We start from the raw sequence: 1,153,433 nt of genomic DNA, 5'->3' as shown, positions 1-1,153,433 counted from the left end.
GCTCTCATCATCTTGTGTCTCAGTACCTGCAGCATCCTTTTCTCTGGCCTTGGCAAATGCAGTCTTTCCTGATTCATATCTATTCAGATGCACCTGCAAAAATCATTTTCTTAGCCTGTCGCCTGAACTATGTCACCCCTCTTTTTGCATCCCTCCAGCAGCTCCCTCTTCTGTCGCAAACATAAGCAAGTTTTCTCCAACTTCAAGTCTCTTCATGGCCATTCCTGTGAGTTCCACCCCAATCAAATTATGACATGATACTTGGTAATGGTGTTTAATATGGTTTCGTTTATTGTCCGCCATTTTGGTTTGTAAAGGACAAGTAGTCTGCCATGTTAGACAGCCTTCTTGTTCCCTTAGGAGAGAAAAGATGGGAAATCTAGTGGCTATGGCAACATTGTTGGTTTTGTTAAATAAAACAATTTAAATGTCTGTCTGGTGATGTTCTCCTCCTAATACAGCCTGGAAAGAAAATCCTCCAAATATTAATGATTAACCTGTTGAATTGGAGATAGTTCACCTCCCAATGACTTCATAAAGATCTGATTCTATTATCTTTGGTAAATGAAATAACCAAACAATCATTTATTTTCTGATATAGCCGTAAAACTCATCTGAAAAGTTTTCAAAATAAATCACCATTTAAAAATATATAGCGTGTACCTTCAAAAAATAAAACCTACATCTCTGAGTTGTGAAGAATATGTACTAAGGTTATAACAACCAACAAGAATGCACTTGTATGTAGAAAACCATGATTAAATCAAGTCTTCCTGACTAGTGATTTAAAATCATGATTTAAATCAAATCCACCCTGCCTGCTGTGCTCTTGCCCCAAACCTTACATTCCCCAGGGGAGCCCACAAATATGTTTGGTGCCGGGCCCACGAAAAGTTAATCTGGCCCTGGGGTTAGGGTGGGAAGTTAGTTAGGCCTATTACCTGATTCCTCACTGTCATTCTCCAGTGTAGTAATCCTATCCTGTTCCAGCAGTGAACATGGTCCATCAAATCCTGATCTTGACAGCAGCAGCGTCTGGACACGGTATAGAGCAGCCATCATTTAGCTTTTTGTAATCCCTGTGTGGAAAAGTGCATGGTTATAAAATCTGTTCAGTATTATTAATCCTCCCTCCCCATTCCCTTCTTTCCTATCCTATTCCTAATTCCCTAGTTAATAAAGAATTGATTGTTTAAATTGAGGTCTCTGTGATTATTTCGGATAAGCTCTGATAGATGAGCTATACTGAGGGAATCTTGGGAGACTTCTCTTAGCTCCCTGCAATCTTCTGGAAGTAGGGTCCTGAAGTCCTGAAATAATAAAGACTGCAAAACTAGTATTCCCAACCCACATATCATCTTCCATTCATTATTGAGTTGGTAGCTCCCACTGGACCATAATAAGAGCTTTCAACTACCACTGGCTAAATTTTCAGACAAGCACATTGTGATGGGTTCGGTCACAGAGACCCCCTTGGGACTGTTCCCTGACGTGCTGAATTTACCTGAGCCCATTTTCCCTGCCAGCTTGAGACTCCAGATCCCTACCTTGTTGAGCCAGACATGCTAGCCTGCTGCAACACAGACCCCGGTCTGGTCCATGCCCCCAGAGCTGCAGACTTAGGTGATTGCTGAGCAGTTTTTGGTTTATCTCCAGCACCCAGACACCCAGTTCCCAGTTCCCAATGGGATCCAAACCCCAAATAAATCCATTTTACTCTGTATAAAGCTTATACAGGGTAAACTCATAATTTGTCTGCCCCCTATAACACTGATAGAGAGATATGCCCAGCTATTTGCTCCCCTGCCCCAGATATTAATCACTTACTCTGGGTTTAATAATAAACAAAAGTGATTTTATTAAGAATAAAAAGTAGGATTTAAGTGGTTTCAAGTAATAACAGACAGAACAAAGTATATTACCAAGCAAAATAAAACAAAAACACACAAGTCTAAGCCTAATATATTAAGAAACTGAATACAGGTAAATCTCACCCTCAGAGATGTTCCAATAAGCTTCTTTCACAGACTAGATTCCTTCCTAGTCTGGGCCCAATCCTTTCCCCTGGTACAGTCCTTGTTAGTTTCAGCAGGCATCTTAGGTGAAAAGCAGGGGCTCTCTCATGACTGGGACCCCCCTTTGTTCCTTCCACCCATTTTATAGCTTTGGCACAAGGCAGGAATCTTGTCTCTCTGGATCCTCAACCCTCCTTCTAAATGGAAAAGCACCAGGTTTAAGATTGATTCCACCATTCTTCCTGGGCTGGCTTACATGAACACAGGAACGCTTTCAAGTAAACAGAGCCATTTACAACCAATTGTCCTTGTCAATGGGAGCCATCAAGATTCTAAACCATCATCAATGGCCCACACTTTGCATAATTACAATGGTATCTCAGGAGTTACACTTTATATTTCTAGCTTCAGATACAAGAATGATAATACAAACAAATGGATGAACACACTCAGTAGATTATAAGCTTTGTAATGATACCTTAGAAGAGACCTTTAGCATAAAGCATATTCCAGTTACATCATATTTACACTCATTAGCATATTACCATAAAACATTATGGAGTACAACGTCACACGTGTGCTTTCTCCTGTGCTACCCCCTCATATTTGGGAGGCACTTGCCACAAGTCTCCCCAAAACTACCTCATCTCCCTTCAAAACTAACCTTCTGTAATGCTGTCAAAAACAATTTTTTTTGACAAAATGGTTAGGCTGCTAGTGTGCGGAGATTACCCCCCTATTATGCTGATCAATATGGTCTCATTTTTGCCTTGTAGTCCCCCTACTGGTTGGTCTGTATCCATCTGTTGCCTCTTGTCTTGTCCATAGGTTGTTAACTCTTTGGAACACAAACTGACTTTTTGTTCTTCACTTGTACACCAAGCCCAATGGGGTCCTTGTCCATAACTACATCGCCTAGGAACTATGGTAATACAAATATTATATTATTGACAACAGTCAATCCCCTACTACTCTATCTTCCCCGAAGTGTTTCCCATCTCTCCACCATCTTCCACCTTGATGCACAGATTCGTAGGGTATTTGTGTTAGTAAAGTGTTTGCAAATCTCATGGTCAGTCCCCTTCTCAAATGGGGAGAGCATTTCCTGAATCTGTCTCACCATGAAGTAGGAGGGTGCTTTATCATAGATTGCATGGCGAGGGGAGGGCCCCACTGGCTAGTCCCTGCCTCAAGTTGCTAGCATGTGACTCTTCCACTTCACTCCTTGCAAAGAGGAGGACTGCTGCTATGGGAGATCCAGGGGAGCTTGTTCACATAGTCACTATGATTGGAGAGCCACCTTGTTATTCCCTGCTTCCAGAAAGAGGGAGCCTCTCTTGTGGTAGCTGCATGTCAGCTCCCTCATACCAGCAGCCTTTCAGCTACTCACATTCTCCACTGGGCTATGCCAACCCTAACTTCACCTTGCAGGTACATAGTAGGTGCATCCTGTGACGGTGACCCCCATAAGGCTTTATGGAAATATGCTTATGAATGTATATATGATATAACTGGAATATGTTTTATGCTACATATGCCATGTAACATATCTCTGTTAAGGTTATGATCTATGAATCTATTAATCCCATTTGTATGCATGTATCATTTTTGTATTTGTAATTATGAATATTGGCTGTGTACTTGCTACATTTTTAAGTAGCCGTAGTAAAGTATTTGGTCAGTTTCTTGAGAAAGAAATGTGCAAATTAAGTGCCCAATCATAGCACTTAACGAACTATGGATCTTGGAATGCTCCAATCCACATAAGAAGTCTACTTGAGGACATTCAAGGTAACATGTTAACCATGGCTGCTACCTGTAAGTTCTGAGTCATGCATGGACATGTGACTGGCCCATGTGACTCCAAAACTCCATCTTGTAGAGGGGATTGTACAGAGGGGGAGGGAGGGGTGTCCACCCACAAGAGAGAGTCTACTTCAGCCCTGGGGAGACCCCTCCATTTTGTCTTCAGCTGGCTCAAGAGATAGCCTCTCCACCCCCAAGGATACCTGAAAGAAACTGGAACAAAGGACAGGGGGTGTGAGTGATTGCTGGACCCAGACTAGAAGGAGACTAGTCTGTAAAAGGAAGCTTACTGGAACACCACTGAGGGTGAAATTTTGTCTGTATTCAGTTTTCTTAGACATAGATTTGTGTTTTCTATTTTATTTTGCTTGGTAATTCACTTTGTTCTGTCTGTTACTACCTGGAAATACTTAAATCCTACTTTCTGTATTTAATAAAATCACTTTTTACTTATTAATTAACCCAGAGTATGTATTAATACCTGGGCAAGGGGGCAAACAGCTGTGCATCTCCCTCCATCAGTATTATAGAGGGCAAACAATTTATGAGTTTACCCTGTATAAGCTTTATACAGGTTAAAACGGATTTATTTGGGGTTTGGATCCCATTGGGAGTTGGGCATCTGAGCGTTAAAGACAGGAACACTTCTTAAGTTGCTTTCAGTTAAGTCTGCAGCTTTGGGGCATGTGGTTCAGACCCTGGGGTCTGTGTTGGAGCAGACTGGCATGCCTGGCTCAGCAAGTCAGGATGCTGGAGTCCCAAGCTGTCAGGGAAAGCAAGGGCAGAAATAGTCTTGGCACAGCAGTCGGCAACCCCAAGGGGGTTTCTGTGATCCAACCCATCACACCCCGAATCCCCTTTAAATCATACCCCTGTGATATCTAACCTCTGATACTGGCTACTCACAGAAATTCCAGATCCTCTGCACCCAAAGGAGCAGTGTACCCCAATTTACCATTTTTACTTTAAACCACCACTCCTGTAAGCTGCACTGCTTTTGTGATCACTTTTAAGATAAAAAGAAGGTTTATGTAAGAAATAGAGATTTAACTAGAAACAGAGTGGGGGATACAAAAGGTTACATTACAAAACAAAATCACAAAACGCAAACCTGGGTCTATACTTATCAATAAAGTAGATTTCCCACTCTTCCCACCCCCAAAGTTCAGTTTGTTGCATAGCTGACTTCTTGACTTCTCAAGAACCAGAATTCAAACCTTCATGAAAACACCCCCACTTCACAAGGAGTTTCCTCAGTGAATGGATATTGAGTATTTCACCCTCCTCTCTGTTGTCCTGAAAACAGTCTTTTGTTTCTATTCACAGACCAGGAGAACCCATCTTGATGTAACATTTTTGTTTTGTTTGGTTTTTTAAACCGTTAAGTAGTTTTGATCATTTGCTGTTGCCTCTGATGGTTTCTAATTCATTGTCTTGTACAGCATAAGGCTAAATTATTGAGCCTTGCATGTCATCCTTGTCTGGCCACTGATGCCAACTGCCCCTTGCTCAAATGGACCACCACCAAGATGCATTATCTGCTGGTGAGTAATTTCTACTCCAAGTCCATAAATCATACTTTCAAAATAAATACAGTACTCTTTAAATGTTACCTGTACATACATCTCACAATGATTATAAATCTTGTGACGCTGCAAGCTTTCTGTAGATATTTTACATGTTATTCTTTATGGATAAATATCCTGGAAGACATATGTTTGGTGTAGTAAGTTTGTCAGGTCTGAAATGAGTTGTTTGCAAAGAACAGGGGATAACAAGGGGTCTCCGTGTCAGTCACCAAAAGAGACTGAAACTTCTGTGTGCTTTTGCACAACATGAATAATCCACTTTAATAGTCTGTCTTAAACGATGGTACGGCAATAGCATTTTAAACTAGTTCCCCTCTGTAGTAGAGCAATAGAAAAGAGTTTGTTAGTGGATGTCCTTTTTGCATATGAAATTCCATTTAAATCCCAAACTTAATATTTCATATCTTAGCCTGTGACTGACTCATCAGCACAGTGCACCCCCTTGCAGTAAGAACCAGCTCAAACCCCACTCACCCCTTCTATTTTTGTTACTTTGAATTTCTCTCTAGTATGACAGCAGGGCACACAATTTCCTTTGGCTAGACAGATACCTGCCCCAGAGAATAAGCATATCGGCTTTTGACATGTACCATGCAGCCTGCACCACCATGACATGTGTCCTTGATATCAGATTTTCAGCATAATTGAACTGTAGGCGACAAGTTAGCAAGCTACATTCTGCAGCAGCTATGCTATTCAAATAACTTCAAAACATTTAAGTGAATATTTCTCTCTTGTTAAAAGAAGATGGTATCACAGACTGACTGGCTGTAACTCCACATTAACCTACTCACTCCTGAAAAGTACAAGTCTAATTTGGGTAACCATACAAATGAAAGCCTGATAAATAACACTAAGACAGATTTATCTGCTCTGATGTTTGTGGTGAAAATGTACCTTCAATCTCAGCAATGCATAAAAAATAATCCATGGGGGAAGCAATTTTTTCCTGTCTCATTTCAAAACGTCTTCAACAATAAGAACCCAATGGTTGCTATATAAAAGTGTCTGGAGCACTGGGCTGGGAGAAACATATTTGGCAGGAGGGCGGTGGGTTTGGGGAGGTGTTTTGCTCTCCCAGAATTATGCCCTTGGGAAGCTTTTATTTGCAAAGGTAAGTGCTGGTGTTCCTGTAGCAGCACTTACTGATACACAGGGGAGCAAAGGCATGACATGCTCCCAGATACACTTTATCTGGAGCAGAAAGCACTGCAGCAACACTAGCTCTGCCTCACATTTTGTGCTCCCAAGTTCAGCCAGGAAAATTATGTCTGCGTTCTGCATGGGAATGCTATAAGGGAAGGAGCAACTTGTGCCACCTTCCTCTTGTTTTAACACACTCACTCAGAGATCACATAATTTAGGGTATGTCTCCACTACAAGCTCGGGGTGTACTTTCCAGCTTGAGGAGACATACCTATGCTAGCTCTTATTGAGCTAGCATGCTAAAAATAGCATTTAACCATGGCAGCATGAGGGACTAGCCAATTGGGGTATATACCTAGCATCTCATGCCACAGGGGCTAAAATTCACACCTCTAGCTCAAAATGTAGACATACCTTGCCCACAGTCTCAAACAAAAATTTCTCAAAAGGAAACTGGAAAAAAAAAAATATCAGGCCAGGTTGTTCTGTAAAATCATTCTGAAAGTGTGTGAATGATGTGACTTGGAAATTATTGATTGCAATTGAATGCAAAGGACCGGATTCTATACTTACACTACTTTACACCTGAAGTGACACCACTGCCTTCAATGGAGCTACTGTGAATTTAAAACAAGCCTAATGAAGAGATTTCAGGTCCTTGTAGTATTCTTGAGCTTGGTGCTCGTGACTCACCGTGACCTGGCTGAAAACACAATTTATGACACTGTCACCAGCAGCGTATGGAAGCCCCCACATCACATTAAAAGTTTGAAGCATCCGTTCACTGCAAATTAGCACCCACAGCTCATTCTTGACTTAATCCAAACTATCCATGTCTCTGAATATGAAATTTCTAATTCTGTAAGTATTGACTTCTGCCAACATTTCTGTACTTGCAGTTAAGCCAGAAGTAGAATAATAAGAACCCTTCTCATAGTATTTCAGTAATTTTGCCTCCAGTCCCAACCACAAACAGAAACTGCAGAGGCACATGAATGAAATATTTTTGTGTTAAATGCATAGAGCATTTTCTGACTTCAAAAAAGGTTTGGTCCAAATTTTATTAGGTAAAAGTTTGGATCAGTTCTTATTTTATCCCAGCTGATTCTCTCATCTCTAGGCTCAGCTGTTTAGTCAGTATTAAAACAGGATAGAAATTGATTTAAAGTTGGTGACAGTGCAGGTATCAGAAATAGTTATTTTTCCACAGCTGACAGCAGTAAGCTTTGGAATGCCGAATATAAGTAAAAACTTTAGTTTAATATACCCCATGATTTTTTACACACCTTTTGAATTTTAGGATTGCTGTGCTGAGCAAAATGGGTGCTCACAGCTTCAAGACATAAACCACTAACTGCCTAGGGATTGGATTTCAGTGGAAGTTTTCCATGAGGGGGAAAAAAGTGCATGATCATGCTCTATATATGATAATACAAACAACAGCCAATGAAAATAGGTCATAAGGGGAGAGAAGGAAAGGAAACAGACATTTTAGAAGAAAAATTCAGAAACCTTAAGACCTACCCAGCATTTAAATAAAACATTTCTATGCTTTGAAGCTAAAGGTCAAATTCAGGAATGACTTTATTTAAGGAAGTCTAAGGCCTGGTCTACCCCTAAAGTAGACCTAGCTACATCACTCAAGGCTGTGAAAAGTTTCACGAGCACCATAGTTTCATCAACCTAACCCCTGGTTTAGAAGTGGCTACGAATTCTTCTCTCAACCTAGCTACCACGTCTCAGCGAGATGTATTCATTACACTGATATAAGCATCTACACTACACCCTGACAGCAGCACAGCTGCGGCACCATAGCCATGCTGCTGTCGCGTCGACATGGCCAAAGTGAGTCTAGGGGGAATCTAAGGCTGTATATACTTGGAGCTAGGGGTGTGATTCCCAGCTTGTGTAGACATACTTGCATGAGCTCTCATTCTAGTCTGCTAGCTCAAATTACTGTGTAGCCACAGTAGCAAGGGCAGCAGTGAGCAGTGACATGGGCTAGCCACCCCAAAGTCCACACCCCCAGGATCCAGGCAAGTTTGTACTCAGGGCAAACAGTATAGGCAGGGTGAATGGCGGCATGAGCTACCACAGCTGCACTACCTTTTTAGCATGCTAGCTTGATGACAGCTAGTGGAAGTGTGTCTGTACACACTGGGAATCACACCATGGGACCCGGAGACCCTCAGTATGCCTATATGCATACTGAGTCACAAGTTAAATAAAAGATAGCAAAATCTACAAGAAAGAAAGTCTACCGGATTAAACAAACAGCAGGCAATGTCCTGTTTATGCATAAAGACAAAGAAACACACTGGGTCCTTCACGGAGGAGGCAAGTTGGCAGCACGTCAGTCTCATGAAAGGAGTGTAAAAGCCAACTTGACTGTAAAAAAGTTGCAAATGTTTCAGGTTAAACAATATTCTGTGAGACATGAGTGTGTCTTGCTATTTAAATCTAAGCTCTAGAATGCATGTTATGGTTGTTTGAATATAACCATTTGTTTCAAGTAATAGCAAGTAGACATTAGAATCTCCAGACTTTGTTAAATAAACATATACCTGATTTCACTATAAACACATCTCAGCTGTTAGTAAAGCAGAGTGGTGATGTGAAGTGGAACGGGTAAGCTTGGATATAGTGTAAATACTGCAATGGTCCAGTAGACCAAGAGCTAGACATTCCAGGGAGATGTTCAGAGGGCTTGAGAGTTGGAGTGTGTCTATCACTAACCTGTACAGTAACAGTGAGGCCTGGGAGGGAGTGCTTGTGATGCCCTTGACATTGATGACTGACCCACAACTGGCATACACAAGACTTCCTCACTTGAATGTGTTAGAAATGTTAAGAAGGAATTTAATAGAAATTGTAACAAGTAGAAGAAACTAAAAGTAAGTATATTAAGCTTTGCTATAGGTATTAAGGTTTGAGAATTAGCATGAGGTCTAATTATTGGCTTAAGTTTGCATAAGTTCTTGACCTAATGTTATGAAATGTAGCAATACGTGCTTTGGAACAAATGAGTGAACCACAAAAGAACAAACGCATATACTGCAGAGTTGCATAAATATTTTAGGTATGTTTTGCAATAAGGTAAACATGGAGCTAACTGCATTGATAGATCAAAACTACTGGGAGAACGATTGAGTCAGTGACTTGTGTCAATGGTTAGAAATCTAATTATAGTCAACCAGAATACCACCTACGAGCAAAGGGCACAAACATCGGTGGATGGAATGGGAAAAGGTGGGTAAGATGTGACATTTTGGGGTTCATCCAAGCCAGTAAGGGGTTGGATCACCTTTGCCTGGTACTCCTGATGTCTTGTGGCTGTGCAGCTTTGGTCCAGAACTCTGACCCCAACACTCTGCAGGTAGCCCACAAGCCTCGCCCTGCTTACTCCTTGCAGGCTGACCTTAGTACCCTTCCAGCACCACGTTTGCCCCCAAACTGTCCTACTGCAGGGTTCAGTCTCTCACTGGACCCTCCTAAAAAAGTGTTAGGCTTGCTGCCTTTTCAGAGACAGTAAGATACTCCAACCTGTTAAAAAAAACTTCACAGAATTTACACACACTGGTGATTTATAATGAAAGCAAAGCAAGTTTATGTGATACCAAATAAAAAGGTAGAAATTGTTACAAACAAATAAAAGTGGGGAAAAAAAAAATCTATCTAAAACGTAATCTAGCATGATAGTGTCTTTGTTCAAGATGGCTTCTCTCACCCAGTCTCTTTTCCACATATTACTGGCTGGATCACTCAGAGCCATAAGGCTCTGCATCAAACAAAAACAAACAAAAACCCTCCTTTTGTGGCCTGGTCTCGGTGTTCTGTCCTGTCCTCTCCACTCCACCAACTACCTCTATATTAACCTCCAACTCCTTTCAACTCTCTCTCTCAAAAAAACCTCTGCAAGCCTTCTTCAGGGCTGTTCCATGTGTTTGAAAGACCCTTCTGAATTTTTTTTTTAAAATCAGGTCTCCACCCTCATCTCATTTGAATCACACCTAAAATTCCACTCTGAAGCACCGCGTAAAAAAAAAAATCACATTATTCATATTTACACATTTATACCTAATCTGAGTAACTGCATAATCATATCTCCATAATTTATGTCCATCCTTGCCTCTCCTCCTCTTGGTGAAGATTATATCCTCACTGGTCTTAAATCCATCATCTGGGTTGCAATCTCTTCCTGCTGTGAAAGCACCTAGTACAGCTGATGTTATGAAGAACAGATACACAATAAATCAGTCACAGCCTCTTTGGTTAGGTGTAGCAGACACACTGTGGGTCAGTCTCCCTATAGATTTGCTTAGAACTACTTGAACTTACACCCACTTACCAATGTATAACTTCACACCTGTGCCACTTACACATCACCTTTGAATTTGGTCCAGGTAGTCTATTCTACTTAAACATTGAGCTGCAAATAGATTTTTTCAATCCAGGGCCAAACTAAAAATATCCCCAAAAAGATAGAGTTCTGTTTCAACCAAAGCTGATATTTTTAGGTTTCTCACCAAAACGGGGTGTGGGGGGGCATTCTTTCACACAGAACCAAGTGTTTCATTTGGCCTGGAATGACATTTTTTACTTTGGGTATTTTTTCCCCTCCCCACTTCAATTTAGTGAAATTTCTAAACAAAACTCTATTTCATTTTGAAATGTCAAATATAAATGTTTTCCTTGGGAAGTGCTGAAATATTTCATTTCAATGTTTCTTCAACTTTTGTTGCAGATTTTTCTGGCCAAAGCTATTTACCAAATTCATGAATATTTTGGCAAATTAACTATTTGCCCCTCCCAACCCCCCCCCAAAATTGCCCAACTCTAGTTTAAAGAGCCAGATGGTAAGAGTGAAAAGTAAGAAAAACAGCTAACAGGAGGGTGCTAGAATTTGTTAAGTTACGTTGCCTTTCACTATAATTTACGTCTTTTTATAGCATATGTCATGCAGAAATATAGGAACTGTCATACCAGATCAAACCATCAGTCCAGCATTCTGTCTCTGGCAGATGAAACAACCTGTCCTACAGTTTGAAGAGTGAAGGTTTATAGCCCTTTTAACCATTATCTTTAATAATGGGAGTTCTCCATAATTCCTCTGTAAATGGGCATAAGTGAGTATAAAAGGGAGTCTTATTTGCACTTCCTTATAATTTACCTTTGATTTTGGCTCTCAGTTTCTCTTTTGATGTATGTATCTATCCCCTTTTATCATGATAGGAGTTAAACACATACACATCAAGAGGAGACTATTCTTTTGATTAGTTTCCCCTCAGTGACCTACTCCCACAGCCACTTAGATTTCTGACTCACCCAAGAATATTCTATTCTTCAGGCTCTGTTTTTATTTTATAAGCAATTCATCACTATTTTGTGTGGATTAGACTTTCCAAGACGAAAGCTTCAGCATTTCATTAATCTGCCCTAAAAGGCCCTATTTGGGATTTGCTCCCATTGTAAGACCTTGTTCTGTTTCAAGACTCCAAGATTTGCATCAAATTCAAACAAAAGCAGGCATGTAAAGTTGTATTCCACTTGAAATTCCTATGCATTTTCTACGGCATTTGGTTGTCTATTCTAACCACCACTTTTTGCCTCCTTTTCTTTGCACTGGGAAGACAGTTTGGATTATACGTCTAGGGTTTAAAAACCAACATATTTCCTTAATTGGCCTCTTGACACTTTTTCCAAATCTTTGTCTTTCAATTGCACAGCAAAACTGAGTTGCCCTGTGTCTAGAGATACTTGGCTAATGTCATTTCCACTGCTTATAGGACAAAACTCAATGTTAAAGAAAATGTAATGCTCAGTTCTGCAGCTTATACTGTATAAGGTGTACAGAGGTCACATGAATCGCTCCCTGGGCTGAGGAAACTATGCCAAGAACATCCTTTTATTCTTAAGAATGAACATTCTGCAATCACATATATTGTCTCAGGACTTACTGCCATTTCTCCAGTCTAGACAGTTGTCAGGCACCAAACAATCTCTCAGATACTACAGTGATAGGTGCAGTATAAGAACCTAACAAGATAGATTTGATATTGTCTTATCTAGTGAAGCAGCAAGTTGATCTCTACAAAATATGCTCCAGTTCTCTGGTATTATAAACGTAAGCAGGGTCTGAATGAATTCTCCCGACAGCAAGTTCAGGGGGGAGAGACTTCAGGAGCAAACTGTACTAGGTAGGTACTCTATGTAGGTATCTAGCAGACAGGAGTTGTGTAGCTCCAAGTGATCAACTTTGGCTGGTGTTGGGTTACAAATCATTTTAGTATGGAATGCAGGGAGAGCAAAATGTTATCAGTGTTATCTTCATTATATGACAAAAGGGGAGCAGAACTGTGCTGAGCTTGTCCCGATTGAGGGGTCACCCTAAGCTGAAAGGAACTTGTGTAGAGGCTCAAATGCCAGTCCCCTGTGAAAGAAAGAGAGGTGGGGACAGATATCCCAGCCAGGAGGTGTGAACTGTCCCTAAGGGTCCCCATTCTGATTTAATATGTTCCTCCCCACTATTCAAAGAGAGCTAAATAAGCTTCATTAGGAGCCTTTTGTTATGTTAATGTGCTCAAATGAGAGCTGAAATCACTTGTAGTGGGGCAGTATTTCTGCCCAGCCTGCAAAGAGCTGAAAATTACTAGGAGACTGATGTGCAGAGGTCACAGCAGAGAGGCAGGTGACAGCAGAAGGTGACTGATAGTTGACTGGTGAGCAGAACAAGCTACTGGTCTTCTTCCCCAGATGAGAGGTGAACTCACACAGCTGCACCTCTGAACCCTGGGTCCTTACTGACCAAGAACAACCAGAATAGGAACTTTTGGTTGTAGAACTTAACATGAGGCAGAAGGCACTGTCCCACATACTCGAGGGTGGGTGTCCTGCTCAGTTTTAGGATTATGAATTTTGCTTGTGGCATTTTCCCTAATTAATGTCAGGTGACTTCTCTCCTTTCATTCATTTTTTTTTCTACACTCAGACTCTGTGCTTGCACGTGGGGAAGTATTGCCTTTCAGAGGTTCCCAGTGGTGGTGTGTAGTTTTCCCAAGTTACTGGGTAGGAGCTCGAGCTAGTTCTGTGTTGTATCGATGGAAAGGAACTCCTAGATATTGAACTCAGCCCTGGCTGCTGCCAGTGCCACCTGGCAGAAGGGTTACATAAACATGGGCTTATAGCCCTCAGTTCACCCATTAGGCTTGTGTCTGGCTCAATATTGCTTCCGCATGCTGATTTGGCCTGATTGCTTCAGCCTGATGTGACAGAAAGATTGGCTGCTGACATCACCAATGCATTCTCTCCTCTGGCCTCACTTTGAAGCAGTCAGTTAAAATCAGCATGAGGGCGGCAAGCACTAACGCCCCGCGGGGGCCCCCCCACACAAATATTTCTGTAGGCCTGAATGAAAGCTGAGTCAGGGATAAAATACAAATCAGACCTGGACAGGAGTACAGGGAAATTTCTTTTAAAAATATGTAAAAGATGTGCATTAAATGTGGCTTTAAAGAGAGATCAAGTTGGGGATCTCTAGCCTGGAGGATGGGGAGCAGAGGCTGATTTTTAAAGCAATCTAGCATTAAAAAAGCTTGTAATGGGAGCCAATCATATGACTAGGATAGATGGCAGAAGTAATACTGTATTTATTAAACATACTAGTTCTTTGCAATTCTATAGCATCTTCCATTCAAGAATTTCAGAGCACTTTGCAAACGTTGATGCGGGTGTAGTAGTATTATTCTTCCGACTTTGCAAATTGTGAAGTTGAGGCAGAGAGAGATTCAGGGCTTGACTCTCAGAAATTCTGAACACCTGCAGCTCCCATTCACTTCAAGTGAAGCTGTGGGTGCTTAATACTGCTCAGAGTCAAAGAAAAGCCTGCAGATGGTCCATGTCCTGGGACCCTGCAGGATGGGAGGGTCCTAGAGCTTGGACTCTAACCTGAGCCCAGAAGTCTACACAGCAATGAAACAGCCCTGTAGCTGGAGCCAGCTAGTACAGGCCAGCTGAGGCCGTCTAGTTGTTGTGTAGACATATCCTCGGTGGCTTGCTCGAGGACTCAGTACTTGGAGTGGTCTGAAGAAAAAAAAAGTGTGGGTGGGGTCTCATAATAGCCAAAACAAACATTCAGGCTTTTGGTAATACAGTACTTACAATGTGTTCTTCAGTGACGCAGTTCAACTTTTAATTTTTTATTTTGGCAGGTCTGTGACCCCTTGTGATCCCACTCATTAAGTTCTGCAAGGATCCATAGGAAAGTCTGTGGCTGAGCTGTGAGGAGAACCCAAATCTCCTGTGTTCTTCTCTTGTATCAGCCACAAACCCAAACTCCTGCCTATTGTCATTTTGACATTTCTATGCATTCTCTCTCCAGCACCAGGCTGGAGTGAGCGCTTCTCAAGCAGTGTCAATCAATCAATCAAGTAACTCTGATTAAATGAACTGCATTTACAGAAACTTCAATTAAGTTGATTTTAACAATCTGACCTTAGAGCAGGGATTGTCTAAGCATGGTCAACAGGACCAGTGCAGCCCATAAAGTTTTACAACGCAGCCTACAACTGGCCTTAAAAAAGTAAATCTGTGAATACTTTCATCTTTAATGAAAAAGAGCAGCCTGCAGAGACGATAGGTCCCCTTATAACACTTCATGCTGATCTGAGCAGAATGAAAATGAAGATTTACATATTGGTACCTGTAACCTCTGCCAGTCTGTACCTAAGATCAAATTGGAGCATTATATTTTGGAGCCTGTGCTTGCTCTGTGGATATCATTATGAAGCATTGCGTGCTGGGACCTGTAGTTTCCAAAGCCCACACCTGAGTCAGTAAAGATTAGAGAAACTGAAGCCTGCTCCATGCTATACATTAATCACTTGTATAGAGAGGATCTTATGTTTATAAATTATTACTTTGACGGTTGTGTGTATCGTGTCAGTTTACTGGAATCATTTTGCTGTTAGGGAACTGAACCACATCTTCATAACATGTTGAAAATGCAAGTTTGAACATTAAAGGCTCCGTTATTTCACATTAATGTAAAGCTAGGCTGAATAACCACCTCTAATAGGTTTCTGATTAAGACACAGAAAGCAATGTAATGAGCACAGGGTCTCTGCCTTTATTCGTGTCTCCTCCCACACACTTGTCTCATTCCTTTGCCCCTTTCCCAACCGTCAGAGAAAGGGGTGTCCAAACCATCAGCACTCAGTCTAAGAAAGCATCACTCCTGCACCCATAGGAACAGGATTAGAAATACACTTTGCACATTTACTAACGCTCTACTCCTAACTAGAAACATCATGAAAGGAAGGATGGTCCATAGGCTAGGACATTAGCTTGGCATTTGGGAGTCCCACGTTCCATCTTTTGCTTTGTGAGAGACTTCCTGTATGACTTTGGACAAATCATTTAGCCTCTGAGCATCTGTAAGTATATTATGGTGATAATAGCACTTCCCTACCTCACCAAGCTGTTGGGAGAACAAGTACATTAAAGATTGTGGCATTTTTATAGTAATGGGGGCCACATAAGCAGGTAAAAATAGATAATCTCCATGATCCTTACAACTCTCCTATGAAGAATGTATTATCCCCATTTTACAGGTTGGGAAAGGAGGCTTCTGAAAGAACAACTTGTCTAAGGTGACAAAGGTGGGCACCAATATTTCAAGGAAATTAAGGAGAATTGTAGAAAACTACAGGACAAGGTTTATTTTTAAAGGGACAAAACCAGACCAAAGACCAAGCCATCCATGGTACAAGAGCACACTTTTGTACTTGAGTGTGTTTTCCTTTGAGTGATTACAGCTGACATACAAGATAAGGCACATTCTATACTGATTTGACAGGATGTGTGACAGGCACAAAATAAGGGGCATTCCTTAAAATAGGTGGCTATGCTAAATACCACATAGTTCAGTGATAGGATTTGGATGCAAACTCAGGGGTATCTGGCATCCAGCCCTGCGCTTAGTCCACTAGACTCTGCGCTCTCAAAAAGGTTACTGGTACCCTGAAGAGTTATTCAAATGCTTCAAGTTGCACTTAACTGCTCTGACCACTTCCTGTCATACACCGAACCAGCTCACATCAGAACCAGAACTAGAGATCTCTGCTTTGTTAAGAACTTAAGAATGGGCCTACTGGGTCAGACCAAGGGTCCAGCTAACCCAGTATCCGGTCTTTCAACAGTGGCCAGTGCCAGGTGCCCCACAGGGAATGAACAGAACAGGTAATCATCAAGTGATCCATCCCGTCGCTCATTCCCAGCTTCTAGCAAGGCTAGGGACATCATTCCACACTAATAGCCATTAATGGATCTATCCTCCATGAATTTATCTCATTCTTTTTTAGACTCTGTTATGGTCTTGGCCTTCACAACATCCTCTGGCAACGACTTCCACAGGTTGACTGTGCGTTGTGTGAAGAAATACTTTATTCTAAAACCTGCTGCCTATTTATTTCATTTGGTGATCCTTGTGTTATGAAAAGTAGTAAACAACACTTCCTTAGCTACTTTCTCTACACCAGTCATGATTTTATAGACCTCAATCATATCTCCCCTTAGCCATCTCTTTTCCAAGTTGAAAAGTCCCAGTTTTATTAATCTCTCCTCATACGGAAGCCGTTCCATACCCCTAAACATTTTTGTTGCCTCTTTTCTGAACCTTTTCCAATTCCAATATATATATTTTTGAGATCGGGCGACCACATCCGCACACAGTATTCAAGATGTGGGCGTACCATGAATTTATAGAGAGGCAACATGATATTTTCTGTCCTATAATCTGTCCCTTTCTTAATTATTCCCAGCATTCTGTTCACTTTTTTGACTGCCGCTGCAAATTGAGTGGATGTTTTCAGAGAACTATCCACAATGACTCCAAGATCTCTTTCTTGAGTGGTCACAGCTAATTTAGACCCCATCCTTTTATATGCATAGTTGGGATTATGCTTTCCAATGTGCATTACTTTGCATTTATCAACATTAAACTTCATCTGTCATTTTGTTGCCCAAGCACCCAGTTTTGAGAAATCCTTTTGTAGCTCTTTGCAGTCTGCCTGGGTTTTAACTATCTTTAGTAATTTTGTATCATCTGGAAATTTTTCACCTCACTATTTATGAGTCAGATCATTTATGAATATGTTGAATAGGACTGGTCCCAGAACAGACCCCTGGGGGACACCACTATTTACCTCTCTCCATTCTGAAAATGGACCATTTATACCTACCCTTTGTTTCCTATCTTTCAACCAGTTACCAATCCATGAGAGCATCTTCCCTCTTATCCTGTGGCAGCTTACTTTGCTTAAGAGCCTTTGGTGAGAGCCTTTGCTTAAGAGCCTTTGTCAAAGGCTTTCTGAAAAATCTAAGAACACTATATCCCCTGGATCCCCTTGGTTCACATGCTTGTTGACCCCCCCAAAGAATTCTAGTAGATTGGTGAGGCATGATTTCCCCTTACTAAAACCATGTTGACTCTTCCTTAACAAATTATATTCATCTGTCTGACAATATTGTTCTTTATTATAGTTTCAACCACTTTGCCCAGTACTGAAGTCAGGCTTACAGGCCTGTATTTCCTGGTGTAAGCGGGGGAATAGTCCCACTATTGTGGGGAACTTCCTGGCTTCTGCACTACCCCGGTGAAGTGGGCTAGCAAAAGGATCTGAGTCCTCGCTCCCACTTACTTTACCCAGTGGCCTCCCTGCCCTTGAGGGCTCCCCTTCCACTCTCCTGTTTGGCAGAGTCCTTGTACCCCAACAAGGCTGGGCCCAGGATTCCTGGGGGGCTTGACATGCAACCCTGCTGTGGTCACCTAGGACAGGGGTTAGGGTGTCCCCACTCCAGGGTACTTTCTCTGCACTGGGCACTTCTCTGACCCACTGACCATTACATACAATTTAAAGCAAATGCAAGTTATTCTTTTTAAAATTAATTGATGATTAAATAAGGAAAAATGGAAAAGGATAAAGGAAACACATCAACCCGCTCTGTGGCAGGGAACACCACAAACAGTATCTCTGGAATGTCAGGGCAGTTCACAGTCTCTTCCTTGTAAGTCCCAGGCCTTCTTCTCAGGCCCTGGCTGTGCTGTAGGGAGGCTGTGGGTTGGACACTTGCTCTGGTGATGGCCACATGCTCTCAGGCTCCAGGTGATAGAACCCTTCTTCCCAGTGTTGCCCCCACCCTGTCAGGGTTAAAATCCAAGCCTGGCCTGCAGAGCCTCTTGGCTGAGGTGTCTCCCTGTGCTGGGCCTCCTCGCTCTCCCCAGCTGCTCACCGCACTCAGCTCCACCACTCTGTCTCAGCGCTGCTGCTGCTCTGCCTCCAGCTCCCTGGGCTGCTTCTTTGGCCCCTCTGCCTCTGGTTGCTACCAGGGCCGATGCAACCACTAGGCAAAGGAGGCGGTCGCCTAGGGCACCGAGTGGTTGGGGGCGGCAGTGGAGCGGAGGTAAGCTGGGGCAGAGGGGCAGGGGGAGGGCCACCTGCAGCAAGTAACAGGGGGGAGGGGGAGGCAGTGCACAGGAGAACCGCTCCCTGCCCCAGCTCACCTCTGCTCTGCCTCCTCCCCTGAGCACCGCCCCACTCTGCTTCTCTCCCTCCCAGGCTTGCGTACCAAACAGCTGATTGGCGCCGCAAGCCTGGGAGGTGGGAGAAGCGGCGGCATGCTTGGGGAGGAGGTGGAGCAGAGGTGAGCTGGGGCAGGGAGCTGCTGCACACGGCTCCCTGGGCCGAGGGGAGGGGGGCAAGGTGGAAGTTTCGCCTAAGACCTTCCCCTTTTAGTACTGGAAGCTAGCCAACCAAAACACCCCCACTGAATGTTAGTAAGTGGACAACAGCTCCCCTTACACTGGGATCACCTCTGGAGCCCTTTTTAAAAATTGGCATTGCATTAGATATCCTCCAGTCATCTGGTACAGCAGGGATCGCCAACCTTTGGCACGCGGCCCGTCAGAAAAATCTGCTGGCAGGATGGGATGGTTTGTTTACCTGCAGCATCTGCAGGCTCGGCTGATCGCAGCTTCCACTGGCCACAGTTTGCTGTTCCAGATCAATGGGGGCTGCGGGAAGCGGCGGCCAGCAGATCCTTCAGCCCACACCACTTCCTGCAGCTCCCATTGGCCTGGGACGGCGAACCGTGGCCAGTGGCAGCTGCGATCAGCTGAATCTGCAGACGCTGCAGGTAAACAAACTGTCCCAGTCCGCCAGCAGATTTCCCTGACTGGTCGCTTGCCAAAGGTTGCCAATCCCTGGGTTACAGACTACAGTTAGTAGTTCTGCAATTTCACATTTGAGTTCCTTCAGAACTCTTGGGTGAATACTCTTGTTGGAGGTGATTAAAACCTAGAAGCAGTCACAAGAGAATGTGTATAGTCGCTGGGTTTTTTTTTTTTTTAAAGCCGATGATTGGTCTTTTTACTTTATAGGAGCCCTTTAAGTGTTAAAAAATGGGGTTTAAGGTTTAAAAGAAAAAAGTCACATTGCCTACCAACCAAAGGCCTGCTTCTGAACTAGATTGTGCCTTTTGTCTATTTGTCAAAAAGCTTAGTAAGACCTACTTGGGTCTGGGGTGGAGTGCATCACCAGTCAGCAAGGAGGCAGAGAGGGAGAGAGTGAATGAAGCCTGGCTCCACCTCCTCACACTTATTCACTGGTCAACTAATCTGTGCATGAGACTACCAAACTAACTAGAAGGACCTTGCTAGCATGCTTGTCCAAGATGAAAGAATACAAACAAATGCATACATGTAAAATAAATTTGATTATAAATACTCTAAGATATTGTTAGGTAATGTATGGTGTTAGTAGCACAGGGAAAGTATTTTAAATAGGATTTTCATCTTTAGAGTCCTTTAAAACCCACATATATATCCTCAATTGCCACTCCATCTTCCAGTTTTCCTCATCCTCATAAAGAGATATTGCAGCCATTCAACTCAAAATAATGCCAAAAGTGAGGGAAGGGGAGGGGGGGTGGAGTAGAGGCAGAACTGCAGAAAAAAAATTCCAGGAGCAAAACACACTGCAATGCTAAAACAGACACACTGAACAATGGATTATACTTCCTTGATTTGTATTATCTGCACATTCTCTATATTTTGATCAATTCATCTTCATCAGAGCACAGCAGCCGACTAGACTCTGCGTGCAGATCTCCCCGCCAGAGGCAAGAAGCCCTTGGGGCAGCTGGGCTCCCAGTGGCAAGTTGCGCAAAGTGCTCTGGTGTGTATGCACACCACCAACAGAAGGAGGGTAGTGTGGACACCAGTAATTATTGCAGTGGTTGTTAGTCACCCTAATATAGGTCAACTTAAGATTGTAGTGTAGACATGCTCTCTTAGCTGTGCTCCACAGAGGCAACCTAGTGCAGAGGCATTGCCTCTCTGCTGGCCCAGGCCTTTCTACTTCCCCGTCCTTCTCTGCAGTCTCTCCTTTATAGTAGGCCTTGTTTTCTCTGGTGGATGCAGCTGTGAGTGACTGCCTCCATGACTGGCAGCTGTGTGTGGCTCTCCTCCCCCTTCTGTCTATGCTTGGTATGGGGTTTGTAAACCCCATTACATACAGTTTCTAAAATTTGAACCTAAAAACAATAAAAGTTCCTCCCCACATGAAGAAACTGATCATGAAAATTAATTTGGCCTCATCATTTGAAGCTTTGCATTTCTGTGATGTACTAAGTGGGAATAGTTTTCTGTTTTGGTAACTCTTATAGGACAATGTTAATGTAACACACACTTGAATAGGACAGAAATTGCTTATGCATTGAGAAAAAGTAACTGGTGGCATGCATTTTAACACAGCCTTTCACACACATCTTTTTTAGCTGTGGCATGACACTTTCAACTGAATGTGCCATCTTACCAGCAAGAGGGGCTGTAGCTCTAATGCTTTTTCCAGAGGCACTACCTTCTTCAACCGCCCAGCCAGGGCCCATTTCGGTACCCTCACTGGCCTGGCCAGGTTCTTTGCTCAATCTCCCTGAGCTTCAGCCTGCCTCCACTCACCTTCCGCTGGCCCAACTACTCTTCCAGCCTGCCAGTCACCCAATCTTCACTCCTCCACAGAGCAACTAAACTACCAGTCCCTGCTCTGCTGCTTGTCTTATATAGGGCCCTTCTGGCCCTTTATTGGTCACTCCAGCAGCCCCTCTGATTGGCCACGCCACTCTAGGCTGCCTGGAGGCCTTCTCACTGCTCTATTCTGGGGCAGGGTGATGCAGGGCCATGAGGTCTCCAGCAGGGGGCCTTCATAGCGAGTCCACCCTGCCACAGGGCACTCACTTGAGTGCCTCCTAGCAGCTGGCTGTGATACTGCAGTGCTATTCTCACCCCTGGCACCCTCTGTAGGCTGCCAGCCAACCTTGGCAGGTCTTCAGTCCCATGACTCACCAGCCAAGTCACAAAGTCAAAACGAACCCCTTCCAGTGTATTAAAGAGTCCAGCAAATACAACAGTCCATTCCCTTTGAGAGGGTCTTCAATACAGCTGTGGGCCCTTTAAATTCAGCCCATTGTTCAGGCCCAAATGAGCCCTGCTTCCTTTTGTGGTTTATGCTACTTTACCTGTGGGGGAACCCAGGTTCACTCACTACTCTAGGTTATAACCCAAGGACCCTATAAACAGCAACCAGGTACTACTGACCTCAATCCTCTACTGCTAGTTCCTAGAGCTTCTTCCTGCCTGGCCCCTTTTAGCTTCACTCTTATCGCAGGGTTAAGATTCTTAGGTATTTGTTCAAGCTTTCCCCCACTCCCACCTAAGTAAAGCACAGCCAGAAGTAAACTCCAGCTATCCCTCACACTTCCATTCTTGCCTTCTGGGCCCAGGCATGAACTAACTTCCTAAGCCCCTGCAGCTCTTTTTAACTGAGTCTGCTCAGCTCTGATTGGCTGCTTCTGTTAGGCCTCTGTAGGCATGCATGGAGGACCCACATTCACTGCTCCTTTCCTGTCACTTTGTTGCTCCCTGGGGGTGGGACGTAGTAGGACAGTGGAGCCTCCTATAGGGAACTGCAAAGGCCAAGTAGTCCCTGTCACACTGATCATCTGCCAATAGACAAAATGTTCTCACGGCTAGATCTGTGCACTGAGATCCACATTTGTGGAAGCATGCAGCAGTATGCTGAAATTTACATTTCTAAACAAATCTTTTTTTTTCCAAAGGGCAAGATCTGACACTTACTATCTTCATAATCCCAAGGTTTATTCACAATGAAGCTGAGTTTAAGAAAACGTATGAGGCTATTGCAGGCATTACATATATTTGTTTTAATATATACATTTTGAATAATTCAATTTTCATTGATTTTGTCCTGCATAAGAATTGAACAGAACACAAACATGAAAGAGGAAATGTTTCCAAAACAATGTTATCTTCTGTGTAATTTTGGTGAATGCTAGGGCTGACAAAGATAAAAGTTTTCTCTCAAATATTCTTCAGTGGCAGAGGTACCAAGTTCCATTATTAAGAGAATTTGTTTGGTTTCCCAAGCTATGTTTCCCCTGCTTTCTTTATAACTGTAAAAGGGTAAATAAAATCCTGCTTACAGATGCACATGTGGAGAAACCAGTTTTCTAAGTGAAATAATTCAACATTTTTAAACATATCTAGAGGAATAAATTCAGTCCCAGCTTCTGCCAACATAACCCACAGATGCAGGCCCCATTATTACATTAAACTGGATCAGTTAATGTTGGCCTTTTTCCGTTTGTTTCAAATGACATAAAATAAATACATCAATAAGTGAAATAGTCATTTAAAAATCAGAATGCTCTGATAATTCACTAGTTTTCAAGGTGACCTTAATTTTAAGAGTTTGCCTTTCAAAGCTTGGAAATTCAGAATGAGTACTCTTAATTCAAGCTTTTGTCCAGTATTGCAAGGGAATGAAAATAGTGCATGGTTATATAATACGTTACATGTCTGCAGAGATCCTGAGGGCGGGCACAATATTGTGAGGATATTGTAAGGCTTTAAAAATATGTAAAACTATACCTTTTTTGTCACTACAGCTACTGTTCAGACTGGCTGTCAAGTTCTCAAAAAAAAATTTAAAAATCCAGAACTGTTAGGGGGTAATGTTGAAAATTATTGCAGCTTTTTAAGTGTTTCTCCTTTCACGTCATTATACAGGCATTAGACATCTATGTGACACTACTTCAAAATATTTCAACACGCTTCAAGGTATGCCAAAGTTTGCCTAGATTTGGCAATTCAGAGTAGCCTTACTGCATCAGTTCAGAGCAGCCTTACTGCAGCATGAATTGAAAGACCTGATTCAGAAGTCCCCCAGAGACCTATTATCTGTGGATCACTGACACAATAAACCAGAACAGCTTTAACGGAACCACTCAGGCCAGTCATGTCACTTCATGCACTGTACCTGGGGAATTTTTAATCCATTACTCATTGAAACAATTCGGAGCTGTTCCAGACTGTACTTATGGAACCTTAGGTCGACAAATCTGCACATGCACCATAACTCAGCCTACTAAAAATCCTGCTTACAGATGCATATATGGAGAAACCAGTTTTCTAAGTGAAATAATTCAGCATTTTTAAACATATCTAGAGGAATAAAATCAGTCCCAGCTTCTGCCAGCATAACTCACAGATGCAGGCCCCAAACTGTAGATTCCCCTCCTCCACTGCATCAGTACAAGTCCTGCTCCTCCTACTGCCTACAGCTAACCCTTGCAATCTAAAAAGAAGAAGCCGCTGGCTAGGGAGAAGGGTCCCCTAGGAGATGCATTTATTCAGTACACTACCTGGAAAGCCTCTGTTGCAAAAGAAAGGTGCTTTTCCTTGATAAACAAACAGGGAGGGCCATAGTATAAACATCTGCCCTCCTCCAGGGGTAAATCATTGAGGGGTGCAGGTGAAAACACACCCTGTACCAGCAGGGTGAATTTAGCCCACGGGCTTTAACTCACATTTGGAAATATGCACTACCAGTTATTAAAATGCTGACACAATGTAAGCTACAGCAGCACCGCATTTTACTTAAGCTAATATAGCAACAGTTATCAACATGATGATTGTTCCCCTTTCCTCCAGTTATGACATGAATCCTTTTTTCCCCAAACTATTTCTCCACTCCGCAGAAAGAGGTGTTTTTATTAGCTAGATAAATAAATAATGTTTTATAGGTGTAAGAGCTGTCTCTCCTCACTCAGTAGGAACAGCTGTCTTTTTTATTTATAAGTAAGGTTTCATCAGTCTCAGACATATAAAGCCCGGCTGGATATGGTTACATTTTGTACCATTGTGGTCTTAAAGTCATATATCAAAAGTTATAGATTGTGTATATCCTCAAAATGGTTTCCCCGGCAATTTTATTTTTGGGGTTCCTTTTGCTATGGCAACAAGAAATGACTGCTTATTTTACTGCTTGAATTAATAGTCCATGATCTGAACCATAAAAGCAATAGTTAGATAATATGACTGCAAAAGGGTAAATAAATGTATGTTACACAAGCACAAGGTTTTGCAAGAGTTCGTTCTCCGGTGCAAGGGTAATAAATAAGTGCATCACTAATGAGTATTTGTATCCCAGTGCTTATAATGGAAACATTGGCTCAGTTCTAGTCTCAGATACAGGAGAGCATAATAGTGGGTTTAGCAATCTTCTGTTATGTGACAGTTGAGTCAGCCTCAGCTTAGAAAGGCCTGAGAACCAATTTCACAATGTAGGGTGACCAGATGTTCCAATTATACAGGGACAGTCCCGATTTTGGGGTCTTTTTCTTATATAAGCTCCTATTAACCCCCACCCCCATCCCGATTTTTCACACTTGCTGTCTGATCACCCTATCACAGTGTGCCCTTCAAAACCCTTTCGCCCACTCTTGTCCTCAATTCCATGGGTACAAACCACAGTGAAGCCAAGGGGAATTGCTTCTGTGTAGCTGAAATAGAATTGGGCCTTTGACACTCATCTCTAAAGAAATCCTACCAACACTTAACTCCGCTAATCCATTGCTTTTGTTATATAATTGACAAGATACACAACAATGATATTTTAAGACTTCTTTAAACTAGGGACAGACCAAAAACAGAATCTTCAATCTAAAATCCTTCAGATTTCAGAATAATGTGGGGGTTAGATCTGGTTTCCCAGATCTGAACATACACCTCTGATTTTGCTCTACCAGTAAGTTGTCTACCAGTATTTTCTCGTTCCAGTTTAGACACAGCTAAAATGTTGTGAACACGGCTGATCTCGTGGGGTTTCGATGATTTGGGATGGTGGAAATCTCACAACGTCAGCTGATAAATATGTTTTGCCATTTGGGGCCAAAATCTCAGCAGAATGGTGCTCCAGATTTTAGCACCATGTACTCTAAACCTTAACTGGATCCAAGATTTGGCCATGAACCTTAGCTCAAATTTAGTCTGGATCTGAACATTGCCTTCTCAGGCCATTTCTAGTTTAAACCATTTGACATAGAAAAATACAAGTGTGATGGGGTGTATAAACCCCACACAAGTGATGAAGGGGCTAAAGAATTTCCATAGGCAAGGCTGGCCCTGCCCCTCCAGACCTGTCAGTCATGTCAAGGGTGGCTTAAGGGCTTAAAAACAGGGAATTCCCAGGAGTTACTGAGCAGCTCTGGGAGAAAGCAGGTGGTGTTCCCAGAATTGTTGAACAAGGCAAGGAAGCATGTGGGGATTGTTCAAAATATATAGGTCTCCTATGATTCATTTTGTTCAATGTACTTCCACTTTCCATTGTTTCTCTCTGCTGGCTTGGCTGTCTCTTTCTAGTCTCTAAGGTGCTCCTCATCTCTGGCTCTCTCAATATTAATGGATGTCACGATGGTCATAAAGGGACACAACACTTTGAATTTCTCAGACAAAATGCCAGATATTGTCCTCTTCAAGAAACGCACTCAGACCTGATAACTAGGGGAACTGGTTGAAGGAATAGGAAGGAGAAGCTTTCTTGAGCTGTGGCTCCAATGTCACTGCTGGGGTAGCTGTTCTCTTTTCCTGGGGGGTAGGGGCAGGGAGGTGACAAATCCGCTCTGTGAAGGAGATTGTGCCGGGCTGGCTCCTCCAGGTAGAGACACATATTGGCTGTATTGTTTTTAATCTTTTTACTGAGGTGAGATCATGTCTCCTTTCTGCAGACACTTGCCCGGGCCATGCTTGGCTATGACCCTGATACTGCTAATGTCCTGGGAGGGGTTTTCAATTGCACTGTAGATGATATATTAGACAGGAACCATGAGAAGCCAGGGAACTGCATTTCTCCTGCAGACCTTTGGACTAATAGATGTTTAGAGGTTCTCTCACCTTACTGTGATGCAGTACCCTTGGTTGAAGGCTACTCCCAACAAGGACTCAGGGTCTAGCCTGGATCACTTTTATACCATGAAGACTAATGTGAATATGTTTGTTTGGTCTTCCATGTCTCCCACTCACTTGTCAGATCAGCCTTATGTCTCTGTCAGTGTGTCTCTCCCTCTTCCCACCTGTATTTTCCACTGGTGCTTTAATACAAAATTATTACAGGACTTGAATTTTACCCAGATGTCGCTATGTTTTGGGAGCATTGGCAGCAGCGCTGGCCCCTGTATGAATCCCTGAGATAATGGTGGAATGTCAGAAAAGTCCAGATTCAACTGTTCTGCCAGCAGTATACACAGGCTGTCGCACAGTCCATGCATCAGGCAATGAGTACCATGGAACAAGACATCTTGGGCCTTTCTAGCAAAACTTGATGTGGAAAGCCTGGTAAGAATCACCAAACCTTAACTGAGGTGCTTCTTGGCAGAGAAGGTGCAAGGAGCCCTGGTTCAGGCCCATTTTACTCAACTTCATGAAATTTACACTCCCACAAGTTCTTTTTCACATTGGAGAAAAAGTTTATGGACCGTCTGCAGATTATTTGACTGACCCTGCTGAGATCCAGAAAGCAGCTATTTCTTTTTTATAGCACTCTGTACTTCCCTCAAGCCTGTGATGTGCTGGCAATGGAGGAGCTGCACCAGGGGCTACTCTGTCTGACTGGTGAGGAACAGCAGTGCCTGGCTACTCACTATCACCGCAGGAACTCTCTGTTGCAGTCCAGCAGGTCTCTAAGGGCCAGGCCCCAGGTATCGATGGGCTGCCATTTGAATTTTACAGACATTTCTGGAGCATATCCAGGAGAAAGAGCTGCCCCTATGAAAAAAAAAGGGGACCTCTGTGAGAACTGGAGAACTACAGAACTGGAGACCTTTTTCTCTTCTTTGTTCTGCTTACAAGAGTTTATCCAGGGCTTTAGCTAACTGACTGTAGGATTGTCTGGACTCTTTGATACACCCTAAGCAAAGATACTGTACTCCTATACTTTTGATACTTTGTTTTTACTGTTAGCAAACTTTGTAATCTGAATGTGGGACTTATCTCAATGGACCAAGAGAAAGCCCTTGATAGAGTTAACCATAGTTTTCTTTTAGAAACATCAGAAGCTTTGGGGATTGGGCCAGTGTTCTCTTCATATATTTCTTTATTGTACCATAACATTTTTAGTGTCCTAAAGATTAATGGGGGCCTTAGCTGCTGCTTCCCAGTTCGCAGAGGCATTTGTCAGGGGTGTCTTCTGTCTGGGATGCTATATGCTCTTTTTTGGAGCCATTCCTGCACCTCCTCAGAAGCCATCTGCCTGGCCTTTCTGTGCCAGGGGTGGCGGATGCTTTCCAGTTAATCTGTCAGCCTATGCTGATGATATCTCAGTCTTTAAAACATCTTACAGTGACGTACAGGCACTTTGTGCTTGTTTACAAGTGCATTAACAGGCATCTTCTGCCCGCATTAACTGGGCTAAGAGTAATTTGATCTTACTGGGCTTGGCAATGTAGCTGTCCACCTTTGTTGCCCCAGCAATTGCAATGTGGCTCCTCTGGGATTAAGGTTTGGGGCAGGGGGCGGGGCAGTGTCATTTTGGACCTGAACAACATTTGTTAAGGAACTGGGAGGGGGCCAAGGAGAAGGTGTAAGGCTGCCTTCAGAAATGGCCCTGGCTCCTTCCTAGACTCTCCTTGGGAGGACAGGTTTTGATTGTCAACAACCAATATTGTGGCCTCAATATTGTGGCACCAGTTGTGTGTCTGGGCCCTCCCTTGGGCCTTTTGGACCAGATTCAAAGGCCAGTAACAGTTTTTTGAATACTTACTACTGGTTGCACCCAGCTTTGCTGTTCCTGCTATTAGATGAAGGAGGCCACGGGCTCATTGATTTAATCAGCAGGGTGGAAGTACCTAGCTTTTGTGTCCTCCATCATGCTGAGGGAATGGACTTTGCTGTCACCTATTTTTGTTAAAAGAAAAGGAGGACTTGTGGCACCTTAGAGACTAACAAATTTATTTGAGCATAAGTTTTCGTGAGCTACAGCTCACTTCATCAGATGCATTCACGGATGCATCAGATGCATCACACAAATAGGGAGGAAACTCGCAAGGTAGCCCGGGAGGGGTGGATGGGGAGGGAAGCACCAGATGGGGTGGTGGATGAGGGGAGGAGGGAAGGACAAGGGCACACTACAGTTCAAAACTTATTGAATGCCAGCCTTCCGTTGCTTGGGCAATCCTCTGGGGTGGAGTGGCTGGGTGCCCATAGCCTCCTCTTCCCTCTCCCCCCCTCCCCGCATCTGGGTGAGGAGGATATGGAACTTGGGGAAGAGGACAGGCAGTTATAAAGGGGCTGCAGCGGTGGTCTGTGCTCCTGCTGCCTTTTCTGCAGCTCCATCAGACACCTGAGCATGTCAGTTTGCTCCCCTATTAGGCTCAGCATTGCATCCTCCCTCCTCTCATCACGTTCATTTAACGCTTTCCTGGACTCTGCCATTGTTTGCCTCCATGCATTCTTCTGAGCTCTTTCAGTGCGGGAGGACTGCATGAGCTCTGAGAACATGTCATCGCGAGCGTGGTTTTTTTTGCCTTCTAATCTGCACTAGCCTCTGGGATGGAGATGATATGGGGACCGTAGAAACATTTGCAGCTGCAGGAGGAAAAAAAGGGAGAGTAGTATTTAACAAGATACATTTTAGAGAACAAAGCGAAGACTATGTCACACACTGAATCAAGCGATTCACATTACACAGTACAGGTGCTTCACCTCCCCCCCCGCCACCACGTGGCTAGTATCAGGGAAGAGCCTTCTCAGACAAATGCGAACAGCTCAGCATGAACGGGTCTCCCCCACCGCGTGGCAAAGTCTTTTAGAGTACCTCCAGGAGAGCTTCACGGAGATGTCCCTGGAGGATTTCCGCTCCATCCCCAGACACGTTAACAGACTTTTCCAGTAGCTATACTGGCTGTGAATGCATCCCAAGTCTTCAGGGCAAATTAATCATTAAACACACTTGCTTTTAAACCCTGTATTATATTTACAAAGGTACACTCACCAGAGGTGCCTTCTTCAGCTTCATGGTCTGGGAGCCCGCCTTGGAAGGGTTGGGAGGGTATTGGCTCCAGGGTGATGAACAGTTCCTGGCTGCCAGGGAGAAGAGATTCTCTGCTTTCCTGCTGCGCGCTATCCTCTACCTCTTCCTCCTCCTCATCTTCCTCATCCACAAAATCCTCATCCCTGTTGCGTGAGACTCCTCCCTTGCAGGTGTCCATGGACAGTGGTGAGGTAGTGAGAGGGACCCCCCCTAGAATTGCATGCAGCTCATCATAGAAGCAGCATGTAGGGGGCTCTGACCCGGAGCAGCCGTTTGCATCCTTTATTTTTTGTTAGGCTTGCCTCAGCTCCTTAACTTTCATGCGGCACTGCTGTGTGTCCCTGTTGTAGCCTCTGTCCATCATGCCCTTGGAGATTTTGGCAAATATACTGGCATTTCGTCTTTTGGAATGGACTTCTGCCTGCACGGATTCTTCTCCCCATACAGCAATCAGATCCAGTACCTCCCGTTCAGTCCATGCTGGAGCTCTTTTGCGATTCTGGGACTCCATCATGGTCACCTGTGCTGAGGAGCTCTGCATGGTCACCTGTGCTGATCAGCTCACCACACTGGCCAAACAGGAAATGAAATTCAAAAGTTCCCAGGGCTTTTCCTCTCTACCCGGCCAGTGCATCTGAATTGACAGTGCTGTCCAGAGCGGTCACAATGGAGCATTCTGGGATAGCTCCTGGAGGCCAATACCGTCGAATTGCGTTCACACTATCCCAGATTTGACCCAGCGAGGTCGATTTTAGCACTAAACCCCTCATCGGGGAGGAGTACAGAAATTGATTTTAAGAGCCCTTTAAGTCGACAAAACAGGCTTGGTCATGTGGATGGGTGCAGGGTTAAATCGACCTAACGCTCCTAAATTCGACCTAAACTCATAGTATAGACCAGGGCTAAGTCTCCTGGTGGCTCCAGGCATTAGCCTCTCTATGCCTCTGTTCCGCATCTGGAAACAGGGATAGTTGCACTTCCCTACCTCACAGAGGTGTTGTGATGATAAATACATTTATGCTTGTGAGTTGCTCAAATACTAAGGTGATGGGAACCATATAAGCAATTAAGATAAATAGAATAGGAGTACTTGTGGCACCTTAGAGACCAACAAATTTATTAGAGCATAAGCTTTTGTGGGCTACAGCCCACTTCATCGGATGCATCGAATGGAGCATATAGTAAGAAGATATATGTATATACATACAGATAAGTTGGAAGTTGCCATACGAACTGTGAGAGGCTAATTAGTTAAGATGAGCTATTATCATCAGGAGAAAAAATCTTTTGTAGTGATAATCAAGATGGCCCATTTAGACAGTTGACAAGAAGGTCTGAGGATACTTAACTTAGGGAAATAGATTCAATATGTGTAATGACCCAGCCACTCCCAGTCTCTGTTCAAATCCAAGTTAATGGTATCTAGTTTGCATATTAATTCAAGCTCAGCAGTTTCTCATTGGAGTCTGTTTTTGAAGCTTTTCTGTTGCAAAACTGCCACCCTTAAATCTTTTACTGAGTGGCCAGAGAGGTTGAAGTGTTCTCCTGCCAGTTTTGGAATGTTATGATTCCTGATATCAGATTTGTGTCCATTTATTCTTTTGCATAGAGACTGTCCGGTTTGGCCAATGTGCATGGCAGAGGGACATTGCTGGCACATGATGGCATATATCACATTGGTATATTCAAGTGACACCATCATAGAACCTAATCACATTAGCCATGCCATCAGGGGCTCGTTCACCTGCACATCTACCAATATTTAAATCAGAATTACACACCCACTCCCCCTTCAGAGTAGAAATATTTTAAAACTTATTCACAGTAGAAGTTGAACCTACAGTGTGGCTCAAGCCAACCTGATGCACCAGAGAAAGTAATTTGCACACATGAGGCAGGACTAGGGCTCTATGGCAAGCCATTTTCAGGCAGCTTAGTGACAGAGTAACTGGGTAGCCCATGGTGACATGGTGTGGCCATTGAACCCAAGCTGCAGCCATGTACTAAAAGTTTCAATCCTGCCCTTAGCAGCTTTTCTGAGAGTGTGTCTTGTACACAATAGTTACTCTGTGCTCGCAATATGCAGGGGATCTTTTGGGAAGTTTTGCCCTGAGAGCAAAGCTTCTGGTTTAAGAGATGATATTTCAAAGTGCTCTAAAATCTACATGTGTACTCAGATTTTTTTGAAAATGCTTGTGTCTCATTGGAATCAGAGCTAGAGATAGTACTACAAATTTGGGGTGGTGTGTTCCAGGAATTCCTCAGAGACAGATCCCCCAATGAGGAGCTGTTTTTACTATTCAAATTGCTCTAAAACTCACATACATAGTGATATTGTCGTGAAAATTGGTAGTCCAGAACAGGGTTCGGGGCAGAGTTTGTGGTGTCAATTTGGGGTAATGTGGTCTAGAGCTTCCTGAGCTACAGTCCCCCTAAAGAGAACTGCTTATAATATTTTCAGATTCTTATAACTTTTTTGGTGCAGAGCTAGGGAAAATGTAAGGTCTCTGTACTTACCTTGACTAGCTATATATTAAGGCAAAAACTACAGTGTCTTGTCTCCACTAGGATTTTACACTGATTTAGCTATCTGGAGTAGCCAGAGTCTACTATATTCGGGTGACCCTGAGCTGCAGAACAGCTACTAGGGGGGATTGTTCCATCTAGTAGAAGCTGGGGCAGCCTCATGGCTGCTCTAAATTGTGCAGGGGGGCTGAACAAGCCCCCAGGTGCTCCCAGGATTGAGGGGTTGAAAACCCCTGGCCTCGGATGCAATAAAGAAATTACATCACAGGATCAGCCAGAGAATTTCAGTGCTCAAATATCATTCTCTCTAAAATACTATTTCTGGATTGGAATTTCTCCTGTGTACCACTAGTGCATTACATTTTGGTTGATACCTCCACAACAGCACTTTTTAATATTTAAATTGTAGTTTATTTTCGTTTCCATCCAATTTTCATCACTATAGAATGGTTAATGATTCTGTTTTGAAATGAAAACAATTAATTTGGTACTTACTGAATGTACTTTACTTTCTTAATAAAAAAAAATACTTACCAAATTGTAAATGGATGTTTTCAATATTTAAATTCCTTGACAGAATTACAACACAAATCTCCAAAGACACACACATTTGGAAGGAAAATGTTCCAACCAAAATTCACACTAGAATCAAGAAAGAAAACATCTCACTAGAAATCCAGCTGAAGAAGGACTCCTTCACATAGTATTTACTCCATTTTGAAATGTATTTTAGTTACTTTTAAGTATTTGAACAGTAAATTCTAGAAATAAAGGAATTGTATAACTTTCAAAAGGAGTTTTTATTCTAATTTCATTTTACATGCTAAATAGCATAATTCCTGCTTCAAGAAAAAATAGCACTGCAGAGTTAATTTGGTGCAGTATATAGTTTGGGACTGAGCTCTCTGCATAATATAATCATTTGTGTTGGTTTTCACACTCCAATAATTACTGAGTAAGCCACAGTTAAATATAACGCTTGCCAAAAGTACTCTTCTTGTGGTAACCAAATAATAGTTACTCCACACAAGTTAAAGTTCCAGAGAGGTATACTCAAAATATGCCATGAAGTACAGAATTTTTGGTGAGCACTTTGGGTCACAGGCTGTATCTTCCTAAATAGCTGATAGATTCCTGTATTTAGGAAAGAAAGCAGTTCAAAAATGTGATAGGGTGTAGAGAGGTGACTGAACCTTTGAACTGAATTTCCTTAGGAATAAGAAAGAGAAAACAAAGGGAAAGTAGCAAGTTCTTAGCAGCTGGAAAAGAAAGTGGGGTGGGGGGGCAGCCAGTTGCAAAACAGCCACTTTAGAGCTGCAGCTGTTTGGTTCTGCCAAAGGTAAAGGGCCAGCCTTAGAGAGGCAAGCTGGGGGAAAAGATCACATAAAACGGTAACTACAACAAGAGTTGTCAGCCCAGTAATGAATCATAAGGCAAACAATGTTACAGAGCAAAATAAAAATAGAGAGAAGGAATCCTAACTAAAAATTCCATAGTTAGAAGACTATTTATGGCCCATATAAAAGTACAGGTGGTGTGCTGTCTCCAGAATATTACAATAAATGATAAGGAGGCTGGGAATTTCTTGCTGATTATAGCTCATGAGGGAATAAACAGCAACAGCAAAAGAAATTTTGATATATCAAGAATCTGTTCAGAGAGCTAGAAAGAGAACTAAAGATAAAACTGATGTGATCTCAGAGATCCTTCTGGAATTTCGTGCAAGCAAACAAAGGCAGAGACTGATATTGGGGACCAGAAAGTGGTGCAAAGAGCAGACTTCTGGGAAATAAGCAAGCAGGTTAGTAAATCCAGATTTGAAATGGTCAAGGTATAATTGTTACAGCACTCCCTAGAATTGACAAGAGAAATACTTACTCTTAACTACTGCAGTGCTACTGGATACCAATAATTAAATCAGAATTACACATCTAGGACCAGAACCTGAGCTGGTGTAAGTCATACTGAGGATCTAGCACCTTATCCTTTTTATATTTGCTCTCGATTCAAAAGAGGCAAGGAATTAACTAAAAACAGAGGTTCCAATTCTCCTCTCTCACTGCGGAAAATGAGGAGTAACTCCACTGAAGTCAATTACTCCTGATTTTCATCAAACAGGAGAAAGCGTTCCTCTTTGCTTCACTGAAGTCAATGCAGTGATATTGGTGACAGCCAGTGTGAGATGAAAGTAAGGTCCAGAGGTTTATTTATCTATTTGTCTAAAGAATCATAAATCTTTAGTGAATGATTTTATGGCACTAAGACTCTTAAAGAAAAACCATTACTGAAGTGTAATCTTTTCAGAGAGATTACAATGCTCTCTGAAAAGTAACATGAAATTGTCATTTTGAACAAGAGTCCTCTCTTCCTAGATAAGTTTCTCATTTAGGGATAAGAATAACACTCAAAACATGATTAGAGCATTACCCCAATTGCACCACTGCAAGTGGAAATGGAACAGAAGTGCGGCAGCCGTGGCAGACACATAGCCATGACAGATCAGTTTCAAAAATTGGCTGTGCCTGTTGCTAATTCAAGCCAAGATACCATCTCCAAACTCTTTAATAAAGGGAGGTTTCAGAGTAGCAGCCATGTTAGTCTGTATTCGCAAAAAGAAAAGGAGGACTTGTGGCACCTTAGAGACTGACAAATTTATTTGAGCACAAGCTTTCGTGAGCTACAGCTCACTTCATCGGATGCATTCAGTGGAAAATCCAGTGGGAAGATTTTATATACACAGAGAACATGAAACAATGGGTGTTACCATACAGACTGTAACCAGAGTGATCAGGAAAGGTGAGCTATTACAAGCGGGGGGAGGAGGGGAAGAATTGCCACTTTGAGGTCTGTAATCGAGTGACCAAAGAGATTGAAGTGTTCTCCAACTGGTTTTCGAATGTTATAATTCTTGACATCTGATTTGTGTCCATTTATTCTTTTACATAGAGACTGTCTAGTTTGGCCAATGTACATGGCAGAGAGGCATTGCTGGCACATGATGGCATATATCACATTGGTAGATGTGCAGGTGAACGAGCCTCTGATAGTGTGGCTGGTGTGATTAGGCCCTATGATGATGTCCCCGAATAGATATGTGGACACAGTTGGCAACGGGCTTTGTTGAAAGGATAGGTTCCTGGGTTAGTGTTTTTGTTATGTGGTTGCTGGTGAGTATTTGCTTCAGGGTGAGGGGCTGTCTGTAAGCAAGGACTGGCCTGTCTCCCAAGATCTGTGAGATTGATGGATCATCCTTCAGGATAGGTTGTAGATCCTTGATGATGCGTTGGAGAGGTTTTAGTTGGGGGCTTAAGGTGATGGCTAGTGGCGTTCTGCTATTTTCTTTGTTGGGCCAGTCCTGTAGTAGGTGACTTCTGGGTACTCTTCTGGCTCTGTCAATCTGTTTCTTCACTTCAGCAGGTGGGTATTGTAGTTGTAAGAATGCTTGATAGAGATCTTGTAGGTGTTTGTCTCTGTCTGAGGGGTTGGAGCAAATGCCGTTGTATCATAGAGCTTGGCTGTAGACAATGGACCATGTGGTGTGGTCTGGATGAAAGCTGGAGGCATGTAGGTAAGTATAGCGGACAGTAGGTTTCCGGTATAGGGTGGTGTTTATGTGACCATCGCTTATTAGCACCGTAGTGTCCAGGCAGTGGATCTCTTGTGTGGACTAGTCCAGGCTGAGGTTGATGGTGGGATGGAAATTGTTAAAATCATGGTGGAATTCCTCAAGGGCTTCTTTTCCATGGGTCCACATGATGAAGATGTCATCAATGTAGCACAAGTAGAGTAGGGGCATTAGGGGCGAGAGCTGAGTCAGCCATAAATACTGTGGGGCCATGCGGGTACCCATAGCAGTGCCGCTGATTTGAAGGTATACATTGGCCCCAAATGTGAAATAGTTATGGGTGAGGACAAAGTCACAAAGTTCAGCCACCAGGTTTGCCAGGACATTATCAGGGATACTGTTCCTGACGGCTTGTAGTCCATTTTTGTGTAGAATGTCGGTGTAGAGGGCTTCTACATCTATAGTGGCTAGGATGGTGTTTTCACAAAGATCACCAATGGATTGTAGTTTCCTCAGGAAGTCAGTGGTGTCTCGAAGATAGCTGGGAGTTCTGGTAGTGCACAGCCTGAGGAGGGAGTCTACCTAGCCAGACAATCCTGCTGTCAGGGTGCCAATACCTGGGATGATGGGGCATCCAGGATTTCCAGGTTTATGGATCTTGGGTAGCAAAATACCCCTGGTTGGCGTTCTAGGGGTGTGTCTGTGTGGATTTGTTCTTGTGCTTTTTCAGGGAGTTTCTTGAGCAAATGCTGTAGTTTCTTTTGGTAACCCTTAGTAGGATCAGAGGGTAACGGCTTGTAGAAAGTGATGTTGGAGAGCTGCCTAGCAGCCTCTTGTTCATATTCCGACCTATTCGTGGTGATGATGACAGCACCTCCTTTGTCAGCCTTTTGATTATGATGTCAGAGTTGTTTCTGAGGCCGTGGATGGCACTGTGTTCTGCACAGCTGAGGTTATGGGGCAAGTGATGGTGCTTTTCCACAATTTCAGCCCATGCACGTCGGCGGAAGCACTCCATGTAGAAGTCCAGTCTGTTTCGACCTTCAGGAGGAGTCCACCCAGAATCCTTCTTTTTGTAGTGTTGGTAGGAAGGTCTCTATGGGTTAGTATGTTCAGAGGTGTGTTGGAAATATTCCTTGAGTCGGAGACGTCGAAGATAGGATTCTAGGTCACCACAGAACTGTATCATGTTTGTGGGGGTGGAGGGGCAGAAGGAGAGGCCCCAAGATAGACGGCTCAAACAGTTCAACTTGCCACTTTTCTTGCAATTATGTCCAACAGCTGAGCACTTCTCCTTTACCCATTCATGCTGTTTCCCACAGTAAATGCATCTCACCATGGGTATGGAACCCTGGCTAGCTGCTCTCCTTTGCTTTTGTCTCCCTGCATGTACTTCTGGTGGTAATGTGCCTCCTAGGGCTTTCATTCTTTCTCTTGAGGTTTCTGCTGCATGCACAATGTCTAAGTACCCATTTAATGTGAGATCACTTTCCTGGAGCAGCTCCTCCTGCAGGTGATGACCCAAAGCTCTGCAAGCTATCCTGTCTCAAATTAGAAAGTCTGTCAAAATTACATGTAGCAGCCAGAGTGTGTAAGCCTGTAACATAGGGGTCTATCCCCACCCCTTTGGATAGGTCTCTACTGAAAAACCTCTGTTGTACCAGCTTCATTCTGCTTTGGAAAGCAATAGGTCCTCAGGGCTTCTTAGACTGCTGTGAGGCTTGAGGTAGTGGTGAGCTTCAGAGTGCTGTCTGCCATGTTGCCCCAACAAGGTAACGTAACAGTTTAACTTTCTGCTGTTGTCCTCCTGCATAGCCAGGTCTGTGTACAACTCAAACTTCTCCTTCCATCAGGTCCATCACTGGACTAGGTTTGTGTCTGCAAAATCCAGGACTCCAGGGACTTCAGACCAAGTTTCATGGCTCACACTGCCAGTTGCTGCCAGAACTCACACTCAGACACATTTCATTCACAAAGCGTGAAGCTGAATGCGTGTTAAGTTGAACAAGTGGCACTGTATTAAACCCCGTGGAATAGACGGCTCTGTCCATGTGTGTGACCTGTTTCCAGCCTCACTCCCCAGGTTCCACTGCTGTCCTTTCAATAACAGTCCCTCCAGGGAACATGGGCCCTCTAACTCCTGTTCCACTGATCATCATACAAAGCAGGGCACAGAGAAGGCCTGTATACTTTGCTACACTACTATGTATAACCCAAGTTATCTAAAGAATTGTACACATCAATAGGTAATGGATTCAGCACTTGCTACTTAAAGACTCTATTACCTGTATTTTATATAACTCCATTGTAATTGCCTCTTTACATTTATATAACTGATAATCATCCTTTGCTTTTGCTCAAAATCTACTTGACAGCTTTCCTTATCTAAAACACTACATGGTTCATATTCAGTGCTGAAGATGTTTTGCCTAGAAACTGATCACCAGATAAATTCATTACCACCCAAAGATCCTGAAAATGCAGAGAGGTTTTGTGGCCATTTAGCAAAGTACCACTGTGATACTTGGCTTGTTCCCTAGTCATTCATAGGTAGGTCTTATAGATTAGAAGGGATCACTTAGATATTCTAGTCTGACCTCATGTATAAAACAGGCCATAGGACCTCCCTGAATTAACTCCTTCCTTTGTGAATGAGAATACATCTTTTAGAAACCAAATCCAGTCTTGATATTTATTCACTTTTAATTTCCAATGATGGAGAATTCACCGCAGCCCTTCGTAAATTCTACTGGTTAATTACCCTTGCTCTTAAAAATCTCTGCCTTAGTTCCTGTCTGAATTTGTCTAAAACTTCCAGCTATTGGATCTTGTTTGCTAGACTGAAAAGCCCATTATTAAATTGTTTCCTATGTAGATACTTTTAAACTGTGATCAAGTTACCCCCAAATCTTCTTATAGTCTGGTGGGTCTGTCCACCAACTTGGGGACAAAACAGTCAGCCCCACCCATCTCTGTTTTAGCCTTCTGGGTAGGCTCTTTTATTCTTCTGCTGCACATGTTCAAATGTATGAAAAAGTAACAGAAGTGGCAGCCCTGACCTGGATTGATACTGCAGAGTCCTCTACCCCTGAGTAGCTCAAGAGTCACAGCCCTCCTCTAGCCTCAGGAATAACACAGGATGGAGAGGTGTGAGCAGATGGTAGACCAACCAGCCTCTATTTGTCTCCCCTAGCCCCCTCCATTGCAGAGCTGGGTCCTCACTTATATCTTCCAGCTGGGAATCAGAGCCAATCATTAGCTGCTGCTTAGCTGGATCAGCAGGTTCCCAAAACCTGCCTGCTGAGTTTCACCTTAGGGCAGGCCTTGCTGCTCCCTGGCTCTTCAGGCCCATAAAGGGGCAGACTACCCTGCTACACTTCTCTTTGTTAAGCTAAATAGATTGATTTCCTTGAGCCTATCATTAAAAGATGTGCTTTCTAATCCTTTAATCATTCTCATGGCTCTTTTTTGAACTCTTTCCTATTTATCAACATCCTTCTTGAATTGTGGACACTAGAACTGGACAGTATTCAAGTAATGGTCACACCAGTGCCAAATACAGAGGAAATACACCCCCCCCCACCCACACACACACACACATTCAATACTCCCCTATTTATACATCCCAGTATTTTATTAGCCATTTTAGCCACAGTATTCCACTGGGAGCTCGGGTTCAGCTGGTTATCCACCATAGAATCACAGAAGTGTAGGACTGGAAGAAATCTCAATAAGCCATCTAATCCAGTCACCTGCCCTCAAGGCAGGACTATATAATAACTAGACCATCCCTGGCAGGTGTTTGTCTAACCTGTTCTTTAAAATCTCCAATGACAGAGATTCCACAACCTCCCTAAGGCAATTTGTTCCAGTGCTTAAGTACCCTGACAAGTAGGAAGTTTCTCTCAATACTTCTCTAGTGACAAGCAGCAAACCCCTCCAGGCACTGTTATCACTCAGCACAACTGCATGTGGAGCCCCACACTCAGTTAGATTGGATGAATGCTCCCAAAGCCACTCATGAATCACCCAGAGAAAGTCACTAGCCAATTCCCCCCAGCTCTCCAGCCTTATACCCCACAGCTGTACAGTCTTGCCCTGGTTGTTAATGTATTACCTGATCCACCCTTCCCTCAATGTGGAGTGGTCATGCACTAGCCTTTGTAACCTGAACTGAGATTTCCCAAGCACTTCAAGCAAAACATAGTGTTTTAGGTAAAGTATAAAACAGATTTATTAACTACAGACAGATTTTAAGTCATTATAAGTGGTAGGCATAACAGGTCAGGGATAGTTACCAAAGAAAATAAAAGATAAACACACAAACCTATTTGTGATGACGACAGCACCTCCTTTGTCAGCCTTTTTCATTATGATGTCAGAGTTGTTTCTGAGGCTGTGGATGGCATTGTGTTCTGCACAGCTGAGGTTACGGAGCAAGTGATGCTGCTTTTCCACAATTTCAGCCCATGCATGTCGGCAGAAGCACTCTATGTAGAAGTCCAGTCTGTTGTTTCGATCTTCAGGAGTCCACCCAGAATCCTTCTTTTTGCAGTGTTGGTAGGAAGGTCTCTGTGGGTTAGTATGTTGTTCAGAGGTATGTTGGAAATATTCCTTGAGTTGGAAACGTCAAAAATAGGATTCTAGGTCACCACAGAACTGTATCATGTTTGTGGGGGTGGAGGGGCAGAAGGAGAGCCCCGAGATAGGACAGATTCTTCTGCTGGGCTAAGAGTACAGTTGGATAGATTAACAATATTGCTGGGTTAAGGGAACCACTATTGTGGCCCCTTGTGGCAAGTAGTAGTTTAGATAGTTTAGTGTTCTTTTTCTTTTGTAGAGAAGCAAAGTGTGTGTTGTAAATGGCTTGTCTAGTTTTTGTAAAGTCCAGCCACGAGGAAGCTTGTGTGGAAGGTTGTTTTTTTATGAGAGTATCCAGTTTTGAGAGCTCATTCTTAATCTCTCCCTGTTTGCTGTAGAGGATGTTGATCAGGTGGTTCTGCAGTTTCTTTGAGAGTGTATGGCACAAGCTGCCAGCATAGTCGGTGTGGTATGTAGATTGTAATGGATTTTTTACCTTCAGGCCTTTTGGTTTGCATTTGCAGGGGACACCATCATAGGGCCTAATCACATCAGCCACACTATCAGAGGCTCGTTCACCTGCACATCTACCAATGTCATATATGTCATCATGTGCCAGCAATGCCCCTCTGCCATGTACATTGGCCAAACTGGACAGTCTCTACGTAAAAGAATAAATGGACACAAATCAGACGTCAAGAATTATAACATTCAAAAACCAGTCGGAGAACACTTCAATCTCTTTGGTCACTCGATTACAGACCTCAAAGTGGCAATTCTTCAACAAAAAAACTTCAAAAACAGACTCCAACGAGAGACTGCTGAATTGGAATTAATTTGCAAACTGGATACAATTAACTTAGGCTTGAATAGAGACAGGGAGTGGATGTGTCATTACACAAAGTAAAACTATTTCCCCTTGTTTATTTCCCTTCCTACTGTTCTTGTCAACTGCTGGAAATGGCCCACCTTGATTATCACTATAAAAGTTCCTCCTCCCCCCCGCTTGTAATAGTTCTCTCTTGTTACAGTCTGTATGGTAATACCCATTGTTTCATGTTCTCTGTGTATATAAAATCTCCCCACTATATTTTCCACTGTATGCATCCGATGAAGTGAGCTGTAGCTCACAAAAGCTTATGCTCTAATAAATTTGTTAGTCTCTAAGGTGCCACAAGTACTCCTTTTCTTTTTAATAAAGAGAGACACTGAAAGGAGGAATCAAAAATTTTAAGTGTGAAAATGTGTTTTACAGGAACTGAATTAAAACTATCAACTTCCATAAGATAGAATATTAGCACTTAGTGATATGTCGACTTGCAATTTGTCTTTCAAAAGGGAGGGAAATATGTCTGCATTTTAAATGTTTCAACGATTATTCAGGCTGGCATACCTTTGTGTTTTTTCTCTGAACTGAGGTAGCAAAGTCAACAGTAATGTTCCTGGGATTCACAATAAGGCTGCGATCACCAGGCTGCCCACTTTCAGAGAGACTACAATTTACCATGTTGACATTCTTACTAGTGGTGTAGCTGTTCCATCTCATGCAGAAGGAACATACTGTCATGTTAGGGTTCGACAGGTCTGAGGAAAAATTGCACTTAGATGGCATCTTGTATGCAAAACACACTAAGATATCTAACCCACTTTTGCAAAGAGCAACACAAACATTTTTATGACTATTGACAATGCAGTCCTCATAATATGGATTTTCTTTACAGCATTTTGTCTTTAGGAAACTTTTGGGAAGTTTTGAGATTAAAAATACTGTTTTTCTAGTGCCTAGTCAATACAGAGAAATTAAGGACATTGATTTCCAAGATCTGAAGGCTCATATTTTCTTGAAATCACTTACTCCTTTCAAATGTGTTTTGGGAGCAACAGATTGAACCCAAGGAAGCTTTTCTTTATCCTTCCTGAAAGGTTTTCATTATTTAAAACCTTTCATCCACAGGTTTACTGCCCCAAGTCTAAAATGCCATTTCCATTTGTCCTCTTGATTATCTGAGAAAAGTTAAGGAAACTCAAGCTTATTTATTTTGATTCTGGCATCTTATTAGAATGGCACAAGCCATTTTCAGCCTAGGCTGATGTAAAAGAATGGCCTTTTCTGCTTTACTCTGTCTTGGAAGAGACTAATCCAGCCTTTTTCAGCATAGGTTTTATAGGGTTGCTTATTTGATACATTGCGTCGCTATACCATGAGGATAAATATGTTGCCCTACTGAATGCCATTTTCTCATTCAGATGCTTTGCATGATGTCTCTTCAACTAATTGTTTGTCTTGGGTTATCACTGGTGTGATCTCTAGCATCGTTTGTTCAATGTGTCTCTGCATTGCTTGTTTTCTGCTTTTGGTTACTGAACGTATCTGCTATTTAGACTATAGCTGAAAGAACATGCTGGTAATAAAGTAATAGTACTTGGCATTTATATACAATGGGCACCCTTATAATTTGCTAACAAACCTTGCTAATGCAGTATCTAAAGCAACTATCAAGTGTTTAAGGATAACTACTTTACAAAGTGAGTAGGCATTATTATCCCTCCTGATAGTTGGGGTATCAGAGGTAAATTAGTAGTAAAGTGATCTGCTTAAAATCCCATAGCAACTTGGTGGCAGACCCAGGAATGGAAGGGACCCAGAGTCAAGAATATGCCCAGTACTGTAATCCACTAGACCAGAGATTCTCCTTTTCACTCACAACAAAAGCCTACAGTTTGTAACCTGATCCAATTTTCCTGACACTCTTTCATTGTTTACTTTCCATGGTTAATGACTAGTGACTGTAAAGACCATTTGTGTAAAGGCACTCAGGTCCTGATTGTTCGATGTGCTTCCACAGGTGGAGAAGATCCAGCGGATCCATCCATGGAATCATCTTTCTTTCCTAAGACATTGCCATAGCTCTTCCTCCATAGCTCCATGCAGATGAGGTCCTAGAGAGCCAACCCGTCTTGAGCCAGGAACCAGAAGATTAAGGCCCCAGTTGCTCTCCTACTGACATTTGTAGAAACTGAATTTTATGTTTTGTGTCTGTAAGTACTTGCACCAGAAGTGCTTGCACATTCAATCAAGAAACAATACAATATGACTTATCTGATCAACCACAATTCGCCAAAAAAGCTCAGGTAGTGAATCCTTGGTGAAGACTATTCATGATCTCAGAAAACTAAAAAAAAGTGAGCATGACCAGTATTGAATACATTCTAATAACCTTGAGAAAGTCATAGCCTGCTTTCTGTTATTCCACTCGCCAAAAAAGGGCTAATTTTGCCATAGACATTATTGGTTCTGAGTAATTCACTCAGCAAAGCTACCATATGTCATTCTCATAGGGTGCCAGTGCAGTAGTCTACAAGTGATGATGACAGTCTATCACGAAAGTACTCATCTACTTTTAAAATGTCATTATTATTTAAGTGGTGTCATGCACGATAGTCTATCACACCAACAATTTACTCTGCTTTATAGTAACCATAAACTTTCTTCTTAACATGAAACTGGATAAAACTGCATTTATTTTTGTGTTATGTGGGGGAAACAGAATTTTCAAAACCAGTTTTGAATATGCTCCCAGGATTTTCCATTAAAATATATATTTTAAAAGACTTAGGGCCACATTTTCGTCTACATTAATTTACACTATGCCACATAAATGTAATTTACTCCCACTTTAGGGCCCCTTTACACTGCCACTGTAAATGACAATCAAGTCCTTAGGGCATATACTGCCTTAGATCTGTGTGTTAAAATCCAATTGCTGTATGGATGAGATGGTATTTGAATTGATCCTACAAAGGGCAGCAGCACAGACTGCCACTAAGGTATTGGACAAGTCATCAATCTTACAGTGGTGGGTTTTCAAACAGGCCCCTTAAAACTATCTTTGAGGGAATCCTGTCAGGCTGGTAGCACCCAGTCTCCTTTTTCTCTTCTAGTACAAACCCCCATTAGCTATGCAATGATTCACTGATCTTTCCCACCACTGGCAGCTTCCTACCAGATGTTGCTCTTATGTTGCATTTGGTGGTGGTTTGAAATTCCAATGTGGATCAAAGCTAAATCTTGTGGATCCCTGGGAACACAATGGCTGAAGACCACATGGAAAGGTGTTCTTCACTCTCCATATTTTATGGGCTGAGAAAAAAACAGTTTCTGAGTGACACAAACTGTCAGAGCAGGTGGACTTTACTGCCTTTAGATCCAATTACAGCATCTGGAAAGGGCTTGTTTCCCCGCAGGAAAGGAGGCAAGAGAGACTGTGTGGAGAGATTTCTAGAGAACAGGGAACTTTGGTTTGCCAGGATTATAGCACTCAGGAACACAGACCTGACTTGAAATGGAAAAGAAATAAGTATTTTCCATACTCATGTTAATCTCCCTTTGACTCCACAACTGTAGCAAACTGTCATAGTCCCTGACAAACCCCGTAACAGGTGGCAGTCTCATGGCTTGTAAATGCTGGCCAGATTTTCCTAGGAGACTAAGAGAGTTAGTTGGCTAACAATGAGAGGTGGGTGCTTAACAACTTTGAAAATCCTAGGTGCTGTCTATGCCAACATGGCTCTGAATATTTGATTTTACAGCAATCATAGGTCAAAATTTATTTCTGATGTGCTGCGAGGAAAGAGTATAGGTATCAATTTCCTTAATACAATTACATGCAAAATAATCAGCAAACTACACTTCCACACACTGGGATTGTTGCATGTGTTATCCCAAAGAGAGTCTCTAGCAACTGAAAAAATGGTCAGGATTGGAGTTTCTCATATCTTCCCAAAATCCATTACTAGGTGGATCCTTGTGTGCATTACATGATTAGATCAAAAAGATCTCTCTTAAGTTAGTCTCATGTCAGCCATTGGTTTGTGAAATAACATTATCTTGCATCCGATGAAGTGAGCTGTAGCTCACGAAAGCTTATGCTCAAATAAATTTGTTAGTCTCTAAGGTGCCACAAGTACTCCTGTTCTTTTTGTGAACATTATCTTTGTTTTTCTGCAACTTTGGTTTGCTTGCTCAATATGCAATTGAAAGTACACGGTGGTGCTAAACTCGCCAATAACATAAAGAATGGAAAAAATAGATTACCCCCACCACCACCACCACACACACACACAAGAAAACAATGGCAATTTATTTGTCCAGGTTGGTGATAATGAAGAAATAAACTTTTGCATCGCTTCAGTTGGCATTTTGCTTGAGCAAAGACTCCAGGATCTGGCCCTACATAGCCGTGGTAGGCAAGTAACTTTTAGAAACTACACAGCCGTTTCCAGTCTGCTATGTTTGCCAATAGTGATAATTCTCATTCTCATAACAGGGCAAGTAGCCAAGGCTAACAGGGACATAAACTCTGACAGTTAGGGGTGCTGCTTTTTGAATGATACAGAAGGTAGATTCTGCTTGTCTCTGCTGGATATCAGGTGGAGGATAATGATCTGATTAATCTTCTCTAAAACAACAGAAGATAATCTCAGTGAGCATGATGAATCATTGTGTTCTGGCTCCTTTATGTCAGCTATGCCAGCACAAAGGGGTCATAAGGCCCTAGTATCTGGCCACAGGAGAATTCCCTTAGTACGCAAAGAATCCCCACATGGCACAGAGTTCCCATAACAGATCTATACTGTTCCCACTACCACTTCCAACACAGGGGTATTTAAGGAGCATGAGCAAGTGCAAGAAGCTTTGTGCTCCAGCTGTTCCTAAGTGCCTGGACAGCCTTGGTGACATAGACAGGTGCAATTTAGAGCACAACTGAGGCTGTTTTAACCCACTCTGGGGGCCAAATTGGTATAAAGCCACCCACACCCTACCTCTTCAGGTCCTGCACCAAAAGGCATCTCAGCTGCATCCAAGAATCTGTCCTAGTTTCCTGCTCAACCTTCTTCCTCTCAGTAAAATAGATTCTAGTCTCCAAAGGCATGTAAGCTATTACTGGGCACAAAATAGCTACTTCATCTAACAATGCAGTTATTCAATTAGTATTATTAGTATAATTAGTACTATTATTGCAAAGTACTTTGAAACATCCAACATAGGAAAACAGCTTTCGATAAAACCAAATTCTATTGTGTGCCATTTTTTGTTCAATTGTTTAACAGTAAGTTCTTGAGATACTTGTATCAAGATAACTATGTTAAACTCACTTGGCACAATTTGGAGTAACAAATGGATGCTGTTTCTTCTAATATATTTCTATGGGTATGTCTACACTACGAAATTAGGTCGAATTTATAGAAGTTGGTTTTTTAGAAATCGGTTTTATATATTCGAGTGTGTGTGTCCCCACAGAAAATGCTCTAAGTGCATTAAGTGCATTAACTCGGCGGAGTGCTTCCACAGTACCAAGGCTAGAGTCGACTTCCGGAGTGTTGCACTGTGGGTAGCTATCCCACAGTTCCCGCAGTCTCCCCTGCCCATTGGAATTCTGGGTTGAGATCCCAATGCCTGATGGGGCTAAAACATTGTCGCGGGTGGTTCTGGGTACATATCGTCAGGCCCCCGTTCCCTCCCTCCCTCCGTGAAAGCAAGGGCAGATAATCGTTTCGCGCCTTTTTTTCTGAGTTACCTGTGCAGACGCCATACCACGGCAAGCATGGAGCCCGCTCAGGTAACCGTCACCCTATGTCTCCTGGGTGCTGGCAGACGTGGTACTGCATTGCTACACAGCAGCATCAACCCATTGCCTTGTGGCAGCAGACGGTACAGTACGACTGGTAGCCATCATCGTCATGTCCGAGGTGCTCCTGGCCACATCGGCCAGGAGCGCCTGGGCAGACATAGGCGCAGGGACTAAATTTGGAGTGACTTGACCAGGTCATTCTCTTTAGTCCTTCAGTCAGTCCTACTGAACCATCTTATGGTGAGCAGGCCGGCGATACGGATTGCTAGCAGTCCTACTGTACCATCTTCTACCAGGCAGGCAAGAGATGAGGATGGCTAGCAGTTCTACTGCACCATCTTCTGCTGAGCAGCCATGAGATGTGGATGGCTTGCAGTCCTTCTGCACCGTCTGCTGCCAGCCAAAGATGTAAAAAATAGATGGAGTGGATCAAAACAAGAAATAGACCAGATTTGTTTTGTACTCATTTGCTTCCCCCTCTCCTCCGTCTAGGGGACTCATTCCTCTAGGTCACACTGCAGTCACTCACAGAGAAGGTGCAGTGAGGTAAATCTAGTCATGTATCAATCAGAGGCCAGACCAACCTGCTTGTTCAAATAAGAACAATTACTTAGGTGCACCATTTCTTATTGGAACCCTCCGTGAACTCCTGCCTGAAATACTCCTTGATGTAAAGCCACCCCCTTTGTTGATTCTAATTCCCTGTAAGCCAACCCTGTAAGCCGTGTCGTCAGTCGCCCCTCCCTCCGTCAGAGCAACGGCAGACAATCGTTCCGCGCCTTTTTTCTGTGCGGATGCCATACCAAGGCAAGCATGGAGGCCGCTCAGCTCACTTTGGCAATTAGGAGCACATTAAACACCACACGCATTATCCAGCCGTATATGCAGCACCAGAACCTGGCAGAGTGATACCGGGAGAGGAGGCGACGTCAGCACGGTCACGTGAGCGATCAGGACATGGCCATAGATTTCTCTGAAAGCATGGACCCTGCCAATGCATGCATCATGGTGCTAATGGGGCAGGTTCATGCTGTGGAACACCGATTCTGGGCTCGGGAAACAAGCACAGACTGGTGGGACCACACAGTGTTGCAGGTCTGGGACGATTCCCAGTGGCTGCGAAACTTTCACATGCGTAAGGGCACTTTCATGGAACTTTGTGACTTGCTTTCCCCTGCCCTGAAGCACATGAATACCAAGATGAGAGCAGCCCTCACAGTTGAGAAGCGAGTGGCGATAGCCCTGTGGAAGCTTGGAACGCCAGACAGCTACCGGTCAGTTGGGAATCAATTTGGAGTGGGCAAATCTACTGTGGGGGCTGCGGTGATGCAAGTAGCCCACGCAATCAAAGATCTGCTGATATCAAGGGTAGTGACCCTGGGAAATGTGCAGGTCATAGTGGATGGCTTTGCTGCAATAGGATTCCCTAACTGTGGTGGGGCCATAGACGGAACCCATATCCCTATCTTGGCACCGGAGCACCAAGCCAGCGAGTACATAAACCGCAAGGGGTACTTTTCGATAGTGCTGCAAGCCCTGGTGGATCACAAGGGACATTTCACCAACATCAACGTGGGATGGCTGGGAAAGGTACATGACGCTTGCATCTTCAGGAACTCTGGTCTGTTTCAAAAGCTGCAGGAAGGGACTTTATTCCCAGACAGAAAATAACTGTTGGGGATGTTGAAATGCCTATAGTTATCCTTGGGGACCCAGCCTACTCCTTAATGGCATGGCTCATGAAGCCGTACACAGGCAGCCTGGACAGTAGTCAGGAGTTGTTCAACTACAGGCTGAGCAAGTGCAGAATGGTGGCAGAATGTGCATTTGGATGTTTAAAGGCACGCTGGTGCAGTTTACTGACTCGCTTCGACCTCAGCGAAACCAATATTCCCACTGATATTACTGCTTGTTGTGCGCTCCACAATATCTGTGAGAGTAAGGGGGAGACGTTTATGGCGGGGTGGGAGGTTGAGGCAAATCGCCTGGCTGCTGGTTACGCGCAGCCAGACACCAGGGCGGTTAGAAGAGCACAGGAGGGCGCGGTACGCATCAGAGAAGCTTTGGAAACCAGTTTCATGACTGGCCAGGCTACAGTGTGAAAGTTCTGTTTGTTTCTCCTTGATGAAACCCCCCACCCATTGGTTCACTCTACTTCCCTGTAAGCTAACCATCCTCCCCTCCTCCCTTCAATCACCGCTTGCTGTGGCGGTTCAATGACAAGACAGCACAGAGCTTTAGCAAGCAAACGGCTGGTCTGCTAACAGGCTTCTGCCTGTCAGCTTTCCACCTTCCCCTTTATTCTTTCTCTCCCCCCGCACATTACATTCTCCAACAGATAAAAGGAATACACTGGCTTTGTTTAACATTCTTATTTACCAGTTTCTATCTACCGCATTCCTTGCTCTCGGGCCTTGAGCCCAGTCCTGGGAGGCTTCCCACGGTTCATGTCATCTGGGCGAGATTCCAAGGTTGATGCCCTTGAAAGGAGCTGTGTGTGCACAGGTCCAGCACAACACTCCGGGTGTGCCCTGAATGTTGCCAAGCGCATAAACCTTGTATGAATCCTACAGCTTGCAGAGGCAAACTCATTGTTGCTTCACATTCATGCATTCTTTATTCATTCATCACACAAATAGGGGGATGACTACCAAGATAGCCCAGGAGGGGCGGTGGAGGAGGGAAGGAAAATGCCACACAGCACTTTAAAAGTTTACAACTTTAAAATTTATTGAATGCCAGCCTTCTGTTTTTTGGGCAATCCTCTGTGGTGGAGTGGCTGGTTGGCCGGAGGCCCCCCCACCGTGTTCTTGGGCGTCTGGGTGTGGAGGCTATGGAACTTGGGGAGGAGGGCGGTTGGTTACAGAGGGGCTGCAGTGGCAGTCTGTGCTCCAGCTGCCTTTGCTGCAGCTCAACCATACACTGGAGCATACTGGTTTGATCCTCCAGCAGCTTCAGCATTGAATCCTGCCTCCTCTCATCATGCTGCCGCCACATTTGAACTTCAGCCGTGTCTTCAGCCCGCCACTTACTCTCTTCAGCCCACCATCTCTCCTTCCGGTCATTTTGTGCTTTCCTGCACTCTGACATTATTTGCCTCCACGCATTCATCTGTGCTCTGTCAGTGTGGGAGGACAGCATGAGCTCAGAGAACATTTCATCATGAGTGAGGTTTTTTTTTCTTTCTAATCTTCACTAGCCTCTGGGAAGGAGAAGATCCTGTGATCATTGAAACACATGCAGCTCGTGGAGAAAAAAAAGGGACAGCGGTATTCAAAAAGACACATTTTATAAAATAGTGGCTACACTCTTTCAGGGTAAACCTTGCTGTTAACATTACATACATAGCACATGTGCTTTCGTTACAAGGTCGCATTTTGCCTCCCCCCACCGCGTGGCTACCCCCTCAACCATGGCTAACAGCGGGGAACATTTCTGTTCAGCCACAGGCAAACAGCCCAGCAGGAACAGGCACCTCTGAGTGTCCCCTGAAGAAAAGCACCCTATTTCAACCAGGTGACTATGAATGATATCACTCTCCTGAGGATAACACAGAGAGATAAAGAACAGATGTTGTTTGAACGCCAGCAAACATACACTGCAATGCTTTGTTGTACAATGATTCCGGAGTACGTGTTACTGGCCTGGAGTGGTAAAGTGTCCTACCATGAAGGACGCAATAAGGCTGCCCTCCCCAGAAACCTTTTGCAAAGGCTTTGGGAGTACATCCAGGAGAGCCGCGAATGCCAGGGCAAAGTAATCCTTTCACATGCTTGCTTTTAAACCATGTATAGTATTTTAAAAGGTACACTCACCAGAGGTCCCTTCTCCGCCTGCCAGGTCCAGGAGGCAGCCTTGGGTGGGTTCGGGGGGTATTGGCTCCAGGTCCAGGGTGAGAAACAGTTCCTGGCTGTTGGGAAAACTAGTTTCTCCGCTTGCTTGCTGTGAGGTATCTACAACCTCATCATCATCATCATCTTCTTCGTCCCCAAAACCTGCTTCCATGTTGCCTCCATCTCCATTGAAGGAGTCAAACAACATGGCTGGGGTAGTGGTGGCTACCCCGTAAAATGGCATGCAGCTCATCATAGAAGCGGCATGTTTGGGGCTCTGACCCGGAGCGGCCGTTCGCCTCTCTGGTTTTCTGGTAGGCTTGCCTCAGCTCCTTAAGTTTCACGTGGCACTGCTTCGGGTCCCAGTTTTGGCCTCTGTCCTTCATGCCCTGGGAGATTTTGACAAAGGTTTTGGCATTTTGAAAACTGGAACGGAGTTCTGATAGCACGGATTCCTCTCCCCATACAGCGATCAGATCCCGTACCTCCCATTCAGTCCATGCTGGAGCTCTTTTGCGATTCTGGGACTCCATCATGGTCACCTCTGCTGATGAGCTCTGCATGGTCACCTGCAGCTTGCCACGCTGGCCAAACAGGAAATGAGATTCAAAAGTTCGCGGTTCTTTTCCTGTCTACCTGGCCAGTGCATCTGAGTTGAGAGTGCTGTCCAGAGCGGTCACAGTGGAGCACTGTGGGATAGCTCCCAGAGGCCAATACTGTCGAATTGTGTCCACAGTACCCCAAATTCGACCCGGGAAGGCCGATTTAAGCACTAATCCACTTGTCAGGGGTGGAGTAAGGAAATCGATTTTAAGAGCCCTTTAAGTCGAAATAAAGGGTTTCATCGTGTGGACGGGTGTAGATTTACATCGATTTAACGCTGCTAAATTCGACCTAAAGTCCTAGTGTAGACCAGGGCTATGACTGCAAATTTTGCACAGATATATCATTTCAAACGACATATTTCATAATCGCAAACTCCATACTACGGTTGCTGGGAAAAAATACTATTATTCCACATCCCAGCCACTGTCCTAGGATTAATCCAAAAGAGAGTTTTAAAATCAAATCACTATTATTCTCAGGGATTCAGCTAATATAATACTTTAGAAGTAAATCCAGGTATGGAAAAAGTCAAAACCTGACTGCTTTTACATTTGCTTGACTACATTTCAAGTAACTCCTATGTTGTTTCAGTGTTTAAAGTACAGTTTGGTGATAATCTTGCATTCAAATAATATGAATGATAAACTTGTATCTGTATTCTTATGTTGGAAATAGTTTTATTTCCATTACCCAAAGCCAGCTTTATTTCCATTAAAAATAAATCTGGCCCTACGATTACTTTTAAATAAAATATCCAAAGCTATGTTGATACAAGAGACATTTGCAAGAGGCCACAAGACTTCTGCCTTAGAAGAATTGTCATAGGAGTAAATTATCTTTATACTATTTCCCTGCCTTTCTGCAGTTTTTGTCAGGAGAATAAATGTGTCTTATACTGCATTTTGCCCTGGCTATAGTCTGCAACTTGAATGAATGATCACCAAATTTTTAATGCTTCAGTACTGTGCATTTTTATTCCCATTATATTCTCCCTTTTTTCTCAATTTTGTGAGAAAAATTATAACAATAATGAGAAAATAGCAGACCATTTATCCATTCCCTTGACACTCTTAAGACTGTGACCAGAAAAGAAAATGATATGAAAATAATTTGTCCTTACACTAAATATAGTGATGAGGAAAGAAATAAGTTTAAAATTAATCAGTTTCCTGAAGAATATGAACCCTTGGTCCATCTTCAGTGCTCTTGACTGCACTTCTACATGTAGCATTATCATCAATTAAAGCTATAGACAGTAATAAAATATTGACATCCGCAACCCTGATGTGAATTGTTAGGGCATGAGTCTGCTTTTGGTCACCACAAGGCTGTACAAGGAGTAGAGAGTTGGTCGTATTTTTTTTTCTTTGTTTTTTTTACAAGAGCACAGGTTTAGAAACTATACAATCTGCAAGTCCATGGCTCTGAAATCCAAGGATAGGCATTTTTCTGCTCAGTATACAGTGTGGCAAAATACCTTGTTCGCCTCAATAGGCTCAGTCCTTTTTAGCCTTGGAAACTCAGGTTTGGGGCAAGGCGAATCCTCATAGGTGGCACAGGGTCCTGCTACTCCTCTCCTCAGTCAGTCCCTTGTGCTTGTTTTCCTTCCCTTCTGGGGAGAGAGTGCAGCCTCCCTACTGGGAAGGTCTGGTGTCTTTTTGCAAACAGCCTACTGGCAACTTCCCTGCTCCTCTCACTCCCTCACTCTCCCCCCTCCTACCACCCAGGGGAGGGTTTAAAAACGTCCCAAGTAGTTGGAGTCAGCTGAACCGAATTGGTTCCCTAGCAATCCCTTTTCCAGCTGAACCTTATTGCCCCGTGGTTCTCTCTCCTCAGTGGATAGGGGAGGGGCCTTTTAATCCCCTGGGGCTAATTACTACTACCCTTTTGTAGCTGTTTGTCCTGGGTTTACCACATATTCCTCCCCCCCCCCCCAACACTACGGGGTTGGGCTACTTGGTTCGGCAAGCAGTGCACTCTCGACAGGCCATCCACATTGCCATGTTGGATTCCAGACCTATGTTGTACTCTGAAGTGGAAGGGTTGAAGCAACAAGAACCATCTCGTCACTCTGGCATTTTTGTCTTTATTTTGATGCATCCACTGCAGAGGGGCATGGTCCGTGACAAGGGTAAACCTCCGTCCCAGTAGATAGTAGCGGAGGCTTTCTATGGCCCATTTTACCGTCAGGCATTCTTTTTTGACAACGGCGTATTTCCGTTCCCTAGGCAGGAGCCTCCTACTGAGGAAGAGGACGGGATGTTCGTCATCCCTAACCATTTGTGAAAGTACCACCCCCAACCCTACATCAGAGGCATCGGTTTGTAGGATAAACTCCTTTTTCCAGTCTGGAGCCACGAGTATGGGGTCAGTGCAGAGGGCCGTCCGTAGATCTGAAAAAGTGTCTTCAGCCACGGTTGTCCATCTTACTATGTCTGGGCCCCGAGCTTTCGTTAGGTCTGTTAATGGGCATGCCCTAGTGGCAAAGTGGGGAATGAACCATCTACAGTACCACACTAGTCCCAGGAATGCCCTGACCTGTTTTTTTTGGAGTGGTCAGGGCCACTTCTGAATAGCTTCTAACTTGTTGAGTTGGGGCCTCCCCACGCCCCTCCCCACTATATCCCCGAGGTATTTGGCTTCAGCTAGCCCAAGCGAACACTTGGAGGGGTTTGCCGTCAGCCCCGCCTTCCTCAGGGTATCCAGCACTGCCTCCACCTTCTCCAAGTGTGTCTCCCAGTCGGGGCTATATATGATAACGTCGTCGAGATAGGCTGCTGCGTACTTGCCATGTGGTCGCAACAGTTTGTCCATGACCCTTTGGAAAGTAGCGGGCGCCCCATGCAACCCAAAGGGGAGGACGGTGTACTGATATAGTCCCTCTGGAGTTGCAAAGGCCGTCTTCTCTTTGTCAGCCTTGGCCATGGGGATCTGCTAATAGCCCTTGGTCAGGTCAAGGGTAGGCATAAACCGTGCTTTTCCCAATCTGTCAATTAGCTCATCTCTCCGGGGTATAGGGTACGTATCAAACTGGGACACCTCATTCAGCTTTCAGAAGTCATTGCAGAACCTCAAGCTGCCATCCGGCTTAGGCACTAAAACCAATGGACTTGACCATTGGCTATGAGATTCTTCAATGACTCCTAAGGCCAGCATTTTCCTGACCTCTGTCCTGATCTCCTCTCTTTTGGCCTCTGGGATCCGGTATGGCTTGATGTTCACCTTCACTCCAGGTTCTTTGGGGATGTGATGGTGAACCTCAGTAGTCTTGCCTGGCTTTTCTGAGAACACATCCTGGTTGCATTTAATCAGGCTGATCACTTCAGATCGTCGCTCCGGAGTCAACTCTGGGGATATTCCCACTTGGTCGGGCTGGTTGCTTTTAGGGGATGGTGCCCCTAGCGCAACCACATGCGTATTTCCGTTCCCTAGGCAGGAGCCTCCTACTGAGGAAGAGGACGGGATGTTCGTCATGGTTTCAGCAGGTTTATATGGTAGATCTGCTCCAGCTTCTGGCGACCCGGCTGTTGGACCTTATAGTCAACTTCTCCTATGGCTTCTATTATCTCATATGGCCCCTGCCACCTGGCCAGGAGCTTGCTCTCTGCCGTGGGTATGAGCACCGGTCTCCCACCTGGAACTTCCAGATCGTTGCTTGGCGATTGTAGTATGTCTGTTGGGCCCCTTGGGCCTTCTCCAGGTGTTCACGCACAAGGAGGGCGACTTGGGCTATCCTGTCTTTCATTTGCAATACATGTTCAACTATGCTTCTCCCGGAGTTCGGCTGCTCTTCCCAGCCCTCTTTGGCCATGTCCAATATGCCCCTGGGTTGGCGATCATACAACAGCTCGAATGGAGAGAATCCAGTGGAATTTTGGGGAACCTTCCGTACAGCAAACAACAAGTATGGCAGCAGGGCGTCCCAGTCTTTCCAGTCGCAACTAACCACTTTCCGCAGCATGTTCTTCTATGTTCTATTGAAGCGTTCGACAAGACCATCAGTCTGGGGATGATAGACTGACATCCTGAGCGTCCGTATATGGAGCATTGTACATAGGTCCTTCATTAACTTAGACGCAAAAGGGGTCCTTTAGTCCATCAGGATCTCTTTAGGTATCCCTACTCTGGAAAAAATCCGGACTAATTCTTTGGCTATGGTCTTGGACATGGTGTTCCATAGAGGTACGGCCTCGGGATATCGGGTGGCATAATCTAGTATGACCAGAATGTACTGATGACCCCGGGCTAACTTCTCCAGTGGCCCTACTAGATCCATAGCTATTTGCTCGAATGGGATTTCAATAATTGGTAGAGGTACCAAAGGGGCCCTTAGGTGTGGTCGGGACCCATGTAACTGACATTCTGGACAGGAGGTACAATATCGCTGGACAGCCGCATAAATGCCGGGCCAAAAAAACCTCTGCAGAATCTGATCAAGGGTCTTATCTACCCCTAGATGGCCCCCAAACAGATGGCTGTGGGCCAGATCCATCACACCCCTCTGATGCTTCTGTGGGACCAAGAGTTGTTCTACAACTTGCTCTTGGACCTGGACTACTCTGTATAGCAGATCACCCTTAATCACATAATATGCCCTGAACCCTTGACTCTCCCCTCCACGGGGACCCCATTTACCTCGACTACTTCTTTACAAATATTGCTGTATATTGGATCATTGGCCTGATCCTGACCAAAATTCCCAAGTGAGGTCCCCATTTGTCCAAACTCAGGGGGATCTACCTCTGTCTCCCCCTCGGGGAAAACCCATGGGGAACAAGGTCCGGCTATTGGGTCATTGAACTCCTGCCCCGCCCCGCTGTCTGTTGAGCCTCTTTCCCCTACAAGCGTAGATTTCTGGTACTGGGTCAAGATCCTCGTTCCCCTCCTTTTATCCGCCCTCTGTTCCCTCCAAGTCTTCTGGGGCTTTCCCAGCGGGGAGAACAAATCCTGGCCAAATTCATGGAAGGCCGCAAGGCGGGGGTTATCTATCTGGGCCACCCCCTGGGTCCCGGTTCATTATTTTCTTCCACCTTCTCCTCAGGGAGCAGGCTATCAAACCCCGGGAAGTCTCATCCGATAAGGACTGGGTAGGGGAGTTTCAGAACTACTCCCACTGTCACCTTAGTAGGGTTTCCAAGAACTTCTATTTTTACGGGGATGGTCGGGTAGTAACTGACATCCCCATGCACACAGGATATTCCTGAGCGTTTGGCCCAGGATAGTTGGTCCTGCCCAACCAGCTTTCCTGAGACCAGCGTGACTGCACTTCCCGAGTCTACTAACGCAGTGGTCTTTATACCATTCATCTTAAAGGGTCTAGTGTATCTATGAGGAACCATCACAACCCCTACTAGACTTATTAGATCACATGGTCCCCCTATATCTCCCAGTTCGCATTGCATGGGCTCTTCTAGATTTGGGCATTGGGCAGCGATATGCCCCAATTCTCCACCTGCATAACATCAGTACCCTGCTTGGGGCAGCCCCCGATTTTTCAGGCTACTGTGCTTTATCCCCTGAGCCTTTCTCCCCCTGTTCTCAAGTCGCTCCGAGAGCTGCTCTTCAGCCTCCTTCCTCCCCTCCATAGTCTGGCCTGGTGCTAGGGCAAACCGGGGCCTCGGCGCAGAGACTTTTCTCCGATTCTGGCACCTTCCTTCCCTGGTGGTCCACGAAAGTTCTTGGGCTGCTAGGTGTCTCTCTATGAGGGCAACTAGTTCATCATAAGAGGAGGGATCGTTTTGGCTGACCCACCCCCGTATGTCCAGCAGCAACCCCTTCATGTACCTGTTCAACATGAGGATTTCCACTATCTTCTCCGGCCCCTGGGTCTTGGGGCGGAGCCACTTCCAGGCGAGGTGGATTAAATCAAATAGCTGGGACCTCGGCGGTTTGCTGTCCCGGTATTTCCACTCATGAAAGCGCTGGGCCCGTATGGCTGACGTCACACCTGACCTTGCCAGGATTTCCGCCTTCAGCTGAGGGTAATCCATAGCTGTCTCTGTGGTCATGTCGAAATAGGCCTTCTGGAGCTCCCCACACAGAAATGGAGCCAGGATACGTGCCCACTGGTCTTGGGGCCAGGCCTCCCGCAGTGCCGTCCTCTCGAAGCCGAGGAGATATGCCTCTATATCATCATCCATAGTCATCTTCTGTAAATAGTTGCTTTCCCTCAGTGGCTAGATCCCCTGGGGCCCGTGCGTTAGCGTGGTCAGGGCTTTTAACTGGTTCACTACTTCATTCAGGGTGGCTCGATCTTGGGCCGCCTGGTTCATCAGTAATTGATTCATCTCTTGTTGGACGCGACTGACTATTGCTGGGCAAGCATCTGCACCCTAAGCCGCAGTGCATCTTGTTGGGCCGCAGTGGCCTGTACCAATGCCTTCACTACATCCTCCATTTTTTTTATTTTTTTTTTTGTGATCTACCCTGCCATGAGATGGCTTGCCACAGAACCTTACTCACTCACCACATCCCACTTCTGACACCATGTGTGGCAAAATACCTTGTTCACCTCAGTAGGCTCAGTCCTTTTTAGCCTTGGAGACTCAGGATTGGGGTAAGGCGAATCCTTATAGGTGGCACAGGGTCCTGCTACTCCTCTCCTCAGTCAGTCCCTTGTGCTTGTTTTCCTTCCCTTCTGGGGAGAGAGTGCAGCCTCCCTACTGGGAAGGTCTGGTGTCTTTCTGCAAACAGCCTACTGGCAACTTCCCTGCTCCTCTCACTCCCTCACTCTCCCCCCTCCTACCACCCAGGGGAGGGTTTAAAAACATCCCAAGTAGTTGGAGTCAGCTGAACCGAATTGGTTCCCTAGCAATCCCTTTTCCAGCTGAACCTTATTGCCCCGTGGTTCTCTCTCCTCAGTAGATAGGGAGGGGCCTTTTAATCCCCTGGGACTAATTACTACCCCCCTTTTGTAGCTGTTTGTCCTGGGTTTACCACAACAGTAAATGTCACATGTTACACTGCTCTGCTGTCACTGCTCTTATGACAGACTTGGGAGGGGGGGAAGATGCTTTTTCTGTGGACAAAATTCTTTTGTATTAAAAAAGAATAGTCAAATCTAATTGTTCATAAAAGTGATGTGTTAAAAACATTATTATTATTATTTTACAATAACCCCTAATGCCACCATGAAAATCAGTTGATGCTAATGAATATAAATCAAAAGTTAGGAATTGTAGAAAATTGATAAGGAAGCCAAGGTATACAATGAGAAACCTACGGCCAGCAGAGTTAAGCACAAAAAGAAGGAGTTTTTAAAATATATGAGCAACAAAAATTCCTGATAGTGGTATTGGTCCATTACTTGATGGAAATGGTAGAATTATCAATAACAGTGCAAAAAAATCAGAAGTATTTGGGGAAAAAACAGAAGATATAGTCTCATCATATGGTAATTATAATACTCTTTCTATTCCACTAATATCTCAGGAGGATGTTAAACAGAAGCTACTAAAGTCAGACATTTTTTAAATCAGCAGGTCCAGATAACTTGCATCCAAGAGTTTTCAAAGACCTGGCTGAGGAGCTTGCTGGATCATTAAGTTGTTTTTCAATAAGTCTTGGAGCACTGAGGAAGTTCCAGAAGATTGGAAGACAGCTAATGTGCCAATGTTTTAAAAGGGTAAATGGGATGACTCAGGTAATTATAGAACTGTCAGCCTGACATTGATCCCAGGCAAGAAAATGGGGCAGCTGATACGTCTCAATTAATAAAAAATTAATGGAGGGTAATGTAAATCAACATGGATTTATGCAAAATAGATCCTGTCAAACTAACCTGATTTTTTATGAGATAACAAGTTTCATTGATTAAGGTGTAATAGTGTTGACATAACGTAACAGTGTTGCATTTGACTTGGGACCACACGATACTTTGATTAAACAACTAGAATGATACACAATTAATATGGCACACAAATGCATTAAAAACTGCCTTACTGACAGGTCTCAAAATATCATTGTAAATGGGGAATCATCATCAAGCAGGTTTGATTGCAGTGGGGTCCTGCAGGGATTGGTTCTTTTGCCAGCCACTATTTAACATTTTTATCAATAACCAGAAAGAAAACAGAAAATCATCCCTGATAAAGTTTGCAGATGACACAAAGATTTGGGGAATGGTAAATAATGAAGAGGACAGGTCATTGATGCAGAGCAATCTGGATCACTTCGTAAACTGGAAGCAAGCAAACAGTCTGTATTTTAATATGGCTAAATATAAACATATCCATCTAGAAACAAAGAATGTAGGTCATACTTGCAGGGTGAGAGACTCTATCCTTTTTGTGAATAGAATGAACAACAACAAAATAAATTTAAAAAAGAATGGTGATCCTTAATAAAATATATTTAAAAAAGAATCCACCAGAAGAAAGAAACTGTTGTTTGTGTTATCAGAATAATAATGTGAAGTGTAGGTGAGCATTAATAACTTTGGCAACAAAGAGATAAAAGCAGGTAGACATATTTAATATGGAAAGTATGATAGCACTATTAAGAATATGCACATACCAGAGTCAGGGAGTTTCCCCCTTCTAATTATGCAATTGATAGTATGAATAAAGGAAGTAACTTTTATTAATTAATTTGTATTCAGTACAGAAAACTAAAAGCTATGCCCAAAGACAATGCATTTCACTTAGCAGTGAAAGAGTTTATACCTACTGCAGGAGTCCAATATGGTTAGGCGGATTATAAAAATAGTCTTTAAAGACCAGAACCTCTGAAAATCTGGGTTGCACTTTCTGAAATGAGGGAAAGACACTGCAGTTAGAATCTCACATCTGTCTTCTTGAAACCAGTCATGAGCGAATGGTTTGTTTCAGTAAGCATCTTTCTCCAAAATTCTTTGGTATAGAAACTTGGCTGGAAATACATCAAATAAATACTTTCCTATGAGGTTTCAAGACCATGTTGATTCACACATCTGGAACAATACCACGAGATTACCCAGGTCCTCAAGAAACCAGGCAATGGAGAAGTCATGAAAATGAGTAAAAGAAGAAAGAACTAAGCATTTGAACTCAAAAGAGCAACTCCAAGCACTAAAGATATAGGAGGAAAGTATATCTAGAGAGGAGAACAGGTCTCTATATCCACCAAAAAAATAAAAAATGATCCCCTTCAGATATTTCTTACTTCTTAGGAGGGAATTGTTACTTTTTTATAGTGGCAAATACAATATTCTAATAGAGGGACATTCACTCCTGTGCAGAGGGTCTGAACAAGGGTTATATACACCTAAAGCCCCACTTAAGGCCTATCTTTGCTGGCTCTGCATAAAGGTAAACTTAATCTTGAATAGAGAAAAGCAAAGCACATGCCCTAACCTCCTTTCACTGGTGGTACAACAGGGATGAATTTGACCCCAGGACAGTATCTCAGGCAGAATTGAAGGGGGAAAAACAGGATTACTGGGAAAAGGGGAAATTATTGAGGTGGTGATGGACTTTAAGAACTTCGCAAGCTATGTTTTCCTCTGGGTTGAGGAAGTATCTGTATTAATGACATTGCGCTGCAACAATTCTAGTATTGCAGGCCTGATTGTGATTTACACTAAGGCCAGTTTGTCCTGCTCTGGCAGTGTAAAGGGACCTAAAATGGGTGTAAATTGCATTTTCACATTAAGGCTCCTTTACAAGGACAAAAAGGTCTTAGGCTTTGTCGTCACTGCAGTCTAGCCTCCCCCTGGGCAAAGGTGAGTCATCTCACTTCAGTTTAACTCGACAGAGCACAACCGCACTGCAGAAGAAGCAGTTGAGTTCCAGGTACCTGCTGTCATACCCTGCATCCGCACTGGTGCTATATCCAGTTGTGAGAGATGTAGCAATATGTGGGGTGCATATCCCTGGATGATTCTTGGTGTTACAACTCATTGAGCTGCTCTATACTCACTTTCATAGGGGCCAGGGCTTTGTGGGTTGACTTGTCTATCTCCTCTGAGGATTCTGAATGAAAATAGTGTGGGCCCAGAAAATGAATTTCCTTGCAGGACCCAAGCTGATGTACGGTCACCTCTTTGTGTTCTAAGGTCTGGATCCCACTCATCCTAGGCCCCAGGACTGGAAGCTATTTTTTTATGGAGGCAATGTTACTTTCGCATACCTCTGAGGAAGCTGCCATGAAGGGATGGTGGCCAGTGTTTAAGAGATGACTTTTTGGGTGGAGATGACAGCAGTAGTGGCTTGCTGTTACAAGCACAAAGAAAAAAATGTTGGCACCATGAAGACATAGAAGTGTGGACACAGCTAATGCTGGCTTTCATGTCACACCTCCCGTATACAGACCCGCAGCGATGGATCAGGACCATGAGCATAGAGTGATCGTGATGGAAACATGGGATGACCAGAAGTGGGCCCAGAGCTTTTGTCTGAGGAAAGCCACATTCCTGGAGCTCTGTGGGGAGCTCATCCTGGCCTTGAAGTTCCAGCTGAGAGAAGAAAAAATTATCTAGAAGACTGTTGCTATTGCCTTGTAGAAGCTGTAACTACTGTTACAGATCTGTTCATAATCCATTCAGGGCTGGCAAATCCATGGCTGGTTCAGTCGTCATGGAAGTTTGCAAAGCAATTATTGTTCTACTGCCGTGGTTTCCAAACTCATTCTGCCGCTTGTGCAGGGAAAGCCCCTGGCGGGCCAGTTTGTTTACCTGCCATGTCTGCAGGTTCGACCGATTGCGGCTCCCAGTGGCCTCAGTTCGCTGCTCCAGGCTAATGGGAGCTGCTGGAAGCGGCATAGGCCGAGGAACATACTGGCCGCCACTTCCAGCTGCTCTCATTGGCCTGGAGCAGTGAACCGCAGCCACTGGGAGCCACGATCGGCCGAACCTGCAGACATGGCAGGTAAACAAACCGGCCTGGCCCGCCAGGGGCTTTCCCTGCACAAGCGGCGGAACAAGTTTGGGAACCACTGCTCTACTGCAACCCAGGGTGGTTACACTGGAAATTATCCCTTAAATAATTGTGGGATCTGTATGGTGCAGGTGCCTTTGATGACACATATAGAACCATTATATTCCTACAATTTGGAGTGACTACATTCACAGGAAAGAATACTACTCTATTATTATGCAGAGTCTTGTAGACTACAGTGGCAGATTCATGGACGCTCACATAGGCTATACCAGCAATGTGCATGATCCCATGGTGTTTTGCAGGTCTGGGATAGTTCTGATATTTCATTCCCTCCTATTGACACAGGCCTTGTCTACACTGTGCCACAGTGCGGACTACAGGAGCATGAACTGCAGAGCACATATGAACTAAAAGGTACCTAGTTCATGTTAACATAGTCCTGACTGAATGAGTTCCAAGCTTGGCTAAAACATATTCCCAGAAAAGTAATGTCTAGTTACCAGAACCTTACCACTCCCCAAAGTGTTGAGTTTATATAAAATCAACCAGACTGAACAACAGGACAAGATAGGTATGCCAGCTTCTCATCCAATATTGAGTCCAGTTTAAGGTCATGATTCTAGACTTCAGAGCTTTTAATGGGGCTGGAATTTCTACTGAGTGAAAAATGCTACTTTATTACTTCTCAAAAATGGAGCAACATCAACTGGGTATTATGTTAAGGCAACTACATGTTGCCTTAACATGCTGTCCAGCTCTGGGGTGTTCTTGGTAGTACCTTTAAGGATTGTGTTTGTGCAAGCTATATTTTGCTAAGGCCATGGGTGCAATGCTTTTAACTTTTTAAATCTTTTGCACTCATGCAATGCTTTTCTATTAATAAATTGCTACTTTTACCAGTAAATTTCTATAAACAAGTAGTCAATCTAACAAACCTATGTGACACTGAGCTGGAAAGGGTTAAACAACCAGCAGGCTAGGTAACCTAAAGATCAACCTTTAAGAAGATATTAGAGAAGTATTGAAATAATAAACAGGGCCATTTCTTGTAGATCGTTATCAAAGCCATGTAAGTAGACTAAATCCTTTGAAATGTAAACCTATATTGTCAGAGAATTAGAAGTAAATACTGATTGTATTTTTCTGTGTTTACCTATATCGCTTAGGAATTTAACAATGTGATTTAATAGCATGTAGATGCTAAACTTCGGTTCCTCTCTGTAATATTTCATTACTGTGTTCTATTGATTCAGAGATCAAAAGGGAATGTTAGCAATTAGATTAAACATGTGGTGTAATGATATCATTGTCTTTATTTCTCTTTGAAGTTTGTAGTAAACTAGCTGTGAATCTTGGAATGGTTAATTGCTTTCTGCTAGTCAATGCAACTAATTACCCGTGTATTCACAGGAAATAGGAGGTTTACTTCAAAGCAACAATGTGTGTTACCTATTTTTCATCCAAGGAATGCCTGCTATGTTATCTGCTGTCAAGAGGCTATCATAGCCAGCCAGAAATATATAAAAGAACTCTAGGGCCTGATCCTGTCATCTCAGATCGGCTTAAATTTTGTTAGGGGAAGTACAAGGCACAAGACTGAGGTCACCAGTTGTGCCCATACTACCTGCTATTTCTCATGGAAGAATTTGAACAAATTCTGCACATGGATTGACTATTGGACTTGATGGAATTGATTCTAGAAGAACCTTTTACAAAAATCAGCTGCTCACCATCTCTGCTATTAAATTGACCTACGGACTTTATTCATATCTGTATGTATAATGACCTTTTAACCATAATAACTCTTTCTTTTCTTTTTTTAATAAACCTTAGATTAGTTCATAAGAATTGGCTGTCAGCGTGTATTTGAGTAAATCTGAAATATTCATTGACTTGGTGGGTGATGTGTCCGATATCTTGGGATTGGTAGAACTTTATATATGGTAGATAAGATTTAAAATAATCCTCTCCGTATTTGACTTGGCTGCCTGAGTGCGAGCCAAAGGCTGGATTGCTTAAGGGGAATTGTATTTTTTGCTTCTGAGTAACCAGAAAGGTATTATAGAAGCTGTTTTGTTGCTGGCTTGATGAATCTAATTATTAGAACAAACTACCAGTTTTGGTGATTGTCTGCCCCATTCTTTGCTGTTTGCCCTGATTGAGGAATCTCAGCGTGGCCTCTCTAGTAACCAGGGTCACAACCTAAATTCAGTAATAAATTGATAGAGCTAGCACAGAAAAGATATATGTGTCTTAAATGAGTTTCGTCAGCAGATCACAGAGTTAAAAAGCATTAATTCATTCATTGCTTGTCTCACGATGAGGCCAACTGCTAATAAAGGCTAAGTAATGTATCTTTGTGTAGCTTTAAGAGCTTCAGTGAAACATAATTGCTAGGTCTCATCATCTTGGAAATGTCAGTTGTAGGAACTGATCCAGAGATGTATATATGTATTATTCAAGTTTTCAGCATTATCCTGACCTTAAAGCAGATTGTTTTTTAAAAATAAGAAAGAAGAGAAATAAGTACACTTCCGGGAATAAGTGATCATCCAAGAACTAATGGGGATGAAGAGACTTAGTGCAGAGTTTTTTCAGATGAACATATCCATTTATTCATCGCCACATCAGGTCATCTGTTCAGTAGTGCTAGCAGGTCATACATCTTTCTGAACCTTACAGTACCTTGAAAGAGTTATCATTTGCCTTTCATGTGGATGGTAAAAACATAGCAATTATTATACCATCTGAGACTTCATGAATATAGCTAAATGCTGTAGAGGTTACTAAACAGGCATGCTAGCTACCTTTCCTTCTTGAGCATTGTTCACACACCAAAATTCACAAACTATTTTGCTATCAAAATGACTTAAGATTTTTAGTGCAGTCATAGACGAAAAAAGGAACTTGCATGAACTGAGAGCCTATAATTTGAAGAACATTTTAAATAAAAGTTTCTGATATTTTCAGAATACAAAAGTGAGATTTAATAAATGCAGCCATCACAATGACTCAGGGGATTGCTAATGAGCTATGCAGCTTCCCACCTCTAGCCTTGCTTGTTCAAATCTAGGCAATTCAGTAGTCACGGAAAGTTTTTAAACTAATTCAAGCTATTTGATGGTCTATGTAAATAAGTTTAGATGGTCTCCATCCAGGGTTTACATCACAAAACACACCAGAAAAATTAATCCTTTGCTCCCTTTCTCCATTGCTGTTGACAAAACCAATCTAATTGTCATTTGTTACTCCACCCTTTGCTTCCCCCCAAAACATACAGTTACATTATATCTTGTCACTTCTTTTTCCCTAACATCTCAAAAATCCAACCTTTCCTCTCCACCTTGACGGTTAAACATTAGTCCATGCTCCAGTCACTTCCTGCTTTGGCCTCTGTAACCTCCTCCTCCATGGACTCCTTGATACGCATATCACTCCTTTCCAATTGATCCAAAATGCTAAAGAGGTCAATCCATAAGGGAAGCAATGTCTGAAACTATCTGTGCAGAGTTATTGTGTTCTAAGTTAGACACCTCAGAGTAGAAATATGCTTTCTAATTGCCTGCAATTTTGGATAAATATGAGACTACATTATATAGGTTCCCACTGGTAATGAGAAAGTCTGACTTATTATTTCTATTTATACTGCAAGTCATAAAAGAGCCAGAATAAATTTTGAATCCCTCAATGCTTGAGACTTTTAGAAGACATCAGATACAGGCACAGGGAGCCTCTAGCTACTATGAATGCAAGTAATTAGCACCATTTATTAGATCCTCCCAAGCCAAAGCTATACAGTACAATTTACAGTGGGTATAAACAGACAGGTTTGCAATTTTAGTGTCAAAAGCATTAGAGCATAGGGGCTCAAATGACGTCATTTCCAAACTTGGTAATGTACAGCCAGCTCTATAACTTCCCCCATTGAAAGAAATTTGACCCTTCTACATCCTCATAAACATTCTATATTAACACACATTTTCAAATGGGCTTCAATTTATCCAAATTTAGTGGCTGATTCAGGCTCAGTCAAAGTCAGTGAGCAATGGGATCCAATTACTTGAGTGAAAATGAATAAAATGGAGACATCTACCTAGCTGATTTGTGAAAGCATGTTTTTTTAAAAAAAAAATCAGAGGTGCTTTATGTGGATACAGATGCACATGTAATTCCACACTTCTGATTCAAAGCAGATCTATAGAGTATGCATTCACCTTACTGCAACTGAATGAACAAAGTCAGGTGTCTAAGGACCTATACTCATGCTTTTGCAGTAATTGCATGAACAATCACAACAGTTTGGTAGGCAAATGTAGGCATGTAATTTCACAAACACTTTATCAGCATGAAAATGGACTTACACACACTGAATATCTAGCCTTAACACTTAGGAGATTCTCATCAAAAGATGGCAGTTTCAGCCACATAGTACACATTAACAGTATGCGGGGATATCTTACAAGGCACTCGCCCTCATCCAGTAAAGTACTGAAGTGGCTAACTTTAAGCATGTGAGTTATCCCATTGGCTTCAGTAGCACTATGTACATGCTTGAAAGGAAGTACAACTTCACTGGATGAGGTTCAGGCTTCTCTGCACCTTGCAGGATCAAGCCCTCAGTGCAGACTCCCATGGAAGAGTATTTGTAGAAGAGTGCACCCGCTGCTGGCACACCCCTCTTGTGCCTGGGCATGGCAGGATCTGCCCCTCTGGTGACCCCCGTTGGCAGTCACTTCAGCCCTGAAATGGTCTGCTTCTTCCTGAGACCCCGTCCTCCAACCAGGTCATACGTAGACAAAGCTGAGCCTGACTCCCCTTAAAGGGCCAGGCAGCCTAAGACGGTACTACATATTGCAACATTAATTTTTGTAGCATGTTGGGTTTTTCTTGGAGGTATTCTATTCAAGTACTGACCAAACTTTACCCAGAAATGACTTCTGAAAACTGAGATCACTGCCTGAGATTATATGATCAGAGGCCATACTTATGGACACGTGACGAGAAATAAAACATTTTAGCCTATGAAATATATAGTTTTTCTCACTCTGTCTTTGTGGAAAAGACTTATTCTCAAGGGTAATGGCATGACAGTCACCAAATAACCATCTAAATTCAGCAGCCCTTCTCCTTTTTGTGTTCTAACATCTGCAAAATAAAATAAGTCACAGGTGATCCCTCAAGAATTTGCCACTGAACTTTAATAATAATTCTAGCAATATATATCCTTGATGTGGATATCTGTTGTTCTCAAACTGTCGTCTTGATGTCACAACTGGAACATGAGGACAGACAATACTAGATTTAGTCATTACAACATACATCTTCTAAAGAGTACTGTTGATGAGTGGTCTCGCGGGAAATTCAGTACATTCAGTGTGTTTACCTCAACAAAGAGAGTGGGATTTCACAAAAGGGCTGAACATTTGGTTTAACTCTGTTTCCATTTAAATCAATGGGCATTACCACTGTGGGCTTTTGAAAATCCCACTCAGAATGTTGATTGTCAAATCTAAGATTGACATACCATTATTTCCTTTTGAACACAGACACAAATCTACATTTAATTACTTGGGCCAACTGACTGTGGCATCCATCATGTTGAAAAACAGAATAATTTATTACAAGAACACTTTGTATACAAGTTTTCTTAAAGACAACTTATAGTAAGTTTGAGGAGTAGCATGTTCCAGGGGTAGGAATGAGAAGACATGGGTTCTCTTTGTGACTTTGCCACTGACCTGTAGGATTACCAGTTTTGACTGGATGTATTCCTGGAGATTTCATCACATGACATAATTTTTAATTAAAGAGTAATCTTTAATTCCTGGAGGGTTGGCAATCCTACTGACCTGCTGTGTGGCTTTCATCAAGTTATGCACCATTCTCTGCCTCAGTTTCACCATTAGTAAATGGAGATAATACAAATAAATAATATACATGAAAAGGTAGAGGAGAATATCTGCCAAGCTGAAGAGAAGGAACAACTGTAGGGAGAGCTGAGCTAGTTGGTCCCTTTATTTCTATCTCTGTGTGAAGAGTAGCATATACCTATGCCAACCAATGGAAATGCCCGAGGAAGGAATTTTGCCTTAAAGAGTAAGCAAAATGCCTTCCCCGATTTCCTTCCTTGCTCTCAAAAACTGGTAAACTCCTATAGGACATAATCAGTATGAGATTGGTGTTGATGGCAAAACAAGGGTGGAGGTTGACCTCACAATAAGATAATGAGACAGATCGGAAGTACCAAAATTGACCATGGAGTATTCTTAAAATCATAGTGTGGCCATTTAGTAAAGCAAAGGCTGCAGCAAGAAAATAAACAGAGTGGGAACAGGAATCACATCCTTTCCTCAGTGATCAGTGTTAATGGAGCCATAATAGTATGAAAGAATTCCTTATGGGAAAAAACAAAACAAAACAAAACAAGCACCCTGATCCATTTGTACCAGCATCAATCTTATTTACAGAAACGGTGCTCAGGCGCCAGTCTGCCAGACTCATTCAGTCAAGACTTATTGATTTCCAATGGCAATTTTGCCTGAGTAAAATTTAAGTTTTAGCCCAAAGTAAATCCAATAACACAGGTACTAAAGGTCTTTCTGAGCCCATATCATGCTACCATGATGTACCTCCATTAACTACAGTGGAGTTACCCCTGATTTAGGGCCTGATCCAAAGCCTGTTGAAGTCAGTGGAAAAAATCTCATTGTGACTTTGTCGCGGGGTAGGCCCAAGGCAGCGTGGCCTAATGGCCGGAGTCAGTGTAGCAGCCCTTTGGTGTTGGACAGCGTGGCCTGACAGCTCAAATCAATAGGACTACCCCCTGTGGAATAGAATTGCCCTTCGTGGCAGGACACTGCAGCCTAGTGGATGGAGGGGAGTGAGTCACCACCCAAGGGTGGCCAGCAGCTGAGGTAGGGGGACCCATGCCCTTCCTACTCCACTGGGTCTAAGCCCAGGACCTGCCTGCAGCAGGGGTAGCCATCACCAGGTCAACCGGGATCGTTCCAAAACACATTGAATCAAACCCCAGTTTCATACCCAGATCAATGTGTAGTTCCCCTCTGCTGCTTCCTACCTGTTTTTCCACAGCTGGTGGGCTGCTGTCCTTTCAATAACAGTCCCTCCAGGGAACATGGGCCCTCTAACTCCTGTTCCACTGATCATCCTACAAAGCAGGGCACAGAGAAGGCCTATACTCTGCTACACTACTATGTATAACCCAAGTTATCTAAAGAATTGTACACATCAATAGGTAACGGGTTCAGCACTTGCTACTTAAAGACTCTATTACCTGTATTTTATATAACTCCATTGTAATTGCCTCTTTACATTTATATAACTGACAATCATCCTTTGCTTTTGCTCAAAATCTACTTGACAGCTTTCCTTATCTAAAACACTACATGGTTCATATTCAGTGCTGAAGATGTTTTGCCTAGAAACTGATCACCAGATAAATTCATTACCACCCAAAGATTCTGAAAATGCAGAGAGGTTTTGTGGCCATTTAGCAAAGTACCACTGTGATACTTGGCTTGTTCCCTAGTCATTCATAGATAGGTCTTATAGATTAGAAGGGATCACTTAGATATTCTAGTCTGACCTCCTGTATAAAACAGGCCATAGGACTTCCCTGAATTAACTCCTTCCTTTGTGAATGAGAAATCATCTTTTAGAAACCAAATCCAGTCTTGATATTTATTTCACTTTCAATTTCCAGTGGTGGAGAATTCAGCGTAGCCCTTGGTAAATTCTACTGGTTAATTACCCTCGCTCTTAAAAATCTCTGCCTTAGTTCCTGTCTCAATTTGTCCAAAACTTCCAGCTATTGGATCTTGTTTGCTAGACTGAAAAGCCCATTATTAAATTGTTTCCTATGTAGATACTTTTAAACTGTGATCAAGTTACCCTCAAATCTTCTTATAATCTGGTGGGTCTGTCCACCGACTTGGGGACAAAACAGCCAGCCCCACCCATCTCTGTTTTAGCCTTCTGGGTAGGCTCTTTTATTCTTCTGCTGCACATGTACAAATGTATGAAAAAGTAACAGAAGTGGCAGCCCTGACCTGGATTGATACTGCAAAGTCCTCTACCCCTGAGTAGCTCAAGAGTCATAGCCCTCCTCTAGCCTCAGGAATAACACAGGATGGAGAGGTGTGAGCAGATGGTAAACCAACCAGCCTCTATTTGTCTCCCCTAACCCCGTCCATTGCAGAGCTGGGTCCTCACTTATATCTTCCAGCTGGGAATCAGAGCCAATCATTAGCTGCTGCTTAGCTGGATCAGCAGGTTCCCAAAACCTGCCTGCTGAGTTTCACCTTAGGGCAGGCCTTGCTGCTCCCTGGCTCTGCAGGCCCATAAAGGGGCAGACCACTTTGTTAAGCTAAATAGATAGGCTCAAGGAAATCAATCATTCAAAGATGTGCTTTCTAATCTTTTAATCATTCTCATGGCTCTGTTTTGAACTTTCCTATTTATCAACATCCTTCTTGAATTGTGGACATTAGAACTGGACAGTATTCAAGTAATGGTCACACCAGTGCCAAATACAGAGGAAATACACACACACACCAACTCAATACTCCCCTATTTATACATCCCAGTATTTTATTAGCCATTTTAGCCATAGTATTTCACTGGGAGCTTGGGTTCAGCTGGTTATCCACCATAGAATCACAGAAGTGTAGGACTGGAAGAAACCTCAATAAGCCATCTAATCCAGTCACCTGCACTCAAGGCAGGACTATGTAATAACTAGACCATCCCTGACAGGTGTTTGTCTAACCTGTTCTTAAAAATCTCCTATGACAGAGATTCCACAGCCCCTCTAAGGCAATTTGTTCCAGTGCTTAAGTACCCTGACAAATAGGAAGTACAGTCTTGCCCTGGTAAGAAGCCTGACCAGTGTAAATGTATTACCTGATCCACCCCTCCCTCAATGTGGAGTGGTCATGCATTAGCCTTTGTAACCTGAACTGAGATTTCCCAAGCACTTCAAGCAAAACAGTGTTTTAGGTAAAGTATAAAACAGATTTATTAACTACAGACAGATTTTTAAGTGATTATAAGTGGTAGGCATAACAGGTCAGGGATAGTTACCAAAGAAAATAAAAGAAAAACACACAATCTAAATCTTAAACCTTATTACACTAGGCAGTATTTTGATGAAGTATTGGTGACGGATGTTACAGTTCTTAATACACAGGTCTCTTAAGCCTAGACCAGTCTCCTCAGTTGAAGTTTTTGTCTTCTCTGCATTCTTGTTGCTTCCAGTGTAGGTGGGGGAGGAGCAAGGCCAAGGCATGATACCACTGTCCCCTATTTATATCCTCAGTCCTTGTGCCTGGAAAATACTAGCCTGGACATGTCCTGGTAGGCTTTGTTGAGTCACAAGGTTAAGCAATCCCCTTGGTGGTCTTGTGCAACTGAGTCCTAGAGTTGAGCAGTCCCCACTGTGTGGTGCTTGGGCAGCCATCATTGAATAGTAAATTCCCTGATTGCAACTCCCCTGCTGATTGGTGGTCATTGAGCACCCTCGCAGGAGTGGTTTGCTGCCTTTGTATGTCACTACCAAACTTACAGCATATTTCAGTGACAACCATACAGCTAAATCTCATAACTTCATACACACTAATGATCTATGTATTTTAATACAAGGGGTCTCGGCAGATCATATGATATCTTACATGGCATACTTTCTATGAAATATCACAACCACATGTGAATGATCAATATAAGGGTTAGAGTGTTTTGAAGTACAGTGTATCACAATACCACATCTGCTTCCCCCCATCCACACGGCTTCTTACCCTGACAAAGAAAGCTACTAGGTTGGTTTGACATGATTTGTTCTTGACTGTTACTTAACACCTTATCTTCTAGGTGTTTGCAATGATTGCTTGATTATTTGCTTCATTATCTTTCCGGGTACAGAAGTTAAACTGACTGGTCTTTAATTCCCCAGATTGTCCTTTCCCCCTTTTTATAGATTGGCACTACATTTGCCCTATTCCAGTCCTCTGGAATCTCTCCCATCTTCCAGGAGTTTTCCAAGACAATCACTAATGGTTCAGATATCTCCTCAGTCACCTCCTTCTAGGATGTATTTCTTCACGCCCTGCCGATTTGAAGACCTCTAACTTGGCTAAGTAATTTTTAACTTGTTCTTTCCCTATTTTCCCTCAGATCCTACCTCATTTTCATTCGCTGTTTAACATAGTGACTGTCAATCACTACTAACCATTTTGGTGTAAACCAAAACAAAAATCATTTAGCACTTCTATTTCCACATTTTCTGTTATTGTCTTCCCCCCTGTCAAGGTTCCTACCCCACTCTGAATTCTAGGGTACAGATGTGGGGACCTGCATGAAAGACCCCCTAAGCTTATTCTTATTAGCTTAGGTTAAAAACTTCCTCAAGGTACAAACTTTGCCTTGTCTTTGAACTTTATGCTGCCACCACCAAGCATGTTAAACAAAGAACAGGGAAAGAGCCAACTTGGAGACGTCTTCCCCCAAGCCCTACACCCCCTTTTCTGGGGAAGGCTTGATAAGAATCCTCACCAATTGGTACAAGTGAACACAGACCCAAACCCTTGGATCTTAAGAACAATGAAAAAACAATCAGGATCTTAAAGAATTTTAATTAAAGAAAAGGTAAAAGAATCACCTCTGTAAAATCAGGATGGTAAATACCTTACAGGGTAATCAGATTCAAAACATAGAGAATCCCTCTAGGCAAAACCTTAAGTTACAAAAAGACACAAACAGGAATCTACATTCTATTCAGCACAGCTTATTTACCAGCCATTTAAACAAAAGGAAATCTCTCGCATTTCTTGCTAGATTACTTACTAACTTAACAGAAGTTCTGAAGAGCATTCCTTACCTGGTCCCAGCAAAAGCATCACACAGACAGACCCTTTTTTTCCCTGCCCCCCCACTCCCTTCCAGCTTTGAAAGTATCTTGTCTCCTCATTGGTCATTTTGGTCAGGTGCCAGCGAGGTTATCCTAGCTTCTTAACCCTTTACAGGTGAAAGCGTTTTGCCTCTGGCCAGGAGGGATTTTATAGTTCTGTATACAGAAAGGTGGTTACCCTTCCCTTTATATTTATGACACCCCCTCAGTGAATAATGGGCCTACCCTGTCCTTGGTGTTCCTCTTGCTTCTAATGTATTTGTAGAATGTTTCTTGTTACCCTTTATGTTTCTAGCTAGTTTAATCTAATTTTGTGCCTTGACCTTTCTAATTTTGTCCCTACATACTTGTGTTTATATTCATCCTTAGTGATTTGTCCTAGTTTCCATTTTTGTAGGACTCTTTTTTTTCTGAGTTTCAGATCATTGAAGATCTCCTGGTTAAGCCAGGGTGGTCTCTTGCCATACCTTCTATCTTTTCTGTGAAGTGAAATAGTTTGCTCTTGTACCCTTAATGTCTCATTGAAAAACTGCCAGCTCTCTCAAACTGTTTTTCTCCTTAGACTTTCTTCCCATGGGATTTTACCTGCTAAATCCCTAAGTTTGCTAAAGTTTGCCATCTTGAAATCCATTATTTTTATTATTCTGTTTTCCCTCCTACCATTCCTTGGAATCACGAACTGCATTATTTCATGATCACTTTCACTCTTAGCTAGTTCCTCCCTATTTGTCAAAATCAAATCTAAAGCAGTCTCTCTTTTAGGTGCTTTCTCCACCTTATAAATAAAAAATACTCTCCAATGCATTCCAAAAATTTGTTTAATTTGTGCCCTACTGTATAACTGACTTTATCTGGTTAAAATATGACCATGTAGATCATTGTTGCAATTATATAACAGTAGTAGCAACAAATCTTGTACAAAATCTGTCATGTAAGGTGTCAATGGAAAAGTTATGATTTGCTGAATATGATTATCCTATTTCTATGCATGTATCATTTTCATATGTGAAATTATGAATATTGACTATCTTTATTTCAAATGTGTTTGCTCCTCAGTAACATGTACAAAGTAGCTTACATCCAGTCTAGCCAGCACATTGTGAATGAATCAGTCAAGCTGATAGCCCATCAGTGAATACAGTGGGCCATGGAAGAAGCTTATCCCCACCTGATGGACTTTCCTGTGGACATTCTAGCCAGAATATAGGTAATGGCTCCTGCTATGACTTATCGAAGCATGCAAGGGCATGTGACTAGATCATGTGGTACTCCATCTTTGTGACTGTACTTTTCCACAAAATGTGCTGAGGGCTTTGCTTAGAACAATTAAGTTCCCTTCACATGGCGGAAGCTCTAAAAGGCCCTGGAAAGATCTCCATTTTACCTCTTTCCTGCTCTGATATCTGGACTATGGACTTATACTAATGGGCACATTCTAACCAAGGGACTGAGGACCTTCCACTTATTTGGAAGCAACCAGAGACTTAACAAGTCAGCAGTTTATACTTCAAGCCTGGTCCAATTTGCAATTGAATATATTTGATTTCTTTAAGCAATTTAAACTCTCATCCAGTGATGAGCTGCCAAAATCTTAATAACCAGTTCCCTCCTCACCCCACAAGGGGGTCGTGGTCCACCCCCCACCCCTGTCCCCTGACTGCCTCCAGAACTGGGCAGGAGGGTCTTGTGGGCCACAGTAGTCAGTGCCCACCCCGCCCCTAAGAGCCAGAGGGACCTGCCGGGGGCAAGGTGGGGAGTCCTAACAGTGCTTCCCTGGGGCAGCTCCCAGGAAGCATCCGGCAGGTCCCTCTGGCTCCTAGGGGCAGGGGAGCATAGCTAAGGGAGGAGCAGTCGCTCCCCCCACTGATCACATCAAAAGTGGTGCCTTAGATGCCGACTTCCTGGGAGCTCCGGGGCTGGAGCACCCACAGGGAAAATTTGGTGGGTGCAGAGCACCCACCAGCAGCTTCCCGTCCCACACCCGGCCCCAGCTCACCTTACCTCCGCCTCCTCCCCTGAACGCCCTCCCTGCTCTGCTTCTCTGCCCCCTCCCCTGGCTTCCTGCAAATCAGCTGTTCGCATGGGAAGCCGGGGAGGGCTGAGAAGCAAGCAGCAGCTTCTCTGCCTCCCTGGGTCTGAGTGCGGTGAGCTGCGGCGGGGAGCGGTTCCCCTGCATTGCCCCCCCCAGGTTACCTGCTGTGCCGTGGGTGGCCTCGTGCCCCCCCGCCCCAGCTCACCCCCACTCCACCTCCGCCTCCCTGGGCCTGAGCGCAAAGCCGCTGCCTGCTTCTCAGCCCCCTGGCTTCCCATGCAAACAGCTGATTCGCGGGAGGCCAGGGGGGTGGAGAAGCAAAGCAGGGTGGCGCATTCAGGGGAGGAGGTGGAGAGGAGGTGAGCTGGGGGCAGGGCAGAGTGCTGCCGGTGGGTGCTCTGCACCCATCAAATTTTCCCTTTGGGTGCTCCAGCCCCGAAACACCCACGGAGTCTGCATCTAAAGTGCCACTTTTGGCCGCTTGTTAAATTTAGAAGCCATTTTAGAACCGAGGGACAACTGGTTCTAAAAGGGCTTCTAAATTTAACAGCCTGTTCTAGCAAACCACTGCGAACCGGCTCCAGCTCACCACTGCTCACCTTTCTTTTCTCTTATAAATAAACTTTTAGATATTAGATACTAAAGGATGGGCAACAGCATGATTATTGGGTAAGATCTGAGTTATATATTGACCTGGGTATGTGGCTGGGATCATAAGAACCCTTTGGTTGATGAAATTTGGTTTTAAATAACCACTCATCATTAAGTCTAGTGTCTGGGTGTTGAAACAAGAACTAGAATACCTAAGGAGGCTCTGTCTGACTTGTTAGCCAGTGTGGTGAGACAGAAGTTTACTTTTGTTGCCAGTTCGGTATATCTTATGGAAAAATAACCACGAGTTTTGGGGTGTGCATGCCTATTTCTCAGCAGTTTGTCCTGAATTTGGTATTCTCAGTTGTGACGCACTGAGGCACGGTGACAATTACCATGACCCCAAGTCTTTTTCGGAATCACTGCTTCCCAGGATAGAGTCCCCCATCCTGTAAGTATATAGCATGCATTCTTTGTTCCTACCTGTGTAACTTTACATTTAGCCATATCGAAATACATAGTCTTTGCTTGACCCAGTTTATCAAACGATCTAGATGGCTCCGTATCAATGACCTGTCGTCTTCATTATTTACGGCTCCCCCAATCTTTGCATCATCAGCAGACTTTATCGGTGTGGATTCTGTTTTCTTCCAGGTCATTGATAAAAATGTTAAATAGTGTAGGGCAGTGGTGGGCAACCTGTGGCCCAACAGCCGCATGCGGCCTATCAGGGTAATCTGACTGTGGGCCACAAGACATTTTGCTCCTGATGACCATCCGCAGGCATGGTCCCCCCCACAGCTCCCAGTGACCGCGGTTCGCTGTTACCGGCCAATCGGAGCTGCAAGGGGCCGTGCCTGCCGATGGTCAACATCAGCAAAATGTCTCACGACCTGCAATCAGATTACCTGGGTGGGCCACGTGTGGCCCACGGACAGCAGGTTGCCCACCACTGGTGTAGGGCCAAGAACTAATCACTGCAGAACCTCACTCAACAATGACTTCATTTACAATTATATTTTCAGACCTGTCGGCTAGCCACTGAAATTTAAAGAATGATATTCCTAAAGTTCAGGAGGAACCTGGTATGGTAAGTGTAATTTTGATTAGCCTTGTCACCTTAGCTAGTGGGCCTCAGAACTGTTCTCCTTGTTCCCTATAAGCAGATTTATTGCATCCTGCAATGTTGACAGGTACACACTGTGCTGCTCTGCAATGTAAACCATATTTCTTGTAAATTTCCACACTGTATTTGTTGACACCATCACCTATAACCTAAACTTTTCAATGTTTGTCACTTATTCCTACACAGTAGATGTGAGGTGACTGCACAATGGAGTTGTAATTCAGTCAATTACTCCCAAGAACAATAATAACCAAAACAACAGGGTGCAAACCCACTTGTACCTTTTCTAGGGGAAGGGCAGGGGAATATAAACTCAGAGTGGCAGACTGAACAGAGTCATTTGCTTCCTCTCCCAACTGCTAAGCAATTTTAATAAATTAAAGACAACTGAAAAAACTGGGCAAGTAAGTTGGGGGGGAACCTACCATCTTCCCAAAATCTGGGAAGCCTGTCAGGTTGTTGTGCAGGCAGGAACACATGTAGTTGCAACAGAGGTGTTTTTTTAGAAATCTGGAAGAGACTCAGATAGTCAGCAATACTTCCAGGTGTAGTGAGACCTCCAATGCCTTCCATCATAGCGCCGTCTTTAGCCTCCGAAACACTTTTGAACACCAAAAAGCTCAAGAAGGCCTGACTTGTCAGGAAGGATGATCCAGCAGTTCAGACCCTACTTTAGAACTTGGAAAAGGTGGGTTCAGTTACTAGCTCTGCCACTGACTTCCTATGTGACTTGGAGTAAGTTATTTTGGCATCCTGATGCCTCAGTTTCCATCTGTAAAATGGAGATAATAGCACTTCCCTACCTCACAGGGGTTTTGTGAGGATAAATACGTACAAGATTGCAAGGCATTCAGATATTACAATAGTGGGAGCCATATAAGTACCTAAAATGGATAGAATTACAAACTTGAATTGGAAGGCAAGGTAGACAATGGCAAGCTCCATTCTTGGTCATAAAATAATGGAAGAACTATTCTGGCTTTTTCATCACCATAAATTATTAAACCTGTTGTGATGCTGACTTGTCTTAATTAGAATTTTGGTTTTAACCTTTTGCATCATGGAGACTTGTTGACCACATCAGTCACCAGAACAACCTTCTTTCACTTACAACTGGCAAAGACTGTGTCCTTCCTATAAGATGATAGTTTAGCCTTGATCATCCATGTCTTAGTTCTTGGCTTAATAGCATGCCTTTTCAATTCAACTCTTGTAAAAAATTCTACCTGTGACTGTCTATGAAGACTGCTCAGAAACCCTAACTACTCTAGAATGCAGATGCCCCTCTCCTGAGTGGTGTTACTAAAGGTGAACACCTCCTTATTGATCTATTGCATGTTCTGGCTCAAAATTGAGTCTGGGAAAAATGACTTCATATATTTGTATGAGGATCCAGGCAACAGTAAGGACAGTGACTTGGCGGGGATGTCACTTCCTTTCATCTGTTCTGCAAGGCTTTTCTGGAAGCAAAGGATGACCAGATGAATGGAGTAGTGAAATGGAGTAGAGAAAGTTTCTGGCTGAGGGTATCTGGGAGGGCTTTATTTTTTTGGAAGGAAGTTAATTGTGATTTTGTAGTTTTTAATAAAGATTGTACATACATCCATAATGACACTGGGTTAGCTCATTTTAATATAGGGAAGGATTCAAAAGAGTAATCCTATGTCCCCTACATAGTACAAACAGCTACACCATAATGAAATTATTCATTTTTAGGGAGATTAAATATTAGAATATTGTGTGTGTTAGAATTGGCCTTAAATTTAGGCTTTCTTTTTAAAAAAACAAGTTTTAACCAAACATCAATAAAAATGTGTCCATCCATTCTTTAAAAATGCCAATTGAAACAATATTTTTGAACACACATCCCTCTGCAGCGTTTGCAAGGTAGACATTGCAGCATTGTCCTACACAATGCAGCAATCTTGCAATGTACAGCCTTGCTACAAGCAGCATTGTCCAATGGAGAAAATACAGAAAAAAATGAGGACAACTAGTTCCTATACGTGACTCTTTCATAGACTTGCTCGGTGACCACAAGTAAATCACTTAACGTTTTTGTGCATCAGTTTGTTTTTAAAGGAGCTATAATTTTCACCTTTTAGAAGTGCTTTGAGATCTCTTGATGAAAAGTGATATTTAATTGCTAATTAGTATCATTATTATTTATTATGGCTGGTGCATGAAACTCTGAGTGAAATTAATGACAAATTGGCTACAGCCAACAGTGAAACTAAGTGCTCTTATCTCAACTTGGAGAAAGAAAATAGGACAAAACGGGGATTGACCAGCATGCCAAGAAAACTAGATTTTTAAATTATTTCAATTTTAATAAACAAAGGCATTATTATTTAGGGTTTAAAATATGTGTCCCTTTAAATGGCTTGTACTAAAGTCAGGATTTTTTAAAATATTGATATTAAGAACTGCCCCTGGATTATGACTTCCATATGTACTTCATGTCTTTTAGCCCTCTCCTACACTAGCATTTTTGGAGAATTCCTCCAACAATACATTACAATCAGGGCAGCTGCACTGGTGGTAACAATGGTGAAAGTACTAGTGAAGACAGGGCTCTGTGGGCATGCAGAGTTATGCATTATCTTTCCGCCTCCCTTATTCTGTGCCCTGTAGTTTGGCACCCTTTTTTTTCTTTTGTAGAATTGGGTCTAAAATCCCTGATTCTTCAATCTGATCCTCAAAGGTAGACCTCTGTGTCTGTTGGGGCCTTGTGTTTGTGTTTCTAGGAGGTACCAAACATGCTTTTGGGTGCTGCAGAAAGAAATAATTATGGTAGTATTAATAGCAGCAATAATTTAATTCTAGTGATCAGGCAGTAGCAAAAAGTTTCTATGTTTTAATTATGAACGCTGCAGGGGAATAGTTAGGTATTGATTTAGGAGATTACACAAACAGACATAAAACATTTGCCTGGTATTAGTTTTTATTAAATGAAAATTAATAATAAGCCACATCACTATTAATCATAGATTCGAAGGTCCTGGTTCTTCTGTCGGTTATACAGCTGTAAACCAGGAGCAAAAGTTGGTGGAGTTACACTGATGCAAGATCCAAATCAGGTCCTAAAAGCTGTATAAAGCTACACAAAGATTAGTGGATAGCAGATGGAGTATAGATATATTGACTGCTGTAGACTCAGTCGACAATCTGAATTTCCACTGGAAGCAGAATGCCTGAAATTTTATTTATTTATTTAGAAATCTGCCCTTTATGTGTATCTAAAAGGTTAACTCTGATCTGCTCTAATGCACTGTGGGAATTGTAGGCAGCACAAATGCTGGGAAACGTAGTCAAACTGTCTTCCTCTTTCTCTTTCTTCCTCTAATGGCTGCCTCCAGGAAGGTAATGCACATACGCCTGGCTTCTAACGCAGGGTGAGACTATAAACTTTGTAGATTAAAGAGATCCGGGGCCGTTCACAGCTCACGCTCCCCCTTTGCTTTCGGACCCAGAGTTCATATTTTGTGCAAAGTTGTCTGCAGAGAAGCCGATTTTATTTGCCAGTCACATGTTGCTGCACATGACTCTTAATCTCTGAGAATTTTTTTTTACTCCCTTTACCGCCTCTTCCTCTTTTCCCTTCCACTGTCTATGGCTAGCAGAGCTTTTACATTTCCATGAACAGAACAAATAACTCTCTTGATTTTTGACAGGTGATGACTGAGTGGAGTTCATTGCTTTCTAGATTCCAATGCTAACCAAAAAGGAAATATTAGAGTAATTATAGAGGTTAAGGTAAGTTGCTGTTAATTATTTTAATAGAGGACAAAAACTTGTAGATAATTTACACTGTCCTGTTTTCTCAATCTCTATGCTCATCTGCCCTTCAAACTCCAGTGTTTGGACAGAGGGAAGGGAAATCTGGAAAGGTGTAAGCACAGGGGCAATTTCATTCAGTTTTAGGTCCACTTTTTTAGTGGATGTTAATTGTGGCAATAACATAAATGTTATATCACTGATAAAGCTAATATAATGCATGGATCACCCTAGCAATGCAATCCATTAGGGGATAATTATGAGAAAACTGAAGCACAGTGAGATTTTAGTGACTTGCCCCAGGTCATATAAGAATCTTTGGCAGAGCCAGGAAGAAAACCTAAGGGCTTGTCTGCTTGGGGGTATTGACCAGAATAGTTCTCCATGTGGACACACTTACTTCAGAATAAGAATGGGTTTTTTTTTCCTGATTTAGCTTGATCCACTTTGGAAGTAAATTAAAGCTAAACTGGAAAGGCTTCTTATTCCAGAATAGGACATCCACATGGGGACCTATTCCACAATAACTTTTCATTTTAAATTCCCACCCTCCCTTATTCCAGAATAATTTCCCTAAAGCAATGTCTTCACTGACCAAAAAGGTGTGTTTTTTCCTGCATTAGCTATCCTGCTGTAAAATCCTAGTGGAGACAAGTCACTTTAGAGTTACTGCGAGATAAACTAGGTAAGATCAACCCTGGGTGAGGAGTTCAGTGCTGACCTTGACTAGCTTCCTCATGATAAACGCTATGGTGTCTTCACTTAGGATTTTACAGAGAACTCTCTCTGGGTTTTTTATCTTACTCTAAAGAAAATCACTTTTTGTGTCAGTGAAGACCAAGCCTGAATCTCCCAAGTCTCATTCCTGCTCTGTGGATCAATCACACGACAATACATTTCCATACAGATTTGGTGATCATAGAATATCAGAGTTGGAAGAGACCTCTGGAGGTCATCTAGTCCAATCCCCTGCCCAGAGCAGGACCAATCCCAAGTAAATCATACTCCAGTCACATCCAGTGATACTCCAGTGACATCTGTTGATCTAGAGTTCTTGGAAATAAATTTAAAGGAAAAAACCCTGTCATGTTCCTTTTTGTTTTATTTTTAGATACATTTGAAGTACCAGCTTGTCGTCATTGTTTAACCTCCCTTCCAAGACCACCTGATCAGCAACATGGCTTTTCTTGGGAACGCCTCAGAACTCTTTTTGGTGCTCCTTTCACTGGTGATTATGCTGCCTGTGGTTGAAGCCCTGGACACTGGAGACGCAGTTGCTCTCTTGCTAGGCGTAGTTCTAACTATCATTGGATTCTGTGCCTGTCTAGGCTTGTATGCAAGGAAAAGAAATGGACAGCTATGACTTTTTAAAGAGATGACCTGGTCAAGCATAATCCTAAACTCTACTTGTTACAATTTAGGGTTTAAAACTGAGCCTCAGTTCCCGACAACTTTCAAAACCATGGAGCACAATCCTGCAAATCCTTCTTGCTATGCCATCCTTGGTAATAAAAACTCTTACTGGTAGAAGGGGTTTACAGGATCTGTCTTCATGACAGTAGGAAGATGATTATTTCATATTCCTTGGGATGAGGGGTTGCATTAAAGTAAAGATGGAAACAAGCTATTTGAAGAAAAAATTGCCCAGGTTCATTCACAGTGAAAGTTCATATACTGAATGTAACATTTGTACAATTCGATTTCCGGGGCTAGTCAGCAGGAAGGCAGCCATAAACCTCCTACTCAGGATAATAAAGATTTGGAAATATTGACGCAGTTTTAATATGATAACTAAAGAATAGCCTACTTAGACATCTATGTGAGTGCAGATGTTCTTTCTAATTAGAATTAATCCCCCCGCAACAGCTCACTTCTGCTGTAATCAGGCTGAGACATGGGCAAAATAGACAAATGTGCAAAACCTTTTCTGTATTTTTATCTGAGAATGTGCGTCCTCTGTAGCTTGGATTCATGTTACAAATTAGAATCAAATTTAATCAATAGCTATGCTTAAGGATTAGACCATGATTTTTCTTTAAAATGTGTATGATATATAGGAGAATATATGTAATACATCGACCAGTCAAACAAGGAAAAGATTTCTGAAGAAAAGATTGAAATGACCAAATGTTTTGTGAATATATCTGTTGGTTCATATACATTTATGTTTTAGTTTTCTTTGAGATGCTCACATTTTTGGGGTTTGTTTTGCAACAATGAAGACTTACATATATTGTTCAGTGACTGGTTCTTTTAATTCTGAGCAGTAGGGGGATTAGAACCAGCTGCTTATGTAACTTTTCCCCATGTGATCAATAAACTCAGTAGATTCTTTGACGTCAAAGTGCCAGTGAACAAGCCCCCTGGACATTCTTGAATGTGCACTGCTCAACACTTGAGTTTACACCCCCTTTCGCTACTCGCTAAGGCCTAAATTCTGAACACAGTTGTCCACCTGATCTCTGTGCAAAACCAGAGCTGAAGCTCGTGCCAAAAAACAAAACTAAAGCTGTGGTTAGAATCGTACTCCAAAGCTAGAGTGTGTTTCTCTGAGCTTCAGGCATTCACCACATGGTATGTTTTGACTCTGATATGCTTTGTACTGCTTGGTTGGAGGGCTCTGCTGAGAGAGCAACATAGTTGGTCCTGCCAGGCTGATAATGGTGAGGTAGGATCTCTTATGCGACACCCGCCCTCTGCTGCCACCAAAGGGGACATCCTTGTAGCACCCTGATTGTAGTCATGGTTTTGGCCCCAAATGTCTGTTAGCAGCTGGCATCTAGCTGCCCTAACTTGACAAAGGGGGTGTAGGCCTGCACAGAGCAGCAGAACAAAGAGTGCAAAGGTGAGCTTTACACCATCTGCAACCTCAGCGCACACACACTACATGTTTAGGAAGCTCAGAGCAACTGGGCTGGTGTTTATGGGAAGCAATAGAAAAGGCTAAAACAGAGATGCAAAGTTGTGCTTTTTACTACCTTTCTCTCCTCCCTTCTGCCACCCCTCCTTCCCCTTCTCCCAATGTCTCTATCAGAGTGGGAGCATAGACAGGGATAAAATGTTCACAAGACTTACTTGACAACCACAAATAATCAGGCAGGTCATATTTTGACATTTTGGAGTTGTAAGACTTCCAAATGCCATTTGTAAGTTCTTTGACCCTTATTTCCTTCTTCTGAGGAAAACAGACAAGAGAGGAGAAAACGTAATTGTTAACGCCATGGACTTGTCAATTTTACTATTCTTCCCTTGTAACTGGGCTTCCAGGTACCACACAGGGCTGACATCACAGGAACAAATACAGCTGCCCCATTAACATCTGACTCTAGGGAGAGATACCCTTTGATTCCATGATTCCCCAGCTCAAGTGCTGTATGGCAATGCAGCTCACAAGGTTGTTCTATTGACATGCAGGTGTTTCTCTAGCTTCCCTAACATGAACCCCCCAGCCCCATTTCTACAAGTCTATTTCTGCACACAACAGAGGCAATGTAATGAAATTTGCATTTTAAGATCAAGGGCCCAAGAGAGGGGAACAAAGTGCTTAAAGCAGCTGCCACCCTCCCAGGCTTGCAGTGTGGGGCCACTGCCTAGCAGTGATGGATGTCCTGGACATGACCAGGCAGTAGAGCTGATGCTAACGAGCAAATTTCATTGCAGCTAGCTTTTCCCAAACACCTCCATCATCGCTTTAACAGGAAATCTCTGATAGCTGGTTCTTACAAAGGAGTTTCACACAATTACGCCATAGCTTTCCCTGTAGATTAGCACAACCACCACACAATTCGTGTCATGCTATGGGATACCTGGAGTTTTATTCTTTTGCCTGTCGTGGCATGTGCCTAGCTAAAGGACATTCACTATGCATAATGGTGTATTTACTGGGTTATAATGGAAATTAATTATTGCTCGAGAATTAATTTATTAATGGTTTGACTAAGAGCACATCATGGCCAATCTTCCTGTTTTTCCTCAATTTTTAATAAACTCTTTCAAATAGATTCTACTGTTAATTTGATTATTCAATTCTTACAAGCGGGCAGGGGGGAGGATGAGAGAGAAGTGACTGAAAACTTTAAATAGATGATTCAGCTCTTACAAGAAGGGAAAAGGGAGATGAGAAAAATAATCTGATTTAAACAGTTCAAATAAAGTGGGTTTTTTCCACATTTTAGTTGATTCAGGGCATCTAGGTAAGTATATTTTAGGTTTACTTGTCATACTGTATGTTTGTCTTTGTCCTATTGCCAAGATACATCAATAATACTGCATTTCATTGTCCACTACCAACATCAAAGCAATTTAAATCCCCTTAAAGGCATGATCCTATTCCTTTGAAGTCAACAACAAAACTCCTGTTAAGTTCGGTGGGCCCTTAATTGGCCGTTGGTTCCTGGGAGACTCGAGTCATTTTTATAAACTGTCAATTTCCAGGATAGCAATGAATGGCTTTCTTAGTAAAAAAAAACAAAAAACAAAACCCAGCAAGTAATGGCAGCTTTTCTGATCAGATACCCAGGTAAAAAGACTATTATACTATTTCCAAAGAAAATTATACAGTAATGTTTTATAAATATTATGAGAGGTTTTATAAAGCAATACAAAACGGGTTCTTGCATCTCAGCATTCCACGGTGAAAACTGGTCTAGTTATTTAAATACATTTTTTGGGCCTCAGTTCAGTGTGTGGGGGCAGTTCCCTTTCTGAACAGAACAAGTTGTCATTAGTATTTGTTTCCGTAGTGGAGAGCAAAAACAAACTGCAGCCTTGCAACACCCACCTCTTAGTGCACACAATCTACCCCCTAATTAATGTAGAAAGGTTAGCAGCCAGGAGCTAGCAGCTTCCAGCAGGTATTTTCAATCTGCCTTAGCAATAGTATCGCTCAAGATCAGCAACTCCACCGACATTTAACAATCTGCATGAAGCCCACCCTGCAGCTGGACAAGACAGAAAGGCCTTCACTCCTAAGGACCGTCGCTGGGGCAATAGCTTCCAGTGCTACGTAAGACCTAAGTATTATTACTCTATGCTTTACAGGAGCCCTTGAATATTGGATGCAAATACTTCAGCTCACTTGCTTAGCACACTTGCCTCCCCTGAGGTGATAAAATGGACTACGCCACTGCTGGAGCCTTTTGCCACTCAGATAAGCATTGCTGCAACTGCTTCAACACTTACAATAATGCTTTGGACAGCACCTTCTATATGAGAATCCTGTCCTGAACATTAATGAATAAAGCCTCACAATGCCCTTTTACAGATGGGAAAACTGAGGCACAAAGCAAGACTTGGCGTAGTGGTTCATGGGAAGTATGCGGCATAGGTTGTAATGCTGGCAAAAGTCACTGGAGCAAAGAACACTTTGGCCATGCCACCTCTTGTTTATAGCCCACACCCAACATGCCGCATCCCAAGGAGCACTCACAGGGTACTATCCCTCTGGTAGCCCAGGGACTCGTGCCTTTACTATTACTTGGGGATGGTGTGGGGCTCCTAACTCCTACTGGTTCCCTGCATAGTGTTGTTTACTTGGGCTTTGTGGGAGGGAGGTGGGCTGACTTCACTCTTGATTTATAACAAGACAAAGCATGACTAAATAGAAGAACCATAATAAGTCTATTACTATGGTACAAGTGGTAATTATTACACTACAATATTGACAGTTCCATTCGCATCATAACTGACAAAGGGTTTTTGGGTGGTGGAGGGAGAGCTTGGGTCTGATTCCCCTCTCTGTTACACAAGTAAATTAAGAATAACGCCACTAAAGTCAATTGGAGCTGTGGGTTGTTCAGCACTCCTGAAGATCAGGCCACTGATTTTAGAACCCAATTTGGCAAAGCAACTAGAGACACATTTTTAATGGTATTTAGTCCCATTCAGAATAATAACTAAATCCCAATAAAGAGTTGGGTAGGTGCCTACTGGGATTTTCAACAGCACCGGGTATCTAAGGCCTATTGAAATAAATCTTCAAATCCTTTAGAAGACAATGTTTTAAGATTCAAATATTTAATGTGACAAGAACACTTAAACTGTTAGCATATATCGACAAGGGTGCATTTATGAAAAAAACTTAAGCAGCCTTTAGTTATTTAGGCCTCTTGACATGCATTGAAAAGTGATTAAAATAGACTGCTTACAGTGCAACTCTCTCAAAGTGCAAGCTAGGGAGAGTACCACAGTTCAGTGACATCTCCTGAGTCTGCACTCAGCTTCCAGGAGAGGGAGAAGTAGAAACCATTAGAATCAAGGATGAAGTTACCTGGCCCAACATCCACCATCAGAACAAACCAGGCCCCTGCAGCTTTCAGGGGGTCTGGGATGGTTGGGGTGGGCGCTTGGGTTCCCAACTAGGTTTTCTAGCCTTTCAGCTACAAGGGTGGGATTGGGAAAAATAATGGCAGCTCTCCAAAATGCCATTCATTCATGGCATCAAAATGAGCTGTAATTCCCAAGAGACTGTGCAGCCCACAGACCCAGCTTTAGTCTTAAGCCAAACTAGAGCTGAAAGAAATTTTCATAGAGAAATGTGCTTTCATCAAAATATGTCTGTTTTAGGTTCACAACATTCTGTGAAATTAGAACAACTTTAAATAATTTCTGAACTCAATGACATTTCCCCCCAAACTTTCTTTAGAATTAGGATGGTTGTGAAAATTATGCAGCAAATGCCTGTGCTCACTTTTCATACTTTTAACTGGGTTGTTCGTGATTGGTCATAAGTCACATGGTATGAGTTCTTGTTCTCGGATTGGCTGAGCCTCTGCAGGTGATCTTAAGGGTTAGTAGAGGTCATTTTGACTAATGTCCTCAGAAAGCATGTCTGAACTTAATTCACTCTCTCTGAGTGTAAGTGGCAAGGAACAATTTACTGTTCTGTAGTATAGTGTTGTGGAAAGGTCATTCACAGGCAACCTCCAAAACCATCAAGGATTTGAGGAGATCAGTGATCTTGAGAAGACTGCAGAGGGGCAAGCACATCTACCAAAGATGCAAGGGGGGGAGTAGCAGGCCATCTGTCCTTCCTCACAAGAAGAAATTGCCAGGTCAGGGTGATGGGAATTAGTAAGCTTTTCCACTGCACATGTATAGTAGTCAATTTTCAATCATTCCTAACTTAATTAACTAATCGTGTTAAGTACTGATCAGAGACCTATAGTGGTTGCTGTTAGGATACCACATAGTAACATTTGCTTCCTATTGTAATTATGGGGGAAACTGTGAATCCCAGATATCTTCGTATAATAACAATTGGCAAATAGTGACTTTTTAATTACAATTTGACTGTAGTCAATGAGGTCCTGCTCAAGAAGCCAACTGAGGTCAATGGGAGGCTTTCTGCCTATTTAAATGAGCACTAGATCAGGCTATGTTTCCCTGTCAAGTTGTAGGTGTCACAAGTTCAATGCTTTTTTGATTTATCTAAAAAAAGTGGAAATAATTGTATGAAACACAAAATGTGTGGGGTGGGAGTGGCGGCTGGGTTGGAGAGGAGTGGCAGAAAGGTGGTATCATTTCCACAGGACTCAGACTTGGCTCAAGGGATTTTCTTAAACTCTCCACCCACAAAAATTCACTGCCGGGAGATCAAACCTGGACAATGTAACGGCAAACTCAGATGCATACACAGCAAGTCAGTTTACTTGTACCTTTATGGAGAATCAGCCTGTATTAATGGTGAACAAATCTAATCACAGTGAAAGTCTGTAGGAAAGCTGGCAGCAAAAGCTGTGAATCTATTCAGTCATCATGTCAGACTATGGGGAAACCAGATGTGCTTGCATTCTCCCACTGAGTCTAGTCAGCCTCAGTCCCTGTGGCATTAAACTGTTATGGAAAAGGGAACAAATACAGCATACAGAGACTAATCCTTTTTTTTAGGCTGGGATTTTGAAGGGGCTTATGGGGGCTGAGGGCTTAACTCCCAATGAAATTCAGTGCTTCAGTTTAAACCCTGAAATGCTAATATCTCATTCCTGACAAAATCAATTTTTTTAAAATAATAAAGGTTGCCAGTCTTGTCCTGCATCCAGAACTCCTACTGATAGCAGTGGAATGATCAAGGGCAGAATACGGCCCTTCACATGTGCCATCTGAATCTTCTATTTTTAAAATCTCAGGGCCAGATCCCCAGGCAGTATAAACCACCATAGCCTCACTGAAATGGCAGTTATGCTGCTTTACATGAGCTGAAGATCTGACCCTCAGCCTTTAAATTCATTTTGGACAGCAATCGCACGAGGTCTGATTCTGATTTTATGCTGGTGTGTAACACCATTGACTTCAGTAGAATTACTCCTGATTTGCACTGCTGTGAGATTGGAGCTGGCTCATAAAAGAGCTACTACCATTTCTCTCTTATTTCTAATTTGACCTACATTTTTACACATATTAGAAAAAATATTTCCCCTCACATATGCACACATTTCAGAACCTGTATATTCAGTTTCAGTCTAAATGTTTCCCCCCTTCCCAGGATTTTTCAACCGAGAAGGTAGAAATAATCAGAGAAGCCCAGTATCAAAAACATCTCACTAATGTCTATTGTAAGTTGACCCAGAAATATACACAGGTACATGGGTACTGCATATAGATGTACCTTACATACTCAAGCTCCTTTTCTGGGTTATATTTACTATACTCTCAATAACAAGCCAATTTTATTTTAGAGCTTTTCCACATCACTTTCCTTCACTCAGTCTACCTGACGTTCTCTTCATTAAATCTGCAAAGCTTTTTTTATGAGCTTTCTTCTTTTTTCTTCCAACTCAGATGTAATTTAATGAACTCCCAGTAACAAATAATCATGTGCACTTCATTCCAGATGGATGAACAAATATGTTATTTAAGCAGTGGATTATAAACGTATTGTACACAGAATCAGTACTCACAGATTCCAAGGGCAGAAGGGACTATTATGATCACCTAATCTGAGCACTTGCATAACACAGGCCACAGAATGTCCCCCCAAAAATTCCTAGAGCGTATCTTTTAGAAAAACATTCAATCTTGATTTTAAAATTGTCAGTGAAGGAGAATCCACCACAACCCTTGGTAAGTTGTTTCAATGGTTAATTACACGCACTGTTCAAAATTTACACCTTATTGCCTGCTTGAATTGTCTAGCTTCAACTTCCAGCCATTTGTCTGCTAGATTGAAGAGCCCATTATCAAATATTTGTTCCCCATGCAAGAATTTACAGACCGTAATCAAGTGACCCCCTAAAACTTCTTTGTTAAGATAATGGATTGAGCTCTTTGAGTCCATCACTATAAGGCATGTTTTCTAATCCTTTAATCATTCTTTTGGCTCTTCTCTGAACCCTCTCCAATTTATCAACATCCTTCTTGAACTGTGGGCACCATTGCTGGACACAGTATCCCAACAGTGGTTGCACCAGAGCCAAACACAAAGGTAAAATAACCTCTCTACTTCTACTCAAGATTCCTCTGTTTATGTATCACAGGATCACATTAGCTCTTTTGGCCACAGCATCTCACTGGGAGCTCATGCGCAGCTGATTATCCACCATGATACCCAAATGTTTTTCAGAGTCACTGCCTCCCAAGATAAAGAGTTTCTTCTGTCATCAATTTCCCAGGGATTTACAAGCTTAAATCCCATTAGATTTTATGGGAATTAACCATGTAAGTCCCCTGTGCATCCAGGGGAGTACTGACCCTCCGAGTAGACTGAAAGTCTAGAATACCAGGAAAGCGTGATCACCTTATGCACATCACCTTGTTAAATTAATAGTATTTTTCAAGATGAAATCCTAGGAATTTGAAATTGTCCGGATGCAGCAGAGTTGTCAAAATGCTGCCTTAATGTATTATGGATTCAATTTTTAATAATAATAATAATAATAAATAAATAATTTAATTAATAAATTGTCAAATAACAGGCTCAATCATAATGTATTAATCAAAGATTATTAATAGAAAATCAATACATCACAATACAGAAAAGAAGATTTTATGTTACCAAACCAATCTGGTGTAGTGATCCCACCGCTCAATCCACTCCCAACTAACTCCAAGAAATTTTCTCCCTTATATACTATGTTCAAGATAAAGAAAATTCCTTTTCCATAACTGATCTACCCAGGAGTTCCTTTTATGATATCTCATATTTCATAATCAATAAGCTAAAGACAACTGCAACCAAGTCATTATTACAGAAAACATCTGTGACAACAAGCAATTCCTATTGAGCTAAAAAACCCTTTCAATAACTCATTATCTCATCAATCACAGAACACATCTGTAATAACAAGTATTCCTTATCAATCATAAATGGTCATTTCTTGGTTTCCTGGACTTTTGGTCATATTTTCTAAAAGTCAGTGGGGTCAGAGCAAGAGATTACACACCTTCCATCATTGATTTAATACATTCTATCATTTGGTCACACTCTAAGGTTCACCCTAAATACAGCACTTTTCGATTATAGGTATGGTGCTTCAGCACTTTGGTTCATTCACAAAAGGGTTCTAGGAACTTTCTGTACAAAGCATGATGGGAGTTTAATATCTACTAACAAATGTATTATTCTGCCAACCAAGCCTTAAAGGTTTAAGACAATAAGAATTGCTTGATCAGGTGTTGTGTATGATTTAGCACACAAGATAGGTTCTTGGATTTAATGGCATAGGATAGGTACAGTATGAGTGGGAATACACACGAGCTTTGTTATGGGCAGTAGTAGTGAAGCCCTTTGTACACAGAGAACTCTATATACAGTTGTAAGCAGAGTCAGGATGAGCTCTACCCTGACATCTGGTGGCGAGTCATGGTGGGTTGTGGAAAAGAACTTCAGGGGCTGATCTCATTTGCATAGGCACACCCACCCTGCCTAGATGGTTACTTTGGCTGCTGTAGGAGCCCCAGTTTCTCTGTTACTGGGGCAGGAATAAACTGTTATTATCCTGATTATGTGACTCAAGGACAGTGGAACTGTACTCGGCCTTTTGTTATGATGGAGGGACTCACCATCAACTAAGCAGCACTCGCTAGGCAAGGGTCATGGGTTCCAAAACGCAGTGAAGGGAAAAAGGTTGGGGACAGGTATTAATATGAGGTAGCATGGGCCCCCTGGTGAGGGCCTTACATGCTAATTGCACTTCCTCTTCTCTCCACTGTGGAATATCAGAGCTAATTTTGATTCTATTAGGAGTATAGTTACAGGCTGTTGAGCTGAATTCACCCACTGAGTTCCCCCACTACAAGCTGAAATCACAAAAGAGCTAAACTTACTAAGAGCTGAAATCACTGAGTGTTGTGTTAAATAGGAGGGGAGCCTGAAGATATATTGTGGAGCAGAGCAGTTTATTGGATTCATGGGGCGGCTGACAGAGCGGAGCCCCATGGAGAGGTGGGGCAATCAGCTTTGAACCACATAAGGTGCCCCTTAACCACCACCCCCCCATCTCCACCCAGGTTGGGAGGTAAAACTCTGCAGATAAACTTTTGAACTCTGGGGCTGCCCTGACCAGGGACAGACACTTTTGTGTCATTGGATTTTGGGTGATTTTGGGTTGCTGGACTCAAGAACCAAAGGGAAGGGACATGCCCCAATTTGCTTGGGGTGGGTTTTTTGCTCATGGATTGTGTTATGAATCCTGTTGGTGTTTCCCGAACATAATGCCACATTGTTTCTCTCTGTTATTAAAAGGCTTTTTGCTACATTCAGACTATGTGCTTGAGGGGAAGTATTGCCTCTTGGAGGCGCCCAGCGGGGGTGGTATATATTTGTCCCAGCTCACTGGGTGGGGGCTCGAGCTGGTTTTGCATTGTCTTATTGGAATGGAATCCCTAGATACTGAACCTGGCCCTTGTTGCTGCCAACTCTGACAGGCAGAAGGGTTACACAATTGTTGAAGGGCTGGGGTTTTGCTTTTTATTTTCTAGTGATGTAAAACCATTTTCTGTTTTTCTCTTTGTAACAAGCATACTCCGAATTCTCAAGAATTAAGCCATGAGGAAGAAAATTTAACTGAAAGATATTTTTTTCATTGTGATTGGTTGATCCGTGCCAACTGCTTTCAGTAACTGCTTATGGTCTTATTACCAGAACAGGTAAATGTACAGGTTACGTGAGAGTCAGAAATTTCTATAAGGTTTTATTAGTACATATGTTTCTGTAAATTCCCATAATATGTGTGTGTGTGTAGAATATTTTCTCTGGATCATGGTAATAAGGAAAGCTCTAAACAAGTGCTTCGTGCAAACAGTCACTGAGAAAATTCTCACACCACCTGCCAGTATAAGCATTTCACTTTCCCCACTATGATTATGGGACAGACACCAAAAAAAAAAGCTATTCCCAAGAAACTGTACAATTGAGCTGTATTCACATGAAACCATTCATTAATGTCAAATCAAAGTCTACTGTACTTTTTGTTTCCTTTTCTTCATTTCAGCTTGTTGAAAGCGATTGCTGTGATCACAAACCTTCCTTTCATGCTTTCCAGCATTATTCTAGTTCATAAGCCTTAAAGAGTGACTTGGCATGTAGGTTTTTTCATTAAAGAGAATGTTGGCATTTTTTTAATCACACACTGTCAGGTTCCTGATTTTAATGTACTTTACTGTATTCAGTTGTTAGGAGCCATGTTTGAATATACATATGGCCCTGTTTCAGCAAAGCACTTAAGCGTATCCTTAAGTACAACATTAAGGATGAACTCCTGGCCAAAGTAAAGTCAATAGCAAAATTCCCATTGACTTCAATAGGGCCAGGATTTCACTGTAATGTGAAGCAGTCATAAGTCTGAAAATGCCATCATTAAGGTAGCCTGTATAATGTTTACTCTGCCCCATTATAGCTCTTGAACGGTGTTCCAGCCACACTTGCTAAATCAGTCCACACAGGAGCCTGACTCTGGCACTGCATCCCTGCCAAATTTCTGGTACCCATCACCTCCTGCAGATGTGCAAATGTTGTCCAAAAAAAAATCAGAAAAAAAATAGCAGAAAGTTTGCATATTTTTCACTCTCTGTATTTGAAAAAGATCTGAACCATTTTATCTGATACTTCCGGGGGGGGGGGGGGGGGGAATCCCTCTTGCATTGAGAACAAATTTTCCACATTTTAGCCAAAACAGCAAAGATTTGAGAAAGTAATAAGAAAATGAAAAGGAAAATTTAGAATGAAAATGCTTGGGCAAACCTAACTGTATGCAAAGATACATACTTCACCATTATGTGAATATATATGTGTGGGCAAGGGGGTATAAAATGATTAAATATTCTCTGATACCTCAAGTTTACAAAGCATGACATAATGACACATTACATAATAGGGTATGTTTTACTGGGAGATCGCTACAAGTTGTGGATGTGCTGTGAGGAATCAGCATGTTTGATCATCTGATGAGTGTATTTATGGCCAGACGCATGTCCCAAAATGTCTGAAACTGTATTATTATGATTATCACTAATTATTAGTATGTAGATCGCCTTTTTACATTTCATTTTTTAAGTTACTGAATGTGTCCCAGAGACTAAATATATTTAAGAATAGTGAAAATGTGTAAATAGTAAATTCCTTTTTCTTGCTCCCTCCTTGTACACTAGAACCATCCCAAAGAGTCCTTCGTCCTGTCACTCAACGTGCCCGTGCCGAGTCAAATTCTACTTTCAGTTACACCACTGCTTGGCACCTTCTGCAGTTGTGTGCACTTGGGTAAAGTCAGTACTGTTAACCCCAAGAGTTTACAAGCCCCCCCCAAAAAAATATATAATATTTGTGTCCAAAACCACTGGAGACTCTTTATATTGGCCTTATGGTTTCTGAGACTTTAAGCCTCACATTGTCCAGATTTTCTTTGCAACCATGAGGGCTAGAACCTTGCCCAGTGTCCACCCAAAAAAATTAAGTTTCTTGCAATATCACAACATCCCAGGTGCCGGGACTTCAAGAAAAAGACCAAATATTGTGAGAGTTGTGATAAAAGCACAAGAGTGAGCAACAATGAAAGTCATGGTAAAATACTACCATCTCTGGTGAGTTGAGTATTCTTATTTGGTAGCATTTTACACTCACTTTCCACTGTGTGTGTGTGTGTGTGGTACTAGAGACTCAGCTGTAATTTTGTATGTCTACACTTCAATCGGGCCATGTGATTGCAGCCCATATAGACATACCCAAGCTAGCTGTGACAGAGCCAGCTCATTAAAAATCAGCGTAGCCATGATGCTGCAGGCGGTTGCATGGGATAGATGCCCCAGTATGCGCCCAGGGTCCTGGGAAGGAGTGTACTAAGGAGGCTATCCCACATTGCTGTGGCTATACTGCCATTTTTAATGAGTTAGCTTGATAAAAGCTAGCTTGGGTATGCCTACACATGCTATAGTCGCTCCTCCAGATTGCAGTGTAGACATATCCAATGCCATTGGAGTTACCCCAGGATAAGCCACTGTAACTGAGGGTACATCTACACTGAATAAGAGGCTGTAATTGCAGCACATGTCGGCATACCCAAGCTAGCTTTAATCTAGATAGCTTGTGAAGCCATGGCAGGACAGGCTTCAGCCTGGGCGGCACAAGCCTGCCCAGGACCCTGGGAATGGATTGAAGGCCGTGCTGCCTCAGCTTTACTCATATTGGTACCCGAGCTAGCCAGATCAAAGCTCACTCAGGTATGTCTCCATATGCTGCAACTGCACCTAGGACTGCAGTGTAGATAGTAGAGTATGTAGGTTTTATAATACAGAAGTATTTAGCTAGACACCACCAGAAACCTGCCATATTGCTCCTGAGTATCAAGGAAAGAATATGGCTCAATCTTTATTTACCAGTTTGTAGTTTAAAAGATCAGATCTCAGAACTGGGCATTTTGAGCCTGATCTAGTGCCCACTGCAGCCAATGGAAGGATTTCCATTGATTACATCAGGCATAGAAACAGGCCCTAACCTGGCACTTGGTTAATCACCATTAAATTATGTAGCTCTAGCTAAATTTATGCTAATACTAGTCCAATTAAGCAGCAGTTATTGCCATTCACTATCATTAGGCTAGATTAGTTTCCTGGGTGAGGGCCTAGTAAAACAGTTATCCCTTTATACCATGCCCAAATGAAATAGAAGATGCTGTACTATCATATTACATTTCTGTGGTCTTCTTGGAGCTGTGTGGATACAGTTCCTGATGTGCCATCTCAGCATTTCTCCGATGGCTCCACCAGCTTCTGCAGAATTTAATCTTTCATTGTTTAAGAGATGTCTAGCCCTCAGCCAAAGAGATTCTCTTGTTTTCTGCATTCCCAACAAGCATTGTAACATCTAAAATTGTCTCTCCTTGGTTTGTGTTCTAAATCATCACATTTCACTCTTCATTCTGTTTGCAGAATATTAAACTATAGCTCCATGTGCCAGATGCCAAGTCTGGGACAGCAGGAAAGGCAGGCCTTTAACATGCAAGTGGTTTGTGACATGTCTAGAGCAGTGCAAAGGAGTGTCCAGGAGAATTCCCCACTATGTAGATCCTAAAATGTAAAGCCGCAACATAGGGGATACACAGGGCTCCCAGCTGGTACTGGACCCCAACATCCACATGCTGCCAACAAAGCTGTGGGGCTTGATTCTTCATCACCCTGGATCTTGTGTGGTCGTTTACACCTGTGCAAACTGAGTGCCATATAGAGTGGTGTCCTCCTACTCCTGCATTGCATTCCCTCTGCAAAGGTGTCAATAACAGCAGAAGGTAATGGGCAATCGGGTCTGTAGTGTTCTTAACATCCTGAAAATATCAGACAAACTGCCAGGGAACTCAGTTTTATCTAACACCTGGATCTGAACCACTGGCACCACTGAGAGTCAGGGTTTCTAACATGAAGTTTACACCGCCAAGCCTTTGCCATGAGTGGAACCTTAAAGCCCTACCAATGCAGTGGGTGACAGTCTTCTCCTGGTCAATCGCCTTCTCTGGATACAGAAAATACTATTGCTAAATAGTCCTTTTCCCCAGCGACATACAGTCCCTTCCCTTCCTTCTCTGTGATATCCTGACCCTCTCCTATTCCCTGCCACCCCTCACCAGGGTTGTGTGGAAGGCAGTAGACCTAGGATATATTCCCCCTTGCAGTGATGATGCATGTGGGCGCAGAAGAAGCCAAGCACCACAGCAATCCTTTGGAGCAGGGAGTACTCCCTTCCTAATTCCCTCCAGTGAGTAAATTGCTCAAAAGGAGATGGGGCCAGGCCCCCACCCAACCTTTGTAGCTCCCCATCCCCCCCGGCCCCAGCCTGCCAAGCGCACTCACCAGGAGAAACACTCAGCCCCTACCCCAGTACACACTAGGAAGCTCCAGAGTAGGTTGAAGTGTAACATCTCCTCTGTGTGTGGTGTAGCTATGTGCTGCCCCAGACACAGGACTGTTTAGCCTCCAGTTTTTAAACAAAGCTCTTTCTTCACATAGTTAACTATTGTCCACTGGGCCTATAGTGGTGTCAAACTTTTGTCCACTAGAAGTCAGCCTGTTCGTGTCTCACAACTATTTATAGGTTCCTTTTTTAAAATCTGTTTTTGTTTCAGATTTGTCACCCTGCTACTCACTGTCAACGAGGTTTCACTGGCATCCGGGCTAGTAACAAATGAAGCACCACCGAATGCTAGTGACTGGCACCCTGTAAGGCCATGACACTGAAGAGTGTACCAGCTGCTCTCTGTTTCATCAGTGGCTGGCTTACTTCCAGCTTTGACTTCCCATTTAGCAAGGTAAGCCCAGTGCATTTAATAGTCTCTGAGTAAGCATTTCATTGAAAACTCAATGTTACATGTGGCCTAGACAAAAAAGCTATCAAACGTAATAGCCAAAAAGGGGTGAGGTGGGCAAACGGAACACAAAACAACCAATTGCACTGTTCAAAAATGAAAATTTTTGTTGACCATCTGTTTCTACAGTTAATAATTTATGCCTTTAAAACCACAGGGACATATCCTCAGCTGATGTAAACTAGCGCAGCGCTGTTGAAATCAACGGAGCTGTTAGATTGATTGGCACTGGCTGGCATAGTATGTAAGTGAAAGAAGATGGGGTGAAATTCTGCCCCACACTCACTCATTCCTGTGCTGTGAAAAGACCAAAGCACAGCAGACCCACTGTGGGGGTGAGAAGGAATGGGAATGTGGACAGTTCAGTGGAGATGTGTGGGCATGGCCATTGTGTCTGACAGGGTTTGTCTACACAGCATTGTAAACCCTGGGCTGTGGGACCTGGGCTTGCAGACCCTGTGTTTTCAAACCTGTGTTTGAGCACCCATACTGCATGGTAAACCTGGGTTTACAATTGCTGGACCCAGGTCTCACAAGCACATTAACGTGTCCACACTGCACAATGCAGACTGTCTGACTCAGGTCTGTGGCTTGAGCTGCATCCACACTGCAAAATGATAGGGCTTGGACTGGAGTCTCAGCGGACTTGGGCTCCGACCCTTTCCCCTAGCAGGGTTCTAGGACGTGGGTGATTACAGTCTCAAGTCAGAATGATGGAAGCAGCCAGGGCTTGGGCTCAGACCTGAATCAGAGCCAGGATAAGTGTGCAATGTAGACATAGCCTGAGCCATGCATCAGTCCTGTGGGAGTGATGTCATTGGCTGCAGTCACTACAGCCTAGTATCTGCAATGTAACTATGGGGAAGCTCCAAGCCCAGTCTATTGCCCACTTTCAGCCACCCATTTTTTCACATCACCTATGAGACAGACTTTGGCCATGTGTGATGACTATCACCTCTGGGGATCTGGTAATGAACTCAGACCTGTGTTTTGCACAAGTTCTTTTATCTGTATCTATACAGGTTATGGTGCTGCACCAGTGATGGTATACACACATTCCTGTGTGACACCGAGAACAAAGCTAACCAGCGAATCAAATATATTTATAGCACTCGAAAGCCATGTTCTAATGAAGCTTATACTAAAATATGTATCAGTAATTGGATTCATTAAACTTTAGAAGAAAACAAATGAAATAAATGAGTCACTCCTGCTATAAGTCTATTTTTAGTATTCATACGTGTGTTTCAGTGTCTCTCGGTTACTGAGTATGATACTGTGAAGAGTTTGTAGGGTTGGGGCAATTTTATTTTTCTGGGGGAGAGGAGAAAATGGTAGGGGGAGGTTTTCCTGAGCCTCCTATTCCTCCACTACATCTTTAATTACCAGTGCCTTAAATAGACTTTCAGACTGAGGGGACTAGATACAGCATGAATGCTGTTCTGAAGTTGGTCCACAGGGTTCACTTGAGGATGATGTGAGGGTCTTACTTCTTCCCAGGGGAGAGGTATGGCCTTCGTACCAATCGACATCCCTACAAGGTTAGGCACTCGAGACCTCAGTGCAGATCCTACTGCAGAGCAAGCTGGGAATTTTCCATCAGAAAGATTTCCCAACAGAAAATGCCCTTTTTTGCAAAAATCGATTTTCCTTGGGGAAATTTCAGTTTTGCTGAAAAATGTCAGTTGGACGTTGGGAAACATCAAAATGATGGCTCCCCTGTTCGGGGCTTGGAAGTCTCTTGTGAATTTCACTAGTGTGATATTTTTAACTTAATCTTCTAATAATTTAATGAGGTAGGCTCCAAAAGCCATATGCAGGCATCTGCCAGATCTTAAAAAGTACAGCGCACTCAACAACTCACACTGCAGTTGTATTTCTGACATTTTGCCCTGATTTAGGATGATTTTTTGTTTTAAATGTGACTTTTTATGGAAGTGGAATTTCCAGTTTCCAACTAGCTCTATCCTACTGTTTTGCAGCATGTTGAGCCATCACTATGCATTGACCATGTTACCTAAAGATAAAGGTTGGAATAGGATTTGCCAAAATGGGAGCCTACGGTTAGGCTCCTACATCTATGTTTAAATATATAGGCATCTCCCTCAAAAGTGCTGAGCACCCAACAGCTCCCATTGAGCTTCATATGAATTGTTGAGTGCTCAGTACTTTTGAATCAGGCAGGTGCCTGAATATGGATGTGGGAGTCTACCTCATTGAATTATTAGCAACACAAATACAAATATTATATCATTTTAAAAACCTTTACACATCTAACTGATCAGGAATCCAAAGTGGCCACTACTACAGAAATGTTTCAAAATTTGGCTTTTTTTTAAGTGTTGTTATTATTCACTTCAGGCCAGATCCTCAGCTGGTACAAATGTCCATTGCTCTGCTGACTTCAGTGGAGTTACACCAATGCGAAGATCTGGATGGCTGTATCTTTTAAAGACATGAATTTTGAATTATCACTCCAATGTGGCTTTGAAATCATTAACAATTCAGTAACTTTTCAATAAATCACAATTGAGTTACAGACATTGTGGGCTGTTGAATTTTGAAGTGTCTATGTTGTATACGGACACAAGAAAATAAATACTTTGTGGAAAATAACAAGCCTTGTCCTATGTGTGATACTCTGACCTTTCTGCATTTATGCATAACTAAGAGTACACTGTGAATTAAAATCAGGGCTTACTCTGTTTGAACAGGAAGTAAGCGACAAAGAGTTCTCCCTTAAATGTTTTATCTCAATGAAAAAAAAAGTTGCCAAGGCAGTTCTGAAACATTTTCAAGAACCTCCTTAAATATTCTTGAGGATTTGATCCTATATTTATTTTAAAAAAACCTCTTCATATTATGCAATTGCAATAAACATGTATATAAATTTCCCTAGTGGACATGCATGTAAAGAAAGTAAAGGAGTCTATAGGTAAGAATAACTTATGCTCCTGAAGTGGAGTACAGTAAGAGATTTTTAGAAAATAGCACAGGATCCAGTTGTGTGTTGCGTGTAAAATGTTTGCAAAACAGCATCCCTTCCTGAAGCTTCTACTTCAGATATGTGTGAGACATGTGCCTGGAGAGAGACACTCTCTTTGAAGTATGTCAGACTGTAGCAGAGCCTTGCCTAGGCATTTCAGCTTAGCTTACAATAATACACAAAGGCTGAAAACAGAGATTTGATGCCAGAATTTAGCCCACTGTTTAAAAAGTGTCCTCATATTTCAGCAATCTCTCCCTTGCACATTAGGGGCCACCTCACTGTCTGACCGTTTGGGCCTTGTCCACCTATCATTTGTATTTGGATAAGTTCATCACTATTAGTCCCTCATGCTCCAAAACAGGTCTTTCATTGTAAAGACAATGCACGTACACACCGACACCACAGGTGTTTTCCTTACACACCTCATGCATTCACCTTGATTTACATCTTCCCTGCCTTCTGCTGCTTGCATAGTTTTAGGACAGAACTGGTAAATTTTACTACACACAAGCAAGAAGTATGGCAAACACAGTATAGTACAAGCAGTGTGGGATGTATGGGGCAGTTGGAGTGAAATTCATCCCTGTAGCAAGGCACAGCACAAGACCATGGCACTGCTAAGAGCTTACAAATACCAATCAAATAGAAGAGGGGTGAAATTCACCCCTGTGCAGAGAGCCCATGCAGGTCTATGTATCACATTAGGCCTGATTAAATATTATTTCTACATTTTAAACTGGGGCTTCAGTGGTACACCGAGTTTATTCTGGCTTTCTGCGCAAAGATAAAATTTCTCTTGGAAGAATTCCATGAGTGGTTTGAAAAGGATATACTTTTGATAACAGCCTTTCACAGTCCACATAAGCAGTAGATACACCTTGTGCTGGCCCTCTGCACTGAGCTGGGTTTTACCCTTGTGGAGCATCTGTGCTATTCTGAAGAAACCCCACAAAATTGCTCTACAAATTGCATTATGGAGAATAAACAGATATCGCAAACATCCAGTTTTCAGGAACATTAGCCAACACCTCAGTTATCCATATAAGCATGGGAATGGTGGAATGAATATTCTGCTGTTTGTGTATTGATAATTTATAGCCATTGAACTGAAATCCTGATCCCAGTGAAGTAACTGGGAGTTTTGCTATTGATTTGAATAGGGCCAGGATTTAACTCCCATGTTTTGATCCTTTGGCTCCACCTGTCATCTTTAGCAAGTTTCAGAGTAACAGCCATGTTAGTCTGTATTCACAAAAAGAAAAGGAGTACTTGTGGCACCTTAGAGACTAACCAATTTATTTGAGCATAAGCTTTCGTGAGCTACAGCTCACTTCATCGGATGCATACGATGAAGTGAGCTGTAGCTCACGAAAGCTTATGCTCAAGTAAATTGGTTAGTCTCTAAGGTGCCACAAGTACTCCTTATCTTTAGCAGGATCTGTCTTCAGGCCCTGATACTGTCTCAGTTTCCACTTCTTCCCATTTAAGCAGACTTCACATCGCAGATGGTTTTTTCCCAATAACTCTCCTCTTTTCAGAAATCTGGTTTATTAACAATAAGCTCAAAACAATGTATCTTCCACTCACCCTTCCTAACGGGCTCATACCTTTGACATTGGGTTCTTAGTTCGGTCCCTGCTGAGGCTTTCCTCCTAGCTGGTTCCTGCTCCTTGTAGACTTGTCTCCCAGGCCTTCCATCTAAGAGCTCTGGAGAGTTACTCAGCCTAGGCCTCCTCCCTAGCCCTTTCCTGACTTTCTTCCCACTTTTTGATGGACCACTCACTCCCAGATCTGCTCTTCTTAGAGTCTTCCCGGCCAGCCAGGTTCCTAGTCACATGATCCTGGTACTTTGGTCCCTCTACTGAGGAAGCAGCCCAACCCCTTAAAAAGTCAGCTCACCCTGTGACAAAACATATTCCTCCAAGCATTGGTGTTTGGATTCTGAAATTACACATGTGCAATAAGTAGTGTTAATCTGCATTAGACCATCTTTTTTTTTATATATTTTCTTACTGTGTGAACACATTACCAAATTGTGTTCTATGAATAAATCCTACCAGTGCGCATATTATAACAATTATATTCAACAATGAGTTATACATCAGCCGACCTGCTTCCTAATCAGAATGTTGAAGATACAGCTGATATGCTATTATCAAAAGTACATCATTTTCAAGCTATTCAGGGAATTCTTCCAGTGTATTTGATCAGTCTATTCAATTTGCCAGATCATAGCAGGCATTTATTTGTCTTTAAAGTTTTTTTAACCATAAGTATAAGAAAAAAGTATGGTTTAACAATACGCTTGGGAACATGTATTTGAATACAGAAAATTAGCTAAGGTGACTATGGAGTAACAATTGTACACCTTGAAGTGATGTAACTTTAATAACGTTTTTAATCACCCACAGAGTCAATTATTGAAGGTTAAAATTAACCCCGTGTGCAGTGCACACACATGTTCTATGCATAAATTGAGCAACAAAGTCCTCAAAATGGGACCGAAGTTGTATATAAGCTTTGTGCGGGCTCTCTTCACAAAGATGAATTTCATCTGAAGTGAATAATACACATTAAGGAGTGGGTTTTTTTGTTTTGTTTTTGCTTTAAATAACCACACTTTTCAGTCGCTGCAGTCCCTTTGGGCCAGATAGTACTCCCACTGAAGTTAATGGATTTTGCCATTGAATTCAAGGTCACTTTAAAAGTGAAACAAATCCCAAACAATTCTGACAGCAGATTAACAAAAAGGACTGCAATCTACTAATGATGTCAAGATAACTGTATTCTGAAAGGCCTGAGCTACAAATAATGAGCTCAACCCTACAAATCCATCCTAGAAAGGGTTCCCTTTGACTTGAATAGAAGTTCATCATGCGGAAGACTTGCAGGATCAAAATTTCCCCACCAACAATTAGCTGTTCCATAACAGTCTTGAAATAAACTAAATTATTTTTGGTAGTTGTTTTTTTTCCCCTATGCTTCTCCCAGATAATCTTGTATGAAATTAAATATGCCAGAGGGCAAAGGGACATGCTCTATGAGGTTTAATCCAAAATCCTCATGTTTTTCTGGTTTTAAATATTGCGATTGATATCCAACAAGTAGAGTGAATTGTACACCCCACAGGGAGAATGGGAATAACGTATTGCAATAGCCTTTGGTCAGCAATGCCATCTCATAGCACTTGCATTTCATTCCAGCGGTTCCCGGCTGGGACATCATCAGACCCTCGCCATATGCGGAGCCTTATAGCTCTATCATCAGTTTAATATTTCCATAGGCACTGACACACACACTGCTGTTTGGATGCTCTGGGGATGTGTTACTGCACTTCCTAAACATTTGGGGGCGGGGGAAATGGTGGCCTGTCGCCTTACCATGAACCGTGCTGTTGTCACTGTAAGGGGCAGGGGCAGTCCTGCAAGTTTTTCATTGAAATCCTCAAAACTTGCTGCAGGACAAACAGACCTACAGTGAGGAGGGAGGGGGGGGTGTATTTCCCCATCACCCCTCTGCACCCCTTCCAGCGATTGCCCTTGGCTTGGGGCCCCTCGACCCTTGCTAAAGAGCGAACCAACTGGGTACGGTGTGAGAGCCGGAGACCTGGGCCTCATCCCCAGCAGCAGCAGCCAGCGACAGACCTCTGCCTCCTAAGGGGCTGCAATGTACCAGCCTGCAGCCGGCAGGAAAGGCAGGCGCCTTCCCGGCCCCGATCGGCGCGGGGAGGGGCCAGCGCGAAGGCATGGGCGCGGAGCTGGCCGGCCGAATCCCCCGCCGCGCTGGCTGGCCCCGGCTCCCCACTAACTCCGGCTGGGCAGCCGCACAGGGCAAGGGCAACGGGCAGCTGCCTTGGGCTCGGCCAGGCGGCGGCGGCGGCAGGCGTTCCTGGGACAGACACTGTGCCGCTGCGACAGGGGAGGACGAGGCTGGGAGCTGAAGGAGGCGCAGTGAGCATGCGCCGCCAGAGCCACTGGCTAGGTTCTCGGTCCAGGTAGCAAGGCAAAAAAAAAAAAAAAAAAAAAAAAAAAAACAAACCAACCACCAACCCCACGAAGCAATTTATAGCCCGCCGACGCTGTAGTGTGTGTGGCTCTCCAGCACCAACAGGTAGGAGGAGAGGGGCTGGAGGGGCGGCGTTGGGGGGGCACAGTGCTGGCGCGGCTGCTGGCTTTGCGGGGAGGGGGGAGTGAGCTGCCTCCCCCGGGTATTTTGTCATTCTTGTTATTTTATTATTTTCAAACTAAACTGCACCATGGACGTGCCCACAGACCATGCATCTTCAGCCGGGCTCCGTCTGAGCGGCCCAGAGCCGGGCAGGCTGGGCGGGCGCAGGGCAAACGGGGCTGCAGAGCACCCGCAGCACCCAAGGCGCCCTTGCAACCCAGAAGCAAGGCTCCCCCGGCCTCGCTGTGTAGGTGTGTGCATGTCGATCTAGCTGTGTGTCGGGCAGAGAGGGGAAGGAGGGGGAAACTGGGGGGAGAAGGATTTCATGGGTTTAAAACGTTGCCACGATCCGATCAGCCTCTGTTTACACAGCAGTAATCAGGCGCTTTGTGGATGGTAAGAATGGAAGGATACTGGTGGAATTCAGTGTGAATCTCCTTTGTACACCCGAGGTGGCATAGGAAGCACCTCATGTGAATAACGGAGGAGCCTGATCATACTTGCAGTGGCTCTTGTCCCTGGGCTTTGGAAAAGCAGCAGGCAATTTTTGATTGTATTTTCTTTTTTTTTCTTTTGCATGAAATGTATTCAGTTGCAATTCAGCCGGAGAATTGGTGTAAATCGTGGAGTCCTAATTAACTAAAGGAAGATCTGTTCATTATACCTTTATTTAAGCACAGCCAGAGACAGCCCTTTCAATGGAAGGGAATTATTTCTTGGGTGTGTTTCCTTTCTCTCCTTCCCCCCTCCCCTTCAATGTTTACATTTACCAGGGTTTAATAATAATGTTGGGGCTTTAAAGATAATGTTGGGGGTTTAAAGATTTGTAATAATAAAGGGGGGGAGGCAGAAGAAGGACGGGGGGGGAACCTTTAAAGCACAGTGCTGTTGTCTGTCTAGCATCTGTGTTTATTTCAAACCTAAATGACAAAATCATGGTTTACAGGGGAAAAAACAGTGAATACCATTTTCTTTTACAATGTGCATGAGCTAACACTGTGATTAATGTGCTTTGGTGACTTGGGTTAAAAAGCATAAATTCTGCAGGGTTTCTTTGGGTATGATCCATATCAACACAGCAGCTGCCTCTAAAACATTGACAAATATGTAGATGTAAAATAAATGTAGGTAATGTGCAAATATAAGTGGCCTTTTAGGATTTTTTTTTAAGATGCCAATGATTATTTCCTGGAGTTATGAACTGGGGATCATTTTATTCATAAAGCCTTTGAGGCATGACCTATAAAATTGTATATTCTACCAAATATAAAGTGTATACCAAATATGATATGTTTGATCAGTTCAGGGGCTATAAACAAGCCAAATCTATGATATTACAAACAAGTCAAAATGTTATACAATAAGTATGCAGGTCATATAAAAAATGCCTCATGGTATATAAAAACAAATAGTGCACAGATTTACAACTTGATTTGGGTCCCCATAAATTAACATCTTTGTTAGCACTTTCTGACATCATTACTTGTTAACTTAAGAACTGATAGCTCACTTTTTTTTTTCAGATATTTTGATGGCATGACAAGTCAGAAAGAAGAAAAGAGGATGTACTGTATGACTAGACACAAGATCTGTTCTGTTTGTGGATTACATTTGCAGTAAGATGTATGGATCTATTTTTCCCTTGTTCTTATATATAGATCATAAGACTTGACTGAGGCAATATCCATATCATCCATCCATCTATGGCGAACTACAGCCATGCAGCTGACAACATTTTACAAAATCTCTCTCCTTTAACAGCCTTTCTGAAACTGACTTCACTGGGTTTCATAATAGGAGTCAGTGTGGTGGGTAACCTTCTGATCTCCATTTTGCTAGTCAAAGATAAGACCTTGCATAGAGCTCCTTACTACTTCCTGTTGGATCTTTGCTGCTCAGACATCCTCAGATCTGCTATTTGTTTCCCGTTTGTTTTCACCTCTGTAAAAAATGGCTCTACTTGGACGTATGGGACTCTTACTTGCAAAGTGATTGCCTTTTTGGGGGTTTTGTCCTGCTTCCACACTGCTTTCATGCTGTTCTGCATAAGTGTCACCAGGTACTTAGCTATTGCCCACCACCGGTTTTATACAAAAAGGCTGACCTTCTGGACTTGTTTGGCAGTTATCTGTATGGTGTGGACCCTTTCTGTAGCTATGGCTTTCCCCCCAGTTTTAGACGTGGGCACCTACTCATTCATTAGGGAGGAAGACCAATGCACATTTCAGCATCGTTCTTTCAGGGCCAATGATTCTTTGGGATTTATGCTTCTTCTTGCCCTTATACTCCTAGCCACACAGCTTGTCTACCTCAAGCTGATATTTTTCGTTCATGATCGCAGGAAAATGAAGCCAGTCCAGTTCGTTGCTGCGGTGAGCCAGAACTGGACTTTTCATGGCCCTGGAGCCAGTGGTCAAGCAGCAGCTAATTGGCTGGCTGGATTTGGAAGGGGTCCCACACCACCAACCTTGCTGGGAATCAGGCAAAATGCAAATACCACCGGCAGGAGAAGGCTACTGGTCTTAGATGAGTTCAAAATGGAAAAGCGAATCAGCAGAATGTTTTACATTATGACATTCCTCTTTCTGACCTTGTGGGGTCCCTATTTGGTAGCCTGTTACTGGAGAGTTTTTGCAAGAGGGCCTGTCGTACCAGGGGGATTTCTAACAGCCGCTGTCTGGATGAGTTTTGCCCAGGCTGGAATCAATCCTTTTGTCTGCATTTTCTCCAACAGGGAGCTGAGGCGCTGTTTCAGTACAACCCTTCTTTACTGCAGAAAATCCAGGTTACCAAGGGAACCTTACTGTGTTATATGAGGGAGCATCTGTAAATCTTTAGCCTTGTGAAACACTACCCTTTATCTGCTAAGCAATTGTGGCCTGTAGCCATGTCTTGAGAAGAAAACCAAGAATGGGAAGTCAGCAGCTATAAGGATTTGGGCAACATTCTGCAGTCTTTGCAATAGCTCACCTATAATCCTATTTGAAACCCAAAAGTGTTCCTGCTGACCACTGGTGAAGGTTTGTAATTAAGAACAAAGGACTGAACCACTGCCCTGAATTCCTTTATGTGGTTGAAATCTAGATAAGGATTGCAGATGCTAAGTATCAGTGCTAAATGCTGTGTATATCACTACATAAAATAAGACCATCAAAACGATTAGCATTGGACATCTTAATAAGTTAAGTTGATATGAGGTTAATGTGTTGATAAAACTAATTTTAGACATCTGAAGACGTTTAAAACATTTCATTCAATTATTGTTTTGCAAAGACTGAAAATTGGGGACTCGTAAGTACCGTAACTAATTAAAGATGTGCCATGCATTATTGGATTATCACACTGACAAATCTGTTTGCCTTGTGAGTGAGTTTTGGGGAGCATTCCAAAGCAGTATTTTTGTTCAAATTAGACTTTACTCTTTTTTTCCAAATATATTACTCTTTCTAAGTACCATTTCCTTAACAATGAAATTACTAGCATTCAACTGTATTCTGTGGTTTTTGCTGATTTGGTATAAAGTTTATTGGCATCTTATTTATGTTTTTTAAAAAGCTAGGTATCAGTCTGTTAGGCAACGTTAGCCTAGGTAATACCCAGTCATAATTGAATGGTCATAATTATACAGAATAAACACATGTTGCCTTAAAGGGTTATCTAGTATCTTCCATTTTGTTTAGCAATGAAGCAAATAAGCAAGGAAAATTGAATCAGTAACTCTGGTCAGTCATTTGGGAGTGCATGAACGATCACATAATCCTCTCTTTCTTTTTTACTGCTATGGTTCCCAAAATCGGTACGCACATCACTGGGATGATATGATATTTTTTCTAGGTGTGCTGCCCATTCTAGTTTGCTCTGAGAAACACAGGCAGTTGATGTATGTTTATATTTTAAGACAGCTGTCATAGGGAGACCGCAGCCTTGGTATGATATCTTGCACAATTTTTGAAGCATTTATTCTACTGAAGGCACAGTCTTGTTTATACTTTCTGCACATTTTGGTGTATTGGTTGTTTTAAATTCTTTAAGTTTTAACTTGTGGAAGCATATAATATGATTTCTAGTATTTTAGAAATACATTAGAGTCTGTGAGTCTTTCCTTCTTTAAGGTACAGATGTGTGGATTTCAATATAAAGTTGCATTTGCCAAAATTTACCTGTGTAGCCTGTTAATTTTCTTGGAATAAAATTTTACATTTTTTCCAGTTTTATACAGTTAACCTTTTTTATTTTGTCAAGTGAGCTAGCATGAGATTTGAGAATGTAGCCATTATGGATTATTATTCTTTGCAGTCACTGTATTCGCAAACTGTAAATGCATGAATGATGGGGAACACAGGATTGATAAATGATATTATCTACAATAGCACTGTTGTGTAGTTTATCATAATTATCCCTCTTATCTATTCTAAGATGTCAGTTATATTTAAAGGTACAACACAGTATTAGACATAAACTTCACAGTTTAATTTTGGTAAGTGTATACATTTGAAGCACAACATCATGAGTCTGTCAGACATAAAGAATGTTGGTTTTCTTAAGGTTTGAAAGAAAAGACTAGTGGTTTTAATTAAATATTGGTGTACTCTGTCATTGTAGTTTTATGACCAGCCGGGTAATCCAAATATACACAAGCAGCAGTCAGTAACTGAAATGCTTAAGTTTGTATGGTAACATTATACAGTGTGTATGTAGCAATTCAGAGAGTTGTGTCTATATATGATCAGACAACTTGATCACAGATTTTTAGTGAGCAATCTGTTTATTTGACCTCACTTACACTTTATACCAAGGTTGATTGGTTGAGAGACATAGTTTAATATACAGATTTGAAACAGAAAAATCACTACACTAATGATTTGTCATTGGACCAGGAATATTGCAGATCATAATTTGAAATGGGACCAAGAAAATTCTAGCAAAAAGGCTTTTTTATTACACTGAAAAAGGCTTTGAAATTAATATGGCTAAAAATTTGTCTAAAATAGCAAAATGGAATAAAAAGTAAATTATATGTTGAGAAAAATTCTGGAAGTTGTCCCACTTAAGTTTACTAAACAGTTGATTGGCAATAACTTTAGTCTGATTTCTATAAAATAGTAACCTTTACAAGGAAAATTGATATTACATATTGTAATAAAGATGTACATACACATAAAACTGTAAATAAAGTTATAGTAGTACATATAATAGGTTCTGAAGATTAGCCAGATAGTTGTCAAGTAAGATACTTTCAAAAACTGCAGATTCAGGCCTGGGCGTGGCTCCTAAGAAAGTCAGTTAGTATTTGCGCATTAACATAATTTGGTAGCAGAAGCAGACCCGAACATTTCAAGAATGCTCTGATTCTGGAGTACTAAGAAGGCTGTATTTACTCTGCAGTGGGAAAAAAAACTATTTAAAATTATTTCCCTGGAAATTTTGCAAACAGTAAAGATGTTAATTAAAATAATAAACAACAAACAAGTCTGAAAGCAATTTTTTTGCTAAATATATTTCTTTTTGACATTAATATCCTTTGTTATACAGTTTGATACAATTCTTTGGACTTTAACAAAACATACACAGTTGTGTTATTACTTGACAAGAAGCCAGAACTATTTTCAAAATTACATTATAAGAAGTCCTATGTCAGAGCTACTTCCTTTTATTCTGTCCCATTATAAAGGAACAAGGGGACATTCAATGAAATTAAAAGACAACACATTAAGTTATGTTTTATGCAACATATAATTGCTCTGTGGAACTCACTGGCACATGATGTTATTGAGGCATATATCTTAAATAAGATTTCTATGAGGATTATATGCTTACATGAATTAAAATAGCATGTGCAGGTATTGTAATGCTTGTCATTTTGATCCTGGTTAATGTATCAACCTCATGCTTCAGGATATAAATTGATTGGGCCAAGAAGATTCTCTCCATATTACTGCACAGTTGTCAGGGTTCCTTGTGGGGGCTTTTTGCTTTCCTCTGAAATTCAGGGTTTAGGCCACTGCCAGAGCTATGATAGTAGACTAGAAGAGTTAATGGTCTCTTCTGGTATAACAATATCATCCTACTGTACAGCTGCATGTACCTTTTATTCTCACACATTTAACTTAAAGTTAGCCGTTTTCATTTTAATCTTACTGACGAAGTATCGGAGGAAATCAGCAGGAACAGGCCCCTTCAATCAAAGTGTCTCCAGCCCCACTCCCTTCCTCCCCCTTAATTGCCCCTCTGACCCCTAGGCAGCCTCCCTATCCCCCCCATTTCCAACTGCGTTGTTTCATTTCCTTAGTTTCTCTCTGCTCCAGTTCCTGTGCTCTTTTAGGACCATCCCACCCAGTCCTCCACCCTTCTGCCTACTCCCATCCAAATAGTGGATTCACTTGCTGCAGCAACAGGCCCCAGCCATCTGGATTCCCTTCCTGAAGAAGAAGATAGCAGGCAGTAGGTTCCCTGCAGGTATTGCTAGTTTCGGAGCTGTCATTTCCCATTTCCTGGCTAACAGGATCTGGTCTCTGTGCCATGGGGCTTCATCCAAGAAGTAGGTGAACCAGAAAGGAAAAAGTTAAAATAAAAGTAACTTTTTTCCCCAAAATAAAGGAGACCATAATTATTGTTCTGTTGCCCAGGAGACATCTGATTTGTGAAGTCTTAGTTTAAAAACACGTTAAATGGATAACAACATCTAGCTAGTAAATGAAAGCAACATTTTGTACAACTACAAAATATTCTTATAAAACAGCTTTCAATCAATCTTTAGACCTGGACGGCATAGGAGACCAGTGTGGTGATCCCCTTTGAAGTGTGTTGTGTTTGTTCACTTGCATTGTCTTTGCTCTGCCTTTTATGCATAAGAACATTTACTTTTATTAATACAAGTCCACTGCTGCAGCAGCATGTTATTACTGATGGGTAAAGAAGCTAGTTCGATGACTTTCACAGAGGTGAATTAGAATGTGTATTTTGACTAGAACATTTGTTTTTTTATAAATGTTGACTAAAAGTTTTGGGTTATCAAGCCATTACATAGTTATACAATCTTACATACCAGATAGTGAACTTCCTTCTAATTTATATTCATTGAGCACTATTTAAGTGCATGTTACAGCATTCCTCTAATTGACTTTTCAGAGGAAGAGGAAGGATGTTAATCCTAAAATATTGTTCTCCATTATTACAAGTCAGTATAAAATCCTTTCCTACTAATTATTGAAGTGACTTTCAGTGAGAAGAGTTCAGTGGGCTCAATTTGATGAGTAAGGGTCATAAATTTCCCTCCATTGATGGGACGATATGGCACTGTGCAATGCATATCCCAGTCCCAAATCAAATAGCTTGTATAATATACAACGATTTTCCTAGAATGACTTGGAAGTATCTCATGTGCTTTATATCCAAAGAAAGGGAGCTTCTGGGTCACAGAGAGTCTTTGGCTAGCTAACATGGAGAAAGCATGTGTTTATGTTAGAGATTGCCTCATGATACATAGCAAAGTTCTTTTTTTTCTTATTTAGCTAAATGGTATCAGTATGTAAAAAGATGTTGACCAAAGAAGTGATGCAGTAAGTAACTTGGATCTTTCTTTATTATCTAAACAGGAAACATGGTCTTATGGTAAAAACAATATTTAACCTTTTGAAATTAAATATATCTGGTTATCCATGTAATGCATACAATTGAGATACACCTATTAACAGAAATAATAATGATCAAGATTTTCAAAAGTCACTAGTGGTTTTGGGTGCCTGACATGAAACATCTTAAATGGGCCTTCTTTTTAAAGGGGGAGGAAAAAGGGGAGGGTCTGAATCTACTGAAGTCAAAACCTATACAAATAGTAGGCAACCTTCTGTCTCCAGAGGTTGTGCCTAAGTATCCCCAAATGAAGTGAGTAAACTTCTGCTCCACCTTTGTTAGGAGGCCACTTTTGTTAAGCAACCAAATCTTGTTGATCCCTTCACTGGTTGCTTAAAACAAGTTTCACTTTAATGTAATATCTAGAAATCCTGAGTGTGAAATAATATTGTTGACTTTCTATTGTTGTGTCACCATTTTGTTGCACTGTTATATTTAAAATCTAAGTCAGAGAGCAAAGATAATGACAGAAGAAAGGAGTGAACCATTGATAGAATAAAGACACATGCTTCATGCAATCTCACTCTCCTCACTCCCTCTCTCATTTTAAATGAATGTCAAAGCTACACATTCAAGATCAGCTCGTACATTCTGTATTCAAGCAAAACTCCTACTGAAGTTACAACGGTTTTACTTCAGTGAGGAATGCAGGTTTAGGCTTTGAAAATATATTAAAAATAGTCCGGAAAAGTATAATGCACAAGCTCAGGTTTTCATAGCAATGAAAAATATGTTATCTCAGTCATATTACATGTTCTGTATATTAAAGCATGCATTTAAAAGCCTAACAATCCCAACTATCAAGTACCAGCATGTATGTGCTGTATGGGACTTTAACGTTGTTATGAGAATCTTATGTTTTTTCTGACTCTTTATTTTAACCTTGCAATTTCAGGGCTTGCTAATGTGAATAGTCAAAGAGGATTGTTCACAATAAAAAGCACTACATTAGTGAGTGTTAGCGGGTCAGGCCCTTAAAATGGACACGGATTGAGGCTGCCCTGGCACAGGTGTGCAAGAGGGAGAAGAGGGCAAGGAAGATTTCACCTACACCCTCATCCCTTGTGCAATGGCCAGCCACAATCCCAATCCTGCTGTTCCCATGATGACATTAATTCGTATGCAGAAGGCCAGCACAAGGCCTGTGCCCCAAGTAAACCCTGTTTTGAGGGATTTACGAGGAGCATAAGTCTGGCATTAGCTCTCTGGCTATTGGTGAATGCTAATCTCCCCACAAAGCAACATCAGCTTTCCCAGTCAGCCAGTGGCAATATGCTCTGCTGTCTGTTGAAAAGTTGAAGAGTGGATGCTTTGTGTCCTCTTGTATCCTTGAAAGTGCTGGAGAGGACTGCCATCTTCGCCTGGTCCTGCCCTGCCCTGCCCTGCCCTGCTTAGCCCAGCACCACCTGAGCAGCAGCTATATATGTATTTGCTTTTACATCTAACTTCTTTTGCATGTGTGTGAGAGAGAGATGATTTGCCTTTTTGGTTTGGTTTGTTTTATAAAGAGTACAAATATGTATATCTATGGCACTGACTCTCGGGGTATGCGGTGGTGTGTGCATTTGCACATTTCGGTAAACTTCTGCTCTCTTACATACACACACGCCCTACTTCTGAGACAGCAGTATTGTGCCTTTCCTTCCCTCACAGGCCATTCTCTGTAAGGGCTCCTCAGCTTTGAAACTTGCTCCCACTTAGGCCAAAACATTTCTTGTTTGTTGCTCTTAAGGGCATGCTTCCTTGCCTGGGAGAACTCTGGTGGGAGATCATAAAGATCAGAAATACATACTTAGCTGCTGGGTTATGGTTTATGGTAATTACCAGGTGCAGCACCCAGAGCAGTCTGTTTGGTTCACTGTAATTTCATCGGTCAAAGGACACCTACAGCAGAGGATAGTGCTCCTTTTGATGCAATGAGTATATACATGGAAAGTAAACACCAAAAAGAAAAAAAATTCCGTAGGTTTTCAGTTTATCTACTCTGATATAACTGTAGCACTATGGACATAACATAACGACCAGCCTAACAAAACGAAGTTTTACTGAGATGTAATTGCTTGCAACTTTTGGTCCAATTCTGTACTTGCTTCTCAGTAAAGATGAGAGATGATGCAAGATCTTTGTTATTTCAAAATAAATAAATAAAAATGTTCAGGCTTTCCAATCAACTAGTCCTCAGTGAGGACCAGCCACAGAAGGACTTTAAAAGTTCAGCCATTTGTTAATTTATTTATGTGCACAGATAGTCTGTTGATTTGTATTCAGTGTGTATGTGTGTGTGTACACACAAACAACTAAATGGACTTAGCTCAAACTTTCCAAAATAATTCAGTTTAGCTGAGACCAAGCATGGAAGGTTTGAGCCCAAAAGGAGGACATATGAGCAAGTAAAAACAGTTGTAATGAAAGGTGAGGGGCAAGCTTACCTATAGCTTGCTAATGTCTAATCTGTAAGTGATATTTTCGGGCTGTATTGTGAATCCTCCTGCTCCCCTAATTGGATGCCTGAGTGGGTGTAAGGGCTACTTGCATTGCCAGAGGCTGTGAGTGAGGTGCGGGGAATGGCACCACCTAGCTGCTCTTCCCCATCCTGCACAGGTGTGTGGGGAACGGCTGAAGCACAGGGGGAAGCAGAAATTGCACTCTGCTTCCTGCTTTATTCCTTGCTAAGCCATGCCATCTGAAGCCTTTCTCCACAAGCATTCTTAGGTCACAAAGCAGCTTTTTCAAATGGAATTTTTGAAAGTTTTCATAGAAAACATTTCCGAGTCAGTAATTCTCTCTGGAATTTCAATGAATTGTTTCTACTTTTATTAAGAAAAATGAAAAGTGTGATTAAATAAAATAGGTGAAATTCGTCCCTTTTTGCACTTCAGTGTAGGGAACGTCCTGAGGGTTGAAAGATGGAATCCATCCCCACCCTCTCCAGCTGCCATATTGCAGTCACTCTTGTATTCCAGCTCATAGGCACACACCACACCTTTGCATAAGTGGGATCCAGTGACCTTTCCTAACAGCCCACTCTTATTTAGGGGTGAGGTGAAACCAAGACCTCACTGCCCAGCTGATCTGTCTTTGTTCCTCCCAAGAGGCACGTCACAGGGTGTAAACGGCAATGTGATCTTTGCTTAGTTCTTTCGTGCTGGGGTGAATTTCACCTATTTTGAATATCTCTCGTTAAAAGCTCTCACCACATAAGTCATCTCCACTCATAAAAGCAAGTGAATTTGTCAGGAAGAAGAGAGCATCACAAAAGCGTAGCTGGCCCATAATGAGTCACAGAACTGAAAGACTAACTGATAAACACAATCATGGTCAGGCACAGCAGTGTGGTCGAGAATTGATAAAATGCTTTAGGAAGCAATTAAATACATGCTGATACAATAATTATTACTAAGACATTTTATTTAAAGGTTCAAAAGCTTGAAGAAATTGGATTTCTCCTTTTGACGTTTCCTTTACACGAATACCTTCCCTCCCTGCGAGATCGGTTTGGCTAACAGGGACACTTTGCGTGACATTAACATCTCTTAAACCATGCCATCTAAGGACAAATACTAACTGCTCAATAATGTATTACTTTAAAGCTCAAAAGAGACAATTACTTCCCAGTCAAACTAACTACAATGGGAACAAACCTCCTGATCTAAAATAACGCACGTAAGGCATTAGACATTGGCACTGACACCCTGGGTGTTGTCAGAGTTAGCAAGGATGGAATTTTACAGAGTCCAGACAACTGACAGAAGAAGTGGATTAAGCTAAACCAAATTAAGGCCACTTCAGTTCTGAACGAGAGTGACCGGCCAAGAGTTTAGGGCAGTTTAATTGATCGACTTTAAATTCACACCTTTACTGAATTCTGATTAATTTTCTCAAGTGTCTCCCGGTAAGCAAGCCTAGAGTGTCTAGAAACAGGCTATTACTAGGGGATGTTACTATTTTTTAACAGACTATAATGAAGTATAATTGACATAGGTGCAGCATCACTGCTTTTTGACACAGTTGTGTTAAAAAGTCAGTTGATATGACCTCATTGAAATTATTGGCAAAACTCCCATGGATTTCAAAGGAACCAGGATTTCACCCGTAACGCCTGATGTTCAAAGATGCTGAGTGTTGCTACGGGTGTAGGTGCAGGTGCCCAGCACATCTGCAGATTGTGTCTGCAGGGCCCCATACAGCCTTCATGGAATCCTGTCAGTCTTATCTGTCTGTCTCGGATTTATACTCTGTCAGAGTTCCTATTACTATGATTTATTTGTAGTACCATCAAGTTTAGGGGATCCCTGCCTCAAAAAGTTTACACTCTAATAAGACACAGGACTATTCCTGGATACAGACAGATACACAAGGGAGTACAAGGAAACAGTGCGCTAATATGGGTCATCACACTAGGCAGTGGTCTCAGCACACCAGCAGCCTAGGCATTGTCAAATTTTTTTGTAGGCCTCCTGGCAAAGGAGAGTTTTAAATTGGGTGGATAAAAAGGCTCCTCCCAGGCACAAGGGGCAACATGGGAGAAAGCACAAAGGTTCTTGTTTGAAAATGTAACCAGTGGGCGGTGGAGACTGGCATCATGGGCCAACCGGAGACATGACTCAACATTGCAATACTGAATGAACAGTGATAGGTAAGGTAGATGCTGTGAAGATCCTTGAAAGTAAAGTCAAACAGCTGAAGTTGGATGCAATAGAGAAGGGGGAGCCAGTAGCAGAATGACTGGAGCGGAGCTGATGGGTGATGCTGAAAGGGACCAGGTGATGGTTGGGGAGATGAGAGAGAGTAGTGCTTGGCGAAGACCAAGCCAAGTGGCCTTATGGTGAGTGGGTGAGTTGCACCAGAGCTGCAGGTTTAATGAAAAGGTGAGGGCGACGAAAGATGAAGAGGAAGAAGCAGTTAACAGGTCAGATGGGCTATTAACATGGAAGTTGAAATCACCAGGGGTGAGTGGGGGAGATTGTGAGAAGAGGAAGAGATAGAGCCAGGAGTCAAATTCAGAGAGGAAGGCTGATGGGAAGGAGTTGGGCGGATGGTAGATTATAGCAGTATGGACGGGTTTGGGGAGAAGAGTGGTTTTTGAAAGAGTGGAAAGGAGGACAAAGAAGGGTTGGAACCATCAGGAATGGGAGAGAAGAAGCCCAACACCTCCACCATGGACTGGGAAGTGTGAGAGAAGGAGAGGCCTCCATAAGAGAGCACAGCTGCCGAAGCAGTGTTGGACAAAGGAATCAAAGTCTCTATGGGAGCCAAGAGATGTAGGGAGAGAGAGATGAAGAGGTTGTAGCTGACTGAAATATTTTTAGATGGGAGTGAGCATTCCAGAGACAGCAGGAGAAGTAGAGGAAGGAAGGTCAGGGATGGGCATGACATTAGAAATTGTGGACCTAGAGATACTGGTGGGGACAGGTGTAGGCGGTGGCGGGAGGGAGGGCCAGGGAGAAGGAGGAGGATTCAGATGTAGGATCAGGATTGGGGCTGGCAAGAGCAGCGAGGAAATCGGGACGGAGAGGGACAGAGGAACTGGAAGAGATGGCAGGAGCTGTAGAGAGGTAAGGATGGGGATGGGGAAATGGAGCCAATGGGAGAAGGAAGGATGGAGGAAGAGGAGGACAGATGCTATGATGCAGACAAAGAGTATGGTGAGAGCCATTGGGGAAGGGCAGGTGGCCAAAATTAATTTTAAAAAAAAATCATCCAAGTTTGAAAAATGCTGGGAGGTGGGGGGCAGGGAAAGACACTGGGACAAGAGTGGCTTCCCAGTGCTTGTAGCAGCTCCCCTTCCCAGGCAGCTAGAGTGTGTTGCCACAGGAAGGGAGAAGAAGATGGCCGAGAGGGAGAATCTGGGTGGGTGGGAGATTCCTGGACAGGACTGGCTCAACAGTGCTTGAAGCTGCTCCCCCTGCTAGTTCTATATTTGACCTCAGGAGTTTTGGGGGTTCAAGGAAGACAGGATTAGATCCATTATTTACTTTCTCTTTTTTCATTTATTACAGCAGGGAATTATATTTCTGTTCTTGTTTTTTGATGTGGTATGAACACTAGTCTACCGACAAACTACAGGTTCTCGGATAGGTGTTCCTATATATTTAGAAGGAGCTAGGCCTGTAATTTTGATACATTTCAAAGTGAATGATAGCTTTTCAGGGCAGTGAAAGTGCTATGCATTTTTGGTGCAGCTTGAAAGCACCTCGGCGTTATATTATCATTATTTTGTATAACAGCAACAGTATGGTCCAGTGAACTGATCATTGGGATGGAAGCCAGCAACTCCTGGATTCCAACTGCAGCTTTGCTACTGACCTAATTTCCAGTGTGACCTTGGACACATCACTTAGGCTATTTTTGCAGCTGTCCACTAATTTTAGGCATCTCAGCTTTTGGGTTCCCAACATGAATCATGCAGGACGCAATTCCCAGGAGAGCTGAGCACCCATAACTCCTGGTTAAGTTAATGGGATCTGCAAGTGTTCATCACTAGGGCTGGTTAAAAATCTCCTGTTGAAATTATTTTCCAAACTGTCTGCTTTCCATGCAAAAATTCAGCTTTTCAAAACCCTTTTCAGATTTGGTTTTTTGGACTAAAAGTCAAAATTTTCTATGAAGAAAACCTGATTTTCCAACCATCTCTGCTCACCACCTCTGAAACTCAGGCCCCGAGGTGCTTCAAGTTGGTCATACAAAAAATGAGTGGACCCTTCTAAAAAATTTTGGTTTTAGCCTTTTTTTGTATCTCAGTTTGCCCAATCTGTAAAATGGGGATAATAAAACTTATTTTGCATGGGTGATGTGAGAATTCATTAGCTAATATTTGTAAAACTCTGAAAATAAGAAGTATTTAATACTATCAATGTTATTATGGAATATAGATGATTTGGGATGTTCCGATAGTCCTGTCCTGTAAGGGGGTTTGTCAGTAAAATATGACAGCAACCTCATTAAGGTTGTCAAAGAATTAAAATGTATATATTGCTTACTCATCTGTCACATCATAACTGAACCACAGTTGAATTCCTGACCTCTGGGATAATATAAGCTTTTGCCGTTAGAAAAAACCTGATATATTTGCATAAGCAAAAGCTTTTGGAGTAAAAGTGCTTTTATAAAAGGAGAGGCAAAAAGCATTTCTGAGAGCTAAAGACAGCATTGATCCATGGTGAAATGCTCAAATATAAAAATATCTCTCACGGAAAAATAAAAAATAATTCTTCAGTGGCACCGCAGGTTTTCAGCACATTTAATAAAGCCTTTCTCTCGCCTGAAGAAAGATGGCAGCAGTTGAAGTAGCTGAAATAGAGATATGGCCTCGATCAAAATGAGCTGTTTCTGAGGGCTGAATAAGTAATCTGCATGATTTAAATTATTAAAAGCCTTTTTCAGGTTTCCAGATGTGCTTGCAAAAATGCAAGCTGGCAATTACACATAGTTTTGGCAGAGTCATCTGGACAACTCCATATCTGGAAAATTGTTATAAATAAAAGCAAGTATCAATACCTGATTTTTAAAAAAAATTATAAATACTCCTTTACCCAGGCAGCTATGCTCTCGGAATTTAGAAGGATTTGAGCCGCATTTTTAGTATTTTAATATTTGAAGCAAGATCATCGTGGTGTTCTATTAAGAGCCAGACCTGCAAAAAAATGTAGATTTTTATAGATAATCGGCCAAATGCAATTACTCAGTTTTCAGTCTGCCTTTACTCAGGCCTCTCTCTCTGAGATCCTCATCTCAGTAAGGTCTGAGTGAAATCTGAATGGAGGCTGAACAATCATTCTCCCTTTGTGCATGGACCTGAAACCTTCTGGGCACATAAAGCAGTGAATCATCTGACTCTGCAGCAACATCCCCTTCTGCCCGGATGGTAGAATCCTCTTCAGGTCAGGGGTGGTAAGGAGGGCCAGTAGCAGAGACCGGCAATGAGAACTCTGACTAGAAAATAATGCAGTCCTAAGCTGTATTAGCTTTCCTGCAGCCCCCTGCATGTAATGAAAGCCCTCGTTGGGGGTGGGGGGAAGTTCTGCGGGCAGCCAATGGGAAGACACTCTGGCACTGAGGCTCTTGGAGAGGTGCTGCCAGGCAGCAGAAGAGAGCTGCAAGAGACCACAGAGCTGATGTGGATGGTCCTAATCTCCTGTAGATCCTCAAGATCCATGTGCATTTTAGAGGTTCCACAAAGTTTAGGGGCTGGACCTACTACTTCTGCCAGCCTCCAATGGAAGAATTTGAATGAAATTCTGTCCGAATGAGTTTGCAGTGTTTTGCTGTCCCATGCCTCCTCTCAAAGGTCTTACCACAGCAGGACTTCAAGATTTGGCCAACAGGGACTCTTGTCTCTGAGTTTGCAGTGTCTGGTACTTACTCCAAGTGATTATGCTAGATTCATTCCATGGGTTCTGCCAGCACCTGCCACAGAACCCAGGTTTCAGTTCACTTGCACCTGAGTGTGCACCAGGAGTCAGGGGTTCAATGGCACAAGCTGACCACAATCCCCACTGCTCCAGGGGAGCTAGTGTGGCTGGCTCATCCCACAGTGTGGGCAGAGCCAGCCAGCCAGGGTGAGGGGCCATACTTGAGGGAGATGAGTGATTCAGCAGCTCTCCTGTACAGCCATTGCCAGCCTGCTCCTACAGAACCTTAGTTCGAGCTGAAAGCTACCTTCCTCTAGCAGAACTTCCAAGGGAGGAGGGCGTCAGCACTGCCTCCTGTCCTAGGGACGAGTTCCTCCTTCCCTGCCCACCATGCAGCAAAAGAGGGAGATCAATATTGCATCCCATTAATTCTGCAAGGTGAATCTGGCACATTTTTACCATAAGCAGGAAGTTTCTTGACTGGATTTAAAAAAAAAAAATTGAATTGAATGACCTCATCAGCTTTCGACAAATCTTGAAAGTCATTTTATGTGCATGAGCAAGTCAGTTTGTTTGTTGCAAGGACCCAGTCGAGAAGTGTATGTATCCAAGGCCATTGTGGAATTAAGACTGAGGACTTTAAGCAGGTCTGCATGTGAATAAATAGCATTCATCCTCCTGATGCCCGAAAGGTACAAAGGCAAATCCCACAGAACCAACGCTTTCAGCACAACACTGCCCTCTGGAGCATTGTGAGTCACTCTCATCAAATACCAAACAAAGGAAATAAGAGGGGAAAATACAAGCAAAAGGCCTTGATCTCTGCTGTCAGAATGAATAGCACAGTAAGACAGGTAGTGCAAACAAATACTGCAGAAGCTCTGGAAATATAAAGACATTCATCCAAGCCACGCATACTGACAAATGCATTTCAGCACTCTGGAAGGAGCAGCATGAACTTGGGCATTTTGGATGGTGGAGAGAGGAACCTGCAGCAACATCAATGCTTTTAATTTGGCTTAAAGGTCTTTTGGCAGAAAACTAACACAGCAAAATCAAAGCCCAAGCTGAAAAAAAAAATTGTTCTCCCAAGCCCAGTTTCGATGCAGCCCTTTTACAGCGATGCATCCCTTCAGTTTGATAGTGTCTGTGTCGACTCAAAAATGATATGTTAGCTTGTGCCAGCGAGAGCTTCCCAAAATAAACCTCATCAACAAAGCATTAAATAATAATATCACCTTTTCCCTGAAGTTTAGGTATTCTCTGTGATGTACTTATGAAAATTTTTTAAAAGGAACATAAATTTTTGATTCTCTATCAAATCTGTCTAACCAGTGAAGTGCATGTAGATTGCAGCCCAGTTCTAAGATGTATTAAGGAATAAGCCACAGCTGCAAACAGAAATCATGAAATTATTAAGATCATGTGAATTTCTTGCGCTTATTCAGGGCCTGATCCTGCAAACGCTACCATGAGCAGTAACACTGACTACAATATGATGTCCATGGCGCTGCTCCCAGTAGCCGACACCACACTCAGGCCGTGGTGCTGGAACTAGGGGTGCTCGGGGTGCTGCCACACCCCCTGGCTTAAAGTAGTAATAACAAACACCAACTACGTGGTTTCCATGGTTTCCAGCATCAGCGCCCCCACTATAAAAATTGTTCCTGCACCCTGGCACTCAGACCAGGTCATCAGTATAACTACATCACTCAGGGCTGTGAAAAATCCACACCTCTGACTGACATAGTTACACTGACCTAACCCCTCATGTAGACAGTGCTGTGTCGATGGGAGAGCTTCTCCCACTCATAGAGCTACAACCTCTTACAGAGGTGGATTCACTAGGCCAACGGGAGAAGTTCTCCCGTTGGTGTAAGTCTTCACTAAAGTGCTACAGCAACACAACTGCACCACTGCAGCTTTTTAAATGTAGACCTGTGCTCAGTAATAAGTGTGTGCAGCACGGGGTCCTAGGATATGAGAACCACATCAGAATATCTGTTTCCTCTTCAAACATTCATACGTTAATTATTAGGGGGATAAAAGATTATAAATAGATATTAGCTGCCAGCAGGAGGAAACAAAAGCCCAAATAATGGCTTGTGAAGAAATGGCAGGATGATTCTGCTCTTACCTCAGTTGAAACAGAGATCATCGGAGGACTATCAAGCTAAAGTGGATGCATAACAATAAACAGGAAAGGCTAAAGAGATGGAGCGTCAGTTTCTTACAGAAAAAAAATCATTCTGGTGAGAAGAAGAAAACTCTGTTCTGAGCAATGCACTGAAGGTCTGATCCTGTGCCCAGTGGGGTTTTCCATAGGCTTCCGGGGGCCCTGAATGAGACCCTAAGATACCTGTATGATGAAAGGAAGCAGACAAATGTTGTTACCTCATGAGATTGAGACAAAAATAACAAAACTCCCATAGGTTTCAGTTGGGCCAGGATTTTACCCACTGTGGTGATGTTTCTAAGGCTTAAAAATCAAATGAAAGTAATTAAAAAAACAAAAAGCAATTGTGACTTGAGTAGTTTTGTGGGAGAAAAGAAGAAGGATCATAATGTTCCTCTGAGATTTTGGCTTAGAAATAGAAGAGTAGAAGCAAAATACAAAGGACTCATCAGGAGCATCATGTGCTTTACCTCTCCCTGTTGAGGTATTGTCTCCTGCATGGTGGGAGAGAGGCACAATAGAGCTGACTGTGCTGACATCCCTATGCCAGCTGCATGTCTGCCTGATGGAGCTGAAGTAGTGTAAAGCAACAGTACTCCAAAATTAGAATATGGCCCTTTGCTTTGACAACAGTGTAGACAAGGCCTGTACCTTTCTGGTATTGAGATGCTCAGAACTTTCTTTTAGGAGCAGTATTGTTTTGCGGTCAGTCTCACCAGAATGAGCAATCACATCAACTGGAATGTATTCCACTGGATTTAACTACATTATCTCTTCGGCTGTGCTTTTAATTTATTTTTGTTAGCTTGATATGATTGTACTATTATTATTGTGAAGTACAGCCAGCTGGCTGAATGGAGTGCTATGTATACCACAGGAGAAAAATGTGCATGTCCCCTGAGCCTTTGGGAACATGCGAGGCCCTGCAGAATGGGTTGACCTTCCCAGGAAAAAGGATTGTCCCCTGCTCGTGGTCAAAAGAAAAAGAGTGCTCATGGTGGAGTTGCTGGAGTGTGGGGGAACAAGTTGCTCAGCTGCTGCAGGGGCGGACAGACAAGAGGACAGGATGTGGGAATGTATTGTTTACTCATCTCGTTGTAACTCATTTATTGGATCTAGGTCTGCACCCTTACTTAGGGGCTATATTGATCCATACCCTCACTTCCAAAGGAGAGGTGTGGGCTCCTGCTCCTAGCTAGCAGGGCTCACTCTTTCAGTCTCTTGCTCTCTTGTTTTTAGTTTCTTTCTTTAATGAAACCATGCAGAGAGGTAGGTGGGTGAGGGGGGAGCCCCTGTGACTAATCTCAGATCTGGGAATGGCTGGATGCTGACACATTCTTCTGTTGGCTCTGGCTTGTTGTTTGAGGGGGATATTTTCCCCATTCTAGTTCAATAAATCCATAAATACTTCCTGAACGTTAGGACTAGGTGCCGAAATCACTTTAGATAAGCTATTACCAGCAGGACAGTGGGGTGGGAATAGGTATTGTTTCATATTCTCTGTGTATATATAAAGCCTGCTGCAGTTTCCACGATATGCATCTGAGGAAGTGAGCTGTAGCTCACGAAAGCTTATGCTCTAATAAATTGGTTAGTCTCTAAGGTGCCACAAGTCCTCCTTTTCTTTTTGTAACAGCTGAATAACCTCATTTTTAGCAAATATGCAACAACCCATTCAGCCAAAGGCAATACACAATACATTGTAGAATACATACAGGAACAGGGTGACCTTGACCAGCTATGTTCAAACAGCACAACATCTGTCCTTGTCTTCACTATGAGAGCAGCGCTTTTCACAGTATTTCGGCACTGGAGCTCAAAAGTGCAGTAGCTTGCAAACAGGGGAAAAATAGGAACTCCAAACCAAACTTTTTCATATTAAATAAGCTTCAGCTGAGGTTTGGTTTGCGATTTGGGGAATGGTTCAGACTGACTCTCCTTTTGACTGAAGCAGCTTGCCTATCTCCCATCATTAGTCTGGAAGTGTCAAGTATGAAATGTAGAAATTTGCAATGCAACAATCCATGGCAACACAATCCCGCCTTTCTTCCTGGGATTTCCTTTGCAGGCCATCTTGCAATCAGTGCAAGCTGGTTGGACTTTGAGCACTATGTAGCACCAGATGCAATGATTTCTCACAATAACTGACCTATTGCAACATGCCACCGGTACAGTGTCCTTTCCCCAGCTGTGGCCTGTAATAGAAGTTTTGGAAGAAGATTAACCTGGCAATATTTTATTTTCTGGTTCATTAAATATAACAGCAATACTGGAAAAGCTTCCACCTGATGAAAGGTTTGGACTCCAGAAGAGAAAGTTGACACAACATAGGATACTGTATCCTTATCTAATTTAATTACAGCTGGTGCACTTTTTGAATGGAGATATTAGATGTCAAAAGCAAAGGCCAGTTCATAACTTTGAGGGCAGGTCTACACTTAAAATGCTGCATTGGCGTAGGTGCACCTATGCAACTGCACTGGTGTAGCACTTAAGGGAAGACGGTCCTATACCAAGAGGCTGTGTACATGGGGGATTAGGTTGGTATAATTACATCACTCAGGGGTGTGGATTTTTCACCGATATAAGTCTGAAGCGTAGAGTAGACCTGGCCTCAGCCAGCAGGGCTGTCCCAGTTCCCAACCATACTATTATAGAACCTTCTACTCCCAACATTTCAAACAGCCAGGCCCTCTTTTGGGAAAGCTTTTTAATCTCCCATTTTAAACCTTCATTATTCTAAATGTTGAGCAGTCTGAGGGAAGAGCAAATGGATCATCCTCTTCATGGCTCCATTGCAATAAATCAGGAAGACTCACTGAAGCACAGGGGCTGAAGTGTCTGCTGTTGATGGCCCATCCAGTTTTAAAATGTCTGTTGTTCCCAGTTAAGTATTCCATTCAGTCCACTTGACACTGAGCTAGATTGATCTGCAGTGGCAGTTAGCCTCGTCTGGTCACTGCTTAGATATTTTCTTCACTGTTTTAATATATTTTCCTTTTTTGACATAATTTTATTTGTCTTTATATAGGGCCTTTTATCCTAAAGGATTTTAAAGTGCCCTGCAAACTATTAATTTACACCACTATACAGCTTTGGAGCTGAAACAGAGGGTGGTGCACTGGTTTGAATAGTAGCCCAGGACGAGGGAGATCTGGGTTCCATTTCCAGCTGTGCCACAGACTTCCTGTGCAGCCTTGGGTAACTTGCATAGTCTCTCTCTGCTTCAGTTCCCCTTATAATAAAAAAAAAAAGCACATTTCTTCATTTGTGCTAAGGCTTTGCCCTCATAGAGCGAGAACGATGGTTAAAACCAGGGCTAATTCCAAGTCGAGGGTGAGCCTAAGGCCAATATTTTCAAAGTCCAACTGGGCTCCTAGAAAGGGAGGCATCCAAAATCAGAGGCCACTTTTGAAAAAATGTGACCTAAATATCAAAGTTAAGGTTTGGCCCAGAAGCAATTTGGGAAGTATAGACATTTATATTGGCTGTAAATGGCAAGTCAAATCAAACCTCTTTCGTACTACTTTGCCTCATTGTGAAGCTATGACATTTGGAGATGTCCTTCGCCCCTTGGAAAAATCACTGCACTACTGGTCTGGAGTTTAATCCACAGTATGGGAATCATTTAGCTGTCAACACTTTGAACTCCTCCATAATCAGCTTTTGATGACTGAAATACATTTTTCTGTCACTGACATAAAATTGTTTCCAGTAAAAGGCACAGGGTTTGGAGGAGACAAAACTTACACTTCTAATTTCTTATCTAAATAACTTGGGATTGTCTACTATGTAAATAAATTACTTAATATCCAACCAAGCTTGGAAAGAGCAAATTCTATTTGTTCTAAGGCACTGGGAGGTGGCGAGGGTTGGGGAAAACAGATCTGAAGAAAAATAGATACTATTAGTAATGATTCCAACATGGAGCATGTCTGCTTAAGCCATAAGGAGAATAGTTTTAAATGTATTGTTTACTCGTATCTATCTTAAAGACAGTCACTTATAAATTCATTTAATTTGAATTCCTACATGGCCTCTGCAAATAAAAAGAATGAATAACCAAATGGAAAATGTTCTTGCTAACTCCCAGCTCTAAACGTGATTCATTATTGAAAACATTACCATTAAAAATGAATTATTTCTACAGAGAAAATAGAAGAGAGAATTTTTTACATGCATCCATACTACACAGCTCTGAAAAATGTTAATTTCTACTCCAATTTGCATGCCTGTGTAACATATCCTCAACAACAAACATACAGACATCACATTACCATCTATACTTCACTGTAGCCTTTGATTTTTATTTAAAGTGATTTAGTGATTTTGTATTACACCACTGTGGGTTTGGCTCTGGTGGCTACAGTCTCAAGATCAACAGTTACCGCTGTGACTCCTTTCAGATCTAGAGCTTCTAGGAACACATGAAGACCAGGGAAAGTAATACATACAGTCATAACAACAATGTCTAATATCTTTTATCAATTTAATTAAAGTTTCTAACAAAGTTATGAATATCCAAGCACAGATAAATCCTACATATATGCAAATTAAAGCTACAGTCATACTCACATCGTCCTAGATAGTATTAGGGTCTGATGAGGCTCGCATGGATTGATTACCAGTAGAGGGATGGTTCCTGCTGGAGTTTTCCTGTAGGGAGCTCAATTTTACCAATCTGGCCATCCTTTTATAATGTGATTCTGACTTTACCTCATATTCTATGCACGTGCATGGAAGTGTCAACTCTCTTTCTCCTTATTTGTATTGTGTCCTCCAAGAATATTGGGGTACACCATTTCAATAGGTTGTATATAGTTCCTTTTATTCTCATTAGTACTGACACACATAACCTGTATCCTGTGGTTAAGGCACACGTTAGAAAAAATGTGCCTCTAGACCATTTTCTGATCAAAAATTAATCTCACACAATTTTTTCACAATACCACCCATTGGCATATCTTTTTCGGTAATCTTATGGTGTCAGGTTATTCTTCAGTCACTTACTTATGTCAAACATTTCTTAACGCTAAGACCTAACACAGCTAAGCTAAAATCATACAAGCCTCAGCCTTGTGTTTCAGCCCCACTTATTTAGATACCTAATACATACTTACCTCCTCTAACTACTAATCAATCTTATACTTCTATAATCCTATTACACAACACTCAATAAATGAATGATAAAATAATCAACTACAGCTCACATGCAAAATGGGGATAGAACCCAAGACATTTGACTTCAAAATATAAGCTTCTATTTATTGCTTAATCTAAAGAAAATTCTCCTGTTTGACTATAGTCAGCGCCAATTTGTCACTGCAACTACAGAGCCACAGAAGTTCGCAGGCCTCACAGCTGCAAAAGCTGCTCCATATTATGAAGCAGAATTACTTCCATAGAGGTAGCCACTTAATGAGAGTTTGAGCCTTACACTGCTACCTAAACCTACCCCTTGCCCAAGAATAGAGTCTCTGAGAGCTCTGCTCCATTTCCATATAGAGAAATCTGACCTTCAGAGTGTACTTCTAACTTGCTCATTGCTACCTTTGATGTCCTACCTGAAGATGAGTTCTTACTTGGCTGACTACAACTTGTCAGTCAAGACGACCTGAAGAAGAGCTCTGTGTAGCTCATAAGCTTTTCTCTTTCAGCAACAGAAGTTGGTTCAATAAAAGATATTACCTCACCCATCCTGTCTCTCTATATCTCAGTCAGTCAGGGAAGAATTCTTAAGGGAGCCACAGAGATTAACTGGAGCAGGGTCTCTCAGTCAGGGAGAGGGGAAGCCACCTCAAGCCACAGTAGTTCTTCCCTACCTGCCCACACAAGGCAGAAATTCTGATTAGAGAAGAGGAGGGACCCTGGCCACCTTCCATTAAGGGTATTGCCCCAACAGTGATAGAGAGTGGATACAAATATATTGGCATCTGTTAGAAAGACTGGTTATAAAACACATACTGGTTAAATTGTTTAACAAGTTACCTCTATTAGGGTTCTTACTGTTCTTTGGGTCTATGTTCCTTAACTAAAATACAGACTTGGAGAATTATGATGAATCAAAATAGCTTCTAAAGCAGATAAGAACATTAAAGATGGTTAGATTATAGTGTTCACAATGTCAAAACTGAGCTCAACATGGGATGTTACAATTTTAAAGAGATGATAAATCAGTTCAATTCAAGGTGTCATCACAATCTTGCAGTCTAGGCAGGTAATTTTGGTACGAACATAGAACCATGGATCCTTACATATAGACCCTTATTTACTTCCAGTTAAGCTTATGGGCCAGTGGAATTATTCAGCTTCTCTTATCAGTTCAAGCAAACAATTCAAAGTCGAATTTAAAATTTAGACAAGTTACTTAATTATCAAGCAATGTCCATTTGCTTCAAAATTACCCCTTCCCAATGTCATTCTCATAGCCACACTTTGCCACATATACACAAAAGACTAGGACATCGTAAACCCAAAATATAACACACAGGTAATTATTTTTAAGTTATTCCAATTTATCTGAATTTCACCAGTACTATAGGCTTTGATGCCACTTTGCTGAAAGGTTCAGACAGTGGCAAAATATTTAGCTTTACAAGCCGATTCAAAGCTTCTTCCTATTTTTATCTAGGAAGCTGTAGATTCTCTTGGCCACAAAATCTGTGTGAGTTCTAGACCAAAGTCTTTGAAATATTCAGGGGTTCTTTTTCATGTTGCTGTACAGAAGCACAGTTTTCTGTTAAAATAGTACTGAGTTTAGTTAGTGTGATGAATTTTCTCCAGCGTCAACAATCTTAACTGAGTCAGTGTAACCTCCAGACAACTAAGACCAAATTTGTTAGTGAAACACAAGCACACATCATACATTTTAGTCACTCAGAGTGGTTTTAATTCAAGTACAAACTCTTTGAGAAGCAATTAGCTTGATATAACCACATCGTCAGGTAGATAAACAATACATGTACAAAAGTCATTTTTCTAGATCAGTTGGAATTGGCATGAAGGTAGGTTCTCCAGCTTTAGTGACTGGTTTCTCATGATGAAGTTCATTCCAGTGATTCAATGAAGGTGTTATCACACCTGTTTTCCCCTTCTGTTTCTGGATTTCAAGGGGTCTCCCTCAATAGGACTTTAAAAGATAGAGTAAATAGTAAACAGTTAAGTTGTTACCAAGCAGGGAGCACTCTCACTGCTAGGCAATGAGAGTTCCACTCACAGTCTCTCTCATCCTAATGTCTGGCTTCTGGGAGCAACATATCAAACAACACAGGGCATTTCATACAGTTTCTGCTGGGCTGCATGGCCTGGTTCCTCTTCTTGGCAAAGCTGATGTAGACCAATCAGAAAGTGACCCATGCTTCTGGCAAAGAATTGAAAGGTCTTTGAAAGCTCAGGATATGAGTTGTGTCCCTTCTGATCACCCAATAAGAAAATGAGGTGTCTCTTTTATGGCTTCTTGAACTTTGTGTGGCCTCTATGCTTTTTGCATCAGCACTTTCAATTTCTGCAGAAATGTCCATTTTGAAGTGAGAACAGTGTCTTTGTGTAACATCTCTTCATGCTCCTTGATGGGATTGTCCTTGTTTAGTCTTTCATCATGCAGCACTATAATTTGATTCATTTGCTTGGTCAATCACCAACAGGAGATAGCAGTTAATGAAATTACACAAAACAGCCATACACACTGTCATAAATATAAAGGGAAGGGTAACCACCTTTCTGTATACAGTGCTATAAAATCCCTCCTGGCCAGAGGCAAAACCCTTTCACCTGTAAAGGGTTAAGAAGCTAAGGTAACCTCGCTGGCACCTGACCCAAAAGGACCAATGAGGGGACAAGATACTTTAAAATCTGGAGCGGGGGGGAGCAAAGGGTTCTGTCTGTCTGTGTGATGCTTTTGCTGGGACCAGAGCAGGAATTCAGCCTTACAACTCCTGTAAAGTTAGTAAGTAATCTAACTAGAACATGCGTTAGATTTTCTTTTGTTTAATGGCTGGTAAAATAAGCTATCTTTTTGTAACTTAAGGTTTTGCCTAGAGGGTTTGAATCTGATTACCCGATAAGGTATTTACCATCCTGATTTTACAGAGGTGATTCTTTTACCTTTTCTTTAATTAAAATTCTTCTTTTAAGAACCTGATTGGTTTTTCATTGTTCTTAAGATCCAAGGGTTTGGGTCTGTGTTCACCTGTACCAATTGGTGAGGAGTCTTATCAAGCCTTCCCCAGGAAAGGGGGTGTAGGGCTTGGGGGGATATTTTGGGGGAAGACGTCTACAACGGGGGGGGGGGTCTTTCCCTGTTCTTTGATTAAAACGCTTGGTGGTGGCAGCATATGGTTCAAGGACAAGGCAAAGTTTGTACCTTGAGGAATTTTTTAACCTAAGCTGGTAAGAATAAGCTTAGGGGGTCTTTCATGCAGGTCCCCACATCTGTACCCTAGAGTTCAGAGTGGGGAAGGAGCCTTGACACACACAGCTACATTTGTACCAATACTTGATTATTCCCTACACTTCAGTGATAAAGTTACTAGGATCACTTCATTTGGAAAACTCTCTCTATGCAACTGCCAATCATACAGTTAATGAGCCCTTAAGTTCCTTTAGGCCTTATAACATTTTGGTTGGTTCACTACAAAGATTGACACTTCACACTGGCTTCTCAACATTCCATTTGAATGTATCAGCTTTTAAAATACCAAACAAATACTTTGTAGACATACCTTTGTTATAGATTAGTTATATATCTTATTGATCACATTTCTGTTTAAAATAGAAAGTATGGTCCAAACTATTTGCAATATTTTGTTATCAGGTTGCCTAGGCAATGAAAGTTCTTCAAACTAAAGGGATCTGTTAGCGAATGCTTTAGATAGCTTCAATTTTCTGATATAGTTTCATAAATCTTACTGGACACATTTTATATTTATTTTATCTAATAACATTATATCTTATACTATATCAAATATTATAGCTTGATCTACTCTATCTCTCCTACAAATTTATAGGCATAAAGCATATTGTTATGATCTGGGTGATTGTTATGAGTTGAGTTAAAATCCCATTGAAACTGATAGGTGTGAATTCACCCTTCAATTCACATAACTGTAAACATAAGCCCGACCTAATGTGAAAGCTGTGTGTGAACACACCCAGGAGCGTGTCTGTGTGTGTGTACAGAGAGAGCTCACAGAAACTGAGGTCAGACAAGAATAAACAGCATCAAAGAGGTACCTTGAAGGAGCAGCTAAAAAGCATGTGGTTGACCCCTGAAGAAACCTAAGGAAAGGTTTTTGCGTCAGGGAACAGACTGAAAAGTGTGCTCTTGAAGATGTGAGGAAAGGAAGCTGTTTCCTGCTATATGATTCCTTCTGCCTTCAGAGACACAGGACTTTGTACATTCTTTTAAAAATAAACAAAATTGTATCAAATAAATACCTGACTACCAACAATTTCTACTCCCAACTGGAACACTGACAGGCCCCAAACTTTGACTAGCCTTTCAAGTTGCAAAGAGGCAACAATACTAAATAGAAGAAAAGGGTGAAAGAGGAAGGTACTCCACAATTCAGCAAGAGTTTGTGATTAAGCCTCTCTAGTTAGTTGTTTACAATTACTCAACCTACATTTCCTGTGAACCACAAAAGAAGCATCTGACGTTTGACATGATTTAAAAGCTTAGACCTAAGTTATACCAAGATTCAGACCTATGACTGGATGTCCATAGCATTACTGACTAACAGATTTATTTGGGCATAAGCTTTCATGGGTAAAACAACACTTCTTTAAATGCATCTAAAGAAGTGGGTTTTTTACCCATGAAAGCTTATGCCCAAATAAATCAGTTAGTCCCTAAGGTGCCACCAGACTACTTGTTGTTTTTGTGGATACAGATTAACATGGCTACCCCTCTGATACTGTATAGCATTACTGTTATTGAAAAGCTCCATGTTTTCTGTATCATCACTACACATCTCGTTCACATGATGAGAGTGGGAGCTCCCTCCATCCGCACCCCTCTTTCACTGCATTCATTAACAGAATGTGTTTGAGCCCATCCCATGCAGTGATCAACACAGCAGTATCCCTCTCTTTTCCTAGCAGATATATGATACTAGTTCTTTAAAGGATTGGGTAGAACCAGATCTGTCCCTCCATGTCCTTCTGGGACCATGGAGCTGGAATTAGGTGGCTCTAGGTAATTAATCATTTTAACCAGGTTGTGTGGACCCAATGGTAGATGGAGGGACAGACCCAGAACAGGGAGTAACACCTACATTAATACCCCAACCCTACCCCCCAGCAGCTCTTGGGTACATGAATGGATGCCTTGGGGGTGAAAGTACGGCGAGGATTGTTTCATTTGTGGACCTGGCCAGCCTTCCCTCTGAACAAATTGTCCTAGTGCACAGCTGGCTTATGTGCCCAGAAGGCCACGTACGTTTATTTTTTACTATGACTCTCAGATGCCAGTAATTTTTAAGCCTCATAAGGTCTCCATTGGACAGCTACTAGATAAGAACATAAGAACATAAAAATGGCCATACTGGGTCAAACCAAACCATCTAGCCCAGTATCCTGTCTTCCAACAGTGGCCAATGCCAGATGCCCCAGGGGAATGAACAGAACAGGTAATCATCAAGTGATCCATCTCCTGTCACCCATTCCGCGCTTCTGGCAAACAGAGGCTAGGGACACCATTCCTGCCTATCCTGGCTAATAGCCATTGATGGACCTATTCTCCATGAATTTATCTAGTTCTTTTTTGAACGCTATTATAGTCTTTGTCTTCACAACATCCTCTGGCAAAAAGTTCCACAGGTTAACTGTGCGTTGTTTGAAAAAATGCTTCCTTTTTTGTCTTAAACCTGCTGCCTATTCATTTCATTTGGTGACCTTTAGTTCTTGTGTTATGAGAAGGAGTAAATAACACTTCCTTATTTACTTTCTCCACACCAGTCATGATTTTATAGATCTCTATCATATCTCCCTTTAGTCGTCTCTTTTCCAAGCTGAAAGTCCCAATCTTACTAATCTCTCCTCATATGGAACCCATTCCATACCTCTAATCATTTTTGTTGCCCTTTTCTGAACCTTTTCCAATTCCAATATATCTTTTTTGAGATGGGGCGACTACATCTGCACACAGTATTTGAGATGTAGGCATGCCAGTGATTTATACAGAGGCAATATGATATTTTCTGTCTTATTATCTATCTCTTTCTTAATGATTCCCAGCATTCTGTTCACATTCTGTTGACTGCGGCTGCACATTGAGTGGATGTTTTCAGAGAACTATCCACAATGACGCCAAGATCTCTTTCTTGAGTGGTAGCAGCCAATTTAGACCCCATCGTTTCATATGTATAGTTGGGATTATGTTTTCCAATGTGCATCACTTTGCATTTATCAACATTAAATTTCATCTGTGGTGGCTAGAGAGCTGCAGGAGGGTCCCCGGCCACCCGCAGGGGCTGTGGAGCTGCAGGAGGGTCCCCGGCCACCCGCAGGGGCTGGAGAGCTGCAGGAGGGTCCCCCACTGCTGTGGTGGCTGGGCTGCTGTAGGGCGCCAATGTCCCAGAGGTCGCAGAAAGTCACAGAGTCCGTGACTTCAGCAACCTCTGTGACATACTTGTAGCTTCAGACATAAGCAGACTAAGCAGTTGCTTAGGGCCTCAAGCAACGTAAGGGAGTCCCCTATTCACTTTTTATTCTGGGCATGTCTACACTACAAAGTTAAGTCAATGTAAGACAGCTTCCGCTGGCCTAACTATGGAGGTGTGCACACTGCAATGCTCCTTCCGCTGCTTTAACTCACCTGCTACACCAACCTAATAAAACCACCTGGACGAGAGGCATGGAGCTTTTCGCAATTTAATTAGAACGACACAGTGTCAAGGTAAACACTGTTGCGTACATCAGGTTAAGTGGCCTCAGAAGGTGTCCCACAATGCCCACCGTGACCACTCTGGTCACTGTTTGAACTCTGCTGTCCTGCAGCCAGGCACACAGGTGAACACCCCTTCCCCCTTTAAAGTCCAGGGAAGTTTTGAAATTGCTCTTCCCCTTTGCTAGGCTTGGAAAGCAACTGCCAGCTGACCAGGCCGGCTCCACGCAGCAAACACGCTCCTGCCCGGAGTACACAGGCGGTGGTGGATCTCCTGGGTCTGTGGGGAGAGGAGGCTGTGTAGGCACAGCTCTGCTCCAGCCTCAGGAACTTGGATCTCTGCAGCAAGATCACTTGGGATATGGTGGAGAAGGGCTATGACAGGGACACACGGCAGTCCCACGTAAAAATCAAGGGGCTGAGACAGGCGTACCAGAAGGCAAAGGAGGCAAATAGACACTCTGATGCGAAGCCACAGGTGCCACTTCTACAAGGAGCTGCATGCCATCCTCAACGGTGACCCCACCTCCGCCGCCAAGAGCCCTGTGGATGCATGGGGGGAGCTGGAGTCACTGGCCACTGGAGTGAACCCAGAGGACGACATGCTGGACAAGGAAGTGTAGGTGGAGGAGGAGGGTGGACAAGTGACAGGGAGATCCGGTGGCATGGCAAGCCAGGACCTCTTTTTGATTCCTGAGCAGTCTAGCCAGTCCCAACAGTCCCGCTGCGCTGAGCCTGATGCAGAGGAGGGAACGGCTGGTAAGTACTCAGTCTGCTTCAATACTGCAGGAACGCATCTGGTCATGTACTGCTTTTTTAATCGGGCTACAAGAGATAGAAACTGTTCCTGTGTTGGTTATTTCACTATCTACTTCTCATTATCCTATACGGCTAGACAGAGGGGACCCTGTGGAAAAGTTTGTTTATGCACAACAGGCTGTCCCGTGAATCCTCCATAGAGATCTCGGGGACAGTTTCCTGGAGGTAATCTCCAATCCCCTGCCAAAAAAACAACAAGAAGTCCGGTGGCACCTTAAAGACTAACAGATTTATTTGGGCATAAACTTTCATTGGTATTTGAGGAATTGGTTTTTTACTCACAAAATCTTATGCCCAAATAAATCTGTTAGTCTTTAAGATGCCACCGGACTCCTTGTTGTTTTTGTGGATACAGACTAACATGGCTACCCCCTGATACTTGAATCCTCTGCCAAAGGTTTCTTGGGAGGTGTCAAGGTTCCTTCCCAACTCTGAACTCTAGGGTACAGATGTGGGGACCTGCATGAAACCCCCCTAAGCTTATTTTTACCAGCTTAGGTTAAAACTTCCCCAAGGTACAAACTTTTTTACCTTTTCTCCTTGAACCTTTATGCTGCCACCACCAAAGTGTCTAACAAAAATAACAGGGGAAGTGCCCACTTGGAAATGTCTCCGCCCCCACCCCTCACCCCCAAATATCCCCCCAAGCACTACACCCCCTTTCCTGGAGAAGGCTTGATAAAAATCCTCCCCAATTTGCATAGGTGAACACAGACCCAAACCCTTGGATCTTAAGAACGATGAAAAACAATGAAAAAACAATGAAAAACAATGAAAATCAGGTTCTTAAAAGAGAATTTTAATTAAAGAAAAGGTAAAAGGAAAACCTCTGTAAAATCAGGAAGGGAAATACCTTACAGAGTAGTCAGATTCAAAACATAGAGAATCCCTCTAGGCAAAACCTTAAGTTACAAAAAGACACAAAAACAGGAATCTACATTCCATTCAGCACAGCTTACTTTATCAGCCATTTAAACAAAACAGAATCTAACGCATATCTAACTAGATTGCTTATTAACCCTTTACAGGAGTTCTGATCTGCATTCCTGCTCTGGTCCCGGCAAAAACAACACAGACAGAGAGAGCCTTTCTTTCCCCCCCTACCCCTCCAGCTTTGAAAGTATCTTGTCTCCTCATTGGTCATTTTGGTCAGGTGCCAGCGAGGCTTCTTAACCCTTTACAGGTGAAAGGGTGTTTCCTCTGGCCAGGAGGGATTTAAAGGTGGTTAGCCTTCCCTTTATATTTATGACAGGAGGGCTGCTTTTTTTTTTCCCCCCTTGGTAGGAAATTTTGCCAGGCCACTCAGCAATTACTTCAGCAGGCACCATAGCAGTACAAAGGGCTGCAGCATACAGTCCTGATCTGCAGCTACACGCAAGCAGGAGCTGGAAGTTAACCTCAGCAGTGAGATATCAGCTGCAATCATCCCTGCCCCCCCTACCACCTGTGGAAAATCGTGCCAGTGTTCAGGACAGTTGCCTTATGCTCTGGTTCTGACCTGCATGACTACCCCTCCCCTTTGTCCCAACTACCCACTCCCCCACCAGGCCATGCCCACCATGGCTGGGGCTGCCACCGTGCTGTGTGAGTGCCAAGGGGAAGTGAGAAAGATTTACTAGTTACTTGTTTGGATCAAGGGTGTAAGTAATAACACCTCTGTCTACTCTACTGCTGTTTCTTTGGCAGCTGCAGATGTGCCCTTGAAGATCTCCCTTGAGATCGGCTTAGCGCCTCTCTCAGATAAGGAAAGAAAACTGGAAGAGTAAAGCAGACAAGTTCAAAGAGGTGCTTTGGATTGTGAACAGAGAGAATGCAGGGAGGCAATCAGTGAGAACTTGCAGAGGGACAGTCAGGACAGGAAACTGGTGCAGGAACACCAGGATAGCTCTGCTCAAGGAGCAAATAGAAGTGCTGCGGTCCCTGACTGAACTTCAGGCTGAACACATCCGTGCACACCTCCCCCTACAACCCATACAGAAGTGCCTTCCTGCATGAATTTGTGAATTTCCTGTTCCTTCCCCTTTAAAGATACTTTCCCCTGTATGTATGAAGTTTAAGTTACCAAGACATGAATATGTTTTCATGGGTGTGGAATAAAACTGAACTTTTGGGAAGTGAATGAATCTTTATTATTCTCCAACATATGGTGACTACTGCTAACTTCAGAGACAGTACCACTGCATTTGCAGTATTTTAGTAGTGCACACAGTAATCATTACAAGGGGTAATGTGTGCCATCTATCACCCCACCGCAATTAGGGAATCCCATTTGCTGCAAAACCATCCACTATTCTGCTCACATTGGCCAGAGTCACAGTCCTTTATAGCAGGAGGCGATTAATGGCCCTGCACACTTCATCACTGCAACACCCCTGGTGGATTTTCCCACTCTAAACTGATTCGCAACTGATTGGTAGGAGTCTGGCATTGCCAGTGATCACCACGCACTTCTCCACCGTTAGCGTTTCTCTCATTTTGGTGTCCCTGCTCCAGAGGGCTAGGGTGAGTTCTGTACACAGTTCCAGGAAAGTGGCTTTGCGCACCTGAAAAGTCTGCAGCCACTGCTCATCATCCCATACCTGCATAACAATGCCATCCCACCACTCAATGCTTGTTTCTTGAGCCCAGAACCGATGTGTGCAGCTGCTCTGTGAATGCCAACAGCAATCTTGAATTGTTTCTATCCATGACACACAGCAAGGCAGACACCACGGTATCATCGTCATCATCAGAGTTTTAGCTCATGATTAGGCACGTTGTGTTCATAATGCTCATCACAATATTGGAGAGCAGTGCAGTATCCAGAGATGGTAGACTGGCAGTTTACAGGGGCTGTTGAAAAGCAGTGCGAAACATACTAGAAAGCCCATGGAATCCGGGGACGGAAAAAGCTTCATCATAAGCACTGAATCTGCCCCCATGAGGCATTGCAAACCCTTCCCAGAACACCCTGAGGCAAATGGTGGCCAGTTGCACAGTGGGATAGTGACCTACAATGCACTCTGTGTGGATGCAAGAACTGCTAATGTTGACATGCTCTGCTGACACAAGAAGCATAGTGTGGACATGCACCAGCCCTTTAATTACAGCGGTGGCTGTATGTTGACATAACTTAAGTCAACTTAAGTTTGTAGTATAGACATGCCCTGTGTCTTGTGCGTGGGGAAGCCCACAAAAATATTCCTTCTTATGGCCCCCAATGCAGTAGCATCGCCTCTGCTAACATGTCACATGTAGGCCATTTTTCTGCTTTCCTCACCCCAAGTGCAAATTGTGTAAGGATTTTTTTTATTAACTATCTATGTAGATTGGCTTCATGTTGACATTAGTAAAGGCAAGGCTCTGACACACGGTTGGGCAAACTACGGCCCATCAGACTATTTAATCTGGCCCTCAGCTCCCACCGGGGAGCAGGTGGCATGACCCGCCTCCGGCTCCTATGTAGTATGTGGAGATGTGGCCAGGCACCTCCGCCCCCGCAGCTCCCATTGGCCGCAGTTCCTGGCCAACGGGAGCTGCAGGGGTAGCACCTGCGGACAAGACAGCACGCAGAGCCATCTGGCCACACCTCGGAGCCAGAGGGGGGACATGGTTCTGGGAGCTGCTTGCGGTAAGTGCCACCCAGAGCCTGAACCCCCTCACCCCCCACCCACGCTCCAATCCCCTGCCAAAGCCCTGATCCAGCTCCCGCCCTCCGAACCTCTCAATCTCAGGCCTCTTGTACTGAAAGCCCCTCATCTCCAGCCCCACGCCAGAGCCTGCACCCCCCAGTCAGAGCCCTCACCCTCCGGTCCCCCAACAGCCTGCCCCATCCCTGATCCCCCTCCCCCCCGAACCCATTGGTCCCAACCCAGAGCACCCTCCTGCACCCCAAACCCCTCATCCTCAGCCCCATCCCAGAGCCCTCCCACCTTCCCCCCCCACACCCCAACCCGGAGCCCCCTCCTGCACCTCTATCCCCAATTTCATGAGCATTCATGGTCCACCATACAATTTCCATACCCCGATGTGGCTCTCAGGCCAAGAAGTTTGCCCACCCCTGCTCTGACACCTTTTATTTTGAAAATAGTTTGCTATGAGGCGGATTGATTAAACATAAATCTCCATGATTCCTCATTGCAGTGTCATTCAATTTGACCTTGTTTAGCAAGCATTGCCTATGAAACACCAGTATTACATATAACCCTATGAACTTGTTTCGGGAACGTGTTGTTTGAAATAGCTGGGAAGTTTCTTTCATTCTCTCCTACAAATGGGTAAGAAGAAATCCTAATCAAAGTAATGCAAATTGCAAAAGTGTCACCCTGTCCTTTCTGAAAGTAATATAACCATCACATTGACTTATTATGAATCTACTAATGGAGCTCTTAACTAAGAAGTGGAATAAACTGAACAGAGAGAATGATTCCAAGTACTTCAAATGTTCGTCCAAAGTTGACTGCTTTATCCTGAATCTTTCAGTTTGAAAAGCATTACAAAGAGAAGGACAGATCTTGGGCTGCAGCTGAGGAGGCACTTAGTATACCTGAGGACAGGCTGGTTTTAAACCATATTTATGTTCCTCCAATCCTAGAGCCTAACATTGCCTAACGCAGAACAACCTACATTGCCTAACGCAGAACAACCTGATTTATGACTGTCATAAATATAAAGGGAAGGGTAAACACCTTTAAATCCCTCCTGGCCAGAGGAAAAACCCTTTCACCTGTAAAGGGTTAAGAAGCTAAGATAACCTCACTGGCACCTGACCAAAATGACCAATGAGGAGACAAGATACTTTCAAAGCTGGAGTGGGGGGGAAACAAAGGGTTCTCTCTGTCTGTGTGTTGTTTTTTCCGGGACCAGAGCAGGAATGCAGGTCAGAACTCTTGTAAAGGGTTAATAAGCAATCTAGTTAGATATGTGTTAGATTCTGTTTTGTTTAAATAAATAGCTGATAAAATAAGTTGTGCTGAATGGAACGTATATTCCTGTTTTTGTGTCTTTTTGTAACTTAAGGTTTTGCCTAGAGGGATTCTCTATGTTTTGAATCTGATTACCCTGGAAGATATTTACCATCCTGATTTTACAGAGGTGATTCTTTTACTTTTTCTTTAATTAAAATTCTTCTTTTAAGAACCTGATTGCTTTTTCATTGTTCTTAAGATCCAAGGGTTTGGGTCTGTGTTCACCTATGCAAATTGGGGAGGATTCTTATCAAGCCTTCCCCAGAAAAGGGGGTGTAGGGCTTGGGGGGATTTCTGCGGGGAAAGATGTTTCCAAGTGGGCTCTTTCCATGTTATTTTTGCTAGATGCTTGGTGGTGGCAGCAATAAGGTCCAGGGAGAAAAGGTAAAATAGTTAGTACCTTGGAGAAGTTTTAACCTAAGCTGGTAAAAATAAGCTCAGGGGGGGTTTCATGCAGGTCCCCACATCTGTACCCGAGAGTTCAGAGTGGGGAAAGAACCTTGACAATGACAAATAGCAAAACAGGGCTATTATGTGTGCCAAGGATCACTGGAGTCAAGGGACGTTTCTGCCATGCCTCCGTTCCCCTGCATCCATGTACAAGGGCTGGCATATCTAGGGTTTACCATTACCTAGGAGACTCCTATGCCACGGGTATCCTCCCGGTGGCTGGATACACCATTTTGGGGGCTGTTATGTGCCAACAGAGTAGTGTAAGGAATCCTGAATGAAAAAAAGGATCGGGCATATTATGTGTTTGCTCAGAATATTGCAGTTCAGTTATTACATGTAATGCATGGCAGTAATGGCTCCATTCTGTGTGAAAACGAGCAAAACTCCCATACTTGTTGAGTGATTGGAATGCAAAACCATAAGTCAGGCCAAATTCTTTCAAATCTTTGCCTAGTTGCTTCAGTACTGGTAAAAGGTTTACTCAGACATTAGCAAAGGTTTGCTCTAAGATCACAAACCTTTTGACAAATCTGGTCTGTATATTAAGGTAAGTTTCACACAGTTTGTAACTTCACTGGTGCAAACATTATGTATAGTTCTACTTTGTACTTTTAAGAACAAAACTCCTTTTGACAAAGTGATGATGTTGTGATTAAGGCACAGGAACAGAAGACAAGAGACCTGCATTTTAGGCCTGGCTCTGGCTCTGACTTCCATGTTAGTTTAAGCAAGTCACTAAGGGCATAATTCTCAGGTATCTACTAACTTTGAGTGCTTCAGTTTTGGGATGCCAGCTTCAGAGACACCTTGGGCCTGATTTTCAGAGGTGCTGAGTGTCACGCTGTGTAGAGAGGCTCATGACTGTGAGTGCCAACCTCGGGGCAGACTGTCAAAAACAGGGCAGACACCCCAAACTGGTGGTATGCTCTGTAATTAGATTTCACCAAGCCAGTAACAAATGTTCCTGGATCACTATAACAGTCTTACCATGGAGTCACAGTCAGTCCCCCTTAGGCTCTCCAGCCTATCTTGCCACCTGGCAAGCTGGATTTAATGAAAAATGGTCACTGACACCAAAAATCACAAAATATTCAGGTTGCTTCCAGTCCCAATCACTTACCCCAGATCAGTTGGTACCTAGATCTTACACCAAAGACCATGCTTGTAGCCAATCCTGAAATAAACTATCTAAAGGTTTATTAACTAGGAAAAAGAAATAAAAGAGTTATTTACAAGTTAAAGCAAGCAAACATATGCACACAAATGATTTACCATCTATGGTTCCTAAAGGTGACAGAGATGTAGTAATCTGTCCATTCAAAATGTCTCTCAGGGCAGACTCAGGTAGACCCTGTGGATCTCTGCTGTAGTTTAGTGTCTCTGGCCCTGTGAGAGTTCAAACAGCAAAGGGATGGAAAATTTTCCTGTGATCCTGTTTTATCTTTTACATTGGCCTGCCAGTCCATAACCTGAGCTCCTTGGCACATAGCATTTCCAAGATGTGATAGGACCGTTCACCAATCCTTTGTGATTCCCTGAATGGCCCCTTTAATCTTCATAGGCCTCCTGAATGGGCAGGGAAAACCACCCTTCCCATCGAAGTTCACAAGTTCAGAGCAGAAATTTTTACAGTTATAAAACAAACTTATATTTTGTCTTGTAGCATGAAATACAGACATTACAAGTGAGGTTAATGCAAGCAGCAATTTACAAGCATTTCATAGAGTCTAAACACTAATTACATTCTTATAAGACCAATACCTATTTTGAACAAAACTAACATGCAAGTGAGCTGGTTTGGTTTTCAGCTCTGAGTTTGTCAGTTCTTAGCTAATGCCAAGGGCCTTGGCCAGAGCTGGCACTTGGTTTACCAGTCATTAAGGGCCTAATTCTCATGTATCTACTAATTTTGAATGCTTCAGTTTTGGGGTGCCAGCTTCAGAAATCTTGGGCCTGATTTTCAAAGGTGCTGAGCACCCAAAATTGTAGTTAAAAACAAGGAAACTGCAGGTAATGAGTGTCATGCTGTCTGGAGTGGCTCATGAGTGTGGGTGCCAACCTCAAGGCAGTCTATCAAAAACAGGGCAGACAACCCACACAGGTGTTGTGTTCGATAATTAGATTTCACCAAGCCAGTAACAAATGTGAACTCCTGGATCACTATACTAGTCTTACAAATGGAGTCACCGACAGTCCCCTTAGACTCACCAGTCTACCTTGCCACCCAGTCAAACTGAACTTTTCGATGAAAGGTCACTCAATCCAAAGATCTCAGACCACATCAGGTTGCTCCCAGTCCCAAGAGACTTACCCCAATCAATTGGTTCCCTAGATCTTACACCAAAGCCAACGCTGGTAGCCAATTCTATAGTAAACTAACTAAAAGTTTATTAGCTAAGAAAAGGAAGTGAGAATTATTGAGAGGTTAAAGTAGGTTAAATATACACACAGAGGAGTCACAGTTTGTAATTCCAAATGGTGGCAGTCATGTAATGAACTGTCAGTTTCCCAGAAGTCTTTTCATGGTACCCAGATTGTCTCTGGGGTTCTCTGCTTTGCATCTAGTACACTTTCCTGTAAGTCCAAACAGTCCAGAGATGAAAATTTTTCCTTGAATCCATATTTATAGCTTCTCCTGACAGAATCACAGGCTGACAGTATCTTTACCCACGTGGGCTTTTCTTTTGATGACTCTAAGTGAGGGACGCACTTTGAGTCTCTTGACCTTCGGTCATCACACACAATGGCCATTCTGATAAAGTCCTTCATTAGCATTCCACAAGGCTTCTTTGATGTCTGATGAGTTATTTAGTACAGGGTTATTTATAATGCAAATGTTTGCTTCTGCATCATAACAGGATATACATAAAACAATGCACGTAATGTCCCATTAGTTTTATGAAGTTTAAACACCCAATACACATATACATTTAACAATCGCTTTAATCTATAGTAATACACAAGTTAATTGACTTGAATACTCTCTACCATGACCTGGTCTGCCAGTGTCACCATGAGTATCTCTGAAAACTAGGCCCAGGAATCTCAAGATGGCCACCCCAGAATTGAGGCACTCAAAATCACTGGAAACTTTCAAACATGCTTGCTTTACCCTCTGAATATCTATTTGCCCACCTGTAAAATGGGAAGAACACTTACCTACCTCACATGGGCCTTATGAAGAATTATGCAATAATATTTGTAAAGTATGTTGAGATCCTCAGATGGAAGGTACTGTAAATGGCAAAGTATTGTTATTATTGCTATAGCTTACCTGGTAGGGGTCATGGATGTATAAGAACCCAGGATGAAACTCCCCATTGACAGAGTTAAGATGCCATGCATAGGTGCCAACTTCTACTGGCGCCGGTGGGTGCTCAACCCCCCCGCCCCTGGCCCCGCCCCAACTCCACCCCTGCCCCGCCCCTTCTGCCCCCATTCCAACCCCTTCCCCAAAGTCCCTGCCCCATCTCTGCCCCCTCCCTGCCCCTATTCCGACTCCTTCCCCAAATCCCCACCCCGGCCCACCTCTTCCCCGCCCCTTCCCCTGGGCATGCCATGTTCCCACTCCTCCCACTGCCTCCTGGAGCTTGCTACTGCTGTTTGGCGGTAGCAAGCGCTGGGAGGTAGGTGGAGGAGCAGGGTCGGGGTGCACTCAGGGGAGGAGACAGAAGCAGAAGAGGAGGTGAGGTGAGGTGAGGTGAGGTGGGCGGGGAGCTTGCTTGCCGGTGGGTGCAGAGCACCCACTCATTTTTCCTCATGGAGCTCCAGCCCTGGAGCACCCACGGAGTCACTGCCTATGATGCCAGACAGTAACCACACCCAGATATTCATGAAGGGTATTGTGGGGAATAAAGTGCTCTCCTCTGTCTTACAGTTAAAGGTTTGTGTTTCTTTGTGTGAGAGAGTGGCTACCCAAAAGGAGGATAAACACACAGTCCCAGCAGGCTGGGCCATGTGATCTCAGTGATCAGCCTTGGACTAGAGGTTTTTCCAGGTAGAAGTGCAGTCTGAGAGAGGAAAAGGCACAGGGTTTGTTAACCATGAAGATTCATGAGAGCCTGGAGTGGGACGGGGGTACATCTACACTGCAAAAAACTCCAGGGCAGCAAGTCTATGAGCCTGGGTCAACTGACTCAGGCTTGTGGGACCCATGCTACGGAGGTAAAAATAGTCATGTAAATGTTCCCCCTTGGATGGGACCCAGGTTCTGAAAACCAGCCAGGGGAGGTGGCTCTCAGAGCCCAGGTTCCAATCCAATCCAAATGGGGACGCCTACACTGCTGCTTCTAGCCCCATAGCATTAGCCCTGCAAGCCAGTCAGTTGACCCAGGCTCTGAGACTCACTGCTGCGGGTTTGGTTTGTTTAGTTTTGTGCCATGAAGACATACCCGGAGGTGTAAGACAGCTGCTTCTGGGGGCAGGTTTGACGTGCCTTACCTGAGGCTGCTGCAAGTTCTCTATTTTATAAATAAACAGCATATGCCTAGAAAATATCTGATTCTGTGTCACCAATTTCAGCTCCTACAAGGCTGCAGATTCTGCTACTGGTCAGCAAAGGAGCAATATTCTAAAACACGTTAAAAGTGTTTTAAACAACTGGTCATAAGGGACATGAGTTGTTAACAGATTCTAGAATGTTACTCAGACTGATATTGAGAGGTTACTAGAAGCACATTTTGTGCAACATTGCACTTATTTTCTGCTGAAACCAAATATATAATTAACTTCTACAAAGCTTCAATACTATGCATGACATTACATGATATTACATGACAAAGACCAATACTGTGAATGACACGACATACATTTAAAAAGATTTTGGCAGTGGGAATGGCTAACCCGTGGGGATTTTAGTCTCAGTCCATTTGCTATTCTATTCCCAGCGGAGGCAAAGATTTGAATGTTGTAAAAAGCCCTCTCACCCCTGCTGTCCCTCCAGAGCAGGGTAGAGGCATGTTAGTAGGACATAGAGCTGTGTCAAATCATCCTAATGAAACCTGAAACCAAGCAGTAATTGGCTTGTTAGAGTTTTGAACAAAGCTGGGCCGAATTTCACAGGGATCTCCGCATCACAGGGTACCTAGCAGTAACACAACTGCATAAGTGACGTTCAGGAGGGACCTGGAGAGAAGGATGCATGAGTCATGGCACAGACAGTCTTTGTGGGTCCACAGACTCTGTGGCTAGGCACCCTGAGTCAGGGAGACCTAGAAATGTAAGGAGAATCTCCACACTCATGTCTTCTTTACAGTTAGTTACTAACCCTTTTCTTTATTAAAATGGCTTTGAAACCCTAACTGACATGCACTGATCACTTGGGCTGCTACTGGTCACTGATTTTTCCTAAAGATTAAATGTGGAATTTTTCATAATCCCCTCACAGCCACCAAGGGATGGTCTTTGGGGTCCAGAAAAATTAGTCATAGATCCGCTGATTTCTGGAAAAACTCCCAGAGCAGTTCACAGCTGCATTGGGCTGTGCCATCCACACTGTCTTTGGTTACTGAGCAGCTCATGAAGTAGAAGGGAAAGAAAGTCATTGCAATAAGACATTTTAAATACTCTGTTAGGTATTAATACTGAATAGGAGAGAATATTCATTGATACTTTTGTCCTTGGAAATGTTTGTTATCATACTCTTGCATCAGGGGTAAAATTTTAAAAAGCACCCAAGTGATGCAGGAGCCCATTGACTTTCAATGAGACTGAGTCTCCTAAGTGCCTAAGTCACTTTTGAAAATGGGACTTAGAGATGTTTGAAAATGTTATCCCATGTCATGAATTAGATTGTAAGCTCTTCCGGGCAAGGACTGTATCTTCCTGTACAATGCAGCTGTCATCCTGATTGCGGCCTTTGGGCACCATTGCAAAAGACATAGCATAATAAATGTATCATTATTTTAAATCTTGATTTTATCATCCTTTATTATGTACAAATAATATCACGAGACGTTACTTTTAAAGACAACAGCAAGAAATCTCTATTAGAGCTCATAATAATTGTAAAATGTTTTAAACTTCTGAAGGTAAACATATAAATAAAGTATTTTTCAAATAAAATCTTACAATGAGAATAATCTATTTCTAGGATTGTGATAAATATTTGAGCATGATAGGCACTGATTCATCACTACTCCAGTCCCCAGCATATTAATTCTTTTATTATATCCATCAGCAGAAATTTCAGTAGGCTAGTTTTCCCCCACAAAATAGGTCTTTTCTATATTGGATGAGATATAATTAGAAAAGACAGACAGTTTCAAGGACCCAATCATGCAAGCTGTCTCCTGGCATAAATAATCTCAATCATCGGAATTATCCCATTACTCCCAGGGAGAAGCATTTTCAGGATTGGGCCCTCTGTCTCCACAAAAACTGTTGCATGAACTTGATTGTATATTGGGAATAGGTAAAAAGTTTAGTTTTTCAAAGATGGTTAAAATCACACATGCATTTTGCTTCCTGAAGGGAGGGGAGTAGTTTGCCACCTTCTCTGCAGATTTCTATTTGCTCTTGTATTAATTCAACCTTTAAATGACCCATGACATTCTTCCATGTCTATGCTACACGATGGTTAAGATATGGTACCTTACATTATTTCCAGCATATTGGAGCTGAAAAAGCCTTTTCCACATTTTTTTTGTATACAGTCTTACAGAAAGCCTAACTATATAACAAACAGAACAAGTCCCATCTCCTCTGAAGAGAACAGTATTTTTCGTTCCATCTAACAATATTCTCCTGTCATTCTGTTACTTCCAATAAAAGCAACTTAACATAAGACAAATAAACAATAAAGAGACAGTCTATATAAAATTTAATAATTCATGACAAATATCTTTCCTGATGTACAATGACAGGTTTCAGAGTAACAGCCATGTTAGTCTGTATTCGCAAAAAGAAAAGGAGTACTTGTGGCTCAAATAAATTGGTTAGTCTCTAAGGTGCCACAAGTACTCCTTTTCTTTTTCCTGATGTACTAGATAGGAATTCTGATTTGCATACTATCTGCCAATTGCCATTTGCAAATCCTTGGGATGTTTTTCATCTATGATAATAACAAACCTTTCCATTTGTGAGTGTTTCTATGAGAAATTTTTATCAGAAATGGTCCCAAAAGGCACTATATATATATGCTACAAAACTTGAAATGGTTTCCCCATTCTCTTATGGAAAAATAGTATAGAATTTAATAGAAAATGATAACTTTTTTCTATAGGTTTCTTGAACCATTCTTCAAAAATTGACAGATGATGATACCCTTGCTTTAGAAGTGGATTTTAAAATGTACAGAAAAGTTATCATTTCCATTAAATTCTACTAGTTTTTAGAGTAGTTTCCCAGTACTGTGCTTTAATCACAAAACTATTGCATTTTTTTAAAGATGAAAAACGAACCGATATAGTAAATCCTGAAATAGTACAAATTGACCTTCATTGGGATGTTAAGGAGGGACACTTTGTAGGACCCAAACAAAATATTCTTCTTGTGGACATAAATAAAGACTATTATTTCTACATACCTTTAACACAGCAAAGAAAATAGTAGGGAGCAAAAGGTCCTGCAATCTCCATCAAAAATTCTCACTGAAGTGATAATTCAGCAAAGCACTTAAGTACATGTTTGAATCTCTCCCTGTTGAGCAAAATAAATGAGATGAACTTCACGGCTCACTTCAAGACTCAACTTTTCCCAAACCATTTGAAAACAGAGGGGAATAATAACTGATGGGATAGGGAATTTTTCAGGAGAGAGAGAGATTTGTGAGGGAGCCTCTCAATGGCCACTAACAGTGGGCTTACAATACCATAACTCTCATATCAAGCCTGACTACGGTGACACATGTCCCAATTTTATAGAGACAGTCCTGATTTTCGGGACTTTGTCTTATATAGGCTCCTATTACTCCCCATCTCATCCCGATTTTTCACACTTGCTATCTGGTCACCCTGGGCCTGACACACTCACTACTCACAACATCTTGTTGTCATGCTATGTACCCAAAAGGTATTATATGTAAACTGATGATGAGCTGCTCAGCAATATCACTGCATAGTTTATGTAGGAGTTGCATACAAATAATTATGCATGTGTGCTAGAAATATGTTCTTAAAATATATTTTGGAGACAGCGTATAAATCAATCTGCCCCAGACAAAGGAAAGTGGATTTACTTATTTGACTGGCTTGATTGCATGCAAAGGACAATGAAAATACATTTACATATAAGGTGAGCAAAGCAATCAAGTTAACAAACATAAAAGTGTTTAGTGTGCCCAGCGGAGGACAAAGGCTGCACCCCAGGAAGTCTTGCTGGCTCTTGAGACAAAGACCATGGACTTTGAGGAAATATACAGGAAGCAAAAAGACACTCTAGTTATCCATCACTTAGAGGACATAGGCTACAGCACCCTCTGAGTCTGTGAAAGTTGGATCCCCTCCATTGGAGAGCTAGAGATGCTGGTAACTTGATGTACGTAAGAAAAACTCTTAGGCAAAGGGTTGTAACGTGCTAAAATTAAGTTTTAGGCACTACAAAGTGTGTTTTGCTTTGTTTGTAAGCATGCCCTGTCTCTTTTTCTCTTGTTTATTAACACTTAAATCTGTGTTCTTTGTTAAGAAACTTACTTTTAGTTTTACAATCAATCATTTCAATGCTATTATACTGAAGTAGAGAGTGAGACCTCAGCTAACCGAACAGGCTGGTGCGTGCACTGTTGCTTTCTGGAGGCAGAAGAGTAATTTCTGTGAGTGGTCAGTAAGAGGACTGGACACTGCAGAGACACATCTCTGGGGAACTCAGGAATTGGGGTTCACTGAATGTTACCTGGACAAGGTTTTGACTGGCAGAGTCTTGAGGAATTTGCAGGAAAGACAGACAGACAAGATTGTCAGGGAGTTGACATACAGCTTAGCACCAGCAAAACTCTCACTTGCTGAGGCAGAGGGCAACACCATGGGTTATGGTTCTGCAGTTCTTGTGGAGACCATCACAGGAGGGTTATCCTAAATGTTCCACTGGTATTTTTAAGTAATGACAAGGCCATATACAGCATGTGGAGGGGTGGGTTTTTTTTAGCATGTCCGTAAACTGAAATAGGTAAATCATAAATAAAACACCTAATCAGATTCTTTATTTTAACCATGTGCTTAAGCGCGTTGCAGACTAGGGATGGAGTGCTGTCCAAAGGCCTGACTTGAGTTAGTTTGCCTGAGCATGGACAGCAGGATTTGACTGTAAGAGTCCAAAGGCTGGTTCTAGGCTACTAAACCATGTGGGAAGATACATTTCAATCTGAGGTTGATTTAAAAAATCTCCATGGAGTCAGGCAAGGAAACATTTTCATGTCAGGTTTCCCCATTACAATCCTGTGAGAACATGTTTTCATCTAATGTGTTGCGGAGATCATAATGACAAGAGCAATGTGAAAATGTACATGGTACCAGAGTTCTTACACCAAGTGCTATTACCATATTGATAACTGCAGAAAATCATTGTAGTAGAAGAACATTCAAATAACAAAAAAATGCTTAAGTATAGCAAAAGCTGGGAGACTGTGAGAGCTGATGGATCAGCTAGATTATCCAGAGTTAGTAAAGGGAGCAATCAAGGATAATAATAATAATAATTAATAAGAATAATTAATAAAGAGCTTTTGATCTATCGATCTCACAGTGTGTTGGACATTGCAGAGAAGCTAAACAATTTCTTTGCATCAGACCTTGTCACACAGATTGTTGGTACAAAATATCCAGTATTTTCAGGTACCAGAGATGAGGCGCTGTCAGAGAGTAAGGTGAGTGGGGGGGGGAATAGAATAGCCTCTGCAAAGGAAGATTATGCCTCTCCACTCTACTAGAATAATTTTGTGTGCGAGTGTAAAATCATGGATAACGGAAAAATGGATGATATTATTTTGTTGGACTTGAAAAAACTTTTGATTAAAGCTACTCACAAGAACCTGCTAAGGACACTAAATAGTGAGAATTGAAATTCTGTCATGGGTTACATACTGGAAAAGAGAGATACCTATGAGTATGAATGAATGGTCAATTTTCATCTTAAAAGAAAGTTAACAGTGGGACACAACAGAGGTCCATACTAGGAATGTTGTTCAACACATTAGCTAATTATCTGGACAAGAGGCTGAGCAGTGAAGTAGCAAAGCTTTTTGATAACAGAATTATCTACTTTAATCAGGGAGAGAAGAGACTATGAGGAACTCGGCTATTGGGCAACATGCTTGCACATGAAATTCATTCTAGGCAAATTCAAGGCAACGTACACTGGAAGGAACAATTTGGACTACTCCTATGCACTGATGAATTCTAAATCAACTGGAACCACTCAGGGTCAAAACTAGGTGTTCAGTTAAAAAATCTGCTCATTGTGCACTGGTAGTTAAAGAAGCAAATAAAATGTTAGGTTGTATTAAAGCAGGGGTGGCCAACCTGTGGCTTCGGAGCCACATGCGGCTCTTCAGAAGTTAATATGCTGCTCCTTGAACAGGCACCGACTCTGGGGCTGGAGCTACAGGTGCCAACTTTCCAATGTGCCGGGGGACGCTCACTGCTCAACCCCTGGCTCTGCCACAGGCCTTGCCCCCACTCCACCACTTCCCGCACCCTCCCGTGAGCCTGCCGTGCCCTCAGTCCTCCCCTCCAACCTCCTGCACACCTCAAAACAACTAATTGGGAGGTGGGGGAGGGAGGGGAGGCGCTGATCGGTGGGGCTGCCAGTAGGTGGGAGATGCTGGGAGCAGGGTGGGGAGCTGATGGGGGGCTGCTGACATATTACTGTGGCTCTTTGGCAATGTACATTGGTAAATTCTGGCTCCTTCTCAGGCTCAGGTTGGCCAGCTCTGTGTTAAAGCATAGAGAATAATACTGAAAATATTATAATGACATTACATAATACCATGGTGTGACCGGGGTCCTAGTGGGGAACCAGGCAGCTGTGGTCACTCAATTAGGGTGAACTGCAAAGAATGAGGCAGACAATCCACATAAAACTGGTGGATATTCCAATACCTAGATTTACCAAGCCAGCATAAAACAGCTTCTTTATGCCCTCATTGGTTACTTAGAAGTCCAAACAACACAGTTCCCTTCAAGTGATCCAGCCTCAGGCCTCCATCCAGATACCCACTTCAAATATGGTGAACATTTCTGTAAATCTTATTTCATCATATAAAAAAAAAGGTTTTACTAATCCCAAAGGAACAGACACATTACCTCCTAGGTTAATGACTATTTCAGATCTCACCCAAATATATGCTGCAGCCAATTCTTATTAACTAAACTAAAATGTATTAAAAAACAAAAGAGAGAGTATGGTTAAAAGATCATTGTAGATACAGACATGAGTTCAGTTTATTTAGGTGCAGATTCATAGCAGAGATGGTGAGCTTCGTAGTTGCAAAGAGTTCTTTTAGAATTCAATTCATAGGTCGTAATCCAATGTCCAAATCTCATATTCAAGGCATACTAGCATAACTGGGACCTCAGTCTTGTGACTCAAACTTCCCCTGATGAAGTCTAAGCAGATCTGAGATGACAGAATCAGGACCCAAGGATCTTTTATACAACTTCATGTCTTTTGACAAGTTGGGAGTTCCTCAGGGAACAAAAGGTAATTAGGCCATTTGCTTTTTCCTCCACCATTCACAGTACATTTCAAAGAGAGAGGAATACTGAGATACCCCATGTTTACAATTAATTTACATGATAGGATGTTCTTTTGACTTCTGAATGATCAGAATACAGCATAGACAGGGACTGTTGATTACTTTATCCACCCTACTCATATATATGTAAATACACAAAAGCACAAACATTATCTCCCCACATGTCTTCTGTGGATTACTTATTTTGCAGGATGTTTAACCCTTTCTAGCCATGCCTTACACATGGTATAGCTTCACCCTGACTACTTTTATTACAGAACCAGTAATTAAAACAACTTTAATTTTCAAATACATATCACAGCCCCTTTACAGTGAGAAATGAGTGTGTACATCAAAATTTCAGAATGCTGGACAAAACAAACTAAGGAGTTTTCTGTTAAGTCTGCTTACAGTAGAGCAATTATTGGCATTACAAATATTTATATAGACCTGAAATTTAATGGGCTCAGAATTCACTCTTGGAACTTTTCAAAGTCAATTCCAGATCTCCCAGTGATTTCAGTGGGACAGGACCATAAACACTACATGGAAGCACAAAGAACATCAAGAATTAGGGTGATCATCTATCTCCTATTTTAAGGGGTATTCTTCATTTTATGGTCCATCCTCTGGTGACTAATGTAGTGAATCAAATCAATACAGGATGCTTTCTGTTATTTCAGCAATAATCATGCAAAGGATCATGCCCTGTATTACAAATCAAACAAAGCTGTCCTCTGTGTCTTCCATAGGCCTTGGCCACACTTGCAAGTTAGAGCACATTAAATCAGCCCCGGGCACCCTAACTCCTGAGGTGTTCACACTGGCAAGGCACTTAGAGCACCTGGACTCTGCAGCTGGAGTGCTCCTGGTAATCCACCTCCACGAGAAGCATAGCGCTTGCAGCACCCTGGCTGAAATGCCCGGGTGTCACTGTGGATGACATGTTGCATTACTGCGCTGTGATTGGCCTTCGGAAACATCCCATAATCCCTTGAAGTCAAGTGGCCACTCTGGTCATTGTTTTGAACTTGGCTGTAGGCAAGCAGATATCCCCTTTCAAAGCTCCATTTCTGACAGCTGGCATGCTTAAATGCTCCGGGACACAAAGCAAACCATTACTGTGAAATGCTCCTGCTGCAGAGGCAGGCATTTGTGCGTTTGTGTGTGTGAGAGAGAGAGGCAGGGGTGGGGGCTGATGTCGGGGTTTCCCCCTTTCCCCCCGCCACTGTTTGAACTTACAAGTCAGCAGGCTGACACACTCTGTGCGCCCCAAAACACACTGTCTCTTCCCCCACATACACACACACAACACACTTCCTGTCACACTCCACCCCCTCCCCCATTTGAAAAGCACGCTGCAGCCACTTGCACACTGGGATAGATACCACAATGCACTGCTCTCTGTGGCGTTGCAAGAGCTGCTAATGTGGCCACACCACTGCGCTTGCAGCTGACAGTGTGAACACACAGCAGCGCTTTCCCTGCTGTGGTCTCTGAGGGCTGGTTTAAATCCTGGCGCTCTACATCTGCAGGTGTAGCCAGGCCCATAGAGTGAGTTCATAGGTTCATAGATTTTAAGAGCTGGAGGTCATTGTGATCATCTAGTTTGAATTCCTGTATAATACGGGTCATAGATTTCTTTGAAACATAGATTTTCTTGTCCATCATATCCTTGAAACATAGGTGGCCACTCTATGATGTTTCTTCCATCCTTACTCATGTGAGCAAGTCCTTACTCACAAAATAAAGAGATTCCAATCATAAAAAAAGTGTCTGGATTATAATGAAAGAGCAGCTAATCAATCAGGAGTCTTCCAGTTTGACAGCCTCATAAAGCAAATGAAGACTATGAAAATTCATGTCCTATTAAAAGCCATTGAGAAGCTGTCTTAAAGACAATTCTACTATTATATTTTAATTGTTTTGGTTAATTTAACAGCTTGATAAACACTTCGTTGCATTATCTAAAAGCTTTTTAATTGACAGAATTGACCTTAAAACACCTTTGATTTCTCCAAAATCCTCTAATAGGATTTGCATTTTTTCAGTCTTAATCTCTTTCATGAAGCTCGGCATTCTGCTGTAAAATACAATTCGGCATCAATGAGACAGAGGTCTCCAGTCTGTGAGAGACACTAGCCCCGTTCTCTGAATAAAAGCCCTTTCTATAAGTCTCTTTTGGAAGTTCCTTTTTAATATACAATTTCTTATTTGGCAGATATTTATTTAGTTCCCTAGGATTCTAACACATCACTGACATTTTCCTTTAAATGTTTAGTAGTGTCAGCATTCCAAGTTGCCCTGGCTAAAACGCACTCATTTTGTCAGAAATTATTATAGCAGACGTTCAAGTATGACAAAAAAATTTCGATTAACTGAGAGGCACAGGCAAAGGGATTTAGCATGAGACATTCTCAAAACTGCTACCTTTCCCAGAAATTAACAAGAAAATGTTATCTTAGAAATTAGCACTTAATCTAAAAGCCTATATCAAACTGGCAAAAAGCTAGACTGAAGTCAGGTCCCCTTGTTAAAATAAAGCAATTAAATGTATATGCACTGCACAGAATAGCAGAATGACAGAAGGGAAACATGGTTACTTTGTTAAGCAGTCTGTTTTGCTTAATTGGGGCAGATTCACCCCCTTGGGTGCAGTGTGCGTGCAAATTGCATCCCCCTGTGAGCAGCTGTACTTGGTGGGGAATGACTCATCCTGGAGAAGGGAGGCAGCAGCAGTTCCATCACTACTCAATGGGGTTCCCCGGGGGAGAATAGCTTCAGAATCTGCCTCAAGTTCTGTAGGAGTCCTGCCAATGAATCAGTACATCTCCCATCCTGGGTGAGTAGCACCCACTGGAATGAAGCTGCACTCGCCATTCTGCACTAGCTATTTCGGCTGCACTAGCCATTTCTGGACCCCAGGCAGAGCAGAGCATGGGAGCTGCCAGGAACTTGGGCTATGCACCTCCTTTGTAGAGGACTTCCCAGTGTCAAGGGCCCACAGATAGAACTGCTGGAGCCTATGAAATGAATCTGGCCTCTAATATGTAGAGCTGATTCTTAAATTTTTACCAATGGATACCTGCTTATCCAGTCTCATTCAGTTACTCAGTAGCTTTTCTCCTCTTTTGTCATCACAGAGAAAGGACACCACTGCAGTAATTGGTCAAAGGCAGTGTTTGTGCAGGTGTTGACTTAGCTTGAAAGAAGAGAGGCAAATTGTGTTAGCTATAGAAAGATTCACCTCAATCCTATACACAGCAGAAGCCTTACAATTCTTGCATTGAAACCGTGACTTTTCATAAGTGGACATTAATTAATGTTAAATTACAACAGAGCTCTGAAAGCAGTACTTACAGTTAGGCAAATACACAAGCACAATCAACATGATAAATGTGATCTCAGTGGATATAAAGCAATTAAAATAATTACTAAAAACATCACCATTGTACAAAATATTTTTGGAGTAACAAAAACAGCACAAAGAATTGGCTGCTGCTTTCCCAAATAGAACATATGGTATGAAATCTAAGCAGCCTGGAGTAAAGTTATTTTGAACTACCTGCCTCTAGGTAGGATCAGATTCAAAAATCTGTAATAAATGGAGAAAGAAACTACAATGCAGCAATGTTTTCAAAAGCAGCCTCTAATTCTGGATGTCCCACTGTGTGGGAGCCCAGTTTTAGACACCAAAATGCCCATGTGATTTTTGATCCCTCCCTCCATGCCCCACCAATTTCCAACCACCAGTCCATGTGTTCCTCTCCCATGCCAAAACTAGGTAGCATGGCTTCATGCCACCCCTCATGTGCTCCAAGATCTCTATACACAGTCCATATCCTTCTGAGCCCCCTTTCCAAACTCCTTCCGAGGCTCCTGCCTCTCCACATTTTCCCCTGATCTTCTACCTTCCCGCTAACTCCCAAGCTCTGCCTAAGCCCAGTAACTGGAGTCAGAAGGTCAGCTTTTATTTATAAATGTTTCTGCAGTTAACATTGCTCTTTATACTCTCAGAAAAAAATCTTGAGATTATTTTACTCAGCACCATCCCCATTAGCCTTCCCGAAATATTAATCGGCTCTTCTCAGAACGGCCTACAAAAATAATTGGAGGCCACAGGCCACGCCAGTTCACAGATATGGTAAAACAAAACACCATTACAATCAGCTGAAAAAGTAAACGACAACTACATTTGTAAGCACCAGGGATGAAATCCTGGCTTCACTGCAGTCAGCAGCAAAACTCCCCTTGACTTCCATGGAGCCAGGATTCATTCTGGCACTTTTTACAATGATTTTTCTCATTTTTACCAAACTTCCCAGGAAAACTGTTCTCTAGGAAGAGATGCAAAATTTTAGAAAAATCCGTTTCTTTTTTAGAGAAATGAGGCATGGGGTAAATGAAAATCAGGCTTACAGTGGAGAGCTGGCTTCAACTTTAACTATGAAGCAACTAATATTGGCATCATGGGAATAATCTAACTGCTCTCTCCACTGACCAATTTTAACAAGCTATAAAACTCAAGTTATAAAATATATTATGCCAAAATGATAAGGGCTACATTTCATTATATTTTCAAAGAGTACATTTATTTTTAATTAATTTAATTAATGAGTTAATGTGAATTAAAGTGCTTTAAGGATTAAAAGTGATACGTAAGTGCTCAGTATTATTATTTCTGTTAGCAAGATGAGTTTTTTTAATAAGAGCAAGATCATCACTGTATGTGATACTGGATATGCAGAGGGCCAGCTATCTAGTTAATTTATTTGCTTGTTTATAACTGAACATTAAAATTAAATTAAATTACATTTTTGATAGCCACATATTCCTGTGGCTGGATCTCTCAATCTCCTCTCACATAGTTCCTCCTGCAAGCTCCGATACAGGAAAGTATCCCCTTGCAGGATGGCACTTAAGCGTATGGTAAATTGAACTGAATGAGATTTCAGCACAGGCTTAAAGTTAACCAAATACTTATGTGCTGTCTTAAAGATAGGTGGATTTAAGCATGTGTTTAAGTGCTTTTATGAACCGGGTGCTTTTATGAACTTGTTGGGTTTTGTCTTAGGTCCCGATCCTGCATTTAATCTCTCTGGGAATACCTATGTGCTACCGTGGGGCTCTGCATAGATGTAAAGATTAGATTGTAAATTAAATCAGATTATAAACCTTTGTGACTGAGGTCACAGGTAAAATCCCAGTGCTATTGAAGTCAATGACAATGGGAATTTTGCCATTGACTTCAATCTGACCATTATTTCTCCCCATGAATTTCTTTATGTTTGAACATTACCAGTCTAAATGGGACCTCAATCCTGACTGAGGCATCTAGGTGATACTGCAGTGCAAATATTTAATTCAACACTATTATTACTACAGTATTATGAGGTTTGTCCCATTCGCTGTGTCTGTGATCTTTCTGACATTGAGAAGGATTGTCAGGTCCTATAGGATTTTTATAGGAATGAAACCAATAGAGGTTACATAAAAGATAAATAGGGTTCTATAGCCATTATTCTAAAATCCTTTACTATTAAATAGAGAATTATAACCCCACTCTAGAATTCCACAGGTTGGTTAAAAATGTCTGTAAAGTTGATCGTTGTCTATTTAATTCTATAGGACTTTTCCATAGGGTGCAGCACTGGTCAGAGTTGCAGAATGGTAGTACTAGTATCTATTAATGCTCCTATACAAACATGGAAAAAGGCAAGAAGGGACACTGAAAATAGTCCTATTGATTTCAGATACAGTACAGCAGGTAGATTTTAACTATATCTCTATACTGCATGATTGTAAATACCTGATAACTCCCTTCCAGCACTCATATATGTCTGTGAAACTTGCCCTTACAACATTCATCCAGAATCAAGTAGGTAGCTTTTATTCTGAGGATGATGCAAGGAAAATGAGTCATGACCAACATATCTTTGCATTTTTTCCCTCTAGAGCACCATTCATTATCCATTGGTTCCTAGAAAAGAGGCAGATTGTGGATGGTCCTAACACAGACAAGCAGGGGTACAAAGAGGAGTGAGATGCCCCCTCCAACTCCACTGTGCAGCCTTCCCACATTTGAACTACAATTGTGAGAGCTGCGTGAGCACACCTGCTGCTTCCTCCTGTGCAGATGGATGTGGGGGGTGGGCAGAGCCTTGCGGGAAGTAAACTGAACCTGGTAATGGGTGGACTAGATCACTCCCCACTGTAGCAAGGGAGGGGTCAGGAAAGTAATATAACTGAGGGAAATTTTATTTGCTGGGCTGCTCCTGGGGAGCCAGGCTTAGCTGCATGCCCCTTTTTTGCAGAGGAAGATATAAATTCTCAGTCTAGCCCAGAATACAGGAGAGTCAGGCAACCCACAGAATTAGGTTACTATGGATCATAACAAAAACGTATCTTCCATTAGAATATGATATTCTCAGAAAAATGAAAAGATCTACTTCCCAAACTGACTGTAATTTTCAGATCTTGCACATATTGAATTGGTTTATGGTATATATGTCATATTTAAGACGAAGAGACATCTGCAATATAAGTTGATTTGAACAGTTAAATATATGGCACAGAAGTTACACACTTCATTTTATCCCACACAAGTTTGATTATGCTTCTTTATCTGTGTGCTATAACTTTCATATAGAAAATATGGAATATGGTTGAATTTTTAAGGAGAATATTTAAGCAACTGTACTGCAAACAAGAAGGAATAAGCCTAACTTATTTCACTTATTTTTAAAACTAAAAAGGAGACAGAAAGATGTATCACTTGAAAACTATTAATACCCACACCCCACACGCACACACGCACACACACACACACACACACACACACAAATTCTAAGGCTGGATGTGTGAGACTACTCTAAAGCTGGGACCTGATCCTCAAAAGTGCTAAGTACTTCTTGGATGGTGCTCAATATTCTTGACTCCTTCAACTAAAATCAGCTCTAAATAAGAAAGGTCTAAGAATTGTCCAGATCATGAGACAAAATTTGTGGGAATGGAAATTGGCTTGTGCCCAGTGTAGTTGCTAACAAGGTAAACAGATAAAAAATATCAGATTTGTCTGAATTTCCAAGTCTAGTTATGTTGTAACCTAGATCTAAAATGAATGTTTATTCTTAGTTCTAAAAATAAGGAATCAAATTCCCACTAAGTGATAAGTCACAGCAGTGCTTCTATTATGTACATAATAGACTTAAAAACATGAGAGTGTGATGATTTTAGCTTGTTCTCTTTTTTCTAATGCAAAACAAAATATATATCAGCCTATTGGTCATGAATATAGTAATAATAGACTCAGTTCTGCCTCCCTTTTGCACTCATTCAGGAAACACTTGGTTTCATTGTTGAGTAATCATGCTCAAAGCACAGTTACAAGCACAGGTTTTAACCTATTTTGTAATCTCTCTGGGATACCTTTTATAACATAAGGAAAAGTAAACTGTGAACTGGATTGTAAGTTTCCACTAAAAGCCTCAGGCTGGGGGCTTTATCTCTGTTTGAGGAGTTGATGTGTTTTACACATTTCAGTAAAGGTAACTTCAGGTCTCCAGGTTCAGTTTTTGTTGGTCATAGATACAAGCTAATGAAAAAACCTTTCAGTGTTATTATCTCTGTCTGCTACACTGCCCTTGTTATCTAAGCTATAAACTAAGCGCTCAGGAAAGATTTAAAACATTCTAAGTAAAATCCTGGCCCCGTTGAAGTCATTGGAAGTTTTGCTAGTGACTTCTATGAGGCCAGGATTTCTCTCTTGTATCTATTGGCATTTTCAATGGCAGTCTTCTTAACCATACCTAGGTATGTTGTTACATTTGTACGTATTCATTTATATGTATTCAAAATCAAGGTGTTTTATTGAACAATGATTGGCTAAGCTGTTGTGACACAGTTTTATCCTTCTAGGCACTGTTATGTTGCTCTCCAAATGGATTATCATAAATAGATTTCTATTTTTGAATTTCATCTCTTTTGTCTTGCATCAGAAGCTTAGCCAATCCCCCTTTTTCCATCTATGGTACTTATAGCCCTCAGTACTGTAGTATCAAAGCACATCACAATACCCTTGTGAGGTAGGGACCAGGAAATACTCTTATCCCCATTTCACAGATTCATAGAGTTTAAAACCAGAAGACACCATTAGATCATCTAGCCTGATCTCCTGTATAGAATCATAGAAATGTAGGGTTAGAAGGATCCTCAGTGCAGGATCAAGTAAACCTAGGCCATCCCTGACAGGTGTTTGTTCAACCTGTTCTTACAAACCTCCAATGCAGGGGAATCGACAACCTCCCTTGGAAGCCTATTTCAGAGCTTAATTACCCTTACAGTTAGATATTTTTCCTCATATCTAACCTAAACCACCCTTGCTGCAGATTACGCCCATTACTTCTTGTCCTACCTTCAGTGAACATGGAGAACAATTGATCACAGTCCTTCTTATAACAGCCTTTAATATATTTGATGACTGTTATCAGATCATCCCTCAGCTTTCTTTTCTCAAGACTAAGCATACCCAGTTTTTGTAAGCTTTCCTCATAGGTCAGGTTTTCTGAACCTTTTATCATTTTTGCAGCTCTCCTCTGGACTCTCTCCAATTTGTTCACATCTGTCCTAGAGTGTGGCACCCAGAACGGGACACAGTACTCCAGCTGAGGCCTCACCAGTGCTGAGTAGAGCACGACAGTTGCCTCCTATGTTTTATGTACAGCATTCTTGTAAATACACCCTGGGATGATATTAGCCTTCTACACAACTGCATCACATTGCTGACTCATATTCAGTTTGTAATTCACTGTAATACCAGACCCTTCACAGCAGCACTACCATCTAGCCAGTTATTCCCCATTTTGTAGCTGTGCATTTGATTTTTCCTTCCTAAATGAAGGACTTTGCACTTGTCTATATTGAATGTCATCTTTTTGATTTCAGATCAATCCTCCAATTCGTCAAGGTCATTCTGACTTCTAATCCTGTCCGATAAGGGTAATTTAGCTCTGAAACAGGCTTCGCAGGGAGATTATGGATTCACCTGCACTGGAGGTTTGTAAGTGCACCCACTTTATAGTAATTTCATCTAGACCTCACTTCCTAATTTGCTTATGAGAATGTCATGTGGGACTGTGTCAAAAGCCTTATTAAAATCAAGATATTGCATGACTATTGCTTCCCCCCATCCACTAGGCCAGAAACCCTGTCAAAGAAGGAAATTAAGTTGGTTTGCCATGCTTTGTTCTTGGCAAATCCATGCTGGCTCTTCCTTATAATTCTATTATTCTGTAGGTGCTTACAAATGGATTGTTTAGTCCTTTGTTACAGTATCTTTCTAGGTAACTAGGTATCCTCTTTATTTCCTTTCAAAAAAATGACACTATGTTTGCCCTTCTCCATTCCCCTGGGGACCTCACCCGTCTCCCATGAGTTCTCAGAGATACTTGCTAATGGGTCTGAGATTGCTTCAGCTAGTTTCTTAAGTACCCTAGGATGAATTTCATCAGGCCCTCCCAACTTGAATACATCTAACTTATCTAAAGATTCTTTAACCTGTTCTGTCCCAGTTTTGGCTTGCTTTCCTTCCCCCTTTTAATTCCCCAATATTAATTGTTTGAGTATCTGTTCACCATTACCCTTTTTTCTGAAGACTGAAGCAAAATAGGCATTAAACACCTCTGCCTTCTTGATGTCATCAGTTATTAGCTCTCCTTCCCCACTAAGTAAAGGACCTGCACTTTCCTTCATCTTCCTCCTTTTCTTAATGTATTTAAAGAACCTCTTCTTATTGCCTTTTTGGTCCCTTGCTAGGTTTAATTCATTTTGTTCCTTAGCCTTTCTGATGTTCTCAACACATGCCTGTGCTATTCGTTTGTACTCCTTTGTATATGATGTATATCATAGGCCATTAAATTTCACCCAATTAAACTTGTATTTAGCCCAATAATTTGTTTGACTAAAGCATATCCTCCATAAGGGCATCCAGTTGTGATATGAAGACACCAAGAGATAGAGAACTAAGGCACAGAAAGATTAGGTGACTTGTCCAAAGTCACACAGGAAGTCTATGATGGAGCAAGGAACTGAATGTTGGTCTCCCAAATCTCAGGGTAGGTATTCTAAACACTGAACCATTCTCCCTATTCTGACAGTGTGGCAGCTTCTCACAGACTAAGAGAGAAGTTCCTTCGAGAATTTAAAAAACACTGGAGTTGATTTCATGTCCCTAATAAAACATCAAACTGGCAGGCTGGACATTTAGGCCAAAATTTTCCAAGCTGGTTGCCTCAAGTAATGCTTCTAAATACAAGTGACCTATTTTTTAGAGGTGCTAAGCACATGGAGCTCCCACGGACTGCTTTTTAAATGATAAATTGATTTTGGGGAGAGCTACGCATGCTCTGAAAATCAGGCTGCTTTTATTGAGAAGCCTAAGTTTAGACACCCAGATTTTAAAATGTTGGCCTTATGTCTTCTGATTATCCACAAAATAGGTATGTAGGGTGTCTTACCCCCAATGCTCTGCCAACACATAACATTCCAAATCTAGAAGAACCACTTCTGCAGGTCAGAAAGTAGGTCAGTTTTCATGCCTATCTGCATTGACTTCCATTTCCAATTACAGGTAAAAGATGCCAAATATAATCTTGGCGGTGGGAAGTTGTTTGTTATGTGGGCATCTGTTATTAAATATTGAAATTAGAATATAGCAAGAGCATCATGCTGTATTGCTGACTATCTGCATCTCACATCCACATCCAGAACAGCACTTCTTAGATGTATGAATCTAAGTGATTTGGAGCATGAGTGCCATTGGCAGACGTGTGGGTTTTTGTGTGCCCAAATAAATCTGTTAGTCTTTAAGGTGCCACCGGACTCCTTGTTCTTTTGTGGATACAGACTAAAATGGCTACCCCTCTGATATTCACTCTTAGTATCCATTATAGCAAATTCACTTGGCTTGCACTAAGTACATTCAGGCTAAAAGAAGTAAATATGCAAAAAGTTAGAGGAGTCATAATCTGGATTAGTATGGAAACAGTTTTACGGCCTTCAGTAGTGTTATGGTGTTACTATTATGGCTGCATAATCTTACTTCTTTCTCTCTCTTTCTAAGGCCAAAATCATCTGTCACATAGCCTGAGAAATTCAGCTGGACCATGGTGAACTGCTAGGGGATGAGAGAAGAATCCCTTAAGAGGCTGCCCTGTAGCTGCTATTCCCACTAAAAAACCCTAGCATTCTCCTTCGCTGGGGTGGGGGAAGGAGAAACGTCAATATGATTCACTTAGAAGTAGATCCTCTCACTTGTGGTTTCTCCCTTGCCCATAAGTGTGCCAGGAGCCCCTATGGAGATGGGCTCCATGGCATGTAGAATTTGTGCTCCTATTACTGGTCTCCTCAGCTCCTACCCCTTCTTGCCCTCGGTTCCTGATATGTGGGTGCAACAATTCTAGCACTCTAATCTTCCCATCGGGTGACATCTGTAGATGTTTTTTGGGTTCTGCAATTTGAGGCTGGTGGGTCACTAGCCTTAGACTGCCCTTTTCTTATTTTTTTTATACAAATTCAGGTTTACAAACTCTTACCAGCAAACCACACTGGAATTCTGGATACGTGGCATTATAGCATGCATCTGTGTGGCATTTATTTTTATCTTGCTTTATAGCTCCTGGGTCAAGACCTTCTTCGCAGGCAAAGTCAAATGTGTAAATTTCCACTGTATGGGGGCCAAGTTTCCTTTTGAGCACAAATCCAGTCTCACAGCCCAGTGCATCAGATAGTGCAATCTGTCACAGTGGAGACAGGATGAACCAAGTAGAGTCATTCTGGGCAGGTAGGGAAGAGATACAGCCATTGACAACTTGGTAGGCTCACAGCAGTAAACGGATTCATTCTCTGCATTGAGGTGCCAGTATAGAGCACTCAAAGCTGACACATTTCAAGTATCATCAGTTCACTGAGGTAAGCAGGCACAGGGACTGTATTCTTCAGTTAAATCACCACTTATAGTTTAGGTTCACAAAACGGTGCCCTTTGAAATCATTGCAAGTAAGTAGATACAGGGAGAATTAAAACAGCTGAGCCCATATCTAGATGGCAGCTTTCCTCCCGGGATCCAAATGTCAACTGAGCAAATGAGTTTATAAAGAGGGTGAGGTGATCTGCAATTATCTACTCTCAGGACAGTAACAATATGGACAATGGGCCTGATTCTCCACGCACTTACATAGGGTTCACACCAGTGTAGCTCCACTGACTTCAGTGCAATGACTCCTAATTTACATCAGCACAAGTGAGTATCAGAGCCAAGGATTTCATGTATCTGATTTCAGGAATGATAATGGTGATGCTTTCTAGGCTCTAGCCACAAGACTTGCCTTTCCACACTGATAACAAGGGGTGTTTTTCTACAGGGCATCCTGTGTAGCTGGCTATATGTGGTATAGTTCCATATGACTTAGGTTGATGTAATGGAGGATGCTGAGATGCACTGTGCTTGTTAGATATGTGAACTGCATTACGTGTATCTCCATCTTGTCTGCCAATCTCTTTTGCCATACTGCACAGTAAGGCTGCTCCTACAGTGTCTAGTACAGATTGCTGAGCCTACCTTCTAGGTCCTCTCTGCCACAGATTCCACATCCCTCTATCAAAGTAGCCCCACTCTGAAGTCTAATGCCATGCTCCAGCCTGCCTCCTGGAAACCCTGAGCAGTTGTGGCCAGGAGTCCCTGTAAACCTAAACTCCCAAGTTGCTGAAGGAGGCTAGATCCTCCGCATAAATGGCCATGAGAGCCTATAGATCTGCCAGATCTGGAGATGGGTCCAATGGCCTACTCCAGAGCTGCGTGACACCCAGCCCTCAATGGAAAAATAGGTGAGGAGCTCTTTGAGGGCATTCTTATGGCGATTTCTTCCTCCAGAGCTCCCTAATGTGGGTTTTACTGCAGGAGGGGATGATCCAGGCAGTTGTGAAACTTCTATTCTTCCACGTGGGAATGTTTTTAAATATTGTGAAGGTCTTTCTTCCATGAAATATTTAACGTATTATTGTTCACCCCACACCCGTGGGAAATACTCAGTATGCAGGAATTGTTCACTAGCCGATCTATTACTGGGTTCTTATCTCCTCCTATGAACACTTGTATATCTTTTTTCTGCTGTTAGAATCTCAGTTAAATTTCCAATGAGATTAGAAAAGAGGCCCTAGAAATGATCAATGCTATTTAAAATAATGGGAGAAGGATTGAGAAGACAGTGCTATCAAAATATATCTACCCTACCTATTCTGCTAGGATTTGGTTATACTGAAGGATACTTTTTTTGTCGATAAGAATAGCACGTCACTGGCTTTTCAAATTATCTGAAAGCTTAATAGCTGCCTTCTTCTCAGTCTCTTCTGAGTATTGGTGTTTCATTTTCATCCAAATGAGTTCCTTGTAAAAATGCCACATCCCAATGCTACTCAAAGGCTACTTAATATTTGTCTTTTCTTAACAGAACTATGGATTCCCGACATCTGAGGTTTCTTTAATCAGCTCTGGTGATAGCCTGTCTCCCATACTGTTTTCCTTACTACATTAAAAGAAAATGCACCAAAAATCTATTGTCCAGCTGTACTGAAAGGAGGACAGGAGACATTTGATATGGTTTTAATCAGGCCACAACTTTATTATTAGACGTCTGGGACTACCCAGCAGATAAAAGTGTACAGTGCAGGTAACTCCCTGTTTATTCCATAATTACCTGGGAGGCTTCCACCAGCTCCACCTCTTTTTCCATCTGGGTCCCTCCAGCAAATCCATTGCTTGGACCTTAGCATCCACACACACCCATAGGAGGGTTAAGGTGAGCCTATAATAATGGTGGGTTGGCTCCCTGGTGGACTAATGATAGGAGTCCCCGACCTCCCCCCCCCCACCCCCTTCGTTTCTTTAACCAACACCCTTTTATGTCCTTTTCCAAGCTGTTTATCCAGTCACTGTATATCTTTCCTATGGAGTACCTGCACTGGATATCCACCCTACACTTATACAATGAGTTGCGACATATGGCCTGCCACCCTTCCTGCCACACATGAACAAAGCCCTTCCTGAACCCGCTACAGGGAAGGAGAGGAAACCCCATCTGCACCGAGGCCAATCTGGTAGTAAGGGAAAAATTCCTTCCCAGCCCCGCTGAAAAAAGGGCGGCCAGTGCAATGCCCCCACCTAGTCTTGACCAAACCTGGTATTTCACCATCTGAAGGGGAGGGATGATGGGTGCTGCCTCAGTCTGCTTCATATAAAAGGGGGCTTCACGCACAGGGCTGCCCCTTTTAAACCCTTCCTCCCATCCAGATCCCAGGGGATGAGTCAGTGTCGCCCTTGTCCCCTTTTGCAGCAGTATGACCTCTCCCCCACACCACCCCCCAGCCATAAAACACTGTTCCCTTCATTCAGCTAGCCAGTCAAATTCCGTCATGGTTAAAGGTGCATTGTGGTCAATCTGTACATTTCTTATCTAAGTGAAACAACAAGGTTTAGTATGCAAAGATTTTTCTGTCATTTCTAAATACACACACACAAGATGAAATAAATGAGGCTACTTACATGTGTAAACAATATTCACAGAACTAAGGGTTTTGCAGAATCAGGCCTGATTATAATAAAAACAGAGGTAAAAGAATGAGGATTGTCCAGATATCTCACACAGTAATGCATTTTCTTACTTTGTCTCTTTTGTGACACTTCATAGTTTTGAAAGAAGAAAGTGTAAGATAATGATTGTGATGTTATTATTAATTATTATTATTTAAACTAATTCAATATTGTGAAGCTAACAGAACAATAAGCAATTGATTATGGACTGTCTGTTAGTCTTATGCATCAGCCCCCGGCTTGCAATTAAATGTTAGTGATAGTCCCCAAAAAGGAGATAGAACTGGTCAGAAAACTGGAATTTCATTTTTGAAAATTGTATTCATTCCAAACAGGAACAAAAATATCCAAATTTTTGAAACTTCCTGTGAATCAAAAATTCCAAAACATCTTGATTCAGAACTGTTGAAACATTTTGTTTTGATAATGTTGAAACAATATAAAATATAATAAATATAATGTATGTTATATAATATATATATTAAAGTTAATATTTTAATCTAATATAAACATCAAATCTAAATTAATCAAAATGCTAAATTAAATCAAAATATTTTGACATTGAAACAAGAAAGCAGAAATGGTTCATTTTGACTTTTTTCTGCCTACATTTTTGTCAAAATCAAAATGTTGAATCAAAATGTTGTGATTTCGATAAAACTGCATTTTCAGAGAGTAAACTTAAGTCAAAATATTTTTGACCAGCTGCAAAGTAAAATAATCACTCAAATATCTGTTCATCTACAAGTTTCAAAGTGTAAAACTTGAACTCATGAATAGAAATGTCCACATGCATCATCATAAATTAATCTTCAGTGGAATGGCCTTCATCCCTCTCAATGCATGTCTCAGGTTTATGAAAGGCAAAGTGTTGCAATTTACAACATAGCTGATATTCATTAGCAAAGGGACAGGCAAGGGTACAGAGTATATTTGACCCTGCTTTATGAAGCAATGTAAACATTTCTGGAGCTGTCCTGTCTTCTCAGGATTTGTAGAGACAAGTCTAACCAAAGAGTGCCAAGCAGACTTCTTCCTTTTGTTGAAGAATCAAATCACATTGGGCTGAATTCTGGTTTATAGTAAGGCTCCTTTATACCTCTCTGGCAGTATAAAGGGCCCTAGTGTTATTTAGAATATGCCAATTACCTGTTTAAATGTAGCATGGCCAAAACAGTAACTGTAAAAAATGGCAGTTACCTCATTTTCTACTCCTTACACCCTGTTTAATTATACAAACCAACTTATTCTTCTATCAGCATGGCAGAGACATTATAGCAATAAGAAATAGTCTGCTTTATGTATGATCAGAATAATTGGCAGGTAAATTCTGAATTTAAGCGTTTTTTATACAGTTTGATAGTAGTTGTTGATAGCACCTGATGCAGATAAACTCATCCTTTACTTTGTGATCTAAAGTTACGCTTGCAGTGCTAGAATTAGACAACTCTTGTTATGTTATTTTTTCCTATAAAGTGAACAAATTTGACACACAAATTCTGAAGGTTAAATATGAAACAGTAATATGTCATTTTTACCGAGCAACTTTTGTAACTATAAACATACTTTGTCTGATTTTCATCAAATGTTGCATCCATATAGAATTTTTCATGGATGGAGAGAAGGCTTTGTTTTGAGCCTTGTATCTAAAATATTTAATTATCTTTTCTGTGCCAATGCCAGACATTTGTATTGTATTCGTGTGACTCCATCTGGTGGCTAATTTAACAATTCTAAATATGATGTCAGCTTTTCTTTTTTTAATACTCTGTGTAGCTCAGTGGCTAGGCTACTAGACTATAATCTGGCATGTTAGAGGTTCAAATCTTGATAAGGTGGTTGTTTTCATTTTTTAAAAACTCATTTTCCTCTTTGATACCAAAGACTACATTTTGATAAATTACTTTGCCTGAGTCAAATGGAAAAGTAAGTACTACCTAATCTGTTTTTCATTCAAAAGAACCCAACCATGTCAGAAAATAATTCATTAAAGGTTCGTTATCTACACAAAATCAAACCCCTCTTATGTATCTATTTATGTGGCCCTTAACACAGTCCTCTATAAATGCCTCACAAACATTCCTAAATTCATCCTCCTAACACCCCTGTGAGGTAGGAAAGTGTTATTCCAATTTTAATGGTAGGGAACTGAAGCTTAGAGCTAGAATTGAGAGCTTGGTTCTAATTTACCCTAAGGCCATTTTATACCCCCTTAGGGTATGTCTACACTACGGAATTAGGTCGAATTTATAGAAGTCGTTTTTTTAGAAATCGGTTTTATATATTCGAGTGTGTGTGTCCCCACAGAAAATGCTCTAAGTGCATTAAGTGCATTAACTCGGCGGAGTGCTTCCACAGTACCGAGGCAAGCGTCGACTTCCGGAGTGTTGCACTGTGGGTAGCTATCCCACAGTTCCCGCAGTCTCCACTGCCCATTGGAATTCTGGGTTGAGATCCCAATGTCTGATGGTGCTAAAACATTGTTGCAGGTGGTTCTGGGTACATATCGTCATGCCCCCGTTCCCTCCCTCCCTCCGTGAAAGCAAGGGCAGACAATCGTTTCGCGCCTTTTTTCCTGAGATACCTGTGCAGATGACATACCACGGCAAGCATGGAGCCCGCTCAGGTAACCGTCACCGTATGTCTCCTGGGTACTGGCAGACGCGGTACTGCATTGTTACACAATAGCAGCAACTCATTGCCTTCTGGCAGCAGACGGTGCAATACGACTGGTAGCCATCATCTTCATGTCCGACGTGCTCCTGGCCACGTCGGCAAGAAGCGCCTGGGCAGACATGCGTGCAGGGACTAAATTTGGAGTGACTTGACCAGGTCATTCTCTTTAGTCCTGCAGTCAGTCCTATTGAACCGTCTTATGGTGAGCAGGCAGGCGATATGGATTGCTAGCAGTCCTATTGTACCATCTTCTGCCGGGCAAGCAAGAGATTAGGATGGATAGCAGTCATATTGCACCATCTTCTGCTGGGCAGGCAAGAGATGAGGATGGCTAGCAGTCGTATTGCACCATCTTCTGCCGAGCAGCCATGAGATGTGGATGGCATGCAGCCCTTCTGCACCGTCTGCTGCCAGCCAAAGATGTAAAAGATAGATGGAGTGGATCAAAACAAGAAATAGACCTCATTTGCTTCCCCCCCCTCCTCTGTCTAGGGGACTCATTCCTCTAGGTCACACTGCAGTCACTCACAGAGAAGATGCAGCGAGGTAAATCTAGCCATGTATCAATCAGAGGCCAGACTAACCTCCTTGTTCCAATAAGAACAATAACTTAGGTGCACCATTTCTTATTGGAACCCTCCGTGAAGTCCTGCCTGAAATACTCCTTGATGTAAAGCCACCCCCTTTGTTGATTTTAGCTCCCTGAAGCCAACCCTGTAAGCCATGTTGTCAGTCGCCCCTCCCTCCGTCAGAGCAACGGCAGACAATCGTTCTGCGCCTTTTTTCTGTGCGGACGCCATACCAAGGCAAGCATGGAGGCCGCTCAGCTCACTTTGGCAATTAGAAGCACATTAAACACCACACGCATTATCCAGCAGTATATGCAGCACCAGAACCTGGCAGAGCGATACCGGGTGAGGAGGCGACGTCAGCACGGTCACGTGAGTAATCAGGAATAGAATCATAGAATATCAGGGTTGGAAGGGACCTCAGGAGGTCATCTAGTCCAACCCCCTGCTCAAAAGCAGGACCAATCCCCAATTAAATCATCCCAGCCAGGGCTTTGTCAAGCCTGACCTTAAAAACTTCTAAGGAAGGAGATTCCACCACCTCCCTAGGCAACGCATTTCAGTGTTTCACCACCCTCCTAGGGAAAAAGTTTTTCCTAATATCCAACCTAAACATCCCCCACTGCAACTTGAGACCATTACTCCTTGTCCTGTCCTCTTCCACCACTGAGAATAGTCTAGAACCATCCTCTCTGGAACCACCTCTCAGGTAGTTGAAAGCAGCTATCAAATCCCCCCTCATTCTTCTCTTCTGCAGACTAAACAATCCCAGCTCCCTCAGCCTCTCCTCATAAGTCATGTGTTCCAGACCCCTAATCATTTTTGTTGCCCTTCACTGGACTCTTTCCAATTTATCCACATCCTTCTTGTAGTGTGGGGCCCAAAACTGGACACAGTACTCCAGATGAGGCCTCACCAATGTTGAATAGAGGGGTCCCTCGATCTGCTCGCTATGCCCCTACTTATACATCCCAAAATGCCATTGGCCTTCTTGGCAACAAGGGCACACTGCTGACTCATATCCAGCTTCTCGTCCACTGTCTCCCCTAGGTCCTTTTCCGCAGAACTGCTGCCTAGCCATTCGGTCCCTAGTCTGTAGCTGTGCATTGGGTTCTTCCGTCCTAAGTGCAGGACTCTGCACTTATCTTTATTGAACCTCATCAGATTTCTTTTGGCCCAATCCTCCAATTTGTCTAGGTCCCTCTGTATCCTATCCCTGCCCTCCAGCGTATCTACCACTCCTCCCAGTTTAGTATCATACGCAAATTTGCTGAGAGTGCAATCCACACCATCCTCCAGATCATTTATGAAGATATTGAACAAAACCGGCCCCAGGACCGACCCCTGGGGCACTCCACTTGACACCGGCTGCCAACTAGACATGGAGCCATTGATCACTACCTGTTGAGCCCGACAATCTAGCCAACATTCTACCCACCTTATAGTGCATTCATCCAGCCCATACTTCTTTAACTTGCTGACAAGAATACTGTGGGAGACCATGTCAAAAGCTTTGCTAAAGTCAAGAAACAATACATCCACTGCTTTCCCTTCATCCACAGAACCAGTAATCTCATCATAGAAGGCGATTAGATTAGTCAGGCATGACCTTCCCTTTGTGAATCCATGCTGACTGTTCCTGATCACTTTCCTCTCATGTAAGTGCTTCAGGATTGATGCTTTGAGGACCTGCTCCATGATTTTTCCGGGGACTGAAGTGAGGCTGACTGGCCTGTAGTTCCCAGGATCCTCCTTCTTCCCTCTTTTAAAGATTGGCACTACATTAGCCTTTTTCCAGTCATCCGGGACTTCCCCCGTTCGCCACGAGTTTTCAAAGATAATGGCCAATGGCTCTGCAATCACAGCCGCCAGTTCCTTTAGCACTCTCGGATGCAACTCGTCCGGCCCCATGGACTTGTGCACGTCCAGCTTTTCTAAATAGTCCCTAACCACCTCTTTCTCCACAGAGGGCTGGCCATCTATTCCCCATGTTGTGATGCCCAGCGCAGCAGTCTGAGAGCTGACCTTGTTAGTGACATGGACACAGATTTCTCTGAAAGCATGGGCCCTGCCAATGCATGCATCATGGTGCTAATGGGGCAGGTTCATGCTGTGGAACGCCGATTCTGGGCTCGGGAAACAAGCACAGACTGGTGGGACCGCATAGTGTTGCAGGTCTGGGACGATTCCCAGTGGCTGCGAAACTTTCGCATGCGTAAGGGCACTTCCATGGAACTTTGTGACTTGCTTTCCCCTGCCCTGAAGCGCATGAATACCAAGATGAGAGCAGCCCTCACAGTTGAGGAGTGGCGATAGCCCTGTGGAAGCTTGCAACACCAGACAGCTACCAGTCAGTTGGGAATCAATTTGGAGTGGGCAAATCTACTGTTGGGGCTGCTGTGATGCAAGTAGCCCATGCAATCAAAGATCTGCTGATATCAAGGGTAGTGACCCTGGGAAATGTGCAGGTCATAGTGGATGGCTTTGCTGCAATAGGATTCCCTAACTGTGGTGGGGCCTTAGACGGAACACATATCCCTATCTTAGCACTGGAGCACCAAGCCGGCGAGTACATAAACCGCAAGGGGTACTTTTCAATAGTGCTGCAAGCTCTGGTGGATCACAAGGGACGTTTCACCAACATCAACGTGGGATGGCCGGGAAAGGCACATGACGCTCACATCTTTAGGAACTCTGGTCTGTTTCAAAAGCTGCAGGAAGGGACTTTATTCCCAGACCAGAAAATAACTGTTGGGGATGTTGAAATGCCTATATGTATCCTTGGGGACCCAGCCTACCCCTTAATGCCATGGCTCATGAAGCCGTACACAGTCAGCCTGGACAGTAGTCAGGAGCTGTTCAACTACAGGCTGAGCAAGTGCAGAATGGTGGTAGAATGTGCATTTGGACGTTTAAAGGCGCGCTGGCGCAGTTTACTGACTCGCTTAGACCTCAGCGAAACCAATATTCCCACTGTTATTACTGCTTGCTGTGTGCTCCACAATATCTGTGAGAATAAGGGGGAGACATTTATGGCGGGGTGGGAGGTTGAGGCAAATCGCCTGGCTGCTGGTTACGCGCAGCCAGACACCAGGGCGGTTAGAAGAGCACAGGAGGGCGCGGCACGCATCAGAGAAGCTTTGAAAACCAGTTTCATGACTGGCCAGGCTACGGTGTGAAAGTTCTCTTTGTTTCTCCTTGATGAAACCCCCCGCCCCTTGGTTCACTCTACTTCCCTGCAAGCTAACCACCCTCCCCTCCTCCCTTTAATCATTGCTTGCAGAGGCAATAGAGTCATTGTTGCTTCACATTCATGCATTTTTTATTCATTCATCACACAAATAGGGGGACAACTACCAAGGTAGCCCAGGAGGGGTGGTGGAGGAGGGAAGGAAAATGCCACACAGCACTTTAAAAGTTTACAACTTTAAAATTTATTGAATGCCAGCCTTCTTTTTTTGGGGCAATCCTCTGTGGCGGAGTGGCTGGTTGGCTGGTGCCCCCCCCACCGCGTTCTTGGGCGTTTGGGTGTGGAGGCTATGGAACTTGGGGAGGAGGGCGGTTGGTTACACAGGGGCTGTAGTGGCAGTCTGTGCTCCAGCTGCCTTTGCTGCAGCTCAACCATACACTGGAGCATATTGGTTTGATCCTCCAGCAGCCTCAGCACTGAATGCTGCCTCCTCTCATCACGCTGCCTCCACATTTGAACTTCAGCCCTGTCTTCAGCCCGCCACCTCTCCTCCCGGTCATTTTGTGCTTTTCTCACTCTGACATTATTTGCCTCCACGCATTCGTCTGTGCTCTGTCAGTGTGGGAGGACAGCATGAGCTCAGAGAACATTTCATCACGAGTGCGTTTTTTTTTCTTTCTAATCTTCACTAGCCTCTGGGAAGGAGAAGATCCTGTAATCATTGAAACACATGCAGCTGGTGGAGGAAAAAAAAGTGACAGCGGTATTTAAAAAGACACATTTTATAAAACAGTGGCTACACTCTTTCAGGGTAAACCTTGCTGTTAACATTACATACATAGCACATGTGCTTTCATTACAAGGTCGCATTTTGCCTCCCCCCACCGCGTGGCTACCCCCTCAATCCTCCCCCATCCCCGTGGCTAACAGCGGGGAACATTTCTGTTTAGCCACAGGCAAACAGCTCAGCAGGAACGGGCTCCTCTGAATGTCCCCTGAAGAAAACCACCCTATTTCAACCAGGTGACTATGAATGATATCTCACTCTCCTGAGGATAACACAGAGAGATAAAGAACGGATGTTGTTTGAATGCCAGCAAACATACACTGCAATGCTTTGTTGTACAATGATTCCCGAGTACATGTTACTGGCCTGGAGTAGTAAAGTGTCCTACCATGAAGGACGCAATAAGGCTGCCCTCCCCAGAAACCTTTTGCAAAGGCTTTGGGAGTACATCCAGGAGAGCTGCGAATGCCAGGGCAAATTAATCATTTCACATGCTTGCTTTTAAACCATGTATAGTATTTTAAAAGGTACACTCACCGGAGCTCCCTTCTCCACCTGCCGGGTCCAGGTGGGTGGGTTCGGGGGGTACTGGCTCCAGGTCCAGGGTGAGAAACATTTCCTGGCTTTCGGGAAAACTGGTTTCTCCACTTGCTTGCTGTGAGGTATCTACAACCTCATCATCATCATCATCTTCTTCGTCCCCAAAACCTGCTTCCGTGTTGCCTCCATCTCCATTGAAGGAGTCAAACAACATGGCTGGGGTAGTGGTGGCTGAACCCCCTAAAATGGCAAGCAGCTCATCACAGAAGCGGCATGTTTGGGGCTCAGACCCGGAGCGGCCGTTCACCCCTCTGGTTTTCTTGTAGGCTTGCCTCAGCTCCTTAAGTTTCACGCGGCACTGCTTCGGATCCCTGTTATGGCCTCTGTCCTTCATGCCCTGGGAGATTTTGACAAAGGTTTTGGCATTTCAAAAACTGGAACGGAGTTCTGATAGCACGGATTCCTCTCCCCATACAGCGATCAGATCCCGTACCTCCCGTTCAGTCCATGCTGGAGCTCTGTTGCGATTCTGGGACTCCATCATGGTCACCTCTGCTGATGAGCTCTGCATGGTCACCTGCAGCTTGCCACTCTGGCCAAACAGGAAATGAGATTCAAAAGTTCGCAGTTCTTTTCCTGTCTACCTGGCCAGTGCATCTGAGTTGAGAGTGCTGTCCAGAGCGGTCACAATGGAGCACTCTGGGATAGCTCCCAGAGGCCAATACCGTCAAATTGTGTCCACAGTACCACAAATTCGACCTGGCAAGGCCGATTTAAGCGCTAATCCACTTGTCAGGGGTGGAGTACGGAAATCGATTTTAAGAGCCCTTTAAGTTGAAATAAAGGGCTTCATCGTGTGGATGGGTGCAGGTTTACATCGATTTAACACTGCTAAATTCGACCTAAAGTCCTAGTGTAGACCAGGGCTGAGTCATGTAAGGAGGTTAACTGAATGAATTGAGAAGAGTGCTTATGCTTTTGCTTTACCTTCTAAGGACAGATTAACACATTTTAACCTCTTTTTTTATAAAACAGAGTATTATTTCATAAAGGAAGAATTGTCATTTTTTCAAAATATTGTACAGCTGTGCTCATTATGCAGTTTCAAAGCCTTATTCATTTATAATAAAGCATATACAAATAGGACACCTTGGTTTTGATTTTTTTATACATGAATCATACTTATTGTGGATCCTATTAAATGCCGACACGCAAACCCTCACTGGCATGGAGTCACAACAATGACGCAAATTGAACATAAGCATATTGTGTACTTCTGTTGTTTGGTATAGACAGTTCCAACTATATGTGCCCATACCACGCTCTGCTTTGTTGTTGTCTGACCTGTATTGGACCTGCTGTGTCTTCACACTGGAGGCCAGACTGAAAATGAAAGCTGCAAGCACAAATGCCTGTGTAGCTTCGTATACAGGATCGGGGCATTGATTTATGAAACCTTTCCACCCAACGGTGTTCCACGTAAGACCTGATCTATAGCAAAGAAAGTGTACATGAAGTGTTGCCCTTAGACACAGTTGGGTCGAGTTGTGCCCATTCACATATTCAAGCCAGGACCACAGGGACCTGCACAGCTTTGGGGATGCACCCGATAGCCTGATTTTCAAAAGCTGTGTGCCAACAATTTTAGGCTTAGTAACATCCACTCAAGGCTCATTGGTAGGTGACAACAGCTTGCAGGTCTTTGGGGGAAGATGGGGATGTGGGTGGGGTGACCAGCTAATAATATTATTCGGCCAGGTTCTTAGCAGGTGTAAATCGGTGTAGCTCCTCAAAGCAGTAAAGTCACAGATATACAACAGCTGAAAATCTCCCCCATTGGCTCCCATGATTCTGTGGAAAAATCCTGTGACTATAAATCCTAATGTAATAAGTGTATGGTAACAATAGGTGCATCTACACTGGAACTGGAGATGTAATTTCCAGCTCAGGTAGACATACCTGTGCTAGTGTTGATTGAGCTAGCACGCTAAAAATAGAGTGTAGCTTTAGCAGCACATATGAGGGGATGGGCTAGCTGCCTGAGTACATACCTTGGGTCCTGTGCAGGATTGTACCTGAGTGGCTAGTCCATCTCACTGCTGGTACTGCCATAACTACACTACTTCGATCAGAGTTAGCAGGGTATTACACATTTCAGCTCCGGTGTGGACATGCCAAATAACTATGGGAGTCATAGGAACATAAGAATGGCCATGCTGGATCAGTCCAATGTGTCCTGTCTTCCAGTGTCTTGTCTTCCAACCGTGGCCAGTGCTTGATACTTCGGGGGAATGAACAGAGCAATTATTGAGTGATCCATCCCCAGTCATCCAGTCCCAGCACCTGGCAGTCAGAGGTTTAGGAACACCCAGAGCATAGGGTTGCATCCTGACCATCTTGGCTAATAGCTGTTGATGGACCTATCTTCCATTTACTTATCTAATTCTTTTTTTGAATCCCGTTATATTTTTGGCCTTCACAACATCTCCCAGCAACAAATTCCACATGTTATTGTGTGAAGAAGAACTTCTTTATGTTTGTTTTAAACCTGCTTGTTAGGATATAGATATTCAGTCCTGTCTGTAAAGGTCTATACTCTAAGAATTTAGGTGTATTCTTATCACTTAGCTAGTTATAGAGGTACAAAAGAAAAGAATCAAAATCACTGTCTGACTGTACAAGGCCTTTTCTCACTGTGACAGTCTGAGACCCTGTCTTAGGCTACAGAGTAGCAGCCGTGTTAGTCTGTATTCACAAAAAGAAAAGGAGGACTAGTGGCACCTTAGAGACTAACCAATTTTATTTGAGCATAAGCTTTTGTGAGCTACAGCCCACCTCCTGTATGAAACGGGGAGGGGGAGGGAGGAAGGGGAGGGAGGCAGCAGCCCTTCCCCCCCCCTCCCCCGCCCCTTCCTAACTGGCACCCTTGCTATTGACCAGTCCAGCATTTCTCCTTTTGGGTAAGGATACTAACTCCCGTCTGTTAAATTCTCTGTGTGTTCTATCTCAGGGCAATTTGTTTCTCACAGCCAACTGAAGGTGAACTGCACACCAATTGCAGCTAATCTGTATACTGTCCAATGATGGTTAGCAGAGGGTACTCTGTTCATTTATGGTGCATCTCTATCTGCTTAGCTGTGACCAGAATGTCACACTGAACCAGACAGCTATGGATCTGATGTGTGAACCTCGGTTTAATTTGGATGGGTGCACAGCTGGATTTTATATACACAATCTTCTGAAACTCTAGCCCTCTACATTCTTTTGGATACAGACTTATATGTTTGGTACATTGCTCCAATTGTACACCATCATGTACATAAATAATAATAAGGGCACATAGAATATCACTTGTGTGGAATGGACACACTTTCATTTACCAGCACGGAATCTATATTATTAACTATTATTTATCCATCCATGTTCTTAGAGAACCCATGCCACATTTTAGCTTAGAGTTTATACAAAAGAAGTGACCACAACAGCATGTAGAATCTAACTGACCAGAGCATCCTGAAAGAGAAGAATGCCAGATACGCTGTTGCTGGAGAGCCTACTGCTGTACCTAAATAATATTGTAGGAACATAAGCCAAAAAAACCGGCAGTGCAAAATATTCTTTGCTTTTACTGAAGTGAAACAAAATGCTGCATCAAATAAAAATAAACAGACAAATCAATAATTTAAAGACAGTAATTTAAATGAGCACAGGATAAAACAACCAGAGGGTGAAATAGAGCCTATGTTATATTGTGCAGCTGTTCTGGTTATTGTGTGCTGTAGGGACTCAACCCTGCAAAATGTGCAGTACTTTCATCTCCCTGGCAATGGAGGGTGCTTAGCAACCTACAGAATCAGGCCCTTGACTTATGCACTGTGTTTTCATAAAGCCTTCTCCTCTTGGTCATGCAGAAAGCTAGCAACATCATGAGGGTTTCATTCTCTTTGTTTTTTGTATTGGTTTTCAACCCAGCATTTCTAATCTTTTTGAGTCAGATTCGGTCCTCATACATGCAGTTGCAGTAGTGATGGATGGGTACATACATACATCCAAGAACAGAATCTGGCCTTTTCTCATTAATGCCCATCTTTTCATGCGCACTTTTGTCTATGACAATTTATTCACACAGGTTTAGCTGCCATAAGGTCTGCAACTGCAGCAAAGAATTATAGTTACAGACAACGTTTTCTTTGTTATGTGTTTGCTAATCCAGGGATTCTCAACCTGGGGAGAGTATAGGGTTGCAACCACCCTTCCTTTCTTTATGGCTACTTGGGAAAGTGAGTCCCAACACTTTTTTCTCTTGTCACCTGGAGGCATGGTGTGGGAAAGGTTAACCCATGACTGGTTTCAGAGTAGCAGCCGTGTTAGTCTGTATTCACAAAAAGAAAAGGAGTACTTGTGGCACCTCAGAGACTAGCTTTCGTGAGCTACAGCTCACTTCATCGGATGCATTCAGTGTACACTGAATGCATCCGATGAAGTGAGCTGTAGCTCACGAAAGCTTATGCTCAAATAAATTTGTTAGTCTCTGAGGTGCCACAAGTACTCCTTTCCTTTTCTTTTTGTTACCATGACTGATCACTCTCGTTACAGTGTGTATGGTAACAACCATTGTTTCATGTTCTCTGTGTATATAAATCCCCGCACTGTATTTTCCACTGAATGCAACCTGTTAACATGACTATATTCCTATATTGGTTAATTCTGTGAGTGAGCGTGGCTTGCAATCACGGTCAAGGAGGGACTTTAAAAAAAGGATGTTTTTAAAAAAAATTGCTTGATTTGATAATGAAACCCAGGTCTGGTAGTATTACACAATGCAGTTATGCCTAGTAAAATCCTTAGCAATCAAACAAATTATGCAAAGGGAAGATCAGGTGGTAACAACAACCCCCATTATATATTTTTTTATATAGCCAGCATGTCCCTGTGGCCTGTGCTGCTTCCCGCAGCTCCCATTGGCAGGGAATGGCAAACCACAGCCACTGGGAGCTGCAGGTGGCCATGCAAATGTAAACAAACTGTCTGGTGGCCCACCAGCTGATTACCCTGACGGGTGGTGTGCGGCCCACGCACCGCAGGTTGCCCACCACTGGTCTAGAAAGCCGCAGACTTGTACTGCTGTTTGCAGCTGGGGGACACTTATATGTGCTGGTGTAATGTCTTCCAGACAGAGTTGCCGACCTGCAGGTTCACTCTGGGGAAACAGTCTCCAAACTGAACAGTAGTTGTGATGCTGGTAAAGTAAAAACTATCTATGCCAGTAATAACAAGTATTGAGTGGTGGCTGAAGATGCCCACTTCTGGTATGGAACCAGGGAACTTTATTTTAATTGGCCTATGTTTCACACCTAAATTTCCCATGGTAATAAATGAAAAGATTTTTATATATTGCATCAGTTTTTTATAATGTAATAAAAGCAAAGTTAGAATTGCAGATGGATGCTTTAAAGGCAAAGCAAGCTCATAATGTGAAATTACACCCTGGTGGACTATACCATAGGAGGTCAGCTTGCACCCCCTGGTTCGTACTTTGAGTCTAGTATTAATGGTGGTTCAAATGATTGCAACTACTGTGGTCTTGCGAATGTATTGCTGCGTAGTGAACTTAAAAAAGAAAGCAGAAAAACAGGAATATAATGCAAATATAAAAAAGAAAAACAAAAGCAGTGGAATGTAGGCCAGTCTTGACATGAATAAAATTGACATGGGTGAGGCCTCATTTCCTGGGAGACAGGATTAGGGAGGTAAATGGAGCCACAGGCTGGAAACAAAATGTTTGTACTAGCTAAGATAAGAGAGAACATCCAGGGAACCATTTACAATGGACAAGATAACAATGGATAAAATAAGTCTGGAATGTAAAATGAGGTAAAGAGTAAATTGTGCACAGACAGTGCATGCTGAACAGGTATTGGTTCCTACAAAGTGACCAAGGCTATCCCAAAACATGTGACACAATGTACAGTAAATGCAATGTAATGTGTAAATGTATATCAAAGAAGAGGTTTGCTGTGTAACTCTGGTTGTGTGGTATGCCCTATTCCCACCCCATATGCTTGAGTCTGATCAACTCAGGGTAATTTTGCTGAGTGATGAGAGTGGAGTCAAACTGAGCTCCTGGAGACCCAAGTAGAAGGAGTATCGGGGGAGCACCAATAGTTATGAACTGTTGGTCAGAGTAACATATAATTATGATGCCACATATGTGGGGGAAGATCTTGTTATTTCAGGTTGGAACCAGTCATACTGATCTAATTCCTAAACAGGAGTAGTTAATTCTGTTTGAAATATGATTTCATATTTGGAGAAATCACATTTGGACATAAAAACTAACATACAAGTCATATTATGTTTATAAGATGTGCTTTTCATTATCTCTCAGTGAAGAGAAACTGACAACATTGTTTTGATGTGTTAAGCAGGGTGACATTAAAGGTGACTAATAAGAGTATGCTGCCATTACAAAGTTTCAGGTATCCTTACTGAAAGCAACAGACTATCCTTTTAAGAATACCCATCTGAAGAACACCCACCTGCAGCAAAACTTCAAAGGAAGGGTAGAAAATATATTTCAGACCAGGATTTTGGAAGTGAATCAAAGAAATATGGATAGCATTAAACCATGAAGAAGCTTAAGGAAATACAAACAAACAAACAAAATGGATTCAATATGTGCAAAAAAATATTGCAATGGATATGGATGAAAAACAAGCCATACTATCTGGGGAAACTAGTGAAACAAAGAAGGTTTTAGAAACACCCTAAGGAAAAAATTACATACAAGGACAGAAAAAAATATGTGGATGTACAACCTAGCCGTGAAACACTTTTAATGTCCTGTTTAGCATTTTATCACTCCCACTATCCTTAGCTATCTAGGCCCTTCCGAGCCCTTTTATTTAAATTACTCAATTCAGTTTTTCATTGTTTAAGACACTTCCCAAGACCTCACTAGCTACTAAATCCTGAGACTGTAACTCTTCTATTTTATCTTCCAGAGTAACACATTTCTTTTTCTCCAAAACTCTAAGCTTATCTTTTATGGTTTTTGCACTTATTTCTTAACTTGGTATACTTGGACTGCAAAGCTGTACTCGGTAAATACCGTCCTTGAAGAACAGCTGCTTTTTACTTTGAATTTATGCAAATAGGTAATAGACACTGTGTTCTCTCCTGACCTTTCAGGATTTTTTTTTACTTTGTTTTTTCTTTACAACTTTGATTTGCTCTTTATGCTGTTTGCCTTCTTCTCTCAAGGTGGCACATTTTATTTGTAAAGTTTTAGCCATGAGAAATAATTCTTGTAAAACTGCTGCTTTGATTTGGACTTTTTTTCCCTTAGAATCAACACGGTTAGTAAAATTTACCTTTACAAGCACAATTCAAGCAGGTCTTTCTACTAATCATCATGTTGGGTTTTTTTTCCCTCCGTAGTCAGGTATCACTGATTTTAAAGTATTTAAAATTGTAATTTCACCAGGATGAGTAGGTGTCTTCATAGCATATGCAGTTCTCATTAGTCCAGAATCACTGTTACATTGTGTCACAGTTTAGAGCAACTGCACCATACTTCCCCTCAGTGGTTCAGCAAGGGTACCCACTCTGAAGTTACCAGATCCCCAGTCATTGCCTTTCTTGGGTGGAGATCCACGTGTCTCTCTCCCTCCTGACTGGAATATATCCAGGCTGCATAGTTCCCTGCCTTCACTCTGTTATTCCCAGCAGAGACAGGTGACCTAAGCACACCTGCTTGCTTTCTCTTCAGAGGCTGATAACTTGTCAGCTGTCTAAATGGGCCATTTTGATTATCACTACAAAAGTTTTTTTCTCCTGCCAATAATAGCTCATCTTAATTAATTAGCCTCTTACTCCACCTTTTCATGTTTTCTGTATGTATGTGTATATATATATATATATATACACATATCTTCTTACTATATGTTCCATTCTATGCATCTGATGAAGTGGGCTGTAGCTCACGAAAGCTTATGCTCAGATAAATTTGTTAGTCTCTAAGGTGCCACTAGTACTCCTTTTCTTTTTGCCAATACAGACTAACAGGGCTGCTACTCTGAAACCACTCAGAAAATGGTTAGTCTCCCCTTTATACAGTTCAGGGGTCTTTGAACTGGAGTTTCCAGGAGCAGATAATTAGCACACAATGAGTTTTCCTCCCCAGGGCATAGCTTCAAAAGGGTCAATTCAAAGTGGGTGATTTGCATTCCTTTTACCCTGAGGAACTTCTTAGGAATTCCACTTCAAAAGGCATTGTTCCAAAAAGCCCTCTGAAGTTCCTAATATCTTCCAGACATTGCATTAGTCATGGTATGTCTACACTAGAAACATTACAGTGACATTGCTGCAGCACTTCCTACAGCAGCAGAAGGGGCTTTCCTGTCCCTGAGGGCTTGTCTACATTTAAAACGCTGCACCTGCACCACTGTAGTGCTTCAGTGATGACACAGCCTACCCCGATAGGAGGGGTTCTCCCATTGTCATGGGTATTCCCCCTCCCTGAGAAGCAGTAGCTAGGTCAGTGGAAGAATTCTCACATCGACCTAGAGTTGTCAACATCAGGGATTAGGTTGGTTTAACTGTGTTGCTCAGGAGTGTGGCTTTTTCACACCCCGGAGTGACGTAGTTATACCAATCTAATTTCCTAGTGAAAACCAGACCTGCAGTAAATTCTCCTCTCAGTTTCAGAGCTGTAGCCAGGTTGATGGAAGAATTCTTCTGTCAACCTAGCAGTGTCTACATCAGGTCTTAAATTCGCTTAACTACATCACCCAGAGTGTGACATTTTTCACAGCATGTAGTTAAGACGATCTAACTAACTTTGTAGTCTAGAGTTAGACTACCCTCAGTGGCCTAGAGAAGTTATGTAGATACAATTCCACAATAACACATACACAATGGCATTTTTAATACAATGGTCCCCAGAGGTATTACACCTAATTGAATAAGCTTTAACTGAATTCAATAACGTTCATTCAGGATATTGCAGGAAATTATCAGTCAGTCACACATTAGTCATGCTATTTCAGACCTGAAGTAGAATAATCTTTCCCACAGGCAAATATCTCCCAAGTGGAATAGTTCCACATCCAGAGCCCACAGAAAAGGGCACTGGTCAGAATGCTCCTTAAGGTTCATTTGTTTGACATTATTTTGTCTGGCTCTATGCTGCAATGCAAGAAGCCTCTTGTGAAATCAATATATACAACCATTTGCCATAGTGTATGGTACAACTCAGGCCAGTAAGAGATTTAGGAATTGATCCTGAATCATTTAGTTCACCAAAACGCTTACTGACTTAATGTAAGTATGGGGGAATGCAAGAAATGCAGGTCTTGGTCCCAGTTTGGAAGTCTGGATTTTTCTCTGTAAATGTACATTGAAATGGTAGCTCATGCGGCACATAAGTGTCTGACATTTTCTGAGAAGGCAGTGTATATTTTTTCTACATGCATTGCTTAGCATAGGTTTATAGATAGTGATCATTTTTCAAAAATAAAAGTCTACTCATCTATCAGAGCTGTTTGTAGTATTAGGTTTCACAAATGTGCACTGTTATAACTCATATGCATATTTCAAAATCCTAAAAGGGAAAGCAACAATATTTCTGTCTCTAATTTTAGCATGATCTGCTTTTCTTCTGGTTGCCTTTCCAAACACCTCAGGCCAGACACATCAGTAAATTAGATTATGCTAAAATGCATATTAATGAAGCTCAAGCAATGGTTCCCCAAAGGGACAGTAAAGCTATATATAGCTCTTTTTTTCCCTCTTGGTTAATATGCCTTTCAACACATTTAGCTCCTGCTAAAATCCTTCAGAACTGTAAAGAAAATACTGGGAAATAATCAAATAAATGAGCTTCTGATGTTTTTAAAGCATGTAAATGATCCCCTTGTATAGTATTCTCATTTAATGGTGTGCTATTTCAAAAGAAATATGCTAGAAATGACCTCTTTTTCACCTGATGTGTCCTACATGGGAAACTCAATATCAGTGCTCCAGGAGTGGGGAAAGAGGACATGTTCTCCACTAGTTCCTTACCCTCATTTCTGTATTTCCCCCAGTAAAAAATAATGGCTATTATTGTAATTAATAATAGGAGGGCAACAACCACCTAGCACATAGCACTCTGCACAACAGAGTGGAGAGACAAAGTTCTGGTGAAGGACACTGGGATAAATCCCCATTCTTAAGAAAAGAGACATGGAATCTTAAATATCCATGCAGTGCACACAGAACCTCAGTTTTTTAAGGTCTCGTGTAAAAGACTCATACGCACTAAACAGGGAACTCAATTTATCAACCACATATGAATAGGGAAGAGTCAGCCCTGCCAGTATTCAAACCAACAGTATAGGAAATCAAGTTGTTTCAAACCTAATACACGGGCCACTAATTTTGTAGTTGATTGTGCCAGTTGGTCTAAGTAGCTATAGTTAATCAGATTATAAATGGTTGTGGGGTTGATCACCTTTTATGGTCACATATATCTAACATTTGGGTTTGGGCTGAAATTTTTTCATACTTAGCATTAGGGAAGTAATGGGAAGTAATGATGGGCCACTGGACCGGGACTTTGTGATCCAGTTTCTATTTCTGAAAAGCACTATATAAGAGCTAGGTTTTATTATTAGACAAAATATAAATGTATTAGGCCATCTTTGAAGTGAATGATTAAAAAAAGTATGTATAGGTTCCAGTCTATGACTAGGGCTCCTAGGCTTATAGTCAAAAAAACCAATAATAATAATAATAGACCTCTCACTGTGAAAAAACAAAAACTGTGTACCTTTTTAGAATGAGGACTAGTGTCACTGCTAGGCCTGAAAAAGAACTGTTTGGAAATGTTGAAAGGAATGCTTATCTGAAAACAGCACCCTGCACGTATACAGTAGAAATGTTCACTGTCCGTGCGGGGGCACTTGTAAATATGCAAACAGATTTCCAACCATGGCTACTGATTTGGGTGCCCAATTTAAGGCATCTCAAGATCAGCACACAATAACAGTGACATCCAAAATCAGGAGCTGCTCTTGAAATTGTTCGCTGAAGGATATTTGTATGCAGAGCTCAGAGTGGGGTGATAAGAATTCAATAAACAGCCACAACAGTATAAATACAAAATGTAAGATCTACCTCTATTTAATTAAATTGTTCCTTTCTCTGCTCTCCATTTCTTTCCCACCAGCCCATTGACACTGAATTCCTTAGCATTCCAAATTCTTGCCCCTCCCATAATGCTTTGCAAATGACAGTGAAATGTGAATGTTTTTAAGTTTCATTCTCAGTGTTTTGTTTTGTTATTTTTAATTATTTTCCCCACAATTAAACACGCTAAATTCCTTTCCCTGTCCTCCCGTCACTGTAATTAGTAGAATTATTATAACACCTAAGAGCTGTAGTCATGGCTCAGGACCCCAATGTGCTAGCCCCCCATTGTGCTCCACCCACACTGAGCCCAGCCCCCATTCCAGAATCATTGTGCTCTCCTCCCCCACAAAACACATCCCCTTCCCAGACACAAGTTTGCAGCCTGATGTTCTAGATTAGGACCAAGAGTTCATGGGTTGAGAAAGTGTGCTGAAAAGGGCCTATTGTTTGCTTCAGAGATGTGAGAGGTTCACTCCAACCCTCTTCCTCCCCAAGTCCTTCCTTTCTCTCCTATTGCTACCGCATGTCTAGGAGCAACCAGAGTCGGTCTTTTGCAGGGGCTCAGGCTCCAATTCAGTGGGGGTGGGGGTGGGGGTGTGGAGACATAGAATTGTGTGGCTCCTGTCTAAGTAGCTCCAGGATGGGAATGGCTACTTGATTTAAGTCACTCCCAGTGCTCACTCTGGAGCCAAGGAGGTTGGGAAAACTTAGCCCAGCCCTGTAACTTCCATCTTCCAGCATTAACTCTGGCTCTATGCCGGCACACACACCCCAGAGAGTAAAGGCTTTGTACAGATATAGGCAACACTGGCAGCAGCCATACTGATAGTGGGGGGTGAGGAAGGGCAGTTGGCAGCCTGCCCATGGGGGTGGAGTTTCCACTCCATGAATCTACAGGGGTTGGAGGCTACAAAAGGAGGTTGGTTCTATGACTCAAACTCATTCCCCTGAGAGGATTATTAGTTCATGGCTCTCACTTTAGTTGCCTGGGACCTCTGACCCTCTTCTCTATGATTTAGCATGGGATGGTTCAGTATCGCCCTGAAAAGTTAAAATGCCAAAAATTAAGTTAACACATCATCAAGGTGTCATAAATATAAAGGGAAGGGTAAACACCTTTAAAATCCCTCCTGGCCAGAGGAAAAACCCTTTCACCTGTAAAGGGTTAAGAAGCTAGGATAACCTCACTGGCACCTGACCAAAATGACCAATGAGGAGACAAGATACTTTCAAAGCTGGAGGGGGGAGAAACAAAGGCTCTTTCTCTGCCTGTGTGATGCTTTTGCTGGGAACAGAACAGGAATGGAGTCTTAGAACTTAGTAAGCAATCTAGCTAGATATGCGTTAGATTCTGTTTTCTTTAAATGGCTGAGAAAGTAAGCTGTGCTGAATGGACTATAGATTCCTGTTTTTGTGTCTTTTTGTAATTTAAGGTTTTGCCTAGAGGGATTCTATATGTTTTGAATCTAATTACCCTGTAAGGTATTTACCATCCTGATTTTACAGAGGTGATTCTTTTACTTTTTCTTCTACTAAAATTCTTTTAAGAACCTGATTGCTTTTTCATTGTTCTTAAGATCCAAGGGTTTGGGTTTGTGTTCACCTATGCAAATTGGTGAGGATTTTTATCAAGCCTTCCCCAGGAAAGGGTGTGTAGGGTTTGGGGAGGATTTGGGGGGGAAAGACGTTTCCAAGCAGGCTCTTTCCCTGTTATATAAAGTTAGACGCTTGGTGCTGGTAGCAATAAAGTCCAAGGGCAAAAGGTAAAATAGTTTGTACCTTGGGGAAGTTTTAACTTAAGCTGGTAAGAATAAGCTTAGGGGGTTTTCATGCAGGTCCCCACATCTGTACCCTAGAGTTCAGAGTGGGGAAGGAACCTTGACACAAGGGTAAAAAGGTAAACTAATGAATTAAGACGTGAGAAAGTGAAAGAGTCATAGAGTCATGTTATGGTGACTGCACTGCACAAATAGTATTTTTGTTTCCAGTTTCCTTATTAAATGTAATCCTTAAATATTACTCAACATTTTAAATGTTTAGCACAAAAATACAAGATATCTAAGTGAAGGTTATTTGTAAAGCCTTTAAATTGTCATCTTTTTATAATGTAGCATTTAATTGTGCAGTGTTACCATACTGATGTAATTTTTGTGGGTTTAATTTTTTAACAGTTTCCAAAAGTCACACACATGGTTTTAAAACCACACACCTTGCACATAGCAAGTAATATTTCCAATAACACAGCAGAGGAAGTTGCCACACAAAAAAACCTTTATTAATTATATTCTAAATTACTGATCTATAAGTATAGTTATGATAACAAGTCATTGCAATGGCAAATGTAAAACTTGAGTTGTATGTTTACTTACTGATCATATACAACATGCACCTCAGCTAACACATCTACCACAATGGGGTTGCTTAGTCAGATTTTCCCATTAATCATACCATGTTCAAATTAAGAGGAAAAAATCAATTTTGAACACTTTGGGGAATAAAAAAATTACTTCTGAAATAATGAATATGTTTATTAAGGTCTTCCCTACATAGCTGCCCAATGGAAAAATAAAATAAAGTGTCAAACCTGCACTTTCATTTAAGCCATGACGCTTGCGGTATCTAGTTGTTTAAGATTTCCATTGTGGGAATAACCGAGTGCCCTTTCAGAGTATGTGTTTGACTCTGAGGTGAGCAGCACTCTTTTCCTAAAGCATCAAGGTGTAGAAAATTACCACTACTTGTGTGTTTTTGCTTCTCAGTCCATCTACTGGTGACAGCATGTTAATGGTTTTAAGAATGACATACGGCTCTGGCAGTTTGAGGCACTACACAATGGAGACCAGTCAATCAGTAGCTCAACCTGAGCATTTCTAATAGTAAGAAATATCTTACTTAATAGTATATCACTAATCATCTCAGGCTGGGTGAATTTAAAGTAGATAAACTACCATGGCAAGTGTTAATAATTGAAAAGCCTCCATTTTGCTACATACAAAGACCTGCTCTGTTTTTGAGATCAGCTTATCCTCTCTTGTTGGATCATATTAAAGAAGTTCTGTATTAAAATCACAAATGAGTTTGATTCCCCAGAGTTTAAATTCCAGGGTATTACTAATTAAGAGGTCTCTTGGTTTTTGGTACTGTTTCTCTCCCTCTATGTGTGAAACTTGCAAGCTGCTAATTGCGTTAGTACATTCTAAGACAGAGTCTGTTCTCAAAGCAGTTCACAGAGAGAGAGACTCAAAGCAATACTCTAACAACAGAAACAGCACCCAGAGACTCCCCGCCCTTTTGTTGTATTAACCATTGTGATTAAAATAGAGATAGAGGATGTATGTGGATGGATGCTTGGTGTGGATAATAACTGAATGATCAGGGAGGTGCCAGCCTAAGAATCCAGTGTCCATCGGCTGAAGAAGGCGTCAAGTGGAAATAACCAGAGGACCCCCCCGGAGGGCAGACTGGAATCCACCCAACAGCCTCAAGAATGGGAGAACCAAAGAACAAGATAACATCTTGGAGCCGTCAGGAATGTGCTATCTGCTGATTGATTCAGCAACAGCATGATGAAGCAATTCCCATAGACTGGCATAGGAAGAAATTCCTATAAAAATAGACTCTAAAAAGTGAGAACTTTGGGGTCTGATTCTGCAAACCAACTTCCAGGAGCATCAGATGAGCATCTGACAAGGCCCTGCTCCCTCCTCATGTCCAGGCCACCTGGCCAGTGACTTGGCATGAGCAACTCTAAGGCTGGTAACTATGATAACAACCTTGCAGAACCTGTGTGTGTGTGTGTGTATGTTTGTATGAATGAATGAATGTGAGAATAAATTTGAGATTGAATGGAATGTTATAACTATAACTAACTGCTTACTATGATCCTTTCTGTATTCACAATAAATGTGGTATTTTGCCTTTTTCCCTTTAATAAGATCCTGCTGGTTTTTATTTTATTGGTACAACACTCTCTCTCTCTCAAGACTCTAGTTTTAAAAGTAAGCATATTTATTTGTCTTTTGTTTTGATCACTGTGGCTTATTATGGAATAACTTAGTTGTTCAACATCCCACCTTCAGCCAAACAGCAGAAAATATGTAAAAAGGTTATGGATTCCTTGGATTTCATATCACATTGGGAATGACAGTAAAGAATTAAAAGGGATTTTTACAGTGAAAAAATCTACAGTAATGGAAGGATTCAGTTTACATATGGTAAAAGCTCACGTGTGCCATGTCACTATGAAAAGGAGTTAAAAACACGACTAGCTTAAGCAGAACCATCAAGCTGTTGCATATCTTTGGGTTAACACATGGTAACTGCATAGGTGCTGGAACTAGGGGTGCTTCTGCACCCTCTGGCTTAACATGGTTTCCATCATATACAGGATTTACAGTTTGGTTCAATGGCTCTCAGCACCCCACACTATATAAATTTTTCCAGCACTCCTGGATAACTGTCCCCATTCTACTCAGCACTGGTGAGGCCTCAAGTGTATCCAGTTCTGTGCAACACACTAGAAGGAAGATTTGGACAAATTGGAGAGAATCCAGAGGAGAACAACAAAAATGATAAAAGGTTTCCTATGAAGAAAGGTTTACAAAACTGGGCATGTTTAGTCTTGAGAAAAGAAGACTGAGGAGGGACCTGATAACAGTCTTCAAATATGTTTAGCTCTACGTAAGTGCTGATGAGCTAAGGCATAAAGTTAGTGCATATATTTTTGTGACTTTTAGCATAGACAAGTGAGGATGAGCAAGTTAGAGCTTTGTCATAGATAGATGGCTACCTAAGTTCATGCCCTCTTTAAACTTAACAGGTACACCACAAAGAACATGGAAATAACTAGTTAGGCCAGAAATAACAGATGTGAGAATGAGCTAATGGATGTTAACCATAGAATCATAGAACTAGAAGGGACCTTGAGAGGTCATCCTGCACTCAAGGCAGGACTAAGTATTATCTAGACCATCCCTGACAGGTGTTTGTCTAACCTGCTCTTAAAAATCCCCAATGATGGAGATTCCACAACCTCCCTAGGCAATTTATTCCAGTGCTTAACCCCTCTGATAGTTAGGACACTTTTACTAATGTCCAACCTAAACTGCCCTTGCTGCAATTTAAGCCCATTGCTTCTTGTGCTATTCTCAGAGGTTCAGAAGAACAATTTTTCTCCCTCCTCCTTTTAACAACCTTTTATGCACTTGAAAAACATTATCATGTCCCCTCTCAGTCTTCTCTTCTCCAGACTAGACAAACCCAGTTTTTTCAATCTTCCCTCATAGGTCATATGAATACATATGAACATGCCAGCCTATAAAGTAAGCATATCCTGATATTTTGTGAGTGAGGAAATTAAGTTTGGACAAGGAAGGTGGAAATGTAGCGCTCAGGTTCAATAAGAGGAGCAACACACGATGTTAGTTAGTTTTAGTCAGGCTTTAATTTAGCTTCTATAGCCTTTCTATAGCTTTTTAGCTCTCTAGCTTCTCCTAAATTCTGTGCCTCTCACTCACTTGAGTATTGAGGAACCTGGTTCATCAGTTTCTTTTGTCACGCCATAGGCAAGGCTGGTCCTTGGAAGGGTGTGAGTATGTTAATATACAAAGTTTTATCATATATAATACCACATGTACCTCTAGAACAATGTTATTTCCTTTGTAATTCTGATTGATTACTTTCCCATTTGATTATTATTCCATTTATCTCAATAAAAGTCTTTAAGGCTGTATTTTTGTTCTCAGTGTAAGTATCCTTGTCATATATCCCCAGTGTCCTTGCAAAACTCTGTGTAGCCTGATTCTGAGACAAGAATATTATCTTCTGATCAGATTAATCTGTGAGTCTATAACCCATATTATATAAACAATAATATTAATCCCCTAAAACCAGGCAACAGAGAGTTAAAAGGAAACTTGTGGAATTCCCGTCATTGGAGGTTTTTAAGAACCAGTTAGACAAACATCTGTCAGGGATAATCTAGGTATACTTGGTCCTGTCTCAGCACAGAGCGCTGGATTAGATGATCTCTTGAGATCCCTTCCAGTCCTACATTTCTATGATCTTACTTTAACTGTTAATCCTTCTGCCCTGACCTTCCTGCTCTCCCCCAATCCCCCTTTTCTGTTTAAAATACTCACCATGTGCCATGTCTGAATTTGGGCCATAAGGCAAATATTTTCAAGGATATCCACTGCATGGGGTGCCTCCTTTTCGGATTTCTGTGGCCTGGATTTTTAGATATTCTGAGCACCTGCAGCTCGTTGTTGATGTCAACAGGCATTTGGATGGCTCTGTACCTTGGAAAACGGGAGGGAGGGGGATAAATTGTCTCAAAGTGGACACCCAGAGGCATTCAAAACTGGCTGCCACTTTGGGAAGTTTGTCTCTAACCTGTTTGGGGGAGGGACTGTGTCAGTTTCTGTGTAACATCTAGCACACTTTTGTGTGTTCACTGTTCAAACGTGGATTCTTGGCACCACTTGCAACAGCTTTGTGCTGACAAAGCAGGGCAAAGAAGTCATAATGTTGTCCTAAGGGACAGTCAAGGATTCTCCCAGTAGAGGGGGATCTTTGGGTGGCAATCAGCCAGAACAGCCAGTTTCTATCCTATCCACTTAGCAAAACACCCTCGCTGGTGCTCAGATGTTCTGAAGATGGGCACTAGTATAAAACCTTAACATAAATAATTGCTGGCACATTCTGGTTTTGTAACAGGTTGTTTCCAAGAGGTTGCTGTAAATAAGGACTGGAAATATGGCATACTTTTTTAACAGTGAAGGTAATTAAGTACTGGAACAACTTACCAAGGGTAGTGGTAGACTCTCCATCACTGACAGTTTTAAAATCACGACTGGATGTTTTTCTAAAAGATACACTCTAGGAATTAATATGGGGAAGTGTATGACCTGTGTTATACAGGAGGTTAGACTAAATAATCACAGTGATCCTATCTGGCCCTGAAATCTATAAGTCTTATACAGGTTTGATACGTGGAAAGTGTTTTAATTTAATGAATTCCACACATACGCACACACACCTACCCCTCAGGTCAATTATTACATCTTTCCTTTTAATGCACCGGGAGTTTGTTTTTTGTTTATTAAAGCTTACTCTTTTTTATTTCCTTTAAGGAATGCCTGTATTTCTGCATATGCTTGATCTCGAAGAACTAAAAATGTGTTTTAATACATTTAATTCAGCAGCTTCTATTCTGTCCTTGTTTCGTCTAGTTCTAGGCAGGGGGAGAGAGGAAGGAAGTCAGTTAAGGAAAGACTCAACTCCAGGAGATCAAAGAAGAGGATCAGTCAAGACTTCATGCTTTCCACATCTTATATTTTATTGCAAGCCACTGGGGGCTGAAGCAAAACCTTTAGTTTCAGAGCTCAGCCTTAAAAAGTTCCAGAATACTCAAAAATGGATGGGAGCCAAGAAAGGAGTCTATAAGCTGGAGATTCACAGGAATAATAGGAGAATTAGGAAATGCAACATATTACCCACAGCTGCACTTGCTAGCATGGGAAAGGGAAGATAATAAAATGATGTGTGGGGATAATTAGCTAACACTGTGTTGTAATCTTCAATAGAAAAATAGATCCTTTACAAAGAACTCCCACCTGATATCCTGCAGTATTTATCACTACATGTTGTATTTTGATGTTCCTTTATATGTTCAGATACTTTATGTACACTTAAGATGCAACTGGTATTTAAATGTGTGAAAGAATCATCCATTTTTCTTCAGCACTGTAAGAAGCTCTGAGGACAAAAGCAATTTAATCAGAAATATGGGATGATGAGAAGAGGCAGCAAGGGAGTGCCTCTTCATGGCTGCATGAAGAAATAATTAATACCCACAGAATGTCTATTAAATGAAACAGAATTTTTGATTGCTAAACAGTGCAGTCATATATACCAATTTCTGTACCATGCTGGTATTATTACTGTACATTGTTAAGAAAGATGACACAAGCTGAAATTCACTGACAGCGAGTAGGGGAGCGAGAGCTGCAAACACCTTTTTGCTCTGTTAGATCCCACACCAAACTGCTGCAAGTCAATACTTCACTCACATCAATGCTTTCTGATTTCTTTTTTTTGTTGTTTTTAATTTCTGAACGTGTTATGTCAACAAGGCAATTTATATAGCACTGGGGAGTGGATCCTGTTTCAGACCTGAAAAATAAAGAGCAATTGTTAAGAGGTTATTATTAGTCAGGTGCAAAGTTCTTAGAAATTTAGTTTTTCTGCTGGAATGAAATACACATTTTATCACAGAAGACCAAATAGTTAAATAACCGACACATACACAAATGCACTGTAGTAAATACCATAGAGAGGGCAGTGACAGGAGGAAAGAGGGACAAGTAAAGTGACAGATTAGATATATACAGTAACAGAGGCTTTATGGAAACAAAGGTTTTCAAAAACTGGATATTCAATTACTTCAGGGTCAGCCTTAGGGAAAATGGTGCCCTGGGACAACTTGTATTTTGGTGCCCCAAGCCCCTGCCCCCCCCCCGTATCTATCTTCCCATCACCGCCTGCCTGGGCTTCCCACCCACCCTCTTGCTCCCTCTCCAGGCTTCCCACCCATTCCCTGGGCTCCCTACACATCCTCCCAACGCCCGATGCCTCCCTGGGCTCTCCACCCACCCCCCCACTGGTTCCCAGTGCCTCCCCAGGCTTCCCACCCACCTCCCCACCCCCTCTACCTCCCCAGTTTCCCCACCCATTCCCCCTGGCCCCTGCTGCCCTCTGGGCTCTCCAGCCCCCATCACCCCTGGACTCCACTACCTCCCCGGGCTCCCTGTAGGGGAAAAACTTTGGTGCTTAATATCTTAGGTGCGCCACTTTGAAATGCCCAAACAACAACTGGGAATCCATCGTGGCTGCCCTTCTTCCCCCTCCTCAGGTACAGTTTCCCACCCTTTCTGCCGAAAAGTGGGAAACCAAGCAAACCATGTGACCTATGATCTGCCCCGTAACAGCAGGGCATAAGGGCATGCACAGCTGAGGGAAGGGGCTGCCCTTCTGAGTGGCAGAGTCTGGAGGTGCTGCTGCTGCAACTGTTGGGAAGCACAGCAGACACCTCAGCCCTCTAGATTGCCTCAGAGGAGTATGCTGAGCGCCGCGTGCTTAAATTTTGTTGCAGGAGGGTAATTCTCACTTACATGCAGAGGTTATCACCAGCTGCCACTCTTCCACTGAGGATCAACACACCCCCACGACGTCACAGGGGGAGTACAAGCCGAGTCATTGCTGGGGAAGAGCTGTCATTGCCTGATCCCGAGGTCCCTCCTTACCTGTGGGTTCCTCCTACCTGGACAGAGTCCGGAGCTGTCCTGTCATCATGAGGGTCCTCAGAGCTGCAAGATATGGTAGTGGTCTGTTGATCCTCCATTCTCTTACCGGGTCCCGTCCTAGGGGAGGGAACTTACCCTCAATCACAGTCAGCACACTGCCTGTTCTTTATTTACCTTATATCAGTTGTTGTGGGGGTCCTTACCTTATCTGTGTTCTTATTCATTTGGTTTACCTTGTTTAGAATTGTTGATAGTTTAATAAATACCTTGGTTGTTTACACCCACACATCCTAGTTGATTTTTTTTTTTAAAGGGCTAATAACAAACTCCGATGATAGATGCAGGTATTGGGACATTCCCCTAGATTGGTTTCAACATCTCCACCCATCCTACATTACTCACAGGCCCCACTGCCTCCCCAATTGCATTGCCTCAAGCTCCCTTCTGCAGCCTCACACCCCAGGCCCACCCTACTCCTTGCTTCTTAATCACAGCGCTCCCTAACAACAGTGCCCTGGGCGGTTGCCCTTGTCACCCATCTGTAAGGCTGGTCCTGGAGGTCTGTGATACTTTACAAAGTTTTCTGTTTCTCTCCCTTTCCTGGGAGCTCTGTGTGAGCTATGTGCATAATGTTTTTAAATCATTCTGGTTATGATGGTGAAGCTTTATCAAAGATGTATTACTGTCCAAAACAACAGAAATCCACAACTGAAGGGGAATGGGCTGTCAGTGTTGTGGAATAATGCAACCTCCTATTCATTTATAGTAAAAGATACTGCAATGGGAATCAAGATACATGGCATGAACTATGTAATACAAAACCAAAGACAGTTCTTACACTGCAAGCGAAGGCACTAGTTTATCCTGACAGTTTAATAGCTGACATAACAATGAAAGCCACCTGTAAGCAAGACAAGGGGTACAGGGAAGCAGGTATCTGATGATTACCATGTAATGACAGCTCACACAGCAGGGACTGATTCCAAATGCAGATCCTATTGTACTGAAAGACACAACAGTATCAGCTCAGGCTGATAAGGAGACATTGCAGAAAGTGGAAACCGCATGCTGAGGTGATGATCTCCAAAGGAATAGAATTGCTTAAACACAGTTATGGGTTAAGGATAGGAAGTGTTGCAAAACATCAGCAAGATCTTGAGTTTCTGTGTATTACACATTTAAATTTCTGGGAATCTACTATCTAAAGAGGCAGCTGCATGGGGAAAAGGGTCATTACACAAAGTAAAACTATTTCCCCATGTTTATCCTCCCCACCCCCGCTGTTCCTGAGACATTCTTGTCAACTGCTGGAAATGGCCCACCTTGATTATCACTACAAAAGGTTCTCACACACACACACACACACACACCTGTCTCCTGCTGGTAATAGCTCACCTTAAGTGATCACTCTCGTTACAGTGTGTATGGTAACACCCATTGTTTCATGTTCTCTATGTATAAAAATCTCCCCACTGTATTTTCCACTGAATGTATCTGATGAAGTGAGCTGTAACTCACGAAAGCTTATGCTCAAATAAATTTGTTAGTCTCTAAGGTGCCACAAGTACTCCTTTTCTTTTAACACTAAAAATAGTTTTCTGTTTTTCAGCCCATGACCACATAAGGAACAAATATAGAGCTACCATCAATTTTGAGCTATGATTCACATTCACTCTCATTTTTGAAAGACTGCATATATCAAGAACCATCTGAGTACATTTATGTATGAAAAGTAGCTTGTTTGTACTAAAGGTAGAAAAGTTGGCACTCTTAAAGTGACTTAGAAAACCCGAGAAGCCTGCAGTTGAAATGTACTCTCTCATGGAATTAATTTTTCTCCTTTATTTTATACTGCTTTGTTATTTTAAGGTTGCTTCTGAAGCCTAGGGATTTTTTTCTTTGCTTGTTTTCAGAAATATTTGTTCTTAAACTACCACCACCAAATGACGTGAAAATGAAAACAGGTATGAGTGGTTATATTTTGGGCCAGCAGCTTCAACGAATCTCTTTAATCATATGCTAAAAAGACTAATTAGATGATACCACAATAAGTCTTATATACATAAAAGACTGGTTATCCATATTGAATCACTTTGGAAGAAGAAATTAAGGACTTGACTACACATACAGTGCTGCAACAGCGCAACTGCAATTAATGAAGATGCTACTTACACCGACGGGAGAGCTTCTCCTGCCGATGCAAGTACTCCATCTCCTCGAGAGGTGGTAGCTAAGTTGACAGGAGAAGCCCTCCAGTTGACATAGTGCTGTCTACGCCAGCAGTTAGGGCAGTAGAACTGCATCACTCAGGGGCGTGGATTTTCCACACCCCTGAGCAACATAGTTAAAACAACAAGAAAAGGAGTACTTGTGGCACCTTAGAGACTAACCAATTTATTTGAGCATGAGCTTTCGTGAGCTACAGCTCACTTCATCGGATGCATACTGTGGAAACTGCAGAAGACATTATATACACACAGAGACCATGAAACAATACCTCCTCTCACCCCACTATCCTGCTGGTAACAGCTTATCTAAAGTGATCATCAAGTTGGGCCATTTCCAGCATGGCCATGGTCTCTGTGTGTATATAATGTCTTCTGCAGTTTCCACAGTATGCATCCGATGAAGTGAGCTGTTGCTCACGAAAGCTCATGCTCAGACAAATTGGTTAGTCTCTAAGGTGCCACAAGTACTCCTTTTCTTTTTGCGAATACGGACTAACACGGCTGTTACTCTGAAACCTGTCATAGTTAAAACAACATAAGTCTGTAGTGTAGACCAAGCCTAAGTACACCCTTTGGAAGGAGATGAATTCCACACCTAAAGCAGACTGAGTGCTTTATGAAAATGAATATGTTCTCCCCAGCTGAAATTCAACATCCAATTTATGAGATGAAATACCTATTTGTATCAGTTTTCTTCTATAAGAAGATATGAAAACCATAGCAATATTATATAGTTTTATTATTACTACTGAAATATTACATTATTTACTATATAAAGAGAATTTAGGGACATATTGTTAAAGGTATTAATGTGCCTGAAGTTGCAGAGAGGCAGTTAGTGCAATTTTCAAAACATACCTGGACCCCTGACTGCCATTGAAGTCAATGGCATCCACTGCTTTTTAAAATCCCACCATACTTTCATCTGCATCTTTAGGCACCTGAGTACCTTTAAACAATCTGGCCTTAAGACAACTTGGAAAAATGTGTTATATATCCAAATGAAGCCCAATGTCATTGCATTCAGTTTTTTATCTTATAGTTTATCTACTTTTCTTTGGGTATGTCTACACTACGAAATTAGGTCGAATTTATAGAAGTCGTTTTTTTAGAAATCGGTTTTATATATTCGAGTGTGTGTGTCCCCACAGAAAATGCTCTAAGTGCATTAACTCGGTGGAGTGCTTCCACAGTACCGAGGCAAGTGTCGACTTCCGGAGTGTTGCACTGTGGGTAGCTATCTCACAGTTCCCGCAGTCTTTGCTGCCCATTGGAATTCTGGGTTGAGATCCCAATGCCTGCTGGGGCTAAAACATTGTCGCGGGTGGTTCTGGGTACATATCGTCAGGCCCCCATTTCCTCCCTCCCTCCCTCCGTGAAAGCAAGGGCAGACAATCGTTTCGCGCCTTTTTTCCTGAGTTACCTGTGCAGACGCCATACCACGGCAAGCAGGGAGTCCGCTCAGCTCACTGTCACCGTATGTCTCCTGGGTGCTGGCAGACGCGGTACTGCATTGCTACACAGCAGCAGCAACCCATTGCCTTGTGGCAGCAGACGGTGCAATAGGACTGGTAGCCATCGTCATCATGTCTGAGGTGCTCCTGGTCGCCTCTGTGAGGTCGATCAGGAGCGCCTGGGCAGACATGGGTGCAGGGACTAAATTTGGAGTGACTTGATCTTTAGTCCTGCAGTCAGTCCTATTGAACCATCTTATGGTGACCAGGCAGGTGATACGGATTGCTAGAAGTCCTATTGCATCATCTTCTGCCGGGCAGGCAAGAGATGAGGATGGCTAGCAGTCCTATTGTACCATCTTCTGCCGAGCAGCCATGAGATGTGGATGGCATGCAGTCCTTTTACATCTTTGGCTGGCAGCAGACGGTGCAGAAGATAGATGGAGTGTATCAAAACAAGAAATAGACCAGATTTGTTTTGTACTCATTTGCAAACCCCCCTCCGCCCCTCGTCTAGGGGACTTATTCCTCTAGGTCACACTGCAGTCACCTCACAGAGAAGGTGCAGCGAGGTAAATCTAGCCTTGTATCAATCAGAGGCCAGACTAACCTCCTTGTTCCAATAAGAACAATAACTTAGGTGCACCATTTCTTATTGGAACCCTCCGTGAAGTCCTGCCTGAAATACTCCATAAACCCCCTTCGTTGATTTTAACTCCCTGTAAGCCAACCCTGTAAGCCATGTCGTCAGTCGCCCCTCCCTGCGTCAGAGCAACGGCAAACAATCGTGCATCTGAGTTGAGAGTGCTGTCCAGAGCAGTCACAATGGAGCACTCTGGGATAGCTCCCGGAGGCCAATACTGTCAAATTGTGTCCACAGTACCCCAAATTCGACCCAGCAAGGCCAATTTAAGCGCTAATCCACTTGTCAGCAGTGGAGTAAGGAAACCGATTTTAAGAGCCCTTTAAGTCGAAATAAAGGGCTTCATCGTGTGGACGGGTGCAGGTTTACATCGATTTAACACTGCTAAATTCGACCTAAAGTCCTAGTGTAGACCAGGGCTTTGTATGTGCTTGCATGGTTGAAAAGAAATGCTGACCAAGTAACAGACAAAAGAATACGCTCAGTCTTTTTCCTCTGAAGTTATGAAAATAGATTCCAAGAATATAGGGCAATAAAGAAGATTATTAAGGATGATACTGAAAGTGCCCATAAAATGAATGAATTGATAGAAAGATTACAAATGAGTAAGAGGCATATGTCTTTACACATTAGTACAAATCAGACTAGGCCTACACAAAAGAACAAGATTTTTTTTTTCATCTCATTCATCTCTGTTTTAGTTCTCAATTCCTTAAAGGAAAAGGAAATTATATTATAGCACTCTACATTTTAGTAGAGGATTCTGGATTAAAATTTTTTCTTAATATCCACTTTTAATGTTAGCTAGAAGAAGCAGAAAGAACAGAGGCACTACAGTTGTCCATTTCATTTCCAATAGGGCTCATTTTCCCACCATGCAAAGAAATTACCAGAACCATTTGCTTCTTCATAAAGAATAATTTTATGCAATTAATTTAATCTGTTTCTGTTTGCAAATTGTCTGAGAACAGCTATTTTCTTTAATGTGTTACTCAAATTATTCAGGGATTAATTTCAGATAATAATTCACACCCTGAACTTCATTAGTGAGTAGTTTATTGCCAGTAGCTGATGTTAAAAAAAAAATTAGCTGTTTTGATTGAAGATATGTCACATGGTGTTTTTCCGCCTTGATTGCATTAATGTAAATCTGACAATAAATTTACCCCTGTGCAGATGAAAAAAAATCAGCATTTACTTTCAACTAATATTTTGCAATATTCAGTTAATTCTCCATTTTGGTAAACATTCCTGCAAGTAAACTCATTTGCTAGCTTTGCAGAAAGTGGACACCAAAGTGCACCTGTGTAAACTGAGTGCAGGCCGGCTGTAAGGCAGTACCAAATCAGAATTCTTGCTGCTGTTGCCGGCACCCAGTGCCAAGAGGCTGAACAACAGCTTGAGTGGTTCGTTACCCGGTGTGCTACACCCAATAATCACAACGGGGTGGAGAAGCAGAAAAGTTTATTTGAAGCTTCAAATAGGTACAGGGAGATTTGAATCTCAAATCCTGTACACAGAACAGGAAGTCACACAGGCTTTTATACATCCTTTTTCCCAGCATACTTATCCAATAGCAAGCTGCCCCAAGTATCCATATAGCTAGCCAATCCAGTTCCCAGCTAGTTCCCTGGTTCTCTATATCATTTGTTAAACTATACATAAAGCTGCTTTATTCAGCATTGTTCTTCCATATCTGCCCTGTTTGGCCTTGCTTAGTTTCAGGCAGTCTGACTCTGCAGCATATTGTTGCAGATCCTCAGCATAACTGCTGTGTGTGCCTCCAGGCAGGGGGGCCAAGGACACTTGGGCCAAGTACGCAGAGCTGCTGCGAGTGCCTCCAGGCGGGAGGGGGGGCCAAGGACACCTGGGCCTAGTGCGAGGGGGCTTCATCGACACTCGTGGTCTTCCATCCCCTCGAGTTACCTAGTGGCCATGCCCCAGTGTCCCCAACACTGCCAATGGTGATAGTGTTTTTATACCCCTCCCACACACCTTTTATGACCTCCTTCTTGCACAAGAATAAATTACCACATACAGAGCAAGCTTAACGGAGAAGCATGCTCCTAGTGTCTACTTTTGCAATCCACGAAAGAATTATCTAAAGCTGAGCACAGTTATGTTATTAGGACCTCAAGGGCAACGAAGGTAGCTCTGCAGTAATAGTAACTCCCCAATAGCAACATATTCTATGAAATCACTTTTAGTTTACAGCAACTCCTTCTGCATGTAGACAAAAGAGGCAGGAGTAAAAGTACTTCTACCCACCCCGTTGCTGATCCAAAGGGATAAAGGAAGAAGGGTCATGCTGTGTCTTGATGGCATGATCTGGCCCCTGAAGATACGTGGAATATTTAGAAGGACACGCCATTATGGACCTACAAATAGATTCTGGATCAGGGAACCAGAACCTGCAATATGTGGAATTTATTAACAGAAATACAGTGAGGTAGCTTCTATTATATTTGGACATTTTGCTCATCAGTAAGTCATGGCTGGATTAATACATATCGAAACAAACCTGACTTTTCAGATGGAACAAAGGTCTTAGTATCGATCTGTAGGCTTCACAAATTATAAAACCACAAAAAATTAGGCTAAGTGAAGATTGAGATCATACAGAGGTTGTTTATGTAGCTAATGAAAGAATCACACCACACATACACTGTGGTATGAGCATTCAGTTATTTTCCTACCTGTCAACTGGCCACATTTCACACAATTTAGAGATAAAGTCTTGCAAGCTTTAGTGATCGTACTAAACACAGTGGTTGCTTTATCTTCTCAAAAAAAGAAGTTAAAAGAAAAAAACAAAGGAAGGAGATTAATATGATCTTGCTTAAAGATTACCACCATCTAGCAGTCTGTAATAGGGCAGAGGTTTAGATTTCAAGGCTAACAACAGACAATGAGAGTGTGGCCAAATTCTTAGCAAAAGAGCAGTAAGGTTCTTTGTGTATTTCAAAATTAGGCAAGGGCTTGAACCAAAAGATCAAATTCTAGCATTCCTGAATTACTGGAAAGTAGAGAAAAGATGTCATCCTGGCTTCAGATCCTGATTTTGCAGCTCAGCCACATCTCTATTTATTAAAGAGGAGCTGCAAAAACAGTGTTTTGATCCCTTATTCCTCCTTTTTGATAGTGACCATCTTGCTGCCATCCCTATTTTGCTGGCAAGATCTCTGGAGAACCTAAATACTGATGTCATACCAAGCTGAAACCTGAGTTACAGCTTCTCCTCCCCACAAGAGAGGCTGTCCCCCTCATGGGGGAGGAAGGGAGAACCACAGTCCAGGTTACAAGACTCTCATTTGCCACCTCTCACTTTGCTAGAGGGCTGGAGTAGTGAAGCAAGTATCTGACCTTTCTAATGTAAAAAACAGAATTTCCTTTGATGAAGGAAGTGTCCGAAATTTGAGACAGGAGAGCACCTCACTTGTTTGCCTGTCAATTATGCATGCAGGTAGAGTCTTCTGGCAACTACACATTATGTATCCTTCAAAGTGATCTCTTAAATTAATAGCATCAAGGCCTTAATTAGTAACAACCCCTTTCTGCCTCCCCCAGAGGATTATAACAATTCAATTAGTCTCAGGTAGACCAGTGAGATATGTTCATCCTAACCCAGCACTTTTTATGCAGGCAAAACTTCCAGAGAGGTTAGATGAGTTTGATGAGTGCAGGATTGGGCCCACTTGATTGAAGTCATAAATCTATCATCTTCTTCCCCTGGGCAGGCTACCATCACACAATGCCTTGTCTCTTGGGTCTTGTCTATACAAGAAAAGAGCACCTATTTAACTAAATAGATTTAAAAATAAAATTAATTCATCTGGTCCAAACTCCTACTGTAGATACCCTTGAACCAGTTTAATGCTTGCCTATATTGATTTTGTTTAAGTCAGTAACTTACTGATACAAGCAAAACTGATTGGTTCTATATTAAGAGTCTGCACATATAACTAGATTGACTTTTAAATTTATTTGATTAAAACAGGTGCACATTTCTAGTACAAAAAGAAAGGCCTCTAAGGTGCCACAAGTACTCCTTTTCTTTTTGCAGATACAGACTAACACGGCTGCTACTCTGAAACCTGTCATTTCTAGTACAGACAGGGCGAAGGACTGGCTGACTCCTCCAGACGTTCAACAGGTTCCCTCTCAACAGCTGCACTATTTCACATACCATGACTAATTACTTTCAAGGACTGTCCTAGTTAAAGTGCAAGCTGCACTGCAGACACTTTTCAGGCCCTCTCAAGTGTCCCCTTCTGGGGACAATGTTTCACTATGGTCATCCCTCTCTGCTGAGAACTACACCGGTGCTTAATTTGCAATGAAAGAGGTGCCCAGGCTCAAGACAATTTTAAAAATCATAACTGATGCAGCAAGCCCAGAGGTGCTGGGGCTATGAACTACCAAGCCAATAGGTGCTGGGGCTCAGCCCTGGCAAGAATTAAGCCCTGAACTACATAGTCCTTCCATTCAGACTGGAACTCTGAGCTGCAGTCCCCCTGATTCCCGATCATGCTAAGCTGACTGACCCAACTGCGTAAGCCCTTTTTCTCCGAGAGCCTGTGACTAGCAACTGATTACGGGGATTCAAAAACATCTTCAAAACAAAGCATTATTTATTCACCCAATGGTACATACCATGCAGATACAAGGGATACAACACAAAAGGCCTATATGCATATTTCTCCTTACTTAAACCTTAATCTTTCCTTGCAAACTGTAGTAAGTTGCATTCAGTTCAGATACATCCAGCTCTGGCTTGGAGGAAGTAGACTGACAAGAAGCAGCATGCTCTCCATGTGTCTCTCTGTCAGTACCACCTAACACTCTCTGGGCTCACCCTAAAAACTCACTCAGCGTCCCTTCTTTTCAGGGGACCAGTGTCCCTTAGTGGTTTAATATCCCTTTTGTATCACCCCTATACACTCAGTTGCCTCCTGTAGCGCTAATCTGTTTACAAGTTTCAATGGGCAGGCCTGGGTTCATCTGGATCCCGCTTCCAGCTCAGCATGACATAACTGTCCTATTCTCCTCACAGATAAATTTACTTGGTGGTGCCTCCCCCCATTTGCTCCTTCCTGGCAAGGTCACCAGGGCAGCTTGGAAGGAAAATTCTAACCACAGGGTAACCCCAGATAGTTGGAGACTCTGAAGGAATCACATAACCTAAACACACACAATATAATCAACACAGGTACTGTATTAAACAGGAATTAAATACGACATCAGAGTAAATCAATACTCTGAGGGTCATTAGTGCCCGCCCCATGCTGGCAATACCCATGAATTTCCCCACATATGATCTGATAGAGCAGGAGTAAAATTTACAGTTCTGTTAGTATGCTTACTTCGCAGGGGCTCTTGATGACCTATGACAATTATATCTTCTGTAGCACCAATAGGCTGGCAGTACAGCTCAAAAGACTGACGTGGGATAAGATGGTAAGTTCCTCCAGAGGTTTAATAGACAGTAGGTAACTAAAGCCCTTACCCCATGGCTTGAGGGCAAAGTTCAGGGAATCGGAGGTCTTCAAACAATTTCCCTATCTGACCAAAATATGGTGCACTCCCAACTCCACGAATGATCCTCAGGTTCAGAGCTGAATCAGGACTCCCCAGCAACTGTGGAGGGGCTGACATTCACAGTTGGCAGGTATCCTCTTCATGCAGGAAACAGGCTGCTTCTAAATCTGAGATTTCCCCTCATCATAAAGGGATGCAAGGACCTGGCAACATTTTATTCCATTTTGCATGAGTGTAAAGATTTATGCATGGTGCACAGCAGTGAAGACTCAAGCCCAGTTATTTTAGTTGGAATTAGAACTACAAATAGGGTGATAAAATACATTTCTCACCAGGTCCCATATAGAAGCCAGGATTATCTTACATCTGTGGTTGCATAGACTGAAGAGAGCCAAGTCAGGTACTAGTGAATCAGCAGAGCATGAAAGTGTGAGGACTCAATGCTCAGCTGTGCCAAGTTCATATTCAGACCAGAGAGGAGAACAGTAAAGAAATATGGGTCTAAGACACCTGTCCACTCTCCTGGGCCATCTAGGGGCCAGAATTATCTCCAGCATAATTTAGAACAACTTTAGGGACCACTGTGCGAACCAAGGAGTAGCAGTTTGCTTCTCCTCTTATAGTGAGGCAGAGCAGAACCTGGTGATATTAAACCAGCTGTCTACCATCTCTTCTGTGCTATGGAGACATTGACCCCCACACGGGCTTTGCCACTGATTCCAGATTTAATTACCCATTTGTCACATTTTCAAACAAACACCTTCACTGTGACATTGCAGTCATTCCTATGCTGCCCTTTCTCTCTTGATACCCTTCATGCACATAAACATCTGCAAAGCCACATCATTGTCCTCCTTCAAATACCTCCCAAAACTCTTCCGCTGTGAGGCCTCCAAAAAGCTTGACAATGTTTAGACAGCTGGTATGCTGAGACCACTTCCCATCATGCTAACTAGCATTTTCTCATTGGTAACTTGAGCTCCCACAGTCTGTGTCTTATATCCACCTATTTAATCTTTTCTCATACATAGATTATAAACCCTTTGGAGCAAGAATGTATTTTTGTTATGAGTTTGTATAGCACTAAACAGAGCAGAGATCTGGTATGGCTAGTGCAATACAAATAAATAAAAATACACCAGCTCTGTACTATCCAAGGATTTCCCTATGTAAATAGGTTTCAGAGTAACAGCCGTGTTAGTCTGTCTTTGCAAAAAGAAAAGGAGTACTTGTGGCACCTCAGAGACTAACCAATTTATTTGAGCATGAGCTTTCGTGAGCTACAGCTCACTTCATCGGATGCATACCGTGGAAACTGCAGTAGACATTATATACACACAGAGACCATGAAACAATACCCCCTCCCACCCCACTGTCCTGCTGGTAATAGCTTATCTAAAGTGATCATCAAGTTGGGCCATTTCCAGCACAAATCCAGGCTCTCTCACCCTCTGCCCCCCCCCCCCCCCACACACACACACAAACTCACTCTCCTGCTGGTAATAGCCCATCCAAAGTGACCACTCTCTTCACAATGTGTATGATAATCAAGGTGGGCCATTTCCTGCACAAATCCAGGTTCTCTCACCCCTCACCCCCCTCCAAAAACCACACACACAAACTCACTCTCCTGCTGGTAATAGCTTATCCAAAGTGACCACTCTCCCTACAATGTGCATGACAATCAAGGTGGGCCATTTCCAGCATAAATCCAGGTTTTCTCACCCCCCCCCCCATACACACACAAACTCACTCTCCTGCTGGCAATAGCTCATCCAAACTGACCACTCTCCAAGTTTAAATCCAAGTTTAACCAGAACGTCGGGGGGAGGGGGGGTAGGAAAAAGCAAGGGGAAATAGGCTACCTTGCATAATGACTTAGCCACTCCCAGTCTCTATTTAAGCCTAAATTAATAGTATCCAATTTGCAAATGAATTCCAATTCAGCAGTTTCTTGCTGGAGTCTGGATTTGAAGTTTTTTTGTTGTAAGATAGTGACCTTCATGTCGGTGATTGCGTGACCAGAGAGATTGAAGTGTTCTCCGACTGGTTTATGAATGTTATAATTCTTGACATCTGATTTGTGTCCAGTTTTTCTTTTACGTAGAGACTGTCCAGTTTGACCAATGTACATGGCAGAGGGGCATTGCTGGCACATGATGGCATATATCACATTGGTGGATGTGCAGGTGAACGAGCCTCTGATAGTGTGGCTGATGTTATTAGGCCCTCTGATGGTGTCCCCTGAATAGATATGTGGGCACAGTTGGCAACGGACTTTGTTGCAAGGATAGGTTCCTGGGCTAGTGGTTCTGTTGTGTGGTATGTGGTTGTTGGTGAGTATTTGCTTCAGGTTGCGGGGCTGTCTGTAGGCAAGGACTGGCCTGTCTCCCAAGATTTGTGAGAGTGTTGGGTCATCCTTCAGGATAGGCTGTAGATCCTTAATAATGCTTTGGAGGGGTTTTAGTTGGGGGCTGAAGGTGATGGCTAGTGGCGTTCTGTTATTTTCTTTGTTAGGCCTGTCCTGTAGTAGGTGACTTCTGGGTACTCTTCTGGCTCTGTCAATCTGTTTCTTCACTTCTGCAGGTGGGTATTGTAGTTGTAAGAAAGCTTGATAGAGATCTTGTAAGTGTTTGTCTCTGTCTGAGGGGTTGGAGCAAATGTGGTTGTATCCTATGTAAATAGGAATACTCAGCTGCTCCTTTAGTACCAGAGTTAGGCCCGAGGAATGAACCTTTACAGTCTAAGAACAGCAGCAGTTGTTCACACAGCTTTTTGCAGGAGAACTGTATGCCAAGTAAGAAGTCACTAAGTAACAGTTCTTATATATCCACAGTAACATCACTCTGTGACCTTGACACACAATATATTAAACTACAGGATACTGGTAAGTTCATATTTGCCTGCATGTTTCATCAAGGTTCCTCCCCAGGAGACAGGCTCAGAGCTTCCATTTTGAATTAATTATTGTATGGTAAGGCAATTAACTATATTTGTAGTTGCATTTCTGATCACCGCCCTTCCCAAACAGCCCCCCAAATAAAGCTGAAGTTGACCACATGACATATATACTGGAAGGTCACAAAGACACTGAAACTCACTGTAAGATTTCACATAGCAAAATATATTTGGTAAATCACAAAACAGTGAACTTAATCTAAACCTTACTAGTCATAGATAGCCTGCCAAAAAGCTGTTCAGATCCCTGAATTCATCACACTGAGTACACTGATATGTTGCCATTGCCAAACTGGCCATCTCACTACAACTCAGACACTAATATTGCATATTTATCTAACCTAGCTGCTGATTTCCAGTGCTCTGATAAAGCTCAGGAAGAGTTTTCTAATATGATGCAAGAGAAACCTTTCAACAAAGAAATATACACAAGCAGCCTTGTTTCTTAAACTTTATCAATTTGCCTTGCCCTCAAATAATCCCAGTCTCTCCCTACCTCAGCCTCCTCGGAGATGGCTTCCCTCAGCACCCCTTAAAGCACTGAGCCTTATTCTCCTGCATCAGTTTTACACTCATGTCACTCTGTGGACTTCAGTGGAGTTGCTACTGATTTACACCAGCATAAATGAGATGACAAGCAGGCACAGGCCCTCTAACCAGTGACTCGGGTGTTTTTGGCTTGATGTCCCATGCTGGAAGTCTTCCCCGGGCAACATCCCATGGGCAGTTTCTTTTCAGAGCAGGCCTTTGGAATCTAACCACAATCTCCCCTGCTTTTGAGATCCTCAAAATGTTTTTAAAAGAAAGAGAGAGAGCTTTATCTTCAGTATGTTCATAGACATTATAACAGTGTTTCATTCCTTGCAGATGTAAACTGATCCCTTGGGTACAAGGTGTGCCACTTTAGTTTTTCTTCATACAGTTGCCCAGGGTTGGTAGTGAAATTTATGGCTGCAGTTCTCTCCATTTTTGGAGAGGGCTTCTAAAACAGTTAGCACCAATGAGAGATGCTGCTTCCTGGGTCCCACCATGAGCTCCTTAACCCAGCGGCCAATGAGCTGCTTGCAACTAAGCCAGCTCCTCTGCATTGGCTTCTGATCAGAAAGAGCTCTCAATAGTATAAGCGATAGCACGGCCTGGTAGTATAAGCCTGTCTTTAGGAATAAGGGATTCCTGTATTCTAATCCCAACTCTGACATTGACCATGACCAAAATACTGAAATCACCACCTCAAATTTCCTCATAAAACATGGTTAGCAGCTATCAGTTTAACAGCGGTGTTGTGATGGGTTGGGTCACAGAAACCCCCTTTGGGACTGCCACCTTATGTGCCTAGACTACCTCTGAGCCTGTTTTCCCTGCCAGCTTGGGACTTCAGTCCCTGCCTGGTTTGAGCCAGACACTCTTTCTTGCCTGCTGCAAATGCAGATCCAAGTCTGAACCATGTCCCCCACAAGCTGCAGGCTTAACTGAAAACAGTTTAAGAAGTGCTCCTGTCTCCAGCACTCAGATACCCAACTCCCAATGGGGTCCAAACCCCAAATAAATCCGTTTTACCCCGTATAAAGCTTAAACAGGGTAAACTCATAAATTGTTCGCCCTCTATAACACTGATAGAGAGATATGTACAGCTGTTTCTCCCCCCTCCCCCCCAGGTATTAATACGTACTTTGGGTTGATTAATAAGTAAAAAGTGATTTTATTAAATACAAAAAGTAGGATTTAAGTGGTTCCAAGTAATAACAGATAGAACAAAGTGAATTACTGAGCAAGGTGAAATAAAACACGCAAGTCTAAGCCTAATACAGTAAGAAAACTAAATAGAGAGAAATCTCACCCTCAGAGATGTTTCAGTAAGCTTCTATCACAGACTGGACGCCTTCCTAGTCTGGGCCCAATCCTTTCCCCAGGACAGTCCTTGTTCGAGCTCAGGTGGTAGCTAGGGGATTTTTCATGACTGCAGCTTCCTTTGTTCTGTTCCACCCCCTTATATATCTTTTGCACAAGACAGGAATCCTTTGTACCTCTCTGGGTTCCCACCCCTCCTTCTAAGTGGAAAAGCACCAGGTTAAAGATGGATTCCAGTTCAGGTGACATGATCATATGTCACTGTAAGACTTCATTACCCACATATACAGGAAGACTTACATGTAAACAGAGCCATCTACAGTCAATTGTCCTGGTTAATGGGAGCCATCAAGCACCACCATTAATGGTCCATACTTTGCATAATTACAATAGGACCTCAGAGTTATATTTCATATTTCTAGTTTCAGATACAAGAATGATACATTCATACAAATAGGATGAATACGTGCAGAAGAACATAACTTTTGCACAGATATGTTACATGGCATATCTAACATAAAACGTATTCCAGTTATGTCATTTACTTTCATAAGCATATTTCTATAAAGCATTATGGGGTGCAACATCACTGACTAAATATGGTAGATGATGGATCAAAATCTGCCCTGACATACACTCCCAGCAACTCGAAAGACTTCAACAGGTCTGCAAAAGGTGTAAATCAGGGCAGAACTTAGTTTCACATTTGTAAAGCATATATAAGGGCTAAGTATTATAATTAGAAAAGAAAATATCCAGACCTGACCTTGAAGAGAGAAGGTGAAAGATGATTAAGAAAGGGAACAGATGTAAGGGGAGGTGGTGTTTTTCAAAGAGAGAGCATAAAATAAGAACTTGGTGTTCAAATGAGAAAATGAAATTTGGGAAAGACAGACAGAAATTGTTTTATAGAGGTCTACTCTGAATCACCAAGGTCAGCTCTGTCTAAACTCCTCCTGCCCATTCCTAAAAATACTTTTAAAGTTTGCTATTTTAACTAACCTAATATAGGTCAGCCCATGCTAAATGCATCCAACGAAGACACCCCTTAAAACTCATATAGGACTGTGATCTGACCTGACCTGAAACACTAGCCTCCTAAACACTAGTTAGTTTCGACTTAGTACAAATTCAGCCCATAACAATTATTCTCTTCTTTGCTTACTACCTGACCTGCGCCATGAGAATCTCTATTTTTACTGTTTATTCTGAGCAGTCCTTTAAATACAGCTTACTTGTTAAGATACCTCTATTAGCAACTGCTTTAATAGCTTAATTGTGCTGAACTCTCAGATATACCAGGTTAATATTTGATGCTAATGCTTGATAAGGAAGAAATTTATCATTTGCAAATAGTCGCTATGAGGTTAATATAGAAATTGGAGGTGTCCTCCCAATATTAATGATGAGGTTAACATTTTCCATACCTCTTGTTACCCACTTACTGAATGTGGACTAATAATTGTGACTTGCCATAGATATCGTGTCCTACTTTCTACTCTATGTAGTAATTCGTTTCTTCCCCTAGTGACAACATTATCTTAGAAAATTACTGATCTATACAGTGCATTGCACGTAAGTCAAAAAGATTTTCAGATTAGGTTGCAGGCTCCAGAGGATCCTGCTAGCATCTGCTGATTGCACACAATATACACAAATACATGAAATATACATTGCAGCTATTGATATAGTGCACAGGGTTTTTATAGCTTATTAATTGTTTATAGAGTACTCCAAATGTGCACAGTGCTTAACATGTGAAGTGACTTGATCCCTGCCTTCTTAGAGGATATAATCTAATTTAGACAGGATAACTTCTCCAGAACAAAGAAGGTGTGGATATGCTGTTTGCAAAGAGATAAACAATGAAAAGCTTCAAAAAGACAGATTTAACATCTATGCTTAAGATGTGGACATTGATGGCCAGCAGTGAGTGTAGCTATATCAGTGCAGACACCCAAGTGTAGAAAAAGGAAAGTCACGATTTACACCATTTGAGCTTACTCACCACTGTAACTTGGTGTTTGCATGGGTGCTGCAACTCCAATTGCTGGCCACCAACAGCTGAACTGGGGCTAGACCTAAATATAAACAAGGCCTAAATTACATAGGATACAATCTTACGAGCCAGAAAACAATGACTTCAACGAGACAAAAAGGCATCTTTGTGAAGAACGAATTGGCATCAGGGAAATTTAACACAGTAAGAAAGGTGTTACATTCCAAGAAGCAAATTTGGGGGACTTCGGAAAATGTAAGAACATAAAAAAAATTAGTTAATAGCCAAATATGTTAAGCTGATTATCAAGGGCTTTATCAAGTACATTGGGGAAAAAGTAGGTTTAGGGAGGGGGAGGAAATTAATGATGATTCAAAACTGACAGATAATGAACACTGTCTGAAAATAAGTCTGAACAATTGGTAAGAAAGGATGACCCTATAAAATAAATACTGATAAAAGGTAAGTAAGAGTATACCTGGAAAATGTGAGCACCCATATATAAATTGCTCTGGTTGATATGATGGATTAAGAACATTATCCAATGCACCAATAAATATTTTTGAGGGGAAACCCTCTCAAATCCTGAGACTATAGCAAAATAATAAACAAACAGGCTTGTAAAAGTTAGTGGCTAAAGGAAAGTGACAATGGTAACTATAATCCCATAAATTCCGTTTCTATCTTTATTATATGGTTATGCTGGAAGGTATTAACAGCTGCCATCAGTCACAGGCCTGGTTAAAACTGATGGGTGAAATGAGCACTCTTCATTCATAAATGAAGGTGCAGTTAAATGTCCCTTTGCATGGTGATAGCTGAACCATCAGAAGCCACCACCCAAAGCTTGGGCAGCATGGGCTTAGCAGAAGCTAAGATCTTGTGGTCTGAGGGATTTCCTTGGAGCAGGGCTGTCCCTATCCATATGGAAAGTATGCAGCTGTGTAGGGCACCTGTGTAGCTGCATGCTGCTCCAGCCCCTGCTCTACCTCTTCCCCATGGCCCCCACCCAAGCCCCGCCTCCACTCCAGCCAGCCCTTCCCCTGATCAGGCTCTCTGCACACTCAGCAGCAGCGGTAAGTAGAGTGACCCGGACCCAGCCTGCTCCACTCCCCTGGCTCTCAGCCATGCTGCTGGCCTGGGGCTGCGTAGGGCACCAAAATGGCTAGGGATGGCCCTGCCTTGGAGACTGATTGCAAATGCAGAGCTGGGGAATTGATTGGTTGCAGCTGTGTGTCTGAAGCAGAAAGGAAACAGAAAGCCAGGGGAGAGTGAGCAGATAGAGAGAAGCAGTGTAGAATATGGCTCTGACAGGGAGCAGAGACAGAGCTCCTGGTGGCAAAGAACTCACTGGAAGGGAAGGCTTGGCTTTCTGGTTAAGGAAACTGCCTGCGGTTGTTTGTTCCTACTGAGTTCTGGGAACAGGACTTTGTGTACATTTTTTGTAAATGAACAGGATTGCACCAAAGAAATACCTGGCTCCTAATCAATTTCTCCTCCTACTGGGAATAACCTGACAAGGCCCTGAATATTAACTAACTCCTCAGGCTAAACAATATTAATATGTCGTTATTAAGCTGGTCCTCAGGAAGTATACACGTGAGGGCATTAAATCAAAGAAACAATGGTGTGGGCCCTGATACTGAACATAATAGGCCTCCCAGGCACACAAGGCCCCCTGAAAACCCTCTCTCCCAACTACAGAATCTGAAGGAAATAAACTTCCCTGGGGCTTGGGCCAACCCTTGAGGGGAATAAAGTGCTCCACCAACAGCCATAGCTATTCTGCTGTATTCAGATTCTTATACTATGCCTATCACCGCAGTATGAATGCTTTCTAGCTATGCCTCAAACAATAAGGAGTGTAGGGAGGAGTTGTGTATGTATTCCTTGTCAGAGAAGGCAAGATCAAAGTGCTTTCTGCTCTTGGAACAGAAAGTAGTGAGATTAGAGGTGGCTTGTCATTCCTTTGGGAGGCAAATAGCATGGACTGAGACCAGCCTCCAAGAAAGCTTTTTCTCCTGCACAGTCTTTACTCTTTAGAGGATAGCCAGATTTGTTGTGCCAGAGCTGACATCTTCACCTCAGATAAATGTAGGTTTCAGAGTAACAGCCGTGTTAGTCTGTATTCGCAAAAAGAAAAGGAGGACTTGTGGCACCTTAGAGACTAACCAATTTATTTGAGCATAAGCTTTCGTGAGCTACAGCTCACTTCATCGGATGCATATCGTGGAAACTGCAGCAGACTTTATATATACACAGAGAATATGAACCAATATCTCCTCCCACCCCACCCCACTGTCCTGCTGGTAATAGTACAAGTGGACAGTGGGGTGGGAGGAGGTATTGGTTCATATTCTCTGTGTATATATAAAGTCTGCTGCAGTTTCCACGATATGCATCTGATGAAGTGAGCTGTAGCTCACGAAAGCTTATGCTCTAATAAATTGGTTAGTCTCTAAGGTGCCACAAGTACTCCTTTTCTTTTTTCAGATAAATGTAGTGATTTTTGTAGTCTCCTAGGCCAAGATCTTTAAGAGCCTTGAAGATGAGAACTGAGATCTTGAATTTGACATGATATTTAGTCTGTGAGGAGCAGGTGTAATGAAGGAAGGACAGGTTCAATGTGCTCCCAGTAACTTGTATTCCTGATGATTCCAGCAGAAGCTCTCCCTTTGTCTTTGCCACCGCTGGACAAATATCACATCACTGGGACTTGACATTTTACAGTTTTGCTCCTGGATACTCTCCCTACGTATGTGTGTGGGTGTGGGGGGAGGGGAGGAGGGGGAAGAGGATGGTATAAGATAGCAGAAGGATCAAGAGGCAGCATGCATCTGACACATTTAATATTGTTTCTCTTTTTGCCAATTAAAAAAGTTTTATATTCTTCCCACTACTGATCTATGTTTTCCTCTTGCTAGCCTCTATTACGCTAGCAAAAATCCAGTAACCTGAATTGTTAGAAGTTGCCTCCTGAAATTTCATTCCAATGTGAAATTTGCTGAGGACTGCTGCTTTTCTAAGGTCTGGTCTACGCTCCAAAGTTAGGCTGGCATAAGACACCTTGCGTCAATCTAGTTGTGCATGTGTCTATATTAAAATTTGTCTCCCACTGACGTAAGCACCCTATTACAGCGACATAGCGACCACCTCCCTGAGCAGCATTGAGCCATGGTTGATGTACTGAGGTCTATGCAGTGCAGGTGTAGACACCATGTTACATATGTCAGTCCTAATGCTCCTCCAGCTGCTGTCCCACAATGCCTGAGACTGACTGCTCTCCTCACAATTGTGCATTCTACTGGCCAGGTGTCATGCAGACCAGAAGACCCTTCCACTCCCTTTTAAAGCCCTGCAAATTTTTGAAATGCCTTTTCTCGATTGTCCAGCTTGGCAAGTACACCTAGCAGTTCTCCCTTGTGTGTAACTTTTGCCCAGCTGACCACGCCAGCCACACGCTCTGCTAAGAGTAGACAAAAGATTAGATCTCCTGGGCCTATGTAGAACAAGAGGTTCTGCAAGCCTTAGAAAAGTGGACGTCTATGAGCAGTTTGCACAGAAGATGCAGGAGCAGGGGTACTACAGGGACCAGCAGCATTGCCACGTGAAAGCAAATGAACTGAAGCAGGCTACCAGAGGGCCAGGGAAGCAAACAGTTGATCCAGTACCAACCCTTAGGTTGGCTGCTTTTACAAAGCGCTGCGTGCCTAGTTGGCAGAGAACCCATCACCATACAACAGATCACTCTAGATGCCTCCAAGGAGTGCGAGTCAGTCCCCTGTGGCCGAGGAGGAGAAGAAAGAGCAGGAGGATGGGGGACATGCGACCCAGAGGGTGGGGATCCAGCTAAGCCAGGACCTGTTTGAGACTCCACCGCAGTCCAGTCAGTCCCAGCAGTCAATCACAGGCAAGTCTGATGCAGGGGAAAGAACCTCAGGTAACTGTGCAAATGTATTTCCCATTACAGTGATGTACAGTTGGCACCCTCCACTTAACAGCTATCGACTTTTCATTAATATACTCGTACCAGAAGAGTTAGCAGTACGAAGAGAGAGATAGCAGTTGTCTGCTTTTCATCCCCCTGTACTGTTAGGCAGTGGGGTGCAATTTGTTTATGTACACGGGGATCTTCCTGAGAGATCTCAATGACGCTTTGATGGAGTTACTTTGCAATCCTCTCTCAAAGGGATCGAGAGATAGCAGCCTTATTTCTTCCTCCCACACCAGTCAGCAATAACTTCAGCAGGCACCATTGCGGTATGCAGGCTAGCACAATACAGGCCTGAGCAGCTTCGGGATGGCAGCAGCGGCTGGGTTCTCTGTGCTTTGTCACCCGCAAGAGGAACAGATCAGCTAAAATCACTACAGCCTGTGGAAAATGGTGCCAGTATTTAGTGTCATTGCCCTGTATTATAGGGTCATGCACCTGAGAAATTCTCTCCTCATTTCCCTCACCCCAGCGGACTGTGCTCACTCTGGCTGGTGCTGTGCACAAGCACTCCAGAGCAGAAGTGTCAGGAATCATGTCTTGTTTAAAACTTTAGGGGAGCAAGGGAAGGGAGTACTCAATTTTCTGTTGTGGCTATACTGACAGTGGTACCTCTGTGCATTTATTCTGCAGCTGCTGCCTTTGCAGCCCCTCCACACCCACGGAAGGCCTGAGCCAGATACTGAGGAGAAAGGAGGACTGGGGATGACATGCTCAGCAAGATCATGCAAGCCAGTGCTGCATCAGACCAGGAACAGAGGGCGTCAAGGGTGAATACTGAAGACTGTATGGCAAAGAACAGAGCAGACACAAGAAAGGCATAGGAAAAGGAGAGGTAGATGCACCAGGACATAATGGGGCTTCTGCAGGAGCAAACAATGATACTGCAGACTCCTGTGGAACTACAGGTTAAAAAATCCTGGACTCGCCTCCCTTTGTAGTTGTGATGGGATCCCCAGAATACAGCCTGTAACTGAGTACTGCTTTGCCCCCTTAACCGTCTCTCACAATGCTTTGCTAGTGACAAGTAGCAAACCCCTCTAGGTGGTTATCACTTAGCTGGGTGTGGGGCTTCACATGCTGTTGTACTAAGTAGTGTGAATGCTCCCTGAGCTACTCACAAATCACAGAGAAAGGCACCAACAAATGTCCCAAGCCCCCAGTCTTGCACCCTAGAACTGTACAATTTTGCCCTGGTCAGAAGCCTGACCAGTGTAAGTTCATTACCCAGTCTACCCTCTCTCGATGTGGAGAGGACACACACTAGCCTTTGTAAGCAGAGCTGAGATTTCCGAACCACTTCAACCAAAATGCACACTTTTAGGCAAAAAATAAAACAGATTAATTACAGAAAGATAGATTTTAAGAGATAAGTGGTAGGCACAAAAGGTCAGAGAAAGTTACCAAGAAAATAAAAGGTAAGTATGTAGTCTAAATCTTAAACCTTATCAGATGTGGCAGTATTTGGATCAAGCAGTTTCTCACCCCACGGCATGTTGCAGGTAGGTTAGTTCTTAATACATAGGTTTCTCCTTTAAGCCTGGAACCAGTCTCCTCAGTTCAAGTCTTTCTTCCCAGCATTCTTGTTACTTCTAGTTTAGGTGGTGGAAAAGAAAGGTAAAAGCATGATGCCACTGTTCCTTATTTTATATCCTCAGTCCAGGTGCCAGGAAAACACTAGGCCAGACATGTCCTGGTGGGCTTTGCAGAGTCAGAGTTGAGCAATCCCCCATTATGTGATGCTTGCACAGCTCTTACAGCATTGTAAATCCCTTGTTTACAGCCGCCCTGCTGATTAATGGTCATTTAACAGCCTCCTGGAAGTGGATCCCCTCCTTTGTGGTCACTGGAGAACTGGCAGTGGATGACTCTCAGACTTATTGAAATACATTGTAACAACCAGACGGCAAACTCTCATAACCTCATACACACTAACGATAAACCTACTTGGATAGAACAATGGGTTTCAGCAGATCATGACCTTTCATATATCTTCTATTTCATACAAAGTAGGCTATGTATCATAATTATATGACAGGGTTAATGTGGGAGTTCCAGGGTGCTGCTTTGAGGTACAAAGTGCCACAGTAGTCCATGGAGAACTCTATTATAGCACCTCCCTAACATTCTATGTGGCATCAAGGGCTGCATCCCTATCCAGATCACTACACCCCAGGGGGGCATTAAGGACCACCACAGATTCACGTGTATTGACCTGTGAAAGCCCAGACAGTTGTATTTGTAGCTAAAATTGACATGAATGTTCCTTCCCCTTGTTAAGTTGCATTCCATTAATTTCTTAAGTTAAGGTTTTTTGCTTTTAAGTTGCATAAAGGTTTCTTTGCAGTGTGTTTGTTACTCAAAATTGTATTATTTGGAAAATAATTCAATCTTTATTTGTTCGCAACATATGCTGCAGAGTACACAGCAGTTTTGAAAGCAACCAATTACTTATTATACAGTGTGACAACTCAGAGGATCAGTGACAGTGTAACAAGCATAAATGTACAGCAAGCACCACAACATGAATAGGGGCATTGACAGTGTTCTCTTCATAGATGCATACCAAGCACTATACAATCCCTAACAAGCCCCAAAACAGCATGGTTAGGTATAGCACAGGTCACCACACTGCATTACTATGGCTCACTGTTAAAGTGGTCTTTCAAAGCCTCCCCGAGACCAAGAGCTCCACACTGAGCTCTTCTAATAGCCCTAGTTTCCAGCTGTTCAAACTCAGCAGACAGCTGCTCCACCTCCACAGCAACTCCTCTCCCCCCGCCCCCCATTCCTTGACAAATATTATGCAGAGCACAACAGGCAGCTATAACCATTGCGATGTTTTTTCCCCCACTGAGATCAAATTTTGTGAGTAAAGAACATCTACCAAAAGTACATTCAACTGTCATTTTGCACCTGCTGAGCCACTAGTTGAATCTTTCCTTGGTGCTATTGAGGTGGCTGGTGTACAGCTTCATGAGCTAGGAGAGCAAGGGGTAGTTGGGTCCCCCAGGATCACTACTGGCCTTTCAACATTGCCATTGGCAATCTGCCAGTCAGGAAACTGAATCCCTGCTTGTAGCTTTCTGAATAGTCCTGTTTTCTTAAAGATGAAAGAGTCATGCACCTTCCATGACCAACACTGATGTTGGTGAATCATTCCTGGCAATCCACCAATGCCTGCATAACCATAAAAAACAACAATAGCCCTTTCATTTGATGGACTCTGTGGCCAAGGTGGTCTGGTGCCAAAATAGGGACACTCGTGCCTTCTGTTGCTCCACTGCAGTTTGGGAACCCCACAGCTAAAAATCCATCCACTAGGTCCTGTACATAGCCGAGAGTCACAGTCCTGTGTAGCAGGAAACAATTAACAATCCTACATACTTGCATGACAACAGGCCCCACAGTGGATTTTCCAACTCCAAAATGATTTCTCACTGACCAGTAGCAATCCGGCATTGCAAGATTCCACAGTGTTATCACCAATTGCTTCTCCGCTGCCAGCACAGCTCTCATTCTGACATTCCTGTGCAGGAGGGCTGGGACAAGCTCAGCACACAGATCCAGGAATGTGGCCTTGTACATCCAAAAGTTCTGCAGCCACTGCTTGTTATCCCAAACCTGCATTATAATGAGATCCCACCAGTCAGTGCCCATTTTTTGGGCACAGAAGCAGTGCTCCACCATTTGAAGCTGCTTCGTAAATGCCACCAGCAATCTTGAATTGATTCTCTGTGTCCCACAGCAATCTATCCTCTAGCAAATTGTCATGTTCCCTGCAGCTCTTCTTGCAGCTTTGCAAATAATGCAGGATTGTGAGTCCTATGCTTGCAATGCTTATGTCAATAGTGCAGACCTGTGCAGGCTCCATGTGTCTGTCAGAGATGAAGGACAGTGAAGAGGAATGTATGGATTCATGGGATTTTTTTTTAAAAAGGAGCAAAAATTATGGGATATAGAGGACCTTATGAAATGGAGGCAGTTGCATGCTAGGATATTAACCCCTTCCTCCCAGTCACCCCTATGTGACTGGTTTCTGCCCCACCATCATTGCCAAAACTTCCTAAAGAGTGTACTGGACAGTGGCAGGTTGCACAGTGGGATACCTACTCATTGTGCACTTCACTGTGCATCCACACAAGCACTCCCAATCAGAGGCCAATTAAGATTTATTGTAGCCTTGGGCCCAAAGAACATTTGGCTCACCCCACATCCTGCCACAGGGACCCACCCCCTGCCAGAGAACCCCACCCCCTGCACCTCCTCTTCCCTCATGGCCTTCCTCCTGGCCTGACCAGAAGCTGAGTGGTGATAAGAGCTGCCCAGGGAGCCTAGACTACTCGGTGGGGCCCTGGATCCTCCACCTGCCCTGGGCAGCATGTCCCAGGGGGCAGGGACACAGGCAGGTGGAGGGTCTGGGGTTCCCCAGAGTTGCCTGAAGGGCTGAAAGTTGTTTGTAGTGGGGTGTGACAGAGCTCAAACCTCACCACCATAGCACCTCCTGCTGGCGGTTCTGGAATTAGCTCAAGTCCTTCTGCAAGCTGCCCTCCTCCAGTGGTGTCTCACTCGCCATTACTCCTACTTTGCTCTCTCCACAACTCTGGGACCCACATTGCACCCCCACCCCCCTTTGTCCTCTTCTGGGTTCAGCCCTCTAGCTGTGTCTTGCTCTGCTGTCTCCCCCACTTTTGGCGGGGAACCAGCAGTCTATAATCCAGCCCCTCACCTCAGTGGCCTGCTGCAGGCACTAGTCCCTTGCTCCAGGTGCAAACTGCAGTCTGCACTGGCCACTTCCCTCAGGGCAAGTGCAGACAGCCCTAGCACCTTATTTGCTTTTCCTCCAGAACCTCAGTCTGACAGTAGTCAGCCAGAAGATCCTGCTGCTCTAGCCATGATACTCCTAGGCAGCCAGTCCTTCTCCTCACAGACCACAGAGAGACTATCCTCTGCTTTGTTGAGCAGCCCTTTATATATGGCCCCTGCTGGTTTTGATTGGCTGCTGCAACAAGCCATCTCCCGATTGGCTCACTTAGTGAGCCCTCCTCTGATTGGAGGGTTCTGCACAGGCTCCCTCTGGCCTGCTTTAACCCTTCCTCTTCCTGGTGTGGGGCAATTGCCTCACTACATGGGGGCTGATAGAACCTAAAGACTACCCACTCTGAGAGCCCATTTAGCCAACTTCCATATGTATCATCCAAAACTAGGGGAGCAGCTTATTTAGCTGCTTTTGAAAGCCTTCTATTGTTGCTGCCTCAGTGTATGGCGACACAGAATTTTTAACTCAAGTTAATTGCCAGTTAACTCAAATTAGTTAATATGTTTGTATGTGCTAGTCTGGATAATACAAACCTTTGTTCCTGGATACAAATGTTTAGGTAAACCACAAATGTTTGTGTCCTGGATTCCCAAACATGTTACCTTACTTGAGTTAATTGGGAATCGATTAATGTGACTGAAAAACTTCTAGTCTAGACAATACCTCAGAGTGCATCTTCACTTGAAAAGAAAAGTGTGTTCATAATTTGTGTTAGCTGGTAACTAACATGAGGTAAAATCCTAGACAAGGCAGTTGGTAGTTTTAACATGAGTTAGCAGATGAAGGTAAAGACTATGAGGAAGCCTAGGGTGTATCTCAACCTGCTCATGCATCTGACAACCACAAATCTTTTCTCCTAGTGAAGATGAGGTCTCATTGGCCTGTCGTGGCAAGTCCGGCCTTTTCTGAAATGGAGCAAACAAACAAACAAAACATATTTAAAGTTGGGTATTAGGAAAAGTACATTGATTTCAGGGCACTTCCCCTAAGTTTATTACCAGTAACCATCTTCAATACCTGAAGTAACGTGTGAGGGAGAAAAATTACATAGACAATCACAGCCTCATCTTTGTAATCTTTTCTCTGCACTATACATTTTAAATTCCTTTATTCTCCCTTCCTTAATCATATCCTCTAATAGTTTATCATCGTCATCTTCCTTTGAATTCCATCCAGTTTATCAGTATCCTCATAATGGGAGCCCAAATCTGTATACAGTACTTCCAAGTGTAATTTAAACAAAGTTGTATTAAGCAGAATTACCTTTCTTGTCCATATATATAATAGCCTAGTTCGAGGTCCCAGTTAAACCCTTACTTTTTGCAAGCACATTGTGAGCTCCTGTCTAATTTGCTGTCCATCACCTGCAGGTCCTTGTCTGTATTACTGAATTTTTAAACTGGGCCTTAAATAAAAAGAACTGACCTGAATTAGCCCTTTCCCAGGATTTTTAAATTTAGACAATGTACCTCTTTCCCCTCCATCTTCTCCACTAACTCCAGCTAGATTCACAAAGGGATATAGGCACCTAGAAAGTCACTGGAACAACAATGGGATCCACAAAGCCTGAATTAGGCACTTAGGCTCCCTATACAATGAATGAGGAGAGGTAGGTGCCTTAGAACGTGAACCCACAAAAGCCAGCACGCTAGTGGGGAGCTGTCTAAGCTAGCCAGTGGGAGATGCCAAGGAGTGTGGTGTATGCTAAACCCAGTCCCTCTCATAGAATTCAGTGCCTAAGTTTGGGCTGCAGGGAGGTGCCTATTGCTGCTTGCGATCCACAGCCAAGAAACCCTCTCCTGGAGCTGAACATCTTAGACACCAAAGCAATTCTTGCAAAAATTGCCAGAGAAGGCACCTCCCTTTCAAACCAGTGGTTAAAGCACGCACGCATAATGGGCAAGACCAAAGTTCAATTTCCCCTCTGCCTGATGGGGAGAAAGGATTTGAATAGAAGGCTCCCGCTCAGGAGAGCACCCTAACTACGGAGCTACAGAATAGTCTGATCCCTCACTCTCTCCTGTTGAAGTGGTTCCACTTTTTATAAATACTTAAACAGTTACTGTGCCAGAGAACAATTAAGAGTGACTCTCTAGTCTGGTGGTTAGGTACCCACCTGGGAGATATTGTAGGCCCGGCTTGGCATGAGTTATTAAACATAAGAGAGGCCTCTTTTTTTTTCTCTTTTTTTTTTTTGAAGACAGGATTAGGGAGGAAAATAGATTAGCAGGCTGAAAACAGAAAGTGTGTGCTAACTAAGATAGGTCAGGGAGCTAAGAAACAGAATGTCCGAACTAGCTAAAATAAAAGGATAGAATTCCCATGGAACCATTTACAAAGAACAACATAACAATGGACAAGGTATGTGGGGAATGTAAAGATGACTTAAAGAGTAGGTCGAACACGGACGGTGCATGGACAGAGCATGCTGTAAAGGGATTAGTTCCTAGAACATAATCAAGCCAATACCAAACTGTGTAATGCAATGTATAGAAAATGCAATAAACTGGGTAAATGTATATGAAAGGAGAGAGTTTCTGTGCAACTTTGAATCTGATGTACACTGCACCCATCCTCTTCATTTAAGTCTGATCAACTCAGCCTAGCATTTCTGTATGCCAAATAAAGATACCCTAGTGACAAAGCCTGAAGTCAAACTGAGTTCTTGGGAAAACAAGTAAAAACAGATCTTAAAAGGAATCCCAAAAGATATGAGATCCAGCATCCAGTCTTCTTCATCCAATGGCTATTTATCCAAAATGGAATGGCTTCAATAGGAGAGACTTCAATAGGAGAGGCCAGTGATTAGGGCACTCTTCTGAAATGAGGGAGAACCCTTCTCAAAACCTCTTGCCTAATCAGGCAGTGCAGGGAATTGAGCCTGGGTGTCCCACATCCTGGCTAAGTGCTCTAACCACTGAGGTAAAAGTTGAAAGGGAGACACCTCCCTACCCAGCCAGATCAGGCCCGACAGGAAAGTTAGGTGGAGGAACACCTGTCTTCTCCTAGTTTGAGAATCACGCTGGGGCTTAGGCATGAGATAGGCCCTCAAATGCCTAAAGAGGGGCAGCAGCGTGCATGTTCCAAAACAGAAACTTAGGCACTTAGAGAACTTTTACAGCAAAAATTTAGGTGCCAAGTGAGTTTACGCACCTACAGAGTTTAGGTGACAGCCAAGTGGGGGGCTTTGTGGACCACAGTGGCGCTTAAAACTAGGACTTAGGCATCTAAGTCTCTTTGTGGATCTGGGACTCCTTCCCCACACTCTTGATAATCCCACTGTAACTACCTCTCAAAGATGCTGTTGTTGATTGAGCAGAGAAGGTGAGGGGGGATTTTCCAGCACTGTTTCCTCTCCTGTACCAGGGCTCCTGAAGCACTATGGAGAAGGGACAAAGTTGATTATCCCTCAAAAGTTCATGTACAAGTCCACCAGTTCTTCAAGCTGCCTGCTGGAACCATGGCTTGATTCTTCTTCCAAATTACACCCACTACGGAGTTTCTCCATCAGAGGCTGACAGTACTCATGGGGGCATTTCCTCACCCTCTCTCCTTCCCTTCAGAAACTCACATTCTCCCACATAGCTTGAAAACTCCACTCATTAGTGACTAGTGGGAAGCTTTTCTGGACTAGAATGGGTCCCTAAGCTATTAATTTATGTGGAATGTAAGACTTCATTGAAAAACAATTAAGTCTGTAGCCATTATAATATTGCCAATCCCAAGCATGCAACTATTATGTGAACCCTCCCAAATCCTAAGATTGGCTTGAACATCAAGAGATTTTAAATAAGTGCATTTAGTGTGGAGGTTAACCCTTTCCTTTTTGAATCTTCAGAATATACTCAAGTCACAGTTTAAAGCATTTCTCCACAACCATGAGAGCTAGGAACTTATTTTTTTCATCAGTGAAAGCCAAGATTCTCATATTCACATGAATCCAGGGGCTGAAGCTTTAAGAAAACCCCCAAATATACTAAGAGTTGGCAACACTGGCAGATCATTTGTTTCACATCTGGAAGGTCAACTGATGCAACTGATGCAATACTGTCTTTCTGATGGCTCCAGTCTATCCATTGCTGCTCCTACCCTTTCAAAGCAGCAGCCAGCGAAACCAAGACATGGATTGGTTTCTCTGTTGTTGTTCAGAACCACACAGGCAGCTGTGAAACTGTCAGGAAAGTCAGTTTTATCTTGTTGCTGCTTGGGGAAACAGGCACTGGAGTTATTCGCAAGGAAGGAGAACCAAAAGAAATAAAAGTCTCACAGAGCACCTCCTTCCCATTTGTCTATATCTATTTACTTCCAGTTAGTAGGTTTTGAGTACATATCCTTCCATCTCTCTTCCATCAGCTAAGTTCAACACTCCACTATTGTAAGTTGCAATAGTGATATTAGTTCACAAATCAAAAATAAACATTAAAAAAGCAGAGCTATCATAAAAAGTGTATAGAAAACAGAGCCTGAGATGGTATAACCTTTATTGCTATCTTTAGCCATGCTATGGTTTCATGTAACCTTTAAGGAACTGATGGCATACTTTATTTACCCTGTATGCCACTGTACGTACTTATGGTACTGTATATATAACTAGAAATGCTGTTCATACACTTTCAGACTGATGGGAAGGTGAAGTCTTTCATGAAGGACTGTTCTTGTGAAACTTCCAGCTGTGTCTTGTAGATCCCAGGAGTTTTGGATAATCACCCACATGTGGTATTACATTTGCTTATAATGGGTAACATGGAAGGTCCAAAAAAGTTAAAATTACACTTAATTTGACCTGCAGCCATGGGTAATAGGCAGAGGAGATGGTTCAGATACCTCCATTTTACACATTTGCTTCTCTATTTAAATTGATTTTTTTCATAGCTCTTGTACCTAAAGGCAGTGAATATTCTGGCTGTAACATCAGCTGCAGAAGCAGCTGTGACTCCAACTGATTTTCTTCCCTGGGGTAAGTATAGCAACAAGATATTTAGATTTGGTTTTTGTTTCACCATAAGCACTTACAAATTCCTGACTTTTAAATAAGTTCTATTTCTCAGGACACAAAATTTGAGTAGTATCCTTAAGATACTAGCTTGCTTAAAGAACAAGATGTCTGATTTTCCAATATCTCTTGTATCTGGTGTCATTATTTACACCTGTGCAAATCAGAATGGTAGCATTCTACACCCACTTTGCATAAATGTAAATGAGGACATACAGTTCGAAACCATGAGGAATCAGTCCTGTTGCATCTGTTCCTATACCACTGAAGTCAGAGGGAGTTTTACTATTGACTTCAACAGGAGAAAGATTGGGGCAGTTGTTCATTTAATAGTAAATTTAGGACTTGTGGATGGTGATAGGTTCATAAAACACTGGAAACAGGCATTTTCTAAGGGCAAATCTACACTACCAGGCTACACTGATGCAGCTAGAGCAATGCAACTGTGCCACTGTAGCGCATCTGGTGAAGACATGCTATGCTGATGGGAGAGAGCTCTCCCATCAGCGTAATTATTCCACTTCCACGAGAGATGGAAGCTATGTCAACGGGAGAGCATCTCCTGCCAACCTAGTGTGGTGTGGATAGTCAATGTAACTTACGTCACTTGGGGGATATCTTTTTCACACCTCTGAGTGACGTAAGTTACATCGACTTAAACAGTAGTGTAGACCAGACCTAACCAGATAATAGGGACAGTACAGGCAATGGCAGTCCAAGTTCCCCCACATTTTGCTGTCTGTGTGCCTCAAGTGTTCTAAAGAGTAAAGTGTTTCAGGAGGGAGAAAGTGGTTTATTTTCCATGCTGATAAACTCCTTGCTGAGACAACTAGAGATGGCAATTGTTCATCTTGGTTTGCAATACAGACACCTGTCTAGTAGGAATCATCATTGCTAGCAAACATCAAAGACCACTATAGAGCTATCATGAAAAAGTTAATTTAAGTTAATATTTATTAGGAATAAATTTGAATGACTGACCTCAAGGTGAAAGGTAGCAAATCCCCTAACATAGTCAGTCCCAGGAATGGCTACCTTAGGTTAACAGTTGATATTTTTTTTACATAAGATTCTTTTCTAGTTCAGAAAAGAGAGAGCAAGGGAACAGGAAAACAAAACAAAACAAAAAATAAGGAAACTGCTTAGGGGAAAAAGAGAGACAGCATGGATAAAACTACATGATCCTTAACTGGTATGAAAGGAAAAGTCTGCCCTTATCTCAGTCAATAAAGATGCAAACATTACATTACTAATTAGATGCATCTGTCTTCTATGTTCTGCTCTATTACTTTGTCACTGCTCCAGATTCTGGACTGCATCCCCTAAAGGTGAAACTATCAATACATCTCTCCTTCCTATGCCCTCTAATTGCTCATCTAATTTGCTGGCTATTCTAAAATCTATGTTCCTAATACATGCCTTTCCATGTTTTGGTCCCTCAATTTCCACTCCTTATAGTCTTAAAAGAATATAAGAGAGCAATTTAGAATTCTCCACTTTTCTGATCTCTTACAACTTCATTAGTATCGTACCGTTTTCATGTTTTCTTAACATATTGTGAATTTTTAGCACAATACTTTGTTCCGCTGTCACGATGTGTAGAATAATGACCTTTTTGATCTGATTAAATGTTGCAATCCATTCCAGTGGATTGGTAGCTGGTTCCTACAAGAAATCCAGACACCTGCTAATTGCCCTATTATCTGCAAAACTCCTCCAAGTTACTAATATTCAGCTTGAGACACTTCTAAACCAAGCAATCATTGAGTAATTTCCATCTCACTGATCCTATCTTATGCGTTAGGGCTGGTCTACACTAGAAAGTTAGGTATGAAAAATTCAACCCCCTGAGCGACATAGTTAAGATGACCTAAGCCCCAGAATAGACAGCTCTAGGTCAACAGAAGAATTCTTCTGTCACCCTAGCTACCACCTCTCAGAGAGGTGGATTTATTACAGCAATAGAACAACCCCTTCCGTTGCTATAGTAAGTGTCTACACTACAGCGTTACAGCTGTGCCGCTGTAGCACCTCTAGTGTAGGCCTACCCTTAGCATGTAGTTAAGCGTTAAAACCAATTTGCTGAAACCTGAGAAGATAACTATTTAGTACTAGTTTCAATTTTTGGTTATCTTATGTGATTAATTTCATGCACCTACCTCTTCCACCATTATACGTAGGTAAATCTGTGCAAAGAATTTTTTTTTCGGTCAACTGAGAGTGAATACTAGACTGAAATTACCATTTAAAAGTACTTATTCTTCAATTAGTAAGCATAGGAAGAATGATCTTGTGGTTAAGATATTGGAATGAGAATAAAAATGTTGGTTTCTATTTTTCACTGTGCCACAGATTTATGGCCTGATTCTCCACTGCCTTGCACCTTGTGGGGCAGATTTACCCCTGTGCTGGTAAACAGACACAGAAGAGGCAGTTTGTGTCTCTTCTATTCAAGGTCATAGAATATCAGGGTTGGAAGGGACCTCAGGAGGTCATCTAGTCCAACCCCCTGCTCAAAGCAGGACCAATCCCCAATTAAATCAATAAAATCAATTAAATAGGTCGAGGGTGTGCATGTGGGGGAGGGGGGCAATCCAGTCCTCATTGAGGCTGGCCCCCAGGGAGCTTTGCAGGAGTGAAGAATCACTGGAGCACTCCAGTCCAGAATAGCTCCTGTGCCCAGAATGGCTGTGGGGGAAGCCTAGAACGCTCCTGCACCACAGATATTCCCTGAGGGCACCTACATTCAAGCTAGCTAGATACAGGGACTGCAGGGAAACAATAAATTGGTTCTAGATTATTTATATCCACTTGTGAAAAGTAGGTATAACTCACTACCAAATCATAAATATAAATTGTTTTATACCACTTTGCACAGGTGGAAATGAATACACAAATGTACCAGACCACAGAAAATCAGGCCACCTGTCTTCCCTTGACACAATAATGTGACAGATTTTTGTTACCAATTTGCCTGAAGTGTCAGGTGATCAGACTAAGGCCACAGGATCGTTAAGGGAGGAGATGATGGAACACACCAAGTGTTTAAAAATTTTAAAGCTTTATTGATAAAATAATAAAATAACAGCAGAGAGTGCTGGAAATGCTTCACCTCACTTAAAGGAAGGAAGAAAGCATTAGTGCCCCAAGCCCTAACCCACTTTCATACTCACATACACTTGACCCAAAGCTGGCCAAGCCTGGGTGCAACGTAAGAAGAAGATGCGGGGGGAAGGGTGGACAGGAGTGCTGTCCTGGGCCCAGGTCATCCGAGGATCCACTGTGATCTTCAAGTTGCTCCAGCTTTCAGGAGGGTTTTAAGTCCCAGGCTCCTTGGGGGGGGTGCTTCGGCAGGGACCTTTGCTTCTGGTGCCCTCTGTGCCAGTTCAAACCAGCTTTCCATGATGTTTTTAGCTTTTTTAAAACATCCTGGCTCCAGGGACGCAAGGCTTGGCTCCCCCTCTTGCCATTTTGCCAGTGTTTTTAATTTTTGCAGTTTTAGACCTTGTGGTTTTTTTTTTGTTTTTTTTTTGCTGGCCTTACTTGCCTTTCTTGTTATGGGCTGGCTTTGCAGGTCTGTTTAGTTTAATTTTTCTTTTTTACGGCTGATTGGTGGATTCTAGGCCCCCCTCTTTCTTGGCAGGCAGCCGAGAGTCAGATGTGTGCCGTGGCCTTGAGCTGGCTGGAGTCAACGTCTTATTTTCGGGCCCAGCAGGAGCGTGGAGTTAACCTGTTTTTTGCTTTTTTCCGTCCCCCGTCCCGTCCCTGCCGGGCCTCTCGCGACCTGCAAAAAAATCCTCCATTTCACACTCATTCACACCTTTGACCCTTTTCAAAATACCCTACAATGCTTGCAACAGCGTTAGCAATATACAATGCTGATCTGCCTTCCCCAGGGGACCCTTTGAGGGAAGGGGCCATCAGGGTGTGACAATAAAAGGTTAAGGCTTAGACCCACAAAGAGACTTAGGCATTGCAATGTTCAGTGTTGCAGCATATAACTTTTAGGTGTCTTGAAAAACTCTGCAATCCAAAAACCCTGTGTTAGGTACCTCGGCTCCCTATACAATGCATGAGGAGAGAGAAGTGCCTGAGAATGGGATCCACAAATGCTAGTACGCTAGGCAGAGAGCCAGCTACACTAGCCAATGGGAGATGCTCATGGGGGGGGGGGGGTGTCCTAAGCACCAGCCTTCTCATAGAGTTAGGGACCTAAATCCGGGCTGCAGGGAGACACGTATCTTTGCTTGCAATCACAGACAGCAACCGCCCTTCCTGTAGTCAGATAGCTTAGGTGCCATTTCTTACAAGAATGAATTAGATGCCTGCCTTACTTGAGACCTGAAGCAAGGCAGGCATCTAATTACTTCCCAGAGCTTAAGAAGAGCTTTGTGTAAACTCAAAAGCTTGTTTCTCTCACCAACAGACATTGGTCCAATAAAAGACATTACCTCACCCACCTTGTCTCTCTTATTTCATACAAAATAGCTGCAGGAGGGAGGAGACAGTCTCCCTTATAACTAGCAAAAAGAAAAGGAGTACTTGTGGCACCTTAGAGACTAACCAATTTATTAGAGCATAAGCTTTCGTGAGCTACAGGGTGCCACAAGTACTCCTTTTCTTTTTGCGAATACAGACTAACACGGCTGCTACTCTGAAACCTTATAACTAGGGGTCTACTTCAACTGAGGAGAAATCACACATTTTTTGCAGGTTGGTCACAACATAAATAGCAAATTTCGCAGATGTGTTCATACAGCACACATACACAAGTATTGTACTTTAATACTGTTACCTTTGACCCTGAACAAGGCAGTCTGGTAAATAAATAAATAAATAATTTATTAATAAAGTATAATACTCAAAGTTGCACGTAACGCTTAGAAATAGACATTGATGCTTACCTAAATAAAAGTATGTTTTATTTGTTAAAAGTCAGCATGCAGAATCCACCAGCAGTTGCAGTTGACAGCTTCTGACTCCATGGGGTGATACCTATCCATACATTGAGATCACATGTTTTGCATACATGGAATTGGTAGGAATTGCAAGGCAGCATTGTGCTGGCTCGTAGAGATTTGGGAACCAATCAGAAACAGGCATCTAAGCATTCTTTGACAAAGGTGAGAAAAGCTTACGTTTGTTGTCATGATCTTTCTTCCATCCAGGAGATGCTTGAATTAGCTCAGGGTCAAAACACAGAAAAGGCACCTGATTTGGGTCAAAAATACAAATAGCACTCAAAAAATAGGCAGCTGGTTGTTTAAACCGAGTTTGTGACTGATCATACCTGTAGTTTTAGTTTAACTTTTCTGCTATTGATTGGAACACTTCTGATCAGCTCTATCACTTTGTTCTATGCTTTGTGAATCAAAACCTGCCAACTTTCAAACCATGTTAGAAGCTGTATGAACTGGATTGCATTCTCAGCCATGAACTTCACCTGGTCTTCAATGATGCTCTGTTTTAAACAGATCAGGGACTTTAAGCAAAGACTGTACCTGGTTTGATTTCAAGCTCCTTAAACACAAAATTGCCAGTAATATTTAATATTCTTTGCATGGTAAGCAACTGCATCAAATCATAAATTCCACCCTATAATCACTGGTTCAGGTGGAAGCAACACTGATTGGCTACCATTTGATTGTCCATGGACTCCTTGAATCATAGTTTACGGCTTGGACAATGCCTGAATATTTTTTTGAAAGAAGAAACCAGCATATCCACATCAGGGAAATGTGTGTGCCAAATATCACTGGCCATTGAAAGAATGTGTGCATTACAGGCAACATGAATTTCATTGGGTATCATTCCTTGTAGTACATCAGAGAAAGTTTTGCACCTGTATATTGTTATCAGAGAGAAATGCAGAGACCTTGTTGAAATCTAAGCCATAGTTTACAATAGCCTTTATTACAGCTTGCGATACAGTTGAAAAATTTACTGACTCAAGCTAAACAGGCTCTATTAGGAAAATGGGCGTAGTCATCTTTCCAGGTACAAATAAAATATGGAGTATGCATTTATGCTGTGCATCTGTTGCTTTGTCAGCGACAATTGAAATGGAATCATGTTCCGCCAGCGCAGATTTTGTAGACTGAACATGCTTTGCAATTACTTTTGTTAGATAATCTTGGTGAAGCCTGTTTGCACACAGGGAAATGTCAGCATTTGGTACATCACTTAATTTTGGATTATTGATTTTTTCTGAAGGTATGTTGGCAGCAGTGACCAGTAGCTCCACTGTAGCTCCTGTTTTTGGTAAACTACTTTCAGTTGTTCTTTTAAACGTTATGGACATGGTCTCTTGCTTTTTGTTCTCCTGTAGCCTTTGCACATGCTTTTCAATCAATATGTGATTCAGACTCAAAATGGAGATCGGTCGTATTTTTCAGAACAAATCCAGAGTCACATTGCAAGATGAACAAACCAATTTACCAACGTCTGCATGTAAGGTTCTTACTTGATACTCCTTCACATGATCCAAAGCTGAAATGTTTTTTTCTTTTTTTGATTTATTGTCAGCCATCTTTATATGCAACAATCCTTTCACTCAACCTGATGACTGTCATGCTCACTTATCTTCATAAATGTTGACACACTCTCAATTGACAATCTACTGTAATGACGGCCATGCCTTCTTTAGTCTACATCATGCAACTTGGCAAACACTCTCAATCAACCATCCACTATGACGATTAGAGTGATATCACATGATTATAGTAAACTGTTTTTTCATTGTGGTAATCACAGAAGTTTTGCAGCATATTTTATGAATAATACATATTTTTATTTTGAAGGTTAATTTTGCAAATGGTCCCATATTTCATGAATTCCATGAAATCCACAAAATCGCAAATTAAGTATGCCTCTACTTATAACCAGTAGACCAGTGATTAGAGTATTCACATGGGATGCATAAGACCCTGGTTCAATTCCCCTCTCTAGCTCCTGAGGAGAAGGGAGTTGAACAGAGGTTTCCCACCTCTCAGCTGCACTATAGTAATTTGCTCGCTCTCTCTAGCCCAGTGCATGTTTAATTATTTATACAAAGTGGAACGGCTTCAACAAGAGACATTGAGAGAGACCCACATCTGAATATCCTATAGCTTGGTAGCTCTGAGCATGCCTACCAAATCAGGCCCACCTATATCAGCAGGTGAAATAGGTTGGTCAACACCTATATCCACCTGGTTTGAGGACTGCACTGGTGTTTAGGCATGAGATAGGCACCCAGATGCAACTGAGCAGCATTTTCTCAATCACAGTAGTACCTAAATCTGGGTTATAGGTGTGACGGGTTACCCCCCCATTCCGGGGTGCCATATGATGTACTGGGGTACCACTGAGCCCACCGGTTTCACCAGTCTAGGTTCTCTTACACTGCCCTGCTGAGCCAGGCCCTCAAACCTTCTCCAGCACACACGCAGGTAGGGCCATACTCAGCTACAGAAAAATACAGACACTGAGATCAGCTCTGCGTGGGAAGACTCAGCTTGGGAATTGCCCAGCACTCAAGTGCACACACCCTCTGGAGTGCTAACCCAAAATTGTATTGTTTGTATTGCACAGAAAATGGTACAGAGTAAGCTCATGAAATTTGCTCCCTCCCTCAATGTGGAAGAAGATATGCACAGCTTCCCCCCCCCCCCCAGTTATGAATTGCACAAACTGGTTTAGAGAAAACAAAAACAAGTTTATCAACTACAAAGGATAGATTTTAAGTGATTTTAAGGGATAGCAAACAGATCAAAGTAGATTACTGAGCAAATAAAGCAAACCTGCAAACTAAGCTTAATGCACTAAAGAAACTGGCTATAAGTAGAAAAATGAGGAGTACTTGTGGCACCTTAGAGACTAACTAATTTATTTGGGCATGAGCTTTCATGGGCTAAAACCCACTTCATTGGATGCAGGCAGTGGAAAATGCAGTAGGAAGATATATATACACAGAGAACATGAAAAAATGGGTGTTACCATACCCACTGTAATGAGACCAAATAATTAAGGTGGGCTATTATCAGCAGGAGAAAAAAAAACCTTTTGTAGTGATAATCAGGATGGCCCATTTCAAATAGTTGACAAGAAGGTGTGAGTAACAGTAGGGGGGAAAATTAGCATGGGGAAATAGTTTTTATTTTGTGTAATGACCCACCCACTCCCAGTCTTTATTCAAGCCTAATTTAATGGTGTCCAGTTTTCAAATTAATTCCAATTCTTCAGTTTCTCGTTGGAGTCTGTTTCTGAAGTTTTTTTGCTGGAGAATTGCAACTTTTAGGTCTGAAATTGAGTGACCAGGGAGGTTGAAGTGTTCTCCGACTGGTTTTTGAATGTTATAATTCTTGATGTCTGATTTGTGTCCATTTATTCTTTTGTGTAGAGATTGTCTGGTTTGGCCAACCCTGTAGTGTCAAAGCAGCCATAAGTCCTCAGGAAGACTTCCCAGGAAGGTGGGAGATTAGCATCTTTAATGTCCTATTGTTCTCCCTAATGGCCCATCCAGACTGCATTCTGTCTGGTGAGCATTCCCCAGATGTAAACCCACTTGTAATTGTTACATAGTCAATATTCCTAACTTTAGATACATAAATGATACAGGTTTCAGAGTAGCAGCAGTGTTAGTCTGTATTCGCAAAAAGAAAAGGAGGACTTGTGGCACCGTAGAGACTAACAAATTTATTTGAGCATAAGCTTTCGTGAGCTACAGCTCACTTCATCGGAGGCATGTAGCTCACGAAAGCTTATGCTCAAATAAATTTGTTAGTCTCTAAGGTGCCACAAGTACTCCTTTTCTTTTTATAAATGATAAATGCATACAAATAGGATAATCATATTCAGTAAATCGTAATCTTTCCAATGTTAACTCACAAGACCCATAAAATACATCATAGATATACTATAATAATCTTATAACAATATTTCTCTGAAGAATATGGGGAGTAACGTCACAATAGGCCTAAGTGATTTGTTCAGTTACCCATCTGTGCAGTGGGGATAATCTTTTTACCTCATACCCATGTTGTGAGGAGAGTCAAATTAAGCCAGAGGTACTATAGGCCCCCTTTCACAGAGTCTTACCTCCTGGGGTCATGTGAATGGATCAGAATTGAAGCTTTCATTTAAAAAAAAATTCTAGCCCTTATGATTATGAAGAAAAGCCTCAAAATGTGAATGAAGCACAATCAATATATTTGTAACCCTTCTGCCCGTCAGAGTTGGCAGCAACAAGGGCCAGGTTCAATATCTAGGGGATCCATTCCAATAACACAATGCAAACCAGCTCGAGCCCCCACCCAGTGACCTGGGACAAATATATACAACCCCTGCTGGGCGCCTCCAAGAGGCAATACTTCCCCTCTTGCAAGCACATAATCTGAGTGTAGCAAAAAGCCTTTTAATAACAGAGAGAAACAATGTGGCATTATGTTGGAGAAACACCACCAACAGGATTCATAACACAACCCATGAGTAAAAATCCCACCCCAAGCAAATTGGGGCATGCCCTTTCCCTTTGGCTCTTGAGTCCAGCAACCCAAAGTCCCAAAAGTCCAATGACCCAAAAGTCTCTGTCCCTGGTCAGGGCAGCCCCAGAGTTCGAAAGTTCATCTGCAGAGCTTTACCTCCCAACCTGGGTGGAGATGGGGGCAGGGGTAAGAGGCACCTTATATGATCTGAAGCTGACTGCCCCACAGCTCCATAGGCCTTCGCTCCGCTCCGCCAGCCACCCCACGAACTGCTTTGCTCAGCTCCGCTCTGTGGCCCACAAGCAGCTCCCGCCATCCCACGAACTGCTCCACCCAGCCGGTCCACAAACTGCTCCGCGTCCCACCAGCAGCTCCCACCGTCCTATGAACTGCTCCACCAGCCTGTCCACAACGCACTCCAGCCGTCCCACAAACTGCTCCACAATATATCGTCAGGCTTCCCCACTACTTAACACAACACTCAGTGATTTCAGCTCTTTGGTGAATTCAGCTTGTAGTAGGGAAGCCTCAGTGCTGGTGCACTATTAGGCCAAAGTGAGCTCAGCAGCCTGTAACTAGACTTCTAATGAAATCAAAATTAGCTCTGATATTCCACAGTGGAGAGAGGAGGAAGTGCAATTAGCATGTAAGGCCCTCACCAAAGGGCCCATACCACCAAGTATTAATACTTGTCCCCAGCCTCTCTCAATTCACAGAGTTTTGGAACCCATGACCCTTGCCTAGCGAGTGCTACTTAATTGATGGTGAGTCCCTCCATCATAACAAAAGGCCAAGTACAGTTCCAAGCACAGTTCCCATAATCAGGGTAATAATAATTTATTCTTCCTGCCCCAACAACAGAGACACTGGGGATCCCACAGCAGCCAAAGTGACCATTTGAGCAGCTATGGCCTCGTTCTAGGCAGGGTGGGTGTGCTTATGCAAATGAGATCGGCCCCTGAAGTTCTTTTCCACAACTTGCCACACCTCACCACCAGATGTCAGGGTGGAACTCATCCTGACACTGCTTAAATATTGATGTTTGCCTGTGCTGCAAATAACCTGAAAGAGTAGCTCTGAAGGGGTGAATTGCCTCCTGGAGGAGTCTCTCAGGGCCATGGTATGCTTACAGTCCCATTTGCCTTTATCAAGCCCTAGTTATGAGGCTACATTCATCAGGGTTTGTGAAGTGTTCCCATATGAACACCACAAGACACCTAGATAAATGAATTATTAGAAAACTCATTATATTACAGTGGTGAACTCATTATATTATAGTTAAGGTTGTGGAAATGATTCTTTATGTTCAGGCTTTATTAATTTGGCTGCAATATCTGCTTTGGTTTGAGGATTCAACTATGGGGAGATGTTTAGAGAGAGAGAGAAATGTACACATACCTACTGGTGTTTTTGTAAGAAGGTCAACACACACAGTGAGAGAGAGGAATGAAAAAAGTCTAGTACAGACATTCTGACTGATATTCCTGCATCCAAAACTGTAGCCATTTTCAAAAACCAGTCAACCATTTTACTCATTCATCAGTATTTCCACACTGACATGTCAGATGCTAACATTTCAGAGTTAGCAAAGAGCTATTAGCGTATTTGTATTAAAGAGATAAAGACCTGAAATATTAGATTAGAACCAACTGCGCATTTGTAAAATTATTGCAGAAATAGTGTGTGCAAAGCAATAGTTACTGAAAATTGCTGACTGTGTATTGACCCATATCTTGCCACTGAGCATAAAAGATTCAAAATCAGACTTGATAAGCAACTACTGTCAGAAATTATAGCTGCTTATGCCATTCACTTCTGGGACATAGCAAGTACATATGCATTCAGCAATCCCCAACAGTGAAAGCCAAATTCAGATTATAGCAACTTGCTTGTCATCTTCACTTAGAGGACAGGTTTTATAGGAAGAGAAGACTAGTCTTAAAGAATTCACCCATGGCCTGTTAACTTGAAATTTCAGAACGGCAAGCAAGACAGAGTCACTGAGCAATCCTTACATGCATTCAAGTACAAAGAGGATATAGAAAATTTATTTATTTTAAATAAGGCTTCCCAAAACAGTGAAATGAACCAAGTTAGGCACCTAGGGGCCCGGATCCACAAAAAAGAATTTTAGGTGTCTAGAAATTCCCTGGAATAATAGTGCAATCCACATAGCATGAGTTAGGCACTTAGCCTCCCTATACAATGAATAGGGAGAGACAAGCTCCTTAGAATGCAATCCACAAAAGTCTGTATGCTAGACACAAAACCACCTAAGCTAGCCAGTGGGAGATGCTGAAGAGAAGGTTGTGTCCTAAACCCTTTTTCTATCATGGAGTTAAGCACCTAAATCCAGGCTGCAGGAAGGTATCTATCAAAGGTGGTGCTAGCCTACTGGGGGACATAAACAGGAATATTTATGGGTGCCTCCCCACACAACACATACTAAAAAAGCAAAGGGGCAGGCTTGAGCTGCTTGGGGCCATAAGAAATCGCTTAGTCTGCTTATGCCTAGTAACGGTTAGGATGCCTAGCTCTGCTTGTGATTCATGAACGGGAACTCCCTCTCTTGTAGTCAGGCAGATTAGGTGCCTAAACTGTTTCTTATGAGAATGAGTTAGGTGCCTGCCTTACTCCAGACAAAATAGCTTGAGGTGATAGTGCTTAATTCCCCTCTGCCTGAAGAGGAGAAAGGGTTTGAACAAGGTTTCCTGCCTCTCAGGAGAGGTACGCTAACCCCTGAGCTACGGGATAGTTTGAGAGAAAAGGGGGGCTCCATCAGTCTCTCGTTGAAGTGGTTCCACTGTGTATAAATAATTAGAGTCATTGGGCTGGACCCTGGATCATCTACCTCCCAGGGGGATGCCCTGACCCATGAACTATAGATACATTTTCTCTCTTTCTCTCTGGGCTAATGACTTTTTTTATTAGACAAAGAATGGTCTCAACCACTGATATTATGATATAATATCATGCCCACTATACATTTATTATGGTCCACTATACATTTAAGTGCTAAAGACAGTGATGCAGAGATTACCATTTTAGAACATTTAAAATTCAGCTTCTTCTAATAGGTTTCAGAGTAGCAGCCGTGTTAGTCTGTTAGGCAGTTTCCACGATATGCATCTGAGGAAGTGAGCTGTAGCTCACGAAAGCTTATGCTCTAATAAATCGGTTAGTCTCTAAGGTGCCACAAGTCCTCCTTTTCTTTTTGCGAATACAGACTAACACGGCTGCTACTCTGAAACCTGTCATTATGCAAGGCACTGCATTTAGCCGTATGGAGTGGAAATCTATTTGGCAGTTTCCACGATATGCATCTGAGGAAGTGAGCTGTAGCTCACGAAAGCTTATGCTCTAATAAATCGGTTAGTCTCTAAGGTGCCACAAGTCCTCCTTTTCTTCTTCTAATAGTTATTCTGCACATTCAGCATGCATATCAAAGTGGGATTCAAAACAACAAGAGCACAGACATCTTCTTTGCATCCCTCTTGACACCCCAAAGATTTCACACCATACCTGATCATGGAAAGTCTCCCTCCAGCATAAGATAATTGGCTGGGACTTTGTAACAGAGCGACAAATTTCTCCTTTTGTCCCACCCTATTAGAAGTGTAGGACCCTTACAGGGATTTTCAGGTTAAACTAAAGTTAATTTATTGGGTTAAGTGTGGATTGATAGACTCCACCCTGGCTCTAAGGAAAGGAGCGTAGCCCTCTAACAGAAGGAACTAGAATCTGGAATACCTTCAACTATAAATTACAAAATTCCTTTTCATGTATGTTTTTAGTACTGACAACCTCAATGATTCATATTCATGAGACAGGCTTAAAAATGAGATTCTTTAAAAAAAAATAATAAATTTGGAGTCTTCTTAGTTGCTGGCATGGGGGCTTGTAGGAATAACATTATCAAACATTTCTCCACAATTGTGAGGCCTGGAAACTTAACATTTTTTAAAAAATAAAGCTAAGATCCTCATGTAATAACATGAGAGGAGGTGAGGCTTTCAATACTATGAGACTTGTGATAAAATTGTGAATAGGCAACACGGCCTTTTCTTTTCACCTCTGCTTGGTTATAGACATTTTTTTCCTCGAATATTGCCTTGAATGCTTGTTTGACTCCCAAAAGCATTTGAAGTTGTGAAAAGGGGAGGAGGAGAATACTTCCATGACAAAGCTATTAAGCTCTACAACATGGGTTTCATTTGCCATTGCCATACTAAAGGTTCCAAGCTAAATATCAGAATTGGTTACTTCCCAACACAGCCATCCAGCACAGATCATCTAACATGTTTTGATATGCTGATATTTGAATGTAGTGAGGAAGTAGGGAGGAAAAAAAGAGGTGGATGTGATCCATGGATTCTGGGAGATATATGTCATTGACAAGTAAGCTGCAAGTTGACATAAAGAACATAAGCATACAATTGCTATGTTATGGGGGCTCGAGGGCTGCCTTTGGAAGACCAGCCTCCTTTGTTTCAGCTACCTGTTTTATCTGATTCTCCATCTTTAGGCCTGATCTATATTACCATAAGAATATGCTACGAAAACATTTTGAAGTAGGGTCAGCCAGCACAGTTTTGTCCCCTTCAGAGTATATAATAATAGTAGAGTTGTCAAGCAATTAAAAAAATTAATTGTGATTTAGCTCATGATTAATTGCATTGTTAAACAATATAATACCATTTATTTAAATATTTTTGGTGTTTTCTACATTTTCAAATATATTGATTACAACACAGAAGACAAAGTGTACAGCACTCACTTTATTTTTGATTACAAGTATTTGCACTGTAAAAAAACAATAGTATTTTTCAATTCACCTCATACAAGTACCGTAGTGCAATCTCTTTATCATGAAAGTTGAACTTACAAATGTAGAATTATGTACAAAAAAAAACTGCATTCAAAAATTTTAAAAAATGTAAAATTTTAGAGCCTGCAAGTCCACTCAGTCCTATTTCTTGTTCAGCCAATCGCTCAGACAAACAAGTTTGTTTATATTTTCAGAACATAATACTGCCCGCTTCTTGTTCACGTCACCTGAAAGTGAGAACAGGTGTTCTCATGATACTGTTGTAGTCGGCATCGCAAGATATTTATGTGCCAGATGCGCTAAATATTCATATGCCCTTCATGCTTCCACCACCATTTGAAAGGACATGTGTCCATGCTGATGATGGGTTCTGCTTGATAACAATCCAAAGCAATGCAGATCAACACATGTTCATTTTCATTATCTGAGTCAGATGCCACCAGCAGAAGGCTGATTTTCTTTTTTGGTGGTTCAGGTTCTGTATTTTCCGCATCCGAGCGTTGCTCTTTTAAGACTTCTGAAAGCATGCTCCACGCCTCATCCCTCTTGGATTTTGGAAGGCACTTCAGATTCTTAAACCTTGGGTTGAGTGCTGTAGCTATCTTTAGAAATCTCACATTGCATTTTATGAAATCTGCAGAGAAAGTATTCTTAAAATGAACAACATGTGCTCGGTCATCATCCGAGACTACTATAACATGAAATATATGTCAGAATTAGGGTAAAACAGAGCAGGGTACATACAATTCTCCCTCAAGGAGTTCAGTCACAAATTTAATTAACACATTTCTTTTTAACGATCATCATCAGCATGGAACATCTCCTCTGGAATGGTGGCTGAAGCATGAAGGGGCGCATGAATGTTTAGCACATCTGGCACGTAAATACCTTGAATGCCAGCTACAAAAGTGCCATGCAAATGCCTGTTCTCATTTTCTGGTGACACTGTAAATAAGAAAAGGATAGCATTATCCCCTGTAAATGTAAACAACCTTGTTTGTCTTAGCTATTGGCTGAACAAGAAGTAGGACTGAGTGGACTTGTATGCTCTGAAGTTTTACTTTGTTTTGTTTTTGAGTGCAGTTATGTAAGAAAAAAAATCTACATATGTAAGTTTCACTTTCATGACAAAGAGATTGCACTACAGTACTTGTATGAGGTGAATTGAAAAATATTATTTCTTTTGTTTATCATTTGTACAGTACAAATATTTGTATTAAAAATAACATACAGTTTAATTTCAGTTACAACACAGAATAGAATATATATGAAAATGTAGAAAAACATCCAAAATATTTAATAAATTTTAATTGGTATTCTGTTTTTAACAGTGCGATTAAAACTGCAATTAATCACAACTAATTTTTAATTGTGATTAATTTTTTGAGTTAATTGCATGAATTAACTGTGATTAATTGAGAGCCCTACACAATAGCTTTCAAAATTGTGCCCTGCCCACAGTGGGGGCAAAACTACCAGCTGAAACAGCTTTGTTTTTATTAAAAATGGTTTCCTTGTATATGCTTTCACATAACCGTCTGCACCCAGTCTTCCCCTTAGCTGTGGTTTTCATATTGAGTGGTTCCACTTTCTGATTTGACCTGTTCTGGCTACAGTCTTTAGTATGTGGATAACCCTTTCTGATACATTCAGCTCTTTTGCTTGTGCTTTCACAGTTTCTACTGCCCTGCATATTTGGAGAGCTTTTTCTAAAGTTAAATCTCCTTCATGGAGCAGTCTCTCTCTTAACACATTGTCTTTAATGTCAGAAATGATTCTCTCTCTCACCAGAGAATCTGTCAACTCACTAAAGTCACAGATTTTACTGAGTTTCCTTAATTCTGTGGCATATTGCTCAATCATCTCATCAGTTTGTTGCATGCATGTTAAAAATTTTTGTCTATCAAAGGTTTCGTTCCTTTTTGGCCTTCCATGTTCCTCAGATTTATTCAGTATTTTATTTAACTTCATGCTTTCACCTTCTTCGAACTTAAAGTTGTTATAAATATCCATAACAACATGCAAAAAGATTTATGATTTCACTTATCATTTTTCTCCTCTACCCCTATCGCTGCTAAATACAATTCAAATCTCTGTCTGGAATTTTTCCAGTTCTCTTCAACATTGCCTGACAATTGCAGACTAGAAGAAGGTTGCAACACATCCATTTTGGGCTTTCCCTCCCTCCCCTAGTGTGCTCACCAAATACATGCAAAAGCCTCTGTGCCTGGGGCTCCACTTGCTTCCCTGATGCCTCCCTTTGTTTTTGCTTTCAGTTGCAAACACAGGAGTTAACTTCAAAATGTCAGCAGTTTCCTTCTCACTTCTGACACCATGTAACAATTTTGGGGTTCATTAAATAACAAATAAAATGAATGAGAAAGGAATAAAAAAATTAATAAAACAAACTGGAGAGTTTCTGTAGTGAGTGGCTGCACAGAGCCATGCAGTGTTCCCAATCCTTACTTCCAGGGCACATCTCCAAAATCCCACACTCACAACACTATCCCTTATGAGGGAGTGTCTCCAAATCACAATCTTCTCTACAGTGCTCCTATCATTGTAAATTCTTTTTAGCTAAACCATTTAATCTGAAAAGGAATATGAATGTCTGTGATGCTGCTATTCTTAGAGAGACACTCTGTACTGTTTTAGGTATTCACAGATTTATTTTATTGGCAGCATGTGACTGAATCAATCACAGTATTCTTGATGGCTCCAAATATATAGTTATTTTTCCCACCATTCTATATGGTAAATGTTCCAGAATACTTGGCATGCTATTCCTCTACAGTAAACCAAGATGTTATATTCTCTCATCCACGTGTCAGGGCTGCTGCTATCAGACCAGTCTTAAAGCACACAAAGATTCTAATCCATAGCAATTGGGGATCAAAGAATTGTAGGAATGAGTCTAGTGTGGAGAATGCTAAATTCATGGCCTCCATTTGTTTATTAGCAGCAAAAAGAGATACTGTTCTTCTAACCCTAACATGAACATTCTATAATCCTGCATGTGGTGCAGTTACAGGAAAACGGCAATGACTATGTACATATAACCAATAATCCTGAAGTACCACTCCTACTTGCTGTTTCATTTGTCATACCACCATCCTTCACTGTCATAACTCCCAGTCTCTTAAATCTATTAAGAAAATAACATCCTGTCCTTGAATGCATCCGATGCATCTGAATGCATCCGATGAAGTGAGCTGTAGCTCACGAAAGCTTATGCTCAAATAAATTTGTTAGTCTCTAAGGTGCCACAAGTACTCCTTTTCTCCTTCATCCTGTCCTTGGACATTACAATTTGTTTATTCTCAATAGCTTACACCTTAAAGAGTTAATGAGGGCCAGAATTATCCAACTTTTAAAAAGTTGATCACAGGAATTGTCTCAACCTTCTAAGACACTGAGTTCCGCATGTGGGGTACAGTATGTAGGAGTTATGTAAAATAGCATTTCTGTAATTTTTTTCAAAACATATTGCCTTTTACTTTCCTCAAATGACCCCCTTTTTGATGCTGTATAAACAGAGCTGTCCTGCTTCTATTTTTCCTCTCTCCTTTTCAGCATTAATAGGGAACCACTTGCACCTCTCTAGAGTTCAGAGCACCAACACTCAATATCATATAATAATAGAGGATATGAAAAGGAATTGGAGAACCTCAGAGGAAAAATCAGACAAAGGAATCGTTAATGCATACCAGTGGTGTGCATTTCCTATGAAGCCCATCCCTAATGAAAGCCAAAATATATTCCCACATACCTCTTGAGGCTCAGGGAATATAGACAGTGGATCTGCACCTACCACACTCTTGCTGAATCTTCTCTCTAGAGCCACCAATAGTTTGAAAGCTATTTGAGGTTGAGCTGACACTCAGCTCCATTTGTCTCTCAGTGGTTACTGCACCTGCTGGAAAGACATTCCCTCTCCCAGTTCTTTCTGGCACTTGTAGTTCCCAAAAATGTGTAAGGTCAACTTATTCAATGAGTCAGCCTGTCATATCTGCAGTACAAAAAATGATGCAGTACACAATAGTAGAGAGATCCCAAATTGTACTGAAACAGTGGTTGTCATTAGTTGTAAATTGGTACCAGTCCTAACATTTCTACAAAGGTGCACCTGCTTTTCTACACTGGTGAACCGGAGTCTGTACTTAACTGACCCACACAAAGTGCCTACAATTTAAAGATGCTCCCAATTCTTGGGATACTAATGCTGTCAACTCCATTATTCTTTCTTTTAAATATTTTTATGTTCTCTCTTATTCATCTCCTTTCAAAGTAAATAATCCAAATCTTTTCAATCTTTCTTCGTATGAGAATTTTTTCATGCTTCTAATAACTTGCCGAAATCCATCTATTTCTGCACTATCCTTTTGTGAGATGGGATAACCACTATTCTATACACACTATTCTAAATGAGGCAGAACCACTGATTTATGTAATGCATTGGTTTCATGCCTTATTGACATACACTATACCTTTACAGTTTCAAAGCTTAAAGAAAAGCCAGAAACTAAAAGCATAAATAACACAATAGACTTATGTTTATATTCTTTGACCTGATGTCAATAGCAAATTGTTCTATTAATTTACGTCTTATTCTTGTTCTTGTATTTTTTTTAATTAATTGAAAATGAGAATATCTGACATCTTCTAGCTAACAGAAAATATAATGGTACATAAACAACTGGTGAGAAACTTGCACTAGTCGATTAAAAATACCTAAGTGAGACTAACAAACTTTTTAGACATCTACTGAGTAAATCTAGATCAACGCCTTGATCTATAAATCAGCACCCTATCTTCAATGGTGGTTGGGTGCAGGTACATGGGTTTGCCTGGACAGCCCTCACTGTAGGATCAGGCCCAAAAGGAAGAAACAAAGGATGTCGCTGAATTATGAGACACTTGCAATGAAGGAATTCCATTTGGGCAAATTCAATTTGGTATCCATTCTTCCAGCTTTGTTAATGCATTTATCACCAATACTACCCTGCCTTTAGGTAGAGAAAACTCCAGCTCACAAGAGACAATCCCTTTTGTCTCTGCTCTGGCTCCCAAGCAGAGAAAAAAAACCTCTAACTGCTTTCAGCTTAAAACCTGCTTTCCAGCAGCCCAAAGGGGGAAAAATATTTCCTTTTAAAATCTGTGCTTCTGGTTAAAAAAAAAATCTCAAAATTGATCTCAAAATGATTTCAAGTTAATCCCACTGCTCTGCCACCATGTCAAGGTTCCTTCCCCACTTGGAACTCTAGGGTACAGATGTGGGGACCTGCATGAAAACCCCCTAAGCTTATTTTTACCAGCTTACGTTAAAACTTCCCCAAGGTACAAACTATTTTACCTTTTGCCCTTGGACTTTATTGCTGCCACCACCAAACATCTAACAGATATATAACTGGGAAAGAGCCCACGTGGAAATGTCTTTCCACCCAAAATCCTCCCAAACCCTACACACTCCCTTTCCTGGGGAAGGTTTGATAAAAATCCTCACCAATTTGCATAGGTGAACACAGACCCAAACTGTTGGATCTTAAGAACAATGAGAAAGCAATCAGGTTCTTAAAGGAAGAATTTTAATAGAAGAAAAAGTAAAAGGATCACCTCTGTAAAATCAGGATGGCAAATACCTTACAGGGTAATCACATTAAAAACATAGAGAATCCCTCTAGGCAAAACCTTAAGTTACAAAAAGACACAAAAACAGGAATCTACATTCCATTCAGCACAGCTTACTTTCTCAGCCATTTAAAGAAAACAGAATCTAATGCATACCTAGCTTACTTATGAAGTTCTAAGACTCCATTCCTGTTCTATCCCCGGCAAAAGCATCACACAGACAGACAGAGAGAGAGAACCTTTGTTTCTCCCCCCTCCAGCTTTTGAAAGTAACTTGTCTCCTCATTGGTCATTTTGGTCAGGTGCCAGCGAGGTTATCCTAGCTTTACAGGTGAAAGGGTTTTTCCTCTGGCCAGGAGGAATTTGAAAGGTGTTTACCCTTTCCTTTATATTTATGACAAGGGGCTTCCCTTGATATAGGGCTAACAGAACTGTCATATGCTGCCACACAGCAGTCTCTGATGCAGAGAACAAGGGTGGGAGGTTACATTGTTGGAGCACACTTTACTCTAGCTACTCACTGCTGCTGAATGGCACTTAGGGAGTTATTGCAGGCAGCCATAAATCAGAGCAGCCCAGGCAGCTGCCTGCAGAAGGTAGGTGGGGAGGGATGGGTTGCCTACAGATATCTTGATTTCCACTGGCCTGAGTTGCACCGAGCCCAGAAACAGGAATGTTAGTTCTATAAAGGCAGAATGGATATTTTCAGAGTGTTTATGATGGTCAGAAGGTTCAGAGTAAGGAGACAGACCTGCTAAGGCTTACTCTTTGGTAGAGAGATTCACTTATTTTGAACTGAATTATTTTTAAAGGAGTTTTTACAATTTTCTCCACTGGGGAGGATCAATTTTACCAGGCCTATTTCAGAGAGATGTAAAATCTGACCCATTTAAATTGTCACCGCTCAAATAAGCCTGCTTGTCTGATCCTTGGCACTTGGGTACAATCTGAAAAGTCAATGGTGATGTAAAGAAAAGAGGGAAGAGAGCCTAGGGAGAAAAAGACAAGGTCAAATCTGCAGAATGCAATTTGTCAGAGTGTATTCACTATTATGGCCAACTTTTATCATCTGCTCTCTCTGGCTAGGCTGGTAAGTATCGTGAAAAGATCCTCTCCAGAAGATCTGAGTGTACTTGTCTAGAGACAAACCTAAATCAGTCAACACAGGATTATGCCTTAGAGTTGTAGGCTCTCTCAAACTAGGACCATATACAAAAAAGGTGCTGTCTTTGGGACGGAGGGTAGAAACCAATTTGGCCACAGCAAGCCACAAGAGTTAGGAAGGGGTGGCGGGAGTGCAAAACTTAGCCAAGGAGCTTAGAGCAAGCTCCACCTCTTGTGAAAACTGGTTTGGGATCTTTAAAGTCTCCGTAGAGCAGTCAGTACAGTGACTACAGAGGTCTTGTCATCAGAAAGCAGACACACAAGCTGCATGAAACCCGTTGTATTTCCCTTGGAATTTAAGGGGATTCTGAAATTTGAACTTGCGGCTCTGGGAATTTTACAGCAGATGCTGAAACAAGTAAGTTATTCCCGGGGCCCCAAGAAAAGCCTTCAGGTGATTGCCTGAAAGACCTGGGCATTCCCACTGAAGTCAGTACAGAACTCCCACAGGGTGTGATGGTGCAGGATCAGGCCCCACTAGATACAGTGAGTTAGGCTGGCTTGAGAGACAAGGTGCATGAGATAATATCTTTTATTGGACCAGCTTCAGTTGGTGTGAGAAACAAGTTTTTGGGCTACACAAAACTCTTCTTCGGGTCTGAAAGGTACTAAGGGCAAGCCTACACTTAAAATGCTGCATCAGTGCAGCTTCACCACTGTAGCGCTTTAATGAAGACTTTATAAGCCAATGGGAGAGCACTCTCCCTTTGGTTTAGTTAATCCACCTCCCTGAGAGGCGGTAGCTATGTCAGCAGGAGAAGCTCCCCCACGAACATAGCACTGTCTGCATGGATTTTTTATACCCCTGAGCAACGTAGTTATACCAATATAGGTCTACAGTATAGACCAGACCTAAGAGTGTCAGAGCTAAATACAAGATTGAACAAAAAGTGTAGTGTAAGTAGCTAGCACGTATTCTAAGGCAGCGTTTCTCAAATGTGGCCACCGTGACTGCATGCGGCCTCCAGGGGCTTTTCTTGCAGCCATACCTTCCTGGTCAGTGATTGCGGGGCGGGGCGGGGGGGGGGGGCGCAGCAGCCCCTCCCTCAGGGCCACCAACAGTGGTTAAGCCAGGGGTGGGCAAACTTTTTGGCCCAAGAGCCACATCGGGGTGTGAAACTGTATGGAGGGCTGGGTAGGGAAGACTGTGCCCCCAAAACAGCCTGGCCCCCATCCTCTATCCACCCCCACCCACTTCCCACCCCTTACTGCCCCCCTCAGAACCTCCGACCCATCCAACCCCCTCCCCCTGCTCCCTGTCCCTGGACTGCCCTGACCCCTATCCACACCCCTGTCCCAGGCCCCCCGGGACTCTTATGCCCTATCCAACCCCACCTGTTCCCCGACCCCTGATCGCCCTGCCCCAGAACCTCGGCCCTATCCAACGGCCCCCTGCTCCCTGTCCCCTACCCACCGGGACCCCCTACGCAACTCCGCCGCCCCCTTACCATGTCGTTCAGAGTGGCAGGTGCTTGCAGCCCTGCTGCCCTGACGGAGCCAGCCATGCTGTCCGCACGGCGGGGTAACTATGGAGGTGGGGGGACAGCTGGGGTGGGGCTGGGGGCTAGCCTCCCCAGGCAGGAGGTCAAGGGCCGGGTAGAACGGTCCCGCGGGCCAGATGTGGCCCGTGGGCAGTAGTTTGCCCACCTCTGGGTTAGGCCCTGCCTCCCTCTGGAGACACACAAGCTGGAGGAGCAGGCAGCCAGTGAGTTCCCTACCTTTCTGGGGTCGGTGGGGTCAGGCTCTAGCTCTGGGATGGCTGGTGGCAGCCATGGAGATTCAGGCTCTCTTTCCCAGGCTGTGCGACGGCGGGCTGTGGTTCCGAGCTCACTCCCTACCCCACATCACCCCCGGCCTCTGCTACCTCCCCCAGGGCCCGATTGCCCCTGACCCCTGGTGCCTCCATACCCACCTCCCCCATCCAGGGCTTAATTTGACCCTGGGCTTGCCAGGACTGAGTAATTCTGCTGTGAAAAGTGATATTTGTATGTTTGCTAATAACACTTTTCACAGCAGATTTAGTAGCTAGCAAGTCTTAAAAAAACAAAAAAGCAAAAGAAACAACAAGAAAAAACAAACAAGAACATGCAAAGCACCTTATTTGTGTTTCTATTCTGTTTAGGTCCAGTAAAGAATAGTGACAACTGTACATTATTTTTATTGTTGAGTCTATCCTACATAAATAAATTACAACGATTTGGACACATATATGTGCATATTTGTTTTTCCTAAAGTTAATTAAGTATTTTGAGAAAAATTATCAGAGTGGCCACCAGCAAGAGTTGGTAGCCACACTCTGAGGTCACCAAAAATTTTGTTATGAGAACCCCTGTTCTAAGGGACCATACAAGGTGAAGTGGTCTGTTAACACCTCTGTAGTCACAGGACAAAAATGGGGGTTAGTGAGTTACAGATTGTTGTAATAAGGCATATATCTAGTGTCTTTATTAAAACCAGGATTCTTAGTGTCTAGCAAAGTTATGAATTTAAGCTCCCAGGCTCGTCTTTGAAAGTGTTGTGCAGGTTTCCTTTGAGGATTAGGACTGAGAGGTCAGATATAGAGTGATTGCTTTGTGAAAAGTGCTCACCCACAAGTGATCATTTTCTTGTGCGAGATCAATCAAGAGCATAGTGATTGTCTGGTTTCACCCACATTGTTCTTATTGGGGCATTTAGAGCACTGGATGAGGTACACCACATGTCGTGATAGGCACTTATAAGACCATGGCCCATACTACATGGGGACCCTTGTGACCGGGTGCCGGGGTTGGACCACACTGAGAATGCTCTCAGAGCAGACAGCAAGAAATAGGGAAGACAATCCACAAAGCTGGTGATTTATTCTATAATTAGGTTCACCAAGCCAGTAACAAAAGAGCTTCTGCAGTACCACACTGGTTAACCAGAAGCCAAACGCAGTCCCCTTTAGGCATTCCAGCCCTTGGCTCTAATGCAGACAACCAATGAGAGATGTTAATGCAAACCTATTTCACCATATGTGAGTTTCTTACTAATCCTAAAAAGAAAAGGAATACTTGTGGCACCTTAGAGACTAACCAATTTATTTGAGCATAAGCTTTCGTGAGCTACAGCTCACTTCATCGGATGCATTCAGTGGAAAATACAGTGAGGAGATTTATATACACACAGAACATGAAAAAATGGGTGTTTATCATGCACACTGTAAGGAGAGTGATCACTTAAGATGAGCTATTACCAGCAGGAGAGTGGGGGGAGGCGAGGGAAGAAAACCTTTTGGAGTGATAATCAAGGTGGGCCATTTCCAGCAGTTAACAAGAACGTCTGAGGAACAGTGCGGGGGGGAGGTAATAAACAAGGGGAAATAGTTTTACTTTGTGTAATGACTCAACCACTCCAGTCTCTATTCAAGCCTAAGTTAATTGTATCCAATTTGCAAATTAATTTCAATTCAGCAGTCTCTCCTTGGAGTCTGTTTTTGAAGTCTTTTTGTTGAAGAATAGCCACTTTTAGATCAGAAATTGAGTGACCAGGGCGGTTGAAGTGCTCTCTGACTGGTTTTTGAATGTTATAATTCTTGACATCTGATTTGTGTCCATTTATTCTATTGCATAGACATTGTCCGGTTTGGCCACTGTACATGGCAGAGGGGCATTGTTGGTACATGATGGCATATATCACATTGGTAGATGTGCAGGTGAACGAGCCTCTTATGGTGTGGCTGATGTGATTAGGTCCTATGATGGTGTCCCTTGAAAATATATGTGGACAGAGTTGGCAACAGGCTTTGTTGCAAGGATAGGTTCCTAGGTTAGTGTTTTTGGTGTGTGGTTGCCGGTGAGTATTTGCTTCAGGTTGGGGGCTGTCTGTAAGTGAGGACTGGCCTGTCTCCCAAGATCTGTGAGAGTGAGGGATCATCCTTCAGGATAGGTTGTAGATCCTTGATGATGCGCTGGAGAGGTTTAAGCTGGGGGCTGAAGGTGACGGCTAGTGGCATTCCGTTACTTTCTTTGTTGGGCCTGTCTGGAGTAGGTGACTTCTGGATATTCTTCTGGCTCTGTCAATCCATTTCTTCACTTCAGCAAGTGGGTATTGTAGTTTTAAGAATGCTTGATAGAGATCTTGTAGGTGTTTGTCTCTGTCTGAGGGATTGGAGCAAATGCGGTTGTATCTTAGAGCTTGGCTGTAGAAATGGATCATGTGGTCTTGATGAAAGCTGGAAGCATGTAGGTAAGTATAGTGGTCAGTAGGTTTCCGGTATAGGGTGGTGTTTATGTGGCCATCACTTATTAGCACTGTAGTGTCCAGGAAGTGGATCTGTTGTGCGGACTGGTCTAGGCTGAGGTTGATGGTGGGATGGAAATAGTTGAAATCATGGTGGAATTCCTCAAGGGCTTCTTTTTCATGGGTCCAGATGAGGAATTCCACCATGATTTCAACAATTTCCATCCCTTGTGCTCCTTGTTTTTTTTGCTGATACAGACTAACACGGCTACCACTCTGAAACCTGTCACTATGATAGATAATATATGCTTATAAACAGGATAATCATATTTAGCAAATCATAACCTTTCAACTTTGTATAAAGATACGCTTTGTATAAATTTTGTTGCGATTATATAAACAGATAGCAACACTGATACAAGTGGTCATTTTCAACCATACAGCATCACAGACCCCACCGTGAAAGAAATCTTACCTGAACCATCTCTTCTGCCCTTCAACCCCCTAACCTCTCCAAGCTGATCATAAGAAGCAAGCTCCCCATGGACCAGGACACACCAACTCAAAGTGACAGCAGACCCTCCAGAACAATAGATGCAAAACCTGCAGACATATCTCCACTGCTACCATGATCAACACTCTCCCCTGCCCCGACCACAACACACCTTTCAAGATCCATGGGTCCTACACATGCCTATCAGAACATGTGGTGTACCTCATCCAGTGCACTAACTTCCCCAATAACAACTATGTGGGTGAAACCAGACAATCACTAGGCTCGCCAATGAACTCCCACAAGAAAATAATAGAAGACAAAAGCTCTACCACCTGTGTGTGAACACTTTTCACAAAGCAATCACTTGATAGCTGATCAGGCCTCATCCTCAAAGGAAACTTGCGCAACACTTTCAAATGATGAGCCTGGAAGCTTATATTCATAACTCTGCTGGCCACTAAAAAATAATGGACTGAATAGAGACATCGGATTTATGGCTTATTACAACAATCTGTAGCCCATTAACTCCCCCTTTTTGTCCTATGACTGCAAAGGTGTTAATGGGCCACTTCACCTTGAACCATCCCATACAACACGTGCTACCAATCTAGTCCACCTTGCATTTGGCTGTGACCTCGGAGTACCTGGCCCAGACCTGAAGAAGAGCTCTGTGTGGCTCAGAAACTTGCCTCTCTCACCAACAGAAGTTGGTCCAATACAAAATATTATCTCACCCACCATGTCTCTCTAATGTCCTGGGCCGCACACCACTACACTGCAGACAAGGCTGGCCTCAGGCAGCTCCGCCTCCGGCCCTGGCTTGTGAGTGCCCCCGCGCTGTCAATGACTGAGGACTACACTTCCCAGCAGGCAGGGCGGGACATCACATGACCACGCATGCCCAGTGCTTGCTCTGACCTGCCGTAGAGACAGAGCGGAGCACTCTCGCCTCCCGGCCGGGCTGCGCACGGAGGGGGAGGAGCCGCGGTAACACCATGGAGCCCGAGCCGCGGCCCGGGGTCGCCGCCGCTGCCGTGGCCGTGACCCAGCCCCCGGAACAGGAGAGGAAGCTGGAGCAGGAGAAGCTCTCCGGGGTGGTGAAGAGCGTCCACCGACGGCTGCGCAGGAAGTACCGGGAAGGTAAATGCCGGGGCACGGCTGGGCCCGCCCCCCGCCCCGAGCCCCTCGGCGGCCGCGGGTGGGCGGTTAGAGCTGCCCGTGGGGCCCAAGCAGCCGCCGCCTGCACCGGGCCCGGGGGAAGGGGAGTGGAGCCGGGCCGGGGAGCCGCCCCCTGCACGGAGCCCAGTCTTGGGGAGCTCCGTCTAGGTTTAGCAGTTGGGGCCTGGAAGGGTGTGTGTGTGTGGGGGGGGGGGGGGGGGAGCTAGATCCTTCCCCAATGCGGGGGCCCGGGTCTCGGTTTCACGCCTCTTTTCGTGGCGGGCCCCCCCCCCCCCCAATAAACACGGGGGCGGGGAGCTGCAGCCTTTGCATGCAGCTGTAGGCGCTGCTCAGAGGCTGGAGCGTTGTGTTTGTGCACCTCCGTGCCCAGGGTACTTCATCCTGCAGAGCCCCGCTCGGCTGCCCGTTGGGCTGCTCACGGCTGGCAAAGTGTCCCTTTGTCCTGCGGCCTGTCGTGTCTCCTCTCTCTCCTCCTCCTCCTCCCCCTCACAAAGCTGCTTTTCCTGGCCGAGGAGTGCTCAAATTTCTGAGCTTCTTCCTTGGGATGTGCAGACAATAGGAGTCCTATGGCAACTTCCACTTTCTCTGTGTGTGTGTATATATATATATATAATGTATATATGTGTGTGTGTATATATTCTTACTATATGTTCCATTCTGTGTATCCAATGAAGTGGGCTGTAGCCCACGAAAGCTTGTGCTCTAATAAATTTGTTAGCCTCTAAGGTGCCACAAGTACTCCTGTTCTTTTTATGGATAAATGATACCCTGTGATGTAAAAACAGACTTAATTTATATCAATAACCAAGTGCATTATAACCTGTCTAATCTGCATATCCTCAGTCCCACTCATCCTAAGACTTAATAGCTGATGTTGTAGTGAGCTCCTCCAACAAACTTTTACATTATGAAGTATATTATCTCACCTGACCGGTAGCCCTGGACATATGATCCAGGAGGTCATTGGTAAGAATGCTTGCTTTACCCTCCTCCATGAGAGTCTCAAATGTGTGCACGCTGTTGTGTGGGATTGGGATAGCAGAAGCACCCCAGAAATTAGACATACCAGTTTGAAGATTTAAAATATGGCAAACTGTAAAGTTGAGATTAATAGATCTTCATATCAAAAAGGACTATTATCCTCTAGTCTGACCTCCTGCAAAACAGAGGCCATACTATTTCATCCAATAATCCGTGCATCAGGGCCATAATTTCTGATTGAGCTACAGTATATATCTTTTACAAAAATATTCATGGAATGGAAACTGTTCTTGTAATAATTAATAATAATAATAAATACTTAGCTCTTATATAGCATTTTTAATTGTTAAGTCTCAAAATGCTTTACATTTCAAACTAGTTCCTGCCTCTTAGTCCGTGGCTGCTTGAAGGCCATCTTGCTGCAGAACTGATACTATGCTGCTCTGTGTGGAGTCTCCCCAAATTCTAAGAACACATGTTTCTTCTGCCTCCTAGCCCAAATTTGCATGTGATTTGGTCTTAGCTATCCACTGGATAGATCTGTCAGCTCTTTCATGCTGGAGACCAAGGAGCCTTGGTTACTCCAGCCCTTCTGGGCATGTCTACACCACATCTGGGAGTGAGCCTCTCTGTCTGGGTCTACAGAGTAAAAATAGCTGTGTGAATGTTGCTTTGACATTGAGGCTCAGGCTGGCACTCGGGCTCTCAAGCCCACACCTATTCCCCTCAGTCTTGAAAGCCCAAGCTCCAGTCCAAGCTACAGTGTCTACAGCTATTTTTAGTACACTAGCATGAGCCCCATTACCGTAAGTCTGTCAACTGGGGTTGGGAAGCTCATTCCCAGATACAGTGTAGGCATACGCATAGTGGCCACATAAGCTTGAAAGGATTTCTCTCATCTTCCAGGCTGAGGAACCATTATCAACACATACAGCTTAGCTGCTCAAATTGTGTTCTGTTGCCAGGACTTGTGCTTTTGGCAGTTCACACTTTTCTGTTATTTCAGCCTGTCTGCAGATTCAGAAAGACAATGCTGGGTCACACTTAGGGCTTTTCTACACAGAAATGTCATGGGGAAGTTCGTGTAAAATAGCTAGGTTGTGAATTTTAAGTGCAATAGTTATTTGGCACTGACTCCCTGTGTGGACACTCTTATTCTGCACTATAAGTGCCTTTTTGTGGATTAGGTTGATCCATTCAGCACTAGCTATTCTGCAGTAATTATTCTGGGCCTTTTCCCTTGTGTGGAAAAGCCCTTAGCTAGCATTTTTAATTGTCATAAAATGAATTTTTTTATGAAAGCTTAAATTCTGCAGAAATCGGGGTAAGCCTGCCTCTGCCCTGGAAAAGATTCTTGCTTGCCACTGGCAAGTGAATATGTAGGGAATAATTTACTGGTACTAATACTGGTGGTCTTATTCAGAATGCACAGTTATTTGATTTTTTTCCTCATGTACTGCATCTTGCACATTACTGAGAACTTCAGGGTCTTGTATTTTGGGGTGGGAGTGGGGAATAACAAAACTGTTCAACAAATCATACTTCTACAGCATGGAGTTTTCTACCCATTATAATCTAATCAGTTGTAATCCTCATGAGTTACTAGCTATCAGTAGTACTGATTCAGTACTATTAATTATTTCAACTTCAATGTGAAAAACTATCTTCTGTTCAGTTATCTTCTCCACTGCAACTAACCTTTCAAAAACATGCTTGGGAATCTCCCTCTCTAGAGTTTAACATCTTATTGAACTTACAGTACCTGAAAATGCTTGCTTTCAGAATTCTGTATTGCCTTCTTAATATGCATTTTGTGTATATGCATTTTTCTGTATATTTTTGTATGAAATCCAAAATGGCAGCTTACTAAAGAAGCAAAAGGCTGGCATACTACCAAATAAATGAAGCATTTCAGTTGTCATGTAAGTGTGGAACATTCAGAAAACAAGGCAAAAGTTAAATCCTTAAACATGTACATCCAACAGGTAGACAAGGCAGTTCACCCAGCTGGCTTTATGCAGGTAATAATGAAGGTGCTGATCTTTTTGATAAAGGCATTAAGATCTAAGAGTGACTAGGCTTTTTTTCTGTATTTTTTTTTACTTCCATTTGTCAAGCCTTGTTCTGTAAAGCTAATTTCCATCTCATCTGAATGGTATCTAGCAAGCCACACCAAAGTTGCTGTTTCATGGACTTTCCAACAGTACTTGACTTTTAATATATGAAATCACAAGTGGCGCTGTTCTATGTGTAGTTAACTACCACTGAAAAAGGGAGCATGCTCAACTTCCTCAGAGAGAACTGTATAATTACTTGACATAATACAGGTGATTCTCAGAGAATGCACTTTTATACTGTCCTTGCCATTTTAATAGTTACTTTGTTCTGAGAAAAGTATTGAATTAGTACCTTTCTCAAGGTGTTTAGATGAAATTTTTTGCAGTTATACAGACTTATTTCTAATAAGCAGATTTCAGTGCTGATGTGACTGAGACCATTACTGGAATTACTGACTATTGGGTGAATTTAAAAGGCAAGTTCATGCCTTACCTGACTTGCTTACAGCTGGCATCACTGACCTCACTTTGATTTATTGTCCACCACTTTCTTTTTTTAAAGAATGAGTCAGTGTAAAAATGACATTGGCACGCTTTAATACTACAGGCTAATGCAGGTCTCAACCAGTTGTAAAAGTTTGTGTTTAAATGTGAAAGCAATGTTTGTTTTAATGTGCAGTTCCTAGTTAAAATATAATCTTGTCTAATAGGATGAACGTAACTGAAGAAAGGCTCATTTAACAACAGGTCGTCCGGAGAGCCAGGCAGTTCTTTCAAAAGTTGATACTGTTCTATGAAGTCACTTTCCTCAAAGTTGCATCTTGGCTTATTTCCATGTTTTCTAGGCTTCTCCCATCTTCAACAGCACTGTTGCATGTTAGATCACCCACATTTTGGCTATTTTATTTGTAATGTGACTAACCTCTAGGATGATTTACCATATTAGTTCTAATTTATTTAATTCTCTTTGTGGCAACATGTCAACCTCTCATTACCTAGCTCATGTGTTAAAACCTGTCACTTTAATCTGGAAATGAGACTGGAAACCATGGTGGTTTCTCTTCTGTAGCTCTGAAACGCTCACCACAAAAAATGCATTTTAATTTTATTTCCAGATCATTACTTTGCATCTCTTCACCAGTACTTCCCTTTTCTGTTTTCAGGGCATGGTCAATCTGACCCACTTCTAGTGCAAGTGTTGGGTTTGCCTTTGGCTTTTAGTTGGTAAATGAGAGGGAAATGTTGTTTGCAGAAAAATGGATAAGCAAAAATGGTTATAGTCTGCTTTGTGATTTATACTACCCTGCATCCCTGTCCACACATCTGTGAACCATATTTTCTGATTCATTATTAAACAAAGCTTAAAATAGCTTCAGTCTAAAATGACTTTAATATTAGATAGTATCTTATTTAAAATTCTCTTTTTAACAGTTGTTACATGGTTGAATCCTATCAACAGTAGTTAAACACTTCAACCAAATTATCCTAAATTCTTAATAAACTATTTTTATGCACTTCTGCACAGTGACTTCTGCACAGTGTAGACAGTTTTTCTGAAGTTATTAAATGAAAGGGCTGATAGATGAAATCTCCTTCTTCTGAAACATCAGAGATGGCTATGGCTGGAGATGGGATGAGGAGGGCTAGGGCTTTGAGGTGGCACCAAGCATTTTCTGCCAGGTGCTTGGCTGGCTGGTTCTTGCTCATGTGCTCAAGACCTGCCCGTTAACCTTTATGGGATCAGAAAGGAATTTTCCCTATAGATCAAATTGGCAGTGACCTGGATTGGTGAGATATTCGCTGCCTTCTGCAGTGTGTGGGTTGGATCATTTGCCAGGATTATCTGAGTTTATCTCACTTAATCATTTTTCTGACATTGCAGGGGCTTCGGGCACTGGTTCATCTCAGTCCCTCCAGTTCTTGCCTGTGACACGTAATAGTCTAGTCTATGGGTTGTGATACTTTGGTCTAATTTTGGTTGTTGGATTTAGTGTACAGGTGCTGGATGATGATGGTGACCTGTGAAATACAGGAGGTGAGACTACCTGATCAGGCCGCTGTCTCTAAGAAAATCTAATAAACTTCTAACATGTTTTCTCCCACACAAAAAAGGAAAAATAAAATTAGATACAAAACACTTGCTTTCAAAAAGCAATATAAATAAAATAGAAAATGAGGAATGAACTTTATATATGCATAAACTTCAGTTATTTTATAACTTCATTTTGTATTAATGTAATCTTGTCCGTAAACTCTATTTCTGTTCCCCATCTGAACTGTTTATCTTAGATCAGTGGTTCTCAACCTTTCTAGACTACTGTATCCATTTCAGGAGTCTGATTAGTCTTGCGTACTGCAAGTTTCACCTCACTTAAAAAACTACTTGATTATAAAAGGAGTAATTGTGGCACCTTAGAGACTAAGAAATTTATTTGAGCATAAGCTTTCGTGAGCTACAGCTCACTTCATCGGATGCATTCAGTGGAAAATACAGTGGGGAGATTTATATATACACAGAACATGAAACCATGGGTGTTACCATATACACTGTAACCAGAGTGATCACTTAAGGTGAGCTATTACCAGCAGGAAAGTGGGGGAAGGGGGGAGAACCTTTTGTAGTGATAATCAAGGTGGGCCATTTCCAGCAGTTGACAAGAATGTCTCAGGAACAGCGGGGGGGGGGGGGGGGGGGAATAAACATGGGGAAATAGTTTTACTTTGTGTAATGACCCATCCACTCCCAGTCTTTAGTCAAGCCTAAGTTAATTGTATCCAGTTTGCAAATTAATTCCAATTCAGCAGTCTCTCGTTGGAGTCTGTTGTTGATGTTTTTTTGTTGAAGAATTGCAACTTTTAGGTCTGTAATTGAGTGACCAAAGAGATTGAAGTGTTCTCCGACTGGTTTTTGAATGTTATAATTCTTGACGTCTGATTTGTGTCCATTTATTCTTTTACGTAGAGACTGTCCATTTTGACCAATGTACATGGCAGAGGGGCATTGCTGGCACATGATGGCATATATCACATTGGTAGATGTGCAGGTGAACGAGCCTCCTTTTCTTTTTGTGAATACAGACTAACACGGCTGCTACTCTCATACTTGATTATACAATCAAACATAAAAATACAGAAGTGTCATAGTACGCTCTTACTGAAAAATTGCTTACTTTCTTATTTTTACCATATAATTATAAAATACATTGATTGGAATATAAATATTGTACTTACATTTCAGTGTGATACTTGAGCCTGTTTTTCACTTTGAGCCTTGTCTGAAGCCCAAACCCAGGCCGTGGGGCTGAAGCATGTAACTTAGCTTTGTGGGGCCCCTGGTCAGTTGCCCTGCTTGTCACCCCTAATGCCAGCCCTACACTTGTGACCCCCCCCAAAACCAATCTCTCGACACCCCCCACCCCCGGGTGCTGCAACCCCCAGATGAGTGGCGTATCCCCCCGGAAGACCTCTTAGTACCCCGTGGTTGAGAACCACTGTCTTAGGTCCTCAGAGTAGGAATGTATTTTGTTGTATTCAGGTTTTAATACCATGCTATTCACTGTAGTATCTGAGCACCTTGCAGTAGTGCAGTAAGCAGTGTGCTTACACATCTGTCACATGTTGGTTGTTGGCTCATCCTCTTACCAGAGGGAGAAACATGGAATGGAGTTTCTCGCTATGGTTGGGTGGTGGTTGTTCAATATACCTGTTGCTCTGTGTTTATATTTGAGAAGGCAAGGTCAAAGAAATGCACCTTTCACTTGGAGGTGAAAGTGGTGAGGTTTATGATAGTCCTTAGTTCCTGGGGGAGTTGATTCCATAGTCTTGGACTAACGTGGGGAAGATTCTGTCTTCTTCCCAGATGAGCTTTACTCTTATGATGGAACTCTCAGCAATGCCAGAGGAGCAAAGTTGTTGACCAGCATCTTTATCCTGGACCTTTAAATGGTCTTTTAGGTATCCTGGGCCCAGGCCAGAAAGTGCTTTGAAGATAACAACTAAGACCTTGAACTTGATTCATAATTCTATGGGAAGCCAGCATAGAGAGCAGGGGACAAATGTGATTTGCTTATGATAACCTGTGTTGCTGTGGAGCTGCACTGCAGTATTTTGTATCGGTTAGAGCTTCCTAAGACCTGAAGGTTTCACCCCCAGGTATATTGGATTGCTGTAGTCCAGCTGAAAGATGATGAAGGCATGATTAACTAAGGCCAGGTCTTTCTGCCAGAAAGGGATGGTGTCTCCTAGCTAACCAGAAATGGTAAAAAGTGAAATGGAAGCTGCTCCAGGTCAATTAAGACATCTGGGGCCAATTAAGAACTTTCCAGAAGGCAGGGAGAATGCTAGGTTGATTGGGACACCTGAAGCCAATCAGGGGCTGGCTGAAACTAGTTAAAAACCTCCCAGTTAGTCAGCTGGGTGTGCATGTCAGGAGCTGTGGGCAGAAGTTGCGCTTTTGGAGAGGCTGAGTAGTACACACCATATAGGCACAAGGAAGGAGGTCCTGAGGTAAGGGTGAAGTGGAGCTTGAGGAAGTGAGGGCTGCTGTGGGGGAAGTAGCCCAGGGAATTGTACATGTAATGTTTCTAAAAGGTCAGCTACCATAGGGTACTGATACTATTAGGGTCCCTGGGCTGGAGCCCGGAGTAGAGGGTGGGCCCGGTCTACCCCCCCACCTTTGCCCCCTGATTAATCACTGAGACTGGGAGACAACAGAGACGGTGCAAGGAAAGATAACTTCTCCTCACCTCCCTCTCTGGCTTATGATGAAAATGGCTCAGTAGACTGTGACCCTTGTCTCTAGAGAGAGAAGGGTTACGTGCAGGGTCACAGTGAGTCTCTGAGGCTAGCGAAATCTGCCAGGAAACGTGGGATCCACGGAGGGAAGGACAGAGCTTTGTCACTATATATATATATATATATATATATATATATATATATATATATATATATATAAATCTTACTATGTGTCCCATTCTATGCATCCGATGAAGTGGGCTTCAGTTTATCTGTTTTCAGTCACCTGACTTCACAATAAAATAAAAACAAATTTTCCCCATTTTTTTAAAAAGGATTTCTTTTAACAATGTTAAGTCTTTGACAAAGAATATAAAGTGTATATTTTACAATTTAAAAAAAATTACAAACAGGAAGGACGGGTTATGTGTACATGCTAGAATCTCTCCTCTACCCCCCACCCCCCAAAAAACCGACCCAACCAACCAACCAACCACAAAAAAAACAACAAAAACCCAACCGTAACCAAAAATCACTTTTGCAGTGCAGCTCATTCTTTCCCTATCTTCCCAAAAATAACTGTGGGGCAGATCTCTTCTTTAAGTGAATTGTTCCTTTTGTAGCAGTACAATCATGTGAAGCTTCTTGAGTAAGTGTCTTCTGTGCAACATTGTCCATGGGCAAGCAGGTTTTATACATAGTTTAGATGGGAAATTTACAAGTGCCTTACTTCCATCTAAATCCAGTGGAGTTGAGTGCATTTGAAAAACTCCCCATAGATACTCTTTGAAGAATTAAAAAGATATTTGACCATGGTAAAAAAGCAAAACAGGAAATTGCAGTAAAATACTGGGCTGTCTGACTTTCTTTAAAAAGAAAGAAAAATCTCTGTAGAGATCACCAATACCAAAGCCACTTAAATTTTCTATAGTTAACATATAACATCAGTCTAATAAGCATTACAGCTTCTACATTCTTTTAAAAAACTTAGATTTAAATATCATTATAGAGCCAGTGCTATTCATCTTTTTTTTTAAATCTCACACTAGAAAGAGGGAAATAATTGTAGATACCAGCAGTTCCATTTTCAAACAATAATAGTCATCAGATTCAGAAGTTCATTAAGGCTTTAATTTTTTAGTAATGATTTAATGTAAATAAGCCCCAAAATGTGACTGACCTTGCAACAATAAACGTTTGAGAGCTGGAAGGTGCTTTCCTAAGAAACAAGTTGTTTGTTTGTATGTGGTTTGCTTGTACTCCTTTTTTTGGATTTGCAGAAGTTAAATAACAAACTATATTATTGGGTTTCTACCAACCTGAACAGTGGCATTACAGATATAACTGCACAAAAAAGGAAGTGATCAAACAAAAAACCCTCTTTGAAAACGGAGGGAAAGTACATCTGTAACTGTCAAAGTATGTTTGGTAGAGAAATGTATTCTAAATTGAGATTAAAAAAAAGGCACATATCTGTGATTCAAACAATTCTAAAAAATCCCCCATACCTCCTGTTAAAGACTCCAAAAATAGACAACAGGTGGTCATGTGATCCTTTATGTACTTTTCAAGCATTACTTTTAAATAACAAAGTTATTCCAAGACTTGTATTTTTGGTATATTTGTATTGTTTCATATATAGAATTTCCAAAACTGATATTGCAGGTCGATGCATGATATCAGTTTAACAAGTGCCGTCATTTGCTTTTGTATTCTTGGGTCTGTACTGTACATTTATTAATGCAGTGTGTGCTGAATATGCTTTGGAGGCCCAGCATAAAGTAGTCTGACTACTCATTAAAATATCTTCCATTTGAGCTTATATAAGTAGTCTATTATGAGACATTATAAACTAGAATTTGCATCGGCCTTGGATAACATAAACTGTGCAAAGTTTTTAGAATTGCTCTAGTAGTAGCAGAGCTACTGTATGTAAGGATGTAAATAGCAATTTAAAAAGTTGACCAGTTAAACAATTAAAATTATATTTAATCGTTTAACTGTACCGCGGTAGCTCTGGTGGGCCTGGCACGGCTCAGGCTGGGGTCACTCTGGCTGGGCCTAGGTGCGCACTCCGACCGCTGGGGTTAATGGGTTACCGGTTAACCTTTTACATCTCTAATTGTATGTTTAAAGAACTGTTATACTGAAGTTTTTGCTCTTCTTTCTATGAAGATCAAATTAAAAATAAATAAAATATTACGTCAAATTTAAGTGAGGGAGTTAACTAATGTGGTCATATCAGCTATGAATTTTCTTCTGAAATTTATGGGATAACTTACTGCATAGCCTCAAAAGAGTTTTGTGTTGACAGACAGAGGAATGTATAGCTAAATGAAAGTTTGCTTATATTTCGTTGTCACTATTAGCGGTGTCATCCTTTTTTCAGATTAGATCACAAAATGCAAGTTAAAGTTTGTAAAGCAAATTCTTATTTCACTTATGAAAAATAATCAATATCTAATTACCCTTACTTTTCATGTAAATAATTCTTAAATTATATTCCGTTTTGGACAAATATAAAATTAGACAAACTAGTCTTGCAAAATAGTTTGAGCTCCATTGAAATAGGAAGTATGTTGTGTGAGAAGAAGGCAGATGATTAGTAAACTTCTAGAATTTTGAACATGCTGAATGTTTTAAGTGGAATAAGATAGTGGGTAGCATTCCTAATTTAATTAACTTTTTCTCTGCTTAGCCACAGCCACATTTTCAAGTACTGTAGCACCAAGAGGACATACTTTTTGCATAATGCAGCACTGGGTATTTTTCCATCATCGCATACCAGAGTCTTACAGCAGAGAATTGGATAAGTTGTATGTTAAATTTCTCTGATAATGGGGATAGGATGAGAGAGAGTCAATTAGTGGACTATAATGTAAGAATATATTCCATTTTAATAATTTAAATTGTATAAAATGGTGTTGGTACAGTAGGTGGATGTATCTGAAGTCTAGAGTCTGATTTGATAGTTAAGACAATAATAAAATGGGTTGTCCGCTCAGACTTTAAGAACAGAGTGGAATTTGTCATGTTGAGTTTTTCTAGGAATTTTTTAACCTAACATTGCCCTCGCTCAGTGGTTCCCCACCTTCTTTCATATGCAGACCTCAAAAAAATTTCTACTGAAGGTGTGCGGATCCCTTTGGAAATCTTAGGCATAGCCTGTGGACCTCCAAGAGTCCACGGGCCACAGGTTGAAAACCCCTGTGCTATGGTAATGACAACCTTTCGTGGACCCCTTAGATAGTAGTCTGAGGTCCCCCAGCTGAGAACCACTGCCCTAGTTGACAATGTTTGTTCCCATTTATTGCTGTTCAGCATGTTGTGTAAACTGATATACTATTTCAGTGAGGAACCAGAGGTATTTTTACGAACACTTAAACTGTTCCTTTTGTGGAACACTGAGGCATGTTAAAAATTAGTCTGCTGATTGCAACATATTCTAGTTAAAATCTAAGCAGAACTTTTACAGTATAAATGGGATGTTGCCATAGCTGGGCTTTTGAAATTTGGAATCTCCCAGCAGTGTCATTGTATCCTCGCAACTAATAGATGTTGCTTTCCTTTAAAATGGAAAATTAAAGGGGTGTATCTATAAGCATCTTTGTAGAAACATAAAAATGTTTTTAATGTAGCAGTAGGCAACATGCTATGTTTGAGTTTTCTCTCTGGGACCAGCAAAGATACACAGTTTTAGGAATTTTTTTGCGAAATAGTGAAGAGCAGCAGGGAAAAGCTCACACATTATGTTCTGAATCAGCTTAATTGTCACTTTATATTTCTCAGTGACATTTATGGATTTTTTTAAAAAAATAGATGAGATTCTTGAGGACAGTGCTGCTCCAGATTCTATCCAAATCTTTTTTTTTTTACCATTGTTTTACAATGGTTTGCATCCCTTTTACTAAAATTAAAACAAAAGTATAAGCTAGTAACATGACATATAAATTGAAATAAATGTGTACTACCCCAGTCTATAGTTCTGGATTGCCATAGCAGACTCTTAAAAATACTTCCATAAATAAATATTGGCATAGTGTTGATAGAAAGCTATCCTGGCAGCAACATTAATATAACAAAAATTTAATAAACTCCCCTAACAAAACCTTTACCAGAGTTGCCATCCTCAGTTTTGCCCAACTCGCATCTTCTTTTATGCACAAAGGAGGTTTACCGTAAGTTAAGAAAATTCTTGGTGTTTTCAAGATTTGAAGTTGACTTTATGTGGATGGTGTAATTATTCAGTGTTTTTTGTTTAAATCTAGAGATTTGCAGGGAATGTATTCTGTTCCATAAAACATGCCTAAAATGGTGAATAAGTAATATATTTCTAGTGAAATAAATCACTAAGTGTGTTTTCGTAATTAAATTGATATTTATTGGTTTTGTTTTGTACTTTTTAAAGGACTTTAAGGCACTCTAAAATTGTTACTGACAACTTCTTACTTTCAATTTCTTTTAAGTTATGTTCCGTGTATACTTCAGACTTTTTGCATTTGAATGATCTGTTTTGTGTTCAATAGATAGGGTAATGTTACAGTGCTGTCTCTAAAAGGTTATTGTCTCAGTATCAGTTTTTACTATCTTTATTTCAAGTTGATTAACTTTTTAGTTTACAGTTTACAACACTTGAACCTTCTGAGAGTAGAACGCCTGATGAAATTTCTTACAACGGGGGTGGGCAAACTTTTTGGCTGAGGGCCACATCTGGGTGGGGAAAATTGCTTGCAGGGCCATGAATGTCGGGCAGAGAGTTGGTGTGGGGGATGGGGTGCGGTGTGCAGGAAGGGGCTCAGGGCAAGGGGTTGGGGCAGAGCAGGGGTGCAGCATGTACGAGGGGGCTCGGGGAAGGGGATTGGGGTGCAGGAGGGGTGTGGGGTGCAGCAGGAGGCTTGGGGGGCTGAGGTGCAGGCAGGGGGCTCAGGGCAGGGAGTTGGGGTGTGGGATGCAGGAGGGGTTCGGGCTCTGGCCAGGCGCCGCTTACCTGGAGCAGCTTTGGGGTGGCAGTGGCACGCACTGGGGTCAGGACAGGCTCCCTGGCCCTGTTCTGGGAAGTGGCCGGCACCACGTCTCTGTCGCCCCTGGAGGAGGGGTTGGGGCAGAGAGCACCACACGCTGCACTTGCCTGTGGGTACCTCCTCTGAAGCTCCCATTGGCTGCAGTTCCCCATTCCTGGCCAATGGGAGCTTCGGGGGTGTCCAGGTTCCTTCCCCACTCTGAACTCTAGGGTACAGATGTGGGGACCCGCATGAAGACCCCCTAAGCTTATTTTTACTAGCTTAGGTTAAAACTTTCCCAAGGCACAAATTTCGTCTTGTCCTTGAACAGTATGCTGCCACCAAGTGATTTAGACAAAGAACAGGGAAATGACCACTTGGAGTTCCTAATTCCCCAAAATATCCTTTCCTGTGGAGGCTTGAGAATAAACAAGACGAGCACAAACCAGCGTTGGATTTTTAAAACCCCAAAAACCCGATCAGATTCTTAAAAAACAGAACTTTATTAGAAGAACAAAAACAGATAAGAGAACAACTCTGTAAGATCAGAATGGAAGATAATCTTACAGGAAGTCAGATTCAAAACATTGAGAATCCCTCCAGACAAAACCTTAAGTTACAAAAAGACACAAGAACAGGAATACACATTTCCTCCAGCACAGCGAATTTCACAAGCCAAAACAATTTTCTAGCTAGATTACTTACTAACTGTACGGGAGTTGGAGGGCTTGCATCCTTGATCTGTTCCCCACAAAGGTATCACACAGATAGACAAAAGCCTTCCCCCCCCCCTCCAGATTTGAAAGTATCTTGTCCCCTCATTGGTCATTTTGGGTCAGGTGCCAGCCAGGTTACCTGAGCTTCTTAACCCTTTACAGGTAAAATGACTTTGCCTCTGGCCAGGAGGGATTTTATAGCACTGTATACAGAAAGGTGGTTACCCTTCCCTTTATATTTATGACAGGGGGAGGTACCCACAGGCAGAAGCAGTGCCCCGCCCCAGGAGCCACAGGGATGTGGTGCTGGCCGCTTCTGGGAGCGGGGTGGGTGTGGCAAATCTGCGAGCTGGATCCAAAAACCTGAGGGGCCGAATCCGGCCCGCAGGCCGTAGTTTGCCCATGAACAAGGCTTATATGGACGGAGAGCATAGTCTGGGGAATGCATTTTAGCTAGATACATGGGATTGGACTTCTGCATCATATCCAAGAATATACTGCTGTAAGGAATCTCTCCTGGATCATCAGTTGTATTTGCATTCAGTGACAGAATTGCAAGGACAGGTAAACAAGTAACTGCTTAAAGAATTAATCTTCCAGGACATACAGAACTAGAAAAATGTTATTTTTAACAACCCTGGAGAGAGGGAACCAAACAGAAACACAATTTTTTCTTTTAAAGTAGAGCTGCTGCAGGGACCTGAAAGGCTTGTAAAACTCATGTTATGAGCGGTCGTTATAAATCAGAGTCTCCCGGGTCTGACACTTACATGAGTGATATCTTTTATGAGAGGAATGGGGTATAGAACAGCTTTTTTTTTTTTTTTTTTAAATGCAATCCATGCTCAAATAGGATTCAAATTGCATGGGAGGGGAGAGATGGAGACAACACTCACATCTGTACATGACACCCTATGATGAAATTAAGGAATCCCTACAGTAAAGATGAACTGGAGGCAATGATTTTCTGAAGTGCAGAGTTTAATATAAGGGACATGAGAAAATATTATTCAAGGAAGCCCCCTGGACCAGTCCACACAAGAGATCCACTTCCTGAACACTATGGTGCTAATAAGTGATGGTCACATAAACACCACCCTACACCGGAAACCTACAGACTGCTATGCCTATCTGTATGCCTCCAGCTTTCATCCAGACCACACCACACGATCCATTGTCTACAGCCAAGCTCTAAGGTACAACCGCATTTGCTCCAACCCCTCAGACAGAGACAAACACCTACAAGACCTCTATCAAGCATTCTTAAAGCTACAATACCCACCTGCTGAAGTGAAGAAACAGATTGACAGAGCCAGAAGAGTACCCAGAAGTCACCTACTACAGGACAGGCCCAACAAAGAAAATAACAGAACGCCACTAGCCATCACCTTCAGCCCCCAACTAAAACCTCTCCAACACATCATCAAGGATCTACAACTTATCCTGAAGGACAACCCATCTCTCTCACAGATCTTGGGAGACAGGCCAGTCCTTGCTTACAGACAGCCCCCCAACCTGAAGCAAATACTCACCAGCAGCCACACACCACACAACAGAACCACTAACCCAGGAACCTATCCTTGCAACAAAGCCCGTTGCCAACTGTGTCCACATATCTATTCAGGGGACACCATCATAGGGCCTAATCACATCAGCCACACTATCAGAGGCTCGTTCACCTGCACATCTACCAATGTGATATATGCCATCATGTGCCAGCAATGCCCCTCTGTCATGTACATTGGTCATACTGGACAGTCTCTACGTAAAAGAATAAATGGACACAAGTCAGACATCAAGAATTATAACATTCAAAAATCAGTTGGAGAACACTTCAGTCTCTTTGGTCACTCAATTACAGACCTAAAAGTTGCAATTCTTCAACAAAAAAACATCAACAACAGACTCCAACGAGAGACTGCTGAATTGGAATTAATTTGCAAACTGGATACAATTAACTTAGGCTTGACTAAAGACTGGGAGTGGATGGGTCATTACACAAAGTAAAACTATTTCCCCATGTTTATTCCCCCCCCCCCCGCTGTTCCTGAGACATTCTTGTCAACTGCTGGAAATGGCCCACCTTGATTATCACTACAAAAGGTTCTCCCCCCTTCCCCCACTTTCCTGCTGGTAATAGCTCACCTTAAGTGATCACTCTGGTTACAGTGTATATGGTAACACCCATGGTTTCATGTTCTGTGTATATATAAATCTCCCCACTGTATTTTCCACTGAATGCATCCGATGAAGTGAGCTGTAGCTCACGAAAGCTTATGCTCAAATAAATTTCTTAGTCTCTAAGGTGCCACAATTACTCCTTTTATAATCAAGTAGTTTTTTAAGTGAGGTGAAACTTGCAGTACGCAAGACTAATCAGACTCCTGAAATGGATACAGTAGTCTAGAAAGGTTGAGAACCACTGATCTAAGATAAACAGTTCAGATGGGGAACAGAAATAGAGTTTACGGACAAGATTACATTAATACAAAATGAAGTTATAAAATAACTGAAGTTTATGCATATATAAAGTTCATTCCTCGTTTTCTATTTTATTTATATTGCTTTTTGAAAGCAAGTGTTTTGTATCTAATTTTATTTTTCCTTTTTTGTGTGGGAGAAAACATGTTAGAAGTTTATTAGATTTTCTTAGAGACAGCGGCCTGATCAGGTAGTCTCACCTCCTGTATTTCACAGGTCACCATCATCATCCAGCACCTGTACACTAAATCCAACAACCAAAATTAGACCAAAGTATCACAACCCATAGACTAGACTATTACGTGTCACAGGCAAGAACTGGAGGGACTGAGATGAACCAGTGCCCGAAGCCCCTGCAATGTCAGGAAAATGATTAAGTGAGATGTTCCAGAATAACCTAGAATTAAATCAGGAATTCTTACATAAAATCAGAAGTTTCAGAATAGCAGCCGTGTTAGTCTGTATCTGCAAAAAGAAAAGGAGTACTTGTGGCACCTTAGAGACTAAGAAATTTATTTGAGCATAAGCTTTCGTGAGCTACAGCTCACTTGATTGAATGCATTCAGTGGAAAATACAGTGGGGAGATTTATATACACACAGAACATGAAACAATGGGTGTTACCATACACACTGTAATGAGAGTGATCAGGTAAGGTGAGCTATTACCAGCAGGAGAGCCGGGAGGGGACGGGACACCTTTTGTAGTAATAATCAAGGTGGGCCATTTCCAGCAGTTGACAAGAATGTCTCAGGAACAGTGGGGGTGGGGGGGCGGGAATTGTTGTTGAAGAATTGTCAGGGTAGAGCTCATCTTGACTCTGCTTACACAAGGAAGCCCAGTCCCTGGAGCAGCAGGAGGGCTCCCGGGGCAGGTGAAAGTGGTTAGGCTAGTCCTGCTTTGACAGCCCCAAGAAATGGTGGCAGCAACAGCAATTTCACAGACCCAGCTGCCTTGAGCCAGCCACTTAAAGGAAACCACAAACACAGCTCAGTCTTCCTCTGATGCTGCCTAATTTATTCCATTTGAATTCATTCTACATCTACTCTAGACAAGTGTTGTTTTTTCGGGTGAGGGAGAAAGTGAAAGGATCACCAATAAAAGAGTAGGTGAGGGCTCAGAGTTGGGAAAGGGTTTGAAGAGGCATCATTACAATGTTGGGGGCAGGGGTGGGGGAATGCCTAGGGTTAAAACCTTAAAATATGGGAAAAAAGAGGTATGACAAGGCTAACTAGTCAGGAAAATAATGGCAGTTAGGAATGTGATCAGAAGACAGTGATGAGTGATAATGGTAGAGAGTAAAATTGAGTGTAGTACCACAAAGCTAACTCGTCTTCTATTTGTAATCTTTTTTTCCTTGTATTCCCTTATTTTTTTTTAATTTTGACTCATCTTGTTGTCCTGTTTCTACTTAGACTGTAAGCATTTCAGGGCAGGAACTGTCTTTCTTGTGTTTGTGCATAAAGTGTCTAACATACTTCTGAATGCTCTGTAAACAAATAATAAACTAGAGCAACTAATCAAAGCACCAGGAATTTTTAGATAAGCTTCGTCCAGGAGTCTTGTATTTATCATGAGGGGCTTATTAACAGGAGCCCAACTTAGCAAGATTCAGAGTATTGTGGTGAAACAGTTGCAAGACCGCAGTTAAGGTTGTGTTAGAATTTATTAACTACCAAGTTTATTTATATCCAAGTTTGGACTCATCAGTGGTTGGTATTTCTTAAATTGGTTTTGCATAGCCACAAACATGCTTCATTAACCAGGAGAGAGAAATTACAGGAGTTGTATTAGTGTCTTACCAGACAGTGGAGGGTAAAGAAATCTAGGCTATGGCTACACTACAGCATAAGTTGACATAAATGAGGTCACTCATAGGTTTGAATTAGCCAGCCCCCTGCGCTACATAACTTATGCTGACTTAAGCGCCGGTGTGGACAGCGTTTTGTGTCAGCGGGAGAGCTTCTCCCACCGACGTAGTTTACGAGGGCTGGAGTAATTAAGCTGACGGGGAGCTCGCTCCCATCAGTTTAGAGCGGCTACACCTGGGATGGCCAACCTGAGCCTGAGAAGGAGCCAGAATTTACCAATGTACGTTGCCAAAGAGCCACAGTAATACGTCAGCAGCTCCCCCACCCCGTTCCCAGGGTCCCCCACCCACTGGCAGCTCCGCCGATCAGTGCTGCCTCCTCCCAATTAGCTGTTTCGTGGTGTGCAGGAGGCTCGGGGTGGGGAGGAGGAGCAAGGGCACTGCAGGCTCAGAGGAGGGTGCAGGGCCTGTGGTAGAACCAGGGATTGAGCAGCGAATATCCCCCAGCACACTGGAAAGTTGGCGCCTGTAGCTCCAGAGTCGGTGCCTGTACAAGGAGCCCCGTATTAACTTCTGAAGAGCCACATGTGGCTCCAGAGCCACAGGTTGGCCACCCCTGGGCTACACTAAAGAGCTTGCTGCACCACTGTAAGCTCTCTAGTGTAGCCATAGCCTTACACAGTTTCTCGTTCTATCCTCCAGTGTCTGTTCAGTCCTATGTTGGTACTGCATGAAATGCCTTTTCCAAGGAAACCCAGCAGGAGGAACAGAGGTTGTACCAAAAATCGGGAGTGCTTCTGTGTCTCATCCTACTCAGGCATGCTCTCAGGCTGATGTCTGTACCTGCTGATGTCTTTTATTGCCAACTACACAATTTAACACACACGCACCTCTTAATTCAGTGCTTTTGGGAAATAATGAGAATGAAAGGTGCCATATATATGCTTTTGAGTGTTCTGATCAGCCAGCCAATTTACTAATTGGGGCAGAGTGACTTTCCTGCCGTGTACTAGTCACGAAGCAGACAGACAAATCTGTGGTAGAGCTTTTTTTTGTTTGTCCTGTTTCCCCAGTCTCTCTGTTGGATTTAGACTGTATGTGGTCTGCTTCTTGGCCTTACGGCATGAATGCCATCTCATATGAGAGAATGCAAATGCCAGAGTGGAAATATGCCTTATTCTGTTGATATCTGCATTTTATGCCTTCTGAAATCTTTCCAAGGAAAGGAAATTGGCTTAATATCCCTGAACCACACTTGGACAGGCAGTCTGAGTAAACAAGGAGCTAAGATGCTTACCTTAGATTTCTAAGTTATGCAAGTTAGCAAATTTTTGTATAGTAACTCCTCACTTAACGTTGTAGATATGTTCCTGAAAAATGCAACTTTATGCAAAACAATGTTAAGCAAATCCAATTTCCCCCCATAAAAAATAATGTAAATGGGGGGGTTAGGTTCCAGGGAATTTTTTTTGCTCGACAAGACACCTTATACACATATACAGTACAAGTTTTAAACAATTTTAAACAAACAGTTTAATACTGTACACAGCAATGACGATTGTGAAGCTTGGTTGAGATGGTGGAGTAAGAGGGTGGAATATTTCCCAGGGAATGCCTTGCTGCTAAATGATGAACTAGCACTCAGCTGAGCCCTCAAGGGTTAATATGCTATTGTTTATGTAGCCTCACACTCTACAAGGCAGCATGGACTGAGGGAGGAAACACAATAGATTCAGGGCAGTAGCTGTAAACACTTCCCTGCAAAAACTGAACATGATGATGATCCCACGCTATCCAGCTGGAGCAATGCAGAAAGCCTCCTCCTGACAGCAATGCAGAAAGCTCCCGGGAGCAGCTCCAAGGCAGAGAGCAGGGCAGTGGGGGGAGGGCCAACCAAACTGCTGCTGGGCAGCTGCCGAGCCACATACCTTACAGGGAATTTAGGGGAGCTGATTGGGGAGAGTGGGCTGCCAGCCCCCTGGTTCTAATCCCCGTGAGGAGGGGCTGCTCTTCCAGAGAATCCTGCAATCAATGGACAAAGCAGGCAGCTGCCAAACGACAGTATAAGGGAGCATTGCACAACTTTGAACAAGCATGTTCCCTAATCGATCAGCAATGTAACAATGGAACAACTTTAACTGGGACAACGTTAAGTGAGGAGTTACTGTATACCCACACCTGCTGCAATCAGAGGCCAAATGGGGGAGGGAAAGCAATGGTAATGCTTTGCCCCCTCATGACGCCAAAATAAATTGCTATTCAAGGTAGATTATGCAGTTCTTCTAATCATCCCTCTTCCTTGTGGGCTTTGATTAGCAGTAAATAGCTAAGCATCTTGACATGTAAGTTGTCATAAGTAGATTTAATACGTTAATGCTTCTATTGATATGAATGGGAGCAATTTTGTTATATTTTTAGGGTGCCTTTTAGACTTAGGGAGATACCACTGCATCAATTTATGCTTGGCTCACGCTTTAAATGTCTTCTTCACAATCTTTAGACCTAGATGCTACTTTCTGGTGACAAACATTAAACACATATATTATTCTGCTAACACTGTTTTTGTTTTTGTTTAGTGGGAGACTTTGACAAGATCTGGCGTGAACACTGTGAGGATGAGGAAACTCTTTGTGAATATGCTGTGGCAATGAAAAACCTTGCAGATAATCACTGGACAAAATCTTGTGAAGGGGAAGGTCGAATTGAATGGTGTTGCAGGTAAATCTTTGTGTGGTTTAACAAGATAGGATTGTAAACTCTGTCTGAAACTGGCAATCTGAGTCTTCAGTGCAGAGCATATTCTTGCTTTCCGTACTTATATCCAACACTCATGTTTTAATGTGTGGTTATTTTTAAGTAAACACATTTCCCATTATTCTATCTCACTATTCTTAGAATTTTAGCATGTGATGTTCTGAATTTTGATCTTTAAATCCAGATTAAAGCATTCCCAACTAGGTTTAGCAAAACTTTAATGTGTTGAAACTGTTAGCAGCTAAACTTGTTATAAAGAACATGATTAGTACTTGGTTCTAAATCTAGATTTCTCAAAGTCAGGTAATCCTAGAACTGAAAGGGACCTTGAGAGGTCATCTAGTCCAATCCCCTGCACTCAAGGCAGGACTAAGTATTATCTAGACCATCCCTGACAGGTGTTTGTCCAACCTGCTCTTAAAAACTCCAATGATGGAGATTCCACAACCTCCCTAGGCAATTTATTCCAGTGCTCAACCACCTGACAGGAAGTTTTTCCTAATGTCCAACCTAAACCACCCTTGCTGCAATTTAAGGCCATTGCCTCTTGTCCTGACCTCCGAGGTTAAGAAGAATAACTTTTCTCCCTCCTCCTTGTAACAACCTTTTATGTACTTGAAAACTGTTGTCATGTCCCCTCTCAGTCTTCTCTTCTCCAGACTAAACAAAACCGAATTTTTTCAGTCTTCCCTCATACGTCATGTTTTCTAGACGTTTAATCATTTTTGTTGCTCTTCTTTGGACTTCCTCCAATTTGTCCACATCTTTCCTGAAATATGGTTCCCAGAACTGGACACAGTACTCCAGTTGAGGCCTAATCAGCATGGAGTAGAGCGGAAGAATTACTTCTTGTGTCTTGCTTACAGTACTCATGCTAATACATCCCAGAATGATGTTTGCTTTTTTTGCAACATCATTGCACTGTTGACTCATATTTACCTTGTGATCCACTATGACCCCAGATAGCTTTCCGCAGTACTCCTTCCTAGGCAGTCATTTTCCATTTTCTATGTCTGCAACTGATTGTTCCTTCCTAAGTGGAGTACTTTGCATTTGTCCTTATTGAATTTCATCCTATTTACTTCAGACCATTTCTCCAGTTTGTCCAGATCATTTTGAATTTTAATCCTATCCTCCAAAGCACTTACAACCCCTCCCAGCTTGGTATTGTCCACAAACTTTATAGGTGTACTGTCTATGCCATTAGCTAAATCATGTATGAAAATATTGAACAGAACCAACCCCTGCGGGACCCCACTCGTTATGCCCTTCCGGCATCACTGTGAACGACTGATGATTACTCTCTGGGAACGGTTTTCCAACCAGTTATGCACCCACCTTATAGAGGCTCCATCTAGGTTGTATTTCCCTAGTTTGTTTATGAGAAGGTCATGCGAGACAGTATCAAAAACCTTACTAAAGTCTAGATCTACCCCATCTACTGCTTTCCTCCCATCTATAAGGCTTGTTACTCTGTCAAAGAAAGCTATCAGGTTGGTTTGGCACGATTTGTTCTTGACAAATGCATGCTGACTGTTTATCACATTATTATCTTCTAGGTGTTTGCAAATTGATTTCGTAATTGTTTACTCCATTATCTTTCCAGGTACAGAAGTTAAGCCGACTGGTCTGTAATTCCCCGGGTTGTCCTTATTTCCCTTTTTATAGATAGGCACTATATTTGCCCTTTTCCAGTCTTCTGGAATGTCTCCTGTCGTCCATGATTTTTCAAAGATGATTGCTAATGGCTCAGATTTCTCCTCAGTCATCAGGCCCTGGTGAATTGAAGACATCTAACTTGTCTAAGTAATTTTTGACTTGTTCTTTCCCTATTTTAGATTCTGATCCTACCTCATTTTCACTGGCATTCACTATGTTAGATGTCCATTCGCCACCAACCTTCTTGGTGAAAACCGAAACAAGTCATTAAGCACCTCTGCCATTTCCACGTTTTCTGTTATTGTCTTTCTCCCCTCATTGAGTAACAGGCCTACTCTGTCCTTGGTCTTCCTCTTGCTTCTAATGTAGAATTGTAGATGTAATTTGTAGAATGTTTTCTTGTTTCCATTTATGTCCCTAGCTAGTTTAATCTTGTTTTGTGCCTTGGCTTTTCTAATTTTGTCCCTACATACTTGTGGTGTTTGTTTATAGTCATCTTTTTGTAATTTGACCGGATTTCCTCATTTTGTAGGACTCTTTTTTGAGGTTTAGATCATTGAAGATCTCCCGGTTAAGCCAGGGTGGTCTCTTGCCATACTTCCTATCTTCCCTACGCAGTGGGATAGTTTGCTCTTGTACCCTTAATAATGTCTCTTTGAAAAACTGCCAACTGTTTTCAATTGGTTTTTGCCTTAGACTTGCTTCCCATGGGATTTTACCTAACAACTCCGAGTTTGCTAAAGTCTGCCTTCTTGAAATCCATTGTCTTTATTGTGCTGTTCTCCCTCCTACCATTTCTTAGAATCATGAACTCTACCATTTCATGATCACTTTCACTCAAGTTGCCTTCCGGTTTCAAATTCTCAACCAGTTCCGCCCTATTTGTCAAAATCAAATCTAGAACAGCCTCCCCCAAGTAGCTTACTCCACCTTTTGAAATAAAAAAAAGTCTCCAATACATTCCAAGAACTTGTTCGATAATCTATGCTCTGCTGTGTTATTTTCCGAACAGATGTCTGGGTAGTTTGTCCCCCATCACCACCAAGTCCTGTGATCTGGATGAGTTGTTTTAAAAAGAAAAGAAAAAAAAGCCTCATCCACCTCTTCTTCCTGGTCTGTAGTAGACCCCTACCATGACATCACCCGGGTTTTTTTTACCCCTTTTATCCTTAGCCAGAGACTTTCAACAAGTCTCTCTTATTTCTATCTCAACCTCAGTCCAAGTGTATACATTTTAATATACAAGACAACACCTCCTCTCTTATAACCTCATAACAGTAATACACTGTTAAGAAATAATTCATAATGTTTTATTTGCAGAGGACTTTTAAAAGTTGGTTACTTGCTGCTTTTTATAGCTGTTCTGATTTTTTTTTTTTTTTTTTTTTTTTTTTTAAATACAGGTCTTTGCTATGTAATAGTCATACGTTTTAATGACTTCCCAGTGGCTTTGTAAGCATATCAAGTTTTGCACATGGATTTAATTAAAGATGTAGAGTATGAAAATCCATCCCTGTGTTACTTCTCATACCCAGTGTTCCGTATATAAAGTTTTTCTTCCAAAAATGTCTTTCTTTTTGTCTGAGACAAGGTGGATGAGGTAATATCTTTTACTGGGCCAACTTCTGTTGGTGAGAAGAGACAAGCTTTTGAGCTACACAGAACTCTTCCTCAGGTCTGGGAAAGGTACTCCTTTTTCTCTTTGTCCACATAATCCCAAACGTCAAATAATATATAAGTGCTGAGAAAATACTTTGCAATTCCTCACTTCATCTCTAGAGGCCAGGAGTTCTCAAACTTTTGTTCTGTGTATCACTGATCTGCCGAGAGGTGATGGGGCACATGATACTGGCCCTTCCTGTGTCCTGCTGCTTAACTGAATGAAAATAGTTTTAAAAATAAATAAATATTTTGATTACATAGAAAAAGAAATTATTGTTGGTACAGTTAGGTATCATAAGTTTCTCTTCAGAAGTGGAAAACTCTGAAAATGTTGGAGAACCCCTTCAGTAAGCCTTATTTTGAGGACAGGATGGCTTTTGGAGGCACATCTTGGGTATCTGTAATGAGGAAAAAAATTTTTACCCAGAAGCTAGAAAAAAAAACTTGTAAAGCCACTTTACCTTCATTTTCTCTTGCCTCCATGCAATCTTTTCTTACCAAATACCTGAAAAGCAACCCTCTCCAAATTATTTAGAGGGCTAGCCTACATAATACAGTACAATCATTAAAGCAGGGCTAGGCAAACTTTTTGGCCTGAGGATCACATCAGGGAATAGAAATTTTATAGCGGGCCATGAATGCCCACAAAACTGGGGTTGGGTTCTGGTTGGGGGTGCAGGCTCTGGGATGGGGCTGCAGATGAGGAGTTTGGGGTGTAGGGAGGTGCTCTGGCTGGAACCGAGGGGTTCAGAGGGCAGGAGAGGAATCAGGGCTGAGGCAGTGGGGTGGGGTGTGGGGAGAGGCTCATGGGTGCAGGCTCCGAGCGGTGCTTACCTCAAGTGACTCCCGGAAGCAGTGGCATGTCCTTTCTACTCCTATGCGGAGGCGTGTCCAGGTGTCTCTGCACGCTGCCTCATCTGCAGGCACCGCCCCTACAGCTCCCATTAGAGCACCGTAGGGGGACATTGGAATGTGTAGGAGCCGGAGTGGGGCCATCCCGCGGCTTCCGGGAGCTGCATGGTGCGGCCCTGACCCTGCGCCCTGGCTGGAGCACTAGAGTGGGTCCGGGCCGTGTGGTGCAACCCCTGGACAGAGCTCGCGGGCCAGCTTAAAACAGCTCTTGGGCCTTAGTTTGTCCATCCCCGCATTAGGGAAACCATCTATACTCTTCTTTGGTATTAAGAGTGACAGTTATGCAGATTATTTTTTAAACTTTTTCCGCTGCCTAGTTGGGGAGGTTGAAAAATATTTTGAGATTAATTCATAAACTAGATGCTATGTGTGTCTTTCATTTTTGATTATATAATGTTTTTATTCTTTAATTGAAATATTTCTTCATGGTTTGTAAAAAATATTAAATATATGGTGATCGATACTGACTATTTGCAGCTTTAAAATAAGGAGACTGCCTTACCCTGTATATGTGATTGTTTCAGGGAATACCTTGGAAACCTTTAGTTATAGGATTGATACAAGATTTGTCTACTGAATTCCAGAAGCATTTCTGGACCCCATGACCTTAGAGTGCTATTGCAATAAGCTTGAACAATACATTAATCCTATACCCTGCCTGTGCTTTCCTCAGACTCTACTTTTTTTTTGTTGTGTTCCCACTTCACTTTTGTATTTAAGACTATAGCTTTGTAATATAAAGGGAAGCAGAAAGACACATTTTGGAAAATAACTCCAAATCAAGTCTTCACTTAGAGGTTTTGTGGTTATAGCAAAATCCTCCTTGTATATAAATAGCATCTACTGGCAAAAGAATGTTTTAGCTTTTATAGCTAATCTGGTTCTGCAAGCAAAATAAGTTATGGCAAAAGCACTCTTTTACTGGTATAACTGCATCTACACTAGGGCTTTTTCTAGCATAGCTATATGGTATCTAACATAGCTATGCTAAGAAAACTTTTAAGTGTAGATGCTTTGGCTGGTTCTGAAATTTACTTATGTTCCTTCAAGAAGGAAGGGGTGAAGTGGGCCCTAAATTAGATACAGATGGAATTTCATGTTGTCTTGTTAGGGGTTTTTTTGTTTTTTTGTTTTTTTAATGCCAGTCTGGATTTTCTCTCACTTGTAAGGTGGTGATCAGCAGAACTATCTAAAAATTCTTCTGGCCTAATAAAATCATAAATTGCTTTTCTAATGCTTCAACAGAATCAGAACATTGAACTTGTGGTAATTGATAGAATAATCTCAAGATCTCTCTGTTCTAGTGCAATCTTTGGAATCCTCAATGGGAGAAACTGCATCCAAAGATGTTCTTGCAAAAAAATCTTTGACATCTGTCTCAGTTCATAATCTGTTTTAGACATTATAACTGTCTAAGAACCTGAAATTAGATCCCTATATCAAAACCAATATCTCTCTCAGTAAGAAGAGATGCAAAGCCTCTGATCTATGAAAAAACAGTTTAAAAAAGCAGTTAAACATTTACTTTTTGTTTATATCATGTGAAACTTGAAGTTGAAAAATCTTCATTGTGTTTTAGAACAAGATTCCTAGTACAAACAAGGCTTTATATTATCCGATATGCTGAGACAATTCTAGCCTTTCTGTTCTTAACCTGGGAGCCTACACCTTATGACTGGATTATATTCCTCCTTTCCAATAAGTGTCTTACAAGTACTTGCTAAGCCTCCCCATTTCTGGAGACTACAGAGCTAGTTCGTAAGTGGGGGAAAAGGTTGAATATACTTCTAATTGTAGCTCTGATAAGGATATCTTCATTAGGTCCACATTCCCTCTCCTTGAAAGTTAGGATCCATTTATGTATAGATAATACGGAATTTATCCAAAAGGGAAAAAAATCCATATACCTCACATTAACTTAATCTAGCTTTTGACTGCTGCCTCTGGATCAAAACATCTGGAAGCAATTAAGCCACTCCTCATTTCATATGTGATCTGAATGGAAGATAAATGGCCAAAGACATGAGGATAATAAGTGCCTTATGAAAACTATTGGAAACAATGCATTCTACAGGTAGCATTGTGGGTTTTCCTCTTTGAATATGTATTGTAGCTTTAATATGGGACTTTGTTATGAAACTCTAGTTATTAAGTGTTTGTATCCTTTAATGAATTCCATTTAAAATTCTTTTTTCCTTCATTCTCAGTTTGTCATGCTGCTGCTGAGTTCAAATTAATATAGGTAAACCCCAATAATAACTTTTACAAAAGTCTTGATAATCTCGAAGCTTGTATAATCAGTTTTTAATAATAATTAATGTACCTGCAAGTTTTAGATAACATGTAAACTCAAGGTACCTATAGTTATAAGTATTGCTAACCCTCATTACCACTGGTCTGCTGAAATATTACTTTGGATATTTTCTTTTTTAGTGTATGCCGAGAATATTTTCAAAATGGCGGAAAGAGAAAAGCACTTGAAAAAGATGAGAAAAGAGCAGTTGTTGCATCTAAGACCACTTCAGCCTTAAATGTTCTCCAGAATCCCAAAATTGAAGAACCCTTATCCAACTTCAGCTTTACAAATCATGAAACCATATCAGAGGAGTAAGTTGTAACTTTTTGCTATAATAAAAAAAAGTTTGCAAAAGAGAAGTTTTTCCCAGTCGTATAACATTGACTTCTGTGAAATTGCATTGCCCTAATGTATTTCCAATGCAACTTTTTATAGTTTTTAAAAAAGGAAAGAAAGTTTTTTAAAAAAAAAAGCAAGTATATATTAATATGCTTCAGAAAATATTTGTATCATCACATTTTTTGGAAGCTAATGTTACAAAAATAGTGGCCCATAATTTATTCTGAGATTGACAATAGTCTTTTTTTATTTTAAGGAAAAACTCTCATCACTTGTGGAACACTTCTATCTTGTTAATGTTCTTGGTGTGATTTATAATACAATTTGGGTTTGGACAAAGGGAACATTTAAGAGGAAAGTGCTTCAGTGGGAAACTGCTGAGTATTTAGCACTCTTGAAACTCAATCCACTTTGCCTAAATATGGACTGGGTGCCTAAGATTACGCTCCTTTTACCAAAAAAAATGGGCAAAGTTCTTTGACATTACCTGTGTACTTCCAAATGACTTCTTAAAGTCTAACTTTTTTGGAACTTCTTGGTTTCCTGCGTTATTTATTTTTAAAAGTACATAAATAAATAACAAATGCATTACTTTTCTAAGGTATTTTTCCCTCAATATTCTGACTTGTTTTCAACCTTAACTCAAATTAATTTTTTTTTAAACTTTTGGTCCTAGAATAGCACTAACTTTTGTACCTTTTATTATAGTTTAAAATTTCTGCCACCTTATTATAATGGGAAGACATTCATACTGTACAACAAGTAGAGTAGAGTAATGAGACTACATAAATATACTCATTCAATTTTAATATGCTTTTAAAAATAAAATTAGTCAATTTAATTTATGTTCTTAAATTCATGGGTCAACTCTTATGACTGCTTAGCTGCCACAGTATTTTGTTAGCAGTTTCAGGAGCGTTTCTAGATCTTGCTTCTATGCCATATCTTCTGTGAACAAGTTGTATGTATTATTAATTAGGGAAATGAAGGGCAGGTTGGTAATGTTAATGAATATCTTGTGTCCACATCAGTTAGTATCTTTGTGCCTTTAACTCTGTTAGAATAACTTGTACATGCCCTAAGTGTCTCTGTACAAAATGGCTAGAAACAAAACAGAAAACAATTTGTTCTCTAATATTATTTTGCATTATGGAGATGTGCAGTATCCACTACATAATTGAGGTTGCAACCTGAGTTCCCATCAGAACCCTGATTTCTCTCCCCTTCTTCACTCCTCCCCCAAATTCAAACTAAGAATTATTCTCTTCAAAATTTTGTTTACTCTGTCTGAGTTACACTTGCTCATCAGTAGAAAATAAGTTAGTCAAGGAGTTAATACAGTATAGCATATAAAATGAAGAGATGTTCACCTAACTTAAAAAAAAAATCAAGTAGAAATGAATCCTGGTTCATTGTATTTATCTATTAAATCCAGTGAACAGGGCCAAAGATTAGGTGGTTAGACACTTAACTTCTAAATAACAGTTTAAATCAGTGGTTTTCAAACTTTTTGTACTGGTGACCCCTTTCACATAGCAAGCCTCTGAGAGCGACCCCCCCCTTATAAATGAAAACACTTGTGTGTATGTTTAACACCATTATAAATGCTGGAGGCAAAGCGGGGTTTGAGGTGGAGGCTGACAGCTTGCAAACCCCCCTCCCCCCATGTAATAACCTTGTGACCCCCTGAGATCAAGTTTGAGAACCCCTGGTTTAAACAGTAATATTGGCAGGTGACTTTTTTTGGGGGGGTGAACAAGTTAACTGTTGACTCTTTATCAGCTCCAGAGACAGACTAGAAAGCAGGAGGAGATGGGTCCCTCTCCAATTTTCCTGCATAGGTTTTGGGATGGAAGAGGTGTGAACCCCTGCTCTAGTCCACTCTTCCCAGGGCCCCTGCTCTGTTCTGTCTCCTATTGTGCAGCAGTGTGTGCATGCATAATATTTAAGGTCAGTAAGAATAGAATCTTGCATATATTAAGAGGTTTTCCTGGTGTTGAGGTGCTAGAAAGAACAGGAGGCTTGATTTAGTATCTGAATTAAAGGCTGTTTAATAATGTGGATGTTAAATGAGACCATACCTACTTGTATCATCTCCTTGATGCTCCCTACATCTAGCTAGATGCATAGTTGTTTGTCATTACTTTTTTCTTACGGAGTGATTTTTTTTCTGTCTTCATATCGCACACAATTGCATTTCCATTTGTGAGGATACTATATGAGTTGCTTCTGTCTTTGTCCATCAGAGCTGCAGGTAGTTAATGCATAAGAATTCAGGATTCAGTGCTTGAAATCATGTGGCTCGTAAATTATAAGAAAAGCACTTTACCAGGGAAAGTCCCTCTTACCAGCATTTTGAGTGGTAATAGTAGAGGCAAACCTAAGAACAGTGGGAGTTCAGCTAGACAAAATACTTCAATTATGCGGTCACAACAAAATATCAACTTCCTGTAATTATGCACAATAGATAATCGCACACAGATCCAGCACACAGTTTTTGAACACCCAGCGGTACCAAGCCAGCCAGTACAACTTATCTGAACAGGCAGTTTGGCGGGATAATGGGAACAAGAGGCACCAGTCTGAATCAATGGTCCATGACACTATTAAGCTGAGTAGAAAGTTGCATATACTCTGTGATCGTCAGCTTTGCACTTAGGTGACCTCGGTGTGACAAATTAAGCAGGTGACTGTGCAGAGAGAATTAAGCTTGAAGGTATGTGTACAGTGGGTACATTTAAGGTTTCTAATGATTAGAGAGAGGAGCAGTTCTAAGTATAATAAATATAAGAATCTCAATTTGTGAGGTTCTTTCAAAAATGACGAAACTTGAGTACGAGCACTGTATTCTGAGGTAACGGAATGCAGCTGCAGACATCCTGTTGTGGGAAGTTTTAGAAGGCTGCCTGGATCGAAACTGCAATGACAGGTCAATTGGGTTTAAAATATGGTTCTGAGCTATCAGAGTAAAAATATCTCCCTAAACAGGCCCTGCGCGTTGAGTCAGGCCTGCTGATTCAGGGTTTTGCTACTTACTTTTTACAGCTGTTAGCTCGGCAGACCCACTAAGGCTAGGGAAGAGTGGGATGGATTCTTCTGCTTCATGAATCAACAAAGTTCCTACTGTAAAATTTTTATTATCGGTGATACGTGTGTTGGAAAGAGTTTTGCTAAGATTCCATGTTCAGAGTCTCTTCTCCCTTGCAAACAGAAGGAAGACTTAGGGCAGGGGTTCTCAAACTGGGGTTGGGACCCCTCAAAGGGTCGCGAGGTTATTACATGGGGGATCGTGAGCGGTCAGCCTCCACCCCAAACCCCACTTTGCATCCAGCATTTATAATGGTGTTAAATATATAAAAGTGTTTTTAATTTATAAGGGAGGCGATCGCACTCAGAGGCTTGTTATTTGAAAGGGTCACCAGTACAAAAGTTTGAGAACCACTGACTTAGGGGGTAGGGAGGAAGGTAACACTGAGAAGACCACATTAATTGACACAACTAGAAGTCAAGTAGCAACAAGCAATAAGGGGAGGGAAAACTACTCTTCCGCTTCCGTTTAGATTTTATATGTTTTATATGTAGCACTTAAAGGATGTTAAATGCTTTTCTGATTTTATTTGTATGTTCAATGGGAAAACACTTCAGTAACAATGACAAAGTTGTTTGGTGTATGTTCTCCTGCAGAACGGCGAATTGAGCAAAACTCAAACTTCTGAAAATTAGGAAATGCATGGTTAAGGTTGCCCTGCACATAGATGAACATGATTTGTTAGGTAACAGTCAACATGTTTTTTGTAAAGGGAAATCATGCCCCACCAATCTACTAGAATTCTTTAAGGGGTCAACAAGCATGTGGACAAGGGGGATCCAGTGGAGATAGTGCATTTAGATTTTCAGAAAGCCTTTAACAAGGTCCCTCACCAAAGGGTCTTAAGCAAAGTAAGCAGTAATGGGATAAGAGAGAAGGTCCTCTCATGGATTGGTAATTGGTTAAAAGATAGGAAAACAAGGGTAGGAATAAATGGTCAGTTTTCAGAATGGAGCAAGGTAAAAAGCAATGTGCCCCAGCAGTCTGTTCTGGATCAAGTCCCATTCAGCGTATTCATAAATGATCTGGAAAAGGGTAAACAGTGACCACAGCAAAATTTGCACGAGGTGGCAAAATTTGCACGAGGTGGCAAAATTTGCACGAGGTGGCAAAATTTGCAGATGATTCAAAACTACTCAAGATTGTTAAGTCCCAGGCAGACTGCAAAGAGGTACAAAAGGATCTCTCAAAACTGGGTGACTGGGCAACAAAATGGCAGATGAAATTCAATGGTGATAAATGCAAAGTAATGCACATTGGAAAGCATAATCCCAACTATACATATAAAATGATGGGGTCTAAATTAGCTGCTACCACTCAAGAAAGAGATCTTGGCATCATTATGGATAGTTCTCTGAAAACATCCGCTCAATGTGCAGCGGCAGTCAAAAAAGCTAAAACAGAATGCTGGGAATAATTAAGAAAGGGATAGATAATAAGAGAGAAAATATCATGTTGACTCTATATAAATCCATGGTACGCCCACCTCTTGAATACTGCGTGCAGATGTGGTCGCTCCATCTCAAAAAATATATGATGGAATTGGGAAAAGTTCAGAAAAGGACAACAAAAATTATTAGGGGTATGGAGTGTCTGTCATATGAGGAGAGATTCATAAGACTGGGACTTTTAAGCTTGGAAAAAAGACGACTAAGGGGGGCATATGACAGAGGTCTAAAAAATCATGACCGGTGTGGCGAAAGTAAATAAGGAAGTGTTATTTACTACTCATAACAAGAACTAAGGGTCACTGTCATAAATATAAAGGGAAGGGTAAACCCCTTTGAAATCCCTCCTGGCCAGGGGAAAGCTCCTCTCACCTGTAAAGGGTTAAGAAGCTAAAGGTAACCTCACTGGCACCTGACCAAAATGACCAATGAGGAGACAAGATACTTTCAAAAGCTGGGAGGAGGGAGAGAAACAAAGGGTCTGTGTGTCTGTCTACATTCTGTCTTTGTCGGGGATAGACCAGGAATGGAGTCTTAGAACTTTTAGTAAGTAATCTAGCTAGGTACGTGTTAAATTATGATTTCTTTAAATGGCTGAGAAAAGAACTGTGCTGAATAGAATAACTATTTCTGTCTGTGTATCTTTTTTGTAACTTAAGGTTTTGCCTAGAGGGGTTCTCTATGTTTTTGAATCTAATTACCCTGTAAAGTATCTACCATCCTGATTTTACAGGGGGGATTTCTTTATTTCTATTTACTTCTATTTTTATTAAAAGTCTTCTTGTAAGAAAACTGAATGCTTTTTCATTGTTCTCAGATCCAAGGGTTTGGGTCTGTGGTCACCTATGCAAATTGGTGAGGCTTTTTATCCAACATTTCCCAGAAAAGGGGGGGGTGCAAGTGTTGGGAGGATTGTTCATTGTTCTTAAGATCCAAGGGTCTGGGTCTGTAGTCACCTAGGCAAATTGGTGAGGCTTTTTACCAAACCTTGTCCAGGAAGTGGGGTGCAAGGTTTTGGGAAGTGTTTTGGGGGGAAAGACGCGTCCAAACAGCTCTTCCCCAGTAACCAGTATTAGTTTGGTGGTGGTAGCGGCCAATCCAAGGACAAAGGGTGGAATATTTTGTACCTTGGGGAAGTTTTGACCTAAGCTGGTAAAGATAAGCTAGGAGGTTTTTCATGCAGGTCCCCACATCTGTACCCTAGAGTTCAGAGTGGGGGAGGAACCTTGACAGTCACCAAATAAAATTAATAGGCAGCAGGTTTAAAACAAACAAAAGGAAGTATTTCACACAACACACAGTCAACCTGTAGAACTTTTTGCCAGAGGATGTTGTGAAGGCCAGGACTCTTAACAGGGTTAAAAAAAGTCGATAAATTCATGGAGGATAGGTTCATCAATGGCTATTAGCCAGGATGGGCAGGAATGGTGTCCCTAGCCTCTGTTTGCCAGAAGCTGGGAATGAGCTACAGGGGATGGATCACTTGATGGTTACCTGTTCTGTTCATTCCCTCTAGGGCACCAGCCACTGTCAGAAGACAGGATACTGGGATAGATAGATCTTTGGTCTGACCCCGTGTGGCCATTCTTATGGACCGGTCATGGGCCGTAAACAAAAATTAATGGGCCCGTGACCTGTCCATGACTTTTACTAAAAATACCTGCTATGACCAAAACTTGGGCAGGGGGACTCTGGGTGCTCTGGGCGGGTGCCTGGTCCAGGGGGTGGGGAGGGAGGGAGCTGTGGCGTGCAGCCTGGGACCCCTGCTCGTGCTGAGGGGGGAAGGTTGGTGGGGCTGGCAGGGGCTTCCTACCCAGCTCCATGTCCCTGCAGCTCCAAGGCTGCAGGGGCCATGGCAGGGGCTCAGCCTATGCTGCTCCTGCCACAACCACCGGCTGCCACAGCTCCTATTGGCCAGGAATCGCAGCCAATAGGAGCTGCAGGGGCAGGATCCATGGGCAGTGCATGGCATGGAGACCTCTCTTCACCCCTCCACCGCAAGGGGGATCATGCCAGTGGGAGCTGGGGAGCCCCCCACCCTGAGGTAAGCGCCTCCCTGCACTCCCCAACCCCCTCCCACACACCCAAACTGCTGCTGCTTGCCCGGGGGCTGCCCGGCTCGGGCAGCCCCTGAGCCAGCACTAGCCGCTACAGAGGTCACGGAAAGTCATAGAATCCATGACCTTCCTGGCAGACTCAAGTTGCAGTGGGGGAGGTTTAGATTGGATATTAGGAAAAACTTTTTCACTAAGAGGGTGGTGAAACACTGGAATGCGTTACCTAGGGAGGTGGTAGAATCTCCTTCCTTAGAGGTTTTTAAGGTCAGGCTTGACAAAGCCCTGGCTGGGATGATTTAACTGGGAATTGGTCCTGCTTTGAGCAGGGGGTTGGACTAGATGACCTTCTGGGGTCCCTTCCAACCCTGAGATTCTATGATTCTATGACTCACAATCTTAGTTATGTTAACTGAAGGGTGAGTTCACATCAATCTTAATGAGGTCTCTGATATACCCAGCCATTAGAACCTCTCAGTCTAACAGTACAAGGCAGCAGAAGGAAACTTTTTTGTATGGGTTTTTTTGGGAGAGGGTACTCAGTAACTTGGGAACTCCTTGGTCATATGTCCCCAAATCTGGATCACTAATGCTATCCCGTTCCCCTATGTGTCACACCAAATACTGAAGCAATCCAATTAACTGATCAGATTTTAGAGCATGTAAGAGTTGAGGTTTAAACCATATCAAATGGCAGGAATGGAAATCCTCTAGCTTTTTTTTATTGGCATATTTGCACTGTAAAAAGTGAGTATTTTTATAAATACTGTTTAGTTTGGGTCCCCCAAAGTTTTAGTGGGTGCCATACACTGCCTTGGGTAAAAGTCCACAGATTGAGACAGTTTTGACCCACATCACATCAACAGTTTGATCTCAAGCTCTGGGCAAAAAACCCCACCTGGAAACTTTTTGAAAAATGGCTATGGGGAGCATGTATCTCTGCAACCCCTAACTCAAAATACCCCAAATTTGGGTCATCTACCCTACCGTGCATCCTCTTGAGGCACATCAAATTTCAAAGGAATCCAGCCAAGCATGTCTATTTTAGAATACCTAAAGAGTTACGGGTGTGCTTTCTGGGGGAAGAGTTGAGCATATTTTCAACAACATACACCGTATCTGCACATGCTGCCGCTGATTTGAATCTCTTATCAGACATGTTAAGTGTTAATGACTTTGCACTTTATCAGTGACTGAAGTACAGCTATAATTTTTTAAAAAGTTTTTATAAACATTGGAGTATTCATTCTCCCTGCTAGCTGTTTTTGTGTATTGTGGCTATACATTGTTAATCTTCTGGCATATAAATGTGCATTGTATGAAGACAAGAAAATGGATAACTAAACCCAGCCTCACTGAAGCACTAATGGGCAGAAGAGAAGGATTTTTGGATGGTGGGTCATTAGAATGCTTGTGATGAGGAAACTTATATTTGGTAATTTAAAACAATCTTTCAAGTTTAAAAGCTTCCTCTTTCCCTACCTAGCTTGAGCACTGAAAAATATGAACATTTGTGCATGTAGAAATGCACTGATTATGGTAACCAAGCAAGAGCAGCTAAGAGTGATAACCAATGGAGATTATAAACTGAAACATGTAGGATAAATTCTTATCACTGGAATGTGAAAGCAGATTTGTTTATTTGTACAGAGATTTTTAGAGCAAGGCCTGAGTCTCTCTATTAATAAAATGGGGGAAAATACTAGATGGAGTATCATGGTCTGACCCACCCTGAAGGCCTGAACTCAAAATGCAAAAAAAAGAAAAGAAAAAGTTGACAAACATTCCAGGCCTCCTTAATACCCAGTAATGAAACAAGGACAAAAGTCTTCTTCCCTGCTATTTTGTTTCTTTGCAGGTCCCCTATAACCAAGTTCTTTGGCAATGAATTACCTTTTAGTTTTTAGAAAGCATTTCCTTCTAATACAGAATATTTTTCACTGTGACAACACGTGACCTGAAGATTATAGTTCTTGAAATATAAAACAATTAACCCGAGTCCATAATCTCCTTTGATCGCCAAGTGGTTCAGCTGGTAGTTTACAAATGTAGCTGTTTGCACTAACAAAGTTTGCAGCCTCTTCGAAAACTGTCAGCTGGTCTGCTCTTGTTCAGATGCTGAGGAGGCTTAGTGCACTGGGGCATGAAGTGGAAGAGAGCTGCTTCCTCATCCACACCTTTTAAGGAGATATACATCCAGGAGATCCTGATAGTGCTCTATCAGTTTGACTTGTATGTCTGTAGGGAAGAGTGGGAGATGAAAGGAGAACCCTGACAGTTCCTCCTTAATGTTATTGCTGATATCATATTAATGACATTGAATCTAGGAACAGAATCTTGAAGGACGGGAGCGGGGAGAGAGAAATGATCATTAGAAGCAAAAATATTAAGATTGGATTTCTGATTTCTTGTGATAGATGAGATGGAGGAGGATTATGAAAGATCACAATGACCAATAATCAGTCTACATTCTGAAGACTTATATTACAAGCAACACTTTCATTTTTTTAAAATGTTGTGTCTCCATCAGGCCTCTGGCTCATGTGAGAATCTTTAGTCCCATTATATGAAAGATTGTGCAGAACCATTGTTCTCCGTCACACAATAGAGCCTGAAAGTTTTGACTGGAAAATTCTACAGAACACTTAGAGGATGAGGTGCTGTATTCAACAAAATTATCACCTATCACCAACTTCTCCATACCCAGGAGCGGTTTCCCTCCTCACTAAGCAACATATGTTGAATATCAACTGTACATCATTCTCCGTTTCTGCCTAGAGAGAATGCTGTGTGCTCACCCCTTAATCTGCATAAAGCTTCAAAAGATGATGAATCGACACTAACTAATAGCCAGTTATTATACTGTAATAGCCAAGGGGGTTCTCCAGGTGTTCTTAAGAAAAGGAGAACAAACAAATTATTCAGTGGTATCTCTGCCCCTAAAGATGAAGCTTAAATATGTGAAAATGCAATTTAATTCATTTCACTTTTGATTCTGTCATAGAATGTTAAAGGTCAGTGAATACATGAGCTATATAGAATAAGGGTACGTCTTCACTACTCGCCGTATTGGAGGGTAGTGATCGATCTATCAGGGATCGATTTATTGCGTCTCATCTAGACGCGATAAATCAATCCCTGAATCGACGCCTGTATTCCACCTCGGTGGGAGGAGTAAGCGGAGTCGATGGGGGAGCCGCCATGGTCGACTTGCCACAGTGAGGATGGCCAGGTAAGTCAAACTAAAGTACTTTGACTTGAGTTATGCTAATAGCATAGCTGAAGTTGCGTATTTTAGTTCATAAACCGCCCCCACCAGTGTAGCCCAAACCTAAGTTATTTACATTCTTTACAATGGAGCAAATGCTGATATTTATATTTGTCCAAATATAGTTGGTTTCAGATTCTGTTGTGCAGAAAAGCTCTTTGGTTTTAGTTTAGGCAGCAGGTAGACAGGACATTTTCTTCATTTGGATTAGTTCATTCAAAGTTGAGAAACTGAATGGGAGTTGGAAAAGCTGGAAAGCTTACTTTTCCAATAAAAAAAAGAGGTGGAAGAGGATGAGAACTACTAATTCTAAAAATTTGAAGGAAACTGGGTCAGATTTTTAAAGATATTTAGGCACCTGAAAATGCAGATAGCTACCTAATCTGTTTAGGTGCTTTTTGGGGGAGGGGGAGAAGGACTCAAACTAGAAACCTATCTTCATCTTTAAGTACATAAAGACCCTTGAAAATCCTTCCCATGACTACCAGAAACAGTCAATTCATCAACTATTGTTAATATTTCTTTAATCAGTTTTAAATGCAAAATGTATTTTGATTAAATTTATTTTTTCTTATGTATTCAGCACATGTTAAAAGGTACTTGTGTTTAACAAGAAGCCATTTTAAAAAATCAAACCTAGCTGCAAACCCATCTGACTTAGGCCTGGGCTATGCTAGGGAGGGGGTTCGAACTAAGATACACAACTTCAGCTACGCTATTTGCGTAGCTGAAGTCCAAGTATCTTAGTTCGACTTACCTGGCCATCCTCATGGTGGCAAGTCGACCGCGGTGGCTCCCCCGTTGACTCCGTTTACTCCTCCTGCTGAGGTGGAGTACAGGTGTCGATTCGGGGATTGATCTATTGCGTCTAGACAAGACGTGATAAGTCGATCCCCGATCGATCACTGCCCGCTGATCCGGCGGGTAGTGAAGATGTACCCTCAGATACTTAATGAGGTACCTGACATTGTGACGTATTTATAAACTTGAGTTGACCTCAGAAAAGAATGTTTTCCCTCTGATTCTGTATATAATTTTTAAAAAGCAGCACCCTTTAACTCATTAAAATTTGAGGAAGTCTCATTGATACAGCATACTTTATTTAAACGATTTTAATAGATTCTAGTAACTTGAGGCCTTAATATAACTTCAAATTTAATTTTAAATAGTTTATTTGAGAAAATGTATTTAAATACAAAATCTGATTTTAATCTTAATTTTAATCTTTAATCTTTAATTTAATTTTAAATTTAATCAGTTTTGTTATATAGGAGAACAAAAAAAATCTTAATATCAGAGGTGTTTGTGTGTCTGCATGTCTGTCAGTATTTTGTGGGAGAGCACTTTATTTTTGTGGAAATTTCTCACCAACTGAGAATTTGTCACTTTCATTTTGGAGTGAATTTTTATCATCTAGCCATTGAAGCCAATGGAAAGTTTCATAGGGCCTTAACTGATGGGACCATGTGTAGTATTAATTCTGTTTTAAAATCTTGTTCTTGGAGTCCTGCAATACTAATCATACTGGCAACAGTTGCAGCCAAAAAAAAAAAGTCTAGAGGCTCTTGATAAATCCACAGTTCTGTAGGATTAGTAACTGACGTGCTGTTGTGACATGACTAAAGTTGCTGCTGTTACAGAATTGAACCCTTCTCGTATTGTAGATACTTGCAGGGGAAAAAGCTGACAGATGCTATAGTGATTCTTACTGACATGCTGGATAGATAGAAAATACTTTTAAATGACTGAGAATTCATCATGATTTTGGTCCGCTGGGATGCTACTAATATTAAAATTGATTTGCTGTATCTCATTTCTCAGATCTTTTACAGGCATTTTTAAGGAATGTATGCATCGTCTAAAAAATGAACGGTAGTTTACATTCCATAATTTAGTTAAACTGCACTAGTTGCAGTTTATCTGTACCTCATGTTTTACTGTATTTTCTAATAATTTTAGAAGTAAACTTTTATGAACTAGTGCCCAGGGGAACTTATTTCAATACTTGTAAAAATACTGAACTTGTTAAAATTCTGCCTTAAAAACAGCTTAAATTTCAATCTGGATCTGATGCAGATAACATCACATACAGGCATGAAGCATTATATGGTGCTGCAGTGGTTCTTTTCATGTGTGGCACTCCCAGATATTCCCAGTGCACCTGGGTGTAGTGTTAAAAATGTAATGGAAAATCATACTGTGTGCATAGTACGTACTTTTTGAAACCATAACTTTATTACCAAATCAAATTTCTTCAAACATGTTAGACTTTTCTCACTGAGAATTAAGTACTGCACCTGGAAAGCTTAGTTTTAAAATCATCCTACAGTTTTTGGTTCATGTAGTACCTGAGCAATATTCTTTACATATTGTGGCAGAACTCCAACCTTGTCCCCGTGGGTCCTGCGCTTCATGCTAGGTTCAGAGGCTCACTGCAACCCTCCACATAGTCTCTAGGGCCAGGGGTACAGTCTACTGAGCCCTTTTCATCATAAGCCAGCAATGGAGGTTAGTGAGAGAATTCCCACAGTCTTTATTGCTCCTACATGCAGTTGGCCTCATGCAAAAGCAGTTTAGCCTCCTGTTCTGACAGGGGCCTGTTTTCCCATCCCAGGAGGTGTTTCTGTAGTGGTGGGTTGAGGGGAACCCAGGCCCGCCCTCTACTCCAGGTTCCGGCCCAGGGACCCTAATGGTAGCAGCTGTTGGCAGCCAACCTTTTTGATTAAGAAGTTATGAATACAATTATTAAACTTATAGTGAACTAAGTGGACTAAATTTTTCCTAACGTGGGGTACAATAAATGTTACTGTACAAAAATAAAATGGCAGGGATATTTTGTCTGCATGTCTCCACTGGTGCTTCAGAGTTATGATCTATGATCTATAGTTTTCCTCCAAGGTGCTTTTCAGCTTAAAATCAGAATATCAAATGCACCATTCTGTCTTGGTGATGCATTTTTTTCCTTCCTTAGAAAAGGTTGTGCTTCACCTAAATCAGGGGTTGGCAACCTTTCAGAAGTGATGTGCCGAGTCTTCATTTAGTCACTTTAATTTAAGGTTTCACGTGCCGGTATTACATTTTAATGTTTTTTAGAAGGTGTCTCTCTCTATAAATCTATATATTATATAACTAAACTATTGTTGTATTGTAAAAGAAACAAGGTTTTCAAAATGTTTAAGAAGCTTCATTTAAAATTAAATTAAAATGTTGATCTTACGCCGCCAGCCCACTCAGCCCGCTGCTGAGGTGAGGCTGCTGAGCGGGGCCTGCAGCCAGGACCCCGGCTGGCAAGGGGCCGGTAGCCAGAACCCCAGACCGGCAGTGGGCTGAGTGGCTCAGCCCGCTGTCGCTCATGGGTTCCATCCACCGGCTCCTGTCAGCCGGGATCCCAGCTGCCGGACTTGCTCAGCCAGCTGCCGGTCTGGGGTCCCAGCCCTGCCCACATACAGTGAGTACCTGCCTCCTCCCTGGTTCTGGCCATTCTCTTCCTCTCTCTCTGCACTGAGCTGAAGGTGGAAGTGCTCTGAGCAGAGGGCTGGGGGTGAAGGAGCAGGCTGGGGGTTGGGGTGTAGGGTCTGGCCAGGAGCTAGAATGAGGGAGGGGGCTCAGGGTTGGGGCAGGAGGTTTGGGTGTGGAGCGCTTACCTGGGCAGCTTCCATTTGGTGGGAGGGTTGCAGGTGGGAATGTGTGTGGGGGGGAGGTGCTGGAGCTCCCATTTGGTACTCAGGGTGGGGATGTGGGGGGTGCAAGAGTCAGGGCTGAGGGCACTCTCTCTCTCTTGTCCTACCCGCCCTATGAGTCCCAATTTCATCATGGACACCAGGCATACCACTCGCCTGACCCTCACACTCCATGTTTTGGACAGCCATTGTATCAGCTGCCAGCCCCCCACCCTCAATGGCCATATTGAGATCCCAGGTGGGGCCAAGAGACAACAAGTCTCCCAGGCCCCTAGCGTAGCATACCATCCTCCTCCAGCTGCAGCGTCAAAGGGGTTGGAACCTCCTGAACAACTGGTGGAGGAAGTTGAAGCTGAGGCAGAAAAGGAAGACACCCTTCAACTTGTCTTTCATCATCCTCGCCTGATGAGGTGGTGATGCCCTCTCCGCCATCCATGGTGGATGACTTTAAATCATTCCAGGACTTTACTCAGAGGGTGGCAGAAGCCCTGCAAATACAGCTGTATGAAGTGGCAGAGCTTCACCGCAAACTGGTGCACATTCTACACTCTTCCATCTCTGCCAGAGTGGCACTTCTGGATCCTGCCAGAGTTATATGGCAGACCCCAGCATCCATCCTGCCAACATGCAAACAGGTGGACAAAAAGCATTATGTGCCGGTGAAGGGCACCGAATTTTTATTTTCCCACCTACCTCCAAATTCCCTCATTGTGGATGTAGTTAATTGGAGGGGCTGTCAATGCCAGTTTAAACCCACCCCGTATTACCAAGATGGGAAACATATGGACCTGTTTGGTAGAAAAACACATTCATCAGCCACTCTTCAGTTCCAGGAAGCAAATTACCAGGCCTTGTCAGCCACATATGACTACCAGAACTATGTGAAACTAGGTTCCTTTATTGATCAGCTCTTGGACTCCCACAAAGACCAATTTATGGCCACAATTAACAAGGGACAGCTGGTCGTGAAAACATCTCTCCAGTCTACATTAGATTCAGCAGACATGGCTGCATGTTCAATTTCCACGGCCATGGTTATGAGAAGGGCTTCATGGCTGCCTTTGTACAGCTTCCATAAAGAGATCCAAAGCATGGTGGAGGACCTTCCATTTGAGGGAAAGAAGCTGTTCGCCAAAAAGATAGATGCATCCCATCACATGTTGAAGGATTCTTGGGTGACTCTTCAATCCCTAGGGATATACATGCCGGCCTACAAGAGAAAATACAGCCCTCAGCTGCAGTTTAAACCCCAGTCATCACAGTACACATCTCAATACTCATCACAGAGCTCTTATGAACCACAGAGAGAGAAATCTAAGTTCCCCAAGCAAAAGCAATCAGGACCACAACTGACTTAGTTTTAGCCCTCAACTTTGAAGCCACAGTTTTATGTGTTGGTCGAGGCACCTGTAGAATACTCTTCTTGCTATCTTACCCTGGAAAACCCCACTCCTCTTTTCGGAGACTGTTTTACCCTGTTCTGCAGCACCTGGGAACAGATAATCTGCAACAAATGATGGTGTTGGAAATAATCTAGAATACATATGCTATCCACTTCTCCCTTCCCTGTCCCTCTTCAGGGACCCTTCTCACAAGAGTCTAACTACATCAAGAGCTAAGCCATCTCTTCAGTGTAGGAGCTATAGAGCCTATGCTGGTACATCTTGTTACCCATTCTTGGGCCAGCCAAGAAATAACCACAAACAAAGGTGAACTAGAGCAGTACTGAGGGTTGATTTATTGCTTCCCTTATTTGTGCAATTATACTCACAAACAATGCATTTATGCTGACAGGCTGCAGGTGCAGGTGTTGGTTTCGATTTTGCAGTAGAACTTTCTGGTACCAAAGAGAGGTTGGGGACCCATATTGGACCTCTGAGTGCTCAATAGATATGTCAAAGCACAAAAATTCAATCAACGATCATCCCAGCATTAGAAGGAGATTGGTTCTCGGTCCTCAACCTTCAAGATGCATAATTCCACATTTCTTTCATACCAAGTCACAGGCGTTACCTCAGACTCACACTGGGCCAGGACCACACACTTTTGGCTTCTCATTGGACCCCAAGGTCCTCTCGATAGTAGCAGCCCACTTACGCTCTCAGGGCATAATGTTTTATCCTTACCTGGATGATTGCCTTCTCAGGGCACGGTCCTACACAGAGGTCCAACGGGTCACTCAGGTCACATGCAACCTGTTTCTGAATCTGGGTCTACAGATAAACAAACAAAAATTGACCTGTAATACCAGTGCAGATCCTAGATTTCATAGGAGCCGACCAAGACTCCATTCAGGCAAAGGTGGTACTCCCACATCACAGATTTGTCAATCTCTCTTCTTTGATAGAAACAGTGCAATCCAGGCCCCAAATTTCAGCCAAGCATTGCCTCCAGCTTCTGGGACACATGGCCACAGACACATCGGTTATTGCTCATGTCAGACTATGAACGAGATGCCTTCAAGCATGATTCAGTTCAGTTTACAAGCCAAACAGAGACAACATAAATAAACTTATATCAGTGCCCACCAGGGTCAAACTATCCCATAACTGGTGGAAGAACCTGATAGACATCTTTACAAGAATCCCGTTTATTCAATCCTCCCCATCTCTACTCCTGATTAGCGATTCATCCCTTAGAGGATGGGGCGCGCATCTCAGTGGTCACAAAATACAGGACATATGGTCTCTTGTGGAGACATGTCTCCATATCAACCTGCTCAAGTTCCGAGCAGTCAGAAACACGTATGCTCGCTTTCTCCCACTGATTAAGGACAAGCATACAAAGGTCATGACAGACAACATGGCCTGCATGTACTATATAAACCGACAGGGAGGTGCAAGGTCTCGTTCCATAGGTTCTATGCACAGAGAATAAGTGCATCTCCCACAGCATCTTAATATCAGCAGCCTACCTATCAGGAATATACAAAACAGTGGCTGACTATCTCAGCCACAAATTCCCACATGAATGGGAGATAGTTGGCTATTGTACACGACATAGTCTGACAATGAGGGACACCAGTAATAAATTTATTACTGATCAGAACAAGAAATGTCCACTGTACTGCTCCAGGGCAGGAATTGGACGACGCTTCTTGGGAGACACTCTCCTTCCTTGAGTCAAGGGCCTACTTTACACCTTTTTCCCCCCATTCCCTCTATTACCGAAGGTCTTGTTCAAGATAAAAAGGGAACATTATTATTCTGATCACCCTCACCTGTGTCACGCAAACCACTGCAACTGGCATTTTGTCCACCAATGACTCTACTGGTCACTCCTTGCCTCCTGTTTCAGAATGAGGGACGAACCTTCCACCCCAATCTGTGGATCCTGTGCCTCAGCGTGGCTTCTTCATAGATTTGGCACATAGAGATATCTCGCTCTGAGGAGGCACAGGAGCTGCTATTACACGGTAGAAAGAGCACTACTCATTGTACCTACCTCCAGGAATGGAAGAGGTTCCAGATCTGGTGCCAACCCAAGGGTGTCACATCTAATATAGCCACCCTACCGGTGGTCTTAGACTACCTGTTAACCTTAAAGAAATCGGGTCTCTCTATTAACTCCCTGAAGGTTCATTTAGCAGCAATCACAACTTTTTACTGGCAGGTAGAAGGCTATTCAACCTTTTGCCACCCAACTACAAAGAGGTTTCAAAGCAAACCTCTTCCCACAACCCAGGCCCCCCACTCCCAATAGAACCTAAGTCTAGTGTTTAAAAGGGCTGACTAGACCGCCATTTGAACCCATGGCCACTTGTTTACTAACTCACCTTTCCATGAAGATGGTGTTCCTCATTTCCATCACTTCAGCCTTAAGAATAGGGGAGATGAGAGAGCCTTGATGGCATATTCCCCTTTAATGTGTTCTTCTCTGATAAGGTCACACTCAGACCACATCTGAAGTTCACCCCTAAAGTGACTTCTGCATTTCACATGTATCAACTTATTCAGCTTTTAACATGTTATCCCAAACCTCATGAGGACAACAGGAAAGCCATCCTCCATATTCTCGCCGTGAGAAGAGCTGTGGCCTTCTATTTGGACAGGACAAAGGCCTTTAGAAAATCTCTGAGACTCTTCCTCTCTGTTGTGGATAGATTGAAAGGTGCAGTCGTCTCAGCTCAGAGGTTCTTCATGTGGGTCTCTGGCTATATTAAACTCTGCTACCAACTACGTGGGGTGATACCTCCATCTTCAATACGCACGCATTCCACTAGGTCAGTCTCCTCATTGATGCCTTCTCAAAGCGTATTCCTATATCTGAGATCTGCAGAGTAGCTACCTGGGCATCTGCGCATACCTTTGCAGAATATTGTGCTATTTTAGGGGACTTGGCTACAGATGCCCAATTTAGTGCCATAGTACTGTCATCTCTATCAGCCTCTACTCCAAAGTCCCAGCCTCCAGTGGTGGGTACTGCTTGGGAGTCACCTACAGTAGAGCACCCATAGGGACACTACTCAAAGGGTATGTCTATGCTACGAAATTAGGTCGCTTTTATAGAAGTCGATCTTTAGCAATCAATTTTATACAGTCGATTGTGTATGTCCCCACTAAACGCATTAAGTTGACGGAGTGCATCTTCAATACCGTGGCTAGGATCGACTGATGGAGTGGTGCACTGTGGGTAGCTATCCCACAGTTCCTGCAGTCTCTGCTGCCCATTGGAATTCTGGGTTAAGCTCCCAATGCCTGATGGGGCAAAAACATTGTTGCAGGTGGTTTTGGGTCCTTCCCTCCCTCCCTTCGTGAAAGCAACAGTAGACAATCGTTTCATGCCTTTTTTCCTGGGTTACCCGTACAGATGCCATAGCACGGCAAGTAGGGAGCCCGCTCAGCTCACTGCTGCTGTTGTGAGCATTGTAAACGCCTTGCGCATTATCCTGCAGTATGTGCAGAACCTAGCTAAGAGATGCCAGCACAAGGATAATTGTGAGGAGGACATGGACACAGACATTTCTGAAAGCATGGGCTGTGGCAGTTGAACATGGTGGTGACAGTGGGACTGGTTGATACAGTGGAATGCCGATTCTGGGCCTGGCAAACCAGCAGAGGTTGGTGGGACTGCATGGTGTTGTAGGTATGGGATGATTCACAGTGGCTGCGAAACTTTTGCATGCATAAGGCCACGTTCCTTGAACTTTGAGTTGCTTTCCCCTGCCCTGAAGTGCAGGAATACCAGGATGAGAGCTGCCCTGACAGTTGAGAAGCGAGTGGCGATAGCCCTGTGGAAGCTTGCAACACCTGACTGCTACCGGTCAGTCAGAAATCAGTTTGGAGTGGGCAAATCTACTGTGGGGACTGCTGTGATCCAAATAGCCAGTGCAATCCCTGACATTCTGTTATCAAGGGTAGTGGCTCTGGGAAATGTGTAGGTCATAGTGGATGGCTTTACTGCAATGGAAATCCCTAACTGTGGTGGGGCAATTCACGGAACGCATATCCCTACCGTGGCACCAGACCACCTTGCCAACCAGTATGTAAACCGCAAGGGGTACTTCTCAATGGTGCTGCAAGCACTGGTGGATCACAAGGGACATTCCACTGACATCAACATGGGATGCCCGGGAAAGGTGCATGATACTCGCATCGTTAGGAGCTCTGGGCTGTTCGAGCAGCTGCAAGAAGGGACTTGCTTCCCAGACCAGAAAATTACCGTTGGGGATGTTGAAATGCCAGTAGTTATCCTTGGGGACCCAGCCTACCGCTTGCTCCCATGGCTCATGAAGCTGTACACAGGCACCCTGGACAGTAATAAGGAGCAGTTCAACTATAGGCTGAACTAGTGCAGAATGGTGGTAGAATGTGCCTTTGGACGTTTGAAAACTCGTTGGTGCTATTTGCTGACTAGGTTAGACCTCAGCACAACCAACATTCCCATTGTTATTGCTACTTGCTGTATGCTCCGTAATATCTGTGAGAGTAAGGGAGAGATGTTTATGGCGGGGTGGGAGGTTGAGGCAAATCGCCTGGCGGCCAATTTTGAGCAGCCAGACACATGGGCAATTAGAAGAGCACAGCTAGGCATACTGCGCATCAGAGGGGCTTTGAAAACCAGTTTCGTGACTGGCCAGACTACATTGTGTTTCTCCTTGCTGCAAACCCTCCCCCTTTGTTGATTTTAATTCCCTGTAAGCCAGCCACCCTCCCCCCTTTGATCACAGCTGGCAAAGGAAATAAAGTAAATTGTTTTGAAACCATGCATTCTTTCTTTCTTTCTTAATTTTTTTAAAAAATTGAGAACGGACAAGGTAGCCCGAGTGGGGTGGGTTGGGGGAGGAGGGAAGGACAAGGCCACATTGCTTATTGTAGCCACACTACAAATCCAAACTGTTTGAATGGCAGCCTTCTGTTGCATGGGCCATCCTCTGGAGTGGAGTGGCTGGGTGCCCGGAGCCAGCCAGCCTGCCCCCCCGCGTTCTTGGGCGTCTGGGTGAGGAGGATATGGAACTTGAGGAGGGCAGGCGGTTATACAATGGATGCAGCAGGGGTCTGTGCTCTTGTTGGCTTTCCTGCAGCTCCAACAGACGCTTCATCATGTCAGTTTGCTCCCCCATTAGCTTCAGCATCGCCTCCTGCTTCTGCTCATCGCAGTCACTTAATGCTTTCCTGGCCTCTGCCACTGAATGCCTCCGTGCGTTAAGCTGTGCCCTATCAGTGCGGGAGGACTGCATGAGCTTGGAAAACATGTCATTGCGAGTGCATTTTTTTTCACCTTCTAATCTGTGATAACCTAGGGACGGAGATGATTGGGGGAGCGTAGAAACATTTGCACCTGGGGGGTGATAAAAAGGGAGAGTAAAATTTTAAGATAACGTTTCTGAGAACAAAAGGGAAACTCTTTCACAATGAATCAATCAATTCACAGCAGACCGCACATGTGCTTTAGGTACAAAGTCGCATTTTGCCTTTTATATTGAGTGCCTGCCAGTATGGTGACACATCACATATGGCTGGGCAGCAGAATTCGGTTTCCAGGCAGCCATGATAAGCCAAAGGGTACACGGGCTTGTCATCTTACACCTTCATAACATGTGGGAATGGTTTCAAACTGCAAAGCCCTCCTTTCCTGTAGCAAGCAATGCTAGTTGGGTTTCACATTTAAAAGGAGGGACTGTGGTTTTCGGGTGGATGTGCAGCGTGCACCTCCCCTCACCCCACCGCATGGCTATTCTCTGGGATGATCCCTTCACCCCTCCCCGCACCACGTGGCAGTTCTCGGGAATGATCCTTTTTAGCCAAGCGCAAACAGCCCAGCATGAACGGGGTCCTTTTACTGTTCCCTTACAAAAATTCCCCTATTTCACCCAGGTGACTGTGAATGATGTCACTCTCCTGAGGCTAACACAGAAAGATATAGACCAAATGTTGCTTGAATGCGACCAAAACCCAGGACCATTTGCTGCCATGCTTTGTGCTGCAATGATTCCAGACTACTTGTTACTGGCTTGGCGTGGTAAAGTGTCCTACTGTGGAGGACGAAATAAGGCAGCCCTCCCCAGAAACCTTCTGGAAAGGCTTTCAGAGTACCTCCAGGAGAGCTTCAGGGAGATGTCCCTGGAGGATTCCTGCTCCGTCCCCAAACATGTTAACAGACTTTTCCAGTAGCTGTACTGGCCGCGAATGCATCCCAATTCTTCAGAGCAAATCAAACATTAAACACTATTGCTTTTAAACCCTGTACTCTAGTTACAAATGTGCACTCACCAGAGGTGTCTTCTCTGACTTGAGGATCAGGGATCCCGCCTTGGGAGGATATTGGCTCCAGGGTGATGAAAAGATCCTGGCTGCCAGGGAGAACGGATTTACCGCTTGCCTGCTGTGCATTCTCATTCTCCTCCTCCTCCTTCCTCATCCACAAAATCCTCCTTCCTGTTGCATGAGACTCCCCCCTTGCAGGTGTCCAAGGACAGTGGTGGGGTAGTGGTAGGGTCCCCTCCAAGAATGCCATGCAGCTGATCATAGAAGTGGCATGTATGGGGCTCTGACCTGGAGCTACCATTTGCCTCCTTTGTCTTTTGGTAGGCTTGCCTGAGCTCCTTAACTTTCACGCAGCACTGCTGTGTGTCCCTGTTGTAGCCTCTCTCCACCATGCCCTGTGCGATTTTGGCACATATATTAGCATTTCTTCTTTTTGATCAGAGTTCGGCCTGCACAGATTTCTTCTCCCCATACAGCAACCAGATCCAGTGTCTCCCTTTGGATCCGTGCTGGTGCTCGTTTGCAATTCTGGGGGGACTGCATGGTCGCTTGAGCTGCTGAGCTCACCACACTGACCAAACAGGAAATGAAATTCAAAAATTTCCCAGGGCTTTTCCTGTGTACCTGGCTAGTGCATCGAAGTTCAAAGCGTTGTCCATAGTGGTCACATTGGAGCACACTGAGTTAGCTCCTGGAGGCCAATGCTGTTGAATTGTGTCTGCACTACCCGAAATTTGACCCAGGAGTCTATTTTAGCACTACTCCCCTTGCCGGGGAGGAGTACAGAAGTCTATTTTAAGAGTCCTTTAGGTTGACTGAACAGGGTTGGTTGTGTCTGTAGACGCATTTATTTTAAAATCGACCTAACGTGGCTAAATTCGACCTACGCTTAGCCCCATAGAGTAGACCAGGGCTAATAAGAAGTTGTTGTTCAGTTTGTTCAGCAGTAATGGTTTTTAGAGATGTGTCCCTATGCGAGCTCCACGACCCACTGTCCTCGCCTCTACTTTGGAGTTCCACTAGTTGATTTTGCGGTAGAGAGGGAACTGAGGAGGGTGCCTGTGGACGCTGGCCGGCCTCGTGGCAGGCCGGACGTACTGCTGTTGAAGTTCTCCAATCAGTGGTCCAGGGCCATGTACACGCCTACAGTGGAGCACCCGTAGGGGGACACATCTTGAAGAACCATTGTGGTGAGTAACTTCTTCTTTTGTCCTCCTTAATGTATTTCAAAATGTTGTTTTCTTTTGATGTGGAAGGAAGTGAAAGCACTGCATGTCTCTTAAAATTCTGATATTTTTTCCCTGCAAGAGCTCTCTGCGAAAAGGATGATTTCTTTTCCCCCCTCTACCTCAAGCTGTGAGGCCAGTTGTCTTTTTAGCCCTTGCATAATTGTTTGATCACACTAAACTCATTTTTCTTAACTACAAATTTGTCAGAGACTGTGGAATCATTAAGAGTGAGGTGTTTCTCTAACTATCTAATTTGTAGATGCAGCTACTCTGCTTTCTTTATACCTCTAAAAGTCCTTCTTATCATACCATCCGAAAGAGTGCCAAAGCCAAAATCATTTAAAAATAATGGACACCTGCACAGTGATGAAGGTATGACACCTGGGCTGATGCTTCAGAAATTACAAGTACGTAAATTAATTCCTTTTTTATATTGCAGGTTCAGACTGGGACTGAAGTATGGAGATATGAAACGCATGGTCCAGTCCCCCAAAGGTTTACTATCTAACATTTTAAAACAATAGGTGTGACAAAAAGCCCACCCCCGTCAGTGATCAGGGTAATTAGTACTAACTGTGTTAACTTTCTCTTCAAAATATTGTGAGCAACTCTAGTCAATAGTAAAAATGTTCATCTCTAGTTTAGAATAAGATTTTGGATTACAGTCAGGTAGTAACTTTAGTAACTTTATCACCTGTTTGCTATTTTTCCTTGGATGCAGGTTACAAATTTAAGTCCTTTCTAAACATTAAATTAACTTTAAAAAAACCCTTGAATTGTGTAAGGATGATACACACATTGGCAGATTCTGTAATCTGAAGGGCTGTCATACAAAGATACATCTGAATAGTTTATTTAACTAGGTTGTAATGTACATAGCAAAAATAGTTTTAAATGTAAATCTAAAATTATTAGACTTATTGGGGGGAGGGATAGCTCAGGGGTTTGAGCATTGGACTGCTAAATCCAGGGTTGTGAGTTCAATCCTTGAGGGGGCCATTTAGGGATCTGGGGCAAAAATTGGGGATTGAAGAGGGGTGGACTAGATGATCTCCTGAGGTCCCTTCCAACCCTGATATTCTATTATTCTAATGCTATATATTTCTGATAAAACAGCAGTGTATTCCAATAATTATCCAAATTATGTGAAATAAAAACTTAAATTCTGCAATTAAGAGTACTGTTGTCATTTTGCTATATATACAGCATTGACAGTGAAGCTAACATTGGACATTTACAGTGGCCTGATTTCTGCCTGTAGACATTGAGACAACACAAATAATAAATCTCACTGTGAGGACACTTTTTTGTGAAACACTGTATACATTTTTTTCTTTAACCTCACTACTTCTAGTTTGTGTGTGTAAAATTATTAGTGTCATGTGTGCATGGTTCTTTACAAAGAGGACAAAAATGCTTCATGTGAAATAATATTTAAACCTTTATGTATTTACTAGAGATTTTATTTATAGTCTGTTTGTTTGTTTGTTTGTTGTATTTTAACCATAGTATGAAACTAGTGCAACTACTACAGAAATCAGACTAACAAAAACCAGGTTATTCAAAACATACACAGTATTCCTAAATCTCTTTTTAGTTATTGTAACATGTTGGTGTAATATCATCCTCAGCCTTTTCATTTTGGTAATTCTGGTTCAGTCAGTGCCCTCAGGAGAACGTATGTTTGAAAAATAAATTGATTCATATCACCAAGGGTAAAGCATCAGACACAAAACTCAGTATTTATCATGCTGATCAGAATTGTTGCCTTGTGCTCTCTACCTGGTCTCTCCATTGTGTTCAGCCTTATGGTTAGGTTGTACCGTCTTCAGGGCATGGACCATCTTCTTAGCACAATGGGCTGCTTCTAGGCAACTTCAGAGTACAAATAATAAATAATTTTCCCCTCTATTTAGTCGGCACTTAATGTTCTACATAACCGTCTTTTGCTCCAATTGTCTAATTCCAAATATACCTTTTAACAAATAGCATTTGATAAAACTGAATTTCTACTTTCTTAGGTTGCTGCCCCCCTCAGGAAAAATTAGATTACTTGATGTTGGCAGCTGCTTTAATCCATTTCTGAAGTTTGAAGAATTCTTGACTGTCGGTATAGACATTGTCCCAGCTGTTGAGGTATGTAATGTTTACTGAATTTATTTTTAGTTTGAGTTATGTATTTTAGGGGTACTTTCTAAAGTGTAAGACTTACGGGAATATGGGTCTGTTTTTAAAAGCAGGTATTCTGTTTGGCTTCTGGAGGACGGGGGGATTGAGGAAGGAAATATCTCAAGTTTGTTGAAACAATCTAAGTTTATCAATATTATCACATTGGTCAAGCCCCTATAACATGAATCTTTAGTTTTAAACAAGAAAAAAACCTGGCAAATCCCATAGACATGCAGTATATTTTTAAAGGTTGTTTCATTTTTCATTAGCTAAGAACAGGAAAGAGAAGACAAATTACTTTTTATCCAATTTATAATATGGTAAATATACTATAATCAGAGCTGTTGGCTGGATGCAACAAACACCACAGAATTTATGGCTGAAGTTAACATTTGTGGCCCCACACAAAATTGCACAGGCTTAATTAAATCTGTGCAACACACAATATCCTTAATTAAACCAGTGCAACCTCTGTGTTTTGGAAAAGTCCTGAAATGTTTTTAACTTGCTGTTATCATTATGTACTGCTTTTGTCTCCCCGTTTTGGCCTTACTTATGTTAGTGAGGATTAACCAGACTCTAACAGAATAACAGTGCCTTCAACAAGAGTGAGTCACAAGAGAGTGGGAGGGAGATGAGAAGATACAGAAAGGCACAGATTTTTATTTTAAATCTTTAACCACATCCACTGACTCCAAGAATCCTGAAGTGAATGAGCAATTTCATATCTTTTATTTTAGAAATGTAATTAGAAGCTAATAAATATTACAACTAATCTTTGTGAAGACAAAGTAAAAATGTAAAAGCAGCCACTGAGAGTAGTGCTAGTCAAATCAGTAGTATGACCAAATTTGATTGAAAACCGAGGGAGCTGTCATATTTAAACACAGTAATATTTCAGCCTTCATATTCTTTGATACTAATCCAGACAGTAGTTCACAGTGGGTGTTAAGTCAGGAATATATAGGATAGATGTGGATTCAGTAATATTAACAGCTTGAGGATAATGCTGTCCTTCAGCAAAGATGTACATTCCGTTGTTTGCTGCTGCTTTGTGTGAAGGCTTATTGTTTGCTGCTGTATAGCAGTGTTTAGGCCGTGCATGCACTGCATATTGATGTGATCACCAGACTCGATGCTGGATCCCTAAAAGGATTTGTGCCTAAGTCAACATTTAAACACTACTGAGATGCTCAGCTCAGCTGCTGCTCAACTGTAGGTGCTTAAGCTACGTTATTCCAGTGAGTATGTGCATAACTGCCTCAGTCTAGGTGTCTGGGTGCCTATCTCATGCCTAAGCCCCAGCAGGATCCTCTAACTAGGCATTCCCTGTCTATCTTGCCTGTAGGACCCAATCCGATTGGTGTGCTCCGAGCACTCCTAACCCTCACATAACACGGCTTGTGAGGGAGAAGTGACAGGTATGCCTCACTCATAAGGACTTGCCCACACAGAGACTTGGTGCTTGGTAAGACAGGGTTTAATTCTACAGTGCGCTAACCTGCCACACACTCAGTCACTGTGTGGACCCTGTTGCTGTATGCTAAAAGTTCTGTAGTGTGCTTTTACCTGTTGCTGGTAAACTCTGATGTCTGTTACAGCAGTAGGTCAGATTGCACTAAGGAACTTTAGTGTGCTGCAGCAGCATCCACATAACAACAATGTGCAGCAAGCTACTACGCTGTAGACTAAGCTTATGTCTACACTACAGCTTATGTTGGCATAATTTATGTCACTCAGTGCTGTGAATAAATCACCCTCCTGCATGATGTAAGTGCTGGTGTGGACAGTGCTATGTTGGCAGGAGAGCTTCTCCCTCCGATATAGCTACCTCCTCTCGCACACACTGCAGTGGCACTGCTGCATCTGTGCAGCTGCAGATATAGACAAGCCCTTACACTGTGGATTGGCATGCACTAAATCTCTTTATAGATGAGCTCTAACTTTTAGCCCAGTAGTTTGAGCACTCTCCGTGGATGTGGAAGACCTGAATTCAGTTAAGTTCCCGCCCACCCCTGCCTCATTTGGTGAAGTTGATTGAACCTGGGGCTCTCACCTCCCAGGTGAGTGTTCTAACCACTAGGCCACAGAGTCATTTCATCTCTCTGCCCCCATACAATATCTAAATCTCTTTGTGGATCTAGCCCTTGGTCCATGAACCCTTACTGTTGGTTTTTTTCCCCCATTTTTAAAACTAATTAAGGTTATCATAGAAAAATTTGTCTGTGCAAGTCCTAGATATATTTTTCTGTACAATTTAACACTAGTATCCGCTAGTATATAAAGAAATGTAAATTTCCAGACATACTTAGCAAAACTAATTACACAGTCTGAAAATAATCATGCATTTTCAATAAGCTCATAGTTCAAGTAAGGTTCTTTGTAATTGCGTAGAAGAATGTGAGATCAGATAGCAATGAATAACTATTCTTGAAAGAATGCCTAGATGACTTATAAACTTTAAGATGCTACTAATGTAACTCATGGATCTTAATCCATGTCAGGCAATAAGAAGTGGAGATGTTTAAGTACTTACATGACCTTCATTATTTGACCCATAAAAGGTGTAAAGAGGCTACTATGGAAACTAGTAATGGGGTGAAGAGTAAACTCTGTCGTGGAGTAGAAACTAGCAGAGACACAGCAAACAAAGCAGGAGTTAAAGGTCAAGTTTGTAAATTGCAAAATCTTAAATGTGGATGCTGTATTCTGAGAATTAGGGTTTTTAGGATGTTAGAGTTTTGTTGCTGTATTTATTACTTTTGTATTACTATAACATTAATAGTAATAAGAGTTCAGTTTCTCCTATCCCTGAGGACTTGACTTTTCTTTCTGTACAATACCAAATGAAAAAACAAAACGGGCAGGGAAAGGTGAAGAGTGCAGTTAAAAGTCAAAAGATCAAGTAAAGCTTCTTGTTAATCCATTTTCTTTCTTTTTTGGATCAAGTTTTTTAAAGGCAAAATCTTTTTGTGAATCTGTCAGATGGCAGAAAATGTGCTTGGTGGGGAAAAAGAGGTCAGTTGTAGGTGGTAAATTGAAGTTCTCCCGTTCTGTTAGTTTTATGTCTCAAGACAAAACAGAGCATGGCAGTGAGGAAGAAATCACAAGATAGGAAAATGCATTTTTGTTCCCTGGATTGTAGTAAAATTGCAGGAAGAACCTAGAGGTACAATACAACACCTAGTTGGATGCTCTGGGAGCTGACTCTATATCCCTTGTTTGGGGAAAAACTGTTGCCCAAGATGTTCTTGTGTTACTCTTCTTTTGTGAGGGAGATTTTTTCACTGAGATCATACTGGCAGCTCAACAATCATTTTTAGCTTGCCAAACCCGTCCCACCAAAGTACTGCAAAGTTAAATTTGCCCTGGCTGGTTATATCAGACTCCTAAGGGGTTGTCTGCATGAGGGAGTTATTCCAAAATAGTTATTTCTGATTAACTCCCATGTATGAATGCTCTCATTCTGGAGTAGGAGAATTCACATATGGCATTAAACAGGAAAGGCTAATCTGCTTTAAATTCACACTTTACTTTATACATGAAAATTAATCCAGTATAGACAAACCCTTAAGGCAGAAAGAGGAAACCTAATACACAGGTGGCCTTGCTATTCTTGCTGAGTAAAACCCACCCCTGTGAAGAAATCCAGGACAAGGCCTATGAACCATTCAGTAAATTTAAGCCTTGCGCTGGTTGTCTGCATTAGGAGGCGCGGGAGGAAGAGGTGGAAGAAGCTTTTTGCTTTCTCTCCTCATTTCTGTCCAACATATAAAAAGCACAGTATATTCAGAACTTCTCATTCAGAAGCACAACAGCAGCCAATGTGGAAAATCATATTACATGCACAAGTCTGGCAAGCAGCATAAGGAAAACTACAGTGGTTACTGGTTAACTTTTTTTTTTCTTAAATCCAGTTTGATAAAGCACTCTTAAGTAACAAGTCCTGAAATTGTTTTAAAATTTTTCTCTTTTTCCCTGTTGGTTTTTACTGAGTCAGTCTTTTCAGCATCTGAAACTAACAGGCATCAGCAAATCTGACTAAAGCGCTATTTTCAAAAATATAAATTGCTAATTTTTTGCTAGTGATCGTATGTTACTTGAAGTATGTACAATTTTCAGATGTAAATACACTGAAAATCACAAAGGGGTTATTTTAACTCTTAACAACAAATACCATGCAGTTACCACAGTTGCATCCTATTCTAAATATACTGTAGTAGAGTGATACCACAGATCCTGTAATGTGGCTACCTTGGCAGAAGCTGAGATTTTAATTCCAGTTACTATATATTCTCTGTTAACTTCATGCCACAGTGCAAGCCTGTGAAAAGCAGCTGAAAGATTCCTGGAGCATGATGACATTTTACAACTTTATATACATTCTCTGAGGAAGAAATTATTCTAGACAGACACACAGAAAATCAGAAGAGGAAAAGTCTTAATGTAAACAGTGACAAGTAGCTTTATAACAATATGGTCTCTCTATTTCACACTTTAGTAACTTTTACATAGTGTTTACCATTGAAAAGTGAGCCGTGAGTGTTGAGGTGTGTCCCACATTTTCTTAATATGCCACAATTTTTGCATTGACAGTGTGCAGCTACATTGGGAGAAAGAGAGGATTTTGGCAACTGAGTATGAGACATTTGTGGATTTGAACATTTGGAGATGCAAGAAGACAATGTGGAATGAGCACATTAGATGAATGTTTCTACCAAAATTATCAGCAGCAACACTTTAATCTGCAACTTTTAGAGATGACATCAATTGAGATTAAAATGAGATTAAAATGAGCTCACATTTCTGAGCTATTGGGTGTCAATGCATTGATTCACATTTTGAAGGCTTTCTGTGAAACTATGATAGCTGGCACGCTTACTTTTTTTTGTAGCTTTAGATTCTACAGCACAATTTAGTAGCAAGAGACATTAAAAGGCTTCTTAATACCTAGGGGCCTTTTCATAATCATCACATGCGTTTGCATAATGTTTGTTACTGAGCATAATTTTAATCTATTTTAATATTTTCTCTCACCAGAGTGTATACAAATGTGACTTTTTAAACCTTCAAATTCAGCAACCTCTCCAGCTTGCACAAGATGCTATAGATGCCTTTCTTAAACAGCTGAAAAATCCCATTGATTCTCTACCTGGAGAACTCTTCCATGTTGTGGTTTTCTCACTTCTCCTTTCTTACTTTCCATCACCTTATCAACGATGGATATGCTGCAAGAAGGCCCATGAACTTCTGGTGCTGAATGGCTTGTTGCTTATAATCACTCCTGACTCCTCCCACCAGAATCGCCATGCTATGATGATGAAAAGCTGGAAAATTGCCATAGAATCCCTGGGCTTTAAACGTTTCAAGTATTCAAAGTTTTCTCACATGCACCTGATGGCATTTAGGAAAATCTCCCTGAAAACTAAAAGTGACTTAGTTAGTAGGAACTACCCAGGGATGCTGTATATTCCACAGGATTTCAACAGTGTAGAAGATGAGGAATATTCCAGCACTTCCTGCTATGTCCGATCAGATATTGAAGATGAACAGCTAGCTTACAGCTTCATGGAGCTTCCTGATGCCCCTTATGACTCAGACTCTGGAGAAAGCCAGGCTAGCTCAGTCCCTTTCTATGAGCTAGAAGATCCTATATTACTTTCAAGTTAATGTAACAGTTAAAATGCCCTTTAAGTCCAAACTTCTTTATTGCTTAACAAATTTTGCTATACTAACATGGGCTTGTTACATAAAAAATGGTTTGCATAAAGAAAATGCAAAGGTTTACAGAGTTTGCTATTTTTTTCTACTTTTGAATTTTAAAATTTATTCTTGTACAAAAAGTGAAGAATACACATTTTATGCAGAATGACTCACCTCATAGCATAAATTGCTGTTACTTTCTTTAGGACTTTTCAGAAAGGTACCATTCTTTTCTTCAGTGCTGTGAAGTGTGAATTCTACTTAATTTTGCTAAATGTCTTGTTTCGATATTTTTAATTCTTAATACGGTTGGGTTTATGACACTGGAGTTGGTGGATTTCTGAGAAGTAATTTGCACTTTGACAGTAAATGTGCAAATAAGTTTGGAGTAAGCTGTTTGGTGGTTAAACTTGTCCATTTTTTTTTATTGAACAAAGTTTGTTCTGTGTTGCTGAAAGTGGTTTCATTCTGGCTAAGCTTGGGCTGAAGAAACTTTAATACTTGCACATTTGGTTTTACTTAAAGATCTTGTTGATCTTTCTATTTCAGTTAATTGAGGTAATGCCAAAATACTGTACTGGGGCATACTCTCCCATCTGTGTACACATGTAAAACCTCACTGGCATAACAGAAGTTAGATGTGTGTTTGAGAGACAAGCCCTGACAAATGCTATAGTACGATAGGTTTAGATACCTTTTTTTACTTCAAAGCTGGAAAGTGTTTGCGATTTTATGATTATAGTAGCACTAACATATCAGTATTGCCCACATTGGATAGTTTTCTGTATTCTCCTGAAATTATATTTTGCACAGTTTTAGAGCAAAATACTTATGGGTGGGGAAAAAATGCTAATAAGTATTCTTTTATAATTTCAGAATTTCCACACAGTAACTCCAGTAGGCCAATTTTATAAATACTAGGACCCAATTCTACACATATTTAAGGATATACATACATTTAAGTGAGTAACCTCACTGACCACTCTCTCAAATGTGAAGTTAAGCGCATCCTTAAGTGTCTGCAAGATTTGGGCCCCATTCTAGATAAGGCATTTGGCTGGACACTCTTCTCGTGACTTTCTAAGAATTGCTCTGCAATTTGACACAGACAAAATCTGCTCGGTACACATTCTCAACTTTTTTGTTTAAATGTGTATAGTAAACCTACATCCTTCTGCAGACAAATTTCTGTACTGATGTAATGGTTATTTTTTGTGGGTTTTTTAAAATACTTTTGCTCTCCATTTAAAAAGAATTGCCAAAAATATCAAACCTGGGTACCTGAAGTTAGTCTTAAATCCTTCTACCTAACTAGAAGTAGCTTGAATTAGGTTCTGAAGTGTGGGTTTTAAGACTTTAACTTTAGAGTAGGCTTGAAAATTTTTATCCAGTGTTATAAATGTAGTTTCACAAATGATAAAAAATATCTTTAGGCCATATAAAATTAATCTCTTATTCATCAGTCAGAAATTACCAATTGCCATTTTTAGTGTGAATTTTTAGGTGTTTATTATTTTTAGTTTTGTTTTTAAAACACTTCCATGGAAGTTTTGCACTGAAGTTTCACAATTTCCAGCTTCTTGATTGCTTTTTCTTTGTATTCTGTATCTTCTTGGCAATTGGTCCTACTTACACTAAAAATTTCACGAACTGTATTAAGTTGCTTTATTCTTCAACATAAGCTTTTTGTACATCTTGCACATCACAGATTAAAAGAATTCCCTATCATCCAAACTTGATTGCTGTAGTTAACTATGAATGGCACAGTTTATAAACAAAACAAGAATTATATTTAAAAATGTAAACATCTTAAAACTAGATGGAAGTGTTAAATTAGAACTCATGGTAAATTAAGAGAATATTAAAAATTTAACAGAAGGCCCCTAATCTAAATGAAATCCACCATGTATTTTGAATTAAGTTAAATACAACTTGATGTTCACATGTAATGCTTAAAAATTCACTTTTGCTAAACTAAGATGCTTGGAATCAAGACTGCATTCTTCTCAGTTGAGCACTGCTGGAGTCAGTGGTTATGTTAAAGCTAAATGTTGGTGCTATAAATTCTCAGTTGTTTACAGAAATTACTGATTCTGCTTATACTCCAAAGTGTGCATGAGCTATTTTAATTGGTACTCCTTTTAAGAAACACAAAAAAACTATACAAAATTTATTACCACCTAGCATAAATGTATTTGTACTGGTTAATGTAAATTACACTCCATTTACCATTCATTCAGATGGGGATGGCTTGGAATTCAGACCAAGGTATACTCAACAGAAATAGTTTTAAACATTGAATGTTTGAATTCAGCCTACCTGACAGCTTGGTAACGTTATGGTTGTCAATCAGGGACCCCAGATTATTATAGAAGCTGTGGTTCTTTTTGCTGCCCAAGCTCAATACCTTAAATGTTTTCCAGAAATGGAGGGTTTGGGCTGGCGTGAGGAAAAGTGGCTTTTTGCTACTAAGGCCTCCCAAGACAAGAGAGAGATGTCATGGTCTTCTAGAAATACAGTGTTGGAGGTTGAAGAAGAATGTCGCTAGGTTTTGAAACTCTGCAAAATTATGATTGTACATGATATGGTGAAAGAAGATCCCCATACTCCAGGTGTCAGGGAGAGGGGAGCAGGCATACCACAAAATATTTGTTTCCATTTATGTTGTCTTTATTTCACTACTTTTGTGAACAAAGCACATGTATTAAAAAAAATAATAAAAGCCTTTTGTAAAGTGTTTTGTTTCAGTGGAACTGTTGTCTTTTCTTGCAAGCCATTTATATTGTCATTAGTATACATTACCACATAAAATTATGATTACTTATAAAACACTTTGAAGAGGAGTATTGAGTTTACATTTTATAAAGTAAGAAATAGTAACTAAAATGCAAAATTTGGTACCTCTATTTTTTTTTATAATTTTGCTTCATAGTTAACAGAAACAAACATAACTCACTTCTTTCCTGTCTGCTACATGCCTCCCTTTGGTTTCTCCCTTCCAATCTCTTCCTCACAGTAGATCGGAACACAGTGGGCTTTCCTCCACCACTCTGCCCCTTTTACAGAGCACAACCTTGCAGCACCTAAAATAGGTGTTTCCTCTCAGCCATTATCAATCACAGAGGCACTTTCTGAGATGTTTTCTACTGCAGCTAATGGTGCAGAAGAGAGAGAATGGCAGTGAAGAAAGCAGAATGTAGACCCAGAAGATTGAAAATGCAGGATTCCAACACCATTTCAAGAAAAATGTAACGAGTCTTGTCTCAGTTAATACAATGGACTCCACTTAAGAGTGTATTTTTCTGTGGAATTTTAGCAATTCTCAAGCTAAAAGGTGCATAGAAAATGTTTTGAGTGTACATCTCCTTTCTCATACCCACTTGGAAATAGGCTCCCATAACCCACTGAAAGGGAATAAACTGTAAGCACTGGATACATTGTTGGCGTTTTTTGAAGTTTAGAAGGCAAAATTATGAGAGCTGCTCATACTGCCTTGTCCAAGCATAATACATAGCTGAAGTACAAACCAACTTCTAGTGATGTCATTTAAGAATCCATATGAAAGGAAATGCTGTTCCCACCCTGCTAACCTGTAACTGGGTTTTCCTTCACTGATAAAGAGCAGCAAATGTTCTTTGGCTGCTTTTAGTGTTGCTCCCTGCAAAAAACTTTCCATACTTTTCTCCCTACTTGAAAGAGGGGCTTAAACCTTTTAAAATAAATCTCCAGTTCCAACTTTAAACAGCCCTCCTGGGTGTTATCTGCATGAATCAGCAGAATAGCTCTTTATTATAGGGGCCTAGTAAACAACTTGTTTTAAGTTTTGGAGCTCAAATCACTCCAAAGTAAATAGTCTGGTCAATTTTACTCCTTTTCTTTTTTCTTTCTTCTGTTCTGTTTTTCTGTTTGTTTTACTTGTGAATGATACACTAGCAGACTAACATACCAGAGGGAGAGGTTGCAAGAGACGGGTTCCTTGAAGAACTATTAATTTTTAAAGAGATTTCAGTCACTTGCGCAATAACCAGTTTCTGTCTTCTCCAAAAATTTCAAGGGTATTCCTGGAGCTGAGCCAAAAATAGGGATAAGGAGTTCCTTTCTCTTGAGACTTCTCTCAATAGAGAACTATCTTTTAACTACTCTGCCAGTTTTAACTAATAGTGGGAAAGGTTACCATAGTCTAGTCTTTCTGCTACACATTCCCACTGTTGAGTCACCTTTTTCAGTACAAACTCAAACACCAGCTTTCTGTTCAAAGGCTGTAGTTATTGCCCACACTCTCCAAATATTAAAGGTCCATGCACTTTCTCTCCACTGCATAAATTCCTTATGGAATTGAGAAATCATGGTTATATAAGCTATACAGAACTTTTAAAACAATATTCCTTTGCTCAAAACTTGATATACTGTTTTGTAACTAGTGATATCCAGCCCAAATAAGCTTCAGACCAAACAACTTTTGCTACATTTTATTAATATACTTCAGATTTTATGTGCAGGAATACATTAAAAGCTTTCCTTATAGAGAATTTAAAATATTGGGTGCTTATTGCTTGAATGTTTGTGTCAGCATAGGGCATTTCTAATTTGCATCTTGTACTTAGGGTTTTTTTTCTTGATTTTAGAAAGCAAATTTATTTCTGTAATGCTCACAGACAGCAGACTGATTTAGACTAGAGCACATTTTCTCTATTTGAAGTTGTATCCAGGTTGTAGCATCACCCTGTTGTTATGAAATTTTATAAAAACTCTTAAAAATTACAGCCATATTATACGAAAAGGCCCAGTTTTCTAACAACCCTTATCACTATTAAAAGAATTCATTTCCATGTTGAATACCCCCCTCTATTAGATTGAAGACACTCAACCTCTCAATATGATCATGGATTGCGCAAACTTTGTTTTCTTGAATTCTACACTTGTACATTTATGTATGTACGCTTTGAATACACAAGTTGCATTGCATGGTGATGCTGAATGGGGCAGCTGCTTGCATAATATTAGCATGACAGTGATGTTTTAAACCTTGGGGAATAAATACATCCATGAGCTAAAACAGTCCCTGCACCCTCAGAATCCCACTGCTGAGCCAGGACGGATAGGGGTAGTTACAGTATGCAGTATTGGTCCCAGGGTATGACAGAGACAATAGGGTGAGGTAATAGGTTTTACTGGACCAACCTCTGCGGGTGCGAGAGAAGCTTTCGAGCTACACCCATCTCTTCAGGTAGTATACTGTTATGCAGCTTTCCAATAAATGTCATTCTACTCTTTGAAGGAAGGGCAGCACTTGCCTCCAGGCGTCAGTGGGCAGAGTAAAGGGGGACTGGGCCCTGTGCTTAGTCGGACTGTAGCAAGCTCCCTGAAAGAGAAAGAGGTGGCAGATTTATACTGCATAGCAGCGAGTCGGGGCTGCAGGCGCAGTTTGACCTCGCGAACCCCCCAGGCCGGGAGGGGGCGGCACTGTGGCGGGAGGGGAGCAGTGCTCGCGCCGTCAGCCCGCGTGCTGGGTCCCGGCTTGGCCCCGAGGCGCGAGGGAGATGGGATTTCTCGCTCCCCCGCACTCCTGTGCCGCCCCCCTTCCAATCTTGTCCTAATGAGCGGGGGGTGAGGCGGCGGGGAGGCTGCTGCTCCGATCGGGGTGCCCGACTGCGGGGTACCCCACCAGGCCCCAGCCTCTCTCACCGTTGTTTCGGGGACTGGGCGCCCTCCCACGGAGAAACGGCCGGGGCCATCCTCCTCGCCTCGGGCCGGCCGCCCGCGCGCGCGCCTGCCAGTTGTTGCTCGTGCGCTAGCCCGTGCCGTACTGCGCTGTTTGACCCCTCGCTCTGCCCGTAGTCTGGGAGGTGCTAACATGGCGGCGGCGCTGCGGTTCTGGTGGGGGTGGAGAACTTCCCGAGGAGTCGGCGCAGGGTGAGTCCAGGCGAGGGGGAGCTAAGCCGCTCCGCGGGGCTCCCGTTGCGGGACCGGGTGGTGCGGAGCCGGCGAGAGGGAGGCCGGGGTGCGTGTGGACAGGAGCGTGGGCGGGGCTAGGGAGAGGCCGGGGCGCGGGGTCACTGGGTCCCCTTGTGCAGAGCGGGGCTGGGTGGCACAGTAGCTACAACGCCAGCAGCCGTGGGCGCCTTGCTGGGGGGCTCTCGCCCATGGAGCTGAGCCTGGGCGAGCGACGGCGGGAAACTGGAGGGGAAGTTTGTTTCCAGGGTAGGCGAGGCCTGTGCCTGTCTGACGTGTTTTCCTTTCGGTTGTACGTTGCTTCTGTCACCGTGTTAACGCAGCGCGGGAGCGAGCCTCGGAGCACCACGTTCGCCTCAGCAGCCGCCGCCGCCACAGAGCTGCCTGCGCAGGGGTGTCCGTTCTCAGACGGCAGAAGGTGCCGGGGCACCTTAGCGCCAGACGATCCCTTTGGCTTGTCTGCCTCATGTGAAGTCCAAGCTAAAAAACCAACCCCGCTGACAACTGAGACACTTCACAATGACAAGCCGTTGTAAATCACTTAACCCTGGCTTCTAAGGTTCCTGTCTCCCTCCCTGAAGAGAGTAGGTCATTACAATGCAGATTCTCCTGGTGGCTATTCAGGGATATCAGGAAGGATATGCTCGCACCCTGTTGCTCTTCAATATACTGTATTGTTCAGACATCCTTGTAACAAGCCTTTGATTCATCTGTGTTGTCTGACTAAAATCTAGTCAACACACAACACACCAGTTTAAAGGTGTGCTTTTAAATCCGTGCAAGATCCTGAGCAGACTCTTAATTTTATTTAAACCTAGATTATGTTGGTTTAACTTTCATTTGTAAATCGATAGAAGAGTATTCGAACAGGAGTATTTACCAGATTAACTAAAGCTTTGTATAGTGTAGGTGTTATAAGTATGTTGTTAGCAGTGTTTAATTTCTGTTGAAAGGTGCCAGGGCTCAAGCAATTGTTTTACATCCATAACTGATTGTAGCAAGCCCAGAGTGCCAGAGCTATGGACTGCCAAGCCTAGAAGGGCTGGGGCTAATCTCTGGCAAAAACTGAGCATTGGTCGTTAGTATGTATTCTAACTAACACATTTTAGAAGTCTGGTGTAGACAATGCATACTTGATTTAGCGTGTGCTAAACTGGTAGTGTTAAACCTAGTAAGAAGCGTAGGTCAAACTTTCCAACAAGACACCTTAAAAGCCTCGCCTAGATAAGACCTAATTTGGTTTTGAAACCAATTTTAGTTAAACCTCTTCAACTTCTATATATAGACAAGGTCTAAGTCAGAAGTCCCCAAACTGTAAGGCGCGCTCCCCTAAGAGGGCCGGAAGAACATTTGCAGGTGGGTGCACCGGGGCCCAGGCCATCCCCCACAGGGGGTTGGGAGGGAGTGCCACTCAGGTCTACTCTGCTCCCAGCTCTGGCACCGCGCCCAGCCACAGCCCCAGACTACAGTCCAGCCATGGCTCTGCACCTGGCCCCGCCCTCAGCCTTGGCCCCTGGCCCTGGCTCCATTCCAGGTCCCACCCCCAGCTGCGACCAAGCCTCAGCCCCCTTACCCCCACTCCCCAGAGCTGCAGCCTCACTCTTGGCCCAGCTCGCAAAACCTGATGACTGTAACAGAAATGTTTTCATTAAAAAATGAATGCAAATATTCTGTTTTCTTTGGATTTAAATATGAACTGCCTGTGTTTCCAGCTCAGCCATTGCAATAGTTCACTGGTGATGAGAACTGGATACATTGAGAGCACTATGTAAATAATTAAGTTGTTTAACCTAGTTTCGCAGTCGAAACAGAGTGAAATACAAAAAATAACCAACAGTATAAATATTAATGGGTAAATGAGATTTTTAAACGCTTCCAGTTTTAATAACCTGAAGTGTTAACACAGATAAGGAATATTAAAATACATAGTATATTTAACTTGACCATGTCCTTTTAATAATGAGAATGCTGCTCTTTTCCTTTCCCTTCCAGAGAAAGGTGAAAACCTCTGCTACTTTTAACCTACCTAATTAAATAAATGGCATTAATAACATTGGATAGAAAGAAAGTAACATCCATTTGTACTGGGGATCAGTGTTATGACTGGGCAGTACATTTTATTAATAATCTGATTGGAGGGGAGGCAATAGTGAGGGGGCTAAATCTGCTAACTATCTAACACCCTGATTTAGACACATTAATAGTTCTTTTGAATTCAGTGGGACTAAAGTATACTCTTGATTATCCAAATAGCATGAGGGATATTTTTATTCAGATATTTGCTTTTATTCAGATAATTGGGAGTCTGGATAATTGAGAGGGCAGGAACAATTCGGCAGCAGAGGGCCTCCACCCACAACCAAGAGCTCATACTTCTTGCAGTTCTGACTGGGGGTCTCGGCTCTGCCCCACCAGGGCCCTTTGTACCTGCAGGGATCAGGAGTCACCACCTCTGCAGCAGTGCAGGGAGGTCTCTGCAGCCTTCTTGCCATGGCCCCACTCTCTCACTCCCTTTACAGTGGGGCTGCAGTCAGCTCCCTGTGCTGCCACAGGGCCAGTGACCTCCCACCAGGACTCTGCTCTGCCCCACCAGGACCAGAGCCTTCCCTGTACCTTTTTCTTGCAGGGAGGGGGTGACCCCAGACCTGCAGCTATGCAGAGAGATTTCTGCAGCTCTGTTCTTATGGCCCCGTTCACTCACTCCCATGACAGCAGGGATGTAGAGGACTCCCTGCACTGCTACAGGAGCCATTCAGCATTAGGGTGGCCTCCCCTAAGTCTGGGACTTCTCTTCCTCCTTCTTCTTGCAGTCCTGGCTGGAGGTCTCTGCTTTATTATCCAAAGTTGTTATCCAGAGCCCTTCCTTGTCCCCCAGTATGAGATGCATGCTGCAGAGGGCTTGTTTCTTGTGCTGCGGGACAAGGAATGGATTTGGATAATGTGGAGGTTTGGGTAATAGGTTTTCAGATAAATGGGAGTATGTTGTACTTGGCTCCATAAATGTCTTCAGGATCAGCCCCTTAATTGTGAGGCTAGTGAGGAACTCCAGAAGGACTTAACAAATAACATGGGAGATGAAATTCAGTGTAGTCAAATATAGGTAGTGCACATTGGCAGGGAACATTTAAACTGCTCCTACACATTGATGGGATTTGAACTAGTGATAACCTATCAGAGAAGAAAGATATAGGAGTTAAGGTAAAAAGCTCAGTGAGCTGCCCAACAAGTGAATAATAATAGGTTGTATTAAGAAAGAGATAGAAAATAGTCCAGACAATACTACCTCACCTGGAATATGGTATCTTACTTTGGGTCACTTCATCTTAAAATACATAGCAGAAATTTAAAAAAAGGTCAAGAGGACCACCATACCAATAAATTAAGGGTAAAAATTTACAAGGATTTTGTAATTATCCCTAAATCAAGCACTACAAATCCAGGAAATTCAGAGTTAAGGTTACATTTAATAGAAATCCAGTCGTGTTAAGCTATTGAAATAAATAGTTAAGATATCCAAACAACCTTAACTGTACCTTAGAGAGAACAGGTGGGTGAGATAATATCTTTTATTGGACCAACTTCTGTTGGTGAGAGAGACAAGTTTTTGAGCTACACAGAGCTGCTCTTCAAGTCTGGGGGTCCCTGTGTAGCTCAAAAGCTTCTCTCTCACCAACAGAAGTTGGTCCAGTAAAAGATGTTACCTTACCTACCCTGTCTTTCTAATATCCTGTGACCGACAAAGCTACAACACTGCATTAACTGTACTTTGTAAGGCATCGAGCAAAACCGTATGATAAAGCCATAGAAATGTAGGGCTAGAAGGAACCTTGAGAAGTCATCTGGCCATCCCTCCATGCTATGGTGAGACAATATTATTAAATAGGGCATTGTAGGGTTTGGTTAGCCCAGTTTAGATTAAACTGATTTAAAGACACATTCCCCCTATGTTCCATTCATGTCATTACTTTCATTATTGGGCATGCTGCTTTGATATTGCCAATGATTTAAAAATATGCAGCATTAACATTTTAAAAAATGATTGATCTTTTAAGGCCTAATTCATCATCAGTACACCAAAATAGCCAGAGTGCACTTGCTAGTTAAACTGTGTTTATAGTGGTTTTACATCGCAAAAACAGCCAAAGTATGCACGTGAATATGCCCTTCAATTTGCAGTTGACTTTAGGGTTATGTTACAGAGACTGGTGCTGCAGGAAAACCCAGTTCCTGAGTCCTGATATCTCTGCACTTTAAGGGCTCCCTCTTATGTTGCTGCCTTATTTCTTCCAGTAATGCTCCGTCATTGTTCAGGGGAGCCATTCAAGTCCTGATGCCCAAGCTACCATGCAGCTATGGAACCTTTAAAGAGTAGTGGCAATTGGGCCAGTCATATACCAGTGAGAACTCTTGGCACATGTCCAGTCTCTCCCCTATGACTAACTCATTACAAACTCTTGAATTGTTGCTAATTAGCTATAGAGGAAGGGTGCAGATTGGTTTAATTACTGCTGATGTCTCTGAAGTCCTACATGAGAGTTAACCTATCTGTTGAGCTGATCCTGCCTGTAACTTACATAGTCATAACAATTCAGTGCTTGAGTCCTGCCAGAACATTCTGGGACACTTCTCATGATGTTTTGGGTAGCAGTGCCAATACTTGTGTTCTGGAATTTCTTGAGTGCAGCACTCACCTACTATACTTAATTAGACATAAATTAATTAGCCATAATTTCTTCACATGCAGCCTATATTCAAGATTTCTGTGCGTTTTAACAGTATGGGAAGTTGGAAGAGTCTGTTCTATTAAGATCATTTGCAACAAAGGACTGACAGATGTTAGCTTTCTGAAAGGACCTAGTTTTTAATAGTAATCTCCTTTGCCATGATGCCTATAAAAACAAAACATGACCACTGTTAGGCATCTGTTACACTGAGACCACTGGCTGTCACACTGATCAGTATTGTGTTTTTGTGCTCCCTGGTCCGTCTGTATCCACCCATTGTCTCTTGTCTGATACTTATTTTACAGTGACTAACACAGTGGCACTCTGGTTCTTGACAGTACAATAAAAATAATTATAACTCACAAACTAATCAATTTACTTGTAAGTTCTCAGAAAATTCATTCTCACAGAGTAAGTGTGGTAAATTTAGAAAGAATACATATTTTCATACATAGCCTGGATTCAGCCTCAACAATTCAGCTTTAACTATGGAACCTCCATAATATCCTTTTAATACAAATAAATGCAGTAAAAATAAGACAGTTTTAAAATACAAAGAAATATATTTTTACTCAAAATATGATTAAATTAATAGATATTGAAACAAATAGCTGTATTTCAATAGTTATATTAAAATATAATTGATATTTACTGTAGGTAATAATATTACCTAAACTAGCTAGGATTCAAAATTTAAAATGTTACACCAATCCTCTTGTTTCAAGCAACAAGTAGATCGTCACTCGGGGTCAGGAAGAAATTTTCACTGTAGAATAGTAGTGGTCTCTGCTAAATATAGGATGTCCAGAGTACCTGGATCATTGATCAGTTTTGAGAATCAGTATATTCCAAAAATATTTACAAGTTTCTCCCTCACAAAATGTCTCATTAAAATATCATATTCCCATTCCCCAACAAGATTTGACCAATTAAATTGGACATGGGGTCAATAATGCAATGGTTTACAAAGTGGTGAAATAGCAGATTCTAAATATAGCAATCTTTATTCTGGGGAAATTTTTCATTTCATAGTGGCAGATAAGTAGAACTTTGATTTTTGTGAACTCAGTCAGTTTGAAAGACATTTGATGGTTATTGGTCTTTTCGCAGGGAATTTAGGGGTTAAAAGGATGGTTTTGTGATTAAGGCCCTGGGCTTGGGCTCATGCTTGTGCTCAGGAGTCTGGAGTATGTTCCTGGCTGCGACATTGAGGAAGTCAGTTAATTTCACTGTGCCTCAATTCTCCATCTGTGAAATGGGGATAATGATACTTCCCTGTCTCACAGTGTGTTGTGGGGATAAACTTACTAATGTTTGTGAAGTGTCCAGATACTTCAGTAATCAAGAAAACCTATTAAGTACCTGTATAAATAAATTATTGAAAAGGTTACTAAAAATATTTAATAAAAAAGTAGGAATTTAGTTTTGTTACCTGAAATAATGTGAAGTGATCATATTGGAAACAACAGATCTGGGTTATGGATTTAGCAAGTTTAATAAAATTTTATTTTTAATATTTTACTGGAATAAGAAGATTAAGAAGCTGTCCATTAACAGATGTTAGAATTTAACAGAAATATCACAAGAATATTCTGAAATGTATTGGTGACTCATGGAAAGATTGTATTGTCAATTAGGGTTTGATTAGCTAACATTATATTCCTCATTAATTTATTCAAATTACAGAGTAGTTTTTATGAGATGAGACTGATGAGAATTTCAGTTCATATTGGTTTTGAATAACTTTCAATGATCCACTAATTATAGAACATATACTTAAAAAAACCTTACACATTGTATATAGTTGATATTTATTGTATGTTTTTAATTTAGATTGTAAACTCTTTGGGACCAGGAGAGTATCTAATATGTTAGTAAATAAGTTTAAAGTTTGTAATTTAGCACTGACATTTCTATTCATTTTTCTTTCAGGACTTCTATAATCCAGGAATGTTACTGATGAAATGACATTGCAGGAGGTTATTGCTGCACTGCATTTCTTGGATGAAAGCCAAACAGTTACTTTCTGTAGAGTGGGTAAAATCCCCTAATTGCATATTTACATGTGTAGATCACTGCGTTACTGTGTTAGTCACTGTCTCTATGCAGCAATGACAAGGCTGGAAGAAGCAAATAGAGAAGTGAACATGCATTCATCGGTCCGATACCTTGGCTATTTAGCCAGGATCAGCATATTGGTTGCTATATGTCTGGGCCTTTATGTCAGGTGGGAGAAGACTGCAGATGCACTAATACTGGTAATATTTATCCTGGGACTTTTTGTTCTTGGAATTGCCAGCATACTTTATTATTATTTTTCAATGGAAGCAGCAAGTTTGAGTCTCTCCAATCTTTGGTTTGGATTCTTGCTTGGCCTCCTCTGTTTTCTTGATAATTCCTCTTTTAAAAATGACGTGAAAGAAGAAACAACCAAATACTTGCTCCTTGCCTCCATAGTTATAAGGATATTGTGTGCTTTGGTGGAGAGGATTTGCGGATGTGTCCATCATCGACCAACTCTGCTGACAACAGTTGAATTTCTGGAGCTGGTTGGATTTGCAATTGCCAGCACAACTATGCTGGTTGAAAAATCCATGAGTATCATCTTGTTGCTTGTGGCTTTGGCCATGCTGATTATTGATTTGCGGATGAAGTCTTTCTTGGCAATTCCAAATTTGGCAATTTTTGGAGCTCTGGCATCTTTATTGTTTTTTCCTTCCCTGAACATTCCCACAAACCCATTTGCCTTGGGCTGTTTCTTTAGTTGCCTGATTTCAGACCCTCTTCTTGATGTCTATTTCAGCGGACTTTCAGTTACTGAACGATGGAAGCCCTACTTGTACCGTGGTAGAATTTGCAGAAGGCTTTCAGTCATCTCTATTGGAGTAATTGAACTTATCTTTTTCATTCTAGCAGCATTTAAATTAGGTGACTTGGGTCTCTGGTATTTTGTTATACCTGGTTTTTCCATTTTTGGAATTTTCTGGATGATCTGCCACATTATTTTTCTTATAACTCTTTGGGGGTTTCATACAAAATTAAATGACTGCCACAAAGTCTATTATACCCACAGGACAGAGAATAATAGCCTTGACCGAGTCATGGCTTCTAAAGGAATGCGTCATTTTTGTTTAATTTCAGAGCAGCTAGTATTTTTCAGTCTCCTTGCAACTGCAGTTTTGGGTGCAGTAACTTGGCAGGTAAATTTATAATATATTTATCTCTTTACCTCCTCTGATATTTTAAAGAACTGTTTTCTAACACTTATTATATCTAATACTTAGGACCCTGCTAAATTAATGGCCGTGAAAATCCACCATGGACCGTGAAATCAGACCTCCCCTGTGAAATGTGGCTATTGGAGGGAAGGGGCAGGGCTGGGGGTACCCCAGCTATGGGCTCCTCCCATTCACTGGGCTCCAGCTGCTAATCAGCTGGGATGGGATGGGACAGAACTTCCTCTTCCCCTGAGAACGGGCATGCGCGGGAGATGAGACCCTCTTCCGGGTTCCTCCCCCAGCTGCTGGAAGCTCTGTGGCTGCTCTGCCTTCAAAGCTGGGCTCTGAAGGCAGCAGCCACGGAGCTTCCTGCAGTCGTAGGAGGTTCCGGAGATGGGTCTGATCTCTGTGCTGCTGGGAGCACCCCAGCCAGGGCCTGCTAGCTGCTAATCCAGGCTGGGCTGGAGAGGGACAGGACATCCTCTTCCCCTGCAGGGCTGCTTGAGGCGGGGACGGGGACGGGGGGGGGGGGGGGGAAATCAGCCAGCAATTAAGGCAGCACAGCTGCGGAGTTTCCTGCCTCTGAGAGAGATACCAGGAGTTGGGTCTGATCTCCCCGCAGGGGCCATGCAGGGGAAGAGGAAGTCTTGTCCCTTTCCAGCCGGGCCTAACGCACATGTTCCTAACAGCTAGGAACATGTAAACATCTGAAAACTTGAAATTGACCAATTTAAAAACCTTTTGGCTGTGAAATTGATCAAAATGGACTGTGAATTTGGTAGGGCCCTACTAATACTGTACTAGGGCCAAGACACAATTGAGCAATTCAAATTTTAAAGTGAAACTGCTGGCTTCAAATGCAAATTCTTTTACTCTGGCACTTTTTTCTGTCTGACTATGGCTTAGTGAGGCCACTGAATCTAACCTAATCTGGTATGATTACACTGACAGGAGGTACTAATTAAAGGCTGGAAGAAATATTAAAATTTAAAATCTGAATTTGTTTAATTTACAAAGCCACTATCTTTATTGCCAGAATTTTCACAGCAGACAACATGCACATTTCTATAGACATATAATACGAATTGAAATATGTTGGTGCGTTGGTCTGGGGACATCTTTTATATGGGGTAGTTTTAATGAAACCAGTAAAAGATAACATTTATGTATAAATTTTTCAAGAATTTAACCATATGACTCTTATTAATCTCAATCGAGGACAAACTTCTTAATCCTTACAAACTACTTTGCAAATGTATCCCTTGCATCTTCCCCATGTGCAGATATACTTGAAGATAACCTATATCTTCTAATTATTTCCTTAAAGTACCCACAAACTTTTCAGTTTTGTTTTTTTCTTCCCATTTGACTTTCCTGAATGGAGGAACATGCCTTTTTCCTTAGCAGGCTGAGCCAGTGTACATTTGTCTGAAATATTTAGTCAGGTCCCAAACTGAAGCATGCTGAGTGTTACTGGTACCACAGCAATTTGGGAGCTGGTTTAAGGTAGATATTTTTAAAAGTGGTCTTAAAATGGCCGCTGTTTTTTATATGTCTTCAGCCCCACCCCAAAAGAGCTTATGACTAGCAAGTCACATATGCAGAAATGCCCCTGCAATGCTTTCAAAATCACTTTGCCATCTATTCAGAAGGACCTTGTGATCCTAGATTACCTCTTGCTGCTGACTCATATGAAATGCTTGATGAAGAGGGAAGCAGAATTTTTTTTTAATCAGAGAATCAGTTTTCCTCTGCATCAAGCACATTTGTGGTTTGCAGAGGGAAGCTGGCTAGAATCCTGGTTAGTTTTCCTCTGCAGCACTTCCTTCCATAAATCATCAGTATATAACTACAGGTGCAGACTTTGAAGAGAAAAAAGGCGTAGGGGAGCGATTGGGAAGGGATTTAAAAGAGAATGGGAAAAGTGTCAATTTAAAGAGACAACTAAAGAAGAAAAGAGGAGAAAGAAATGCAGTAACAAAGATGAGATGGTGTTTAGGAAGAGATAAATAACACCGGCCGCACAGACATTGGTGACCAATGTAACTTTTTCATTGAGGATTATGCAAGGCACCAAAGTTTAGAGGTGGCCAGTCCAGAGTTTGAATTTTTATAGACTAGTATATGATAAAACAAGTTTTTCTTCACTGCTGAATAATTTTCTGTTCCCACTTAGCCATCTGTGTATTTCGTGGAGTGCTAAGACAACATTTGTCCTTTCTTAAAATCTTAGAGAGCGCTACATGGTAAATGTAATGCTACTTTAAAGTATCTTGTTTTCTTAATTTCAGTGTTATAAACAGTTTCTGTGTTCAAAATTAATCTGAGATAGCTATCTATGTTGTATTTATTCTTGAAAATAATTACAACAGTTCTGCAGTTGCACATTTTCAGATACCTGTAATTCTTAAGAGTCATGCTTTACACTTTTATCCTGATAATATTTTGTGCTTGTGAAGGTTCATGAGAACCAAACAGGCCTATTTTTCTTAAGATCGTTGTATTTATTTTTAGTGAAGTTAGTAGAAATTGAAGGGTATTTATTTCAGTATGGCTCAGTTGATCAGATGCACATCACTTGTAGCTGGTAGAAAAAATGTGTACTTGTCCATTCAGTTGGGGAGGAAGGAATAACTGCAGTATCAAAGGGAAAGATATTGAATCAAGTAGTAATGTTCTCTTTTAGAAAATCCAGTTAATTGATTCTAGCCATGAATCAGAGCAAGGAGAAATAACCAGTCATTTATTTATGATAAAGTAACCAGTAAATTAGTCTAAGATTATAAATGCATGTATCACCTACTAGAAATATTTCTACCTTTGTAGTGTGAATGTTTCTTGATAGATCAGCATGAGCTGTTCCCAAGAGGTCAAATACGTGCTTCTGTTTGCTAATTTGTGTTACAGCAAGATACGATAAAATATCACTTTATTGCAGTAGTTCCCAGTGATTTCTGTAGTTTTTGAGGTTGTACACATTTTCAAAGTAATAAAAAACTGCAAAAGTACACCTGTATAAACACTCCACTTACACCTGATCCAGCAATTCAGAACTCTTTGCTGGAATATTGTGTTGCCCCTTTTTTTTTTTTTTTTTTTAAAATAGCTTTGTGTTTAATATAGTTTAGGTAAGCTCAGTGGCAATATAGCAAGTGAGGTGCTACAGCAGATAGGTACCTTCTTTCTAACCGGTTGTGTGTTTAGCCTTTAGCCTTTCAAACAGGTTTTGGGCCTTTATGGTATTTAAAGCTGACGTTCAAGTACCATTGTACACACGTTAGTTCAGTGTAAAAGTAGTCACTGATGAATATTTAATCAGTGAAATGTGTCCTACTTATAAATTATAGTTTGATGTTAAGAAGTCAAAATATTTGAGAGGCTCTTTAAAAGGTTTAAAATAAAAGAACAAACTTCCACTTACATTTTTAAAGAAATCCTTGCATAGATAAAGGCCAGTACTGTCAATATGCATTCTCTTTTTTAGTTACATTTTAATTTTCTGCGTATGTTCTTCCTTCCTTCCTTGGAATTCTCAACTCCTCCCTGTCAATGACTCTTAAAATATATTTAAATTATTATTTTAAGACTAAAATAATTTCGATAACTTAATATGACGAATGAAATTGCATTTAATATTGTTGGCCAGTTAGAATAATTTGGCATCAATTTTATCTGTTTCAGTATAAAAAAGTGGCAACTTTGTTTGAAATTTGGTAAATATAAGCTAGAAAATGCTGCATTTCAGTATAGAACTCCCGTATAAAAATGTACGGAAAGTTTGTTTAATAATTTAGCATTTGATACAGATATGTCTCAATGTTTGCCTTTTGGGCTGCTACATAATGAATAGTACAGATTAAAAATTCAAATCTTGGAAACATACTGAGTTGTCAAAATAATCTGTTATCGATAATTAACTCTAGCATATCCGAGATCTAGCACTATTGCATGTGGTTGTTAAAATTTGAAAGGGAAGCCATTTTTCTCGGTGATTGAAGAGCTTATCCTGTAATAAGCACATTAAGTATGCATTTCTAATGTCTTCACATCAAAGAAAATCTCACAGCTGGCCTATGCCAACCAACTCTGGCTCGCAGGGCTTGGGCTACAGGGCTGTTTCATTGCTGTGTAGACTTGCGGGCTTGGGCTGGAACTCAAGCTCTCGGATCCTCCCACTTCACAGGAAACCCCAATATGCTGTTTATAGTTGGCCCCATTTTGGAGGTGAACTACTAAATGATGAACAGGCTGCAGCTTTCAGATAGGGCATGTTGCAGTAGTTTAAACTATAGCAAAGACTCCTTCTGAAAGGAATTCCCAGCTAGTTTAAGAAAAAAGACTCTTGACTACTGTTATGTCCAGGAGCAGCAAGTTTGTTGAAGATCAGCTTGCTTATAAAATCTTTAGGGTCTGTTCCTGCACAAACTTACACTTGAGTAACTTTACTCGCACTTCACACAGTTCCTGTGACTTTAATAGAACTTATTTACATGAGTAATTTCACATGTGTGAGTAAGTGTGTGCATAATTGGGTCCTTAGGTCCACGGCCAGACTAGCGCATGTAAGTGATCCAGATAATCTCGCTCACTGCAACCCACAAAACGTGACTAATTTGTAGACAAACGTGCACCTGGGTGAATCTTTTCTTAGAAACTCTTGAATATATATGCCAGATATCGCCATTTGTTCTTTCCCAAAGGCAAGAAATTCAGAATTATTTTTATGGGGTTGAGATAAATGTTATCCCTAGAAGGGATGAATTTAATATTATCAGGATTCAAAAATAAACTCCCTCAGAGAAAGGGAAGTCCTTGCATCACCCTGCAAGCTAATCTACAGACTTCATAGTCCATATGCAAAAATGTCTCTTTCTCAGAAGATTTGAGTGCACAGTGCTATAGTTAAGTTTCGTATTACTAAGACTAAATTATTTTTACAACATGTACTACAAGGCTCTGACAGGGTAGTCTAAATAAAGCTAAGTTTTGATTTCCAGATTAATGGAACGAAGTAAATGGTGATACATTATTCTTGTTTAAGTATTTATTAAGTTACTAATTTACAAAATTCAGTAACTTGCAGTATATCTTCCCCTCTCTAGTGTGAATTAGCTAGGTTGTACTGTGTGTTTGTGTGTGCACGCGCGTGTTCGTTCGTTCCTACCAGTCTTGCAAAACTGTCATGAAAGCTTGGCGTGAAAATATTTTGATTTTTTAACTTACCCTTCAAAACACATTACTCTCTTGGACTGAGTTATTGAGTTTGCAAAGCTAGTCTATACAAGTATTTACAGGTGGGTTTTTTTTGTTTTTTGCATTAAATTGTCAACTTCACTTTCTTCCTATTATGTATTTTAATATATCTTTCCCTCTGGCTTTTTCAGTCATTGGTTCCTTTCCATTCCCTCATGTTTCTTACCCTCTTTTACCCTCACATTGTGATCTCCTCCTCCCCCCCCCCTCATTTTGCCAAACTCTTACTTGATGCACTCAGTAGCGCAAAGCTCTATCTTTTTTTCTTTTTCTCCAGGAATATAGGGTCAGAATCTAGCTTCTGGGTTGCATGGGTGTAACCAAGGGCAGAATTTGGCTCATATATCTTTCTGAGTCCCCAGTGTTGTCACATGTTGTGTTGTGTGGTGTTATTTAATCTGTCCATGCATTTATTTTCCTTAAAGGTAGTTCTGTGTATAGTTCTTTGTAGGGTGACCAGATGACCTGTTTTTAAAGGGACAGTCCCATATTTAAGTCCTCCTTCAGGTGTCCCAACTTTTTTTTAAAAATAGGCAAATTGTCCCATATTTTCTGCCTTCCCTCCCCTCCCCGCCCCCCACCAGTACTGGTGGGTCCTGCTGCTGGCCGGATCCCTGCTTGCCAGCTGCCTGCCCACCAGCAGTGAGTGGGGGGGGGGTCCAGTGATGGACAATGGGTGTGCAAAGCTGGTTGCGGGGCCAAGTTGCAACACGCAGGACTGCTTCCCCTGCTGGTTCGTCAACGCAGCCCCTTATGTACTCCCCCGTCTCTCTGTCCTCTCCCTGCTTTGCTGGTTCACCCCCTCCAGATCTGCTGCTCCTCCATACCCCGCTCCCCTCGCAGGCAGGGCACGTCCTGCTCCCAGTGCTGTGCGGAGAACCAGCCCCTGGTCGGAACGTTCAGCTGACTAACAGTCTGGCTGACAGGCTCCTTCCTTCCCCCACTGCCTCTGTCTGGGTCAGCACCTCGGAAAAGTCCAAGACCTTCTGACCTGGGGCACTGGCCAGGAGGAGCCAAGCCTTGTATGTGCCAAGCTCCCCTGCACAGCGCTAGGACATGGAAGCCTCTTTGCCCTTCAGCTAAACTGTGGAGTGGTGGGGAAGCAATTTCCAGCCTGTTCATGCCCCAGCCCTGCAGGCTCCACAGCACCACCCAGACAGGGGCTTAGCGCCCTCTCTACCCCACACACCTCCACCCTGGGTCCTGCCCCCAGGAAGTGCAAGGTTGCTCTGTCCCCTAGGCACCCTCCCCTGCTGAGCCACCTCTCTGGCTGGGTTCATTGAAGCCCCTGCAGTCAGGTTCCCTGGGCCCTGGTGCACAGTGCATTCTTAGGGCTTAACCCCGTCCTGCCTGCCGTGTAGCCGGGGGACAGGAGGTGGCTGGGTTACATCCATGGCCGGTAGCAGCCTGGAGGTGTTAGCTATCTTTCGGCACTGTGTGGGCAGGAAGGGACAAGCTGCTTCCAGCCACTGGGGAGCAGGGGGCGGGGGTTAGAAGAGGTGAGTTCTGCAAAGACACTGGCCAGGTCATCACTCCCTCCCCCTCCTCTCCTGCGACTGGAAGCAGCTCTTGTCTCTTCCCTCCCACGCAGTGCCGAAAGGCTGCCGCTGGCCACGTTCTGATGAGCACTGGCAGGAATCTGGGGAGTGGGGGCATTTGACCCTGCATGCCCTGCCACATGTTGCCTCGGGAAAGTGGGGCACCAGGTACCAGGAGAGGCAGGTCTGTCCCAGGGACTCAGTCAGGCATGGAGGGCTGAGAGTGCCTGGCAGGGAGGGTCGGGTTGGTCGGTCACCCCCCTGTGTGAGAGAGTGTAAGAGAGTGTGTGTGTCACCTCTCCCAATGTGAACCCTAAAGCCTTAAAGATAAGGTAAATAAATAGAATCCAACTATGCAGTATTTCTTTTTAATAGGGGCTCAGTCAATTTGATGTTAATTTGAACATTTGTACTGCATAGCTCTGATTGATTGCTGTTGAACTCGCTTGAATATGAGTAATTTTATCAGGTGTCCTGTATTCAGCATAGGGAAATATGGTCAGCCTAGTTCTTTTTGACATACCGTATATACTCGTTCATAAGCCGAATATTTTTGGTAAAAAAGTGATGCATCAAAGAGCGGGGGTCGGCTTATAAACGGGTCTACACCAAAATTTGATGATTTTAAACTCTATGAAATCATTGAATTGAATATCTAATACATTGTTGTTTTGTTTACCTGGAGTGTCTGCAGGCATGAAGCCCCTCAGTTCCCTGTCGCCACGGTTCGCCGTTCCCAGCCAATGGGAGCTGCAGGAAGTGGCACGCCACTTCCTGCAGCTCCCATTGGCTGGGAACGGCGAACCGCGGCAGTAGGGAGCCAAGGGGCTCGGTGCCTGTGAACGTTTCAGGTAAACAAAATGTCCTGACCCACCAGCAGCTTATCCTGACGGGCCGGGAGCCAAAGTTTGCCAACCCCTGAAATATAGGATTGGTTTATGAAAGGGTCATACAGTTTTTATTATTTTTACCTATCCATCTTGGGGGGTCGGCTTATAAACGAACGGGCTAATGAACGAGTATATACGGTACTTTCTGTTTAGCTTATTTCCCTCAGTTAATGCTTTCAAACTCTTCTTTCTTCCTGTTATCTTTATCAACCTTTTCCTGCTAATACTCTGGCATAGAGTACTTTCAATAATTGCTTGCTCCCTTAGAACTAGAATGTCCCATCAATAAATGTCAACCCTGTATGTAAAATGATCTTTGCTGTTAACAAAGGTATATCCCTTACTTATCATTAACAATGTCACCTGAAAAGTTTTAGAATATTTTGAAGTAGAAAGATCATGTTGTTAGGAAACATCGCAAATGTCTTATTGTCTAACATATCAACAGTTACTCAGGAAAAAAGCAAATGGGAATTTTTACCCAGTTTGCTCATTGCTTGAAATGAGCGCACACAAATTATATGCATCCTAAATGTTCAGGAGAGACTGTCAAGGGAAAAAAGAAGGGCAGCAAGAGAAAATGCCCGTTGATGATTTCCCTCTGCACTCTGTTTGCTTCCAGAGTAGTTACTTAAAAGAAAATGGGCACTTCAAGGTCATAGATGTGCTGAGGGCTTAGGCTGCAAGACTTTGTGCCACTACGCTCCAAACAATGAAAATGGGTAGAGCAGATGAAAGAACATAAATTGTTTCTGGCTTCACTTATATGTGTGCCATCTGTTCTTTTGGGTGCCACAGTCATCAAGTCTTTTGAATTTAGTGATGCAATGACACACACCAGCTGCATGTTATTGAAGGTATTCCTGTCTTAAGATTTTTACTGTCATTATTAAGCTAATCAGATATTATTTTATGTTCTTTCAAATGATCACATATATACATATTAAAATGCCATCAGATCATAGAGAGTAGGGAGTGGCACTGTACCAGAAAGAATCCATAGATTCCAGTGAGAAAAATTTCACAGTAAAATTTTTAAGGATATGTCAAGGTTCCTCCCCCACTCTGAACTCTAGGGTACAGATGTGGGGACCTGCATGAAAAACCTCCTAAGCTTATCTTTACCAGCTTAGGTCAAAACTTCCCCAAGGTACAAAATATTCCACCCTTTGTCCTTGGATTGGCCGCTACCACCACCAAACTAATACTGGTTACTGGGGAAGAGCTGTTTGGACGCGTCTTTCCCCCCAAAATACTTCCCAAAACCTTGCACCCCACTTCCTGGACAAGGTTTGGTAAAAAGCCTCACCAATTTGCCTATGTGACTACAGACCCAGACCCTTGGATCTTAAGAACAATGAACAATCCTCCCAACACTTGCACCCCCCCCTTTCCTGGGAAATGTTGGATAAAAAGCCTCACCAATTTGCATAGGTGACCACAGACCCAAACCCTTGGATCTGAGAACAATGAAAAAGCATTCAGTTTTCTTACAAGAAGACTTTTAATAAAAATAGTAGTAAATAGAAATAAAGAAATCCCCCCTGTAAAATCAGGATGGTAGATACCTTACAGGGTAATTAGAATCAAAAACATAGAGAACCCCTCTAGGCAAAACCTTAAGTTACAAAAAAGATACACAGACAGAAATAGTTATTCTATTCAGCACAATTCTTTTCTCAGCCATTTAAAGAAATCATAATCTAACATACCTAGCTAGATTACTTACTAAAAGTTCTAAGACTCCATTCCTGGTCTATCCCCGACAAAGACAGACTGTAGACAGACACACAGACCCTTTGTTTCTCTCCCTCCTCCCAGCTTTTGAAAGTATCTTGTCTCCTGATTGGTCATTTTGGTCAGGTGCCAGCGAGGTTACCTTTAGCTTCTTAACCCTTTACAGGTGAGAGGAGCTTTCCCCTGGCCAGGAGGGATTTCAAAGGGGTTTACCCTTCCCTTTATATTTATGACAGGATACAAATTTCAAATAGCATACCAATAGGGTTATCAGGCCTTTGATCAGCTTTGAATGCACAGTGTTGAGGGAAATCAAAGGAATAACCCAAATCTAATAAGCCAGTAATAATGAGTGACTGTTGCAACTTGCATGGATACTAGTCAAATGTCATATGATGTAAGGTTTAGAGAAGCAATTTTGTGATACCTTAAGTGATTGCTTCTAGGAAGAGCTGGCAAGTTGTACAGTTCAGTGAAAAATCTCTGCTTGCTGCAGCTGGGATTGGAAAGGCAAACATTGTTAGGATGGTTAAGGAATGGAAAGGAAAATACTACTGGCATTGTTGTAATGCATAGTATAAATCAACATTCTGAATCCCAGTGGTATAGCAGAAACAAAAAGAGTTCAGAGATGAGTAATGAAAATGGTCAGGCATGGAAAGGCTTCCATTTAAAGACAGAGTGAAAAGACTGGGATTGTTACATTTCAAGAGGAGAAGAATAAGGGAGGACATGATATGGGCTTACAAAATAATGATTAATATAGAAAAGATAACTCAAGCGGTCACATTCACCCCTTCTCATAATAAAAAAGGAAGGCTGTAAAACTGAGAAAAGGAAATACTTTCTTATACCAGGTATAATTAACCTGTGGAAGGTATTGCCGTGGAACATCATTGAAATGAAGAAAGTAGTAGTAATAATACCACTTAGCACTTACGTGAAACTTTTCATCCGTAGATCTCAGTACTTTTACACAGATAGAATTCAGAAGTGGATTAGACATTTAAATGGATAATGAGAATATTCTTGATTACATTATATAGGATAAATAGATTTCTTACATATATCTTTTTAAGGGGATAATACATACCTTTGTGCGTCAGAGCATAAGCTGACCACAAACTGATGGGAGTGAGAAAGAATCTTCTCCTATAGTCAGGTTATTTCATAATAGTTCCCTAAGGGTTTCTTACCCTTTCCTCTGAAGAATCAGGTACTGGCTACTGTTAAAAACAGGATATAGGACAGAATAGATCACTTGTCTGATCCAATACAGCAAGGATCATCTTTTTGGTTTGTGTTTGTACAGCACCTAGCATGATGAGGTCCTGGTTCTTGACCAGGCTTTTAGGTCCACAGTAACATAAATAATAATAATTCCTATGTAAGCCCCTGATTGTGCAAACATTTACACATGTGTTTAACTTGATTTTGATGGGACTACTCATGATAGTAAAGGTAAGCATATGTGTAAGTGTTTGCATGATTGTGGCCTAAGAGTCTTAATTAATATTGCCAGAGATGTGCACTGGGAAGCAGGATGGTAAATTGTCAATTCTCCATTGGATCACTGCCTCCCAAAACACTACAATAGTGCATGTTTTTTGGTGTTTTGAAGAAGTGGGGAGGGATGTGTTTTAAAAAAGTGTTGTTTTTTCAATGTCAAAGCATGTACTGAATTGCTTGAATAGAAATCCACATAAAATAAAATTGCTACATTATGATCTGTTAGAAACCACCAGATGTTGCCTTTTGGAAGAAAGAGTGTTTACTGTAAGGCAAAAATAATTTTTAAAATGTTAAGTTTTAAATAATACAAAAATAACAAATTATGTAAAAAAAATAAATTCAGTAGAAGTGCAGTTCTGAAAGACAGTTCTGGCTTAGACAGATCCAAGGAGAGTGCATAAATGGTGAACAGGCCTAATCGGTGTTACGTTACAAATAACTGTCTTAAAACCTTATCTTCCAAACTACGCATAGTATTATCTGAAATCTTTGTTAAGCTGAGAGATCACGGTCCCAACTGATTACTTGAAAGATCAGTTAGTAATGGAATATCCTGGTCCGTTATTAAATAACTAGTATTGCAGTATTACGCAGTGGGGAGTGAATAATTTTATGTCTTATATGCTGTCACGCTTAGGAGGTGTTTCACACATACATTTTGGCTACCTGATAGTAGAAGGCCACAGCTTGTCACTCCACTGACATACTGAAAAATAATGATAGATTTCAAATTGCTTATAATGGCTGTGTATTGCATGCTGACTCTTACTTTGCAAAAGCACTTACTACCTCATTAAACTCAGTCTACATCATATTTAAACAATTACACAAAACATGTAGAGATTTCTTTATCTCAGAAACCTCAATTTTCAGGAACCAGTGTCGATTTATTTATGCTAACAGCTGTTGCTTAACTTTTGAAATATCAAGGTGAAGTTTCTGATGAATATGGGAACACACATATTTTAAAATAATGTATATGATTGAAGTAATATGTGCAGGGGCTGTCCTCAGCCCCTAAAAGGCATAAAACCACCTTCTGGATATAACTAGATGACCTCCTGAGATCCCTTCCAACCCTGATATTCTATGCATGAATGCTGTGAATATCTGGAGTGTGGGTGCCATAAGATTCCAGTGAGTTTTAAGAGCCAGATACTGCTTTTCTGCATCTGATAAATAATTATCATTTTCAAGTAAAGTGCTTTGAAAGTACCCATAAATCTTCTGTTTAGTACAGTCATATGGTAGAGTATGATACTGAGATATTAATACCAAAGGAGCTTTTAAAATATCAATGAAATAGGCTGATGAATAGTTGAATTTTTATGGGTTTGGCACGTTAAGCACAGTCCAGCCAGCTATGCATGTAAGAGAGTCCAACAGATCAAGACTGAAGGAAACAGATAAATAGGCTGACCCAGGAAGAAGTAGTGGGATGTCATAAAGGAAGAAATTAGCATGTGTTGTGATAGAGAAAATGGCATGGAACAGAGCACTTTGGAAGGAGTGGATTTATAGAGCAGACCCCATTTGTGGGATTAATGCAAGGAAGAAGAAAAATAATAGTTGAATTTTGTATTTCTATTACATGATACAGTGTACTGTCATCTAATATTTGGTATCTAATATTCTCCATCATGTTTACCTAGGTCCCAAATCCTGCAAACACTTATACGCATGCTTAACTTACCACACGTGATTAGCCCCATGGAAGTCAGTGGCAGTAGTCAAGAGCTTAGAGCTAAGCATGTATCTAAGTATTTGCAGGATCAGGGCTTTAGGGTCAAAATCAGTGGTCACCTAAATGGTACAAATGCATATATTTCTGTGGAGTTGCTCCTGCTTATGCTACCAATAAAATTGGCCCGAAGTCTGTTTTTAGAATGCTACACTGTGTAATTAGGTTTATCTTTGGTTATCTGTAACATATAATAATTTGCACCTCATGTTTCAGCACCAAATTAGATTTGCTCAAATAATTTTCACAAATCACTGAGTTTAAAAAAATAAATCATAACTGAAATCTGAACATAACTTTTTTCATTGAATTTGCAAATGGCTATCATCAGACATAAATATATCTATTTTCTTTTTAGCCAAAGAATGGGATCTTCATGAGTGTGTTTCTGATTGTTTTACCTCTGGAGTCCATGGCTCATGGGCTTTTCCATGAACTGGGGAACTGCTTGGGAGGAACATGTGTTGGATATGCTGTTGTGATTCCCACCAATTTCTGCAGGTATAGTTACCATGGTAAATGTACGCACATTGCAACTTCATATTGGAATTAGTGCAGCTGTTACACGAGAGGCAATTCAGTGGTGTAGTTTTTCTTTTTCAACTATTAAATACTAGTTTTGATATTTGATGGCTGTGTTTGAATGAGCATTCTCCTTACCTATCCTCACCTTTCAAAAATAATTTTAATTATTTATACAATACAATACAATAATAATATTGTATTTACAATACAACTTCAAATTCTGTATACATTTGACTTGCTTTTAACAAGCCAATAAATATGCTAAACCCCAGTCCTGCAATGTACTGCATGAAAGAAACTGCTGATTCCATGTGTTGTATGTTTCAGGATCAGGGCCTTAGATTCTGGAGTCAGTGCAGATATTTTATGTAAAGTGATTTAATAATCTAAGCAGGCAATGAACTCATGCTCAGAACAGTTTTATAAACTGTATTAGAATGATTTAACTGAGTGGCAGTACTAAAAATATGTAGATGTGAGAATGATTTTGGATTACTTATAAACTACATGTTATCTATGTATTTACAGCAATTCCTATTTTCAAAATAAAGGTTGCAGTAAAAATTATTTTCTTTGATACTAATCGTTTACCAGCTCATCCAGCTACAAAAAATAGCTTCTAAAGTTGAAACATCCTGTTTTAATTCCATTTTTATTCTTATAATTTAAATCCTTCATAAGAGCATTATCTTGTAAGTGACACGAGAACTCATGAAATTCATATCTTCCTGAGTGTCCATGGAAATGGGATTGCAAATTGGAATTTGTATGAAAATGTCCAGCTTGCTATGACTGTGGATTTAATGGGCAATGAAAAGATCTGGGTTTTTTTTGGGGGGGAGAGGACAGGGGTAAAGGGGGAGCCAGAGGAGGGAAAAAAAAGATTGTGTGCTGATGTTCAGTTGTTAGATACCATGTAAATCATTTGAAAATGCTGTAGCCTTGAACAGATTAAGATTTCCACTGTTCATCTGGTTATTTCTGTTGAGATATATATAATATGTGTGTGTGTGTGTGTGTATATATATATATATATATAGTAATAACATAAATATGTTTTTAATGGAAGTGTTTACCCATTTAAAAAAAAATTCTCGGAAGTATGCTCCCCCATTTGCTTAACTGTATAAAGGGAGTTTGCATCCATGGATTATTGCTCGGGGTGGGGAAAATGATCTACCCTTCCTCTGACTCCACAGAAGCCCCTGGGTTGAGAGTTTGGAAGGGACAAGTGGTTGCCTAGTTTCAGAAGTGGAGTGACTTATGCTGCTTCCCCCATTGTGGTTTGGAAGACTCCTTTCCAAGGTGGTGTTCTGAGGCAGCTGCAGTCTGAGAAACTCATGAGACTGTGGGGGCTGAGTGGTAGCTTGAAAGAAAGATATTTCTCCGTGGATGCCACTTATGGCCAGTAGAGATGCACAGGTCTGTGGGCTTAGTGATGAAACCACAGAGGATTAAATGACAATTGTTCTGTCTAGATGAAAGAGATGGTCCAGTGGTTTAGTCCTCTCTTCCCAAGTGAAAACTTTAACACCAAGAGAATTGCCAGGACAGTAAGCGAGTTAAAACTGCTAGAGCACCTGTGACAGAATGATCGTGATAGGAGTGAATTTGTCCTTCTTGTACATTGTTGCATCTTTTCCATTTAGAATGCAGAAGGGTTTATATCTTATCCACAATAAAATTATTGGTGTCACATCAACTTCCTGAGCTGTGTTCTTGTAATGTCCTTAGCTGCCCACATTCTGCAGCCACCAAACTGAGGGCATAATATCCCACTTGGTCCATTTTTGTGAGGGCTTAAAAAAGCAGGTTTAATAAGCTTATGTTATAGTATAAATAATATTATCTTTCTTGTCCTAGATGATAATCCAATTCCTGCATTGTGCTAAATTATTCTGTCACTGGCAGTTTGGTTTCTCCATGGAGAAATGGTAGTAAGGTCGAGAAAAACAGTGTGAGGCACTGGCAATGTTACCCTTTCATAATAATAATAATGAAGTTCAGTTAATAAGCCCATTCTCTAATTGTTCAGATAAAGTATAGGCAATATTAATATTGTATTTACTGTAATACAATTGTATCAGTGCAATGTAAACCTATTTAGGTCCTATAAGAGTGAGGAGATGTAGAACCAAAGCAGTTTGGTCATAAAAAAAGAAACTGGTATAATATTATATAAAAGACTTATTTCAAACAAAAGCAATGGGAAAAATGTGCACCAAAAACACTTTTCTTTCGCTTGTTTTGTTATGGCAAGGGTCTTCTGGAACAGAACACCTCACATTTGCACCCTGCAGAGTCTGTGCATCCCTACAGTCTTACTCAAGTGAAAAGATTTGATACAGCTCTCTCAAGCCCTCCAATTCCAGTTATGGAAGTGGTTGAAAGGCATTGCTGGAAAGTGATGACTGATGCTTTTTCCCACCTGGAGGCTGAGCACAGCCTCTGGAGTGCTCCCAACGCTTCCTGGCTTGGGAGACAGAATCTGAGTCCCTTTTGTGATGTGTTATTTACTGACATATAAGCCTAATGATTTACGAAATCACATTTATATGCAGTTTGCAATCTAGCATTTAGATTTCAAGCCTTGCAGTGAGTATTTCATCAAAGTAGTTAAACACTTAAATATCAATAGTGAACAAAAATATTCCACACAAAGAGAACTGATTTCACCAGTTGCTACAAGTATGTGATGAATACAGTAATAAAACATAACTAAATATTTTTTCTTCTGTTTAGTCCTGATGGTCAACCCACGCTTCTTCCACCTGAGCATGTGCAAGAGTTAAATTTGAGGTCTACAGGCATGCTTAATACCATCCAGAGGTTTTTTGCATATCACATGATTGAAACATATGGCTGTGACTATTCTACAAGTGGACTTTCTTTTGATACACTTCATTCTAAGCTGAAATCTTTTCTTGAACTTCGGACTGCAGATGGACCCAGACATGATACCTATGTTTTATATTATAGTGGTCACTCCCATGGCACTGGTGAATGGGCACTAGCAGGTAACCAGCATTTGGAGCTTTTGATAATACTTTTTTCATTGATAGAACCTACAAGTAGATAATTATTGCTTTATTCCTATGAAATCGTACCATACTATTATTAAAACTCAGAAGTTTCATATGTGACAGCTACACATGTACATGTGAGCATTCTAGTTCTAAGAGCAGGAGGTGTAAAACACAAATGGCTAAAGTTAACCCATCAAGCTTTCAAATAAATTGAATTCCTTGTTGCTTAGTCATCTACAGATTTGAGAGTACTTATGAATTTATAGTTTTAATAACCACAGTAAAAATGAAAAATAAAAGGCTTATGATAGCAATAACAAAGCGAAATATATGTAATTAAATGGAATGTTCAGAGTTCATCAAGAAGCTATATGAAACTTAATGAATTCAGAAGTCTTAGAATAAAGTGGTAATCTGATCTAATTCAATTCATAATGCCCTGGGAAGATGATTTTGTTCAACATTATTTATGAAGCATTTAATACAGGTTTTGTTGGCCGAGCTTGCGAAGCCCTACATATGCTCAAATTGGTGGCATTTGTGTGGATAACTTTTGAATGCCGCATCCAATCAATTACAAAATTTCAGGGAGTGTTCTAGGCATTAGTGGCCAGAACCCTCTTGATTTTGGGGAGAATTGGAAGGGGGGAAATGGGAACACGTGATACCTCTGCCATCTGTTTTAGCAGAAAGTTATCTTCCAGCACCTCTCTAATTATAGATCAAAGAACTGTTTGATGGCATCCATTAGTGTAATGGAAGTAGGCTATTGAAATTGCTGTGTTGAGGTGGGGAGCAGAATTTTTGGTGCAGAATTTGGATCCCTGTAACACTGAGGTCTAATCTACACTTAAAACTTAGGTCAACCTAGCTACATCACTCAGGGATGTAAAAAATCCACATCCCTGAGAAATGTAGTTAAGCTGATGTAAGCTCCAGTGTAGACATGCTAGGTCGATAGAAGAATTTTTCCATCAACCTAGCTACCATCTCTTGAGGGAGTGGACTTCCTACAGCAACAGAAAAACCCCTTCTGTTGCTAAAGCATGTGTACATGGTGGTGTAGCTGCAGTGCCGCAGCTGGGCTGCTGTAGCACGTGGTATAGATATACCTTAAGTATTTTTTCAGTTTTTAAAGCTCTTTTTTTCTTGGAAGTCATTGCCAATTAATTTTTTACACCTGTGTCAATTTGTGCCATAGGACCTTCTGTAGGGAAGCTCTGTCTTCATGTTACAATAAAGACCAACACAGAGAGAGTGCTGCTTTTACAAAAAATAGAGAGGAAACATGATAAAAAATAAAATATAGAAAGAATAAAGGATATAAAAGCCATGACAACATTTTTCAGTGGATTTGAATTTTCTTGAGAGGAAGTTCCTCCTAGGTTACCCATGAATGGTTTGCATGTTGGCACACCTCCAGTTTTTTCTCACAGAGATAGTATAAAGCCACACAAAGAAAAGGAGCAATCAGTATTTGTCATGAATCACTTTCATGATCAGTTTCCCATTGTGAGATCTAGGTAAACCATGGTGTGTAGCTTGATTTTCCAGCCTGATAGAACTTTTTTTGAATGCATCCAGCTGTATAAGCTGAAAAGCTGAAGGGTATTTGATAATATAATTGTGTATAGTTTATCCGACAGTGATGTTTTGTGACAGATGGAACAGACAGTCATTAGCTCCTCTAATCTGTACCATCCTCTGACCTCTGGAGCGGATTCATGACAACAATGAAATGTTAACATTCAGATATAGTAGAGAAAGTAGTATCTTCTGGGGGCTTGAACAATGATGTAGCACACCAGTAACACTGTAGCACAGTAACACTTGTGCTGTAATGACATCTTTAAGGGAGGCTTGCTGTATTTATTAGCTCACTAACAATGTTTCTTCATTGTTGGAAGCTTGGAAGTAGCACAGTGGTGTATAAAAAACTGTTAGTTGGTCATGCATAGATATGAGCAATAAAACTGCCTGGGAGGTCATGTTCACTGAGTGAATTCAAAAGGCAAGAATCGGGCTCTAAAGCCTGGTCTGTGTCACTGGAGCTGTCAGTTTAACTGCCTGTGAAACTTGCCGAAGGAGTCAGATGCTGCTACGTATCCATAGGTCTCTTCCACAGCTTGGTGTCTAGCTCTGATGTTGGCTGATCTTGACATACGTGTGAGGGGTTAGCACTTGTATGTATAGGAGGGTCAGAAAGACTTAAGTTGCTCTCTTTTGGTTAGGTCCACAGTACCGTCTCTTCTGAATTATCTATACCCCCACATGATCATGCTGAAATGTAGGAAAGTCATTCATGCGGGCTTTGAAAATGTGAAAAAGTAAGGAATACTTTTTCCTAATTTACATTTAGGGCTTATCTAAATTAGGGAAATTTTCACTAGTGCAAATCCAAAAATCAGATATGCTACACTGGAGCAAAGTGGGACTAAAAGAGGTATAATTTACTGGGTCAGTCACACCACTTTGCACCAAACTAGTGTGTATACACAGTAGGTTTCTGGTTTTTATAAGATGAACCTGACACTGAATTTTGTGGATTTATCTTCTTTGTTTTAGAGATGATTCTATCCCTGTAAATTTGTACTTACAATATATACTCTGAACCTTAACTCCATCCTTAATGTAGTTTTTCTCTGGAAGTAACAGATTACAAATGCATTTTTACCATCTATCAAAGATAGGAATCTGCAGACAGCTATGATATCCCATATACTCTTGAGTATCACTTGACATTCACTATTTTAGAAGAACACCTCTTCTGGCTACACATCTTCATGACTAATAATAAACTGCCACCTTCTGATAAGACTAATTGGAGTTTAGTTGACCAAAGAAATGGGAGATGTAAGATTTGGACTTATAGCCACATATTCTAGCTGGTGGTGGTTCTTATTGGATTTGTTTCTTTTTATTGGATGCACTTTGGACTCTGCATCAGGCACCTTACAAATGGATGAAATAAATACATGAGTGGAGGAAGAAATTGCTATTTGCAGCAAAATTTATTTTAAAATATTCTAAATCAAGCATCTGAGCAGAATTTTTTTGGTAGAAATTGATCCAGTTGCATGAAGACAGTAAGAAATTAAAATATTGAATAGAATCAAGCAAATATTATAAAGTAAAATATGCTCAGATTTGTAGCTATAGTAAGTCTTGTTTACAGCCACTTGAGCTTCACACTCGTGATTTATATGGTCACTAGAAATTCTTGATTTCAAATGCAACCCTTCTCTAAGTTAGGGTATGGTGACTCTATATGTTGATAGTAATCATTAAAGCATTAAAAGGAAATGCTACTCAGATAACAGCCTGGATTGCTGATTGTCCTATAGAAGTGAGCAAAAGACAGGATTTGTTTTGTTATAAAGTTGCCACAAATTAAACACTTTTGAGTGTCTGGTTTGAGTCAGTCTGTACATTTATTCAGAAGTTACAGTAAAGTTTCTTCGTCTTTATCACACATTTTTTCTTGGCTTGAAATTGTATCCACTCTGCACCCACAGCTAGGTTGTAAGGGAATTGGCTTTCTCCATGATAGATTACTTGCATCCTTAATGTAAATCCTGAATGTAAAACCTGTTTAAGAAGAAGATGGATGCCACTTTTTCTGACTGAAATATGCTTGTAAAAAGGGCAGATAAAATTACTTTGGTGGCTTTGATCATATCTAACAAAGCATTAAATAGAGTCTAGTTAGTCTAGTTTAAATTGCTGTAAATTCTCATACAACGAATATGCATATTTCAGAAGTCAAGTAAAACCATGCTGTCAGGGGAGAACTACTTCCAAAATAAGATCTAGACCAGGGGTGGCCAACCTGTGGCTCTTCAGAAGTTAATACGCGGATCCTTGTACAGGCACCGACTCCGGGGCTGGAGCTACAGGCGCCAACTTTCCAATGTGCTGGGGGGTGCTCACTGCTCAACCCCTGGCTCTGCCACAGGCCCTGCCCTCACTCCACCCCTTCCCCCAAATGTGCTGTGCCTTCTTTCCTCCATCCTACCCCCCAGAGCCTCCTGTACATGCAAAACGACAGATGATGGGGAGAGGGAGGTGCTGGGGGCTGGAGTGGGGGAGCTGATGCGGGACTGCTGACATATTACTGTGGCTCTTCGGCAATGTACATTGGTAAATTCTGGCACCTTCTCAGGCTCAGGTTGGCCACCCCTGATCTAGACTTTCATATTTTAGCCTTCAGCCTTTAATACATGAACTTGTTGCCTCCTGTCTGATGTACCAAATGCTTTATCTGTTCTTCCAGTTGAGAAACTTTGGTGATACATATTTTGTATATAAATTCAAAGAATTTAAACTCTATTTAAATGTACTCAGATTCCCTGGTGCAAATTGTCTCTAAAGGTGCATTGCTAGGTTAAAATTCATATCTGCTTTAAAAATCTAATTTCCTTACCTCTTCCTACTAATGTCACTTTAGATTAGATTATTAAAAAATAATCTTTTTAAACTAGACCAAAATGTTCAGTCTTGGGTCCTTAATATTGTGTATCTAAATCCTTATTATAGCTTCAGTCTGCAAACATTATAGGTGTGAGTGAAGTTCATCATGTGAACAATCCAATTGAAGTTAGTGTTATCAGGATTTTTTCCTTATGCTCCTCAATAAGTAGCCTGATTTTTCTTAGGTACTGAGTACCAACAGCACCCATTCAATTTATTGGGCCAAAAGTGATCCAAATTGTTAACAACTTTTCCTAATTATAGTCTGTTTTCTTCAAATATAGTTTGAATTTTCAGGAGATGAAACTATACTGAAAGTTTGAAGCACTAATCAGAAAGCTCATGCTCAGATAAATTGGTTAGTCTCTAAGGTGCCACAAGTACTCCTAATCAGAAGTAGTTTTTGAGATAGAAGGAGACAAAGGTTAGATACAAATAAAAGTTTCAAATCATGGTAACTTTTTGATGACTTGTAACTTAAAATCCATTTAAATTTTCTTTAAACATCACAGAAACATTCTCTTCTGCCTTTAGAGAAAATCTATCAATGTTCAGGCCAAATGACTTTTCCAAGGCAAAGGTGATGTGTAAGCAGGTGGCTTACTAATTCTGCTCTAAAATAGGCAAGACATATTATGTAGGTTTAAAACATACCCTATTCTGAGGTTTGAACTTATTAACATAAAGCAAACCATGTAAACTCCAGCTCAAACTTTCTGCCCCTGCGTAGCTGTTCTTCTCCAAGTGCTTGCACATGTCCATTCCATTGTAGGTGTGTGCATGTCCCGAGCACAGTTGACAGAATGTTTTCCCTGAACGGTAACCGTTGGGTCGGCTCCAGCTCTCTCTGGTGCCTCACACTCCTCATGGAGGCAGCCTTAAGCCTTGAAGTCATGCTCAGTCTTGGCATCCAGCACCAAATCCCCAGTGCAGAGAGCTCCTCCTAAAGGCTGCTCAGCTTAATTTATTTCACGGTAGGGTAGGGTTTTGCTCCTACTTACCTTAATACAAGGATGAGTTAATGACTGCATCTGCAGCATTGAGTTGGCTGGGTTAGTTAGCATCTCTGCAGTGGAAAAACCCTATCACCTTCATAAAAGGTGCTAAAACAGGTTTACTGTTGGAAACTGAAAATTTAACTATACTAAGGTGTATATTTTTCTGTTTTCTTGCAGGTGGCGATGCATTACGGCTTGACACGCTTTTGGAATGGTGGAGAGAGAAGAATGGTTCTTTTTGTTCGCGACTTATAATTGTATTAGACTGTGAGAACTCCCAGCCTTGGGTTAAAGAAGTAAGAAAAGTAAATGATCTATATATTGCAGTACAAGGAGCAGAATTTGCCAGAGTGGTAGACATTGAGGAAGCAGACCCTCCGCAACTTGGTGACTTTACCAGAGAATGGGTCGAATACAATTGTAACCCTGACAATAGCATCAGCTGGTCTGAAAAGGGCCGTGCGGTGAAAGCAGTGTACGGTGTGTCAAAACGCTGGAGTGACTATACTCTACATTTGCCAACAGGATGTGATGTTGCCAAACACTGGATGATGTACTTCCCTCGTGTTACCTATCCATTGGTGCATTTGGCAAACTGGTTTTGTGGTCTCAATCTGTTCTGGGTCTGTAAGGCTTGTTTTAGATGCTTGAAAAGATTTAAAATGAATTGGTTTCTTCCCACAGTGCTGGACACAGGACAAGGCTTCAAACTTGTCAAATCATAATTAAAAACCAAAGATGAGTAGAAGTGGGAGCTCTGGGAACTTTCCCACTCTCAAATTTGATTGACTTGCAATTTTTTATATGTAACAGTTTTCTCTGTTGAAGAAATCTTGCTACTTCAGTAGCTATACTCACTGTGTTCATCTTTTTGAGCAATTACAGTATATGCAAAGGGTTGGAAGCTTCATTCTAAAATGAGGAGGATAGGATTATACTATTTGAATTTTGTTACTGAGTTGTATATAAACATGTAAAAGATTTATTAAATATGACCATGCACTTTGGAGACAGAAAGCTGCCTGTGTTCAGAACCAAGAAATTACAGGCTTTAATAAGCTATGGCTCATATGATGATACATGGCAATTATATCCCTCTCAAACGTCAAATACAGGAAAGGAAACAAGCCACTGTTCAAATCATTTTATTATGCCCTCGCACTTCTATGATGGGTTTCAGAGTATTATAGAACAACACAGAGTCAAAAAATAGAAAAACTCAAGAAGCACTGTAGGTAGGTAGCTGCAAGGATATTTAAATTAATTTACATTAGCATTCTCAGTCCCTGCCTGTGGCCCACATTGACAACAATAGGAGTTGCCCACACAGAGTGAGGGAATGAAATGGATCTTTGTTAGAACATTTTGTGGTTCCAGCCATGTTCTTGTTGACAGCCAACAAAGAGAGGTTTTCAAATGTGATTTTTAAAATGTTCAATATTTTTTCAAAATAAATTCAGTCTCTCAGGTGATATTTTCTTTTAAAAAAGTTAATAGGTATAAGGCATAATAAATGTGCTAAAGGTTTTGTGTGTGTTTACGCGCGCGTGTGCAGTTGGGGGCGGGAGGGATGGGCTATTCCATCAGATCTCCTGGACTTCCATCAGTTTGGCTTTTGAATTATTCTCTCTGCAGAAAAAGTCAAAATAAAAGAAGCTACTTAGAAAGAAATTATGCAAAGTTTACATAAAGAAACTATGTATGAATAACAAAATGGGAAGTTCAGAGGTAATCTTTCCCCCAGGTTTCTTATCTGAAATCTCTGCTGTGCCTAGGACCCCAGTCCTGTGGAGTGGTGAGTATAGGATTGGATCTAGGGGGGTGATTATCTTTTTTTTTTTTTTTTTTTTTTTTTTAACTGAAACCAGACGGTTTGACAGGGAGGGTTGGGTTTTCCCTTTGTTGGGGAAATTAGTCCTCTCCGCCCTGAGTATCCCTCTTTGGAGGACCGGTCAGCACTGCTCCTTCAGTCAGAGATGTTTGTCAGTTTATATGAGGTAACACTCCCTCCAAAGGCAGAACTCTCTGGCTCCACAGTACTCTTAGCCTTTGTTCACCTGAAGTGCAGGACACCAAGAGTTGTAGGCTGCTGGGTGGATCCACTTAAAATTGTTTCAGAATAAGTGTGTGTGTGTGAATAATTTATAAGATTTTGGATTTACATCATTCGTTCACCAGCATTTTAGTAAAAATGCAAGTCATTTTATAAATAAGACATTAGCTGAGGAAGTTGCCTGAAATGTAGCTGTGGTTTAAACATCTGAAAAACAATGTTATGAGCTCTGTAACTCTTTGACTTCTGAGGGCTCGTAGCCTGCTGGGTTTTTTAACGTAATGGTCAACTCATTTAGATAATCTGCCAATCCTGGTACATATTAATTTGTAAACCCTACAAGAGAGGAAATATTCTAGTAGTAGTTGTTGGGCACGCCAGTAACCCCAATAACTCATCGCTCCTTCAAACTGTCAATTCCAATGAGTTAAATTCACTGGCAAGTTAGGGCTCCTTCCCTAAATTTTGTTTATTATCCTGTGTTGTGCAAGTTAGTTTAGCAAGAAAATCAGCATTCCTGCCCTGCCACAAAAAGGGAGGGGGAGTTAAGGTGGGTGAGAGACAAATCAAATCATATAAACTGTTAGGTTTCTTTCCATTCAACCATCTCAAAATAACAACTGAGATAATAGTAACTAAGAGAAAGCAATACAGGAACAGAGAACACTGTGTTCCAAAAAAGGGAAGCACTATCTTGATCTTACAGGGCTCGTCTACAAAAGTATTTTTCAGCTATTTCTGAGTGACAAACCTTGGGTCTGGATGGGAGGGATCTTCAAACAGACAGTTATTATTCTTGGTAAAATGATCATTATTTTGGCTTCAGTTTTGGTAACAATTAATTTAGTTGCAGTAATAGAATGCTCCATCTAGATGGCTCATAGTACCCAGACAAATCTGTGTGTAACGTAATGTAAATATGTAATGACAGATTTAACTTGTTAACTATGTCTCTTTAAAGCCCCATTATTAGGACATAGTAGTTACAACACAAACTTTTACAAGTCAGAAAATTAGAACATTGTAATTCAAGGAAACATAAACATGAATCTGCAAATACTGTTGATTTCATCACCAGCCTTAACTCCTCCCCTTGCTTATTCACTATGGACTGGTGGGCGATCCTTTACTGTCTAGTTGCAACTGGAGAAATCTTGTGTTTATATGAACTACATCAGTATATTCTGCTGTTGTACAATGATATAACTGGCTTTCATCCTTGTAGCCAGTAATGGTTGCAGAGAGAGCCCATCATTGGAGAGTTTATTAGAGGTCTATGGCCTATATGTTGTGAGAAGATATAGAAATGGTGATATTTTGTCCGCATATGAAAGTGTGAGATCTCTGACCTATGCTGGAAGTGTGAATGGCCTAGTGTGGGGAAACCTGCCCATAATATAATCATGGGCAGGGGCAGAGGGTAATATCTCAAATAATGTCTGCTGTGGCATGTATGTGGAAGGCAAGAAAGCCTCTACTTAGTGGATTTGTTTACAGTTTAACTACTGGCCTGCTGCGTTATCTCTAGGATAGTGGGGATCGTCTTTAGCCTTTAGTTGAGAGATGGATGGGGGATATTGCTATTGATTAAGAAGGCAGAGGTAAAGTTGGTATTTGGAAACTTAAATGAGTATCTCTAGATTTTCCCATGTATTTATTTAACTACAACATTCTGATTTCCTGAGTTCAAATACTTGCGTTTTAACCTGAACTCAAAAGTCGCTCACTTTCAGACTTTGAAGAATAATAATAGTATTCTAATAATACTATTTTAGATGTAAAGATCTGTTTATAGCTATACTAACTGGACTTTTTGTCTGGAATCTTCTTTTCCCATTGTCCAAAAGAACATGCTGTCCATCTGTTTTTAATCAAAAAAAGAACCACAGGGGTTGGGAGCCTACAGAACTCAAACACATTAATTCTGAGTGGCACTAACTTCCATGCTCCATTGTCTAGCAGCACGAATGACTGCAGAACTCCATATTTCTGTGGCTAGCTCTCTGTATAGATGCCACAAGATCAGCAGGGATGCAGCTTGAATTCTCTAGAGGTGTTGTGGCATCCAAGCAATTATAGGGCCATGCCCCAACTTCATGTGGCCACCCTCTGGAGTGGGTAATACATCAGAAACCTTATCCCTAAGGTTGGTCAGGACTGGACAGACAATATTTAACGGTATCTCAAGTTACTGATTTTGTTGACAGATACTGGAGCATAGATGACATGGTGACACTCCTGTGGAACTGTGACCTGCCTAGTGTTAAGCAGAAGTGATTTTAGGAACATTTGCAGTTGCAAGCTCCAGCCCTACTCCAAGGTCCATGCAGGCAGACCTCATTGAGACTCACTGACTTCAATGGAATTCTGCCTAAATTGATCCTGGTGTAGGGTTTGGGCCATATTTGAATCTCAGTGCCATAAGGTGCTATTTAAATCTGATTCCAAAGAGCATCTCATTTGAGCAAATGCTTAGGAATGAGCAGTATGGCGTCAGCAGGTGACTCAAGATTTGAATTTATTTTGAAGGTACTTGACTTCTGCACTGTACATTCAGCCACTCATTCAAAAGGTGTGTATTTTTACCACAGCTGTGAGCTCACTTTATATTGGCTTGGTTTACATTTCAGTTACCTCGTTTACAGGGCACACTTTGCTGAAACATACAGCTGCACTGATTCCTGAAAACAATTGTCTTGAAATGGACTGCATCTTGAAAATGTACAGTGATGTTTTTCTCTGACTAAATACAGGACAAATCCATTTCCTTTTTAAAAATGTTTGCACTATCACTTCTGTATCTCCACCTTTTTGTTTGTGCTTTGGGAGTTTGCGTTTTGTTGTCTTTAGCTAAAACATTTCCTAGGATTTTTTTTTAACTTATAAATTCTTCTTCCCTTCAGTTCACAAGGTGATAACCTAACAGGGTGATACACTTGAGTGGTTAGATGGCATTTTCAGTTTCTTGCCTGTGCTGGATAGTGTAATTGGATGAAATTCCTTGTTTATAAATGATGATAGAATTTTTGTGTGGGGAGATTCTTTTCATATTTGGTTTTAGATTCTGTAAATGAAATCTGTGTTGTAATATTATTGCTCAAATATATTTTGCTGTTTTGGATGCTCATCTCCATTTCATTTTCTTTTTTTTTCTTTTCTTTTGTTCACGGCTTGACACTTTAATTTTGTTGTCATGCATTAATCTTCCATTTACTGTAATTTCTCGATTTACATGGTTTTTAAACATGGCTTGTTTCAGTGCATTGTAGATAAAAATCACAGCAGAACCGACTGAAAGTATATCACTTAGTGATGCGCTGCAGTTTGATACTTGAAAAGAAATTAAAAGTAATATTTACTAGATTAAATCATGGACAAAAGAATCTTTTTATGTTGCACTATTTTTTCTCCCCCTTATCTCTCAGCCTAATATGAATGCTCAAAGGCTACATCTGCATAAGCATTTTTATTTAGCCTGATTATTCCACCTCTGCTTCACTAACAGCCTAACTCTCAATTAAAGTCAATGGAGACACTCCTGTTTGAGTTGGATCAAGCCTAGGAGACTGAGTGGAAATCATCAGACAGTGGCCCTACAGAATGCTGAAGAAATCAAAACTGTTCTGGCGCCCACTGGAGCGGCACCCGCATGGTGCGGTATAAGGGACGCTGCCGGCTCCCCCCACCCTCCGTTCCTTTGTGCCGCCAGTGATTGCACTGGAACTGCTGCTGCTTCAGCTAGCTTTCGCTTAGTTCAGTGTGTCCCACGAGCGTTTCTCGTAAAATAGTTGGATATAGTTTAGTAATACCCTTAGGGTTAGCTTTAGTTAGTTGGCCCTGGACAGACTCAGTCTAGAGACAGGGTATGCCCCAATCGCCAGGCTTGAAACCATGCGATGGTTCTAAGCGGCCCATTCCCATCAGCGACCCGCATATTAGTTGTTTAAGGTGTCTAGCAGAAGGACACAATAAGCAGCAAGTGTCACAACTGTAAGTGGTTCAAACCCAGAACAAAAAAGGAGAGAGACATCTGTCTCAGGGCACCTCTGATGGAGTTGGCGCTGACCCTGGAACTGGAGTGTTAGAGGGCCTATTCCTTCACCCACTTACTTCCCTGGTCCTTCTCACATGAACAGAGAGCAACAATACCCGAAGTCCAAAGGTGCAAACAATTCGATGTTTATTGGGGTGAACTTCCAGCAAGCATGATTCCAGTTTCCTTCCTTAGTATCCTCCTTCCCAGCTCTGACACCACAGAGCCTTACACCTGTGTCCCTGTTCCCATTCCTACCCTTAGCCAAACATGATTCCAACTTCCTTACTCCCATTCCCATCTCTCCCTTTAGCAAAACATGATTCCAATTTTCTTACCCCCATTCCCTGTTCTCATCTCACACGCCCACATGCCCACCCCCACCCACACCCAGTCACTTCCTCATTGACTACAGATTATATAGTAAAACTTGAGTTCTCCTTAGCTATACCTTAACCAATCATTTTCCTGAAATTTAACTAACCAATCCTAACATATTGTAACATGATTATGTAACCAATTATATCCCACCACCTTAATTAGTTTACACCCAGCAAAATTAATTATACAGCAGACAGGAACAATCACAGAACCAGACAGAGATTATACAGACAAACAACAGCAAAGTGGGAACTATAATGACAAAACAATACAGAAGTGAGGATTTCACATCCCAGCTATTGATAAGTGAGTTCTTGCCAGACAGGATGCTATCAAACTAAGTTTCCTTTTACATTTTCTAGGCACTTCCCTTTCTCTGGAGGTGATAGGAACTATCAGGACAGGATTGTATTCCTAACAGCCGAATAGCACCTTATTTCAGTGTAACTAGTTTGGAATGTGAGGATGTGACTGTTCGCTTCCCAGCTTATGGCTGCCTCTGCTACTTAGCCAAAGGCCTTAGCCTAAGAACAGGGCCTCAGACTGTCACAGTAAGAGAAGGCCCTTACACCAGCAGACAGTGATTTTGATTCTTTCTTTTATACCTCTATCACTAGCCAAGTGATAAGAATACACCTAAATTCTTAGAGTATAGGCCTTTACAGACAGGCCTGAATATCTATATCCTAACACGGAGCAAAGGTCTGATTCGGCCCCGAGCACTGCAGCATTGGAACGGAGCACCCCGCTGGTGCCATCTATGAGCCAGCACTGATTCCCCCCACCCCAGCCAAGAAGCCCAAGTGGTCCGCGAGGGGAAGATCTCCCACTTTCCGTAAGGGAAAGGAGAGGACCGGAGGAGAGCCAAGACCCGTGCTCTCAACACCTCCATCAGGGAGTCAGGCCCCAGCTAATGTCGCGCCCCTCCCGTGCTATGCCTGACACACCGGACAGTGATGAGGGCCTCTGTCAGCTCAAAGTTCCGTAAATGCCCAAAGCCCTGCAGGCAGCACAGGAGATCCTGACGCTACCGGTGCCACCTACACCGACTCCAGCAGTACCAGGGTAAACCCGCCTTGGGACCATTCTGAGTGTCCCCGCCTCAGCAGTGCCACTCTCCATCATGAGGAACATCCTACCAGCGCTTGCCCATATGGAGCTGTCATAACTTAGACTTTGGGAGGCAGGCTCAAAGAAGCCCCCTTCGGTCTCCAGACCCTGGGCACCGACAGCGGGATTCAAGGCGCTGCTCACCAGTAACCTGGCAGAGACCTGTGGAGGCGCACACACACCCACCACCCCACCCCCGCCGGCTTGAGAGTTGAGACTGACCCATCGTGTCTCCAATGCCTCTGCACCGGTCCTGTGGCCAATTGGCGGAACGGAATCATCGGTTACCCGCCAGCTGTCGCTGAGGTGCAAATCCCCTTGATCGGGGAGATTCTACTGATGACTGGCCCACTCTGATTCCCGGTCCTGCTCTAGATCCCAGTACAGGTCAAGTAGCATGAGGCATAGATTGCCGGTCTACTGACGCAGATCCGCTGAATGCGAAAGATCCCCGGGGTCCTGTCAGAGGAACTCATCCCGATCGGACAGGTCGATGTCGAGGCACAGCAGCTGGCACTGTAGGGAGGAGGGCTGCCAGGCCAGCTGGTCACGGTCACGTCGCAGCATCCACTCCTCTTACAACTCTGGTACTGATCAGGAGTCCCTGGTGCTGGCACCAGTGGTACCATCAACCTCATCAGCACCACAGCTGACCCTGTGGCCTCCGGGCCAATGGCCGGCAGCATGGTACCCCTGGAATCCATGGGGGTTCACCCAGCCTTCCCAGACTGCCTGATCAGTGGCGGGGGCCTCAGGCCATCAACCGCAGCATCCCACCCTCTTGCAGAGGTGTAGGCCCCACAGGGAAAGACCCCCCCCTCAGGCCCATGAGGAGCTTGGGGAGCAGCCAGTTGGACCACCAGGGGATGTGGTGGATCCCTCAGTGCTGGCTTCATCCTCCTCATCGCCGGATGAAGCGATTACGAGTCCCCCACATCCGCAAGATGATGCCAAGGCTCATCAGGAGCTTTTGAAGAGGGTTGCCTCTAACCTGGGCCTCCAGGCAGAGGAACTTGAGGAGTCATCAGACTCACTGTTCGACATACTTGGCTCCACAGCACTCGCTAAAATGGCTTTACCCCTACATGAGGGGGTATCAAAAATAATTAATACCCTATGGCAAACCCCTCCTCCCTGCCACCCATCTCAAAAAGGACTGAGCGCAAATATTTTGTGCCAGCTAAAGGCCATGAGTATCTCTATGCTCACCCGGCCCCAAACTCCCTCGTAGTTGAGGCCATTAACCAGAGGAAGAGGCAGGGTCAGCCCGGGACTACGCCCAAGAGTAAAGATACGAAGAGACTGGATCTGTTTGGGTGAAAAATTTATTCATCTTCCAGCCTTCAGTTGAGAATGGCCAACCACCAAGCCCTCCTTGGCCGCTATGACTACAATATGTGGCAGTCTATTGCCAAATTCGAGGTCTCGGTGCCCAAAGGAAGGAAGGAATTCCTAGCGATCCTCAAGGAGGGCACTGTTGCAGTGAGAGCGGCCCTCCAAGCAGCCTTGGACGCAGCAGACTCCGCGGCTCACAACATGGCTGCGGCCCAGGGTGGATTTGATTTAAATCAAATTGATTTAAATCACTAGTCAGGAAGACTCAATTTAATCATGAATTTCTACATAAAAGTGCATTCTTGTTGGTTGTTATAACCTTAATACATATTCTTCACAACTCAGAGGTAGACGTAGGTTTCATTTTTAGAAGGTACACACTATACATTTTTAAGTGATTTATTTTGAAAACTTTTCATACTAGTTTTACAGCTATGTCAGAAAATGAATGATTTTCTGATTATTTCATTCACCAAAGTTAATTGAAGCAGATAGTTCACCCCAATGACTTCATAAATATCTCCAATTCAACAGATAATTCTCCAAATATTAATGATTTTTCTTGCCATGTGGTATTAGGAGGAGAACATCACCAGACAGACATTTAAATTGTTTTATTTAACTAAACAACAGCGTTATGTATTCTGGAATTTTTCTTCAACATATAATATTTTAACAAAACAAGCATATCAATTTTTGAATTTAAACATTCCAGTTTTTTAAAATCTGGTTTGTTTTTGTTAAAATAGTTTTTAACTAAAATAGTTAAATGAAATGTTTTTTTGTTTTTTAAAAAAACCCCAAATTAAATCTACTATATCAGCCAGGTCAAGATGAGAAACTTAAAATATTGACTACTGTAGCTAACTCAGTCGTCGTCACCTTCATTTTCCTGTTTGTTCATAATCTGGAAAAGAAAAACAAGCTTTCCTGCTTTTACAGGTTCCAAACAATTTCTCAATTTGGAATGAATTATTCCAAAGGAAGAAAATATTCTTTCTACACCGGCAGAAGACGCTACTGCTATTAAAAGTGAGATTATCACTTCAACCGTCTCTGAATCAAAGTGCTTAAGTGACTTCCACCAGTTCACTGGTGTGACTTTCTTTAAAACATCATCAGTAAACATATATTTCTTGAATGGTTCACCCTTAGCTCTGAAGTTTATTATAGTTGGCATTATGGAGGATTGATTGCTGGATGTCCATGTCATAGCCAGCTCCTGTTCTTAAGCAGTTAAGGTTTGACCCTGGTACTGAGAATATTTGCAAGAAAATGAGCTGCAGATAGTGCTTGTCCCACTTGTTTTTTTTAATGCTTGTAATTTAGACTCTGTCATTGCATATTTCTCTTTTTAAGATCTCACTCAGTTCCTTCCAAATTTCAACAGCATCAACAATGAAATAGCTATTTCCCTGCATTTTGTTCAAGGCTACAGAAATAGGCTTCAGGGTACTCAGCATATGTTCAACATTTCTCTTAAGCCCAATGTTGAGAACTTTGGCTGTGACAGTGCCATCTAGTTTTTCACGATTTTGTTCACAAATTGTCATCAGATTAGGCCAGTTCTTGATATAGTGCTCAGAACAGTCCACTACTGAGTTCCATCGCACATCTTGTGGGAGAGTTAGCTTGGTTCCTCCCACTTTTTTCAGAGCAGCTGCTGCAAAGTGGTTGTTACGGAAGTATTTTGCAATTTCAACAACATTCGCCTTTATTTCTGAAGTCTTTGGCTATGAGATGCATCAAATGAGCACTGCAACTGTATGTTGTTAGCTTGGGTCGCTCTTCTAAATAATTTCTTCTCATCTTCGATACATTTGCAGCATTGTCTGTGACCAAACTGCATACTAGACATTTGAATTTTTTTTCACAGTTTGTTATAGCTTTTACTGCTACTTCTTGTAAGTATTCTGCTGTGTGTGCATTTCCTGATGTATCAGTTGTTTTTGTAAGGAAGACATTCCCTTCTTCTGTTGTCACACAAGCACGTACAACAGTATCATTGTGGACATTGCTCCACCCATCAAGACTCAGGTTAACAATTTTACCCTCTAGACCAGTGGTTCTTAACCTTTACTGCAGCCTGCACCTCTTTGGTTCTCAAAATATGTTTTCTCACACCTTATCAAAAATTGTTGAAGTAGGTCAGTTCTTTAAACCTAGATATATTTTTTGTTTGTATATTACAGTAATCGTTAAAAAATGTATAATGTTAATAAATACATAGGTTTGATGAAACAAAGTAGTTGTACTTACATGCCTGTGCTTAATTTGTGTTTTCGATGATTTCCCTTCTAAAAAAATCTGGCATGTCTTGCACCCCCAGAAAGAGCATCTTGCACCCCAGATTAAGAACCACTGCTCTAGACCTTTTGCACGCTGCTCAATTTCTCTTTCATACACTTTATCCAGCAATTTGCCTGTGACATCTGCTCTGTTGGGTGGACTGTATCCTGGTCTTAATAACTGAACCATGTTAATAAAGTGTGGGTTTTCAATCATATGGAAAGGAGAGTTTGTTGCATAAACAAACCAGGCAATTTTTTCATCAGTTACCTCGTTTTGTAATCTGCTGGTTCTTATCACAGACTTATCAATGGTTGTTTCTGGATGATGGAGATTTTTTTTCTTTTTGCTACAGGTGATATACTGTGGCTATGTGACATACATGATGTGACTGAAACACTATCATAGGCAGATAACTCTGAAACTATAGAAAATGATGGTTATCTTGAAGGTGGATAGTGTTCAGAATCCTGTATGTTGAGGATGGATTCTCCTAAACAGAATAAGTCAATGCAGTTATTTAATTATTATTACCATACCGCTCATTTAGTATTACTCATTGCATTCACTGACACTCAGTGCTACTTTAAAGGTGAAATTGTAAAAGGAAGATCTGCCTATTTCAGCTATTTATTTTTCATCACAACTGCATCTAAAATGATAGTACCATAGACTGACAATTATATTTTTTGCTCAAACATGAGACTTCAAGAATAATCCAGAAGGAAGACAGGCAGTCCTTAAGAAAGAAATATAAAATAAAAAAGTTTTCCAACCTGAAGATCTGCACGTTCAGACATGTTCCTTTCATCATCTTCAACGCAGCTTCCTCCTGAGAAGGAACACATCTCATGATCACAATCATAGAATATCAGGGTTGGAAGGGACCTCAGGAGGTCATCTAGTCCAACCCCCTGCTCAAAGCAGGACCGATCCCCAATTAAATCATCCCAGCCAGGGCTTTGTCAAGCCTGACCTTAAAAACTTCTAAGGAAGGAGATTCCACCACCTCCCTAGGTAACGCATTCCAGTGTTTCACCACCCTCATAGTGAAAAAGTTTTTCCTAATATCCAACCTAAATCTCCCCCACTGCAACTTGAGACCATTACTTCTTGTTCTGTCATCTGCTACCACTGAGAACAGTCTAGAGCCATCCTCTTTGGAATCCCCTTTCAGGTAGTTGAAAGCAGCTATCAAATCCCCCCTCATTCTTCTCTTCCGTAGATTAAACATCCCCAGTTCCCTCAGCCTCTCCTCATAAATCATGTGTTCCAGGACCTAATCATTTTTGTTGCCCTCCGCTGGACTTTCCAATTTTTCCACATCCTTCTTGTAGTGTGGGGCCCAAAACTGGACACAGTACTCCAGATGAGGCTTCACCAGCGTCGAATAGAGGGGAACGATCACATCCCTCGATCTGCTGGCGATGCCCCTACTTATACATTCCAAAATGCCATTGACCTTCTTGGCAACAAGGGCACACTGTTGACTCATATCCAGCTTCTCGTCCACTGTAACCCCTAGGTCCTTTTCTGCAAAACTGCTGCCGAGCCATTCGGTCCCTAGTCTGTAGCGGTGCATGGGATTCTTCCATCCTAAGTGCAGGACTCTGTACTTGTCCTTGTTGAACCTCATCAGATTTCTTTTGGCCCAATCCTCCAATTTGTTTAGGACTCTCTGTATCCTATCACTACCCTCCAGTGTATCTACCTCTCCTCCCAGTTTAGTTCGGGCAACTAAGCCTTGCATTTCTTGGTTGCACTGTTTGAATTTTGCACGCATGCCTCTCTTACCCACAGGTAGAGGAACTTCATTAAAATATTCCCAAACTGGGTCTCTTTTACAGCCTGCTGCCATTATAGGTTTTTCCTTCAAGTGAAAGAATGGTATGGTAGATCTCAAATCAATGAAGGCTACACTCAAAGACCTCAAGACTTCTGGAATATGCTGCTCAAACAGTTTCACTTTTGTTTCTACTGCCTGTCCCTTCTTTCTCACGTTTATCTCCAGACTACTACTTGTCCAGATCTATCCACCCCCAACAATCTTCTATTCAGTACACTTTTTGAAACTTTGCACTTTTAGAGAGAGGTAAGAAATTGACTCTGTACACAAATTTGCAGAGGGACAATTGAGGTCTATTATTTCTCACCTCTATACATTAGTTATTTATTTATTTTAAAACATTTTTTCTGTTAACAAGCATGTTATCTCTGGAGAGACAAATCCAGAGTTTGAGAACTGCAAAACTAAGCATCTTTGATGGTATCTTCTAGACTGAGCACTGAGTCCCTTTGGGTAGATAGAAAGATTAACCTAAATAATCTATACAGAAACCCCTGGAACCCCATAAGATTGGATCTCTAATCTATGAACTATTGGAACTCATTTACAAAACTGTTCTTAAACATTACAATCTACACATCCATGAATTCCTACCTGCCTCCAGGGGTTCTGCTTGGGAGTCACCTAATATGGAATGGACATGAGCAAGCACTCGAAGAAGAAAAGATTGTTACCTTTTCCATAACTGTTGTTCTTCAGAATGTGTTGCTCATGTCCATTCCATAACCCGCTCTCCTTCCCCACTGTTGGAGTTTCCAGCAAGAAGGAACTGAGGGTGGGGGGAGCCCCTTATACTGTGCCATGCAGGTGCCACTCCAGAGGTTGCCAGAGCTGGTTCCCTATGGATACTGCTAAAGGAAAAACTTCTGGCACCGGTGTATGTGGTGAGCACACACACCTAATATGGAATGGACGTGAGCAACACATCTCGAAGAACACCAGTTATGGAAAAGGTAACTCTTTTCATCCTTAGATGTTGTTAAATGTATTATGCAGTTGGAAAGCAAATGTATTCTTCACATAAAAGCATACCCAGCTAATAGCACAGTAACATAAATAGAACACTAATGTAAACAGAAATGACTTTCAGGAAGAGCATTCAATTTGAACAGCAGGTTAAAATAGCTCTGCCCTTGCATTTCAGAAAAGGCAGTGGAAGAAATAATCCAGCTGTTGATTAGGAAGTTAAGACACTAAAAAATACAGAGGAAGCATGCAAAACTCACATACGTTTTTCAGAAACAGCCATATTTGATAACCCCTAGATAAAATGCAAGATGCATAAAACCAAACTATATTACTATATAGAATAAAAGAGGGGCAGTGAAGAGTTCTGGATTTTTTTAATGAGCACCTTGGGGCTGAATATGCATGTTCAAGAAATCATGCAGGGAAGAAAGGAGAGAACGTGCTAGAACTTTGAAGTGTCATAGAATAAGGATGACAAAGACTGTATGGACACATGGAAGCCTTTGGCAGTGTTACCTGCTTTCCTTGACCCTATCACCGTTGTATCTGAGCATCTTACGATCTTTAATAATTTATGCTCACAACATGCCTGGGAGACAGGGAAGTATAAATATTGTTCCTGTGGTGCAGGTAAAGAGAGACTAAGTGACTTGCCTAAGGTCTCGCAGAATGGCTGCAGCAATGCAGGAACTGGCTGTGGGGCTATACTTGTACCGTCCAGCCCTCTCACTGGTCATATTGGCCATCTTCTTGATAACGCACACTGTGGCAGGAAAATCTACTCCCAGCATGAAGGGCTCAAAAGACATTTTAAAAAGTTAATAAGGCAAGCAAAAGTAGTGAACAATTGCAGAGACAAGGGTAAGTTAAGTGCTTAACAAGCAAACAGGTAAGAAACGACTGAGTCATTCAGTGATCCTTGTCCCATTCAGCTGGCTGGGAGGCTGTACTCCCTTAGCAAATATGGACATAGGCATGGTAATCAAGTGTTCATCAATTCTAGGCTAGACTACTATAGCATTCTCTCTCTATAGCTCTTTCCTGTCTATTCCTGTCAACATTGCTATCCCAACCAGTGAAGAATCCACTGCAAGATCCTGAAGCTAATCTTTAAAGACATCAGTGTCCTGGTTTGTTCCCGCAAAAAAACACCTCTCTGAGCTTGCCCATAGGGCTGTGATCCATGACAATGCTGAAGCTCACAGCTCAACCAAGAGAGGGACAGGCAGTGGAGATGGCAGGGAGTTCTACAGCCAGTGCTCAGCGTGAGCCTGACTTCTGTCCCCTTGAGGCTGCGAGGCTCCAGCCTTTGTACAAACTTCCTTGCAGTGGGGAACCAATGGACCATGCCTCCCCTGCAACCAAAAGAATGGCCCTGTTTAGAGTGGCAACGCCTATGGAAGCATAAGGAGAATAAACTTTTTGGATGAATGCTGCTTTATAAATTGTGTCTAGCGCCCTAGATACAAAGACCCTGGGTGCATTATAAATGCATAAGATGGATGCATTAAGAGATGAAAGTGTGTGGGGGTGGCAAACTACATTTACGTGGCTGAAAGCCCTAACACTTCCTTCTGCTTTACAAAAAGAGGCTGAAGAGCTTAGATAAAGGTTACAAAGTTCTTCAGCCTGAGGGAGGGGGGCAGGAAATGTAGGAAGAGGAAGTAGAAAAAGAAATGTAATCAAAGGGCCAGATGCTGAGCTGTGGCCAAAGAGAGATCGATACAGTGTGGGAGGGGGATGCAAATGTGGGTTTAACGTATCTTTGTGTTCTCCCAATCTTAGCTACAGCTGTATTCGGCAAGTGGGTCCTGTCCTATCTCCTCTCCACTACTAAGGTCCCCCAGGCTAGTGATCCCTTTGCTATAAGGACATCCTATCCATACCCTCTGTGTTGGCTGTTGAGAAAGGAGACGTAGGCTCTGCTTATGATGGCTCTATAACACCTGAGGTTTCCCTTACCCTGGGAAATCCTCCAGGGGCTACTTTGTACCAGCACAGGGACCCAAATCTAGCCCTCTAGCCTCTACTTTCTAACATTACGTAGGCAAATGGCTTTTAAAGTCATGTGTATAGTACTTTCCATACATAAAATCCAGCTTCAGAACATAGCTGTATGTAGGTAAATGATACCCATTTTATAGAAGGATAAATTGAGGCACAGATTGGTTAAGGACCTTCCAAAGGTCACACAATGAGTTGATGGCAGAACCAGAATGCAAGTCTTTGCTCCCACCTCTGCTCCACATGTTCTGGACCACACTACACAGTAAAGAGAAAACAAAAATGACTGCTTGCTGCTGGCAAGTATTCCAGTAACTAGGAACCATACAGAATTCATTCACCTTCAGAATGAATTGTTCTACTAATAAAATGATGTTTTACACGCTTAAACACAAAGCCCTGCACCATGCGCCAACTATCTCATTTGGTATCTCGGTACCACTGGGGTAGAATGTAAATTAGTTCCAAGCTTTGCCATGATGTTCAGATGTAATTGTTGTCTTCTAAGTGACAAATGGCTTGTCCACACAGAGACTTAGTGCACGGCAAGCCAGCGTGTGAACGTTCAGCGCACTAGCCTGGTAACGCACTAACTCACCTTATGGACCCTGCTACAATGTACTAATAGTACCATAGCGTGCTTTGACCTAAAACACTACGGAACTTTTAGGGTGCAGTAGCAGGGTTCGAAACAGCAGGACATTACAGTGCACTATTGTACTATTAGTGCACAACAGCAGGGTTCACACGGCCACTTAGCGCACAGCAGGCTAGTGCACTGTAGATTTACACCCTAGCTCACTGCTCGTAAGCTGACCACGTACACAAGCCCTAAGGCAAGAGAGATCTAATTAAGAATTTAAGTGAGGAGAGATTTAGTTATGTAGGCTGGGTTATGTCAGGCCTTTTGCCAGGGCGAAGTGAGGAATCAGCGTTGTTTAGGAAAACATCTGATGGCAATATTTCAAAGCTATAGACAAGTTCATATATGCCAGACTTTTAGAGTGATGTAGGTTAGGTCTGTGCTAAATAGTCTTGCGTTTTCTCTGTTTTACATTAGCCTGCTTGAACAATAGTAGCAAATCTCAGCCATTAATGGGGCTGTTGTACAACTGTGCTGTAGTATACTTCCCCTAACCATATGTCCTCACTACCTTAAAATGCTTTCAATGACTTAAAAGCCCTCTTTTGGTATCTCCCCCCTCCATCAGCTAATAGGCATAGGTGGTATTTTTCTCCTAGCTGCTTCATTGCTAGCTTCTGGTGTACATTCACCTACTACCCTTTCTATCTGCAGCAACACCCTCAGCTCTTTTTTGTTTTAGTCTCTCTAACTGAAGCAAATCAATGTTGCCCCAAAGCTTCTGTGTCTTGGGCTTCTGGCTTTTTTTTTTTTTTTTTGTATGCAGAGTAGGTATAAAGTCTCACTATACAGTGAATACCCTTACGAATTCAGCGTTTACCTTGAAACAATGCCAACTTTCCAGATGTAGGAGATAGTTACTGTGGAATGGCAACTGCTGAGATTTTAATGTCATTCATTATAACTTGTTATTGATCCTTTTCCTCTGTTTCCTCAGCTGCAGTTAAAGCTCGAAGAAGTTTCATATCTACTTTTTCTCTAAGTTCACCTTCAATATAAATTTACTAAGGCGACGAACCATTCGTCAATCCTCTCAAGTGCTCTGGAGGGGACTTGCAGAAATCAGTCATCAGGGAGACCTGACACACTTGCTTAAATCTCTTTGTTCTAGGGCAACTAGGGACATGTCCACACTGAAAAGTTTAGTTGACGCAAGTTATCACGTGCGTGCAGATGGGGCTGCCTGAGTTGGCGCTGCGTGCCCTCGGCAGGAGGGCTTGTGTTGATGCAAAGCGTGATGTGCCATAAGTACATATTCCAGTGTACCATGTGCTGCCATCCAGCACTGTACCTTTTGGGAAATGTTTGCAAGTTGTTGTGGGATAAAAATGACTTACCCAGGGATCTCTGGGAGCAAGGGGCCATGTTCCCAGCATGCAAGTTTCTCCATCTCATGCCCCCTATAGCCCATAATTTCTGTCCGTAAAAAAAAAATCCCACAAATCTCCACCGCATTCCTCTGCCCCTGATAGATGAAGAGAGCCTGTGGAGCTCCGTCCTATTTTACGAATGTTGCAAATAAAGGACACACAATCCTGTATTTGCAGACCCACAGGAACAGCTGCAACCAGGGACAGATTGTAAGGGATGTAGCAAAAAAACAATTCATGGGGGTTGGTGGCTTTCACTTCATTTCTAAAGTATTTGCTGGGTTATTATTGTGCCCGTAGCCAAGCAAGTAAAATAGGAAGCGGGTAGCAAGGCATGGGTGGGGCAAAAAAATAAAGGAGAAAATAGCAGTAAGAAAGTGACTGAGTTGCTGTGTGACAGCATGGCAAGCTGCCAGCACCAGAGTTCCCAGCAGTCAGCCGCACTAAGCCCTGGTCTACACTAGGACTTTAGGTCGAATTTAGCAGTGTTAAATAGATTTAAACCTGCACCCGTCCACACAATGAAGCCCTTTATTTCGACTTAAAGGGCTCTTAAAATCGATTTCCTTACTCCACCCCTGACAAGTGGATTAGCGCTTAAATCGACGTTGCCGGCTCGAATTTGGGGTACTGTGGACACAATTCGATGGTATTGGCCTCCGGGAGCTATCCCAGAGTGCTCCATTATGACCGCTCTGGACAGCACTCTCAACTCAGATGCACTGGCCAGGTAGACAGGAAAAGAACCGCGAACTTTTGAATCTCATTTCCTGTTTGGCCAGCGTGGCAAGCTGCAGGTGACCATAATGGAGTCCCAGAATCGCAAAAGAGCTCCAGCATGGACCGAACGGGAGGTACGGGATCTGATCACTGTATAGGGAGAGGAATCCGTGCTATCAGAACTCCGTTCCAGTTTTCGAAATGCCAAAACCTTTGTGAAAATCTCCCAGGGCATGAAGGACAGAGGCCATAACAGGGACCCGAAGCAGTGCCGCGTGAAACTGAAGGAGCTGAGGCAAGCTTACCAGAGAGGCGAACAGCCGCTCTGGGTCAGAGCCCCAAACATGCCGCTTCTATGATGAGCTGCATGCCATTTTAGGGGGTTCAGCCACCACTACCCCAGCCGTGTTGTTTGACTCCTTCAATGGAGATGGAGGCAATACGGAAGCAGGTTTTGGGGACGAAGAAGATGAGGAGGAGGAGGAGGTTGTAGATAGCTCACAGCAAGCAAGCGGAGAAACCGGTTTTCCTGACAGCCAGGAACTGTTTCTCACCCTAGACCTGGAGCCAGTACCCCCCGAACCCACCCAAGGCTGCCTCCTGGACCCAGCAGGCGGAGAAGGGACCTCTGGTGAGTGTACCTTTTAAAATGCTATACATGGTTTAAAAGCAAGCATGTGAAAGGATTACTTTGCCCTGGCATTTGCGGTTCTCTTAGATGTAGTCCTAAAGCCTTTGCAAAAGGTTTCTGGGGAGGGCAGCCTTATTTCGTCCTTCATGGTAGGACACTTTACCACTCCAGGCCAGTAACACGTACTCGGGAATCACTGTAGAACAAAGCATTGCAGTGTATGTTTGCTGGCATTCAACCAAAATCCGTTCTTTATCTCTCTGTGTTATCCTCAGGAGAGTGAGATATAATTCATGGTCACCTGGTTGAAATAGAGTGCTTTTCTTCAGGGGACACTCAGAGGAGCCCATTCCTGCTGGGCTGTTTGCCTGTGGCTAAACAGAAATGTTCCCCGCTGTTAGCCACAGGGAGGGGGGAAGGTTGAGGGGGTAGTCACGCTGTGGGAGGAGGCAAAATGCGACCTTGTAACGAAAGCACATGTGCTATGTATGTAATGTTAACAGCAAGGTTTACCCTGAAAGAGTGTAGCGACTGTTTTATAAAATGTGTCTTTTTAAATACCGCTGTCCCTTTTTTTTTCTCCACCAGCTGCATGTGTTTCAATGATCACAGGATCTTCTCCTTCCCAGAGGCTAGTGAAGCTTAGAAAGAAAAAAAACCGCACTCGTGATGAAATGTTCTCCGAGCTCATGCTGTCCTCCCACACTGACAGAGCACAGACGAATGCGTGGAGGCAAATAATGTCAGAGTGCAGGAAAGCACAAAATGACCGGGAGGAGAGATGGCGGGCTGAAGAGAGTAAGTGGCGGGCTGAAGACAGGGCTGAAGCTCAAATGTGGCGGCAGCGTGATGAGAGGAGGCAGGATTCAATGCTGAGGCTGCTGCAGGACCAAACCAGTATGCTCCAGTGTATGGTTGAGCTGCAGCAAAGGCAGCTGGAGCACAGACTGCCACTGCTGCCCCTCTGTAACCAACCGCCCTCCACCCCAAGTTCCATAGCCTCCACACCCAGACACCCAAGAACGCGGTGGGGGGGCCTCCGGCCAACCAGCCACTCCACCACAGAGGATTGCCCAAAAAAAAAGAAGGCTGTCATTCAATAAATTTTAAAGTTGTAAACTTTTAAAGTGCTGTGCTTAAAGTGCTGTGTGGCATTTTCCTTCCCTCCTCCACCACCCCTCCTGGGCTACCTTGGTAGTCATCTCCCTATTTGTGTGATGAATGAATAACGAATGCATGACTGTGAAGCAGCAATGACTTTATTGCCTCTGCAAGCAATGATTAAAGGGAGGAGGGGCGGGTGGTTAGCTTACAGGGAAGTAGAGTGAACCAAGGGGCGGGGGGTTTCATCAAGGAGAAACAAACAGAACTTTCACACCGTAGCCTGGCCAGTCATGAAACTGGTTTTCAAAGCTTCTCTGATGCGTACCGCACCCTCCTGTGCTCTTCTAACCGCCCTGGTGTCTGGCTGCGCGTAACCAGCAGCTAGGCGATTTCCCTCAACCTCCCACCCCGCCATAAACGTCTCCCCCTTACTCTCACAGATATTGTGGAGCACACAGCAAGCAGTAATAACAGTGGGAATATTGGTTTCGCTGAGGTCTAAGCGAGTCAGTAAACTGTGCCAGCGCGCCTTTAAACGTCCAAATGCACATTCTACCACCATTCTGCACTTGCTCAGCCTGTAGTTGAACAGCTCCTGACTACTGTCCAGGCTGCCTGTGTACGGCTTCATGAGCCATGGCATTAAGGGGTAGGCTGGGTCCCCAAGGATACATATAGGCATTTCAACATCCCCAACAGTTATTTTCTGGTCTGGGAATAAAGTCCCTTCCTGCAGCTTTTGAAACAGACCAGAGTTCCTGAAGATGCGAGCATCATGCACTTTTCCCGACCATCCCACGTTGATGTTGGTGAAACGTCCCTTGTGATCCACCAGAGTTTGCAGCACTATCGAAAAGTACCCCTTGCGGTTTATGTACTTGGCGGCTTGGTGCTCCGGTGCCAAGATAGGGATATGGGTTCCGTCTATAGCCCCACCACAGTTAGGGAATCCCATTGCAGCAAAGCCATCCACTATGACCTGCACATTTCCCAGGGTCACTACCCTTGATATCAGCAGATCTTTGATTGTGTGGGCTACTTGCATCACAGCAGCCCCCACAGTAGATTTGCCCACTCCAAATTGATTCCCAACTGACCAGTAGCTGTCTGGCATTGCAAGCTTCCACAGGGCTATCGCCACTCGCTTCTCAACTGTGAGGGCTGCTCTCATCTTGGTATTCATGCACTTCAGGGCAGGGGAAAGCAAGTCACAAAGTTCCATGAAAGTGCCCCTACGCATGCGAAAGTTTCGCAGCCACTGGGAATCGTCCCAGACCTGCAACACTATGCGGTCCCACCAGTCTGTGCTTGTTTCCCGAGCCCAGAATCGGCGTTCCACAGCATGAACCTGCCCCATTAGCACCATGATGCATGCATTGTCAGGGCCCATGCTTTCAGAGAAATCTGTGTCCATGTCCTGATCACTCACGGGACCGCGCTGACATCGCCTCCTCGCCCGGTATCGCGTTGCCATGTTCTGGTGCTGCATATACTGCTGGATAATGCGTGTGGTGGTTAATGTGCTCCTAATTGCCAAAGTGAGCTGAGCGGCCTCCATGCTTGCCTTGGTATGGCGTCCGCACAGAAAAAAGGCGCGGAACGATTGTCTGCCGTTGCTCTGACGGAGGGAGGGGCGACTGACGACACGGCTTACAGGGTTGGCTTCAGGGAGCTAAAATCAACAAAGGGTGTGCCTGTACATCAAGGAGTATTTCAGGCAGGACTGCACGGAGGGTTCCAATAAGAAATGGTGCACCTAAGTTATCGTTGTTATTGGAACAAGGAGGTTAGCCTGGCCTCTGATTGATACATGGCTAGATTTACCTCGCTGCACCTTCTCTGTAAGTGACTGCAGTGTGATCCAGAAGAATGAGTCCCCTAGACAGGGGAGGGGGGGAAGCAAATGAGTACAAAACAAATCTGGTCTATTTCTTGTTTTGATCCACTCCATCTATCTTTTACATCTTTGGCTGGCAGCAGACGGTGCAGAAGGACTGCATGCCATCCACATCTCATGGCTGCTCGGCAGAAGATGGTACAGTACGACTGCTAGCAGTCCGTATCGCCTGCCCGCTCACCATAAGACGGTTCAATAGGACTGACTGTAGGACTAAAGAGAATGACTTGCTCAAGTCACTCCAAATTTAGTCCCTGCACCCATGTCTGCCCAGGTGCTCCTGATCGACCTGACAGAGGCGACCAGGAGCACCTCAGACATGACGATGACGGCTACCAGTCGTACTGTACCGTCTGCTGCCACAAGGCAAGGGGTTGCTGCTACTGTGTAGCAATGCCGTACCGCGTCTGCCAGCACCCAGGAGACATAGGGTGACGGTTACCTGAGCGGGCTCCATGCTTGCCGTGGTATGGCATCTGCACAGGTAACTCAGGAAAAAAGGCGCGAAATGATTGTCTGCCCTTGCTTTCACGGGGGGAGGGAGGGAACGGGGCCTGACGATATGTACCCAGAACCACCCGTGACAATGTTTTAGCCCCATCAGGCATTGGGATCTCAACCCAGAATTCCAATGGGCAGCGGAGACTGCGGGAACTGTGGGATAGCTACCCACAGTGCAATGCTCCAGAAGTCGACGCTTGCCTCGGTACTGTGGAAGCGCTCCGCCGAGTTAATGCACTTAATGCACTTAGAGCATTTTCTGTGGGGACACACACACTCGAATATATAAAACCGATTTCTAAAAAACCGACTTCTATAAATTCGACCTAATTTCGTAGTGTAGACATACCCTAAGACAAGAGGAGCAAAGCTGTGGTAGTTCCATTAAAAAGATTGCAATCGGCCCGTTTGCTGGGTTCCCTTCAAACTCCCAAATTTCAGCCCTGTCCCAAACGCGAGATCCAAAGGCTGCTCAACAGCATGATTTGAGCTTGAACCCCCCCACGGAAGTTCTGTGGTTGTTATGAAGGCAAAGGGACTGAGTGAAGGGAGAGTCATTATTGATGTGTATAATGAAATCCTCTAGAGACAGGAGATATTACAGTGTGGAACAGTCAGTCTGGTCCCTGGAAATTACTGACTTCTCTGAAAGTAGGTGGAGGTCCATAGTGACGAGTGGCATTTAGCAGGATGCTGACTCAGTAGCATCTAATATTTTTGCCTTCATTTTTGAAAACATAATTGAGTATTATTTCTTATGCATTTAAGGTCAATTTCCTTTAAGATATCTGCCAACCAGTTAAAAAAGTCTCAGTATTATGGATGTCAAGTTATTATTGATGATATCCTTATTTTGCCAAATGGGAAAATGAAGGTTTCAAGCCCACATTAGACCTGAAGAGACAGTCACTCTGTTAACAGAGAAATCATCAAAATTGCACCCATAATGCTGGTTCAATCTACTACATCAGAATTATCATGGGTAACCAAGAATGAGTTTTATTCTCTGATGAGTCAGTACTTAAAAGCTCTCACTGTGTTTGTTATCACTTCTTTTGTTTGTCAGTTACAGCTGCTGTCTTAATAGTTTCCCAAGGTTTTAGGATATTTACAAGCTTATGTTAGTGATTCATGCTCTGTCTTTATATCAGACACATCCTCCTTAGATCACAAACAGAAAAGTCATTCTATCACTAGTCATTGGGCTGTCAGTGATTAGATCATTCTGGCTCATCCATCTTTCATTTATGCTTTTGTTTCTGCTGCGTACAATTCTTAGTTCTGCATGTCAGGTTTTACATAACAATACAATCCCTAGTTCTGGCCGTTAGGTTTTACCAGTGTAAAGTGTTCAGAATGATATTGATTATCAGGATGAGATTATCTAATGTATAGGACTGTTGACATTCGGTAGTAATGAACAAGTCATTAGGGTCTAGAAAATTAGCAAGGGTCTAATTCAGCAGCAAGTGTATAGCAGAATGAACTATAGTTTTCATGCCGTAGCCACAAAATTCAGGATATTTGCTTTGACAGCCTATAAAGCATTTTTGTCAACCAACCTGCTCCATGATACCAGTCACTGTTTTATTTCTCTTTCAGCTTTATGCAAACTTCACTCCAAAGGGCACCTAAGACATACATTTAAAAACACACAAAGTTAGGCAATGCAAAACAAAAACAAACCAGAACAGCAGCATTTCTTCCTGCTGCACATCATTTGATCACCAGTCACTGTAGCTTAAAACCCACCCACTAAGGGCTAGATTTACAGAGCGGGGCTAGGTGCCTAACTGCCACTAAGTCCAGCATTTACTGACATTCCCAAAACCACCTCTCAGCTGCCACCTAACCCTGCTGGTGGCTAAAGTCCCCTGGACACATCAATTTCTGCCCCTGGCCATGCACGCAGCCACCTCAGTCCTGCCACCAGGAAGCGGCCCTAACTCCTGGTGGGATTTACAAACTAGGCGTTCCCTGCCTATCTCACCTGCAGGGTCCAGTCTGGTAGGCATGATCTGAGCAAGAGCCCAGTGGTTAGGGCATTCACCTGGGACACCCAGATTCAAATCTCTTTTCTGCTGGATTCATAGTAGGAACTTGAACCTAAGTCTCCTATATTCCAGCAGAGTTTCCAATGATCAAACTATTGCTTATTCTAGGCTGGTGGGGGTCTGGGGTGGGGGCGGTGGGTGTTGAAGATGTTCTACATTGTATAAAGAAAAGGAGTACTTGTGGCACCCTAGAGACTAAACAATTTATTTGAGCATAAGCTTTCGTGAGCTACAGCTCACTTCATCGGATGCATACTGTGGAAAGTACAGAAGATCTTTTTATACACACAAACCATGAAAGTTCCCAGAAGTCACCTACTACAGGACAGGCCTAACAAAGAAAATAACAGAACGCCACTAGCCATCACCTTCAGCCCCCAACTAAAACCCCTCCAACACATTATTAAGGATCTACAACCTATCCTGAAGGATGACCCAACACTCTCACAAATCTTGGGAGACAGGCCAGTCCTTGCCTACAGACAGTCCCCCACCCTGAAGCAAATACTCACCACATACCACATACCACACAACAGAACCACTAACCCAAGAACCTATCCTTGCAACAAAGCCCGTTGCCAACTGTGCCCACATATCTATTCAGGGGACACCATCAGAGGGCCTAATAACATCAGCCACACTATCAGAGGCTCATTCACCTGCACATCCACCAATGTGATATATGCCATCATGTGCCAGCAATGCCCCTCTGCCATGTACATTGATCAAACTGGACAGTCTCTACGTAAAAGAATAAATGGACAGAAGGCAGATGTCAAGAATTATAACATTCATAAACCAGTCGGAGAACACTTCAATCTCTCTGGTCACGCGATTACAGACATGAAAGTTGCGATATTACAACAGAAAAACTTCAAAACCAGACTCCAGCGAGAGACTGTTGAATTGGAATTCATTTGCAAATTGGATACAATTAACTTAGGCTTGAATAGAGACTGGGAGTGGCTAAGTCTTTATGCAAGGTAACCTATTTCCCCTTGTTTTTTCCTCCCCCCCCCACTCCTCAGATGTTCTTGTTAAACCTGGATTTGTGCTGGAAATGGCCCACCTTGATTATCATACACATTGTAAGGCGAGTGATCACTTTAGATAAGCTATTACCAACAGGAGAGTGGGTTTGTGGGGGGAGCTTCCAGTTTACCAGCATCCCCTCTGTCCGCTCTGCACAAAGTGAGTTGGCTCAGCCATGCCCCGTCTACTTATCTAGGCATTTCCACTGCACTCCTCCCTGTGGTAGCTGAGCACCAGGAGTCCTCGTTCTCTTTTTCACAGTACGTCTCCTAAGTTCAGCCAAGGGAAGCACTAAATTCATCAGTATTCAGGGCAGGGAACAGTGCTAGAAACAGATTGTCTCTGTCCAGTCAGTTCTGTCCTGTACGTCCTGTTGTAGGTAGGAGTATGTGAATGTTTACTTACCTTCCTTTCATCTCAGGAAACCATGCATGTGTGCCAGGGCAGCAAGTAGAGGGTTAAATATCACAATTAGCTTTAACAGGCTGTTGTTGATGAGATTTTCCAGCCCAGAAAGAGCCCCCAGCATCAAGAATAATCTAATTTCAGAAGATATTAAATTACTGCTGGTATTTCTTTCTCCCTTTTCCGAACCACACACTTCAAGTCAAGCACCAAATACTAATGCCTGCCTCTCCGCTGGCATTTTACAGATACACGCTCTGAAAAGCCCATCATTTTAGCTTGAATTAGCATTTTAATTAATCAAATACATTTCCTCTGATGATTAATGATACTACACAACTGACACTCATCGTCCTCTCTAGTGTGACACAGCATGTGTGCTCCTAGCAGCTGCCAGCTGGTGTTGCTTTGGGGACTGATAGTACAGTATGCTGATCTGTGCAAACAACCCCTTCAGAGTAATCAGCGTGCAAAGGCGCTTGGCCAAATCCGTAACTGCTATCACTGCTCTGTTGACTTCACTAATGTTACACCAAAGATGATATTAGCCCAGTTCTGAAATGATGTGAATATTTGTTTATTTACACATAACTAAAGCTGTAACATAACTCCATCCATACACCCCCTCCCACACACACACACACACTATCTTAGCAAGGCCAGTTGGTTTCCTTCCCTGCACTTCTACAACTTTCCACTGTAACTAACAGCCATGGGCCAGCCACCTGGCTGAATTCATCCCACCATCACAAGTTATGGCATGTTATAAACAAGTTACCATTTTATTTCCCAATTCTATACAGGTTCAGAGTTATAGCTGGCTATTCGGGGTTATAACAGTGCTTAGCACTTACTGTATAGTGCAGCACTGAAGCACGTGAGAGCCATTAGTTAACACTCATAACTCCATCGTGAAGGCTGATGCCCAGTGTATGGATGAGGAAATAGGGCACAGAGAAGCAAACACAAGCCTGGTGTAAGTGGGTGCAATGCCATTCAGTTTCCTGAACTTAAACCTGCTTAAGCCAGGCCTGAGTTTGGCCCAGGTAGTTTAAGTGAGTTGTTCAATGCCAATTTTAGAGCCATGCTTAGAACTCGGCAATTCCTGGTTCTGTTTGTTTCTCTCGACAATGTGCCATTGCCTATCTCTATCGCGTTTAACTGAGGTGTAGTTTGTTGATGGGGGATGAGGACAAAAATCTAAGTTAATCACTGTCCTTTAACTTCTAGTATAGAGCATGACTTGCTATTATCCAACCCATCAGCTCACTAGCTAAGCTAATCCTCTCCACTAAAAGACAGTGTCCTTCTTTGCATGGACCAGCTTCTTGAGCAATAGTTCAATGCATAGCCAGAGTTTCCTGGCTAGAGGTAGACATAGGAGGCTTGATTTTTCAAAACTCTGTTATATGCAGCTACCCCAGCCCCATCAAACTAGGCGTAGCTGCCTCCTTGTCAGATGCCACAGGCTGAAGAGGCATGGAGACTCTCGCCCATGCCTAGGGGTTGCCCCTTCCAGTCTGAGTGGAGGGACCGTCTGGGTAAACTTACACTATCGTTGCTGTTCTGTGGATAAACCCATGCCTTTGGTCTCCAGGCCTCTCTTTTCAAGAGCATGACAGTCACTTTAGGAAACAAACCAAACCTAGAGTGGGTAGTTTACTTCAGCAAATGCACTACTGGCCGTGTGTTTATTTCATTGTGTGTGGAGAGAGTGTATAATGACAGCTATGCCCTGTGCATCATTAAACATTTAGAGGAGAATCTCATGTACAACCCACATGACTCCAACACTTACAACTTTGTGCCATCTAAACTACACTTTTCAAACATGTCATAACTGAGAACTAAGCCCATGGCAAGTATGAATTTTTAATATGAAGCTATTTGATTTGCCCACATGAAGAAGGGTTAAAACAAAAAACATTTAAGTCTGAAAAATATCTCCCGATACTCAAATAACTGGAAACCTGGCAATGGAAGATTTATGCACCTGAAAATGGGCTTAGAATGAAATACCTCTTTAGATGTAACCAAAACATCACTACTGCCCTTTATTTGTACACTGACGCTATTCCCTGAATGGCGCATTTCTTTAAAAAAAGCTCCACACCTTTATTCTTTATTCAAATAAGGGTTTCGGTTTCTAAACTGATTCATAGTACAGAGCCATGTAAGTACATTACAAGACAATTTAATCTGCAAATTGACCTCTTGCTAAGAGCCGTACGGTGGCTAATTCTAAATAAAATCTAATTTGCACCAAACACCCTCACTGAAACCCTCTAATCAGTGTCGTAAAAGGACTTCACAGGGACATCTTGTGAGCAGCAGTGATTCGTCAGACAGCCGCACTACCTTGGGACTACACTGCTTTTAAATAGCAGCCCATGTATTCCTACTTTTTTCCAAAAATGAGGGTTACAGTTTCTTCTCGCCTCAAACAGACACATCACCACTGTTAGAAACCCAGGGCCAGGGGTGACAGTAAGTCGAGTGATTTACCGGTACTCTGGGGCCAGCTCTGGCCCCCGGAAGGGGCAGGGCCTAGGGTGGAAGGGGCGGAGTTGAGGGGGTCAGAGCCAGCCCTAGCTCACCCTGTAAGGTAAGTGCCCCCCCACCAGGGTAGCAGCAGCAGTCCGGGGCTCCGGGGGCTATTTAAAGGTGGCTCCCCTCTTCTACCGCCCTGGTCCTTTAAGTAGCCGCTGGAGCCCTGGAGAAGCAGTGGGGCTCCAACAGCTATTTAAAGGGCCCGGGCAGTAGAAGCAGGGGGGCCCCAGACCCTTTAAATAGCTGCTGGAGCCCTGCAGCTGCTACCCCAAGGCTCCAGCAGCAGGGCTCTGGAGGCAATTTAAAGGGCCCGGGGCTCCCCTCTTCTACAGCCCTGGCCCTTTAAATATCTGCCAGAGCCCTGGGGAAGCGGCAGGGCTCCAGCGGCTATTTAAAGGACCGGGGCGGCAGAGGCAGCTGGAGCCCCGGCCCTTTAAATAGCCCCTGGAGCCCCTACTACCCCAGGGCTCCGGGGCTCCAGCCACTGCTGGGAGCCCCAGGCCCTTTAAATTGCCCCCTGGGGAAGCTGGGCTGCCCCACTACGGTGCACCGGCTCTTGCCGGTACGCTCTACCGGGGCGTACCAGCTTACTTTCACCTCTGCCAAGGGCCCTTCCCGTACATTCTTCCTCAGCTCTATTATGCCCAGAAAGATAGTGTTGTTACTATAAAATATGTATGTTACAGTAGCTATACAGCCCACCATTTTCCACTGATTGGGAAAATGGCAGGCAATGTAGACTCAGTTCTGCACCACAGAAGTCAATGACAAAACTCCCATTCATTTTACTGGTGCAGGATAAAGTCTATAAAAGGAAGAGTGAAAACATAACAGTGCCTTGAATTATGTGGGCTTGATTCCTTAAGGTGCTGAGCACCTTCCACAGCCATTAATATCAGTGACTCAGCCAAATCTTGAGGTCCTTACTCAGTTGTTAGCCAAACTCCCATTGCCCCAGGAAAAGCTGAGAACCAAGCTCTTTGGCCAGTTGAGAGTCTTCAGCCCTCTGAAGGAGACACTTGGACACCTCACCAAGCTGGGAAAGGCTCTCTCCTGTCAGGAAGCACCAAAAGAAGATGACAAACCACACCACTATGTTCCATCTGTTGTGTCCCTCACCATAGGCGCTGACTCGTGAGTGCTCCGGGGCTGGAGCACCCCTGGGAAAAAAAGAGTGTGTGCTTAGCACCCAGCGGCAGCCACACCAATCAGCTCGTCTCCCCCCCACCCAGTGCCTCTCGCCTGGGAAGAGGCAGGGATGGGGCCTTGGGGGAATGGGTGGAGCGGGGGTCGGGCTCAAGGCAGAGCGGGGGTCGAGCACCCCTGGGGAAATTTGAAAGTCGATGCCTCTTCCCCTCACTGTAAGCCAAATCCTGAGACTGTTCATCAAGCAAACTCCTACAGAGGGAGCTTTCCTGAGTAAGGACTGAGCAAACTCAGTAAGGACCTCCAAGAGTCATCCCTATAGTATCTAGGCACATGTAATGCTTCCTCTTACTGGCAAACCTGACTCTCTTACTGATTTAGTACTGTGTGATTAGTATGACATTCAGAATTAGTTACACAACATTTACCATCCTGCCTGGCACAAACTGTGTGTCATGGAAGCATTGTATATAAAGAGATTTTGAAAAAAAACCAGCAGAGAAAATAACCGAGCAGAAAGAGTTTAACCCAGGATTGTCATAGTCAAATTACTGCTGTGCTGAAGGAAATTAGCTATTGTAAAATGATAATCAAAATGGCACTTTTAAGCAGTTATATAGCGTATTGCATGCTTGACATGTTTTGCAAAGTCAAGTAATCTTCAAAACACCTTTGTGAGGTAGGAAATGTAAACAAAATGGGTGCATGTCAGCTAGGGATTTCCCTCAAGAGATAATACAGTACCGGAAATCAAAAACAGGTTAACATAAGCAAAGAATAACAGAAAACTCCTTGGCCTGGTTCTGGATCCCTGCTTTCCCACAGCCGTTCTCCCTTTTCAATCTCCCAAGCAACCTGAGCGCCTGTGAAGGGGCTCAGGAAGCGACACCTCATTGTAGTTTTATGATCACCATTTTAAAGATGGAGAAACTGACAGTCAAGTGACTCAGTAGCAGAAGGCGTAGTACCCAGGATCCCCAACTTCCAGTCCCCTGTCTAATCTACTAGAACACATTGCCTCAGTATCTGACAGTGGTTTAAATTGCCTACAAAACCTGTATCATGAAAGCTTATGCTCTAATAAATTTGTTAGTCTCTAAGGTGCCACAAATACTCCTGTTCTTTTTACGGATACAGACTAACACGGCTGCTACTCTGAAACCTGTATCTTTTTTGGCCATTAGACACAAAATATAGCACTGAGACTTAAACTACAGTCCAAACCAATATATATCTCACTGAAGGTAGGGATTTGACAATTGCTCTGTGTTGTCAAGCAAAGTAGATTAGGCTGCCAGAGAATACATACGTTTCGAAGAGAGAAAAGGAGTACTAGTGGCACCTTAGAGACTAGTCCTCCTTTTCTTTTTGCGAATACAGACTAACACGGCTGCTACTCTGAAACCTGCCCTTTCGAAGAGAGGTGTTCTAGTAAGCTGGTGCAGCGTCTGGAGAGTGACCCTGCTTGTCTTTATGGCATTTTACAGTTTTTCCTCTTTAAAGGTACAACAATTCACTGCAGTGAGGTAAATAAAGCTCAGTCACAGATACAGACCTTTCTGAAGTAAATGACACCATCTGGTAAAGCTGATACGGTAAATTGCACTGCTATTAAATCTTCAATACCTTGTCTAAAAATGAGCCTTTAGTAATTGCACTGAGTCAAAGCTGCTCCTGAATTCATTAGTCAGAAGGAGGGTCTGTTTATCTCTCCCTGCCATGTCAGACTTAAATGGGATTTTGCTGTTCTCTTCTGTATATGCTCTGACTAGATTGTGCTACTAGCAAGATCCCCCTACCCTTTTAACAGAAAGCCATCTTGGTAGGACACAGTTGTGTGTGTATGAGTGAGGGAAAGCTAGTTTTACAGCTAAGTAGGACATTTGCATCTGTCTATGTTCAGACAGATATTATGCAGTATAATGAATAGATGAAACACTAGATGCCGTTAGTATTTCTTTAACTGTCTCTCAATTTACAGATGTAACCAGTACTTTCTCAATGGGCGCTGTAGAACATCCAAAAATGAAGCCACATATTTAAGTGCTGTGTAGCACACAAATGTGAGAATTTAGGCTTAAATTAGTTGCGGAGTTTTAGCTCATCATACTAGACAGTCATAAAATGCATTGATTTTGATGTCTCTCTGCTCTTCAGATCAGCACAGAAAGTAGTTCAGGTAATACTATACTAGTCAGAGTCAGAGTTTCATCAGTACTTTTTCTACATTGCACTGCAAAATTGCTGTCTCCCTTTAGGTTTGAAAATGATAACCTTAGTTCATTGCTATCTGCTAACATAGATCTTACTTAGTCTGGGGGGAGGGGAGGGGAGGGTTAGGATACTATGAATGCAATACTGAATATCGCTAGAATCAGCATGGATGTGCCCATTTTCGTTTCCTATTTCCTCCCCGATCCCCGGAGTGTGTCCTATGGCCACAGCTGACAGGGGAACCCTGGCAACACAAAAAATCTTGCAAGACTCTCCAGCCTCCTCCTTTCTTTCCCCTAGGAAAAATATGAAGGTCACTCTCTGAAAGCAAGGTGGAGGTTACCTTGTACTGTGCAATAACCTCTCCATGACAATGACTCCCAATTCTTTTCCCTCAGAAGGCCCCATATCTTCGGAGTCCACCGGCATGTAAAGATGTGTTATTTTTCCCTGTATAGTTACTGACCCAAGTTGGATTTAATCTGCCTTTTTGGTCACCCTCCCAGCATATAGTTAATATTAATAGTAGTGTCACTCTGTGACATTGTTTAGATACGTTTCTCTCTCTCTCTCTCTAGTTGGCTACCATAGCTCTGATGAAGGGCTAAAAACAATGTCTTAAAGCTTCAGTAAAGCTCTCATTTCTCTATAGGTGATACAATTTTTAATGTAATTTCCAGACAGGCTCCACTTTTAATTTTTGAACTGCTTACGCATGACAATCAGAAGGAGGAAAAAAACTAGATTCTCAGTCATGATCAACTTGTTTTATAAAAAGACTAAAGGACTTAACATAAAATCCTGTGTTTCAGTCTAATTAATAAGAGAAGCAGACAAGTTGCTGGTCTCTACCAGGATCAAACACATCCCACAATGCAAAGTATCCTGCAGACAACAGGTGCAAGCAAATCAACACCTCAACCCCACTCAATCAAAAATCTCCCAACGAAATGCAGGTAGGCCTAATGACACTAGATCCCGATTAAAAGCACAGTGATTCTTATGGTTCATCCACTGGTAAACCTGCAAGCTGGCCACACGGCCAACCTCCCCAAATCAGCTTGTGGCAACAACAACCTGGCTTCCAAAGGATCCTAAGTAAATGAGCCTGGTGGGGCGGGGTAAGAAAAGGAAAGGTAAAGGAAATCATCTGGTTCTTACCTCTGGTTGGCTTCTTTCCCAAGCTATGCTGTCATTTGCTAGTATTAAAAAGCCAGTTTTTGAGTGATGGATTCACTCTTGTATTGCCAAGATGAGCTTATGTTACACTGGTGATAGAAAGATGTTTGGTTTTCTAGTCAATGGCCCTGCTATGCACTGTAAGTATATGATAGACATTATGTAGATAGACATGAACAAAATTGTATCTTTAATGAAAGTGAGTCACTTTCAAACTGCACACAGCAGGAGGAGCCATAGTACCACTGAGCTCCTTCCATAAGCCACTCCTGTCCCATGCAGAGACATCAGAATGGTTTGTTGGAGAAGCTGAATATGGACCAGTGTTCTGCTTTTCAATCCCACCATTTTGGAAATGGCCACTTTTTGGAACCAAGGGTTCTCCAGCCTGTGACATATAAAAAACGACCCATGTGGCTGAGCTCTTACTATCGTTATGATTTATGGCAGTGCCCACCATGCACTGGGTGATTTCCAGGCATTCAGAAGAGGACAGTCCTTACTCAAAGAAGCTCATAGTCTAAGGACAAACACACAAGTAAACAGGGGTTAAGGGAAGAGGAAAATAAGGAATTTTATACAGGTTAACGAGACCCACTGTAGGCATCATGACAGTAGTGGGTTTTTAAGAGGGACTTGAATGTTGGCAGGGTACAGGCCTAATGGATGAACTCAGCAAGGTCACATGGTTTATAGAAAGCCATAGGAAAGAAGGCATCTTAGTGTGTGTTTATCTTTATATATATTTGAGTATTTAGAAATTCCAATTAGTATTCAAATATACTTTCTTTAAAAACAAAGTTTCTACATAGCAGCAGCTGTGCCTGAAGCCATTACAAGTGCAGTGCCAGTGTACAATTCTTGTGATGTCACTAGCTGCCTGGAAACAAATGGCAACATTTCCATCAACTTCAATGAGACCAGGATTTCACCCTTTATGTGCTTTCTCTCAGTAATGCCTCATTAAATTGACAGGCCTCTACTGTCTAATTTAGGTTTAGATTATGCACTTACATTTTCATCCACCACTTTTTATTTCTGCATTTGGCCCAACCAGAGGTGGAAAGCACTGATTTTTAAACAAACTGGCAGGTGTGATATAAATTCAGTTCTGGGGGATTACAAAACAAGAGGCCGTTTTAGAAAATTTGGCTTTGTGGGTATTATAGTAAAGTGGGCATCATTGGGTTAACTGGATTACTCAGAGTATTAGGAGATGGTGCCATACTCCATCCCTTCCTATTTCCCTGTTTGTCACTGGGAGTTTCCCCTCTACACACATTTAGTTTGTCTATGATGCAGGTGAATAAAGCAGAAAGTTGCCCAACTTACAGTTCTGTGAGTAAAATATTTGTGTTGCCCTGAGCCATCCCTACTCAAAAAGGATGCCCTTCTCCAATCATAGGCTGTCATTACCACCACTGGGAGAAACAGGCTTTCAGTTTTCAAACCAAAGTACAGTAAATCCTTGTACTAGAAAACAAAATAATGTTGCAAAAATGACCAGTAAGACTAACTCTCCAGACCAGCTAAAAAAATTGGTCAACTGAGTCACCTGATATCTCATAGATGCCCAGACAAAATTAGCATGACATTCGCTGCCCCTAGCTTCACATCTACTTTCCTTTAATGTGTAATAAACATAGCTTTGCCTGAAGAGTTCTGGAAACTTCCTGGTCTGATAAGTCTGTTAAATCCAGGTTCTGAACGCTTGAGAATCAGGCCACTTACATGGGTGCCTATCTTTAGATACCCTCAGTTTGAAAAACCTGGCATTACCAGCTGAGAAGTACTATTAAAATATAAAAGGAATTCCAATGCAACTCTGTATAGGGCTCTTGAGAATGGTGTTATGATATAAACTCATGATGCTACGGCAATTTGGATTGAAGTCTGAGAGTCCTTTAAATATAGCAAAATAAAAATTCAAGGTAAAGCTTTACTGCTGCTAAAAAAAAAGCAGAAGTTGAGTATCTCAGCAGCTTGCAAGACGTACGCAGCAATTTGCAGGATTGGGTTCATATATCACATCAATCTGGTAAAATATTCAAGTAAAAAAGGAGCCCAATCCTGCAGGTTTTACAGCTGGGATAATCTTACTGATGTTAATGGGATTACTCAGGAGTAAGGGCTGTAGGACTGGATTCCCCAATGTTCTCCAGTAGAAACCAACTCACAAGAATGAAGCAGAGTGGGTGAGTATTAATCTATATGTAAGCAGAGTCAGAACGAGCTCTACCCTGACAGCTGGTGGTGAGCTGTCGAAAAGGACTTCAGGGGCTGAGCTCGTTTGCATGGGCACACCCACCCTGCCTAGCATGATGGACTGCTTGCCCAAATGGTCACTTTGGCTGCTGTGGGATTCCCCAGTCTCTTTGTTATTGGAGCAGGAGTAATAAAGGGTTGTTATCCTGGTTATGTGAATCAAGGACAGTAGAACTGTACTTGGCATTTTAAGATGGAGGGACTCGCCCTCAACTAAGTAGCACTCGCTAGGCAAGGGACACTGGTTCCAAAACTCAGTGAATTGAGAAGTAGGTATGTGTATTGAGTAGTGTGGGTCTGTCTCCTTCTGAGGGCTTTAAAAGCTATTTTGACACCTGCTGTGTAATAATAGAGCCAATTTTGGCTCTATTTAGAGTTTTGTTACATGTTGCAGAGCTGAAGTCACTGATATCTAGGTCTAAGCATTAGACCTACTTTGGGCCAGTGGTACACCACCAATGAGGCTCCCCTACTATGAACTAAAAATCCCTAAAGAGCTGAAGTTACTGAGAGCTGTGTTAAGTGGGGGGGGCTTGAAGACAAGTTGAGGAGCGGACAGCAGAATGGCTAGTGTGGAGAATGGAGCGGATGGCTGGCAGAGAGGAGTGGACAGCAGGATGGCTAGTGGAGAGAGTGGAGTGGATAGCAGGGTGGCTGATGGAGAGGAACGGCCAGCAGGACAGCTGGCAGAACGGTGCAGCTGGTGGTGAAGACTGCAGCAGAACCCCATGGAGAGGCATGGCACTCAGCTGTCGACCCAAGCAGCGGAGCATGTAAGATGTCCCCCATGTCTCCCTCCTCTTCCACCCAGGCAGGGAGGTAAACTCTTCAGATGAACATCTGGGGGGGGGCTGCACTGACCAAGGACAGAAACTGTTGGGGAGTGACTATTGGGTTGCTGGACTTAAGACCCTGAGGGGAAAAGGACACTGCCAAACTTACTTGGTGGTGGGTCTTTTGCTCATGGTTGGTGCTATGAATCCTGTTTGTGGTGTTTCCCTAACATAATGCCGCATTGTTTCCCTCCTTTATTAAAAGGCTTTTGCTACACTCAGACTCTGTGCTTGCGAGAGGAGAAGTATTGCCTCTTAGAGGCGCCCAGGGGGGTGATATGCAATTGTCCCAGGTCACTGGGTGGGGGCTCGAGCCAGTTTTGCATTGTGTTATTGAAACGGAATTGTTAGAGCTGAACCCGGCCCTTGTTGCTGCCAACTCTAATGGGCAGAAGGGTTACATATACCTTCAAACAAACCACAGTAACACACTAATACTTTTGATTGATCTAAATGTAAGTGGCCATTCTTGCTGGGCCCGATCCACCTCCCACTGAAGTCACAGAATCATAGAATATCAGGGTTGGAAGGGACCTCAGGAGGTCATCTAGTCCAACCCCCTGCTCAAAAGCAGGACCAATCTCCAATTAAATCATCCCAGCCAGGGCTTTGTCAAGCCTGACCTTAAAAACTTCTAAGGAAGGAGATTCCACCACTTCCCTAGGCAACGCATTCCAGTGTTTCACCACCCTCCTAGTGAAAAAGTTTTTCCTAATATCCAACCTAAACCTCCCCCACTGCAACTTGAGACCATTACTCCTTGTCCTGTCCTCTTCTACCACTGAGAATAGTCTAGAACCATCCTCTCTGGAACCACCTCTGAGGTAGCTGAAAGCAGCTATCAAATCCCCCCTCATTCTTCTCTTCTGCAGACTAAACAATCCCAGTTCCCTCTGCCTCTCCTCATAAGTCATGTGTTCCAGACCCCTAATCATTTTTGTTGCCCTTCGCTGGACTCTTTCCAATTTATCCACATCCTTCTTGTAGTGAGGGGCCCAAAACTGGACACAGTACTCCAGATGAGGTCTCACCAATGTTGAATAGAGGGGGACGATCACGTCCCTCGATCTGCTCGCTATGCCCCTACTTATACATCCCAAAATGTCATTGGCCTTCTTGGCAACAAGGGCACACTGCTGACTCATATCCAGCTTCTCGTCCACTGTCACCCCTAGGTCCTTTTCCGCAGAACTGCTGCCTAGCCATTCGGTCCCTAGTCTGTAGCTGTGCATTGGGTTCTTCCGTCCTAAGTGCAGGACCCTGCACTTATCCTTATTGAACCTCATCAGATTTCTTTTGGCCCAATCCTCCAATTTGTCTAGGTCCCTCTGTATCCTATCCCTGCCCTCCAGCGTATCTACCACTCCTCCCAGTTTAGTATCATCCGCAAAAATCAATCCACAAAAAGTCAATGGGAGTGCTTTCAGTGATTTCAGTGAGATCTGGATTGGAGCCTTGATTGCATACAGAACCATTTAATATAATTCATATGAACAAATCCAATCATATCACAGCTGTATACAGAACACAGATCAAATCAATGCAATCACCAGGTGCCTTTTATAAACAAAACTTCCGAGAATTGATTTTCAATCCTATTAGACATAAAAAAGGCAGGGACAGTTGGCCCTGTGAATGAGACTGTTTTCTAAACAAACAATATTGGAAAAATGTTCAATTACATGAAATCAAGGAAACAAGAAAGGTAGCACAAAATTCAACATTATTTTTAGTAAATTAACTTTTTTTATTTAATCAATTTTTATATCAGAAAAAAGAAACACAATATAGATAGTAAAATTCTATGAAGTGCAAAGATAAAATAATGCAAAACAAAAGTGAACTCATAGATCCATTCTGTTGTGTTCATAATAAAATTATATAGAATAGTACATCAGATCAGAATCATAATAGGAAAGCCATTAGAAACAGCCCAACATTAAATATTCCATAGTGACTGGAAACAAATGGCTTCAAATATTGACTTTTTAGTGAAAAAATGGTCCATTCAGAGAGCCTTAATGTGATGACAAATTGAAATAACAAATTGAAATTTTTCAGAGTAGTAGCCGTGTTAGTCTGTATTCACAAAAAGAAAACGAGTACTTGTGGCACCTTAGAGACTAACAAATTTATTTGAGCATAAGCTTTTGTGAGCTACAGCTCACTTCATCGAATGCATTCGATGAAGTGAGCTGTAGCTCATGAAAGCTTATGCTCAAATAAATTGAAATTTGTGATGACAAATTCCACTGAAGTGCCCTCTGTTGTCTCAGAAATTAGTGGGTCCTGTTACAGACACACTAATGACTGGATGAACTTTGACATCCCCCACTGCAAAACAATTTACATTAATCTCTAGTTAAGATGACCTGTCTGAACACCACTGAAACTGATAACTGCTGGTGATATAAATCTGCCAGAACTGTTGAAGATATGTGTTGCCTTTATTTAGCCTGATTCCCTCTCCAACATGTAATGTAACTCTTCCATTAGAAGTTTGATGATCATTCTGAAATGCACAATTGTCTGAAGTTTTAAATGAAAATTACTGTCAAGATGGAGAGGTTCTAAACCACCAACAGTATTAGACTAGACTAAATAAGAGACATTCTGCTACTGAACTTAATGAAAGAGAAGGTGTAATACTTCAAAAAATATAGCAATACTCACTTAGCTACATGATAATAATTTACTATGTCATATGTGGGGAAAACAATTTGACCTCTCAATATATAGATACAACCCTGGGGGTCTAGTTCTGCAAGGTATTGAGTGTCCTTAACTGTGGTTAGTTGAAGGTGATCCACATCTCACAGGTTCAGGACTCAAGATTAGCCTAAGCCACAAAGTTCAGATCCTAATTTCCACAAAGTTGATGTGTTCCAATCCATGCTTTGGGTATTATAAAGATAAGGGCCAGAAATACAATAACCACCCTCAGACTTTGGGGAAGTTAGGATCATTTGGGTCCACTGAGAATATAAACATGACAAAACATGAAACAGAGAATTGATCAACAAAGGTTAATATAGAAACAATGTTTTATTTTCTCGTTAATGACAAGTGACAGTTTTACTGTGTATGAGACTGAATGTTAAAATATAAAAAAGCATAACTTGCACAAAACCTTTTGCTCACCAAATCATCCGCACCACCCTGCTAGTGGGTTATGTTGAAAAGTTACATGACCAATTAACAAATATTACTTTGTTGGCTGTTGATTTCATATCTCACAAGTGTTCACAAGTTCTGTACTTCACCTACAAAACAAATCAGCTCTATATAAACCAAACATAAATAGATTTAATGAGTTTCCAAGAGCATTACCTAATTGTGAAAATGAGGACTTGAGGACATCAGGGTCTTATGTTGGAATAAGGGCAATGGAGCATCAGCATCTGGTTACTAAACTCCAAATTCAATTTGTTCCACCTTACAATTATATATAAATGAATTTGAATGAAGCAAAGCTTCTTTTGATAATATTGTTTACTGAGTCAATAATGATATTTTAATAGAGACACTTACAGACACTGAATTTCAAATCATTCATTGAAACTGGAAGGATGGATGTTGTATTAGCAGAATTATTTGGAATAGTAATCTACAGGATCTGATTTAGCATGTAAGCCATAAAATCTCAAAACCCATTTTTTCTGAGTAATAATAAGGACAGGTTTTTTTCTAACTTAATAATATTCACAGAGAAGGGACAAAATGTTTAACATACTGCATAATTCCAAGCATAACACTTTGTTATGGTGAAGTTATGGTTATAGGTATGTATCCGTGTTCTTAGTGTACAATATCCTTCAAGAACTGTGGAGTTATTTTAGTAGAAATGGTTTGACCCATAACAGTCAGGGGGAGCTCTTGAAGGGTCTGGTCTTGTCCGGGAGTATGAAAGAGCCCTGTCCACATCAAGAGTGTGCAGTTTGGCTTTCCCTTTTGAGTGGGGCTTGGGAAAGAACACTGGGAGGCAACTCTACTGATTTAAATGAAAATCAGAAACAACCTAGGAAGGAACTTGGGGTGAGCCCTAAGAGTCACCTTATCTTTATGGAATACTGTGTAAGGTCGACCACCCGTAAAGGCCTGAATTTCCCTCTACCCTCCAAGCTGATGGTGGAGGAAGAGGCAGAAGGCCTTTTGCACTGGAACTTTCTTCTTTGGTGGTTCCAACTATCTTCAGGAGGTTATAATAAGAAGTAGCGGCCTCTAGCTTTGCGGTTTGGCTTGCTTCCTCCTCAGGGCTGGAGTGTATACACTCAACAAGTGGAGGATATTTTTTTAATCCTGTGACAAATGAAGGGCTTCATTGGTTTGTGCATTAAAGAGTTCACAACTTACAAGTGGCAGGTTCGCAATGGTCATTTGGACCTCACTGAGTATTCTAGAAAATGGAAGCTATGAAGCCCTGCATATCACAGTGGAGAGATGTTCAGGCCACTAACTGTCCTTTAGACACTAGAGACTTCAGCTCCTCCCTATGTTCCTCTGGAAGCTCCTCTATGAATTGCAACACTTCGTTCCACTTCAGATAGGCACTATTTTGACAGAAGTGCCTGGTAATTCAGAATGCACATCTGAAGACTAATGGAGAAGTAGACCTTTCTGTTGAACAAGTCCAGTTTTTAGGGTCCTTATTCCTTGTTTGGAGGCTTTTGCTGTTTAGATCTTTCATGCACTACTACCATCACCAGTTACCTTGGGACAGGGTGGAAGTAGAAATATTGAAATACTTAAGAGAGAACTTGATAATGTCTGTCAGCTTTCTTGGACGTGGGTGCCATGGATGCTGGAGTCTGCGACAGAGCCGAGCTAGTTCCAGCAACCCCGCATTGATAGGCATGGCAAGCCCACCAGGTGACTGGGGGTTGGGGGTGGGCATGAAAAATAATTTAGTCGCAGTAATTCAAGGGATTTTTATTGCACTACCTCCACTAGAATCTCCATGCATCACAAGAGGTCTTGGAAGATCCTAAAATCATCCACCTGGCTAGTAAAAGAGATAACTGCCTCTTCAGGCAGGGAAGGAAGATATTGCTGTTGGAATCAACTGAACTTCTGCCCTGTCCTGGTGCTCTTCATTGCTCTGATGCTCCCACTGGAGCAGACCATGATATAGTACAGGAACTCCTCACTTAACGTTGTAGTTATGTTCCTGAAAAATGTGACTTTAAGCGAAATGATGTTAAGCGAATCCAATTTCCCCATAAGACTTAATGTAAATGAGGGGGTTAGGTTCCAGGGAAATTTTTTTCACCAAAGGACTATATATATATACACACACACCGTATAAGTCTTAAACAAACAATTTAATACTGGTACACAGTGATGATGATTGTGAAGCTTGGTTGAGGTGGAGGAGTCAGACGGTGGGCTATTTCCCAGGGAATGCCTTACTGCTAAATTATGAACTAGCAATTGGCTGAGCCCTCAAGGGTTAACTCTAACAGTCTACAAGGCAGCAGGAAAGAAGGGAGGGCAGACAGAGACACACACCCTGTGTGTGTTTGAGAGATAGAGATGCACATTTCCCCTTTAAGTATGAAGAGTGGGGTCAGAAGTACACTGCCTTGTTAATTAGATCAACAAGCTGAGACCGGACCGCAGCTGCAACTACTGCCTAAGGCAGCAGCTCCCTCCATCCATGTGTCCCCCTGCTCTATGGAAGATGGGGTAAGTGGGGTGCAGGAGCAGGGGGACACCCTGACATTAGCCCCCCTCTTCTTCCCTTCCCACCCACACAGCAAGTAGGAGTCTCGGGGAGCAGCTCCAAGGCAGAGGGCCGGAGCAGCAGATGGCAGTGGGGGGAGGGACAGCTGAACTGCTGGCAATTGATAGCCTGCTGAGCAGCTGCTGCACAGGGAACTTAGAGAAGTGGGGAGCTGATAGGGGGGCTGCCAGTCCACCCTGGTTCCAACCACCCACCAGCTAGCTGCAAAGGGCTGCTCTTCCTGCAAGCAGTGGACAAAGCGGGCGGCTGCAAAATGACGTTAGAAGGGAGCATTGCACAACTTTAAATGAGCATGTTCCCTAATTGATCAGCAACGTAACAATGAAACAACGTTAACCAGGATGACTTTAAGAGAGGACTTCCTGTACCAATAAACCCTCTTGAGTAGACTCATGATAACTTGTCGGGGAGGGAGCTCTAACTCTGGAGCAGAGGCAGTGAAGGAAGGATTTCTAGTGGGTTTCACACTCCAAGGAGTCCAATTTGTTCAAGACTGTATGTTGTAAGTGTAAGGGGATGGGGATCATGGCAGTGGAAACCAGAATGATTATTTCCCATTAGATCTCTGAGGTCTGGTTTGTAAGGGGGATTGCTGGATACCACAGTATGTTATACTTATAAGAAGCACACGGGATCTTTACAGGGGAGAAGGCAGCACACCGCATTTATTGAGAATACAACAGTTAGCATAAGCTTTTCGATCTCTCTCTCTCTCACACACACACACACACACACAGAGTCCTGCCAGTTGATGTTTATAGTTACCAGTCCAGAGTCTAGATCAATCTAGTGGCAAGCCAGATTGGTTACAGAGGGGAGCAGGGCTCCGTCAGTTGCGATCCGATGCTCCTGGAGTGTGGCAAGATGAACCCAAAGTCCCATGGCCAAGCACCCTGTTCTTATAGTCTTTTTTCTCTGTTGAAGTCTATGGATTTTGCTGTGTCAGTTTGTGACCGGTTACTTCTCAACTGGTGTATCTTTTGATGTAAACATTCCAATACACCTCCAAGAGGGTCAACCTGTCCTGGTTCTGATTTAATCAACGGTCCTGTCTTTAGGGGTGTCAGCTTCACCTCAGGGTCGTCAATCTGCCCTTCCTTCATTATGGATGCACATTGATGATTCTCTGGTGTCATTAAGTCTCTTCACTCCTTCTTCCTTGACCATCTGGCTATAACAATGGCCTTCACACCTTACCTTTTCCTGATGCATACATTCCTCATTCACACAAACAGTCTTTTACAGAGACCTTTGGGAATACAGCAGTTTTTATGTTGAGCAAGAAAGGCATAGTAAATTAAGCCTTCCTCTAATCTCTTTGACACAGACACAATACAAGATCCTGTCTCTTACTTACTAAACCTTAAAACAAAGAAATGTATATTTAACTAGACTGCCTAATTTGTAATACAGGTAGGAAACCATAGTAGACATTATAACTTATCCTAAAACAAAAGGGTGACCATAATCAGTCATAAGGCTTCTTCTGGTCTGTCCCTGCCTTAACATCAGTACAGACACTGGCAGTCTGTAAGGATGAAATCAAATCATACATTAATTCTCATAATACAATTATAAAATCCTGTAAGTAGACCAGTATGGCTCACATGAACAAGCACGAGGTGTATGGATGAAGGATAGCTCCCTGCTATGTTTGGAAGGGGAGGTGAAAAAATACTTATTTCATGGGGGAGATACTCTACCTGGTGTGCTAGGGAACTCTCAAATACCACTCAAAACCTAAACAGGAAAGCTCCTCAGTACCAGGGCAGTATTAGTGAGAAGTACCAAGTTAGTAGCACTTCTAGAAGAAAGGTTAGAACAGCAGATAAGGACAGCAAGGGTGACTGGTGCAGTCACTGAGCGGATCACTAGGAGTACCAAGAACATCTTTGATACTGAGAAAGCCAGCCCAAGAAACACCTACACTATGGAGGCTTATGCAGGCACTGAGGTTTTTGGTACCTAAAGCACAGGTACTGAGGAGTTAATACCAAGAGAAGTGTACAATTTCAGGCAATACCATCATGAGTACTTGGTGAGCAGCCTGTGCTGAGGCATCAGAGAGACCTGATTTGAGTCATGTACTGCCCTCCACCTGAACAGAGACATGATGGGTCTTTTGTCTTGTTTTACTAGGCACCAATGAAAGGCTGTGTTTGCTCTGGGAGCGATGTTCCTTCTTATCTCCTTCTGATGATGACTGAGCAGAGAAAGTCTTGACTATTCTGCTGGAGTAAGTAGTCTAGAGGTTCGATCTCTTTGAAGAAAAATGAACCTAGGAGATCAGCACTGAGCTGCAGCTCACAGAAGCACTCATCAAAACTGACTTTTCAGGCTTGCTGGGATCTTTTGTCTTCAGCTCTGAAGAGCCCTCATTTGAGAGCTCCAGTTGAGAAAAGTTGAGGTGGGCCTTCCTCACTTTCTGTGCCCTTTTGTAGAAGGAGCAACAGATGGAGCATCTCTCTGGAATGGGTCTCCTGCTGAGGTGAAAGAGGCATCTAGAGTGCCCATCATTAATCAGGATAGTAGCCTCACAAAAGTTTTAAATCTCAGGGATTTTATTTCAGCAAGAGTGGCTAGTGGCCTGGTACCATGGGTATCTGGTACCCCTAAACTTTTCTAATTTTCATTTATTCTATGTACATATTTATTTATTGCCAATGGGTGGAACCAAATAATTAGTAACTATACTGTGAGGATTTGGGGAATCTGTTTGATGTTATGAACTACGTGTATGTTTATGCCCTTATAGGCTGCCTGTACTGTAGTCTTGCATCACACTATTTGTGTTAAGGAGAGGAAGTGTGGCCCCTGGGGTCAGCCTCAGAATGGATGGCCATTAAGTACCATCAACAACTGAATAAGCCTTGCCCTAGCAGGGAAATGGGGTGGCTCCAGTCTGTCTAGATCAAACCAGTTATCTCCAACTTGTCTGCAGAGGAGCAGAGAAAGAAAAAACAAAAACAAAAAACAAGAGAAGGAACAATGAACCCAAGATGTTAGTGCTAGCTTTTAAGAACACAAGTCTGGGAGGGTCAGAAACACAACCAGAGTTTAGGGCAGGAGTGAGAGCAGACTCCATGATCTGGACATGAACACAGAGTTGGAGGAGTAAGGTTCAAAAGAGACATGAGATCCTGAAAGGACACTGACCAAATCTTGAAGAATGCTCAAGAGTGATGAGGAGACTGAGGTAGGCCTGTCTTTTAACAGCTTTTAACTTTTAACAGCCCAGTCGGCAAGAACCGCCAGAGTCCCTTTTCAACCGGGTGTTCCGGTCAAAAACCGAATGCTTGGCAACCCTAGACCAGACCCAAGGGAGCAGAAAAGCTCACTGATCTAGTGCTTGGATCCAAACACAGCAGCCTGGTGAGTCTTCAACACAGGGGAGCTACACCCCCCTTAGGTCTCATTCCTGACTCCAACAGACACGGATGGCCAAAATAATCCAATCTTGCATGCATGGGGCTTGTGCGCACCAGAAGTGGAATCCATGTGGATAATCTTTCAAAGAAGAACTAGCAGACATTCTGGGTGGGATTTTCAAAATAATTTTAATGGGAATTGGGCACCCAAATCTCTTAGGCAGAGTTGATAATAGCCTCAAAGAAACTGAAAGAGAACAAATTACAACTGATAAAAGGAACTATTCTTTTACCCACAGCATATTTCACCTGTGGAACTCATTGCCACATTATAACATTGAAACCAAGAGCTTAGTAGGTTTTAAAGAAGGATTATATATTTATATGATAATGAGAACACCTGCATTTACTTTAGAAAGGCTAAAAAATTGTAAGAACTGTAAGCCCTTGTCCTTCAGGACATAAATTGGCCACTAACTGATGGGGATTAGAAGGAAACTTCCCCGATGGGTAGTTATTCCATCACTGTCCACTACTGGTGGTCTATAGTTCATTTTGGGAACCTCTGCTCTAACAGGTTTGGCCTTAACCAGGTTTGACCTTTCTTCTTCTGTGATACCTTGGTCACTGATATCAGCTGAGGTGCCCAAGCCAACAGCTCCTTATTTAAATAGGAAGAGGGTGGGGACAGAGGATTTCTGATGAGTGGCCCTCTACTTTGGAACTCGTTCCTCCCACCCAGAGCTATAGTCTGTTCATTCTGCAAGGCCTGCTGGGTTTATTCTCCCACACTGCGACAGCAGAATCCAGATTTGTAGTGCTAGGGGAAATGAAGCTCATATCAGGTTGCACATGTCAGTGAGGTGAAAGAAAATGGACACATCTAATCTGCGCTTCTTCCTTTCACCATTCTAGTTATTCTCCTTACCACGCCTTGTGACGTTATTGAAATGAACTGTGACTGTATACATCATTGTTGCAACCAGGGTCCTATGGTTGCACCAGGTCTTGCACAGAGGAGGTCAACTGGGGTGTCTATGGAAAGGTTGTAGTTTGCTGATTATGATTATGCTGTCTGTATGTGTGTATCATTTTTGTATTTGAAGTTATGAATATTGGCTATGTACTTGTATCTCAATGTGTTTGATTCTAAGTAGCCTCAGTGAAGCATTTGGTCAGCTTCTTGAGAAAGGACTATTCTCAGTAAGTGCCCAGTTAAGAAACACTTAACTGACAATGGACTTTGTGAGACGCCAATCCACATCTTAGCTTTCCTGGGAACATTCAGACTAACATGTAAACAATGGCGTCAGCCGCAAAAAGCTGAATCATTCATGGACATGTGACTTGCCCAGGTGGCTACAAACTCCATCTTTTTGCTGTGATTTTGCACAGGAGACCAAAGGGGTTTTCGCCCACAAGAGAAAGAATATAAAAGGCCCTGGAAACCGCTCCATTTTGTCTTCAGCTGGCTCAAGAGATGGCCTCTCCACCCCAAAGAGATGCTTGAAAGAAACTAGAACAAAGGACAGTAACTACAGGGGTGGAAGTGATTGCTGGACCCAGGCCATAAACTACAACGTTGGTCTGAAAAGTATTGGGCCCAGACTAGGAAGGAGTTTAGTCTGTGAAAGAAGCTTACTGGAACATCTCTGAGGATGAGATTTTATCTGTAATCAGTTTCTTAATGTATTAGGCTTAGACTTGGGTGTTTTGTTTTATTTTGCTTGGTAACTTTATTCTGTCTGTTATTACTTGGAACCACTTAAATCCTACTTTTTATACTTAATAAAATCACTTTTGCTTATTAATTGACCCAGAGTAAGTAATTAATACCTGGGAGAGCAAACAGCTGGGCATATCTCTCTATCAGTGTTATAGAGGGTGGACAATTTATAAGTTTACCCTGTATAAGCTTTATACAGAGTAAAACAGATTTATTTGGGGTTTGAATCCGACTGGGAGTTGGGTGTCTGGGTACTAGAGACAGGAGCACTTCTTAAGCTGTTTTCAGTTAAGGCTGCAGCTTTGGGGCGTGTGGGTCAAACCCTGGGTCTGTGTTGGAGCAGACTGCCATGTCTGGCTCAACAAGGCAGTGTTCTGGAGGCCCAAACTGGCAGAGAAACCAGGCTCAGAGGTAGTCTCAGCACATCAGGTGACAGTCCCAAGGGGGTTTCTGTGATCGAACCCATCACATACCTATCCTGAGATGAATGAGCCCGATATAGAAACATAGACTGATGGAAAAATGCAGCCTTATTTTTTGGCCAAACCACTTCTTCTTTTAATGATCTGATGGTGTCAATATGGACTTGGTGAGCAGGCTGTTGAAATCCCTATTTGGAGTATGGAAGCAACTGGAGAAGCCATGTATACTGCAACAAATCTAAATTCTCATCATTTACGCTTATGCCTAATCTGCCCAGCAGATGTGATGGGATGATTCTGTCATAGATGTTTACTGTTTGAGCCCTGACTCATAGTAAGGTGTCAATTACATTGGAGTTAATAAGAAAATATTTAATTTACTAACTGCAAGATCCTATTAAATGGAATATCAGCAATTCAAGCAATAGGATTAGTTAAAACATCAACAACAATAATTGCCTGTAATTTTTTTTAAGGAGAAGACAAGTCTACAAATATAAAATCTGGCTCAGCCTTATTTTTCCATGCAAGTCAGATTATTTAAATTCATGAATAATGGATACATCTTTTTTATGATGTCTCATTGCTTTTCATAGTAGAAGAAGACTAGCATTATGCAAATGTAATGTCTTGAAAATGGTCTCTTGTCAAATAGGCATCATTTTCTATTTCTCTGTTGTTAATGTAATTGACAAAACACTCAATACTACTGATTATGCCTTTTCTTGTAAACTACTTATTTTATAGGCATAAACAGCTGTGTTTATGCCTCTATGAATTTCTGATTTCATTATGAAGTTGTCACCATGCTGTGAAAGAGCAATAGGCAGAGTCCTAGATACTCCACTTACCAGCTGGCAAAAGCAGTTCTTTAGTAATAAAGGTATAATTCAATCAACATTTCTAATAGCACTGGAAGGTTTCTTTTTTTTCTTTAAATAGTTGATCCCTCATGAAATGTGCTTGGATTTAACAAGTTGATCTGAATGCATGTACTCTTGATTTACATGAATAGTACCTGACCTTAAACCTTCAAGCAGATGCCATGGGTTAACCGCTTGAGACCTATCCTGTGAGGACCTGACCAAACTCAACTCCCTTTGAAGACTTCTGTGGTACCACTGCAGCTGCCATAAAGTTATACCAGGGGACATTTCATCCACCGGTGGCCTCAAGATCACGGGACTGGAAAGTTGGTTTACAGCTACTGCTGCACAAAGGGTGTGGCCCACAGGATCTGATTTTCATTCTCTTACAAGTTTTATGCCAATATAACTTGACTTACTTCAGTGGGGTTACACTGTACAAATCTGGTGTAACAGAGTGAAGAATCTAGCCACTTTTGTCCAGGAATTTGTGTTATATATTTGTTATTCATCACTAGAAATATACCAAACCTCCTATACAGGGAACAGATAAATCTCACAATATTATTGCCGTTTTTCACCCTGAGCAGCTAGTTAAATTTTGGGGCCCTGGGGTTGTTCTAGTTGGAAGCAGAAATTGACAGAGTCTGTCTTTGATGCCATCTTGTTTATTTACAAGTAATGTACAAAGTCCTGCTCCTTAAACACAGGAGGAACCATGTGAAACAATGGAACCAAAAGAAACAATTTCTTAGCTTACCAGCCCCAAGCCTCTTTAGCTAACAGAACCAAAAGCTCTCTCTCTTGCCTCTCCCAAGCAGGAACACACTATGCTCACAGGCTACTGCTTGGCTTTCTTGCTTTTTGCCTCTGTCCCTCTCTCTGTTCTTGTCTGTCCCCAATTTCTGTGTGTTCTCTTTTACCCTCACCACACAAACACCTGGCCACAATACCCAGTGGAATTCCCAACCCATATGGTGCTAGTTTTTGGACAGACTCTATTAGGCCTTGTTTTAGGTGTAGCCCCTTGTGTGTGTCTTACACTTACCTCAAGTGAAGAACAAGTTAAGGTTGCCAACCCTCCAGGACTGGCCTGGAGTCTCCAGGAATTAAAGATTAATTTTTAATTAAAGATTATGTTATGTGATAAAATCTCCAGGAAAACATCCAACCAAAATTGGCAACCATATCAGCTTGAACGAGATTTTAACTCAGCCTGTAACAAGGTTTAGCTCAGCTCCCAACAACTCCCCCCACCTCCACATTTGTTTTGCCCATCATCTCTATGAGGCCTAAAATAGTGACACTCCTATAACCCATCCCAAACAGAAAGAAAAGAAATAACTGAACAAATTACAAATGATACAAGCTTAACTATTTACATATATACAGTATCAGAGGGGTAGCCGTGTTAGTCTGGATCTGTAAAAGCGGCAAAGAGTCCTGTGGCACCTTACAGACTAACAGACGTATTGGAGATAGTCTATAAGGTGCCACAGGACTCTTTGCAGCTTTTACATACATACAGTGTCTTTCTGTCGGGATAGTTTCACACCACCAGCATAAAATAATTTTATTCCCACCCAAATCTCTTTGGGGCTTTTCTCTCTCTGACGGACTTTTTTTGAACTACCAAGGAAGGGTCCCCTTTCAATCAACTCCTAAGAATGCCTGTTGCTTCTGTGGAATTTGCTGGCTAATGCAGAAACTGCCCATTCTGTTTGAGTAGGACACTCATTACAGTCACAACTTTTCCAGCCTCAACTTCTACAGCTACATTCTTAGAGTCAGGGGACAGCCAAGATGAAATTCTGTCCTCCTGATAGCATCTCAAATGGTTCTTATGGATAACTTTGGGTTTAGTCCTCAAACCCAAGTGTATCCTGTACACCATTTCATTGATTTGGGTCAGTACTCTAGGCTCCCTCCCTTAACCAGTTTAGGGCTCCTACCTTTCTTTCCCCTAGGATTGTGGAACCAGAGCAGGCCCCCGTCTTTTAAAAATTCCCCCATATGATCTTACGTCATACAGCCTTTTCATTTTGTCAGAGACTATCCTTGAATTTTCCCTGGCAAAGGTGTGAACATTTTCAATTTTGGATTGTAGGCCTTCTACATAATCCAAATGGTCCAAGTCCCTCTGTTCCTCTTCAGGAACTCCACACCAGAGATTTGCTGGGGCCCTTAGCTCATGCCTAAACATTTGGAGTGCTGGGATATGCTTTGTACTCTATTAGCCATCAAAAGGAATGGGATATGCTAGTTCCACAAAACTAGCTAACTGAACCCCCTAAGTCCTATTGAACCTTCCCACCAGCCCATCAGGTCATGGGTGTGCGGGGGTGTGCAGTAGTTTCTCTCAAGAGAATTTAGACCTTTGCTATAATAACCAGCTACCCTCTCAAGTCCCCTGCATTACTGTGTCAATATTGCCCCCAAACCATAAGCACTAGCATCTGTGTCCAATATGAAAGGGGGTTTGAAACATGGAGAGGCCAAGACAGGTGCAGTCACAAGAGCCTTTTTCAACTCTAAAAGTGCTACATCATGCTCTGCTGTCTACTGAAATGGTTTCCCTTTTTCACCCAACCTATGCAGCTGTTTGGCAAAATTGGCAAATCCACAAATGAACCTTCTGTAATAGGAGCAGAGCCCTGTCTTTTGGAGCTACTTCCACTTGCCAATACGCACTTTTAAGATCCAGTGTGGGAAACTAGACTGATCCTACTACATCTGTCTCATCAATGCAGTACAACCTATATTTTTGTTGGATCTGAAAAACATCTCCTGATTCCTAACCAGAAAGTCTCTTATGCTGTTCTTCTGCTCCCTAAATAAGTGTACAGCACTGCATTAGAACATGTCCAATAGAAACTCTGAGAGCTCACCTTCCCTCTTGTAGTTTTCTTCTATACTATAATTTACCAGATCCACTGGCTTACATTTTGCTACTGCAGTTCCCTTTTTTATTATTTGCTCTTTGTCAGAAACATTCAGCAAATGAATCAGTTCTTGTGTCAGATCCACAAGAGCTTCAGCAGCTGAGAATTCAACAAAACCCTGGGTCTCAAAACAGATTTCCACTAATCCCCATCTTTCCTTTGCAGGAAAGCTACCACAGCATGTAGCTGGTTTCTGCTTCCAGGAACAGGATAATTAGTTCACTGCAAACCAACTACCTACAAACCATTTGTCTCACTTGTGCCCTAACTTTAAAGAAAATTTCCACAGATTGAATTTATAAGACATCTTTCCTTTTTGGCACTAATTACACAGTTATTAGCCAAAATGAATCCAAGCCAATTATTATCCCATTTAGCCTTCTTGCTCGAATTTCAGAGGTCCAATCTTCAAAACCACTTTTTCCAGTTTTTGGAGGGGTGTCCTGGCCTCAGTCACTGTCTCTATTTGAGACCAATTAGGTATTTTTTTATCCCCTATTCCCTAGCCTTTTTAGTGTGTCTGGTGTAATAACTTACATTTGAGCCTGTCAACTGTCCTTATACACATCTTATTATACACTAGTAGTCAACCCCCCAGTTACTGTTGTTACTGTTGTTGCCCAGATCTATACAAAACCTGTGGGGTTGACTTGTGCTTGCACCAAGCTTTGCCCCTTCAGCATGGTGTTCTACCATTTCCTGAACTGAGCGAAACACTTGCACTAGACACCTGCAACAGTCTTTCATGGCCTGCCTTACATTTACAACCATCTTTCTTTTTGAGGCCAGTTTTGTCACAGTACCAGAATTTAACTGAACTGTGTCCTTTAACTTTTGCATTATTGCCAATTTTCCTAGTTTTACAAACTAAAATTAATATTTTTTTCTAATAAATTTAATAAGGTCATAAACGAGATTGGAATCCCCTCTTTCATCATACATATTAGACATAGAGCTGTACTTACAGGGCTCACAGTGATCAGCTTCCATCTTCCTCAATACCTCAATTTCCTGGTGTACTGCTGCAAGGAAAGGTTCAAGTTTTGTGGCAAATTCCACAGGCTCTTCGAGTGTCTCTGGCCTCCTTTCGCTGTTCTTGATTTGCAAGTCCAAGTTCAGCTGAGCATTGATGAATTGGTCCATTGCCTCAGTGGTATCCTGATATGCCAGGAACACAAGTCTCTGCAGGTCCTCTATCAGTTCAGGTGGGGTTTCTTCTAGCCCCATAGCCTGAGCCTGAATCAGCTGACCTGGGCTAGCTGTGGCCGTGCCATGGTTATTTTATTGCAATGCAGACATAGCCTCTTCCCAGCTATTCATTTGGACTATAATGTTGAACTGAGTCAAAGAAGCCTCTCAGAAAGCTTTTCCCTCAAAGTTTTTGCATCACTGGGTCTGGAATAGCCTGGCACTTCCCCTCTGGGCCTCTGTGGATTGCAAAAGGGGTAGAAAACAGTTGTAAATGACCAGTTTTATCCATGTCTTCTGGCTGGCTCAATTCCTCATCCAGGCAGCTGCCTTCCACTGTGATTTGTGACCCTTTGATTTCCTTCAGGAGTTGAATTTTCAGCTCCTTGCATCCTTGCTGCAGCTCATCTCTGTTAGCAAGTTGCAAGTTGGCTAAAGTTTGCCTGGTCTCTTCTATTTCATGGAAAAACTTCTGGTCTATGATAGTCAGATTGCTGGTCACCTCTTAGATCTGTCTTGCCATTTCAGCCTGGCAGTTGTGCAGCTGAGCTTCCCAACTTGTCTGGACTCTTTGAAATTATTGCTCCAACTGAGATTTGATCACCACTGGAGGTCAACATTCAGCCCTTTCTGGGAATCCTCCACATACTGCCTTAGTTTCTTTTGTGAAGCCTCCAGGTCTTGGTTTAAATTCTTTTGTCCATCCTTGATTTCTGCAAGCATCCCCATTATTTTCTCCATCTTGGTTCAACAAGAAGACCAGCTCACAATTTCTATTCTTGAAAATTGGATCACACCCCTAACTTGTGTTTCCCCTTTTTGACCCCAGTGGATAGTCAAATTTTGGACCCTGGAGACATTCCAATTAGAAGTAGAAATGATGGAATCTGGTATTTTCTTTGGTGCAATCTTAGTTATTTACAAGGAATGTACAAAGTTCTGCTCCTCCGAATGCAGGAGGAACCAAAAACAAAAGGGACAGTTTCTTAGATCACAGCCAAGCCTCTTTAGCCAACAGACCCAAAAGCTCTTTCTTTAGCTTTTTCCAGGGTCACACTGTGCTAATAGGCAGTTGCTAGGTATTCTTGCTTTTTGCTTCTGTCTCTCTCTGTTCTTGTCTGTCCCCTGTTTGTGTGTTCTCTCATCCACGCACCCAAACCCCTGGTCACAACTTTTTTTACAGTGGTTTGAACTTTGGTGTAAGAACATCCTTCGAAGAGCCAGTCAGCAGGAAGACAATCATTCTCCACTGATGAAGTTGTGTGGCAATCACTGCCATGATGACTTTTGTAAACACCCTGAGGTAGAGGAAAGCCTAAAGAGGAGCACTTGATATTGAAAGTGTTCCTGGACTTATAACAAATCACAGAACCTCTTGTGAGAAGGATGTATCGTGATATGAACGTTTGCATCTTGTCGGTTGAGAGTTGTGAACCAGTCCCCCAGATCTAGAGACAGTATGATAGCTGCAAGTATCACCATCCTGAACTTTTGTACTTTGATTAAGGTATTGACCATCCTGAGATCTAGGACTGGTCTCTATCTACCTTTCTTTTTGGGGGAAATGAGGAAGTATGTGAAATAAAATTCCTTTCTTCTGTACTGTGAGGGAACCAGTTCCACAGCTCCTATTGAAGAAGGGACAGAACCTCTTGTTCCAGGAGAGGTTCATGAGATGGGTTCCTGAAAAGGGATGAGGAAAATGGTTGGGAGGAGGGTGCAGATTGGAAATGGAAGTAGTTTCCTGATATTACAGCCTCCAGAACCCATCTGTCAAAAGTAATCTACCCCTGTGATTTGTGGAAATGGCAGAGAATCTCCAAAAGGTGGGAGGGTGTGGGTAGCATGGTGCAGCAGCAGATCTGGAACATGGGAATGTTCATGATCTTTGATCAAGGTATCAGAATGAATGTCTGGCTGATGAGGACAATTGAGTTGTCACAGATGGAGCAGTCAAGGATTTTCTTTTCTGAAACCTAGGTTTATTTTTAGGGGTTCTGACAAATATGTAGGAAGAAAATTGAGATGGACTAGATCACTGAGCTGTCTTTTTCTTCCTCTTCAAATGATTCCTCTTGTGGTGGAGATTGATATGGGACGGAGGGAACAGGAGAGCACTCCATCCAAGACCTAGGTGCCTTGGAGAACCACTGGCAGTAGGCTGCCCAAGGATCCCAATGTGCCCATTGAATAGAGCCGTAAGGATGCAAAAGACACATCCAACTGCAGTCAGACCACAGAGGACGTGGAACAATTTGAGGCTGTTTCTTGAAGTGTCCCTCAAGGAGACAAGTTCAGGGGAGTCAAGCCTGGGTTGATAATCAAAGAAGCCTTGGATGGAAATTCGGGAATTAGCAGAGCTGCCATCTGCATAGACAAAAAGGGGAGGCACAGACAATGGTTGGGTTTTGGGTTATCTGTCCCTCCCATGTGTACCAGGGAACGGTTCAGTACCAATGATTGCTGAGGTATTGGAGATAACACAGGCTGCAGTACTCAATAAGGGGGAATTCAGGTTCACTGAAGACAAATACATCTCTGGAGAACCTAAACTACTGCAGTGCCAGTTGTATTTGTGCAGAAACCTGGTAAGTCTGATCCGTAGGACCCTGCAGTACTGAGGAGGGGGCAGATTGCACCAGCACCAGTTGAATGACTGGTCTGGGTACCGAAGAAGCAGTTGAGCACCATCTTCCTTGGTGCAGATTGTTAGAGTCTCCAGCACCTCAATCATGCTTTGATGGTACTGAAATGTGCTTTGGTGCTGAGTGATGGGTATCATGACGATACCCATCACTCAGCACCAAAGCACATTTCAGGTGTACTTAAGGGTTTCAGTGTATAGTGGCGATTGGTATTGAGGCCACCTAGAGTCTAGGTGGTACCCTTCATGGGGTACCAGACCTCCAGCAAGGCAGGTCTTTTTGGAACTCCTTTTGGCAGAAGACTTTGCACCATCACCTGCCCATCTCTCTCTCAAAAGTAATCAAGCTGTTGAGGTTCATGGGGCACTGTGGTCACTCGAAGACCACTATACTAGTGGAGAGGGCATTGTCTCTGGATTAGGATCTGATGTGGGATGGAGGGAGCATTCCATCATGTGGAGACAAAGCTTTATTTTCCTATATTGCACGGAATGACTCTTGAATCCAAAGCAGATTTTACACTTCAGTGACATGTGAGTATCCTCTAAACAGTGAATACAGTGCGAGTGGCTGTCACTCACTGAGAAGGACTCTGAGGAAGTGAGGCAACGTTTGAATCCTGGGGCCAGGGCTGGCCGTAGGGGTGGGCAGACTGTGCATGCCCTGCTGAGGGGCACCTCCAGATCAGTGGTGTCCTGTCCCTCCTCCCCATGCTGCTTTTCAGCTGTCTGCAGCTGTTTCTGCTCCTGTCCGGGAGCGACAGAAGCTCCCTAAAAGTGTGCATGTGGGGGGCTACCAGTGCCAAAACAGTGCCCCTGCTCCCCCATGCTACTCCTTCCCCTGAAGCACAGCCCCCGCCACCCCTTCCCCACAAGCCCCTGCCCTCACACTGCCCCTTCACCCCGAGCCCCTGCCCTCACTCACTCCTCTCTGCCCCCTCCCCACCCATTGCTCACCCTTACAGCTGGTAAAAGTGGGAGGGCATAACCCTCCCACTTTTAAAACTGATGGGGCCATGGTCCCCTGGTCCCCCTGTTCCAGCACCCCTGTTCCTACCCCCTCACCCACGCTTGGAGCTGTCCCTGGCCAAGCCGTTCCCAGGAGCCTCCTGTCTGCTGTTCCTGAGGGGGACGGTGTTGATGTCAGAGTGTCCCCATCCCCCTGCCCGTGTACCCAGTCTCCACTGAGCTGGGGTGAGGGGACAGGAGTTTGTGCTGCTTCATCTGGGTCATGAATGGACGCTGCTGGCCTCTGCTGCGGGACTGAACAAACCTTCAGAATAGTGAGTGCTTAAAGTGACAGTGTGCTGTCTCTCACACTCCCCAACACACACACTGTCTCACACACTCCGAAGACACACACTGTCTCTCTCACACACACATATAACATTCACACTCTGTCTCCCACTCTCCCAACACATACTCTGTCTGTCTCTGATACACACACACACACAAAATCTCTCAAACTCCCCCAATCCACAAATCCCGTCTCTTTCACACACCCACTCTCTCACCCTCTCAACACATTCTATTTCTCTCACACTCACTGTCTCACACACTCCTCCAACACACACTCTGTCTCTCTCTCACATCCCCACAAATACACCCACACTCTGCCTCTCTCTCTCTCTCTCTCACACACATACACGCTCTATCTCTCACACTACCCCAACACACACTCTGTCTCTCTCTGGTGTGCGCACATGCGTGTGCGCACACACACACACACACCAACACACATTTGTATTATTGTTGTTGTTGTTACTTCTTAGTATTCCCAGTTGAAATGCACATATATTCTCTGTAATTTTATTCTTTCAAAGTTTGTTAAGGATTACAATGCTGTCATTTTAGGTTTTTGACTAGGCTGTGCATTTCATAATTTTATTTCTCTCTTATGCTTAAATTTAATTCTTTGAGTAGTGAGTTCTAAAATGCCTAACCTGTCTTGGCTGGATAAATTATCATTATTACTTTTATTGTCATATTGTGCTTTGTCATTCATTATTGAAAGTGGTACAATCAAATAATAGTATCCTACTAGAATGTAAATTTAGCTTGTACTCACCTTAATAGTCCCAGTTTAAAAAAATTAGCTAAACACATAACTTCAGACATTGTGTAGATGAAGGTAGCTTATTTTCAAATTGTATTTTTAGTTATATCTGTAAAATAACTTAAAATTCATATGAAAATAAATGCAGTTCCAAGTATGATACTAATAGCAATGATGGAGTCAAATGTTAGTGAGTCACATACATGGTTGTGATTGGTAAACATAAATGCCAAAATAATTACAAAAATAAATTCCCTTTCTTAACAAAAGAGAAAAAACCCTTAATCACATACGTTAAAAATAAGTAAATATGTTTTTAGTGGAGTGAAAAACAATTAACTAAAATAGAGGAGATAATGGCAGTAACAGAGTGTGTCTCTTAGAGAAAGTAAGCAGATTTTAAGATTTTATTTATTTTTATTTATCTCTACTAAAGATAGTGTGCAATGTATCAAACTTGTATTTCTAATATCTGTGTTAAAGCTTCATTACTGACACCTCAAGGTTTGGGATTGGGAATATTTTGCTGTATTATCTCCTGATAGTTCTAAATTTATATATAAACTTAAAATGTGACTTTAATTGCAGTTTGTATATATTTTTTCTTTCTTTATATAGGAATTAGATAGTGTCCCTGCCAGCTAATTCCTAAGTTATTATCTGCAAAAAAACCCTAGAGTTTTCAGGTGCCTAAGTAGCTCCTGGAATCACACTTAAAGTTGCTCCCCATTGCTCAAAATCTGAAATGGCGCCCCTGGTGAGCCAGAAGTGGCCAGAGGACTGGGGGAGGGCCATGGGCTCTGGCAAGATGCAACCCCTGTGTGACAGCACGAAGCCCACCTTGAGCCAGACGCTGAGCACCAGGCACCACAAACCACAGCAGCAGTGCAGAAGTAAGAGTGCCCATACACCACATACCAGGCCATCCTTACTTCTGCACTGCTGCTGGCAGTGGTGTTACCTTCAGAGCTGGGCGCCTGCCCAGCAACCACTGCTCTACAGCTGCTCCGCCAGTGCTTAATTTGTGCCGAGGCTGAGCTCTGGCACTTCTTTCAACACAAATTAAGCACTGGGGGGGAGGCAGCGGGGCCTAGAGGTGGTGCGGGGTGGGGGTGGTGAAGAGCCTAGAGAGCCTATGGGGACCAGGGGTGATGGGGGGGGACCAAAATACAAGTTCACCCAGAGTGCCATTTTCCCTAAGGCCGGCCCTGCCTGGGGCTTTAGGCATACCCCAAGGAGAAAAGAAAGCCCCTTCAGAGAAAGAATGTTCTTCTCTCAGTGGAGGGAAGGCTAAAAGCCTCAGTTTATCAACCCCCCCCCCCCCACTAAACTATAAAAGCAAAACTAGTAGAGAAAGCAAACTAAACTAAACTACAAGGAACAAGTAAGGTAAGTAGCTGCGCAAACTCTACTGTCTCAGGCCAAGGCCGCTGATAAGGTCTGTCTGTCATGGCCCTTTATACCATTGGTGTGGGGTACAAGAGTAGCTAGGGTGTATGCACAGACCAAATGTGCATGGCTGCTGAAAATCTCCAATCGAAAGCGCATGGGGGCATCCACACTTTAAGTGGATTACCCATAGGGACATTACTCAAAGAAGGAAGTTTTAACTCAACCCATAACAAGGTTTAACCCAGCTCACAACAGTGTTATATCCTGGAAATGAAAGGCTCCATTCTGAAAAGCAAGTCTGAAAAATGGCATTGTGCTATTTCAGATTTATTGATTCTTGGTGACTTCCAGATAAAATCTGCTCACATTACACGTAAAATGATGGGGGGGATTTCTAACTGGCAGCCCTGTGGACTTAACCTGGGTTCTGAAAGGCAAGCTGGGTTCTTTGCTTGTCCTGTATCATCAACAGTATAGATTTTGCAAGCCCAATAATGTCCTTGACTACAATTATTCAATGCCATTGTCTTTACTGGATTTGCATGGTCCCATAATTGGAACTGAGTAAACTTTTCTGTAATTGGAATGGACTAAATCTCTCTTGATTCACAAGAAGGACTAGAATCCAGCTCATGTTCTCAGCTGTGTTTATCCCTACAGGGATAACAAGATTAATAAAATCTTATTTTTGTCATTGAAGAAAACAAATTTGGTTCTGAATACCCATAGGAAAGATTCAAAGTAAGACAGTGCCATTTTTACACAGTCACTTTTCAGAACAGAAGAGAAGGTTACTCACCTTGTGCAGTAACTGAGGTTCTTCAAGATGTGTGTCCCTGTGGGTGCTCCGCTTTAAGTGTTCGTGCACCCCTGTGCTCGTAGTCAGAGACTTTTAGCAGCAGTGCCTGGTTGGGTCGCACATGCATGGTCCCTGCCTCGCGCTGCTGCAGGCAGTTAACCGATGCTGTGCGACCAACCCCCACTCAGTTCCTCCTCTACTGCAGAGACTAATTAGGAAACTCCGAAGTAGACAGGAGGAGGGAGGGTAGTGGAGCACCCACAGAGACACACATCTCGAAGAACCACAGTTACTGCACAAGGTGAGTAACCTTCTCTTCTTCGAGTGCTGTCCCTGTGGGTGCTCCACTTTAGGTGACTTCAGAGCAGTGCCCTCCAATGGAAGGAGGTGCTTCGGAGTTGAAGTCGTGACCTCCGATAGTAGAGAGCATCCGAAGGAGGTATCAGCTGTTGCCTGTTGCTCTAAGGCATCGTGCTGTCTAAAGGTATGGGCTGAGGCCCAGGCAGCAACTCTACAAATGTCTGTGACAGGTACATTGTGCAGGGAAGCCGTGAAGGCTGATAAAGCTCTAGTGGGATGTGAGCGAATCCCCATGAGGGATTGGCAGTCGCACTGATGATAGCAGAGTTTTGTGCGATTATGGATCTATGTGGAAAGTCTTTATTTAGAGATGGTGCTCCTTTTGGAGCATTCAGTGATGGATAGAAACAGTCTGGATGATTTATGGGATGGGTTAGTCCTGTCTATATAAGAAGCAATGCTCTCCGAACATCAAGATTATGAAGTGTGTAATGTGTTCTATCTGTGTGGGGTTTAGGGGTGTGGTCTGAGGGAGGCTTTATCCTCAAAGAAGACCATGTATGGGGGTTCTGTCATGAAAGCTCACAGTGCTCCCTCTTGTCCGACAGATGTCATTGCCAGAAGAAATGCTACTTTCATAGAATGGTGTAGTAGTGATTATGTCTTCCTGGGTTCAACCGGGGAAGAGGTGATGATCCGAAGGACCACGTTCAGGTCCCATGGTGTAGAAGGCTCACATAGTTCAGGGTATGCATTATTGAGTCCTCTGAGGAAACACTGGGTTAGTAGATGGATAAAGACAGGATGGCAATCCACCTGGGGTGGAATGTTGTGATGATAGGTAGATGGACTTTTATCGAGCTCATGTATAGGTCTGACCATTTGAGTTCTAATAGGTAACGCAGTATAGAGGGTAATGTCCCTGGGATGGAAGTCATCCGTTTTAGTTGGCACCAGGTCTTAACTTGTCTCCCCTTCAGGGTGTATGGGCGACAGTTCATTTCTGTTCAACTGTGTAACTATAGTTTATATCTCATCTGAACAGGTCAGCTCAGGTTCCGTGAGCCATGGAGGAGCCATGCTCTGAGATGGAGTTTCTGTGGATCCAGGACACGGCCTGAGTCCTGGGACAGTGGGTGAGACAGAAGTGGGAGTGAGATTCATGGATTCAAATAGCCTTGTCCTTGATGAGTGGCAGGAATTGGGAGGAAGCGTTGCGGACAGCCTGAAGTTCCAATAGGTTTATACGTTGAAGGGATTCTGCAAGGGATCCCCTATATAGAATGTGGGTGCAGGTGTGCTCCGCATCCCAGGAGTGAGGCATTTGTGGTCTGAATGAAGGGTGCTCCCGTGCATACGTTGGTCAGTTTTGCCCACCAGAGAAGGGAGTCCTTTATTTTGCCCAGTATCGTGGGGTGCATGTTTATGCCATGCCTGTGTGGAACAAAGTTGATACATAGCCTTCCTTGTAGGCAATGGATGTTTAATCTGGTGTGTCTGACAGCAAATGTTGTGGCTGCCATGTAGTCAAGGAGTTGGGGGCAAGTCCTGGCAGATACCTGGGCTATTTCACGCAGTGGGTATGAGGCTGGTGAGAGTGAGAGAACGGTGTCTTGGTAGTGAGGTTATAGCCTTGATAGAGTTGAGGTGGGCCCCAATGAAGTCCAGCTCTTGCACTGTTGTTAGATGTACTGTCGGTATTTATTAGGAAGCCCAGATTCATGAAGAGGGTTACCACCTCTTCAGTGGCTTGCAATGCTGTCTACTGGGTTGACACTTTTAGCAGGCAGTCGCTTATAGTGTATAGTGGGACCATCTGGAATCATTGTGTTTCTGACAAACTTGTTGAATTATTGGAGGTCAAGCATTGGTGTCCATCCACTGGAGTTCTTGTTAGGGGAAGTTGATGGTTGGGATGTAGCAACTTGAGAAGTAGATTGTTGCCCCCTCAGGGACTGTGTCTGCGACCCTGTGAGTCAAATCACCCTATTGTTGTTTGAATACATTGGCCAGTAGTATCACTGGGGTGTAAAGTAATTCCTCTGTTTCCTCTTCAGTTTGGGGTTCTAGGTTCCCAAGGATCAGAGAGTCACTCGTGAGTCTGTGAGTGAGTGGAGTGAGTCTTCTGTCTTTTTGGTAAATAATTGGGGCTGGCAAGTCTTCCACCGTGGATTGCACCTCTGCGGGGAAGCCAAAAAGATAGAGCCATGAGCCCTTCTCATTACAACCACCATCGACAACGATGTTGCAGCCCTGTCCTCAGAATCAAGTGCTGCGAATTGTTCTCCCTTGTCCTTGGCAATAAAGTTAATCGATTTGGACATTTTTGTGTTTGTTTGTATAGTTGTATTTTGTTCGTCATGTTGCATAGTTGGCTATGCGGAGATGAGGGATAGCCAAGGAGTAAGCCTTATTGCCAAAACTGATCAAGTCTTTTCCAGTCCTTATCATGAGTTGTGTTTCAGGGCTGTTGTTGCATGCCATGTCGCTGGACTGCATCTATCACTAAGAAATTAGGCGCTGAATCCACGCCCTTTGTTGGTACACACCTCCTGTCAGACCTCCCACCAGCTGGAGGGGCAGCCATAGGGGTCCACAAGAATGACCCTTACAAGGTCCATCAGTGCCTCATTCATGTGAAGGGCAATTTTTTTTAAACAAAGCAGCTGTATGCAAAAAGTCCACTAGCCTATGCTGTATCACCGGGATCTCCTCAAGAGAGATGTCCAGAAAGGGCCACCCTCTCAAATAAGCCATGGAACAGTTTGAAATCATCCCCACTATTAGGGGGAGGAGGCATAAAGGTGTCCTCTGCGGACAATGATGGCAAGTGATGTCCCCTGCAGGAGTGGAGGTTCTTTCTCCTCTTCCCCTGGTACCACTGCTGGTACAGAAGCTGTGGGGAATTACTGTGTGCTGGGTCTGGCCGTGGTGGGCAGTCCCCCTTTGTTTGGGGCATATGACCCATGGAGTCCAGTATGCCCATTGGGATGGGAGCGGCATAGGGGGTCCCCATACCACTGTAAGTACCCAGGGACAGCATAATATGCCCCAGGCGAGACTCCTGGGTTGACTGACTCCTGATGGATAGGAGCCGATGGGGGAATAGCTCCCTGTTCTTCCTCATCTTCCTCCTTCAAATAAGGAGTGAGACAGTGAGTGATGTCGGGGACGCAAGGAGACTTGGTGCCGAGGGTATCATTCTCGTATTGGTACCGCAGATAGGAGGATCAGGGACAGAGATGAATACCAGAACCCTCTGTCTGAGGAACTGCTGCTGTGATGGTTTGATTGGTCCCTGGGGCTGCCTCCTTGTCAGTGCCAGGGCTGCAGAGAAGGCGGCGCTGCTGGCTGCGCCTCTGTGCATGTTAGGTGCACTTTTGAAGAAGCTGCCTTTTGTAGTGGCACCGTGCCACCATTTGTAGATCACAATGCGGAGGCACAGGGTTTTGGTTTCACCTTAGTGCCTGCGTCGGAGCCGGCTCTTGTAGAGTCTCTGGCTCTAGCGGTGCCAGGAATTTCCGCTATTTTGGCTCCCAATGCTGACAGCACAGCCGGTGCCGGTATTGGATGCCTGCCCGTGGAATGAATGTACATCGCAGTGCAGAGGCACAGGGTCTTGATTTCCCCTTAGTTCCTAAATTGGAGCCTGCTCCTGTAGAGTCTCTGTCTCTAGCAGTGCTGGCGGTGCCGGGATTTTCTATTACTTCAGCTCCCGGTGCTGACAGCACAAACACCTAAAGTGGAGCACCCACAGGGACAGCACTTGAAGCAGAACCATAGTTTAAAGCCTAAGAAAAGGCTGGAGGTGGCATCTTGTGTGGTGTCCATCCACTAAATGCATGGAAAGAAAAATTTATGCTTGGACATGGATGCTATATTAGAAAGAAAGAAATTATAATTCTACCTAGTTTCGGACCTCAAATTAAACTATGAGAATAAGGATATTCTAGCCCACATAATTAGCTGAACAGCCTCCCATATGTCACACTATTGAGCTATTGGTGACTCATAATAGCTATAGTGCATAACAATGACTGCCTCATTTTAGAATATTTTGATAGTTGTACTTTACAGTATGTTGAACATTATGCCTAATATTTTGAAATGAAATTTTTAAAAGAAAAGAGTCTGAGAGGCCCACCACCCCTTTTAATTCATACTGGTGCTACTACCTCACCATACAAAACTTCACTCAGGTGCTCCAGGAAACTACTGTTTGAGGTGGCAGAAGTACTGGTGTCAGAGAGGAATGTGCTACTTAACTTTTTATGGGCACTCACAGGAAAACTGGAGGGAAGGATTCTCTGTCCCAACAGGTAGAAAAGTACGACTCGGGAACTGCATCATAGTCTAGAGACTTTTTTTATTTTAATGACAATGTCCTTCCAGCCTAGGCTTTGGAGGTAAGGAGCATGGTTCCTGCAGTTTTTCTGCTGAATGGAGTGAACTATTTTGAGTAGGAGGTAGGACAGAAGAGACTGAGTTGTATTAACAAGAACTGCTTTTAGCTACTTTTTAAATTAAAAAAATGTAAACACAAATACATTTCATTGGGATAAGATGTACAGCCGAGTCACTGAGTTACTCCTACCGCTGGAGTAACACAGTAGACTGGTCTCATACAGAATATACTGTAATTAGCCAGGAAGCCTTTTCATTTGTTTCAGCAATGGTGAATTGGTTTCCTTATCCCCTTCCACAATTACATAGTATAGGATGAAGGACCTGGCTAAAACAGAAAGTGCCAGATCTCCAGGTGCTGCATTCAGTGCATCAGGGCAAGCTGGGGCATAGGTATACTAAGTTCTTGGGAGGTAGAGAGGACTGAGGATCTGGGTGACAAAATTTTCAGAAAAACCCAGTGATTTCTCTACAAATGGACTGGCCAAATAGCCAAATGTTTGACAGTTTCATTCTGGATGCTTTTCTCTGTGAAATACAGGCACAAGGGGCCTCTAATACACACAAAACATTAAAAAGTGAAATAAAAATGACAGAATTTCATCAAGTTAGCACTGGAGCTAATTTTGTGAAAGGGAAAAGCTAATTTTAAAACCTGTGTACCACAGAAAATATCACACATGATCTTATTTAATGGGAAAGGCAAAGTGTGGCCATTGTTTGAAACTACACTTACAGAGAAATCTTATTTATTGGATTTGGTCTTGCTGGCTTCAGATTTCTTTTGCTCTGGCTTCTTCTTACTAGAGAAATGGAATAGAAAGTGCCATATGTCATTTTCACCTATCAATTATTAACCCAACAGCCACAGCGTTTATCTTTATATTGTATTGCTTTACACTCTGGTATCAAAATTACAAGGAAATGTTATTCTCATACTTAGAATATCATGTGTTGAACTTTATTTCTTAGTTTCACTGTTACAGTAGAAGATAAAAGAGAAGTTTAAGTAACTGTCAGCAAGTTTAGGTACCACATGTAGTTTTCCCTGTGCCTAATGGACTCCAAAGTCTTGCCTCTCATAGAATGGGATGCTTTTGTTTTTTTGTTAAAAGAATAAAAAAATTTCTTCGTAGGAAAGTAATGTTTCTGTGTGTGTGTGTGTGTGTAAACGTAGTGACTGCACAAGTCAAGGGAGTTCTCTCTGCTCTCTCTGAGCATCTAAGAGGCACTCAACAAAAAGTGCCATCAAAGAAGACAAGCAATTACTGCCCCCAGAAACCTGAAGTCATCTCCTGAAGGGTGCACAAGCAACCTGTAATTTGGATTCAGGTGGAGATGGAAAAGTTATTACAGCCTCAACTAAGAGGTAAATCTGGAGAAAAATGAAATTGGTGAGGGTGGCTGCTGGTTGACATTTATGGGGTATATACACATTACATCCCCAAACCCCTTTTACTACCCATGGAGCCCATCCATTTCCAGAAGCAGTAGCTACTTCCCTCTCAATCCCCTACATAACATTTTAAAAACTTGGTTACAGCCTCAATTCTTTCTTGCCTCTCAAAAGACATAAATGCTGTTGAGGACCAACCCATTCTGTTATCCGGATCTGTTTTACCCCATTTCCCCTCCAGTGGTAATTCCAGCTAATTCTCAAAGCCCCCACTTTCCCAATGTCCTCCAACTTATTAGATTTGCTCCCCAACATACCACACAGACTAACAAATTCTTCCCAGTTACCTCCTACAACAAGCTACAGCTGGATAGATACTAGAGGACTGCAAAAAGGGCAAATATAGTACCCATCTATAAAAAGGAGAATTACAGACCAATTAGCTTAACTTCGGTACCCAGAAAGATAATGGAGTAAATAATCAACCAATTTTTAAGCACCTAGAAGAAAATAAAGTAATAAGCAACAGTCAACATGGATTTGTCAAGAACAAATCATATTAAACCAACCTAATATCCTTCTGTGATAGGGTAACAAGCCTTGCGGATGGGGGAGAAGCAGTAGATGTGGTATATCTTGACTTTAGTAAGGCTATTGATACTGTCTCACATGACTTGCTCATCAACAAACTAGATAAATGTAGCCTAGACAAACCTGCTATAAAGTGGGTGCATAACTGGCTGGAAAACTGTACTCAGAGAATGGCTGTCAATGGTTCACAATTGAGCTGGAAGGACATATCGAGTTGGGGCCCATGAGGATCCTGGGTCTGGTTCCATTCAACATCTTCATAAATAAGGCTAAGCTTATGTCATGGAGGTCATGGAAGACACAGATTCCATGACTTCCAGAGACATCCGTGACATTTTCCATTTCAGCCCCGGGTTGGCGGAGCTGGAGCTGTCAGCTGGTAGGGGCCCTGGAGCTCTGAACCACCGCGGGCAGCAGAGGGTCCCTACAGCTTCCAGTCGCTATGGACGGCAGGGAGAGCTGGAGCTCTGAGCCACCACGGGCAGCAGGGGCCCCCGCAGCTTTCAGTTGCCATGGTTAGCAGGGGGACCCCGGAGGGAGCTGTCATACACAGTGGCAGCAGGTGCTGGACCCCCACTTTATCTCCCACAGCAGGGCTTAGGCTCTCATTTCCCTCCCGCCCCCAGTCAGCCCCATTTTGTCACAGTTATTTTTAGTAAAAGTCAGGGATAGGTCATGGACTCCTGTGAATTTTTGTTTATTGCCTATGACCTGTCCCTGATTTTTACTAAAAATTACTGTGACAAAAATCTTAATCTTATTGATAAATGATTTAGCTAATGGCATAGAGAGTACATGTATAAAGTTTGTGAACGATACCACGCTGGGAGGGGTTGCAAGGGCTTTGGAGGACAGGATTAGAATTCAAAATGATCTTGACAAACTGGAGAAATGGTCTGAATTAAATAGCATGAAATTCAATAAGAACAAATGCAAAGTACTACACTTAGAAAGGAATAATTAATTGCACAAATACAAAATGGGAAATTACTAGGAAGGAGTACTGCAGAAAAGTATCTGGGGACTATAGTATATCACCGTGGTCTTCAACCTGTAGTCCGCAGACCCCTGGGAGACCGCAGACTACATCTAAGATTTCCAAAGTGATCTGCACCTCCATTTGAAACTTTTTAGGGGTTCTCAAATGAAAAAAAGGTTGAAAACCACTGGTGTATCACAAATTAAATGTGACTCTGTAATACTATTGCAAAAACCATGAACATCATTCTGGGATATATTAGCAGGAGTGTTGTAACACAGGAGAAGTAATTCTTCTGCTCTACTCAGCACTGATAAGGCCTCAAACCTGAGTATTGTGTCCAGTTCTGGGCACCACACTTCCGGAAAGATGTGGAAAATTGGAGAAAGTCCAGAGGAGAGCAACAAAAATTATTAAAGGTCTAGAAAACATGATCCATGAGGAATGATTGAAAAAAATGGGTTTGTTTCATCAGAAGAGACGACTGAGGGCGGACACGATAACAATTCTCAAGTACATAAAAGGTTGTTATAAAGAAGAGGATGATACATTGTTCTCCTTAACCACTAAGGACAGGACAAGAAATAATGGCCTTAAATTGCAGCAAGGGAGATTTTTGGTTAGACATTAGGAAAACATTCCTAACTGTAAGGGTAGTTAAGCACTGGAACAAATTACCAGGAAGGCTGTGGAATCTCCATCATTGGAGGTTTTTACGAACAGGTTAGACAAACACCTGTCAGGGACATTTCTATGATTCTATGTTAATCTAGGAATGCCCATATGGTTAGTATGCTGGGACAAAACATGTATAGTTGGGATTATGTTTTCCAGTATGCATTACTTTGCATTTGTCAAGTTGAATTTCGTCTACCATTTTGTTGCCCCAACGCTCAGTTTTGTGAGAAGGTTTTGTAACTCTTCAGTCAGCTTTGGACTTAACTATCTTGATTAATTTTGTATTGTCTGCAACTTTTGCCACACCTATTTACCTCTTTTTCCAGATCAGCACAGGTCCAAGTACAGATCTTTGGAGACCCTGCTATTTATCTCTGTCCACTGTGAAAACTGACCATTTATTCCTTCCCTTTATCTATTAACCAGTTAGCGATCCATGAGAGAACCTTTCCTCTTATCCCAGGGCTGCTTACTCCACTTAAGAGACTTTAGTGAGGGACCTTGTAAAAGGCTTTCTGAAAGTCCAAGTACATTATAGCCACTCTTGTCCATATTTGTTGCCATCCCCAAAGAATTCTAATAGAATGGTGAGACAGGATTTCCTTTTACAAAAGCCATGTTGACTCTTCTCCAACATACAGGGAGTTCTCGGACTTACGACACAATTTGTTCCTCAGAATTGCATTGTAAGTCAAAACATTGTAAGTCGAAACCGCTTTTCCCATAGGAATCAATGGTATGAAGGGGAGATTGGTTCCTGAACCAAGGCTTGATACACTATTTTCACCACAGTAACCCAGATTTTTGTACTAAATGAATTATAGATGACTAATGTTGCAATGTCAATGTATTTACTGTACACTGTATTTTGTAAACAGCATTCAAATAAACATATAAACTCACATATACTGCCCAGAATGCTGGCAACACAGGCTCAGAAAGCCAGGGAGAACAGCACATATGCTGAGCCTTAGCCAATCACTGTTCAAGCTTTCTAATTGGCTCCCAGCCCTGGGCTTAGCCAATCAAAAATAAGCGGCAACCCCACCCAGCAACAAGCTACCCTGCTGCCTTGAAGCCAATCATAAGTGACCCCTTCCAGCTCCATACCAGTATAATGCAACCAGGAAGTGATTTCAAGCGAACTTTATGTAAATAAAGTGTCATAAGGGCAAAACAAGCATCGTAGGTGTGAAACGGGCAGTCAATTGAAAAGCGCTGTAAGTGGCATCCGACGTAAATCGGGTGTCATAAGTCCAAGGTCTACCTGTATTGTGTTCATTTATGTGTCTGATAATTCTGTTCTTTATTATAGTTTCAATTAATTTGCCTGGTACTGAAGTTAGACTTGTGAGCCTGTAATTGCCAGGATCACCTCTGGAGCCCTTTTTTTTAAAATCAGCATTACATTAAGTATCACCCAGTCATCTGGTACAGAGGCTGATTTAAATGATAGGTTAGTAGTTCTGCAATTTCATACTTGAGTTCCTCCAGAACTCGTGGGTGAATACATCTGGTCCTGGGGACTTATTACTCTTTATCAATTTGTTCCAAAACCTCCTCTACTGACACCTCTATCTGGGCCAGTTCCTCAGATTTGTCACCCTAAAAAAAAAAAAAGGCTAATGTGTGGGAATTTCCCCCCACATCCTCTTCAGTTAAGACTGTGACAAAAATTCATTTGACATCTCTGCAACGGCCCTATCTTCTTTCAGTGTTCTTTTAGCACCTTGTTAGTTTTTGTCTTTTCCTAGTTGCTCTTCAATTCTTTTTTTGCCTGCCTAATTATACTTTTACACTTGACTTGCCAGAGTTTATGCTCCCTTCTATTTTCCTTAGTAGGATTTGACTTCTGATTTCTAAAGGATCTCTTTTTGTCTCTTAACTTCTGCTTTTATGCAGTTGTTTAGCCATGGTGGCATTTTTCTGGTCCTCTTACTGTTTTTTTAATTATTATTTCTGGTGTACATTTAGTACTATTATGGTGTTTTTAAAAAGTTTCCATGCAGCTTGTAAGCCTTTAACTTTTGTGACTGTTCCTTTTAATTTCCATTTAACTAGCTTTCTCATTTTTGTGCAGTTCCCCTTTTTGAAGTTAAAAAGATACTGTGGTGGGTTTCTTTGGTATTTTCTCCCCTATAAGAAAGTTAAATTTAATTACATTATGGTTGCTATTACTGAGTGGTTCAGCAAAATTCACCTCTTGGACCAGATCCTGTGCACCACTTAGAACTAAATCAAGAATTGCCTCTCCCCTTGTGGGCTTGAGGACTAGCTGCACCAAAAAGCAGCCATTTATGGTGTCTAAAAATTTTACCTCTGTATTCCATCCTAGGGTGATACATACCCAGTCAACATGGGGCTAGTTGAAATCCCTCATTATTATTGATTTTTTTATTTTTATAGCCTCTCTGATCTCCCTGAGCATTTCACCATCACCATCACCACCCTGGTCAGGATTTCAGTAGTATACTCTTATTATTCAAGCATGGAATTTCTGTTCATAGAGATTCTATAGTAGTTTGATTAATTTAAGACTTATACTATATTTGACTATATGCTTTCTTTCACATATAGTGCCACTCCCCCACCAGCACGATCTTCTCTGTCATTCCTATATATTTTGTACCCAGGTATTACCAAGTCCTGTTATCATTGTTCCATCAAGTTTCTGTGATATGTATTATATCAATATCCTCATTTAATATTGGGCATTCAAATTCACCCATATTAGAATTTAGACTTCTTGCATTTATATACAAGCACTTGTAAAATCTGTCAATATTTAGTTGTGGGCCTTTATTTGATGTAATTGAAATAGGACTCTTTTTCATGTGACTTTCTGTTCAGTTTCTGCATGTACTTTATCAGCTTCTATACTCTTCTCTTTGCTAAGATATAGAGAATCCCCTTTAATAAATCTTCCCCTAAGGGATGTCTCGGTCCAAACCATGTGCTCCTCCGCACCTGTTGTTTTTTCCCCAGACCTTAGTTTAAAAACTCCTCTACAACCTTTTTAATTTTACATGCACTCTGGTTCCCTTTTGGTTTAGGTGGAGCTCATCCTTCCTGTATAGGCTCCTCCTTTTCGAAAAGGTTCCCCAGTTCCTAATAAATCTAAATCCCTCCTCCAAACACCAATGTTTCACCCATGCATTGAGACCCTGCAGTTCTGCCTGTCTAACTGGCCCTGCATGTGGAACTGTAAGCATTTCAGAGAATGCTACCGTGGAGTTCCTGGACTTTAATCTCTTACCTAGCGGTCCGAATTTGGCCTCCAGGACCTCTGTCCTACCTATCCCTATGTTATTGATACCTACATGTGCCACGAACACTGGCTCCTCCCCAGCACTGCACAAAAGTCTATCTACATGTCTCATGAGGCCCTCAACCTTCGCACCCAGCAGGCAATTCACCAGGCAGTTCTCCGGGTCACCATAAATCCAACTTTCTAGTAATCAAATCCCCCATTACTATTATCTGTCTCCATAGGCGCCGACTTCCCCTCTGCCCCATGGGTGCTCGACCCCCTCATACCCTGGCCCTGCTCCTGCCCCACCATTGCCCTCCCCAATTCCACCCCCTTCCCCCAAGTCCCCGCCCCTGCCCCGCCTCTTTACCGCCTCCTCTTCTGAGCACACTGCGTCTCCACTCCTCCCCCTCCCTCCCAGAAAGTCCTAAGCACCACCAACAGCTGTTAGGCGGCGGGTGGGAAGTGCTGGGAGGGGGAGAAGTGGGGACGTGGCACGTGGTGGGGGGCAGAGAGAGCTTTGCTGCCAGTGGGTGTGGAGCATCCGCTAATTTTTCCCTGTGGGTGCAGCAGCCCCGCAGCACCCACAGAGTCGATGCCTATGTCTGTCTCTTCCTAATAACTGGAGTACACTCCCCCAGAGGGGTATCCTCAGTGTGAGAGGATACCATGACACCATCATCTGGAAGGTTGGTCCCAACTATGGGATCATTTCCCTCTGCTGCAACTTGATGTTCTCCTTCCCCGAGACTTTCATCCTCCTCCACAGCACAGAGGTTATCAGGCTAGGAGTGGGACTGCTCTATTGTGTCCTGAAAAGTCTTATCTATGCACCTCTTTGTCTCCCTTAGCTCATCCAGTTCAGCCACTCTGATCTCAAGAGCCCGAACTCAGACCAGGGCAACACTACAGACCTCTATCGATATACCATTGTTGCTCATGGCTGTGAAAAATCCATACCCCTGAGCAACATAGTTATACTGACCTAACCCCCTGTGTAAACAGTGCTTTGTTGATGGGAGAGTTTATCCCACTGATATAGCTACCGTCTCTTGGGAAGGTGGATTAACTATGACAACAGGAGAAGCTCTCCTGTCAGCATAATAGCATCTTCACTAAAGCGCTACAGTGGCACAGCTCTGGTTCAGCTGCACTGCTGTAGTGCTGTACATGAAGACAAGCCCACAGTCCCCGAGAGCTCTGAGTTGCTTGCAGCAAATGCACACATACACCACTTGCTCACAAGGCAGGTAATCTTACATGCTGCATTCCGTGCAATAAATTGGATAGCCTTCACTCTGCTGCTGGACTTCTACCAGCATTATTTTTACTCTGGAATTTTTTTGTTTGTTCTTTGGGCTTTTTGTTTGTTTTTTCTAGGGGGAGGGCTTTATTTTCCTGTGTTTAGAGAATTTTTGTTAGATGTATCTGGCTTTAAACTCCCTCACAAAACTCCCCTGTTTGCTATCTCCTCTGGTTGTTAAGGAGCTGGTTTTTTAAACCCCTGTTCTCCCTGAATTAGCCCCGCCCCCTTATCTAAGAATCCCAAAGGGATTAGGGATCAAAGGATACTAGACCCTCATTAGGAAGGTCTGCTAGGCTCTGCACAGAGCCCTCCAAACAGACTACACTATAAACTTCAATCAAGCAGTCACACGGCAAGCAAGCAAGCACACAACAAACAATGGAGTATGTCTTAAAAATGGAGTATGTCTTTCAATGGAGTATGTCTTAAAAATCCAAATGTACTTTCTAGCCTCTACTTAAAATTTGAATTTAAACCCAATCTTCTCTCCCCGTATCATATATTTAGCTAACTGGATATTTTTAGTATTCACATTCCTTGTTTATCAATTAGTTTATAAATAGTCTTGCAATTAGACTGGGTCAAAACTCAGCTTACATTTTTTTGTGAAAAGGGCTGGTGGTGTCTGTTCAGTCCCTAGTGGTCAGGTGTCCAGTAGGGCAGTGGGATGGCCATTCATTAATTTTGGCCCATCCATGATGTTTCCAGGCTCCCGCATAGCATGGCAGCCTGTCTTCCATGCTGCCACTGGCTACGCACCCAGCAGCCATGCACTCCTACCCAGCCCTTCTGTAGTATAATAAAGTTACAGAACTAGACTGTATTGTAGCTTATGCTGCTTTGAGAGGAATATGACACTTCTCTCCAATTTCACTCTCGTTCAGCTGGTCATTCTTCTCTTGATCTGCAGCTTACTACTTCTGAGGCCTGTAGCTTGCATCAGCTTGCAGACAGCCTCTGAGTCTAAAATATTTAAACAGCAGGAAAGAATATTGCTACTCTTCCCCTTAAGACAACCTTTCCTTACCAAATTTTTGTGGTTTTTCTGGAAATTCGCTCCCTGCTGCACCAGGGAGCAGAAGGGAGAACATTGTCCTCTATCGCTTCTTATGCAATGCCAATAAAATGGGCCCAGTCTCCCCTTCAACCACATATTCAACTCAATGGGAGTTCTGTCCATATACCAAAGGGGAGAATTTGTTCCAACACCCAGCTTGGTCTAGCGACTAGGCGAATGGGCTGAAGCAAAAGATCTGAATTCAATTTTTTTCTCTCCAGTGCTTGGCAGGTTGGTTCTTGCTCACATGCTCAGGGACTAACTGATTACCATATGTGGGCTTGGGAAGGAATTTTCCTCCAGGTTAGTTTGGCAGTGACCTTGGGGATTTTTTGCCTTCCTCTGCAGCATGGGCGGCCGGGCTATCCCTCGCCCCCTCCCCTTGTGGCCAAGGCCCCTCCCCTCCCTTCTACTTCTCCCTCCCCTGCAGGAGCCCAAAGCACCCCCACTGCGGCCCTAGCGCGGGACAGCTGGGGGTGATAGGGGAGGCGAGGTCCCAGCCCAACTGCACCGCAGTCTCAGTGCCCACAGCCCTTGGTCAGTGCAGTCGCCACGTCCCCAGCCCTGGTGCTCAGGCGGCCAGGTAGTGCAGTTGCAGTGCCCCCAGTCCCGGTGCTTGGGTAGCCAGCCCCAGAGTGCCGGGCAGGCAGCGCGGCCCTGCACCAGACGCCCTGGCGGCCCTGAGTCCCTGCAGGAGGCATGCTGGCCTGGAGGCGGGGCCATGGTAGGCTATTTGGGGAGGCACAGCCTCCCCATACTTACAATACCCACTGCCCATGCTCTGCAGCATGTCGAGGCAGGGTCACTTCCTAAGATTATCTGGGTATTTCTCACTTAATCATTTCCCTGCCATTGTGGGGGCCACAAGCACTGGTGCACCTCAGTTCTTCCTATTCTCTGCCTGTGGCACACAATAGTCTAGTCTCCTGTGGGCTGTAATACTTTGGTCTCATTTTGGTTGATGGGTTTAGTGTGAGGGTGCTGGGTGGTGGTGGCCTGTAATGTACAGGAGGTCAGATTAGATGATCTGGTGTGATCCCTTCTGGCTTTAAACCCTATGAATCTATTCCAGGCTCTGTCATGTAACCATGGGCAAGTCATTTTCCCCTCTAGGAACTGAAAATAATGACATTAACCTTTCTTCATAAAGCACTTAAGATCTACGTATGAAACGCTCTACATGTATAAGCCAACCCCCTCTCTGCCCAAGTCCTGTGCACACACACATGCACACAAAGCAGAAGTAACTATTTAATCAATTTGCACTTGCCCACAGAGGTATTTAACCATACTTCACATTCACAGACAAGGGATTATTTTTACCATGCAAGGGTGCCAGATGTTGATGCTTCTGTTGTCTGTGAATCTTCCTTCACAGATTTACAGGATGTCCTCTTTTCTGACCATTCTGAAGCTGCCCGTGTAATTCTTAGAATCCTCTCTGAAATCTCGCTGCCTAAGGAACATATAACCATGTGCAGGATTCAGCTCATTTTCGTACTTCAGCATTGGTTTCACATTTGTGATATGCTAGTTGCAGTGTTTTCTGAATTTTCTCATATAATTCTGTATGTGTTCCACTGTTAAGATAAACTGTAACCTTTCTCTGATTACTTTCACAGAACATAATAGTTAAAGCTCCAATTGTATTTATATGAATATGTTTTCTAATCTAATCTAAATGTAAACCCAGTGACACCTATGGCGATGATAGCACTGTTACAGCAATAGCTATGAAGGCAACTTTGCTTCCCACTCTATCGGCAAGGTCCTTCACATTTGCTTCAGAGATGAAATTATAATCTAAATAAATTGGCATGTTGATTCTCCATCTAATTCTTACATGCAGCTTGGGCTCCTGTTCAAAATCTCCTTGTGCAGCATTTTAGTCTAGATGTAATCTGTGGGTAAAATGGGGCCAGATCAAAAGTTTAGGATCTGCCTGCAGAAAGGACCATCTGCACATGGATCTCTCCCTCTCTATGCAGAAAAGGGTCAGCTGCTGCCATAGCAGTATTTGCCCCCTTCTCTTGGACTCAACATCTGTACTGTTTCAGGAATCCATGAGGGCAGGTCTGGGAAGTGAGCAGGAGTGGAACTAGGGTGGTGGATGCACATAAACACACACACCACACAGCTCAAGCCCAAACATCTATACCACAGTTAAACAGGTCCTTAGCCCAAGCCTCATGAGCCTGAGTCATCTGACATGGGTCAGCCTCAGGTGTTTAATTGTAGTGTAGACATATCCTTAAAGGGTGGGGAGCGAGGGGCCAACTAGGGAGTCCCTTGCAGTGCAACTCCACTAAGGCTGGGACAGAGATACAGGAACCCAGAGTTGATTCAGGGGCCCAGAGTTCCTCAAAGATGCCCCTATGACCTGGAGGACCAGCACTGATCTTGGAGGTTCATGGTATTTGTGTTTGTCCCACACTGGGGCAAACCCTATCTCTCAATGGAAGAATTCAGGAAAACTCTGGAAGGCAAAGTTCATGGAGTTTCCTGGACCTACATGGGCATTTCCTTGTAAGCAATGGTGGATTAACACATGGGACAATTTGCGGGCCCTAGGAGCACTGGAACCTGTGTAGAAAGGGGAGTGCCACCAGCACCGGAACTGTGGCCCAGCCCCTGATCCTCCTCTTCTCCCTGAGGCCCCGCTGTCTGGCCAGGATGGAAGCTGGAGCCTGGCCAAGGAAAGAGCTGCCCAGGGAGCTCAAGCCACTGTGCAGAGTCCTGGACCCTCCACCTGCCCTGGGAGGGGGGCCTGAGAGCAGCCTTCATCCCCTGTCTCTGCCCCCTGGCGTGTGCCACCCATGGAAGGTGGAAGGTCTGGGGCTTCCCACAGTGGCCCAGGCACTCTGGGTCGCTCTTAGGGGTCTTGGGGGGAAGAGGAGGGGCAGGGCCCACCTCAGACACTGCCCTGCACTGGGGAGAGGCTGGTGTTTCGCGGTGGGGGAGCTGATCACCCCAGCATGCAGGGTCACGTGCCCCCCCTATATTTCTCAAGATGCCCAGCAGCGAGGAGGCAGTGCTCCCCCTGGCAGCAGCATTTTCCCTGTGTCCCTGCAGCCTGGAGAGGGAGGAAGCAGCAGGGCAGCTGGCTGAGCTCTTCCCTTGTCAATGGGATTCGTTCGCCTTCCCTGATGCTCCACCCCCTGACTCACCTCAGTGAACGGCCTGCAAAGGAGGCAGCAGCAGGAGGGTGGGCATGGCATGTTTCTGGTGCCCCTGGGCCCCTGGGTGTGGAGGGCCCAAAAGTTCTTTGTGCCCAGCGCCCCAATAAATCTTAATCCACCTCTGCTTGTAAGGGCTCAGTCCAAGCCTTTCCTGGTCATCATCAGTACATCAGTATTCTCAGTTTCCGCGTGGTTTGAAGCACTAATATGGTGCAAAGATTTTCATCAGTTGCTGCTCTCACAGTTTTGCACTGATTAGTGGTAAATAGTTTTTTCTCTTAATAGAATTATACATTTTTTAAATCTCCCAAAAGAGTGTTCATGTGTTTTTTAATCATAGAAACAAACTTCTCTAATTCCTTACCTTTTGCTAACTATTAAAAATAAAATACTACTATGATACAAATAAAAAGTTTTATGGAGGAACTCCATAGTTAAGAATTAACTTAGATTTTCACTTCAGGTATGACTTAAGGAAATTCCTTCTTCTATTTCACACTTTAACAATTGAACTTAGACTTTGTGTACATTAGCACTTTTGTTGGCAAAACTTTTTTCGGTCAGGGGTGTGAAAAAAACACATCCCTGACCAACAAAAGTTTCACTGACAAAAGCACCGGTGTGGACAGCGCTGTCGGCAGGAGACGCTCTCCTGCTGATATAACTACCACTGCTCATTAGGGGTGGTTTAATTATGCCTGCGGGAGAGCTCTCTCCCACTGACACAGAGCAGCCACACAGGAGACATATAGCGGCACAGCTGCAGTGGTACAGTTGTGCCACGGTAAGGTCCATAGTGTAGACATAGCCGAGTTAAATCTATCATGGGTCATTCAAATTTTCTAGTGTTTTTCATCAAAAGAAACATTTACTAATGAGCCTTTTTTAAAATTTCCCCTGAAAAAACATCATTTGTCCTTGGGCTCTTAGAGCAAAAAAAATCATGATCATTCTTTAAGCACAAAAAGAGTTATACCTCTAATTTAGTATAACCAATTTGACGTTTGCAAGGAAATACTGGACTTTCTCACCAGTTCTGCTTAGTACACAGAGCCTCTGTCCTTTCCTGCCAGCACCCCAACTCACCCACAAAGGATTGTGAGGGTTAGGTGGGTTCCAGCAAGAAACAGACTATGGTCATGGGTGAAAAAAAGCTGAGAATCACTTTTTGTCCCACGCTTCCAGCTATGATATCTGCAAAGTATTGCAGCTGTCACCCTTTAAGCTGATCACTCCCAAATCTACCTTTCTCCCCCTGAACTCCACCCATTGTAATTTTCTCCTCTCTCACCTTCCCATTCCATCCTCTCCAATCTCCAGTCTATTAAAAAGTTCTTTGGGACAGGGACCAAGAGTTATTCTGGTTTATATTCCATAAAGCACCATGTACATCTGCAATACTATATAAATGATTCATAAAAAATAAGAACAGAGAGTGTTATAATGGAAGAAGAACTGGGCTGGGGGAGGGGGTAGCGGTTATTTTTAGCCAGTAACAATCTGTATAATCATTACCGTTCAATTTTAAACCAGAATCCTTCAATGCCTTTCCATATGATGCCCTCTTTGCAAAGGCAGTGTTGTCAAGATAACTGGTTGAAGTGCTACAGACAAACGACCCCGCTCTCTGCCCGGGAAGTAAGTCCATTCTCTTCTCTCTGTGAAATGCTGATTTGGGAAGAAGAGACTTTCTGAGAAACATGAAGTTCTATAATTCAACTGGTTTTAGAAGAAAGGTTTTGGGAACTAATATATTTCTTGAAAAAGTGCATGTGCTGCGTTATAAAATCAGTAGTGAATTCAGAACAAACATCTGAATTTAAGTAAACTTAAATGTCCAGTATATTGAAAAATATAACTTACTCTCTATCTTACTTTAAAGTGGTTTCATAATGGTGCTGATATTCAGACCAGAGTCTAAAATTATGTTGCAGAGTGGAAATAATGATAACTAGTTTACACAGTAGCAGAGTCAGCATTTAAAATAGTAAGGGGGAGTCCTCTGGAGAAAGAGAGAGAGTTTCATCTTCAGAAGGAGTGCATTATTCTTTGGAAAATTCACAGGATTGTGAGGCCTCAAAGATTTTCATTATGACAGTGTGCAGAGACCTTTATCTTTTATTGCTGGAACATATTTTCCACTGCTTAAAGTGTGGTCCTGTTCCATTGTGGGGGAAACTGACTTAGAAAGGACTGCCCAACTTGCCTTTAACCCAGAATTTGGTAATATCAGTTGCAGGATTTGTAAGGTGGACATATCAAATTCTAGCTACTGACCCTTCACCCTTCTCTGTTCCCGCACATCAACATGCCCCCTATGCTGGGGACTGCAAGAGAGAGAGGCATAGATGACAACTCTACAAGCTCTATGCCCACTGGGGAGTAATGGGAGGTTTCTGGTCCCTTTGTGCCAGCTGGGTGACACAAAGGGAACTGGAGAACCTAGCCCAGTATCTTATAATCAAAAAATGTTTGATGGTTGATTAGTTTAAACTTGATTTTAACTTGGAAGACATATTTCATTGTAATTATTCACTGTATTGAAGGAATCAGTAGATAAGTAAAAACTTTACGCTGAAGTCCACATAGGTATCTATAACTATTTGTAAATACTCTGTGGTGAAGTCAGGGCTTAGTGGTATATTACATTGTCAGGCAATAGATCACGGTGCAATGCTAGGTCTCTCACAGTCTAGCAGGTAGAGACTGAGAGCTCTGCAGTGGTAATATGCTGAGTCCTGGGTAAGAAATGCTTCATGTTTCTCTACAGAGAACTGTTTGCTTAAAGGAGATCTGAAAGGGGCTTCCTCCAGCCCTCCTCAGCTGGAATAAAAGTGGCAACAATAAAGATCCTTAGCAGTGATGAGGTAGAGCTGGGGGGGGGGGGAGATCATCAGAGACCTTTGAGGAGAAAATTACAATTTCATTGACTAATTAGCAATAAGTAAATATAATGTTACATTACAAAGAAATATTGTCCATTAAAAATAGTGATTCCTGTTGTAGGGCTTGTGTATACAGAAAAGTTGTACCACTTTAACTATACCGGTACAGTTAAAGTGGTACAACCCTCTAGTGTGGATGCAGTTATACAAATACAAATGTGCTTATACCAGTATACAGCTTATTCAGATACAGGAAGGGAAATAAGCTACTGCAGTATAAGGCACCCTTATAACAGTATAACTGCATCCACACTAGGGAACTGCACCACTATAACTATACAGGTACTGGCAAAAACCCCACATCCCTTACTAACACAGTTTTACTGGTACAAAATCTGTGTGTAGACAAGGCCAACAAAAATGGTCCATTTCTAACATGAGTGATGGCACCATAAATATTTTTTTAAATCTTGTACTACAGGAGGCAAATAAATATTACTTTTCCATCATCATCACAGCATATTAGTCTGGAGCAGTGGCCAGTCTAGTTAAACTGAGCTGTCAACACTTGATGGCTGATACAAGTTCCTCCCATTGTGAGGAAATTTCATGTTACATTGCAGATCAAATAAAAAGGATTTGGACCATCTGCTTTGGGTGGATGCCAGGCCATATCTGGAGGGAATGTTTTAATTTGAGGGGTTTTGAGGCAAAGGGATGCTGCTGGCTTTATCTTTTATGACACTGTGCTTTTAATAATGTCAAAGGGCCCCTACAACTAGAGCTGAATGACATTTTTCAAATAGTTTATTTGCTGACAAATATAGTTTCGAGTCACCTGAAACCATTCATGAATTCATATTGAGTTCACTGAATAGTTCTGACCAAACAAAAAAAAATTGAAATGTTTTGTTAATGTCAAAATGAAATGTTTAGTTTCGACCTGAAAAATTTGTATCAACTTTCAGTCATTTTGATTAAAAAAAAGGAAACTAACAACATGGCTGGAGGAGGAGAAGTAATATTAAACACAGAAGGCGCAACAGACAGATCATTGCACCAAAGTAGTTAAAAACACTTTCAATGCTCTTACAATCAGATGGTAACTGTGTAGTGAATGAACTTCCAGCCAACAAGTTGACTTGCATTATTGTGTGAGGAACATTGAGTGACCATAGGAATCTGTAAGACATCAGAAAAGAAAAAAAGCCACTTAATATTTTTCTTAGGAGTTACTGTCATTATGTGGGTTCATTTCCTTCCTGTTCTCCCCACAAGTTGTCCCCAAACCAGACAAATTAGGTTATTAATTTTGCACAAAGAAGTGCCAACTCAGATATATGGAGTCTCATTCAAAAAAGAATTAAGTGCTACTAAAAGCTGGATTAATATTTATTTTGTATTAATTTATAAATGAATATTATTTTATTATAGTCTCTTTTCAGGTTTTAGCATGTTGTAAGCTATTACACAAGTATTCTACATATTTGGCATTCTTTATCACGTTTTATTTAGTGTGTGTGTGTGCATGGCTCTTCAAGTACAGCTCTAAAACATACATTTTTAGAATAAACTTACATGTGCAATATCAGACTAACTCTCCTGGAGGTAGTCATCTTTAGGTTTTAAGTGTCATGCACATCAATGTTCTAACATTACAGTGAAACAAAGATTGCAATTAAATAAATTGTCACCTATCAGAACTTAGAAAGAGAAAAGACGTATTAGTCAACAAGTCTCTTTCCACGCTATAGCAGAACTTTCTCTATAATTCATTCAATAGATTCACGGTTCAGACAGAAAACGAGATCAAACTACAATATGTGTACCATACCTAGTTACAAACATTTTTTATGCTTTACTACAGTGGTTTGCAGCCTTTTTTCATCCCTACAAATTTTGAATGGAGGTGCAAACCCATTTGGAAATCTTAAACATAGTCTGTGGACCCCCAGTGGTCTGAGAACCTGAGGTTGAAAACCACTGTTCTATGGTAACAACATCATTTTGTGGGCCCCTTACATAGTCTGTGGACCCCCCAGGGGTCTGTGGACCACAGGTTGAAAACCACTGCTTTACTACATCAAGCAATTCTTCCTGCTTATATCAAATGTTGCACTTTCTGTCCTGACTATTCACCTTCATTAATCTCACTGTTTAATTATGGAGTCCCTGGAATGAAGATGTTAATATATGCTCTTTGGTGTGGTCATTTAACTTAACTTTTGTATTAAACTAAACAGAAGATAGTATAAATCATGCTTATTTTTATTTCCCAGATGAAAAACTTGGCTAAACTGGAGTTAAGGTTGACAGACATCAATAACATAAGGGTTAAAAAAAATTAAGAATTTTGTAGTAACAAAAAAAAGGAGAAAATCAGGAAATTCAGAGTTAAAAGTTAAAAGAAATCCAACCATTTGAAAGTATGGTCATGCACATTTGAGGTAACCCCAAACAATTTTAACTGCATTCTTTGCAGTGCTGGCCTTCCATCTTGTACTCTTCATGGCACAAACATGTACAAAGTGTAAACCAATGCAATGTCATCTTCTCGAGTTTGCGGACAGGATGAAAAATAGTGCTGAATGGTGTGAACTACATCATTATATTATTTTTTTATATTTTATTCAATAAAAATCTCCATTTTAATTTTTTTTCTGAAGATACCACAGAAATTTCTGCCAGAGCACTGCCACATCCAGTGACTTTGCACAGAACATAGGTCCTGCTTGCCAGAGAGTACTTGGACCTTGCACTAGACTCTTAATGAAGATGCTATTTGTTTAATTAGGAATTATACATTTTTGTTTGACTGCACATAGCACAACTGCTTCATCTTTAAAAATACGGCATTCTAATTTTTGAGGTTACTGATTAAAGTGACATCCTTTTTATGGTGGTAGCCGTGTTAGTCTGTATCAGCAAAGTACAAGTACTCCTCATCCTTTTTATGGGTAAGATTGTCACAGATGGTATGTCTATACGCCAATGTAAGCCCAGCGTTTGAACTCAGGCTCAAGCTTAGCCCTCTTCTTCCTTCCCCTGTCTACAAACAAATTGCACTAACTCAGGGCTGGGATTCAGGGTCCCAGGACCCCAAAGGGGTGGAGGGTCCAAGCCTGAGTCAAGCTGGGACTAGCAACTAGCCCCCAGCCATGCCCCTTCCACCCAAAGCCCCCCCTTCAGCCCTCCCCCCGAACCCCCTACCGTGGCTGCCAGCCCCTACTCCAGGCGTGCCAGGAGGACCAGGAGGGCAGGTGGTGTGGCCACAGCCTCTGAAGCACTGGGAGGGAGGGCAGGCAGTGTTGAGTAAAGAGTATCCTCTGGATTCCCCAGCTGTGCAGGTTTAGCGGACTATGTCCCAGCCACCTACATACCCCTTCATGAGGAAGAGTGAACATAAAACTTCAGTGAGTTTTCTGGATCCTTTGTTCCCCATCTCTGGGATGTCACCAAGGAAAGGTACATTATTTTTTATTATTATTATTATTTATAGGGCCCAATGGCCCCAGTCAATGATCAGGGTCACATTTTGTTAGGTACTACAGAAAGTAGTAAAAACCCAGTTCCTGCCCCAAAAAGCTCTGGTCCAGAGTTTTTATTTTCTAGCTTCAGTTCCCAGTGGAGTGTATTTCTTCCGTAACTGCAGAAAGGCCACATGACCCTTCAACACTGAAATATTTAGTAAGATTTAATGCTTCTAAATTCACGGAGAGGCTACTGGGAAATAGCTTTAAAGAACCTGGCCACTGAACCATTAGATCAAATCTGAGGTAATGAAGGAATGAATCATATTCCAATATAATGAATTATGTTGGAAAAGAGTAATGTTTCAGCTCTTTGATACTTCTATTATTAGTTTGATATAAGTATGAGCTCTCCTTTTATAATAGCTTGATTCACCAAAAAACAAATGACCCTCATGTCAGTGTATCATCTCAGGAGCCCTATTACTGTGGAATCAGTACTCGTAAGCCCTGCTTAAATACAGAGACAGAAATAAATGTTGTTTTTTAGACCAATGTTAAATTTGCAGATTATTCATTCCCTTATTTAGCTTTATTGTAACTGTTCACAAAATTACTGGTTTCTAGATAGAGCAGTAACCATAGCAACCAGACATCATAAATTATATAGCAATCAGAAGCAGGGCTATCAGCCATAAGCAACAATTTCAGGCTGGCAATGTGGAAAAAACAATGGTTATGAAGTATTTGTGCCTCAGCCTTGTCATATTCAGAAGCTGAATTCTCATATGTTGAATTTGCAGTCTGTACGTACAAAGAATTGTTGCATATGTTACTGCAATGATCCGACCTGCAAACAACTGCTAGCAGTAATAAGCAAGAACAACTGAGATCCAGAGCTTTCCTTGGAGATTAAACATTGACTGGGAGGAGTTTCTGATCTCTGGCCAAAGTATTTCTCACCCTGTTGCTGGTTAACAGCCATCTTGCTTAAAAAAAAAAGTGCTAGGATATTCCAGGGTGCAAGCCACACAAGAGAGGGGCTCTGTCACTCTTGCTTTGATGCTGTAGTTCCCAACCTGGGCCCCTCAGAAACAGCAAAACAGCATGCAGGTCACACCCTGAGTATCTGTGTACAGCTGCAGCCTGCAATCCAGTTACACTTTGATTTTCACCAACCTAGGTTGCCATTTGCAGGGTGACCCCAACATGCTCTCAGTCCCAAATCCTACCCCCCCCCCCCCCAAAAAAGTGTGTTCTGCACTGTCCAGCCCTCTCCTGGACAGTTCAGATATTTTGGGTCTTTTGCCCCTGTAGGGGATCAATATACAATAGTTTGCTACTTTACATAGAGTTACCCAATTCACAACATTGGATTAGTTTTGATCAAAGAATAAAACGAATTTAACTGGAAAAAGAGATTTTAAGGGAGTACAGTTAAAAGGCATTAAAGTCAGAAACGGTTACAAGAGAAATAAAGATAAAGCACTTTCTACTGCTAAAACTTAAACTACACTTGGTTCAAGGTGATATCCCTTATCGTATGTTCCCATTAACATTGCTAGCCAAATGTTCAGGCCAGGACCTGCTTGCAACTGAACATTAAAGATTTCTTCTGATTAGTAAATCTGTTACTTTGTAGCGCCAGTTTAGTGGCAGTCAGGGCCATTCTGTGATCAAAGGTTTGCAACATTTCTCCACTGCTTGTCTCTCCAGCATCCAGTTCCCCCAGTTTGCATCAGATAGAACAGCTGTAGCTTCTCACCCTGCCAGCTAGCCTGACTCAAAACCAGGGCTCATCTTCCCTGCACCTCTCCAACATGACCTGGCAGCACCTCTCTTTTCTCCTCCCTCATGCCCTCATCTCCCCACATGTGGCACTTATGTTCCATCAACCTCTGCCCCAGGAGTCTTTGCTTCCTCTTCAACTCTGCTCCTCTTTTCCTCAAGCCCTACATCATCTTTATTCCTAGCTCTCAAATTATCCTCTGCTGAAATCTCCCCCTGCCCACCTCCTAGTTTATGCTGTTTCTAATCCATTAAAATAACTTTTTAAAAAAAGATCAGAAATGGAAGGGCTAAGCTGTGGAAACATTACATAAATAGTTGGTTAAAACTTTCAAAAGTGCATAAAGTATAAGTCCTATTCTCTTAAGTGATTTAGGCAGTTGCCTCACTGACTTTTAATAAGATTTAGGCTCTTAAGAGTCTAAGTCACTTTTGAAAATTTTATCCAGTATCTCATACTTTCTCCCATACTGCCTGTCACATTTTTAGCAAAAGAGATCAGAAAAAGATTCCTGCGAGATCCATTTTACAGTTTATTCAGATGGTCAGATGTATTTTTATCTGGAACTTTCAGATTGCTGGACTGAGGAAAGTGGTGGGAGTTTTCCCTTAAATAATATCCGTTTTGTCTTGAAGCATAAAATGAATAGTCAGTTTTTAAAAACAGTCTCTGACATAAACAAGAAGAAAATAACAATTAAATTAATCTTTATCAAATATGCTGTTGCCACTTCAAGATTTAAACAGGAAGACTTCCCACTTTTTGAATCCTTGCAAGTGTAACAGCCTTGCTGCTTATCTTGGTAACAGTCCTGCTCCCTCACTAGGTGCACTATTCATTGCTCCATTCTGGAACCTGTTTGTTGCCTGGTAATGTAATGCACAGCTACCTTCAGCATTAACTATAGAACCATTCCATTTATATAATTCACTGACCTTTCACTTTATAGGGCTTGGTTTCAAGTCACTAGTCAAACAGCTTTTAGCTGAAGCATGTGCTTGGACTGCAGCATATGAACTCTTTTACAAGCCATCTGCACCAGACAACTAGACACACAATAGCCTTTCCTGGAACAGTACTCAGCGCTTGAATGGCTGGAAGTGATCAGGTCTGATTTGTGAGCACTGCAGAATTGAAGAGGATCACAGCCTTTTTTCACCACCCACTAGATTTGTATGTCCCTAGATGGTGCCCTTTCTAGAATTAGTTAGACTCAGGGAGCAGTGACCTTGAAAAAGAAGGTTTCAGAGTAGCAGCCGTGTTAGTCTGTATCCGCAAAAAGAAAAGGAGTACTTGTGGCACCTTAGTCTCTAAGGTGCCACAAGTACGCCTTTTCTTGAAAAAGAAGCAGACTATTGACAAAGTCATAACTTACATAGAGAGGTTTCTGTCTCCTGTTTTATTTGTGTGTGTGAATTTGCAGTCATGTTGCACGTATGTAATGGGGCATGCTGTTTAAGAAACAAAGTTTTCAAAAACAGCATGTTGCTCTTCATCTCAGTCTTAGCAGACAACTACTCACAAAGCTCATCAAACCAAATGACAGGTGATATTTTAGGCTCAAAATAAAAACCTCTAGAACTAAGCAACAATAATTCTCCTTAAAGGTGGTCTATTCAGGTTTAAGGAGAGTTTTAAATTTGGTTCCAGTTTGTGGCTTTAATTTCCACATCCCTAGAAGCAAACAGGATGATTTGAGAATGTAATATTCCCTTTCAAAAAGCTTTGAAAAGAAAACAGATTGATAGACAGCTAAAACCAGCTTCAGAGCTGAAATGAATCTTTTTTGGAGGGAGGGGAGATTTTGAGGGGGTTACTGTATATCAGGTGAGTAACAATTAACAGATTCCACTCCCACCCCAACTTGGTGGTATAACAGCAAAGATCTGTGTTTCTGTCTCTAGGAATGAGAACTTCTATGTAAATTTCCCACTGCCACACACACTCGAACCAACTTTTAAAACATCACATTTTACCAACATTTAAGTAAGCTGTCATTTTTTCCCTGACCAGCATTACTGATCGTAAAAGGGAGAGCCATGATACATCACTTCAAATTGAAGACATCAACTGGCTCACCCTCCTAATTTCTTACAGGAGAAATCTCAAAAAAAATGCCCCAGAGCGAGCTTATTCTGTTTCAGAGGTGGAGTTTGCCCCCTGGCAGAATGAGCTGGGGTTTTCGCCACCAGAATCTTCAGATTCTTTGGGATTGAACAGAGGTCTGTTGTATTAATTTAGATGGATTAAAGGGCTCAAAGGTGTTAATGTAACCCAGTCACTGTACAACATTAAACGGTTTTAAACAAAGTTCATAGTTCGGTATACAAAGACCTCAGCCTACTTTTACTAGAGCAAACACACTAAAATTCACACCAAAGGTTAGAAATTTATTGAAACATACAAAAAGAAAAGAATCAAAACAAGGCAAAGAGCACTGAAACTGATTATGCAAAATAGATGTACTCAAAACCTGTCAAAGTCTCTATTTTGAGACACTGAATATTGGCTAAAGTCTCTTATTCAATTAAACAGTCCTTCATAGCAGGGAAGAAAGGGGTTAGTTCTGTTGCTCAGTTCTAAATTGGAAATGTTAGTCACTTTGTTGCTTTAGGCAAAACAGATAGACACAGAAGGGAGATAAGATCATAAAGATGGGTGAAATATGGCTTTTGTTGATGTTCTCAGAATACAGGGCAGCTGGTCAGTCATGGACAGATGCTTTGGGCTGACAAATCAGCCACAACAACTGTTGCTCCGTATCTCAGCTCACCTCCCCGCTCAGGTAAATCATCTGGTTGTTCTGGTCAGATCCCCATCCTTCACTGGTCCTTCTCAGGCTCAGCAGAGCTGGATGGGCTGTCTCATCCCATTGTGCTGGTGTCATGCAGTACAGCTGATTTCAGGATCAGATGAAAAGCCGAGAGAGAGAATGAGAGAAAGAGGGACAGGAGGAAGATGGGGTAGGGGGCAGGACAGAAAGAAGCATACGAGGAAGGGGAAGACAAAGCAGAATCTCACATATATCAGGTTGGGATCCTCATTCATGTAATGATGATGGTCAAATATCCCCACTAGAGTACCAAAGTCTGATGTCACGGCAACAATCCCAACACAGCTGTGGTGATGGTAAAAATTTCCCCGTTTTTCCTCCAAAGTCTGTTTATAAAGGACCAAGAAAGGCAGTGGGTGGAATAATCCAGCCTCTCATTATTTTGTCCACCAATTAGGCCTAATTTCCGACACACCAATTTTGGTTCTTTGATTTCCAACTCTCAACTCCTCTTGTTTATCAGTTACAATCTTTCAGTGGTATTAGTAGACCCTTTCTGTTTAAAGAAATTCAGTCTGTCTCCTTCTCACATCTTTTCTTAATCAGTTTCATACAACAGATCATTGTGACAATTCATGAAATTTTACCCACTTTTCACCAAGTAGGCTAACAATTAAAGTAGGCCTGATAGACCACAATTATTACAACAGGTCCTGTGGGTCTGCTCCATCTACAGGACTTCTTGCCCCTCTTTCAAAAACTGGCAGCATTTCCCCTTTCTGGCAGCTGCCCTTAGAATTCCACTCCAAGAGGAGGAACCAATATGAAGGGGGCTCCATGCAAATACAGGCTGAATGCACTTTTTAATACATTTATCATTAGTTATCAGGGAACACTTATGTCACCTGAACCTCACTTTTGCGATCTCCCCACAGATGAACCCTGATCTATGGAGTGTCTGCTGCAGGACCTGTAGCGGGGAAATATGGTGCCACAAAGGTCAATACAGGTAGAAGGATATCCACATGTTGATCCTGGGGGAAAAGTTCCCCCAAAGAGATGTCATTAAGTCTTCTTATTGGCTGGGGCTTCTGATGACACAGCTACTAGGAAAGAAATTAGGAACAAGTGCAAAGAAAAAGGTACCTCATAATGGAATGATGGTTAGAGTCTCTTCTTAGCAAGAGTAAAGCAATAATAAGAAAATTAGCTTATCCTCACTTCAGCCATAACAAAAATAAGTCATTTACTTCTCCTTGCAGTAGCCATGTGCACTAGTACTTACCTATCATAGAAATCATCCATTTTAGGACTATGGAAATCTCCTACATCAAAGAAATTTTTACTAGTTTTGTCCAGTTTATAAGCCTATTGAGAAGAAAAAAATGTAACTGTTGATAGATCATCAATAAATAAAAGTCTAATACAACCATCAGTGACATTTTGGGAGACATGAGCAAGTTTGTAAGGGCTGAGAAGCTAAGGGAATTCGGATTTCAAAAGTCATTATTGGTTTGAATGTATTTATCTGGGGGAGTAGATGGCTTGAGGAATCAATCACAGGAAATTGGGCCAGTCTAGGTTGCCAGTCAGGGCTGCCCTTAGGCATAGCGGCTGTGTAGGGCACCTGAACATTTGGGGCACCACTGGGTCTTAGTGTCCACTGTCCCGGATCTTCCTATCCCTGTTCTGACCCTTCCTGCAGGCTCCCACAGACAGCTGCAGCAGCCTGGTGACTCTTATTCTGGATTCAGAGTAACAGCCGTGTTAGTCTGTAGTCGCAAAAAGGAGTAAAGCTCATGCTCAAATAAATTGGTTAGTCTCTAAGGTGCCACAAGTACTCCTTTTCTTATTCTGGAGGGGATCTAGTAACTTAAAAGTGAAAAAGCCTTCCTGCCTGCCAGACCTTTTAGCACAACATTGAAATTGTTAAAGAGCCATTCAAGTGGTAATGACAGGTTTCAGAGTAACAGCCCTGTTAGTCTGTATTCGCAAAAAGAAAAGGAGTACTTGTGGCACCTTAGAGACTAACCAATTTATTTGAGCATGAGCTTTCGTGAGCTACAGCTCACTTCATCGGATGCATAATGAAGCCATTTAACAGGCATTTGCCAACCTCCAGGTATATAATGTCAGTTTCTGAATTTACTGACAAAAACAGTAATATTTACTCAGAACATGTCTACAGGATCTTAGTTTAAAATCTGCTTTAAAAATATTTCATTAGTGAGTTGGTGAAGATTATAAAATCACATCTCTAAAAAATCCTTGCATAGCTTTTCAGATGCACAACCATCTTTAGCCTTAAATGCTTGGATCTTCAGACCTATATTTTTTAAATAAATCCTTCAAAAGACCACCCTTATCTAAAACACACATTTTAATTACTACAGAAAAAAAACTTGCTTCCAAAGATTCATAGATTCATAGATTCATAGATATTTAGGTCAGAAGGGACCATTATGATCATCTAGTCTGACCTCCTGCACAATGCAGGCCACAGAATTTCACCCACCACTCCTAAAAAAGACCTCACACCTATATCTGTGCTATTGAAGTCCTCAAATTGTAGTTTGAAGACCTCAAGGAGCAGAGAATCCTCCAGCAAGTGACCCGTGCCCCATGCTACAGAGGAAGGCGAAAAACCTCCAGGGCCTTCCAATCTGCCCTGGAGGAAAATTCCTTCCCGACCCCAAATATGGCGATCAGCTAAACCCTGAGCATATGGGCAAGATTCATCAGCCAGATACTACAGAAAATTCTTTCCCGGGTAACTTGGATCTTACCCCATCTAAAAACCCATCACAGGCCATTGGGCCTATTTACCATGAATATTTAATTACCAAAACCATGTTATCCCATCATACCATCTCCTCCATAAACTTATCGAGTTTAATCTTAAAGCAAGATAGATCTTTTGCCCCCACTACTTCCCTCGGAAGGCTATTCCAAAACTTCACTCCTCTGATGGTTAGAAACCTTCGTCTAATTTCTAATCTAAATTTCCTAGTGGCCAGTTTATATCCATTTGTTCTTGTGTCCACATTGGTATTGAGTTTAAATAATTCCTCTCCCTCTCTGGTATTTATCCCTCTGATATATTTATAGAGAGCAATCATATCTCCCCTCAACCTTCTTTTAGTTAGGCTAAACAAGCCAAGCTCCCTGAGTCTCCTTTCATAAGACAAGTTTTCCATTCCTCGGATCATCCTAGTAGCCCTTCTCTGTACCTGTTCCAGTTTGAATTCATCCTTCTTAAACATGGGAGACCAGAACTGCACACAGTATTCCAGGTGAGGTCTCACCAGTGCCTTATATAACGGTACTAAAACCTCCTTATCCCTACTGGAAATACCTCTCCTGATGCATCCCAAGACGACATTAGCTTTTTTCACAGCCATATCACATTGGCAGCTCATAGTCAACCTATGATCAACCAATACTCCAAGGTCCTTTTCCTCCTCCGTTACTTCTAGTTGATGCGTCCCTAGCTTATAACTAAAATTCTTGTTATTAATCCCTAAATGCATGACCTTACACTTCTCACTATTAAATTTCATCCTATTCCTATTACTCCAGTTTACAAGGTCATCCAGATCCTCCTGTAGGGTATCCCTGTCCTTCTCTAAATTAGCAATACCTCCCAGCTTTGTATCATCTGCAAACTTTATTAGCACACTCCCACTTTTTGTGCCCAGGTCAGTAATAAAAAGATTAAATAAGATTGGTCCCAAAACTGATCCTTGAGGAACTCCACTGGTAACCTCCCTCCAACTTGACAGTTCACCTTTCAGTAGGACCCGTTGTAGTCTCCCCTTTAACCAATTCCCTATCCACCTTTCAATTTTCCTATTGATGCCCATCTTATCCAATTTAACTAATAATTCCCCATGTGGCACAGTATCAAACGCCTTACTAAAATCTAAATAAATTAGATCCACTGCGTTTCCTTTATCTAAAAAATCTGTTACTCTCTCAAAGAAGGAAATCAGGTTGGTTTGGCACGATCTACCTTTTGTAAAACCATGTTGTATTTTGTCCCATTTACCATTGACTTCAATGTCCTTAACTACCTTCTCCTTCAAAATTTTTTCCAAGACCTTGCATACTACAGATGTCAAACTAACAGGCCTATAATTACTTGGATCACTTTTTTTCCCTTTCTTAAAAATAGGAACTATGTTAGCAATTCTCCAATCATATGGTACAACCCCTGAATTTACAGATTCATTAAAAATTCTTGCTAATGGGCTTGCAATTTCTTGTGCCAATTCTTTTAATATTCTTGGATGAAGATTATCTGGGCCCCCCGATTTAGCCCCATTAAGCTGTTTGAGTTTCGCTTCTACCTCAGATATGGTGATGTCTACCTCCATATCCTCATTCCCATTTATCATGCTACCATTATCCCTAAGATCCTCTTTAGTCTTATTAAAGACTGAGGCAAAGTATTTGTTTAGATATTGGGCCATGCCTAGATTATCCTTGACCTCCACTCCATCCTCAGTTTTTAGCGGTCCCACTTCTTCTTTCTTTGTTTTTTTCCTATTTATATGACTATAGAACCTTTTACTATTGGTTTTAATTCCCTTTGCAAGGTCCAACTCTACTTGACTTTTAGCCTGTCTCACTTTATCCCTACATATTCTGACCTCAATAAGGTAGCTTTCCTTACTGATCCCTCCCTTCTTCCACTCCCTATATGCTTTCTGCTTTTTCTTAATTACCTCTCTAAGATGCTTGCTCATCCAGCTTGGTCTACAACTCCTGCCTATGAATTTTTTCCCCTTTCTTGGGATGCAGGCTTCCGATAGCTTCTGCAGCTTTAATTTAAAATAATCCCAGGCCTCCTCTACCTTTAAACCCATAAATTCTTCAGTCCAATCCACTTCCCTAACTAATTTCCTTAATTTTTGAAAGTCAGCCCTTTTGAAATCAAAAACCCTAGTTGCAGATTTATTTTTGTTAATCCTTCCATTCAATTTGAACTGAATTAGCTCATGATCACTTGAGCCAAGATTATCCCCTACAACCATTTCCTCTATGAGATCCTCATTACTCGCCAAGACCAGATCTAAAATGGCATCCCCTCTAGTCGGTTCAGCAACTACTTGTTGAAGGAATCCATCAGCTATCGCATCTAGGAAAATCTGAGCCCTATTATTATTACTAGCACTCATCCTCCAGTCTATATCTGGGAAGTTAAAGTCTCCCATGATCACACAGTTTCCATTAGTATTTACTTTATTAAAAACATTAAAAAGGGCTCTATCCATATCCAAATTAGATCCCGGTGGTCTATAGCACACCCCAAGCACTATCCTAGGGGAGGCTCTAATAGTTTTCTTCCCCAATTTAATTATTGCCCAGACAGACTCAGTCATATCTATTTCATCGCTTCTTATTTCTTTACATTCTATCTCATCATTGATATACAGTGCTACTCCACCACCTTTACCTTTATTTCGGTCTTTCCTAAACAGCACATACCCTTCAATACCTGTAGCCCAATCATGACTACTATTCCACCAGGTCTCTGTTATACCTATAATATCTGGTTTCACTTCCTGCACCAGTAACTCTAGTTCCTCCATTTTGTTACCTAGGCTCCTTGCATTAGTGTACAAACATCTTAATTTTTGCTGTTTGGCCTCACTCACATTCTGTACCCTATTAGGCACGGTTATTTTACTACCAGTATAACCTATTAGACTTGTATCTACACTGCCCTTCCTCCTACCTACAGCTGTATCCACTCTTACTTCATTTTCTTTCCACTCTATGCTAAATTCTGGCGTGGAGATTACCTGGACATCTCCCAACCATCTCCCCCAAATTCCTAGTTTAAAGCTCTCTTAATCAGTTGTGCCAGCCTCCATCCTAGAAGTCTATTTCCTTCCCTACTCAGATGAAGTCCATCCCGAGAGAACTGTCCTCTATCCATGAATGCCTCCCAATGGCCATACATCCCAAAGCCCTCCTTATAGCACCACTGCCTAAGCCATCTATTGATAGTCATAATCTTGTCACACCTTTGTTGCCCTTCTCTAGGAACAGGCAAAATCCCACTAAAGATCACCTGAGCCTCAATTTCCTTAAGCGTCCTCCCCAGCCTAACATAGTCTCCCTTAATACTTTCCAGTGAGAATCTAGCCGTATCATTTGTTCCCACATGAAGGATAATTAGGGGATTCTTTCCCGCTCCCTTTAGAATCCTTTTTAACCTCAGGTCTACATCCCGTATCTTAGCACTACATCAGGTCTACATCCCGTATCAAAGACTTCCTGTCCTTTCTGTCCATCTCTTTCTCCCTTCACCCCTTCCCCCCACACTCAGTTGAAGAGATCCCTTAAAGGGATAACACCCCTTTCCTTCAGATAGCTGGACAAAGTTTCACTTTCTTTACTTCTGACTATCTGGTGAACTAGTTTTAAGAGAACCCTCCAGCAAAATCAGTACCTAGTAAGATATAAAATCCTTTGTTATGCCTAAAATCTTTGGAAAATATTTTTTAAAGTTGGTGAAATTTCATAAACATGTCTACTGTTATGGAGATCACACAAAGTAAATTAGTGATCCCTTTTTCTAAAAGCAATGAACATTGTTATGAACACACTAAACCTCTGTGACTGATTAATTTAAAATAATGTCTTTGTTTCAGTGTGTTAAATATGTAGTAATCTGGAATGATTACTTTATGAAGGTTTAAGAGTACATTTAAAATATAAAATCAGCTTAGAAATACTGATTAAGAAAATGTAAAACAGAGAAGAGCTACATCATGTATTCCATAATATCTAATGTTGTATTCAGCAAGACAGCTGACTCGTTCTTACTACAAAGTTTTTGCAAATAAATCTCTGACAAACTTCAGGGCATATCAAAAAACCTGTGACTAACATTTTTTATTCCCACGTTTAGTGCTTTTAATTAGGTACATTCTGCATGTCCATTCTTCACCATCTGGCATGCAGTGGAAAACATGCTCCATTTTCTTTAGAAAGAAATTGCAGAAGTGTTTTTTTCAAATGTCATTTGCCTCATTTGGGTTCAGGGATTTAACTGGAAGGGGGTGAGTAGGGTGAGGGAGGGAAGAGAGGAGGGAGACAGTGGGGGAGGGCGGGGACTGGGTGGAGCAGGAGTGGAGTATGGGTGGGGCCACAGGCAGAAGAGGTGGGCTGCGGAGCTAGCCTCCCCAAGCAGCAGCTTCACCCACTGCCCATGACATCAGGTAAGAGAGGGTCGGCTCCCACACACCCAGCGTGCACTGCAGTCTCCTTAGGCAGGGGCCGTATTCACAGAGCTGACTGTGCCGGCGCCGCACATTCTGCGTGATGGAGAAGGTACAGGGGTCTCTGCAGGGAACTGTGACACTCTTCCACCAGGAGGCTGGCCGGGTGACTCGGTATCCTTTGCTGACTCTCCCTCCCGCCCCTGGGCTGCGAGCACGGGTTGCCATCGGGGATAGGGCCCCATAAATCCTAAGGACAGCCCTGTTGCCAGTTATGATGCAGCCCATGTCAGTGGTGATCAAAAGTTGTTACCATGTGAAGGCTGTTTGGTGGCCTGTGGAGATCAAGTGTTGGCCTCTATCCAGTTCCCAGTGGAGCCACACGTCACACAAATCACCACTATAACTGGCACTTTTGGGCAGCCTCCGCAGAGGCACCAAGGATTGGAAAACACGGAGACTGAACTATCCTTTCTTTCCCGGATGTGGCCCCTCCGGGGCAGGATTGGAACACATTGACATGGCAGTTTCAGGAAACTTGCACTACTGTGGCCTATGTTGCATCTGTTCTGTGGAATAATGGGGGACTGCAGTCCCTAGGGCTGATAATCCCTAGGGCTCTATACTCATACAAAACATTTAAAATAAAGTCTTTGTTTACTGTTACTAATTGTACACTAATTACTACAGTATTTAGTGTTATGTTGGATCATATTAAAGAAGTTCTGTGTTAAAAATCACAAATGAGTTTGACTCCCCATAGTTTAAATTCCAGGGTATTACTAACAAAGAGGTCTCTTGGTTTTTGGTCTCTTGTTTTTACTGTTTTTCTCCCTCTCTGTGTGAAACTTGCAAGCTGCTAATTGTGTTAGTACATGCTAAAACAGAGTCTGTTCTCAAAGCAATACTTTGTAACAACAACAACTCACACAACAGAGAGAGAGACTCAAAGAGATACTTTGTAACAACAGAAACAGCACACAGAGACTCCCCGCCCTTTTGTTGTCTTTATCTCGCTTTGTTAACAATTGTGATTAAAATAGAGAAAAAGAATGTATGTGGATGGATGCTTGGTGCAGATAAAAAATGAATGATCAGGGGGGTGCCAGCCTAAGAATCCAGTGTCCATTGGCCAAAGAAGGCATCAAGTGGAAATAACCAGAGGACCCCCGGAGGGCAGACTGGAATCCACCCAACAGCCTCAAGGATGGGAGAACCAAAGAACAAGATAACATCTGGCAGCACGGAGCCATCAGGAATGTGCCATCTGCTGATTGATTCAGCAACAGCATGATGAATCAATTCCCAGAGACTGGCATAGGAAGAAATTCCTATAAAAATGGACTCTAGAAAGTGAGAACTTTGGGGTCTGATTCTGCAAACCAACTTCCAGGAGCATCAGATGAGCATCTGACAAGGCCCTGTTCCCTCTTCGTGTCCAGGCCACCTGGCCAGCGGCTTGGCACGAGCAACTCTAAGGCTGGTAACTATGATAACAACCTTGCAGAAACTGTGTGTGTGTGTCTATGAATGAATGTGTGAATAAATATGAAATTGAATGGAATGTTATAGCTATAACTAACTACTTACTACGATTCTTTCTGGATTCACAATAAGTGTGGCATTTTGCCTTACGCCCTTGAATAAGATCCTGCTGGTTTTTATTTTATTGGTATAACATTAGCACATGTTCTTATAGTGCAAACAGCAGCCTTACAAGATTACAAGCACTCTAGCAAATAAATTTGAAACACCTGAATTGTGAGAATTCAGTGATTAGACGTGTCATACACAGATTTTATACACTTCCTTCCTCTCACAAACAATTCGTCAAATATTTACAAACATAGAAGAATAAAAGAGAAACTGTTTCGTTCTACAGGGAGAGAGAGATGTTAAACTTCAGATGCCAGTGGTGATGGTTTAGGCTCTAATCCAACAAAGCACATAAGTACATGCTCAATTTAAAGCACATGGTTAATCACATTGAAGTCAGTGGTATCACTCGTGCTTAAAATTCAAGCACATGCTTTAATGCTTTGCTCACTCAGGGCCTTACTTTGGGGTCTAACTATCAAGCCTGTTTTAGCAAAATTCCTTGGAACTACATGTTCAAATCCCATCCAGCAGAGTGACTTCAGCCATTCAGTTTCACAAGAGAGAAACTGAATTTCATGCAGTTTGTTGTGTCTGGGTTTTACTGGTGACTTAAAAATTGAGATCTTGTCTGCTCTATATGGATGTTAAAGAACCAGTGGTACTTTTTGTAATGGCAGGGATTTATCCTGCTGTCAGGCACCATGCTTTCTCATGATTCTAAAAACTATTTAAAATCACTTATGCATATAGCAAAGGAAGTAGAACCTTTGGTAAGTCTGTGCACTAACCTCAGGTACAATTTTCAAAATTGTCTAAGTGACATAGCCCTGGTCTACACTAGAGTTAGGTCAATGCAAGGCAGCTTACATTGACCTAACTTAAAATGTCACTCCCACCTATGTAACTCGTCCGCTACACCAACTTTAACTCCACCTCAGTGAGAGATGTAGCGCTTAGGTTGTTGTAGTTAGGTCGACACGTCAGTGTAGACACTGTGTTACTTAGGTCAACTTTAGTGGCCTCCAGGAAGTGTCCCGCAATGCCCCACCTTGACTGCTCTGGTCACTGTTTAGCACTCTGCTGTCAAGAGGCCAGATACACACATACATGCCCTTCCCTTTAAAGGCCTACGAATTCTGAAATCCCATCTCCTGTTTGCCCAGTGTGGAGAGCTCACCTAGCAACTGTCAAGCATGCGTAGCAACTGCCCAGCTGACCATGCCAGCTCCATGCTGCAGACACACTCCTGAGTGGAGTACACAGGTGGTGGTGGATCTCCTGGATCTGTGGGGAGAAGAGGCTGTGCAGGCACAGCTCCGCTACAGCTGTAGAAACACTGATATCTCCCAGCAGGTCGCTCAGGGAACGGAGGAGAAAGGAAACAAGAGGAACCTGTAGCAGTGCCACGTGAAAGCCAAGTTGCTGCGGCAGGTGTACCAGAAGGCAAGGGAGGCTGACACTTGCTCTGGTGCAAAACCTCACACATGCCACTTTTACAAAGAGCTGCATGCCATCCTTGGCGGAGACCCAAAGCCCCATGAATACTTTGGGGGAGCAGGAGTCACAGCCACCCCTCCCCCATGAACAGTGATGAAGAGGAGGCGTATGGGGGACAGGTGACCGAGGGGATCCAGTGGCACAGCAAGCCAGGAACTGTTTTTGACTCTGGACAGTCCAGCCAGTCCCTCCAATCCAGCACAGATGAGCCTGAAGCAGGGGAAGGAACCTCTGGTAAGTACGCAATTTGCTTGGAAATTGCAGGGACACATCTGTTTATTTACTCTTTTTTACTTATGCTAGAAGATGTAGTGAAATAACCAAAAGACGTAGAGGTGCGATCTGCTTCCCATTCCCCTGTACAGTTAGGCAGAGAAGGCCACGCAGAACGGTTTGTTTATGTGCACTTGGATGTCCCATGAATCCTCCATACCTACCACTGCTGGGACTGCCACCATGCTCTATGAATCCCAACGAGAGGTGAGAATATACTGCTTGCAAATTGTGGGGGTCAAGGGGAGTGAGTTCAGTATACTAAGTTGCCATTTATCTTGTGAATAGTACCTCTGTGCATTGTACCTTTTCCAGCCAGAAATGTGGCCTTGAGGGTCTCACTATCCACAATGGCAGAGCAACTCAGCCAGATAAAGAGGAGGGGGATGACAAATTCAAAGATATCTTGCAAGCCTCTGCTGCTTCAAATACTAAGCACAGGGCTTGGAGGATCACTCATGCTGACAGTAGGGGCAGGGATAAAGCGGAGAGGGGAAAGGCACAGGGAAAGGAGAGAGACATGTACCAGGAGATATTACTGCTTCTCAAGCAGCAAACAAATATGTTGCAGACTCTTGATGGCTTTCAGGTTCAACAGACCCGTGCTCACCTCCCTCTGAAGCCCGTTCCACGTGGCATGGAGGGCCACTACATTACCCCTACCAGCTACCATTTCACCCTGGGGGACAGTACAGGCAATCACAGCTGCACATACAGGGACCAATGAAAGATGCAGATGGTGTATATGTATGGGAAATGGAAATGACTGTTCTTTCCCCTGTATTTATAAAGTTCCATTCAGTTATAAATGTGTCTGTTTGCATAGGTTTGGAATAATAGTCTATTTATGGAAACTTAATTCATCTTTATTAGCTCACAACATATGCTGGCTGAGGCTGACATCGTTCACAGATAATAGCAATAGGTGCATTTATAATGTTATATTGCTACACACACAGCACTCATTACAAGGTTTATACAGGGGCACAAAAAAGCAATGCCAGGCACACTATAGCAACACATATTACCATAACTCACTATTAAATTGGTCTTTCAAACCCTCCGTGAGCCGAATAGCTTCACGTTGAGCTCTTCCTATAACCCTGGTATCCAGCTGCTCAAAATCAGCAGACAGCCGTTCCACCTCCTCCCTGGCAGACATTTTTCTCCCTTTGCTTCACAGATATTATGAAGGACACAGCAGGCAGCTATAATCACTGGGATATTTTTTTCATTGAGGTTCAATTTCATGAGTAGACAGTGCCAGCGGCCACTCAAACAGCCAACAGCATATTCAATTGTCATAATGTATCTGCTGAGCCTGTAGTTGAAGTGTTCCCTGGTGCTATCAAGGTGGCTGGTGTATGCTACAGAAGTAAGGTGTAGGCTGGGTCTCCCAGAATCACTATTGGCATTTCAACATCCCCAGTGGTAATACTCTGGTCTGGAAAGGAAGTCCCTGCTTGCAGCTTTCTGAACAAAGCTGTGTTTCTAAAGATGTGCATGTCACGTACCTTCCTTTACCAGCCCACATCGATGGTGGTAAAAGATCCCCAGTGATCCACAAGTGCTTGCAATACCATAGAAAAGTAGCCTTTTCTGTTGATTTACTTTGAAGCACGGTGGTCAAGTGCCAAAATAGGGATATGCATGCCATCTATTGCCCCACTGCACTTTAGGAACCCCACTGCTGCAAAACCATCCACTATATCATGCACATTGCCCAGAGTCACAGTCCTTTGTAGCAGGAGGTGATTAATGGCCCTGCACACTTGCATCACAGCAATCTCCATGGTGGATTTCCCAACTTCAAATTGATTCCCAACTGATCAGTAGCAATGTGGCATTGCAAGCTCCCACACAGCAATCCAGGGCCAGCCCACAACATTTTGGCACCTGAGGCGGGGAGCTCAAATGATGCCCCCATGCTCCCTTGCTTGTGCCAAAACTTTGAAAGGTCTCAATTCTGCCTTCTTCCTGTTTTACTCCTCTCATGGTACTGCTCTGCTACCTACCCAAATAAAGGAGAACTAACAACTTAAAATGCCTTGTTCAAAAATTGTAAGTAACACTAACTTTCAAACACCTGAACAGCAAATGTAACTTTTCTTGTCTGCATAGTAAACACTGGCATTTTATCTGTTTGAATAATCAAAGTGGTGCTTTCCATGCCTTCTTGGTTGCAAAGATTTGAACTGTTTCCTGAAGGTCCACAGTCTGGGCCAGCTCATGCTTTATTGAGATGGTGCAAGGCTGACCAGCCTCTCCTGTGTCATTGTGGAGCGTAGGTGTGTTTTTATTAACTTCAGCTTGGAGAAGCTGCGTTCTCCACTGGCAACTGTTACAGGAAGTGTTAGAAGCATGTGCAAAGCAACAAAAGCATTTGGGAAGAGGGTGGTCATCTTATGTGTGCACATATATTCCAGAACAGCCTTTGGAGTTGATCCTGCTGAAATGTATCTTGAAAGGGCTTTCAGTTCATCACTTAAATCACTCGCATCAATATCGTGCATGTCATCATGTGTCAACGCTGTCTCTAGTGCCCTGCATTGCTGGTGTAGGTCTTCTTCAGGTATAGTGAGGAGTTTTGGAATATCATACAACATCCCAAATATACTGCTGTGTTCCTTGAGCTGCATGAAACGTTCTTCAACTGACTGTATTGCACAATCTAGCACCTGGTTAAATAATTCAACTTTGAATTGTTGTTTGGGACCTCTTATGGGATTATCCTGCGCCTCGTAATCAAAATGTCTTCTTCTTCGGTGACTCTTGTATTCTTGAATGGGTGGGAAAATAGCTTCAGTGTGAAGTTCCTCTGCCAACTTCTGTGCACTCTTCAGAACGTTTTGAAATCCGTCTTCTGACCGGTAAGACTGTAGGTATGACTTTGCTTTGTCCAGTTGTTCCATTGCTCCAGATATATCAAGGTCAACACCTTGGAGTCTCTTGCTTACAACATTTATTTCAAACAGTATGTCATGCCACAACACTAAGCCACACAGAAATTTGAAGTTATGTATGTTTCTGATGATTCCATTTCCCTCTGCCACTGTTCTCCCATGAACAGTTCCTGTCATAGCATTATCCTCCATGTTGGCAACTATGGCATCATCTATCTTCCCAATCTGGTGTTTGATAGGCTCTATCGCCTCCACTCGACTTTCCTATCGTGTGGCACTCAGTGGTTTCAGTGTCAAAGAGGATGTTCCCAGATGTTGCTTCAAAATTTGCCATCGATGAGTTGATGCAGAGAAAAATACATAAGATGATTTGAATTGCATTAAAAAATTCAGCAGCCTCACTAGAAGCTGATGCTGCATCACTGACCACCACGTTCAATGAATGAGAACTGCATGGGACAAAAAAAGCTGGAGGATTTAATTCTCAGATCTGTGTCTGCACTCCTCTGTTCTTTCCTCTCATGTTGGCACCATTATCCTAGCCCTGACCTCTCATGTCAGCTATCACAATTCCCATATCTTCCAGCTTTTTAAGAAGCACATTTGTCATACCAGTTCCTGTAGTATCATCAATGTCAGTAAATTCTAGAAAATGCTCTCTGACAGTCTCCACTGCAGGGACATTTTCACTAAGTTCTGTTGTTGTTACAAAACGTACCAGTAATCTGTTCCGTATAGCTGATTTCAGGTGTGCAGTCCAGAATAACAGAGTAATATCTTGCTGACTTCAGATCTGCCACAATCTTCCGTTTGACTTTTGTTGCCAGTAACTGTGTGATCACATTTTTAATTGTTTTTCCAAGGTAGTGGTGTGTGTACATTTCTTGGGTGGTGACTCTTCTTAGATGCTCCTGGAGTGCAGTATCAAACACAGCCATCAGCTCCACAATTTTAAGGAAGTTTCCTTTGTTTGGCACATACAGCTGATCTGAAGTGCCACACAGTGCTAGGTTTTGGGTAGCAAGCATTCTCACAATGGCAATGAGCCTTTTCAGAACAGTTTGCAGTGAAGAGACTCGATGCACAATCTTCTCTTGATGCTGATCATCTATGGTGGCCTTTAACCTTAGTCTCATCTCAAGCTCTTTCCACCTATGGAATGCTCTCTGGTGATTTGCTGCCTTCTCATGGCATGCCAGATTTCTAGCCAGATTTTTCCTGTCCTTTCTTCCTGTAGAACTCAGTGTGGACGGAACATTAGACTGGAAGAGTTTGCAACAAAAACAGTATGCAGCATTCTGGGGTTTTGAGTACATAAGCCAGGGCCTCTCCACTTCATCACCATTGGGGATTTCACGCCAGTAATGTGTTGGATGGCAACTTCTATTTTCATTGTCTTTGGAGAACATGAAGTTTTTCACTTGCTGTGGCCCATGCCATACAAGGAAGTCCCTCAGGCTACTGCTCAAGTGGGTCCACAGTCCTGGATCATCTAAACTTAAGGAACTAAATGCAGCAGCAGCTGTTTCTTGGCATAGGAGCGTCTTCACTTAAGCACTACAGTGGCACAGTTGCATCAGTGCAGCTGCGCCGAGGCACTGTTTTAAATGTAGTCCTGCTTTAGGACTGCAGCTGCACCGCTGTAGCACTTCCATGAAGATGCTACCTATGCCGCTTCTCCCATCAGCGTAGGTAATCCACCTCCCCAAGAAGCAGCCACTGGATCGATGGGAGAAACTCTTTCAACACAGTGCTGTCTTCACTGAGATTTAGGTTGGCATAACTGTGTCGCTCAGGGGTTAGGAAAACTGTTTAACGTAAGTAGCTAACACACATTTCCAGGGAACATTCAAGGTGAAGTGACCCGTTAGCACCCCTCCAGTCATAGGGAGGAAAGGAAGGGGGTGGGAAAGCAGTTGGGGCCATTGTTAGTGGGTTAGAGACCGATTTATGGCTCATTACAACAATCTAACAATCCCCCAGCTGCTTCCCCTGCCCCCTTCCTTTCCTCCCTATGACTGGAGGAGTGTAAACAGGCCACTTTGCTTCTACTTATGTTAAACAATCTGTTCCATCTTGTATTTAGGTGCAACACTTTGAGGCTTGGTCTACACTAGCAACTTATGTCAGTATAACTTCGTAACTTAGGGGTGTGGAAAATCAACACTCCTGTGTCACTCAGTTATACCAACCTAACTCCCAGTGTAGCCAGCGCTATGTCGATGGCAGGGCTTCTCCTGTTAACATAGCTACCCTCTCTTGGGGAGATGGAGTACCTACACTGAAGGGAGTGCTACTGTGGTGCAGCTGCACCAATGCAGCTGTGCTGCTGCAGGCTTTTAAGTGTAGACAAGCCCTGAGTACCTTTCCCAGACCTGAAGAAGAGCTCTGTCCAAGCTCAAAAGCTTGCCTTTCTCCCAAACAGAAGTTGGTCCAATAAAAGATATTTCCCCACCTTGTCTCTCCAGTATCCTGGGAGCAGACATACCAACTCTCAAGAACTGAACGTGAGAGTGGCAATTTCTGAGTAAAATTAAGTCTCACTCATGATCTCGTGAGAGAACTCAAGTGTCAGTGTTTTTGTGTTTGCAGTCAAACAGGAGTTACCTCACCCTAAACAAAGGAAAAAATGGTTACTCCCTTCTTGTAACTGTTGTTCTTCGAGATGTGTTGCTCATGTCCATTCCAATTAGGTGTGCGCGCACTGCGTGCACAGTCATCGGAAGGTTTTTCCCCTAACAGCACCCATCAGGTCGGCCGTGGAGCCCCCTGGAGTGGAGCCTTCATGGCGGTGAATATAGGTCCCTGCCAACCCACTGCCTCCTCAGTTCCTTCTTGCCGGTTACTCCAACAGAGGTTGAGGTGGGTGGGTTTGGAATGGACATGAGCAAAACATCTCGAAGAACAGTTACGAGAAGGTAAGTAAATGAGTGCTTGCTCATGTTGATTCCAATTAAGTGACTCACAAGCCCTACCCAGGAGGTGGGGTTGGAGTTCATGGAATTGCTGACTGGAGCACCGCTCTGCCAAATGGTGCATCGTCTCTGGCATGCTGGGTAATTGCGTAACGAGAGATAGAACTGTGACCACATCACCGCCCTGTAGATCTTCTGTGTTGGGACCTGTGCCAGGAACACCTCCAAGGAGGCCTGTGCTCTTGTGGAATGTATCGGTAGTGTGGGGCCAGTACTTTGGCTAAATCATAGCATGCCCGGATACAGGACGTGATCCACAATGAGACCCTCTGCAACAAGACCGGGAGTCCTTTCATCCAGTCTGCGACTGCCACGAACAGCTGGTTCAACTTACGCAATGGCTTTGTGCATTCAATGTAAAAGGCCAGCGCTTATTGAAAATCCAGGGAGTATACCCTTTGTTCTTGGCTATCTGTGTGAGGCTTCGGGTAAAAGACAGGCAGAAAAATGTCCTGGATGGAGTGGAATTGAGATACAATCTTTTGGAGAAAAGCCGGGTGAGGCCTAAGCTGCACCTGGTTCTTATAGAAAATGGTGTAAGGAGGCTTGGAGGGGAGGGCTTTAAGCTCCGACACCCTCCTTGCTGAAGTAATGGTGACTAGGAAGGCCACCTTCCATGATGGGTAAAGCAGCGAACAAGTCGCCAGGGGTTCAAATGAGGGCCCCATTAGTCTGGAAAGGACCAGGTTGAGGTCCCACACCGGGATTGGCTGTCTGATCTGGGGGTATAGCCTGTCTAGACCCTTCAGGAAATGGCTAACCATCGGGTTGGTGAAGACAGAACACCCACCCGCTCCCGGGTGGAAGGCAGAGGTGGCTGCCAGGTGTACTTTGATGGATGATGCCGCTAGGCCCTGCTGTTTTAAGTGCAGTAGGTAGTCCAGGATAAGCAGTATGGACGCCTGCATTGGAGGAGCGTGACCCTGAAATCACCAGATTGCAAATCTTTTCCACTTGGCCAGGTAGGTAGCCCTGGTGGAAGGTTTCCTGCTACCAAGTAAGACCTCCCTAACAGACTCCGAGCACATGAGCTCCATAGGGTTTAGCCATGAAGACTCAAGATCGGGATGGTGAAGGCGACTGTGGTCTTGGGTGATGAAGTCTGGGACCAGGGACAATGTGATTAGGGCATCCGCCGACAGCTCGAAGAGCATGGTGTACCAGTGCTGGTGAGGCCATGCCGGTGCTACCAGTATGACCGCCACCTTGTCCCTGCAGATCTTGAGCAGAACCTTGTGGATGAGTGGAAATGGTGGGAACACGTACTACAGGGGGTCCGTCCAGGGGAGGAGAAACACGTCTGCAAGGGAGCCCGGACTGTGATTCCGGAAAGAGCAGAATTGAGGGCACTTTCTGTTGCTCCTTGTGGCAAACAGGTTGATCTGGGGAACTCCCCACACCCGGGAAATGCTGTGTATTACATCCAAGCAGATGGACCACTTGTGATTGTGGAAGGATCTGCTGAGGTAGTCCGCCAACTCATTCTGAGACCATGGGAGGTAAAACGCTTCCAGGTGAATAAAGTGGGCTATGCAGAAGTCCCACAGGTTGAGGGCTTCCCGACATAGGCGAGAGGAACGAGCCCCTCCCTGCTTGTTTATGTAAAACATGGCAGTTGTGTTGTCCGTCATGACCACCATGCAACAGGGCTTGGAAGGTTTGATACGCTTGTCGGACCACCCTCACCTACTTGACGTTGATGTGGACTGAGAGCTCGTCTTGTGACCAGAGACTTGCACCTGTAGTTCTCCCTGGTGAGCACCCCATCCCAGCGCCGACACATCTGTTACCAGAGACAGAGAGGGCTGGGGCTTGTTGAAGGGGACACTCCCGCATACCTCCTGCGGAAATGTAGAGTATGTAGAGACTCAATAACCTGCACCAGAAGGGTGACCACTGTGTCCAGACTGTTGCGGCCCGGACAGTTGACTTGTGCCTCCACTTGGCCCCTAGAATGCTCCCTGCACTGCCAGTCATCAAGGTATGGGGGTATACCTGCACTTGCCTCCAGTGGAGGAAGGCAGCCACGACCAACATGCACTTGGTGAACACTTATGGGGCTGTAAACAGGGGAGGACCTTGAATTGATAATGGTTGTGGTTGACCACGAAACTGAAGAAACTTCTGTGGGCAGGACATATCAAGATGTGGAAGTACACATCCTTGAAGTCAAGGGCGGCGTATCAATCTCCCGGATCCAGAGAGGGGATAATCGTACTTAGGAAGACCATGCAGAACTTCAGCTTCTTCATGAAGTTGCTGAGGCCTCGCAGGTCAAGGATGGGTCTGAGACCCCCCTTGGCTCTGGGGATTAGGAAATAACGGGAGTAGAATCCCTTGCCCCTTAGCTCCTGAGGAACCTCCTGCACTGCCAGTGCAGTGAAGAGCGTTTGGGACCTCCTGTATAAGGAGATGCTCATGAGAACGGTCCCTGAAGAGGGACAGGGAAGGGTGGTGGGAGAGAGGGGAGGAGCAGAATTGAAGAGAATATCCCACTTCTACTGTGCAAAGGACCCAGTGATCTGATGTTATCTGGGACCAAGCACAGTAAAAGTGGGACAGACAGTTCAGGAAACAGGGATGAGGATCCAGTACGTCGACTGGTGTTCTGTCCTTGGGCGCATCTTCAAAAGGCCTGCTTACAGCCTGATGAAGACTGCGCTGGGCCTTGGCCGGGTGGAGGCTGGGAAAGCTTACACCAGCCATTCCTGCCACGCTTCCTTGAAAAGTCCCGCCTGCGCAGGGGAGGACAGAAGTGCTGTGTGGTCTGCGGCTTAAAGTATTTGTGTTGGATAGCAGGGGTATGCACGCCCAATGATTTTAGTGTAGCCTGCAAATCCTTTAGGCTGTGTAGCTTGGAGTCTGTTTGCTCCGTAAAAAGACCTGTGCCATCAAATAGCAGGTCCTGCAGTGTCTATTGCATCTCTGGGGAAAGCCCCGACGCCTGAAGCCATGAGCTTCTCCTCGTGGCAATGCCTGAGGACAGGGTGGGTGCAGCCGAGTCCGCAGCGTCCAGTGAGGCCTGTAAAGAGGTCCATGCCACTGCCTTGCCCTCATCCACTATGGCCCCAAACTCCGCCCTGGACTCCATAGGTATTAGCTCCTTGAATTTCAACATGGAGTTCCATGAATTGAAATTGTACCTACTCAGGATTGCCTGTTGGTTGGCGATCCTGAGCTGGAGCCCCCCCAATCAAGCAGACTTTCCAGCCAAAGAGGTCCAGCTTTTTAGAGTCCTTGGACTTTGGGGTTGGACCCTGGTGACCCTGCCTCTCTCGCTCATTCACTGCGGCCACCACCAACAAGCAGGGCTGCGGGTGAGTAAACAAGTACTTGTACCCCTGAAAGGGGAAGAAGTACTTTCTTTCCACTCCTTTTGCAGTCAGGGAAATGGAGGCAGGGTCTGCCACAGAGTTTTAGTGGTGGCTTGGATTGTTTTAATGAGGGGCAAAGTCACCCTTGATGGCCTCTCTGGGGCCAGGATGTCCACCATTGGATCCTCTGGCTCAACTACCTCCCCAGCCTGCAGCCCCATCTTGCAAGCCACCCTGCACAGCAGGTCCTGGTGCACTCGACTGTCAATCGGGGGCAGTCTGGAGGAGGAAGTCCCTGCCACCACTTTGTCTGGGGAGGATGCCAATGAGGCCAGAGGAGGCACAGGGTATTCCTGGACCTCCGGATCCCTGGAAGCGTCTTGCTTGGTACGTGGTCCTTGGCGCTGACTGCAGCCTCGGTGCCGGTGACAGGTCAGGATCTGGATGCATCTGTTTAGCCCACACTGATGTTGTCTCTCAACCTCAAGGAGTGGGACAACTTGCAGCTGCTGGGGGCACTCACAGTTCTGATTCCACCGAGTGCGAGCCCCTGGAGTAAGTGCCCTGGGCTTGGTGATAGGCCCAAAGTGTCCAAAAAGCCCACTGCACAAGCCCCTGCCACTGCACTTGCCATGGTACCACCCCCATCTCCTGCCTCCTGTGACGGTCCAACCTGCGTCGGCTGCGCCGTGAGTAGTAGGACTCCGCCTCCGAGTCCAACGATGTGGATCTGGAGTGCGAAGACCACACCGGTGCCAAGCAGAGCAGTGCCATGGATGGGTGCCGTGAGTGTGGTGCCGGAGAGTGGTGCCGTGATGGAGAGCCATGCCACATGGCCGGTGCCAGGGAATGGTGCTGCTGGGACGGTGCCGCAGTAGCACCAGGGCACAGTGCCACAGAGACAGAGTTGGGGACCAGCGCTACAGAGATGGAGATGGAGACTGGTGCTGTGCGAAGCGGTGCCACAGGGAGCAAAGCCTGGGGGATGGTGATCTCATCATCACTGCAGCGCCAGAGGTCTATTTCGATTGGCAGGGTACTGTGGAGCCGTCATGGCAATCAAGTCCTGAGTGGCCTCAAAAGTGTCTGGGTTGGAGGGGAGTTCTAGGTCCTCTACCTGGCACTCAGGCTCAGGAGAATTCACTGGCACCAGACTCAACGGCCCCCCTTGCAGGGCCAAAGTTGATGGTGCCGACTCCTGTGCTGTCGGTGCCGGGTGCTCCTGCGTAGCACACACTCCAGCAGCACTATCCTATGTGGCAGCTCTCAGCGTGGGCAAGCACCCCGTTTGTCTTTGTTTGATGCATATGCGGCACCAGGGAATGAGAGCAGTGCCATGCTGCCTTCAGTGCTGTGGAGCATCGGTGCTGAGTGTCTCTATGGCCAGAGTCCTTCCCTGGCACCGTCTCATGCATGGAGGCCAGGGCACTCTGCATGGAGGAGCTCAGTGCCGGGTCCTGCCGGCCTCGGGATGGTTGAGGATGAAGGGTTGTCTCCAACAGGATCTGTTTGAGCCTGAGGTCCTTCTTCATCCTTGGACAGAACCCTTTGCAGGTCTTGCACTGGTCTGTTTGGTGCACCTCCCCGAGACACTTGAGACAAGAGTCGTGAAGGTTCCGCAGGGCTCAAACTCTTGGGATCGAGGCGTGCCCCGAACTCCAAAGGGGAACAGTAATTTGGAGTGGGGGAAAGCCCCCACTCCTACAACAACTGACAATTAACACTACTAACTAAGAACTTTAGATATTTACAAAAACTAAGCTAAGACTACAAATTAGGGGAGCACTTGCGAGAGCAAGCAACTGCAGTTCCAACGACCGTCACTGGCAGTAAGTAAGAACTGAGGAGGCGGTGGGTCGGCAGGGACCTATATTCACCGCCATGAAGGCGCCACTCCAGGGGATTCCACAGCCAACCCGACAGGTGCTGCTAGGGGAAAATCCTTCTGACACTGTGCATGCAGCACACACACACCTAATTGGAATCGACATGAGCAAGCACTGGTAGAAGAATGTGGTTTCTCCTTCCAAAGTACTTTGAAAGACAATGAGAATTCATTTACATATCAGATAAACAAAGCTATCAAAAAGAAAAGGAGTACTTGTGGCACCTTAGAGACTAACCAATTTATTAGAGCATAAGCTTTCGTGAGCTACAGCTCACTTCATCAGATGCATATCGTGGGAACTGCAGCAGACTTTATATATACACAGAGAATATGAACCAATACCTCCTCCCACCCCACTGTCCTGCTGGTAATAGCTTATCTAAAGTGATCATCAGGTGGGCCATTTCCAGCATAAATCCAGGTTTTCTCACCCTCCACCCCCCCCACACAAATTCACTCTCCTGCTGGTGATAGCCCATCCAAAGTGACAACTCTTTACACAATGTGCATGACAATCAAGTTGGGCTATTTCCTGCACAAATCCAGGTTTTCTCACATCCCCCCCACCCCCATACACACACAAACTCACTCTCCTGCTGGTAATAGCTCATCCAAACTGACCACTCTTCAAGTTTAAATCCAAGTTAAACCAGAACATCTGTGGGGGGGGGTAGGAAAAAACAAGAGGAAACAGGCTACCTTGCATAATGACTTAGCCACTCCAAGTCTCTATTTAAGCCTAAATTAATAGTATCCAATTTGCAAATGAATTCCAATTCAGCAGTTTCTCGCTGGAGTCTGGATTTGAAGTTTTTTTGTTTTAAGATAGCGACCTTCATGTCTGTGATTGCGTGACCAGAGAGATTGAAGTGTTCTCCGACTGGTTTATGAATGTTATAATTCTTGACATCTGATTTGTGTCCATTTATTCTTTTACGTAGAGACTGTCCAGTTTGACCAATGTACATGGCAGAGGGGCATTGCTGGCACATGATGGCATATATCACATTGGTGGATGTGCAGGTGAACGAGCCTCTGATAGTGTGGCTGATGTTATTAGGCCCTGTGATGGTGTCCCCTGAATAGATATGTGGGCACAATTGGCAACGGGCTTTGTTGCAAGGATAAGTTCCTGGGTTAGTGGTTCTGTTGTGTGGTATGTGGTTGTTGGTGAGTATTTGCTTCAGGTTGCGGGGCTGTCTGTAGGCAAGGACTGGCCTGTCTCCCAAGATTTGTGAGAGTGTTGGGTCATCCTTTAGGATAGGTTGTATAGTTCTATCTACTACCCAAGATCCATAAACCTGGAAATCCTGGGCGCCCCATCATCTCAGGCATTGGCATCCTGACAGCAGGATTGTCTGGCTATGTAGACTCCCTCCTCAGGCCCTACGCTACCAGCACTCCCAGCTACCTTCGAGACACTACTGACTTCCTGAGGAAACTTCAATCCATCGGTGATCTTCCTGATAACACCATCCTGGCCACTATGGATGTAGAAGCCCTCTACACCAACATTCCACACAAAGATGGACTACAAGCCGTCAAGAACACTATCCCCGATAATGTCACGGCTAACCTGGTGGCTGAACTTTGTGACTTTGTCCTTACCCATAACTACTTCACATTTGGGGACAATGTATACCTTCAGATCAGCGGCACTGCTATGGGTACCCGCATGGCCCCACAGTATGCCAACATTTTTATGGCTGATTTAGAACAATGTTTCCTCAGCTCTCGTCCCCTAAAGCCCCTACTCTACTTGCGCTATATTGATGACATCTTCATCATCTGGACCCATGGAAAAGAAGCCCTTGAGGAATTCCACCATGATTTCAACAATTTCCATCCCACCACCAACCTCAGCCTGGTCCAGTCCACACAAGAGATCCACTTCCTGGACACTACAGTGCTAATAAACAATGGTCACATAAACACCATCCTATACCGGAAACCTACTGACCGCTATTCCTACCTGCATGCCTCCAGCTTTCACCCTGACCACACCACATGATCCATCGTCTACAGCCAAGCTCTGCGATACAACCGCATTTGCTCCAACCCCTCAGACAGAGACAAACACCTACAAGATCTCTGTCAAGCTTTCTTACAACTACAATACCCACCTGCAGAAGTAAAGAAACAGATTGATAGAGCCAGAAGAGTTCCCAGAAGTTACCTACTACAGGACAGGCCTAACAAAGAAAATAACAGAACGCCACTAGCCGTCACCTTCAGCCCCCAACTAAAACCCCTCCAATGCATTATTAAGGATCTACAACCTATCCTAAAGGATGACCCAACACTCTCACAAATCTTGGGAGACAGGCCAGTCCTTGCCTACAGACAGCCCCGCAACCTGAAGCAAATACTCACCAACAACCACATACCACACAACAGAACCACTAACCCAGGAACTTATCCTTGCAACAAAGCCCGTTGCCAATTGTGCCCACATATCTATTCAGGGGACACCATCACAGGGCCTAATAACATCAGCCACACTATCAGAGGCTCGTTCACCTGCACATCCACCAATGTGATATATGCCATCATGTGCCAGCAATGCCCCTCTGCCATGTACATTGGTCAAACTGGACAGTCTCTACGTAAAAGAATAAATGGACACAAATCAGATGTCAAGAATTATAACATTCATAAACCAGTCGGAGAACACTTCAATCTCTCTGGTCACGCAATCACAGACATGAAGGTCGCTATCTTAAAACAAAAAAACTTCAAATCCAGACTCCAGCGAGAAACTGCTGAATTGGAATTCATTTGCAAATTGGATACTATTAATTTAGGCTTAAATAGAGACTTGGAGTGGCTAAGTCATTATGCAAGGTAGCCTGTTTCCTCTTGTTTTTTCCTACCCCCCCCCCCCCAGATGTTCTGGTTTAACTTGGATTTAAACTTGAAGAGTGGTCAGTTTGGATGAGCTATTACCAGCAGGAGAGTGAGTTTGTGTGTGTATGGGGGTGGGGGGGATGTGAGAAAACCTGGATTTGTGCAGGAAATAGCCCAACTTGATTGTCATGCACATTGTGTAAAGAGTTGTCACTTTGGATGGGCTATCACCAGCAGGAGAGTGAATTTGTGTGGGGGGGTGGAGGGTGAGAAAACCTGGATTTATGCTGGAAATGGCCCACCTGATGATCACTTTAGATAAGCTATTACCAGCAGGACAGTGGGGTGGGAGGAGGTATTGGTTCATATTCTCTGTGTATATATAAAGTCTGCTGCAGTTCCCACGATATGCATCTGATGAAGTGAGCTGTAGCTCACGAAAGCTTATGCTCTAATAAATTGGTTAGTCTCTAAGGTGCCACAAGTACTCCTTTTCTTTTTGATAGCTTTGTTTATCTGATATGTAAATGAATTCTCATTGTCTTTCAAAGTACTTTGGAAGGAGAAACCACATTCTTCTACCAGTGCTTGCTCATGTCGATTCCAATTAGGTGTGTGTGTGCTGCATGCACAGTGTCAGAAGGATTTTCCCCTAGCAGCACCTGTCGGGTTGGCTGTGGAATCCCCTGGAGTGGCGCCTTCATGGCGGTGAATATAGGTCCCTGCCGACCCACCGCCTCCTCAGTTCTTACTTACTGCTCCACTGCAGCGCATGTGGAGTCCCCTCTCCCAGGCATGGGGAAGGTGAAGAACCCTAAAGAGGGCTGCAGAGAGGTAAAAGCTGATGGAGTGGGGAGGCTGTATTGATGTCAGGTTCCGAGCAGATGAGGTGAGTGCTGGGAGGGTGAACTGAGGGCTGTGGGGGTCGATGGGGTAGGCGGGCTGAACTGATGGGGTGGTGATGATGAGAACTGGGGGACTGAACTGGCGGGGGCTGAATTAAGGGGGGTTGGGTGGGAAGAGAATTAATGGGGGACTGGGAGACAGGACTAATTGCTGAGCAGGAGATGGGCAGATATGGGGAGGGGAAGGGAGCGCTCCTGCAACAGGAGCCAAAAATCATCTTATCCAGTACATGTGAGAGAGTGGGCAACACTAACTGTCACATGCACGTGCCCTGGGGATGGGCAGGGGGAGTTCAAAAATCAAGAGACTGACCTAAAAAACACAATATCATCCTTTTTTAAAAATGTCATGATTTTTAGGCCAATCTCATGATTTTGGGGAGTCTGACTCGTGATTTTTGATCTCTTGACGTTGGCAATACTGTAGGAACAATACAGCTATAACAACACTGCATATAAGTGTCTAAGGCACTTCTGAAAATGTTATCCTGTTATTTGTATACAGACCCAACTTTAATTTCTAAACTAAAACAAACAGATTCACACACTGCATCATTCAAAGAATTGACACCTAGTACAAATTGTATTGAAAGAAAACTATGGTTCTACTCTAAGAACACTAAAGAAATGGTGGGGGGAGAGGGGGAATCAGCAGAGGATTAATCCTCAACTATCAAATCAAATAAGAGCACTTTCTCTTAATGTGGTATGCTGTGATGGAACTGACATATTTGATACTTAACAGATCATTTCCTTTACTTTGTGGGCTTGAGCATATCTTTAACATTCCTTTAATGCTATTTTGCTAAATAAGTTACGTTGCACATATCATGCTCAGTAAATGTAAGTCTACTGTGACGGGGCAAGGCCAGATGGCTATAGAAAAGTAGTGGGAGATAGATATATTAGCTCCAGGCTAAACAAATCCCTGGTACCAGGTTAAGTGAAATGGAAGCTGCTCCAGGTCAATTAAGACACCTGGGGCCAATTAAGAACTTTCCAGAAGGCAGGGAGAATGCTAGGTTGATTGGGACACCTGAAGCCAATCAAGGGCTGGCTGAAACTAGTTAAAAGCCTCCCAGTTAGTCAGCTGGGTGTGCATGTCAGGAGCTGTGGAAGGAAGCTGTGCTGTTGGAGAGGCTGAGTAGTACACACCATATCAGGCACAAGGAAGGAGGCCCTAAGTTAAGGGCGAAGTGGAGCTTGAGGAAGTGAGGGCTGCTGTGGGGGAAGTAGCCCAGGGAATTGTACATGTAATGTTTCTAAAAGGTCAGCTACCATAGGGTACTGATACTATTAGGGTCCCTGGGCTGGAGCCTGGAGTAGAGGGTGGGCCTGGGCTCCCCCCCACCTTTGCCCCCTGATTAATCACTGAGACTGGGAGACAACAGAGACTGTGCAAGGAAGGATAATTTCTCCACCTCCCTTGCTGGCTTATGATGAAAATGGCTCAGTAGACTGTGACCTTTGTCTCTAGAGAAAGAAGGGTTACATGGAGGGTCACAGTGAGCCTCTGAGGCTAGCTAAATCCACCAGGAAACACGGGACCCACAGAGGCAAGGACAGAGCTTTGTCACACTACATATAAAAATGTTAGCTGTTTTCAATGCAATGCTTTTAAAAAATACATTACATTTTCTATGCTTTCCTCCCCGCCCATTTTTAAGTAGTCCAGTATTCATCTCCTAGTCTCCTCTTCAATATCTCCTTTCCATTGTTCAACTGTTTTCTGAATTCAAATTTGAATATCACTTCCATGCAGATAACATTCAACTGCAGATCCCTTTTACTGCTTTGGCTGTTTACTATAAGCCTGTATTAACCTCATCATTTCTTTGTTCCATTATAATTTATTTCTATTTAACATTTCAAATATTTATATCCCACAAATTCTCTATAAGAACACCCTCCATCATTTCACTCCTCCTCTTCAAAAATCAAATAGTACATTCAGTCCTATTGCCAGGAACTAAGACTCACCCCCAGTTCTTAGGAACTTAAATTCATCTTCAGTCCTCTTATCTTCCACCTTTCCTAAGTTTGTAAGTATTCCTCTTATCTCCTCTGAAACAACTTCCACATCAGAAAATATTTTGACCACTCCTTGGAAAAAACCTCATATTCAAGTTTTCATCTCCCTTTGCCTAGTATCATTTCATCTTTTACGTTCTCTCTAAATCCCAACTTTCCAGAGTTTAATCAGTTCAAAATGCAGTGGCTCATCACACCAATGCATCCTGACAAATTATCATGGATTTCTTATCAACTTCAGAATTTAAGAAAGAAAAAAATCTCCTTTGAAGAGCTACATTCATCACAGGATCAACAATGGCTTCCTTCTTCTTTTGGAGATGGTTGTGGCAGTAAAAAAATGTGTAACCTCTTGTCAGCCAAGGATACCTGTCACGGGGTCTATACACCCCATCATGGTTCACCAGCTAAAGAGTAACGAAGCACCTGCCTGCCTGCTCAGCCAGACCTGACTAAGTCCCATAGCAGCTGTAAGGACAAGAGGGCTGCAAAGTAAGAGGGTGTGGTGGCTGCTACAGAGGCAGTGGGACTGCAAAGAGAACCCCTCCAGCAGACTGTGAGAAACTGTCTGAGAAGCCAACACTCCAAAGAAGGAGATGCAGGACAAGAGGCTGAGGAAGCCTACAGAGGAGGAGAGGTAGGAAGCAGTTCAGGTAACAGCAAGGGACTGAGAAGGACTGGTTCTGGCTGTTCCAAACAAGGACCCTGAGCCTGAACCCTGAGCCTACTTATTCCAGCCAGTAACTTTTGGAGAAGGCCCTTAAGTTAAAGCCAGGAGACATAGGGCTGATTAGCCCTTGCTAGAGCCTTGACATTTCTAACTCCCTACCATTCTGAAAGTACGCAGCTCTGATAAATCTTGAGTTTGGTTTTGGTGTTGTATGTTGATAATTTCCAGACTATATTTAAGTTCCTGAAGGTGTTCCTGGCTTTATTGATTTTGTTCCGGATGTCCTGGCTTGTTCCACCATCCTGGCTGATGGTGCTGCCCAAGTATGTGAATGTTTCTACATTGGTGAGAACATAATCCTCTATCCGTACCTCTGGTGATGGTGAGGCAATATTAAAGGTCATGATATCTGTCTTATTGCAATTGATTTTCAGTCCAATTTGCTGGCTGAATGCATTGAGTCAAGTTGTTTTTTCTTGTATATGGTGTAGGGTATGTGATAGGAGAGCGACATCATCTGCGAAGGCCAGGTATTCAAGGAATGAGAAGAGTGTCCCTTTAATGCCTCTTGGCATGTCTTCTGTTGTATGCCGCATTACTCGATTAGTCAATGGCAATGTTGAAGAGGATTGCAGACATGACACACCCTGATGTACTCCTGTTTTGACTTCAAAACTGAGCTCACTGTGATCAACACCACATGTAAAGTTGGAATAGAAGCTTTTGCTGACATTGATTATATGGAAAGGAATTTCATATGCCCACAGAATGTACCATAGGCTGTCCTGTGTATGCTATCAAAAGCCTTCTCAAAGTCTATGGAATTTATGTAGAGTTACCGTTGCCATTCTAAGCACTGTTCTATTATGTTTCGTTGAGTGAAGATCTGGTCTGTGCACCCACACGCTTTCTGGAAACCAGCTTGCTCTTTTCTGAGAATGCTATCAACTGCCTCTGATATACGCTGGACTATGATCTTACACAATACTTTGCTTGGTACAGATAAAAGTGTGATACCATGCCAGTTATTACAATCGCTGAGAGTTCCTTTCTTTGGTATCTTCACTATAACCCCATTGGTCCACTCATCTGGCACTTTCTCCCTTTCCCAGACTGATGTAAATAGAGGGGGCCAGGATAGATGCTGCTAATTTAGGATTTACCTTGAACAATTCTGCATTCAAGTTATCCTTTATAGTGCAGAATGCTGGGGAATGAGAAAGTATGACATGTCCAAACTGTCTTCGTTCCATACAACCTGCCTCAGAAAAATCCTCCATACCTTTTGGCCCAGAACAATCTCAAACTAAGATCTATTGACACAGTGCAGCCAAGAAGATCTGACCACCATCACTGCCAGGAGGTGTTGGAGAGGGATTGGTCATGTGCTTCGGATAGAAACTGATTCCATCACCAGAGTAGCAATAAGATGGACACCTGAAGGCAAGTGAAAATGAGGCCGCCCGAAAACAACATGGCGAAGAGCTGTGGAAGCCGTGCTGAAAAACCTGGGGCACAGCTGGGGAACGACTGAAAGACTTGCCAGAAACAGACAGAAGCGGAGGAGCTTCATCACTAACCTAAACACCAGAAGCGTAATAGGAACATGATGATGATAATGACCATTCTGACAGAGACTACTGAGAACGCAGTCAGGAGGGGTCGAGTCATAACAAGGACTTGATAAACATGGAATTGGGTGTCGTGACATAAGGGGGATGGAGCCAGGTTGGTGTAGCTCCCCATTTTGCCATAAGGGGTCACTAACAGACAAAGACCCCATATTACAACACCATAGTAAGTAAAGTATGTTCAAAAAGTGGATGGTGCTGCCCAGAAAAGGAGCGTGGCCAGGAATGAGAATTCAATATATCCCACTCAGCAGCAACTATATATTTTCTTTTTATGTACCTGTTCTGTTCTGTGTCGGTTCTGACACCGTGGCTCATTGTTGCAGTATCTGAGCACCTTCTACTAATGCATTAAGTGACATGATTAGTATCTGTCACATGTTGTTTTCTCATCTTCTCCCTAGGGAAAGAATGTGTGTGGGTTGTGGAGCATTTCATTTTTGGTAGGGTTTGTTTTTTAGAACCAAGTATTAGTAGATACTGCAGAGAAGATGCAGAATCAGGACTGAAAGGTGGGAAGGGGAATGCTCTATCTTAAGTAGTCAACAATATAGGACCAAATTCAGCCTCAGAATTAGCACTGACAGCAATAAAAGAGCTTCCTCTGCTTTCACCACGGCTCAGTTCGGTCCCATGTCTGAGCCACAGTCCTTTTTTTTTTTTTTTAAACACAATATGAGACAGATAAGTTAAACCAGATGTCACTTACCTTTTCATGATCTTTATTCTTCCCTAAAAACTGTGGATCCCCTGTTGCCATAAGAGAATTTTTAATAATTCCCTTTATGATCAAAGTGGAAATATGACAAGGCTTTAGCTTCTGGCTGCAGTTTAAATCAAAAAGCGCTTTCTTCTTTTCTTTCATTGTGTTCCAAACAAGAGCACGAACACAATATACATCCTAGAAAATAGAAAGAGTAACAGTGACTTCAGTTTTCTATATCCTGGAAGACTACTCAGGACTAAATTATGGCTACACTAAAAAAGAGAATGGGAACAAGGGGCCTCTCCTTCCAATTTCTCTGTAGTTAAGGGGTCTGAGCTAGCACAGCTAGTTAGTTATTACCAGCAGACGGTATATGTCTGGGCAGAATAGAGAGGCATGATGCAACACTAACACCATGGGAAGCACCTTTTCTACTAGCAGAGTAAAAGTAGATGCACATTATACCTTACAAAGTTGCTCTTGCTCAGGTGATGCACCTCCTCCTCTCATTCTCTGTATGGCTATGCCTTTATGAGGCACAATTTTGCTCTCAGCCTCTAAACTCAGACTACTGCATAAAGGTTGTACCAGAGCCTTAGAGTTCTTATGAACACTTCTGTATGTCACCATTGTTTGAATTTTACTACACTGTGTGTACTACCCCTTCATTACTGATAAAACTTAGAGTTTATCAAAACTGTTGGAAACTATCTCATTAACAGCAAGGTATAGTTTTAAAAATGGGAAGTATGAACAGCTGATCTCTGGCTGAAACACAGACCAGATCTGCTCTCTAAGGCAATGAGAATGAAGCAGATCACTGATGATGATACAGCAAGCAACAGTCATTGCAGTAACATCCATCAAATACATTAATTACCTACCAAAAGAATACAGATAACAGAAATAAATTGTAACAAAACATTTTCCCAAGACCAATGTCTCTTGTTTTAAAAATAAAACTTCCAGCTCTGCTGTGACAGTTATACAGAAGCAACAGAGCATACAGAAAACTGCCATCTGATAACAGTAAAGCAAGGTGAAAAGTTATGAATACTGCTGTTGATTGGCTAAAAATTATGCACACAGCTAGACTGTGCTAAAACACTCTGTTGTTGGTTACCCATTTCTCTCTTTGATGTGTTCCCTTGACTTGTTTGTTCCATCCACATGTTATATTTGTCTTTCAGACCGCAGGCTCTTTGGGGCAGTGGCTGTCATTTGCTATTTGTTTGTACAGAGCCTAGCACAAAGGGGCCCTATTTGGTTAAGGCCTGTGTGACCCTAAGAGCCCCTCAATGCCCATTGGCAGAGGGCCAACACTCTGCTGTCATAATATGTACCTAAAAGTGTCAGGGAAGGAATCATATGTAAACTGATGATGCACTGGTCCTGAAAATTATTGTGGGATTATCTATGGGTTGTGTGTGTGTGCTGGAAATATGTTCTTAAAGTGTGTTTGGGAGGCAGTGACTGCACCAAGCCTGGACAAAGGAATGTGGACTTACCTGTCTGACCGGCTTAATTACAGGCACAGGACAATGAAAGTACATTTACATATAAAGTAAACAAAGCAATCAAGCTAACAAGCAGAGGAGACAACTTAGTGAGCACACCAGGGCACCTTCCTGGCTCTTCAGGCAAGAGACAGGCTTTGGGTAATGTAAGGGAAGCAAAAAAACATATTTTAGTTATCCATCACTTAGAGGACATAGGGTACAGCACCCTCAAGCCTGAGAAAGTTGGATCCCCTAGACTGGAGGGCTTGAGGTGCTGGTAACTTGATGGAAGTAAGAAAAACTGCTTAGGCAAAGATTGTAACATGATAAAATTAAGTTTTAGTAATTAGAAAGCGTGTTTTTATTTTGTTTTATTTGTAACCAGGCCCGTCTTTTTTCTTTTGTTTGGTATCACCTAAACTTCTATTATGTAATAATAAACTTTGTGATGTTATTGACATGAACTGTGACCGTATAGATCATTGTTGCAACCAGGGTCCTATGGTTGCACCAGGTCTTGTACAGAGGAGGTCAACTGGGGTGTCTATGGAAAGGTTGTAGTTTGCTGGTTATGACTGTGCTGTCAGGATGTGTGTATCATTTTTGTATTTGAAGTCATGAATATTGGCTACATACTTGTATCTCAATGTGTTTGATTCTAAGTAGCCTCAGTGAAGCATTTGGTCAGCTTCTTGAGAAAGGACTATTCTCAGTAAATGCTCAATTACGAAACGCTTAACTGACAATGGACTTTGGAGACACCAAACCACATCTGAGCTTTCCTGGGAACATTCAAACTAACATGTAAACAATGGCGTCAGCCTGCAAAAAGCTGAATCATTCATGGACATGTGACTTGCCCAGGTGGCTACAAACTCCATCTTTTTGCTGTGATTTTCCACAGGAGACCAAAGGGATTTTTGCCCACAAAAGAGAATATAAAAGGCCCTGGAAACTGCTCCATTTTGTCTTCAGCTGGCCCAAAAGATGGCCTCTCCACCCCAAAGAGATGCCTGAAAGAAACTGGAACAAAGGACAGTAACTACAGGGTTAGAAGTGATTGCTGGACCCACACTAGGAAGGATCCAATCTGTGAAAGAAGCTTACTGGAACATCTCTGGGGTGAGATTTCATCTGTAATCAGTTTCCTAATGTATTAGGCTTAGACTTGCGTGTTTTATTTTATTTCGTTTGGTAACTTACTTTGTTCTGTCTGTTTTTACTTGGAACCACTTAAATCCTACTTCTTGTACTTAATAAAATCACTTTTGTTTATTATTGAACCCAAAGTAAGTAGTACCTGGGGGAGCAAACAGCTGTGCATATCTCTCTATCAGCATTATAGAGGGCAGACAATTTATGAGTTTACCCTGTATAAGCTTTATACAGAGTAAAATGGATTTATTTGGGATTTGGATCCCAGTGGGAGCTGGGTATCTGGGTGCTAGAGATAGGAGCACTTCCTAAGCTGTTTTCAGTTAAGTCTGCAGCTTTGGGGCACATGGTTCAAACCCTGGGTCTGTGCTGGAGAAGACTGGTACGTCTGGCTCAACAAGGCAGGGTTCTGGAGGCCCAAACTGGAAAAGAAAACAGGCTCAGAGGTAGTCTCAGCACACCAGGTGACAATCCCAAAGGGGTCTCTGTGACCGAACCCATCACCAACTTATTCTTGTTTTGTTACAAAACCATGTCAGAGCTGTATATTAAAGTGTAGTGTGAGTCTTCAACTAACCTAACAGGTTGGTGTGTGCTCTGCCTCTTTAGAGGTAGCAAACTCAGTAATTTCTGTGAATGTCCAGTGAGAGGGACTAGGGAGACGTCTCTGGGGAATTCAGGAACTGAGGTTTCACTGTTACCTGCAAAGCAAGGTTTAGATTGGCACAGTCTCAAAGAGGCAGACAGACTGGTGTATCAGAGAGCTGACGAAGCTTAGCAGCAGCTAAACTCTCACTTGCTGAGGCAGAGGGGTAGCAGAGAGGCTTACAGTTCTGGATATCCTGAACAGAATGTCTCAGCCTGTAGGTGCTACCATAATATAAATGTTAAACAACAAATATTAATAATACTCTTTAAAAACATTCTGTACTATTCAAAGTGGCCTTGATTCTGTCAGAGCAATAAGTGGAAGAGCTGCACCATTGGCCCCATTGTTGCTTAAGTAAATGTGATGTTGTTCCAGCCCAGTTTTAAAATATTGAGCTATACAGAGACATTTTCCAAAATACCACTCAATTTGTCACTTAAAATATTCCCAACATTTTACACTAATACCTCCCAACTGTAATGTCACTAGTTAAAAAACAATGCTGCATGGAGGCACATACTAAGATGCAGGCTCTTTCATATATGTCAAATTTGACAGTTCCTACACCAAAAAGCTAGGGCCCAGCACCACAAGGGGACTTAAGCATTGTTAAGCCTAGCTTTTAGGCCCTTAGAAAAATCACAGGAGCAACATTGCAATCCACAAAGTCTGAGTTAGGTGCTTAGACTCCTTCCACAATGAATGAGGAAAGGAGAGGTGCTTAAGATTGGAATCCATACAAGCCAGTACACTAGGCATGGAGCTGCCTAAACTAGCCAATGGGAGATGCTGCGGAAAGGGGTTTGCCCTAAACCCCACCCCTCTCCTGGAGATAGGCACGTAAGCCTAGACTAAAGAAAGGCACCTATTTCTGCTTAGTGATCCGCAACTGGGGAAACCTCCCTTGGAGTTAGGTAGCTTAGGGGCCCGAGTCTTTTCTTGTGAGAATGACTTAGGTGCCTTCCTCTCCACACAAAATAACCAGAGGAATATATGATGATAGTTGTGCTGCCTTTACCCCACACCTTGTAACTTTTATGCAAGTGATTAGAACGCTCATCTAGGACGGGGGAGACCCAGGTTCAATTTTGCCCTCCACCTGAGGGCGGGGAAGTATTTAAACAGGGTTCTTCCACATCACCCCAAAACATGTTCTTAACCACTGAGCTGGGGATATTCTGATGATACAAAATTATTAAAAGATAGTTAAGACCCCGGCAGACTGCGAAGAGCTGCAAAAGGATCTCTCAGAACTGGGTGACTGGGCAACAAAATGGCAGATTAAATTCAGTGTTGATAAATGCGAAGTAATGCACATTGGGAAGCATAATCCCAACTATATACATATAAAATGATGGGGCCTAAATTAGCTGCTACCACTCAAGAAAGACATCTTGTGGATAGTTCTCTGAAAACATCCACTCAATGTGCAGCGGCAGTCAAAAAGGCAAACAGAATGCTGTGAATAACTAAGAAAGGGATAGATAATAGGACAGAAAATATCATGTTGCCTCTATATAAATCCATGGTACCCCCACCTCTTGAAAACTGCAGAGGTGCAGATGTGGTCACCCTACCTCAAAAAAAATATACTGGAATTGGAAAAGGTCCAGAAAATGGAAACAAAAATGATTAGGGGTATGGAAAGGCATCTGTATGAAGAGAGATTAATAAAACTGGGTCTTTTCAGCTTGGAAAAGAGACAGCTAAGAGGAGATATGATTGAAGTCTATAAAATCATGACTGGTGTAGAGAAAGTAGATAAGAAAGTGTTTTTACTACTTCTCATAACACAAGAACTAGGGGTCACCAAATGAAATTAATAGACAGCAGGTTTAAAACAAATAAAAGGAAGTATTTCTTCACATAACGCACAGTCAATCTGTGGAACTCCTTGCCAGAGGATGTTGTAAAGGCCAAGACCATAACAGGGTTCAAAAAAGAACTAGATAAATTCATGGAGGAAAGGTCCATCAATAGCTATTAGCCAGGATGGGCAGGAATGGTGTCCCTAGCCTCTGTTTGCCAGAAGCTGGGAATGAGCGACAGGGGATGGATCACTTGATGATTACCTGTTCTGTTCATTCCCTCTGGGGAACCAGGCACTGGTCACTGTCAGAAGACTGGATACTGGGCTAGATGGACCTTTGGTCTGACCCAGTAGGGCGCTTCTTATGTTCTTATGATGTGGGGCTCCTTCAATCTCTCCTGTTCAAACTGTTCCACTTTTGATAAATACTTAACCATTGCAGCACGGGAATGGCCAGGCTCGCTGACGGGGGGGCGGGAAATGGGGCAATTGCCCAGGGGCCCGGGCGGGCCTGAGGGCTACTATGCGTGCAACCACACTGGCCAATCGTGCCAGCCTGGAGCCCCCACAAAAGAGTGGGGCCTGGAGCGGTCACGTGCACCTGGGAGTGACGGGCAGTCCAGGAAGTGATGGATTCGCCCTGGGCTCCGCCCCCACAGGGTCGGCTCTGGCCCTGGCCCTAGGGCCTGGAATTGCTGTCGGCGGGCCTGGGAATGGTCTGTAGGTCTTCCACCTCCCAGCTGGGAGCCCTAACCACCCAGCTATAGAATCTCTCTCTTTTTCAGTGATGATTTAAGTATTTATGCAAATTGGAATAGCTTCAGCAAGAGACACTGGGTAGCCTCAAATCAGAACACCACATAGCTCAGTGATTAGGATATTTTCCTGAGAGATGTGGGAGACCCCTATTCAAATCCCTTCTCTCCATGAGGCAGAGGAGGGAACTGAACTCGGGTCTCCCACATCTCAGGACAGTTCTCTAACCACTGAGCTAAACATTGTAAGGTTGGTTAGCATGTGCATAGAATCACACACGACATTTTGAATGGGACCTGATCCAGTAAGCAGCCTCTGAGTACATCTACCAGATTGTGCTCCACAGGTGACACAGGCAGAGGGGTGCCTATCTTCCCGTGGTTTCTGGATCACTCTGTGGCTTTGCAGGAGACCGGTATCCAGATGCCTAGAGGGAGGCAGCAGTGCACATGCCCAGAGGCAGAAACATAGGCATCTAGGGAACTCTTACCCAGAAAATGTAGGCACCAACTTTATATGCCTACTGGGCTAGATGGCAGCTGAGTGGAGGTTTTGTGGATCTCAGTGAAACCTAAAACAGGCACTTGATGGCCTAAATCTTGGGTTTAGGCACCAAAATATCTTTGTTAATCAGGCTTTACAGCCTAAGAGATAAGCTATAACAAGTGGATGAGACAAGCAAGTCAGCACAAAGTCTCAAGGGGAAAAATGAGGTAACAGGAATAAGATATGATAGGATAGGAGTGGCTGGGTCATTACGCATATTGAATCTATTTCCCTAAGTTAAGTATCCTCAGACCTTCTTGGCAACTGTCTAAATGGGCCATCTTGATTATCACTACAAAAGTTTTTTTCTCCTGCTGATAATAGCTCATCTTAACTAATTAGCCTCTTACAGTTTGTATGGAAACTTCCAACTTCTCTGTATGTATATATATATCTTCTTACTATATGTTCCATTCTATGCATCAGATGAAGTGGGCTGTAGCCCATGAAAGCTTATGCTCTAACAAATTTGTTAGTCTCTAAGGTGCCACAAGTACTCCTGTTCTTTTTGCGGATACAAACTAACACGGCTGCTACTCTGAAACCAGGAATAGGATATGTTAGCACAGACTAACTTTGTGCACAATTTCCAGAACAAAGGAAAATTACATATGAATAAAACCATGTCCAGTGTGTATTAGGGGCCAGTTCATGTCACCATTACTTACAGGGTTCAAAGGGTCTAACTCAACAGCCTTGTTAGCATCATCTATTGCTTCTTTCAAACGATCTAAAAACGCAGAAAAAAGAGCACAAAATAAAAGTTTAAGAATCATTTTTCCATGACCAGCTATATTTCATAAAGAACCCAAAGCATTAAATGCAATAGCATCATTATGTAGTACTGATACTGTTGATTATGACATCTTCTAGACATGATCTGCTGGAATCCTTCTTCTTCTATGCCCTTCCAAAGACTCTGCATTGCTCTGACCTTGCCTAAGAATGAAGAAAGCTCGATGTGGTGGCTCCTTCAATCACCTGTCCAAAGCTACTCCTGTGTTTGGCCAGACATATTCAGTTGACAGTGATATGAGATACTTACCCCTCCACAAGGGCTGAGAACACTGTGTCCACATATTACATTTCTTGTCCTTGCCCACCAGAGCACTCAACAGTGAACTCAGTCAGGACACAAACTCAGACTCCCTGTGGGCAACTACAGTACAATACCATGAAGCTGTCGTGCTGGCCTTGAGGCCACAATTTGTGAGATTATATGGAGACACACTAGATTCTATTATATATGTGAAATGGTGATTATTCAGTAATTAAAACTAAAATGACTGCCAGGAAAACTTTTCTAAAGTCTCTGGCTTTTAATGGTAGTTTGGTGAGTAATATTTCTCTCCTCATTGAGCAGAGATGCAGCCTACTTATTTTTAAAAGTATAAGTCGGATATCAACTAAAATTATGATCCACATAATCAAATGGACACATGAAAGGTAGTGTTGTATAGCTGTTAGAGCACAGAACTGGGAACCAGAACTCCTGGGTTCTATTAGAAACGCTGCAAGTGTCTCACATATTTACCCAGTAAGCTGCACAAAACCCTTGTGAGATAGGTAAGAAAAACAAACCACATAAGAATAAGAGGCTTGTGTGAGCATAAATCCTGATATACAAGTACATCCTGGGTGCAAACAACAGATGCAAATGTGGACAATTTTCAAATGGGGTGGTTGGACATTCAGAACATGTGCATGTTGAAGGATGGGTGCTTACAAAGGAGCAGGCAGTGAGCACAGTCAGAGATGCCCATTTTCAGAACTGTGTGGGGTCAACAACTAAAGTTGTAATTCCACTATCTGGAGCACTGATCGGCTGTTATCTTCTAGAGGAACAGCCAGCAGAGGGGGACATAACCCACACTCTGCCAGTGTATTACATAGACATAGGTAGAGAAGGTCTCTACTCAGCCATCCACTGTCTGCTGGATTACCCACTCCTGTTCAAAATATGCAACTGCTGAGAACAGGGGGTTGTATGAGAAGGGTAACAGGGTTTGGGGTAAGAGAGAGTATTAGGCACAGTTTAGGAGGCTGTTGCAGAGAACTGCAGACGGGATTTGAGAGATGCACTGAAGAAAAAAATAAAAACATATAGAAGAGTTAAATGATGCTTAATATTGACTTGGTATAGTACAATCAAACATTTTTGCATCACTCCTGAGGAATTTAAAGCTTTTCCATTAACATTTCTCCAATGCATCCTTATGAACAAGGGCCGTCTGCTTTCAGAAACAAAGAGAATGCATTAAAAAGTAATGAATTTGTTTTGAAGGCATAAGCTTGGCTTCAGAACTCATCTTCACAGCTATGACCTTCTCTGCTAGAGAAAGAAATTAAAGAGAAGTGGTGTAACAGCTGAAGTGATAGGTCAATTCCACCTATCACAAACCAATTTACTTCTATTTAATTGAACAAACCCCTTTTTTTAAAAAAGGAGAAAAATCAGGTATGCATCAGTTTACCAATACTAAACTAAAGATGCCACAACCTCCACCCCCAACTCCCTCCGGCCAATATTCCTCTATTATTTACCCTAAATTTTCATCAGACTCCAAGTGTTAATCTGGATGTCACTCAATTTTTGCAAATCTTCAGCTGGGTGTTTTTAAGGCAAAATTAATAAAAATAACTACCATGTGTTTTGAGAGATGAAATAACACTGCTTATCAGTGTTTTAAAAGCCAAATCACAGCATATAGAGTACTAAATTCATTCAGAGATCAAGTACAACATTTCAGAGGAAGATTAGACCATTTGTGATATTTAAGAATTATACTGAATGTACCAGGACAGGGGTCAGCAAGTGGCCCATCAGGATAATCCGCTGGCAGGCAGCAAGACATTTTGTTTACATTGACCGTCCACAGGCACAGCCCCCGCAGCTCCCAGTGGCTGTGGTTCGCCGTTCCCGGGCAACGGGAAGTGTGGGAAATGGCGGCCAGCCGATTACCCTGATGGGCCACGTGTCGAAGGTTGCCAACCCCTGCATGTCAAACATGTCAAACTCTAAATTAAAGAAGTGCTTAGATAAGTTTTTAAAAGGTAAGACCTTAAGTACTAGCAAGTTACATCCTAATAACATAAGGCTTTCTACATCCTCCAGGAGCTATCTGCACCTATGATCATATTAGACACCCTAAACAATGCTAAATGGCATTTCACATTATACAATGATAGCAGAGTTTCAAAGAAACACTGCAAATGGGAAAAGATTTTGAGTTTGATAGAATTTTGTTTTCACCACTCTTCAGCAGGAGCTACCTGTCACGTGGTCTCTAACACGTATAAAGAAAATTCTCTTTACACTGAATTTCATTAGATGGAAGATAGGAAACTATCCATAGCTTCTCAAAGTAACTCCAACATGCTTTTAGTACCTACTCTGACTTCCTTTAGAGGTTGCTAATTAACTTGTTTCTCTGCTCTCTGTTTCTACTGCATGCTGTCCATTCTTGGCTTTTCTGTGCATGTTTTCCTTCAACCAATGTCAAGATGGCAGATATTGCAGCATCACACATCATCATCATCAAGGCAAATACCAAAGTGGGACAGCCTTCTTGCAGATGGAGCACACCAAGATCAATCTCTAGCTCGGTTGTTCAGACTGTCTGTCACTGGCAATCTTATCACTCTATCAAAGCTTTTGGTAACCCTGTGATCACCCACCATGTAGCAGAATTCTTTGGTAAACACTTCACAATTCGCTGGTCTTCCATCCTAATAATATGTCCCTATCAAGAAACTGCCAAAATTGAAGCAGTGCTGATGGGGGTGGTTTCTGGGTTCAGCTATGAATATCCTCGCTGCTGATCTTGTCCTGCCACTTAAGTGGAGCAGCTGAGAAAGATGACAAAAATAAAAAACCATAAATCTGTCACTCCCCAGCCTTCCTCCACGTTTACACTTCATTGCCTTACAATAAAGTTGGTAAAACCATAGTTCTATACATCTGCAGCTTTGCAGTAAGCTTCACGTCCCAGTGCCTCCACAGGAGCTATCAAAGGGTTCAGAATATGTTGGTGGCTGCTTCTATACCTGCAACAATGTCCATCGTGGGCTATCTCAGAACTAAATAAAAATGCCTTAAATTGGGCATCTAGCATGTAGGAAACTGTATATCTTTGTTCTACTTCAGTGTGGCTGATCCAGTCTGAAATGGAATCTAAAACCTAGATTTTGATTACTCTGATACCAATTTTCAGAGTAGCAGCCATGTTAGTCTGTATTTGCAAAAAGAAAAGGAGTACTTGTGGCACCTTAGAGACTAACAAATTTATTTGAGCATAAGCTTTCATGAGCTACAGCTCACTTGCATGTGTATATATAGGCAATCATTTGGGTATCACCCCTAGGTTGGCTGTCAATGCTCAAACTGCAGGTCTCACAACAGAAATACAGGCTTGACAGGATCCAAGACAAAACTTACAAAGACGAGCCTCTGTGAAGCTCTGCCAGATTTTGGGCCTGTGTGGAACACTAGGAACTTCTGAACCAAAGATAGCAAGAGCCTGTTCATAGTCCTGAAAATATCTAAGCATACTGAAAGTAGAATTCTCCTGGGTCACGCATCTTGAATCAAGTAACAGCCAGTTTTAATTCCTGTTAGATAAAAACTTGGACACATCCAGCTCTGCAGAGCAGGTAGGAGATAATAGAAAAGGCATATGAGAAATGCATAAGCAACTTCTTGTTGACCTTAAGTTACTCATGGATGGCTATTTAATAGTGCATCCTGGAGCTGGATGATAAAAAAAAATTGATGGTTGTTTTTTAAAAAATTGTTCTTTATTATTTAAATAAAGGGATTTTTTTAAAAATAAACCTATTTAAAATTAACTTTGAAATAGCTTTTCAATGTCAAGGGCTAAATTTATTGTAGTCTATTAAAAACATTTAAGAACATAAGAATGGCCAAACTGGGTCAGATCAAAGGTCCATCTAGCCCAGTATCCTGTCTTCTGACAGTGGCTAATGCCAGGTGCCCCACAGGGAAAGAACAGAACAGGTAATCATCAAGTGATCCACCATGCATTCCGAGCTTCGGGCAAATAGAGGCTAGGGACACCATCCCTGTCCATCCTGGCTAATAGCCGTCGATGGAACTATGCTCCATGAACTAATCTAGTTCTTTTTTTAACCTTGTTATAGTCTTGGCCGTCACAACATCCTCTGGCAAGGAGTTCCACAGATTGACTGTGTGTTGTGTGAAAAAATACTTTTTTGTTTGTTTTAAATCTGCTGCCTATTAATTTCATTTGGTGACCCTTAGTTCTTGTATTATACTCCCTTATTTACTTTTTCCACACCAGTCATGATTTTTAGACCTCTATCATATGTCCCCCTTAGTCGTCTCTTTTCCAAGATGAAAAGTCCCAGTCTTATTAATCTCTCCTCATATGGCAGCCATTCCATACCCCCAATCATTTTTGTTGCCCTTTTCTGAACCTTTTTCAATTCCCATGCATCTTTTCTGAGATGGGGTGACCACATCGGCACGCAGTATTCAAGAGGTGGGCGTACCATGGATTTATATAGAGGCAACATGATATTTTCTGTCCTATTATCTATCCCTTTCTTAATTATTCCCAACATTCTGTTTGCTTTTTTGACTGCCACTGCACATTGAGTGGATGTTTTCAGAGAACTATCCACAATGACTCCAAGATCTCTTTCTCGACTGGTAACAGCTAATTTAGACCCCAACACGTATAGTTGGGATTATGTTTTCCAATGTGCATTACTTTGTATTTATCACCATTGAATTTCATCTGCCATTTTGTTGTCCAGTCACCCAGTTTTGAGAGATCCTTTTGCAGCTCTTCGTAGTCTGCCTCGGACTTAAGTATTTTGAGTAGTTCTGTATCATCTGCAAATTTTGCCACCTCACTGTTTACCTCTTTTTCCAGATTATTTATGAATATGTTGAATAGCACTAGGCCCTGTACAGACTCCTGGGGGACACCACTATTTACCCCTCTCCATTCTGAAAATTCACCATTTATTCCTACCCTTTGTTTCCTATCTTTTAACCAGTTGCCAATCCATAAGAGGACCTTCCCTGTTATGCCATGACATCTTACCTTGCTTAAGAGCCTCTGGTGAGGGACCTTGTCAAAGGCTTTCTGAAAATCTAAGTACACTATATCAACTGGATTCCTCCTTGTCCACATGCTTGTTGACCACCCCCATCAAAGAATTCTAGTAGATTTGTGAGACATGATTTCCCTTTACAAAAAACATGTTGACTCTTACCCAAGAAATTATGTTCAATCATGTGTCTAACAATTTTGTTCTTTACTATAGTTTCAACCAGTTTGCTCAGTACTGAAGCCAGGCTTACTAGCCTATAGTTGTTGGGATCACCTCTGGAACTCATTTTAAAAATTGGTGTCACATTAGCTATCCTCCAGTCATTTGGTACAGAAGTTGATTTAAATGATAGGTTACAGACTATAGTTAGGTTTCAGAGTAGCAGCCGTGTTCGTCTGTATCCGCAAAAAGAAAAGGAGCATTTGCGGCACCTTAGAGACTAAGAAATTTATTTGAGCATAAGCTTTCATGAGCTACAGCTCACTTCATCGGATGCATTCAGTGGAAAATACAGTGGGGAGATTTATATACATAGAGAACATGAAACAATGGGTGTTACCATACACACTGTAACAAGAACCATCAGGTAAGGTGAGCTATTACTAGCAGGAGAGCGAGGGGGAAAAAACCTTTAGTAGTGATAATCAAGGTGGGCCATTTCCAGCAGTTGACAAGAACGTCTGAGGAACAGTGGGGGGGGGGGGATAAACATGGGGAAATAGTTTTACTTTGTGTAATGACCCATCCACTCCCAGTCTTTATTGAAGCCTAAGTTAATTGTATCCAGTTTGCAAATTAATTCCAATTCAGCAGTCTCTCATTGGAGTCTGGTTTTGAAGTTTTTTTGTTGAAGAATTGCCACTTTGAGGTCTGTAATTAAGAGACCAAAGAGACTGAAGTGTTCTCCGACTGGTTTTTGAATGTTATAATTCTTGACGTCTGATTTGTGTCCATTTATTCTTTTACGTAGAGACTGTCCAGTTTGGCCAATGTACATGGCAGAGGGCCATTGCTGGCACTTGATGGCATATATCACATTGGTAGATGTGCAGGTGAACGAGCCTCTGATAGCGTGGCTGATGTGATTAGGCCCTATGATGGTGTCTCCTGAATTGATATGTGGACACAGTTGGCAACGGGCTTTGTTGCAAGGATAGATTCATAGAAACTAAGGTCAGAAGGGACCACTATGATCATCTAGTCTGACCTCCTGCACAACGCAGGCCACAGAATCTCACCCACCCACTCCTGCAAAAAACCTCTCACCTATGTCTGAGCTACTGAAGTCCTCAAATCGTGGTTTAAAGACTTCAAGGAGAAGAGAATCCTCCAGCAAGTGACCCGTGCCCCATGCTACAGAGGAAGGCGAAAAACCTCCAGGGCCTCTTCCAATCTGCCCTGGAGGAAAATTCCTTCCCGACCCCAAATATGGCGATCAGCTAAACCCTGAGCATATGGACAAGATTCACCAGCCAGGTTCCTGGGTTAGTGTTTTTGTTGTGTGGTTTCTGGTGAGTATTTGCTTCAGGTTGGGGGGCTGTCTGTAAGCAAGGACTGGCCTGTCTCCCAAGATCTGTGAGAGTGATGGGTCATTCTTCAGGATAGGGTTTGTAGATCCTTGATGATGCATTGGCTTTTAGTTCGGGGCTGAAGGTGATGGCTAGTGGTGTTCTGTTATTTTCTTTGTTGGGCCTGTCCTGTAGTAGGTAACTTCTGGGTATTCTTCTGGCTCTGTCAATCTGTTTCTGCACTTCCGCAGGTGGGTATTGTAGTTGTAAGAATGCTTGATAGAGATCTTGTAGGTGTTTGTCTCTGTCTGAGGGGTTGGAGCAAATGCGGTTGTATCGTAGAGCTTGGCTGTAGACAATGGATCGTGTGGTGTGGTCTGGATGACAGCTGGAGGCATGTAGGTAGGCATAGCGGTTAGCAGGTTTCCGGTATAAGGTGGTGTTTATGTGACCATCGCTTATTAGCATCGTAGAGTCCAGGAAATGGATCTCTTGTGTGGACTGCTCCAGGCTGAGGTTGATGGTGGGTTGATGGTGGGATGGAAATTGTTGAAATCATGGTAGAATTCCTCAAGAGCTTCTTTTCCATGGGTCCAGATGATGAAGATGTCATCAATGTAGCGCAAGTAGAGTAGAGACATTAGGGGACGAGAGCTGAGGAAGCGTTGTTCTAAGTCAGTCATAAAAATGTTGGCATACTGTGGGACCATACGGGTACCCATAGCAGTGCCGCTGATTTGAAGGTATACATTGTCCCCAAATGTTCCAGGTTTATGGATCTTGGGTAGCAGACAGAATACCCCTGGTCAGGGTTCTAGGGGTGTGTTGTTCTTGTGCTTTTTCAGGGAGTTTCTTGAGCAGATGGTGTAGTTTCTTTTGGTAACCCTCAGTGAGATCAGAGGGCAATGGCTTGTAGGAAGTGGTGTTGGAGAGCTGCCTAGCAGCCTCTTGTTCATATTCCAACCTATCATGATGACGACAGCACCTCCTTTGTCAGCCTTTTAGATTATGATGTCAGAGTTGTTTCTGAGGCTGTGGTGGCATTGTGGTCTGCACGGCTGAGGTTATGGGGCAAGTGGTGCTACTTTTCCACAATTTCAGCCTGTGCACATCGATGGAAGCACTCTATGTTGAAGTCGATCGTCAAGTGGCCCCACTGGTTGTGTAGCAGGCTTCCTGCTTCTGATGTACTTAAAACATATTTTGCTATTACTTTTTGAGTCTTTGGCTAGCTATTCTTCAAATTCTTCTTTGGCCTTCCTAATTATATTTTTACACTTCATTTGCCAGACTTTATGCTCCTTTCTATTTTCCTCAGTAGGATTTAACTTCCACTTTTTAAAGGATACCTTTTTGCCTCTCACTGCTTCCTTTACTTTGTTGTTTAGCCATGGTGGCACTTTTTTGGCTCTCTTACTATGTTTTTTTAATTTGGCGTATACATTTAAGTTGAACCTCTATTATGGTGTCTTTAAAAAGTTTTCATGCAGCTTGCAGGGACTGTACCTTTTAATTTCTGTTTAACTAACTTCCTCATTTTTGTGTAGTTCCCCTTTCTGAAATTAAATGCTACAGTGTTGGGCTGCTGCGGTGTTTTCCCCAGCACAGGGATGTTAAATTTAGTTATATTATGGTCACTATTACCAAGCAGTCCAGCTATATTCACCTCTTGGACTACATCCTGTGCTCCACTTAGGACTAAATCAAGAATTGCCGATCCTCTTGTGGGTTCCAGGACTAGCTGCTCCAAGAAGTAGTCATTTAAGGTGTCAGGAAACTTTATCTCTGCATCCCATCCTGAGGTAACAGGCACCCAGTCAATATGAAGATAGTAATAATGGGGGATTTTAACTGAGTTTTTTATTTTAATAGCCTCTCTAATCTCCCTGAGCATTTCACAGTCACTGTCATCATCCTGGTCAGGTGGTCGGTAATATATCCCTACTGCTATATTCTTATTATTAGAGCATGGACTTACTATCCATGGAGATTCTATGGTACAATTTAAACACAAAAAATAACTATTGGCTAATTCACATCCCTGAGCAACATAACTTACGTCAACTTAAGTTGTATAGCCTAATCTTCGTATTACTTAAAAAATAACCCTACCACAATAAATCACTACAGTGCACACACAATTCTCCCGCAAGAGAGAGGATATGAGAGAGAAGGAGAGAGAACCACACATGACAGATGTTAGTCACATTGTTTAAGGCACTATTGGAAGGCATTCAGACACTACCGTGATGAGGGAAATATCAGAACCTGAATTGCAAAGAAGAAAATGTGCCCAATTTCCACGTGCACCTAGATGATGTGGAGTTGCCAGACACTTTACTGCCCAAGAGGCTGGGGCGGCAGGGGAAGGAGGGTGTTTTGTTTTTTCTTTACATATTCTGCAGTGATCTTTAACTGGATTTGAGTCACAAAGAATAATTCCCAGATAATACTTGTGTTGTTTTTGCTCACTCTGTCCCAACCAGAGCAAAATATGGATCTTTGAACCCCAACTGGCTGTTTTTGAATTCAGAGATACCAGTCACAGGACAACCTAGCAAATGAGACCTCAGTCTCAGTTTGGGACCTCTGGGCATTACTGAAATACAAATAATGAATAATGATATCATTGTGTTATGTTCTATTGTGTTAGGGCGCTCTTCAAACACACAGTAAGAGACAATCCAGAAAAGTGTACAATCTAAATAAACAAGACAGATGAATGGTAGGAATGGAAACAGAAGTACCAAAATAAAAAGTGAAGCAACATCTTCAAAGTCACAAAGCAAGTTTGTGGTAGCGGTAGATGTAGAACCCAGGTCTTGAGTCCCAGTCCAGTGACCTAACCACAAGACACCACTGCCTCTACATTTCATCAGGGCCTCACCTGACAATCATTTACCCATATAGTCTCAAAGTATTTCGGAGTGCATTCACTATCACTGGGTTCACCTCAAAAGAGAACATGGTATTTAGCCAATGAATGTAATTGTGGGTATCTGAATATGTATGTGTTACTGTGCTGCTATATAGTTTTCTTTTTGAAAGCAAGACAACCCCAAAATCCTGTTGAGACTGTTAGCTTGTTTGATGCCATTCTGGTGTTCACTGTGAGCTGAAAATACATTGAGGGTTATGCATTGTTTTCAAGTTTATGTTTTGTTCAACTAAAACAATCAACCACAAGCCTAACTGTGCTTGCAACAGGACTGTAATATTTTCAATAGGTGGTGCTGGTGAGCCAAGAAATTGCTTAGGCCCGGATACACAAAGGTACTTAGGCATCTAAACCCCAGATTTAGCACCTAAATGCCAGAATTCTCACCGAACCCTGTAGGTGCCTAAACTCACCCAGCACCTATATTTTCAGGGTAAAAATTCCCTCTGCCCGTTTTTCTGCCTCTTGGCATGTGCACCTCCTTCTAGGCGTCTGGAACCTATTTCCCACCTAAGCCCCCCAAAAATTCTCAAACCAGGGGAAGATAGGCGTTTAGCCACCTAATGCATGTGCATTGCTGTAGGCATGCTCAGAGGCACCTACCAGAGTGGTAACTTTTAGCCCACTGGTTACCACTTGCCTGGGATGTGAGAGATCCAGGTTCAATTCCCACCTCAACCTGAGAGAAAGAAAGGATTTGAACAAGGGTCTCACACCTCAAGAAGGCACTCTAACCACTGAACTATGGGATATTCTGATGTGGGGCACCCTCAGTTTCTCCCACTGAAGTAGTTCTACTGTGGACGAATAATGAAAAAGCAACTGGAGCAGGAGGACTGGATGCTGGATCTCCCATTTCCCAGATGGGGCCCTAACTACTGCACTACAGAGTGAATGTGTGCGTGTGTGTGTGTCTCTCTCCTCCCCGCCAGTGAACGTTACACTGTGGATAAATACATAAATAGTCATTGAGCCAGAGAGAGAGAGAGAGAGAGAAGCAGAACTAGAAATCCATAAGAGAGGGTGAAGGTAGGGATGAGTTGAGACCTTGTTTGCAAAATTTTTGAACTGCTTCAGTCCTTTTTAATTCCCTTATATAATCTACTATTGACACCTTAAATCAAACACAAACCAAAGGTTTGCCTGCCATCCTTTTTACAGAGAATGTTTTACCTATTTATTTTAGATTTTTTTTTTACTTGAACCTTTTTTTTAAATCAAAATTTGTTGAAATGTGGTGTCATTTTAAATAACGGCATGACCACCCATGTTACAAATGGTACGTGTTTACATCTTGTTTTAATACTAGTTCAGTAATCATTAAAAAAAGTACTAGAGACAAATTTTCTGAAGTGGTCCTAAAATCAAGTCTGCAATTTAGTATGCATATTTTCACACCTAAGTTTTTGCATAAGCAGAGTACACTTTTCAGTTATGCAATTTGTTTTAGTGTACTTTCCCACACATGCCTCTGATGGAAAAGTACAGCTTTTGTCTTCAGATTTAATAAAATACATCTCTATTTTGTAACATTATTAAACCTTTTATTTATGTATGCATCAATAAAAATGCTATTAAATCTTGCTGAATTTGGGTTTCTTTGAACAAAGATCCTAGAAAAGGATCCACACATGGACTTTATGCCTGCCTCAATTCACACTGAAATTAATAGGTCTATGGGGAAGGTCCTCCTGTCTGGATCCCTTTGTATTACACAGGTCTTGATTTGATCCTTTGAGCCCAGATAGCTAAATTCTCTCTCTCTTTTTCCCCCAAAAGCTCCTGACTTGAAACAGAGAGCTCCTTTTAGCTTTACTTTTATTTTGAGAATTTTGTAGGTGGGATAAAACTTGGATTAAATTTGCTGTTTACTTAGTCTTTTGGGATTTTTTCCCTTTGTTCCTGAAAACTGTAAAGTATTTCTCAATAGTTAATATGCTCCATTCTCTAATTACTCAATCACATTTGTATAGGTAAAATGCAGAAGTGCTTACAAACTTTTTAAGTATTTATTTTTTAAATTAATTGTTTTCATTTTACCTCTTAAACTTGCATTTTTATTCCTTTGCTGACCTGCAGGTGATGAAGGGACTGGACTGTCAACAAGAACCGGTCTTAGAAGAGAAGCCCTCATCTGTACTCAGCAATGGAGCAAGTAGGCAGCTGGCCACTAGGATCCCCATCTATCAAAGTCACACTGTGCTCAGAGGATTTGGAGACTGCAAGTTGCTCTGAGCACCCCTGCTGTTCCGTAAAGTCCACCCTGCTGTCAGCACATAAATCTTTCCTGGAAGGCTGCAAAGCTAAGTGAATGTATATTTATCTCCAGACTCACCCAATATTTCCCATATGCTGCTAGTTATAATAAAAGTGCAAGGCAGAGCAAAAGTATTCCAGAAAAATCTTTCTCGATTTGGAATTTCAATGTTTATTTACTAAGTTAAAATAGGGATCTAGGGTCTCTTACCACATTTTACATATGCATATGCTCTTCTCGCAAACAGTGGTGTATGAAGGAAAGTTCTGGAAACACAGCCAACTCGACAGGCAATCTGGAGAGAAGATAGTACATGAACTGTAATAATACGATCTAAAAAGCAGCTTTACAGTACATCCAGCATTGTTACACCAAACAAACCTGTCATTATGAACTTAATGATATTCTTGAGCCATCCACATTAGCACCATTGGTCTTTTATTTATTTCAAATTACTGTTCTTATTTACCTCAGCAGGGTTCTATAAGATTACTCCCCAGACTGCTCAGACTCCTATGGGGATGATTTATGTCATCATTCCAGTGTAACGTTTCCCATAATTGTACTGAGTTTAAAAAACATTAGAACCCAAGGGGCTAGACAAGGAGCTATAACATTAGCAGCATGCTCGTATAAATCAATTTACTCCCTTGGAGGAAAAAAAAAATGAAGGAATTTAATGAGATTGCACATGAACCACAAAGCCAATGTGCAGTTACCATTAAGAGTGTTTAATCCAAAAGTACAGATGTATCGCACAGATAAATTCAAAAAACAAAAAAATGCAGGCATTTATTTCTATACAATATTATCTGAACAAAGAGCAAGTGAATTTAGAGCCTATGGTGCCAGAGAATTTTAATGGTCTAATTTTCAGTTTGTTCATCAATTTTATGACTATTTTTACTGCTTGTTACTCACCAGTGTTTCCTATTTACAAAATCATTTATTATTATTCCTTAAAATATAATTCAATTGCTGTCAATGCCAGTGGTAAAAAAAAAAATTATGACTAGCATGGCAAGATTGTTTCCAATTACCTTAGATACAATTTATCCTGCCAATTAAAAATTTCTAGATTGGAAAGACTTTAGGGTGTGCATGAAATCTCAGACATTAATCTGAACATTGTACATATATATCACATGGAGCAGAATTTAATCAATCATTTCACAGAAAAAGTTTCTGCTTTTTCCATGCGATTTTAAACTCAGTCTATTTTAAAAATATTATGAAGTAATAAACTTTGACAAACAGTGGATTCCTGTGCAATTATAACATGCCTTAGAGTATATAAAGCACGAGGTCAAAGACCAAGGGTCAGATCCCAATAAATGCTAAGTGTCTCCTGCAAGGGGCTGAGAGGGCTGCAATTTCCATCAAAGTTATCAGCAGCTGAGGATTGAGCCCCCTTTGACTAATTATCCCAGAAACACATTAGTCACCCAGTCCAGAATGTCCTATTGTCATTAGGAAATGGAATTCAGACATCAAAATTAAGAAAGCAGTTACTTGTCTTTATAAAGCTCAATCCTGTGAGGTGGTGACCGTCCTCAATGCCTACATATTCCAGCATAACACCTCACAGGAGTGTTCAGAACCCATAGGATCAAGTCCTTAACATAAAGGGCATTAGATGTAGGTATGACATCAATGATTCATAATTATAAAGGGTCCCAACATTTGAAGCAGTCAAGGTCCATCCCTCATTTTCAAATATAGTGACCACTCAGGATTAAACTAATGAGTGGAGGTTGTGGGGGTAGGAAATGGGAAATTTCAGCTTCTTCCTCCCTCCCATTACCTAAAACACCCTCTAATTTTATTCGAAGATGTCTTACAGGTCAATTTCTAATATGCTTAATGCAATGTGCAAGCATAAGATAACCTAATATATTCAGAAAATGGATTATTTGTGGCTCTGTCTGATCTGAGTCTCCAAATGCAGTGGTGTTTATTATACTGGATTATCTCATTTTGATGTACGGTAGCTGTGACTCTAAGATGCAGCTGTCATTCACTTTAGAATAAATATAGCATAATAAAACCACAAGGTAGACACAGGACAGTATATCTTAAAGCACACTCCTTTGATTTAATCATTGGTTGAATTTTTACATAAAAACACTCATTATGTAATGTACATACTTTAAATACTACTGCAGTTTTACCTTAGGGATAGATGCAACATCTATTGCTTTATTAAGCTCTTGCACTGCTTCCTGATGGTGATTCTGTCTTTGGAAAGCTACAGCTAAATGATAATAGGTTTCAAATAGCTGAAATACACAATGAGAATCTCAAATTATTATTGAAGTTTTAGTATTGCTGAGGTTCTGAACATGTTTAGGACCGGTTTTTAATTTGTTTCAAACCAATGAAACTGCTTTTTTACCATTTCTCTTGGGCAATCGTTATTTTACATATTTGTATTCTAAAATAATTTCAAATTTATTCCCTCTGCTACTCCCTAGGTACTATTTACTTTGGGCTAGATTCTTAGCTTAACTCCATTGAAATAAATGCCAGTTTACACCAGCTGAAGGTCTCGTCCTTCAACAATTATCGGGAACGTTAAAATACATTGTCCAGAAGAGAACTATAATATCATTAATATTTCACATTACAAAACCAGTAGTCCCTCTAATAAGCTACAATAGAGATATTTGTAGATCATCTAAATTAATTTAAAATACTGCAAACAACACAAAACTAAGCAGGCCCCATATTAATAAAATGGCACAGTTGTAAATCTGCAGAGGTAAGAACAGGTGCAAATTGTCTCTGTCCTAAAATTCTGCCAGATGCAGCTGTCTCTAAAGCCTGGCTGAGCAAATAATTTAATTCTCAACTGAACAGCATAACCAACACGCATTAATTTATTTCTAAAGACAAGTATTTGTAGTTGCAATGAAGAAACATATGGCAGCTGCACACTGGAGCCAGTGTTACAGACAAATAAGGCTACATCATGGTAAAACTCTGGCCCCAGTGAAGAACGATTGCCAGGTGTCCAGTTTTCGACTGGAAAGCCCAGTCGAAAAGGGACACTGGTAGCTCTGGTCAGCACAAGCGACCGGGCCATTAAAAGTGTGGTCGGCAGTGCTGCAGATCTAAGGCAGGCTAATCCCTACCTGTTCTGGCACTGCGCAGTGCCCCAGAAGCAGCCAGAAGGTCCAGTTCCTAGGCAGAGGGCCACGGGGCTCCACATGCTGCCCCTGCCCCGAGCAGCAGCTCCGCACTCCCACTGGCCCCTCCCACACCCTGAACCCCTCATTTCTGGCCCATCCCAGAGCCTGCACCCTGAGTTAGAGCCCTCACCCCCTCCCGCACCCCAACCCCCTGCCCCAGCCCAGTGAAAGTGAGTGAGGGTAGGGGAGAGCAAGCCACCAAGGGAGGGGGAATGTAGTGAGCAGGAGACGGGGCCTAGGGAAAGGGACAGGGAAGGGGGTGGGGCCTTGGAGAAAGGGTGGGGCTAGGATGTTCGGTTTTGTGCGATTAGGAAGTTGGCAACCCTACAGTGAAGTCATTAGGAGTTTTACCATTTACTTCAATGGGGTCAGAATTTAATCCTATGCCTATGAAGACCTGCACAGGAAGACCTGCACCACTGCTCAGGTGCTGCACGGGGATACTTGAGGGAACATTACTGCACTTTTTGAAGGCTGTAACCAGCTCTCCCCCAAATACTCTATCTGGTGCACAAAGGGCCCATCCCATCAAACATGTCAGTGTGGCAGGGATGACAACACTGCCAGTAGCACTGCTCTCCACCACTACCTTGTGCTCTCCAGCACAACCATGCATCATTAAGCTAACAGCTCTGGTTCTCTCTTTCATCTGACCAGACAGTGTGCTCTCTCAGCTTCCCTGGCACCCAGTCAGATAAATGTGGATCAAACATATAATTCAGTTATATGTTCTTAAAATATAATACATTCACATGTTGGTGCTATCCAAATGAAGGCTCCAATCCTGCAACCAGATCCAGGTGAACCCTTGCACACATATAGTGCCCTAGTGATATTGAGGGTCCATCCACAAAGATCTGATTGCCGAACTGCAGCCTGACATTGTATCATTTTGTAAAACAACATTTGTCCAGTATTGTCAATCCTGAGTGTTCAAAAGTCATGAGCAATGTCTCCAAAAATCATGTGATTTAATTAAAAGTCATGAGGTTTCTTTTTAGTGGTTCTTTTTATTTCCCTTCTGCTTATTGAGCCTTTAGGGTTCCCATTTTCTCTGCAAACGCGACGGTTAGAAACTTTTTTTTAAAAATGAAAGCTGAGATTTTCACATAATCACATCACTTCAAAAGCTGGGATTTGAAGATAGACCATCTATTAGAACACTTGTAATAAAACGGCAAGAGCTGACAATCCTGCTTGTCACTTGAGAAATGGTTTTAAAATTACCAGTTGTGAATAGTAAGGACCAGGCTCAAAGTCTTTGGGAAGTTCCTCTTTGCTCAAAGTTTTCAAGAGTGCTGTGTAATGTGCAACAACCTGAAAGCAAAAAACATAAATGGCAAAATGACCAAAAGCCAGCATCAGACTCTGGGAGTTTTTGAGAGTCAGAAATGAGAAGCACTGCAGAGTGCAAAGCTCAACTCAGCTCCTCTGGACACCAGGCTCCACCTCATAGGCCTAGGAGAGCACTACCTCAGAGCACAAAGAGCCACAAATTAGTGCCACAGCAAGTTATCATAGTACTGGGGTACCTGCTGTGGCTGGGATGAAGAACACGGTGGCTAGTTAAGGGAGTCGGCATAGCTAATGTGAATAAGACACCCCTCCCCCCGGGGGTCTCCCATCCTGCCCCGACCCAGCCGGGCGCTGCTTAGCCTTGGGGTGGGGGGTTCCCCCAAACCGCCCGGCCCGTGCCCAGCGCCCTCTGGCGGAGGCGGCCGGAGTCACCTCGCTCCAGCGCATGGCCCGCTCGCTGGCTATCGCGGAGATCAGCTGCGCCTCGGCCCGCGCCCGCACCCGGGTTAGGACCGTCGCCGCCGAGGAAGAGGGGAAGGAAACGGAGGGGCTCGAGGCGGCGACTTGCGGGAGCGAGCAGGGCTTGGCCGAGGCCATGGAAGGCGGCCGGACGTGGGCCATGCAGAGTCCAGTGCGGCGCCAGGCGGCCCGCCGCGCTGGGCACAACGGGCCGCGTTTCCATGGCACCGGGAGGGCGGGACCGCAGGGCTGTGGGAGAGCTGCGCTGAGGCCTCCCTGCGGCCGCCCCTTCCTCCCCCCGGCCAGCGCGCGCCGCCTCCGCTGACCTGGGCCCCCCCGCAGCAGGGCGCGTTTCACCCCGAGTCTGCCTCGCAGCCTGCGCTCCTCGCCCTGCCTGGGCCGCCCGCGCCGCGCCGCGCCGCGCCGCTCCCCGCTGAAAGCCGCTAGGCAGGGTTACGGGCGGGGGGATGCCGCGAGTTTCCTTCCTTCGGGGCGGGGGGGGAGCCAGTCACTTGCCGGAAAAGCCTTTCCCCCAGGGCAGGGCTGCTGCGGCTGCGGTTCCTAACGCCGGGCAGCGAGGGTGGATTCACTTGATCGCCTCGGGAAGGCGGCTCCATTGGCCGACCTCCGCAATCGCGGCTGGCTTGAGCCCTGCGCTCCCCCCCCCCCCTCACTTCCCGCTGAGCGTTGTGGTCTGCCTTGTCCACAGCGTGGCGGGAATATCCAAATGTTGTTGTTAACCTCCTTCTTCTCTTCCTTCCCCCAGCCCCCCAAATATTCACTCAAACCATCCTTCCCGGAAGTGCAGGACTGGGTCCCAGGCTCTTCTAAACCATCGTAAGCAGGGTACATTCCTATGCAACAATGAATGCCCCACGTCATCCAAACTCCTTCTTTCTAAATCTTTGCAAAACAAAATTATTGGAATACATGTGATATTGACTGACTCTCCTTGCTGTTATTTATCAGGCGGGCTTTGGCAGACCATTTCCTAAATTTCCATAACTGTCTCATCCCACAAACCCAAACACCCTTGGCCGGCCCGCTACCCAGAGGCCACGCCCTGGGCCCCACCCCTGCTCCCAGACCATGCCCCCTCACTCAATCCCCCGACCACCACCCATCACTCACTCACCCTCACTCACTTTCACCAGGCTGGGGCAAGGGTCTGGGCTCTGGGAGGAAGTTTGGTTGTAGGCTTGGGCAGGGGGTTGGGGTATGGGGGGGTTCAGGGTGCAGGCTCTGGGCTGGGGCAGGGGGTTGGGGTGCAGGAGGGGGATGAAGGGTGCGGGCCCTGGGAGGGAGTTGGGGTGCGGGCTCTGGGCTGGGGCAGAGGGTTGGAGTGCGGGAAGGGGTGAGAGGTGCAGGTTCCGGCCAGGCAGCACTTACCTTGGACAGCTCCCGAAAGCGACTGGCACATGCCTCTGGCAGCAGCTCCTAAGCAGGGAGCCACTGGGGTCTCTGTGTGCTGCTTCTGCCCAGAGGCACCGCCCCCATAGCTCCCACTGGCTGCAGTTCCTAGCCAACGGGAGCTGCAGAGTCAGGACTGCCCCCCCTCCATGGGCCGCAGGGACATGCGGGCTGCTTCCGGGAGCGGTGCAAGACCAGAGCAGGCAGGGAGCCTGCCTTAGCCCTGCTGTAACACCAGACTTTTAGCATTTTGACATTTCCCAGATTGACTGTAGCAGGAGATAGAGCTCAATTCCGGGAGACTCCCGGCAAAACTGGGAGAGTTGGCAACCCTATGACTACCATGTTCCAGTGAAGAAATGGAGAATTAAGCTGTTATTCTGAAGGTTTATCTCTGTTCCATCATTACTTCTCAGTCTAATAAATAACCAGCATGAAGAAAATGAGTTAGTATGCAGAGTTTCCTTAGAAGAATTTAATCTATCATTGTTCATTATTACATAAAAATTTTGTTTTTAATTTATGCTGTTGGAATATTACAGGGATATTCTTTGTCTAGTTTGTTTTGTTATATGAGCAATAGGTGTAAGTGCCCCATTTGTTGACTGCCTCTATCTCCACATTGTTAGTAGCTTGAAGCGAAAGTGGTAATATCTGGAATAATTATTCTTTTACATATCTTTTTTCTTTTAATATCACAGTATTAATAATATGATCCAGAACACATTCAGGACATTTTATTAACAAGCATGATGATGACTCATTCACTCCATTCTGAGCATAGCTTTTCTAAACATTTACAAGTTATCCACCCCAGCTGCAAAATTGAAAAATACTTAATTGTGGGGCGAAAAGTTGGTAGGTTGTGATAAAGCATTTGAAGTACTCCACCATTTTTTTTCAGTACCTATAGCCTTGAGAGCTGCTCATGTGACACTTCAAAAGGCAAAGTTATCATTTAGGACTTAGGCCTGGTCTACAGTATGCGGTTATTTCGGAATTAGCTGAGTTAATTCAAACTAAAACTGATTCCGTCCACACGACCAAACCGTTTTTTCCAATTTAAAGGGCTCTTTAATCCGATTTCTGTACGCCACCTCAGCAAGGAGTAGCGCTAAAATCGAGATCGCAGTTCCAGGTTACAGGTACTGTGGACGCAATTCGATGTTATTGGCCTCTGGGAGCTATCCCAGCATGCTCCCTTGTGACCACTCTGAACAACACTCTCAACTCTGATGCACTAGCCAGGTAGGCAGTAAAAGCCCCGTGAACTTTTAAATTTCATTTCCTGTTTGGTCACCATCAGCACAGTCCACCATCACAGGCGACCATACAGAGTCCACCATCACAAGAGACCACGCAGTCCCGGATTCGCAGATGAGCTCCAGCATGGTCCGAACGGGAGGTACTGGATCTCATCGCATGTTGGGCAGACGAATCTGTTATGGCAGAACTACGTTCCAAAAAAAGAAATGCAAATACATATACTAAAGTCTCCAGGGCCAAGACGGAAAGAGGCTACTCCAGGGACACAGAGCAGAATCATGCAAAAATCAAGGAGCTCAGGCAAACGTACCAAAAAAACAGGGAGGCCAACAGGCGGTCTGGGTCACAGCCCCATACATGCCGCTTCTACTGTGAGCTGCATGCAATTATGGGGTGTGACCCCACCACTGTCCATGGACACCTGCAAGGGGGGAGTTGCACGGAGCAAGGAGGATGAGTTATTGGCGGAGGAGGACGACAGTGCACAGGTGGCAAATGGGGAATCCGTTTTCCCCCCTAGCCAGGAACTGTTCTTAACACTGGACCCAATAGCCTCCCCCCACTCCCAATGCAGGCTCCTGGACCACAACCCTGGAGAAGGGACTTCTGGTGAGTGAGAGCCTGATTGGAAAAGGGGGGCGGGAGGGAAACCCAGCTGTGCTGGGCTGTTCGCATTTAGTTTAAAGGGCTCATCCCTGCTCAGAGCCTCATCGGAGCCACAGGGTGTGTGTGCGGTGGGCGGGGGGCTCTCTTCATCCCAGAGAGCCTGCAGGCCCTCCTTTTATATGGCAAACTCACCAGGCATTGCTTGCTATGGGAAAGGGGGCCTAGCAGTTTGAAAGCATTGAAATGAATGCAGAAGCAGCAGAACTCCGCGTGCCCCTAGGGCTTACCATGGCTGCCTGCAAGCTGAATTCTGTTGCCCGGCTGTGTGTGATGGCTTACTTACACCAAAGTGGCAGGCACTTCAGTATAAGAGGCAAAATGTGACCTTGTACAGAAAGAACATGTGCTGTGTACTATGAATTGCCTGTTTCACTGAGAAAGTGTCCCCTTTGTTCTCTAAAATGTATCTTTTAAAATACTACCCTCCTCCTGCAGGTGCAAATGTTTCAACGCGGCCCCTATCCACTCCGTCCCAGAGGCTGGTCCAGATTAGAAGGCAGAAAAAACAAACTCAGGACGACATGTTCGCTGAGCTCATGCAGTCCTCCTACACTGATAGGGACCAGCTGAATGCATGGAGGCAAACAATTGCGGAGTCTCATAAAGCGTTAAGTGAACACGAAAGGAGGGACGCACATGATGAGAGCAGGCAGGATGCTATGGTCAAGCTCATGGGGGAGTAAACTGACATGCTCCGCTGTATGGTGGATCTAATGCGGGAAAGACAGAAAGACCGCAGACTGCTGCTGCAGCCCCTGTATAACTGCCCTCCGTCCTCCCCAAGTTCCATAGCCTCATCACCCAGATGCCAAGAACACGGGGGGAGAGGCTATGGGGACCCACACACTCAACCCCAGAGGACTGCACAAGCAGCAGAATGTTGGCATATCCAAAATTTTGATTTGGTTTCTGGACTTGTCTTTCCCTCCTCCTCCACCCCCTTTCCCCAGTACCCCCCCTCCCCTGGTCTACCTTCTGATTTCTCTCAAAGTGTTGTGTAATAATAACGTTTTTTAAACAATTGTGACTTTATTTCCTTTCATATACATAGTGGGTGGGTAACTTCAAGAGAAACAAACACAACTGTCACACCATACCCTGGCCAGTCATGAAACTGGCTTTCAAAGCTTCACTGATGTGCTGCGCGCCCTGTTGTCTGGCTGTGTGAAATTGGCCGCCAGGCGAGTTGCCTCAACCTTCCACCCCACCATAAACGTCTCCCCCTTACTCTCACAGATATTGTGGAGCACACAACAAGCAGCAGTTACAATTGGAATATTGGTTGTGCTGAGATCTAACTGAATTAGCAAACTGCGCCAGCATGCTTTCAAACATCCAAAAGCACATTCTACCACCATTTTGCACTTGCTCAGCCTATAGTTGAACTGCTCCTTACTACTGTCCAGGATGCCTGTGTACAGTTTTATGAGCTATGGCATTAAGGGGTAGGCTGGGTCCCCGAGGATAACTATAGGAATTTCAACATCCCCAACAGTAGTTTTCTGGTCTGGGAAGTAAGTCCCTTCCTGCAACTGTTCAAACAGACCAGAGTTCCTGAAGATGCGAGTGTCATGCACCTTTCCCAGCCATCCCATGTTGATGTCAGTGAAACGTCCCTTGTGATCTACCAGTGCTTGCAGCACCATGGAAAAGTACCCCTTGCAGTTTACGTACTGGCCTCCCCGGTGTTCCGGGCCAAGATAGGGATATCTGTTCCGTCTATCACCCCGTTGCAGTTAGGGAACCATAGCGCATTAAAGCCATCCACAATGGTCTGCACATTTCCCAAAGTCACTACCCTTGATAGCAGCTGGTCAATGATTGCGTTGGCTACTTTCAACACAGCAGCCCCCACAGTATATTTGCCCATTCCAAACTGATTCCTGACTGACCAGTAGCTGTTGGGCGTTGCAGGCTTCCACAGGGCTATGGCCACTCGCTTCTCAACTGTGAGGGCTGCTCTCATTTTGGTGTCTTTGCTCTTCAGGGTAGGGGACAGTAAGTCACAAAGTTCTATGAAAGTAGCCCTACGCATATGAAAGTTTCTCAGCCACTGGGGATCGTCCCATACCTGCACCACTATGCAGTCCCACCAGTCTGTGCTTGTTTCCCGGGCCCAGAATTGGTGTTCCATGGCATGAACCTGGCCCAACACCACCATGATCTCCCAATCGCCACATGCCGTGCTTCTAGGAACGTCTGTATCACTATTGTAATCTCGCTGTCGTCGCTTCCTCGCCCGGTTTTGCAGGTACTGCACATACTGCTGGATAATGCGCGAGGTATTTACAATGGTCAAAACTGCAGCAGAGATCTGAGCTGGCTCCATGCTTGCCGCGCTATGGCGCCTGCACGGGTAATCCTGGAAAAAGGGCACAAAACGTAGGAGAGCATATTGGCAGCGGAAGAGGTGCTGTTCAGTTCACGATGGCCGAAAAAAGGTGGGAAATGGTTGTCTTCTGTAGCTTTCATGGAGGTGGGAGCCCAGGACAGACACCATGGAGAAGCTCGGTAGCACGGCAAGAGCAGGAAAGCAGAGTTGGCGGCAGAAGCTGTGCTGCTCGGTTCATAATGGCAGAGCAGAGTTGGCAGTGGAAGCGGTCGATGAGGAAGAGAAAGAGTAGATACGTATAGAGATTACATAGAAAGACGAGAGGAAATGGGAGGTGGATTCATAGTACCAGGAGAGAAGCGGTACACCATACTGCACCATCAGCTGAAAGCAGTATGGTGTTTGCACGCCAAAAAGGCACGAAACGATTGTCTGCCGTAGCTTTCATGGCAGGAGGAGCGACTGACGACACACACCCAGAAACACTCGCGAGAATGTTTTTGCCCCATCATGCACTGGGAGCTTAACCCAGAATTCCAATGGGTTGCGGGGACTGTGGGAACTGTGGGATAGCTACCCACAGTGCACCGCTCTGACATTCGATGCTAGCCTCAGTACTGTGGACGCACTCCGCCGAATTCACGCACTTTAGTGGGGACACGCAAGACCGAATGTATAAAATTGCTTCCGGAAATTCGAATAGAATAATTTCAAAATAATTTCGAACTGTAGACATCCCTTAGTCCTGCCATATTAGACTAAGGTAAAAAGTAATGAGCAGCACAGAAACATAAGCCTCAGCACAGGCATGCAAAAGAATGGGAAGGCTTCAGGAACTTCCCCAGTACCACTTTGCATCCCGAAAAGGGATCATTACAATGTAGCTGTGACATGTAGTCCCTTCCCATGCTAGCACCCTCATTGGTGCTAGATGCCTGCTTAGTGAAAGGTATAGGACCTAAGAAAGAAATGTGGGTAAGTGCTGCTTTAGCAAGATGAGAATTTTTCTTCATTCCATTTCTCCTTAGACATACTCATTCTCCTCTGTCCGAGTGCTTTTTATCCTGCCCACTTGTAGTAAGGGCCAGATTTTAAAAGGTATTTAGGCACCTAAACATGCGGATAAGTGTCAACAGCCAGGTTGTGGGTGCGGTCTGAGCTAGTGGTGAGAGTCAGAGCCAAGAGTTGGAGTCTAAAGTCAACAACCAGAAGCCCGTAACAACAGCCAAGGGTCAGAGGTGGAATCAGGAGCAGAATAGGAATGAAGTAGAAGTAAGGCTGGAGCAAGACAGGCACAGGAGTAATCACAGTTGTAGGCATAAGCATTGAACAGCAGCCAGTGACCTGTTGCTGCTGGGCTTTAGAGAACACCTGCTGGTTCCTTCAGCCAATCAGGCAATTCTGTTGTAACTCGTCTTCGTTCATTAGTCTGTTGGAGACAGAGCTAGCTAGTCCCAAGATCAGCTGCAGGCCTTCATTTGACAATAGGTGTGTAGTGACTCTGAAAATCCCTCTAGGTGTCTGTCTACATCTTTAGGTGCCTAAATACCTTTACAAATTTGGCCTTCAGTGAATAGGTGTGCAGGGCGCTTGAGAATTATCTGTGCTTAGTGCTGAGAATCACACTTCATCTTACTTGTATGTGCACATGGTCCTTAGGGTCCTGACACTGAGCATGGTGATGGGTTAGAAAAGATCCCAGGAGCAATCTGATCTGCTTCAGGAAGATTTTTCTAAAAACTACAAGTCAGTGTGTCATGGGATAGTGTTTTTCCACATGTTTCAATCTCTTTTCAATGGCTTCAATTTTCCATCAAATTCATTCACTTAATAAGAATGTGATCCAACTCTTAGGTGTCTGGACCACCAACATTTCTCATCTGGAGTGTTTTGCATCTTCTCTCATTTGGCATTTAACTCCTGCCATAAGTTTATTGCTTGGTCTCATTGGGAAGTGGCAGACTGACTCCACTCAGTCACCCTGCTGCTTAGCTGTTGGGGTGTTTCCTTAGAAAGAAAGAAACCTGAAAAACCATATTTTCCAATCACTTCTCTGCATGATTAAGTTGTTCATAGTTTTATATGCCATGAGGTTACAAATGAGTTTAAAAAGTGGCCAAATAAGATTGTCTTTTAAATTGTTTGTAGGCGTTTCCTTAAACTGTGGCTGTCTCAGGACTTCTTTTCTCCTTATATCCAATCATGCTTTCTAAAGAACTGGTACAATATTAATAATCCATATGAAAAGAAGGTAATGTACATATATATTGGCTGCTTTTCAAGGGTAGATATCTTGGCCATTTTCATTTTTCAAAATATCAAAGTTCACGTGACTTAGATGCCTATCTACATGTGGCATTCCTCACAGCAGGATCTGAGCTACTTCCCAAACATTTAAAATTAAATCAATTTATATAAACATGGATGCATCATTTCAGAATGTGCCCTTGTGCTTATTGAGTTTTAGACATACAGGTCTGGGATGTCTTAGCTTTTTTATGTTTTTATTTTTACACATATATATTTGAATTTTGCCTCAGTATTGTACACATACCACTTAGTTGGTCTGGATAATTTAGATCTTAAATGTCACAAAATTAGCATTAGCTGATTTGTTTTATATTTCCACATTAGCTATTGACACTCACTTAGGCCCAAAACCACAAAGGGACTTAGGAATTGCAATGCATAACGTTTTGGCACCTAGCCACCCAGTGGAGTCCATAAACCCTGATTTAGGTGCCTAGGCTCTCTATGTAATGCCTGGGAAAAGATAGGTTTCAGAGTAGCAGCCTGGGGAAAGATAGGCAACTAAGAATGGGATCCATAAAAGCCAACACATTAGGTGGGAACTGCCTACGCTAGCCAATAGCAGATGCCAAGGAGAGGGGTGGTGTGTCCTCAGCCCTGCCTTTCCCAGAGAGGTAGGAACTTAAATCTGGATGAGAGGGACACACATATCTTTGCTTGGGATCCACAGCCAAGAACCCTCTCCTTGAATCCGTCACCTAAGCTGTTTCTTGTAGGACTGGTGGTGATGCATGCAAAGTCCTGCACAAAATGGCCAGGAGGTGGCAGCTTTCCTTATAACTTTTATCCCAGTAGCTAGGGCACTAATGTGGGATGTTGGGAGACCCTGGTTTAATTTCCTCCCTGTCTGATGACAAGGGATTTGAATGTGGGTTTCCTCCTCACAGGAGTGCCCTAACTACAGGAAGATGGGATCTTCTGATACAGGTGGCTCTCAACCTTTCCTCTTGAAGTTGTTGCACTTTGTATAAATAATTACATATGCATTTGGCCAACGAGGATGATTCTATAGTCCAGTGGTAAAGGCACTCAGCTGAGAGATGAGAAACTCATGTTCAAATCCCTTCTCATCAGGCAGAGAGAGAATTTGAACTTTGGTCTCCCAGCTGAATGCCCTAACTATAGAGCTAGAGATTATAAAGAAGGCAGCTGCTGCCGCCGCCTCCCCCCACCAGCTGTTTTGTATGGAGTTAGGCAGGTGTGCTTTGAAAATGTTTACTGGATCAGGCAAGCTAGGCAGGGGAACACCTTGGTTTGAGCATCCCACTGGGGCCTAGGTGTGAGACAGGCACCCAGGCCTCTCTACCAAGTCACTGTGTGCATGCCCAGTGGCAGAATTTAGTAGCTAGGGGAATTTTACAACAAAAATGTAGGCACTGAGGGATTTTTGGCACCTCTAGAGTTAGACAGCAGGGGTTTTGAGGAACTCAGTGGTACCTAAATTTGGGAGATTTAGGTGCCTAACGTGTGAGAAAGGCACCTAAGTCCTTTTGTGGACCTGGGTCTTAGTCACAAATGTCTCAAAATTACTTTATTTACATGGTTCTGTCTCCAGCATGAACACACACATAGATCAATATCTCTTTAAAATCAGGAAACCAAGATGTTAGAATGCTATGTGGATCTGCTTCTCCAGTGTTTTCTAGCATCAATCCTCTCCTTCCTGGCAACATAGTATAATTATGTGTGGTACTGCCATTGGTTCCCCCAAGAGCAGCTGCACACTTTTATCTACTTTGTAGGGGATAATTTCTCAGGCAAGTAAGTTTCATTTTCCGGTTTCGGATTGTTAATTGTATATCTTGGTGCAGAGTTGACCGGTTCTGCCCTGTCTTGACTGAAAGCATAAACCTGTTTTTGTTTTTAGTTTGTGATGCTCTCATGTGACCTGGTTACAAAAATCATGTGTCAAGCACGCTTGCGCATCCACACTCACTTGACTAATTGTGTTTCTATCTGTGCAATTAGGGGCAATGTAGGTGGCTGTCCCATATTGTCGGAATGGGGGAGAGAGTGCTAAGAGGACTCACCAGCACTCAGAGCAGCAGCAATAGCACATGGGACTGTGTGCTTTTGGACAGTCTGCTACACAGAGCTGCAGAACTGGCCAATTTGGTTTCACGGAGCATCCTGTACACACGGGGGACAAAAAAAGAGTGTAAAACCAGTTACATAAAGACAATGTTGTGTTAGACTACATCAGTAGCTACAGCAAAACACAGTTACCTGCCATGATTGCTGATCAAATATTAACCATGTTGTCGGCGGACAAAAAAACTAAGCTAGAGCCAGCTAGGAACTGACCACTTACAAATTTAGGCCCCAAGCCTGCAAACACTCACCTGCTTAACGTTAAGCACAAGAGTAGCTGCGCAAACTTCAGTTTGTCAGACCAGCAGTTATAATACACAACAAGCCAACACTAAACTAAATCCACTTAGGTTACAAGGCAGGAAACCAGTCCAGACAATTGGCAGAATACAGTTCATTCAAACTTACACCAGAGTATGTGGAAATTTAGTGTCATTGTGTGAAGAATAATCTTCATTTTAGCTGTAATTTTCCTGTCCACAGACGGGAACTAGAATTGCCTACAAATGAGGTAGTTCAAATGGAGTTAATCAAAAAGTGAGCACTTAAATACAGCAACTACCTTTAAGATGAAAATTGTGGTGCCTGCATCAAAGGTAGAAGATGCAGGAGTGTCACCTTTGCCCCAAATTGTAATGTAGAGCTTGAGAGCACATAGGCAGGTCTTTGTAGGACATGGAAGCAATTTGCCTTGGAGCAAAGCTGATAGGCAGTAATTACACCCTGTTTGATGCCCCAGTGACTGAAGAGGTGATTAAGTAAAAAGAAAAAAAAGTTATACTGTGGTTAACAGAGACTCAAAGGCCTGAACTATAATTTAGCATACTGAATAAAAGTTATTACCTGGTGCTTTGAATTATGCTTTAACCTAATCTGCTCACATTGCTCCTGTACAGAATGAAGGGAAGCAAGGAAAACTGGTGTATTATGCAATACTCTGTGATCAATACTTCCAGTACCTGAGCAAAAGGGATAAATTAATTGGAACAAGAGTTCTTATATCCTTATCTTACCAACTGAGGATGAAGCATACTAGGAAGCCCTTTCTGTTCCTAAGAACAGTAGCTTTTAGAAAATAATCAATTAACTAATGTAAATCATTACTGAGGAGATAAATTTGATTGTATTCTTCAATTCTATGTGCACCTACAGATCTGTTGATTGGTAGAATTCATTAATCTCAGTAAATAAATTTTATAGCTAGAGGTCTTTGATGAGACTTGGTGTTGTAAAGTGTACACTTGAAAGAGCATTTATCACAAAAGCATAGCATAGGATTATGAAAATAAGGTTAACCTGAAGATCCTGGACAAATAAAAAAAATCACATCTAGGCACTAAATCACATTTTAAGCCCTGCAACTCACCTAGTTAACATTGCCTATCTACAATCAACATTGTGCAGCCTTTCCCCCTGTGACACTGTGTACTTTGGGGGAACACCCTACATCCCCATGTTCATCCTTATAATATGATTGTGTGGTATCCAATGCAAAGTTTGTCATGTCGGGTGTCTTTGGAAGGCTCATGATGCACTGATCATTGTTGTTATAGTAATGTTGTAGTAATGTTATAGTAATGTTATTGGTTGTAATTTCATGTATATAGTTATGAGGATGAAAATGTGTCCCCATGGCTTAAAACAAGCCCAGGCAAAAACTCTCCAAGAGCAGAAGTGCAGTTCATACCTCCTCAGGGCATGTATGGGACAAACCCAGCCCAGCCTCACAGGAACAAAGGACACTGTCCTAAGCAGCAACAAAGGAGCTGTTGGATCCTCGAGTGAGTCACCCCCCTTCCTTTGGTCAGTTTGGGAATATGATGAGGTAATGTCACCTGACTCTGAAGGGGGACGGCAATGCCAGGAGGGAAGAAAGAACATGATAAAAGGGATAGAAGTTTGCCATGCTCTTCCTGTGTCTTCCACCTACATCTACGGACACCACCACCACCAACCGATTGAAGCGCTGATCGAAGCGGAGAGCCTGGCTGAAGGGCAACCAGCTAATCTGTGGTGAGAAGCATCTAAGTTTGTAAGGGCACTGAAAGTGTTAAGATCAGCTTAGAATGCGTTTTGCTTTTATTTCATTTGACCAAATCCGACTTGTTGTGCTTTGACTTATAGTCATTTAAAATCTATCTTTTATATTTAATAAATTTGTTTGTTTGTTCTACCTGAAACAGTGCATTTGGTTTGAAGGGTGTTCAAGATTCCCCTTGGGATAACAAGCCTGGTACATATCAATTCCTTTGTTAAATTGACAAACTCATATAAGCTTGCAGTGTCCAGCGGGCATAACTGAATACTGCAAGACAGAGGTTCCTAGGGTTGTGTCTGGGACCGGAGATATTGGCTAGTGTCATTCAGTTGCACAATCGAAGCAGTGTCTGGCTGGGAGCAGCTTACATGCTAGAGGCTGTGCAGGAACAACCCAGGAGTGGGGGTTCTCACAGCAAAGCAGGGTAAGGCTGGTTCCCAGAGTCGAGGATTGGAGTGACCTAGCAGATCACTGGTCTGGATAACACCAGGGGAATGTCACACCCCCCTCCTTCTCTAGAGTAAAAATAAGATATTAAGTCAGTGATCCATATTGGAGAGCCTAGGAACTATAGACTCCATCAGAAAAAGCACATTAATATTCCACCAGAATAGCAGAATCATGATGCCTCCAGTCATGCCTTTGTACAGAGCAGCAGGTTTCTCCTATTTAATATTAATTAACTGAATAAGATTCTACCATAGAAAATGTCCTAAGAAAATTAGGAATCTCCCAGAACAAAGTATAGTGTCATAAAAAATTGCAACAAAACTGTAAGCACTTACCAACATCATTTACAAATGTAAAAGTCTTTAGTGATTCATCACCAGTTTTAGGACACAATGTTTCTACTTTAAAAACCCATAAAGATACATTTTCCCACATCATCATATTTGGTCCATTTTCCTGTCAACTTCCACAATAGCTTTGTAAACTATGTACCACTGACATGTTTGGGCCTCTGGTCTGGGGTCAGGTAAACATGAAGTTTTCTGATCCCTTCTTTCATTTTCCAAACCCTGGTGTCTGGTGCATCCTCTATATCAACGAGTTATAGCTCTATGCAGGAGCAGGGATGCTGTTTGCACGCACAGGGTTTCAGTGCTGTCTTGCAATGGTGGCTGACAGAGGGTTTCCCCTCCCTCTCCCTTCTCTACAGAAGTGACAAGGTGGGTTTTAGAAAGCCAATATCCATATAGATCTTAGGAGAGCTACCAGAGGCAAGGGCCATCTGCACAGACCCTGTGTTTTCATACAGCTGCCAGGAACTCTGAACATTATTTATTCAGAATTATAATACACAAAAAGATGACTATTGTAGGTTCTAGGATCTTTTGCCATAAATTAAAAATAGTCACATAAAATAACGGATCCAGTCACTACTCCTCACCCCAAAACCAAGCCAACCAACCAACCAAAAATATCCAAAGATACCCCCCCCACACACACACACACACCTTCCCAGAAACCTGAATAAACAGGCCTTTCAGCATATCCTGAATGGCTAATAGATTTGTGCTATTTCCAGCCCTGGGGTGGGGGTAGGACTATGATCAGGAGTGCAAGTAGGGTGGTACCCTCCAGAATTCAGTATCGGCAAGAAATTTTTAGCTGGTATGGGGTACCAGAAAGACTTGGAGCTAGGCCCGCCCCCTGGAGCCGATGGGTGGGGGTGGGGGTTGCGCTCTGCTCCTTAAAGGAGCAGAACATGGCTAGGAAGGGCATTCACAATGCAAAGGCTTTGTTTAAGTTTGTTAGCATATGTATTGTGCTGTTACCTTGGTCAGGAGTCCTCAAGGAGGGAGGGGTGGGACAGAAGGTGTTTAAACAGTGTTTTTGATTCTCAAAAACAACGAGTCCAGTGGCACCTTAAAGACTAACAGATTTATTTGACCATAAGCTTTCGTGGGTAAAAACCACACTTCTTCAGGTGCATGGAGTGAAAATTATAGATGCAGACATAAATATACTGACACATGAAGAGAAGGGAGTCACCTCACAAGTGTTTTTGTTTCTGTTTCTCCACATTAGTCTGAATTATCCATGACATCCATACTGCATCACATCAAGTCCAAATCATTAGAGGAATGCCTCTGCTTGCACTGACCAGAGGATGTTTGGATTCTGATGTCAGCCCAGTTTTGCATTCTGATAGAAGTCAGGTGTTGTTCCCAGTGAACACAGAATTCTTTACAGGCAAACTAGTCTAACATGCTGTCATAAACATACAGCTAAGGGTAGCATAAAATCCCTCCTTTACCTGTAAGGGGTTAAGAAGCTCACATAACCTGGTTGGCACCTGACCAAAAGGACCAATAAGGGAAGAAGATCCTTTCAAATCTGTGGGGGGAGGTTTTGTTTGGGTGGTCTTTTGTTGTTCTCTCTGGAACAAAGAGAGACCAGGGCAGGAAAAACACATTTCCTAAAACCCTACCTGAAATAAGCATCTAAAATTACAGATTGTAAGTAATAACAAGGAAAGGTGTTAGATTATCTTTTGTTTTAGCTTGTGAATTTTCCCTATGCCAACAGGGAGGTTTATTCCTGTTTTTTGGTAACTTTAAAGGTTTGCCAAGAGGGGAATCCTCTGTGTTTTAAATCTTATTACCCTGTAAAATTACCTTCCATCCTGATTTTACAGAGGTGCTTCTTTTACTTTTTTCTTTATAATAAAGTTCTGTTTTTAAGAATCTGACTGGTTTTTAGTCTTCTAAAAACCCAAGGGTCTGGTCTGTGTTCACCTTGGTTTCCTATTTGGTTGGTATATTATTCTCAAGCCTCCCCAGGAAAAGGGGTGAAGGGGCTTGGGGGGGAGGTCATTTTGGGGAACCAGGAACTTCAAGTGATCCTTTTTCTGAATCTTTGTCTAGTTCACTTGGTGGTGGCAGCGATACCATCCAAGGACAAGGAATAATTTGTGCCTTGGGGAAGTTTTTAACCTAAACTGGTAGAATTAAGCTTAGGGGGTCTTTCATGCAGGTCCCCACATCTGTACCCCAGAGTTCAGAGTGGGAAGGGAACCCTGACACATGCATTTTGTTAACTGGAACTGGAGCAGCAAAACAAAAAAACCCGAAATGCCTCATTTTCTAGCTTTGTGGGTGAGAGAACTATAAGTGAAGATTATAATGCCAGACACTGACGGCCTTAAACCAGCTGCCTCAGGAATTTGCCAAGAACTTTGCTGAAAACATGTTCCTCATCTTAGCAACAGAGCTAAGACTTATCACACATCTGCCCACCTTTATTCGAATGAAGCTTCTTCTGGTCTGACAGCTCAGGCATTGTCAGTTTCTTCCAGAACAATTTACAAACTTGGAACCTAATCCTGTAAACCCTTAATCATTTGATCAATTCCATTGAAGACAATGGGACTATTTGGATGACTATGGACCATGTTTGTAGACTGGTAAGAGTGTCAGGAGTCTGTTCTGTACCTATAAAGGAAGTTGAATCTCCCATTGAAATGCAATGTTTGGATACAATACCATAAAGCAGTTTAGGATACACTTCTACTTAAAATTTGTCTTTTAGTAAGTCATACATATGCTGAAATGGCTCCTCACCCAACTCCAATATTCCATATAAACAGACTGAATACTACATATTTGGGGAGAAAGAGGCCACTGGGCTGGGGGCGAGGAGGAGTCACATTGGGAGTTCACGTGCCCCTGTCCTAGTGTTCCGCCCCCCCCCCCCATGAGTGCAGAACTGTCAAGAAATTGTTTCTACTTGCACCACTGACTAGGATCCAAAGTTGATGGCCTCAGGGGCATGCACAAGGGGGGGCAAGCAGGGGCACAGCCCCCTAATAATCACTGGAGGCATAGAACTCCTCTGGCCCAAGGGTTGCGGGGGCTGCAGGGGAAGGGAGAGAGAGCTCCTCCTGGCCCAGAGTCACAGGGGGTGGTGGAGGAAAGCAAGCTCCTGCTGGGCCAAGGCAGGGGAAAGGAAGATGGAGCTCCTGTTGGGGCCTGGTGTTCTACCAATAAAATAAAAACCAGCAGGATCTTATTAAAGTCAAAATATCACATTTATTGTGAATACAGAAAGAATCATAGTAAGCAGTTAGTTATAGCTATAACATTCCACTCAATTTCATATTTATTCACGCATTCATACACACACACACACACAGGTTCTGCAAGGTTGTTATCATAGTTACCAGCCTTAGAGTTGCTCATGCCAAGCCACTGGCCAGGTGGCCTGGACATGAGGAGGGAGCAGGCCTTGTCAGATGCTCATCTGATGCTCCTGGAAGTTGGTTTGCAGAATCAGACCCCAAAGTTCTCACTTACTAGAGTCCATTTTTATAGGAATTTCTTCCTATGGCAGTCTATGGGAATTGCTTCATCATGCTGTTGCTGAATCAATCAGCAGATGTCACATTCCTGATGGCTCTGTGCTGCTAGATGTTATCTTGTTCTTTGGTTCTCCCATCCTTGAGGCTGTTGGGTGGATTCCAGTCTGCCCTCCGGGGGTCCTCTGGTTATTTCCACTTGACGCCTTCTTCAGCCGACGAACACTGGATTCTTAGGCTGGCACCTCCCTGATCATTCAGTTATTATCCACACCAAGCATCTATCCACATACATCCTCTATCTTTATTTTAATCACAATTGTTAATACAACAAAAAGGCAGGGAGTCTCTGGGTGCTGTTTCTGTTGTTACAGAGTATTGCTTTGAGTCTCTCTCTGTGTGAATTGCTTTGAGAACAGACTCTGTCTTAGAATGTACTAACGCAATTAGCAGCTTGCAAGTTTCACACATAGAGGGAGAGAAACAGTACCAAAAACCAAGAGACCTCTTAATTAGTAATACCCTGGAATTTAAACTATGGGGAATCAAACTCATTTGTGATTTTAATACAGAACTTCTTTAATATGATCCAACACTGGGGGAGGCTCAGAAGGTACCTCCCACAAAGAGGTCAAAGTTAAATTTTTGCGCACGCCCTTTATGGCCCTTCACAGAAATACCCAGATAACAGTTCTTTCTGTTTTATAAGGTGGGGACTACCACCTGAGCGCCCTGCTGTTTCAGCCATTAAGTAATGCACCAGGAAAGGTAGACAGATCCCAAATCATTTAGGACTTTATAGACCAAAACCAATACTTTAAATGAATGAATAGGCAGCCGGTGTAAATTGTGAAGCACTGTTGTCATTTGCTCCTGGCAAGACATGCCATTTCATGGGTGGACTGCTGAACACCAGCTTCTGGGTCTTCTTTGATCTGAGGTGTAACCCAATAAACAGTACCTTGCATAGTCTAATCTCAAGGTGACAAAGACACAATGATGGCAGCAACATCTTCCTCTTAAAAACAAATCACACCTTTCTGTCCAGATGAGGATGAAAGAAGCCTCCATAGAAACTGCTGCTCTATGATTGTCTAGCAGGAGCTGGGAATACAATAATTCCCACACATCGTGAACTGTAACAACAACCAGCAATCACGCATTGAAGGCTTGTGCTGGCTCTCCTCCTTGTTTCCAGGTGCTAAATTGCATTATAAGACAGCTAAACCTACATCAAATACTGTTCCTGAGGGAATTCTGCACCAAAAAAAAATAATAATAAAAATTATGTGCACCAATGTTTTCAAATTCTGAAAAATTCTGCATATTTTATTTGTCAATAAATAAATGTGGCCACAGCTTGGCAGGGGGGAGCACAGGCCACTGACTGCATTGAGGTGGGAGATCACCCTAAAGCCCCCCTGGTATGGGAACTTGGCAGTGAGGCTGCACCTGACCCTGACACAGTGCAAGGGCTGGGCCCGCCCCAGAAACACCCTGGGGCCCTGCCCCTCTGTGCCAGGTGCACCAGGTATGGGTGGGCAGGCTCAGCCCAGAAGGATCCAAGTGTGGAGGGGATTAGTGTGGGGGGGATCCAGGTGTGGGGTGAGAGGTTTCTGTGTGGGGCAATCTGGGTGCAGGTGGCTCAGTGGGAGATCTGGATGCACAGGATCTCATTGTGGGGTTCCAGGTGCAGGGACAATGGTACGCTGCAGGGGACCCAGGTGAAGGTGGTTGAGGCTCAGCAGGGGGGTCTGGGTGCTGGGGCACTGAGGCTTGATGGGGTGGGGGTCCAGGTGCAGCTGGTTGGGGATCGGTGGGATGGGGGTCTGGGTGTGGTGGGCTCGTCAGAGGGGTCCAGGTGTAGGGCGATAGGGCTTGTCAGGGTGAGGGTTCGAGAGGCCTGCTTAGCAGGGAAGCCCCAGCTGCTGTCAAGGGGATGCCGCATGCCGGGCTCCCACTTCCTCCCACAATTTCCCTATCCCCTTTTCTTCTCCATCCCCCTCCCGTCACTCCCACATTCCCCTTCCCCTGCCCTATTCCACCCCCTTCCTTCCCCCACTGCCTCTTCCCCCATCCCCTCACCCCCCTTCCCTCACTTACCCCAGCCCCCCTTACCCTGCCCCATCGCAGGCACTCTCTGTTGCACAGAAAGCAGGAAGGCTCCCAGCACGCAGAAGGGGAGAACAACTGGCACTAGGACCCAGGAGGCGGCATTCAGCTGCAGAGGCAGTGGAGCAGAGAGGCAGCCTCCTTTAGCCCATGTGACCCCCCCCCATGCCTCACTTCTGTTTGGAGGGGGTAATCCCCCCCCTCAAAAAAAACGCACCTATGGTCGTCGTCCCAGCCCTCCACACACACACACACACCCCGGCGTGACTTCCCTTTGCTTCCCTGCCATTTTCCACAGGAAAGCACAGGAATGCGGGGGTGGGGGTGGGGGGGGGTTGTTATTTCTGGGGGCGCACAATCCTGCAGAATCCCCCCCCCCAGGAATCAAATACTTTCAAATTGATTTTTCCATGTCAAGGAACGTTCTCCTCTCATGAAATTGGCCTCAACTATGAAAAAGGCTTGAGAACCCCTACCTGTCTATATCTAACTGTTCTTTCTTAGGTGATACTCAGTTTTCCACCTTGTGGATTAGGATAACCGGTTTTTAACTGAGGGGAGTTATCGCTTGAAAATTCTAGCAATTTAGAAATCTCCTTGACATTTTCTGCTGTACTCTGGGGGTGAATGGGGACAAAAGATTCTTTGGGGCATTTAAAAATTTCCCTGCATTTGTTGGTTCCTGAGAATGGGAATTCCCTAACAACACACAATCCTTCACTGCTAGGATTGTACCTTTATTTATAGCCCCGCCTTATTTTCTCTGTTCCTCTGACAATAAAGTTTCAAGGTAGACAAGTTTTCCTTCCTGGCTGCCAGCCTCTCCTCTGCCCGATACGTTAAGAACAGCAATGTATGAAATAAAGCAAATAAGCAGGCTGGCCAAACTATAATTTTTAATGTAAGATTGACACATATATAAACACCAAATCATTCAAAATTCAACCTATTCCATGAGGTATTCTGTTTGTTTATAGTGTACATTGTATTTGGAAATGGTAATCTCTATGCTGTTCCAGTCCCTGTCGTGTAAGCGGTAAGAGGAGATCCATCCTTTGATGATGTGGGGTTTTTCTGTTGTTTTTAATCTGGAACCAAAAGAATAAAAAATACAGCCTGCACCCTACAGGACAACTAAGCAATAAATTTATTTCCTAAACATTTATAATCTAATACAATTACTCCATTTCAACACAATCCCAATTTTCCATTATTGTTAACCTCCGGATTGAACCACTGGAACAATGCACAGCAAATTACTTTTTCAGGTTACCTCTTCAAATTTTCTTCACATTTCCAATTCCATTAATATTGTCCTTTACCCTTTGCCAAGCAGTAGTAGATTTTTGATCTTCTAGGTAAGTTTCCCATCAGAAGAGAATCTGATGATGCAGAGTCAGGGTATTTTCTTAGTGTAACTTGTTTATTTGCATCAGAGGTGACCAATGCCCAGCCAGGTGTTAAGCTACCATCATTGGCCATTCACTGGCAGGGGTGTTATAAACAAGAAATTTACAATTCACATGAAAGAAAGTTGCTCGAGAAGGTACACAATGGGTCTGCCTAAACCCCATGAAACAGTAAGGATCTTTCCAGTACCTAGAGGAGAGTATTAAATAAGAGACAATGACATCACACTTCACCTCTCCTCCCCCACCTACACTGAATACAACAAGAAGGTCTGGAAGACAAAGAAACATTTGAATTGGGGAGCATGGTCCTAACTGGAAAAGCTTTTCAGTTAGCACAGACTGCTGTAGGTTTTGCAGTAAGAGAAACCTTCTTATTTCACATTTGACTTAGCCTGATTAAGTTTAGCAATTAGATTGATTTTTATCTTTTATTTCTTTTTGTAATCAATTCTGATCTTCTATGCCAATGCCACTTAATCTGTTAAATCTCTTTCTATAGATAATAAATCTGTTTTATGTTTAATCGAAACCAGTGTGGTTTTGGCTGAAGTGCTTGGGGAATCTAAGAACATAAAAACGGCCATACTGGGTCAGAACAAAGATCAATCTAGCCCAGTATCTTGTCTTCCGACAGTGGGCAATGCCAGGTGCCCCAGAGGGAATGAACAGAACAGATAATCATCGAGTGATCCATCCCCTGTCACCAATTCCCAGTTTCTGGCAAACAGAGGCTAGGGCATAGACAACTGATGCCTCCCCATACTGGGGTGGCAGAATCTAAAGGAGAAGACACGTGACCACCCCATATATCTCCCCTGCCCAGTGATCCCTCCACTCTGCACACAGCCCAGGGCTGCCAAGCTCTCCCTACCTCATGTTATCTACAGGACGGAGGGTGTTCTGTCCTTCTCTCCCTGTGCCTCCCCCATGGCATGTTCAGCCGCTCTCTGTGGCAGCCAGGCGGGGAGTGGGACAGAGCTGCTTCTGCCTGAGAGAGCTTGGTTGGGAGGCTGCAGCCCACTCCCTGCCTGGGCTCATCTGCCAGGGACAGGGGCCGAGCATGCCAGCAAGAGAGGGCTCTGGCTCGCTCAGCCCCTGTCCCTGGCAGCAGGGCCTGAGTGGGGGGCAGTCTGCTGCCACCTCAGCTGCCGGAGACTGGTGCCGAGTGAGCCAGATTCCCCTCTTCCTATCTCCACAACATGCTTGGCCCTGTCCCTGACAGTCAAGCCCAGGCAGAGAGCAAGCCGCTGCTGTCTCCCAGCTAGGGTCTCTCAGGCAGAAGCGGCTCTTCCCACTCCCTGCCTGGCTGCCAGGGAATGCAGCTGACCATGGCCAGGGGAACCAAGGGAGATAAGGACAGAGCCTCTCCCTGCCTGCCAGGCCATGCTGCCCCTAAGCATCACTTCTGATCTAGGGACACCATCCCTGCCCATTTGATTAATAGCCATTGATGGACCTATCCTTCATGAATTTATTGAGTTCTTTTTTGAACCCAGTTATAGTCTTGGCCTTCACAACAACCTCTGGCAAAGAGTTCCACAGGTTGATTGTGCGTTCTGTGAAGAAATACTTCCTTTTGTTTGTTTTAAACTTGCTGACTATTATTTTCATTTGGTGACCCCTAATTCTTAGTATTATGAAAAGGAGTAAATAACACTTCCTTATTTACTTTCTTCACACCAGTCATGATTGTATAGACCTCTGTCATATCCCCCCTTAGTTGTCTCTTTTCCAAGCTGAAAACTCCCAGTCTTATTAATCTCTCCTTTTAAGGAAGCTGTTCCATAACCCTGATAATTTGTGTTGCCCTTTTTGGTATCTTTTCCAATTCCAATATATCCTTTTTGAGATGGGGTTATCAGATCTGCATGCAGTTTTCAATCTACTCAGCTTAACGAGAGCTGGTGCATATCCATTTCCCTTTGATGGAATGGTGAGCTAATTAATGAGTTTGCATTGATTAAGAAGGTCTTGAGCAATATCGGATGCAGATTTCTGGGGTGCAAGGCTGGGACTGGGGGAATTTGCAGGTGTCTCCCTCTATACAGTTCATGAGTGGCTGTGAGAGCCTTCATGTACTTTGCTGAGTGTGCCTCTACACGCTGATGGCTGAATGAACAGAGCCTGGAGGGGTTTGCATTTCACTAGCACAGCAGTGTAGGAGACAGCCTGGGCGAGAGAGTTAAAGTGGTCACAGTGGTTCCACAGTCCAGATTGCACCCTGGGGATGCCACACATGGACTGGTAGATAGGGCTGTCAGGAAATAGTGTTCCTGTCCATCTCATAATTACACTGCATGAGAGAAAAGTTGCAAGGGTTTTAAATGCAGAAAAAGATTAATTAAAAAATCACTATAAATCAAAACACTGAGGAATTATTTTCCGGTATATGCCAACAGCAAACACTTCCCCATGCATTCATGTGCAATACTCACCAGTTAATGGGTGCATCACTCCAGACAGGCAAAATCCATCCTGGAATACCGGGAGAGCCCGCTTCCTACCAGTCTTTTTCAGAGGGGGCAGCAGCTTGCATTCTCTCAGGCCCTCCTCAGCTCCTCCTCAGGTAGATTTGTGCTGCTGCTGGTGGTGGTGCTCAATTTACTGAGTGAAAACCTGGTCCCATTGAAGTCAGTGGCAAAACTTCATTGACTTCAGTGGAGCCAGGATTTCACCCACAGAGCTCTGTACTCGTGACTGTAGCACCGCAATTCAAACCAACCTCCTCTGCAGGGATGCAAGGAAGGGAAGGTTGCACCATCTTGTGGACCCACACAGGAATGGATATAATCTGGCTGTTGGCATCACTAATAAGAATCTTGATTCTGACTTTACGTGAGGGTGGCTTACACGTGATCGGACAAGACATCAAATTATCACTGGTAGTATCACAGAATTAATGGAGCAAATTTGTCCCTTGTGCAAATCCGTTGACTTAAATTGAGATAAGGCAGGGATGACTTTAGCCCCTGAATATATGGCCCCTGAGTTTTTCATCCTTCACTTGCATGGTGAGATTAAAACCAGGAGTGCTATTAAATTGCAAAACGTTGATTATTCAAGTTGGCTTCATGGTAGCAAGAAAATTAATAGAAATTGAGAAAGTGCAGGAGAGTACAAGAGTAGGTGAATCTCTTTCTTATAATCATTAATTTAGAAGGCATGAGATGAGATTTATGGGATTTTGAACCTTGAAATATAGATATCAGGAAGGAAACTGTTTATATAACGTGTGCAGTCTGCAGTTTCTCATGGAATATTACATTAAATGTTAGACATTATAGATATCACTTTGAATCTGGTTCATGCTTACCAAGCCATCTCTCAGACTAATGTAAAATTATCAGTACTGGATAGAAGCAGTACTGTATTTTTAATAAAAATAAAATGCAGCCATTTCTGCTAAAAACACACTGTAAGATTAAATGTTATGTCTATGAGAAAGTACTCTGGGTTTTAATACTTCTGTATTTGCTGATGTAACTGTAACCCTTCTGCCAGGTGGAGTCAGCAGCAACTAGAGCCAGGTTCCATATCTAGATGTTCCTCTTAACAATACAAAACAAAACTGGCTCGAGCCCCCACCTAGTATTCAGGGAAAACTTACCACCAGCCCTGGGCACCTCTAAGAGGCCATACTTCCCCACTTGTAAGCACTGAGTCTGTGTATAACAAGAGAACTCTCACAGTCCAAGTGTGACTACCTAGAGAAAATGCTGACGATGACCAACATCAATGTCCTCACCCTCCAGGAGACCCACATAGCAAATGAAGAAAAAGCCCATGGCTACAAATTCAATGGCTATAAACTCATAGACAGCAATTACTCATAGCCATCCAAAATATGGGCTGGCAATTTACATAAAACAGCAGATCCATGAACATGTGGTTCTACTTCCAACAGCGCACAAAAAACACAACTACAATCTCTATGTGCATTGGCATGCTAACCATCATTAATTTATATAAATTACCTGGTGCACAGTGACCTCAACCAGCTCTGGAGAATGCACAGGACCATGGTGTATTTGTGGGCAACTTTAATAGTCACCACACACAATGGGGCTATGCAGCAAAAAACATTGCAGATGAAGAACTGACACAATGGGCATCAGCAAATGATATGCTCCTCCTTTTCGATGCAAAACAGCATATCAATTTCCTTTCTGCAAGATGGAGCAGAGGATGCTGCCCTGACCTGACATTCATCTCTAAAGATGATACTGGCACACTGACATCTGCATTGCGTCCTCGAGGACTTCCTGAACAGCCAGCACTGATCCCAAATCCCAGTGCTCTACTCAAAACCAGTGCCATGCTGGAACTTCACAAAAGAATACTGGGCTACTTTCACTATGACTGCGGACGATACAATTTCCCACATTCCCCCAACACAGAAGACTTCGACCATTTTACTGCACTCCCAATCTCCGCTGCAAAGAAAAACATCCCCCAGGGACACAGGTCATTGTACACTTCTTGCTGGACTGCAGAGAGCCAAGAGCTCCTCCACAAATACGAGACCCAGACACTGGAAAAGCCCTTCTGGTGTCACTGGATGCAGCAAGGCAGAAATGGTGGCTTGAATGTGTAGAAGGTCTCAACTTCACACACACTTGAGCAGAAGCAGCTGGAACCTGCTAAGACACCGGGGGCTGCAAATATCACACATGCCACTAGGCTGAAGGTGAAAGCCAATGTCATCGCTGCTAAAATTTGTGGACATCAAAACAGCCAGTGGACAAACAGTACTGCAGACAAGTCCGGCATGAGCTTCAGCAGGTAGTGTCCACATGCGCTCAAGCATCCCAGTGGTCTGGATTGTTCACAAGTAAGGAGATTGATGCAGCCATTGTAGCCATGAAATTGGGAAATACAATGGGAAAAGGTGGTGTTTATCCTGAGTTCCTACATAACCTGGGTCCCCCGGCACAGAAATGGATGATGCAGCTTTTCCTCAACATCCTGGAGGCTGGTGAAATGCCCTGTATGAGGAGAGAAGCCAAGGTCATTGCACTCATAAAGCCTGGAAAACTTGCAGATCACCCTTCTAGTTATAAGCCAATCTCTTTCTTGAGCTTCACCTATAAAATGATCCTGAACCAAATCAGGCCCACTGTGGAGCCTACCCAAGGAGAAAACTGGTTTTCGACCGCACAGAAGTTGCTCTGACCAGGACCTGGCCCTCAGTACAAACATCGAGACTGGATTCCAATGAAAACTAAAGACTAGTACTGCTTTCATTGATCTCTCAGAGGCATATGACACAGTCTGGAAGGATGATCTGCTACTGAAATTGGCCAAAGTGATCCCCTGCGTACGGATTATCAAGCTGCTCAACACCAGGCTTAGCAGCCAAAGAAGGCATGTATACCTCAGAGGTCAAACCAGCAAGCTGCCCACTTTTGCATAAGGAGCTACCACAAGATTCTGTACTTGCACCTACAAGTACAGAATGTGTACTTCAATGTGTACACAAGTGATATGCCTGAAACAGTAGCACAGAAGTTTACATGTGCTGATGATTTGGCACTCGCACCTCAAGCCCGGAGCTTTAAAGAACTTGAAGTGACCCTTACATCTGACCTTAAGATCATGGAGAAATACTTCCAAAAGTGGCAACCAAGACCAAATCCAAGCGAATTGGCAGTCTCTACTTTCTACATTGACAATACCATCACACAAAACATGCTAACTGTTGAGTTTTATGGTGAAACTGTGCATTATGACCCAAAGCCAACATATCTTGGTGTCATTATTAGCCTGACACTGACCTTTCATGACCACCTCAAAAAAGTAACCTCTAAAGCACACTCGCATCAACATTATTCAAAAGTTAGCAGGAACAAGTTGGGGATCACTTGCCCTGGTTCTGAGAACATTGGCCTTGGCCCTAGTGTACTCATTTCCAGTGCACTGTGCACTGCAATGGACAAGAAGCTGCCATACCCAACTTGTGGAAAGGCAGCTGAATCAGACCACTTGAATCATCCTGGGAAATTTAAAATCAACACCCTTACCATGGCTTTCTGTATTAGCAAACATCACACCTCCAGCTATCCACTGAGATATAGACACAGCACGAGAACTTAAATCCGCTGAAGACTACCCAGAAAGAACTTCCCATGTGGCATGTTATGGATAACATACCCCAACAGTGCCTGAAATTGTGAAAACCATTAAGGACCACACTGGACCACCTCATGTCTCTGTATCCGGCAAGAGAATAGCAAAGTGTCCAGACCTTATCTGCTGTTCCAAACAAGCACATTATTACTGAACCAACAAGCCACCCTCCTGGTTTTGAACTGCCATGCAGATTTTGGACCACATTAAACTGCATTCAAACAAACCATGGAAGATGCAGCTACTTATAATTCTGAAGAGGGGACTCTTATTCTGGACTAAGGCCATGTCTACACTTACCAGGGATCAACGCTGCTGCGATCGATGCACTAGGGTCGATTTAGCGGATCTAGTGAAGGCCCGCTAAATCAACCACAGAGTGCTCTCCAGTTGATTCAGATACTCCAGCTTCCCGAGAAGAGTAAGGTAAGTCGCCACTGTAGTAAGTCGACCTAAACTACATCGAGTCCTGCTACGTTATTCACATAGCTGGAGTAGCGAAGCGTAGGTCAACTTACCCTGGTAGTGTAGACAAGGCCTAAGAGTGCCCATGCAGGGAGTTAGGTATAGCTATTCTGGAATAACTCCCCACGTAGACAAGCCTTCAGAGGGAAGAATGCCACCTGCGTAACACTAATACCATTTTCTGAAGTGCCTGGGGGTTTTCCTTGGAAATCTCCCCTCCAAGGACTGACCAAATCGAAGCCTCCTTTGTGTGTGAGACATGAGGAGATCACACAGTGAAGAGGCATGTCTGCAGTTAAACCCATTAACTAAAGTTCAGCCAAAAAAAAAAAAAAGAGAGAGAGAGAGAGAGAGAGAGAGAGAGAGAGAGAGAGAGATGTTTTAGTGTTGTTATACTGCATCTTCATGACAGGAAACATTTGGAAAGAAGATATCATCTCACCAGGAGTGTTTCTGGGTAAAAAAGTTGAAGGAAAATACAGTAACTTCTGAATTTTAATGACATTGTACTAGGTGGAGCTCTGTGTAGAGAGAGGAAATGGTTTGGATTGTGAATACAATTGTGTGTAATTAGGAGCCACTAAAATAACTTTTGTATAAATGATACTGAGTTTCTGAGGATGAAGCATAACTTTGTAAAATGAGAGACCTAAAATTAGGCGTAATGCTTAATGAATAATAGATAGCTGGAAGGTTTTGAACAGTGTCTGTGGAATGTAGAATTTCTGCTTTTCTATGTAGCTAGTACAAAAAAGAAGCTGTCTTCAGTTCTTCAAACAACCTTAACGTTTTGAACGACACTTCAAAAATCAAATAGAAATGGGAATATTATCTCCCTTATTAACATTTGTGGTGTAGTGTTGTTTGCTGTAGTTTAAAACTCCAAACAGCCAAGGGAAAGCACAGAAAAGGCTAAAGCGCATATAAAGCTGTTAATTAATAGAAGAAAAATAAACTCATTATCTGTGTATCTGTCTATCTCTGTGTATTGCTAACTAGCTAGCTCAGGGCTTTCTATAGCACCTGTCACCAGAGTATCTAAAGTCTGATCTGAATTAGTTACTATAATACATATATCTGAATTTGTGATCAGCTAAATATACATACTTGGTTAAATATTAATTGAACAATGATCACTTATTCAGTTCAAGTACCCACAAAATATATACAGTGTACCTAAATCTGTGATTGTCCAAATATATACACCCGTGGAAATGCCTTGCAGGAGGAATTTCATACTAGTTTCAGAATAAACACAATACAGTATATTAGTTACCATGCTGGCAACCGGCAGGGGACAACTGAGTTCTAACCAGATGCCTTGCTTTAACTGTATTTGTAAGGGTATGTCTACACTACGGAATAAGGTCGAATTTATAGAAGTCGGTTTTTTAGAAATCGGTTTTATATATTCGAGTGTGTGTGTCCCCACAGAAAATGCTCTAAGTGCATTAAGTGCATTAACTCGGCGGAGCGCTTCCACAGTACCGAGGCTAGAGTCGACTTCCGGAGCGTTGCACTGTGGGTAGCTATCCCACAGTTCCCGCAGTCTCCGCTGCCCATTGGAATTCTGGGTTGAGATCCCAATGTCTGATGGGGCTAAAACATTGTCGCGGGTGGTTATGGGTACATATCGTCAGGCCCCCGTTCCCTCCCTCCCTCCGTGAAAGCAAGGGCAGACAATCGTTTCGCGCCTTTTTTCCTGAGTTACCTGTGCAGACGCCATACTACGGCAAGCATGGAGCCCGCTCAGGTAACCGTCACCCTATGACTCCTGGGTGCTGGCAGACGCGGTACGGCATTGCTACACAGTAGCAGCAACCCCTTGCCTTGTGGTAGCAGACGGTACAGTACAACTGGTAGCCGTCATCGTCATGTCCGAGGTGCTCCTGGCCACGTCGGCTGGGAGCACCTGGGCAGACAAGGGCGCAGGGACTAAATTTGGAGTGACTTGACCAAGTCATTCTCTTTAGTCCTGCAGTCAGTCCTATTGAACCATCTTATGGTGAGCGGGCAGGCGATACGGACTGCTAGCAGTCATACTGTACCATCTTCTGCCAGGCAGGCAGGAGATGAGGATTGCCAGCAGTCTTATTGTACCATCTTCTGCCGAGCAGCCATGAGATGTGGATGGCATGCAGTCCTTCTGCACCGTCTGCTGCCAGCCAAAGATGTAAAAGATAGATGGAGTGGGTCAAAACAAGAAATAGACCAGATTTGTTTTGTACTCATTTGCCTCCTCCCCTGTCTAGGGGACTCATTCCTCTAGGTCACACTGCAGTCACTCACAGAGAAGGTGCAGCAAGGTAAATCTAGCCATGTATCAATCAGAGGCCAGGCTAACCTCCTTGTTCCAATAAGAACAATTACTTAGGTGCACCATTTCTTATTGGAACCCTCCGTGAAGTCCTGCCTGAAATACTCCTTGATGTACAGGCACACCCTTTGTTGATTTTAGCTCCCTGAAGCCAACCCTGTAAGCCGTGTCGTCAGTCGCCCCTCCCTCCGTCAGAGCAACGGCAGACAATCGTTCCGCGCCTTTTTTCTGTGCGGACGCCATACCAAGGCAAGCATGGAGGCCGCTCAGCTCACTTTGGCAATTAGGAGCACATTAAACACCACATGCATTATCCAGCAGTATATGCAGCACCAGAACCTGGCAAAGCGATACCGGGCGAGGAGGCGACGTCAGCGCAGTCCCGTGAGTGATCAGGACATGGACACAGATTTCTCTGAAAGCATGGACCCTGCCAATGCATGCATCATGGTGCTAATGGGGCAGGTTCATGCTGTGGAACGCCGATTCTGGGCTTGGGAAACAAGCACAGACTGGTGGGACCGCATAGTGTTGCAGGTCTGGGACGATTCCCAGTGGCTGCGAAACTTTCGCATGCGTAAGGGCACTTTCATGGAACTTTGTGACTTGCTTTCCCCTGCCCTGAGGCGCATGAATACCAAGATGAGAGCAGCCCTCACAGTTGAGAAGCGAGTGGCGATAGCCCTGTGGAAGCTTGCAACGCCAAACAGCTACCGGTCAGTTGGGAATCAATTTGGAGTGGGCAAATCTACTGTGGGGGCTGCTGTGATGCAAGTAGCCCACGCAATCAAAGATCTGCTGATATCAAGGGTAGTGACCCTGGGAAATGTGCAGGTCATAGTGGATGGCTTTGCTGCAATGGGATTCCCTAACTGTGGTGGGGCTATAGATGGAACCCATATCCCTATCTTGGCACCGGAGCACCAAGCCGCCGAGTACATAAACCGCAAGGGGTACTTTTCGATAGTGCTGCAAGCTCTGGTGGATCACAAGGGACGTTTCACCAACATCAACGTGGGATGGCCAGAAAAGATGCATGATGCTCGCATCTTCAGGAACTCTGGTCTGTTTCAAAAGCTGCAGGAAGGGACTTTATTCCCAGACCAGAAAATAACTGTTGGGGATGTTGAAATGCCTATATGTATCCTTGGGGACCCAGCCTACCCCTTAATGCCATGGCTCATGAAGCCGTACACAGGCAGCCTGGACAGTAGTCAGGAGCTGTTCAACTACAGGCTGAGCAAGTGCAGAATGGTGGTAGAATGTGCATTTGGACGTTTAAAGGTGCGCTGGCGCAGTTTACTGACTCGCTTAGACCTCAGCGAAACCAATATTCCCACTGTTATTACTGCTTGTTGTGTGCTCCACAATATCTGTGAGAGTAAGGGGGAGACGTTTATGGTGGGGTGGGAGGTTGAGGCAAATCGCCTGGCTGCTGGTTACGCGCAGCCAGACACCAGGGCGGTTAGAAGAGCACAGGAGGGCGCGGTACGCATCAGAGAAGCTTTGAAAACCAGTTTCATGACTGGCCAGGCTACGGTGTGAAAGTTCTGTTTGTTTCTCCTTGATGAAACCCCCCGCCCCTTGGTTCACTCTACTTCCCTGTAAGCTAACCCCCCGCCCCTCCTCCCTTCAATCACCGCTTGCAGAGGCAATAAAGTCATTGCTGCTTCACATTCATGCATTCTTTATTCATTCATCACACAAATAGGGAGATGACTACCAAGGTAGTCCAGAAGGGGTGGTGGAGGAGGGAAGGAAAATGCTACACAGCACTTTAAGCACAGCACTTTAAAAGTTTACAACTTTAAAATTTATTGAATGACAGCCTTCTTTTTTTTTGGGCAATCCTCTGTGGTGGAGTGGCTGGTTGGCCGGAGGCCCCCCCACCGCGTTCTTGGGCGTCTGGGTGTGGAGGCTATGGAACTTGGGGAGGAGGGGGGTTGGTAACAGAGGGGCTGCAGTGGCAGTTTGTGCTCCAGCTGCCTTTGCTGCAGCTCAACCATACACTGGAGCATACTGGTTTGGTCCTGCAGCAGCCTCAGCATTGAATCCTGCCTCCTCTCATCACGCTGCCGCCACATTTGAGCTTCAGCCCTGTCTTCAGCCCGCCACTTACTCTCTTCAGCCCGCCACTTACTCTCTTCAGCCCGCCACCTCTCCTCCCGGTCATTTTGTGCTTTCCTGCACTCTGACATTATTTGCCTCCACGCATTCGTCTGTGCTCTGTCAGTGTGGGAGGACAGCATGAGCTCGGAGAACATTTCATCGCGAGTGCGTTTTTTTTTCTTTCTAAGCTTCACTAGCCTCTGGGAAGGAGAAGATCCTGTGGTCATTGAAACACATGCAGCTGGTGGAGAAAAAAAAAGGGACAGCGGTATTTAAAAAGACACATTTTATAAAACAGTGGCTACACTCTTTCAGGGTAAACCTTGCTGTTAACATTACATACATAGCACATGTGCTTTCTTTACAAGGTCGCATTTTGCCTCCTCCCACCGCGTGACTACCCCCTCAAACTTCCCCCCTCCCTGTGGCTAATAGCGGGGAACATTTCTGTTTAGCCACAGGCAAACAGCCCAGCAGGAATGGGCTCCTCTGAGTGTCCCCTGAAGAAAAGCACTCTATTTCAACCAGGTGACCATGAATTATATCTCACTCTCCTGAGGATAACACAGAGAGATAAAGAACGGATTTCGGTTGAATGCCAGCAAACATACACTGCAATGCTTTGTTCTACAATGATTCCCGAGTATGTGTTACTGGCCTGGAGTGGTAAAGTGTCCTACCATGAAGGACGCAATAAGGCTGCCCTCCCCAGAAACCTTTTGCAAAGGCTTTAGGACTACATCTAGGAGAACCGCAAATGCCAGGGCAAAGTAATCCTTTCACATGCTTGCTTTTAAACCATGTATAGTATTTTAAAAGGTACACTCACCAGAGGTCCCTTCTCCGCCTGCTGGGTCCAGGAGGCAGCCTTGGGTGGGTTCGGGGGGTACTGGCTCCAGGTCTAGGGTGAGAAACAGTTCCTGGCTGTCGGGAAAACCGGTTTCTCCACTTGCTTGCTGTGAGCTATCTACAACCTCCTCCTCATCATCATCTTCTTCGTCCCCAAAACCTGCTTCCGTATTGCCTCCATCTCCATTGAAGGAGTCAAACAACACGGCTGGGGTAGTGGTGGCTGAACCCCCTAAAATGGCATGCAGCTCATCATAGAAGCGGCATGTTTGGGGCTCTGACCTAGAGCGGCTGTTCGCCTCTCTGGTTTTCTGGTAGGCTTGCCTCAGCTCCTTCAGTTTCACGCGGCACTGCTTCGGGTCCCTGTTATGGCCTCTGTCCTTCATGCCCTGGGAGATTTTCACAAAGGTTTTGGCATTTCGAAAACTGGAACGGAGTTCTGATAGCACGGATTCCTCTCCCCATACAGCGATCAGATCCCGTACCTCCCGTTCGGTCCATGCTGGAGCTCTTTTGCGATTCTGGGACTCTATCATGGTCACCTGTGCTGATGAGCTCTGCATGGTCACCTGCAGCTTGCCACGCTGGCCAAACAGGAAATGAGATTCAAAAGTTCGCGGTTCTTTTCCTGTCTACCTGGCCAGTGCATCTGAGTTGAGAGTGCTGTCCAGAGCGGTCATAATGGAGCACTCTGGGATAGCTCCCGGAGGCCAATACCATCGAATTGTGTCCACAGTACCCCAAATTCGAGCCGGCAACGTCGATTTAAGCGCTAATCCACTTGTCAGGGGTGGAGTAAGGAAATCGATTTTAAGAGCCCTTTAAGTCGAAATAAAGGGCTTCGTGTGTGGACTGGTGCAGGTTTACATCGATTTAACGCTGCTAAATTCGACCTAAAGTCCTAGTGTAGATCAGGGCTAAGTTAGAAAGGGCTTAACAAACCCTCTGCAGGCATCAGCTTCTGAGGTTTAAGCTAATCATATTCAATGGAACTGAGCTCAAGACCACTCCCTAGCTCTAAAAGTGTTTTTTTAACCCAGGTGTAACTCAACTTTAAAAAATTCCATTGAGGATACAAACCATATTAACCACTAAATACAGTTGTCTCTCCGCCCACTGAGCAGCACCAAGGCCACAAAGGAGAATTATGAAGAAAATATGTTTTAAAGAAGTCTCATTATCATAAGTATTTGTTAAATATTTTAAAAAATCTGTAGTCAACTTGAAACTTCATAGTAGTCAGTGTGCTGCACAACAAGGACACTAGGCATTTCATGGTCACAGTGGGGATAGAATCCATATCCGCCTGTTCCAAAAGCACCATTAGAGCAAAGGCAACTCATCATAAGCTGTTAGCACTGTGGGGCCTATGACGCACAGTTGAGTAGTTCTGATTTCATCTTACAGAGGGCAAAGGCACACAGGGTAGCTTGTTCATTACAATATTCTAAATTGCTATACTTCTTGTCAATAGCAACACTGAAAGTAAGTTTAAAACAAATGTGATGTACATGTAGAGGACTGAGAGGAACTGAGACTGAGCAAAAATCCCTTGTCTAGGCAGCTATCAAAGAGGCTGATAATGCAGATAACATTGGTCCCTTTTACATGAGTCAGAAAAAAAGATTGTTTATATTCAGGGAATGTAAGTTACATTTTAGAAATGAACAGAGTTCTACTAATTCTTTATTTTTATAAATTATCTTTAAAATATTAGCAATATTGCCCACTCCAAAAAGACAATCAGACCTTTGTCTGCCTGTATATAGATTAGGACATCTAAGGTATAGCCAAGTGCAATACCTTATTGAAGTTCTAGGGAAAATTACCTTTCCTATGATATGGAATGACCTTCAGTTGCTAAGAGTGCAGGTGGAGTTAAAGGCTGAGCATTCATGCAGTCAGAATGCTCACATTCTTCAGGGCTTGATTTTCTGACGTGCTGAATGTACACAACACCAATTGTTGGTGCCGGGAGCTGTGGGCTCTCAACACCTATGAAAGGTCCATATTGTACGTAGTTGTCGCTTTCATCACATAGCATGAGCCATAGCATATGACTCACAGGTAAGGTATGCAAAAAAAAGCACTGGAGAGAGGGCATCATGGGTTTCCTGCTGGTCTTGTACAAGCAGGTGGCAGGTAATGCACGTTGGGCTCCTGCTCCTTCTCTCTTGTAATTGCCCCAACATGTGATTTGTTAGTGCTGATACCAGAAAGCTCTCTAATTTACAGACATGTGGTTTGGTATGTTAAATAATGTATAGTCTTGCTGCCACCATCTGGATGCCTCTAAAAGCAACATTTGCATCCCTGCCAGTCTTGGGCTATGGGAGATCTATTAAATGACATGTTAATTCAAACTCTACCAATTTAAAATATGTATTTTGTCAATGGAAGATAAATAAGTGCATGAGAGATTTGTTTCCTGAGCTGCTATGGTCTGAAATTACAGATGACAGTCCCTCTGCAGAGGCTGAGAGAATTCATTTAGATGAAATTATCCCTTCATTTCCTTTCCTAAAACATCTGAAAACCTCCCTAAGTGACATTTGTGCCTCTGTGTCAGGGATAGTATTAAGAATAATTTTCTGTGATTGTCTCTTCTACAGGCAGAGAACTCATTTTAATCGATACATAGTAAGCTGTTATTACAGCTATTTTCTATCTTAATTCAGCTGCCCTTCATAATTAAGTGAATTTTTCTGTTTTTTAAAAGCTACGGTTGACGGCAGATTTCTACCACCTAGTGGAAAACGTCTATATTTTCTACTGAAAAATTCCTGTGCAGTATTTCACCCTTACTGGGGTCTGCTTTAGACTTTCCCATCCCAACAGCCTTCAAGCTCCCCTTCCAGTCAGATAAGAAATGGTCTTTTTTAAAGCACCTTTCTGTTTACAATAAAAATATATACAACTGGCTTTGAAGAGGTCACTATATTACCTACCAAATAGACCATGTGTGTTGGTATCAGAGGAATTGCATGTCCATTTATCCTTGTATTCAGTGAGTTAGAAATTAAGAGCCAAATCATGAAGGCTAAAACACAGTGTGGGCTAGGAGCGAGCAAGCTTCCCCACACAGCTCTACGTATATACCTCATTGCTAAGCTGCAGCGTAGTTGCTATTCTGAGTCCTGGGTCTCTCCTAAACGCATGCTGCCAACTGGAGCTAAGGGGTAGATATGGGCTGCTAGATGGGAGCGGTTTAAAGACAGTGGGGCATCTGCTGCTGAAAGCATTCTCTCTCTCTCTTCTCACTCAGTTCACACAATCACACCATTCTCTCTCACTGCTACCACCAGGGTCTTTATCCCCCTCTAGACCTGGGGAACATCTTCACCCACCCCCTTGGCCAAGGTTGAGGAAGGAGACTCTTCACCTCCCCAGGCTCGAGTCACCTTCTAGCACTACTTCTGAGTGTGAACTTCAGTAGGGAAGAGTGACAGCCATAGGAAGCCTTCCTCCCCTCCACCCAACCCCACTGGGCTGCAAGGAGATGGAGTCTATGTGCCTTCAAATGGGAGCCAGCTGGTGTGGCTGGTGTTTACAGTGATAAGTCACTAGAAATAATGAACCTGACACAGCTCGTGATGAATAGCTAGATAGGCTAGGTGCTGGAATCTGTTACCTTGCACACCAGAAAGGCAGCATCAAGGAGACAAGCCAGAAATTGACTCAAGGGGCCACACCCGGTCAGGATCACCCAGGATACAGAAGCCAAAGCAGGTGGCAGTTGTCTTGAGAATCAGAACCAGACCAGCGTAAACCAGGCATGAGGATGGACACAAATGGAGACTGGGATCTCCTTAGAGGGAGAAGCAGAACTGACCAGATCCAACCTGAGTGGAACCAGATTAGTCTAGGATATTGGCGAGGACAAGAGGAGACTGTTTATGTTGGACACCTTTAGGGTGATAGATCTTCCAGAGGGAATCCTGTATTCGGGGACGTTATCATAGATACTATATTAGGGCAATGCTGAGTCCAGCCACAGCTCTCACGGGCCTTAGTAAGTGGGAAAAGTTGATTTGTAAAACATAATATTCCTATATATAGTTTCTTTAAGGCTGTTTATCGAATAAAATGGACAGATCTTCACTAACCCTATAGAGTTGTTAGAAGTGTCCTCAGGGTGACTTAAGAAATGCTGCCTCTGTGAAGGGGTGGATAGGGCTCTGACATGAAATTGCTCTGTATAATCAATCAGTATAATCAATTTCAAGAGGTCCTACATCCCCCCAAATCAATGACTATGCCTAACTCTTGTTAGATTAATGACTTAAGTATGTATGTCTGTGTCAGTGATTGCCTAATCAGTTCAGTTGTGCATCTTTACATCGCTGTGAGCAATTGCTCTGTGATTGGGGAGATGTCACTGTATCTCAGATCTGAAAGGTGGCAGCCTGCCAGTGCGCAAACGGTGAAACTGAAATGAAATGCTTTAAATCTAAGGGACTTTTAAAGATCATTTCTGTTTCCTTCCTTGTTAGTCTTCACTCAGCATGGACGCTGGCTGTGAACCTGGGCTCCTCGGGGTATATTCAGTGTCCCCTTCCGGTTCTTGAGCCTAGGATGACAAACACTACAGTGTTTGGGGTGCAGACACAGGACAGTCACATCTTTAAAAAAATACTGGGCTTTTACTGATTTTTTAAACCATAAACATTTCTCATAAGATGAAGTTTTCCAAGCCCTCTCTCTATAGATGTTCTATGTAAACTTGGGACCCTAGAGGACTTGACAATCTGCCAAAAGATACAAAAAACAATCTAAAACCAAAGGAAGCCACTCCATTGGTGTCTCTGGAAAACATACTTAAAAGAAAACAACTAAAACCAAACTCTGATCTGGATGGTAGAGTCACAGATTCTAACGAGTGGTGTTATTTCTTTGCTCGGCTCATAAACACACTCTATCTTTTTACAATATATATTGATCATGCTTATATACCCCCCATCCAGTATCTGGCAGTCTGTGGGGATTGGCTGAGGGGAAAATACTACCCCCTGTAGATTAGGGTGGACACAATACATTTTCAGTGTACCCTGTGACTGACTTGGTCATAGGGGCATCATCCCAACAGGCAGTGCTTTTATCCCTGAAGAGCCCATTTGTTCTCCAGGACCCCAGTGAGGTAGGAGAGTGTTATCATCTATTTTACAGATGGACACACAGAAGCTAGGTAACTAACTCAAGGACACACGGAAAATCTATAGTAGAACAGGGAATTGAACCTGGGTGTATTATTCTCTAGTCTAGGACACTGCCCTAATCACTGGGCCACCTTTCCTCCCGTCCAGTGCCTTTAGCCCTTTAAATTTCCCCTAATTTATAGCTCATTGTGTGATCTCCACAATACATTCTATGATGGTTTTCAGGTTTCTCTGTTTCCAATAGTTAGGAGTTAGAGTGCTGGCAGTTTTCATATTATTAAAATAAGACACTTTTCCCCATCGCCTTCATTTTCTTTCCATCCTTTTCATTGCTTCAGCTGCCCCTTTCTTTCTCCCACCCATTCTATTTCATCATTTCCTTACTACTATCTCATCACTTCCATAGTTTTCCCAGCCCTTCACTTCCTAACTCTAGCCAGTTCTTTTCACTTGATCCTTCCTTGCCGTCTTCCTTTTTTTCCCTAGAGCTTCTCATGCCCTCCCTTCAGTCAGTTTTTATAAAGCATGGCTGATTCCCCCACTATATACGTCAGGAGTAACACTACCAACTCAGGTTAGCAGTCAGAGGAAAATCAGAGCCCATGACTCCTTGACTACAAATCACTATGTCTACCACCAGGTGTCCCTCTTCCCTTAATAGTGAAGAGCCTTTTACAGTAATGACTGGAAGGGGTGGCCAGTTGACAGTTTTCCTCACACACATAGCTTCCCGCCCACATCACAAAGGGGCACTTTTCAACAGGGAAAGAAAGGAGAAGTCTTGAATAATGGAGCACCATAAAATGGTAGAATCACTCCTATAAATACTGCAGACCTGCCACTTTTCCTGTGGGTCTTGTGGGATATGCACTTTGACTTCCTGAACAAGAAGCTGTATGCTATTTTATTTTTCATGAATATGCTTTTTTACATTCCCTTTTAAGCAGCAGTACCCCAGGTCCATGGAGATGGGCTGATGCCTATCTCTTCAGTACAGTTTTGCAATTATTAGCCTGTTCCTCCTGCTCCTCTCCTTTTTCCTTACACATCACCACTTGCATCCATCGTTGGTATCCTATCTGTATCTTACCCTTTATGGAACTCACCCTACTACAAGGCAAAGGCTGATTCAGCTGACTGATCGGACAGTGCAGGGATTCTGTAGGAACAGTATGAGTGTTACCTCCAGCCACAGCTCATGTGTATCCTCTTATGAGTGTATGTTGTTATCCTGGAATTAACCTTATAAAGCAACAGAAAATCTGTTGTCAATTTCACACTGTGAAAGACACTCACACTCCTAGAAGGCTTTCAAATGGTGTATGTTGGTATATAACATTTCTAGAGTACAATAAAATATACATTCTAGTTTCCTTTTGTCTGAGCTCTTTTAACACCCTTTCCAGGATGACAAAACTTGTCTGCCAACAGGATATTTGCAAAACTTTGCTAAGAGGATTTTTAAAAAATGTTTATTAGTAACAAACATGTCTAGGACTCTGATCTTGCACTGTGTATATATTAGCACAATGGGGAAATATGCTGAGCAGGCTGAAGAGTTTAGGGGAGCCTGATACTCCATGAACTAATGAGAGTCTCCCCTTCCTTTTGCAGAGATGCTTAAAGTAAATACTGTAACTTGGCTGCTTGGAAGAAGGAGAGAGAATACCTATGGGAATATAGGGAGACACACATAGGAGTGCTTTGAAATCCAGGTGGTAGGGCTTTCTGATTCCTTTTTTGCCTGTCAGTTTATTCTGATTTCTTGTTATAAACATTATCCCTTGAGAAAAAGGGCTGACTGGCTGTCACAGTACATTTTTCTTGTGTGGAGTCATTTCACTAGGCTTCATTCATCCTCCAAACCTTTTTACAAACTGATTCAGTTATGGGCAGCAACCCAATTGCTGCATCAACTGCCTACTCCCATTGGCTCGGGTGCAGCATCTACTCTGCATGGGAGGAGTTTGTGTGCAGGCGGGATACACATTCGCACAGCTGACGTTGGACCGGATCTCTTTAGATTGCTTCCTTGGGGCACTTCACTTATCCTAGTGAATGTAAATCATCAAATACATGCAAATCAGAATCTAGCTAAAGTCAGGGCTTCAAGTGCGGTGATCCACTCAGAGTAAAACCCTAGATGTGTGATTTTATAATAAGCTCTTCTCCAGTAATCTTTACTTGCTCTCTCACCTCCCAACTAGTTGGGATTGTTTTTAATCCCTTCAAGTACACTGAAAGCTCTGTAAAACTAACATTGTAAGGTTCCTTATCTTATGTTTATAAGAAGAAAATGTTTTCTGTAACTTTCAGCCCTGCAAGATCAGCTTGGGATCTGAGCATCAAGCTGGTTATGTTTCTTCTCACTCATCATAATCACAAATTAAGGTTCTCCAAGCTGAACAACACCTCTTTAACTCCCATGGTTTCTGAGTTGAACTTAGTAAACAATTACATTGATGATGCACATGAAGGTACAAACTCCCCCTGACTTTCCCATAGCTAGCTGAGGTCTGTAAACGTAATAAGCAGGAAACACTTATTTTTGTCATACACATCTGCAGCTATAACTTTGTTTAAACACAGGAAGATCTTCTAGGAAAAAGATAATTTTTTTACAGTCACTGTTCAGAACAGAAACAAACTTTAGCTAGTTTTTTGGCAATTAAAAAATTAACCACAAACTTTTCTTGAGTAGCAAAGAGCTTGGAGTACTTCTCTGAGCCCACTAAAAGATCATGTGCCCCTGCAGGTGTTTTTCAAAGTCAGTTGCGTAATGAAAAAGTTATTCAGATGAAATAGCAGTATCGAATTTGAAAAACAAAACCATAATTATTTATAGGGTTTTCAATTGTCCTTCCACCCCATTTGTATGACTGTTTGCTTCTGAATTGTCAATTAGCAGCAGCACAGTGCTGAGAGTATTGCTACTGAATGATCTCATTACCATTCAGAGCTTTTTGCTGGCTCATCAGAGAGTCGTGAAGTGCATTTCAACTTCTAAAATGTTGCTCAGAAACCAGAGAAAGGATAGGAAATAAAGAGAGTCTATAAAATCTTTTCCCTGAATTTAGGACTCTGGAACTGATTCTGATATCAAACCACTGTCATCCCATTGACTTCAGTGCCATTATTCTTGACTTTAGCAAAGCTTTTGATATGGTCTCCCACAGTATTCTTGCCAGCAAGTTAAAAAAGTATGGATTGGCTGAATGGACTATAAGGTGGATAGAAAGCTGACTAGATTGTCGGGCTCAACAGGTAGTGATCAACAGTTCGATGTCTAGTTGGCAGTCAGTCTCAAGCAGAGTGCCCCGGGGTCAGTCCTGGGGATGGTTTCATTCAACATCTTTATTAATGATCTGGATGATGGGATGAATTGCACCCTCAGCAAGTTTGCAGATACTGTGGGGAGAGGTAGATATGCTGGAGGGTAGGGATAGGGTCCAGAGTGACCTTGACAAATTAGAGGACTGGGCCAAAAGAAATCTGATGAAGTTCAACAAGGACAAGTGCAGAGTTCTGCACATAGGAAGGAAGAATCCCATGCACCGCTACAGGCTGGGGACCGACTGGCTAAGCAGCAGTTCTTAGAAAAGGACCTGGGGATTACAGTGGACGAGAAGCTGGATATGAGTCAGCAGTGTGCCTTTGTTGCCAAGAAAGCCAATGGCATATTGGGCTGTATTAGTAGGAGCATTTCCAGCAGATCGAGGGACATGATTATTCCTCTCTATTCACCACTGGTGAGGCCACACCTGGAGTATTGCATCCAGTTTTGGTCCCCCCCCCCCACAGAAGGGATGTGGACAAATTGGAGAAAGTCTGGCAGAGGCAACAAAAAGTATTAGGGGGTCGGAGCACATGACTTACAAGGTGAGGCTGAGGGAACTGGGGTTATTTAGTCTGCAGAAGAGAAGAGTGAGGGGGCTTTTGATAGCAGCCTTCAATTACCTGAAGGGGGATTCTAAAGAGGATGGATCTAGACTGTTCTCAGTAGTGGCAGATGATAGAACAAGAAGCAATGGTCTCAAGTTGCAGTGTAGGAGGTCTAATTGTTGGATATTAGGAAACATTATTTCACTAGGAGGGTGGTGAAGCACTGGAATGCATTACCTAGAGAGCGGTGGAATCATAGAATCATAGAATCATAGAATATCAGGGTTGGAAGGGACCCCAGAAGGTCATCTAGTCCAACCCCCTGCTCGAAGCAGGACCAATTCCCAGTTAAATCATCCCAGCCAGGGCTTTGTCAAGCCTGACCTTAAAAACCTCTAAGGAAGGAGATTCCACCACCTCCCTAGGTAACGCATTCCAGTGTTTCACCACCCTCTTAGTGAAAAAGTTTTTCCTAATATCCAATCTAAACCTCCCCCACTGCAACTTGAGACCATTACTCCTCGTTCTGTCATCTGCTACCATTGAGAACAGTCTAGAGCCATCCTCTTTGGAACCCCCTTTCAGGTAGTTGAAAGCAGCTATCAAATCCCCCCTCATTCTTCTCTTCTGCAGGCTAAACAATCCCAGCTCCCTCAGCCTCTCCTCATAACACATGTGTTCCAGTCCCCTAATCATTTTAGTTGCCCTTCGCTGGACTCTCTCCAATTTATCCACATCCTTCTTGAAGTGTGGGGCCCAAAACTGGACACAGTACTCCAGATGAGGCCTCACCAATGTCGAATAGAGGGGAACGATCACGTCCCTCGATCTGCTCGCTATGCCCCTACTTATACATCCCAAAATGCCATTGGCCTTCTTGGCAACAAGGGCACACTGCTGACTCATATCCAGCTTCTCGTCCACTGTCACCCCTAAGTCCTTTTCCGCAGAACTGCTGCCTAGCCATTCGGTCCCTAGTCTGTAGCTGTGCATTGGGTTCTTCCGTCCTAAGTGCAGGACCCAATCTCCGTCCTTAGAGGTTTTTAAGGCCCAGCTCGACAACGTCCTGGCTGGGATGATTTAGTTGAGGTTGAGGTTGAGGTTGGTCCTGCTTTGAGCAGGGGATTGGACTAGATGACCTCCTAAGGTCTCTTCCAACCCTAATATTCTATGATTCTTGATTTACACCAGATTCAGCCTCTGTCCCTAGCTCTAAATCCCAGTATCCCTGTTAATCTATCAGAAGAATAAAGACTGTAGAATGTAATGGGTTAAACATCACATTGTTCATTTGATAAGAACAGTTCACTGCAGAGCTGGGCTGCAATCTAAGGATGTAAACATAAAGCATGCCGAGCTCTCCCAATTCCCAAGAACTGCAGAGAGAGCTGTAATCGCTCAGCACCTTCCAGGATCAAGTACATTAACAGTTACAGTGAATACCAAGTGAAAGACTTTTTTCTTGAGTCACATAAGCACCAGATGATTCTGAAATAATAGCCAGGAACTTAAATTCCATATTTGGTTGATGCTGTATGTTTTTTTGTTTTAGACATTTCTGTCCAGGCATTGCTTAGTTCTAATTAGAGCTGATCTGAACATGCTCAACTAGATCCTTTTTGTCAAGATATATTGTTTTGTCAAAATGGCAACATTTCACATATGTGTATTGATTTCAATGAAGTTTTGGATGGGAAGGTTTCTGAGATCCAAGGTGGGCTCTCCCCAATGGGAGGATGGTGGGGGCAGGAAGGAAAGAGAGAGAGAGTGCGAGAGAGAGATCAAACACCTGACATTGTCAAACCAAAACCAGACACTGACACAATTGTATTTCACAGCAAACTTTGAAAAGTTTTGTTTTTCATACCAGTATGGAACAAAAGCAAATTTCAAAACCTTGAAAACTAACAAAAACAGAACAGTGTTGTCATTCTCTGAACAGTTATACTTTTTGTTTTTTATTGGGGTGGGGAAGGAGGGACAAGTTTGGAAATAAAGGGGGTATTTGAATTGTGAGCATCACTTACAGTAGAAAGGCCTTCTCAGAGAGGAAGGCCTTGCAATATTTCCTAAAGCTGGTCAGACTGCACTCCTCTGATGTCCTCTGGAAGAGTGTTCCACAGCTGGATCCCCATGACAGACAATGCTTTGTCCCCAGCTCTCACATGCTTCACCCCGGGCTTTGAGATCTGCATGGTCCCAGAGGACTGCAGCTGTTACGGTGGTTCATAGATCACAGTTTGGTGTTTGATGTAGTTGGGGCTTGATCCATTCTTTGCTTTTAAATTTAGGATCAAGGCCTTAAACTGGCATCAGAATCTGACTGGGAGGCAGTGGAGGGACTTGAGTATGGGCCTGATGGTAGCCTAAGTCATGGAAAGGACAAGCATCCACATACTGTACCAGCTGGCACCTGTGCATCATCTTCTTAGTCAGCTTCAGCTACAATGAGTTACAGTAGTCCAGCCTGGAAGTGACAAACACTTGAATCACAGTGGTCAGGTTCTGGTCTGAGATAAAGCGAGAAAGGCTCCTAGAAAACTGGAGGTGAAAGAAGGTATTTTTTTAAACCGGTGTACCTGGTCGTCCAAGTTCAGTGAGGAGTCAAGCAGGGGTCCCAAGGCTTTGTACCACTTTGATGCATGGGGGCTGTGTGCCTTCGATGTCGTGGCCAACTCATTGAAGTGTTTCCCCTTTCCAGTGAGCATCACTTCAGTCTTGCCTGGGTTCAGCTTGAGCCAGCTGCTCTTCATCCAGGAGTTGATTACCTGTAGACAGTCTCACATTTTAGTAGTGGTGGTGGTTGCATCAGTTGAAAAGGAGATAGATATATAGTTGATAGCTGAGCCCATGGCATTTCCCTATCTGTCCCAGTACTCTGATGCTGAAGAGAAGTGGAGATAGTATGGATCCCTGGGGGACTCTGCAGGTGAGAGCTTTCAGAGAGGATGAGCAGTAATCCATCACCACATTGAGTTCTGCTGGAGAGGTGCAATTGGAGCCACTGTAGTGTTGGGCCATCCCCTGCTATGTCATGTAGTTGGATTTGTAGCACCTTTGTAGTCCACTGTGTCAAAGACTCCAGAGGGGTCCAGCAGTATGAGCAAGGAGATCTTATCTGTGTCCATGACTATAAGAAAGGCATTTTTAGTGTCTTTAGAGTCATCTCTGTGCTGGGCCCTGGTGTCAGCTGGCATAGCTGCACCTGCTCAGACAGCTGTAGCCTCAGTAGCTAGACTACCTGATGGATCACTGCACCTGATTGGTTCGAACAATTAGCAGACTGGCTCTTAAGCCCAGCAGCAGCGGTTCAGTGGCTGCTCAAAGCAATAGCTTCTGTGACTGCTTGTTCCCAGCCTTCTCTCACTTTGGGTCACTCGGTCCTGATCCTAGGCTCTGGCCTTTGAATCCAGTTTTGACCCTTGGCTCCAGTTCCTGATCTCAGACTGCAAACACTAGGCCTGACTCTGGCTCCAACCACTCCAGCCACCTACAACCTAATCTGCTGACACCTGATTTCAACCTTGATTGTGAGGCATCCAGAATGTTGGCTGAGGTGGTTGCTCAGTTATTTTGCCCAGGAAGTGTAGGTTGGAAATGGGAAGATAGTTGGAGAGATCTTCAGGGCTGAGTGTTGGCTTCCTGAGGATTGGGTGAACTACTGCATTTTGCAAGGAGTTTCACAGATGGGCTTCTCTGAAGGAGGTATTGACTATTTCTATGAGTAGTGGGCATATTCTTCACTGGCTTTTAGCAGCCTGGAAGTGCAAGTGTCATAGGTTTTCTCATATGAAGTACTTTATGAAAAGCTGGTTTGATCTAAATATGCCCACATTGACAGAGATTAATCATGAGAAAGTAAGAATAAAAAAGGTGACCTTGACAGAAGGTTGGGTGGGGGAGGAGGAACGGAAAATTACAATAGGTCATAGAAGCAACAAGTAGGGAAATAGTGGAGGAGTCTACTCAACATCTTAGATGTCTGTACACAAATGCAAGGAGTTTGGTTGTGAGGGGCTGCGACAAGTGCAGTCAGGCCTAGTGGATAGTGCAGGAGTCAGTAGCCAGGAATAGGAATCCAGAGTCAGAAGCCAGAGACAACAGTCAGGAATCGGAGCCGAGGGTCAGAGCTGGGTTACCTGGAGTGAGGTAAGCCAGGAGCAGGGCTGGAACATGGCAGGGGGCTAGGAACAAGCAGGCACACGAGCTATTGTAGCCATGGGCAAAGGCCTTGAGCAGCCAGCACCCTGCAGCCACTGCTGGAATTAAGAGATTTGCTGATCTTCTCAGCCAGTTGGTCTAATTAGGCAGCTCAGTTGCGTCCTAGCTGCACTCATTAAACTGCCTGGGGGTTAAGCTAACAGGTAAACATGCTCTCTGCAGGTTCTTACTTCTGATAATAGGAAATAAACAGAAAGAACTGAAAGTCTTAATACACACACAGCATTATGATGTAATTGACATCACAAAGAGTTGGGGGGATAAATCTCATGACTGGAATACTGGTACAGAGGTGTATAACTTGTTCAGGAAAGACAGACCAGGAAAAAAGGAAAGAGGTGTTGCATTACACATCAAGAATATATACATTTGTGCTGATATCCAGAAGGCAGTGAAAAGCAGACCAACTGAAAGTCTGAATGTGAAGGTAAAAGGGGAATAGAAGGGGTCTACAAAAGGCCACCGAATCAGGAGGAGGAGGTGGATGAGGCATTTCTAGAACAGAGAACAGAATATCCAAAATACAAGACTTGGTAGTAATGGGGGACTTTAACTGCCGAGACATCTGTTGGACAAGTAATATAGCAAAATTAGTCTGTTGATTATACTCATGTGATTAACTCAAAAAAATTAATTGCAATTAAAATAATAATCACAATTAATCACAATTTTAATTGCACTGTTAAACAGAATACCAATTGAAATTTAATAAATATTTATTGTGGTTTTTCTACATTTTCAAATATATTGATTTCAATTACAGCACAGAATACAAAGTATTACAAATATTTGCACTGTAAAAAAAACAAAAGAAATAGTATTTTTCAATTCACCTCATACAAGTACTGTAGTGCAATCTCTTTTTAGTGAAAGTGCAACTTACAAATGTAGATTTTTTTTGTTACATAACTGCATTCGAAAACAAAACAATGTAAACAATGTAAAACTTTAGAGCTTACAAGTCCACTCAGTCCTACTTCTTGTGCAATCAATAGCTAAGAGAAACAAGTTTGTGTACATTTATGGGTGATAATGCTGCCTGCTTCTTATTTACGTCACCTGAAAGTGAGAACAGATGTTCGCATGCCACTTTTGTAGCTGGCATTGCAAGGTCTTTACATGCCAGATATGCTAAACATTTGTATGCCCCTTCATGCCTTGGCCACCAGTCCATGCTGATGATGCTCATTAAAAAAATAATGTATTAATTACATTTGTGACTGAACTCCTTGGGGGAGAATTGTATGTCTCCTGCTCTGTATTTTGCCTGCATTCTGCCATATATTTCATGTTATAGCAGTCTCGGATGATGACCCAGCACATGTTGTTCATTTTAAGAACATTTTCGCTGCAGATTTGACAAAATGCAAAGAAGTTACCAATGTGAGATTTCTAAAGATACTCAACCCAAGGTTTAAAAATCTGAAGTGCATTCCAAAATCTGAGAGGGACGAGGTGTGCAGCATGCTTTCAGAAGTCTTAAAAGAGCAACACTCCGATGCAGAAACTACAGAACCCGAACCACCAAAAAAGAAAACCAATCTTTTGCTAGTGACATCTGACTTAAATGATAAAAATTAACATGTGTTGGTCTGCACTGCTTTGGATCATGATCAAGCAGAACCCATCATAAGCATGGACACATGTCCTGGGAGTGATGGTTTAACCATGAAGAGACATATGACTCTTTAGCGCATCTGGCATGTAAATATCTTGCAACGCTGGCTACAACGTGCCATGCAAACTTCTGTTCTCACTTTCAGGTGATGTTGTAAAAAAGAAGCAGGCACCATTATCTCCTGCAAATGTAAACAAACTTGCTTGTCTGAGTGAATGGCTGAACGAGAAGTAGGACTGAGTGGACTTGTAGGCGCTAAAGTTTTACATTGTTTTATTTTTGAATGCAGTTATTTTTTGTACATAACTCTACATTTGTATTAAGTGAATTGAAAAATACTATTTCTTTTATTTTTACAGTATACATATTTATAATAGAAATAAATATAAAGTGAGCACTGTACACTTTGTATTCTGTGTTGTAATTGAAATCAAAATATTTGAAAATGTGGAAAACATCCAAAAATATTTATATAAATGGTATTCTATTGTTGTTTAACAGCATGATTAATCACGATTCATTTTTTTAATTGCTTGACAACCCAAGGCAAAACACAAAATTGTTCTCCATGTCCACTGTAGGTAGGACAAGGAGTAATTGTCTCAGTATGCAGAAGAGGAGATTCAGGTTAGATATTAGGAAAAACTTTCTAATTATAAGGGTAGTGAAGAACTGAAATAGGCTTCCAAGGGAGGTTGTAGAATCCTTATCCTGGGAGGTTTTTAAGAACAATTTAGACAAACATCTGTCAGGGATGGTCTGGGTATACTTGGTCCTGTCTCAGCTCAGGGGGCTGGACTAGATGGCCTCTCGAAATCTCTTCCAGCCTTATTTTCTATGATAGGGTGATTTAGGGCTCAATCCTACATTGTATTGAGCCAGATAAGCTACTGTTAAAGTCAATGGAAGTTAAGGTTGCTCAGCATTTTGCAAGATAAAGAAAACAGCAACATATTTAATCTACCTCAGAAAGGCTGTAGTGGTTGTATTTTGGACTACCATTTAGTTACCAGATGAGCAGTAACTGAGACCTATATCACAGAGAAGATGAAGTGTTTATTTCCCTGGGGACTGGTGTTGGTACAACATATGTGATTTATGTTCTCTCCTGCCAGAAAAATCTATAGGTTAGAAGTGTCAGTTTCACATGACACCACAAGCTGTCCTAATGACTGCAGCGCTTGTGACTAGGGGTTTGACAAATCCACATGTATGGGAACGCCAAATACTAGCATTTTCCCCCACTGGTTTGCATGATGGATGTTTGTCAGCAAGAGACAGAACCAGAAAGCAGTCATGGTAACAAGAAGATGAGTGGGAGAGACTGCATGAGAACTTCATGTTCCATTAAAAAGCAACTGACAGCTGCAGGGAGGATTTGAAACAACTTTTGTGAATGTCATATTTTCAGAGTGTTGGGAAAGTTTCTCCTAAATCCTTTATCACTAAAGACATTTACAGAAACATAAGATTTTTGTTTCTAGGGTTCATCTCATCACACAGTTTATTTCTCACTTGCTGTTATAATTGTCTGTTGGGGTCATTATAGATCTTCACAGCAACTAACTGTGGTGTCCAAAAGAGACAATTATGACTCCAGCTGGGGAGTTAGCAGCAGAAGCTGATGAACTCTTTAAAAAAATCTTGTGTTCATGTGAATGTGTTAAACTAGGTAACGAAAGAAAAGAAAAAACTGAAATAGGAGATAAAGAAAAGTGTATAGCATACATAGGCGTAGTGTGTACTGTTCCCTTCCTAGGGGCTGGACCACATAGCAGATGGGGACCAGCTACCACTACTAACAGAAGAAATTACTCCTGTAGCTCATGTAGTATAGGCCTAGGTGTTTCTAGTGTTAAAGGTATGGGCTTCGGTCCCCTCTGATGACTCCAGGTGAAGGTTATTATGTAAACACACACTGATTATATAGAAGTAGAACTGTGTCAAAGGTATTTTAGTTTTCCATGATGCAATAGCAGGTCTTTGTGACCAGCATACTCTTTTTATTTTGCACTTCAACTATACTATGCATCTTTTAAAAAAAGTTAAAGTCTGTTTAGTGTATGTGAAAGGTGCCATATTGAAAAGCCTGAGGGCTGAAATCTCCTATTTATCCACAGAGCAGGTATGGCAAAGGTAGCAACAGTGCAAGCTCTCTCCTTCCATCCTTCTTGCTATTATCATTTCAATGGGCATCAACCCTAAACTGGCGAGACCACATTTGGGATAAGAGGGCACTTCAGGCTCCAGGTTCATCCTGTGAAGTGCTGCACACTTCCTGGGATCGCCTCATAAAATCAGTCACTAGTACTTGGTCTTTCTGCTGCAATTGGTAACAAATACCACTAAGAATGGCCAATTAATGCCCTTTGTGCAGTGGACATTAGTCTGCTAGGAACCAGACTAAGTCCCACCAGCTCATTGATACAAGAGGCTTTTAACTGCTCTATACCATGTAAGAAAATCAGCAGCACCAAGAATAGCACCCAACCATGTAGCTGAAAGCATGCAAAAAGGGGCAGAAAACATCGTAAAATTCACCTCCCCCAATTATCATAACAAAAGTGGTGACAGGATCATAATGCTTAAACATGCATAGAAATGTAGTTAGTGAAGGATTCAAGGCTTTTGATAAGTAATAAATAGTAATAGTTTAGAGTAGGTATCGCTAGAAATCTAAAATGGCGATAGCAATTTTATGTTAGAAAAATCAAAATGGAGGACTCAGACCGAATTGACCAATAGCAGACAGGAGCCTTGGGTGAAATAAAGTTCAGCAGGGTGAGGCTGAGTTCACTCCAAAATACTTGAAGGGAGGGGTCAGGAGCAGGATCTTAACTAGGTTCAGCTGGTTCATGACAGGTAAAGCTTATTGGATAAGCAGGGATGGCCCCACTGGGAGGATCTATGCTAATATCTGGAATTGAGAAAGCAGCCAATCAGAGAAGGCCAAAAATCGTATATAAGGCCGAGAGCTGGCTGGCTTGGGTGTGGGTGTGGGAGTAGGACAGAAGAAGCACAGAAGAACAGCAGCGAGCACCAGCGAGAGAGACACAGAGCAGAAGGACCATAGATGGTACGCAGGGATTCTAGAAGGAGAGTAAGTGTAATTCCTTCTTAATTATAAAGAATGCATGGGTATGTTGTAAATAAAGCTGGATGCCTGCGTCTGAATGGATTTTACTCCACCCATTCTACGATTGCATGATCACAACTCATAGAATGTTATTATTTAGTAATGTTCTTTAAGGTGTAATGTTGCTTTATACCTATGCATAAAGGATCTGTGTGTTACATTGTAATAGGTTTAATGTTATATCACAGCATTGTATTAAGGCTTGATACATACATATCAGGGCTCAATGTGTACCATATCATGCAACATTGTATGTGCTATATGGTTTGTGTAGTCTACTGCGTTACCTTAGTATATGATCGCATAACACAATTGCATTGCATTTAGAAATGTGTCATGTATCGCAGTGTATTCTTTCTTGATTATGTGTATTGTAACTGATTATTTCCTTTAAATAATAAATAATAAACCTTTAAATTCCTTTTAATTCCTTTAAATAATAAACCTATTTTGTTTTTAAAGAATTACTGCTTGAGTGCCAATCCTTTGAGCAGAAGGCTGTATCTGTATCCTCTCACAGGTTAACAGAACTAGTCTGTTCTGGGGAGTCCTCTGAGAGTCAAACTCCCTGGTAAAACCTCAGCAATTCCTCTAGGGCAGGCCACCTCCTGTTACCCATTGAAGTGGGCCAAATTAACAACTGGTTTACAGTTACAGGCAGGCAATTATTGGGGATATGCCTTTGGTCCAAATTTTGGGATACATCATTTCACACTTGAATCCACAAACAATTGACAATTGACAGCCACTTTCAGTCATTACCAGCCTGGTCTGGATTTGTCATGTTACAGAATCTATTTTTTTAAAGGTTTTGATATTTTAAACTAAGCAGCATGTTGATATTTTTAGTGAAGCCATAGTAAAACATCAGGCCGTGTGGCAGAATCAGGTATATTTTAGAAGTTGTCATCCTCTTAATACAAACAATATACAAGCAAATGTAGAACTTACTCCGGATAAAAAGACCCACTGAACAGGATCTGAGTTGAACCACTTCTCACTGAAAACTGAATTGTTCTCTAATAGAAAAACCGCCATTTGCTTTTGTGGGTAGTAAAACCTAGAGGCCCTGACCCTGCGACCACGTGCAGACCCATTGCCAGTTCACCCCATTCATTGTAAATTCCAGGAGCCAAGCCTCCTAGCCCAATCCTGCAAAACTTTACTCATATAAACCAGGATCAGGTACTATTTTCTGTGTTAAATTTAGAAGCTTTTAGAAATTTGGGCCCAGATCCTGCAAGATACTTTTCTCACATAGAGTTATTTGCAGGAACGGGGCCGTAGTGAAGCATTTCAGAGTCAAATGCCAGAGCTAAACATGTTGTAACATCCATATATTCAAGCTAGGTGGATGTAAATCTGTGCAGTGTTAGTGGCTCCATTCTCTTCAGGTTGCTTTTCAAGTGTTGTTATGGCACCTGCTAAATCTGAATAATTAAATAACCCACCTGGTTACATAGGAGCAGAGCTGAAAGCAAATGAATAAACTGAGAGAATAGTTTTCATTGCACAGGGGATCTACTGCACTGTTGCTTCCAGCTTTGAACGGGGAAATAAAGAGTTACGAAGATAAGGAGTGGGCGGTTTTTGATCTGTGAAGAGATTTTCTTCCTTCTCCATAATTCCTGATTGGTTTAGATGCTTTAATATCATATTGTTTATATTCTTAAGATCTTCTGCGTTCTTCCTTTCAAATGCTAGTCTGTTTGATATTTCATCCATCTTGTTGCCAGTGTGAACTTTAAAAGGAAAGGACATTATGTTAAACTGGTAACATTTAAACCAAGTGGATCATTGTCATTTGGTGCATCCCTGTGGGAAATTGAATGGGAATTTATTCAGAGACATAACAACATGATAGCAAGTTCACACACAACCTTTTCCAACTAGGTTTCTGGAGAAGTTATGGGCTGACTGAATTCTTTTACAACCGATTTTTGTTTTTATTCTGGTGTAGTATAATGCAATAAAATATACTGCTTAAGAGTCAGCATATACAGTCTTCAGGTGGGCAACCCTCTCATTACCATCCATAGAAGATTTACTTATTTAAGGGTTGTAAGATTTATCCCTATGTCTGGACAGAAAACATTCATACGTCCCTTCGGGCATAGTCCCTAAATAAATCACAGAGACTTAGGACTAGAACCAGAACCCTTCATTTCCCAGAACATAGGCCTCTGAGTTAAAAGAACTCCTACAGCTGTTAGTATTAGTAGCCTCTCATCCTCTCTGTGGAACACAAGAGGATGATATCACTCATTTATTTTTCTATATATATCAGTCCAGTACATTATGTACTTGGGCCTTCTCTACTTAGACAAAACTTTCCCCGAGGTTCTGAGTTTGATAGGAGCTTAAATCCAACAGCAGGGTGCCAATCCTTGATGACTCTGTCTGCGGATTACAGACATAACACTAGATAAACCTCATGGCTGGGAGAAAAACCTTGGAACTTCAGCTCCCAAAACACAGGCCTCTACCCCTTTGGGTCCATGACGAACTTCTGTAATTAACTGTAATAGTGGGTCCCTTACCCGCTCTGCCACCTAGTCATTACCCAGCAACATTACGCTTTGAGTTATGCATAATATAAAGCCAATACTTGCAACAGGGACACATCCTGTTTAAGCAAATTTGGGGCCATCATAAAGCAATTTAATTGGACTTCCCAGGTACAACATTCAAGATTCCCTGTGCAGCCTTTACTTCCCTGACAGTCTTCTGCTTTGCCAGCAGGCTCTGTCATGAGTCCAGAACTGCAGTTAGTGGAGGCAGTGTAGGGAACAGTGGATGAAAGTTTCCTGCTAAAAGAAGAGCGTGAGGAACCTGTGATGTGCCCCAGCTAGAGCCATGACATGGGGGGAACATCCTGCTGCCAAAGGGCCTCAAGTTCTTATCACCACAGCATCCTCAGTTAGCAGTATGCACCTCATCCGATCTAACACCTTAGCCTGAGCAGTGAAAACCAAACTGTTGGGTCCCTGTGATTCAGGGGTAGCCAGTGGCTGTTGGCTTGGCAGCATTAAAGGCCCTACAAATGGATAATTATCCCCACAGAGGTGATGCTATTAGCCAATTCTGATATCGCATCTGATTTTTCAGGCTCCTTTTGTTTGGGGAATTCTTTGTTCCAGATTATTTCCACTCAGCTGTTAGCACAGGAACCTGAAGCCCTCTCTGAATAACACAGACTGAATGTCAACTGAGCTAAATTCACCCCCTCCCATGTTACTCCATCAGCCTTAATGGAATTACACCAGGAAGAAAATTCTTCTGGAGAAGAAAAGAAAAAGGATGTTTTCAAAACATTCCCCAACAATACAACCTACTAGAAAAGGATGCACTCTGCTTTACAGTCAACATTTCCAGGAACCACAGCCTAGCACTGCTGAGCTATATTTCAACTACTGTTCTTATCACATCAAGGTTAAATGCAGGTTGTTTAAAATCCTCCTTTAAGGTATGGGTCACACTGATAACCTGTTGCTGAGCTTGGCTGATGAAGTAGCATGGAAAGATAAACTAGCTTTTTAAAAGTTGCCCTTCCAGCCTTGCTTAATTCAGATAAATTGGCACACAGCAGCAGCCCCTCCACAAGACATTTTTAGCTTAATTCATTTCTATACCTTGTACTGAGGGAATGGGTTCAAGGTTGACATTGTTGCAGTGCTAGGAAGAGAGCCAGGCACATCCTTGTTCTGGGGCCAAGTAAGCAAGTCTGAATAATTCTCTGGCCTCCCTGTCAAACCTAAGACACATTCCAGTGAACATCTGTCATTTCCCATCTCAGGAGGTATCTAACTCTCCCATCTTGGGACACCACTTATCCAGGTTTTAGTTTATAAGAAACATCACTAGCCTTCCCAGTGCAGGGCTGCATTGCACAGCCATTCAAAAATGCAACATATTTAAAGGATCCAATACAATAGTGTAGCTCCTGCTTACACAGTGTGGCTTTCTAGCCCGCTCGAGTAGTTAGATTGGAGAGGTTTGTAAGTCTGAAGCCTCAGAAGTGGCTTCTAGTCCCCTTAGCTTAGGGACTAGAACAATGGTTCTCAATCGGAGGCCCACAGGCCACTTGCCGCCAATCAGCACAAAGCTGTGGCCCATGTGACATCCTCAGAGCCATACAGGTAGTATTGGATGCAGCACACATAAAACATTATGGGCTGCATATACGTCCCACAATTGTAAATAGGTTGAGAACTACTGGACTAGAAGCTCATGCTTTTAGATCCAGAGGTTCCACAGATTCAATGCCTAATGCCAGTTACCAATCCAAGTGTTACAATAGCTTGTTACAATGTAGCTCAATATATTCCAACACTTCCTTCAGTTTACAGGCCACGTTATTTACAAGAATCGTAGCATGCTTTACTTACTTGTTAAGAATATTACAAATGAAACAAGTGCCAAACTGACAATCAAAATAATGATCAGTGTGACGAAGAACAAATGTTGGCAACTTATGCTGCTCCATGTCATCAAACTGCCAGTGTTCTCTTCCTCCTGGGCTGCTATGGAATGAAAATAATATTCTGATATGAAATTGATTGGAGGTTATTAGGAAAACAAATAACAAAATGCCTCTGGTTCTCAGCAGAGAGAAGCCAGAATACAGTAGCTCCTCACTTAAAGTCGTCCCAGTTAATGTTGTTTCGTTGTTACGTTGCTGATCAATTAGGGAACATGCTCATCTAAAGTTGCGCAATGCTCCCTTATAACTTCGTTTGGCAGCCACCTGCTTTGTCCACTGCTTGCAGGAAGAACAGCCCATTGCAGCTAGCCAATTGAGGCTTGGAACCAGGGTGGACCGGCAACCCCCCTATCAGCTCCATGCTCCCCTAAGTTCCTTGTGCAGCAGCCGCCCAGCTGGCTATCAATTGCCAGCAGTTCAGCTGTACCTCCCCCCTCTGCCATGTCCTGCTCCTGCCCTCTGCCTTGGAGCTGCTCCCTGAGCCTCCTGCTTGCTGAGGGGGTGGGTGGAGAAGACGGGGGCTAATGTCAGGGTGTCCTCCTCCCCCTTGCTCCTGGACCCAGCATACCCCATCTCCATAGAGCAGGGGGACACATGACGGGGCTCAGGATGGAGCGAGCTTCCTGGCAGCAGCTGTGGTCTCAGCTTGCTGATTAACTTAACTAGTCAGTGTACTTAAGAGTGGGTCAGCGTACTTAAAGGGGAAATGTGCATCTTTCTCTCTCACACACACAAGATGTGTGTCTCTCTCTGCCATGCTGTCTCCCCTCCCTCTATTTGTGCTGCCTGGTAGAGTGTGAGGCTACATTAACAACAAGTTAACCCTTGAGGGCTCAGCTAATTGCTAGTTCATCATTTAGCACTAAGGCATTCCCTGGGAAATATCCCACTGTCTGACTTCACCACCTCAACCAAGCTTCACAATCATCATTGCTGTGTACAGTATTAAATTGTTTGTTTAAAACTTATACTCTGTGTGTGTGTGTGTAGAGAGAGAGAGAGAGAGTGTGTGTTTTGTCTGGCAAAAAAAAAAATTTCCCTGGACCCTAACCCAGCCATTTACATTAATTCTAATGGGGAAATTGGATTCGCTTAACATCGTTTCGCTTAAAGTCGCAGTTTTCAGGAACATAACTACAACGTTAAGTGAGGAGTTACTATACACCCAAACTTTGAGAATGCTCAGAGCCAAGTCCACCCTTTCTGACTTGGATCCATCTCTGTTTCTGAGTAGGATACAGGCACCACGTTATTAATAACTTTAGCCGTTTCCTGGTAAATTGCAGTCCTATTCCAGAAAGGAGATGTGTAAAAATGGCAGTGCTTACTTAACAGATCTGCTCCCTTTATGTATTCAGAGTTATACTGGCTCATCTTAAGCAGCAAAATATTTTTTGACACTTTCACTCCTGATAACCACAGGAGCCATACAGCTAAGAAAGAGTGAGCAACATTCCTTTCCAAATTGTGAATCATCAACTGACTGGTTGGCTTACACCTGTGCAACTCTGCTGACAGCAATGGGCCTGCACAGGCTGAAAGCCTAATTTGGCCTGCAGAACCCTTATTTCTTGCAATGTAACATGAGAATGAGAAGGGAAGAATCCAGTTTTACTCTCCCAGGTTCAGGCTGAATGGGCAGGGGAAGTTAGACTATATTAGAGCTTGTTGGGACATTTTCTTTAAATATACTGTTTCACTGAAATGGAAACCTTTTTCCAGAGATGTATGGAGTTTGGTGAAGTTTTTGCCTGCCGGGTTTACTAGGTCCAGGATGGACTCTTTTGGCACTTCCAGGAAAATGGAGAGAACAGGAGATGCAAATAGAAAACTGACATTTTGGGGATCTGCAAATGGCCTTTTTTTCCAACACAATTCCATTTTGTGAAAACATTCGGAATGTTTTGGTTTGTTCCTATGCAGAATGAAAACAATTGTTGAGACCTCAAAAGTTGTCATGAAATGGAATTGTCCTTCTCCAGCCAGATCTAGTATATATAAACTGAGCACATTTGGCATTGGGGTGAGAAGTAAGCCCACTTGCCACTCCTCCTGCAGATGCAAGAAGAGGGACTAGAGGACAACCTGTTAGCCACGCCTTCCCTGAAATTTGTGGGGCAAGCCAGCTTGCTGCTCTTTAGAAACTTTGGTGGGTGAAAGGACAGGTCCCTCACGAAAAACATAACAGTTAAGTGTGGGGTGAATATGGGCCTAGGGATAGGAAGGATAGTGGGAACCAGGGTCTGAATCCTCCTGAGAGTTTTGTGTGAACCTTAGTTTCCCATTTGGGCAGCATTTGCCCTAGGAAACCTTTTGGGGAAGTTCTGTGGCCTGTGTTATACAGGAGGTCAGACTAGATCTGTGGTAGGCACGGCCCATGGCCCATCAGGGTAATCCACTGGTGGGCTGCGAGACAGTTTGTTTACATTGACTGTCCACAGGCACAGCCGCCTGCAGCTCCCAGTGGCCCATGCAGCTTCCCGCAGCTCCCATTGGCCGGGAACGGTGAACCATGGCCACTGAGAGCTGCAGGTGGCCATGCCTGTGGATGGTCAATGTAAACAAACTGTCTTGTGGCCCGCCAGCAGGTTACCCTGATGGGCCACATGCACCCTGCGGGCCACAGGTTTCCCACCACTGGACTAGTTGATCACAATGGTTCTTTCTGGCCTTGGAATCTATGACTCACAGTCTAAAATCCCTGTCTGGAAAGAGGACAGATGTGCATCTCTGCTCATAGACAGCTGAAGGCTAGAGGCTTGAGACTAGAGCAGGCAGTCCTTGAGCAGACCACCAAGGGGAGATTAAAGGTGGGTTTACACTGAAGCTTTGACAGAAATCACAGCTGCATATGATAATCTCCTATGAAAAATGTATTTCCAAATTTCCATCAGTGTTGTGCTGAATCTGGTAAGACTCTTGAAGGGCACTGCAATTAAGCTGATGGTGATAAAGAAGAAAAAGGATTGTGTATGCCATAACAGCACATTGATGATGAGTAAACCCATGGTTTGGGAGTTCACTGAACTAGTCAGAGATCCCTGGGAGTATTTTTGCTGTCCTTTATTGCATTTAATGTGTTCCTGCCTGTGGATAAAGTAAAGCCTGCAGCCTTTTAATATTTGTTTTTTATTATTATTATTATTATCATGGCCTCAGCCTTCATAACAAATACAATTTGTACTAAATGCCACCACCACAGATATTGCTTCCTAGCCAGAATAATAAGGCTGGGGGAGCTGCTTTCAGTCTCTCAAGCATTGGCAGCTATCAATAGAATTCTCACAAATGCCACTTGTCTGCTCTGCCTAATGAACGCTTCTTACTAGCCAACTGGCCAAACGTGCCAGCTTACGCTATTGCAAGTAACCAGTGAACAAGGATTCCTGCCAAGCTGCAAACAATGAGAACATTTTATGTTGTGAAGCAAAAAGTAATTGGTGTGGAGCGCCTACCAAAATTAGAAGCCCTTTCTTTTTAAAACTACTTTAAAATTATGGCTAATGTGTTGCCTTAGGTTTGGTTATGTCAGGTCACATTAAGCTACTAAACTAAAGGAATGCCATGCATACTGCAGTACAAGCACTGTTGAAACATCCTTTTGTTTAAATCCAGATCTGGCATTTTCTGTAGAAAATGGTAGCACTGTCCCATTTATTTTTCATGATTACCAGAGGGTGAAAAATGCTCACACAGTCCAAAGGGGTGGAAGCAGTAGATATAGTTTGACTTGAGTCAGGCTTTTGATACGGTCTCACAGGACCTTCTCATAGACAAATTAAGCCTAGATGAAGCTACGATAAGGTGGGCGCACAAGATGTGGCCAAATTGCGGAAAGTCCAAAGGAGAGCAATAAAAAGGATTAAAGGTCTAGAAAACATGACCTTGGAGGAAAGATTGAAAAAACTGGAGAAGAGAAGACTGAGAGCATGACAACACTCATCAAGTATGAAAAAGGTTGTTATAAAAGGGAGAGTGATAAATTGTTCTCCTTAACCACTGAGGACAGAGCAAGAAGCAATGGGCTTCAACTGCAGCAAGGGAAATTTAGGTTGACATTAGGAAAAAATTCCTGATTGTAAGGGTAGTAGAACAAATTACCTAAGGAGGCTGTGGAATCTTCATCACTGGAAATTTTTACGAACAGGTTAGACAAACACCTGCCAGGGATGATCTGGGTAATACTGAGTTCTGCCTCAGCACAGGAGACTGGTCTAGATGACCTACACAAATGGCATATACAAATAGTGCAGTCTCTCGGAAGATATTCTACTGGTGTGAGGGCAATCAGATACTTACATAAAACTCCAAGCATTAAAGAAACATCTAAAAAAATATCATAGAGAAAGAGCCAAATTGGTGTACAAACTATACATAGCACTGCTTTCATTTTCTGCTGAAATGCAGCCACCTGTAGGTAACTGTTTAACAGCACCAAAAGTACTGTATAATAATTTAGTCCAGAAATGAAGAATAACATCCATTAAAAATTACAGGGAGAATTTTGGTAGGTAAAGAGAAATAATCTGACACTAGAACTGATTTATTCTGTGCCATTTCTTGTTCTTGTTAAAATGAGGATAGCCTACATTAGACAATACTATGGCAGCTTTCTATCATTTTCAATAGGGGATCCTGGTGTCTGGCCCCTGTACAACCGTAGTAATTAACAGCAGAAAAATGTTCAGCCCCTTGGCTAAGATGTTGATGTCTTTCTAACTCCTCTTGCCTCAAAGCTCAAGTGTCACCTATGATATTTCTCCCAGCATTATCTATAAGATATAAAATCAGTCAAGGTAGTGGCTGAGTGGCTATCTGCATTTTTGTCCTATTTGAAGCCTAGTTAATTGTGACTCTTAATGTACAGCTACTCTTCAGCCAAATTTCAAAAGTACAAATTGTGCTGCTAAACTAAGGAGAACACTACAGAATACTGTACCTACTTAAATAACATAATGTGGAATGCTGCCAAGAAACTGCCGCTTGTAAAGTGCTTTCAGATCACAAAAGAGTCAAACACATCTCGACTATTGCTGTCTAAAAATATTCTTGTTGCCATGTGTGAGTCAAAGATAAAAGTGCACAAAAGCAGTAAAATCAGGAGGATAGTACAATTCTGAATCTGTTTGAAATAAGTTCCCTGAATTAAGATCTAAAGAAGGTTCATCGAATACTTCAGGAAAGTGGCTGGGATCATCAGGTGATAGTCATTCCTTAAAAGCAAAAACAGGATCACAATAATTTTAGTTGCTGCTTATTATTTCTTTAAGCTTTTATGTGTATTTTAGTAATTGTGAAAATTGCCAGGCAGAAGAGAGAGGTCATCATTTTTATTCCCAGAATAGATACATATTGGGAATGATGGCACAGGCTTCCTACAATGTCCCACCCATGTGCCTCAGACATGATGTGAAGGGCCTAACTAGAAGTGGAAGGGTACCTCAGTTTTAACAGAGAATCCTTAGCCCTGCTGTGGACGCTGCCAACAAGAATCTGGCACTGGCAACTGTCACAGACAGGTTACCAGAGTAGTTAGACCACTGGTCCTATGTGTTCTGTGCACATGATTCCAGTTGTGCTGGTCATTTTTGTCATAGCTATCTCTAATCAGAATTCAATTTCCTTTAAATGCCTGAGTTGAAGTGCACTTATTAAGTCAGATCCTTAGCTGTTGTAAATTGACATAGTGCTGTTGACATCAGTGGAAATACACCATTTGGATTTACACCAGCTGGGACTCTGGCCCATTTTGTTAAAACATGAAGTGCATGTGTTTATATGGTAAATAAATCCCAGAATGATAAGCGTTAGTTTAAATTGTCAAATACATCTGTACATTCGTTTCTTTTTTTTTTTTACCTAGTGTATACTGAGAATAGTTGCCAAGCATTATCTGGCATACATACTCAGCAGGTGTTGCGATCCATCAGAACACAGATGCAGTTTGTTTAGGTTGTTTAAGGAATCAACCACATAAAGTTTTCCTTCTTCATTGGTATCAAGTAAGTCAATTTCCAGAGAAGAACTCTCCATTGTACCTAAAAGAAAACATGAATATTGGAAATAATGACTACTATTAAGGGGCCTGATCCTGTGAGGTGCTGAGCTCCCTTAACTCTCACTGAAGTCAGTGGGAGTTGAGGATGATTAGCTCTTTGTAGGAGATATTCAGAACCTTTCAGGATAGGACCAATATGAGCTGTGAGTAACTCACTAGTTAACATTTCTAGTTTATTGTTCGAGATCTCCAAGTGTTAAAGTTCATTGCCACATCAGAATTTTGTAGTATATTGTTCCACCTTTCTAGCTCCTGCATTGATTTAGGTGTAAACTAATACTTATTTGTATAACATCCAAAGCTTGGAAGGTACTTTACAGACCAATAAAACAGGGTAAAATCCTTGCCCCATTGAAGTCAATGGCAAAAATCCCTAGTCTCTCCCCTGATTATCTCACAATGTAAGTACCAGAGATGTGAGATGATAAGTAAAAAGCCGGTAGGAGAGTGAAGGAGAAAGGTTCCCCATGTTTATTTTTTTCCCCTACTGTTCCTCAGATGTTCTTGTCAACTGCTGGAAATGGCTCACCTTGATTATCACTCCAAAAGGTTTTTTTTTCTCTCCTGCTGGTAATAGCTCACCTTACCTGATCACTCTCATTACAGTGTGTATGATAACACCCATTGTTTCATGTTCTCTGTGTATATAAAATCTCCTCACTGTATTTTCCACTGCATGCATCCGATGAAGTGAGCTATAGCTCACGAAAGCTTGTGCTCAGATAAATTTGTTAGTCTCTAAGGTGCCACAAGTACTCCTTTTCTTTTTGCAGATACAGACTAACACTGCTGCTACTCTGAAAAATGACAAGCTCGTTCATTTGCTTATAAATACTGATACATCACTGTGGCTTGTTTTTTTCTTGGTTAAACAAATGATTGGGGTCAGGGTGGTCAGGAAAAAGTTATAGCTTGCCATAATTGCTCTTCTTTCTTTATTTTAGATTTGATTGACACCAGAACCTACTTTGAAAAGGGTCTGAGCTGGTAGCATAGGCCTGTGCCACTCCAAAGAAGGCAAGACAATTCTTGAAGAAAACACAGACTATTTCCATGCCTTAAGGTAATTGTTCAGGTATTCTCTGATATATGGCTTAACTTTGGATATGTTTACACTGCATTTAAAAACCCATGGCTGGCCCATGCCAGTTGACTCAGGCTAAGGGGCTCTTTAATTGCAGTGTAGACATTTGGGCTCAGGCTGGAGCCTGGGCTCTAGGGCCCAGTGAGGTGGGAGGGTCTGAGAGCTTGTGCTGCAGTTAGGCAGCCCCTTTATCTGAACACCATATGCCTGAGTCAGCTGGCACAGGCCAGCCATGGGTTTCTAATTACAGTGTAGACTTACCCTATAACACCTCCTCTTTGCCAAGGGCTTAGCTCTCAATGCGCACAAGTCCCTTGGAAGTGTTAGAAATTTACATTCACAAATTAACAAAATGACATTTAGAAATCACATCCTATGTTTTTAGAGTGGATTACTTCTTATCAATTTTCAAACACCCAAAGGTGTGAGGCTCCAGCCTATCTCGGCTAATAAGAAATTTGAAACTGCAGCTACCAGGGCGCAAAAGAGGCTGCTAGACCAGGGATTGGCAACCTTTGGCACATGGCCCTTCAGGGAAATCCGCTTGCGGGGCGGGACAGTTTGTTTACCTGCAGCATCTGCAGGTTTGGCTGATTTCAGCTCCCACTGGATGCAGTTCGCTGTTCGAGGCCAATGGGGGCTGTGGGAAGCGGTGGCCAGCTCATTCCTGGCCCACACCGCTTCCCGCAGCCCCCATTGGCCTGGAACAGTGAATCGTGGCCAGCTGGAGCTGCAATCGGCTGAACCTGCAGATGCTGCAGGTAAACAAACTGTTCCGGCCTGCCAGCGGATTTCCCGGACATGCTGAATGCCAAAGGTTGCCGATCCCTGTGCTAGACTAACTACGGACCCCTTCTGATGTCATTGCAGAGGATAAAAACTCTTATTCCCCCTCACCTTTAAGAAAGAATTAGAAGGGATTTAGCTCCCAGATGGCTTCTCTGCTGAGTCTGGGATAGAAAGCCCCATTACTTGGAAAATGTGAATCACGTGTGTGTTTCAACAAATATACATTCAGAGTTATGGGGAAAGATGTCTATAGAGGGAGTAGAGCTGGCCAGAGTCACCCAGGCATACAATCTTTTGTCAGGCCTTTACCATACCAAAGCCCGTAAAAGTCTTCTCAACATTACCATTTATGCTGGTAACCTTTCAGGACTGGTACCCACACTACTCTGGGTAACATTCAACAGTACATTTGCTCTAGGCACATGAGACCTTTTCCAGCTCCCTCCTTCTTGACTCAGTTACCAAACCCAACTGGCAAGTTTCCTGACTCACCCTTTCCATAGTATGACATCATGAAGAGCAATTTCCCTCTGTACCAACATTTTAATAAGTGCTGTGGGGAAAACTGGGGCTGTTTCCTGTCAGGCACGCGTAGGAGCAGATACTCATAGCATCATGCCAACCCACGCTGCTCTAGTTCGCTCCCAAAGTTGGGGACACAGCCAAATAACTACTCATTGACTTTCAGTGAGACTTAGGCTCCTAACCAGCTCAGGTGCTTTTGAAAAGGGGCTAGCGCTCATAAGGGAAAATAAGACTGATGGCTCTGTAAATACATGAACAGAAAGAGTAAAGTCTTTATTCAACTGAGGGGAAATGACATGAAAATGAGTACAGCTCCTTTTTCTTTTGTCATTCTGAGCAGTTACTGAAAAAATAAAAAAATAAGGTGAAAAAGCTAGAATTGCAACCAATCAGCTCAATCCAGTAGCTTTTATATATGCAGCAGTAATTTCAGGACAGATGACTTCTATGCACTAGAATGTATAAGGTAACAAGTTCTAGTAGCTATATCATTACTATCTTTGGTATCTCCATATGACCACATCCATGCCCAGCTGTACTTCTTATGGGACACAGTTATGCAGCGTTCTACAGATTCACCACCTCTCACACACAAGGGCCTCCCGCTATTTTTAGCTTCAGAAGGGCAGTTGTTTTCCCTGAACATTTTCCATTTTGGTTAGACTTCCTTGCAACAACTTTAAGAAAGACTCTCCTGAAGACTTCAGCTCTAATAAATGTAAGTAACTGATCTGATAGTTTTAGATATGTGTTACATTCACAAGTTGTAGATTTTTGTAGTTAAGTATTTAGAACCAATTTCCCCACTGTACACTCACTTTCTGTACATACAAACAGCATGCTATGAATGCTCTGTTTTATGATTTATTTCCACGTCAGCACCTTGAAACAAACAAGATGCGAACACAGATATCAGTGTCACTGGCCTCCTAACTATTAATTAGTTTCACAACAGGGCTAAATTAACCCTCAGAGCTTTTAAATTAGTCATTGTAATTGGTATTTTAATATTGCTTAAAGGCCACCACCTCATAAGCATTAAAATATCATAACTTAATACTTTTAAATGTAAGTTATTTTTGGTAATGTAACATAAGTACCTAAAAATTCTTAACAAAGAATAAAATCAAGACTAAATGGATTAGCAAAACAATAGAATAAAGTGTAAATTACTTACAGTTTAACCATAGTCAGCTAAAAATTCAGGATGGAAGAAGTCATCAAGTATCAAGTATGAGAAGAAAACTTGCTTTGTAGTTTCCCTCCTCACTTTTAGACCCTGTAAACTCCCACAGGACCCATAAACACAGCTATGAAACTGACTATCCCTTTCAATCTATATTTAGCGTTCATTTTGGCCAAGAAGTCTGGTTTCTATTTAAAACACACACACACACACACAGAGTTCACTTATTAGACCAGAGTCACTATGAAATTTTAATATTCACTGCTATTATGGTGAGTTTTTAATATGCTTTTGACATGTATCATTTTACTAATATTTTGCACTGAGTGACTTTTTAAAACAGGCTTGATAAACTAATCTAACCAATATTCTAGTTAATGAAATAATTAGACATCTCAAGATACACAAACTACATCCGTTTAATTTATCTTCATAACAAAGTGTGACTTTTTTAAAGTACTCCATACAAAGGACTCTAACAGATTTTTCTGATGTATTGGTTAAGAATGGGCAAAATACTTGCAATGCAAATTTCCATTTTTCCAGTGAACATTACAGACGGTTGGATGTATTTAACAATTGCCACAAGTGGTGCGGTTGATGCCAATACAAAACCAAATAGGCTCAGACAGCTGATCTATGGAGCAGTCCCATATTTCTATAATACCATTTTGCTGTTAGTCTGCATTTTAACAGTGTGAAATTTAGGTCATGACAAGTGCCTAAATCATGTAATCGTTTCTGTAAATGAGGCATGACAAATACTAAAAGTCAGAAGACACATAGTTACACTATCCTCTAACAGACAAGGCACTCAGAACTAAAAGCAATAAAGAAGTGTGTAATCATAGAATCATAAGACTGGAAGGGACCTCGAGAGGTCATCTATTCCAGTCCCCTTCACTCAAGGCAGGAATAAGTATTACCTAGACCAGAGGTTCTCAAACTGTGGTCCGCGAACTGAGCTCCATTCAGGTGGTCCGCAGATAGTTCCCTCTAAGGTGCATGCCTGGGCAGCCACACAGGAGAGAATGAAGGGCCACCCACAGGGGTGAAAGTAACTCCAGACACTTACCGGCCCTGGAAGGGGCAGGGCCTCAGGCAGAAGGGGCAGGGCTAGGGGGTCAGCGTCCCCCAGGCAGCTCTTCCAGGCTGCCATGGCAGCTTTAAGGACGGTGCTTTGCCACGGCAGCGCTTTAACGTCGCTGTCCCTTCCCCCTCACCAGTCAGCAGCCCTGCTGGTACGGACCCTACCCATGGGGGAGGCAAAAGGGGCAGGGACATTAAGCGCTGCTGCACCAGTGCTTTAATGTGGGCTGCATACAGGCCGGTGCGGGTTCGTTCTGGTACACCGTACCGCTCACTTTCACCCCTGGCCACCCACCTGATTAGTGGAGCCATGCAGGTGCCTGGACCCTGGAGAAGGGGGCAGTGGGGTGAGAAGAGGGGGTGGCGGGGATTTGGGACATGCAGGGCTGCCGTGGCCAGAGAAAGGCGATGTTAGGATATAGATATTCAGGCCTGTCTGCAAAGGCCTGTACTTTAAGAATTTAGGTGTATTCTTATCACTTGGCTAGTTCTAGAGGTATAAAAGAAAGAATCAAAATCACTGTCTGCTGGTGTAAGGGCCTTCTCTTACTGTGACAGTCTGAGGCCCTGTTCTTAGGCTAAGGCCTTTGGCTAAGCAGCAGAGGCAGCCATAAGCTAGGAAGCGAACAGTCACATCCTCACATTCCAAACTAGTCACATTGAAATAAGGTGCTATTGGGCTGTCAGGCACTATCAGGACAGGATTGTATTCCTATCACCTCCAGAGAAAGGGAAGTGCCTAGATAATGTAAAAGGAAACTTAGTTTGATAGCATCCTGTCTGGCAAGAACTCACTTATCAATAGCTGGGATGTGAAATCCTCACTTCTGTATTGTTTTGTCATTATAGTTCCCACTTTGCTATTGTTTATTGGCATGGTCTCTGTCTGGTTCTGTGATTGTTTCTGTCTGCTGTATAATTAATTTTGCTGGGTGTAAACTAATTAAGGTGGTGGGATATAATTGGTTAGCTAATCATGTTACAATATGTTAGGATTGGTTAGTTAAATTTCAGTAGAATGATTGGTTAAGGTATAGCTAAGAATAATACTATATAAATTAGGGGCAAACAGGAAGTAAGTTGGGATTCGAAAATAAGGAAAAAGGAACTTGTATTTAAGCTTGCTGGAAGTTCACCCCAATAATTATTGAATTGTTTGCACCTTCGGACTTCGGGTATTGTTGCTCTCTGTTCATGCGAGAAGGACCAGGGAAGTGGGAGAGTGAAGGAATAAGCTTTCTAACAGGCGACTTTCCCCAGCTCCAGGGCTGGGGCTGCCAGGGAGAGACAGGCCTCCTTCCCAGCCTCAGCTCTGTGGCGGGGGAAAAGACCCCTCTCTTTTCCAGCCCCAGCTCGGGGGCTGCCGCGGCAGGGGAGAGAGGGCACATCCATTGCATTAGAAAGGTAAGACGACTGATATTAAAATATGAGTTGTGTGCTTTTATTTGTAGAACAAAAAATGTTAAGGTTTTTTTTATATAACGCTTTTATCCAAAGCACTTTACAATAGTTAGGTAACGGTACAAATAATATTTGGAAAGATCATTAAATAGTACGCCAAGACCCTTAGCAATTTTCAAGTGGGTTGTGGGAAAAAAAGCTTGAGAACCACTGATCTAGACCAGTGGTTCTCAACCTGTTTATCATTGTGGGCCGCATATACAGCGCACAATATATTATGTTGGCAGCAAGTTGAGAACCACAGCATCACTTCCCCAAAAGCACGCACAGTCCCCTATGCCCAGTGCCCCCACCCACAGCGGGGCCAGGGGCAGAGCTCCTGGCACGGGTCAGCAGACAGGACTGAGAAGGGGAGCCAGGAGCAGAGCCTCACTTAAAACCTGAGGGTGCGACAGCAAACCCCTAGTTCCCAGCACCCCTCACCCAAACCTATCCACAGACCCACTCTCCCACCCCCTGCAGCATCCACCAGCTCCCTGTTGGCAGGAATGCTGGTGCAGGCTACAAGACACCGTCTCCTCCTCAGCCAGCCCTGCCCCCTGCCAGCCCAGAGCAGTACATTTTAATATTTTTAGCACACCGCTGTGTGCAAATTGGGCTGCATGCAGCCTGTGGGTCACAGGCTGAGAACCACTGATCTTGTCCATCCCTGACCAGTGTTTGTCTAACCTGCTCTGAAAAATCTCCTGTGATGCAGATAGTTTAACTACCTTGATAGTTAGGAAGGTTTTTTTTCCTCCTAATGTCCAACCTAAATCACCCTTACTGCAACGTAAGCCCATTGCTTCTTGTTCTATAGTCAGAGGTTAACAAGAATATACCTCCCTCCTCCTTGTAACAACCTGTTATGTACTTGAAAACCATTATACCACTCAAGTCTTCTTCTCCATACTGAACAAACCCAATTTTTTCAATCTTCCATCATAGGTCATGTTTTCTAGACCTTTAATCATTTGTCGCTCTTCTGGGAGCTTTTTCCAATTTGTGCCCAGAATTGGACACCATACTCCAGTTCAGGACTAATCAGTGCAGAATAGGTGCTTACCAACACCCCTGCTAATACACCCAAGAATGTTTGCCTTATTTTTTGTTGCGTTACACTGTTGACTGATATTTAGCTTGTGACCCACTATGACCTCCAGATCTCTTTCTAGGCAGTTTCCCATGTTGCATGTGTGCAATTGATAGTTCCTTCCTAAGTAGAGTACTTTGCATTTGTCCTTATTGAATTTCATCTCATTAGTCCAGATAATGTTGAATTTTAAATCCTGTCCTCCAAAGCACTTGCAACCCCTCCCAGTTTGATATTGTCAACACATGTTCTCTATGCCTGTATCTAAATCATTGATGAAGATATTGAACAGAACTGGTCCCTGAGGAACCCTATTCAATATGCTCTTCCAGCATGACACTGAACTACTGATAACTACTCTGGGATGTTTTCCAATCAGTTATTCACCTACCTCATAGTAGATCCATCTAATTCCCCTAGTTTGTGACATCATTCAAGACCAGTATTAAGAGCCTTACTAAAGTCAAGATATACCACATATACTGCTCCTCACCCCGCAGCCTTGTTACCCAGTCAAAAAAAAGCCACTAATTTGTTCTGACACAATTTGTTCTTGACAAGCGTATATTGCTACTTATAACTACAGCGTAGAACAGCACTATTAAAGGCTATTGAAACAAATTGCTCAGTAAGACTAAAGAGCCAAAGAATAGTATCTGCAGTTGGCAGGAAGTAGAATAAAAGTCAAAGACCACCAACTTGCTTGCTTTGGGGCACACGCAGATCTGCAGGCGGTATCAAATTTATCACAAAAAGATTTGATAAATAAGATGGATCTAGTCTGATGCTGTCAGACAGGACACCACACAAGTCAGACATTTTTCTAACACACTATTTACTGTGATTAGTGACAAAGACTTGAGCCCTTAAAAACTGATTGAGGACCCACCACTGAATCCATCAGTCACGGACTATTAAGAAAAATCATGAAGCAACAACCAGTTAGGTCTGCACACTAAAGAGATTTATTCTCTAAAATGGCTATCATGACCACTCAATTAGAAATAAGAAAAGGAGTACTTGTGGCACCTTCGAGACTAACAAATTTATTTGAGCAAAGGTGCCACAAGTACTCCTTTTCTTTTTACGAATACAGACTAACACAGCTGCTACTCTGAAACCTGTCAATTAGAAATGTAATACAAACCTATGCTAATCATGTGAAGAATGCAGATAAAATCATTCACGTTTCACCCTAACTTCCCCTACAGTTGGGCTCATATCTTCAGTTATACTTAGAGAGCCTGCTAAATCCAAATTTTTTCCTTCTTATTCACTTATGGCTGTTTGGCAGGTTCCACTTGTCACCAGTCAATTTGAGTTTACCCTCTGTGCTCTTAAAGGATCCTTGATTTCAAACCCTCCTCACATAGATGCAACTTCTATAAAGTGTTTTCAGGTACAGCTTATATTAATTCTCTGAACCATTTTTTACCCATGTATTTAGACTAGGGGGTTTTGACAGTATAAAGGGTCATAAAAATCACTCCTATGACATCATAACAGCTTGAATTTTTAATGTAAGTCTGCCCTAAGTGTTAATGAGTTGTTGGAAAGGCAAGCTGTGTCTGAATTTAGAGTTAAATTTGCTTTTATCTAGTTGAATGATGGTTTGAACACCAGTCATTACTCTATAGCAGGTGAATGTAATAAAGGCAGTTGATGGGAGTTCTCTTTGCTATTCATCTTTCTTCCATTTCTTTAGGTAAGGTGAACTTCACCTGATAACCATATGAATGTTTCCACAGTATTGTCGTGACTAGGATTCTGTAAAGCATCTATCCTGCTACTGCAAGCACCATATTTTACAGAAAAAAGATATATAATCATACAGCTGAGATTACTGATATTGCCCTGGATCCTCCAAGTTGACAAGTTAAACAAATTTAAGGCATAAGATTGAGTGGACAGTCTCATGACTGAGCTTTCAGACTAAGTTTGAGCACTCATCCTGAAGCCAGGTCATGCCAATGCTAGTTTTGTGTGAAGCACACTTTTTCAATATATTTTATAGCTACTATATCATTTCTAGCGATAAAATGAAAAACAAACTAAGTGTGCAGTTATCTGATCTCGTTTACTATTTAGACAAGGTGTATAACAACCACATTTTAAAAGACTTCAGTGAGAAAGATTTTTATTCCGAAGATGGAACAGTCTTATACAAGTAAATATGTAAAATGTGTCACCACTTTTAAAGTTAAATGTAGTCAAGTATGTTTGTACTATTTACTACTCCATATTAAGTGCCAACAGCAGGACTTCATGGCACTGGTATAATATAGTAAGGTTATATCTTCTGCCATTTGTCAGTTCAGCAGCCAGTTTAAAATAAGTTAAAATTACAGGGTATAATTGAAGAAATAGCAGCTGTTCCAGAGGCATGTTTGTTCTTGTACTCTGCTCTTCTTATCAAGACGACTTGCTCTTCTATGTAATTTCATTGCTGTATTAACACCAATCCAAGATGAGCTGGGTCAGACAATTTTGGCAGTTTAATACATATAGCCTTCAGAGCCATTTAACAACTGAATTGTTGCTATATTTACCAAATTTATGAGTGATTTTGATCCAGCATAAGTGTTACAAGTTACATTTCCACCCAATTTTAGATCAACTGATCCTATATACATACAGTACACACACACCTAAAGCAATTATAACATGCATAACATTTACAGATACTATACATTAGATATTATCCCTGTGCAATGAAGTGTAAGCTATGTGGCTATATAAATTAAATCTCAAATTTCAAGGTTACAACAATTACATTTATAAAAAATTATGAAATTACATAAGTCTTCAACATTGGAACCCACATGGAAGATCTAGAAAAATTCACCCACATCTGTTCTTTTGTCACGACATTTGCTTCTAGCCTTTGTTCGAGCCTTGAATGCTGCAGAGTTGTACAAGTGCTACAAAGTGAAAGAGAAGCTTTAGTCAGATGTTTGAAATATCTACGCCTAAACTAGTTTAAGTTCTTTAAATAATTAGGATGTAAAGGATTTTAAATTGATTTAAATGTCATTAGATGGTGTCAGAATTGTGATACAAAATGAATACAAATTTTATGTCAAAGGTCGGTCATAGGTTCCAAGATTTTAGCACATAATGACCCTAATAAACGGATTAAATGAGAACGACCACTAGATAAGCATGTGTGTCACCATATGGAAATAAGATCTAAATTTTTTCAAAATAGAAAAGATGACAGACATTCAGGAGTCTAAATGAGAGGACCTTAAGTTCCTAAATTTTACTGGAAGTGACTTGGTGGTTTTGAAGTTTTACTCCTTGTCTGGATTCTAGCATTTAACAGATCTGACTATTTCTTCAAGGCTCCCAAACAGGTGTCACTCATTCTGTGAAAAGGACAAAATTCAATTTAACTATGGTCCACAGGTCAAGGAATGATTTAAGACTACATACTGTCCTCGGTGTACAGCAACTTCTCCCAATGTCAGTCATTTAAGCTTTAAAGTTAAAGTTAGAGTTAATTCCCCTACCTAGTTTTAGTATTCAAATTCAGGAAAACTCTGCATCAGTTTTACACTGTATATATTGGGAAAGTGATCTTCAGAACCCACAAAGCTAGGAAGTATTTTAGATGACTTCTGAATATCATGCAAACCACAAATACGTGAAGTTTGACTGATCTGACCCACAGGCTGGGTGTTTGAAAACATTGCTCCATAACACTGTGTTCTAAATAAATGTGAGTAATCTGACTATGGCTAGAAAACATCTATTCTTAATATTCTAGTATTAACTGGCAAGAAAACCCTCCTCCTGCCTCTGAAAGGTTATACTATACATCCAATTGGTGTGGATCCTAATCCGTTGTAGGAGAGTTTTGGATACCTAAAATGGTACAGTCTAAGTTTTGTACGCATAAATATAGGATGGTCACACTGTTGGAGAGTGCCAAAACAAGGATTACCCAATCACCCTAAAGCCATACAGCACGAATCCTATACTCCACACCACATCATGCATTCTGGATGTCATTTTACAGAAGTTTTGAAGATTTTGTCAGGACCATTTCTCATATATCTCCTCATGAACAGCTAAGTCTCCTAGTTGCCATGAATCCCACTATACAAGCTTTACAGGAAGAGAGTTAAATAACTAATGTCTGAGGTAAGCAGCTTTTCCACAGGCTTCAGTTGTCATGCTCCAGTGTAACATCTCAGGACCATCTAGAGACAGAAACAAGTGCTGTACCCCCACGCAAAAGGGTGTTCAAAAGTCTATACAGTTCTCATTACTAGCTCTTCAGTCACCAGGGTGAACCTAAAACTTGATCCAGGACAGAATGTGTTTGTGAAGCACCCCAGACCAGCCATTTTTCATTAAACCAAACATTTGTAGCAGGTTGACTCTAAAATGGCAGCTGTTCAACTGTTCAGGTTTCAAATGTTATTTAATTCTCAAAGGGAATAGGATAACATGGTAAGAGCAAGTGATACAGTTAAAGGTGTGATAACATACCCTTTCAAAACGTGATATCTTCATTGTTTTAAGAGTTGCAGCATCAAGCATTACTGGTGGTCCAAGTTCAAACACATTCCGAAGAAACTCATTGGACTGAGTAAACAAATTAACACATCAGTAATCAAGGTTCTATATGGAATATTGTAGCAGCTTTAATCTTGAGATTTAAATTACATGAGTCCATACAAGTAATTTACACTTGTTGAATACGGTCCCCTACCATCATTTTATTGTAAGTAATCAGGGCTCAATTCTTGCTTGCATCAGACAAATCAATGCTCAGCACAGGAGTTGTCAGAGGCAGTTACAGCATCCTGGTTCTGCAATGCCCTGACCTCAGCATCAAAGTTGCTACACTGCCATATTACCCACACTGGGGTGGGCTGGTGTAAGCCACACCAGAAGTGATTTCCCTTCTGCAAGGGGAATTTTCAGCTGGCTATTTATGATTACACTGGTCCAGTGTAAAATAACCCTTAGTTTTCTCTTTACAAAATTTGAATTAAAATAGAAAGTTACTTTAGAACCAGTTTACCACAGCTATAATTCAAGACATGTTGCTTTATTCTTAAATACTTCTATTGGGAAACAACTTTAACAAATCATTGGCTAATTCCAATAGAAAACAGGAAAATTTCAAATAGGCAATAATTATTCAAGTGGCCAGACAGGAAACAGTGTGAAATAACAGCTCACCTGCAAATGATATTGCATCCCTGATCCCAGAAGCTCCTTGAAGGTATCGTATGTTTGTTTCTTAACCCAGCAGTCAATATACATGCGCTCAGGTCCAAATTTGACAGTCTCTGTAGGGAAGTCACGCTCCTGTCCAAAAACCAAAGACAAAACATGGAGACTACATTACCAAAACCCCGATTTAGAAAAAGTCCTAAGCAGACAAAAAGGTTATATAGAAAGCTTACGCATGTTAAGAACTAGTGTAGTTTTCCTTTCACTGAGTGATCCTATGTAATAAGGACAAGAATCATGTAGTGAGCTGTAGCTCACGAAAGCTTATGCTCAAATAAATTTGTTAGTCTCTAAAGTGCCACGAGTACTCCTTTTCTTTTTGCAAATACAGACTAACACAGCTGCTACTCTGAAACCCGTTATTCTGTAAAGTAACCTACTACGCATGTATAATACAATTGCAGATTTTACTGGACACAGGTTGATTCAGGACTGAACCTTAAGAGTATTTATGCTGCTACAGGTAACATTGGGAGGTACAATGATGTAAGTATGAATACAGAAGTAGAATATCAAAAGAAATGTTCACTTGGTATGGGCTTTGTCCAGGGGAATTTGATTCACATCTGTAAATCAGTCAGGTCTCGGTGGATCTTTCAAGATCCAGACAAGGTCTTAACACTGTTGAAAAGGAAATTTTATAACCCCCTTTAAAATGCTGTGTTTTGATGCAAACCATACTTATGGGTATACATTTCAGATAATGCAACTATGGGTGCCAATATAAGACCTTAAGTAAAGAATGTTCTCTAATTCATTTTTGGGGCTGTTAGTGACTAAGTCACCTTCTTCTGTATTTATGTAACTGGTAATGTAATTACTCCTGACAGTATAAGTCTAAGCATCCCACCCTATCAGTAGTTAGTTTCTTTCTCAGACCAATGTTCACTGCTGAGAACTTTTGATTGTTTGAAAGTACAATTATTTCATTTAGCTGGTATTGGCCCGATTTTACACAGTTAAAGATTCAAGTGTCATCTAACCTACCAACACCCTTTCATTACGAAATGTAAGCTTATTTATCTGGCTTAGTGACTTGTGAACACTTTTCTGGTGAAGAGCTGAAAATTACTGTCCAGAGCTTTTAGCAATGGTACAGTAGCTCCTCACTTAACATTGTAGTTATGTTCCTGAAAAACGCTATTTTAAGCACAACTATGTTAAGTGAATCTAATTTACCCATAAGAATTACGTAAAAAGGGGGGGGGGGGTTAGGTTTCAAGGAAATGTTATTTGCCAGACACAATATATATAAAATTTAATACCGTACACAGCAATGATGATTGTGAAGCTTGGTTGAGGTGGTGGAGTCAGAGGGTGGGATATTTCCCAGGGAATGCCTTACTGCTAAATGATGAACTAGCACTCAATTGAGCCCCCAAGGGTTAACGTGTTGTTAATGTAGCCTCACACTCTACAAGGCATCATGATGGAGGGATAGGAGACAGCATGGCAGAGAGAGACAGACACACACACACACCCCGTGTGTGAGAGAGAGACACATACACATTGTCCCTTTAAGTACACTGGCTTTTTAAGGAGATCAGCAAGTTGAGACAGCAGGTGCTGCCAGCAAGCTCCCTCCGTCCAGAGCCCTGTCGTATCCCCACCCTGCTCTGTGGAGATGGGGTAAAGGAGTGGAAGCAGAGGGGGACACCCTGACATTAGCTTCCCTTTCCCTCCCCCTGCATAGCAAGCAGGGGACTCCTGGGAGCAGCTCCAAGACAGAGGACAGGAGCAGTACAGGGCAGTGGGGGGAAGGGACACCTGAACTACCCAGCAACTGGTAGCCTGCTGGGTGGCTGCCGCACAGGCAACTTAGGGGAGCTGATAGGGGGCTGCCAGTCCACCCTGGTTCCAACCCCCACCAGCTAGCTCCAACGGGCTGCTCTTTCTGCAGGCAGTGGACAAAGCAGGCAGCTGCCAAACAACATAAGGGAGCATCATGCAACTTTAGAGCATGTTCTCTAATTAATCAGCAACTTAACAATGAAAAACTGTTCAATGAGAAGTTACTGTATTCTGTACGGTTCTCTACAGCAATGTTAACCTAAGCACAGAGATATGCTTTAAGGGACGTAATTCTTTAAGCCCTTCGAGTGGAGCAATTATAAACTGAATCCACACAACAGCTGAATAATGCAAGCTGTTTCTTGCTTACACTGCAAGGCACTAATTCCGCTAATGAACTGACAGATTTTAGAATTCCATAATTCAGAGTTTGGCTGTAAAGGACAAGTCTTTCAGCAGAAAACTCAGTACATTGAATAAAGGGGCACTTAACATTTATATTGCAATATTTTATCCATTTTATAGAAAACCATATATCCAATATGGAAGTCAGGTTTGTATTTCCAATCTAAAATGAGGTTTTTCAGTTGACCGTTGAATCATTTTTAGATTACTAAGCATGAACCTTTGAAAGATGTAGTTAACATTAATCCTGCCTTAATTCTTAATGAGTTAAGAAACTCAAAATTTAAGTTATGTGGAGCTTATGTTCAAAATTCATCTAAAATTGTAAGAGTTTTTCCAATGGTCCAGTGTTCATACAACTGTTTTATAAATTGTGTGCCACTTTTTGCTTTACAGATCAGTATTTTCAAAGCAATCAAGAGTACCTCTACTGCTCGCAAGACGTCTCTAAAGACAGATCGCTGCTTTCTTTTGTCTACTTTGGCACGGTGCTTGTTTCCATCTGTAGCCAGGGCCTTTAGTTTCTGTGTCAAAAGTTCCATGTCTTCATAAAAGAAATCCTAGTCAGACAAAAGGAGATATTTCAATTTCTGGTCTTTACACCCATTTTCTCTAAGTGGTAATACATCAACTTTTCCCATGGTATTGTCTGTCACTTGGATCACATGAGGCGTTTATAATGTAAAATAAATGTATTAACTGTACTTGAATGATTAAGTAATCAGGATCCAGGTTACCCAAGCATGACCTGTGTGCACCTGCTGGTACAGTTATTAGCTGAAGCATTCAGTGTGGAGCTCCCTCAATATGAAAGAAGCTGCCAACAAGGTCTCTTGTAAGGCCCTTGGATTATGGAACAAACTCCCCACTTAGCCTGCTAGCTAGTGCCTAGATTTGTTAACCCTCTGAACATGCTGTAGCATTACGTTCTCTAACACTTGAAGTCAATGAAATGTTTATTGGCATAGGATAATTAAGTTTTGGGGTGGATTTCAGAGATATTGACAGTTGCCTTAAGATGTTTAATGCCATTTATTACTATTAATTTAAGTTTTGGAAAGGGAGCCTGGAGCTTACAAGGGGGACTTCTAATATTTTTAAAGAATAAATCTGAACAGTTTTTGGAGGTCAGATTAATTCCTAACCGATTACAAGCACATCAACTCTTTTGTCCTTTTACAGATTCCACATTATTTACATTACTCTTTCAAATGGTAGTGTTTTACTTTGATAGCATGCTATTTGTGGCATGAACCATCTGTTAATTTTTGACCTGTGCCTAAAAAAATAGAACCCTGCACCTTAACTGAGTCTCCTAGGCACTACTATATTTAATAGCTGTCTTCTGTGTGTTTATTTCCTTTGTCATTGCAATTTTTAAATCACATTTTTACCTCAGTCCTCCCAGTCTGCCCCATATACCATACCACACAAATATACTTAGTCTCATCTGATCCTGAGATTAAGTTGGTAAACTTAAAAGTGAATACTGCATGTATTCTTGCATGAATGAGATAAGATTAGCATCAGGCGTGTTACAAGGCCATTGGGATAATCCTTTTGTCATAAATTCTGCTTATTATACAAGCCACTGAACTGGGTAACTTACATATGAACTGATGTGATTTTCTTAAATGAAGTGTTTTAAGATTTTAAAGAATGCAGATTTATATTTAATCAAAACCAAGTACATTCAAATGAAAATTTCAGTCACTTGCAGCCACAGTCCAAGTGATGAAAAGAGTTCAAGCTCTGGACTCATCTTGCCAGGCCTAAACTTCACTGTCACTGTCAAGCCCTTTCAAAGTAGGCTTCCATAGCTAGAATCTTGCAGTCTCCTGTATTTAGAAGCACTACAAAAAGCAGCACAATTTAGATACTATGTGAAGTTACTGTGCTTGGTATCCTGCCTCATTCACAGTTACCCTTCCCTCTCAGACCATGTTCTAGCTTGGTCAAGGCTGATGTGCTTTGCCAGGAGCACTTCTGGCAGCCCTCCCAAGCTGTGCCCATGGATAGTTGAAGACTAATTTCTTCAGTGCTGTCAAAAAAACAGTTAAGAAGTTAATAAGGCACATTACTGAAGGGTAACAAAATAGATTAAGTCTGTGTTGTAAAGCAAAATTAAAAGTTATTTAAATTTCTAACGATCTGGTGCAAAGGTGAACCACAAGGAAAATATACCTATCACAACCTCAGTAGCACAACATAAATAAAAGTAACTCCTTAGAAGTCTTCCTCCAAAATTGCAACTGGCAAAATGCAAATCACCCAATCTACTTTCAGATGCCAAGAAATTGTTCAAAAGAATCAGGCAAGTCCCATAATGTTTTACTAACCTCTTCATCATTGGGTACCCCCCCTTTGAGGCAACATAAGGAAATAGAAAACCCCCTACTAAAGATACTGTCTAAACTCAAGAGTGCATTGCAACTGTGACAGCACACAGTGATGCTTTCTGGGAGTCCTTGGAACCGGCAGATTTGGACAAGCTGAAAAGGGTAAGGGTCTGTACCGAATGCCCCCCTTACCATGGTTTGTTGGGGTACAAGATGCCAATCTACATTTATTTTCTTTGCAGTTCTTTAAAAAAAGAAGTTATTTAGATGTTAGTATCAGATTGTGTCAACTCTAGCATTCCAGCAGCCCTGGAGTTATCACAGGGAGATAATAGGAGGGCTAGCACAAGTAAGCTTGTTTTAATTGGAGTAGTTCTAATGTATCTACCTAAATTTCATTCTACTGTTTAGATACTTTTTCTTCATTATCTTAAGTTGTGGAGTGTTTATATGCAACTTTCCCACCCAGAATGTGCACATGGATACAACTAGACTGTAAGAGGTGGTCCTTTGAAATCAGGGATCCTATGTGAAAGAGCATTACATACCACAGTGTTTAGTTTGTAATAATCTCAAAGCAAGAAACCTGTCACAGCTAAATCCATTATACTTACAGCTTCCATTTCTCGTGCCAGTTCAAACAGAAGAGCTAGTGTTTCTCCAGCAGCAATTCTCATGTTGACATCATCACAAGATAACAAGTTTGGAAGTTTGTGTAAGTGCCTAGAAAAAAAGAGCCACATTTTATTAATCTGTAAAGAGTGATTTTTACAATAAAGCAACATTAAGGCAAAGTAACAGATCATTGTAAAAGCTGCCTTCCAGGAAAGGAACATACATTTCAAGTTTTTTCTTCACTTCGCTCACTGGACAGATGGTCAGCAACAGAGTCCATGCTAAAAGTGCACTGATGTGAAGCACTGTGTTGTGGGTGCTAGAGATACCATTAGTGTCTCTCTCTCTCTGATAGGATTTTGTGAATATGTTTTCCAGACACTCCATAGTTGAATACAGTTCCTGGTTTAAAAGAAAAAGTAGTGTAAGTGGCTAAATTCAATCATTAAAATTTGTGTAAAACTTGATATAAAGGGTTAAGTGTTTATCCTTACAGTAATATCATCAGTGACTATGAAACAGCAAACTCCCAAGCAGGTTGCACACTAGAAATGGAAAAGAAATAAAGCAAGTCAGTATTTCATAGTTTATATTGATTCTACCAGACCTGACAAGATTCCCAAATTTTAAACTTTGGTCTTCATTACTCCAATATACTCCATTATTGTATAAATAAGTATTTAAGTTCTACACTGAGTGCCCATGGAACCATTCCTTAAACAGAATTAACTCAGACTGAACTGTTCCCTCCTATTTTTTGCTTTTTTACTTCATTGCTATATCTGGTCCACTTTACAACATGCTGCTCTGCATAAGTATTTTCACTTCTGATATATGTACCTCTGAACAAAGAGATATGTTGCCAGACTGAGCTGTTACAAAAACTGTATATAGCCTGCCTTTCACCTGATTAGCTAAATTAGAAGAGGTAGTAAAAGCTTACTGCTATGAACTACAAGTTTCACAATGAAATAAAAGGGATGGCTGGTGTCTACACACTGCTGTGGGAAGGATTTTCCAGAATTCTGATTAGTGGCATTTTAAGGGTCTACTCTACATGTAGTCTCACCAGCTCAATGTGGTACACTTTTCCAGTTTCTCGTGGGTACCATTTTCTAACACCCAAAAAGCAATTCAAGCTCCTCCTAAACCCCTGTATTAAACACCAGGTCTGCTTTACTTTTAAAGCAGTGTTTCAGTTGTGCTTTAATGCAACCGTAGTCAAGCTAGAAACCTCTGTTTTGACACTACTTGAGGACAACAAAACAGGCAAACCAGTTGTACAAGACTGAATGCAAGAGTTAAATGGTACTAGCTCAAAAACACCTCAAGACACTAAAGTTACAGAAAAACCCAGTATCATTAGCAGCAATGGCTACTACTTTGAAGGAGCTTTTAGTTAATAGTTTGGTAGGTGCAGGAACTGAGGCACAGGTGGATTCTCTGAACTTGGCTTTGAGGCTACCATCCCTCCAAAAAGGGACCTTGACTTGAGGAAGGCATGCAGCTTTACACACTTTCCTGCTAGGTTTAATTATGCTTATCCCACAAGTTTTACAACTTGCATAAATATTTGTGGACTCAGTATATTGTTTTGGGAAACATTTAAAATAATCCCAGAAGACAGGCAATACAATAGGAATTCTAGAAGTGAAAGGACCATGCATTGTCTCACACCTAATTAATGGTAGGAGTCATATATTGATCATGTAGTCCCAGGACAGAGCTATTAACAGTCCAAGCTGAAGGAAAAACTGACTGACCAATGCCTAGTCACATCATAAGATGTAACCAGAGTTTTGGGATGGAAAAAAGCACAAAGGAACCAAGATACTTTACATGATGCCCCAGTTTCCACAGAACATAGCTCTCTATGGCGGACAAAAAATGCTTTGGTACTGAAAAGAATGGTACACGCAGAACATGAAGTTTCAGGTTAAGTGAACATCAACATGCACCTCTTTCAAGCCAATTAGTAGAACACCAATTTTCAAATCTCATGCCATCACCGAAAGCTTCTGGCAGCCCAACACCTGTGTACATTAGGGCAGGAATTAAATTATAGGATTGAATTAACACACTAATGAAGTAATCTGTATTTTGGAAGCAAGGAAAGAGCAAAGTACCAATAGCTTTAAAAAGTTGTACTACCTCTCTTCTATAGCCCAGTACATTTTATACTTACAGCCTGTCTAGCCTGGATACTAGCTGTTCCATCACAGATTATCTTCTTGAGAACTGGTCCAAGGGTTTTAAGGATTTCTTCACTTTCAATTCCCGACCCCAACTGCACACAGAGAAGACATGCCAGCCTTGCCGCCGCGGACTGTTCATCACTCTTACCTACAGATTAAGGAAATTGAGTGATCGATCACCTGTGGATTTTATCCTGCACTGAATCACACATTCACTTAGGGGCTCATAAAGTGAGATCCAGCAATGAAGCATGCTGCATCTTAAACAAAACCCAAATGAAGAAAACAGCACTGGAAATGGTACTAGGTTGTCATTAATTCCAGCTAAAAGGAAGGAAGCAAAAGTCAAGATAATTTTGTAGCCCAATGATCAAAGAGCAATACATGCTCACATCGCAGTTAGGACAAGAGAAGCTTAGCTAACAAATGTATGTGATCTACTAAAATTTTCTGTAAAATACTAAGAAGTCTCATCACATCAGTTAACATTACAGTGGTATGACAAATCTGTCCCTATCCTATAGTTCTGTTACCTTCCAGTAGTGTACAAGCATTTATTACCTTTCTTTATGCAGCGTTCAATGCTATCAGTTAAAGTCATTCTCCTTTCCAGGATAAATTCATATAGTATTTTAGAAGTCAGAGCATTTTTAAGACCTTCAAGAGCTGCTTGTCTTGTCTTTGCACTGTTGGAGGAAAAATACAGATTAATACAAAAGTTTTCATGTAAGCTAAAGCTGAAGGCTTTGCTTTAGTACACTTTTATAGCAGTCTACATTACACATCTACAGGGTGCTGTCAAAATCTACGGAAGACCTTTGAATTAAGTAGAAACATTTAGTACAGATTTGAACAAATCTTCTGGGCAGACCAACTCCTCAATTACAACTTGGTTTATTTTCCTTCACCTCCTTCCTCACCTAGGATGCAGAGGCATAAAAACTTTGGTTGAAGGCTGTGGCATATGCTTAATCCAGCACTGCAAAACTCATGGTAGCTTACCAGCCCAGAAACAAACTCTAGTCACCCATCCTTTATCGTGTTGACATTGTGTGCAATTAATTTAAGTTGCTTTTCTGAGGCAAACAATTTTGCAAGACCAATTTACTTGAACAGAGCACCTAATCTGACAATACACAAGCATTTTAAATTTGTATTAGTAAAAAAAGCCAGGCCTACTTCTCTAGTTTACATCAACCACCACTGACTCCAGGATAGCTATTCCTGATTCATAGGCGAGGAAAATCAAGCACCCAATGTGGATTGCTAAATTGTGATTTTAGTTAGTATGCAACAGAAATAAAGATAGGTTAAGTTTCTATGGGGCAGCAACACATCACTAATTTGTATTAGAGAAGTCAAGTGAAGATTAATGATGCTTAAGAGCATTGTTTCCAAATACCCTATACCTCTTGTCCAATGTAAGATCAATGAATCCCTTTAACTTGTACTCGAAGTCTTCTTGAGTTGCTTCTTCATCGACTTCAGGTCCTAATGTATACAAGATAATTTAATCCTAATGCACATTACAACGTTCACGTTTAGATCACTAGAAACATAGTATGAGAAGTGACTACTGTATTTAAATATCATATCATCCACCTTTTTTCAGGTAACAAGACCTTAGCAACAAGCGTGGGATACTACAACAGAAGAATGACACCCAGGAGTGGGACCTGGTTATATCCGACTGACACTATCGAAAAGTATTTGGTTTTAGTAGCCAATTTATTCTGAGTTGTTTGTACATGTAGATTTCAGAATGAAGCAGTTGTCATGAATGCAGGGGGGCTGATGTCTTAGGTCCTCTTATTGTTCCTGAGACAGGTGGTGAAAGTTACATGTGAATAAAGGCTTTATCAATTTCCGATTAAATCTAAACTTTGTTTTAGAAATTAGCATAGTATGGTCACAGAATAAAGAAACCACAGGAGCTTTAAAAATCTTATGAAACATATTGTACATTTATCTGTAAATACATTAATGGGTACCTCAAAGTATCTATAAAAATGGGGGGGTCAATAATGCCCTGAGAACCCCAAATTTTTGGTTATTTGAATGATTATTGCACTATTTGTGACTGAAGATTAGATAAGACACATGTCAAAATATCAATTTTGTTTGTGAAGAAATTCTTTCAGAAGATGCATAGATCAAAATCTAAAATATACCTTCTTCAGTGAAGCTAGCAGGATCACTGAAGCCACTGCAGTGGCTCATAGTCTCAATGGATGCATCCTCATCACTGAAAGGCTGCACATTTCTATGCTGACCACCTTAAAAAAAAAAAAAAAAACACTTAGTGACTACTTCCATATTTGGAAAACACTGCAGCTCCACATATTGCTGTCCCACCCCGTTCTCCCTGACCCCATGCAAAAAGTAGGGAGAAATAAGGGACTCCCATGTCAAAGGTTGTTGTTTCTCCCTACAGACCCCAGCTTCCATCTCTTCCTGGCCCTACTTAGGGGTCCAAGATATAAAAGAGTGTTCAGAGAATACTTTCCTAGGCTTAAAAACTACTTATACATGGATTTGTACCAAGAATAATGAAAAGATATGATATAGAATATTCAGTGTACTGCTGGAATTTAGAATTATGGAGGAGCAACACCTTCTGTCAAGGCTGTGTCTAGCTATTGTATTCGATTGGGCTTTCAAACAGCACATGTCTACATTTAGAAAATGTATTCCGCTCACACAGATATAACACCCACAATCAAAGATAGTGGAATTTCATTGGTTTTAATTTTTTAATCTATTTTAATCAAAATTTAATAAGATACAATTAGTTTTTTTTAAACAGTGAATTAACCACTGAGCAAACTACTAAGGGAACTGGTGGATTCTGCATCTCTGGATATCTTGAAATCAGTGAAGGATGCCATTTTGGAAAATATGCTTTAACTAAAGTTATTGGGCTCAATACATGGGTAACTCGATTAAGTTTAGGGCTTGTGATATACAGGAGATCAAACTAGATGATCTAAGGGTCCCTTTTGCCCTTAGACTATGAAATTATGAACATTTTGGATGAAGCCCTGAAACAACCCTACAGCCTTTAAAAGTTTTGCCTGGGAATATTTTATACATGTTCAAACATACACAGTAGTCCTTTACATACAGAGACAGAGCACCACCAAATGCACTAATGCAATGGCAAAATGTACCCATTCAACAAAGAATTGGGAAAATGCTGGAGATGAATTTGACACAGAGTGGCCTGGATACCACTGGAAATACAGTGCACCAAGAACCCATTATCTGCTGCTTATGGAACATGTAAACACCACCACCAAGCCATAAGCCAACTAGAAATATGTTTTTGGTATAGGCAGAGAGTGCTGTCATGCCAACACATGCAAAGGGAGGTTGCATTCATGGTGGATAAGGCTGTTGCGATTTTCCTAAAATCAACCCCCGACTTTTTCCTTGAAAAAAAAAAAAGGCAGTAAAAATACCCAAGAGATCTTAGGACACAAAATGCAACTCATTATGTAGTTCATTGCAGTTTCTTTCTTCAGCACCTAGCATACGACAAGATTTCAGCCAAACCCAGTTAAGTCCACTAAATACAAATATGACTGATGCTGAGCTGGCTGTACAACCCATTACTTTTCTTGCAGGATTCTCTTTTTTGGTATTGCAGTAGTGCTATCTAAGTAACATTCAGTCTTAATGTTACCAGAGGACGACAGAATTCAGGATTTCATCTGAGCCCCATTTAAGCTTCCTTTTGTCTTGGTTCAACCAAAACCTTCACATTTGATGTCAATAACAGTTTCTATAGTTATGTCTCCCCCCTGCCCCATTTTGTTCTTGTTCAATTCCAATTTTATGAGCCGCTCAAGCCATATTTCCTCCAATCAAGAAGTTACTAAATAATGATTAGCCATTTCCTTAAATTACTCACTGTGTGCAATAATGAAGGTAATAGAGTAACAGCCTATTGGGCTTATTTATTTGATAAATAAATTGGTTAGTCTCTAAGGTGCCACAAGTACTCCTTTTCTTTTTAATGAAGGTAATGTTAGCATAAAAATTGCAACTTTCCTCAAATGTCCATCTTTACCCTGTCTCTTTTTATGGTATAATCAGACTGATGATCTTTGCCATTTGTAGGTGCAAAAGGTAACAGCAATTATTCCTTAATTAATCTGATGCTGAAGTACTGCTGGAAGCAGTGGAAGAGATACTCAAATTTGTTAGTCTCTAAGGTGCCACAAGTACTCCTTTTCTTTTTATTTAAATTACTGGGACTAAGTTTCTCTGACAGCTTAAGTGTTTCATTTGCAGGATGCTCTAAACTCAATGTATGTTCTTTCAATTTCACAGAGAAAGTTTACTTTAGTGATACAGTTGATTCTGACTGCAATTTGAGATAAACTTTTTTTAATCTGACTACCAAAGCCTGAGAAAATATTTTAAAAATTTACTTTAGGCAGCACTTCATTTCCACTGTTCTTACCATATACTTGAACTTTAGGCACATTGAGTGAAATTCACATACTAGTATTTGGTAGTCATTACACATAAATCAGCTGTGTCCAAGTTGTCCCAGTGATCTACATTGTGAACTTATATTGCCATAGCTACATCATGTCCCATAGACACTTAGTGATGCTGGCCTAATCCCCAATGTAGACAGGTCAACAGAAGAATTCTTCCATCAACCCAGGTGCCACTTCTTGGGAAAGTGAATTACCTATGCCAACAGGAGAACCCCTTCCTTCTACCAGCATAGGTGTATAAACTGAAGCACTAGAGTAGCTACAGCAGTTAGGTGGAGACATACACTCATAGTGAGAAACTACCATCTAGTACAGTGGTCCCCAACCTTTCTGCCAGACACCCCACCACCACCAAGCACCGCAGCCGAAATGCCACAGAGAAACAGCAATGCTTCTTGGCAGCATTTCAGTGGTGGGGTATCCTGCGGGTGCACAAAAATACCCTGCTGGGCACCAGAGTGTCCGTAGGCACAGCATTGGGGACCCCTAATCTAGTGCATGGATTCTCAAGATGGCAGGTCATGCACCCCAAGACGGTTACAAACAAGTATTCGGAGCACGGCCACCTTGTCACTCCCATATTCCTACACAGTCTCAGCATGGTGAAGACTGAGAACCACCGATCTAGTGAAAATTATGATGAGACCCCAACTTCAGAAAAAATCAAATACACTGTCCACCTTCTGGAAGTTTTTAAACAATTCATAGCTCCAAAATCACAGCTAGTTCACAATTCCCAATAATCAAGTCCCTCACCAAACACGAATGCCTCCTCTGCCCACCAGCTAACAGACAATTCTGGAGCGCTCATTGCCTAGCGGGCATAACAAGGCCCTTACCAGTCTCCTTGGGCTTTTGGGGGGCCGAACTCTGAGCTTTCATTCCCAGGGTGAAACTGAAGCCTAGCAACAAGAACTCCCAGGCACCGTCACTTAATTCAGGGTGACAGATCGGCACATAAAGGGCCCCAGGAACCCACTGAACATTTTCTCGAGCGCCCCCAGCCCGGGCGACAGGTCACGTGCAACACTCCAGCCGCAGGGCGGCGACCCCCGGTGGCAGGCGGAGGCAGCTGGCCAGCCCCGAGACTGGGCCAGGCCATTAGCGGTGACGCCAGCCCGGGGGTTGCTCGCTGGCTTCGCGCAGCTGACCTCGGGCACGCCAATCTCTGCTCAGCGGCCGCCAGCGCACTCGAGGGGGCGGCCCAGCTGCCACGGGGCCCTGCCGCCGGCGCCGCGCTGGACACGCCGTCCGCCGCCCGCGACCCCTGGGCAGAAGCGGCTGACGCACGAGTTCAGCAGCAGGCGCTGCGCATGCGTCGGCTGGCGTGTGAGGTGGCGGTTTCCAACCCCGGCTCCTGTCAACCCCGCGGAGATAAGGCCGCTAGCTCAGGCGGCGCCGGGAACGGGGACCAGCAGGTGCCCCCTGCCCGGAGAGCCCGGCCGCGCAGCCAGACAGGGCGGCTCCGCTGGCCTAGGCCCGGCTGCCCCCCACCCTGCCCTCGAGGACCAGCGCATCTTGGGAAATGTAGTTTCGCGTTCTCGGCGCCCAACAGACGAGACTAGGACAGGCGGCAGGAGAAAACTTCCTCTCCCAGGATGCCTCGCTGCTCCTACCTGCTCCGCGCTGGTGATTGCTCCCTCGCTTCTTTGACTTGGGCATGGCCACCGGCGGTGCGCAGCTCCCCTCTGTGGGTCTCGGTCTCTCAGTTCCCCCCCGCCCGGGTCTCAGCGACAATCAGCCGATGGAGGAGCAGGAGCGCTTTTTACTACAGCGTCTCTGCGGGGCTGACTTCCCGGACCGAGGCAGTGGAGGGGATTGGCGGAGGCAGGCGAAGGACAAGGCGGTGGTGGCGGTAGAAATCCCCGTGAAGGCCCGTGAGCAGAATCGATGCATCTTTCTCCTCTCAGACACCTGGAGCTAAAGGCGAAGAGAGGGCGCCAACGCTGCTTTTATAGCCAAACGGGCTAAGGGGGCGGGCAGAGTGATGTGTTGCTGACGTCAACCGGATATGACCAATGACCAGCTCTGGTTTACTGGACTCGTGACTCATACGCGAGAGATGCCGATCGTGGTGGCGCGTTGCATGTTGGGATGCGCAGTCCCCGAAGAGGTCACCACTTCCCTCAGGCTCGTAAGGACAGTCTCCCGCGGCGGCACTGGTAGTGTGGAAGGGCATCCCAGGACACCATTGCATGCTGGGAAATGTAGGCTCAGCCTCTCTGGCGATGGTAGGACGCCGTGGAGCGCACGTCGGCAGTCCCCTTACAGGCGTGTCCCCGTCTGACCCGTTGGGTGGGTGGTGCTGAGCGGAGCGCGCGCAGGCCCGGGAGGAGAGGTTAGGGTAAAATCGGGCTGAGACTCACCCAGGCGCTTGAGTCAGATCAGAGCCTTCTGGTGCTGCTAGGGCACCAAGGGGAGCGGAGTATCAGAGGGGTAGCCCTGTTAGTCTGGTTCTGTAAAAGCGGCAAAAGGGGAGGAGAATAGCACCGAGAATGAGGTGAACAGAACGCTCCTCCTTCCCCCTTTCCATGGCTTGTAGCATGGTGTTATGTGTCTTAATTTAGCCCCACAACCCAGCAGTTCCTAACCATAGTACATGTACTGGAGGGTAGTGGAGACGAGTTGGCTGGTCACACGATGCTCCTCTGGCTCTCCTCATTTCCAGCTGCGATGTCGCATTAAAGACAGCTAAAAAGACATTGAATATTACACTACTAATATTCTGCTATGGGATTGCCACAGAGCTGTTATGTGATCGTGAATGGAAGGAAAGGCAATCCACGCAATTGTGAATGAGAGAGGGTGGAGGCATCTAAAAAGATGTATGCATATGACTGTTCCACCTTGCATTTTGCTGTGACTCTGGGAGTACCTTTTCCAGATCTGAAGAAGAGCTATGTGTGCGACTCAAAAGCTTGTCTCTGTCACCAACAGAAGTTAGCCCAATAAAAGATTTTACCTCACTTTATATCATCTTGTCTCATATCCTGCAACCAACACGGCTTCAACTACACTGCACACATACAAGAATCTCATAGAGCAATTATAAATGTATCTTGATGTTCTTAATACAATGTACAATAGTTATCCAATGGAAGTGAAATATAAATAGAATATTAATCATGGATAAAGATTACAAAAGACATAGATCTGCTGGACCAGACAAGGAAAACATCCTTATTCTGTTTATTCTGCCATTAAGGTATCCACAGGCTATTCTATTCTATTCTACATATGGTCTTATACCGCACATCACTGCAGTATCTATCATTTCTATGCCATTTGGGGATGTAGTTGGTTGTGTAGAATTTAACATAATTTAAATTAATATTCTAGTTAAAAATAACTTTAGATCAGTGGCAAATTAACACACGGTCCCACAGAGCCTGTGTCCAGGAGCCCCAGCCAATTTGGGAGCCCGCAAGTCTGGCTGTGGGCCCTGGAATCCAGCCATGGTAGGGGGACTCTGGCCCCAAGTTCACCCATGTGCCATTGCCATAGCCCCCGTTGCCTCCTCCAGCCCCAGCCTTCGGCCTCACAGTGGCAGATTCTGTCCCACAGCTGCGGGCCCCAGGCTCATCACCCCTCCTGCTCCGGCCATACCCTTGCCACTCCCAGCTTCTCACCTCCCCCCACATTGCCCTGGCCCTCACTGCCTCCCTCAGCTCCCTATCCATTCTCCTCCCCCCCCCATCACCCCGACCCCCACTGCCTCCCTATCCACCTCCCCATCCAGGGCTTAATTTGTCCCTGAGCTTGCTGGGGCTGAGTAAGTCTGCTGTGAAAAGTGATATTTGTATGTTTGTTAGCTATATGGGAGGCTGTGAAAAGTGATATTAACATATAAGTATCACTTTTCACAGCAGCAGACATACTAGCTAGCAAGTCAAAAGCAACCACAAAAGCCAAAGAGATAACAACAAAAAAGACAAGAACGTGCAAAGCACCTTATTTGTGTTTCTATTCTGTTTAGGTCCTGTAAAGAATAGAGACAACTTTATATTTTTATTACTGAGTCTGAAAAACCATACATAAATTATAATGATTTGGAAATGTAAATATGCATATTTATTTGCCTTTTCTAAACTTAATTAAGTATTTTAGGGAAAAGTGTCAGAGCAACTACCAGCAAGAGTCGCAGCCTTTGTGAGGGGCTCCCAATACATAATGGTCAGGTTTAAGAAAACTGGGGGAGATGAAAGAACCACTTTTTGACCTGTGAATGATTGATTCTTATAACACTAATGTTGTCCAAATTATCAGTGAACACATTTGTGTGATGCTTATGGATAATATCTAGCCCTATTCATTTTCTATGTGGAAAAATTGAGCAGTTAATTTAGGCATAATGAACTGGGATATGATTTGCTTCATTATTAATGCAGTGTGTAAACACTGAATGGAGTCTTTGTATTAATTTTGATACCTTTATATCAATTTTGATACATTTGTGTTTTTAATGGGACATGGGGAGCCCAAGTGTTCTTTGTGCTCAGGGCCCCAATAAATCTTAACCCACCTCTGCTGTAGATATAAGGTAAAAGATGGAATCTTCTGCAATATTCATCTTGTGGAAAATTCTGGTAAAACTCAAGTGCTTTACTCAGCCTCTTAACTGTACATAAATAGACAGCAGATAACTTTTTTTTAGGCACAGCATTTCTTTCCCACACAAACCTGGGTTTATCGCACTGTTTATTTCTAAGTATTTAGATCATAAATGTGAAATCTTAAAAATGAGGATATGCAAATATGGCTGCAGGTTGAAGAAATGAACCCTTCATTTCATGCTTGCTAATCAGTGGGGGTCTTTTTCACACAGTGAAAAGGTTCATGTGGCACATTTGGATTTAGGGGCTGTGTTTCAAGTGTGCCTGATTTTTCTTCATGCAGATTTGTCTATCCACTAATCTGCCACTAATTGCCCCTAATTGTAAAATGAAAAAGTAGCCCTCTGTGGGCTCCCCAGGCAACAACAAAGGATAACGATTCTGATTTTTCTAAAACAAGTCTTCAGTTTTTCAATCCTGAATGCTTTGAATGTTTACATCCTCATTACCCATTTACTGTAGCAGTATTGCAGTGTTTGATACAAGGAAGCCAAGAGCTGCAGAACATACTGAAAAGTGAAGTAAGACAGTTAATTACAACATATCTATGAAAATCTTTTGCTAAATTCTGTCTTTTTCCATTTCTGAGAAAAAATGTAACTGCTGTTCTTTGAGAGAGTTGTCTCTGCATATTCACACATATGAGATCCACTCCCTAGCATGCTGAGCTCTGGAAGCCTTCTGGAAAGCTGTGGCTGTTGGGGCTACATGAGTGCCTCCTGGCAGATTCAGAACTAAAATTATAACATGGGCTGTGTGGCTACATCCACTTCACTTTATTTTAAAGCCCTATGAGAGTAGAACAAAGAAGAAAGGAAGGTGGGCATGTAGTGTGAATATACAGAGGCAATACTGTCCAAGAACCTCCGTTTTTATGGAGAGCAACTATTTCTTTTTTTTGAAGATGACCTCTGCATATTTTTATGTGTGGAAATCTAGGTGGCAGTACAATGCCAGGTTTGATTAAACAAGGGTTGCAAAACTACCCTCCCAAAGTGGGCATTAGATCTGTATGGTATATCAAGAGGGTTGTATTGGATAAATGTGCCACAGAACTCCACGTATCAGCCCTGTAGATTTTTATTGTGGAAACATTCCAGAGGTAAACCATCTTAATCCAGTAGGTGGACAGATCTTTAGGTACTCTCTGCCTAGCTAATGTATTACAAGTCTAAATGCCCAGTCTAATCCACTTGGACAGGCATTGAGTGAAAATGGCATTCTCTTTCCACTGATCTCCAAAGTCTACCACAAATCATGTCTATTTTCTAAATGCCTTAGTCTTATCCAAATAAAAACTTGGAAGACCTCTTGACATCTAGAGTAGAGAGTCCATTTTCTGCTAGATGAGGTTTTCTGAAAAACAACAAATTGGTAGTATGATTCAGAAGGAACTCAGACTCTGGCATAAATTTAGCAGGGCAACTCTGTACCCATAGAATATGATGAAAAGAGGATCAGCAACTAAAGCCTTCAACTCTTTTGTTCTTCTGTCACAGATGTAATTACAATTGAAAATGCTGGACTAGATCATCAGCTGCTGCAAATCGACATGGCTCCACTTGAGTCAATGGAGCTAAGGTGATTTACATCAATTTGGGCTCCAGCCCAATGTCTTTAGTCACAGAAGGAACAAAGAGCAGTCTCCCAAGCACTCAAAAGATGATATAACCTTCTCAGCACCAGATTAAGATCCCGTAAAGGAACAGGTTCTTTAAACAGTGAGAAGGCATTTACCAGACCTTTCAGGAATAATATGATGGGAAACTGAGTGAAAACAGTAGAACTGTCACTGATGGATCGTAGGCAAAGATGACAGTCAGATGAACTTTGATGGAAGACAAAGAGACTGTGAACAATAAATAGTCCACAATACACTATATAGATGCAGAATCTAGAGAAAGATTGTTGTCTCCTGCCCACAGAGGAAACACTTGTAGAAATGGAAACAAACATTTCAGTGTAGATTACTTTCAGGGCTACTGCAGAGACTCTTGCATTTCCATGGAGTATGTCAGGTCAGACATTGTCAATGTTATATGAACCAAGCCACAAGGTGCAACACTGGATTGGGATGTAGGATTAGAGTGTCACATTTAGATATCAGATCTGTAGATGGTGGTAGGCTCACATGACATACCTAGAGATCAGTATGTCAATACTGTCCAGCCCATGCTGCAGCAACCAGTATGAGCTGAGCTCTGTTTTAGTGTATCTTTTTGATCAATAGTAAGATTCACCTGAAAATAGCACCAAAACATCCATGAAATGAGACAGAATAAAGAAACTCCTTTTCCCAGACTAACAGGAATGCATCTGTGAGTGAATTTCTACCAGTACCTGTTCTGGAGAGGACCTCCACATATCTAGAGTCATCCCCAGATAATGTTCTCTCAGAGCACGATCACATGCTCTGATGACAGTGCTAAGAGCTGCAAAGCAGATAGAGGTGGAGGAGAGGAACCAGAAATTGTAGGAATTGCATGGTGCCTTGACCTCCCTTGGTGGTGAGTTTTCCTCTTCTGGTATGATATTGCTGAAAACTTGCTACTGAAAAATTCTTGGCATGTCTCTTTTTCTTTTTGTTGAACTTGAGGACAGCCAAGAATGGCACCAAAGCATCCTTGAAATAAGCACCTGCTTGAGGCTTAGAAGACATGGAAAAAAGTTCCCTACACCCTGAGTAACTGAGGCAGCTGTGGCCATGTATCCCTTTTATAACCCTCGCTCTGAATGTTTGGTGCTGTGACGAGCTGTGCATGCAGCCCCAAGAGGCACTGCTTTCCAGAAGGTTCCCCAACTCAGCAGTGCCTGGGGGCACATCCAGCAAGCAGAAAGATGCAGAAGCCACTTTAAAGGAGAACAGTGCATCTCACAGAGAAACAGTCACAATTATAACAGGTAAGAATGCGGATGCAGTCAGTCTAGTATGGATATCATGTATCTGCCTGCTTAGGGGCATGTCCACTAATCACTTCAGCAGCCAACAAGTGGTTTAAAATATCATCCTCTTACAAGGCTTATTGCTATTTACTATATACACAGCACCAGAGAAATACATGGTCCCTGCCCTGCTGCATTTACAACCTGAGTTAACAAGCATTTCTGTAGTACTTTATGCATGTGCTTTATCAAAGGTTGAATATTTTACTCGGATGAGATGCCCAAGTGTTTTTTTCTGCCTTTGATATATAAGATACACAGCTTTCCCCTGCTCCACATTTGCACTTGCTCAGCGCCAGCAGACCTACTTTCCAAGGTAGGAAGGTTCAACTAGGATCATGGCACAATCATTTTATATGTGTAGAGGATTTTACACTGGCACACTTATTTCCCCCAATCCTTCAGTACTTATTCATGACTTATACAGACAAAACTTACTTAGACATCAGTGGAAATATTTCCTGAATAAGTGATGAGTAACCATTGCAGGATTTAACTCTTTGTGTGTACACCATTGTAAATTTCATGTCAGAATTTGGCTTTAAGAAATTGTTACAGTCAATATCAGTCAACCCCAAACTTTCCACCTAACAGCTACAGATTTACTGTGCAAATATCCCTCATATCAAAAAGACTGCACTGAATCCTGAGGTCCTTACTCAGTTTTTACTCAGTACTAAACAAAATCTCATAGCAGTTAATAGGATTTTGCCTGTGTAAGGGCTGAATACATTTGTATGAAAACTGAGTAAGGACCTCAGGACTTGGCTCTGATTTGAAATTACTTGTGGTGTCTTCTTACTGGACAAAGAACACCTCTGATGTTGCAAAGTTTGTAGATATGTTGTCACTGTGTGTCTTTCTTAACTTTGCTTTTCAGCCTGTTTTGCAACTGTTGGTTTCCTAATGTCAACCACTGTTGTTAATTGTTCCTGAAGATGCTTAAAGATTCTCTGAATGGAACAAGGGACAGTTTTAAAGCTCAGAATGTTTCTGTTTTGTAAATTTGTTAGACCCGTGCAACTATTTAATGGCATTTACCAATGGCTCATGCTCCGTTCTCAGCTTTCCCCAGTAACTGTGCAGAGAGACTTCTGCATAGTGTGGAGAAATGTGCATATCTGCACCCCTACAGGATGAACCTAGACTACAGACACTGAAGTACAGATTTCCCAGTCTTGGCTGGCAACTGGCCACTCCTAATGCTCTGCTACTCTTATTCTGTAGTACTTAAGAAACTTCTTTTTTGTAGATTGTCCAAGTTAAAGTTTAAACTCAAAAGCTTTTAACTTCCTTGCCTCAAAATAAGTTGTTGCAAAGTGTATTGCGTTGTATGTAGTATGTATAATATTGAAAGTAAATAATTACAATTTGGAAAAACTGTCTAAGTAACAAACATACAATTCCCTATTGATATTTGAATATGTCTAGCAAGGGGATCCTAAGGGATAAAAAGGAAGAGCAGGCTGTGGAAAAGGAAGGAAGAGAAACAGGGAGAGAACAGAGCTGCCGTATGTCAATATCAGTCTGACTGGTCAGGCATGTTAGTCTCAGTATTGGACATAGGTTCACTTTCCTGCATAAGCCATGAGACTCAATGTGTGGAACAGCTTCTAAATGAAATCATGTCTGCCTCCTTCAAATAGAATGTGTGTCGTCAGACCGAGAAAACCCCTTTGTAATCTACACATAATTAATTTTTTATAGTTTTTAACTACAATCAGAAGAAACATTCTTGAACAGGGGAAAGATGAATCACCTACAGGGGGGAGGGAAGGGGGGTGGCGTTTGAAATCCCATGCAAATGCACTTCTAATGGATACAATCATATGTATGGTAGCAGAAAATACAAATGGAAATAGCAACAAATCTGGTGTCATATGAACTGAGTCACTAAACACAATAATAGCAACAAGTAATTCAGCCAAAATTCTTTCACCTCTGAGATCAACATATCAAACCAGTCAGACTGATATTGGCATCTAACCATACCTACTGACTGTGTTGTTAAAGGGCCATATCCTGATGCCTTAGAAGTCAATGGCAAAACCCTGTCAACCTCATTGAAATCAGTATTAGGACCAAAGAGAATAAAATGATTATGAAAAAAAATAGAGATCCTGTAAAACATACCTTCTATTAATGTAAAAATATTGGATTTGTCTAATGATGAGGAAGGAGAGAGTCTTTCTTTCTTTTTGTTTTATTTTATTTTCATTTTGAAGTGATTTCTGGAGATTTCATGACTACATATAAAGGCAGATCCCCTTTATCTCCTAGTGCTCAGGAGAACTAACCAATCTCCCAGCCTGGGCAATACAATTATATTTAGACCAAGTGTTCTCAGTCCTTTTCACAGTGTGTTTCATCTTAATAGAGTCTTAGGCTGAGCTTCTGTGCTGCACCTCTAAAAGACACAGCACAGGACTTGCAGCTCAGAGGGAGGGGGAACTAAAATGGCTTTAAGCAACCCTTTCATGCCTTCCTGATTCTGGGCTACTCTAGGGTCTGGAGATGCCTGAAGAGCAATTTAAATTATTTTAAATTATAGCAGCCGATAGCAGCCGCTTCAGGCTGCTGCCCAGTATCTACTAGGGTCACCAGGCGTCCCATTTTTAAAGGAACAGTCCCATATTTAAGCCTTCCTGCAGTGTCCCAACTTTTTCTTAAAAATGGGCTAGTTGTCCCATATTTTCTGTCTGTACTGGCAGGTCCTGCTGCTGGCCAGGTTCCTGCTCACAAGCCACCCTCCCTCCAGCAGTGAGTTGCGGGTGGGCAGGGGTGCGGGGGGGAGGGGAACGATGGGGGTGGGTATGCAAGGTTGATGGTGGGGCAAAGCTGCAGCACACGGGGCCAGCCACTCCCCTCTGTTGGTCTGTCAGCACAGCCCCCGTTGTGTGCCGGGTCTGGGCCAGCAGGGCCCTGCCCCCCGTCCCGTTTCTGCCCAGCACTGGCTGCGCTCTGTGAGCTATGGTGGCTGGTGAGTGCGGGCAGGTGCCAGGCAGGGGCTGGTTAGGTGTCGCTTCTGTTGCTCACCCATCAGCCCTTTATATGCTCTCCCTCTCACTGTCTTCTCCCTGTTTTTCCCCTTTGCCCCCCTCCAGCCTGCTGCTCCTACATATCCCTCCTGGAGTGGTGCGTCCCACTCCCAATGCTGTGCAGAGAACCAGCCTGTGGTTGGAGTGCTCGGCTCACCAACAGCCTGGCCGGCAGGCTCCTTCCTTCTCCCACTGCCTCTGGCTGGGCAGGCACCCTGGGAAAGCCCAAGACCCTCCAGCCCAGGGTGCTGCCCAGGAGAAGCTGAGCCCTGCATCATGTGCTAAAGCCCTGCACAGCACTGGCATAGGGAAAATTCTCCACCCCTCAGCTAAGCTCTGAAGTGGTGGTGGGGAAGCGATTTGCAGCCCGTTTTCACCCCAACCCTGTAGATGCCACAGCAGCCACCTGGGCAGGGTCTTAGCACCCTCTTCATCCACCACCCCAGGTCCTGCTCTAGGGAGCTTGAGGCTGCTCCATCCCCTAGGCACCCTCCCATGCTGAGCCATCTCTCTGGCTGGGTTTGCTGAAGCCCCTGCAATCAGGTTCCCTGGGCCCTGGTGCACAATGCATCCTTAGGGCTTAACCCCTTCCTGTCTGCACTGTAGCCGGGGGGACAGGAGGCAGCTGGGTTTTGTCGATGGCTAGCAGCAGCCTTGAGGTGTTAGCAAAAATCCTCCTAGCCCTAGCTAAAACAGCCATTTATAAAACCAGAGAGGGGAAGTTGGCTAATGAAGCGTCCTGCAATTGTAGGGCTGTTTTCCGATCCTCAGTACATTCACGTATCCGGGCAGAGTTCCTCTGGGCGGCGTCCACCGACTCCCTTGACACCTTCGAGGAGCGGTGGGCGCTGTCCGAGGTTCTCTGCTCGGTGACCCCCGTCCGGTTCCCTCCGTCTGACCCTTTGATTGAGGGGAAGAGCGAGAGACCTCAGCCCCAGCCGTTGCCGCTGTGGATACCATCATCATTGTCACCTAGGAGGGGTCCTATAACACGTGGGTGTAATCCCCCACCCCAAACCGCCCACCCCGCAGCCATGCCCATCTTGTCAGGCACTCTCAGGAGAGGAATAATCGGTGACACTGGGCGTGGCACTAGGTAACTCGAGGGGGTGGAAGACCACGAGTGTCGAGGAAGCCCCCCCGTTCTAGGCCACCAGGTAACTCAAGAGGGTGGAAGACCATGAGTGTCGAGGAAGCCCCCCCACTCTGGGCCCAGGCTAGCCTGAACACTTCTCCTTCCTGAAGGCTGCTGTGTCATACCTTCTGTTTGCTTTTGTTTTGTTGCATAGTTTTGCTTTATCCCCGTTGGTGATTCTTTGTAAGGGTTACACAAATAAAATTCTTTTCTGCTTCAAAAAATAACAAAAAAAACCACTGTGCGGGCAGGAAGGGACATGCTGCTTCCAGCTGCGGGGTGGGAGAGAAGAGATGAGCTCTGCAAAGACACCAGCCAGAAATGTTCCCTCTAATTTTTTACGTCCATGTACAGAATGAATTTTGTTATGTGCACCAATATGCAGGTAATGTGTGGTGGGGATGGGACTGAGGGGTTCAGGGTGTGGGAGGTGGTTCAGGGTTGGGGCAGAGGGTTGGGATGCGGGGGTAGCGGCTCTGGGGGGGGGGATGAGGGGTTTGGGGCATGGGGTATGGGAGGGGGCTCAGGCTAGGGGTGAAGGCCCTGGGATGGGACAGGGGATGAGGGGTTGGGGTGCAGGCTGCCCTGGGGAGAGAGGACACCCCCCAGCCCTCTCTCACTGCAGCAACTCAGGGCTGGGTGAGAAGCACCTTTCCCAGGCCATGGCAGTTCCGGCAGGGCTAGGCTAGGCCAGGCCCAGGGCGGGGTTCCTCTCCCTGGCAGCTCTGGCAGGCCTGGGCTGGGTCAGGCCAGGCCAGGGGAGAGGGCTCTCCTCCGCGCCTGCACAGCCCTTGATAGCCCGCTGCATGGCCACGCAGGAGCAGAGCTTACAGGGAACTCAGCTGGCCAGGTCCTCCCTTCCCCCACTCCTCCCCTGCAGCTGGAAGCAGCTCCCGTCCGATCCCTCCCACACAGTGCCAAAAGGCTGCTGCCGGTCACAATCTGGTATGAACCCTGGTAGAAATCTGCGGAGTGGGAATGTGACCCTGCGTGCCCCTCACCCACGTGTTGCCTTGGGAAGGCATGACGCCAGGTACCAGGAGAGGTACCTTTCTGGGGGCCCAATCAGGCATGGAGGGCAGAGAGCACCAAGCAGGGAGGGTCAGGTCAGTCGGTCACCACTCCCTGTGTGAGAGAGGTGTATGGGAGTGTGTGTGTGTGTGTGTGTGTGTCACCCCTCCCTGTGTGAGCCTTAAAGCCTTTAGGATAAGAAGGTAAATAAAAAGAACACAACTACTCAGTATTTCTTTTTAACAGGGGCTCAGTTAGCTCAATGTTAATTTGAGCTGCACATTTCTGATTGATTGCCATTGAATTCACATTAATACAAGTAATTTTACCAAGTATCCCATATTCAGCATAGGGAAATATGGTCACCCTATTCACATAGCACTGCATGATGTAGCCCTGCCCCTATTATACCCCCTCCCACCCCAACCACACCTCTGGCACGCTCCCTACATTAGGGCTTGTGAGGAGGTCCTCAGAGGACAATCTGCCAGTGTCTTCCTCAATTCCTGCACATGGGGAATTCTCCCCGCTCTTGATCCAATTTAGAGCCCCTTTAATCCTCTTCAGACCATTTATCTGGCATAAAGGGGCCAGAGTTGGAGTAAGAATTTCTCCAGTTGATTAACTTCATTTTAGATTTTCATCTGAATAGAAAGTTTGTCTCCTAGACTACCTCCTTTTCCACTTCTGATGACACAACATCCCTCAGGTAGTTCCATGAACATATTGAATGCTGCTTTTTAATGCAGTTTAACAGCTGGAAATAAAGAGTGGTGGGGAGCCAGATTTACTTTTCACAGACCCAGATAGGATCTTCAGTGTAGTTTAAGAAAGATTTGATACAGGTAATAATATTCTGGTCCTCTGAGAGAGGGTCTTCTGATCCACACCAATCATATGAACAATTAGAGATCCAAAACTCCATTTCCCTGGTGGCAGTATGTGCCCTCCAGAGCAGAATATACTGAATTAAATTTCTGTACAGTCCCAGAGATTGTGATCTTTGCTTTACTAGATAGCCAGCCTCAGGGATACAATTTATGTGCCTCATTTAGACTTCTTCCAAACTGTAATTCTTTTAGATCAGGTTACTTCACATCAAGATAATCAGAGACCCAATTTACATGGGGGACATCTCCAGGCAGTAATAGTGAGATTTTCGAGCAGAGGAGCCCATTACATCTAGATGCAGGGTTATATTTCTTTCACTTTTAGAAAATAAATTGCTTTAAGACATCTATGGTGCTCATACAGTAATGAGGGTTTGGTAGGTCCTATTGACTTTGATGCCATTCTGAAAATATTGACATTTATAAATCAAGGTGAATTAACAGCAGAAGTTGTTTTCAGACGTTATTAACCATTTCTCACAAAGCATAAAGGGTGCTGTCCCACTAGATTTACTTCCATGGACCTGATTAAGTGTAGCTCCAAAGATTGATACATATTTGGTAGAGGATCCTTCAGCAGTGGCTGCTAAATAATGCTGATAACATAGATCTAACAACTGTTTGTCTTGTGGGAAATACGTATTTAATATTTTTCAATGTAAACAGTCCTTCCATGTATAGGAACACCTAGCTACTGCTCCAGATGCTCAGACACACATTTAAAATACAGTTATATAAACAGGTTACTCTAGGATCCGCATCTTACCTGATCACTAACTTAAATCATATCACCATGATACGGACGCATGATATCACCTCTTGTCTAGCACCTCCTCCTAGTCACTCTGAGGATTATCTCTAGGCCGATGCTGATACCCCTTCACACACTGTCACAATGTCTCTTACACGTCTGCCACTCCTCTCTCATCCCAAGGACTGCAGCATCCTCTTTGTGACTCAGCCTTCTGGCTAGGTCATTCAAAGTTTTCCCCCCTTCTGGGGTACAGTCCTCCACATTCTCTGTGGCTCCCACAGTGAACTAGGCAGTCTTCCAGTCACTGCCCCACTGGTGCCACTTCCCCAGTGGCAGATAGAGGAACCCTGTCCTGCCCTCTACTCCGGGTTCCAGTCCAGCAACCCTCAATCCAGCAGTTCCAGGCTTTCCTCTCCCAGCCCTCACTGCTCCTTCCCTGGACTGCTTCCTAGAACTCCTGGTTCCCCTCCTTTCTCTGGGTGTATCAGGTCCAAACCGTCCTCTCTCTTCCCAGGGAGTTAATGCTCTTTCCTAGCAGCTGCACCTGTCTGTTGCCAGCTTCCTGGCTTTATAGACCCCGCTTGTTCCCACAGTGCTGAATTTACTTGCAAACAACTCTCTGCTCCCTGGCTCCTCGTCCAGATGCAGTCTGTGGAGTTAATAGACTTACCTGGCCACCTTAACCCCTTCTAGTCCTGGGTGGGGTGGACACCCCATCACAATCATCCTGCAGCTAGAAGCATAGTTCTGATCTTTATGACCTCCCAGCAGAGTCCTCCCAGTCTCAGTCAGCTCAGGAAATCAAATGTCCCTTGCTGCATATCCTGAAAATTGCTAAACTAGGAGCTTTGGACTTTTTCAGCCAGGATGGGAAGCTCATGACATCCAACATCAGTAGTTATTAGCCCCAGTGTTCCTAACCATCCGAATGTAAACATTAAAAAAAAAATCCTGAGCCTCCAGTTCTAAAAAATCAAAAATAATTATTTTACTTCCCATGTCACTGTAAATGTGGTGGGGGTTGGGCTGCTATTTTTACAAAGTAATTAAAATAATTCCTCTAGCACCACCATCACCCCTGCCATCATTTCAGTGATTGACTTGCTCAGTTCTAAATGAATGGTGGGTACATAGTAGTTTGCATTGCTGCCATCTACTGTTGTATAGGGCAAACTTCATGTATAACAATTACAATCTTTAAAAAGGGTTCAGAGAAGCAGCTGTGTTAGTCTGTATCCACAAAAAGAACAGGACAACTTGTGGCACCTTAGAGACTAACAAATTTATTGGAGCATAAGCTTTCGTGAGCTACAGCCCACTTCATCGGATGCATGGAAAAAAAACAGTCAACCGGTGAGTTTCAAAAGTGAGTTAAAAATAATTTCAGACATTACAGCTGACTCTGTAGCCCTCAGCCAATTTTGGTGGTTTTACATTTACCTAGTTTAAAAATTGTTTTTCCTCTCTTTTGCCTTTTGAAAGGTCCATACAAATGAAAGGGGACAGTGACTATAGTGAAACAGTAAAACTGACTATACAAGCAGTGCTGTCAAATGTTTTCCAAAAATACAGGTATATTTTTTCTAATCTCTTTCAATTATAGGCTTCTTATGTGTTAGTTATTACAATAGTAGGCAAAAACTTCCACGGGCAAATGTGATTTTTCACCGACCATGTCTCTTCAAGGTCTTTAGTATATGTCCCCTGCAACACTTCTCTGACATCTAACTGCTGCTTTCAGGAAGATTTATCTTCTCATTTATAGCTTGTTAATTTCTTTTAATTGTAGTTATTTCTCTTTGTTTCATATTTCTGTATGAACTAGGAAGGGTGGGGAAAAGGAGTCTGCACCATCCTATGGGTTAGTGTCAATTGAGAGGATATTGATTGGATTCAGACTGGAGCCCCAATCCTGCAAACTCTTACATGCATGCTTAACTTTGTACAAGGGAGTTCTCCCAATAATTTTGGTAATGAGAGAGAATGTTCTCTAATAGTTAGGAAAAGACCCATTAGTAAGGACTGTCAAAGCCTGGATTACTCCTTCTGTGGAAATACCTATTGGTGGGGGATGGAAAACCCCACAAAGAACCCCTCACTGAGTTTTCCCTCAATTGTTTAATCAGATTTTGCCCCTGGATTCCCCAGAATCTTCCTGGGGTCCAAAAAAGACCAGAATCCTCGAATGCAGGGCCTCCTACAGCTCTTCCTGACAGCCTAGCTCTTCTGGTAATCTGAGATGCCATCAATAGACCTAGATTAGGCTTCAATAAAATACATGTATTATATTAGTGAGACCGCAATGAATTGTAATATGTGACCTAATTAATTTCAGTTGGAGGAGCACCTGTTTACATCATAGCTGTATACAGCCCCTTACCCAACTACATCCTGCCTCAGCCATCCTGTCTAGTATCACACTGTCCAAATGCTCACTGGAACTAAAGAAACATTTGCATAGAAAAAGAAAGGTTTTTCTAACTGTCTGCTACATGCTTAGGTCCCTTGTCTAATCTCTCCAGCTACCTACTTGCATTGGTTCTTTGGCAGGTGCCTTCAAATGTATATTTGGTAAAATCTTATGACAATGGATTTGATTCCCCATTCTCAGCAGAGCTTGGATGGAGTGGAATGTGTGGAGGAACTGGTTGCTACTCCCCGTTTCAAAGCTGGCTGGTACTAGTGCAGATGTCAGACATCACAGATATCAAACCCCCACCTGCTTAGCCTCTGCACCACTAAGATACAGTAGCTGGGAAGTTTCTGCTGCTAATACCCCACACTGGAAGCTACACTCAAACTCAACAAGGCCAAATGGCTAACAGACTGCTGATTGGACACCACTGGGTATAAAGCTTCCTGTTTGTCCCATGCCTTGTCTGAGCAACTAGTTATCATTGCTTGGTATGGCAATACCCATGCTCCTGTGTTAAAGGAGCTGTTGAACCTTGTCTACTAAAGAATGTTATTGCTGTGTATATCAAAGAGCAGAAAAATGAAATGCCCTCAGATTTCCTGAGTTTCATCTATTTTGGTTGACGATTCAGAAGGATCTCATCCATCAGTCTCCTCACTTGCATCCTCCTAGTTTGAAGGTACCATCACAAAATACACAGTTCCCTTTTGAAATCAAAAGGGCATGGGCTTGTTCAAAAAAAAAAAAAAAAAGCACCCATTGTGATTCCAGTAATTGTGGGCCAGCTCTAGGCCTTCAATACCTATGCTAAGCTCTGCCTGATGTTTAATGAAGTATGTGACAGCAACAGAAATGTCAGCTCTGGGGTTTTACAGATACATAATGACTGGGTGACTTCAGTGAATTAAATGTATTAGAGCCTTTCACCTCACACTTTCTGGTTCAGGTTGTGAACCTTGCAGGTTGGTTGTGAATAAAAGCTTCTACTTCAAGTTGCTATGGTGAGGTGAATTGGTCACCTCAGTTTAGTTGTGATTCCTCAGGTGTTCATGTCACACAAAACAATACCCCAGCTGGCATCTGTGCATCATTAAAACAGGCTGCTTGTTATTGGTAGATCATATCTGATAGACCCAATCAGCCCTTGAGTTGGCAGCTGTTAATGCTTCATATTTTACTAAAGGCACCATTAGGACAGAGAACAAAAACAAACAATGGGTCTGATTTTATCACCCATACCTCCTGCTAAGTAGCTCTTAAGGCTTGTATACACATTTTTTACTACACTGGTACAGTTAGTGATAGTGGTACAACCCTCTAGGGGAGATGAAGTTATATTGGTATAAAGATGCCTTATACTGGGATATCTGTTCCTGTAGGGAAGGGGAATGAGTTATAATGGTATAAACACCTTTATAGTGATGTAGCTACTTCCACATCAGAGGCTGCAATAGTATAACTATCAATAAAAAAAAATATCACACCCTTAACTGAACTAGTTTTGCCAGGACAAAATCTGTCTGTAGACCAGGCCTCAATCCCTAAGCAGTTCAACTGAAAACATCGGGCCTATTTCTTGTATAAGGTACTACTTAGCACAGAGGTGAGTAAACTATGACCCACGGCCCACATCCAGACCGCAGGACCCTCCTGTCCTGCCTGGTTGGATAGGAGGCGGGGGCTGGGCCACGCCTGGCTGTTTGGGGAGACATAGCCTTCCCTAACCAGCCATCCATACAATTTTGGAAACCCAATGTGGCCCTCAGGCCAAAAAAAGTTTGCCCGCCCATAACTTAGCATGATGGTAGAATTGGGCCCCATAATGAATCTGATTTTCCACTGCCTGACACCTTGTGAAGTCATTTATGACTCTGCAGAGTGGGTGTGAAACATCAGTCTGAGTTGCTAGTATTTTACATATGCGTTTTACAGGTGTAAATGACTACAGTGTGCATGGCAGTGGAGAATCAGACTAAAGAGCTGCAGCTGTAGGGATGCTGCTGCATAACTAGCAATTATTGTCTCATTGTTTCCTTGTGCTCCCCCACCTGTTTGTTGCATCTACCTGTCATCTGTTTCTTTAGGTCTTATCCACAAACCATTTATACCAGTTTAACTGTGTTAAAATTGTGATTACCAAAATAGTTAAACTGACATAGCATCTAGTGCAAATGCAGCTATAATGGTGCCTTACACTAAATATGCTTATTCACACCAACACTTAGCCCTCAAAGAGCATTTGATTTCAAAGCACTTCTCAACGTTTAATGCACTTAACACCCCTGTTTGGCGTTATCACCTTACAGATGCAGCATTGAGGCACAGAGGTTAAATGACTTACCCATGGCAAGTTTGTGGTTCAATTCCCTCCTCTACACTAGCCTCTGAAGGCCTAGACTAGTGTTTTAACTATTACATCATCCTACCTCCACATTTAGTCCCCTTCCCAACAGGACTAGCTATGCTGGTACAAAACACTTATATTGCTGTAACTGCCTCTACACTAAAGGGGATTGTACAACTTGAACCCCATATTGTTAAAGCAGTCAATTTTTGTATTTACACAAGTCATTCTACTTAGACTGTAAGGTATGGGATAGGAGAGGGTGTGTTAAGGTTGAGCACCAAATTTATCCCCAAAATTACTCAAAATTTATAGTCTACAGAAACAAGAAATGATAGGTCAAATCTTAATAATCACATCTCTTAATGCCTGTTCAGGGACATCACTCCCACTGTTTTAGACACCTTGGGTTCTTGCCTTCCATAGGGGGTACCACAATAAAGACAAGCAAAATCATAATTATTAACTAGGACTATTTTATTATTAAAGAAATGAAAAGAAAAAACAAACCACAAGCAGTAAACAATTCAGTTATGATTTCTTCTGTCTCAGTGGATTTTATTCTTATTATTAGTTATTATTTGTATTAGTGTGATGCTTAGGAGCCCCAGGCATGTACCAATACCCCAATATGCTAGGCAGTGTTCAAACTGAACAAAAAGACAGTCTCTGCCCTAGAGAGCTTACAATCTACATATAAGAAAAGAGAAGCAAATGGATACAGAAAGGTGGGAGAGTACAAAGAAACAAGGAGACAATATTGTCTAATAGACAAGACAGACAGCAGGGAAGGGGTATAACACAAACCAAAGTTAACAATGTGTTGATGGCAAAAGTTATATTAGTTCCACAATTTGGGGGGGATTTTGGGGTGGATTTAGATAGGAGGGAATAAGCTAAATGGAAAGAAAAGGGAAGGATTGAGGAGGACAGGGCAGGGGAGGAGAGGTAGGTGTGAAGTGAATCTAAGGTGAAGAGATTGAAGGAGGGGAAAGATTGAAGCAAACAGCCAATCAGCACAGGGTAGAGAGAGTCAGAAAACTTGCTACAATTTTGACTGGAATGTTCAGAAGTCCATGCGTTGGCTGCTTCTGCTTCTCCTTGCTGGAGCCTGTCTGGCTGCTCTGACGTTGATCTCCAAGGTCACATGGTGAGAAGGAGACACCACCCGAGTGCTTTTAACAGACTAGCTTTCAACAGCTTACACCTTAAGATGCTGGTGGGGACATGCTTCTATATGTAAAACTAAATCAAACTATATTATCCCCCAACCAGTATAATAGATAACTGGAACAGTGTATAGATCGGCAAAGGAATTTCATTGAAGGCCAGTGAGTCCTGCTGGTTTATCAGGGGTAACCAACAGTTTTTAAAATGGACAAAGGTGAATGATTTTAACTAAGTCCTATGAAACCAAAGAAAGTATTTAAAAGAAGCCATTCAAGAAGTATTCTTTTCTTTAGTGAATTAAATTAATAAGAATCTTACATTCAAATTAAATGCCACCATAGATTTGTTCACAAGAGCTTTGTATATGTCAAGCTCATTTTTGTTCAGTGTTTGGAGAAGCAGTTCTGTCATTCTTTGACGTGATGAATCACTCATCTTTGAGAATCCAAAAAGGTGCTCCTCGATATTTGTTGAGGTGACACTTAACTCTAACTGCAAGTCACAACAATTCCTAGCAATTCATTTCATGATCATCCAGGTTGATGGAGTATTGTTTAGGTTGTGATCTTTGCCACGACCGTTCTTGTGCTCAGTGCTAGCTAGCTGTAACTATTCAGTCTGAATTCTCTTTCCTTGTCTAAGCAGCCCTGCCATAAGCCTGCATCTCATCTATGCATTCTACTCTTCCCCTGCAGATGTTACCATTTCAGTGGTTATACTCCACAGTCCCTTAGCAGAACAAAAATCGTGTGGTGCCAAGTTTCCCCAGCCAAGAAACACTTCATGATTGAGTTTTTTAGAATCTATGCCAGTGATGTACATCCCCCATCCCCATGAACAGAATCTTTGATTCATGTTGCCTGCCAGCATGCCAATCTGAGATCCCAGTCTGAGTTCCGTGTGTTTTCCACATGATCAGGTGAAGTTATCCTGGCAGTGTAGACAACTTCCCAGTGTGGATAAGTTCACAGCACTCTCTGGACTATACTTCTATACAGTCTCCCTGGTCCCTCAGAAACATACTTAAAAGTGGCAATTCAACAAAAAGCCACTTCAAAAACAGGCTCCAACATAAAACTGCAAAACTAGAATTAATTTGCAAACGGGACACCATCAAATTAGGCCTGAATAAAGACTGGGAGTGGATGGGTCATTACAAAAGCTCATTTCCCCCATACTGTTACTCACATCTTGTGAACTGTTTGAAATGGGCCACCCTCATTACCACTACAAAAGATTTTTCCTCCCTCGGTATTCTACTGTTAATTGAATTATCTTGTTAGACTGACCCCCCCCACTTGGGAAGGCTACTCTCATCTTTTCGTGTACTATGTATATATACACCTACTACTGTATTTTCCACTCTGGAAAAGTGCATCTGGAGAAGTGGGCTCTAGCCCACGAAAGCTTATGCCCAAATAAATTTGTTCATCTCTAAGGTGCCACAAGGACTCCTCGTTGTTTTTGCTGATACAGAGTAACCTATACTTCTGTATGTTATAGAAACACGTTTTACATCAAAATAAACCAAGTGCTCCTGAAAAGTAAAATATAGTATGAGCATAAGATACTTTTCCTATTAGAGTATAGGAATTAGGAGAGGCAAAGCATTCTTTATGATCATCTTACCAACCTCACATAATTAGGTGAGATTTTCTTATCACTTTCAAGTAGAGTGAGTCAGGAATTTTTCAACAAAATCATTTTCCAAAAATGTTCACTTTATCAAATCCACATTTTTTGTGGGAATGTACCAATTAGGACAAAACTTTCACTGTGAAGGTTTTTCAAGTCCAGGATGGAATTTCTGGTCCAAATGAGACAGTGATAGAGAGGCACACCCCAGGATAGCCTATAGCCTAGCCCTAGAACCTAGGTATCCCACACCTTAATTGAATGCCCTCACCCCCTGGGGTATTTATGGTCTAGGAGCTCTTTTCCCCCTCTTTCTCTGATTTTTTTTGCAAAGGTCTCAGTTTTACCCCAATGTGGAATGGGAAAATGTTTGAAATCTCAAAAAGTTTTGTAGGATGGGAAAACCATTTCCTACTGTGACAGGATTGAGACTCACCACCTCCTGCTGTTCATTCTGGGAATTAGCTCAGTTCATGCAAAGCATCCTCTGCCAGTGATGTCCCATCCATCTCTTGCCCTAGATTGGCATCTCAACCCACATTGCTCCCAGCACCCTCTTCAGGACACTGCCCATTGCTCCAGTCTCACCTCCTTCTGGGGGTTTGGTGTTATCAGCAGTCCTTCTCTTCACCCCAGCCATAATGGCCAATCACACCCCAAAGTCTAACCCCTTTTGGCAGGGGTCTGGTGCAGTCCGTGATGGCCATTCCTAACAGCCAGGTGGAAGTGCAAGGGGGGGACCCAGGGACCCTTTGGCAGCAGTTTTCCTGCCTGCCCTCTTTCTCTCCCTTTGTCCATCCCAGGCCCCTCCTCACACAGGAGACATACTTTCACCCTCTGAAAGCCTGAGAGAGACTGCCTGCTCCCTTCCTGGGCAGCCTTTTTACAGGGCCTAACCTAGCCCTGATTGGCTGGCTGTAATATTGGCCCTGATTGGCTCTCTAACAGGCCCTCCCTGATTGGCTGCCACCTTGCACAGCCACTCTGGCCCGTTGAAGCCCAGTCTGGCATGGGGGTGGGGCACCGCCGTACCACACCCATCCAGCTCTATTCTCAAGATGGAAAATGCTCAACAGGCCAAATCCATTCTCAGTTACTCGGGTAGAGCTCAACTGACTCCAACAGAATTGCATAAGGATAACTGAGAGCTGACTTTAGACCTCTTTTTTAGAAGTGGTAAGTATTGTAGTTGTATGGAATATGCTAGGTAAAGTTATATCATATTTATTATATAACTTACTTTCTTGATTCATCTATGACATGATTGAGTTGCTTTAAAATATGTGTAATAATAATAATTAATTAATTAAAACCCAGATATTATCTAGAAATAAATGAGATCAGTAGTACACAAAGAACTACATTGTAAACAAAAATAAAAATAAAATATACATGCATGATGCTACTCTGATGGTAGGTAGCTTGTCTAGTACAGTTCAAGGCAAGGCATAGTGATGGACATCAGGATCATAGTTTTCTTTTAGAGCAGAAGAGAATGAAGAGTGCACAGATATAAAATATTTATGGAATCTTTTTGTCTTTTCATGTCACTAGGTCTCTGCTGCTGACATCTCCTCTTGGTAAGAAAGCTCGCTTTATCTTGTGCAGACACAAAAAAGAGGGTTAACTATTTCTATGCCAGATAATATTTGCTGATGTGAACAGTCAGAGTGAAATGCTGCAGTTAGATGTGCATTTGTACATCTTGGAAAAGAGGAGTAAATGAAGAACATGTGTTGTTACTCAGCAAGGATTTTCTCTAGGGAGTCTCTCCTAAATGACTAAAAAGCAAGAGCACCATACAACTTCCACATAACTTCACAGAGGAGCAAAAAGGGGAATCCTGCATTGGCTCACCAACTGCTGTTCCTCTGGCCATAAAGATTTGTGATATTTAGTTGTGTGGCTATCTATACTACAAAGGACTGACCCAAATCTCCTCTGCTTTGTGTGTGTCATTGTAGATGTAACAGGGAACTGAGGAACATTTCCCCTAGTTCAGATAGTTAAATCTCTGCTTTCTGGGGTTATCCAAGGAATAAAATATCTCATCTACCCTCCATCTAAGTTGTTTACCCTGACTAGTACCATTAAGATGAGTCTCCTGAAAGGACACATAGTACCTGCCCTACCTATTTTTTCATTCACACTGGAGTTTCGTTTAATGAAGCTGTAACAGGGCAGCCCTTCAGGTACTACAGAACAGGTACATGACAGCTAAAGTTGCAGAAGTCAGTGACTCAAGTGGCTGCTATGTGTTATTTAGCTGACTTGTAAATAAAACCTCACACATTTTGGATTTAGAATAATCATCTTAAAGTTTTAAGGGGCAATGCAATGACACCATTTAGGCTACAGTTTAAAGCATGTTAAAGAGAAAGATAAGGGTAAGGTTCTAGATGGTTTAGTGATTTATTTGACTGCAATCTGAACTGCCATGATTATTGTGACATTTGAGATCTTAGGCATTTAACAATGTGACATATGGAAGAAAACTCTTAGAACACTAATATCCAATCATTTTGGTCCTTTCCCTTTTTTAACATTTGTTTTGCATACTCCTCCTCCCGTTTAATCCTTCATGCTATTCTCTTTGGAGATCCTTAGGATTTATACAGTAAGGTCTCACTGTGTTGTTCATCATTAATAAGGTAACAGTCCTTGAGGATTTACCCTCCCTCAGCTGTCCATGTTTTAAAGAAGCCTACCCATCCATATAGCAGGGTAAGAAGAGTTGCCATCTTTTTGAAATCTTATTTGACGATGGGGACCTAAATGACCCAGAAGCATGAGCATGGACTCTGTAGCCTTCCATTCTACATCACTAGTTTAAATCCAGCCTGCATTATTAGTGGCTGAAAATTGCTACCAACTGTTGGCTGTGTTGTGGTCCCAATTCAGTTCCCAATGGACCACTGTCCAGAAAATACATCCACTACTACTATTATCAGTCTTATTATTCCCCGTGGTTATGCTATAACAGCCTTATTGTTTGTCCCAGCAGAGAAATTGAGAATTGGATGGGCCTGAAGAATGAACTACACTCTTGCCCTTAGAGATGGAGAAGACATGCATTGGGGGCAGATGTTGAATTGCAGATGTTGAAATGTCCATTATGCCTTTCCTTGGATAAATCTGGGATGCCAGTTACCAGGGTTCTTAGCCTAGCAACTTTGATACACACACACACACACACACACACATTTTATCTAAAAGCTAAAGTATATTGGAAACTGGATCCTAAGGAGATGGGACCAATATTGTCTCATTGTTTCCTTGTACTCCCCTGTCTGTATCCATCTATGGTCTTTTGTCTTATACTTAGATGATAAGCTCTTTGTACAGCACCTAGCACAATGGGGTTCTGATCTAACGCTCGGTTTCCTAGGTGTTATGGAAATACAAATGATAAATAGTACTAATAATTAGAAATATAAAAGATTTGATTAGATTCATTCTACAGGACAAATACTTGTTACAAAAAGTTTTAGAGGCTGTTGTGGGATGGGGCCAATGAATTTAGACTTCCTTTATGGTTTTAGGTGCTTGAAGATGCAATCAGAACACTTCCCTTGCTGTGTTTACTCCCCTAATAAAACATTTATTGCTGCAGCATTTTGACACAAAGAATTGCAGGACTGACATTCAAAATTAGAGCTGTCCTGCAATTTTTCTCTGGACAGGTTGACTCTTAGGTTGAAGAAAGAGCATGCCCCTCACAAACTCTCAAAGTTACAGATCACAAACAAAACTGTACTATCAAGCAAATGGTATAGTCTCTGAGCAATGACAGATTCCTCATGTGACATGTTTAGTCATTCTGATGACTGCTGGAGTTTTAAAATATAAATGTGATGCAGTGAGACAAAACCTGAATTCTTAAAGCTACTTGGATCTGTCCAGAATTCCCTGCAAATATGCCCGGTAACGACAGACGGTCACATGCTGTTTGACTGCACTGAGATGGTGTTAATACTAATCATGAAATAATAAAGCAAGATAGGTTGTGTTCATCAGGTGATAATCACATCTCCAGGGTGGAATGGAGCAAGATGGAGTGATTGACATATAGCCTTAATATTCCATGCCTGTGGGAAAAGACAGACATTTTAAAATAATGCGTCACTTTAACGTAGTTACATTTCTGTCCTCTGAGTCTGAATGCCAGGGTAGATAATTGATACAGCCCATATGTCACAGGAGGAGAAAGAAGATCTAGGTTAACTCACACAGGAAGAAACACAAATATTGAATATCTAATCAAGACTAGTAAATGTGAAACGCAGAAAATAGACTATAGTAACACTATTATCAGAGGCTCAGAATACACTATGTTGAGCTAATATTGTGAATACAATCCTGCAGGAGAGACAACAGACTTGCTTGCCTATGATGGATGGTCAAGTGGAAGTCCCTGTGGTCCTTTTCAAAAAGAATAGAAGATAATGTTGCTCCTGGACCAACATTCCCACCCTCAGTGGTAGAGGTTCCTGTGCTCGAGGCTGCTTGTAACATGTTACTTGATGTATAATGACTGCTGCCTTTGCATAAAGGTCTCCTTCAGTCTGCACAGTCATAGTCCAGATCTGACCCATGAGACATTCAGCAGATAATGGAGAATATGGCTGAGGACTAAAATCAGGGCCCTGGGCAGCACGCTGGAGCTGGGGAGTTTGGATCACATGCACTCTCATGAAAGCTCTATTTTTTCGCCTTATAAGCATAACAAACCCCTTCCCTGTAAAGCTATCTTGCATTGTGCTATGATTATCTTTCATCTGAACTCAGTAAATGCCACTGTCGAGTGACATGTTGTGACAGAAAGAGATAATAGAAGAAGGTTGAACTAAGGGTTAGCTATCCAGCCATCTAACTGTTGGGCATCTGTTGCATTTCCTGTTGTAGGATTCAAAATGCATAGGCTTAGAATTCAACTACTGCATTGTGACAACTGTAAGCCCCTAGAGGAAAAGTCCCATGTCATCTTCTATCTATGAGTCCCATGCAGGGCTGAGCGATGTACTGCCTTGAGCTGGCTTGTAGTGCTTGAATAAATATAATCGTTTTTGACTCTTAATAATGAAAGGTGGAGGGAGCTGTCATAGTCAGTTCTGATCATGAGCACAAGTGATTTGTCAAGGAATCCCCCTCAGATAAACTTAGCTGTGACAGCATATGGGGCACATATGCAAAGCCTGTCCCCTCTCTGCCCCTCGAGTGTGCAAAACTGTGTACAGCAGAGAGAAATGTGCAGAAAATTGCACTGAAATGTTTACACACAAGCGTCATCCCACCATTCTTCCATGTCTCTATCTGTTGATCTAGGGTGTTTCTATAATGTCCCTCACTGTGGTATCTAGGTGCTTTCTGTTAGTGCTCATTTTCGCAGCTGCTGTTCTCTTGGTTTCTAGCACTGCAGCCTGCATTTTTGTATATGCACTTTCCTTAGGTGCTTTGGTACATACTCTTTCCAGCAGCATAGGTTAAAGCTGACAGAGGCTGTTGTAACTTGTACTGATTCTGTCTATCCCTATGCACATGCAGTAGGGGGTGAATATAAGGGCACAATTGTGCCCTTACTGACATGCTCATTTTCTTCACATGTTATATTCTTAATGCCCCCAGTGCTCACAGGTGCTCACAAAAGGATCTACACTTGGAGGGGCATCATGCCAGTGATATGGTTAGGGTGATCAGATGTCCCAATATTATCAGGACTGTCCTGACATTAGGGGCTTTATCTTATATAGGCACCTATTACACCCCCCTCCTCCTCCGCCCATCCAAAAAAAGTGTCCTGATTTTTCACACTTGCTAGCTAGTCACCCTAGCTGGGTTCCGTGTGCAGCTTTCACTTCCTTGCGTTCTATTTGGTGAAACATCAACCGTCTGCTTCTCTGTGTGGCACACAGTTGATGGGATGAGGCAGCATCCTGTGGGGAACTATGTGCAAGAGAAAATAAGAGGTGGGAAAGGCCATTGTACTCCATGGAAGGTAGTTACTGGACCGTAAATTTCTTGGAGCAGGGATTGCACCTTCCTTTATGTGCAATGCTGAGCTGTCAGCATTTACCAAATTGTAAATAATAATCATTAATATAGAATGTTAGCTAGTGTGAAAGCTGCTCCATGACAGCTGACACATCCGCTGCATCACCAGTGTAGTCATAGAAACTCTGATCTGCAGACAGTCTCCTTTCCCAACCCACTCCTCTCTCTTAGAAGTAATTTAGTTCTGAATTGCTCTCCGACATGGATTAACAGCTTTGCCAGATTATGTGCAGCAGTCAGTAGGGTGGTCTCCACCCCACTGTTAAACTCAGTGAGTTCAGACCTATATAAGCTATTTTATATTGTTCACCAGTTTTGATTTCAATCAAGATTTCAGTAGAGAGAGGATTGTTTGATAGCCACTCAGCTGAAACGTATGTTTGAAGTACAATAACATAACCATGTTTCTATGGTGAAAGTCTCATCTTCTGCTCCCCCCCCCACCCCCGACAAAGGTAAGGTACAGCATAGTTAAAATATAGCAATCAGCACCTATTAAAACGGTGTCAAAGAGACACTCTAGGAACCAAATATTTTTTTAAATTGCAAATAACAAAGCATCATCATTAAGGTACCAGTTCTTTGCTGAATCAGAACCAAAACTAGTGGTTACTGAGGGTAAGGGTCGTACGCTCAGACCAACATTGTTTAAAACAGAGGCAAAACTGAAACAAGAGTGTCTTCGGTGGATTTTTAAATATGGGAAGGGGCGAGCTGAGTCAGAGGAACAGGGGAATGAATTCCACACCTTAGTGCCAAAGACAGTAAAGCCTCAGCCATTTGTTAATCTCAGGGATGATGGTGGAATCCCTAAAGGGCAGGTGGCAGCAGAGCAGAGATACCGATCAGGACAAGATTTAGGAAGAAGCCTTAAATAAAACCTGATATATGCAGGTACAGTTAAAGGCTAATGTAACTCACGGTTAGTGAGTCATTTCTTCCAATATCAACATCTCATAATATAGCTTTATTGAATTTATTGGCAAAGGTAGGAAATATTCGCTACACAGTGCTTGGCTATACCATAAATGCCTACTAATGGATTAAGATGTAAGGGCATATCCTCTGCTAGGATAATTGGTAGAGCTCCATTGAAGTGAACAGAGCCATGCTGAAATACACTAGCTGAGGAACTGGCCCTAAATCTTCCCTCCTGGTCTAAAAAAAAATTTGCATGATGTCTGACTCTGCTACCCACCTGCTTAGCTTGAATTTTTACTTTGTTCTCAAGACCAGCATCTTGATGTGACCCTGTTGCTGCATGCTCTGACTCCTCCCCCATCTGCCTGCTCAGTAAATGTGTATGTCACCAGCTTCAGGCTATTTCCAGAATTTATCCTTACTTTAGTTTTGTCTCGTGGACTTCTTAATCCCTAGTGTCTGAATTAAAGTGAGTCCAGAAGGCTACGGTCAGGCTACCCTCACCTGAGGGAAGTGGACCATGTCAGCCTCATCCTTCACTAGTTTTCCAGCCATCTCTGACATCAGTTCCAAAACTGCCCTCTTGATTTTTCTGAACTTACCCTATCACATTTCTCTGACCCCATCTCCAGATACCCCCTTGCCTGCTAAACCTGCCCTGTTCATTTGGAGAAAGCCCCTCTCCTTTCTCTCACCCTCAACTCTCTCCCCAACCAAGCTAATGAATAACTTCTCTCCCTTGAATTAAATTGTTTCTTTTGCATCAGTGTGTGACTGGCACAAAACTCCCATTCATTTTGCCTTACTCATTATTATATTGTTCCATTGATTTCCCACCTCCCCACACACACTGTAACTAGCTAGTACGCACAGGTATTTGCATCTTTTCTGCCTTTAAGCTTCAGCTTTTTCTTTTTTATCCATCCCGTCTGTATTTGTCACATTCATTTAATAAAAACAGGAGTGGCTTCAAAGTGTCTGCTCTCTTTCCTGCCTTTCTTCGCACAGTGTCTTCTGATAGCGTGTTCAAATGACAGAATCAAGATAAAAACGAAATTGTATTGTAATGCACTTTGGGATTCTATAATGAGGCAGACTAATAGGGTTCAGTACCACACTGCACTCTGCTTCTCCCAGACATGGCCAGTACATACACAGGCACTTTCCATGGGCAAAAAGTAATTTTCCATTCCAAAAATATGAAATTCAATTGGCTGTCACTAGTTCCACATATATTTCTCAGGCATCTATGGGCCTTCTTAGCTAAATAACTCTGAATTGCACACAAATAAAACAGGGCAGCCAGAGAAATTTTTTTATCTATTCAATATACTATGTAATCCCATTTAAAACAAATACTTTAAGAGGTAGCCATTTTACAAGTTCCAATGAAACCCTCACAGCAACAGTTACTCACAATGTGTCCTTGCGGCTTCAGAGCCTCAGCAAACAGCCATCAGTCTTCAAATAACATGTATGTGTCCTGACTGCAAAGTGGATTTAAAGAGAGCTCTTATAAATAGCTAGTACAACATAAATAGCACATAAAGAAACAGACTTGCCAAGCAGGAGTTAGAAAGGTCTCTTATTTGTGAAAGAGACTTGCAGTCAGCCTGAACTCTCTTCCCCACACACACTACCCCTAATTTCACTCATGGCTTGCCACTTCAATCTTCTCCCCCTCTGCTAATGCCAGTGACTGGAACGAACAAACAAAAGCTGCAAGCACATAGCTGTCATTTGCATTTCAGTGTGCTGCAGGCCAGGATGCTGAGCTGGTGTTAACCGGCATAATTCTGTTGAAGTAAATGGAGCTGTGCCCATTTACTCCAGCTGCGGATCTAACCTACTGCTCTATGTTCAGAATTCTAGTAGTCCTGCCTGGTATAGTGTACTGAATGGCTGTAAATCAGAGAGGTATTATTCTAGATTTTCCTTCTCATGATGCAAGCAAACACAAGCAAACGGTGTTTGTCTCTGTGTGCAACTTATTGTAGTTTCTCCTCCCAAAGCCACCTTATTACCTCTAAATGTTCTTAGAATTGATACTTGATTTCATCTGCCAAACTCCCTTTGTTAAACATGTCCATAAATGTCTAGCTGGCATATGCTGAAGCAGTGGGAATGCCCTGCACTGCATATGCGCTGCACTGCATATTTTTTGCATTGAGAAATTTGGCTTTTTTCCACTGCCTGTGTACCAGCCCTGTCTGTGAGAAATAGAATTCAGTGTGGCAGACCACCTGACAGGTTACTGCAGTTTGAATACACAACTGCATTATGGGCCAAATCATGCTCTGACTAGAGCTGTGGAGGGCCCTGGCCTAGCAGATTCACTTTTGTCCTGATGTAGATACAATGCTGATGAGCTTGGGGATCTCCCTGCCCCCAGTGGCGCTGGAGGAGTCTTTACAGCGGGGGTGCTGAAAGCTATTGAACCCAACTGTAAACCCTGTATATGATGGAAACCACTTCAAGCCAGGGGGTGCTGCCACACCCCCAGCACTCGGAATTCCAGCACCTATGCCTTCCCCTTGCATTCAGAGGGATTTGTAGAGAGGGAAATTCCATGACTCTGCAAATCCAGTGGCTATCCTCCCTGTGGCTGTGGATTACACCAGGCGCAGCGGGCTACTACAGACCTGAGGCTTCAGTAACAGCCATGGAGAGGCTCAACTACTACTCCATGGCTAGAGGGAGACAGTTTCTTCCTCCACAGCCCTGCGGATACCAGCATGGTTTACTTGGGATTAGGCACTAATTCCAGGATTGGGCACCCCTGCATAGCACATTTCCTGTCTCTCCTCATATGTACAAAGTTCTGCTTTCAGCTAGACACATGCAACAAATACTGAAGTCAAAGAGAATTGCAGGAATGTATCTTTAAGCAGTATAAGAATTTCTACATCAGTCTGTTGCTTAAAGGCTGGTTTTAACACTATTTGAAATACACCCTTTGTTTTCAATTACTAGCAGGAAGATCAATTTTAGGTAATTCCATGTTTTTAGAGAAATAACAATGGCTGTTACTTAAAAATAACAATGGCTATTACAAATCATCCCAGTGCAACAAAGCCTGTTTCAGGTACCTCCCTGGTTGTTAGGTTTACATTATTCTACTAATAAGAAACTTTCAAAAACTTATTTACTAGTAAATATTTTTGGTTTTGTGGGGTTCTTTTAAGTCTGAAATATTCTTAGAGACTTGAAAATAAAATTATTTTTTCTAATAGATTTGTTCTTTTCTGTTCAATAAATACACGTTCCTCTCCCTTGGTAAAATTCACAGGCCATGAAGCGTAACTTGAAATTTCAGTGTCTTTACAGTTGTGGGGAACTTAATAATCCTTCCTTCCATTTGAAGGTGTTTGTAGCAGCAAAAAGGAGGCTGAGGAGATGGCCAGGGAAACAAGGCTCCAACTCTTCATATTCCGGGTCATCCACAAGGAGAGCCTGCCCCTACTGTTGCTGCCTGGCTTCCCCATCCTCTCTGACATCCCAGATCCATTTGCCATCTCCCCAAGAGCTGTGCATCGCCCACTTTTTGAGGTAGAAAGAAGCTATGGAGAAAAACTACATGTTGGCTCTATTCCACAGGTTCAGAGGCCTTTCCTACCTTTTGTCCTCTCCTTCATTCCCCTCCACACAATGTAATGAAGCCAATAACCAGCAAATCCTAAAAGTTAGGAAAGTAGGACTAAGTAAGTGGGGAGTATCAAACACACCAGTGGGTGCCTCAAACTGAAGCTTTGCCCATCACATTGTGCACAGAGGTGTTCAAATGAGCGCAGTGGGGAGTGGAGTAGAAAGATGGAACCAAAAACATAACATAGGAAGGGAGAGCCAGGACTCAAACCCACACAAAACAATTACCCACAGTGTGTCCATATAGCTCAATAGAAAGCTGCTGCTCGCTCCTCATCTCATTGCCCTTACTGAGAAAACCCACTGACCCCTGTACATAATGTCATTTGACAAGCTACACAGAACTTGGCAGTTAGGCATGTCTAATATGTTTCCAAGGAAGGCAAATGTAACAAGAGGTGTGTGTCATTTCCAGGGACATCTTTCTGGAAACTGATGAAGGAGTTAATTGAGGAAAATGCTGTGATGGTTCTTGGGGTACTGTGAATCATTTTGTTACCCCTGCCTCCAGCATGAGGGAGTCTTGCTTGTGGTAACTGGGTACTAGCTCCCTAACACCATTAGCCTTTCAGCACTCACACACTCTCATCTGGACTATGCCAGGCCTGTCTTCACCTTGCAGGTTAACAACAGGTGCACCCCAGATCTCAAGATATGTGTTTGGTACAGTGAGTTTGTCAGGTCTGAGATGAGAATTGTTTGCAAAGAACAGAGAACCTTTGCCAAAGGTCCATGTACAGTCAAAACACAGAAAAGTTGGATTGAAGTACATTTTAAAAGGCTTTGCACCATTCCTAAAATGACTTGTGCACTTGCATCCTCAGTATTGTGAACTCCAAGCATTCAAAAATCATGAGTCAGGTCCCAAAAGGTCATAATATTGGATTTAGAATTATGAGATTTAAAAAAGAATACATTCTGGGTTATTTATATTTGCCTTAAAAGCAAGGGCAACCATACTGACTCTGGCCATTAGGCCACACAGCCCTAGAGGCAAGGATAGTCATTCTGACTCTGGCCATTGGGCCACACCATCCTGAAAGCAAGGGTGGTTCCACAGAGACTTTGGCCACTCGGTCCCTGCTACCCAGAAGCAGAAGATAGCCTGCCATGCTTACCCGCAGGATTGCAATGCCCCTACCCTGCCCCAAAAGGGGGACACGATATACTTGCCCTGAGACATTATACCTCATTTTGGGCCTTGGCAGGTTGAGAATTATGAGGTTTTTGTTCATTTAAACCAGGTCTGAATCTTTCTGTGGAAGAATCACTCAACTGGTAAAACTTCACATCAATGATTTGATTTTTTGAAATTTGTTTTTAAGATGTCAAGTAGTGTGCCTTGTTCAATATAATATTCCAATTCCTACTGTAGGGAGGGCAGAGATTCTAATCTTTCAATGTATTCTGTTGTATTAGTATTACCCACAAGAACAATGATGACATAGATGTGACAATTATGCTTAGTTGGCAATGGGGATAAAAAATATGGCAATGGGGATAAAATTTCTAATTCATGGAAACTCTGTAAGGAAATCAGACCACGTGGAACAGATTTAAACCAGATTGTGAATAGTGTTAAAGTAGATTAGACAATTTTAATACCAGGTCCCAAAAAAGTAGTGTAAGTAATTATTATACACAAGCCCAAAGAGAGAATCATATTCTACATTGGGAGTAACTCCATTGACTTCAGAAGTGTTACTTCTAAATGACATCAGTGTAACTGAGATCAGAATCAGGACCTCTGAGTTCTGAGATGAATACAGCTGGTTTAATTGCTCCTAAACGAAGCATGTGAGCCAGTTTGTTCCTGACACACTATGATGTGCTTATTTTATGATTTGACCAATTGTGACATTTGAAGAGCCCTATTGTTATTTATATGAGCAGTTCTTTCAGTAGATCTGGCTTTGAACTTCTCTTGGAAGCCAGCTGAAAATATTTCATTCAACAGAGGGTGGCGGGGGGTGAGGGGAAGGGGAGGAGGGGAAACTAGCCTTTCATATTATTTATAAATTGCAGCTGGGTGTTTTTAGCTGCCAATATATGCAACATCTTTAATATTTTAGAAAAAAATAATTGCTATGCAGAACATAGTAGTTATATTTGGACCCAGTAGTGAAGGAGATAGACACAAGAGGAACTGATTTAAACATGGCTATCTGCTATGGTATCTTTATTGCTCTGGCAACATGCAGAAGTAATGCTTTGCACTGAATACAGAGTGTCCAACCATTTAAAGGGGCAAGGCATCACATTCCTCCACCTTACTTTAAAATACTTTCCACATATGTATGCATTATTGTTTGCATGACTAACATAAAACACTACATAACTTAACTAAAAATTGCAGGTAGACTACTGCAGACTTCCAAGTTGCAAGGGATTATTCTGAACCAGTACAGGAACTCACTAGCTAACAATGTATAAATACAGGCAAACCACTTGTTTTCATACCTTCTTGGGATCATGTGGTGATGGTGGTACAGCTTTGTGGGGTGAATCAGGAACAGTCAGTGGTAAGGAATCAACAGGATCTAGTACCAACATTTATTCCAACAGGACATTCAAATTAGGAGTTGTAACAGGAAGAGATTCCATTGGAGGAACAGAAAATCCTACTGGAACATTCCCAGATGCTGGTACTTGCTGAGGCTACAACTGGTCCATAAGTCATTTCCATAAAGTACCATTGGATAGTTTTACCAAGAACGACAGGTGCTGTGCATTTCACAAGTTCTCTAGGTACCTATTTCACTCGATAACCATAGTTGCAAATCCACACAAAGTCTCCTATTTGAAAATAACAATGATGAGTTCTACATCATCGATCAATTTGCAGAGCCCGGGATTTGGCTACAAATCAGGCAAAATCAGGATGTAGCAGGTCCAATCCATAAAGCAGTTTCTTTGTTGATGTCTGTACTAGTGGTGGGTAACACTTCATCACTTCTTGGAGTTGATGGGAGCTTGCGCAGGGCACGTGTGACAGCCCATCAACATTGCCATACTAAGTCCTTTACGGAATTAAATAGCATAAGAATGAGCTGAAAGTAGCAATGCCCATCATTGCATATGAGCAGCAGATAAAGAAAGAATTCAATGTTTTGGTCCAAAAATTTAAATTAATGGGCAGTGATCCATTAGCAGAGAAGTCCCTAGGGCAGTGTTTCCCAAACTTGGGAAGCCGCTTGTTCAGGGAAAGCCCCTGGCGGACCCAGCCGGTTTGTTTACCTGCAATGTCTGCAGGTTCAGGCAATCGCAGCTCCCAGTGGCCGTGGTTCGCTGTGCCCGGCCAATGGGAGATGCTGGAAGTGGCGCGGGCTGAGGGACATATTGGCCTCCACTTCCAGCAGCTCCCATTGGCCTGGAGCAGTGAACCGCAGCCACTGGGAGCCGCGATCGGCTGAATCTGCGTACGCGGGAGGTAAACAAACTGGCCCGGCCCGCCAGGGGCTTTCCCTGCAAAAGCAGCGGAACAGGTTTGGGAACCACTGACCTACATCAACCAAACTTGTAATCTCATCACAAAAAGAAAGTAAGTTAGTTTGACAAGATCTATTTTCCATAAACCCATGTTGATTGGCATTAATTATATTACCCTCCTTTAATTCTTTATTAATTGAGGCCTGTGTCAACTGTTCCATTATCTGTCAGTCTGACAGGCCTACAGTTACCAGGGTCATCCTATATACCCTTTTTAAATATTGGCACAATGTTAGCTTTCTTCCAGTCTTCTGGAACTTACCCAGGGTTGCAAGACTTGTTGAAAAGCAACATTAATGGTCCAATGAGTCCCTCAACTTGCTTCCAAGTGTTTTAAAAGAGCTGGCTATCTGTTCCTGCTGATTTAAAAATATTTAATGTCAGTAGCTCCTGTTTAACCTCCTCCGGAGGATTGTAGAGGTGAGGGTTAGTTAATAACTTGCTGTTGGTCTATAGCAGCAGTAAACGGATACTGCCCGTACTGGCTTGGCTGTGCTGACTAGCAGTCCATTCCGTGTCATCCAGCGGTGGGTAGTGGGGAGAAAATAGCAGATATGCAGTGCATGCTTATGCCAGTGTGCCAGGACCTCAGATCTGGGGAGCTTGCTCCGGGGACTCTTCCTTCCCTGTATGGGTATGTAGCCCAAGTCATGATCTAGTCCTAAATTTGGGATACTTAGGAAAATTTCTCTTGCCTGGAAGAAAATTAATTCTTGCCAAAGGAGGAGGATTCCCAGCTTTAACAAGCAACTGATTCTTCTTTAAAAGTGACCGGAGGCACTACTTTTTTTATCCTATGTGCGTATTTGGGCAAAGGCAGAGCATGCCAATTACACTTAATCAGATTTCCCCACTATTTAGTCTTTTTAATAAATAAATATTCGTAAGCCACGTTTCTGCAGCTGCCTGCTGAGAATTTAATTTAGTGCCATGGGTATCAATGGTCTTACCAAGCATTTCAGAGGTTTCATAAGCATTATCCAGCTGTGACTGAAAAAAAAATACTTGGAGCCTATCTATCCTCTCAAGGAAACAATTGCTGCATGCATTTCAATACTATCCCCTTCTTCTGTGATGGCAAGGTCATAAGTATCTGGGGCACTCTGAGAAAGTAAATAGCTGGTAAATCCACTGGTCCCAGTAGCAAATGCTGGTGCAGGAAGTTTGAAGCTGGCTGGGGAACCCCAAGGACATGAATCAAGAGGCCAGAATTGCGGATGCCGATGGAGCTGCTAAAGCTCCTCTGCTGTTGCTCCCACGTCTGTGCTTCCCCCATGAAACAAGAACACAATGTTCAAAGAGAAAATTTTTCAGAAGAAGCAGAGGTAGATAGTGGAGCCAAACTTGAAAGGAAAACACAGTAGAAAAGGATATGCTGGCATAAAGCCCTGTTTCAACAGAACAGCTTAACAAACGACCATCCGGCCTGCTCCCTGCCTCAGCTGTTTTCTCCTAACTTGCTTCTGGGCTTTTAAAGCCTGATTTGCAAATCATCAGTGTCCACAGTGCACCTAGCTTGCATGCATGATTACTGGAAATACCAAATCTGCGAGGAGGTCACAACGACTGAGTTTTGCCATTCTGCATGCATTTTTTGCGTGTGGCCCTGATGATGGGGTGTTTTTCATATCTATTGGAATTATTATTTCTCCAAATGCAGCAGAGAGCTTGCTAGGATTATTACACAACATGTTTTTCAAGAGTGATTTAACCAAAGTTTGATTTTACAATCTGTACCACACTTCAAATGTAATATGTCTCCTTTGCAAAACAAGAGAATATATACTAGTAATAGGATAAAAGTAATATGTGCCACATGAATTAGAGGTAAGATCTGTGAAGGTAGGAAGTCAATTGTAGAGCTGTCACATGTTTACAATGAAAGGTAAACCTGGGCTGAATGTGCATCTGTAAATTTGCTTATTAAACTGTTTCTCTTACCCTAATCTCTGCCTATCTGTTCTTGGATTGTGCAAACCTCAGAGAAGAGGGGTATTTGGAAAACATGTAGACCTAGATCCACAAAGGGACTTAGGCATTGCAGTGCTGAGCATCCCAGTGCCTAACTTTTAGGCACATAGAAAATCACGGGAACAGCCCTGTGATCCACAAAGCTGAAGTTAGGCACCTAGTCTCCCTGTACAGTGAATGCGTGGAGACAGGCACCTTACACTGCAATCCACAAAAGCCAGCATGCTAGGCAGGGAGCCACCTAAACTAGCCAGTGGGAGATGCCAATAAAAGAGTGTGTGCAAAGCCCCATCTCTCTTAGAGGTAGGTGCCTAAGTCCAGGCCGCAGGGAGGTGCCTATCTCTGCTGAGCAATCCACAAATGGGAACCTGCTGGAGTCTGGTGGCTTAGGTGCCTAATGCATTGCTTGCAGACATGATTTAGCCACCTGCCATGTGCCACCAAAAGAGCTGGAGGAGGAGCCAACCTTAGAACTTTTGGTCCAGCTGTTAGAGCATGTGGCTAACTTAGGCCTGGTCTACACTACTGCTGTAAATCGATCTAAGCTACACTACTTCAGTTATGTGAATAACATAACTGAAGTTGATGCTCTCCCGCCGGCTTACCTTATGCTTCAGGGAGGTGGATTACAGAAATCGACAGGAAAGCACTCTCCCTTTGATTTAGCACATCTTCATTCTACCGCTTAATCGATGCCGCTGTATCAGCACTGATTTAGCTCCATAGTGAAGACATGGCCTCAAGTTCAGTTTCCCCCTCTACCAGTAGGGGAAACAGGATTTGAACAGGGGTCTCCCACATCTCACAAGAGTAGTCACACCACTGAGCTGTGAGATATTTTGAGGGCAGTCTCCTCTGCTGAAGCTGTTCCACTGTGGCTAACTAATGAAAGAACGATTGGAGCCAGGGGCCCATTCTTGGGCTCAGTGACTGTTCCACTGTTGATAAATAGTTAAATAGTCATTGGGCCAACAACAGAATGACTCTATCAACAAGTGGTTAGGGTGCCTTGAGGGAGACCCAACGTCCAGTCCCCTGGCTCCAATCACTGTTTCATTATTTATCCTCAGTGGAACACCCTCAGCAGGAGAGACTGAAAAAGCTCCAATATCACAATGTCCAGGGGTTAGTTATACCATACTCCTGAGACATGTGGGAGAGGCCCATTCAAATCCTTTCTCCCCATCTGGCGGAGCGGGAGCTTGAAGCTGGATCTCTCACATCCCAGGCAAGCGTGCTAACCACTGGGCTAAAAATTATAAAGTGGGCACCACTGCCTCCTCTTCCCCTGCCCAGATTTTGAATGGGGCTGACCCAGTAGGCAGCCTCTGAGTGTGCCTACTGGATTGGTCTTTGCCCACAACGTAGGCAGACAAACACCAGTCTACCCTCTGTTTGTGAATCATTCTAGGGCTCAGGCAGGAGATAGGCATCTGGATACCTAGAAGGAGGAAGCAGTGTGCATGTCTAGAGACAGAAACCTAGGTGCTGAGGGAACTTTTACCCTGAAAATTTAGATGCTGAGTGGATTTAGGTACCTTGACAGTTTGGTGCAAGTTTTGTGGATTGGAGGGGAGACAAAACTGGGATTTAGGCACCTGAATCTGGGGTTTAGGTGCCTAAGTATCTTGGTGGATCTGGGCACTAGTACACTGTGGTGCTGCTGTAAAAGGAGTCTTTAATAAGGGTAGCTCAATTTGCATACATTTCAAGCACACCTGTCCGGAGCCGGACTTCTCACGAAACATAGGATCATCTTTAAGCGTCTGTCCATTTATAAGATGTTCATTGCTACAGAACACAGGTCTCATGCAGAGCCTGGTGAAATTCAGTGGTTTCAACTGAGCAGGGGTTGGACTAGATGACCTCCTGAGGTCCCTTCCAACCCTGATATTCTATGATTCTATGAAACCTAAACTCAAAACAAAACCCAGGGGCAAAACAAAGACAAGGCTTCTCTAAAAAAAACCTAGCAACTGTGTGACACGGAGCTGCCGGCTAACAAGTGAGCTAGCCTTCTGATCACTTAGGCACCAGTTAGTTCCCCTGGAGAAGGCTGAGTGGGGAATATGTGGCTAATTAGCTGACCAGTCTGGAGTCTGACAAACCAATTAGCCATCAGCTGAGGGCTATAAAAGATGACACAGGACAGAAGTAAAGGAAGAGAGGATTGGGTTGGCTGAACTCAGTATGCTCTGAGATTCCCAGGGGAGGGAGTCTCTGGCCCTGGGGGAAAGGGCAAGAAAACACTGTAAATACTTGGCTGCACAAGAGTGTATTGAGATTGGTGGTGGGAATATAAATAAATAAAGTGGAAGTGCCATTCATTGGAGAGGCTGAGAAGTTTCTGGGCATGAGTGGGCGTGAATGGAGTGTGCCCCTTTACAGGCAGGAACATCTATGTTTTCACAGCTCTAGTAAAGTATACATTTATAGAAAGGTATGTGGGGGGCAGATATGAGATGTATTTGTAACCCCCTGTGCATTATGCTGAAAATGGACTAAGTAATGATTTCAAGCTTATTCCTTATTTCCTTTCACTAACTGTAAGTCACATTAATCCCCTTACTCATGTTGAGCAGTATTTTTAGTCTGCAAAGGAAGGTATAACTCAGTGTTAATAAGGATGGCAGAATGTGACCCCATGTGAGTGCACAGAACAGTATGTCAGGGAGGAGAAAAGACTTATTGTATAGGATCCAAAAAGATTCCCTAAAACACAAAGCAAGCCAAAATGACAGGCAGTGATCACATGTGTGTTTCTAATAAATGATTCCATATGGTATCACTGAGAACCTGAATTTGTATCAGCAATTTTCACTGGCTGTTAGCATATTGTAAGCTGATGGTGCATAATATCCTTGACTTTTGTCCAATATTAGTTATAAATGGACAAAGTGCCTTTTTAGTTCCAATATTTAAGCATTTTAGTGCCTTTTATTTAAAGATCTCAACACACTGTGAAAACCATGAACTTATAATGACAAGCCAGGTTCATTCCCTGCAGCCAACCCAACTAGGATGTTGTTACAAGTGCACAAACACTATTGAATTAATCCTTACACCATGTCCGTGAGGAAAGTGGTATTAGTTTCCCTGTCTGATTAATGATTCAGAGTACTTAACTTATGTCCACGAGGTCAGGCTGTGGTCCAAACTGTCTGAAGGGCAACCTACCTTCTGAGAATGCAGCTCTACAACCTGAATTTTTACCAAGCATAGATCCCTGATCCCTAACTTCTAGCCCTGTGTTTTAACCATCATGTTATTCTTCTTGAAGTCCCTGAACCTGCCATCAGTGAAGTCACCACCCGAACTTCAATAATTTCAATGATGCATAATTGGGCCTATTCTAGAAAATATCAATTGTTGGATAAATGTAACACACTTGTGCAATAACTCAGCAGGGTGTTGTGTCAAAGTTAAGTACATTTTTTAATGAAGAAATTAAAAAAATATCCTTTAAATAATTCAGAAGAGCCCATTTAACTTGCAATAGACTGAATGGAGAAATGCTCTGGCATCAGTCACCAAAACATATTGCAACTCTGGGAAGCTGTAAATTATTTGAATGATCAAATTGTTTTTTTAAATTATCCATCTTGGGAAGTTTGGATTTAACATTATTCTGTGAGATACAAATAAATAATCGTGTAGTGTAAAGCCCACATTTGCACACTTTTATGATATATGTAATCTTGTTTTCTTTCCTCCAGTTTGTAGAAACCACAAACTTTGTTCTTTCTCCATCTGGCAGAAGATCGTAGAATCATAGAATATCAGGGTTGGAAGGGACCTCAGGAGGTCATCTAGTCCAACCCCCTGCTCAAAGCAGGACCAATCCCCAATTAAATCATCCCAGCCAGGGCTTTGTCAACCCTGACCTTAAAAACTTCTAAGGAAGGAGATTCTACCACCTCCCTAGGTAATGCATTCCAGTGTTATACCACCCTCCTAGTGAAAAAGTATTTCCTAATATCCAACCTAAACCTCCCCCACTGACCTTGAGACCATTACTCCTTGTTCTGTCATCTTCTACCACTGAGAATAGTCTAGAACCATCCTCTTTGGACCCACCTCTCAGGTAGTTGAAAGCAGCTATCAAATCCCCCCTCATTCTTCTCTTCTGCAGACTAAACAATCCCAGTTCCCTCAGCCTCTCCTCATAAGTCATGGGTTCCAGACCCCTAATAATTTTTGTTGCCCTTCGCTGGACTCTCTCCAATTTTTCCACATCCTTCTTGTAGTGTGGGGCCCAAAACTGGACACAGTACTCCAGATGAGGCCTCACCAATGTCGAATAGAGGGGAACGATCACGTCCCTCAAACTGCTGGCTATGCCCCTACTTATACATCCCAAAATGCCATTGGCCTTCTTGGCAACAAGGGCACACTGCTGACTCATATCCAGCTTCTCGTCCACTGTCACCCCTAGGTCCTTTTCCGCAGAACCGCTGCCTAGCCATTCGGTCCCTAGTCTGTAGCGGTGCATTGGATTCTTCCGTCCTAAGTGCAGGACCCTGCACTTATCCTTGTTGAACCTCATCAGATTTCTTTTGGCCCAATCCTCCAATTTGTCTAGCTCCCTCTGTATCCTATCCCTACCTGCCACCGTATCTACCACTCCTCCTAGTTTAGTATCATCCACAAATTTGCTGAGAGTGCAATCCATACCATCCTCCAGATCATTTATGAAGATATTGAACAAAACCGGCCCGAGGACCGACCCTTGGGGCACTCCACTTGATACCGCCTGCCATCTAGACATGGAGCCATTGATCACTACCCGTTGAGCCCGACAATCTAGCCAACTTTCTACCCACCTTATAGTGCATTCATCCAGCCCATACTTCTTTAACTTGCTGACAAGAATACTGTGGGAGACCATGTCAAAAGCTTTGCTAAAGTCAAGAAACAATACATCCACTGCTTTCCCTTCATCCACAGAACCAGTAATCTCATCATAGAAGGCGATTAGATTAGTCTGGCATGACCTTCTCTTGGTGAATCCATGCTGACTGTTCCTGATCACTTTCCTCTCGTGTAAGTGCTTCAGGATTGATTCCTTGAGGACCTGCTCCATGATTTTTCCGGGGACTGAGGTGAGGCTGACTGGCCTGTAGTTCCCAGGATCCTCCTTCTTCCCTTTTTTAAAGATGGGCACTACATTAAACTTTTTCAAGTCGTCCGGGACTTCCCCCGATTGCCATGAGTTTTCAAAGATAGTGGCCAATAGCTCTGCAATCACAGCCGCCAACTCCTTTAGCACTCTCGGATGCAACGCATCTGGCCCCATAGACTTGTGCACGTCCAGCTTTTCCAAATAGTCCCTAACCACTTCTTTCTCCACAGAGGGCTGGTCACCTCCTCCCCATGCTGTGCTGCGCAGTGCAGCAGTCTGGGAGCTGACCTTGTTCATGAAGATAGAGGCAAAAAAAGCATTGAGTACATTAGCTTTTTCCCCATCCTCTGTCACTAGGTTGCCTCCCTCATTCAGTAAGGGGCCCACACTTTCCTTGGCTTTCTTCTTGTTGCCAACATACCTGAAGAAACCCTTCTTGTTACTCTTAACATCTCTTGCTAGTTGCAGCTCCAGGTGCGATTTGGCCCTCCTGATTTCATTCCTACATGCCCGAGCAACATTTTTATACTCTTCCCTGGTCATTTGTCCAATCTTCCACTTCTTGTAAGCTTCTTTTTTATGTTTAAGATCCACAAGGATTTCACTGTTAAGCCAAGCTGGTTGCCTGCCATATTTACTATTCTTTCGACACATCAGAAATCTTTCAACACCCAAAATGTACCTGTGGGACTAATAACATACCCCATAGGCCATATATGTCAGCTGTGTTATGCGTGTAGCCTCTGCTAGCAAAGTAGCATAGTCTAATTATAAATTGATGATACCTGGACATCAATGAATCATAGGACTGGAAGGGACCTTGAGAGGTCATCTAGTCCAGTCCCCTGCACTCAGGGCAGGACTAAGTATTATCTAGATCATCCCTGACAGGTATTTGTCTAACCTGCTCTTAAAAATCTACAATTATGGAAATTCCACAACCTCCCTCTGCAATTTATTCCAGTACCTAATTACCCTGACATGAGTTTTTCCTAAAGTCCAAACTAATCCGCCTTTGCAGCAATTTAAGCCCGTTGCTTCTTGTCCTATCTTCAGAGGTTAAGGAGAACAATTTTTCTCCCTCCTCTTTGTAACAATCTTTTATGTACTTGAAAACTGTTATCATGTCCCCCCTCAGTTTTCCCTTCTTCAAACTAAGCAAACCCAATTTTTTCAGTCTTCCCTGTAGCGTGATGGTGGTCATCCCTCCCCCTCAGGCTCGGAGAGAGGCCACTCTGCCTTTCCGTGTCACAGTGGTCAAATTAATTAGCAAGGGAATTAGCAAAGCACCAGTCTGTAGCCCTGGCCCTTTGGGCAGGGCCCAGCAACAATCGGTAGTCTCGAGGTCCTGGTTCTCTGGACAGGGAAGAACAATAAGCCATTTGAAGGCTTTGACTCTTTGGGCAGGGCAGAGCAATAGGCAGTCTATCACCCAGATTTTGGGCTGGGGAAGACAGCAAACAAATACAGTCAGGTTCAGCCCTTTGGGTAGGGCCAAGCAACAGCAGTCTAAAGTCTAGCTCTCCAGCCGGGCAGACAGCAGACAAACACAGGCCGCTCGACCTAAGATGAATAGGCTGCCACCCCAGGGGTGGGATTGGCAGCAGGGGGTAGGAGGACCCAGGCCCACCCTACTCCACCAGATCCCAGGCCATGGCCCTAACAGTGTCAGGGAATCCCACCACTGGGTTGGCAGGGATCCTGCCAAAACATGCTGATTGCGCTCCGACAGCAAAACCAGACTAACGTCTTGTTTCCCTGGGCTACTTCCTACCACAGTCTGGGGATAGGACTCAGTAGTCCAAGGGTCCTCCATGTCTTCGGGGTTCTCAGCAGCAGGCAGTCTTGGCAGATGCTTGGGGTACTCATCAAATGGCAGTCCCAGCAGCTCCTTGGGGTCCTCCTCCATGGGCAGGGGGTGGTACCACTCGGTCCAGGGGTTAGCAGCAAGGCAGAGGTGTCTGACTCCTTCCCTAACTCTGGCTTAACTGAGCTGGAGGCTCTGCCTCTTATACTTCCTCTTCCACCTCTGTTTCCAGCATGAGGGGTGGGCCTGGCCTGGCTCTGCCCCCCAGGGCCCTCAGTCTTCGACGGAGGCCATTCCACCTCACTACATTCTCTCATAGGTCATGTTTTCTAGACCTTTAATCATTCCAGTTGCTCTTCTCTGGACTTTCTCCAATTTGTCCACATCTTTCCTGAAATGTGGCACCCAGAACTGGACGCAATACTCCAGTTGAGGCCTAATCAGCGCGGAGTAGAGCAGAAGAATTACTTCCCGTCTCTTGCTTATAACACTCCTGTTAATACATCCCAGAATGATGTTTCCTTATGCTACATTATCAACTGTTTGACCAGGGAGGAGTTTGGTAGCTACTATTATTTGCTCATTATTACTAGGGTAGCACCTACAGTCCATAACTATGGGGTCCTAAACCATTGTGCTGGCCACTGCACAGATATAAAAGTTTCTGCCCAGAGAGCCTAGAATCTAAAGAGAAACAAGACAACTGAAGTAGAGGACAAAGGCGGCAGTAATAAATAAAAAAAAAAGGTTGCTTATTATCAAATGTAATACGAATGCTTCCTAGGATTTTTTTAATGAGAATAGTGACTCACTAAAGAGGCCAGCTGTCTAGCTAGAGAAAATAGCTGTTCATTCCCTAAGACAAGTACACAGAAATGAAATGCAAACAAGGATTTCATCCAATTTATCTCAACTCATCTATCTAGATTCTTATAATACATCCATAACTATAGGATCTGAGGAACTGCAGTCATGATATGCAGAATCCTCTCTGGTGGTGTCCTAGCTGAGCTGAGAGAGTGCTTCTCCTTCTAAGAACATGAATTCCCACTACAGCTATTGTTCCAGTGGGACAATGAAGCTGCAGAGCAAAAGAGAATGCTTAGGAGTGTGTAAAAAAAAATGCACCCATGAGCTAGGACTAGATTATGGAACTCATGCCACAAGCGATAATAATGACCCGGGAGCTAACCTCTTAGAACTAAATGGAAAAACTCCATTGCTTCAACCAAATCTTCTCTCAATAACTTCTTCCAATACTCACTCACTTGCACATTCAAGCAAACAAAATAATCCTGTAAATTAAACAAGCTATTTCTCCCTCTGGGTGAAAAGAAAGACAGACAGTTACAATTGGTAGTTCTGTCTTTAAATACTGAAGGGGCACTTGAGGAGATGCAAACATACACACACTTCGTGCTCTCATTGCAACTTTTTGGGGGATCTTTTTTGTTTTGTTTATCCTTTAATATAAAATAAATGCTATTCAGGGTATATGGAAAAATAGGACAAGGATGGGATAAGCAGCCCTGAATTAAGAGAGGATACCAAACATTGTTCATACAAAAGAACTCTTCTAAGAAGGGTTTTGATAGAGCTTTAGTGTGAGACCTTGAAAGAAACTTGCTCTACAGTTCAAGAAAGCACCACTACAAACTTGCCACATGGAGGCAGGAAGGTCCCATCGACAGATGAAGATAATGCACCAGAAACACTGTTCAGCTTTGCCTTGCCAGTCACCCAGGAAAGGCAATGACATTGGTTTACCATATTGTATTAAAGTGTTCTTGGCTTGGTACCAGCAATCTTATCTAATACCAATTGCATTATGCCCTCTGCTCAACCCAGTCTATTCACTGTAAAGAGTTCAGAGCCAATATTAATAACAGGAGGCAGACTTTGGAGGCTGTATCTAGAATAAGCTACAAAGAGTCACAAACATTAGTAGAAACCTTCAATCTTTTGTCTTAAAAAGCCTTGTCAGTGGTAAAAAAGAAAAAGAAACTGCAGCTGATTAATGCTTGTTGCTCTCCTAGGTCACGTGCCCTGCATTAAATTGTATTGCACTGAAGTAAGTTGGAGAAAGATTGCCTGACTTGTCTCCTCACACAAATGGGATGTGTATCTTATGAAGCTACCACAGTGAGCAGAATTCTAAATAGATAAAAATAAAGCACGTGCCTGATCTACCACTACAAGAAAATACACTGGTGTGCGGTAGAGGTACTGACACTCTCCAGACCCCAAACTAGATAATTCCAAAGAAGCCAAAGGTTGGGGAGGGAAGAAGAAACTAATAATTCCCAGGAAATAAAATAAAATTATATGAATGTATTGCTCAGAAACGTGCTGGGTTGATGGCACTGGAGTTTAATGTCTAGTTAGAGAATATATACAGCTACAGGAGGAGATCCCTGATACTGCCCTAGCAGGTTCAACCCTGACCTGAAGAACCACCTGTATGATGAGAGGCTTGTTCAGAGTCCATGCCACTTACTTTGCCCATGGCCTCTCTACTGAGCACCAGCAAAGACACCAAGGAGCACAGTGGATGGAGACCACAAAACTCATTTCTTAAATGAAGTTAGTCCAGTGTAACTGAGATTGGGGTCTCGCCCTATGTTTCACAATGACTGAGTGTATTGGCTGAGCGAGGATTAGTTTTGTTTTGTACCTCAAAGATCATAAAATATTCTCACAGTAAAGAAACAGGATAATCGTTTGGGTGGGTAGAAAAACTGAGTGGCATGAAAAGAAGATGTCAAGGTCCAATTTTTCATTTAAAGGAACAGGATACTATTAAAAACAGTTAGCTGAGTTAATATTTACTCCTATATATTATTTAAAAACACAGAGGGTCTCACTGATGCCAGGGCTGAATTTAGACAACCCCACTAATTTCAATATTTACTCCTATTTACACCAAGCTCTGATGCCTTGGTTTACTAGGATTGTCCTACTTTTAGGATAGCCCAGTTGATTTTAAACCACTTTTTCTGGCCCATTTTAATATAAGCAGCTTGGTCTAGCCATCTTTCCCTCCCTCTTCCCTCTGCCACTCACCATTCCCTGAGACTCTGCCTCCTCATGTGACTTACCTGCAGCCTACTCTCCAGTTTCCTGCTGCTTCCTCTCTTACTTCTGCAGTTGGGCCCATCTGTGCCTGGGCTGTGCAGATACTCTTTCTCCAGCTCCCACCCGCAATTCCTAGCTCTTTCTCTGTCAGGCCTCAAAGGCTGCCACCTCATCACTGAGGCCTGCTGCCCTATGAAAGGAAATGGAAGTTTCACAGATTGTGCCTCAGATACTCCCTCATCAGCCTGGGTGGCAGACTTCAAGAAGAAGGTGGCTGCGTGGAAACAAAGGAGGGAAAGCAAACTGACTGAAGCAGAGAGGAGACAGTGTTGCTATCAGTCCAGGCTCTGATGAAACAATGCTGAGGAAAAATGCAGAAATTGGATTGTTTACACTGAGGAATTATTTCTCAGAAAGGGAATGTTAAGGCTGAATAGCAGGAAAATCATTGCTTCGGGGCTGTCTATATTGAGACATATTTCTAACTGATTTCTTAAACTGGTTAGAGTCATCACTAATTGGTTTAAAATCTGTCAATTTGAACTGGTTAGAAAATTTCCCAAATATAGACAGGCCCTTAGTGCATAATATAATCACACACAGAAAACCTGTCTCTTGGGAAATTTAAAAGTCACTAGCAAACATACAATCGGGAACAGTCCTGCATTGGCAGGGAGATGAGCCATTGTAATACCAGTAAAAAGAAAAGGCGTACTTGTGGCACCTTAGAGGCTCCTGCCACTTTAAGATTCTGTGGGAGAGGTTCTGCGTGCTGCCTCTGCATCGACACTGCAGCGGCTGGTGTAATTGGCAGCTTGGATAGACGTACCCGTGCTAGCTTTGATTGAGCTAGAGCACTAAAAGTAGCATAGCCACAGCAGCACGGGCAGCAGTACAGACTAGCTGCCTAAGTACAAGCCTGTCTGAGACCCTAGGAATGTACCTGAGTGGCTAGACTGTGCCACTGTGGCTATGCTGCTGTTTTTAGTGCTTTAGTTCACTCAAAGCTTGTGTGTGTATGGTTACCCGCAGCTGGAAATTACACCTCCAGCGGCAGTGTAGACATACCCTAAGGGTACATCTGCACTTGGAGCTAGGGGTGTGATTCCACGTATAACCAGACCTTAAGAGGCACAGTCCAGCACTCACAGCCTGGGTGAGGGTGCTATTAGGATGGCTTTAGCCCACCTTTTATCTTCCTGGAGATGGGAGCCGTCCAAGTTATGCCCTCCATCCAGTGCCATGCTATGGGCTGCAGCTCTGCTCAGGATTTCCACACATGTCTTGCTGCTGACATGCCCCCCCGTGCTCCCACCATGCCCCCTATGCCAGAGTTTGCAAGGAGAGTCCTCAGGAGGCAGCCTTACCGCTTCTTCCCTTGCCCAGATATTGGGCTTTTAAGGCCCTTTTGTGCATCATAAATAAGGCAGCGAGGGGGTGAGGCCATCATAGCTCTGGGTTTGTTTTTCCCCGGGTGAGAGGATTTTGTCTGGGGCTGGAATCTAGTCACACGATGACATGAGACTGGTCCAGCATGCTAGTGAATTCAAGCCATCTGATTGGCTGCCTGCCCCACCTCTGGGGAAAGAACAACCAGTCAGAGCTGCTGCAGTCAGCGCTCTCTCCCCCTCCCCTCAGCAACCCCAAGCCATTCTCACAGAGAGGTGGGAGCTAAAGAGCCCAGCAGCTCAGGATGGCTCTGTTCCCTCCTCCCCCCTCCTCTTATGTGGGCAACAGGGACAGGATGGTGCTTCTGTTCCTTCCCCTGCAGCCCCTAGGCCTTGGAGAGAGGGCGAAGAACCCCCGAAAGAGCATAGGTGAGGCTGGGGGGAGGGGTACTGATCTGAGGGGGGAGTGAACTGCTGGGTGGTGGGGGCTGGGCAGTTGGGGCAGGGGGGATGGGCAGAACATATAGGGGGTAGAACAGATGAGGCAAATGGGCGGGGGGTGCAGAACTGATGTGGGGATGGAGGGGACAGGTTTTATTTGGTGGTTGGGGGAAAGAATTAATTACTGGGCAGGGAATGGGCATATGTGGGGATGAGAGTTCCAGCAGTAAGGGGCAAAATCCCCTTTCCCAATAAATTAGGGAGAGTGAGCAACATTAATTGGCCACACACCCACACCAGTCCCTCCGCCCTCACACACACACACACACTGGAGGTGGGTAGAGGGAGTTGAAATGAAACAGGACCAAAAAGGGCAATATAACCTTTTTTTAAAAAAAATCTCATGTTTTTTGATCTCTTGGGGTTGGCAATACTGTAGAGGATTGCACCCCAAGACTTTTTCTCATGGTTTATGTTTACAGAAACAGACCAGTGGCTTATTATTTATTAATACTTTGATAGACTATTTAACTGAAAGCCAGCCTGACTGCACTTCATGCATTTCTCCCCTTTCACTTCCCCCAGCTCCATAACAAGTGGAACACTGCAACTTCCACTTAAAAAGAGCAAATCAAAGACTGTAGCACTGTGGTAAATTTGAGGAGTGACCTTCTTCCGAGCAACAAGTGTGAGAGAAAGGAAATTCGGGGGTAAGTCTCCTTTTACACAGCCTCCACTAGAAAGAGAGTCCCTTCCCACACAGCACTTAGGAGACAAGAGACAGGACACTGGATCTCCCAACTCAGTGCCCTAACCACCAGGCTACAGAGTCATTCCCTCTCGCTTTCTGGTCCAATAAGTCTTTAAGTATGTGTGAACAGTAGAACAACTTCAACAGGAGAGATGGAGGGAACCCCAGCTCAGAGTATCCTATAGCTGAGTGGTTAGGGCACTCACCTAAGAGAGAGGAGCTGCCTGTTCAAATCCTTTCTCACCATTAGGCTGAGGGGAGAATTGAACCTGTAACTCCCATGTGAATGCTCCAATGGATGGGCTAAAAGTTATAAGACAGGCTTCGACTCCTGGTGCCGTTTTGTGTGGAGTTAGGAAAGTACCTAACTCATTCTTGCAAAAAGTAGCTTAGGTGCCTAAGCCACTTGAATCAAGGAAAGGAGTTGCTGGCTGTGCATAGCAGGCCGTGATGGGTGCCTCCTGGCAACTGTGACTTAGGCAGTGAACTCTGTGAGAGTAGTGGGACTTAGGACACACACACCCTTTGTCAGCATCTCCCATTAGCTAGCACGGGGGGGGGGGGCTTCCTACCTAGGATCCCAGCTTTTGTGGATCCCATTCTTAGATTCCTCTCTCTCCCCTTTCGTTGTAACAGGGAGTCTAGGCACCTAACTCAGACTTTGTGGATCCCATTGTTGTTCCAGTGATTTTCTAGGTGTTTAAAAGTTAGACATTGCAATGTCTATGTCCCTTTCTGAATCCAAGCCTTTTAGTTACCTCTTAATCTTCTCATTGATAAATTAAAAGATGAACTAAAAGAACTTCTACAAGCTGAATGAATTTATTAAGGAAGTGCTAGAATCCTACTTTATCTATCAGGTTTTATATCTGTGAAGTAGCTACTATAATCCAATTCCCATTTTACAGATCAGGAAATTGAAACACAGAAAAGTGTTTCAATTGTAAGTCAGTGGCAGAGTCAAACTGGAGGATTCCAGACATTGTCATATGCTCTAATCACTATGTGTCACTCCCTCACCATTCCCAATCCTTGTCCTTTTAATTTAGGTATTAATGTTCTCTCATCACATCTTCTCTACAACATAAATGATGCCTTGTGCAATTTGGAAATATTTTATCACTGTTGAGTCAAATCTTTGTGTGAAGGTCAAATCTTTGTGTAAATAAATACAGATATGTTTCAGAAACAACTACAATAGGCAAACCTCAGCAACAGACTTGAGATGTGAAACCAACCAGAAGTTCAGATGTTTATCTGACCTGATCAACTCTGCAACGAGGTGGGCCTGTTGCAAAAACAGGCTCTCTCATGAGACATCCAGTAACTCCTGCAGCTGTCTGTGTTGGAAATATTACAAATCTATCCTTTCCTGCACGCTGTTCGAGCACTTCCAGGAAATATAAAAATGAAAGATAAATTAACCCAACTTTCCCAAAGAAGGTTTGCTTTGGTATAGAAAAAAGTTTGTCAGTAGTTTACCTAAACTGGTTTCACTGCATCATAGAATCATAGAATATCCGGGTTGGAAGGGACCTCAGGAGGTCATCTAGTCCAACCCCCTGCTCAAAGCGGGACCAATCCCCAACTAAATCATCCCAGCCAGGGCTTTGTCAAGCCTGACCTTAAAAACCTCTAAGAAAGCAGATTCCACCACCTTCCTAGGTAACGCATTCCAGTGCTTCACTACCCTCCAAGTGAAAAAGTATTTCCTAATATCTCACCTAAATCTCCCCCACTGCAACTTGAGACCATTACTCCTTGTTCTGTCATCTGCTACCACTGAGAACAGTCTAGATCCATCCTCTTTGGAACCCCCTTTCAGGTAGTTGAAAGCAGCTATCAAATCCCCCCTCATTCTTCTCTTCTGCAGACTAAATAATCCCAGTTCCCAGTCATAATATACAATATCAAAGAATAAGAGGAACCTGCACAAATTAGCCAGTCTCTGAAACGTTGATGTATCTGATTGTTCTTTGTAAGTGAGAAACACCTTTGGCGTGGACTTTGCAGTTTTTAATTGCTCAACCTCATCACAATCTAAGTCTTGCACTACAGATCTGCCACATTCCGAACACTCTTCTATTGTAGATGTTGAAGAGGGTTGATTAAGTGTTGCTAGAGCTTCATTTTTCTGATAAATGGCAATGCTAGGTCAATATTTTAAACCATTTAGGAATGAAACCTGCCTGGATGGTGAGAGCCTGCCAGCGTTTGGACCCTTGAGTGTAAAGTCCATGTGAAAGGTAGAGCTTTTATTTAATTTCCTTTCCATGATGGAATGATGTTCCTTGCAGTTGCCATGGACCACACTTTCTTTGTGATATAAACTGATAAATGATTTGTTAAAATAACTTGCTCAAATGTGTGTATTTTAAAATAACAATTAGAGATTACTAATATCTTGCTTTGGTTTCACACCTAACCTTTTTTTACTTCACACTTAAAGGTTTGTCTCATCATAATTTCCTGTTTTATATTCATACTTTAAGGTGGGTGTCAGGATACTGGTCAAACTTAAATGAGGGTCTTTTTCAGTCCTATTTTTGAACAGATTGCAACCTATTTGCTTTGCAAATACTTCCAGAAGGGAAATACCTGTCATTTTTAGTACTTTCTAATACCTTCTCTGCCATAAGTTATAACAATCTTTGTACTAACTTATGTCAAGAGCCATCTTAAATTAATCATGATAAATCACAATTCATTTTCTGGAATGTCATTCCAACAATTATTTATATGATAGTTTCAATGCTATCAGGGTCAGGGAAGGTGTCATAGTTCCGCATTTCCACATTTAGTAAATTAAAACCCATTCTTATTAAACACTTCTGTATTGCAGTAGTTGTCCTGAGGCTTCAGCAAGTTTGGGCTCCATTGTGCTAAGTACTGCAAATAGAAAATGAGTTTTCTTGTCCTAAAGCAATTAGAATCTGAACAGCAAGACCTGATGGGGGGATAAGACTATGGGGTGTCTGTCATGGAAGTAAGGAAAGGGAAGATGGGGCAAACCCCACAATTTAGCCTCATGACTCTCAATGAAATTAATGAGCATTGTATGGCTGACTTGCCTAGTTAGCAAGGAAAAGTTCATCCCTTTTTTCTGCCATATCCAACTTTTAGGGGCACTTCCAGGTCAAAAATGGGCACACGATAATCTAAGGGTCAGAAAAATGACCCAATCTGCTAGAGGTATTTCAACCTTTTCATGAGACACGCCCAGCTTCTAGCTTACTTCAGTTTGGACACCCTCCATCTACTCAGACAGTTGAAGAATTTGTGATTTAAGCCTGTTCTGCTATTTAACTGAATGTATTTGCAGTCAAAGGTTGTAGTTAATGCTGTAATGTGATATGCCTTCTAAGAGAGCAAATAAACAAACAAGGTATATTTTGTGATGCATTATCTTTGTTTCTTATGGTTTGTTCACTTAGGACTAGATCCACAAATGGCTCAGCATTGCAGCACCTAACTTTTAGGTGCCTAGCCACCCAGTAAAATCCACAGCTCTCAGTGCTCAGACTCCCTATACAAAGCATATGAAGAGATAGGTGCTTAAGTATGGGATCCATAGAAGCCAGGCTGTTGAGTGGGGAGCTGCCTAACCTAGCCACCTGGAAAAGCTGAGGAAGGGGTGTGGCCTAAGACCACCTCTCTCAGGGAGCTAGGCTTCTATCTGTGCTTGGGATTGAAGAGGAAGATGAGGGTAGCACCCCCCTTATAACAATTAGCTCAACTGTTAGGGCATTCACCCTGGATGTATGGGAACCAATGTAAATTCCCCCTTCTGCCTGATGTAATTTGACTTGGGGTCTCCCAGCTCTCAGCAGCGGCCTAACCCCTAGGCTATGGGGTATGCTGGTGTTGGGCTTTCTGGGCTTCCTGTTGACATTTTTCCACTGTGTATATTTAATTAAATATGCATTGGGCCAGAGAGAGAGAGAGAGAGAGAGAGAGAGAGAGAATAGCTTTACAGCCCAGAGGTTAGGGCACCAACCTGAGGTGAAGAGCTGCAGAGGGCTAGAGCTTGTGCCCCTTGAAGCATATGAGGTTAGGCACCCATGGTTAGGGGAAGAAGTAAACCCACCCACAACCTCAATTATAAATGGAAAGGCAGGGGCAGACTTACTGAGCCAGAAGGCTGTGGCAGCAGAACCATTTATGAGGAGCTCCCTCCCCATAGAAGCACCAGCCCTGCTGCCAACTTCTAATGCCTTGTCTGTAGTAGCATATTCTGCACCTGTTGTCAGCAGCTCATCTGCACCAGCATTGACAATGGTTTAAATGCTAATGTAGATAGGGCTAAAGCCTCTAACCCGGTGTTGATTGAAGCTAGTCTTCAACAAGAAGGGAATGTGCTGGTGTAGACAAGGTGTAAGTGAATCTTTGAGCACTAGAGAGGACTCATACTGAGGGTGGGTCTCTATTCCCCCAATCCAGGAGGACGACTGTCCTACTATACTGCGTAAGCAGAGATGCAGTTTGGATTCTTTCCAGTCAGAAGAGCAAAGATTCCACCAGGAGATTAGAGGCAGCTCTCCATGGTAGTAGGAGGGGGTTACTCACCAAACTCCAGTGCTACTCACTGTCCCTGCAATCCTGTGCAGTGCTCTCCCTGCCCCCATTACCTGTCCATCTAACTTTTTCCAAGTGTGAAGAAGTAGGTTCTCTTCCTGTCCAAAAGGCAAAATATGTCAAATTATAGGTTGGGTCTAAATGTTGAGTGAGGTGGGGAGGCTCAAAGGTCTTGATAATGCCTATGGCAGAAAAATGACTTTCCTTCTATCATTCTAAACCATCTGAGGAAGACCAGCATTGAGCAGCATCTTTTGATGAACACATTCTCTGCTCTTTCCCTGTTCTCATAATGGGGAGGATTACTTTATTCATGACATAAGATACCAAAGCTGATACCCAAGTAGTGAATAATATGGTCACTTCTAATTAGTTACCTAACCTGTACCCCTCATGCACAAGAGGAAAAAAGCTATAAAAGCAAATATGAGCAGCTAAAGATTCCCCAAGTGGAAAAAGTCAAATCAGGTCAGGGCTTGTGGCAGAGGAACCTGTCATGGAGAAAGGCTGCAGTAATGAGGAAAACATCAATATTCAATACTAACGGAGAAAAAGAAGGAATATGACATGAAATAGGACTCTTTGTATGGCCTGTGGCATTGCTGTAGCTGCTCATTCTAATGACAGTCAAGCTGAAGACAGTCACTATGGGTGTGAAGATGCAAAGGGTCCAATTTCACTCTAAGTTATACATCTGCAACTTATCGGACTTTGACAGGGTGGCATACATATAAAAGAAAGCAGAATTTGGTCATGTCTACTTCAGTCTCTCTCCTGTAATTTAGGCCAATAATCCTAGAAAAATCAGAACAACACTATTCAAATAGCCAGGAGAAAGGAAAATAAAGAAAGCTTCTTAAATATTTTTCATGTGACTGCTGTGAGAAACAGTATATCCTAATGGACTCTTCCCTTTTCTCTGTGTATGTATAAATAAAATATAAATAATTCAAAAACATCTGATGAAGCTATGAGTAATCAACATAGCTAAGAAATTCTCCACAGCTCCGTGAATGCTAGGTGTGGCCAAACACCATAACTTGGCTATTATTGTCTGAGATCTTGTATAACTAGCTTACAATTTACTTATGTTGGAGCATAGAGGCCTTATAACAACGAACAGCAGTTTTCTTTCTATCTACACACTAATTTCTTTTGCTAGATCTAGGCCAGTCATGCTACTGTATAAAATAGGAGGATGGGATAACTCTATGCTGTTGAGTAAGTTATTGGTTGTCAAGTGAAGAATGCAGAAGCAATGAGGGGAACTGAAAAACATCTGTTTCTTCCATCAGAGGTCTATTTCAGGATCCCAGAATATCAGTTAGCATTTAACAAGTTCACATAGTGGTTCTAAAACAGTTCCTGCTTAGAACTTCTGGGATTCTACAGTTGCAACCAAACTTTTCAAGCTGTATTCATACATAATTAAAGTAACCACTCATGCTAGGAACTGATTGATGAACAACATGCCAGATAAGTATAATATAGGAACATGACAAATATAATCATATCTTTAGATGAAATGATTAAAATAAAGAACAAATATTATCAGAAATCATATTACATTTGCACAAAGTTGTCAGAATAATTTGTTGGTGAAATACTTTTTGTTAATGGTGTCGAGACATCAGATATTTGTAAACATGGCCTACGTCCACAAGCCTAACTCTCCCCTCTCCTAGCATAGGTGCTTTGGGAAGAGTTACAGCTATAAAAAGGGCAGCTGCAGAGACAGAAGAGGAAGAATGCATGGGAAGGTAGGAAGAAAAGGAGTACTTGTGGCACCTTAGAGACTAACCAATTTATTTGAGCATGAGCTTTCGTGAGCTACAGCTCACTTCATCGGATGCATACCGTGGAAACTGCAGCAGACTTTATATACACACAGAGAATATGAAACAATACCTCCTCCCACCCCACTGTCCTGCTGGTAATAGCTTATCTAAAGTGATCATCAGGTTGGGCCATTTCCAGCACAAATCCAGGTTTTCTCACCCTCCACCCCCCCCCCCCCCCCACAAATTCACTCTCCTGCTGGTGATAGCCCATCGAAAGTGACAACTCTTTACACAATGTGCATGATAATCAAGTTGGGCCATTTCCTGCACAAATCCAGGTTCTCTCACCCCCTCACCCCCCTCCCAAAAACCACACACACAAACTCACTATCCAGCTGCTGAGTGAACCCCAGGCTATGGAATCTTTTTGTTATCTTTATAACAACTGAATTTGATTTATGCTGATAATGAAATGTGGACTAGATAAGGGAAAAAAAATCCTGCCAATTACCGATCTTACTGTCAAGTCACCCTACCAGCCTTTGGTCTTCTGACAAAGTTATCTGCACCTTTTCCTGCTTTTTTAAAATTCTTTTGTTGAGGGTATGTGGTAGAGGTTTTTAAATTATTAGAGAATTTGCCACAAATATGATTATGTGCCAATTTTAGTGTAATCTGTTCTGCAATAATCCCTTTGAGAATTTACTGAGCAATGAAAGTGTTCCAATGATACCTGTTTTGTTGTCCAGTATGCATATTTGCAGTAAGAGGTTGTGACATTAGACTTCATATAATTTCAGAGAGAAGTTACAGAAAAGAATTCTCTAGTGGTCTGAAGTCCACTTCCTCTCTATTCAAAAAAGTAGCTCTAATCCACAAAAAAGCTTCCTAAAATGTGCTTCTTAATTCTACAAATTGCCATTTCAGATTTCTCTAGAATCAGGAAGAGCAGCACTCTAGTTTTTCTATCTTAAATGTTATTGATTTCCATTTTGTACAGAGTTGTGTGACTCAGTGTCACATTCCTCCTGATTAGGTAATATTTTGCAATTTCACTTTGAAGCATTTCAGTAAAGTTCTCCTCTTTTCATTAATTAGTACTTTTGATAGCCTTTGCTGTATGTTATATTCATATGCTGTTGTTTAACCAGTCCTTGCTGTTGATTTTTCCATTACTTCAACACCCACTTATCTGTCATTAATGCAAAATCCAACAACTTTTATTCTCACTTGAGAGTGAATGTATGATTGATCCCACAACCAGTTTTCTCAATTTCTATTGGGGGGTGGGGGTGGGCAGAGAACAGCAATTTGAGAAGAGAACTCAGAACCAACTACCCCTGAATGTATGTAATGTTATCAGTGAGATTTCAAAAGCACACACAAGAAACAGAAGTTATAGCACTCATTAATGATGGCCATATGTCTGAATTTATCAGGATGGTCATCGTGTGACAGCCGGTTCTGCTGGATTTTTCTAGCAGTTTCAGTAAAACCAATGCAGAGAATATGGTTGAATCTGCTTTACCCTTTGTTCCACCCCTTTGACTCCTCCCTGTCTGAGTCCCTCCCCTTTCCTCCTATCAGGAACAGAAATTGCCTCTGTGTTTGGCCCATTATGCAACCTGATAGCTGATGCCTCTCAATAGCCTCTTCCTTTTGTTTCTACTGTGCTACTGTTTCAATTTGTAGACTGAGAGGAGAGACTCAGAAAGAGGGATTAGTGGATGACAGGTCAGGTCAAGTGAGCTGCTGCTGGGATCCAATTAAATAATAAGATGGAAGGAACTGAAGTAGACATAATGTGGCAGGGAGGAGAGCAGAGAAGACTGGAAGAAGATAAGAATGGCCATATTGGGTCAGATCAATGGTCCATCTAGCCTAGCCCAGTATCCTGTCTTCTGACAGTGCCAATGACACGTGCCCCAGAGGGAATGAACAGAACAGGTAATCATCAAATGATCCATCCCCCGTCACCCATTCCCAACTTCTGGCAAACAGAGACTAGGGACAGCATCCCTGTCCATCCTGGATAATAGCCATTGATGGACCTATCCTCCATGAACTTATCTAGTACTTTTTTGAACCCTGTTATAGTCTTGGCCTTCATAACATCTTCCAGCAAGGAGTTCTACAGGTTGACTGTGCATTGTGTAAAAAAAAACTTCCCCTTGTTTGTTTAAAACCTGCTGCCTATTAATTTCATTTGATGACCCCTAGTTTTTGTGTTATGAGGAGTAAATAAAACTTCCTTATTTACTTTCTCCACACCAGTCATGATGTTATAGACCTCAATCATATCCTCCTCCCTAGTTGTCTCTTTTCCAAGCTGAAAAGTCCCAGTCTTATTAATTTCTCCTCATACAAAAGTGGTTCCATACCCCTAATAATTTTTGTTCCCCTTTTCTAATTCCAGTATATCTGTTTTGACATGGGGCGACCACATCTTGAATACTGCATTGAGATGTAGGCGTACCATGGATTTATATAGAGGCAACATGATATTTTCTGTCTTATCAATCCCTTTCTTACTGGTTCCCAACATTCTGTTCTCTTTTTTGACTGCTGCTGCACATTGAGTGGATGTTTTCAGAGAACTATCCCCAATGACTCCAAGATCTCTTTCTTTAGTGGTAACAGCTAATTTAGACCCCATCATTTTATATGTATAGTTGGGATTATGTTTGCCAATGTGCATTACTTTGCATTTATCAGCATTGAATTTCATCTGCCATTTTCTTGCCACATCATCCAGTTTTAAGAGATCCTTTTGTAGCTCTTTGCAGTCTGCCTGGGACTTAACTATCTTGAGCAATTTTCTATCATCTTCAAATGTTGCCACCTTACTGTTTACCCCTTTTCCCAGATCATTTATGAATATGTTGAATAGGACTGGTCCTAGTACAGACCCCTAGGGGACACCACTGTTTACTTCTCTCCATTCTGAAAACATTTATTCCTACCCTTTGTTTCCTATCTTTTAACCAGTTACCAATCCATGAGAGGACCTTCCCTCTTATCCCATGACAGCTTCCTTTGCTTAAGAACCTTTGGTAAGGGGCCTTGTCAAAGACTTTCTGAAAATCTAAGTACACTATCTCCACTGGATCCCCCTTGTCCACATGCTTGTTGACACCCCTCAAAGAATTCTAGTAGATTGGTGAGGCATGATTTCCCTTTACAAAAACCATGTTGACTATTTCCCAACAAATTATGTTCATCTACGTGTCTGACAATTTTGTTCTTTACTATAATTTCAACCAATTTTCCCAGTACTGAAGTCAGGCTTACCAGCCTGTAATTGCTGGGATCACCTCTGGAGCCCTTTTTAAAAATTGGCATCACATTAGCTATCCTGCAGTCATTTGGTACAGAAGCTGATTTAAATGATAGGTTACAGACTACAGTTAGTAATTCTGCAATTTCACATTTGAATTCCTTCAGAACTCTTGGGTGAATACCATCTGGTCCTGGTGACTTATTACTGTTTAGTTTATTAATTTGTTCCAAAACCTCCTTTAATGACACTTCAATCTGGGACAGTTCCTCAGATTTGTCACCTAAAGAGAATGGCTTAGGTTTAGGAATCTCCCTCACATCCTCAACCACATTGACCGATGCAAAGAATTCATTTAGTTTATTTGCAATGGCCTTATCGTCCTTGAGTACCCCGTTAGCATCTCGATCAGCCCGTGGCACCACTGGTTGTTTAGCAGGCTTCCTGCTCCTGATGTACTTAAAAAAAAATTATTACTTTTTGAGTCTTTGGCTACCTGTTCTTCAAATTCTTCTTTGTCCTTCCTAATTATATTTTTACATTTCATTAGTCAGAGTTTATGCTCCTATTTTCGTCACTAGGATTTAACTTCCAACTTTTTAAAGGATGCCTTTTTGTCTCTCACTGCTTCTTTTATTTTGTTTAGCCATCGTGGCACTGTTTTGGTTCTTTTACTATGTTTTTTAATTTGGGGGTATATATTTAAGTTGAGCCTCTATTATGGTGTCTTTAAAAAGTTTCCATGCAGCTTGCAGGGATTTATCTTTTGGTGCTGTACCTTTTAATTTCTGTTTAACTAACTTCTCAGTGCGAGATGATACCACATCATCATCTGGAAGGAGGGTTCCAGCTATGGGATCATTTCTCACTGTTCCAGTTGGATGTTCTCCTTCCCTGAGGCCTTCATCCTCCTCAACAGCTCAGAGGCTATCAGACCAGGGGGTGGTACCGTTCTACTGTGTCCCGGAAAGTCTCATCTATGTACCTCTCTGTCTCCCTTAGCTCCTCCAGTTCAGCCACTCTGGTCTCCAAAGTCTGTACACGGTCTCTGAGGGCCAGGAGCTTCTTGCACTGAATGCACATATATGCCACCTGCCCATAGGGCAGGTAATCATACATGCTGCATTGGGTGCAATAAACTGGATAGCCCCCACTCTATTGCTGGACTTCTGCCTGCATTATCTTTTTACTCCTGGCACTTGTTCCTTTGTTGTTTTGGTTTTATAAGGGGGTGTTTGGCTTTAAATTTAAAGAATGTTAAGTGTATCTAGCCTCCCCGCCTCACATTCTCACCTGGAGAACTCCATCGCAACTCCCTTGTTAGTCACTCCTGTTTGCTAGCTCCTCTGGTCGCTTAGGAGCAGGCTTTTTAAAGCCCTGGTCTTCCTGAGTAGCCCTGCCCCCTTGTTAAGGGTTGATGGGTGCTAAAGGGGTTAGGGATCAAAGCCTTGTTAAGAAGCTCTCAGCCTTGCCTAGCAGGCCACTAGGCTCAGCACACACATAGTCAGCACATGGTATATTTCAGTCAAGCATGAAACACACCACAAACACACACACTGTAAACAACAAAGTTACCCCAAGGATCACGTAATCGCTCCTCCTTCAACTGGAGAACTCCCTCGTGAAACTCCCGTTAGCTGCTCCTGTTCACTAGCTAGAGAGGAGATATGTCCTTCACTCTCATCTTACTGAGCACTTCCACCCTCACCCCCAAAAAGATGCATTAAATCCTCCTCCTGTCACCCAGTCACATCACCTTCCCAAAATAACTGTCTTCCCCCTTGCCAAAATAACTCATCTCGCACCCAACACACTTACTCCAAAACTCTTCCACATTACACAACCAAAAGGACAGGTTTCCCTGCAGCAAGTTGCCAAACCAGTCTGCGTGCCCTCTTCCTAGTGAGCAACTTCTCTTAAGCATTTCTAAAGTGTCTGCTTCAATAATACAAGGTGCCATGGTAGCATCTAGGTACTTAAGAAAGATGTCTTGGTCAGGGGGGGGGGGCAGGAGGGTGGTTCACAAATCTGGTTATGCAACTCCCATCATAACTGTAATTTTCCTTACATACAGTGATTATCACACACAGTCACACAAAATGTTGCATATGTGCAAGGAAATAGAGCATCTATGGTACTTCCTATGGCCCCCATTACCCTAGTATTTGAACACCTCACCATCATTAATGTAATTACCCTCACAAAAACCCCTGTGAGGTAGGTAAGTGCTATTATCCCTGTCCGTAAAATGGGGCTCTGAGGCATAGAGAGGCTAAAGCTCAGAATCTCAAAGACACCTAGTTCCCATTGATTTCAAATCCCTAAACACCTGCAACAGTACACTGGGTATGTTAACCATAACTGGATTTCTTGACTTGTACATTTAAATTCTCAAACCATAATGATGCATCAGTACCCTCTTGCATTTAATAGGCTTGTCTCCATTAATCATATGCCTAGTAAGATGTGTATGTTGCTTTTGTTACATTAATTCATTTTCATATAACTGAAAGAACTGTAGAGCCATAATTACTATGAGCAAGTAGCAAGTTTGTAATTGAAGAATGGAAATAGCATTTTAAATTATTCTAACAGTGAGCCAGAGTGACTCTTGATTTTCATTTTAAAATAGCAAAAGAAATCTTATACATAAGCCTAAATATCAACAATTGGGGAAAACCTTCAACTCTGGCTTATGGAATCAAAGAGCAGTAAAAGAGGCTTTTGCAAAGCTACTGAACATACTATGTAACCAACTGTTCAGTGCACATTATACCCACCGTGCCTCAGGTATCGACTATGTATGAGTCTGTTACAGCTCTCAGCTACAGAACTTCAGGTCATGCTGAAGAGACTCATGCTTTTAATTCTTGAAATTCCTGATAACAACCAAGATGGTCGTCATTACAAATGCAAACCAAGGCCCTGATCTTGCAAGCACCTCCACATATGCAGATGCTTGTGCTCATGCAGAGCTCTACTGAAGGTGCTGGGACTCCAAGCAGACAAATGAGTTTGCAGTTTTCAGGATAGGAACCCAAGACTGTAAAGTAAAAGCCATGAGATGTACCAGCGACGCCGATTAGATCTTAGAAGTGAAAAATTATCTCTATCTATCTGAAGTTAAATATTGGTATTTGTTTTAAAGAATAGTTTTGTGATTAGGATTCAAACTGAAGTCAGTTTTTTTTCCATCTGACTTCTAGCAGCAATATATAGTATAGCAAAGCTTCATTCCTTCTTCATATGGCGATCTGGGTTCTTTCATCTCTAGCACCAGATGCTCATCAAATGCCAGCCACCACGAATTGCTACATTGTAGATGGTCAGATAAAATAAAACAAAACTGTGTACATAAACAACAATATGCTACTGAGAATTAAATGGAGAAAAAACACAGCATGAATTCAAAAACAAAGTAGCATCAATCAAGAAAAAATATTATAAGTTTACATACAGTTTTATTGCCTATTTTCTTTATTTGGTATTCCCATTCATTTACAATCAGTGTGTTTATAGCAATCATGGGCTAAATCACACAAGTATGTAAGTGAGATCAGATTTTTCCTTTTAGTCTTGCAGGTAGAATGCCTGAAGATTAGTAAACTTCTCTCTCAACGTTTAGGCTTTCCTTAATTGTTGTTCTCTTCACGCAGAAGTTGGTTTAAAACACTGCTTTGTCTCAGAGCCTCTAGGTCGGAAATATCTTCACTAATGATAGGGACATCTTCGCTTTGATCCTTGGCTGTCAGTTCATCTTCACTGTCTGACAGTGTACATAGGAGTGTATCATTTTCATAGGTAGGAAAATAATACCTGAAAGCGACAAAATGTAAGAATAAAATATTACTAGAGGGCCACACATTGCATTGAACATGTAGGCTGAGTGCTAGGAGTTAACTGTAAATATCCAACTTAAGTGCAAATGGAAGCCTGACTGGGAGGAGACTGGCTGTCCAGGTGGGGGAGGGGGAGAGGAGGAGGAGGAAATGGCTGGGGGGAAGGCTTTAGTGGGGGACCAAAGGAAGACTGGCTGGAGTGGGGGTGGGAAGGGTCAGTCTGGAGGGGGGCAGTGAGGGATGTAGCTGGGTGCACAGCAATGAAGTGTGTAACACTTTAGTAAGCTGCTGCCTGTGATGTGTAGACAGCAGCAGAGGGCTCCAGAGAGATTCCTCTGCCCATAGCACCAAATTGATACACTGTGAGCCTGACTTTAATGGAAATCAGGCTTTTCTGGATTTCAGTCAATAAGGTTCTGCCCACTGAGCACCCCCTGAAGTTTTGGAATTGATCAGATGCAGCATTCCAAAGTTATCATGCTCCATACAGACAAATGGAGAAATGCCATCAAGTGAAACGTAGTGTCACATTTCAATTGGGCAAGAAGTTTGACTCACTGGACCACAAATGGTCAGTCATAGCATATTATGCTGCATATACCAAACAGCCAGACACTTGTTCACAATTGCTGCAAGCTTTCTGCAGATCCCATGGGACAAAGCCAATGCCTCATTATAGAGATTTCTGGAAGATCTGCAATCCCTACCTGAACGATTCTGCAGGGAAAGATTACTTTTTAGTTGTTTTCACTATATATTTTCTCATGCTCTGGTTTTAAAGGGTGGTTATACCCTTATCGCAGCATAGTTGGATTCTTGAGAGTAAAACCTCAATATTTTTTCTTCCCTGGACACTTTTTATTGAAAAAACAAAACAAAAAAAACCCCACTTTTTTTTTTTCCTCATCATCCATTGCCTGGCAGAAGGGACAGGCTGGGATTACTGTTGCAGCTGTCTGAGCAGGAGGAAAGCAAGCAGGTGAGAAAACAGCATCCTAGTGGAAGCTAAACTGTTGTGTTAACTGGACCCCTCCACAACCAGAGCCAGTATGATGAAGCATAGGAGATGGGAACTAAAAAGTTAGGTTGACCCAGCTACATCACCCCAGGGTTTGAAAAATCCACACCTCTGAGTAACATAGTTAAGCCGACCTAACTCCTGGTGTAGAGGGTGCTAAATTTACAGAAGAATTCTTCCATCAACCCAGTTACTGCCTGGGAGGTGGATTAACTATAGTGAAGGGAGAACCCCTCCCACTGCTGGAGTGAATATCTGCACTGAAGCGCTGCAGCTGTACCACTGTAGCATTTTAAGTGTAGATACAGCCATATAATTCTACTCCAAGAGTCCAGAACTTTACAGCTCCCAGCAGAGCCCCTGCAGATGTTTCGGGCAATTAAGCTGTTTTTAAGCCGACTTCTAGCGGGCATGAATCTGCTGGCTTTCTGGGATGGGAGTTATAAAGCATGAAGTGGAACAGAGTATTTGAAAAGTCAGGTTGCTACTGTATCTTATAAGAGCCACATAAGGACTAGGGGAAGTAAGCGTTCAGCTGTCTGAAGCCAGTTCCTTCTTCCTGTTTTTTCACCTGTGTAGCATGTTGTCCCTGACTGTGGCAACATAGCGTTAAGGCATCTGGGACAGCAGTCTGTGCCAAAGCCCCGGGAGTTTCACACAGTGTGGGGACTTACAATTTTGGCTAGGCCTGAGGCAGCTGTGCTCATACCATCACTTGGGCCTGGAAGAGCTAGGTAGCTCTGGGTACCATAGTATTGCCAAAGAATGGACCTTTCAGACCATACTCATCTGGGGCAGAATCAAATAGGAACTTAAATGCTGGAGGAAAAACACAAGTTAGCACGTACTGTGGTTGATCCCATGTAGACCTGGTTGGCAGGAATGTAATGTGTTTGGTCACTTCCATGTGACTTATTAATTCAGTCTTAGACTGAAACATCTCCTTGCAGTTGTAACATCGACACTGATGGATTTCCCTTCTGATGAAGTTCACTAACTTCACTTGCTGATAAAACTTCAAACCTGGCAAATGGCAGAAAACAACAACCTAAGAGATACAAAATACAAAGAAGCACTTGTAATGCAAAGGAATTTGACTGAAGGCATACACAGGCAGAGTCCTATAACTCAGCAAACGTTTATCCCTGTATACTTTTTTGTAGCTGAAGCAGAATTGGTCAGTAATACAACTTAAAAATTAAGGACACTTTGTTTCCCTTCACCGCATGGCAGAGAGCCCTATGGCTTTGGGCACAGGGTGCACTGTGCTTCCTGCCACGTAAAGTGGAAGGAATCCCAATAGCATTTTTGAAATAATGATTGAAGGGGTCTTGTGGCAGAGTCTTAGACCCTTCGACTGGGGATCTGCAGAAGGTTATTCCATGAAAGAACCCAAAATGTCAAGAGGCAATATCAAATACCCGGAGATAGCTATTTCACGGGAAGTATTAGCAGCAGTTCCAAAAAACAGAATAGACTTGGCTGTCCTTTGTCAGCTGGCAAGGCAGCGATTCCATAAAGGAAAACTTAAAATCTGAAAAAAATTAAAGTGATGAAGTTGTTTTCCAGTAGTGTTATGCTGTGGTTTTCCCCACATTAATGACAGATGCTGACAATTACAGTATCTCTTACTCACCATGCTCTGCCTTTATTTTAAGAAGGTCAAATCCATGTGCTTCCTGGAAAAAAAACATAGCTTATTATTATTACCACTACTTCTAGTATTCCAAGTTGAAAGCAGCTCAATGTTTATATAGTCAGGCTAACACAGACAGATAGATTTGTGTTTGCCAGAAATTTTTGTATGTGGTTAGTTTAATTACCATTCTTTGTTTAACATCTAAGTTTCAATTTTGTAGCATGTTTAACTATAATAAATGCTAAGTCAGCAAATCATTGTAGTTAATAAAATTTTATTGCTGCCTCTATTATCTTACCATGTAAACTTGCCAGAGCTGGTGATTCACACTCTCATTGTAAAACTTGGCTCCAATGAGTTTTCCATAAAGCAGACACTGGAGATGCAATGACAGAATTCTGCACTAAAGAGGGCATTCTCCGATTGCATTTTGCATCATTCTGAATGCATGTTGTATATTTGTAGTGCAACAGAAGACCCTGATCTCAACAGCGCTGCCATAATCCTACTTTCCCCTTCAAACTGATAAAAACAAATGTGATTTAAACATATTTGTACCTTACCTTCATGTGGAAGCATAATTTTTCGGTAGCGTCTGCTTGCTTTTCACAAAACAGGCAAACTGCACAGACAGGATGCTCCTCCCAATCAGACCAGTCTCTATGATGATGAAGGAGACAAGGTGTTTGTTTAATTGAAAAGGGCCTGAAGAGACTTTTTGTGAAAGATAAGATGATGTGAAAGTGTGAGCCAAATTTTCCTCTCACTGAACTACAATAAGTGAAGAGTAAGTCATTTTCCTTCAGTCGAGTTACCATAGTTTGGATTTATTATTAATTCTATTATTATAGCGCCTAGAAACCCTAGTTATGGACCAAGATGCCAATATGCTACATTGGTAGAATTTAGTCCCTTGACTAAAAAATACAAAGCTAGAGGTTATCAAAGGTCAGATTTGGCTTTTAGTTACAGTATTGTAGATTCAGAGTAACTCTACTGACTTCAATATGGCTACTCTGAGCGCAAAATATAGCCAAACACGAATATACAATGTTGCTGGAATTTGGCTCTCAGAACCTGTTCAGGCCACTACTCTAGTGAACTTCCCTGAAGAGAAGTACTAGAGCTCCTTCTTGGGCTACTGGGGCTCTGAACTGCTCTAGAATTAACTCTATTTACAGTTAGGACCCTGTGCAGTGAATAGCAGTGCAGGCAAATTCTGTAATGCTTAATCGAATAAGTAAATCGAATCTGGTAAGCAACAGCAAATTGCTTTTTAATTGAATATTTCCATAAAGTCTTTCACACCTTACTATGCCTCTCTAATTTTTTCATATACTAACAAAAGACACAAATGACAGGCAGCTGGAGTTTTCTCAATTTTATGTACCTGTCAAACATTATTATTCCATAGAACAGATTCTTGTTTCTGCTACATTTAGTGCAAGCGCACACACGTTTTATTTAAGCAATAAGTTACATCCAGATGTGTAGTGATACTCTGAAATAATAATACTTAGCACTTATACAGAGCTTTCACCTAAGGATTTCAGAGTACTTTACCTACGCTGATTCACCAAGCTTCACAACACCTATGTGGGGTAGAAAAGTATTATTATACCCATATATTACATGTAGGTAAACTGAAGCTAAAAATCACAGGCAGAACCAGGAACAATCATCAGTAGTTTTGATGCCCAATCCTGTGCTTTAACCACTAGAAAATGCTTCCTACTTATTAATGATTTCCTTATTCACTTAAGTAGGGTTGAGCATTTGCCAAGCTCTAATAAGTGAAAAGCAATTCAGCCATTTCTGAGTATTAAGAAAGAGAGGGGAAAATATGCTTTATCCGAATTATAAATTTTTTTTTGATGACCCTCATTTGAAACAGTTTTGCAGTCAAAACAGCTTCAAGTTGAAAGACTAAATGTGGCTTGGAAGTAGCCCTCCCTGAGAAGTGTCTTTGATGAAGTGTTCCTATTTTTAAGAAAGGTAAGAAATGCGATCCGGGTAACTACAGGCCTGTTAGTTTGACATCTGTAGTATGCAAGGTCTTGGAAAAAATTTTGAAGGAGAAAGTAGTTAAGGACATTGAGGTCAATGGTAATTGGGACAAAATACAACATGGCTTTACAAAAGGTAGATCGTGCCAAACCAACCTGATCTCCTTCTATGAGAAGGTAACAGATTTTTTAGACAAAGGGAATGCAGTGGATCTAATTTACCTCAATTTCAGGAAGGCATTTGATACGGTTCCACATGGAGAATTATTAGCTAAATTGGAAAAGATGGGGATCAATATGAAAACTGAAAGGTGGATAAGGAACTGGTTAAAGGGGAGACTACAGCGGGTCACACTGAAAGGGGAACTGTCAGGCTGGAAGGAGGTTACTCGTGGAGTTCCTCCAGGATCGGTTTTGGGACCAATCTTATTTAATCTTTTTATTACTGACTTGGCACAAAAAGTGGGAATGTGCTAATAAAGTTTGCGGATGACACAAAGCTGGGAGGTATTGCCAATACAGAGAAGGACCGGGTTACCCTACAGCAGGATCTGGATGACCCTGTAAACTGGAGTAATAGTAATAGGATGAAATTTAATAGTGAAAAGTGAAAGGTCATGCATTTAGGGATTAATAGCAAGAATTTCTATTATCATCTGGGGATGCATCACTTGAAAGTAACAGAGGAGTAGAAGGACCTTGGAGTATTGGTTGATGACAGGATGACTGTGAGCCGCCAATGTGATATGGCCATGAAAAAAGCTAATGTGGTCTTGGCATGCATCAGGTGAGGTATTTACAGTAGAGATAAGGAGATGTTTGTACCATTATACAAGGCACTGGTGAGATCTCATCTGGAATATTGTTTGCAGTTCTGGTCTCCCATGTTTAAGAAGGATGAATTCAAACTGGAACAGGTACAGAGAAGGGCTACTAGGATGATCCAAGGAATGGAAAACCTGTCTTATGAAAGGAGACTCAAAGAGCTTGGCTTGTTTAGCCTAACCAAAAGAAGGCTGAGGGGAGATATGATTGTTATCTATAAATATATCAAAGGGATAAATACCATGGAGGGAGAAGAATTATTTAAGCTAAGTACCAATGTGGACACAAGAACAAATGGATATAAACTGGCCATCAGGAAGTTTAGACTTGAAATTAGATGAAGGTTTCTAACCAGAGGACTGAAGTGCTGGAACAGCCTTCCAAGGGAAGCAGTGGGGGCAAAAGACATATCTGGCTTCAAGACTAAGCTTGATAAATTTATGGAGGAGATATGATATGATGGGATAGCCTAATTTTGGCAATTAATTGATCTTCAACTATTAGCGGTAGATATGGCCAATGGCCTGTGATGGGATGTTAGATGGGGTGGGATCTGAATTACTGCAGAGAATTCTTTCCTGGGTGTCTGGCTGGTGAGTCTTGCCCACATGCTTAGGGTTCAGCTGATTGCCATATTTGGGGTCAGGAAGGAATTTTTCTCCAGGGCAGATTGGCAGAGGCCCTGGGGGCTTTTCGCCTTCCTCTGCAGTGTAGGGCATGGGTCACTGTCTGGAGGATTCTCTGCACCTTGAAGTCTTTAAACCACGATTTGAGGACTTCAATAGCTCAGACATAAGTTAGGGGTTTGTTACAGGAGTGGGTGGGTGAGATCCTGTGGCCTGCATTGTGTAGGAGGTCAGACTAGATGATCATAATGGTCCCTTCTGACCTTAAAGTCTATGAGTCTAAGCGTTCTGATGAAAACTAGCTTGATTTGACTATGTTATGAGTCTTTTCAAATTGCATACCAAGCAAAAACTCCCCATTAACTTGCATAAAATGGCTATATAAATCTTACTCTTCCAGGTTATCTAGCAATTCTCGGTCATCTTCCGATTGAACTTCCTCCCACGACTTTCCAAATTCCTAGAATTGAGAGATAAAGGAAAAAAATAACTTCCACACAGGTGCCACATGTTAAGAAACAAATGAATGAATGTAAAACTTCTTAAGTCACAGTCAACATCTTATTCTGGATTTACTCTTATATGTTTGTGGATTTAAATTAAAGTAATTCTTTTAAACATAATTTTATTCACCTTATTCATAATAAAAAACAAGTGAGAGGTCCCCATTTAAAGGAAAGCCATGTTTGCCTAGAGATTCACATTTATGCACAATAAGTCAAATCTGACTTTCAATGCATACATATGGTTTCCAATTCCACCAACTTACTGGAAGCCCTTTTGGATCTCTGAAGACAGGACTACATCACAACAGACAACCAGTATTAGAGCTGGTTGAATATTTTAATTTTTTACCAAGTTTCCCCCACCCCCAATGCTGTGAATATTATGAAAAAAAACCCCTCTATTTTCTGATCTGTTGCTTACACAGGAGCAAGTCAACATCATGACTATAAGTGAGATGTGCTCCAAAATGCACTAACACAATGGTACTCAATCTTTAACAGTTGGAGGATCATTTCATCATCTGATGGAGTCACAATGCAATCATGGAAAAAGTGTCATAAAAACATAAGAACGGCCATACTGGGTCAGACCAAAGGTCCATCTTGCCTAGTATCCTGTCTTCCGACAGTGGCCAATGCCAGGAGCCCCAAGGGGGAATGAACAGAAGGGGTAATCATCAAGTGATCCGTCCCCTGTCTAGCACAATGGGGCTCCAGTTTCAGCTGGGACCACTAGGTGTGACTGTAATATAAACAATAATTATAGCGCCAGTCCTAGGCTGAAGACTACTGTTCTATATCCCAACAGTTATGCTTTAACTTTCTCTCTCTAGTGTTTCTTTCTCTGAAAGAGTCTTGCCGCCTTCAAAAATAAACCAGAACCAACAATTTAAGTAGTTTTTTTGTACTCATACTTTCTACACTTGTGGTATACACACATCATATTTAATTATCTTGGCCCCAACTTTTTGACACATCTCAGATACATATGGGAAACTTTTAAACAAGGAGCCTAAATATTTGAACATGCCCTGTTCCCTCTATTAAAATACTCCGTCACTCTAATAAAGATATTCATTATTAAGTATACCTGGTAACAAATGCTATTATTGTCAATGTGGTTTTATTTAAAAAAAAAAAAAAAAGAAAAAGAAAGATATCCACCATTTAACAGTTTAATGAGAATTTCCAAAGCTGTTACAATCTATCAGGTAAATGGAGCACACACAAACATTTCTGATAGCCCTTAACATGATGCCATTACCATTTACAGAATGAAGATTCAGTAATTAATTCAGAGATGTTACGCTCTAGTGTGTAAACTCTCCAAGTTACAGTGGAGACTCATTAATGTCACCATTTTTCTGAGATAATGTGCAGCTATTAACACCTCTCCCCACACGTTGTCACAGCTACACACCACCATTTCCTATGGAAACTGTGGCTGCCAACACCACAGCCTGTAATGACAGGATAGCAGCTCATGACTGCAAAATTAACAGATATTTTCACAATTTTTCTTCCCTGCTACCTTGAAGTCTATGGGAACAAGAGAGCATTTTCAAAAGAAAAGGAAAAAAAAATCAAACTTTACCTTTTGGTTAAATGTGAACTGCAAAAAGGGGAAGGGGAAAATAATTGGGTACGACCTTTTGTTTCTTTGCAATGCTTACATAGAAAGCAAAGTACGTAAGAGGGGCTTTTTTGTGTGTGTGGTTGGTTGACGGCTAGCTTTTTTACATAAAAAATTCAGGTCTGATCTTCCCTGGTGATGGGTGAACTAGTGAAGCTACAATATCGTAAGAACCAAGAGACTGGGGGCGGGGGGGAAGGGACTTTTAGTTAGATTGTTAAAAATTCTTTTTTTGGCTTGTGTGCACATTTAAATTTTAGTGTCTAATGAGCATCTGGCACAAAGGGATGTCTTAAAAAAATTCAACATCCCTGCCTCTTCATCTGAGATGTGAGAACTCTATAAATATCTCCTGAGACCTCTCTAAATTTTTTTTTTTTTTTTTGCAAAACCAGGGGAAAAAACTAGACTTAACGTTTTTAATAGTTCAAAAAGTAGAAAATACATGTTTTAAAACAGCATTCAGGCCTTTTATTATACCATAAAGAACCACCACCCCCAACCCCCAAAACCAAAAAACAAACAAATAAAAACCCAAACAAAACAAAAACACAAGAACAGGTTTTGAAACTTTATTTGCAGGTCACCTTTAAGGCTCTGTGTAAAATGAGTTCTGTAAACAAGAATGGCTGCATATTTTACTATTCTCTCTCCCCAAGATACAGCATGAATCCATAAAGATGGATTTTTCTGCCATTGCCTATCACTTTCAGATTTCGACAGATGTGGGACTGTGTGCCTAGCTGAGGGAGCATGCACCATCATAGAATCACAGAATATCAGGGTTGGAAGGGACCCCAGAAGGTCATCTAGTCCAACCCCCTGCTCAAAGCAGGACCAATTCCCAGTTAAATCATCCCAGCCAGGGCTTTGTCAAGCCTGACCTTAAAAACTTCTAAGGAAGGAGATTCTACCACCTCCCTAGGTAACGGTGTTACCACCAGTGTTTCACCACCCTCTTAGTGAAAAAGTTTTTCCTAATATCCAATCTAAACCTCCCCCACTGCAACTTGAGACCATTACTCCTCGTTCTGTCATCTGCTACCATTGAGAACAGTCTAGAGCCATCCTCTTTGGAACCCCCTTTCAGGTAGTTGAAAGCAGCTATCAAATCCCCCCTCATTCTTCTCTTCTGCAGGCTAAACAATCCCAGCTCCCTCAGCCTCTCCTCATAACTCATGTGTTCCAGTCCCCTAATCATTTTTGTTGCCCTTCGCTGGACTCTCTCCAATTTATCCACATCCTTCTTGAAGTGTGGGGCCCAAAACTGGACACAGTACTCCAGGTGAGGCCTCACCAATGTCGAATAGAGGGGAACGATCACGTCCCTCGATCTGCTCGCTATGCCCCTACTTATATCATGAGGAGAAGGGGCCGAAGCACTGGCTTGGAGGGCTTACAGAAGCTGTCAACTGGCATCCAGGGGTTCTGAAGCCACACACTAGTGGAACTCTGCATGGCAGGCACCTTCCCTAGATGCGCAGCTCCTAAGACGCATGGAAATGGAGCCTTTCAGTCCCTTCTTCATCTACATGCGAAGCTGTGTGTGCTCCCCTTCTCCCATACCAGATTTCCCCATTCTTCCCCCCCACACCAGAGGTTGTGTGTGTCCCCTTCCCCCATTCGAGGGTCCCCTATCATCCCCCTCATGGCAGGGACTCTATGTGCACTCCTATTCCCCTGACCCCTATACCGGGGTCCCCCAACTTCTCCCCACCTAGCCTTTTGTATATGCTCACATTCCTTCCTCCACCCATTCCATGGTTCTCCGTTCTCCCCCCATGGCAGAGGCTCTCCGTGAGCTCTCATTACCCTCTCTCTACCCATTTATTCCCATCCCAGGGGCTGTCTGACCCCCATACTCCCCATGTTAGAGGCCCTGTGTGGCCCCTTTTCTCCCTTTCCCCGTATCAGAGTCCCGCAACCTCCTGCCTGTCAGGGGTTTGTGTGTCCTCACCACCTCCTCCCCCATGCCATGGGCTGTGTGCATACCCACATACCCACGCCAGACCCACCATAATTCTTTCCTTTTGGGAAATAAGTCATTCAAGGTGTCAACATGTTAAAATTCTATTGGGAGAAGAGACAAGCGATGAGATAGGAGTGTTAGGAAGGAAGGGGTAAACGGATGCTATCAACCAGTTGCAGCTGGCAGAGGGTTCATCCTATTTTCCCCCTTTTGGTCTTCCGATTTCCCCACAAATCAATCAGGTCTGGCCACTGATGCCTAGAACATTCCCTGAAATTTTGGAATTGACTGGATGTGATGTTTAAAAGTTACCACATTACAGACAGAGAAATGCCATCAAGTTGAGCACAAGTCCTTCCCAAGCTCAGCCAGCAAGTAGACAGAAAACAATACATACAGGGTAACTATTATTTGCAGTTTGGCCGCAAGAAAAAAAGATCAGTTTACTCTTTAAAAAAATATATCAAAAATGACTAAGAAATAAAATTTCTGTGAGAGATGTGTATGCATTTCAGCAAATTTTTACAATTTGAAAATAAACCCATTCATTAGAGTGCCATTGCTTTACTCTATGTTAGAGCCCCTGTGAGGGACTAGGGTAAAGCCCTGCAGCAGGACTGGGATCCTGTGGGTCCCACAGGACCTGCTGCCATAATAGCAGGAGCGGGTGGGAGTGGTATTAAAAAATAGTCCCACGCAGGGCTCTACTCTATGGCCTATTGTCAGCCAATTTAAAATTAAATGTGTAACTGATTAGGGAAGTGCATGCCCAATATTTCCAGTCCTCCTGGCCACACTCCAATGGATACACAAGGGGAAGGATCTGCTAGACTGGCTGTGACCCAGCCCCTAAAGACAGTGCTCTCAACCCCCTTCAGGGTGGAGGAGGAAGCAGCAAGACTGCCTACCACCATTCTGTGGCCCTGAATTATGGGTTTTGGGCCAGGCCCTGTAAGAACAGACACCATCAGAGACTGTCAGTGTTTCCCCCCCCCCCCACCACTGGATCCAGACATTATTATGGAAAGGGCAGAGTGAGCAATGGGGACAGAAGCAAGGGGAAGTGGAGTGGAAAAAACTTCTGGGGAAAATCCTGTTTTTAAAAGGACTATACATGTACCTGTGATGTGATGTTTCCAGGTTGTTTGTCTTATCATGTGTTAGTCTTGTCTGTTTATATTGTAAGCTCTTCGGAGCAGGAGCCCTATCTAATGTGCTCATATAATGCCTACAGAGAGTCCCTGATCCTAAAGGGGGCCTTTGGGATTTTGAAACATGCCTAAATGACTCCGAAGCACGAGTCCTCTTGATTTTCAATGGGATTTGTGAGCCTGAGTCTTCTACCTTTTGAAAATCCCACCCTAATGCAACAAGAATATTAAATACATCATAAATAATCTTGATTGTTGCTTAGGTCTGAAATTACAAAGCTAACGAAGTTTCAAGAAAAGCATCTATCCTTACATAGCTAAAGATCACGTGTACTACTGTATAGTACTATGAAGCAGAACTCAACAAAATATGTGATTAATTATCATGGCAGCACAACAAAAGCCACTTTTAAGTGATGTCAGACAGCTAAGGAATCTTGGTAAATCAGAAGATGACTTATTGATACATGACCCTACATTTACATAAATTCCCTGCAATGTCAAGTAGGTTACTTAAGGCAGGGAAGGACCGATACTCAGAAGAAGTAAGCCATAAAATGCCACTTCTCAGTTCAGAAAGGAAATCCTCATAATTAATTACACTATAAATGCTAATGAAGCCAAAAGCATAATTCAGAAAAACAAAGGATATGTTCCTGCTCCAACTGAAGTCAACAGGAGTTTTGCCACTGACTTCAATAGGAGCAGGAATGGGGCTGAAGTTTGTGAAACAATTCAATAAAAGCTCTCAATACATGTGAACAAAAAGACCTATTTAAAACACCCCCACAAAAACAAAAAAAATCTCCAGCCCTGGCCTGACTATAACCATAAAGACCATTTAACACAGTGCTCCGTGAAGGTTCATATGTAAAGCAAAATTATAAAAAGAGCAGGGACACAGATAAAGTCTGCTTTAAAAAGGAATACTTTTAATTACAAAAACATATAAACAGGCTTCCATGTAAATAGGTTAAGATCCAGGTACCATTTCAAGAGGTTTATTGTGTGTATTTAAAAAGGGCTGGAGATTATAATGGTGCTTACTACTAAAGACCCATTTTTACAACACTAAGCTTCACAAACTGACATTTGGAAAGATATTTGCTGTTTCATTCTGAAAACTCTCTAGTTTAAAAAAAACCCACCCCAAAAACCAAAAGTCACATTTAATCAGAAGCCACAAATCTTTATATCAAGCAATGCTCCGTAATGAATGACTGACATGTAATAGCCACATTCTGCTAGCTATATTGAAAGCTGTGAATCTCCTGGACATTTCGAGTACAGCAAAGGGAAAGAGCTTTCACAGGGGATGAGAAACCAGAAAAGCTTAATATGGCTTGCCTTAAACAGTTAAACATGCAAACAACGCAAAAAGTTGAGGAACAGCAATGTATGTCACGTCATTATGGAAAACAGGCCCTGGGCAGCTTCAGTTCTGGTGCTGAACCTGGATTCAACTCAAAAACAGCTTCATCACATTACCATTATCACCATGGTCCAAATGTGCACAGTAGGAACTAACATTATGTCTTTGTGAGTACAGGGTAATCCATTGAAACCCCATTGAACGTATTACAGTCTGCATTTCTCTTGAATTTCATTGCCTGCTCTGTGTAAAAATAGATAAAAAGGCACCAGAGAACACTAAGAGGGCAAGCACCCTTCAGAGTGTAGGAAACGTTCCAACACTTCAGACTGATGCTAAAGGAAACCTTTATCCCATCCCACACTAGTCTGTCATTTGTCATTATGTCAGTAAACGGATTTACAAATGTTTCACAGGGTTTTTTTTTTTCTTTTTTTTTTTAAACAGCATCTGTACTTTTTTGCACCCTTTCACCTAGAAAGCCGGGTGACCCGGGGTGCGTCTACACAATCCACAGCAGCGAGCCTCCCAGCCCGAGCTGACAGACTTAGGCTAGTGGGCCTTGCCCTAGCGCCCTAACAGCAGCTGCGTAGATAGCACTTTGAAGTTACAGCTCGGGCTGGCAGTGAGGCTCTGAAGCCCAGAGGGAGGGGTGGGTTTTGGAGTCCAAGGTCCAGCCTGAGTCGCAACTTCCAAGCACTGTCTACACAGCTATTTTTAGAGCACTAGCACAAGCAGTGCTATCCCAGATCTTTCAGCCTGGGGTAAGAGGCTTGCTGGGGCATCTTTGGACCCTTTGGGTTCAAGCTACAAGGGCTCAAGCGTCCAGGATTCTGAAGGCGAGAGATTTTGGAACCTTGTAATAAAACCGAAGGCAGTTTTTCTGTACACAATAATGGCGCAATGACAAGGTCAGATATTCGAGACCTTGAATCAAGTGCTGTGTAGGAGTCAAAAGATATTGACTTTGCATGTCACTGGGCCTGGGCTGATTATGACATCTTGCACTTCACACTAATGTACTTTTAAGGGGAAAGAAGGAAACCACGGTGTGGTTGATTTTTGTTTTTAAATATATATATAAATATATATATTAAATAAATATTAAATATATATAAAGAATGGTAGATATTTGGCAGCAGCTCAAAGATTTGAAAGGTTTAAGTATTGGGTAGGGGTAGGCTAGTGGGTAGAGTGTAGTCAAAGATAAATGCTAAATAAAAAAACATGATGTTAAAGTTTGGTATAGAGGTTTTCTTGGCATGGGTATGGGATGGCTGCATTTACCAATGAGAGGCAGAGTCAGGGCAGAGTTATGGTCATTCAAAACAAGTGTCAATAAAACCTTGTTAACACACCATCACAAATATTGTCATGTTACTGAAAAGCTACTTAAAATATTTGAGATTTAGCGTTTTTACAGGACTACTTTTAGTATCCCTCACTCTTAAAGGGCTTGCTTCTTAGGCAATGTCTTCAATGCAGCATTAGCCTGGGTGATCGGCATCAGGGTAAGCCTAGCTTGGGTATGAGCAGGCAAACCAAACTACTGTGTCCTCATTAGTGCTGTATTTACCCACATGTGTTGCTAAGACTTCTGGAGACACATTCATGGTTCTTTGTGCAGCAGAAAACTGTGACACTCCATGAGTCTTTCCCAGAAAATTGTGGGAGAACTCACCTATCCTTCTGGGCACATGGGGGAACTATGGGAAGGCACTGGAGGACTATTAGTACTCCAATTATTTACCTGGCATCTTCACTGCAAAGTGGCACCCATGCTCAAACCCATATCTCCAGCTGGCCCAGCTAAAAAAATCACCAAACTCAGATTAGAAGTTTTTGTGTGTGGATGGGAAGAAGGTAGGGAGAACACCCAAGTAAGAACCCCAGCTAACTGCAGTAAAGACATACTCTTCTATTTACAGGACTGTGAGTAAGCCATGAAACCTCTAAAATTACCTAACATAGTGCCTTTAAAAAACCCACAATATCATATTTAGGTCTGATACCTCAGGATCTTGCAGAGCTGGCAGCAAACACTGGGCCTGTTGGGAGCCTGGGAACCCCTTCTTTTCAACTAATATAAAGCTCTCATTTCTCTAGCCCTGCAGATCAGACTTTACTGTAGAGGTGGGGAACCTTTTTTCCGACCAGGGGCCTCTGACTCATAGAAAAAGTCAGTCGTGGGCCACACACAGCCCCACACAGCCCCCCCAGCTGTGGGGGGGGGAATGGAAGAGGACACGCTGTCTCGGGGCTTCCCCTAGGCTCCAGGGTGGGGCCAGAAACGAGGAGTTCGGGATCTGGGAGGGGGCTCCAGGCTGGGGCAGGAGGTTGGTGGGCAGGAGAGGGTGAGGGCTCCGGCTGGGGGTGCAGGATCTGGGGTAGGGCTGGGGATGAGGGGCTTCGGGCGCAGGAGGGGGCTCTGGGCTGGGGCCAACGGTTTGGAGTGCGGAAGCAGGTTCAGGGCTGGGGCAGGGGTTAGGGTGCAGGAGGAGGTTTGATGTCTGGGGTCCAGAAGGGAGTTTGGATGCAGGAGGGGCCTCAGGGTTGGGGCAGGGGGGGTTAGGATGCAGGGTCTGGGAGGTAGTTAGGGTGTGGGAGGGGGTTCCAACCTGGGGCAGCGAGTTTGGGGTGTGGGCTCCGGCCAGGTGGTGCTTACCTTGAGGTGGCTCCCGGTCGGAGGCCCAGCGGGACTAAGGCAGGCTCCCTGCCTCCATGCTGCTCCCAGAAGCAGATGCCATGTCCAGCCCCTAGGCGGACGGGCCAGGGGGCTCTGCGCGGTATGCACTGCCCACACCTGCAACTCCCATAAACTGCGGTTCCTGGCCAATGGGAGCTGCGGAGCCAGCACTGGGGGCGGGCAGGGGCAGCACGTGGAGCTTCCCTGATCGCCCCTGCTCCTAGGGGCCGCAGGGACTTGCCAGTTGCTTCTGGGACTGGCAACCCCAGCTTCCCTCCACAGCGGGGCGAGCTGGCACTCATGGCTCCAGCCCCAGGGGGCAGGGGTGGCTCGAGGCTTTCAGTTTGCGGCGTGGACAGTTGCTGTGGACCGGATTAAATGAAGCAGCGGGCCGCATCTGGCCTGCAGGCCATAGGTTCCCCACCTCTGCTTAGAGCAGTGCTATTTTTACATCTAGAAGAGGCATCACTGCACCTGGACTGAATCTTCCCTGTCCTAGTCCTCAGGCCTCTGTGGTCTTTAGCAGTGGAAGGGGACAAGGGAATGAATTTCACACTGGGGAGGAGAAGGAAATAAATCAAATTGCCAGAGAATTAGGAACAATGATGGCTGTCTGATTACTAGCATAAAGTCTGGGGAAAGAGGGGGAAAGGAGGAGGATTAAGGGGCAGAGAGTAGGTGAGGTAGTCTAAAAGATGCATGAAAAAAATAGTTTATCACATGAATATCAACACAAGTCTAATATTGATATAAAACACTTTATCCACAACTGAAATGCAGCAACTTCTGGGGTAGAACGTGGCAGATTTTGGAACAGCTACTCTACACAAAAGTTAAGGATGGAGCGAAAAACTGCTGTTTATACACAGAAGGAGATTTAGACCAAATGTAAATACCTAGGTGGAATTTGTTAATACCTGTCACAGACTACACATCACCTTGGGAAAAAAATCCAGTCTTATTTTCTATTCCACTTGAAAGCCACTGATTAGCTTCCTTGCATATACTGTGTAGTCTAAAGAATATTTTCAGCTTAAACCGACTAGAAAACAGACTCCAATCCAACAACATTCTAGTTCGCTCTCCCTTTATTTCATTACTGTATTTAATTTTCCCTCCTGCTTATTAAAGCTGAGATTGAATGCTAATGACTTTAATCATAAAGTGTCTTCAAACTGAGTATTCCTGAGTGTCTTAGAATTCTAAAACATTTATTATTCTGTCATTCAATAATTATCCAAAATATCATTTGATAATTAAGCATATTTCTTAAGTGTCCTTCACTTGAATTTTGACCTTTATGCTAACTGCTTGTTCAGAATTATTCAGTCTTAACAAGATATTTTCTGCAGCTCCACAGTCAATTTACTAATTATATAAAAAGCTCTTACCAAGTAATTAATGATATAAAATCTGTCATATTCTGTATTTTTGGCATTGATTCTGCGATGCTGCTTTTTTCTCATGTGATCTTTAAGTGTATTTTTGTCTCTGAAGGTTCTCTCACAGTATAAACACTGCAAACTAAGATAAAAAGGTAAACAGATTAAAAGACAATTTAACATAGACCGAGGTTCTCAAACTTCATTGCACTGCAACCCCCTTTTGACAACAAAAATTACTACATGATCCCACAAGGGGGGACCAAAGTCTGAGCCTGCCCAAGCTCCATCACCCCAGGTTGAGGTGGGGCAGGGGGGGGGGAAGAAGGGAGGGAGAGGATGCCAAAGCCCAAGGGCTTCAGCCCCAGGTTGGGAGCCTATAAACTGAGCCCTGCCACCGAAGACTGCAGCATTCAGGCTTTGCCCTGGGCGGTGGGGCTCAGGCTCAGGCTTCATCCCCGCAGAGGCTGGGCTCGGGCTTCAGCTTCGGCCCTGGGTCCCAGCAAGTCTAACTCCAGCCTGGCGACCCCATTAAAACGGGGTCACAACCCACAGTTTGAGAACCGCTGACATAGAATATTGCAAAAGTATGTAGTGAGAGCCTGAATGGTAGCCATACAGTGGAAAGATTTTGCGTTAAAACAAAACAATTTAATAATATTTAATTAAACTGAAGAGATATATGGTAAGATTAATCCTAAGAATGAGAGAGCAAGCTAATTGAAAGAGATATTCAAGAATTTATCTTGAGGTATCTTAAAGTGGTGCAGGACAGACTCAGACCATGGCATAGTCAACCAAACACACCCAGATGACAAGTTAAGAAACTATTAAAATACATAAATAAATAAATAACATCCTTTTATTTTTTTGTATCAAAAATTTCCTCTTTGTGAAAAAAATAAGTTAATTTTTTGGGAAAAGGCCAGGCCTGATTGAAGAACCACTTTATCATTGTGGAATATGCAGTCTGTTCCTCAATAGATAATACCCCAAGCTCTGACACCCTTCAAGTGATGGCAATGTCTATCAGGAAGGTCATCTTGATGGAGAAGAAATATCTGGATACCTTCCTGAGGTGCTCAAAGGGACATCGGGACAGGACTTTAAAAACCAAACTGAGGTCCCATGGCAGCCCTTGATGAATCGTAGGAGGATAAAGATGCAGTTGTGAGAAACTGCTTGAAACCCCAGTATAATGAGATCCTCTTCCTGCCTGTGGAGGAAAGTATGCTAGGCAACGCAGGCACTTCGCCTTTTACGGTTGAAACAATGAAGCCTTTAGTCAGGCCCATCAGTAAGAATTCCAAGATTGCAAAGGAGAGAAGCTATGTTTCCTGCACCACAGCTTGAACTTCCACCAAGTTCAGGAATGGGAAGAATTTGTGGAAGATTTTCTAGATGCCAGCACAGTGGAGGTTACACCCTCTGAGAGTCCTTCCTCTCATGTGAGATTATCACTCAAAACCAGGCAGTTTGTTTTAGGTGTTCTGGCTCTGGGTGAAAAATTGGTCCCTTAGAGAAAAGGTCCTGCCCCTTGATGACTTCTCCCATCTTCCCTTTTTGAGGTCTCTTTAGCCCTCTTCTGCCTCAGGTGCTTCTGGGAAGAGGGAAGGGAGCAGGGGATGAGCTGCCTGGCCTGTGTGGCAGCTGGGCTCGTGTACTCCACTGCCAGCTGGGAGGGCAGGACAATGGGGTCGGAGTGATCCATGTTGAGGAGATCAGAGAAATTGGCCCTCTCAGCCAGTATAGAGCCATCCATACTACCAGTGCCATCTCCCTCCTGGATAGTTCTGGTTAGCAGGGGAAAAGGAGGCCACCTCTAGGAGACAGCATCTGTGCCTACTGCCCTTGGATCCCTCTCGGGAGAAAAAAAAGAGATCTTGCAGTTCATCTGTATTGCGCATAGGTCTACTGGATCAGCACAGTAGGTCTACTGGGCCTCCCCTGGAGAAGAATTGTTATGCCAGATTTGAGTCCATTATGGTAAATCCCAGAATCCACATTTAACTGAGGCTGGTAGTGACAGAAAGTGTTCGGGAGGAATCAGGCTCTAGTGGGAAGGAATACCCTAGGACTGAGAGCTGTAGGAAAACCCTGTGATGGAGCAGTTGGAAACACACTGACTGGGTCATTGCTTACATGAGCTGATAGCAGGCTGCTATCATGGGGGGAAGGGAGGAAGAAGAGTCTGTGCTGCCTACCCCTTGAGGACTTCTCTCAAGTCCCCTTTTGAAGCCTCTCTAGCACTTTTTAGCCTCAGATAATTCTGGGAATAGAGACGGGACCAGGGGATGAGCTGCCTGGCCTGTGTTGCAGCTGGGCTTGTGTACTCCACTGCCTGAGTTGGGGGCAATTATATGTCCCAATTTTTTTAAAAAAAAGTTTTTGTTCTGAAGCAGAAGTCTGGTAAAACTTCCCACACCTATGGATGCAGAACAAGAAACTGGTGGTCTCTTCACTGTGGCTGGCTATGTAATTACATGAAGGCCGAGAGGCCACTGGTGAATGGATCTCGAGACCTTGTAGACCACAACTGTCACTGGTTTAGTAGGCAAAGTAAGGGAGCTACTGGGACCACGCTGTATTTGCTAATGGAGTAACCCTGAATGTTGAAACATGGCTCATCTCAATGAGTGTTGTCAAAAATTCCTTATTTCAAAGGGGTCTGACAGGCTTATGGCGTGGATGAACATTAGATGTATTCAAATTTATTCTAATATATTAATTTAGCTGCCACTAATGAGGTTCTCCTGTGGATCTTATCACTTGTAAAATTTATGCTACAACAAATTTTTCTAGCACTATAATATTTACATAGATTTATCTGTGCTTTCCATTGGTAGAATATTAACTAATATGGGATACTGAGTAGTCTCTCTCTCACTCTCTCTGGGTTGGTCACACACAAAAGAACACACGGACTCTGAAATGATGTCAACTCCAACTTACGTGGAGAACAAGCAGCCAAGGCTGGCTTTTGGACTCAGATCTCTCACTTTGCAACACGCAGAATTACCACTTAGTTGGCAGCACAAGGTTTTCTGATTCAGAATCTTTTAAAAAGCACATGATTAAGTCATTTGCAACCAGTGAATCATCAATTACTTCCTAAAACTGTTCCGGTTTCAAATCAAATTTCTTTAAGTAGCCATGGATACAGTAGTTTTTCCACTGAGCAACTGGCTCAGCTGTCTGCTCTCTCACCCTTGCATGCCACGGGAAACCAACAATTTCCATGTGTACACATGCCTGGAAAGATCAGAGAGATGTTGCCTGCAATGAGGCTCACTTTCGATGTGTGTAGCAACAAATCCCTTACTAGCCATGGTTGTCATCTACTTTCTCAATCTTTATTTGAAAGGAGAGCTAGGGTTTACAGACACCACAGTGATCACGCCTACATAGCTTTCTGGTTTGTATCACCACAGATACTGGGAGTATTGCAGAGAGACAAGTATCCTAGAGGAGCTAGGAGGGAGTATGAAAAATGCATAGGAGCATGCAGAAGGCTGGGGCCTGCACCATTGGTATACAAAGAGAGAGATAACAGGAGGTAGACAGAGGAGTGCTGCCTTGGGTGATGTAGGAGCTGTTTAGCCAAAAGAAGTTTAAAATAAGAAGTATGAAAACCTGCCTAGAAGTATGAAGATTTCAAAGAAGTATGAAAATCTAGCAGAGAAAGGTATAACATGATCCAATGGCTGGAAGCTGAAGCTAGACATATTCAGACTAGAAACATGGCGTAAATTTTTAACAGTGAAGGTAATTAACCATTGGAACAATTTATCAAGTGTTGTGGTGGATTCTCCATCACTGACATCTTTTAAATCAAGATTGGATGTTTTTCTAAAAGCTCTGTTCTCGGAATTATTATGGGGAAGTTCCATCACCTGTGTTATACTGGAGGTCAGACCAGATATGGGGTTCTCCAACTTCATTGCACCACGACCCCCTTCTGACAACAAAGTTACTACATGACCCCGGGGAGTTGGGGCACAGCCCGAGACCTGCTGCCCCAGATGCGGGGAAAAGGGACCAGAGCCTGAGCCCCACCACCTTGGGTAGTGGGAGAGGGGCTGGCGCCTAAGCCCCGCCGCCCTGGGTGGGAATGGAGCTTGGGCTTCAGCCCCAGGTCCCAGCAAGTCTAATGCTGGCCCTGGTGACCCCATTAAAATTGAGTCACAACCCACTTTGGGGTCCCAACCCACAGTTTGAGAACCACTGGACTAGATGATCACAATGGTCTCCTCTGGCCTTGGGATCTATGAATGCATGTAGACTCTGATACTGTAGTCCTTACTGCACACAAATCTCACCGAAGTCAATGGGAGCTCTGTGTGCATAAGGGTTGAAAGATCACACCTTTAATCCATCACTTAAATCAATGTACATAATACAAGAAATTATGAAGTAGCCAGAATGAAATGTGAAAAGAAAACAGTAAATTTTCTAAGATTACACCTGAGAGAGCAACATCCTAATTTTTAAAGTCCTCCTGAATGCTCACTTACATTTTAGCCCAAATTGCTTTCAAGACTAACAGTAAAATGACTTAAGGCTATTTTTTCCAAAAAGATTACATACTTGTCAAGTTTCTTCTGTAATGCAGCCAAAAATTCATTACAATTTACAATGTTATCGGGCAGCCCAACATTAAAAGCATGATCTCTTGCCATGTGATTGAAAAGAACAGACCTACAAAAGATATTAAAGAACATTGGATATATTTGTGTAAGCATGTGAGAATCACTGAGTTAGTGCTTTACCACACACTAATTGCATTGAAATGTAGACAAGCCAGCATCAAATAAGCAGCAATAATAACGTTTCTGTTGCTGGTAGGGATGGAATTAGTTTGACTTACTGAAGTAGAAAATTTTAATTTCAGCCCTACTGCATGTTTCAGTAACACTTCAATTACTTAGTCCACATGCATGAAATCTGAGCCACTAAATGAAAACAACAACACAATTTTATTTTTGACCTACATTATTATTACAGTTCATCTACTAATTTGTACAGGTGTTTTGAGAAACGTGATAAGAGGTCATTTCTCAGCTTGCTCTCTGCTGGTTATCTAACAAAAAAATTAAGGCTATATTTTAAAAAATACTACTGTATATACTTCTCAAGTTTCTTCTGTAATGCACCCAAAAATTCATCGTGATGTAATGGGGCTTGGTGTAAATCAGAATCAGGCACTACGTCTTTGGAATGGAAGAAATTAATCAAGATGCTCCCTATTAGAAAACTTCCTTGAAAGGTCAGCTGTATTTATTTTTTAATCACCATCTTTTCAAAATATTTAGGGAGGATTTCCATTTAATTTTTAAATTTCATGCAGAGGACTCGTTAAAGTCCTTCCACCTCTCATTATCAGTTCCACATTTTACATACATTTATTCATATGACGATTCATATTTCCTTCTTTTATATATTCCCATACAGCTAGACCAGGGGTAGGCAAACTACAGCCCATGGGCCAGATCCGGCCCGCGAGCCGATTTAAGCCAGCCCCTGAGCCACACCAAGTGGCTCGGCCCTGCTCCGGCCGGGGTACTGGATTGGGGGCCGAGCCACGTGGTACGGCCCCGCTCCAGCTGGGGCGCTAGGTCCAGGGCTGCACCACGTGGCTTAGCCCCGCTCTGGTGCTCCGGCTGGAGTGCTGGGTTGGGGGCCGCACCGCTGAGCCTCTCCCCACGCCCCAACCCCCTGCCCAGCCCTGATCCCTCTCCCGCTCTCTAAACCCCTCGATCCCAGCCCAGAGCACTTTTCTGCACCCCAAACCTCTCATCCCCAGCCCCACCCCAGAGCCCACACCCCCAGCCAGAACCCAAACCCCTTCCCGCACCCCTGCCCCAGCCCTGATCCCCCTCCTGCCCTCCGAACCCTTGGTCCCAGCCCAGAGCACCCTCCTACACCCCAAACACCTCATCCCAGCCCCACCTGAAAGCCCACACCCCAACCCCAACTTTTTGAGCATTCATGGCCCTCCATACAATTTCTATTCCTTGATGTGGCCCTGGGGCCAAAAAATTTGTCCACCCCTGAGCTAGACAAACTGACTTTCAACTTCCATCTGAGGATTATTAGATGAAGATCCCTTCAAATGCTGATCTTTAGCTTGGTCAAATCTGGTGTAAGATGGTTTCACAGGCTCCCAATCTCTGGGCTAAACAACACTTCCAGCTCTTAACAGTACAGGGTACAGAAGTCTGGTTCCAAGAATCACATCAGAATCTTTCCCCAGTTCTAGAGCCCTACTGTTATCCACAAGCCAGCTCAGTGGCATATTTTACAATCAGTGAACAAAGGACAGGGTCAATTAACAGTTAATTAAGAGGAAAACAATAGTAAATATGCTCAAACTTCAAACCTGTTTCCTGTGAATTCTTTATCGCAGAACATACATATGCTATGAAAGCTTGTATCATCTCTTTCACGCTGCTGTTGCTCCAGAATTTCTCTCTGGGTAAATAGAAAAAGTATTTGAACACTCAACCTTAAAAAAAAAAAAAGCAAGTCTAGCTAAGATCATTCCATCAAAATATTTTATATTTTGGACGACTGTATATCATATATCATATCTTAATAATTAATCGTTAATGCACAATAATGATAATATACAGCTGAATCTTGAAAGTTAGAAAGATTTCAACAGCATACATAACGGTAGTGTACAATCCAGAGAAGCTCTGAAACTCAAATAATGCAATACAGATTAGATGGAAAGAAATAACATTGACAATGAGATTTTTTTCCTCAGCTGGTTAAATGATCTATCAAGGAACATATTAACTGGATTTACCTCGAGGCCCAAATTTAGGGCATGGCTACACTTGCAGATGTAGAGCGCTTTGAGTTAAACCAGCCTTCGTAGAGCGCAGTAGGGAAAGCGATGCAGTCTGTCCACACTGACAGCTTCAAGCGCACTGCCGTGGCCACATTTGCGGCACTTGCAGTGGCATTAGGAGCGGTGCATTATGGGCAGCTATCCCAGCAAGCAAGCAACTGCAACGTGCTTTTCAAATGGGGGTGGGGTGGGGTGGAGTGTGACAGGGAGTGTGTTGTGTGTATGTGGGGGGAGAGAGAGTGGGTTTTTGGGGGGCTGAGAGCATGTCAGCATGCTGTCTTGTAAGTTCAGACAGCAGCAGACCTCCCTCGCCCCTCTCTCTCACACACACAGCATTCCAACTAATGGTTGCTTTGTCTCGGAGGAGATAAGCAGCCAGCTGTCAGAAACGGAGCTTTCACAGGGCATTTCTGCATTCCTACAGCTGATTCCAAACAATGACAAGAGTGGCCACTTGACTTAAGGGGATTATGGGATGTTTCCGGAGGCTGATCAGAGCGCAGTAAAGCAACACCTCATTCACACTGGCGCCGCGGTGCTCCAGTGAGGGCGCAGCAAACGTTATTCCACTCGTTGAGGTGGAGTCCCAGCAGCGCTGTAGCCGCGAGTCAGAGCGCTCTACGTGCCTTGCCAGTGTGGACGGGTAGTGAGCTAGTGCACCCGGGGCTCCTTTATTGTGCTGTAACTCGCAAGTGTAGCCAAGCCCTGAGACCCGGTGTAAATAAGCGCAATGGAGTTGTATATGCTTAATTTAAATTTGATCCTCAATGTCTTAACATAAGCACAGACAAGGTGAGGACATTTTTAATAGAAACAGATATCATAAAAGTAGTCTGAGTTCTTACTAGTAGTTATGGGCTTAAAGAAACACATTGGAAAAGTGAAGCTTGACTATCCTTGCCATTAGCCTCATCTGATTTAGAGTGACAGGCTAGAAATTTCAGAACACTGTGCTCACAGAACTTTGCTAGCAGAAAAACAACTACAGCCACCACCACCACCACCTCATAACAAATCATACTGCGCCCGAAGATAATTGTTATGTTGTTTCACAGTATCAATACGGTAGTTACACTTGAGGAGGCACTTTCATTCTATGCATTTCAAGACCACAAAGTTTGTCATCCTCTGGAAAACATAACCTTTGGGCTAAAATTTCTCATGCTTTTTCTCAGCCCAAATGATGTATTGGCAAGGTACTCATTCTCTGTGCAGAGTGGAGCTGCTGCATTCTTTAGAATGCTTCCTCTCTATGGACAGCCAGCTCTGCTCTCTGGAAAGTGCAGGGACTGTGAATTGCCAATGCAAAGTAACTCAGTGTATTCAAACCACTTTCTCAGACATAAGCCAGGGGAAAATATTAAGGTTTTGCCACATATCCTGGAAGCCAACTAACTCAAACATTATTGGACCAACAGGTGAAACACATTTGAAGTCTAGAGCCTCACTGAAAACACCTTGTCTCCATCTCCTCAGAGACTGGTCAGAAGTGTCTTATAGCTATTCTCAACTGTTGGAATGAGGCATGGAGGGAGGGAGGGAGAGAGAGAGAAAAAAAAGAGCATGATTGTCAGGATCCAAAACACATATGGAGCTCCAACATTTTACTGCCAATAAGAAGAAACCCACTCAAGAATTCCAAACTCTTTTTGAGTTCTTGGAATCTGGGACAATAGTGTCTTCTGACTTCCAGCCAACCAATACTCTCAGAGGTTGCAGATAGTACATATCAGCAACCTCGGCTTAAGAGTCTGTCACATCAAAAAGTTTGAAAATGAAAAGCATTCACCACATCACACCATTGGGTGATAATATCTTTCAAAATCAAAACCGTGCTCAATAATGACTCCTTCAAACAGGAAGAGGATGGAGGAGGACAGAGATGACCTGGAGGTCTAAGCATCAGATGTGAAATGCCTTCCACTAGATTCCCTAAAACCACCAATTCACATCCCATCAGTGCTGACTCCTGAGGCAAATAAATGGAGTACAGTACAATCTTAACGGTGGGAGTTTTTCAGAGGAGACTATATGAAATGAAAAGGCCTGTCTGCTTTGCATGGACACAAAATGTCCCATAGCACATGTCATAGGAGTGGACATTGATGTCCTTGGCCAACATGTCCTCCTCCACCCAATGTCATGCCCCATGATGACTGGCTACTAGCACTACAGAACTTTTAAAACACAGCGGTTGGGATCTGTTAGAATGAAAGACGCTGTGTGCATTTTAAACATTTTAAATAAATTATTAAATAAAAGATTTGAGTTTAAACAAACAAACAACAGAATGAATTTCCCAAATAGCTTCCTAACTGTACTCTACTACCAGGAAGACACGGTTATGCAATATTTGATGTTTAGCTGGATAAATCATGATTCTCACATCACATAAAACTCCTTTTTCTATCTCCTTCAAAAGATAACATACTTACTATTCTGCAGCACAAATCTCATTTCCCCCTAGACAGGCATGTTTGGAAGCTCAAAGGCATTATTTGAAGATGTGATATATAGCCATTAATACAGCATCACTTTTCTAATATTTTCACTCCATGAAGTTTTTAAAAATCTCATTCAAATCATCCAAATAAAGTATTCACTTTATCATTTTCTTTTGTTATTCATTGTTAGACAGTTACTTTTAAGGCTGAGAAGTGCATTTAGTGCTTGTGATGGTGACGGATTAATAGCATTGGCTTGAGTCACATATAGTGAGGACAAGGAGTTGTGCAAGATTTCCCTACAACTCTGCCAATGCACCCTGTTTTTACAGTCCTGGGATTCTGCTGAATAGAGAATAGTGATTGTACCAAACTGTGTAGCAGTTCTGTGATCTGCATGAAGAACGACTTTTTTGTTTTGTTTTTAAACTTGTGACAAAAGCCAAGGTTTGAACTCAGGTTATGAGGAAAAACGTTGGTGCAGTAATGCATTTCACCAGCTGCATTAAGTTTTGAGACAGTTCTAACTCTTTAAAATATATTTCTGCAATTAAATATGTGTCTTACAAACAGAAGTAAATAACATATTTTAGAAATGTATAAGAATGTTCCAAGACAATTGCAGTACACTATCATATCAGAGTGATGAAGAATGTTTGGGCAATCAAAGTTACTGGAGGAAAACAGGAGAGAACAGATTACAAAATAAATGGAAGTTACAAAACTATAACAAATAAGAATAAATAAAGCTTTCAAGCACAGACACAAATGGGTAGTCCAAGATGCCAAAACCAGAAATATTATTTTCAGGCAATTAATTTACAATATAAATGCCAAGCCCACATGCCAAATGGCAAACATATAGATTTTAATGGAGTCCCCCTTCCTCTTCATTGATACGTTTTATTAAAGAGACAGTCAATCTGCAATCTAGTCAATTTCAAAATATGCGTTAAAAATAACATCCCCAAATCCCCCAGCCATTTTTTATGATTTTTAGACTCCCTCTCTCTGCTGTTGCTGAGGGAAAGACCCCCGTAAACAACATGGGAAACTGAGTAAACAATTTACGGGACAAACAGATATACATGCAAGGTGCTATCAAATGCAATGTTAAACTGGACAAAGATTTTTTTCTAATCTCTTTGTGACAGCAATCCTATATGTAGTGTGACAGGATCGGGCTAGATGGCTATCGGAGAGTAACAGAAGGCAGATATATTAGCCCCAGGCTAAGTAGGTCCCTTTTCCCTGGGTAAGGTAACAGGGAAGGTTTTTTTTGAAACAGAAAAGAAGTTTATTGGTAACACTTACAAAATTACCAAAGAAAACAAAACAACTGTGCAACAAAACAATGCAAACAGAAGGTATAACACAGCAGCTTTAAGGAGGGAGAAGTGTTCAGGCTAGCCTGGGCCCAGAGCGGGGGGGCTTCCTCGACACTCGTGGTCTTCCACCCTCCTGAGTTACCTAGTGCCGCGCCCAGTGTCACCGATCCTCCCTCTCCTGAGAGTGCCCGGCAAGATGGGCATGGCTGCGGGGTGGGCGGTTTAGGGGTGAGGGGGTAGACACCCATGTATTATAGGACCCCTCCTAGATGACAGTAATGATGGTATCCACAGCGGCAACGGCTGGGGCTGGCATCTCTCGCTCTTCCCCTCAATCAAAGGGTCAGACGGAGGGAACCGGACGGGGTCACCGAGCAGAGAACCCTGGACAGCGCTCACCGCTCCTCGAAGGCGTCAAGGGAGTCGGTGGACGCCGCCCAAAGGAACTCCGCCCGGATATGTGAATGTACTGAGGATCGGAAAAAGGCCCCGCAATCGCAGGACGTTTCATGGGCCAACCTCCTCTCTCTGGTTTTATAAATGGCTGTTTTAGCCAAGGCTAGGAGGAGGTTGACCAGGAGATCCTGCGACTTTGTGGGGCCACGGATGGGAAGTGTATAGATAAAAAGGTGAGGGGAGAAATGAAGCCAGAAGCGGAATAGAATATTTGTGAGGAGCCGAAAAAAGGGCTGCAATCTGGCACACTCTAAATATACGTGCGCCAGGGTTTCCCTCACATTACAAAAAGGGCAAGTATCCGGGATGGGTGTGAACCGTGTCAGAAACACGCCCATGCTCACAGCTCCATGAAGGAGCCGCCAACTGATGTCCCCGACGGGCCTCGGGACCAAGGTGGAATACAGGCTGTCCCATCGAGGTTGCTCACCCTCCAAAGGTGGCAGGAGGTCCCGCCACTTTGTATCCGGGCGGGACACCAGGGTGTGGGCGTGAGTGTGTATAAATATTTCCGTGGTGCAATTTGAAAACTGACCGGCTGCAGTTCATGCAGCCGGCTTGCAGTGAAAGGGTGAGGGGTTTGTTGGGATCTACAGGGTAGGGGCCCAATGGAAAGGTCCAGCGGGCCTGGGGTAGAGGATGGGCGGGTTGCGCCCTCGCGCAAGGCTCGGTTGACATAAGCCCGAGCAGCGGGGGTCAAGGCGGCCTTCACCTCCTGAAGTATGCGCCGGGGGGTACAGGGGCTGGAGAGCCCCATGCGCCGAGCAAGCGTCAGGGGATCCAGCCAGTCTCTCCGGTCATAGTCCAGGAGGTCTCCGACCCTCGTGACTTCCGCCAGGACCAACCTCTGGCGCACCGAGCGGGACTCCGCCACCTGCACACGGAGCTGGGGGTTGTGTAGCAGGGGCTCCGTGAGGAGCTCTGCTCCCACGGTGGCCGCCACGGACCTGGTTGTTAGAAACAGTTTCCAGGTCCGGAGGAGGTCCTGGTAGAAGACCGGCAGCCCCGAGAGGTCTCGCGGAAAACCCCTCGGAGAAAGATAAAAGAGCTGCCGGTCGTATCGGAGCCCGTGGAAGCGGCGCAGGAAGGCGTGCGCCAGTATGCTCCACGCCGAACTACTTGCACTATAAAAGAGCCTCTGCAGGGCTTGGAGGCGGACAACGCGGACCTGAGTGTACAGACACTTCAGGCCCTGCCCTCCTTCCTTCAGGGGTAGATGAAGAACTCCAACAGGGGCCCAGTGCATTCCTGACCAGAAGAACTCTAGAATCAATCTCCGGAGGTGGGTCAGGAAACCCGGGGCCGGGGCCAGGGTGTTGAGCCGGTACCAGAGCGTGGACAGGACTAGTTGGTTAAGCACCAGTGCTCTCCCTCGGAGGGAGAGACATCGGAGTAGCCTCGTCCATTTCCGGATCCGCTCTATCATCCCGCCCTCTAAATTTTGCCAGTTCTCCGGCGGGGAAGGGTGCGTGGCGGAAAGGTAAACGCCGAGATAGAGCAGTGGGCCCGCACTCCACCGGATGGTCTGAAGCGCGGGTGGGAGGGAGCTTACCTGCCGCCAGTCCCCCACCGCCAAGCCAGAGCTCTGGACCCAGTTGACTCGGGCGGAGGAGGCTGCCGAATAGATGGCCTGGCATGCCTCCACTCGTGCCAAGTCGCCCGGGTCCTGGACCACGAGGAGTACGTCATTGGCGTACGCCGACAGGACCAGCCGCAGCTCCGGCTCCCGCAGCACCAACCCTGTCATCCTCCTGCGGAGGAGACAAAGGAAAGGCTCGATCGCCAGAGCATACAACTGGCCCAAGAGAGGGCACCCCTGCCGCACTCCTCGCCTGAAGCTGACCGGTTCAGTCAGGGTCCAGTTGAGCCTAACCAAACGCTCCGCGGAGGCATACAGCACCCGGAGAAAACTCACAAACTGAGGTCCGAATCCAAACGCCTGCAGAGTGCTCAGGAGGTACCCATGGTCTACTCTATGGAACGCCTTCTCCTGATCAAGAGACAGGAGGGCGAACAACAGACCATCTCTCCGCCCGAGTTCCAAAAGATCTCAGACTAGAAATAGGTTGTCAAAAATGCTGCGACCCGGGACAGTATAGGTCTGGTCTGGGTGGATCACGTCCGCCATCACGGACCCTAGCCGCAGCGAGATTGCTTTCGCTACGATTTTGTAATCCGTGCTAAGGAGTGAGACGGGACGCCAGTTACGTAGATCGCGGAGGTCCCCCTTCTTCGGCAGTAAGGCGAGCACCGCTCGCCTGCACGACAGGAGGACGATCCCGCTCTGCAAGGACTCAGCCCAGACTGTGACTAGGTCTGGGTCGAGGATGTCCCAGAACGCGCGGTAAAACTCCACGGTCAGCCCGTCCATGCCCGGAGATTTATTGGTGGGCATGTGACGGAGGGCTTCCGAGAACTCGGCCAGGGTGAGAGGCAGCTCTAGTCGGTCTCGGTCGCCCACGCTGACCGTGGGGAGTTCCTCCCAGAGCACCCGGCAAGCGCCAGGATCGGTTGGATCCGGGGAGAAAAGGCTTGTGTAGAAGTCACGGGCCCTCCCACACATCTCCTCCGGATCCGTGAGGGGGGTGCCGTCTTCCGCAAGAAGGCAGGTGATGTGTTTCTTGGTCCCCCTCATTTTCTCCAGGGCATAGAAGAAGCGGGAGCCGCGGTCCATCTCCCGAAGGAGGCGGATGCGGGACCGAACGAAGGCACCTCGGGCCTGGTGGTCCTCGAGGGCCCGGAGCTCCTCCCGCTTCTCCTGGCACGCTCCGCAGAGGGACAGGTCCTCGGGGTTGGCGGCCAGGCGCCTCTCCACCTCTAAGACCTCCCGTTCCAACTGCTCTATCGCCGCATTTCGCCGTCGGCTGGTGAAGAGCTTGGTGCGCACCTTCCCGAGATCCCACCATCGCCGCACCGAGGGAAAGGCACGCCACTGCTCTCGCCAGGCCAGCCAAAACTCCCGGAAGGACATCACGAAGCTCTCGTCCTCCAACAGGCTGTTATTAAAGTGCCCATAGGCCGGCCTCGGTCTCTCTGCACAGAGGGAGACCGTTACGGTGACTAAATGATGATCGGAGAAAGGGGCCGGCCGAATGGCGGAGGAGTGGGCCTGTGAAAGATGGAAACGGGATAAGTAAATACGGTCCAACTGAGAGTGGTGTGACCGATGGGCCTCCACCCGGACAAAGGTGAACGTGGAAGTGACATCTGGGTGATGGTCACGCCAGACGTCCACTAGGGAGTGATGTTCAACTATCCCTCGGAGAATATTCGCGGCGGCCGGGCTCGGTTCGGCCCCTGAGCGGTCCCATTCCTCGAGGGTGGTGTTAAAGTCCCCTCCCAGGACCAGGCACTCGTGCGAATCCAGGGTGCCGAGGAAGTCGGACACCCGCTGATAAAATTGTGGCCGCCTGGAGCTCATTTGTGGGGCATAGATGTTAACAAGATTAACCACGAGCCCCTCCATACGGACTCGAAGGTGCAGCAGGTGGCCCGGCACGGCCTCAGTGACCCTTAGCACCTCGGGCCGTAGGTTGGGGGAGAACAGGGTCGCCACTCCAGCTTGCCAAGTCGCGAAGTGGCTAAAGTATACCCCGTCCCCCCACTCCAGCCGCCACCTGTCCTCGGCGGCTGGGTCCATATGAGTTTCCTGCAGAAAAACTACAGAGTACCCCCCTTCCCGAAGGTAAGAGAGCACCTGGGACCTGCAGAGAGCCATCCTACAGCCCCTGGTATTCAGGGTCGCAATAATAAGAGGCGTCATGCGGAGGGCTGGGGGGTGGGGGTGTTCAGGGCCCCGGCGGGTTGCGCATCAACCCGTGACCTATCCTGTGGATGAGTAGATTGTGTCGGAAGCCGCGGGCTCGCTCGTAGGCTGCAGCACCGTGCCTTCCTTGCCCCCTGCCCTCCTTTATAAGGGCCCTTGTGGCCTGGAGGATTTGGTCAAAGTCCCCCCATAGCTGAAGAGCCAGCTGTAGGGCGCCACGGGTGTGTTCTAGGAACTTCCGTAGTGCATGCCGCAGCTCATAGCGGGGTGGGGTCACAATTTCCGAGGTGTTCCCTGGTGGGACTCTTAATACAGCCTCGTGGTCCACTAAGGCGGGTAGACAGGGTGCGGACCACCGACGGGGCGTCTGACAGGCTGGGGTTATTAAATTCATTTCAGGCCTTGGGGTGGAGGGGGATGGCAGGGAAAAAATTGCCACTCCTAATGGATCGTGACTAGAAAGTGCAAAGACTGCTCCCTGGGGGGAATCTGCGAAAGGTGGAAAGGAAATAACCCCAGGGGTGGCATTAGCATTGCAAGAGAAGGGGACTTGGGCAGGGACAGGGGTTGGGGCAGGGGCAGGGGTAAGGCTCCGGGTTCAGGAGGCAAGCAGCTAAAGGAAAGTGCCTCCTGAGCAGAGTCAAGGGTTAAGGGGTAAGGGAGGGGGCTCCCAATAATGCTAGGCACTGGCTCCATGGTGGTCTTAGCGGCCATGGCATCAGGTGGTGGACCACCTTCTGCAGGGTGCTCGCCCGGGAAGGCAATTAGGGGGAGGGAGCATGGGGAAAGGGGGGCTGGGGTAAGGTTACCCAGCTCGAGGCCAGCCGGCAGTAGATCATCCTCTCCCTGGGTGACCGGGGTCAAATCTAGGGTCTCAATCTCCGCATACACGGGGGGGGGGGGGAGGTCAACTCCTGCCACCCCGGGGGCCTCTCCTCTAGGGCCCACCTCAACGGTTGCCTCGGGGTCCGCGGGGGGTTCGGGTGGTATCCAGGCAGAAGGGGCGTCCTCAGAAGTCTCGGAGGGGAGGGTCTCCCGTGGAGGGGGGATTCTGCCCTCCAATGCCAGTCCGTCTTCCCCTCCCGACACCAGCGGATGGATCTCACTCGTGGCCGTGGCAGGAGGCTCGATATCGGTGCCTCCTTTCCTGGTCTTCCGGGGGGCTTCCACGTCGGATGGATGCAGCGGAGCTCGAGCCTTCCGCTTGCCTCGCTTCCCCTGGACTAGGGTCCAGCCCTCCATCGCGTCATCTGGGGGTTGGTTAGCAGGGGTTATGTCGGGGGGCGGAGGCGATGGTTCAGGGGTTCGGGGGGGGGTAGCAGTGAGGCAGCATGAGGGGCGGGGGTTTCTCCTTGGGGCGGGCCCTCTCCTATACCCGGTAATATCCTTGCCACACCCTCCTCCATAGGCTCTGCTAGATTGGTAATAGCAAGGGTGGAACTCCCTTGCTCGCCCGGGCATTGTAGGGAAGGCATCTCTTGGGCCCGGACGGGAGCAGCGATGGGTCGAGTAGGAGGAGGGTTGGTTTCAGGTGCCGGGCAGCTAGGGGCGTCGGCAGCGACGGGTCCGATGTCCTGCCGGGTCTCGGGGGTTTCGGGTGCCCCTCCCCCCCAGACCAGAGGGCAGTCTCTGCGGACATGCCCCGCTGAGCAGCAGAGGTAGCACCGGGCCTCTCCGGTGGAGTAAAAGACCCGATAGCGGACTCCCTGGGAGGGGACTAGGAAAGACCCCTCGAGCACCTCTCTGTCACGCGCCCCTGCCGGCGGTAGAAGCTGCACTTGCCGGCGGAACGAAAGGACGTGACGGAGGGTGGGGTCCTTGCAACCCAAAGGAAGAGGGCTGATGACAGAAACAAGTTTCCCCAGGGTGGAAAGAGCGGGTAACAGGGCAACATTGGGTAAAAAGGGAGGAACGGAGGTGAGGATGAGGCGAACGCCCAGGTCTTCTAGCGGCTCTAGGGGGACAAACACCCCCCCCCACCGCCAGGCCCCTCTCCACCGCCTCCTGGGCGGCAGCCTCCGAAGCTAAGAAAAAAACAACCTTTCCATACATCTTGGAGGCCGCCACAATAGCCGTGGGTCCCACCACCTTCGCCAACGCCTGCACGTTTGTCTCCACGTGGGGCGAGGCGGGCACCAGGAGGCAACGGACACTGTGCCTCTTGGTCAAGGCGGGGAAAGGGCCCCGGCCGCTGGTGATGGTGGCGGAGGCGGGGGGTGGGGCGAGATGACGAGGCGGCAGGCAGGGGGGAGCCCGTCACCGCCCGGGCATACGTCCTGGGGGCCGGGGGAGGGACAATCGCAGAGCTGGTGGAGGGAAACGCAGGGAGGGGCGCCACAGCTGATGACGAGGCCACAGAGGTGGGGGCAGCCCCTGCCATGGAGGGCTTAGTGGTTTTTGCGGGGCCCTTTCCTTTCATCCCGCCCTGGCCCTTCCGGCCAGCTGGGGGGGGTGGGGAGGGTTTCCTAGAATCTGCGGGGGCGGTGGGCAAAACAGCAGCAGTGATCAAATTCATTAGCCAGGCCAGGGGGCTTTAGGAAAGAACAGAAAGCAGATAGCTGAGGAAGAAGCCAAGGACGTTCCGTTTCCCAACAGGGGTGGTTCCAGAACAATCAGGAACATTCTGGAGACAATTAAGACAGGCTGATTAGAACACCTGCAGACAATCAAGAAGCTGCTAGAATCAATTAAGGCAGGCTAATTAGGGCACCTGGGTTTTAAAAAGGAGTTCACTTCAGTTTGTGGTGTGCATGTGAGGAGCTGAGAGTGAGAACGCGGACTGTTGGAGGACTGAGGTGTACAACCATTATCAGACACCAGGAGAAAGGTCCTATGGTGAGGATAAAAAAGGTGTTGGGAGGAGGCCATGTGGAAGTAGCCCAGGGAGTTGTAGCTGTCGCACAGCTGTTCCAGGAGGCACTCTAGATAGCTGCATTCCACAGGGCCCTCGGCCGGAACCCGGACTAGAGGGTGGGCCCTGGTTCCCCCCAAATCCTCCCAACTCCTGGTCAGATACAGAAGGAATCGACCTGGACTGTGAATTCAGAAAAATGGCCAAGCTGAGGGCTGCCGTGAAGCTCCAAGGCAAGCAAATCCGCCAATAAGCGCAAGACCCACCAAAGTAGAGCAAGAACTTTGTCACAGTAGCTTGTAAGAAATGTAAAAAGTTTCAGACAAAAGTAAACATTTTTAGACAGCAAACTCTTTAACTATGGGTTTATATTGAGACTAACACAATGAGGTGCTAATCCTGAGTGTGGTGTTTGAGAATTAGAGTCATACAAATAAGACAACAGTGACAGTAGAAATGTTACTCAAGTTGATAGAAGCCTTTTAAGCCTTCACCTTCTCAGTCTATGCACAGGAAAATTCCTGGATATGTTTTCCTCATCACCTACGAACAAGGAGGCTATAGGTAAAAGAAAGATGCAAGTGATATAGAACATCTAAAAATCACCTTTAACAAAGAAGCTAATGTATTCAAAAGTTGACCATAAACATTTTCAGTTCCAGTTCCCTCTTTTCTTGGTCTTTTTGAAAAACCTTCCTAAAGCTTCTACTACATATTGCTCTCAATAATGCTGATCTGCCAATATGGAAAAATTCAACCAGATTATGAGCTAATGTCCACTTTCCATTTAAACGGAAAGGATCAGGGTAATAGCATATAACTGCACAGACCAGGGCAATAGTCTTCAATTGCACCAGTATATTAAACTGGGAATACAAAAGAAATTTGATCACTGAGAAGAAATGTGAAACTTGGAGGTTAGAAAAATGTCACACTTTGCGGTTGTGAGAAGCTCAGAGTCTCTGGCATAAAAACTGCAGTCTCCCAAGGGAGTCTGAGAAATTGCAAGTGTTTCTCTTCTTGGCAGCATTGTTTTGGTAGGAATTATCAGCTTCTCCCAGAAGCACTTAAAATAGCTTTTGTATGGCTAGCAGTTTACAGCATGTTTATGAATAAATGACTTTTCCGTGTTGCTCAAATGCAATAGACCTGACCTTAACAAAAACTCTAGGAATTGTTGAATTAGAAAAGACAGAAGGTTCAGACTAATGAATAAACATGTGTCTTCTTATACTCTCCTTCTTAGTTCCTGAGGATAGATAGCACTGAAGACCTCAAAATTCTAAAGAAAGAGCTTCAGAAATTCTGAAAAACAGATCTTGACAAGCATTAGGAATAGGGGACAGAAGGTCTGTCTAAAAACGTAAATGACCTTATCACTATAGAGTCTGAGCAAATTACAGTTATTAATGGGTTTTATCTTCATAGTCTCTCTGTGAGATAGGGAAGGATTTTATCCCCATGGTTGCAGATGGAAAACTGAGGCATAGGGTACACTAAATGAGACTAGGTCACACCGGGAATTTGTGAATAGAGTAAGAATTCAGCTGTTTTCTGAGTCTCAGTCCAGCACCTATCCACTAGACTACCCAATTCCTACAGTTGTGGTTAAAGCAAAGGAATGGAGGCTGTTCCTGGTTCTTAAGACCACTCTGTTCTTCTGTTTCCCAGTTCATAAAATAATGATACTTATCCTCCTTTGTAAAGCCCACAGAGAGTAGAGGTGCTATTACTGTTATGGGGCTTGATCCTGCAAGGAGCACTCCAGCCCTGATCCAGCAAAATACTTAGGCATGAACAGTTTCATTGTTAAGCACATGCATAAAAGTTTTCTTGGACTGGGGCCAGAGTGCTCTGAAGCTTGCAGGTTCTAGCCCGTCACATGTTGCTAGACATGGCCCCTCAATCAGTTTCTCTCTAGTCTGAGGCCATGTCCACTTTGAAAGTTTGGTTGACGTAAGTTGTCAGCGAAAGCTGCCAACTTCTGTATATTTCTTGGGCGCATGAACTCTTGGCTGCTTGGTTGGTGCTGGGAGTGTTCACCATGAATGGATGTATTGAGAGAAAATGCAGCACACCATGGGTAGATAAGCCTGTAAGCCTGTCCATGCCGCCATCCAGCACAATGCCTATTGTGGAACATTTCTGCAGTGCTTTGTGGGTTACCAGCAATTCACCCAGGGATTTTACAAAAGTAGGAGTCATGTTCCCACAATACAACTTTCTCTATCCCATACTGTTTGTTCCATTCCGTAATTGTCATGCCATTTTTAAATTCTCTTCATTCCAGGAGCCACTTTTCAGTCTCCACTATGTCTCTGTCAGCAGCATGGACCCTTCAGAGCTCAGCATAATTTTACTCATTGCCAATATAGGACACACAATTCTTCTGTTTTTGTGGAACTTCAACAAGCACTACTATAATCAGGTGTGTGAGGAGGAGATGTTCAACAACAATGACTGGATGCTAATGAATAGTGAATAAAAATGCCGGGTTGCTCCTGGCATCACAGAGCACCTCCACATAGTGGATCACAGTTTCTGAGCCTGAGAATGGAGTGCTGATTAGTGGGATCACATGGTAATGCAGATTTGGGATGACACTGCAGAACTTTTGGATGCGAAAGGCCACCTTCCTGGATCTGTGTGCTGAGCTTGCCCAGCCCTCCTGTGCAGGCACACTAGAATGACAGGTGCATTGACATTGGACAAGCGAGTGGCAACTGAACTCTGGAAGCTTACAACACCAGACAGCTATCAGTCAGTGTACAGTATATAATTAGCTGTCATGGGATAAGTTCTTATTGTAAAAAGTTCTTATCTTACCCTACTGGGAAATTATTTAAGTCCATTTGTTTAAATATGCCATGTTTCTCACAGAGGAGAAAGCTACTATGTGGTTGTTATTGATAGTATGATAGCATTTAAACACCCACGTCAGCATCAGAGTCCCATTATGCTAGGCACAATACAAATTCATAAAAGTGATTGCTCTGAAGAGCTTATATTTTGTCACCCTTACTTATAATGGGAAGTAATTTACTCCTTGAGTAGGCTATTGATATCCACCTGCTTGAGGAATAAGATAGTGCTCAAGATTAGCAAGGGTGGCAGAATCTGGCCCTAAATAGTATTGGTTAAAATCTTCACAGGCAGAATACATATTTTAAATCAAGATCCCCCAGCAGATTTCTCACAAACTCACCAAGTACCTCTATATCTAGTGTCTTTCTGTTTAAATAAAAGTTACATTTCACTGCTGACTACTCAGAGAAACTAGGTGTTTATTGCTACAGGCAAATGAACTATGTAAAACAGCTTCTAGTTAAAAAATGCAGAGACCGCAACAAGAAGTCATTGGCAGGTTTTTACACTTAATGAATAGGAGTGCTATACTACTACATGGCACAGACTAGGACAGGTAAAATGGGATGCACTAATAGTCAGCCATTCTCTACCAGTCTGGTGGAGAAAATTAATTAGGAAGTATAGGTAACACCAGGCTTAATTATATTCCCAGTTGCATTAGTGTAAATACAGAGGCATAGAATAGAATTCAGCCCTCTGTCTAGACTTTCAGCAGAGATTAGTTGCATGTACTTTGAATCGTGTATTGTATTTATGACTGGTGGGGAGAGAAGAAAGGGCTACAAAGGTGGAAATATAAAATGCTCAAAATTATAAATATGAAAACCCTCACAACACTATGCAAACTTGCAGTCTCTGGCCTACATCTCAGCTTTCATTATCTCATACAACTATGCTAATCTCTGCATCCAGCCCACGCCCCTTCTCTTTACTACTCATTTTGTCTCTTTTTCCCTACATTACACCATTCTCCGTGCTGTCCCATGAGCTTGAAACAACCTGCTAATAATTGTACACAAAACACCTCCCTTCTTCTTCAAATCATCTGTTAAGACAGACCCATCTGTACCAATGTTACAGGCAAACAAAATCAGAACAGCCTCAGATTTTCAGAGTCCCTGTCATGGAAAGGTGAGAAAACCTCGGCCTGAGCATTTATGAGGAGTGTGAGAAAGAGCAGCTCCACTCTCAGATTTGGGACTCTCTACTAATTAATGAACAGCCATACACAGAAGTTTTCAAACTGGGAGTTTTCAAACGTACTTCACAAAGTGAGCCAGAACAGGAGTTGCTTAACTAATGATAGTAGGCATGAAAAAAACCTGCTCGAGAATGCTAAGCAAACAGCAAAGGAATTTGATTGGCTGAGAGAAATCGCTGCTGAGCTAATGAGGGTCAAGAGAGGCAACAGAGAGGAGCTGGCTATCTGCCAGCATATTAAAGGTCAGTCTCATAGCTTGTTCGATGTCCAGAGTAGCCAGACTCCATAAGGACGGAGACAGTATTTGGCAGACTACTGGGAGAAGGGCAGAGGGACTTCTGAACACTCAAGCCTACCAGTTTTTTCACACGATTCCCAGCTTGCCACCAATTTAAAAGGAAACTGCAATTATGCATTTCACCTGTAAGAGCCACAAGCGATCAAGACAAGGAAAGAGTAGGCCCATTATTCAATGAGGAGGGAAGACAATAACAGAAAATTGTGGAAATGGCAGAGGTGCTTAATGACTTCTTTATTTCGGTTTTCACCAAGAAGGTTGGTGGCGATTGGACGTCTAATATAGTGAATGCCAGTGAAAATGAGGTAGGATCAGAGTCTAAAATAAGGAAAGAACAAGTCAAAAATTACTTAGAAAAGTTAGATGTCTTTAAATCACTAGGGCCTGATGAAATGCATCCTAGACTGAGTCTAGTCAAGGAGCTGACTGTGGAGATATCTGAGCCATTAGCAATTATCTCTGAAAAGTCATGGAAGACGGGAGACATTCCAGAAGACTGGAAAAGGGCAAATATAGTGCCCATGTATAAAAAGGGAAATTACAGACCAGTCACCTTAACTTCTGTACCTGGAAAGATAATGGAGCAAATAATTAAGAAATCAATTTGCAAACACCTAGAAGGTAATGAGGTGATAAGTAACAGCATGGATTTGTCAAGAACAAATCGTGGCAAACCAATCTGATAGCTTTCTTTGACGGGGTAACAAGCCCTGTGGCTAGGGGGGAATCAGTAGATGTGGTATATCTTGACTTTAGTAAGGCTTTTGATACTGTCTCACATGACCTTCTCATAAACAAATGAGGGAAATACAACCTAGATGGAGCTACTATAAGGTGGGTGCAGAACTGTTTGGAAAATCATTCCCAGAGTGTGGTTATCAGTGGTTCGCAGTCATGCTGGAAGGGCATAATGAGTGGAGTCCCGAAGGGGTTGGTTCTGTTCAATATCTTCATCAATGATTTAGATAATGTCATAGAGAATACACTTAAAGTTTTTGGATGATAACGAACTGGGAGGGGTTGCAAGTGCTTTGGAGGATAGGATTTAAAATTCAAAATGATATGGACAAACTGGAGAAATGGTCTGAAGTAAATGGGATGAAATTCAATAAGGACAAATGCAAAGTACTCCACTTAGGAAGGAACGATCAGTTACACACATTCAAAATAGGAAATGACTGCCTGGGAAGGAGTACTGTGGAAAGGGATTGGGGAGGCGGGGGGCATAGTGGATCACAAGCTAAATATGAGTCAACAGCGTAACGCTGTCGTAAAAAAAGCAAACATCATCTGGGATGTATAAGCAGGAGTATTGTAAGCAAGACACGAGAAGTAATTCTTCCACTCTACTCTGTGCTGATTAGGCCTCAACTGGAGTACTGTATCCAGTTCTGGGCACCACATTTCAGGAAAGATGTGGACAAATTGGAGAAAGTCCAGAGAAGAGCAACAAAAATTATTAAAGGTCTAGAAAACATGACCTACGAGGGAAGATTGAAAAAACTGGGTTTGTTTAGTCTGGAGAAGAGAAGACTAAGAGGGGAAATGATAACAGTTTTCAAGTACATAAAAGGTTGTTACAGGGAGGAGGGAGAAATATTGTTGTTCTTAACCTCTGAGGATAGGACAAGAAGCAATGGACCTAAATTGCAGCAAGGGTGGTTTAGGTTGGACATTAGGAAAAACTTCCTAACGGTCAGAGTGGTTAAGCACTGAAATAAATTGCCTAAGGAGGTTGTGGAATCTCCATCATTGGGGATTTTTAAGAGCAGGTTGGACAAACACCTGCCAGGGATGGTCTAGATAATGCTTAGTTCTGCCTTGAGTGCAGGGGACTGGACTAGATGACCTCTTGAGGTCCCTTCCAGTTCTATGATTCTGAGACGCTAGCTGCTTGCAGAGGTATCAGGGTAGCATGAGGCATTTGAGGGTGCCATGTGAGGAATGAGCATGGACAAGGCTGGAGTGCAGGATTTGGTGTGACCACCAAAGAGGTGGCATAACTATAAAAAGGAAATGGAGTCTTGGAAGACATGACAGTGTTGTCAAAAACCCAGTGATTGCAAGGATCAGGAGAGACCAGGCTAAAGCAAGGAAATGCTGGAGGCAATCTTTAAGATACTGAGTGAAGAACAGTAAGTACTGCGAGCAATAACCACATAGGTTTTTTTGATCACACTGAGATAAAAAGCGATATTTAACCCTGCATAGGATTCATTGCCCAGCTGATGTGTCACAATACAACTTGCCCTATCTACACCAGAGTTTTAAAACATGTTAAATAAAATGTATTAGCTAATATAGCTTGAAACAACTTTTATCCTACTGTGGACAAACCCTTGGAGACAGAAGGTTTGAATTGAGAAGCAAGGGAAATCAATGGAAGCCATATTAGTTCTGATCTTTTCTTTTGTACAACTCACACAAACCTATTTGTCAGCTGACTCTTAAATGTTGGATTTATTCAGAGGCAGAGGGCTTCACAAAGCAAAATAACTGTTTTACCTGCAAATCAACACTCAGATTGCAGCAAAGGGAAGTGAAAAACTGGATGCCTTTATTGCTGAAACCTGAGCTGTGACTTTCTTAGCCACAGCTGCAGCTTCAGCTCAGGGTTCAGCCTCAGGTTTTCAATAAAAAGCAGAAAGTCAGGATCTGACATTTCTAAGATTCAGAAAAGGGCAGAAAAATTATGGATTCTTTAAGTTTCATAAAACAGCAATAAAGGGCACAAACATTTTAATTTTTTTTTCTTTACTTCACAGTTAACCTTTGATAAAAGCAATGTTTGCTTTGGGCCAAATCCTGCACTTCTGGCTGCAGCCGAGGAAGTCCCTAATTGCAGATGTGCTGGTGTGGGTCTGATGCAAATACAATCCAAACCCCATGCACAGAAGACTCCCTGGGCTATTTTTATTGTGGTATCGCACAAAGGCCCTGATTGGGAGTGGACCTGACTGTACGTAAGCACTGTGAACACATGCTGGAAGACATGGACCCTGCCCCAAAGAATTTACAATTTGGTGTACCCAGGTTCTCTGAACAGATCAGAAGAGGAGCAGGGTAGGGACCAATGGATTTACTATCTGTTTCCCCCTCCCCATCTACCTACCCACTGGTGCTATCACTGCAGTTCCAGAGAATGTACACAGCAATGAAGATTTCACATTGTAGGGCAACTCCTGCTTCCTCCTCTGAAGGCACAGAGAACCCCTGGCAGTGAAGCTAATGTGTGTGGGGGGAGGAAGTGGGAAGGGAAAGGAGGATTTGGAGTACTGTGCCAGGGATACACATATTCCACAGGCCCAGAGGATTAATTGCGGCCCAATACTCTGGTGCGCTCTCACGTGACTGTGGGGTGCATTGGGCTAAAGCACTTCTTCAGTCAGTGGGCTAATGTTGCTCTGCAGAGTGGCTAAGAAAAGATACAGCTTCCCTCTCATCTGCCAAGCCACAGCTACTGGGTTGGATGGGGAAGGGGGGCTAGCAAGAGGATTTGCCTTTGTAAGACCTCAAAATGCCATTCTGGTCTTCCCATTTTTTAAACCACAGGATTGGCGTATTATTATTACACACAGGAAAATTTGTGCTAATGCATGTCACATGCTTGCGAGAAAAAATTATTCAGCACATTCAGCTCTTTTTTTGCTCTGGGCATATTTCCCACTGGAGTGAACACTGACATACAGCCTGCAGGTAAAACTACGCCAAGAAAATGTGTTTTGTTGTTGTGTTTTTAAACTGGCAATCAGGGAAACAAGCTAAAATGAAGATTTATCTCTGCAGTTCAGCATAAAATGCCTTCCTCTAATTCCATACAAATGTACATATTTGATTTTACATTATGTTGTTTCAGTTTCTTAAGGTACTTAGTCCTCAAAATAATTACTTACCAGTCTCTTTTGCTGGAGCTGTTCTCTTAGTAATCTGTCTTCTGGTAAAACATCACATAAAAGAAAATAATTGTCCTGTTCCTCTGTTAAGAGATTAAAAAATAAACGTAAAGGAGACATTTGCAGCTGTTTTGCCCTGTAACATGCTCAACCTTAATTTTTTCCCCCAGCCTCAGATATAATTAGACTGTTTCAGTTAAATATTTAAAAAATTAATGTAATTTTCATTTTAAGAGAACTACAGTTTTATTTTACACTGCTGGAGTTATTTGTGGGTCAAAGCCAGGCATAGCTAGGCAAAATCCCATTAATATAAATGGACTTGCAGCCATTTACACCACCAGTCGATTTATATAAGGCCAGAATGTGCACAGCCTTTGCATAGCTTCCCCACTTCCTTGTGCCCCCTCTATTGTATATAGGTTCTTATATGGCCCTTGTCACTGTTGTAGCTGAACACGTTCTAGTTGTGTATTTAATGATGCAACTAACATCTGCAATATGTGGTTTGGTCTCTTTCTCTCAGCAGAAGGAGAATTGTGTGTGTGTGTGTGGGGGCAGGGGGATTGTGTTTTATTTTTATATACACACTGCTATGAGTTTATATTAGAGAAAACAAGACTGAAGAAGTTTGATCTGAACTGGGAGATAAAGCTGGTGAGGTCTGTGATGGTCCTTAATTTCTGGGGAAGCTCATTCAACAGCCTTGGACTGGCCCCTGAGAAAGATCTGTCTCCTGCCCAGAAAGAATGTTCCATGGTGCCAGAAAAGCAGAGCTGTCGGAGCTTTAGATGATCTTTTGCAGAGGCCAGACACAACTGCCGTCTTGGTACTCTTAGTGCACTGAATATTTCCTCCTGTGGTAATAGTTCCCACTGAGTGGGAGAAGAAGTGAGGCCATGACCCAACTGTGCACAAGAGTTGGCCATAGAGGTGTGCGGAGCTGAAGTATTTCAGTGGGTGTGCTTCCCTGCACATTGGGGCAGCTCTGTGAGAACTGTGCCTCCCATTCACACAGTTGGTACCTGAGCTCCCTTTGCAGAGCAATGCTGCTTCCAGGGCTTGATCCTGGAAGTTGCTGAGCGCCCTAGCCCAGATCCAGCAAAACACTCAAGCATGTACTTAGGCTCATTCCTATTCAGCCAGGCATTTAAATCCCACTGAAGTCAGTGGACCTAAGCATGCATGTAAGTGCTGAGCTGAATAGGTAGGAGCTTAAGTATGTGCTTAACTTTAATCACATGTGTAAATACTTTGCTGGACTGGTACCCGGATGCTCACCATTTTAAAGGACTGAGCCTATAGTACAGGCCACAGTATATCAGGTCAGGAAATAAGCAGGGTAGATAAGGAGCACACTTACCTACTGGAGCTTCTGAATTTGTTCTTATCACACTACAGAAATCTGTGATGGGCTGCTCCGTGAACCTCTTCTTCCAATATAAAATGTATCTAAAAAAAAAAAGCGCGTGTATGTGAAGGAAGAATACTGCATTTCCTAAACTACTGGTCCGCTGTATCCTACTCCCATCCTTTTAATTCTTATGTCAAAGAGTTTTTTGAATGTAAAATTACTTATCCAATGCTGGTTCTGTAGAGCTGCCATGTATTGCGAGACTAAAGTGAAATTGCTCTCCAATTCATGAAAGTTATTCAGCTTCACTTAAGCCGATTTCAGCAAAAACAGGCCTGATCCAAAGTTCACTGAAGTCCGTGAAAAAGAATTCTACTGGCTTCAATGAGTTTTGGATCAAGCTTCACATAAGTAATGGGAGTTGGTCACATCTTTAGAAAGACCCATCACTCGGTTACATTTTTACTAAAAAGAAATACTTAGAAATTCCCAAAATACTAGATATAGATGGGAGCTATATGTGATATCCATTTACCATTTCCATTTACTTTGGAGCAGGCCCTAAAATACGAAGATATTCTCATGTTTGTTTCTAAATTAGTGAACTTCTCCTACTCTGAAGTTCTAAGGAGAATGATGCTGCATAACAAGAAACCAGGATGGAAGTTCATCTTACAAGATTGCATTAACAGCACTCCAGTGTTTACTCTTTCTGGAACAGGTTACGACTCAGAGTTATTTGAGACACATGCAAAAATACAAGACATGATGGAAGCATCAACTTGAGAAACTTGAATGCTTTTATACCAAAAATTTGGTAATGGGCACACAAGGTATAACAATATCTAGTGGCTGGATATTGAAGCTGGACAAATTCAAGTTCTTAACGGTGAAGTTAATTAACCACTGGAACAACTTACCAAGGATTGTGGTAGATTCTCCATCACTGGCAATTTTAAAATCAAGATTGGATGCTTTTCTAAAGGATATGCTCCAGTTCAAACAGAAACTGAATCAGGGAAATTCTATAGCTGGTATTATGTAAGCGATCAGACAATAGAGCAGAGGTCCCCAAACTGGGGCAGGAATGTCCGGGGGGGGGGTGCAGCGGAGCCCAGGCCACCCCCCCACAGAGGGTGGAGAGGGAGCGCCACCCAGCCCCACTCCGCTCCCAGTTCCGCTCCAGCCCCACCCCCAATCCAGGTTCCTGGCCCCGGCTCCTGACCGCAGCCCAGCCACAGCTCTGCACCCAGATGTGGCCCCACCCTTGGCCCCTGGCTGCGGCTCCGTTTCTGACCCTGGCTCTGCTCCCGGCCTCAGACCTGCCTCTAGCTGCATCCCCAGCCTCGGCTCCCATATCCCTGTCCACATCCCTGCTCCCGACTCCAGGGGAAGAGTGGGTCGCAGACAGGTAAGGGGGGCACGACGCTGAAAAGTTTGGGGACTACTACACTAGAGGATCACAGTGATTCCTTCTGGCCTTATAATCTGTTAATTATGACTGCATTCATAGGGAAATACGGCAATCCAAGGGCTTGTCTACACAACACTTAGTTTCCAGCAAGCTAGGGTGTTAATCTGCCCTGCACTAATTGTCCACACAGACAGTGCTGCAATGCTAACAGTTCCGCAGTGAGCTTTAATTTATTCCCAAAGCTGTGTAGGTCAAAGTGCACTATGGAAATGTTTGTGCACTGCAGCAATGTCCACATGGATATTTAGCGTGTGGCAGGATAGTACAGGGTTGATGTACACCCCAGTCTACCATGAACAAAGTATTCGTGTAGAGAAGCTCCAGGTCACTCTAGTCAGAAACTGAAAGGACTCTCAAAATATTATAACCACATCTCAACTTTAACAAAGAGATAATGAATGTCTCTGCAAGAAATTTGGGACAAAAAGAGTCTCCACTTAGAGAAGATTTTTCTTTTGCAGAGGAACAAATTGAGGCCTGTAGCTAGGCTAACAGAAGTAGAAATGCAGAAAAACCCTTCCTCTGCCACCCACCAAAAAACAAAACCAACAACAAAACCAACTCTAACCACCCTCAACTGGGAAAGAAGATTTCTCCAGAAAATCCTGCAACAATTGCAATTAATGTTTTAGAAAGTTTAAACCAAGATTTTGTTATTATTTATTACTTGAATTACAGTAGGACTAACAAGCCCCAACCAAGACAAGGGCTCCCATATGTTAGGAGTTACTGTACAAACAGATAAGGGACAGTCCTTGTTCCAAAAAGCTAAGGATTTGGTCGGGGCGCGGGGGTGGGGGAAGTAAACCAGAACAGTCTACCTGCTAGTTATTTGGAATACTAAAATTAAACATGATCCTGAAAACACTTATATATGTGGTTAACTTTACTCATGAGATGACTCAATGGGACAACTCACGAGCATAACGTGTAACTGTGTGCAAGATCAAAGCCCAAGTTGTCAGTGGAAATTATATTCTGTTAAGTAGATGCTACGAATGTTTTTAAAAATCCACATTGGTAAGTTAAAACATTTCAGATACTATTGTTGTAAGGATCAATTATAATTCTTACAACTGAAAGACAGGAGAAAAATGTTGGTGTTTTTTTCAGTTGGTGTATTTTGTGTATAGCCAAGTTTCCTTGTTGCCCTGAATAGTCATCTTCTAAGAGGAACTCTCCAGGGATTTGCAGGCTAAAATGCTGTGGACAAGAGGTCCCTCCAGCTCCCCCCTACTCTGGCAAGCCCCTTCAATAGCTAAAAAGTCTAACCTCACATTGTAGAAGTAACAGGGCTTCTGCAGAACTGGAGACAGTACAGCAAGCAAGGCAGAGCATGCTGCAAAGTTGGAGGTTCACCATTTCACATCCTGCTGCCACTTTGAATCAGGTTTGGTTCCTTTCCACTTGCATTAGCAGGAAAGAGAATCTAAATAGCAATTTTCTAGAAAAGGTGATTTTAAATTACATTTCTGTAGCAAGAACAATCCCAACAGCACCATTTAATTAGCATTCCTTTAGTGAACACTTCATTTTTTGTTTATATGAAGAAATTAGCATTATCTCCAAAGAAGATTGCAAACAGAAACAAGTGCCGTTATTTGATTTTAGCAATGTTAAGCTTACACTTCTGAACAAATGAATGATTCTTAGGATTTTATGTGGCCTACTTTTCATTTCCCATGTTTCATCTTAATCTTTCACTATAAACCATGGTATTTAGACATAAATCACTGCTTTGTAAGTGAGCCTGATCACAAGAATCCAGAAAAGTGGGTATTGTGTAAGTGCCGAGACCTACTTTGTTTTAAGTGGATAATTTACCTACTAAAACGTATCATTTCAACAAAGCAAACAACAAAAAAGAGTAGATACGAGCCAGCCTGGTGGCCTAATACCACACAGTACCATGCAGTAGGGTAGAGTTCCAAGCAAGAGATTATACACAAATCCACATCTAGATTTGTGAGCCAGCTGGACCTGAGCTAGCTGCTGAGGGAGATGTAGGAGAGAGCTGGGACGACCAATGATGTAACTGTGGAAGGGATCTCAGTTACACAGAAGTGGCAATACTGCATGGCACAGTCAAGGATAAAGTGGAAACGAAATGGAACAATACAGGCCTAATTAAGGTAAATTGATACGACTTCTTAGGCAACCCTCCCATCACTAAATTCTGAATTACTCACGCCCAGTGATAGAGAACAAGGCAAGACAGAAAGAACTAGCTAGACAGTAGCCATGCAGAGATGGGAATAAGGCCTCAGAATGAGAGGAAGGTAGTCAAAAACAGAAAAAAAGTAGATAAACCAAAATGTGTGTCTAACAAGATAGCTGGCCCTTCAAATAAAATCAGGTCCAGCTCTCCTCCTCCAGTCCAGATACACCCTAATTTGGTGTAATGAGGACAACAGGGGGTCCCTTGGAAGCTGTACATGAGAGACACCCCAAAAGGCAAGAGAGAACATAGAGTCCAGAAAGAGAGAGCTCAGTACCCAGAGTCCGGAGAGGGAGCTCAGAAGAGCAGAGCTGGGCTGAGAGCGACATAAGAACAGCCATACTGGGCAGACCAAAAGTCCATCTAGCCCAGTATCCTGTCTTCCAACAGTGGACAATACCAGATGCCCCAGAGGGAATGAACAGAACAGGTAATCATCAAGTGATCCATCCCCTGTCACCCATTCCCAGCTTCTGGCAAACAGAAGCTAGGGACACCATCCCTGCCTATCCTGGCTAATAGCTATTGATGGACCTATCCACCATGAATTTATTTAGGTTTCAGAGTAGCAGCTGTGTTAGTCTGTATTCGCAAAAAGAAAAGGAGTACTTGTGGCACCTTAGAGATTAACAAATGTATTTGAGCATAAGCTGCATCCGATGAAATGAGCTGTAGCTCACGAAAGCTTATGCTCAAATAAATTTGTTAGTCTCTAAGGTGCCACAAGTACTCCTTTTCTTTTTGCAAATTTATTTAGTTCTTTTTTGAACCCTGTTATAGTCTTGGCCCTCACAACATCCCCTGGAGTTCCACAGGTTGACTGTGCATTGTGTGAAAAAATACTTCCTTCTGTTTGCTTTAAACCTGCTGCCTATTAATTTCATTTGGTGACTCCTAGTTCTTGTGTTAAGGGGAGGAGTAAATAACACTTCCTTATTTACTTTCTCCACACCAGTCATGATTTTATAGACCTCTATCATATCCCTCCTTAGTCGTCTTTTTTCCATGCTGAAAAGTGCCAGCCTTATTAATCTCTCCTCATATGGCAGACACTCCATACCCCTAATCATTTTTATTGCCCTTTTCTGAATCTTTTCCAATTCTAATATATCTTTTTTGAGAAGGGGTGACCACATCTGCACACAGTATTCAAGATGGTGGCGTTCCATGGATTTATATAGAGGCAACATCATATTTTCTGTCTTCAGAGAGGGAATGCCTGAAAGAGGGAGTGGTGAGAGTTCCCTTGTTGAGCAGTGAAGCCAGATCAGGTGGGTGAAAGCAGAGGGCAGTCAGGGTATGGGGGGTTCACCTACAAACTTCTCCAGGCCAGAGAGCCATGGCCCGAAAGGGCTGGAGGCTGAAAGCAGCAGAGGGAGATGCCTGCTGGCTCTCTGAGTCAGGGAGCTGAAGCTGGGGGACAGAGAGGGCAGAAGGCTGGGGAATGATGAAGGGGTGAATCTGTTGATGTTTCCAGGCAAAAGCTGAAATCATAACTGGGAAGGAAACAGCAGAGAAACACCGCATACAGAGGGGCTGGGGTGAGGTGTGGTGCAAAACATTGGAGCTGTACCTGAGAGCTGGAGGCATGGTGAGATGCTGGAGCTGTATTTGGTGTGTGGATGGACTGTTCAGATTTGAAAAAGTGCGTGTAGAAGTTGGGCTGGGGAAACTCGACTATGGTTGAGGGACTTTCTGTAATAAATTTCTCTCTCAAAGGGCTATTTCTATTCTGAAAACTGGTGTGGAATTACTGGGACTCCAGAAGAAAGGGGAAAGTGAGGCAGACACGTCTGTTCTGTCATAGCCCACTACTGAAGGTGTGCCAGGAGGGCTGCCATACCACATAGGAAAATGAATGTGGGCAGGTGAAAGGACCCTGAGAAGAGGGGAACTAAGTGCGTGAAAGAGGGATATTGAAGCATGGGACTCCTTGCAGGGCCCTTTCTGAGGCTACAAGGGGACACCCTGGAGAGGTCAGCCCTTTGACACAGTGTGCTTTATGAAATCAACAGAACTTGTCAATACAACAAAATAACTTCATCTGAAGACACTGACATTGCTATTGATTAGCTGGACAACTGGTTTCTTGCCAGTTGGCAATTCCTAAGTCCTAACTACCAATCACAATTACCTATTTGTATGTTTCAAGCAATACACTATAAATAACATCAAACCAACACTGTTAGATAAGTTTGCAAATGTTCCAAAAAAGTATCAAAAAGTTACATACCAGGTGATCCACGGTACGCATCTTATTTACACATTTGCATGATCTATTTTAACTGAGAAAAATTTACCTTCTGAAATCTGCAACCAGCTTGACATCTGCTATGACAAGCTTGTGTTCAATAATCATGTGCTTCAGAAGTTGGTCTTGTTCTGCTTGTGGAAAATATTCTTCACAGAAAATACAAGGCACAGATGGAGACTCTTCCACAGCAGCTACACCACATGGACTTTCTGGCAAAGACAGTGGCTCCAAAATACACTCACTATCTGAAGGAAACAAAAGCAAAAAAAAAAAAAAAAAAATCTTTGTTGGACTTCAATTTCTCCTTTAATCTCCAAAATAATCTTAAATAAACCAACATTCTTTCAAAACCCTATTTTGTATGGATGACTCATAAGCAGTGTAGGTAGAATCAGGAGCAAGGGAAAACAGCTTTTGTTGCTTTAACATGGCTTCCGCCAACAACAGCAAGGAGCAGATTTATTAGCAAGGCCACCAAATGTTTCTTCCTCAAAGCCAGCCAATGGCACCACTTCTAGAGTGGGTTGATGAGGCTCTGACAGCACAGGGGAACAAGCTCTAACTGTGATCCATGACTGACATTAAGGCAGGGTGTATGTGTCATGTAGTATGGTCTGGGTGATATGTGTGTTGGTTATTAGTGCAGGGAAGCTTCTTCCCATAAGTTGGACCCACTTTATTTTCTCAGAAACTAGCCCACATGCTGGTGTGTGTGAGGGATGTGTGTTAGGTTGACAAGGTAGGTGAGGTAATGTCTTTTATTGGACAAACTTCTGTTGGTGAGAGAGACGAACTTTTGAACTCTTCCTCAGGTCTTCCTCAGGTTATAATAATAACCTGATAATAAAAGGTTAGATTGTATAGGGTGGGCTGTTTTTGCATGTGAATTGATCCCTGTTAGTACAGACCATCTCTTGTTTACAGGAACCTTTTAACACTCACTCACTTTTGCATGATTATATAAATAATTTGCCTTGTTCCACCAGGCATCTGTTAGTTTGACTCAAAACGTTTCTTGTCGCACAGATGTGGTTTTTGCTGATGGAGAGGCCTCCACTGGAGGAGCTGGATCTGCTGAAACATTTCTCAGCTGTGCACGTGCTGGGAAAGGAGCTGTTATGACCCACATATTAAGTATTACCTATCAGATCTGTGTTCTTGGGGAACCAGGGTGCAGTACCCAGCCTGTCTGAGTCATGAAAGACCTTCCTCCCCCCAGACTCTGCTTGAACCAAAACCTATCAGAAGAAAGACTTACAAAAAGCAATGAAAAGGTAGTGGGAGACATACCTAAACCCCTGGGATAAGGATGACAGGATGACAGGATTAAGGAGAACTTGGCACAGAAAATGAGTGGCACAGAAATTGCAGGAGGCAAGAAACACAGGTGAACAAATATGCTGATATGTAACTGGGGGAGTAGACTATACAGAGGAAAGGTAATTAAAAGTAGACTGCTAGACTAGAAGCATGGGCAACTGAAGTAGTTTATGGAATTTAGTGCAGATGAAAATAAAGGAAGGGAACTAGAGATAAATTACATGAAAATATCCTTGGTACTTCTCTGCTGCAAAACACTGAGCAGCAGAATAAATAGGTAGTACAGAACAAAACTCTACAGCCTTCAGCACAGTGCTTAAATGGATTAAAATGTAACCACCACAGGGCACACACATAGTAGTACAAATAATTATTATTCAAAACTCAAACTACTGTTCCAAATGTGGTTCCAGCGGGGTCACCTTATTATAAAAGAGCTGTTAGAGAACTGTAGACTGAGGCAAGGGGCAGGGCGTCGCACACTTTGAAGAGTGTGTCAGCTGGTCTTACTGCACACACCAGGGGCTCTTTCCATCCCTCTATTCTCCACTGCCCCACAGCTCCTTGTTTGCCATCCTCTCATCCCCCTGCTTTTCAGGGACCCCTGCTACTCCCCCCAGTCTTCCCCCTGCCAGGGGTTCTGTGTGATCCCCACTTCCCCCTCCTATACCACTCTCCTGCCACATCAGCAGCTGCGTGCACCCCCATTCCCACTTTCTTCATATGCCCCCCCATCCTCCTCCATGGCAGGAACTGTGTGCACTCCCATTCTCCCCATACCTGGATTCCCCTTTGACCCTCCTAACAGCAGGGGCTGTGTGCTTCCTTGATCCCTCACTCCATGTCCCTCATCCCTTCCTTCATCCACAGCAGGGCTCCCATGCCAGGGGCTCTGTCTTACCCCCCACCTCAAACCAGGGTCCCCTAATCTCTCCCCCCATCAGGGGTTCTGCGTGCCCCACTCCCCTCCTCAAGCCAGACTAGATCTGCTCCCCATGCCAGGGTCTGTATGCATACCCCTATGCTTCCCATTATTCTTTTTTTCTGGCTGGGACACAAGTCATTCAGCATGTCGACATACTAAACTCTATTGGGAGGACAGGCAGAGCTGAGATGGGAGTATTGTTATATGGAAGGCACTAATGGGTGACATCCACCAGTTGTTTAATCTATAGAAAATAGCAGAAGTGCTTGAGGCTGAGGCTGTGGCTGTGCTAAAGAGCTGTGGTAAAGAACTGGCCCCCCAGTTTCCCCTTTTCAACACATAGCTGAGGACAAGCCCAGAAATAGAAATACTCCCCCCTGCCCCTCCAATTCAGAATCATGGGAAAACTCCATGGCTGTAGAGATTCTACCAAGTCATCCAGCTGGTGGGGTTTCCTTCCTCCAACATAGTGGGCAGACAGCACATCCCTCAGCCAACGCCGCTTCCTGCAGCCCCCATTGGCCTGGAACAGCAAACCGCACCCAGTGGGAGCTGCGATCGGCCAAACCTGCGGAAGCTGCAGGTAAACAAAGTGTCCCGGCCCGCTAGTGGATTTCCCTGACAGCCGTGTGCCAAAGGTTGCCGATCCCTGATCTATAGAAACAAGAGTTAGATTGTAGCTTCTCTGGGATTGTCTTTTTGTTATATGTATGCACACTACTAGCACAATGGGACCCGATCCCCATCTGGAACTTGTGGGCACTACAATAATACAAATAAGTAGTAATAAGAGAAGAACCAGAGGAAGGAGGCAGAGGCGAATTAAGATTTATTGGGGCCCAGGGCACAAAGAACATTGGGGCCCCCCGCATGCGCTCCCAGAGCCCCACCACTTGCTTTGCCCCCTCCGCCCATGACCCTGCTTCCTGGCCTGGCTGGAAGTCAGGCCATGGCAAGAGCTGCCCAGAGAGCCTGGGCTGCTGGGGGGAGCCCTGGACTCTCCATCTGTCCTGGATGGTGCGCCCTGGAGGGTAGGGACCCAGGCCGGAGGCTGCTTTTGGGCACTCCAGCTCCTCACCCAGGACAGGTGGAGGGTCCGGGGCTCCCCACAGCTGCCCGGGCAGCACAGAAATAAATATGAATGAAAATAAACTGTTCAGTGCACTAAAAATGTGGCCACCTTAAATATGTCATCTTGTCAATAAATTGTTTGGTTCTGAATGAATAACCCTGCTGATACTTGTGGCAGTAGTTTTGGAGCCTGTAGGTTCAGGTGAGTGAGAGTGGACAGCTGCAGCATTATGCCATTACAGCATTATGCCAGAGAACTCTGCCTAAGTGCCAAATATTGTACTAACTAAGACATGAGGTTTTCTATTAAAACAGTGGTTTTAGTCTAGTGGTTGTGTTGGAGACCATCAGTCAGGACTCTTGAGTTCTCTAACTAGCAGTGATACCTGATTCTGTTTGTGTTTAACTGCAGGCAATTCACTTAACCTTTGTGTGTTTCACTATGTAAAAGAGGGGGAAGGAGAGGAGCTGGGTGGGGGGCAGCTCCAGGAAGGAGGGAGGAGGGAAAGGGGGGGTTAGGGGACAGCTCCACGACGGAGGAAGGGAAAAGGAGAGGGACTCGGGAGTGGGGGGAAGCTCCGCATGGGGGAGACGGGCTGGGGGGTGCTCCGCACAGGAGGAATATGCTCACTGCTCACCGGACCACAGCTCCTGCATCCATCTGGTCTGGCCAGGGGGTGGGGTCTCAAGGGGGGGGGAGGAGGAGGAGCAGGGTGGTGGAGCCCCAGGGGGAGGGAGAGGAGGCACGGGGGAAGGGTCGGAGTTCCGGCTTGCGGGGGCTCCCCAATTGACCAAGGCCCCTGGCACTGTATGGTAATCCGCCACTGGAAGGAAGTGATAGTTTGGGTTCGGTTTTCCTTGAGCAAAAGCTATAGGGAATAGCCAAACCTGAGCTGCAAATGGTGCAACAGCTGTAAGAAAGTTAATTCATTTTCCTTACTGGAACATTTTTAGTTCCAATCACGCTAAGTAAAAGCCATTATACAGATAAAAAAAAAAAAAAAGATCACCTATTACAGTATATGGGTGTTTTATATCAAGTGTTCCAGACAAGGTATTCTGCCTGTGTAATCCCACACTAAATTATCAGCGATACCTATGATATTACAATCAGGTGATTTTATGGCTGTAGATCTGAAATAATAGTAGAAAACAGGCAGGAATTCACCACTCAAAAGAAGGTTAGCTGCAAATGGTAAAGCCTTTAAGCATTTTCTACTTATTTGTCAGTTAAAGCCCTTATCTACACTACAGGGTTAAGTCGAATTTAGCCGCTTTAAGTCGATTTTAAAATGGATGCGTTCACACAACCAACTCTGTTCCATTGACTTAAAGGGCTCTTAACCTAGACTTTTGTACTCCTACCTGGCGAGGGGAGTAGCGCTAAAATTGACCTTGCTTGGTCGAATTTGGGGTAGTGCGGACGCAAATCAACAGTATTGGCCTCCGGGAGGTATCCCAGAGAGCTCCAACGTGACCGCTCTGGACAGCACTTTGAACTCTGATGCACTAGCGAGGTACACAGGAAAAGCCCCGTTTCCTGTTTGGTAAGCGTGGCGAGCTCAGCAGCCCAGGTGACCATGCTGTCCCCGCAGAATCGCAAAACAGATCCAGCATGGACCGAAAGGGAGACACTGGCTCTGATTGCTGTATGTGGAGAAGCATCTGTGCAGGCAAAAAGAAGAAATGCCAATATATTTACCAAAATCTCACAGGGCATGGTGGAGAGAGGCCACAACAGGGACACACAGCAGTGCCGCGTGAAAGTTAAGGAGCTCAGGCAAGCCTACCAAAAGACAAAGGAGGCAAACGGGCGCTCCGGGTCAGACCCCCATACATGCTGTTTCTATAATCAGCTGCATGGCATTCTTGGAGGGGATCCTACCACTATCCCACCACTGTCCATGGACACCTGCAATGGGGGAGTCTTACGCAACAGGGAGGAGGATTTTGTGGATGAGGAGGAGGAGGAGGAGAAGAAAGAGAATGTGCAGCAGGCAAGTGATGAATCTGTTCTCCCCGGCAGCCAGGACTTTTTCATCACCCTGGAGCCAATACCCTCCCAAGGCGGAATACCCAACTCTGAAGCCGGAGAAGGCAGCTCCGGTGAGTGCACATTTGTAACTAAAGAACAGGGTTCAAAAGCAATAGTGTTTAACGTTTGATTTGCCCTGAAGAATTGGGATGCTTTCGTGGCCAGTACAGCTACTGGAAAAGTCTGTTCACATGTCGCTGGAGGATTCCCGCTCTATCCCCAGACATCTCCATGAAGCTCTCCTGGAGGTACTCTGAAAGCCTTTGCAGAAGGTGTCTGGGGAGGGCTGCCTTATTTCGTCATCCACAGTAGGACACTTTACCACAGCATGCCAGTAGCAAGTATCTTGGAACCATTGTAGCACAAAGCATGGCAGCGAATGGTCCTGGGTTTTGGTCGCATTCAAGCAACTTTCAGTCTATATCTTTCTGTATTAGCCTCAGGAGAGTGATATCATTCATGGTCACCTGGCTGAAATAGGGGAATTTTTGTAAGGGAACAGGAAAAGGACCCCGTTCATACTGGGCTGTGTGTGCTCGGCTAAAAGGGATCATCCCGGAGAAAAGCCACGCAGTGGGGGGAGAAATGAAAGGATCATCCCAGAGAATAGCCACGAGGTGGGGTGGGAGGCAGGTGTGTGCTGCACATTCTCCCCAAAAACACAGCCCCTCCTTTTAAATGTTAAACCCAACCCAACCCATTGCTTGCTATGGGAAAGAATGGCGCAGCAGTTTGAAACCATTCCCACATGTTATGCGTAAGAAGCCAACCCTGCGTACCCTGTGCCTTACCATGGCTGCCTGGAAACCGAATTCTGTTGCCCAGCTGTATGTGATGTGTCACCATACTGGCAGGCGCTCAATATAAAAGGCAAAATGCGACCTTGTGCCTAAAGCACATGTGCTGTCTGTTGTGAATTGCTTGATTCACTGTGAAAGAGTCTCCCTTTTGTTCTCAGAAATGTATCATCTTAAATTTTACTCTCCCTTTTTATCTCTCCGCCAGGTGCAAATGTTTCTACGCTCCCCCTATCATCTCCGTCCCTGAGGTTATTGCAGATTAGAAGGCGAAAAAAACGCACTCGCAATGACATGTTTTCCGAGCTCATGCAGTCCTCCGACACTGATAGGGCACAGCCCAATGCATGGAGGCATTCAGTGTTAGAGGCCAGGAAAGCATTAAGTGAGCGCGAAGAGTGGAGGCAGGAGCGCAAAGAGCGGAGGCTAATGGAGGAGCAACCAGACATGATGAAGCGTCTGGTGGAGCTGCAGAAAAGCCAACAGGAGCACAGACCCCCACTGCATCCATTGTATAACCGCCTGATTTCCTCCCCAAGTTCCATATCCTCCTCACCCAGATGCCCAAGAACACAGGAAGGGGGGTGGTGGTGGCTCCAGGCACCCAGTCACTGCACTCCAGAGGATGGCCCAAGCAACAGAAGGCTGTCATTCAAACAGTTTGATTTGTAGTGTGACTACAAAAAGCAAATGTGGCCTTGTACTTCCCTCCTCCCCCACCCCACCCAGGCTACCTTGTCAGTTATCTCACTTTTTTAAAATTAATAAAGAAAGAATGCATGGTTTCAAAACAATAGTTACTTTATTTCGAAGGGGGGAGGAAGAGTGGTTTGGTTACAAAGAATTAAAATCAACCAAGGGGGGTGCGTTTGCACCAAGGAGAAACACACACAGCAGTCACACCGTAGCCTGGCCAGTCATGAAACTGGTTTTCAAAGCCTCTCTGATGCGCAGTGCGCCTAGCTGTGCTCTTCTAATCGCCCTGGTGTCTGGCTGCTCAAAATCAGACACCAGGTGATTTGCCTCAACCTCCCACCCCACCATAAACGTCTCCCCCTTACTCTCACAGATATTATGGAGCACACAGCAAGCTGCAATAACAGTGGGAATGTTGGTTGCGCTGAGGTCTGACCTAGTCAGCAAACAGCACCAGCGAGCTTTTAAACGTCCAAAGGCACATTCTACCACCATTCTGTACTTGCTCAGCCTATAGTTGAGCTGTTCCTCACTACTGTCCAGGCTGCCTGTGTAAGGCTTCATGAGCCATGGGAGCAAGGGGTAGGCTGCGTCCCCAAGAATAACTATTGGCATTTCAACATCCCCAATGGTTTTTTTCTGGTCTGGGAAGTAAGTCCCTTCTTGCAGTTGCTCGAACAGCCTGGAGTTCCTAAAGATGCAAGCATCATGCACCTTTCCCAGCCATCCCACGTTGATGTCGGCGAAACGTCCCTTGTGATCCACCAGTGCTTGCAGCACCATTGAGAAGTACCCCCTGCAGTTTATGTACTAGTTGGCAAGGTGATCTGGTGCCAAGATGGGGATATGCGTTTCATCTAACGCCCCACCACAGTTAGGGAACCCCATTGCAGCAAAGTCATCCACTATGACCTGCACATTTCCCAGAGTCACTACCCTGGATAACAGAAAGTCAATGATTACATTGACTACTTGGATCACAGCAGCCTCCGCAGTAGACTTGCCTTCTCCAAATTGATTCCCAACTGACCGGTAGCAGTCAGGCGTTGCAAGCTTCCACAGGGCTATTGCCATTCGCTTCTCAACTGTCAGGGCAGCTCTCATCTTGGTATTCCTGTGCTTCAGGGTGGGGGAAAGCAACTCACAGAGTTCCAGGAAAGTGGCCTTACGCATGCGAAAGTTTTGCAATCACTGTGAATCATCCCATACCTGCAACACTATGCGGTCCCACCAGTCTATGCTTGTTCGCCTGGTCCAGAATCGGCGTTCCACTGTATCAACCAGCCCCACTGCCGCCATGATGTCCCAATTGCCATAGACCGTGCTTTCAGGAACTTCTGTGTCCATGTCCTCATCAAATCCTCCTCGTGCTTGCATCTCTTAGCCCGGTTCTGCACATATTCCAGGATAATGCACAAGGTGTTTACAATGCTCCCAACAGCAGCGGTGATGGTGAGCTGCACAGGCTCCATGCTTGCCATGGTATGGCGTCTGCAGGGGAGCAGAGTTGCAGTGGAAGCGGTGGATAACGTCGGTTAGCAGTCCTACTGCGCCGTCTGCTAACAGCAGCACCCAGGACACAACAGCTGCTGTGACAGTAAGCTGAGCAGGCTCAGTGCTTGCCGTGATATGGCGACTGCATGGAAAAAAGGCGTGAAACAATTCCGTGCCATTGCTTTCACGGAGGGAGGGGTGACCGACAACATATACCCAAAACCACCCACGACAATGTTTTTGCCCCATCAGGCATTGGAAGCTTAACCCAGAATTCCAATGGGTGGCGGAGACTGCGGGAACTGTGGGATAGCTACTTACAGTGCACCGCTCCATAAGTCGATGCTAGCCACGGTAGTGAGGATGCACTCCGCAGACTTAATGCGCTTAGTGTGGACATACGCAATCGACTGTATAAAATCGATTTCTAAAAATTGACTTCTATAAAATTGACCTAATTTCGTAGTGTAGACATACCCAAAGTAAGAATTAGCCACAGAACTGCAGCATACACTTGTGACCTAGAGTCAAGTCCTGTGTGCAACCGCTCCCATTGTGTTACGCAGGCCAAGAAGAACAGACTCTGTATATGGAAGGCTATGTTGCATGTTTCCAATGAGAGAGAACACTAACCTTGCCATGTTTTGCTTTCCTTTGTATATCTGATAATCTCCTAGGGAAAACATTCTTTGGGTAGTGCATTGGAGTTCAAAGTGCTGTCCAGAGCGGTCACATTGGAGCACTCTGGGATAACTCCCGGAGGCCAATACCGTCTATTTGCGTCCGCACTACCCCAAATTCGACCCAGCAAGGTTGATTTTAGAGCTGCTCCCCTCGCCAGGGAGGAGTACAGAAGTCGATTTTAAGAGCCCTTTAAGTCGACGGAACGGGGTTGGTTGTGTGGATGCATCCATTTTAAAATCGACCTAACATGGCTAAATTCGACCTAACCCCGTAGTGTAGACCAGGGCTCAGTTACACCATTTGCCTCTCCATTAGTTTTTACTCATGAAGCGCATAAGTGTGGACACCAGCTCCTTTAGCTAATGGGAAGAGCCAAAGATACTGGAGCAGCCACACTCCTTTCAGAGCTTACACACCAGGCCCGATTCTCCACGGTGTAGTCATTTAGACCTGTACAAATTGAGTGTAAAACACTGCCACTGGTGTGCACAGAGTGCCTAATTCAGCTTTGGTAGCAATTTATACCCAATTGCTCAAGGGTTAAAAGGTCAGATGAGGAGCAAGGGAGTAAAGCATCAGATTCTTTGGCTCCCATTACTGAAAAATTGCTTACTTTCCCATTTTTATCATATAGTTATAAAATAAATCAATTGGAATAGAAATATTGTACTTGCATTTCAGTACTTGCGTGTCTAGTATATAGTGCAGTATAAAACAAGTCATTGTCTCTATGAAATTTTTGTTTCTACTGACTTTGCTAGTGCTCTTTATGTAGTCTGTTGTAAGCCTAGGCAAAGATCTATCGGAGCTGATGCACCCCCTGGAAGACCTCTGCGTACAAGGGTATGCATATCCCTGGTTGAGAACCACTGGACTACATAATCACATAATGTCAATATTTTGTTATTTCTGGTACACTAAGGTTTTAGGTTTAAGTGTATATTATGTAAATAGAGGTGTACAGTATATATTTATAAACCCCTGTGTGAGAACACAAGTATAATGAAACCAAATAAGAACATCTGCTGGAATGTTTAGTGTCTTTCTAATTAAATTCAGCAGTTGAATAAATCAATTCATGAGCAACAAGCTTGGCTTATTATCTCATTAATACAGCTGGTTAATATCATGAGGAGATTAGTAGGAGAACTTGAAATGACCCTAAAATAAAAATGAATGCAACAAAAAGACACAGGTAAGTAAAATGAGTTACCACAACGGGCACAAGGTAAGAGCAGAGGAAAACAAAAACAAAAAAACCCAGATGCATTAAACAGCCCCTCCCCCCAAAACTACCACCTCACATAAGACCAACCGACATCTATTGAAGAAGTGGAAAAACGATCTTTTTCTATACAGTGAGAACATTAACGTCTGTCATTGCGAGCAAAAGTATTTAAATAAATTCTCTAAAGTAAGTTGGCACCAAATGCAAACCTATGCATTAGACACTTTTCTACAAATAGGTACATTAAAAGCTTTAATAGAAGGGACAGAAAAAAATAAAAAATCTATAATAGGTTAGCAAACACATTGGCTCTACATATGTCTTATACATATTACAACTTCTCTCTGCTGCTGACTTGCTAATACTGAACTGGCACAGCAATTTATAGTGATACCCTTGGAAAAGCTTTTCCATTTGTTATAGAATTTCTTTTTTATTTTACAGAGTGTCAAAGATAGATGATTAACAACTGCCCAACACTATTTACAACTAATTACACACACAGCATGCTATTCCCCCTCCATCCAAACAGCACATCAAAAACATGTTCTCAGTGAAAGAAGAATCAAAATACACAGAACAATTTCCCAGCTAGCTATTGTAAAAAGCTCAAGCACTCCTGTCATAAAGGGAAGGCTAACCACGTTTAAATCCCTCCTGGCCAGAGGAAAAAACCCGTTCACCTGTAAAGGGTTAAGAAGCTAAGATAACCTCACTGGCACCTGACCAAAATGACCAATGAGGAGACAAGATACTTTCAAAGCGGGGGGGAGGGGGAGGAACAAAGTGTTCTCTCTGTCTGTGTGTTGTTTTTGCCCGGACCAGAGCAGGAATGCAGGTTAGAACTCCTGTAAAGGGCTAATAAGCAATCTGTTAGATATGCGTTAGATTCTGTTTTGTTTAAATGGCTGATAAAATAAGTTGTGCTGAATGGAATGTATATTCCTGTTTTTGTGTCTTTTTGTAACTTAAGGTTTTGCCTAGAGGGATTCTCTATGTTTTGAATCCGATTACCCTGTAAGGTATTTACCATCCTGATTTTACAGAGGTGATTCTTTTACTTTTTCTTCAATTAAAACTCTTCAAGAACCGGATTGCTTTTTCATTGTTCTGAAGATCCAAGGGTTTGGGTCTGTGTTCACCTGTGCAAATTGGTGAGGATTTTTTATCAAGCCTTCCCAGGAAAGGGGGTGTAGGGCTTGGGAGGATTTTTTTGGGGGCGGGGAAGACGTTTCCAAGAGGGCTCTTTCCCTGTTATATATTTGTTAGACGCTTGGTGGTGGCAGCAATAAAGTGCAAGGGCAAAAGGTAAAATAGTTTGTACCTTGGGGAAGCTGATAAAAATAAGCTTAGGGGGTTTTTCATGCAGGTCCCCACAGCTGTACTCTAGAGTTCAGAGTGGGGAAGGAACCTTGACAACTCCTATTAACTTGAATTACCATTCCGTCTTAGCTCATGAAGGATTATTTGGCCATTATTTCTGCTCATTAAAACACTATCAGTGATACGTGGGAGTTAGTTAAAATGTCCATGTGCTCTAGGAGACAACACATCTCCTAGCTTCCCCAAGATCAATCAGCCTCTACCCTCAGCAGCATTTCATTGAATGCAAATTAGTACTTCAAAAGATTACTTCATCCTACAGCTAAACCTTGTCAGTTTTATAGAAATTGTACATAGTCTGGAGCATCCACAGCCTAATAGGAGACTTCATTCCAGTCATAATCAGACAGGTTTAAGAAGAGCAATAAGTCACCAAATCCTGATATCTCAGGAAAGAGTTTCCATATAGCAGGAGCTGGAACTAACAGAAATACAACTGTGTTTAATAGCCATATTTAACAGGGCTGCTCTGTTGGGGAGCTTAACATGTTGCAGTTTCATTAGCACTAACAAGTGTTGCTATGGGTACCAGAGTGGAGGCATCAGAGAACCAGTGAATGGAAGAGGTGGAAAATTGATTAATAAAAATCTTAACTGTTAGAAATAAATAAAACAAAACCAATGTGCCCGCCAGTAAGACCATATTTAAAATATAAATGCTATTTATTAATATTACTGACTAGTTTGTTGACTTGCACATGCCAATGCATGTCATAACTTTTTCTTTTTAATTAAAAAAATCTACCTCAACATAGACAAAAGATACATGTCAAAACAAAAAACATCATGGGATATCTTAAGATTATATATATTATGTGCATGTTCCACCCTTAAATGAAACTGACAAATATGTCTTTAAAATATATATTATGAGCCCAACTGTAATCAATACACAAACATTCCTATTCTTCCATTTATAGTATGTTAAATACTTCTATAGACAGAATAATACTGTGCAAATCTGGAGTTCCATAAGTCCACTAACATCAAGGTAGTTACTTAGGATTAGTGTAGCTAAGCGCAGAAACTGATCCGTAGAGAGCAAACAGGAAACAATGCTAAACTGCTCTCAATAAATCTGGAGTAATGCTACTGTATTCAGTGGAGTTACTCTGGTTTTACAACATCATGACTGTGGAGAATTAGACTCACATCAGTTTAACGTTCAAAGTATTAACAATCTATTACTGATATTTAAGAGACATTTATACCGGAAAAAATTAAGACGTATGGTACTCAAAAAACATCCTCCTATTACTTTTAAAATAGAAGATATTCTCTTTCCTGTTTTGCTAATTATCAAAAAGATATTTGCTTTTAAATTTTCTCCTTTCATAGCTCCAAAGTCATAGTGCAAAATGTGCCATGACAAACCATTTCCAAGCGCGATACACTGTTGTACCATCTATCACAGTTCAGAACACATGAACTTGTATTCCCCCTTCATAGTTCAGCAAGGGCACCCAATTTCAGGCTTCTAGCTTCCCTCTCCCCATCACTTCTCTTGGGTAGAGAGAGACATCTTTCTCCCACTCCTGACCAGGGTACTTCCAGGATGCAAAGCTCCCTGCATACATTATGAATATCCCAGCAAATTACACCATCTCAGCAGGCCTGCTTTGCTTCCCTTCCTCAGAGGCTATAAACAGCATAATTGCCCACAGTTAAATTACCACACAGTTCTTTCTAACCAAGCACATTTATTCTTAATTTAAAAAGCATTATACATAAAACAATAAAAGAACCTATGCACATGCTAATAAGCTTACCAGAGATCAGCCCAACTCCAACAATGGCTCTGGCACGTGAAGTCCTTAAACCCCACCAAGAGGTTTTTCCTATGATCACACATTCATAACTGCCTTGGCTCAGGACGGGCATACTCATGAAAAGTTTAGTCTCTCCTTTGTACAGTCTGGGTCTTTGATCTGAGACTAGGTACAATGGATCTCTTCTCAGGGGATAGCCTCCAAAGGTTGGGTTTTTCCATAACTGGAGAAGTTACATTTGCATACACTTCCCTCTAGAGTTTTCCTGGGAAAACCACTTTAAAAGTTTACATTGTTTCGAATAATATAAAGGACATAACATTTCCCAGGGTTTACATTAGCCAGCTCTCTCCCCTTCAGACCTTACACACAATTCCACAATAATACATTCACATTTACCTTTCTAATACAACAAACTCCTAAAGATACTTAAGTGAAACTGAATTAAGTTCAATTCAATAAATGCTGAATTAAGTTCATTTCAATAAATGTAATGCTCAGTGGCTGAGGCGAGCTAAGGGACAGTCCAGTCAAGCCAAGCATATGCAGATGGTTGGATCCTGTTGGGATCCAGGAAGTGGGTGGGCAGAAGACTGCCTACTGCTAAAAGACCCTCCCCCAGCCTAAGAGGAGGATCCACAGGTCTGGGATTTCAAATAATTGCGGGGGACAACTAAGGAGATAACAGGAACAGGAGTGAGGTCACAGGGCTAAATGAAGGGAACCCAACAGGGACAATGAGCAGAGAACCCCGGAGAGCGCCCACTGCTCCTCGAAGATGTCAAGGGAGCCAGCGGACGCCACCCAAAGGAACTCTGCCCAGATGCGTAAACGGACTGAAGAGTGGAAATAGTCCCCAGAATCACAGGAAACCCCATCGGCCAACCTCCTCTCCCTGGTTTTGTAAATGGCCAGGGCTAGGAGGAGGTTGATAAGGAGGTCCCGTGACTTTGTGGGGCCGCGGATAGGGAGTGCATAGATGAACAGGTGAGGGGAAAAGTGCAACCAAAAATATAACAACATATCCAACAGGAGCCAGAATAGGGGCTGCAATCACTCTTCGATAAACATTACTTACCTTCTTTTTTCCAAATAATCTCTCCACAGCTGTCCTCTTCTTGAACTTTGGTTTTAGGTCTGGCTATTGTTTACCTTGTTTATTTTAGGGCCCAAACTTGCAAACAACTTATGGATGTGAATAACTTTACCTACTTGAATATTCCAGTCCCATTAAATTAAATGGGTCTATTCAGGTAAGTAAGGTTATTCATGTCCATAAGAGTTTTGCAAGTTTGGACCCTTACATTGTAAATTCATGAGGCAACTTATCATCAAGGTTATGCAAGGATGGGACTGAAACCTGGGTCTGGGTGACAACCAGTATCTCTGTGCCACTACCTGATAGCTATGGTAGGGCCACATGCATGGTCACAGAAACCCTCTGGGAGATAAATAGTACAGGAAGTACCCACTCAGAAGGTTGGACTGACTGCTTCCCTCATGGTCCCTGATTGGTCCACAAACCCTATTTCAGCCCAGGAGGAATTCCAGGAAGTGTCTGTGCAATGAGATACATCTCTGTCAATCATAGTGACAGACCTGCATCTCAGCTCACTTTTGACTCCCAGCTTCGACTCCTGCTTCCTGGCTTGGGCTCTGACCACCAGGCCTGACTCCTAGTTCCACCTGCTAGGCCAGACTGCCCATATCCTGCTTGTGACAATATCTTTGTAAAGAATCATGTATGTTTTCAGAATTCAATAAATCTGATCAAATGACGACAGAATTATGGAGATATACAGAGGAGTCACTGGCCCTTCCCTATATTGGTTCCTACCAGTGATGCAGGAACTGTGCAATACTTCTCCATCTCCCCCAAAAAACCCCAAAACAAATGTTGAGCCTATGTTACCTGAGAATACTGTGCAGAGGTGAGAAGAGGAAAGGCAGTGTTCATCTATGGTATCTATCTGAAGTGGGGGAGGTGATATGGGTGGGCAAACATTGCCCACACCCCCAAAAGGAAGAATTACAAGCAAACACCCCAAGTTGAAACTCAGAGTTCCAGTTTCCTGACAGGAAAATCCTACACACCAAAAATGTGGACTCTCCCTCCCCCCGCCATGCTCAATTTGGTTACTTTTGATTTTTATATTTATTTCCGATTAGTCAGAAAGTGGTACAGTTCCCTCTTGTTTATCCCTCAGTTAGCGCACAAGCATCACCAACTACGTCATAATAAGGAATATGCACAGCTCAGGTTAAAGTGAACGCAAGTTACCTTTTGCAACAAAAGCAAGCTCATATTGGTTTTTGATGTGCTGCAGAAAAATTGAAGTAACCACTCTTTTCTTTAAAAAAAAAAAATGGTTTAGATTCTTGCTGACCTTCCTCATGCAAACTAAATACTAACGATGTCATGGTCTGGACAGTATTAAATAGTTTAGCACCTTGTCAATCCCTTAAAAGCAATCTATTTACTTTTAAATTGTCTGAAGAAGAACACTGTCTCTGGTGGTTAAACCAGAGACTGAAGTTAGGACTAGAGTTCAATTACTGCAGCTGCCGCCAACACACTTTGTGACCTCAGGCCCCAATTCAGCATGGTATTTAAGTGCCTAACTAAGTTTATGAGCAGTCCCTGCACTAGATATTCCTATGTGCATCAAGTTTGTCACATACTTGCCTATATTGCTGCATCAAGGCCTTAGGGCCTGATTTTCAGAGGTTCCAAGGATCAACAGTTTCCATTTACTGTAACTGGCGAATCAGGGATCTCAACCCTGTACTAAATAAGGATAACAACACTTGCTGATTTTTTAAACGGCAGTTAACTGTGAAGATTAATTGCAGAAATTAATAACTCTGAAATATTTAGTCATCCTTGGATGAGAGGTGCTGTTATTAACAAAGCTCCCCCTGCACCCCTCATTTAGTTTTTACGAGCTTAGTGGAAAACATCCGTTCCTTATAGTCAGGAAAATATTTTCATTTTCTTCCCAACACCTTTACCACAATTCCCCAGCAGCGTTCGCCTCCCAGGCACACTAAAATTATACTCAGAAACCTCAAATGCCTTCTGTCTTGGTTACAGAGTTCTTTACAGTTGGTTCAGGAACTGCTGTGTCATTTTCTCCAAAAGAATAATTTGTTTGTTATTGCTACCTCTAAAGCCTATTATTTGCAGTTTCCATACTAACACCCCAATAAGATTAATATAGATATTCACACCACATAACACCAACCTATCCAGGCACGTTAACAAGATGTCTCAGTCTCTCTCCTTTTCTTTTTCCCATTAGCAGGATTTCTTTTTTCTCTGTTAATACTACTGTTGTTGTGGGAAAGCTAAATTGAAAATGTGAGTTTGGCATTTTAGGCACTTATTTTAGCTGGTGTAATCTCTTATGGAAGTGAGTTCCAATTTTGAGCTAGCTGCTGAGAAGTCCCTGTCTCCTGCACTGCCCTTGTGATTGACATTTTGATTGTTCCTCACTCAATACAGCCGGTGTGTGTATGTGGGTCAGGCTCATGGAGCAAGAGATGGTCTCTCAGGTATTAAAAAACCCTCCAAAGACTGAAATCTGGACTCAGGCTTTGCATTCAATGAAGAACCAGGGCAGAGAACAGACATTGAGGGGGTAGGCTCTTGGGGATCTCTAAGTCAGCTGCTCCTGCATTCTGAGCCAACTGGAGCTTTTTCAGGGGGAGGCGAACAGAGAGAGGAAGTTCACACCTCTTTTGGTTTTACCGTTTCAAATCAATCTATCTTCCATGATCATTATTCAAACTGGATAAAACGGTGAGTGGAAATGGCGGTTCATTATAACATGCACCGACGTGTATCACTATGGTACAGCATAATTGCTGCTGTAGTTTAGGGAACAAAAAGGTTTGAATAAATTTCAGATATTACCTTATTTGTATTCTTCAGAAATATACCTAGAAAATAATTTTCAAGAAAGACGCCAATTTCAAAGCACAAAATGTTAACAATGTTTTGAAAATATGGGGGATAATCACTGCAGGCTGTGTCAAGTTTCCATCGATGTCTTTCTACTGTGTCACAGAGTATGAAATAAATATTTTTGTAAGTTGTACAATAGTTCTTTATTGCTCTTGAACTTTATAAATTCACTAGATAGAGGAATCTTGCCTGTTTGTCCTAAGTATCTATTTTTGGGAGTGGACTACATCCACCCTGATCGAATTGGCCCTGTCAACACTGGTTCTGCACTTGTGAGGTAACGCCCTTCTCTACCTGTGTCATTACAAAATGCCTGCATCTGTAATTTTCACTCCATGCATCTGAAGAAGTGGTTTTTTACCCACGAAAGCTTATGCCCAAATAAATCTGTTAGTCTTTAAAGTGCCACCGGACTCCTTGTTGTTTTTGTGGCTACAGACTAACATGGCTACTCCCGATACTTGTCCAAAGTATGGTAGACAGTTACAAATATTACAGCTGGTATGGCTCATGGACTGGAATGCTAAAACAATTTAGCTTGACTTCTTCAGGAAACAGCAGGTATATCGTGTTAACATTTAGTGATAAAAATTGTGGAGATTTTCCAAGCAATATTTTGTGGTATAAATAAATGGAGGTTGAGATTCCTGAACATTAAACATTAGTAATGATACAAAAAACTTTCAGACTACCATGAAAATCATTCACAGACAGCACACCAGGCTGTACATTTTCATCACAGGCAAAACAAGATGAAGCTAAAACTCAAGAAAAACATTTTCTGTGGCTTACTTATATACTTTGGTGAAACAAAGACATACCACATATTGATGCACTACTGTTTTATAGCATATATAATCCTGTATTGGCATCCCAGTCAAGGCAAATGATAGCAGTGTGCCAAAATGACAGCAACCTTGATTACTCCTCATGCTGGTTTCATAGCCATTGTCCTTGTGTGGTGGCCAAAAGGTAAGATGGATTGTGCTTCCACTATTTGGGGCTCCAGGGAGCGTGTCTGCCTTTGGTGCAGGTTATAAACTGTCACGAAGATGCAGAATTCTGAGGATCCATCCTTTCCCTTTTCTAGACCATCCCCAACACATACACTGTATTGGAGTCTGTTGTAGAGCGGAAACAGAGTGGTCAGGTCCAGCCCTGCACCTACTGTACAAGCCTGCTAGGAAGAGAGGGACTTTATGTCAGCTAGTATAGTCTGCAAAGAGCTGACTGATCACACGGTATAACTCTCCTCCGTGGGTGCTTGTAGAAGTTTCTGGAGACAAGGAGAAGGAACCAGCTTTGCTGCCTCCATTAGGAGCCATTACTACCAGACAAAAAAACAAAAAACAAAAAAAACAGCAGCCACCCTAAGGGACTGAAACTGCCCATCACCCTGCACACCCTGAAGGAAGGAGATGGTGCGCAGGCTGCTTCTCCCTCTGGATCCCTGGGGATTAAGGGATGTGGGCAGTGATGAGCTGCCAGAAGCTGAAGAACCGGTTCCTTCAGTCTTTGGTGGCACTTTGGCAGCAGGCCCTTCAGTGCTGCTGAAGACCCGGAGCGACTGAAGGACATGCCGCTGAAGACCCAGACTGACTGAAGGACCCGCCGCCAAAGTACCGCAGAGTGAGTAGAAATTCTCAGGGGAGCCTCTCCAGCTGACAGCTCAGGCGGGACGGACAGGACGGTCCTGCGAGCCACATGTGGCCTGCGGGCTGGAGTTTGCCAAACCCCTTTAACAACCGGTTCTAAACCAGCTGCAAAATTTAACAACTGGTTCGCATGAACCAGTGCGAACCGGCTCCAGCTCACCACTGGATGTGGGTTTCTGGACTGGGGGAGTCCCTGTGGCTGGGCTCTGGGGGAAGAGGGGGAAGAGTGTCTGGCCAGGGGGGCCCACAGCTGGGCTCTGGGGGCTAGGGTGTAGGTATCTGCCCTGCCCTCTCCCCCCGCTGGGCTCTGAGCGGGAGGGGGCAGAGAAACAGGGGTTTCTTTAACTCTTTACTCCTGAGGGAATATTTTTGTGTCTGTATTGTTACAGACATAGTTGCTGACAGGTATTTTGAAATAAATTACCAAAATAATTGAAACTGGTGTGATTATATAATGTTATTTTGACAACTAAAATATGCAGAATTTTTATTTTTTTGGTGCAGAATTCCCCCAGGAGTATTATTTTGCTTCAGTCTTCACTAATAAAGTTAATGGCAACCAGATGATTAACAAAATTAATATTAACAACAAGAAAAAGGAACAAGACAAATTAGGGAAAGAACACGTTAAAGAATATTTAGATAAGTTAGATGTATTCAGGTCTGCAGGGCCTGAGGAAATGAACTTTAGGATACTGAAGGAACTAGCTGAAGCAATCTGTAAACCATTAGCAGTTATCTTTGAGAACTCATGGAAGACAGGTAAGGTCCTAGAGGACTGGCGAAGAGCAGACATTGTACCTATCTTTAAACAGGGGAACAAAAATAACCCAGTGAATTATAGACCAGTCAGCCTAACTTTGATACCTGGAAAAATAGTGGAATAAATTATTAAACAATCAGTCTGTAAGCAGCCAGAGGATAATAGGGTAATAAATAACAGCTGAGATAGATTTGTCAAGGACAAATCATGCTAAACCAACCTAATTTCCTTCTTTCACAGGATTACTGGCCCGGAGGGGGGGGGGGGGGGGAGAAAAGGGAGGGAGGGAGGGAAGGAGCTGCAGATGTGACATCTTGATTTTATAAAGGCTTGTGACATGACATTCTGATAAGCAAAACAAGAGAGATGTGGTCTAGATGAAATTACTATAAGGTGGATGCACAACTGGCTGAAGGACTGTACTCAGAGTAGTTATCAATGTTTGCTATCAAACTAGGATGGCATATCTAGTGGGGTACTGCAGGGTTCAGTCCTTGATCCAGTACTGTTCAATATTTTCATTAATGACTTGGATAATGGAGCAGAGAGTATGCTTATAAAATGTTCAGATGACTCCAAACTGGAAGGGTTTGCAAGCACTTTAGATGACAGGATTCGAATTCAAAAGAACTTTGATGAATTCTCCCATTTGTCTGAAATCAATAAGGTGACATTCAGTAAAGACAAGTGCAAATACTCCACTTAGGAAGGAAAAAAAATCAAATATACAACTACAAAATTGGGAATAACTGGCTAGGCAGTAGTACCAGAGAAAAGGATCTGGGGGTTACAGAGGATGACTAACCGAATAAGAGTCAACAATGGTATACATTTGAAAAAAAGGGTAATATTCTGGGATGTGTTAACATAAGTGTTGTATGTAACACCCAGAAGGTAACCATCCTGCTCTACTAGGCACTGGTGAGTCCTCAGCTGGAATACTGTGTCCAGTTCTGCATGCCACACTTCAGGAAAGATGTGGACAAATTGGAGAGATTCCAGAGGACAGCAACAAAAGTAACAAAAGGTTTAGAAAACCTGAGCTACAAGGAAAACTTAAAAAAACTGAGCATGTGTAGTCTTGAGAAAGGAACACTGAGGGCGGACCTGGTTACAATCTTCACGTATGTTAAAAGCTGTTATAAAGAGGAGGGTGATCAATTATTCTCTATATCCACTGAAGGTAGGCCGAGAATGGGCTTCATCTGTAGCAAGGGAGATTTAGGTTAGATATTAGGAAAAACCCTCTAACTATAAGGGTAGTTAAGCAGTCTAGAGTAGGCTTCCAAGGGGGTTGTGGAATCCCTGTCATTGGAGATTTTTAAGAACAGGTTGGACAACCACCTCTCAGGGATGGTCTAAATATACTTGGTCCTGCCTCAGTACAGGGGGCTGAACTAGATGACCTGTCAAGGTCCCTTCCAGCCTCACATTTCTATGAGATCCTAGATTTGTAAACTTCACCCTGGTAGAGGGGAAATTTATGGAGCCTAATTAATCCTATACACTGTGCTATGTTCTGATTAAATATACATGCTAATTAGTATAGTGTCAATGATTCTGATAAAGCTTCTTTTACTTCTTAAATTTTATGGTAGTTTACCAAGGGAGCTAATTTAAGAATGAAATGGAACACATTAAATTGCTACAATCTTGTTTCTTAATTAAGTGGAAAGTACTATTGCATCTTTTTGAAATAATGGGCTGACTCTCCAGAATTACCACTTCTAAACAAAGGCAAGATTAGTAAGAAGAAAACATAATAGCACACAAATATAAGTATCACCTGTATTCAAAGGTTCTTTGAATTAAACAGGATCTGTGCTAGCTTCAAGCTACGAATGAGCCACGTGGGCAAGGAGACGACACAGGTTTATTCTGCATAGTGTACTTTTAAAATTCATTTTTGGAAACAAAGCCAAGTATCACCTATTGTAATTTGCAAAAGCAAAGAAATCTTGGAAAGATTAAAAGAAATACGAGGGGGAAATATTCCTGTGGAAGTGACGGTTTAGGTAAGGAAGATGAAACACACCACACTGAGTTATCAAAAAGAAAATAAAAGCGAGGTAACAAAACAGCTCAAGAAATTCAGTTGCAGTACATCACAAAAACAGATGGCAACCATCTGAGAGTTTTGGGGTCTCTCAGCCACTAACAAAACCATGTACTGTTAATATTTTACAAATAGGAACTACTATATCAAAAGATGAGAGGGTGCCAAATGTGAAGGTAATGGTGATCATGGGAAAAAATGGTTACCTACCTTTTTGTAACTCTTGTTCTTCGAGATGTGTTACTCATGTGTGTTCCATTTTACGTGTGCAAGCGCCCACATGCATGATGGTCAGAGATTTTAGCCTTAGTGGTACCCGTATGGTCAGCTGTGGCGCCCTCTAAAATGCAACGCTCACGCCTCGGTATGTCAGGCGCCGCTGGCCCTATGCCCTCTCAGTTCCTTCTTGCTGAGAAGTCCAACAAAGGGGCAGGAGGGCGGGTAATGGAATAGACATGAGCAACACATCTCGAAGAACAAGAGTTACAAAAAGGTAGGTAACTGTTTTTTCTTCGAGTGCTTGCTCATGTTGATTCCATTCTAGGTGTCTCAGAAGCAGTATACCTGGAGATGAACTCAGAGTTCACAGCCTTGCAGCTTGCAGTATTGCCCTACCAAAGGCAGCATCATACTGGAGCTTGCTGGGTAAACACATACTGAGATGCGAACGTGTGGATGGATGACCAGGTGGCAGCCTGACAGATTTCTTGGATCGGCACCTGCACCAGGAAGACCGCCGATGACACCTAGTCGAGTGAGCAGTCACATTGCCAGCGGGGGCACCTTTGCCAGCTCTTAGCAGTAGCGGATGCAGGCCCTGATCCAAGATGAGATTCTCTGGGCAGACACTGGACAACACTTCATCCTGTCTTTGATAGCAACGAACAACTGTGCTGACTTACGGAATGGCTTTGTTCTATCTATGGAGAAGGCCAGCACCTGTCTGACATCCAGGATATGTAGCCTGCATTCTTCATCCGTTGCATGGGGCTTTGGACAAAAGACTGGAAAGTATATGTCTTGACAAGTATGAAACTGGGAAACAACCTTCAGCAGAAAACCCAGGTGTGGACGCAGCTGGACCATATATAAGGCGGCCCCGACATGAGCGCCCTGATCTCAGACACCCTATGGGCCAAAGTTATAGCGACCAAGAAGGAGATCTTCCAGGAAAGAAGGAGGAAGGAGCAGGAAGCCAAGGGCTCAAAGGGGGGACCCATGAGCCTTGACAGCACAAGATTCAGATCTCACAGGGGAACCCGGGTCCCGGACATGCAAGTAAAGTTGCTCCAGACCTTTCAGGAACCGCACCATCATAGGATGGGCAAAGACCGACCTGCCTTGAAATGGAGGGTGGAACCCGAAATGGCCACCAGGCTGCGATCCCTCTAAGCTACGAGCTTGGGTGGCTGCCCAGGAGTGACTGAAGTGCTGCACAGTTGATTAGCAGAGCCGCTCATATCCAGACTTCCCCAACTCACACTCACAGAGTCTCTGTGTCTACACACACACAGTCTTTCACACTCACCTCCCAACACATACTTGTGTTATTTTTGTTTGTTGTTACTTCTTGGTACTTCCTGCAATGCATATATATGCTCTGTAATTTTATTCTTTCAAAGTTATTTTAGTGTTTTGATTTGTCTATGCATTTCATAATTTTTATTTCTCTCTTACACTTAAATTTAATTCTTTGAGTAGTGAGTTCTAAAATGCCTAACCTGGCCTGGCTGGAGTAATTATCTCTATTGGTAACTTTTTTTAAAAATATACATTACATCTAGGTTTTTTGTTTTTACTGGTGGCGCACATCTGCACATTACCTCGGTGCACATAACATTTATTCTGCACATGGATGAAAAAAATAGAGAGAACATTGCCACCAGGTGTACCCTGGCTGAAGATAGCAACAGGCACTGGTGCTTAAGGTGCAGCAAATAGTCAATGTCCTGCAGCGAGGCTTCTTCAGCATGAATGTGTCGATCCGAGGCCCAACACGAGAACCGCTTCTACTTCGCCACATAGATAGCCCTGGTGGAGGGTTTCCTGCTGCCCAGCAGGACCCAGTGGACACCAGTGGGGCACTCCCATTTGTCAGTACCTAGCCATGCAATAGCCAAGCTGTCAGGTGCACCGTTGCCAGGTTTGGATGCAACAGATTGCTGTGGTTCTGAGACAGCAGATCCGGCCGAAGAGGCAGCTGCAGCGGGATAGCTGCTGAAAGACTCAACAGCATGCCAAACCAGCGTTGGTGAGGCCATGCTGGGGTTATGAGGATGACGTTCGCCTTGTCTTGCTTCACCTTTAGCAGGACCCTGTGGATTAAAGACATCGATGGGAAGGTGTACATCAGCGCTCCCAACTACTAAATCAAGAAGGCATCTGACAGGGATCCCTTCCCTGCAGAGAACAGAACATGAGGCACTTTCTGTTCTGTTTGGACATGAACAGGTCCATTTGGGGAGTCCCCCACCTGTGGGGGATTAGACTGACAACCTCTGGATGGAGCGACCATTTGGGGCAACACGAGAAGGTCCTGCTGAGGTGACCTGCCACGACATTCTTGGTTCCAGCCAGGTGGGTGGCTACCAGATGAATGGCATGCTGCAAACAAAAGTCCCAGAGGCTGAGCACCTCCTGACAAAGGGCCAAAAACCTGGCACTGCCCTGCTTGTTGATAGAATACATCGCAGCAGTACTGTCCATCAGGACCTACACTACCTTGCCTTCCAGGTAGGCAAAAACACCTGGCAGGCCAAGCGAACCGCTCTGAGCTCCCTGACGTTGATATGAAGGGCTAAGTCATGTTGAAACCACTGGCCCTGAGTGCTGAGCTCACCCAAATGGGCTCCCCAGCCCAGATCCAATGCATCCAAGACCAGGGTAAGTGACAGGGATGGGGTCATGAAGGGAACTATTTGCAGCACTGACTTGGAATCCAGCCATCAGTCCAGGGACGAGAGGACATGGCTCGACACCATGATCATTTGTGTGCCTGCAGGGGATATAGTCCGAGACAGACACATTTGCAGAGGTCGCAGATGAAGTCAAGCATGGCTGACCATGTACGCGCATGTGGCCCATCAGCTGAAAGCACGTGTGGGCCATGATGAGCGGGTGGCTATTTATGTGGGAGATCAGGTCCGACACGACTCGAGAATGCGTTTTTGGAAAGAAGGCCCTGGCCTGCAAGGAACCACTCAGATAAACTCTATGTGTTGGACTGGCATTAACATGGTCTTTTTTGTATTAGCAGGCCCAGGTTGCTGCTGGTGGAACCCACCAGATCGAAGCTCCTTTACATCTGCCCTGGGGACATGCACTTGATGAGCCTGTCATTGAGATACGGGAAGATCTGGACCCCTCAACATCTCAGGTAAGCCGCCATCACTGCCATGCAGTCCATAAACACCCTGGGAGCCGAGGACAGGCCAAAGGGCAATGTCATGAACTGGAAATAGTGCCCGGCCATTATGAAAAGCAGAAAAGCCTGAGTCACAATATGGAGATGTGAAAGTAAGCATCCTTTGAGTCGAGAGCAGCATACCAGTCTCCCAGATCCAGGGAAGGGATGATGGAGGCCAGAGAGACTATGCAAAACTTCAACTTCTTGAGAGACTTGTTGAGGCAACGCAGGTCCAGGATGGGTCTTATGCCCCCTTTGGCCTTCGGGATTAGGAAGCAGTGGAAGCAGAATCCTCTTCCCTCCATGTCCTGAGGAAACTTCTCCACAGCCCCCAAACCCAGGAACTTTTCGACCTCCTGAACAAGGAGTTGCTCGTGAGAAGGGTCCCTGAAGAGGGATGAGGAAATGGGAGTGGGGTGGGAGGAAGGGGCAGCCAAGAATTGCAGGGAATAGCCCCAAGCTATTACATCCAGGACCCAGAGGTCTGATGTAACCTGCAACCAGACTGAGCAGTAGGGAGAGAGGTGTTTGAGGAAAAGGCAGGAAGGATCTGGGTGGCTGACTGGGGCGTCACTCTTGGGCACACCCTCAAAATGAGCGCTTTTGGCCCCTTAGATGTTTGGCGGGCCCAGGTTGTGCAAGCGAGTGGGAGGAAGAAGGGCGTCCATAAAACTCACATCCCTTCTCCTTGCAGAGCCCTGGGAGGTTGCCAAGGTCTTGGTGGCGGGGGCGGCCGGAAGGGCTTTCTAGCCAACTATGGTGTGTGCATGCCCAATGAGCATAAGGTGGCTCCAGTGTGCTTCAACCCGTGCAGCATGGCATCCGTCTGCTCAGAGAAAAGACCAACCCTGTTGAAAGGGAGGTCTTGAATGGACGTCTGCATCTCTAGGAAGAGGGCCGTCGTTTGGAGCCAGGCGCTGCACGGCAACACAATTGCTGAAGCGACCCCCTGAGCTGTCAAGTTTGCTGCGTCCCAGGCCATCTGCAGAGATCATCTGTCCGCTGCAGTACCCTCCTCCACCAAGGTGCCGAACTCTTGAGCTAGACCCTGCAGGAGGGACTCCTGGAATTTTTTAAGACCATCCCAGAGGTTAAAGTTATATCTGCCCAACAGGGCCTGAGAGTTCGTCACCCAAAATTGTCAAGATTGGATTGCTAGGGGAGGTCCCGGGGCATCAACTGCCACTGGGGATGGAGGCTTCAGGGTGGGCCCAAGTGCCTCCACTCTGGTCTCCGAACAGGCCTGTGGAACCAAGCCCAGTGCCACTGGTTGATGCTCCGACATAGCAACCGAGGTGCGCTGAAAAGGAGGCATCGTCCTGACTGGTACGCGCCATGTGCTCCAATAAGGCCACTGTGCTGGCCACTGGCTGTGCTGCCACTGCAGTGCCGCAGACAACAGTGCAGGTTCTGGCAGCCAATCTTGCCGATGGGACCTGGGTGGTGGTCTCAACTGGCCCTCCGTGCTGGAGGAATTACCTTCCAGCAACCAGGGAGGGGCCGTTGATGACTGTGTCTGTTCGCTGCTCATGGCTATTGATGACCACTGACCAGACGGGGGAAACTGTTGTCAGTACCGGGGAGACCAGTGCCAAGATGGGGAATGCTCCCGCTGAGCAGGCAGTCGGGACCGACGTCTGGAGGACGACTGATGAGAGGATGAGCTGTGCCAGGAGTAGTATGGGGAGCGCCAACCCCGTACCGGTGAGTAATGCCAAGGGAATCTTGATGTGGTCTTGGCGACTGATGACATGTCTTGGACTTGTCCTGGGACCCTCAATGCGGCGGAGAGGATAGTCACTTCCTGTCCAGCGACTGGCAGTGTTCCCCTGTCCCTTGAGGGGTCTTAGTGGCTGGCTTTTCCTCTTGGGGAGCCATAGCTGAGTCCTGCAGCACCAGAGTCATCAATGGAGCTAGAGGTGAACTGTGTTCTCTCGGCACCTGGGGAGCCTGGAAGGATGATGGTGCAGGCAGGGGTGTGGGTCCCATACCGCTCCCAGGAGTCGGTGGCGGACCTTTAAAGGGGGCTGGGAGCCCCAACCATGGAGGCACGATCACTTGGTTCTGGAGTAACCTGGCAGCCAGGCCTGGGTACTTTGGTCGACGACCCTTAGGCCTTCTTGCTTGGTGCTGGGGAGCGCTTCTTAGCTTTCTTCTTCAGCACCGACAATGTCAAACAGTGCCAGAAGGAGCCGGATGCTAACGGCGCACTGCACACATAGGCCGAAGCACTCCGAACGAAATGCCTGGACGGCCAGAAGCCGGGCAGAGGGCATACTCCATTAGGAGACCCTGAGGCGGATAGCCCTCTCCTTCTTGGTGCGGGGCCGAATGGTCTTACAAATCCGGCACTGATCCTTAACGTGCGACTCCCCCAAGCACTTAAGACAGCTGCTATGGGGGTCACTCACAGCCATGTCCTGTTGCAGTCAGAGCAGGGCTTAAACCTGGGAGACTGGGGCATGCCCTACCTGGGGCAAAGTCCACGCTGGGACCCTAACTAACAAACATTTAACAACTACTTAACCACTACTGTAACCAAACTATGTACAAAGGCCCTAAGGCATGAAGTTCACAGAGAAAAAACCACTAGCTCTTACCTATGCAAGGAAAGCACTCCAACTAACCACCACGGGCGATAAGAAGAAACTGAGAGGGCATAGGGCCGCTGGCATGATATACCGTGGCATGAGCATGGCACTCCAGAGGGTGCCACAGCCAATCCTACGAGTACCACTAAGGCAAAAATCTCCGATGACCACACATGTGGGCGTGTGCATACCTAGAATGGAATCGACATATGCAAGCGTAATGCCGAAAGACCCCGGTCGTCAGCAGGTGGGATCGAACCGGGGATCTTTGGAGCTTAGTGCATAAGCCTCTACTGCATTAGCTAAAAGCCAGCTGGCTGTTAGCTAAGGCTGTAGAGCAGACTAATTTTATCTCTCTCTTTAAGTGGTCTCAGTGCCACTAGATGGGACAGAATCCCACACCCAGGAGGTGTGTGAGTTACACAAGCACTCGAAGAAGAATTATAGATTAGGAAGCTACACTCCAGTATCCGTGATCAGACATGATCTCCAACTCCTGTACCTCTTCTAGCTCTAACATTTAAAGATGAGCATCACTGTTTCATACTAATGAGCTGGAGCCCATTCTAGTGAACAAAGCCAATCAAAAATACCCAAGCATAATGCAGAGTGTAGTTCATTCATTTACTTCACAAGTATACTTTAGCTTTCATAACTGTATCAGACTTTGTAACAGTAATGAAGTATTAATGTGAGACCTCATTATAGCCCTCTCCTATTAAATCTTTGATAAAATGTGGTGAGATCGCTTTTATTTTGTATATGAATTAACAGGGGTGAGTATTGTTGAGATTCTACAGTACACGTGTTTTTCTTTATACTTCAGGGCATAAAGTGATCACAAGCTGGGTCAGGAAAGGTTCCCTGCATGATACAGTATCGCATAACTGATGGAATGCATTACTGGAAGAAGGCTTTGCATTCTTATGTAGCACTTTGTATAAGTCTATGCTCCTACTGTTATTGCAGACAAAATCTTTTAGAAGTTTTGTACATTTCAAGAACTGATGCTTTGTGTTACTGTGCAGAATAACCAGAGCTTTTGTTATTACAAATTATGTAGCATAGTATTACTACTCAAACTATTGACGGATTCAAACTATTATAACTGTAATCATTGTTACTGGGGATAGTATATATTTCATTCTCAATTGGTTATAATGAATAAACACATTATTGCTTGAGGTGCCAATCCTTCTCTCCCCCGAAACAAAACAAAAACACATCCCATAAACATGGACCCTTACTCACATATGAGCCCCACTGACTTCAAAGGGATACTGTGCAGAAGTACAAGACCAGCTCCCAACAGAGGCATGCCTGACTTAAAGTAGTAGAATGCAGTATTTTAATCTTCCCAGATCTAAGGTTTTAAGCATTTAATGTTTTCCATGTGGACAAAAGTCCTCGTCCCCTCTCTCCCCACTGTACACCAGTCCCACTCAGGTATAACTTCCCTCTCACTTCCACATCATATAGACTTGCAGAAGGAGAAAAACTCATTTTTAATAGATCTTATAACATATATCATTTATACACTATATAATTTTTGGGTCCCTTAGATCCTAGCCAAATTTACGTTTTTGGTGTTCACTCAAAAAACTGGGAAATTCCCAAACAAAACAACCCATTAAGTAAGGAGTAAGGTTGAAAATGTGTTTTGTGGAGTCCAACTAACATAAAAAAGCTCCTATATTACATGTAAAAACAAACACACAAAATCTTTAATAAGACTCCTCCCCCAAAAAATATTTTCTAGATTTTAAAAATAATTACTTTTTAAAAAGAGTTTTTTTGGATAACTAACAACTTTAGGCCTGTCCATTTATGCAAGTAATGAGAGAGAATTCTACTAAAAGTTAGAAAGAATACATATTGTTAGCTATTATTGATTCCGTTAGTGCAGTTAAATCACACATGAATCAGCAGCCTGTAATTTGAAAAATATCCATGACAGATTCTCTCTCCTTTAGAGTTGCCAACTATTTAATTGCAGAAAACCGAACACTCTTGCCCTGCCCCACCCCTTCCCAGAGGCCCCACCCCTGCTCTGCCTTGCCCCTTCTCTGAGGGCCCATCCCTGCTCACTCCATCTCCCCTTCCTCCATTGCTCGCTCTCTCACACCCTCGCTCATTTTCACCAGGCATGGGCAGGGGGTTGGGGTGCAGGAAGGGATGAGAGCTCTGGTTGGGGATGCGGGCTCTGGGATGGGGCTGGGGGTTTTGGGGTGCAGGGGGGGACTCTGTGCTGGGGATGAGGGGGTCAGAGTGCAGGAAGGGGCTCAGGGCAGCAGTGCGGGAGGAGCTGAGGGCTCTGGCTGGGGGTGCGCGCTCTGGGGTGGGGCTGGGGATGAGTGCTTTGGAGTGCAGGAGGGGGCTGGGGCAGGGGTGTGGGTTAGGTGCAGGCTCCGGGAGTGAGTTTGGATGTGGGAGGGGGTTTCCAAAATGCGGCGGGGATTGAGGTGCAGGAGGAGGTTCAGGGTGTGGGCGCCGGGCAGTGCTGACCTCAAGTGGCGCCTGGGAAATGGCAACATGTCCCTCCATCGCCTAGGCAGAGGCACAGCCAGGGGGCTCTACCTGCTGCCCCCACGCGCCACCCCCACAGCTCCCATTGGCCGCGGTTCCTGGAGTGGCGCCTGTGGGCGGGGCAGCTTGCGGAGCCTCCCTGACCGCCCCTTCACGTAGGAGTCAGACATGCCGGCTGCTTCCTGGGAGCCGTGTGAAGCTGGGCAGGGAGCCTGCCAGCCCTGCTGTGCCGCCAACTGGACCTTTAGCGACCTGGTCAGCAGTGTTGACCGGAGGCGCCAGGGTCCCTTTTTGACCAGGTGTTCTGGTCAAAAACCCGACACCTGGCAACCCTACTGTCCTTGTTGTTCAGGAACTACTGTATGGTAGGTAACAGAAGTGAAGTGAAGACCTGAAGCAACTGAATCGCTAATAAGAATGTCCCAGATTGCATGTCCATTAATAGATATTTAAGATATTATAGTTAGAAGGATAGTTGACTTACAGTTTATTTTTTAAGCTACGGTTATACTTTAAATTCTTAGAGCTTTCGAACTGTTTGTTATGTTCTGTGAAAAAGCCAGTTGAGACCAGTCTGTGCCTAACGTTAATGGGAATTATGCATACATGCTAAGGTGCGAGGAGATCCCCCATTGTTTTATTCAGGCATGTCATCAGAGCAGATACAACACACATTCATGCTATACAATTATCTGTAGAATTATGGTGGGATCATAGACAATACAGACTTGTTTCACAAAGTAAAATAATCCATTACATAGTCTATTGAAATATTTAGTCTCACTAAGTTCTCCTGTCACTCATTCAGTTATACAAAAAACACATTGTGGAAGAATGTAAACTAGCCTTGTTGCACTAAAATTCTGTTACTGTAACAAACATTTATTTAAGAAGATGATGCTGGTATTTTGACACAACTCCACATAGAAAAGGGATTTGTTAAACCAATCAGTTTCTACTCTATTAAACCTGCTTTCAGTCCTCTATAAAGGTCAGTGTGTTCAGCAGGTAATAACGTAAGAAGACTTTACTAGATTCCTATAAATAATTTTAAAAGGCTTTTGAAAAAATATATGAACTAGTTTAATATAAAGAAAGTGCAATATTTTTAAAGGTCCATTTCTGTAATTATATTACTTTAATAATATACAGCCTACTGTATTTAAGTTAATTAGTAAACCTATTTCAGCAGCGATCACTAAATGTTGCTGGTTATAATTGTTAACATATACCACTGTACCAAACCAGTGTCCTGAAAGGTTCTAACAGAGGCTATAGGTAGGAGGGCACTGGTCTGTCTCCCTTCTCAAGAAGGAGGCTGAGAAAGGTAAAAGTTTGGAAACGCTTTAAACTGAATGAGATGCAGGCACAGAAATAAGAGAAGTTCCCACAGAGTCAATAGCATTTTGGATCCTTAAGATTAGCGCTCTGCAGTGGGACTGGGATCCTGTGGGTTGTGCGGGACCTGCTGCCATAATTGCCATAGCTGGAGCAGATAAATGTACTTTCTTGAGGGTGGGATTGGGTGGGGGAATAAAACAGGCTGTAATTTGTGGGAAAACACAAAATCTTCCATCAGTCTGTCACAAATAGAAAAACTTGCTTTACATTGCTGAAATTCTTTTTTTTTTTAAATAAAGGTTTTAATACTTAAAATTTAAGCGAGGGATAGAAAGAGATTTGATGTCTATTATAACAGGAATTAAAGGTTTTTTCACATGGCTTAAGCAAGATTTGTTTTATTCTTTTAGTGGTAAAATTGTGTTTGAATTACATTTTTATTAATTATATATAATATATATATAAAAATAAATAAACCAACCTTTTTTTTTAATTTTTTTTTTTTTTTAGTAGCATGGGGCAATCTGTCTCTCTTGTGGGATTTGCCGGGATCTCAGGTTTTTGCTGGTGGGAGCAGGATAATATTGCAAGAAACAATGCAGGAGCGGGTAGGAGTGACTATTGTGGGGTAGGACAAGAGTGGGATAAAAAAATAATTCCGCGCAGAGCTCTACTAAGAATCCCACATGGCACCAGTAATGATGTTTAAACAATTAAGAACATTTGGAGTGTTCACCAGGAGTCTGGGTAAATTATGATGTCACAGGACCTTAACAGGGCATTTTTGGGGCGCTTTGGGTACAGCAATTTAAAATCCATCAGCATTCAAATGCACAGGGCAAGGGGCTTGGGTCCTCTGGATGTTTCACCTTCCATCAGATGTTATTCATCAGAGTTCTAATGACCCCACAAAAAAGTGACAGTTGTTTGCCCAAGGCAAAGACCCATCAGAATAGCTGCAATGTTTTATGCAGCTCACTGAGTGAATTTCTCACCAGTGAGAAAAAAAAGTCACTATTTCTTACGCCCACACACATTGTGCACACTGGGAGAGGAAGGAGCCCTCCTTGCACCCCTCCGCAGCAGGTTGGAAGGATCCAAGCAGACAGGGGTTGGGAGACTTGGGGAAGTGAGGTGAGACGGTCAGCCAGAAAGGCATGATGGTTGCTGGGAAAAGAAAGTGGTTGTCAGAATGGGCCTATAGTGTGTAGCCCAGGAGTGGGGGCTAGAGGTTTCTAAAGAGAAGAGGAGAAACCTGTACCAGTTTCCCCTAATTTCAGCCACTGACCATCCAATCCCCCTCCCCAGGTTGTCCCCACTCACCCTGACCAGTGCATAGATGTTTCTGTCCCACCCAACCCACCACATTCTGTGCCACTAACCCCTATTATCCGTCTGTCCCCCTAATCCTGCTCTGCCTGCACCTGAGCCCTCCCCTCTCCCATCACTTCTAGGGAGCTTCTGGCACTTTCACCCAACCTCCCCAAATGCAGGAGTCATGCGCCGCCCATGGTGGGGAGATACATAGGAACTGGAAGTGGCAGAAGATGTGTGTGTGTGGGAGGGGGAGGAGGAGGTGAGGGAGGAAGAGCAAAGTGGGAACATGGAGTGGCAGAAAGTGTGTATGAAGGGAGGAAATAGAGAGGAGATGTGGAACCCAGGTCGGACAGCTGAGGGAGGAGAGAGTGTAGCAGTTTTGTTTTAAAAGGGGCATAAGAGGAAAGTACTGGGGGAGGAGAGAGAGAAAAGAATAAAGGGCATCGGGGAAGGTAAGAGATCGGGATAAGTAGAATTAAAGGATTTGTGGGAAAAGAATAGAGGAAAAAGGGGGCTACTGGAAGAACAAACAGGAATGTAACACAGCGATCCCAGATAAGAACATTCAGGCACACACTTGAAAGAAAGCGTGGGAAGCTATTAGCTTTGAGCATTCTATATCCTGTCTCCAACAAAGTGACACAGCTGTTCTGCCAGTGCTTGGAATGAAAAGATCAAAAGAACATTAAACAGATAAAAAGCCCTTCTCAGGAGAGAAGGGAGGTGTCAACTGTCAGGAGGACAGGTTGACAGTCTGCAGAGGAGCCTGAACGAGTTGGAGCTTTCCCTGGATCCAGGGAATAGTAAGTCTTAGGAAAGGCAAGCATGTGGACAGTTTAGTTTATTCTTTTTAAGATCTGTTTTCTCAAGTCAATTGGTTCTATATAAATAGTTTGCTTTAAGAAGGCAGTTTGGTTACCAGTTACCAATCTCAGTATATTTTTATTTGTGTTATCATAGCACCTATGAGCCCTAATCCTGGCTCAGGACCCCACTATGCTAGAGTCATGATTAGCACGATCACAAACCCTGAAGAAAAAAAGATAGACTGTAAGCCCCTTAGGGCAGAGGCTAAATACAAGACTTTAGACAAGAGACAGATATAGATAGACTGACAAGGGACTACAAGGAAACAATGAGACAATATTGGTCAGAATGATAAGCAGTGGCAGTAGAGTCAAGTCTTTTGTAGGAATCATGGTGTGATGCTTCTTGGGAGTACCCAGGGTTGAGAGACACCTCGCTACCAACTGCCCTTAGCATGAGGAAGTCTTGTCTGTGCTATACTGGGCGGAAATGCCCCAAATCCACCAGCCTTCGGCAACACAAACAGTTGCTTCTAGGCTTCTGCAGGCCCTGCTCTCTCTTTACAGGTTAACAATAGATACATTCCAACGCTGGAGTCCTCAGAGCTTCCTTCTGGAGTGCCCAGCCTCTGACTGATTCTCAGATTTGGCTAAGAGGAGATCATTAGTGACTTCAGTGTGAATGTTGAGTTCTTAGTTGAGAGCAAGGGATAGAAGTCAGATTGGAGATGTTGCAGGATGGAAGTGGAGTAGAGTAGCTCCAGACAGCAATTATAAACAGCATGTTCAATGAGTTTAGAAATGAAAGGGAGATGAAGTGGTAGCTGAAGAGGCAAGTGGGGTCGATGGTGGGTTCTTTAAAGATGGGTGATACTAAAGCATGTTTGTATTGTGAGAGGAAGAGTCAGAGGAGAGGTTAACAAGAAAAGTAAGGGAGGGGATGAGAATGGGTTCAAAGGAGATCAGGAGATGAAATGGGGTTACTGGGCGAAGTAGAGGGGTTAGAACAGGAGAACAGATTGGAAACTTTTGCATCTGTGACCATGGAGGAGGACAGAGTTGGGATGGGAGGGAGAAAAAAGCAAGGAAGGAAGGAGAGTCGAGGGGAGAGGGAAGGTCATGTCACAGGCTGTCACGAAGGTCCTCTCGTGAATTGGTAACCAGTTAAAAGACAGGAAACAAAGGGTAGAAATAAATGGTCAGTTTTCAGAATGGAGAGAGGTAAATAGTGGTGTCCCCCAGGGGTCTGTACTGGGCCCAGTCCTTTTCAACATATTCATAAATGATCTGGAAAAAGAGATAAACAGGGAGATGGCAAAATTTGCAGATGATACAAAACTACTCAAGATAGTTAAGTCCCAGGCAGACTGCAAAGAGCTACAAAAGGATCTCTCAAAACTAGGTGACTGGGCAAGAAAATGAGAGATGAAATTCAATGTTGATAAATCCAACATACTGCACATTGGAAACCATAATCCCAACTACACATATAAAACGATGTGTTCTAAATTAGCTGTTACCACTCAGGAAAGAGATCTTGGCATCATTGTGGATAGTTCTCTGAAAACATCCCCTCAACGTGCAGCAGCAGTCAACAGAATATGAACAGAATGTTGGGAATCATTAAGAAAGGGATAGATAATAAGACAGAAAATATCATATTGCCACTGTATAAATCCATGGTACGCCCACATCTGCATGCAATATTCAGGATGTGGTCACCCCATCTCAAAAAAAAGATATAATGGAATTGGAAAAGGTTCAGAAAAGGGCTACAAAAATTACTAGGGGTATGGAAGCTTCTGTACGAGGAGAGATTAATAAAACTAGAACTTTTCAGCTTGGAAAAGAGACAACTAAGGGGGGAATAAGGTCTATCAAATCATGACTGGCATGAAGAAAGTAAATAAGGAAGTGTTATTTACTCCTCCTCCTAACACAAGAACTAAAGGTCACCAAATGAAATTAACAGGCTGCAGGTTTAAAACAAACAAAAGGAAGTATTTCCTCACACAAAGCACAGTCAACCTCTGGACCTCTTTGCCAAGGGATTTTGAGAAGGCCAAGACTATAATAGGGTTCAAAAAGAACTAGATGAATTCCTGGAGGATAGGTGCATCATTGGCTATTAGCCAGGATGGGTGTCCCTAACCTCTGTTTGTCAGAAGCTGGGAATCAGCGACAAGGAAAGGATCACTTGATTATCTGTTCTGTTCATTCCCTCAAAGGCACCTGGCATTGGCTACTGTCGGAAGACAGGATATTGGGCTAGATGGATCTTTGGTCTGATCCAGTATGGCCATTCTTATGTTCATCTTGACAATCTTCTCTTGAAAGAAATCAGCAAGATATTATGCTGAGAGAGAAGTAGTGGCAGGATGTGGGGAGGGTTTCAGGAATGAGTCAAAGGTGGTGAAAAGTCAGCTGGGATTGAAGGAACAGAATGGCAAGATCTGAGTCTAAATCAGACTTTCTGAGGAAACCACAGTGAATAGCAGGTGACTGCTGCCCTAGGCCCAATCTGAGAGTGGGAGAACTGTGTGATTCCACTCCAAGAAAGGTAATGGCTGAAGGCCTGAGACCTTAGGGGAGGTAGGGACACACTCAAAGAGACCAGGAGGGGTCAAAGGTGCAGTTGGGTCCTGTCACAGTTCTCAGGCTTTCTATACTGGGCAGAAGCAGCCATTTTCAGTGATACCTATGAATGTTTGAGAAAGACAAACTGCAGTGCATCTGAAAGACTGAAAGTCCTGAACACAAAGCATTGCTGTTAAAAACAAAACAACTCTTCATTGGAGGAGTCAGGGTACTTTGACTTCACCATGAGAAAATAACTTACAATAAACAGAAAAAAAATCTAGGTTAGATCTCCGAACCCCAGTGGGAACAAACTTACTCTGCAGTACGTAAGTGGCTTTAGACCTCTTCCACACCAGAGATTTCAGGCTAACTCTCCTTTTACCAGAGTGCTGTCTGGCTTTTAGGCCTGGTCTACATGCAGTTTTGGTAACAATATAACTACTTTGGTTAGGGTATGTTTTTCCCCCCACTCAAATTGTTATATTGGTACAACACCTAGTGTGGATGCAGTTATACCACTATAAAGGGGCCTTATAGCAGTACAGCTTATTCCCCTTCCTTTGCAGTAATAACTATACTGATATAATGCAGCTTTTAACCAATACAAGTGCATCCATACTAGGGGTTGGGTTTGTGTAGGGGGGAAAGAGGAATGCATCGCCTTAACTACCAGTATATATAATGTGATACAGCTTTTGTGTTTAGGCAAGCTATATATGTGCTGTGATAGGTGGAGGATAAGCTTGCCAATGGTACCTGTAAGTTTAAAAGCCACAAAGATAGAATGTTCTACTACATGAGTTAAAAGCTGCCTGCTCTGACCGAACTGATTTCTCACTCTGTTAGCATCAACCTTTCATAGTGTGTTTTCTTAAATATATAGTTAGCAAGATCAAGATTGGCAGGGTTTCTATGCACATTACCTGTTGTAGCATTAGAAATTATTATTTTTTTCTGTACTTTTCAGTTAAGCATCCATTCTCTGGCATGCTTTCTGAACAGCATATTGCCAGTTGTGCTACAGACTGCAGCTGTTTTCATATTCTTTGCTTGCCTACCTTTGCAACATGTTGTGATGAAGAAATAATAAGTACAACAAGGAGCCTGGTAGCACCTTAAAGACTAACAGATTTATTTGGGCATAAGCTTTCGTGGGTAAAGAAGTGTTTTTTACCCGCGAAAGCTTATCCCAAATAAATCTGTTAGTCTTTAAGGTGCCACCGGACTCCTTGTTGGTTTTGTAGATACAGACTAACACGACTACCCCCGATACCATTAATAAGCAATGATGATAAGGCTCTGGGACAGAGATCAGGTCTAACTTGGCCCAGGGACCCCCAACAAAGGTCTGCTGCGGTCCCACTCACGCTTTCCCTGTAAGCACCTAGACGCAGTAGAAGGGACAGGGCGCTTGAACAGGAGAAGGGGTCCCGACCCGACACTCAGGAGCGCACCATACTCACCGCCTCTGTCGGCCGCAGCGCCGACGCCTGAGGAAGCTGCCATGCCACGGTTCGCAGATGGACCCAAGAGTGACGTGCACGCATTGGAACGGCGCCTAAACCAATAGGAAAGAGCCTTGAGGGCTCCAGCCCCACCTCCAGAACGCGGAGCTCATCAGGACTTGCAGTTTCCCGGCTCCAAGGAAGCGGGCGCTAGAAGGGGGCAGGGCTATGGTTGGGCCCCGCCCCCCTGCCGCTGTACTCCGCGGGGAAACTACGCTTCCCGGCAAGCAGCGGGGCAGGGGAGGCGGGCGGCCGCTGTGAGTGGCCGGCGGGGGAGCGGGGCTGAGTCAATCACAACAATGACTTCTCGGCTGGAGCCCGAGCAGCGCGGCTGAGCCCCGCCGAGCAGCGGCAGCGGCGGCGGCGGCGCTGGGCAGAGGGGTTGGCTGGGCGCTGCCGCTCTCATTGTTCGCCGAGGGACAGAACCACGCTGAGAGCATGTGGATCCCTACAGAGCACGAGAAATACGGCGTGGGTGAGTGGGGCCGCTGGCACTGGTGCCTTGCCGTGGTGGGGCTGGTCCAGGTGGCGATAAGACTGGAACCCGCCCCGAAGCTCCCGGGTGGGGGCATGCCTGTGGTTCTGCCGCTGTCCGAGGAGTTTGCGAGCGGACGCTGCTGGTTCATGTGTCAGGTGGGGAGGGAGGGAATGGATTCCTGTCATCACACCCCTTTCCTCCCCCCCGCCCCCCCGTGCAACGAATAGCTGCAGAGATTGAAAATGTGTGTGTGTGTGTGTGGGGGGGGGGGGGGTTGTGTTATGAACAAAAAAACAGTTGGAAAGCGTAAGTCTCCGTAAAGCCTGATCACCTCTGCAAAGAGTCTGTGAGGATTGAACAGCATCTCAGTAAAACAGCCCCGCCGGGAGACTCCTCTTCCCACTAGCCTCAACACCGGAGGGAGGAGAGGGGGAGAGAAAACCACACAATTGTTTAAAAATGGGTATTCTGCTTAACGGGCACGCTCAGTTTAAGCTACTGCCATCTTTCGAGACAGGCACCAGTCCGCAGTTGTATGTGTTTTTGTTTGTGTGTGTGTGTGTGTGTACAGTGTTTAATCAGGACAGTAGTTTACTTCCTATGCTAACGTTTTGTTTGGCTGTGAAATTGAGTTTATAAAGGTCTGGATTACACAGAGGCAGGGAAATGTGCTTCAGTTTTTGAAGTTCAGGATCCTGTTTGTGAGGAGGAGAGACAGCGTAGCATCGTCCTATTCGAAAGGTGAACAACAAAGGACGTTAGATATTTGACTGATGAATCTGGGTTTTCTCATCTCTTTTTTTTACCTCGGCCCCAGTTACAGAATAGGGAACGTTTCCTCCTCTTTCTCTCTGCCCCCTCCTCTTAGTTGCATACTTAAAACGCATATTTTCCTTTTCAACTATTGAATTCAGCCTGATCACCCTGATACTTTTTGGAAGGGATAAGATTTTCTGCCAGCTATATAAACAGTCCTAACAACAATAAAACAATTTTCAAATCCTAGCAATTTGATAGGGAAATAACCCACTATCGTATCTATAACACTTTTTATTAAAAAAAAAAGCTTACTGTATAAATGTTGAAAAAAAATCTATTTTATTTTCATATGGTGTGTGGGGTTTGGGATTTTTTGTTTGTGTGTGTGGTTTTTTTTTTTTTTTAGTAAAAACAAAACAAAGTGACATTCGTGGAAGTCATTTGCACTCGGTTATTATTTGTTCAGCTCCGCCTGAGGGCAGGACTCTGGAGCCCATTAAACTGACTTATGAAGTGATTAAAAAGACTCATTGTAGTTTTTGACACCATCTATTAAAACCACTAATACTTGATCGGCTTTGGTGACTCGTCCTGGACAATAGCTACCATTTCACACAAATGTAATTGAGTTCCTTCGCAGATCATTGGCATTGCAAGAAACTGTCTGTATATCCAGGTTATATTTGTACATTGAGTTGTGTATGTTATGGAAAATCCACGAGGAACGTAAAGACTTTGTCTTTGTGTGTGCGTAATGTCTCTCTGTTTAACAATTAGTACAGGAGCCAAGACTCATTCAATGTGACTATGTTCCATTTGGAGTTGATCCCAGATGTTGCTGTCTTCCAAATGTTAAATCCCACTGATGATCTCTATAATTTATTTTCTTGAGTTCTTTATGTGCCAGGTCACAGCTGGGTTGCTAGATATCGATTAGTCCTCCAGTCCGCTTTCTTTATGAGGATGGGCAGAGGCTTAAAATCCACTCTGGGATTTCCTGGAATGGCATGTAGGATATTACCAGTCAAGTATTTCAAGCTGCAGCACTCCCCTCATTTTTTGTTGTTGAGTGAAGGAGAATATTGCACAGCTGAAGCATATCTTTCTTTTTGTTGTTTACAATCTGAAAAAATGATTGTTAGTAATCTGCTTTTTTATCTACTCCCCCCACCGATAAAACTCAAAACAAAATCATTCCCCCCGTTACTTGAATAATTAGCCTGTGGCTGCTGAACAATTAACTAGTATCCTTCAGTCACATTTTTCTGTGCTAGTAAGTCTTGATTGAGTACTTAACCAAGAGCATCTAGTTGTGAATGCCAGTGTTTGCAGAAATCTTATGACTGCTGGAGAAGTATCTTTGTAATCTCAGTAAGTGTCCCATTTCCCCCACCCCCTTTGGATGACTCAAGAACAAATATAAAGATCTTCAAGCTTCCTTTGCTGCTTATATGTAATGACCAGTTCTATGTTTCTTTTTCACTTGCCTCCAAAAATCCATCCAAAATACTCCTCATCCAGTTCGTGCATCATCATTACAAACTGCTGAAATATTAACTCAGAAACCATTTCACTTGCTTTGGGAACAGTATTTTACAGTCTACATTATATAATCTTTATCCTTGCAAGAACAACACTCTGAGACAAATTTTTGTACTTAAACCGCAATTGCAACACAAAGTGATGAGGTGGTATAGGGTAAAATAGTATAATATCCTCCTATGTGTATTACCTGAAGCTTCTTAGGAAGATGATTTTTATATATTCAAAATCGAATATCCTATCTCAAAGACTTGTTTAAACTATTCCTTTTCCGATCACAGGAAATGGTGTATTTGTGAACAGTTATTCTATGTTACTTTGGCATACTAAACTGCCTTGGTAAAATGGGCACATTATAAAATCCCCTTGAGAATCCTGATTAGTTGTACCAAACATATGTATCCTTTGTATGAGTGCGCAGGGCTCAGATCAATGTCAAATCTCATCTGCATTTTCAATCTGAATTTTGCAGCACATGCTGTGTGATCCATGCCTCTACTGTGGCATACCAAAATGGATGAATAACCAAGCAACAGCCACCTAGTTGCAATGAGGGACTGCTGGTAACCAGGTGGCTGTTGCTCACTCGCATAGCCTGGCTGACTCTCACTGTAAGGAGTATTTTATACATGAGTAACACAATCTTCCCCATCTTCTATGTTTATGAAACTACTGCCAGCTAGCTGCAGAGAATTCTTTTTGATTCCTTTTCACTGACCAGGTTGCTTTACTCTCAATTCAACTAATAATGGGTACTGCATACTGACTTGGTTAGGAGCATGTTAGTTATGAGTGATAGAACCTTTGCACCAAGGTTTACTAGATATAAACTTGCAGAAAATCTTAATCTTCTGCTATGAGTTGGAAACTGTCTTAAGGTTTACTCCCAGTTTGGTATGGGGCAGTTTTATCTTTCTCATGTTCTGCCTTCATGTGGAATCTGCAATATGTTGTCCTCCAGGATGCTGTTGATGAAGATCTATGCAGTATATTTTTCATTCAAGAAGTTCCTTTCTTTCTTGTTTAGGGAGGGGAAACTCTTTTCTGTTTTCTCATGCTGCTGTGTCAAACTGATAACAACACTCAAAAGAACATTGTCCAGTTACAAATAACACTTAAAGCCTAGTCTGAAGAGAGGGTAGGAGAGGTGCAACTTCGGAATTTTTGTGAGTATATCTGAAAGTGGTAGATGCATCTGGTAAACATCTTACACAAATCACAAATAGAGTTGGATCCCATTGGATTTTCATGAACTACACTGTATAATCGGCTGTAGAAGTATCAGAAGTGGTTTGATCAAGACTATACAGCAGGGATCGGCAACCTTTGGCACGCGGCCCATCAGGGAAATCCGCTGGCGGACCCGGACGGTTTGTTTACTTGCAGTGTCCGCAGGTTTGGCTGATCGCAGCTCCCACTGGTCGCGGTTCGCCGTTCCAGGCCAATGGGGGCTGTGGGAAGTGGCAGCCATCACATCCCTCACCCCCACTGCTTCCCGCAGCCCCCATTGACCTGGTACGGCGAACCGCGGCCAGTGGGAGCTGTGATTGGCCAAACCTGCGGACGCCATGTTAGGGGGCTTAATCCTTCACCCGCTTACTTCCCTGGTCCTTCTTGCATGAACAGAGAGCAACAATAGCCGAAGTCCAAAGGTGCAAACAATTCAATGTTTATTGGGGTGAACTTCAAGCAAGCATGAGTCCAGTTTCCTTCCTTAGTGTCCCGCTTCCCAGCTCTGACACCACAGAGCCTTACCTGTGTCCCTGTTCCCACTTCCCCCCCTTATCAAAACATGATTCCCATTCCCCCCCCTTCCTGATTGACTGCAGACTATATAGTAAAACTTGAGTTTTGCTTAGCTATACCTTAACCAATCATTTTCCTGAAATGTAACTAACCAATCCTAACATATTGTAACATGATTATTTAACCAATTATATCCCACCACCTTAATTAGTTTACACCCAGCAAAATTCATTATACAGCAGACAGAAACAATCACAGAACCAGACAGCGATTATGCAGACAAAGAATAGGGAAATGGGGACTACAGTGATAGAACAACACAGAAATGAGGATTTCACATCCCAGCTATTGATAAGTGAGTTCTTGCCAGACAGGATACTATCAAACTAAATTTTCTTTTACATCTTCTAGGCATTTCCCTTTCTCTGGAGGTGATAGGCATTATCAGGACAGGATTGTGTTTCCAATAGCACCTTATTTCAATGTGACTAGTTTGGAATGTAAGGACGTGTGGGCTTTTATCTCCTGCCCCCATCGAATCTTAAAGTCCATCTCTCTAGGTTAGCCACGCTGTATTAAAGATACTCTGTTCCTTCTTTGATAGGTGGACCGCATCTCCTCTCAGAACAGCATGCCAGTTCGCTTCCCAGCTTATGGCTGCCTCTGCTGCTTAGCCAAAGATCTTAGCCTTAGAACAGAGCCTCAGACTGTCACAGTAAGAGAAGACCCTTACACTGGCAGACAGTGATTTTGATTCTTTCTTTCATACCTCTATAACTAGCTAAGTGATAAGAATATACCTAGATTAGAATATAGGCCTTTACAGACAGGCCTAAATATCTATATCCTAACAGTAAACAAACCATCCTGGTCCATCAGTGGATTTCCCTGGTGGGCCGCGTGCCAAAGGTTGCTGATCCCTGCTATATAGCTATGGCTATTTCGCACACAATAGATCAGTGAGTAGGCACATCTTTCAAAGCCAATTCTTACTGCTTGGTGCAAACCTGAGACCTGTAATTGTACTAAAGAAAATGCACTGCTTATTCTGTACATGCTGCTTAAAGAGGAGAAAGGAAGTTCAGTTGATTGCTAAATGAGTAGTTAAAATATAAATAATAGATTTACTCCTCCCCCCAGAAATAATTCCACATATTGCACAATGCCAGATCTGTCAACATTTTAGTTTGATAAATCCTGTATCTGAGAATATACTTACATTTTCTGGAACATGATCATTTTATATTGATTTAGTCACTGAATGCTGATGTTAGCCTGGGGAGTTATGGGGCATGCATGAGAGAGGAAGGGAGAGTTGGAGAAAAATTAAGAATAGCTAAACACAGTGTATCGCTTACAAGTAGCATGCTCACCCAGACAGTGCCGTCATTCGATATAGCACGGTGCACTTTTTAAACTCATACAGATAACATAAGTCCAAAGGGACTTGGCATTTATATTGTGCTGTTGAGCCATAAATCACAGTGCTTCACAAAGTGTGCAAAGGGTGAATGTCTCCATTTATAAAGGGAGGAACTGAGGGGGTTAAGTGACTTGTTGAAAATCACATAGTATGGCCATGGCAAAACTGAGAACTGAACTACCATTCAGTGTAGCATGAAAGAATTAACACAACAAAGGCAGTGTACAAATAAAACCAATGACCAGAATTCCGCATTCTTATATCCAGGTGTATCTCAAATTTCAGATATGTCCATAACTCAGTAATTTTACATTTTTAAAATATTTTCATCTTACTTAATGTCACTTCATTTGTTGGGCTCCATCAGGATTTTCTAAAGAGCTGTTGCCCAGTGGATTATTCATACAGCACCCATGCTCTGTCAGACTTAAGTTTAACCCATAACTTTCTGTATTTAAAACCATTTTTTACAGATCCAAGTTTAAATAAACTTTTCAGCTCAGAACATATTCAACCAATGATATTGGTGAAGGACAAAGATCAGGGTTGAGATTTTCAGAGCTGGCTAGGAGATTTAGCCACACAACTCCCATTGAAATGATAGAAGTTGTGTTGCTAAATATCAAAGTCATCTTTGGAAAATCTCACCTTAGGTGCCTGTGCTGATTCTGGAGTTGCGTAGCAGCCTTCAGTACTGTTGATGAGACCCAGATTAACAGATCGCTGGGCCCTAGGCAAACCCTTCAGTACTGTTGATGAGACCCAGATTAACAGATCGCTGGGCCCGAGGCAAACCCTGGCTCCCGTCTCCTGACCAGCTCCCTCGTGCAGGCACTCCTTGCAGTTCCTCGTCCAAAGCTCTGGCTGAGGTACTAGTGCAGGTGCTGGCCGCACAGCAGTGATGAGGAGGAAAAGCCCGGCCCGCCCTCTGCCCGTCTAGGTTTGGCTCCGCCCATCCTCTGTCATGACAAGGGTTAGGGCAGTGGGGCCAAAACTGAGGGAGTGGCATTGCAACCTGGTGCATGGGGGTCACAATGCCATTCACTCAGTTTTGGCCCTGCCACTCTGTCATGACACCAGGCTGGTTGGCCAAACCTGAGTGCACAGTGGGACAAGTAGCGCTACTGTGGGGCTGGCTCCTGTAGCAGTAGTTGAGCCAGACCGGCCAGAGGTGTTGCCTATGCATTAATCTGGCCCTGCTCTTGACCCCGAAGTGTCTGTGACAAAACAACCCAGAGAATAGTATTGGGTGATAGCTCATCAGTAAGGCTACGATTTAGTCACAGGTATTTTTAGTAAAAGTCACGGACGGGTCATGGGCAATAACCAAAAAGTCATGGCCAGTGATCTGTCTGTGACTTTTACTAAAAATACCCCTAACTAAATCTTACCTGCTGGTGAGGGGGCAAGGGGGAGAGGGTGTGTTCCAGCGGACGCTGCTGCTCCTGGGGGGTGAAGGATGTCCCGGGACCCGCCTCTACTGCTCCGGGGGGGCGGGGGCGTACCGGGGCCCTGCCACCGCTGATGCTGCTCCTCCTCTGGGTGGGGGTGGCCTGGGGCATTGCTGCTGCTCCCTGACCACTGCTCTGGGGCAGCGCCCGAGACCGGTTGCCTGGGACTGTCGGAGCAGCTGCTGGGGCGGCCTTGGGGTCAGCCACACCAGCCGCTGTAGCTGCGGAAGTCACAGAGGTCCTGGAAAGTCATGGAATCTGTGACTTCTGTGACCTCCGTGAAAGAGTTGCAGCCTTGAAGCATCTCATGTGGGGTGTCGCAGAGTTCTCTTCTGTCATCTCTTCTGTTAATGGTATGTGGGAAGCTACAAAGGGAGATCATGAGAATGTTTTGTCTGCAGTGCCAAAGGTACACAGATGACATTAACCTCTGTCTGTTTCATGGAATCTGGTCGGTGCCAGTGCTGAACTTTCCAGTGCCCAGGCGTGGATGGGAACTAACGGGTTAAAGCTTAATCCAAATATGAGTGAGGCAATGCTGGGTTACATAACCCAAGGCAGTGGCAGAAGCGATAACTCCCTTCTTGAAATTATGCTTACTTTTCTGTTACTAGGTCCTGTTGAATTCTGGATGTACAAATAGCAGGTGTGGCTACAATTATTTCCTCCCACCTTTTCTGACTAATAGGGTGTGAACTCTCTTAATTAGATGTGGCTCTCACCATGATATCCATGTCTTTGTCTATCTGGTATTTCATGCAAAGAACATATATCTCCCATGTTCCAGCTACAGCACTGACTTCCAGCTTACTATATTATTATATATATATATATTATTTCTTACTATAATTCAATGTTTGTTTTGGTCTATAAAGCCTTTCATGATTTGGGTGCTTGTGTATCTTAGGGAGAACTCAGGAAAGAGACAGTCTGACAGGTAAGATCAGCTGGAACGCTTGAGCCGACAATCCTTAGATTTGAGCAGTGGACGACAAGGTATTTTCAGTGGAAATTCAACGCTGGAATTTTCTTCACTTTCTCCCCCTGGGTCTGACAGCCAGAACATTTTGATCATTTGGGTTCATTACAAGGCCTGTCTGTTTATTCAGGCTTCTGCTGTGGCGAAGGATTGCACTGGGAGGGACTTGTTTCCCTTTCTGTTGGTCTGGGAGTTCTTATTGTGTTCTCTTGTGACTGTTAACAAGTTATCTTTGCATGTGACTGCATCAGTGAAAGGTTTATTTGTTTTGGCTTTTTAAATAAAGCATTCTATCTATATGCTCTTCTTCACTTTGTTGGGGCTGCCTTCATGTGATTTCTGCTTCCCGCATTCCCAGATATCAAAAATCTTCACATTTTGGAGAAATTATTCTCCTTCTAGACAACTCGTGTCTTTTGGTTTCTCACATTGGTGACAGTAGCAGTATTAACCACATAAAAAACGTACAACTCAGTCCCTAGTTTTATCATGTTTTATCCCCTTGGTCACATAAGCAGCTTGGAAGCATCTTTGCCAATAGTCTCTTTCCTAGAGAAACATATTAGGAAACATAGATGTTGGCAGAAACTACGCACAATTAACAACTGAAAGACATGTGGATGGTGTATGGAGAATGAAAGCTCCAAGGAGTGCCACACTGACCTGACAGTTGTGTCGGATCTTTGGATGTCAAGCTGGTACCGTTTCAGATCTCTAAGTGAAAAAGATTGAAGGGGCTAAACTAGTTAAAGCTCCATGAAAATAGGGTTTCTCCATAATAATTATAGTTCTCCAAATAAAGGAGAAGGCAGGGATCTGATGTTTCTAGGATCTTGGCCACCTGAAACTCTTCACTTGAAGACCGTGCTGATCCTACTTCCAGGTGTTGCAGAGGAGTCTGTCCAAGGATTTGGGAGCTACAAATATTAGTCTGTTAAGTGCCTAGCATCAGGGACAAGGAAAGGTACCATTAGATCCTGTAATTTGTAAACAGTTTTTTCTTGACGAGAAAATGAGGCCATGTAAAATATGATTTATGCAGTGAAAGTGATCATTGCTGCTATGGAAATAGAGGCAGAACTATGCTCTTGAAGGAGCCCTAACTCTACTACAAACCACCTGGACTGGGTCAGGAAAAATAGCTGCTGAAGCTGACTGGATGTTTGTGTTCCTCCTTCTGTTGCAGTTGTTGAGGAACACTGTCCGCTTTAAAGATCACACTTCTGTCTGAAAATTGTTACCTGCTTTGTTTCATATAACAGCTAAGATTGTTACCTGTGAATGAGTAGAGGGGAAAATATCTGTTTACTTTTGTGCTCTGATGTGTGTACTGAGTTAGTGTTTTTTCACACAGCAACAATAAGGGGAACAAACAGTAGGTAGGGAAATGTGATTGTAAAATCACAAAAACGGACAGGAGTGCATGGAGGAAGGTATAGTACTTAAACTTATTTCTAACTCCCTTTAAAAATTGACTAGATCAAGTATCTGTGTCTTTTCAAAAAGAAAAGGAGTACTTGAGGCACCTTAGCGACTAACCAATTTATTTGAGCATAAGCTTTCGTGAGCTACAGCTTACTTCATCGGATGCATACTGTGGAAAGTGTAGAAGATCTTTTATACACACAAAGCATGAAAAAATACCTCCTCCCACCCCACTCTCCTGCTGGTAATAGCTTATCTAAAGTAATCACTCTCCTTACAATGTGTATGATAATCAAGATGGGCCATTTCCAGCACAAATCCAGGTTTTCTCACCCCCCCCCCCCACCCACTCTCCTGAAATGTGTCTTTTCAGTGTTTGGGGGTTTAAGTGGTTGATCTCATGAAAGTTAATGCATAAGTGATAAGCTTGCCTGTCCCCATCTTTTTCCCCAGCAGAGGAGGAAAGGGTATGTGAGAAATGGACTCGAGTGCCTTTTCAGGTGCTTTATTTTGATGATGCTGTCACAGCTTGTCTGTGTTTGATGTTTTTTTATCTAACTGAGCCAGTGATTGTAGTGTTCCATTAAACACTGGAAACAATAGCGAGAAAGAAGAAAGTATTCGGTATGAGCAGCTTTCTTTTTAAATGTGTGATTGGTCTGTGTTCTAGGGAGCAGAAAATAGGAAAGAAAATCATTCTTCTTTAATAATTTGTATTGAACTCTCACAACCTCATATAAACTAACAACTGGAGCTGAGCCCCACCTGCTGAGGGAGTAAACCCAGAAACAGCTCCTACAGGACTGTCCAAAAATGTAAGTAATCGGAACTATGTGAAACTTCTATCCATGGTGACACAAATCACCAGGGTAGGGCTGGTATCGCTGTTGGTAGGGTTAAAATGTATCTAACATCTTTTACTCAAAAATAGGTTAGCCTTGCAAAAAAAAAAAATAGTCTGTACTTTATTCCACTTAGGTAGGGGTAATGAGCAGAGAATATACAAGACACTTTCTCTCGGGAAAATAAGTGTTTATCACACAAGAGGCTGTAGTACTGAGTATAAACTAATCAATGTCCTTACATGAGCTATATGAAAGACAACTGCCTCAACCCAGGCTCTCTTCAGAACACAACAGAAACTGCTTTGTATTATACAAACAGTAATGAAAGTCAACTGGTTTCTCTTATAACATGATATAGACTATGACATTTGTTGAATAGTTATATTTTATTGTGTTAAAATATTGTTAATATTGTTTGTTTGAATGGATAACAGTACAGTTTAATAAAAAGAGGATTTTTTTTAAATGTGAGTTGAGTCCTCTGTAAAGACAATGATATGAATTCCCCATTGTAATAACTTCCTATTTTTGGATGAAGTAACTTCTCTTTTATACTGTCAATCTGTGGAGTTCCTAATGTTATCTCTGATTTCATGAGCAATAACCTGCTCTCCAATTCATCCCATTAAACTAAATTGTCCACAGATGTATGTATGTAAGCTGTAACTATACATTTTTACAGGTGATAAGGGTGACTGTTATAAGGAATAATGCTAATTAACAATGATCATTTTTCTTTCAAGGACCCTACCTGCAAATAAAAATGTACCTGCTTTCTAGCAATGATGCATGCAGCTCAACAAGGTTTACCCATGATTTCTGAAATGGTGCTGCTCATGCCTTGTCCTCACCTACATTTGCAGCCAGCCATGGCCAACTGCATCCATTGTTAACACCCATTCTGAGCAATGGGCACTTCTGCTAGCACAGAGAGGTTAAAGAGTTTGATTTGCAGTCCTCTTTGCTAACTGGAAGTTCAAATTTCTCCATTTATTTTATTTGTGTAAATGACACTGGTTTTATTTTTGTATTTCTAGTTTGTGACAGCAAACTAAAGAGTAACTACTGAGTTTGGTAGTGTAGCAGAAACTTGAAATTCATGGGCATGTTATGTACTGCATTTAATTCACTGAACCTCTATTAATAAGGCTAATAAATTAGGGAAAACACATTATTCACTATTAGTGATGTTAGAAACTTTTGAATCATTCTTCAGTTATTTTATACAATTTTTTTGTCAAATTTGTAAAATTTCCCAGACAAAAATAGAGTAAGAATCATTAAAAAATACAATTAATAGAAGTGTTGGTGGTTTCCTTCTTACGTTGTACTGTGCAAGGCAGATTAGAGTCCATTCACTATCTGCACTTATTTCCCCAATAAGAAAAAAATGAGAATAATTAATCATTGTAACAAGAGCCAAAATGTCATCACTCTGTGAAATCCTTTCTTCCCCCTGGAACAACAGAAGACTTTTAAAGCAAACAAAATTCCTCTTTTACGGGGCCAGATATAGTTCTACATATTCAGCTGTGTTGAACAAATGGATTGCCCTACCCTTTCTCTCCCCACCTAAATAAGGGAAGGCATAGTAGCTGACCACACAGACTTACTGTAGTTTTTCTCAGCTGAATACATAGTAAAATATTTTTAGCATAATTGTTAGATTCTCAGGAGACTAGTCATTTCTAATTACTAAAGTAACTGGAGATGTAGCACACTTAATTATTCAGGAATTGAATTTCATAATCTTGTGGCGTGAACTTCTTTATATATTTAAGTGTTTTTTATTTTTCAAAATTACATTAAAAGAAAAAGGTAGACAAATTATTCAGTTGTGTTACATTAAGCTGGAGTGTAGTTAAGACTGCATATGCACTTGTTAAGAAAATAATCATTTGAAAATTTATTTCAATCCACTGGAGAAGCAACATTGTTCAAGATGTAGAAAAATGAAAAAATTGAGTTTTCTGTTGTCTGTCCCTTGTAAATCTTCAGTAAAGATTACATTTGGTCATGTTCAGAAACTTCCTTTAAAGTCTGAAGGCTAGAAACTTTTTTTTGTTTGTTTGTTTGGGTAAAGAAAGCTTACGTTCTGCGAAACTGATGGCACAGGCCCCTCAACTCAGCAGAGAAAAGGTTCCTACTTGCTACTGGTGAGTAGCTGAGTGGAATTTTCAAGCCTGGACTAAACAACTTGTAATGGCAATGTTTGGTTCACTTCTAGCAAAGGGTCACTGAGAGAGGTTAAATTTGGGCCTACATCTTCATTTGTATGTTTTTACTCCCTCCTAAACAAATGCCAGTTTTTTTTCCTGCCCTTGCTTAATAAAAATAGAACTAAACTTCAGAACACTGGCATCATTCATTATGCAAGCCTGTGGGTTTTTTCTAAGAAGAATTTCAGTTTGAATGAATATGTATTCATGCTCTTGTCCTCTTTTGAGTAATCTCATAGTCCTGCATAATGACTGGGATATAGTAGTAGCTCAGCAGCTTGCAGAGACCAGGAACAGCAATCTGCACCAATATCAGGGATGCCTAACGGTCTGGATTCATCAATAAAAATGTCGTGGATGGGTAGAGTGAGGTTGATAAGGAAAGGTCACATGGTTTGAGACTAGCAGAGGTAAAGGAGCAAAGCAAATTCATTGAACCCGTTGCTGGCCAACTAACATTTTCACCAAAAATTCTCACTTGCTGGTTAAATGTATTAAATAGGCTTTTAGTTACAGAGCTCAACTGGAATGTTAATGTGTATGTCTTTGGTTCTCCTAACTCCCTATACAAAATATCATGAATTAAATTATTTAATACCCTTTAATGCACAATCAGTGTATGTAGTCCAAAAACACTTTACAAAGTACAGATAGGGGGTTTCCATCACCCATTATTGATATACAACAACTCTTGGGTGGAACATGGAAGCTTTGGCACAGTTCACTTCAGCACCATATGGTACAACGGTTCAGGAAATTCAGAATAGCCTATCAGTCTGAACATGCAGAGAAAAGTAAATAGTCAGAATGTAATTACCCAGTAAGAGAAGTTGTTACGCCAAGGGTAACATGCCTGCTTGTGGGTTGGAAACAAAACAATGTTCTAGAGTATCTTTAATGACCAAAAATGAACAGGATCTTAATTTTACAACTTATCTAAAAGAAAAAACAGTGCCCTATGTATCCTCTGGCAGCAATGACTAAGGCTGCTACTCTTTCACGGAGGTCACGGAAGTCACAGATTCTGTGACTTCTCTGGGACCTCCGTGACTTCCACAGCCGCATCGGCCACTGCTCCGGTGGCCCCAGGCAACTGGTCCCAGCGCTGCTCTGGAACAGCGCTCTCGGAGCAGCAGCAGCGCCCCAGGCTGCCGCCACTCAGGAGAGCAGCAGCAGTGGTGGCAGGGCCACGGGCCACCCCTACCTGGAGTAGCAGCAGCAGGACCATGGGCCACCTCCCCACCACCCTCTCCAGGAGTAGCAGTGGCAGCAGGGCCCCGGGACACACGCACAGCAGGTAGGATTTAGTTAGGGGTATTTTGAGTAAAAGTCACAGACAGGTCACTGGCCATGACTTCTTGGTTATTGCCCGTGACCTGTTGGTGACTTTTACTAAAAATACCCGTGACTAAATTGTAGTCTTAGCAACGACTCATTGGATTGAGTGCTGCCTACCAATGCATCTTTTTGCAGCTGTGACAGGGTCGGGCCAGATGACTACAGGAGAGTAATAGAAGGCAGATATGTTAGCTTCAGGTTAAGTAGGTCCCTTTTCCCTGGGTAAGGTAACAGGGAAGTTCCGGAACATTCAGCAACTTTCTGGAAACAATTAAGGCAGACAGGCTGATTAGAACACCTGCAGCCAATCAAGAAGCTGCTAGAATCAATTAAGGCAGGCTAATCAGGGCACCTGGGTTTAAAAAGGAGCTCACTGCAGTTTGTGGTGCGTGCGAGGGAGCAAGAGGTGCAAGAAACTGAGAGTGAGAAGGCATACTTTTGGAAGACTGAGAAGTACAAGCGTCAGACATCAAGCTGAAGGTCCTGTGGCAAGAATAAAGAAGGCGTTGGGAGGAGGCCATGGGGAAGTAGCCCAGGGAGTTCTAGCTGTCACGCAGCTGTTACAGGAGCCACTGTAGACAGCTGCAATCCACAAGGCCCTGGGCTGGAACCCGGAGTAGAGGGAAGGCCGGGTTCCCTCCATCCCCCCAACTCCCTACTTGATACCAGAGGAGTTGAACTGCGCTGTGGGTTCCACCAGAGGGGAAGGTCTCTGGCCTGTTCCCTGATCCACTAGGTGGATCAGCAGAGACTGCGGGGAATTGTTTTTCTTCCTTTTCCCCATGCTGGCCAGTGATGAGGCTAACTGAGTGAACAGCAGATTTGAGCCACGAAAGTGGCCAAACTGCGGGCTGCCATGAACCTCTGAGGCGAGCAAATCTGCCAATAAGTGCAGGACCCACCAAGGCAGAGGAGGAACTTTGTCACACAGCACTTGGAGTTATTTCTTGGTGGCTACGCGATTCAGGTACTGTCTCAGCCTTAAGCTGTTCAGCTAAGTACATCTGAGAAAATCACTTTTTGAGCAGGTACAGCAATAAGCTCCTCACTCCTATAAATGGGATGAAACTTATACTAGAGATGAGGGTTAGTAAACAGTCTTCTATCTTAAGAAACTGCCTCAAAGTGTCTCCAGACGTTCTGAGCACAACTCTGTCCTAGCTCTTATTTTGAATGCTAATTTAGCAACTGGTTTTTGTTGGTCACTAAAACAGGTTTCACTGTAATGAGACTGTGGCTGATAAAATAGCAAGCTGACAAGTAACTTGAAAATTAAAACTTGTGAATCTGTTTAATGATATGGAAATGTTTTGTATTTACTATTAATGCAGAATAAGTTATGTGGAGATATATCGACATAAATCTCCACATTAAAGGTCTGACAGCCTGTCAGCAATAGCAAGAGTTCATAGAAATAACACAAATAAATTGGGCAGCATGGGTTTAATACTCCCAGCACCTTTCAGCTGTCCATATTTCACCAGCGTATTCTGAGTTGAAGTACTTTTAAATGAGCTGTCCTAGTCTTTTGAACATGGAAGTTGGAGTTCATAGTTTTATCCCATTGCTTTCTAATTAAATTTGATTTTTGCGGCGTATGCAGTAGCTATAAAAAACCTTGAATCATCAGAATTGCATCTTCTCACAAGGTGAAGCTTGCTAGGCATTATTATTGCCCAGTAATACCTCCATAGTTCTGGAAAGGGATCTCTCTGCCTATTTTCAACTCTTCCTCTACTACCCTTGTAATTACCCCATGCCCTTTCTCTGTCATGGATGGCTTGTGGCAATCCTCCTGGAGCCTGTCAAGAGACTTTATTGTCTGGTAAGGAATTTGTAGATTGTAATGAGACACTCCCTTCTTTAATTCCCTCAATCCCTTTGTCTAAATACATTCCTTCCACAGCATTTTCAGACCCTCTTGGCCCAAGATCTAGGAACTGAGCTTAGGATAACCCCTATTTTTCCTCAGTATGTTCGTCTGTTGCTAGACCACAGTGTTAGTCTAGACAATCCTTAATTCTCATGGTTGTTCCATGAATTACAGTGGAAGCTGGCCCGAAACCCTTGTGGAAGAGTGGAGACGTATGGTATTTATTATGAAATATCAATGTGATTAGCGCTTGTAACTTGTCCTTTCTCTGAAAACAAATAACACATTCCTCCCCCCAAAACAAATGCTAAGGTTCATCTTTCTCTTTCTGGGGGGAAATCAAGATTTCCTTGTTTGTTTTTGTTTTGTTTTGTTTGTTGATTAAAAATAAATGCCATGACTCATGATGGCGAAGTGTATAGTACCCTTTTGTTTCTCTTGCCACATAGACAACAAATTACACTGCAATCACAGGGCTAGTAAGACACATCTAGCTATTTTTGTAGGGAACTGTTTCTGTTTTATTGACACAACTTCTTTTTTAGACTTATTATGCAACATCTTTTTGAGATGTTGATGAAAATTCAACCAGGCATTAACCTATTCTCTGTGTGTGTGTGTGTGTTTTCTTTCTTGGGGGGATTCACATTATAGAGTGAGGGGAAAAGCAGGTAAGATAATGCTAGTTGGATCAGTGCTAACTTTCCTACTAAAACCATGTAGGTTTGGGAGAGAGTAGATACTTTAGAGTAGTTGATTATCTACCCACATCTCGTCATTGCCTCCTGCATGAAGAAGCCATGCCCTCGCTTCCTCTTGGATTTAGTGGCTTTTCATTCCCCCGCCTGTGATTTAGTATCTGAGGGCCACATGTTGAGGATGTTAAAACCCCTCAAACTTACTCGCTGCTCTTTATGTAACACACTTTGTAGAAAGTGTATCTGATAAAAAAGGTGATCATTTGCAGCATACAAGTCAGATATCAGATTTTGATTAATTGCCTCCCCATTAAAGCAATAACACTACAGATTTACATTTTCTTGATTGCATGAGGTATGCAGATGAAGACTTGTTGTTTAACAATACTGTCTTGGTCTCTGTAAGGAACTGCATAGGGAGCGACTCTATGGTTCGGGGAAAAGGTAATAGGAGAGAGGGGTATTCACCCCTTGATCTTTGGTTCAAATCCAACCTAGGCCAGTAGCAGCCTCAAATCATCATTACTGGGTGAAGGCTATTGCTAAATTATTGTGTGGTATCTGTCCATCTCCTGTTGTGCAAGGGTGTGATACTTCCTTGGAGTACCATCTGCCCTTAGTGTGAGGAAACCATGCGTGAGCCTGGTGTGGGTCAGCTCCCTGACTCCACCAGACACTTAGATATGTTTATAGTGAAATCAATTATATATTTATTTAACCAAGCATAGAGGTTCAAGTGATAGCAAATAGAAGTATTGGAAACAAAGGGTTACATATAAAATAAAATCATAACGTGCATTCTAGAATCTGGACTTACTTAACTATATACTTTCATGTCTGAGGGCTTGTCTACGCTATCGCGCGGGGTTGATCTAAGATACGCAACTTCAGCTATGTGAACCCTTGGCAGAGACCTCAGATGCCACCCTTTAGTGAATTATTATGTATATATCTGACCCACAGGATCCCCGTAAAACTGTATACGCAACCTATGCCATCTGCTAGTTGGCACCAAGTGGTCCTTGGATCACAAAGTGCCCACATAATGAAAACCATCACCATCATTAGTATGAAAACATCGCCTTTATCAACCTTCTCAATAGAGCGAAACAAATTACATGACTACATGGAAACGAAAAAACCTTTTTTGCCCCTAAAGTCTCACCAGAGCTAAATTGCCAAGCGACCACTTTTGCATGTAGCATATTCTCATCTACACAAACACTTAGCTGACGGCAAGCTGGGGTGTGAATCTGTCCTTTACCGGCCTGCCGCACACTAAGAGTCTATGTGAATCCTGCTGTGGCACACTAAAAGTTCCATAGTGTTCTTTGCTCTACTCCACTTCAAAATAGGAATCAATATTAGAAGGGGGAAATGAATCCAAGTTAAAAACAAACAAGGCAAATGAAATGCCTCCTGTATCCTAGCTGGTTAGAAAGAAAATGTCTGTATCTTTTTTTTTAATGTTGCTTAAGAAGAAAACCAATGAAAAAACAAACTCACTTAAATATCTTTTGAAATAGTTAACCAAGATATTGCAATACTGTCACTTTTTATTGTACAGATAAAGCATCCTTTTTTAAAAAAAAATTCTGTCAAAGGCTAATTTTAGAGGCTCTGTGGTTTACCTGTGCTTACATGTACAACAAATGTTAAGGCTTTTTAAAAATCCAAAACCTCTCCTATTGAAATGTTTGTAAATTATCTCTTCCTGGCTTTTAAATGAACAGAATATTATTCAAAGATTTTTGTGTTTTATACAAAATGATTCTGTAAGGACAGTAAAACAGTAGCCACTTTAATTATAAAAGAGCTGCCCCACAACTAAATTCTTGGTAAATTATAATAGAACACAATTCAGAAGAGCAAGAGTTATTGTCCAGAAGTGACGTTTGTTTGTTGTATTGAGTTAATATCAGTTACACTGTACAACTGCTGGAAAACCTAACTTTCTCTGGGATACGCAATTGTACTTGACTCCATTTTTCTCAGACCTGACATGAGGGGAATTGTGCTCTTCTGTGGATTATATTTTTAAGAATGCATAAAACTGTTTAACTCATATATAAAACAAGAAAAATTACATTGGACCCAGCACAATGTTTGAGCTACTGAAGTACTAGCTATCTTGAATATCAGTATAAAATATCATTTTAGAACTAAGATTAGAAGTTCATAATTGCACATTTTTTTTTATCTTCCTAAAAGACTGTTTTTCTTTCCTTTTAATTAGAATAATTGTAAATGGAGTTTCACATATATTCGAAAGCATCTCTTTGCCCTCCGTTTAAAATTCCTTTAGAAGGCAAACGTTTTATTTTGGTTGGTGAGGTGTGAGTGTGTGAGAGAATTATAATGATGATGGAAACTGGTCTACAACCCTGACAGGTATTATCCCAACCCTTCTGCTCTACCAGTCTCAACTGCTGAACTCGCTTCCAACCCATTATCATACTGAGATTTCAACTTGATGATCCTCCCTGCTGTTGAGCCCCATCAAAAAGTGATCAGCCAGATGTGGAAAAGAGAGGAACCTTGATAAAATGGACCAAAATGTAGAAATCATAGAAGAGGGCTAAAATCTTGGATTCTGTTATGTAATGATACTTTGTGTGAGTTTGAAAATATACAATTTTGTTTTAATTTTTCTGATTTATTATTTTTACTTGGAGGTTTGTACCTCTCTGAAAGATTTGAATGTTACACAGTTAAGCGGCTAACAGTAGCGGGTGTTATTTTTGCTTTCCTCTAGCATGCTTAAAAAAAATCAGCTCAGTATGTCTGCATCGCTTTGGATGATGAACCTGCAAAAATGGGCATTTTCTTTTCACAGCTAAACTCTCTCTGAAAAGGAAGAGAGGGAGGTAATTTAGTGAGCCTGGTGTTACAACTGTTTTTCAGAAAGGAATCTCTTGAGCCTTTTTAGATGTGTGTCTAATACAAAGCTGCTTGACTACGTGGGTCTTTACACCTCTTTTTGTTCCAAAGGTTAGAAGTAGTACTTCACCACATGGAGAATTTGTGACCCTCTGCAGAGAAATTAATCTCAAGATACCCATAAACACATAATTTATTATAAAAATAATTATTTTTCAGCCATGGTATTGATGCGGATCTTAAATTTTTTACTGTTTTAGAGTATCATGATTCTGAGTGGAAGTTGACTTACCCAATATGAAAGAGGGTTCATGCATATGGGTGGTACGTCATGCCAGCCCATAGGAAGTGAAAGTCATGTCATGCTAAGACTTCAGATGTGGCTTTGAAATGCTGCTACCATTACTATAAAATGTTGTGGTACATTGGCACTGCTGAACTATGTGTATTCTTATTATAAATTGGGAGATGGAAACAGGAGGCTATAAAGCCCATATTGTAACCTCCTTAATTTTCTAACTGTCCCCTCCTGAAATGCACTTTATGCTCTTAACTGGCAGGCTTTTGTGGCTCTTTACCTGCAATCAGGACAGCAGAATTTACCATGGAGCAGAGTTAGCTCTTCATTGGTATGGTTGAAGCAAGCTTCCCATTTTTTCTCTCTTTTAAAATTAGGCCACATACCAGTTCCTCCAAAAAATAAACTGATCTTCCTAGAACTTTACACACAGCATTTTATTGAAAGCTTGGTAAAATTTGGAAAAGGAACTTTAACATTTATGGTGATCTGAAAATGTACTGAAGAGTTTTATTACTCCGGGGGGCATTCTGCGCCAAAAGATTAAACATTCTGCACTCAACATTTTAAAATTCTGCAAATTTTATTTGTCGATGTAACATTACATAATCATGCCAGTTTCTATTATTTTGGTAATTTTATGTAAAAATACCTGTCAGCAAGTATGTCTGTAACAATACAGACACACACAAATTCCCCCAGGAGTAGAAAGTTAAAGAAACTTGTATAACAGCCCAGTTCCTGTTTCTCTACCCCCTTTCCCACCCTCCCCCTCAGTCAATATACCCAAACCCTCTCCTCCGCAGAGCCCAACCGTGGGGCCTCCCCAACTCAGATACCCACACCCCGCTTCCACCAATAGCCCATCTGTGGGGCTCCCCTGACCCAGGAATGTGTACCCCTCCACAAGAGCCCAGGTGCAGGGCCTCCCTTACCCAGACCGCCTGTCCCCCTCCCTCTCAGAGCCTACGGATCCAGAGGGAGAAACAGCCTAATGCTCGGTCCCAGGCTTGCATGGAGTTTCCTTCGTGCCGCTGTCTCATTCCCTCAAGGCGTGCTGGGAACTGCAGCTGCCAGGAATCCTCTAGCTCCCTCTCCCTCCCCACAGCAACGTCTTCTATGTGCAAGCTAGGCTTTGCTGAATGCAGTGGCCCCTAGTGGCAGCTATCAGCACTGCAGCCCATTTCTGTAGGGGAAAGGAAATTCTGAGTGCACAACATTAATTTCTACAAATTCTGCATTGCGCAGTGGCATAGAATTCTCCCAGGCGTATTTTATGGATGTGTTCTTTTTTTGTTTTGTTTTTTGTTTTTGTTCATTATGTATACAAAATGCCTTCACCTAGAAACAAAATGACTTGCCTTGCTAAGGGAAATTGCCTATAAATATTTTAGAAGGATTAGTAGGGGACTTAAGCCACAAATGTAAAAAGTAAACTAGTAATATTACCAGTTAATGTACATATCAACACCTATAATATAAATTGACCTTGTGTTGGTTTCAGGCTTGCTGCAGCAGCTACAGAGCTGACCCAGAGGTGTGGGGGGCATGAATTGGGGGTTAAGAGACATGGGAAATGTGAAGGGTCAGGACCATGGACAGTGGAATTGGTGGGGGAATCATTGGGGCAGGGATTGGGATCTAAAGATGGATATAGGTAGGGTTAGACTATGAAGGGGTATGGCAGGGTAGCAGTAAACCCCTTTAAGGCCCTGCCAAAATGCTGGCTGCAGCCTGCTCTCTGGCCAGGAGGCCAGGAGTAGAGATGCAGGTACTCAGCAGGGAGCCCAGCTGCAAGCCCTAACAAGGGCTGGCTCAGAGGAACATGCTGAGCTAAGTAAGCTGGGCTGAGGCATGAGAGGGCTATGAAAGCCCTAAGCAAACCTCAGAGAGGAGGCTAACCTGCAAGGAGACAGGAGGGTGGTATTGCTGTCTTCTTACCAAAGAAAGACGCCTCAAAAGCCGGGAGACCCTGGGGAGGGTCTGTGGGGCACTAGCTGTTGGGGGATCTGGGAAGTGCACAAACACTGTAAATAAAGACACTCGGGTGATCCAGCAAAAGAAGTTGTAGAAGATTCTTTATTATACCAGCCTAAACACAGGGCACAGGCTCAAGAGGGAGAAAGTCTGCGGGGACCCTGTGACACAGGGTCACAGGAGTGGCATGCAGCTTTATTTGGACATTGAATTGGAGTGCTTAGGAGGAGCTCATTGCGGGACTCAAAGGAGGAGAGAGGAGTCTGGGAGGGTGCATGGAATAAGGAATATGGTGACTGAGAGAAGGTTACAGGATATGGTTGCAGGGCACTGGGAGGCGTGGAGTGAGAGTGGTGGACGATGGGGGCGGTGGCTAGAGTGGGTTCTGACAGATTGTACCCCCTGTGGTCCTGGGAGTTGGGGAAGGGTGTTCCAGGATTGGAGGGGAATCCACAGAAGTTTGGCGAGTGCTTGTGCAGGTTCTCACTTCTCCTCCATACATCATACTAGTATTTGTCCTCGCTTCATTCACTGCATGAAGAGACAAAGCCCTGCAAGTCTGGCCAAGCATTTGGAGCTTACTGGATCTGAGGGCCATCCTGTGAGTGGTCAATGTCTTCTTCCTTCCTTCCTTAGTTTCCTGCCACCTCCTGGTTCCTGCACCTAACTAGACCGGCCACTCTTCTAGGGCCCTCTCGCCTGGGGGCTTTCTCTTTGCACCTGCTCCTTCCCCAACCCACGTTCTCTTTCGGACCCCTCAATCCCACTAGATGGGTCATCCTCAAGGGACTGTTTTTCTTGAGGGCTGCTTCTGCCCCACCAATTCCCATGCCGCCTGCTGCTTTCTGGCTCTGCGTTGTCTCTCTTGTCTGCCTTCCTCCAATACCCATCCTACTTGGGTGGTGTAATTCAGACAGGGTGACAAATGGGAAGGATTATGTGGCATTGGTGGAACTGGATCTCAAGTGTTAATTTCCAAACAATCTACCACCTGGGGTTTCTTTTTTTGAGTGTTTTAGAGAACTAGCTAGACATCATTGAAACACAGTCAGTCCTTGACTTTGTGTTTTGTTTTTGTTTGGAATACCTGATTCACTTCTGATTTTCGTGGCCCTGTGCTTAGCTGTGGATGAGGTTCCCAGATTTGCACATTTTGCCTGACGGGTCAGGTTTAACCGGTTCATGTGTTCATTTATATTGAAGGTACAGTTAAATTGTATGTACACGCAGTTTTCAGTCTGCGGTATGTTAACTCCAACCAAGAGTTCCTTTTGTTTCTTTGAGTGCTGCTAGTGTGCTTAGTGTTGGTCAAAGCGGAGAAAGATATGATCCTTGTCCTATGGCGCTTACAGTGAAAGGGACTTGCATTCTTTTTCTGGTTCTTCCATACTTAACAATGCAAAAGTCTCACTTCTAAAAAGTCACCTGGGAAGTTTTGCCTGAGTAAGGACTACTGTATTGTGCCCTAAGAGTGGCAAAATGAAGAGAGGCAAGGAGATAGTCATATTTCCAGGTTGTATACTCAATTGTTTTTTCATTGGGTGTCTACGAATTGCATTATATAAGGAATAGACAATATTTAATTGACATTGCAGGATCCAGAGAGTTCACCTAACATATACATGACAACAACACAACGTTAGGGTTGATGTGTTTAAAAAAAAAAAAAAGTGGTGGGGAAAGTGAATATTCTTTTACTATACTGACTGCCTCTTAACCTGAATAGTGGGGTCCTTTAGAATCCTAGTGCTAATGGAAAGTCATCTGCAGGTCAGCTTTGAAGTGGTGCAAATGATCCTACTGAAACATGTTTTGTTTGTTACAAGAAAAAGCTCCTGTTCAGTGTGCAAAAAATTATAACTCCCTGACTACTCATACAATAGAGTGATGCCTTTCTGGCCTTATTTCAAAACTGTGAAATATAGGGGATTTACACATCTTATATGCCAAAAGTAGGAATTATAAAATAAAATGGGGTGGGATGGGGTGCTTAAGGTGTAAAATATAATGAATGGGCAAGTTGAACAAGGATTGATTATATGCAGCTTGTAGGATTTTTGAGGTCATACATTCACTAGGCTGCTGTTTAGAGAGAGTGCTCTGGAAGATTAGAAAGCTCTGGCAAACAGTTTTATTTAGAGAACAGAGAGGGGTATGTGCCTGTACATATGTATGTACACCCTTGGTATTCAGATGCTGTCACCTCTAGGCCTCTGCAGAGAATGTGATGTGAGATTAGCATGAATCATGTGTGGAAACAGTGTAACAAATGCCCATAACATTAGCTAAATAGCTTTTTCACTGATGAATGACTGTGGAGAACTTTTAATTGCTGGAATTGTAATTTTTGAAGTCTATTCTGGAGTTAACCTTTGTGAATTTAAATACGCAGTTTAATCTGCTTTGCGTTCTGTCTTGTCACAAACGTGTTTTAAAAGTTTAAAGTAACCATAATACAGCTGTGTGCATTGAGGGAGACACTAGTGACCTCAGTGAGGATTGAATTCAGGCCATTTGGCTACTGTCCAAATGCTGCACCAGCTTAGCTACTTGACCACCTGCTTCTGTTTTTCTGTTCCGTTTGCAAATGTAGGATATTAGTTCATCTTCTGCCTTCTCAACTTTGATGTTTTTTGTAAGAAGAAATTAAATCGCTCGAGCAGAGTCTGCACTCTTAGACTACCTCAGTTGCTATGCATTTTGTGTGAAACAGCCATTTGAACTTCCTATAATGCATTTGTCTCATCAGATCTTGATGGTAAGCATAGCTAGGCAATATCATAACAGTGGCCATCCATTACTTTAGTGCAGCGGTTCTCAAATTGTGGGTCCGGACCCTAAAGTGGGTTGGGACCCCATTTTAATGGAGTTGCCAGGGCTGGTTTTAGTTTAGCTGGGGCCTGGGGCTGAAGCCCAAGCCCCACCGCCCAGGGCCAAAGCCCAAGCCTGAGCTCCACTGCCTGGGGCTCAGATTTAGGTTTCAGATGAGGGCATTGGGGCTCAGGCCCCAAGCCTGGGGATGAAGTCCTTGGGCTTCAGCTTTTGCCCCCCACACCTGGGGTAGCAGGGCTTGGGTGGGCTCACGCTTCAGTCCCCCCTCCTGGAGCCATGTAGTAATTTTTGTTGTTAAAAGGAGGTCGCAGTGCAGTGAAGGTTGAGAACCCCTGCTTTATGCAATTACATTCTTTAAACTTTAAAAACATGCAGTTTAGCGATAGTGAGTGTTCTTGTCTTGTCAATATGAAAAATTAAAAGGCAAAACAAAATGTAAATCATAACAGGCATCGTGGTTATACACTGCACTCTCTTCACTTGGGAGCCCACCATGTGTAGCAGCCAGAGCAGGGAGTCTGGAGACCCATGTTCTTTTCTCATCTAGGCTGCTGACTTGCTGTGTGACCTTGTCCAGGTCACTTAACCTCACTGAGCGTAAATGATTATTGCTGTAACCCCAGGCCTGCATGCTCCCCAAGCTGGCATGGTTGGGCTATTTCTGGAGGTAGTGTGACCAGATATTGCAGAATTGGGGCAAGAAGTAAAGAAAAAGTTCTGTGGTGAATAACAATCGTCCTTCCCATTCTTTGAAGACTGATATTGGCAGTTCCTGAAGAGCACTCTGTCTTGCCCTCATCATCCCATAAATATGGGGGTGTATGTATTTGAATACAATGTGGGAGGAAATGAAGAATCTTCAAGTCTTTGACAGGTAAGGAAGGCCCCTGGGTAAAAGTATACAAAAGGACAATGAACTAGGCTTTATAGTTCATACTGCTGAATTGATTAGTTGGGTGCACAGCTTGAGTACAGAGATGAATACCCAAAGTTTTGGTAATGACTTTATTAAATAAAGATCCCGTATATATGAGCTGCCTCCTTGTGGCTTCTTGAGTAGAAATTTGTCTCTACAAGTCTGGACTGTTTTAATTTTTATTCCTATAGCACAAGCGGTGTGCTTGGAGCCAAGGACCTAACTTCCAATCTTCCCACCCCCCTTTTTTCCTTTGTAAAGGAACCTACCACATAATGAAACCACAACAATAAAACAATAAGTTATTAATGAATCTGACCCAGAGCAATTAGGGGTTGTGGGATTGCTTTGAGTGGAGGGCAGATACAGCTGCAAAATTAAGCAGTGAGAACAGATAAACCTAATCCCACGCCTGCAATTTTTATCCTTCAACAAACAGTGTCATCTGGTACAGAGAAGACTTCTGGTATTGTGGGCTGTTAAAGGATTCTGCTTCCTGAGTGACAAAATTTTGTGAGTTTGATAACCTAATGTTGTTCCAATTAAGAAGAGAATTCGTTCCTAAATTGGAAACCGTGAATAACTGACTATTAGCAGCTCATTCAAGTTGCCACCTCTGAGGTACAAAAACTGGAACATCTGGGATGATTCTGAGCTCGTAAAACTGGACAGCTGGCAGTGTGCATTGAGCACCCTTACAGATTTCCCTGGACAGCTACCTCAATCAAGGGACAATCTGGGAAACTTGGACCAGTGGCAACCCTAGGTGCACACTGTCGGCTACTTTTTAATAGTTTTCATTCTGCACAATACACATTGTTTTGGGCATGTGACTGAGAAGTAGGTGGATATATACCAGTCATTTACCTTTGCAGGCTGGGAGTAATATTTGGCTTTAAGATTACAAGTAAACTGCTTGTCTTGATTTACCCTTAATAGATAACTGTTAGAGTATCTCACATGAATTAGTCTACTTGGAATTTGAGACATATGACTGCTTAGGAAGAGGTGGAAAGGTGATAAGGGATTTGATTTTCTGTAAACTGTAAAAATAGAACCCAGGTACATTGCTTGTAGATAAATCAGTGATCTCTAGGCCTCAAAATAAATTTGAAGCAAAAAAGAATGAGAATCCAGCTCTACTGTTCATGTCTTGCCTTTTTAATCACCCTGATGTTTGGACTAGTGACACTGTACAGTATCATGAGATACCCTATTCTTCCTTCAGCATTGGTACTGTATTCAGTTGTTAGAAAGCCGTAAGAGGTTAGGATTTATTTTTGTGTGTGTTAGTAATAAAAACTTCAATTTTCTTTACTACTGTCAAATAACACTTAGAGAGAGTGAGAATAGCACCATTAAATAGTTCACCCCATGTTGTCAGAGAGATCAATGCTCTTCATGCCGTTCCTTAGTTACTGTTATTGGGGAAAGAATTACTTTGGTTTAAAGGTTCAGCAGTTTATTTTGTTATGTCGCATTAACCAGGATGGAAAATGTCATAAGTAAACTACTTATATTATTTACGTAGTCCAGAGACAGTTGTCTCAGGTCTCAAGCTGTTATACCCAGAGGAGTCTAACCTTCCTTCACTGCATTAATAAATTGTTTGTTCTATTTGTGCATTGTGACAACTTTTATTCAGTGTGAATGGACAGTAATTCATTTTGTGTGTGTGTAAAAATGGTGGAAGCGATTCTATTACTTCAATTATTTCTAGCATTTAAGCTTCTTTAAGGTTCATAGCTAGAAATACCTCATTTTAAAAAGCAGACTTCATGGTAAACAGATTGATCCCAGTACCTAAACAAACCCAAACCCTGTGATTACCCATTTCTGTCAGTCAAACTCAGTTTGTCAGCTGTTGGGGAGAAATGTTCCTTGTTGAGTTGCAGGATAAAATTGCAGTTTCTTCAATTAGATGTTCTGTGCCAAATGGAAACCCCGCCCCCCCCCATATTTACCTTTCTTCTCACTGTTTGAAAGACCGTGTTTATAGCCAGGTTGCAGCATATTGGGAATAGCATTACAGTCTGGGGAGATGGAAGGTTTTTTCTTATTTAAAGAGACTGCAGGAGGTAAAAAAACTGTTTAGATTATATACAACTTCTGAATTCAGTGATACATCTAAAAGGATAAAATTTCTCAATACTAAGTCTACTTCTCAACAACGGACAGCTAGCATAAGCTGTTTCTGTGTTTACTTCCGTCATTGTCAATATTGGTAGTATCTTATGGTTAAAATTGCATTGGGAGCTGCACTTAAGATGTGTTACTTAAGGCAGGACTAAAATTTCTCTTTTCAGACTTTAATGCTTGACTTTAGGCCTTGCCTATGCTACAGGCACTATAAAGGTAAAGCTACGGTGCTGTAACTGTGCTGGCATATCAACGTAGTGTAGACACAGCCTACCAGTGCTGAAGGAGGAACAGGGTATCTCATGATACTATACAGTGTCACTAGTCCAAAAAGGCAAGACATGAACAGTAGAGCTGGGTTCTCATTCTTTTTTGCTTCAAATTTATTTTGAGGCCTAGACATCACTGATTTATCTACAAGCAAGGCACCTGGGTTCTATTTTTTACTGTTTACAGAAAATCAAATCCCTTATCACCACACAATTTCCAAACAAATTTGACAGCTGCTTCTGTTTTCAGATGCTGTCAATCGAGCTCCATGATTATTGTATTATTTGTGTTACCATAGCACCTAGGAGCCCTATACTGGAAGGAAAACTTTGACAAAACTCCTGTATTTCTGTTTTGGGGGGGGGGGGGAATAGGGGAGGTGGGCAGAAGAGATGAGTTTGAAGTTTCCCAACCAGCTTTGTCCCTGGCTCACTAGCTCTGCTCTGCATGCATGCCTAGTGACCAGGGAGGCAGGCTGGGTGTCTAGGAGCAATGCATGGAGGAGCTGTCTGAGAGCAGGAATTTGGGAGGTGGGAATCATCAGGAGTCAAGTGGGAGATATAGGTGGGGAGGAAGGAGTGTTGAGTAGATATGGGGCTGAAGTGGGGATAGGAGAGCCCAGTGCCTCTGTTGCCAGGCATTGGCACTTGAAGGGTTCCCCAGGCACTGCTTTCTTAGCTTCTCAGCACACAGAGGTGCAGCATGTGGGGAGACAAGTGACTGCATTGAATCACTGGAGCATCAAGGGCTTCCTGTGGCGCTGCTGTTAGAGAGCGGAGACAGCAGTGTCAGGGGACAGAGCCCAAAAAATAAATCCCTCCTCCTTCTCCCAAACCCACCAGCTCTTATATCAGAGGTGGGCAAACTGGCCCATGGGCTGAATCCGGCCTTCAAGCTCCCTCTGGTGAGCAGGGTCCAGGGCTTGCCCCACTCCAGCCAGGGAGGAGGGTCGGGGGCCACTTCACATGGCTCCTGGAAGCAGCAGCATGGCCCCGCTCTGGCACTCCAGCCAGGGAGCAGGGTTGGGAACCACTCCATGTGGTCCCGGAAGCAGCAGCATGGCCCCGCTCTGGCTCCTATGCGTAGGGGCAGCCAGGGGGCTGCGCTCTGCATGCTCCCCCTGCCCCAAGCGCTGTCTCTGCAGCTCCCATTGGCTGGGAACTGCAGCCAATAGGAGCTGCAGGGGCGATCCCTGTGGACGGGGCAGCATGCAGAGCTACCTGGCCGCAGCTCCATGTAGGAGTCGGAGAAGGGACATGCCTCTGCTTCTGAGAGCCGCTTGAGGTAAACGCTGCCCAGAGCCTGCACCCCTGAGCCTCTCCCCACGCCCCAACCCCCTGCCCCAGCCATTATCTCCCTCCCATCTTCTGAACCCGTTGATCCCAGCCCGGATCACCCTCTGACACCCCAAACTCCTCAGCCCCACCCCAGAGCCCGCACCTGCCAGCCAGAGCCCTCACACCCCGCTGCACCCCACTCCCCCGCCCGGAGCCCACACCCCCAACCAGAGCCCTCACCCCCTCCTGCACTCCAACCCCAATTTTGGGACCATTCATGGTCCGCCATACAATTTCTATTCCCAGATGTGGCCCTCGGGCCAAAAGGTTTACCCACCCCTGTCTTATATAGTGCTTTTCTTCAGGACATCTCAAAGTGCTTTATGAAGGAGGCCAGGATCATTATCCGTATTTCACAAATGGAGAAACAGAGGCACAGAGATGGGGATATGACTTGTCTCACATCACCCAGCTGGTTGTGGCAGAGCTGGGAATAGAACCCAGGACTTCAATATGGATCACTCTGTTAAGTGTCTCTGAGTATACTGGTTTTCTAATTATATGACCTGAACACTTAACAGCTTGGTCATCAGGCTGACTATTAGTTGCAACAACTGTCTCTGGTTGGTTTGGAATCCTTGAGTTGGCTTCCTGTGCTACATCCACGATCTGTAGAGTTTGTTTTGTTGATGGTTCATTCTAAGGAAAAATCTCTAGATGTCGATGGTTTCTGTTGAACTCTTCACTGTTGGTCTCGATTGCATAGGATCCAGACGATTGAATTATTTTTCTTTACAACAGCAGGAGTTCTTCATCCTTTTTCTCCACCCAGTTTGACACAGTCACCAGGTTCTAGATCCTGCAGTTCTCTGAGTGATATCTGTTCTAAAAATGATCATAAACTCTCTCTGCATTTTAATCTGATTTGGCTTCTCTTTTCATGTCTGGCCACTTTGGTGATAGTTTCTTTTCCAAAGTTGGAACAATAACTCTGAGTTAGCTCCTGATGGGATGATGTGCTGGAGTATATCCAGTAGCCATTATCAGTGTTGTTCTGCAGCACGGAAGAGCAAGGAATGGATCTTCCTGCTGTAGCATTTTCTTTGCTGTCCATACAGCTCTCTCAGCTTCTCTTATTTCTATATACTTGGACAAATATTATAACCTCGTAATGATTCCTCTGAATTTTCATGAATATGCATCTAGTTTCTTCAATGGTCTGTCTGGTAGAGCTGTTTGTACACTGTACAGGTTGGCACTGTCTCTTGAGGTTATTTCTACTGATCTCCTTTTAAAAGTTCAGTATCACCAAATTTGCGACTGAGTTCTTTTACACTAGGCCCATCATGGCTGCGTGGCTGCAGCTGAGAAGATTGTTGGTCTTAGATGCTTTGATCATGCACAGTCTGAATGTAAAGCTTTTGTCTTAGTTAGTTGTTTCAGTTTCACCCTCCAGCCAGGTTCTGTCTCATCGCATATGATAGATCCCAGAAACAATGGCTTTTGATTGTCTGTAATATTAGTCAACTCCGAGTGCTTTGGTATAGCAGACAGCTGCAAAATGTCCACATTTTGTGCATTTAGTACACCTTGCACCTTTGGCTAAACATATTTGTTGAGCTATGAATTTTTCCAAATTTTGTACGTTTAATCTGAAATCTTTGTAGCTTGCCTTGAACTGCCTCATAGCCCAAGGGCTTTTATGATAATGAAACTTTTAGCACTCCTGCTGTGTGTTTACAGCTTCTAAGCTAGTTTCAGGTTTTTCAGGTTGCGCCTGCCTTTTATTTTGCTGTTTGACTAGTTCAGTCTGCTTTGCTGTCTGTATGGCTGTGTGTAGACTTTATTTGTGTAGTGCTCAATTGTGTGAGAGGTTTGTGATAACACAGTAATCAGTCTGTCTGATGTTTTCATGATTTGTAGTCCCAAAAGCACAGTTTTCAGCCAATACATGCAGGGCTCTTACAAAAGATTCAGCATTTTCTCTTGGTTCCTGAATTCTCTGGTGAAAACATATTTTAATAAATGACATGTATCTGAGGCATAAAGTATACATCAAACATAGCCAGAACTCGTTCATAGTCATCTTTGTGACTGTCTTCAGTAAAGTCAAAGGATTTAAAAATATACTCTGCTTGCTTCCTTGTAACATAAATTGAAGATACCTGAATATATCCAGTTTCCATATGAAGTTTTTTAGCCATGGAAAGTCTGCAAAACGTTGCTTCCAGCCTGTCCATTCGGAAGGTCTATCAATGCCCCAGACAACTTCAAGTTTGAAGAGTGGCATCTTGATGAGATCTATCCTGCAACCTTTGCATTGTTGCTTGTGTTTGCAAGCTTTGTTGCTGTTTTCCTTCTGTTTCTGTTCTCCTCTGGCACTAGTTTATTTCTGATGTCATGTCATGAACACTGTGTACATGGTAGGTTGCAGGACTGCTCCTAGCAGGTCAAGTGTCTGTACCCTATATGGACTGGCTACAGAACTTCCTTCTCAGAGAGATACACCACATATGTTAATGATAAGATCCTTTAATATGCTGCCAGGCATATCTGTTGTATGCTCACATAAGATAACTTACACATGGCACGACCTAGTGGACAAACACTATACCACAGTTTAACATTCTATTGCAGGGTCAGGTTGGAAAACAACTTGACCCTGTTGGGTTCAGGTCAGGCCTAAAAATTAGGCCGGAGCAGATCTCTAATATATGAAGCTACGTATAATGTAACTTATAAGAGCCACATCTAAACTATATCAATCACCAGAACTTACGGTCTGAGATAAGGTAGTACGTTGGACTCAGGACAAGGTAAGAGAGAATGTGGTCTGTCAGTGGTGTAATGGAGACCTTTGAGTTTGAGGAGGGGAGCATAGATGAGGTAATGAATGATTCATCAGCTTGTGTCCTTGCTCTTTGTAGTATTGTGGGCTATGCAATCTAACCACCTTAACTTAATTTTTGTTAAGAGTTAACAAAATTCTTGTGTATGAATATAAACTTAAGAAGTCCTAAAGTAGCACTGATGGTTAACATACATGTATTAAACTGTACTGTATATGTAGAAACTCTAAAAGGATTTACTTGTGCACTATAAATAACTGAAGCTTGCTATTTTGGGAGAGGGAGGCTATTTTGATAAGTCCTTATGGCACCCCTAAGACACAAGAAATTAAGCACTTATGTTAATACTCAGGGAGCCTGTTACTTGGCGTGTGAGTTTGAATCCAACAGCATTCAGAGGAGAGAGTTTTAAATTAGCTTGAATAAATCTCTTTAGACATGTACATGTTCGGTCAAATTATGTTTTCCATTAGTGTTGTTGTAAATCTCAAGGAACTCCATTGGTGATATTTACAGTTATGTAAATCCAGAGTAACAGAGAAAAATTTTGCCCATTAACGTAAAAACGCTTCTAAAACATGTTCATGCATGTGTATCCTAATGCTTTTAAGTACAAAATGTGATACTAGTCAATGTTAGTATAAGTCATAGAAGGTGACAGTTAAGCTGTCGGATACTAAATTAAAGAGCAATTTTTTTGGTATTACTTTGTTATATTTAACACAAGATAATGTACTGTTTTAACGGGCCCTCTTCTTAAAGTTTCATAATTTGTAAATGTCACCTTGTCTGTTGATTAGCAGACAGTTTTTTGCTTTATAAGTGGCATTTTACTGAATATAACATTAATCACGATGTCAAAGTACTTTAGACAAACAAGGCAGACTAGCAAAAGGGAAGATAATTGATAAGAGCTATGGGACTCAGAAGATACTTTGAATTCTCAGGTGATTTAAATGCCTGCACAATGTGCTCCTGAGACACTTGTAAAATGAGAGCTTTGAAATGGTTTTTTAAATTAAAATATACTTGCATTTCTGCACATGACAACATTTTTTCTGTCTGGGTACAGTATTTCTCCCAATGACGGTGCTTATAGAACCCATGAAATATTCTGTTATGTGGCCTATGGAGATTCAAGAGATCAACAAGATGAAGTATATTCTTTGTATTTAGGAACAGGAACCCTGATACAGATCAGCTGCATTAGAGTCTTCCATTTGTGGGCATATACAATCTGTGCCAATATTCCTCGGAAATATGAGAGAGCCTTTATTTTATGGAGGAATAAATGCCAGCCTCCATCTTTGCAAATTCTTTGCTGAGGACGGTTGTCTTGTTATGGTAGACAGTACTTCATGGATTGAGTGATAATTTTTATTCATGAAACAGGGAAGTTGTCTTAAACTTTGAACAGCAACAACTTGAAGGAATGTGAAAGTGATGTACAGTATTCATATATGTTTCAGAAATGCAGTACAGATAAAGTGGTTTGTTTAGAGAAACCATTTAACATAATACACATGGTCAGCCCTCTCAGAAATCTCTCTCTTCCGGTATTCTGTTGCAATGGAGTGGTTTCTCTTTCCCACTTAGACCACTTTTCTACCGCAGATATCATGCCTTTTAAACAGGGCAGTTTTCCCAGAAAAATTAGTTTAGGGACAGGGTGCTGGTAAATACCGATTTAATCGGGAAAGCAGGAAAAATGAAATTATTAAAATATACTAATGAAAATTACAGACAGAAATGTAGCAGTTTGATAATAGTTATGCAGTAGTACGGTCTGTTAAATTTTACTGAAAGGAAATAAAATAAAAAAAGGGAACTGTATGGTATTGCCTCACTTACCTCACACAGAATCTGGAACTTCTGAATCCGGGAATTCCCTGTCCTTTCTTTTAGCAATGAAAATTTACATTTTTGTTCAGCAAACAAAGAAGTGGAATTCTCAGACTCAGAAGTTTCAGTTTCTGTGTGAGGTAACCTGCTAAACTAACTGTCTAGTCCAGCCCCTGTCTCTTGATCTGACTAGCTGGCTGACTAATCAAAAATATTTCAACATGAGCAAAGGTGGAAGACCACTTCATATGACCCAATTCATGGCAATTTTGATGAAGTTCATTAAGATGGCAAAGAAAAAATAAATGGGAAGGCAGACCGTCTGAGGAAACATTTTGTAACATGTACAACAAGTAACAAGTACAAAAGAGATTTCATGAGGCAATTACTCCTGTACACATGTTGGCCAACCTCTTTTATCCAAAATAGGCAGAAAAGAAGTTTGTCAGCTGAACAAGAGGAATTTGCAAGGTAGTGGTTGGTCAGCAAAAATTCCAACTTTCTGCTATATTTATTTGCATCTAAAGTAGATGTGCCATATCCAAAATTAGTGTTTTCATCCACTATTAAGGAAAGAGTTTCCCCTGCAACATGGTGGAAAAATCTGAAGAGTGCTGATATTCCATCTGATTTCATACAAGTTGGTGGTGCAGTTGCATTAGCGTCCACAAGTTGAGCAAGCATAGAATCTTAGAATTCATAGAATGAATCTTTTCAAACTTTGGATACATCCATTCTAAACTGAGGAATAGGCTCAGTCTATTCACTACATCAAAGTTGGTCCTCTGCTACAGAAAGGGAGGTCTCAAGTAAAAGCTGGTGTGACACTAGTCATCAATATCATTGTAAAACGCATGTCCAGATGTGGTGTAAGGAGTTGTGTATATTTGCGCTGAAAGTTATGTTCTTAAATTCTGTGTCTAGTTACTGGTCACTAGCAAGGATGAAAACAAATCTGCTGTCGGACAAATGTTTATCTAGCTTGCTATTTACATGTAAATTAAGTATTGTATGTTTCACAATGGGACACCAGTCTGAACTGAATGTAACAACGTGTTGCAAGAAATTTAAAGAAATGGAATTTCAGAACGGAGAGAGGTAAATAGTGGTGTCCCCCAGGGGTCTGTACTGTGCCCAGTCCTATTCAACATATTCATAAGTTATCTGGAAAAAGGGGTAAATAGTGAGGTGGCAAAATTTGAAGATGATACAAAATTGCTCAAGATAGTTAAGTCCCAGGCAGACTGCGAAGAGCTACAAAAGGATCTCTCAAAACTGGGTGACTGGGCAAGAAAATGGCAGATGAAATCCAATGTTCATAAATGCAAAAAATGCACATAGGATTATGTTTTCCAAATTATACATATAAAATGATGGGATCTAAATGATCTGTTACTTAAGAAAGAGATCTTGGAGTCACTGTGGATAGTTCTCTCTCTGAAAACATCTATTCCATGTGCAGCAGCAGTCAAAAAAGTGAACAGACTCTTGGGAATCATTAAGAAAGGGATAGATAATAAGATGGAAAATATCTTATTTCCTCTATATGAATCCATGGTATGCCCACATCTTGAGTACTGTGTGCAGATGTGGTCACCCCATCTCAAAAAAGATATATTGGAATTGGAAAAGTTTCAGAAAAGGGAAACAAAAATTATTAGGGGTATGGAACGGGTTCCGTATGAGGAGCAATTAATAAGACTGGGACTCTCAGTTTGGAAAAGAAATGGCTAAGGGGAGATATGATTGAGGTCTATAAAATCATGACTGTTGTAGAGAAAGTAGATAAGGAAGTATTGTTTACTACTTCTCATAACACAAACTAGGGGTCACCAAATGAAATTAATAGGCAGCAGATTTAAAACAAAAGGAAGTATTTTTTTCACACAACGCACAGTCAACCTGTGCAACTCCTTGCCAGAGGATGTTGTGAAAGCCAAGATTATAAAGGGTTAAAAAAAGAACTCGATAAGTTTCTGGAGGATAGGTCTATCAATGGCTATTAGCCAGGATGGACAGGGATGGTGTCCCTAGCCTCTATTTGCCGGAAACTGGGAATGGGCGACAGGGGATCGATCACTTGAGGATTGCCCGTTCTGATCATTCCCTCATTGTTCACTGTCAGAAGACAGGATACTTGGGTAGATGGACCTTTGGTCTGACTCAGTATGGCTGTTATGTTCTTATGACTCTCTAATCTTTGATGATAAACTTATTTTTGTTTTCACTATAAGTCTAAGTTCTGTGACATGAAGCAAAGTGATGATCCTGTGTTGAATCTTACAAGCTGGTATGTGCTGTTCCTTTGGGAATGGCAGACCTGAAATTCTGTGAGTGTTCAGTGGCTAAAGGGCTGGACACTACAGGAAACACTCTGAGGATTCTGGGGAGTTGGTGTGTGCACCAATTGCTACCTGTACAGAGAGAGCGAGGTTGGCAGAGGCCTGGAAGGCAATGATTGTGTTGCCAGAAGCTGATTTCAGGGAGCTGATCCACAGCAGGCACAGAGAAGATTTCCTCATGCTAAGGACGGATGGTGGTGAGGTGTCTCACAGCCATGAGAGAGCATCGCAAACACTATTTGGTGCCTTCGGATGTAGACTCATGACAACTAAGTTTATTTTGCTAATAATGATACATCATTAAAATGTTCTGTAATAGAATTCAACTACATTTTCAAGCTACATGATTCCCTAAAAATTCTCCAACATTGGTTTTTTAAGAACATGTTTTACTTAAATTGCCAAAATGAGTGATCTGTAGTAACTAAAGCATTAGTCCCCTAGCTAATCTGATCTCATCTTCTTAAACTGTTTCCACTTAAAGAAACACTGCTGACAAAACTGTGAAGGTAGTACTTATGTGGATATGATTCCTTTTCTGACAAAGGTGAATATAAGTGTCTCTGAAGGAAGAATTAAGCATTAGGAAAGCCTATTTCTCCATCTGTTAACAAAAATCATGCTCTTCAAAGTTGCCATGGAAACTAGCATTAGTATCTCATATTATTACTAATCTGGACATGTTACATGTGAGCATTTGAACTGATTTAACTTTAGAAATTTAACCTTTAAAATTTTATTAGACAAAACACTTTCCTTCCAAATCACTATAAATCCATAATATTTCTGATTGCATTATATGTTTGAAGATTTTCTTAACTGTTTTTTGTATTGACTTCTCCTTTGTGTTTACCTAGAGAACTGAATTTTGCATTTTAAAATCAGATGCGTTCTTCAGAAAGCAGGCCTGGATGTAATGGGAAATCTAATTAGTATTTTCACTGTTAAAAATATTGTGGTGACTTGCATTATGATTTTCACAAAATCCTGGAAATTAGAGATGAGCGAGACTTGGTCATCTGATCCTTCTGCATGTTAGGGTCAGATTGTTTCTTATATTTTAGTGTAGTCATTGTTCAGGGTCACTTTTTTATTCTAGGGGTGGAATCTAATTTCTTAGTTGCTGTAAGAGAAGAATTTTTTGCGAACTAAAAGTTCATAGTTTTGTATTGTTCTACATCAGTGATTTCTAGTCTTACAACACAGGTATTATATCTTAGGTTACATGTTGTACTGCATGTTGATCCAGTTATCAATTCCATAACTGTCAGTTGGTGGAACATCTGTTGTAAAGCACTACCAAAAGACCACATATATTTAATAAATACTCAAATTATTCTAAACCAGCTGCTACGAAAATGAATGCATTTTACAGATTTAGACCACTTTACTAAAACTCGAAACATTACTGCATTGCGATTGTCTAAATCCTGGGCTCTGTATCTCCAATGGAGCCAACTGAAACCGCATGGCTTAGCGTGACTCTGCAACTGTGGAGATCTGAGGCAATCTTGAGGCAGACCACCACATGCAGCGCTCCTGTGTAGCATTTCTGTGTCCACTTGACCTTGTCCTGTGCTGAGCAGCTGCACTCAGGAACTCAGGAAGTGGCAGTGAACATTCATGGTGTTGCCTGGACTCTGTAAAATGAGGCTGGAGAGAGTAAATTTCTCTTCACATGTCAGTTGGTAGAGAACACTGTAGATGTCATATTCCTCCAGAGAAATCGGTTATGGTAATCAGCCAAAAGTAGAATGGTGGTGCTGAAGAACCTCTCCTATAGCATTAAGTGGGGAAGGGGACAGACCCCTCCAGTGAAGTCTCACACTTACCAAGAAACCATATGTACTCATGAGCACCTTTCCTGGCCTTCCTTTTCTCCCTGTAGCCATTGCAATAGGTTTTGGCAGCCTGAGAGCCACAATCCAGGGAAGAGGGTAAGTAACAGAGTGGGCAAGGTTTTTCTTTTGGTCCAATGTGTTAATAGGTGTTGGTACACTCCTGGAAGTTAATTTATTCCCTTGCATCACTGTGGCAGGGGCAGCTTGTTAATTCTACCCTGGATGGAAGAGTGGAAGGAATGATCCTGGGGGATCTAGAGTCTGGGACAGAAGTCCTACAGAATTCTAGGAATGATCCAGTCTAAGGAAAAGGTTTAGGCAGGCCTCTGTATACTACTTGGTTAATAAAGCTAAACCCCAGGAAAGTAGTGAGTTTGACCATACATGTAGTAAACAGAGCAATAAAAACAATAGTTTTTTTTCTTTTTCTTTCCTTTTTCTTTTCTTTAACAACAAAAACCAAGAGAATTTAAGCTGACTCCAAATGATGGTGGTCAGGTCCTTAGCAATATAAGTCACTGAGACCACATCACTCCTGTTCTCTACTCACTCCAACAGAATACTGAGTTGAATTCTAAGTTAGTATTCTTATCTTCAAAGCCACCCGCCAAGGCATTGTTCCAAAGAGATGGTTTCTCATCAGTCAGGTTCCTCTGGAACTATGGGGTAGTTGACCCCGAGGGTGAAAGTTGTGAGTGCAAGAAGCAGAGTTTCCTTGTGGAGGCCCAGTACATTTTGTCTCTTGCGTGTGCATCGCTTACAACGTAAGTTCTTCAGGATGGAGATTTTCTTTCCATCCTGAGCATGTTGGTATTAAATGGCTAATTTGATTTGTCACTTTGCAAGGTGACATAAGATAAATGAGGCAGTAAAATATAAGATATCAACTCCTGTAGAGAATAGATACTGTATTGTATGGTGTATGGAACTGACTACAGGAGAAATACATTCTATATTATGATTCTTGTACAGTCAATAAAGATGACAGGAATTAATAAGTAGAATAGCAGTCAAACAAATTTTAATGGAGCTACGCAGCTGAAGATAAGAACCAAGAGTGGGAGGGAATTGTGTTATCGGAAATTATTATTTCTTGAGTCCTAGGGTCCTATTCACAAACATATGCCTCATACATGGTCAACTTACATGCAAACTGAAGAGAAAAAATCCTCTCTGCGTTGCTATAATGTATTTACATGTATGTTTAGTTAAATCTGGTAAATTGCAGTGAGAGTCAGGCTGATAGCACTGACTAAAATATAACAGTGTTTGTAATAAATACATTTCCACAAATAGCTCTGCCAAAGTATCTCATCTTTGATTTGCTATATTTCAGCTATTTAATTCCATGCAGTACTGAATTGCTACAGTATGTTGGGATTTTGATACAAGAAACTTAATTACTGTCAGTTAAATGAATAATTGTAAATGAATTGCCAGGCTCAGTAACACCTATTTTTGCTGATCAAACCGTTTAAAAATTGTGGAGGATAATTCCTTTGTCTTGTTTCAGGGCTAAAGGTTCATGTATTTTGGATAGCAATAAATTCCTTTAAATCAACCAAAACCTAGAAAGATCAAGGAGTTAACAGACATTTATAAAATTAATCATCTCTCAGCCTTTTACAGTCTGCTTCCATTTTAATGTAAATGTGTAGAAAACACTAAGCATAGTTTCAGTTGCCTCTAGGCTGAAATGATAAAAACAAAAGCTTAGGAAGGTCCATATTTATCACCCTGCTTATTCTGAATTTATTAGCAACTCTGAAAGTTCAGAGGACTATTTTATTATATTAGGTTAAAAGACAGCCTACAAAATGTTCATAATCTTATTAACTAGAAAACGGTTGGCTAATAAGCAAACTGAGTTTGTTTAGTCAAGGCTGTAGAATTGCAGGAGGCTTTAGTTACATAGATGTGACGAGCTACTATTTTTCACCTCTCATACTCGAAAATATTAATAATCCAAGAATTAACCAGACCTGATTTTCTCCTTTATAACGGGAAATATGTCTTCGTTGGCAATAAAATAACCATTATCTCAATATGAGAAACAGAATTCTCCACCTACGTAGCACTGAGAAGAAAATGGATTTGAGAAGTTGAAGTGGACAAGCATGTGACAAAAAGCTAAACGGGTGATGAAATTGTTCATGACTGTTAATAGATCAATGTTGAAGTAAAGCTGCTCTTATTTCAGATGCTCTTTAAAATACATGAACAACAGTTTTTTCCCTTGTTTTCATCAGTGTACAAAATTAACTTGTAAAATCAAATTATTAGCTCTTGCTAGGAAATGCCATGATCCTTCTATGGGAACATAAGAATTGATGTCTTGAATCAGACTAAAGGTTCATCTCTAACAGAGACCAGGAACAGCTGCTTCAGAGGAAGGTGCAAAAAGCCCTATTATAGACAGTTATAGAATAAGCTGCCTTTAGCACAAGGAATTATGATGTGAAGTCAAGGAATTATGATGTGATTGGAATAACAGAGACTTGGTGGGATAACTCACATGAATGGATACTGTCATGGATGGATATAAACTGTTCAGGAAGGACAGGCAGGGCAGAAAAGGTGGGGGAGTTGCACTGTATGTAAGAGAGCAGTGTGACTGCTCAGAGCTCCAGTATGAAACTGCAGAAAAACCTGAGTGTCTCTGGATTAAGTTTAGAAGTGTGAGCAACAAGGGTGATGTCATGGTGGGAGTCTGCTATAGACCATCAGACCAGGGGGATGAGGTGGACGAGGCTTTCTTCCGGCAACTCATAGAAGTTACTAGATCGCAGGCCCTGGTTCTCATGGGAGACTTCAGTCACCCAGATATCTGCTGAGAGAGCAATACAGCGGTGCACAGACAATCCAGGAAGTTTTTGGAAAGTGTAGGGGACAATTTCCTGGTGCAAGTGCTAGAGGAACGAACTAGGGACAGAGCTCTTCTTGACCTGCTGCTCACAAACCGGGAAGAATTAGTAGGGGAAGCAAAAGTGGATGGGAACCTGGGAGGCCGTGACCATGAGATGGTCAAGTTCAGGATCCTGACACAAGGAAGAAAGGAGAGCAGCAGAATACGGACCATGGACTTCAGAAAAGCAGACTTGGACTCCCTCAGGGAACTGATGGGCAGGATCCCCTGGGACAATAACGTGAGGGGGAAAGGAGTCCAGGAGAGATGGCTGTATTTTAAAGAATCCTTATTGAGATTACAGGGACAAACCATCCCGATGTGTAAAAAGAATAGTAAAGATGGCAGGCGACCAGCTTGGCTTAACAGTGAAATCCTTGCTGATCTTAAACACAAAAAAGAAGCTTACAAGAAGTGGAAGATTGGACAAATGACCAGGGAAGAGTATAAAAATATTTCTCAGGCATACAGGAGTGAAATCAGGAAGGCCAAATCTCACTTGGAGTTGCAGCTAGCAAGAGATGTTAAGAGTAACAAGAAGGGTTTCTTCAGGTATGTTAGCAACAAGAAGAAAGTCAAGGAAAGTGTGGGCCCCTTACTGAATGAGGGAGACAACCTAGTGACAGAGGATGTGGAAAAAGCTAATGTACTCAATGCTTTTTTTGCCTCTGTCTTCACCAACAAGGTCAGCTCCCAGACTGCTGCACTGGGCAGCACAGCATGGGAAGTAGGTGACCAGCCCTCTGTGACGAAAGAAGTAGTTCGGGACTATTTAGAAAAGCTGGATGTGCACAAGTCCATGGGGCCGGATGCGCTGCATCCGAGAGTGCTAAAGGAGTTGGCGGATGTGATTGCAGAGGCATTGGCCATTATCTTTGAAAACTCATGGTGATCGGGGGAAGTCCCGGACGACTGGAAAAAGGCTAATGTAGTGCCCATCTTTAAAAAAGGGAAGAAGGAGGATCCTGGGAGCTACAGGCCAGTCAGCCTTACCTCAGTTCCTGGAAAAATCAGGGAGCAGGTCCTCAAGGAATCAATTCTGAAGCACTTAGAGGAGAGGAAAGTGATCAGGAACAGTCAGCATGAATTCACCAAGGGCAAGTCATGCCTGACTAATCTAATTGCCTTCTATGACGAGATAACTGGCTCTGTGGATGAGGGGAAAGCAGTGGACGTGTTGTTCCTTGAGTTTAGCAAAGCTTTTGACACGGTCTCCCACAGTATTCTTGCCAGCAAGTTAAAGAAGTGTGGGCTGGATGAATGGACTATAAGGTGGATAGAAATCTGGCGAGATCATCGAGCTCAGCGGGTAGTGATCAATGGCTCCATGTCTAGTTGGCAGGCGGTATCAAGTGGACTGCCCCAAGGGTCGGTCCTCGGGCCGGTTTTGTTCAATATCTTCATAAATGATCTGGAAGATGGCGTGGATTGCACCCTCAGCAAATTTGCAGATGACACTAAACTGGGAGCAGAGGTAGGTACACTGGAGGGTAGGGATAGGATACAGAGGGCCCTAGACAAATTAGAGGATTGGGCCAAAAGACATCTGATGAGGTTCAACAAGGACAAGTGCAGAGTCCTGCACTTAGGACGGAAGAATCCCATGCACCGCTACAGACTAGGGACCGTATGGCTCGGCAGCAGTTCTGCAGAAAAGGACCTAGGGGTGACCGTGGACGAGAAGCTGGATATGAGTCAGCAGTGTGCCCTTGTTACCAAGAAGGCCAATGGCATTTTGGGATGTATACGTAGGGGCATTGCCAGCAGATGGAGGGACGTGATCGTTCCCCTCTACTTGACAATGGTGAGGCCTCATCTGGAGTACTGTGTCCAGTTTTGGGCCCCACACTACAAGAAGGATGTGGAAAAATTGGAGAGAGTCCAGCGAAGGGCAACAAAAATGATTAGGGGTTTGGAACCCATGACTTATGAGGAGGGGCTGACGGAACTGGGATTGTTTAGTCTGAGGAAGAGAAGAATGAGGGGGGATTTGATAGTTGCTTTCAACTACCTGAAAGGGGTTCCAAAGAGGATCTAGACTGTTCTCAGTGGTAGCAGATGACAGAATGAGGAGTAATGGTCTCAAGTTGCAGTGGGGGAGGTTTAGGTTGCATATTAGGAAAGACTTTCACTAGGAGGACGGTGAAGCACTGGAATGCGTTACCTAAGGTGGTGGTTGAATCTGCTTCCTTAGAGGTTTTTAAGGTCAGGGTTGACAAAGCCCTGGCTGGGATGATTTAATTGGGGATTGGTCCTGCTTTGAGCAGGGGGTTGGACTAGATGACCTCCTGAGGTCCCTTCCAACCCTGATATTCTATGATTCTTCCTAACTCCCAATAATTAGAGGTTGGCTTATGCCCTGAAGCATGAGGCTTTACATAACTCTTCTAAACATTTTATGTTTAACTTTTACTAAAGTAACTCTGGTTGCTTTCATTATTCTCATAATTATCAAATCCCCTTTTATATTCTGCCAAATTCTTGGCTTCAGTGATATCTTGTAGCAGTTCTACACTAATTGTTTGTATGGTCACATACTTCCTTTTGTCAGTTTTAAATTTGCTGCCTTTCAGTTTCATTGACTGCCCATTTTAAACGAAGTACCTGACCTATTTTTCCCTGTACTATTCATTATTTTGAATACCTTTACCATGTTCCTTCTTAAGACTATCCTTAAGCCCTGGTCTACAGTAGGACTTTAGGTCGAATTTAGCAGCGTTAAATCGATGTAAACCTGCACCTGTCCACACGATGAAGCCCTTTATTTCGACTTAAAGGGCTCTTAAAATCGATTTCCGTACTCCACCTCTGACAAGTGGATTAGCGCTTAAATCGACGTTGCCGGCTCGAATTTGGGGTACTGTGGACACAATTCGATGGTATTGGCCTCCGGGAGCTATCCCAGAGTGCTCCATTATGACCGCTCTGGACAGCACTCTCAACTCAGATGCACTGGCCAGGTAGACAGGAAAAGAACTGCAAACTTTTCAATCTCATTTCTTGTTTGGCCAGCGTGGCAAGCTGCAGGTGACCATGCAGAGCTCATCAGCAGAGGTGACCATGATGGAGTCCCAGAATCGGAAAAGAGCTCCAGCATGGACTGAACGGGAGGTACGGGATCTGATTGCTGTATGGGGAGAGGAATCCGTGCTATCAGAACTCCGTTCCAGTTTTAGAAATGCCAAAACCTTTGTGAAAATCTCCCAGGGCATGAAGGACAGAGGCCATAACAGGGATCTGAAGCAGTGCCGCATGAAACTTAAGGAGCTGAGGCAAGCCTACCAGAAAACCAGAGGGGCGAACAGCCGCTCTGGGTCAGAGCCCCAAACATGCCGCTTCTATGCCATTTAGGGGGTTCAGCCACCACTACCCCAGCCGTGTTGTTTGACTCCTTCAATGGAGATGGAGGCAACACGGAAGCAGGTTTTGGGGATGAAGAAGATGATGATGATGAGGTTGTAGATAGCTCACATCAAGCAAGCGGAGAAACCAGTTTTCCCGACAGCCAGGAACTGTTTCTCACCCTGGACCTGGAGCCAGTACCCCCCGAACCCACCCAAGGCTGCCTCCTAGACCCGGCAGGCGGAGAAGGGACCTCTGGTGAGTGTACCTTTTAAAATACTATACATGGTTTAAAAGCAAGCATGTGAAAGGATTAATTTGCCCTGGCATTCGCGGCTCTCCTGGATGTACTCCCAAAGCCTTTGCAAAAGTTTTCTGGGGAGGGCAGCCTTATTGCGTCCTTCATGGTAGGACACTTTTTACCAGTCCAGGCCAGTAACACGTACTCGGGAATCATTGTACAACAAAGCATTGCAGTGTATGTTTGCTGGCATTCAACCGAAATCCGTTCTTTATCTCTCTGTGTTATCCTCAAGAGAGAGAGATCATTCATGGTCTCCTGGTTGAAATAGGGTGCTTTTCTTCAGGGGACATTCAGAGGAGCCCGTTCCTGAGAAATGTTCCCCACTGTTAGCCACGGGCAGGGGGGAGGGTTGAGGGGGTAGCCACGCGGTGGGGGAGGCAAAATGCAACCTTGTAACGAAAGCACATGTGCTATGTATGTAATGTTAACAGCAAGGTTTATCCTGAAAGAGTTTAGCCGCTCTTTTATAAAATGTGTCTTTTTAAATACCGCTGTCCCTTTTTTTTCTCCACCAGCTGCATGTGTTTCAATGATCACAGGATCTTCTCCTTCCCAGACGCTAGTGAAGATTAGAAAGAAAAAAAACGTACTCATGATGAAATGTTCTCTGAGCTCATGCTGTCCTCCCACACTGACAGAGCACAGACGAATGCGTGGAGGCAAATAATGTCAGAGTGCAGGAAAGCACAAAATGACCGGGAGGAGAGGTGGCGGGCTGAAGACAGGGCTGAAGCTCAAATGTGGCGGCAGCGTGATGAGAGGAGGCAGGATTCAATGCTGAGGCTGCTGGAGGACCAAACCAGTATGCTCCAATGTATGGTTGAGCTGCAGCAAAGGCAGCTGGAGCACAGACTGCCACTACAGCCCCTGTGTAACCAACCATCCTCCTCCCCAAGTTCCATAGCCTCCACGCCCAGATGCCCAAGAATGCGGTGTGGGGGCCACTGGCCAACCAGCCACTCCGCCACAGAGGATTGCCCAAAAAACAGAAGGCTGGCATTCAATAAATTTTAAAGTTGTAAACTTTTAAAGTGCTATGTGGCATTTTCCTTCCCTCCTCCACCACCCCTCCTGGGCTACCTTGGTAGTCATCCCCCTATTTGTGTGATGAATGTGTGAATAAAAAATGCATGAATGTGAAGCAACAATGACTTTATTGCCTCTGCAAGCAATGATTAAAGGGAGGAGGGGAGGGTGGTTAGCTTGCAGGGAAGTAGAGTGAACCAAGGGGTGGGGGGTTTCATCAAGGAGAAACAAAGAGAACTTTCACACCGTAGCCTGGCCAGTCATGAAACTGGTTTTCAAAGCTTCTCTGATGCGTACCGCGCCCTCCTGTGCTCTTCTAACCGCCCTGGTGTCTGGCTGCGCGTAAGCAGCTGCCAGGCGATTTGCCTCAACCTCCCACCCCGCCATAAACGTCTCCCCCTTACTCTCACAGATATTGTGGAGCACACAGCAAGCAGTAATAACAGTGGGAATATTGGTTTCGCTGAGGTCTAAGTGAGTTACTAAACTGCGCCAGCGCGCCTTTAAACGTCCAAATGCACCTTCTATCACCATTCTGCACTTGCTCAGCCTGTAGTTGAACAGCTCCTGACTACTGTCCAGGCTGCCTGTGTACGGCTTCGTGAGCCATGGCATTAAGGGGTAGGCTGGGTCCCCAAGGATACATATAGGCATTTCAACATCCCCAACAGTTATTTTCTGGTCTGGGAATAAAGTCCCTTCCTGCAGCTTTTGAAACAGACCAGAGTTCCTGAAGATGCGAGCGTCATGTGCCTTTCCCAGCCATCCCATGTTGGTGTTGGTGAAACGTCCCTTGTGATCCACCAGAGCTTGCAGCACTATTGAAAAGTATCCCTTGCGGTTTATGTACTCGCCGGCTTGGTGCTCCGATGCCAAGATAGGGATATGGGTTCCGTCTGTGGCCCCACCACAGTTAGGGAATCCCATTGCAGCAAAGCCATCCACTATGACCTGCACATTTCCCAGGGTCACTACCCTTGATATCAGCAGATCTTTGATTGCGTGGGCTTGTGGAATCACAGCAGCCCCCACAGTAGATTTGCCCACTCCAAATTGATTCCCAGCTGACCGGTAGCTGTCTGGCGTTGCAAGCTTCCACAGGGCTATCGCCACTCGCTTCTCAACTGTGAGGGCTGCTCTCATCTCTGTATTCATGTGCTTCAGGGCAGGGGAAAGCAAGTCACAAAGTTCCATGAAAGTGCCCTTACGCATGCGAAAGTTTCGCAGCCACTGGGAATCATCCCAGACCCGCAACACAATGCGGTCCGACCAGTCTGTGCTTGTTTCCCGATCCCAGAATCGGTGTTCCACAGCATGAACCTGCCCCATTAGCACCATGATGCATGCATTGGCAGGGCCCATGCTTTCAGAGAAATCTGTGTCCATGTCCTGATCATTCACGTGACCGCGCTGACGTCGCCTCCTCGCCCGGTATCGCTTTGCCAGGTTCTGGTGCTGCATATACTGCTGGATAATGCATGTGTTGTTTAATGTGCTCCTAATTGCCAAAGTGAGCTGAGCAGCCTCCATGCTTGCCTTGGTATGGCGTCCGCACAGAAAAAAGGTGCGGAACGATTGTCTGATGTTGCTCTGACGGAGGGAGGGGAGACTGACGACATGGCTTACAGGGTTGGCTTCAGGGAGCTAAAATCAACAAAGGGGGTGGCTTTACATCAAGGAGTATTTCAGGCAGGACTTCACGGAGGGTTCCAATAAGAAATGGTGCACCTAAGTAATTGTTCTTATTGGAACAATGAGGTTAGTCTGGCCTCTGATTGATACATGGCTAGATTTACCTCGCTGCACCTTCTCTGTGGTGACTGCAGTGTGACCTAGAGGAATGAGTCCCCTAGACGGGGGGAGGGGTGGGGGGGAAGTAAATGAGTACAAAACAAATCTGGTCTATTTCTTGTTTTGATCCACTCCATCTATCTTTTACATCTTTGGCTGGCAGCAGACAGTGTAGAAGGACTGCATGCCATCCACATCTCATGGCTGCCCGGCAGAAGATGATGCAATAAGACTGCTAGCAATCTGTATCGCCTGCCTGCTCACCATAAGATGGTTCAATAGGACTGACTGCAGGACTAAAGAGAATGACCTGGTCAAGTCACTCCAAATTTAGTCCCTGTGCCCATGTCTGCCCAGGCGCTCCTGGCCGACGTGGCCAGGAGCACCTCGGACATGACGATGATGGTTACCAGTCATATTGCACCATCTGCTGCCAGAAGGCAATGGGTTGCTGCTACCGTGTAGCAATGCCGTACCGCGTCTGCCAGCACCCAGGAGACATACGGTGACGGTTACCTGAGCGGGCTCCATAGCTTGCTGTGGTATGGCATCTGCACAGGTAACTCAGAAAAAAAGGCGCGAAACGATTGTCTGCCCTTGCTTTCACGGAGGGAGGGAGGGAGGGAACGGGGGCCTGACGATATGTACTCAGAACCACCCGTGACAATATTTTATCCCCATCAGGCATTGGGATCTCAACCCAGAATTCCAATGGGCAGCGGAGACTGCAGGAACTGCGGGATAGCTACCCACAGTGCAACGCTCCGGAAGTCGACGCTTGCCTCAGTACTGTGGAAGCACTCCGCCAAGTTAATGCACTTAATGCACTTAGAGCATTTTCTGTGGGGACACACACTCGAATATATAAAACCGATTCCTAAAAAAATGACTTCTATAAATTTGACCTTATTCCGTAGTGTAGACATACGCTTAGAGAAGGAAGAGATCTTTTTAAGCTCTCTCATAGGGAAGTTTTTTCATGACCCTTACCATTCTTGTCACCCAACCCAGATCACCCTCACTTTTCTGATTGTGTGCAGAACTCAAAACAGTGAGGGTGTACTGATTATTATAAGATTTTCAGTGTAATTCTGCAGCTGATTCTTTATGCATCTTAATGTTTGCTTTTTTGGCTGATGTTGTACATCTAGTAGATTACTTCATTGAGTTGCTAATAATGTGTACGTGTCTTTCATGGGGAATTATTGTTAGTTTAGAGTCCCAGTACGGTGTATGAATAGTTAAAAGTATTCTTTGTTCATTACCTTTGTTTTCAAACACTGAATTTACAAATTTACCAAAAATGAGTTTAAAAAGTAGAACAGGATTTACTTGAAATGTATCCTACTTGTTGCTGTGCTTTCCAAAAAATAGCAGTTATCTGCAAACAAGACAACTTGCTGCCGTGGGACACGAGAGAGACTGGAACACTCAGATCAATAGCTTCCCTTGGCTTAAAGGGAGTGAGTATGTCAAACGGTCAATAAGAATTTTGTTTCAGTGGAAAAGACTTATTTTGGCGTCTTAGTCAAGAATTAAACTGTAAATCTATGCTGGTGCCAATCTAATTGTATCTGTCCCTCTGTACTTCACATCACTTTTCCCAGGAGGGAGCAAACCTAATGAAAATGTAGAGACTGCTGTGGTGGTAATGGTGAGTGGCTACTTGTAGCAAAAAGAATAGGTAATTGCCCTTTCTTCCATATTTGGATGAACCAGAGTAACAGGAGTCATAACTCTCAGGGTATGTCTATACTATGAAATTAGGTCAAATTTATAGAAGTTGATTTTTTAGAAAGCGATTTTATACAGTCTATTGTGTGTGTCCCCACACTAATGCACTAAGCACATTAAGTTGGCAGAGTGTGTTCACAGTACCGAGGCTAACGTCGACTTTCGGAGTGTTGCACTGTGGGTAGCTATCCAACAGGTCCCGTAGTCTCCACCGCCCATTGGAATTCTGGGTTAAGCTCCCAATGCCTGATGGGGAAAAACATTGTTGTGGGTGGTTTTGGGTATGTGTCGTCAGTTGTCCCTCCCTGCATGAAAGCAAAGGCAGACAATCGTTTTGCGCCTTTTTTCCGTGCAAGCGCCATATTGCTTTCAGCAGACGGTGCAGTAGGACTGCTGACCGTCGTCGTCGTCATCCACTGATTCCACTACCACTCTGCTCTCCTGATTATATGCATCTACCTCGCAGGTCTTCTATATGACCATCATCATCCACCGCTTCCGCTGGCAGTCTGCTCTCCTGGTGGTCTCGCACGGCCGCTTCTGCTGCAGCTCTGCTCAGCTGCTCTTGTCTCACCATACCACGGCAAGCGTGCAGCCTGCTCAGCTGTTGTGTCTTGGCAGCAGACGGTGCAGTAGGTGCAAAACTGGTCATCCAACCACTGTTTCCCATGCAACTCTGCTCTCCTGCAGACACCATACCACGGCAAGCATGGAGCCTGTTCAGATCACCGCGGCAGTTATGAGCATTGTAAACACCTCATGCATTATCATGCAGTATATGCAGAACCAGAACCTGCAAAAGCAGGCGATGAGGCGATGGCAGCGCGGTGATGAGAGTGATGAGGACATGGACACAGACTTGTCTCAAAGCACGGGTCCCGGCAATTTGGCCATCCTGGTGGCAATGGGGCAGGCTCATGCGTGGAACGCCGATTCTGGGATCGGGAAACAAGCACAGGCTGGTGGGACCGCATAGTGTTGCAGGTCTGGGACGATTCCCAGCAGCTGTGAAACTTTCGCATGCGTAAGGGCACTTTCATGGAACTTTGTGACTTGCTTTCCCCTGCCCTGAAGCGCAAGAACACGAAGATGAGAGTGGCCCTCACAGCTCACAAGCGAGTGGCGATAGCCCTGTGGAAGCTTGGAATGCCAGACAGCTACCGGTCAATCGGGAATCAATTTGGAGTGGGCAAATCCACTGTGGGGGCTGCTGTGATCCAAGTAGCCAAAGTAATCACTGAGCTGCTGCTATCAAGGGTAGTGACTCTGGGAAATGTGCAGGTCACAGTGGATGGCTTTGCTGCAATGGGATTCCCTAACTGTGGTAGGGTGATAGACGGAACGCATATCCTTGTCTTGGGACCGGACCACCAAGGCAGCCAGTACATAAACCGCAAGGGGTACTTTTCAATGGTGCTGCAAGCACTGGTGGATCACAAGGGATGTTTCACCGACATCAGTGTAGGATGGCCAGGAAAGGCACATGACGCTCGCATCTTCAGGAACTCTGGTCTGTTTCAAAAGCTGCAGGAAGGGACTTACTTTCCAGACCAGAAAAAAACGTTGGGGATGTTGAAATGCCTGTAGTTATGCTTGCGGACCCAGCCTACCCCTTTATGCCATGGCTCATGAAGCCGTACACAGGCAGCCTGGACAGTAGTCAGGAGCTGTTCAACTACAGGCTGAGCAAGTGCAGAATGGTGGTAGAATGGGCATTTGGACGTTTAAAAGCATGCTGGTGCAGTTTACTGACTCGATTAGACCTCAGCGAAACCAATATTCCCTTAGTTATTACTGTTTGCGGTGTGCTCAGCAATATCTGTGAGAATAAGGGGGAGACATTTATGGCAGGGTGGGAAGTTGAGGCGAATTGCCTGGCCGCTGATTACTTGTAGCCAGACACCAGGGTGGTTAGAAGAGCACAGGAGGGCACGCTGCACATCAGAGAAGCTTTGAAAACCAGTTTTCATGGCTGACCAGGCTACGGTATGACAGTTCTGTTTGTTTCTCCTTGATGAAAACCTGCCCCCTTGGTTCACTCTACTTCCCTGTAAGCCAACCGCCCTCCCCTCCCCCTTTCGATCACTGCTTGCAGAGGCAATAACTCATTGTTGTTTCAAATTCATGTATTCTTTATTTATTCATCACACAGATGGGGGATAACTGCCAAGGTAGCCCGGGAGGGGTGGGAAAGGAGGGAAGCACCAGGTGGGATGGTGGATGAGTGGAGGAGGGGAGGACAAGGCCACACGGCACTTCAAAACTTATTGAATGCCAGCCTTCTGTTGCATGGGCAGTCTTCTGAGGTGGAGTGGTTGGGTACCTGGAGCACCTCGCCGCCCGCACCCCCTACGTTGTTGGGCATCTGGGTGAGGAGGCTATGGAACTTGGGGAAGAGGGGTGTTGGTTACACAGGGGCTGCAATAGTGGTCTGTGCCTTTCCTACATCTCAACCATACGCCGGAGCATATCAGTTTGATCCTCCAGTAGCCTCAGCATTGCATCCTGCCTCCTTTCATCACGCTGCTGCTACCTCTCCTGTTGCTCCAGCCGTCTATCCTGTCACACATCCCTCCTGTCCTCGTGTTCATTTTCTGCTTTCCTGGACTCTGACATTGTTTGCCTCCACGCATTCTGCAGGGCTCTTTCAATGTGGGAGGACTGCATGAGCTCAGAACGTTTCATTGCGAGTGCGTTTTTTTCACCGCCTTATCTGCACTAGCCTCTGGGATGGAGATGCTAGTTGCAGCATTGAAACATTTGCAGCTGCGGGAGGGAAAAGAAGAGAGATTAAAGTTGAAAAAGACACATTGACCATTTAAAAGGAGGGGCTGATGTTTTCAGGTTAACGTACAGCACAAACCCAACTAAACCCCCCCACACACCCAATTCTCTGGGATGATCGCTTCACCCCTCCCCCCACTGCGTGGCTAACAGCAGGGATGATTTCTTTTCAGCCACAGGCAAACAGCCCAGCAAGAACAGCCACCTCTGATGTCTCCTTACTAAAATTCCCCTATTTCAAGCAGATGACCATGAATGATATCACTCTCCTGAGGATAACACAGAAAGATAAAGAACAGATGTTGCTTGAATGCCAGCAAACACCGGGACAACACGCTGCCATGCTTTCTTATTCAATGATTCCGGACTGCGTGCTACTGGCCTGCCGTGGTAAAGTGTCCTACCATTGAGGATGCAATAAGGCTGCCCTCCCCAGAAACCTTTTGCAAAGGCTTTGGGAGTACCTCCGGGACAGCTTCATTGAGATGTCCCTGGAGGATTTCCGCCCCATCCCCAGACACGTTAACAGACTTTTCCAGTAGCTGTACTGGCCGTGAATGTATCCCAAGTCTTCAGAGCAAAGTAATCATTAAACACGCTTGCTTTTAAACAGTGTATTATATTTACAAAGGTACACTCACCAGAGCTGTCTTCTCCTATTTCAAGGTCCAGGAGCCCGGGTTGGGAGGGTATTGGCTCCAGAGTAATAAACAGTTCCTGGCTGTCGAGGAGAACGGTTTCTCCACTTGCCTGGTGTGCGCTATCTTCAACCTCCCTTTCGTCATCTCTTCCTCGTCCCCAAAATCCTCATCCCTGTTGCGTGAGACTCTTCCCCCCCCAGCCTTGCAGGCGTGGGGCAGTGGCAGGGGCACCCCCTAGAATTGCATACAGCTCATCATAGAAGCGGCATGTCTGGGGCTCTGACCCCGAGTGGGCGTTTGCCTCTTGGGTTTTTTGGTAGGCTTGCCGAAGCTCCTTAAGTTTCACGTGGCACTGCTGCGGGCCCTGGGATAGCCTCTGTCCTTCATGCCCTTGGAGATTTTTTCAAATATTTTGGCATTTCATCTTTTGGAACGGAGTTTTGATAGCACGGATTTGTCTCCCCATACAGCTGTCAGATTCAGTACCTCCAGTTAGGTCCATGCTGGAGCTCTTTTGCGATTCTGAAACTCTATGGTCACCTCTGCTGATGAGCTCTGCATGGTCAGCTCTGCTGATGAGCTCGCCACACTGGCCAAACAGGAAATGAAATTCAAAAGTTTGCAGGGCTTTTCCTGTCTATGTGGCCAGTGCATCCGAGTTGAGAGTGCTGTCCAGAGCGGTCACAATGGAGCACTGTGGGATAGCTCCCGGCGGCCAATACCGTTGAATTGCATCCACACTAACCCAAATTCGACCCAGCAATGTCGACTTCAGCGGTAATCCCGTCATCGGGGATGAGTACAGAAATCTATTTTAAGAGTCCATTAAGTCAACAAAAATGGCTTCGTTGTGTGGATGGGTGCAGGGTTAAATCAATCTAACGCTGCTAAATTAGACTTAAACTCATGGTGTGGACCAGGGCTCAGTGTATCTATGTAATCCAGTGGAATGAAGGCAGTTTTCCACCTCCACCCTCCCCCTTTCATTTTTTTGATTGAAATTTTACTCTGCTGGCATATTTAACTGAATTAACCACATGCCCTCCAGACTGTCTCCCCCTCCATGGAGAATGTGTTTCCTCTTCTAATCCATGCGAGAGCTTTTGCAAGGAATTGTTTTCCCTGGGGAAACTGGTTTCTCTTCCTCCATCCTCTCCGGATGTTCGTATTTTGAAAAGTAGTGCACAGCTTGAGCAGTTAGGATGGATTCTCTTACCGCCAGAGGTTTCACCCAATGCATTACCCCTCCACCAAGAGAAGAGTTTTCTCCCCCAAAAGGGCTGAGAAGGAGCTTTCCTGAATTAAAATATCAGACTGTATCATGCATTCTATCACTTGCAGCTGTTTTTTGTTACATTCCAGTGTTTCTCACTCCTTTGTGGGCTCTCAATCACCTATTTACAAGGCAACTTGGGGAAAGGTGTTGTTATATGATTATTCAAGCCCTCATGGAAGCTGTTTCCAAAGAGACCACCGTGGTATCTCCCTAATTTTTGACTCTCTAGACCAGGGAACCTCTGGCACGCAGCCCATCAGGGAAATCCGCTGGCGGTCCAGGATGGTTTGTTTACCTGCAGCAGCCGCAGGTTCAGCTGATCGCAGCTCCCACTGGCTGTGGTTCGCCGTTCCAGGCCAATGGGGTGTTGCTGGAAGCAGTGTGTGCCGAGGGATGTGCTGGCCACCGCTTCTCGCAGCCCCCATTGGCCTGGAATGGAGAACCACGGACAGTGGGAGCTGTGATTGGCTGCACGTGTGGCTGCTGCAGGTAAACAAACCGTACCGGCCCACTAGCGGCTTTCCCTAATGGGCCACGTGCCAAAGGTTGCCGATCCCTGCTTTACACCTCTCTTTTCATGGCTTCACTTGGGCTGGAAGATTGAGCAAACAGATGTTCTATTTTTTTCTTTTGCAGACATTAATTTTCAACCCCACAAATAAGGGTACTCTCCAGATCAACACTGGGCTGTGACTAATTTAGAATACTGTGATCCACCTAAAGTAGTCCTCCCCTTTCCTCTTTTTTTTGTCCATCAGTATTTTCACCATCTAGAAATGCTTTTTTTTTTCTCTCCCCCCCCCTTCTTTGGAAGAGATCCTATAAAACGTATTAATCTAAATTATTTGACTCTATTGAGGGAGCTTAGGTCTTTCTTGAGGTGTTTGGCAGTCTCAGGAAAAGACTAAATAAATGCCCAACTCTACTTTGCCAGATCCATTTTCCATATCGATAAATCAGCAAGTTGTGAATCTGATTCTATCACTGGCTCATTTTAGTCCTGAGAGAACTACTAGTTAGTTGTTTCTGTTTGATCCATAGTCACGAGTTTCTTTTATAGCACTGTGTTACCCTTCCTCTGTGATTGTTTGGTTACTGTTCGCTTTAGCACGTTATTATGCATCTCTGCAGAGTAATGTGCCATTGCAGGAGAAAGGCAAAAATACATTGTTCTGTAATAGTATTCCTTATATAAATCCATGGTGCTGACAGACCTTCCCAGTGCTCATCTGTTCTTCTGTACATGTTTAATTAGGCCCAATCCTGCAACCACTTAGATATGTCTTTATGTGGTGGTAATAGTGGCTTATGGTCTATGTGGTAGAGCATGGGGCTGTTGAACATGTATAGTTAAACGTGTGCTTAATCTTTGCAGGAACAGGGTCTTAGCCAGTGTTGCAATAACAAAATCAATGCAGTGGTTGAGCTGCTTCTTCAGTTTCAAATTATAATAATTGTTCTAGTTTTATTTTGTTTCTGGAAATTCTCATTTTAGGGTGGGGAAGGATTAGGATACTTTGGTTAATTCAACAGATATTTCAGGAGCAGCTTTTCAGCTTAATTCTGCTGCGTCAGAGAGAAATAGTCATTGTTATGACTTTGACTTGCATCCAGAATAGTGGATTGATACTTAGAGAAATCTAAATTCCAGCTAATCTTGTCTTTCTGTAAGGTATTTTATTTGGAGGGGGAAAATCCATTTGAGAGGTGCCTATTTCATTTCTTTGGTTAAAGAAAATCCTTTAACAAAACTGATAATTAGTCTTTATTGGTATACATTATTCTGCCCAGTGGAGATTAGTTGATTGTTTCAATTAGCAGTCTAATACATTTGAAACAATAATTAAGGAAAGTGAAAGAATGTTACTTCATGCACCTGTAGCAAATCTGACTAGTGCCATATATTGAAACAAACCCATAACTGGAGACAGTATATTCTTTAGGATTCATTCTTGGCACTATGTTCCACTTTATCCTCTCTTTAGTTGCAACCTGATTCTTGTCATGGGGAACATTTTCAAAAGCATGAAAGTGACTAAATCCTGTGAGGTTTAGGCATCTAAGCTCATGCTCAAATAAATTGGTTAGTCTCTAAGGTGCCACAAGTACTCCTTTTCTTTTTGCGAATACAGACTAACACGGCTGTTACTCTGAAATACGTCATTAAGGTGTTCTTGAAATCCCCTCCCCACCAAATCTTCATAGTTCTGTTTCTCAGTTGCATGATTATAAGGCAACTTGGTGAAGGTTAGGAATGGAACTTTTGATACTATATTTATTAGCTACCATTTTGTATAAAGGTTCAACAGTTTCTCCCTGAATTTCATAAAGAAGTGCTGCTAGCTCTTAGAATAGATTTCTTTAGGTTACCTGCCCGACCAAGGATCAGATTAAGTGGGTGTATCACTGGCCATTTTATCAGTGATACAAAAGGGAATTATGTTTAACTGGATTACTTTGGTTTACATAGGAGGATTGTAGAAGAAAATGTCCTATATGACAATATTTGGAAGTTAAATTCCAAGACTGCCTACTAAAATTAAAAAAAAAAATCCTGTTTTAATCAGATGTAGCTCAAAATGTATCCCACATAAAGACAAAGGATTTAATTTTTGCATTTGCACAATATTGGAATGTCACATGTTTATTCAGCAATCAGCCCAGTGCACAGCAGAAGCTGTAATACAAATAAAGGGCAACAAGATATTATGTTGTACTGATGGAGAGAATACAAAATAAAAGGTAAAAATACTATATAAAGCACTGGTAAGACCCTATCTGGAATATTGTTGACATTACTGGATGCTACACCACAGTCAAGATATTATTGTTTTGGGAAAGATCAAGCAAGAAAGAAAAGGAGGACTTGTGGCACCTTAGAGACTAACAAATTTATTTGAGGTAATACCATCTGTGAAAATAGTAAATCATGAAGTTGTGTTTACTCTCTAATCAGTTTTTAAAATTATGGATATCCATACTTTTTCATAGTGGTTAGGGGTTCAAAAACAGGGAATGCCGCAGCTTCCACAGGAACCATCCATAGTGTAGGAGTGAAGCAGACATTCTTTCTTGACAATATACAAATGTTGAGAATGAGGGTGATATTGGTAGTATTTTATATGAATCTTATATGTGTCTCAGTTTCCTTGCTCAATATTATTCTGGCTGAATGCATGGAGTTTGAATCAAAGAAGGTGGAGGGGGAGAACAGGCAGGAAATGAAACAATGACAGATCTCGTGGACCAAGTGGATTAAAAATGGATAATTTAAAAAACAGATTTATTTAATATAAGAAATACATTTTTATTTTTAAGCATAAACCTATTTTAAAATTAATTCAAATTATGGCAAGCTATATTAAGTCTTAAATTTACTACAATCTACTAAAATGATTTAAATTAAATAAAAAAAATCGAGCATTTTTGCTGCCGTCATTTTAAAGGAAGTCAAATCACTGAACTGATGGGAATCACTGTCTAAGCCCCTGGAACTAGAGTTTGTTGAAGTGCTATACCAGTTTTGACAGCAGTTGCCTCTTTTGCACAGAGAATATTTTTTTCATTTTGGTTTATTTAATTAGTTCAGTTCAATGACTAGTTCATTCAAACTTGAGAAATTGATTGGGAGTTGAAAAGATCAGAAATCTTGTTTTCCTCTTCCAATCTATGAATAAAAACAGGTATGCGGGGATGTGATCTACTAGTTCTAAAATCTTAAAGGACATGGTGACCAGAAGCAGTTAGTTCAGTTCACTAACTACAGATGATACTTCCTTTGTTTAATAAATCAGTTAGTTATAAATACAAAACATGTTTTGTGAAACTTACTATTTTAATTATGTATCCAGCACTTCTAAGGTAGTTTTATTTAACTAGCAAAATAACCCCAGTTTTAAAATGCTACTTTTGTACATTATAATTTAATTCCAATTTCCATCTAAATGCAACTTGACATAAATCACAGGTGTAAATTAATATTAATCTGGTAAATAAGAAATGCATCATTCACCATTTTCTAACATAATTAAATATAAAAATTAAGACTCTGAATAAATGTATGTTAAGTGATATAATTTCTTTCACTATATATATATTTATTTGTCCTCCCGGTTAGCAAAAAAAAGACCTGAATGAATAATTGATTTTTCAGATTGGTGTACAAACAAACACAAAAAATTAGTTTTTAAACTGAAATTTCTCAGTTTTGCTATCTGAAAAAAAAACAAAACTGAAAATTTTTTTGATCAGGTTGAATGAAACATGTCATATGTCAATGTGAAGCCACATTTTTCTAAATGAATTTGTGAAGTTTTTGGAGAATTTCATATTTTAGTGAAAATTCATCCAGCTCTAGTACCAAATCTGGTAAGAAACCCACAGAATCAGCATCAACATAGCAGTAGAGAATTCCTTTAAAATAGAAGCATCATCTGCTAACTAGGGGGAGGTGCCTCAACTGAAAACTTAGCTTTCTGAAAGTTTCTGAAGGACATAAATTGTTAGGTTCAAATCCCCAAGGTAATTAACCTCCTAGACAAATGAGAGCTGAAGGGTAGCATACAGATAGTAAAAAGCTGGCCTTCAGCAGGGACTAAGAAGCTTTTTGAAGGACTCTAGGATTTTTCAGCATCTAAACACTTGGTTGGAACAACTGAAGCTCGATGCAAGAGGTGTAGGAAGTCATTTCTAAGGAGACGAAGCTGCCATTGGCTATTTCATCGCATTCAGATTTTTCTAGCAATGTCCTGCAGGCCTGTACCTGAAAATTCCTTCTTTTCTGAAGTGAAATGCCTGCCCTGTAGGATGACTTCCATTGACGTCACACACTGTTCCTGCATTTAAAAATATGGACAAAGGTTCTTGCAGGACAGGAGGAATTCAAAGGGGATAGGAATGTCTGGCTTTTTCCTGCTTAGTTTCAGTGATGGTGGCGTGGAGGGAGAGTTTTTTTTTTACAAGACTAGACTGTACCTTGCATCCTTTTAGCCAGTCAAGAGAACAAAGAAAGGACACTTGATTTTGTTCAGGAAGACAGTGGAACAGGGGTCTTGAGAGGGGAGGGATTTCACAAGATATTGTTACCTAGTGTGCTGACTTCTCCAATTACTTGCAACCATTAGTGCATTAACATCAAAGTTGCTTTATCAGACTGGTGAAAGGGTTGTCTTTTTCCAAAAGAATGGCAATAGTAATGAAATTGGTTCTAGAAAGAATTGAATGGATAAACCATAAAGTTGATAGGAACACAAGGATGCTTTCTTGGTATAAATAATCCATATGAAAAGGAAACCCTAGGACATGAGTGCCACCTTATGCTAGGGGAAAGCTAGAATATGTTCCAGTGAAAGAACTCACTGCATTGCGGGAGATCTCAGAAGGAGCCCAAGCTGTCCTCTCCCCTTCCTCCCCCACAAAAGGCAAAGCAAAAACAAAACCCCAGTCTCAACCAGTTCAACCATTCTGGATTGTATTCCTACTATAGGACTCTCATTTATTTCTTGAAAAGGATCCTTTTTTTCCCCCTGTAGGCTTGATAAAACTAAATTGTACATTCCCATAGTGATCTTTCTTGCTTCTTTCTGCTCACTCTCATGGTTTACAATATCTTCATACCGAAATATATATGTGTGTGTGTGTGTGTATGTGTGTGTGTGTGTGTGTGTGTGTAATTTTAAAAAATGAGTGATTAATATATTTTTAAGTGTTTGTACATGTGTTCTGGAAAGAAAGAGCTCTAATCCTTTTGTCTAGCTCAAGTTGCATGATACTCTGTCTTGGATTAATTCAAACCACTGGTTGCAGAAAACTCACTCTAAAACTGAGATATAAAGTAAGATTTGAACTAGATCAGTTTACAAGCTTGTTTTATGATGTCAGCCACCACTTTCCTCCTATTTTTTATGGGTAACCATATTGGCAGCATGAAAAACTTATACACCTTTAAAAGCGGTTTGAGACGAACACATCTGGTTGGATATTAAAGATTGAAAAGATTGTGAAAGATTTAGTCCATCTCCCTGCCCCCTAGCCTCCCATCAACATAGGTCTGTTCCATACAGTGCACATGTATTTATAAAGCCTAGTGTTAAATGACCTGCATTAAGAGGCTTCCACCAGTTATCTTGGGAAGCTGTTTTACTATCTTAGATCTCGCAGTTGGGAAAATTTGACTGATAACGGGCCCACACTTTTCCCTTCCTTAGTTTCTTTTCATTACTCCTAGTTATCCCGTAGCATCACCCTAAAAATTCCAAACCTTCACTTGTATTTACACCTTTCACATGTCTGTAGACACTCATTGACTGCTCCCACCCTTGTCTTGCCTCACAAGGCAGGTGACTAGTACTCAGTTCTTTTAGTCTTTCTTCCGAAGGAAATTCCTTCAGCCCCTTGGTGATTTTGTTGCCTTTCTCTTTAATTTGACTTTATTAAAAGATATTTTAATTACAGTACTATTACCTTGCATTTGGATTAAAGGATCTTCGATTGCTTTACAGACAATTATGAATGAAACTTCACAGCACCTCTGTAAGGTGAGAGTAGGTGTTTCTCTACCTCCTCTTCCTCTGTTTTATTATATTTAGAGTACAGAAGGAGTATCAGTATCTGAGGCACAGTGAGATTGTGATTTACCCATGGCACATGGTAGAGCCTAGAGCACAGTTCAGTTTGCCTGGTTCCCAGTTCATTGCTTTAATCGTACTGAGGTGAATAAGTTTTGCACAGGTTCTCCTGCAGAAATGAAGGAGAGAGAGACTACTTTGCACACAGTGATTTGTGGGATTAGGAAATCCAAATGCACTTTGGAATTGAGGTACAACAATGGTAGTTTGCTGAGTAAAAATAATTAGATCCTATGGTGCCAGGAAAACCGTGCTGGGAAATGAGATTAAGGATCTAGCAGAGGCACTTAAAATTCAAGAAAAGTCAACAAAAAGCAGGACACCAAGGCTAATTGGATTAAGGTACAAGGTATTAGGAATGAGCTGGAGGGTATACTGTGCAGCAGAAGCATTAATATACGGGGAAAAGGTATTTGATGGATGAATGCATGCCTTTTCCATTCTGCCCTACACCAAAATCCAAAAAATGTCAAATATTCATCCCCTTCTGAGGTTTGGCTTTATTAACAATAACAAATTTCAGCTCCAGCCATTTTCCCTTCCTTGACTGCTCAGCACATTTCTTAGATCCTCTCTGGTCTGGAATGCCACTCCTTTATATCTGAATGGGGATTGAGCCACTTGCATCAGGGAGTCAGCAGTGCCCACTTATCCCTTGCTAATAGGATGGTTATTTGAGGCAAACTGCCAAGTTGTTGGAGGGTGAAAGCCAGAAATTGGCTGGCACAAGGAATTACTGAGAGACAGAAACAATCAATAGGTGTTGAGACAAGAAGGGGCCTCTGACAAGACTCAGGAAAAAATACATGCTTTAAGGCTTACCATAAAGTTATGTATCTGCAGTGGGTAAGAAGAGGGGGAAGAATATTTAGGCATGGCTATTTTGTCTAAACTGATTATTCAAAATAAGGCTCCTAATGGGGGAGAGGGAAGTCAAGAGAAGTCTGATAAATTTAAGTAGAGTCCCTAGGCTGTGATGGACATACCTTTGAGTTCTGTAAAAAAAAGTTTAATCATCAACTGACTCCATTTATGGGGAGTGCTTTGAACCATATATGTAGAGTAGGAACGCTGTCTGAAACCACAAAGAATCTGCTGTATCCTTATATATTATTTTAAAAATTCAAATGTCTGTTAGAATTCAGGAACTATATACACACCTCTTTTACAGTGCAACTGTGAACTGTTAGCAAAATTTTGGCTACCACATGGACCAGCTAATTTGCTTATATCAAGTGGGGTTGGTCAAAGGGTGCTGACTTGTGGATGTTCTACGGAAGACATTACAGAGAATAACAAGCAAAGTATAGGACCTGTGTTAGCTGTCTCAAAACCACAATAAAGTGATTTGTGTGCAGTTATGAAGTATTATGAAATAGGGGGCTTACTCGTTTTGATGTGCAACAACACCATTGGCTGAGGCATATACAAATGATGCCCCTGCAAACGAGTTCTGTTTAATGGGGTGACTGAGGCAAGGGTGTCTCCATCCCCACTGCTGTATATAGAGTTTAATTGGGGGATTGTCTTTGGATAGAAAATAGTAAAATTCAGGGATTGTGTGATGAAATGGTCTATAGATGAATGATACTAAAACCTCTGGTAATAAACTGAAAATGTAAAGGAGAGTTATATACCTCAGCATCCTCAAGGTTCCCCCACAAATTTAGACAAGCAAAGGTTGTACTCTTGCATGAAAGATATGCTGAAACTGAATGAAGAGTTTTAGTTTTAAATAGAGATTATTCAGAGAAACTTGGGGAGCAAGCTTCATCCAGAAATAGGGAGAATTTGTAGTCTAAACACTGCACTACCTGTACACGGGCATAGTTCATCAGGGTATTATGTTGCCATGCTGTAGTAATTGTCAGATGCTTTGGGACCTGGACCGTGCCTTTCCTTAGGCTATAAACTGACATGAACATTTATGGCATTGTACTGTATAAATGATGGATGTTCTGAGCTGAAAAATGGTATCCAAAATTTGAAACCATGTTTTTTTCCTATTCTCAGTACATGTGCGTAAGTGAGTGAAGTTTCTTAAATAAGTATTTTCAGGACTGAGTCTTCAGTTTAACTAGTTCCATTTCCTTCACATACTTTTATTTATTTATTTATTGAAGGCAAAAATGGGCAGAGACCCTTGTGTAGATTGTCATGTGGTGATCAGAATTTGGGTCTAATTGAGGTGTCCTACTTAAACTGTCCATAACCTACAGGGCTAATGTGCCATTCCTTCTGCAGAATGACTTGGTAAGAATATTACCGATCTAACAACTGTGGAATCTGGCAGGGTCTCATTGTCTTAACTTGAATCTGAGTACATTGTTTTATCACAGAATGTATACCTTGTTCATCAGACTCCTTCCACTGACATAAAAGCAAGCTTTAAAAAAGAAAAAAAAAAAAACCAATTATAGAGACCGCTTAGTACAATTTTATATTAGTCACTAACCTCAGTTCTACGTGGTGCATCTTAAAACATTCAGCCTCCTTGTTTTTGTCTAATATGTGTGACATAATAATCCCCTTCCAGAAAGAGGAACTGGTTAAGTTATGGTCTTCTGCATGCTTGGTTTATAGTGTGAGATCATTAGAAGTCTCTTACTTCAAGGAACTGTTAGTTATATGGAGACTTTGTTTTCTCACATTGTTTTCCCCACTCCATATCTATAGAATGTTATGTTGGGTTTGGTAGCGGGAAACTTCTGTTGAGCTTTCCCATCATAACTAAATTCTTATGTTTATGGTGTATTAACTTTTGATTTAATCTGTACCTTTATTTTATTTTGCTGTTCTACTGTAGAAGTCATATTATCTTGCAAAATTATTCCTGCCTTTCTTGGCTAATCTATTTGCAGTGTCTTCTGTTGCAGTGGTTACATTCAGATGAGCTTTTCAAAAATGCAATATTTCACACAGTACTATGCTAGAGTTTACCTAATAGAAATATTTGCATATTGAAAACTACCTGATATAATTAAAATACTGGTTGCAAGTAAATTTACATCAAAGTAAATGCCTTTCAGTAATAGGATGATCAGAATATCATACCACTTCCAAATCCTGCACCGACTGCCAAGATTAGTGTCCGGGTGCATCTTGGTTGCAGAGTAAAGGTCACTTATAATGTCCTTCAGATTTTGATATGTTTAAGTGGATACTTCGAATGATGGAGGCACATTGTTTTACAGAATATTATTGTGTTTAACTATCAAATTGAAAACAGTTATTGTTGCTGTTTCACTTCTTTTCTGTCACTTGCACAGTGCAAAGTTTGTGAGACCTGAGAAATAGCCTAACATTTAGTTACCCCCCCTCCCTTTTTTTTGGTAGCAAAATCATATTGTAACTTACAACTGTGTTCTGCGTTATAAGTGATAATGACAGTGCTGATGTTACTGAAGGGGAGGCAGTATAGTCTGGTAGACAGGACATGGGGTCAGGTGTCTGGAGACCAGCACTCTGTTCCTTTCTCTACAACTGTGTGACCTCTGGCAAGTCATGCTCCCTCTCTGCCTCTTATCCCACCCACACTATCCTTTGTTTGTCTTGCCTACTTAGACTGTAAGCTCTTGGGGGCGGGGTCTCTCTCTCTCTCTCTCTGTTTGTACAGTACCTCACACAATATGGACCTTATCTCATTTGAGGCTTCAGGGTACTACAGTAATATAAATAAGTGAAGAAAATCCTTTAGATGCAATACAAGAACTACAGAAAAATATGCAATAAAATTATGCGTGGTCATTACTTCTAATACAGACCAATTGACCAAGTCTAAGAAGGAAATATGGTGTACTCAGTGAGGGGTTCTGAGTCTAGCACAGGCACCTGGCACAAAAGTGCAGTATATGTAATGTCACTCCCACCAAGAGGCCGCTTCCTACTTTAATACAGCAGTTCTCTAGTCTTTTCATTCTTACTTGATTTGAAAGAGTCTCTTGCAGACCCACCTCTACCTTCCAGCAACCCAGTGTTCCCTCGGTTCGCTTCTCAAATTGCTCATTCTACAGACCACTAGGAATGTCTCTATGAAGGAATGCTCATAGAACAGAGTATGAGATCCACTAGCCTCTACAAACTGTTATCCATTGGATGTCACCATCTAAAGATTTCTACAAGTATGTTTTGGGGGGTGGTTATGCTCGACTTGGATTCAAACCCTGGATTTCTTTCTCAGTTGCTGTTTTGGAGTTTTAAGACATAATTCAACACTTAAACGCATACTTAATAGGACTCCTTGTATGCATAAGTGTTTTGTGGAATTAGAGCCTAAAAGACCAACCACAAGAAAAGGGGAAAAAACAGATAAATTTATTTACAAGTCTAACAAAACTGTGGGGTAACTATTTAGATATAAACTAATAACAAATAATCACCATAACATAAAATAAACAGTAGTTTAAAAATAACTGCATACCAGAATAGTTAAACCACAAACTTGTGAACAATGAACATATATTTATTTCCTGAGCTACAGTCACCTATTAAGAGCAATTCTTATCATAGCCTTGTCCCTCAGGAGGCTTGTACTCAGTTTTCTTGTAGTTTACCAGTGCATACACAGTCAAAGGCTCTATCAGTTTGGGCAGACTCCTCTGCCATACAGAGACCAGTTCAGGTATCGCACATGCACAAGGGCCCTCCACTACTGTTGCATTATTTTGAATGGTTTTGTATCCCTGGCTAATAGCCATTGCCAGATTGAGGCCATAGTTTCTTCTTTCACCAGCTTAAGATAATTGCATCTACTCTCTTTCCAAGATGTGTTCATCCGTTAACCTGCAAGCCCGGACACCCGCCTCCGTTCTTGGTAAATTCCAGCTGCAGACTTGCTTTGCTAGTGAAGAATCTAAACCAGTCCAAAATATGGCTTCTGTGTCTCCATCCTTGTTTGTTGCTACTCTGTTGTGAGGCCAATTAAACTCTCAGTAGATATGATGCCTTTTAATATAGGGTATGTGCCTCACACTTTAGGGGAGGAAGAGTATTTAATTGTCTGAAAGATTTAAAAAAAAAGACAAAAATTGAATAATACAAAATCAGGTTTCAGAAAATACAAACCATTTGGGATCTGAGGGGTGATGTGTGTGGATTCTTGCTCCATCCCAAGAAGTTTACAAAAATTTACTAGTTCGGATTGTCATGTATTCTTGCTATGTAATGCACAAGAAAACAAAACTATGGTTAGAAGTATCATTGTCAGAAAGGGAAGAGCATTTGGTCAGGAGAGTGAGATTCATCTGTGTGGAGCAGTGCTCAGTGGTGGATGTGGAGGTGTAGATGGGAGTTGAGATTCTGATCCAAGAAGGATTTACGGCCTGATCCAAAGCCCATTGAAGTCAATTGCCTTCCGTTGTCTTCACTGGCTTTTGATCAGGCCATTAAGGCTTGAAGTTGCAGGCTCTGGCCCCAATCCAGCAAAGCATTTAACAGCATGGGACTACTCATGTACATAAAGTTAAGCACATACTTAATTTGCAAACTCGAATCAACAAGAAGCAATGAATTAAGGCCTCAATTCAGCAAAGCACTTATTTGCCAAACCATAGTTTTGGCTACATAATGTTTGCAGGCTGTCTCAAATTGACAGAAGAACTCTGCATAGCTCAAATCTAAACTAATGATAGTTAAAAAAATTAAAAGTCAAAATTAATATCTAACATTTTGAAATTATCACAACAAAATATTTTGGTTGATCCAATCTACATATAATATATATTTTAGATTGTCAGTTAGTGAAAACGTTTGAATTTTTGACATCCTAATTGGGAATGGGAAATTTTTTTGGGTTCTTGAAAATTCACCAGGAATGGTAAAACCATTTCGTGTTAGCTCTAGTCTCCACTTCCCTGGCAGTAGTGAAAATGGCTCTCAGAAAGTTAGCATCCCACAATTCATCCGCTTTTTCCATTCAGTCTTGCTCTTCCCCACCATGTTCCCATATTCTCTTTCTCCTCAGTGTTGGTAGTGCATGAAGTTTTGAACCTGGGTGGGCCTCTAACTCTCACATGACTTGATAGCTTAGGAAAGTATCATGCAAATCCATTAATTGGCTCTGATTTGTAATAGATTATGAATTGCTAAGTCTCTGTAGGATGGTGAAATAAGGGTTTTTTTTGTTTTTGTTTTTTGTTTTTTTCTCAGCAGAAGGAATCAGGAGTCATTTAGGGATCCTGCTGTTGGCCTTCCCTGAATTATCTTCACTTCTGGTGGGGAGGATGAATTGGGCTATCAGTGGCTTCCACTGAAGATCCTGTGTTTGTTCTGAGCTGTGACATGAAACATAGCACATGGTTCATTAATGCAAAATGAACTGTGCTTTTAAATCTGAATTCTAACAAAATGGCTCAGAAGTGTGAATTAGTAATTACTTATAACAGTGCTTTATAGTAATTTACACATTTGAAGTCTGCTATGATTTAATTCATTAATTCAGGTTGCACATGAACTTGGAAGACTTCACACTGAATATTTTCCAAATGCAAACAAAGCGTGATGTATAAAGAAACTGTACTGTGCAATCTGGACAGGCTGAAGTCCAGAAGTGTGTTCAGAGGTTTGTTTGGGGAGGGAAGAGGAAAGGTGCACATTTCTAACAGAACATTTTTATTCATACTTTGCCTAGTCACTGACGTATAAAGAGAGGTAAATTGACTGAAATTGTGAAATTACAGTTTCTTTCTCTTGGTACTACCGACCGTCCTATTTTAAAAGAGCTGAGCCAGGCAATTCTGGAAGGAATGCAAATAAATGAAACCTTACTTGAGTGATTAAAAAAGCGAGGGAAACAGTCTTCTGTATAAACTGCAGCTACTGAAAATTTAGTAACCGACGGCAACTATTTCATAACAATAAAAACAGATTTTTCTCTCCCTTTGGTGAATGCCATCCAGATGCAAGCCCAGAAATAGATCATGATCTAACTTCCTAAAAAACCCAAAGCAAAACAGGAACATGAATATGAGAAAACAGAATTTTAAATAAGAGACAGACACTAGATTTATTGATTTATTTTACAAGAGGTTTCTCTTGGTTTTATAATCATTTTAAAAAAATCTTTCTCTATATAATAGATCGGGGTGGGGAAACTTTTTGGCCCGAGGGTCACATCGGAGTTGCGAAATGGTATGAAGGACCAGGTAGGGAAGGCTGTGCCTCCCCAAACAGCCTGGCCCCCTATCCGCCCCCTCCCTTTTCCCGCCTCCTGACTGCCCCCTCAGAACTCCTGACCTATCCAACCCCCCCTGCTCCTTGTCCCCTTATTGCCCCCTCCCGGGACCAACCGCCCCCGGGACCTCACCCTCATCAAACCCCCCCTTCTCCCTGTCCCCTGACTGCCCCGCCCCCATCCACATCCACACCTCGGGACCCCCAACCCATCCAACCCCCTCCCCAGCTCCTTGTCCCCTGACTGCCCCCTTCCCGGACCCCCATCCCTAATTGCCCCCCACCCCCTATCTGACCCTCCCTGCTCCGTGTCTCCTGACCACCTCCAGAACCCACTGCCCCATATCCAATGTCCCCCCCCCCTTACCATGCCGCTCAGAGCGGCAGGACAGGGTTATTAGAAAGCCTGGGAGGTGGGCGGGCGCAAACTGCACTGTCCGTGCGGAGTGTGGCTGCAGGGGACGGGGGGACAGCGGAGGAGGGGCTAGGACGAGCCTCCCCGTCTGGGAGACCAGGGGCCGGGCAGGACAGTCCCGTGGGCCGGATGTAGTTTGCCCATCTCTGTAATAGATCCTATGGAGTCTAAAACTTAGGCCATGTGATTTGCTGAAAGAACATCACCAAGTTACACAGGCTTTTTTGTATAGACAAGACCCCCCCACTGTGGATAAAACATCCCTTTGGGGAAAACTGTGTCTCACTGTGAATAATAGCCATGCCTGTGTGGGAGGAAAAACTACCAGCCTGGAGCCCACTTTCTTTCATAGAAAAAGCATTCTGTGAGAAAAGGTCCATTACACACATGTACATACAGCTCAAACCATCTGCATCAGAGTCTAACTTGTCCCTTTCTACGTGTTTCTCCTTATTTTGAAGGTACTTACCTCCAGTGTATTTCTGTAACTTCCCTTTGTTGGCAGATATTCTGTGCATCTTTTACTTTGTTGTTCTTCTTTCGACTTCAAACATTCACTGCGTCTTGGTAGGTAGGTGCTTCCCTGGGCAAGTGCAGTCAACATCTCAAGAACTGTTTTCAGAGTAGCAGCCGTGTTAGTCTGTATTCGCAAAAAGAAAAGGAGTACTTTTGGCACCTTAGAGATTAACAAATTTATTTGAGCGACTAACAAATTTATTTGAGCATAAGCTTTCGTGAGCTACAGCTCACTTCGTCAGATGCATCCAATGAAGTGAGCTATAGCTCACGAAAGCTTATGCTCAAATAAATTTGTTAGGGTATGTCTACACTACAAAATTAGGTCAAATTTATAGAAGTCGGTTTTTTAGAAATCGGTTTTATATATTCGAGTGTGTGTGTCCCCACAGAAAATGCTCTAAGTGCATTAAGTGCATTAACTCGGCTGAGTGCTTCCACACTACCGAGGCTAGAGTCGACTTCCGGAGTGTTGCACTGTGGGTAGCTATCCCGCAGTTCCCGCAGTCTCCGCTGCCCATTGGAATTCTGGGTTGAGATCCCAATGCCTGATGGGGCTAAAACATTGTCGCGGGTGGTTATGGGTACATATCGTCAGGCCCCCGTTCCCTCCCTCCCTCCGTGAAAGCAAGGGCAGACAATCGTTTTGCATCTTTTTTCCTGAGTTACCTGTGCAGACGCCATACCACGGCAAGCATGGAGCCCACTCAGGTAACCATCACCGTATGTCTCCTGGGTGCTGGCAGACATGGTACTGCATTGCTACACAGCAGGAGCAACCCCTTGCCTTGTGGCAGCAGACGGTACAGTACGACTGGTAGCCATCATCGTCATGTCTGAGGTGCTCCTGGTCACATCGGCCAGGAGCGCCTGGGCAGACATGTGCGCAGGGACTAAATTTGCAGTGACTTGACCAGGTCATTCTCTTTAGTCCTGCAGTCAGTCCTATTGAAACCATCTTATGGTGAGCAGGCAGGCGATACGGATTGCTAGCAGTCCTACTGTACCATCTTCTGCCAGGCAGGCAAGAGATGAGGATGGCTAGCAGTCCTACTGCACCATCTTCTGCCGAGCACCCATGAGATGTGGATGGCTTGCAGTCCTTCTGCACCATCTGCTGCCAGACAAAGATGTAAAAGATAGACGGAGTGGATCAAAATAAGAAATAGACCAGATTTGTTTTGTATTCATTTGCTCTCCCCCCCTCCCCCCGTCTAGGGGACTCATTCCTCTAGGTCACACTGTAGTCACTCACAGAGAAGGTGCAGCGAGGTAAATCTAGCCATGTATCAATCAGAGGCCAGACCAACCTCCTTGTTCCAATAAGAACAATTACTTAGGTGCACCATTTCTTATTGGAACCCTCCGTGAAGTCCTGCCTGAAATACTCCTTGATGAAAGCCACCCCCTTCATTGATTTTAATTCCCTGTAAGCCAACCCTGTAAGCCATGTCGTCAGTCGCCCCTCCATCCGTCAGAGCAACGTCAGACAATCGTTCCATGCCTTTTTTCTGTGCGGACGCCATACCAAGGCAAGCATGGAGGCTGCTCAGCTCACTTTGGCAATTAGCAGCACATTAAACACCACACACATTATCCAGCAGTATATGCAGCACCAGAACCTGGCAAAGCGATACCGGGCGAGGAGGCGACGTCAGCGCGGTCACGTGAGTGATCAGGACATGGACACAGATTTCTCTGAAAGCATGGGCCCTGCCAGTGCATGCATTATGTTGCTAATGGGGCAGGTTCATGCTGTGGAACGCCGATTCTGGGCTCGGGAAACAAGCACAGACTGGTGGGACCGCATAGTGTTGCAGGTCTGGGACGATTCCCAGTGGCTGCGAAACTTTCGCATGCGTAAGAGCACTTTCATGGAACTTTGTGACTTGCTTTCCCCTGCCCTGAAGCGCATGAATACCAAGACGAGAGCAGCCCTCACAGTTGAGAAGCAAGTGGCAATAGCCCTGTGGAAGCTTGCAATGCCAGACAGCTACTGGTCAGTTGGGAATCAATTTGGAGTGGGCAAATCTACTGTGGGGGCTGCTGTGATGCAAGTAGCCCACACAATCAAAGATCTGCTGATATCAAGGGTAGTGACCCTGGGAAATGTGCAGGTCATAGTGGATGGCTTTGCTGCAATGGGATTCCCTAACTGTGGTAGGGCCATAGACGGAACCCATATCCCTATCTTGGCACCGGAGCACCAAGCCAGCAAGTACATAAACCGCAAGGGATACTTTTCAATAGTGCTGCAAGTTCTGGTGGATCACAAGGGATGTTTCACCAACATCAACGTGGGATGGCCGGGAAAGGTACATGACGCTCGCATCTTCAGGAACTCTGGTCTGTTTCAAAAGCTGCAGGAAGGGACTTTATTCTCAGACAGAAAATAACCATTGGGGATGTTGAAATGCCTATAGTTATCCTTGGGGACCCAGCCTACCCCTTAATGCCATGGCTCATGAAGCCGTACACAGGCAGCCTGGACAGTAGTCAGGAGCTGTTCAACTACAGGCTGAGCAAGTGCAGAATGTTGGTAGAATGTGCATTTGGACATTTAAAGGCACACTGGCGCAGTTTACTGACTCACTTAGACCTCAGCAAAACCAATATTCTCACTGTTATTACTGCTTGCTGTGCGCTCCACAATATCTGTGAGAGTAAGGGGGAGATGTTTATGGCGGGGTCGGAGGTTGAGGCAAATCGCCTGGCTGCTGGTTACGCGCAGCCAGACACCAGGGTGGTTAGAAGAACACAGGAGGGCGCGGCACGCATCAGAGAAGCTTTGAAAACCAGTTTCATGACTGGCCAGGCTATGGTGTGAAAGTTCTGTTTGTTTCTCCTTGATGAAACGCCCCGCCCCTTGGTTCACTCTACTTCCCTGCAAGCTAACCACCCTCCTCCCTTAGATCACCGCTTGCAGAGGCAATAAAGTCATTGTTGCTTCACATTCATGCATTCTTTATTCACACATTCATCACACAAATAGGGGGATGACTACCAAGGTAGCCCAGGAGGGGTGGTGGAGGAGGGAAGGAAAATGCCACACAGCACTTTAAAAATTTACAACTTTAAAATTTATTGAATGCCAGCCTTCTGTTTTTTGGGCAATCCTCTGTGGCGGAGTGGCTGATTGGCCGGAGGCCCCCACGCTGCGTTCTTGGGCGTCTGGGTGTGGAGGCTATGGAACTTGGGGAGGAGGGCGGTTGGTTACACAGGGGCTGTAGTGGCAGTCTGTGCTCCAGCTGCCTTTGCTGCAGCTCAGCCATACACTGGAGCCATACTAGTTTGATCCTCCAGCAGCCTGAGCATTGAATCCTGCCTCCTCTCATCACGCTGCCGCCACATTTGAGCTTCAGCCCTCTCTTCAGCCCGCCACCTCTCCTCCCGGTCATTTTGTGCTTTTCTCACTGACATTATTTGCCTCCACGCATTCGTCTGTGCTCTGTCAGTGCGGGAGGACAGCATGAGCTCAGAGAACATTTCATCACGAGTGCGTTTTTTTTTCTTTCTAATCTTCACTAGCCTCTGGGAAGGAGAAGATCCTGTGATCATTGAAACACATGCAGCTGGTGGAGAAAAAAAAAAGGACAGCGGTATTTAAAAAGACACATTTTATAAAACAGTGGCTAAACTCTTTCTAGGATAAACCTTGCTGCTAACATTACATACATAGCACATGTGCTTTCATTACAAGTTCGCATTTTGCCTCCCCCCACCGCGTGGCAAACTCCTGCAACCCTCCCCCTCCCCGTGGCTAACGGCGGGGAACATTTCTGTTCAGCCACAGGCGAACAGCCCAGCAGGAACGGGCACCTCTGAGTGTCCCCTGAAGAAAAGCACCCTATTTCAACCAGGTGACCATGAACGATATCACTCTCCTGAGGATAACACAGAGAGATAAAGAACAGATGTTGTTTGAACGCCAGCAAACATACACTGCAATGCTTTGTTGTACAATGATTCCCGAGTACGTGTTACTGGCCTGGAGTGGTAAAGTGTCCTAGCATGGAGGACACAATAAGGCTGCCCTCCCCAGAAACCTTTTGCAAAGGCTTTGGGAGTACATCCAGGAGAGCCGCGAATGCCAGGGCAAATTAATCCTTTCACATGCTTGCTTTTAAACCATGTATAGTATTTTAAAAGGTATACTCACTGGAGGTCCCTTCTCCGCCTGCGGGGTCTAGGAGGCAGCCTTGGGTGGGTTCGGGGGGTACTGGCTCCAGGTCCAGGGTGAGAAACAGTTCCTGGCTGTCGGGAAAACCGGTTTCTCTGCTTGCTTGCTGTGAGCTATCTACAACCTCATCATCATCTTCTTCTTCTTCTTCATCCCCAAAACCTGCTTCCGTGTTGCCTCCATCTCCATTGAAGGAGTCAAACAACATGGCTGGGGTAGTGGTGGCTGAACTCCCTAAAATGGTATGCAGCTCATCATAGAAGCGGCATGTTTGGGGCTCTGACCCGGAGCGGCCGTTCACCTCTCTGGTTTTCTGGTAGGCTTGCCTCAGCTCCTTAAGTTTCTCACGGCACTGCTTCGAGTCCCTGTTATGGCCTCTGTCCTTCATGCCCTGAGAGATTTTGACAAAGGTTTTGGCATTTCTAAAAGTGGAACGGAGTTCTGATAGCACGGATTCCTCTCCCCATACAGCGATCAGATCCCGTACCTCCCGTTCAGTCCATGCTGGAGCTCTTTTGCGATTCTGGGACTCCATCATGGTCACCTCTGCTGATGACCTGTGCATGGTCACCTCTGCTGATGAGCTCTGCATGGTCACCTGCAGCTTGCCACGCTGGCCAAACAGGAAATGAGATTCAAAAGTTCGCGGTTCTTTTCCTGTCTACCTGGCCAGTGCATCTGAGTTGAGAGTGCTGTCCAGAGCGGTCACAATGTAGCACTCTGGGATAACTCACGGAGGCCAATACCATCGAATTGTGTCCACAGTACCCCAAATTCGAGCCGGCAACGTCGATTTAAGCGCTAATCCACTTGTCAGGGGTGGAGTAAGGAAATCTATTTTAAGAGCCCTTTAAGTCGAAATGAAGGGCTTCATCGTGTGGACGGGTGCAGGTTTACATTGATTTAACGCTGCTAAATTTGACCTAAAGTCCTAGTGTAGACCAGGGCTTAGTCTCTAAGGTGCCACAAGTACTCCTTTTCTTTTTCATCTCAAGAACTGACGCTTTCATTTAAAAAATATATAAGGTATGTAGTGCTCAGCTACTGTGTTGTATCCCTAAGGGAACAGGCTTTGCAATATCTTCAAAGACATAAAACCCCAGGCACATCTATGTATATTGGTTTGTTTGTTCTGTTGCTTTTCCAGATAGACCGTTGGTCAGTTCTGTTAGACATACTAAAGACATTAATAGACTGATGATCTAGCATTTAGGCTGTCTTGACAATATTTTACTGTAGTGTGTGTGCTATTTTTGTCAGATTAGCAATATAATGTTGGTTATGGTTGTGTATTATACAGTGATTATAACTGCTATATGGGAAGCTGGGCACAGAGGTCTAGTGCAAAGTGTTAATTTTCAGGAATTAGTACTATTTACCAGGATCACAACTTTCAGTGTGTGATGATGCAGATAAAAGCAAATGATACTGCTTATTACAAACAACCATGAAATCTATTGAGAAATTTTGAGAACATCATATGTGTGCCATCCAGTTGTGGAATCATTGCTCACGACTGTGGCCAGTACAATGAGGGAAAAATGGGAGAGATAAAGGGGAAGAACATTAAAAACATAGCTTTGGTGTCTTTCAGGCACTACTAGCATCGGAAGACCTGTTGCTTTTCACCTTAATATAGCAGGGAATCTGGGAACCTGTTGCGTTTGTGTGCTGAGGAAAAATGTTAGTTTCTGAACTTCTGTTGCACTATCTAAATACTCTTAATTGAAAACACATTTTGGAAATACTGTATTTCACATCCAATATTCGTAGAACTTTTGTTTTTAAACATCCCCATAAATGAAATGGGGACAAGCAGGATTGACTAATCCCTTTGAAATTCTCACTTTTTGTCATGAAAGTTTGGAGCTGCATCAGGACTAGCAAGTGTATGCTAAATGGTGAGAGGTGATCCTGTACCAAACCTGTCATGAGTGGTTTGGTCCTGCACTCAGATATGTGAGGTCATACCCTTGTGCCTCTAGGGAGTCCGTTGAAGACTGATTGCATAGTCCGTTGAAGACTGATTGTGGGACCTGGGCCTAAATGGTTAAAAAACAAATGTGACTGTATTTTTGTCATAGTGTGGGGTATTTGTGACTGGAAGATTATTTATATAATTTGTGAAGGCTGAATCCAGGATCTGTCACTTCAAAGCTGCTTTTGAGAGTGGCTAATCTCATCCTAGAATTGAGCCTTAAAATATGGCTAAAATGATATTCATAGTTTTATTAACAGTTACTCCTGGGGGAATTCTGCACCAAAAAATTAAAATTCTGTGCACAGTATTTTAAAATTCTGCATCTTTTATTTGTCAAAATAACACTATATAATTACACCAGTTTCAATTATTTTGGTAATCTATTTCAAATTACCTGTCAGCAAGTAAGAATACAGACACACACAAAAATTCTCTGAGGAGTCGAGTTAAAAAAACCCCTACAACAACCCAGTTCCTGTTTCTCTGCCCCTTTCCCCCAACAGAGCCCAGTGTGGGGTGCCCCAGCCCAGACACCAGCACCCCCTCCAGAGCCCAGCCACACACTCTCCCTGGCCCAGATAACTGCATCCCCTACTCATCAGAGCCCAGGGATCCAGATGGAAAAGCAGCCTGATGCTGGGTCCCAGGCTTGTATGGAGTTTCCTGCATGCTACCCCTGCATGCTACACTCCTTCAGGGAGTGCTGAGAACTGCAGCTGCCGGAAACCCTCCAGCTCCCTCCATCTTCCCAGCACTGTCTTTTATTTGTGAGCTGGTTTCTGCTAGGTCCAGAGGCCCTTGGTGGTAACTGGCAGCTCTGCAGCCCATTTCTGGCACAGGGAAAAGGAAATTCTGCATGTTCAACATTAATTTTTGCGCAAGTAGTGCAGAATTCCCCCAGGAGTATAACAATATAGTAGCAGCTTGGATCAGCGTATAAGGGGAAGGTACATCAGTAATTAGGAGGAGGAGACATTTGAAGGTAATATTTGAAACTATCTTTATGCCACCATTATCTTGGTTAAAGTAATCTGGATGCGATAGGTGTACTTTTTGAGCTAGGATCAGAGTCATATATGATATGTATATAATATTTTTGAAGCTGCCAAAGGTATTAATCTATGATTAGCTGTTTTCTGGTAAATACATCTAAGATGATGTACTGATCCTACAAACCCGTACTTAGGTTGCAAGGATTAGGGATGTAAAATACTAAACAGTTAAACAGTTAACTGGTAAGCATTAGTCTTACCGATTAACTGACCCTAACTATTAATCACCAGCCCCAGAGCGGGCCGGCCGGAGCGGCCCCAGCTGTTCCGGTCCGCCGACCCCAATCCAGGCCAGCTGGTCTGCCCACAGCTTCAGCTGTGCCCACTGGCTGGAGCAGCCCCATCCCCTCTCCCTTTAATTGGTTAACTGATTAAATGACATAATTTTAATTGTTAGCTTTTCAAATGGATATTTACATCGTAAATGAATTTAAATCATAAATGAATCAAACTGTATCATAGAATGTCTATGGATAGAAATTCCATGCTCTAATAATAAGAATATAGTGGTAGGGATATATTACCAATCACCTGACCAGGATGGTGATAGTGACTGAAATGCTCAGGGAGATTAGAGAAGCTATTAAAATAAAAAACTCAATAATAATAATAATAATAATAATTAATGGGGGATTTCAGTTATCCCCATATTGACTGGTACATGTCACCTCAGGACGGGATGCAGAGATAAAGTTTCTTGACACCTTAAATGACTGCTTCTTGGAGCAGCTGGTCCTGGAACCCCCCAGAGGAGAGGCAATTCCTGATTTAGTCCTAAGTGGAGCTGGTCCAAGAGGTGAATATAGCTGGACCGCTTGGTAACAGTGACCATCATACAATTAAATTTAATATCCCTGTGGCAGGAAAAACACCACAGTAGCCCAACACTGTAGCATTTAATTTCAGAAAGGGGAACTACACAAAAATGAGGAGGTTAGTTAAACAGAAATTAAAAGGTACAGCGCCAAAAGTGAAATCTCTGCAAGCTGTGTGGAAACTTTTTAAAGACACCATAACAGAGGCTCAACTTAAATGTATATCCAATTTAAAAAACAGAGTAAGAGAACCAAAAAAGAGCCATGATGGCTAAACAACAAAGTAAAAGAAGCAGTGGGAGGCAAAAAGGCATCCTTTAAAAAGTGGAAGCTAAATCCTATTGAGGAAAATAGAAAGGGGCATAAACGCTGGCAAATGAAGTATAAAAATACAATTAGGAAGGCCAAAAAAGAATTTGAGGAACAGTTAGCCAAAGACTCAAAAAGTCATAGCAAATTTTTTTTAAGTACATCAGAAGCAGGAAGCCTGCTAAACAACCAGTGGGGCAACTGGCTGATCGAGGTACTAAAGGAGCACTCATAAGACCACTGTGGAGAAACTAAATGAATTCTTTGCATCAGTCTTCATGGCTGAGGATGTGAGGGAGATTCCCAAACCTGAGCCATTCTTTTTAGTTGACAAATCTGAGGAACTGTCCCAGATTGAGGTATCATTAGAGGTGGTTTTGGAACAAATTGATAAATTAAACAGCAATAAGTCACCAGGGTCAGATGGTATTCACCCAAGACTTTTGAAGGAACTCAAATGCGAAATTGCAGAACTACTAACTAGTCTGTAACCTATCATTTAAATCAGCTTCTGTACCAGATGACTGGAGGATAGCTGATGTGACGCCAAGTTTTAAAAAGGGCTCCAGAGGTGATCCCGGCAATTACAGGCCTGTAAGCCAGACTTTGATACTGGGCAAACTGGTTGAAAGTATAATAAAGAACAACACAGTCAGACACATCGATTAACATAATTTGTTGAGGAAGAGTCAACATGGTTTTAGTAAAGGGAAATCGTGCCTCACCATTCTACTAGAATTCTTTGGGGGTAGGGGGGTTGGGTGTCAACAAGCATGTGGACCAAGAGAATCTAGTGGATACAGTGTACTTAGATTTTCAGAAAGCCAATTAACAACGTCCCTCACCAAAGGCTCTTATGCAAAGTAAGCTGTCATGGGATAAGAGGGAAGGTGCTCTCATGGATGGGTAACTGGTTAAAAGATAGGAAACAAAGGGTAGATATAAATGGTTGGTTTTCAGAATGGAGAGAGGTAAATAGTGGTGTCTCCTAGGGGTCCGTTCTGGGACCAGTCCTATTCAACATATTCATAAATGATCTGGAAAAAGGGGTAAACAGTGAGGTGGTAACATTTGCAGATGATACAAAATTACTAAAGATAGTTAAGACCCGGGTAGACTGTGAAGAACTACAAAAGGATCTCTCAAAACTAGGTGACTGGGCAAAAAAATGACAGATGAAATTCAATGGTGATAAATGCAAAGTAATGCACATTGGAAAGCATAATCCCAACAATACATATAAAATGATGGGGTCTAAATTAGCTGTTACCTCTCAAGAAAGAGATCTTGGAATCATTGTGGATAGTTCTCTGAAAGCATCTACTCAATGTGCAGCAGCAGTCAAAAAAGCAAACAAAATGTTGGGAACCAGTAAGAAAGGGATAGATAATAAGACAGAAAATATCATATTCCCTCTATATAAATCCATGGTATGCCCACATCTCCATGCAGTATTCAAGATGTGGTCGCCCCATGTCAAAAAAAATATATTGGAATTGGAAAAGGTTCAGAAAAGGGCAACAAAAATGATTAGGGGTGTGGAACCGCTTTTGTGTGAGGAGAGATTACTAAGACTGGGACTTTTCAGAGATGACTAAGGGGAGATATGATTGAGGTCTATAAAATCATGACTGATGCGGAGAAAGTAAATAAGAAGTTTTGTTTACTATCTCTCATAACACAAAAACTAGGGGTCACCAAATGAAATTAATAGGCAGCAGGTTTAAAACAAATAAAAGGAAGTATTTCCTCACACAACACACAGTCAACCTGTGGAACTCCTTGTCAGAGGAAGTTGCAAAGGCCAATGCCATTAGGGGTTCAAAAAAGATGTAGATCGATTCATGGAGGAAAGGTCCATCAACAGCTATTAGCCAGGATGGGCTGCAATGGTGTCCCTAGCCTCTGTTTGCCAGAAGCTGGGAATGAGCGACAAGGGGTGGATCACATGATGATTACCTGTTCTGTTCATTCCCTCTGGGGCACCTGGCACTGGCCACTGTCAGAAGACAGGATACTGGGCTAGAAGGACCTTTGTTCTGACCCAGCAGGACCATTCTTGTGTCATCTCTAGTAAGGATTACATCTCTAGTAAGGATTGCATGATTAAGTCCTAAAACCATAATTCAGTTAACACTTGCCGACATGTCCTGAAGTTAAAGGGGATTGTTCACATGGGGAGTGATAAGCACATGCAAAAAACTTTGCAGGATTGGGACCTATATTTGAAATATGGCAAATTTTAATGTTTATATGTTGTCATAAATATAAAAGGAAGGGTAACCACCTTTCTGTATACAGTGCTATAAAATCCCTCCTGGCCAGAGGCAACATCCTGTTACCTGTAAAGGGTTAAGATGCTCAGCTAACCTGGCTGGCACCTGACCCAAAGGACCAATAAGGGGCCAAGATACTTTCAAATCTTGGGGGTGTGTGGGGGTGGTGGTGGTGGAAGCTTTTGGTTTGTACTCATAGATTCATAGATATTTAGGCCAGAAGGGACCATTATGATCATCTAGTCTGACCTCCTGCACAATGCAGGCCACAAAATTTCACCCACCACTCCTAAAAAAGACCTCACACCTATATCTGTGCTATTGAAGTCCTCAAATTGTAGTTTGAAGACCTCAAGGAGCAGAGAATCCTCCAGCAAGTGACCCGTGCCCCATGCTACAGAGGAAGGCGAAAAACCTCCAGGGCCTTCCAATCTGCCCTGGAGGAAAATTCCTTCCCGACCCCAAATATGGCAATCAGCTAAACCCTGAGCATATGGGCAAGATTCATCAGCCAGATACTACAGAAAATTCTTTCCCGGGTAACTTGGATCTTACCCCATCTAAAAACCCATCACAGGCCATTGGGCCTATTTACCATGAATATTTAATTACCAAAACCATGTTATCCCATCATACCATCTCCTCCATAAACTTATCGAGTTTAATTTTAAAGCAAGATAGATCTTTTGCCCCCACTACTTCCCTCGGAAGGCTATTCCAAAACTTCACTCCTCTGATGGTTAGAAACCTTCGTCTAATTTCTAATCTAAATTTCCTAGTGGCCAGTTTATATCCATTTGTTCTTGTGTCCACATTGGTACTGAGTTAAATAATTCCTCTCCCTCTCTGGTATTTATCCCTCTGATATATTTATAGAGAGCAATCATATCTCCCCTCAACCTTCTTTTAGTTAGGCTAAACAAGCCAAGCTCCCTGAGTCTCCTTTCATAAGACAAGTTTTCCATTCCTCGGATCATCCTAGTAGCCCTTCTCTGTACCTGTTCCAGTTTGAATTCATCCTTCTTAAACATGGGAGACCAGAACTGCACACAGTATTCCAGGTGAGGTCTCACCAGTGCCTTATATAACGGTACTAAAACCTCCTTATCCCTACTGGAAATACCTCTCCTGATGCATCCCAAGACGACATTAGCTTTTTTCACAGCCATATCACATTGGCAGCTCATAGTCATCCTATGATCAACCAATACTCCAAGGTCCTTTTCCTCCTCCGTTACTTCTAGTTGATGCGTCCCTAGCTTATAACTAAAATTCTTGTTATTAATCCCTAAATGCATGACCTTACACTTCTCACTATTAAATTTCATCCTATTCCTATTACTTCAGTTTACAAGGTCATCCAGATTCTCCTGTAGGGTATCCCTGTCCTTCTCTAAATTAGCAATACCTCCCAGCTTTGTATCATCTGCAAACTTTATTAGCACACTCCCACTTTTGTGCCGAGGTCAGTAATAAAAAGATTAAATAAGATTGGTCCCAAAACTGATCCTTGAGGAACTCCACTGGTAACCTCCCTCCAACTTGACAGTTCACCTTTCAGTAGGACCCGTTGTAGTCTCCCCTTTAACCAATTCCCTATCCACCTTTCAATTTTCCTATTGATGCCCATCTTATCCAATTTAACTAATAATTCCCCATGTGGCACAGTATCAAACGCCTTACTAAAATCTAAGTAAATTAGATCCACTGCGTTTCCTTTATCTAAAAAATCTGTTACTCTCTCAAAGAAGGAGATCAGGTTGGTTTGGCACGATCTACCTTTTGTAAAACCATGTTGTATTTTGTCCCATTTACCATTGACTTCAATGTCCTTAACTACCTTCTCCTTCAAAATTTTTTCCAAGACCTTGCATACTACAGATGTCAAACTAACAGGCCTATAATTACTTGGATCACTTTTTTTCCCTTTCTTAAAAATAGGAACTATGTTAGCAATTCTCCAATCATACGGTACAACCCCTGAGTTTACAGATTCATTAAAAATTCTTGCTAATGGGCTTGCAATTTCTTGTGCCAATTCTTTTAATATTCTTGGATGAAGATTATCTGGGCCCCCCGATTTAGTCCCATTAAGCTGTTTGAGTTTCGCTTCTACCTCAGATATGGTGATGTCTACCTCCATATCCTCATTTCCATTTGTCATGCTACCATTATCCCTAAGATCCTCTTTAGTCTTATTAAAGACTGAGGCAAAGTATTTGTTTAGATATTGGGCCATGCCTAGATTATCCTTGACCTCCACTCCATCCTCAGTTTTTAGCGGTCCCACTTCTTCTTTCTTTGTTTTCTTCCTATTTATATGACTATAGAACCTTTTACTATTGGTTTTAATTCCCTTTGCAAGGTCCAACTCTACTTGACTTTTAGCCTGTCTCACTTTATCCCTACATATTCTGACCTCAATAAGGTAGCTTTCCTTACTGATCCCTCCCTTCTTCCACTCCCTATATGCTTTCTGCTTTTTCTTAATTACCTCTCTAAGATGCTTGCTCATCCAGCTTGGTCTACAACTCCTGCCTATGAATTTTTTCCCCTTTCTTGGGATGCAGGCTTCCGATAGCTTCTGCAGCTTTAATTTAAAATAATCCCAGGCCTCCTCTACCTTTAAACCCATAAATTCTTCAGTCCAATCCACTTCCCTAACTAATTTCCTTAATTTTTGAAAGTCAGCCCTTTTGAAATCAAAAACCCTAGTTGCAGATTTATTTTTGTTAATCCTTCCATTCAGTTTGAACTGAATTAGCTCATGATCACTTGAGCCAAGATTATCCCCTACAACCATTTCCTCTATGAGGTCCTCATTACTCACCAAGACCAAATCTAAAATGGCATCCCCTCTAGTCGGTTCAGCAACTACTTGCTGAAGGAATCCATCAGCTATCGCATCTAGGAAAATCTGAGCCCTATTATTATTACTAGCACTCGTCCTCCAGTCTATATCTGGGAAGTTAGTCTCCCATGATCACACAGTTTCCATTAGTATTTACTTTATTAAAAACATTAAAAAGGGCTCTATCCATATCCAAATTAGATCCCGGCGGTCTATAGCACACCCCAAGCACTATCCCAGGGGAGGCTCTAATAGTTTTCTTCCCCAATTTAATTGTTGCCCAGACAGACTCAGTCATATCCATTTCATCGCTTCTTATTTCTTTACATTCTATCTCATCATTGATATACAGTGCTACTCCACCACCTTTACCTTTATTTCGGTCTTTCCTAAACAGCACATACCCTTCAATACCTGTAGCCCAGTCATGACTACTATTCCACCAGGTCTCTGTTATACCTATAATATCTGGTTTCACTTCCTGCACCAGTAACTCTAGTTCCTCCATTTTGTTACCTAGGCTCCTTGCATTAGTGTACAAACATCTTAATTTTTGCTGTTTGGCCTCACTCACATTCTGTACCCTATTAGGCACGGTTATTTTACTACCAGTATAACCTATTAGACTTGTATCTACACTGCCCTTCCTCCTACCTACAGCTGTATCCACTCTTACTTCATTTTCTTTCCACTCTATGCTAAATTCTGGCGTGGAGATTACCTGGACATCTCCCAACCATCTCCCCCAAATTCCTAGTTTAAAGCTCTCTTAATCAGTTGTGCCAGCCTCCATCCTAGAAGTCTATTTCCTTCCCTACTCAGATGAAGTCCATCCCGAGAGAACTGTCCTCTATCCATGAATGCCTCCCAATGGCCATACATCCCAAAGCCCTCCTTATAGCACCACTGCCTAAGCCATCTATTGATAGTCATAATCTTGTCACACCTTTGTTGCCCTTCTCTAGGAACAGGCAGAATCCCACTAAAGATCACCTGAGCCTCAATTTCCTTAAGCGTCCTCCCCAGCCTAGCATAGTCTCCCTTAATACTTTCCAGCGAGAATCTAGCCGTATCATTTGTTCCCACATGAAGGATAATTAGGGGATTCTTTCCCGCTCCCTTTAGAATCCTTTTCAACCTCAGGTCTACATCCCGTATCTTAGCACCTGGAAGACAGCACACCCTCCTATTTTCTGGATCAGCTCTGGTTACAGGCCTATCTATTCTTCTCAGTAAAGAGTCCCCAATCACATAGACCTGCCTTTTCCTAGTGACGGTGCTATTCTCCAGTCTATCCCCTGTTCCCTCTGGCTGCAAGTTCTTTCCATTCCCATTCTCCCTTGTAATCCTTTTTAACCCATCCTGTATCCTCCTGGGGCTCATATTTGGTGTAATCTCCATTAACTCTTCCCCTTTTCCTATAGGACTAACCGCTCTTCTCTTCTTCCTTGCCCTGTCACCTTCAGTGACTACCTGCTGAGCCCCTTCTTCCTTTTCCAACTCTGCAAACCTATTCTGAAGCTCTATTTCTCCTTCACTAGCCCGTCTTTTCCTCTGCCTAGTTCTTTTAGTCACATGCTTCCACTGACCACTTTCCTCACCCAGTCTCCCCTCAGAATTCCCTAGTCCTGCTTCCATCTGCAAGTCTGAGCTTTTCCCTTCAGATACCTCATGTCTTTGCTCCATAATCTGCTCAAACCCCTTCCTAAACTCTACCAGACTTTCCACCTGCATCTCCAAACCTCTGATCTTTTCCTCCATCAGCTCTATCAGATGGCATTTCATGCAGACAAAACTCTTACCAGGTGCCCCCTCCAGGATCATGTACATACCACAGCTTCCACATCCAGTCATCTTCATTGTGTCATCTGCTACATGGGTCACTCCCACTGCCACCTCTGAATCTGTCATAGCCTTCCCACCTAAATCCTGTTAATCTGGGAAACACAAACCACACCAAAACACCACCACCCACAGCAAAACCAAACCCCACACAAGCACCACAAGACAAACTCCCCTTTCAAACTCCCACTCAAACTCCCCTGTTTACAGCTCTGTTTGCTGGCTCCTGTGCAGCTGTCTGTGTCACTGCCTGACTGGCTACTACCTTTATAGGACCCCTAGTCAGAGAAGCCCCGCCCCCTAATCAGGGCTCAGCTTCTCTCCCAGCACAAAGCCCCTACAAGCCTCTACACATACAGATACTACCAATACAAAACCAAACAAACACAAATACCTTCTCCTCCAACAGAACTCCCACTCAAACTCCCCTGTTTACGTGGTTATGTGTCCTCAAACTCTTTGTTTACGTGGTTGTTCTCTCTTGGGACTGAGAGAGGCCAGACAGAAATCCATCTTCTCCAACCCATCCTGATCCAAGTCTCCAATATTGCAACCAGTATAGGTAAGCCAGGCAAGGCGGATTAGTTTATCTTTTGTTTTATGTGAATTTTCCCTGTGTTAAGAGGGAGGTTTATTCCTGATTTCTGTAACTTTAAGATCCTCTGTGGATCCTCTGGGGGATCCTCTGTGTTTTGAATCTGAATGTGGTCAGGAATGTGGACTTTTGCAGTCTATGATGATTATCCCATTCCTGTGCTGCTGGGGGAAGACTTGGCCAACCACGTAAAGCTGGCCAAGAGGGTGGGAATGGTCACCCGCAGCCAGACTAAGCAAGCTTCCATATCTATCCCTGTTTCTGAGCCTTCCACCAGTGCCCTGTCTGTGTTACCAGACACCCAGATGGAGGTGGTGGAACCAGATCCCCTGCCAACGACTGCAATGGCTGTAGTGGATCTAGTCCAAGAGACCCAGCCAAAGCCAGTCCCAGAACCGAAACTGGCAAAGCAACCAGCACCAGAACCATTGCCAGCACTGAGTCCAGCGCTTGCAACCACGTCTACAGCTCCACCACCGGAGGGCACCACCGAGCCTGCACTGGCAGCAGCAACAGATGACTCTACACAAGAGGCTCAGCCAGAGCCTGAAATACCCCATAGTGCACCAGTGGAAAGTGGTTCACCATCAACGGAAACAGTCGCATCACCTGCATCGCTTCCAGAGGGACCAAGCCCAGGTCCACAATCCAATGAGGAACTGATGTCTCCAGCGTCAAGGGAACAGTTCCAGGCCGAAGAGGAAGCAGATAAAAGCCACCAGAGAGCTTGGATGGCGGCACGGAGCAACCCACCACCTCTCAGCTCTTCTAATCGATCCCAGTTTATTGTAGAAAGAGGACTTTTACACAAGGAAACTCTTTCTGGTGGGCACCAGGAAAACTGGCATCCTCAGAGACAGTTGGTAGTTCCAACTACGTACCAGGAAAAGCTCTTGAGCTTAGCCCACGATCATCATAGTGGCCATGCTGGGGTGAACAGGACCAAAGACCGTTTGGGGAGGTCATTCCACAGGGAAGGAATGGGCAAGGATGTTTCTGCCTATGTCCGACCTTGTGAGGTATGCCAAAGAGTGGGAAAACCCCAAGACCAGGTCAAAGCCCCTCTCCAGCCACTCACTATCATTGAGGTTCCATTTCAGCGAGTAGCTGTGGATATTCTGGGTCCTTTTCCAAAAAAGACACCCAGAGGAAAACCGTGCATACTGACTTTCATGGATTTTGCCACCCGACGGCCGGAAGCAGTAGCTCTAAGTAACACCAGGACTAAAAGTGTGTGTCAGGCACTAACAGACATTTTTTCCGGGATAGGTTGGCCCTCCAACATCCTTACAGATGCAGAAACTGTGGAAAAAGCCTTTGGGAAGCTCATGGGGTAAATCACTTGGTTGCCACCCCTTAGCACCATCAAACAAATGGCATGGTGGAGAAGTTTAATGGAACTTTGGGGGCCATGATACGTAAATTCATAAATGAGCTCTCCAATTATTGTAAATATGGCTCCTAAAATAATTTAAAATAAATGATGACCATAATTTTCAAAATGCTGAACTCAGCTTGAATTCTTTTATTTTATTAACATAAAGACTCTTGAGAAATTCAGTCTCTGTTTTTTCATTTTAGTGCGTTAACGTTTACTGTGGACTGAGGCAGAGAGTTTCTTTAATGTGGGATTTGCCATCTTTTGTTGAATTGGTTCTTTCCAATTATACCTTGGAAACTTAGGGCATTATTCTCTACTCTCTGCATGGCTCTTCGATTGCACAATGCCTGGTAGTGTTAATGAGAGTTGAGACTAATGTTTTCTCTCTAGCACTTTAAACTTCAGTTACCACCGTCTGCTAGCAGAAATGAGCTGTGCTCATTAAATAACTTTAGAGCTGGTATTCTGGAGTACATTTATCAAATCCATAGGACTCTGCCAGACAAAAAACTACAATGAATTGCTTATACCTCCGGCCACTGACACACCTTTCCCTGAAAACGCTATCTGCTCTGGCTTTTCATTCCTTTCTCTTGGGTTCTCCCCTTGATTATTTTTCTCCCCAACTCCCACAGAGACCCTCTAATGCATCCAGATACTTCTCCTAATATGTGCATTGCTCTCACTCTGCTTCTTGCTTCCCCTGGGGAATCTCTCTTCACAAGTGAGAAGACTATTTTAAACTGAAGTACAATACATAATATTTAAAAAATTGGCTTTTGATGTGATTTATCCCAACCTTTCATGTCAGAAGTGTTACAAGTTAACAAAGTAGTTTTTCTTCGTTAGTAGAGGAGGGAGGGAGAAGCTGACTTCTGCTTTGTTTGGTTTGTCTAGGATTTAAAAGTGTATTGTTGGATCATAGAATCGTAGCAGTGTAGGGCTAAAAGGGACCTTGAGAATTCATCAAGTCCAAGCCCCCAGTGCTGAGGCTGGACCGAGTGTATCTAGATCATATTTGACAGATATTTGTCCAACCTTTCTTAAAAACTGCAGTGCAGGGTATTCCACAATCTCTGTGGTATCCTATTCCAGAACTTATACCTTTATCATTAGAAAGCTTTTCCTAAGTGAGATTTCAGTTAGATTTTGCTGCAGATTAAGCCCATTACTTCTTGTCCTACCTTCAGTGGAAATGGAGAACATTTGATCACTGTCCTCTTTATAATAGCCTGTATCATATTTGAGGCTGTTAACAGGTCCCCCTCAGTCATCTTTTCCCGAGACTATTTAAGGGGGAAAGGAGTTCAGGAGGGCTGGCAGTTTCTCCAGGAGATCATATTAAAGGTCCAACTGCAAACTATCCCAATGCAAAGGAAAGACAGGGAGAACATGGCTCCATTGGGAGATTTCAGCTAGGAGCGCAGAAGTAAGGATGCCATGGTATGTTCTTGCCACCCTTACTTCTGTGCTGCTGCCTGCAGAGCTAGGCCCTCAGTCAGCAGCTGCCACTCTCCGGCTGCCCAGCTCTGAAGGCAGCAATGCAGAAGTAAGGGTGGCATGGTATGATATTGCCACCCTTACTTCTGCGCTGCTGCTGGTGGGGAAATGCCTTCAGAACTGGGTGCCTGGCCACCAGGAGCTGCTCTCCAGCCACCACTCTCTGGCCACCCAGTTCTGAAAGCAGCACAGAAGTAAGGGAGGCCTCCCTAAAGTAACCTTGTGATTTCCCCCCCCCGCACCTCCCTTTTGGGTCAGAACCCCCAGTTTGAGAAATGCTGGTCTCCCCCGTGAAATCTGTATAGTAGTGGATAAAAGCACAGAAAAGACCAGATTTCACGGTGAGAGACCAGATTTCACCATCCGTGATGTGTTTTCCATAGTCATGAATTTGGTTAGTACATACTAATCTTCTCAAATCACAAGTTAGAGGGGGAGCTTAGGTTTTAACTTTCCTAGTTTAGCATGGTAGCTAATGCAATCTAACAACACACCTTTTTAGATCTAGTCAGGACAAAATTTATGTTTATTCAAAGTCACATCTGATTACTTTATTGACAAATTATTTTACCACTCCTTACTCATAATAATGCCAACAAGTTATGGGAGAGCAAGCTGAGTTCTAATCATGGTGGAACGTCATGATCAGAATTGTGAAAGTTCAATTGAAGGGCTAAATTCTACCCTCAATTGTACCTTTGAAGACTTTTTAAGATAGGTAAAATTGAGAGCAGAATTGGACCTACTGAATCTTCCTTTCTGCTATTGAAATGCAAACCAGAAAGAACACAACATAACTTTCTGGTCTTGGCTTGGATTTGCTGAGCTGTCAGTTAGAAATAACGCTACATATGACTTACATCACGTTATTAAACAGGATAAATGTGATTTAGTAGTCACTATCTGTCTTGATTAAAAGTTCAGTTTTGTGACTAAGAAACATCAACTCTGGGCACTTAGTTAGGGGTAACATAGATAATTCAGTCTTCGTGGTCCAGGAATTTCTTGGCCTCTCTGCTGTTTGCTAATTAGTGGACAGCATGGTGCCGAGTTTATAATGTGGGAGGTAGAACTAAGACCCAACAAACTTCTCTCAAACATCCATTAGGTGGGAACAGCTTTCTATATGCTTGCTGAGTTGGGTGGGATTCATACTGGTAGAATAAAGGCCGTGGAGGTCATTATCAGAGAATCATAGAATATCAGGGTTGGAAGGGACCTCAGAAGGTCATCTAGTCCAACCCCCTGCTCAAAGCAGGACCAATCCCCAATTAAACCATCCCAGCCAGGGCTTTGTCAAGCCTGACCTTAAAAACTTCTAAGGAAGGAGATTCTACCACCTCCCTAGGTAATGCATTCCAGTGTTTCACCACCCTCCTAGTGAAAAATGTTTTCCTAATATCCAACCTAAACCTCCCCCACTGCAACTTGAGACCATTACTCCTTGTCCTGTCCTCTTCAACCACTGAGAATAGTCTAGAACCATCCTCTCTGAAACCACCTCTCAGGTAGTTGAAAGCAGCTATCAAATCCCCCCTCATTCTTCTCTTCTGCAGACTAAACAATCCCAGTTCCCTCAGCCTCTCCTCGTAAGTCAGGTGTTCCAGACCCCTAATCATTTTTGTTGCCCTTCGCTGGACTCTCTCCAATTTATCCACATCTTTCTTGTAGTGTGGGGCTCAAAACTGGACACAGTACTCCAGATGAGGCCTCACCAATGTTGAATAGAGGGGGACGATCACGTCCCTCGATCTGCTCGCTATGCCCCTATTTATACATCCCAAAATGCCATTGGCCTTCTTGGCAACAAGGGCACACTGCTGACTCATATCCAGCTTCTCGTCCACTGTCACCCCTAGGTCCTTTTCCGCAGAACTGCTGCCTAGCCATTCGGTCTCTAGTCTGTAGCGGTGCATTGGGTTCTTCCGTCCTGAATGCAGGACTCTGCACTTATCCTTATTGAACCTCATCCGATTTCTTTTGGCCCAATCCTCCAATTTGTCTAGGTCCCTCTGTATTCTATCCCTGCCCTCCAGCGTATCTACCACTCCTCCCAGTTTAGTATCATCCGCAAATTTGCTGAGAGTGCAATCCACACCATCCTCCAGATCATTTATGAAGATATTGAACAAAACCAGACCCAGGACCGACCCCTGGGGCACTCCACTTGACACTGGCTGCCAACTAGACATGGAGCCATTGATCACTACCCGTTGAGCCCGACAATCTAGCCAACTTTCTACCCACCTTATAGTGCATTCATCCAGCCCATACTTCTTTAACTTGCTGACAAGAATACTGTGGGAGACCGTGTCAAAAGCTTTGCTAAAGTCAAGAAACAATACATCCACTGCTTTCCCTTCATCCACAGAACCAGTAATCTCATCCTAGAAGGCGATTAGATTAGTCAGGCATGACCTTCCCTTGGTGAATCCATGCTGACTGTTCCTGATCACTTTCCTCCCATGTAAGTGCTTCAGGATTGATTCCTTGAAGACCTGCTCCATGATTTTTCCAGGGACTGAGGTGAGGCTGACTGGCCTGTAGTTCCCAGGATCATCCTCCTTCCCTTTTTTAAAGATTGGCACTACATTAGCCTTTTTCCAGTCATCTGGGACTTCCCCCGTTCACCACGAGTTTTCAAAGATAATGGCCAATGGCTCTGCAATCACAGCCGCCAATTTGTTTAGCACTCTCGGATGCAAAGCATCCGGCCCCATGGACTTGTGCTCCTCCAGCTTTTCTAAATACTCCCTAACCACCTCTTTCTCCACAGAGGGCTGGCCATCTACTCCCCATGCTGTGCTGCCCAGTGCAGCAGTCTGGGAGCTGACCTTGTTAGTGAAGACAGAGGCAAAAAAAGCATTGAGTACATTAGCTTTTTCCACATCCTCTGTCACTAGGTTGCCTCCCTCATTCAGTAAGGGGCCTACACTTTCCTTGGCTTTCTTCTTGTTGCCAACATACCTGAAGAAACCCTTCTTGTTACTCTTGACATCTCTTGCTAGCTGCAGCTCCAGGTGCCATTTGGCCCTCCTGATTTCATTCCTACATGCCCGAGCAATATTTTTATACTCTTCCCTGGTCATATGTCCAACCTTCCACTTCTTGTAAGCTTCTTTTTTATGTTTAAGATCCACTAGGATTTCACTGTTAAGCCAAGCTGGTTGCCTGCCATATTTACTATTCTTTCGACACATCGGGATGGTTTGTCCCTGTAACCTCAACAGGGATTCCTTGAAATACAGCCAGCTCTCCTGGACTCTTTTCCCCTTCATTAGCAATATCCTGAGGCTTCTAGACTCTTAATTAGTGCTAATTTTACACCTCTAAGAGTGCAGCTTGTTTTCTTGATTTAGTACATCAAGTTTTGACCTTTCTAGAGCTTGTATGGACAAAGGTCTGATATTCTCTGCACACGCTGTTCTGTCTTCAGATAAAACTGCTTATATGTGCACCCCTGTTCTTAAAGGGATAGGGCCAATTAACCAAAATATAAAAACTAAAATACAATAATAAAACAAATTATCATAACATCAAAATTCAGATCTAAAATATTTTTGCAATATAAAATCATGTAAGTATAAAATAAAATATAAATATATGTTTTCCTCTGTTGGACCCACAACTTTTAGGCCTAGAGCATAGGTTTCTACTATTCCAGCTAAAGCAGAGGCAACCCTCTGTTAGGGACAACCCATAGGAGATGAGACAACAGCCATATTATCGCTGGGTTATCTAATTATTTGTTAACTAGCACTAGAATGTTGAGTTCTGTTCCTGGATCTGGTAGTATGTAACAACATCCTGGTTTGGATCATCTGCGGGGATTGAAGGTGGAAACTCTATAACTAAATGATAAGCTTCTACCACCCAACCTAATGGATAATACAGATCAGCATGGGGGGCCAGAAGCAGACTCATGAACCCCTATATTTATTCTAGCCAATAGAGAGGAACAAAGATCCACACTTGGGTTTATGTGTTTGGACAGGCACATAATTTGGACCCTTTCTTTTGAAAGGCAGTGTGGCAAAGTAGATGAGATTGGTATACCATATTAAACATGGATTCTGCTCCTACATCAGCTTGCTGTGACTGTGTCTATCTTCCCAGTTTTATAAGCTGCAAAATAGGTCGTTGATGGATGAGACCTTGGGTAATAAGGATTGTGCAGTGCTCAGAAATATTAAGAACAAACAGCAGAAGAGCTAGGATTAGAACTCATGGGATCTTGGCTGGTAGCTGAATGTACCTTCCCTTTAGGCTGTTGTGTGGGATAATGTTTCTCTGTATGTGACGTTTCAGCAGTTATGTGGAAATGCATCACAGACCTGCAAAATGTGTGAGTCTCATTGGCATGTCCAATAATGCTGTAGTCACCTACATTTTTAATCTGAAGTTAAAAAATTGTTTTGTATTTGACTGGCTTATGAAAGAATGTTTGCAGTGTGGTAGCTGGGTTGACCCCAGAATAGGAGAGAGACATGGTAGGTGAGGTTAGACCATTTATTGGACCAATGGCTGATTTCCTTCCCCAGACTTGATGAAGAGCTGTGTGTAAGCCTGAAAGCTTTCGCCTTCCACCAACAAAAGTTGGTCCAATAAAAGATATTACCTCACCTACCTTGTCTCTCACATGAAAGAATATCCATCATTAACATTTTGTTATGGATGAACGCTTTATTTTGGGGGGAAAAAAGTTCTGCTTTAGGTTTTTTGTTTGACTTAACCTCTATTATATGTTTAATTAAATATTAGTATTGTTCTGTTAACTTTGCAGGTGAAAACATTCATTTGAAAATTAATCCTGTTTCATTTTTAGAATAAAATAGGAAATTTGGCCAGTTAGAAACCAGTTTCATTTTCTGATCATGGTAAGAGCACTGTATAGCCAGAATGTTCAAACTAGCTGCTTTAATATTTACTGTGATGCTACAGCAAAGAATGGTGCTTCCCTGTGAGAAACTCTTTCTTTTAAATGCTCTCTGGAGTCTTGATGAGTTTAGAATTGGAAGTTACTCTTATGCTCAAATTTCTTTTGTGCAGCCCAGGCTAATTAGAAAAGAGACCAGTGTCAAGACGTGATTTGTCTTTTTTTTTTTTCTCCTCTCTCTCTCTCTCGGTCATGAACCCAGAGAGGCAGAATAAGTTCCTTGAAAGTCATTTTCACCCTCAGTCTAGATAGAGTGTTCAAGAATAATAGCTTCTGAAATATTATTCCAGTCTCTGCAGCAAAATATTCCATGATTGGATGGACCTTTCATGTGATACCTCATTTTGTTAAGAATCTCATGATGAGTATCTGGGATCTGTACTAGCACTAGATTCCGATATTGCTGAGTATCTTGTTTAATGGATGTGATAATGTCTGTTTTCCTTTGTCTACTTTGAGTTGTGTATCTGAGTAACTTCTTGACTCAGAAGAGATTTTGTTTTTTAAAACAAGTGTCTTACTTACCTGGAGTTTGTGATGGAAACAAAATGTTAACAAAAGATCTAGCACAGCATCTTGTATTCTCTTTGGAAGATAAGCACAAGTATAAGGGATTGTAAGATTCTTAAACAAAATGTGTGTGACACAGGCAAGGTAAAAGTAGCATAAATGGGGGAGAAGCTTCTACTATAGTGCATTCTACACGAAGAAAACAGGGCAATGATGCACCATAAATTTTAGTATAGTTGCTAGGGAACCTTAAAGATTATGGGGCTTCCCAGCTATAATGGGTTCACTGGGAACATTGGTGGATTCTCTAGCTACAATGCTGAGACAGAACCCCCCAAAAATAAACCATCCCAGAAAAATTATTAATGGATAAGTAGATTTATTTATATTCCACTCCTTACCATGGTTGCTGACTGCTTAACCCCCCACCACCCAGGTCTTGGAGAACTTGGGAGGTCCCCAGGCAACTGGCAAGGGTTACTCACATGTGTTTATTCCTATTTTGCCTAGTTGAACACAAGTCTCGTGAATTCAGTTGGCTTTATGTGTTTGCATGTTCATATATTTCATCCCCTTCACTCAGACTTGAAGACACACTAATTTTCTCTTCTGCATACCTACTTCCTGACTCGAATAATCACTGTGAAGTGACTTCTAAGACACGCTTCCTGTAATACATAGCAGGCTTGCAGCAACTGATTTAAGTGCAGATTGGATAATAATCTTTAATTTTTCTGTAGTTAATTGAAAAACTAAAACCATTCATTGCTTTAAAGGCACTGAGGTAAAATCTGCAATATTGTAATTTTGTAGGTAACACTTAGATATTCATCATAAATTTAGTTTGTGTAAATCATGCATTGATTGTAATTGAGCATAATATGCATCCTCTCCAATGTGTTGTCATGCTATTTTTAGCATTACTCTCAGTAAAGTGATCTGCATATCCTTTACTTCATCTGAGATGTCAAGGCTTAATTAATTGATGTTTGTAATTTGAGATCTGTGGATAATAGAGTTTCAAAAGTGCAAACTTGTTGATTTTACCACGACAGTTGCTTAATCTTAAAATGATCCATTAGCCAATTATGGTCAGCGGCATTTACACCACTCTCAAATTGCAATTACATGCGATCAAACTTCATTTTGGTCACAATCGTTGAGTAAAACATTGTCTGGCTTCATTTGACACTTAAACATAACAGAACAAAGCCCGACAATAGCACCTCCTGTGTAAGGTAAGTGTGTCAATGCCAGGATAGCTGAAAAAGGTAGATAAACTTTCCTTCTGTCAAGGCTTGTTCTACACTTAAAAAATATATCAGCAAAGTTCTGTTGGTCAGGGTGAGGGAGAAAAACCACACCCCTGGCTGACGTAGCTATGTCGACAAAACACCCAGTGAGGAAAAAGTGCTTCTGTCAGTGTCATTTGGGGAGGTGGTGTTCCTGAACCGTAGAAAAACTCCTGTTGGTGTCCACTGTTTCTATGTTAGGGGGCTGTGCCATCATAGATATGCAGATGTAGGCTCCGTATATAGACATAGCCTAGGATTGCACATAAACCTCTGCTGTTGTGAACTGCCATTTGCCTCTCACAAAAATGTAACAGGTAAATAACTATCCAGTTGGACCAAACATGTTAAAGGTATATCCTGCCTCACCTTCCTCTGCATAGCACAGATAAATCTAAAAAAAAAAAATCTTTGATTTATGCAAGAATTATTTGCTGCTGCTGGCTTAATGTTTAGAATGGCAAGATCATAACTTCAACTTTTTGTAAACGTGACTTGAAAACACCGTGTATGTTTAATATCACTGAAGAAAACTATTACTGTAGCCAGAGACTTCTCACTTTGCTAACTTCTTGCTTATAAAGCATTTCTCCTATAAAACTGCATTGCTGAATCCGAGCTCCACTGAAGACGCATTAATCCCACAACAAATTGCTCTGCTCCCTAGAATTGTTAGAACATATCAAAGGTCCACTTGGTAGTCATCACTGGACTCTACTGTAGTGTTAATACATCAGTTTTCCATTTAATTGCATGATCACTGTTAATTTAATCTACAGCAGATCAATGGTACTGAACTGTGGAGTACGTTATTTTTAGTGAGTAGTAAGTGAATGGGGTGATTACACTAGCTTAATGTTATGTTGAATAGAAGAGAAATCAATTGGCCTGAAAGAATTAACTGCAGAGCAACAATGTAAAATGTGTGACCATTCTCCCCTTCCCAATGAGGTATTTTGTAAAGCTGTGGTCATTCTGCACATTGCATACACAATCTGTGCAGTTATCTCTACATGGTTGTCAGTGCTAGATTGTAATTCCCATTTTGTGAGAACGGAGCCGATAAATCTATTTACTGATTTGCATCTGAAGAATTAGTTTTTTACCCATGGAAGCTTATGCCCAAATAAATCTGTTAGCCTTTAAGGTGCCACCGGACTCCTCATTGTTTTTTGTGAATACAGACTAACACGGCTACCCCTCTGATACTATTTACTGAATTGTGACTCAAGAGTTCATACGTCTGTCATAAATATAAAGGGAAGGGTAAACCCCTTTGAAATCCCTCCTGGCCAGGGGAAAGCTCCTCTCACCTGTAAAGGGTTAAGAAGCTAAAGGTAACCTCGCTGGCACCTGACCAAAATGACCAATGAGGAGACAAGATACTTTCAAAAGCTGGGAGGAGGGAGAGAAACAAAGGGTCTGTGTGTCTGTCTATATGCTGGTTTCTGCCGGGGATAGACCAGGAATGGAGTCTTAGAACTTTTAGTAAGTGATCTAGCTAGGTATGTGTTAGATTATGATTTCTTTAAATGGCTGAGAAAAGAATTGTGCTGAATAGAATAACTATTTCTGTCTGTGTATCTCTTTTGTAACTTAAGGTTTTGCCTAGAGGGGTTCTCTATGTTTTTGAATCTAATTACCCTGTAAGATATCTACCATCCTGATTTTACAGGGGGGATTTCTTTATTTCTATTTACTTCTATTTTTATTAAAAGTCTTCTTGTAAGAAAACTGAATGCTTTTTCATTGTTCTCAGATCCAAGGGTTTGGGTCTGTGGTCACCTATGCAAATTGGTGAGGCTTTTTATCCAACATTTCCCAGGAAAGGGGGGGTGCAAGTGTTGGGAGGATTGTTCATTGTTCTTAAGATCCAAGGGTCTGGGTCTGTAGTCACCTAGGCAAATTGGTGAGGCTTTTTACCAAACCTTATCCAGGAAGTGGGGTGCAAGGTTTTGGGAAGTATTTTGGGGGGAAAGACGCGTCGAAACAGCTCTTCCCCAGTAACCAGTATTAGTTTGGTGGTGGTAGCGGCCAATCCAAGGACGATGGGGGTAATATTTTGTACCTTGGGGAAGTTTTGACCTCAGCTGGTAAAGATAAGCTTAGGAGGTTTTTCATGCAAGTCCCCACATCTGTACCCTAGAGTTCAGAGTGGGGGAGGAACCTTGACAACGTCTTATTGACATGTTTAGTTTTAGATCTTTAAAAACCTTAGATTTCTCTTAGTCTCTCTGTACTCTCCTAACAATGAGGATACAAACACTTCAGCATTTTTAGGCACACAAGTATTAATATAAAAAGCTATCCTGAGCATGTTAATTAATAGTCATGTTTCCTCATGATAGTAGAAGGTAGTAACTTTAAAGCGTAAAATAGTGATAACTGCTTTCCAATATGCTTTTGTCAGTCAGATTTTTGGATGGCATTTAATGTAATCCAGTTTTCTTTCAATCTTTGTCTAAAAGCAATTTCCCTTTTTGAAGGACTTAAAAGTGCTGCTTCTTGCTGATTACTTTACGTTTTTTGATGTATAGGCTCTGCACCCTGGTGCTACTGGTAGTATTTCTAACTTGATTTCAGATCGCAGGGGTGGTGAATGGGATGTTTCCAGTGTTTAGGGATCAAGAGGGCCTGTTCCACATCAGCCTCTCTTAGCAGATCTGAAAGGTAAAGTTTATGGCGGGGGTGGGGGCTGGGGATTGTTTGTTTGGCTGGTAACCTGTTACCTCCAAGTGGATAAAGAAGCAGTGAGATTAGAGCAGTTAAAGGGGAGAAAATCTCATCTACAAGACTTTGAATCTTCAGATGTAAAGAACCAGCATGATTCTGTTTCTTGAAGTCCATTAATACACAACTAGCTCTCAATAGGAGGTTAGAAAGAAATACAAGGGGCAGAGATAAAAAGGGGCTTGCAGCATGGTTTGAACTAATGCTGCAAAGGAACATTCATTTTGTGGGTACTTGGAGTGTTTATTACAATTGACTCAAACACTCAAGAAGTTCAAACAGGCTAGAAAATAAGGTTATTTAAAGCAGCAAAAATGGTGTTCAGTATTTAAGCTCGGACTGAACTTATTGCTTTGTAATACACAAAAGCCTGTAATAGGCTTGAAAAATGGTTGTTCAGAGACTAATTGCTGTTTGGTATTTGTCATTATTTTGAAATGACATCAAAGGAGCACATAAGTCTTCTACACTAGCATCTTCATAATGGAAATAGTTTGTAATCCTTTGGAATCCCAGGGCATATATATGTCCTCAGAATTCCTTTGTGTAGCAAAGCTGATTGCATTAGGTTAGAACATTTTTATCATTTTGATAAGAAAGCAATGAAAAATGTTTTAATGAGACCTGTGCAAAGCCTTTGATACAGTAAGAAAGATCTTCTCAAGAGTTCTGCAAACCTACCTTAAGTGCAGTCCACTCTGCAGTGTAAATCTCTAACACATTGTTTCCTTAATGAATTGGCATCAATGCCACTCACATTATTAGATAGATGAGACTAATGCTACCAGGACCATTTCAAGTATGCATGTTCTTTAGACTGCATCAATGGATATGTTAACAAACTAAATTAAATTAGGTAAAAATTTACTGAGCTCACAATGTCTCCGAGCTGCTTGTTTAACTTCTTGTCTGTTCCCTCGTACCTTTCTGCCTTTTAACTTGGTAGAAAAGAACACTGTGGTTTCATATAGAAAGCCTCAAAACAATGAGTTGTATGATAGTGGTATGTACGCATATAATGCCCTTAATATCCTGTATACAGCCATCAGGAATACCCCTTAGGCATTTTGGACAGATTCCACAGAATTTTTTAAAAAAAATCCTTTTCAGGAATAACAAATTAAAACAGTCAAAGGAGGGAGCAACCATACTAAGCAAATATGAAAATGCAGGAGCGAGAACAAAAAAAATCAAATGGTGAAATGAGGAGTTGAGTGATGAAGAGAAGAACACATGTGCATGCACACACACCTACAAAAATCAATTATTACACTGTATTTATCTGGCTTCCTGGCTGTTTTGAAGGGTTATCTGGTTAGATTCTGGGGAAAAGAGGCCATTTTCATGGAAATCGCAGAGCTCACTGACTTTTACCCGCCCGCACTGTCTTCGGGAGTGGGCCATAGGCACCTCCGTTTAACTTTAATGTCTCATGCCTAGAACAGATCTGTGGGTAATGTAGCACCTTTGTTTAATGCTACATGTCAGAATAAGGATTGTACTGTCTGATGTATGATTGCTTAACAAACTTAGATTTTTGGACAGTGATCATTATAGTGTGATAACACTTTGTTACACTAATGATTCTTTGAGTTGGACGATAGCGACTAGATAAATAACCAACAGAACTGAAGAAAGACTTGATTTTGAGTGCAATAACAAGGTGAATTTAACCTAGTAGAGTTCTGTAAAGATGATTCCCTAAGAAGAGAGGAGATTTCTGCAATAATATATCTCTGTTTTTGAAACAATCAAGCATTAATTCCTGTTTAGGCAATAGGTACACATTGTTGTATAAAACTAAGTAGATATCCCTTATAATATGGTACAAAAACCCTACTTTACCATTAGTATAGGTTTTTTCTTATTTCTTTTACCCATATATGGTGTTTTCCATTAACATGTAAGCAATTCATGATAAAGATCCACCAATTTCTTGTTCAAACAATAATTCTTGTAGACTTGCTTTCTCCTCAAGCTGTGTCTCAAGCACATCTTACAGTTACTTCAGAAGTCCATCTCAAATGAGATAATGCTGTGGCAAATTGCTCTTTCTGTAAAGCATAGGTGGTTTTCTATTTGGATTTAAGATAACTGACCACATCATTGTGTTTTGGTTTTGACTTTTCCTTTCTGAAATACTAGTGAAAGTAGGTGTCATTTTCTCTGCTCCAATGAACACTTATGCTTTTTTACTACTTTCAGTTATGATTGCTATGATATCTTCATTGTTCACAACATTAATTCTTTTGTTGGTTTGATCAAATACTGTAATGCAAGCCATCAGTGTGATGTATTTTAGCAACTGCACTGTGAAAGATCTAGAGAAGGGTTCTGCAGTACTTAAAAAAATTGCATAATAGTGCCACTGAAGTTTAGTTCAACCCAGGATGGCAAGAACAAAGTCATTAATTAGTAGTTATATGCCTATCTTAACTGTGTTTTCCATCTACATACTACAGCAATCAGTGTCATATGAAGAATACTTTAGCTAGATAGTTCTATGTGGACTGCATGTGTGTTGTGTGTGTGTGTGTATGGTTTTTTGTTTGGTTTGGTTTTTTTGCCAGTGGTGAGGAAATATTCAAGCAGATGTTGATAATGTGTCATTCATGATTAAAGGCTTCAAAGAACAGATAATAGTGCTGAATTATATTACAGTAGCACCAAATGATGATAGGTGCTATATGGACATATAGGAAGATCCCTAGGCGTTTATGGCCAAGGTTTTCAAGTGACGAGTGATTTTTGGGTACCCAATTTTGAGGCATCTTAAAAAGCCTGTTTCTCCTGCCCCCTTCCCCTAACCCCCGGCAGACGGTGAAGTGCTTTGCCCTTCTGAAAAGGACCCCTTAAAGATGTTTCCAATCTGGCACGCCTTGCTCTAGTCACTCTTGAAAATGTTGGCCTGTGACCTAAAAAGATATATAAAGGGGATATGCTGACACATGCCTGTCATTTCCTTGGCTCTTAACCAGAATAATCATATAAACTATCCCCATATGTCCCTCTATTTAGCCATTGTTAATTGGCTTATTTGTGGTAGGTATTGCATCAAATCCTTTCTTAAAGAAGGATTTGAATGAGAAGAGAATAGTGGCCTTACGGACAGGCTTAGGGGGCTTTTTCACTTGCGCAGTTCATTCTGTTTTCAAAGTACTATGCCAAGCCCAGTTAGTACATTGAATTAAATGAGTCAAAGCACAAGTGCCAGTATTGGACGTTGGACTGGAGAACACTAGGGTTCCTGTGTAACGTGCATGCATTATTAAAAGGTACTGCAGTGAAAATGCAAGGGCAGAAAATATAATGTTTCTGATGCTCCTATCTGGGCCTCCTCTGCCTATACTTATGGTTCTGGAAAACCCAGGGAAATGCTGCTCAGAAGATCTACAGAATGGCCCTTGAACTGAAACCATTTTCTTTTTCCCTAGATGTTGCTGGGAAGGCTTGGCCCTCTGTCTTGCAAGGGAGATAAAACAGTGTTTCTATAGTTTGAACCAATAATCCGGGACTGGCGGGTTACTTTCCGACTTTCCTAGTAGGCAGGATTTCTTCAGTAATTTACAGGCCAAATCATTTTTGCACATTGTCAAGGTTCCTTCCCCACTCTGAATTCTAGGGTACAGATGTGGGGACCTGCATGAAAACCCCCTAAGCTTATTTTTATAAGCTTAGGTTAAACTTCCCCAAGGTACAAACTCTTTTACCTTTTTGCCCTTGTACTTTATTGCTGCCACCACAAAGCATCTAACAGATATATAACCAGGAAAGAGCCCACTTGGAAACGTCTTTCCCCCCCAAATCCTCCCCAAACCCTACACCCCCTTTCCTGGGGAAGGCTTGATAAAAATCCTCACCGATTTGCATAAGTGAACACAGACCCAAACCCTTGGATCTTAAGAACAATGAAAAAGCAATCAGGTTCTTAAAATAAGAATTTTAATTGAAGAAAAAGTAAAAGAATCACCTCTGTAAAATCAGGATGGTAAATACCTTACAGGGTAATCAGATTCAAAACATAGAGAATCCCTCTAGGCAAAACCTTAAGTTACAAAAAGACACAAAAATAGGAATATACATTCCATTCAGCACAGCTATTTTATCATCCATTTAAACAAAACAGAATCTAACGCATATCTAGCTAGATTACTTACTAAGTTCTAAGACTCCATTCCTTTTCTGTTCCCGGCAAAAGCATCACACAGAGAGAGCCTTTGTTTCTCCCCCCCTCCAGCTCTGAAAATATCTTGTCTCCTCATTGGTCATTTTGGTCAGGTGCCAGCGAGGTTCCTAGCTTCTTAACCCTTTACAGGTGAAAAGGTTTTTCCTCTGGCCAGGACGGATTTTAAAGGTGTTTACCCTTCCCTTTATATTTATGACACACATTCTGGGTGTCTTCAGCTTCATGCCAGCACTCTTGCTTTACTTTTTTAGGGAGGAAGGTTAATTTTTTTCCAGTTTTTTCATCCCTTGTCCCCAGCTGGCTCTGAGACTGTTACTGTAATGTTCAGTCCAAAAAATTTAAATTACAATCAAATTAATCATTGTTAGGTTGTTCATATTGTGGTACTTTCTGGGAGCCTGAGGCATGGGCTAGGTGCTGTATAAAGACACAACAAAAAGATGCCACAAAGAACTTAGTCTAAATAATACTTGGACTGTCCCGTAGCAGCAAAACAAACAAAATACCCTTCCTACCCAATCATGGTAACCTGAAACCAGGGGGGAAGCTTTCTTCACTCTGCCCAGCCAATAACCATGTTACCAGTTTTGACTCCAGCTCTGAGGAAAGAAAATTCTCTGATTATTTCAAAGAAAATCAAGAGATTGAAATCCCGCAGTAGACGTTTACTTCATGCTACTCTGACTGCTTCTAGCTCATCTACTTTAAGTGCATTTGCATGGTTTCCTCACCGCTCCCCTTGTTAAAACACTCCTAACTGTGGGAGGGAGGGAGAGGACCAAGAGGCAGGAGGGAAGGTCTTGCATGTATCCTACATGTAGATACAGTGAATAGGCATGGGTTCAGCCTCTTCAGCTTTCCCAAACCCCATTCACTCTGTGGTGCCAATATTGTTAGCAGGCCAATATTGCCATGAAGTGGGGAATTCATTCAGACCTGTACGTTACTCTTGGTTCCTTCCTGGCACTAGTGCTTTATAATGACTTACTGGGCCAAGAGGCCTGATTGTGGAAAGCTCCGCAGAAGGCAAGAAAATTTTCTTAGCTGACAATTCAGGAGATGAGATGTTCCTGTTATTAATAACTATAAATAGGTGAAGAAAAGCTTTTAAGCCCCTCTAGCTCTAGGAATATAGGAATTCCATCTAGCCCAATATCCTGTCTGCAAGAGTGCCCGGAGCCAGATACTTCAGAGGGAGGTGTAAAAAGCCCTGCAGTAGGCACTGTGTAAAACCCATTAGATCATTTAATCTGTTGTAGTAAAACTGCAGAGAGTATGTAAGGGGATAATCTATTGGTCCCAACTTCCCTTTTCAGAAGCTAATGAATTCTCAGAATGGTGGTAATCGTAATTTTCCCTTCCCTGTTAATTTCAGCTAAAGGAGATTGCTATGCAGATCCAAATAGTGCCCTGGACTGGTGTCACGGTTCCTCCCCCACTCTGAACTCTAGGGTACAGATGTGGGGACCTGCATGAAAAACCTCCTAAGCTTATCTTTACCAGCTTAGGTCAAAACTTCCCCAAGGTACAAAATATTACCCCCGTTATCCTTGGACTGGCCGCTACCACCACCAAACTAATACTGGTTACTGGGGAAGAGCTGTTTGGACACGTCCTTCCCCCCAAAATACTTCCCAAAACCTTGCACCCCACTTCCTGGACAAGGTTTGGTAAAAAGCCTCACCAATTTGCCTAGGTGACTACAGACCCAGACCCTTGGATCTTAAGAACAATGAACAATCCTCCCAACACTTGCACTCCCCCTTTCCTGGGAAATGTTGGATAAAAAGCCTCACCAATTTGCATAGGTGACCACAGACCCAAACCCTTGGATCTGAGAACAATGAAAAAGCATTCAGTTTTTTACAAGAAGACTTTTAATAAAAAATAGAAGTAAATAGAAATAAAGAAATCCCCCCTGTAAAATCAGGATGGTAGATATCTTACAGGGTAATTAGATTCAAAAACATAGAGAACCCCTCTAGGCAAAACCTTAAGTTACAAAAAAGATACACAGACAGAAATAGTTATTCTATTCAGCACAATTCTTTTCTCAGCCATTTAAAGAAATCATAATCTAACACATACCTAGCTAGATTACTTACTAAAAGTTGTAAGACTCCATTCCTGTTCTGTCCCTGGCCAAGACGACTACAGACAGACACAGACCCTTTGTTTCTCTCCCTCCTCCCAGCTTTTGAAAGTATCTTGTCTCCTCATTGGTCATTTTGGTCAGGTGCCAGCGAGGTTACCTTTAGCTTCTTAACCCTTTACAGGTGAGAGGAGCTTCCCCTGGCCAGGAGGGATTTCAAAGGGGTTTACCCTTCCCTTTATATTTATGACAACTGGTGAATCTGAAAATGTAGAAAATAGGATTTTACCTGATAAGTGACCTACAAAGGAGATAGAAATAGGGATTGTTGGCCTCCCCCTGAATTCCTGCTGTATGATGAATAAAGAAAGCTTGAAAAGTTTGGCTTTTTTTGCTTCTTGCAGTTTTATCTTAAACTATCAGGAATGTCAAGCTTGGTTTTCTATGGCTTTGCTAGATGTTTTCTTAGGGGATTCTGTGTAATGGGAGCTTTTCAGTCTATGATTGAAGAGACAGAGGATGTTGAACCTCCCATCAAACAGATCACTTACACTCTCTGTCAGGCATCACTTGATTGATATCCTACCTGTTCTCCTGCCATCCCTAGAGACTTCCAGGAAAACAGGGTCGCCAAAATCTGAATTTCTTGTGTTTGTGTTTTTAAAAGCATGTGTGTGAACACAGTCCGCCACCACTGAGAGTCCTCCCCCTCCCATTCTTCTTTGTATGGGCAGGGAGGGGGATTGTAAGCAAAACAGAAAACTTGTCTTATTATACGTTGTAAAGAAGCCAAAATGGGGCAGAAAGACCTTCCCCTGCATCCCATCCTTTATGCTGTCTCTGAATCTTACATACATCAATTTGGGCTGATCGCCCTCTATGATCATGCATTATTTCATTTCCTCCTCCTGTCTTGGAATAAATCCTGGTGAGCAGCATAAGTGTTTTGGAGTCCACTTAGTTTATTTCCTTTATTAGCTTCCTAGCTAATTTTCTTTATAAAATATTGTAGATGTGTAAGCTTTGTGGGAAGGAAGGTGAAAACTGGACAGTGATCCATAGGCACCAAAACTCTTAGGCTAGCCGATGCTGTACGTCAATTAAGAATGTCTGAATAAAATCCTAATTAGTGTGAGTGAGATTAAAAAATCATAGTTATACTTAATCTTTCCTTTGTATATTGTCTCCGAGTTAAAGAATTAATTCTCCCTCATTTCACCTGAAGGTAAACAGGATATTAAGCAATATTATTCTCCACTTTGTTTCTGCTTAATTAAAGCCTTTACACTAAAGTATCTGGAAAGTTTCAGATGTAACAATCTTAACTTTCCCTGTACTAGAAAATACTTTTTATTGTATCTGTGGCAATAGCTCCATTGTAGGTAGCACATGCATTTTATTTTGTGTTTTGAATTACCATGGTTTTTTTGGTGGTTCTGTTTTTGTTTTAGTAAACTGTGAATTGTGTTGGTTGTGAAGGTGTGGATTGATAACCCAGGAAACTGAAGTCTTTTTTTCTCCAGGGCAGGTAAAGTACAGGCACCAAGAGTCCAAGCTCTCTTCCTTGCCAATATGCCCAAACCCTAACCTGGATGGATCTTCTCTAAGGACAAGCGGTTACTTCAGTCTCCATGCCTCTTTGAGACTGCCAATAAGGGAGCCAGTAATTGTTTTTGTGACATGAGTGTCTGTCTGTTTGGAACTCATTCAAGATCACCAATTCATTTTGCACAGGCTATTGAACAGCCATCATGAGGGGAAAGTTAATCACTGTTAATCTTGTAGCTTTCAGATTGATGATTTAGAGGTGAAAAACTCGGTCTTGTTACTCGGGTTCATACAGCCCCACTAGACAGCTTTTTTTTGGGAACTGAGCACTTGTTCAACCAGTGCATATAGAATCATTAAATTAATTTATACGAACTGTTGCGGTGGGGGGGGGGGGAACGTCCTGTGAATTAATGGTCTCCTAAATCCAGTTAACTCTCTGTTAAAATTATTTTTCAGTTTATAATCCTGCAGGGGGCAATTTCCCTTTTTCAGCCCAATTCTACAATGTGCCAAGTACCCTGAACTCCCATTAAAGTCAGTAGGAGTTCCAGTTGCTCAGTGCCTCACAGAATTGGGCCTCTTGCATCTGTCTTCAGCTATAACAATAGCTACACAGGTGTATCAGCAGGAGACTATAGCTCTCATTATACATGCTAATAAGTACAGAAACTAATGACTATAACCTTTACAAACCTACCGTAGCAGTAATAAACCTTGTAAAAAAGTTTCTCAATTTAATATTGTATTCAGTTGTCATGGGTTTTCCATGCAGAGGTGGTTGTGCACTGAACAATTGCAGTGAAACAAGGTGGTGATAGAGCAGTTATTCAAGGTCTGGGATGGCACTGCTTCAACTAAAGTGTACTTCCCTAGCTCCTTGCTCAACATTGTACAAGGCAAAGTACTTCATGCATCATTCATGCTTTTATAGATCAACCTGAGTGTACGCAGAGTTTGGTGCACTTATGAGCAAAATTGTTAATTTTGTTTCAGTAATGGTGAGATTTAAGGGATTTGGTGAAGACAAAGCATTACTGCTGACATGGCTAGTGCATTATGCTATACGTGCCTGGTATTGGGAGTGCCTGTGTAATGTATGACAAGGATGCTTCATAAGCATATATTGCGTAGAATGGACTGTGTACAGTAGAATCTCAGAGCTATGAACACCAGAGTTACAAATTGAACAGTCAGCCACACACTTCATTTGGAACCGAAGTACGCAATCAGGCAGCAGCAGAGAAACGCCCTGCCCCCCGCCAAAGCAAATACAGAACAGTACTGTGTTAAACGTAAACTACTAAAAAGGGGAGAGAGGGGAGCAGCGCTTTTCTTCTGCATAGTAAAGTTCCAAAGTTGTATTAAGTCAATGTTCAGTTGTAAACTTTTGAAAGAACAACCCTAACATTTTGTTCAGAGTTACGAACATTTCAGAGTTAGGAATAACCTCCATTCCCAAGCTGTTCGTAACTCTGAGGTTCTTCTACTGTTTTTTGTTACTGGAAGAGTTCTTTCTTTATAAATAATACTAGTGAGGAAAAGCAAGATACGAAAACACATACCTGCTTGTGTGTGTGTGTGTGTGTGTGTGTATATATCTCTGAAACTGGTCTGTTCAAACATCTTTTTTGAGGATTCTTAAAATATTGAGAAACAACAAAAATCAGTTTCGCTTGTTACATTTTTTTATTGAATATTCCATGTGTAGACTATATACTACTATTTCTTGTAAGTATTCTCTTAACATTAATCACTAGTTTCACTTACCTTCTTTTAAACCTTTCTGTTGATGTGCAATTACTATATAGGTAATATAGCTACCTAGGGTTTTTTAATTAGTACATTAATAGCTTGGTTGCAATTTGGGGGTGGGGGAACGAGGAAGGTGAAAAAGTCAAGCAGATTTTAAATGCTGAAAAACTTTAGTAAAGAATTTGGTTTCAGAGTAGCAGCCGTGTTAGTCTGTATTTGCAAAAAGAAAAGGAGCACTTGTGGCACCTTAGAGACTAAAAAATTTATTTATGCTCAAATAAAAAATTCTTTTTTAGTAAAGAATTAGTTTGCTTTTGGCTGTGACAACTTTACTAACCTACTTTACATAGAAAATGGGACAGAGTTCAGTTGTTCAGCTCCCTCCTTGCACTGCCCTATTGATTTTTTTCCCATCCCCCTTCCTCACCAGCTTCACATGCAATAAAATCAAACATGTTCGTCTACTGCACATTCAGTGGTGTCAGGCATGTTGATCAAATGAGAAAAAGATGTCCAAAGTCTTTGTTGAGTACTTTTGGAAATAAAGTAGCAGCATCAGTATGAAGTATGGGCTGGATGAATGGACTATAAGGTGGATAGAAAGTTGGCTAGATTGTCGGGCTCAGCGGGTAGTGATCAATGGCTCCATGTCTAGTTGGCAGGCGGTATCAAGTGGAGTGCCCCAAGGGTTGGTCCTGGGGCCGGTTTTGTTCAATATCTTCATAAATGATCTGGAGGATGGTGTGGATTGCACCCTCAGCAAGTTTGCAGATGACACTAAACTGGGAGGAGAGGTAGATATGCTGGAGGGTAGGGATAGGATACAGAGGGCCCTAGACAAATTAGAGGATTGGGCCAAAAGAAATCTGATGAGGTTCAACAAGGACAAGTGCAGAGTCCTGCACTTAGGACGGAAGAATCCCATGCACCGCTACAGACTAGGGACCGAATGGCTCGGCACCAGTTCTGCGGAAAAGGACCTAGGGGTTACAGTGGACAAGAAGCTGGATATGAGTCAACCGCGTGCCCTTGTTGCCAAGAAGGCCAATGGCATTTTGGGATATATACATAGGGGCATAGAGAGCAGATCAAGGGACGTGATCGTTCCCCTCTATTCGACATTGGTGAGGCCTCATCTGGAGTACTGTGTCCAGTTTTGGGCCTCACACTACAAGAAGGATGTGGAAAAATTGGAAAGAGTCCAGCGGAGGGCAACAAAAATGATTAGGGGACTGGAACACATGAGTTATGAGGAGAGGCTGAGGGAGCTGGGATTGTTTAGTCTGCAGAAGAGAAGAATGAGGGGGGATTTGATAGCTGCTTTCAACTACCTGAAAGGGGGTTCCAAAGAGGATGGATCTAGACTGTTCTCAGGGATAGCTGATGACAGAACGAGGAGTAATGGTCTCAAGTTGCAGGGGGGAGGTTTAGGTTGGATATTAGGAAAAACTTTTTCACTAGGAGGGTGGTGAAACACTGGAATGCGTTACCTAGGGAGGTGGTGGAATCTCCTTTCTTAGAAGTTTTTAAGGTTAGGCTTGACAAAGCCCTGGCTGGGTTGATTTAGTTGGGGATTGGTCCTGCTTTGAGCAGGGGGTTGGACTAGATGACCTCCTGAGGTCCCTTCCAACCCTGATATTCTATGATTCTATGGTCATATCCAGTCATATTTTTTTAAAAAATATTTTGCATTCTCTTTATGGAAGAAGCACAGACTAATGTATGCTGTTAACAATTTTCAAAGTATGAATTTCAAATCTCCTTCTAAGTGAATGTCTATTAGCAGCAACTATTTGACATGGAAAATGGGTTTTGATATTCTTTTAATGTTATTTTAGTAACAAGAGTGTAGAGTTCTTTAAGACTCAGATTAATTAATAAAAATTAAGAGAATAAAGTCAATATTCACACTGAGATAGATTTTTTTTTTTGGAAGTGTGTCCGGAAACCAGACCAGCTTGGCATATTTAGGTTTTTCAAAACTTGTGTGCAAAAACCTCGTCCAGAGGGTCTTGAAGTGGAGTACTATAAATAGTCAAGGAAACCACATGTCTTGGATCTGCAAAGCATGCATGAAAAATGTGCAGAACTAGTTCAGACTTCCCTTCTTGTGGTATGTAAGCTATTGAAATAAATCTGCCTGCTAATATCTCTGTAGTGAAAGGTAATTTTACTAGCAAGCAGCCTAATGGTGGAAGTGTGTTCTTTATGCTTTACTAAGATGTCATTTATAATCACAACTCTATAGTGCTGAAGATGAAAGAACTGATTTAGTGTGGAATGGTATGTTTGGCTTTTGTCTTTATTTATCCTGTGCTAGAATATACATGAAGTTCAGGTTTCAGAAACTATCAAGGAAACTACGTTCTTAAGTTTGATCCAGTGATTTGTGTGCTGCCGCCATACCACACAGACTGAATAATTATTAGCTGTGGGATGCTGGCTCTAATTTATTGAAAGTTACATGGCTTGTTAACAGGTTTCAGAGTAACAGCCGTGTTAGTCTGTCTTCGCAAAAAGAAAAGGAGTACTTGTGGCACATTAGAGACTAACCAATTTATTTGAGCATGAGATTTCATGAGCTACAGCTCACTTCATCGGATGCATACCGTGGAAACTACAGAAGACATTATATACACATAGAGGCCATGAAACAATACCTCCTCCCAAATCCAGGTTCTCTCACTCCCTCACTCCCCTCCAAAAACCACACACACAAACTCACTCTCCTGCTGGTAATAGCCCATCCAAAGTGACCGCTCTCCCTACAATGTGCATGATAATCAAGGTGGGCCATTTCCAGCACAAATCCAGGTTTTCTTACCCCCGCCACCCCCATATAGAATCATAGAATATCAGGGTTGGAAGGGACCCCAGATGGTCATCTAGTCCAACCCCCTGCTCAAAGCAGGACCAATTCCCAGTTAAATCATCCCAGCCAGGGCTTTGTCAAGCCTGACCTTAAAAACCTCTAAGGAAGGAGATTCTACCACCTCCCTAGGTAACGCATTCCAGTGTTTCACCACCCTCTTAGAGAAAAAGTTTTTCCTAATATCCAATCTAAACCTCCCCCACTGCAACTTGAGACCATTACTCCTCGTTCTGTCATCTGCTACCATTGAGAACAGTCTAGATCCATCCTCTTTGGAACCCCCTTTCAGGTAGTTGAAAGCAGCTATCAAATCCCCCCTCATTCTTCTCTTCTGCAGGCTAAACAATCCCAGCTCCCTCAGCCTCTCCTCATAACTCATGTGTTCCAGTCCCCTAATCATTTTTGTTGCCCTTCGCTGGACTCTCTCCAATTTATCCACATCCTTCTTGAAGTGTGGGGCCCAAAACTGGACACAGTACTCCAGATGAGGCCTCACCAATGTCGAATAGAGGGGAACAATCACGTCCCTCGATCTGCTCGCTATGCCCCTACTTATACATCCCAAAATGCCATTGGCCTTCTTGGCAACAAGGGCACACTGCTGACTCATATCCAGCTTCTCGTCCACTGTCACCCCTAGGTCCTTTTCCGCAGAACTGCTGCCTAGCCATTCGGTCCCTAGTCTGTAGCTGTGCATTGGGTTCTTCCGTCCTAAGTGCAGGACCCTGCACTTATCCTTATTGAACCTCATCAGATTCCTTTTGGCCCAATCTTCCAATTGGTCTAGGTCCTTCTGTATCCTATCCCTCCCCTCCAGCGTATCTACCACTCCTCCCAGTTTAGTATCATCCGCAAATTTGCTGAGAGTGCAATCCACACCATCCTCCAGATCATTTATGAAGATATTGAATAAAACCGGCCCCAGGACCAACCCTTGGGGCACTCCACTTGATACCGGCTGCCAACTAGACATGGAGCCATTGATCACTACCCGTTGAGCCCGACAATTTAGCCAGCTTTCTACCCACCTTATAGTGCATTCATCCAGCCCATACTTCCTTAACTTGCTGACAAGAATACTATGGGAGACCGTGTCAAAAGCTTTGCTAAAGTCAAGAAACAATACATCCACTGCTTTCCCTTCATCCACAGAACCAGTAATCTCATCATAAAAGGCGATTAGATTAGTCAGGCATGACCTTCCCTTGGTGAATCCATGCTGGCTGTTCCTGATCACTTTCCTCTCATGCAAGTGCTTCAGGATTGATTCTTTGAGGACCTGCTCCATGATTTTTCCAGGGACTGAGGTGAGGCTGACTGGCCTGTAGTTCCCAGGATCCTCCTTCTTCCCTTTTTTAAAGATTGGCACTACATTAGCCTTTTTCCAGTCATCCGGGACTTCCCCGGTTCGCCACGAGTTTTCAAAGATAATGGCCAGTGGCTCTGCAATCACAGCCGCCAATTCCTTCAGCACTCTTGGATGCAACTCGTCCGGCCCCATGGACTTGTGCCAGCTTTTCTAAATAGTCCCTAACCGCCTCTATCTCCACAGAGGGCTGGCCATCTCTTCCGCATTTTGTGATGCCCAGCGCAGCAGTCTGGGAGCTGACCTTGTTAGTGAAAACAGAGGCAAAAAAAGCATTGAGTACATTAGCTTTTTCCACATCCTCTGTCACTAGGTTGCCTCCCTCATTCAGTAAGGGTCCCACACATTCCTTGGCTTTCTTCTTGTTGTCAACATACCTGAAGAAACCCTTCTTGTTACTCTTGACATCTCTGGCTAGCTGCAGCTCCAGGTGCGATTTGGCCCTCCTGATAACATTCCTACATGCCCGAGCAATATTTTTATACTCTTCCCTGGTCATATGTCCAACCTTCCACTTCTTGTAAGCTTCTTTTTTATGTTTAAGATCTGCTAGGATTTCACCATTAAGCCAAGCTGGTCGCCTGCCATATTTACTATTCTTTCGACTCATCAGGATGGTTTGTCCCTGTAACATACAGGGCCATACACACACACAAACTCACTCTCCTGCTGGTAATAGCTTATCCAAAGTGATCATCAAGTTGGGCCATTTCTAGCACAAATCCAGGTTTTCTCACCCTCCGCCCACGCCCCCACCCCCCAAACTCACTCTCCTGCTGGTAATAGCCCATCCAAAGTGACCACTCTCTTCACAATGTGTATGATAATCAAGGTGGGCCATTTCCTGCACAAATCTAGGTTCTCTCACCCCCTCACCCCCCTCCAAAAACCACACACACAAACTCACTCTCCTGCTGGCAATAGCTCATCCAAACTGACCACTCTCCACTAGCCGTCACCTTCAGCCCCCAACTAAAACCCCTCCAACGCATTATTAAGGATATACAACCTATTCTGAAGGATGGCCCAACACTCTCACAAATCTTGGGAGACAGGCCAGTCCTTGCCTACAGACAGCCCCGCAACCTGAAGCAAATACTCACCAACAACCACATACCACACAACAGAACCACTAACCCAGGAACCTATCCTTGCAACAAAGCCCGTTGCCAACTGTGCCCACATATCTATTCAGGGGACACCATCACAGGGCCTAATAACATTAGCCACACTATCAGAGGTTCGTTCACCTGCACATCCACCAATGTGATATATGCCATCATGTGCCAGCAATGCCCCTCTGCCATTTACATTGGTCCAACTGGACAGTCTCTACGTAAAAGAATAAATGGACACAAATCAGATGTCAAGAATTATAACATTCATAAACCAGTCGGAGAACACTTCAATCTCTCTGGTCACGCAATCACAGACATGAAGGTCGCTATCTTACAAAAAAAAAACTTCAAATCTAGACTCCAGCGAGAAACTGCTGACTTGGAATTCATTTGCAAATTGGATACTATTAATTTAGGCTTAAATAGAGACTGGGAGTGGCTAAGTCATTATGCAAGGTAGCCTATTTCCCCTTGTTTTTTCCTCCCCCCCCCCCCCCGACGTTCTGGTTAAACTTGGATTTAAACTTGGAGAGTGGTCAGTTTGGATGAGCTAGTGCCAGCAGGAGAGTGAGTTTGTGTGTGTATGTGTTCCCCGGGGGGTGGGGGGGCGGGGTGAGAAAGCCTGGATCTGTGCTGGAAATGGCCCACCTTGATTATCATGCACATTGTAGGGAGAGCGGTCACTTTGGATGGGCTATTACCAGCAGGAGAGTGAGTTTGTGGGGGGTGGGGTGGGCGGAGGGTGAGAAAACCTGGATTTGTGCTGGAAATGGCCCAACTTGATGATCACTTTAGATAAGCTATTACCAGCAGGAGAGTGAGTTTGTGTGTGTATGGGGGTGGGGGGGTGAGAAAACCTGGATTTGTGCTGGAAATGGCCCACCTTGATTATCATGCACATTGTAGGGAGAGTGGTCACTTTGGATAAGCTATTACCAGCAGGAGAGTGAGTTTGTGTGTGCGGTTTTTGGAGGGGGGTGAGGGAGTGAGAGAACCTGGATTTGGGAGGAGGTATTGTTTCATGGTCTCTGTGTGTATATAATGTCTTCTGTAGTTTCCACGGTATGCATCCGATGAAGTGAGCTGTAGCTCACGAAAGCTCATGCTCAAATAAATTGGTTAGTCTCTATGGCTTGTTAAATTACGTTATGATGAAATAGAGTGACCAGGTGTCCGGTTCTTGACTGGAACACCTGGTTGAAAAGGGATCCTGGTGGCTCCAGTCAGCACCATTGGCGACGCCACGCAGCGGGGCTGGCAGGCTCCCTGCTAGCCTCCATGTTGTGTGGCTCCCAGGAAGGAGCCAGCATATCCCTCCTACGCGTAGGGACTCCCAGGAAGCTCCGCATGCTGCCCCCACCCCAATTGCTGCCCCTGCAGCTCCCATTGGCCGGGAATCACAGCCAATGGGAGCTGCAGGGGCGGTGCCTGCGGATCAGGCAGTGCACAGAGTTGCCTGCATAGGAGCCAGTGCATGGGAGCTGGAGGGGGGACATACCGCTGCTTCTGGGAGCTGCTTGAGGTAAGCGCCATCCAGAGCCTGAACACCTGACCCCCTCCCATGCCCCAATCCTGTGCCCCAGCACTGATCTCCCTCCCACCCTCTGAACCCCTCACTCCCAGCCTGGAGCATCCTCCTACACCCCAAGCCCCCCACCACAACCCCCTTCCCCAGGCCTGATCCCCCTCCCACCCTCCAAACCCCTCGGTCCCAGCCCGGAGCCCCCTCCCTCATTTCTGACCACACCCCAAAACGTGCACCCCAGCCCAGAGCTCGTATCTCCTCCCACACCCCAACCCCCTGCCTCAGCCTGGAGCCCCCTCCCATACTCTGAACCCCTTGGCTCCACCCCCCAGCCTGGAGCCCCCTCCAACACCTCAAACCCCTCATCCCTGGCCCCGCCCCCAGTTGGATCCCTCACCCCATCTCGCATCCCAACCCACTGCCTCAGCCTGGAACCCCCTCCTGCACTCTGAACTCCTCATTTCTGGCCCCACCCTGGAGCCCACACCCCAGCCCCTGAGCCAGCCCAGTGAAAATGAGCGAGTGAGTGAGGGTGGGGAAAGCGAGCGATGGGGGCGGGAGCGGGAATGGAGTGAGTGGGGGATGGGTCCTCAGAAAAGGGGTGCGGCATGGGTGGGGCAAGGATGTTCAGTTTTGTGCAAGTAGAAAGTTGGCAACCCTATGATGAAAGCAAGCTTGTAGCTTCCCTTTAGACCTGAGGGGGAAAGTGGCTGCCCAGAGAAACGTGAGACTGTAAATCAGTTATTTTTCCTGTGTTTAAAAATGAAATCCAGTCTTATGTAAAAATAAATGCACAACAGTATGTGAAAATATTCCCTCATGAAGGGAAGCAATAGCTTTGTGCCTCTGCCTACAGCAGTCTCTGTTGTGTTGTAACAACAGCTTTGCATGAGTATTAGCTTTATCACTAAAGAAAAAAAGTTAAGGCTTCAAGAAATTCCAATGTTGGCTTTTAGATTTTTTTTTCTACAGTAAAATGGACTGATAGACGTGTATGTGGAATTGTATGTGTTCAGTACTGGTATCAGCTAAGAAAATTTACCTGAAATTTAAATAATCAGAGCTGGTTTTGTCTATTGTGCCTTTCTCTGATCCTGGATATTTTGGAAGTCTTTATCCACTTCCTCTTGCAGAAGGCTTGAGTGGAGGAGAATGCTATTTAGTAGCTAGGATTCAGTATGAGAGACTATATGTATAATATGGGTCTGAATGATGCAAGCATGTTAGCAACCTTCTATAAGATATTTCATAGAGCAGGTTAAGAGAGTCTTGAAAGGGAATTTTTGGACAGAGAACGGATTTAAAAAAAAATGGAAAAATACACTTAAACATGAAACTTTCTCCTGCTTGTGAGATATGCAATACAGATTTGTCATGCAAAGACTTAAGGTTTGTCTATACTATAGATATCAATTACTGGTGTAGCTGCACCAGTGCAAAACCTCTGATGTAGATGCGCTGCACTGGTGCAAGTCAGTTTTCACCAGAGCAGAATGTGTGCACTAGACGTTTGCACCAATGCAGCTACACCAGTGGCTAAAATCTTAATGCAGACAAGGCTCAAATATTGCTCCTGTTGTAGGAGGTAGGTTAGTCTGACTGTGTCTTAAGTGTAAGAGTGGAAAGAGAAACTGGATTCACTGTTGTCTGTCTACTTTTTTTCCTTTTTTCTGAATAAATTCCTACTTAACTATCTCTTTCTCTCTGCCTGGGTAATGATGTTTTCTATAAAGCCTAAAGCCAGACTGATCGTATTGGGTGATGTGTATGACACTAAAGATCTGCCCAAGGATGCAAAGAGCTGTCTCAGAGTGACCTTCTGTGTTGGCTGAAAAATCCATAATTTCTTGCTGTTTTACATTCTCTCCCTGCTTCATGTCTTCCTTAATCTTGAGGGAATTTGTGTAACTGCAACTTTGGGTGCTTAGGATTGAGGAGGAAATGTCTGTTGTGGGCAATATTAACTCATAATGAACCATGGTTTTTTTTTTTTTTTTTTTGGTAGACTACATTCTGTCTGACTCAGTTTGGGAATCTCTAGTCGCCAATGCTGCTCACCTTGTATGTGCATATAAATCAAAGTTGGTGACATGGCAAGCATTTTAGCATGGTAGAGAATGCAATTCAACAAAAATAAACTTCCAGAGCACCTGAAGCAAGCTTTTGTTGTTGTTCTTTGTTTAACAAGTTTTCGCAGAGAGCCAGAGCTGCTTTTATTATTTGTTACTGTTTGTATTATGGCAGCACCTAGAGACCCCAGTTAGGATTCCCATTGTGTTAAGTGCTGTACAAATATAATATGTGTGTGTGTGTGTTTTTATATATATATATATATATATATATGTTTGTACAGCACTTAATATATATAGTGTCAGCGGGAAAGAATATTTATTTTCTTATTTCTTCAAGATACTGTTTTGGAATCTCAGACTCCTATATTGGCCCTTGATCCTGCCTGAGGTATTTGGACATTATTGTAATATATAAATGGAATGATGATGATGATTTGTTGTAAGGATGTTTTCTTTATATATGGAAGCCCTTTTCAGGGAGGTGTACTCCGAAGAGGAGGGCCTTAATGATGCTTTGTTACTTAGTGGACTGTACTGTGCATTTCTTCTGCCTAGCTGGGGGGACAGCATGTACGTGAGGATTCATAGGTGTCAAGTGTTTCGCAGGTGGTGAAGGGCAGCCCTACAGAATGAAATCTTCTATTTATTTTGCAGGGCAGGGACAGGGCAAGTTTCCAACACATACACACTTCCCTGCCAGCATGACTCATCCCTGATCTAGGGGCCGGGGTGGAGGCTTCTGCTTGGGATAATGAGTTGTTTTCCCTCCACGACCCATTGAATTATTGAGTCTATCAGTTAGTGCAAATTACAGTGGTGAGTTAGTGCTGCAGTAGTTGGACGTAAGAACCCACCTAACCCCTCTCAGATAAGGGCCACCAGACATCAAACTGGAGACCTACAGGTGTAGGGCCTTGTAACCTTTTAGCCATGCCCTAGTGCCTAGCGTCCCCCAATACGTGCTAACTGTAGGAAGGTTTTATTTTTATTGTAATCTCACACACACAAACTCTTGTAACGTAACATGAAGTTTGCAAAGTCACCTGCTAGAAAGTTGGAAAATGCCAAACCTAGGTTGGCTGTGCACCCTTAATTCTGTCCCCTTCTACATGTACCTATTATGATACAATCTTTAAAGACATGATCCTGTGCTTTTTCCTCCTTCATCCCCAAATGGGTCATTAGCAGGAAGCTTAACAGGCACAGCACAGACTTCTTCCACTTGCAGTGAAGAAATAACTGGTACTGAGAGAGCCTGGCACAGCCCTGGGGGCTGTGCTGCACAGACAGTGAGATACTTGAGGGTGTTGAAAGTTTGGAGGACTTAGGGCAGCCTCCCCCATTCTACTCCATCCCTTTTTAGCCCTATATTCTGCATTCTGTCCATTATGAGACCGTGCCATACCTCTTCTTCCCCCCCTCCCCCAGCCTTCCCCTTCCCCAAGACTGTGTTCTCAGCTCTTCATTCTTTTTTAGCTCTTCATTCTGCCCCCACCTTCCCTCCAGGACTCAGGAATCCTGCACAACAGCAGCCTCTAGCAGCCAGCCAAAGAAACTGAGGCTCTTGTCCATAGCCTAAGGATGTATGAGGATCCACCTGGGTTGTGGGAATGTCCAACAGGATGATCAAGTGTGTGAGTATCACATGAGATGTGTGACCCTTGGCAGCCTGTTTCAAGACCATATTATCTTCCAGGAAAGAAACTGGGTAAACCAAATTACACTTTAGGGGTACATTGATAACCAGTGCCAGGCTGCTTGCAGCAAAGCTGAGAAAAAATGTCTAGGGTGTCATCAGGGATAAAACTAGGAGTGATGGGTTGAAATTAGAAACAGAAAACTTAGGCTGAACCTGAGGAAAGAGTTGCTAATGGTAAGATCTGTTTGTGTGATTAATCATTGCAGGAAAGTGACTGACTGGCATTTAAACAAGACTGGAAAAAGCGCTATAAAAGTATACTGTAGGAAATAACCATGCATTGGCAGGAGGATTGTCTATTCTAGATGACCCAGTGAGTCTTTTCCTTCTCTAACTACTATCATTTACTTAAGATGTAGACCTGGAAAGTGCAAATCTTTCCCAGATGGGTAATTTGGTAGCAGAGACAGCAAGCCGTTTTCTCAGACTTGATTATAACCGTTGGATTGGGTGGCTGTTCAGTCTCATAAAAAAGTAGTTCTGTATATTTAAATGTACAGTTATTTTTATGCTAATCAAAGGGCCTCAGATCAGTTTTGCAAGTTTGTGGCGAACACCTTGTTAGCCAGTGTCTCCATAATTTTACTCATGTTATTTACTAACTACAGCGAGAGGAATGTGGAAAAAAAATACAGGATAGGAGCAAGGAGGCTAAATAGGCAAATGATGAATGCAAAGCAGTTCTTTTAGGTTATTGCCATGTTTTGTTCTTCTGGCTGAGTGTTGAATTGAACTGTATCCTTAATTTTCCACCTCCCCATTTCTAGGCTGATTTAAGTAGTTGATAAAAACACAAATGAAGGAAAACTGAAAGTGCTCCACAGCAGATTAAGTATATTTTGTAATTGTTCATGTTTTAAAGTGACATGTCCGCACAAAGAATAGGTGCAAGCCCTTGTCACTCTGCTCTTGATTTAATGTCTTGCCAGTAGAGGATATTGCCAATGTCTTGCCAGTTAAATCTGCATCATAAAGCAACAAAAGGAAGAATGTTCTTGTGGTTAAGACACGGGATAGGAGTCTGGGGCCCAGGGATCTATTCTTGGCTCAGTCACAGACTGCTTGTCTAACTTTGGGCAAATAACTTAGCTTCCTCATTTTAAATCAAGGATAATTTTCCAACCTCACAGGCTTGTTGTAAGATCATAGTCATTACTTTTGTTTTGTTTTTTTTTATTTTTTGTTTAAAGAGCTGGTGCTTGCAGTGGTATTGATGAAACCCTGGTCTTTTAGGTCTACCATGCAGTGCATATATCCATGCCTGTTAAACTCCTTTCCCTGTCTTTATTTTCATCTTCAGTCTCAATTTTGAGATTATTTTGAGACCAATCAGTGGTATCCTTAGCATGTGCAGGACTGCAGACGTAATTTAGATTGCAACTTTGAACCTCTCCCTGCCCTCCCTTCATTTTAGCTTGTTCCTTTGTTTTATGCCCTCTGCATTTGATGTGCTCACAAATGACTGTTTTGGGGGATAGACCAGATGATAACGCTAGCCTGCCTTTTCATATATTCAGCTTGTGTTTTATTCTAAACTTTATTTTTTCCATGAAATAACCTCTATATTCCTCTTCTCCACCAATTTTATCCAGGAAGGATTTGCTGTGGATTTACTGTAGTGGGCATATCTCTGATTTCAAAGCTAGTCTGGAGTGTTTAAAGAATTGTTAACGTCCTCTTTTTCACTTGTCAAACCTTGTTTTGGAGGGTTACGGGGTTGTAAATCATCTTGTGAACCAAAACAGGGGGAATAGAGGTTCAAGATCAACTTAGATATGTGTCCCTCTTCCATTTAATTGTCAAATTATTTATCTTCTTTTTTACCCAGGGTTTGACACAAAATGTGAAAGTTCACAATTTCTTCAGCAGGAAGAGGACAAGGAGATATAAAAATACCAGAAATTATCATTCTCAATATTTGACTGACTGGTCTCCTGTAACCTGAAGGTTAAATAGTTGATCCGTAAAATGAACGTGTAACAGGGCCTGGATAGGGAAAGAGGGCTCTTCAGAGTCATCCTGTCATGTCTTTAACCCTTCTCTTCACATAAGGTTCACTACCGTTGAGAGAGAATGACAGAAGCTCTTGTAAACTCCAACAAGAATACAAAAGAGGTTGGAACAACTCCATCAGAGGCAAGAGGGCTGGGATCCAGGAGGTTCTGCAGAAGTTAAAAAAGGAGAAAGTACTCTCTCCGCCTCCTTTCTTTTACAGTTCCCATTTTTTTCTTTCCATCTTGCCATTTTCCCTCATAGTCTTTTCTTTAGTTCTTCTGTTTACTTCCACTCTCACCACCCCACACACTCCACTGATGTCAGTAACTTGCTACTTCCTTCTCTGTCTCCCAACCACCTTTTGTTAATGATCTGTATGTGGACAAAGTCAGCAAAGGGAATGGTTTAGTGGCAGCAATAAAAATAAAACATATTTTAAAACATTGCAATGTAAAAATAGGAAGCCTTAATACAGATGGCAGGCATGGAAATACCCTGCGGTTTCATTTTGTGTTTCTTTTTAGGAATGGTATAACATACATGCTGAGTATGTGTGTTTGAAAGATCCTATTTCCAGATGTCAGAATAAAATTTTCTACCATTTTTTGCTGTCAGATGTTTAAAAAAATTAAAAAGGGCTCTCCAAATAGCTTACTTTAATAGGTGAAAAGCAACAGTAGGCACAGAGTTTAATTCTGGGTTATGACGAGCTGTATGGTTAGGGACTATTTAGAAAAGCTGGACGTGCACAAGTCCATGGGGCCGGACGAGTTGCATCCGAGAGTGCTGAAGGAATTGGCGGCTGTGATTGCAGAGCCATTGGCCATTATCTTTGAAAACTCGTGGCGAACCGGGGAAGTCCCGGATGACTGGAAAAAGGCTAATGTAGTGCCAATCTTTAAAAAAGGGAAGGAGGAGGATCCTGGGAGCTACAGGCCAGTCAGCCTCACTTCAGTCCCTGGAAAAATCATGGAGCAGGTCCTCAAAGAGTCAATCCTGAAGCACTTGCATGAGAGGAAAGTGATCAGGAACAGTCAGCATGGATTCACCAAGGGAAGGTCATGCCTGACTAATCTAATCGCCTTTTATGATGAGATTACTGGTTCTGTGGATGAAGGGAAAGCAGTGGATGTATTGTTTCTTGACTTTCGCAAAGCTTTTGACACGGTCTCCCACAGTATTCTTGTCAGCAAGTTAAGGAAGTATGGGCTGGATGAATGCACTACAAGGTGGGTAGAAAGCTGGCTGGATTGTCGGGCTCAACGGGTAGTGATCAATGGCTCCATATCTAGTTGGCAGCCGGTATCAAGTAGAGTACCCCAAGGGTCGGTCCTGGGGCCGGTTTTGTTCAATATCTTCATAAATGATCTGGAGGATGGTGTGGATTGCACTCTCAGCAAATTTGCGGATGATACTAAACTGGGAGGAGTGGTAGATACGCTGGAGGGGAGGGATAGGATACAGAAAGACCTAGACAAATTGGAGGATTGGGCCAAAAGAAATCTGATGAGTCCTGCACTTAGGACGGAAGAACCCAATGCACAGCTACAGACTAGGGACCGAATGGCTCGGCAGCAGTTCTGCGGAAAAGGACCTAGGGGTGACAGTGGACGAGAAGCTGGATATGAGTCAGCAGTGTGCCCTTGTTGCCAAGAAGGCCAATGGCATTTTGGGGTGTATAAGTAGGGGCATAGCGAGCAGATCGAGGGATGTGATCGTTCCCCTCTATTCGACATTGGTGAGGCCTCATCTGGAGTACTGTGTCCAGTTTTGGGCCCCACACTTCAAGAAGGATGTGGATAAATTGGAGAGAGTCCAGCGAAGGGCAACAAAAATGATTAGGGGACTGGAACACATGAGTTATGAGGAGAGGCTGAGGGAGCTGGGATTGTTTAGTCTGCAGAAGAGAAGAATGAGGGGGGATTTGATAGCTGCTTTCAACTACCTGAAAGGGGGTTCCAAAGAGGATGGCTCTAGACTGTTCTCAATGGTAGCAGATGACAGAACGAGGAGTAATGGTCTCAAGTTGCAGTGGGGGAGGTTTAGATTGGATATTAGGAAAAACTTTTTCACTAAGAGGGTGGTGAAACACTGGAATGCGTTACCTAGGGAGGTGGTAGAATCTCCTTCCTTAGAGGTTTTTAAGGTCAGGCTTGACAAAGCCCTGGCTGGGATGATTTAACTGGGAATTGGTCCTGCTTTGAGCAGGGGGTTGGACTAGATGACCTTCTGGGGTCCCTTCCAACCCTGATATTCTATGATTCTATAATATTCCATTTACCTCACAGAACATCTCACGGTAGGTTCCTTAATTCTACATTGGAGGATATTTTGTAAAGGAAAAATCAGAGAGATTACAGAGTGGTATTCATAAAACCAGAAATCTACTTTGTCACTCAAAATTCCAAAACATGATGGAGGCTTCAAAATTGTAGAAAAATGGAATCCCATGGATTGCCTCTTTGAATATTTTAAAAGCTTTTGACAGGTCCTCTCAAAAGAGACTGTTGAAGAAATTAAATTACCTTGGATTAAAGGGTAAAGTCTTGCATCAGTTAGAAACTGATTGTACGGTTTAGAACAGAACTCATCTCGGAGTGAAGAGAAGTCAATAGTATGGTGTCTCAAGCAGTCGATTTTGGGGTCAGTGTTACATGTTTTCAATAAAGATTTGTGGAAGACACAGAGCAACTTGATGAAATTTGTTGATTTCACAATACTATTAACATTAGTAAAAACTACAGTAGGCATTACCAAACTCTCAGATCAATGTAGGAGACGGGGTAGCTAAAACAGCAGACGGAATTAAATAGATAAGTGTAAATTAACACAAATTAATTTAAACTCACACACACACTCTGCTCTGAACTAAATGGATTCTCTCAGGGAGGAGAAAATGGTTTGGGGGAGACCTCTTGAATTGCTCAATGAATGATTATCCCATTTGCAACATCATTTTAAGAGCATATAAGATTATTGTATATACTTCAAAAATGACTAGAAAAATCAGAAAATGTTGCCATGAAGTGGTGATTCACCTTCACTTGGAGTAGTGTTTAATTTTGCATCCTCAACTCAAAAAGGATACACAGTATAGGTTATGGATTCAAATCCATCTCTGCTCAAAAGTAAAGTTATGGAAATTGGTTATCTACTGATTCTTTTTGGTGGAACTGTGTGAGATGAGTTGGTGATTCAGCTCAGTTCCTAGTGGGCATGTGTCTACATCCTAAATGCACCACCCCATTTGACAGAAATTGACACCCTCTTTGGTAATTTTAACAGAGAAGCCAATAAATATTTGGGAACCAAATTACTCTTTCCCTTTTTAGCTGGTCCCTGTAGAAGATGAAGATGATTAGTAATCACTTTGCCCCATAAAACGAGCGCCAGGGGACCTTCCAAGAATCTGAAAAAAAGTTAAAGGGTCATGGAAGATGGCATTTTATGCAATATGTAGTTAATTTATACTACAGAGGCTACTACAAGAAGTTATTGAAACAAATAGTTTGACAAGATTTTTAAAAGATTAACAATTTAATGAATATTAGTAACATTTGTAGCAACAAAAGCTACAGCTAAATCAGATGCAAGAGAGGTCAAGCTTCCTGCTTTATGGCACCTATTGATTGCCTGCGTGGGTTAGGTAAATACCCATGCCCCCATTTCTGATCATTATACAATGATTTTTATGTGGTATTTTTGTTGTTACTTGCCTCCAGAGCCCCTGGTATTGCCAACTGCAAGAAGTCGGATACCAGTTTGGTTCATTCAATGGCAGTCCCCTGGTTTGGAATCTTGAGAACCAATAGAAAATGCGATGAGATCTTTTTGACCCAGTGGAAATGTGACTTTCTGCTGTACCACGTCCTGTTTTATTTCTGCACTACAAACTGTTGAACTGGATCCAAGGTAGAACTGTAAAAATACTCAAGTTGTAGTTCTGCATTATGCAATAGTTGGTTAAAACTCTGACCCATGTTTAAATTTTCTGTTTTATTGATAATAGGAAAACAGAATCTCTTTGTTAGCAGGATTTTTTGACTGATTAAAATAGCTGACTCGTTACACATTAATATTTACTTCAGTTGTGTAGTGCATTAATTCCTTTAATTGATCTCAATTAATGTAATAAAATTGGAAGGGAGGGGGTGGGGTCAGATTGCTATGACTGATGTTTTGGGAAGTAGCAACAACTATCCCTGTGCTGAACGAGGGGTGTTGCTCTAAACACTTCCTGCCTTTGTTCAGGTTATTGCAGCAGGATCTAAAAAAACAGACAAAAACGTAACAGATGGCAAATTAGTATAGGAACCAGACAGACATAGTCTAAGCACAGAACATATAGCTAAAGTGCAACTGCTTTATATTTGTTTAAAAGTCAAGCCACCCATGTGTGCATTGAATGCATGAAATATTGCAGAAGCAGAAAAGACTATCCAAGGAGCAAGAAGGTTGGAGTAGGGAGATCCTAATGGCTAGCTTTACTAAAAGCAAATTTGGTCAAGGTAACTTAATCTTACAATGTAATACAAGGTAACTCGCTTCTTACAATGTAATAAATAATTAACATAATTGTTACATTCACATAAGCTTTTTTCCTTCCCCTGTCTCTACCCTACAAATCTACCTGCATGTAGATCAGCTGCTCTCATGCCTTCTTTGTCCCAGCTAAAGGTAATTTTCAGGAATGAATAGTGCTTTTGTTGATGGGATGTGACTATGACCTACAGAATACTAGACTAGAGCTCCAGGCCTTGTTTGAAATAGAAAATTTGCCACAGATGAAAATTTATTTTTCCTTTAATGTATATACATCTTGAATAGAACTGGATCTGTCATAAAGTCTTGTCTTCATCTGGAATATGTAAATTATTATGTGCAAAAATCTGGTCAGGCTGAGATTTTAGTTACATATGTTAGGAAACTGAGAATTATAGGACCAAATTCTCTGGGTAGGGGAAGAGAGCAGGAAAGTAAGTGATGGCCGCAAAATGCTGTGTATGTAAAGGAGCTCGAGGAATGACTGATGGAAACTTCCTTGTAAGGGAGAACCTTGAATTGTGCTCCAGCCAGGACTGCAATAAAATGGAAGACATTCTAATTCCTTAGAGGATTCATGTCATCAACACATAGCTTCCAGTATAAAGCTATTTGTACTGCATGTCTTGTGACACTTGTTGTAGAATAGACATCACACCAGCATTTGCAACTTGTCCATGGTGGATGAGCTATGCCACTGACTCACTGTGTCTTAGGGCTGGTCCATTTTCTCATCTTTAAAAGGGGGGAGCATACTTGTCTCTTACAGGAGGGCTGTTAGGTTTAGTTCCTTAATGTTTGTAAAATGCTTTGAAATCCTCAGACAGAAAGCCTTATAGAAATGCAAAATATCGGCATTATATTTTTAGAAGGACAAAGTCCATATGTTCTGGTTTGTTTTTAAACCTGGCTGGATTTTTGTTGAAGATGGAGAGTTTTCCTGTTTACCAGGCCTAATGGGACCTGTCAGATTCTGTACAAGAGGATAAGATCTTTCCAATTGATCTACCAGGAGAGATAAGCTCAGCTGCAGACACAGACTGATACTGATGCAGAACCCTTTGGGGGTTTTTAGGTAGATGACATCTTCAAATTCCAGGGCTCTGCTGTGGAATCCAGAATGTAATCAGAATTAAATAGCAGAGAACTTTATTTTTGTGCTGTTTGTTATGAATAAAAATTACTGTGCTTTACAAATATGAGCTTTGCTGGGTCCTGGGCTTTCCCATCCCTTGTTAATTACCTGTAGACAGTCAGTCTCTCTCGTCATCATCCTCCCAGCATCTATTATACCTCTAAGTCCTCTCCTGAAGCACTTTCATCTTTGCTATGAAAACCCCTTGAAAGAACCTTAATGAAAAATGTTCACTCATAGGGCTTGATGTGAAAAGTACTTTTTTCTTTCCTTGCCCATTGATTGAAAGTACTTTTAAAAAAGTAAAATTTGTGGCAACTGCTCTCCAAGGTCTCACTTCCAAATAGATCCTCTTCCCACCTCCCCCTCAAAAGTTAATACTTCTGAAATAGGGAGTATGAGGCTTCTGTCAGTTAAGTGTTATATATCTACCTTGTGTGTGAAACTCACTGGGACTTTATCTTCACTGTAGGATCACAAGGACTGCATTGTCTTAAGACCACTTCTGTAATTGTACTTCTTTTCCACTCCTACTCCATGAGATAATAATGCCTGGCTGAGTGCATGGCCACTTCTCAATGCTGAGCAGGGACCTCTTACAGGGTGGCCATTCAGCTCTCCAGCCAATCAAGCATGGCCATGGGAGTTCTGGATTCCCAAGCTATCCACAGCCACTCATGCAGCTCTGCAGAGTGGCATGGGGCAGTAGCCCATCTCTGGCCCCACCCCTGCTCCTCACATAGAAAAAAACTTTTTCTTTCTAATTCCCCCCCCCAAACACCCTCCATACTTCTTATGATCTTAGACCTTGAAGGCCTAAGCCCTTTGCCTTCCCAGTAGTTCTGTGCATGGCTCCCTTCATCTCCTAGTAACACAGATGCCACCAGCCTGTTAACAGAGAGCAGCAATGCTAAAGGGAGCTGTGCTGTATAGTGGCTGGAGGAGGCAGAAAGATTTGGCTCTGGACCTTGCAACAGAGAGATCCTGTTGCTTGCTATCCTGTAAGGCTCAAAACCCAGGAACATCTGCCTTCGCTGGGCACGAGAGGGAATCTGAAGGAAATAAGGGCCAACAGATTAGGGAAGTGAGAGTGTTTCCTGGCTGGCAGAGGAAAATTAGGTTGAGGTAGAGGCAAAAGAAGGGGACGGCAAACTGTGTTCTAGTCACTTACATATGCAGCATGGTCTAGGGGATAGAGCACTGGACTGGGACTCTGGAGACCTGGATTCTGGTCCCAGCTGTTCTACTGGCCTGCTTGGTGACCTTGGACAAGTCATTTCAACTCATGCTTCAGATTCTCCCTCTGTAAAATGAGGTTATGATACTTACCTCCTTTTGTAAAGCACTTTGGTACCTATTGATGAAAAGCACTATATATAGCAGTAGCATTATATGCAAATCTCTTTCTCACTACCAGTTCAATAACACTTTGTTGGCATAACAAGCTATACAAGTGTTGTCATCATGTAAAAAGAAGACATGTCTGTCCGAGTTAGAGTTAGACAGAGTGAATGGAATTTCTCCCCTGCTAGGCTGTTGTGTATCTCTGATTTGATGGCAGGTTGCTATCGAGCATGAAGCTATTTCTGCTTCAGGGTTATGCACAAGTTATCCTCTGCTGTTTTACGGAAGTCTTTGCTTTTTCTGATAACTGGAAGAAACACCTTTCTCAGACTTCCTTGTATTTAGATATTAAATTAAATGTAAATGTCTGTTTCTATTTCCCCTCTGTTTCATTCACTTCACAGTCATCTCTCCCTCAGGTTGGCCTGTGCTTTGTGTCTCCTAGTTTCCATCTCTATGTTCTAGCTGCCGAAGCCGTATTTGTTACCAGTCTGCCTTAGTTTTGTACAGTTCACTGTGGAGACAATAATCTACTGGTGTGTCCACTTCGTGCAAGGATTTCTCATGTTTTGGTTTGACCTTAGCAGCAATTCCTATTTGTGCCTACGTGTTATACTGAGTATTCTTCAATTTTGTGTAAGGTTATTTTCTTCACTGCCTGGGAGGTTGATATTGATGAGATCTGGCAATGATATAGAAAAGTGTACTAGATTTTCATTGAGATTTGGTGTTTTGATCCTCTGCTGCTATGCAGTGAGGGGAGCATTTGTTACAGGAGTCTGGGCTTGAGGAAGCCCCCATTTCTTTGCTCTCCCTCCCAATAGAAGTGAACTGAAAATCTCTGCTCACTAAAAGTGCTAATAAGGAAGCTCAGTGGCTTCATCGTGTCTGCCAGCAGTGATAACGGTCCTTCAGTGGTGTCTATGCTGGGAATTTGCCCTTGTTACAGCTGTCACTGTAGCTGCTTGAATTGGTATACCATTTGGTATATCGCTATAAGCTATACCAATTGCTGTTTATAGTGGCTTTGTCTGTCTACAAACTGGACACTGATAACTGAAGCCCCCAATGAGGAATATGCAAAAGGATGGTGGGGGAGTATAGTATCCATAGGTCAGTAGCTTAAGCGGGATGGGAAGAGAAACTCTCCTAGAGAATACAATACCACCAGCCATCACTTACCAGAAGCAAGATGACAGGAGGAACCCCGACCTTATTTTCCTATTTGTTGCCTGAGCTCAGATTTACTTAAAATTTCTTGGCAAACTATTATGCCCAAATATCTGAAGCCAATTCAAAGATTAAAAAGTTGAAACTGATGTGGAAGTCTCTTGGCTGTTACAGCAAAAGGGAGTTACCCTCAGGGGTTTATTGTGAAGAAGTTTCCACTTCAAATTCTTCCCTTAACTTCGCTCTCCCACCTCTCTCACCTTTTTCTTTGCTCCTTTTACTTTTTTTTGGTAGCTTACCCTTCTAAGCATCAACTTTGTCAGACCTAGACTTCTTTGAATTAGAGGTTCAAATTCCACCTGTACTGAGTCTGCCTTTTTCTTCATGGGTTTATGAACTGAGTACTATGTGGTTTACTCTGGTTCAGGTGAAACTTTAAAAACCAAGAGCCAAATTTTCAAGTAGTTACTGATTTAGGTTTTGGCTGCCCAGTTTGAAATACCTTGGGTCTGATTAATGGAGGTGCTGAGCTCTTGTTGACTTCAGTTACAGGGTGGGTGTAGCACTTTTGAAAAACATCAGATACAATCTGTCTGAAGGTGGGCACCCAAAAATCACTTTTGAAAACATTGACCCAAATTCCTCTCTGTCCTTGTTAAACTTTTAAAGATCTCCCACAAGAGCAGGGCATTGTTCTCACTTCTCTACCAGAAACTTCCTTTCCTGGGTAACAGACTTTGTACCATTTTGCTGCTACCCTACAGGCATTTTCTTATCTTCACTACAGTTTTTTACCTTAGTAATTCTCTTACCTTAAAAACAAACAAACAAACGAGGAGTCCTTGTGGCACCTTAGAGACTAACAAATTTATTTGGGCACAAGCTTTCATGGGCTAGAACCCACTTCATCAGATGCATGGAGTGGAAAATACAGGAGCAGGTATAAATTCATGAAAAGATGTGAGTTGCCTTACCAAGTATGAGGTCAGTCTAACGAGACAATTAAATTGACAGCAGGATACCAAGGGAGGAAAAATAACTTTTGAAGTGGTAATGAGAGTGGCCCATTTCAGACAGTTGACAACAAGGTGTGAGTAACAGTAGGGGGAAATTAGTACTGGGGAAATTAGGTTTTGTAATGACTCAACCACTCCCAGTCTTTATTCAGACCTAATCTGATGGTGTCCAGTTTGCAAATTAATTCCAGTTCTGCAGTTTCACGTTGGAGTCAGTTTTTGAAGGTTTTTTTTTGTTGAAGAATTGCCATTTTTAGGTCTGTTTATTGAGTGATACAACTGCATTTGCTCCAATCCCTCAGACAGAGACAAACACCTACAGGATCTCTATCAAGAGTTCTTAAAACTACAAAGCGTTCTTACAAACTACCCACCTGGTGAGGTGAAGAAACAGACTGACAGAGCCAGAAGGGTACCCAGAAGTCACCTACTACAAGACAGGCCCAACAAAGAAAGTAACGGAACACCACTACCTGTCACCTGCAGCCCCCAACTAAAACTTCACTAGCACATCATAAAGGATCTACAACCTATCCTGAAGGATGATCCCTCACTCTCTCAGACCTTGGGGGACAGGCCAGTCCTTGCTTACAGACAGCCCCCCCACCCTGAAGCAAATACCAGCAACTACACACCACACAAAAAAACACCAACCTAGGAACCAAATCCTGCAACAAACTCCAGTGCCAACTCTGTCCACATATCTATTCGAGGGACACCATCATGGACCTAACCACATCAGCCACACTATTAGGGGCTCGTTCAGCTGTGGAATGAGATCCCGTTGTGCTAGAAAGTGTAGAAATACAGAGTAGTAGAAGGTGCCTACCTCAAAGAGTTGATAATTTAAATAGACAAGACATACCCCTTCCCACACAAGGTGACTAACAAACAGTGTGAATTATATTTTTCTTTTTGTCCATGAAAACTACTTAAATGCCAGTTGCACCTCACTTACCTTAGCTACCGTTTCAGAGTGCTTGATCCCATCTTTTCTCATACAACCCATACAGTGAAGTGTATTGCTGAGAGGTTGGTGGGTTTAGCTGAGAGGAGGAAAGTGAAGAGAGTAGCAGCAGCAAGTGCTGTTTGAAAATCAGAGGTGAAATGCACTTAGAGCTCGTAGGGGTGTGCTCAAATGGATAATGCGGAGGGATATGAAAATGGGTTGTCACTTGCAAGTTTCCAACAGAGAGCACTGTTCGTCCCTACGGATATGTATGTGCTAAAAACATAGTGTTTCACAGGAGATAAATATATTCCTGCACGTGGCAAAAGCAGAACAAATCACTAATATGAATACAAACTGTAGTCAAGCTTTTATGTTTAGAGAAAATAATCCCTAGTTTTCTCTTCTAAGCTATCTCTGTTATGGGGATATGAAAAGTGCTAACCCTCTGAGTGTTATATGAAAACTTATTTGCTTTTTCTTTCAAAAGTAACAAGTAAATTATAACCAGAGCTGAAATATGTCAGTGTCTTCATGGTCAGCGCAAAGGAACCCCAATGGACTGGATATGTTGTTCTGTCACTGTGATATCAACTTGTTGAAAGGGCTGGTTTCCTATCTCACTCCTTTAATGGAGTCCGTGACCATAGCAACATCTGTTGGTAGCAGTGATATTACAGTACCACTGTTGCCCAGCCTTCAGCAGTGCTCTGCTTCTGTTGGTACACTGGCCTAGAATACTGCCCTAAATCTGTTATATAGGATTCCTCTAATTTTCCCCCTTTTGGTTTGATGTATACCCCCTCAGGATAATAAACTGATTGCCTGATGTGTTCTGATAGAACTTGCTGCTAATTAACTCTCCCACAAACATTAGCTCTCATCTTTTTTGTTTTCCTTTTTACCCCCATCCCCCGAACCAATTTTTTAGTTGGTTTGTCTATCTGCCTCATCAGTCTGACTCATGCAAATGTAGTTGCCTTAGGCTACCATATTGTTCCCCATAAATTTTTTGCTTTGTATGTGTCAAGGTTCCTTCCCCACTCTGAACTCTAGGGAACAGATGTGGGGACCTGCATGAAAAACCCCTAAGCTTATTTTTACCAGCTGAGGTTAAAACTTCTTTAAGGTACAAACTATTTTACCTTTTGTCCCTGGACTTTATTGCTGCCACCACCAAGCATCTAACAAATATAACAGGGAAAGAACCCGCTTGGAAACGTCTTTCCCCCCAAAATCCCCCCAAGCCCTACACCCCCTTTCCTGGGGAAGGCTTGATAAAAATCCTCACCAATTTGCATAGGTGAACACAGACCCAACCCTTGGATCTTAAGAACAATGAAAAAGCAATCCGATTCTTAAAAGAAGAATTTTAATTAAAGAAAAAGTAAAAATCACCTCTGTAAAATCAGGATGGTAAATACCTTACAGGCTAATCTGATTCAAAACATAGAGGATCCCTCTAGGCAAAACCTTAAGTTACAAAAAGACACACAAACAGGAATATACATTCCATTCAGCACAACTTATTTTATCAGCCATTTAGACAAAACAGAATCTAACGCATATCTAACTAGATTGCTTACTGACCTTTTACAGGAGTTGTGACCTGCATTCCTGCTCTGGTCCCAGCAAAAACAACACAGACAGAGAGGACCGTTTGTCCCCCCCCTCCCCCAGCTTTGAAAGTATCTTATCTCCTCATTGGTCATTTTGGTCAGGTGCCAACGAGGTTGTCTTAGCTTCTTAACCCTTTACAAGTGAAAGGGGTTTTCCTCTGGCCAGGAGGGATTTAAACGTGTTTACCGTTCCCTTTATATTTATGACAGTATGACTGTAAATATAAATAGTATGTTAAGCTAATGTTAAGGTTGGAGGTGCAAATAGTCATGCTGCTGCTCCATCATTAAATTGGTCTATTTATATTGCAGCACTTCTGGTATGATAAATCACAATACTATGAGGCCTTTGTTTACTGTATACTATGAAGTCACTGAGAATAGATTTTCATTCTTAACTGTTAATTTCTTTTTGTTGGCTTGTGTCTAAATTATAGGCTTTCTAAAAGTTAATACGGTATATAAGATGATGGGCTCGGGCATTGGTAATGAGAGACATTTACCTTTAAGTTCCTGGTTGAAATCCAAAAGTTATAGCAATGTGCTGGCTGTTGAGTGGCTTATGTGAAATGTGTTTGGTCTCAGTCCAGTTCTCTCAGGACCAGTGTCCACATCATCACAAAATCCACTAGCATTAATTAGCATCGTTTGCTAGTAGTTCCATCAGACAAGCCAAGGACGAACTGGGTTTGGAGACCGTCCTTCAGATAAAGTTAGAGATACAATGGTAGGGCAGCTTGCATTGCCACTGCCAGTAGTTTACCTGTTCTGTGGAGAAATATCGAACTGTCAGGCTGGCCTTAAAATTCATACAGTAGTTTTGGATCTTAAAAAACACAACCAAACAGTGTTTAAAATACACAAATCATTAAAAGTTTTCTGATGTTGTGTTTTGAGATCTCAGTTTAAATCTCTGCTGTGGTATTTTGAGGAAGTTTTGAGATGTGTTGAGCCCTCATTGAAGCACTGTAGCCTTTATTGCAATGGAGTTACCAGAAAGCACCAACATACCACGAATGTCCAGTGCAGAGAATTATAATGTTGCTTTTTGTGTAACACACAGAGAACATGTACTATGAACTTAGAAGAAGTGGCTAGGCATCTCAGTAGCCAATGTGCATTTCATCCCCAAACTGTGTGACATTTTAATTTTTCCCCTTTATATGAAAAGACACTAGTGCACATGAAGGAAAATTCATTCCTTAAAAGTAGGATCTATTTTCATGAAAGAAAACAGTGTCTAAAACTGGAAATCATTCTTTTACAAAGTGAGACAAAAACATAGACAATACTTTTCTGCAACCAAACTGTCATGGATTATAAAATCCATTTAAAAGGAAATAAACTAGCCATTGCATGCTAAGTGTTTTCTACTTTTTAAAAATCTGAACCAAATTAAAACAGCAGAATATTTAAACCACTCAGTGGTGACTTGTGGTCAAAATGGGACCTCACCTTTTAATTATGGTGTCACGAATGGGATGCTGTAATATAGAGAGCAAAATCTAAAGCTTTGGGAGAGTTAGGAACCTTCCAAAAATAAGCACCACGAAGGGGGCCTGATCTTAGCAAGGGATGAGTTGGTGTCTCCAATAATCAGAGAGGGCATAAAAGGACAGGTTAGGCTGGGTGCCTGCAAGATTTCCAGACCCTACAGGACTTCTGGGTTGGGCTGACAATCTCACAGAATTTTGAATGAGATTTGGAGCCATAAAAGGAGCCCTGTGCTCAGGGCCACTTCGTGTTTGCTAGTTTGTCCAGTAGTTAACCCGTCTTCTCTCTGATATCTAGGTTACTGCAAGCTATGCTAGTTGCCACACTCGGGCTGGGAAGGATTTTTTTCCCCCATACCACCAAATTAGCCAAGGTTAGTCAGGGGGTAGGGGTGGGGGGGGTGAGTTTTGCCTACCTTGCAGCAAAACTTTTAGAGCTTGGGCAACCAGAGGGCTTGGATTCTCTGCCTCTCAGAGGGCATGATTTGAGTTTATGTGAGAATCATTTAGTTGTCACAACTCTTATTAGATTCCCAGTGCAGGAACTCACTGATTGAGGCTCTAGATCCAAAAACAGGTAACAGAGTGGGCAACCCAAGGGCATCTACTTATGGGAAGAGGGCAACATATCTAACTCCCTAGGGTCTGGGACACTACCTTAGGGGAACTGCCCCCTCCAGTGCACTTTACGGCTGTGCTGGTGGGGGCAGGGAGAAGAATCCCCTCTTGCCTCAACCCTCTGAAAGGGGTAGGGGTGCCAGCAGGTGGGTGGAGGTGGCCAGAGATCCTCCTAATCTGATGGTTGGTTTCCTGGAGCACAATAAGAATTGGCAAAGGAACAAGGGGGTACGAATGACTGCACTGGGCTGTCCCCTAATGGAAACGGTGGATGTAATTTGACTAATAAAGTTGTGCCTGGTTAAAATCCATACCACATGTCCTTGCCATTTTAATATGTGGTGAGCACACCAAGAAAAAATCCTCCAAGTTACACCTGAAATGTTAAGTTAAATGCTTTCAACCTCAGAATTAAGTGTGAAGTGGAAATTGATCAGAAGGGATTTACTAGTGGCGAAAAATGTTATATACTGAGAGGCTGATCTTTTTGAGAAGAGAAAATCCATTCAGGATGTTTGTCTTACATTTCCCCACTTTAACCCACTGAATGCAAGGAAGACAAGTTATTGTATTTACTTAATTGTGGCATATTAACAATACCAAAAGTGATGTTTCCAAATATCAACCTTTTGCAGTGCAACTCCTTATAGTTCTGAAAGGTAATGATGCTTAATTCTTCTCAGAATTTTGTTTTCTTGTTTTATCATTCTAATCTTATGTTGATACTCTCTCAAGGATTAGTTTTACCACATAATGGTACTTGCTTTGTTTTCAGAATGCACTGAAATTTGAGGTAGGAAAAAAAAGTGTGAATATGCTATTTTATTTACAAAAAATTGTCTACAAATAAATCCCTTTGCCTCTCCTTCCCCACTCTGCAGGAGTGTTTCCTTTACTTATAAAATGTTTTTAATTGATGAAAGATGATCCCATTAAAAGTTGGAAAGAGTTAATTGAGAATTTAATCTGAGTTATTGTCATAAATATAAAGGAAAGGGTAATAACCTTTCTGTATACCGTGCTATAAAATCCCTCCTGGCCAGAGGCAAAACCCTTTCACCTGTAAAGAGTTAAGAAGCTAAGGTAACCTAGCTGGCACCTGACCCAAATGACCAACAAGAGGACAAGATACTTTCAAATCTGGAGGCAGGGAGATGGGGGGGGGCAAAGGGTTTTTATGTCTGTGTGATGCTTTTGCTGGGAACAGATCAGGAAGGCCGCCTCAGAACTTCTGTTAAGTTAGTAAGTAATCTAGCTAGAAATGTGTTAGATTTCCTTTTGTTTAATGGCTGGTAAAATAAGCTGTGCTGGATGGAATGTATATTCCTGTTTTTATGTCCTTTTGTAACTTAAGGTTTAGCCTAGAGGGATTCTCTATGTTTTGAATATGATTACCCTGGACGGTATTTGCCATCTTGATTTTACAGAGGTGATTTTTTTACCTTTTCTTTAATTAAAATTCTTCTTTTAAGAACCTGATTGATTTTTCATTTTTCTTAAGATCCAAGGGTTTGGGTCTGTGTTCACCTATGCAAATTGGTGAGAATTCTTATCAAGCTTTACCCAGGAAAGGGGGTGTAGGGCTTGGGAAGATATTTTGGGGGAAGACTTCTCCAAGTGGTCTCTTTCCATGTTTGTTTAAAACGCTTGGTAGTGGCAGCATACGGTTCAAGGACAAGGCAAAAGTTTGTACCTTGGGAAAGTTTTAACCTAAGCTGGTAAGAATAAGCTGAGGGGGTCTTGCATGCAGGTCCCCACATCTGTACCCTAGAGTTCAGAGTGGGGAAGGAACCTTGACAATTTTTATTTCAATAATTGAAATTTTTTTTGAGAGTTTATACTGATCAATATATTTAGAATTAGGATTTAAATATATTTTATTTGTTCTCTTAATACCTTCTAATCAGTGCACTTACATTCATACTGACCATCAGTAAGTCACTACATAAGGGAAAATAAAAACTAGAAGAATTTTAGATTAAGGGTGGTCTAGAAGCCCGCTTCGTTTGCCGCCACTCATCATATACACATTGTAATTTCTGCATAAAAGTATTCTTCTGTTCTAGAGTTTCTGGAGCCTTTTACAGTTGAGGTTCATCAAAATCATGAAAATATGTACCAACTTTGCTTCAAGGTGATTTGTATAACTTTACCCATCATTCTTTGCTTGATGTCAAAATTCTTTAAGCTTGCAATGACCTACTTAAGGGACTTATAGAAAGATTAACATTTCCATTGATTTCTTTGCTTCAGACTGCAGTAGTTTTTAACATTTTATATTTTCCCCTTTTCTTTGTGGTGATAATGGATAGTGTGTCACCATCGGCCAATAATTAACATTTGGGTTTGTATCAGTTTGCTTTCTTTTGACTCCTAAAAAAAACATTGTTTATAATTTAGCATGTCTGATACAGCATTTCAGAAGCAGGTTCATCTTCCCTATAATTCTTCCTGTCAGCATTTCCATTACAAACACCTACTTTCATGGGTTAACACAACTGTAAACACTTCCTCTGGGCTGAAAATAGCCAAACAGTCTTTCCTGAAGCATAAATTCTCATTCCTTCTTCCACCCTCCCTCCACAATCAAATTAAAATAAAATATGAAGTTAATGTGTTAAGAATTAAAAGACATAATAGTAAAAATCAGTTTAAAAGTAGTAAGCCCACGTGCATTTGCTTATTTTCACACATTGGCATATAATTTGTCCTGAAGTATTATAAGCAATTGGTTCAATTTCCTATTTGAAAAATGGAATCCAGCATGGAGCTCTAAGAAAACAAAAAAATTCATCCATAACAAGAGAACTTCTGTAAACAATAAATGAGTCAAAATGAAAGAGAATAAAATCATGAATGGTGTGGAGAAAATGAATGGAGAAGTGTTATTTACCCCTTTACATAAAACAAGAGCCTGGGGAGTGGGGGGTGTCACCGAATGAAATAGTAGGCAGCAGGTTTTAAATTAATATGAAGAAGTACTTCTTCATACAATGCACAGTCAACTTGTGGCCTTCAGTTGTGCAGGCCAAAAGTATAATTGGGTTCAAAAAAGAAATAGATAAGTTCATAGAGGATAGGTCCATCACTGGCTATTAGTGAGATGGTCAGGCACACAACCCCATGCTCTGGGTGTCCCTGGCCCTCTGAGTGCTACAACTGGATGATGGGATGGATCATTCGATAATTCCACTGTTCTTTCATTCCATCTGAAGCATATGGCACTGTCAGAAGACAGGATATTGGGCTAGATGGACTGTTGGTCTGACCCAACATGGCCATTCTTAGTTTATCCATACATCATGCCCTGAAAATTATGGGGAATTGGATAATATAAGAGCCAGACCCAAACCACCTCTGGCTTTGATTTGGTAAAACAAAACCAGATCAAGATTTTGCAAAAGCAAAGATCGCACAGGTTTTATTAATTTCAAATTGATAGGCAAATGTACATCTTAAGAATTATTTAAAAGGGAAACAGACAGGGAAAAAAAACCCTCCCAAAATAAAACCCTCCTATTTCACATTAATATTAATGGTGATAGAAACGAGTCAAAACCTGAATATTAAAATGTGAAACATCACTCCTGAAATAACATGTGCATGGGCTTAGGAGCCCACCCACACAGAGTCACTTGCAGGATCAAGACCTCAGCCTGATATTGTCAGGGTGGTTAAGCACCGGAATAAATTGCCCAGGGAGGTTGTGGACTCTCCATCATTGGAGATTAAGAGAAAGTTAGACAAACAACTGTCAAGGATAGTCTAGAAGATTCTTAATCCTGCCATGAGTGCAGGGAATTGGACAAGATGACGTCTCAAAGTCCCTTCCAGTCCTATGATTCTATGATTATTATCTTGATTCTACCAGCATTTACGGTACTCTTGCACTAGTGTACAGTAATTCCATTGAGGTCAATGGAATTATATCCTTGTAAGACACCAGAATTTTAATATGTGCTTAACTCTTGCTATCATCTTTTTAGGGTGTTGTCAATTAAGATCAGTTCAGTTTACTTGGAATTCTAGTGCATCCTATACTTTGGTATTTGGTTACCAGTTTCACTGTGTTTTGTCTGATTTGTGGCCATGTTGGTGGTCTTACTACATTTTTGAAAATTTTTATAATAAAACAACAACAATAACTTGAATTGAAATAAACATGTCTGATTTCTTAACTGGTGCAAAAAATAAAATAAAATAGGATCCCTTTTCTGAGGCATAGAAAAGGTGAAGTGTAAGCAGTGCTATTTCCTAGTAAAATGTATAGCTTGTCTTGCCTGTGTCTAATCCAGTTGAACCATAAAGGCTGCAAATTCTGCAAGACATATTTGAATAAGAACATCCTATTCTGTCATCCTTGAGACCTTCAGTTCTTTTCCAGATTGCAGCCATAAAATCTTCTAATTTCCATATGTTTTGGAGAAAACAGAAGTATGAAAAATCATGATACTTTACTTCGCTGATTTTACTTACATGTAATTTCCTTTCTGTGATGCATCAGTGGTTTACTCATGCACCTTCCAAGGTTTAGATAGTGTTAGGCTGGTCACATCATGGTATCTCCTTCTGTCACCCCAAGCAACCAAACCACGCAGTGAGTGTAATTATTATAATCATTAACACTGTTGTTTTTTGGAACTAATGAATTTCAATGCAAGTCCAAGAGTGATTGTCGGATAATCTTTTAGATAACCCTACTGAAATGGAAAAGTAGTTCCTTTTAATAGCGTAATTGGAGGGTTAATAAACTGCATATATTTGATAATCAAGTTAAATATAGTAAATGTATGTTGCAAAGGCAAATTAGGGGCTTTGTTATAAGCACCAGTTTCTCTTGCTTTCTTCCTGATTTATCTGTATTTATTGGTAGATGAATACCTTAACAGCATATGAAAATGTCTGTCTTACTATACTCTTCCATTACTTAGTATACAAAAAAAGGGAGCGGGGACACTGACTATTTACAAATGCATCTGAATTTTTCTAGCTTTAATAGTTTAACAATTGCTTAGTGAGCTTATGCTTGTATTTGTACCCTAAATTCTTTATCATGTCATGATGGGGACACTGGTTAAGAAGCTGTCCCATCCATTCCTAAACCCCTCTTTATCCACGTGAAATGTACTCACAGATTTTGCTTTTGGGCTGAAATCTTGGCTAAGTGAGCCCATAGCAGTTGGGGGGATATGGATATATATATATATATATATATATATATATAGGGGGGCAGGGAGGAGGACTGAAAAGGGATTGTGGAAGGAAATGGAGGAAAGGAGTTTGATTAAATCTGTTCGGAGAGCTACTTTTGTGATTAATACATAGATTTTATTTGTGCTCACATAACTTCAAGTTTGGCATATGGTTTGCTCTTTGGAAAGAAGCTATTGCTCAGTAAGTCTGAATATTTTTTGTACAGAAATAAGTAGAGTTGCCAACTTTCTAATCACACAAAACTGAACACTCCTGCCTCGTCCCTTCTCTGAGGCCTCAACCCCCACTAACTCCATTCCCCCTCCCTCTGTCACTTGCTCTCCCCCACCCTCGCTCATTCATTTTTACAGGGCTGGGGTAGGGGGGGTGGGGTGCAGAAGGGGGTGAGGACTCCAGCTGGCGGTGTGGGCTCTACAGTGGTGCCAGAAATGAGGGGTTCAGAGTACGGGAGGGGGCTTCAGGCTGGGGTAGGGGATTGGGGTAAGGGCTCTGGAGTGGGGCCAGGGATGAGGGGTTTAAGATGCAAGATGGGGATCTGGACTGCGGGGTTGAGCCGAGGGGTTCGGAGTGTGAGAAGGGGCTACAGTTTGAGGCAGGGCCTTGGAGTTTGGGAGGAGGTACGGGCTCTGGGCTGGGGGTGCCGGTTCCAGGATGGGGCTAGAAATGAGGCGTTCCTGGCCAAATGGAGCCACAGAGCAGGTGCAGGGACAGCGCGCTGAGCCCCCCTGGCCTCCCCAGTGCCTCAGAGTTGCAGAGACACGTCACCACTTTCGGGAGCTGTGCAGAGCCAGGTAGGGAGCCTGCCAGCCCCACCAACCGGACCTTTAACAGCCCAATCAGCAGTACTGACTGGGGCCGCCAGGGTCCCTTTTCAACCAGACACCTGGCAACCCAAGAAATAAGTGATTAAAAATTGTATACAGCACAAGCACAGTGTTATCTGCCTTACCAATTTTAAATGCATGTTTTATTTAGCTTTAGAACCTACCATTGCAGTCCACCAACCAACCATTCTTTCCACTATCAGGTTCATGCATTTCCACCACTGTCCCTCATTGCCTAATTTAAAGTTGGCATCAGAAGGTCCCCAGTAGACCTGGCAAAACTTTGTTGATTTCTACAACTTTTTATATGCAAGCTCTAGGCTTGTGCCCTGCAGAACGCATTGATATGTAGGCATCAGTTGCCAGACTTATTTGAAAAGTCCAGTTTCAAAAATGGAGAAATACTGGAAGATTTTGTTTTTATCTGGATTATTTCTCATGCTACTGTTGAAGGGTTAGCTGTGGTCTGGACTGTCAGTGAAAACTGTTGAGAAAATGCAGAGAACTGTGTCTGTGTAAATGTGTTACAATTGTTCCTCATATACTGTATGCTGACTATTCAATTTTGTGTGTCTTAGTTACTGGCCCAATGACCAGCCATTTTGTGGTATGGTGGCATATACAATTATCACTTTGATTTTTTTTATATTGAACTGTTTCACGTGCTTTGTGATTTTTTTTCTCGTTAGTTTTAATCAACATATCACTCACTGCTGGGGCAATTTACCAAAAGGACAGAAAGGCCTCAATGAATGTGAACCTTCTGAAGGCAGATGGCATAACTCTCCTTTTGTTTAGATGTCAGAGCTACAGGGAAGATCAGTGCATACTCCAGTGCCTGACCAAATATTTTATTTTACCACACACCAATAATTAAAACTATGAACACAGCGGTGTATGACTTTGAGGATGAGACATTTCTACAAATAATGCATTTTTCTCAATTTATTTCTAAATTATCTTGTTAGGAGATTGTCTAATCTCTTCTTCCACATTCTTGTCTCAAGCAACAATTGTTTTTCTCAAAATCCTATTAATAAGCCCTACCATTAAACATAAGTAAAATGTACCTTTGCCTTCCACTTACCACATCATTTTTTGGATATTTAGATAAATCCTTTGAGGCCCCTACTGTTCTGTCTAGACTAATTTAAAACTTATCATGAGAACTTTTGTGGCAGATAAAGTCCAGTGCTACAACACGTGAATGATTTCACATAAAGGTAATCGTGGTGTTACCCTGAAAAATGGATTTTGGGACACCCTAGAATAACCTGCCTATCGCCCCCTTAATCTGTCCCTCCCGAAGTATGGGTTTCTGGGGCAGTTAAGGAAATGCTAAAGGATCAGATATAGCCTTCCCATAAAATGGCAGTTTTTTTCCAAAAATGAAGTATCTTTTATGAACTAATAATCCCTATTATAGTGTATTCTAAGAATAAAAATCAGACACAAATCCCTTATTGCAAGTTAAAGAGCATCTTAACTACAGTAGCACACAGTCTAAATGATGTGCTTTGCCACAGATGGCCAGTCTGTGACAGATCACTGACAGCAGTTCTTAATTTACACTTTAAATCCTACATGAGAAAACACACATCTCAAGATACATTTACTAATACTATTCTACAGTGTGCTTATGCTACAGTATAATTAAAACTAACAGGCTTACTCTGTTTATTGATTCTGCTGCATTGTGTGCTGTTTGCTGCTCTGTGAGCTCTGGTCAGTCAGCATGGTTCCATGTCAGGTCTCTTCAGGAGCCTCTCAGAACTTCCTTTCCAGCAGTTCTTCTCACTGACTCCCAATTGACTAACTGCCTGCCAGCACACTGCCTTTTATACTGTCAGATCTCTACTGAGCATGCTCACCATCAAACATTACCTTATCCCTGTTTATTGCCCATGCTCACTACTACTAGAAAAAGCAGTCCCAAATCAGTCCTGGCTGGAGCTGTTTGATCTCTCCCTTCCCTACTACTGCACATAATTGCTAAGCATTATCTCATTCTTCACATGCTCACTTGAATTGTTTTACCTCAGACCCATGATTACCTCATCATTACCTCATCTGCCCACGCCCCAGATCTAGCTTACTCTGTGGCCATACATCATTTTATATAACTTTTGCTACTGGGCCTCCTCAGCCCATAGATACTTCGTGGCCATACCTCATTCTACTCTCAGCTCTGGTCATGTGAGTTACAAAGTCCAAGGGTAAGGGCCCTTTGGTTTACAGTTGGTGAAGTGGCTCTTGCTTAAATCAAGTTTGGCAGCATCTGGTCTGGGACAGGCCTGTAAGTCTTAAATCTTTGTTCCTCTTTCATTACGTAGCAGATAGGTACTCTGACTCTGGTCAGGGCCCTGGATTGGCATTCGGGAGACCTGGTTTGAGTTCCTGGCTTTGCCACTAACCAGCTGTGAGACTTTGAGCAAGGTATTTGACTTCACCTCTTTGAACCTCAATTTCCCCATTTTTAAAATGAGCAGAATGCTACTTACATTATTTGTAAAGCTTTGTATAAGAGCTAAATGTTCACACCTTGTGGCAATCTTGATTCATGAGTGGGTAGGAGAGAAATATGCTTAAATAACCCAGTGCCTACATATTACACCCAATTCCTCCCAACCCTGATGCTAAAAAGCTACCCACCTTAGGGTGACCAGGTAGCAAATGTGAAAAAATGGGATGGGGGGGGGGGGTAATAGGTGCCAATATAAGACAAAGCCCCTAATATCGGGATGGTCCCAATAATATTGGGACATCTGGTCACCCTAACCCACCTAGGCATGGACTAAAACCCATTCAGGAGACATCTCGCATTACAGAGTGCTAGTCCATGTAACAGAATGACAGTTGGGTCAGTATTACTTTACATGGGACAGCTCTCTCTCTTTTGTTGTTGTTTGTTTTGTTTTTTCTTCTCAGCCACATCCTCCTGGACCCAAAGAATCCCATACATAGAGTCACGTTTCTGCAGATGTGTTTGGGAGAGAATTGTTATAGTCATTGTTGTTTCTGGTGACTCCTCCAGCATGCTAAGCACTTATTTGTTAGTCTCTAAGGTGCCACAAGTACTCCTTTTCTTTTTATAAAAATGATGGTCCTTCTTCTCTTTTTAAAAATATATATGTTCTGATACTACTGCAGTGACAGGCGCAGTATAAAAGAGGGTAGCTGTGGTGTTTGCTCAAACCCTTCCTTCGACAGAATTGTGGCCAAATTTGATCATCATCTTCCTTCTACCCTGGTGTCATAAAGCACTATTTGGCCCTTGGTCAATAAGCTTCCCTTGTATCTTTCTGCCTATATTTTAAGGTTCTGTCTGTCTGTCTTGCACACTCTTGGAAACATGATCTGGATCTAAACTCTCTTCCTGGTAGTTTTTGATTTACCAGTAGGAATTTTTTCACAAAAATTTGAACCCCATCTCCTCCAAACTTGGGTTACTAGAAGTTAAGGCTCCAGATTTTTAAAAATGATCTTACAGTTGTTTTTCGAAAAACATGAGAGGCTAATAGTAAAACAAGTATACATTTAGTTTTGTTTTAAAACCTTTAAAAAAGGCTAGACATATACATGTGAGAACAATAGCCATGTGGCACACCTTTAGAAGAAAAACTGTGTGATCACCTCTTTTAAAAAAAAAAAACTGGAGCCCTAACTTTTTGAAAGATGTGCTTCAAACACAAGTTACAGGGCTCAATACATGAGTAACTGGGTGAACTACTATGGCCTGTGTTATACAGGATAAGATTAGAGATCCAGTAGCCCCTACTAGCCTTAAAATGTATTAAACAAAACTTCTACTTAAAAAAAGAAGTTGGATAGATATAGTCCAGTGCTAAAGAGTTCTGTATCAGAAAATATCACTATGCTAATCATGAGTGATATTTCCAGTGCAGTTTTACTCCTGTAACTGATAGCAAATCAGGGGAGAGCTGGCTCTGTTATTTGAGGTAAAGCCTGTCCAGAAGTACTTTCTCTCAGAAACGTCCCATTAAAGTGAAAAGGCTTTTCTTTTGTCACTGTTACACTTGAGAATAATTGTAAAAAATACTGTTGATTCTTGTAATAGAATTAATTTGCTCCTTGCAGTGCTGTTAAGTTTTGAAGGTGGTTGTATAGTAGCTAAGATCTCAACTAGAGGTAATTGGTACAGCTGACTTAATTATGTGACTGGCTATGGAGACCCACAATTAATAGTCATGTTTTATTTAAAAATATTACTAAAACACTCGGAGAGAAGAGCTTTAGTTTTCAGTAGTAAATAAATGATTATTTGCTAATAGAGTTGTAGTGGGTATATAGCAAAAATTACATGTCAAGTGTATAACAACCTCATTAAGGCACACAGTTACTTATAGCATGGAAAAAGAATAATACAAGCTAAATAGCTTCTCATGTTATAAATGCAATGGAAAGGACTGCAGATGTGTAGAAATCCAAAATGATGACAAAATCACAGATAAACCATGCTGCTGACAGCACGATGAGGATTAAAGAGTGCCTCAGTCAAAAAAATTTGCTTTTTTCTGTTAAGTGAAATTGTTTGTACTTTTTAATGCAATAAAGTTGAGTGTGAAAGAGAGAAATACAGCCAAGTGTGAGGGGTGAAGTCCATGCTAAGAAAAATGATACCTGGCAAGGCTGGAAAATACTGTCATTCAGAAGTGTATAAACTGCCAATTCTCTACCCCCCCCCCCCCGCCATTAGTATTCCAGTGACTGTGTCCCAAGTACAGAGTTAAGACCTGCTCTTTGGAAGGGAAAAATAGAGCTTGAAACTTTTTTTTTTTATATCCAGATGATATGAGGTCATTTGATGGGCTTTTGTGTTATAAAGATTTTACTCCACAAGATAGGTGTGGTGCTTCTGTGCTATTAGAGAGAATACAGTATTTACTCATTTGCTGTGCTTGGCCTTCTTGGGTAATCTTTATTGCTTGAATAGGAGTAAACACGGAATTTTAAGGGGAAAAACAATGTCCGTAGCCACATTTCTCAGCCTTAGCCTAACACCAACCACATGGAATTTCACAGCTCCTGTGCCCCTGCTGTTTAATTGCATGTTCTCCTTGAATAACTCTGTTAAGTGATAGAGTAAGGAATAATACTGCACTGTAACTCCCATGACAATCTTCCTTTCCTTTCTTTCTTGAGTGCTTCCAGGTTTAGGCCTGATCTACATTAAATAGGCTTAAGTATGTTCTTCAGGGGTGTGATCCTGAGCAGAGTAGTTAAGCTAACCTAACCCCCAGTGTAAACAGCACTAGGTTGATGGAAGAATTCTGCCGTTGATCTAGTTCCAGTCTCTCGGGGAGGTGGATTACCTGCGCCAACGGGAGAACCCCTCTTGATGGCATAGGTAGTGTTCAAGTGGTTTGCTGGCCTGTCTTTCCCTAGACAATAAAGGACTAACACGTCATCCATCTCTCTTTCAGGCTCTTCCCTCAGTGTACAGTTTATTAACTCAAATAAAAATCTAGCAAGCTAACCCAAAACAAAGTTATTCCCCAACTATCACAAGCTGCAAGGACGCAGAGGCCTTTCACGACACAACTGTCTTCTCCTGTTCCACAGCCTACCACAGCCATTCTTCCTCCTATAGCGCTCGCTCTCTCGCTCTCTGCTGAAGCACTTCCTCCCTTTTATAATAATTTGATCAGTGTGACCTGGGAGGTGGGTAATGGATCAGTAACAGGTCAGGCTGGGCCCTAAAAGTGCCAGCCACCCTGTGACATGGTTCATCCCACATAAGTCTCCATCAATATCAAGGGTTCCAAGAAGGCCAGAGTCAATTAGGGCTTTCTGCAGCCTTATCCAAAAGAAAAAGATAAGGAGTAGCTTGCTCCAGCCTAGCCAGCCCTGGGGAAAACCATCCTGGGTATGTATAAATAAAACAATATAACCTGTCCCTATTACTACTTATTTCTCACCCAGTCACTTGGAGGGCCCTTTGATTTGTATCTGAGCCTTTTCTTCTGGGTTCTCATGAAGAACTTCCCTCCCTCCCACCCTGTTTACTCCTCCCTTTAGTCTCCTGTACTCTGAGCCCTGGTCTACACTAGGACTTTCGGTCGAATTTAGCAGCGTTAAATCGATGTAAACCTGCACCCGTCCACACAATGAAGCCCTTTATTTCGACTTAAAGGGCTCTTAAAATCGATTTCCTTACTCCACCCCTGACAAGTGGATTAGCGCTTAAATCAACGTTGCTGGCTCGAATTTGGGGTACTGTGGACACAATTCGATGGTATTGGCCTCCGGGAGCTATCCCAGAGTGCTCCATTATGACCGCTCTGGACAGCACTCTCAACTCAGATGCACTGGCCAGGTAGACAGGAAAAGAACCGTGAACTTTGGAATCTCATTTCCTGTTTGGCCAGCGTGGCAAGCTGCAGGTGACCATGCAGAGCTCATCAGCACAGGTGACCATGATGGAGTCCCAGAATCGCAAAAGAGCTCCAGCATGGACCGAACGGGAGGTACGGGATCTGATCGCTGTTTGGGGAGAGGAATCCGTGCTATCAGAACTCCGTTCCAGTTTTAGAAATGCCAAAACCTTTGTGAAAATCTCCCAGGGCATGAAGGACAGAGGCCATAACAGGGACCCGAAGCAGTGCCGCGTAAAACTGAAGGAGCTGAGGCAAGCCTACCAGAAAACCAGAGAGGCGAACAGCCGCTCTGGGTCAGAGCCCCAAACATGCTGCTTCTATGATGAGCTGCATGCCATTTTAGGGGGTTCAGCCACCACTACCCCAGCCATGTTGTTTGACTCCTTCAATGGAGATGGAGGCAATACGGAAGCAGGTTTTGGGGACGAAGAAGATGATGATGAGGAGGAGGTTGTAGATAGCTCACAGCAAGCAAGTGGAGAAACCGGTTTTCCCGACAGCCAGGAACTGTTTCTCACCCTAGACCTGGAGCCAGTACCCCCCGAACCCACCCAAGGCTGCCTCCTGGACCCAGCAGGCGGAGAAGGGACCTCTGGTGAGTGTACCTTTTAAAATACTATACATGGTTTAAAAGCAAGCATGTGAAAGGATTACTTTGCCCTGGCATTTGCGGTTCTCCTAGATGTAGTCCTAAAGCCTTTGCAAAAGGTTTCTGGGGAGGGCAGCCTTATTGCGTCCTTCATGGTAGGACACTTTACCACTCCAGGCCAGTAACACGTACTGGGGAAACATTGTAGAACAAAGCATTGCAGTGTATGTTTGCTGGCATTCAAACAACATCCGTTCTTTATCTCTCTGTGTTGTCCTCAGGAGAGTGAGATATAATTCATGGTCACCTGGTTGAAATAGAGTGCTTTTCTTCAGGGGACACTCAGAGGAGCCCATTCCTGCTGGACTGTTTGCCTGTGGCTAAACAGAAATGTTCCCCGCTGTTAGCCACAGGGAGGGGGGAAGGTTGAGGGGGTAGTCACGCGGTGGGAGAAGGCAAAATGCGACCTTGTAACGAAAGCACATGTGCTATGTATGTAATGTTAACAGCAAGGTTTACCCTGAAAGAGTGTAGCCACTGTTTTATAAAATGTGTCTTTCTAAATACCGCTGTCCCTTTTTTTTTCTCCACCAGCTGCATGTGTTTCAATGATCACAGGATCTTCTCCTTCCCAGAGGCTAGTGAAGCTTAGAAAGAAAAAAAAACGCACTTGCGATGAAATGTTCTCCGAGCTCATGCTGTCCTCCCACACTGACAGCGCAGACGAATGCGTGGAGGCAAATAATGTCAGAGTGCAGGAAAGCATAAAATGACCGGGAGGAGAGGTGGCGGGCTGAAGAGAGTAAGTGGCGGGCTGAAGACAGGGCTGAAGCTCAAATGTGGCGGCAGCGTGATGAGAGGAGGCAGGATTCAATGCTGAGGCTGCTGCAGGACCAAACCAGTATGCTCCAGTGTATGGTTGAGCTGCAGCAAAGGCAGCTGGAGCACAGACTGCCACTGCAGCCCGTCTGTAACCAACCGCCCTCCGCCCCAAGTTCCATAGCCTCCACACCCAGACACCCAAGAACGCGGTGGGGGGGCCTCCGGCCAACCAGCCACTCCACCACAGAGGATTGCCCCAAAAAAAGAAGGCTGTCATTCAATAAATTTTAAAGTTGTAAACTTTTAAAGTGCTGTGCTTAAAGTGCTGTGTGGCATTTTCCTTCCCTCCTCCACCACCCCTCCTGGGCTACCTTTGTAGTCATCCCCCTATTTGTGTGATGAATGAATAAAGAATGCATGAATGTGAAGCAACAATGACTTTATTGCCTCTGCAAGCGGTGATTGAAGGGAGGAGGGGTGGGTGGTTAGCTTACAGGGAAGTAGAGTGAACCAAGGGGCGGGGAGTTTCATCAAGGAGAAACAAACAGAACTTTCACACAGTAGCCTGACCAGTCATGAAACTGGTTTTCAAAGCTTCTCTGATGCGTACCGCGCCCTCCTGTGCTCTTCTAACCGCCCTGGTGTCTGGCTGCGCATAACCAGCAGCCAGGCGATTTGCCTCAACCTCCCACCCCGCCATAAACGTTTCCCCCTTACTCTCACAGATATTGTGGAGCACACAGCAAGCAGTAATAACAGTGGGAATATTGGTTTCGCTGAGGTCTAAGCGAGTCAGTAAACTGCGCCAGCGCGCCTTTAAACGTCCAAATGCACATTCTACCAACATTCTGCACTTGCTCAGCCTGTAGTTGAACAGCTCCTGACTACTGTCCAGGCTGCCTGTGTACGGCTTCATGAGCCATGGAATTAAGGGGTAGGCTGGGTCCCCAAGGATACATATAGGCATTTCAAAATCCCCAACAGTTATTTTCTGGTCTGGGAATAAAGTCCCTTCCTGCAGCTTTTGAAACAGACCAGAGTTCCTGAAGATGCGAGCATCATGCACCTTTCCCGGCCATCCCACGTTGATGTTGGTGAAACGTCCCTTGTGATCCACCAGAGCTTGCAGCACTGTCGAAAAGTACCCCTTGCGGTTTATGTACTCGGCGGCTTGGTGCTCCGGTGCCAAGATAGGGATATGGGTTCCGTCTATAGCCCCACCAGTTAGGGAATCCCATTGCAGCAAAGCCATCCACTATGACCTGCACATTTCCCAGGGTCACTACCCTTGATATCAGCAGATCTTTGATTGCGTGGGCTACTTGCATCACAGCAGCCCCCACAGTAGATTTGCCCACTCCAAATTGATTCCCAACTGACCGGTAGCTGTCTGGCGTTGCAAGCTTCCACAGGGCTATCGCCACTCGCTTCTCAACTGTGAGGGCTGCTCTCATCTTGGTATTCATGCGCCTCAGGGCAGGGGAAAGCAAATCACAAAGTTCCATGAAAGTGCCCTTACGCATGCAAAAGTTTCGCAGCCACTGGGAATCGTCCCAGACCTGCAACACTATGCGGTCCCACCAGTCTGTGCTTGTTTCCCGAGCCCAGAATCGGCGTTCCACAGCATGAACCTGCCCCATTAGCACCATGATGCATGCATTGGCAGGGCCCATGCTTTCAGAGAAATCTGTGTCCATGTCCTGGTCACTCACGTGACCGCGCTGACATCGCCTCCTTGCCCGGTATCGCTTTGCCAGTTTCTGGTGCTGCATATACTGCTGGATAATGCGTGTGGTGTTTAATGTGCTCCTAATTGCCAAAGTGAGCTGAGCGGCCTCCATGCTTGCCTTGGTATGGCGTCCGCACAGAAAAAAGGTGCGGAACGATTGTCTGCCGTTGCTTTCACGGAGGGAGGGAGGGAGGGAACGGGGGCCTGACGATATGTACCCAGAACCACTCGCGACAATGTTTTAGCCCCATCAGGCATTGGGATCTCAACCCAGAATTCCAATGGGCAGCGGAGACTGCGGGAACTGTGGGATAGCTACCCACAGTGCAACGCTCCGGAAGTCTACTCTAGCCTCGGTACTGTGGAAGCGCTCCGCCGAGTTAATGCACTTAATGCACTTAGAGCATTTTCTGTGGGGACACACACACTCGAATATATAAAACCGATTTCTAAAAAACCGACTTCTATAAATTCGACCTTATTCCGTAGTGTAGACATACCTAATGTAAAGTATAGGTTATTGAGCCAGCTGGGTGCCGTGAATTTTATTTAGCCACTTTACTGCCTTCAAGTTGCATGGGGTCTTTGCATTCAGTTGCATCTAGCTCACCTTAGAAATCTCTGAGATTTTTGCATACAGTAATGCCTACTGTTATGAAGGAGATTGGTCACAGGCAGACTTTCCTGCTGATGAGCTTCATCAACGTGCCTGCAGGCTTCAGAGGCTGTTTGAGTGCTCAGGCCTGTAAGGAATGTTGTTTTGTCTCTATTTCAGAAACAAATATAAACCAAGAAATTTGTCTTTCACAAACTCAGCAGGATCAAAATTGCTGACTTCATCAGTGGTATGAGAAGTCTAAGTGAAGTAAAAGGCTTTAAAAAACTAATATACTTGCCAGCGTAAAAGTCACGGTGGGTAGAATTTCACTGTTGGGAACACTGTTGATGCATGTTGAATCATGCCATATGTGATGATGTAGGCTGGCATCCATTCCTTTTGGGTTAACAATTAAAGCAGGTATTCTACACTTGATATGCTAGAGACAGTGGGGAACTCATTAGCTGGGGGAATCAGAGGGAAAAGTTGGTAAAAATTCTGGCGATAAGCAAAAATCTTGAGGGAACCGACCAAACCATTGTGCAAGGGGCGTTCTCTTGTCCTGGAAGTTCCTGAAAATGCTTTGATTGAAAGGAAAAATTGGTGTGTATAAGAGTGAACAAAGTATTCTAACAATGCTTGAAAAATAAGGAATTGATGTGCTGTGTCTCATACTTTCTCAGTTTTACAAAATGGATACAGGTATTTAGGCATGCAACTTTCACTGGCAAGGTCCACCCCACAAGTACAAGATGGGTATAATTTGTATATAGCTCTTCACTTTTGGGGTTAAGATGTGCCAGAGAGAGAATGGGGGAGATTCACTCAGCAAAGAGGCTATTTAGAGTCAGGTTAGGACTTAATAGGAGCTCTGCTGATGAAAGTTAGTCAGACAAGTGCTGAACTATTGCATTTCCAGGCCAGGTGGGCCTTGACCTCTCCTGTATGAGCCTTGTCTTCTCAAGCTCTGTTGACTTTAATGGACATCAGGTGCTAACCACTAACAAATTGAAAGGTCAGCACTTACTGTATGGGTTAGAGAACAGCCTTTCCTTCTCTCTCTCCTTCCACCAGCAGATGCAAAAAATTCTCCTGTCTAGTTCAGAAGTGAGACAAAGACTGACTGCGGTTTATTTGATTGCAGCACTCTGAATTTTGCATCCTGGTTAGAATGGTCTCTAGAACAGCTTTTTATGTTTGCTTTTAGCTGATTCCAGCTAGAAACATCCGTTGTGTTTATGTCCGTCAGAATTTTAGCCAAGAATCTGACAGAAGATAACCTTGCTGAATTAAAGTAATGAAAGGGGGAAGGGGAGGGAGAGGGAGTACTCTAGTCTCAGCTGTGTATTTGTGCGTGTGCAAGATTTAGTGCTAAACTCATCTCTATGGGTAGCCAGTGCTCCACTAGCATAAGGGACTAAGGGTGGGGAAGATACCATTGAGCTTTTTCAGACAATCAGAAGACAGATTTCGGATAAAGCTAATGACTTTGCCTACATATTATTTTTGAGTCCAGATAGCTGATTAGGGTTGCCAACTTTCTAATCTCACAAAACCAAACACTCTTGCCCTGTCCCGTCTCTGAGGCCCCAACCCCCACTCGCTCCACCCCCGCTCTCTCCATCGCTCGCTCTCCCACCTCACTCACTTTCACTGGGCTGGGGCAGGGGGTTGTGGATGGGGCTGTGGGCTCCAGAGTGGGGCTGGGGATGAGGGGTTTAGGGTGCAGGAATGGGATCAGGGCTGGGGCAGGGGTTGGGGTGCTGGCTCCAGGGACCGTGCTTACCTCAGGCCACTCCCAGGTGGTGGCACAGTGGGGCAAAGGCAGGCTCCCTGCCTGCTCTGGTTCCGTGCTCCTCCTAGAAGCAGTCGGCATGTCCGGCTCCTAGGCGGAGGGGTCAGGGGGGTTCCTGTCTAATGGGAGCTGTGGAGACAGCACTTGCAGCAGGGGCAGCATGGCCGCCCCTGGACCTAGGAGCTGGCCTCTTCGGGGAGCCGCACGGAGGCAGGGAGCCTGCCTTAGCCCTGCTGCACCGCCATCTAGTCCTGCTTGAAATCCATTGATTGCTTCTCCAACACAACAGAGCCGCTTCCTCCAGTCTAAGTCCCCCAGACAAGGAACTAGTCCGTTTGCCTTAACACAACCTCTCACCAAATCAGTTTTTTAACACCCCCACTACCTCATCAGTCTCAAATATCTTTCAGCTGCTCCATTTGCTCCTGTTCTAGGGGAGGTAGTGTTTTTTGGATAGGGCGCTGAACTGGGTTCTGTTCCCAACTCTGCCACAGCCTGCCGCTTGTCCCTCTCTGCCTCTGTTTTCCCTCCCACCTTTTGTCCTTCTCTGTTTAGATGTTTGGGACAGGGACTGTTTCTTTCTATACAGTGAGACCCCTGGTCTGTGCTACCATAATACAAATAATCTCTGCCAGGTTGCTGCTGCCACCACCATTGCATGTCTTGTCATCTGTAGTTGCGTATACACATGCTCACAAAGCTAAATTTAGACTCGTGCAACACTGCTTTTCCAGGTCCATATGATGCTTCCTTTCTCTATTCCCTAAAAACAGAGCTAGTGGGGGGAGAGGAGGCAGAAGAACTTGCAGTTAAGGTCACAAGGAGAGGAGGCAGCTTCAGCCTCCAGTGGAGGGACGTAGTGGTGCATGGGCAGGCAGCAGATGTTCAGTATTGTGGATGGCTCTCTGCTGTGCAAAGCAATCAAAGGCCATGAGAGGTGATTGAACCAGATTTGCACTCCCCCAGGCTACAGCATTTAAAAGTAGGGCACAGTATAGTCACCAGAGGTATGTAAGTGTAGGTAAAGTGGTATTTGGAGGATTTCTTTTTGGGGGGATGAGTTGCACATGTAGCAAGAGGGAAGCCTTTTAAGGTGTGAAGACACAGGAAAGTTCTCCCCTCCCCTTCTTAATTGATGGCATTAACTTAAACCTAAAGAAGCTTTGTGATTTTTGGTATTTGTATCCCAATTGCATTATTTTTGTCAGTGCAGACTCATGATTTTCTCAAACAGCACACACACAAAATACACACACCACGTTGGAAATTACAGTAGATGCTTCTCCCTCACAAACTTCTTAGAATCAATTTAGGGAAACCTATTTGGTTTCTCACACAGTTTATGAAGTAAAAGTTGCAATATCAGCTAACTCCCCAACAAAAAGGAAAGGCTTTACTTGTCAGCTAGAGCCCAGCCCTTACAGCTTTAGAAAGAAGAGGGATTCCTTCCTTTATTTTCCCTGGTGCATGAGACAAGGGCCATCTCCAGCAAACATGCTGCAATGCATAAGAGAGGCCGATACTTTGTGTGTGGTGTTCACATCAGAAATGAAATATAGCATATTTTGCAAGTGATTCTTTTTTAGGCTTCTACAAAATGCTTAGCAGCTTTTTTGTTGCATTTTATTTCCTTCAAATATTTACAGTTTGCTCTCTATCAGATGTGCCTCACTTAAGTTTCAAAGTACTGACTGCAGTTAAACAATGAGTTTTATTTATGACAACACATCGTAGCTACTTTACAAAATCATATGGCAAATTCCTGCCACAAAGAGCTTATATGCAGCAAGGAAAGAAAGGGTGATGCATTAAAGCCGTACCATAGATTAGTCAAGACTCTTATGTCCCTGCCTCAAGACATTGAGCACCACCTTGGCATAATCCTTACATGAGAGACTACTTTTTAGAGACGAGCCTGAGGGCCCTTTCCACAAATGTCTTCACATTTTATATATTTTCCACAAACACAGAACATTAAGTGGCAGCCAATTCTAAATGACAGAGTACTATAAATGTAGCAAATAAAGCTAACCTTTTTAAAAGCAGATTGACTTTTCTGTGTATAATAGTTTGGGGATTTTTGTGCTTTACTTTAAATTCTCTGCCTCTCTGCAATGCACTTTTAGTTTCCTTTGAGCGGTGCTGCTAGGAACACACACTGGTTATATTGAATCTGACCTTGATGCAAGACCTCTGTTAGAATTCTGCCAGTATTCTGGGAATGGAACAGGCAAATGTGCTGGCTCAGTAGGACAGGTGGTAGCCTCCTTTCTTCTTTCTTCTCCGTGATACTTTACAGAATACCCCTTTACCAGATGTATCGAGGTACAATTTTGTTCCATCTGTGTTTCAAAAAGATTTCTGTTTTTTTCTCCACTATGTATTAGTTTTAGTTGTTACTTTTCCTGAAAAGTTTCTAATGTTAAAACTTACGTATTAAAAAAATCAAGTGTTTCTCCGATCCCCAAGAATGTATGACATCCAAGAAACTTAGCGTCAAACAAAATCAGTCACAATAATAGAACAAAACAAAAATGTGACAGGATATGTTGGTTTTTGAAGAGCAAATTACAGTCAGTACTATTTGTTACTGTTACACTAAAAGTGAAAAGATCAGTATATTCCTGCAGTTATTGTCTTTGTGTTAATTCCAATCATACTCTGATTTTTATTTCAACTACATTGTAAATGCAGAGTCACTTTTGGTAGCCTTTGTAACCTAAGGACACTTCTATTTAAACAAGTGCCATTGACGAAATGGTCCTGGTCATTCTAGGGAAGTTTTCAAAAGCAACAAAGGGATTTAGGAGCACAAGTCCTATTGATTCTCAGTGGAACTCATGCTCCTAAATTCCTTGGTGCTTGTTGAAATATCCTCCCTACTTAATGTCTTTGTTAGCCCCACATCTTTACAAAAGAATTAGTTGAAAAATAAATACTCAACTCATTTGCTTTAGATGAGTAAGCTATCATTAGCAAATTATTCTCTTACTCAAATATTTATAGTAACCTTCATCCTCTTGCAAAAAAGACAGTTGTTTGAGTTTTTATAGATCTTTTTCTTGTAATAGACCTAAATTAGGTTCGTCTATGTTTCACATAGGCACTATGGAGAAAGACAGGCGATATAAAATCACTAAATTAAACTTCAATATGTTAATTACATTTCTAAAAATAATAAATAAAAGTATATATGCTTAACTAGTGTTCACAGTGCTACAAGTTCAGGCTATGTGGCAACCTTCTGGGCTTGCCTTGATGGCCACCTAAGCTCACAGGCTGTTTATAGCGGGAGAAATTATGGCTCTTGGGAGCCATATAAGTCAGTGAATCTGGGAGCATTAAAATTCTTTAAAGAGAAATTTGGCAAGAATTTAAACTTTAGAAGTGAGATCGGGTGTTCTATCTGTGCAAAGGCCACAAAGCATACAACCTGTCCCTCCAGCAATCCAGCATATAGGACTCCGAAAGACATTTATTCTGTGGTATGTGCTTGTATATATCCAACTTCCACTGAATCCAATGGTTTGTGTGCAAAGCTGAGGGTGGAATATGTAATAATATGCCATTGACATAAGTTTCTTTCAAAAGTTTTAGTCTCAGTATCTCTGTGTGTGGAGCAGAATTTTTGAAACTGATGCTGTTTTTAACTACTGAAAACTTGAACCATGTATTTTTCCCTGGGACAATTACTACAACAACAAGAAAGCCCCTCTTAAATTTCTGGTGTGTGAAATTATACAAGCAAATAGTTTTCTTAATTACCAAGTTAATTCCATTAATGTTCCATGCCAGTCTTGGTCATATAAGGAAACAGCAGTTTAAGCTCTGATTAATTCAATATTTGTATGTTTCATTTTACCTTTGATTTTCTTAGTTACAATACAGAACATAACTAAGCTGAAGTGAAACACAGTATTTCTTTTGTTTTTACAAATACTTTAAAACTTCCTGGGCTACAGAGTTGGGTAATTCTTGTTAACTGATGTTTAGTGCTGGGGGCAATTCTTGTATGACCTTTTAAAATGGGCATGAGATCAAAATAAAATGTTTCCCTAGGCTAAACTATTACTACTTGATGTATCTGTTCTAAAAGATAGGGTTTGTCATGCTGCTTCAGAATCAAAACCTGGAACTTTTAGGTGAAGACTCAGAAATGGATTTTAAATTCTAGTGGTTGTTTACAGCTAATCACTTCTGAAGATAAGTGCAACAAGATCACAAGGCAGGACAGTACATTATGTCCTAATTGGAGTTCTCATTGCCTACAGGAAACCAGACAAATAAGTGTAGTCGAGAGGCTGTAAAATGGACACTTAATTTGCAGTTGGGATTTAGAGATTATTGCAGTTCTTTGGCTGAGGTAGTAGCTCATATATGTACATGTGGTTTCCTTTTTCCTTTAGTGTCGGTATCTTTTGTTATGTCTGCCTCTCTGACTTTCTATTCTTTTCCACACATGTTAAGATTCATTCTTTGACTACTATTCTTGTAAGTAGCCTTCTGAAATGCCCCACCAGTCAATTGATCCAGTAGCATGTTCTGGTTTAGCTGTTATCCTAATAAGTTTCTTATGGTTTTCCTGTTAGTTAATGGGTTGCAAAATCAAGCCCTGAAAGATTATTAGCAGTTCAAGGAATCAAATCAGTCTCCTAGGTTAATAAGCTAGTGTCACAACCTGCTTGATCTTACTTGTCATGTTAATTCAGGACCTAGAATCCTGTGTGCATAGGGTGATCTAGAGCCCATCTGATACCTGCTGTTTGGGTGAACATCTAGTTTATTACTTCTGGATAATTGGGGTTTCTCACTATTTGGCTTTTGATTTGACTTTTGGATTTTGATCGCAGTTTGTTTTTGTCAGGCTTTACCAACTTTTTTTAAACTTTAAATATGACACTAAGGGGTAACTTGCGCCTTTAGGCACAGCCTAAAGCCAGCACATTTATGTGAATAGCATCACCCAGGAGTAGCCAGGGGAGACACTGAGATTCTGAGGTACAATTTCTTCCCTGTTTCTTATGAGGGGAAGTACTTCACTGTATCCCTTTCCATGTCAAACCCCTTATACTTATTCTAGGGTGTGTGTGGGAGGAGGAGGGGCCTAGCCCAGTCGCTTATATCAGAGAGTACAGTATACAGAGAGCAGGGTCTGTACTCCCCACCAGACCTGGACTCACAGTTGAGGTGGAACTTATTCACGGCCGCAATGGGGTGAGGTGTCATAACTCCCCACCTCAATGAAGTAAGACTTGGATGCTGTCCTGTTATTGCGTCTGTGAATATACTTTGAAGTTATTTTTTTTTAAAAAAATCCACAATAGAGAATACAATCCTTTTTGATACTGTGCTTCACAAAACGTTACTTGCTTCAAAATGTGCATCTAACATATCCACTTTGCAGGGCTTGAAAATTTAACAAACACAGTATTAGCTGGAGGATTACCTGGTAGCTAGAGGTAGAGGCTTAAGACCATGAGGGGCAGAGGGCTATTAGCTAGGTCGAAGAACACCACACTGGTGAGAAGCTGTACTCCCCTGATTACAGCTAGTACTAGGAAGAGGAAGGATGCATGGGTTTCTAACTGTGTTGTCTGTGGACCATGTCTGGGGCTCCAACTCACATATTTCTAGTTAGTAGGTGCTCTGTAAATTGGAAGCCCACCCCTTCTAGCTGCTAGAAAATGTCTTTCTTTTCTTCCCTCCATTTTGCCAGAGTTGCAATGCTACTGTGAGGTTAGAGTCTTTACTCTTGGCTGAGGTGGAAAGGGATCTGAGAATAGGAAAAAGGTCTCTGCTACTTTCTCTTTTCCACTCTCTATTTTTGGATCTCATCCTTTGTGAATAACTTCATTACCTGCTTTTGTTGCTTTCCAAGCATTTCCTATCCACTGGGTCCTGAATAGCTTTAGTTACATGGACCAAATATATGTTAATTTCATCTTGATGTTTGGCAAAGGTAGAAGGAGCAATACAAGCATTGGAGCTGTCTGTCTTGCAGACTCAGGAAATCTGAAATGCATCAGTTCCAATTTGAAAGGATATTATCACAGCTGTAAAGGCTAGAAACTTTAATTTTTTAAATTAAATTATCCAGAAATCAGTGGATTTGGCTCGAGGACTGCCTTTCCACTCATTTTTTTATGAGTGAACATGTGGATTTTTCAAGTTCTACATTTGGCATTCCATTAACAAAAATCACATGCTTTGGTCTTTGTGTATTTGAGGCAGCCCACAACTCCATAATTTTCATTAAATGTCCATGTTAAACACATTCCTTTTCCCTGCTGCATAAAAATTTTAATAACAAGGAGCACGTCTGATTTTTTTAATGTTGTGATTAACTGCAGTATAATACCTCTTTCAGTGATAGCCAGTTTTCGAGGAACAGTCCCACATGGCTTATCATTGGAGATTGGAGACACAGTTCAAATACTAGAAAAATGTGATGGTAAGTACACAGGTTAAAACTCTCTGTTTTAATAATTTGTTACTGTGCTGATGTGAATTTGAGTCCCATCACTCTTTGTTTAAATGAAGCAAAAATGTACATCAATGCTTGCATGTGTTTAAGCTTGAAAGGATTCGATTTTTTCGTAAATGTCAGTAAATATTGATTTAACTGTGCACAAAGAAACCTATGAAAAAGTATTTCCATTGATAAGAATTGGTAAGAACTGATAATATTATCCCAACTATACATACAAAATGATGAGGTCTAAATTAGCTGTTACCACTCAAGAAAGAGATTTTGACATCAGCTTGGATAGATCTCTGCAAACATCTGATCAAAGGGTAGTGGCAATGAAAAAAGTGAACAGAACGTTAGGAGCCATTAAGAGAGGGATAGATAACAAGCTGTCATAAATATAAAGGGAAGGGTAAACCCCTTTGAAATCCCTCCTGGCCAGGGGAAAGCTCCTCTCACCTGTAAAGGGTTAAGAAGCTAAAGGTAACCTCGCTGGCACCTGACCAAAATGACCAATGAGGAGACAAGATACTTTCAAAAGCTGGGAGGAGAGAGAGAAACAAAGGGTCTGTGTCTGTCTGTAGTCGTCTTGGCCAGGGACAGAACAGGAATGGAGTCTTAGAACTTTTAGTAAGTAATCTAGCTAGGTATGTGTTAGATTATGATTTCATGTCAAGGTTCCTCCCCCACTCTGAACTCTAGGGTACAGATGTGGGGACCTGCATGAAAAACCTCCTAAGCTTATCTTTACCAGCTTAGGTCAAAACTTCCCCAAGGTACAAAATATTACCCCCGTTATCCTTGGACTGGCCGCTACCACCACCAAACTAATACTGGTTACTGGGGAAGAGCTGTTTGGACGCGTCCTTCCCCCCAAAATACTTCCCAAAACCTTGCACCCCACTTCCTGGACAAGGTTTGGTAAAAAGCCTCACCAATTTGCCTAGGTGACTACAGACCCAGACCCTTGGATCTTAAGAACAATGAACAATTCTCCCAACACTTGCACCCCCCCTTCCCTGGGAAATGTTGGATAAAAAGCCTCACCAATTTGCATAAGTGACCACAGACCCAAACCCTTGGATCTGAGAACAATGAAAAAGCATTCAGTTTTTTACAAGAAGACTTTTAATAAAAAATAGAAGTAAATAGAAATAAAGAAATCCCCCCTGTAAAATCAGGGTGGTAGATATCTTACAGGGTAATTAGATTCAAAAACATAGAGAACCCCTCTAGGCAAAACCTTAAGTTACAAAAAAGATACACAGACAGAAATAGTTATTCTATTCAGCACAATTCTTTTCTCAGCCATTTAAAGAAATCATAATCTAACACATACCTAGCTAGATTACTTACTAAAAGTTCTAAGACTCCATTCCTGTTCTGTCCCTGGCCAAGACGACTACAGACAGACACAGACCCTTTGTTTCTCTCCCTCCTCCCAGCTTTTGAAAGTATCTTGTCTCCTCATTGGTCATTTTGGTCAGGTGCCAGCGAGGTTACCTTTAGCTTCTTAACCCTTTACAGGTGAGAGGAGCTTTCCCCTGGCCAGGAGGGATTTCAAAGGGGTTTACCCTTCCCTTTATATTTATGACACAAGCCAGAAAATATTATAATGCCACTATATAAATCCATGGTATGCCCACACTTTGAAGACTGCGTACAGTTCTGGTTACCCCATCTCAAAAAATATATTAAAATTTGAAACAGTGCAGAGAAGGGCAACAAAAATGATTAAGAGTCTGGAACAGCTTCTGTATGAGGAAAGATTAAAAAGACTGGGACTTTTCAGCTTAAAAAAGAGATGACTAAGAGGGGATATGATAGAGGCAGGGCCTTCCCCAGACCAAATGGTGCCCCAGACGAGGAGAGTCTTCTGTGCCCCCCCTCCATTTGTTAAACTTTTGGAATACCTTATAGCACTATGAGTCCGGAACACCCCAAACCCCCTAAACCCAGCACCTCTGGTGTTGCCTGGGTTGGGTCACCTGCCCCTAAATCATGCCCTGGATAGAGGTCTATAAAATCATGACTGGTGTGAAGAAAGTGAATTAAGAAGAGATATTTACTCCTTAACACAACACAGGAACCAGGGGCCACCCAATGAAATTAATAGGCAGCAGGTTTAAAGCAAACAAAAGGGAGTACTTCTTCACAGAACGCACAGTCAACCTGTGGAACTTGTTGACAGGGAGTGTAGTGAAGGCCCAACTATAAGAAGGTTCAAAAAAGAACTAGATAAGTTCATGGAGGATAGATCCATCAATTGCTATTAGCCAAGATGGTCAGGGATGCAACTCCATGCTCCGTGTGTCCTTAGTTTCTGATTGCCAGAAGCTGAGAGTGGATGACTTGGTAGATCACTTGATGATTGCCTGTTGTTCGTTCCCTCTGCAGTATCTATATGATGATCCCCTCTGGTGTTATCTGGACTGGTGATATGCTAGGTCACCCCAATCCTTGACCCTGGGAGCCAGTCTTATTCTGCTCTGCTGTGAGAACCCCCACTCCTGGGTTGTTTACGCACTGCCTCTGGCATGTAAGCTGCTCTTTGGATTGTGCAACTGAATGACACTAGCCAATATCTCCGGTCCCAGACACAACTCTAGGAACCTCCATCTTGCAGTGTCCAGTTATGCCCGTTGGGTGTTGCAAGCTTATAGGACTTCATCAATTTAACAAAGAAATTGATATGTACCAGGCTTGTTATCCCAAGGGGAGTCTCTGACACACTTTAAACCAAGCGCACTGCTTCAGGTAGAATAAACAAACAGATTTATTAACTACAAAGATAGATTTTAAGTGATTATAAGTCAAAACACAAGAAGTTGGATTTGGTCAAATGAAATAAAAGCAAAACGCATTCTAAGCTGATCTGAACACTTTCAATGTCCTTACAAACTTAGATGCTTCTCAGGTTGGCTGGCTGGTTGTCCTTCAGCCAGGCTCTCCCCTTTGATCAGTGCTTCAGTCGGTTGGTGGTGATGTCTGTAGATGGAGGTGGAAGAGAGAGGAAGATCATGGCAAATGTCTCTCCCTTTTATCATGTTCTTTCTTCCCCCTTGGCTTCCCCCCCCTTCAGAGTCAGGTGAGCATTACCTCATTGCAGTCCTAAACTGACCAAAGGAAGTGGGGTGACTCACTCGAGAGTCCAACAGATCCTTTGTTGTTGCCTAGGCCAGTGTCCTTTGTTCTTGTGAGGCTGGGCTGGGTTTGTCCCATACATGCCCTGATGGGGTGAGAACTTCCCCTCTGCTCTTGGAAAGTTTTTTGCCTGGGCTTGCTTTAAGCCATGAGGACACACTCTCAGCCTCATAACTATATTCATGAAATTACAACCTATAACATTACTATAACCATGATTACTATAACATTATTATGACAACAATGCTCAGTGCATCATGAGCCTTCCGAAGACACCCGATATGACACACTTTGCATTAGATACCACACAATCATATTATAAGGATGAACATGGGGCTGCTGGGTGTTCCCCTGAAGTACAGAATGTCACAGCCTAGCATTGGCCACTGTCAGGATACAGGATACTGGGCTATATGGACCATTGGTCTGACCCAGTATGACCATTCTTATGAAATTTTCAGATAGACAAAGTAGAAAAAATGGTACTTCAGAATTTTATTTTAAGAATATTTACTTTGTATATATTGACATGTAATGTTGACAGCTTGTGTTTTAATAGTGATAAAGCTTTTTGAATCTGTGTCTGCTGTCATTAAATAATTATCTGACGTACCATAAGCTCCCACAACTGTGAAAATTAAAATCAATAAAAATAAAACAATGCTTAAAACCTATAATATTTGCACAGCTGTGAAAATTTAAATTGATAACTAGCTAAAAATAAGCTTACAAATCAATATTGATTGTATCCATGAAAATTCTAATAAAAATTAAATTCTGCCAAGCCTACATATGTTTCTGTATGTCAAAGGAATTCTAATGACTTGGTTTTATCTTTGTAACTGTATTGCTTTTTGTTTCTTGTCTATGTTTGTTTAATATCCAGGGAGAAAATAATTGTTAAGCAGTAGGGAGGTCTCATTGTGACTTTCTTTGTGCTCTCTTGGTTTTTCCCAGGGAAGCTTGACTTTCAGCAGGAGGCTTTTAAACTTCATGCCAAATTACAAGTTTAAATCCTAGAGTAGTGTTAAAGATTCCTGACCTACTTCTGTTTTGATATAGAGGCTCCTGGAATAAAAATATTTTTAGACTTGATTTTAATGTATGTACAGAACTAAAATAAAGGAAATAAAACTGCATTTCTTCCATAGAATCTCCTTAAGATCCTACGTAAAGTCAGTTTTTCAAAGCTATATTTTTGTTGTTTAAGATAACATACATTTGTTGGCATAGATGTGGGGGTGTTAAACTGCTGATCTAGTTAGTCATGAATGATTAATCTTTGTCACAAAATGCATTAAATCTGCTTTAATTATTTTGAATTTGGTTCTTTAGGATTTTTAGTATAATAATGTAGCTAATAGCCCTAGCCTGGTCAGCATAATCATAGTTCATAATAGCCGTTAATGGAATACCTTTAATATTCGACACGTTGCTTGATAAAAAAAAAAAGTAAGATGTATGGTTGGGGTCATATTTGGAGGATATAGCCGAAAATAGCCATAAAGCAATTTCAGTTGATACTTTAGCGAGTTAAAAAATTACTTTTCAATGCACAGAATGTACTCAAAATGACTGCAGTCTATTACACTGTGGTATGTAGTAGTCATAGCATTCCAAAAGAAAAATATACAACAAGTTTTTGAAAATGGCAATGGTTTACATGTCTAAAAAACCAAAAATATTATTTCTCCACAGGCTGGTACAGAGGATTTGCCTTAAAAAACCCAAATATCAAGGTAAAAACCCAGATGTTTCTAACTATAATTTGAATTCTTTGACAAAAATGTGAATTCAGTCAAACATGTTCATAGGTGAGTGTAAGAATATGATATTTACCATTATGGGAATGCCACAGTTTGATAAGATACTATGGTATTTGGTGTTTTATATTTTAAAATCAATGTTGACAGAAGTATCCTTGATCATGGATTATATTTTTTTTTTAATACTCTCATGTTAATACTGTGAGCCCCTTGAATGTCAAGACCTCTTGGCAAAATTAGCTTTTGTTTAGGCAGCATAAATTAAGCCTGGGGGTTTAAGGGAAAGCTAAATGAAATTCTAGAGAGCTAGCTATCATGAATGCATGGTGAAAATAGTATTGATCAGATGCTTTGACTTTAATGTGCAGACTCAGTGTAGCCTCAGAGCCCAATTAGATAGCTATTGTACCTCTTGCAAATGCACATGACACTTCTTGATGCCAGTGAAAGTCATAATGCTAGAGTGAGATCCCTTATTCTTTCTGATTTTTACACTTTTTTGCATTAAAGTAGGTTCGGAATTAGATTTTGGTGCTGTTGGGTTCTCATTTTTGTATCTTAATCTGGTTTGTAAGACATTTGCAATTACCCTTGCACCATTTTGGATTTGAGCTACAGCCTAAAGTGAATATTGATTGCATTTGATCATCATGTGCTTACTGTCAGTGTAAGTTTGTACCCTACCAGATGTGTCAAAAAAAGTTATGAATGGGACATCCTAAATACGACTCAAGCTCTGTGAGGAAATGAGCTAGCCATTTGTGCACTGTTGTCACCTTTTGTGGATGAAGGTGATTTTTTGAACTTGACCTTGAAAACTAGTCTTCTTGAAGGCAGCATGGTCTGGTAGCGTTGCTCTGCCAGACTTCTTCGCGAGCTATTCTACAATCTGTCTCATAGCAAAACGGGGCACCATCAACTGTTCTTAAACCACGAAGGATTTATTTTTTTAAATTTTCCATCTGAACATGTTAAAACTAGTAACGTTTTCCTTTTTGGAAAACTCATCATGGCTTTCTCTTGCAGTTGTTTCTTTAGTGTAAACTTGCCTGCTTTTGTTTACTGCCCTGCTTGTAAATCACAATGCTCTGTAAGGAGTGCTTGGTGGTAGTTAATTGCTGCTGCTTTGCTACCAGAGAATATAAAAGAATACTGTATTCTTTAGTAGATCCCAGATAAACCATGGAGTCATTAAAAATGCTGTGTTTTGAAAATCCATTCCAGATGTCAATTTTAAGATGTCATAGATAAATGTTGTCCACAGACTATTTGTCATTGTCCCCTTAAAATAGGACTTAGTAAAAATGTTAACTATCAAAGAGCTATGCTGCAATGTTCTATACATTCTATACACATTTTTAGCTTCGTATTTGAAGTTTCAATCATTTAAATCTATATTATATATACTAAATAGTCACAGTGGGATTTTTTGTCACAAATAGTGTCACTGATAAAAAGAATACTCTATACATTGTGCAAGTTTTTCTCTGAAATGGTTAGCCTAAACCAAGGTTCTCTCCTAACAGTAGGCAGCTTGTTAAAACTTTGTGCATTTATTAAACTATTTTCTCTTTCAGGGTATATTTCCATCCAACTATATTCACTTGAAAAATGCGTGTGTTAAGAACAAAGGGTAGGTTGTGATTTTGTATTCAGCTATTTAAGGAGGCTGAGAAGAAGGATCTGAACTTGTACAGATTGTTGTAACATGGCTTCTTTTCAGGCAGGATAAAGATATAATTTTCACTGGTGTTTAACACTGTAAAACTTCAGCTCACTACCCCCAAGGATTTAAATGAATGTCCTTAAACAGCCTGGCACTTTCATTCAGGCATAAGATAGAAGTCACTTATTCTAAAAATACGTGGAGCGGAAATGGGGAAGTAATTTCTGTGTTGTCTAGTATATGCAGAGAACAATTACTTGTTTTAACTACTGGTGTTACTCAGATTGAGTTTAATAGGCTGGCTCTCTTGTTTAAACACAGTAGTAGCTCCCTACAGGGTTCTGCATAGAATAGTCTATTAGCCATTGCTGAACATTGTTCATTTTATTTAGGGTGTCAGCTGCTTCATGGCAGAACTAGGTTACCATTATTTGAAACAATCTCCTGGCATTCACACACAACGTTGAAAGGGACAGTTTAAAGTCAGTGTATGCGTTATAAAAAGATTTTACAAATCTAAAATTAATAGAATTGTTTTCATGCTTTTTGTTTTTAAATTACAATAAAACATTTTTTGTTTTAGTTTTGGATGTCTGCTAGTCTATTTTCATTATCAAAAGCAGAGTTAGTAAAAACCAAGAGGTTAGAAATTCTTTCAATTAAAAAAATCCTAACATGCTAGTAAAAGGGAGAGTGACATTTTGTTAAGGTGTCACTTTTAACTTGACAACAACCCATTTAAAATATCCTGTTTATCAGTGGTTATCAGGCCAGCACAGTTATTTTCCTTAGGTGTTTGCACAGTTCCTGAACATTTATTTCCTAGAATTGACCTTCTTTTGTTACATGCATGAATAGAGGAATTGTTGATTAAAATTAGCAAAAATAATTTGGAATTACTCATCATGGAAGAGTTCTTGTTTTCAGGGTCCTTTTGACCTGAAAGGACCTGGATAGCATGTATTACACAAATGCTTGAAGGTTTAAAACTACATCTCCCTTATGGGAGGGGAGAATAAGAAAGTGAGTAGAAGGTCAAAGCTCCATGACTGGCAAATAAAATCTTCCTGTTTGGCATCCTCTAACAACTGGAAACCTGGTCAGGACAAGTGAAATTGAATTTCCTATTGCCTGCTGAATGAGCCACTGTCTGCTATGTTTCTAAATTACTATGCTATTTCTGCCCAGCCAGTTACGCCATTCAGTAGGGCTGGTTGAAAATTTTCCACTGAAATTGTTTGTGGACAGAAAATTGGGTGCTTGACAAAATAAAACTCTTTGTTGAAAGTGCACAAAAATGGTTCTGTGTGGAAAATTTCACTTGCTTCATGCCCCAATTTTCCTTTATGGGCTTTACTCTGTAGCCAAATTACCTCTCCCATGATGCTGTATGGCCAGGGAATCACACGGTGCTCCTCAAAAACTCAACAAAAGGGGAGACTGTGGTGATTCATGGGAGATGTAGTTCAGCCAAGAAGCCAGGCCATAGTTAACTATTGCAAACAGCCTCTTCCTCCTCCTCCAGATTGGACCTGATCCTCCATGGTGTGTGCTGTTTTTACATCTGTGTAACTTTGAACTAATGGAGTTGCACTAGTGTAAAATCAGTGCAACACAATGGAGGATTTTGCCCACAGGCTTATTTGAGAAACATATTGTTTGTCATTGGACAAGAGCAAGTCAACTTAATACATTTTCCTAGCTAAGGCAAAAACGTCACAACTCCTGTTTCCACACTGAACAACCTTGCTAGCTTTCTTTCCTGAGTCCTTGCTTCCATTCTATCCCCTCTTTTTATAGGAATTGCATTTCTGGAGTAATTTACGTAAACAGAAGTAAAAAAAAATAAAAGGGGGGGGAGCATGTTCACTTGTTTAGTCACTAAATTATAATAGCACCAACAAACTTTTCTTTTAGCTGAGGAGATATGTACAAACGTGCTTGAAATAATTGTATTGATATAAAGCTATGCGTGAAATCCTGCCCCCTTTGAAGACAATGGCAAAACTCCTATGACTTCAATGGGACCAGCACTTCACCCTATGTTTTTTTTTTTTCAGTTAAAAAGAAAGAAGTCCCAGGGATGTTAATAAATATCAACATTTGTAAGAGAGAGGTTTTATGTTAGCAATAGCAGTGTGGTTTATATTGTTTGTATAATGCCATATATTCTTCTGGATGCCACAGGCAGTTTGAAATGGTTATTCCAACAGAAGACTCCGTTATCACAGAGATGACATCAACTTTAAGAGACTGGGGGACAATGTGGAAACAACTTTATGTGGTAAATACTATATAATATTGCCTCGCTTGAACGCAGTTTAAAATAGATTCTGTCACCTTACAAATAATAAAATAAAGTGGTTTGTATTTAGGAAAAAACAAAAGGAAAAAAGTATTCATCCAAAGATCAAATTGTTTGGCTTTTTTCTCCATGCAGGATTTATTTAAACCTCTTTTTTTCCCCCAGTTTTTTTTTAATCCAATATTATGGTTTTCTGCCAGAGACTAACTAGGACATCTGTTCACCATGTAAATGATAGTAACACAGAAGAATAAATGGGAATGGCTTGATTTGTTCTCAAAGTCTAGATTTAAAAATGGTACGTTTTGGAAGCTGTGACTGCATAAATCTGAATGACAATATTAACATGGCTATTAAAAGACAAAGACCAAAAAAAGAGCAAGAACAAGAAGATCAAATGGTTCTTTTTCAAATATAAACAATCAAAAGCCACAAACAACAGAGTGAAGGAAATAATCTAGAACGTAGTAACAAACAGAAGGTAACATGAAAGAACTGCAGTTTCAGTCCATAATATTAATCAAACAAGAAAGTAAAGTGCCACAGTTAGTTGCAGCTATTGTAGGGAGAAAAGGACTCAGGGGAAAAGAGGGAAAAACATTCTTCCAAAATCTGACCCCTTTCCAGCAGCTGTGGCTTTGATTTGACTTTGATTTTGGAATGGGAGGTTAAATTTTGCACAGATTGTTTTAAAAGAAAAAGTTTTTGGAGGATAAAAAGTCAAGAACCCACAAGCCTGACCTTGAACCTCCTTTTGAAAGAAATGATGAACAGCCAGTGGAAGGAAAGCAGCTTGATACTTAAGTAAAAAAGCATCAGCCACACTATCAGAGGCTCGTTCACCTGCACATCTACCAATGTGATATATGCCATCATGTGCCAGCAGTGCCCCTCGGCCATGTACATTGGCCAAATCGGATAGTCTCTATGTAAAAAAATAAATGGACACAAATCAGACATCAAGAATTATAACGTTCAAAAACCAGTCGGAGAACACTTCAATCTCCCTGGTCACTCGATTACAGACCTAAAAGTTGCAATTTTTCAACAAAAAAAACTTCAAAAACAGACTCCAACGAGAGACTGTTGAATTGGAATTAATTTGCAAACTGGATACAATTAACTTAGGCTTGAATAGAGACTGGGAGTGGATGTGTCATTACACAAAGTAAAACTATTTCCCCATGTTTATTCCACCCCACCACGCCCCACTGTTCCTCAGATGTTCTTGTCAACTGCTGGAAATGGCCCACCTTGATTATCACTACAAAAGGTTGTCCCCCCCACCCACCCCCCCCTCCTGCTGGTAATAGCTCATCTTAAGTGATCACTCTCGTTACAGTGTGTATGGTAACACCCATTGTTTCATGTTCTCTATGTATTTTCCACTGAATGCATCCGATGAAGTGAGCTGTAGCTCACGAAAGCTTATGCTCAAATAAATTTGTTAGTCTCTGAGGTGCCACAAGTCCTCCTTTTCTTTTTAAGATAAAATGTGTTTCACAAAGTAAAAGCGTGATTGCCGAGCTGAAACAATGACATGCTGCCAGACAGAAGAGATATTTAAAAATACTAGTACTGAAGGTTGTCAGTTACATAATAAGTACGGCGTATAAGTTAGTTTTAAAAATATTGGCAGGATGGGAGAGAACAGCTTTTATTTTGGCTTGCTGTACTTTTTCCTTTTTTCTTTCTTAGCAAGGACAATTTTTTTGTTGCTTGACTCAATTTGTCTTGTTTATACTTAAAACCCTGCAAATTCAGCATGGGTCAGTCTGTGATCTGAGAGCCCTATTATCCTATTTGCATGGGTTGCAAAGAAACCAACCCCTGTAAATTAATGTGGAGGTCTGATTATAGATTAAGTCCAGCCTCCAAAGAGGGCATCCATTCTCACTTACCTCAGCACCTCCTGAGTAGAGTCCAAACTTAGCAAAGCATTGACTTAAGGCCCTCCCTATTCAGCAGCATTATATGTAAACATGTGGTTAAGTCCCATTAAAGTCAATGGTGCTTAAGTACATTCCTAAAGCTAAGCATGTGCATAAGAGTTTTGCTAAATAAGGATAAATGTGCTTCTGATGTGAGGTCTTATTAAGGAGGATTGTAAAAGGTGAAATCACAGCACTACTTGTGGAAAGGAGGCTGACTAAAAGGATAGTTCCCATGGATTCACAAAAATTTGTAATTGTGAACATCCTCCATCCGTTTCTATAAAATCTATTGAACCTTTACTACTGAAAGTTTGGAGAAAAAAAATCTGAAAAGCAGTTTTAAAGTTATCGTGTTTCAAGGATTTGGTTCATACTTCCAAAATGCCTTGTCCTACACACTCCAAATTTGCTTTGTTGAGCAAAAGTACCATTTTAATACTTTGATGGTTGGGTGGCAGGGGAGCTATTCAAAGTTGTATATGATTTAAAGAACTTGTGATAGGATGTACATACATACGGCTAAAGTAGGCCGGGGTTAGCTAGGGATTTGTTAGGGGCATAAAAAAGAGGCTAAGGGAGAACTCCTAAAGGGAACAGGAAGTGCACTCTGTCCCCAGGTCCAGGGAGGAAACACTATCATGTCCCAGACCAGGAAGCAAGGAGAATTTGGGAAATTGACTGTCATGTTTAAGCAGAAGAAATATATTGCTTGCTGGGGATGATGTAAGATAGGCACTATTTCAGGGTTGGCCAAATTGTGGCTTGTGAGCCACATGTGGCTCTTTTACCGTTGAAGTGTGGTTCACAGAGCCCCCCCACCCATTCCCCACCTACCAGATGGGGGGCGGGAAGAGATTTGGGACCATTGCCTTGCAGCAGAGTAGTGGTGTAGGGGCTTCTGCCCAGTGGGGAGTGGGAACTCGGGGCTTCAGCAGGATCGGGGCTGAAGCCCCAACCCCTTTCAGGTGCCTCCCATAGGGCTGAAACAATGAGCTGGGCAGGTGTGCCCCAGCTCTTGAACTTCTGAAAATTACCCTATGTGGCTCGGAAGGTCAGTAAGTTTGGCCATCCCTGGACTATTTGTTTTTTCCCTTATTTGAAGCAAACTATCTTTTGTTGCTATTTTTGGACCCTTAAGAAAATTGACCAATCTGCTGCTGATTCCAGAGTTGGTCAGAGTCCAGTAGCATGTTTTGCGGGTTTGAAACCAGGAAGGGGGCCCATCAAGGAGCCCAGAAAGGGGGACAGGGGCGTGGAAGGGACATGGACCCATTCTTCCCTGACTACAAATGTGGGGCTTCTGGGGAGGTGGGCAGGACTTATGGGGCATGGAGAGGTGGAACTATAGGGCATAGTGGATGGGCATTGAGAGAGGCAGGGAACCGCAGGGCATAGAGACAGAGGACCATAGATAGATTCAGCCTTTTTATCGACATTAAAAGGTTTGTAGATACACAAAACTGCCAGAAGCCCTCCATTTTGCTCATCCCCTCCATTCCCTCCACCATTCTTAACCCTATACCCTACCCAGCTTGAATTTCCTTTTCTTCCCTCCCATCATCTCTTATGAATTCAATAGGTCAGTAGAAGAAGTATGCCACTTTGGGCCTTATAGATCTGTCAGACCAGGGCTCCACACCTGCAGACGCTATACACAAACTCCATTTAAATTTCAGGACCTAATTTTTAAAAAAGGGAAATCTCCCCCAAAGTTTGTTCGATTCAGCAGAAAGTGTTTCACTGGCATTTATCTAGCATGTCCCCAGAATTACATTTTCTTCATGACCGTTCCACAGCTTTATAAAACTCAAATGTTGAATCTGGAAATGACCGATTAATGGCTCCAGCCAGTTCTCCATCATTGACTATTGCCAAGTCTAATTTACATAACCCACCCGACATTAATTATGCCCCCTATAATTAGCTAAAATATAAGCAACGGTTAAAATAACAAACTACTAGTCCATGGTAAAATCCCAATTTCCTGTGTAAAGGATGCACTTCCAACATGCCTTATTAATAATATGTTCATATGTGGTATTCCAGTAAACTACTTCCTAATGTTGACTGCAAAAAAAGAACTATATGGGTTAGTTACTACATAATATAGTTTATAAATATGAACTTGAAGGGTCTTGCATACGCTTAAATGTCATATAATCCACAGACTTTATAGCACTAAACAAATGTAATCATGCTATTTCTGAGAGTAAAAATATTCTTCTACTGTACCCACACATCAGTGAGAGAATTTATACAACTGACCTATCTGAATGTTTCCTGGAACTATGTTCCTTTCACAATCTTTGCATGCTAAAATGATATATAAATTCAACAATGTATGTCTAACAGCATATTTTCAATGCAGAACAAAACAAGGGGCAAAGGTAAGGTACGCTGGGTGATATTGAGTCACAGAATATTAGGGAAATTGACTGGATCCCTAAATTGTTCATTTCTAGACTTAACTTTTACATTTTATTTTTACTAAGGGACCTTATTTCCAAACAGTGCTGAGTAACTGCCCTCTGAAGCCCAGATCCCTTTAAGATATCTCCAGCTGGACACTTAAAAATGGAGATGCCCAAAATCACTAGTGATTTTTAGAAAATTTAGACCAGGAAATTTTGAGAAGACAAAATTGTTTCTCAAAAAGAAAAGGAGTACTTGTGGCACCTTAGAGACTAACCAATTTATTTGAGCATGAGCTTTCGTGAGCTACAGCTCACTCAAATAAATTGGTTAGTCTCTAAGGTGCCACAAGTACTCCTTTTCTTTTTGCGAATACAGACTAACATGGCTGTTACTCTGAAAATTGTTTCTGTAGACCTCTTCTACACACGTTACATGGTGCTTCAGTTTTTTTAAAGAACCTGTTTTATTGTAGTTAGCACAGACCAGATATGAAGAGAGGGCCTGATATAAAGCCTGTTGAAGTTAATGGAAAGACTGCTCTTGTCGTAAGTGTTTTGAGTCAGATCTGTAGTGTTGTCTTTGGATAGAGTGGTGCTGTCTAGGTAGCTTGTATCTCTCGATATGTGAACCCTCACCACTCGAACACTTTGAGCAGAGTCATTTTGGAAGTGTATTTCATTTTCAGTATATTTAAACCCACAGACAGGCCTATACTGTAATATTTTTATAATACAAAGTGCATCCTCCAAAGTGTACATGGACCTCTTGCTTTCAAGAGTAAATTGCAGCAGTGATTACCACTTGGGGAAAGTTTGTTTAAAAAAATGTGTTTGCATATAAACATAGTACTTCTGCAGTGTGTTAAACTGGCAGAATGAACTGCAGGATTCTGCAGAGTACACTCTGGGGACTTGCAAATTTCCAGCCAAACAAATCCCAGGGGTAGCATTTAAAACTTCCAAAGCTTTATTTCTTCTGCATAGTTCCACTTGTTGGATCAAGGTGCAAGGAGTGAAAGCTTTTGGAACCTTCTGGAAAGCAATGTCCATTGGGGCCACTTGCCCCTCCCTTCCCCTATCATCCTGGTGGGTTCGGTGGGTATAAAAGGGGGAGTGGCACCAACTACCGCTCAGTTCCTTTCTAACTGCTGAAGGTTCAGCGAGCTAAAATTGCACATAGTGTCCTTGATGCTTGCCTCTTGGTTTTTTCTTTGCCCTTTTCTGCCCTTTTGATGCAAATGTTGTTTATAGTTTGTCAGTCAGATTTTTCCTTTAAATGACACAAGGCAATCTCCATCCAGCCTGTGCTTTGTCTGGACCACATCACACACCTTACTGGTATGGTAGCTCACCAGACCTAGTCAACTAAGGTGACGCTGAATAAGTTCAGTGTCACCTTCAAAGAATGTCCCTTAGAAGTGGGTTTGGCTGCTTCTTACACCCCTGCACTGGGGAGGCATCTCAGGCTGGTCACTGTCAAGGTCCCTGGGTGACCTAGGAGACTTGGCTATGTGCCTAAAGTGACTCTCTTTATGCTGGATACAATTTCCAAAGGATCTGGATCCACAGCTTTCAGATTGAGCCACCCAGTGTGGATATGGAGCTACAAAACGCACATCTGGATCCAGCAGCCTAGTGTGGATCTGGAGCTGCAAAACATGGATCCACAAGAGAGCAATGATCGAGTGCTACCAATCCCCTCTCCCCCACAACACCGAACAACGTGTATACAAATCCATGTCTGATAAATATCGCTTTGGATCCATGATAAGAGTCTGAATCCAGATTCTATAGTTACATGTGAAGAACTGCCAAGCACAGTTGCCAAGAAGGAATCCTGTTGCCTGGGATCCGGCCAGCATGAGAATCTGACATCTTTGACTATTGAGTCACTTGTTTACAGGCTCTGTACCACTAAGGCCCAACATCCACCAAGGTCGGTGGAGTCTGGTGCTACATTTCCAACACCATGATCTTTGCAGAACTGCTTGCCTCACTCAGTGGTGCTGGCACTGTGGGTGCTGGGGGTGCTGCCACAACTCTGGGCTTGAAATAGTAATAACAAACACCAAATACATGGTTTCCATCATCAGCACCCCCACTATAAAAATTGTTCTAGCATCCTGGCCTCACTGATTCTGTGCCTGACAGAGTGGCGTAAAGAAGCAGATCAGTGTGGAGGTCTCGCAACACTGGAAAAAAGAAATGATCAGAGCTGGAATGGTGGATCCCTCGGTTTACAGGACAGTGTTTACACACTGTGTTTCCTGTCTGGCCATTTTCAGATGCACACACTCAATGCCCTGCTTGTCTTCCAGTGTTCCATCTGTCAGACCCTTGCCATGTTGTAGGTGAGAAGAGGGACTGTCCATTCTTAGGCTCTCTTACTATCAGAAGCTGAAAAAGCCAGTTTACTTAGTCCTGGGCCTGTCAGTTCCCTGAGTTCTGGGTGTGAACTCAAGTTTTTCTCAGGAAAACATGGAAAGGTCCCTGCAGTAGGAAAAGGCTCTGGCAGGGAGAGACTGCAGGGACAGGCTCCAGCAGCTCCATGCTGCCTCCTCCTCAGTCAGTGCCTCCCCCCAGCCACACATAGCTACATGCTACACAGTGTGGATGCAGTCTTCTCACTGCAGCATGTAGCTGCACATACTGCACGCACTACCGAGAGTGTAGACAAGGCCTAAGTGTTGAGACATCCATAACCTACACTTAATGGTGCATAAGGTTTGTTTCCTGGCCACAGTGTGAATGAAATATAGTGTGTGCCACTGGGCAAAATTTGTCTGGCTGTACTAACTCCCTGAGGTTCATTGTATTGGTCTCTGGGTCCCAGAGACAGAACTCTCTCATTTCCAGAAGCATTCCAGAGTTGTTACTCCTTCTATGTCATATATTTGTCTCTTTACAAATAACTCCGATGGGAGTCAAAGACGACCTCTGTCAATAAAACTGTACCTTACTACTTGGCTTTTCTGTGGCAGCAAGAGTTCTATTAAAGGCTGTCATGACTGTTCTCCACAAATTATTGGGTATCTGTCTTCGCATAGATTTGTCCATTAGTAGAGTGTCCAGAGGGTTCTTTACTAATAGTTTGAACAAACAAGGGTACTTATTTAGGAGATGTATGCTCACTGAAGCCTTGATATATTCCAGACTTTCTGACAGTGGACAGGTTCAATGTTTTTGCTGTGATGTGATAGCTTGAATATCAGGCTATATTTGAGGCCTTGGTCAGGCTATTTGTGACTCTCCTATCTTTTCTTGAGACTAGGAACACTTGAACCACAATGTCTCAGTACTTTCCAGTTTGCTTATTTCATAAAATGGGGAAGAACGTGCCCTCCAGGGAGTTCCCTTATCACTTTCCTGCCATCTGCAGTAAAAATCCTAGAGGATGTAAGGGATTCTTCACTTTGATATCCATCTACTCCAATGTTTGTGATTTCAGTGGAAGATGCAATCAGAATCTGTCTAAATTCTGATGGGATAGCATTATGGGAGTGCATTACACACATCACCAAAAAGTTTGTGCTAGCCAGTTGTCAGTCAAATTTCCTGTTTGTAAAGGTCAGTATCCTCATTGTATGGGTCCTATATCTCATCTACCAGGGGAAAATGGTGTATTAGTAGATTATTTGAGAAGAGCTTTTCACTGGACAGTACAAGTGCTCTAGCAAGGGGTCCATTTTATATTATCTTGTTCTACAAGTGGGGTAAAATCAGAAAGGGTAAGGCATACACTGTGTTCTACCTAGCAAGGGACATAAAAAGCAAGAAGAAGAGACTCTATAAGTACTTTAGGAGCAACAGAATGACAAAAGAAAGTGTAAGTCCTTGTAGTGGGGTGGTCACCCGCTCCTGCCTTAAAAGGCTTAAAACAGCCCGGGGAGAGGGCTGTGGCAGGGAAGGAAAACTGGGGCTGATTGGGAGAAGCAGCCTCAGCTGGGGGTCACGCCCTAATCAGGCTGTGGCTGGCTTAATCGGGGCCCAGCTGGCCCTTATAAGAGGGCAGTGGGCCAGGAGCACACAGAGTCTGTTACCCGGGGTTCTTTCAACCCAAAACTCTTGGTAACTTTTACTCTGTGTGAGGTAGTGTCAGGAAATAAATCAGGGGAGACGCGGCTGTCCGACCGATAGATGGCTGGCACAAACAGGACAACACAAGAGTGCTTTCACTTAAAGCTAAACTTTACTTAGTCTCAAGCACTTATACACCCGTCCGCAACGGGTTAGTAAAACACCTCCAACCCTTCATAATTACCAAAGCTGAGTGTGACTCTCGAGTGGCACAGTGGCAGTCCGTCTGCTGGTGGGGAACACAAGATGCATCCAGAGGGAGAGTACAGTCCTGAAGAGTCCCACCACCTCAAACTTTTCCCCCTTATTTATACATTAGTAATAGAATGACATATCCCTTAAAGAAAACTTGTTAAGCAAGCAGTTCCAATGGGCAAGCAAGAGGCTTCTTCTGATTATCGATTAACCAGGTGTGGGTTTTTCAAGTTTGCAGCCTTGAGGCCCCAATAGACATTCCTGGGGCACATCCTGGTCTTCTAAGATGCATGTATCAGCAACTTCAACACAGTTCTTATCAGGAAGGACACGGGGTCAAGCTGCCCTCTCTGGCACCCAAAAAAACCGCTCCCCTCCTGCCTTGGTTAAACTGAGACTGCTGAATGGCGAGTTTACAGCCTGCTGACTTGTATGCTTTTAGCAATAAGCCATAGTGGTTTCAGGCACTTTACTGGTTTGCTGAAGTCTCCCCGTACAAGTCTCCACTAGCTGTGGAGGGAGACGGGCCTGGCTGCTGGGGAGCATACCAGGGTACCTAAGGTGAAGCAGGGCTGGGGAAGGTCAAAGGAGCTGGGAGGCTCCAGCTGGAAAAGCCCCAGGCTGCAGGCCTGGCAGACAGCCTAAGACAGCGTACTGGGGTTGAAACAGGGCAGCCCAAGGATAGGTGGAAGGAGCAGGTCCAAACCCCCCTCGCCTCTGATGCCTGGCTTATACAGACTGCAGTCGGCCCCAGTGAAAGGGTGTTAGATGGTGACTGGCAGTCGCCCATAGGCTGAGGCAAGGTGGGGATAGAGGGTGGGGGGTTCCCCGGGGAGGGGAGACCCAGATCTGTGGGGTATTGCCTGGAGGGGCAGCACCCCACGTAAAAGGGCACTGGGGTCCGGGAGGGACATGGGGGCCAGTGAGGGTAAGACACTGGCAGAGGGCGCTCCGGGGCTGGTAAAAATTCCCAGACAGCCAGCAGGAGGCACCGCTGGGTGAGTCTCCACCCCGTTACAGTCCTCTACATAGCCTACTAGGAGAGGCAATAACAGATGACCTCAAGAAGGCTGAAATATTTATTGCCTGTTTTGCTTCAGTCTTCGCTAAAAAGATAAATTGTGATCAGATACTTAACACAATTAATATTAACATCAATGGGGAAGGAACACAAGCCAAAATAGGAAAAGAACAGGCTAAAGTATCTTTAGATAATTTAGATATATTCAGTTTGGCAGGCCCTGATGAAATTCTGCCTGCGGTACTTAAGGAAATAGCTGAAGCAATCTTGGACCCATTAGCGATTAGCTCTGAGACCTCATGAGGAACAGATGAAGTCCCAGAGGTCTAGGAAATATAGTATCTCTTTTGAAAAAGGGAAGCAAAGAGGACCTGAGTTACTTCCATACCTGGAAAGATACTGGACCAAATTATTAAACAATCAATTTGTAAGCACCCAGAAGATAATAGGGGTAATAAGTCATAGCCAACATGGATTTATGAAGACCAAATCAATGCAAACCAACCTAACTTTCTTGTTTGACAAGGTTACTGTCCTAGTGGTTGTGGGGAAGCTGCTGCAGATGTAATATATCTTGATTTTAGCAAGGCTTTTGATTTGCTTGAGTAAGGCACATTGCACTCACATAAGCAAACTAGGGCAATGTGGTCTAGATGAAATTACTATAAGATGGGTGAACAACTGTGCTCAGAGTACTGTAGTTATCAATGGTTCTCTGTCAAACTGGGAGGACGTATCTAGTGGAATCCCACAGGGGTCTGTCCTGGTCCAGCACTTTTCAATATTTTCATTCATAATTTGTGTGATGGGATGTACCCCCCCCCCGGGGGTGAAGCCTCAAAGCCTTGGAACCACTGTGCACCCAAACCATTCAGCTGGCTTGGCCTGAACTGCTCTGCTCATGATACCCAGCCAGCCCCTTCGGGGACTGTTATCTCCCAGCACGACAGCAGGTGGTGCCACACATCCAACTGAGTCACCTGAGTGCTTTACCTAAGCCACTCATGGACTGACCATAGCAATTGAATTTGACAGTGAAGCTGTAATGAAATTGTATGCACTACTTCTTAATTTGAGATAGGCTTCAATGCTTCATTATTTAATGCGAGTCAAGCAAAGAGATCTCCTTAAATAAGGCTCCTGTACATATTTATTATGACAGGGATGTGGAATCGACTCCTTTTTGTAGTAAGATATGTGGGCTCTAATTTCATAACATATATGATTAGTTGAACTAATGTATCACTGAATCATCTGTAAATACAATTATTTTAAATGTATTTGCTTATCAAGGTGTTTAGAACTGTTCTTCATTATTTTAACTCATGAGAATCTTTTTCTCTGCTAATTTTTATTTTTCAATCATGGATTTTTCCACACTATATTTCTAATAAAAGTGAAATTAATACATCTCTAGGGCTTTCTTAAACCTCCTTCGCCTCCTTCCCCAAAACCAAAACAAAAAAATCCCTCCTTAAGTTTATAATTTTGTAGGCAAAAACATTTTTGAACATCAACATATTCAATAATACTAGGATAGCCTTTGTACCAAAATGCAGCTATGAAGCATAGAATTGGTTAATATAATGGTTATTTTAATTTCTCAGCAATAGTGACAATTGGAAAAACAAGAAGTTCTTTGGGTCAGGGACCATATTTTTGTTCTGTCTCTGTACAGCATCTAGCATAATGAGTTCTGATCCATGATCAAGGCTGCTAGACATAACAGCAATATAATTATAAAATATCCAAAATATTTATAGAGCTTGGAAGATATTGAACATCAGACTAAAATAATTGTGAGGAAGGTCACATTTTGTGTCCCATGGTGGTGTCCATTTTCAGTGGCATAACCTATATTTCATATTGGAGTTCAGCTATTTGAAAAAGAGTATATTTCTATAACAAAATTAGGGTCTGCCCTGCTAACACTTACTAAAAGGAATACTGACCAACTGGTGCCTGATAGAATCTTTTTCAGAGTTTTCCATCTGGAAGCAGTTCTGTGTCTTCTAGATATTCTGGTTTGTTTCTATTTCAAGGGACTTGTGCATGAGGATCAAGACCTGTGTTGCTAAGAAGTTCATATGATCCTGTTGCTTAATCTTCTTCATAGCAACTAATTATGATTATTTGGCACCAAAAGTGGGCTAGGTGCCTGCTTTATGCTGTAAATGAAATAAATAAGGAAGACAAAACAAAGCAGTTGGAAGAGGTTCTCGGGTTCAGAAGTTACAGATACAAGGTAGTGATGTGACAGAGGATTTTGACTTCTCATGGGGATTGTGCAGCAGGGGCAGCTGATGTTCCTGTTTTTATGAAGCTGTTCATAGTAACAAGGAAAAGGGGAAGAGGAGATACCATGCCAGGATAAGAAGAACTAGCTCTGAACACAATGTTTTTCAAAACTCTGTATGTTACATCATCAGATCTTAAAGATTCAAAGCACTTCCTCAAAATAAGGTTCTCCAGACAATATAAAAAAATATGACGACGTTAATTAATGAGAGTTGAAACTGGTGAGGGAAGGGGACTGTTGCTGTCCTTTGGTTTTATGGGAAATGAAATATACTTTGTACTTCTAGAGTGAAGTGTACCCTTATATAAATATACCATTGTGTAACTATGATGGGAAAGTGTGGGAAGAAGTAGTCATAAGGCAATTCAGATAATTCCCTATGTTTGAGAGTCAAGTTAAGCAGAAGGTGCCTGTCAGGAAAGATGTAAAAACATGTACTTATAGCTATTTGCAGTTGACCCAGGATATACACTACCAGTAATCAGGCTTGCCTAAATAAGGACTGAAACGGATTCCTTGCTCCTCAGGCCAGCAAGAAGTAGTGAAGGCTATGGAGGTAGTGGTTCAAGAGTAGCCTTTAGTGAACACAAGTAGCTTGTGCGTGAAGTGATGTTGAGTCTCTGAATAGATTTGTTCCTACCCTCCTCACCCGTTCTTTGAGGAAGAGTCACAGTATGATGGGGCAAAGAGGAAATGAAGCACATGAGGGAGAAGTTAGGGAGGGTCCTAGAAGAGCTTTTGTTCCCCCCTCACAGTGTACCTGTTTGCATTGTTGACCTCCTCAGCTGGTGTATACATAACTGTTTGTTTGTGTATCTGACAGAGAAATGAAGGGGATCTTTTTCATCGACTATGGCATATAATGAATGAAATCCTGGACCTGAGAAGGCAGGTGCTTGTTGGCCATCTTACCCATGACCGGATGAAGGATGTAAAACGGCATATCACTGCTCGCCTGGATTGGGGCAATGAGTAAGTAAGCGTTAATAATAGAAGCAGTTATGGTAACACAGTCATGATAAATGAATCACAGCGCCACAATTTTATGCTCATGGTAACGTGTTAAAATAAGGAACTGGTGTGTGGCAGAAATGCTGAGTCTGATGTCAGCATTTTCTGAGGACTCTTTCCCTCCCATCAATTCTTTTCTGTAAGAGGGGTGGATTTGGACCAGCACATTTTATACTTTGAAAAGAAATGATTTGTAGCTTCACTTTATTTAAAAAATAAAACAACCACAAAACAAAAAATAAAACAAAAAGCCCAACAAATATTTGCTTTGTCTTGGCACTTACCTAGCAATCCTAGAAATGTAGGGCTAGCAGGGATCTTGAGGTGAAAGGTGACTTCCTTTTTAACACCTTATCAATACATGCAAGGCCATATCCTCACATGGTATGCTGATTCATGACAGCTGAGGTTTTGGTCCAAAATTTTTAGTTTGATTCTGTCATGGGTCAGTTTTTACCTGGGCAGCTTCAAGATATATTAAGAAACAAATAAAAATTATTAAAGAAAACCAATCAGATTCCTGCATTTTGCTTTTACCTGAATATTATTTAGGAGAGCTAAGTAAATCAGATACGCTGTCACCATTTTGATAGCAAACAAGTATTTTTTTGCCTTTGTATTTAGGTAAACTCATACCATATCAAAGGCTTTCACTTCACTGTTACTAACTGCATAACAACAGCATGAATTCTAGAAATAAAAAATTAATAGCTTAAAGTTTTGATGTTGAATGTGGTTTTAACTTTTCCAGACACCGCTCATGCTGATCTTGACACTATCTTGCACAGTTTGAAAGGCCAGCAAGCTCATCTCTATTCCAGACACACTGCACGTAGGAAAAATAAAGACAATAGGCTACTCTCGACTCAATATTACTTTTGAAAACAGCAGCACAGATTAAAAGCACCTTAGTGCTTGCATTCAAAATCAAGACTTATTTGATGCCCTGTTCTTATAGCTGGCAATGGGGCAAAAGGCTCTTGTGACTCTTTTCTAGAGAGGTGCCAACCGTTGTTGCCTGGCTTGGGCCATGTTTGGCAGCTGAATAGCACAGATGCCAGGAAATGAAGTGTACTCTTAGAGTGATGACATCTGTGTACGTATCTAGCTTTCTGCCTCTAGCTTTGCAGCATGATTTTGAAAAATTGAGATTGTGGAGGGAGAGGACAAACTGCACTGAGATTAACCTGCAGCTGACCTGTCGTACATTACTCTTCTTTTGCTGCTGTCTTAATTACAAGGACTTTCTAGCCTGATTTTTCGGAAGTGCTGAGTCACATGTACTCCTGTTAAAGTCAACAGGAGCTGTGACTGCTCAGCACCTCTGAAAATCAGGCCACTAGTTTCTAAAGCAGTGTGTCAATTTCTGCTATAAACTTAACTGGTCATTGGGCAGCTTTTCTGCCATTATGTTTGTTCTTTTTGTGATCCATGAGGAATAAGTATGGTCTGACTTGAAATTATTATGTGAGAACATAAAGCCTGATCCTAAACTCTTTGAAGTCAATGGGAGTTTTTCCAATGACTACAGTGGATTAAGATCAGATCCACATCTTAGAGAATTTGAAAGAAGATAAAGTAACAGGTGATACTTCTCAGGATAAGGGATGTTGAAAGATTAATGAAAAATACAGTAAAAGGGGGCAAAACAGAGAAAATAATTAACAGAATTGGGGAGAAGGAGTGAGGAAGGAAAAAATGAATCCTGATTTGCAGGTGGAATCTTCTTTTGTAATTTTCTACCGTCCTTTTACACCAGTAAATAATTTGCTCACCCATTGTTTAGAAACCAAGGTGATAGGCATCTTAGAAATACTGAGGAGTGGTATTTAGTTTATTACTAAATCGAAGGAGGATATTGTACACTTTACAGATGTTCATAACTACTTAAGTATTACTGCTGGCTTTGATAGAGTAAGCAGATGAATTCTAGAAACAGACACTATCTGCAGAGGGAGGAAATCATCAGCAGCTAGTCTTTATGAAGAAAGATTCTTTTTACTTGGGTTGCTAATTTCATTAGTTTTTGGGTGAATTGGAGAGATGGGAGGAAAGAAATAAAAAGGGAAGAGAAGGAGCATCCTTGTTCATAAGATGGTCAGTCCTGCCAGGCACAGAGAAGTGCTGAGTGCCCTCAACAATCATTGAAGCCAGCTCATATTGAGGGTACTCTGTACCTTGCCAGATCATTTCCAAATAAATTATTGGGTTTTATTACTAGGTTTTTTTCCCATTGACATAATTTCCTGTTACTCTTCTTTACCTGTCTATATTCCATCTTATCCACTGCCCCTTCTATTTCTCAAGCTAATGGTGTGTCAGCTTCTTGTCACACCAGTCTCTCTGCATCACCAGCAAACTCCCCAAGACTCTGCCAGACTTCACCTTGCCTTGCAGATAACACCCCTGAGTTTCCCAGAAACGTGTCCATAACGTCCAGCTCCTATCACTTGTCACTCATAGAAATTACCAAGTTTGCTGCTGCCAAAGAGAGAGTGCACACACCAGCCTGTTAGTCAAGGACCCACACTTGGGGGCATTCTGCGCCAAAAAAATTAATAACTAAAAACTACACCAAAAAAATAAAAATTCTGCACCTAATATTTTAAATTTCTGCAAATTTTATTTGTGAAAATAACACTACATAATCATACCAGTTTCTATTATTTTGGTAATTTATGTCATAATTCCTGTCAGCAAGTATGTCTGTAACAATGCAGACACACACAAAAATTCCCCCAGGAGTAGAGAGTTAAAGAAATCCCTGTAACAACCCAGTTTCTGTTTCTCTACCCCCTTTCCCCCCAGAGCCCAGCTGGGGGGCCAGACAACCCACAACCCCTTCTCCCCAGAGCCCAACTGTGGGGGGCCCGCCAGCCCAGATACTCCCACCTAAAGCCCAACCCTTCTCCCCATAGCCCAGGGATCCACAGGGAGAAACAGCCTAATGCTCGGTCTAAGGCTTGCACAGAGTTTCCTGCGCACCATTGTCTCCTTCCCTCAGGGCGTGCTGGGAACTGCAGCTGCCAGGAACCTCTAGCTCCCTCTCCCTCCCCCCAGGATGTCTTCTATGTGCAAGCTGGGCTCTGCAGAGTCCAGTGACCCCTAATGGTGGCCAGCAGCACTGCAGCCCATTTCTGTGGGGGAAAGGAAATTCTGCGCGCACAATGTTAATTTCTGCAAAATTCTGCATTGTACAGTGGCACAGAATTCCCACAGGAGTATCACTTCAAGCTTCTGCCATTTCCAGCCCCACAGGCAGGAGGATCCACCATTGACAGACTCAGAGGGTGCTGATCCCTTTGTCCCCTAAGTGATGGATAAAAAAGGAGTTCCCTTTCTTTGTTTTTATAGTCTGGAAAACCTTTGAAATGTATTCTTTAAAAAGTAAACCCAGACAAAGTTCCTCTCCCCTGCTGCGAATTCTTTGGGGTGCAAGCTCCAACCCCTTTTTTCATCATCTGGTCAGCTTGCTTTCTTGATTGGCTTGATCACTTTGTTTATCTTAGATGCAAATGTACTTTCATTGCCTTTGCTTGTAATCAAGCCATTCTGTTTTCTCATCCGCCTGTTAGCTTGATACATGCAGACAGGTAAATCCACATTCTTTTGTCTAGGGCAGGCTTGTTTTATCAGCTGCCTCCAAAAGATATTTTCAGAACATTTTTCCAGCACACACACAAGTCTTTATACACAGCCTATACATACAATCACTCAATGATATTCATGACCATAGAATCATAGAAGATTAGGGTTGGAAGAGACCTCAAGAAGTCACCAGCATGTCACCAGTTTTTGTATGATACCTTACAAAACACTGATTGTCTAGTTATTCTGACAACAATGTGGTTGGGTGTGCCCTTTGCTAATTGGCATAAATGGGCTACTGTGGTCACAGTGTCCTATGTCTGGCAGTGGTCTGTACCACATTCTATAGGAAGCCTTCTCGATTTATGTACCTAGATAGTTATACAGTGCTGTACATGTATAGTTGGGAAGTTCTTCTTGACCTTTTCAAGAGATTGGCTTGCACTTTGACGTATGTGATTTGAATAGTTAGGTCACTCTAAATTGTATAGTGCAAATGTTTTTAGTAGGCATAAAAATGATCAAATCCTTTGAAGCTTACAGCTATAATATATAGCTCTATAGCAGTAGATTCCTTTATTTACCAATCTAGCATACCCTTCAGAGTCATGTTCTTTCTCCCACCCATTTTCTGCTCCAACAAAGCACATATGGAGGTAGAAAGGAAAAAAGAGGGCAATGATCAGCCTCCATATCTATGCAGTTCTTGAGAACACTGCTGAGAATGCCAACATGGGTGTCAATTGTGATAATGAGTTTTGTAATAGGAACATCTGTCCACTGAAAACTGGACAAACTACCAAACCTGGACTGAATTTGAACCAGTGACTTAAAAGTCTAAAGCTCCATATTCCATGATCAGAACCTAAGCCATCTAGTTACACATACCTTTTTTCTTTTCATATTTAGCCTCCTTAGAACCATTATCTCTATTTGAAAACTAAAAGGTTTGATTTATTAGCTTGGATACTTAGGGAAAATTAAGGCTCGGCCAACGGAGGGTTCCTTGTGAGTGCAAGGACCGAGGACACACATTCAGAGGCAGATTTATAATTTGGATGCAGGTTTTGGGGAGAACAAATCAGGGACCAGCTATAACAACCATCATCAGCACCAGCCTCAGAGGAGGCAAGATGAGAATAGGGCTGTAGCATCGTTTCACCTCCCCTTCACTTCATATCAGTAGGCCTGCTATACCTGCTGAACAGGTGTTCCAAATCCTGCTGACCAATACACGGGCTACATCTACACAAGGATAAAAGAACCACGGCACAGCCACGGCTCGCCAGGTCAGCAGGCTCAGGCTCGTGGGGTTGGGGCTTTGGGGCTAAAAATTGCTGTGTAGACATTCAGGCTCCACCCTGGCAGGGTCCCAGAGCTCAGGCTTCAGCTCGAACCCAAATGTCTACACAGCAATTTTTCAGCCCCAGGGCCCAAGCCAGCTGACCCAGGCCAGCCCTGGGTTCTTTATCCCTGTGTAGATGTACCCTCTGTGGCCTCCATAATAAGCCTAACTGAACACATGGTTTTATATTTCAGTGATGTGTGTACATAATTCCAGAAACCCTTTATGCGGGGCTGAGTGGACACAAGTCACTGTGTTTGTCCCCCATGCCCCTTTTCTTAGCAACAGGGGTAGTGCTTCACATCTATATTGTAATGGGTGATGGAGAAAGAACTCTGAATTCTGTTTCACTTGACAATACTTCATTTGTTGTTGATAATCTTCCAAACCTTTTAAATGTAAGTGAATCTTGTCTTCCTTCCATAAGGGCGCCTTCAACTTTCATAACTGAACTTTGCAGCCATTTCAGTCTTGATAAGATCTCTCTTATGCCTTAGAGTTTATTGATTACTTAATATTGCAATATGTGAGAAGTTAAATTCCCATTGAGTATAAGGGTAGGATGAATAATGCTTTTTAGTTTTCTCTAAATGCCAGATTAACATGTAGTTTAAGACCTTAAATAGAAGTATAAAAATATTGAGAATGATACAAAAGTTGTGTAAAATACAGTGTTTGGTTTTAATGTTGTTAAAAAACATTGCATACAAAATACTAAGTCCAAGGAAAACTTAACCAGGCAACATTTTGGATAGCAACACTAGATCTACTTAATAGTTAGCACATGAATAAAATGAAAAACTTCACACAGTGGTCACAATTAAAAATTTCTGTGGTTTGAAAGAGATTAACATTTCTCATTTTAAGTACAAGGAATATTTTACAAACTGGAATAATCTTTTAAGTACAGCCAGTGTATGTGATTATAGATTGAGAATCCTTTTTACAGTACATCTTTTGCTAGTAGATACCAATATTCTGGTAAAACAGTGATTTTTTTTCTTGCCCCTATATATGAATTTTTAAAATGTAACAGAATAAGAACTCCCATTAGTTAGGCAAAAAAACTTTGATGGTACTCTTGGTGTGCCACAACTTTTCATTGCTATTTTTTTCCCTCTGTAAGGGAAACAGAACTCTGGAGCAGATTTTAGTACTTTCTGCTCTGTTGTCTGTCATAATGTGTACTCTAAAACCTCTTCCAGTGGATATTATTCTTAAGGAAACCAGCTGCTTTGGAGAGTGAATGTGTGTGTGTTTTCTTTTATTACCTTGAAAAAAGATATAAATGAGTAAAAGTGTTTGTCATATAAATTCTTTTATTTTCAGTTTTCCCCAATGTGCATGAAAACGGTTGCTATTCCCAACAGAGCCAGCACTGGATACTTTGAAACAAAATGTCATGGGACTGATTTGTAGGCAGTCAGGCCTACTAGTCGGAGTTCGAATGCCAGAGTCAAGGGGCAAGACAGGATCAAAACCAGGAACTATGGCTGAATATCAGAACCAAAGTCAGAGTCCAGATGCCAGAGCCAAGGGTCAAGTCAGAGCCAGGAATCAGAGCCAAGGGTCACAACTAGATTACCGGGAGTCAGGGAAGGCAGGAGCAGGGGTGATTCTGAGGCAGCAGAAAGACTGGGACAGGATGTGAACAAGACTGGGTGCAGGGCAGAGTCTATACTGGAGCTGTGGAGGAGATGATCAGGAGCAGAGCTTGGAGAGACACGAGCACAGGAAGGCAGAGAATCCATGGGTGTGGTTGCTGAGCAGCCAGCAAGCTACTGCTGCAGCTGGGTTTAAGAACTGGCCTGCTAGCTTCCTCAGCCACTCAGGCAGGGCAGTCCATCAGGCAGGCGAGCCAGTTTGTTAGGGTTTCAGGAGTACTGAGCAGGCGCAGCTGCAGGGCCTTACTCCTGGCAGAAAGTGACAGTGTGTACTAGTAGGCTGGGCCCTTCCACAGCGATCATAATACACAAGGAGATTGGCATGGATGGAGTTCCAGACCGAAATGCAACAGGATGCACAATGTGGGTGACAGCAGAACAGGAATTACAAATACTGAGTGGTGTGTGAAGCAGTTTGTGTCAAGGAGTATTTTAAATGTGAAAAACCTGTAAAACAAAATAACTTTTTAATTCTTCCCTCCCCTAGTCCATTATCTTTCACCCTTTATTTTTGTTCTCATCATCCTTCCGCTCCCTTGTGTTCCATTTCCACGAGCCAAGTGTGACAAATTCATTTTTTTAAATTAGTTTTTTAAAATGCTTGCATCAAGCCCCAAATTTCACCACGGACCCACCATTAGACACTGCTAATAAGACTGCATGTCAGCTATCTGGCAAGGTTACATTGCCTTTTCCCATCTCAGTGAGAAGGAAGACTGGGAGACGGAGGAGAGAGAGCTTGTGCCCAGACATGCTGGAGCTTAGCCCCTCCTAGTGCCTTAAAGCCCACATGGGCTTGAGCCAAGCAGGGGATTGAGGAGCAAATAGGCACTAACACCATCCCACACACACACCATCTCTGCCCATCCTGGCTAATAGCCACTGATGGACCTATCCTCCATGAATCTATCTAGTTCTTTTTTGAACCGTGTTATAGTGTTGGCCTTCACAATATCCTCTGGCAAGGAGTTGCCCGGGTTGACTGTGTGTTGTGTGAAAAAATACTTCCTTTTGTTTTATTTTAAACCTGCTGCCTATTTATTTCATTTGGTGACCCATTCTTGTTGTTATGACAAGGAGTAAATAACACTTCCTTATTTCATTTCTCCTCACCAGTCATGATTTTATAGACCTCTATCATATCCCCCCTTAGTCGTCTCTTTTCAAGACAAAAAGTCTCAGTCTTATTCATCTCTCCACATATGGCAGCCGTTCTTTACCCCAATCATTTTTTGCCTTCTTCTGTACCTTTTCCAATTCCAATATATCTTTTTTGAGATGGGGTGACCACATCTGCATACATTATTCAAGATGTGGGCGTACCATGGATTTATATAGAGGCAATATGATATTTTCTGTCTTATTATCTATCCCTTTCTTAATGATTCCCAACACTGTTAGCTTTTTTGACTGCCACAGCATATTGAGCGGATGTTTTCAGAGAACTATCCACAATGATTCCATGTCCTGATTAAACACAGAAATCTCCAACAACTGTGCTGTAAGTTACTGAATTTGTAGGTGCATCTTCAACTATCAGAATCTTTGAGGAGCCCTATAACAAAAAAATTGTTAAAGAACTGTGTCCTAAGAATTTTATGCTAATCGGAGGGACACAGACCTGACTTACTTTGAATGTCACCTGTTCCTGCTTACATAAGAGATTTTCTTTTTCAAGAGTTGTCTAATATTTTAAAGTGCAGCTCTCCTGACTGTTTAAAATGTCATCACCTTAATTAAGCACATCTGCACCATGTGTGTATTCAATGTCTTAACTTCTTACATCAGTGACAAAAATAAGCTTCCGCTACATTTTACTTCTGTTAACTCAAGTTTGCTTCATTATTTAATAAAGGCCAGAAATTCAAGTGCAGTTGATAAAGTTGGGTCTATATAAAAAGGAGCTAATGCTTTCACATCTGCTGAATTTTTTTTTTTAACTGTGTCTTTGGGTTTCCATCTGACTTGACATTACAAATCACCTCAAAGTGTGCTATCTGCACAAGAGTCAGGCTGGAATATAAATTAACAATATTATGTAATACTAAAAGCTGTGATGGAACACATCCCAGTGTAAATGTTACACAGCAAAAAGGAGGGAGAAATTATCAATGGACTTATAATTAATTACGCACCTTCACACAATGACCTTTAAAATATATTAGTGGCCAGCTGGAATCCAGGCATGACACCAATTAACATGCACAGTATTAGACATGCTGTTTCCATCAAAATTCTAATATAGGGAGAAACAATGAGTTCAAAATATGCACAAGCAAATAAGGAAAGCTAGAGAGTCCTAAATATAATTTTTTCATGTGCTCTGGAATGTGTGCCCATTATTTCCATATTCTCCTTTTCAGGCAGTTGGGGCTAGACTTGGTTCCAAGAAAAGAATATGCTATGGTGGATCCTGACGAGATCAGTATTACAGAACTCTATAGGCTGGTAAGTAGATAGCAACTGTGCTTTCCGGGGGCACCCAGGGTTGTGAGAGCCCTTGCTACCACGTACCCTTAGCATGAGGAAGCCTTGTTTGTGCCTGCTGGGGTCAGCTTCCCAAATCCACTGGACATGGGCCACACAAGGACTCCCTCTAGGCCTATGCAGGCCCTGCTGTCACTCCACAGGTTAGCAATTGGCACACTCCGGCACTTGAGCCCTTCGAGTTTGTACCTGGAGCATCCAGCCCCTGGTCTACTGGACACTTGCAGTATTTACAGATTCACTGCTTCCAAAGAAGCAGTATGTGCCAGCTTACCAGTTCCACTTCAGATCACTGCCCAGTTATAAACATATCAAAGCACTTAGATATGTGTATAGTGAAATAAAGTGTAAGTTTATTTAACAAAACTAGAGATTCAAGTATTAGCAAATAGAAATATTGGAAACAAATGGTTACATAATAAATAAAATCATAACCTGCATTCTAGACTTAATTAACAAGATACTCTTGTGCAGGGATCAGCAATGTGTCCGTACACGGACACAAGTGTCCACTGTAAAAATTTTGAGGTCCGTGAAGGGCACTCATGGGCGGTTCCCCACAAGCAGCTCCCCGTCTTTGCTATTGCTGATGGAGGCGTGGCCAGGTGGCTCTGTGTGCTGCCTACGTTCCCCCTCCCCGAGTGTTGACTCCCAGTCCATTGGCGGGAACCGTGGCCAATGGGAGCTGCAGGAGCTGGAGCGGGGATATGGCGCTGCTTGAGGTAAGCTCTGGGAGCTGCTTGAGGTGAGCACTGCACAGAGCCTGCACAACCCCCACCGTCCCACCCAGCCCTGATCCCCCTCCTATCCTCCGAACCTCTTGGTCCCAACCTGGATCACGCTCCTACACCCCAAATGCCTCAGCCCTACCCCAGAGCCTTCACCCACAGCTGGAGCTCTCACCCCCCACACCCCAACACCCTGCCCCAACTTGGAGCCCCCTCCTGTACTCCAAACCCTTCAGTCCCAACCCAGAGCCCTCTCTTGCACCCCAAATCCCTCATCCCCAGACCCACAGAGAGCCTGCACCCCCAGCCAGAGCCCTCACCCCCCCACACACATCCCAACCCCTTGTTCCAGCCCAGAGTGCCCTCCTGCACCCTGAACCCCTCATTTCTGGCTGGCTGTGACCCTGTTTTCATGAGAAACACTCTGTCAGTTTGTCTCTGCCAAGGACTCTGTGTGTCCCCTGGCACTCCAAGAAAAAACACATTCCTTTGTTTTTATTCATAAACCAGACACCCCATCCCTCACTGTTTGTTTATTCCTGTAAATTTCCTCTCTTAGATTTCCCAATCTCTCATGCCTCATATGCAGTACGTATTGTGAGGCATATAATACAAAAATCCAGACAGGGAGATAGGTGTCCAATACCTACTGACTGAAAGGAACATTTCCAAGGTGTGTCTCTTCCTGGTGACTGCCTTAATTCCAGGACCTTAAGAACATAATTTTTAGTATAGATACATAACTCCTTAAATATTATCCGTATATACATTTCACAGAGATCATGATGACCAGTGGGCTACTGGCCCTCAGAAGAGATTTCACATTCCACCCTTTGGTGAACTATTACATAGATAGAAAAGGAGTACTTGTGGCACCTTAGAGACTAACCAATTTATTTGAGCATGAGCTTTCGTGAGCTACAGCTCACTTCATCGGATGAAGTGAGCTGTAGCTCACGAAAGCTCATGCTCAAATAAATTGGTTAGTCTCTAAGGTGCCACAAGTACTTGAAGTGAGCTGTAGCTCACGAAAGCTCATGCTCAAATAAATTGGTTAGTCTCTAAGGTGCCACAAGTACTCCTTTTCTTTTTGCGAATACAGACTAACACGGCTGTTACTCTGAAACCTGTTACGTAGATATCGCTCCCAGAGTATCCCGATAAAACCTGATGCACCCCCTATGTCCAATGACAGTTGGCATTAAGAGGTCCCTAGGTCACTGTATCTAATTATCTCTGAGTTCATTGTCTAATTCAGCTGACATTTCAATGGCAATTTTCACTCTTAGTTAATGCGTTCAAAATAAAAAATAATTCTAATGTCTGCATCAGTATCTTTCTATTGATAACATAATGGAATTTGTCTTGATATCAGAAATTTCTTTGGGGCTATTTTGATATGTCTGTAGTTATGAGAGATGCTTTCATTTGAGTTAAACTTTCCAATGACTCTGTGTGTGTGCGCGTGTGCTCCCCATGTTATGTGGATGTCCTATATCATCACTGAAACCATTACAATTCTGGAATGGTTCCATAAAAGCTTACTCATGAGTAAAATCATCTGAGATGCTTTCTTTAATACTGTAACTGGGCCCTTAGTTGCATTAGGCTATGCCAAGATTAATGGAATTGAAATAATATATCCATTGTATGAGTATTGTCACTCTTAATCATATTGGGTTATGGGGTCTCTTCAGCTAATATAATAACATGGATGTCAATAAAGCTATAAGAGACAACTCTCCTTTCGGCTTCTCAGGACACAGAAAGAACAAGAGTACTTGTGGCACCTTAGAGACTAACAAATTTATTTGAGCATAAGCTTTCGTGAGCTCACGAAAGCTTATGCTCAAATAAATTCTTTAGTCTCTAAGGTGCCACAAGTACTGTTTTCTTTTTGTGGATACCGACTAACATGGCTGCTACTCTGAAACCTGTCAGGACACAGAATGATCCATTTTATTTTATGGGAAATTATCATAATTATTTCTCAAGGGGCCTGATCTATACAAACTCCACTGAAGTGAACGGAAAGACTCCAATTGACTTCAGTAGGATTTGGATATGACCTATGGTAATGTTAAATTGCTGCAGTAATACAGATCAGAGTCTTATCTGCTTAAGTTTAAAAACTTTTTTTAAACTAAGTTTTACTCTTGTTAACGCAAATGTATTTCAATAATTAACATGGGCCATAGAATAAAGCACAAATGATAAGATTGGGCCCATATAAATGTGAGCTAGCATATTTACATTTGCTAATATTCTTGTTTTTTACTATATATTCTGATTGTCATTTGACTTGACATTACAGGTCACCTGTTTCATTGTGGTGTCAGTTCAGTATTTGGGTTACGTTTTGAAAACACTGGGTTGATCTTTCTCAAAGTTCAAAACTGTATGTAGTATTAGAGAATCATATTTGGACACTTAATATGAAATATTTTTCTAATTATGTGGAAAGGAAACTGTAATCAAGTGAAGAAAAATGAAAAATACAATTAAGTGGAAAAACGCTGAGTACTTCATAAGATTAGCTAAATTAGATAAGAGGAATAAAAGAAATAAAATTAGCTATTGCTAACATGGGCAATCTTACTAAAATTAGTGATCAGCTAAGAGACATAAATTTTAAAAATAAAAAAAGGAGAAAAGCAAAAGATGTTAGCTTACATTGAGGATTAAGTACTTTGGAAGTGTCAGCTTTTAAAATTAAATTTTTTCATCACAATGTAAGAGACCGAAATAGTGCTACTTGATTTTTTTTTTTCCAATCCTGGGTTCTGTTAAAATGGTCAAACTATAAACTGATAAATGAGGTTATTAAGGGAAAAAGCAACTCACCTACAGAGCAGTCTGGCACAGATTATACTATGTCAAAGTGAACCTTTTGGTTTTAGAATAATAACTACAAAGCAACTGTATAGTATATTTTAAGGAGCAATTCTTTAAACCAGATGTTGAATAAAGCTTGGGTACATACCTGCTTACGGTGGTTTTAGGTTCTGGTGGTTAGAAGAAGGAGCTGGAAGTTTAGAAGTTAATGGATTCTAACAGTCCCAACTGAGCCAGTGTGTAACCCTGATTAAGTCAAAATAGACAAAAATCAGTTGGCTCATTGCAGAACAGGTGCTACATCTAAAATGAGGGGTTTGGGATTAAGTAATTACCCCCACATTTAGAATGTTTAACTAGTACTATGTTTAATGTATTAGGCTTTTTTATAAATATTTAAACCTGCTGATACATGTGGTTGTTGTTGATGCCAATATGTAGATGGAGCATCGTCATCGAAAGAAAGACACTCCTGTGCCAGCAAGCAGCCACCATCTTTTTGTGCAGATGAAGAGTCTGATGTGTTCCAATCTGGGAGAGGAACTGGAAGTCATCTTCTCACTGTTTGATAGTAAAGAGAATCGACCAATTAGGTAATAACGTCAATTTTCAGAAGGACTTAGATTAGTGTGTTCCATTAATCTTACATGATGGAGGTAGTTGTGATACATTTAGGACTTGCCTACACAGTGTAGCAATGCTGAGTATGGGGGTCTGATTTCTAAAGAGCACTGATGTGTTACACATTAAATGGTCCATATAGACCCTGCTGATGTCAACTAAAGGTTCCCTAGTTCAGGGGTTCTTAACCTTTTTCTTTCTGAGGCCCCCCCACCATGCTATAAAAACTCAATGGCCCACCTATGTCACAATAACTGGATTTTTGCATATAAAAGCCAGGGCCGGCATTAGGGGGTAACAAGCAGGGCAATTGCTTAGGGCTCCATGCCACAGGGGCTCCTGCAAAGCTACATTGCTAAGGCTTTAGCTTCAGTCCCAGCTTTAGCTTCAGTGGCAGGGCTAAGGGCACTGGGCTTCAGCCCCATGTGGTGGGGCTTTGGCTTTCTCCTCTGGGTCCCAGCAAGTCTAATGCTGGCCCTACTTGGTGGACCCCCTGAAACCTGCTCGTGGCCCCCTCAGGGGGCCCCGGACCCCAGGTTGAGAACCACTGCCCTAGTTGATTCTCAGACTAATTAATGCACAACATGTTAGTGCAGTTTAGAAATCACAGCCCTGTAGTGTGCAGCACCCCACTCTGCAGACAAGCCCTTAGTTATACTTTCAGAAACAGGTATAGGATGGCCTTGATTATTAGAGGAGCATTAGTAACTTTGAAATACTATCCTAGTTTCAAATTAATTTCTTTTCTCCACCAAGTTCTTCACTTTTTTCAAATATTATTTTGCTTTTGTGTGAGAGGTTGGAGGTGTGTGCCTCCACGTGCACGTTTGCACATACAGTATTTACTTTGTAACGTGGGGGTCATTTTTAGCTGCTCCTTCTCTTCCAGCAGTCAGATTGCATCCATATTTTGCTGCCACTTCCTCCATAATGTTTCTAAGATCCATTTGCTTTATGTTCAGACTGCCAAAATTCTGTCCAGGCCCTTATCTCCTGTTTTGATTACTGTAACCTTCTGTGGACTCCTTAATAACCATGCCATCCCTTTCCAGTTTACACAAAATACAGCTTCTACTGTCATCCTCCTTTGTCATCACTGTGACAATATCTTCTTCCCCCTTCCACTTGCAAAACTGGCTTCTGTGGTTCTGTGGGGCTCATATTTTTTAATTCCCTGTGTTTTCTTTTTTAGTCACCTTTTGAATCTGGATCATCAGTATCACCAATGCTGGTAGTGGTGAGCCCCAGAAGACAGCAAGCTTGTGCTGTATGTTTCTCAGAAGGACACAAGAGAAGGGGATGGGGTGGGACAACACTGTTGTGTTGCGGGCAAGATGGGGAGGAGCAAGGGATGGGGGTAGAGCCATGGAAGTGTTGTACAGTGCTCACCCCCATCCTCTGCACTCATCTGGACAGGAGAGAAGATAATCAGGGGATAGGATCATGCTGCATTTTGTCCACACTCAATATACGTGAGCATAGGGAGGGGAGCCCAGTGTGGAAGAGTCTCAAGGGTCTGGTCTGATAGGAAGCGTGTCAAGGACTTTGGGAATGTGAATCATGAAAGGCTTCCTGCTCTCCTGGGTACAGACGGAGTGTAGGATGGAAGTGGGCAATGTCTTTCTGCAATGAAGGAATTTTGAGACCAGACTGCAGGGTAAACATATCTTAGGTAAGATGGCACAAAACCTCATGAAGAATTAAATAAGTCACTGGTATGGGATCATTAATAGGATAATAGTTGTTAGTAGCGTGAAAACAAATGGCTTTTATCTGTGAGAATCTTTTCATTCATGGCCGAGGGAATGTTTTGGATCAAGTGGAAATCATGACAGAATTTGACAAAATGACATCTGACCATTTTTGGTAGAAAAAGGGCAAGGAGATGTCTGCCTGCTATTTTGGAGGAAAACCACCCAGAATAAATTGATTCTTGTTGCTAGTGAGATCGCGCAAACATCCGTTACTAGGATCAAAACTGCTAGGTACTATTATGTAATCCTAGACGGCACATCTGACATTAGTCACCTAAAACAGTTCACTGTCATATTGAGAATTGTGGCCACCTGTGAGTAGGAGGCATCAAGGAATATTTTCTGGAATTCATTCCAGTGAATGGCAGAACATGTGAAGGGTTAATTGAGAGAGAGCTTCAGAACTTGAAGGAACATAATGTGGACATTTAGGATGGCTGAAGGCAAGGGTGTGGCAATAGTAGTATGAAATGCAAGAAACTGAAATGCTTTTATGTGAGCATGCACAACTTCTAGAGTTATCAGTAACCCACGTGCCTGCCATGATCTGAACCAGGTTGTTATTGACAGTCCATTCCTCAGAAATTGTGGAGTTGCTATTTAGAGTAGCTTTACAATCTCTGTGCTTTCTCATCACCTCACTGGCAAATCTTAAAGCATGTTGCCATGATTCCAAAATAGCGTGGTGGGAAAGCAGGATAAACTCTGTGAAAGCAGTTTCCTATGTATTGAAGCGTTTTTTGAGATGCACTACTAACGAATGCTGAAAATATTGAAACCAGTAGAGCATGAACTCCTTGTAGATGTTGCCAAACTGGTAAATGAAGTATCAGTCCTACGCAATGTTCCCTCTAATTTTTTTCCTTCCATGTGCGGAATGAATTTTGTTATGTGCACCGATATCGAGGTAATGTGCAGATGTGTGCCACCAGTAGAAACAAAAAACCTAGATGAAATGTATATTTTTAAAAAGTTACCAATAGGGATAATTACTCCAGCCAGGACAGGTTAGTTATTTTAGAACTCACTACTCAAAGAATTAGATTTAAGTATAAGAGAGAAATAAAAATTATGAAATGCATAGACCAGTCAAAACACTAAAATAACACACTTTGAAAGAATAAAATTACAGAGAATATATGTGAATTGCAGGAAGTACCAAGAAGCAACAACAACAATAATACAAGTATGTGTTGGGAGGTGAGTGTGAAAGACTGTGTGTGTGTGTGTGTGTGAGAGAGAGAGAGACACACACACACAGAGACTGTATGTGTGTGAGACAGTGTGTGTGCACTAGTTGCTGGAGAAGTCTATGAGAGATGGTGCATTGTCTCTTTAAGGCACTCACTCACCAGGCTCGTTCAGACTGCAGCAGCTCTCCTGCTCCTGAGCCTTGTCTCCCCCCCCCCACCTCCTGGCTCTGCAGAGATGGGATACATCGGTGGGGGGGACACCCTGACATCAGCACCCCCCACCCTCTGTACAGCAAGCAGGCGGGGACCAGGAGCAGCTGGCCAGGGGCTCCAAGGCAGAGGGCAGAAGCAACATGGATGCAAGGCAGCAGAGGGAGGGGCACCTGAACACACGGATGTGCGCAGTTCTGCTAATGAAGTGTGTGGCGGTTGATTCACTCCTGGGCAGCTGCGCAACCATGCAGCTTATAGGGAACACAGGTCCTACACATTCATTATGTGCATAGAAGAATGGTATGATGTGCTTGTTGACCCGAACCATGTCTGCAAGATATTTCAGAATGCTTCAACTAAGGTGTCTGTCTAATTCAGGCTTCTTTGTGCAAGTCGTGATGAGTTAGAGAAAAAACAGTGGAATCAATTCTGATCAACCACCTGCTGATACCGCTAAGGTAGTTAAGGAACTAGATTTATCATTTTAATTCCTTGAAATAAGTAAGAAAAGATCTTTGATTAGGAATGGCAGGATGAGAACGTGCACGATCCAGAACTCTAATTCAAAGTGGATTTCTTCAACAATTTGCTGGGTACAGCATTAGCCTCACTTGTGTGTATAGCTATTTTCTGAGTTCCAACAAAAATGTGGATTTTTCCATTACATCACATGCAGTAATCTTTCAGAAAATATACTGAGAGTAAAGTACAGAGCTCTGAAAATGAAATACCAGTAGACAAAGCAAATAATCATTCTTATGAAGAAGGGTTGCAAAGTCTTGCTGAAATGATACAGACCTCACCTTGATCATCAGTTTTCTTGTGAAGAATAGACTGCAGCAGGCTTGTTTTCACACCTGTGGTGCACTGCATGTTTTTGCATTTCTGCCTGTTAATGTAGCTTCTGTAGAATGAAACTTGACAAACTTAAAATGGTCAGGACATATTTGAGGGCTTAAGTGAGCCAATAAAGACTCTCGCGATTTGACAGTGAAAGCAGTACAACATAAACTTTCCAGAAACCTTACCTATAATAGCTAAAGGAATTTGTACCTAAAAACGGTAAGAGATCCACTGGACAACTGAAGACTATGGCGCTCCGTGTGTACATAAATGTCTGTCATACAGATCGGTTTGCAACACATCCGTTATACATTTGTTGCTGTTTTGCTAGGGCTGTGGAGTTATTTTTGTTTTTTAAATTGTATCAAAACTCAGGATTTGCTATTTTGATGACCAGTACAACTTAAAATAATTAAGTGACAGCTGTGTGGAAATAGCAAAAGCCCTGTGAAACTGGAGTGGGTAACAGCTGTAGAGATGTGCTTTTTGTCACAGCTGAAAACACTTCTGTAAATATTCCTTAAGACAAAACACCAAACTATTTGAGCTGTTTGAGAAATTATGTTCATAGCTGTGCAAATGGCAGTACTTGCAGGGCTTTGCTGCTTATCGAGTTGAAAGACATTAAAGACATTAGTGGAATTAAACTGTATTATAACAGCTACTTCCTGATAAATGGACTCTCCATTTGTTCATAATAGGGGGTGTGTGTGTGTGTGTGTGGATTTGGTAGGAAGAGAAGATGCTTTCTGCTGTAAATAAATAATTCAGTGGGACTGTATGAAGGAAGAATCCCCATCATTTTTATATTAGGTGGGTAAGGATAGTGTCTTAGCCACTACTACCCTCCAGAAAGCATTAGAACCACGTGATCTGTACAATGGAATGAAAACTACAGATGCAGAGCACGGATGCCTTCTCTGTGAAAAACAAAGCTATATGCTGGCATATTTTTCTTGTTAGTAGCAGCCTGTGCACCTTGTGTTAACTAGCTGATGCTCGTTAATCAATTTCAGAGTAATGAGTAAATATTTAATTGGATTTTGAAAAAAATACAATTTTATACAAATTGTAAGTAAATAATTATAGCGAGGCATTGGTTGGTAGTTGTTTATTCATACAAATGTGAATATGTAATGATAGTAAAGTTGAGAAAACATTTTAATTACTTTCTTTTTTAAACATCAGCAGATTTTAAGTATCATTTTACTCAAATGTAAAGTAAGCCCTTTACTCATATGAATAGTCTGAATGAATGATTACAGGGGATTACTTGTTGAAGTGTAAGTCTTTTGCAGATTGGGACTTATTACTCCAAAGTTGTGAGTTCAGTAAACTTGGTAGTAATAAATAATACATTAACAAAGTACACTGATCTGTTATCAGAGACATGATCTGCGCTAATCTCTTAAGTATGAAGTGCATGTGGAGGGAAAATAGAAAAGAAATGGGTGTACTAATGGCAGTATATAGACTATAACAGGGTTCAAAAAAGAACAAGGTAAATTCATGGAGCAGAGGTCCATCAATGGCTATTGGCCAGGATGGGCATAGATGGTATTCCTAGCCTCTGTTTGCCAGAAGCTGGGAATGGGCGACAGGGGATGGATCACTTGATGATTACCTGTTCTGCTCATTCCCTCTGAAGCGCCTGGCATTGGCCATTGTAGGAAGACAGGATACTGGGCTAAATGGACCTTTGGTCTGACTCAGTGTGGCTGTTCTTATGTTCAGTTTCATTCCCCGACTCTTTTGTCATTCATGCAGCACCCAGCTCCCTTTCATGTGGTTTGCAATAGGTCTGTATTTTTTAAAGTTTGTGTTTTTTCTCATAACCTCAAGATTTGACAGACTGTATGTAATTGAAATACCAGTTTAAAAAAGTAGTCAGAGAAAATTAATACCTTTAATGTTTAACAGAAGGAGTTTGCTCTTTTTCTATGGAACACTTGATTTTTTTATAAAATATTTTCTCCACACAAAATGTAGAAAATGTTATAACAGAAGTTTCATTTACCCATACTTTATGAGTAAATTTGATTAAAGGACATTCATTGGGCTAGATTCTGGTCTGTGGCAGTGATTTGCTGAGCACAACAAGGATGGGTGGGAATTTAGGGAGTTGATTACTACTCCTCACTTCTCTGCCCTGCTGCAGCCTGGAGTTGCTTAGAGCAGCCTCTAGTCTGCAATCTTCCAGGCTGCTCTTAACTAGGCCAACTGGCAGCAGCCCTCAAGGGGCCATCTTTCAGCTGAGAATAGATGGAGCATAGCATGCTGCAGCTCTACATTCCCTTTCCTCCCTTGACATGCCCAGTGTATTGGGGCTTTAGAAGGTAGTGACAGAAGAACTGGCTATGTCAGCTTTGTGCACACTGGAAATCCCCAGTTGGAGCAATGCAGTTTGTTTCCACTCTCTTTGTGTCACTTGAGTGTCACAAAGGGAGCAGGACAATGAATCCTCCCCATTGTTCATCAATAAAATTTTAGGCATAATGAAACTGAACTTTTTGTTGCATTTTACTAAGGGGAAAAATACATTGTCCCACTAGAAAGTAACTCAGGTTGGTATTGCCTTTTTTTTTCCACAAAGTGAATTGTGTTTTACGAGCTACAGTGTTAATTATTTGCACATTTTTAAAGCATTTTGACATACATGGATAGGGTATATAATCTTAGACCTTGATACATGTTGATGATTTGATCTTGTTACGATCATGTCATTTCTGCAAAATTCACAACTGCTGATTTTCTAATCCACAGTAGGTAGGACCTGTAAGTTTCAGAATAGTGCTGGAAGGGTTTGATGTTATCTTCTTTCTTTCCTTTGGGGATACTGAAGTGATTCATGGTATCTCTGTAACATTTCTGTGCTTTGAAAATAAAAAACAAACAAACTTAGTAATATTGGAAAAATGATGGTTTAATAAACTGAGTTTCGTATTAAGGTTCAAGAAAGAGTTTGTCCTCTGGCCATAGTGAAGTTTAATTTTCCTCACAATGTTGTCAGAAGCAGAACAGATTTACAATCTAGCCTTTGCATTATGAACGGGAATGAGGGGTTGTTTCCATGACAGGACTGGGAGATTCTCATTGACACAAGTGTACCCTAGCAAGCAAGCCAAACCAAACAATGGACAGATAGAATAATGGTGTAAGAGCTTTAGTTAGTGATTTCATTTAGGAACAGAATCAAGCCCCACATGAATAAATAGGAAATCACCTCATGATGCACTTCTACAGTGTGTATATATAGTCTCTCTTTGGATTTAGATATAGAATGTTTACAAAGCACTTGAGAGTACCTGGATGAAGGGTGTGATACTGAATGTATATTGTATACTGTATATACTGTGGAAATTATTTTTATTTTATCAAGGTTGAAATTTTGTTAATTTTTTTATGATTTCGTCATTGAGAGTTGTCTCATTTCAATACTGTGGTTGTCAACCTATACATTTATGGGATTCACATCTTAACAGCTAAATGTGTCCTCAGATGATGGGTGGCTTCTCAGGACCGAGCCCGGTTCATTGTTCATAAACAGTGCGTGTGCGCACACACCCTGGACCCAGCAGGAGAATGAAATTAAAAACTATATTGATTCTCCATAACTTCTGGCTTGTACTACTTTGTTTTTGTAGTCTTGAGTCAGTATTTTTAATCAATTATTCTTTTTGTATGTTATGTTTTATAAGGCAATATTGTCAAATCATTGATAACAATAGTTAGCATTTATGTAGTACTTGTCATCTTCAAACAACTTAACAAATATTAGCATATTAATTTTTCCAACATACTCTGTGAGATATTGGGAATTCTTCCCATTTTACAGATGTGAGGGCCTGAGCTAAGAATAGGTAAATTGAGTAGCCCAGGATCAGAGCAAGAGTCAATGTAAAAACTTAGAAGTAGTGTTCGGGAGAATCCTGGTTTCTAGTAATTTGAAGGTTTCAGAGTAACAGCAGTGTTAGTCTGTATTCGCAAAAAGAAAAGGAGTACTTGTGGCACCTTAGGGACTAACCAATTTATTTGAGCATAAGCTTTCGTGAGCTACAGCTCACTTCATCGGATGCATACTGTTTCATGCATCCGATGAAGTGAGCTGTAGCTCACGAAAGCTTATGCTCAAATAAATTGGTTAGTCCCTAAGGTGCCACAAGTACTCCTTTTCTTTTTTAGTAATTTGAAGTGACCTCATCATGACAGTTCACTGGAAAATTGTTTTCCCATCCTGCAAAATCTTTTGAGATTTCAAACATATTCTCATTCTGTGATGGGATGAAACTAAGACTTTTCAAAGTTTTTTTTTTGTGAAAAACGAGAGAGATGCCCCAGAATAGCCTGTATCCCAGTGGATAGAGCACTCACCTGGGATGTGATAGTCTCAGGTTCAAGTCCCTGTTCTGCCTTATTCAGACCAGGTAACTAATGCAGTCCTATTTAGAGAAGACTATGTTAATATGAAGTAGGAACCTTTTAGTTCATGCCCATAGTGTCCACAAGGGGGGATTTCAATGCGGCATTTTGGTGCACATACCCATAGTCTGGACTGCGAGGCAGTTTAGCCATAGCCTTGGAACCTTGTTAGCATAACACACTGAGGTTGAAAGAATGCAACAGTTTGTTTTTTGGGTTGATGTAAAATGGTGGATGGTAGTATTGATAGGCAAATATTCAGAAAGTTGAATAGTCCTTTAGCTTTGTGACATTGCGTTCAATGGGAAACATGCAGTATTTTGAATGTGTACTGTTAAGTCTGCATATGGACACTCCTCCATTATGGTGCTAAGTGCTCTGTGGTTATTTGGATTTGTTCTGGGGAGTTTTTGCCCTCATACCAGAACAAAAGATCATTTAAATTAACCTCTACTGTAATTAGGTCAAAATGACAGAGCTAGTAAGTGTTTAACGGGTTACACACACTTAAGAATCCATGACAATTTTGTGGTTATTGCCCCTTTATTTCTCTCTGAATAAATCTGACATCTGATCATAGTGTGTTTTCCTCCCCTTTTGCCACTTGCCAGCTGTGGTAGTTTGTGAAACAGTGTGGCCTCAGCATAGCCAGAGGGACCAATTACATTGGAGCTCTGATAAGACTGATTGTTTAATCAAAAATACATTGATTTTTTTAATCAGATCTTGGAAAAATGCAGCTTATCTGTTTTAATTCAAATTGGTTTTATAAGCAACAAGGGTTACAGTCATAAGTTGGGTGACCCTCTGAATAATTTAAATTATCTACTCTGACTTGGTTAACTTTATGTCTGGTCATCAAAACGTTCCATTACTGCCAAGAATAAGAGACATACATTTGTGTAAGTAAGTTATTTTGTATGTCAGTCATTGAGAGGCACTGTTCCAGTGGATAGGACGTTGGACTGGAAGACAGGAGATCTGGCGTTTGTTCATGGTTTGTCTGACTCATTGCATGTCCTCTGTTAAGGCCTTTTAGCTTTTCTGTGCCCCCAATTTCCCCATCTATAATATGAGGGTTAAAACACCTTCTTTATTAAATGCTTTGAGATCCTCTGATGAAAATAGCTATATCAATGCTAAATATTATTAATTATGTACAGCACTTAAGAAGAATACAGTTTGCCCAGTAGAACACTATATTAATTGTATACGTGTATCAGAGTGAATGAAGTATAGACATTTTTCTTCTCAACAGCACTACATCCATCTAGTGTTATACCTCACATTCTTACCTGAAGGCTATAGTTTAATGTACAATAGCATGTGCCAGTTTATTGCAGCTGTGATTGATTTAATGAGTACAAAGTGGATGCAGATAGTGTTAAACAGGGTCTTCCAAATAGTTGTTAACATTTTCTGAGGCAAACCGTACTAAAAGCTGAGCTGTGTGTGAGAGCAGGGTAATCTTGGTTTTAGTATTTTTAGGTCTCTTCAGTCTTGAACTTGCAGACCATAAGTGCTTACATACTACAGTGGTAAGTGCTATAGAAAATCCTAAATTAGATGGTAAGACCCTATGCAGATTGACACAATTATATCTACTCTCCAGATAACTGCTTTATCCCATTTTCCTCAGAGGCTTTTACCTGTAGTGTGTGGAAACTGCTAACACAAATTTAAATTCATAACACATTGCTAACTAGAGATCTCTGCTGCTTTTTTATTTAAAACACAGGCTGCCATCATCTCAGAAACCTGAAATGAAAAAGGGAATAGAGCGTATACACACCCTAAGTCTGTTTGTTCCGATCACAAGTATTCAGTTCTTACATAGATTGGTATGTAAGAGAACAGTGCACCAGCACCTTCCTAAAATCCCAGTTGCTTTGCTGACCCTTAAATCTCTGCAGTATTAGTGTCTTTGTATGTTATACTTCATCTGATACATTGCAGCAGAACGTGCAAGTGATTTGTCTCTTGTTATTTAGTAAAACTTACATTTGCTAACAAAGCACAAAGCTTCCATCTAATCATACCTTTTCTAAACCATTTGGTTTATGGTGTTAGCATTGTCCAAATAAGGTCATCTATTAACACAACAATTATAAGGTAGCAATTCAGAAGGGTGGAGATGTGTATACTTTGTGACTGTGTCAATATGATATGAAAGTCTTGCCAAAAATGGCTCATACCTGTGGACCCGTACATATGAGGAGCAAAGATAAATCCCCCTCTTTCCATCACCTTGAACTCCCTTGTTTTATAAATATCATATTGTCCTCAGAAGAGTGCACATTCATAAACTGTATAGACAAATAGGGGTAGGTCATTTATCCTAGGCTAATGAGAGCAAGATGTATTATGCATTTTCCCTTTTGTGCCCTTGGTTATATACTTAAAGGTTACAATACACTTCCTTTCTCAACCATGTAAAAGAATAAACCAGAATTATCATTTAATTATCCCTATGTAGTACTCTCAACTTCACCTTTTTAAGTGGCATTAATATAAATAATTAATCTTTTCACATTTTCCTCATTCTATTTTACAATTACTTTCAAATAGTACTTTTGAAAATCCATTGCAACCTATGAACTGCAGTCTGTCCATTTATCAAAATGTCTCCTTCTTTGCATGCGTGTTGATTTTTTGGTGTAGGATTACTCAAGGGCTGGGCTGTTACCATTGATTTTTTATTTCAGAAATAAAAAAACATTTCAGCATCTGTGTTTAGGGAGGGAAGCATGTGGAGTACTGCATAAAGAGTTGCATGGATTTTGGAAAAGGAGGAAAAGAGTATGTTGTTTCCACAAAACCTGGTTCAAACTTCCAAACTTTGAGATCCTTCACCTCCCTATGAAAGCCCTAAGAATCCCATTAAATCAAATTTACACATTTTTCTGAGTGAGTATAGGCTGAGAATACTGCCTCCCATGGCCTCAACTGAGCAAGAAGTCTAAGCATGTGTATCCCTTTAAGCTTGTGAGTCAAAGGGACTATCTTTAAAGTTACATATGTTTAAATATCTTACAGAATTGAGGCCTGTGCTCCGAGACCAGGGCTTGGCAACCTTCAGTACGCGGCCCATCAGGGTAATCCGCTGGTGGGCTGCGAGACATTTTGCTGACCATTTGCTGACCATCCACAGGCACGGTCCCCCGCAGCTCCCAATGGCCGGAGTTGGCCGTTCCCAGCCAGTGGGCGCGGGCCACAGGGACGTACTGGCCACCACTTCCTGCAGCTGGAAATGGTGAACCACTGGCCACTCGGAGCTGCAGGGGGCCCTGCCTGCGGACGGTCAACGTAAACAAACTGTCTCGCAGCCCGCCTGCAGATTACCCTCATGAGCCGCATGCCAAAGGTTGCCAACCTCTGTCCTAGACGCTGCCATCTGTGAATGCAGGAGAACAGAACAATTCAAACCTGCATAACAGTACACAACACTTCCTGAAAGCCAGCAGAAGAGATGGGCTGTGGATAGACTGTCCTCAGAAGGTCATTGCAAGACTGCTGGAGCTTATTCTGTAGAGGGCTGAGGCAACTCCAGCAGAACTCTCTTCTCCAAAAGGTTTTTTTGTGGTGATAGCTGCTGGAGAATTCGCTACCAGTGCTGTGTTGGTTCCCCAGATTGAGGGGAACATTAGCCAGATGTCCTGACATCACTTCCTCCCATTTTTTTTTGAAAGGCGGGAGATTCAGTTAGCTGCAACCAACTCATGCTTTAATGGCCAATATTTCTGTTTTATATATACGTTTTGTTCTCCAACTAGAGATTGCTTAGGCTACCAAAGGGCAATTAGAAAGGGTGATTAGCGGCATGGTGGCTCTTACAAAGGCAGCCTGGCAAAGAAGAATGTCAAGATTTGGTGGTAAAGAATTTCAGGATATAGCTGTCCAGTGCCTTTGATGTCATTTAAATAAGAAATTTACGGTAGAGAAACACAGCAATTTGAATATTTCCTCATGGTTAGTTGATGATGTGATCACCAAGCTCAATGCCCAACCACGAATTTTATTTTGGTCCTCTCTGATGTGTGTGGGGAATGTGGTTACTGCCCTTTCTAGTCTTTTGATATTGTGGCTCTTCTCTCAAATGGTAAATAGGAGAACAAAGTAATACCTCAAAAGAGAGGAAAGAAGTTAACTGCATCTGAGATTATTTTGTAGGTCTAAAATCCAGTTTTGGAAAGCCATTTACGTGGATTGTGTATCTAAATTTTGGCAAGGAGCAGAAAATGTGTCTATAGCTAATATATTTTTAACAGCAGATAATATTTGTACATGCTTTGACCATGTAAACCAGCATCTAAGTGATAAGCATTGTGTTAAATCCAGTGTTTATTGAAGGTTGTGAAAATGTGGAAGAATGTATTGGTTTGTTAATAAACAGCAATAAGATAGGTATTGAAGAGAAGGATTGGCATCCACCACCATTTAAAAGAACTAATGCCATTCCCCCGAGGGAAGAAGTTGTACACTTTCAGTTGTCTAAAAAGAGGCTTTCTGTTTATCATCTTTAATTATCTGATCCTAGTGGAAAAAGATGACTCAACTGGGGTGAACTCTGATTATATAGACACAGTTTAGTCTGAATGTATTTCTCACCAGCAGAAGTTTGCATATGGTTCGGTATTGGTTTTGTGCCTTACATGTCTCAGGGTGAATGTGTGAATACGATTGCTTGTAGAATACAGCGTGCAATAATTAAGAAATGTAGGTACTTTTAATTACCCATCACATGTCAATATTTCTTGTTGCTTAAATATTTCTTTTTCCATATAAAGGATTAAAAGTCTCCCTTTCCTTTCTTCTTTACCTGCCCCCACAAGTCTGCATTAATTCCCTGTGGGCACCTGCCTGAGACAGAGCATATCTTGGGATTTTTCTGCAACTGGGGAGCTGGATACTATTTGGCTATGTCTGTGCTGTACGGAGTACTGTTGTGATAGCAGACAGCTCAATTTTGTCAATAAGTTTCTCTGTGCACTGTGCAAGGAGTTTTCATTTCATATATCATTTAGCACATATTGCACTGAGACTCCACAAATTCAGCAAATATACTTAGCACAAAAAAAGAAGAGAGGAATGTTTGTTTTTGTGTTTTTCTGAGAGTTAAACTCATTAATAATGGATTATATTTTCACTGCATTTTCATAGCTGCACTAATTGCAAAATCAGATAAACTTAATCCTTTACAGAAAGTGAAGAAAAAAGAAAATGTCTATAGAGGTTTGTGAAGGGCACAGGTGACATTTGGAAGCTTAGAAATGTAAAGCAGGCTAGTTTGTTTTTTCGGATTTTCTAGAAGGGTTTTTCGGTGGGCTCAGACACATGGCTCACTGTATAATGAATGTTGGTTAAGAAAAGCTGGGCTGTGCGTAACATGATCACTTGTGACTCTATTCCCAAGCTTCCTGCACCTCAGGTCCCTCTTGGTCTCCTTGAGTGTACCCCTGGTAAGGTTTCAGCCTAATGCCATCGCTCTTCTTTCTGGGTAGAATCACAAGATCCTCTGAGATCAGGTCCTGACTGCCATCCCCTATGATGACTTCAGCAGGTCTGACTTACCTTCAGCCTGCAGTTCTGTCCCCTCCAGGGGCAATGACAGTGATATCCAATAACCAAATAGCCTTCTTAAAGCAAAGTATTAGAACAAAAGCCATCTAAAGAAAGCAGATCTTAAAACAATAAAACAGTCTATATACATGCCTTCCTCTCTCTAAGGGTTACCCCTCTCTCATTCCCTAGATCGGCGGAAGGCCCAACTCTGTCTGCCTATTCCTCTGGCCAACTCCTGTTAGTAACCATTAATTTCGGCATTAATAAGCTGACATTTTCCCCCCCTTCAATTGAGAAGGAGTGATTTCAGATGTCCATTATGTTCTTATACATGCAAATTTGAGAACTGTAATGCTCTAGCTTAAAAAACCCTCTTCTTCACCACAGATCCCAGCATTTCCCTGTATTGAAACTCATTATCTATAAGCTTCATTTCTGTATTTCATTCTGGACCAGTAGTAATTATGTGGGCTTGGTCTGCACTAGGAAAAGGAGTTGAGAGTTGTGCTGGCTAACATGCTTTGATCAATATAATCTCCATTTGGCATCTGGTGTAAACATACCTGTCGTCTTCCACACTGGATGCTAAATGGTATTTACAACATGCACTTAAAACATAACTCAGCACACATACCCAGTGTCATAAATATAAAGGGAAGGGTAAACCCCTTTGAAATCCCTCCTGGCCAGGGGGAAAGCTCCTCTCACCTGTAAAGGGTTAAGAAGCTAAAGGTAACCTCGCTGGCACCTGACCAAAATGACCAATGAGGAGACGAGATACTTTCAAAAGCTGGGAGGAGGGAGAGAAACAAAGGGTCTGTGTCTGTCTGTATGCTGCTTGCCAGGGACAGAACAGGAATGGAGTCTTAGAACTTTTAGTAAGTAATCTAGCTAGGTATGTGTTAGATTATGATTTCTTTAAATGGCTGAGAAAAGAATTGTGCTGAATAGAATAACTATTTCTGTCTGTGTATCTTTTGTGTAACTTAAGGTTTTGCCTAGGGGGGTTCTCTATGATTTTGAATCTAATTACCCTGTAAGATATCTACCATCCTGATTTTACAGGGGGGATTTCTTTATTTCTATTTACTTCTATTTTTATTCAAAGTCTTCTTGTAAGAAAACTGAATGCCTTTTCATTGTTCTCAGATCCAAGGGTTTGGGTCTGTGGTCACCTATGCAAATTGGTGAGGCTTTTATTCCAACATTTCCCAGGAAAGGGGGGGTGTAAGTGTTGGGAGGATTGTTCATTGTTCTTAAGATCCAAGGGTCTGGGTCTGTAGTCACCTAGGCAAATTGGTGAGGCTTTTTACCAAACCTTGTCCAGGAAGTGGGGTGCAAGGTTTTGGGAAGTATTTTGGGGGGAAGGACGCGTCCAAACAGCTCTTCCCCAGTAACCAGTATTAGTTTGGTGGTGGTAGCGGCCAGTCCAAGGACAACGGGGGTAATATTTTGTACCTTGGGGAAGTTTTGACCTAAGCTGGTAAAGATAAGCTTAGGAGGTTTTTTCATGCAGGTCCTCACATCTGTACCCTAGAGTTCAGAGTGGGGGAGGAACCTTGACACCCAGTTTACAGAAAACCATAGTCTTAAGATGCAGGCATGGTCAGAAAAGTGACTATGTAAAAATAATTTTTTATCATGCAATGGCTTGTTCCTGGGTGTGTTTGAATGGCTACTCACTTTCTAACACCTGGTTGCACTGCAGAGCCAACACAACTAAGTGAGAGTTAACTAGATTCTATTTTGCCTTTCACAATAAAAAGAGAATTGCTAACCAAGATCCAGTTGCAGAATCTTTAGTACTGATGAGTGAGCCAGAAAACACACAACTGAACTGTCCAAACTTAGGCTGAATTTGCAGTGCTAGCTCTTAGAAATAAAAACATCTTTTTTACTTGTAAACAGAGCAAATTTGATGTGGAAGTCATGGGAAGCAAATGATCATAGAACTCCATGATGTAATTTTAATTCACTTTTCTGGTTACAGCTGCACTTTAAATATCTACTGGCAACTCATGCAAATATTTTAAAACCCTGCTATTTAGAAATGAATATGGTTGTGGTTTTTGGTATTTTTCATGCTCTGTTTTTAAGTACTTACGACACTTGCATGAAAACCAGGATCTTTGTTACTTAGAAGTTAATCGGATCCTGCTGTTTATTTCTTACTTTGAATCCACATCCTTTGTAACATTGCTGGTGGTTGCCTCGGACATGACTCTGATGTCACAAAATGGGATTTTGACTTGAAATAAAACAGCAGGCTGTGATGAATTCTTGAGAAATAAAGCTATTGTTTTTCGGTGGGAAGGAAAGAAAAAACAAAATGAATCGGCAGAACTGTTTCTAAATACATTTTTAAAGATGTATATGAGGCATCAGCTTGAAGTTGACCACAGTGTTTGGTATAATTTCAGACAGGTGCCCCTTACAACATCGCATCACTTCAAAATGTTTTCATCCCAAGAAGCTGAAAATAAGCATAGCAATTATAATGTTGCCAACTCTTGTGATTTTAATGCAAGTCTTACAACATCTCTTAAAGACCCAGGTTCATGTGATTACAGGAGAAATATAGCTTTTATATTATATTATATTATATTATATTATATTATATTATATTATATTATATTATATTATATTATTATAATCATGACTTGTAAGCCAATCTCATGATATTTTTTTTTTGGCACCAGACTCACAATTTTTGAACGCTTGGTGTTGGCAATACTGCAAATGAGACATGCAGTTTTCTCGGTGCTTGATATTTTTTTTAAGGTATAGAGAGAATGCTGCCTTTCTTTTTGCTTCAGCTAAACGTTGAGAATTCATAGGATCAGCTTGTACTTGTGTTGGGAAGAGAGGAGGAGCTGTGCGATGGTGGCAGTTGCAGGAGGAATTCTAGTTGGCTCAGAAATTCTTCCTAAGATTCTGGGAGACTCCATGCCGAAGCATCCACTCATCTGCTCTTCAAAAGTGCACAATGCAGGCTCCCTCTCTTGTTGCATGGCTAGTACTGTAGGCTGGTGGTTGGGCCGCAAAGGTTTTGTCCATTGTTTTAGACACCAGTGTGGAGATTCCCAGGCTGTAGAGGTTTTTAGGCCTGGCAGAGTTCTCACGTGCCTCTGTCTGACAGTTAGGCAGCTCTGCTGGAGTTGTGAGCTATTTCTTGAGTGTCCCAGAATATTGGCTACCATCTTTGCCTGCGACTCCACTTCGTTTTCTACACAGACTAAATGGGTCTCTAACACTTCCATTTAACATCCAAGTTACAAATTCTGGTTTTCTTCAGTCACATTTTCTGTTCAAAGAAGGGAAAGAGCCAAACAGCCTCCCCCATTTGGTTTTCAGTATTTTCTGCAGATCATGTATCTGCCCTCATTTATGGATGAAGTTTGCCTGGTATTTGAGCAGGGAAGGGTAATCCAGCCTTTTTTGCCCCTTTGTCATTCTTGATGTAATTGATTTGGAGCTCAACCCAGTGGGTGAAATTCACCTGAGATGTGAAAGGCCAGTGCAGGTTCATCTGCACCCTTTCACCCCATGTACAGGCTGCACTGGGATGTGGGAAGTGGGGTCTGTCTGATGAGTAGCTGTAGAGGGTACCTGCTCCCACCCTGTGCACAGTGATACAGATCTGTGCACTAACCCTGTATAGGCCAGCATGGAAGGCCACTTGGGTGCCCCAGGGAGAGGCTATGGATGCATGTTTATGCGACCATAGCGCTGTGCGCTACCAGTGTGGAGGGCTGCCATCATTATTCCAACCTTTAGGCTGCAATAGAAGGTGTGTGGCAATTCCCCACTGTTGTCCTGGCTTGAGAATGGACTCTACCATCCCTCACTCTATCAGCTTAGTGTGGACACTTGTACTTTGTGGGTAGAGTGAATTTCAGCAAGCATAAATTTACACTTAATGTTCAGTAATTTTACCTCATCCATAATTATTTTTCCTGTCCACAATTAAGGGTTATAGTTTACCCTCTATCTTTGCATTCAGAAAACTTGTACAGATAGCAGTGGGTTATGGCCTTTGATATTAAGTGTCTTTTAAAATTGAAATACAGTGATACATTGTTTTAATACATAATCACTGTTACATAGGTTACAGTCAATGGTGTATTTGTAACTGTTACAATTACTGAACATTAAGTGTAAATTTATGCTTGCTGAAATTCACTCTACCCACAAAGTACAAGTGTCCACACTAAGCTGATAGAGTGAGGGATGGTAGAGGGATGGTAACTTTATGCATTTGACAGCACTTAGACCCTGATTCAGAAAAGCTTTAGCATACAGTTTGATCACTGTAAAACACACAGTGATCAAACTGTATGCCAAAGCTTTTCTGAATCAGGGTCTAAGTGCTGTCAAATGCATAAAGTTAGAGACTCCAGTGGGCCCAACTCTGCTCAGGTGCAATGGAGATTGAGATGGGTCAAGAACTGGTTACAGCTCACTGATTGTCAGCCGTCAAGCCCTGGCTCAAGTTGAAGATACAAGGGGGCAGTTTTAATTTTAATCTCTAATGCAGGTTCCCTCAGGTACTTTACACCATAGAGCAGCCTTGCTCTACCATATCCATTCCCCTCTCCTTTCTGCCATGTCTCCTAACCACTCTTTCCCTTACGCTTGGTATTGGAGGGTGGTGTCTGGCACGGGAGACTGCAGGAGAGTGTTATGCCAATGGAGAATCTTCATACATTGGGAGAATCCTCCGGTTACAACCCCTTGAGAAACATGGTGGACTTGAGAATCCAGGCCAAAGAGAGTGGTGTGTGTTGCTTCCACCTACCCGCATTTCTTTTTATCTTAACTAACTATTGGTAAAATCAGTGAGAATTTTTACACAGAAATCTTTTTTTTTTGTCCCTTCTCTTTCACAGCATAAGCTGCCATGCCAATAATTAGGTGATCTGAAAGTCCGTTCCATCTCTAATTAGTGTATTTGTTTTCTGAGCACTTACATGTACAATAGAAAATTATATTAATTTATCTTTTAACTCAAATAAGAATGTTATTTTAGTGATGCCTATTGTGAGAGTCATACATATGTATGTGCACACGCATACACCTTTAATAAGAATAGTGTGTTTTTTTAACTGTTATGGGTAAGTTATTTTTTGCAGCTCAACTTTGTACCTGTCAGCAGCTATCATATAAGCAGAAATAATTTATATACCATGAAAGAGTACATATGTGTATGTGAAAGGAATGTTTGGCACAGCTGCCTACTCCAAAAGCTATTGACCATGTGCTATTTTCTGTAGTAAATGTGTGCGCTACAGATTTGAAAAATCAGTCATTACTGGTTGAGCAGGAGGGTCCTAGCTTTCAAAAGTTTTGTATCTGCTGGAAACACATTTTTGCAATATGCTCATTTGGGGTCTGATGTTGTGTACCCAAATACAATATTGTGTAATTTTCTATGGAATGTTGAGATGTGTTTAAGAAATGACGCTCACGAAAGCTCATGCTCAAATAAATTGGTTAGTCTCTAAGGTGCCACAAGTACTCCTTTTCTTTTTGCGAATACAGACTAACACGGCTGTTCCTCTGAAACCCGACTATTAAATAGTAACCCTCTCTGAGTTACCACAGGAAACTGTTTCAACTCAGGGAAGTGTCCCAAATATTATCTGCCTGTTTTGGATTCCAACAACTCCATCTATGCTTGCTTTCCTGGCCAGAGTCTGTCAGATTCTTCAGTAGCTATGCTGAAGCTTGTGCATATGTTACTTAAAACTATAAGCACTATTGCATATTCTATTAAGTTCTGAAGGACATATTTTGCATGTACTTTAGTGATAAATGAATACCCTGCTGTTGTCAGTGCAGTTTGAAATAACTGCATGAGAGAGGATTCTTGCTGCTTTCTGTAGTATTTCAAGGAATTGTCCTTTCAGTGTTTTGTTTTGATAGAGTGTAAAATGAGGATATTGTTATTTCTTTGATGGAATGTATAGTTGCTTTTGTGTGAGAATTCAGTGAACAGTTTGGTTTCTCATGGGATCTGAACCATGTTAATAGTACTAATAGTTATGTAGCAGGTATACAGAATTTCTTGAAGCTCTCAGTCAGTGTAAACAGTGCAAAGCTGAAGAAATTCATGGTAGGCAAAGTGAAACTTATTTTTTGAAGAAAAACAATGTAAGCTAAACAGGAAAGTGCCAGTGAAAGATCTTTTTAAAATAGTTCTGTATATTTCATGGCCGTATGCTTTATATTTTTAAATTATGATCTGTAATTCACACTCAAGACCAAAGTGCACAAATGAATTCTTCCCAATCCAAGTGCATAACAGTAGATTCCTGGTCACATTCAGTAATGCCTATAATCAGTTCATACCTGTGAACCTTTTAAAGGTTTACTTTAGGGGTCAGATACACTGCTTGGGTTTGTGGGCTCTGCTCCGTTGTGCAACTGAGATGTCTCTCTTCTCGCCGGTGGTGAATTGTTTGCTTTTAGCCTGAAGAAAGGGCCATGTTCCAGAAAAAACAAACCCTGTTGTTTTAATAGCAAGATTTGAAATGATTACATTTTAAATACACTTAATAACAAAACCTCATTTAATTTTAACCACTCACATACATACAGTGCTACTGCGTTCATGGAGAAATTACAAAATATGCACCTACAACACAAGTGAGACATCCTCGTAATAATTAGTGCAGGAATCTGATTTCAGTATCATCTGCTGCATTGGATTTGCACTGCCATTTTCTGAACTGTTTCCTTTAAACTGATGCTTGCTAATTTAGGGCCAAACTCTGCCAACCTTATTACTGTTGAGTAGTACCGTACTATTTAATGGTCAAATTGATTTAAATGACTCTAGTCTCAGAGAAAGATACTACTCATCATGAGTAAAGGTGGCAGAATCTAGCCCTTAGGTATCAACTAAAACTTGTATTAACTTGTAAAATAGTTGAAATACCTCAAGAGCTCATTAAGGAGTTAATTTTCATAATAACTAGGAAATTTAATATTATACTAAAATCAACAGTATGTTCAAGCCCTATTTACAATATCAAGTGTATTTTCTCATCTTAGGGTACAAATTGAATCCAGATGCTTTTATAACTAAAATAAGATTAAATTAGTGGTTCAATAAAGAATAAAAATATCATATTAGTGGACACTTTTTCAAAGTGACGAACTTTGTACATCCTGACAACCATCTGAAATTGAATCAAGTATCGCGGTTGCTGTCATGGTCTCTTTTAAATGTTGGTGAGCACAGTTATTGGTATCCTTGGGAAAGCTAACAAAATAACACAGGCATGAGTATATTCACTGTTGCTACTGTTATGTAGTCAACATCAAATGTATGGCTTCAGGTGCGGTATAAAAGGCAGGAGTCTCTAATCATTGATAACATCAAATTAGTTGCTTGCTGTAAAATTCAGTAGAACAACAGTAGAAGCAGATGAAACTAAACAGCACAAATTCTGTTTTACATACAAATGTCATGGGTGATAAACATAGGAAGACATTTGTTTGATATTTCACCACTGACACAAAACATGTACCTGCCTCTTTTGTTTGTACAATATTATGGACTGTATTTCTACTCCTTTGATTGGTTCAGGATGGCAGAATGTGTCATTTTGAGTAGGGTGGGGTAAAAAGATGGATTTGAACTGGATGCCTATGAAAACAAAGGTGGATGATGATTTTTTTCTTTTTGTCTTAATGGCATGAATGCTACAGATCTAAGGACTGCCCATCTGGGCTGGAAGATCATCAGTTCCATAGAGCAGATTCAGATCAGGACATCTTGCTGATCTTGGTTAAGAAGATGATTACTGCTGATACCATTAATTCAGAAAACAAAAACTTATCTGCTTAGATTGGTACACCCAGGAATGGATTTGTTCTGATGGCAGATAGATAATAAAATGGTAATCGATTTGTTCTTTTTAGTCCTCTGATTGGCATGAACTTTGTTATTTATATTTAGAAGCTACTGTAAGTGCTTAATTACAAATCTGAAAAAAATAAATTACATAAACCCGCTCACAACAGGTGGCAGTAAAAACTTTGCATCAGATCCTGCCTGGCTCCTGCTCCATGCCCTTTGTGGTGGTGTGGTACAAAGGGGCCAGAGAGTTGTCTTTAGCAGTGAGCTGGGATCCCCCAGCATAGTGGGCATTCTAAGGGTAGCAGTGGGTGTGACAGTCCTGAGCTCAGCCAGTTTTGGGCCAGTGGGCCAGTCCCTTTGGGGCTGTCAAACTGCTACAAACTAGAGCTTCACAGTACTAAGCCTGGTTTGATCCCTGGCTCCCCACAGGATGGGATGGGAGGTGAATAGAAAACCACTTCTGCGCACCCCTGAAGCTGATTTTGTAAGTGAACCTTACAAGAGTGCACATACCAGAGTCAGGGACCCTCATCTGCCAGTAGTTACAGAATGGTTTTAAAACTGGGAACCAACAGCAAATAGTTTTTAGCTACTCTTAGCTGCCGTGAAGGTGTACAGTGTGAGAGGCAGCGTCTCTTAGATAGCTGGTGCCTGACCATTCCGTGCTTGCAAGATTAAAAATTTTTAAATTATATCTGGAAGTGAACAGGAGTCAGCACAGAGAGATTCATGCAAGAGGCATTATGTGCTCATGGTAATGTGCCCTGCTCAGGTGATGATCCGCATTCTTCACCAGCTGGAATTTAGGGAGGGTTTCAGGATATTCCTAACCAGCCAGACCAGATTACAGTCACCCAGCTGGGTGCTGACTGTAGCAGAATCTGCATGAGAAAAATAATCAGTCTCCTGGCACTGTGGACCACCCCAGTAAATCCACAATCACTGTGAATTCAGTGGGTTGATAAAAGATAAATATGTATCCTTGAATTGTGGTATAGTTAACCGCTGCCAGCCTTTCTTCTGAACTCTTCCTGCTGTCTTCAAGTTTCATTTCCATCTTATTGATATTAAGTCATAGCAAATTTGCTTCTATCCAGACCCTTATCTCAGTGAGGCATTGGGAGAAAAATTGAGACTGTAAAATTTGGGTTCAGCGTAAAGGAGCTGAAGAGCTATGTATTGATGACACCACAACCCAAAATCTCTTTCTCCTGTGGTGCCAGGCTAAGTTTTAAATAAAAGCTTACCACTCAGTAAGGCTCCAGCCTGGATTGTACATTTGTTTCTTTCATCATAAATTCCCTGCTATCTGGTTAAACATACTTTGTCTTCTGAAGCTATTTCTGTATCTCTCTGACTCATGGTTTCTATATGAAATATTAGTGAAAAGTAATTAGTGCAAATTATTTATGGTAAAATCATTTTAGTTGTTACTCTAAAATTCATTTCAAGATACCAAAATCCCAGCCTAAGCCTTCAAAATATTGCTGCGTGCAGGCTAGCACACAGAGTTCTGTAGTCTCCGTGACTAAAAGAGTCAGCAGAGCCATGAAGGTCTCGTTGAGAATTACTGTATGTTTTTGATTTCCCTCTCTGGATTAGTAGCCAGGTTTCAGTTTATACCAGTAGTTGGCATGTAATCTTAATTCAGAATATTCAGAAGTTGTTCTTTTCTCTCACACACCATTTAATATTCTTAGTTAGATTAGTCTGATGTAACTCCAACAAAGATTCTGGGCAGGCACCATTTTGAGAAATGCTTAATTGACTTAAAAGTGCAAGTCCCATTTGAAAGTCAGTTGGACTTGTGCTCCTGCATCACTTAGGCATTTTTGAAAACCTTTCCCAGTGTCCATTAATTACATTCCTGTGACCTCCATTTTGGAGGTCTTACTATCTCTTTATACCAGGCATCTGTGACATTCTGTAGAACATCTTGCATGTGTACTATCATTAAATGTAATGGTAATATTTTGGATTTGATTTTATTGTTACTGAAGTCAGTGAACCTTTTGCAACTAACTGTTCAATGGGTACACGATTGGGTCTGTGGTGTATGCACATTGTAAGTGTGATAAAATATAACTAACTTTACTCTTGAAATCTGCGTTTTGTTCGAAGAATATTTTAGAAAATTATCTAACACTTTTTTTCTCAGTATCTATTGTGTTCATTGTTTTTCCTTACTTGAACCTAACCTTACATAGTCTCTACCTAAATATGTCTAAAACCATGTTATACTGAGGAATTTGGCCAGAATATAAGGAAATCTTTTATACAATAACATGTCATGTGGCATAATATCAAAAAGACAGCCAGATTTGTGTTTAAAAATCATATAATAGGCAATCTGTCTAGACTAATAACACACAAGTAGTAATATAAGTAAATAAGAATCAGTTATGAAAATAGAACAGTTTGTGGCAGTGTTCCTTTTAAAGGCAATCGGTAAACTGCAGATTTGGAGCACATCATTACTTCAGTATTACAGAGGACATTTCAGTACAAAAATCCCTTGTTGACCTGCTTAAATTAATCTCTTCAGTGTTCGTTATTTCTGTATTTCTTGTCAGAAGACAGCAGAGCTAGAATGTGCACAGCATATTTTAGTGGCGAGATTAGCACTCATAAAAATGCTTAGAAGTCTAAGCTAAAATCAAATGCCCTGAATACAAAGAAAAGATCCTTCTGCTTTGGGTATTGCTGAGCATATTTGCCAGGCATATTTACCGGTGACTGACTGACTGAGAAGTAAAACACTAGCCCCAGCTTTAACTATCTGGAGTTTTGGCTGATTGAAGCCAAGCTGTTAGATCTCAAAAATTCTGTATTTTCTTTCAGTACAGCAGTTCACTTTTCTCATTCATTTTCTAACCTGGTTTCTATGAAGAAATCCATGAGGTTTTGTGAACACACATGCCCTCTGTACTTAAAAGTAACTGAATATCAACATTTCCTAACATTTTAAAAGGCTGACTGCTCACTTTTGCTCTCTGCTAACGTATTCTAAAGTTATAGTCGGAACTGTAGCTTTTGCTTCATTTTTGTTTAAATCATACCAAGACACTGAACAAAGATTTTACTGTGGAAACTGCATCTAGAGTTTTTTTCCTTCAATCATACTACATTTAAAATGCGTATGAGAAATTTAGCTCTGCATCACCAATTAAGTGTCTATCGCAGTCGGTATATTTCTGTGTGGCATGACAATGCTCGCTTGCTGGCTTTTAATAATTGTATCCTGAATTACACTTGCTTAGCCTTGCAGAGTGTGTGTGTGATCAGGGCTTGAAAAATCCACACACCTGTGGCAAGTAGGAAGCATTTCTAGGGCAGTGTCTTCGACATCTGCAGAATCTAAATGTAATTTTTTTCCTAAAAATAAATTCCTAGCTCTTATGTTTATGCAAGCAACCTTCCAAATATGAGCTAAGTGTCTTTGGATATCTACAGGCAGGCAGCCCATTGTATTCTTACCCTGACTTGTTGATTTATATCTCAAGCTATGAGGTGCTGAGTGTGTAAGCGATAACAAGCCGTTTAGCTATATGACAAGGTATAGAGCAGGAATGAATGGATCATCTGAAAGATGAAGTAACATGTGAATGTACAGTAAGCTGTTACAACAGGCACTGGGTTTTGGAGGGCATGCATACTCTTTCAACATTTGCCAGCCTATAAAAACTGTTTGTAAACACCATAAGTCTGCCAAGGATCCAGTTTCCTGGAAGCTGCTGTTCTTGTTTTGGACAATCATTTCCATTTGCCTGCTTTAAGCACAAATCATGCAGTGAAACATCCACAGCTGTTGATACATATGACTGATGGACAGGTCTATAGACTGGAGATAAGGCAGTGAAATTCAGAACAGCCTTGTTGGTTGCCTGGATTAAAATTATATTGACACAGTTCAGATTCATTGCTGGTTGCAGATCATAGAGACAGGCTATGTAGCCGATGTGGGATAAGAACCATCTTTTTTGTTCTGTGCTTGTATGGCATCAGCCACAATTAGATCCTGGCCCATGACTGGGGCTCCTAAGCGCTATATAATACACACAGTAATATTCTTGCTATGGTGAGTGTTAACTTAAAGTTTATTTAGAACCCGGAGATCAATATCTGATATAACAGCACTCTCTTAGTGTATTTCATTTGTATTAAAATGAGCTCATTTTTTTTATAAATTTTGAAAAACACTTCATCTTTTAAATTCATACGCAACAGAAAACAGTTGAGTTTTGCACAGAATGTTGAGTGACCTTATTTTTAAACCCTCTTTTAAAGTTACCATGGAGACTTCGGCTGCAGGAGATGGCTATATACTAAAGTATGTGTATGTGCTTGAGAAATGACATTTCCAAGTCTCTGCCTATGAAATATACAAGAGTTTAGACTATCCTACGCTTAGCTTCCACTTATTCTGCCATCAAATGGGAAACTGGATAGCTATAAATGGGGAATGTGGTTTAAAGTGAACTACTCCAATAAAAAGTCTAAGTTACCTGGGGATTCAAACTGCCCAGGTTGGCTGACTTGTACAAATTAAACCAACCCCCAAATGTAGCTCAGATTAAATATAATTTAGATTAAATGATTGGTCTCCAGATTTTGTGAATGGGGAATGACAGCACGAGAAAAATTTAACTCATCTTCAGGATTTTGTACCTCATCTGGCATATTCCTATAAAAATTCCTGCTGCTGTTTTTAAAAGATATATATTGGTATAAAACATTAGCAAAAAATTTTGGGCTTTGGCCATAGGCAGAAGAGATGGAAACAGCTGAGAAAGCTGTAGTTAAAAATGTATGTGCAGGATGATCTCTTGGTAATTTATTTTATAACTTTGGGGTATCGAGACAGCTGCTTGGCTGGGGGTGGGGGGAAGTGTGGAAGAAAAAATAGATTTTCTGTACATCGTACTATTTGTGACCCTGTTGCTCCCACCCTTTAAAAATAGGGTTATGACACATCCCATTAGAATTGGTCCAAAGCATGGAGGGTTCTGACTCTCTTGTAAACTTCCCCCACACATGAAGTGAACTTTCTTATGGGCCTGATCCAACTCCTATTACAATTCAATGGGAGTCTTTTCTTAATGTAACAAATGTCCTTTCTCCCTTTTTCATAGGTTCTGCCCCCTCAGTGGCTCTAAAATTCTCTCTTTCTCTCAGCTTTAGCAGAGACAGTCTTAAATTTCCCAAACTCTTTGTTCTGATACTTGTTTCCACAGGAACATTTAGCAAACACTGACAGATTTTAAAGGCAGAATTCTGGAAAGAATGCTTTCCTGACTGCTTCTATAAAGGCTCTTATTCCATAGTATACTAAAATCCATCTAGTCTAACTCCATTTGGGAGGGTGGAAGTTAAAGTTTAATAGTAGGGACAAATATCATCAACATCATCTTACCTATTACCTTTTCCTCTGACAATTTTATTAATCTGTGAGAAAGATACTGATTGAATGCCAGTTTGTGTAATTATGCCAATGCATGCACAGTTAGAATCCTTACCAACATATTACATATCTCCTGTAATAAAGTCCAGTGTACCTAGATTTTATAGTTTTCATATTTCTATGTACCTACATCATTTCACAGGAAGTGAATACAATTCTACAAAATCACAGCCCAAAAAATATTATTTCATATCGGATTTGTTGTAATTACAAGCAAAATATTAACATTCAGTATACTTTTTTTTGTTATCAAGTTCTTAGAAATGTCATTGCTCTATATTTTGAGGAAGATTTCACTTTGAAACAAATTCGGAATGAAGTCTCATTTGCCTTAACATTACTCAGCATACTTTATTTTCTTGCAGCGAGAGGTTTTTTTTAAGACTGAATAGGAATGGTTTGCCAAAATGTCCAGAGAAGCCAGAAAGACATTGTTCTCTCTTTGTGGTGAGCTTTACACATTCTTTATGCTCATTTCGTGCAATTGTGCTGAATATTTTAAATAAAAGATGGAGTAAATTAACTATTGTGTAATTAAATAGTTCAGTGCTGTGTCGGAGCTGTTTGTTTGGCTATTGATTTGAATCCTAATGAAAGATTCCGCTGTGTCATTGTGGCACAGACCAATGCTAAAGGTCTTGCAGAGCTGCACCACACCTGGGGGGACACGAGAAAGAATTCTGCCTATTTTCTGGTGCTTTCCCAGTGCACAGGTACAGCATATTCCTCCCTGCAAGGCTGGCCAGTGCCGCCTCCTCCTTGTCTCTCCTGCACCCAGAGGTAGCTTGGAGACAACAATCCTTGTGCTTTAAAGAGTGTAGGGACTGCAGTCGTGCATCACTGATGTGCAGGGGCTCATGAGGGAGCTCCTTACGTCCTGCCCCTCTGCAACCTGGATGCAGCAAGGCACAATCTGTTCCATAGCATTTTAGGACAGAAGTTGCCCATACTCCTGCATGGCCACAAATTTAAAGTGTTCAAGAATGTAATTTTTCAATATTGTATTGTAACAAATCCTCTGTTAAAAGTGTACTCCATGTTCATTTATCACTTTCATTGGCACATAGAGTAATATGCTAAGATCTCTAAATGTCATACTTTAATTGTGGGTCAAAAATAATGAGACTCTGATTCTCTGCAGGATTTGAGTAGCAGTGAACTCAGGAAGGACATCTACATCACTGTGCACATTATCCGCATAGGTATGTACGATAGCCTGCCAGCATAAGCTGTACATTTGGAAGGCATTGGGTAGTAAATAAAGGAAAGACAATGTGCTTGAGTTTTGCTTATGGCATATGTCACATTCGCTGATTGTATGTCTGTGTAAGCTTTGAAAAACATAGCATAATGAATGAGTTTATAAAGAGTTTTAAAAACCCACTCTTCTCTCTCAGAGTAATTTCAGGCATGTTGCACTAGTAGAACTATTTGTCTGGAAATTTAGCAGACTTAATAAGTATAAATGGACTGATGACAATGTGTACTCTTTCTTTTACATAGTTCAAACAAATTCAGTGCCCTTTTTGTGGGATAAGGGAAAAGAAACTGCAATGGAGGAGATGTTGTCCCCTTTAAGAAAATTTTAACACATGTTATGAACAAATCTTATTTCCTCCAAAGACAGTGCTTAAGTTCTGTAGAAGTGAAGAGCATGTACTTTATTTAATCTATTTCTTTAAGAAATCGTCTCGTGGCTATATTGAGTTAACTCAAATAATCTTCACATCTTTCCTGAGTATTTCTCTTCTTAGAGATATGCATTGTTGCCTGTAAAATAATGATATAGTTGATGTACAGCACTAAGTGTACCTTCATTTCTTCCTGATTGTTTGAAGAGTATTTTATTTTTGTTGTAATAATTATCTGCACTGCACGCTGGGTTTGGATAATGCATACATACCTGAATAAGCAAAATGTCTCAGATCTTTTCTGTATACTTTTTTCTTTTTTATATGGTTGTGATGTATCACCAGGACTTCAAAGCTGGGAGACATATACTTATTTAATGAGTAAGGTGTAGGAAATTGGGTGGTAAACAATTTTGAGGAGAAAATGGTGCCAAATGTTAACTTTTGAGCCAACCAGCCAAGTTGGTAAGAATAAACCTTTAAAATAAGGGCAAGGTAGAGAATCCTCCTTGTTTCACCATTTTTCTGAAATATTGACAATCCAGATTGCAAATAAGAGCCTGCCATTGTGTCAGCAGAGTTTCAGGAAGAGGGTGGAAGGGGGAAGCTAATTCTCTGTTTTTCCATTTTTTTTAGAGCAAGGGAAAAAACCTCAAGTCTTTGCATTTAGATCAGTTTAAGATTCCAGAAAGGATGCCTATGAATTTTGTATGACTGTCTTGATATTCCAGTCACTGCATATGCTATTTGAGTTGCATCAATTCAAAGTCTCTGTCTTCTGATTCTGTAAAGTTGAAATAGGTTCTATGTGTTTCATAGCTCCACAATCAGGCCTTTTGAAAGGTCAATGCAGTTTTTAAGGGCCTTCAGTAGGGAACCCAGAATCTTTTTATTCCAAAGGAGCAAGGAACACTGCAGAGTCATAAATAGTTTGCCATTTGTCAGTGCATAAACATAGCACTGATGTGGGATTATGAGAGAGAGCTATTGAAAGACCAAGGACACTTGCTGAAATATTTGAGATTAAAATAAGATTTGGACAATGTACTTGGTGAAAATGAAAGATTCTAGAGAATAAGATTCTCTCCTAGCTGCTGTGATTCAGGGAAATGTTATGGGGAGGCATTTTCCGACAACAGCTATGACCAAGTGCTTTTCATTTCAGAAACTGGCATCAAACACATATGTACCTGGTAGAAAAGGTGCATAGCTGTCATTGAGCAGAATAGGTGAAGGAAGGGATTCCCCTCTATTTTCATGCGGGACATGCAGCTGCATGTTGGGCTATTGCTTTGTTCATGCAGTTGGGCTATTGTTTTTTGAATAAAAGGGGAAAGAATGTTAGAAAAAGGTCTGGTTTTCATCACTACTTCCTTTTGCTTCTTTGTTTGTTTCTTTATACTTATTTGCTTTCTTATGCTCCAGCATCTTTCCTCTTCTTTTTGTTCTCTCCTCGTCTTTCATCTTTAATAGCTGCTCTTGCATTAGTCCACTTATGCTACTGAATTGCCTCTTATGGTGGCAGCACCTGTCTGCTTAATTGTCATGGCCAGAGACAGCACTTCCTATCAATCACAGGGCAGAGGACTATTAACAACAACTGTCGTGAAATAATATTTACAAATGTGATAAGACCTAATGTCCGGTAGTACATGATACCTGAATGCTAAATTTGGTGCAGCATTGCCCAATTGAATATAGTTACTGGATATTAAAGAAGTATATGATAGGGGAGTTCAGGAGAAGGTAACCAGTGTCCTCTCAGTTTTGGACCTTACAAATGCACTATAAGTGTAATGCACTTTTCATATTTTCTACTGTTCTAATTTAAGTGGAAAATATGGAAAGATGGAAAAGATTTGTAACCACTATGCTTGCCATAATCTCATAAAAACCATTAAGTTATCTACAGGTATCAGCTGAGCTGGGCACTCCCTCCTTTTCTGTGGCTTTAGAAAGAGGCATTTTAGTGGATTATGCATCATATTTGTGTTATATTTGACAGGCCGAATGGGAGCTGGAGAAAAGAAAAATGCTTGCAACGTACAATACCGACGGCCCTTTGGCTGTGCAGTCCTCAGCATTGCAGATCTACTGGCAGGAGACTCAAAGGATGACCTTATCTTAAAAGTATACATGTAAGAGATTCTTTCCTTTTAATTTATTAAGAGGTTTGGAGTCCATTTATATCAGTCTGTACCAAGAAGCAATGGCTTTTAATTAGTGTAAGTAAAGGGCTTTAGTCCTTTAAGGTTGTTTAAGCATTTCCATTCTAATCCCCCATAATCTAAAATAGTATATTTTAGAGCTGGTCAAAGAATAGGGAAAAGGTTTGATAAAAAAATCAGAATTTTTCACCATTTTTGTTGTAGTTGAAAAATTTCCATCAACTCTTCATGTTTGTTTTTTCAAAAATGAAAATATGTTATAAAAAATTGCACAATTAAACATTCAGAAGTCAGGAAATATGTGAGTTTGAGGTGCATGTGTTACTTTAATCTGGCCCTGATTGGATACAATTATCAAATAATGCAATAGGATATCATAACATTTTTCTACGTCTGTAGGCCTTCATCAAGCAGATACTCATGCAAACAGTCCTGTTAAGTTTTCAGGATCGATGCCTGTGTAATTTCATTTAGTGTGCCATTTTACAAGAAACACAGTGAACAATTTGCTGCACACCCTCACTGGAGTTTTCACTGTGCAGCTAAGCCATGCATTCATCTACAGCCAGGTCGTCTTTAGTGCGCACTTTACAAGTTTTGCAAGAGCTCCCTGAAAAATGAACTTTGCTTTCCGATAGTGTGATTTTTCATTTGTTCATAGATCGTATACACACTTCCTCTCCCTGTTGAACTGCCGCTTTCTACCCATAGGTTTTCAATGTCTGAGCAGTGTTTTGATAATCATGAAAGTGTATTTTGTCTTTCACTCTACTCATACTCCAAAATAGCTGAATTGTTTTTGCTCCAGCTTTCCAAAATGATTTTCCTTTGGGCAAAGCCTAAATCTGTAAGACTTGATCCTGAGAGAGGTAAGTTTCAGAACGTTTTAAAAGTTACTGAAAATGGAGGATTAGAATAGAAATGCTTAAACAACCTTAGGCAGAGAAATTGCTATAATAATCTTTATATGGCAATGTGAAGTGTTTTGGGGACTTTTTTGAAATTCCTTGTACTGCCCAAACATCTGCCAAGAGTACTTTATCACTCCAGAAAGAAGTAGGCAGGGCAATAATTTATATATAATGATGCAAAACAATTACAAAACTGCAATAGCAAAAAATGTAAATTATTAACAATGCCATAAGTGCAGGGGACTGGAAAACCAAAACATCTCACTCAAAATCTAATTATTTTAAATGCATGGGTTTATTAAATGGCAGATGAAATTTTGGCTGATAGTAGATAGAAAGAAAGTTCAATTTCCTGGATGCGGTGACACAGAACATAGAATTCCCTGCTGACCTTGGGCTCGATAAGTTAAGAAATATTTTGTGGGATGATCTATTCTAAGAGTATAAACTGAGATACACTAGTCAGACACTTAACGGATTCCTCTTCCAGTGTAGTTTAGTACTTGAGTCTTCAAGACACTTCAGTCTCTAAAAAGCAGCCCTTCACCTGTCTCTTATTCCCCACTGTGCTGAATTAGAACTGCTGGAAGCAGTGCTTCTGATGGCAATTTAGTATGACGGTGAACAGGTGGCTGACTTTTATTTTACTTTAATTTTCTGTCAGTCTAGATTAAAGTGCTCTCTGTTGGATACAATGCTGTTAAAGGTATTGGTTGGACAGTTGAATTTCACTTTCAAAGTCTGTGGTTGGTAAAAATAAATGTGGCGTTAGTACTTCAGTTAGATAAAACAGAACAAATTTGATACTGAGACTAACTTCAGTCTAAATGACCAGAAAAAGTTCTGTGGAATATTTCTCAAATAATGGTCAGATTATGGAATTCAAAATTTTTAATTAAAGCAAATGAAAATGCTATATTTTAAAGTTGCGGCAAGACGCTTTTGCACCTACAGCATTGTTTAATCTATTCAAATGGCTTTCTCCTATAGGCAGCCTCCTATCCCTGTGAAACTAAGAACATAATTTCCTTTGCCCTTTAGTTAAACATAATCTCTACTAGATGTCCTGTTTCTGCTGAGCTCTTGAATGGTCACGTTAGGGAGGTTTCACTGTAATTTAGAGCTGAAGAAGACATTAATACACATGAGTAATTCAGCAGGAGCTGAATTACTGAGTGCCACCAAGGACACCCTTCCACTCAAATTTCCCAGGCAAAGCAAGCATTCCTACAGTGACATCCTCAACCAAAGCATGTGAGTGCTGCCATGACACTGCTCCCTGTTGTGGCAAGCTGTTTCACTGGGCATCATGTCAAAACCCACATTGTGCCACCAATATGACCTGCTGATTTAGATAAATTTCAAGATGCTAGTTGGTGAGCAGAAGAGGATTTATTTGGAGAGGCCAGTTAAGTTTGTTACAGTGGGTCTGACAACTGTGAGCTCTCATTTCAGATTTAAGAATGTTACCATTTTCATAGGTGCAACACAGAGAGTGACTGGTATCAGATCCATGAAAACATCATCAAAAAGCTAAACGTTCGTTACAACCTGACAGGCTCCAATGCTGGTGAGTGTATGTTGCAAAATGTTCTATTGCATTATTTTAGTTACTTTTTAAAGTTTTACAAATAAAACGTTTTCTTTTTGAAGGGTTTATGACTGTTGTTTTCCACTCACGAAAAAGGAATGCTATTGCTACTGTTGTTGTATTGGTTAAAAACTTGAGGGGTTCCACAGCAGTTGCACATCCTGCCTTTCATCTGCAACTTAAAAACCTAAAAGCACATCACTGAATTCCCTTACAGAAGCAACTGATTAAGAACTTTCATTTTGAAGGGGTGCCAAGTTGCTGTGAAACCTTGATTACAGTCAAGTCTCTAGATTCAAGTATAAGGCTAAATCTTCAGCTGGTGTGAGCTGGTGTTTGGTATCCAACTGGAAGTGCTGCCTGGTCAATAATACTGCTGATCTTGAATTATAAATAGAAAACTGATCATGTTGTTGACATGATGTATCAGAATCTCTAGGCAAGGCAAAGTGGGAGGCCACCACACTGTTCGCAGAACCTCTTGCTGAGTAGGTGAGGGACATACATTTTGTTGGCATCTAAAGCATTTGATATGCCTCCATAGCCAGCATCCATAGCTGTCATAGAATCACAGACTCATAGAATCATAGGCTTTAAAGTCAGAAGGGACCATGATGATTGACTAGTCTGACCTCCTGCACAATGCATCATGAGAATGGATAAAGTAGGAAGAGCAATAAGCAATGTTAAGGGACAGAGACAGCTGGCCTAGTAGCCTTGTAATACTGCTCTGTATCGCCCGACAGGAGACTCTGGGATTTACATGCTTCCTGGAATTGGCAATTTTTTTTTAACCACTATACTCCAGGAAAGCAATCAAACCTCTTCTAGCTGGAAAGAGAGGGTAAGTCTATACTGCAATTAAAAACCTGCACCATGCCCGTGCCAGCTAACTCATGCTTCCACGACTCAGGCTGCGGGGCTTTTTCATTGCTGTGTAGACTTCTAGGCTCGAGCTGGAGCCCACACTCTGGGACCTTCCCACCTTGCAGCATAGGCCAGCTGTGGGTGTCTAATTGTAGCGTAGACAAACCCATAGAAGTATACGACAGTGACTTGGGGTTTGTCTACACAGTGGGGTCATGCACTCTACAGGCATGTGATTTGTAAAGCACATGAATGTGATGCACTTTAATTGATCCATGTAGTCCCTGCTGGTGCACACTAAAGGTTCCCTACTGCGCTTTAACAAGTACAGTGCTACTTTTAAGTGCTGTAGGGAACGTTTAGTGCGTACCAGCAGGGTCTATATGGACCAATTAATCCACAGCACATTGGTGCGCTTTAGGAATCACACCCCTATAGAATGCACTACCCCACTGTTCAGATGAGCCCTTAGTTTTTGCTTTCAAATCCTATTTCTTCCATGTTGGTCCTGAAAACACATTCTTTGAAATTTAACTGCAGAAGAAACTCAGGTGAGAATTAATTTTCAATTTAATGTTATGTTTCAGTGCAATCTTGTATCATTTGAAGTTGTAAACCCATAAATTTAGTATATTAAGTAGGCCTGTACAATTCAGTTAACTTGATTTGTGAACGTGAAACTTGTATTGAAAAGTTACATGAAACGTGGTCTTCAGCGAGGTGTGAGGGGAAAAAAGCTCTAATGCTCCATTTCATTTTTAAATATTCAAATTAATTGAATTTAAGGGACACTAATTAAGGCTCTATAATTTAATGTGAAGCCTGGCTAGGATAGCCGTAGCTTGTCATTTAAATTTTTTTGCAAAAAAATGCATTATGATGCAAAAAGAATACTTGTTTGTGAATTCAGTGTGTATAATAAGAAACCTACTTTCTGGGTTCCTCAGATACCGAGCATCACCCCTCTATGGAGGTGGAAGGAAAAAATAGTACCACTAAAGTATTTTGCACTGATACTGGACAATTTGTATTTAGGATGGTGGGCTAGAATTTGGCATTTGGAATGCAATACGCCCTGTAGGACAAATGCTCTTTTAGATGTATAGGGAAAAACATTCTGAAAACAAGAAAGGAATGTTTACTGTTGATGCAAATGTGAATGCCTGCTACTTGGCAGTCAAACTCTCCAGGAAGATTTTATTCTCCAAACAGAATTGCCTGGGTATATTCCTGTGGTAAACCCTTCTGATTGTTCATGCGTTTGATATTGTGATTTGTGGTCTCCCTGTATGTGTCTGGACAGAGTCCACTTTAAATACTGGAGTTTGTTCAGCTGCCGATAAAAGTAAAAGTAATTTACTTTTTCTCAGTTTCATTTGTGCGTGAGCAGCAATTTACATTTCACAACAGAGCCTGCTAACAGAGTAGGAAAGGAATAGCTATTACAGCTAATGCAGAAATTACTAGCACCACCTATTGGAATAAACTGTTGAACTGAAGTTGAAGTTACTCTGAGTTTTGAATATACAAATTAATTTAGAAGAACCCAGGTATCTTGCTCTTTGTTTGAAGTATTTGATTTAAAAATGTTCACAAATATGTGACACATTTCGACCATTAAAAATAATAACCATGATATCATGATCCGTAAGCCACTGGAAAAAAATGACACTCGGAAAATTGTAAGCAGTGTAGTTGTAGCCGTGTTGGTCCCAGGATATTAGAGAGACAAAGTGGGTGAGGTAATATCTTTTATTGGGCCAACTTCTGTTGCTGAGAGAGACAAGCTTTTGAGCCACACAGAACTCTTCTTCAGGTCTGGAAACGGTACTTCTAGAGTCAGAGGCGATGTGTTGTGGGGAGAGGGCACATGCGGGGTCATGTGCATCTCCCCCCCCCCCCCACCAGATTTGCTGCTTGGCTTGTACTGTGCATGCTCACACGGACTGAGGATGCTCAGTAACACTGCTGAAGCCCATTAACACTTCTGCAAAAGGGAGGGTTAGTGGATTACAGATTGTTGTAATAAGCCATAAATCCAGTGTGACTGTTCAGTCCATCATTTTTAGTGTTTAGCAATGTTATGAATTTAAGCTCCCAGGCTCATCTTTTGGAAGTTTTATGCAGGTTTTCTTTGAGGATGAGTACTGATAGGTCAGATATAAAATGATTGTTTTGTGAAAAGTGTTCACATACAGGTGTTTAGGGTGTTTTTGTCTTTTATCATTTTCCTGTGTGAGTTCATTCAAAAGCATAGTGATTGTCTGGTTTCACCCACATAGTTGTTATTGGGGCATTTAGTGCACTGGATGAGGTACACCACATCACATGTTGTGATAGGCATGTGTAGGATTCATGGATCTTGAAAGGGGTGTTGTAGAGGGTGTTGATCATTGTAGCAGTGGAGATAAGTCTGCAGGTTTTGCATCTGCTGTTCTGGCAGGATCTGGTGCCACTTTAAGTTAGTGTGTCCTGGTCTGTGGGGAGCTTGCTTCTGATGATGAGCTTGGAGAGGTTTGGGGTTCTTCGAAGGCCAAAAGTGGAGGTTCAGGAAAGATCTCTCTCAGCAAGGGGTCCCCATCAAGTTTGGGTTGTGATTGATGTTGCTCCGTATGTGTCCGTGTGGGGTGGTAGGTGAGAACTAGGGGTGTGCAGTCTGAGAGGGTTTTTATTTCTGTATTGAAGCGAATTCTCTCAGGATATGTGGGTGGCCCGTTCCATGATGTGGTCTATTTCTCTAGTTGAATGTCCTTGTTTGGTGAAGGTGGTTTTAAGTGTATTAAGGTGTATATCCCGGACTTCCTCCTCAGAGCATATTCTGCAGTAGCTGAGTGCCCGACTGCTTTCTTGGTGTGTTTTGGGGTCATTACTGGATCTATGAATGTAGGTGTGGTGACAAAGGCACTCTATCACCTGTGGGTGAATGCTTTTCCCAAAGCAATCGCTAGGTATCTGACCTAGCCAGTCCTCATCCTCAAAGGAAACCTGCACAACACTTTCAGAAAATGAGCCTGAGAGCTTAAATTCATAACTCTGCTAGACACTAAAAATCATGGACTGAACAGAGGTACTGGATTGATGGCTGCTTATAACAATCTGTAGCCCACTAACCACCCCTTTTAGTCCTGTGACTGCAGAGGTGTTAACGGGCCACTCGACTTTGAATGGTCCCTTACAATTGTGCTAACCACTTATGCTAAACAATCTGTTCCACCTTGCATTTTGCTGTGATGTTGGGACTACCTTTCCCAGACCCGAACAAGAGCTCCGTGTGGCTCAGAAGCTTATCCCTCTCATCAACAGAAGTTGGTCCAATAAAAGATATTACTGCACACACTTGTCACTTAGAAAATTGACATTTGTCTTTAAGTTCTTAACGGGTTGTGAGTGACTCCTAATGTAGAGGGAATGCATATTGTTATCAAGCCTGACATTTCTGTGGGCTATATGAAAATATTTATTGTTCTACAGAGCTGTCTTGGTTTTGTTCTGTTCTGTTGGCTGTTCATACTTGCCTGCATTTTAAAAATATAAACCTTAAAACCATGTATTTTTGCCTAAGATACATTAATTTGAAATCCCAGGAAAGATGCAGGAGCAATGGTTGATGGGATACCTTTCAGCAGCCCATTTGAATCTGTGGAAGAAGCTATTTAAAAATATATAATTCATGATTAATTTAAATAATTCCTCTTGATGTTAAACAGATGGAAGATCTGATATGTTTACATTTTAATCAGTGAGAAAACTCATAGACATAAAATTAATATAAGCAGTAAACAGTTAATTTCAGTTTCTAAACAGGTGGTATGCTTCTGAATAGGTTTGGATAAATTCACAGTTTACAAAAGGTGGTTTGTTTTAATAAAAGTGGGTTGCTGTAAATATTGATATTAACATGAGATATGAGTCTTAATATTGTTTGTTTCAGTTCCTTATCTGAAAAGCTACATTGGCATTATTTGGTAATCACTGAATCACTCACTAAGCAATAGGACATAACAAACGGTGCTCTTCTGGTGGTTATTGAATACCTTGGGTAGTGGTATCATTTGAGACACAAGGCTGATGGCAGAGTGATTTTTAACCATCTGAGATCCACTGTAGTCCTCAGCATATGTGCTTCATGCAAAGCTTTCACTCTAATAACAAAATATAGATCACTTTTGAAATGATAAATCAGATCCAACCTTTTACTGGATATTATTGACATGAGTATGACATTAGTGCAAGCCAAACAGTCAGCTCCTTTTGTATTCAGAATCAAAAGTTTGGGCTGTTTTACAGTATACCACAAATATCCCTTCAAATGTAGCACCTTGAAAGTGAGATGTGGGAAGTTACAGCATTGTCTCTTTGCTTATTAGATTTTGGTTAAAATAATGGCTTAAGTATTCTCAGTGTCTTTTAAAGCTTTGAATTATCATAATATTTGCAGGGGGGGAATTGTCTGTACCAGTCCTATTTAATAAAATATTATGTAATTTGTTCATTTTAGATTACATTTCCAATATTATGAGTTGAGTCAGTAACTACACCTGTAGTTAAGATTGCCTCACATTTTATTTTAAATCTGTTTTCAGTTGCTTATAACTTTGCCATACTTTAACCATTCATACTGAAATGTTCCAAGCTTGATCTCTCTGCTTCAGTCTCAGAAAAGTGAAAATGGTTCAAGGCTAGTGCAAAATGGATAATTTTGGCAAACAATTTCTTTGAAGCGCTCTTGTGATTCCATGTTTTGGGACAAGAATTTGAAATTGGGCAGGGAGATAGTACTGGAATCACAGAAGTGCCTTTTGCTTTCCCTGTGAAATTGGTCAACTTTATAAGCCTCTGAAAATCACCCTCTGCACATATTCATATAACCTGTGAAAGGGATGCTGCTAAAATCTCCATGGAATATGCCCCAGCCCCAAAGAGTTTCCTGCATGTCCACACCACTGAGCACGTTCTCTGTTCCTAGTGGGTAGGTAGAGCTAGAATTCTGGATGGGTACATGTTGCAGTAGCCGCAGACATTGCCTACTTTGGCCTAAGGGAAGGTGCACTGCGTTGAGAGACCACCATAAGTTCCAGTCTCAACTGTTCCACTGACTGGTGGTAATTCTATGCACTTCACAGCCCTTATTGAATGAGGTCTCATACCCCTACTGTAGGAAGCAACCAAATATCTTTCAACATTTACCTACGGTCTCTAATATGGGAAATCTCATCAACATAGCCCCATTGCCTTTCAGAATGATTTTGCCAAATCTGAGTGCTTGGCTTTGCTTTCTGTTACTATTAGACCACACCCACTTCCACAACCTTCCTGATTCCCATATTCCTCTGCTGTCTAGCAAAACAGTTAAGTACTCTATGAGCAAGAGGTGTTGTGTCCCATTTTAGTAGGTGATCTGCTTAGTGAACAAGTCTGTTACTGCTGCCAGTTACTCTTTTAGCTCAAGTGGTAGAAGTCTGCATACTCCTGAGTTCCAGCCTGCTGATCACCCATTTGCACGGATCAGTATGTCTCCACATGATGTCATTTGTTTTTCAGTTTCCTATTTAAAAAATTGAGGGAATTACACACAAAAACCTGTTAAAACAACATGAAGGATGCACAGTCAATTATTCAAACTTTAGGTAATGCCAGAATGAAAACAACAAGGAGTCCTTGTGGCACCTTGGAGACTAACAAATTTCGTGGGCCCACGAAAGTTTATGCCCAAATAAATTCGTTAGTCTCTAAGGTGCCACAAGGACTCCTCATTGTTTTTGCTGAGACAGACTAACACGGCTCTGAAACCTGTCACCAGAATGAAAGTTACGTTTGTATATATTTTGATGCTAATGGGCATTAGGTGCCCAACTCCCCTTGACTTTTAATGGGAAATTATTATAATGCATGCACACAAGGATATGAGCAACCAGAATTCTGGCATTTCCTAACTTTGAGTCCTTGACTTTGCAACCATAATGTTCCTTTAATGCATTTTATTTATTCTGTTATATAGTTGTGGCATTGGTGTGCACGGTGATTTACAGGCACATAAAACAATGGGCCAGATTAATCTCTAGGGTATCTTCTTTGCTAGTGAAATTACACATGGGATTAATTTGGCCCAGTGATTTTGCCTCAAGGATCTTAAAATCTCAGTGGGATTGATTACAATGAAAATGATAATGCCAGGGTGGGTTGGAGAGGCACAGGATGATGAATGATAGAACATCAGGGAACAGAGGAAAGGGAGTATGATGATCATGATGGTTTCTTCTGGCATTAAAGACTATGAGATTATGAGTACTGCTTCTGAGGAGCCAGAGTATCTGAATGAGGAATAGAAGCTGTTCTTTCTAGTAGCCATGTTAATACCAAAAGTACAGTTGTGAATACATTGTCTACTGTACTATGCTGTATGACCATCTTATTACAAGTTATGCATACAGCCAACTGAAATAACTGCAGGTACATTTTACAATTAAACAAGTTGACAAAAGAGGTGTTTTCATATTTTATTTCAGACCAGTTCTGCTAATAATTGCACGAGTGAAAAATTCAGTAGATGGCATACTCCTATTCAGTGTGCAAAGCCGTAATGCTCTTGCTCTGATCTGAAAATCTAGTCATATTATGCAGCTACATAAAAAGAGCCTGTTCCACTTGAATCAAGGCGACTACTCATGTGAATAAGGATTGCAGGATCAGGCCCTTATGTAAGCTGCAGCACCGATAGTGTGTAGGATTATTGTGAATACCAAGGAACCGCAGTTCTTCCAGGCATTATAACTCACTCAGGATCCTTATCCTTACAATGCCCTAGGATAATGGTATCCCTGATCATAGTTCAGCCCTGCAAAGAAGCATTTATATGGCCCCAATCATGTGTCTTATACATCTCTGTACACCTTTGAGGAAAAACAGATTTACTATTTAAAGATATGATCCAATGTGTGCTTAGTGGACAAAGGAGACTCATAACTTTGAATATAATAGGACAATCAGAAAATTGTCAACTTGAAAAATGGTAGGGTCATGATTTTGCATCACAATACAATTTATCCTATTTGTTTACTCAGATATATTGTATATTATATTCCAGTCTCATGAAGTAATGTGGCTAAGATGTAATTATTCATGTGTCCCAGAAGACCATTAGCAGGTTTGGATAATATAATTATATGAATTTTCAGTGCGCAAGATATTGGGGGGCATGAACTTGTTACAGATAACAGGAAGGTTTGGTAACTGAAGCCTGCATGATTGATGATCAGCTCTGTTTTGAGAAACTCATGATGGGGGGGGGGGGGCGCGGATAGGGGTGAAAGAGAGAGTTGGACATGTAATTCAAGCAAGAATGAGATAATTTTAAGTGGAGTATTCAGTAGCTGTACAATCATAGTAAATTGTGAATTTTTATTTCGTTCACATTAACTAATGAAATTAATTCCTCTGTGGTTGCTTAGCAGCCAGGAAAAAGCTTTTTTGAAGAGCTTGCCAATATGTTCAGATAGATTTGCTGACACCTCATGGAAAATATTGTTGTTTCATTACTGTATGTGACATATAATACATATTCTGTAGCTTCAGTCTTTTCCTTCCAAAAGCTAGCATGACAAGATCTGAATCCCCCTCACTACCACCACCACCAGATTTTGATGTCTTATACTTATCAAAAGAAGAGAAAAACCTGCATTTGAATCTTCCTCTTTCTTGTTCAGCATCATTATTTATTTAAGTGCTGATGCTGAACAAAGCAACGAGACTGCTTTCCTTTGTGCAAAAACAGTTGTCTGTTGCATCTCCAGCTGAAGTCTGAACTGCACCTTAACAACCAACTTATAGTCGTTTTGTAAACAATAGAAGGTATAGTCAGAATCAGGGGAATGCTTTTTGTAGTAGTTGTCTGATGAAAGGAAAGGAAAAAATGCTTGAAAATTCTGTTTTTTAATTACTGATACGTATATTACTGGATTTCCACTCATTAACCATATAAGAAAACATACACAGTGCTAGGTCCACAGCCTTGCTGTCAGTGCAAATGTGGACAGAAAGCTGGAATAAGTTTTTCCCTTAATCCAAAAACCCCTTTCAGCCTCTTTACTTTCTACATAACACTTTGCCTTGCCACCTTTTCAAAGCGAACTGGCAGTTTTTCTGTCTTCAAAAACTCAGTTATTCTCCTCATCTGAAAAGAGAGAAATCCAGATCAAAACCAGAATTTGACTTGTTACATACTAAATATAAATGTCAAATTTTGCCACTGCTTTTGTATTTACCCCTTAGAACAGACACTGCCAATTCCTTGATTGGTTTATTTCGATAAGCCTGAAGGTTGGTGTTCCTCATAAATTTTCATCCTGGTTTCTTTCCAAAGGAGAGGAGGATCTTCTGTCCTTGCTCCCTCATGTCACAGGCCAGGATGGAGTAGTAGCTGAATGTTTTGTTTTGTTTTTCATCCCGTTTTCCTGTCTGTGGGGAGGGAAATGGGAGGAAAGTAAGGTTAGAGTTTCATGGACAAATCATCATTGAGTTTTGGTGTGGTAGCCATAGTGTACTATCTCTGTAGGGCCCTTTGTTTTCAGTTTTTGTTTTTAATTTTCCCCAGGAATTCATCAGTGTTTATTACCACCACAACAAAAACAGGTGAAAATCAGTGCAAAAAACTATTAATAATTTTTCTGAGTAAATACTGGGGTTTATTTTGGTGGACAGAAATATGGGGGAAGGAAAAGTGTTCAGTAGATTAATGCTTTGAATTTTGTTCATGAGCGTGGTTTGCTGCAGAACTAAAGTAAAACTCGAAACACAGTGCTACCTCTGAGCTTAAGAAAACAATATATCTCTAATCCCCAAATAAAACTTTTCATTTGAATAAAAAGTTTACTGTTGTAGACTTAGAACTATTAGCCTATAAAGATTTACATGTAATAATTGGACCATACCATTTTCAGTGCATACACTCTACTTCATCTTCTTCTCCTGTTTTTGTTTTTAAAAACTTTTGAATACTTCCTTGTGTTCTGAAATGTATTCTGATACAGATTTTTGTTTTCTTCCCATTTTAGTGTATCAAATCTTTAAACCATTATCTGCTAACAGCTTGAAATGTGTATGTGATGGGGGTGAGATTCATCAGTACGTTCAGAATTGCACGCACTTCAGAGCTTGTGAGCGAGCCTGTTTGTTTATTGTGTGTATCTTCTAGACTAATACATAGCCTTACAGGCAGCTTTGCGTATACACACAGACTAATGTATTATAATACATGTATCTCATGCAATGTATTGTATTTTCCTAAGAAAGTAAGTTATTTTTATACATTTGAATGATTCAAAAGTAGGGTGAAAATAAAAAAAGAAAAACTCTGAGTAATACTTTTTGTAAAACATGGGAAATCTTCGGTAAAAATCGGTTTAAACAGAAAACAAAGGGGCTTAGCTATCTGGTAGTAATACCTAACATAGTGCTAATGCAACACAGGTAACAGAATGGAGATCAAAGCTCCTGCTCTGCACTGGCCCTGTGGCTGCTGTCAGCAATCAACATGCTGAGCAAATTGCCTAACATCTGAGTTCAGGCCCTAAAGATAGGGGGCAAGTAGTTACTTTACTTTCAGTTATGCTATTCATGGAGTAAGTACTACTCAATATGGGTAATGGTGGAACAATCCAGCACTAAGTAATTAAAGAAACCCAGTTGTACCAATTGCCATGGAAGGGTTAATTATCGGAAAGTATTTTGGTTGTAATCCATTTCCTGCATTAAAAGTAGCAGATGGTTTCTGCCCAGATTTGAAACAAAACATCTTTGAAGGAAAGCAGGAGCTTTATGAGGAAACCATATCTATCCACGTGCTCGGTCTTACGTGATGTACCAATGAAGATTACAAAATTAATATTTATCTATGTTTACTAACAGAAAAATTTGATTTACTTCCTGCCGAGTCTTAAATCATATACAGTTTTGCTACTTTTTATTTTCTGTTGTGTTTTGCCTTTTTATGTTATCGTTTCTTTATCCACTCAACCCCATTTCTTCAGTTTTAACTTGCATAGCTACTTGGGTAAGGCCGCTGTAAATATACTTTATAGAACATTAACATGATTTTTCAGATCATTTTAGGAGTTTGCCTGAAGTTACAAACGTGAAGCGTCTAGTAAATCTGGAAAATGAGACTACACTTTACCTAAGTTTTAAATATTTGTATAATAATTGTAAAGTAACACACACAGTTATTACAGTACTATCAAAGTATTAGACAATAGTATGTTTCAGATGATAGAACACTAGCCTCTTGTCAAGAAAGTTGAGTCTCATACCAAGACTTAGTATCAGCATTTGATTAAAAACCCTCTCTTCAGTGCTAGGTAAGGTGGGCAGAGCTGTTGCAGATGTTACTCTCTGTATGAGGCTTGAAACCAGACTCGCTTAAAGAGCAAGGGAGAAACTCTCTAATGCATTCACTAACTTTTCTCTTTCCTAATAAAACAGTCACTGATACACAAGGGCCTAAGTAACCTGCTACTGATCAAGTAATAGCTGCCTCATTTTACTACAGAATCACTGCACAACCAGCGAACTTGTTGAATTGTAAAATGGCTTCAGATACAGTTAATATAAAAGATGTGCAAAACAAAGCCAAATTCTGGCCATAACTAAAGGTGATTTTAATATAGAAGAATAACACAATTTTTAATTCCAATTTATAAATATTGATTTTTTCCCCCTCTAACAGTAACACCTTCACCTTGGGGTGAGAATATACCATATTGTACTTTTTTCCTGCCTAAAAACATTTGATGTTTTCAATTCATTAATAAACAGTTGCATGTTATCAGCTTTTAAAAAATTGATATGCACCATGATGAAAGGAAGGATGATTCCATCACCAAAGCACTGGCCTGGGCTGTGGGAAACCCAGATTCACTTACTTTTCTGCCAGAAGCTTCATGTTTGATCCCGGACAAGGCACTTAATGTGTCTCTGCCTCAGTTCCCCATTTGTAAAATGGGGATAATAGCACTTCCCTACCTACAGGGATGGTGTGAGAATAAGTATACTGAAGATTGTGAGGCATTCAAACGCTGTGGTGACAGAGGCCATATAATGACCTAAAATAGCTAGATAAAGAGAAACAGAAATAGAATAGATTTGATTTGACATTTTTCAACATACAGTTTAAATCTGTTTAATGCTTTCATTTATCAATGTGAAATAACTCATCAAGTTCTGAGGTAGACTATTACTTTCATATCTCTCCCTTACACAGACTAAATCCATCTGCATGCAGAAGACAGAAATAGATTGCCTAGGATCAGACAGGAAAGGTTCAACAGTGTGTAGATGCCAACTTTGATGCTCTAATAAAAGCCCCTTAAAATTCCTATGCTCTTGATGCAATATTTTTGCTCTTGAGAGATAAGAGTAGGGCGCAAACATACACAGTCAATTTTTCACTTGCTAATGCCAAGAGGAAGAAAATCAATTTAAATCCAATACAGATTAAATTACCGGTGGTGAAGATTATAAACTTAACTAGCTACTTTATAACTGGCCTCTGTCAAAGGGATTTCACAGAAATAGTCAGTATGGGGGAAAGATCTTTTCCTATCCCGATATCTTGGAATGCTCTTAATGAGATTTACAATGGTGACACAACTTAATTGCATGTTTACTGAGAAGCAGCATGTTATTTTGTGGCAGTAATGCAATGACTACATAGTAACTGTTGAAATAGTGTTAACTATACACTAACTTGAATTGATGGGCAGACCTCAAGGTTTAGATCAGATAAAAATCCAAAATTGTAGGGTTTTCCTCCTCTTTTCAGCTTGAGTAGGACTCCTTCCAAATTTTTTTTTTCAGTCTTCTGGCACCGTCTATCTTCAAAGCTGCATTGTGGGGTCAAGATGAGGGTTTTTCTTGAAACCTCCAAACAAATATTTCACCCTTTCGCATGAGTCTGGGGCGTACATAGTCCAAGACCAACATGAGAAATGAACGTCAGGGGCCAGGATTAGGCAGAACCCTGAAAATAGTCTTTAAATATGGGGGCCAGGGGAGAGAAAGAGAAATGGGAGGGGCAGGGTGTGAGATCTAAATGGGGAGGTGGCTTGTGTTGAGGGAGAAAACCAGGATTTGGTATGGTTGAGTTGTGGAAGAGAGGGATGAGATTCAGGTTCTTTCTTACAATGCCTAGCTCACCATCCCTAGTAAATTCTCTCTTTCCCCTGATAACTGTGAAGTAACTTGATCTTTCCACTGTAGGGGGAAGTAGAACAAGAATTGGGTGATACTGTCTTGTTTTGTCCTCAGTTGTCTCTGTTCAACAATGATACATAATGAATAAGGAAGCTTATGAACAAGAGAATATGTTAGAGAAATTGTTCAAGTATCATTCATTCTTGTGGAAAGCATTATTTCCATATTGCTGTCAAGGTCAGATAAAGGTGGATGCATTTGTTACACTAGCTTCTGGACATTTTCCTCTTGTGCATCTAACTTTTAAGACTATTTGTACTTTCTTTACACACACGTTTATGTAGGTAGATTCTGAATATTATGGTATTATTCAGTATTATATCAGTTTTAGCCTGTTTACTTTATCCTCTCCCACTCTTTAGTTTGTGCACCTTGTGATAATGTATTAGTTGTTTCTCTTTTTGTGCACATGAGGCGCTAACCAGGGAGGTGATGGATGCCCTCAGCTCCCACTGAAGTGAATGACTTATGGATATTTTGGGTACCATTCATGATTGATCCCCTAGTGACATTTGGAGTCACTCCCCTAGTAAGTTACACCAGACTTGCTAACAGAATCCATTAAGTGGCCCCTTAGTTACTTGCAGGAGGAATTTTACTAGGTTTTGCAGCAGTCAGAAGAAATTGTATAATTGATACAACTGAAAATCTGGAGCTCTGTACAGAGTACATCAGCAAACTGAATCAGTGTTCACACTGAAAACCCCGCCCAGATTGTCCTCCAAAACAAAGACACTGCTATCTTGCCTTCTAGCATCCACTTAGTCCCTGCCATCTCTTCCCCAGGAAAATCTTGTTCAAAAAGACATGCATTGCAATGTGATCTAAAGAACAACAAATTCTTGCTTTTTCAAACTAATAAGAGAAGCTTGAATGTGTAAATTGGAGGACCCTTCTCTGGAAATATCCTGTCTGTGGGCCCTCCTATTTAAATTGGGAGACTGTTCATAGAATCATAGAATATCAGGGTTGGAAGGGACCCCAGAAGGTCATCTAGTCCAACCCCCTGCTCGAAGCAGGACCAATTCCCAGTTAAATCATCCCAGCCAGGGCTTTGTTAAGTGCCTCCATTGAATTCTGCTTCCATAGTATCATATGAGGAAAGATGTGGAATCATAGAGGGTTCATGGAAGAGTCTAGGATCTAAATCATATAAAGATGGAGGAGTCTAGGATCTAAATCATTTAAAGATATATGGGTTTCATACAGTTGAAAACCTGAAGGGACCATAGATTACCTAGTCTGAGCTCCTACGTATCACAGGCAGTTAAATACCACCCAAATAGCCCAACATTAAAACTTAATACATTAAACTGAATCTAAAACAAAATCTGAAGCTAGTCTTGCTCATGTAGTACAGGCATAACATTATCCTAACAATAGCAAGACTGCTTAACAAGTGAGCAACATCATGCTGCACCATCTGAAGTTTGAGTGGCTGAAAGGCCCAGCTGTCAGTAGAGTGTTTTACAGGTATCTAATTTGGAGATGGCAAAGGCTTAGGTCATACTGGGCTATGGAAAGGGAAAGTATACGAAGGAAAAGGTCACCGCATTCTGGTAAAAATAAATAAATAAATAAATTGTTGGGCTTGGATACTATCTTGGCATCCAGAAGCAGCTGAGGATCCATGGGATCAGCAATTGCAGAACTGAGAAACTAAAATAGAGCAAAGTCCCTTGATTTGTGAGCTGATGTCATCTCTGTTCATTTTGTCCTAATTTATCAACATCACCTCAGTCTTATTTGCTTTAAATCCCAGCCAGCTCAGTCTCCGCTAAACCCCAGTTCACGAAAGGCAATGGGCAAACCAGTCTGCTACATCAGCCAGGTCTGACAAAGTAGGGTTTGCCTACACTGCAATAAAAGACCCATGGCATAGCTGCGGCTGGCCTGGGTCAGCTGACTCGGGTTTGCAGGGCCCGGGCTGCAGGGCTATAAAATTGCAGTGCAGGTATTTGGGCTTGGGCTGGAGCCTGGGCCCTGAGTCCCCATGAGGGAAGTGGGTCTGAGAACCCAGGCTCCAGCCTGAGCTTGAACGTGTGCACTGCTATTTTTAGCTCCTCAGCTAAGTCCTGTGAGCCCAAGACAGCTAACCTGGGCTATGAGCCTTCGTGCCACAGGGCTTTTATTGCAGTGTAGACATACCCATAGAGACTTAAGTCCCAACTGTGCATTGTTTGCTTCTGTGCTTAGTGCTGTAACTGAGGGGTTTGGGTGGCAAAGGTGGCTCTGAGACACTTGAGTGGTTCCATTTTCTGGGGTAGCTGATATGCCCAATCCCCACCCACCCAGTGTCAAAGTCATCATACACAATTTTAAGTTACACTCTCTTTCTAGTCACAGGCAGTGGGAAGCAGAGAATCACTGGAGAGCAATGTGCTCCAGCTGTTCCCCCTCTTCTCCACCAAAACTAATCCCTTGATCATACCTGATGCTCACAACAGGGCTAGGAGCGGGGGAGATCAATAAAGAGACATTAGGCCATCTGATGAGGCACCTCCTGCACTCCAGAGCAGCAGCTTTCCACCCCTTGTATGACATAAAGAGGCATGCAGGTGGCAGAATACAACAGAGAATCAGACCCTTATAGCTCAGTGTCATTCTCCTATTGGCTAGAGACCCTGTAGCCCATACTGTCTCCTCTGATGTCCTCTCATACTTGTTAAACAGAAAGGATGACACAAGAGAATTTAGTGCACCATATAAAATAGCCCTTTGGGCATAGGAGTAATCACCGAAACCTACCCTCTGTGTTCTTTCTCAGCTAAAAACAGAACTACAGTACTGAGTCTGACGATTCTTGCCAGGGTTCATAGATGTGTCAACAGAGCTCCTGAAGCTTATTTTGTATTGACACATTGCTAGCGTTTATACAGTAGAGTGCTTTTGTTTAATTACTTGCCACTTTTGTGGCAGTTTATTAATTTGCCAGTTTAATCCTTCGTTATATTTTGTGACAAGGGGATTATGTATATGATGTTTTGATGTGTTTAAGAATTAGTTGTCGCTGAAGACTGCTATTTGAAATACATTTAAAGTAGTAGCAGTGCTGAGATATTGTGTTTTGATATCAGTACACAACGCATAAAAGCATCTTTCTTTGTTCTCAATAAATGTGAAGGCTGCAAGATGAATATTTATAGAGAACTTTTCCAGGAAATTATTGCTAAATTAGCTTGAATGATAACTTTGCAGAAAAAAGTTTGTAGAAAAAAGCCACATTAGAGCTGACGGGTTTTAGACAGGATTTTTAGAGTACTTTGTGTCCCTTCATTTTTTCAAGTAGTAGATATAGCTTTACAACTAACAACAAATAAACTAGTATCTGATGCAGGAATAGTCAAACTAAATATTGAAAAACCATAGACTAGTCAACTGAGGGAACATATTACTGTGAGACAAAGATGATACTAATTCTTCAAGGCAGGTTCAGAGAGCCAATCTTTGTGTTATTCTGGTAATGCCAACATGTTGTGCCTGAAAAGGTTAAGGCTGCTTGTATACTAAAAGTGATTTTCAGAAGATACATTTGATGTACCCTTGCTGTGTAGAATGGCTCCACTGATAGGCTGCTGGGGGGAGACGGGCTTCAATAATAAGTGGTTTCATCTTGAACTGCACTCTTAAGTATTTGTGAGTACACTTTTTCTTGCTTCTACCGAAGGTGAAAAATGTGTGCCTTTATGTGAGATTTTAAGGGGCATCTCCATAATAGCGACACTGGATGGCTTACTGTGCCTCCGCACTGCATTGTACCTGTGATTTACCCAGCCCTGGCTCCCAATTTAAAGTCTGAAGTTTTGTGATAAGGTTACAAAATGAGAAAAGCTCATTCCCATTTTCATCCCTGCCGTTCTCCAGCTTTTCAATAATTGGCGATGTCTTACTGGTGAAGTTTTTTAAGCCTTTTCATTTCCCAAATTCATTCTGCTGGTTACTATTGCATAGTGCTGCTGACTTGCTCAACTTTGTCTATTGAAGGAATAGCTAGCACTAAGGAAGTTTTAAATGATCAGTTTAATGAACATACCTATAAGGTTTTAGCTCCTCCAGGAGTTATACCTACAGAATTATTACCAAAAGTCTCTGGGCTTGCTTGGCTGCGGGGATATGTTTCTAACTCTTTCCTTAGGTCTCAGTTAAATCTTGTTTGGACTTTTATGTGAAACAAAATATTTAATAATCGGAGGTTAAATAGCTTCGTATGTATTTCTAGTACAATGATGTTAAAGCTGACAGAGCTTCACTTAATGAAGGAGAAAATAGCAGATATTCCCCTTTGGGCCTTTAGTATCTTAATTGCAATTGAAAGATACCCAATCTCACATTTATAAATACTTTATGTATTTTGTAGATTAGGTATAGATTTTAGTTAACATAAAATGCATAAAAACTCATTTTAAATTTTAATGTTCAGTTCAGATGTCTTGACTTTGTATCTCAAACAATAAAATGCGAGTATCAGACTTTACATACTGTATTTCTCATTAAAAGAAAAGGAAGGGCTGTAATCAGTAGAGTAAGGTAGAGGTGAGGAAAGCAGAATACTACTCTTGAAATTAGCATAGAAAAATAAATCCACCTGGTTCCCAGATTGGGGTGAAATGCCTTGCTTTAAAACATGTCTGCTAACATGTTCATTAACAGATTTATCGCATAGGATAGATAGACACTAATGTTTAAAAATGTGCTGGCTCCTCAACTCTAGGGAAGTTTGCAGTGATATCACCTGTGAAATACCGCTTTGTCTGAAGAAAAGATGCCACTGATCCATTGGAGGTGTAAGGAGGAGTTCCTATCCATCTGGTCATGTGCAGCTGTTCTCAGCAGGATTTGGAGATAGTTATATCGAGTGACCTGGATCACTTGGTAACAGGGGCACTGTTAATACAGCCAGATGCAAGGTCATATGTCTAGAAACAAAGAATGTGTGTTGCACTTACAAATGGGGTACTATAGCATGGAATGCCGTAGCACTGAAAAAGACTTACGAATCATGGTAGAAAACTAAAAGGAACATGAGCTCCCGGTACAGTGCTATAATTAAGAGACCAAAAAAAAAAAAAAAAGATTCTTGTATGTATAAACAAAGGAATATCAAGTAGAAGTAAGAATGTGGTTTTACCTCTAAACTTTGCATTAGTGAGACCATTACTGGAATACTGTGTCCAGTTCTGGTATCCACACTTCAAACAGGATGTTGAAAAATTGGAGAGGGTTAAGAAAAGAACTACAAGAATGATTTGAGGACTGGAAAACGTGCCTTACAGTGAGAGACTAACCTAACTAATTGGCTCATCTAAGACAAGGTTAAGAAGTGACTTGAAGATGATATACAAGTACTTACGTGGGGAAGAGATTTCTGATAATAGATGGCTCTTGAATCTAGTGCAAAAAGGCAGATTGAGATCCCATGGTTAGAAGCTGAAGCTAGACAAATTCAGACTAGAAATAAGACACAGTTTTTTAACAGTGAGGGTAATTAATCTGTGGAACAAATCTAGGAACATGGTAGAGTCTTCAGTATACGAAATCTTTTAAATCTGGATGTTTTTTCTAAAAAATTTTCATGCTCAGACAGAAGCTATGGGATCTACTCAGAAAAGCTTGAATGGGAGAGGTCCTTTGTTCTGTATGCAAGAGGTCACACTGGATCATCCTAATAGTCCCTTGTGGCCTTGAACTTTATGAAGATGATCTTCCAGATCCTAATCAGCCAGTGCTTCTTGCAATTAACAGGTGGTGAAATAAGGCTCCACCATTTCCAGGGTGAAGAAATGCCAGGCATACACTCTTGTTACAGTGAAACACCACTTACAAGGAAGTCTTTGTTTTCATCTACATCAATAAGTGGAAACAAGCAGATTAACCTAAAAAGTCATGAAGAACCGTGGAAGATAAAGGAAGGCACAATAAATAAATATACATTCATATGACAGCAGGGCCATCATTCTGTGGGGTTAGGAAGACATAGAAAAAAATAGAAGTAGAAAAAAACTACTTCATTTTAAGAGGGCTTGACAGTATTCACATCCAACCTCAAACCAGTTGAAACCAATCCTTAGGTAAAAGTATTCAGCTAATTTATGAGCTGCAGGCCATGTGGTCAAAAGTGTAATTGGGAAGCCAATGAACCTCCCTTCCTCTACCAGCGATTTGAAGAATCCTCACTCAGACATCAAAGGCTGGGAACAGAGGAAAAGCTATTGGACTTTTCCTTGATAATTCAGATTAATCAGGCTCATGCCTTCAAGTGAATTTGCAGGGGTTGGCTGGCTCCACTTCCCAATTTGAACAGTACTTTAAATTCCTTTGTGAACCAAAACTCACAGGGTTCGTACACCCTCTGTTTTCCATTGTTTTAAACTGCAATGAATTGACACACAGTTAATTTTAGTGGCAGGATAGATACCGACTGTGCTCATGGTTATCTGTGCTATTGCAGTGTGGACACGTTAAACACTGTCAGAAATGCAAACACCTGTGTGCTTTCAGAGTTATTTTAAAATCTTTTGAGAGCTTTGTTTGGACAGATGCCTGATTTTATTACCTTTCTAAAAAAACAAGCAGAGCTGGTTAGCAGTCTGTCCAAGTTTTTCATGTCCGCTTCCTGTGCAGCTGCTAGACATTCTCCTCTTAATATGATCTAGGAGTTTCTGTTGCTTGTGGATAGAAATTGAATGTAAACACTTTTTATTCAGAAAACCTCAAACATAAGTGAATAGGCTGTGGGCATAATGAATACAGTTTTCCTTTCTCTCCACTTCACAGCTACACACAGGAATCAGTACTGCAGAATCAGAGCCAGCCTAATGTAAAATGACAGACCTAACAAAAATGTAGAACGCTTGTTCAGTAACTTGTCTATTTTACACATCATCTCTGTTCTGAATGGGAATAATAATCTATGGTAAATTGTAATGCAACTAAATGGGGAGAAATCTCTTGAAGCTGAAGTGACAGGTGTGAAAAACTGTTTGCAATACCATACAATATTATTTTTAGTATTTTTCTTGCAACTCGATTATTGTGAGGAGTGATATTAATTTGCATTTATTGTGTTAAATATTAAGAGGATAAAAACCTAAGAGATTTGGTTTAAGGAAAAAAAATGTGTACTTGATCACTAAAAAAAAATTGAACTAATTGTTTGCAGGCGGATCAGTAGGTTTCTTTGCACATTTTAACGACCATTATTCTAAGAATACCAAATATATCGTTTATGTATATTTTATGGGGTGTTACTGAGATACTGATTGTATTAGCTAGAGCTAGACACATTCCAGGGATTTTTGTAAAATTTGCAACACCCTGTTGTCAATGCACTCCAGTTCTAACAGGTTCACTCCAGTTTTTGAACCTCTCTGGACTTGACTGATAATTGTGTGGATGGAGTGGGGGTGAGAGGTGATAGGGACATAGATTAGTGGGGATTGATATGAAGCCATCAGATATGTGGCATTTATGATCTGAGACAGAAACGAACTCAAGTTTTCAGAGGTGAAATTCTAGTATTATCATATTATTATGCCCCAAGTTCTTAACATGCCTGCATTCCTTTTCTTCTGGTATCTTCCTCACCTCTCTCAAATCTGCTGTTGACCACACTCTTCTTAATAACCTACGTCACCTGAAGTCTGGCACATTACTGTCCTGTCACTGAAACTTCCTTTCACAGAAAAGTAATATTCTCTCATCTTTATAATCCTTCCACATAAAACTAATTTTGATAAAATGCAACTTGAGTTTCTCTCTGGCAGGGGTGTGCACAGGAATTTAAATTTGACCACTTTTGGAGGGGCACGTTCTGTGCCCCCGCTGTGGCCCTGGGGCCAGAGGACCTCTGTGCCCGTGTTGTGGCCCCGGGGTTGGAGGAGTTCTGTGCCCCTGCCAATTATTGCGGGGGGACACGTGCCCCTAGTTGCTCCCCCTTGTGCACGCCCCTGCCCTCTGGCCATAGCATGGAAACAACTCTATAGCATATTGTAGTTACAGTTAAAAATCTTGTTTCTTCCAGCTACTCATGGCTTCTCATTGTCTTGCCTAGACTAGGACTTGAGGTCCTGTTGTAATTAACTAGAGTTATAACATTTTAAAATGTTAATGTCCTAGAACAAACATCTGTGGGGTACCTAGATTATAAAAGGTGGTGGCTTGAGTTCACTGATGGTCACTGATTGAGTTCTAGCAGGACCCTATATTCTATTTCCTTCAATACTGTGCAGCAGTCCATCCTCCTAAAGTACCCCCAGAACTATGTGCTAATGTTTGTTTCCCTCCTGTCATTGTTACCATCATATTGATAACACTGCTTCCTCCTTGGTGTTTGTTCCACCTTTATATTAAGATGCCTCCTGAGTGGAAATAATGAATTTTAAATTTCAGCCACTATGCTTTTTCTATCTTACTTCTCTCCTTCTTAGTCTTATTGAATGTACTGTTCAGATACTGTGTAATCTTATGATGCCTTTGTTCACCTTTCTCTGAGTGACTTAAAGCTATGGAAACAACATGGAGTCTGGTGGCACATTTCAGGTGCCACCGGACTCGTTGTTTTTGTGGATACAGACTAACACGGCTGCCCCCTGATACTTAAAGCTATGGCTTTGTCATCAACTTTTTCAGCTAAATATTTAGAGGCATCTCCTCCTCTTCTCTCCCATGCTTGTAAATCAACTTATCACAACTTTCAACTATGTTGACCATATATCTTATTGCCTTGACTTATTGGTCAGCTCCCAGACTACTGCACTGGGCAGCACAGCACGGGGAGGAGGTGACCAACCCTCTCTGACGAAAGAAGTGGTTTGGGACTATTTAGAAAAGCTGGACGAGCACAAGTCCATGGGGCCGGATGCGCTGCATTCAAGAGTGCTAAAGGAGTTGGCGGATGTGATTGCAGAGCCATTGGCCATTATCTTTGAAAACTCATGGCGATCCGGGGAAGTCCTGGACGACTGGAAAAAGGCTAATGTAGTGCCCATCTTTAAAAAGGGGAAGAAGGAGGATCCTGGGAACTACAGGCCAGTCAGCCTCACCTCAGTCCCTGGAAAAATCATGGACCAGGTCCTCAAGGAATCAATTCTGAAGCACTTAGAGGAGAGGAAAGTGATCAGGAACATGCCTGACTAATCTAATTGCCTTCTATGATGAGATAACTGGCTCTGTGGATGAGGGGAAAGCAGTGGACATGTTGTTCCTTGACTTTAGCAAAGCTTTTGACACTGTCTCCCACAGTATTCTTGCCAGCAAGTTAAAGAAGTATGGGCTGGATGGATGGATTATAAGGTGGATAGAAAGTTGGCTAGATTGTCGGGCTCAATGGGTAGTGATCAATGGCTCCATGTCTAGTTGGCGTGCGGTATCAAGTGGAGTGCCCCAAGGGTTGGTCCTGGGGCCGGTTTTGTTCAATATCTTCATAAATGATCTGGAGGATGGTGTGGATTGCACCCTCAGCAAGTTTGCAGATGACACTAAACTGGGAGGAGAGGTAGATACGCTGGAGGGTAGGGATAGGATACAGAGGGCCCTACACCAATTAGAGGATTGGGCCAAAAGAAATCTGATGAGGTTCAACAAGGACAAGTGCAGAGTCCTGCACTTAGGATGGAAGAATCCCATGCACCGCTACAGACTAGGGACTGAATGGCTCGGCAGCAGTTCTGCAGAAAAGGACCTAGGGGTTACAGTGGATGAGAAGCTGGATATGAGTCAACAGTGTGCCCTTGTTGCCAAGAAGGCCAATGGCATTTTGGGATGTATATGTAGGGGCGTTGTGAGCAGCTTGATGGACGTGATTGTTCCCCTCTATTCGACATTGGTGAGGCCTTATCTGGAGTACTGTGTACAAGAAGGATGTGGAAAACTACCTGAAAGGGGGTTCCAAAGAGGATGGATTTAGACTGTTCTCAGTGGTAGCAGATGACAGAACGAGGAGTAATAGTCTCAAGTTGCAGTGGGGGAGGTTTAGGTTGGATATGAGGAAAAACTTTTTCACTAGGAGGGTGGTGAAGCACTGAAATGCGTTACCTAGGGAGGTGGTGGAATCTCCTTCCTTTGAGGTTTTTAAGGTCAGGCTTGACAAAGCCCTGGCTGGGATGCTTTAGTTGGGGATTGGTCCTGCTTTGAGCAGGGGGTTGGACTAGATGCCCTCCTGAGGTCCCTTCCAACCCTGATATTCTATGATTCTATGACTCTCCTTCTGAAATCCTCATTCATGCCTTATTTTTTTCTTGCCTTCACTGTTGCAATTTGTTTACCTCTAACCTCTAAGGAAGTGGTTCTCAAACTTGTGTACTGGTGACCCCTTTCACAAAGCAAGCCTCAGAGTGTGACCCCCACCCCTCCTATAAATTAAAAGCACTTTTTTATATCTTTGACACCATTATAAATGCTGGAGGCAAAGCGGAGTTTGGGGTGGAGGCTGAGAGCTTGCGAGCCCCCCCATGTAATAACCTCATGACCCCCAGTTTGAGAACCCCTGCTCTAAGGGTACACCTACATTGCAGCTGAGAGCATAAACAAGCTAGCCACTGGAGTATGAACTTAGGAGTGTGGGGAGGCTTATACTTGGGTAGCTAATCTGTGGTGCCGTCCATGCCACAACATCCCCACTGCTATTTTTAGTGCTCTGGCCTGAGCAGAGCTAGGGTTGTCTGCCTTCCCAAGCTGGGAGGCATACTCCCAGCTGCAGTGTTAGACGTACCCTAAAAGTCTCAGCTCTCTAGCCTATGCATAATGTTTCAGTTCGCCTTTACACCGTATTCGTGTCACTTCTGTCTTCATATGCATTAATTGCAGTGAACTAGTTCAAAATTGCCTTCCTTGTGTTTAAAATTCTCCATGGATGTGTTACAGTTTACCTTGCTAATATTTCCTCTTTCTTCTCACCTTTCTACTTCCTCTTCTCATCTATCAGCTGAGTCCCCTAGTATAAGCTTACTACACTTGTCCTTTAGAATTCTTCCATTTGACCTACCTGTATCTCTCTGCCTTGTCGCTCCTTTTTTCAGATTTTATCTTAAAACATATTTTCCTCCCATCTGTCTATGCCTCTTATTTTTTCTCTTTCTCATTGGCATTTACTGCATATTTGAATATATTTACCATCCAATGTCTTTACTGTTTTTAAAATCTCTTGCCATGTATAGTACATGATTTATGTGTCTATATACTATCTTTTGCATTATTTAATTCTAATATATTTTGGGGTACAGTTTATATGAAAGATGCTACACAAAATAAAAATATTGAATTATATATCTTGGTATGTGTCTAAATGATAGATGCCTTAGAGAGTTTTTCTTTAAGCTTTTGTAGATCAGAAGAGGATTCCTTCAGTTTTAAACAGTGAACTCTGTGAAACACAGAGCTGTACGTGTCTTCTTTTGCAGGAGACAGTGTATACACTCCTTTGACAATCAGTTCCATTCCCAGGTTAAAACTGCTCTTGCCATTGATAGTTTTTAACATCTAATTTTTATGAGCAAAATAGAGTTCTCCAAAGCAAATCTGTGAGATAAATGAAAAAGAAAGATTGCAGGAATCTTTATATGCTAATTGGATTCAAGGTCTTGAACTTTAATTTAAAATGTTTAGAGAGGATAACAGCATTACATGACACACGGCAGTGTACAATATCTGATTATTTTTAGCACCATTCTTCTACTTGATGTGATCTGGGTTCATGGCAAATATCTCTTAGGTTTTCCGGGAGACAACATTGTAATTTTTTTTTAAAAATCTTTGATAAATTAGTGAAATATTTCTTAATATATAAAAAGAATGAGGTTTTGGTAATAGGCTAAAAATTTATGTCTCTAGGTCATGGTTTGGTCATGTGCTCCAGGTTGATGGTAACTGAAAGTCATTACCCCTTCACAGCAGTTCAGTTGCTTATATGGAATTAGTTGGTCATCTCTGTACAGTTCCTAGACAGCAAATGTCTATGACCGAGACAACCAATTCCTGGAGCTTTGTTGTGAATGGGAGCAGTACCTTAGAAATGGAGTGGATGTCATCAGTCTTTTTTGGTGGTGATTTGCAAATGAAATAAAAATAAATGAAAAGGCCCGTTGGTGAGCTGAGCATATTCATATTAACCATTTGCTATTTAGCGAGATGTAACAACCTAAGGTGCAAGCGCACCTTTACCTTGAGGGATTTAGTCACTCATTGATACCAAAATGAACTACCATAAATATTAATGAGCAAGGTGGATGAGGTAATATCTTTTATTTGTCCAACTTCTATTGGTGAGAGAGACAAGCTTACACAGAGCTGACCTGAAGAAGAGCTCTGTGTAAGCCCAAAAGCTTGTCTCTCTCACCAACAGAAGTTGGTCCAATAAAAGATATTACCTCACCCGCCTTGTCTCTCTGGGGCCGACACAATTACAACAACACTGCATAAATATCATCGAAAATTGCCCGCTCAAAGGCGCTACTTCATGTAGCTGACAATTCATCAAAATAATAAATTGTTATTGTAAATAATAAACTACAGAAGAAAGATAAAAAATTTCTCTACTGGATTAGACCAGTGGTCTATCTAGTCCAGTATTCTGACTGACCATAGCTGATACCAGATTTCTAGGCAATGGTGCAACAACCACAAAATGATCAGTTACAACATAAACTGTTCAGTGGGGAAATTTCTTCCTAATCCCACAGAATGATGGCCCTGCTGTCATATGTGTGTATATTTATTTATTTATTTATTTATTTATTGTGCCTTCCTTTATCTTCTAAGTTTCTTCATGCCTTTTTAGGTTTATCTGCTTGTTTCCACTTATTAATGTAGGTCAGGAATTTGTCCCTATCTGCATCTGTATGTGTCTGTTGACACACAAAATAAGTTCAAGTGTGGCTGAGATCAGGGAGGATTAATCCCTACAAGATGTATCATCCTGACACTTGTCTCAATGATTATATTGAAATTACCAAAAAGCAAACATATCCTTTTTGTTAATTTCAGCTATGAAATTATGCTGGTGCTCCAGTTACATTGTATATTGAAATTATCACTCCTTTCTTCTAGAACCATTATTTCATTGGAAGGAGAGTAATATATTACACTCATTAACCCTTGAGTATCATGTCTTCCAGCAGACACAGAACAGAGCCTTTGTTAGAGTGAATCAAACATACTGAAAAAATGATTGTTTATAACTTTAGCCATTATGAGAGTTAAAGTGTGTTCAACATACAATGTTGTGTTTAAGCAGAAAAGTAGCAGGATTTGGTTTTCTTACATTGTTCTTCTAATTTATCTTGAGCTTTTGGTTTTAATGGCAAGAGTTTCCTAAGCTTTGCTGTGATTAGAAGTGCACTGGTGATGTAGCCATACCTAAAGATGCTCATTGAGACTCCCACATTCTTCCACTAGGTAGTCACCTTCAAAACCACTATACCTTTTGCTCTGTATCAGACAAGACAGTATTTTGTTTGCATCTGCTTTTCTATTAAATTTTCAGGACCACTGCAAGCAGTCATGTAGTTTTTCTCCCTTTGTATAGTACTTTCTTAGACAACTAATGCCCTTCAAGAATAACGTTGTGACTTCCTATTTTGTAAATGTTGAGATCAGAGCTTTTTATTATTTTGATGAATATTCAAATACCTTTGTGACATGTCATGATAAAAATATTGTTTAATTATAGAAATACCTCTGTAGAACCTTTGTCAAGATGGGTATTTTTGTGACTCTGCACCTTAATTTTTTTTCTAATATGTGCATTTTTTCTTGGGCTCTCCAACACGCGGGTACCTATTGGGAAAGGGGAGAGTGATGCATTTGTCCTACTGCCTTAAGACACACACTGAATTCTAGTTTTTTGTAAGACTAGGTGGTGATTGGTTTGATAAATAAGCAAATAAAAAGATTAAGTCTCAGCAGAGTATTACTAATTGACATTTCCCAGAAGTGCATGTGACGGGTTTGGTCACAGAGACCCCTTGGGACTGTCACCTGAAGTTACCTCTGAGCCCGTTTTCCCTGTCAGCTTGGGACTCCGGAACCCTGCCTTGTTGAGACAGACACTCTAGCCTGCTGCAGCACAGACCCAGGTCTGGTCCACACCCCAAAGCTGCAGACTTCAACCAAAAATTGCTCAACAGGTCACCTATCTCCAGCACCCAGATACCCAGTTCCCAATGGGATCCAAACCCCAAATAAATCCATTTTACTCTGTATAAAGCTTCTACAGGGTAAACTCATAAATCATCTACCCTCTATAACACTGATAGAGAGAGATGCACAGCTGTTTGCTCCGCCAGGTATTAATCACTTACTTTGGGTTTATTAATCAACAGGAGTGATTTTATTAATAATAAAAAGTAGGATTTAAGTGGTTTCAAGTAGTAACAGACAGAACAAAGTAAGTCACCAAGCAAAATAAAGCTAAAACCACGCAAGTCTAAGCCTAATACATTAAGAAACTGATTACAGGTAAAATCTCACCCTCAGAGATGTTCCAATAAGCTTCTTTCACAGACTAGATTCCTTCCTAGTCTGGGCCCAATCCTTTCCCCTGGTACAGTCCTTGTTAGTTCCAGCAGACATCTTAGGTGGAAAGCAGGGGTATTCTCATGACTGGCAGCCCCCTTTGTTCTGTTCCACTCCCTTTTATAGCTTTGGCACAAGGCGGGAATCTTTTGTCTCTCTGGGCCCCCACCCCTCTTTCTAAATGGAAAAGTACCAGATTTAAGATGGATTCCGGTATCATGTGACATGGTCACATGTCCTGTGAGACCTCATTCTTCATTACTCACAGGCTGGCCCACATGTACACAGGAAGGCTTGCAGGTAAATAAACGTATTCACAACCAATTGTCCTAGTCAATGAGAGCCATCAAGATTCTACCATTAATGGCCCACACTTTGCATAATTACAATACAACCTTAGGGTTATACTTCATATTTCTAGCTTCAGATACAAGAATGATACATACATACAAATAGGAGGAATATATTCAGTAGGTTATAACCTTTGTTATGATATCTTACAAGAGACCTTTTGCGTAAAGCATATTCCAGTTACATTATATTCACATTCATAAGCATATTTTCATAAAACATATGGAGTGCAACGTCCCAGTGCATTCTTGTTAGGACTTATTAGATCTGCTTGTCTACGGTTTGAGCTGCTGTGATTGCCTCAGTTACAGACCAATGGTAGCCACCTTGTTACTGCTTGTGTATGGCTGGATGGCTGTCTAGTGCTTACCTGGCGCTCTACATAGAGGATTTTTGTACAACGTTTATCCTTTCCAAATGCATACAACTTCTGACATGGTTTAGAGTTATTGACCTTTGAATTAGAAAGATCATAATGAATTATATAAACTTTCTAATATTAAATACCGTGTTTCTGTTTGAAACAAAATGTTTGAATGGATTTTAGACATAACGTTGCATTATACCATTCTTATGTCTCTTATTTCTTCTCTTCATTTCTAGGTCTGGCAGTTTCTCTTCAACTGTTTCATGGAGACATTGAACAAATTAGGAGAGATTACACATCCATGTTTACTCATGGGGTATCAATAACAAGAAAGCTGGGTTTTTCCAATATTATCATGCCTGGTAGGTTAAAAAGAAAAATAAGAAAGAAATAAAAAAAATTGAAATAATTTAATTTTCAATTCCTTTCCAAAGAAATTCTGTACTTCAACAATTCTCAAACGTCAGCCCACTGGGACTTTAAAAACAGGTCTGTTCGCATTAATGAAATTCAAGTTTAAAAAATGGTCTTTTTTTCCATGCCTTGGAAGTCGCTTCTGCCTATGCCTAGTAATTTGGTGATTTGGTAAAATTTAATCCTAACTTTGTACAAGTGCAAATGATTAAATAGGATGAAGTGCAGTGGACTATCAGGCTCTAAGTAAAGTACGGTGTGATCAGTGGAGTTTTTAGGGGCTGTTGTTAAAAGCTGCCATTCAAAATAAAAGCTCATGTAACTTGGCTGACACTTTCCATATGACACTTTGACCAGTCTCTTGTGAGTACAGTGGGTGAAAAAGAAGGGGCAGATAAGTAGCTGCACAGATGCAGATGGTATGTGGTGCTCAGAGGTTTTATTAAAATTAAATGGTATTTTTAACAGCATGTGATTAAACAGGTGTTAAGAAAGGCTGGATAAAGGATTAATATGAATGTGGAGGTGTGAACATAGTAAAATAACTGATGGTGATACTGATCACAATTTTCTCTGGTTTAGCCTAATGATCGGTTGTTTGTACAAAATAAATACGATTTTTTTAAAGGTTTTTTTTTTAAATTCTATTTTAAAAATAGAATTTATATAGTCAATATCTCTTTGAAAGGAAACCATACTTAAAACCATAATGACCTGAAATATTATTACTTGGATATTGTTACTGACAAAAACCTTGAAATGCGCTAGTGGTATAAATCCTCCTTATGACTCACTGTGGATTGTTAATGGGGACTCCTTTGCCTGTTATAAAGCTGTATCCTTGCACTCTTCAACAGTTAAACTAGAGGCAAATCAAGGTCCCAATTCAAGAAAGAACATGCTTAAATCCATTCCAAATCAGGAATGCACTTCAATAAGATTTAAATTGGAATTTAAGTCAATAGGATTTAAGCACATGCTTCCTGAATTAGTGTCTAAAATCTGGCAGTTGATAAACCATTCTTATGCTTTTACTACCTGTTAAAATATCTGGTATTCAGCATCCGTATTTCAGATTACTTAAATTCAGCATTTGGATGTACAGAATCTGTAGGATAATAAAAAAAATCTTATGATTGCTGTGTAAATATTTGGGAAGTTTCATTGCAATATTTAGCAAAACATACCAAACGACTAGACAACACAATGTAAATATCAATTTTACATGTATGTTAATAGAAGAGTCAAATTTAAATATTATGGACTGCTATGTAATTGTATTTATTTGGAGTGGGGTGTTCCATAATTTAAAATAAATAACATATTTTAAAAATTATATAAATGACAACAGTGGGTGTAGTTTTACTGAGGACAAGATAATTCCCAGTAAGGGAAGTATCTACAGCTCATTGCTCATGTGTGAGTGAATGAGCTGCTGCTGCATTGTCACATTGTCTATGACTGTTGTAAATAATTCCTTACTCATTAGATTTTCTCCTTTATCTTCCTGGTGAGGGACAAAGTGATGAACTAACATATTATGAAAAACATGTTATAATACAGCAGCATTGTAGCCAGCTGCTGGAGAAATTTCACAGCTCAGTTTCACAGCTAAGTGTTGTGTGGATTCATTTGAAAGTTGTCTATGTGTACATAGATAAATAGATTTCAGTGTGCTCAATAATTGTCTGCATACTTCTGTTTTGGAATCACATAGATTTTGTGAGTCTTTACTGGTGTAAATGAGATTTTTATCGTACTCAGATAATTACAATACTCTAGTCAGGACAAGTTCCACATTGCTAGGCAGAACAGTACACTGTAGAGAGTGAAATGCATGTAGAAGATTGGTCACTGCGAACGCTGTGGACTTTTTAAAATATAAAGCTCTTCTTTCATTTTTGTTTTCTCTTTCAGCTTATTTTCTTCAGAAATGCTTCTGAGGTTGTGATCAATTGAAATATTAGGGAACATATATACTCATTTCATATTGGAAACATCCATTCATTTTATTGTTTCCTTTCTTTTTGTTGCAATTTAGTATTTTGTTAAGCTCAATCAACTCAAGTCAGTGCTCATAATCAAATCATAGTTGAATTATTAAATAATAGGCTTGGTGTACAGTGTAGCTTAGAGTCTTTAGCACAAATTGCAGTGTCTGCATTGAAAATGCCAAATCTGAAAACACTTTCCCTTACTGGTGCCTTTTGAACTATAATTGCCCTTCATTTTCTATCTTCATTATTCTCTTTTCTCTTTGGGGATTTTATCACTGAAAGCAATTATGCATGTTTTTTTTATAAAACAGTGCCTTTTTATGACACTGAAGTCTGACGAGATGAGGCCCCAGAATGCTCTTTCCAGGGCACATGTAATACCGTTTTAAACCCCACATCTTTTAGGAAATGGGGAGCTAGATTCTGATGGACAGGAAAAGCCACTTATATCTCAGCCTCATTCAAGTCATGTGCGGCTTACTAGACTATAGCCGATGAGGAGAAGGAAGTTCTGTGGACGGTATCCTCCATGAAGTCTAACTGCAAATGTATTTTCTAAGTGTAAGTGGGATATTGGGGTAGATTCTGTAAAACTACAGCTACACACACTTTCCTGCACCTCAGTTTTAACAGTTTGCTGAAGCACAGGCCAGAGTTCTCTGTCCAGGACTGCTCAGAAAGCATTATACAGAGTTAAACTCAGTGTAGTTGTATTTAAACCCTGAATTTAGGTTTTAGCTGCTCCAAGTCACCTTCAAAGACAGAGTACCACAGTTGTTTAGGATATAAATATTTACATTGAATATTAACAAGCCAGACATTTTGAACGGTACTTGAAACGACCTTTAAATAACTGTTTGTTCTAATGAAAGATATTGGGTTGTAATAGTACCAGTGTACTCTTCTATACAGGTTTTATTAACTTTGGCTGTTTATACAGCACACATTACTGGAATATAAGTCTGATTTGTAGCATCTGAATCACAAAGTGCAGCTTTTGTGTAGTGTGTTTATACTCATTTATTCTACCACACACATTCATATGCATTCTTTCCCTCTGATTTTCAGAGGTGGTTCTAAGAGTAGAGAGGTTTAACCTGCAATGTGTGTCACCAGGACTCTTCACAGCTGGAATGACCACAGAAGTGTGTCTTGGTCTATATCCAAATCCCTCTGTGGGGTCAAGAGAGAGAAAAGTCTGATTTGTGGATGCTTCTTGTGAGCAGTGTTCAGCTTCCCTTTGTTAATGGTTGGCTTGTTACTCAGTCTGTGTGATCATAAGGAAATCTTCTTACTGCCATAATATTACAGGTCTGAGACATCTGCATATAAAATAATGTATCCCTTGGATTTATATAGGGTACTACCTTTCTCCATACACTCAGTTAACTCAAAGAAGGGATTTGAAAGCTCTCACCTCCTTGACCGCTTCCCTTGTTTTTCCCATGAATTAAGACAGAATCACATTTGAAAGCAACTATCTAATAACTAAATCTGACTTCCACAGGCTATGAACTTCTAGGGATGACAAAAGCTCTCCTTCTGGTACCCTCTCTAAGTCCATAAAACACTGCAGTGGACCATGCATTGTTTTAGTGATTGATCTCTTGGCTCACTTGGCAATAACAGGAATCTCACAGACCATCTCTTGACCCACATATTCAGGATGGACACTATCTTCAGCCTAGGAATAGACATAGGGGATATCGCTAAAGTTCCACTCTCAAGATCTGATCACCGCCTCTTCCAGGTGAAGATCAGAACCTTCCTTTCTTCCTTCCCATCAGCTGGTTCACACATAAAAACTTGAATTCTCTAGGTTTTCAACTCACCTGAGGAGAACAGACCTCCCAGCTAGAAGACCAAAACAAGACCAAGACAAGTTGGTACAACAGTGTAATCAATTGATATCCCCTACCATCAATGCCTTGGCCACAAGTTATCTGTTCTTTCTCTCTCTACCCTGAGACTCAGCAGATAGAATGCACAGACAGAAAGATGAAATGTCTGTGCCACAAAATGAATCTGAATCGCTCACTAAGAGTACTAAAACTTCGTACTGGCCTATACCACAGCAGCAAAGGGGGCAAACGAAAAGAGTCATCTACAGGAGCTGTCATCAACACAGCACCATACTGGCCGGTAGCTATTTTGCACAGTGATCCAGCTGATCAATTCAGACTGCATAGTCAAGATATCGGTGCCAAGCATCACCTGCTATGACAGGTTTCAGAGTAACAGCCGTGTTAGTCTGTATTCGCAAAAAGAAAAGGAGTACTTGTGGCACCTTAGAGACTAACCAATTTATTTGAGCATGAGCTTTTCCAGGCAGTTTCCACGGTATGCATCCGATGAAGTGAGCTGTAGCTCACGAAAGCTCATGCTCAAATAAATTGGTTAGTCTCTAAGGTGCCACAAGTACTCCTTTTCCACCTGCTATGAAACTCTTTCCTCAGACTTTGCTGAAGAAATTTACCGGATACAATGAGAACTAACCAAGAAATAAAGGTGAATTCCTGACCAGACTGCACTATCCACCCCCCACACTTGCCAAAACCCAAGAAGCCCTAAGAAATATTAGAGCGATCTCCTGTGAAGCAGATGTGTGCTCTTCCTTGTTGGTAAAACCATCAAGTAACAGCTATTCCCCCTATTAATGGAAATTTCAAATGCCAGAGAAGTAATAAAAAAACAGTGGTCTACTGTGATATCCTGCTTGGGGTAGCCAGAATTCTGAGCCCCTCTGTTAACCCTTTTAGCCTCAGCAAATGAGAGTTTTGTTGCTGCTAAGCTATGTATCAGCTCCCTGACACACCAGCTTGTCTGCCTTGCAAGCAAACTCTTCAGGACTCTGTCAATCCAAACACTGCCTGGCAGGTAACAACCAGTGAGCCCAAGTTTCTCTCCAGTGTCCAGTCCCTGTCACTAAACACTCTCAGAAATTAAGTTCACTGCCTCTGAAGAGAGAGAATACACATCAGCCTGTTTGGCTAACTGAGGAGTCACCTTCCAGTTTAATAAACAACACTGAGATGGTTTTGTAATAAGCCAAGAATGAGTTTATTAATAAAAAATAGAGATTAAGTAATACTAAGTACGAATAGAAGACAGGAATGGTTACAAACCAAACAAAATACACTTTCTAGTGATTAAAACTTAATTTCAGCAAATTACAGTCTTTGTCCAAGTTCGTCACTTACATTAAGTCTCCAGCAACTTTTGCATTCCCTTCGTGTCTCCAGTGCCTCAGCACCCAACATGTCACTGATCGTTTGAGCAGAGCCACCTGTCACCGAGATGCGGATCCTCACTGCCAGAGAGATCCTCCCAACGACCGGCCCGTTCCAGCTCCCAGTCCCAGACTAGATTCCGGTACCAGTCGAGCATAATGAGGTGTAGATCGCCTGATTACCAAGGGCAATCCGCCGAATGTCACCAGTTCCCAAGGTCCCACATGAGGGACTTCTCTCGATCGGACAGGTCTATGTCTAGGCGAAGCAGCCGGCACCGCACAGAGAAGGGCCACTGGTCCGCCCGATCATGGTCGCCTAATAGCGACCACTCTGCTTCCATCTCCGGCACTGAGCAGAGTCCTTGACATTGGGACAAGCCTTGCCACAGGCAGTACCATCTACGTCATCGGCACCGCAACCGACTCTGTGGCCCCAAGGCCAGTGGCCAGCAGCCTGGAACCCCTGGAACCCTTGTTGGTTTACCCAGCCTTTGTGGGCCATCTGGTTGGTGTTCCACCTCCGGGGGAGGAAGTCCCAGAAGGGAAGACCCCCCCCAGGACCATGAGGACCCAGGGGAACAGCCAGCGAGATCACCAGGGGACATGACAGATCCTATGGTACCAGCTTCTTCATCATCATCGTCGGATGAAGCTATTACGGGTCTCCCTCACCAAGTTCCACAAGATGATACTAAGGCTCATCAGGAACTATTGAAGAGGGTCACATCCAAACTGGGGCTTCACGCAGAGGAGCTAGAAGAGTTCCTGTTCGATGTCCTTTGGTCCACAGCACCTGCTAGGTCCACAACACCTACATGAAGGGGTATAGAAAATTACTAATGACCTATGGCAAATCCCCTTCTTCCTGCCCCCCCCATTTCAAAAAGGGTCTTCCCTGGCCCCTGCCCAGCTGACTGGACTTGTTGTCTCAGGACCATGGATGTGTCCTACATCCCAATCTCGCCCCCCTCCACCTCTCAGTGTGGATGCTGCAAGGCTGAACCCGGAGGAGCAGACCTGCTCTTATGAGGTTCAGCAGGTCCTCTTGGGAAGTAAGAAGCCTTCCACTAGAACGACTTACCTGGCCAAGTGGACAAGGTTTTCCTGCTAGGCATCAGAGTGCGGTATCTGTACAGTCTATCCTAGACTACCTGTTCCATCTAAATAACCAGGATCTAGCACACTCTCCAGTCAGAGTGCATCTCGCAATCATCTCTGCCTTCCACCTGCTGATCCAAGATCAGAGAGTGTTCTCTCATGACATGGTCAGATACTTGAGAGGCCTCAAGAGGCTCTTCCTGCCGGTCCAGGCTCCTATCCCACTGTGGGACCTTTACTTGGTTCTTTCTAGGCTCATGTGCCTGCCCTTTGAGCCGTTGGGCCTCTGCTCCCTTTCCCGCCTGTCATGGAAGGTCACCTTCCTTGTAGCAGTAAAGTCGGTAAGACGAGTCTCAGAGATTAAAGCCTTGACATCAGAGCCACCATATACAGTGTTCTACAAGGACAAGGTTCAGCTGTGACCACATTGGGCCTTTCTGCCAAAAGTGGTGTCTACCTTCCATCTTAACCAGGACAGCTTCCTCCCAGAGTTTTGTTCCAAGCCGCACACCACTAGTGACGAAAGGAGGCTGTGCGCCTTGGATGTCAGACGTGTCCTGGCATTTTACCTGGAGTGTACCAAGCCTTTCCGCAAGTTGACCCAGCTCTTCATCACAACAGCGGACAGAATGCAGGGCCTTCTGGTGTTCTCACAGAGGATTTCCAACTGGATCACCTCCTGCATCCAGACCTGTTACGAACTGGCTCAGGTCCCATCGCTGCTGATGGTCAGGGCCCACTTGACCAGAGCGCAAGCATTCTCAGTGGCCTTTCTGGCATACATTCCCATCCAGGACATTTGCAGAAGCCACAACGTGGTCTTTGGTTCACACATTCAAAGCGCGCTACTCAGCAGGCCAGAGACAATGCTGGGTTCCGCAGAACTGTGTTACAAGCTACACGTCCATGAACTCCTACCCACCTCCAAGGGTACTGCTTGGGAGTCACCTAATATGGAATGGACATGAGCAAGCATTCGAAGAAGAAAAGACAGTTACCTTTTCCATAACTGGTGTTCTTCGAGATGTGTTGCTCACGTCCATTCCATTATCCACCCTCCTTCCCCAGTGTCGAAGTCTCTGGCAAGAAGGAACCGAGGCTGGGGGGTGCGGTGGCACCCCTTGTGCCGCGGCATGTACGAGCCACTCCGGGGAGCGCCAAAGCCGGTTCTCTGTGGATACTACTGAGGGAAAGGTAACTCTCTTTTTTCCTTGCCCAATCATTCTCACTGCCCTTTTCTGAACTTCCTCTAATTCTGCAATATCCTTCCTGAGATGGGCTGACCAGTACTGCACACAGCACTGGAGATGCAGCATTGATTTATATAACGGCATTATATTTTCTCTAATAGTCTCCGTCCCATTCCTTATGCATCTTAAAATCTTGTTTGCTTTTTTGACCACAGCTGCACATTGAGCTGAAGTCTTCGTTGAGCTGGGTAAAATGAAACTCGGCTCCCTTTCCTACAGTTAATATAGAACCCTGTGAGGGTTCTGTGTAACTTAATTTTTTCCCCAGTAGCGTACATAACTTCACATTGTGAACATTGAACTTCACTTGGCATCGCATTGTCCATTCACTTATCTGTTAGGTCTCTCTTAAGTTCCTGACAGTCCACTTTTCAAGAAGCTATTGACTCCATAACTACCAATGCCACTTCTGGATTTTTTTCTAGGTGCTTCCTCGTCTAGTCTTTGCTCTGCTTATGTGTAGGAACACATGTTCCAATCAATCCATTCCTCTGCTCGCACCTTTCTCCCCCTTTCTCTGGAATTAAAAGAAAAATGCTGTATGTTGAGGCTTTGTGGGTTGTGTAGTTTTATGAAAATAACCTCATAGCCTATGATGGATGAAGCTGTAAGGACGTTCTTTATAAGTTATTTTCAATAATTTATGACTTTGATGAGGAAAAGTGCATGTTTAGCATGCAAGAGCTCAGGTGAATTTAAAAGTAATGCTAATGAGAGCTGTGGAGTAAATTCCCTGATGATTTTGTTGAGCATTTACCTCTGCATCCGCTTGTATATTATTTACTTAATAAAGAACCATTACTTTTATTAAATAAGTGTGCATGCAGTGAGAAACAACACACACTTGTGTATTCTTTCATGAAGAAATAGTCTGAATTTTTCACCTTCCAGATGAATCAGACCTCCCTACTTTTTCTACAATTTTGTTTCTTTTCCTAGTTGCCAAGACTACAAAAGTTTTGGGTTTTTTTTAACCTTTGCTAGTAACCTTGTCTTTTTGTGTTAGGTACTCAGAAATGCGTTTACAAGAATATTGTCCAGTAAAACAAACCTGAAATTCCAGCGTCCATAAAACTATTATGATCTGTGGGGAATATATCTTCTGCATTCAAAATCCTGCTCTAATTCCTTTTTTTAAAATCTTCAGTTCTGCCAGACAAGCTACCATTTGTGCAAGTCTTGGGGAGTGGGGGACAGGAGGAGATATACATGAGCATGTCTCAGGATGGATGAGTAAAATGAGCTTTTAATCTCTCTCTCTCTCTCTAACACACACACACACACACTTCTCCTGCTGTGTTGATTTGCTTGGTGCATTGGGAAACAGGGTAGTGAGAGTAATGGTCTGAGAAAGGGGTTAGAAGAGGGTAGTGCTAAGAGAACTTAATTGCAGCTTTGCTCCTATTATAGCTTGTGGGTCTGGAGAGAGAGGCTACAAAGTGAAATTAAACAGTATGTCAGAGATCTGGTTGCTTTCACTTTGCTGCTTCTGCAGTTGGAGTGGAGGAGCAGCCTGTGTGTGGTAAGCAAATTCGTTTAGCCAGATGCCCCTGACCTCAAGTGCAACCAGGATTTCAGCAAGGCACTGCCAGATGTGTTTCCCTAAAAGACCCAGAGGGAAGAGCACTTCATTAAAGAGACTACAGGCAGAAATAGTCTGGCAATCTACTTCTGCATGAGCTAGCACAGGCAAAATAACAGAATTTAAAGCTAGAACTGAATGTTGTAAATCATCATGCAAAAATCTTTAATTCTATCAAAATCCTGTTGCAAATGAAATTTTGAGGACTCAAAAGCTACTTCAGAATCAATTTATGAAAATTGTTGTTTGAAATCTGGTGAAAAATGCTTCACCAATTTTGACCTGTCCTGGTAAATATGTGTCTAATTTAATTAGTACTGTTGTGGCCTGTGTTTTATTAAGATTATTTTTATTTATTATTGGTTTGTAAATCTTTTATCCCACTTTTGCTTGAAATAATTGTTTTAAGTCTACTAGTTAAAATGATGAATGAGACAAAATTACAAAACTATTGAGTCAGGAGTTCTTTCTTGAATAGTCCATTCACAATGTGCTGGCTAGACTAGATGTAAACTACCGGGTTACTCCAGGAGCACACACATTTGAAATACTGGTACATAGTCAATGCTCCTATCTTTAGATACAAAGGTGATATATGCATACAAACAGGATAATCATATTTGATAGATTGTAACTTTTCCATTGATACCTTAAATGAAATACTCCAGGAATGTGGGGGACAGCTGGTCTCTAGCTGTCTGGCTTTCTTGTCAATTTCATGGCTCCTGCCGTGAAATTGACAAGACAGCCAATGGCCAATGTAAGTAACACAGTGTCTACACAGACAGTGTGTCACCCTCACTAAACCCCAACCCAACCCCTACGCCTCTTGTGGAGATGGAATTATGTTGGTGTAGTAAGACACTTAAACTGGAGAGAGCAAGGCTGTAGTGTAGATACTAACATAATTAAGGTTTCAGAGTAGCAGCTGTTAGTCTGTATTCACAAAAAGAAAAGGAGTACTTGTGGCACCTTAGAGACTAACAAATTTATTTGAGCATAAGCTTTTGTGAGCTACAGCTCACTTCATCGGATGCATTCAGTGGAAAATACACTGGGGAGATTTATATACATAGAGAACATGAAACAATGGGTGTTACCATACACACTGTAACGAGAGTGATCACTTAAGGTGAGCTATTACCAACAGGAGAGCAGGGGGAAACATTTTGCAGTGATAATCAAGGTGGGCCATTTCTAGCAGTTGACAAGAACGTCTGAGGAACAGTGGGGGGGTTGGGGGTGGAATAAACAAGGGGAAATAGTTTTACTTTGTGTAATGACCCATCCACTCCCAGTCTCTATTCAACCCTAAGTTAATTGTATCCAGTTTGCAAATTAATTCCAATTTAGCAGTCTCTTGTTGGAGTCTGTTTTTTTGTTGAAGAATTGCCACTTTTAGGTCTGTAATCGAGTGACCAAAGAGATTGAATTTTTGGTCCGACTGGTTTTTGAATGTTCTATTTCTTGACTTTTGATTTGTGCCCATTTATTGTTTTACGTAGAGACTGTCCAGTTTGACCAATGTACATGGCAAAGGGGCATTGCTGGCACATGATGGCTTATATCACATTGGTAGATGTGCAGGTGAAAGAGCCTCTGATAGCGTGGCTGATGTGATTAGACCCTATGATGGTGTCCCCTGAATAGATATGTGGACACAGTTGGCAACGGGCTTTGTTGCAAGGATAGGTTCCTGGGTTAGTGGTTCTGTTGTGTGGTGTATGGTTGCTGGTGAGTATTTGCTTCAGCTTGGGGGGCTGTCTGTAAGCAGGGACTGGCCTGTCTCCCAAGATCTGTGAGAGTGGTGGGTCGTCCTTCAGGATAAGTTGTAGATCCTTGATGATGCGTTGGAGAGGTTTTAGTTGGGGGCTGAAGGTGATGGCTAATGGCATTCTGTTATTTTCTTTGTTGGGCCTGTCCTGTAGTAGGTGACTTCTGGGTACTCTTCTGGCTGTGTCGATCTGTTTCTTCACCTCAGCAGGTGGCTATTGTAGTTGCAAGAATGCTTGATAGAGATCTTGTAGGTGTTTGTCTCTGTCTGAGGAGTTGGAGCAAATGCGGTTGTATCGTAGAACTTGGCTGGAGACAATGGATCGTGTGGTCTGGATGAAAGCTGGAGGCATGTAGGTAGGAATAGCAGTCCGTAGGTTTCCGGTATAGGGTGGTGTTTATGTGACCATCACTTATTAGCACCATAGTGTCCAGGAAGCGGATCTCTTGTGTGGACTGGTCTAGGCTGAGGTTGATGGTGGGATGGAAATTGTTGAAATCATGGTGGAATTCCTCAAGGGCTTCTTTTCCATGGGTCCAGATGATGAAGATGTCATCAATGTAGCGCAAGTAGAGTAGGGGCATTAGGGGACGAGAGCTGAGGAAGCGTTGTTCTTAGTCAGCCATAAAAATGTTGGCGTACTGTGGGGCCATGCGGGTACCCATCGCAGTGCCGCTGATTTGTTCTTATGCTTACTGAAAGAAACTACAGCATTTGCTCAAGAAACTCCCTGAAAAAGCACAAGAACAAATCCGCACAGACACACCCCTGGAACCCCGACCTGGGGTATTCTATCTGCTACCTCAGCTCTCATCCCCTAATGCCCCTACTCACGCTACATTGATGACATCTTTATCATCTGGACCCATGCAAAAGAAGCCCTTGAGGAATTCCACCATGATTTCAACAATTTTCATCCCACCATCAACCTCAGCCTGGACCATATGGAGCATCAGGCATTGCCACTGCCTCTGCTATGCTGCACTGTACTGTACAAGTTCTGACTTAATTCTCCAGTTGTTTCAATTCAGTGCCTTTCACATACAATAAAATTTATTTAAAAAAGCAAATGGCCATACAGTATGTGCAGCAAATACTCAGGATGCATGAGAAAGTTAAGGCTGAATCATAGACAGTATTATTGCAGTTTCCCCACCTTCTGTTAATTTAATATGGCCGTACCATAACTTCTGTATTTTCAAAGATTTGCATGGAGATGTAACCCCACAACTCCCATTGGAAGTCCATGTGAGAATGTTCAGATCTGTAAGTTCTTCTTCGCGTGCTTGCTTATGGCGATTCCATTCTAGTTCTAGGTGAGTGCGCGCCCATGTGCACAGTCGTCTGATATTTTTACCTTAGCGGTATCCATAGGCTGGGCTGTAACGCCCCCTTGAGTACTGCGCTCATGTGTTGGTACATTAGGCGCTGCTGATCCTACACCCTCTCAGTTCCTTCTTACCACCTGTAACAGTTGGTCGGAGTGCTTTGTTTTGCATCACAAGAGCATTAGCGGTTCTTACAGTCCATTGTTCTGACTGGGGCTGTTAATAAACAAGAAAAAAAATGGACCTTAATTCCATTAAAATGCATATAGTTCATTGAAGCAGTCCTCAACTCTACTCAGACAGAGCCTTCCTCCCGAGGTTTGGTTCCAAGCCATGACAGATCTGATCTTGTGCATGCAAGCCCACCCTCTCACCACCGCTCAAATTGCCTGCGATTGTTAGGCCACATGGCAGCCTGCATTTGCATAGTCTGGCACACACGGCTCCACCTCAGGCCCCTGCAGATGTGGCTGGCGTCAGTCTATATCCCCAACAGACACAGTGTGAACCGTATGGTCAGGGTCCCGGACACGTACTGCCATCACTCAAATGGTGGTGGAATCCTGCATCGATGTTGGAGGGGATTCCCTTCGCATCTCTGTCCCCGTTGGTGACTCTTTCATCTTCGAGGTCCGCTTGGCTGCTATTTTGGTTTTCCATCCTCCGCTCGAAGGTAGGTTGGTTTTCATCCAGGACATGACTGCCAGGTTCCACAAGGGACTCAAGCACCTCTAGACGCACGTTAGGGACCCCGTTCCACCATGGGACCTGAATCTTGTTCTGTCATGGCTCACAGGACCCCACTTTGAGCCTCTGGCTTCCTGCTTTCTCCTTCTCCTTTCCTGGAAGGTTGCATTCCTAGTTGCAATATCATCTGCCCGCCAAGTCTTTGAGATTAGGGTGCTTGCCTCGGAACCGCCCTATATGGTCTTCCATCTGGCTTTCCTGCCCATAGTGGTTTCGCAGTTTCATATGGGCCAGGACATTTACTTGCCTGTCTTTTTTCCAATGCTGCATTAGTCGCAGGAGGAGCATTGATTGCATCCCCTATATGTCAGGAAGGGCACTAGTCTTCTACATTGAATAGACCGAGCCATTCTGCAAGTCGACGCAATTGTTTGTCGCGGTGGCCAACAGGATGAATGGTCATCTGGTGTCTGCTCAAAGAATTTCTTCTTGGATCACTGCCTGCATTCACTGCTGCTATGATCAGCAAAGGTGCCCCCTTCGGCAATTGTAACCTCCCATTCAACCAGAGCACAAGCCTTTTCGGCAGCTTTCCTACCCAGGTGTTTATACAGGACCTCTATAGGGCAGCCACCTGGTCATCCATCCACACATTTACATCCCTTTATGCACTTACCCAGCAGGCCCGGGAGAATGCTAGCTTCAGTAGAGCAGTACTGCAAGTCGCTAGACTGTGAACTCCGACCCCACCTCCAAGGATACCGCTTGTGAGTCACCTGGAATGGAATTGACATGAGCAAGCACTCGAAGAAGAAAACACTTACAAAAAGATAGGTAACTGTTCTTCAAGATGTGTTGCTCATGTCCATTCCATTACCCGCCCTCTTCTCTGTTAAAGTTGTGGGCAAGAAGGAACTGAGAGGGCGTATGGTCGGCAGCACCTAATATGCACATGAGCATGGCACTCAAGGGGGCGCTATAGCTGACCCTATGGATATCACTGAAGTAAAAATCTCCGACTGTGCACGTGGGTTTGCACACAGCTAGAAATAGAATGGAATGGGCATGAGTAACACATCTTGAAGAACAACAGTTACAGAAAGGTAGATAACTATTTTTTTAGTGTTTAGGTTTTGTTTTGGTTTTAAAAATGTATTTAGCTATTTCTTCACACAACTCACAATCAACTTGTGGAATTCTTTGCCAGAAGATGTTGTGAAGGCCAAGACTGTAGCAGGGTTCAAAGAAGAACTAGATAAATTAATGGAGGATAGGTCCATCAATGGCGTCTGTTTGCCAGAAGCTGGGAATGGGCGACAGGGGATGGATCACTTGATGATTACCTGTTCTGCTCATTTCAAATTAAGATTGCACACATTACCTTAATTCTAACATTTACTAATTTAGGAGTGCTTTACTTTACAACTTTAACATTCTTTTAACCTATTTTTTTGTGTATAATACATAGACATATAGAAAATGCTAAAGATTTCTTGAGAGCTTGGCTTCAAGTACTGTAGCATCCCAGTACTGTTATGTCTACAGCATGTATATGTGTTTTGTTGAACTGTATCATCTAATAGAAATAAATATTTAATAGAAATAAAATGGGCTATGATGCAATAACAGCATCAAAGGTGTTGCATTATAGTGCTTCATATTTGATATTGGCCTTGTGAAGAGCAGCTTGTTGTTTTATCTGCCTGACATTGAGTGTATATTTGCTTTATATGGGTATTTAAGTATAGCATCCATTCTATATGATTCATCCTCCTGACTCAGTCATTTTCCCTTGGTTTTTACCCATCTTTTACCCTATAAAGCCACATTGTTCCTCCCATAGCATGAGAGAGATGTATGCTCTTCATTGTTTTAATTACCATTGGATAATACTGAAAAAATTCCATGTTTTCTCCAGTAAGGCAACCCAGATGACTTGGTTTATCTGAGATGTCAAAAACAAGGAGAGTTTCTGGAGTGAATTTAGATCAGGAAGCGTATTGTCTAAATTATACATCCCTCTGCCCCAGTAAAGTCTGCTGTGGCTCATTCAGCTGATAGCACGTTGATGTTATGAAGGGCACATCCTCCTCTTTTGTCCCTTCTTCCCTGCAATTAGAGCTCCGTGGGCAACAAAAAAAGAGTTGGTTTGGCATTTTGTTAAAAAACTGAAACTTGGACCATGGCACTGAAAGCTTTACAAAAGTTTGTAAAGCTTTTCAGCATGCCAGAATTGCTATCTTGTTTTGCATCAAACTTCTGCACAGTTTAAAAAAATAGAATCAGGAGGAATTCTGTGATTTCAGTTGAGTTACAGATTCATTAGGACCTAACATTTCTGGAACTTGGTGGTATGTGTTTTTATGGAGACAACATACAAAATATGCACAACTCCTTATGAAGTGGAACTGCTGAATTTACAGCAGATGCACCTAGAATTCAAGTTTATCTTTGAAGGAGATGTATACATAGCTCCCACTTCTATGCCAAAATTATTTCTCTCTCAAATCATCTTTTTAATTAAAAAAAGATGAATTTTTAAGTATTTCTCTGAATTTAAAGCTCTTCAAAGTGAGAGACTAGAACCAATACTTGAGTAAACGTGTCCCACACAAGGACCCCACATGTCACACATTTCTGTTAGTTAGCATCCTGTGTTATTTCTAGAAAATTTTATTATAAACTTTTTTTAAAGTAGACAAAGTTTCTGTAAAATCCAGAAATAGCAAGATGTTATATTCCTGGTTTGCTTGCCACTTGAATAACATAATTTAGACCCCCATCTTCATCTTTGTTATGGCATAGTCCTGAAGGGCTAAAAGGAAATTGGTTGTGCAGCAAAAAAAAAAAAAAGTCTGTACCTTTGTTCATCGGGCCATAGTTTGGATTATGTTTTGGTGGGATGATTTTATTAACAATCTCACATGTATCAGATGACTAATGTAAAAACACTCACTCCTATCACAGTGTCAGCATTTCTGCTACTTGAAAATCGTTAGTCGCATGAAGTAAAATGTATGCAAGGAAAAGTGACATAATATGATGCTATCCTGCAAAGTTTAAGTTGATTGAATCTTAAGATGAACTATTGTAATGATGTATCATCATAGTCATTATTTACAAAATATTTATTTGAATTTTTATGACTCTGCAATAAAAAGAACACCTATGGGCATCCTTGATGATTTTTTTAAAAGTACATACATATGGCTTTGTCGTATAGCCCCATCTGTGTACAGCAAGGTCATGAACAGATGTCATATAGGAATGTGTAGGCTCCCACTGAAGACTTTGCATGACTCTTGGCCCTATTTTCGGTCAGCTTTTTGCATCTGCCTTTTTTGTATTTACAACCTTTATGCATAGTTGCTCTCCATTCAGGTTGTCCTTGGCTGTGTCTTTGAAGTTATCATAGAATCATAGAATATCAGGGTTGGAAGGGACCTCAGGAGGTCATCTAGTCCAACCCCTGCTCAAAGCAGGACCAATCCCCAAATGGCCCCCTCAAGGATTGAACTCACAACCCTGGGTTTAGCAGGCCAAGGCTCAAACCACTGAGCTATCCCGCCCCCCCGATATCCATTATTTATACCACACGAGTTGACATACAACTTAATGGTATCTTTGAAGTATTTAGAATGATCACCCTTCCTGCTCTTTCTGAGTTGCAGCTCACCATAGAGGACTTTTTTGGGAGTCTGTCATCACCCATTATGATAACATGACCTGTCTGTGACACTCAGTCACACCCTGGAACCCCCATATTCACCACTGTCATGTAATGATATCTTTTGTACAAAGTATGCCTTGTGAGGTATCATTTTAAAAGTCTTGAGCCATTGGATTGTATGTACTATTCTTGTATGTGAAGTTAGGAAGTTTTGTTATGTGTGTATTACTGAAATATATTGTGAGGTTGGGAACACCCACAACCAGCCTTTCAGGTACAACTATGGAGTAGCCAGATGCTCTAATGGCCAATTAAAAGGATTCCACTCTCTCAACGGCCATCCTAGAAGACTTCTCAGAGAGAACATGTAGTCAACGGGGCTGCCTGGTTCCCAAGTCAAAAGCTATAAAAGAGAAGGGAAGTGATATAATCACTTGGCCTCTCCCCGCCCCTCCGCAACTCAACACTTGGAAGAAACATCTGGAGGACAAAGACCTTGAACTGGCTGAGGGTGGTCCTGGGCTGGAAGGCAGTTCCAGCCTGTGTATTAAAGATCTGTGACCTATCTGGACCATCTGCCAGGGTGAGACACTGCTTGTTTCAAATCCTATTTCATTTGTAGAACTCAAACTGAGAATTTACTTTTATTTCTTAAGTAATCAACTTTTGATCTCTACGCTTGCTACTTATTATCACTTAAAACCTTTCTATTTATTAACTATCTTTCTGTAGTTAATATATAAAACAGTGTATTTTGGTTGAAGGATTTGGGAAATCTCAGCTCAGTTTACCAAGCCTAGTATGTGCCCTCTCCACATCGAGGGAGGGGAAGACTGGGTAATGAACTTACACTAGCCAGCCTTCTGACCAGTGTAAGACAGTACAGCTCTCGGGTGCAAAGCTGGGGAGTTGGGGGGAATTGGCTGGAGCCTCTCTATTGATGATTCATGAGTGGCTGAGAGATCATTCATGTAACTCAGTTGTGTGTCCCCCTGTCCGTGGATGTCTGAGTAAGTTCAGTGCCTGCCAGCGTTTATGGCTTGACACAGCATCACAGTGTGAGAGGGATACTCCAGGTTGGTGCAGGGTGCACCATGGGGACCCCCTCATACTGTCCATTGAAGCTGAACTTCAGTAAATCACTGCCTCAGTGCTTATTGTTTAGCTCTTCCAAAGATGCGAATGTTTGACACTTTGTCTTGCCAGCAAACCTTCAGCAAAGACAATGCATGTGAAATTTTTCAAGTTGCTTGATGTTTGTGTCGTAAACTCTCCCAAGTTTCACACCCATGTCACTGCTGCATTGTAGAGCATCAATTTTGTTAAGACTGATGGTATGCCGGTTGAGTATCTCGTGCCAAGGTCTTCTGAAAGCTTGGCTTTCTGTTTGACATTTCTTGATCCAGAGAACTATCACTTTAGATGGTACTGCCAAGCCATTTTATAGTTTTGTACCATCAGTGGAGATATTTGACTCAGTGGTCGTGGCTGAAGGGGCTGCTTGGAAGAGTTCATTTTTTTCCCCAGGCTGATGGGGAGTGCAAACTGTTTAGATATGGGGAATGGTTTTGTGAGACCATCATTTGAGAATACTTGATCAGTTATGTCTTTGTGGAATTAACAAAGGATATTAATAAATTTGGTAGGACAGTCAAATATCTCTAGAATTTTCCAGAGACCATTTGTGCTGACAGTGTTGAATGCTTTTTTTAGCTTAATGAAGACAGCATACAGTTCCATGTTTTGTTGAATGCAATTTTCCTGAATCAGTCTCTCTCTCAAAAAAAATCATACCTGTGGTGCTTGGACCTGATCTAAATTCACATTGGGTCTCTGATAGAAATTTCTCTGATACTGTTTCAACAAGCCAATTGAGCAAAATACAAGCAAGGATCTTACCACCCTGCTGACAGAAGAAGAATGACACACTCTATCTTTACAGAGCATGGTGTACGCGCTGATGAGTTTTGACTGCTGAGTCTGATGCATCAGGGACAGTCCCATAGGTAGGGCACACCCACACACTAGCAATGCTCTGAATCCAAGCAGCAGATTCTTTCCTCCTCTGATGCTGGTCATCACAAAGCATGATCCAGTCCTCCTCACAATGCCTTGCTCCATCTACAAGGTGACTCCACCAACCAGAGCTGCGTTCTGCACTCCTTTCCCAGTCATCCACAGAGATTCCAAAGGATACTAAATCATCTTTGCAAGCATCCTGAAATCTGTGCAGCACTCTACCTCTCTTTCTAGACTCTTTGTGAACTTCATAGTACAGCTGTACTCTGTACTCTGAAGTTCGCAATCTTCAGGATCCTGTAATCTGGCATTTGCTTGATGTGTCCAAGCCACCTGAGTCTTTTCTTACTAATCAACATTCCCATGAATGACATACCAACACTTCTACATTTGTCACCCTGTCTTGCTATCTTATTTGAAGAATTTTTCACAAGCATCTGATATGAAAACTATTTAGTCTTTTGGTATGTTTGGAATAAGTCGTCCATGTTTCTGAGCTACATAGAAGAGTGCATAAGATGCATGTCTCATAAATATGGATTTTCATATTAGTTGACAATTTGTTACTGTTCCAGATTCTGTCTTGGAAAAGACCAAAGTTCCTGACTGCTTTGCTGATTCTGCTAGTGAGCTCAGCATCCAGATCTACATTGCTGGTAACAGTAGAGCCAAGAAAGAGCCTTGATATCAGGGAAGCCCTGATAGTAGAGCCCTGATAGCAAGGAAGATAACCTGATAGTTGCCACAATCAGATTCATTGCCTTTATTTTTGTATGGTATAACTATGCTTGCATCTTTTGAAACCTTGCGGAATTTTCTCAATTTCCCGAATATCCTTAATAATTTCATATAGATAGCTGACAGTTAGGAGGCCTTCAAGTTTAATGATTTCACCTGCTGTTCTGTCTTTCCCTGGTGATTTACCTGTCTTCATTTGTTCACAGCTTTTTGCACTTCTTCAGCAGGAGGTAACTTCACAATTTCTTCATGTTTGAGGTGCTGCATTAGTTCCTCTGGCACCTGTGAGTTGACAGTAGAGGGAAGGTTCAGTAACTCAGTAAAGTGGCACATCTTTCGGAGTTGCCTGTCTTGTCCTTGATTAAGATAGATCCATCTGAACTCTTTTTAGTGGAGCTGGACCTGATTTCAATGGGCCATAAATGGCCTTCAGGGAGCTATAAAACAACTTTGTGTTGTTACTATTGGCATAATGCTGTATTTCTTCTGCTTTCTTTTCCCACCAGTTATCCTGTAGAACACAAAGCTGTTTTTGAGCCTTGGCTTGCAGGCACTTGAATTTATCTTTGTTTTGATGTTGATTCTTTATTGTTTTTTCAAGCCATAAATGCATCTCTCTTTTCCTTTAGATTTTTGTTTTTATCATAATTTTCATCCAAGCAATCCTGGTGTCATCTTTGATTTTTGCCTAGAGTTTCTTCTGTTGCTTGGAGGATGGCTGATTTCAGTATATACCACTTTGAATGTGTTTTTGGGTGATGTAATGCTATCAAATTTTTTCCTCTCAGTTTTCCCTGATGAAATGGATGTTTCAAGTTTGCTATGTTCAATTTTAGTTTGATCTGTTTGGCACTGTTTCATGAGTGAAATACCACATGTAAAATGAAAATGGCTCTGGTCATCCTGTGATCAGTCCAACTGTTTGCTCATCTTGATGTCCCTAATGTCTCTTTGCTGTATAATGTCAATCAGGTGCTAGAGCTTTGATCTCAGATGCATCCATGAAGTTTTATATTTGTCAGCTTTCCTAAAGATTGTGTTGATAATAACAAGCTCATGTTCAGCACACTTCCTGAGAAGGAGAAGACTGTTGTTGATGATTTTTCTAATACCATAGTTCTTTATTAGACTAGTTGGAGTCTGCACTGTCTTTTGCAGCTCTGGAAGTAAAGTCTCCCTAAGGTATGAGTTTGTCTTCACTGGGAGTAGATTTGATTGTGTCCTCCAAATCAGAATAGAACTGTTCTTTTAGTTCTTCTGTATTTTTTATGGTTGGAACATAAGCACTGATAAGAATCACAAAGCATGAATTTCTAAGGGAATTCATAGAGTCATTAAGTGTTCATTTTTGCCCACAGGTAACTCTTTCACTGATTTCAGGAAACTGTTTTTAATGGCAAAACCAATGCCATAAATTCTGTTTTCCTCCGTTGCTTTCCCTTTCTGAATGAAGGTATAGCCATCTCCTAATTCCTTTGTGTAACCTTCATCTGCAAATCTGGTTTTGCTGGAGGTAGCTACGTGATGCTGTATCTAGCAAGTTACCTTACAGTCAATGCTGTACATCTTTCAGGTCTTCATGTATTATCTCTGTCCTTTAGGATCCGTATGTTTCATGTCGGCACAGTGAGAGCTCTTATTTTTCTTATAGAACAACCTCTTTTTGGATGATCTACCAGTTGTGGTGAACTGGCCAGATTAGAGTAAACTTTAAATAAACTGACCCACAAAAGTATTGTGCTTGATGTTCACTAAACCCTGATAGACAATTTACTGTACTATTTAAGGGGCAATATTTAAATTATGGAACATATCTAACTTTATTCTACAGTTTGGACTCCGCTTGCTATAGGGGTGTAGCCTCAATTTGACTTCTACCAAACCTAGAGGTGAGACCTGAAGAGGAAGCTCCTAAAGTCACGGTTGTGGTCCCTAATTGTTGACATAGTTTCACTGGGAGTTCTGTCCATTTGCTCCTAAACAGCTCTAATTAATCCCGTCCCTAGAGAGAGCCAAAACCAGACTGGCTTTTACTTTGAAACATACACTTAAAAGTGATTTAGCATTCTCATATGGAATTTGCTTCTCTACTTCCTTCCCACAGAATTCAGGTTGCATTTATGTGGTTTGCATTGCCCCTTATACTTTTGGGTTTTATGTTTTCTTTCTGTAGGCGAAATGAGGAATGATTTGTACATCACTATAGAAAGAGGAGAATTTGAAAAAGGAGGAAAAAGTGTGGCCAGAAACGTGGAAGTGATGATGCACATTGTAGACAGTTGTGGCCAAATTTTAAAGGTACTACTTTGACACTAACCGTGAAGAACAAAAAGAGAGTGAAGGCTTGTGTTTAGTGTTGATGCTGAGCAAATATTGTTAATTTAAACTATTAACTATAGTTTTTTCTCAAAATCCTTTTTTATTTCCTGGCAGATATTATGATTTGTCATATTAACCTTTACCTGAATGTCCTATTAACAGGCCATATTGCTAAACTGCATATTAGGTAAAGATTTGTGATAACTGGCCTCAGAGCAAATATTTTCACTTGTACTATGAGATATAAATTAAATTTGAATTCTTTCCCTTAGAATAAGCTATTTGCTACCCCAACTACTGTAGTTTAGTCAATCAGTGATAGCTAATACATTTTTGCAAACCACTCACACGGTCTTCCATTTTTGTTGTTGTTTATTTGGTCATAGGTTTTCTGGATATTTTTGTGGTCACTAACTTTTAATGTTGCAATACTTTAATATTGAGGAAGGTTTTTAAAAATAAAAATGAAAACCTCTGATAAATATGTTCACATTCAAATATATCCTTCAGTTATTTGATGTTTAGAGAAAACGCAACAAAGATTAGCAAATGAAGTAATTTTAATTAATTAATCGTTATTACTATGTGGAAATTAACCCATTAGTTTAAGAGCATAGTTAGTGCACTTAATTCTATTGAAAATAGACTTGCCAATTTAAATAAATGGGCCATTCCCAGACCCACCCACTTATTTCTACAATCTCTTAAAAGCATATAATGGATTTTACATTCCAAAGTGCAAATACGGGAAAGTATCCCTCTTCAGGAAAGTATTTAAGCATGTATTTAAAGTGCATGCTTAATTCCCATTTAAGTCAATATGCCTTATGCACATTCTTATAATGAAGCATGTGCTTAAATACTTTCCTGAATTTGAAGCATAGGCACAGATCCAGCAGAGCACAATGTTAAGTGGAAATGCTTATATGCTTAAAGTTGAGCATTTGCCTAAGTTCTTTACTCAAATGGAACCTTAAGTACTACCTGTCTAAAACGTTCATAGGCACACAAGTGTCCTTGACTTCCCAATATTTTCACTTACAATTCCAGGTACATTTCTTTGAAAATTATCTTTTTTTTGTGATGAATACAAAATGCAGTCTGATGGTGTCTTTATTGCTCCCAGTAGGACTTGGATTAAGACACAAGGCAGAGATGGCTATGCCTCAGCTTGCAGCTTTTATTGAGCACTTTCATTATCAATCAAGTTTCAGAGTAACAGCCGTGTTAGTCTGTATTCGCAAAAAGAAAAGGAGTACTTGTGGCACCTTAGAGACGAACCAATTTATTTGAGCATGAGCTTTCGTGAGCTACAGCTCACTTCATCGGATGCATACCGTGGAAACTGCAGCAGACATTATCTGTGTGTAGATAATGTCTGCTGCAGTTTCCACGGTATGCATCCGATGAAGTGAGCTGTAGCTCACGAAAGCTCATGCTCAAATAAATTGGTTCGTCTCTAAGGTGCCACAAGTACTCCTTTTCTTATTATCAATCAAGACTCCCAATCATTATCCTTCCTGTTTTTTCCTGTTCCATTTAAATCATAACCTGTTAGGTCTACATGTGTTGAGTCACTTTAATGTTTGACCAAACAGACTGAAGTCCCCTAAATGGTCTCTCACCTGAGAGGAGAATGAGAGGCCACACATGGAATGTGCTAAATCTTTGTACAGTATTAAATCTGGCTCCCATTTACACACTGATGCCACATCAGTGCATATCCTCCCACCCACTTCCAGCTACGGTCAGGGTGTGGTGAGATGTGACCCTGCTAATGCACCAAATCAGAATGGACTCTTGCCAGTTGCAAAGTTGGGACAAAATGAATAAGGCTAAACCTCATCCTCATGTAATAACACTAGGTGAAGCTCAGACATTTGCAGAGCCCAGAGCTATGGTACCTGCTAGCTGCTCTAGAGGAAATCCAAAATCACCACCATCATATCACACAAGAATGGGGCAAATATTCCTTCCCTTCTCCAGATTTGATGGCCAGCTCTTGCCCTTAGCATGCTAGTAAGCACCACTTATGTCCTATATGTAATGATAGATAACCTGAAATTTCAAAGTGAAGAAACTTCCAAAACAAATGGCCCATATTACATGTAAAAAAGTGATAGGGTCATGGGTGCAAAGGATGAAGAGTGTGTTCCAGCTTACTGATGGTAATTTATATTACCCATAGGAAGCGTGCAGCCAGCACAGAGACTGGAACAATAGAAATCAGCCTGCCCTCCTGCTACCCTACAGAGAGGAATCCATAGACCACAAGGCAATCCAAAGTCTGTGCTAACCACCTTCAGGGAATACACAATTACATTCCCCATGAATGCAGGGACACAGTATTACAAGAGAGAACAAGTTTATTTTAGATTATCCTGAAGATCGTGGAGCCTGGAGAACACCAATTTCAGGGCTGTTCTCACGTCAGTTTATAGTTAATCCATCTTTAAACCTTTAACCCAGTTGTTTTCTTCATTAGGATTTTATCTCCTTTGGCTCTGGAGAGCCGCCAGCTAGCAAGTTCCATTCCTTTGTGCTTTATCACAACAACAGTCCCAGATGGGCTGAGCTGCTGAAACTTCCTATTCCTGTGGATAAATTCAGGGGAGCACACATCCGCTTTGAATTTCGGCATTGTTCTAGTAAGTGTTGTTCACGATTTATTGTATTGCTTTGTGTTACAGTTGCATTAAGGGTATTGAATTTCATAATGTCTAAACAGCAGAGAGACATGGGGTAAATATTCTTTACCTATAAAGCTTCATGACAGAGCTTTTCAGGTTTTGCAGTCTGCTTTGGTGAAATAGGAAAAAAATGTAATACCTTGAGAAACTGACCTCATTTTATTAAATGGAAAAATGCAACATGAAGGGTGCAAATTTGAACACAAATTCAGGAAATGCAAAATCCAATCCCAGAATTAACTTGGCCAATTGCATAATGATATTTGTTCATTTACACATGTTGCAGTCTAACCCAGTAACAGAAAGTATTGCATATACCTGTAGTGTAGCCATGATAATGTTGTTATTGGAGGTAGACATTTTCTGACTTTCTGGTTTTTATATAACATTAATAATAAAAAAAAAAGAAGCCACTCAGGGCTAAAACACAAGGCATACGCACAGTTGTAAAAACTTTGAGCTGCAAAGCTCAGGTGTGGATCTCAGCTACCCTAGAATTTCAGGATGTTGGGTCCAAGGTTTTGAATTGGGCCCATCTGCAGTAAATTACATCAAAGAAATTACAGGTTCATCGCATATCCTCGAAGTAACTTTTTGGAATTTGGAGAAAACAACACACTCATAACCTTAGGAAGGGGATTTACTTCATAAACATGAAAAGAGACATAAGGTGTGCTGGTGCTAACTAGATGTAAATGGATACCGAATATACACATTCACGCGTTGGATTATTTTCAGTTGCTTTGTCTAAGGGCTTTTCTTCCCTGCAACGTTTAGCGTAAGTGCACTCACGTTACTCCACTCTACTAGCCTAGCTCAAGTGAGAACAACCATACTGGGAAACAACACAGAAGCTACACAGAATGATTGCATTAGCAGTGGATGAGTTGTTGTAACTGGAGCTGCTGCATCCCTATAGTTATAGCACTATTAGCAGAGTGTCAGCAGCACTTAATCCTCAATGACCCCCTTTCTCCACCCCCTTATTCCTCCTGACTGGCCAGCTAGCTGAAGTTTAAAGAACCACTTAACGCAAGCTAGAGATTTATGTGTGTGGGGACAGGAGTTGGGTTGGGGCAACACTCAGGTTATACCTCAAGCTAACAGTGCAGTAAAGAAAAATGCTACGCCATGCAGTATAAATCTAAGTCCAGAATGTGAGTGGTTTTATTTATATATGTTTTCAGCAAAAGAAAAGGGCGAGAAGAAGTTGTTTGGCTTTTCTTTCGTGCCCCTGATTCAGGAAAATGGGAGGACATTGCCAGATGGCACTCATGAACTCATTGTGCACAAGGTAATATCAGTCAGAAATCATTCTGTGATGATTCCTCTGAAAAGTACTCCAAATGCCCAGAGGCATTAAACAAAAGAAGACTGAACTGTTAGCAAATGAGTGATAGTCTTATTGTTAAAATATCCTCTCAACATTCTGTTTATAATTGCAGTTGAACCTCGTTATGTATTTCAATGCAGCATGTACTGTAAAGTTGCAGTATCTCAGAATGTAGATTTGAAGAAAACCTCAGTTGCATAAAGAATTCCATAAAGCTAAAAATTGTCACAATGTAAAAATGATAGCCACTTTTGGAGTATATTTGACCAGGTTGACCCCTCCAGGGCCTGCTATTCTTCAGCAGATCTGCTATGTGCGGTCTGTTTAAATTTTTTCATTCAAATGTGCATTCAAGATTTTATCTGTGTTGAGATGGAATTTGATCTACTCCTAATAAATATAACAACTTGCAATATGTAGGTGCTGCTCTGTTAAAAAAACTGTGCAGACTGAGTAGTGTTTTACACCAGATGTGTGGGTACGATCTAAATGCACAGATCCAATGAGGATTTTCCCATCTATAACAAGAGCTACCCATGAAATCTCTTGTATAGGCAAACATTCTTGGTATGCTGAGATGCAAGCTTAAAATTATTTCTAACTTTGCTGTTTGAAAACTCTATTCATTTTTAATTCTGCAACAGACTCCTCTTGTCCAGAGTTGAGCCTGCTCTGGAGCCAGTCAGTGGCGGAGAAGGCCAGAGACAGACTCTGCTGGAGAGAAGACATAAAGAATTAATAAGACTTGTAAAAACATTTTGTTGTGTTAGACTCTAGTACCGATAACATACTAGATGTTTAAGTATATTGTTGAAACAGGGTGGTTTAAAATATCAGGTGCTCAGTTTTTCTGCTGTTTCTCTGTGCATTTATAATGCAAATCTAATCTTTGGACATTTGTGCTGTTCTTATAAATGTTTAAACATCTTTAAGAGACCTGTCTGGTTGGTTCATAATTTATTCAATGATTTGTATGTGCATTATTTTAAGTTCTGTGTTTTGAGAAGTGCTTGATGAAAGATTGTAGGGTATCTATATAAAATAAAGCAGTCAGCAACAAAGACAATGCAACATTTTGTATGTAAAGTTTTTGAAACAAAAAACATACTGTTTCTAAGAGATTTGGCTTGTTGCAATGCAGTTTGGGTGAGAGCCTCCGCTAGTGAAAATTATCATAGCTCCATTGATTTCAACAGAGCTACCAGTTTGCACAAGATGAGTCCTTTGTTTTTATTCATTGCAATGATTTTAACTTGGTTATTTTCACAGTGTGAAGAAAACACAAACCTTCAGGATTCTAGTCGCTACCTCAAACTCCCCTTTTCAAAGGGAATTCTCCTAGGGAATAACCACCAAGCAATAAAAACCACTAAAGAGTCTTTCTGGATTACGTCTTTTCTCTGCTCCACTAAACTCACACAAAATGGTAAGATGATATGTTGATTATTTAAACATGATGAACTCAAGTGAATTTGATGGGTGGATTTTTCAACACTAAATGGGCACTAAAGCACTCGTGTTATGACATAAAAGATAGCCGATGCTCTCTTTTGGGGCTTTAAAAAACAGTATTTTTCCTTACTTTTGATGACCGGATGGAAACACATGGTACATGGTGAACCATTGATTTTATGCAGTTCAAGGATGCTTTTAAATTAACATAATATTGGAATTACGTACGTTATTTTTAGAATGAGTCATCAAAATCCAGCTGCTTTGAAAAATCTCTTAATCTGTGTTATTTTTTTAAAACATGCTTATTGTAGGCTTCAGGGTAAAGCAGTTTTTATTTATTTACATTGCTTTTTGCTTATTGCTTTTCTGATATGACATTGCTTTCCCCTCCCTTTTAAGTCAAGGATCATTTAGCGAGTTATGATTAGTTAAAATAACCTTATATTCCTGTTAGTGTTGTGAATATATAATCTATGATGAAGCATACAGGAAGATTTGTGTTTTGAGTTGTTCCACTATACCACATAAGATTCTTGGTTTGGTTTCTGTATGCCTAATAGTACAATTCATGATGGCAAGGAAGTGTGGCAGGATACCTTCTTCATCTCACCACACTTAGCGCTTCCCCCCTGGCGATGGTGGGCCTGGGGTAATCAGCCCCACTCAAGCACGGTTTGCCTTCCCCCTTCGGTTCTCCCGTGGTCATATTTTCAGGGTAGGCCTGAGGGTTGTCCTAAGGGGTGATCCTTCACCAAACAAAAAGGAAACAGACTCAAAAACAAACAAACAAAACCCAAGGTGGGTACCTTTCGCTGTCTCCTCACTGGTGCAGGGTGTCGCCCTGTTGGCTGCTCTGGGGTGTCAGTCCTTCCCCTGGCAGGCACTCAGGTTTGGCTCTTTCCCCTATGGGAAGGAGCACAGCCTCTCACCCTGGAGATGCTTATTTCCCTATTGCCACTAGCCTGGCAGCAGCTTCTCTCTCTCTTCCCCCTTTCTCTCACCAGAGGAGGGGTTTTTAAAGGCCTCAGGCAGCCTTAATTGGAATCAGGTGTCTCTCATTGACCTGAGGTAACTTCTCAGCTAGTAGGGAAGAGGGCCTTCAACATACTGGGGCTAATGTATCTACCTTCTAGCACCCTCTTGCAGCCATCCAGCCTGATTTTGTCAGAGAAACTACTCACAGACAACCAGATCCTTTCTTCTCATAAATATTCTTTATGTACACTTGAGACTGTTCTTTGATATCCTATTTTGGTTTTGCTTTGTGTTTTGTTTTTGTTTTTTAGTGTTTTGGTTTCATTGTTAGTTTTTGTTTTGAGTGCTCTGAAACCAGTTATTACAGCCTGTTCTGTAGAGGTGCTGTGGTTTCCCCGTGGTGCCTGTTCTGCCAGTTGGTGTTCAGCAGGAACACCAGGAAGTCAGTGACAAGTTGAATGCTGTAGACTAGCTAGTCCTCCGTCGTTTTTACATGTCCCACAGCCACAGCCTTTTTCATTTGAAATTTGATAGTTGACATGACTTCATTGACCTTGGCCACCGTGTTCTCAATGTGAATGAGGAGAGAGGGGAACTTACCAGCTTTGTTCAGACCTGAACCTAGGATACAAGGAATCTGTTAGATCAGTGACTCTGAAGCCAGGAAGGCATCATACTTTTTTACCCAGCTTTTTCACTAGCTTCTTTTTCTTGTTGCGTTTCTTCAGAGCCTCTGTGTTCGTGATGGATGTTGACCGCTGTGGCCTCATCACAATGTTGCTGGTCTCCTAGTGCGCAGACTGAGAATTTAGGACATGGGTAGACTTAGGTCTGACTTTACCAGAGAAACATTTATCAAACTAACAAATCAGCTCATGTTTAAAGAGTAGGCCTGTGAAATGTGAGTTTTTCTCTCCTCTTGAGTGCAATTTTTTTTCACCACCATTGACTTTTTCCCTGTTCAAACCTCCATTTTCCTGAAGGGTTTGTTATATTCCTATATCTCTGTTGAGAACTGTTTCATTTTCTGGTTTCTCTTGACATGTGAAAGTGGTTGTCTCTTTTCCCGGTCACCTGGGATTCTCATATCTCATATTGTTCTTGTACTCAGTTCAGGTCATTTATACTTGACTATTCTCTAGCTGTATTTTGCCCCTTAAATGATTTCTTTGAAGTGAACATCTTAGAGTTGCATTTTTTTATCCCCAACAAATCCTTTGTAATGAGAATCAACCCTCTATCTACCTAGTTCCTTCAGAAAAAAAGTGAAAATAATTTTTTTCCCTACTGTCTTTAGCCAGTCTCATTTGATGAGTCAAAGATGATCCAAGAATCAAATTACATTGCTAGTTGCGTCATCCAAAAGTTGCATTTAAACAAAGATATGCTGCATAGTTGCTTGAAGAAGAAAAGTGTTCAGAATTATTAATGGAGCAATTTCAAGTTTTGGCTGAACAAGCTGGCCAGATCATGTTACTGCAGACCCTAGGCAGTTCCTTTATTAGATGATGTAAACTCAGTTTTCATATATAGGTTGCAACTGAAGAATTTTAAAATCTAAAGTGCTGGCATTCTTTCAGCTTTAATCTTCAGTGTATTTTTTGCAGGGGATATGCTTGACCTTCTTAAGTGGAGAGCCCACCCAGACAAAATAGCAGGTTGCCTCACAAAATTAAAAGAAATCGATGGTTCAGAAATAGTAAAGGTATACATTGTTATTTCCTTGTTTCTTTTGCAATTAACTAATATAAGGAAAATAATTTCTTTACATCTTACAAAGAAGTATATTTGATAATAAATTCTTGTTATTCTTCCTCCACTTATAGTTTCTTCAAGACACACTGGATACTTTATTTGGCATTTTAGATGAAAATTCCCAAAAATATGGGTCAAAAGTATTTGATTCTTTGGTAAGTTGTACTTTATGGTTCTGCATAACCATGCTTACAATAAAGATACTTGATAATTTTTAAATAAGATTGTAACACTTTAACAAACGAGAAAAGGGCATTACAATTTTTCTTTTTCCTTTTTTCTTTAGGTTCACATAATAAATTTGCTACAGGACAGCAAGTTTCATCATTTTAAGCCAGTAATGGACACTTACATTGAAAGTCATTTTGCAGGTGCACTTGCATACAGGTAGGGTCCTAACTTTTTGTAACTGTTTGGAATTTTGACAATTATAGGTACTAAGCAGAGCCAGCCATAAAAGTAAATTAATAAATGTGTTGAACTTAATTTCTTCTGATACTATATTTTAATCTCCAAAATGAAGTCCAATAATAGCTGAAATAATTTTAAATGATCAGAGAAATTACTTCTTTCAGTTCTAATATTGGATTAAGAACTAGACTTTGAATAGTCTTCTATCTTTAACTGGAGCATAATGGGTGAAAACCAGATATTGATCTTGGATTTGAACATCAAGTAAAAATAAATAAATAAAGTGCATTCCTCTTTATGTAATTTGCCATCATGCTATGGCAAGCTAGAGCTTAAAACTAGAGCCAGTTGAAATTTTTAAATGTTAAATTTCAAAAATCTTGGGGAAAATTTTGCAAAATATTCTGTCCATCTCTCACCCTTCTGCTCCCCTCAACCAGCTCAACTTAAAACCCACTTCTTCCCCAAACTTTTCCAATGCTGATCTCACCAGTGGTGTCCTTTTATTCAGGCCCACCTGAAATGCGGCAATTGGTGTCTGGGTTTTTTGGACTGTAAATTCTAATAACCTTATTATTCATCTCATGATGAACCGCAGCCACCTGGAGGATGTTATATGGCTATATAACTGTTTAGGGCAGAAAGTGAAGATCATGGTGCATATTCTGCAAAGGCTTACATATATGTTTAAATTTATGCCCTGAAAAGTCCCACTGACTTCAGTGGAACTATGCACAATACTTTTAAAGTTAAATATGTGCATGCGTCTTTGTACTATATCCAACTGAAGATTCTTAGGTATTCAGAATGCAAGTATCCACACTGAAACTTGGCCAGGACGCTATGGCTCATAGCCCTACTATTGTGAAAAATACCATGGGATCTTTAATGACTGTAAATGGTTTGGAGGACATTTCTTATGCATCTAAAATCAAGAGAGACTGCTCCTAGCAGTGCAGTACCCCTACCATCATGGTGTTCTACTGTCTCTGAGTATACAGTACTGAATCATGTACATCACTTATTTCCGTACTCTGCTTAGTCGTTGTTGATTTACCATCTAAGGGTTTGTCTACACTTACTGGGGGATCGACACGCGATGATCGATGCATCATTATAGCGTAGTGTGGACCCCACAGAAAGTAGATCTAAGTACGTTGACTTCAGCTATGTTGTTCACGTAGCTGAAGTTGCGTAACTTAGATCGATCTCCCCCCGTAGTGTAGACAAGGCCTAAGTACTGCTCAGGTCCAATGCTACTTAGTTTTTGTGATCTAATGAGATCATAATCCAAAATCACATGACTTCAGGGAGAAGCAGAGACTATTTTAAATGCAAAGTGATTTGTTCTTATGCATTAAATGAGTTTTTGCATCTTTATCAAAAGCTATTTAAGTGTTTATACTTAATACTACAGTCAAATTGTTAATTAACAATCAGATGACTTTGTAGCAGATCTACAATTAAGTGAAAGTTTGGCCCTGTTATTATGTACAATAGACTGCTTTTGCAAGTTGAGCAAACTGGTAATGCTGGAAGAAGACACCTTGTGTTACCGAAACTTTTTTTATGTTTATTTTATGAAAGCTATTTGTTCACATTTCAAATCCTAAATAAGTATAGTCCATACTAAGAAATTTGTTAAATAATGCTTTCCACGCTTCTGCATTGTAATCATTTTCCTTTTTATGTTCTAGAGATCTTATAAAAGTACTTAAGTGGCATGTTGATCGAGTAACAGACATGGAGATACAAGAGCATATCCATGAAGTGTTAAAGGTAATAGAAATCATCAGAGACAATAATATACCTGACCAGTGCATTTGTATAGCAGTACTAATTGAAATCAATTGATTTCATATGCATTGTGAGAATTACAAAACCTGTTCAGTGCACTCACACACCTGTTGGGTACAATCAGTCAGTTTATTCGCCCTTCTGGAAACTCTTAATTGTGAAAAGAGTTGATTCATGGTGTTGACTCCAGTAGAACTCGGGAACTGAGGACTCATTTGTTGATTGCAATACGGATAGTAGTTGGTTTCAGGAACTTATGTAGATTACACACGTGGTAATTAAGTCTGTGATAAAATAGAAGACTCCCGTGACCAGAAATAGCAATTTAATGAGACTGTCCTTATGTCCCAGACAGTTCTATTAAAACTGGAGTTTTGGTTTGGTTTCAGTCAACCCAAGTTACCATCAGTCACGCTCTCTATTCCTCTTTCACTGCCTCTCTGTCGTCCATTTCCCTCCTCACTTGCAGCTGTTTGGATAAGGTCTCGCCTCACCTCTTACTTGAAGTTGAACATTGTGTTATATTATCAATCTACTTAATATATACTCCAGCAATTTGCAACTTAAGGTCAGTTTGTTTTGTCACTGATGTTGCCTCATTCTCTGGTTATTGTTAAGAGGAAAACCTTTTTTTGAAATGGGAAAACAAATAACTAGATTTCCTAGTCCTCAATGCCACCTCTTGATGAGCAAGTGCTCCCTGGTGTATAGATTTTATTAAAGGAAAAAGAGTAAAAAATGTTGAGAGGCCTTATTAAAAGATTGGCAGTAGATTGCTGCTAATAAGGAGATTAAAAACTTTCCAGAATTACATGGCATGTTCTCCATACTGACAAGTGCTATAAATACGTTTGAATTATATAATTTCGCTATGTTTTATATTTACTAATTTTAAAGAATAATGAGTTCAATATGACTCAGGATCTTGTGTTTTGGCATTTGTAGGCACAAGAATATGTCTTTAAATATATAGTTCAGTCTCGGAGGCTTTTCTCGCTTGCTACTGGTGGACAAAATGAGGAAGAATTCCGCTGCTGTATTCAAGAGCTGCTTATGTCAATACGATTTTTCCTTTCCCAAGAGAGCAAAGGGGCTAGCGCTTTAACTCAATCACAAGTAAGTATCATGAGTTTACTCTGTTGGATTATTATCGTTACCAATATTCAATGGGAAAATGTGTGTGCGTGTGTGTTTGTTACACAGAAGGTCAAATTCATGTTGTCCTTAGTAAATTGATAGTTCCAGTTTATGCTTGAACCGGTTGTGGCTTATAATGAAAATTTTCTGTACCTCCAACTTCTGAATAGCAGAACTAGGGTTACCTTAGCCAGACTGTCTGTTCTGAATCGGAAAAGGATTGTAGTCTGTTAATACTTGCTCCAATTGTTAGAAGAAATCATAACTGCAAAACAGAAATCGAATTGTGTCTCCACATGATTTTGGGTATTCAGTGTTGCATCATTGCCCAGCTTGTTTAAGCACCTTGAAACCTGGTCTCTTGAACCCCCAAAAAGATTTCTCACTTTTAAAGATTTAATATAATAATCTTGATAATGTGCACATTGTGCTTTAATCAGATTCTTAAGTTACACTGGGCCTATTAAAATTGACCACTGCAAAAGGCAGTGGTCAAAACACATTGAGAACAACTCTATAAATCCAAAATTTTATACAATGACAGAGCTCTCACTTTGGGGGAAAATATTGGACACTAGGTATCTTCAGAAAATGTTTCAGTGCATCCCCAGCCCACTCCATGGCATATTCTCCTGACCAAAGATCTGCTTTTCCATGATAGTTCATCCCTTTGAGCTTTTCCATGTTTCAGGAAAAGACAAAATTAGTAGGCAAAGAGCAGAGAGATGATTAGGCCAAATTCTTCCATCAGATCTCATATGAGCAGCTTAACTGAAGTATTTTGGGCAAAATCATATAAATGAGCAACTCTGGGATTTTCCCACATTCCAAGTAGTATCTTTAACTTTCTAGCTGTTTACATCATCCACACTGGGACGAATACTAAAAGGAGATGAGGGTTGGCTCGAATAGGTGATTTTCATTTCAATGAAGTAGGGTCAGAAAGGTAGAAGGAAAGACATTCCAGGTTGTAACTATCTTTATGTAACATAACTTTATTTTTCTTCAGTATTTCTTGTTTATCCTTCAAACCCATTTCGTTCTCCAATGAACTACTAGCTCTATTTTTAGATTTCTAAAGTGCTGTTTCCATCCAAAATAACCTCTTTAAATACTGGAAAAAAATGAGAGAGACACTGTTGTATTCCTTACCTAGAGGAACCTCAATGTCACCTGTTCGTGGCATCTGCCAGTTTCTGTTGTCCTTGTGAGCGAATAACCTCATCTTACTTGTGGCTCGTGTGAAGCCTGTAAGTGATAAAGTATCTGTAGTCAAAGTTCAGTTGTTTTATTTGATAAAAGTTGGGATGTTCATGAGAGAGAAAAACAAAGAACCTTAAATAATAGGCTGAATCGTGTTTTAAAAGAAAATAAATATATAGCTTTAAATCTGAGTAACATGAGGATATTTCTTCTGAAAATCTAACAAATTGATTTGAATGTTTCAAATCTGTATCACATTTTATAACTTGAAATTGAAACGTGAAAATAGGTTTCCATGGCTGCTAAAAGTATGTGATGCTCTTGTCACTGGTCATTCTGTAAATGCTGAAAATTTCAAGGGTGTTTCTATGTATTTAATTGGTATTTTTTAACCTTCTTCTTTAGGCTGTTTTTCTCTGCTCCTTCCCAGCTGTATACTCTGAGCTGCTGAAGCTCTTTGATGTGCGAGAGGTGGCAAACTTGGTGCATGATACTCTGGGCAGCTTGCCAACTATCATGCATGTGGATGAATCCCTTCAAGCTGTTAAACTGCAGTGCATTGGTAAAACAGTGGAAAGTCAACTATACACTCATCCAGGTAAGGTGATAACATCCTGAGCTGCCTTCAGTCAGAAAAACCTTAATGACATCTCACATGCACAGGTCAGTAGAGGCAGGGGTAAAAAACAGGTTTCATAGTCCTGTTTCTTGAAAGTTACAATTCCTAAAGCATTGTTTTGCAAAGACAGTTACACTAAAAAAGTCGTCTATTTTACACAGTATGGTTAGTAAGATTCCAGTTGTAAAACACGAGACTAGTAATGGCCAAAGCTGTGGTTTTGTTTGAACCATGAGCTAGTGCTGGATAGGTGTAGGCATGTGGAGTTTTTGTTACATTTTTAGCTCCGCTAATGTGTCTTTTTGTGAAAGTTATAAGCTTTTTTTATCTTAATGGGAAGTCTTGGAGTCTAATTCTTACACACCCATAAAAGAAATTTGTCTCTGTAAGTATTGCAGGTTCAGGTATTGCCCTACACCAGTTTTATGCTGTTGAGGCTCCACTGAGATCAATGGAGTCACGACAGCATAAAACTGTAGTAACTACCTATATGTGTGTTGCCAGAGTAGCTAAGTAATAGAAAAATCAAAGACGTTTGTAGAAAGAGCAGACTTACCACTGGAAGCAGTAGTTTATGAGAATGGAACACAACCACTTCCCCCTTCATACTGCAATTTCTTCTTGTACATTGTGAAAGTGGCCAACTCCCAGAGTCTGATCCTCCAGCAGCCCCATAGCTCCTGGTCTGCTTTGTACCACTTCAGTAATGCAAACCATATAGAAATCTAGCAGATCCAGCTGCTTGGGGACCCTCTTAGTGTAAGAAGTATGTCACAAGTAGGGCCAGAATATTGCTGAGCTCTGTGTATCCCTGGACACCATAACTGGACTGCTCTAAGTTACGCTCGTGGACAAATCAGCTCCAGTGTCCCTGAGTGCAGGGAGGCTTAAAAACACCTTTGTCAGGGTATACTCTACCCCCTTCTCCCTTTGGCTGTTCCGAGCAGAGCTCTGCTGCAGTGAGAATTTGGCCTATTATTTTATGTACATGGGAAGGACTGAATATGTGTATTTTTGGCTGCATCCTAGCCAGACTGACCTTAATCTCTCTCTCTGTGTTAGTACGAAATTGAGATGACAATGATACTTACTTTTAACACAGCAAACTTTGGAAAGGCAAAACAAATGGAAAAAGTGGTAACTGGAATTTTCAAAAGCACCTCAGTGACTTAGGAGCACAAGCCCCATGAAAGATGAGTAGGTGTTTTTGAAAATCCCACACTTATAGTAATTTCATGATAAAAGAAAACTGGAACACAAACAAAAGTGGCGGAATATTTCAGAATGATCTGGGTAGAGTAGGAACATTAGCAGTTAGTGCCATGCCATTCAAAGTAGAGACATTAGAGTAATGAAGCCAGAACAAAAAACACAAAACACCGGAACATAATATATATTTTCAATGCTTTTAAGCTGCAAAACATAGGAGAAGCTTTTAGGACATTATTTTTTAATAACCTTAGCACTTTCGGCACCATGCTTAAAACCGCTTAGGAAAACAAACAAATGTCTAGGAGGACTTGTGGCACCTTAGAGACTAACCAATTTATTTGAGCATGAGCTTTCGTGAGCTACAGCTCACTTCATCAGATGTTTACCGTGGAAACTGCAGCAGACTTTATATACACACAGAAATCATGAATGTATATAAAGTCTGCTGCAGTTTCCACGGTAAACATCTGATGAAGTGAGCTGTAGCTCACGAAAGCTCATGCTCAAATAAATTGGTTAGTCTCTAAGGTGCCACAAGTCCTCCTTTTCTTTTTGCGAATACAGACTAACACGGCTGTTCCTCTGAAACAAATGTCTGAGAAACATAGTTAGAGATACTGGAACAGGTCCTAACGTGCATGCCGGCTGCTTTGCTTTGCTCAGGGGGTGCAAAGCAGCCAGAAAACCAGCCAATTTGACCCCCCACCCAATGGATTCTCCCAGTTTGCCATAGTGGTTTCTAGATCACCCCCATACGTGCCCTTTGTGAGAAACCAATAGATAATGGGTGTGGCTGGGCTATCCCTGTAGCTGCCAGAACAGACTTTGAGCAGCCTTTATAGCAATCTTGACATACCTTTGTAGCAATCTTAAGGCTGCTCTAACATACGCCTTCCATTTTCCAGCCAGCTTAGAACATAAGAACAGCCATACTGCATCAGACCAATGGTCTGCCTAGCCCAGTATCCTGTTTTCTGACAGTGGAAAATGCCAGATGCTTCAGAGAGAATGAACAGAACAGGCAGTCATCAAACAATCCATCCCCTGTCATCCACACCCAGCTTCTGGCAGTCAGAGGCTAGGGGCACACAGAGCATGGGGTGGCATCCCTGCACATTTTGGCTAATAGCCATTGATGGACCTATCTTCCAGGAACTTATTTAATTCTTTTTTGAACCCTGTTGTTAGAGAGCTTATTCCTTCACTCTCCCACTTCTCTGGTCCTTCTTGCATGAACAGAGAGCAACAATACCCGAAGTCCGAAGGTGCAAACAATTCGATGTTTATTGGGGTGAACTTCCAGCAAGCTTAAATACAAGTTCCTTTTTCCTTATTTTCGAATCCCAACTTACTTCCTGTTTGCCCCTAATTTATATGGTAATATTCTTAGCTATACCTTAACCAATCATTCTACTGAAATTTAACTAACCAATCCTAACATATTGTAACATGATTAGCTAACCAGTTATATCCCACCACAATAATTAGATTACACCCAGCAAAATTAATTATACAGTAGACAGAAACAATCACAGAACCAGACAGAGATTATACAGACAAACAATAGCAAAGTGGGAACTATAATGACAAAACAATACAGAAGTGAGGATTTCACATCCCAGCTATTGATAAGTGAGTTCTTGCCAGACAGGATGCTATCAAACTAAGTTTCCTTTTACATTTTCTAGGCACTTCCTTTTCTCTGGAGGTGATAGGAATACAATCCTGTCCTGATAGTGCCTGACAGCCCAATAGCACCTTATTTCAATGTGACTAGTTTGGAATGTGAGGATGTGACTGTTCGCTTCCTAGCTTATGGCTGCCTCTGCTGCTTAGCCAAAGGCCTTAGCCTAAGAACAGGGCCTCAGACTGTCACAGTAAGAGAAGGACCTTACACTGGCAGACAGTGATTTTGATTCTTTCTTTTATACCTCTAACTAGCCAAGTGATAAGAATACACCTAAATTCTTAAAGTACAGGCCTTTACAGACAGGCCTGAATATCTATATCCTAACACCTGTTATACTTTTGGCCTTCACAATATCCCCTGGCAATGAGTTCCACAGATTGACTGTGTGTTGTGTGAAGAAGTACTTCTTTACTTTTGTTTTAAACCTGCTCCCTATTCATTTCATTGGGTGATCCCTGGTTCTTGTGTTTTGTGAAGGATTAATTAACACTTAGAATCACAGAATATCAGGGTTGGAAAGGACCTCAGGAGGTCATCTAGTCCAACCCCCTGCTCAAAGCAGGACCAATCCCCAACTAAAGCATCCCAGCCAGGGCTTTGTCAAGCCTGATCTTAAAAACCTCAAAGGAAGGAGATTCCACCACCTCCCTAGGTAACGCATTCCAGTGCTTCACCACCCTCCTAGTGAAAAAGTTTTTTCCGAATATCCAACCTAAACCTCCCCCACTGCAACTTAAGACCATTACTCCTCGTTCTGTCATCTGCTACCACTGAGAACAGTCTAGATCCATCCTCTTTGGAACCTCCTTTCAGGTAGTTGAAAGCAACTATCAAATCCCCCCTCATTCTTCTCTTCTGCAGACTAAACAATCTCAGTTCCCTCAGCCTCTCCTCATAAGTCATGTGTTCCAGTCCCCTAATCATTTTTGTTGCCCTCCGCTGGACTCTTTCCAGTTTTTCCACATCCTTCTTGTAGTGTGGGGCCCAAAACTGGACACAGTACTCCAGATGAGGCCTCACCAATGTCGAATAGAGGGGAATGATCACGTCCCTCGAACTGCTGGCTATGCCCCTACTTATACATCCCAAAATGCCATTGGCCTTCTTGGCAACAAGGGCACACTGTTGACTCATATCCAGCTTCTCGTCCACTGTAACCCTAGGTCCTTTTCTGCAGAACTGCTGCCTAGCCATTCGGTCCCTAGTCTGTAGCGGTGCATGGGATTCTTCCGTCCTAAGTGCAGGACTCTGCACTTGTCCTTGTTGAACCTCATCAGATGTCTTTTGGCCCAATCCTCTAATTTGTCTAGGGCCCTCTGTATCCTAGTCCTACCCTCCAGCATATCTACCTCTCCTCCCAGTTTAGTGTCATCTGCAAACTTGCTGAGGGTGCAATCCACATCATCCTCCAGATCATTTATGAAGATATTGAACAAAACCGGCCCAAGGACCGACCCTTGGGGCTCTCCACTTGATACCGCCTGCCAACTAGACATGGAGTCATTGATCACTACCCGCTGAGCCCGATGATCTCGCCAGCTTTCTATCCACCTTATAGTCCATTCATCCAGCCCATACTACTTTAACTTGCTGGCAAGAATACTGTGGGAGACCATGTCAAAAGCTTTGCTCCCTGAACAGTTTATATCCATCCATGACCGTACTCCAGTCATGTGAGTTATCCCACCAAGTCTCTGTTATTCCAATCACATCATAATTCCTTGACTGTGCCAGGACTTCCAGTTCTCCCTGCTTGTTTCCCAGGCTTCTTGCATTTGTGTATAGGCACTTGAGATAACTTGCTGATCGTCCCTCTTTCTCAATATGAGGCAGAAGCCCTCCCCTCTTGCGCTCTCCTGCTCGTTCTTGCTCTCGGTATCCCACATTCCCATTTACCTCAGGCTTTGGTCTCCTTTTCCCAGTGAAGCTAGTTTAAAGCCCTCCTCACTAGGTTAGCCAGCCTGCTTGCGAAGATGCTCTTCCCTCTCTTAGTTAGGTGGAGCCCGTCTCTGCCTAGCAATCCTTCTTCTTGGAACAACATCCCATGGTCAAAGAATCCAAAGCCTTCTGTCTGACGCCACCTGCATAGCCATTCATTGACTTCCACGATTCGATGGTCTCTTCCCAGGCCTTTTCCTTCCACGGGGAGGATGGACGAGAACACCACTTGCGCCTCAAACTCCTTTATCCTTCTTCCCTATTCGCTGGTTCTCTGACCTGGAGCCAGAGGTGCACTGTGGTCTGGCCAAGGGGCAAAAAGGAGCAGGGGAGTGGGGGCAGAGGGCGGAGAGGAGCCCTTGGTCGGCTGGTGGGCAGGTCAAGGGGGGGGGGGAGCCAGCGGGGTGTCAGGGTGTAGTGCAAACGGAGCAGGACGGGGCCCCTTCTGAGCATGGGGCCGGTTCCCTGGAGCCACTGGCGCCATTGTAAACCCAGTACTGCATGCCATTCATGATTCCTTAGACCTCTGGCATATCCCCCCTTAGTCATCTCTTTTTCAAGCTGAAAAGTCTCAGTCCTTTTAATCTTTCCTCATATGGAAGCTGTTCCATACCCTTAATTATTTTTGTTGTCCTTCTCTATCTTTTCCAGTTCTAATATTTCTTTTTTAAGATGGGGTGACCAAGACCTGCACACAATATTCAAGCTGTGCGCATACCATGGATTTATATAGGAGCATTATGATATTTATTGTCTTATTCTCTATATCTTTCTCAATGGTTCCTAACATTCTCTTCGCTTTTTTGACTGCTGCTGCATATTGAGCGGATGTTTTCAGAGGATTATCCACAATAACTCCAAGATCTTTTTCTTAAGTGGTAACAGCTAATTTAGATCCCATCAGTTTGTATGTATAGTTGGGATTATGTTGTACAATATGCATTACTTTGCATTTATCAACACTGAATATCAACTGCCCTTTTGTGCCCAGTCACCCAGTTTTGAGAGATCTCTTTGTAACTCTTTGCAGTCTGCTTTGGACTTTACTACCTTGAATAATTTTTTTATCGTCTGCAAATTTTGCCACCTCACTGTTTACACCTTTTTTTACAGATCATTTATGAATATGTTGAACAGCACTGGTCCCAGTACAGATCCATGGGGGACATCACTGTTTACCTCTCTCCATTCTGAAAATTGACCATTTATCCCTACTCTTTGTTTTCTATCTTTTGTCCAGTTACTGATCCACGAGAGGATCTTCCTTCTTACCCCATGACAGCTTACTCTGCTTAAGAGCCTTTGGTGAGGGACCTTGTCAAAGGCTTTCTGAAAGTCCAAATCCACTATATCCACTAAATCACTCTGAAAGCTTCACAATCAAGGCAGTGTAAAGGTGACTTAAAGCCACCTTTCCTCTTCCCTCTCTATCCTGTACTGAGTGCAGCTCAGCCAGAGCAGAGAATCTAGCCTACAGAATGAAATTCAGAGAAAATGGATTTAATTCCCTATCAGGAATTATTGAGGATGCTCTTGCAATTTTATATCCCACTCTAGTCTGGAAATGGTACAATGAGGGCAATGCTCATGATACAATGTTCTTAGTTAAAAGTGTCAGTGAAACTAGATTTGGGAAAATGAATACTCCTTTAAGAGTACAAGCCCCAACAATGACAATGTGGTATTAACGTGAAGAAAGGGTACAAAAGGAATTTAAAGAGAATTTCTGTATCCTAAGATTCATGGATATGAAAGAAATTATTACCAAAATCAGTAATATGAACAGCTAGTATAAATGATAAGGGAACAGAGACAGATCTTGAAAATATATTGTACAGTGTAATTTCGGTCACCAATTAGGGGAAGGATTTCCTGGAGCTCATCGTCTTCACCTCTTTCAGTCCTATAATGTTCCATTCCTGAACATAAATGAACGTAGACCCTCCATCAGCCCAGGCATAGAGGGGAGCCCTCTCTAAGTCTCCATAGGGGAAAATAACATTTTATTAGCGACTAACCAGATTTGTGTAGCACTGAAGTTTGACATTTTTTGCTGCAGGGGCATAGACAACTAGCAGCATTGTTTCAGTAGATGATTGTTTATGTGACCATAATAGAGTTCTACTACTGCAAAGATGACACTAGACTTGTGATTTTGTTGAAATCAGCATAAGTAGTTAATATGCTACAGCATACAGAAAAATCAGACGCTTAGAATTGATTTTGGGATATTTGGACACTTTCAGTCTAAATCCCATGTTATAGCTAACAGATTAGGGAACTACTGCAGAGGTTTCCAAAGGCACAAGTAGCAGTTAGGCTTCAAATTCCCATGGAAAGTGAATGGGACTTTGATGCCTAACTGCTTTGGGATTTTGCAAATCTTCCCCTGAATCACTGTGATGTGCTATGCTGGGGGACTGAAGTGGAGCTCACCATGGTGTTCTCTTGCTATTAGAGCCTGGGAGTTTTTTGATTTCCGGCTCCTGACCTCTCCCCAAGTCTGCTACTGTTTGGTGCTACCATGTCTTCCTGTACTTATGAAGCTAATAGATTTATGACACAGATGCTAGGGCTTAGCTGTGCCATGCCATCGTTCATGAGATCTTCCACTTTTGCAGGGCAGCTGCTGTAGTGGTCGAGCACTTCTGTTTTTTCCTTTTACACACACAGCTTTTACAGCTCACTTTGGGAAAGAAATGAGCACCCTTGCTCCAGCTGAAGGTATGTGGTTAGTGAGTATCACTCATGGAGCCACACATATTGGATCTTCGCCATCTCAGCATGGTGGAGTAAGTGAAGAAGGTAAACCCCAAGGCCATCAGTAAGAAGAACTTATCAGGGTCCTCTGAAGCTGCTTCAAGTTCAGACCTCCACGTAGCCATAAGAAGGAGCAAAGAGTATAGCTGGTACAGAGTGGACTGAGACGCATTTGGAGATAGTACGGACCAGCAGTTCTCAACCCACAGCCCAATTAGCACGCAGCTGTGGCCAAGCTCAGCTGTGTGCTAAAGGCTGTGGGTGTGCCTGGGATCCCAGGTTCCCAGCTGCAGGGCCCCTCCCCGCTGCCCTGTGTGGGGTTGGGCTCCCAGCCGGTGCTGTGGGGTTGGGGGTCCAGGACTCCCTGCCAGCCCTGGGGTGTCGTGAGCTCCGGGGTCTGGGGCAGCTGCCTGGGCTGCACTGCCCTGCCGCCCGGCCCCTGTGGCCCAGGATAATGTGTAATATGGACCAAACAGGTCAGTTGTCAGCAGAAATCAGGCTACGTTAGCAGGAACAGCCCCCTTGGGGAGAGACCCAGCAGGAATAAGTCAAAGAACTCTTTCAAAAGTAAAGCTACCATCTTACTCAAGGAGAGCGTATCTAATGTGCCACCCCACCTTCTCATGTAGGTGATACACTCACAAGACAAAGGGTCTGGCATCTTCCTCCAGAAAGAAGGAATTGGGCCCTTGCTCTGACCTTCCCCTTTGTTTTCTCCCTAGCTGTGCCTCAGAGTAGGAAAGCCCTTCCAGTCATAGGGAAACAACCGTTTCAAACAAAGTCTTCATGTCTCCTACTTCACAGTTTACTGTTGGATGACTCTTTGGGAGTAACTGCAGCAAGTGGTTTGCTTTAAAAAGAAGAGATATCTAAGCATTCTCCATGCACTCCAGATTAAACCTCGTTGTGCTACAAGTCCTCACACAGAACCAAGCATCCTGTCATCCCTCTCAGCAAAGGTACGAGAGAAGAGACTCCACCATTCATGGCAAATCATGGAATTGCAAGCCCAGAGGGAAACTTCATAGAGACAGGTTTCAGAGGAACAGCCGTGTTAGTCTGTATTCGCAAAAAGAAAAGGAGTACTTGTGGCACCTTAGAGACTAACCAATTTATTTGAGCATGAGCTTTCGTGAGCTACAGCTCACTTCATCAGATGTTTACCGTGGAAACTGCAGCAGACTTTATATACACACAGAAATCATGAAACAATACCTCCTCCCACCCCACTGTCCTGCTGGTAATAGCTTATCTAAAGTGATCAACAGGTGGGCCATTTCCAGCACAAATCCAGGTTTTCTCACCCTCCACCCCCCCACACAAATTCACTCTCCTGCTGGTGCTAGCCCATCCAAAGTGACAACTCTTTACATAATCAAGTCGGGCTATTTCCTGCATAGATCAAGGTTTTCTCACATCCCCCCCACCCCCATACACACACAAACTCACTCTCCTGCTGGTAATAGCTCATCTAAACTGACCATTCTCCAGGTTTAAATCTGGACACAAATCAGATGTCAAGAATTATAACATTCATAAACCAGTCGGAGAACACTTCAATCTCTCTGGTCACGCAATCACAGACATGAAGGTCGCTATCTTAAAACAAAAAAACTTCAAATCCAGACTCCAGCGAGAAACTGCTGAATTGGAATTCATTTGCAAATTGGATACTATTAATTTAGGCTTAAATAGAGACTGGGAGTGGCTAAGTCATTATGCAAGGTAGCCTGTTTCCTCTTGTTTTTTCCTACCCCCCCCCCAGATGTTCTGGTTTAACTTGGATTTAAACCTGGAGAATGGTCAGTTTAGATGAGCTATTACCAGCAGGAGAGTGAGTTTGTGTGTGTATGGGGGTGGGGGGGATGTGAGAAAACCTTGATCTATGCAGGAAATAGCCCGACTTGATTATGTAAAGAGTTGTCACTTTGGATGGGCTAGCACCAGCAGGAGAGTGAATTTGTGTGGGGGGGTGGAGGGTGAGAAAACCTGGATTTGTGCTGGAAATGGCCCACCTGTTGATCACTTTAGATAAGCTATTACCAGCAGGACAGTGGGGTGGGAGGAGGTATTGTTTCATGATTTCTGTGTGTATATAAAGTCTGCTGCAGTTTCCACGGTAAACATCTGATGAAGTGAGCTGTAGCTCACGAAAGCTCATGCTCAAATAAATTGGTTAGTCTCTAAGGTGCCACAAGTACTCCTTTTCTTTTTTCATAGAGACAGTAACTTCTCCTCTTCCCGACTGAAGCTTTCAGCGTGACTGCAATGGGTACTGCATTCAATCAGATATCCTCTTGGGAGGAGGAATCTCATACTTTGTAGACACTTGGCTCCACTATACATCAAACAGATGGGTCCTGGAGATCCTGAAGTTGGGGTACACCCTGGAGTTAGGCTCCTTGCCTCACATCTTCCTCATCACATGAGCAGTATCGAGAGACGCAAGGATCTCCACAGGGTGGTGCCTAAATAGATTCCTTTTCTTGCTTCCCTACATTCCATTTCTCTTTGGTACTCATTGTATCATTACAGTGAGAAATTAGAGGACGACAAGGTACAGAATGGAAAACATATTACCCAACTGTTTCCTTTTTGGGACTGATCTTTTTCCTCAATCCATCCCACTGTGGATAGGTTTATCTGAGATTACACTGCCCATCAAAAGAGCATTAATTGTGTACATCATTATATTTGGTTGAAAATCTATATAAATTTAGAGGTAAATCTTTCAGTTATGAAGTTTGTGATGAAATTTGAATATATCTATATCTTTGTAAGTACCTGAAGAAGAGCTCTCTGTAAGCTCAAAAGCTAACCTTTTTCATCAGCAGAAGTTGGTCCAATAAAAGATATTGCCTCACCCATCTTATCTCTCTAAGTACTTACCTGGCAGACAATCCCCTTCGCCCTTTCTCCATGTGTCCCTGCACCCCACTCAGCCCCCCCACCCCACAAGCTCCATGTGTCCCTGCACTCCCACTCTCATGCAGCGCCTGGCTCAATGCTGTCACCCCACTAGTTCCTGTGCCCACACCCCAGTCTGTCCATCCCACTAGCCCTTCTGAACCCCAGTCTATGTGACCCCCAGCAGCCCTGTGTTCCCCCATCTGTTCATATCCTGTGTCTCCTCACCTGGCCCTATGGGCAGGGCACTGTGAGGAAAGCAGCCTATGACCCCTCCCTCTCCAGGGCTGGCTGCTCAGACCTGAGCCAGCTGCCCTCTCTTCTGGCGCTACAGCAGCCCCTGGTGGGTGAAAGGTGTAACTGCAGCACCTCCTGGCAGAATGTATTTTCTGCTGAGAATTAAAAAATTGCAGAGAACCTGAATTGTACGTGTGTGTGCAGTGGCGCAGAATTCCACAAGGAATATTGCAGAGAAAAGGCACAGAGATGCCCTGAGGTTTCATCATCGATTTGGAAAGGTTGATGTCATAAAAATTTTGTTTTTCCAATTTCTGTATAATATTTTTAAAAGTGAGTATTAGCATTTTAAATAGTCAGCTAATTTGGTTTTTGGAGCAGGTTGGGGGAATTAGGACAGAGTGACCAATGGCTAAGGCCTCTAAATATTGTGCTATACCTTCATTCAATAATTTGACTATCTACAGTGGCTGACATTGTACCTGACAGTTGAGGAAAAAAGTAAAGCCTGTAGGCAAAACATACACATTGCTGTGTCTGAACTTTCACAAATAGGTTTTAGTGTGTGACTCAAGGCTGGAGATGATAGTTATCTCATCCTGTTCAGTGATCCCATCAGATCTCACAGCCTAAGGAGATTGTGACAGATCAGTTTTTCGGTTAGACGTTTTCAAGGAACATGTCCTTTAGGTGGTGCAGGAAGTGATCATAGTAACTCAGTAGATGGCATTATTCCCTCTCTCCTTGAGTCAGTCATAGTAAGTCAGCATAGTATTAGATGGCTTTGTGCTTTTGGTGGTGTCATCTTTTATTTGAGGTGTAAAACAAAGGTTCTGGCCATTTATGGCACTTTAGATTTCCAAGGCACTTTTGCAAAAGTAAACTTGTTAAGAAGCCTACTAATAAATAAGGAGGGGAGTCAAATTAAAGATGGCTCATAGACGGCTGAGGTGCTAAATTTTGCTTCCACATAACACATGAATAATTAGCAAGGATAGAAGATCCTGTAAAACAGTTAAAGAGCAAACAAAGGAGTACAGTACTTGGAAAATGGGTTTTCAAATCCACAGGTCCTTATGACACTTGTCTAGGGGTATGTCTACACTAAGAAATTAGGTTGAATTTATAGAAGTTGTTTTTTTAGAAATCATTTTTATATAGTTGATTGTGTGTGTCCCCACACAATATGCTGTAAGTGCCTTAGGTCAGCAGAGTGCTTCCACAGTACCAAGGCTAGCTTCGACTTTCGGAGCGTTGCACTGTGGGTAGCTATCCCACAGTTCCCACAGTCTCCACCGCCCATTGGAATTCTGGGTTGAGATCCCAATACCTAATGGGGCAAAAACATTCTTGCGGGTGGTTCTGGGTACATGTTGTCAGGCCCTCCCTCCATGAAAACAATGGCAGACAATTGTTTCGCACCTTTTTTCCTGAGTTACCTGTACAGACGCCATACTACGGCAAGCATGGAGCCCGCTCAGCTCACTGTCACCATACGTTTCCTGGGTGCTGGCAGACGCAGTACTGCCTTGCTACACAGCAGCAACCCATTGTCTTGTGGCAGCAGACGGTGCAATAGGCCTGATAACCATCGACGTCATGTCCGAGGTGCTCCTGGCCGCCTCGGTAAGGTCCGTCAGGAGCGCCTGAGCAGACATGGGCGCAGGGACTAAAGTAGGAGTGACTCGACCAGGTCATTCTCTTTAGTCCTGCCGGCAGTCCTATTGTACCATCTTATGACGAGCAGGCACAAGATGAGGATGGCTAGTAGTCCTACTGCACCATCTTCTGCTGAGCAGCCAGGAGATGAGGATGGCTAGCAGTCCCACTGCACTGTCTGCTGCCAGCCAAAGATGTAAAAGATGGAGTGGATCAAAACAAGAAATACACCAGATTTGTTTTGTATTCCTTTGCTCCCCCCTTCCTCCCTCCATGAAATCAACGGCTGACAATCGTTTTGGTGGGATCTGTCAGGGCACCTTGAAAAGTTTAATGGGAGGCATAGCTCAGTGGGTTGAGCATTGGCTTGCTAAACCCAGGGTTTTGAGTTCAATCCTTGAGGGGGCCATTCTGTGTGACAGTTGTTTTTCTTTCTCCTTGATGTAAAGCCACCCCCTTTGTTGATTTGAATTCCCTGTAAGCCAACCCTGTAAGCATGTCCTCAGTCGTCCCTCCCTCTGTCAGAGCAACGGTAGACAATCGTTCCACACCATTTTTCTGTGCAGATGCCATACCATGGCAAGCATGGAGCCCGATAAGATCACTTTGGCAATTAGGAGCACATTAAACACCACTCACATTATGCAGCTGTATATGCAGCACCAGAACCTGGCAAAGCGAAACCGGGTGAGTAGGCGACGTCAGCGCGGTGACGAGAGTGATGAGGACATGGACACAGACTTCTCTCAAAGCATGGGCCCTGGCAATGTGGGCATCATGATGCTAATGGGGCAAGTTCATGTGGTGGAACGCTGATTCTGGGCCCGGGAAACAAGCACAGACTGGTGGGACCGCATAGTGTTGCAGGTCTGGGACGATTCCCAGTGGCTGCGAAACTTTCGCATGCGTAAGGGCACTTTCATGGAACTTTGTGACTTGCTTTCCCCTGCCCTGAGGCACAAGAATACCAAGATGAGAGCAGCCCTCACAGTTGAGAAGCGAGTGGCAATAGCCCTGTGGAAGCTTGTAATGCCTGACAGCTACCGGTCAGTCGGGAATCAATTTGGAGTGGGCAAATCTACTGTGGGGGCTGCTGTGATGCAAGTAGCCCACGCAATCAAAGATCTGCTGATATCAAGGGTAGTGACCCTGGGAAATGTGCAGGTCATAGTGGATGGCTTTGCTGCCATGGGATTCCCTAACTGTGGTGGGGCCACAGACGGAAACCATATCCCTATCTTGGCACCGGAGCACCAAGCCGGCGAGTACATAAACCAAAAGGGGCACTTTTCAATAGTGCTGCAAGCACTGGTGGATCACAAGGGACGTTTCACCAACATCAACGTGGGATGGCCGGGAAAGGTACATGACGCTCGCATCTCCAGGAACTCTGGTCTGTTTCAAAAGCTGCAGGAAGGGACTTTATTCCCAGACCAGAAAATAACCATTGGGGATGTTGAAATGCCTATATGTATCCTTGGGGACCCAGCCGACCCCTGAATGCCATGGCTCATGAAGCCATACACAGGCACCCTGGACAGTAGTCAGGAGCTGTTCAACTACAGGCTGAGCAAGTGCAGAATGGTGGTAGAATGTACATTTGGACATTTAAAAGTGCACTGGTGCAGTTTACTGACTCACTTAGACTTCAGCGAAACCAATATTCCCACTGTTATTACTGCTTGCTGTGCGCTCCACAGTATCTGTGAGAGTAAGTGGGAGACGTTTATGGCGGGGTGGGTGGTTGAGGCAAATTGCCTGGCCACTGGTTACGCACAGCCAGACACCAGGGCAGTTAGAAGAGCACAGGAGGGTGCGGTGCTCATCAGAGAAGCTTTGAAAACCAGTTTCATGACTAGCCAGGCTACGGTGTGAAAGTTCTGTTTGTTTCTCCTTGATGAACCCCCCCACACACCCTTGGTTCACTCTACTTCCCTGTAAGCTAACCACCCTCCCCTCCTCCCTTCGATCACCGCTTGCAGAGGCAATAAAGTCATTGTTGCTTCACATTCATGCCTTCTTTATTCATTCATCACACAAATAGGGGGATAACTGCCAGGGTAGCCCGGGAGGGGTGGTGGAGGAGGGAAGGACAAGGCCACACAGCACTTTAAAAGTTTAAAACTGTAAAACTTATTGAATGCCAGCCTTCTGTTGCTTTGGCAATCCTCTGGTATGGAGTGACTGGGTGGCCGGAGGCCCCCACACCACGTTCTTGGGCATAATTCTATTCGTAACATACACTGCAATGCTTTGTTCTGCAATGATTCCCCACTACGTGCTACTGGCCTGGCATGGTAAAGCGTCCTACCAAGGAGGACGGAATAAGGCTGCCCTCCCCAGAAACCTTTTGCAAAGGCTTTGGGAGTACTTCCAGGAGAGCTTTATGGAGATGTCCCTGGAGCATTTCCGCTCCATCTGCAGACACGTTAACAGACACGCTTGCTTTTAAACCATGTGTGCTATTTAAAAAGGTACACTCACCAGAGGTCCCTTCTCTGCCTGGCGGGTCCGGCAGGCAGCCTTGGGTGGGTTTGGGGGGTACTGGCTCCAGGTCCAGGGTGAGAAACAGTTCGTGGCTGTCAGGAAAACCGGTTTCTCCGCTTGCTTGCTGTGAGCTATCTACAACCTCATCATCATCATCTTCCTCGTCCCCAAAACCTGCTTTTGTGTTGCCTCCATCTCCATTGAAGGAGTCAAATAACACGGTTGGGGTAATGGTGGCTGAACCCCCTAAAATGGCATGCAGCTCATCATAGAAGTGGCATGTTTTGGGCTCTGACCCGGAGAGGCCGTTTGCCTCTCTGGTTTTGTGGTAGGCTTGCCTCAGCTCCTTAAGTTTCTCGCGGCACTGCTTTGGGTCCCTGTTTTGGCCTCTGTCCTTCATGTCCTGGGAGATTTTGACAAATGTTTTGGCATTTCGAAAACTGGAACGGAGTCCTGATAGCACGGATTCCTCTCCCCATACAGCGATCAGATCCCGTACCTCCTGTTCGGTCCATGCTGGAGCTCTTTTGTGATTCTGGAACTCCATCATGGTCACCTCTGCTGATGAGCGCTAATCCCCTCGTCAGGGATGGAGTATAGAAATCAATTTTAAGAGCTCTTTAAGTCGAAAAAAAGGGCTTCGTCATGTGGACGGGGGCAGAATTAAATCGATTTAACGCTGCTAAATTCGACCTAAACTCCTAGTGTAGACCAGGGCTAAGGTTATATGAGTAACTAGCAAATGAACTTACTGACTCAGTGACAATGAGGGAAGACTGGAGGAAGATCAGAGCAGCGATAATTTTCAGTGTAGGAAAGAAGCTTAATCCTGGCAGAGACTACTATCCCTTAAATCAAACTTCTATACCCTTTTAAAAAGTAGATTAAAAAGTCAGAGAAAAAAATCATTGATCATTCAGAGGTTAATGGAATCATAAGCACTTTGCAGCATGCGTTTATAACAAACGTTCTGGCTAGACCAGGGGTAGGCAACCTATGGCCAAATGCGGCACGCGAGCTGATTTTCAGTGGCACTCACACTGCCCGGTCTGGAGGGCTCTGTATTTTAATTTAATTTTAAATGAAGCTTCTTAAATGTTTTAAAAACCTTATTTACTTTACAGACAACAATAGTTTAGTTATATATTATGGACTTATAGAAAGAGACCTTCTAAAACGTTAAAATGTATTACTGGCACACGAAACCTTAAATTAGAGTGAATAAATGAAGACTCAGCACACGACTTCTGAAAGGTTGCCAACCTCTGGGCTAGACAAACTTGCTTCCTTTCGTGAAATAATGAGAAACTTAATGAATTAATGGCAGCAGAGGGTTTAGTTTTTAATAATGCTTTAAAAATATCTTAATAGAAATACTAACTTGAGTAGCTTTAAAATAAAAACAGTGTCTCAAATATACGTATGTGTGTGTATATGTGTGTATACATATATATAGTATGTGTGTGTCTAGAGTAACTTTAAACAAAGGATAATAACAAGTTCCATCGATCAGAAAGGGAGGTGGTATCTAGTATGACACCACAGAAATCAGTGTTAGGACTGGTCTTATTTAATATCTTTATTAATGATCAGGAAAGGAAGTAAACAGCACATTAGTGCAATTCAAAGCTGATACTAAATTGGGAGAAGTCAAAAAAGAAAAATCATAGCAAAAGGCTGTGGGCAGAAAATGAGATTCAGCTCGGAAAAATGCAAGTTAATTCCAATAGAGACAAATAATCTGTATTCCACATACTCAGTAGGAGGGAGAAATCTGAAAAGCAGTAATAGTGAAAAAGAGCTGAGCGTGGTAGTGGACAGTAAATTAGATCTCAATTTGGAAAGTGATATAGTTGCAAAAAAGGCCAGTGATAAACCAGGGAGGTAGGAGAGAATAATTTCCATGTCATTTTGTATACCTATATTATTATGCTAATGTTTTCTGCAAGAAAGTTCCATAAATATGTAATTTAATTTTACATATTTAAAATCACACACAGTAATGTGTATGTCTAGAGGTGATTTCAGCAAAAGATAGTACATGAAATTTTTCTTTTGGTTATGATATGGTATGAAGCTGCTGAAAGCGTCTGATGTTCAGGAATATTTGTATGGATATAAGACACATTTACAGTTTATATATGATTATATTTTATTAAAAGATATATAAAATGAAAAATGAAAGGAGTCCACTCATAATCTTTCTCTCTCCTTGCAGATTCCAGATATATTCTTCTTCCAGTAGTTTTACATCACCTCCACATGCATTTACAAGAGCAGAAGGATCTTACAATGTGTGCACGTATCCTTAGCAACATATTTTGTTTCATAAAGAAAAATAGCTCAGTAAGTAAATCCAGTTATGAACAGTAGTGTTTTTTTTAACTTCATTTTTGGGTCCTCGTAATAAAATAAACTGTCGCTTGAACAAAAAGTGACATTTAGAGCATTCTCTAGGAACTGAACCTTGATGAATATGTCAGTTAGATTTTTCATCAATTTTTTGGACTGTTGCAAGAATATTTTTAATCTAGCACTCTGTGTTCTACTGAGTGTTGACACTGTTCCAGTGTTCTAACATGCAGTAATTTAGATCTGTTTTCAAAGACAAACAGAGAAAGATTGTCTGGTTTAAGATATAAATTCAGTTGTAAATAGCATCTTTTTGTCAGGCCTGTGTTTTAATGTTAGGAGCTTTAAAAGAGGCCACCTCCCTGTTTCAGCCCACCTGGACTTGAGGAAGCTTGGGGTCAGAAATGCTTCTTCACTTGCAGCCTGCCCTGCCCTTTTTCCACTGAGAACAGGAAACTAAGGGGATCTTTTAAGAGGGACGCTTATTACAGCCGAGCAGGAATTGTGGACCTAGGGCTGCTTCTCCACCTGTAGCCTGGTCTACCCCTTATTATTGACCTTGTTTTGGTGGGTTTGTTGGAAGTTGACATTCTGAAGATAGTTTTTGTGTGTGTAATGGATGAAGGGATTAAGTTGGATGACCTGTTCATGGAGAGCAGATATGAAAGGGATGTACTGACTGTGTGAAAGATGTTCTTAACGAGTTCATAGATGGAGGATAAGAGGACTGTTTAAGAGCTCGGCCATTGAGTGGAGTGAGTAAGGAGGAGATTTGTGGAAGGGTTTAACAGGATTGATCATTTGTGTTGGGTTGCTCTTCTGGGACTGCTGAGCCATCAGTTATGATGGCCTGTCCTAATAGCCAAGATCTGACCCTCAGCCCTCTGGATAGACCCCTCTAGTATAACTGTCCTGCCAGGATCATTGTGCTGTCATTGTGAAGGTTGACCCACAGTGGTTTGGAAGTGTGTTGGAATTAATAGACCACTTATTCATGTAGGATAAGTGAAGAGGATGTGCTGTGGGCTGATCTATGCACTGTTGGAGAGGGATGATCTGATGTATTTGGAGACTGTTGGTGGGAATGTTGGTTATGATGGACTTTGCAGATGGGTCTCGGTGTTCTTATTGAGGCACCTAGTTGTGATGACTGCATCCCTCTGAGGGCCACCTTAGGTTGGTCATGAAGGTTCAATGACAGTGCTGCATACTGGGGATATGGGGAAGTATCTTGATTGTGAGGGTTAGGTCCCCTCAATCCCTGTGGTAGAGAGAGACAAGGCAAAAAGAAAGTAGCATCATACACTAATCGGTGTAGTAAGTGTGAACCATGCAGGTGCATGGTTAGTCTCAGTTCCTTTGGTCTCACATTATAACAGTTGTCAGGAATGCAAGACATTGGATCTGGATCTTCATTTCAGGCTGTTAAATAATACCGTATATGACTTAATATGGGGCTGTTATTTTGACACATTTTTGTTGCGGCTTCCCTGGAAAGGTGTATAGTTCAGCATGAGGAGAAACATGATCTAGGCTGGTGGGTAGCTATATTTTTTTCATCTGACCTCAAATACAAGAGATCTTGCATCCTGAAACTATGAATGTGTCCTCCTGGCCAGAGAGTCCAAAGATGGACATAATACACAGTTGGTGGTGTAATGTCCCTCTATGTTATGTCCCTCTATGTTAATTGTTGTCCCTCTCTAATTCAGAGGCTGAGCTGATCATGTTCCTCACTTGAGTCACTGAGATTGATAGTGCCTAGACATTTCAATCACTGTGTGTTGTTATCTGTGATGAATTTTCTGGATCAGCTCACAGTTTCACAGCTGCCAAAATAAACATTGGACTATAGTCTAAACACTCTGGTGTTGGAGTCACGAGTGTAGATTGTAGAGAGATTACTCCTCAGCTACAGACTGACCACTGTTTCTTTTGGTCTGAAGTTGGAACATACTTGTCTTGACAGGGCAATGGAAATGTTTTGATGGTCTGCTTTCAGAAACTGTTGAAACCATTTCCAGGCAGCTTTGAAGGACAGGGTTATTCTTCTATTGTCCACTCTAACAATAATTTGGTAGGAGTTCATAATAATAATTTGTCCTCCCTTATTGATACAGTCCCTAAACACACTGTGTGCTGGCTCTATCTTCACAAGTCACCTGGATTTACAGGTGGAGAGAGAGAGGAAATGGCTAGGGCCCCAGACTCCTACTGTGTCCAAACAATAACAACATAGAGGATATTTTTTTTGAGTCTTTTAAAGAACACATGCTCTGGCTGTGAGGGAGGCAAAGACAAATTTCTTCACTTCCATCATAGCATCTGCAAAGTCCCATGCAAAAGAGTTAATTCGACTGCTTGGTGAATGCTGGCTGTCTCTATTTGATTACAGAGCAAGTGTTTCTTGCTGTGAAGAAATGTCACGTTATTTTGCAAATAAAATTGCTCAGATAGAGACAGAGCAGTCTACTGCCATGGAAACAGAACAGTGTGTTGCAGGGGAAAAAAGCTTCAGTTTCAACTCATTGAGCGCAGAGAGGTGCAGGTGTGCAGCTTTGTGCTACAATTTTGTCTTTCCAGGGTGGTGAGAAAAAAGAGAGCAGTTGTGAAGTACTGGGTCCACAGTTAGCTGAGGTTGTCAGCATTTCCCTATAGAGGATGCGGCACGAGAATTCATGGGGAGATTAGTGTTCAAGAAGCCAGCTCTTTACTCTGGAAATAAACCAGTATCCAATCTCCCATTTTGGGGAAAGGTAACAGAAAACTTGGTGGTTCTTGTGAGGCAGCTGTCTTAACTTATGATCTTACCATAGCAATGGATAGAGATAGTGTCTGCAGACTCTATAAGCAGCTATCTATAAGCAGCTTTTGATACCATTGACAATGAGATTTTGTTGACTTGCTTGTGGATCCTAGTATGGATAGATGAATTGCTCTTAAATAGCTCCACTTTTTGGCCACTCGAGATATTGCCCAGGGATAGTTGTAGGCAATTGTTTCTCTGCCTCGAGGGTTCTTACTTGCAGAGAGTCTGTATTGTCGCCCCTTTTGCTCAACTTGCAGCACTGAGAGAGTGAGTGGTGAGACAGTAGACCACATTGCATTCATTATGCTGTGTCTCCATGTTTGACCAGGCCAGAGAAGTGGAACAAATAACCCAATGTTTATATTAACTTAGGGCTTGGATGCAGGCTAGCTGTCTGTGACTAATCAAACAAGATAGAGACGATATGTTATTGATTTGAGGGAAGCCATCCCACGATTTCTCAGAACTTGTATTTGTGTCCTTGCCTGAGGGAATACAACTGGCAGTTGTAGCACAGGTGCACAAAGAATAACTGGGACCATTCAAACGTTAACATTTACTATCACAATAAGCTGCTTTTTGTAAAAATCAATAAAAGAAATCAACCTCCCAAACTAACTGACATTTAAATTAATGTGATGTTAAGAACGTTGAGTAAAAATAAAATCAGGTCAAGAAGTGCAAAATTGTAGGTTTTCACAGAAATATTAACTAAATTGCAAATCCTAGGAATATGGTGCATATTTTAAGACAGGCCCTTATCCCTTAAAGGGCTTCAAACAGGTGCAAGTATGCACACCCATGAATTACCTTCAAGGACTGGGGCCATAAACATTAATATATTGTTTCGACAGGGATCACTTGATGGTGCTTTTTCCACATAGTCCTACAAGTTCTTTTTCTTAGTATGCAAGCAACATACAGTCTTTGAAGAAATGCAGGGTTTATTTTGTAATGGGGGTTCTCTTAAGGGAGTTGTTGCCTTACAGCAGAAGAGTTTTTTCCCTTCCTTGACCTCTCTAATGAGAGGTGGAATTCTTGGACCAGAGTGTTTGGGCAGAGATTACTGGAAGACAGGATTGCTTATGTGTCATATGTGATCACCTCTGTTCAAGGACTTGTGTATAAAGTGTAACTAAAACAAGTTACACTAAGAAAATACCCAGATTTTGTGTTGTTGATTTCTTCTCCAATAGGAAATTGACCTGCAAGACCCAAAATCTGCTACCATTTGGCAAATGGGTGAAAATGTAATCAATGATTATATAAAATAAAAATAAATCAATAGGTACATTAATTAAATAAAATGAATAACATCAAAATAATAAAAAATATCATTTGAAAACTAAAATGGGGAGATTGCTACATATGTGTTACGTAGCAAAATTAAAATATGTATTTCCTGGATTTTGTAATAACTGTGCAACTTTAACACTGCACTAACTTTGTTCTTCCTTGTTAATTAACATTTTTGGCCATGTTCAATGGTCTATACTTTGGCTCCTTTGCATTATTCTGATTATGCAAATCAGCTATAAACTTGCATAACTGGCCAGGGATATGTTTGCTTTCTTCTCATCGGAGTGGCGCAAAGTAGCTGGACGTTGCTGGGGTATTTGGCCTTAAAAAGTTGCTATACCCATCTGTTGGTTTTTGGTGGTAGTTTCTTTGTTGATCACATAAAATATTCAAAACAGAATTCTCTCTGCTTTGGATTTTAAATCTCCTCTGTCCATTTCTATGGCTAAAATGTATGAGTGTTGACTAAAAATCTTGGCCAAATAGCTGTCATAAATCATGTACTACTTTCCTTTATACTGTACCTTGAAAAAGAATGATGTTTAATGATGAGTACTTAGGCTCATGTTTTTAATAACTGTCTTCTATATATCAGTAACGTAATTAATTTGAGAACAGTGGATTCAAGTAAATGGAATGACTCTGGTATCTTGGGTGGAAAATATTACCAAGGTTTATAAAGTGCAGTGGCTGTGATGAAAACTAATTCTCACCTCAACTAAACTAATCCAGGTGCTAACACTGTCCTAGGGAAAATTCTGCATGTGTCTATTCCTTTTTCAGTAATAGCAAACTGAAAAAATATTTTTCTTTATTTTAGGAAAAATCCGTCTTGGAAGAAATAGATGTGATTGTGAACAGCTTGCTAGATATACTGCTGAGAACCATATTAGAGATCACAAGCAGACCTCAGCCATCAGGGTCTGCGATGCGCCTGCAGTTTCAAGATGTGACCGTAAGGTTTTCATCATAAAACAGACCCATACCAATTTAAGACTGTCACTGGGCTCTTAACTCATCCCATCTATGTGTTGTAATGCTCATTGTTAATCAGATTACCTGCTGTTTTGAAAAGATTGCATTAGGCGGGCTAAGGGGGATGTGGGAAGTGAAGTAGATTTTACTTGCTTTTCTGACTTTCAATGGAATTATTAGTGCTGTATGGTTTTATTTATATATATGTATATGTATTTATACATTGTAGTAGTCAAAAAATTAAGGGGACGAAATTCTTCCATTTGACATTCTGTTAGGTCAGTGGCAATTTCATTATGCTGCTTTTATTGACAGTTTAACAGCTTCCTGAAAGGACTAGAACACAGCACTCATGAAGATGAAATAGTTTGGCAAAACATTAACATTTTTACCTCCCAAAAATCCAAATTTTTGATGGGGGAAAAGAATCTCAAAACACACTCACACACCCCGAAGGTATTTAAATCAAAATTAAAATAATAATAATAATAATAATAATAAAAATAATTAATAATAAAAATAAATAATAAAACTAGCAACACTTATCTGGGTCTGATCGTTCTAACATGCTAACTAAAGTCAAGAGATCAATGTTCTGCAGGGAACATAAGTGGTATTTAGGTCAACACTATATAATGGCTGATGTGCATTAAAAGGTTTTAGTGCAGTCACTGGGATTTTCTCTAAAAGTTAGTGTTCTTGAAATAAAACGAAACTACACTTTGCTCTGCTTTCAAGGAGGTTGTATTTGGGGAGAATAAAATCTTACACAGCAGGGGAAATGTAGTGGCCTTACAAAAGAGCACCTGAGTAAGAGGAGCAGGTCACTTACCGGTCATTCAGCAGAGTTTTCTGTGAAAAACTTAAAGTACCTGGACATTCCTTCTTTTTGATTTGCCATCTCATTAGACCAGCTCCTTACACTGTTACTTTTTATTTTTCCAGTGATATAGGGATTCTAGCCTTTCAACTTGAATTCCCTCTGAGGACAAGCATTGTAAAAAAGTATTTAATACTCGTGGAAAATATTTTTCACTTTCTCCCACAGGGAACAAAATTATTGGAAGCATTTGTAGAGTTAACCATGAGTTGACTATCTTATATTTTACAGTAGCACTGTGCTCCAATTCATTATGCATCAGAGGGATTGTACTTCTAAGATTTCACATTTCTTTAATTTTAAACTGCAAAAATGTTCTCTGAAGTTCAAACTTCTTGCATAGGGAAGTTCTGCTTTATCTAAATAAAGGTTGTAGAACTGGGTCAGAAGTGTGGCAAAACTCCATTGTAATTGGTTTCCATTAAAATATCCAATTGTTTGTGGATACTGTTTTTTTTATACAGTAACATAAAGGGCTAATTCATCACTCTATCAAAAATTAGACTCTGAAGGGCTTTGCAAGTTATAAAGTTTTCATTAGCTCTATATGCATCACTAAGGCTTGTCATCATTACTACATGCACCTCACAGAATACTTAATGTGGAGGTGACTCACAGCACAGCATAAGGCAATTATATACATTTATGTGAGAACATCATGCAGTACGGGCTTATGGCAGCACACTGAGCCGGGTTCTTGGAACTATTTGTGGAGTAAGGCACCACCCAACATGAGTACAAATGGTAGAATCTGGCCCAGCATGTTGCCATGAGTCAATCCTGTATCATTAAATGCTCTTTGTGAGGTGGGATATAGGCTTTATGGCAACACAATCGGCTAAATTCTGTCACTCTTCATCTCGTTGGGTACTGCCTCAGTCTGCAAGTAGTCTCAAAACTGTGTCTCAGTGTTGCCATAGGCCCATCCTGCATTGTGTTTCTGCATATATGTATATTCTGTCTCAATCTTACCTTATGTTCTGCTGTGAATTATTTAGTGCACTCTGTGAGATGGATGTGTGGGGCTTGAAGCTGTATGCCTGAAAGAAAACTGTATAATTTCCAGGGCCAGTGATCTCAGTGAAGTTACACCAGCACGAACTGGAGTAATGCAGTGATATCAATAAATAAGCCCTTTAGGTTGCTTTATGAGAAATGTATCTGCACACAATTAGATTGCTGAAAGAAACCAATTAGAATGAAGCTTTTCACATTTACAAAATACTTTTAAAATTTAAATTAAAGGAATGTGAAATCTTAGAATTACAGTCCCTGTGAAGCATAATGAGTTACAGCTGAGTGCTACTGCAACACAGTCAGTGCTATATGTGTTAAATGATTTTGTCCTTTATGGAAGAAAATGGAAAATAGCTTGATGAGACTACTTGTGGAAGTAAGGTGACTTAAGGTGGTAGACTCTACCCCTATGCTTTTTAGTATGAGAGGATAAGAGGTACAGACTATGCTTTCAGTCTTACTTACAAACAAAGAAATGAATGATGTTGCTTGCACTCCCTGGTTCTGTGAATGACATTGGCAGGAAACTGGGCCAAGATTTTCAAAATAGGTACCAACGTTAATTTCAGTAGGAGGTACTGAGTGCTCATCACTTTTGAAAATTAGGCCACTTTTTTAGGTGTCTATGGGTATGTCTACACTATGGAATAAGGTCGAATTTATAGAAGTCGGTTTTTTAGAAATCGGTTTTATATATTCGAGTGTGTTTGTCCCCACAGAAAATGCTCTAAGTGCATTAAGTGCATTAACTCGGCAGAGTGCTTCCACAGTACCGAGGCTAGAGTCGACTTCCGGAGCGTTGCACTGTGGATAGCTAGCCCACAGTTCCCGCAGTCTCCGCTACCCATTGGAATTCTGGGTTGAGATCCCAATGTCTGATGGGGCTAAAACATTGTCGCGGGTGGTTCTGGGTACATATCGTCAGGCCCCCCTTCCCTCCATCCCTCCGTGAAAGCAAGGGCAGACAATCGTTTCGCACCTTTTTTCCTGAGTTACCTGTGCAGACACCATACCACGGCAAGCATGGAGCCCGCTCAGGTAACCGTCACCCTATGTCTCCTGGGTGCTGGCAGACGCGGTACGGCATTGCTACACAGTAGCAGCAACCCATTGCCTTGTGGTAGCAGACGGTGCAGTACAACTGGTAGCCGTTCTCATCGTTTCTGAGGTGCTCCTGGCCACGTCGGCTGGGAGCGCCTGGGCAGACATGGGCGCAGGGACTAAATTTGGAGTGACTTGACCAGGTCATTCTCTTTAGTCGTGCAGTCAGTCCTATTGAACCGTCTTATGGTGAGCAGGCAGGCGATACGGATTGCTAGCAGTCGTACTGTACCATCTTCTGCTCGGCAGGCAAGAGATGAGGATGGCATGCAGTCCTTCTGCACCGTCTGTTGCTAGCCAAAGATGTAAAAGATAGATGGAGTGGGTCAAAACAAGAAATAGACCAGATTTGTTTTGTACTCATTTGCCTCCTCCCCTGTCTAGGGGACTCATTCCTCTAGGTCACACTGCAGTCACTCACAGAGAAGGTGCAGCGAGGTAAATCTAGCCATGTATCAATCAGAGGCCAGGCTAACCTCCTTATTCCAATAAGAACAATAACTTAGGTGCACCATTTCTTATTGGAACCCTCCGTGAAGTCCTGCCTGAAATACTCCTTGATGTAAAGCCACCCCCTTTGTTGACTTTAGCTCCCTGAAGCCAACCCTGTAAGCCGTGTCGTCAGTTGCCCCCCTCCGTCAGAGCAACGGCAGACAATCGTTCCGCGCCTTTTTTCTGTGCGGACGCCATACCAAGGCAAGCATGGAGGCTGCTCAGCTCACTTTGGCAATTAGGAGCACATTAAATACCACACACATTATCCAGCAGTATATGCAGCACCAGAACCTGGCAAAGCAATACCGGGCGAGGAGGCGACGTCAGCGCGGTCATGTGAGTGATCAGGACATGGACACAGATTTTTCTGAAAGCATGGGCCCTGCCAATGCTTGCATCATGGTGCTAATGGGGCAGGTTCATGCTGTGGAACGCCGATTCTGGGCTCGGGAAACAAGCACAGACTGGTGGGACCGCATAGTGTTGCAGGTCTGGGATGATTCCCAGTGGCTGGGAAACTTTCGCATGCGTAAGGGCACTTTCATGGAACTTTGTGACTTGCTTTCCCCTGCCCTGAGGTACAAGAATACCAAGATGAGAGCAGCCCTCACAGTTGAGAAGCGAGTGGCAATAGCCCTGTGGAAGCTTGCAACGCCAGACAGCTACCGGTCAGTCGGGAATCAATTTGGAGTGGGCAAATCTACTGTGGGGGCTGCTATGATGAAAGTAGCCCACGCAATCAAAGATCTGCTGATATCAAGGGTAGTGACCCTGGGAAATGTGCAGGTCATAGTGGATGGCTTCGCTGCAATGGGATTCCCTTAGTGTGGTGGGGCCATAGACGGAACCCATATCCCTGTCTTGGCACCGGAGCACCAAGCCGGCGAGTACATAAACTGCAAGGGGTACTTTTCAATAGTGCTGCAAGCTCTGGTGGATCACAAGGGACGTTTCACCAACATCAACGTGGGATGGGCAGGAAAGGTAAATGATGCTCGCATCTTCAGGAGCTCTGGTCTGTTTCAAAAGCTGCAGGAAGGGACTTTATTCCCAGACCAGAAAATAACTGTTGGGGATGTTGAAATGCCTATATGTATCCTTGGGGACCCAGCCTACCCCTTAATGCCATGGCTCATGAAGCCGTACACAGGCACCCTGGACAGTAGTCAGGAGCTGTTCAACTACAGGCTGAGCAAGTGCAGAATGGTGGTAGAATGTGCATTTGGACGTTTAAAGGTGCGCTGGCGCAGTTTACTGACTCGCTTAGACCTCAGTGAAACCAATATTCCCACTGTTATTACTGCTTCCTGTGTGCTCCACAATATCTTTGAGAGTAAGGGGGAGACATTTATGGCGGGGTGGGAGGTTGAGGCAAATCCCCTGGCTGCTGGTTACGTGCAGCCAGACACCAGGGCGGTTAGAAGAGCACAGGAGGGCGCGGTACGCATCAGAGAAGCTTTGAAAACCAGTTTCATGACTGGCCAGGCTACGGTGTGAAAGTTCTCTTTGTTTCTCCTTGATGAAGCCCCCCGCCCCTTGGTTCACTCTACTTCCCTGTAAGCTAACCACCCTCCCCTCCTCCCTTCAATCACCGCTTGCAGAGGCAATAAAGTCATTGTTGCTTCACATTCATGCCTTCTTTATTCATTCATCACACAAATAGGTGGATGACTACCAAGGTAGCCCAGGAGGGGTGGTGGAGGAGGGAAGGAAAATGCCACACAGCACTTTAAAAGTTTACAACTTTAAAATTTATTGAATGCCAGCCTTCTGTTTTTTGGGCAATCCTCTGTGGCAGAGTGGCTGGTTGGCTGGTGGCCCCCCCCCCACCGCGTTCTTGGGCATCTGGGTGTGGAGGGTGTGGAACTTGGGGAGGAGGGCAGTTGGTTACACAGAGGCTGTAGTGGCAGTCTGTGCTCCAGCTGCCTTTGCTGCAGCTCAACCATACACTGGAGCATACTGGTTTGGTCCTCCAGCAGCCTCAGCATTGAATCCTGCCTCCTCTCATCACGCTGCCGCCACATTTGAGCTTCAGCCCTGTCTTCAGCCCGCCACTTACTCTCTTCAGCCCGCCACTTACTCTCTTCAGCCCGCCACCTCTCCTCCCGGTCATTTTGTGCTTTCCTGCACTCTGACATTATTTGCCTCCACGCATTCGTCTGTGCTCTGTCAGTGTGGGAGGACAGCATGAGCTCGGAGAACATTTCATCGCAAGTGCATTTTTTTTTACTTTCTAAGCTTCACTAGCCTCTGGGAAGGAGAAGATCCTGTGGTCATTGAAACACATGCAGCTGTGGAGAAAGAAAAAGGGACAGCGGTATTTAAAAAGACACATTTTATAAAACAGTGGCTACACTCTTTCAGGGTAAACCTTGCTGTTAACATTATGGACATAGCACATGTGCTTTCATTACAAGGTCGCATTTTGCCTCCCCCCACTGCATGGCTACCCCCTCAACCTTCCCCCCTCCCTGTGGATAACAGCGGGGAACATTTCTGTTTAGCCACAGGCAAACAGCCCAGCAGGAATGGGCTCCTCTGAGTGTCCCGTGAAGAAAAGCACTCTATTTCAACCAGGTGACCATGAATTATATCTCACTCTCCTGAGGATAACACAGAGAGATAAAGAACGGATGTTGTTTGAACGCCAGCAAACATACACTGCAATGCTTTGTTCTACAATGATTCCCGAGTACGTGTTACTGGCCTGGAGTGGTAAAGTGTCCTACCATGAAGGACGCAATAAGGCTGCCCTCCCCAGAAACCTTTTGCAAAGGCTTTGGGAGTACATCCAGGAGAGCCGCAAATGCCAGGGCAAAGTAATCCTTTCACATGCTTGCTTTTAAACTATGTATAGTATTTTAAAAGGTATACTCACCAGAGGTCCCTTCTCCACCTGCTGGGTCCAGGAGGCAGCCTTGGGTGGGTTCTGGGAGTACTGGCTCCAGGTCTGAGGTGAGAAACAGTTCCTGGCTGTCGGGAAAACCGGTTTCTCCACTTGCTTGCTGTGAGCTATCTACAACCTCATCATCATCATCATCATCTTCATCCCCAAAACCTGCTTCCGTATTGCCTCCATCTCCATTGAAGGAGTCAAACAACACGGCTGGGTAGTGGTGGCTGAACCCCCTAAAATGGCATGCAGCTCGTCATAGAAGTGGCATGTTTGGGGCTCTGACCCGGAGCGGCCATTCGCCTTTCTGGTAGGCTTGCCTCAGCTCCTTCAGTTTCACGTGGCACTGCTTCGGGTCCCTGTTATGGCCTCTGTCCTTCATGCCCTGGGAGATTTTGACAAAGGTTTTGGCATTTCGAAAACTGGAATGGAGTTCTGATAGCATGGATTCCTCTCCCCATACAGCGATCAGATCCCATACCTCCCATTCGGTCCATGCTGGAGCTCTTTTGCGATTCTGGGACTCCATCATGGTCACCTCTGCTGATGAGCTCTGCATGGTCACCTGCAGCTTGCCACGCTGGCCAAACAGGAAATGAGATTCAAAAGTTTGCGGTACTTTTCCTGTCTACCTGGCCAGTGCATCTGAGTTGAGAGTGCTGTCCAGAGCGGTCACAATGGAGCACTCTGGGATAGCTGCCGGAGGCCAATACCGTCGAATTGTGTCCACAGTACCCCAAATTCGAGCCGTCAAGGCCGATTTAAGCCCTAATCCACTTGTCAGGGGTGGAGTAAGGAAATCGATTTTAAGAGCCCTTTAAGTCGAAATAAGGGGCTTCATCGTGTGGACGGGTGCAGGTTTACATCGATTTAATGCTGCTAAATTCGACCTAAAGTCGTAGTGTAGACCAGGGCTATGGCTGAACTAGGAACTCAGCTTTAAGAACCCATTAAAAAAATCTTGGCTACAACTTCTGTCTCATTTGAAAATCAAGTCGTGTACCATATAGTAACAATGTGGAACTATAAAATGTAATTTTGATGTTGTAGTGTATTATTTTAACTTCAGTGTATTATCTGTAATATAAAGTTAATATGGGGTCGCAGAAGATATGCAGTGTAAGTGATTAGAAGGGTCTAAACATAGAAACAAAAAGAAAAGTTTGCACAGTTCATTTTATTTAAAGAATGTGTATTTGAAATTCATGTTCAAATGTGTTGATCTAGCTGTGATTAAAGTAAGATAAGGCCATTTTTACTTACTCCACTGTTTATTTACGCTAAGTAACCTAATGACACACAGGGGTCTTGGCTTGTAACTGAAGGAGAACAGCAGTCACAGAAACATGTAGTTGTTTTTTTAAACAGCTAATCTAATCAGACCACCATTTTTTCCTTTTGTACTCCATATTGAGATACATTACATTCAGCTTGAATCTCTGCAGATATAATGAAATATAAAACATTTTTAAATATTATAAAAGCTTCATGATCAGATCGTCAGCAAGGATCAGGAATATAGGATATAATCTGATCATTTAAAGATGATTTAAAGGATCATTTAAAGATGCTTCCTGTTTACAAGGTACTAGTGGTAGGCTGGGTGATTATGCTTGGGGGGCCGAAGGTTGAGAAACAAACTATCCCAGGCTATTAGTATAATAATCTGAGGCTACGTCTTTCTGCAAAAAAAGGTGTTTACTATCTGAGAGCCCTCTCTGTGTAAAATCCTAGTAGAGACAAGGCACAGGTATTTTTTTTATCTTGGTGTCACTAGTCAAGATAAAACAAATACCCTTCTCCCTCCACCCCCACCCAGCCCCAATGGGGTTTATCTCGACTAGCAACATCTAGGTAAAAACTATAGTGCCTGCGCACTCTCAACTTTAGTTAGCTATTTCATTTTGCAGTGAAGACACAGCATTAGTATTTCAAAAATTCAAATTTTAAATAAGAGAGGGAAAAATCTACCCAAAATATATGGGCTGGCAAACTACAAAAACAGTGTTTAAAAATACTTCAAAATTTTTTGTCCTTCCTTTTCTCCTTCCTATGATCTCCCTCCTCATTTCCCTCCCCACAGGTAAACAAGAGTTCTTCCCAGAATTGTTGCAATATATTTTTATTTATGTTTTCTTTCAAAAGCAAACGGTCAGGAAGAGATGGAATTTTTGCAATGTAAACTAGATGCGTAAATATAGATGCAAGGGAAACAATTCATTATTATGTAAACATGCTATCAGCTTATATTGATTACTTTTTCATGTCATGCTTGTATTGTTTTAGTTGCTTTTGAACTGATTCACGTAGAGGAAATTGCATTTGGAAAACAAAAGTACGTAAGTGGGAAGCAAATCCATAGGTAAAATACGACATTTTAAAGGATTATAGCCCTATTTTTATTAATAAGAAAATAGTACACAAAATATCAAGAAATGTCTTTGAAAATTGTTTCAGCCTTCGCAGTGCTCATTTTCTTTAGATTACTAATTTGTTTTTAAGAGTTTCATAATGTGATTGTTCTGATGTTTTCTATATTTTGGGCTTGAGGTATAACATTTCCTCTCTTGATTTGCATTAGGGGGAATTTGTTTCCTGTCTCTTGTCACTATTACGGCAAATGACCGATAGACATTACCAGCAACTTCTTGATAGATTCAGCACAAAGGATGACCTGAGAGTAAGTAACAGATCTTCAGTTTTATGCCTTTAAATGTTCTCTCCTCTTCTTCTTCTTTTTCTGCCTCTGTTCAGGAACTCCCCTGTCTCAGTTAAGGGGTGTGTTGATGTTTAAATATAATCTGTTTCTCTGACACACTGATGACAACTAATAGCTACATAAGTTTTTTCATTCATGTTTACTCAGGGGAATTTTTGTGGCTGTGGGTAGGATTTTGTCGTTTCTGTACTTAAAGCTGGTAGGAATGGGGAAAGGAAAACTATAGAATAGTGTTATAGCCCTTTCCTCATTCTCTAACCCCATCACAGCGAATAAACTAATCACAATCCAAGTTACAAATATGAAAAACCTCCATCCAGGGAGACAAAACTCTCCTGGATTTTTCCTATTAGCCACAGTTTAATTGATGTGACATGGTGCAATGACAGACTGGCAGCTTAAAGAAAATATACTCACACTAGTACCAGATTCAGAAAGATACAGACCTCTACGTATAGCTCATGAAACCCTGTAGATCCCTGACACTGTCCACTAAAAGTGCCAGGACCCTCCATAGTGAGTAGTATGACAAAGTTCCTCCTCTACCTTGGTGGATCTTGCGCTTATTGGCGGATTTGCTCACCTTGGAGCTTCACGGCAGCCCTCATCTTGGCCGTTTTTCTGAAGCTGCAGACCAGTTCGACGACTCCTGTGTCTGACCAGGAGTTGGGAGGTTTGGGGGGAACCCGGGCACACCCTCTACTCTGGGTTCCAGCCCAGGGCCCTGTGGAATGCAGATGTCTAGAGTGCCTCCTGGAACAGCTGTGCAATAGCTACAATTCCCTGGGCTACTTTCCCATGGCCTCCTCCCAACATCTTCTTTATTTTCACCACAGGACCTTCCTCCTGATGTCTGATAATGCTTGTACTTCTCAGTCTTCCAGTAGTACGCCTTCTCACTCTCAACTTCTTGCACCTCTTGCTCCCAGCTCCTTGCACACACACCACAAACTGAAGTGAGCTCCTTTTTAAACCCAGGTGCCTTGATTAGCCTGCCTTAATTGATTCTAGCAGCTTCTTGATTGGCTGCAGGTGTTCTAATCAGCCTGTCTGTCTTAATTGTCTCCAGAAGGCTCCTGATTGTTCTGGAACCTTCCCTATTACCTTATCCAGGGGAAAGGGACCTACTTAACCTGGGGCTAATATATCTGCCTTCTATTCCTCTCCTGTAGCCATCTGGCCCCACCCTGTCACAGTAGATATTATCCTAGCATCTTCCAGTACGACGGCTGACTTCACTCATGTGCACAGGGAGATTAGCATGTTGCTTATGTTTACATTATTTTAATGTAAGCTATTATACTATTGGTAGAATGCCTGAGTTACTTCCATTTTTAATTTTGATAAAGAAAAACCATCATTATTGCAGTTTCTAGACACAGTGGAAGTTTCTTAGGGGATCGTCAGACACAGTGGAAGTTTCTTGGGGGATCGTAGTTTATGCGTAGAGGGTAATATTCACCCCTTCTCCTTGTAGCACAAAGCCTGTGTAAACTGTGGCTGTCTGAGGACAGAACTTTTATTATTATTATTATTATTATTATTTATTAGCATCCTCTTGTCTATGAGAGATGCTGGGAATTACAGCCTATGGTGTAGATGGTTTTTCAATGTCTCATGTGATTGAATAGTCCAATCCGAGATTTGCACGATCTTTAACAGTTATTGCAAATGTATGTGTCTTGGTTGGGAGCTGCTGGCTTCCTATGGGCTCTTTTTCCTTCAAGCTGTAGGATCCAGCTTCTGTCATGGACTTTGATACCCTGTTGGAGATGATGGCGACACTTGTTACAATCACTTGCCAAGATTTTCCATTGGTCAGGATCAATTCCAAATTTCTTCATATCTAATTTGCATGTGTCTTTATAATGAAGCTTGTGATGTCCTGTTCTTGTTCCATCTGATAGCTCCCTGTATAGCATGTCCTTGGGTATGCATCCATCTTCCAACATCCTCAGATGGCCCAGCCTGTGCAGTCATCTTTGCTTGAGCAGGGCTGTCACAGTTGGTAAATTTGCCCTTTGATGAACCTCTGCATTGGTGACTTTATCTTGCCATTTGGTGTTGAGTATGCAGTGGAAACAGCGTAGGTGGAAACTGTTTAATCTTTTCTCCTGATGAGCATAAGTTGTCCATGTTTCCCCATCATACATGAGAGTGCTGAGAGAACACAAGCTTGGAACGCTACGATTTTGGTCCTGATGGTAAGCTTTGATTTGTTCCATGCTTTTTTAGTTAGTCTGCTAAAGGTGGTAGCAGCCTTTCCAATGCAAACAGTTAGTTCTTCATCCAATGAGATGGATGGTGGTCACTGTAGAACCTAAACAGCTGAACTTTTGGACTACTTCTGGCTGGTTTGTATTTAAGGTGATTGAAGGATCTTGTGGAACCCCCTGTCCTAACACAACCATTTTCTTAATGCTGATGATGAGATCAAATGCCTGACAAGCATCTGAAAGGCGGTCCATGAGTTCTTGTAGTAGATCTTCATCATGGGCTATGACGGCAGCATCATGAGTGAATAGAAGTTCCCTGATTAGCACCTTTTTAACTTTGGTCTTGGACTTTAGTCAGGACAGGTTGAAGAGTTTCCTATCCAATCTTGTGTGGAAATACATTGTCTTTCCTGTCCTTAAACACACAGTTCAAGAGTACCGAGAAGAAGATTCCAAAGAGCGTAGGGGCAAAAACACATTCTTGTTTCCCTTTCCATCTCAAAGCTGTCCAAAGTGGACCCGTCAAACTGGACAGTTGATCTCATGCTGTTGAATGAACTTATAAGACTTAACAGGGTTGGTGGGCATCTAGTATTGCAAATAGACCTACTCTGCTGACTGTGTCGAATGCTGTGGTTAGGTCCACAAAGGCGATGTACAAAAGGCAGATGAGCAAATTCACTCAGTGTTTTTGCCAACCACATCCACACAGGATAGATTGGGCCCTTCAGCTGTGTCTGATAACCAATCGAGGAGTGGAGCCCCAAAAGGAGGGCATAGGGAAGATCTCCTTTGCACTGGGAGAGGGAAGATCTCCTGCAGCGTAGCTGGTTCCAAATATATCAACTCCCATCATTCCTTTGGTACAAACCAATGAAGTCGAGAGGGGGACACTGATACATGGGCAAAGCAGCCAGGCTATTGCAGCCACATCACATGGAGAGGATACTCCATCCTTTCTGGCAGCATGGACACAACACAGAAGGTGGCAGTTACAGGTTATAAACTCTCACTTGATTGGCGTAGAGGAGGGCTCCACAGATCACCTTCGATGGTGGGAAGAATTACTGCGTTCCATTGGTCAGCCCCGCCCACACAAAGCTGACCAGCTCCCAGACAGCTAGGTGCTGACCCAGCATAGTATGTCTGCCTCATGGAGCGCATGGGACTAGACCAAAAATTGAAAGGCAGACCAAAATCTTGCACCTGGCAAAAATAAAAAACCAAGAACTTCCCAGCTTGGAAGCTGGAATGTCAGGACCATGTGTCCAGGATTGACAGACAGTCACGACCTACAATACAAAAGTAGCATGCAGAAGTTAGCTTTGATAGACTATACTGCTGTACTGTGCTGTACAAACTCAATGTTGACATTGAAGCACTCCAGGAAACAAGACTTGGAGATGCTAGTTCTGTCCAAGAGGCCAATTATACCTTCTTTTGACAAGGTAAAAGCAGTGAAGAAAATCATCTGCATGGTGTCAGTTTCACTGTGAGAAACAATTGGGTAAAGCTCCTAAAAACACCCATTGGAAAGTCAGAGCATATCATCTCACTTGAACTTCCAGACGACCATCAGCTCTGTGAACATCATTAGTGCTTATGCACCAACACTCAAATCAAGCCCCAAGGAAAAGGATACATTTAACAACTCTTTGCATCAAGTCATCAAAAGAATACCATCAACTGAGGACAGAATTTAGGGGCAGAGTATGTGGCATCCTTGCATCCTTTCTGTGTTTGCCTAATCCAGGCCATGGAGTGGAACAGGAACTGGAACCCCCCTACATAGGAGCTTCTATCAATTGGATCCGCATTATTGTGGACTTATTTGCCACACCCCAAACACCTCCATTCTGGACCATGTGGAACTGGTGAGGAGCCCCAATTTGTGGCACGCAAAGAGTGTGGAGTGTTCTTACACATCCACTCTTCGACCACTCACTCGCTGTGCAGCCGTGGGGGGTCCACTAGTGAGCCTTCTTGAAGTTAGTATATGTTCCTACTTGGAGGACTTCAGTTCTGTACTGAAATGGTGAATCTGCCGTAATGGTGAATAACAGCCAGAGAGTTCACTAAACTTTCGATAGCATTTTACCAGTAATTTCATTTACAATATCTTAGAGTCTAAATCTAGTAAATTTTGAAAAGTCATACTGTTTCTGTATGCACTAGTTACTACATGGTGCTATAATAGTTGGGATCCCTTAAGTGTCAGTTCTAACATTCCATCATACTGGTCAACCCCCAGACTCTGAAAAGAAAGGCAGTAACCCTCAAAATGAGGGACAGCTCACCATGAAATATGAGAGAGAATGAGGGACATAACATTTTTTATTCCTTAATTTTTTTAAAAAAATGTACACCTATACAAAAGGCCTGGAACATATTATAATGAAACTAAATAATGATTCTGTGAACTAAAGCATACATTAAGTAGAAAGCCATTATTTACAATAAAATAAAAGGTCACAAGGAATAGATGCTTTGAGAGGAATGTTGCACACAATATATCGCTTGATTGTTTCTGGAGCATGAGAAGGAAGGGAACTCTCTGCAGAGTACACACACACAAATTACTCAATTACTATTGCCCGGCAGATGGCAGGGGTATTCTGTTGCTCATCATCTACTGCCTAGTGGGGGTGTGAAGGGTGTAACACACACAGTATATTACTCTGTCTGTCTTCCCTGAGGTGAGGCGTATAGAATGCAGTGTATATGTCAGGGTTCCTTCCCCACTCTGAACTCTAGGATACAGATGTGGGGACCTGCATGAAAACCACCTAAACTTACTTTTACCAGCTTAGGTTAAAACTTCCCCAAGGTACAAACTATTTTACCTTTTGCCCTTGGACTTTCGCTGCCACTATCAAACGTCTAAATGGTATATTACTAGGAAAGAGTGTGTTTGGAAACATCTTTCCCCTCAAAATCCTCCCAAACGTTACACCCCTTTTCCTGGGGAAGGTTTGATAAAAAATCCTCACCAATTTGCATAGGTGGCCACAGACCCAAACCCTTGGATCTTAAGAACAATGAAAAAGCATTCAGTTTCTTAAAAGAAGAATTTTAATAGAAGAAAAAGTAAAAAGAATCATCTCTGTAAAATCAGGATGGTAAATACTGTACAGGGTAATTAGATTCAAAACATAGAGAATCCCCCTAGGCAAAACCTTAAGTTACAAAAAGACACAAAAACAGGAATATCCATTCCATTCAGCACAGCTTATTTTCTCAGCCATTTAAAGGAATCAGAATCTAACGCATATCTGGCTAGATTACTTACTAAGTTCTAAGACTCCATTCCTGTTCTGTCCCCGGCAAAAGCATCACACAGACAGACAGACAGAGAGGCTTTGTTTCTCCCTCCGCCCAGCTTTTGAAAGTATGTTGTCTCCTCATTGGTCATTTTGGTCAGGTGCCAGCGAGGTTATCCTAGCTTCTTAACCCTTTACAGGTGAAAGGGTTTTTCCTCTGGCCAGGAGGGATTTTAAAGGTGTTTACCCTTCCCTTTATATTTATGACAGTATATTTCACAGTATCTGTTCCCTGGGAGATGTCCTTGTCCCCCTTTGCAATGGTGTGTCTCAGGGTCCCCTGATGAACCAACACTTTTTGAGCAGGGCTTTGTGCGGAGACTACTAAGCAGGGGAGGAACAAAGGAGAAGGCAGATGAGAGTGGTGGTGGTGACAGTATGGTGCATTCTGTGAGTAGTAGTTCCACACCACTCTACGATTGCTTGGTTTCCTCTTGTGGGAGACTCCATCTCTTAGGATGCTGTGGGCAGAGGGAAGTCAAATGCTCATGGTTGGGCCAAGGGCCTCAGAATCTCATGTCCAATCTCAAGAACCTCCAGTCCTTCAGTAAGGGACATCAGCCTGCCAGGGACTTTGCAGTTGCAATGCAGGACTGTGGGATTGCTTTAACAATCAGGGCCAGGTGCTGGAGGTCCCAAATAATGCACCGCATTCTTGTGAAAAGTACTATGTATTCTTTAATGGGCACAGTCAAGACTGAGATTAAAGTTTATCAAAATGTATTTTGTTTACAGTTAGAGATGTCTGGATGAAGTTTTCTCTGTTCCATGTTATATTTGTAGAACAAATAAGATGATGTTGAGAGATCATCTCTGGGATGAATTGGTTGAGAAAGATGTTGCTTTCTTATACTGAGATATTTTCTGTGAGCGGTAATCTGTATTATATTTCTTGATTTAATTCAAATTTTCACCTACTATAGTAGCTGTAATTAGTCCAAGGTGGTAATTAATGTATGTTGTGTAGAATTGGGCAACTAAGTTGGGTAAGAATTTTGTTAAGGTTTATATTCCTACTTAATTTTAAGACACTGTTTTTTGTTGCTGATTCCAATGAGGATTTAGTTTTAGGAGTTTATTTCCAGAGGTTTTGAGTCTGCATGAAATATGGAAATGTATAGTTTATAAGTACTTACCGGGCAAAATGGTTTTGAGTTTATTCATGCTTCAGGAATGCAAAATTGAAAATGTCTAGGATTATTGTTTGAGTGGTGTTTAGTTCTTGGTTTGAAACACATTTGTATTCCCAACCACCCCCTAACTCCCACTCCCCTGTTATTATACAGAGACATTTAGAAAGCAGCCATAGTCAGCTATGTCAGTCCTAAAAGTGAACAGGTCCCAGGAACTTATCTCGAGCATCTTTTACTCTCCACGAGATGGACCCTACTCCCATCAAAGTCAATGCAAGCTTTGCTGCTGATTTCACTGAGAATATGTTCAGTACACATGAGCGGCATACCTGCACCTCTGAAATTGAAATAACCCCACAAGTTTTTTTGTTTTTTTTTAATCATTTCACTTGACTATGACAAATGCAACACAAGAAGTTTATAACTCAAAGGAAAAAGTGCAGATAGGAATCAGTATTTTGTGTTAATCTTCTCTCTTTCTCTCTCATTTGATATGTTAATCATTTTGTTTGTCTTAAGTATGCTTTAGGCCAATACCCATCTAAACTACATCATGCCACTTACCTCTGTATTCTTATGTTTGTTTTATTTTGGCCACTGAATGTTCATGATATGCTGTTTGTAGTGTTTAAAAAAAAAAAGACAGCATCAACATGAAATCAAGTTTTAAAAAGTAAAAGCACCTATCACCTGATGACATTTCTCTGCTATGTTGCTGATAGCCAGGGTTATCTGAACTCAAAGCTATAGTAACTATTCTCTATTTTCCAGGCAGTGTCCAGAAATAAAGCAGTGGGGGACACAGCACTTGTGTCTGATAAATCATTGGTGCACACAAGAGTGCTTCCACCCAAAAATCCTTGTTTTTATTTAAGCACACATCTAAAACAGCAATAGTCTAGAGCACCTCAGAATATAGCTACTCAAAGTCTGAAGTGGTGGTGAGTGGCAACAGCAGGTTTCTAGTGGCCAGCCTTCTTCCTCGCTGCTGGGGAGATAAATGTCAGTGTCGTCTTGCTTGTAGAAAGTCTAAGCTTCTCCGAGGCTTCTCCAAAGTGCACACACTAATTAAACTCCTTGTAGGTTTCTCCAAACAAAGCACATAACTCAAAACAACTTGTAATAAGCTAACAATTTCCCTAACAGCAGCAAAGAACTCATAATTTTTACTTATCAGCAAAGCAGCTTACAAGAAACTTGCAAACACAGGCACCCAGACCAAGGTCAGCTGTCCTTGTTAGTAACACCACAGCTGTGGAGATGTCTTTGTCTGCCGAAGCAAGGCCAAATTCTTTCTTGCTATGTGGTGGTCTCACTTCCAGCTTATGGTGGGTAAGTGCACAAGATGGATGCGGGTTACGTCCAGTCCAGTTCTTTCATAACAACTGGAGACTTACACAGTCACTCTGATGTATTTTGTGCAGAGTGGGTGGCTTGGCCAAGACATCAATGATAGTAGACATCAGATGATTGCATTTTGGTACCAGCTCATTAGCACCTTGGCCAGGTATTTGAGCAGTGTGCTCTCCTAAGGTAATTTGAAAACCTAGAGGGTTTGAGAGTTTGTAAATGGCTTATGTAAACATATTCTAGACTTTGTATTGCTCTCACTGTGAATATTGCTTTCAGTATTCTGTCCCTGTAATTTGCTATTTGTGCTGACTGATTAGTCACCTAAACTACTGATTTTCAAGGTGACCATATGAACACTTGCAGTATGAACATTTGAATGAATATGTTTGCACAGTATTTATGACATTTTCTCTTTTCAAAAATGCTTGTGCAAACAAAAATTCACATATGTGAACAATTGTGAAAAGGGAACTAAAGGTGTTGCTGGTATTATCAAAGTGGAATTTTATTTTTAATGGTACAAAATTTTGTTTACAATATTCACCTAACTCTATTAAAGACTCTCCGCACAGTTCATTAATTACTACGTAACATCCAAGATATTTTAAAGGAAAAATCAATTTAAAAGTAACATTTGTATCTAATTTTTTTATCTAATGCAGCTAGAAATAATACCTCAGATTGTTGTAACTGAAAGAGATGTGTATATAGACAAATATTTCCTACATTTCTTTAGTTTATTTTGTGTACATGACAGTGCTTTGAATATAGTTATTGTTTCATTTTGGTCAGTGCACCAAATTGTTTGTGATTCTTTCACCTTGCAAAAGGGAAAAGAAAAAATATCTTTTGAACGGAAATGAGGGCTGTAAAATGACAAGAAAGAAAATGACAAAGGATTCAGGGACAGAAATTTAGCACTTGAAACTCCATTTAACTCAGTTTTTGAAACTGACTCAATTTCATTTGGCAGCATCACTTTCAAGTCTATGTAATTAAGATTATGTATGTCTTTTTGTTTACCTTTCAGTATAATTTTATAGTATCAGAGCTACTGCTTTCTTTCTCTTTTGGGGGGGCAGGGAGGAGGGACACCAGTAAGTACAAACTAATTGTATATAACTTTTAATGTATATATTTTATAATAATGTGTAGGGGCACCAGTCCGGTTCAGAGAACTATTGTGGAAGGACAGTCCCTGCCCCAAAGAGCTCAAATCTAATTTAAGATGAAATGGAACAGTGGGAATTACAAAAACTAGGAAGGAGTGGGAAAGAGGAGGAGGAGTAGGAAACATCAATACAAGCAAGCCAGCTATGTGCACAGCTCAGAAGTCCCTGCTGGCCGTCTACCTAACCTTTATCAATTCATAGTTTACCATGGACAAAGTGACAGAGTGGGTATACAGGAGAGATTTGAAGGAGGACAGGATAGTAATTTTACAGACTATGGGTGAGATCTTCATCATTGCTCTGGCCCTTCACACAATGGGTAAGAGGACTGGAGTGATAAAAAGGCATCTTAAAAGTCCCAACTGCAGTCTGGGGAGGATTCTCCCCAGCACAGGCACTGTGGAAGACAGTTCTCGGATTGCCTTCCAAGTACCCCATCACAAGCCCAAGTGGAGAGGACTGGACTGGGGGAAGGAGTGGCATGTCAAGGATAGGGATGCAGGATGTAGCATTGTGGCCTATAGGACAGCCATGCTCTAGCCCCTAGAGCAGCCCATGATTGGAAGGGTGCAAAAGTGGTTTAAAGCCAATTTATCCCTTTAGCCTGTAGGCTTTGAGTTCTGTGCTTCCCTAGTTTGGGGAGGTTTTTTCCGTGTAAGAAGACTATATGGACCAAAGCTCAAAGGCACTTGTGAAGAAATCAACAAACGACCTTCACTATTTCAAAAGGCTGTGCCTTGCACTGAATCACAATAGTACACATATTCCATTTGTTGGCACAAAAGAATATTCCTGCTGGAAGAAATAGCACAAAATGTCACATTTGTGAAGTGGCTTGAATCTTGCAGTAAAATATGGAAGAGTTTATATAAATTTCAGATAGGATTATTAAGAGACAGTGTTTGGTTGCCTGGAGCATAGAAAAAGAAGAAACTACTCCCATGCTGCCAATTAAAATCTGAGATATACGAGACATTAATTATAACTATACTCCAACCAACCAAATGTTACTGCAGTTATACTGCCAGCTGAAATGCTTTTTAAATGTTAAAATCTGTTCCTGAATCATTATGATGTGTTCACTGGGGCTGGTACAGCTGTGTGAGACAATAGCTTATGGAAAAGCAAGTGTATTTGGAATTCTAGATTATGAAATTGATTTGCAGTGAGTAGTACCTGTTAGTAATGCCTCATAAGGATTTTGGAATATAGGGACCATGAAACAGAAATGAGCAATTCCATCATACTTTTCTATCCTATGTCTCCTGGAGGCATAATTCTGACAAAAAATGTGCTATGGAATTTATTTTAAAGTGATTATAGAGTTAAACTGCTTGGCACTAAGTATTTGGGGAGGAGTAGTGCTGACATATGGATGGATTCTAGCAAACTAGTGCCCCAGACAGTAAAACACCAATAGCTGAACTGTAACTAAATGTATACATGTACCTGTCCCTTTGCCCACAAAACTGTAATGGATCCTCGAGTAAATGTGTTACCAAAATAAAAAAACCTAAACAAAAATTAAAACCAAACACTGTATGATTTCTAAGAAATAAAATAAAATAAAAATTATCTATGGATTATTTACTCTTTTGAAGACATTACAATCTATCGGCAAATATTACAAAAAGCTCAGTTTTGGAAAATGTTTCTCTACTCCTACTCCTCTCCCCTTGCTTCACCTTTTTCCCACTTTTAGCTATGAATTATTCTGGCTTTATATGTATATATTAAATTTTAAAGTGCATTTAAGGTGCCCAGTAATTAAGGTTTTTTGGACATTTGCAGTTGTGCTTTACATATAAATATGTATATATTTGTGCATATATATATCTGCAAATTTACAACTTTAATTACTATATCGGGCACCTCAAATGCATTTTTTGTTTTAATATAATTTGTCACTGGGTTTATGAAACAGATTTGCAATATTCTTGTTATTTCTGTTAAAATTATTCAATTTAGAAAATAATTGTTCTGGTGTAGTTTACCCAGATTGTAATCAAGGTATCTAAATGTGTTGTTATTTTAAGACCCCTTGAAATCCAAGGCTTGTGTGGCTTTTATGTTTTGTTTTTGATTTGTTTGTTTGTTTTAGGGTGGGATTTTTGTTGTTAACTTAAACATATTTAGAGAGGAAAAAGCTGCATTGAACAAATTTTGGTCAGAAATGGTGCAACAAACTAGGAAAATATCTATATTATGTTATGTGTGACTTTGTTTTCCATGGTGTATGAGTGAATACAGACAGCAATATCAAAGAAGGCTGTAAAGAGGTGGTTACAGAAGCTGGCAGGAAAGTAAAACAGTGAAATGGATAAGTCAGCCTCACATACACAGCTTCAAAGGAATTAAGATAACAATGGCTGGGCCATCAATTGGTGGGAAAATTCACCTAGCTAGCTCAATCCATCTTTACTCTTCCCAAGGCTAAGCCTGGCATCAGGAAACCTAGCTCCTCAAAGACCCTAGAAAAGGAAAGGATTTTTTGGATGATCTGAGAGACTGGCCAGGATGTACCAGTGAAAAGGCTGCCAATATGACCAAGATACAGACAGAGGGAAAAGGCTGCAAGCAGTACAGGCTGTTTCTCCCAATTCAGAGATGGGGAATAAGCCAGACCCCTTGATCTCTCTCTCTATGCAGAGAGGCTAAGTTTAGGGAGGAGAATATGCATACAGGTCTCTGTCATTGTAAATATAGTTTCCTAAGCGTTGTGTGTCTTTTGGTCAAAATAAATTAGGTTTTGTTCTGAAGAAGACATTTCTGTCTCACTGCAAACATATGCTATCACAGGATCCCAAAGAGAAACCCTGGCAGGGCCCATCCCCAGTTGGATTTGCTGAATTAGATATGATTAGTATCAAGAAGCTATAGCCAAGGTCCTACTCTGAGGGTACGTCTATACTACCCGTCGGATCAGAGGGGCCGATCGATCCAGCGGCGGTCGGTTTATCGTATCTAGTCTAGTCTAGACCCCCGAGCACTCTCCCATCGACTCCAGTACGCCACCAGAGTGAGAGGCGCAGGTGGAGTCGACAGGGGAGTGTCAGCAGTCGACTCACCGCAGTGAGGACACCGCAGTGAGTAGATCTAAGTAAGTCGACTTCAGCTACATTATTCATATAACTGAAGTTGTGTAACTTAGATCCATATCCCTCCCACCCCCACCCCCAGTGTAGACCAGGCCTGAGAGTGGATAAATTCAGAGAGCTAAAGGTCCAAGGCCTGACCTCTTTGAGGGATTCATTCAGAGAGACCCCAAGAAGGGACAGCTATGCAGCTAGCCTGGTATCCATGACAGATGATGCCCTCCATACCATAAACACAGAGATTTTTTCAGCATGCTGCTGTGGGGGGGAAAGTCTGGTCAGTGTAATCTGCTGTCAGATTTTTGTGCACTGGCATCTTGAATGTCATCCTTAGCTGCTGTACTCCCCTTTACAGTGCTTCTCTCAGGAACCATCTCAGCTTCAGACAATGTCCATCACCGACAGTTCAGTAAATATTGTGTTTGAAATGTACATCTGGGCATTCAGAACTGTTGGATATCCTGAGCCTGTATCTGCATATAGGGAGCTAATTCAATACAGTTGAGATAGGCAGAATCAAATACTATTGTCTCAAAGTCATGTACTGCATTGATTCTGTTCAGCCAATAATATCCCTCGCATCACATTTTTCATGATGTGATGCTCACTTTGCTTACTAGAAAAATACGGACAGTGTTAAACAAAAGAAGAATGGGCCATTGGAAGTAACGCCCTGTCCAGGAATTTTTTATTTATAAAGATTTGAAAGACTCTCTACAGTGGCTGTTTAATTTTGTCATTTCATTTATCTCACTGATTTAAATTATTTGAGATTACTTAGCTCAGAAATGGTGCTTTGTATCCTCAAAGCAGTTTACAAACATTAGCTATTTTTACAAATGAAAAGAATGAGGCAGAGAGGTTAGTGACCTGCCTAAAGCAAGATAGCTGGGGTTAAAAGTCTCTGGCCTACTCATCACTATTGCCCAGTCCTATAAGTGTCCCCCTCTGTTTCTGACCTCCTGCTGCATAAAGTGGAGATTCTCTTATACATTTTAGGAGTGATGAAAACTGGACATGATCATGGAGACATTAAGATCTCTGTAATACTTGGGAAATGTTGGTTTGGCTTGCAAAGTGCTCTTGGAAACACTTCTGTAGAAATGTATGTGTGGAAAACTTGGAGTATCTTTGCAATTTCCCCCTTCTGTATGTCACTGTCACTCAAATAACACATTAAATCAATTTCCCTATTTTTAGGAAAAGTGAGTTAACAATCTATTGACATTTCCTTGGGAAGCAATTAAAAAGTGTGGAAAAGAAGTACTCCTGGAAACAAGTGTCACAATATGTTTGTGGTTCTGTTCTTTGTAATTACTTTTATCGTGGTTATGAAAATATTTCTGGAGTTCATTTTTCCTTTTCTTTTTTTTTAACAAAAAGATAGAGTGAAGTTTCCTCTCTTCCTTCCCTAGGATTTCCTGCTGCAAATTTTTACTGTGTTTCGAATACTCATACGACCTGAGATGTTTCCAAAAGACTGGACTGTGATGCGTTTGGTTGCAAACAAGTAAGACATTTTTAAATACAGTATAATTAATGTTCAGGAGGAGTGAATATACTTGTGTGCTATATATAATAAATATGCAAAATTTCCTTTAAATCTTTCCATTTACAATATTCAATGAGCACAAAATATTTTTTATAATTCTCCTGATCCTTTCAGTTAATTAATTGTCACATAACAAATTCATGACCTAACTAGTATCCTTTATACTGCTGATAATGAATTTTAATCAGCTCTTTATAACATGGAGCCCTCTTAAATATGTTTACAGAAAGGCAGTTGTTAATAATTACTATCTTTCTTTTCCAAGTTGCAAATGACAAATTATTACAGAACTTCATCTAAATAACTGTTTATTAAAATAATAAGTTGGTAATGATTCAGATCTGCTTGTTCCCAAAAGGAAATCAAACTGTTGCAAGAACATTTTTAAAAAATTAGGACTTGTGAAAGTGCCCAAATTGATCTTCTCTGTTCACAAAACAGGTACAGGTACAGCGGTCATAGCATAGGCTTCCATCCACTGCCCTGCTAATATGCCTCAAAGACTGAAATGAAGCCACCTCTTTGCTTATTCTGTTCTTGCACCTAAGAGACTGACAACGGCATGCCAGTTTTTCTGATTTGGATACTGATCACTGGCAGCTGGACTGAAACCACCAAACTAATTTCACCAAGATCACTAAACAGCAAAACATTTTGTTATAATCCCAAGGGTGACACCTGACAGGAACTAAACCATTGCATCCTGTGAAGTGAGCTGGAGCTCACGAAAGCTTATGCTCAAATAAATTGGTTAGTCTCTAAGGTGCCACAAGTCCTCCTTTTCTTTTTGCGAAGACAGACTAACAGGGCTGCTACTCTGAAACCTGTCATTATTATTGTTATTGTTACTTATTTGTATTGTGGCAGTGCCTGTAGGCTCCAGTGATGCTGTACAAACTCATTATAGCAGTCTGTGACATTCCCCTCTGGTGTTATCTGGACCAGTGATCTGCTAGGTCACTTCAATCCTCGACTCTGGGAGCCAGCCTTACTCTGCTCTGCTGTGAGAACCCCCACTGCTGGGCTGTTCACACACAGCCCCTGGCATGTAAGCTGCTCCTTGGATTGTGCAACCAAATGACACTAGCCAATATCTCTGGTCCCAGACAGAACCCTAGGAACCTCCATCTTGCAGTGTCCAGTTATGCCCACTGGATGCTGCAAGCTTATATGTGTTCGTCAGTTTAACAAAGAAATTGATATGTACCAGGCTTGTTCTCCCAAGGGGAGTCTCTGACACGCTTTAAACAAAACGCACTGCTTCAGGTAGAATAAACAAACAGATTTATTAACTATAAAGATAGATTTTAAGTGATTATAAATCAAAGCATAACAAATCAGATTTGGTCAAATGAAATAAAAGCAAAATGCATTCTAAGGTGATCTGAACACTTTTAGTGTCCTTACAAACTTAGATGCTTCTCACCACAGGCTGGCTGGTTGCTCTTCAGCCAGGCTCTCCCCTTTGATCAGTGCTTCAGTCACTTGGTGTGACGTCTGTAGATGTAGGTGAGAGAGAGAGAGAGCATGGCAAATGTCTTTCCCTTTTATCATGTCCTTTCTTCCCTCTTGGCTTTGCCACCCCCTTCAGAGTCAGGTGATCATTACCTCATCGCAGTTCCAAACTGACCAAAGGAAGGGTCTAAGGGCTTGTCTACACTGGCAATTTACAGCGCTGCAACTTTCTCGCTCGGGGTACGAAAAAGCACACCCCTGAGTGCAGCAAGTTTCAGCGCTGCAAAGCACCAGTGTAAACAGTGCACTAGCACTGGTAGCTATGCCCCTTGTGGAGGTGGTTTTTTTTAGAGCACCGAGAGAGCTCTCTCCCAGTGCTGTGCTGCGACCCCACAAGCCACGTTAAAGCACTGCTGTGGCAGCGCTTTAGTGTTGCCAGTGTAGACTACCCCTAACAGATGCTTTTGTTGCTGCGTAGACCAGCATCCTTTGTTTCTGTGAGGCTGGGCTGGGTTTGTCCCATACCTGCCCTGTTGAGGTGTGAACTGCCTCTCTATTCTTGGAGAGTTTTTGCCTGGGTTTGCTTTAAGCCATGAGGATACATTTTCAGCCTCATAACTATGTACATGAAATTATAACCTATAACATTACTGTAACAATTACTATAACATCACTATAACAACCATGCTCAGTGCATCATGAGCCTTCCAAAGACACCCAACATAACAAACTTTGCATTGGATCCCACACAATCATTTTACAAGGATGAACAAGGGGGTGCTGGGTGTTCCCCCAGGGTACAGAGCATCACACAGTCCCTGCCTATTATGGCTCAATTCAGCAATATTTGGTGTCCAATGACTATGTGTCTGTGTGTAAGCATTTGTCAAGCTTTCTAGTGATTTAGGAGACAAACATTTTCCCTCACTTATTTTTCTCACCTGATTTAATTCTCCTCATCTTGCTGAATTTAAATTCCAGTGAGAAATGCTAATAAGCAAGGAACGGATGTGATCATTTATTTCTTCGTGAGATATAAGAAAGATGAGTCTGAAAGGGAGAACGTAGATCTGAGTAATCATGCTGAGGAAATAAATCGAGAAACATGAAAGAGAGAAAAACAGAAGAACCTTCAAAACGAGAACATAGTATAAGAAAGTGTTACATATTTCAGAAACAGCTGGGTTGGCAGATGGCTTGGCAACAGCTGACATGTAGAAGACTGAGATTTAGGAGTGACCTTGACATTCATTCCCCAGGCTGGCGGTGATCAGATCAGCTAAAGGTGAAGTATTTCAGCTCTGCAGGGAGGCTATTGGCCCCACCATTATCCTAGTTACCACCAAGCATTGCTGTTACTGAATTCACATCATGCCATTGATGACTGCCTAGGTGGGAACCGTGTGCCCAGCTCCATCATGAAATAAGATAGATACTGGAATGATGATAATAGCTTATGCTAGGAATTGATGCAATGAGGGAGAATAAGGGAGATAAAAATTCACTTTGATGCTATATCATGTGGCGATTTGTGAAGAGAAAAATATTCCTGTATAAAGGGGTTTCTGGATCATGACCTTCCACCATTCTGGTAATTTTGGCCTGCACCTCTCTCACTATAAATACCAGAGGCAGCTCTGGTTTGTCTGTGAAACTGGGGGGATGTTCCCCAGGCCTTTTACACTGTTGTGCCTCTGACAGGGCAATCAAAGTGGAGATTCAGCATTCCAACCCTATCCATTGCAATCCTATCTTTTATACCTGCTTTCAAGGGCAGCAGTGAGCCCCCGCTCTCTGTTCTGGCTTAGGTTAAAAAGCCCCAGATGTATTGGTTTCCTAATTGGAACCACCTGCTGAACTCCTCTCCATTTCTTAGTCATGCAGAGCAGGGTCCCATGGAAATCCCAAAGCTAAGAACTTCTCTTCCTGCAAGGAGCCACAGAAGAGTAGCTGAGCCACAATTGCTCACAGCCTGAGCACCTTCCTGAGTCGGGGAAGGTACTGAGCGGTTGGGTGACATTCTAAGGCTCTAACATCACCACACAGTCGATGAGATCACTACAGAGATGCCTCTGGAGTTGTGGGGGCAGTCCTCTTTAGCTCCTGTAGTTCAGCAAACCCAGCTGTTATCACTGATCAAGGACTCTTCTTGAACTCATTATTCCAATTCACCTCTAATGGGAAGGACTACAAGATCCTAGCCCAGGTTCTTAAGAGCATAATCATTGAGAAATCTGGCATCTTTTCTGACTCCCTTCTTTCCAGAAGGAAAATCTGGGCTCTCTAAGGGATGTTCCCTTGTACTTTGCCAATTACATATTAGCTGGAGAGTGGTGCCAAGAGGCTAAGACATAAAAGGGAATATCAGACAAGAAAAGAGGCTGGTTCTTCATCAATGATGACCATCTCCACCAGAGGGAAAAGTAACCCAATTGCCCCAAAAAAACAAACCACTATCCCCCAACCCACCTGACTAAAGCTTAAAAGCATTCCAGAGCCTAATTTTCCTTCCACAAACTGTGGTTCCTCCCCTGAAGAAGGGAAACTCTTGGTTTTGGATCCTGATAACCCAAAACTGGAGAAGCAGGTGAGAAGCTGTGGTGCTTCCCAGGGGAATCTAGAGTTGTGAGGCTCCTCACTGCCACCTCGCCTTAGCGTGAGGAAGCCTCTCATGGGTCAGGTCCCCAACTTCACTGGCCCCAGGCAACCTAACCACTCCACTGTAGGCTACAGCCCTCGCTGTCACTCTGCAAGTTAGCTGTTGGCACACTCGCACCCTCAAGCCCTGAGTGCCTCTCTTGAGCATCCAGCCTGTGGTCCACTGGACATTTGCAGAATTCACAGATCTGCTGTTTCTAAAGAAATAGTCTACCTCAGCTTACCAGTTTCACCTCAGATACCTCTCCCCTCAACACACAGCACTTTGATAGGTTCAGAGTGAAGTCGCGTATGTTTATTTAATAAGCAAAGAGACTGATGTAGTAGCAAGTAGAAGTATTGTAATGAAATGATTATATATGAAATAAAATCTTAACATTTCTTCAGGATCCTAAGCTTAGTTAACTGTATACTCTGATGCCGTGTAAAGTAATGCTCACCAAAAATCCTTGTACCACTTTGCAGCCAGGTTGGCTGTGATCCCCCTCTCATGAGACATGTATGCTGTCAGTTTGCATTCCCAGGTGAAGGACTCTGTGTGTTTCTTTGCCCCCCCAAGATATACCAGTCCAGTCCTTTGTCTTTATTCATATACAGGACACACCTGTGCTGTATTGTTTATTCCTTTCAGTTTTCTCTCTTGTAGATTTTGCAGTCTTTTATATAGGCTCTGGCTAATGTGCAAATAGGATACCTTGTACGGCATATGTCAAGGTTCCTCCCCCACTCTGAACTCTAGGGTACAGATGTGGGGACCTGCATGAAAAACCTCCTGAGCTTATCTTTACCAGCTTAGGTCAAAACTTCCCCAAGGTACAAAATATTACACCCGTTATCCTTGGACTGGCCGCTACCACCACCAAACTAATACTGGTTACTGGGGAAGAGCTGTTTGGACGCGTCCTTCCCCCCAAAATACTTCCCAAAACCTTGCACCCCACTTCCTGGACAAGGTTTGGTAAAAAGCCTCACCAATTTGCCTAGGTGACTACAGACCCAGACCCTTGGATCTTAAGAACAATGAACAATCCTCCCAACACTTGCACCCCCCCTTTCCTGGGAAATGTTGGATAAAAAGCCTCACCAATTTGCATAGGTGACCACAGACCCAAACCCTTGGATCTGAGAACAACGAAAAAGCATTCAGTGTTTTACAAGAAGACTTTTAATAAAAAATAGAAGTAAATAGAAATAAAGAAATCCCCCCTGTAAAATCAGGATGGTAGATATCTTACAGGGTAATTAGATTCAAAAACATAGAGAACCCCTCTAGGCAAAACTTTAAGTTACAAAAAGATACACAGACAGAAATAGTTATTCTATTCAGCACAATTCTTTTCTCAGCCATTTAAAGAAATCATAATCTAACACATACCTAGCTAGATTACTTACTAAAAGTTCTAAGACTCCATTCCTGTTCTGTCCCTGGCCAAGACGACTACAGACAGACACAGACCCTTTGTTTCTCTCCCTCCTCCCAGCTTTTGAAAGTATCTTGTCTCCTCATTGGTCATTTTGGTCAGGTGCCAGCGAGGTTACCTTTAGCTTCTTAACCCTTTACAGGTGAGAGGAGCTTCCCCTTTGAAATCCCTCCTGGCCAGGGGATTTACCCTTCCCTTTATATTTATGACAGCATACGATACACAACTGCTTGGACAATGTCTATTACCTCTTGCCTGAAAGGAACATGTCTGAGATATGATAGGTTCAGAGTGAAGTCGCGTATAAGTTTATTTAACAAGCAAAGAGACTGATGTAGTAGCAAGTAGAAGTATTGTAATGAAATGATTATATATGAAATAAAATCTTAACATTTCTTCAGGATCCCTCACATGCCTGAAAGGAACATGTCTGAGATATGTCACCTCCTAGTGATCTGCCTTAACTCCAAGACCTTAAAAAAAATTTAGTATAGATAGATAACTCCTTACATATTATATGTACATACATTCTACAATGGTTATGATGACCAGTGGGCTACTAGCTCTTGCTAGGAACCTTACATGCCACTTTACATTCATGTATCCGACTTAGGGGGTACATGTAAAACCCTGTGCATGCCCTCTGTGAGTTGGCACCAAGGGTCTGAGTCACAAGAGGTTCTTTCCCCAAACATGTTGAAAGCAATAGAGAGGAAGGTGGTGGCCGCTGTCACGAGACAACCTGCTCGTTCTCTTTCTCTGGCTAACTCCAAGGCAAATATCTCTTGTCCAAAACTAAATAGAATTTGCCATCTTTTCTAATTCCTCCTCCTCCAGAGAGACTTTAGGAAAACTTGGAAACAGAGGGAAAAACCTTAAGCAACAAGCCCGGAAACTCTACATGGTTCTAGAGTACAAAGATTCTATTTTCCTTCTCCAGGAAGGATTCAACAAGATTCACTCATCTCTCACTTCAGACACTTATTGTGACTCTGAGTGTCATTTTATCCATCTTTAGCTTGTAGGTCTTCTGGTCTCATTATTCCATGGGGGTGAGAAAACTTCAGAGTTTCCTCTTAGGGCATGTTTACATTTGGGGAGTGTGTCTGCAGTACTTACGGGCATGCCCGAGTTACCTTTGATCAAGTCATGTCGCTAAAATTAGCAGTGTAGCTGTGGTAGCATATGCAGTGGTACAGGCTACCTGCTGGAGAATGTACTCTAGGTCCTAGATGGCCACAATGGCATGAGCTTGCCCCTTTTAGCAAGTATCTCGATCAGGTATGTCTAAGTGTGCTGTAGACCCACTTCTCTGTAGCAGTGTAGACATACCCTTAAAGGGCCTGAAAAATGAAGGCACCCTCCAGAGTGATTCAGTCCCTCAGTTTGTGGTGATCGGAAGCCCAAGTGATGGGAGAATCAGCCACAACTGGACCCCAAATCCTAACAATGGATAGCAATCCGTCAGGTTAAGTAATACATCCAGGACAGCACAATACATAAGGAATGTGTTCACGGTCAGAAAAGCTCCAGACTATAAACTTCCTAGGGAAGAGCAATTGGGACTTAGGATCACTTGAGGAAGGGGCACTTCCTAGTTCAATCAGACAGAAATTATAGTTGGAGCAGCTGCAGCACCAAGGCTAGATAGGCCTTCCCTCAGCTATGTATGCTTGTGGTGGGAGGGGGGAAGGTAAAGGGGGAGAGAAAAGGAACAGCACCCGGGGAAGATATAGCCTAGAGATACTCCCTCAGCAGCAGTCAGATCACCACTGGGGACAGGTGGGAGTCCTGTCTTCTCACCCTCCTGTCCCCAGAGTCAAGTCTGAACTGTATCTAGTATTTTCAGGAAGAGGAAGATTAAACTGTATCTAGTATTTTCTCACATTGTCTGAGACTGGGGGAGAGGTGTACACATAGAGAAGCTATAGCACATTACAAATATATGTCTTTCACTTATTTTTTCCTCTTTACACATGCAGAACTTCTATTAATTAAAAGCTTCTTGGGTCTTCGGATGCTGAAGGAGCCATATTGGGATATATTATTATTTTACTGCCCTGGCTCCTGTAGGATTTTTCTTTTTTCACGATCTTGTCAGTAATAATGTGGCATCTGATGTGTATTTTCAGATAAGGTCATCTTTAGTTGGATGCTGTCTGCTATAAATCAAAAACAGAGAGGCTTAGGGAGGAGTGTTCAGAGCCAAAGATGATGATTTATGATCAAGCATCCTTTTTATGACAGCTACTACAATTCTTAGTGCTTGAATATCCATCACTGACGAATGTCACTGATTAGCTTTGCAAAATTGCCAAATGTGCACCACCAGAATTGCTGACATATTTTAACTTTGAGAATAGGTGACACAAAATATGAGTGAACTCTTTCAAAATTTAAGAAACTGAGAAAGTTGCAAACAAAAAGAGAAATAATATAAAAATAGGAGAAATAAATATTTTTCAAATGTCATGGGACAGAAATGGGGACATGGAAAAGATCTTGTCTCTTATGTCTGTCACTTCTAATGACTAAACAATGGGATACAATAAAAGCTCTCATTTGATACTGTCTTGTTCTGTATAATTTATATAACTACTCAGACATTAATCTATAATAGATAAATCAAAACTCCATAATTATATATGCAACAAAACAGGGTAATCACTTATAGCTCCTAAGCATTATTGGCAAGAATGTTGCTATTACAAGTGTGTTTTATTCTTCATAATGGAAAATATTATCTTCATGTTTCTATTCTTCAGTATATCATCTGTTTACTACCTAAGTTAACTGAAACTAAGTGCCATTTTAGCAATGCTTCTAATCATAAACTGCAATGGAAGACCATGTGGTTGAAGGACTCCTAAATGTGTTATCTACTTCCACAGAGGAATCCAAAATTCTGCGACATGAATGCCATACTATATGAATGATGTTAATAGATGGCAAGTTTGTAGTGTCTGTCAAAAACTAGAAATAACACAGTATTATTCATTTAATTAAATAATCCTTAGGTTAGAATAATTTCCCTTGTCTGGATGATTCAGCTGGTTGGCATCTTTCCAGGGCATTGAACAGTCTTGCCTGAATTCCAGAACTGTCATGTTTCATTAGCGGTGAAGGACAATATTTCTTGACAATAAAGTGAGGTTTCTGTTACACGTTAAGCAGAGATTTGATATTTAAATAATATTCAGGTATAGTATGATATAATTGTGTATTCATCTTTCCACTCCTGCTAAACAAGTCGCTTTCATTTAAAAGATTAGTTAATTTGCAGAAGTCTCATTTGTCTATATGTTATTAACCAATGTGGGTTCTTTCAGCAGTTTCCTAAATGTTAGAAATGCTAGGCATCTGTCTCTTAAAACCCAATGGGCTATTTTTTAGTATGTCTTCAGGACTTACGAAATATGGCAATGGAAGTTCATATTTTTAGTTAAGCAGGTGCTCTGTGAAACAAGCTTTGGTATATTCTGTTTTTTATGTTTATTAAGATCCCAGATATATCATTTGACAACTGTACACATTAACTTTTAGAAGACTCTCTTGGTTTACTCTGAACTTAATATGGCAAGGACTGTAATGCCTTTACAAAACCTTCTTTTCATTAATGAAAGCAGAATATATACATGACCCAAAGAACCCAGGTATTCACACACTAGACACAATTGTGATAATCTGTGTACAGAATATGCCATGTAAATATCATTTAAAAACTAATTCACTGGTCAACAATATCACGGTAAAATGTATGTAGCAACATTATACGTAAAGTTATGATTTCCTCCTGAATGATATTACAAGAACATGTTCAAGACCAGATGGCCTTGCCTAGGTAAAGGTGTTAAATAGGTCTGTCCTAAACAGAGGAATGTGGGTTTACCTCAATTTACATATACACAATAAACAGGAAGATCAAGACAGCAGGGGGAGAAAATTGAAAGAAACAGAACAATTTACATTTGGGAAAACACCAGTTGGGGAAAAGAACGGTATAAAGCTTCTTTCGCTATCAGACTCCATGTCGCCTTCCTCACAGCTTGAAAAATCCATTTCAAAGGTTCACTGGACTATAAAAGAAAGGGTCAGAGAAACCCAAGTTATCTCTTCCATTTAAGAAGACAAAAGAACGAGCACTTTTGGCTTCTGGGCGAGATTCTGACTGAGAGGGCGGAGCTCATCCATTTTTCTGGAAGATTGTGGGTGAAAAAAACCATCTTCAAGAAAGTCTGTATCTTGCTAGGTTAAGTGTTTAGTCACTAGAAAGCATTTTTTAAATTGATCTCACTTAAAACCCTATTTTCTTTTGTTAATAAACTTGTTTTACTTTTAATTTAAACCAATAATGCTGTTCTTGAATTAAAGTGTTAGGTAACTCCAATTAAAGTGGTAAGCTGTACATTTTGTGTGTTTAGCAGAGTAAATGAACCTTATTATTTCTCTGAATGGTCTAAGAGGGAGCTGAACACTTGAGGGAACATGGTTTAGGGAGTTTGGGACTGGGAGTGTGTTGGAGTCACCTTGCTGGTTGTAACCAAGGCCGGTGGAAGCCAGAGTGGGAATGTGGGACTGTGGACAGACTGCTGGGGTCAGAGTTGCTGATCCAGGGCTGGCTGCATAGTACACAGACACTCAGGGTGTGACTTACATGCTTGTTGCTGACTGAGAGTGTCCCAGGCAGAAAGCAACAGTAGCAAATCATTGTGAGGCACTTAAGGTTAAGCGGAGACACAACCCCTCACTGGTCTGGATTGCTCCCCAAAGAGTGATACTGCGGTAGTTGACAGGATTTACACACAGCTGGCTATTTTAACTGAGCTTTACGCTTCTGAGTAGTTTTAAGTGATTCTCAAGTGAAAGGCTGGGAACAGTCAAAAAAAGGTTACAGTTATATTAATTTTTGTTTGATTATTTTGGGCAAGGGAAATAGAACAAAGGGAAGAGTAAAGACAAGTAAACAGCACAAAAGGCAAGCTGGGAGTTACATCAGCAAAAGCAATGTAAAGCACTCAATACTGCATGGCAAGTGTTGAAACAACCCCTTACGGATCTGGACAGCACATTCCAGAATGCCATGATGATATGCAAGAAAGGAACGTGTCAAATTAGTATTAGTTTCTTCATTATGGCCACTTAAGATTATCCTGCTAGCTCACATAGGCTATGGTGCTGTAATCCGAGAGATGTACAATAAATTCTTCATAAAAGTATGTTTTGTAATATAACAATATGGCTTACACAAATATATGAAATACTTCTCCACAGTTCTAATTTTGTAGCATGTATGTGTATAAATATATATACATGGGTCTGCAAGAATGTAATTTTTTTCCATGCGAAGGAAGGTTTTCTCTGTTGAGGATTTCTGTACTTGCATTTCATTTTGAAATAATAGAGCACCAACTGAGAATCAGAAGTTGTACTTGAAAGTGGATGCAAGTGGGTACTTGTGAGTGTCATCAGAATAATGTAAAATTGAACTTCAGAGTTCTTGATATGTGTCTGGAAAAACTCAATGGATGAGAATTGGAGTATTTTCTTGTAAAATGATTGGCAGTTCTGAACATATCAATGGCTGGTGATACGAAAGACCCGCTAAATCGACCGCCAGTGCCATGATAGCCACTCGTCGATCCCCCGGTAAGTGTAGACAGGCCCTTCCAGTGGAACATGTAACAATGTGTCGGAGTCAGAAACTTAGCAAGGAACATGAAAGGCAATAAAAAGAGGTTCTATAAATATATTAGGAACAAGAGAAAGACAAAGAAAAGTGTAGGCCCCCTACTTGGAGGGGAAGGAGAGCTCATATTGGATGATGTCAAGAAAACTGAAGTGTTTAATGCCCCTTTTGTGTCATTCTTTACTAAAAAGGTAAATTGTTCCCAAATACTTAACACAATTAATATTAACAATGAGGGGAAAGGAAGGCAAGCCAAAATAGGGAAAGAGCAGGCTAAAGACTATTCAGGAAAGTTAGATATATTTGAGTTGGCAGGGCCTGATGAAATTCACATCCTTGGTTACTTCAGGAACTAGCTAAAGCAATTTCAGAACCGTTAACAGTTATCTTTAAGGAAATATGGAGGACAGGTGAGGTCCGAGAGGATTGGAGAAGGGAAAACATATTACATATCTTGACAAGGGGAACAAATAGGACCTGGGGAATTTCTCGACCAGCCAGCCTAACTTTGATACCTGGAAAGATACTGGCACTAATTATTAAACAATCATTTCTTAAGCACGTAGAGGATAATAGATTAATAAGTAATAGCCAATATGCATTTATTAAGAATAAATCATGCCAAACCAACCTAATTTCCTTCAGTGACAGGGTTACTGGCCTAGTGGATGCGTGGAAATTGTAGATAGAGTGACCAGATGTCCTGATATAATCAGGACCATCCTGATTTTTTATACCTGCTATCTGGTCTCCTTAGTTATAGATGTGATCTATCTTGACTTTAGTAAGGCTTTTCATACAGTCTCATATGACATTCTTGTAAGCAAACTAGGGAAGTGTGGTCTAGATGAAATTACTAGAAAGTGGGTACAAAACTGGTTGCAAACCTTACTTAGAGAATAGTTAGCAGTGGTTACTTTAGGGAGGCCTCCCTTACTTCTGTGCTGCCTTCAGAAGTGGGTGGCCAGAGAGTGATGGCTGGAGAGCAGCGGCTGGTGGCCAGGTGCCCAGTTCTGAAGGCAGTTCCCCATCAGCAGCAGCGCAGAAGTAAGAGTGGCAATATCATACCATGCCACCCTTACTTCTGCATTGTTGCCTTCAGAGCTGGGCAGCCAGAGAGTGGTGGCTGCTGACATACCATGCCATCCTTACTTCTGCACCCCTAACTGAAATCTCCCAATGGAGCCATGCTGGCCTCTTCTTATTCTCCCTATCTTTCCTTTGCATTGGGATAGTTTGCAGTTGGGCCTTTAATATTCATAGAATCATAGAATAACAGGGTTGGGAGGGACCTCAGGAGGTCATCTAGTCCAACCCCCTGCTCAAAGCAGGACCAATCCCCAACTAAAGCATCTCAGCCAGAGCTTTGTCAAAAAGCTCAAAAGGAAGGAGATTCCTGACCTTAAAAACCTCAAAAGAAGGAGATTCCACCACCTCCCTAGGTAACGCAGTCCAGTGCTTCACCACCCTCCTAGTGAAAAAGTTTTTCTGAATATCCAACCTAAACCTCCTCCACTACAACTTTACACCATTACTCCTCGTTCTGTCATCTGCTACCACTCAGAACAGTCTAGATCCATCCTCTTTGGAACCCCCTTTCAGGTAGTTGAAAGCAGCTATCAAATCCCCCCTCATTCTTCTCTTCCACAGACTAAACAATCCCAGTTCCCTCAGCCTCTCCTCATAAGTCATGTGTTCCAGTCCCCTAATCATTTTTGTTGCCGTCCGCTGGACGCTTTCCAATTTTTCCACATCCTTCTTGTAATGTGGGGCCCAAAACTGGACACAGTACTCCAGATGAGGCCTCACCAATGTCAAATAGAGGGGAACAATCACGTCCCTCGATCTGCTGGCAGTGCCCCTACGTATACATCCCAAAATGCCATTGGCCTTCTTGGCAACAAAGACTCACTACTGACTCATATCCAGCTTCTCGTCCACTGTATCCCCTAGGTCCTTTTCTGCAGAACTGCTGCCTAGCCATTTGGTCCCTAGTCTGTAGCGGTGCATGGGATTCTTCTGTCCTAAGTGCAGGACTCTGCACTTGTCCTTGTTGAACCTCATCAGATTTCTTTTGGCCCAATCCTCTAATTTGTCTAGGGCCCTCTGTATCCTATCTCTCCCCTCCAGCATATCTACCTCTCCTCCCAGTTAGTGTCATCAGCAAACTTGCTGAGGGTGCAAACCATGCCATCCTCCAGATCATTTATGAAGATATTAAACAAAACCGGCCCCAGGACTGACCCTTTGGGCACTCCGCTTGATACCAGCTGCCTACTAGACATGGAGCCATTGAGCACTACCCGTTGAGCCCAACCATCTAGCCAGTTTTCTGTCCACCTTATAGTCCATTCATCCAACCCATACTACTTTAACTTGCTGGCAAAAATACTGTGGGAGACCGTATCAGAAGCTTTGCTAATTCAAAACAACCTTGACAAATTGGAGCATCGAGCTGAAATCAACAAGACAAAATTCAATACCGACAAGTGCAAAGTACTCCACTAGGAAAGAAAAATCAAATGCACAACTACAAAATAGGGGATAACTAGCTAAGCGGTAGTATTACTGAAAAGAAGCTGAGGTTTATAGTAGATCACAAATTGAATCTGAGTCAACAACGTGATGCAGTTTCAAAAAAAAAGCTAATATAATTCTGGGGTGTATTAACAGGCGTGTCGTACAAGGTTGTGAAATCTCCATCATTGGAGGCTTTTAAAAACAAGTTAGACAAACACCTGTCAGGGATAGTCTAGGTATATGTGGTCCTGCCTCAGCTCAGGGGGATAGACTAGATGACATCTCAAGTTCCCTTCCAGCCCTACATATCTAAGATTCTGTGGTATCATCTTCATGTACTCCACTCAGCTGAATGATTTTTATCTAGTTCCATGTTGATATACACATACAGGCTATTCATAGACACACCTTTCATCAACCACTGAGAATGCACATGGTATCATTGGTTTATCATGTAAACAAGTGAGATGTCAGCTATCGCAACAAATATTTGCATTATTACCATTCTGCTCTCTCAGGAAATCTTAGCAAAAAATCTTTGAAATGGCATTTTAAAATTCTTCTCGAATGTGTATTAAAAGTCTGCTGACAAGTGATGTAGAGAAAAATAATTCTTTCTGATATAAATACATATATGTAGTATAGACATAGCAATGTACTTGCATTCTTTGTGGCACTGTGACTAAATTATAGTTTCCTTTTAAATCACATTTTTCAAGGATTTATTATTTTGGATTTAAGAATTTCCTAGAAGCTGAAATTTTACTTACATTGTAAGCTCTTTAGTGTAGAACTGGTCTTTTTGCTCAGTGTTTGTACAGCACCTAGCACAGTGGGGTTCTGTTACATTAACTAGGGCTTCTAAGCACTATGGTAATGCAAATAATAATAATAGTAATTAATACATAGGTATAGTTACCCAAGCTTAATTATTTTAATCATTTCATCCAGTGGAATATCCTCTTTCTCTCAAAACTTCTTTCTTCCCAGTTGGTGAAACATCTGTAAAATTGAATAGTGTGCAAATACAAAAATGGCACGTTTGGCTTTTTTCCCCTCGATGCTTCTGCTCTGACCTCTGATGGTTAAGCACCATTTTCTTCATCTATTAACAGGCTCTTTAACATTCTCTTCCAAAGTAATACAGAGATTACTCCACTGGAGGGGAATTTGGATGAGCTACACAGATGAATGACAAACATGGAATGATATCTGGACAAATAAGAAGCCAGGATGCAGTACAGTTATTGAGAAAATAAATAAATATGGTGATTAGAAGTTCACATAAAACTAGTGAAATTTGAGAACCAAAGATAGTGTTCCAAAAGAGATCTATGATTTTATTCATTCCAGATATTCAGCCACTTCACAGATTGAAAAAAAGGGGTTGGCATTATTGGAGGACCAGTTTGCAAGTTAGGAATTGAAACCCAAATTCTGTAACCAGTGAAGTTCTGAGCTATACTTAGAGAAAAATGTCTTATTCCAAGACCTTAAATCCACCAATAAGGGCACGAAGAAAAATTGATAATTATAGAGAGAGGCTGGGTAAATATTTTGGGTGGAAATGTATGAGCATCTGTGTCACTTTGCTTTGTCAAACTCTAACATGAAGAGCTTGGTTTAGCAGATACAGCATTGCAAAACAACCCAATGCATTACCACATTGCACTGCGTATGAGGCCACCAGCCAAGAAGAGCCATGAATGCCAATAGCCCATATGGAGAGTGCAGGAAAGGGCCTGCTGAGTCTCTTTGCCCTCTAGGTTCCTATAAAGGATAGTCTCATAGTCAGAGCGCAGTATTGGTACCGAGGAATTCAGGAGTCCCAGCTTTTACACTGACTCCTTCTGTGATCTTGGGCAAGTCACTGAAGTTCTGTGCTTCAGGTTCCCCATCTCTAAAAAATGGACACTAATATTTATCTATCTTTAATAGGTGATGGTGGATTAATGATCCAATATATTTTTAAGTTCTCTGAAGATGAAAAATGCTCTATCCCAAATACTAAGTATTATTTTTTTTAGAACTGTATCACTGTTTAATCAGATACTCCATTTAAGGGCCTTTTACATATGCTATGTATTTGCACTACTTCAGTTTCAATTTTTCATGTCTTTTGCAGTTAGTTCACAAACGGTGTGTGATTACAAATGAGAACAAAGCACTGCAACCCAGTGTAGTGAGATGCATTGTGACAGAGGGACAGCAGGTGTCAGCTAAATCTTGATTCATTCAAACAATATGTATTCAGATGGTCCCGGAATATGTTCCATCTTCATAGAGTTCAAAATCTGCACTTTTGTCTCTGTCGCCTCTTCATTCAAGCCAGGTTAGCACTGGAGTGGCCAAAAGTTTCTAACATCTGAGTACTAATGATAAATAATGTGAAAGGAGTTTGGCTATCTCAATCCAGATAGAATAGATTAATATCCTCCAGGTAAGTATCAATATGGTAAAATATCATTATCGCAGTATCACTGCACTCTTGTTGGCGGTCCAAACAGAGAGCCATAGATGTACTTCCTTCAGGTATTTTTGATGCAGATTTGCATTGCAGTGGTTTACACTACTACTGCCTGTGTTGTGTCTGTTCTGTCAGCAAATAATGTTTGCAATTGGTGCAATATTAAATATTCTTTCATGCACACACTGAAAAGAATGTTTAGAACAAGTTTTGCTCATTGCATACATAATCATTGATAGGACCAATGTAGATTATAATATATCTATGTGGTCTGGGTTGCACAATAATGTGGTATGTATTTTTCCTGTTAATTTTATCTTGCCACAGCTGTTTTCACAAGCACAGTCCATACAGCTGCACTATACATATTGTCATCAATTTGTTTCTTGCCATATGTATTTTCTGGCGACAGATTGTATTGGTATCCAATTATTCATATATGCTTAGAATGTAGTATTTACTCTAGTTTACACATGGTACCTTGCTTTAGTTTATTGAAAAATGACCTAGTACTTAAAGAATCGAAGTCACATTTTTCCAATTAATGAAAGGTAACGCTTCTTTTTCTGTTACCAGTGTTATTATTACAACAGTCCTATATCTTTCGGATGCCCTTCGTAAGAACTTCCTAAATGAAAACTTTGATTATAAGGTAATGCGCTCCCCCAAATTATATCTTTGTTAACATAAGTAGTGCAAAAATTTGTCAATCTGTGGCTCTTTTGATTTTGCGTTGTTTGGATTAAATTTGGATTAAACTCTTTGGATTAAATTTATCTCTAATTTCTGAGCTGTTAGAATGCCTGCGGTGTTACCAATCTCAGCTGTTCAAAACTCATGAGATTGGTTTAAAAATTATATAGATATGTGTTTTATACTTGGGATTCTTTTTGTTTGACTTCTGGTTTTAAGTCTCTAGAGTGCGCTTCTGTCATATTTTTTGGATCAAGGTTTCTTGATTACAGAAAATATTTTCTGTTCTGCTCGTATTTTAAGATTCTCAGAAAATAAAATGAACTTTATTACTTATTCCCTGGCATATTTACCAAAAATATGGCTTTAGATTTTTTTTTAAATTCTCTCAAGAACAATTAATATGGCATGTACTGTTAAAATTATAATGCTATGACATGTCATGCTGGATATTGTTAAAGATATTAGCCTGTGTTCAGTGAGCTGTGGTATCTGTAATAACCCATAGCCAGAGTGTTAAATCTCAGTTATAGAATGATATTCAGGGGATTAAAAACAAAAGGCTCAGTGATGGCTCCTAAGAGGTTTACTCATAGGGGAGAGGGAAAGTGACCATACAGTCCAATCGGTGGAGGTTGGAGGTATTATTCTAGCTGTGCCATGTTATAAGGCAGAGGGTCTGATTTTCAGGGGTGCTGAGCACCCAATGCTGCCAGTGATTTCAAGTACAGTGGTGGAGGCTCAGCATGTCTGAAAATCTAGGTCCATGCTATGCCTCTGGAGTCATTGGAGAGAATGTTGGCCTGAAGTACTAGAGACTATGAAACTATGTAGCCAGTGCTCCCTTGTGTAGCTCTGCGAACATCATTAACTGCTAACTGACTATTCCCCAGGCTTATTTAGCAGTTATTGCTGTCTCCTGCACCTATTTTCCTCTCCTGCATACCTACATTAAAGCAGCTATAATTTGGCCTAGAGCAGGGGTTCTCAAACTGAGGGTCGGGACGTCTCAGGGGGTCACGAGGGTTATTATGTGGGGCGTGGCGAGCTGTCAGCCTCCACTCCCAAACCCTGCTTTGCCTCCAGCATTTATAATGGTGTTAAATATATTTAAAAGTGTTTTTAATTGATGGGGGGGGGGTTGCACTCAGAGGTTTGCTATATGAAAGGGATCACCAGTACAAATGTTTGAAAATCACTGGCCTAGAATTGCTAATATTTAAAAATGTCATTTCATTAAGAAATCTTTACTTCACAGAAGTTTCAGCAGCTGATCCTCCCAGAGCCATGTGCATGGAAATCAGTTATGGGGCAGTATGCTAACAAACTATATTACCTTGCTTTACTTCATCTTTGCCTTGCTGAGACACTGTAGCTATTGATGCTTGCAAGTTGTGTCAGTGATGAGTAGAGCTGTCCATTCCACTTAGAGAAAACTAAATTCTTTTGAAAGTTTTTGCAAAACAGAATTGTGTCAAAATTTCTGTTTTCAGATCAAAATCATCAGGTTTTAAATTCAGTTCTCTTTGTCTCTGTGACTGGAGAGTCCACCATGGACCCCAGAAACCTTCCCGCCAAAAATATCGTCAAAATTAGGATGTCTCCGCAAAACATTTCAGCATCAACAAAACAGAATATTTGGTTGAAAAAACATTTAATCAAAAATATTGTAACCAGCTCTACTAATGAAGAGTAAGACAAGAGGTACAACTGAAAAATTGCATCTAGAGTGGACATAAAATGTTAGTGCTGAGAAATGGAAAATAACCAAATACCTTGTGTTTATTGTAGATCTGGGATTCCTACTTTTACCTTGCTGTCATTTTTATAAACCAATTATGTCTGCAACTGGAGATGTTCACACCTTCCAAGAAGAAAAAAGTGTTGGAAAAGTAAGTACCAGTCAGGTTCCATAAAATTACTGCAGATCAAACAATTATGTTGTTTAAAAACAGGCTTTATGCAGCATATGGACCTGATCCAAAACCCGATGAAGTAGATGAGTCTTTTTGCTCACTTTAATGGGTTTTGGATTAAGTCCTGTGTGAATTCACAATGCCCCAAGAATAAAATTGTTGACCCTAAGAGCCCCTCAATGCCCACTGGCTGAGGGCCCACTATAGTGTAGCTCATATCAGGCCTGACGCACTCACTGCCCCAAACACACTGTTGTGATAACATATTTAAAAGATGTTTTGTTAGGTATCATATGTAAACTGGCAGAAGGCTGGATTTGAAAATCATTTGTGTGATGTATATATGGGTTGTGTATAAAGAATTACGTGTGTGCTGAAAATATGTTCTTAAAATGTGTTTGGGAGGCAGTGCATAAATCAAGCTTGCCCTAGACAAAGGAATGTGGATTCTCCTGACTGACTGGCTCTATTACAGGCTGGGGAAAATGAAAGTACATTTACATATAAGTTAAACAAAGCCATCAAGCTAATGAGCAGTGCAGAGAGTCTGCACCCCAGGAGGCCTTCCTGTCTCTAGAAGAATAGATCGTGGTTTTAGGGTAATATAAAGGGAGCTAAAAGACATTTTAGTTATCCATCACTTAAGTGACAAAAGAGTCAGAGCTCCTGGAAACCGTGGAAGGTGGTTCCTTCAGCCATGTGGGTTGAAGTTTATGGGAGCTGACTATATATGAAAGATTTGCCTGAGACCAGGATTGTACTTTAAGCTTTAGACACTAGAAAGTGGGTTTTGTTTTGTTTGTAACCATATCTGTCACTTTTACTTTTGCTTAGCATCACTTATATCTCTGTTCTTTATTAAAAAACTTATTCTTGTTTTATTACAAAACCAGCTCAGTACTGAGTATTAAAGTAAAGTATGAGTCTTTAACACTAACAGACTAGTGTGTGCTCTGTCTGTTTGGAGGCAGTGAACTTTATCATGTCTGTGAGTCACAGTAAGAGGGACTGGACACTGTAGAGAGACATCTCTCAGGAACTGGGTTGAGTGATTGTTACTTGTAAATCAAGGTTTAGGCTGGCAGAATCTCAAGGAATTTGCTGATGAGTTAGACTACGGTGGCTGTCACCCTGTCTATTTCCAGTGAAGTTCACGCTTGCTGAGACACAGAGTGCCTTATAGTTCTGGGTGTCCAGAAAAAAACATCACAGGATAAAATAAAATTATTAGTTATCTGAGGCGGAAGAGGAAGGAAAAAATCTGAGGCATATTAAGAGCATAGATTGGTATCACTACTTTGTTGTATCATTGTTCCTGTTTGTACCTTTAGGGAGCTTGCACTAACAATATGTGGAAATTAATGTTTCTTTATGAAACAAGCCATTTGATTAGATACGTATTGGACATTAGCAAACTTCCTTTTTCCTTTTCTGTGTACTACATCCATCCTAAACTTGGGAAAAATCATTACTGTGTGGAAATCTCACAGTTCACCTTGCTACACAGGAGCCTAAATTATAGTATGAGCTTGTAAAATTATTTCCTAAATAATGTTCTGCTTAAAAGTTGTATTTTTTAAATATTTCACAGATATGGTGACATGCGGGTAACAATGGGATGTGAAATTTTCAGCATGTGGCAAAATTTAGGTAAGGAATTAAAAAAAATCTCCTTAATAAAGATTAACAGTGAAACAAAGTAGCACAAAAAAGTTGAACAAAATTTGTAATGAATTTTAGTTAAGACTCCTGCATTATATTACTGGTTCTGCCAGTTTATCTGGGCAAGGCACTACCTTTTTGTTTGTTGGTTTATCCTCCTGGAAAACCATTCTAATTCTTTTCAAAAATGTTAAGAAGTTGAATTAATTGTTTGGATTTTCAAAGTGTTTTCAGATCCTTTGATGAAAGTAGTTTATTTGACATACACCAATCCCCTTGACTGAAACTCACCTAATGCTTTGGATACAAATGTTGGCCACTAGCTCCAATTCTGTTTACTTCTTGAAAAAACTGAGAATGAACATAATGCTCAAATCAAAGAATTATCATCATTGTGATGCCTTCTTTCCTCTATGGGAAACTGTTGTTTTCCAAGATTCTGAAAGATAAGAAAAATCTAAATGATAGATTTTGTTTTTTGACAATGGGGTTACATTTGTACATACAAAAATTCTTACCTGTAAGTAAGTGTGTATTCCTGATCTGTCCATCCCAGTAATTTGGGCACTCTTGTTTATTAATTAAAGCTAATACTTTCTCAAAACCATCATCTTCCCATGACTTGTAAGTCAAAAATACCCACTGACAGGTAAAGTATCTGGGAGGAAGGTAACTCAGGAGAACACACCGACTGCTCACAGAACTCCTGTGTGGAGCCATAACAAAAACATCAGAGAAGCCAGGAGAAGGAACATCAGTTGCCACTACAATCCAGCAGCAGGATCCAGGAGCTCTACCAGTCAAATGGCCCAAGACTCTAAGAGACATCCTTGACGGGCCCTCATCTTACTGTGCAATCCCAACTGAGAGACTGTTCTCATACTTCAAGGCTGTGTTTGACTGTGTAGCTCAGAACGACACACAGCGTCCAGGGTACATTCATCCTTTACCCCAGATTGACTCTGCAGGGGGCCAGGAAGAAGACTTCACATCACAGGAAGTAATGACCAGACTTACAAAGACCAAAAACACAGCTCCAGGAAAAGATGGCATTCACTGCAACTTCCTGAAAAAACGAGACCCCAGTTGCCTGGTATTAACTGCCATTTTCAACAAATGCAAACAGTTCCACCATGTTCCCAGCTCCTGGAAGAAAACTATGATGGTGCTCGTCTACAAGAAAGATGAGTGAGATGACCCCAGCAACTGGAGACCCATCTCTTTCTGTTCCACCATGTACAACTGTATGCCAGTGGCCTCGCAGCTAGGATCACAGACTAGTGAACAGAGGAGCATCAGCTCCATCCAGGAAGGCCATCTTTATTCCACCCGCTCCTACTTGTAAGGTTAAGGAGCATGGCAGGGCTTGGAAAGGGTCAAGCCAGTATGCTCAGCACTCCAACTGATCCTCAGACTGTGGCACATCTCACAGGGAAATTAGCTGGATGTTGGATTGCAGAGGTTGGAAAGTTGGCATTATGTAACTTATACCCCGTCCACTGACGTGCACTGAGATCAGCTTGAGGATTGAGCCACCGTGACCTGTATTTATTGTATGTCATTTCTAGTGTATTTTTCCTATTATTGTTTCTAAATATGAATGGAAGACGTGTTGTGATCAGTGCAATCTATACGAGGGCTGAAAGACCAGTTGATCAAGGTGATCAAGGTATAGAAATAAAAACACTTGAAAAAATTCAGATTCAAGATCTGCGTGGCCTGCCACTGGGCCTCTGTCTCAGGGAAGCTTATATCCCCTCAAAGTGTAACATATCACAATCCTTTCCTCAACAAACCCATTAATCCCATGAATTCAGACTTCCAAGATTCCAGGCTTCATCATGGATTGTTCAATGAGACCTCAGTCCAACCCCAGCCTGTCAGATCCGCCTCTTCCCCCTTCCCTCCATAGTTACCCAAACTCTGAGATGGTATTGAGTGGCATCAGCAGCAGATTTCTAGTGGCCAGCCTTCCTCCTATCCATTGGAGAGATTAATGGCAGTTTCTTCTTACTCATAGAAAATCCAAACTTATCCAAAGTACACTCTCTAACTTATCTTTTTATAGGTAACTCAAAACAAAGCATAACTCAAAGTAACCCCTCACGAGCTGTTTCTCTAGTAACAGAAAAAAACCTCATAGTTTCTACTTATCAAGAAATCAGCTCTTGCAAGAAACTTAGACACAAGCACCCAGACCAAGGTCAGCAATCCTTGTTAGTAACACTGCAGCTGTGCGGAAGTTTTCGTCGCCTAAGCAAGGCCAAATTCTTTCTCATTAGGTGGTGTCCTCACTTCCAGCTTATGGTGGCTCAGTCCACAAGATGGCTGTGGGTTATCTCAAATCCAGTTCTTTCAGAAGAACACCAGTGGTACCAACTTGCAGAGAAAAGGAGTCATTGGTACTGAAATATGATGTAAGTAATCAGGCACATCTGGTACCACCAAGGGACAGGAATACTATCCATTATCCTCCATCGGGGGTAGATACATTATCCTGGAGGACCTTACCATCTCTGCAAACCCAGAATTGCCAGTGGTGTCGGATCCAGTCCTACCCAGAGAGGTCAACACATCATCAGTTTGCCACTCACAGTATCGGTGATTTGCTGGGACATAGTTAGTCTGCCGGTACTGATGGCACCACATGCATTGACGTAGAGGCTTCATTCTTTGCTGATGAATGTGGAGAACTTCACAGCCCTTGTCAAGATAGGAATTCATCCCTGACACAGGCTTCAAAAAATCATGGGCACCTTCCCACTCCTACAAGAGAGACTGACCAACCCCGGGACCAATGGTACTCCCCTCCATGAGCATAGGGTGCTCCAGGGCTCAAGCACCCACTGAAAAAAAATAGGGGGTGCTCAGCAGCCACAGGGCTGGATTAATATTTTATGGATGCCAGCACCTAGACCATAGTCCCCCCCAACTGTTCCACCTCCATTCCACCATTAGGCCCTGACCCCACTCAGCCTGTTCCTCCCTGAGGCCCCACCACCACTCGCATGGGGGGAGGGATGGAGAGGAGCACCCACCAGCACAAATTGAAGTCAGTGCCTGTATCCAAGAGGATTACCCCATTACACCAGTGATGCCTCACACTAGGGTTCCTGAGATCCATATATAAGACACTATGACTACAGAAGGTCAGAATAACGTCAAAATAGCCATTCCCATCTTTAAAAAAGGGAAGAAGGAGGCTCCTGGGAACTACAGGCCAGTCAGCCTCACCTCAGTCCCTGGAAAAATCAAGGAGCAGATCCTCAAGGAATCAATTCTGAAGCACTTAGAGGAGAGCAAATTGGTCAGGAACAGTCAGCATGGACTCACCAAGGGCAAGTCATGCCTGACTAATCTAATTGCCTTCTATGGTGAGATAACTGGCTCTGTGGATGAGGGGAAAGCAGTGGACGTGTTGTTCCTTGACTTTAGCAGAGCTTTTGATACGGTCTCCCACAGTATTCTTGCCAGCAAGTTAAAGAAGTATGGGCTGGATGGACTATAAGGTGGATAGAAAGTTGGCTAGATTGTCAGGCTCAACTGGTAGTGATCAATGGCTCCATGTCTGGTTGGCAGCCGGTATCAAGCGGAGTGCCCAAGGGTCAGTCCTGGGGCCGGTTTTGTTCAATATCTTCATAAATGATCTGGAGGATGGTGTGGATTGCACCCTCAGCAAGTTTGCAGACGACACTAAACTGGGAGGAGTGGTAGATAAGCTGGATGGTAGGACTAGAATACAGAGGGCCCTAGACAAATTAGAGGATTGGGCCAAAAGACATCTGATGAGGTTCAACAAGGACAAGTGCAGAGTCCTGCACTTAGGACGGAAGAATCCCATGCACCGCTACAGATTAGGGACTGGATGGCTCGGCAGCAGTTCTGCAGAAAAGGACCTAGGGGTTACAGTGGACGAGAAGCTGGATATGAGTCAGCAGTGAGTCTTTGTTGCCAACAAGGCCAATGGCATTTTGGGATGTATACATAGGGGCATTGCCAGCAGATCGAGGGACGTGATTGTTTCCCTCTATTCGACATTGGTGAGGCCTCATCTGGAGTACTGTGTCCAGTTTTGGGCCCCACACTACAAGAAGGATGTGGAAAAATTGGAAAGCGTCCAGCAAAGGGCAACAAAAATGATTAGGGGACTGGAACACATGACTTATGAGGAGAGGCTGAGGGAACTGGGATTGTTTAGTCTGCGGAAGAGAAGAATGAGGGGGGATTTGATAGCTGCTTTCAACTACCTGAAAGGGGGTTCCAAAGAGGATGGATCTAAACTGTTCTGAGTGGTAGCAGATGACAGAACGAGGAGTAATGGTCTCAAGTTGCAGTGGGGGAGGTTTAGGTTGGATATTCGGAAAAACTTTTTCACTAGGAGGGTGGTGAAACACTGGAATGCGTTACCTAGGGAGGTGGTGGAATCTCTTTCCTTTGAAGTTTTTAAGGTCAGGCTTGACAAAGCCCTGGCTGGTATGGTTTAGTTGGGGATTGGCCCTACTTTGAGCAGGGGGTTGGACTAGATGACCTCCTGAGGTCCCTTCCAACCCTGATATTCTATGATTCTATGATTCCCACCTGAGAAAGAACTTCAACCCATGCAGGTATGCTCTGAGGAAGAATCTCAGCAGGCTGAGCCACAGCCCCTGCAAGTTTGTCATTGTCTTCACCAGATAAAGTGGTCACACCTGCTTCACCATCACCACCTGATGACTGTAGGCAATGCTGGGACCTCCTAAGGAGAATTGCAGACACATTCCAGAACCACCTGGAGAAATTACAGGACCCCTCGTAAGCAACTGGATATCCTCCAGAGCATGGAGAGGAGATTGCTCCACCAAATAAAAAGGTCATCTTAGAACTGCCATTTGTCTGTACTCCGCCCACAAAAAGATTGATTACAGATATCTACTTACTATGTTGAGAAGCCCACCTTGACAGATTGGATTCTTGGTGGGTCCAGGTATCCTGTTACAAACAGTTCCTGCTGTTTATTTAGAACTTTCATAGTCAGATCATGCCAGACAACATGACAATATTTTATTATATTAACAAACAGGGAAGAGCAAGGTCTTTCCTTCTCTGAATAGAAGCTGCCGGTCTCTGGAATTGGTGAATTCACCAAAGGATCACACTCTCAACAAGGGAATTACACAATTTGGTGTAAAGAGCATCTTTTTTGTTATGAGAATCACTTTTTGTCTCAAGAGAACAACAAATGTCCAACTAGTGCCCACCAACAAGGTGACTCACAAGCAGTATTCATTGAGGAGGAGCGTACAAGGAATCCTGCTGTATCACAGACTGGAGGACTGCTCTGCTGAAGGACACACCTGCTGTGGAAGCTTATTTGATTTAATTATACCTGTACAAGTGGGTTTGTTCTGGATGCATGGGCTTGAGTTTTCTAAGGCCTGGAGAAATGGATGTAGTTCTTTAAAAGTGTACAAAGTTCCTAGAGCCACGGCATTTATGCACCTTACAGTTAATATAAAAGCAGCAATAATTCATGTTAATTTCCTAATCCAATTAATTAACAAACCTGATGCAACCAAAGAATGATTTAATAAATATTTCTGCAAGTTTATTGTAGAATTTTAAACATTAGAGGCTTGGTTTCCCATCTGTGTAACTCTAGCTAAAGTCAATGGAGTTCCACTGGTGTAAATTGGAGAAACACAATGGTGAACCAGGTGCTGGCGGTGCATAAGGTGTTTACTTCAATTGTATATCGACATTTGATAAAGCACCATATTCTAAAGGGGTTTTGCTCTTGAGTTTGATAGTTAACTATGGAATTGATATTCATAAGTAGCGACGTGACCTAGGAGCACAAGTCCCATTGAAAGGAATGAAAATATATTACAAGCAATTTCAATTTACATTGTGACTTGTGCTCCTAAATGACACAGGTGCTTTTGAAAACCTTGCCCTCTACAAAATGTGTTGTCTTTTCTTTCACTACGATTGTTGGTTGCTTTTTCCCCCTTCTCAACCTCTTTGCATGTCTGGCAATTGTGGTAGACCAGAACTCTCAAAACAGACAGTATAATAATCCTGCAAGTGACAGAAGCTAAATAATTCAAAGCTACAGGTAAATCTCCTAATTTAACCTCACCTCCTTGTGCAACATATACCATGGGGTATATAAATTTACCTACTATTGGGAGACCTCTACAACATCCAAGTAGAATATAGTAAGTTAATGGCAGAGGTGTCAGCTTTTTTTCTAAAGGGAAACATTTTGAGAAAAACAGTCCAAGCATCCATTTTTTGCAGGCAAAATTTATACTCCCATTTCTGTGCCACAAAATGAAGGGTGGCTGCAAATCTGAGTACTTGTGCCTCCACCTAATGTGAATATGCTCTCAAGGAGTAAACCGTATTTGGAGGGACAAAAATGCAGGAGCAATTTCTACCTGCAAAAGGGAAAAACCTTTTTGCAAAAGATGTTCTTAAAGTAGTCTTAAATAAAGCAATGTCCATTGAACCCTTTACTTCTTCCTCTTCCCCTTCCAAAAAAATGGCATTGGGAGTGAACAACCCAACATCATTCATGAGCTCAGAACTCCATTGTAAAATGTGATGCATCAGGCTGATCCTCTCTTCGGCTCTTTTCTGTGGCTTTTCCTCTTCCTTTTCCTGCTGTTTGTTTGAGAAATAGCACATGACAGGTGTGCTATTCGCCAACCAAACTGCAAACATTTAGAATGCCATTTCATAATTCTTCATACAATATTGTTTCATTTGGATCGTTTGGTAACTCACGAAGAGTGAACCCAATTCACATTCAGCTTCCTTTTAATTTTAGGGGAACATAAACTTCACTTCATCCCAGCTCTCATTGGCCCCTTCCTAGAAGTGACACTGATACCGCAACCTGACCTACGGAATGTAATGATTCCCATTTTCCATGACATGATGGATTGGGAACAAAGGCGCAGTGGTAACTTCAAACAGGTACCGTGTGTGAAGCTGTTTAGCAGGGAAGATTGACATTCAAATTTTTCTCAGGCAGCCTTGGCACTGAACTATTAACTTGTTAGCAGAACCTGTGATGGAGCAGGATGGAGAAATGACAACCTTCATTTGAGGGAAGATGGTAGAATTATAGGCTAATGGCTCTTGAAGACCCTTTGGCTCTCTAAGCTCTCCATGGGTTTTTCTGTTCAATATTTTTATGTAGCTAATTTAAGATGGGGATGGGATATTCTAGCCCCATTGAAGTCAATGCCAAAACTCCTCTTGACTTCAATGGGGTTGTTTTATTTTTCCACTTTAGTAGTATATATTGGAAAAAAAAAAGATAATGAAGAAGAAACTCAAGAATGATACCATGATGGCTTACTGATATAATGTCTGATATCTTTTCACCCAGCCATCAAAAGACTGACTTTTACAAGAAACCAAGTTCTGCAAGTATCCAACTATTCTTGCCTCTCAAGTACTAGCTTAGGCATCAAGTAAGGAACTGCTAAATATGCCATCTGCTCTTTTGGCTCCCACTCAGTTCTTTCCAGCTGCCTCAAACCACTTCACTGTGTTCTCCTTCGTGCTGTTTCAAATGAAGCAAAGCAGAAGTATTTGAAATAATTTCAGGCAATGATAAGGATTGGAGTGGGAGCTGTAGGAGCAGTTGGAGTATTTGGAAACACAAAACAAACTATGCGAATGGAGATGCATGTGATGTAAGTGTTTTGTTCCCCTCACATTTTTTAAACACATTGTTAAAATAATTGTAAAAATGATGATGAAGACTAGTTGAAAAACAGATTCTGCATAAGCAAAGCACTGACTTTCTGATTCACTCTGTATTGATCATTGACTTAAAGGTACACTGTAATTATGATTCATGATTTAATAGAGCAACTTCAATAATAGACTAGTTTCTCCTCTAGTTTTTCAGTCACTAAGTATCTCTATTGCTGGAGGGGAGGTTATTCTCTTTTGATGTATTAATAAACAAAGCAACCTTGTCTACATTTTCTCAATGATCAATATAGTTACAAATATTTTATGCAATGATTTTCAGCTATAAAACCTTTATTCTCCAGCTCTTCTTGACAGATGACTCGGAATTTCAGTGCATCTGCTATATACATTACATTGGAGTCAGGGTAGGTTTTCAGTGTCAGCAGGAGTAACTATAAGCCCCAAACTGTTAATCCCTGGATTTAAAGAATGGGATGTGGAATCGGAGAGAGTTGGTTTTATATTAAGGTCCAAATAATGACTTGCTCTTGCAGCCCTTCAGTAAGAATTCAGGCAGTCTCGTTGGGCTGCATGCTTTTTTGTTTGGGTCTATAAATAGATAGCTGCCTTAGCAGCCGCACATGCTGCTCAGCCTGTAGGTTGAATCACATTGCTTCATTTAAATTAGTCCCAAAAAATCCTCCGGGATGACAGAAGATGAAGTGACCTATCCTGAAATTTACATTTCTTAACGATAATACTAGGGAATCCATTTAACAAAACCTCTTACAGAAAAAAATCATTTTTTTTTCAATTTGCTCAAACCTAATTTAAGTACAAAGAAGCCTTTTATGTGAATATGTTCCAGGTGGAGGCAAAACTGATTGACAAATTGGATAGCTTGATGTCAGAAGGCAAAGGTGACGAAACGTACCGAGAGCTCTTCAACAGCATGTGAGTAATAAATTTGCTTTTAATTCATTCATTGTGTTCCATTTGATGGATTAGCTGCTAAATATCATTGTGGACAAAAACTGCAGAAAGAGCTGTGATCTCGGAATGTTTTTGTCGTTTTTGAAACCTGTGAAATGCTAGTTGCCTAAATAAAGTAATGTATCTTATTGTATCTTTGATGACTAGTTGTGTCTATGTTATACCATAAACTGTTCTCTATTATCACTCATACTAATTTTAAAACCAGAAAAGCCAAAGATGTTTAGTAGGTGGGTGGGATGCAGTTAGAACATAATTTTTTTACATCACATTTGTAAAACATGAGCTTAATAAATAGCTGTTTTGTTAAATCATTCTCATAACTAACCAAAATTTGCTATTGTTCAAATAATGTTTCACTTGTTGATTTCCTGATGGATTACAGAATGACTGATAAGATTAATCTCATGTAATAATTCTATTTACAAATGATTTTTAGACATTGCATATGTTTTAATAATTGGTTCATAACATCAGAATCTAATGGTGAAAGAGGACAAATGCTTCCTTTATAATGGAACTCCTAGGACTGCCCATGTGTGATTCCTGGTGACTGAAATTGGTGACCATCACAGACACAAAAACATGAACTGTTTCCCCCACACACACACACACACACCCATTTCAACTTCAACCATGTGGGAGACCTATTTATAGTCACTTTAGTACAATATATATTGTTCCTCCACTGGATTCCATTTTACATGTGTATTTCCCAGTGCTATTACACATATAGTTTTTTTTTAATTAGGTTTCTTCCTTTTTAAATGGAAGGGAAAAGTGATATTTTAGCTTTATTGCTCTAGAATTAAAAACAATTGCATTTATGTCTTTTTGTTGGTACATATGCCAAGCACATAATACTCCTACAATTCCATTGTGGGGAAAAAAACCCATAATACCAAAATAAATGCTTCTGCCCATAACATACAGAGAAGGAAAGGGAAGTTTGAGGTGAAATTACAGCTGAAGAGTATAGTAAAAGATAATTTGTGTAGTAATCGTTCTTTAAACGTTAAGATAGATCAAGTAAAAATAATAAAAGCTAAGAAAGTTTTCAGAAATTTTAGTAACAGTGTAATGTTTAAGACAACAGCATTAAAGGAGAAGTTCTTTTATGAAGTAATAAAGCCTGCATTTACTCCAGTGCAGAAGCATGTCATTTACTGATTGAAGTGACTTCTAATGATGTCAGAAAATATATTGGTATCTGAAATATAATTCTTGAAAAAGCTGAGTGTTGAAATTGAGATAGATTTTAAAAGGTAGTGGAAGAATGGTAAAGCATTTTCTAAACGCAGTTACTTAAGAATGATTATGTGTAATTTAATTCATAAGAAGTCTCATACTACTTTTCCTGACTGGAGGGGTTTAGGTGCATATGGATCTAAAATGGAAGACACTACTGTAACAGGTGACTTGAAGAAAAGGAATCCTGAAAATGTTAAAAGCTTTGAAGTCATTATTTCAAGGATCAGATTCTTAGTGTCAAGGTGTCTGAGATTTTCTTCCATCATCAATTTAAGCAGCTATTATTGGAGGATTTTGTCACATGCCTCCTTGATTTAAAAATCGTGCGCATGTGATTAGACTGAGGTGATAATAAAATGATGGGCACATTAGTTGAAGGAAGTGGAAAGCACTAGCACAGTTTTCAAGTAGTCATAGCTTTGTTTTGGGAAATGGAAGTGCATTCATTTTACATGATCAAATATGAGTCTTCAGATTGCCCCCTAATTTGTAGATGTATGAAGTCATGGGGACACAGATAATCTTCATGCATTTTCTGGACACAGCATATCAATTTAAACAGTTTTGGGTATTTGTCCTGTTCTCTCTCTCTGGAGATACACTGTTTTCTGATTCATGCTATCTCCATGTTCCCAGGTTAACTTAATTTTTCTGAGCAATCCATAAGCACTTTTCCACTGAAGACGCATCTTGCTTTTATAGCCAAATTATAGATGTCATTGGACATCTTTAAAATGTTGTATGCTTGGGATTTTGATGTTTATAATGAAATATCCTATAAAATGCAAAGGGAGAAGCATTGTTGCTATTTATCTTTTGGCAGGCATCATCCAGGGAGATTTAGAAGTGACCGGAGGGCTGTCTCACAATCACCAACATATCGTTACTAAGGCTCAGATTTTGTCAGGGATATACAAAAATTCATGAAAGCCCATGACCTGTCCATGATTTTAACTAAAAATATCCCTGACGAAATGGGGAGGGAGGAGGGTCCAGCACCCACAGTGGCTGGGGACTCTGGGGTCACCTTGCCCTCCTGATAGCTCCAACCCCAGGTCAGAGAATGTCATGGAGGTCTCTGGAAGTCACGGATTGTAGGGCTTAGTCATTAATGAATGGTACTAAAGAGCGGGAGCTGTAGATGTTTTGTTGTAATTAAGGGCCAGTTGCTGTATTTGCTCCCTAATATCATCCAGACAGAAAAAGAACCCCTGATCTCCCTTTAAATTGTTAATCTGAAATTAAAAACAATTGAGGGTTCTAGCTGAATAACGTGAAAATACATGTTTGTTTTACAAAAAGGTTGACAATTAGAACAAAATCTTTGTGTTGTGCTGCACAGTTGCTCAGATCAGAAGCTTACTTTTAGTTTTTAAGTAATGTATGACTTTTACACAGGCCCTTCCTTTCCAAAAGCCTCTCATGCTAAATAACGTGTAGAAAATTATTCGCAAAATACAGACTAACACGGCTGTTACTCTGAAACCTAGAAAATTATTGCAACCTTCTGAACTTACTGGGCAAGCCATTCATTTTTATATGATATGCATTGCAAACCGCAACAGATGTGCTCCAGTGGTATTAAACTAGAGGGCCACACATACTAGAGGGCCAGCTTATTGTACATGTCAGGCACTCCATGTGTCTCCCCATTCTCCCACAAGGTCCTTGTGTGCCACCTTCCCACCCCCTTCTATTTCAGGGACGCCCTGCAGCTCCCCATCCCCTCCATACCAGGGCTCTGTGTGTCTCCCATTCCCTCCTGCCAGTGACATTGTATACTGCCCTATTCCTTCATTCCCCGTTTCCCTCCCCAAGTGCCAAAGGCTTTGTGTGCCTCCATGTTTCCACTCCTCCCATGTCAGGAACTCTGTGTTCTCCCCCTTGTCTCACTGTGTTCCCCCATTCCCTCTCCCTCCCATACCAAGTCCCCTATTTTCTCCCCATGCCAGGAGTTCTGTGTGTGCACCCCATTTCCCCTGCCTCTCATTTCCCCACGTCCCACCAATCTTATTTCTTTTCTTTCTGTCTTGGTGATTCAGGATGTCAACATTTTAAACTATATTAGGAGGATGGGTAGAGCTGAGATGGGGTGTTGCTATACTGGAAGATGTTAATGCCTACCATCAACCAATACTTTGATCTATACACAATTACTGAGTGGTTGAAGTTGCTGGGTCTGCTAAGCAGATACCAGGAGCTCCATCTGTCCCCATTTCCCTCTTCTGGTTTTCTGAATCTCACCAAAATCAATAGGTTTGCTTACTGATGCCTACAACAGACCCTACAATTCTGGAATTGAGTTGTTGCATCATTCAAAAGTTACTGCGTTACAGAGAGACTTGTCAGATAGTAATGCCTCACATGCTCAACCAGTAAATTTAGAGGGAGAAGCCTGAGTAGTGTAAGCTTGAAGCAGGATTGACGTCTGTCACGACCAGGGCATGAGTGGTCAGGCCTAGTGGCTGGAGTCAGGAGCCAGGAACCAGAACCAAGGGACAGAGTCAGGCAGTCAAGCCAAGTGTCAGAGCCATAGGCAGGAGAAAGCAGGAAAGTGGGGCTGAAGTGGATCGGAGCAGGTACATTACAATTGAAAAAAGTACAGAGAAGGGCAACAAAAATAATTAGGGGTGTGGAACAGCTTGCATTTGAGGATAGATTAAAAAGACTGGGACATTTCATCTTGAAAAAGAGATGACTAAGGGGAGAAATGATAGAGGTCTATAAAATCATGAATAGCGTGGAGAAAGTGAATAGGGAAGTGTTATTTACTCCTTCACATAACACAAGAACCAGGTGTCACCCAATCAAATAGATAGGAAGCAGATTTAAAACAAACATAAGGAAGTATTTCTTCAGACAATGCTCAGTCAACCTGTGGAACTCATTGCCCGGGGATTTTGTGAAGGCCAAATATAACTTGGTTCAAAAAAGAATTAGGTAAGTTCATGAATTATAGATCCATCAATGGCTATAAGCCAAGATTGTAAGGAACACTATCCCATGCTGTGTGTCCCCAAGCCTCTGATTGCCAGAAACTGGGATTGGATGACAGGAGATGGGAATCACTCAATAATTGCCCTGTTCTGTTAATTCCCTCTGAAGCACCTGGCACTGGCCATTGTCAGAGGACAGGATACTGGGCTCGGTAGCCATTGGTCTGACCCAGTATGGCTGTTCTTATATTCAGGAGAGGAGCAAGATTAGAACCAAGGGAGGCACAGAAGTGATGGTGACTGTGGGCATACACATTGAACAGCCAGCAACCCTGCTGCTGAGCTTAAATGGCCTGCTGCTGGCTCCCCTCAGCCAATCAGGCAGGCCAGTCAATCAGTCCATCCTACCACAACCCACCTGACCTCATTAATCTGCCTGGAAGCGGGGCTAGCTAATCCTCAAATTCAGCTGAAGGAGCTCACTCCTGACAACTAATCTTCAGTGCCCAAATCAGGTGGGGAAATATCAGTCCTTTCATCAGTAAGAACTTAATATGGCAAAGTGGTTTTGTACAAGTCTGGCTAATACCAAGATTCAGGACTGTGTGTGTTCTTCCGCACTCTGCAGATCTAACTCATTTTAGCACCCACTCTTTTGTTTCTAAGAGCATAGAGTAAAAAAAAAGTGGTGAGGATGGTGCTGAGGTATCGAGTATCATACTCCCCTTTTTAGAGTTACTCCAGCTATGAGTAAAGAGTAGTGAGGCCGGGCAGAAGTGCTCTCAGGAATGCGGAGTCAGATGACTGTCCTATTCATCATATTTGCACAATATTTCACAACACTCTTCACCTGTGCTTTGCATAAAGTCCAGTGTCTAACAAGAACTGAATGATGAAAGCAGGCATTCTCCGGGTCGTACAAAAATGGGGAGGGGCTGGAAAGCAGTGATAAAGAGATCACAGAGAAGAGGTATTAAAATAAAGTGTGTTCAGAGTTTCTGATACAACATGCAGGAGAGAACAGAAGCTTAACTGAAATGCCAGTCATCTTTCTCAAATTTTATCTTGATCTTGCCGTGAGAAGCCTGGGGATGTGTTTGAGTGGGTCTTTTGTTATGAATGTTTTCTCTGTGCATTATCTGTGAAAGTAGAATGATGCAAAGGAGAAGACAGGAAGTTGTCAAATTGAAAAGGCAATTTGTTGTTTAAATAAAGATATTTAATATATTCATACATTCTCAAGTAGAAACTGTATAGTGTACATTTATACATATAAATAGAACTTACGTAAGTCAGATATACAATAGACTCATCCTTTTTTAGAAAGGTTAGACTTCTGACATTTTTAGAAGCATACTGAATATTCTTGTTTTTAAATTTAATTTGAAATACCCTCATTTAAAGTAAGGTTGAAAAGCAATGTGAAGAGAGAAATGTAGTCAGTATTGTCTTCTGGCTATACAATAGTCTTGATTCTCCTCTTGTTTCTTATATACAAAAACTGGTGTTAAAAGAATGTTATGGTGCAAAGGTTAAGTATTCAAAAGTTAGGAAATGCCAGAATTAAGTTTGTCCGTGCATTCATTCTGAAAAGCAGTGTGGCTAGTGAAAAAGACATGGATTTGCCAAATTAGAATTCTAAGGTTTCCCTTGTTGAAATTGGGAGAATGATACCTGTTCCTAAGCCCTGGTCTACACTGGGGGGGGGGGCGGGCAGAATCGATCTAAGTTACACAACTTCAGCTACGTGAATAACGTAGGTGAAGTTGACATACTTGGATTGACTTACTGTGGTGTCTTCGCCACGGTGAGTCGACTGCTGCCACTCCCCAGTCAACTCTTCCTGCGCCTCTCGTGGTGCTGAAGTATAGGAGTCAACAGGACAGCGCTCGGGGGTCGATTTATCGCGTCTAGACTATCCCCATTGGATCGATCGCTGCCCACCAAATCCGGTGGATAGTGAATACATACCCGAAGATAGAAGTGTGAGGCCTTGCTCAATGATATGGGCTGTTAAGTGCACAGAATTGGCACCAGACAGCAGTAAGTCTCCTCCTAACTCCCAGCCCTGTATACCTTCCCCTATGTCAAAGGATAGGGAGCACTGTGTATATAGGAGTTCAATGAGCACTGAGAGCATGATCAGTGAAGTTGGTATATAAGAGTTCTGTGGGGCTGAGTATGCTCAGTGTAGTTGAAGGTGAGTGGAGCTGGCCGCCTTCCCACTGCAGGTAGAAATGTTCTGAGATTTTACCTACTGAGCATGTGCAAATGGCAGTTTTTTGAGGCTCCTAACTCAACCAAATATTCATCGAGTTTCATGGGGACAGGATCCACTATCATGCCAAATTTTAAATCTGTGTACCAAAGCACAGAGACACTAGAGCTCTTCAGATAAATGGTTTGGGAAAATGTTTTTGCATTGACAAAACCTCCTATTTTACCCAGACTTCGGTCTCTGAAATGGCTGAACAATTTTTGCTGAAAGTTTTAAAAATCTTAGCTTCAGGCAGAGAGGAAATGTGGAAAATTTGATTCCAAATGGTTGAAATTTGGCAGCGTTATAAGCAACCAAAACCAAGGGTTTATAAAGGAAAATATTAGGGCACCTTCATTATAGGTGTCACTGCCAGTTCCCATACAATATTACTTTTAACCCAGGAAATCTGTTCACTTCAGTGTGTAATCCTAATTTACCCTAGTATAAGGGAGAGGAGAATTAGATACGGTACATTTACCACACAAAATCCTTTGGTTATTTAATATTTAAAGGAATGAAACTATCAGTGCATAAATGGTATGTATTGAGTGGGCAAATGTTAAGTTAAAAGAGAATATTTTTAAAAACCACCTCTCAGTAAAAGGCTTTTCCTATAACAATTACACGACAGTTAAACTGCGTGGGTGCAGAACTATTGTAGAGTGAGTGAGGAAAAATCTATGTTAACAAGTTGGAGGTCCCATTGAAAGGGAATTTAGAGATGCTGGATGTTCTTTTCTAGGTAACAGTCTTCAATAGAGTGGAGTAAAATTTTTCAGTCAAGTAGTACATTTGCCAGAAAATGCAGTTTTGGAGAGACTGAAACTATTTGTGAATTCAGGTTGAATTCGGTGAATAGTTTTGACTGAATAAAAAATAAGAGGAAAAATTTGGAAAAAGTCAAGTTTGTTTTGAGATTTTCTAAATGAATGATTTCAATAGTTCATTTATAATTGACATTTAATTTAGAAAATGTCATTTTGAATGGACTCAAACTAAATGTTTTCATTTTTTCATTTAATTGAGAAAACCTAAAAAATTTCAGTTTCTACTGGAAACAAATCAATTATTTTGCATATATTTTGGTTTAGCTACCAAACTGGAAAAGCAGTTATTCACTCAGCTCTAGTCTTCAATTTCTTTCTGTTTTCTGAAATGTTAGCATGTAACCCACACAGTCAGCATGTAATGAAATGTAAGAAAACCAAAAACTATTATAAATCTGGGGATGTATCAAGGTTTTAAAATGTTTATACGTTTTATAAATCTGATGATATTTGTATGCATTTTGATTTTGACATGGCTAACTTAGAAATCCGTTTGCTTTGTCAATGCTTCCTGGATTAGAATTCCACTCTTTGGTCCCTATCCTAGGTAAGATATTTGTTTTTAAATTGTGCTGCTTGTGAAAAGAGTCCAAAATTAAATCTGTGAATATTGCAGACATTGCCAAGGCATTTAAGATACTGTTGAAAGTAAAGTGGTTGCCATGGTGACAGATAAAAATAAATGTTGAAATTGCTTTGGGTTTCTTCTTTCCAGCCTACTGAAGAAAATTGAGCGGGAAACGTGGAGAGAAAGTGGTGTTTCATTAATTGCCACTGTAACACGACTAATGGAAAGGTTACTGGACTACAGGTGAGCAATTGTCACATAATTTATATTGAGAATATGGAAGCATTCAAAGTTCTGACAACAAAATTATCCTGCAGGGTTTTGATAACTGGAACATGGAGACTTTCACCACGAGGTTACAGGTTCAAATCTGCCTCTGGGTTGGGAGTGGCCAGAAGTCATCATCTAACAGCTGTTTCACAGCCTAAGTGAAATTATTAATATTTTTTAGTAGTGCCTAGAGGTACCATCCAAAATTAGGCCCATTGTGGTAGACACTACCGGTACAATAACAAGAGACCATTCCTGGCTGAAGAGTTCAAATCTATATAGACAGCACAGACAAAGGAGGGAGAAAGGAAGTATCATTACCCTCATTTTTATTGATGGGGAACAGAGGCACAAAGGATGACTTGCCCAAGATCACCCAGGAAGTCTGTGACAGAACCAGTCATTGAATCCAGATCTCTTGAGTCCCAGCCCAGTGTCTTAACCTCCAGGGCTGATATTTTGTTTCCAGACCCTAAGGCAAAGGTCCACACATCAAAATCTATCATGGTTGTCATCCTTATTTACGGTTTAAGAGAAAAGCTGAAAGATTTAGTTGTCATGGAGACTGAACTCTTAACTTCTAGAGAAATGTCAGTGCTACATCTCTTCTGTGGATAAATAGAACTTCAGTCTCCTGGATTGTCAGTCCATCACCTTTCAAAGCACTGCATTCACTGGCAGTTTTATTTTTCCTTAGTAACTGTGTGTGGGTAATTTCCATCATTTTAAAGCAAGGCTGTCATGCTTACACTGTTTTCCTTCATGTGTTGTCATTAGTGGCCCTACATAGCTTTATCTTAACTTTTGATCTAGAGGTGGAATATACAGCCCGTGCAAGCAAGAAAAAGGAGACATGAGGTCAAACGCATCTGGATCTGCTTTCTGGCAGTGCAGAATGCCCTGAGGCTGTATTGTTTTAATTAGTTTGCTTCTACTTAATTCTGTTTTATGAAATGTGTTCCTTGTTCAGAGGGGAAAAACTGTATTGTCCCATAGTGCAGGTGTTCTGACTTTTGTTACATTTTATTTTTAGGGACTGCATGAAAATGGGAGAAGTGGATGGTAAAAAGATTGGCTGCACTGTTAGCCTGTTGGTTTGTATAATAATCTTTATCTCTCTTTTATACTCAAGCAATTAACCTTACATAGTAAAAACCTATACATTGTATGAGAAGTATATTTTTACTAACCAACTTCTCAATGCACAGTGCACTCCAAACGGCAGGTGTAATTAATGCCAGTGAATGCACAAAGTACATTTATACCATCAAATATGGATGGTATTTAAATACATACTGTTATAGTTCAGAATAATATCATTTGATGGTCTGACTACAAGTTGCTGATATGATACAATAGTTAGAGCCTGGTAGAATAGGATAAAGTTCAGGATATTTCAGAATGAAGTTGATACAGTTTTCTTGTGCTTTTCTCTCAGTGTTCATCGTGAGAATCTCCCTAGTATCAGCTCATAGCAGTTTAATAGATCTTACTAGAAAGTAACTTTCATAGAAAATTCAAACCAAAGATTTGTACATTCCTGCAAATCTGATTAATTTCTGTGGCTTGTTTAAAAATACACAACAAAGCTCACCTGTATTCCTACCTCTGTCCTCTCATTTTCCCAGCAACAGACCTCAGCTACTCTTTTATATATGAAAAATATTTTTGAGGAGTTGATATACCTACTCCCCTCTCAACAGAACTAGAAAATGTTCCTCTGGGCCTGCTGTTATCACTTCTCATGGACCTTCATCTCATTTTAGATTTGAGATACACCCTCCCACCATCCAATACTCCAAGAATGTACTGTGCAATTGTGAATCCCTATTAATATTATTTTTTATTAATTATAATAACCTATTAGTGAGGTATGTTTTGATCCTAGGCCAAGATTCATTGACAGGCTTTGAACTTCTGTGAACTTCAGAAAGTTTCAAGTTTTGTTATGGAACCATGCAACTGTGCTGTTTTAAGTGGTAACTGAGAATTATAGGGCATAAAGACAAATCTAATTATTAGTTATTCCTGGAGAAGTTTTTGAAGGATAAAGGATTTCTTCTATATGAGCACAATACTTTCTAAATAGCAACAGTATACGTAACTTGATTATGGGACAACTTGCTTACTATCAGGTTACCCGGCATGGTTTAAAAGGAAGTAAAAACATTTGGTTATTTGCGTTCTAAAGTCAATTTTTACTGCAAGAAATGACTCATAATTTGTATAAAAAGAACATACAAAAATAGAGCAAAGCAAACATGGAATACTCTAACAGCATCCTTGAATGGGATTTCACAAACTGTAGTGAAATCAGGCTAAGAAATATTTTGTGATTCCTTCCACGGGGACAATTTAAGCCTAACAATCAGTAGGCAAAACTATGTATCTCTAACATACTCCAAGAATTAACTAATTTTAGAGTATGAAAGGTGAACCTTCATTATGCAGAAAGTACACAAATTTTAAAACACTATGATGGATGAGCCTCTCGTGCTTTCAGAAGATGTTCCGCGCAAGGTGAAACTGAGGAAATTCACTGACTTTAATCACTGTCAGTCAGCAGGAGGCAATGGCACTTCATTTTTATCGGCACTGTTGAAAAGAAACCTGACTTGCAAAAGCAGGAGGGTGGAAATGGCATGGAAATTGAGCTTTCAGGGTCCTACACTGAACCTGGGTCCTACACCTCCAAAGAAACATCCAGAATCTTCTGAGTTCCTGCCTAGAGAAAGTCCATTGCAGCATCTTGTCACAGGAAAGGTCTGTCATTTTGCCTTGCATTGGCACAATCAGTGCTGCCATGTCAATTGTATCTTGGATGAAGGAGTTAGTAATCCACTTATTTCCCCTCCCCATCACCCCAAGGGTTACCTGGATTTGAAGTTCTCTAAGATGCTGATGATTCTTGAACAGCTGCCCCTTTCTATTTGTGAATGGTGAAACAAGGAAACAGCTACAAGTTTCTTTTTTGTGCCCAGGAAGGCCAATTTCCAAGTTTCTGAAGAATGTTCCCACCCTCATGTGCAGAATAGTTATATTCCAACCACAGAGAAGGTTTCAGCTTGCTTAAGTGCCCTGAGATGTCAGCACAATAGGCTAACATGCTACACAAGATGAATGTCTGAAGATTGCTGAGGGAAGCCTGCGGTTCTGCTCTTAATCTGAAAAGTCAAATTGTCACTCAGCTGCATGAGAGCCATCCCACTTCAGCTTGGAAGAGGAGTTGCTGGTGAAATAAATTCATGTCCACCACAGAGCAATACAAAAAGTCAAGAATTTACTGTATGGCCTTCAGTGAAGCTTGCTCCTCCTTCAGCTTCATGAAGGATTAGGTATTTTTTTCAAACATTTTCTTAGCAGAAAGAATGTGACTGATATACAAAATTGTGAAGCCATGCATCATTAAGTGCAGTGTTTTCGTTTTATGGGACCAGACTACTTACTATTCTTAAAGCTCACTGACTTGATATTATCCATGTAGATTGTAATACACCATTCCCACTGAATGTGGCAATTTTGGACTGTTTCCTAAAGTGTCTCAAATTAACATTCTCCTGTAGTGCACACTGTCACAGCTTTACAGCACAGCAAGTTGTCTTCAGCAGAATTATCGGTCATGTCTGATGAACCCTAAGAGCTATGTCACACCAGACACGCTGTTTGACTCATCAAGTTGAATCGCTAAGTGCTGATTTTTTTAAAGGACTTGTTCTCAGACATCCTGAACCACGTCACTAATATGGGACAAAAACCAGTTTTATTTGACAAAAGTACTGTTTTCAGTTTGGTAGGTGATACAGGCCCTATGAATTTTGAAACCATATCTACTGTGCAGGGAATTATAAGATTTTTTGCAAGGGTCTGTGCTTTACTCATCATGTGATTCATAGAGATACTACCTGAAAAAGGACATTTTTGTTGACATTGCTGCTTCGAAAAAGTGGTGTTGAATTTTTCAAGCTGCCTAGTTTTCTCTGGAAAAAAGTCCCTATTAATGGCTGTCTAATTGCTAAATATTACCTTCTTTGAAGGTGTTAGACTCTTCTTAGACTGCACATTATGGCTTAGAATGATTTGATGAAAAAACATGTCGCATATTTCTCATTGTATTTGCACACATTCTTTTTATTTTCTGAGCTGTTAATGGAGCGACTTGCCACTGTCCATTCCACAGAATGTTCTATCTCCAGTCAGAAATGAGCTTCAACAAAGACCTGAGTAACTTATGCAATACAGGTGCGTGAGGAGCAACAGAGCTCTTAGTCCTTAACAAGTAGAGCCAGTCTGGTATTACAGTTCAGTGCCACGTCTTGTCGTGATCTGTATGCATGGATACTTGCACTTCATTGGTGTCCTAATAACATTTTTTAATGGGCCTGGTGCTGTTTTACATTCCAGGCACACATACGAGTACAGCTTTAATACTTTGCCTTTTTTGTATTTTAGCAGATGCTCCAGCAGCTGCTGCCCTGCTAGCTGTGCTTCTCAGATTATAGTAATATGGTGGCCTTGAAGGGACATGCAATTGCAGAGCTCGTGTTGTGTCTCCATTTTTATCAGTTAAAAAATATACACTTATTTTTGTAACATTTTACATTTTTTCTCTGACTTCCTACAACAACTTTCTCTGAGATTCGTTCACAGTGCTCCTTCCTACCTTCCTCACTTTAGTGATTGTAACCCACAGTTTGGGAATCTGTGGTCTAGAACAAGAACATTCGCAGTTTATTCCAACAGAGGGGCTCATTGGCAACTTGCCGAGAGCCCAGAAGAGATGCACGATAACGTGGAACCAATCACAATCTTGAATGTGCAGGGGCATCCTGCAGCATCAAGGTTGTAGCCTGTAGTGATATCTTGATCTGAGCAGACCACTTACAAAATTAAGCGTTGCATGCTGGGACCTGTATGTGCATGCTCTGCAATTCTATCTTCAAGATGACAGCGTTTACGGTGTATGGCGTAAGACACCATTCTCCTATCGCTGGCCTTGGAATACCTGATTTAGGGCCTGTACTACTCCAATGAACAGAATTAAATATTGAACATCATGGACTAAAGTTTCAAAACTGCATGCAGGACTTTATTTACGTGACACCCACGTCAATCACTAACAGTGACACATCTAAAAATCCCCAGTAACTCTGAAAACCTGATTCCACATCCTTCGACATAGGTTCAAAATAGAACTTTTTTTTATATTTAAGACGTGGTATGCAATAGTCATGCATCAGTTACCAGTTTCGTGAGCATAAGCCAGAGCTGAAGAAATCACATTTTCTTTCAGGGTTATTTTGGTTTTTACACTTGAATAGTTCTTTGCAATCCTGCCAAAGTCATCCTGGCATTGTGCTATCACACAGTGAAGGGTAGACATACAGTAACGTAGATGTTTTGTTAAAATATGAATACAAAAGCCAGAGGGCTTTCAATTTTTTAAATCAATGTAGAGCTTTCAATGAGACGTTAAATGGCTTCAGTGGGGCGTGATAGAAGTACAGATGTATTTTTTAGATAGCTGAATCGGTATTTTTGAGTAAAATGCGTCAAATAGATAAAACATTATGGGATTTTAGTTCTAGCGGATTCTGACTCTTGTGCAGGAGAATAATTTTAAAAATATTCTGGATTTTATGATTGTTCTCAACAAAATGTAAGAGGCCTATTTATAAGGGACTACATGTACTGACCTTTATAGTTTGCCCTTGTAAACACGCAACTTCTTGAAATTTGCATGCGTTTCTGCAACATTAGGTTTGATGTGTATGTTCTGTACACTTAACAATTACTTCCAACACCGATTTTAGCTATTTATTCTACCATTTTACATTCTCAGAAACATTTTGTTTAACCACTTATATCATTTTTTATTGCAGAATTTTTATAAGACTGAACTGAATAAGGAGGAGATGTATATTCGCTACATCCATAAGCTATATGACCTGCATCTGAAAGCACAAAACTTCACAGGTAATTGTTGGTACATGCAACCTAGGAAAAAAAATATTTAGAGTTACATTGTGACTTATGCCCTTTCACGGTCATAGTGAGGTCATAGGCAATAAAACACCTCCTTTAACCGCTTTGCGGGTCACCCGGATCTCAGATTCAGGCAAGTAAAACAGGAGGGGCTACTTGCCAGCTTACTGTCCCCACAGCAGGTGGGCAGCAAATATGCAGAGCCTTGGCTCTATTTCATCCACTTCCCCTACTTGCTGCCCAGAGTAGCTGTGCTACGTGGGGTGGACAGTAATTTACTGCTGGTATAAGACAACAATGAATTTATTACTCTTTCCCACCCAGGAACAATAGGATTGAAAGACAGAATTGTGATTAACCTGTCTCTCTCTGAGTCACAGTGCCTCTTGGCATTACTCCTGGGTTGATGTGGCTTACAACCCACACCAGATTGTGTCTTTAGTCACAGTTTAGCCCATATTGATTCACAAAACTGGCTTGGAGTTAAATGAGGCAACTCCTGATTTTTCATTCTTTCTGTTTAATCGTTCAAAAAGAGTGTGAAGGGTTGAGCTGGTCAAATCACACGTGTTTGTGCTCTGAGCCTTCACATGTTTCTGTCATGAATGAAGAGTGGAAATACCAAAATTTTCTTTCCTGTTCAGATGAAGTTCTTTGAGCCAATACAACTAGGACATGTATTTCCAGCTGTATTCCATGCACTGCTGTGATTCCATGCAGATAAGAAAAAATGGGACATTTTGTATTCTTAACACATTTAAACTGATTGTAAAACAGAGAGAGAGAGTTTGGATTTTCTCCAAGTGGTGTATTTCCCACTGTTTGGCACCATTCATTCATTTATAGATTTTAAGGCCAGAAGGGACCATTAGATCTAGTCTGACCTCCAGTTCATACATCACAGGCCATAGAATTGTACCCAGGAAATAGATATTAGGTGCTGGTTCATAGTGTAGTTATGTGGTCACTTCAGTGACCTGTTATTTTCTTAAAGCCACTACATAATTGCATTCCAAAATCTAAACTTATGTTTGAAAAAAAAAAATCTTTTCACCCTTATGGTTTCAACAATACCCTTAAAAATGTGAAGGAATGTAACCAGTGCCGTTATGTCTGTTAGAATCTTCATGCATCTCATAGAGCCATTGTTTCAAGCAGTCTGAACTGCTTCAATTCATCTGAATGGGGAATTAACTCTGAAGCCTGATATTGTCATTTAAATGTCAGTGTTGTTAACTATGTTGCTGTTGGTTTCAGTAGACACAAAAGATAATATATTTATCCATTGTTGTACATACGACATTGGATGCACAACAGTAGTATTTATCATTGTTGGACAAGTAGATTCTGTAAAGTTACTGGAGTGGGTAACAAAATATTCTTCTTTCAAGTAGATGCAGCTGTGTATTCTACTTAAATGTGGGCACACCCAGCACTCCAGAGCCAAAGAAATTTGCCTAGCAGTACCTGTAGGGACAGTGCTCATGCTCTGCAGCTCAAACCCCTCCCCATGATCTCCTCAGTTCCATCTCACCATCCTTGACTAGAGCTGAAGTTCTGTGTGGTGTTTTTACCTCATGCTTTCAGTCTGTTTTCTGATTAATTTTTTTTTGTGTATAGTAGTTAGGAGTATCTTAGGTTAAGTTTAGTGTTAGTATAGTACAGGCATTAGCTGCCTTGTGCAGTGACCTCACTGGGGTTCAAGCATTGCCCATTGTCGGGGGCCATTCCCCAACAGCGATCCTCACATGAGGGGCTTGTTGGGTCTCAGTGAAGGACACATTAAAGGCAGATGAAGCACTGGTAAATAGTTCATAAAAAGGACTCAAGTGGCAAGAGACTCCCAATATTTCATGATGCCCAAGGGAGGGATGAGACATGTCTTCAACCTTTGCAATCTCAATAAATACATCAGATACATGAGATTCTGTAGGGTAATCCTATTAGCTATCCTCCCCGTCTTAAATCACAACAACTAGTTTTCTGCCCTGGACCTTCAGGACACATACATAGCAATCCTGCCAAGCTTCAGGAGGTTCCTCAACCAATACATCATGCTGCCTTTTGGCCTGTCTTGCACTCCCTGCATTTTTACCAAGTGTATGATTGTAACAGCATACCTCAGGAAGAGGGGAATTCATATCTTCCTGTACCTCAACCACTGGTTATTGAGGGCAGGTCCAAAGAGGAAGTCCTCTTTCATGTTCATTTCACACTACCTTTAGTTGATCATCTAGGTCTCATCCTAAAAAGTGGGAAATTAAGGTTGGTTCCAACTTGAAGAATTGAGTTCATTGGGGCCCTGCTAGACTCTATGAGCTCAAGAGCATTTCTGCCAACTGACCAATTCCAGGCAATTCCCCACCTATGTCTGGAGCTCCAGTCTCAAACCTTAATCACAGCCTAGGCCATATGGTTGCAGATCCACAGCTAGTCCAATATGCCAGACTACACCTTCATCCTCTTCAGAAGTGACTGAAGTTGGTCTATCATCTGATTCATCATCCCTTGGACAGGCTTGTCCACCAATCCTGGACTCCTTATGGTGGAAAATGATTCAAGATAATGTGTCCCAGGGCATTCCTTTTGCTCAGTTCCCACTGACCAAGACTGTAGTCACCAATGCCCCCTTAATAGGTTGGGGAGCACATCTTGGATTGCTGAAAGTTCAAGGTCTGTGGTCGGAACGAGAAGCTTCTCTGCATATCAATGTCCTGGAGCTTCAAGCCATCTACAATCCCTGCCAGACCTTTCAGGATCACATCAGGGGCTCAGTGGCACTCATCCTCACCAACAATACCAGTGCAATGAATTATGTGAACAGCTGACGGGGGAGAACACTCCAACATGCTGTATCAGGAGGCAATTAGGCTATGGCAGTTTTGCACTGGGGAAGATGTTACCTCCACAGCCAATCACTTCCCTGGGATACAGAATCACCTGCCGGATCACCTCAGACAAAATTTCTCCCAGAATCATGAATGGTCCCTGAAGCCAGTGTCCTGCAGTCCGCCTTTGCAGTTTGGAGTATTTCGATGATCAGCCAGTTTGCCATGAGAGAAATAAGAAATGCCATCTGTTTTGCTCTCGAAGGGGTCTCCGTTCAGGCTCTTCTAAAATCAAAGTAACCCTGCAGCTGCACCCTAAGTTTTTATCCAAAGCAGTTTCCCAGTTTTACTTGAACCAGACCTATATATTCACCAGTGTTCTTTCCCAAGCTGCATTCAACCCCAGAGGAAAAATGTCTTCACATACTGGATGTCAGGTGGTGATTAGCTTTTCATCTGGAGAGGACCAAATCTTTCCACTCCTCATCTCGTTTGTTTGTTTCCTGTGCAGACCAAATGGAGGGTCAAGTGGTCTCTTCACAGACAGTCTTCAGGTGGATAACTTCCTGTGTCATGACAACATGCAAAGTAGCTTGAGCTATGCTGCCTCAAGAGGTGTGAGCCCATTCCACAAGAGCCCAGGAGACGTCCATGGCATTTCTAAGTGACATTCCTATGTTGGACATTTGCAGGGCTGCAACTTGGTCTTCTGTGCATGCGTCTACAAACTACTATGCCATCATTGCTGCATCCAGATCAAATGGCACATTTGGGAAGGCAGTCCTGCAGACTGAGTCCCACCTCCTCTTAGTCTTGCTTGCGAGTCACCTTAGTAGAGTACATTGCTGCATCTATTAAAAAAAAAAAGTTACCTATCTGTAACTGTTATTCTGTGATGCCGATGTGTATTCCACGACTGACCCTTGGTCCCCTCTGCATCTGAGTCTATACATCTGAAGTTGGATGTGAAGAAACGGAGGGCATTGGTGTGGTGCCCCCTTATAATGCTAGGGGCTGGGCTATGGCCACAAGGCGTGAGCACTGCCCCTACTGGTACTGTTAGGCAAAGGTCTCCAGCTCCAATATGCTGGGCATGCACACACCTAAGTAGAATACACATCTACATCACACCACGAAGAACAGTTCCAGGTAGGTATCTGTTTTTTCAGTTGCCTCACTCCGAATTTAATGTCACATTAGCCTCTGTCCAAAATGAAGAAGGAAATAGATCAATCACCTCCCCTGTATTAAAATACTTTGGGTTTGCAAAATCCCAAACTGATCACCTTGTGTACTAGAGGCCTCAATCCAGCTGGCATCCACTCAACCAAAAAAACTCCAGCTTTTCTTCAGTAACTTGCACATTGTAATTATGAATGTTCAATACCAAAACCTGTAGTACATTAAAAAGTCATTAGGAGACCAGTTGGGCAAGGTGGAGTTGTGAACAGGGTACATGAAGCATGGACTTCCAAAGGTACAAATGAGAGAGGATTTCTTTAATTCCACCATACCTGTCTGGCCTCTATATATTTAATGTGTCAGAGGACTGAGAGGTTGTATTGAGGAAAGTTTTTGGTGACCTTGCTGTATAACTTCAGGGACCTTCTCGTATAATTTGGGCATAATTACCAACTAGAGATATATGGTTGCCACAGACATGATTTTTGTGACACAACTGTGGCTTTTAGGTTTTTACATAACAGGTTTTAATAACCCACTGAGCAAGGCATGTCAATGGATCCTTAACACACTAGTTTCTATACGTATGTCCAATATAGTCTAAGCACTGATTGTGCTGATTTTTTTCATGTTTTTAAACTATTCATTTCTTCTTTTAAGCAATATTTTGCTCAAAATAATGCCTCCATGGCAGTTTTTCATTTTTCTATAGATCTTTCTTTCTTTGCCATGACACTCAGTCAGTCTTATTTAGTACTACGTGATTAAGGAACGACTGGCCTCAGTCCGTGACAAAGAATAGACACAGTCCTTACATTGAAAAGCAAAGATTCATTTGGTCCATCCCCTTGGTTTACATATTGATGTTCGGTGAAAAGAACACACATCAAAAGGTTAGTTTAACCTTGACCCTTGTCAGTTGCCTGGGGACAGGAAGTAAAGTTCACTCTCTTACCAGCACTCCAGTGTGTTACACTTTTATTTCATCTAGTTGTATAGTTTTGTTCCAGGGATGAAGGCAGCTTTCTCTTATTTTCATTTATTTTATCTGTCTTCACAATATGATTTACAAGACTGGTTCACATTCTAATAATTCTTTGTGAGAAAAGGCCTTTTAAAATCTAATATCTAGCATAAATCTTTCCTTCCACAGTTTCCAGTCATGGCTATGCGTTTAATCCCCTTGTGGGTAGAACATGTAATGTTCTAGTTCCTTGTGTGTCCCCTTCAGAGACCTCAAAACTGGAATGAGATAACCTTTCAGTTTCCATTACTCGTGGAAGTGTTTAACCCTTTGAACCTCTTCAGATAGATTTTTCCATATAATAAATCAGCCCCTTTGTTTGCTTTCTTTTGGGGCATGGGGAATTTATACACACGTCTGCCAGTGGTGTTAATAAGTTACTTACATATAATACAATTTGTCCAAGAACTCACTAATGCAGATTTGTACTACAGAAATCTTCCAAAGCTAAGTCATTCCATGGTGGAAATTGAAAAGGAAAGGAACACTAAGAAGTTTTCTTTGTAGTGCATATATAGATTGAGTAGTTCATTAGCAATAAAGAAGTCAAGCTGTATCAATCTTATAGCAATTAGTTTTAAATACAATTATAAATAAGTATATTGGACATCTTAAATATAAAATTACATGCAAAAATTATATTAAAATAACATTTTTAAGTTGCATAGACAAGCACTCAGAAGTTAAGAAATGCCAGAACTAAAGTTGCCTGTGCTTCAGTCACTACACACCTTCCAAATCCACAACAAATGAAACAGGGGTCCCACAGACAACAGTTTCCTACACTTCACAACCCTTATGCATTCCCATAACATGGCCCATCATGTGCACTGAACTAGGCAGAGTTAAAAAATAGTATGTGATCATGTAATTAAAGACTGTATCCTAATGCATACATACAGGAGGGCCAAATGAAAATTGCACAGGCAACCTTAATTCTAGCATATCCTAACTTTTGAGCTTTGACTTTGCAACCTTAATAATGTTCTTTTAACACAATTTTGTGTGTGTGTGTGTAATTTCCTAGGTTTTTAAAAAAGCAAACCAAAAAAAACAGATTCCACTATGAGGATCATCTGCTGGGTTAGAACCTTTAGATCTACATCTCAGTTCTTGCAACTGAAGCTAACAGAGTAACTGATAGAGGATGACAGGTTTCAGAGTGGTAGCCGTGTTAGTCTGTATCAGCAAAAAGGACAAGGTGTACTTGTGGCACCTTAGAGACTAACTAAAACAAGGTGGGTTTTAGCCCACGAAAGCTTATGCTCAAATAAATTTGTTACTCTCGAAGATGCCACAAGTACTTCTTGTTCTTTTTGCTGATAGAGGATGACAACTTATTACTGCTATGTGGACCAGCAGTAGAGGGGAATGAGACATTGTGCCAGAGGGTTTCACTGATATTTTTGACACCAGGGGAATGTTGAATCTTGGGTTTCATTGCAGGCTCTAGGGGAGTGTGCTCTAGTGGGCATAGATCCTTCTGCCCTCATTCCTCCCAGCCCTGATCCCTTCTGTCTTGTACCCTTCAGCCTGCCCCTCTACAAGTTCTGGTTTCTTACCCCAGCTCTTCATGCCAGTGACCTCACCACCACCTTCCAGTCCTAGTTTCCTTGTCTAGACATTGACAGTTTCTGCCCCTCCTCTCGTTTTCCAATCTTTTACATACCCCTTCCCCCACACTGGCTCCCAGTCCCAGTTCCTCTCCTGTTTCTCCCCCTTGCCCAGCTCCCAGTCTGTCTTCTTGTACAGCCACTATCCTTTCTCCCCCCCTTTCCTGGCTCCTAGTCTTCCCCTTTTCTTCCCCGTCTCCTTGACCCAGTCTTTTCCCTCTACTCTTTCTGCCCCCAGGCTCAGCTCCTCACCCCTCTGCATTCTAATCAGTTTGTTCCTCCTCCTTCTCCATGCTGCTGAGGGAACACTGAGAGAACAGGAGAGCCAGTCTCCCTGCTCTCCGTCCAGGTGCCTGGAAGCAGCCAGGATTAGCAATTGCAAGGATAGTCCTGCTCAGCCTTTGCAGCGAACATGCCCAGTGTAGATAGCATCTTTGGAGAAATTAGGTGCTACACTCTAACATGTCTCTACTGAGCATCTGAGAGTTTTCAGTGTCTTATAATTTTGTCATTTTTTATGGGGATGGCAAAAGGCACATATCTGACACAAAGGCCCATTCCTCTGCCAAATTTCAAGTCCATACTCCAAAGCATAGCAGACCTAGAGCTTCTCAGCAAAACAGTTGTAAGAACTTTTTTAACATGGGCAAAACATCATATTTTCCCCTAATCTCATTCTCAGTAATGGCTGGGCCATTTTTGCTAAAACTTGCAAAAATATTCAGCCTGAGGTAGACACCCAGCACAGGAAATTTCATCCTGAGCAATTAAAGTATGGCAAAGTTATTAGCAACTGAAAACAGCATATTATCGTGGGAAGTGTAGAGCAACCTTGTGCTACTAGCGCCCCCTATGATGATTTAGGTAAAGTAGTTGTTCTATGCAGAGGTATAACTTTTTGAGAATATTATGGTAGATAGTGGTTTAAATAACATGGCTTTTGAGGTATTTTATATTTTTCATGTTTACATATAACACTTTGTAACTTGTCTGACAGAGGCTGGCTACACACTATTGCTGTACGATGAGCTATTAGAATGGTCTGACCGGCCATTGAGAGAATTTCTAAACTATCCCATGCAAACAGAGTGGCAGCGCAAAGAGTATCTTCACCTTACAATCATCCAGAACTTTGACCGGGGAAAGGTAAGTGGGTTTAATTATCGATTTTTATCATGAGTGGGTAGTAGGATTGTAAAATCACCTCCAGTTTTCCAGTGTTTATTTCTTATATCCAGTGACTGCCATTTAAAAGTTAGCATTTGCCATAAATTACCACACATGGTGTCTGAAATACTGTTGATTAGGACTTGCATAGTGCTGTTCAACTGGAAGCCTCAGAGAACTTTACAAAAGATGGTGTTTTCCCCATTTTACAGATGGGGAAACTGAGCCACATAAGGACAGAAGCATGCTGAATTCACACAAGTCAGTGACTGAGTTGGGAATAAAACCCAGGTCTCCTGACTCTTAGGCCTGTCCTCTATCTACAGAACCGTGCTGGCTCCCTTGAATAGCAACTGCAGCAGCAGTAATACTAATGATAATATTCAGAGGCCGCTGTTGGTAAGTTTTAATGGTGACCATAGCATAGTGCCAATATTCAGAAATCTTATCCCAAATTAGACAGAAACCATTGCTTATTGGTGTGAAGACTGGCACAAATATTGGCCGCCAATATTACCTGGTTTAAAATTATACTCTCTGCTTAATTTTTTACTTAAATCTCTCTCCTCAATCATTGATACACAGGTACACTGTAATTTTTTGTAACTGGTGTAATATCCGTGTAAATTTTTGTAAGTAGTAGCATTAAAACTAATGTTGAATGCTGGTCAGCAATGAGTCAAACAAGTTAAGGATACTCTGAGCTTGTGAAATTGAAAACTTGTTTTCAACCAGATTGTTCCTCCCCCTACCCCAAAAAAAATCAAGGAAGGAATATTTTTCCTAATTTTTCTACTCTTCTATAAGTAAAATACATTTTATATAGGAACATATAACCAGTCGAATAAATCCCATGTGCCGTGCTGGAGGAGATGGGTATCACTTCATTAGTGATCTCCACCTTCTGCAGTGCACAGTGTGTCTTATCTCAAATGACTCCTTTTATCTGCTAACTCTGGAAATATACGGTTTGATGCCTCAAAGAGTTCAGAAGTTTAGTTAAGGAGTTTTGCCCTTATCAAGATACTGCAGACAGTGGGTATTATGTTCAAGTATGTTCAGTAACTGGGAGTGCAGTTCAGTCACCTACAAAGAAGGCGCTTTAATAACATATTGTGAATTGTCACACAACAGGTGTTGTCTGCCTTATATTTGTTGGCTACTGGGAAATTGTATCAATAATAGAAGATACTTGGAAAGCTATTTGAAATTGCCACAAAGCATGATTCCTCTCTATATTTCTGTAACCTGTTTGTCTACAGTGTTGGGAGAATGGCATCATCTTATGCAGGAAGATTGCAGAGCAGTACGAGAGCTATTATGACTACAGAAATCTCAGCAAGATGAGGGTAATGTACCGGGGTGCATTTTGGTCATTCAGAATAAGGAGCTCCCTTTTGATTAGAGTTAAACAAAATGATTCTTAGCCTATTAAGTTTGGCCTTGTAAGCCTAATACGACTAGTATGCAATCCTTACCTTTGATTCTTATTTGTTCGCTACAATGTATATATCACCGGTGGCCAAACTTACCGACCCTCTGACTGACTTCTGGACAATCTCCAGAAGTTCGAGAGCTGGGGCGTACCTGCCGGGGGTTGGGGCTTCAGCAGAAGTGGAGCTAAAGCCTTGAGCCCTGGCAGGTGCTTCCCATAGAGCTGAAGCCCCTAGACCCCCTTTCCAGCTAGGCAGAAGCCAGAGGCGATGTATGGGGGGGGCACATGGGTTCACCCCCCCCCCATTTTTTTCCGGGGTTTGCTGGCTCTGCTCAGTCACATGGTGCCTCCCTCTCCCTGTGCGACAGCTGCTGGAGCCGGCAAGCTGGGAGCTGAGGTAATGGGGAATGGCAGCGGTAAACAGCTGGGAGCTGCAAGGAGAGCTGCTGCTTTTGCTGCTGCCTCTCCCCGTGGAGCTAACACCTGGGCGTTCTAAGGATTCCTGAGGGTATGAAGGGGGCCTGACTCAAGCTGTTGGGAGGGCCTGAACCTTTAAATTGTGGTTCCCCAACACTCAGCAGGCCCCAGTTCTTTCTGTCAGAAGCCCCTAGCCCTACCACCCTGCCTCAGGGCAGAAGCCTTGAGCCCCTTCTCCCCCCAGTCTGGTAGGTGGAGAATGGTGGGGACATGAGGGTGCTCCACGAGCCACATTTTAACTTAAAAGAGCCACTGGTTGGACACACCTGATATATATGTATAAAGGATTCTGGGATATTTTCAGAATAAAAGTAAATGGATAGATTTTAAATGCTTCCATTTTGGGCAGCCACCCAAAACATTTTTAACACACGAGTGAGTACAAAGCTGTACTTTTGTTGTATTCATATTTCTAGCTAACACTATACCCAATCACTCTGTTATGAGCAGCCGCCCACCTTCATTATGCTAATTGCTTGAAAAGCCAAGCAATCGATCATTAGTTCTGTATAAATATTTTTCTGAGAACCATGATATTTTTTTTTAAAATGACAATTTAACAGTTCAGAACCTAAATGAGGGTTTTGTCCTCTCTCCTATTAGAAGCTTCGTGTTCCACTAAAAGGTTTTTTTAGGAACTCAAAAGCATATTTAATGTTTAGTTTGCTCTATTGGACAGATAGGGCCAAACACATAAGAAGCAGCAAACTGAGTACTACCATAAAAATTTTGCCCTTAGTAATGCCTTTTCACAGCATTTTTTATCAAACATCATAGAGCAGACACAGTAAATTTAGTAAAAGTCACAGGTCACTAAATTTACTGTGACTGCTCCATGATTTTCAATAAAACATCTCCTCCTCCTCCTCCTCCTCCTCCTCCTCATTTTGACAGTTGGGCTGGGCACTGACCATTCGTAACAGCGCCCCTCCGTCCAGACATCACAACCCTAATCCTGGCCCAATGTGGAAGATAGGCTGGGGCCTGAGGAAGAATAGAGAGGTCACCGGGATGGAGCACCACATTACAATGGAGGGGCAGCCAAACCTGAACAGCACTGCACCCCCATGCACCAGGTCCCAATGCCACTCACTGAAGTTTGGCCCCTCCACCTCCTCCTACCCGATTCATGACAGAGGGACAGCTGGGCCAAACCTGACCAGTGCTACAACCCTGCACGCCATGTCAAAACACCTAGAATGGGCTGCCAGGTCCAGCCCTGTGGGACAGGAGCCACCACTGCGGGGTGAGTCACAGGCACACAAGAAAAGTCCCAAATAATGGGAAGATTATGCTATCTACCACACTTTTTCCCATCATGACAAACCTACATCCCTAGTCTTGCCTATTTCATTGGTTCTTGACATATCTATGTTGTGAGTATCTGAAAGACTGAAATGCTAAATAGTCATCCAGTACATATACACTGTTGATGTTAATCTGACTTTGTATAAAAATGAGGTTTCTTCATGTAATTTAAGTAGGGTGGCAATTAATATTACTTCTGATTACATTTCTCTCCAAAGTCTTCAATATTAGCAAATTAACAAAATTATATCAATAACTGCCTAATGTTGATCCTTTTCTTTTTATCACTATTTGTAAAATATTGACGGAGAACCTGTCTCTTGAGTCACATCAAGACAAATAGGAAACTTTGAAACCAAGTCACTTTGTGCCAATATTTTGAGTGAAACAACAACTGTGTATATTGGTCAAAGAAAGGATTTTTATACATTTTCTAGACTGGAATTTTCAAAGGAGCCCAAGGAAGTTTAGGTACTCAGCTTCTATTGATATTAAATTAGATTTAGACTCCTAACTCCCTTGGGCAGGATTCTTTGAAAATCCCAAACCTTAATGCCCTGTGCTCATGAAAATGCCCTTGTTATAGCTAGATACTTGAGTAATCAGCAGAATACTTGGGATTATGTTTCAAATTGGGTGTGTATGGGTGTGGTGGTGTGCGTCTGTGTGTGGGTGTGTGTATATAATAAGAATGGAGATGGTAAATTAGGAAGATTAAAGAAGAAAAACATGCACATCTTTATTATTCTAAGAGATTTGTGTGTTGTGATTTCTCACCCCAAAACAAACAAACAAACAAACAAAAGCAAAAGGTAATATCTGTTCTTCCTAAGTGAAAATAACTGCATAAAAATTCTTGGAAGTTTTCAATCCACTGTAAAAGAGTCATCTAGTTCTCCTTATTGCTGATTAGAACTGCAATGTAATTCTAATACCTTGGGGCACTGAACAGCCTCTTCTCTGTAAAAGCTTTAAGTATAAAACATATATTTCTTCTTCTCAATCTTATTCAGATGATGGAAGCCTCTTTGTATGATAAAATCATGGATCAACAACGTTTGGAGCCAGAGTTTTTCAGAGTTGGATTTTATGGGAAAAAGTTTCCATTTTTCTTGAGAGTGAGTAAATTCAAAATCAAGTTAATGCACTAATTCTATCAGTCATGCTTTCATTCATCTTTTCTTCCCCTACTTGAGAACTTGATTATGTCTTATGCCAGTTCTTCCTTTGTAGGAGATGGAAAACTCCAGGTGTTTTGTCTAAATGGGGTAGCCTCCTAATATTCTTTTAGGGGAGTGAGATGTTTGTTCCCACAGAATGGACAACAGCTCCTCCAAAACCATACATATCTTGAGCTCCAAGTGAGTCTCGGTATACAAATGGGAGATCAGACCTCGGCTATGGGCTACTAGGGGAGCAACGCTTCCTCAAGAACCTTACTCCCATTTTGCTTTTATTAGTGACTTCCCAGAAACCTGTTGGTGTGTGTTTGGGGGTGGGGGCAAGGGTCTACTGAGCAAAGGGGCAATTAGGGAAAGTAATCAACACCACCCCTTTACCAAGTACAGACTAGGGATAACTTTTTCAAAGCTACCTATGACTCACTTGTCCTCTTGACTTTTAATGAGACTTAGGCTCCCAAGTGCCTGAGTCACTCTTGAAAATGGAACTTGGGTGCCTTTGACTAGTTTTCCCCTTTTGTTGATCCAGTTGTGCTGACTGGCACCTTTGAGACACAGCAAAGACTCCTTCCACTCTCCACAGCATCAATCTCATGGAGTCTGCTCCTCTGTAGTCCCCCACTCACACACTCAAACAGAGCAGTGATCTTGGTAGCCTGCAAGGGAGGACTTATTGGCCTGTGCAGGCTGGTAGGGAAAATCATAGTCTTGCTTTTAGTAGGTATAGTATGAAACTCCTTCCCCTTAAAAGAGGTGACACAAAACACATCTCGTGGGTATATTATTACTACTTGGTTCAAGCCATCTTCACAAATCTATTTTAAAATCTTAGGTTATAAAGAATTTAAGATTTGGAAAATTGGCAAGATTTGTCAATTGGTAGAATAAATCTTACTTAAAAAATCACTGCACGATAGATATTCAGTTGTTACTGATCTATACATTTGTCTCTGCCTTTTTTAATATGCTTTTCCCTGTGAGTTAATTACAAATAACACTGTTAAAGTACAGAGAACAGTTTTACTCTCTGTTGGCTTTGCAAGCACGCTTCAGGACTTACTATTTATATCTGCCTCAATTTTTTTAAGGCAAGTGGCTTGTTAATTATTGTGGTGAAGTCCTTAGATATGTTTGCTGTGGAAAGGGCTTCACTTCTTCAAATGTAAGTATCCTCAGCTATTATTTGTATTTGCACTCAAAGAATATCAGAGTTTATTTCACCAACAGCAATTCACAAGAAAGGCTGGCGCTCTCAGATGCGTATGGTATCTGTTTGTGTTCTCATGATTTTATAGAGATGATTATTATTTTTACCAAACACTGCTAAACAAAACCACTTCAAAAATACAGATAAAACAAGTGAATTTATTTAACATTATTGCTTGGGAAATGGTGAATGTGCATATTTATTCCTGATAAATTGGATAAAATCCTATAATGTACAAAGATGAGGCCTTGTCTAAAGTCCTATGCCCAGAGGTATAGGAAGCTGATGAAGAAGAGTATTTCCATAGCACTTATGGGTATCAGCACAACCATTGTAAACAATAAGTGCTGCATTGGGAATTCCAGCTCCTGGCATCTAATGGTTTATGTGAGGTTCATGTTGCACACACAAATGTTTAAGAAAGCCAACCTGACCTGGTGGTGCAGGGGAACAGTGAGCAGCCATGTGGAAGATTCAGAGTTGGAACAGGCTCAGCTACCCTCATTCTCTCTTTCCCCCTAAGGAGGGGCAGGCCAAATATATCAGACTGGTGATCTGTGCAGTCTTTAGAGGGAGAGGCAATAGGGATGCATTCTGAAGGATTCTTATCCCTTCCCTTTCTCCAAGGTACATATCTATAAAGCAAGATTTAGGACTAACCAGCAAAAAAATTCAGTACACTGCACAAAGGACGTATGACTCTCCTGTTGCCTTCACCATCCATTACTTTACATTACCCGTGCATACTTTCAGCTAGTAAAAACAGTGTTTGCCTTTCAGATCACGGCTTACAGAAATACGTAATGATTAGATTTTCCAGAATGCATCAAGCAATAAAATGTATTTTATATAGTGGAATTACATTTGCTTTCCTTTTGACTAAATCACTTTTTCCCTCTATATATTTGTTTTCTGCTTTTGCCTTTTGTTACTTACCTTTTTCTTTGTTCAAATAGTGCAATAAGCATCCCCAGAAGCCCCCTTTTAAAAGTGTGTGTCTTTATTTATTTAATGGTACTCAGTTATTTTCATGTAACTAGCTCTGCTTCTTCTGTACAGAATAAGGAGTTTGTTTGCCGAGGACATGACTATGAGAGACTGGAGGCTTTCCAACAGCGAATGTTGAATGAGTTCCCACATGCCATTGCTATGCAACATGCCAATCAGCCCGATGAGACCATCTTTCAGGCAGAAGCACAGTGTATCCAAACTTTCACAAGATCATATTCTGCAGTTAATTTTTGCACACTTTTAAAAAAAAATTACATTGTTACAGCCAAATTCACGTGTGATGTAATTCCACTGAAATAACTGAAAGAATTTGACTTCTAACACTTTTTTTTATTCATAATTTCTTCAGGTAAATTATTTCCAGTCATTCTTTCATGTTTCTACATGGTTTTGTTTGTTTGTTTAAAAATCCTTGATGGGAGATCACTTGTTAAACATTTTGATTTCATTTAAATTAGTTTGCAGAACTGTCAGACTTTGAGCATTAGTATGTCAGTTTAAGTTGCAATAATACTAGTTCTTGATTTACAGAGCATGGTATCATAGGCTATGGGTGAAATCTGAAGGAGTATCCATAGTTAAATATTTTAATTTCCATATACTAGATAGCTGCATTTTAGAAGTAACTGTGACTTGTTAAAAGAAGTTAATGGTCTGGAAGCTTAAGGATGTGAACTTTCAGAATTTTTATTTCTTCACGCTTCAGGAACCAGTCTACTTGTTTTGCTGGTGATAAGTTAGTTTGGCCCTTAACTTTTTACATGTAGATCTGCAGATCTATGCAGTGACACCAATTCCTGAAAGCCAGGAGGTCCTGCAGAGAGAGGGCATCCCAGATAACATCAAGAGTTTTTATAAAGTGAATCACATCTGGAGATTCCGATACGACAGGCCATTCCACAAAGGGACCAAAGACAAGGAGAATGAATTCAAGGTACAGTACCATATAGTTTCCTGTACTACTGGTGCTGTATACCATTGTTCATAAGATAATTTATAGTTATGTGCTGAATGAATTAGATAAGAGTAAATTAAATGGACCCTGCAAATAATGGTAAATCAAGTGTCATTTCCATACTCTTCAGATTTGAATTAAAATAAGGAAGACAAACATAAGGCAAGATTGTCACTTGCCCTACATATCTGCACAAGCGAGTGAGAACACGTAAGAAGCCTGCTTACTTCCCTTCACACGCTACCTGCATAAGCTACCTATATAGCTTTGCAGGGGGAGAGCAGCACCCACACTGTTTGCTAAAACAGTTAAACTGGCACAGACTGGGAAGTAAAGTAATCTGTGCCAAGCATAAGGCATAGGTGATTCCCCCTGCGAAAGAAGGGGGAAGCAGGAACCAAATTGTGACTCTTTAAGTTACAATATGGTTCCTGGTCTGAGCTTGTGACATGACAACTACATGCTATCTTTTAATCCAGGTCCAAGCCACAAATTAGTCCCTAATAAATAAATTATTATTAATCCTATTAACAAAAATATTGGTGTGTGGAAAATTCACTCTTGCCTTTTCCAGTACCAACCTTCACACTGACCCACAAGACACTTAGAAACTCTTTCAGCATATGCCTGCCTGGTTATATATATATATGTACCTAGTCAAAAATATTCATCTCTTAGTAATGTATATATGAAATACATTTGTATATCTTGTGCTTCAATAAGGGAATTATTCAAATGGATAAAGTGCATTATCACATGTTGGTATTGCTGTAAACTTAGAGTAAGAACTATAAGGGTAATAAAAAGCACCATAAAAATGAGCTGAATGAATCAGTTGTATATTCTGATTAAAGTTTAGGATTCTTTAATTGTACTACTCTGATGTATTTTATATAAGCATTATATTATATACTGTGGAACCTTGTAATTCAACAGACTTTTATGTCACAATAATGCTTTTAAATTACTTTAAGATATTTTCCTAAAAGGCATTTAATAGTATTATGTGTTTGTGGGTGATGTATGCAATACACTTTGATATATTGTAGGACTTGATAAAGGAGAGTCAGTCACTCTTTTTAAACATAAGTATTATTCCCATTTATTCCTCATTTCAGGAATACAAAAACTAGAAACTGTCTTTTTTCCCAATAGATTAGGTTGTGAGTAGCTTTCATCTGTAGTCCATTTAGAGAACAGAGACCAGGATAAAAAGAGTATCCTCAACTCATGAGATCAGCAGAAATTAATAGTCAGTCCTAGACGGTAAAAGAGAAAATTGTATATTGTATTCTTTTGGGTGGTCATTTGAGCAGATTTAGCTATTACCACATTACTGCCATTCAATATCACAAAAATGAAGAAATCCATCAGTTAAGAAAAGATCAAACAAACCACGTGTCTCCAAAAGAACAGCACACCAAATAATTTGCTTTTGTATTTTGCAGAGTCTATGGGTGGAAAGAACAACATTGATCTTAGTGCAGAGTTTACCTGGGATATCCCGTTGGTTCGAAGTGGAAAAACGTGAAGTAGTGAGTATGAAGAGATCTATTAATAGACTCTTGCTTCCAAGTTCATTTTGGATACTGGCTTAGCAACTAGGTTACTTCTTTATATGTATAGCATGTAATAAACCAGATTTAAAGATTTATTAGTAATATCTAGTGTTGCTAGTGGCAGGAATCCATCTCAGCCTGCTTTTTATGCTGAATAAAATGATTTTTAAATCCTTCTATGGTACCTAGTTCCCATAAATAACTGAATAGCACTGGTAGGAACCACCAACCATCATTATGATTGATTCAAACAATTCAAGACAAAAAAAACAAGAAAAATATAGTCAGATGTGACACTGAATGTCAGCAAGTTATTTTCTTAGAACCTGGTACGACAGTGTTCACTGTTTAGAATATTTATGGCCTAACATGTCTCTTGGTATACTTGAAAGGTAATCATTCTCAGGGCTCCCGTTCTGCTAAAAGTGCCATGGGGGTGGATCCCTCTCTCTGCATGGAGCTCTATTAAAGTCACTGGGTCTCTGCATGGGTGCAGAAACCTGCCTATGTGAAGCTCATTGTAAGATCCAGGTCTAAAGTAGCAACCCGTTACTAACAGCTTGTAATTTATTGTTTTTCTTCATAGTCAAATTTCAGGGAAACTTCTCTAATACATTCAAAACATATTCTGAAAAATAATCCTTGTTTAAAGGATTTTTAAATAATAACAAATAATTCTTGTTTAAAGTTCTCTAGCTAACTTGGCAAGCTTCAGGCCCTGAAGGTTGGCACATGCAAATATTCTCCCTCTTGCCAAAGAAGACAGTCCAATACTAATGGGAAACTAGTCCCCATTGAACGCAGGGTTACTGCTGTACAAATTATTTCCTTTCTTTTTTATGTTGTTATTTTGTTTGTCAGTCTTTCTCTCATCCTTCTGGTATAGTCCTAACTGAAAAACAGCTACTCAATTTAGTACAAATCAAATGACACAATTCTGTGTAAAGCAAGAGAAAATCTGCTAGCTGATTGGTACTGTGGCTGCTGCTCCAGCACACACAAATTCCCAGATTAATACAGCACAGCCCAATATTTTGCATAAAAAATGTCACCTCAAAACAGCAGGAGACCCTTCCGTAGGTACCTTTATCACCATTACAGTCAGTTTTTGCCAGCAATTATAGCTGAAATACTACAGTTTCCTCTATGCTTAGCATAGCACATACTTGCGTTGTCTCAAATACCACTGGGTGGTAACATTTGGTAAATGATGACAGCTATAGAGGCCAGAGAATAGTCTATTCTCTACTCTAGCTACTGAATTATAAAATTTCTTCTGCCTTTCCTGTCTTCTTGCAGTATATATTAGCAGCTAGGGAAACTCCTCTGACCCTTCAGTAAGGCACAGAAATCACTCCGGGCCTGATAATGAGTGCCCTGTTAATTTCACCAGGAGTTAAAGGGCTCAATATTTTGCAAGTGTTCACCAGCTTTGCAGAGTCAAATAATATGAATTGCTGATGGAATTTGGTCCTTGCTTGTGTGGTTGAAGTCATTCTGTTTTTGACCCCATATCTCACAAGGCAACCCAAGCATGTAGGAATTATCTACAAATATATGAGAAATTAGTAATACATAATAACCTTGTTTAGAGTCTAGAATTCAGCAAAAACAGCCTTTAATAAATTATCTGTTAAATATTTGAGAATTAAGCATGTTCTTGGTGATTTTTTTTTCCCCCCAGGTGGAAATGAGTCCCCTCGAGAATGCTATTGAAGTGCTGGAAAATAAGAACCAACAGCTGAGAACTCTGATTAGTCAGTGTCAGACCCGACAGATGCAGAATATAAACCCACTCACAATGTGTCTGAATGGGGTCATAGATGCAGCAGTTAATGGTGGAGTTGCTAGGTACCAAGAGGTAAGCAGTTTATTTATAAAATATATTTTACGGATCTATCGTATTATCTGTTTCATGCATAGTTTTACTAATTTTAAGCTGTTTCTGTCTAACTCTTGCTCTGTATAAGAGCATACAGATGGTATTATATATAATGGATGCAAATAGTACTAATAGAAACTGCATTATACATAATCACCTATACTAAAATAAATATCAAAGGTGATATTAAATGTGTGATTTTTTTAAATTTTATTATTTACATTTGAGTGTAAGTAGCACTATAAAATTATCATAGTGATAAGTAGATCCAGAATTATCTTGCATTCTTTGATGGTTACTTGGTTTTTTTTGTGTTTTTTTTTTATGGTTACTTGTGAAAGGTTAAGCCACTCTATTTAAAATTAGTTTTATCACTCTTTCCTACATTGTGTCAGCTTCTTTTTAGGTCAAGAGACAGTTTTGAACAGTTTTCTATTTCTTAATGAGGTTGTTCTGCCAATAACACTGTTACATTTATTCCTTAATAAGAAAGGGTGTCTGTGACAACTTGTTCTCCTAGATCTTCTCCAAGTCTTTCAAGAAACCGATCTTCCTGGGAAAGTCTAGAAGGAAACAGTGTGTGCAATTGAAAAGTATTTTGTTTGTCACCTCTAACCTATATTCTTGCTGAAGAATTGTTCATGATCATCATCACGCTTGGGTCACCTTCATGATTACCTTAAATTTTTGGAATATTATCCCTGGGCAGAGTTCTGTGGTATGTTGAAGCTGCAGCTCTGAGTAAAAAAGAAAGGATGTGAACACTACGAGTACTAGCTTGTTCTTGACATTTTCCCCAGAAGTCTTATAAGATATTTCTCTGTGTGTTGGAATCCCCCTACCATAGTATGAGAAGGTGAAGAAGTTGAATAACAGGCTTCAACCTACCCTGGAAACAATGGTCCACACCTAGCCATTTCAAAACATCTCATTTCAGATGCTGTGCTGTCATCTCTTACACCTCTGGAAGCTGAGAGATAACACAGTGTGACTGAACACCAGTCACAAACTGTGGGCCCACTGTAAATTAGTGCCCACTTTGATCATTTGCTGCCAGCATCTCAGACTTACACTAAGCCCTTCCAAAGATACTCACTGACTCAGTAATCTGCACTTGGATAGTTGAATGTTGCTAATCACCTCTCTTGCCGTGTGAAAGAAGAAGCTGAATACCACTTTGCCCACTTGACCGAAAGGTCAAAAGCAGTTTAAAGATTTACTGCTCACTCAGTATGTCAGATTTTTGAAGGCAGCAACTGAAGTAAGATGAAGGAAAATGAACCTGACACATTGTTGGGATGTACTGCTAATGCAGAAACAAATCATGAATTGTTAAACTAAAAGTTTTAGCCTGCTGCCTATTCCTCCCCTGTTCCTGTGATCTATGATCAACCCATATATTCCCCTCCATCCCGGGTGACACATAGTTGGTCCCTACCCCTTTTTCAGCTCTCCCCCTCACACACTTTTTTTTAAAGCTGGGGGAGGTGAAAGAAAATGTAAGACCATGAATAAATGAAACTGCTCTTGTTCTTTCTTTTCTAAGAAATAAGTGACCAAGGTAATATCTTTTATTGGACCAACTTCTGTTGGTGAGAGAGACAAGCATTCAAGCTTACAGAGAGCTCTCTTTGGGTCTGGGAAGGTACTCCGTGTCACAGCTAAAATACAAGGTGAAACAGATCTCATTTTATCATCTCATTATTTTTTCTCCTCTTCCTCCATTTCACAAAGGCATCACTCCATAATTGCTTTCCCTTACTTTCTCTTCTCTTCCCTTCTCTACAGGGCCACATACTCAATGTGTCTGTCCCCTTTCCAGCCCTGGATCTTCAGGCCTAAGCTCAGGATAGACCTGAACTGTGAATACAGGCTCTTCAACAGATATCATCCTCCCTATTGCAGCATCCCTCACCCCAGGATAGGCCAGGACCCAGAAAACAGATTCTTCAGTCAACCCCTTCTTCTTGCAATCTAAGTTCCCTCCGCAGGGCCAAAAAGCACCCATCTCCTATTGTCCATGCTGTTTCTTAACACTCCTCCTTCTTTGGGTGCTTGCTCATGTCGATTCCATTCTAGGTGTGTGTACGCCCACGTGCACAGTTGTTGGAAATTTTTGCCTTAGCAATATCCGTAGGGTCATCTGTGGCACCCCCTTGAGTGCCGCACCCATGCGCTGGTATATTAGGTGCCACCAGCCCTACAGCCTCTCAATTCCTTCTTACCACCCATGACGGTTGGTTGGAGCACCTTGTCTTGCATTGCAAATGTGTTAGTGGTTCTTTACAGCCCACTCTTCTTTGTATATAATTTGTAGGTACTTAGTTAGCCATTAAGTGAAGTGTTAGGTTAGTTTGGTAGTTAGAGTCCCAGCTGGGACTTCGCCCCAGAGCAGGGCATGCCCTGTTCCCCCAGCTTCAAACCATGCTCGTCATGCAACAGGCCGATACCTATTAGTGACCCACGACAGCTGTTTGAAGTGCTTGGGGGAGTCCCAGAGAAAGGACAAGTAAAGAATCTGTAAAAACTTTCACCCTAGAATCCAAAAGGAGCAGGATATCCGCTTGAGGGCCCTCCTCATGGAGGCAGCACTTCTTCCTGTGTTGGAGCCCTCCCGCTTGGACCCCACGCTGAGCACCTTGGCATCGGTACAGAGTGCACCGCCAGCAGTGGGCTCCGCTCAGCACTGTTCCCCCTCGTTGGTGCCTAAGAAGCAGCAAAAGAAGAAGAGCACCCCAGCACCAGAGGGGAAAGGGCCTTCGAGCAAAGGACCTATGTCAGGCCAGGTGCCCACCCCGGAGCTTACTGTGGATACCGCTGTGATCAGACTCTCTAGCCTGGCCAGTGATCTGCCTCCAACTCCCCGGCTTCTCCTAGGGCACTCGTTGCCCAAAGCAGCCCTGGCAGCTAAAGAACAAGCAGGCTGTCTGATACTGCTGTTGCCACGCCAGACTCAGCTAAGATCCCAAAATTTAAGGGCAAGCCAGTCATGGACCTGCCACATATAGCAGTGGAGCATCCTCTCCGGACCTCAGGCATAAATCCCCATCTCCATAGCCTAGGACCCCGGCACCACTCTCTCCCTACGAGGCATGGGACGCTGGAGTCGAGGCACTGATCCCCATACCCATGGTACTGGCAAGCTTCCCACCAAAGATCGCTGTGGCGCAGGTCACCCTCGCTTACACGGTCTCCCAGATGTCAGTCCCCACAGGGGTGGAGTCACTCCCTATCATGACACCAGTCTCAATCTCCTTGGTACTGTTTGTCAAGCAGGCACCAATCCTTGCCCGCATCTCACCGGTCGCCAACTAGGTCAGTCAGCAAACTCAGGCCTCGACATCTCCGCCTTGGTCGCCGGAAGGGCAATGGTCCGAGTCAGACTGGGAGTTCAGCCGCTTGCCGAGGAGTGGAGATTCTCTGCCAACCCGCAAGACCAGTACAGCATCTGCAGCTGCGGCATGGCAGCAGGGATAGTAGCCCACACAATGGCCATGCTGGAACCCATGGGGTATGTCCATAATGCTGGTTCCGTATTCCCACCAGTCTTCCCTGGCTGCCTCTGGCACCGCTGGCACCGGAGTCAGAACACGACACTGACTCCAAAGCAGGGACAGTGCAGCAGGCTTCAACACCCAAGGAGCCATCCCCAGAGAGGGAAGGTGAACCGGCCCCTCCCCCAGCAGTACAATCATCGTCGTCTCCAGATGAAGTGGTGGCAGGTCCCTCCCAAACAGGCAGTCCCCTCGACGACTTCCAGGAGCACCAGGCCCTCCTTAAATGCTGGCTGCCAATTTGAACTTAAAAAGTAAGTTCGCGGAGGACTCCAACAACCTCTTTAATGTTATATCCTCCTCCGGTGCCTGTCCACGCAGTGGTCCTTACAGTTGCCAAATCGCTGTGGCAGACACCCTCTTCCATTCCGCCTACTTCTAAGAAGGTGGAAAAGAAGTATTACGTCCCTGCAAAAGGGTTTGAATATTTGTGCATGCACCCTCCAGCGGCATCACTGGTCATGTCCACTGTTAATGAAAGGGACAGGCAGAGCCAAGTCAGTGGCACGCCAAAAAACAAAGATGCCAAGAGACTAGACTTGTTTGGCAGAAAAGTTTATTTGATGGCAAGCCTGCAATTTTGGGTTTCTAACCACCAGGCCCTGTTAGACAGGTACAATTTTAATAGCAAATTCAAGGAGGCCCTCCCACAGGACCGAGCCCAGGAGTTTGCCGCTTTGGTGGAAGAAGGCACAGCAGCGGCTAGAGGGGCCCTCCAGATGGCCTGGGATGCTACGGACTCACCGGCCAGGGTGGTCGCCTTGGTGGTGGCCAAGAGGCACAGCTGCAGTCCTCCAGGTTATTCCAGGAGATGCAGGTCACCATTCAGGACTCCTCTTTGAGGGGGCAGGGCTCTTCTCCATGCTCACGGACACAAGGCTTCATGGCCTTAAAGACTCCTGGGCCACCCTCTGCTCCTTGGGCCTTCATACCCTCAGCAGACCAGGAAGCCGTTCAGCCCTCCACCTCCCCAGTCTAGGTCCTGCGGGACTCCCCAGCTGGGCACCTACAGGAGAAAGGATAGAGGCTAGGGGTCTAAGCCGCGTTACACGTTGTTTTCCCATTCGTCTGCTCAGCCTGGGCCTTCCAGAAACCAAGGAGGCCAGAAGCAGTCATTTTGAGGGTGTGCTTGAGGATGGCTCCTCAGTCAGTTCCCAGGATACGCCCTCCCACTCTTTCCTCAACCGCTGCACCCCTTCCGGTCAGCCTGGTCATGGCTGACCTTGGACCGTTAGGTGCTCAAAGTAATATCTTCAGGGTACACCCTGCAGTTCGTGACTGACCCTCCCTCCCACCCCTCTTCCCCATCCCTCTTCAGGGACCCGTCTCACGAGCAACTCCTCGTTCAAGAGGTCGAGAACCTCCTGCGCTGGGGGCGGCAGAGGAAGTCCTTCGGGACATGAAAGGAAAAGGGTTCTACTCCCGCTACTTCCTAATCCTATGTCGCCTCAACAAGTCTCTCAAGAAGTTGAAGTTTCATATAGTCTCCCTGCCCTCCATCACCCCCTCCTTGGATCTGGATAACTGGTACGGTGCCCGCAACCTGAAGGATTTCCATATTTCCATTTTCCCAGGGCACAGGCACTTCCTCCATTTTGTGCTGGGCCAGCACCACTTCCAATTCACAGCGCTGCTCTTCAGTCTCTCGTCAGCCTCAAGGGTATTCACAAAGTGCATAGCACCAGTGGCCGCTTACCTGAGGTGCTGGGGTGTTCACATTTACCTGTACCTCGACAACTGGCTGATAAAAGGTTGGTCCCGGGATCAAATATGGTGGCATCTTGATCCGGTTTGCTCCACCTGTCGTGACCTGGGGCTGTTAATAAATGAGAAAAAGTTGACCTTAATTCCAGTGCAATGCATAGAGTTCATTGAAGCGGTCCTCAACTCTACTCAGACCAGAGCCTTCCTCCCCGAGGCTCGGTTCCAAGCCATGGCAGACTTGATCTTGTGCATGCAAGCCCATCATCTCACCACCAGTCACGCATGCCTGCGATTGTTGGGCCACAATGGCGGCCTCCACTTACATAGTCCGGCACGCATGGCTCTGCCTCAGATCCCTGCAGGCGTGGCTGGTGTTGGTCTACGTCCCCAACAGACACAGAATGGACCATGTGGTCAGGGTCCCGGACCTGTACTGTCATCACTCACTTGGTGGCAGAATCCTGCATTAGTGTTGGAGGGAGTTCCCTTAGTGGCTCCGTCCCCATTGGTGACCCTCATCTCTAATGCCTCAGACCTGGGGTGGGGAGTCCACCTGGGCAATCTCAGCATGCAAGGCCATCGATCATGTCACGATCGCTTCCTCCACATCAACGTCGGGGAGCTCAGAGCCGTTCTCCTGGTCTGCCAAGCTTTCCTACCTCACATAGAAAGCAGGGTGGTCCAGATCCTGACAGACAATACAGCTGCTTATGTTCTATATCAACAAGCAAGACAGAGCCAGATCGTCTTCCCTTTGCCAAGAAGCCCTCAGGCTCTGGGACTTCTGTACTACATGACATTCATCTCGTAGCTGCCCATCGGGGCCAGGAACGCTTTGGCAGATTGCCTCAGCAGGACCTTCTCATCTCGCCACCAATGGTCCCTCCATCTGGAAGTGGTCAGCATCTTCTACCAGAGGTGAGGGACTTCCCAGGTGGACCTGTTCACACCCAGGCAGAACAGGAAATGACACGTTTTCTGCTCAATTCGGGGGGTTGACAGAGGCTCCCTGTCGGACGCTTTTCTGCTCCCATGGTCAGGGGCTCTGTTGTATGCCTTTCCCCCAGTGCCGTTAATTCACAGGGTCCTCATGAAGATGAAGCAGCACAGGGTGAAGGTGATCCTCATAGTGCCGGCTTGGCTGCGCCAGCACTGGTTCAGCATGGTGCTGGACCTCTCGGTGGCTGCTCTGTTACGGCTGCTCTGTTACAGCTGCTGCTCAGGCCAGACCTGCTGTCCCAAAACCACAGCAGTCTTCTGCATCAGAACCTGGTGGTTCTGCACCTAACAGCTTGGCTGCTGCATGGTTAAATGCGGAGAAGCAGGAGCGCTCGGCCGGTGTTCAACAGGCCCTGTTGGACAGCAGAAAGCCCTCCACCAGAGCGACCTAAATGGCCAAATGGAAGCGGTTCACTTATTGGACCTCGGATAAAGGCTTTTTATACAAGAAATGGCTGCCATTTATTTGTGCAGGTGATCTCTGTGTATAAGTTGCATATCAGTTTGTTCAAAAAGAACAGCAGTACCTTTAAATATGAAAATGGGTCTATAACTGTGATACCTGATTTTATTATTCTGTACTGCTGTGGGAAGAGTTGGGGTTTTGTTTTGAAAAACCTGGTGCCTTAAAGCTGTTGTAAACATATCCATCAAAATTTGTTGTGACTTTGCGCTGTGATTATGTTCTGCTCAGGCATTCTTTGTGAAGGAATATATATTGAACCACCCAGAGGATGGGGAGAAGATCACACGCTTGAGAGAGCTGATGCTTGAGCAGGTAAAATGTAGAAAAGACAAAGCAGAGAGCCTGCTGTGTATTCTAGCTGAAATTGATATGTTCCCAGATAAAATATGAAATTGCAGTGTTTAGCTGCTCAATGGCCCTCAATATTTTCTGTATAAGTTTTCAGATAGCCTGCAACTCCCTATAAGTAGGTTTAAAAGTGTAGTTTACTTAATCTTTCTGATCCTCTTCATCCTCTTTTCCTCTGTCCAAAAAAATATAAGTGGACCAGTAAGAGGCAGAACTTCCTTTCATATGATGGCAAGTATTTGTTTTATTTGCATGTTGTTACATATTTTACCACTACGACAGACTGACACTGCTATGACTAAAAAGTATATTGTAGCAATAATACAACTTGTATTATGTTAATTAAATAATTAATTATTTTTAAAAACCATTCCACAAATACTTGCCTGACTAGGAAATAAAAATAGACTGCAACTAAGGAATTGAGAGGATGCACGTTATATAAAAATTTACGATCACTATTTGATCTTTGAACTGTTTTTCTCCTTTTTTCCTGTTATATTTGTTTTTATTGTGTGGTTTGAATTACTTAATGTAGACGTTACTATTTATGGAAAATAAAGATAAATGAGCTGCATAGTTTGTGATGAATTGAAAGGAAGAGAGGTGCTGGGAAATAACATTATTGACTGTGCCTACTTTTTATTTTGATATTTTATTTTCCCCTTTGTTTCACCAATAAAATAAAATTTGAAAAGGAACTTTAAATATTCACTTGGTTAAGTGATAAGCTGGATAAACTTTACCTACTTGCTAAGCTGGTCAAAAACATCCAACAAAACATTTTCCAATAAAAAAGGGTTTTTTTGTCAAAATAGAAATTTTCTGCAGGAAAAATCAGTTTTGGCTGAAATTTTCATTGGGAAAAACCTAGATGAAATGTTTTGTTTCTACATGTTGACCCCATAGACTTCCATGATGCACTGCAGTGGCTCAGTTGCAGGGAAAGCCATGATGCATCATGTAAGATGGAGTCCAGCTGGAGAGCAGGGCCCCTACGAGAGAATGGGGCACAAGGGATCCAAGGGTAAACTCCGATGAGGCACCAAAACACCTCTAGCAGAAGCAGAAATTAATGTTGACCTGCACTGAAACAAAATGGTTATTTTCACCTGTGATGGTGAAGTCAATGCAGCTCTGCTGATTTACACCCACTGAGATGCTGGCCCAAAATGTCTGCTGGATGCTCTCATTCAAAGATATTACAGCATAATGTAACTATTCTATTTTACATTAAAGTTTATTTGGCTCATCACTTAACCAAGCCAAAGTTTTAAATCCATCTAAGTAAAGCTGAACAAGATAATTAGTGATATGTTTTGGTGCTATTACTCTCAAGCCTGGTGGACTTTTGTCCTTCATATAAAGCCACCACATTAATTATCACTGCTTAGGAGATACTTGGTAGAGGAATAACATGGGTTCTGTAGTCATAGCAGGATGTGCATTCCAAGAACTGTGTTTGGACACATCCCTGTTGTCTGCCCAGACCTGCTGGCTCCTTACCAGAGTTGTCATCTCTCACGTTTCTATGCAGTGACATTTCCTTCCCAGTATTGTTTGGGGAAAGTCTTCATTCATATTTTTAGAACTGCTTATTCACACATTTCACACCGAGTCAGGTTTTCTCTACACATTCAACAAAGCCACTGGTATCAAGCCAGCTAAGTTCTTCTGAAAATCAAGCAGCACAAAGAGGAAAAAAGTAAATGTTTTTGACTAGATGCCTGGTTTTGGCCTTAGGCTTTGTTTAATATCAAGGTCCTTCTAAAATATGTATTTCTGTGGATTCATAGCATTGTAACAAGGAGGTTAATGATGGAAAGCAAAAATTAAACTGAAATGCAGTGTCTTTCTCCCCTTTTTTTGTGAAGGCCCAGATTCTAGAATTCGGATTAGCTGTACATGAGAAGTTTGTGCCTCAGGATATGAGACCTTTACACAAAAAGCTAGTAGATCAGTTCTTTGTGATGAAGTCGAGTTTGGGAATACAGGTATGTGAGCAGATGTACTGACAGGCCATGGGAATAGCTTAGCCGCAAGGACTGCTTCATTTGAACATGGTTGTTAGTTCTGCTAAGTGACAAAGAGTGACATCTTTTGGTTGCTTGGTTGCATTACATTGTTGTAGCACTGGAGCTTCTCTCCACTTTTTAAAATTATCATGTGACTAAAAGAAAAATAATCATTTTACTTTGTCAAAGGAAAATGTTTAATATCACTGAAAAAAATACTTTAGCTTCTTAGATATTAATATTTAATGCACCTAATTCAAAATGAAAAGGTACAGATAGTGAATTGAAAAGGTATGTCACAAAATGCTTGATGGTGCTTTTCCTATTCTAATTAACCTTTTTTTAACCAATAATTAGGAATTCTCTGCATGTGTGCAAGCTAGTCCGGTTCACTTTCCTAATGGAAGCCCTCGTGTATGTAGAAATTCAGCGCCTGCTTCTATGAGCCCAGATGGTGCCAGGGTAATTCCTAGACGCAGGTAAATGAAAGATTAAATTACCAGGAATTTCTAGTTTTTGGCACTTTCATACAATGTACTAGAACAATTTTTCTCTGTGGTGTAGTTTATCATATATATGCTTCTTAATATATCAGTCCACAGGCATCTGCAGACATCCATAGCAGATAAAAATCACAGTATAATAAATAAACCCAAATTAGAGTAGATGAGATAAGAGATGGGAGTGTTTATTTTCTCTTGGTACCCTACTGATGTTTAATAAATTGGAAAACTTGGAATAGGAATTGACTAAATCAATTTTTTATTTTTTCCTGTAACAGTCCATTAAGTTACCCAGCTGTAAACAGATATTCATCCTCCTCATTGTCATCACAAGCCTCTGCTGAAGTCAGCAATATCACTGGGCAATCAGAAAGCTCTGACGAAGTTTTCAACATGCAGGTACAAAGTATTGCCATAGCTAAGCTAAATATGATCTTATTGTGAGTTTTCTCCCAAGAAAGCACTAGATTTATTTACTCACTATCATCTTCTATTTAATTTAGAATTGTGATTGAAAGAGTGTTAAAAGCTTTTTTTATAAACAGACCTTCATATTCTATGTGCTGTCAGCGTTCGTTAGTTATAGAGAATGATTATTATTTACATAACTATAACGGTCCAATTTGAAGATATAAATGCATGTGAGAAAAGTTACTTAAAGCTACACAATCTAACACAAATCCATTTCTTTTCTCTAATCAGACCTTTCGGTCTAATTGTCATTAACACTGCGGCAAGTTCAAAATGTAATAAATTATATTCATATTATTTACATCTGTTTGCTGCTTAGAGCTCTTGGAAAACTAATGTAACAAATTATAACTCTCTGCTCTGGGCAAAACGTTTGTGTAATAGATATGAAGTGTATTTGTATTTTACAAACTTGTATGTATGATGTGATCATAAGAGTGTCTCATCTACTTCCAGCCAAGTCCATCTACCTCAAGCTTGAGTTCTACTCATTCTGCTTCACCTAATGTGACCAGCTCTGCTCCATCCAGTGCCAGAGGTTAGTGCTTGTCCACTAAGAAAATGGCTTTCAATACACTAACCCACTGATTCTCAAATTATTGCCTGTGTGACACAGAATGCAGTTTATTGTCAGAGGAAAGTGAATTGTTGGGAGGGGAACAATTGGATGTCTCTCTCTGTGTTATGAAATTGGCCCACAGAATTTAAGTGATCAGTATTTCAATGCATTTTAGTGCATTAAGTTATCTTTTGGGGGGGGGTTTTATATTCCAGCTTCTCCTTTGTTATCTGACAAACATAAGCATTCCAGAGAAAATTCTTGCCTGTCCCCAAGAGAGAGGCCATGCAGTGCCATCTACCCGATTCCTGCAGAACCTTCACAGGTACCCAGTTTGTTAGGGAGATCTATTCACATTTACTCTAATGCATATGATGATAAAGCTTCTTTAACTTCGTCTCTAATTCAGCAGGAAAATTTTATTTTAGAAGAGATGAGAGAAATCAGTATGAGAAAATTTGGGCACTTCCTCATTTGTTAATGTTCAGATGTTTGCAGATAGGACAGATAATTGCCTACCTCTACTACCTCTACCCACTGTTGTTACTTTTGGTAGGTAGGCATTCCTCTGAACTGGCAACATGATGAATACATTGGGAAAAAGAAAAGGTTTTCTGCATATTTATAGGCAATATTAGTTTAGTAAAATATACAGTACATACCAAAGAGAAGAAGCAAGAACTGAAATGTGAATCTGCTTAAATTGATCTACTCTGTGGTTACCATCTGCCCAGTGTAGACCTGGTTTTGATATAAAATCACAGATGAGGGAGATGCAAAGGTCATATAGTCCATCTCCCTGCCATTATGTGACTGTTCTTGTGTGAGCAAAGAAAAGTGGAAGGGCTGTTACAATAGCAGTTGTGCACTGTGAGCTTCCATTCTCCTTCCTCTGAAATATCCTAAATACTGGCCATTGTTAAAGGCAAGATACACTACTAAGCCAATCACATATGGCAGTTCCTAAATCCTTATGTCATTTCAGAGAGGAAGGACAAATAGGAAAGGGGAGGCGTTTTTTCTAGCATGGGAGTGAGAAGGGAGGAGAGAGAGGAGAAATGAGTTTTCACTTTAAAATCACCATCTTTGAATCCTAAATCGGAATATCCCTATCCTTTTAGTTCTGTGGATTAAAAGGCTTACAAAATGAGTTTTGTACCAGCCAATTTTGAATCCTTATTAATTAAATGCTTTTTATTAACAAGCCTACTTTCTTTCCAGTACTTTTCCCCTTGTTATACATGTAAAAGCACTTCTAGTTCATTCCATCTCCACAGCATGGCCGTCATTATTGCAGAGACTGGGGGAAACTGAAGCACTTTGACAGGGAGCCCAATGACAGTGGCAAAAAACATCCATTCTGATTCCCCCCAGAAATTCTGCCTCTGACAACATGAAACTCAGTAGTTCTGGTTCTTTTACTTTAGAAATGACTTGTTGCTTTCTCTTAAATTTTAGTTCTGCCTCTCTCTCACTCACTCTCCACCTCTTGGCTATTAAGGTGGTTCTTGAAGAGAAAATATTCTCCTCTTTTCTATTTAAGCTTTTATACCATGCCCATCATCATGATAGCTGACAATCTCAGAACAAATACTTAATCTTAGCCAGGCTGAGAAGCAGTTCTCAGAGACTACAAAATGAGTATTCTCAACTGTTAGCTTCCTGCCACTCTCAAAATGGCAGAGCAGCCAAAGCTGCATAGAGCAAAGACCTGCAGATGTTCTGTATGTAAAGTGGCTTTTCGGTCAGCCAAAAAGAAAGAACTGTGCCATTTTTGCTCCCAGCCTGTAAACTCTTGCTTTGCCAAGTGGAATGCGGCCTCCGTTCCGCGCTGTACCAGAGATTCACCAAGAGAGCGTGAGGAGCCGCTATGCCCAATCTCCACTCTCCCAGAGGCTCACCTGACAGAAAAATCTCCCAATCTATCTCTACCTTCAGTGTCCCCAGACAGGGTAAGTAGAAAATTACTTTTCTCATGCAAAGAAGCATATTTCAAAGGCAGGAAGTTTCAACTATTCCCTCTTCCTCTCATGTCCTTAAAGGGGTTCTAACTTTTTTCTAGGAAAAGGGGCAAGTATCCTTCTCAGAGCCCCTTCCTTCCAGGATAGCAAGAATGGGTCATATTCAGAAAATACAGTTCTAACCCTCTATCATCAGAAAAAATATTCACTCTTGAGAGATTTTAAAGGCCAAATCCTCACACTCCTTACAGAGAGATATCCTTAGCACTTTATAAAAATTAGATACTGATGCGGCCACTAGTCCCTACTACTTTTATTCTAGCACTAGTTTGCATTCAGGGTCTCCATCAGAGCATTCACACTATACTCCCTGGATTTCTTTGTCACCAAGTGAAAGAGTAATTTATACTGTTGTCTTTCAACCTGAAAAGAAGAGGCACAAACGGAAATGCCTGTTCTTCAAATCCTATGCTGCCAGAGCACCTCATTTGAGGAAGTTACAAGGACTGAGTAGGACCCAAGCTACAGAAGTATTGGACAAGTATTCCTGCCTTGAGTGGCTGTTTAAGACTACATCAATCCATCTACTGACTACCTTTCAGTTCTAGCTGCTTGGTCTCTGGCTGGGTTGTGATGCCTTGTCTCTCTTACCTGTTCTCCATATGAAGAATGTGAATGCCTATTGTTGGTGTTGAAAAGCTCCATAGACACTTGCCCCTGTAATTGGTTTGTTGTCTTTTTCAGTCCTGATTTGCTCCATGATTGGAGTCCTTCTCCTACATAAGAGAGACAAGGTGGGTGAGGTAATATCTTTTATAGGACCAACTTCTGTTGGTGGAAGAGAGAAGTTTTCAATCTTCACAAAGCTCTTCTTCAGGTCTGGAAAAGGTAACCAGAGTGTCACAGCTAAATACAGGGTGGGACAGATTGTTAAACATGAGAGGTTAGCACATGTTGCAAGAAACTCCTTAAAATGAAGTGGGTTAAAATGAATTAACACCACTGCAGTCATAGAAAAAAAGAAGGTTAGTAGGTTACAAAATGTTTTAATGATCCATACACCCAGTGTTTATTGAGACCATGATTTTCATTTGTTTACCAGAGTTATGAACTTCAGGATGAGGACTGAGAGGTCAGATATGGAGTATCACTTTGTGAAAAGTGTTTGCCCAGAGGTGGTAGGGTGTTTTTGTCTTTTATCATTTTTTTGTGTGAGGTCATTCAAGAATGAAGTGATTGTCTGGTTTCACCCACATAGTTGTTGGGGCATTTGATGCACTGGATGAGATACACCACGTGTTGTGTTAGGCATGCCTAGAATCCATGGATCTTGCGTGTCGTGTCAGGCATTAATCACCTTAGCGGTGGAGATAAGTCTGTGGGTCATGGCAGATTATTCAATGGACCCATTGAGCCTTTATCCAGGGGCCCTGGCCAATTGCGGGGGGCCCTGGAAAAATGGGACCCCAGCAGAAATCCGCCATGGGGCAGCAGAAGCTCAGAGCCGTGGCAGAAGCCGTGGGGTAGGCAGGGGAAACCCCAGTTCTCCGACCCTGGTCCCTGGCAGAAGCGCCAGGTGTGAATAAATTGAACAACTGTCTTATCAAGCTTGAACGAAATAGAAGTATTGCAACTGTTTGGCCTCAAACTTCCATATACTTAAAAATGTAAGCCTTGCAAAAACAAAGCTTAAGCTTGTGGCTTCTGGTCAGGACACACTGCAACCAGATAACAATTTATGCTGACTCCTATGTACTTATCAACCCCAAATTACCCACATTCAAGATCTAATTGGCTACAGAAAATAATTAGGCCTCAATTATACGAACAACTAACAATTGGACATAAAAATTAAATATGCATCAATTATACAACTAGGGCAACCACATAACCAATGTGGCCCACCCTGATTGGTTGGTCTGTTCTAAAACACAGCCATCAGATCAGATAAAAAGAATGAAGGCACGGGACTCTGTGTGTGTGTGTGTGTTTTCGGTAAACCTGACCCACGCTCCCTGAACCAAAGGGACGTGCATGTCTCGACTGTCTGTACCTGACCAGTGTGGAAAACGGCCAACTGAAGCATAACCAGGAATATAAAGCTGGTAAATAATAGCTTTACTTATGGTTGTCTTCCGGGCTTTGATTGTAGCCTGCCAGGACCAGCATATGTAATGTCACTGTTCAGAAACTCGCAAATGGTTCACAATATTACATGTACTGGCACTTGTCTTCAATATAATCTGCCTTTTGTATTAATTCTCATTCAGTGCTGGTCTTTGCTTTTCCTTTTTTTATTTTGTTTATGCTGTTATTGTAGTAAAAATCATTAAAAGCCTTTCTTGAGGAATAATTAGTAGTTCTTATTTTATATGGACACCACTTAACCTCATTACATCTGTGTTGGGTGATGGGAAGTAGCGAACACCCCAGGGTGAAATAGGGCCCTGAGGCATGCCTCCTTCTTCCTTTATCTCCGCACCAAGCAGGTGGGGTAGGGCAGGGAAAGCCCGAGCACCCGGACCTAGTCCCGGCAGAAGGCCTGGGGGTCAGGGTGGGGAAAGTCTGAGTGCCTGGACCCTGGCTGCAGCCCCAGGATTGGAGGAGCTCTCGCTTCCTGCCGCAGCTTCAGGGCTGGGGCTGTGGTGTGGGGATAGAGCTTTTATGGTCTTGGGGCTTCAGTGAGGGGGAGCCAAAAGGAGCAAACAGGGGAATGGGGCCACAGTGGGGCGGGGCGGGATCACGGGCGAAACAGGGCTAGGGCCACAGGGGAAGGGGTGGAATGGGGTGGGGCCATGGGTGGAACAGGAGCAGGGCTACAGGGGAAGGGGCAGAATGGGGTGGGACCATGAGCGAGGCTGCAGGCAGAAGGGAAAGAATGGGGGCAGGACCACAGGCGGAAGTGGTGCGGCGGGGCCACAGTTCTGCCACCGGAGCCCCTCCACTTGTTCTGGCCCAGGGCCCCAGGAGAACTTAATCAGCCTCTGTCTGTAGGTTTTACATCTGTTGTTCTGGCAGGGTGTGGTGCTGCTTTGAATTGGTGTGTCCTGGTCTATGGGAAGCTTGCTTCTGATGATGTTGGGGATTTGTTTGAAGGCCAGAAGAGGGGAGTTTCGGAAAGATTTATTTCAGGATGCGATCAAGTATGGGTTGTAATTGTTTGATGATTCTCCGTATGTGTTGGTAGGTGACAAGCAGGGGTGTGCGTTTGGAGTTTGGGGGTTTGTTTGGGTGGGTTTTCGGTTGGTGGGGGGTTTGGGGGGTTTTTTTGTTTTGTTTTTTGTTTTTGTATCAAAGCAAGTTCTCTCGAGGTATTTGGGTGGCCCATTCCATGATGTGATCTGCTTCTCTGATGGAGTGTCCTTGTCTGATGAAGGCAGTTATATGGATGTTAAAGGTCTATCTTTGGAGCATATTCTATGGATCTGAGTTCCTGGCTGTAGATAACAGATTTATTGGTGTGTTTGGGATGGTTACTGGATCTGTGAAGGTAGGTGTGGTGATTCGTGTGTTTCTTGTATATAATTGTCTGTAGGGTTCCATTGTTGAAGCTGATTGTTGCATCCAGGAAGTTGATGCTGGTTATGATGTTGTTCCTGGATGCCCTGATAAGCTTCAACATCCTGGACATAACCAAATATTAGTATCTTCCATCAGTAGAAGCTGGGCCAAATAAAAGTTACCTCTTCCACCTTGTCTCTCTCTTATCCTAGAACCTACACAGCTACAACAGCATTCCAAACTACATAACTGTCATTCTTTGTTTCAATCTATCCTCTTTCCTTTGTGTTTCATATGAATTTGCTTCCTTGATCCCTACTAGTGACTTCAGTGCTTTTTCAGCCCCTGGACTTTTCCTTCAGAAAGGAAACCAGATTCTTTTTTTACTTATTGCCTCACTCTCTTGGCAAAGGGCAGTAGTTAATGCTGGAAGAAGATGTGATAACAGGCTTGATTGGTTTTCCCTCACTAATTGTTGGTCTGATCTGCCTTTAAATTGCAGAACACAGCACTCTATTTAGATTTTCCTCAAAAATTAGATCTGAGTTATTTGTGGGAATAGCTGTTTATTTTATTTTCCTGTTATTTAATGTCAAAAAAGATTTCCAAAAAGTGGAATGTGCTGTGTGAATGTTGCTAATAGAAACACCTAGGAGCTTAGAATAATTTTATAGCATTGTATTCCTATGATTTCTGTAGTAATCAATATTCAGGTAGGAGGGAATTGCCACAATACAGGGGATAATTCTTACCCACTATAAAGCTAAGGAACCCTGCTACCATGAAGAGTCAGATCTTGGGCAGAATTAGGAAAACACCCTGTACCAAGGAAATAGCAACATCCTAGACATCTCCAAATATTGGTATCCAATTCAGATCCTGATCCTACAATGAAATCTTTGCAAATGGACCTCTATACCCATTTGCTATCCAACTGAAGTCAAAGCACACAGATTTCACTTCAGGATTGGGCCTTAAGTTGTAATTGTAATGGAGCAGGGAACTTGCTTTATATACTGCCAAAGCCAATAAATAATAACTGTCTCAAATTATTCCAATATGTACACATTTACGAAAAGGAGGAATTAATCTCAATTTTTTTCTACCCATTTCCATACAATTTTAAGTTATCAGGGGGGTTACCCCAATATGCCTCTTTAATAAACAAAAAACAAACATACAAAACTACCAGCTCTGTAGACATATATTTGGATTACCTCAGTTTTCAAGATCATTTTCCTTATTTAAATAATTTGGGCCAAATTCTTTTGAACATTTTGTTTTTGCAAAACTAATGTAATTGTATTTTAAAAGGTCATTGGATTGCCATTGTCTTTTCCCATAAAATGCACTGTTCTGAATTTCCAGAGAATGCTGTTTAATCATATCGGAGATGGTGCTTTGCCCCGAAGTGATCCTAACCTGTCTGGCCCTGAGAAAGGTGAGTAGAATCCTGTACCACTGCCAGTCTGGGTATCAGTGAAGATACAATTAAAGTTGTCACTCTAGAATGCCACTCCTCCTGACAGGCTGGTGAATAATAATAGTTCCTAGATCTCATATAGCACGTCCCATCCATACATCTCAAAGTGCTTCACAAGAAAGGGACAGGTTTCAGAGTGGTAGCCGTGTTAGTCTGTATCAGCAAAAAAAAAAACCCCGAGGAGTACTTGTGTCACCTTAGAGACTAACAAATTTATTAGGGCGTACGCTTTTGTGGGCTAAAACCCACTTCATCGGATGCATTCAGTGGAAAATACAGTAGGAAGACACACACACACACACACACACACACACACACACCATGAAAAAATGGGTGTTGCCATACCAACTGTAACAAGACCAATTAATTAAGGTGGGCTGTTCTAAGCAGGGAAAAAAAATCTTTTGTAGTGATAATCAGGATGGCCCATTTCAAACAGTTGACAAGACAGTGTACCTGTGATCTGAGCCTTGTATTCAGAAGGGCCCAGGAGACAGGAGGTAGTAAGAGTCAGTGATGGAGCAGCAGATGGCAAGGCATTGCTGCTGGCTGTCTGCCTGCTAGCACGGTCTTGAGCTGGCTGGACTGGCTCACTTGGGAGGAAGTTTAAAGGCTCAGAAGTGGGAGAAAGATACATGTTCATCTGGAGGCTAAAGGGGAGGTTGAGATGATCTTGCCTTGGGATGGGAGGCAACCCTGAAGTTTGATACATCCATTTCCCATTTAGCCATACATAATTCACCGCTGCTCCTCCCCACGTATAGTTAGTAATGTTTATATCTGGAATGCTACTGGAACTAGATCTAATTATCTTTACCATATTAAAGTAAATAAGAAACATCCGTTATTTGCTATAAAGAAAATATAAATGAGGATGCTTCTGTATTGTTGGCGTAATTACACAGAGCACTAACCTTTTCACTGAAATCACTCTGGAATATACAGACACACTCCAAATGGTTTACAGTAAAACAGATTAATTCAAATCAGACATTTCAAAAGAAAATTATAACTAGCGCCGACCAGGAAGTAGAATTTCCATCCTGCAAAGTAAATTGAGTTTTCTAATATTTTTTTACTTGAATCGGGATGAAAGTTCAAAAACCAGAATTTTTCATGGGACCAAAAAATCCAAAATGTCCAGGCAGCAGAAATATTTTGGTCTTTACAGAATTTCAATTATGCTGGTCTGGGAGCTGAAGAACTGGCCATCTTAGGGAGTTTACTCAACCACAAGGTTGGAGCCTAGGGAGCCAGTTAGCAGGGGTCATGCCCACCTGGTCACTTTTAAAGTAAGGACAGATCATGCTGCTAGATGGAAGTAACGTGTTACCATCAATATGTTAAATGTCTCTATTACATATTAGGAAATAAAAAGACAAAATGGTCTTTTAGGAAATAGGCTGATTACTGTGTCCTGCTCTCAGGGTCAACCCTCTACTGCAGAAGCACTCCTCAGAAGAACTAGTCAAAAAGATAGATTGATAAAAATGTTCTCACTGGAATGCATTTTAATTGGTACCTATTAAAAGCATAATATATGTTATGTGTACTTACGAACAAATGAATATTAAAATGTAAATGGTAAGTTGCCAGGTAAACCTGAATCCTGGGTATTAGGACTGGAAAATTAAATATACAAGAAATCTTATTTTGGTGCTTTAAATACATTTGTTTTAATTTAGTTCATGAATTAGTTGTTCTCCAAGCAAACAATTTCATTATTTACCCCCCCTTGAATAAAATTGTTCACTCATTACAAATTAGTTCTTTGTAATATCTACAGGGAACAAATTATAAAATGTTTTTGCTTTAGAAAGTATAATAAAATGTCAGGAAATTTTTGTCATTGTTTTGTTTTTTAATGTAGTGACAGGTTATGAGCAATATTTCTGCAAATGGATTACTGTCAAGGTTGGTTCGTGCCAATATCAGATTTGTCATTATTATCTGGGCACATGAACATCTGGGTACATGACTATAGAAACCAATTGGATACTGGTTTAAACACACCTCGCTCCCCTCAGTTGTGTATTTATTCCCTGTTCTGTATTTTCTAAATTGTAAGATCTCTGGGGTAGGGACTATCCTTGTGTTGTTTGTACAAATCCTTGTGTTATTTGTACAGTGCCTGGTAGAGTAGGAATGTGGTAGTCCTTAAATGTACTGCAATAGAAATAGTGAATAACATTAACACTGTACTCTAACTTTCACTCCATTCTTGTAAATGAGCACAAGGTCCTGCTGTGTTTCAATACCATGTTTGCACACAAGTATGGAGGACAGGCAAAGAGAAGAATGGTATAGATAGAGCTTGTGCTCCCTATATGTTGGAAGTGCTTTGAATGTATTGTCAACAGATGGTTCAGCTTAAAAGGGCTTCTACCAATTCTGTAGTCTTTATTTTTTTGAAGGTCGTAGATTTTTCATTAACTAGAGGGTAGCTTTAAGGAAAACTGAAATTTTTAAGATCTCTTTTGGGCCTGCCAGTGTTAAATGTCTTTTTGTCAGACAAGTGTGGAGAACATTATAGTATGAGACCTCTCTGCTTCCCGTCATAGAGAATATTCTATGCTTTGTGCAGTAATCTCTATTCCATGCACTACAATTCAATTAAAGATGCACAAGCCCTGAAAAATGACACCGATAAATACCAAACAGTGATCTTATACAAGTCAAGGGTGCCAAAGTCATCTGCGACCAAGTAAAATTACATATTTAATTAGAACCTTTGGACCATGGATACAAAGTAAGGGTCATATGCTACCCTCACTCCATTTTTTGCTTTGTGCTATTTTTAATGTATTTTAACCTTTTTTATTTCTTCTCTTCATCGGCCTATGTATTTTTGTTCAGTTCCTCTCCCCTTCCACTTTGCGCGCTCTCTCTCCCTCCCTCTCTCTCTCGGTTGTTTTGGTTGGGTTGGTTTCTTTTGTTTGTTTTGTTTTTTGTCTATACCAGAGCAACAGAAGTGTGTTAAAATTGAAGATATTCTGTGGGAATATTGGCTGGAATTCTAGTCAGTTTCCTTCTCCAGTCTTTCCATATATAAAGCGACTCAGAAGAAACTGCCTAGGAACAGTCTGTTTCATTCCACATAGAACTCTTTAAACAGGGAGCCTGTTACAGAGGGAATCTGAGGGCAGGTCTACACTATCGCTTAAGTCGTTGTAATTTACCTTGCTTAGGGGTGTGAAAAAGTCATCCCCCTGAGCAACACAAGTTACAGCGACCTAAGCACTGTCCACACTGGCGCTGTGTCAGCAAGAGATGCTCTTCCACTGACTAGCTTCTGCCTCTCGAGGAGGCAGAGTACTTATGCTGACAGGAGAGTGCTCTCCCATCAGCATAGAGCGTCTTCACCAGATGTGCTACAGCAGCGCAACTGCATCGGTGCAGCTGCACCTGATGTAGTGCTTCTAGTGTAGACTAGCCCTGACCGTATTCATGGGATCGTAGTCTGTTTCTCTCTGTAGCTGGATCTGCGTGTGCAAAGCACCAGAGTGCTCTTTCAGCTGCTACTGCTGATAAGGTCCAACTTGCTGTACAATCTCAAATTCACCTATCGGCCACGTACATACATTAAGCAGGCCAGGAGTCTAACATGCATGATTTTAAGTGCTTTTTGAAATGCTATTGTAATCATGCAAGTTTTTTCAGGCATGCTGTTAAGTTGGTTAACATGTTAACTCTACATATTTGTAATCTTCATGGATCTAGGAAAGGTGGAGAGGTTGGAATTGAGAGCTGGAAATATTAGCAGATGTGTCAGCATTGTCATTCTCTTCCAGCTGTAAACACCACCCCCAGCAGCTGGAGCCTGGACAATGGGAAAGAAGCCAGGAACATGTCAGAAAGTGGAAAGCTTATGTCTCCCCCTGTGCCACCAAGACCCACACAAACTGGTGAGTATATGAACATTTCAGGCCATCCTCCAATACAAAATGATTTACTTGATAGTTTTGACTCTTTCCACTGTGATTAACACTTAACTCCCTTGGCAGGCTAATTTATCAGTTGATTGCTGTGGATGGAAGACTGTAGAACTGCAGTTGTTCACCTTGTTAACATTCTGTACTCTTGTAACATTCCATTTTCAATATCCTGCATCTTCACTGAATGACTTATTAGAGTCAAACATGTTAATACCAAAAGAGAGTATTGATTTTTTTTGTCTTTTGACCTTACGATGGTTAGAGGTTAGTAATCACAAACTGGGCACTATGAAAAGAAGGATCTTATTGGGTGGTGCTGTATAGGCTGTCATGTAAGTCCATGGTTTCAGTTTCATTAACCAGTTTGCCCTTCAAAAATCATTTGTCAATTTAAAAGAAAAGATATTTAAATGCTACTTTAAGTATGATTATTTTCAAGTGATTGAAGATATTTTCCATTTATCCTCATGCCTCACAATACACCATGGACCTTCAGGCTTCTGACAGAAGCATGTTTTGTCATGTGTTGTTGCTTCTTTAACACATACATATAGAATTTTGTCCTTAAAAGAAAAAGCAAAGGGAGGGGAAGAAAGCATGATAAGGAAATGTTTTCAATCACGTTGCCAGTTAGTTTAGAATGATGTAAAAATTGCCAGGGGAGATGAGTGCATAAATATTTCATGCTGTATGTATTCTCTTGTAAGATAACCTTTGCATAACTTTGAAAACAAATGAAATCTTCTAAAGCATGCACAGCCTCTGAGCAAGATGCACAGAATGGAGCAGGGGGAGGTATTGGGTAGTAAAAATTGGATCATCTCTTTTTCATTAACAACGCTTTCCCAAGAATACCTTTGTATCTTTTTTTTTTTTTCCTGTGAACCATCTAAACATACTGGTGACCTTTTGTATCTGGTAGAATTTCTGTGATAAACTTGATTTACGGTTTTCATGAGGGTGGCATTCTAAAATATGTCTAGTTTCTGTGAAATTGAATTGAAACCTTTCTAACTTCACAGCTTCACCAGCAAGGCATGTGGCTTCAGTTTCCCCTTCTCCTGCTGGCAGATCTCCAATGAAGGTACTGGCCTATTCCGTGGGCCTTGTTAAGTCTATGTTGTGTGGTGCATAACTTTTAATTTATATTGGCTGAAGGAAGCAGTTTAGCAGGATTTCCAGAATACACCAACTTTCTTAGCCCACAGTGACAATTAAGTAAAACCCACTTCATTTTTCCTCTGCCATATGTTGGACTCAATCTTTGGCCCTTCTTCCAGCCCCTTTGCATTGCCTGAGGAAGTTGCCCCTAAGAATCTAATCTAAATTCCATTGATGTAAATGAAAATTTTTCCATCTTTCCAATGACTTCAGTGGGCTTTGACTCAGTCCCTAGATGGGCAGCCAAGAATTCCCCCGACATGGGGTGGGGATGCATAAAGCCAGCTCTAAGCACCTCTCTCCACTCCACTGCAGTGCTCACAGCTGTCTGATCCTAGTCTGGAACAGAGCAGCTGAGCACCAGCCAGCCCAAGATCAGAGGAACAGAAAGTTGTTTTAGATCCACGTTCCCTCCACGACTATTCAGCTGAGGATTGAGTCTGCTGTGTCTGGATTGTCTCTCAAACTAGCTAGCATAAGTCTAACGTATTTAGTACTTAGCAAAACCTTTTGTATGTGCAGTGTCTTTTCTTATCTCTTCAGGTGTTTGTTGTTGTATATTTCATGCTTTAATAATAATACGTCCTGAGTTTATGAGTAAGTCATAATTAAAAACTAATAATATTTCTTACAGGTTTTCAAACCCAAGCTTCTTTCATTCCTTTCTTCATCAGAATTGTGAGCCTCTGGCCTATAGTAGTGTGTGGCCTCTTAACTTCCAGGACAGTCAGAGGAGAATAAGGAGATTCTAATGGACAGTATACTACTGGTGCCTAATTATTGCAGTGATGGGCATTATATAAAAATGCTTAGGATAAACTAAGTTGTCAGCAAATCACTAGAAGTCTACACCTTTCCTAACACATTCAATTCCTCACAATTCAGTACAATTGCTGTTCTACTGTAAAGAAATCAAAATCAAAAATGGAAAATTACTGTGATTCTGCTTCCCTGAAGATGTTCTGCTAAAATTTTCCTTCCTGTCTCTTAACTCCTTAGCGTCTGACCAACAAAACTCTGTTAGTTCATGAAGAATTTTGACCCACAAGGATAGCAGTAATGGAGTAGTGTGTGTCATGTCCCCTCTTTGACCATTGTGCACCATCCCCTGCCTGGTATTAATGCTGCCCAACAAACATTGCAAGTCCGATCCTTCACTTATGTCGGCGGCAGAGTTCCCAGGAGAGGCCAATTAAAAATATTTAATCATCATTGAAAAAATTGCTCCAGAGAAAAAACAGAAACAAAGTACAAGCACTAAGACACTTTAATAAAAGATCGCTAGAGCTGAGGAGAGAAAAAAGTAACAGTAAAAAAGAGATTGTGAAAATTTTAAACAGGTTTGGTTTTTTGTTTTCAAAAAAAAAAAAAAAATTCAACCAGTTCTAAAAATCCCCAAATTCTATGTGGGGTAAATGCATAAGAAACCTATTGGAGTAAAATCTACAGCAAACTATAATTATAGGTATTTTTCCCTTCTCTAATGATTCTCACTGACAGGATTCTCACTCCTGGAAAGTAAGAAGCTTCAGAAATATCCCAATAGAAAAATGACATAAGGTAGCACGATATAGGCTCTGCATCAAGGATAGAACTTCATGCCCCAAGAGCACTGACGTTTGAGTGTCGTCATCTGTGCAAAAACCGGTCTGCCTCGGCCAACAAATCCTATATCTGCCAATGTAGGAATCAAGCAGAGCCTTGAAGTTGAGTAGGCTTCATAATATCCTTGCAAAAGATTACAAGTGAACCAGCAAAGCTGGATTCACTCTCCCCACTTCTACAACATGAATGTAGAAAGGGGAAATCTGGAAACCATAATGTGGAGCTGCCTTGATTTGGAGGCCTCAACAGGAGTACATGGGAGAGATCCTGGCCCTCTCTCAGAACCTGTTGTCTTCATCCTTATGGGGGAGGCTCCGCCTTTTCTGAGGACCAAGAACTCAATACCTCTGACTTCAGGTGTCGACAGTGGCACATGACTGCCAATAGAGGGCCTGTCTTATATTCTACTCCAGTACTATTGTTCTTGAGGATAAATATTTTTTAAGAGTTGAGGGAGTTCGACCAATCTTGTGCTGAGGAGCTAGGACTCATGAGTGAGAATCTTAGTGGATAATATCTTTAGTAAATAATATTTATCACATATACAATAGCTTGAGCTGGCTCATCACCACTTGGCTTAGGGCAAACAATACCTCTAAACCAGGCTGGTGATGGTGATTTGAGTATATTTCCAATCCTGGAAGTCCTGTGGCTTTTACAAGCAGAAGATGCTAAAAATTTTAAATAGCATTGATGCACACTGGAGAATTTGAAGCTACCTGCACTGTTAATGGTATCTGGTAATAAGTTACGGACCTGAAACCAAACACCGCACTGATAAATGCAGGGGAATTCAATAAAAGTTTATTCTCATTTACACAGCTATCATTCCTGTGTTACAAAATTATTAAGTAGTTAATTTTAAAAAAATCATACATGTAATATTAGATATAACACTGCTTCATGTGTGCTCTTTTTACAGCATGATTCATTGCAAAAAATGGGAGGAAAGCTGTAAATACGTTCTAAACCGGAGACTGAAGTAGCAGTACTGAATGTGATGTAGATACAGTGTTCTGGCAGTAGAGGGCACCGTGCTACTAGTTACACTGCAAGCTATGGATACATATTCCATCGTCAATACTATGAACGTTTTCTTTTTAAACACTGACAGATTTTTCCGGAGACTGATGATAGGAATACATCATTTTAATATAGCTTACTTCCATTAAAATAAATTGTTGACATGAACAGTATTTGATGTATAGTTTGAAAATATAAGCATTCTATAGACAAGCTTTGACTTGTTTTTTACTGGATCTTAATTCAACCATAAATACGTGTTCCATTTATCAAGCCCCCAAGAACCTGTGCCAAAAAAAAATCTACCCGGGTTTTTAGTGTTCACGGAGAAACATTGCTCTTAATTCTCCTTCACATGAATCCTTCTCTTTTCTTCTTTGCAGGGATCCATGCAATCATTTACCCCATCTCCAGTGGAATGTCATTCCTCGGGGCTCATATCCAACTCCCCAGTCTTGTCAGGAAGTTACAGCAGTGGAATCTCTTCGCTTAGCCGATGCAGCACATCAGAAACTTCTGGCTTTGAAAGTCAAGGGAGTGAACAGACTATTCCAAACTACAGTGTTTCTGAGGAGCCAATGAGAAAAGAAAGTAAAACGCCGCCACCTTACAGCGTTTATGAACGAACTTTGAGACGGCCTGTTCCGCTACCTCACAGCCTCTCCATCCCTATCACTGCAGATCCACCAGCACTGCCACCCAAACCCCTGCTGGCGCGGCCCAACAATCAGGAAAACAGTAGCCGGAGGACTGAACAGCTTCCTCGGCCCAGGCCTCTTCCTCGGAAAGTGTCTCAGTTATAAGAAGTCACTTTTATATGTACTTGCAATGACTTCTTTACCGTTTATGAAATAATATTTAAATACATTTAGTGTAGGCACTTTAATATTTTACCCAATTTTCTTTTAAATGCTTATTAATATTATGTTGCACATTATTAAATAAAATTAATAATTTTGATTGCCAGGTATTACAGGAAGCATGAATGAGAGAATTTTGTTAATTTCAAGGTGGTAAATATGGATGCATAGCTTTTTGATATCTTATGTTCATTTTTATAAAATATAATTTAATTAAATCTAAAACCCCACAAGCTCTCATTTACATTAATTGTATGCTTTTTACAAAATGTAGGCTATGCTAACTGAGCTAATCACGAGAAAGAAATGCACGCTTTCTAACAACATTGTTTGTAGGCTAGAACATTTCTGCAAGTAGGCTGAAAGTTGTTCCCCTTTCCCCATGAACAGGTTGGTCAATTTGGTGGTGGTGGCGGAGGAAGAGGAGGGGTTTTAATGCAAGTTACCCCGCAGTAAAAAGTTGTAAGGACATGGGTTAGAGTGAGTTCTTGAAACAAAATACTACTTTTGTGTTGCTTTTTAAGAGTAACAAATATCCACATTTCATTCAGTGTAGATCACCTTTCTGGGAATTAAGTTCATAGAATCATAGAATATCAGGGTTGGAAGGGACCTCAGGAGGTCATTTAGTCCAACCCCCTGCTCAAAGCAGGACCAATCCCCAATTTTTGCCCCCGATCCCTAAATGGCTGCCTCAAGGATTGAGCTCACAACCCTGGGTTTAGCAGGTCAATGCTCAAACCACTGAGCTATCCCTCCCCCCCTTAAGTTGTTTGTTGATAAGCTCTTTAGTCCTATAACAGTAGCTTATCTTCTGTATCTGGTGCACTTCTTTCTTTTTATGGTGCGATTTACCTTTACTCTTTCAGTTAGCCTATACAGGGGAAAAAAATCTCATTAACAGTTAGTTGGAGGTTTTCTCCTGTCTTTGAAAGTTAACTTAAAAAAAAAAAACCCTCTGTACCAGAAGAACAAATATCCAGATATTCTAGAGGCACAAATGAATGTGTCCCGTTACTAAGGATACACAAGAATCGATACTGGTTAGTATCAAATCAATGCAGTGAGTGAACAAATTTAAAGAATAAGAATCACTGGGTATGTATCAGTAAATTTTTAAAAGATTCAGGGCATTAATTCACAATTCTGCACAAATTAGCAAAATTCCTAACAGCTCTTCATGTATATTCTTACGAGTGGAGGTTTTTGTTATTGTTTGTTTTGTTTTAACTTAGTTGATCATTGTCATCTTTACTGAAGGAAGATGTAGTAGACAGTTCTAGGTTGAATTTCACTAGATAGCATCCGTAAAGCTATGGAAAGCTAATGCCCAGTCGTAGGAGTGTGGAAAAAGCACCTTGTGTATGTACTTTTCGTAGCTCTCTTTCTTTTTCTTACTGTTTTTAACACTTGGTTGACAACAGATTTATGAACTGTATTTTAAATCATGTTAAAAATATTCTCCTTTTTTGGGGAAGCTCATGTTGATTTTAATTGTTTGCTTTGTTGATTGCTTAACTGGAAGAAAGTGACCACTTTTTATATTCTCTCAATGAAACCTTCAGCAGGTATGTGCTGTTGATGGTAGCTATAGAGGTTTTCTATAATAAATGTTCAAGTATTTTTGTACATAACTGGTTAATTTTAATGAGGAGCGTACCATTATGTGAAAAAAGAAGCAAACAGTTGTGTATGCAGTAAGATTGTTATAATTATGCCAAATACTTTATGTATGGAAAAAAGAATATTTGTACATATGTGCTTTTAACAATAATTCTGCCATATTGACTTTACAATTTTGAATGTCAGAAAAAATTAATATATGTTAAAATATTTATGTTTTAGTGAAAGTATTCATAACTGAAAAAGGAACATATGAATTTTAGCTTTGTATCTTGCCTATTTTGAAGTCTGAAATTCCTTGAACTAGCTCTTGTTTTTGACTATAACATTTTTGTGTCTGTAACCACATTATAAAAGATGTAGAAGGCTACATATTTATGCTAGTATAAAGAGGTAATGCCTGAGATTTAACTAAGGTGTCACAAGTAAGATAACAAAGCTGCTTTGATTTTTTTTCTCTTGTGTAGTTTAATAGATTGGTTGTCTAGTGCTTGAGCACAGTATGAATCAGTGTTGTTTGCTCCTGAAGCCATTTATTTTATTTCTGGCAGTGAGCAGAATTGTTGAATTTATCATTTGCATATATTATTGAAGTCAGCTTTGCAGCAAAACATTTCATGAGGTTTCTGTTTACCCAGATGCTCATATAGGTTGCTGCAGAATAAAGTTACTTGATTAATCTTTATAGTATAATTTGTTTTCCACGTAATAGTTTAATTTCATGACAAACTGATTTATAACCTACTTTCTGCCTTCTTTGCTTCAGCTTGCTTTCTTCTAAAAATCTCCTGGATTGAGTTAGTCCTTTCCTTGCTCGGATCTGTAATGGCTTTGTGAAACAATTGCCAAGACAGTAAAGATTTGGAGGGCATTCACCTGCACTTCTGATCAATGGAGGACTGTAAAATTTACTGTAAGAGTTAGGTTAATTTATGGCAATTTGAACTCCCTGTTTTTATAACCAAGACATCAGGAACGTTCTGAACAATAGGAGACCATAAAAAAATGACAGTGAAGTGCTGTAAAAAGGAGCTGACGCATTTTCTGCTTTGCCAGGTTTGACAAATTGTTTCTGTAGATCAGCTTTTCGTCTTGGCTTCTACAGAAATGCAGTCTGAAATTTGTTACGTATGCTACAACAGCCAGAGCTTGAAAGGCTACTATAAATAAAGCTCTCATCTCAATTTTATGCATTATGAATAAATGTAGTTTTATGACTTATTAGTGACATTAAGCAGTTCAGAAAATAATGCAAGTGATGAATAAGAACACTCCCCCATTATCCAATAATGCACCTGTCATGCTGTCTGGAATGACTCTCAAATGTGAGTGCCTGTCTCAGGGCAGACTGTCAGAAAACAAGGGCAGATACCCCAAAATGTAGGCGGACCATATTTCCGAAAGAGAAAATGGGACACCCCCAGCTGCTCGCCGGAGGGCCCCGCCATGCTGTTGCCCGTCACTGTAATCCTGTGTCGTCGTTCCCCCCTGCCATGTGCCAGGCTGTTTCCCGGTCGCTGGAACCCTGAGGGCCCCCCCTGTGCAAATGGGGGATCCCCCACATGTGCTGGAACACTGCTGCCCCCACAGCCCTGCCTCCCCACTGTGGGGGTCTGGAATCTCTTCTCACCCCCTCCACACCCCACTTTTTGACAAAAGTGAGTATTTGTCCTGTTTGCTCTTGCCAACTGATCAAATCAGCAAGAGCAAACGGACAAATGCCTCCTTTTGGGAAAAAAATCAGGCCATCCGGGACAGGGCTTAAAAAAGGGACTGTCCTGGCCAAGACGGGACAAATGGTCACCCTTCCAAAATGGTGGTATGTTCTATAATTAGATTTCACCAAACCAGTAACAAATGTGAACGCCTGGATCATTATACTAGTCTTATCATGGAGCCACAGACAGTCCCTTTAGGCCAGTGGTTCCCAAACTAGGGGCGACGCTTGTTCAGGGAAAGCTCTTGGCAGGTCAGGGCGGTTTATTTACCTGCCGCATCCGCAGGTTCAGCCGATCGCAGCTCCCAGTGGCCGCGGTTCGCCTTTCTCTGCCAGTGGGGGCTGCGGGAAGTGGCATGGGCCGAGGGACATGCTGGCTGCCCTTCCCGCAGCCCCCATTGGCCTGGAGCTGTGAACCACGGTCACTGGGAGCTGCGATTGGCCGAACCTGCAGACGCAGCAGGTAAACAAACCAGCCCGGCCCGCCAGGGGCTTTCCCTGAACAAGCGTTGCCCCTAGTTTGGGAACCACTGCCTTAGGCTCTCTAGCCTATCTTGCCATCCAGATAAATTGGACTTAGTGGTAATGGTCACATAAACCAAAAATCACATCACCTCAGGTTGCTCCCAGTCCCAAGAGACTAGTCACTTACCCCCGATCAACTGGTATTCCAGATCTTACACCAAAGACAACGCTGGCAGTCTATTCTACAGTAAAAGAACTATAGGTTTATTAGCTAAGAAAAAAGAATTAGAGTTACTGAATGGTTAAAGCAGGTAAA

The 1,153,433-nt window shown here is 42.3% G+C and overlaps 9 protein-coding genes and 2 long non-coding RNA genes across 25 annotated transcripts; 6 read left to right on the top strand and 5 right to left on the bottom strand.

The window, feature by feature from the left end:
* Nucleotides 1–80,583: 80,583 nt before the first annotated feature.
* SMIM30 (small integral membrane protein 30) lies at nucleotides 80,584–83,377 on the top strand. 2 transcript variants are annotated; one of them, XM_073328127.1, is made up of 3 exons: nucleotides 80,584–80,626; nucleotides 80,938–81,019; nucleotides 82,152–83,377. In XM_073328127.1, exon 3 carries the CDS (start codon nucleotides 82,218–82,220, stop codon nucleotides 82,401–82,403), a length of 186 nt encoding a protein of 61 aa, XP_073184228.1. In that variant the 5' UTR covers nucleotides 80,584–80,626; nucleotides 80,938–81,019; nucleotides 82,152–82,217; the 3' UTR covers nucleotides 82,404–83,377. The 2 variants fall into 2 exon arrangements, with proteins under 2 accessions (XP_073184228.1, XP_073184227.1); XM_073328126.1 differs by having other exon boundaries at nucleotides 80,584–80,658.
* Nucleotides 83,378–104,531: 21,154 nt separating this feature from the next.
* Nucleotides 104,532–110,435, top strand: GPR85 (G protein-coupled receptor 85). Of its 4 annotated transcripts, none has more exons than XM_073328121.2 (2): nucleotides 104,532–104,923; nucleotides 106,504–110,435. In XM_073328121.2, exon 2 carries the CDS (start codon nucleotides 106,684–106,686, stop codon nucleotides 107,794–107,796), a length of 1,113 nt encoding a protein of 370 aa, XP_073184222.1. In that variant the 5' UTR covers nucleotides 104,532–104,923; nucleotides 106,504–106,683; the 3' UTR covers nucleotides 107,797–110,435. The 4 variants fall into 4 exon arrangements, with proteins under 4 accessions (XP_073184222.1, XP_073184225.1, XP_073184223.1 ...); XM_073328124.2 differs by lacking the exon at nucleotides 104,532–104,923 and adding an exon at nucleotides 105,043–105,227; XM_073328122.2 differs by lacking the exon at nucleotides 104,532–104,923 and adding an exon at nucleotides 105,043–105,231.
* A 142,530-nt stretch (nucleotides 110,436–252,965) lies between these two features.
* Nucleotides 252,966–313,710, top strand: SAMTOR (S-adenosylmethionine sensor upstream of mTORC1). Of its 2 annotated transcripts, XM_073328120.2 has the most exons (6): nucleotides 253,104–253,189; nucleotides 259,229–259,310; nucleotides 273,583–273,724; nucleotides 280,427–280,600; nucleotides 305,123–305,237; nucleotides 310,311–313,710. In XM_073328120.2, exons 3-6 carry the CDS (start codon nucleotides 273,654–273,656, stop codon nucleotides 310,938–310,940), a joined length of 990 nt encoding a protein of 329 aa, XP_073184221.1. In that variant the 5' UTR covers nucleotides 253,104–253,189; nucleotides 259,229–259,310; nucleotides 273,583–273,653; the 3' UTR covers nucleotides 310,941–313,710. The 2 variants fall into 2 exon arrangements, with proteins under 2 accessions (XP_073184220.1, XP_073184221.1); XM_073328119.2 differs by lacking the exon at nucleotides 259,229–259,310 and having other exon boundaries at nucleotides 252,966–253,189.
* A 2,953-nt stretch (nucleotides 313,711–316,663) lies between these two features.
* TMEM168 (transmembrane protein 168) lies at nucleotides 316,664–352,105 on the top strand. 2 transcript variants are annotated; one of them, XM_073328110.1, is made up of 5 exons: nucleotides 316,664–316,886; nucleotides 323,582–324,849; nucleotides 337,897–338,039; nucleotides 340,806–341,080; nucleotides 346,735–352,105. In XM_073328110.1, exons 2-5 carry the CDS (start codon nucleotides 323,713–323,715, stop codon nucleotides 347,280–347,282), a joined length of 2,103 nt encoding a protein of 700 aa, XP_073184211.1. In that variant the 5' UTR covers nucleotides 316,664–316,886; nucleotides 323,582–323,712; the 3' UTR covers nucleotides 347,283–352,105. The 2 variants fall into 2 exon arrangements, with proteins under 2 accessions (XP_073184211.1, XP_073184212.1); XM_073328111.2 differs by lacking the exon at nucleotides 316,664–316,886 and adding an exon at nucleotides 316,932–317,174.
* A 4,053-nt stretch (nucleotides 352,106–356,158) lies between these two features.
* Nucleotides 356,159–371,073, bottom strand: LOC144930220 (uncharacterized). Its single transcript, XR_013635364.1, has 3 exons — nucleotides 371,006–371,073; nucleotides 358,535–358,590; nucleotides 356,159–358,251 (listed from the first exon to the last, which is right to left on the bottom strand). It is a non-coding gene; the product is annotated as an uncharacterized LOC144930220 (long non-coding RNA).
* Nucleotides 371,074–410,346: 39,273 nt separating this feature from the next.
* Nucleotides 410,347–489,238, bottom strand: LOC140905226 (uncharacterized). 3 transcript variants are annotated; one of them, XM_073328115.2, is made up of 11 exons: nucleotides 488,935–489,234; nucleotides 488,434–488,523; nucleotides 486,187–486,294; nucleotides 484,226–484,310; nucleotides 471,879–471,940; nucleotides 464,799–464,990; nucleotides 435,610–435,692; nucleotides 427,386–427,474; nucleotides 424,923–425,075; nucleotides 421,552–421,684; nucleotides 410,356–411,774 (listed from the first exon to the last, which is right to left on the bottom strand). In XM_073328115.2, exons 1-11 carry the CDS (start codon nucleotides 489,121–489,123, stop codon nucleotides 411,717–411,719), a joined length of 1,242 nt encoding a protein of 413 aa, XP_073184216.1. In that variant the 5' UTR covers nucleotides 489,124–489,234; the 3' UTR covers nucleotides 410,356–411,716. The 3 variants fall into 3 exon arrangements, with proteins under 3 accessions (XP_078707269.1, XP_073184218.1, XP_073184216.1); XM_078851143.1 differs by lacking the exon at nucleotides 486,187–486,294 and having other exon boundaries at nucleotides 410,347–411,774; nucleotides 488,935–489,238; XM_073328117.1 differs by lacking the exon at nucleotides 424,923–425,075 and having other exon boundaries at nucleotides 410,353–411,774; nucleotides 488,935–489,235.
* A 49,407-nt stretch (nucleotides 489,239–538,645) lies between these two features.
* On the top strand, nucleotides 538,646–571,088 carry LOC140905228 (uncharacterized). The gene is made up of 3 exons (XR_012156799.2): nucleotides 538,646–538,741; nucleotides 550,263–550,381; nucleotides 570,732–571,088. It is a non-coding gene; the product is annotated as an uncharacterized LOC140905228 (long non-coding RNA).
* Nucleotides 540,299–549,293, bottom strand: LSMEM1 (leucine rich single-pass membrane protein 1). Its single transcript, XM_073341772.1, has 3 exons — nucleotides 549,167–549,293; nucleotides 543,166–543,300; nucleotides 540,299–540,519 (listed from the first exon to the last, which is right to left on the bottom strand). The coding sequence occupies exons 1-3, from the start codon at nucleotides 549,291–549,293 to the stop codon at nucleotides 540,299–540,301; spliced, it is 483 nt and encodes a 160-aa protein (XP_073197873.1).
* Nucleotides 558,645–575,385, bottom strand: IFRD1 (interferon related developmental regulator 1). 2 transcript variants are annotated; one of them, XM_073328112.1, is made up of 12 exons: nucleotides 575,247–575,385; nucleotides 571,291–571,395; nucleotides 570,529–570,610; nucleotides 569,681–569,805; nucleotides 569,110–569,267; nucleotides 567,419–567,469; nucleotides 567,148–567,326; nucleotides 566,924–567,032; nucleotides 564,396–564,530; nucleotides 561,721–561,849; nucleotides 561,022–561,117; nucleotides 558,645–559,445 (listed from the first exon to the last, which is right to left on the bottom strand). In XM_073328112.1, exons 1-12 carry the CDS (start codon nucleotides 575,290–575,292, stop codon nucleotides 559,356–559,358), a joined length of 1,305 nt encoding a protein of 434 aa, XP_073184213.1. In that variant the 5' UTR covers nucleotides 575,293–575,385; the 3' UTR covers nucleotides 558,645–559,355. The 2 variants fall into 2 exon arrangements, with proteins under 2 accessions (XP_073184213.1, XP_073184215.1); XM_073328114.2 differs by lacking the exon at nucleotides 575,247–575,385 and adding an exon at nucleotides 574,470–575,082.
* A 61,925-nt stretch (nucleotides 575,386–637,310) lies between these two features.
* On the bottom strand, nucleotides 637,311–725,745 carry ZNF277 (zinc finger protein 277). Of its 2 annotated transcripts, XM_073328108.1 has the most exons (12): nucleotides 725,660–725,745; nucleotides 687,833–688,031; nucleotides 681,850–681,938; nucleotides 680,487–680,569; nucleotides 660,905–660,996; nucleotides 659,113–659,223; nucleotides 654,535–654,667; nucleotides 644,219–644,286; nucleotides 640,933–641,029; nucleotides 640,367–640,409; nucleotides 639,579–639,753; nucleotides 637,311–637,689 (listed from the first exon to the last, which is right to left on the bottom strand). In XM_073328108.1, the coding sequence occupies exons 1-12, from the start codon at nucleotides 725,700–725,702 to the stop codon at nucleotides 637,506–637,508; spliced, it is 1,317 nt and encodes a 438-aa protein (XP_073184209.1). In that variant the 5' UTR covers nucleotides 725,703–725,745; the 3' UTR covers nucleotides 637,311–637,505. The 2 variants fall into 2 exon arrangements, with proteins under 2 accessions (XP_073184209.1, XP_073184210.1); XM_073328109.1 differs by lacking the exon at nucleotides 637,311–637,689 and having other exon boundaries at nucleotides 639,582–639,778.
* A 200-nt stretch (nucleotides 725,746–725,945) lies between these two features.
* On the top strand, nucleotides 725,946–1,152,089 carry DOCK4 (dedicator of cytokinesis 4). Of its 5 annotated transcripts, XM_073328103.2 has the most exons (54): nucleotides 725,946–726,176; nucleotides 883,171–883,254; nucleotides 888,115–888,155; nucleotides 889,760–889,815; nucleotides 892,036–892,132; nucleotides 904,917–905,065; nucleotides 914,065–914,149; nucleotides 918,193–918,344; nucleotides 946,050–946,131; nucleotides 946,826–946,886; nucleotides 949,321–949,453; nucleotides 951,876–951,964; nucleotides 980,561–980,686; nucleotides 1,002,287–1,002,411; nucleotides 1,004,918–1,005,080; nucleotides 1,006,310–1,006,416; nucleotides 1,007,725–1,007,881; nucleotides 1,010,493–1,010,590; nucleotides 1,010,712–1,010,795; nucleotides 1,010,927–1,011,027; nucleotides 1,012,749–1,012,830; nucleotides 1,013,794–1,013,964; nucleotides 1,015,594–1,015,786; nucleotides 1,032,916–1,033,043; nucleotides 1,037,978–1,038,112; nucleotides 1,047,100–1,047,198; nucleotides 1,060,942–1,061,036; nucleotides 1,077,862–1,077,937; nucleotides 1,079,770–1,079,870; nucleotides 1,081,486–1,081,544; nucleotides 1,088,368–1,088,516; nucleotides 1,090,117–1,090,202; nucleotides 1,098,036–1,098,062; nucleotides 1,098,231–1,098,326; nucleotides 1,099,387–1,099,447; nucleotides 1,104,233–1,104,326; nucleotides 1,111,980–1,112,128; nucleotides 1,113,412–1,113,498; nucleotides 1,116,383–1,116,487; nucleotides 1,118,817–1,118,958; nucleotides 1,119,536–1,119,702; nucleotides 1,121,172–1,121,258; nucleotides 1,122,967–1,123,143; nucleotides 1,130,116–1,130,199; nucleotides 1,132,110–1,132,229; nucleotides 1,132,608–1,132,729; nucleotides 1,133,032–1,133,152; nucleotides 1,133,681–1,133,762; nucleotides 1,133,999–1,134,108; nucleotides 1,135,568–1,135,735; nucleotides 1,140,614–1,140,686; nucleotides 1,144,520–1,144,633; nucleotides 1,145,686–1,145,747; nucleotides 1,148,836–1,152,089. In XM_073328103.2, exons 1-54 carry the CDS (start codon nucleotides 726,140–726,142, stop codon nucleotides 1,149,253–1,149,255), a joined length of 6,069 nt encoding a protein of 2,022 aa, XP_073184204.1. In that variant the 5' UTR covers nucleotides 725,946–726,139; the 3' UTR covers nucleotides 1,149,256–1,152,089. The 5 variants fall into 5 exon arrangements, 4 of the variants coding, with proteins under 4 accessions (XP_073184204.1, XP_073184205.1, XP_073184206.1 ...); XM_073328104.2 differs by lacking the exon at nucleotides 1,098,036–1,098,062; XM_073328105.2 differs by lacking the exon at nucleotides 1,135,568–1,135,735.
* The last annotated feature ends 1,344 nt before the right edge of the window (nucleotides 1,152,090–1,153,433 follow it).

Source organism: Lepidochelys kempii, chromosome 1, assembly GCF_965140285.1.
Source record: "Lepidochelys kempii isolate rLepKem1 chromosome 1, rLepKem1.hap1, whole genome shotgun sequence".
In the NCBI taxonomy this organism is placed as follows: domain Eukaryota; kingdom Metazoa; phylum Chordata; order Testudines; family Cheloniidae; genus Lepidochelys; species Lepidochelys kempii.
The sequence above is the reverse complement of the archived record's forward strand: the minus strand, read 5'-3'. Positions and strand labels throughout refer to the sequence as shown.

What these genes read in the sequence shown, in the direction of transcription:
- DOCK4 (XM_073328103.2), top strand. Translation starts at nt 726,140, where the DNA reads ATGTGGATCCCTACAGAGCACGAGAAATACGGCGTGG. An exon ending in ATATCCATGAAGTGTTAAAG is followed by an intron (nt 1,012,831 to 1,013,793) that starts GTAATAGAAATC and finishes TGGCATTTGTAG; the next exon opens with GCACAAGAATATGTCTTTAA. An exon ending in ACGAAGTTTTCAACATGCAG is followed by an intron (nt 1,133,153 to 1,133,680) that starts GTACAAAGTATT and finishes ATCTACTTCCAG; the next exon opens with CCAAGTCCATCTACCTCAAG.
- IFRD1 (XM_073328112.1), bottom strand. Translation starts at nt 575,292, where the DNA reads ATGCCCAAGTCAAAGAAGCGAGGGAGCAATCACCAGCGCGGAGCAG. An exon ending in GATCTTACATTGGACAAGAG is followed by an intron (nt 569,806 to 570,528) that starts GTATAGGGTATT and finishes TTCCTCCAACAG; the next exon opens with TGCAAAGACAAGACAAGCAG. An exon ending in GTGAAGAAAAAACTTGAAAT is followed by an intron (nt 567,033 to 567,147) that starts GTATGTTCCTTT and finishes CTTTTTTTCTAG; the next exon opens with GCACTTACACAAACTTCCAA.
- LSMEM1 (XM_073341772.1), bottom strand. Translation starts at nt 549,293, where the DNA reads ATGGAGAGTTCTTCTCTGGAAATTGACTTACTTGATACCAATGAAGAA. An exon ending in TGGATCGCAACACCTGCTGA is followed by an intron (nt 543,301 to 549,166) that starts GTATGTATGCCA and finishes TTCATTCCATAG; the next exon opens with CAGCCCAGGAGGAAGAGAAC. An exon ending in ATTTGTAATATTCTTAACAA is followed by an intron (nt 540,520 to 543,165) that starts GTAAGTAAAGCA and finishes TTCCTTTTAAAG; the next exon opens with TTCACACTGGCAACAAGATG.
- LOC140905226 (XM_073328115.2), bottom strand. Translation starts at nt 489,123, where the DNA reads ATGGCCCACGTCCGGCCGCCTTCCATGGCCTCGGCCAAGCCCTGCTCG. An exon ending in GTCCTTACTATTCACAACTG is followed by an intron (nt 486,295 to 488,433) that starts GTAATTTTAAAA and finishes TGTGTATTTCAG; the next exon opens with CTATTTGAAACCTATTATCA. An exon ending in AGTTAGACCCTTTGAACCCT is followed by an intron (nt 464,991 to 471,878) that starts GTAAGTAATGGT and finishes TCTATTTTCTAG; the next exon opens with GATGTATATTGTGTTCGTGC.
- SAMTOR (XM_073328119.2), top strand. Translation starts at nt 253,045, where the DNA reads ATGGAGCCCGAGCCGCGGCCCGGGGTCGCCGCCGCTGCCGTGGCCGTG. An exon ending in GCGCAGGAAGTACCGGGAAG is followed by an intron (nt 253,190 to 273,582) that starts GTAAATGCCGGG and finishes GTTTTTGTTTAG; the next exon opens with TGGGAGACTTTGACAAGATC. An exon ending in CGAATTGAATGGTGTTGCAG is followed by an intron (nt 273,725 to 280,426) that starts GTAAATCTTTGT and finishes TTTCTTTTTTAG; the next exon opens with TGTATGCCGAGAATATTTTC.
- ZNF277 (XM_073328108.1), bottom strand. Translation starts at nt 725,702, where the DNA reads ATGGCAGCTTCCTCAGGCGTCGGCGCTGCGGCCGACAGAGGCG. An exon ending in CGCTGCGGCCGACAGAGGCG is followed by an intron (nt 688,032 to 725,659) that starts GTGAGTATGGTG and finishes TGTTTCCTTCAG; the next exon opens with ATAGTGAGTGTATTTTGGAG. An exon ending in TTTATATCATTAATTACTTG is followed by an intron (nt 644,287 to 654,534) that starts GTAAGAGCTTTT and finishes TCTCAATTCTAG; the next exon opens with GAATTTGGAAAGTCGTGGGA.
- GPR85 (XM_073328121.2), top strand. Translation starts at nt 106,684, where the DNA reads ATGGCGAACTACAGCCATGCAGCTGACAACATTTTACAAAATCTCTCT.
- TMEM168 (XM_073328110.1), top strand. Translation starts at nt 323,713, where the DNA reads ATGTGTAGATCACTGCGTTACTGTGTTAGTCACTGTCTCTATGCAGCA. An exon ending in TGGGTGCAGTAACTTGGCAG is followed by an intron (nt 324,850 to 337,896) that starts GTAAATTTATAA and finishes TTTTCTTTTTAG; the next exon opens with CCAAAGAATGGGATCTTCAT. An exon ending in TGGTGAATGGGCACTAGCAG is followed by an intron (nt 341,081 to 346,734) that starts GTAACCAGCATT and finishes GTTTTCTTGCAG; the next exon opens with GTGGCGATGCATTACGGCTT.
- SMIM30 (XM_073328127.1), top strand. Translation starts at nt 82,218, where the DNA reads ATGGCTTTTCTTGGGAACGCCTCAGAACTCTTTTTGGTGCTCCTTTCA.